We start from the raw sequence: 967,665 nt of genomic DNA, 5'->3' as shown, positions 1-967,665 counted from the left end.
TAGATGGAACTTGAGGGAGGAGAGAAGAGAACAGAGACCGTGGACTCGAAGGGGTGAAAAAAAAGGAAGTGGCCGAAAAGTAGGAATGAAAGACTAGAGCGACGGAAGGTGAGAGCAAGAGAGATGGGAACACCGAGAGACGTAGCGCGAAGGGCCAGGAGGTGAAGAACGGGGTGCGACGGGGGTTGTCGAAGCATCCCCACCCGGTGGCCCATCCGCCCCTGAAAAAAGAGTTAATATTGATCCGTTTTTTTATTTGAGTCACCCCCAGGTTTTTCACCCTCGCTATTTTTTCTTCCCCCGGTCGCAGGGATCGCCGCGGCGTGGCGCGGGTGCGACAGAGACGGAATTAGTGTTTCTATAGCAACTCTACCCCGTCCGCTCGTTCGTTCGTTCGCTGGTTCCGTTCGTTCGTCCGTCCGTTCGTCCGTCCGTCCGTACGTCTATCCGTCTGCTCGTTCGTCCGTAGAAGTCCGCTGGTCCGAATGATCCCTCGCGATTCTGAGTAGATTACAGAAAAGCGGTGTAGCGTCCTACCAAGAAGATCGAGGAAGTCGCGAGAGACACCTGTATCGAGTTGTGTGTATGTGTGACGTATCTGGATTCTCGAGCGAATCTTCGCTATTTTGTACATAATTAACGATTGAAGGAAATAAGGCACTTATGTATATCGCGGATTAACTTCCTTCTCGATTGATTCAATGCAGTTTTCAGCTCTATTCCTCGCGTTGATTCCTGAAGAATAAAATAAGCTTAATCAATAAATCAAAGATCTGCGCACACTCGCGTATAAGCTTACACTTCGATAAATAAGCGTATTCTCTGCTACTTGTTACCGCTGAAATATGAACACGTACAGGGACTTTGTCGCTTTCAATCTTTTATCTGCATTTCCTTCAGAAATACACGCGGACTTTTGTGACGATGTGTACGTAGAGATACGAGAACGTAGATGGGTACGTGTCCTTTCTGCGCGGCGCGCAGACGATATCGGGCCAGAGTTAAATTCACCCCCAAATCAGAAAATATGAAGCTCCGATCGCGCGCTCGTATATTCTCGGAAGAGAGGGTCGGTACTTCGGAGTGCCTCTTCGGCTGTGTAAGTCGATGCATATTTCAGAGGCCCGGCCACGGGTTTCTTCCGGAATATGCTCTGGGCGTAGCGCCCTCCCTCCTCGCCTTCTTTCCTATTCCTTTGCATTCCCTTTGACCGATCCCTCTAATAATACCCTTTTGCTATTCCCGTAGCCTGGAATTCGTTTAATGCTCGCGATAACAGGTTTACGCTAAGAGTGGGTTAAGAACGACACAAAGATAAAGACAAAGACCAGACAATGCAAATAAAAATATAATATACAAAAAAGAAGTTTTTTTTTTCTTTTCCAATTCATTACTATTTTTCCAGTCAAAAAAAGAAATGATAAAAATAACCAGGATATTTTATTCAGAAACTTCGTTTTCCTAGGAGTCAACTTAATTGAAAAATCGATAAATTTACGTTCGAAACAAAAATTCTAAATCGACAATATAAGGTTAATAAAACGTTTAGCGCGAAAACAAAATCGAATGTGTCAATGGAAATTAAATTGTTATATATAACAGTTGATTTGTGTATTTGTAACCGAAAAGAATAATGATATTTCTAAAATATCTTGATAAATTTTTCAAGATTGAAACAAGCTGGAGGAATGGAGCGAAGTGTCGTCGCTCTTTTTCACGGACGTGCTCGGTAAATTCGGTAAACTTGGACAGTGCTGCTTTCATCGCATCACCGGCGTTCTTTTGAGCGAAAAGCGCTTCTTAAAGCGATACGCGCGATGTTGCAACTGCGTGGGGCTGCTCTTACGGCGCGCCCCGAGGGACTCGGCGACCCCTTGCCCGTCGATGTCACCTAAGCGCCGAACTCTTAGATCGTGCGAATCTTTCTCTTTACGACGGCAGGGCTTACTTTTACGTCTAACTTATGGCAACCGTCGTCACTTTTCGCGGTTACGTGACTGCTTAACAAACTCGCGCGATTGCACTTCTCCGCGTTAGAGGTTGTTCTTCGATAATTTAGCTCGCTGCTGTAATCATCTAGTATTCTAGTATCTAGTATTCTAACATCACAACGATCTCCCTACACGAACATAGAGACGACCGATCGATGATTTTGAAGACGAACAGTCTGAAATGACCGCCACTGGCTATTAAAGTTATAGTCTTTTCACAATGGAATATTTATGAAGTACATTGAAGCACGGTGTTCCTATTAGTGAGGCGACGTACAAGCCTTCCGAAGCCCATACTGAAGTACCGTACTTTACAACAATAGTTATTTCTCATGGTGTCGTATTAATTTTCTTGTCTATCAATAAAGAATCATACGGCAGATATAAGCGAATGTATATAATGTATATTTCTATTTTCAAGTAAAACTGTAGCATTTATCTTTATTACAACCTTCACGCACATACGTTTTATTACTTAAATGCCTATTTCGTCAAGGTACGAAATTTTATTAGAATGTAACAATATGATTAGAGAAAAAATAATAGCACGTCAATTTACGACATCTATATGATGAAAAAAAGCGTTGATATAAACGGCAACTATAAAATGCTAATGCGTTTTAGGAAAGTGTTCATTTCGTGTATTATTAGTTTCTTTTGGAGAAGTTTCTCTAGGATATATTTGGTCCGACCACTTTATGGTCGCCCACTTTTGAACGAATTTATTTAATGCTCTGCGCTTCGGTTTCGGGTAGATCCCGAAAGGCTACTAACTACTTCGTGGCACCTGTCATTCGGGACGGCGAGTTTCGCCGGGCATTAGCGAGATAAGATGACGAGCCGATAAATGACGAGGATGAAAATAGGAAAGCAGGTGAAAACCCGAATCGTCTCCGAACGAAAGTGTCCCGCGGCGAGGACTTGCATCGCCTCAATATTTATTAATCATCATGAATACATTTACTTTGGATAAATCGTATCTCTAAAATAATCGCGTTACATTTGTTAAAATCTATTCGATATCATTATTCACTAATATCTGCAAAAAAATTGAATTGGAGTTTCTACAGTCAGCAATTTTAGGAAAATACAGACTGGAAATAAAATATCACAAAAAGCAAAATTTATAAATTATCTTTACATTTTTTATCTATATGAGAACGTAAATGTTACAAATGTAACAAGCTTGCTTTCGGATAACCGTTACTTTCGTTGTCACAAGCACCTGTTCTTCCGAGGAAAAATATTTTGATGGACATGGAGTTTAATGCCTAGCGATTTTAAGCAGTGGCAAAAGGATTCGCCATATGGCGCCTTGGTCAGACGCGCCGTCGCGAGAATCGAGCAGTCGTGCTACGAGAGCCAACGATGCTTCGAGGAACAAGAGCCCATTTATTTGGCGTGTGCTGTATAATTAGGACTTCGAGAACTGGCCACACGGGAGAGCTTATTGTCCGTTTTTTCCCCTGCTCGATCCGTGGAAAACGAGTTTTGGAAATATATTACGGGGCGCCGTGTGGTCGGCCGAATTCGTGCCCGAAAGATGCATTTCTTCGGCCGAGGGATGCTTCTGCAAATACCTGAGGAGGTGGGACCCGGGAAAGATGATTTTTTATCGATGGGCAGAGAGATGGGAAGCGCTGGAAGTTCGTATCTCGCGTTCCGAACGAGATAAACGACACCGAGAGCTCGTTTATCCGCGCCGGCAATATCGGAAGAGGGTTGACGACTCCTTTCCTCGTTCCGGCATATGTCGAGAATAGCCGGCTTCCGTAAAACGGTAAACCATTTAAATATAGGCTGCTTTCGGAGTTTAAGAGACGCGGAAAAAACGGCAGGACGAAAGCTGCGACAGCCGAGAAAGGAATCGTGCGCGCGCGGCTTAATATTTTCTCATATTATTTATCCTACTCGTAAATCTTGTATTTTCTTAACAACATTAGTATCGAGTAGGCCTCAAGAGCTCGTTGAATTAATGTACGCATTCGAGAGATCAAATAGATTACTTTACATACTCACGGCACGATTGTGCGTGCTGCGCGCGCGGAAACCGACGCATGACCCACCTCCCAGATGGGTCACCCCGTGCATCCAGGCAAGGACGCGCCGTGCGCCCCGGGATTTCTCGTAATTTTGGGTTTCACCGGTAAATGGTATCGCGTTTCTTGGGACGCACCGTCGGATTGGCGCATTGTCAACCGACGGGGGCCACCTAAGGCCCCGGGGTGGCACTCTCCGATCCCTTTCATCCTTATTTCTCCACGGCAGCACGCGCGCTTTGCCTCTATAAAGGAGCTTTTTTTACCAGAAAGACAAAAAACAAGAAACGCCGAAGCAAAAGCGGAAGAGGGGTAAGCGCGTTAGCCCCGATCCCTCTCCCTCCCGTCTGTATTCCCTTCGCTTTTAGGGACGCGTGGCGTGGCACACGACGCCATTATTCTTCTTCGTCTCCGTCTTCGCGAGAGGAAATTTACGGTACACTCGTTGCGATGCATTTCGTAAAATTCATCGTCACACGTGTACGTCCACGGTGATCCCTGATGACATCTCGCGCGTAACGATTGACAGACAGGCAAAAACTTGCGTGAAATTGATATGTGTTCATCAAGTATTCAACACTTGATAGGAAAAGATGATAATTTCGTCCTTATTAAGTCCTTATTAAGTTATAAAATTTAAGCGCTGACGCTTTCAAATTAGCAATGAAATAAATTTTGGAGAACTTGGCGACGAATAAGATAAATCAGTAACTGTCTAAATTATTCGCAAATTAATTGAAGGACAAATTGCGCTGGAATTAAACGCGTGCCATCACAATAAAATTTGTAAATGTTTACCTATTTGTGTAGCGGTACTTCAGGTAGCATATAGATCCCAGCGACCCCGCGCGTTTTTCCGAATTGTGACCCCAAAACTCCTCGACACTCAATGCCGCGAAAGAAACGCCGTTCCGTTCGTCTGCTTTGTCGCGTGCTGCCAGACTTCCTTGACGTGTTGGCACAGTTTTTGACAATGGAGCCAATGCTGCGGGAGTAAACTTATACGACTGCGCCGTTGTGCAACGAAAAGCAATGACCTCCCTTGATCCACCGTTCTGAATTTAGCATTCTACTTACCTTCCACGCTTCTCTATTGTAAGAGCTAAGAAACAATGTTGTGTGAAAGCTATGAGTGTTCGGACATTTCGAAACACTGTGAGCGCTGTACACAGTGGAATATAGAAATAAATCTGTCATCTGAAAATAATTACATAATGAATTAGAAAGATTTTATGTAACAATAAAAACAAAATTTTATATTAAGTTTAACTTTAATGTACTTGATATTAATGTTATCTAAGATAACATTCGTCTTATAAATCTCTTGGCCAAATAAATGATCTTTCGACGATAATTAAACTTAAAGAAATTATTCCGATTTTAAGCTTCATTTTAATACAATTTAATTGTGTAATTTATTAGGATTCGGCGATCAATTATTGTATTGTATAAATTATTCAGACTTGTTAGATAAAAAAAGTAAAAAATGAATAGAAATAAAGCTTGTGCGGGACTCAAGAGACTGCTGTGATCTATGAATCCGAGCGATTCAGTCTCGATCCGCTACATCTGCCACGTGCCCCCATATTACGGCATAATGTGTCACTGTGCCACGGCCGCGCTCTTTTCCACCCCTCTCTTCAGCCCTTCAGCGACGCCTGCAGTTTCATCCGTCGCTCGATCGCGCGTGTATGGAATCCTAGATTTTGGAAACTCGGTGGTCCGAATAGCGCACAGCTGAATGCAGGTCGCGCCGGTCCTCCATCGGGGAGGAAACACCCCGGGGAAGGAGACGGTTTTTCAGCATACATTTCCCCCTTCAATCACCCGCCTCCCTCTCCCTATCTACCTCTTCTATGCGTTTTCTGAATCAACGAGCGAATCCATGATGCAACCTCGGATGAGTCGTGAAAATATTCTCTCCCTTTGTGACACAAGCGCGAGATATTTTATTCGAATTTCTACCGCGGTCTTTCGAAAAATTCACAATTCCCAGTAATGTTTTATCGATGACTCTGAGAAATCGATGAAGCCTCAAAATGTGAGGAAACCTTCGATAAATATTATCTGCTTCCTCAGATTTACTATAGTTGCCGAATACCAAGGAATTAAATAATAAAATTATGCTAAAATGAAACTTAAAATCGGTATAATTTTTCTAATCGCGTAATGCCAAGAGATTAGTTTCATAATTATTTCTGAAATAACGATCGATTACTTACCGTAATGGTTAAATCATACCTGTTTAAAATTAACATCTCTGCAATTAATGTAACAAAATATGGATCGTGCGCAAGGTGATTGTGAAATAACGAGACCTGAGAACGATTAAACAGTGAGATTTAATAATAAAAATAGTTTGACGCAGTAGTCAATTCGGAACATTCTATAACTGATTACTAATATATGTAATTGCAAAGATTGGGGTATGAAGTTACGAGTAAACATGTACGATATAAAGGGTTCCGTTTTTGTTTTTCTCTTATTCACAATAGGAATTCGAAATTGGCAGCAATAGAGTAATAATGATAATTACAGTTAGTATTATTTCCTAGACGCGGATTACTTACAAAACGATTTATTCATATTTGTACGAACAACATCCTTCTCTTTAATACGCATTTAGACAATCTTATCTATTACTTCTCCCCTTTCTCATTCCCTTTTCTCTTTTTATCTTATTTATAGGAATATTATTTAAAATCAGTCTTGTGGTTGAGATATATTAGGTGTCTGGTGAGGTAGTGTCAGTTTCATAGTATACATTCAGTGCCACTGGTCTGCTGTTCGCGCAGCACGTTGCGTATCAAGCGTTAAACGACGATATGTTACGTTGCGTGCTACGCAAAGAGATATCGCTTTCGAGAATTCAGTATAACTCGGCAATTCATGAATTGTCGAAAACGATCACCGTTCGTAATTAATAATCGTCGTTACATTGAACGCGATAAATAACGTCGCGACAAACAATCAAGTGCGTCGAGTGGCCATGCATCTCGCTATAGCATCATCGATATTATTACCTATTATTTTGTGAGACTGTGTTATTAATTTAATCGTAGGCGTAAGGTCTGAATTTGTACCGTGTCTCGTTACGTGCGCGAGAATTCGAGCGGATGCGAGACGGTTATTGTTGCGCGCGTGTCCCGTCAATGCGGAAATTGATATTACTACTAACGTAGATTCGCACGTACTCGAATTTGCGCGCATTGCGATTTGCTGTACAAAATTATATCGATTTCGTTACATATAGATACAAAGAAGTATACATAATCATAGGTACATTTTATCGAGTATTCGAGCGATTGGGCTAGATAGTACGGAGGTTAAAGCCACGAAAAAATTTGTGTTTTGAAAAACTCTACAGTTGCTTGAAGCTTATCTTATTCGATATAAAATTCAATCAATGAATTGTTCGTATTTTTATCGAAAAAGATGGAAATAAAATGTAAGGAAGTGGAGAAAATATCAGTTTCATCGTTAAATATCAGAGTTTAAATCGCATCTGATTATTATTGTATTAAAAACTAAATTAAATCTTTCACAATTATATGGCAATAATCAGATTAAGTGAAAAAAAATCTGTATTTGTTACGAGAAAACTAATTAATTATGTTAATATATGTAATAACGGTGTTTAATTTAGAAATGTCGGTTGGTAATCTTATAAAACTCTGTCATTGTCATTATAAAATTCCATCATTCCTTGTTAATAACAAAATTATACATATAAATGTCTGTATATATATATATAATTCATTATACATATAATACATAGACGTCCGGTCATTTATTTTATTTTTAATCGTATCTTTTCAATTGAAATTTTTAATTGAATGATTTCTCGAAATTTTTCTATGTTGATAATTACGTATTTTGATTCCTTACATTTTAGTTTTACATTTTATCGTGTGCCATTCTCATCCGTACAATGCAATCCCAATTCGAGCACACAATGTATTAGTACGTTACAACTATACTCGACACAAATATATATGTGTACACAGTTTTTGCACGTTAAGAATAAGAAGACAACAACAATAATGATTACGACAGTAGGTAGGACAAGCAATAACTCTAATACGATAGGTACTTGACGCATGGTTCTTCACCTCGTCGATATCTTAGGTTTCATCACTATAACTCCGGTTTGCTTCTAGGGATATTAAAAAAAAAAAAGAAAAAAAAGAAACAGCTGGTCTGAGAGCTGCACATGTAGGAACGGTGGAAACATAAACTTAAAAATATCGCTCGGAACTAACAACCATTAACTAGGAATCAATATTTCTCAAGGTACTCTTGCATTTAACATCGCGCGGAGTGCCGCGCGTTACGCCAAGCAGAAATCAAATGATTTATTCCATTTCGAACTTTCTCAACTTGTGGTAACACGCGACGTGATCGATGCCAAACGTTAGGAACAAAAGCAGCACTTTGTATCCGTTATTCTCGACCATATAATTATATTATTGCGGACCAGGTTAAAATCGACTGTCGCAATTAAATTCGAATTCATTTTGAGCTCTGTCCTTATTTCTCGGAGAGACAAAGCTCAAGACGAATGAATCTATCTAAAACCTAACCAAACACTAAACGATAGTAACTAAGGAACGTATTACGACGCTATGAACAATAAGAAATAATAACGAATTGCTCAGCGAATAAAGACGCGAATCGATGCGTCGACAAAAATTTCAAGCACAGATTGAAATCGGTATAATTTCAATGAGTTCAATTTGCAATATCGAAGTATACTTTGTGTAAATTATCCCCCAAATAAATATAAAGATCACTTTCGTTCTCGCGTAACATAGTTTGAAGTCAATGAAATTATAGAAACGTTAATCTTTACTTTTCAGAAGTCGAGCATTTTTCGCATTTTGCAATAAATAAATAATAGTCCAATTGATTAAAGAGTGTGAAGAGAAAAACTTTTTACTCGGTGCACATTCGGTTCTGACAAAAAAAAAACTTCTGTGGCGTCTCTTGATTAATCGCGACGCTTTTCTCACAAGCCTAACCCGATGTCGCCTCTTGCTCTCCAGTTGTGTCACACGAGACCGGTTTTCACCTTGCAATTGTTGCGAACTGACCACAAGCAAATTCGTTAAGCGCTGTCTGTCACGGAACTACTCGTTCGTCTGTCATCTAACGCAAAAAAAAAAAAAAAAAAAAAAAGACGCGTGGCGTTCACCCTTATAAATTCATTTCTTATATGATCTATTCGAGGATTGGGATGTCTCTTGCTATGTACAATAAACTCGGGGATTCAGGGTAGGATCTGTCTTTCTTTCGGGGCACGAGATCCAGGCCTGCTGACCTCTGTCGCTTCCTGTGTATGAGCTCTTTGATGATAAGTATTTATTTATTCTTTTTTGTATTAGATTCCTCTTCATTCATTGCTCATTGTTGTTATTTCTTTGTCTTGTCACCCAGAGATTTCAATTCTTTCGATCAAACGCGCATTTTGGGATATTTAAGAAATTTTAGATAGTTGCGAAATAATTTCATGCGTTTCAATAGCAAAAACAATTGCATTTAACGGAGGCGACAATTAAATTACTGATTTGTAGCACTCAAATCATATTTGCGATACCTGAGAATGCACATCGACGAGTATGTTGCTTTACGCTTGTCGTGGAGCCGACGGTTAAGTGTGACAATATATTTCAACTATATTTTTAAAAATCAGCGAAACATTTCTTGAAAAAGAATAAAAGTAACTCTTGAAAAACCTCACATAAGTAATGAGTAAAATCGTAGTTTATTTTTGACAATGTATAACTAGAGAAAGTGTAACAGAAGTTGAAAATAGTGTATTGCATGATGCTTGTCACAAGATTTATAACGCGTAGAAAATGTTCAAAAGCGGTACAGATACTGAATATATTATGAATATATTATTTCCTCAATGGAAAAGAAAAATTTAATTTGCATTTTGGTCGAATGGCTTAAACCATAAAATATTAAAAATATGTAAGAGAATGAAAAAAAGATAAGACAAGAAAGATGAAGAAATAGAGTAAGGAATGCGAGAATTTCCGACGTACGTAGTATGATTTATTTCGATTTCACTTGTTACTCGCATAGGATTCTTCAAGAGGAATTTTTATAATCTGTTTCTTGCTTTTTCGAAATTTTTCATTTTTCAACGAAAAAGAAAATTTCTTAACGATTTAAAGTGACATTTTGATGCTTTTATAGGCATATGATTAATTAAATTAATGCTAAATAAGAAAAGTAGAAAAAAGTCAGATATTTTCGTCATAAAGTGATCAAGAAATTAAATACATTCTTTCCGTATTCTTTTAAAGAAGCCTTGAGAGTGGCGTTGCCATTTGTATTTTTATCAAGTCGATTTAAAATTCAAATCTTCATCTTCATTTCCTACAGTTTCGCTTTGATCGTACAGAATGAGATTCGCATAATCGCATAATTCTTGTACAATTTTAGATATCTTTTAATTACGTATTTTTCGTACATTAAGTACTACCAACTGATTTATATCGTTTAACGCGGCTACTACATAAGCCGAGTGAAAGTAAATATATGTATTAAAAAAAAAAAAAAATAAAAGAAAAAGTTTAAGCCGACAAAGATACGAGATAGCACAAGGAAATGCAATACGGCGTGTAACGTAATAGTTGGGCTATACCTGCTTCTTTTCTTGAGAACAAAACAGTCGGAAGATAAACGAGGGCAATTTGAACCTACAACATTTTGAGTAATATTCATGTAAAATGTAGAAACGAAGGCGCAGCCTTTTCCTTCTTCCTTCTTTTTCGTTTTATTCCGCGCAATGTAAAGCATGGTAGTTTATTCTGAGAAATGTTCACCCTTCTTCGTCACTACCAAACGGAACTAAATCAGAAAGTAACGGAAGAGTCCTTTTCGCTGCAGAAAAGCTTCGGGGTTCCGTACGAACAATGTGTTTAGACGGCCTCGATGGTCAAAATGAGAAATATGTATGGCAGATACATAAATCAGTAGCGCGTTGAATAATGGGCAGGAATCTCAGCAGTGGAAGTGTGGCGACGACTCGAAAAAGAAACCGGTCGCAAAATTTTTCGGCAAGCCGACGGTATCATTGCGCGAAAACTGGTTTGCGCAAAAGACGCGCGCGCCAGCTGAAATCAACTAGTACAAAAAGAAACTAGAAGCTCTTTTAAGAGATCGTTGACGGGGGCCGGCTGTACGCGGTCCGAAGGATAGGAGGCGGAAATCGGAGAAGCAGATCTCGATTGTGCGAGCCTCATTCTGTGCGATCGAGGCGAAACTGTAGGAAGTAATGGAGATGGAGATCAGCTTGAATTTAAAATTGACTTGATAAGGGTACAAATGGCAACACCACTCAAGTTTCTTTAGAAAAATATAGAGTTATATCTTTCAACTTGGATTATCTCATCACAAAATATAGTTCAGCGATGTTATCGATGTGAATATATATATATATAAAACGAAACAAAATTACTTCCCGAAGATGTACAGTTTTTCTGCACGCAAATATCAAATTAATCAATAACTTAATTATTATCTCCGCTGAACGTGTCCGTGGCGACGATCCCGTCGGGAATTGCTTTCGCTACCGGAGATATTTTATTTTTTTTCCGAGTACACAAAACGTGCACGCAAGTATCAAATTATTTCATTAGCCATCCGAAAGCGCGTGATCGAATTCGCGCACCAAGTAATTAGGCATTTCGAAGTCATTCAAATCTCTGGATAATGAAAAAAATAATTAACGAAAAATTAATTACTCTTTAATAAAAATTTTATTTCCAAAAAAAAGGAAAATAAATATTTATCATAAAAAGTTCACGATAGCGACAGTGGACCGACGGACCAATGTCACTCTTCCCCGCTACATTTTACTGTCAGAGGAACTTGTATACCACAATACATTCATTCCAAATCTATTCTCTTTTTCTCTCTCGTCGATGCAAGACGCATCCCGCTCACTCATGAAAACATATATGCCCCTCCTTTCGATATCCTTTACCTATCTAAATGGCTATTTTAAAATTTTAACAGGGACAAACATATGCTGATATTAAAATTTGAACATCTGTTCAAATTATACATTGTATACAATATATCTCTAAACCCGTCATCGATATTTAATTCGTATTCACGCGGCACGATCTAATAATGTTTATGTATAAGTCTATATATATATATTTATAATATATATATAAAAAGCGTCTTAACAGTAGTGACTATAAACCGGTGTGTAGAAATCTAACGATGAATCGGTGCAAGTTACGAGACTCGAGCGACGGAATGCAAGTTCTATTCTCTCTTGCCCTCCGTCCCTCACATTCCCCCCTTTATCGACGATGTGATTCGCGGCCATGTGTTTTGGATATAAGAATGATACTTAATCGTATTTAACCGTATTCTAGTATGATTGGTACAGTGCTGTTTGCGCTAGCTTTTTCTACCTACCGATCTGAAACTCCACTAGGATGCGTGATCGGCTTCATTGTCGCTGTCCGATTTGGCTGCGTCCTCATCGAAAGTTTGTCGTAGGAACAGGCTGGCCTCGATCTCTTCGTCGTTCGTCTCGGAGACGGCGTCGTTGCTGCTCGTCGACGGACTGCTATTGTTGCTGTTGCTGCTATGAGAATTAAGCCTCGGCGATCTGTTCATAGATAGATCCTCGGGCTCAGTTTGCATAGGCAAAGCGGTCACGCATCCGGAGAGATTTATCGGTATCGGAGCAGCGACAATGGGGCTCGGTAATTCGAGAGGAACTGCACTGGGGAGATCGCAGAAGGTGTTCGCAGAACTGCTGCTGGCGACAGGCTCGGTGTTCTCCTGGCCGCAGGCCGTCGGCTGCTGCGTGCTTCGACTGTTCGCAACGCTTTTGGTGCACCTATGATGCATCAGGTGGTGCCGCCTTCTGAATTTCAGATCGCAGTACGCGCATTGAAATGGCTTTTCGCCGCTGTGTATCAGCACGTGCGCCTTCAGTTGATTCGAGTCGCTGAAGCTGGCCCCGCAGTACCTGCAGGTGTACGGACGCTCGCCTGTGTGCACTCGCAGATGACGGCGGAGATTGGCCACTTGGACGAATCGCCGTTCGCAGAAAGTGCAGAAGTAAGGTTTCTCGCCGGTGTGCAGTCGCAAGTGCGTCTTCAGATGGTGGTCCCGGGTAAATCTGCAAAATCGATGGATTCGCGTTTATTAGCAGAATTTCTCATTGAACTTTCAAGACGTGGTAACATTCAAATTATTCTAAACCAGAGATATGTGTAACATTATCTTTTAGAATTTTTTTTCCCGTTACAATAAAATAAAATAATCGCAAAAAATCTCACTTTTTTTCACATTGTGGACACTGGAAGGGTTTCTCGCCGGTGTGTGTGCGCGAATGATTTTGCAGCACGTGTTTGTATCCAAAATCCTTCTTGCATATGTTGCAAGTAAACCTCTTCTTCGTGTTCCTTGCTCCTACTGCATTGTCCTGGTTTCCACTTTTCGGCGATTGTCCCTTGGTCGGTTTTTTGCTTGATTTCTTACTCTTCGGAACCGGGACTGGTTTCTTGTTAACTTTCACAATATTGTTATGTTGCATAATGTTGTTGTTATTGTTGATGCTGCTATCAGTGCTGCTGGTGCGCCGGCTTACGGACCTTGAACTGAGCGTTGGCGATACCGTGATGCCGAGCGAGTGTCGAGACGAGGACGAAGACGGGGATGTAGCCGATGGCGAAGACGTGGCCGACGGCGCCCAAACGCTGCCTAAAGTAGTCGGATGGAAATTTTGACTATATAGTGCCGGATTCGAAGTGATCGTTGCGTATCTGTTCGCAGCAGTGACCATCATAGCCATTTCCATTGGGTTTCGTAAGCACGACAGAAGATTAGTTCGCGTAAGAACTTCTGCCACTGAAGCCACTTCCACTCCAGGATACATCATCGATGCGTTGTTGTTATTATTATTGCTGCTGCTGTTGTTGTTGTTGTTGTTGTTGTTGAAGGTTTCCTTCTCGTCATTCATATCCAATTGCTGGCCATACAAAAGCCCTGAACTCAAGAGAGAAACATTGTTCATTTAACAAAATGTTTGTTAAGAAAATGTTAACAAACATGTATTTTTATATTCAAAAAAGTAAAATTTCTCACACTTAACATTCATTTTAGAAATAAATTTACAAACAATGATGTAAATTTTATAATTTCTTACTTAAAGTGTGGTTATTTAAAAATAAAAAATTGTTATTAATAAAGAATATAACCAACCAAAAGTGCATTTGTTAAAACATAAGAATTATTAACTATTATTAATAAATAAAAACGTTTGTTCGTCACAATTTCGGATTTGTCCTTCTTCAATTTGATAAACTTTGCTAGCTTGCTGTATTAGTCGGTGCTGCGCGTTCGATCGATGAATCCATATTTCATTACATTAGTTATTAAGTTTAACCATTTTATATATTTTTTATGTGACCTGAATCTTTTCTTTTTTTTTTCTTATATATATTTTGTGAAACTGAAGAGGACTTGAAATTATGGCTAAAACATTATATTAATTGATAACAGATAATAGCTCTTAATTTCTGATATCTGTCTCTATAATCCATCTACAATTCTATAATCTCCGTTATTATTCACAGATAGTACATACAAATAATGAGTATAATTTGAAACATTAGAAGTATTCTAGTTCTTTTATAGTCGACATAATTTGTGGGTCGATATAATGAATTTTGAAATTGAGGGTCAACTAAGCGGAGGAAAAAGCACTGGAACATAGAACAAGCGTATGTAGTCTGCGAATCCTAAGATCGCTCCTCGCACTTCCTCTTTCTGTCAGTCGCGCGCGCTCCTTCCTCTTTTTCTTTCTCTCTCTCTCGCTCTCTTTCTGTTCCTCTTTTCCCTACCACTCCCAACGTGCCCTCCCACACATGTCGCTCGCACGTGAGGTTACTGGATCCTCCTCCATTCACTCACACTCTCGCACGCGAGAGTTCATTCATAAGGCTCCGGTTATCCACCTACGCGTCTACGGCATATCGCTCTTTGATTTGGGGCCAACGACTTTATCGGAGTGCAAATAATCATGTTTACCGGAATATCGCTCGATTTTTTTTTATTAAAAAAAAAATAGTTAATACAAGCAGAAGCAGAAGAATGTTGAAAATCAATAAATTATAATTGTATCACTCATGTTTTACGCTATATTACTTTTGTAATCTGCTAGAGAAAAATATGTGCTGTAATAACGGAATTTATAAAAATATATCAACCAGAATAATATGGAAATATGACGTAAATTTGTATCCCTAAAATTAGTAGCTTCCACATTTACACGTTTTATTCCACGTTAAACGTACGCGTCAGTTCACAGTCAAGTGGGTATCAGTAGCTGTCACGCGTATTAAATCACAGGCTGCTGTAAGGTTCTTTTAAAAATTGCTCACGTAGTGAGATTGTAACTTTGAAAGGTTACTATTAGGATTGACGTCACATGGGTTCGCCTTTGTCGTTTAGAGTTTTCTTGCGAACAGAAAATAATCAACAATTACACAGAAATTCGAAATATTTTAATAAGTGTACGGATGATCGTTAAAACACAATATTCAAAGAATTTAAAGCTGTTCTTAACGAGAATCGATTAAGAAAAACAATGTCTAAAAATGCACACCGGATCGCTGCTGACTAATTAGCGGACTGTTTAAGGAGACAGCGTCGTTGAATCAATAAGAGCGCGTACGATGTCTCTTCCTTCTTATTCCCCTTTTTTTTCCCCTCCGCCCTAAAATTCCCTTAACGGCGACCAGGATCTTACAGCCTACGATCGCCGTTTCTTGGCAACGCGACGCGAAGAGTACCGCCCCCGCCTGCGTTTACCCCATAATTGGTCGCAACCCTTGTAGTTCCATCTCGAATTCTTTCTCTTAGAAACCCTATTAGACCGTTTTAAATTAAACTAGACCTGCACTTTCCAATTTTACTCGACAGATTTAATGTAAGCTGCACTTGTTTTACAACTTGAAAAACATATTTATAAACTTGTAAAATTTATGAATAAAAAAACAAGATTTTTTTGTATTAAAAATCTCTACGCTGTAAATCCTCGAGATTTTTTTAGATTAAAGTATAAGTACTTTCCGACAACTCCGCCAAATTTCTTTTATAAAAGAATTTCTGGTTGCTAATCAGAAAATTAGGTATTGTGTAATTTCTACTACTTTTGCAATTTCCAAAATATTATCACGACTGTTAGGATCGAGTTGACTGTCAAGGACGATTTTAAAGCATGGCATAGTTGATCGTACGGCGCGGGAAAATCACTCGTGGTTCGACAAAAGCGCGTTGATGGAGATGCGAGAGTCGTCACGAGAGATGCGCGCCAGGTATTCCAAAACAATCGCGGTGATTATTTTTAGACGCGCGCGTCGCGTCGCGAGATCCTGGCGAAATATCAACGAATTTTCATTTTTCCGACGATTTTCTCGTGCGTCCTTCGTCGAGCAATTTCGCTACTCTCCCCGGGGCTTATCGATGTTTACAATGTGTCATACGTACGTGCGTCGTATCGCCGTAAGCACTTTTAGATACTGGCAAGAAGCCAGAAGTCGTAGCTCTTAAGAACCTATGAAATCGCTCTTTTGCTTTCTACTTCGCTCCTTCTCTCTCTTTCTTTCTTTTTTCATATCGCGCGTGGGATTATATATTGTATATATATTTATTTATATATTTATGTATCAAGTCGCCGACGCATCACCTTTGTTTTCGATTCGAAGCCAATGTTTGAGGCGGAAGACCATTAAAATAAAAAAAAATAATAATAAAACAAAGCTAATGTGATTGATGTAAGAGAATTTTAATACCACGTGTAACAAAAACTGCCTCGAATTTTGTCAGAAATAATTTTCACAGTAATGGAAGTAATTTAACTGATTCACAGCTATTTAAGAGAAAATAGACATTTAAGTGTGCGTTGAAACAGCAACGTGGAAAAAGTGATGAGAGAAAGCTTGAAACTGGATGGAAATCAAATCTCCATAAATAACTTCGAAAGTTAAAAATAACAGAATGCATTGCAGAAATTCGAATTACAGGATATACTAAAACAATACAATCGAGATTTTCTCGAAGCTAAACACACATGCGATTTTCATGATATCGATCCTCTCAATTCTCCATCGTTCGCGTTTCGTGAACCATGAAAAAAATACCTGCATAAATCTGCCTCTCCTGAAGACCAGGCAGTGCCACGCTACGATCCATGCTACGAGCTCTCGTCACTTTGACACTCCATCCACTCTTCTTTGTCACATCATATCACTTGCAACGACGAGCTGCATCGAAAGAGTGACACCGCGACGCGATGTGTTAATGGCGCGGTCGAAAACAAAAGCGAATCGCTATCTTCAATTGTTTTTCTTGTCTTTTTTTTTTTTTTTTCTTTTCTTTTATTCGCGCCGAGAGGAACAACGCGCTCGATTACGATCCACGGCGAGTTAGTTTTGTTAACGACGATACACACCGACAATATGAGCGATACCGCGTGAAGTATAATAATACGTATATCTTACTTGATTACTATCTTCTTAACATGTAAACAAACGGATCTTGTCTCCACTCAAGTGCAACTGAGAACATGAGGCTACGATGTTACTCTGGGCTGACCTAACCCAATACTGACAGTCGAGCTTTGCTCACTAGTTTGCCAGTAGTCAAACATCCCCCCTCCTTGTACGTCTCCGGCTTTCCCTACCACTCGTCGCTTTCATTCCCCCACTAGGTATCGCAGCGCACTACCCTCTCGAATCGGAACCCCGGATGCGCGAGTCGCCGAAACCCTCTTCGTCGGGGTGCGGGTCGGTTATCGCTTGCAAAAGATGGAGGTCGAAGGAGTGAGAAAAACAGATAGAGTGGGTGGGAAGGAGAGACAGGAGAGGGATGACGGTGCGAGAGGGTATCCGTGCGAGAGAGAGAGAGAGAGAGAGAGAGAGAGAGAGAGAGAGAGAGAGAGAGAGAGAGAGAGAGAGAGAGAGAGAGAGAGAGAGAGAGAGAGAGAGAGAGAGAGAGAGAGAGAGAGAGAGAGAGAGAGAGAGAGAGAGAGAGAGAGAGAGAGAGAGAGAGAGAGAGAGAGAGAGAGCGAGCGATGGGGTGAAAGAGACGTTATTGCGTAGAAAGAGCAAGCGCGAGTGGACGAAGAAGGGGCAGTCCGAGGAACAGGGTGAACCTGCGACCGTGATCTTTAAGGATAGTGGTTGGCGCGTGTGGAGAGCACGCTTTTTCCTCGAAGGGGAAAGGATGGAGACAGGAGACCGAATAATCGCCGAGACTTATGATACGCAAGGAATGAAAGAAAGAACGCACAGATTGAAAAAGACAAGATCGACACAACGACACGACGTGTTTTACGAGATCTTTTATTAATTGAATAATCAATTGCATTGTTCCTTCTTAAAACTGCAAATTAGATGTGAAAATTTAGAAATTAAAAGTCGATAGAATTTTCTATACGGTTATTCTCGCGATAATTAACATTGCTTTGCAACGTTCATTTTAATTATATTACACTGTCCTCGAATAGCTTTTCCTTTCGTGATTCAAATATACGCGAACGTGTACATTTGTTATTCTATGTTTGCAGAACTATTGCTTTTACGATATTGACAGTTCCGGGTGTTCCGCGGTGAGCTTTTGCAAAAGTTCGCCGCAGCTGTCAATATTTCAAAAGCGATCGATACAAATCGCACGGTGATACGTCATGTCTGGAAAGTCGTCGAGGTTGCGCAAAACTGCCGTATATAATATCGTTTAAAAAAGTACAAGTCGGCGTGAAAGAAAAGATGTGAATCATTAGAAAATGACCACTATCTCTAACGAGTTATTAATTTATAATTTCACGTAAAATGTTTTCTAGATTAATCGCACTTCTTTTAATTGTTTTTCACAAATTAAGTTTTACTTATCAAAAATTTGTTTATTATCTCATTGCTGAATAAATAATTTTTTAATTCTAAATTTTTGCACTGTGTGCTACAAAAATTTTTTTCGAATATTAATGTTAGGTTATTGTTTATTAAAGTTTTATCTGCAAAATAAAAAATTATTTACCTTAAAAGTAAAAACAACGCATTTAACAATAAAAATAAAACGATTAAGTGTTCAAATATCGTCCTTTTTCTAAATATATATCGTTTCTTGTACCAATCTCGAATTCAATTTCGTCAAAATGGAAATATTCAGTCTGAAAAATATGTTTGTTTAAATTTTTTTTAAAACACACCCGAGCATATCTGATAAAATATCATATATTTTGTAACTCATTATGAATCATATAGTTTCAAATAATGATAAATTATGATAAAAACTTATCATAAATTATCATGAATCATAAATTATTGAATTTATTATCACTAAACAAATAACTCTTTATTTATCAAATCTACATACAATTAGAAGATATAGATACAAGTATTTCATACCAAAGAAGATGATTTCCTGTGACTAATGCTGCATAACAATGCTTGATACGCAATCGTCTCGTTTCCTTCCGCATTCCTCTCACAAACGAAACCCGCTCGCGGAAACACGCCCTTCGCGACGATACGGTTACCCCCGCGGGGGTCGTTCTCTTTCGAGCGTGCGGAAAGGGCGTTGGGAACGGGGGGGTGGGAAGGGGTGCACGCGTGCAACCGTGTGCCTCTCCCGCTCGCTCTTCTATCTCACCTGCTTGCGCGCCGGGCGTGCACAGCGCGTGCCTGAAGCCGAGGACTCACGTCGGAACCACCATCACACACAGTTTGGTCGTGATAAAAAAAAAGTGGAAGAATGCCCTTCGGATCCCCGTGCGTATACTGCGTGTCACGCATGCACACGCGCGCGCGATCTTCGTGGCACGGGCGAGAAGTACGCACACGACCACATGTCGTATACGAGTATGATGTTACACACACACACACACACGCACACACACACGTGAACACAGTGGAGCTCGCACTCTACCCTGTCAGCCGCCTGTCGTCGCCGTGGAGACAAAGACGGAGATCCGAACGAGCGAGCGAGAAAAATAGAGAGGATGAGAGAAAGGCGAGAGAAATAGGGATAAAAAAAAAAATCGAATGGGAATCAAGAAGCGGGATCTCTCTAGGACGATTGCCGAATTAATAGACCGGTTGATCCACAAGAGGCTCCTTTCCGTGTTGCCGAAAATATCTCTTTTTTTTGGTCGTATCTACCTTCGCTTATAAACGCGGCGAATCGTGCACGTTGAAGTCTACCAAATGACGAGCGGACGATTCATTCATTGTTATTGTTCGCATTTGTCTATAAAAAGAATCCTGAGCTTTGATAAGATTGATATAAAATTGCGCTATTCGATACGAATGATGTCGCTCTCGATGGCGATTTTCGGATCATGTCGAACATAATCGATTGAGATTGTTAGATTTTTTTCATTGATGCCTGGGACGATGTCTATTGACATTCTGGGATTTATCGGAACGAGGGGTGCCGAAGAGGCGGGATATCCGAAGAAAGCGTACGAGTACGATGTAAAAGTACTTTCGCATACAAACGTGACAAAATATTGTGAAAAATAGCGCAGGTAAACAACTGAGCTCTGCATGACTCGTGAGGGGCGTGGTATGGAAAAAAGAGCCATCCCGTTTTTCTAAATCGTATTGAAATATCTACTACTATATAGAGTGCATATTAGAAAACTCACTCCCGTCTATTATGACATAAACTAATGCTTGTTTTCAATTAAAGAACAAAACAAACTTTGTGGATTTTTTTCTCATACAGAAATGAATACTTAAATAAAAACGAGCCAATTATTTGTATTAATAAAATCGAAAATTGCTTTTATTTGTGACAGAATAAATATTTTTAACTACATTGATTCTGTACGTATTTCTTATTAAGCGCTAAATATTTTACTTAATATCATGCATATTTTGTTATTATTTGTCTTCTTTCCTAATTGAATGAATATATATGTGCTCTCATTTAGCAAAAACGGTTAGAGAAACGGTTTCGTGGTTTTTTCTTAGAATGTCGCCGAAAGAAATCGAAATATCCAACAGAATTTCTCTTTACGTAGTCACCTACCGTATGCAGAATCTACCCCGAAATCTGACCATTGTGCACATCGAGCCATTTTACATAGAGATCAATGTCACATGTCGCATCGATATCTTGATCTGTAACCGACGAGCGACGGTTGGTCACAGTTTTTCGCAATAGCAAACAGCCGATTTGAAAATTTCCTCGCGTCGCATTTATACAAATTTTTTTCCGCGTTCGTTCCAATCAGATATCAAGAGTGCTTGGAATATTTTTTCAGCATATTAAGATGCTCTCGTTTCTAGAGAATCTGGAAGTTTTTTTACACGAGCGATCGAGATTTGCGAAAGAAATCGTCAGCTGTTCCTCGTGAAGTTCGTTGCCGTAACTATTCCCGCAATTTTATTTTTGTTACGCTGAAAGAAAAACAAAAAGTCGAATAATAAAAATCAATGCGTGATTGATGGACTATGTGTCGCGCTCCACTAGTGATTTAAATACATTTGCTTATCTTAAATCAATACTTTCATCTTAAATAAAAATCAGTCGACTTGTTGATCATTTTCTCACTTTTTAAAAAAGTTTAAAAAATTTTTGTTTATTCAATATCAATAAATGAAAGTTGTTAAAGATAACCTCTAATGTGGACAATAGATTAAATACGAATTAAAGCTATTATTAATTTCAATTCTCTTAATATTCATTTCTCTTAATAATCATTTCCATGTAAAAGTTAATATTTTCCTATGAACTAAGCCAATGATGCATCGCGGACCGCCGGCATCGGCGAGATAGACCGTGTTACAAACTTATTACCGAATCTCCTAATTATCGGGTCCCAATACCATGTAATAGCCTAGGCTAATAATAGCGGAGCAGTGCCCTTTTCTGCATTAATTCGGTGCTCGCCCACTGGCGAACATGTGGTGTGCGAATAGACTCGAGATGCGGCCCGACACACCAGCTGGTCTAGGAGGAAGGACGTCGGTCTCTCTTTCTTTCCTTTTTGCATCCTTTTACTGACCCTATCGTCCTTGTATCGCGGAATTTTGTCTAGCGACTAGGATGCCGCTCGAAAGAGTTGAAATCCATCACGGCATTTATATCTAAGCGCCTGCCGCGCAAACTTTAACTTTAGCTACAAATTTTCTTTTATAAATGAAATAATAAAACTTTCATGATAAATTTTAACATAATATAAAAAGTGCCACGTGGAATCAAGTTATCGGTTATTTTCTATTTCTAAAATGTGTAAACTTAAAACGGACAAATAAATTATTTGCTGCCCGATAATTTATTTTCTGCAGGGACGCGGGTTTTTTCATGTCCGACATGTCCATATCTTTTATCGAATATCTCTTATATCAACAAATTTTAGAATTTCTCCCACCCCTCGCGAAAACGCGTATCGAAGATTGACAAAGGTTTACCCTGCCATGTGAGTGCCACACGCAACGACGTTCTTTAAGCGGATAGACGGCCCCACTTTTTTTCGCCATTGCTCGAGGATACCTTCATGGATACGTGTCCAGTCGCGATCCAGTTTCGAGGGAGTTCGCTTTTGCCGTTCGAGATCGAGAAGGACGAGGAGAAAGACGATGCGGGAAGGATGGGAGAGGTAGGGAAAAATTGTATAAGATCCTCGTATAGCGGTTGACCAAGCCGAGCACCTGGTCGCGTTGAGAGATCGGGTCGGTTTAGGACGGATTTCGCAACGGACGCAACGCTCGCAAGGGAGCGAGCAGCTCTTGCACCGGCCGTTGGTCAGCTACCTCATTCAATAAATAATGAGGCGTGCGATCGATCCGTGCGGGACGGCCGCGAGACCGCGGCTGCACCTTCTCCTCGCAGGATTATTTGTCAAGGATCGATCGATCCAACTCGGACAATGACTCGCGCGGGGCTGGAAATCTTGGAGACGCGGAGAACGAAGGCGGCACGACACACCGATGCGTCACTGTCCGATTAACGCGGCTTCTGTGTGTGTCTGGCTGATTCCATCCCTAATCAAATATCGACGTGAAATTAGCTCTGCCATCGTGCCTCACTCCAAAGACCATCTCGCGACGCTAATGACATTTCGATCGCTTCGCTCCTTACGGAATCTCATTCGAAAAATATCTTTTTATATCACCTTTATATCTAGGTCGCTACTTTTACATTTCTGAGAAATTGTACTTAAAAAAAACCCCTGGAATTGTGTTATGTCGTTAAAAAGGTTTATTGCCGATCGCAGTTTCTTCGCGAAAATGTCTTTTCGCTAATCGACCAGACGTGGAAACAATGCATTTTTCATGCGGAAACGTATGCAACGGCGAGATCGAGCGCATTTAGATCACATGTTTTCTCTCACTTCTGCACCCTTGGTCTATCTTTTTTACTCGACAATGTGCTCCCGCGTAACAAGGGCCTAACAGAGCTGTCAATCCATCGATAAATTGAATGGAGGACCTAAAACCACCCTACTTCTCCGCTGCCCTTCACCCCCTTTCATCCGAGCACCGCGTACTCTTACACCCTATCGGCGGCGGCGGCGGCGGCGGCGGCCCGAGAGACCGGCACGATATATTTTTTTCCGCAACACAAAAACGTCCGTCTCTGCAACTGACGTGTGATTCGGCTACCCTCGCGAGAGGAGATTTAAGGAAGCAGAGAACTGACCGGATGCGAACAACTTTGTTTACGTATCGCTTCTCACGATGATGCAACGCAACTCAAACGTGATTCGTTCTTGGAAAAAAATTTATAAATTTGAAATTGTATGTTTTTATTTTCCGCTGTATATATATATCCTTTTCGTCGGCCCTTTCCGTGCATCTCGATTTCATTTTTATTCTCATGGTAGCGCAACAAGCAGAATCTCGGATTGCATTCGCGCGTCAATCAGGTTAAAGTGAACAATTTAACATGGCTGTTTACTGTTAATCTGTTAATCTTAAATGGACATTTCACTTACGCTGTCGTTCACAGAAAATTTTAATGCCGAAAACCAACGTAATCGCGGAGACCAATAATATTTGGTTTCCGTTTAACAGATCACTATTATAACGGGCGAGAGTGGTCGTTGAGAGTGAATTTCTATCGCGGAATAAGTTAGTAGAGAGAAAAGGCTTTGTAAGGGAGAAATTCGGTTTCGAAGGGTCGATCGCGAGGTAGATGGAAGTATCACGCGAAGGCGAGAAGGAGAAAGAGTATAATCGACCCCACGCTTGGCTCCGCTTCCGCACACACGAGCAAATCCCCTCGTTTTTGGATTTTCGGGTAAAACGGTAAAGGGGAGACTGGTGAGTAATTCGAGGCAGGGTGTGGAATGTGTGTGTACATGCGCGCTAAGATACGCGTGTGCGTGCGAACAGGGACTGCCTTTTCGAATCTGCACCCTTCATCGCGCATTTTCCACCCCCGTTACGCGACCTCCCTCCACGCGGGGCAGGTTTGACCAATTTTTCCGAAGGGAGAAGGGCGGGGAAGAATTGCGCAAAGAGGAGAGAGGACGAAACCGCTTTATCCGCCGCCAGCAATTTGTCTGTGACGCGGCGTGATGCTGCAGCTGCGATGGCGACACAACAATGTGGTCAACAAAATTGGAACCTGCTTAATTACTGCTTGGAAATAAATACACGCGACTTCACCGAATGAAATGTTGATGTGAAAAAATATGTGAGCGCTGGTTTTCGGTGTTCGATACAGTGTCATCTGGTACACGTCTGATATTACTTTATTATTGTCTCGGAACTGTATAAATTCGCGACAAATTGGTACGGAATTTTTGCCGTTGTATGCAGTCAATTTTTTAAGCGCACGATAAATATTCGCTATTGGTGTCAATATAATGCAGAAATAAGAAAACATTTAATCCTTAATCAAGCAACACAAAAATACAGACATGATCGATATCTATGCGGCTATGTGTCACAGAGATTACTTTCTAAAGCAATATTTTTCAGCGATAGCAATGGCGTTCACATTTTCCATTCCATGCTTGCTTGCCGCATTTCCCGCGAGAACAAACTCTTTCGTTTCCCCGCCCGAAGCGGTGTGTCAAGTGTTCTTGCGAAAGCAAAACGTAGCATCGAAAAATATTTCCACCGTAGGCCAAATAACAAAAAAAAAAAAAAATGTTTTTCCCATTTCGAAAATAAATCCCAAAATATTCGAAGTATCTTTACATTTTATAATGCATTTTTTCCGGGTGAAAAATAGAAATCTATATATAATTCATTATCGTCGCAGAGATAAATTTTGCTTGATAAAAATATCAAAACGCTGGAAACAAGATTATTTATTCATTAATATTGCGCGCAAGAAAGCGCGCACGAAATATTTTTATACTCTTTTATTTTCCACTGTATATATCCTTTTCGTCGGCTCTTTTCGTGCATTTTGGTTTCATCTTTATTCTCATGGTAGCGCAACAAGCAGAATCTCGGATTGTATTCGCGCGTCAATCAGGTTAGAGTGAATGTCTCCAAGCCAGCAGTCGTCCCCTCCGTCTGCTCGTAAGGCAACAGGCAAGGACTGTCGCTTCTTCGACGACTATTGCCAGAGAGTGAAGAGGTCACGCCGGCCGAACTCGTTTTTCGGAGCAATGGCGCGAAGACTGCCCTTATTCGCACTCCGTATTCAAAACGTCCCCCCTTTTTTCGGTCGACGACACGTTACGAGATTGTCGGCATTTCACGAGACCCGTTGACAGTGACGAGCGGTTTTTCGCGAATATATGCGCGCTCGCGCGCGGGGAGGCGCGCTCTCAATGGACGATAAACGAGAGTCTACTTTTACTCTCGTTCCCGCTTTCCTTCCGCAGAACCGTTCGCATCTGGAAGCTCTGGAAGTCGTAAAAACTTCGGAATCGATCGCGGCGAGATTCTTGAACCGCGTCGATGTTTTCTGTCGTTTCTATCGGACACACTTGACTCGGCTTTCACATACACGCGTCTCAACGTTCCGATATTCGGGGAGCGTGCAGTCTAAAATCTGGAATGCGTCACGGAAAATTTCGTATTATATATTTTATTTTTTTTTTATTCTACATTCGCCCACAACGCTATAAATTAAGGGCCGTTGTAGCGTCGGTCGGCCCGTTGAATTTATGCATCGCTAACGCGGGACAGGTGCGCGCAGCAACGCATCTCATGACTGCGTCTCTATCGAATTAATAATACATCTCGAGGGGCCTCAATTTAGCATCCGCGCGAGGATGTAATTGTTTCGTCGTCGATTTTACAACTTAATCGATCGGTGTCTCGATACGATGTATGGCTTTGCCCGCAGCACGCGAAATGCCTGTGTGGTCCGCCCTTTCTCTCTGCCCTATCTCTTTCTGCCCACCTCCGAATACCGAGCCATTGTGCCCTTCTTCGTTTTCTTCGAGCCCACCACGAATTCACATTGTCACAGATCTATCGGGAAAATGCGAGGCCGCGGACGAAACTCCGCACGGTCGATTAAATTTTTCGCCGATTTGGATTCTCGAAAGGCGCTACGTGACTCGCCGACCAGGGTGGCCACGCTGTCTGGACTTTGTTCCCGATTTCTTAACGCGATTGCTTCTTGGTAAAAAAATATTGCATTTCTCATAAACTTTTTTCAACAAAGTGAAAAAAAATTTACATTTATCTTTTGCTTTTTCTTGAAGTGCGAGAAAATATGAACGTCCATAAAGAAACTCTTACACAAAAAAATAAAAAGCTGTCACGTGAAAAGATTGTGAAAGTGTAAATTGTTAGTCTTTTCTACAAAGTGACAAAAAGCTAATATATAAAGCTATTAATCGGTTATTAATAAAGTTATTAATAATGTCTTTTGGTTTTCACTTATCATCTTGCTTCATTTGTTTTCTACATTATATTAATTTTGTGATAAAAGATAACATAGATATTCTATATAGAAAAATATTATTTCAATAAAACAATTTTATTTTTCTAAGGCGGTTCTGTAATATTTGATAAGCAATTTTGAAAAATAATACTATATAAATTGTATTTACGTGATTTTATATTAAAAATTCGAAAATAAATAAAGTTATAATTTAATGAGATAAATTTTTTTAAATGACTTGTCTTTCCTCTCTCTCTCTCTCTCTCTCTCTCTCTCTCTCAACTTCTTACAATTTATATAAAGAAGCATTTCCATCAAAATGGCTAAGTTCGAAATAGCAAGAAATGGAGTAAGATGACGTGTTCTTTTGGACGATCTTCTAGCATACCTTTTCGCCTTATTTGTAAGACGGCAAGCTCTGCAAGAAGGTGGAAGCGACGCGGGTTAACTCATGCGCGATGCGGGAGTTACTTTTATTTATACACCGAAAGAAGCACACGCCTTGTCATCCGGCGTGGCAGCCCCGGCTCTTGCCAGCCTGCGTCCTCGCAGTTTTCTCGCATGGGCACACCTCAAGAGGGATCCCACTCTTGTCGCGACAGCGAGAGGCAGCCACTCCGCAGCTGCACAATCGTCGCCCACGGCGCAGGGTTCATTTAACTTCGCAAATACACAACTCTTTAACATTGTGTCGCGCTAAACGTCCCGCTGTTACCGCACTAATGGACGTTGACAAATGGTCCCCGAAGAATTCCGCGCGCGAGATCTCCGGCCTCCGCATCTCCTACGTTCGCCTCACCTTCGCGAAGACGGCCATCGCCAACTACACGACGCTCGCGGGGGGACACGGTGTTTTATAAATTATTCAACTGGCAGCGGTGCAAGGTTCACGCTATTTTATGTACAGCGAAACATGTTTCATTATTTCGAAATTGAAGGAGTTGCTACGTTTTGAGGCAGATAAATCGTTTTCTACGTTGCGATCAAATGTTGCGGAAGGTGGCTTTTACAGATCTATGCGCGGACATCTTGTCGCCGTGTCTATTAAAATTCTTGCTGTAAAAGAACATGCATAAGTGGGACATTATGTCCGTCGCTACGACAATGAAGCCGATGCTTCCGAGATCGCAAGATACACAGCCAGATAAAAGGAGAGAAGATTCCTCTAAGCAACTACACGATGTCGAGTCCTCCCTATGTGTGTTCGCTCGCGCCGACTCATCCTCCTTTGAGCTTCCATCGCCTTCTGAACATACGATCCTCACCTACACGTCCGCGCACACGTACGCACACGTGCTCACATATACGAACGGCGGTTCCACGCGGCAGCAACAGGCTGCCGCTTTTTACCCTCCCCCGGGATCTTCGCGTCGCCGTTCCTCGCCCTCTCCTTCCACTAGCGATGGATCATTTTATTGCGCTCGTGCTCCCGGAAGCGGAAACCCGATGGTCGCCAAATATATCGGAGTCAGTTATCACACTCTCCTTCTCCCTCCTTATTACAATTTGGCGACGCGAACCGTCGCTTTTCGGCGACGCTGCTCGAACAGCAGCACGCTCATCCGGAAGAAATCGTTGGCGACAAGACGCACTTCAATCGCGCCGAATACGACTCGGGAAAGAGACGGCTCGAAGTCAAGTGGGACGTATGGATCATGTCGATGCACCGCGCGTTCTTCGATGCGCATCTCTCGAAATACTTGCCGACTCGTCTTGCGGCGAAAGCGGGAAGATGAAGAATACGAGCGAGGAGAAATAAGAGAAAAAAGAAAGCGTACACGTAGCCGTTCCTGAAGGAACGCGAGAGCGTTCTTATGTTAAACTTTAGCCCCTTCTTTATTTCTTTTAACGAAGACCGACTGGAATTCTCTAAGCTTCTTTACTCGATATTTTTGTCGCGTAGTTTTGCTATCGATCACTAGCAATTTGTGCAGAATTAAATATTAATTTATTAAAATAAATTAGAATAAAACACATTCTAAGCTATACACCAGAGAGTTAATGATTTTGAGTTCTACAATAATAAAGATTAAAATTTGGAGTTGTATTTTCGGAGCGAACAAAAGCCGCCTTTTTCTCGCCCGTGTCTACTTTGTCATGTCTGCTGCGTTGCTGGAAATATAGATGTTAATATTTGTTTCCTGATTCTCACCTAAGCAGGTGTTAGGCATAAGCGCACTATTGTTGGATTTAAAATCGCCCACGCGCTCCAAATCTACGATCTCTAGATCTTCCGTGCCGTCGCATATGTTTTTTGGCTTCGCATAATTTTACGTAATAGCCTAGTAACTCGCGCGTATGTTAAATATAACATTATCAAAAATACGCATCGTCGCAGTGACAGACTTTGTAACACTTCTGAAAGATCTTTCATTTGCTCGATGATTGATATAAATTGTTTAATTATTTTTTGTATAACTACAGAATTAATAAAACTTTTATTTCTTTCCATCTACACAGACGAAATTTTATGTCAAAAATTACTATGTAGACAGTAGCCGTATCGCAATAATTTTGATATAAAACTTTTTCGTGTATTTACTCATCTTTCCCCAGCATTCTTTTCATTAACAGCGTTTCTCAAAACGATGTGCTTCTACTTTACAATTGTCAATCAAAGTATTTTCTGTATTCTTTGAGATATTTGTAGTCATATTAAAAACTTCTACGTCTCCAATAGCGAGACTTTTTAGCATGCGTTTCGGTCCGCACCATTCACGCGGGAAGACAGAAAAAAGTCGTACAAAGGACCATCCAGGTCTGCTGTCAAATTTATATCGGTCTTGAGGATTTCGAAAATCGCTCGCTTTTCTTTTCTTCCTCATCGGGCAGATGTAGGTATGCTTCGTCGGTCAAACTTAATCATGTTTATGCAACGCGTGTGCAGGCAGCGTTCCGCTTCTTTTTCTGATTCCGGCCGATGGATTTCGAGGGTTCTTTATTACGTTGCGTTTTTTTTTTTCGCGGAGACCGCGCATTCGCGGGATTAGAGTGTGGGTTAAGCACGATTTCGACTGCGGAAGGTACGACGAGGACGCATACACGCCTGGGATTAAGTATATAATTCTAAAATCATTACACAGATGTGCGCAATCGATATAAATCGTCTAAATCCACTTACGTGAAGGAAAAAAAATTAATGAACGACGCGTCGGATTAAACTGGACATAAGAAATTCAAAATGGTGCATACCTCGTTACGAACCCTTCCAACCCTTGCCTCAACGACCCTATCGCGCACTACCAATCAAAACGCTTTGATTTATTTAACCCTTCTCGTCGGCTCTGCCTGCGCTCTCCAACCCTTTGTGGTACCTGCCGGGAGTAATACTGACGTAATCGTGTGCACTAGACAAGCCCTCACTTCTGGATTGGTGAAAAACTTGAGAAAGGGCGTGGCAGCTTCACCCTTTATTCACGAAGAGTAGCAAAACTTGTCTCCTGCGATAGCCCTTCGATATTGATTACATGGAAAAATGATAGTCCTATCTTATAATAAATTTTTTTCTGAAGACCTTAAAATTTAAAAACTAAATATGATAAAGATTATAAATAGGAAAGATATTCTTATTTATTTTACTCAAAAGATTAGAGTAAAGTACTTCCTGTGCTGTTTCTTTCTCTCACTTCTACCTATTGCACTATCTTTTTGTTATTTCACATTTGTCTAATTATTTGTTCAAAGAGTAAAATCTAAAAATTTAAATTTTAAAACTAATGTTTAACATAATTGTTATGTACATCAATATATTTGTGATTTAGTTAAATTAAGTTTAACACTGTTCGATGGTTTTACCAAGAAAAAAAAAGAAAAATATAAATGGTGAAAGTACAATTTTCACCGAAGCAAAAGGTTAATTTAGATTGTAACATAAAAAGTCAGAGTTACTTGTACAACAATTGGTACGTATAACCCATTTACTGCAATTGTAACTGCACCTAACGGTACTTCTTTTCGTTACGCATTATAAATTTCAAAGGTTCTCTAAACCCGTTATGTAGAAAATAGTCGTTTCTGTGTACATACATGTAGAAAGAATTCAATTTATATGTTAAAAGCAATTTTTCACATTAAAAATACCATTTCTATTGTCTGATTTTAGAAACAACTTTTATTTTCTTGAAAGCTATGCCCTAACTATCTAATCTTATTTCACGTACCACAAGTAAAAGATAAATTTATGATTTTGTAAACCAGATAATTTTCGAAAGTGAATATTGGCTTTCGTTCAACAGTATGCGTAACTAATTCTAATCGTAAGTTTCCAATTCTTTAATGGAGTTACGCGAAGAGGTTTCAGACAAGATGCGCAGCAGGTAGAGAAAATTGTAATATCTAATCGGTGAGTACAGTTATTTTTGTTCGTTACTTAAATATGTATATAATTTTGTGTTAACACGTGCGTAATTACAATTATGTATTAAACGTATACGCACAAGAGCTAACGCTACAGCGAATCGCCAAGCTTATCTTGGCACTTTGACAAATATCTGTGTTTATAAGAATATTATGCAAACACGAAATATCTCTTTCGTGTAATTTTATAAGCGACTGTCATCTCTCATTTTACCGGAAGATATTAACGTTTGCGAGACGAAAAGCTACCTCGTAACTACCTAAACTCGTGGCGCTCGGGTAAATGATGCTTCAAAAGTTTTTGGTATCGCATTTACGAAGTTTAAAGCGGGGCGCATGATTAATGATGTCTAGATAATCGCGACTGAGCCACTGGATCTAAGAAGGTCTTTAAAATAATCCCCATAAAATTACGCCTTAATGCCGCGACCATTAATCCTCTGCCTTATCTTCCAAGACGTAGGCGCCTACCAAACTCAACCAACCGTCGAGTCCGCGCGAATGCGAAAGCAGGATAGAGATTAGCGATTTAATCTGAAAGGAACTGCGGCGATTTCCCTCTGTATGCCGGAATAAATCAATCAATCAATCAATCAATCTTTCCTCGGTCAGCCTTCACGCTCAGTTGCTTATGTATAACCCGTTTTTTTTTCGTTATTCTATTCAATATGCGTGCTTTTGAAAACTTAATACACGGAAGAAGGCAATAGAATAATTAAAAAATTATAGTTAAAAATAATAATCTTGAAAATATCGCACAAAAATGTAAAAAAAAGGAAGCTTTCAAAATTGTCTTAATTTTCTCGCTCATTGTGTGACAATTATTGCAAATCTGAAATACGCGATGTCGGCTCGGAAAAGTTTAGTACCTTTTAAATACCGCTCGAATGTATTCCCGATGCAATCGATTTCGCGCGCGCGCGCGCGCTACCTCGAGGGTCGGGGTCGAATCTCCAGCAGACTTGTCCCCGGTACACCGAAGTTTTCCCTCCCTTATCCTCCGCGTGCATTTAAGCCGGCGGCGCTGCCGGAATTAATTATTTAGGGGACAGAAATGGCACCCCTGTCCACCCCCTCGATTCTTTCCGCCCCTTCTGCCGTTCACGTTTCCCGGCTCTCCGGATCGTAGCTCGATCCTAACCCGAGGGCGAAGATATAATTATGGGCGGTGGGAGGGCTTCAAGTATTCATGTTTTCATTACGGCGCGGGTCTTCGTTGCGCGCCTCGCGAGAGGAAGAAATTCTTTTTTCTTTTTTTTAAATACGCTCCTTCGTTGCTCATCCCTCTCCTTCCCATCTCCTTTTAGCTATTCTTTTCCCGTTTATCTTTTTGCTTTTCGCCACTCTTGCATATCTCCTCCATTATTTGTTGTTAAAGATATGCAATCGATCTTTGATCAGTTCCTCAAAGATTACTCTCTTTGTTTTAAATTATTAAAAATTTACTACAAATAGTCCAAGTATCTGATAGTTCGAAACAATGTAGATATTTAGAATATTCCATTAAAAGATTCTTAACTAAATAGCCAAGAGTTTGTTCTTGATTTTATCTTATCTAGAACTGATTAAGGCGAAAGGACTGCTTCTCGTGAGATAAGAGAGAAGTGAACCTTTTCTTCCTCTTTTTGATAGATAATTTTTCTCGCCAAAAATGAAAGCCTCAGTACGGAATGATGCTCACGAGGTGGGCGCAGAGGTTCTTCTCTGCCCCACTGTTTTTGCTCGGTACGTTATCTATTCTTTGTTCCAACACTCTCGCACCCTTTGTCCGGTCCTCCCTTTTGTAACTTCCGAGATTTCCCGGCATTGTCTTCCTAAGAAAGAACTTCTTCGCAAAAATGTCGCCATCCCCGAATTAATCGACGGCGTTTTCATCGGTGAGAGAACGCCGAGAGTGGTGGGAGATCGACCATTAAAAATTCCTGAATCAGTAGCCCCTTACTTCTGATTAACGGCCAATCCACCCCGGGCGATCCTTCATCGAGAATTTTTGCTAAAAATGCAGGGGATGTCTCGGTAATTTATTACAGTTTTGTAATAAGCGCGTATATTATATCAAGATAAGGAAACTTTGTTGTAAATTAAGATCTTTTTCTGCATCTGTTTTACTTGGCGTTATATTCTTATGCCAGATATTCCAGAAAAAATGTCTATGAAACAAAACTGGAAATTAGCAATTTTCGGAATAAACGTCTATTGAATTAAATGATTGAGGAGATTCGGTGATTAAGTTGAAGATCAGATAAAATTGTTAACAAGATTCCGTCATTCATTCTATTTTCTATATCACTTTCGAAGCTTCGCATATAAATCATCGCTAAAACTATAAAATAATTTTATTTCAAAAAGTTACTTTTGAGATGTTGATTAAAACTTTTTCATTGTTTTGTATAAAAATTCGAAATAAAAATGATTTCTCGACTTTGCGTTATTTTCGAGCGTGCCACCACACTTCGAGCTTCTTAGCTCGCTATTATTCCCTCCCTCCGTTCGTCGTCAACTTAACCATCTTTCGTTGCGACCGCTATTAATTACGTCAGAGCGTCTTATCGATGGTCGTCAGCAACTTTCGCGGCAGGTTTTAATGGAAAAGTTCCTCCCGATAGTACGCGAAGCGCGGGCGAATAAAAATGCAACGATGCAAAATAAGTGGCTCTTTAAAGTATCCGGCCCTTGTTAACTTTATATCATTTCGCGGGGTTAATTGAAAAACTTGCTGATTCAGAGTGCGGATTCCGCGTACACACGATATAGCAATGAATCGAACGTTCCTAACAAATGTCTCGACACGTATATGTTCTTTTTTACCATTTTTTTGTAATGATACTTTGAGCGATTCTAATTTTGTGCGTTTCCAAGTATTTTTTTTTTTTTTTTTTACCGTATTGATACTCATAAACCGACAGTTTTTATTGCTGTCACTTATACGAACTCCTGGATGCGGTTGACAGTTGAATATTGAAAACTGCCCTATCGTGACAATGAGAAATTTTTTTCGAAACAAACTCGTCTGAAAGTTGGAAAGCGCGAGGCGTATTATTTTCTGCGAAATATCGTGTGTTGCCAAGCCCGAGCCGAGTCGTGCGCGCATTACGAGGGAGCCGATGGTGGACGGAGAAAGTTACATGGATACTGTAACTATCGATCGAATAGTCGGTGTGGACATAAGCGAGGGGTAGCTTATTGGTCAGTTGTGCAGCGCACAACCCCAACATGACACGAGGGGGTTGGCCGGAGCGATGGGGCGATCATAGAAAGGGGGTGTAACCCCATGCCAGCCTTGAGGGACGTCCCGAGGAGGAGATAGACGAAGCTTACCTCATTTTGCGAAATTATGGCTTCTGCTAGTTCGAAGGTTTCCTCTCGTTGTTCGATTGCGAACTAGTGGTGTATCCTATTACTTCTTGATGAGATTGCCATCTTTCACAAAAACGCTTCTAAACGCGAAATACGCGAAATAAGCGTATGGTGAAAAAACACTTGAAAGCGCGCAAAATTAAGAACGCTTAGCGTCGAGAAAGCTTCGTATTTATATGTTTATGTAGTTAAGTATAAACTTAAATCCTCTTAATTTATTTCAAATCGCTTCGGACACGCTTTGACAGAATTGTAATTTATTTACGGAAAATTTGAATTTTTTTATGCATGCTGCTAAAATAATGAGCGCTTTTATATAAATACTTATATATATATATATATATATATAAATAATTTTGAGATACATTTTCGCAATTTAATCAATTATTCTTCACAAATCTTATGAACGTCAATAGCATAAAATTTATATTGCAATCGATATATGGAATTCGCCGGCCAGGCATTTAAACACAAATTGCTTTTGATTAATTGATTTTTTTTCGAGATTTCAGAGTTTTGATATCCGCTTAATATTCTCGATTTTAAAATGGACAAAATCTATCAAATTTCTATCAGCCTACAATTTTACAAATTTCTATTCAGCCTAATATTTTTTTCCGGAAACACGGTGGCATTCATACGTCGCGTGATGTAAAAAAAAAAAAGATAACAGCGTAGAAAATATCGCTGGACAATTTTATCGATTAAGAAAATTGCTGATGGTTCCTGCGCGTGCAGCGAATAAATAAATAAATATCAGCGAGCCGCGAGAAGCCGCACGCGCCGGTATATTTTATCGCGGTACAAAAGTTTTCGATAAAAATTTAATGCGGCGAAATATCTCCTTTCGCAACGCCGTCGTCGTATTCCGACACAAAGCCGACTCGGAATTCATAGAATATTTGATGGTGCGGTGCCGTGTCCTGACGATGGACTTGTCGACGGTATGCCAGGTCTTTTCTCTTTCTTCCCCCCTCCCCGCCCTACCTCCCCCCTTTCCTCTCTTTCTTTCTGCAGGAACTTCTTTGAAGTACGCGCCCAAAAACTTCGGCGACCCTCGATATAAAAGTTCGCGGGGATCGTGACCGCTGGATATCTACGGATCAAGGTATATCTCTGCGTCGCGTATTATTCCCCGCGAGGGACCATCGCGAAAGGGCGAAAAGATCGATAGTCGTGGGCACCGTCGACGACGACAACGACGACGACGACGACGACGCCGCCGCCACTGCCGTCGTCGCCACCACCACCGTTGTCGCGCTGGCGGAGGCGAACTTTTGTTTCTCCGAGAAGCAGATAAAGCGCCCGGGGAATAATGGCGTGTCGCCTTCTTTCCTTCTTGTCGCGGGACCTCTCGCCCTTTTGTTCGCCCTTCGAAACCAAGAGGAAGAGTTAATCTCCCTGGCGGTCTATCGCCGGGCTTGTTTCTTCAAGAACTTTTTCTTCCCCGAGAATACGTTATCCCGGTAAGGATCTTTAGTTATAAATATCGGAGTATCGAGAAAGAGGGTTAGTTATATCATTGACTGTCTCATGTATTATTATCAAAAACTTGTTATCGCTTGAATCGATAAGTGATGCAGCTTTGCGCAATTTCTAATTTCTAAAAATATAATTTTGACTTTGTTAAATCTTGTAATGTTACTTTCTCTTAACAGAATCAACGTTGTTACATGCTTGTAACAACGAATTAAAAATTTATGAAACAATAGCATATTGCTGGATGCTGAGTAAAGAGCAAAGAGTTTATATCTTTGAACAATAGAGAATAATTGGAGAGGGTTAACGCAAGAATAGTGCGAAATCATCTGTAACAGATTTACAACGGCTATGCGGCGTAAATTCGACGGTTCCGAGAGTGGCTCCCCACGGCGCATCGTCCAAAAGTTTGTTGCCTTCACGAAAAATAATTACGCGCCGAGATGAATCGACAATTCGCTTCTCAAACAAAGGGTAGCCGGGCGCGATCCGCAGCAACCCACTGGGGAGAGCCAACCGATTTCTCGCCGTCCACCACGATAGCGGATTATAGTTGCAGCATCATGCTATCCCTAAGAGAAGAGGAATCCCGGGATTCTCACCGCGGTGGTGTTAGCTAATTTTACGCCGGTGTTTCTTCGTGATTCGGGGAATTCTATTTCTCTCTCTGTCTCTCTTTCTCTCGCGGGAAGATTAATCGGTCCTCGGTTGGCGGCGCGTTGCTTCGAGCAACCTCGTTAAACCGTTCGTGCGTGCGAAGAGCACGCTAGAGAAGATTAATTGGGCCTAAGTTTGTTGCTTTACTATTATAGCTACAATGTTAGCTTGAATGCATCGTGCTGCTTCTACTATTGTATCTCAATCCGTTAATTTTCAATAAATAATATAATCTTTCAATTATTTTATAAACTTTACAAACGTCGCTAATATAATATTAGTTAAATTTAAGCGCAAAATCTAAAATTCGCACATTCTACATAATAATCATAATTTAAAAGCAAAATGAAGCAAATTAAACTCATCGGTACGATGCGCAGCAGCGGAATTGTCGTTCTTTGACAGCATTGTTGATCCGTAAAGTTGAGCTGTAAAAGACAATGCATCCAGTGATTAGAGCACTGTTTAAAATAATTAATATAAAAGTTTACTCAATTGAAATAATAATAAATGTGTAAAATTTCCAAGAATGGCGAATAATTATCATAAATATTTTACTGAATATTTAAAGCGTATTTAACATTTCATGTTCATTGCATTATATAATATTTTATGCGAATAACAAATAAATGATTAATTACCCAAACGTTGCTCCGCCGGCGCCCGATGCCCCTCCCGAGCCTCCTCCTCCTCTCAGTTCGCGCAGCCCATGGCACTCACTCGCGTTCACATCGCGAATACGACAATCGTTTAATAAAATATCGCCCGATATTTTGAACGACACTCCCGACGCGTACTTTGTCATTTTGGGACAAAGATGTGACTCGAATATTATTGCGCGTTTGACACTTCACATAATAGGTTAGGACAGTACGAGATGGAAAGAAAACCGCAGGAAGTGATAAGGTTATTAGAGACGATATGCGAATACGAAATAATTTACTATGCTGAATACGAATTAATTTACTTCGTACAAGTACCGGTCATGCGAATAATAACAGGATAACTACAAGTACAAAGCCACGCCGATTTCGATATGAAGGAATGCGAGGAGCAGGGAGCAAAAATGCGTACAAATACATAGTTCGTGAGAAAGAAAGAGAGGGGATATAGAGTGCGCAGCTCAGCGCGACGACGAAAACAACCCCACCACACGTCGCAAGCTAAAAACATTAGAGCAATTATCGAACATTTATCGCAATCGATTTAAACTCGATTTTAACTCGATTTCGATAAATGTTCGAGAAATTCCCTAATGTTAAGAGTTTCACGGCGTTGAAGAGATTATTTCCGTTATCCTTAACCTCCGTGATCTGTATCCCGTTTCTCTCTTCCTTTCTTTCTCTCGCGTTATGTATCGGTATATTGTTCCGTCGTATTCTTCTACGTCGTCACTTGTTACGACGCTACTTGTTAGGTTACGTCATTACTTATTAGATCGCGACAAGGTGCCGAACGTGTAATCCATGTAAATAATACTCCGTGCAAGTTTTGTTCTAATGTGCAATGTACGGGAGTGTTGTGTGATTTTTATATTTGATTCGCGAACGCGTGTGTGAGTGCTTGAAGGACCGTAAGGAGAACTGAGAGAAGAAGGAGGCTTAGAAGAGGAGAAGAGGAGAAGAGGATTAGGCGCCGGAGGAGCAACTTTAGGGTAAGTAATCATTTATTTGTTGCTATATACTCACTAATTACGCCATATTTGTAAACTGATTACGTTTGCAAAAGAAAATCAGATGCCTTTGTCTTCTAATTAAATAAAATCTCAGATAAGATAGCAACACGATACGTAGTTTTACACGATACGTGTTATGTTTCGTCTGATAAAGCGAGACTGCAAATCTGTAAACTTAGATGGCTTCTTGAACTGGATTACGTGATCGAAAAAGAACGGCTCAACAATTGCGCGGATTTCTATCTTGGATTTTTACTTTTGCACTTGATACGATGATAAGTGATCTTTCAGTAATATCATTTATAGACTGTGCCGTATTTTGTCACGCTTTTTTAAAAGTTCACCAAGAGACATTACCATAAATTATAAGAAGCAACCTAAATGAGAACGACCTTTGTTAATTATAGCAAATACCTAGAATATCGCTCTTTCAACGAGAGCTTTATGACACTTTTTAATGTGCCATTAGTTTACTAATTGCATCAATAATTAACAGGAGAAATTATTATGCAATATTCTAAAAATAATTTTTTTATAAAGTAATGATTTTATTTATGTTTTGAAAACTCATTTTCTCTTCGCTAATCAAGGCAAAAAGACTTTATTTAATATCACGTTTTTCATCAGCATTATAATTGGAGTTTGTAATTACAAGAACGTTCTCCTAAGAAACTGTCATTTTTTTTCCATTTTTTTTTATGTTCGCCTTCGTTCTATTTTACTACACTTAAGATAGAACGGTGACACCCCTACTCGTCGATTGAGAAGGCAAAGAGAAGCGACCTCTCTCATTATCAATACCGACTAATTCTTCGGTCCGTCTTAAACGAACGACCCCGATCGGCTCGTCCTTTCATCCCTTTTCGTGCGTTCCCGGTTAAATGCCACCTACTTCCGGCCGACGCCGACAGCCACGACGATCGTTTCGTGGGCACCGATAATTATTGCTTTCGGTTTTGCTCGATTTTCGTCCCTTCTCATTCCTTTTAAACCGCGAACAGCTCGTTCTCAAGAAGTCGTGTGGTCGAAGGTCTTGTTTTTCCGAGACGACCGCCCGCGAGGCAATCAGAACTATTGTACGGCGACGTGTGTTCGAAGGCATGCAATTTCCGATGAAATTCGAGGACGAGAACAGAGATCACTTTGTGTGCGAGTGCCGTGAAAGCGAAAGCTAGTATTGTAAAAATGGGACAACCGAGGTTCAATAAAGAATTATTGGTCATAAATTTAATTAGTACATCAGCCGACGTTAAAAAAACAATCATTACATAGATTATTATTATTACAATTCTCGTAATATTTGATCTTTGAAAAAAAATTGAACCTTATTGGTTATATTGCGTTAACAATAGCCTCATAAAACGCCTGTTAAAAGGTTCGTTCTTCTAGAAAAGATTCAGCACACGCTAAACGCAAGGTGCAACATATTAAGAAATACGTTGTGTTATAACTAGAAAGAAGAGACTTAAAGGCATCAAAATGGGGAAAAACGAGGTTACACAAACGGGCCGCAACCTGTTATTCGGCCCATTTTTCCCCTTTCGGCGGGATAACGTTTAGGGTCATAATGCTTCGAGTCGAAAGGGTTACGGATGCGTGGCATTGTGATCTGGGCTGCACAAGGTGGCAGTGTATACCTGCGATTATTACAGCGGAATGGAAACCCCGAGCGGAATGGAGAGAGAGAGAAAGAGAAAGGGAGAAAAAGAGTTGCGCTTTGCTCGAGACCCCGATACCGCTTTAGGGCCTTACCCTTTCTAACCCTGTCTAACTGTTCGACCCCTGTGCACAGGTAACGTGTATAACCGTGCACGGTAACAGGTGTCACGCACGTATACACGCGCGCGCACGCATTCGTCGGGAAGAGAGGGTTACGAAGCGCGACAGAAGGATCGCGACCCTTTCTCACAGGTGGGATCCTGACCCTTTACCGTTCGTGGGAGTTTGCCGGCCCTCCACGAAGCGAACAAATGTTGCTCGCAGCGCGCGATTCTCTGCAATTAGTACGCGGACGAGTTCTGTAATTTTGCGCCGTTTAACGAGATCGCGTAACTGCCGTGCCGGCGCAAGGCACGAGTGGGCGTTTTCTGGTCTGCCGCGTTCTCGATAAGGTGGGTTATATATGTCATTTATTTTCTGATATTGCCGTGCCATTCGTGCGTTTAATGTAGCTCTTCTGCAGCTGTAACTGAGGGTTATTAGTTCCTATTTAAGAAATAATGATACATCTTTCTCCGTTGATGATAAAATTATTTTATTTGCAATTCGCGTAATAATTCGAGAATTTAGCTAATATTTGTTAGCGATTTATTTTTATTCGTGCATCAATATTTTACGATAATACATAGATAATTAATATAATTTGCATATATTAATTAAATCATATAACGTTATAAAATTTACATGAAATTTGTATGCGAAGTTTAAAGTAGCTACGTTATAAAATAACACATCTATTTTCCCTTTGACCTATCGTGAACCTGTACTCGTCGCTATGATGACTTTTATAGCACGCAGGTCGCCACTCAATACAGCACCCGTTTTCATCGAGCGGAAGGATATATCGCTTTCCAATTACTCCGCCGAAGGTGTGAGCGCGGAGAAAAAAAAAAAGGGATTGTCGTTTCGCAACCCTATCGACATCTCGCCTTCCGCACAATAGTGCGTATGGTGCGCGCGGTTATGCGTCGACCATAAGCGCGTGCATCCCGCGGAGAGACGCAGGTATAAATAAACGCATCGGAGAGAAAAGAGAGAGGGTTGCATCGACATTTACGTGGGGTAGGTCCCGGGGCCTTTAATCCATTACCCGATATATTAATTCGTCTTTCCCGGGTGTTCCAGGTAGCGCGGCGTGCTTTCTACAAAAAAAAAAAAAAAAAAAAAAAAAAAGAAACAAGTCGACGAGACCAGAAACGCGCCGCGCACGCGTCCAGGTAGTTCCGAAAGGGGTCCGACACACGGCCACCATAAAAAACTTAGTCAGCCGGGGAAGAAAAAAACGCCGAGGCGGAACGAGCCGCATCGGCCGTCGCAAAGTACCTGCGAACGGAACAATGTTCTTAGTTACGATCTGCCGATCTGGATGGATAAAGAAGCATAGATCAAAATCGCGTCAGAGTGATTCGAGCGTGAAATTTTTGTTAAATTAATTTTCTTTTTTTTTTGTAGAAAATGGTCCCCATTTAATTGTTTACTATTATATAATTAATTTAACATACAGAAATTATTAGTAAAATAAAGAGGCACTGTCTTTTAAATAAGACACGTTTCTACGAATATGCATTAATGTGCACGAGAGCACCACGGGCGGAATTCTGGCGTTCCCTCGAGCTGGAAAAACTTGTTTCCGACAGGCGCAGATAAGGAAAAAAACTTCCTCAAACAAAGAGATATCTAGCGTTAGAAGTTCAGTGTACAGCTGCTTCGTTCCTGCAGTGGCCAACCGCTTACCGTTGTTACAGCCACCGCGTGTTTTGTGTGTCACCTGTTCCTACATTTTTATAAATGCATAACGGCGACGCGTCTCGAAGCGCCGTTGCAGCGGTGTCTTCGCGCGTGAACGCGAATTCGAAAAGCCGCGGCGAGAAAAACGCGAGATTCAAACCGGATTTACCTTCGCCCCGATACTCAGCCCGGCGTTTTATTGACCGGATCACCTGGAACATATTTCTGTGTCGTGCCTCTTTATGCCCCTTTCATTCAGCCCGCGTTCCACAATTCTTCACTCGCCATCTCGCGCGCCGTTTAACACCCATCCAATCGGTCAGTAGCGAGGTGCGACGGTAACGGCCGGCTGGACACCTTTTCTTTTTCAACCCCCTTTGGTCAGATCGGACCAGGGTTACGTGTACACGGGATCTTTACGGGTGAGTCGAGCGTCCACCCTGTTGGGGTCAAGGGGTTGGCCAGCTGGCGTCGGACGGTTGTGCAATCTGCACGGGGAACCCCTCCTTTTTCTGGGTCGAATAGTCAGAGAGAAGCGGAGAAACGGAGAAAGACGGATAAAGGATCGAGGGGTTGTGGAGGAGGGGTTAGCGGAGACTGGCAGCAGCCTATGTGCTCGGGGTTGGCTGACAACGTCGCTGCCAACACTGCTCATTGTCCGAGCTCGATGGCCGTCTGTCCCGCGCCATTGTCGGTAATGATTTTGGAGAGGCTTGTGAGACGAAATGCGTGTATGCGTATGCGTATGGGTATACGTGTGTGACTTTGCGATGCTAAACTCGCAGTGCCCGCAATAAACCTATCTCTCGTGCCGTCTCGCACGCAGCGGCCGATTCACACGGCATGTATCGCGACCACATGCGGCTGCCCTAATCATGATTTATGTGCGAGCACCGAGATAGCCGTTCGCCAGAACACATTATCAGCGTCGTAGATAAGTTCTGCTCAATGAGATTTAGAATCGCATAAAACAGAATTATTTCGAGACATGTCATTTTCACATTTTATCTATAAACAAATGACAGGTAGCATTATTCAGATTTTATATATTTTCACAAGACTTTTAATCAACTGGCAATTTATTTTAATATTTAACAAGAAAAATTATATCTATATATAAAATATATACACTACTTTATAAAAATAGGGAACACTTTTCAGACGCACAAAATTGAGCAACTTTCAAATTACTAAAATTCGACAAAAAATCATTGCAGACAAAAAATAAAAAAAAAACATTTGAAAGCTTTTACGGTGTTTTGAAATTTATTACAGCTTGAAATGTGGTCAATTTTAACGTCTCCACGCGGCAAAATAGTAGAAATGGCTGAGTGCGCGCCATTAATACGCACTATGCTGTATTGCTCAGTGAACCCCATTTTTTGTGGAGTATTGTATATATAAGTTAAAACTTTTAAACTTTACTAAAAAATATATAACCAATTTGCATTATTTGTTTCTAAAGTTTTTTTAAGTATGCATTTGAATAGTTATTTTTTTATTGCTTCTTGTCTCATGAACTATTTGTTTCCCATTAGATATTATTGATTAAACATGATTTCTCACAGCGGATTACTGTAAAACCATAAATCAAAACTTTTAAATTTTGTTAAAACCCAAAGAACATCATAAATATTGAAATGCCGCTATAAAAAACGGTTACATCTTACAACATATCGTGGTGGTCCATGATCGTAGAGTTTACATTGTAGATTTCCATCATCGACGCGAGATCGAGCATTTTAAACAGTTAAGGGTCTCATTAGACTGCAGGTTCGCACCTTTCCTACGGAGGTGGCGTTTCCGGTGAGTTATAGCGACAGGTTTTCCTCTTGTTTCCCTTCTTCTAAAATATATGCCACCACAACACCGGCGGTTATAGATCCTCGAATGACAGGAAACAAGTTACGAGGACGACGGGGAATATTCATGTCGCGAAATAAATTGTCTCCGATCTCGCGCACGAGTCTCCTGCATTCCTCGTCCTTACGACTAGTTAACGGAACTATACGCCGCAATGCAGGAAACGGAAACGAACGTCCGCTGAATATCAAGCAGAGGCTGCGACAGACATTACACGACGTTGAAGACTTGTATTCGTTGATAATTAATTCCAATTGAATTAATCAAGCGCGTTTAATTCTTTAATAATACATCTGTATTAAAAGAAAAATCTGCAGATTTTTTTGATGCAGATGTTTTATACAATCAGAAATATTTAAAAAATTGTAAACATTTCTGGAGAATATATCGTGAAGATTTTCTATGAAAGAGTGTTATTAGCTGTAAATAGAAACGCATGGCTCCTGCAACCATTTTGAAATCGATACCGCCATCGTTCTACCTCAACCCTTGCGCAACCCTATCCCTCGGAAAGGCCTTGCTATTCGAGCATGTTGGCTTACTCTTTCCCTCAAAGAAAAGGGATTAATTCGTGTCGCTGTCACAACACGGCCATTCTGACATCAATCCGTCTCTCTATTGGCTGCAATCGAGATCATTTTTCAATGGGTTTGCACACAGAGAACGTAGAATTAAACGAAACTTTAGATCCTTTTTTTTTATCGATCCAGTTGTAACAAAAATATGCAAAACTTATCTTTTATAAGATTTGCCTACTATATTATAAATTTTATTTAACGTTATTTATATTTTTATTTTAAAAATCTCTATTTTACAGACATGTTCTTAATATATTTTTACCGAAAATTATCTTATTGTAAAGCAAATTAACAGAGCCGAAGATTTAATCGATTGAAAAACGAGTTTCAGAATTTATATCCTTTATTTGTAACGTATACTGCTGGATCATAAAAGTATTTCACACGTGCCCCATTCGAATTAATTCTTCGTCGCCTTACGATCCCATTTCGAAGCTTGCACCTGAGGATTCTTCGCCTCAAGGCACCTTTCCAAGCTCTTCTACCTGTCTGTTCGTGCGTTAATATCTCGACATCTAACGAGTCACTCGTTTCTTTGAGAATGGAACAGTATATTGTACTGGTCGATAAATTTTATATTATATATTCGCTGACGGGCACTCTTTCCGTCTATAAGAATTAAAAATTTTCGTTAATAACACGCTTTGTGGCAAGCTTTCATAAATTATCTTTTTGTTATAAATTACGAGAACAAACATATAACGAGAAACCTTTATGGTAGTTTTGTAATTTAACTTACAATTAAAGAAATACTATTTATGATAATTTATGTTACGACGTGAATTAAGATCAAAGAGTTTCAATAATTTATTCTCTTTGAAGCGATTTTGCTTGTTTTTCTAATCAAAATCTACAGCTTAATAACGCGGCGCCTTCTCGAGCTCCATACGGTCACTTAATTGTTTATCCGAAGGGAAGAGACCTTTGAGTGTTCTAATAGCCGCACAGGGGAGGCATAATAATTAGAATTTACGCACAGATAATTCGGTCCGATTTGCTTCACTTGTGATTTCTCCCATCGCGGCTGCTGTCGCGCAATTCGATCGGAATAAATCGCAACTGCGTGACCACAGAGAGGCGTCCAAACTAAAACGAGTGTGTCGCGCGGGCGGGAAATCCGCTCAGCCCTTATGGCCTGGCAGCAATTCCCATTTTATGGCGCATAAACTCGATCGAAGCATGCTCACGGACGCTTGATTGGCCACCCAAATAATACGCCGAGCGTTAGCGACAATAGCGTCGAGATTAACATGGTCATAGCGTTAGTGTACGTCTGATGGAGTCATTTGGCGCCTTAAACCGCCGCCGTGCTCGATGAGAGTCTTCCATCATCGATCATTCACGTCTCGCGAAACGAGGCTGGAAGCTCTTCGCGGATGAAATTAATATAAAGCGTCGTAAACGTCCGAATACTGACCCGCGGCTGGCTAATGGCAAAGTTTTGATGAGATTACGAAGTACGATGGAGACGGGCGAGTGCGCCCTAAAAAGATACTAAAATGTACTCGAAACTTTAATATCGGATTTATTGATTAGCAATAGGAGGATAATGGCGCAGTGTTATAAATTATTAAAATCCAACGCGAGATTCGTCAGTACGCACAAATTTTTTAAGAATCGCGTGTTTCTCAATGATACAAAATATAAAGTATCTAAATGATAGCGTTCGTATCGAAAACGAGAAACTGCTAAAAACTTGACGCTTTTGCGATACTTTAAATCGGTGGCGTGACGCGATAAATCACGGTGGCTTTTTTTTGATTAAAGGATTCGAGGTGCTTTTTGCTTCTCGCTCGTGCGGAACGCGCATAATAAGGGTGCGTTCGCCCCTCTCTGCGTGCTGCCATCGTCAAATTTCCACTTTCCGGGAGAGACAACGCGTTTCTCTTCCCCGGTTTCACCCTCTCGCCCTCTCTTTTCACGCAGATGCGTGGTTTTCATTTTCCCTTCGCGACCATTGCTGTTTTGCTCTTGATTCTCTCCTCTCCCCCTGCGACACCCTTCTTCTCCGCCGTCCTCTTTGCCCCGGCCGACGTTTGTTCGTTCGTTCTGTACTGCTTCGCTTGCACGCGGACCAGAAACGACCCTCGTGCTTCGTGTAACGAATCCGCGCTTTTTTCGCTCTTTTTTCCGAACGAAAATATCCACTTTTCGGGGTAAAACGCGCGCACGCGTTCCGGCGTAGCGCGGAGGAAGAAGAGAGAGAAATGTAATAGAGAGACTCGATAGGCACATGTCCGCGCGGAAGAAAGATAACGAAAGGGAATGAGAAATGAGCCGACTGTGGGATTTGGAAAAAAAGTGGTTAAAAATATGTAAACCGACATCCGCGAGATCGGTAACACGTGGAGGGAGGGAGCAGTGGGGGACACAATGTGTCGTCGGCACGCGCGCGCCTCGTGTCTCTCTGCCAGTATCGAGGATGTTTTTTATGCTGCGCGATCCTGAGGGAGGTTCCCCACGTATTCTGTCGTCGAGAGCCAGGACCGATATTTGTCTCCAGGTTCTGAGGATAAACACGGAAACAAGATTTCGACTCGTTCCACAGGAAGCGAGATTTATCCGCCGTACGTACCGTTCAATTTCGCATGCGCGCCATCAAATCCTTCCAGGGATTTTCATTCCAGATGTTATTGCAATTGAAACACGTATAATTGTGCGATCTGCTGGCTGAGAATTAATTAATGATCAAAAACAATTACTATTTATAAAGACGAATTGAATTAGAAAGCAACGATAGTGTTGTAGAAACCTGTAATAAAAGATTTCATCGGAAGCATTATCTCTCTGGAGAGAACAATAATCAAGTAAAAGATTAAAAAAAGGCATGCGAAAGAGTGGCGTTTAGATCTTCACGTTGGGCGGCGTCGTTACTAATTATCAGAATTAGCGGCGCTTATTTGTTACGTGCAGCGTAGGAGGGTGGAGATTAGAAGGCTTTTAGGATGTTTTGAGGCTTGAAAGGTGCGCGCGAGTGAGAGAGCGAAACTTTATTGCGGGCGTGGCTGACTCTCCTCGTAGAGAGGAGGAGGCGTTCGAGTATTTTTAGTTGTTTGATGCCGGCACGCGCCCTCTCCGCTTTTTTAACGACGCGCGGAAGCATCTGCCCTCGGTTAATGTCTCCCCCGGTCCACACACGCCCGACCGCGCCGCACTTTGTTGCGCGCGTGACCGCCCGTGTACGCGCGGTGGTTTATTGTCTACGTTGGAAAATGGGATTAAGTTACTCGCTTGTCTCGGAAAAAGGCTCGTAACGAACGGAACCAAACTGTTTCCTCCGTGCGCTTTTCCGAAACGCGGTCGAAAAAGGAGAAGGGAACGTCGCTTTGCTGTTTAATTTGTCGATCTGAATGGAATATTGAAATTCTCGCTAATGAAGCTAAACAAGCAATAAGGTATGAGATGATATTTATTATAAAATTAATAAAAGAAGGTAAGCGGGATTGAAGATTGCTAATGTAATGATGGCAGGATATGAAATAAGAAGTTTCAGCTTGGGAGTTGCATATTATTCTCCGAGAGCGATTTTCGAAAGTTCAACTCAATAAGGACATCTCTCCAGAGTCTTGTTCTCTTAGACAGATTTTTACATTACCCAGAAAGCACAGGATTACGCAGCGGTCTTTATATTATTGAAATGTCGATGACAATAAGATTACATCATAAAGCACGCAAAAGGGAATGTTATTTCATTATTCCCTCCTTTGCGGAATAAGCTCACTTGGCATAATCATCTTCGATAATTATCCCAGGAACGAATATCGCGAAAGATGAAAACGATTCCTTTGAGAGGAGAAGTTCACCGACCAATTACTGTCGAGAGAGTTGTCCGAAGAGTCAGAATGAGCGTTCGACAAGGGCTAGGGTTACCTTAATAGCCGATCTTTTCAGGCCCCGATCCGCTTCCAGTACGCGCTCTTATCTTCCAAGATGCTTGTCCTGGGGCGTTGCTACGTGAACAGCCGGTGGACGGTGTAATAAATGAGCTTCATTGCGGTTCGCATCTTTTTTTTCCTCGTCTCTTCTCACTTTGTTTTCTTTTGTTTCCTTTAATAATCCGCATAGGTCCACAAGACCCTTTAAATATTGTCTGACAGATCAGAAAAATCTCACTGTTTATTTTTTCTCAATAAAAAAATATTACCGAGATTTAATGGAAAAATTAAACACAAAGACTTATTGTCTGTATCTATTTATTATCATATTATCTGTTGAAAAAATTTTATTGCCTATTTGCCTTTCGATGGCTTAATCCTGGAAAGGCCGCAGTTTTATTCTTCCAGGCAGGAACTTCGATATCTTTTGATGACTTTGCTGAGGAAAAATTTTAAATTAATTAAAAAATTTGTTCGGCTGTTTCAATTGATACATTCGACACCAATGTAATATAACGTTCGAAAAGACTCGTGTCTTCGTCTCGCTACGTCGACGACGTAACAACGTGATTATTTCGTCACGGAAAACGCACGGCGAACGTGCGTCGTGAAGAAAAATAGAAGGTCGTTTCGCATATGTAGCCCATAAAGAGAAGGCGGCCATTGTCGATGTTTTTCCCCGATATTTTTATTACCATGCAGCGAGCTGGATTGGCCGAGAGTCCAGCCCTGCCTTCCGTTAACTGACCTCCCCGATAGTAGCACCCCGTCTATGATGATGACGCCTTTCGCGTTTATGCGAGCAGCCGCGGGAGCGGAATCTCATTCGCGCCAGGCGCGTAATAAATTTCCCGGCCGCTATCATAGATTTATCATAGTCACGCACTCGTGGCCGCCTTGCCGTCGATAATTACCGGATTGTGGTGGCGGCGGTGGACCTCGGTTGATCGGAGAGAAGGAGGGTCGTCGAGGGTGAGAAAAATAACGATTCGGGGCATTTTCCGAACGTCGAGGGCGTGAAGGCTAGAGGGAGGGGGGAGCTCGCGCGAGAGAGATCTGCAAGGATCACAGCGTAGCGATGGATTCAGGGATTTTCGCTCTCGGCTTGTACGTGACTCCCGAATTGTACTATCATCGCACCTGTCAAAGAAACGAATGAGGGGAGTCCGTTCGGAGTGTCGAAAGCCTATCGACATACACATTTACTTAAGTAGTTGATTTGCTATGTATCAAGAGTGACATTTTACTTATCAAACAAAAAATTGAAGAGAAAATAAGAAGCGAGGGAAATAATTGATAATAAAATATTAGATGGTACCAAAATATAAATGCGTTGGAAATTGAATAAAAATCTTAGTTTGTATCGCAACGGAAATAAAAGCCATGAATATCGTGGGAAGTATTTTTAATCCATCGCGGATCGCATTGACGTATTTTTGTGCGTCAATCATTGATGAACATTTGATGCATTTAGACACCACGCGATTCACGTTTCTCAAAATGGAATTTGACCGATGTGTGACGTATCGTAAAAATGGCTTCGGCAGTGGACAAATAGGATTTCTCAGTCGAATGACGTATCGAATTTTCTACCGAAACTTTGAACAAAACTTCCGGTTGCATTTTAGTCTCTGAATGCACGGCGCACGTCTATCAGTAGCGTTGCAAGACGCAAACGGGCTAAAGGCTCCGACGAAAGGTTCGTGTTCCTTACGGTGGCAGCCCTTTTGTCGCACACAAAACAGTTGACAAAACATGACAATCATGATGGTCATAAGTCTCATAACTGACGTAGGAGGAGTGGTCGGATGCGGCAAGAGAGCCTCTTCGAGTCGAAACTCACAGAACTGAACAAATATTATTTTGACAACCTTCAGACGAGAAGAGCACGGTCGAGCGTAATCCGCCCTCGTGACTGTCGCGCTTATTGCGGAATTACAAAAGAATTATGCGGCCGGGGGATTCCTCGAGTCTGCGGCAGATTGCGTTGCGATTGGACGAACACGGAGGCGAGAGGGATTATCGAAAGCGCGCTAGCAATTTCAATGCCAACGATCGAAGTAGTTAAGAAAGTTTCGCGCGTCTCTGAAGTTTCAGACGAAGTCGAATGAAAGTGCTGGATGGACGTATTAAAAGGTTTCTTTACGAGCTCGTAACGAGGATCATGGCCCTCGTCGCAGGACGGGCGTTTCGCGACGCCGCGATCATAAACCGCATAATGTTGCCGCGGAAAACCGACAAGCGAGCAACGCTTTCATCTCATAGCCTCGCCTCGCGCCTCCCCGTTGCGCCATCGCGACATAAAACATTTTTGATATACGGGATGGGGTAGTCGCGCGACGAAATGGGATACCCGAGTTCTTACCGATGATGGCCATTATCTCGCGGTGGAGTAACGAGATTCGCGGGAGGCTGCGCTGCTTCCGACGCGACGAAGGTAATATCGGTAACCATTCGCGGTATCGAGTTCAATCGCGATTCTGATATTTCATACAACGAAAGATACGCTGTGCAAATGTACACTAGGGGCTCGATAAAATTATCCATCAAAATAAAAGCGGAAAAGAGGTCACCGCGTCAAAAAATCTAGCTTCTAAGAAAATATTCTCCGTAATTCCCCTTAAATCCTTTGTTTTCGGATTCGGAAGGAAAAATATTTTTGTATTCAATTATTTTTTTTTTTTTTGTAAAAATACTAAATAAACTTTCACAACATTGAAATTATTCGCTCTACTGTCTAGTTAAAATACTTGAGTCATCGTTGAGTTAACGGTACCCTGTTCAGGTGTAACACTGGTGAAAGTCTATTCAATTACTGTGTAATAGAAGCGGAAAAAAAGTAACGGCATTATTTCGAATTTTCATGCTATTGGGAAAGACATAAAAATGTCAGAATAAATCACTCCAACGAGAACAATGTATTCAGCAAATTGTCGTATGGTTTAACATTTCATAAGGCAATGAGGATTTTCCGTTAGGTCTTTCTTCCTGCTGAAACCAACGTGATTCAAGACTGTTCTAAGAATACGACGAACAGGAGAGCTCGTACCGCAATGTGTTTTAATTTACGCGTTGATCCCGAGATGTGCGTGTTTCGCGCACATGAGACGCATAAAAATTTTCGGTCGTCTTCGAGTTCCTCACGAAGCTACCCCGTGATCCTGTATAAGCAGCGTGCGTTTCCGATGTCACAGCATATTTCCATAAGCCGTAAGCCAAACAAGACTAGCCCGGTAAACCACTCGGGACGGCGTTATCTGTTTGTCTGTGCGCTAGGACGAACTGCGATACGCGTCAGGATCGGCCGGAAGGGATAGCGCGTGTGTCTCTCGAAATAATATTGCGACAAGGCTACATAATATTTGCGAATTTACTGGCATTAGTCGGTCCGTTTTTATATCGGCAAAGGAATATTTGTGCGCCGACGGAAAACGCTTTGAAAATTTAATTAAAAAATACTCAAAATATTGGAGTGAATTTAATTGCGGAGCAACGATATCATAAAGACAAGTTCTAAAATTTAAAAAAATTAAAGAAAAGGATTGTAAACGATTTAATACTTAAAAAACCAAAGAGGTTATTTTTTTCCCTTTTTTTAGTTTCAAAATAGTAACGGGTTTATAAATTACATTTTTCTCGACATTGGATTTCAATAGATTTCATTGGCCTTAACCAATTTTATTTTATTTTTCGACATAATAACCTCATGACATTGGTTATCTTAATATTGTAATAGAAAACTAAAATTGTTCGTGTACTATATATTTCACTTTATTGTTGAAAATATACAACCTTTCTTTTTTTAGAGTTAAGTATGGCAGTAAAGTAATAAATTTCACTAAACAAATATTCATACAAAGTGTCTCTCGTAAATTCACTCTTTCTTTCTTTTATATTTAACCCTTTTCATGGTTTTTTATCAATTTTTAAAAAGGAAAGAGGAAAAGTAGAAGGTTTTTCCTTAATGTGTCTTTACTAAGATTTATCATTAAAGTTAAACTATTAAAAATTAATATTTTCAGAAATTAGTGTTAAAACTAATAATTTAACAAGGCAAAAAATTTGAAATAAATTATTTATTGTAGGTTATAGACACAAAAAATTATCTCGTATCTTATTAGACAACGAGTATATTTCGGCAATATAAAATGTGATAGAGATCGGTACTCACCGAGTAACGACCAAATCGCGACGAACTCTTGAAACCCACAATTATTCTTCGGTTGATGATTATTATGACATGTTTTCTGTGCGATTACTGACCTATCGACACATTGTGTCGAATCACACTCTCCAGTAACGATATTTCGAACCATCGCAATTTTGATGATATATAGAATGGCACAAAAGCACGTTATTGACGAAATAAAATTCGATTTCCACACTATTCTAAAATTGTAGCTATTTGTAAAATATAGATGATATTATTTTTATTAAGAAAAAAATCGTGCTTTACTATGTAGTAAAATTTACGATTAAATATTACGTATATTTCACGTATAAATCACGTATATTTCAGAAAGTAAATTTCTAGAAACTCAAAAATCACACTGATGTTCTGCTTATACGAACTTGAAACATACTGACCAATACTGAACCATACTGAACAGTAGTTCAGTTTCTTAAAAACTAGTTTTTTCGGCCCATCTAAGGCAAAAAAAGGTCAAGTGACCTACTGAGTAAGCAAAAAATGAAAAGAATCTAATAAAAAAGGATTAATGGAAAAGGTGTGAGGATACTATAGAAGCATTTTAGAACAATACTGAAGGGACTAGGAAAATCATTAATCAAAATCGAAAATAACAATTGAAAATCTTGTTTCCATGAATTAACGGATTGTTGTTTTCCGTCAACATAAATTTTTTACCTTGAATCCATTACATGCTACTGCTACTTAATTAGCCGCTCAGCGGATCCAATCGTTCGACATATGAACAAAAACTGGTTGAGATCAACAGGTTTCTGCTTTTTAAGTACTTTTTTCATTTTTTTCTTATAGAAATTCACCTGCAAGCATGTGCAAGTTTTCGAGAAATTGTTAATAATTTCTCGAAATCGCTAGGACACGAGAGATCCGAGAGTACGTTTTAAGGGTTAAATCTTGATTAAACTTTGGTTAAGCCAAAGTTAAACCTTGCGATCTCTAGATCTTTATTTATCTATTTACACTATCGTCTGAATTTCGACTGCGCAAAATTCCCAAATTTGCACTACTGAATCTCACTTTTTGACAAGATAAGATGAGAAGATATAGCAAAAACAAACTTATTTTCGACACATTCACATTCAGGTCATAAAAATTTCAAAGCTTATAATTAAAAATTTTTATTATTTAGATCAGCAAGTGATAAAACACTTCAAATAAATAACTAAAAATTTTCTAGCAAGATAACGCATCAAACCGCGAACGACATTTCTGTGATAACAGATTCAATGACGTTGTCGTTATGAATGAAAAGAACATTACGTGTGCTGCTTGAAATGGTCCTGGAAAGATCCGGAAACTTGCGGAAACCCGATACTTGAACCTCTTTATAGAACGAGTTTTAGAATGAGTTTTTCTGTATTTACGTAATCGATGCCACTCACAAAAGTGGACGACGATTCTCCGGAAAATGTTGAAGCAGCTATTACAGCGTCCAACCTTATAAAACCTAAATTGCATGAGAAATGGTCAAGCGGGCAATATAGGTTGAGTAATATTATATTTGTTAATTTGTGAAACATAATCCTGGACAGTTGTGCGGGATTCTACCTGTAGCTTCGCGTGGAAAGTCGAGCCTCGATTTCCAACGAGGCTCTCTTGAAAGCGGCCTTCAGTCGTCGATTCATCAAGATCAAAGATACTGTCACATTCTATCGCGGATAAAATCATTTAATGTTTATGCATTTCACGATGATTCACAAAGGCTTGCGGCAGATATTAATCCTTTAACAAAAATATACAAGAAATAGAATAAACGTAAAAAAAGAGAAAATACAATCAAATAAAATTATTCGAACAATTGTATCAGATTTTTATAATTCATATAAGATCTAAAATTTTAAAAACATAATATTAAAATAACATAAAACATCATTACTCGTATTTTTACATCTTTATTAGTTTAAATTAAATGTTTAATGTTGAAACAGAGTGCATAATTTTATAATTCTGTGCAAAGTATGTTTTAAGAATTAACAATGTTACAAGTAACATATTCTCTAATAATATAGAGTGATTCAAAATAATCTAATTCTTGTTCTAATCCTAATCCTTGAAATGGCATTCCTGAGCGATTTCTAAGACGATTTTTCCTTTTGCAAAATTTTATCTGCAGCTTAGTTTTCGAGTTATAATTTCTATCTGTATATTATCTGTATGTTGGTTGCGATGGAAAGGCATCGGTGATAGACAATGATAAAGAATTACCATTTTGGGAATTATCGGAAAATACCTGAAAGACCTTTGTCCATTTCAAACACTAAGCCGCCTAATTTCATTCTCTGGTGTCTAGATAGTATTTCATCTTCGATAAATCCCCCGAACAGGTAAAAATAAGGGTGAACTGCGGTAGGGGATATTCCCACGCTTCAGCTTGCAAAACACCGATCGGGGCTTGAGTGATGCGCCATGGATGTGTTATTTTCGTGGAAACTCTTGCGTGCGGACGTCACTACTCATATCCGGTCATGGACCAACCACTGTGTTAAACACTCTGGGAATCCTATTACTGTGTAATTTATTATGCTCGCGCTTACACGCAAAATCATAATTCGACGCCTCTATCATGAGCAGCACGAAACAATCGCATCGATATTTAATAAGTAGATGTTATTAAATTTTTCTTTCTCTCAACTAGAAAGATTCTTGTTAGCTTTAAACGAAGAAAAATTTATTTATATACGCTTTCAAACATTCTACAGTTTTAATCCAATACCTAAAAAATTTATATATTATATATACATAAATAATTATACATTATTTTTGTCACATATAAGTTTTTAGTGCGCACTATATTACTTTGGGTTGCACAAAATTCCATCCGCGGACGCTTTTCCCACGTGCATGGCTATTTGGACACATATAAAACGGACACGTCACCGAACGCCTAACTTCTTTATTCGAGTCGATTCATCTCCGTCCATCCCCTTTTCTGACGCAGGAGGCAATAAAAGTTTGGCGTAACCCTTTTCACGTCCGAGCATCCCCCGCATCAGAGACATGTATAGCCTCTTATGTAAACGACTATTCAAATAGCGGATCCCGACGCATACCTGTGCGGCTTGGGAAACCAGCGAGACCTTTGGAAAAAAAAATGCAATTTTGAGAGAAAGGACAGAGCCGATCATGCGACGTTTACCGGACCTCTACGATGTGTGTTTACGCTGGGGTTGACTCACCTCTTTCCAAATTCACGTTTGACCCCGCGTCTTCGATATTCGTCCGTTGCGTTTGAATGGATATCATACCGTGGGAGAGTCCCGCATTCGGGTTAACGCTCCGAAAAACTTCGTAATTTCCTTTCCAGATTTTCGCAATCGCTTCACCTGCGTCGCCGTGCCAGGTAATAGGGAGATGACGCGTTGCGGTTGTATTATTCGAGTGTGGGAATGCCAGAATTTCACGTTTCATCGTGACTCCCTTTCATATTAATCTATCCTTTCAAATTTTACCTTAGCCTTCATTGCGGAAAAAGGAATAATGCATTTTATTGCATCACTCATGATTAATAACGCATATCCTAGCGTAAGACAGTATTTCTGAAATTATATAATAAATTATATGATATCAATGAAGCACTGCTGAACTTTAATAGACGCGTTAATATTTGGAATATTTTTTTAAATGCGATAGACAATGAAAGTATCAATTTTATGACATGTTTATTTGTTTTTTACGCTTGACGTTTTATCGCTAGTTAGAATTTCAAACATACATTCGACACGTTTCGTTAATGCTGAAATGTCAATCAGTAGGAAAGGATCACTTAAAAAGAAAAATCAACTAAAAAGTCAGCGTGCTCATATTAAGTATTTCAAAAATGGAGAAAACTGGACCATCGGTTTTGAAATATAACGTAAAGTTTCACACGCAGCGTCATATGATGCTGGATCTGTTTCCACTCTCTCACGTTCATCTGGCTATTTCCCGTCCCGAACGTGTCCAGCCGCGTTTTCTCAGCAAAAGGATGCTCTTTGAATTCTTCCTAGAAATTGCAATGCATAAATATATGAAACATCTCTATTCAAACATAAAATAAATATTTTGAATAAGTCAATTTGTTAATAAAATTAATATAAAATATTTTCGAACATTTAAATTTAAATTGTTTTATTTAAAATGTATTGCGATTCTTTTTTAATACAAAAAATATTATAGTTTCCTTTGGATATAATAATTATTAATTTACAGATTGATGTTAAGTCAGAGAAAAGGAAACGCACGATTACAGCTACTTCGTATCAACCATTATTACCGACCGTTTTTTTTCAGAGATTTGTTTTAATTTTTACAATCGAGATAAAAGCATTGCAAGGTTTTATGAAGAAAGATTGCGCACGAACTCGGCGGGATAGTCTTGTGCGCATGAAAGGGACAAACGGCACTTCGCCCTAAGCAAACACCCACAGGGTCCACGATGTGCATTATGCAACTTGATGTAACCGCGCTGTGGATCTTTCAAACTAGTTTTTATTGCTTCTCTCTTCTCAGCACCGTCTTAGAACTTCCACTAGCAAAATTATTCGATATTCGCTCTTCCTTTACTTTAATCTAAAATCGTAATGTCGTTTCAAAATCAACTACTTATCCAATTATTTGTCGAATTTTTGATTCACAATCGTATATTCGAGACATCGGTATATACTCGTTCAGTTGTTAAAACATAGCTTCTGGCCTTGTATACTGTCGTGTATGTGCGAGGATCGCGTAGGAAGTGGCGCAACGTGCGTGAGTCCATTTATATGAGAGGCGTGGTTATCATATTTAATATTTACTTCCGCGTACAAATAAGCCGGTGCTTCTCTTGGATAACGCTTAAAAAGCATGAAATTTATATCGAGCGAGGAATGAAATATTGTATAAATCAAATCTTTAACTAAATTATGCGATAACATATTATTTTTAAATACAATCGTCAAAGAATCTACAATAATGTACGCGTACAAACAACCTTATTAGGGTTGAGAAGCACTGATGCAGTGATTCGATCGATGCGATCGTAGAACACGATCGTTGATTAAGCCTTTCTTTTGATCAAGCCGTTCGTCTAAAAGGTGAGCCGCGGTCAAAAGGCGCGTAATATGTCTGACACGCGCATCTATTTAATTAAGATATTTAGAAAACCGCGATTAATGAAAAGGGTCGCGATACCGTATCTAACTCACGCGATACGGCATCTAATGCTAATGAAAAACACGGAACTAATTTTATCACGCGTTACACGGTTCCTTGATGTATCAAATCGATTTTGTATTGTACACAAACTCACACCTTGTTATAACACGATATTTCACTATAAATAATATAGTATCGCATTATGAATAATTTATACTTTCTCTGTAGGGTGCTAAAAAAAATTCTGAGGAAATGTAGCGTTCACGTTTCAAAATTGACGCATTTTTTTCTCTTGTTATGCTGATGTGGAACTTTTTTATCTCTACGGTCAGGAAAAGAGTTAATCGCGTGAAAAGGAAAAGATTTTGGTTTAACTAAGGAATTTTATGTAAATTCCTTTTATATAAGAATTCCTTTTACGTGAGAAGAAAAGTTTCCTAACGTTTCTATCTTATTATTATCTTTTCACCCTTCCACTTTATGGTACATATTTTTGTTCTAAAGAGTATCAGATATAGCTCTTTCTAGGCATTTTAAATAGGTAAAAGCGAAAGATAAAAACATGATTATTTATGCTTATGAATTTTGTACAGATATGACTATCGGGCTTCTTTGTACGCTTGTCGAAATGTACGTACGAGTAATATAAGAAACTCATAAATTACACAGAAGAATTTTTGACACAAGTACAAAGGCGTACAAAGGCACTTTTTACAATTGTTATGTTTACGATCTCTCCATTGACACTTTCCAATAATAAAAAGTTGCGAGATATAAAATATGGTTACATAAAAAATAGAATAAAAAGAAACATGAATACTAAACTTAAAAAAAAAACAATGCAATCTTTACTTTTGTTTTTTTGACTTCTAAAATAGCGTTACACTTAAGCAATAGATATATATTTGACATTATATGTGTTCATAAAAATATATTATTTTATTTTTTCTATACTTTATTATCCTTTGCGAAAGTAATTTAATGAAAACTAACATTACAGGGTGGATACAAGAATACGAATAATCATATGAATTTGGGGATAGACGTTGAGACAGCTGAATCACCAAACTTCACCTGTCCTCTTAAGTCTTGTCGGACGACACTTTCGATTAGAAGTGATTGGTGTCGGAATGGCTTCTTAGAGATATTGCACAGGTAAGTAAATACTTAAACCTGTCAAGCTTCAGTAGATACCTATAGATGTCAATTTGTCCTTCTCCGATAATTTTTGATAACTATGGAATTCACTCTTTTCTTCTTTTCCTTTAAAAAGAAGAGTTATCAATGAAGATACTGAAGAAGCAAACCAAGAATGTTTTTCGTAATTTCTCGTAAAATTTATGACAATTGTGAAAAACTCCATTTTATCTACATAATGCGGTCTTTTAAATTTTGCTACGATTTTTTTTTGCCGAGTTGCCGTACTCATGTGGCATCGTGCGTATTAATGGCGCGCAATCATCCAGTTTCTATCGCCGTGAAGAGCCATGTTTAGGCGCTTAAAATTGATCATATTTTAAACCGCTGTAACTCGGCGGTTATAAATTATCATAGACAAAAAATAAAAATAGCATGTTAAAACTTAAAATTTGTACTATCACGTGCTTTGGGCCGTTTAAAAAAATATTTTATTTTCACAGTTCTGAGCTGAAAAAAAGAACACAGTACTTTCAACACTCTATAGCTTGATAAAAAACGTCATAAATTTTGCGAGAAAAATTTTTTTATCGAGTTGCAGAGTATTGAACGTACGTAATTTTAAAAGCAAAACAATGTGCTTTTTTTTTACTTAGAAGTATAAAGATGAAAATTTGATTTCGAGCTTCTGAAAAGTGTTCTATATTTTTTTGTGAAATAGTTAAAATACATATTTAACGAGTACGGGCATTACAACATATACATAGCTCATATTTAACGAGTACACATTACAACATATGCATAGTTCCACACAGAATTATTTTTCTGTTACATAAATATCTGTTACAGATTTTAGTCAATCATATTAATTATAATATATAAATCAGCAATCAATTAAGATATATTTTATAATTATCATTCTGATTAACGTCTTTGTTTTTAGTATTTTTGTCGCAAATGCAATGCGGAAGTTCGCGTTTCGTAAGATACAATTATCATTTAACGCTTTATCAATACGTTAGGCCATTACCGCCAGCTCACATCCATCGCCTAATTAGTCGTGTTATCCCAGTGACACGTGCCGGTCATTTGGCGTCGCGCTGCACATCTGCGAAACTAACAATAAGACAATAGATAGCCGGTTGCAGCTGCTTGAAAAAATGGGACAACTAGTCGCACTGCAGTGAGAGCGAGAAAGAGAGCAAATACAGGACGAATCTATTTCATTAGTTTGCACCCCTCCGCCAGTTAAAGTAGACACTTCGATTACCTTCGACCGTTTCCGTAAAATTTATGTCTCTCTTCACGAGCAATTTTAAGCCTCGATCTCTCCTAATTTTTGTTTTGCTCCTATTTTCAAGGCACATTTGCAACTGAGTCATCACAAAAATTACAGTCTCTTCAGAGTATTATCAATTATAATTAACCGTATTTTTCTTCGAACTGAAACAATAATATTTGTTTAATTAAATCTATTTTTAATTTTTGTTAGTCTTCGAAATACCGTCGAATAGCATTCTCAGCGCGCCTTTTACGTTTCTTCTTTGTCGTTTCGATTTCTTTTAAGACGATGATAGAGTTATCGCGGCGGCTTGATATCGTATGCCAAATTACATGGTTAACACAAGCCGAAACGGGGAGGACACAATTGGCTCGCCTGTAAAGATTCCAATCTTTCGATCGTAACGAGTTGCGACATGCCTCGTTGCCTCTTCACACTCTCCAATCCTTTGCTGCCTATCCAATATAGCGCGCGCGGGGATTCTCCATTCGTCGTTTCGATCCGTGTTCGCTTTAGAAGCTAGTCGATCGTACGATCAAGACCTAAGTCCGATGCACCCTCGCTCATTGTGCGAGGCTACGCTGCCGTTCAGGCGTGTTAAAACGTGATGCGATAGATATCGAGAATTAGAGGAATTTACATCAAGATATTTGTTTATTGATTCACGTGAATGTATACTTCGATGATAAAAGGTATCACGATGCGTCAATGTGTATGAATAAAAGTTTAGTAATCGGATGTTTATACATGCCAGAGATCTCTATGGAATTCAATACCGAAACCTTCGACGAGAAAAAAAAATTCGTCTTTCGACTAATATTTCCGGATCTTTTCTCTGGATCCATTTGCTCGCAGTAGCCGGCTCGGATATGTGTAGTTTCCTTATTGGACAACTCCCAATGGAGATGCACTGCTAATTCCATTGAATCGGATTTTAGCTGATAGAGATCTGCCGTGGACGCGGATGGAAGGATCTGTAAACGCGGGTCGCAGTCACGGATTTTATATTGCGTCACATTCTTGTATCCCTTGCCGCGTGCACATACCTGACGTCCTTTAAATTGCGTCCGACCCCGATACGTCGCGATAAATGACAACGTATATGGCACCGTGCCGGATGGATAATCTGTCCATTAGTTGCCGCGATTACGATGTATTTCTATTTGTTACACAGCACGTCAAACAACCGTTTGGTTTTCGCGAGCACCGAGAACGCTATTCCATTCTGGTCTCCTCGGCACGACCATGTGTTACCCATGCAAACATTTTTGTTTGTCCGATAACCGCGGACTTCACACCATCTTCGACTCGAACGTGTCTCCCAGCAATCCGAACGGAGAGTTTGCGTTTTTAAACTTTTCTTCATCCGTGAACAAATATTACATAGCAAAGCCCTTTTCCTCTGGAATACCTAAGAAAGATCACGTCCCGATAAGGATGGCAAAGATTTCACACCTATCTTGATGTATCTTTGTGTACGACCGACTACATAGGGGATAAATGCTAGAAAGAGAGAAAAAATGTTACTAAAAATAATATATTTTTTTCAATATGTGTATTTACACAATATTTGTGTATATAATTTCGCACACAACAGATAAATAATTTTTATTTTATAATGATAAAAAAGAGAGATACTGATATCTATTTTAAAAAAGGTTTAAGAACAGCTTATTTGATAATATTATTTTCTTTTAAAATGTCCTCGCAACACTACTTACTCTTAATACTTCAAATATCTTGGTTTCACGTGAACATTCGGTGACGACAACACCAGGCTCCATAACTTACGTCCGCCTTGGCTTTTAGAATACTGTAACGATTACAGCATCTGAGCTAGTGGTCTGTAGTCTGTAAAGAGTTTAACTGGTGAGACGCAATAATTCAGAACATTCTATGGTCAACTCGGGCTAACCTGAAAGGGCTAAGATATTTATGGGTTGCAGCTGAGCTCTGGCTATGCAACGTTTTCCACTTTGGAATAAGGGATTCACCCTGCTCGCCAATAATCAGCGCGTTCCTATTGAGAACGTGGTTCTCAATTTTTAATGCAGTCTTCAATTTTATTTGTATAACATTTTTCGAGTCGATTATTATCAATCGGACTTTATTTTTGACATTATTTACACAATTTTAGAAATTGCGGTACAATAATTGTAAAATTACCATATTTCTTTATTAACGTTATAGTAGATTAATTAAAAGTGAATAACACAGCATAATGTAAAATATATTTTCGATTCGTGAATAGAAGCGTCTCTTTATACGAGAGATCGTTCAATAATCCCTAAAGATATCGTCGTGTTTACACCGTTTAAATATGAAACTCCTCGCATGGATGCGTATCAATGAGACAATCGCAATCCCTTGTAATCCTTCCAAAGGTTCGTCGCCGCTTCCTACCGCGACACGTATGCCCGAAGAAAACCCTTTCACGCAGTCGAGCGCTCTTTCTTCGAATCGTCAGCGAAACGAATCAACGAGACTTTCATTGCACCCCTTCGGCCCTCGTCCCGCCTATTCTTGCCGATGTAATCGAGTCGGAAAAAAGACCGAGACTACCCCGCGACCCCTTTGAGTCTACCAGCTCGTAGACTCTGACGGGCGGGAAAGAATCATGTTTTGGCAGGCCGCGATAATGTCGGTGCAGCAGTTTCCTTTGACGAGCTACCGTAGGTAGCGCTAATGGAAGCTAGCGCGACATTCGAAGGTGGTAGCTCGTGAAACGCGATCAGGATTTAGCCCCCGTGACCCCCTGGTCCCTCTCTTCAGCGTCACCGCTGGCTTTACCCTTAATCCGCCTACGCCGAGTGGACACCGCCACTAGGATACAATGTCGAGGAGATCCATCTCTCTCTCTCTTTCTTTTTACTTCGGCTCCGCTTGGTACTCTCGTGCTATATATGCGGCCGACTCTCGGCCACGAAGATCGGTGGAAGCATCATCATTTTCGTCACGTGTCGTTACCTGACGCGAGATCAAGTTTCTCGATGGTCATCCGGCGCCGCGCTTCGCTTGATTGCCGAGATGTTGGACGAATCGAAGTGTGAATGGTGCAAAAATCCTGTGGGAATAACTAAAAGTCGCGCTATACGTTGTAGCTCCTAACAAATCTAATATCTACAGGCTTAGAAACGAAATTCTTACAGGATCGGTCACAAAATGTTCGATATCTGCGCGCCGAAGAGACAAGATGACGGTAACGATAGGCTCCACCGAAGAGATTTGGTTCTGTTGTAGACTAATTTATAGTCGAAATAGTTTGAACGACAAAAAGTCGACCCCTATCCTTACCCAAACACTCAAATAAAAAGTCTCTAATGATCGTTCTCCAGTGATTCCAAGGTCAAATGTGTTTCACATTTACCGCACGATAATGACAACCTTTTGAAATTCCATTGTCATTTATTGGTGGTCACGCCATAATAATTTGTCTGGAACTCAAATTTTCGGAAAGGAAATTATTGCTTATTTTTAACCCGCTGCGAAATCTTTTGAATCTTCACAGCAGGAAAACTGCATTATTATTCCTGTTAATCGCAAAACACATTTACATATGAAACTCTTTTCTATTATTATTAGCTTCCTTTTATTATAAATAAATGAATATTGGTTTTGAAGTTAATTAATTAGAAGTATCATAATATTTTTGTGTACGCATCGCTACTTTTCGTCGGAGTCTCGCCGCTACCATAATAAATTCCGTCAAATAAAATGTCTCATAAATGTTTCATGAGATTACAAATTATGTTAATATTCATGTTTAAACTTGACCCAACTGTCTGTTTTATATCGTCGCTGAAGGAAGGGTCGATCTTTAAAACAATTCAGTTATGCATCGACGCGCAGATAACAATGTACTAGCGATACTTACAAAGAGAATACGAGAAGGCGCCAAAATATAAAAAATGTTTAAGAAAACATTGAGATATTTATCTTTTAAAAAAATCTAAGAAAAATGTATCGAGTTTAAATAAATTAATTCCAATTGATTAGAAGAAAATAAGAAGTGATACGACAACAACATTTTATTATCGCCGGCGATATAATATTCTGAGTTATTAGGAGTTTTGGATTTCCACCCTTACTGATGGTTGAAAATGGACGAAACGACCGCACGGACGTAAAATAGAAATCGAAAGAACGCATCGGACCGGAGTGCATACAGTTACAGCCTGCATCGTAACATCTGCTACGATGCCACTAACAGTCTGACAGTCCGACCACGCATTTGCGCAACTGTCGCGTCGACGCTTAGGTCACGAGACAGGAAAACCATTTAGATTTTCAATGATAATTATCAATGATCGATGCTGATAATGATATATCTTTACGACTCGAGAACCTTACAACTTTGCGACATATGACGCTTTCTCCGTTAGATAAACAACACGGTAAAAGTGGATCGGAACGTTTAAATATTGTTTCATGCAAATGATTCTCAATCTGTCTGTCCTTGCAACGGGAGTCGCTTCCTCGTGATTTGTGTCTTATGTTGTTCTTAGCACTTCAATTCCCGTGAAAGTAAAACACACGTCCGAGGAAAGTTGCGTCAACAAAATGTAAGCATGAGCTGACTATGCGATTTATAGAAAGAGACAGGCTGATGGGAAAAAATATACAGGGATGTCTAATGGTGTCATTTGAGATCATAATGGATAGTGTCCGAGAATAAAGGCTTATTCTTGCCGATGAAGGACAGGGAGCCCACGACAAGCGTGTCAACGCGGTAATAATAAGTAAAAGTAGTTCTATTATCGTGCAGCTGCGAATGTCGGCTATACGGGGGGTTTTTTTTTTTCCGGTTCAAGGAAAATCGGCGCCTTGCTGCGTTAAATGTCGACGATACGCAGCACTGTCCGCGCAACCTCGACAAGTGGTCTCCATTTCCATCCGTTCTTCGCGGTGCACCGCGCCGCACCGGTCGAGGTTTCCCTCAAGTATGGTTTCCATCATGGCAGAACGTGTGTGCGAGGATACGCTTCGACTTCCTGCACGCAGTTTCCATCGTCCCGCTTTCTTCTACCACTCTCCCTCCCCCCTCCCCCCCCACCGCTTCTTCGCAGCCGAGTCCTCCGACTCGAGGGTCCCTCGGACTTTCCTTCCTCCTCCTCCCCCCTCCCTCCTCTCTCCTCACTATTTTTTTGTCTTTCCTAAACTGTCGTCAGAGAAATTAGACCTGTGTCGAATTTCGACCATGCGAACATCCGGTGGCTACGAAGAGTTACGCCTCTTCAGCCGCCTCGCTGGCTTAAAAGTTGCGACGTACAGACGGCAGTTTTGGTTTAAATCCGAGATCTAGTGAAATCAACTTACTTACTCGAGCGCACAGTCGAGCAAAGTATGATGTTATTTCTCTCACGTGTGTATTATCATTTCCGAGAGGCTGAGTAACTTATCACCTTACAGATATCAATTTTCAGATGCGATCTTTTCACAAGAGCCACGGTCTGTGCCACGGGAATCCAGCTCTTTCGCTCGTCTTACGATCTTTCGCGCTCAGAAGATGATATTTCACCGTGCCATTGAATGGCTGGTGGCCCGTCGCAAATGTAAAGATCAAGTGAGCGAGATTGTCCCCTCTTGCCTTCACCTCGCAAATTCTAGCTCTAATCTGTGAGTAATTGTCCTGGCACAAAAGCGAAAACGGTGCCGAGGCTCGGCGCTTTACCCGCCCTACCAACAACGTGCCTTTTCCCTACAATGCATTTTTTTTACTTTGGCTACTCTGACGCCCACGCTGGCGATTAATCTTCAATTATAGCGCCGCTGACAGCCGCACTCGTAACACCTCTACGGTCGTCTAGGAACGGTCGGCTATTCGAAACTATGCTGTACAAAATTTATCAGGAAGCGAAGTCAACGGCGTTTAGTATTATCTTAAAAAAAAAAAAAACATTTTTCGTGAAAGTAAACTTTCGTCAAGATATTTAATTAATCTACTTCGGTATCTATAATTAAAATATTCAAGTCTACGCACGTAATGTTAATACCAAAGAGTTAATGTTCTCTCAATTCTCTCTGGGGTTTAACTTTTTTATCTCGCCGCTGCATTCCGGACTGCTTTTCATCATGACGCGATAAAAGATGGCGACCCCGTTAAAGGAAGGGTATTATTTCGGGCCTACCTTAACAAAAGTCCTCGGCGACGATCGAGTCACGAAGCGCAGCGGAGCAGGTATTGGTTTTCAAGAAGGTGTCATTTGTATCGGGCGTAAAATATGTGGCATTCAACGTGAGGATATTGATGTGCATCAGGAGGGGTTGTCATTGTTGCACGCCACCCCCTCGAGGCATGCTCATCCGGGGTCCTCCCCGTTCCTTCGCGGGAACCGAAAGAACTGCACTTGATATATTGGAACTTTTGTACCCTCCCGGAACGTAGCTCTACGTAACAGCAGCCGGCGTATCCTTTTATACACGCTCCGAAAGATCGCGATCGGCGGATAACTCACCTGCCCGCCTCCGATCTTCGAGGAAGTCGATGCTCCGCTAAAAATCTCAATAGCAAATTAAGTTTACGTTGTAAAAAGTGTGAAGAATACATATACCTCCGCGTGACGTTTTCTTTTTTTTTTTTTTTTTTTTCTTTCGAATAAAATAGCGGCGGTCTTAAAGACGCGAGGTGTTATTAGTTAGCCGCAGTTCGGTAGCGATCCGCGTGGAATAAGACTTTTCTTCGAGACGAAAAAGTCATTGGCTTGGACCACCGTGTTCGGTTTTCCACTTTGGCGAACGAAGCTCGCTTCTACTTTCCACGCCGGATTAATTTCACTTCTCCGCGTTGCACTGCCGACAGTCGGCGGAGAGATAGAGACAATAGCGGGCAGGATCGGCCACGTGACTAGTCGGAATGTTGGCGCGTGAAAAAAGAAAAAGGTAGCGAAGGCGAGCGACGAGAGAACTGTAAATCATTTCTGAGATCATTACGGATCGTTCTGGCTTCGTCTCCACCCGCGCGTTACGGCGGCGCTCGATGAAACGAAAGCAACGGCGGTTTTTGCGAGCAGCGTTTTAACACCGGCATAAAACGCATCGTTAACTGTCGAGGGAGGGGGGAAGGGATCGAAGGGAGAAACCAAGAAGCGAGAGCCACCCCGCCCTTTCCACACCGTAGTCTTACGCGCCGCGTGGACGCTGGCCTAATAACTCTCGGCGCGAATGATGGATGTTACTTCGGTGGCCACGTCTCGGAGCGGCTATTATGAGACGGTTTCGCGAGTCGATAGAAAACCGTGGAGTCATTCGCGAAGCTTAACGGGAGCCGAGCCGACGGAACCCCACGGCCGACATATGGCGCCTGCGGTATCCCGCGACGTGGGATATAATTGATCCTTGATCCTACCGTGGGCAGTTTCACCTCAAAATTATGACCGTGAAGAATCTCTCGAATAAAAAAAAATCAATTCTGTATAGGCGAGACTGACCAGTTCCGCTGATAAAAATAGTACAGATATCTATCTATCTAATTATCTGCCTGCATATGCTTTTCACAGTCGATCAATGGCGGATTATCGTCCGCCTGAGACGAATTCACGGGTTTTTTTTTTTTTTCCACAACTGTCGATTTGTCACTGAGACGCGCATACTCCGCAAGTGTGACGATATCTCTTGAGGATCCAAGGGAAAATCGTGACGCATGAAGATTTTGAGAGATTCGACAATGCACGATGCAGCTGGCCTCGGAAGTCGTGTGGGTGCGCGCAGATTCGAGTGAGCGACGTGCGTGACGGGGCGGAATAAATAAAAGTGTATGCCTCGAAGACACTCTTCGCGGCGCGAGAGACGCACATTGTGGCGCGTGGCGAGATTCACGTGTGCTCGATTCATCGTATTTTCTTTCTCCACGAGGAGTTTTCCGAAACTTTTTCTTTCAGCCCGAGCCGATTCATTGATCCGCACTGAAGAATTGCTTGACTTTACCGCTGAAATAAAAGGCCGTATACTGATATCTTACAAAATAATATTTGTAATACAATTTTCAAATTTATACTTCAAATTTATAATACGCGAATCTTGGAAGACAGAAATTTAAATATATTTTAAAATATTTATATTCTTCTTTTTCGCATATTCGTCTCATTTGTTTAATTATATATTCTTTATCTTTCGAGAAATTATGTTTTTAAAAATTGTTTCTACTTTTCATCATTGATCATCGTTTCGAGTTTAATTATCCAACGATAATTCACCAATTCGGAGATAATCTGTAAATCCTATAGAAATTGGTTTTGTTCGAGTGGCAGTTTGACTGTGGCTATTCAGGTAAAAAAACGAATTTCCAAAACATGTCGTAAAATTTACATCTGTATAATTTTCAAAGAAAAGAAAAACACTGGAGAAATTTTGTAGACCACTTAATAGGCACGCAACAGCACAAATTACAAAGAAATCCTTTGAAGACAATCGTTTGACGATAATTTATGTTGAACGGTACTTTCGGTTCCAACATTGACCCTTTTAGTCATTCGATCATTGACAATTGCTGGCAGGTAAACCGTAGCCAGTAGGTATATCTCGAAAGCAATCAAAGGCTTAGTGGATAGTCGAAATGGTGCCTTCAAGGCTAAATAGTTTTTCTTGACTAGTCATTCCAATAGCTTTTTTTTTAATGTGTATTATACCTCACCCTGTGCATAGCATAAGTTAAGCCCTTTCAAGTTTTTCAGGCAATAGATATGTAACAAATATTTTACTTTTAATGTGCTACCGTACAAACGAGGAACAAAAAGGGCTATGTAATAAATAAAGGACCACACAGAAAACAGAATTTATAATACACTTTATTCACTAATAACTGTGAAATGTTTGGTGTTTGCAGAAGAGCTGAACAATCGTAGCGTAACACCGGTATTCTTTCGGCTTTTGTAAAAGGCGTTTAGAAAGTAACATGAATTGGTAACATGAAATGGTTTTTCTCGGAGTTTATAAGCATTGATATTACTTGCACGTGTCTAGTAAAGTGACGCTTTTGAAGTAAATAATCTGTCTTTCTTCTTGTGAATACTAGAAATTAGGAAAGCAAAGAAAAAGAGGAAAAAAAATATCGAAAATAAAATGTGTAACAAATCTATAAAATTACGATTATTATAAATTCTGAAAATTATTAATTCTGTGACCAACATATAAATCAAAAAGTTATAAATAATTTATATACCTAAATTTTTGTAGATGTTATAAAAAAGGATTCCGTAACATTCTGAAGGAGACAATTCAATTAAAATATATTTGATATTTGATAAAATGTTATTTGAGGTAGAATTTATCATAAGAAATGTATATTATTGAATATTGTGCTCTTTTGCATGAGAAATTTTTTGATTCGTAGATTGCCGTATTCATTTCGTAGCCCTTGAGTGATACTTACGCAACATCGACCTGTATAAAACTCATTTTTTCAATTCTTTCCTCCGAAACCTTTTTCTGGGTTGCCACATCTTTCGGAAATCATTTGTTGGAAAGAAGGGCAACTCAAGCGAAAATAATACACGGACCCATTCTGTTCGTTTCGCAGAAGCCATCCCTTTATAAGATTTCTTCATTCAACTTGAGACGGATATTTTTTTCTTCCTCAACGTTTTGCATTCCATCGTGCTCAATTGGGCTCGAAAATTAATCTTCTTTAAATACATTCAATTTGCGGCGATCTGAGATAAACTTACGACTCAACGACATTCACGATAAATTCTAAGACAATTCCCGCGACCGCAAATTTCTTTTTCGCCTGCGCGAAAGTCACGGTCCTCCCGCATGAAATCTCGAGACTCGAAGAGGAAACGAGAAACGAATTTAATCCGACTCGTTCGAGTAGGGCCGACTCTCGAGAGCAGATGCGTATCCCGGAAAGATCCGAGATTCCAGATATCCCGCCAATTTCTTCTGCGGGTTGTCAATATCTGTAAGGACCACGACAATGGCTGAGGGGTAGAAGCGGCTTCTAAGATACTCGCTCGAGCCGAACAATAACATATTGCAGAATCTCCGGGGTATCTATGTGCGTGCGCGCGCGCGTATGTGTAAACACGCACCCTCGGACGCGCGCGAGGGTGGGTAGTTCTCTTCGTATGCTCGCGCGCACGCACGCGCGCGCGCGCGTGTGTGTGTGTGTGTGTGTTCGTACCTACATATGTATCTCTTTCCACTCGAGCATCACTATAACCGTCGCGCATGACGAAGGAACGAGGATAAAACACCCTCTCGAGTTTCGCTACGTACGAGTGGATTACGCGTCCGCGGAGTTACGAGGCGGCTTCTATTTCCTTCCAGAAGTCTATATGCGTCTAACATCGATCACGTGACTGGATTTTAAATAAGAGAGCGATTCTGAAACACGTGTCAATTTATATATCGGCTAATTATTTTTTTTTTGGTCGTATAAAGATATATCTTTTTTGAAGGTTGTCGAAGATACGCATATTTGTAGAAAGATAACAAATTATTTTTTTATTGCCGGTTGTGGACGGAAAAACTTTCACGAGAAATAAATCTTAATGTCAATAAAGTGAATTTTATCTTTGTTCAAGGACTATAGACCCTTTCGAGCGGAAGAAACAGTATTCTCGCGATGTAACTGTAACTGGACATTTTTCGGACAAAAGTAAAAGGTACAAAGGAGGCTTAAAAGTTGAAGCAATGTTTCATGTCCCAAAAATGCAATTTTAAACTATTCCATAAAATCGTTTCCGTAACAATTTTTTTTGGTTTAATTTTCTGTAATAAATAACAGGCTAAAGATTTATGTGAACTCAAGGGTTCTACCGGAACAAAATATCTTTACACTGAATTATATGCGATATATCCAAACTATACAGTTAGACGTAGTCTCTAAATCACAGGAAATTTACGAGGCATTTCCATAGTTTTAGGTCATTGTATTGAGGTCATTGTATTGCATATCTACATTTTCCTTGTCCGTGCTACAAAAATAACACAAGGACGAGAGATTTCTTTAAGAAAAAACATTATTTTTGCGAAAAAGAATAAAAAACGGTTACACTTAATTGTTGCAAGAATTTACTACAAATGCAGAAGGCAGAGATAGTGAATGTTGAACAATCGGGCGATATTTTGCGCAGTATGCCTGGATTCGGAATAATCATACCTCACACCAAGCGTTTCTTTTCGAAAAATCGCATTTGAAGAGTAAAGACACGCAACGAAACTCTTCGAGAAATCGTTAAGATCGCGTTCCCGACTTTTTCTGCTACGCGCGCGGAGAAGTAACGAGGAGCTTGTCAGAGAGGGTCGAGAGAGCCGGAGTGGCGAGAAGGAAGACGCGGGAGAAAAGGAAAAGATTGTTGCGAAGGAAGAAGCCGAGAGTTTAATGATATTCCTGATTACGGCACGTGGTAGAAGAGAAAGAGAGGAGGAACGGAGAGAGATAGGGAGGTAGGAGAGAAGAGAAAGAGCGACAGAGGGGGGGGGGCAGTGGTGAAAGAGCGAGCCAGGAGGCTGCTCCACCTTGCCGTGTCAACTCTGTATTCATCCGAACGGGCTCGCCCTTCTTCCATCCGCGTTCAACTCCGTCGTCGTCCTCGTCGTCGTCGTCGTCGTCGTCGTGGTTTCTCGCATAAAAAGTATTGATCTGAGCTTCTTCTTGGCCCGTGAGGCTCACGAACCGAGAGGGTTGAATCTACCCTAACTGCTTGCCCTGCCTTTATATTCATCATCCCTCTAGCGCCCGGAGAGCCGCGGCGACGGCGGCGGCGGCGGTGGCGGTGGTTCTGTCTTCCGAGGGTGGTCGGACTTCCTCCCTTTTTCTCTCTCGCCGCCCTGTGGCTTTCTTCCGCTGCCGCTCCCCCGCGCGGCGACACTCTTTCCACTTCGTTCCTCCCGACAAATCCAAGTTTCGGGAGAGAAGCTATTTTTTATGCGGCTCTACGTCGAATGCCAATGAGTTCCTTCTGCTCTTCTCTTAGCGTATCATCTAGAGCATCCCCCGTACTTTAATTAGCTTCCCTGGGGTTAGGTTCCGGATGGATTTTCTCATTGCGGCGTAAATGACGCGCGCGTTATAAAAAGTTTTCCGTGTGAATGTGTTTGTGGGTGCTAGTAAATGTGATAGTAATAAAACACTTGTTAGAAAAAAAGTATTTTTGTTCGAATTAAATACGAAACAAATGAATAAAGGACAGGTCAATTCGATTTCGCTACGACAGGCCGCGGAAGATGTCGGAAATTCGGAGGATGGGAGAGCAAACAATAATTAGAATCTACAAAGAGCGCATTTGCCTAATTTGTTTTTGCATTCTCGTTAATTCACTTGTGAACAAATTTGATTACGATGAATTCGTATTACTTATCGATGAATATTTCATCGGTTTTGTCACGACAGCTACATTAAAGCAGTGTTTTGCAAAGTTGCGTCTAACGACAAACAAATTTCTTGAATATAATAAAATAATTTTTGGATTAGTATAAATTTCTTATTTATACCATTTTTTTATATTGTTCAAAATTATTGTTATTAATAGAATTATAAAAATGTTACTATGTTAATAATTAAAAGATACTTTTTGGCAAAATTAATTTTACAAAAAAAGCTTACAAGTGAAGTTTTGAATAATCGAATATTATTGATGCAAACTCTCAACTTTTGCATGCCATATCCACAGTCATTATTCACAAGTTCAGTTCTATTCGAAGATTAACGACAAACCCTTTTTGCCCATGCGAGAGCATCGTGACACCAATCTGACATGCGTTTTTCTACCGGCTCTATGGTATCTCTCAAAACATCGCAGGTCCACTTAAATATTTCCGAAACGAGAATCGTCCGTGAGACCTGAATCCTTTCGAACCTAGATCTGTTGTGACAGGTCATCCACTACCATTCGTTCTATCAGATTACGCGTTATTTATTTAAGACGCGCAGATACATTGCCATTGTACTTTTAATACATTCAACGAATGTTGATGAAATCTTTCGAACGCTGTTTTCGACACGGTATATAAGTATACAAAAAAAGTTGGTAGAAAAGGATATTCACAATGTATTTGCAAGTTGTATGAATACAACTTCGCAGGTAAAATTGAGTGATCGATAAAATATAATACCATAGGATGAGAAGATATTTTGGAAATCACAATGAACAAAATGAGATTAATGGTGTTTTAGAAACGATTTGTCTTTCATCAGGATCCTTTCAGAAGATCATCTTTCTGCGTTTGAATACGTTAGAAAAATACGGAGTACTGTTTCGTTGGGCTTCCAACGGAAAAAGAATCATTTAGAGATGTATACTAGAATAGCTTAAAATGGTTTCACATAGAACACAAAACTGGAAAAAGGATTGAGAAAAGTCTGCATTGTTGTATAAAAAATGAATCACTTTAACCGATGAAAAGGATACAGGAAGTTTTTATAATACATTCGTTAATTTTCACGTCTAAGAAAACAATCCTATCGTCGTCCTATCGCGAGAGCGGACTTCCGCGCAAAATGAACCGGAACAAATTTCGGGGAGGATATAATTTGATTAGTTATAGTTCACGCTAAAAGACGGGATTGAATTTCTCGGGATAAATGGAAATTCTCTTTTGCGGCTTCGAGTGTATCGATACTTTTGGCGCTTCGAAGAAAAACCTTGTAATTGTATTTTTTATGCCGCGTAATCGTTCTTACGATATTAATGTTAAATCTTTAAAGAGTGACATTTGCTGAATTGTCATTTTCACGGTGTGATACACGCTGCAACGGTATTCTATGTAGCAGGTAAGGTTGTTGCCATTGGACACTGCTATAGGGAGATAAAAGTAGGGTTGGTTGCTATGGTGACGGGGAAGGGTTAGCATTCCTACCCCTTTCCGAATTCCGGCCGGTGAAGGGTTAATGAGATTGGACTCTGTGTAGGGAGGGTCTTCCCTACAGAAGTTTTGTTCCTCTTTCATTGACGCCATAGCTAACATGGCTAACCGTTCGATACGATATCATGATTTTGTTGAAATCTTTGTACTTTCTAACAAATATTCGCTACATTAAATTTATATGCTTCAAGAATTTCATACTTGCATTAAATATTAAAAAAAAATAGAAATTTGTATATCTAATTTTATTCTTTTATTTAATGCAAAAGGAAAAAATGTGGCATTTTATTTTACCGTTTTTTTTACGGATAAATTTTTAATAAATAATTACCCCAAAGTTTCTCCGCCGGCGTTCGACGCTCTTTTTTAGTCTTTTTCTTCTCTCAAAATAGATTTCCTAAATAAATTGTATCGAAAAGCGTTTGATAATATTACGTTGAATCTTACAGCGACACGTGGGTATCGGTCATGTCCCTTCCTTCCGATCGAAAAAAATATTTTTGCAGTGCCCGATTCCAATTGTACCTGCGGCTTTGCTCCTATTCACTCTATTTCCGTCTCCGTCTCGCATGACTGCCTTTTGAAGTTTCACGCACGAATTTAGATCGCATTTCGTGGTGTGCACGGTCGCGCGCATATGTGTACACCACGCGTGGGTGTGCGCTTCGGGTACAGGGGGCATTCTTATTTCCATACAAAGCCATACGATTTCCCCGGCTTTACCTTTGAAGAACGAGGAAGGAGGGTTTTTCAGAGCCCCTTTCCAGCATGCCTATGACCCCGGCAGGTTGGGCAAGTGTTGCGATTTTCGAATGCCCGTCGAAGCCCTGGGAAAATTATGTAAACCGTAGCGATTCCCACAATATGTCGAGACTGACGAAGACGCGGAAGGGTCCAAAAAAAAGCGCAAAAGGAAACGCGCAATCAGAACTTATATATAGATGTCTCATCTCGCGGAGATCAAAAATATTGTGTACGGACGATTTATTTTCCGCTGTCAAACTGGTAAGTGTAATCAAACGGTTAATAATATAAATTGAAGGGTTTATAACAAAAACAACTCTTGTCAAAAATTGAGGAAATTGAGGGATAATAGCGTAGTCACAAGTGGAACCTACAATGTGGTTGCACCAATTCTCATATAAACAATGCTTTAATTTATATTGTTAGGAAGTTTGGGTGGTTCTATTGAAAAGTTTAGGATGACAAAATGTTTTTTTTCTTTTCCTGAAAAAAATGAAAAATTGACAAGAGTTGTTTTTGTTATAAACTCTTCAATTGATAAAAATGTCTCGCGATAATAAATTGCACGATAAGTAACGAAAACGTCTTTCGTAAATCAACGTCAAATAAAAGAGGAGAAAAGAAGGAAAATGTCATGCGGGTCTTTAACCCATTTACGTAAAAGTGCTCTCACGAAGATTAGGCCGTTACAAATGATACCTTTGGAAGTAATACAATTAATTTTATTTAAATCCAATCAGCCGTATATTCACTGTACTTTTGTAATCCGCTATTTTAAATTTACCCGTATTTCGGATATCGGAGTAGTTTCTTATACCCTCAGCGTATCCAATTTTTATAAAAACCATATATTATTTATCCACTTTATTTTTCATTCCATATCCTAATATTACTTGAAATACCCACTTCGTGTTTACGCCTTCTCCGATCACGCAGGAAACGACCAATTGTGGTCAACTCCGACTGAAAGTCGTAGCTATGTAAGGCGTTTCGAGGAAGACGAGCTCAGCTTGACATTTTGCAGGACCCACTTGCACTCGTAGGCAAGTGGAGCAAGGATTCGGGGCGTGGCGAATATTTAACGACGGACTCGGCGTCGTGCGACATCGTCGTGCGACGACGCCGTTTTTCTGTCCAGAAATCGTGTTAACGCCTATGCTTCCATTACAGTTCTACGTAACAAAGACCAACTGCCGGCTCCATCATTGTCCCTTTCTTCCGGTCGAACGTGCGCCCGTCCCAAGACCTGGTTCTTCTCCATTTTCAGTTCGATCCACGCGGTAGCCGCGTGTAACGATCGAATGGCTCGCTGCGAAAAAGGGTGTAGCTATGCTTTTTTATTTGTCTGCAGTTAAACGAGGAAATAATTTTTCAAAAGGACCGACTGACTTCTTTTATTGTAGAACATCTTAATGTAATCCGTAACCAAGATCGATCGTTTCTTCGAAAGTTCACACCAAATTCTCAAGAATTCAGAATCTTCAAAGAATCTGCGATGTTCTTAAACGATTTCGGTGCTCCTATTGCATTCTCGTTATAGATTTACCAAAGAATCTTTTACATTAGTGAGGGCACAAAAGACATTAACAGCAGGCGTGCAAGCGAACGAGGTGAAGCAAGTAAGAAATGTTTTTTTGTGTCGCGTGTCGGGACGATCTTGTGCGATTAAATTTAGATCAAGTTACACGTTTTGTAATGCGAATAGGTATACAAATGTAAACCGAAAAATATCCAAACTATTAATATCCATGATTCATTTATTCGCGTTTTATAATCCTCAATCAGGTTTCCGTCCGAATCCAATCAAGTTCCTCAAATCCTCTTCGGGCCCGTTGCAGACGCGTCGCGCGTGAGAGGGAAGAAATCAATGATTTCGCTTGCTCGCTATCGCAGCCGTATTCCATCACATCTCGATGTCATATTTTTATTACCGTTCCCGTCAGTAAACACATTACAGGTTTCTCACATTAGACGGCGCGCGTAGGAGCGGCGGCAGGCGAGCCGGGAGGAAATCGAAAAGACGGAAGTGGCAAAGTTGCGCGAGTGAAGGATGCCGCACCCACGTGCGCGCGGCCTCCTCTCGAATCGCATCTGTCTTCCCTCGCGTTGCGGACCTCTCGATCATCCGTCGTATTTGCCTCGTCGAGAACTCGGCTCGTTTGACGTCCTTCGAGATGGGAAACCTATAAGCTTCGAGAGTGGCTCTAACGAGAAAAGGGACACCGGAAGGGCGGACGGCGCGGTGCCACGAAAAGTCGTGGAGGTATTAAGACAAATAAATGTCCGAAATTCGGATGTTTATTCGATATAAGAGTATGTATTGTGACAATCTGTTTGATTTACTTCCCACTCTATGACTTTAGTTACTAATTGACTACTAAATAAACTTCATGATATTGATATAACGGCTTCAGTTTTGCATCCAGTGCATTTAGCATTCCGGTTGAAAACGTTATTGTAAATAATTCCATTTTTAACGAATTCTTTACGATCATTCTGCTACATTTGCGATAAAACTGGATCTCTCTCCGGAAACTAACTTACCACGCCGATGACCATGACGTAATTATGTAAATGAGAATACGCGGGAATCCACCCTGTTTGCTATTCAGCGAGCCAACAATGAAGTCTTCTGCATAATACGATAGGAATGGATGGAGGATTCGAATGCGACGGAGACGAATGGGGGAAAAGGGGCACGCATATGCCGATTTACACGATGCACACTGCAACGCTATATCTTGTTGAAGCAGGGAAACTTTTTGGTCGAAACCGCAAGTTGCAATGTAATTTAAAAAATGTATAATAGTTTACTTTATTGAAACATTCAAAAGATAAACGGCACGTAAAGCCAATTGAGTTTTTGCAGTCTAAGCTGTTATCATGAGACAAGAATGTTTCCCATTGCGCTCTTTCATCATGCTATCTTCGGCGAAACGTATAATTACGCGAGTCCTCAATTTACTCGGGCGCGATCGCGAAACACAGCTGTTCTCGGGGCGGGACAATAAATCCACGTGCTCCTGTAATTAATTTCGTATGGATACGTGGAACATTTAATTAATTAAATTTAATGGCTTGTTTTCCAGATATACTTTGTGCTAACGTAGACTTCGTGCGAATAAGACCACGCGAACTTCTATATTCGACGTGCCAGTTTTAATTTAACAAAATTACAGGAAATTCTCGATCTTTCACTATTTTATTGCAAAAGCAATTCTCTCGTGTGAAAAAATATTGTAGATAAATGTTATTTATCGAAGATCTGAAAATAATGCAACGCGGAACGCAAATTGCGTGTATAAAACGTGGGGGCGTCCGCGCGCGTGATTTCACCGCGTTTTCACTTGCAACTGAGCGGGGAACTGCGAAGGCGAGTATCAACGATCGGAGGTGAAAGAGGATAAAAGAGACATGTGCCGCCTGTTGCTGTCAGCCACGTCGCGGTGTAAGTGCCGTGAAAAGGAAAAGACGATATCGTCGGAGGAGAAGACGGCAGGGATGGGAGGATGTTTACGAGAGCGTTATAGCTTCGATCCTTGTCGGTAGTTTATCACGAGCAACTGACTCCGTACTGGATATATCCGTCGCAACGTATAAAGCTACTCCCGCTCGTCTTTCTCGTCGACAGTGTCTCGATATACAAATTATTTCTCTTCCAACGATTTGTCCAAGCGTGAAATATCGCATGAATGAAATCGTAGAAATAAGCTTATATCAAGCACTATTTTTCACGGCAAATGGATTACGTTTAAATGGAACTGGATCGCTTCAATATCTTTGATGTGACGAAAATTCTGAAATTGAAAATATGGATATATTTTGATTGTATCAAAAAAACAGGATATGAGAGAAAATGAGAGAGACTTCGCCGCAAGTCGCCGTAAATAATCCGTTAGACGACGTGAAATCGTTTTTAATGAGCTTCGAAGGCAATGCCGCTTTTTGGAGATTCGGCTCTCTCAGTTCTACCGGATCCCGATAATGGGTTCGGCGCACGCGTGAAACTATTAAAGAGTTTTCCTCCTAGCTACCGAAAAGTCTGAAGGCCCACCCATGCGGCTGATGTATAAATCAAATGGTCGCGGCATGATTTCCACGGTAGAAGGAAGCATCTGTTCAAGGGGTTCATTCTTTTTAATAACTGTCACCGAATGGACCCAAATGTGGACTTTTACATAGTTAATTTGATTTATGCGCGTGGCGACATTTTCTCTAAGTCCAACAAAAGTTTTACAAGAAATCCATCTTAATATGAATATATAGGATATTCCTTCTCTATCATCTGCGCATTAAATTATGAAAGACTTCATAATGAATTTATGTTATATTCTAAGCATGATGAAAATATTAAGTTATCGCCTCTCTAATATTCCGAAATCTTAACGATTTTACGTTACGGAATTATCATATATGTCAAACTGTTATATTTCGCAATTAAAGTTTTTCGAATCTGGATTGTTTATCGAAGATGAAACTTTGCGAAACATGTCACAGGATGTACGCTTCACTAAACAGAAAAAAATTCATTGAAGATCTATCATCTGAAAAACGATAAAAATGACCGAATGCTCTCGGCACACGTGCCGAAAAACGGCTGCAGTTTCGCTGCAAGAAAGGAGAAGAATGACGTAAAAAAAATTTGGTTGAATAATTTAAATCGACTTAGGCGCGACTCCTTTTTTGTGAAAGGTCGAAGGGATATTGGCGGCAGATGCAGTCTGGACTACGCTTCGATGAGCATCTTGCTCTGCTTGCAGTGGACGCGTGCTGTTTTGGATTAATTTTTTTTTTCGCGATCTTCTCTCGCTGCGCTAAAGCGTGTCCGTATGTACCTGATTTTGGTGAATCTGAAAATAGTAAATATAGTTGATTTCTTGAACTTTACATTATATCTGTATTTTATAATTCTTTTACGGTAAAAGCTCTCTCCGTGTAATTTCCATCATTCAATCAAAACGCAAAACAATATTATAGTGTAATCGCGCCTTATCAGAGGAGAACAGATAATTAATTAGAACTCGTTGAGTAAAAATTATTCGAGTTATTGCTATCGATTGCAAAATTATGCTTGCAAGAGTTTGATACAAATAATGATTATAGTTATAATTGTGCAATTAAAAAATTTTAAATTAAAACAGATTTGGTATTAAAAGTTCGTCTGATGAATGGCTAACGGAACGAAATTAAGTTTATGAAGTACGAGTGGGCGTATGGAATTTGCAATAATAATTGCAACTCCGCTACAGTAGCGAGAGAGCGAGCAAAGTTTGAAGTTGATCCAATTACGCTTGGATGACATCGTCTCATCTCTCGACCCTCTTGTAGCTTCCTACGAGAAGAGGCTAATGAAAGAATAAATACTTGATGCTGTGGGCCTAATTATGTCGCGGCTCTCGAGTTAAGGCAGAGGTAACTGCAGAAGATGAATCAGAGAGTCTACATGAGAGGATTTTAGAAAGAAAGTTGTAACGGTGCGCGGCGCGCGATGCGAGGGCGGGATCTAAGATTGGTAGCTTGATCTTGAATAATTGATAACGGTTCCGCGCGTGGGCTTAAAAGCCTTTGACTGCTTAATCTTTCACGTTCAAAAGTGCCGGCGTTGCCGTTTTGCTCTGACTAGATTTTTATAGTAAATCAACATGGAAAAGTTTAAAAAAAATTACTTTTTAAATAGATAAAAAAAAAGATATATATATATATATTTAAATGATTAACCAATTAGTTTTTTAATTCGCGTGTTCTTTGTAAAAAGATCTCAAGATCTCATTTCACGTGTCATCAAACAAATTGGCGCGTCATAGAAAAATATTAGCGGACCGAAATTTGCGTCTTAATTCCGGCAGTGAACCGCAGATCTCTCGACTCCTTTCGTATGATCAAAAGGAATATTAGCCTTTCGTCGAGGATCTAGAGAGGCTAGAGCAATGGCCGCTGAGGCAGAACACGGCCGCCCGGCGCCCTTCATCGTTCCACCATAATTTCCGAGAATGAGATAAGCTACAACATCTCTCCCCGGACCTACGGATGATGCCATGGGGGCTGCAACCCTCTCCCTGACTCAACCCCCTCGGCTCTTTGCGCGCTGGGGTTGTATCTGGGGAGCCTTCGTGCAACTGACCAATGCGCCATTGGCTGGCCGTACTAATCAATAAATCGTTCTGTGCAGCGGCTGAACCAACGTACAGACGCCCTTCGTACTAAACGGGCGACCTTCCGGTTCACCATCGTCGCGTTCGAATGGACGGCCACGGCTGCACTTCTCCATTCTCTTCAACCGGCTCTTTTCTGCAGTTGTTTGCTCCTTAGATGAAAATGGTGACTCGCGATAAAGTCCCATTCTTCGTGCCGTTTCTTCTCAGCTCGATGACAAATGTTGAACTCTTATAAAAGATGTTTTTAATTTCGCGCAATTAAATTCCCCGTAAAAAATCTACATTTTTTTAAAGAACTTGGAAAACTCAAGTACAAAAATATTCAAAAGTGAATATTAATACAGTATTGAATTATTGCGATTTAAACTTCAGAAATCTAAATTCATAACAAAGGAAAGATAATATAATACTCTATTTATTGCTTGTAATTTTAGATCGATTTTTCTCTTGTGTCGCAACGAGAGCAATGTTTGAAATAAGCGCAATTGAATATCGACTGTCGCTGGAAGCAATAATACGTCTATCGATAAGTGAGTATTTACGATGGACTACTCAACCGCGATATTTCGTAGGAACATTATAGTGTCCCTTTCTACGGTTTCTTACGTCTTCATGGAAAGCCCGTGGCCATTGATCGATGGAGACGAAGATGCGAATAAACAAAAGTTCGCACTAGGGAGAGGGTGCTCGCATCATCAGTCATCGGTTTTGTTATGTGTGCTTCTGATGCGGACAGTCGATGTTACATCCTACGGTTCTGTGAAAACCACAAAAAAGAAAAAAAGACGAAAATGGGGCATAACATATACGATCTGGGCGGAACTTTCCTTTTTATTTCCTCGCCTGTGTTGATCAGGGTCTGACATGAGATTGTTGGCTAAATTTACTGCAAATGCGTAAATAAATAAGAGAAATACATTATGCGGAGAGGAAAAAGTTTACTTTATTGAAAGTAATTCTAAATGTTAAAAGAACTTAAAAAATGAAAGATATTGATGCAACAATCTGTGAGGCAGTCACCTGTTAAACTTAAAAATCCACGATAGCGATAATGCGAGCGCGCAACTGCTCGAAATTTTTTGAATAGTTTTGAATCTAATATCCCCGCAGAATCAGCAAGAGGGAGGGTCGCGCGTAAATCCATCAACATCCGCCTTACATATGAGCCTGGCTTGCACAATCGGCTACGTTTTTCGAGAAAGCGAAGGATCAACAATGGATTCCTAGCTACACCCTACCGGGTTAGGTAGAATGATTTTTGAATACGCATAACGATCGTTCATTGTAATCTTCGCTACGGCTTTACGATACCTTCTTTGAAGTTTCCGGAAAATTGCGAGAACATTACGCGATTCGAAATCTCGACGATTGAAAGGAATGAACGGAAAGCGAAGGAGTTTGATAAACATCTCATCGCGATAGAAATCGATCAATTGGTGTCGATAAGAAATGCTTGTTAACATAACTGTTAACATAAATTTTCAAGTGTAGCTTTTAATTTTTACGTGCAAAATATTAACTCTTCTTAGGTCATACTTTTAACTTAGTTTATTTTCTACTCTTTAATTAAATCTTATTATTTTGTGTTATTGCAGGTGCTACAGGAATTTAATTTACCGAGAAATTAAATCGTGTTCTCTGTATTAATTAAGAGAAACAGAAGGATCATCAGCGCCTTTGGACACGAAAGAGAGTAGAGAGAGAGCGAGATAGAGAGAGGAAGAGGGACGAGTTAAATTACTCGTTACTAGAGGCGCGGAAGATGACCCGGGGCGGAACAGTAATCCTATGCTGTAAGTAAATTTCTTCTTCGCCTGTTTTTTCTTTCGACAGTGCTCTCGCTTCCCTCTGGGCATTACACGTTGTTCTACCGAGTCGAAGTTTGTTCCGGCAACTTAAGAAGACATCCAGAAACGCTCTCAGGACCGCGGAGGATGAGATAGGGTCCGGTTGCCCTGGATACGGTCTCGTGTCTTCTTCAGAGTTTACTTATCCGTTTACTATCCTGAATATGAAAGCGTTATCATGCCGGTATTATGAACGCTCGTATTCACGCAAATTTAAGTAACAATTTTACCTCAACTCACGATTTTTTTAACTGACTTTAATCAAAACTTTTCATACAATTAACGCTATTTTTCTTTTGCATACGAATAATACATATAAAATATCAATACAATATGCAAAAAGTGATTTAGTTAATGCGCGTGATGATTACATATATAAATAGTTACATAACCGACTTAACAGGATACGATCTATGCAAATTAAATTGAATACCTAGAAGCCGGAAGCCCGTGACCTACATATACGCATCGAATATCACGCAGCGTTAATTCAGATAACGATCAGAACATTACACTTTTACGATTTCTAGGTGTATTTCTTTCGAGAATAATTAATACAGTTGAAAAAAGAACATGTATATATCTCTGTAAGCTTCTATATGAAAATTTTAAGAGATATATTCATCTCAGTAAAGTTAGAAATTTTTCGTTGAGATATCTAAATTAAAAATAAATAATTAAGTCAACATAGCAGAAGTGTTTCGATTTTTCACAAACAAGATCGTAGTATTAAGTTTGTGCAATATTTTCGAGACTCTCTCTTTATATACGTACAGTTGATTACTATTTTTAAGAAAGGAGCACTCAGGCTGAATTTGATAAGAATTTAATGAAAAAATAACAAAGATAATGACAACGGATGACTTACGCACCCCAGCGAGATCTGTTCGAGATCGCTTATCTCGCTCGGATATTCCGCGTTTATTGAGTTTACGCGCGCGCATCTCGCCAAGGTATTCCCCGCGTTGTACTTAACGTTGTTTAACTTCGTCAAAGATTTAAGTGGTTACACCCGAACTTGGATGTAATGGTACTTTCGACCGGCCTTACTCGTGCGAGGAGGAGCTTCAAGCAGGAATTACGCCTGAGAAAATATCGTTGAACTCAAATTAAAACTTCGTCGGGCAATTGCGGATTGCAGTCCAGCAACTGCACCAGCGATCCTCGTTATGCGCGAAAATTTTCCTCATGATGCACTTCGCGATACGAAGAGCTGCTTATCCTAATTACACTTCAACTTATCTATAAGAATTTGCACGAAGATTTCATCAATTTATATAATTTTCTATTATTAAATACGCAATATCTGAATTTGCATAAAGCTTTTATTAAGTTTTATAATATAATTGATGAATATTTATATATATAAATTTACAAGATTTAATCAATTTTTATATTTACAAGTATTATATGCTTTATTTTAAAATATCAAAACTGGAACAGAAGATTTATCAATAATAATCTGGTTTTTTTTGAATGACATTTCTAAAGGTATTCTAGCGTTTTTTATCGTATATCGAATGTCAAATTATTTGAAAACACAAATTGCGACAGCAGACGGTCTTCGATCTTTCGGTTATTATCCGATCAGATTATAACGTAATGCACAATTTAAAGATAGCTACATCTGTCCAATCTTTCATTCCGAAATTGCTGTATGAACTACAAAAACCACGCTAATCGGTCACTGCGCTAACTTTGGTCCAGTGGGTCAGTGGGCAACGTACTTTTTTTTTTAATACGTACCGTCGCAACCATCGAGATATACGGTGCGGACATTGTGAGTTTCGGGAGCACGCAACTGCGGAGGTCACCGGTTTAACAGCTGCTGAAGGAAAAAGCTTTTATCCACCGCTGACCGGTCAAGATCCCAGGGTTTAGGGTTCCCGGTAAGGGAAGAGAGAGAGAGAGAGGGTCGTGGAGAGAGAACCCCCACATGAGCACATCGGGGGGTGAGAGTTACATGAAGGGTAACGTGAGCGAGATTATCGCACGTGCAATGGCTGACTGACGCCATTGCGGTTGTGTCCTGATGTGTCAATCCTGTGCTATCTGTGCCTGATCTCGGTGAACATAAGACGGCCGGGATCGAACATGGAGTCGAATATTTTGTGATACAATTTGATTGATCGATAAGAATGATAAAAGTCGATACAAATACTTTTTGTGGTCAGATTTTTATAAGAAAGAATTGATTATGCAATAGACATCTCTTTTGAGTATAATATTATTTGATATGAAAAGTATTCTTCGAATCCTCTTTTTAAACATATTCATACGTCAAGATTTTAAATAAAATATTCTGGGGACGACAGAAATAAAAATTGCTATTGTTGAAAGTTGTTAATCTGAATAATTAATTTAAAGAGAACAAGTACTCTTTTTTTCCATTTATTTTATATATTGTAAACATTCATCGACAACTACGCGCGATTGCAACACTCGTAACACGTACGCGACACGCGTCCGAGAAAAATGAAGACATTCCCTCGTAGTTATCCCAGTCTTCCCGTTTCACGTATTTTTAACTTACTTTTTCAATGCCATATCGTATGGATTACTCGTGCCAAGATAATATTTATGGTAATCACAGGGCAAACCCTAGAGAGAAGCTACATGTTCCAAAAGAGATGTGCATTCTCTATGTATAGAATAATCAATGTTATATAACAATTTATTTTATTTTCTTATTGAAATTTTATGAATAATATACCGTATGCAGCGTGACATTATTCTATTTATTAAATTCATATACACAAAATTCATTTATCGTATTAATTATCACTCGAACGCCACGCACTTTGATCGCCGGGTAACAAATACATACGTAAATGATTTCAAAGTGTATGTGTTTGTGCGCGATTTTGGCAATCAATCGTACGATTTAGATATCAAATCCATGGCTGTTTATCATGCAATATATTGAGATGTACATGAAAGGTTAATTACAACGCGATGCGATAACGTTATTTTGAGGTATAATTATCGCGCTGACTCGTACGAAATCGCAAACAATATTTTTTTTGACGAACCGGTGCACGTGTGGGAAATCGTAACGAACTTTCACAAGAAAGAGAGTGTGGGAAAGATCTCTCGATCGTGTGGGCTTTCACGATATGTTGTTCTTAAGCTAGGACTAGGTCTTGATATTGACCACTCGATCCCTTGGTCGCTCGCCGGACTTCCGCCTACAAACGCCATCGTAATTCGGAAGGGCGAGATATTTAGACTGGGAAGAACTCGGCGTCAGATTACATAGAGTTTCGTAACGACAAGCTGCTCGCTACGTTCCCCCACAAATGATTAAATCACACGGATAGAACCGCGATACAACATTGTTGTTTAAGTAATTAAATTACTGTATATACGCTTTTCACATTACACTTTATCATACAATTTTTTTTTTTAGTTTCTGAGGCAAATTACTTGAGATTTCGAAGCAATGCCATATGTTTAGAAATCACTCTTATACTGACTTAAAGAAGATTAATTGTTGTGATTTCAATGAGCGGTGCTTTAGATCGCGTAAGAAAAAATCCCGAGAAAAAGCTAATTACGTATTATAATGAACGCTTAATTGATGTTTCGTCGTGTAAAACAGATTCCCAGCCCGTGCTCTCCCTATCGCTTTCAGGAAGTTCACAACGATCGTCGGGTGATTGACGATCGAAGGGTTACTCCTCCCGACACTTGCGGCACAGAGGACGAATCCAACATGTGATTCCGCTCGTCCGTGAAACCACCTGCGGTCCGAAAATAGATTGTCGCAGAAGCCAGTCATCGACGCAACAGAAACATGTTGAATTATTTATCTAATTTTCGTGTATTTAATCCTCAAATATGCATTTACGAACAAACACGACAATGCTAATTAACGATTAGCAATTAATAAATTAAGGATAATGACGTTCGCATTATTTATCCATCTATATTACGTATCTATAACAGTTGCGAGTGTTATTAATGTTGAATATAAGTATGATGGAAAAAATTGCATGTTAGAGAAAGAAGGTATATAATAGACCTGTGCCCAAAGAGCAAGGAATTCGTCACAAAATCCCATTTTATACTTCGGTATTGGCGCGACAAAGGAGTGCCGACACGGTCCAGTCGTAAAATTACGCGTAGGTGAATTGCCAGCATTCGTGGGCGGCGTCCGACCCTGCGTCATTAGGACCGCATTACGATGACAGTAAGAAGTATTAAGGATCGTGACAATCCCTTCCTGTCCGGCTACTGGAATATACTCGTGATGCCGATAGATTCGCAGGAGCGACAGCCCTGGACGACGAAGGTGGACACGTAATCCGCGATGACGCCACCTTTCTTTCTCAGCAAATCCTTGTTTGGGAAACATGGCATTCTTAAGAGGCAGCCGCATTCACTCCGCTACCGGACTCCGCACATTGTTCTTCCATTATTGTCGGCTGCCGAGGCGTGTACTCCTTACGTCTAATCCTTTAATCTTTGAGAAATGGAGCTGTTTGCAGCAAACAGATCGTGAGATGATCATTATCTACCTCGTCGCGAGAGATGCAAAATCCCAGTCGACAGAGTGTCGGCCCTCTCCAAAGCTGACCGATGTTGGTCTTAGCTACCGGCGTACCCTTTAAGTAATACAACAGACCCGAGACAATTCGATATATAGATATCTAAAAAATCAAAATATATACAATGTATATATAAAATTATTATATTTAGAACTATTAAAACAGTTCTTTTTATTTTAAAATAATATAAAAATTTTTTACTAATAAATATAAAAAATAAATGCGATATTCAAGGTTTTCATATCTAAATAGGACAACAGCTCCGTTAATTTGACGAAAATAAAAACAAGTGCAAAACATGTATGATTTAATCGCTAAAATTCCGCGCTTCGTCTTTCGCTTTCGTCCGAACGGCCTGCCCGATTGTTGCGCGATCGAACAGCGAGCCGTTCGAATATCGAAAAGAATAGAACTTGATCCCAGCTTAGGTCAGCGCGAGTTCCTTAGATCTGTCAATGCGTTTTTACGCAACGCGAAGAAAAACGGGTGAGAAAAAGAAAAGGAGGAATGAGAAGATTCGAGATGGCCGCTCGAGATACCAGCTCCAAATACATTGTGGGCGGAAGGAGTTTCCTCGATTTACCAAAAGGAGCAGTCACCATTGTTACGTCACGATCTTGTATTTCTGCGAGGCCGATTGACGCCGATTGGCCGTCGCGGCGATGCCGATACTAAAAGTAAGACGAGAAGGGTCCGCGGTTTTTCAGGTATGCTCTGGTCCGGTTTTCCCGAAACATCCACTAACCCACCTGGGAAAAAAGTAACCGTGCGCGATATGCATCTCTCGATAGGAACAATGCAATTCGAAAACGCTGCCGCATCTTACTCTGAAAAATTGCCCAAATATCGAATATATTCTGGAATCTGATTTCAATTTTCCCGAACAAATTTAATTATCTAGAAAAGATTCAAGCGGTCGAAATAATTTATGAGAGAATGAAAATAACGGTGCATCAATAATTTAGCTTGCAATCGATGCTTTTAGAAATTGAGGAAATTTTAATTGAACGAAAGTTATTATGTTACGTGAAATAAATGTGGAATAAGAAATAAGTTTGTAAAGATTTTAAGGATTTCTGAACTTGAAAACACACAAAAACTATTTCTTACATAATCGCACTTACTATTCCAATGTAATCCGATACGGGGACCCGCGTAACGTTACCGCGTGCGAACCACAATGAGGAAGGAAAAGTAGAAACGCGCCGCAAAATCAATTTGAATCCACCTGGTACATAAGGGTCCTTAATTTTTTGCGTTTCCCTGGAAACTCGTTTTACACGGGCAAAAAAGAATCTCTCCGGCTTGGCCTCGTCGTAGACGCTGATTACGTTTGACAGCTTCCGCATACATCTTTCAGCCGCACCGTTCTCGAACCCGAAGTGGTCAAGAAATCCGAACGAGTACACGCTACAATAAAATGTGAAATGCGAGTTCTCAAAATATTATCGAAAAGTTATTGTCTCGGTAAATGAGATTAATATCGAAATTGTGCTACCAGCGCACGCGACGGACAATTCATTACCGCCGATGGTTTCGCAAATTATCGTGACCATGGAATCATCGGCTGACATATGGCGCGCGCGTTCCAGAAGCGTGTCGGAGATTGCTTGCGTGTGCGAAAGGAGCTACAAAATGTTCTGTGAAGCGTGACCGATAGTCACTAAAGAAATCGGCGATTCACTCTACTCTATTTTTATTTTTTTTTAATGCTAGTTTTACGCAGAGTGTATTTTAGAGGCAGGAATCACACACCAGCTTCCATTTCTGTTCATTAATTACAATTGCATATCTCGCTAGAAAGCGATAACCGACAGTGCCTTGTGTATTGGATTGTGTATTTATTTGTGCCAAGGTGCTTTGTGTATTAGATCAGTTCGATCGAGCGATTGGGACCACGACGATCATTTGCTACATCGCAAAGCAATAGGAAAAACTCAAACGAACGGTCGACTGAGTCGCATTGGTTGTCGAATGAGATAGAGGACTGTTTGCTCGCACCGAAGAAAAGGAAGTGCAAGCCTTTCGCTCGCCGCGTGTCCAAACATCGGCATTGTACGATGAGAGAGTCGGCGAAGCGTGCACTGATTTGAAAACCAATAGCATCCATCTTTCTGAAAGATCATTCGTACCGTCGCGCAAATCCTGCGACTCCTGCGACTCTTCGCGACCATTCTTTCGCATCCTTTCGTGAGCACGAACGGCGGCCGGGGTTTCGCGGGTCTAAATGAAATTACCGAGTAATCCGGGGACCGGCGACATCAACGGGATTTAAGGGCGGATATTTGGATGCGCGTTCACTTCGTGCTCGGCTTGCTCTCAACGAAGAAGTTCCCTAACAAAATATTCGACTTTTTACAAGTGATTGAGAATTTTGTAAATAAAACGCGAATAATACACATTGCTAGTTTTGAACAAAACTTACGATGAAAACAATTCTAGCATAGAATACGCAAAGTTTTAGTGCAAAGGTTTACTTTGGGATACGTCGATTTTTTTGATAAACGGAAAGATGCTCTTCACGTCATAAATCATCATTACCTCATCATTTATTTCATTTCTTGTGTGTTTCGTTTATCTTTTATAGTACCGACAAAGCATCGTGAAATTCCGTGATTCGGGCTTAAAAAAGTGCATCCTCATAAAACTATGACAGTCTATGACCATCTTTAATGCTTAAAGAATGTGAAAAGTCAGTAACTGACTGGCTGAAAGAAAGGGTGGTAAAAAATCTCACAACAGAAAGCAAAGACATTAAGAAGCTTTCTAGTGTATCAACTTTCTTATATCTCTATAAGAAATACACGATTATCGTCTTACTTAAAAATACACCATAAAAAGACCAACGTCACAAATGCAGCAATCTCGCATTAACGGTATCATAAAGTAAACTAATAAAAATTTCAAAATTTGAAAAGTTGCGTTTATATCCGCTAGAAAAAAAAACATCGATAACTCGTAAGTAGTGAATCAGCATTAAAAATCGAAGAACTACAGCATTTTCTTCTTTCGTTAGAATTGAAAATTAGGGACCAAAGTTTCTTCTAACGTATAATTATTAATAATAATTTTGTATTATAAATTTTTAGCTTTACACAATCTATATTAGACTATATTCTTTGTCTATAGAATGTGGCGCAACCACGTGCATATACAAAAAAAGGGAAAACAGCAAACAAAAGGGCTGTAGCAGAAAAGGAAAATTTATGTACGTCTAACCTTTCCATCTGCGTAGAATTTCGTTCGGCCCATCAGTTTGGCGGTTCCCCAAGATTTAGGCCCAGCGGACAGTTGCAAGGATCGTCGTCTGGGGTCGGCCCGTTTGTCTAATGATCCCCGATTTTGTGGTGATTTAAAGTAAAAGCCTTTAACGTCCGCCGGAGCATCGTAAACGCGATGCGAATCACCCGAATCGATAGATTGTTATCGGGACTGCAATGCTTGAAAGTTAAATGTTTGGTTTTTACAAAAGTAAAATACGCACGTAAAAAAGATCATTATCACCGTACATTCTAACTTATCGTAGAGAATCTTACAATAATTGCAAACAAACTATTATTGGAAAACGAAAATGAAAGAAGAAAAGAAAAAGACGGTAGAAAGGATACACAACATGTACGGGAAAGGAAAGCAAGCGACTCCTAGCGTCCGATCATTTACTATTATACCAGCAGGACATCTCGAGTGTCACTTCATCGAACTTTCAGCGACACAATGTCACTCAGTTCGCTTCTCCTCTTCCCTCATTCTCCTATTTCGCCCTCTTCCCTTTTGCGCACCCTCCTCTTACGCGATCTAGGAACTGCCTTCGTAGAAGACCTCGTAATGGTTTTTATTCAGACAGATCGACTCTTTACATTGACATTTGCATGGGTTAGAATTAATGATTTTTTTTTCTCCTGTAGTATCCATTATTACATTTCGTGTTGACACAACGAAAAATCGATAAGGGATTTTTGTTTGCATCACCGCACCAAGTCAAGTACAAGAATTTTTGAGAGCAGAAAAAGTGTACCAGGTTGTTAAAATACCTCTTTAGGAATGTATTATTTGTTTTTTCACTGCCGTAAAAAATTTAAAAAAGGACGTTTCAACGCACTCTTAAACACGCTGTCATCATTTTTCGTACATAATCAATAACGTTAAAAAATGGAAAGACACTTAAGTGTTCTTTTGAGAGCGCGTTAAAAGATTCAGTTTTCATGCTTTTCTATAAAATTTATATCGCCAAAGAATGCTCATAATACGTAGGCTTCCGAACATAATGACGATCTGTAACATCTATATTGAAGAAACGTCAGAACGCTTAATGCATCGTTCTTTATTGGCGGCAAACTTCAAAAAAAAGGGTTTTGGCGAGAAAATAAGAAATCGTCCGCGGAACAAATTCGCGTAACTAACGTACCGGACCGCACTGCTGGTCATGATCTCGCAAAAGTAACACAATGCCTAGCGCTACCTCTTCATGAGACGAACGATAAATCATTGCCAAGTGCCCGCGACTAAACGACGTCGCGTTTGACAATCTGAGGAAAATCATTGTGCTTTCGTGCTACCGTGTCTTCCTGAAAAAGATATTACGGTCGCGAGAAAGAAATTTCACATCCGAGAGAATCCTTTCGGTCGTTATCGAGACAAATCTCTGCTTTAAATTTACCGATGAGTGACTCGACTGTACGAATGCATCGAGTTCTGCATGAATCACTTTATCGTAGATTCTAAAAGCACTTTATACAGAAAAAGGTGTCTTTATATCAGTAAAATATATTGCAAAGCGCGTGAAAAAAATATTTTAAAAATTATTCTGTTTCAAAATATAATTAATAATAAATTATACGGATGTTGAGATTTTGTGTACTCGTAAAAAATTGTTAAAGAATTGTTATCGCACACATGGTGGTGCCGAAAAAATTAATCAGCACATGAGGTAAAGCGTAGATCATTCCACCCAAAATGTCAATGTCCGCGATCGCAAGCCTGATCCTCGGTGAATTTTCAATCCGGAGTACATTATGGCAGTTTACATAATTTCTCCGCGCAAAAAGGAAAGCTGGCCGAGTATCAATGGGAACGAGGGACGGATCGAAGTCGCGATGTGGCAGTTCGACAGAGAGATGCACGAAAAGTGTGGGCAAAGGAACCCTCGTCCTGCAAAATATCAAAGGCTCAGCGGGGAAATTGAAAGGCTTTGTATGAAAATAAGAATGTATCGACTGCCCCCGAATAACCACTCATCCGGGGACAAGATTTTCAAATCTTATATTTAAACGCTTTGTCGCAAGAGATCGAAATAAAAGAAGGGAGGTTTCTTATTTATTCTATCCAGAATATATAATTTTTCGATATCGTTGTGCAATCTTGCTATTATTCTATGTCTGATAAGAAGTATAAGTGGCAGATTTATATCTATATAAAGTCATATATTTTACTATTATGCTTTTCATCGCTCTACGAAATATATTCGGCTAATGGAATAAATTTATACCCGGCATATATATGAAATATGCACTGAAATTAATAATATAATAATTTAATATGCCAAAATTATGTAAAAATATATTCTTATATATCATAATTTGTAATTTTGATATAAATACTTGACGCAAAACGCGCGGAGAAATATTTAAAAGATTATTCTGTTCAAAAACAATATTAAAATATGTTACTAATACTGGATTATATGCTCAATAGTATTAATTGCTTGCTAACAAATTCTAGCTGAAATTATTTATAAACTAATTTCTAGCGTATAGCTAATTTCACATAGACGATTCTTACCTGACAACGCCAACTGTGAACTACTGTTCAACCTGGAAATGATATGGTGTCAGCAAGTTTAGTAGTCGATATACACGTTACGGTAACTTACGAACGAAAATGGTAACTTGCCGACTTGCTGAAAGCAGCAGGATGTAATATTGAGGAGCGGTAATATTACCGTTTTCGCTATATGATATAAAAATCAATAGCAATAATGGTAAAACATAAATTTATAAAACTTTGCGAGCAATAGCTATAAAATGATTTTTAATAACACATTTTGAATTTAAAAAACTTTGATTTCTCGATTTTTGCCTCGATGATGCTTGTGCTTCAAGTGGCAACTTATATGTTGATCATGCAAAATTCACGAAAAAATTTTAATTCTGAGATTATTTCTAATTAAATTGAAATAAAAATGTGATCACTTTTTACAGAATTAAGATAAAAATGTCAAAAATTTTTGACACGATTAATACAATAATGTTTAGATTGTTTAATAAAATTTTACAATTTATAATTATTTTTTTTGTAAATATTGATCATGTGTATTGATTTAATTTTTTTCAGACTAACTACATTTTTATCATTATCTAAGAGTTTAGCTTCGCTTACCGTTTTTTACTCTGACCGCAATATTCATTAAAGAATGTTAACGCGCAGCAAATTTTTCAAGTCACGCGAAGTTCTATATGTTGTGAATTTCTACGATTGTGTTTAATAGCCAACGTAGATAGATTAAAAGAAAATTGCGCGAATTACACAATTTTTATCTTTCGTAAAACGTTTTTATTTTTTTTTTAATTCGTTATTTAAATAAAACAATACTGCTAAGAGTGGGAAATCATAAAAATCATCGGTATATCAGAGTGGACATAGGTTGATTATAGATAGTCTTATGCGAACTGCGATACAGTTTACAAGCGCGCTTGATTACAGCAACATTTTTTTCTGCACGAAAGATTTTTATTACTTCAAAAATAATATCTTTTCTCGGCCAATTCGTATGCGTAAATATCGAATGTTATTGAGTTTGCCGGAGATATTTGTAAAAAATAAAATTTGTTTCGTAAAGCATGCGCATATCGAAACGGTTGCGCGCAATAAAACAGTTCGATTTTCGCGGACGATGTGTGAAACGTATGAAGCCACTTCTATTAATGTTCAAATTATTGGGAATGTTTGCCAACGATATTTCAGGAGATCGATTAAAACGCTGCTCCAGACCTTTTTACGGTATTTGTGTCTTTTGGATCAGCATGTACGTCTCGTACACATGCTTCTTGTCGTTCAGTTTTGTTACCTCAAAATCCATTTCAACGAGAGTAACGATAGAGTTTGTGAAACATGTAATAGGATATATAAGTCTTAGCGCTAACACCATAGCTATTTATTCTTCGCAAAATCTCTTCGGCAAGGTGAGAAGGATAATAAGGTGGAAAAATACACATTCTAATTAATCACTCTTGTTAATTAATTATTCTCGTTCTGAAATTAAAAGCTGCTGTTTTTTTTACATATATTTGCTACAGTATTTCGACCGATTGGACAGTTACGATCACGAAGTTGCACGGGTGGCACACGAAAGGAGAGACAATTTCTGGATACCCTGGATCGCTACATTTTCAACGACTACTGTTATTTTGTTGCTCATAATCGTAATGACACAAGAGACATCGATGGGCATTTTGTTCTTTGTATTTCTTTCAGATATTTGCACAATAATCATGCATCTATTCAACACTCTAGAAAAGTTTCTAATACTATATTTGATATTAATACGCTTCAAACATTTGAATGAAAAGATTATACCGCATGTGGTATGGAATGAAAAGCACTCGCCGTGGAACGCCAAGAAACGCAGGATAAAGACGATCAAAATCTCGGACGTGAAAATTATGTACTTGATGCTTTACGATGCTCAGCAAGCTTTTAATGGTATCTACAGCAATTCTCTGTTGTTGTGGTTTTCGTCCATCATGATACATATTCTTGAGAATGTACGTATCTTCCGCGAAAAAAGTCCACTGATATCCTGCGCTTTTGTTGTTCCTCCGATTATACAGCTGTTGACTTTGTGCGCGATTTGTCACTACACAGCCGAAGAGGTACAAATAAATTAAATTTTATCTATTATATAAATAAAAATTTCTAATTTTTCAGTAATTTTGTTTTGTTTAGAAAATTTATTGTTATTGTGAATCGTTATTTATTCCAGGCAAACAAGATCCCGTGTACCTTAAACGAAGGTATGAGTATGCTCGCTAATTCAGGACAAACGACGGTAATTATTTTATAAAAAAGTTACACGAATTTCTTATAAAATTTTTTAATTTGTTTTCTCTGCTACTTTAGGATAAAATTAGTACCTTAACATATTTCTTACACAATCGCGTGTCTTTCGAAGCGGCAGGATTTTTCACAATTAATTTACCTTTGTTTCAATCTGTAAGTAATTTTCTATTTTGTGACTATAAATGTGATCAGCGACAAATAAATCAAAAAAATATATTTATAACGCTTTTCTTTTTCACACTTACTTTTTACTTTTTCAGATTATCGCGACAATAACCACTTATTTCATAATACTATAATAATCACATGTATTCAAGTTAAATAGTGTAAATTAATCTATTACATGTTTTTGTAAAATAAACATTATTTTAATAAATTCAATTTTTGCATACGTTATATTGAATGTACATGTGTGTAACTCACTTAATCATAAACTCTAAGTGTGTAATAATTAATTTAATTATTTACATAGTTTTGAACAAATTTTGAATATTGTTTTTAACGCATGTTCATGTAACAAGTCATGTAACAAGTCATGGTTTTTTATCGACTTTTGTACATCGACACAAACGTTGCGTGATTCGATGTGGAACGGAAACATAGCATGTGAGACATGTAGCTTTAGCTAGATTAATGTATTCGTGATTTCTATTACCAAATGTGCCATAAATGGATTTACAATGCTATATGACAATCATCGTTAACGTGATTGTGTCAGTGCTTTGTCACAATTCTAATCTCTGGTTTTTTATCACGTCGGCACATACAATAATATATGTCTTTATTACAGAACCTTATTTGACGAATGTAAAAAGAAAAAGAATCGAAAAATACAATACAGAATGCATCGGCGCAGTACGCCGACAATCATTAGAGCGTTGTACCGCGCGAAACCGCTCTATTCTTCAAAATAATTTTACCAAAAACAGCCAGTTTATTTACAATAATATTTTTTATTATGAAAAAACCAATAGCAACAGTAAGAACGCCTTTCCAAAATCTAAAATTCTTAATAATTCTCAATAAATTATTGGGTTTACTTTCGTGCAAATTAGTGAACGGACGATTTAAAGAAAGCAGTGTTTGGGGTCGCGGTTACTGTGCACTTTGGTTATTATTTCATTGCGCGTATTCCAGCTATTTTTATTACACGATGTACATGGCAACACCTGCTGAAAAAGCTGAGAAGCTCTTTGCGCTCGGTATCGTACGGTTTAGTGCGTTTTTCATCTCGTTGCTTCCTTACAATTACTTAGGAGTCTTTCGAAGCCAAGATTTTATTATGGTAAATATGTTCCTAATTATAGATTGTTTTAAATATATTGCTATAGATGTAATTAAATATATTTTAAAAATATATAATCTTTGTTTAAGATAATTAGCATAGAGCTTTAGATTAAATAATATGCAGTTTCGAATAATCGATTGTTATCAATCTTGCTGCAGTTTTCCGAAAAACTTGAAGCTTATGACGATAAGGCAACAGCATTAGGGCATCAAAGGAAAGATAAACACATTTTCACGTGGCTGTATTTTGCGTACACATTTAGCACAATATTCATAAAGACGTATAACATATTGAATAGCAGTATACCTGAAGGAAGGGAAATGATAGTTACGCAGACGTTCGAAACCGTCATTCCTACTATCTGTGGCACCTACTGCGTTTTCATAAGCGCGATATTCCTGGATTTGATTCGCCAACGTTTCCGTCATCTGAACGAGGTGATAGTTCCTTACGTTTCGGAGTTGCCAGTAACCGGATTGAAGGGCGAAATCACAGTTTACGATGTGCGCTATCTGCACGGTGTGCTCATCGACAGCGCAGGACTGATAAATAGGATGTACGGGATAGGCACCTTACTCACCTTCGGATCCATATTGCTGGAATTCATTTCTGTTATATATTTATTCATAACAGATGTCCAGGACAATGCGACAGTGATATTGCTAGACTTACTCTTTCAAACTATTTACCTGTTTGCGATGTATCACTGCGCAACTTACGAGGTACAATAGAAAATTTTATTATAATATTGTTATAAAATTATTTCGATAGAATATGTGCACTAATATAGCTTTTGATGAAGGTTCTATTTGAAGAGAGAATTTTTTTATGTAGCTTTATGTATTATTACTCCAGGCGAATCGCGTTGAAGAGCGTGTGCTGAAATATGGATTATCCTTCAAAAATTCTAAATGTCGTATGGTAAGCTATAAATTTTAGCCACAATCGTAAATCATTTAACAAAATTAACTGGTTTCAGGATAAAATTGAGATGATGTTATATTTTTATCATAACAGATTTACTTTCACGGCAGCGGAATTTTTTATAATAGATTTAACGATACTTCTTCCGGTAAGTCGATTTATTCTATTACTGAAATATTATTACTTAAATATAATTTCATCAATCCTCATTGTTTCAGATTGCTTCCACGGTATCAACATATTTAACTTTAATAATAAATTAAATCCTGTAATAAGTAGTCCAAAGATTAATAATAAATTATATGCTGTAATAAGTAATCCAAAAAATTTACCGAAAGGTATCGTAAAAACTGAATGTCGTATAAAGACAATGTAACAAACTGTTACCTGTGGAAAGGTTCAAGTTAGGTGTGATCGGGCCGCGACAGTCAAAATTACTCGCCGGTCAGGTATAGAGAAAATGACCGTGCGAGGCAAACGATTTCTTTTGGCTAGAAACAGGTAAACCGTAAGGGTTGCTATTATTCTGCTTTCTGTGCCAATCGTTCGAGGTTCCTTTTTCTGGTCACGATAACTTCTTTTATTAAGGGCGCAACTGTGTGCGATTTTCAAGGGAGAAGTGAAATACTTTCATGGATATCTTCATGGTAGAAAATCAAAGATCTAACGAATAAAAATCGATAGATTCTTCGGTGAAGAAGGAAGAAGGTTGAGGGTTGTTCCAAGGTGGAAGGGAGTAAAAATTTCGGTGAATAGGAGATAGGATGCTCGGTGGTAGTTAAATATTTATTGACTAATCGAGAACTTTCCGATTGTTTGTCCCAAACGTGACTGTCGGAGAAAATCCAAAGAAATATTTTTATCAGAGTGATACTGCGGTTCGTCTATCTTTTAGTTTAAAGAAATTTCCTGAGCAAAGGTAATTTTTTCAGAAATAAAAAATTTACTTTCTTTTTTTATAGTTTTATTATCGCAACCTTTTGAAATCTTTATCTAATCGCTGAATAAATTTTGTTTATCTTGCCCAAATATTAAGGCGGTATTAGGATCTAATTTCAAGGATTAGACAAGTACGTGTGTGTTTGATTTTTGGAAAAAAAGTTTTCGATTTAGAGATATTTTTATATATCTTAATTCCAGGGTCTTATTTGAGGTATTAGATAACTATATACACGTTCGGTTTTATTATCGGGAAATTTTCCAAGGAATTTTTATTTATTTTAATCCCAGAGTGCAATTTCCGTAATTTTTTTTGAATTTTGCCAGCTATTCGTGGGAAAGTCGCAAAGGAAAGATCGTGCAGGACGCAATAATGTAAAATTCACGAAAAATTTGTGATATTGTAATTATGCCTAATCGAATTAAAATAAAAGTGTGATCGCTTTTTACAAAATTAAGATAAAAATGTCAAAAACTTTTGATACAATTAGTACAATGTTTAGATTTTTTAATAAAATTTTACAATTTATAGTTATTCTTTTTGTAAATATTGCACATGTGTATTGATTTTGTTTTTCTCAGAATAAATACATTTCTGACAATATCTAACAACTTGGTTTACCGTTTTTTACTCTAACCGCAATATTCATTAAAGAATGTTAACGCGCAGCAAATTTTACAAGTCACGCAAAGTTCTATATGCTGTATGAAACTTCCACAGTTGTCTTTGATAGTCAACGTAGATAGATTAAAAGAAAATTGCGCGAATTACACACTCTTTATCTTTTGTAAAAAATTTTTTAACTTTTAAATTTATTATTTAAATAAAGCAAAACTGCTAAGAGTGAGAAATTATAAAAATCATCGGTATATCAGAGTGGACATGGGTTGATTATAGATTATTATTTACTCTTTCAGATTATCGCGACAATAACCACTTATTTTATAATAATCACATGTATTTAAGTGAAATAAATTAATGTATTACATATTTTCGTAAAACAAATGTTATTATTTTAATAAAGATAATTTTCGCACATATTATACTGAATGTACAAATATGTAACTTATTTAATCATAAATTCTGAATGTGTAATAATTAATTTAATCATTAACATAGTTTTGAAGAAGTTTTGAACATTGTTTTTAACGCATCCGTGTAACAAGTCATGTAACAAGTCATGGTTTTTTATCGACTTTTTTACGTCGTCAAGAACGTTGCGTGATTTGATGTGGAACGGAAACATGGCATGCGAGACATGTATCTTTAGCTACATTAATGTATTCGTGATTTTTATTACCAAATGTGTCATAAATGGATTTACAATGTTATACGACAATCATCGTTAACGTAATTGTGTCAGTGCTTTGTCACAATTCTAATCTCTGATCTTCTATCATGTCGGTGCATACGATAATATATGTGTGTGTATTACAGCAGACCGCAATTTAATGGAACGTAAAAAGAAAAAAAGAAAAGAAAGTAAAAAGAAAAAAAATCGAAGGGTATAATTTATACAGAATTCAACTGCGCCGGTAATCATTAGAGCGCTGTATCGCGAATCCGCTCTACCCTTAAAAATAATTTATCGAAAACAGCTAGTTTATTTAATAACATTTTGTATCATGACAAAATCAATAGCAACAGGGCCTTTCCAAAATCTAAAATTTGTCATAATACTCAATAAATTACTGGGTTTACTTTCGTGCAAATTAGTGAACGGACGATTTAAAGAAAACAGTGTTTGGCATCGCGGTTACTGTGCACTTTGGTTATTATTTCATTGCCTGTATTCAGTCTATTTCTATCTCACGATGTACACGGCAAAAGCTGAAGAGCTCTTCATACTCGCTATCGTGCGGTATAGTGCGTATATCTTCTCGTTACTTCCTTACAATTACTTAGGAGCCTTTCGGAGTCAAGATTTTATCACGGTAAATATGTTCCTAACTAAAGATTGTTTTAAATATATTGCTATAGATGTAATTAAATATATTTAAAAAATATGTAAACTTTGTTTAAGATAATTAGCATAGAGCTTTAGATTAAATAATATGCAGTTTCGAATAATCGATTGTTATCAATCTTGCTGCAGTTTTCCGAAAAACTTGAGGCTTATGATGATAAGGCAACAACATTAGGGCATCAAAGGAAAGATAAACACATTTTCACGTGGCTGTATTTTGCGTACACACTTAGCACATTATTTTCGAAGACGTATATCATAATGAATAACAGTATACCTCAAGGAACGGTGATAATACTTAGGCAGATGTTCAGAATCATTTCTACTATCAGTGGCACCTACTGCATTTTCATAAGCGCGATATTTCTGGATTTGATTCGCCAACGTTTCCGTCATCTGAACGAGGTGATAGTTCCTCACGTTTCGGAGTTACCAGTAACCGGATCGAAGGACGAAATCACTGTTTACGATGTGCGCTATCTGCACGGTGTGCTCATCGACAGCGCAGAGTTGATAAATAGGATGTACGGGATAGGCACCTTACTCACCTTCGGATCCATATTGCTGGATTTCATTTCTCTTATATATATATTCGTAACAAATGACCGGGTCGATGTTACAATAACAATGCTAGACTTACTCTTTCAAACTATTTACCTATTTGCGATGTATCATTTTGCAGCTTACGAGGTACGATAGAAAATTTTATTGTAACATTATTATAAAATTATTTGGATAGAATGTATACACTAATCTAGCTTTTGATGAAGTTTTTGGTTCTGTTTGAAGAGAGAATTTTTTTATGTAGCTTTATGTATTATTGTTCCAGGCGAATCGCGTTGAAAGGCTTGTGCTGAAATATGGATTATCCTTCAAAAATTCCAAATGTCGTATGGTAAGCTTTAAATTTTTGTCACAATCATAAATTATTTAACAAAAATAATTGATTTCAGGATAAAATTGAGATGATGTTGTATTTTTATCATAAGAGATTTACTTTCACGGCAGCAGAATTTTTCGTATTAGATTTAACGATACTTCTTCCGGTAAGCCGACTTATTTGTCATACTATTATATTAATGAAATATAATTCTATTAATCCTCATTATTTCAGATTGCTTCCACGGTATCAACATATATAACTTTAATATTGTATTAACTTAAATCCTGTAATAAGCCAAAAATTTTATCGAAAAATATCGCAAAAACAGAATGTCGTATAAAGACAACATAACAAATAATGTGTGATATAAAAAACAAGATATTAATTTAATGAGGGCAGCAAGGATTCCATTTATTTTATAATAATTCAAATATAAAATCCAATATATCAGTAACGTATTAGACACTACTCCACAGAAAATAGGGAATATTTTTTAGACACTCGCGCAATTTTTAAATCACTGAAACTGGGCGACAAATTATTGCAGATAAAAAATTAAAAAAGCTTGAAGTTTTAAAGTTTGAAATTGAAGTTTTAAAGCTTAAAACGCTTTTCTAATCTTTTGTTTGCAATAATTTTTTGTCGAGTTTTAATGGTTTAAAAATTGCTTGAACGTCTGAAAAATGTTCCCTATTTTTTGTAAAGTAGTGTACATTTACAACAATTCACACGCGTAATTATAACTTTCTCGTACGAATATATGAGAAATAGAAATATATATATAAAAGATAATCAGTACAAATAATATAGAAATAATAAAAAATAATTAAAAAAAAAAAAAAAAAATTAATAGAATTAAAAAAAGCTTGTTTAATACTTACGATTTTCTTTATAATTAACTTCGTAATTAAATAGCGAAGTAAATAATATCTATTAAACTTAAGCAACTTAAATGGATTTAATAAAATATTAAAGTACCAATATAAAAGAGAAAGCAGATAAATAAACATCTTTTTTATGAGCATTTACCACATCATATCCGTTTCCGGATTGGCACGCGCCAGAGGATTTAAACATAAATTTTTGAGAACTTGAACAGCCTCCTCTCCATCGTCTTTCGCATACAGAGCCGTTCGTTTCGCGCTTCCACTTTTAATCAGTTTCCTACCGAAAGTATCCACTAACGAACTCGTTTTAATCCCTTGCCTCCTGGATCTAGTCGTTCTCTTAAAAGAATTCTTCGAGGACAGCGATCCTATTTTTGTCGTAGTACACGACGAGCGACGACGCTTCCTTCGGGATCTTCCACTGCTATTAATAGCATCCAAATGAGCCACTGACTTAATCATCGGTCTTTTATCGCTGCGATCGGTGTTTTTCGCATGGATCATCATGAAATCCGGTTGCGGCGCCTTTCTTTTCGGCTGAGTTCGACGTCGCACGTTCGGGACCATGCGAGGACTCTTATAAATAGGTCCTACGGTTCCCGCAATCCTACGGCTGATCCGCAAAGGATCCAGAAGCTCGTGATCGTGCCAGGAAGCGACAACTGGCAAACCGCAGGCATTGTGCATACCCACCAACGGTACACCGATGGTCCGGTGGCCCTTCACTTCGAAGTGCGATCGATATCGAGGGTTGGGACCGCGCAGGCTGCGTCGGACGTTCTGCTCGTACGCCGATATTTTTTGACCGACGTGACCTTCCGTTAACTGCGGGGTCTCTGCTTTCTCTTTCATCCTCTCGTCCTTTATACCACTCGCTGCTAACGTTCGTGCATTGCCACGCGAAGACTCGTGCGTACATCGCGAGACTCGATGATCATTCGAGCTGATCCTCCTGCGTGAACTCCTGCGGAAATATTCATCCATGTCGGAACCGTCCTGCGATATCTGATCTGCGATATCTATTTTGTTGAAGTATTGATTATCTTCAGCGGTCTTGTTCGGATCGACGTTAGCGCAACGGCAGCCGCGCGGATCGTGCTGATTGTTGCAAAAGTGGCACAATGATTTCTTGCGAGCGTTATTAGCTTCCATTAGCGCGGCGGGACACGTAATCTGCGATGCGGTTCGCTGGTGCAGTCTGGTGACTATAGGAATTCTTTTTCTTGACGAAATGTAAATACTCTTTTCGGGTTCGGAGACTAGGGACTCGAATTGCAACTGAGGCATCATAGATCGTCTTAATGTACCGAAATTATGCGCGATTGACGCCTGGTAATCTTTAATCGGGATGCTTCTAACCGTACCGCCGCCTTGAGGTCTTTTAATTTTAATCAGCTTTTCATTGCTGTTATTTTTATTAACATCATTATTCGCGACCTTCGACGGCGGTGCGCTTTGTGAAAATCTCTTAGCATGATCTTGAAAACGATTATCAATTACAACATCGACAGCTCGTTCCTCGTACATTTGATCGCTTCGTATTAAATCTTCGGAATATTTGGGAGGATTTCGCCATTCTTCGATTATGCTTTTCCCTTTCGACGCTAACACACTACATTTAGTATCATCACACTGGCTTTCTCGTTTATTCGCGTCCTTCATATCGACAACTGTCCGTCCTTCGCTGCCCTCCAGCCATCTTCATGATTTGGCACCAAACGTCGTTCCGGCCGTGTGCATTCTGTTCTCGATTCCTATACCTATTATCGCGACAAATTAGATCACAATGAAGCTGAAGTCATCGTACGTTTTAAAATTAGAATTTAAAACAAAATTTTCTTACTAAAGTCGTGCTCGCTTTCAGTGAATGGGCTTAAAGTTTGCGTGGAGGTAAAAGTCGACGCTTGCGATTTGCTTCTCCTGTTTCTTTCTCGAGAGCAAGCGAAGAATATACTGAAAAGCGCAGTAACTTCGACAACCATGATGCCTAATATAATAGCCAGCATAATCAATGCCTGATCTTGCGTCCACTTCTCGATATGTTCCAGACAGCCCTGGATATAAAACAGTAAAATACAGCTGACAATTGATAATAAATAATAAAGTATTGTGTCATTGAAGCACACTAATAATAATGAAATGTCGCTGTCAGTTACACGCATTTTGATAAATTTGCTCGCAGTTTTTCAATGCGGGCGAGACAAAGGCTATTAACCAGCACTTTCTCTGCTATAGCATTTGCGCACGAGGACATACTGGCTTTATCGCAAACTCTTGAACAAAGCGCGAAAAATCTGAGTACATCGAAGTCGCAAAAGCGAATCAATTGCATCCAAAATAAAAATAAAATTCACGTCTTTATTTTCGAATGTTGCGTTATATTCGCACCAAAAAAATCTATTTTTAATTATTTAAATAAAATGGTTTTCGCCGAGTATAAAATTGACGCTATTCATTACTGAAAGAATAATGGATTGTATTATTCTATACAATAGAATGTTACACGCGTTGATTTCTCATTGCGAACAGAATTAATTTGCGGTCAAACAAGCCTAATCGATTGTCAATGCATTTTTCTAGAAATCTATTCAAAAGCAAATGTGAAATTCAATAATTGACTAAATACGGTAACGCGAAATAGACAGAATATATGAATATCTAGTTCGGGCTAATACGAACATATAACCAGATGGATTATTGAACAATAGCATACCGGCTAGCTCAATCTCTATTACATGACAATAACATTGTAGCGCGTAATATCACTTACGCTTCTATCGATAATGTGTCAATATTCTGTATTTATGACGCGTGTGTCCCAGTTCGGTATGTAGGTCATCGCGTTTATTCTTAATGCAAATCGAAAAGTTTGGTCTCGCACGCGTCGTACGGCGCGTCAAAAGGTAATAACTTCCTCATTATCGCACATACCACTATGTGTCGGGCATATTGATGTTCGGCAGGGTTCAGAGCCTGACAGAAAGTGAGATTGGCAGGTTCGGGGTTGAGGAAGGAGTCCGTCTCATTGGCGTTATTCAGGGTGCAGCAACTGAGAGGCACTACTAATTCTCTTCGGCCGACTTCCTGCAGCCGCCACCACGACGTGCCGTAATTGCTGCTTCCGTTTATGCCGCAACAAGCAAACTGTAATGATCACAATGACAGCGACGTACATTTCTGTTTGTCGTTAATAAATATAACAAACGCATATGCGCGATGAATAATTGTAATTTTTTTTTAATATTAATTCTTGTATTAATTTTTAGATAAATGAGTAATGTTAAACGTACCGTCGTTTGTGCAAGATCAAGGGCCGCTGTGAATTGTTCGCGTCCAGGAACAGCATAACTGCGTTGTAAAGCGCGTATCAGACGCGCTGGTCTCACATCGATCCCCAAGATATGAGGCCAGAAGACAGCGATAACGCACACCGTGCATTCACCAAAGAGGAGCAAGATTATCGTCACGAGATACTGAAAGATGTAGAATCAGAAGAATATTTCTTTTCACAAATTTAACTTCTTAACTTAATAATTGATATTTAATAATATAATATTTTTTTCTGTATGTCTAATTTAGTGTATCAATCAGTATTTAAATAATGTTAAAAAAAATAAAGCGAAATGTGTTAGTTTATAAATTTTGTAATTTTGACTAGAAAAAAGAAGCAAAATGATCATCGTGTTATTTATTCACTCCGCGAACTACGTTCGCTCGTCTACGAGTGGATAATTAGTGTTTTTACGCGGCGCTCGAACGCGCCCTCCTTTTATTTACGCGCATAGCAGATCCGTTTCCGGGCAACGACGCGTGACTGAATCCAAAGTAGGAAATCTGGTTTTAGATAGGCTCGATATATGTATTATGAACACACCGTAGAAAATTCACGCAGATGAAACAGGTCCCGACTAATTAACGCATCTAAACAAGTGTTGTACAACAAACACTAACTTCAATTTAAATAAACAATTTTCATATGTATATTTTACCGACACGTATTGTCAAACTCATTGTTACAAACAGAAATATATAGTGAATCAATGCAAACTTTTAACAATATTCTAGATATAATTTATAATTTTATTTTATGTGGATTTTAAACATTGAATATTATCAAATAAAAAATAATACAAGTAGCGCGTTGTTTTTAGAGCTGAAAATTATTGCACATGTTTTAAAGCATTATTATTATAACCTACACAGCATGCATATCCGGGGGACGTTCAGAAGGCATCCCGGAGATATCGTATCTCTCAAGATATCTTCTCTCAAAGATATCTTCGAGATGTCTTCTGGACGTTTTTTGGATATGCATGCTGTGTGGGAAATTAAAAATATTATGTAGTTCTTACGGAGACTGTGATGCAGCGATTAAAGAGACAAGCCGCCCAGCATCCGAGAAGCCCGGTAATTGCGATGAGAAATCCTAGTGCAACTATAGCGAATGCCAAGTAATAAAAAAGTGGTTGATCAGGATGTATGTCACCAGGTCCTAGTAGACGTGATAATAGAATTCTTTCATTGTCGGCTAATAATAATCCTCCCAATGACATCAATACAAAACCCGACATCTGAAAGAAAAACACAATAGTCTTCCACAGGTTTCATCGATTTGCAAAGTAGTGTATAATAATTATTTCATATGAGACATAATAATATTGATCCACTTTGCACTGAGCATGATACTTTACATACATTTTTGCGTACATTTTCTCGAAAATATCTCTGTTAAACGGGAATGATTAAAAGCAGATTGTAAATTGGGCTACCTGAAAAATAATAATCGATAACTCACCAAAAAAATTATATTCGAGCAACAAACAAAAGCTCGCGATATGGCTAATCTTCTAGGTTTCATTATTACGTATGATGTGTTCGTTTTAATGAGCAATTAACAGAATCTGCAGTTAACTTTTGGTTACATAAAATTTTGGCGATTACACTCTGCGCACTGCATAATAGTTTAACTTGCACGATTGAATCATCTCGTCAGTCAAACGGTTGTTTGTTACTATTCAGTTTTCGAGGTGGACCTGATCGCGTATGTTCGTGGACTGAAAACCCCCTCGTGTGTGGTGGATAGTGTGCCCCGCTCCACGGGGTCCGCAGGCGCGCTTGCGTGCCCTCATGCGCGACCAACTGGACGGAACCGGAAGGAAGTAGAAAGGTGTGGATGTAAAAAAAGGCAGTAGGGGAATGAAAAGTTTGTACACGAGTATTTGTCGATCGTATTGTCACGTGCGATTTGAGTCGATAAAGATTCTAACAGAGAGGGGAAACTTTCAATGGCTAATGATCGCTCTTTCAATACACTTTCGATGGAATAAATATATTTTCACGCACTAAATTTCACTAAAATTTATTTATTATCCGTATAATATATACGTATTACCTTATATTATATCCTCGCATATTTTACCGATCGCCGAGGATTAGAAGTGACAGAAGAACTTCAACTCCGCATCAATCGTCCACGTGAATTGCCTCTTCTAACCCTTTAAACGATTGATCACACTCCGTGATGCAAAATGTATGCAAAATATCTCGAAATTGCTAACAGTGTGATCAATCGCTGAGAGATTAAAAAAAAAAGAAAGTTTGCGTGGACTCGAAATCTTCTGTTACCTTTAATCTCTCAGCGATTGATTATACGCGAGGAACATCTCTAATTTGTAGATAGCTCACGTGGACTTAAAATTTTTCACCCTCAAAACTCAATTACGTCACGCATAATTAACCCACCGACGAATGACAGCTGCATATTGCATGTGAACTCCGCATGTTGGCTTTTCCGATTACAATTTCGCAAGTGTCCTGCAGGACTGTGCAAGACTAAAGACGAAATTGGGCCGAAATGTTTTATTACTTTGTATCTTTTGAAAATAAGATAATGTTTGTTTTGCGCTCTGATATCTGTTGATTTTTATAATCTTTGTTCTGTTAATATTTTTTTATTGTTACGCAACTATACGATAGTCGCACGTCATTTTTGCGTGATCTTTTACGATACTAGAAAATAACAAAACACATTCTAATTTAATTATGTATTCGTCATATAAATTTTTTCAAAATTGTATTCCTATAATGCAAAAAAGGTTTGCAGGTTGAGCCCATATATCGCGGTAAAAAGATATTTTATGCGCATTATTGTAAGTGTGCACGAAGCCTATCTCCTCTTGTCTACATTAATTCAGCCACCACTCCAAGCACTTCCCGTTAAATGGAATAGCCACAACCCAGTACGTAAAAATTCTGGCTTACTACTTGCAGGTACAAAACAAAATCGTAAAACATGTTTCGTAGTAAAATTAGGTTAATGATAAGGAATAATGAGAAATAAAAATGAGATAATCGAAATAATTAATATATAACTATAAATAATACTATAGCTACCATTATAAAATACAGCAGGTGAATAAAACACAATGTGAAATTGATAAAAATATATATTATTAAAATTGAATTTTATAAAAAATTCATGTAAGCTTATATAATTTGCTATATCGTAATTTATGTAAATACATGATGCAATACATTTATCATAATTCATGTAAATACTAGAAATCTAGTATACTTTTATGAGATCCACTCGTGCATCCAATGGTGGGTGCTATTGCTTCATCTTGCTCACGTTGTGCTGTGTCCTCGAATTCCGGTGGTAAATGTAGAACCTGACAACAAATAATTATCAAAATTCATACCAATTCATACTAATGAAACAGAAATATGAAAAGTAAAGAAAATTATGAAATCAACTAACTTCTATGATGAATTTTTTACGACGTAATTTAAATGCTAAATCTCTGAATTCTAGACAGTGAGGTGTCAAGGTATTTAAAGCGGGTAATTTCTTGATATGCAAAAGACCATGATAATCTTTGAATAACGGATTGGTTTCCTTCGCAGATCCCGCAAATGATTCTAATCTGATTGCTATGTCTGATATATGTTCAATTCTCTCAACAAAAGCATCCTGGAAAATATGTAAGTTGTTAATAACACATATAAGTTGGCAAATGTAACAGAAATATATTCTCATAACTTACAGTGTTGTCGAAATTATTTACTGGAGTAGTTATTATGCCGACCGCGTATGAATTCCTTAGAAGTGCTCGAAAGCAGTATAAAAATTTTAATAAATCATGATTTGACGATGTTTCTGTGTCAGAAAGCCATAATCTTGATCCCAAACAGTGAATAGCGATTCTTAAAATCCTTTTCTTGTCTGGCGTATCAGAAATAAAATATTGACCATCACGTAAAATTTCTTGAATGGTACGTAATAAGTCAGTGTAAGCAGTATTTTCAAATATATTGTTCTGCTCCTGCAGATTACTTTCATGCCACTGTTTAATATCTGCGTGTTCCAAAAGATCCGGTTGCATTGATTTTGTAAGATCATAGAAATGACCAAATGTATGATCTTCTGCGGGAGATGAATCCACCAATTTCATATTCTGATATCTCCAAGCAATTTTCATTTGTTCATTTCCATTATCTACAGTTTTTGTATGGCATTCTGAGTCGTTTATAACTGCAGGCAATTCAGACATAAATTGAGATGGTTGATGATCTTGTGATGCTATTAATATAGGCTGAGAGGTAACTACTCCTTCTGCCATGAAATATTTGAATATAATTTTAGCATATAATCCATACTTATCTTCTTCTGTAAGCATAAATATTTTATTAATTATATTTGTGCAACTTATATAACACAGAATGAAAAATTTGACGCTCAAACTGCTAGGGATAATAGAAGAGACCAAAACAAATGTTTTTTGTTAAACAACCATGGATCTAAAATTGGCATGGAGCAACAAGTCAACCTGCTCAGATAATTCATAAGAGATTGTTGAAGATTGTTAGGTGTGATTGGGGATGAAACAATATTACATTTTGCATTAATTTATTATGAATTTAACTACAGCAGAGACTGAAACAAATATTTTATGTTACATTATTATGGATCTGAAATATCTTATGAATTATTTGAGCAGGTTGACTAGTCACTCCATGCCAGTTTCAAACCCAGATGGTTGTTTAACAAAAAAACATTTGTTTTGATCTCTTCTGTTACCCCCAGCAGTTTGGGTATCGAATTTTTCAACACCCAATGTATAACATTATTTAGAGAACCAATTTTAGAATACATACCAATTAGAAATATTGAACCAATAGGTAAACCTCCACCTAAAAAATGATAAATATTTTTAAAATCTAGGAAAATTGTAATTCTAAAAAAATATAACATGTGCACACTAACCTATTATATTGTCTAAAGCAGGTATTCCTGTTGAGATAAGCAACTGTGCATTTTTTACAGACGGTTTTGTGCCTGGTATTGTTGGAAATTTAGATTTAGTTTTTGTCGCGTTTGAAGCCATTTAAATATTATTGAGTGTAATGTTTAATTATCATTTGTACACCCAAATATAAAACTACTTATAAAATTAACAAAATGATTGCCACTTTTATAATAGCAGAAATGTTTTCTAATTAATTTTTATTCGGCACGTATTCACAGTGAATATATATAATAATTATTATAATAAATTATCGTATTCGTTAAATAATGAACTGTTTATGTTTTAGGTTAGATTAACCTAAAATATGGAATGTTGTGATCTTCCAACTGCAATACCATTCGAACAGCATCTCATCAGTAGTATCAGCGATCGAAGCGCCTATATTTTATGTCGCGCTTATAAAACTGATAAAATCATTTAAATTGTTCATTGTTTGACAACAAGAGTGTGAGTTCGAAAGTGTAACTTCAATTAATTCGTTTCGTACTCAGACATTGCTGGCCAAGAATCATATTGAATGGTATAATTCGCTATACATTAACTCATTCTAAACTTTGAATGACAATCTTGTTTAAGAAACATAACCTGATTTATTATGAATTTGTTTAACAAATAACGCTTTTGCACAATGGTTTTATTTTATCCATATTTTGACAGTATTCTACATTTTGTCTTTATATGATTATAATGAACTGTTGTTTACTCATGAGCCATAACCTTGCTGGCAGTCTTGACTGAAAATTTAATGTTAACCGTTATTTCGATAAAAATATAGTCTTGTATGTCACTTTGGAAAACAAGCACAAAAAATATATATATAATTCTTATTTAAAATAGGTAAATTCAGAACTAATGCCATTTATCACTATCGACTCTTACGTTGCAAAGTAGATCTTTTGTGATGAATTCAACTTGGTCTTACATCCCTTGATGAAATCAGGGAATACACCAGGCAGTAGTTACACAACGTGGCAATTTAATTTTAAATTTAATTTACAGTAAGTTTGTATTATTAACTTTTGTACTTAATTGGTCACATACTTTTTAGAAACATTAAGTTGTTAAAATAATTATATGTAACATTCAGAATTTTATTACCTTTTTTTTAGCCCTTTTTGTAATAAGACATGTACGTTTTATTGTTGCTAGTGAAGACATGTATGCACAGAATAGTATAGACATGCTACAAAATAGTGATATACAGTTCAAGAAACATGGAGAGGAAGGCATCGACCCTTTAAAGTTTGCAGAACTATTGATGACATCGGGAATTATTCTTGTTGATGGCATAAAATGGTTGTCATTTCATTCTGGTTACGACTTTGATTATTTACTGAAACTCACTGATCAAAAATTGCCAGGAAGAAAGTGAATTTTTCAAATTCCTTAGGAAATACTTTCCAACAATATATGATGTAAAAGTAAGTACAATCACGTAAGAAAAAATAAAACTAATTAGAAATATATGAGATTTTATAATTTATATTACTTTATACACAGTACCTCATAAAATCATGCAAGACACATGTTACAAAATAGTAGTATATAGTTCAAGAGACATGAAGGCATCGATTTAGAGTTTGCAGAGCTATTGACATTGGAAATTATTCTTCGGAAATTTCATAGATGACATATCGGAGAAACACAACAAATTTAAATGTTACAAGATGGGTTTGAAAACATGCTTGTTATTTCTTCTCGCTGCCTTCAGCATACTCTCTCTAATACATGCGACAACAGCAAACCCACGAAATAAAATAATCATTTACAAACGTAAGTGCTTTTTTCACATTAAACACAGTAATCTTTTACATTTGTTTTTACAATATATTTGACATAAATTGTAAAATTTGAATTATTTAAAATGTACATATTTTAATTACAATTTTTATCTATTATTTATAAGGATTGTTAGGTTTTTTATTATACTTAATTTGATGTGTATTATATCATTTTTACAGCATGGTGGTGCGATTATGATTATGACATGGGTCCTTGCACTCACTTTCAAGCGAAATATTATTACGACAAAGTAAAAAATGAATGTAGAATGTTTGTGTGGGGAGGTTGTAATGGGAATGCTAACAAATTCGATGACGAACGCTTGTGCCGAAAAGTTTGCCTTCTGCCGAAAAATGCACCTCCAAACGGTTTTTAAATGAAAATGTAAGACTATGAATTTCTGATCAGATTCTCTTACAAATTTTTAATTTTTATAAGAACTAACTATAACAAAATTAAATTATCCCTTGAAATATATATGCAACAGAAACTAAATATTTTTTGTTTTATTTTTTTTATTATATGTTATTTATTTTACCACATATTGAATATATAATACTATGTACAATAAGTTAATAACATCAGAACAGAATAATCAATGTTTCTTATTATAGTGATGTAATTTTTAAAATATATCCTATTCATTTTATATAAATTGGGCACAGTTAGCGTTCCAAGATTTATAGACGAAATTAGATGTAAAAACTGCGAAATTTAATTCGTTCATTCGTTCATCATTTTAATCCGTTCAAAGCAAACTATAAAGTTCGGTCTTAAAGTTGAAACAATACTTATAAATAAAATAAATGATTCTTATTTCGGGATTTGCGAAATTATTCAAAAAGAAAATAATACGAAATGTATAATATCACTGCGATATTATTGAATTATTGAACAATATATGTTTACTTTATGATGAGTGTACGGTTCGGAATATATTCGCAATTTATCAGCCACCTTATTAGCAGACAATGCGCAGGCTCTGTGTACGGTTATAAAGGGAAGATTTCGGAATCGACGAAGAATCGATCGCGATCCTCCATGCTGTTGTTCTTTGGCCAACTACAGTAACAGACGTCTCTTGAACTCGCGATTTCCTTATGCATATACGATTAGGTGAGGAATTTAACCATATTGAACTCGATTCTTCTTGGGAAGAGAAATCTATTGGAACTTGGTAAGTGACCTTCACTTTTATCATAACATTAAATTTACTTTCACTATTTAGAGTTGAAAAATTGTTTAAACGATTCTTATTTTACCATTTTTCCAGCAACTTTCTTTATTATATGCATTTTTGAGAAAAGTAAAACAGATGAGATCGAGAGAATTTATTTTAATAAATATTACATTTCCAGCAAGGTTCGATTTAATGGGTGATAAATTTTATAAGCAAATCTTATGCATTAACGATTTCTTTCGTCAAAGTGCAGTGTTTAAAACTCATACACGCAATCGTAATTATAACGCAAAAGTTTTTCATACTATGATTAACTCATTTTAATCGTGACGGGACCAAATTATGTAAAATTTTGCGACGCTTTTTTGCATAGTAAACGTATCAAAGGAATAATCGTTATTATTTTACAATGTTATTCACATTTTTTCTATAAAGCTATATTTCTTTTTCTTTTATTATATGCATGCATGTGATACATAATGAACAGTGCTGATTTTACGATTTAAAATTATTGTAAAGAACAGATAAATTATATTATCTATTGAAACAACTATAAATTTGTGTACATAATCGTGCACATAAATCAGATTAGATTTTATGATTTACTTGTTTAAACATTAATCTTTTATATATGATGATATGACCACATTAAATTTATGGAATTTTAGATCAGTATAGTAATTATTGATAATAAAATTTTCAGAGAAGGAGATATTATATTGGTCAAACATAACTGCTAGAAATTCAATCAAGACAACGCGTAAGAAGATGGGTGCCAAAACATACTTGTTATTCGTACTTGTTATCTTCAGCATGTTGACACAGAAGTTATTAGCCCAACTCTTACCAGATCGTAAGTATTTTATTCTCTGACATTGAACACGCACAGTAATTTTTTATTATATTTGCTATTATTATACTTTTCATATAATTTGGAGAACTCAAATCGTTATATATATAATAATTATTTATTGCATATATTTAATTATCATAAATTAGTAAGTCGCAAAAATATGAAGTTGTCAATTTAATTTTACCGTAATGATAGAATAGATATTTTACTTTATATAAATTGATATGTATTTTTCTATAGTTTACTGCATAAGTTGTGATTTAAGTTTCTGCAATGTATATCTTTTTTACAGTTTGTCTCAAGGATATTGATCTTGGTGATTGCACCCATGAGTACCCAAGATGGTGGTTTAATAAAACTTCGGGAAATTGTGAAACTTTTCATTATAGTGGTTGCGGAGGAAATGACAATAATTTTATAGAATATGGAGATTGCTGTAATACTTGTAAATATGTAACAACCACAGCTGAGCCTTGCTTATGGAATATGTGCAATGTTAATTATTAAATTTTTTTAATGTTTGAGAGTTTTTCATATTTTGATATGTAAATTGCATTTGTAATAGTTTAGTATTGAATTGAAATAGAAATACTAAATGAAAGACTGTGAAGTCTTTATAAAATACTTATAAAAGTTTTATTTTTACAATAAATGACTGTAATAAAATGAAATGTACAGATATATGTATAAAATGTATAAGAATATATATGTATATATGAATAAGAACTTCTTAATTTATTATTTTTTATCTTTTTCGCTACATTGAACATATAATGCTACGTACAATAATTTAATAACATTAAAGCATGTAATAATTTAACATTATAAAACATAATCAGTGTTCATTGAAATATTTTTTTGATTTAAAAAATATCATATGAATTTGCCATAATTGTGCTAAATTATTATCAGAATTATTACAAAAAACATGCGATAGAAGTGTTGTATTCTTTTTTTATATTTAGATATTTAATATATTGTAAAAGTTTGATGTGCTTTTTAAATATGTAAGGTAAATAGAAAACAATTTTAAATAAGAATAAAATTTTAGATTTTCCTAACTTTATTTATTATTTATGAGTAGATAAATCTTATAATAACTTGATGTTAAGTAAATTGTATTTTTATGATGTCAAAAAGATCTACACGCGGCGCAATACACCTGTCATCAGTCGTGCTGGCAAAGAATAACACATGTATTCTGTGGATGAGCTGTAGAATGTAGAGTGCAACGAGATATTACTTTACCTTATAATTTTTCTTGTATCTTTTTATAATAATATTTATAATTGTTCGTGCAATTTGATCAAATATTTTATAGCCTTTCTATCTACTATGCTTTTATTATTTAATAATTTAGTGAAAATTATTTTAATAAGTTTTTATCACCAACATGGTTGAACAATATGAAATAATACAATTAAATAATGACAGGTAGCAGTACTTAGAACGCCAAACAAGATGATTGAAAATCACGATTCCTTCTCACTCAGAAATTCACTCTCCGCGCCTATAGTCCTGGCTTATACTCCGTCCTTCAGATTCGAACAGAATACCATCAGGATTGCCACTTGCAGCTTCTACTTTCACCGGATGAGGGCGCCACATTGGACCGTCATCGGCGGTCGAGATTTATTGCAGTTTGTTGTATTGTCACCAGAGTGCGACTGTGTTACGGCGGCAGTAATTATGGTTTACCACCGTTTGAACGATACATGCTACCGTTCAACCTACGCGCAGTTCTGTTAATGGCATCGCGCGTTAGCTAGCAACAATCCTGAGCGCGGTGTTATGCGGCTCCGTTTCGTCGCCGGGTGCGACGCGCGCGAGCATCCGTGTGACCGAAACAGAAGAACGGAAGAAAGTCATCGCGACGACGCCTCAGCGTAGTAACAGAGAGCGCGCGCGCTTGCGTGTATGCGATACTCCAAAAGTAAGGTTATGCAACTGTTAGTACGAACGCTCGCGCGGCGCGTTTGATACCAACGCTCAATGATATGTCATTCATCGCAACGATCGTGTGGGTCGGCTTGTGCGTGCGCCAGTAAACGAACATCCGTGTGCGACAAACTATATACGTGGAGCTGTGTGTGCACAATTGTGTTGTGTGAAAAACATTTCACATGAATCGACCGGCCAATTTTTTAAATTGCCAACGATACTTCGCAACAATGGCACGAAAATGACTTTGACGAACTTCAAAATATTTACCGCAAGCGAGTGTATTGACTTTTGCTCCAAAACATTGAGAATCGATTTCGAAGCGCTCGATCTTGAAAGGGCAAAGTGAGAGCGTATGCATTCAAATTGAAACGAATTGTGCGAAGCTAACTTCAATGAATCGAAGTATGTAGAAAAGACATTGATAGAGGAAATTGTATAAGGAGAAATATCGCAAACGCTCGAAGAAGAGGAAGACAGACATAGAGGTAAGCTCAAAAAACATAAAAAATTTGACTCGTCTCGCGCGCACATTAGACTTGAAATTACGACTCGCGGCGAATGCGCGAAGAAGTAACTCGGCCGAACATTGCAACTACTCGTTCGTGTTTTTCTCCCCGCTACTGTCCCCTAGTGCCGTCTCCTTCCCTCCCTGCCTCGCTCGCTTTCTCTCTCCTTCGCAAGCCTTCTCCTCCCCCCCCCCCAACCACCTCCTTCATCATCATATATTTCCTTCTCGTTCTGTCCGGTGGGCGGCGTCTCAGTTCCGCGCAACGGTGCCGTTTGACGACCTCCCGCTCCCACCCGCTCTCTTTTCTTCTCTTTCTCCGCGGCAGCACGCTGCCCTCGCTCAACTACCTGTTGTGACGTCCAGCGTACTCGACGCACCGGGCAAATTCGCGGTAAATACGTAGCGTCGTGCCGGCGTTTATTTAGTAGGTTTCTTCCGATTAACGAACGATCGTTGAACGCGAGACGCGGTATACGCGTTGATCGAAGAGATATTATATCGAACGCGTCTTGCGCGCTGTCCAGAAAGTTTTCGACAACGAAACTCGCCGCGTCGCAACGACTGCCACGGTGAAGGAGATCTCGATTGTGAAGCCGCGAAAGGCGGCTTGTGTCGCGGGCTCTGCTCCCCCTCCACGACGGAGACTAGCACGAGGAAGCGAGAGAGAGAGAGGAGCGAAAGAGGGAGAAAGAGAGTAAGCAGGACAGCACGCGCGTACGCGAGATGGAGAGAGAAGGAGTCGACGAGAGAAAGGACTCAGGCGGGCTCCTATCAAGAAGTTAGTCGCGCGCGGCGAACCTTCCGTCCCACCATCCGAATGTAGCGCCGAACATAGCTGTGAATGCAGCAGCTGCCTGTCGAGCGATGGCGGCGCGATAATCGCAATCGTGTAGTTTCGAAATATATCGAAGAAAGAGAAACAGGAGTTTGGAGAGCGGGACGACGACGTGCGAAACGACGTGCGCACCATCGCGCGCGGTCACGTGGATCGCGAACAAAAGGCGGAACGCGTCGCATTCATTGACGAGTCGTCGCGTCGACGCCGCGCGCCGGTGGCATCGTGTTATGTAGCGGGAGTTCGCGCGTTCCGCCGTTTGCCCGAGTATTTGCATCGCGTGTGTATAAACAGACTCTACCGTAACGACATCATAATATAAGGTGATTAAGGGCAATCTCATGTGTTTTCAGCATCGCAACAAGTACATCGTTCTCGAAGAAGAGCGTCTACAGTTGCGAGAGAAGGTGCGAGAGACGTTTTCGCTGCGAAAGTATACTTAAAGCATCGAGGCAAGTGCGTATCCCCTTCCCCCCCCCCCCCACCTCCCCGCCGTCGCATCGTTTGTGAAACAAGTGTCTGAAACCGCGAGAGACAGAACATCGATCTTGACCGCGGTCAAGTCCGGCCCCCGGGGGTCCCGCGAGCGCGGCCAGATGCTTTCTTGTCGGAAGTCGGATGTGATCATCGGCAGACCAACGGGGTGGATGCGGAGGATGCTCGACGCGCAGCTAGCGGCGAAGTGGCCGGAGGAAGACGTGGTCGCGCGGCGAACAGCGCGCGTAAACATCAACCACCTCGGTGGCAATCATTAAGAACTGGCTTATCCTGCGGTGGATTTAGGGGGCTGTATGGAGGCTGGGGGGCTCCTGCCCCGTCAGCCCCCGCAAGGCCCCCCCGGCGTCGCCCCCGGTAACATCAACGTGTGCGCGGGCCAGGGTCCGAACGGGCACGCCGGAAACGTCCTTGGTCAATCAGCGGCCGCCCTCCACGATTTGAACGCGGCCGGTCAGCTGGGCTTAGCCGGCCAGCAACAGCTACACCAACTGCAGCAGCAGCATCAACAACATCAAGCGCAGCAGCAGCAACAACAACAACAGCAAATGGGCCAGGCACCCGGCATGGGTGAGGTTGTCACCCCGAAGAGGCAGGCGGTCGTGGACCGTCTGCGACGCAGGATCGAAGGTTACCGACGCAGGCAGATCGACTGCATCCCTAGATTCGATCAGAGCTTCAACGGATTGTGCGAGCAGAATATACAGGACACCCTCGTGCTGAAGCAACGTTTTCTCGAGAACAAGGCGAAGCGGCAGGCCAAGAAGACGGACAAGAAGCAGAACGATCCGGTCGGCCTCTCCAACGTTCACATGGTGAGTCTTCGATCTCTTTTATTCTTACATTATCTTATCCTCGTCATTTTATCGCATTTGTCTCGCCAAGCGGGCGTAGGCGCACCTACGCCGCTGTGAAAATTCGAACTTGTTATAAAGTCAATGGCTCTCTTTCCTTTCCCACCTCTCGTGGAGGTGGAAGCACGCCTGAGTAACGCTCCCCTCGTGTTTCGCGGCGAACGAAAAGCGCGGTATAAAATCAACCTGATGTAGCTACTGTAGTTGAGGTGACTCGGAAAACAAGCCTCTTAAGAAATAACGATCGATCCATAATGAAAAGAGTAGTCTTTATTTTGAATATCTTTACTCGTTATTTGAATTCAGGAGCATTATAAAAGTAACACTCGAGATATCAAAGTATCCGAATATTGATAACAGTCCAAATCGAATCGGTAGTTTACGCGAAAATGCGAATGCTCACCAGATCGGAAGATGACTGCTAAAGATAAGCAGTTGTGTGAGATTAGCTCACTTTATATATATTTTTTCACGCAGCGATATTCTTTGAGAAATCTATCTATAAAAAATTGCTTTGTTTTACTGCAACACAACATATAATTATAAACCAGAAATAGTTTATAAATAGCCAAGTTCCTTGTATAATTTTTATTAATAAAGTCAAGATAAATTTTTATTTCAAGTACGAAGTATCGAGACTGGTTATTTTAAATAGAATTTTATTTTCAAGGAAATAATTGTTGGTTCAACAAATATGACTGAATTAGAAAGGACTTTTTTAAAACTTTATTAGGAATAGAATAAGAGAGACTTGAGAATTTTTTTTTATTTAGCTGTGCCAATTAATCGCGCTTCTATTGTGCTTGTCGAATAAATCGATTAATTTAACGTGGAAATAGAGACGGAACAGGTGGACACGGGAATCGTTAAGGTCGTAGGTCGCGCCCGCGCTAGTTGCCCGTAGGCGTTCAATTCGCGACGTTCCTGCGTTAACCTTGGCTTTACGTCAATGCAGAGGCGTTCTTACGCTCCTTGCTACGCGTAACGTCATTGTCACGAACATTCCACGCAAACTGTTTTACGTAAAAACCTTTGCATGCTGTGTGCAATCTATACAAATATTATTTTTTTCCACAAAAAAATCCGAATACTATTTGCTCGCGATTAAATTAAAAATTTTATTCAATACGCATTGGTTTGATTATTTCTCTAGTTTTTCAAAATAGATTTTCAAGCTTCAGGAAATATTTTATTTTAGCAATTGTAAAAAAATTAAATAATATTTCATTTAAGAAACATTTGCGAATAAATACTTGTTAAAAAAGAGAGATCAAGATTTAGCTTATGCGTCTTGAAAATTAATCAGCAATTAAATGAATGTACGAACGTATTAAAAATATAAATAATACAACATGTCTTGAGTTCACTGAACTGATCGCTTATTTTTAAATCGTTTTAAAATCCAAAACTTAAAATAGTTTGTTGTGGAAGAGATTAATAACTCGGCAGATAACTCGACTATGATGAAACATCTTGTTTTGTTTGCCATAATTATTACGTTGTCAACATACAAGCATCCGATATTAAGTAGTATGCGAACGTCACCGGGGTGCACTTTATAAATGTTGCGTGCGGCGCAAAGATGAACGATAACAACTTCTCCTGTGGATGACGTCGGGTCATCGGTGTAGCGTATATGTAACGTGACGTATACGCGTTCGTCCTACGAATCGCCTTCAGCCGTAAAGGTGATAGGTAACACACTCGCGCCACACGAAACTATTACCAAGTTGATATAATTAACTCACATGCTTGTTGGAAAGACTCGCTGTGATATATAAAAGACAAAGAGATTGGGAGTCAATTAACCGAGAAGTTGATGCAAAAGTTCGAAATGCTTTCTCGCAAGAAATTGGCAATATGTCCGTCTTGGATGTTATTTCTTTCGTTCATATTAATGAAAGAATTAATTTTATAACAGAGAACTGTTGGTTGTTTCAAAGTTAGATTAACAAGCGTTATTTTTCTTAAGAAAAATATTTTATATTTATCTTTCTTAGTTTTTCTTAATTAATTTTATCAGAGTTTGCTTACTTTGTCATATCTCCTTTTGATATGTAGATTTTTTTATTAGCAATTATAACAGAATTAAGATAACTATGAAATGAAGAACCTAATTTTTTATCACAGGCCTTTTTCATTATTTTATTATTGCTGCAATTTTCACAAGTTTAACTCAAGTATATTTAAGACTAAGACAAGTATATTTAATCAATGCAAAATCATTTTGTCGGTCGAGCTCGGAAAACAAAGCCGCGCAACCGTAACGCGTTGTTTCGATGCTCCGGTCTCGCGATATCAGCCGATTGATAGCGCGTTATCGCACGGCGAACGCGAACGGAGACGAAGGAGCACGAGCGGGTGGTCGTGTGAGGCGGGGGGGAAATCGACAGGAAACATCCGACGCAGGGTGTAACAGAAATCGCGTACTCGCGCAATCTCACCTTTTCATCTTTTTTATTTTTCTTATTTTCGCGCACGTGTCCAGATCTCACGGCGCGTATAACTGCGTATCTCGCGTTGCGCTCATTCATAATCTTGGCGTAACACCGTCGGCACGCCGCGAACAATAGGGCGCGTGAACGCGGCGGGCCGCCACGACGCGGAGGAAAGCTGTGGGAATCGCGATTTCCGCCGAGAAGCTAGCCGCGGTGAACCAGATCCTGAACATAGGCCGTTCTTTCTATTCGGTACTCGATCCGCCTGCTCCTGATTTATCTGCTGAAGACAAACATTATATAAAGACCTCTGGTCTAGAGTTTGACGAAAATTTCCCTCACGGAACTGTTAATAACATATCGAATTTGCGTTTGAATTTAAATAATAAATACGCATTATAACAAGAAGTTATCGTACACGAAAAATCCAGAAATCATCGAGCAAAATTCGTACAGTTGTATCTGTATAGTTTTTAAACTTAAATAGAACTCGAATTACTTAAAGCTGATAAGCAAACGACGTTTTAAATAACAGTATTTTAATATAACAGAGTTTCTACACTGAATACGTGGCAACTGGTTTCTGATAATTGAACTTGTCTTAATATTTTCTGTGTATTACAAAAAGATAATGTACGTAATTCAATGTTTGTTGACAAATGAGATTCCGAACGCGCGCGACCACCACGGAATTGGTTTGTTATTTGGCTCGTCCTTACTCAAAGTCGTCCGATGCCACGTGTGATACGCGTTAGACAGAGACACGGCACAAAGAATGTCAGTCGACTAGAATCGGCGTTAGTAGTGTTCAATCGGCAAACGTTACGGGATGGTCGCGCGACCGAACGATCGGTGCGGTGCGGTGTATGCTCGAGAGAAACTCGAGGTTATTTGTTCGCGTTCATTCTTATCTGACGCTACCTCGGGAGTGACTCACTTGCTGAACGGCGAACGAGACCGGCGAGATCAGTCGCAGTGGCGCTCATTCCGAAGAACGAGACGTTGTTTTGATCGCACTTCTACCTCGAAGGTGCTCAACAAGTAGCTAACAGGTCTTGACATATTTTATTATAAAGCATTATTTTACGATGACATACATTGATTTATCGAAGGAACAGAGAGTCCAACTGAATAATTCAATTCATCCACAGAACATTGATCAATGCTAATTTTATAAAATTAATTTAATTTTTATTTTTATAGAATATGAAATATTTTTGATATTTTTCTGCTATCGCAATAGGTATTTTTTATCTTTTAATTCTATTAATTTTAAATGTCGAACTCACATTGTTATGTTTGTATGAAAACTGACGATGAAATCAGTATGTTTGTAGCGTGACATAATTGGATTCTAAAGGATTTAGAAAAGGATTGTTTTTCTTTGAATTTCACTTTCGGGTATCCTCACTAAAAATAGGTTCTTGAGGAACTAATGTGAGTCAATCCACATGCCAAACCATTGTATTCGCTAACTTTCATTGTTACTGCACGAGAAAAAAAGAGTCTAAGAAACAGCTTTCGGTCTTTTAGTTATACCTTTCGATCGAACCAAACGACTGCAAGCCGTCGCGTTTCGTATGTCTAATATTACACGAAGTGGTCGCAAAGGATCACGCTGACCTAGTGGATAGTAATTTGTTTGGACCGGAGTATTTTTGTTAGCCGTTGCACGCGCGCGCTCATCCCTTTCTCATCGAAAGTGTTTCCCTTCAAGCCGATCGAGAGAACTCAACATTTTCAGCATGGTCATTATGCTGGCTCGACAACTCTCATTACGACCCATTAGTCGAACGCCCACCAACAATTTAGGACATAGCGTAGACCCGAGATACTAGGCATCTCGGTTATCTCGTCTACCGTGGTTATCGGTTCATAAGAATCGGATTTGTTGGACGATATTTTTACATTTTGCTTGGATCTGGTGTGACCGCTAAAAGCTAGGCGGGTCTAACCTTTTACACGTAGGATAGTCTCAAGGATGTCTCGCGTCCGCCTCTCGATTCTTTGCGCCGAAGGACACGGATCCCTTAATCAAAATTTACAGCCGCGGGTTATTTTATTAGCGAATTTATTTGTTTTAGACAAAATTTATTGCCGCAAATTTTTAAACCATCTGCCTTTAATCCAATCGATTTCTAGCAGAAACGAAGATTGAAGTAGACATAAAATGATCATATTTTTTCGTGATTATAACAGTAAAAAAGTTAAGTATGAGAATGTAATTAAAATTAATTCGGAGGCGTACAAAAAATAATGTATCTTTGAGAAATAAGACTAATTGTAAGTAATTACATGAAATGCATACGTTTAACGATTTTTTGATTCTACGAGAAAATTGTCGCAATTTCGCGGACGATGAGCACAGCCATGAAACGAAAGGGAAAGATGACGCCGCAAAAAAAAAATAAAAAACAGGCTAGTCGGACTTTCGTTCCACCTACGATTGCGAAGCGCGCGCCTCCGCCAAATCGGTATCGCTCAACCTTGAGCAACGAGTTGACAGGACGAAAAAAGATAGTAGACGGCCGTACCTGACGCTACCTCTCTCTATGTACACGATTTGCATAGCGCGTCCTCACGCGCGAGCACTGCCGATTGATCGAATCGCGCGCACCAGCGGTTCTCATAGCTTTATTCGCCAGCGATGACGAACGAAATTTCGTGGAATGCCATTCATGAATCATGAACACAGTCAGCGATAGCGATCAAGTATTATCATAACGGTCTGCAGAGATTTTTTGTTCACGTTGCATCTCTAAATCTGTTTTGCATTTCTTCTATTTTTCGATGTTGAGTGAAATTAATATGTAGCATTCTTCGTTTAATTTTATTTATTTAAAGAGTTTACGCACGAAAGATTCTTTTTATTCAAAATCTTGCACAGCAAAAAAATATAAATTTATATTTTTTAATGTCTTAAAAAGAGCATAGTTTGGCATGTCTTTAAGCGCAAATTATCTCAATCTGGCATAAAGATATAAAAGATTATAATCGAATCACTTATTTCAAAGAAACATTTGAATTGTGAAATTAATCTCTTATTTATTTTATCTGATAAAAGGATTACATAATTCTGAAAGAATATTCTAGTATATCATAACTAGTTGATTTATAAATTAATAACTCCACTTTCATATGTCGTTTACTGCACGATACGAAATTGTATCTTCAAGTATCTCGATAATCATGCGACATAATTTTAATGTAATCAGTAAGTTTTGTTCATAGGTGCGATAATGGCTTCACTTCGTGAACTTCGATAAAACCACAACGCCATCAGTGGCTCGCCGAAGCGTTATCTTTGTGAAATGCAGATTGCCTTGTATTCGATTCGCAGAATTTCAAGGCTACATCGGCCAACGCGGTGTTTGCGCGATAATCGGAATTGTGTATGCAAGCGAGAATTTCAATAGTGCTCAAGGAAGCGCTTCCAGGTATGAATTGTCGTCAGAAGGCACAAAAGTTCGTCCTGTCAATCAGAAAACGTTCTTAAAAAGTACGAATTAATATGCAGACGAGGTTGAAACTTCAAAGTGGTCACTTTGAAACACTGCTTAACGTTATCAATGTTATTACGTTTATTATCGTACCGTTGAAAGTATTCGGCATGTGGAACGCACGCATTCCTAACGTCCGGTAAAATCTTACGAATGTTTTAAGAAGCGTATCATTACGCTTAAACTGTAATTTACCGAAAATGGCCGGTTCAAGCGCGATAATAACCCTCGCCGTCATTGAATATCACGAGGAGAGACGCCGATCCATATTTTGGTTTGCAGTTTTGAAATCGTATTATAATACCGGGAGATAAAATGTAATGCGCATCGAACGCGTCATTAACTCGCGACTTTACGCACGCTATCTTGCTCGGACAAAAATAACGCTTTCGTCATGACAATCAATATGAAGTATTATTTTATAACTTTACATAAATCGTGATAAATCGTTTCATACATTTTGTCAGAACAATTTATATAAATCACTTTGTGCCATAACGCCATAATGATTTTTTAAACGCCAATGAAAATGCGAAGCAGTGGAAAAGCCGCGTCGGGAAAGCGACGTTTCCTCCGTGATTTCTTTGGTTCTAATTCTTTAATGAAAGCGAAGGTGTCGTTTCTGCGGGATTCGGGATGTATCGATGCGGCGTTACGCGATGAGATATGTAACGGGCTTTCTCGGAACGCCGGGGGCTGGAATTCGTGGCCGTGTTCCGACCACCCAAGCAGTTCCGCCGGACATACCAAGCGCGTCTCTCGGAACGAGTCGAACGCGCTTTCGCCCCGGCTTGATTATGTTTACGAGCGAATCGCAAGCGCGGTTATAATCACATTTACCGCGTAGCTGGTCCGGTGAACCGCGTGATCTCTCGAGGTGTGCACGTTGGCTATCTACATCGCCGGTGAAGGAGTACATCATAAAGCGAGAGTGGGGATAGTTATCATTCGTCGCGACGGTAAACTCCACTCAAATTTGTCTAAAAACGTTTAGAAGTAAAACGCTTGTTTTACAAACTGTTCCGAAATTAGCAAACATTTATTTTAATTTTAAATAAATAGAGATTATCGAGGAGTATTATATTATTTATATCTCTCTGCGCATTGGATAGGCATCTTGTGAGAATACTCGTTTAAAATAAATGTAAACAGAGTTCTATATTTATTCGCTTCTCACGGAGATTCCACGCGACATTTTAGAGTTGACAAAGGATCGTAATCACGGTTTCTATAAAATGAGATACGAATGGGGCCATCTTCGAAGGAGACCTTCCACCCTCGGTGTCCGTCGACCGTGACCGAAGCGCGAGGCAACACAAAAGCTTCGAAATGCATCCGCCATTCCGAGAATCGTTCGTCTCGCGAACGCTCGTGGGTCATTGGCGAGATCTCGAAAAACGGCGTGTGGCGTGCGTGTGTGCGTGGGTTCGGGCATCTCTCAGTTATTCGTGTTCGTCCGACGATCGTCACGAAGTGAACGACGAGTCCTTCTTTCTTCCGACCGGGTGACCTCTCTGACACATAATAAACGCACAGGAGCGAACCTTCCGGCGACGAAGCGTAGATACGAGCACGTCGGCTTTTCTAAAAACGTGCGTCTCTGCAGCGCTAAACACGACCAGACACACGTCGTCCTGCTCGATCTGTCGGCAACGTTCGAACGTCACATCGATCGGACCGAATCATAATGCTCGTCGAGACCGTTTGCTCCTTTACAGCTGCACTCCGACCAAATGGGGGGGTGTCACATTCCGGACGTATGACGCATACCGTCGAACGGCTTCGGGCGATCCCTTTTTTATGGCCTTGAGGCTTTCCAGATCCCGAGGTGTCTCGGGCACTGCTCGATTTTTATTACTCGGTATTTAACGGTTCGTTAATGATTTCAGCGCGTGTACGCGTCATTGACGATATCGTTACGGTATCTTTACAATCTGTTTTTTTTTCGTCCGTTTTCTATTATTATAAGTTTGTTTATGAGAATTTTATGTAGACTGAGATTTGTGTACTTTCAGTTTTATTCGAGATGCGAGCTTGAATATATTATATTTTATGAACTCTCGAAAAGCGCAGGGATCCATCCGACCCCATATTCATTCCATGAGTATCTTCTGCTGTTCACTCGCGGACACATGGCTCGGTTCTCGAGAGCGCGCGTAATGAGCGACAGGTTTAATCTGGCCGGTCACGTACAAGTTAGATGGCCCGCACGCCCGTGAATACAGTATCTCCGGTAAAGAGTCGAGAGACCGGTTTCTCTTAAAACGTAGACGGCGATTGGTTTACTTTGTCATCATTTTACTATGTCGTGGGCTTAGGCATATCCGAATGCAGGTGTCATTTGCATACGATTGCCGGCGATGGTCAAAACGCTGGTCACACACGAAAAGAAATATGGTCACTCTAGGCGGAGAGTGCGAGTCAGTTCTCCGAGAGATCGTACGAAGGAAATAAATGTTCCGCAATAAAGGACCGCGTTGCCGTCGACGTGTATAACGATTTACCGCGCCAGGTGCCGCGCGTTCTATCGCGGGACTTTCATTACCGCGCCTAGTGACGCACGTTTTAACGGTTTAAAAAAAAAAATATATGGAATCCATCGCACGTCGTGATGACGAAATGGATCACGCGTAGATGAAGTTACGGATACCGGCGGAATGCTGCGGCGTTGATGGCCGCGCCGCGCGCGTACGTCGCGAACATTTAACTCTAATTAGAAATCTCCAGCTCGACAATCACAAAACCGGACTCGGATAAAAATACGCGGAGCGTTAGCTGTCGTGCCGCAAGCGGAATTTCGATTGCGCGCTTTGAAAAACTTAACGTTGAATGTTAAGATTTCAAGCAATTCAGAAGTTCAACGTTTTTTCAAGCAATAGAAATGAAAAAATTAGTCGTAGCTCGACACGCGGAAGAGAAAAATAAGATTGGAGAATCGCTCCAAAGAATATTGAATGAGAAATAACAGAATACATATTATGGGACACCTTATACATGTATAATGTAATGCAATGCAGAAAAAATCATGGCGATTGACCATATGGCCGCGTCCCACAGTTCAGAAACTATCAGTTACGATTTCTCGACATAACGATGTCTATTCTCTATGTTGAAAAAGAACTGAACACTTATGTAGATAATGCAGTCTCAAATTCGAGCAGCTCAGCGTGAGTTCTTTGTCACGCGTGTTCGTGTTGTGTCCTGATAGAATCAAAGAGAGGAAGGAAGAGTATCGCTATTGTAGGGGATACCATCGGAATAATAATGCAATTGTCGTCCTGAATCCCAAATATATTCCTCGCTCTTTCGTCGTTTACAGTCGCGGATCTTATGCATGCAACACCCATGAAAATAAGCATATACAAGCAGAATGAAGCATTCATCTAATAATCTTCTCCGGCACATAATAATCCTTTGAAACTTGATTTATGCACAATTTGCACCAATTTACTTTTCAAATTATTATAGATAGCAAGATTATTCCTATTTATATTACACCTTTAATAATAAGATAAAACATTTGACAATAGTTTAATTTACTAAACTCATACGATATTCTATAATAGTTTTATAATAGTATTACGCATAATAGTACTATAATACTACAATACAACCAAACATTTGCGCAGCCGAGCTAAGCCACTTAGTACGAATATGGGTACTTAATACGCGTGCCAAAATAATCGTTATAAACAAGGCCAATATCCATATAAGCAGACGCTCATAGAGTCTATTAAACATTATGAAAGTATAATACATTGCCGGTTGAGTTGGATAATCCTACGTACGAGGTGAAAACTATCGACGATATGTACACGTTTGCCGGAGACTCATTAGCGATGTTAATAATTTAGCAGATCGAGAAACGCTCGACCACAAAGATATCGTTTTAATGATAAATAAGACTCGCCATTCCGCTCGCTGCTAAATGATTAATACTTGAAGAAGTAATACAGGCGCTGATATCGATCCGTTGTAGAGCGATAAATTCGTACATACTAATTTATTTATTAATCTTGTTTAAAAAATTATTTCTTTTTCGCGTTTCATCAGTTTAATTCTTTTGACATAGACATTTTATCAAATACATATGTAACGTTTGACGGTTCATTGAAATTAGACACAATGAAATTAGATTTCCATCGTCGTGGAAATTTTTTGCTTTTGAAAGATTAGTTTGCGATCGTTCACGCAGAAGCAACTCCTTTTCAACTTTTTACCGCAAGAAAAAGAATCGAGATCGGACAATGTAGAAATGCATATGTTGGGCAATTAGTTGCAAACTTCAAAGTTCTTCGCTTGCATACACACGTACAACACCCCCTATTGTCGCGCGGAGTCGAAACCGGGTCACTCGGCATAAAATTGCAACGCTTATTATTCCAGCATGAAAATCGCCGGTTTAATGAGTAACCCTCTGTGTTTCGGCAATATTTATAATCACGGTCACCGCGGCTTCCTTTCTTTTCACAATCGACGGCTTCGGTAAAACGGATATTGCGCAACGTTCATACGTTGCACATCCGTCGTCTTCAGCGAGTCCCCCGCGCTTTTGTGTGACTCGCACGGGAAACTTTCTCCGCTCTCTGTGGACGGCGTGACAAAGATTCGTGGCGAGAGACCCGCCGATAAACTCTGTACTGGATACAGTGTTAAAATATTAGAAGCTTAATCTCTCGAGTACATGTTCAAACGAATATGCGAGTATAAATAACTATTTAATTAGTAATTAATATAGCAAACATTCTATGCGTTATACAGATCTGAAGACGCGTTTCTTGTGATAAACATATCAACGTATCAACATGACCTAGTTTAGAGTTAATGAATTAAACGCTCGGGCGTATTTGGGACTCTACGCGACACGGCGACACTCGGAAACAACGTATCGATAAGGAGGGAGGGACACGAAGTCGGCACGAGTCGTCGCAAAAATATCCCCGTGTACAAGGCAGCGGCTTTCTGGCGCCGTATTCTTTTTCGCTACGACGCAATGCGTACAGAAGCCGCGCGATCGAGCCAAATGCGCGACTCGTACGTGCCTCTCGTTTACCAATTGCTGCGGAATCGCGCGTAGAGAGAGAGATATATATATATATGGAACGCGTGGAGGAGGTTGGAGGAGGGATTCAGTGGGATAGTCGTGTGTGCGTTTCGTGCGCACGTGCGCTCGTACGGCGCGCGGTGTATTTCATGCGATGCACTCTCTCGTTCGTTTCTCCGTTTCTGTTTTTCTCCCTTTCTCGCAAACAGATCGGCTCTCTCCCCTTCCTTCTCGCCCCGTCTCTCTTTTCCCCTTCGAATGCACGAGTACACGAATGCACACTTGCGCGCGTGTTTCTCTCTCTCGACACGCTTGCTTCTCTTCTGCTCGCTTTCCTTCTCCTTTGCCCTTGCTCTTCCTCCGAATGTGCCCTCGCTCGCTCGCACGCTCGCTCGTGCGCTTAGCGTGCGCGTGGAAGCGGTGCCACTCGTCCGTCGAGCGCCGCGCTGTTGCCGTCTCTTCGTCCCTCTTCTCCTCGGCGAGTACCTCGTGTCAGAGCTCCAGCTGAGTGTTCTGCAGCGGTTTTCAACTGCGTCTTATATAGCGATAGCGCGGACGGAATGGAGTGGAAGATAGGTACCGTTCTAAGTCACTTTCAGACAGGTTCTAAATGACAAGAATAGATGAACATACCTTTTTTTTTTTTTTGAACAAGTCTCCTCAAATGGCAGCAAATGATACAGAGACCCTGCGTCTTTCACTCTGCTGAATAATGTAAAAATAATTAATATAAACAAAGATCTAATTATAATTTAATAATAATAATGAGGACGATAACGACCATGGTCAATACTTAATTAAAAAATTGTTATAATTACATTATTATTATAATCTTTTTTTTTTTTTTTATTTTCTGTTTGACGTCAAAAACTTTCGTTGACTTGAATATGCGGCGTATATTTCCCATTATCCGCATGTTCCACTCTTCGACACGGTAACATGGTAGTTCGTCTTTCTTTTTTGTAAGTCAATGTTCGTTTTTGCTACGCTGGATATTATTAGATGCGAGTCGGGTTCGACTCCGCGCGTTATATTGCGTTAACGAGATTGTCAGAATTTCCATTCGATCCCCTGGATTGAGCTTATCTCGAGCGCGTTATCCATCCTTAATTGCAAACGCGCGATCTCCTTTTTTTTTGGTCGGTGCAATATATCATCTATCTATTTCCAATCTCTCTTCGTAGAATTCAGATTAAAATTTTTGATTAGGCGAATTTGATTAAATTCTATTTTTCTTATGTTCTTTATGCTTGCACTCCGAACACTTTCGTCAACTTTTCCTCGTGTTGCATAGTATGTATCGCACGATCCACTCACCGATTGCATAAGTCTGCTCGATTGTCTTGCGAGATCTGTGATAAAAGTGCTGAATGAAATATGGGTCGTCGAATACTGAAGACTGTTCGTTAGGATTTTACTTGCGCCGCTTAGCGATAAACTTTATCCAAGCTAAAACGCATTTTGTTGTCTTAACAGAATCTGTATCTTGAGACATATATATGAGAAATATATTTTCTACATTATGTAATGCGATTGTGTAATACCGATAATTTTCGCGTTGCGATACGCGTAGAATTGAGTTTACCACTAAAGGTCTACTGCTGATATCTACACTATATGTATCACAACATGAAATTACCGTTGACCTAGTTTTTGGTTTTTACGTTCCCGGCTCGCGACGTTGTCTCCCGCGATAGGCGGTCTTAAAGTTGGCGAAACGAGGTTAAACCACCATACAAAAGCCGCGCTCATAACCATATGGTGTCTGCGGCAATGTTTTACGCTTGGGGTAGGGTTGCGCGGCATCGTATAGTTATGGTTCACATGGTAGCGAATACCGTACCGACGTACCTTCGTAGCATCCTACCGATGGATAAGGTAGCTAACGAGGGGATGATAGAAGAAAGAAAACAAGGTTTCATAGTACGGGGGCTGCTGGCTTGGCAGTGGTCCTCAAATCGTGCTGCTATTGATTTCTTTCTGACTCTCAAAAACGGTTAGGTGGATCAATAGATGAATATTTGTTTTGTTTTCGGGAGATATACACAATTTGCATTAATAAATATTGCAACTAATTTAATTAACTGTTGAGGGCAACTCTTGTACAAAATTACAAAATCTGACGCTGTCAAAACAATGAAAAGAATAAATTGTACGAACACAGATAAGTGCGGCATCTTGTTAAGACGATAAAAAACAGATTTCTTATGTAAAACCATCTCTATTTAATTATGAAGAAACTCGTTTATCGATTACAGCATTGCGTATGATGTGTCGCTGCATATCGCCGTATGTCATACAAAAGCTGACAGTTTCTATTTATACGCGATCACTCGACGTCATATCAAACTGTAATAATGTAGCGATTGCTTAAAATAATTTGTCTACGAGATCAACGAGATTTAACATGTTATATTTGCAATGTATCTGATGAATAAAAATATCGGTTCGTATCGCGCGCTTTTACCGCTTAATAGTGACACATTTGACCATTTTGCAGTTTGTCAAACGATGTTACCTCTCGAATGTTGTTTAATCAACAACCCGTAAAAGCCTTCGAAGCGCATGCATTAGTAGACACTTTCCCAATGCACTGGCGGTTAAAGGGTTAAACGGTTATCGTATCGTTAGGCATTCTCGAGGGTTCGTAGTGTATCGAGCTCGGGTCGCCAAGTGTCCCTAACACGGCCAGACAGGTATCTATTGAGAGAGAGAGAGAGAGAGAGAGAGAGAGATTCAATGATAGCAGCGCATCTATATGCACGATGTAACTCTAGAATAGAGTAGAGAGCCCGAGGCTGTTGGCACCGTGCTAGGGATGGTAGAGAGGAGGGTTGTATTGGCTCTCCGAGTATTCTGATACAGACTGGGAAGAACATACCAACGACGTATGTACATAAACCAAGTATTAGTATATTTTCATTACAGTGGACAAGAAGCCATAAATCGGGGGCTCAAAAGTAGAAAAAATAATCTGTAACTATCTGTTTTAAGGCCGGGTGTTGCAACTTCTTGGTAGATTCCACCTTTCAGTCACTTAAAATAAATATGAGTGATCCCTACTCGATGGTTGGAATACCGAGTAAAATTACCTCTTGGTAATAACAATTTAACTCGTAGATAAACTTTATCAATAGATAGAATAATAGTTATTAATATTTATTTTAAGTAACTGACAACGCAACAATTCTGATTTTAATGAAACTTTGCACACATGTAGGGGAGGTAAATAGATGAATTTAGAAATTTTCAGTCGCGGCCCAAAAACCATTCTAAGGAGTGAAACCACCCCCTCATGTGTAGAGCGGCTGTTTGCTTTTCTCGATGTATCTCGAAAATTATTCGAGATGTCAAAAAATGTTTCATGGTAAGAAGAAATAATTTTTGAAAAGTTTTTTCAAAATTTTATTAATGTGGTTAAATAGAGGTTGTTCTTATCATAAAACTTTTGTACGAAACATTTTTTAATATCTCGAATAATTTTCGAAAAGCAAAGAGTCGCTCCATATATGAGGGGTGGTTTCATCCCTTGGAATCGTTTTTGGGCTGCAACTGAAAATTTCTAAATTCATCTATTTACCCTTCCTTTTCCCCTATATATATGTAGGTTTGTAAAGTTTCATCAAAATCAGAATTTTCGCGTTTGCGAGGTTGCTTTGTGAGAGGTGAAATCTGGCAAAAAGTTGGAACAACCTTAAAAAAATATCGATGTACGAATCTTTATCTTTGTCAGCTTTCAGCTGCCAACTTCCGGCTTCATGCCACAGACGAAACATTAATTGTTAGTTATATATTTTCGGCTTGCTTCAATGTGCGCACAAAATGGCAAAAAATTTTAATTAATCGGATAAAGTGTTTTGTTTCAAACTTTTGTCGAGCACGGATAGAAAAATCGAAACGAGTAACGCGATAACTCGTCCTCGTGTATTTTTGTGATTTTATCGTGTTACGTAATATTCGCACAGTATCGCGCACATGTAATAAATCGTTAAATAAACCGCTCGAGGGCATCCTACTTTAGCAGCCTAGCTATACGCGCGCTAGATCGTACTCATCGCACGTTCATTCGTGTCATATTGAGACGGAAGCAGCGTGAACGAAATAATCTTAGTCATTAGAAACGTTTGACAGACGAGACACACCGAGTGACATATATTTTTCACGCCGGGTATCGTACCTCGCGCGTTATAAGCTTGCTCTTCCGTTTAATTTAGAAAAAAGGGCGTATTTATTAATAGAAAACAATTACGTCACTTTCGTCTTGTAATTTTCCAATTTGTAGCAAAGGTCGATCTGTGACGCTACACGTGTACTGTTGCGATCCGATTCTACTATAATCTTGCTCACGTAACGATTAATAATGAGAACTTTGTTCACTGCTTGTTAAATGACTACTAAATAAACGATTGACTATATCTGTAATTGTGGAGCTTGTTACTTGGATATTGAACACAGCCGCATACGCTTTACCGATGATGTGCATAATCGACCATGATATTGATTCCAAGCGGGATGTAACAAAATAATATACTATGCAGATTAAGGGTTTAATCATCGATAACGACTATCGATCAATCGCCGTTTGCGCTTTGTGTCAGATTATAATGCTTCATTACATAATCGCGATGCACTGAGGAAAGTATCTAGTGACAGAAGTAAAAATATTTCATATTTCATCATCTCGAAATGTTTTTATCTCGGAATGCGAGATAATATAATTGCAAAAAATTCTATCTCTAAATACCAACTTCTTTGTTTGCTTTTTCCGATGTTTTCTAACGCTGATTGAATGCGGAGAACTGCTCGCGAAATAGGGAGAGCTTGCGATCCTACGACGCGCTCGTGTCACCGAGGGGAAATTAGATTTGCTTGTTTAATTTCGTTCTCCAAGCGTGCGTAACTCCGGCATCAAATTGACTTCGGCGCGGTCTATCCGCTGAGATAGACATCCGAATTCGCGGTTTCTTTGCACAACGTCGCTAGATCGATGCCAGCTCCTCCCTCTCCGCAGTGTGGCGACGTATCGATAGTAGGAAACGATTCAAAGTGGCGTGATTTTTAGGCAAATTTCGATTTTCGAGATGTAATTCCATCTTCACCACATCTTCACAACGTAGAAAATTGAACTTATATTAATGATGTCATACGGATTTCAATTTTTGATAAGATTTTTGATAAAATTTTTGATAATTTTACTTATTGCAAATACAGCGACTTTAAAATGTCAAATTATACAGATCGACTCTGTGTGTGTTGTGTTGTTTCAAGAGAAAATCGAAGGGTGAAAATACCAAAGGGGATAAGCGCCACAATGCCTCTTGTGCTCTCTTTATTCCCTTTAGTATTTCCATTTTTCCAATCAATTTAAAGCAGTGCACAATAACGGGGATAAATATTCAGATAAATCGCGCTTAATCGCTCAATGTGCGTAGCTATAGCTATTTTACGAAAATGGAGTTTCAAATTGCGAATATCTATCGCAATTGCGTATAATATAAATATAATGTGCACGTGTCAATTGCGCATACATATATCGACAATAGGGATTTTATACTTTATCAAGACTTTTCTAATTAGTGCATATAGGTATTGCATGAAATAGAAAAGGTATTGCAAATTTGACTATTAATGGATATTAATATTAATGGATATTAATGGAATAATTAATGGATTGTTGAATAATTACCGACTTCACACATAGCCATCGTGCGAAATACTATGACATGTACGATAAACGCGCAGCGGTCTGCTATCAAAACAAATTCACGCTACTTAGTCACGTAAGTGGCAGATCGTGATAAAGGATATTGGTGATCGTGGGTAGTCGCGAGGTGGAAAGCGGGCGGAGAGGGGCGGAAAAGGGGAACAGGAGAAGACTCGTAAAGCGGGGAGTGCGAAGGGATGCTATGTCAGGATAGGTCGCTCGATATTGACCACCCTATACACCTACGGACTTTCCTCGCGCTCTTATTGTTTTTTTTCTCTCTCTTTACGATTCCACGATTTATTCCCTACCTCTTGAATATCGTGACGTTCGTTTTAATGTCTTCTTGCCTGATTAAATTAGAAAAGATATTTTTAGTGAACTTTTTAAATCATTTAAGTCTATTTAAAAGTACAGTTAATTTCTGTATTTTTTTCTTTCGGTTTTTTATGTAATTTCTTATCTTTTTGTTCCGTCTTTTCATTATTTTATATTTATCTTATCACATGATAATATTAAAATTAGAAAACGAGTAAAAGACTATGATAATGTACAAATTTACTTAGGACATATTAATTATTATTAATATTTTAACTTTATATTTAATCTTTCACAGATGATAAACACTTAAAGATATCAAACTATGAAATATATAAATAGCCTTGTATCAAGATGTATAAATACATATCTAAACACAATGCACGCGTATCTAGACACAATGCGCACGGTTCGAAGTCTTAAATTAGAAGTGTAAGGCATTATTAATTGTGTATATTATAGCGGAAATCATTCTTTTTTTTTTGTCTGATATTATCATTATAAAAGTTTATTGCGTTCATCTTTTGTTTTTTCACTCATTTTCTCACTGATGTTACGTAAATGTGAAATAAATTGAAAAACACTGCAAGAAAAAATTTTAATTAATTAGAGTTATTTAAAAAATATATAATATTATGAGAGCGTGAGATAATATTATGAATATCAAGTATTTAATAAGTAATATCTCAAAAAGACACCATATTTATGTTTTTATTATATTTTTGTTTCAGGTGAGTACCCGCATTACTGAGATCTCCATATACTTCGAAGTTCTGATCGCCATTGCAATGTAAGTACATAATAAATGAAATAACATTCTATTACAACATGCAACAAAAATTTTAGAATCTGATCGTGCTTATAAAGTATTAATACTTATAAATATGGATTTTAAATATGAAATTCGTATGAAATATCCGCGTAATGCAAAAGTAAAAAATCAGATTAATCGATTATTAACTTCCTCGTTGCATGAGCAAATTGAGAACATTTATACAACATTGTAATTACGCGAAGGACACGGAGAATATAAAAAACGATTATAGCGCGCGATTAAATAACGAATAACATATATACAAGAAGATTAATTACTAGCTACAAGCAGATAGCATATGTTAAATGAGTATTTGAAATTTTTCCATGAAGCACCGCGCGCACAGTTTCTTATACAAGAGATAAACGATTATCAATTAGCTTTAACTGATCAGATATGACCACTTAATTATTCTCTAATTAGTAAACGAATCAGCTTAATTGATTCAATATTATAAGCTATCATTAGTCTTCGTTAGGAATGTTTTAATCCAATGTTATCCGACCGGCCAATTTCGTCGAGAATAATGAACATCTTTCTTCGTTCGTAACAATTCGTACGCAATATTGTGCAACATCGCTCGAGGGTAATGAGACGTAAACGAGTCTTTACACGATACCGAGTGACGACGAGTAGGCAATGATCGTACTACTCGTGTCCGGTTGACAACCACTGTGAGCAGGAGGCAGCTGAGCGGACAAAGAGCGAACGGTTATTGCAGGACGACAGTGCAGACTCGACGCCACACGCCGGCGAGCCCCTCTCTTCCTTCTGTCTCGCTCCTCGTTCCGCGACCTCTCTCTATCTTGCTCTCGACCATCGTGGCTCTGTATCCCGTGCATCTAAACCTATAAGCTACCTGCACCTACGCTTCCTGGCACTCGCTACGTCGGTGAAATCCCGAACTCTCCCGAATCTCATTCACCGAGATGCTTCTCAACGTTTGTCTATTAGCTCATACTCGTAACAAAAACTTAATGAGCAGAGTATACAATTATATGCTCTTAAACAATTAATCATCCTCTCCCTTGTCACTTAAAGATACTGCTTTTCATTAATGAAGGGATACACAAAATTCTTACTTGCATTATTAAAAGAGTATGTAAGTGTGGTTAATTTTAATTTTTTTTTTTCTTTTGTTGAGAGATATATGAACAAACTGCAATTTTTTATTCGACGTTCTGCTAATTGTCGTTCTTAAAAATTTACTCATTTAGTGTTTTTTTTATTTAAAAATATTTTTTTGTTATTAATGAAGAGATATAAAAAATTATTAATTTCATTGCTTAAGGAATGTGTAAATAGTACTTTATTTTATAATTATAGTTTTTATTATGTGGAGAGCTAAATGAACAAAAAATTTTTCGATTGAATATGAATTCCAAATATTCTCTTCAGCGTTTTGTAAAAGTCCGAAAGTTCTGTTTTTAAAAGACAGAAAAATTTATACATTTTTAGGGAACATTCTTGCCACAATAGTTTTAATAGGTTACCATATACGTGCCTGTTTAGAGTCATTTGATTGAAAAATACTTTTATCTTTAGTTTACTCGAAATAACAGGTATCTTTAGTTTTACTCGAAATAGGTATCTTTAGTTCGCTCAAACTAACAGGTAATTTTTCACAAGTAATCATTTGATTGGTCCAAACGTCTTTGACGTCGTTTGACCGTCATAAAGAAATTCTAAGCTAGAGGCGCTGCAATCTCCTAAACTTGTCATACATTATCTCACTTTTGAAGAGAAAGTTGTGAGAAAAAGCTGTTTTTCATAGGAAATTTTTAAGTAGTTGCATGAATTCTTTTAACAAAAAAAATATTGCCGAAGTATAATCGAAAATTAAAAAATAATTTAGTTGTGCGTGTAAAGTGAATTATGAACGTGCGACTCTAACAATATAATGAAATTGTTTTAACCATGTGATATTGAATCACCATCTTGTAAACTACATTCTTTTTTTCGCATATGAAGTGAAAGTGTCGGCTGTCCGGAGGAACATTATTGAATTTTGTGAACTTGTTAACATACTTTTAAAAAATTAATTTTTTAATAAGGAAAATATTAATATTTTTATCAGAATGTTTATATTAATAATAACCCCAATAGCAAGCGATTGCCATCTTTTTGTTGTTACAATAATCAAAGATGACGATTATTTGCTACTTGGGAATTTTGTTTGTAGCATTTATAAAAAAATAGATACAAATAGAGCATTAAAAAAATAGGTTAACAAATTTGCACAATTAAGCTGGACGCTAAGAATTTCTTTAAAAGAATAACGCAAAAATAAGTTTTGTCTCCTCAATCATTGTCATCAAGATCAACTTGGGTGACTCACTTTCTCTTTCGATGAGATATTTAATTTGGAAAGCTTGGAAGGTAAAGTTGTTTTTTATTATTAATCCATTTAAGTGAAATATCGTAAAATTATGTATGAAGTACTTAAAAGTTTTCAATCTTGTAAACGTTTACCTTATACATCACATTATATATTGAAATAAATTAAACTAGAAGTTTTAAGGCACGTATTAAAAAGCACGTGTTAAAAGGCACGTGTTAAAAGGCACGTGTTAAAATTAAAGCCAAACGTCCATGCGCGACGTTTCCCATTTCGTGGCACGTTATGATGTTCCACGTGTTTCGAATTTCGGATTAAGAAACTTTGTCAAGGAGGTATATTATTCGAATTTCAACAAAAATCCTTGAGATTAATCCGTACTTTAAATATTTACTAAGGTGAAAAAGAGTACGGAATAAATGCAACAAGAGCGGACTATAATTTTACGTTTTGTGTTATTATAACGTTGTCTTTATCATCCGATTAAAGATATTTCTTTCTTTACCGCGACCGAATAGTCGGTCTTTCCGAGACACTTAATTCAAGGTGACGGTCGATCGATGAAGACGGCTATATGCTCGCGGCGAGTTCAAATTAGGCGTCTGTCGATATCTCTCCTCCCCCGCTTACCAGCTCTGTGGTTTTTGTGATCGTGGTAAACGTCCGTATCCTCTCGTCCACGCCCGTTTCCTTCTCGCTTTTTTGTCCACGTGGTCCGGACCGCGTGATCATCCAGCGCGTGCAGGGATAACGTTTAGATTTAAGATGTCGATACTATTCGATACTGTCTTCTATTGATACTTAACATCGAGAACAAGTCCAGACTTTCCAAAACTTGCCATTTTTTCAATTTATTTTTTAAATTAAAGTCACTATTGATGATGAAAATATTTAATCTGTAGAGGAGCACGGATCGTTTTTAATTATAAAAATTTAATTGTAGAAAATAACATATATTTTAAAAATAAACAGCAGCAAAGTATGAGACTGATTTCGAAATATCTCACGAATCATTAAAAGTTAATGTATATGCCGAAATATTATCTCATTTATTCAAAATGAAATATCGGCACTTCGATACTGTTAAACTTTTAATAGGATACGATAGCATGAAATGTAGAATTATACTCGAATTTTGTTGTGCTCATCGTTCACTTTTTTCATTTTGATAAACATTTGGAGCAGGAATTATTTCATGAATTATTTTCCGGATTTTTTGCAAACTGGATAGCATTTGGAGTTGCCGAATCTAAAATTGTTTGAAAAAAGTTCTACGGTGGAGTCTGAAAATCGTGATAATGAATTTTGTAAAATCAAATGTGGAATATTTGAGACATTTGAACGGTGTCAATTTTTTTCTTGGTTTTGTGTACGTATTTACGTACGGTGCTATTGATTCTTACACGTGTAACGTTAATCGCATTCTGAATTTCTCGTATCACTACTAATTCTCGTAGATGCACTAATCGAGAAATACGCTGCTTTACCGTGAATCTGTGCATAAAACGCTTCGAGGCAATTCGGATACGCGGGAAATAGTACGCACCCGACAGTGAACGCAGATAAGCTAGGCACGTTAAACTCACAGTGGTCCGTAATAATAGATTGCGTTCGACCGGAGAGCGGGCTCCTAGAGTTTCAGTGCAGCATAGAGTGCCTTTGACTATCGCGACTATCGCGCGCATTTCGCAACGCGAACTAAAGTCTTGTAGGAATGTGGAACGTGTCGCAAATTACGTATCATATTGGTCAGATCTTTGATATCGCATTGAAAGAATTGTTTAATTTTTAATCACTTGGCAGTTCAATAAAACGATAAAATGTTTGTTTCGCTAGAGCGAAAGTAAATAAGTACGCTAATTATATATAAATGTTTCAGATATCAATTGTGTATAAAAGCAATGCTTGAGAAAGTCTGTATTTAGCGAAGAATCTGTGATTAAATTTACGGGACTGCAAGAATAAATTATCCACGATATATAATATGATATATACGAGCATAAGTTGAATAGTTTCTCCAGAAATAGACACGTTAGATCTATTTAGACGGCAGGTTTTTATAATCGTATGCATGAATGTATAATGAATACATATATTCTGATAACGAGAGGCTCAGTGATTGAATTAAAGAAAAACTCGATGGTTTTTTGCGACGAAGCGAGAGGAGAGGAACGTGCGCCGCTGCGTATCGATACGACTTCTCTCGCAGCGAAGAAACTCGACTTTTTCGCCAATTACCGTGACAGTGACACAGTTTGAGCAAACGAGTTTTTCCAGACTGCTTTAATCGAGAGGGAACTCCGCCGCGGCTTCGTTTAATCGATTCCCCACTCTTCGCAATCGCGGCGGGTGCGCGTGCGATGCATCGTGATTTTACATTTATTATTAAGATCTAAACACGTCACACTTCAGTGTGCTATTGATCCAATGAAATATGTAATAAAATTTAATCGCAATTTAAACATATCTTGAATTTTGCATGATAAAGTTTCAAAGACAGTTAAAAGAAGACAAACTCGTTTTGAGCTCTCTCAAATATGCAGCAGGTAGATTTGAATGATTTTTTTTTATTTCGCTGTTTTAAATCTTCCTGATTTTCCCTGCTTCATCTTTTCATAGTTTCTTGATTTTGATTCGTTCTCATATTCGCTGCCCTTTAACGATAAATCGGTACTCGCTATTTAATGTCTATGATACCCTTTTGCTCCGGTTTTCCGTGCTTAATTCGTTACTGTTATTAATACAATTAGATTGGACGAATGATTAGGGATTGCAAGCAATTAACCTAAATTATCTTAAATTATATTGATTGAATTACACGGGGCCGATCGGACGAACCCCGAGGTTTAATTGTGCGTGTCATGTCCCGAAGTCAAAGGTTCGTTGAAACATCCCACGCGAGCATGTCGAATTCATTCGGGCTTGGTAATACTAACTAATTCGGCGACGACGCGTCGATACGCGACGGCGTCGCGATCGCGGGCTTATCACCGACGCCGCCGCTGTCGCCGTGACGCACGTAGCGCGCGCGCGCGACGTTGCGGCATTAATTAGCCGACCGGAGCGAAGACAACTGGTCGGCAAGGTCGTGCTTGCTCGCTCGCTCGCCGGTGCTCTGGACCCTCTTCGACGACAGCTGACAGCCGATGTACGCGATCCGGGTAGTACACGCCTCTCGGTATTAATCGCACTACAAACGTTTCCTGTGTACAGCGGTGCTCAAATCGTGGAACGACATCCGCTCGAAAGTCCGAGGGGCGAGGGACGCGTGGCGACGCGACGTTATAAGCGCGAAGAATAGGTACAACGTCGTTTGCACATAACGGGAGGAATGTCCTCGAACACCGACTCGCTCATCGCTCACTGATCGCTATTGGGGTAAACGAAGAGGGACACGACCGACTTCTTCCGTGTGCTTCCGTCCTGACCGACGGTGTCGGCGCGCTTGATTCCTATCGTCCGTAGAGACCCTTTCTAGTAACACAAATGTGGCATCGCCGCTTTATCGCATGCCGATGAAAAAAATTACGGTCCGCATGTAGAAAGAATCGATAAAAATCAATTTATATCAGTCTTACATTATTATTTCTGGTAATAGTGTGAAATTTTTAATTGCTCTTTTACACGCCTGTAAACAATTATTGTCAGAAAGTAGGTTTAACGTTAGACATACATTGGTAATATTTTTTTTTTACATTTTGCAAAATGTTTTGCCCAACCGCTCGAGATTGTTCCTGTCACTTGCGAGTTTTCCATTATATTCGAAAAAACTAGGAATCGAGCTCGATTTACATAGACGGAGATTAGAAACTGGCATTTTCTACTCTACGAAGTGTGTAACAGGTAATTAACTCTCGCACGAAGCGTTCGCGAGGAGGGAAATCCAAGAGGTAGTGGGAGGGAGAGAAAGAGAGAGGCGCGGAGAGAGAAAAAGAGAGACGGAGAGATAGAGAGAACGTTATTAAGTGAATTACACGTTGGGCAAGTAACATTGCATCTTCTATCGTAAGCGAACTCGCGCGTCTCGATGACTGCGCGTACGGGCGTAACTCGAAACCACCATTATCCTTAAAAAGGGATTCTCCCGTTTGAAAAGCCTGCGAAAGAGCTGCAGTACATTCGCACTTGCCGGCGCAGGATTTGAAAATTACCGAGTGCTGGTGCTGCCTGGTGGCGGAACGAATTCGTGCCGGCACATCGTTTTCTTGTACAATTGTCTAGGAAAATGACGTGTTCGGGTGTACATATTCGGAGAAGACAGGAAATAATTATGTTCTGCAAACCAAAACGCCTTTCTAGAAAGATATTTTTAAATTTATAAATTCTTTTGTAGTATCTATAATACTGCCGGCAGGTAAAAGTTTTTTTATGTTTTATTTCGTTTCTATTTAGTGCTCAGTTCGTTGTAGTACATTTCAGAAAGTATTCGAAATCGTCAAAGTTACCTTGGAAATTATTTTTTTACGACTTAGAAACCTTGAGTTTATGCTGTGTCGTTTACAATTTTTCTTCTTTGGTATTAAACAGGAGCATCGAATACTGATAAGTTAAGAACGATTCGGTTATGCACTTGTTTACAAGCAACGGTTAGATGTCTCGAATGACTCGGAGAAAAATATTTGTAAGATAAGATTGGACTATCATTGGACAAAGTGATTTTTTGTGTGTCAATCATCGTCATTACATTGTCGTAACTTTCGTATGCCATGTAATAGAATTGATATAACAAAAGTAATTCTCAGAGTAGAGGTTTAAAGTGTAACGAGCGTAAACTGGGTCAAGAGAAGGTTCTAAAAGTTCTCGTTAAACCTTTTATGCAACTCGCATATTAAGATATCAGATACTCGTGCCATGTTGCAATCGAAATCACACACGAAACAAAAATTGAAGAGTATAGAAGAAAATTCACTTTATCTAAAGTATTATGCACTAATTTATTTTATATTATTTATTTCTTACATTAATTTGTTCTATTTATGAAGAAAGAAGTAAAAATAGAATGCAAAGGAGTCGCCTGATTTGCTTCTATATCTCAATTTCGATATGAAACAGGAATAATAGCGCTGCCATTTTAATAGTGATACTAATAAAATCAAAGAGAAATTGAAACTATAATACGAATGTTTCCAACAACCGTGCGCGTGCTAAGTTTGAATCGTGTATCCCTGCGTTCTTCCTATCGAGGGGGCACGTAGGATTTGCGTCTACGAGCGGGAAGGGTCGATGCGCGATGCGCCCGAGATGGAACGGAAGGGGACACACCGATGCAAGGGATGAGAGTCGGCAGGCCGACCGAGAGAAAAAGATACGAAACAGCTGTGCTGGTTTTATGGAGACAAGTCTTAGTATACCGACCCATACCGACACGCCGTGTAATACCGTGCCGGAGTTGTGCACCCTTCGTAAGCAGGGGCGCTCATCTCGCCGTGTATTCGAATGAGTTGTCATTTGAGATATTATTAACTCGACGATAGCACGAAAAATTCCACTCACTATCGACGAGAAAATTCTTGATCTATCAATTTTTCAAATTTTCAGGCAACTAGATTTTATTTTAAATAATTATGTGACTAAATTTGAAATTTTTATTTAAATATAGTTGTTATTGTCTAAAATAAAAATTCTTAATTTTTATACGTTTATTAATTAAATTCTATACTCTATAGTTTTTTATATTCGCGGAGCATACATGTTTTTCGTAAAACTCGCAAGTATGACAATCGTGAATATTAAGAGAGAGAAGTATTAAAAAAATAAGAAGTGAAAAAGCATTTGTATAACAAGACACATGCTATTTATACATCGAAGTTTCTAAGTACTTCCACCTTTCTGTTTAGATACTTCAGTATCTCTGATTCGGTGAAAGCGCCACGACTTCACAGTCGCGCCTTTCTATCCGTCTGTCTATCTATATTTCTGAAATATTACTAGTATAAACTATTCCGTCTTGTAAAGGAAACTGTCTCTACACATGATAGTCATCGCGTGACGTCACGAACGGTTCACTCTTATCTTTTTCAGATTAAATTACTATTTTGTTGCTTTTAACGCAATGAATCCGAACATAATTGGAACGAAAATTACATTGTCTGATTTCTTTCCAGCTGCGTTCGTGGCAGGATTGACTTTCGCGGTGACCATTGCGGTTCTAATATTAGTCTGTGAATAATACTCTAGTTTAGCCGTCTGTGCGAGCAGTATTATGAAGGAGAGAATTAAGGCACGAGTGCTGTCGCGCCATGTAAGTTCGTTGCTCTCTATTTTAAGAACGATAATACAGCGAATAGATATCAACTTTGGACTTTTCAAGTAACTGCATACGCATGCTTTTCTCATGGCTATTAATACCTCGTCGTCGTGGAAAGCATCATTTAGAAAGAAATTCTTGTAAGAAGCAGTTGAACAATTGGACACACGTGAATAATTATTTATTAATCATCACGGGCGGAAACGGAGCGAAACTTGTTCATTCGTTCATTCGAGATTTCTTTAAAATCACGAGCAATTCACGTTTAACTTTTCTCGGCGTTCTCGCATTCCTGCAGCCTGCACTTTTTGTAAACCTGATTTTCTCTCGCATCAAATATGACCGTTTGAAATAAGCTCTATATAATTCTGGCATTTATTTATCCAATAGAATCACATTCGAAAAATTAAAATTGCACGGCCATTTGCAATATCAACCTTCGTATGTATTACATGCTCATCGTTTGCGCGTCAATCTCGCGCCGCTAATCAGACAGTGCAAATTACAATGTTTCATAGATGTGTACTTAATTACATGGATCATGTTACGACCCTCGGGATTAACGCAGACGCGTAGACGAGCAGTTCTGCAAACGATCGGCGCGGAGTGCCGATAAACACTCTCGCCTCCTCGTCATCTTCTCGCGCGTCCTATCGGGTGTGGCCGATAACTAGGATTCGAGCGTTCCTCTCGATCTTCTCTCTCGGTGGCATTAACCTTGCCGATACTCGCGCACCTCCTCGCTGCGCGGATATCTGCGTGGCCACGAGTTAACACTGGCAGGTACTCGGCAATCGCCGCGATAATGGCTGAAGCTCCTCGCGACCGTTAGGTATGGCGGGCTGGGATGTGTGCATGCTCGATGCAGGTACTCCGTATTATGCTTTTCACGGGAGTAACATTCGCACATTTCCTAAGCCTCTAAGCAATTTTGACGAATTTCGATTACATTTGTAGACCGTGCGAAAGTACGCTATTAACGATCGAACTATAAATTTTCGCGCGCTGTTACAAGCAGTTAAAATAATTTACTTTAGATATTTTTTTGCTGGACTCGCATGCTCTTAATATCGTAAAACTTGCCGAATATTTTTGTCATTATTCCACAGCGATATCAAATGTACGAAATTAATCGCGATAATTGGTGCCAGTTTTCAAATCTGCACTGAAGCGCGGATTATAAACGTTTCCATCTCTTAACTGTTCTACAAAGTATTCAAAGTTCATCGAGAGGAAGGCTTGTTAACGTTTCTTAGCCAGTGGTCAGCGCCGGAGAGAGCGCGAATAGATTCGCCGTTGTCAGCGTAGCTCACTGGTCTCGCCGGAGGGAGAGAGGATACCGCGGAAAGGAGCGCGCCGCAGGTTGTTGATCCTTTCTTCTCGCTCCTCGTTCGTTCTTCTCTCCCTCGTCTCGTCCTCTCTTCTACGGGGCGCGTCCTCCCATAACCCATCCATGGGATGCGCGGCTTTACAAGATTATTACTCACGGATGACAGGTAAAAGGCGCGATCTGGTGCGCGCACCGAGACCGAGTGGGTGTGGTGGCCTTCCGATCGTGTGTGCACGGGGACGATTTTATTTTGCAACCGCTGCTGATTGCGAGAATGCATGATGAGCGTCTTTTCCTCGCTTATGCGCCCACCGTCATGATTTCGCTGTCGCAGTGATTACTCGTTTGAAACTGAATAAACATTGTCTAAAAATACTTTCTTAATTTAGCGTGTCGCGAGGCTTGTCCGAAAGGTGCACATCCCATTCTTAATATTCAGCTAAGACCGAAGATATGGCGGTAATTGTGTCGAGCGGTAATTTTGGGATCGAGGGATCGCAGGTGTCCGCGAGCGGGGGGGGGGGGGCAGCATGTAGACCGAAACACGACCGCAATTTTCTTTATCAGAAATTATTGCAATATGATATTGCAATATAATCTCGCAACACGGCATGTAATGTAGCAATGCGATTACTCGCATTCGTCGTGATTGGTCAGCGAATATCATCTTCGGAATCGACGGCGAAATCACGGCGACCGGTCGAAGCGCCAAGGTCGTGGACTCCGAAGGTTGAAGAGAAACTGGAAGGTGAGGAACTCGCGGGGATGGGCGCGAGAGGAGGAACAACCAGAGAAAAGAAAGAGAGAGAGAGAAGCCGAGAGTGCTTCTTCTCCCCTGCTCAGAATGAACGATAATTGCGCCTTGCACTCGGTTGCATTCTGTATGACCGATCTCGAATGATTTAACGAATATGACGACCACGATAATCCCGTCTCTCCCGACTCGCGAGGAGCAATGAGGTCCTTCGCCCCGAACGTCGGGTTTCTCGGACGCATAATCGCCCACTGTGTAATACCAATAGCACGAGTCGGCTATTGAGGACCAGTCGATAAATATATCCGACTGCATAAATCCGTTTTGTCCCGCGATACCGTCCTCGGTTAACGCATCGTGCATCCGTGCGCCGTGAGAACGATATCGCTAAACGCGTAACTCGCGTTTAATAATTGACAATTTTTTATTCAACGGTGCGGCAAACATTAGTGAAATACGTTTCGATGCATTTCACGTTCCTTGTATTTATTACCTCGCGTTCTGAAAAATCACGGAATTATTGACGTTGCTGTGCTTTTTCACAATGGTCACTCACCTTTTCAAATAAATTATTCATATATCGCGTATAATTATGAATTCTTCCGGAACTTTGCGCCATATCAAATACAATTGCGAATTGTGTTTCAAGTTCATTTTTAGATAAATCAGAATAAAATTCTATTATAATTTGATTTGTTGTGCGATCTTTTGTTTGTAATTATATTCGTCGCGCATAGTCGCGGATACAATTCTATTTGGAATTATGAATCGTTTAAAATAGGCTTTGTAACAAGTGATAAACGGTAACCACGCAGCTTTACACAACGATATCGCGTTGCTCTCGTTATTAATACATCTGGCGAGTATTAAACAAGAATAGAGAACGCTTATCGATAAGTAACATGATGCAAGTTCGGGCGATGGAGTCTCGACGGATTTGCCCGCGGTTACTGTAACACAACTATGTACGATAATGTTCGGTAAACAAATAGTACGTCGGCAAAGGAAAATTACCGCGGATAATCATGCGAGGGAAAGAGCATCTCTCTCTTCGCATATAACTCTAATACGCGTTTTGCGCGGTCCTTTGACTATATCTCGTTCTCTCCGCGCGTTAACTCTGCCATACAAATAAACATATCATAGTCGCTGGATATAAAATACATTTATCAAAATTCCTCAAAAAAGTCAGCGTCATCAGAGGCCATTATTATCACTATAAAATTAAATAATTATAACGTAAAATGTAGAATGCGAATAATACGGGTCAAAGCGTCGTGACGTATCGTATAACTTGAGATAAAAAGTTGCACGAGGCGGTGCATTCGATCCCTTTGTCATATATAGAGGACAAAGGAAACGACTGCACGCGGAACGAAGCGAAAAAAAAAAAAAGGAAAGACAGAAAGAAAAAACTGAACGACAGAGAAGCACGCATAACATGCCGATCGTAACGGTGGCTCTGACATAGAGCTGTCAGTGTGGCGCCCGACCGAGAGTAGGAATAATGATAATGGTAATCCGCGGTAAGGCAGGAGTAAAAGTGCGGCAACCTCTGCTGACCACCCCTCGCGCGCCCATCTCTCCTACCACTTTGAGGCTCTCCCACCCCTACGGCCGTCGCCCCCTCGTGTTGTGATTTCCCCTATCCCCCCGAAAGTGAATCACTTTTGCCCCCCACCGCGGCTTCGGTTAGCATGATGCCTCGCGCGCGATTCAACCTGTTTTCCTCTCCACCGCGTGCACCCCACGACGGGGTACTTCCGCCCCTCTTGTCGCGTCTCGGTCTCCCCACTTGCTTCGGTTTCCGGACCCCTTCGACGGGACACTGATCGCGCATGCGTTCGTTACGTACGTACGTGCGTGCGTGCGTGCGTGCGTTCGTGCGAGCGTCGTGCGTGCGTGCGTGCGTGCGTGCCTGTCTGCCTGCGAGCGAGCGAGCGAGCGAGCGAGCGCGCCCATGTGCGCGTGTTCGTGTAATAATAATAAGAAGAGAGCAACTCTATGAGGAACCAACGGCCTCCGCGACCCGTTCACCCTATGCTAGGTGGAGCCGGCCTGATACTGTACCCTCGGCGGTTCTCAACTCGCGGCAACAGTCGCAGCATCGGCAATCGTCTCACGATGACGCGATAAAGTTGAAGCTCGTACAATCGCTTTCTGCCAAAGTGATATATTTCTTTCCGGATAACGACGCTATCGTTACATTAGTGAAATTTGTATCTTTTTTTAAGTTTAGATAATCTATAATTTACGGCAGAATTCGGAATAAAGTTCTATTTATAACTTTAAGTATCGTGTAATGAGGATAATAATTGAAAAATCAGAATACACGTATTACAGAATGTATATCAGTGATATATGTGTATTCCGATTCTTTAAACGTTTTCTATTACATGAAAAATATTTCAGATAGAATTCTATCTCAATCTCTGTTGCAAATTACACAGTTTAACAAAAAAAAGGTACAAAACTGCGAGATATGTCCTTTTATAGTTTTTCTGCTGAATACAATGTGCCAGTTTTAAAAATGCTCCATCACGTCACAATTTTGAGAAATTCAAGGTCAAAGTTGTAAAAAAGGACTATTTTACCATGTTATAGCTCTGATATGTGACGTGTTCTAACATGGTACGTCAAATAGCCCTTTTTTTTACAACTTTGACCTTGAATTTCTCAAAATTGTGACGTGATGGAGCATTTTTAAAACCGGTATTGTATTCAGCATTAAAAATACTATAATAGATGATATCTCGCATTCGAAAGAAAGCTATTTTTTGTAGAACTGTGTTATAGATTGTCAACAGCAGACTGAGCAGAGACAGTTACATCGCTAACACGTCTTATGCTTGTCATCTATTTCCATTCAAGATTCAATATTTAATATGTATCATTATAATAGAAATATAACAGCATCGTGCCGGCGATACGTATAATTATCTTGATTTATAGATGTATACGATGCAAATTATTTTATTAATCATTTATGATGAATAAAACATTACTATACATTTATTTAACAGTATGATAATCAACGGGAAATGTCATTTCGTAAAACAGAAGCTCATAAATATTCTTTAAACATTCGACAATATTTTTTGAAAATTAACCGGGCTCTCTTAGATCTTCTGAATCGTTAAATTACGATATGTAACCGAGCGATTGTGTGTTATACAATATTTCTGCTATCGAGGTCAATCCTTACACTTTTTTCTTTTTCTCCCGCTTTATTTCGTGATCCGCGGCTGAGCCTCGCGATGAGTTCTGACCCTATGCAACCTCAAGTTGAAGACATCTTAAGGTTGAGCTTTACTGCGGGTGTGACCGTGAACGAAGAAGCAGGAAAGCAAGACAGCGTTGTGGAGCAGTATCTCCGTTCTCGCTCTCCACCTCCTCTCGCGGCACGACGTGTTTCCCTTCCCTCAGCTATAACCCCACCCTGGTGATTCCCCAACGTGAGGCGAAGTGGACACTCGTCGAAGCCGCCGTGGTGGTGGGGTGTCAGGTCGGGTGAGGGAAGTTCGGGGTACGACAGCACTGTCGCGCGCGCGCGCGCGCGCGCTCGCAGAGGAGAGGATGAAGTACGGTGAAGCTAGGCTGGTTTAGGTTTAGAGACGTGCCTCTGAAGAGAGGAAGAGAACTCGTTCGTGGTCGGCGTAGGGGGGTAACGACAACGACGGGGGCAGGGGGAGGGGGGGGGGGTAGGAAAGGCAGGTCACTTCGGAGATCGCCGAGAGATGACTCCACCGCGCCCACACGGTGCAATGTAGTGGCGATTGCACTCCCGCAGGTGTAACGCACCGCGTTGCACGCCGCTATCGCACTCCTGTTCCCCTCGCTCTCCCCCCTCCATCCTTCCCCCGCTGATCTCTTCGCAACTTCTCCTTCCGACTTCACTCTCACATCGGCCTTCTCTCGCTCCGTTCCGCCGGCGTTCTCTAACCCGCTTCGAGTAGCCACCTCGGTCAAGCTCCGCGACGATCACACGCGCGGCTCTCTACTCGTGCATGTTCTAGAATATATACAGAATACGATCGTGATCACGCGACACCGTTCGCCTGCCATTCTTGCTTTTCAACTCCCCGTCGTTGTTATTTCTCCGCTGTTTCTTTACTCAAGCGAGATCCTCCGCGTGCTAAGTCGGCAATTAACCGATCGTCACCACCGACTATGCGTGATCTTGCGTGTCATACAAACGCGTGCGAACATAGCAGTCACGATAGCGGACATACAACTGAAATGGAATGGATCGAATTGTCTGGAATTGCAATCATTCAGTTTTGAGAAATTTTACTATTAAAATGTAGGCTGCGAATCGTAGATGAAATTGTGTATTTAATTTTACTCCAGTTAATTCGATTTTAATGGGACTTGTGTGTTTTTTTTTTTTTGGGAGGACTAACATTGATTTATTTTGTCAACGCAGTTTATCCGCGATACAAGATTGCTTGGTATCGCGATCGTGCTTCAATCATTGTCTTCAATTTCTTTTATATCACGCGCGCGTCTTTTATGATTACTTCTATGGATCTTTTTATACAAACAAAAAAAGATTATTCGATTCGCCAAAGCGAATCAAAGATCAAGGCACGTGGAATTTTGTAACATTTAAATCGCGCTGCGACATATAGAACGCATGTATAAGTATTACGATTTTATCTATCTGTGCTCCGACTGCGTTATTATCATATTCAGTCCATCTTGCATTTCGAGCGTGTAACTACGAGTTTTGTAAATCAACGCTATCTATCACAGATAAATCTGATTTTCGCGATAATTGCGATTTCTATAAAGATATACAAATTCGTTTTGTTTGCGATAAAAATTTCTATATTTTCTGAAGATAGATATTTATTTTATACGAAAGAAGGGAGCGTATCTACATGACTCGTCCATTATTTACTAATACAATTATGTTACTCTTTACATTTTGTTATTTTATACACACTTTTGATATCTCGAAATAAGCGTCTGGTTGAGAGAATAGCGAATCGCGTCGCAGATATGTGCTTGTCGCGCGCAAAAAAATGCGACTTTTTCGAAACTCGGTTCTCATATGCATGATTGACGCGTCGACGCACCGTTTCCGGAGGGAGTCCTCTCGCCGGTGGATTTTCAATATCGGACGCGGCTCTATCGCGCGCGCGACGTACAGTATCGGCCGTCGGTTGCCGGCTTCGTAGTTGCCCACCTCTCGCGGCCTGATATTACGGCATGTAGCGCGTTAGCATATACAAACATACGGGGTCGAGAAACTGGCGGCGGTATAAATTGGCGCGCGGGAATGAGAGGAGAGAAACGACCCGCAGTGTCGCAAAATTTGGAGGAAGCACACATCGGCCGTACGATTGTATCTCTTTCTGTTGCGAAATCGTATACAAATCATGTAATGATTCGACTGATATTTCATTGCTTTACGCAATAATAAATATATCGGTGATATATCTTTTCGGCCAAAATTTTTATCCGAAAGAGTATTCTCGAAAGAGCAACGATATAAAATCACAATGGGTAATTATTGCGATAATTAATTAGAAGCAAGAGTTAGATAAAAATACATAGCGGGAAATAAGATGACGTTGCGGATTTGACGGAAAACATTTTTACGACCGTTTCGCGTATCGATCTCGCACCGCTACCTCGGCGAAGTTTGATTTCGCTCGGTCCCGTGCTCGATGTTCGTACACGGGGAAAACGAAACATTTTCCGGCGGAAGATGACGGTGAAAGATTTCGATTCGCCGCGGCGTGGGCGGCGAATTCGACGGCAGACTCCCGGGGATATTGTGCCGGGCGAAATTAAACCGGATTTCACGGGGGATTAAATGGTATTTGACGGGCCGCGAGGACGCGCGCGCGCGCGCGCGACGCTGGGGCCGGAGACCATCCCTCTGTATTTTGAATTTGGGCGTGAATGTGACAGTCGGTTTATACGATTTTCGGATTGATGGGCTCGTCGCGCGGAATGCCAGGAAATTACGAAAATAATTATTATCCGCGCGCCGCGAACGCGCGCGCGACGCACACGCGTGCACGCGCTCGATCGTCGTCGGAGCGGGGAGGGGCGAGAGCGAGGAGGGCGTCGATTGCAGATATTAACCGAGCGTGGAATCATCATCCCCGTGCCACGACCCCGCGTCGCTTGTTGCGATCCAGCAAAACCCTGAACTCGTCGGTTTGCTAGGCGAAAATGTTCGTAATCAAGGCTCGCCGCTCGCTCGGTTTTGCGCGTGTCGTGTCTCGATAACGTTTTTGTCGAACGATATCGTCGGCTCTCCGGCGGTTTACGCCATAAAATATAAACCGAGGACAGAATTCAGTGTACTATGTATCCTGTGTCGGGAAATAACTTTGCGACTATTCGCCGCGCGCGCTCAATAATCTTCATTCATCAAAAACTAACCAGGGATTAAATTAAAAGGTTGTCGAGTACACGAGCGGTATTCTACTATCCAAATTTCGAGAAAATGTTCACCGCCAAGTTGAATAAATTTGATAAAGTGTGCATAGTAAAATCACGGACCGTTTGATCGCGTTAATCGCAGAAGTTCTTTCGTCGCCAAGACGCGATCGCGGTTCAACTATAGGCGCGCCGGCAAACGCCGCGGAAGCCGAAAACCCGATTGGTAGTTTGTCCGTAGAGGCAGGTACGTGCGCGAGTGCATCAATAAAGGCACACACGAGTGTCCAGGCACGCATATAACGATACGGCGGAGAGAGCAACAATATCGCGGCGCGCGGCCGCGCGCCGCGCCGGTGTGCTTCGCCGTGGGCAATGCATCAGCCTCGGCTGACCAATCCCGATAATTTACGATTATCGATCCGGCCGTGGTGCTCAAATTTGCTAATTACGCAATAATTATACGGGGCCGGCATTAGATCCCCCGACTGCCGCGCGTCGCGTCGCGCCGACACTCCGGGAAAACTATCGACCGCGGCGGTGCTGTATCGCGCTGTTTCGGGCGGGCCAATAATAAGCCCCCGCTATGCGTGTCAATAGTTCATAGCCCCGTTGGACCGCGTATGTATTGACTCGGCTCGCGGCCGCTCTAGCGAGACGATCGGCCGCATCCGGCGCGCCTATAGTTTCGCGACTCGCCGTACGAGTTCTGTGCGGAGAGTATGCTTCTCGGCGCGTTCTCGATGCAATGGAGCAGCCGAGAGAGGGAGAGAGAGGGGGGGAGAGAGAGACAGAAAACGTGGGAGAAAGAGAATATACCGACCGAATCTTGGTAAGGTACATTATGTACGCTCTCGGGAGTTAGGCGGGTAATAACCTTGTTATGACGGCGTGGCTCTTCTCGGCCTGCATACGGCGAGATACGTGTCCATTGACGATGATACGAGATTCTCGTACAAAATTCTTTCGGCGGAAAATGTCTGCACGTTGCTCGAAAGACGAAGTCGATATACTAAATTTATGTAGAATGCTTTTGTTTTTTAAATTTAGTTTTTCATGTCTAATCCGATGGTTCTACTTTTCTCGATACATTTTTCAATAACTATTGTTCACAGAGTCTTCTGTTTTTTCCTTAGATAAATTGTGTCTGATTTGTGTCCAATTGTATTTTCGTATAATTAATATGCGATATTATGGTATACGATACGAATAGTACGATAATATTATCTAATATGAATAACAATATGAGCTGCTTCCAGCTTCTTCGAGTTAGTAGCTCTCGTACATTTTCCACTTTGTAGACGGTTCCGTAGGTAGGTAGCTGGTACGTGTGCACGGCGGCGCACCCTGCAAAATAGACGCACGTCCCCTTGTTGTTCGTCTAGCGGCACCGCTTCTCTTTTGACGCGACGTGATGCAGCGCGGTGTCTCGACGCGCAGAAAACCGACGACGAGCACGGAGAACGGAGCAAAGACGAAGAGGCGGTTGGCGAAGAGGTGAACTAACAGGATCGCAACAAGTGACCGCCTCGCCCTCCTTCTATTATTTGCTCTCCCTCTCGCGTTCTAGCGGATACTCTCTGTCGTTCCCTCCGTCGCCGTCCACCTCAACCATCTGATTCTCTCTCCCTCTTTGCCCCTCTCGCTGTCTCTCTCTCTCTCTCGTTCTCGGTCCCTTCGTCTGATTCTTGCGCGTATATTTCTGTCTCGCTTTGATCGTGCTATAAGTCGGACAGCTTGTTTGTCCGACGAGCGGCTAAAAGGTCGGTTCGACCGTCAACAGTACCGATGCATCCCGAGTAGCTCATAGAATTATACGCTTTCGACATTCTTCAAGAGAAACGCATCATCACTAAGATTCTGTTCAAAGCGGTTCGAGCTAAATAATTTTCGAAGCTAAATAATCACGATGTAGAAACATATTGATTGATCTGAGTCTTGCGAATCTTGAGAAATTACGTTGAAACAAAATTAAAAACTTATTTTTACTGATTGATGATATTTTTTTTTTTAAGAGAACGGCGATTAATTTCGAAGGACGTAAAATTTGTGAAATGTGTCGCAAGACAAGAAGCCGTCTCGATAGCAGCGGGGTTCTCGAGTTGTCGCGAATTTTGTGAATATTGGGTAATTTCGATGAAACGTGCTTGTCTGCAATATACGCGTGCGTGTGCGAAGACACGCGGCCGAACGACACGACGACGACGGCGGCGGCGACGGCGGCGGCGGCGGCGGCGGCGGCGGTTGCGTAACGGTGTCACGTAATAACAACGAATCGACCTTCTCCTGTGTGTAGCCCACCCGTCTTCTCTTACCTTCCACCTCGTGAAGAGAGCTCCCGGTGAGCAATTACGTTATAGAAAGTATGAGCGCGTCTCAGGCACAATGATGCCACACGCGGCGACTGTATCTACGAAGTAGGTACGTTTGAAACCCGAAATAGACTTGTCCTGGTTCTGCGCGAGAATTTGGTACTTTCATTTGAAACAAGATTTATTTCGTAAGCCGTGCTGTTGAGACAATTGTAAGAAGACAAAACTTTCGAAGGATTTCTAAACTTGCGACAATTTTACGCGAAGAACGCGTTACATTTCGACTCGTCGATCAATAAGATTAAGCGGTGCGGACGTTTAATAAATTATGCGATCGGAAGAAATTAAATTCAACCTTGACTTCAGCCTATTGTATCCAAAAGTCTTAGAAAATCGAACGCCGGGAAAATTCCCCTGTTTCCTAATGCGCGTGCTAAGAAGCTTGTAATAATTGCGCATTCTATAAATAGAATATCGATAGCCGCGAGGACAATCTTCGTTAAGGGCAATATCGAGCAGTCTCTATATGGAAACCGTTATGTATTAATAGCGGATATTCCACGCTAGATATTAATAACAATCGCATCAGAGTGAGATATTAATAATAGTTACGTTGTACAAAGCAGATCGAAACGCAGCAAGGCCATTTGCGTAATAACATAGGATATTTCAGTGTTACAATTATACGTCGCAATAGGCAGTTTAGATATGTAAATTCTTTAATTATGCGTATCGAGATTACTATAGGCATCAATTCCTGTGCTAAAGCCAACTTAACGTAGACGACGTGCGACGAATATTTTCTAGCGGAACGAACGGCCGCCAAAAATCTTTCGACGTCTGTCGATAAGCCTGAAAATGGGACGAAGAAAAGAATAATAGCTACTCTATCGTGTTGATAATCTCTCTGGTATCTATTGGGAGATAAGAAAAATGTCCAGTTTAGAATATCTTCAGTTCTCTTTCGACCTTTATAATCTTCGACAAAATCATCGTTTTCAATAATTACGCGATCCTTCTTGTAAAAGCGTAACAACTGATCTCGTGGGTGATAAACGAAAATTTTCGAGGTGTAATTTTTGTTTTATATTTCTATGAATTTTCTATAAATAATATTTATTGAAATCGTTGCGCACGGAGAGAGAGACTGTTTGTCCCGGATTTTGCATTGTAATATACGGTGTCTCATTGTTTTTTCAAGCGATGTAATCGGTTTCCAAAAATTTCAATTTCATCGGGCTGAAAGTCTCAATTTCGTCGGTATCGAACGGATTATCAGGATTTCGTTTTTCTCGTCGCGTCGGGATCGTGTAAACACGCTGCCGCGACGCCGATGATATGGAAGTCGACTCGTGGCGACAAGCAGCCCGACGGCTTTTGTCTAGGACAGTACCGGCGTTCTCTCTTACCGGCAGCATGCCTAGTAAGAACGACGCGCGATAAGCACAGCAGCACTCTCGTGCGAGACAGGCTGACCGACCTGGAAGAGAGGAGGTCGCCAGGTAGATCGGCGCGCGGAGAAAGGACAGGCGGAAAGATAGCGGTAGGTTCTTCAGACGGCGCTCGGTCTGCTCTATCCCTCCCCTTCGTCGCGAACTTCCTTTTCCTTCTCTCGTTTCGCATCTTGCCGTCCTTCCACGCCGCGAGAGCAGACCCACGGAGTTTATAGACGACGAACCGATGTTGTTCGTCGCAGGTGAGAGACGCCCGAAAGGGAGACGACAGGTAGCGAGAGGAACGGAGAGGAGAAGGACGGCGGGATGACGAGATAGTGGGATCCGCGTCGTCGGAGAGGGGCCTGCGCGAACACGGGAGGGGCACTCAGAGGGGGTTTGCATTGCCTTGCCGAGAGGTAGTAGGGACGTAGCGCTACGGAGGGGAAGCCGAGAACGTGTAAATGCGTGCGTAATATCGCTGGAACGTATGTATCCTTGCGTGCGTGTAGTTACGCACATGCACATGAGTCGTGCGAGCGAGCGGAGCGAGCGAGTCAGCTTCCTGTATCACGACTCGCGCGGCGTTCCGTGCATATTGATATTTTCGGTATGGCGCGCGCACTCCATCGGTGCGCTCGAGCATGAATATACGATTACTGCGCCTAAGCGTTTCGCGCTGCACTCGCGCGAGTCCACGTCTTCCCGGCCACGTTTCCTCGTCATTTTTTTTTTCACGCATTTAAACATCAAAGTTGTTATCGCCGCTGACGATACTCGCTGCTCGAAAAACGATTACGAGATCATTCTGTATAATCTGTTTAAAAAAAGTACGTGCTTAAAGTAAGAATTATAAGCTTTTACGAAAATGTTGCACGTTGTGCCGATGTGTCTGCGAACGCCTGGACAAAAACATTCGCGTAAACTGGGAGAAAATATGAGAACTTTTACTCGTACCCGGGGCGCGATTATCATTCTGTTTATTTCGCGAGAGTGTGCTCGAAAAAATAACCAATGTATAAATTTAACGCAAATATCAAGCGACAGAATATTTGGTGCGTGAAATGTGGCACGAAAATCGAGCGGCGCGCGACACGTTTTAAATTGCGCATCACTTAACAGGCTGCGCATTTCGCGTTTTATCCGGCAAAAATAGCGTCAAGATTAAAAAACAAAAAGTTGAGTCCACACACGCATGGCAACCGTTGAAAAACCAAATTAGGATCGCGCTTTATGGTAGCCCCGGTCGGCCGGCGTTTGCTCGGCCGGCACGCGGATTTCCGCGTGGCTTCGCCGCACCGTCCCCGGCATTGAATTAATTTCCACACAAAGAATAGAGCTTAATTATAGTTCGGTAGTCGGATATTGGGAGCGTGCCCGATAACGCTGTTTCGTTGGTGCCGGATAGGGCCAATGGCGGGAATTTACGCTTTGCCAATTTTGTAAACTGTCACTTTCATATCGCCTCTTATAACATCGTGCATGATACCGTGTATTGTTCCCTCGTCGATGTATAATATCGTATTATCGCACTATTAATTGCGATCGGTGCTGTTCATCCGCTTTTTGAGCTTTCATGGGATGGAAAGCGATGGAAGGGGCGGATAGCCAAAGCAGTGATTAGGAAAATTTAATTCATACCATTAATTCAAGATTATTCACGAGATATTCTTTAATTTTAGTTATTAGTGTTATTTTGTTACTATTACTTTTGCTACTACTTCTTGCATTTCACGTGCAATGGCATAGTGTGTAGTTTAACAGTAGCAAGGCTCGGCCAGAAAGAAATAAAGACCATTCACTCTTTTTCTCTCATCCTTAGACTCTGAAGGAATCGGGATTGAGTTACATTCCGCTTTTCGCACTGCGCAGTGTCTAGAAAGAATGGCCTTTATAACATACATGCAGATCCATCCGAACGCATTAGAGATAGCAAGTATCTATATAAAATGTGGCAAGCATTCTACATTTTAGAATTTTAAATTATGAAAAATTGTCTTACGTTTGTAATTCACGATTATCTTATTCTTGGCGTTGCGTCGAGCGAACCGGCGAATCGTGTGAACTCGAAAATCAAATGCGAAAATATATGCGAGATTCGGGCTCACATTTCGAGGACGACACCGCGATCGCGCGATTGCGGCCTTGGGATCACGCGATTAACAGTACACCGCAGCGGCGGTCTGCACATACGTCGACCTTTCCACTTAACGCGGACGTTGCCGAAGGTTCCGATAGTTTTTTTGTGCGATTGATAAATCATCGCTTATCTGAATTTGTTGTACGTCGAGGAGTAAACTCGAAACTATCAATATTGATAAGTTGCGCGATGTCTTTATTGATAATTAATTAACATATATAAATAATGATATAAAATAAGAATTTTCGATCGATGCCTTTTAACAAATTTAATTATCCGAATCAAAACTTTACATTCGAAATTGAATAATGTATATGTAGATTCTGATAATTGAATTTGTTAAAGGTTAAAAGACATTGCTACAAAATTTTCTTTATTGTTTTTAGGAAAAAATACAAAAAACAGTTTTGACTAGAAAATTGTAGAGCAAAATTTCGAACATACATCACGCGCGCCATTAAGATCACGAGTCGTGGCATATCTGACGGCACGATTCTTTTTTTGTAACATAGGTAATACGGTTGCAGGAATGTTACGCCATCTCGTCTTCCAGGCTATCTAGGTCACGAATTTCTTGTCCATATGTATTCGCGTACGCGCGTGATCATCATCGCCGCTGCATCCTGCTAATATTTCACGAGGGTGTGCGATGAGAGTTTGGTAGATGGCCCGCTATTTTTCCTGACCAATCCAGCTTGTTATCTTCGTTCCCCGAAAATACCACGGAGCTCTCAGGTTGCCGGAAAATTTATGGCTGCCAGTCAGAGGTTGTAACGGAATGCACAGCCGACGATTAACTATCTCGAAGATTAGCTTTTGACCGGTATCGAGATAAACATGTCGTGCTTATATTTGCTGAAAAAATTTCTGCTCTTAAAGAATTAAATAGTTCTGTCCGGTTCCGAAGATTATATATTTCCAAAACTATTCAAAGCGTATTAGAGATAAAGATAAAAAAGTGAAAAATATATAGCTTTTTAAGTGAGTAGAGTTTGTCTTGCGCATCTTAGCGGAGGTTCTCGCAAATATTCCCGAGTGCCTGCGCAATAGTGCACATTTTATGGCAGGTCGTAAGCCACTGCATCACCCACGAAATATTAGACTTGACGGATGCATTTTCATAATGCGATCTCCACGGCGGCGCGCCTTCGCCCGAGGTGCACCATCGGATAGATATTTTATGGAGTCACTTGTGGTTTTTTAGCGTCATATTGCGAGCTCCACCTCCTCGGTCATTCCTATAATCAAAAAAAATGTATCGTCGAACCGGTTTCCTTCGCAGCTTCTTCCGCGAAGTAAGAACAATTATTTTTAATTTTAGGCGAGTCGAAACCCACTCGAATTTTTATCGAGACGTCTTCTGCGCCCGAAGAAAACACAGCATGGCGAATGCTGCGGAAATATGCGTGACTTGGTGAAAATTTTGCTACTTTATTTCGCGTAGCAGTCGCTTTCTTATTGTTGTATGCTTCTTCCCGTCGCGAGAATAAATGCGATCCGGTGACGCAAGAGCCGACAGTTTCGGCTAGTAAATATGATTTATCCGAAACACTCGGTGGAGGTGAGCTGCGCATAAACTGCTCATAAAGTGCAGCGCGATCCCTATGCAGCTGCACGAGTAATCTGATAATGCAGGTGCTACGAGCCGACGACGACGCGACCGACGATATTAACATACTGAAATTACTGTTAACGTCGCATATCACCGTTGATCTTACGTTTCCTCGCTAGTAATCCTTCCATCTTTATTAGGATAAAATTTCTTTCCCCAAAAGTATCGACGTTGAATTTCGATGCAGCAGGCAGGGTGAGACTAAAATTTGCAAAAATTAATTTACGTTGTCCATTCGTTATTGCTTCTTTGTCATTCCGTCGCTATAGTCTCCGGAAATCGTTTGCAGTCAAGGGCGCCGTCAAAACTCCGAGGTCAGGGTTCAAACAAACAACGATGCGTTTGCACGGGCCCACCTGCCGGTGCTCCTTAATTGCACCATTAGAACTTCTCGTTAGCACCGGCGAGCCGCCTGCGCGATTTAGCGTTTTAACGAGCAACGCAGTTTACGATGACAATTTCGCAGGACGATCGTTCCGGTTTCTCCTTCGTCCGACCGATTCTGTGCGATATCGTCGAAGCCATAACGATTCAGCCGCACGATATTTTGATATTCCGCCTCGATCGTGTGTGCGAGGATCGTCCACATGACGCGATAATAAAATAATATTTTTTTGAGGAATTATTAGACTTGATACTCTTATATTTATATTTCTTCAGCTTACGATATGATTCATATTTTTATACTAAAAAACATTATTTGTATTATGTTTCGAAGGGAAATTCAGATGGCAAGGGAACAGAGAGAAACGTTTTCGCGATTCCGCAATTCGATACGCACGGCGAGGACATTGAAAATAAAAATATTAAAGTTCGCCCAATTTTGATGTCGGATCGTTACGGAGTTCTGCTGTTTGCCTCGCCGGTTCTCACTGTAGTTCCTTTTTCAATTTTCATTATCACAGTTTGTTTTCGGATTTGATCTGTTGTCCAGTCAGAAGCAGCACGTACATCCGCAGATTTTATTGTCAGCTGCGGAGTTATTTTTTTCCCACTACTGAACATTCTGTGTACAATCGGAATTGAAATGCAGACTTTTTCGCAAGGTTTGCGTTAAATTTCAAAAACTGTTTAACAATATTATTTGAAAAACGTAAAATTAAAATGTAGTGAAAAATTTCGAATTTCAAATTGAAGAAGCTTAGTATCGATTTTTGTGGAACGCCCTTGAATCGATGTACATCTTATATCTCAACCATCTTTTAAAGTCTCACATGAACAATCCTACTTAGATGATTTCAAATATGATTAATTATTATTATAAAAGTGGGCGTGCGTAACGAGATATAAACAGCCTCTTCCGTTACATCATGTCGTACTATTTTCCGCAGGACCTTCAATTTTCAATGTAGGACAGTGAAAGAGCCGCTGCCACGGTATGTGTGTTTGGCTTATATAGATCGCGTCTATGTATCTGCCGCGGCTGCAGGCGCGACGCCAAGTTGAGAAGAGTGGAAGCTACGCTTATGTACATCCACTGCGTAGCGAGGTAAATAGACGGTCTCTCATGTACGTAGGCGCCTACATAGTTGCAGATCGATATATACGTAGGTATATGCATCTGCCTTCTAACCTACCTACCTTCGCGAGGCCGCCGATATATAGAGCGAAAATCGTTTCGCCGAGCAAGAAAAGCCAACTTGCTCAGGGGATTCGCGAGCGTTCCGCAGCGCATCCCGTATAACATCCATCTTTTTCCGAGAAAATATACAGGAATTATATTTCTGTACTGCTACTCGCACTCGAGATTCACTTGCTATTCTCGCGCTTTTTCAGTGGCAAAATTTTTGCGGTCGCTATGATGTTTTTTTTTGTTTCCACGCAAATTATTCGCGCTCACCGCGAATAATCACTTCGCGCGAATCCGCGTGGTCGACTCGTCGCGCCTAATTGCGATGGCTCCGGATCGAATCGCCTCCGGGTAAACTATCGACTCTCGGGCAAGTTCCTCTGTACCAGAGGGGGACGCTGCGTGTGCGCACAGCGTGTACGTGTGTGTTCCGGCCCAAAGTGCGGATTCGGTGCGCACGTCACCTGCAATTAGGCGAGTCGTCGCCGCACCACACGCGCCACCACACGCGGCATCCACCCTGTGTTTCAGCGGCGCACGCTGCTTAGCTCGGCTCGGCCGATGGCAATTTCGGGCTTTGTCATGGTAATTTCTCGCTTGACCAAAATAACACGACGACGACGGCGACGAGAGGGCACGGCACGAAATTTCTGGGCACGACCGATCCAATTTTCTTCGGAACTCCTCCCGAATTTTTAGAAAAACCCGATAAGAAAATAACGATGCTCCGCGCGCGGCTGCATAATCTGGCTAAGCGATCTTCGCATACTCATTACTTCGAACTTGTCTTATAATCCGAAATGCCGCTTTATACGTTATAAGACTGTACTGTATTTATAATTTATTCATCATTAGATTGGGCGGACGAAGTTTTCAAGACTTCGCAGTTCGGGGCGGCGAGAGCCCCGATCGAATTGAAAAGAATCGGGTTATTTTCCATATCGAGTCCTCCTGCTAAACCGAGAAAATGGAACACGGGCGATTTTTTAGCTTGAATTCAGTCTTAAATTGCGTTTGCGTCATTGCACGTTGAAATCCGCACGTACGCGACTCATTGTTCGGCCGTTCGACCGACGCTCCCGACCGTAGGTATCGAGCGAAATGCAAAATAGTGCCATCGTCGGTAGCCTCGCGCGCACGTGAGAGAGCAATGGCGACCGTTCCTCCTTTTTTCACCACGCGCGCTTTTATATACGTGTATGTATCGTGCCGCCTACACACGCGGACCTCGCCTCGATAACACCTGGCGCGAAAATGTATTCGGCGCGGTGGCCGTCGACGTCGTCGAAGCCCTCGGCCTCGATAGGATCGATAGACGCTACTAGAAATGCCGGAGAGAGAACCGGCGGCCGGCCTCTCCGCATTCGCACCGGGGTCGCCTGGAAACTGCCTCTGCGATTCCGCCTTTGCGAGACCATCCCGTACACACGCTTACACGTGTACGCGCGTATACACGTGCTGCTGGCGCATGGCAAAAGAGTAAAACAAAATTTATCCTCCGCACCGGTGGAGCACTCGAGCTTGTTGGATTTCCTTCCGTGCATGCGCAGTTTTCTCAGTCGTTTTCTCGCTCCTTTCAGAATACGATTTTCAAGTCGTCCGTGATTTTTTCCTCTGAGAATTTTTAATCCGACAGCTGAAACTTTGTATTTACGATACTGTTGCAAGTAATTAAAAAATTGAAAGTTTTAGTATTTAAATAGCAGTGCATATGAAACTAACGTATCATTTCGTGGAAATTCAGTAAACTATTTTGAGGGTTCTGATCTTAATAACAGTATTCAAAAATAATTTTATTATTTCTGATAAATAAAAGCAGTTAGTGTTTATTGAATCAATGCGAGAATTTATTTACAATTTTTGTCACATACGTGTTACGAGGTATTTTCTTGAAAGAGATATAAATTTTATAAAAAAATATTCTATCTATAGAATTCTTGCTGAATTTTTTAATAGAGTTACGGAATTACGCGAGAACGGTTTTAATTATTTGTTTTATCTATTAAGAACTATTAAAAATCAAGTCAGAATTCTCAATACTTTGAATTTTTATGAAATAGTACACTAACTTTAGCGCAAACAATTTTATTAATTAACGAGTATTATTATAAAATTCTTACAATAACATACTAACCAGTGTATCTGAAGCTGGCGTGTCATAAAAACTCATGAACTATTGAGAATCGCAGCTTTATATTTAATTGAAAAATTTCACTCTAAATGATTTTTATTCTTCACAAGGCAAAACTTTTTGTACAACTTAGCTTTTGTAAAACTCTAAAGCTCTTGAAATCTGACAAAATATGATAAAGGAATTCTCGCAAAACAAATTAGAATCGCGGCATCTCAGTTTTCCACAGATATTTTCTTTGGTTCAATGAATATTAAATTATTAATATTAAATCTCTATTAATATTAAACCTCACTTTGTTTTATCTATCAGGAACTGCAAGAACTCTTAATAGTTTGACCTTTCACGAAATGATACGCCGCAGTGTCGCACCCACTAAATTCCATCAGACGAAATTTTCACAACTGATTAATGTCACGTCAATTATGGGTTACCTTAATCACGCTTGGCCAAAATGCGTCATTTAATCGATCTATGGCGGGAATGTAATCGTCGCTGGCGATCCCACGCCTACTTACCGTGTTTCACAAAGGTGCGCAACCGCGATTTGGAAACCCGAGAGGAGGTGCCGGTCCACTGTCCGTGCCGGTTCGGTAATGTAACCGTTTAATCGATGCTAAGTAAGTGGGTTGAGCCAAAGGAGGAAGCTGACGAAACTCATGGAAATGAGAGACTCACCTACTTTTGGAGCAAACAATACGGTCGGCTCGCTGGCGCGTATCGGTCGCAACCAGATGCCAAAAAAAATGAAGCCACTACCCTTGCCACTCGTTTTTTTATTTATAATCTTTGAATGTATGTGTTACGTGAAAGTGATTAATTGATATTTTTATGAAGTCATCGCTGATTCTATACAATGGCTATGCACACGCGGTGATGACATATTAAAAATTCTAAATTAAGCATACTCAAGGGTAATATTATAAAATTCTTAATCACTTTAATATTTGGACAATTGTTATAAAATTATCGAAAGCATTTGAATTTCTGAATTTTCGAAATTTTCCGAGAAAAACCTTCATAGGTGAAGATTCAATTGCTTAAGAATACGAAATGTGGGGCTCGCGTTCTTTCGCATTGGTGCAATTTTCGAGAGCGGCGAGGTTGTTACTTACACCAGATCTGCGTTTCGCGTTATAACTAAAGAATGGCGCAACTAGCGGGCGCTGGCCAGCGCGAATCCGATTGCACGAAACACCCGACTCGCCTTTTACGTTATGTTATTACGTTACGGTGAACGGTGGACGGTGAGCTCCCCGGACGGGATCGCGTTGCAACGGTGCTACGGGAACCTCGAGGAGCAACCGCGATGCAACGGTGACACGTAGCAAGACCCGCGTACGTATCGCCGCCACGCCGAGATCAAAAGGTGCGTACAATGGCACACGCCTCTCACTATGGCGAAAGCCGCGCGTCGTGTTGAAGCTGTTACCCTGCGAGCGCGACGTGTTGTCGGAACAGGCGGCTCGAATGAAAAAAGCAGCTCCTCATGATAGACGATCCCGGGTTAGTCACGCGAACGCGTCTCCCACCTTTGCATTTGTTACGCTTATCTCTGAGTTTCGCCAATTTTTTACTTTATTCGATATTAAAAGTTTTTAGATTTATTCTCGGAAAATTCTTGGGCTTTTTAGAAAATATAAATGAATAATGCATGAATATATATGAATATGCAGAATCTAATATATTCATAAATCAATTAATTTTATTTTAAACTTATTAATAATAAAGCAGGCTCTTTTCGATATGCAAATCTTGCTACTTTAGACTCGATAAAATTTGTTATTATTTTACAAGCTTTAGGTTTGCTGCTCATTAATGCAGAAATGCATTGAATAGAAAAAAATTCCGCACGGAAGTCTTATTCTCGATCCTCTATTTGTGCTTATAGATATCGTTCAGCAATTATATATGCTTTCAATATTCAAAGGAAACCGCGATAGAACAATTACGCCTGTTTGTTGCTTTGCATATTTGCTATACTTTCACCCTCTTTCATTTCTCGATGCGGGTCAAAAAAACATCCCTAATATTTTTTGCGCTATTTGAATAATCGATAATTTTTGCTCATTAAAATATAATGCATATACTTTGGCAATAAAAATATTATGAAAGCAGTTTCACAACATGTCCCGCAATACTTCCCATTCGGCATTACGATCGGCATAATCATTCTGAGGAGAACGTGGCTTTCGCTAATAACTCGTCGTTGAGAATGGCACGGAGCTCAAAGTGAAGAGAAAAGAGCAGCTTACTGCGCTCGTCTCTAGATGCATCGTCGACGATCTTTCACTTCCGCTACTGCGTAAAGAAAGCAAAAATAGACTTGTTGACACGATCGTTTTCGAAAAACAATGGATAATAAATAGCGAAGTTCATTAATTTCACGTTGGCGATATCATTATAGAAATTTTATTCTGTATATTCTGATCCGGCGGGGGTTGTATAAATCTTATTTTGAAACAGATGATTGAATTATAAGATCTGCTCGGCAAGTCATCGCCTCCTTTTATAGATTACATATCTGCAAATAATAATAGATGAAGAAAAAAACTCAGGACTACAAATGTTAATCGACAATGTAACATAAGAGTGAAACGTCGAGTTCGACAATCTTAAAGAAGGAGATTTCGATTGTTGAACAACGTGTCCCTCTCTCTGGCACGCGCGATTTCCGTCGTTCGACGCAACGCAGCCTTTCATTTCGCCCTCCTTCCTCGCCGACGATCTTCCACGACTTTCCGTCTGCGTGTCAGGCTAGAGAACGGTCGCGTGGCTACCTTCACAATGCCACATTCGTGGAGACGAACGTGCCAATAAACAGCTCTTTCAAGCGTTTTAAATGCGCAGGGAAAGTTGGATTATTATCACGACGATGTTTACGATCGACGTTTACAAAGGATCGAGCATAGACGTTTTTGTTTGACGCGCCATATCGGGACGGATGTGACAGATTACTTACGAAGGCGTCGCTGACTAGTCGCAGAGGAATTCGAGATTGGGTCTTTGCTCGTGATGAAAGTAAATACCGACCTTTGTCCGACTCGTTCTCGAGAACAATTTATATTTTAGAGTATAAACAAAGATTTAAAACCTAATATTTGATATCGAAATATTCTTGTTATATATCGAAATACTACTCTATGTTAATTTCTATTTCGATAATGGCTTTTAAGGAGTTTGTGGTTAATCTTATCTAGAAAATTGACGAAAAATTATATTTATTGCTGTTTTTTAATATTTTGTATTAAATACACTGCAGGCCAAAAATTTGAGACCAGTAATTGGAAATATCTATTCTAAGAAATAAAACTAAAAGTGTTTGCTATAATTATATTTGTATTATTTAAGAATAAGAAGAAACATTCTTTCATAATCAAACAACAGAGTCATAAAATCTTAAAAAGTTCTATAAAAATAATGTTTAGAATATAAAAAAGTAACCACCCTTAGTTTGAATTACTTTTTTCACTAATCTTGGTAACCTGGTTATAAATTTATTAATTTTTTCTCATGAAAGATTTTTCCATCTGTCATCTAAAATAGCCCAAAGGTCATTTTTTGATGTTGGACATTTTTCTCGGACCATTCCTCGACTTCTTTGAAATGAAAACATAATAAGATTTTTAACGTTAAGTTATGATATTGAAATGAAGAGTTTTATAGTCTCTTTTTCCTATCATCTCTTCGAAATTAAATGCTAAAGTAACCACAGCTGTCTTAAATAATGGTTGGTTACTTTCAATTCACAAAAAATTATTGAATAAACTGAGTCAAACTTTTAAGTAATTACACTGATATATTCAAAAATTTTATACATGGTCTCAAACTTTTGGCCTGCAGTGTATTTCCATAATTTTTTCGTATTAAAATTTTGAGAAAGTGATATCCATTTAAATATTATTACTAATTGTTATAGACATATTTTATTACTCAGTTATTTATATAACAATGGACTTACTGTTGATTTGATACTATAAGTTCGTTTCTTCACTTGCCGTTGTAACAAAATAAAGTCGAATTGCGGCGCGATAAGTTCGTAGAGAGAGAGAGAGAGAGAGAGAGATTGATTTAATCGCGAGTCCACGAACTTGGCTTAGCGTGTTCACGAGCGATCAGTCCGCACCCTCATGCCTGGAATTCCGACTGGAATTCGTCCTCCGTTTTGTCTCGGAGAAAGTGAAACGCCCGTTTGCCATGAGACGAAATAAGCAGAGGCGAAAGATGCCGACGACAATGACAATGGGCACTTGGTACCACTTCGTACCAGACGCGCTGCTTAAAGAGGAAGAGCAGTGGATAAATACGGACACTGATATGGAGTACGGTATGGAGAACAGTACAGAGAGACGAGTCATCGTCATTCGTTGGTCCACGTGAAAGTCTTCGTCTCGTTGCACCCGTAGCTTTCGGCTCGCCAGACGCTAAAATCTCAATATTAAGTGAAACACAATGATGAATGCACTTTTACTTTAGGATCGATAAATCACTTAAGTGACGTTGTAAGACGCATCTTTTTCCATTGAGATATTGTGTTTTAAGAAATTTGAATTTATATTGTGTTCGACAAATTCAGTAATCTTCATGCAAAACTTTATAACAGGCCGTCTTTCTGATGTTCAGCTTCTCCGAACAACATTTGAGCAACAATTCTGTAAATCGGGCAATAAATCTGTTTCCTCTGCAATAAACTTAATTTCAGAATTTTTCGAAAGTTTTTGTGGCTTTCTGAATTTACGTCTGAATGATCCGTAGATGATTAAATAGTCAAGTAAATATTACGGATGCGGGGAGTAAATGCTAATTTGTAAAATCATTTATCTAGACTATGGTTTGTGTGAAAGCCGACGAGAAAAGATTATAATTCCCGATGCTGGCTCTATGGACTTGCGTATCATGACTCGCGTAAGACTAGGTTGAGATAGATCGATCGCTGGCGTCTAAAATATTCACAAGCGCATCAAAGTATACACACCGCGCGTGTCGTGGCAATCTTATCGTTACTCTATGAGCTCGCTGCAAAACGGTCTTTAATAATTTTCGCGATTGCACGTTTGTAAGTCTAGCGCAACGATTGATACAATCATTCACCGCATAATTAAAGACAGGCTCTATCTATGAATTTATAAAGTTACACGCTTAACCGACATTCGTTTCGTAACTGGACGATGAAATCGTCCGAGTGAATCGAGAAAATTTTGCGCCACTTTGCGCGAATTAGAGCGCGCGTGCATGCGCGGCTATCGGGTTACTTACGCGGAGATCTTGTGTCATGACTTTTACACAATGAGTCGACCGCGCGCATCGTATGGTACGCGCGGGGAAATTATACGTGTCCCTGTTGATTCGATAAATGCATACCGCGCGACTAGCGTTATCGACTATTACGCTGGCCGATCGTGATGTTAAGTCGAGTCTACACTTGGACGCGTTGAACTCAAGTTGCGATGCGTGAACCAATGTCAGTGTCTCTGATGCAAACTCGAAGGAATTTCACGTCTGCACCTCGCGCACCGTTCCCGTTCGATAGTTTACAATATAATTTGAGGCGTATACATCTCAATTTTAATTTACACAAGAGACTAACAAGCTTTCGAGAAAACTTTGCGCGGAAGAACGTTCTTGTAAGAATTTTTTTGTACTGTTCTTTAAATTTAAAATTTTTTTTAATTTACATATCTTTTTAAGGAAATATTTTGATAATCATGAAAAGTGATTGCGCATGAGTAACGAGTTCGCTCGAGGAATTGTGTAGACACGACTTTAGTCGCGACGTTGATGCGATAGCAACGGGGATAGCGACACGGTTTACGCAATGACAGCTAGCCAGGTTTCAGCGCCAGGTCGATCGGGTTGCCGGGTGATTACCACTATCGAACACAGCGAGCGCCGCTGGCATAAATCATAAAGCTGATCACCATTCATGAGAAAAGTATTAGGTGCGTCTGGCACCTAGTCAACACAGGGCGACACAGGTTGCGAGTGGTTTTACCTGTCATTACAAGATCGTCGTCGAGTAGGCAGCGCGATAAAGCAGGTTACATAACGAGAGCGTATACTTAAACGCATACTTTTATGCATTCGTAAAGAGCGATTCGCAACACTTTGCATATGCTACGAGTGTCAAGCTACGGCCGTGCTCACGTGATCGCGAAAAGTCCAACCGATCGTCATTTGCGAAACGGCCGTTTCTCTCTGCTAGTGAAATAACAATGTGTACTTGTTGCTCGTTAATGTCACATTACTTATTGGCGATCTCGATAAGCCGGCGACGGCTATTAAACGTCACAAAGTCAAATCAGTTTTTGAGGCAACAATCGCTAACTCCGGCTGTATAAGGATTGATAATTATCGAATTATTAAATCGTGAACAAACGGCCTCCCACGTGTGCTCGAGTAATGAGGGGTTCGTCCTACGCGAACGCCTGGTATCTCATGAACGATTATCATAAATTTATTTCGTGCAATGCGAGAGAGTATCCATGTCTTAATCAAATGAATCACTGGCAATACGTAGAGTAAAATGCAATTACTTCATTAATATCAAGCATATTCGCATATATTATTTAAATCAATATATTATTTAAAGTGATTTATGCTAACTTTATTTCATCTATATATATAAATTATATTAATTACATGCAGTGATGCTATTTATTTTTTTTTTTCTTATTTTAAAAAGGCAAGTTTTGAAACTTTTATTGTAAAGTTGTGAAATTTCTCGATTTATCATGAATCGTGCTACATTCTGCACATGTGTGATTAAAGTACTGTATCTAATCTAAATTTAGACTCGGTGCGCAATTATTAGTTGGCGAAATGGATATCTCGTGCAGTCGTATGAAAAGTACGTGATAGTCATGCGCAAGTGCATGTAGTGTAATGCTGAGTACTCACCAAGTAGACAATCCAAGTTTCGCCGAATTTCTCGCCGGAAAACGATTATTGGCTGGATGCATTCTGGCGCTTTTGTATGCACGACGCGCGCCGAAAGGGAAAGCAGCGTTATTTTCAGATGATTGTAGTCGTCTGGCCCTCATTTGCGAAAGTTGACGACTTAAGAGACGCCTCGAACGTTTTGTGTTTTCTCCATTCTTTCGTTCTACCATAAATGCTGCCACGCGCTTTTACGACTGCTATTTAATGTTTCGGTCTCATGCGTGGCATTTTGCAAGACATCATTTAGAGAGAGAGAGAGAGAGAGAAAAATTCTACGAAAAAAGAAATCAAATACAGTCGGAAAAAGAATAATATTTAATATCCTTAGTAATGCTGTTTAAATCACCATTAGTATTATCATCGCAGCCCGCATTGATTAATTCCGAGAAGGTCTAGAATGAAAATGTTACTACGATGTTCTGTGAAACTCACGAAAAACACGTGCCTAACATTTAACCAAATTTTTCCACATAATTCCGACGACAACGCGTGTATAATGAGACATTGCGTATTCACGGCACGGATGTTGTTTACTGTTTCCAAGACGTAACAAAAGCCGATGCCGATGACAATCGCGACATTATTGTGCACATGGATTTGGTGAATCATTTTTGGGAGCCTTTCTTTCGTACGACCTCTTTGTCCCTTGCGGTACCGATGACGCGTTCCCGGCACAAGGTTGACCGCGATTTCTCTTCGATTAACGTCGAAAATGCTTACAATGTATACGCATACGTGCTTGCAACGGGGCGTATCATCGAAACAAACCTGCCCGGATTCGATTACAGTCACAACGGTTGACGGTCTCAGCGCGTGTTTGCAACACGCGCAATACTAAAAGTGCTTTATCGCACTGTTTCGCAAATGTGGCGGTCCGCGGCACCCCGGGGTTCCGTAAAATAAAACTAACGGTTCCAGGACAAACGATCTCGTTTATTCGTTTGTCAGTACTCTCGCATGTTCCTGATCTACTATCTCAGTTACATTTGAAATTCTGCGATCAAGAGTCGCGTAATTTCTCAAATTTTACGGGGGTTGCGCGGTCAAATCAAATCGCTAAGCGCTGTTTTCTCATTTCAGTCGTGGCGGACGATAATCTTGGAAATATCTCGGAGTGTTCCGTTAGGTGAAACCAAAAGTTCTCCACCGACTCCGTCGAATAATACGAGATTAAGGAAATATTTTAAGTCCGGCATTTTGCAAATTGGGCAGCGAGCCACGGCGGGATACGCAGTAGTGACGGCTTGTTACGCATAATTGGACAAATATACGAACGCGGAATGGTCGCGCAGTTACGGCGAGACCCGTTCGCGCAAAAATACGACGGGCGTTCGAGACTACGGTAATAGCCGCGATAATATACAGCTCCGGTTGCAACGCAGAAGTACCGGTGATTTGTGGCAGCCTTTTCGCGGCGCGTTGTCGCGGATGATCCATGGAATCGACAGTGTACACTACGGTACGGGTCGATACGCGCGCGGCGCGCGTGATTTACGAGAGGACCGGCGCGCTGCCATTCGCGCATTGCGCGATGTTTTCGTCGGCGATGTTTTTGGCGAGAAATGCAACTGCCGGATGAACGGACGAACGGACACCGCGGCGCGACGATAAGTAACTTCGTAATTACATTCCGGCTAACACTTACGGAGGTAATGATATCGTTCACGCGGAGTTGCGTATCTGAAGAAACGATTAATTCGCACCGTCGCTCTCACCGCTCCTTTCACTTACCTGCTGAATTTTGACTCGGTCTTTTTCCGCTAAGGATATCGGAAAGTTCATCGATTCATTCGCGACTTTCCAATAGGTGACATTATAAATTAAATATCAACATTTCGAATCTAATTGTTCTTGCCGATCCACGTTATCCGTTTTCGTTAATTTTGCTGCTGAAGCTGATTTTTATCATCTTTCCCACGAAAATTGCCGGGATCAATTTCTATATCTGTAATCTCGAGCGCTCTCGTTTCGCGAAGGATAGCTGGCCTCCCGATTTCGCGACTATTGACGTTTCACCATGCGCCTTGGCTCGATGTCTTCGCGTCCCGAAGCAATCGGGAAATCGCAGAGGGAGCGCGATAGGTGGCGATGGGTTCGATGATACGATCTCTCATCAGCAACGCAAAGCTAACAAAGCTAGCTCGAGCCCCGGTAGTCGATAGCGCCGCATCGAGAGTGCGCCGCCCGGCTCTCTCTTCTCCTTTGCAGCCCGGCAATTCCGCTTCTACTTCTATCAAAGCGAGAGAGCGGTTCCGGGCGCCGCTTTGAACCGTCTCGGTTTCAGTCTGATATAACCAGCAAGATCGCTTTGCATTGATGGAACTTGTGCGTAATGGACATTTCGCGTGCACGCCAACGCACAGCGCGAATATTTGCCGATGGCGTTATCCCTTAAACCCCAAGTCACACGGTAACACTTTTCATGTACAAATTGCGGAATTACAGCGATGCGTTACAATTAAGTAGCCATTGTAAAAAGATGAATTGGAATGCACTTTGGAAATTAATTTTATTCCGCGCGTGTCAAAAATTCATTATTTTCAGTAGAATTGCTTATGTGCATTATATTCATGATATTATTTATAGTTAATATTAATCTGTATCTATTCCGATTCTGTATTCCTCTAAAAAATATACTACGCGCTTAATTTCTGGGAAGATAAGTTTTTTGCCTTCAGAACACGGTAAAAACGATGATTTCCTGCATAAAGGATGTTTTTGTCTTCTCATAATCGCTGCAATCGGCGTCGATTGCCGTTAACTACGTAACATCTTCGCGCGTCTATAAATTTCCGAAGTAGTGCGAGTGATGCGCAAATTCAATTCGATCATCTCTCTATCTCTCGTCGGAGTGGGTGATTCTCGCGCTTCATTCCTCTCGTTCGGTCTTCATTCCGCTCTCGGTTTATCGCCGATTCCGCGATCCTTTAATAACGGCAGTCGTGATTTATCGACAAGGGCATATCAAGCGAGAGAGAAAAAGGAGTGAAAGAGAGGAGTCCGGCGCGGCTTCAGACTTCTAGCGGCCAGGCAGGTGGACCTCGCCCGGAATAGGTGCATACACACACACACACACACACACACACACACACACACACACACACACACACACACACACACACACACACACACACACACACACACACAAAAGAGCGCGCCGAACTATCGATTCGTCGCATTTTTCAGGCCCCTCTTTGCACGTTCGCCGGTTTCGCGTGTTCCTTTTTTTTTTTAATATTTATTTTGCCGGCCGTTCCGACGAAATCTGCCGCGTTCTGAACGCCCGTTTGTTACCGAGGGAATTTCTGCGCGTGCACGCTTGCAGGATTTTGACGGGTGCAGGCTTGCGCTCTCGCCGCGGAAAATAAAACGCGCCATAGCGCAACGCAAATCGGGCGTGTACGGATTACTCGATTACGCAACCTATCTTCCCTGCTCCGAGCAAGAAGGGTCGTGGAGATATATATTCATAAATTCACTTATCAGACTGTTAGCTAGCCATTATTCTCGGAACTTGAAGGTAATAGATAACAGAATCCATTCGGTTAGCTGATCGGATGTTTATGCACCTGAAGCCATTCCCGCGCAGGTAGTGAGCTAAATCTCGATAAGCGGATCCCTCGGCGCGGAGGTGTATAGCATTTGTACATCAAGTATCTTAAAGCGTGATGCGCGCTTTTATGCGTTTCGTACATCTATCTGTGGAACAAGGTTTTATTTAAAAAATAGGCTTAATGATAGAAATGTATCCATTTTTTTTTTAGGTACACATTGTTGTTCGCCGCATTTTCAGCTCGCGTTGGCTCGTCCGCGCCCTTTTCTTTCTTCTTTGATTTATATCGATTTTTATTTTTGCTACTTTACATTTCCTTGTGGTAAATTTTTCCCCGGATTTGCAGTCTACTTTTCAAGTAGGTTTCAACTAAGTTGAGCAAGTGTACTATTTTGTTGCGAGTAATTTAACTATTCCGCTTAATTTAAACTGCATTGTAGTCTTTTCTATTTTCAAATATTTTTTTTTTTTATGTGCGATGTAGCGCTCGGCTTTAAAAGTTATGTTTAGATGCGGATCATTGTCTCGCACGCTGATAGAATCTTACACGCGATCGTCCCAGCCACACGCTCCTTCCGCCCTCTTATTAATCGAATGCGAGGACCGAGCGTATCTCGTATTTTACACCGCGATAGAAAATTTTAATATCACCCACCTTTCTCATCTCCACTGATCCGTTGTCACTCTTGCTTAATGTCGCGATTCTAGAGAAAAAGTGCTTCGTCATCGATAATATTGCAGCGCGGGTATCATTCCGAAAATGTATAGTTCGTCCACCGGCTCAATTTTCATCGAGGAAATTGCAGATAACTCACCGATCCAGAAATGGCAAGTGTAATCCGCAGCGCGGGTATCAAGTATCATATATAAAATAAATATATAATTATTCGCATAAAATTCTAATGAAACATTTTGTCTTGGAATTGATTCATTTTCCGGAGAAAAAGGCAATTCGTCTTCCTCATTTTTCAAAAATTTCCAAAAGAATATCGTTTGAAAAAAAATTTTTTTAATCGCAAACATTTAATCAGCGAACTTCAATTTTTTCGTAAAAGTTTTTTTTTTTTTTTTTGTTAAAATTCGCACAGATCGCAATACTTTTATCAATCCACTGCGCGAAGCTTTGAAGCAGATTAAGGGAATAAAAGGAAAGAGGGTATTCGTGCGCGTGGAAATTCCGTGCGCCGCGGCCGCGCAAGATACTTTAAGGAATAAGAAGGAATTCCTTTCCTCCTTCACCCGGAAACCGGTCGAGAGCGGAGACCGGTGCGGGCGCGCGGGCTTCTTGTATCGGCGATCTTCGTGAGGAATTCTCGTTTGTCAGCCGTCAGGAACTCGGTTGACCGTGACGATCGCATGATGCACCCACGATGGTAACGACCCATCGGAAATCCAAGCATTTTGTAGTTCGCTAGCTACGGACGAGCTTATCTGTCCCTATTAATCCACCTTGCTCTTACGTGGCGATAATAATCGCAGCGCGTTACCGTTATTCGCGATTTATACCGTCGATCGCGGTTAAATTTATCACCGAAGGTCTTTGTCTTCCTCTCTTTCCGCTTCTCCTGCTCGCGCTCGTCTATATGAGCGCGTGATCTTCGCTTTCGGGACGATTTCCTTATTGCCTTGCACGATTAATGCTGCCGCGGCAGAAAGACACTTGCGAAATGGATAGTGGTTAATCCATTATTTAAAGGATTCAGCGAGATAGCAATGGTATTGTGCGGCATTATGGATTCGTTCATTTTAATACAGCGTAGTGGCAGTCCCGAGAAAAGAGTCTCCCGTGCACGTCAGGGAAAGAACTTTTATCACGATAAAGTATGAATTTAATAAATATCAGTTATCATTATTACCGAGAAAGTCTTATTAATAAATTCAAGATTTACGAGCAATTTTTTCACATTATCATCGTATTTCGCGATTAATGCCATTAGGATGTGACTGCGGCTAGGACGAATGAGGACGATAAAATAATTCTCAGACTTTTCGCGGAATTTAAATATGCAATGCCTTCGGCAATTAGCCTTCGTAATGGCCTTTGAGTGTAGAATTAAATCTACGCACGGAACGGAAAGAAGGGCAGCGTCCACCCGCGCATTCGTGGGCGGTGCTGCACGCTTGCGGCAGCTACTCGGGCCGTGCGGGATGCAGCGCGTGGTGCAGATAGGTACACGCTGGTACTCGCGGCGTAAAGCACATCCGCGATACTCGGCCGGCTGACGCGCGAGGGAACAGGTTGCGCGAAAGCGCCGCTCTATTCGAGGCGCGACGCACGCTGGTGTACACAGAGTACGCCACACGAAGGTATATATTTTCACGCGGATTCCGCCGGTAGTCGCCAGCGATGGTGGCAAGGTAATAAGAGACGGCTTAGCCGACAGATTGCCTCCTCATACCGCGCGCTGCGCGTAATAGCACGGCTTCTTTTCCTAACCCGGCTTCGGCGTCTCCCTTCGCTCCTTTTCCTTCCAAGGAGCAGCCTCGGCTTTCCTTTTTTCGCGTCTTGACCCTCTTGTCGCGGATTATCTTGTGCAATGGTTGATATAACGCTTCTTTTTTATGATCTTCCGATATTAACAGCCCGCAACGCGAATTATTCTATCGATATAATTGTGATATCTAATTTTTTTCCCCATGATTTTTCTAGCGCATTAATTTGCAACGTAGAAGATGGCGTAAGATTGTTAGTGATTTCGCGACTGGTGGCGCGCGTGTAAAAATCTTTGTCCAATAACTTGGAACAAAATGGAATTGAATAAACGATGTCAGAAAGATAATTTTTTTTTTTTTTTTTTTTTCACCGCGTTTAAGGTACTGCATTGCACAATGTGAAAAATGTTTAGGACATCTGGAGAGGAACCTCTCTAGTACCGTGTCATCGCGAGAGGGTGGCCACTGTCACGAGCAGAAAATGTGCAGAAAATGAGATAAGTGGAAAATGCTGCCGCGGATAACGTAACCTCTGACCCCTCTGCATTTAATTCACGCGAACGGTTTCGTAAAACAGCTTCGGGCGTTGAAAAAAATTGCAAGTCGCAGCCACTGCCGGCGTACGTACGTCACGTACATTACGATATTTTGATTGCGGTTGTTGCGAAAGCGAAATGTCTAGTTCGCATTCGATACGGGTGCAGTTCGAATTTGCGTGATTATGATCTATCGTGGCTGGCACCGAGATCGATCATAAAGTAGCCGCATCGTTTGCGTTGCGGATGCACTCGAGGTGCAGGCGGACCGCGCGCTCGCTCTTGGCATGTACAGCCGGGGGAAAGGCGTGTTCGTACATCCGACGTATTCCCGGCGAATAACCGAGCGGGATTGCCTAAGGCAGTCCTCTCGCAACGGTTGCAAAAATTTCAAAACGCACTCGACCCGTTCTCTGGTTTCGCCTTTCTGTCCCCTCGTTGTCTCTCCACCGTGACTTCAATTCGCATTCTCTCGTTACTCCCGTGTTCTCTCCAAGCGCAATTACAGCGCACGGTTAACCGTGGATTCTACATTCTTTTTTTCACGTTTCTCTCCGAATGACGATCAAATTGATCGTCATATAGACGCTACGCTAACAACATTAAACTTAGGACGATCTTTTCTAAGCTATTTGCTGAATTTTATTTGGATTTCGGAGATTACATTGACGTTATCAACAGTTCTTCAAACATACTTTTTTCAAGATATTTAATAGTGTTAGCAATACCGAAACATCCTTGAAGAATAAATATTGATCGTTCGAGGGTCTCCGCAGTCTTTGCGTTTACGCTTATACGAACGGGTCGTCGCGGTACGCGCGCTTTCTTATTATTACGAAACGCGACTGCGTCGACGGAGAGAGAAGTCTGTTGAATACGAGTATATGTACGTGGCCGCGTCGTTTTAATGTGTATCACCGTGATATATGCGGGTGTACATGCATAATAAATGCGCTGGCGCATCGCGCGGTCGCTGTGCAGTCACCGTAACGTCACGTGATCGCACGCGCGTGCAACGTAGCGAGCGTCTCTCTTCTCCTGTCTTCTCCTGCCTCTTTGCTTCGCGGATGACACCGGGCACAGATAACGGTTGAGTAGCAATCCAATGCAATTGGTATACGACAAATCTAACCAACACTGTATCTATTTTTAGCTCGGCGAATTTGCGTCGATTCATATTTACATCAGTAGAAATTTCACTCGGAGACACAATTATTTTCTCTTTAATTAAAATTCCGATAGAAATCGGCAAGGAATATTATTTATTTCTAGTTTTGAAGATACAGTTTGAAAAGTGTTTGATTTTGCTGGACATAAAAAATTTTGTGCTAAAAAACGATGATTTTTTTTTACGTTTTGTGTAATTATTTGCAGCATGTAAACGTGCGCGCTTCGAGATATTTGCGGATTGACAAATAACTCGTGCCAATCGTTGACGCGTAGCTCCCGTGTAAGGGGATCGGCTCGTGCGCCAGACAAGTAGCGGCGCGATCGGTATGAATCGAGGATCGAAAAGATTGCATCTGAGATAGCGCGTGTTCAACATGCCGCGGGACACGTGTATCAGTACACCACAGTGCACGCATCGTCATATGTGCACCGCTGTCAAACACATACACGCGTTGTGCATTTCGGCGAATTACGAATCTCTGCTGCCGGTCTCTTGACAAAACAATGCGCATTTTTGAAGCATTTGTCGAATCATAAATCTTTAATTGGCGCGATAACATTTTCGGAATGCATTTTCTTTAATAACAGATATATTTTTTTATAGATTGAAGTTGTACGTCTATTGAAATATATCGTAAAAAAAAACAAGTTAGATGGCAATATTCAGGAATTATTTGTCGATTCGTTGGGACGAAAATTATTTTTAAATTCGCATCGTTGATATTGCACGATTTACGTAACCGGAGATTACTCTGAGCGGGAAGACCGTCCAAGTTGGTAGCTCGATAAATTCTGCCATCGAATGGAATCGAAAGTGGGACGGCATAATCCCACCCAAAATCCATTCGTGGCAAGATTCATTCTTCAACCCTCTTGGCACAACAATGGCCGCTGCCGGTTCCGTTCCGAACATGATCCACTCCACTCTGCCGATCGTCTCGGTAAAATGGCCGTGAAGGGGTCTCCTTTCTCGTTCCGAACGAGAGCGATTAATGATTATACTACGTAATGTCGTACAAGAGAATCTATGCATATAAAGTGAAGTCTAGATTTTTTTTTTGCAATCTACTTAAAACTGAACGATCGATAATTTTTACAAAAACTGTTAGCCGTACCGTTTAATAACACCGATTTTCCAGAAAGGTACTTATTCCTCGCGTTATCTCACGGCTTGCCGAATTCGGTTCGCGATTTCGCTGCGTTGCTTCGCCCGTGCCGAAGCGTATCTTCAATTAAAGACGGGTGCTACTCAGTCGAAGTCAATTTACCTGAGTGCCAGCCGAGTCCGAGGGTAAGGAGGCGGTGTCGGAATCGTGCTGTATCAACACTAGAGTCGGTTGCCAACCGCCCGCGGCCGAAACCCACCGCGTGCCGATCTCTCCTCTCTCTCCCTTTCTCCCTCTTGCTTTTGCGCGCTCTCCCTGTCTCTCTTTCTCTCTCCCTGGTCGGGTAGCCCTGGGTTGCGGGTTCTTACGCCACTGGGATCGATATCCCGGGAGGCCAAACAGTAAACAGCCGGTTGGTCAGGACGGAGTCGGTGGTGGGGCTACATAACATGGTGGTACCTCTCTTCCACCCGCCCTCTGCCACCCACGCCACCACTGACAAGCAGCGCGCGAGGGTACGAAAGAAGGACGCTACCACCGGCATCAGGACGACGACGGAAGGAGGGTAACCTCCTGCAAAGTAGTCGCGACGCTCTGGGATTAACGAACGAACGAGCGATGCGCGCCGATGCCGCCGCGAAAGGGAGATAGACGCGCGATGTCCCAGTTTAACTTCCTGGCGGTGGAACATTTTCGAGAATACTGCTTTCATTCACCGGGAAACATACATTCGAATTCGTCATCGATAAGAAGAAATTTTCAGGAATTGCAATTAAATCTTGAGCCGCATCCGAAAAAGCCTACCCCTGTCGGAATATAGCGTTAATTCTTAAAGTAGCGTATCGATATACACACTTACATCTTAGCGTGAACAATGGAGCAGAATAAGTAGATGCCTCGCAGCGCCGTAAAACTTGTAATATTAAACAATAGCGTGAATTTTCGGCGGTAACTGAGAAAGTGACTATACTTTCTCAGTTTATTATCAATTATAATACTTCTTGCATTACATCGAATTTTGAAACATCTTACCGAACATTTCTCGCATCAAGAGCCGCATTTCTTGCGAGTACCGTTTAGAACTATCGTCCTGCATCAATAAGTCTTTGTGCAGCGTAATAATAAATTGGAATAACGGAAACGCGCAAGTTCGTAAAACCGTTGGCGAAACTCTCGAGCAACTGAATCTATCGCTAGATGCTCGCGGCAAGGAAAGTAGGAAAGAAAGTATTAATCGTCGCTATACGATCGCCATGAAATTTGCGCGCGAATGAAAGGCGACTAATTTACACTGTAGTGCAGTCGTCTCGGAACGTCAGTCTGAATTAATGTAGAAATTCGCGGCCGTCTTTTCCGCACTTTACGCCGGAATAGAAATAAAAAGGAGAGCCTTAATTTTTCCATCAGATTAAGTCTTTCCGAGACTTAACACGTCCCACAGTGGGGAAATATTATGTTTAGCGTAAATCTGGTTTAAAAGACTCGGAATTGATAAATCAGTCACAGCTATTACGGAAATTAACAAGATCGCAACCTTCGAGAAAGTGCCCGGTGCTGGCTTATGGATTTTCTGTGCGAAGGAAGGAAGGAAAAGCACTGACGCCGGCAACGCATGAAAGCTTCTCTGCGTGAAATGTATTCCCTTTCTTCCCCTTCTGTTAGCGAGAAACGAGTCTTGCGCGAGAAGTTGACGAAGGGCTATAGAGTACAACTTGTGCCGCCGAGCACATCAGCGCGGGTTATCGAGGGGTGATTCGCGGCGAGGTCGGTTCGATGGAAAATAGTCGGCGATATAATAGCCGCGGAATTCAAAGACGTGAAAGTTTATTCATATAAAGAAAGCATGTCATACGAATGGCTCTTAAATTCAAGACTGATTATGCGCTACTTAAATATAATATTTACGACGAGGAGATACCTAATGAAACAATGTCGCTTTACGCCATAATAGCGCGACAACGGGATGGCGTAAATCTGCAGAACGACGTGTAGACGCAGTGCGTACCTTTCATGGCGCACTAAAAGCTACGAGATTTACGCTCTTAATAGACGTTGTCGATTCTGCCGCTACGTTGATACCGCAAGCGGTTACGCCATTGGCTGCATAAAGGGGAAACGCAGCACCTCGGCGGCCAGTGGTGCTCAGTGCGCTTCGCGAGTCGCCCGTGCTCGTTCGTGTCGACGTCTTAAAAAGGAAAAGAAACGTTAGATCAATCCAAAATTATATTATACGCGCTGGGCCGTGCACGGTCAGAGCCCGTCACCGGACAAAAACGCGTGAAATCGGGGATGTTGCTCCCGCGCGAGCCGCGCGTTTCCGCGGATATAACTATGTGGAACGAATTTCTAATCTGCCTCGTTTTGCGCTGCGCCGATTTTGCGTGTAAACCATGCAGAAAAGTGCATTGCTAAGTAGACCGTACACCGCGATCGACGTTAGTGCCGTCCGATGTCGTTACCTTCCGGCCCGGTTGCGCCGATGCGATTATTTCGCGGCGAAACTCTGTTATTCGGCCGTTTCAGAAGTCAAGCCACGGAGATCGAAGTTCGCAATCGAGCATTTCGCTGTGCCAAATAGTCGCAAAAAATGTTTCACTCTCTTCTTGCGTGAAATATTATCTGTTATATTAAATATTGTGTCATTTTTTAGCAAAGTTTGGATAAAATATTTTGACGGGGCCAAACTTCTCGCTCAAATATCAGATTTCAATCTAGAGATGGAATCTATGAATTACATTCAAGACAACGTCAAGTTTATCTTAGGATCCCTGCAGGTTGATATCGGTTGATACACGATGTTACTCCAGTAATCTTCTCTCTCTTTCTCTCTCTCACTCCCTTTTTTCTGCCGCAAGTTTTTATTACGTCTGTTCCACATTTTCCATCGGCTTCCTTGTCCCTCCACCTGGCTTCGTATCGTCATTCTTTTGCTCTTTCGCTTTTTTTTCAGCAAACAGTCCTTTTCTCTTTCTCTCCTTCTCTGCAGTTCGTTTGCCATCTTTTTTCCTCTTCTTCGCTTTTCTCTCATCTCTCTCTCTCTCGCCTCTCCCATTTCTCTCTCCGGCTCCACACCTCTTCGCTTAATAATACACACCAGCGTGAGCCACCCGCTACTACAACGACACACCGGCGGCACCGACAGTATGGCACACCACTTTATTGATCTTCTTTCCCCGCTTTCACAGGTTTCAACCCGAATTTTCCACTGCTTTATGCAAGCGTCGCCCGCCCCGCTCGTTTACGCGCTCCTGCACTCGGATTCATCCCTTCGCCGATAAATCGAACCTCCGGGCTATCCGAGAAGATCTCTCAACGCCGTCGGGGCGAGAGACCGTCGATCTCTCGATATTTCGCGGCGCTTCGATTCCGCTTTGCGAGATAATTCGATTTCCACTGCTACTGCAACCAGCTGCTCTGCTTTTCGACAGATGCAGTTTAAAATGTTTCGCGATCCCCTCGCGAAACAAAATTTCGAGTCGATTGCAAATGCCGAACGATTGCTCCGAAAATTTACAAATGTAAAATCGCTCGATGCCTTCGGTCGGTTGACATTCCTTTGAACCTATGATGGTCAATTTGTCCCTTGTCTTTTATCGGGATTTTCTTTCTGTAGAATGCATTTTATCTTTCGAGATATCAACGGGTCTCCGTGGAAACGGTTTTGTTTGGCCCCGTCCTTACGCATAAAGAACAACGTCACATTCCTGTTTAGAAAAGAGAAGTGAGCGTGTTGTAAAAGCGACTTATCGCACTTTCGAGAGAAAGGGAGAGAGAAAAAGCAAGGCGGTGGGAAAGAGGCACGGAAAGAGGAACATCGGTGAAACGCGCCGACGCAGGCAAGAAAGACTGAACGGACGAGATATAATCGTGGTATGGTTTCTGGAATCAGCGTTCGCCGACCATCAAGGGTAAACACTGTTGCTCGTCTTGAACCTCTTATCCTCTTTGTCTTTTCTACAATCATCGTCGTCTGTCCTGTTCTTTCATTCCCCTCTTCGTCTTCGTTCGCTTTCTTAGCTGCTCCCTCTTTTTACTACTCGAGACAATGATTCCCGCTTCCGGTGTGCCCCAGATACAAGCTATGACCAGAAAAGAACACATCGATTATGATGCGTTTAATATTTGACAGTTTATTTAGTGATATCGCCCATTTCTTTTGCGACCGAGCTTTTCCTAAAATAACAAGATAAGAGATATTATCGAATGTAAATACATTTAAATATTTTATTGGACCGGAAGCAATAACTTTCAAATTATCGACCTTCTTTTTAACTACAAATGAATAGGAGTAACATATTTTGAAATATATGTGCACAAGGAAAAGTTTATCACAAGAGATCCATGACACATCATCGTTTATGTTATCGTGAATTATGTCACCATCGCAAGCTTAGCGATGCAACGAAATATAATAGGCCGTCGTGACACGAGATTCTAGTCGATAACATGGTGAATTTTTTTAACGCAGTTGTAGAAAAGTTATTATCAGATCCGATGTGATATTTATACGGACATATTGTGAATGATAATGAATGTTGCTAGATAATAAGCGTATGGAAAACAATGACGAGCGAAATTGTTCCATGTATTATTGCCGTGACACGCTAGGAAAATAGTGGTTAGCTTCTTGTGACACGTGTATGTCCGACTTGCGTACCGTTGATAATGTAATCTGATGTGATATTACACGCGAGAGATATTTGATACGCAGGATATATTAATAAACACATTTCAAATCTGACATTTATTACGCTTTTAATCTGAATAAATCAGGAAAAAAAGTACTTTTTAACGTTTGTCAACCATGCTGATATATTTCTTCAAATTACTAATTACAATGTCTTATTTTTCTTTCAGGTAAGTCGCGATCAGCAGATTGTACACTCATTCAGCCATCTGCGCCATATGCCTGCAATCTGCCATGCAAATGTAAGTTAGCGAAATTAATTAATGCGTATCTACTCTGTGAATTTGCCAACAGCTTTCAAATCTTGATCTTTCTGATATATCACTTACCGAGAACGGAACTGGTTAGTTGATGACGAATGTGATCCGGTTACGTAGGCCTTTGTCGATAGCAAAAGTCTCCGGCGCGTCGCAGTAATATAAACAGTTCGTCGTTCACACATGCTCGTAAGTGTCTAAATGAAAACAAGTAAGTAGTGGATGTCATTCCTAAGCAGCGATTCTCATTAACATTTGTTCGCTCGAGTTCAATTGGTAATATCTTACTTTTTAGTGCTAAATACAGCAACAATTGAGCGTCGAATTGTGTTAGATTTCGCAAATAATTCGCGAAAAATCAACGTTTACTATTACCCAACTTTATTTACTATTAAAAATATCGTAATTTTTTTCTTTTTTTTACTATTTTATATATATTTGTTACACCGTTTTTCAAATTCTTGTTGCTTCCTTGTTATTCACTCACGTTAGATATTTTTTTAATAACCTGAAAATTAAGTAAAATAACGAGCCAAGAGCGTTTCGCATCACGAAGACGTGCTTTTTATTTTCGACTCGTTTCCACATGGCCTTCTTTTTCGCGCTCTGTCCTTCTCTGGTCACCAACGCGACTCTTTGTTTGCCGGAGGAATTCGCTGACGGCAGGTTTCGCTGGAATCGCGCGATTACGACGCGCACGCCTCGAGATAAATCAGAGAGCAGTGGTAGTACGAGGTAGCGAGATGAAGCAGAAATGCGTTCATGCAATTTGATCTTGATTAAAAAATGAGGCTACTTCATTCAAACAATTTTTTGTCCTCTCAATAGTTTGGATATTCTTAAATGGCGGTGAAAAATGTATTCGATATCTATTGTGAGTCGAATATAACAAATTAAATTTTTTTCAAATAATCACTAATTATATACAGTAGAAAAATTTATCGACAATACAAATAGAGAACGTTTTTGCATTTATATAAATATTTAATAATAAGCCTTTCTCGGTAATTTTCTACACGATACAGCTATTTATAGATGAACGTATGTCACATAAAACATCTATAGGAAATCTACTGACATTCTTGAATATGCGTATTATGATCTGTCATGCGCAACATACGATGATATGCATGCAAAATTGGAATTGCTTCCTGCGATTAAATTACATGAGGCGCCGTAATGACTTAAGCCGTAGTTTCTTAAACGTCACATACGATCCTCGCATCGCAACGACTTAGCAGGATTGTCACCGCAACATAAACGATATTTCCTCAAGATAATAACACTCGAGATAGCCTGTATTTTGGTTAAGTGAACTGTGAGATAAATACGTAGCTTCGTGACTCTAAAGGCCACTGATTCCGAATTTTATTTATCTAAAATAAAAACCATATTTTTTTTTTTGAACTGTTAAACATAAAATATATTTATAACTTTTAGTACCAAAATTTCGTGATCACTTTTTCATGTTTTAATCCGTTTTTCAAAAATAATTGCAACATCTTACTTGATCGCAGTTGAAGCGTTAAATATTTATACAAATACAAAAAATTTCTTTATTTGCATATAATTTACATATTAACTAATTTTTACGAGAAATCGCTCGGATTGCGAAATTTCGACGAGTATGTCGTCAATCCGCGATTTTATCGGTCGTCAGGTTGAGACATTGACGAGACGCGAGCACGGCTGCATCTTCTGAGAGAAGGAGAACGAAATCGAGCCGCGGAAGAAAAGAAACGCGAGGCAATCCCTTCCATTGTCGTCACTTTCTTTTGGAATCTTTGTTAGTTTTTTTTTCTTTGCTGCGCGACGTTCTCGACGACGCAAGTCTGTTTACGTTAGTCACTATTATTTTAATCACCTTTTTTTCTTATGAACGATCCGCGCGTGACAATATCGACAAATACTCTTTTTAAGTGTTTTTCAGAGGCTTTATTCATTACTAAAATATGAAACGGCATTATATTTCACGTTTACTTATTTACCATGTTTTGTATATAAAAATAAATATTTAATTGCTTGATTATTCAAACGAGTTTTTTATAATAATGTCGAAAAAATGTCGGTAAAATTATTCAATCTATTAATATTTATTAAATTATGATCGCAATGTATAATAAATTCACGAGTTAAATTCTGCAAAAGTCGCGAAAAGAAGACGAGTGATCTCACAAATCAGCTAGAGACGGCATCGGCTACCCATCGCCTTCGCCCTTTCTTTCGCCCGCGATCTGTGTTTTCTATTCGGTATTTTTTAAACTATATGTGCGCACTGCGTGAACGAAACAGAAACGGAACGAAAAGTATTACGCGGAAAAGAGGAAAACGACGAGACGCTCTCCCGCGATCTCGTTCCCCGGATCATTCGTTGTTTTCAACAGTACCGTTGGTTCCGAGAGAAGGCTTTCTGATCCGAAAATATGTTCGATGGAGCGTACACTATCCGGAAGTAACGCGAAGCTTGGTTTGCTATGAAAATTACATTTGTATCCCGCGGACGTTTCATCCCGTTGGCGACCGAGGTAAAAATCCGCGTCGAACTTTTGATAACGCGCTGACAGATTTCGGAGAGAGTGCTCGCACAGGAAGGAACGTGATCCAATCAGATTTTTGACGTTTTTATTGACTTTCTGTACGTAGAAAAACACCGTTGCTGCATTGCTGCTATTTCGTTGCAACAACGGAGACGCTCTACTCTTTTTTCATTAAATATAGCATATCAAATTGTAGGAAAAGCGAGGCAAACTTGCACATTTTTAATTCACGATGTGTTAAGAGTTTTTAACATTCGATCGCGTGTAATTATTGATTTATGTGTCTGTGTGTGTGTGTGCGTTGATACGATTGCACTTTTTTTCAACACATTGCCGTTGCATCGCGCGTAAACATCTGCGACTTTCCTTAAGAAAGAAACTTGCTTTTTGCTAGCTACATTATTTTCGGTTTCAAAAAAGCCGGGCGTACATTTTTACTTATCTTTATTACAGCCACAGATCGGCTCGTATTTTTACAGTTGGCCTTCAACCGTTCGCGGCTCGTATATCTGTAACATAAACGTCGATAGCTGGAGCCGCGACGTCGTCATAAATGTTTACAATCGACCTTCGATCGTATACCTCGGCTCGTTTATTTCGCGGCCGCCGTTCGGCACGTACGCGCACCGACGTCGCGCGGAATGCTTCGAGGAAGAAACTTGGTCGACGGTAGTAACGGAGAGATAATCGTCGCTTCGCTCGGTGCCGAGGAGGCACTTTCCTCTCTCTTTCTCGCGAGCGCGCGCCTCGCCTCGCCTCGGGATTCAACGAAAGCCGATGCGATGTCGTTTCTTATCTCGCGAGATCATCTTACGTTAACAGAGGTTACATTACGTCGTCGTCGACATACGCCGCCCTCCGCGTTTATTCGCGAACGCGATTTTCGATACGTCGTTCACTCGCGGGACGAGATCGAGCGACGGGCACAACGACGATCGGATTTGTATCGGCAATTTGTTTCGAAAACAATGTGACCCCCGGTTGTTTTAATCGAATGCGGACGTAAATTGCTGCTTACATTGATCGCAGCAAAGAATTTTAAAAACAAATCAGCTACGCGTTACCATGCAAATATATGTTTAGGAAAAGATAAAAGAGAACTCGAGCGAATTGCCGTTGCGAGCTAAATGAGAGAAAGAGCGAAACTGATCAACAGCGTAGGTGGCATTGCTTACCGCGAAAGATCGCCTTTATGGCACCGCGTTGGACTTTTAATTAAAAGCCTCGGCGTCCTCCGCTGCCCCGGCATTATCGTCACGTTCCTGCGGGACGTTTGCGTGTCATCCACCAATTTTACTTCTCATTTACAGAGTGTACCAATGACGGCGCTCGCAATCGCGGGTAATATTCGCGCTGCAATTACTCATCCGCCATTCAATGCGCTGCATCCTTTGCGGTGCGCCGCATCGTCTAATTATCTATTGACAAATAATCGTCTTCCTATCGATTACATTAGCATGAAACGTGGCCGTAATCGCGCGCGTATCGCGGCTAATCACGCGTGTTGCGCAATTAAACATTTGTTTCAATCCGCGAGTTAAGTATACGTCGAGAAGCATCATCGGGGAAACGTCATCGACGAGCCTCGACTTTTATGCTACTCGGATTTCTTTAATCGTACTCTCTTATTTCGTAACGCACCGTAATGGTGCATCGGCGCGACGTTTCCCCGCGCGAGAGAGCCACTGGCTAATTCATGATGGACTCGCGCAACGATGCGCCGTGCATATGTCGACACGTTGCATCGTCGCTTCGCGTCTCGGTCGCCGACTGCATCGACCGCTGATCGGATGAGCGCCACTGAGACGGATTTGTAGTAAGTGTAAGCAGAGCGGTACAGATGCGTCGTCGCCGCACTCAGCCGCTCGCGCTGGCGCGCGCGTCCGCGTTCGCGCGCCCGCTTCCGCGCGATCCCCGTTGAATCCCGGCGCACTGCGAAGCCGTGATGACGCAACGGTGAAGTGGAGGAGGTTGGAAGTGTACAGGCGACGTGTCGCGCGAATGCGCCTGTGTAAAAGCTCCGCGCAACCAGCTGCGCGGGAGGCTTTTAAGTCGCTCTTGCGACTATGCTTGCTTTTCGCGTATCACCCTTTATTTAACTTAATTATGCAAGTTAAAAAAAATTATAATGTGTTGGCATTCGTCAAATATTACATTTCTCCTGTTTTAAATAACGACATTATGAGATCATGTTTAATTAATCTCACAAGTGTTTTAAAATAACTCATTTCTTTGAATGACACTATTTCGATGATGCGCTGCGAAGAGTCGAAGGGGAAAAAGGATCGGTGTAATAATTTAAATTTGCACCCAACGTGCTTAGTGTTCACTTTTAAAGGTTAAAAAAATTGTTGTTTATTCGCCTAACCGGACGACGAATGCAGTTGGACGCGTGCGTGAGCGATATTGGGAACACCGTAACGATAATTTAAGCGATTAAAATAGCGTTCCTAGTACACTGACTGTTTCGCAGCGTTGTACTATCAGAGCGATATACACCGGTCGTACGCAGTTACGGTACACCCACGGTAGTTAGGAGAGCGAGGAGGGTTGCGGGGCAGAGAGAAGGGGCTAAGGTTCGTTCTAGAAGTCGCAGAGTTGGGTGGTATCGGACAGACGGCCGGCGGCGCGGCGATGCGGCCTCGGGTACAGATCGGAACGAGTCAGGCGCGGCGGCGAAGCGCTTCAAGTTGGCCTGAGAGAACGAGCGGAGTCGAGACTGACCGAATGTAACCGACAGCCGCGCGTGCCTCCCCGCAAAGAGGAACAGGCCTAGCATCGGTTGCACGAAGCACGTAGTCAGTGGCTGGCGGCTTCTCGGAGCGTCAGGTTCTTCGTACTGGGAGGACGTCGTCGCTCCGCGTCTCTTGGCGAACCACGTGCGCAGCGTGACAGCTCGTACGTAATGTAACGAAGGCATCCTCGGCCTTGCAACGAGACGCGTCCGCGAGACGTAACCCGGTAACTTTGGAGCTCATTCGCGCTCATTCGGTTCAGCTCTCGCGAGACCGATCTTTTCTCCGTCGCGATACACGACATTAGCGAGCGGGACAATAGCGAAATTTATCGAAACGCATTCGAGAAATGATAAATTCGTATATCGTGTCAGTGCACCAATTTAATCAGTGTACATTCGTGGACTGTAAAACGTGGCGCGATACATTGATTCGACGAAGTGATGAACGGATGATTGTTTTAACAGGCTGGACCGGAACTGCGAGATTATTGATACCGCGCGGATTTTGACTGCCGATAAAATCTGATCGTTTTCAAATTTCAAGCGTGTAATCATCGCAGCGAAACTTTGCAAGGTATTGTTTTCTAAACATTTAGCGAGCACAAACATAAGTGATATGTGTTTTGGACACGCAACCTCGCAAGATCCTACGATGTTATCGCAGATTTGTCGCAATAACTTGGTTACATAAATAATCGCCGTCGAGATTTTCGTTGCAACTCTTATCGAGCGACGAGAATAATCTGACTATGAATTGTAAATATTATGAATTCAGGGATCGTGCTCGATCGCGTGAACCGATTTCAAATTACCATGCCGGCGACGTTATAGTCGAGGTATCGCTGTTATAATCGCGTGATACGCCGGATGATACGCGCGGGAAACTGCAAAACGTTCTGCGTTTAACGTCAAGTCCTCGATTTCTAGATAAAAGCGAAATCTTGAAACAACGAGAACTCGCAATTCGGATGCTTTAACCGCGAGGAGTAAAAACGAAGAAGACAAGACTATCGACGGAAGACGGAAGGCGACACGTCCTGAAAAACGGAAAAACGCAGCGATCGAGCGCGATAGAACGGAGACGACAGAAGGCGACGAAAAAAGAGAGACAGAGGGAGAAAGAAAGACGAGAGGAAAGAGTAACGGCGAATTGAGGGAAGAGAGCGGAAACGCGAAGAGGGAGAGATAGAGATTTCTGGGCACGCGCACTCCACCTGCTAGCGTGTAGTGGCACGCGCCATACTCACCGCCTCCTCCCTGCCACCCCCGTCGTCACTCACGCTGCCGCTTCACCCCTCTCTCCTTCTCGCCCACCCTCTATCTCCGACCTCTCTTTCTCTCGTGTGCGCCCTCCTGGCCCTACCGCGGCAGCCGTCGCTGCTTTTCCCCCCTCCTCCCGCGGGAATCCCCTCCCGTGTTCCTCTCTCACGCGTGCCGCGGCCACGAAGAGACCGGGACGCGCGGGAGTCAATCGCTCGCGGTCTTCGACAGGGCAAACACACAAGGTCTTTGCACTCCTCTTTTCTCTCCTCGGTGCGCTTCATTTCCGAACGCTTGCTCGGCTTATTGTTCTTTGGACTTTCTTTTTTTTGTGCGAGCTTTCTTTTTCTTACGGCACGGACTCTCGTGTACATGTGCCACCGCTGTCGAGATAGAGAGAGACAGCGAGATTAGTAGTTACGACAACGTTATCCCGCACTCGTGCCGTGAGTCGACCAAGTGCTGCGCGAGTGCCTTGGCGGGATTGATGACAGTGTCCTTTCGTTAAAACATAGCACGACTACCTGTGCTCGTTCGTGAGCGTGTCGAAGGGCCGAGAGACGCCGCACGACGGGAGTCGTCAGCCAATGTTTGCGTATGAAAGAATCCGGTCGCCTTCCTGCGTCTCACCCTCCTTCTGCTGTGCGTCTGCTGCGAGGGAGGAGGCGCGCACGATCTCTGTACTGTAAACCGAGCGAGCAAAGGGGCAACGGGGAGGACGACGACGAGGACGACAACGACAGCGACAACAAAGACACGGCTGTGATCCAAAGCCGTGCGAAAGAAACACGAATAGGACAGGCATTTTGAGAAGAAGAGACGGGGAAAAGGTGTGCGAGCAGAAGGCAAGAAAATGGGAAAGAACGGGATGCGGTAGAGGGGGAAACGGTGCATGTTAACGTGCCGTTCCTACCACACGACGACGAAAATAGTCTCACGAGAGTTAGGTAGGCGCAAACACAGGCGAGGCGGCGACGGACGAACAAAACATCGACAGCTAGGCGGAGGAAGGGCGAGAGCCGAGAGTGAGACATTATAACAGTCCAGTATTTCGTGCGGTGCGGTGCGGTGCATAATTGAAATTTTGCAACGATTCTTCCATTTCGTCACGACGAGGGGAAGGCGCGAGGACTTGTGACAGATTATCAGCGCGATTGGACACCTGCAAGTGTAGCGGTGCGACGGTGACTTTTTCCTTCCCGCCGAAAAGGAGCGTCGACGTCGCGCGCGAACGATCAGCTGTTTCACCGTGGAGCAGCGCGGCGAGTCGCAGCGCGAGAAGCCCACGCGCGACGTCCTACGTCGCGACGCGGCTACGTCCGAGGGCCGAGAATCCGTGCCGCGTATTCCGCGTCGCCGTTCAGAAAACCACCTGTTGACGATTTACGAGGGAAAATCGAAGCGCGCGGCCGTCGTCGGTGATTTCCTCGACCTCGTTGCCACGCTTGCGATCCGCAAGATCACGGAGAGGCACGTTTTCTGGCACGAAACCACGTCGTGATGCGATACGAAGCGATAACACGAGCGTCAGTAACGCGCGAGCTTTTTCTCCGAGACACCGTTCAACTGTTTTAGGTTTGTTTTCGGATCTAAAACGGAACAGAAATTGTAGATTCGTCGAAAGAACTGTTTTCGCGAGAGACGCGAAGACGGTCTTTCATTTATTCGCGTCGATTATTTTTTCGGAATGTGTAAACTTGTGGCAAAAGACCTTTCGTGATTATTGCTCTTGGGAATTTACAGAAATCGGAGACTGTATTGTGCGTCATCGAGAAGCGTAAACAGTCGCGACGTTTCGATTGTTTTTCGCGGCTGACGCGTCGTTATCGTCGATATGTATCGTTGCCGACTGTGAGAACTCGGCGAGTTCATAGGTCAGTGAATAGCTAGCGGCATCCAAGGCCATGTCGAACCAAGTGCCATGCTTTCTCGGTGAGGAAAGATCGGTAACTCGAGCACAAAGCTGATAAGACGAGTGTTGAGAAAAATTCCACGGACTGTGCGTGACGCGCGTCGAGCAGAAACGACACCGATATTGTTGGTGTATCGTCGGCGGTGATAGCTAGTCAAATTGTTAGATGGGCATTATATTTCACGGACGATCGATAGCAAATTGACGCTGCGCACATTCTGAGAGCGTGAACGCGGTACGAAAAAGGGTTGAGTGACATTTAACGGCAGCGAGAGCACGAATATATTAAGCGAGAACTCTCCGGTGCGGTTTGTCGCGCTTTTTCCGCGGTTCGAGTGGCGTTTAGCCGTCATTCGATGCCATCGAGATAACGGTATAATCGAATCGAATACACGATCGAGATCCGAACAAGTGTATTGAGCGTTCGTGTGGACATACGTTTTCCTCGCAAATAGTCGAACGATGTTGAGCTCTTAATAGCCGTTAGCTGCAGCCTACCATTGTTTGAAGACGGTCAAAAAATATACCGTTACGAATCAGAAACGCGGAGAATCGTGCGAAAGAGAGCAGTGACGTGTATCATCAGACGAGTGAAAGAAAGATGACATTCAAGTTTCGTTGATATTTACGGGTATGACAAGAAAAGTTTAACCAAATAGCATCTTTCGAAAATCTGTATCTTGAAAACTCCGTGTCTGCTTAACAACACAAAGGACGCGGAGGACCTGCAGGAGAATGGTGGACCCACCCGAGTCAGGGCCACAGGCCCAAACTTTTCTATGAAAAGAAATCTTCCTTCTGTCACGTCGTTCGTGCCACACTATATTATCTGGAATGATGGTATGTATATTTTTGGCTTATTTGGAAGCGTATTAAAATTTATTATTCGGACGTGGTGCGAAGTCTCGCATCAACATGTCGCACTCCGTCGCTTTTTTTTTTGTTTGTTTTATGCGAAAATCGTGTCGGACATATTTTAACCGTGTTTAACAATAGAGTGTGACCGTAAGAAAGAAGCCATGAAAGTTTGCGATATATTTCACATTTCCCGCCCATCTTCCTCTCGGAGATACAAAGAAACCGGAAACTGCTGACCGTCATAACTGTATTACGCACCGTACAGGCGCTTGTTCGTATTGAAATTGTGCCTCGTGTCTCTCGGAGCATAACACACAGGTGCATCCGTACCGTAAGTTTGCATTGCAACACCGCCGTGCGACTCCCTCGAATTGAATGGCGACGGTGGAAGAGACACGAGCGTTTATTCATATAGCCGCGGCTTTGAAATTACACTCGAGGCTTTTCGATCGGGCGTCATGTTTTTATTTAACGCATCGCGCTTCATTGCCTTTATTATCGCCTGCTTAATTGATTTACAGCGGCGGGATGTCGAAATTAAATGGGATTAAATCCGAAAATTGGCGCGTCGGAGAAAGTGTTGCGGATATAAGATCAACTGTTTCCTGGCGATTGCGCGAGAGAGTTAACGGAGTAGGTTGAAGCGTGAGCGGAAGAGCTTGAGCCGCCCTTTCAATTCCGTTCACATTCCATTTCAAATGTTGGGCTTTGTCTCTCCTGTGCTCTGTGCTTAAAAAAATTACTTAAGGGCGAATAATTGCTCGATTCTTATTTCCCTCGTCGATGATTTTATTTCCGCGTGACAAATCCACGATTGCGCAGGATCCGTCTTGTTTTCGTAACGTTACAATTTTGACGAAATTAAACGGATCGCGCGAAGGCGAGATATTCGTATGCGATAACGTAAATGTGATAATATCGCGTGAGATAGCCGGGACGAATAACGCGTGCGGACGGGTGCCGCGGGTTTTCCTCGTACCGTGTACGCGCGACGAGCTAATTCTGTCGTCCGGTTAAAGTCTCGCGCGCACGTAGATAGTCGTTCGCCCGAGCGCATCTCTCGCGCTCGCGGGAACGCCTGCGGGGAACTGCATGCGCACACGTAGGACAATAGATTGACCGTCGGTGTCTAACGGCATTCTGGCGGTCGAGCGACCGATAATAGGGGCGTCCATCGCGCTCCGCGTTGCTCGCGGACATTCCGCGCGCTCTCTCTGTCCCTGATGCACCGGTTCCGTTGCACTAATGACCGGTTCGCGATCCGGGGCGTTAGTCGGTAGAATCGGCCAGTCATACACGGCGGCGATGTGCCGTACCGTTCCGGTGCCCTCCGGTATTTCGCGGAGTCTACGACCGCAATCTACCTCGATGATTCGTCGATCCTCGTTAATCGTAATGTTTCGATAGACAGGCGATTACAGTTTCGAAACCATCGACTTTGCGAGCATCGTCGAAACGGAGTATCTCGAATAAAGCGTGGACAATCAAAATCAATCAACGTTGGCGAATTAAAAGGTGTAATAAAATTTTTCAGATACATTTTTAGGTGTGAGTAATTTATATTTTTATTACCAAACGTGTAGAATTAGCGTTACAACTGTACGAATGCCAACTGGTTCGTTTTGAATTTGACTTGAGCGTAAAAACGCGATGTGAAAATCTGCAGCACATTCCGTTATCTTCCGCGTTTCACCGACGAGTCAAAATTAGTCTAGCGATATTAACGTAACTGTGCTTTCAGCGTGGCTTGCTAGGTTCTAGTTCATAGCTATTATCTGTGTAAAGCTAGCTCTCTTAATCCAAGTCTATGGTATTCGTTGAGAAAATTCCGTATTGTACTCTTCCTCAAATACTGTTTACGATTGGCCCGAATCGAACTCGCTCATCAAGTCAGTTAAATTAAGTCAGATTAGTTGCGTGCACAATAACATTGTATCCGTATCATTTACAATTTAACGAACGCTATTCGAGAAGTATTCGAAAGTATACAAGATAGACATCGGTAGACATATCGAGATATCAATGGTTTTCTATTTTTTTTTTATTTTTTTTTATTTTCATAATCGAATCTTGAGTCAAAATCACTGGGCACACATATCAGGGGCGAGAAGTCAAATTGCGGGCAGTTTCCAGTTTACGCGCAGTGATGCGTGGCGTGGCATCCCGATTTCTGGCGTGTCATAACAGGGGATTAAGCCTCGCACGAAGCGACGGACGGATGGACGGCCGGCCGGCTCATGGCTGCGCGCGTCGGAATTATTTATACCACTTGATTACGCGCCGCGTGCTGCGCCGAAGCGGCCAGCGGAAACGAACAAGCTGCCGGCAATGAAACGAGCGAGCGAGCTACGGTGCCGCGGTGGCCGCCTCCTCCTCTTCCTCCTCTTCCTCCTCTTCCTCCTCCTCCTCCTCTTCCTCCTCTTCTCCCGTCGGCGTCTCTGTGCATGCGGATCTCGCTCTATTGACGATCGATGCCGACGCTGCAGTCGGCGTATGTACATACGCGCTCGGTCGTTATCGGCGACGTCAGGAGCGCGATAACGAGGACGACGACAATTCGCGCCCGACGCGTAGTGACATTGAGGAAAGTCGACGCATATCTCTCTGTCTCTCTCTTTGTCTTTCTCTCTCTCTCTTTCCACGATGGTCGAATATTATTCTGACGTGGAATTTCGGGGTGTCCTTGGTACCTTCTTTTAATACCACAGGAAACTTGAATCGCGGCGCGTATTAATGCAAGAGGCGTACGTTGCCATTGTTGTAGATCGATGAAATCGATTCGTGTATTTATAGCCTTTTCCTCAATTTCTAGACTCTACAAGCCGTATCAAAAAAGCTTGAAACAATATCACTATTTTTTGCTACTTTTAATTTTAATAAGTATTTTAGCAACATTCATAGCTTACGTAAATTTTTATACTTAGTTGGGTACTATAGTTATTGTTTAGCGAAATACTGGTTGCGGCAATAATGTCTTAAATTGGAGAAGAACGATCGATTAACGTCCCGAGTAAAATCGTCACCTTACAGCATAAAGAAAGAGAGAGAGAGAGAAAGTGAGAGAATATATTGCCAAACAAGCAACGATCCCGTCGGTACACCGCGATAAATTTACTTTGGAGACGAGTGGGTCTCGTTGAAACCGCATCTAGATTACCGCGCTATCGATATTATTATGTCGACGGTTTCCTCAGAATCGCACAAACACTGAAATCCTGCATTTCTGCTGATCGTTTCTTTCGCACGCTGATTATAACGTCCAATCGCATGCTCCCCTTGCGATCGATTTTGGGCGCTGCAACGTCTGCCGATTTACGTCAGTCGTCGCGGTTCGTTGTGACACGTGCGAGTTTTTCGAAAAAAAAAAGGCCCGCCTTCGAAATTTGGACCACGAAAATACTCGCTCGATGACCTTGAGCGGGTTATTAGGATGCGCTTTAAACGGTAATCCGACGTTTCGCTCTCTGCGGTTCTGTCGATAGTCTCTTGTGTGTCCGTAAAAGATATATTTAGTCCGCGCATCGGCGTAACGAAGATGGTCGATGCAGCGGCGGGCGAGAGAGAGAGAAAGAGTGACAGGAGGGCGAGGAGGGGGCTGCGGAGAACGGCGGGGAGAGAGAGTCGTCCGAAATAATCGTGATTCGTGACTCGCGCATAACGCTGTCCCGTACAGCGCGGATGCGCAACGACGCGCGCCGCGACGCGCACGCGGTGATACATTCACGCCCGGCGTCATTCACCGCTCTCTTTTTCTTTCCTTCGCGTGAACGCACTCTTTCTCTCTACCTCGCGCTCTCCTCCTCGCAGCCGCGATAGTCTGCGCGATAGTTCTCCCCCCCGCTTCCTCTCGTTGACTTCAATTGTTTTTCGCTCTTACGCGTATTTTGCATTTTGTAGTCTTTATCGCTATCATCAGTTTTTTTTACGGATTCTTGTTCTCACGCAACGTTATGCGGAATGTTGCAAACACGTTTCAATTGCTGCGCTTCTTCTGTAAATGCTGTGATATTTTGCATCTAGCAGGGCCACAGAAGGCACGAATTATTAATTGAGAAATTATTTAATTGGATGGAACAAGCGCTTTCCTTTCTCCGACTTTTAGTCAAAAACAATAGGAGAGGAAGAGGAAACACTGTGCGCCGGTGCGCGCAATTCGCGACGCGAAGCGTTCGCGTGTAGTTTATGACGCGATAAACCTTCGCATTTCTCGATTAATTTCCAGCGTGACGAAAAGTCGTTCCGGCCATGAATTCTCGCGCGCCCATGTCCAGAAATATCGCGAGAATTTCTGGTTTCAGTTTTCTGGACTTTGGCCACGCGGCTCGTACACGCTCTCGTCCGGTAACGGAGATATTTCGAGAGAAGAAGCGAGCGCGAGGAGAAGGAGGCGATCGTGCGTCTCCTTGACGGGTTTCGCGATAGCTCCCACTTTCACGAAGATCGACCGAATTCATTATTCGCGCACGTCTCCCGCGCATATCGTCCATGCATCATCGCCGCACGCTTATTTATACGGAGTGCCGTGGAATTATCGCTCCTCTGCTTTGAATCTCGGACTCTTTGACGGTGTATTTGGCGGAGATTGTTATTTAACGAAAACTCAATTGCGGGGATATTGAATGCTGAATTTTAGCGGAGTAAACTGCTATGGGAAATATATTACGCTGAAGAAGCAAAATGTGTGTGTGTGTGTGTAATTGAAAAAAAATTTATAAGCTTAATCTGATTGAAGAATTTTAACATTGGAAATATGTTTCCAGTTTCACATGTCGCGAATGTTAAATTTTACCGTTCTTTCTTGTTGATTTGAATCTTTCTAAATATGAATTTTACATTGCGAATTCGTAAAACATATCCCGTACAAAACTTTCCACAATTTTCTGTATTTTTCTAAAGTTGCTAAATTTGGAAGTTTGTAAATATTTTGCAAAATTGAGACATAATTTTGTAAAAAATAATTGTAATTTCTACTTTGACAACTGAAATTAAATTCATGAAAATTTGACAGGGGTTTTCATGCGGCTAGTACTCTCAGAGAGAGAGAGAGAGAGAGAGAGAGAGAGAGAGAGAGAAATCGAGATAATATTTTTACGCGGTGGTCGATCTGACGGGCCACCACGCGATATCTCGGTTCGCGCGCGGGGCGCTAAAGCGGCAGCTCGTCTTTAAATCAAATCGAGAACGGCCGCGATGCCGCATAGCTGGCATGGCTGTGTTGCGAAAGCGCGGAGTCGTAAAGACGCATTATTGGCTCTCTTTCTCGCCGCGCCGCTCCGACTCCTTTTTCTCTCCCCTTCGCGTACCCGTAGGTGACGAGGGGTGCGATAGAAACGGGTTGTGAGGGTGCGGGTTTGCGAGTGCCGAGGACGAGGTAGTGGAGAGGAGGTGGAGGAACTGCTGGTAGAGCAGGGGGAGGAGGAGGAGGAGGAGGAGGAGGTGGACGAGAAACTCGTTCTCATGGCGAGGGGCTCGGCAGGCAGATTCGCCTTTCCTTCTCGCCAGGACTTGGGCGCCGAGAGAAGGAGAAAGAGAGGGGACGAAAGAGGGTTATACGGCTGAGAGCAAGGGGTAGAGCGAGAGAGAAAGACCGAGTCAGACAGAGAGAGGGTGGGAAGAGGGTCGTCGAGCTTACGGAGGGTGGAGGACGCGTAAAACCTCCGGCCGCAGATCGATAGGAAGGTCGGAGGTGTGTCGTGTCTGTTAGACTTTGGCCTGAACTCGCGCTCGGCTACGTATACCGAGCCCACCGGAGTCCGCACGTATCGCCCACGTTGTCGCTCGTTTACCCTCGCGCGGATCCACTCGACACGACGAACGAGACCGATGATCGAGTTTGCGAATTCGCGGCTCGTTGATCCTCCCCTCGGACCACCACCTGGCGATCCTCCAAGACGCGCTAATGGTCGAGACGCGGTTCCCTCCGATGAACCGACGATTTTATCTTAAAACGATCCTTTTGCTAAAAAAAATATATCGATTCCTGTAGTCGAAAGTGAAGATATTGGGAAAAATTCGAAAATTACACATTTGTTTAGTCTTCCAACTGAATTTTAAGAAAAGAAAACATATTACAACATGTTGGGAAAAAATTATCCGTAGGTAGAAGTTCGAGGACAGATTGTAATTACACATTGCTCGATACTAGAGGCGAACATTTTAGACTTCGATCATCGAGCTTCCGACTTAGATTGTTTGCGTCATCGTAAGGCAATAATAATTATAGGTACACACGTGGTGCTGTCTGGTCGAGTTATATCCTTAGTATGGCTTCGGTAATGCTTAATCGATAATACCGTATCGCCGGCTATACTCAGGAATAGTTGCCTTGTGTTTCTTTCTCAACTGCCGCTCCACGGCTCGAACAATGTTACCCGCATTCCATAATAAAAAAATGGAACAAGAAGAGCCTAAGACTTACTACTAGTTCGAAAAATATTCATTTCGCTTCTGCATTTCTGTATATGCGTATCGCTTGATTATTTATGCGTTCGCTCTATCTTCCCAATCTTTATCTCCGATCGAGATGTGTTCGCCGCGCGCGCGCGCTGATCTCGCGAGCCCGGATCGGGCATTACAAATGGTAATATGGAGAATTCGTAACGAGGCGTATCGGGAACGACGCCACAACAGAAACGGCTGTAAATCATCCACCGCCGTCCGTGCTCCTTCGCAATTAAATCGCAACTCGCGCGCGTTCATTTTGAACGAAGGGAATCATCCGCGAGGGCAGCTTGTAAATCACAGGGAGTTAATAAAGCTCCGCGTGCGCGGGCGCCTTCCACCGACGACGAGAAGAAATTCGACGGAATCCTCGCGGCCGAATTGTGAATTATTCGAGATCGAATCGGCGAGATTAAAGCGGCGTTATTTTCGGATAATCATTCCGAACCGCGCGCGGCAATATGTTTCGGAAACAACTCGCGCGCGATTTAAATAAAGCTATAGACATATCGTATATCGTATTTTACTGCGAAATGATAAAAGCGTCACATGTAGTAGCTTTATACATATGCGATTGGAAATTATATTGCAGAAATGTATATGAATTTTATATGAGTCATTATATGAAAATCACATTTCATATTAGCGCGTTGTATATGTTATCCCGTGTACTTAATATTCCACCGGTACTCGATACTCTACTATTCCGATAAGCCCGATATCGGTTTGCATCGATGTGTAATCAAAATAAACACGGCAAGACCGGTTCGATTGTCTTCAATAGAGAGGCCAGACGCGCGACGGTCGTGGCGGAGCTGCCTGCGCATCGATCGCTCCGAAAACTTTGCACTAGGCGCGACAAAGACTTAAAGACAACTTTCGCGCCGGAAGTTGGTTCTCGCGGGTAAAGTTCGCCGAGATCGGACCGATGATTTCATCCTCGTTCTACGTTTCGTCTGATTCGTTCAGTCCTCCCTTACCATCCTGTGTGCGTGCGCGCGTGCGTTTCGATATTCGTGCAAACTAATCCTCCAAACGTTGACGTGTGAATGTAAACGTTTCCTCAATGCAAGCGAACGCCGTCGCGAAGGGCGAAGGAGGTCGAAGGGATCGATATCTCACGGCAACGCGTCCCAAAAGTCGATGCCCTATACTCGTTAACCCTTCGTTGGTATTCAGTCGTTGACGTATTGTACAGGGTGTCGCTGCGAACGTGGGCATCGTTTTCGATTCTCATTCCGGGAAGGCGATTGACCGTCCTTTTCTAGTCGACGAAGTATATCGAAGTGAAACTGTGTCACGTGACACGTAAGCGATATAGGCGATCCGTCGTTGAATTAAACATCGGCGAACTTCCGGAAAGATAGTTGCTATTTGTGTGAATGTTGATAACACTGACGCTGAACAAGAACACTGTAGAGTAGTATAGCAGGTTATAAATTGCTTTTGCCTTCTAAATTGTATTCGACGTTGCATAGCTGAACAACAAAATTCACTTTGCAATACTATGCTTTATTTCTAAAATTAAAAATTAAAAAAGTACCGTTTTGTCTATTAAAAGCAATTGATTTTAACGAAATTATTGTAAAATTACCTATTTGAATATTCTGCGAATATATCGAACAAAAGGTTGCTTTTCTACAAAATGTACACACGAAAAATTTCGTCGGGAATATTCGTCATCGCTACTGTTTTTAATGAAGCACTTCTGTGCCTCACCGCGGGATAGCAAGTATGAATAAAGGATCATTGTGAATAATTAAGTGCTCTTCTGCCCTCGTGGGCGTGCGCTTATAACGCGAATCAAACGCTTCGATGAAAAGTTTAACGCCGAAAGGAAATGTTCGTCGACGAATTATCGATGAAATGAATGTTACGGAAAGATTGCGGATGTTCGAACAGTGTTTTCGGGTAGTATAATTACGCGTGCGGTAACGCTTAAAGTACTTTATTTCTAAATAATTAACTTTAAATTTTGGACAATTATTATCGATTTGCTTTAATATAAAGTTTATTTTCACACATACCCTTCCATTTCATGACGGCGAGAATCTCTAATTACAGCAATGTTAACATGTGCATATTGTAAATTCGGAATTAAATTTTGCCCTGGCACGAAAAAGCATGTTCACGCGCGGTTTCGTTAAACCAAGAAAAAAAATGTAGACAATATAAATAGCACAATTGTACGCGTTTTCGCTGATAAATAAAAATTTTGTGTCGATCGGATTTTTTCCCAGATAATTTGCGATTTTCCGTCTCTATTGATATCATCCAACTTTTAATGAGATTTGGGGAATGGCGCGTTATCGAACAATGTAAAATCATGACCACGGTATCGCAGTTACGAGCGTCATGCATATTGCAGTTCTTTCCGAGAACAGTCATGGGCATAAGTCGAGACGGATATCACACTGTTTGTTCAATAATCAATTCGACGCCCTGATGAACGGTCAGGCGAGTTGCGCCGCCCCGGGTGCTGAAATATTTTGCACGAAAGCTTTCGCACGGCGGCAACGGCAGCGGCAACGGCAGCGGCAGCAGTGGCGGCGGCGGCCCCGCATGTCGGTGTCCCGAGCTTGCAAGTTCCAGAATTTATCGCCACGGTGAAAAGCGCCGCGCGCTGCAGCCTCGAGCGGCGGTTGCAGCCCCGATCGATCTGCTTGCTCTTCCTCTCGCTTGCGCTTCCTCTCCTTTTTGGAGATTCTGCGAAAAATCGCACTCAGCCATAGGTCGACCCGCAGACTAGGTTGACCTATCTAATTAATAGTAAACAGGGTTCTCTAAATGTATTGTTGCAAATCGGAAGCGTAGTGGAAAGCCGGGGATTTGTTTAATGTTTCTAATGTGTAATTTACATTATAATGAATTAATTTTAGATACCGCGCAAATGTGTAAGAATTAAAATTTAATGAGTAGATTACACGCGCTAAAGGTACACAGAATAGAATATGCAATGAGTAATTTTCGGTGAAACTTTCTCCGACCGGCGATAATGTGGAGTTATCGTTATGTCGGGCGCGACATATCGAGCGATTTTGCAAGGGAGCCGACGGGGTATTATGCCGTGAGCAAACTGCAGCACAATGTCTGAGACACTCGGATAAGCGACGGCGGGGCATATCCGAGCGCTTAATATCGTAATGTGCACGCAATCGGCGATGCACCACGCGAATTATACGTAAAACTTATCGCGTGCGTGCGGCCGCGCGTCGCAAGTGGACGCCTCCCACGCGCGTAATGAATAATTTGACGAATTTCTTCGGCGTTACACGTATATATTATCGGTGAACACTGCGTTACATGTGAAATGTCCAGTGAATCGTGGTATAATTTTTCGCGATTCCTCGATTCACGAAGAAACAAGTGAAAAATACAAATTTTTTTCCAGAAATACGCAAGCAATTAAGGAGATTTGTTCTACGCTTTATATTTTGTTTTTTTCACAAGGAATTGTCTGTTTATATCACAATTTATTGAACATTCTATATATATATATATATATGTATACGTCCGGTTGGAAATCGATATTTGCTGATAGTCTTCACAGAAACTAGATCGAGCGAAGCACGAATAATATTCCAAGTATTATTTGTATTTGTATTTTCGCGAGTAAATGCAGGAAAAATTCATGAAACAAAGTTTACTGTTTGGATTTGATTCGGGTGATTGTCCCGTGCGATATTACGAAATGATACGATTCTCTGTTATCAATTTAATTCGGCATTTCAAGTTCACTCTTCACTCTTGCCAAGCTTGTTCGGCGCCGATCGAAAAGGACAGTTTCGTCGACAACGTAGATGCGCGTGACGGAGAGAGACAAGCGCGTGACAGCGCAATAAATAAGCAATTACTGACAAGTACGACGACAAGATTGCGTAACATTTTCTCTCTCTTTTTATCTGCTGCCCCTTCCTAGTCAATGCGCGTTCCTCTCGCTCTCTCGACGGAGGTGATACGAGCACTGACAATGCAACTGACTGATGCGACGTAGAAAATTTCGCGAAAGGAGTTTATCCCCTGCTGAGTGCCGTGTTGCATGTAAAATTGTAAAAAAATATTCGCGACAAGTCTCAACGAAAAGTTATATCTTATCTCTCCTCGTGCGATAATATGCACAAATGCATTTCTTGAATTAATCTCTAAACATTGCCGATGGATGATGAATCATTAAATCGAATTTTGTTGAATAAATTTATAACGTGCATTAATATAACGAAGAATGATAAAGTTTGTCAAAATACTTGGACTTGCAACGAATCTCGAAGAGAATTTCGAGCATAGTAGTGTCACCGAGACGCCAATCGCGATAAGATCAAACCGACCCGAGCGACTGTTTCGCATATCGCGTTTATGGCACTTACGCGCGTTACGATCACGTGATTCCGGTGTGTCTGGCTACGTGAGATTTGTAATTATAATTATGCGAATTTACATGTCAAGGGAGAACAACCTCGTCGATGGGTTCGTGTGCTGTATCGCGGCGAACGCCGCGCACATTCGCGCTCGCCTCGTGTCTTACCAGATCCGTTTTGAAATATTCTTTTGTTAACAACACATTGTTGAACAATTACGTCAGCTTTGAAATATCGTTTATACAGGAAAATCTTTTTATAACGCAGACGGACAAGCGGTTTTTATTGGATTTTACAATTATTTTAATGTAAGCGTAATATTTAAATTAACACATAAATATTCAGTGAGAGATCTGTTTGGTTATTTTATTACCGAGTTAAATATTAATCGTATCCATTCATATGTTTCTTTCCCCATTAGACATTACTTGATGTAACATTTAGAAAATAGTGATTTTTGGATTCAGCAAATCTCGCTTGCATGCGCGAAGGTTAATAAATTCTTTTTTTCAAAATTATGAAATGCACTATGCGAATGCTAGTATAATCTCTGCATGCAGTAGAAGCCCCATATTCTCGCATTCTCTATTTGTGTACTTATATTCGTGGTCTGGCATTTGCAACCATTTTTCATAAAATTCTCTTGTTCGCGAATTCGGAGAGATTACCAAAATAATTAAATAACGGACAAAGAAAAAAGAAAACTATTTTTAATCCATTTATTTTAAGTAACTTTAAGAATTAGCTATATAATTTTTTATTATAAGGTAAAACAAATGGACGAAAAATTTTTTGAAACTCCAGTTAATACGGAGCGATTTATTTTATTAAAATTAATCGTAGTATTATTGTAGAGAAAAGCACACAGAGTTAATGACCGACAACAACAACGTTCAATTAGTGCGTTTTCATAATAGACCTTTTTTTCTCTCGCGCCTACGCGACGGTCAATCGCAGAGAACAAGGGGTCTTTCCGAGTCTAATGAATTTATGCCTGAGAAAGCGAGGTTTTCGGTACATATAAGCTTTCCCGCCCACGTTCGCAGCACGTCATCCAACTCGACCAAAAGTAACCAGCGCGCGCACTCGTGCACGGTCTAAATATGGCTTTGCGCGAAACAGAGACGCTCTTACGTGATGCTTAACCGAGCTTATCTCGATGTCGCGCGGCGACGAGACGAACTTATGTCGTACGTGATTCCTTTTCTCGGACCCTCGCGCGGCAGAATCCTACGCTTTGTAGGCCACTGCAAATTTCTCGCCCAAGGACACGGCTGCGGAAAAAAGAATTGGGTCAAAAAGTTTCCTTCGACGATCCTCTTGTGTTCCGCTCGCGCGACGATGGTCCACGGCTTCCGGATAGATTCCTTCACCCTCATTGTTAGCATCGTCCCATTCGAAACCTTCGTTCCAGTTCGTTGGATTTATAGCCTGTGTCTTTATTTGCCGTTCCATTTTCTTTTTTCTCATTACATCCGATACAAATAAATCGGAATTAATTTAGAAAGACAAGACGTTCTTTCTTTGTTCAATTTCAAGAGCATTTTTTAATGGATTTATATGATAATTTACTTTAAAGATATTTAATGCCGCACAATTAAACGTTCGTTGAGGAAAAATCGATTGTATAATAAGTTGGTCAAAGAATTCATAGACGAGAGAAATAACGGCGCATCCCTTCCGTAATGCCTTGTATCCATCACGTCGGGAGAGGAAGATTTCTTCGCGGCACAAATTGCTTTGATTTACGGCTACGTAATTACCGGGAATAATTAATAATTAAAAACGTCATTAAAGAGCAGCGCGCGCGAGCCTTGCTCGGAGGAGACATCTCGGTCGATCGTGAAGTTTTCGAGGCTGCAAAAATAACGATGGCCGCGGGGAGGAAGGTACGGCGTCACGCCACTGCTAGTCTCCGAGGACTTTCGTAATGGAGTTGTATCAATAATACAGAGCTGTAATAACTTCGGGACCGGGAGGCTGCCACACCCTATTAACTGCACCGTTTCCACCGCAATTATATAGCACGCCTATTCCGTCGTTGGATTAACGCGATGCTCGCGGAAGCCCGGCAAATACCGCGATACACCGTTGGGCTTCGGCTGCTGTAACCGCCGCTCTCTGTAATAATCGTCACGATTTTTTTTTTTTGGGGTCGTAACGCGATATATGCTCCTTCGATTCTCCCCGCATTCCTGCCGAGATGCGATAGGTATGCGAAATAGATTCCACGCTCGTAAGTTTATAATCAGACAAGTCCCTCTAATTTTAACGCTAATTATAAAGTTGAACCGAAGCACGTAGCGCAACAAAGATGATAATTACACACAATTATACACAGTAGAAATTATACAATCTTTTAAACCTGGCAAAAGAGGCGTTTCTATGCGCGATTCTTGAATCAATTTGAATTTTATTTTTTTTTTTAGTAGATATATAAAATAGCGCATTAGTTAAGCAGTTGTTAACACTTTGCACCGTGCTGCTTTACATGCATATCCAGTGACGTGTAATAATTAGGAGTGAGAGTGATGCGTATATACAGTATTCTCGTTCTTATGAATGTAGTCGTTGATACAGTGACCGGGTCGGCCGCAAGGCAGATGGACAGTTCATTCCGTAGAAACTAGGAGGACGCCAGCACGCGCGCGCGCGACACGAATCGACGCATTGTCGTTTGTAGCGGAGCGAACGTTGTGTAACCTCGTGTACATATTTGCAACGCGGTGCGCACATTATTACTTCATTCTACGTTCAGCGCTTCATCTATAGACACTTTCTAGAGTAGGTCGCACCATTCCGATAATTTCACTCGCAGCGCTGCCAGGAAAATTAATGTCTTAGAATTGCTGAAAAGTATTCTATTCTATCGAGCATTTTTCTCTTGAAACATTCATGAAAATTATGATTCATCCAATGTTCGTGTAAACGTAATTTTCGCACAATTAAGTAAACTTTTGTCCGAAATGTTAATATCTTTTTTTTTTTCGCGTTTCGCTCGCTTAATTCATCTCGCACGATTGCCTCTCGTTTAATTCACTTCCGTCCGTCAGCGTGAATATTTTTTAAGTGGTTTAACGCGCGACTCCACAATCCGCGTTATTACATCTGATTATTGAAATGCAAACGGACGGCACGAGCACCGCGTAAAGTGGCGCCTGACACCGACGTGGTTTGAAAGCGCGTGATTCTTTAAAACAGGCGTGACAGTTTGAACCGCTCACTCGACAACGTGTGCCCAACGGGTTACAGCAATAACGATTATTCAAAAGCGCGCTCGCGCACACGCGTGTACCGCGGATAATGCGCGCAACGGGGAATCCATTTTTCTTTTGAAAGCCGATGCGTCGAATTGCGCGTTCGCGACCGGTAGCGGCGGCAGCGCACCGGCGCGAACATTTACATTTGCACGGATGAATATCGTAATTGCATCTGTAATCGTGCGTGCCCCTCCGCCGGTGCTCTGTATCTTTCTCTCTCTCTCTCTCTCTCCCTCCCTTGCGTTGCGCGTCGATTGCGCACTCACGGCGATGCAGCGGAAAAATCGCCTCGCATCGACGCTGAAATACCGCGCGCCATTATATCGCGAGTCATTTTTACCGTTTCCGTTAGAGTACGGGTTTTCGGCCGAAATTAAATCATTTTGCGTTGTCGCGACGCGAGAAAAAAAAGCGCGGCTGATTAACGATGGGTGGGTGGGTTTTGCGCGAAAGCCCTCGCCGGTCGCTAAAATTTGTCATAAACACACGGTTGCGGCGCGCACCTGTCGAAAATTCGTGAAATTCAATTGTAAAATTGAACATAGTTTGCGTTCGCTCCCCGAATAAGAAAACTCGACCATGTATTTTTAATGCCGGAAGTGAGCGTTTTCATTGATCGCGCGCAGTCACAAAGCGACGGTGTGATATCGGACTGCGAGAAAGAGAAAGAGATACGAAAGATGCTATAAATTCCTCGCTAAAATATCGTGGCCAGCGAAAAGCAGCGAGCGGTACGCGATCGTGATTTCGCGCAAGGAGGGATTGCGATCTGAATAAAATTCGCGCGATAGCTTATCCTGGAAACAGCGATTACGTAAACGCATCGTTGCACAAGAAGCGGTAAGTGCCTATCAGTTGGCAGATTACGATTCTCGTGCGCCGATTCCGTTCGGTGAAGTTACAAGCTGTGTGATCGAGGAGTATTCTCGAAGAATTTCAAGTCGAGAGAAAAGACAAAGATAAGAATTAACATTTTTGCCTACACTTGTTAATTCTGTTTAATTTTTTATCGTCACATAATTTAAAATTTTTCTTTCTTCTCAAGCTTCTTCTCTAAATCGAAAACCTGCGATGTCGTAAAGTTTGACAAATCCTTTCCCATTACATACGTCGTATAAGGACTCTCACAGTCTTATCGGAAGCGAGAAAACAGGGAAGCGAGAAAACACGGAAGCGATAAACGCGAAGTGAAAAAGGTGTTTTTCGAACGCGAAAAGCGGGGTCAGTCGTGAGACGACCATGTGTCACGAAACATCGTCATTCTCGCCGGCTGATATTTAGGTCGTGTTAACAGTCGCGACGCGACTGGCGGGAGCGTTGTTAACGAAATGTAACGCTCAATAGACCGGTGTATCCGCCCACACGTACGCACATATACGAGCACGCTTCTCGCATACACGTCAAGGTTAGTGACATGCTTCTTATCTCGAAGCACCACTGCCGCCGTGCCAAGATTCGCTCGAGACGTCCGATTTGTCATCTCTGACGATGTTTTCGTACCGCAAAAACAGAAAATTTTGATAGAAAATAATAAGATTTTTTCCTCCAATTATGCCATACACGACCAGCTAAACTCGAGAATCTCGTAGCAAAAACGAGTGAAATTTTAAATAATTGACAGTAGTTTATTATTTCAGACTGATTATTATTATAATTGCAGAGATTTCTACTTCTTCGGAAAAATGAATAAAAAATAATAAGAATATATTTTTTACGTATTCGAAATTGAGTGTTCTTGTAAAATTATGCAGAATTGTGTTTACTGTACGATTAAAAAAACGAAACAGAAGCATCTGTAAAGAAATTGCGGAATGGTCCGACAATAACAACGTGACACGAATTCAAGACGTCAATTCCAGAGGTCTGACTCATTCGCAACTTAATCATGGCGTAACATGCCACCTATTACGTACGGAGCAAGTGGCGGACGTTATGAGGGGCCTAGCGTCTTCCGCTTTAGACGTTTATAGACATCGGTTTCACGAATTAAGCCGGCTTTCGCGTCTAATCTTCACTCTCGTGGCGTGGCCCGTAATAACGCGATCACCGAAGAAGAAAGCATTCGTGGAGCGACAACAATCATAATTCGAGAGGTATTTCACGAGCGAACTTTCATTAGAAATTGACGGAGAACGGTATACGGGCGAGAGAGTTAATAAGGTATCCAAGCTTGCCCTTTTCGCGGAGTCGCTCGCAACCGCATTCCCACGGTATTACGCAAGTGTGGCGCAAGGAGTCCGGACGTGACGGCGTTCGGGTGCACGCTTTAACAAAGCCCACACTTGTCTCGCGAATTCGAAGCCGCGCGAACAATCGTGGAGAATTAATTAATACGCATCGCAAAAATCTTATTGCACTTATCTCACATATTGCACAATGAATTATGACGCGGCGGGTGATGCGATGATTTCAGTTTCTAACGACGCTGGAGCACAGTTTTGTACCCGAGCAACATTCATTCGTGCAGGGCGCGCACGAATCTGCGCGCACCGCGGGGTATTATTTCCGGACGAAGTGGCATAATGCTCGGGCTCTCGAGTTCGGGGCAAACTCGCATCCGGGCGAGTCTGATGGTAGTTAACCGATTTCGCAGGGAGGTGATAAAGGATAGGGTGGATGAAATCAGTTCGCCGCGAAGCACGCATTGCGGAGCCAACAGCGTGACGGCAAACGCGATGCTTCCACCCCCGGGGCTGTTAGTTTTCTCCTTCGACGGTCTATTCGCTTCCCCTAACTGCCGTGATTGCGTATTAATTTCTGATCGCCGAGCATCGCGCAACCGATCGATTCATCGCGCGTAGACTCGAAAGAGAGAAGCGTAAAGCTGGAAAGTCACATTATTATTTGTAATCGCAACATTGTTATTCACACGAATAACTTGCTTTACGAAATTGCGAAAATGCACGATTTATCTGGCGCGAGCGCAGATAAGATATATTCAACCTCGAGATAAGGCAAGTCTACACCGCGCTCGTCGAGTGGCGACTCGTATAGCCGATTAACCGAGTAACGTAGCGTGATGATAATATCACACTGAGTGTTTAGTATTATATTATAGTGTGCGATTCAAGTTGGTATTAGGATAATCTTGGAGATGAACATAAATACATATTTTTTTTTTCTTTGACGAAAAATATGTATTTCGTGATATGTTTGCAGCGTTGCGCAATCAGATTTGCTTCGCGATCAACAAATTTCTTTTCTGTTACAGCGATAATTAAAGTAAAAATGGACGTCGGACATGATTTCAGCGTAAAGTGTTTACATTTTTGCCGGTAAAAGCCGTTTATCATTAGCATGTATTTTCACACAAATAGTGATTTGAACACCGATAAATCCTCGCATCGGATTAGAAGAAAGAATGATCTCGTATTTTCGATATGGCTGAAAGTGGTGCAAACTCGGGGAAAGTAATTAGTTTGAAGGGAGCGCAGGTTAAAGTATTTTTTTATTCGGAGCCGCGGCGAAGCGATGCATGAAAGGAGGAGGAGATGCGGAGGGCGAGGAGGTGAGTGGGTGGAGTGCAATATTGACGCGAACGGTGGCTCGGGCATGCCGTTATCTGCCAATCCCCGACACACACCTTTTGTCCTGCGAAATTGCTTTGCGAAAGCGTTGCGAGAGCTTTCTCCGACCGAAACCTTTTTCCAGCGTCTCTCGCATCCGTTGTGACTTACGCCGTGCCTCTGCTTCTGACACAATATCACACGATCGCACGAATGTAAAGGATTAGTACTCAATGTAATACTTGTGCGATATTTATGCGCCATTTCGAGACAAAACTAGCTTCGGAAGTACGAAATTTGAATTTGATGAATATGTATTTACGATTAATAATCGTTAGTGTCTGAAACAATTTTAACACGTCTTTACTTAATGCACGACGCAAGAATTATCATAAATTCTCGATCATTACAACTCGCTCGCAAGGTACAGCTCTTAATACCGCACGGCGAGTTTTATATTTCGTCGGGATATCATCAAGGAGACGAGGCTGCGAGGATGGGGAGAGTTCATTTCTCTTTATGCCTACTATAATGTGCTTCATTCCGCGGAACGTAAAAGGGGAGGACGGCCCGTTTGCCGGGTACCGAAGGAAGCGTCTCATCCACCTTTACGACGGCGGCGAGCATGCTGGTCCTGCGATTGGCGGGAGGATGCTGCGGGTAGAGAAAGCTGACGGAATATCGTATTACATCTGCGGAAGACGCGAGATTATTCGAGCTCGGGCCGGGAGGGACACGGGCGGGTGGACGAGGTGGGCGAAGAGGGGGGGAAAAGCAGAGGGAAACGTAGAGCGCCCGATTCTCTATTAGAGGGTAATACGTATTATCGATTTTGGGATGAAACGGGAGGTTATCCCGGTTCAAATCATGACAAATGTATAGATATACACCGACGCGCTCGCGCAACCGTGCACCTGTGTGTATTAGTGTGTGTGTGTGTGTGTGTGTGTGTTTGTGTGTATATGTGTGCGTCGGTTGAAGCGCTTCCCGCGACCGCACCCCGGAAAAACTTTTTCCAATCTTTCCGTCCTCCCTCTTTTCCTCTTCCCCGCGCTACAGCCGTCAATTTGTTTACCCGGCCGAAAACAGGTCGTCGACTTGGAGATCTCGCAGAAATCCTCGCCAGCGGCAGATAGCCTAAGCCTAAGCGGATTCGTCTTTGGAATCCAGCAATAATTGCCTCGAATTTTCTGTCACATTTCGATTATTTGTTCCGATCAAGGATTAATGATTTTCGAAAAGTGAATCGAAATCAGGATGACGCATTATTTTTCAAAAAAATGATCTCATTTTTTATTATGATTGATTGAATACATTAAGATATTTTATTGAAGCGACACTAATAACGGTGACAGTAATTTGTAATTATGGGATCGCCCATTAATAATTAATATTAGTAATAATTATTTAATCATTGATCCCTTTAATTACGTCCACTGTAAAATTAATCATAAAAATAATTACCCATCGCTCAACACTGATATGAACTATGCAGCGCTGTAAATCTAAAATATTGCGACGTAATACGATAATACATAAAATACGCACGTTTGAAATGTAAAGCGTCGGAACAATGCGAAGTAATATAAAAAATTCAGTTGCGTGCGATGGAAGTTATTTGAATTCATCACGCGTCACACGTAGAATCGCGTGCCGTCGATCTTTCGATTCGGGAGATGATTCGCTTGTCGAGATTTACGAGTCGCCGCGCCAGGACCCGGCTCTCCTCGAAACAAAACGGCGCTCTGCGGGCGACCGTCGGCGATCCGTACAAAGACAGCGGCTGAAAAAGCGTCGCGAGTATTGACAGGTACGGTGAGAAACTGCCCGGGTTAATCGTAGAAAAAGCTGTGGAATCGAGCTCGGCGACACCAGCGACGAGTTAAATACCTCGCGTCAGATCGGTCGTCGAGCAACAGAGTACAGAAAAAGCGGCAGTCTTTAAAAGACCGCTGTTTTCTCGAAGAACTTGATCAAACGATGATCGATACTGCCGAGGGGAAATAATAAAATTATGCAATCGGTAAAAAGAATTGACGCGACAAATGTATCTCTCGAAAATGTTTATTGCCGGCAGATTGCTGAAAAAATCAAACACAAGCGTAACGCGTTACGTTCTTTGTTTCCTATTTATATTTCGAAGAATCTATTCGGTGGTGACTCATCTGTCCGTCTTCTTCTCGTTTCAGCAGCAGAAATTCCTGAAGAGGACGGCCGAGGAGTTAGAGCCAGCCACTGGCGCTAGTGGCGACGGTGGTTTCGGCGAGCCGCCGGTCAAGCTGCAATGCACGCAGCCGCCTCACCAGCATCAGCAGGGTCCGGGCGGTGGTGGTGGCGGTGGGCCTCATCACGGCCACGGCCAGCATCAGCCGGGCAACGGCGCGAATTCGGCGGGTCCGACGCCCGGCGGCGGGGGCGGCGGTGGCAACGGTGACGGAAACGAGGGTCTCACCAAGTTTCAAGTGCAAATTGTCCAACAGCTGGAGTTTACGACCTCGGCGGCGAACAATTCGCAAGCGCAGGCAATTTCTACGAACGTAACGGTAAAAGCGCTAACGAATGCGTCGGTGAAGAGCGATCTCCTGAACGCGTCTTCCTCGCCGAAGCCCGGCCCGGACGCGTCTGCGTCTAGACCGCAACCCGGAAACAGCAGCGGTCCCAACGGTCCCGGTCCAGGTGCCGGCGGCGGCGGCGGCAACGGAAACGGCGGTGGCGGCATCGGCTGTGTCGATATCGGTAATCTGGTCGAGTGCAAACAGGAACCCGACAACGAGTTCGTCGACCTGGAGCAGTGCGCCGCGGCCTTGGAGAAGGACGCCGCGGCGAACGGCACCGGATTTCCCGGCTTTTCCGAATTTATGGGCGACGACACCAACGACGAAATTATCACATCGGACGCGTTCAAGGATCTCATCTCCGAGATATCGGATTTCCCGCCCGAGTTTATGAAAGACTTCGATTTCGAGGACAAGAGCGTCGATACGTTGACGAACAATGCTGCGGCCGTGGCCGCGGCGGCGGCAGCGGCGGCTGCCGCAGCCAATAATAGCAACAATACTAACAACGGGCTCTCGACGACGAACAACGGGCAGATCAAAATTGAAGACGACAAAGATGCGATTCATCAACAGCAGCAGCAGCAGCAGCAGCAGCAGCAGCAGCAACAGCAGCAGCAGCAGCAGCAGCAACAGCAGCAGCAGCAGCACATGCCAATGGCGTAAACAACAGCGTCAACAGCAACAATGTTAACAACAACAACGGCAACGCGATGCCCGCAAACTCGAGCCCGGGCGCTCTCGGTACCTCACAATATTCACCCGCCCGACTTCCTTACTCCGGGCTGGATTTCAAATCCGAGATGAGTCCCGCCGCGCAGACGCTCAAGCAAATGGCCGAGCAGCATCAGCACAAAAGTCAGCAGCTCGGTCTGGGCGGATTCAATCCTACGGCAGCCGCAGCGGCCGCAGCGGCGCGAAACCCGACAGCGAGGTCTCCGTACGCCGAATTTTCTCAGTTCAGCGGCGCGTCCGATTATCTCGGCAGTCCCGGCAGCACAGGTCCGGCCGGTGGACAGACCCAAGCTACGGCCCCGGGAACCGGCTCGTATCACAAAAATAACGGCACGCCGACCTTCCAGAGTCAACAGACCAACGATATGTTTGTCAATTCACAGTCTCAGTTTGCCGCGGCGGGTTTGACGGACATGAAAAGGCCCCAGCCGGCTGCGACCGGCGGCAAACCCGGCATGCTCGGACCCACCGGCGGTTACAAGCAACAGTATTCGCCATACGGCAGTCCGGGCTCGATGCCGAATCACGGCAGCCCGGGATATCTGCCTCCCAGAGGATCGCAAGGAGGCGGGCCCAATCAAACTGGCTCGCAGGGACCCTTCAACACGACTTCCACACCACCGAGGCCTCCTTCTGGACCCGGCACTTCGACCCTGCAGATCAATCAGGCGCAGCAACTGCACATCGGCAACCAGATACAGGTAAGTGGAACGATCTTTCGCGCAAAATCGATATCTTCTCGAATGAACGAGACTCGCATGAAACAAATTTACTTCGCAATGTCGAAGGGAAAGAAATTGTCGCGGAATTATATCGCGGAATGCATTGTCCAATTAACGAAAAAAAGTATAATTTTTCATTACGTAAACTACATGAATACATAATTTATTATTATTTGCGTATCCGCCTTTTCGATTCCCAATCATCGAAATGTGAATACAATACGTCGCGCTTAGTGTTCTCTCGAATTGAGCAAGACAAAGTTACCGCGAATTAGCGCAAAACTCTCAACGAAATATCTCTGGAATCCGCATCGGGCTTCCGAGTTTCGACATAGCGGCTTCTCCCGGCCGGGATGCCAATCGCCGTTATCGCGGCAATCAAGACGGGCGGCGCGCGAACGAAGTAACCGAGAGCTACTCGAGGCCGAGCCAAGTGATATCTGTTGCGCCGCGACGACGCGTCTATTTTTGTCGGCGGCATCGCGGGGCGTCGTTGGCGACGGCGGCGTCGAAGGGGTAGCGGCGGCGGCGGTGGCGGCGGCGGCGGCGGTAGCGGCGTTGTTGGTCGTCGATGAAACGCGGAGATACGAGGGGGGTTGGGAGGGAACGCCGGCGTCACAGGGGCGCCGCAACGCGCAACAAGTAGTCTCATTCCTCCCGCCGACGGCGGCGGCAGTGGTCCCTCTTTATAAATTTTCCCTCTCGCCAGAGCCCACCCTCCGCACTCTCCCATCTCCCCTCTCTCCGCGCCGACGCTTCCGGACGACGGTGGGGAAGGCAGCCGAGGGGTTGTGCGGCCGCGCACAGCCGGCGTCGCGACGCCACCGCCGTCTGCTCGATTTAACCTGCGCCTGCAATCCGCGTCAATACGCTCCGGAGTGGTAGTCGCGGGGCTGCGCTCGTGACAATACGCACGCGACGCCGCTTCGCGACGAACGCGTCGACAGGATAATCCGTCGTCCATGCGTACAAAGGAATGGACGGATGACAAAAAAGGGATCGCTGCTCCAAATTAAGAGTCCGATTTAATTTGCAACGCTATCGACGAGGGAGGTTCTTTGAATAATCGTTACGAACACATGCAAACATGCTTCTGAACAATAAAAGCTAATTGTTAGATTGCTGGCGCGACAATTGAGCTCGATTTTGCTTTATTTATCGATAAAAATTATCAGTAAAATTTGCAATGACCGTATAATGTAGTAAAATCTAAAACCGAAGCTACTTTCACTGCCAATTAAACGAATCTTCGCGTGAATCACGCAAAATCCACAAAAGATTTCGGAGCAAGTCACAATTGGCGGACGGGTCGCAGAAATTCGCATGGTCAGCTGCGTCTCTTTTACGCCAATCCGTGGGAACTTGCTGACCGAGAGAAAATCGGTGGTTTCCCGGCGCCGCGCGCGAGTACCTGCCGCCATAAAAGCCTCCTCGGTCCATTGTGGCGGCTGTTCGGACAGATCTTATCTGCTCGTACGCCGAACGGATTTGGACTCGGGTGCTCCTAGTCGCTCGCTCGTACGAGCACGTTTCTCCCTCGTAAATCACGTTAGGTGGCGCGTATTTGCATCTCAATGCGCCGAGGCGAATGACGCCTCCACCCCCTTCTACTCTTTAGCCAAAACCCACTATTCCGGACCGACTTATACTTGCTCGCGAGTATCACTGCTTCGCCGTACTCAATTTTGTGTCGCCGATTTTCATTTCTCGCCCAGCCACCGTGCAGTTGAGGCGATTTTATTCAAATCGATACGCGCAATCTTGTTCGCGTAAATATCGTCGATACAACAATGATATCATTGCTATCGCTGATATCGGGAAATTCTCGTGACGGCAGAGATTTTTGGTATACGATACGATAATGGGATCAGCGCGCGCGATACCGTGCAGTTATAATTAATCATTCTCTTCAGCGCTCCGAATCATTGAACCTTGCAGCAGCGGATCGCGCGATACGCTTCGTCGGGATATCCGAGAGCACGTAAAAATAAAAAGATAACCGAATATATCAGTGTTGTAATCTTTGATGTCTGAATATCGAGAGTCGCGACTGAAACGCGATGCAAGCGAAATCAAATCGATAACTTTTTCGTATTTTCCTCGAGCTTTCTATGCCTTTTTTCCTACGAGACCTTTTTTACATCGCGTCAACACGTCATTTACACGGCGTACACCGGAAACCGAATTTCGCTTCAGGACCCACGCGATGTCATGCGATCGATTTACATACCGTTACATGGCAGGTTTCCCACATTTCTTTTTTCCTAACCTCTCGTCGCCGGACTCTCTGAATCGGTGCCGTTATCGGAACGGAAGTTCATCGAAACGGGACACGTCGTTCGCTTATCGAAGCACCGAAATTTTTGCTCGGCTGATATTTGGTGGTGTATTTCGAAGTCGTTGAAATCGCGCCGACGGATCTTTCCTCGAATTTCGGAAGAAAATCGGTGAAATTAAGAGTTTAAAAAAATTTAGTTTATCAAATGCCGTTCGATCGTTGCCACCATAAATTTTTAATATTACTCATTTATCGACTGATAAAATAATTTTTTATTTCACACACATTATACTTGGTATGGAATGTATAAATTTAATTGGACACGGGAAAGAGAGCGACACGAGTATCATCGTGGGCGGGGAAGATCGACGTATCGAAATGCCGTGCAAATCAAACGTGCCGCGCTGTAATTCGTAAAACTCATTCGGTAAATACAACGCGATCGATACGATTTGCGAAGCTTCCCTCCATCCCCGCTTCGTAAAAGGGCGTATATGTTTATGGGCGTTGAGCGAGTTTTCGAAACATTCGCCCGCCCCCGTACGCTCGCAGCGAATATTAATTCATCGCTAATTACAGGAATCGGGAGTGGTAGCGTTTTGCAGCAAGTGCGTGCAAATGTTCAATAAGAATTTATTACCGAAGCTCGTTATCGGCGTGCAATCATTGACGCATTTTGACGGCATCCGTCAGGATTTCTGCCCGCTCGATCGCGGCGGGGAAAATGGACGGTCGCGAAGTATCTTTCGCGCAAGAAGAGTGGATATAACGCGTGGAATGGATTGCGTGGAATTTTCTTCGTATCGCGAGCTATGTCGGGAATTTCACGCAGATGAAAACGCTTCCAGCGGCGTAACTGGCGAGGGTTGCAGCATCCTTCTTATCGTCTCTGCACGAGTACCCTTCTCATTCTCTTAAACAGTATAAGTTTATGATGAGTTGAAAGTTGATTAACATGTTTCACTACGTTGATTAATGGCTTATTTAAGTAACAATTCATTTTTCTTTTTTTATCTTACGTATAAAAAATTCGAAACGATTGCTGTGATATGATATTGCGCCACAATAGGCGTATCGATTTTGATTCGATCAGTCATACCGCGGGTGTGCTGACCCCGAACCGCGCGATCGGTATTCTGTTTAGATACTGCCGCGATAAATGAGATAAATAAGATCGACGTTGATCGTTGGAAGTAAAAACAGGACAACTGCGTATGGCTAGTAACCTCGACTTCACCTATGTAAAGCAGCGTCCGTGGCTTAATTGACGAAATATTCAAATCGCCGATTCTGAGGCGCGTATTGGAGCGACCGAAGGAGTGGTCGCGCCACGCATTGAAATGATAATCGTTGCATCGGGTGTACGCTTCTCCCTCCTTCTTGGGGTGGACACGTTTCCTGCTGGTGTCGTTTGTTCGCCATGGAAGAGATCGATGAGATATGCGCGACAGCTGAAAAGGGTTATCGATGCCGGCAATTGTAAATCTACATACCATAATGAACGCAAGAAGGACGTCGTTTCCTTTTCGCGTGACCTTCATCTTGACCTTGTATAATGCAGAGTCCACCTTCCTGCCCGCTTGCCCATTTTGTCGGACAGTCGACGGCGTCTCGTTGCGCGTCGCAAGTGAGCTCTTACAGTCCGCTTCTGTCGAGATGTCCGTAATCATTGGGCGAAGCTGTTGATTGTTTTTGTTCCGTACATTTGTTGACTAGCAGCGAAACACTTTGACGCCGATCCCTGTTGCTTGCCGATAAAAAAAAAACCGCTATTCCGTGTATCGCCATGTATGGGTATCCGCCGTATTTCCCCAGCTAGCGGATATACTAGAACGCGTTTATATTTGCACACTCATACGCGGCGACGGGAGCCATGAAACAGCCGGTGCAGCGCGCCGCTCGACTCGTGTGTGTGTGTGCGTGTGTGCAACGTTGTTCTCAATTTGTTTCTACACCGCGCGTGTACCACTTGAAACGTGATTCGATAATGAAACAGCACTCGTCTGTCGTCGAGCCGAATACCTCATGTTATTCGACACATAAACGCGATTCGCCAAGTATCACCCTCGCGCTGTTAATTTTACGAAACATATGATTGACTTTTAACTATGCGACAGGCTGACGCGCTTCCGTTCGATGAGTATTTTATCGCTTTCAATTTCGCACGTTTTTTTTTTCGCGTTTACGTGCAACGTCAGTATTTCGCATATGTTTTTATGGCCTCGATTAATTTTATATGTTTAGATTGCATATTTGATAAATGACAAATATATATATATATATATGTGCATAGGAAATCCAACACGACGCTCGGGAGAATCGACGTTCGTTGCGCGACACAAGCGGCAACGATAAATCGTGAATGGCGTGGCGTAAATTAACGCCGCGCTCTTATCGAAGAAGGACACGGCGATGCACCGACACTTCGCGTAATCGCCGCGTCGTTGCAAATTGCGACGCCGCCGCGTCGCCGTATATCCTCGCGCACGCTGCGCAATTCCTATCGCGCCACGCGCTAAGCGTTCTACAATCCTAACCGGCAAATACGTGTTTTACTATCACGGGTGGGTCATGCGCGAACGGGCCAGGTATACCGTCCGTCCGCGTGCTGGTCTGCTCGCGCGTATCTAAAGTCCGTTTCACAAGCATACGTGTGCTGTCTTATAGACTCAGCTCAGCGAAGTAACTGGAAAACATATAGAAAATGATTTCATTATTATAAAATTTTTGGAAACTTCAATCCGACAAACGTGATCGTAAATTATGCCTGCATTAATTTGCATCTCATTGATATGAATTGTGGTTAATACACTTTGCGTGTGACATATATTCCGCAATACTTGAGCGACTACCTCGCGATTTTACAGGCGCGCTCGTAGATTTCGCGTATCACGATACAGACGTCTGTAGACCGCCGTTCGCACACCAATACGAACGGGCATAATGTACAAGGCGCATTCCACAATGCTCGTGCATACCGTGCTGAAATCGATATCCATGTTTGCAACCTACATCGCGTCGGCCCCGTACAGTCTGTTCTCGCATAAGTCGCGCCGGTTGACTAGACATTCTCGCTTAAGTGACCAATATCGCGGCATGTTCGCGAACTTAGTTCCTCGGTGAATTTGTTGGAAATTAGTTTTGCACGGTTTCCGAAAGCGACGGCGCTTTGCAGCCCGCCTTTGGAATACCGGAATATCGGAAATGACCGAAGAATATTGTTGGAGAATCATTATTTTTATCGGACGAAAACGCATTAATCTCTGTTCGCGAATTCGGTTCAATTTCGCGCTAGAAATGAAATTCGTCGATACTCCCACGGGCATCCCCATATTAACGAGATACAAATAACGCCGTATGCATCGTGCTCCGTCCGCATAATAATTTCCGCGTACGCTCGGACGTTCCGCGAACAATTAGCAGCGGATAGAAAAATATCGGAGCATCATAATGTCGCATGCTGTGTTTACATAATCGCACATAGGAACGTCAACTGCATTACGCGAGTAATTGCTTTCAAACGGTAGCTCTACACGCTCATCATAATATTTTGCCGATGCATTTTTTCATTATTTACATAATGACGTAAGATTGCACAATTTTATCCTCATAATCTGAATTTTACATCGCGTTCTCTTTTACAATGCAAGCGAATAATCTTCGATAATGAGAATGCAAAAGAAGTGCCGCTTGTTCGATCGATGTATAAATGCTCGCGATATAATTCAGTGACGCGCGTCGATCGTCATCGCAACGCAACGCGTTCGTCATCGTCGCGGCGTGCCGCGCGGAAATTTCGCCTGCGGACAAGGCCGCGGAGAGGAGCGCACTCGTGCACACGGAACGCGGACACCGGCGTGCGAGCGTGTGCGCCGTCATTGTTTCTGCCTGCGCTCTCGGGTTCGCCGCCGAGGCGCCTCCGCACCTCTCGTCGTCCGGCGCGAATCCGGTTGACTTGCTAATTTTAACTCGACCGTGACACCGCGCAAGTGCAACTATACCGCGCACGACTTCGCGCGCGATTGTCTCGCGCGAGCGAATGAACGAATAAGTGAACGAGAGAGTTTCCCTCCGCGATTCTTCACTCCGGCACTTGGCGTTGCGAGCGCACGCGTGGACGCGGCTTAACGCTCGCTTAACTCTGTCTACAACTGCTGATGAAGTCCTCGTTCTTGCGAGCACAAAGTCGCCCGATAAAGCTCGACAGCGGGATTATCGTGAGCTGGGTGAATCCCTATCGAATACCGGCGTGACTTGCGTACATAGGCAGTGTATGTTAATCCGAGCAACGGCGAACCATGACTCGCGGAAACACTAAGGGCGTTAGCACGCGGCTGTTTGGAGTACAAACGGATGCAGATGTCCCTTGCCGAACGCAAATGATATTGTTGTCTATGCACTGCATAATTTCATGGGAATCATTAATTGTTGTTATGCGAATGCTTCTGTTCCGAGAAAATTTTTCCTTTCTATTAATGCGAACTTCTTATCGCTTAGGAAGAATAAAATAGGGTGCGGTATTTTTTAGTTCTTAATTTAGAATTAAATATATTTGTGATTAATTCCAATTAAAATTTTTACAAGATAAATTTATTTGAAATGCATACGTAAAGAAAAGTTAAACGATCAGCTTTCATAAGCGAAGAAAAGACGGGATCTTTATCGAAACGATAAGGCGTCGGCGGGTATTTTTGTTATGGTTTCGACGCGCGGCGATATTCCTTAGTATACATTGCTAACAAATTCCACAAGACAAACGACGTAGCCGTTTTACACGGCGTTCAAAGGCGTCGAGTGTTTCTTCTCTTGAAGATAATCTTAAGCAGCGATTGCTGTCCACTCAAAATTTTTAAGCGAAAAGTCTTCTAAAAATTTACATTTAGATGCAATCTGTCGATTTTACACGTAAAACTACGTTTACAGTTGCTGATTACTTTGTGCGTTTAATTAGATTTATCTTCATATAATTTTTTCCGAGATAAAAATCGATAATTCTAGAGCTTTAGCGAGCTTGGAAAAGTGCTTTTTCAAAGCGAGTGTTGAAAAAAACCTCTTGCGGCGAGAGTATCGGCGCCATCACTATCCCAGGCGATCGCTCGGCTCTGGCACGCCGCCGAGGATATCGCAGCAGTCGAACGAACGCGTCGACAAGTAGCCCGACCGCAAGCACGCGTATTTTTGGTGCGACGTTCCGCGGAGCGGCGGCCAATAGTGACCTCTTCGGGGAACTATCGAGCGCCTTCTGGAACTCATAACTATATATTTGATCCAGGCCAGATAAACATCTCTCAAAAATAGTAGCCGATCTCGGCGTGTAGCAATGAGGCTGGCGGCGATGGCGCTCTTAAATCGCGATTCATCTTCCAGTGAGACTCCCACTTTTTGCCGCCTATTTTTTTCCCTCTTCATGCGCCGCGGATTGCAGCGTGTACGCGCAGACGGGTTCTCGCTTGCGCGCGCGGTATTCGCTTCGATCGCTTCGCCGCGTTTCTTTCCTCGCAGACCAAGATTAGCTCGTCTCTAAAGATAGGTCGCCATGTATTAATGTCGCCATTGCCGGTAAATACGAGCGCGTGCAAGCACGGAGGTGCGATTTGGATTTCAAGACACTTCGCTCGATTCCATCGCATTGACCGTTTTATCTCTGTTCAACTCTGTTTCTCTTCGCTGTTCTTTGTTACTTAATTTCCAAATGTATTCATGACGCATTTGATTTGTTATTCACATTTTACGATCGTAATATAATAGGATCTATCGACTCGGTCGACTTGGAGTTGATGCGCGGATTACAAAGACAGAATGAAGGACGCGATCGCGGCTCGAAGCGATAAATTTTCTCTTCGCAGCATTGGCCATCCTCGTTGGTCGATGTTTCTGGTTCCCCTTGTGTTTGGCGCAAAAAGAGGCCACGATCTGGCTGCAATCGCACGACTGCAAATAACTCGGGCTCCGACCGACATGAGATGGCACGCTTGTAAACGCGTTCTTTCGATCGAGCAGGCGCCTTTTTGCAAACAGTGTCGCAAGCCCTCTTCGATGCATAAATCTGCAAACATAAGAACGCATAGTAGAAACATTCCCTTGAATTGATTAAGAGACTAATTTTTGACGATTTAAATTTCTCGAAAATCGGATTCATGCACAATGTGATCGTGATCGTCTTACAAATCATTCTCACGATTTTATTAACCACGATATCTTTCACTTCGATACTTTAATTTCTGATTCCGCATAGATTTTGTTTATCTCTGAAGTCGGACGTGGGAGTAGCATCTGAAAAGATACTGTACGGCTTAACCATTGACGATAGCAGCCGCATAGAGACGAGGCCCCCATAGAGACCGCTCTATTTTCCACTCGCGACAGGCTACGACTACTTGTTTGCGTAAGCGACGATAAAAATCGTTTACGAGTGCATTAGCGCGCACCATGGCTTTGTGCGATAGCCACTTCCGCTCCACTTGTAAATCAAGAATTTAGCTCGACGTTGCTCACAGTGCTCTCCCTCTCCACCCGCCGCGGAATCATTCGCCGCCACCGTGCTATTTTTAACGCAGTAGCTACTAATTCCTCCTCGATCAACATCGCGGGGCGAACTCCCGCACGCGTATACACGTATTGCGACTGACCTCGCGCTGTCTGCTCGGCTCTTTCTGAGATAGTCATAGTTGCACTGTCAATTAACGAATGTCAGTGACTTGCTCATTGTTGAACACTATGTTCGATAGTTATTGATTTAAAGCGCGATCTAAAAATTAACGCTTTTTAAAGCGTTTCAAAAGATTTCATTTTTTTTATTGGCGATATGAGAATAGAAAATTGAAATAATTATAAAGCTTTCACCGGCAATAATAGAATTCCAAATTTTTATATTATTAAAATCTCCGAAAAAAAATTCAAGCTGACAGCTCGCTGATTAAGAACGTAAAGAAGAGACTCAAACATTGTTATCCGCGTTCGTACGCGTTTACACAATTGTGCAATAGCGCGTCCGTGCTTGGCGACAACCTTCGCATAAACGAGAAGCAAAGAATGTGAAGAGGAACGAAGAGCGGAGCGTATTATACTCTTATTGTTTTAAACGATGTAATTATGTTGAAAAGAAACTGCGTTATTTTTTTTTTTATTTGTGTTTAATTTATCTATTAATTTAATTTTTCTAATTAATTTTTATTCACCTGCATTTTTTAATAATTTTCATTTTCTAAAAATACTATATACCGTAACGCCAGTGCAGCACTAATCATACTTAATTGAATAAAACTGTCGACGTCTATTTAGTAAGTGCGTAGCGTTCTTTCGTCTTGCGTGCGTTCTAATACCTACGCGCGCTCCTCGTACGCGGCGCATGAAGATATGATAATTAGGCGTGGCGAACGGCGACGAGATGCTCCCGATGATACCGGAGACTGTCTTCCCGTATGGAACATGACGTAAGTGCGATTCAATGCTGATTTCTTTGGTGACTGTTTTCGCGCACGATACTTCGCGTGTTGCGATCGTAGACAACATTTTATCCTGATTTCAACACTTTGCTTTCAATATATTTGGTTGTTTTGACACCGATACCTTTTAACGTTATGACATTTGATATTTTACCATGTTTTGAATGAAAGATATACGAGGAGTCGTCATTTTATTAGAAAACCGAGAAAACCAAAAAATTATATACATTTTTTTTAAAAAAAAGCTAAAAATAGAAAATCTGAAAAGATTAGAAAAAGATCCTCCGTTTTAATTAGAAAGGTCTCGATATTGTTATTATCATCTCGCTATCGATTATTTGTCGCAGCATATTTAAGGAAAAATATAATGATTCATGTCTATTTCCGCGATTATTTGTCGGAATTGAGTCAAGGTAGTTTACGTATAAAGTGGGACAAATTTTTCTTCGTAGATCCGCGTAAGGACGCGAGGTGAAAAAAAAAGGAAAGGATAATTTAAACGCGCATATGTGTGATCCAATGACAGCGATACAATACTTTTTATTACGCCCATTAAGACAGTATTGATCGTAATTCACAGTCACTTTGATGCTCGCGAGCTTCGTCCTTGATACGGCAGCGTTTGTATTGAGCTCTCGCTTCGTTACAACAATATATTAACTTATTTTTCAACGGTTTTTTGCGGAAATCGATACGCGTTAAAATTATACCCGCCGCGATGCACTTGTTACGCTATTGCGTATTCATTGTAATCGCGTGCATTTCAACAATGTTGCATAAAATCCCACGTACTTTTGTTATCTTTTTTTAACCGATAACAAACTTGACACGTGTTTGCAAATGATATATACAAAACGCGCCCGCGTAATAAGATATACTACGCGCTACACGCGGATGTTTACAGCCGATTCAATGAAGCATAAAGCGCGCGTCGCGACACTTATTCAATGTTAATTTCATTCGCGGCGGACACGGCGTGGATCGCCGCTTCGTTTATTCGCGACGACGACGGAAGCTACTACACCCAGCCCGATCCCGTTGTAAGCGGCACAAACATACGACAGGTCCGATACGTCGAAAGCAGATTAAAAACGTACATGCCGAATGAATGCTTTTAATCGAGTAAATATGTTCGTGAGACGCGGACGCGATAAATCGATCGACGACGACGGTAACGTTGACCCATGTTGGTTGCAAAATCTGGCGAGCTGATATTTTCAGAGCTGCAGTTTCGAAAACTCTCCGCGTTGCAGCAATAATATTACGTCAGTATAGTTGCTAAAGTAATTGCTTTTATTGATTATTTATACGATAAAAATATGCGCTATAAATATAAGAATATTTTTTTCTACATATATTTATATATATTTTTTTATTCGCTTTAGCTTATGTATTTTTATTTCGCGATAACGACTATTACTTCGTTACAAGCATAATTGTATGCTACAAGAGCTGAGCGCTTATACAATTAGACGGATAGACATCTAGAGTTGTAGATAACATCTAGAATCCTTCCGTATAATCAGCGTGTCACGATATGTTATATATTTCTGCATATACATACATTCCCCGCGCGTCTGACCATACTATTGACTGCGCTACTTGCACTCGAGGGGACAAGTCGCGTAAATTACCGATATCGATTACGTTCTCATACGGATAATATATAGAGCAAAGGACAGACGTTTTCGGCAATATTCGAACTTATACACGTCAGTTAAAAGGAACAGAGGTGTGCAGCAGCAATTTTCATTATCGTCGAGCTTCGCGGCGGTAAATATTTTTACCGTCCGGCCTCAAATTACTTGATCTCGCCGCAGCGATAAACTTCTAATTCTAATTGCGATTCCGCAAAAAAAAAAAGAAAGCATACGTCGCCGCCGGCGTGTCATTCGCCGAACGATATCAGAAAGAAGGTTGTCAAACCGAGAGAGCGGAGCGCGGTAAAACACACCCGCGTCTCTGTAGACTCTCGGGGCGGACGGGGGGACGCGGGGACGACGCGAATTCGTCGAGGGCAGTGCCGCAGCGGGCCGGAGGCAGGGCCCGTCGAGCGAGATCGATGTGTCGCTCGGCTCATCACTTATTTACGCCTTCATTACTGTAAACAATGCGTCTCCCTTTACGTCCGGTCTCTCCTGCCGTTCGTTCTCTCCTGCCTTGCCTACCCGACGCGCCCGTCTATCTCGTCTCGTCGTTCATCTTGCAGTCATATACTGCGAGAGCCATTCCATCGCGCGCAAAGCTCCTCGTTCTCTGAAAAGCAGCGCCGTCTCCCAGATGTATTTTAAAACGACTCGCCGTATCGTATCTCCTCTTCTCCGCCCCGTGTCTGCCTCCGCGTGCTCTCCCTTCTCGCTCTAACCCCGGTTAACCCCCCCCCCTTGTTCTTCCTTGTTTTAATAAATATTGGAGCCTAACGATACTTGCACGAGGCGGCTTTCGCGCTGGATCGCTCTGAGCGATACGATTATTGCAGAGACATTTTATATCGGAAATTTAAAATTTGCGAGAAGAGAAACTCGCGCCTAATAAGCATTTCAGCCTTCAAAGTTAATTAATGAAAGAATGTATATTTAAATTTGGACTTGTGTAGAAATGTATTGGATTCCAGCAACTATAAGTTAAACAATTAAAAGCCGAGGACGATCAGCAATTCACTCCTATAACATCAACGCGTTAATAAAGTAGAAATGAGTAAGCGAAGCGCAAAATGTTAGCTACCGAGACTCGGATTCTCGTATCGCGGATAACATTTTCAATTAAAATGCCGACATCTCCGCATTGCAGCAGTGGTGGTCGCCCAGTTATGCATGGTCTCGCGTGTTCGAGGAAAAGCGGTTGTCCTTTTCATCCTTGTGCGATTTTCTATCCAACTCCGCTTTTCCTTATGCACGTTACGCTATTGTATGTCAGGTGAATGCGGGAGAACTGCTGGGATCGGCTGACGAAGCAGATTGTTCTATAATATCCTTAAAAATCGATTCAGTTTACTCGCACTTACCTTATTCAAAAAAAATAAAACGCAGTAAAAACTTGCAATATCGTGAATTTTTTAATCAATACGGAGTTGAGTCGCTTGTAGCTTTTTATGAAAAGGGGCCGAAGTCAACAGCGGACAATAGCACATAATGACTACGCGATAATTAAAGTCATAAGTTAGGCTTAGCCGGTGCACTTTTCATTTTCCTAATGGTAGTAGTACTGCTATCTCGTTAAACGTACGGCTCGATAACTTAGCGATCGTCCCAAGAGATCGCAGGTTTTGTACACCGACGAAGCTTTCGCTTCGAGTTTTTGCAAATAATCTTTTTTTACGTTTTGTGTTTATCGCAAAATCTCTATGATCATTAAATTATGTATTGTGTTGGTGCGCGGTATAGCTTTTTAATGTCTTTTGTTTAGCATCTAACGTGGTTCAACGCAGTTTCGTACTGCGGCTTTGTCTCGAGCGCGATTTTTCTTGAAAAAAATCAATATGTACATATCGATCATCCTGATCGTTTTTTTATCGAATATGCATGTTCTTCGAACATATTCGTGTAACTCCGCAGCTTATTTATCGCGAGGCCTCACCGGCGATATAAATCGATATTGCTCAAGGAAGTTTCGAAGTTCGAATCTCCATCAGCGGACGCGATCACGAAATCGCAATACGACCACGCCGCAGTATCAAACAGTATGTAACGAGCCACGTGGGAAATCATGCAACGTATAATGTCCGTCTTTTTAACATAATTAATTCTCTAAGCGTATCCTATGTTGAATGTTGCGTATATTTTTGCATAATTTATCGATCCAGCCAGGATTTATGTCCTCGGCGATTCATCCCACGTTTCACAGCCTCTACATATTTTATACCGCACTCGCATAGTTTGATTATACGCGCTTTTATTATGCTCTCGTGCTTGAAGAAATATATATGGGGTTATCACGAACTACACGAACTATACCAGCTGCAGTTTGTCTGAACGTAAAATCGTGACGTAGGGTTAGGAGAGGACGGGCGGCGGAAATGCCCGTCGCACGAAAATTTGTACTTTATTTAATGGGGAAGACACATATGAAGTTTCCGAGAGCCGCGGAAAGTTCTGCTGGCATTATGCAAAAAGGTATGATCGGAACTTTTTGAGAATTTGCGCAAACTGGAGATTGCGTTCTTACAAAAGTTAAGGAAACTTGCGCGGAGACGGAACGAACCACCTTCGATTTCGTCTCTCCGAGTTATTTTTACAACGTTGCGCGCCGCGAACGTTACGTGACTTGTGTTGTAGTTTCACTTGCAGAAATAGTTCTATTTACTTAATATTTTCATATTGCGTTTATTTTAATCGCGAATTCTATTATCGTGAGCATGTCGCAATGAATATATTTTTACAAATATGACGTGACTAATACCAATCTTGGGGTAAAAATATTTCTTGGCTGCATAATTATGCATTGAACTTGAAAGTATTATTATCAATGCGTGCCGTGTAATATGGCGGAGACGTATGCACAACTTTAGATATATCGTATAAAGCTTTTCTTGGCGACAAGTCAAATATTCCGTTAGCGAAATTTCATTTACGACATTTCTTAAACACGCGCGATACCGGACGGATCTCGAGTGGATGATCGAGATGTCGACTCGATAATATTATACCGTCCACCAACGCAATTCTATAAATGTAATTACGTGAAACTTTCAAATGGATTACGTCTCCGAAAGTTGGCTACCGTATGAAAATTATCTGCATCGCGCTGAATTTATTTTCGCCATCGTGCGATAGAATTTTAGCCGTCCTTTTACTCGCAAGGATTCATCGTATCAAACGCGAAATTCTAATTACGAATTTTTTTCAAAAAGATCCGTTTATTTAATAAGATCGCGTTATTCGGATGAAATTAAAATTCTGCGAGATTACTATTTGTGGATCGAGAGGCTGCATTTCGATATATTGAAATACGCATCGATTTCGTTTATCGATGACACGTTTCTCGAAAATATTTACCGCCGCCGTGCGTGCAATGAACTCGACTCGATCTTTGGTCGCCGTTCACGCGCCGCTTTATCCCGAAATACACGCACGAAACGTATTTTCGGACGCTTAATTAAGAATTCTTACGACCTACTTGCTCGAAATATTTCGCTGTTGACAGTGAGCGCGCATGCCGGCAATGACGCTCGCGGTGTATCTTGGTCTTATTGCTCCGTAATTTCAGCAGGTGATGATGATTCTCCGCGCAGTTAGCGCACGTCGTTATAAGCGTGATGTAACAGCTAAATTTGTTAAAGAGAAATCTAGAGTCCTCACGTAGCGCGCCGCTTATTAATATCCCATTGAATAGCATGCGTGTTGCCGTATCAATAAAGCGAGCTCCACCGCTATCGAAGAGAACACTCAAATTAATTAAGATAATGCGACTTTGTGAGCCGATAGGACAGCTCGCAAACATGGCTACATTTCGGTCATTGTTTGGAGAGGCTCGAGAGTCGCAGTATATCCCAAAGATACCGGCCATTAACAGCTTTCCCGAAAGCCACCCTAACGCTCGCTTGTACGATTGTTCCATATAAACCACCTCGGGAGGAGTTGGCATGCCGGGCACGTAGTATAATTCTTTACCCCCACCCACTCTTCTCTCGCTCCAGCACGACAACGCTCCTCCGCCGTTCCTCCGCCGATACCTTCTCCAACGATACACGATTCCCCGAATCCCAATAGCCGTCGCCGTGAGCAACACCGTTCTTCCATAGCAGCCTCGACGTTAAGGTCCTTGGCTTGTCTTGGCGTTGCCACCCTTCCTGTAACCCCCGACGTAACCCGAGTACACCCGGGTGGGTAAACATTTATCCACGATTTGAAATTAATGTTTCGACCTCTCTGCGTTCCAAACGACCGTCTCCGTATCGCCCCCTCGATGCGTACCGAGATGGCGAGAATTCAAAAGTTACTAGCGTTTATATGCCTCTAAAACGCTTTCGTATTTCTCTCTTTTTCTCTCTTTTCCGACTTCCGTCATTATAAATTTCATTATAAATGAATGATATTCACAAGTTGAACATAAATTAATGCCATTTGTCTTACGTTGAGCATTGAAACAATTTTACAATTTCTTATTACGCATATTTATTTTATAATGATGATCCAAGTAAGAAAATCGTATTACTAAACAAAGAATCGGAAAAGTATTTTCTTCAAGAAGACAGCGAGCTTTTACCGTCATCTCGCGATGAATCCATCGCGATGCGCCAGACCTTCGAGCAAACTAGCGAAAAGTGGTTGCGAAGTAAGGAGACGAAGGGTCGAAGTGGAAAATCGTGAGAGGGAAGTTGGAGTGACGCCGGCAGGGAGGGAAAAGCGCGCGCGGTGGTCATCGAGGAGTCTCGACACCTCGCTAATGCAACGTGACGCGATACGTTGACAAACGAGCGCGCTCGTACTTGGCGTAGGAACTAAAAAAAAAAATAGCGAGTCCCACCGCCATATGTTTCGCCAATCACAAGTCGCCAAGCGAGACGTGCCGGTTAACAAGCGTGACTGCGCGAGCGCGCATAATTCCGAATATCGCGTCGGTTTAATACACTCTCCCGACCGACGCTGCGCTCTCGCCGGCAAAGTGGTGTCTCTAATCTGGGTCAAAGGTGATTTGCCGCGAGCGCGCCGCGCCGCGCCGCGCGCACGGTCTTTCTTCGTGGTGGTACGTCGATTAACGTACCGGCGTCGGCCGAAGTACGGTGCGACCGCGGCCGAAGTATCCGATTCCCATTACTTGGCTACTTCACATGAGGTGTAACGGATCAGATGCGACGCGACGACCTGGAATCGCGATGATGCGACGCGTCTCGAATGCGCATCTCAAGTTGTAAATTAGAAAATCTCAAAGATGCCAATAGCTGCGAGAAAAATCGACCTCAAATTTCAGTTAAAGTATAAACTTTTTCACATTTTTATTGCATATTTCATGCATTATTCGAATTAATTTTATATATCGCGAACTATATGAAAATAAGATTACCGCTGCATTAAAACTTTTTGTGAAGCGATAGCGAATAATTGTGACAAGTAATGCACTTGTGACTGATTTTGAAATAATTTCACGAGAGAACATTTTCGCAATCTAAATTGATATTCTCTGATTTTAATTACAGATTTCCGCGAAATTGAATATGCGAATGTGTGAAACGTAATTACGGCGATAGGTCGTAAGTAGTCGAAGTCGTAAATAATTAGACGGCCGCGCGGCGCATTACCTTAATCGCCAAAGTAATCTCAAGCATGCGAAATTCAAGTTTTAGCGACTACCGCGGCAGGCACGAGGAGTATCTAAAATTATATAGATAATTTTTTTACATATCACTTTCATAATTACAATTAATAATTATCCCCGAAACTCGATGATAATAGAAGGCTCAGTAGTTTTTGTTTGCCAGAATCGACTTACGTGAAATCGCAATTACTGTCATCGTGAATAAAACATCGATGAAAATTGTCTTTAAAGCATCATACACTTATCGAGTGACTTTCGGGGAAGAAAAAGACTCTCTGCAATCCGAACTTTCCGCCGGCGGAGGCGGCGACATCGAGGAGAGAAAGTGGACGAGTCGAAGGAATGAGACGGAAAAGTAGGCACTCCGAAGGTGTGCGATCTTGGCTGAAGGTATTGACTTTCCCGAGGGTTCGCCCTCGTTCTCTCTCGGTGGTAGCGCGATGATGAGATCTCTCGGGGCGAGGACTCTCTGCCTACGCTGTCACCTGCCCCCGTCCTCTACCCCCTCCCCCCGTAATCCCCCCGTTGCCACGCTGTTTCTGCCGCGGGGGCGGCGCGTAGGTGCGAACGGGGTGGTCGAGCGGCATTTCAGGATGTGTACGGAGGGAGAGATACTCCCTCGTGTGTAGGTGGACGCTGTGTAGACGTAGGGACTGAAACGGGTGGTGGTTCCATGCCGAGCCCCAGATACCACCATGCGGAACCCCGCCACTCGCTGGCTGACACAAATCTCCGCAGGAAAAAAAAAATGATTGTCCTGCCGGACGGCATTTCTTCTCTCTCTCTCTCGCTCTCGCTCTCTTTCCCGGATTTGCTAGCGTAATTCGTCGCGTCTCGTAGGGCTGACGCTTCATTCTTGTTCGCCTTCCGTGTAAAATTGAGATTTTCTCGACGCGTCGGCGATCGATTGTCCAAGTTTACAGCGTAACGATGTAAGTCTTAATTTATTAAACAGAAATATTCGAGTTTGGAAGTTCAATTATTGATTGCTTAAAAATTCTATAATTTTTACACTGTGACGATCGTGTCTCTTGGTTCTCATTTGCTTTTTTTCAGAGAAATTTCCATTCCCATGATATTTCATTGCGCATTTATTTTTGATTATATAAAAATATGAAATCTGCGTCTGATTATAATTAAGCATCATATTATTAATGCTGGAAAAAAGTTACAGTAAATTAGTTTTGTTTATAAAATACTGGCAAACTATGAGAATTTCTAAAACTCGGATTTCTCAAGTTCGAAATAGTTAAAGCCGGCGGCTGATCCCTTTGGTAAAGGTCACGAAATTCGCGCCTCGTTGTTTGCAGAGAGCTTACTTACTTTCGACACGCTCTACGCCGTCGAGTATAGCGCTTGGCGCTTGATGATTTTCGCGCCGTGCGTCTACATGTGCGCGCGGCGTTTTACGCGATGATACGAACAGTCTGGCGCAGTCGGCGGAAGAGTCCTTCAAGACGAGTGGTTTCGCGACGACGACGACGACGACGACGACGACGCCGATAGTGGCGCGTATGCTGCCATTAGCGACGGCTGCACTGACGGTTAATGGAGGCGGCGTAGAAAACGGCGCCGTGGAGGAGAGCGAGAGGGAAAGAAAGGGTGGACTCTTGCGAGCGATGATGGCGTGTAGGTGTACAGGGCGCGCAGCGCGGTGCAAAGTAACGGCGTGATCAATGCCGCAACGCTAATTAATTAACATTCCCTCGCGGAGCTCTCCGGCAGACACACCTATACATACGTGGAAGCCTTCCCTTACCCTTCCTTCCTGCGTTGTCTCTCTTTAACCCCTTGCCGGCTTTCGCCGTCACCCTTGTCTCTCTCCTCTCGCCCGTCTCACTCGCGCGCCTCTCTCTCCTCTCTATTCTATCGCTCTCTTTCTTCCCCCTCCCTTTCCCTTTCTCGCTCATGACTTTAACGTCGACGATCGTTACCGTACCGCGATAACGACGGCGGCGATGGCGACGACTAGCACCCAGCAGGAATATTCCTGAGAGGATTATTCCTCGCCGGCTAGTCGAAAGTTTCTCTCGGAGCGACAAAATGCGCGCGGCTGCAGCGGCGAATGCGACGGGGGACAACTCGATCGAAAAGTCGAAGATCTTGAGATATTCAGATGACTGCTGAGTTCTTGAGATTTTTTTCTTTCCGCGACAACAAATAATAATTTGATAATAATCAGATGTTCCGAATTTTGTTTCTATAGTAAAACAATTTATAGAATGTTAATATTTTTGCAATAGCACAAGCAGGTTTTACAAACGAAACTTGCAAGGTTTTTAGCGACTATCTGACTTGCTGTGAGAGACCTTTCGATTTCACGATCAATTCACAATACTATTCTTGTCAATCATAAGAATTGGTCCGCGGATTTCTTCGGTGAAGGACTTTTGCGCTTTTTCGCTTATTTTGAGAAACATTTTTTTTTCATGCGAAATGATAAGAATAAGGATCGTCGATGACCCTCTCCCTTCCATCTTTCTCGATCTTGCCCTTTTTACTCCCAGAGGATTAAATCGCACCTCATCCTCCGCCCGGTCGATACTCGGGCTAGCGGGGGCGTAGGAACGTTGACCAGGAGAAGCAGACGAAACTTCGCAAGGACACGCTTCTCCACATGCCTGTGGCGTGCGCGCGCACACACACATACACACGCCGTCGACGAAGTAGGACACGGTGGGATGACACCCTGTAAGCAAGGGTGCAGCATCCTGCCTTATCTCGTGCGGGAGGGCGGTTTTCTCCTCGAACGTTATATTACGCGACGTAAAGTGTGGCATAAAAATAATAATGAGATCAATTCTCTAAGGAATCATCGATCGCTTCAATTATTCAAACAGCTAGAAAAGTTTGCAAGGCATCGCGTCGTAACTCACGTGATAACATGACTCGTGAAATTGTAACGCCGCAAGAAGCGTCCGTTGCTATCGAGAAAAGGCGCGATGCTCTCGCGCGCTGGAGAAGTTCCAAAGAATCGATCGATACCGTCGCGCATTGTTCCGCGAAACGGCTCAAAGCAGTCCAGTGGCGCGGGCTGGTTTTACTAATTGGTGCCGAGCATTGATTACCGCTCCCGCTCCGTCCCCTCCCGCCGGGCTTCGCCATCATCAGTATCCGCGATTCGGCACGCTTGTCGCGCAAATAATCCGCAAATTATCTTTGATTGTCATACGAGCCGTTCGATTCTCGTTCGTGCGCAAAGTGTGGACTCACTTATGATTTTCGGTATAATTATGTATCGTTGAATTTTGCTCATTAGCGAAATTTCACACATAGATTTAAGGGCATTCTGAAGTTGAAAATCGGTTTCGTTGCTTCGCCGTTAAGGGCCGCGGAGAGTTGAAAACTGGGGCAAGTTTACTCAGCCGTCGTAAGATATCGGTGAGTACAACAACCATGACGAAGCGTGGAGAAAGCAACGGGGGTGGAAAGGAGAGGCGGCGAGCGGGTCGATGCTTCCGTATTTATAATCATCAGCTTCGCTGGTGAGAGAGAGAGAGAGAGAGAGGGGTTGCGATGTTCTCCGAAAGCGTTGCCGAGTGCACCGATCGGCGATTAGACGAGTGTATCGATCGGCGATTAAGAAATAACGCGGCGACCTCGCGGAGATTCCCGCTCGTAAAATTCCCGGGAAGAAGGAAGCTGCGAATGAGGGGAGAAAGCGGGAATATTGGCGGGGTAAACAAAGGCTAACCGCGAATAATAATTAATACGCGCCTTCCTCTTCCAGCGTGCGATGCTGGAAGACGGGCGAGGTCTCTTAGAAGCGGCGGTTTTGATTAATGAGGAGTTTACTGGCACCTTCGCTATTGTGCGGGCTAATTACACCCCGGTTGCACGACCAGCCTGTTCGCCGTGGTGAGAGCATCTTTCAATCCGCCAGAAGACGAAGCCCTCCTGTGTAAATCGAGTCGCGCCCCGCTGTGTTCCTCGCGATACCTCGTTACGTTGCGATCGAAAATCGAATATTTATTCTCGCTGATTAATAAACAGAGATTTATTGCAAAGCATAGAAAAATCGCAAACCTGAAAAAGTCAAGGAAAAATCGAATTTTCGCCAAATTGTGCAAATAGTCATCGAGTGTTGCGTTTATTATAAAAGAAATATAGCAACAAAAATCAACAAAGTTGTATATTTATGTTTACGTCCGTCTCGTTAGACGTTATTTGTCGCTAATGAAGAGATACCGCTGTAATTCTTTATTGTTAGAACATTGTAAAATCTTAAAATATCCCTTTTATTGAACCAGATCTGTCTGAAAAATTGAGAGAAACACGACCGTCACTTAGTCAACACAACAGATAATGGAGTATTTTTGCTCTTAATTTTGTTTTTTGGTCAAAAGAAAAGTTATCGCACTCGTCACGGCGAAACTTTACGATCAATATCAAAGTTGTCATATTTAATGAGAACCAGAATTTTTACATTTATCACATGAAGGTTTATTTATAGAAACCGATGTGGCACACCGTTTATGCGCGTGAATAATAACATGTTAATAAAGGCGCGGAAGCGAGAAGAAGACTCCATTAATTGCCATCTACTGCCGGCGATCTTTGCCATCTCTTACGTAGTGCTTTTTTGCGTCGATAAATTACACGAGCATATATCGGACGAGGATATCTTGGGAATACCCGAGATATGGCTTCCGCGCATCGACGATTACTTTTTGGTCACAGCGTTCTGGGAAACAAAATCGATCGTAATGCACTTATGTATTCGAATGGATCGCCGAGGGCGATAAGAAATGTATAAATTTCGCAGTTTTAATATCGAAACCACGCGCTCTCGTATTATTCAGATTTGTTATATCCACAAAAGCAAACGTGTCTTTTATGTCCAATCGACGGGCTCTCAAAGAATCCTCCGTCTTCATCAAGAAGCTTATTTACGCAATGTGCAATTAATCATAAAGAGAAACTTTTTGAAACTTTGTCCATAAATTTGCTTTTGTATATTACTTCACTACCATCGGCACTAGCTTGCGATCTCTCTTCTCGGCGTCTCTAATTGCCACGCGAAAGGGTCATTCGCCTCCGAGGTTCATCGGGAACGCATCGGCCGTTCCCTTTGCATCACCTTGTATGCCGCTTGACTGCAATTTGCAGCGCCCGCGGCCTCCTCCCGTCCCCGCCTTTCTATCCCCCGCGCCCGGTTCTCCGGTGCCTGCCGCGTATCACGGTGTCGTGCCCATCACGGATACGTATATGTCCTCGTATCAGACACGTATGGGGACCAGACAGAATATACAGAGCACTAAATGCCGCCTATCGGAAATCGATATCGGGGAGCCACAGCAGCAGCTACTCTTCACGTCTCTTTCTCTCTCGGCCGTTCGTTCTCTCCCGCACTGAGAATTCCTCTTTCCTCTCTCTTTCTCTTTCTCTCTCTCTCTCTCGCTCTCGCTCTCGCTTTGCCGCGTTGGTCGGTCAAAACTCCCGCCTCCCCCTCCCCGCCTCTTTCACCTTATTTTCGCTACTCGTACTTTTATTGCATCTCTTTATCCGGCGTATCTCAGTTTGTCAGTTTTTTTCCCTCTGATCTACCCTCGCGAAAAATTTTTCAAAGGGTAGCTTCTCCTCCGCAAACCACTACTGAATTCTTTTCGCGCTGTTTAACCCTCCTCTACTCTTATCCCCCTCTCGCTAGCCCTCGCGCTTTCCGCTATCAGGCAACGCGGCCCGAGAGTCTCCTCGCAACGATATCGACCGGTCCTTCGATAACGGTGCAACGTTATCGCCACGATAGCCCGAGAATGTCGACCGAGACACTCGCCTTTAAAGTATCGTAATTGACGACGTCGCGATTAAGAAAAATCCGTTGCAACCATTTACATTGCTGGAAAAACGACGTCGAGATTTAAGAGAAACTTGAAAGATGCATCCAAAATATTGTAATGCTCTATTTAACAAAAAGCTGGATTTATCAGGAAGAAATTGCGGCGGGAAAAATGGGGAAAAAATATATATTGGAATAAATAAAATATTAATTTAAAAATGATTAAGAAATTAGATTCGCTTTTAAAAATGATTATAGAAATATAAAAAAAATAATAGCTAATTCACACAACATTGGAAAATACGATGTTTTCACCATTCAAACCCGACCTCTTCTTTTTTTCTCGCTGACAAATCAATCATACATAGACTCAGTTCTCTCTTCATCAGCTCTTGTTCCCTGATTTTTCCACTAATATCCGATCACACTCTCGTCTGAAAGAGGAGGTGTCGACACCTTCTGTCGCATATCCATTCCGGTTAGGTACACACAGGACTCGATTTGATCGACTAATATCATTTCGAAGCTTACAGATTAAACTACGTCTGACGACGAGAGATCTGCGATCCGTCTGGGACGAGTAGCTGATGCGTCATTGCCGTTTCAATTATCGACCTCGAAGTTTGCATTTCTATTCATTAGAACTACTTTGTATCTCATCTGCGATTATCGAAGGGTGAAAGATTACCGGCGTCGGTCCAATTCAATTCGTAATTGACGATTCTGTGTTTTAAAGTGGCGAAGCGCGCGCGGATGTGTCGCTACGGCGGGACAAATCAAATTGCAATACCGGCTTCCGGAATATTGCAGCGGATATTAAGCGGTCTCGATGATTTCACAGATCCGATCGCAATATCTCGAGATCGTCATCGCTGAATAAATGTATGCATACGCACGTACAGGCGGGCTAATGAAAATTAATCCCTTCCGTCGCCGTCCGCGCAACAAGCGCGATCGCAATTCCGGCAATTCCGCCCTTGGGTCTCGCGACGGCATGCCGGCGCGTACAAACCCGGATGCCACGAGGTTAGACGGTGTGTTCGGCACGATCGATCTCTGAACCTGTGCACGGAAGTCCGTGGACCGCGATGAAATCGTCGATCAGCATCGCGTCCAATGATTCACCGCCGTTTGTCAACGCTGTTTGCTGACAGTCCAAATTTTCCTTGATCAATAATATTGTGTAGTAAAGCTTATTATATTTTTAAAATAATTTTTTCAGAACATTAAATTGTAGTTGTATAAAAAAATACATAAAAGATGAACGGCATATATAAAATTAAAGCAAAAATATCGAAATTATGCAGCTTTATTTTTTAATATTGTATTTTATTATAATTAATGTATATTTTTTTGGAAATTAGCTGAAAATTGTTAATATAAAATTATGTATGCAACGGATTTAATAAAAATTAAATTCTATTTTTTAGTAAAAATTTAAAGAATGAATAGCGTAGCTTCTTGCGGCTTCTAAAAGAGAATATAGTTTTTTTTAAGTACCAAGAATTTAAAGTAATTTTGGAAAGCAAAAGATATGTATATGCACCCACAGTCGTGCACAGAGGGGCACACACGGGCGTGCACCACGGTAATATCGATCAGGAGAAGTCCCGTGCGCCGACACACACGGACGCTCCTCTACACAAGAATATCAACGCCTGTCGACCCTTGTGCCTGCGTGTTGTTGCCTGTACGCCCCGCTTAAACCGTATTCAAGCGTTTTCCTTTCACGGCGTAACCCGACCTCTCCGCTTCGCTACTTTCTTGTCCACCCTTCCTACGAGTCATTAGGCGAGTGCGCTAACTTGCACGTGACGGCGGCTCGTTGTTGGCACGTCCGAAAATCCCGAATCCGCTCGACATCCTTCAAGGTTAATCCCTTGCTGAAGTAATCTGTTTCTCTCAGTATATAATCGGTTTATAATAAGTCCTTCTTGTCCTGTAATGGATATTTTCTTGCATCATCGCGAGGATCTAGAATTTCTCTATTGTATAAAATGTATTCTTATTTTTCTCGTTTTTCTTATGTTTTTTTTAAAATAAATTATGATTATTGTCTTATAAAGTTTAGCGATTCTATACGTGTCTAGCTTTGATGCAGAAAAATTTATGACTATGAATTTTCCCGCAATTTTATGTATATTATTGAGCTGTGCGAAACTCTAATTGTTACCGCGACAATGTTCGCCGGCGATCGGCTTAATTACCTTCTGCTCGCGAGTCGCGACTAGCGTATGGCGATTAATTAATCGTCGACGAGGACACGTCGAGTCGTTCACGGACGTTCATGTCGGCATAACTTAAGCTGTAACTGTAAAAGAAACACTGAGGTGCGTCAAACAATAGATGACTTCGAATTTTTCCGAGAGGACCAAAAATTTCAACCATTTCCTGTCTCCCCCGCTGTGTGTCTCATGGTCATTTCTTTCTGCTGGTGTCTTTTTTAGCTGCTATTTGTACACTCAATAGCAAGATCAAAGAATCACAAAATTTCTGTAGAAAAATTGTAGAAATTTAAACGACTCTATGGAGTTGCAAACATTTTTTTCACGACTCCAAATTGCATGGATTTAAAGATTAAAGCCTAGGAAAATTGATGTACGATTTTTTTCACAGCAATCGACTATTTTTTTGCAAAAATTTAGTGATCTCTTAATTTTGCTGTAGAGTGTATTTCTTGGTGGAATCCGCTTTCAATACATCTATCTTTGTATTGAAGAATTATTCTTCAACTATTATTCTTTGTATACTTATTTTACGGAGTAAAATTTACGTTTGCTAAATCACAATTACATCAATTGCTAATTAGCGTCCGTTAGCATATCTACTTGTTTCGCTTTATTTTCATAAAACTGACGACAGCTTAGAGCGTGTTAATAAACTTGACTACTCTTTCGCTTCTTCCTTCTCGCAATTTCCCTTTCAGGGATGTAATGCGTGACAATTAGCTGCTTATAGCGCCCACTGCTTGTGCATTTCTCGCGGGCCGACGGCGTTTGTGCGCGCTGCGTGAATCCGCGCGTTTCTTGCGGCGCGTAAGTACGCATTCTTCCTTTATCGATACGTAGAACACCGAGTCACGGGCGTCGCACCACAGGTCTGGGAGAACGGAATTTTCAGATCGAGTTTTCGCAGTTGGAGACTGCACGAAAAAAAGTTGCATTACGCTCGGGGGTAAAGTATCGTTATTCTATAAATATTATTCGACATAAATCTATGGTTTTTTTTCCGCTGGCCGAGTAACAGCAATCAAAGTTGTTGCAACAACGAATGCAGTGTCGTATATAAGTGTTTGCGTATACCAGTTTTGTAGAAATATTAAACTTGGGTACAAAAAATACGCATCGAAAAACCCACCAAAATTCTGACAAATATAAAGTTTGATATCAGCGCGGACGTCGGAACTTTTCTTTCAATTAATCCTCCAATTGTTGCAGATCACTTTTGATAAGTAGAAATGCTGGATTAAATTTTCTTTTAAATGAGTTCTCGTAGTAAATTGTAGAATTTCGTCGCACCAAATACCGAGAATAAAATAATTCCGTATTCGACGCGAGTGAAAATGTAATAATGATGCGTTCTTCGAAGAGCGACGCCTATGACGACGGTACTTTCCCGGCAGTTCCTCGAATCGAGCAATCCGATAGTTCGAGCGTCGACGAGAGGAAGGAAGGAAGGTCGTTACTGGGGCGAAAAGACCGGCGGGGTGGAGGAGAACAGGTTGGGGAAATGGTGAACAGAGAGAACGAGGGTTTCGGGAGAACGAAGGAGACAGATGGCACCCAAGAAGCGACGGTGGAGAAAAGAAATGGCAGAGTTATGGCACGGGAGAGGGAAAGAGAGAGAGAGAGAGAGAAAGCGGCAGGGACGTAGGCGGTAGTCGCGTGCGGCCTTCAAATCCTTCACGGAACTCTGTTTTCCGACCTGTCTCGCTTTATCCGAGCCTGTCACCGTCACAGTCACGTGACCACCGCACCCTCGCCGTTACACCGACAGATATCTAGAGAGTATTCAGTTTTTAGAGTCCAGGTGGATGGAATACCCACGAAGTGCTCATTATCGATCCGAGCTCCGTTTCAGAATTAACTCGGCGATGTCGTTAGGGCAATCACCTTCGCGTATTCCGTTTTACACTTTCCGGTTTTACACTCCGAGATAAGAAGCAATAGAATTTCGACGATATTATACACTCGCTTTTTACACTGGGCATTTTTCAGCGAATTGTAATAATATCTCATTTATATTTCAATCAAATTTTTGTATTTCGATACAATTTTCTGCATAGTAATTCTACAATCTCAATCGATAAATCGCAATTTCTAAATCAATTACGAGCGGTGGGATATCAGGAGGAAAAGATCGTCACGTCTGACGACTGTCGCGGCTGCACTACTGATTCTTGCTTCGCCCGACTTTCCACCGCGGAGATTTTCGAGTCCCGAGGATTCGAAGGGCGAACCGGTCGAACTACTCGTGAACTTGAACTGAACCGTGGAAAATAGGTCTGCGAAAGGTCGAGGGGAAAGAAAGGAGATGGGAGCGCACAGATTGCGGCAAAGATTGAGAATCCCCCGACAAGAGGATTGCGGGCTTTACAAAGTAATTGGCGTTACACATGCGGATAAATGCGAGTGGTGCGTTGAATACTCGAAAATTCTATCGACGTAATCGTCGTCTCGCAACGGAAGCGTGTTCGCTCGCCGGTTACGCGCTTGGCTAGCCAGTCACTCGCTCATTCGCTCGGCAGTCAACCGAGAAGCTGACCCCGAGTGCATCGCCGCGAAGCCTCCCGATTTCGCGGCGGTGCGTCGTCCGAGATTGTGGGAAAAACAATATATCGAACTGATCGATCTCCCTGAGAAGCTTTAACTACGGATAATTGTCACGACAATCTTGACCAACACTGACACGTAGCTAGCGCAGCGATAGACAGTTGCGCATGCAAATAAGTGAGGAACAAATTTTATAATGGTCGGAAAACATTTCCATGCGGCGGTGTTATTTGCGAAAGATCGATTTTTCTGCGATTAAAATGTACGTGTAACACCTTCCCGCCTCGATTTTTCATTGGTCAACTATTGGAAGCAAACTGAAATTTTTACAAATTTAAAATAACATGAATTTTACATGGAAATCAAAATCATAACTTTGAGATACAATCTTTTCCACGTAACGAGCAGAGTTTGCTATTTGCAGAGAGAGAGAGAGAGAGAGAGAGAGAGAGAGAGAGAGAGAGAGAGAGAGAGAGAGAGAGAGAGCAGATCGCGAGGGACGAGAAAATCCGCTGATGATCTCGCAATGATATCTCTATTATGCCGTTCGCGGTTTTAACAGAGTGCGCGTATTTGGACGTAGGCGGCTCGCCTAATTATCAGTGTAAACGCGTCGGCGTCGCGAGGCGGCTAATGCCTGTGTTCTCGGTAGACCGAGCGTGAAGCAAAGCGCGCAACCTCGATCACACACGCATCCCCTTCGCTCTCAGGTCGATTGCGCCGCGAGAGCAGTCGGTAGCGCCGATTGATGCGAAGGGTGACGATATCCGCCAAGGGGATGGCTGGCGATGCAGACGCTCGGGACGGCGGGGCGGCCGAAGGATGGGTCGTCGGGCGCGCTCGCACGCTCGTTCGCTCGCACCGGGAGGTGATGGAAACGTCGGCGCTGTCACCGGCGCTGGCTTGGTGGTGATGGTGGTGGCGCGGGTGGCGTTTAGCACATACTGCCTGTGCACGAGGAAACACGAAGCGGCGGGGAAGAGAGGGCGGAGGTCACCGGCCGCGCGGAGACTCGTGCGACTCGCCCGTGGAGCTCTCCTCTTTCTCGCCGCGCTTCTTTGTCTCTCTCTCTCTCTTCCTCGCTCTTCGCTCCCGTCTTTTCTCCCGGCTCTCTATCGCGTAGTTGCGTTCCACTCGCTACGCAATTGCACGGCGTGATCCGCGGGATAAGCCGCGCGTAGATATGAAGCGCGCGATACAACGCCTTCGGTCTCTTCTTTCATTCGTCCCTCCGTTGCGTCGTCGCGAGGTGTCCATCTCAAGGTCACTCATCAGGATGCCATTCCCGCGGCACCTTCGTCGCTGCAGCGCGCAGTATTTGCGAGGCTCGGTGCGTTGCACCCGGCAAAACCTATCCAGCGGTTCTCCAAGCTGTCGGCGGGGTGTGCACATTTTTTTTCGTCTTCCTTCTTTCGCGTCGAGGCTCGTTCACTGCGTCACGCATGGTTTGCTTTACACTTGCAGACAAAAAGTTGTATTTCTACCTCTCTACTTTGAAAATATTTTAATGACGGCAATTGTGTTGCGCCGAAGACACCAGGCTAGGTCGAGTTTTTGAAGAAAGAGTTTTGGCGATTTCTCCACGTGCGCAATCGTCGTATCGCGAATGAGCGCCTCGGACGCGAGCGCTATGATTAGCGATTACAACATCGCGATATTAGTCACAATGCAATTTCTCGAGCGTTGTGTGCGTGTGCGTCGCAACGTAGGCACGTACGCGCGCTGCTATCGTTGAGCGTATCGACTGTGACAGCGCGATGGCTCTTGTGCAGTATGCTAATAATGACGGCTCGTATTCGCATTAAGCATGCGCTTCCATCTACGCAGCATCGTGTAGAAAAAAAATTTTCCTCTCATACGTTTGGTCCTTTCATGCCATCTTCGTTCTTCATCTCACTCGATAGATATGCGTATATAAAATATCTTACGTGTTATCTGCGGATTTCATCTAAAATATACTGTGCACGCTATTTTTTATGCTTGATAGAAGTCGAAAATCCGTCCAACTTGAGATAGTGATCGGTAAAAACGTGCTAGACAGTTGATAAAACATTTCACTTCCCTTTTTATGTAAAAGGCAGCTATTTGATTATAGGAATACGTGACACGAGATAAGACTCGCGTCCGATTATTTTTAGCGTCGCGTGGCGATGATTAAGCCAGGAGATTCCGCAGATAAGGAGAATAATCGCAGGCGCAAACGCACGTTTTGCCGGAAGTACGAGATGCGAAAGAGTTAATGGATATTAATCGAAACCGTATAAATGACGTAGAGAGGAATTGCACAATGATAAATTATACAATTATTTGTTTAACTTGATATCGCATTTAATTTGTTATAAATATGTATATATCAGTTAAGCGCGCATGTTACTGCCGGCGCCGGTGAGTCGAAACGCATTGGAAATAAGTTAAATCGGTTCAGTGACCGCGGCACATCGATCGATTGGAACAACGTAATTAAAGATTCGATGTCAAAGTAGTATAGATATTAAAAATAAAAATTGAATTTATTAATATTGCGCATATATATTGTCACATGTAATAAATTGATTGGTGTCTCTAAGGAGCAGTAGTCTAGTTTATGGACCTTGTCGGTTTATCGGCTCCTGCGAATTACTCGTTAACGGTGGTCACATCATTAACCGACGCTTAATTGCAAGAGCTCGCGTATTGGTATTCGGAGCTCGGTTTAATTATCGATTTTTCTAAATGGGCACGTCTGTTTCGAGCTGCGCATGTTCACATTTTGCCTTTTTCGCGCTTTCATTTGTTGCGAATTCCGACACCGAAAGGAAAATAGATTCCCGAACCGACGATCCTGTAACACACGCAGTCACATGCAAATCCAGAGGAAAATCGTTCTGTTTGTCTCGCGAGTTCCACGCGAGTCGAGGACTTTCGGCGGAGTTTGGTCGATCGGACGCGCGCGCGGACCGGCGATATCTTATTGTTAGCCGGAAGTGTCGGATCTTTGACACTTGGCCCGGAAAGCGTCGCGCGCCCCGTGTCAGCGGCCCATTAGTATGCTCGCCGAAGCGCGCCCTTCCTCACTTTGCGATACCTGTAGACGCGAGAGGATCTGCTAAACTATCTCTCTCTCGCTCTCGCTCGCTCTCCGTCTCCCTCTTTACGAACCCTTATAAGCATCGCGGTAACGAGACACGTGCTATGCAGATGTCGCGTCCAGGAGCTCTCTCGGCGGGACGCCGCCGTGATTTAGGCTAATTATGCGCGACCGACGGCCGAGTAGTTCTCCTACCAACGGGCATATCTCTATGCGTCCTACCGGGATACGCGACCTCTCAGCCACCACGCACACGCGTACACACGTTCGTGTGTGCGCGCTGTATGTCTATTTCCTCGGGTAAATCCAACGATCCGGTCTGAGGTTCGCGCGGCGCCAACACACACACACACACACACACACGCGCGCGCGCGCAGTGTGTGCGTGCAAATTTTCGTTGCATTTTCCTTCACGTGCCCTTCGCCCGCGTGCATTGAACGCGCGCGCTCGAATGCGCCGATGCGTGCGCACTTGTACGCATTGCAAATACGCGTGACGTGCCTTCGCGTGCCTCGCATTTCTATGCGCGTATTCTCCACTTAATTATATGTATACACAGGGTGTTCGAGAACCTCGCGCGCAGCTTGCTCGTGAATCTCCCGACTCAATTGGGAAAACCGCTTGCTAATCGATTCATTCTGCAACCATAAATTTCTATACTGTGTCACAGCTACTTAATTCCCAGCGTTAAATATCTCGAAAGTAAAAAATTTAAAGGACTCGAATAATTCAGCGCGCCATAGCGCAGATATCTCGACTATTTCACATTTGTGTGCCTGATTCGTTATAATTATAATTTCGAATTTGCATTTCTGCATTATTTTTACATCAATCTGATTAATACCGAAGATGATATAATCATAGATCGAAATGTTTGAGAGGAGTTCTTTTAAGATGTACACTGTGTCATCCACATTTCTGTTTTTACATCATTTCATGTTTTCTCTTTTTTCTCTCTCCGAACTATACAGTATCTCGATTGATCTGTCAAATCTCAAGGGGGAGAGAGATGGGGAGAGGGCAATAGATCTGAACTACCTTGTACATGCGTACGCTATGTGCATGTATATAGCTGCTTATCGCGCGAAATACACGTGTACGGATGTGCATCGGGCGGATACGGATAGACGTGATAATTGTAATTCCCTTATACGTGTAAATGCCATGGTACATAGTCACTACAAATGCCCGTACAATATATACTCCCGCATGTATATACGCTGTACATATTATATATATATATATATATACGCAGTGGTTGGACTAAATACCGATCCTTGACTACGCGTATAATTATCCTCGCGCATCGGTAGGCGGTCTTACGCGCAACTCTTCGCAATGTACAACGCGTCTGCGGGATCTGGCTATGTGCGCGTTACCTACATACGTCTATATATCTTAGCGTTTTAGTAGACTGGGCGGCTATCAACGGAGGAGGGCGAATCTACACCTGTGCATTTGCATAAATGTCTGTCATCGTCCGTGTTCTACATGCGAATTCAGATGTACGCGGTTATTTGCGTACAAGCGCGCGTTAACTGCGAACCGTCTCGCACACGCTCGCACACCTGAGGGGAAGCGCTTCATTTTTCTCGAGCCGCGCGGATCGCGCGCGGCGTGAATACGATACTCCCTCGACGGTCGAACGTGCAATTCCGATGGAAACGGCAGAAGCGCGACCGTACGATACGCAATTTGGCGGTGCTTAGATTCTCGCGGGGCTCTCGGGGGGGGGAGGGGGGGACAAGGATTCGTGTGTTCGTGTGTGCGTGTATCGAGATACAAACTCGATTATGAGGGTTCGATAGCCGACGGGGTCGAAGGGTCATCCGCGGGACACGGCTCGCGAACGGTGGCTTATCCTTCGTATCCTCTCTGCGCTCCTCTTCCGTCGCGTGACGTGAAATGTAGAAGAACGGTAGCCATTTCGTATCATTGCCGGCGATATGCCCGACGACGACGGGACACAATAGTCACCGCTTAGGATGTCAGTTGCCTTTTTTTCGGGAAACGAAACTTTTTAGCCCTCCCGCGGCGAGATATCATCGCCGCTGGAAGAAGCGCCACGCGATCCTGTCTTTCCCCGAACTTTTCGGTAATAATAGAAAACGATGCGAAGACTTAAATTCTCTTTAGCTATGAATTTAAATATTTAATGATTTTTTTAATATAATTTAAAAATTGCTTCGGACGAGATTTGGAAAAATATGTCACGCGTTTCGCGATGAGAAAACAAGCGGCCTGGTGAAAAAGATGTTGAAAGCGAGATGATTACTGGGCGGGCGAGTGTGCAATTTTGCGGGTTTTTATAGCCGTCATAACATTTTTGCCGCATCTCGCGTACGCGCAATTAGCGAGTTAGCTGCTATGCAATCATGCGTGTCGTTAAAACACTTCTAAAGAAGCGGCGACCGACTTTGGCATCGGCCGTGTCCTGTTCGACAGTCGAATCCTGTGTTTAAAGTCGATTTAAGCGAGCAGCTTGTTATTACATCGTTCAGACGTGAGATACGTGCGGTATCGCCATGTAAAAAGCCACCGCGCGAAAAAACTTGCCGTGATAAATATTAGTTGCAATATTTCACTGCTGTCTCCGCTGACTAATAAAAGACACTTGTGTACTAGTCGCGATAAAGCATGCCTTGGAAGATACGGCGGCGATGTTTGTTAATTCTGTCCATACCGAGCCTGTATTTGTGTGAAAAACATTTCAATTCTCCGCAAGATTTTTTCCCAACGTGACATTGTCAACAGCATATCGTTAATAGAATTAACAAATGGCTTTTTTCTAACGAGAGATAACTCCACATTTCTTATTTTAGATACCTTTAAGTTTAACAAAATAAACGAACGAAAGTCTAAGCAGAATTGTTTAATTTACTTACGACTCGTCTTCCACGAACTGAATCGCAGCGCTAAATGCCGTTCGATCTTTGATTTGCAGGTATCGGCCGGCCAGCATATGCAACTCTCAGGCGATCTGAAGCCGGTCGTGTCTGTCGCGGCGCAGCAGGGCATGTACTTCAATCAGCAGCAGACGCAGAATCAGGCCGGGCCCGCCGCCAACCAGACCGATACCTATTGCTCGGTCTCGCAGTCGCAGACCATCAATTTCACGCAGCAGAGCCTGAGGCAGAGGGCGGCGGCGGCCGCGGCTGCAGGCGGAGTGCCGCAGCCTGGAGCCGGTGGTCCAGGAGCGCGGGGCCATCCGCAGCAGGTGCCGCCGGGCCAGGTCGATCAGCATCAGCACGCGAAGCTTCTCCAGCAACAGCAATTGATGCGCGCGCAACAGGTAAGCGAACTGCTCACCTTTGCGTCAGCAAATTTGCGTATCAGGTTGTTTTACACGCCTAGCACACCTCGACGAGAGAGATTTTCGAACACGTTTTCCGATGATGAAACGTGTCGGCGTTAAAGCGCCGAGCGATTTCGCCACCGACGCAAATATGTAATCTTTATGTGAATTTAACGCGACAAGGCGCGGACGATTAGACGCGGAGAACCGATTTTTTAAACGTAACTCGGACTATAAATCTATGCAAAGATATGTAAATTGTAATTTAAATTACGTGCAAAAGTAGTTTTTTTTTTTTTTAAGTAATAAAAATATGTAAATTGTAGCATCGATATTCAGTTTTCCTTTGCATTGCACATCACACGCTTCGCGACGGCTATCACGCGTGTGACATTTATCTTCACGCGCTCATTACATTCCATCCGTGCGCATTCGCCGACGTCGTTCGCATCTACGCGCTCGAGAGTCGTCCGAATTGTTGAAAGGGAAGTCGATAAACGGTATCGCCCTCCGTTGAAACTTCCATCGTGATGATCGCGCCTTCTGTAAGTAAGATGATCACGAGATCGCGGCGCGATGCCTCTCCGATGGCGCATTATCCGAGACATTAAGCTCGCATTCGACGGAAGGGAAAGAGAAAGAAAGGAGCCGAGCCCCCGCGCCCGCGACGTTCGTATGCAACAGGTACCGCTACCAGGTCTTTCGCAACTTCTGTCCCGCCGCGTTGAAAGAAGCGACACAAATAGGACAAATAGCGGCGCGCGGGGGCGCTTTCTCGGGGCACGCGGCCCAGGGAACAATGGGTGAAAAGTTTTTGCGTCGCGCCCGGAGTTTCCTGCGGGAGTCCGTGATATCGGGAAAGCGGGAATATATCTGTAAATTAGCGCCTCTCTCTCTCTCTCTCTCCTCGCCGATTACTCGCGCTTCACGCGAGATTAAGCGTCGTCGATGGCACGCTTTTACACCGGATGACTTTCCGCGCTCTAAACTCTCGCGCAGCAGTCTCTTGCGGAAATGAGAAAAAACGGAGAGAAACAAATAACTATAAAATAAGAGTTATTTATTAGCCTTTGCACTCTGCAAATTAAAAATGTTTAGCTTGTCACACCGGGCAGAAATTTAATTTTTTTTTTTTTTTTACGCGAACATGCACTCGTGACGAAAGTTATTCTCGGCAGCAGCTTTGAGAGAGCGAGCAGTCACGCAAGTTCGAATTTTACAATGAGATATTTATGCGCACTACTCCGCACGGCGATTCTTTAAAGGACAATCAGGTTAAATGAATTATATCCTCTGTTTCTGATACGAAGCTTTCCGGCGGCGGTTGTATCGCGCATACTGAATACGTTTTTGTAAGCATTAATCGGTGGATATCTGGATACTTCTACACTTTGCTATGCAAGCCAATGGACATCGTACATATATGCCCTGCGGCCGCAGCGAGCGTCTTTGAACAGTATATTTACGCTCTTCTAAAGGATTAAAAGTTTCATGCGTTTGCTCAGCGCTCGAGCGTTCGCCAGCTGTTTTTTAAGAAGACCTCGTCGGAAAGCTTTAAAGTGGACGTTTAAAAATCTTTTTATTTTTAATTATTCCGCTAGGATTATTCCGCCTTTTACAATGCGTCCTGACGATATGCGTCATAAAATTTTAAAACAGTCGCAACAACGCGATCGTTATCTTAATAATGCTAAGGTATCAAAGAGGACGTAGCTCGTGCTCCAGTTACTAATTGTACGTTTCGCGCAGTCGGTTAATCTGCTCTTCCACGGACGGCTTCGGGCGATAAGCGAGAGAGCGGTGCGTCATCTGAAGGAGTGCGAATCAGCTCGATGATTTTATCTCGGCCAGTACTCGTGCGACTAATACGTGGATTTGATATTTCTTTATTTCGGATACCTCGTAAGAAATGGGAGGCTGATATTCTCTTATCCAGAATTAGCGGTTCTCTTTCACATCTTCACACGCGCACCTACGTAATAGACACACGGGCGCGATCGTGATTAGCGCTTATTCGCAGCTTCACGATATTGGAATTGACGGGATGATCGGCCCCGTATCTATTCCGATCTATTAGGATAGTTAACGTGCGCGGAGCAGCAAGAACATCATCGCGTACAACGCTGTAACAATGACCGTCTATGAATTCCAGGAATTCTCTGAGCTCGTAATAGCTGTGGAAACCGATTCGATCTCGTTTCATCCGAATGATCAAACTTACACTTGATAACGCGCTAATTAGAAATCTTACTTTTGATAAAATAGAATTTCATTTGCGTATTTCGATTGAAAATTTTTTATTTCTATTTGTCCACTGAACTTGTAGGAATTCAGGATAAATAAATGAAATAAATATATTGTAAAAGAACAAAAGAGACAAGTGATTATTTCGTTATTCACAATCGATCGGTAGTTTGTGATTTGTAGACTCGCGATGGTTTCAAACGCAAATTCGTAGTCAGTTCAGATATTCTTTTCACTCACAATCAATCGGAGTCGATCGATAATATCCAGACAATTCAAGGTGTCTATTTGCCTTACGTAAACAGATCATCGGCTGTTCTTGTCTTCTCGAATAATACGATACGCAGCGAGACAAACATGCATAATGCGTATTCTATCATGTTAAAATATTTCTACAAATTTATTTCCTTCTCGATAATTTTCCATAATCGATAGTCTATTGCGAACGCACGTTCGATGCATTGTTGCGCACGAATTACCGAGATCGGCGGAGACGGTTCGGCGTTGTTGCATAAGCACCGGGGATTGCATTTCCCGCTTCCTGGTGTTACGCGAGCGCGAGGAAAGTCCGTGGCGAGGGAGACGCGCGACAATAGAAACAACAACGACCGCTGCAGGAAAGGCGGGCGACGATGCAGACGAGGCGAGCGCGCCGCCGTCGTCGTCGGATACGTTCACCCTTTCGCTCTCCCTCGCCTCTCGTCCCTCCCACTCGCTCTCACCTCTTCTCGTTCGTCGCACCAGCCGGCGTCTCTTTCCACTCTCGACCGAGCAACAACCTGCGATTAGGCGAGCAACGCCCTTCTGCTCTCCCGAGACTCTGCGAAAGAGAACCGCGTTGAACCGATCTTAAGATCGGCACGTAGCGATTTTCAGCGCATCGATTCTCGCATTGATTGACTCGCGCGCGCGCGAGAGGATCATCGCGTGGTTATCAGCGTCCTCGGTCCGGTATCGGACTGTCCTCCATAGATAACACTCGAAGAATCGTCATTCGTATACGTGATTCATCAAGAACGGAAACACTTTCTTTGATGACGGTGCGTAAAATAAACTTTAAACGCATCGAAAGACTTCTAGCATCTTGACGCGAATTTGATGAAAGAATTTCTATCATTCTTTTATTATTTCTTTCTAATTTTTGTGGGTTTTTTGCATTTTTGCAGGTAATGCAACAGCAACAACACATGGCAGGCGGGATGAGCGTGAGACCGCCACCACCCGAGTACAAGACCGCGGCCCAGGCGCAGATGATGCACGCTAGCATCGGAATGGGCCAGCAAGCGAGATTCGCGAATGCCGGACCCTTGCGCAGAGTTACGCAACAACCCATGCCGCCGTCAGGTAAGTCTGAACATAATCCCATGTCGTCTCGTTATCCATGTGTATATGTATGTTTTTTTTTATTTTTTTTTTTTATTTTAGCACCCCCGAAATATATGAGAATCGATCGTGTTCAGTCAGCGAATGAAAAGAGCCAGTTAACATATAATAAGATTCGTTGTTTGATGATGAATAACAATGAAGGTAAATATCCGTTTTTGTCCGAACATGAATTACGTGTTGAATATTAACGCGAAAAGAATTCGGCCGAACGTGAACGCGATGCTGGCGTTCTGCTGGATTCGCTCCAAGCTAAAGGGTGAAGGGGGGAAGAGGCGGGGGAGTGACGAGGCGGAGAGAGGGAGTCGAAACTATCCTTATATACCTCTACAAGACTCCTATCGATCGGGTCGACGCCGGTTTTCCCGAGATTCCATCTGAGCGAAAATCTGCGGATCCTTTACTATGCTCTCCCCTTTAATTTGCTGAATACGATTCTCGTTCTAGTAATAATTCAATCCCCCGACTTATTCGATGGGTTTTAAAAGAATTATTTAGAAAGGGCACGATAATGTACAGGCAAGTTTCGATAAATTTCCAACACTCACGCGGTGTCAGAATTCTTGATTCACACGCGACTTTTAACCTGGACACCTGTGTCCCGCAGCATTACGGCACGTGGATGTTTTTCGCAGGTCCGATGATGAGGCCGCAAATGGCGCAACAGCAGCAGCAGCAGGCGTTACACGCGGCCGGCGGTAATATGTACATGGGCGGCGGTGGGATGGCCGCCATCGGCAGTATGCATCAGATGCATCAACGGCTAGGGTACCCGAGAACCAACAATCAACGGCCGCCCAACGTCAGCGTCGGCCCTCCGGACGGCCTTGGGAACAGCATCGCGGGCCGCGGCGCCCAGCAGGAGTGGCGGCACGTCCTGATGCAGCAACAGCAGCAGCAGGGCTTTCAGGCGCAGATGCGATCGCAATTCAACCAGCAAGGTCACCAAAGTGAGTATCGAGAAACCGGGCCTTTACTCGGCCGCCGGCTGGCACTACCGCGTTCGCCGAGAGGAGCGGGTCCGTCGATCGAAATTCGACATGTCTCGCAAGTACAATCAGAGTTTCATTGAGAAACACGCGAGTGTGTTTCATTTTATTTTCGGAGTATAAATGTGCAGGATTTTCACACACGCACAGGTAAATGCAAATTACATTGGAAAAATTTCATGAAGCATTAAACTCGCTTCGCAGGATTTATTTACTATTGTTCGCAAAAAATATTGACGCAAAATTGACACGCGGGATTTTATCAAATCGTATGATTTTTCGCAGGCGGCTTCGGCATGAGTGGCACGGGCGGCACAATGCAAATGACCGCGGCGCAGATGCAACATCAGCAGTTAATCCGCTCACAAAACGGCGGCATAGCCGGCACGGGAATGGCTAACAACACGCAGATGCAGCAACTGTTGACACAACACCAACAACAGACACTTGCTATGCAACAACAACAAAACAATAATCAGATGTCATTGCAGATGCAGATGTCACAGACATCCTCCGTTAATTCGGTCAACGTCACCGGAACTGGTGAGTTTGCGAAGGATCACGGATATTTGCAGAGCACCTTGAGTATATATATAATTATTTAAACGTATAATTTTTTTCAGTACATTATACAGAATTAAGAAACGATATGTTTAAATAAATATTTATTATCCAATAATTAATCGTATAAAATCTCGCATCAAATTTTTCAGTATTTGAATCACAGGAATATGAACACATCTATCGACAATATAGCGATACACACGTGTGATAGAACTAAAGCCTAGAACAACGTTAATGCAAAGATTATTTCTTTCGCAAGAAGCATTTCTTTTTCTTTAATCCGTAGAATGTAACAATTTGGAGATGAGTCGTGTTGACGAATTTGTATATTTAGGTTCTCCGTTGCATCCACATCAGCAATACGGAACGGGTAGTCCGGGAGTGCGCAGTTTACCGCCGCAGCAGCAGCACACTCAACCACCACCACCACCACCGCCCACCACTACGGATCCGTCCGTGGCGGCTGCTGACTTTAGCCTCGAATTCCTGGAAAATCTTCCTACGGACACGTCGAACTTCAACGCTCAAGAGCTGCTTAATTCTCTTGACCCGGGCGGTTTCAATCTCGATATTTTGTAATGAGACCATGCCTGCGCTGTGCGGTTGATTTTAGATGTCGATATTGGGCGCTATGTCGATTTGCAATGTCGCACACGAGATCAACCATTCTTAATGAAATATGTACTTGGCACAGTGATGCGGATGAGTTTTACTTCGTCTGTCCGCGTATCAATTTGTTTGTTAATACATTATATTATATAAAAAGATATCGCTGTGTCTCTATATCTATCTGACGAAAATCTCTTGTACAAAGTATTTGATTTATTTAAACTAATTGAATTAAACGAAAGCAATAAGTAGCATGTTTTTTTAATTTTTTTTATTTTTCTGCTTTTAAAGATGAAAATGAAGATAAGAACGGTTATACGCGACACTATTCGTTCCAAGTACTTCCTTACATTTTGACAGTTACCAACCGGTGCGACAGCGTCCCAAATCGGTCGTAGTGCATTCTCGGTCGTCGCTTCCGCGGCCGCCGACTATTCTCTAGGCAATCATGTTTTAGTAAAATTTAATTTTGTAATAATCCGCCGCGAGGCGAAAGGAGATAAACCTACAGAGATGTGGTAGCGTGGGATATTAAGAGGTACGTGGAAATCGTTCTATCACTCGTTTTCTTATTCAGCGACAATCGCGCACTTGGAAAAAAACGCCAGTTCCGTAATTTCCTATTTTTTTTTTTCAAGTTCGCCATGCCTGACTGTCTCGAGAACGATCGATAAATTACCGAGTGCTCGTGTCGACGACACTGCGATGACCTCGACGGGCACTCTACGAGACGATTCTCCTCTCTCTTGATTTTTCACGTCGAAATCCACGAATATAGATAGAGATATTGATATAAAGGCCGATTATAGTTTACTCGATTGAACTTACTCGGTCGCGAAAATTGGTTACCTTGCGCCGTCTCTTAAACACGTCCAAATTTTCGGACGGACGAGCTCGGCCGGGCGTTAATACTTGATTTATAAGAATAATAATGTAATAATAACGGTTAGAAAATAGCATATTTAATTATGTCATTACTGACATATTTATACAATTAACAGCAAGTCAATTATCAAACATTCGATTTTATGAGTTTTTGCGACGCGAAATGCCAAGTCAACGGCAAATCGCGTCAATCCGGTCGATTATATCTGGCAGATTCTTATATGTGAAAGACAGGACGGGGAAACTTCCTCTTAAACTGCTAATGCATTACTAGCATTAATATGATATATAAAAAGAAACCTTCATTGTACATAGATATTGACAACTAGAGAAATTCGAGACGTTAAGACCGCACAGTTTAGCTGAGTATATAAAAAATAAGAAACCTATAATATAGATGAATATTATTATAAGTAGTGATTATATGACGGTAATACGGTGATGTATGCGGAAATGCGTGCAAAAGGAATTAGTGCGAGACTGAGAAGGGAGAGTATGGTGAAAGGCGTGAAACGAATGTATCAGCGATAGAGCACATTTGCTATAATCGATTATATTTATTAAGTTTTAATTATCTGAATGTGCTGTATCGCGGCCGCACACAAATCACGGTAAAAAAAAAAAGTAGATTCCGTTTTCGATGCGGCGAACTACTCGGTGTTTTTCGGAAAAACAAATATTTCTCAGATTTTTTTTCACGCGGAGTGTATCGTCGAAATATTTACCCTTTCTTTTTACCTTATTAGACACAATAATTAACGTATTTCGGATTTTTTTTTCAACTTGCGAATAACAAATAAAACCGATTGCTCTTAAATTCTGTGCTTTATGTTGTCGTTCGTATACGGAATCGTTAATAATTTTCACAATGTAGTTCGATGCTACAAGAAAAGGAATCTGCGACTATTCTTCCAAATAGCGATACATTCCATAGATAACAAAAAAAGGATAGCGATCTGTGGTTCGTCTAATCAAAAGTACCGTTTTTAAAGAGCAAAATTCACGGCAGAGAGGAATATTAATATTGTAATATAAGAGACGCAGATATTGAATTCCGTGCTTAATATGTAGACAGAAAGCACATCCTCGACCGTTCGCCGAAAGTGTGCATGAAGACTTCCGATTGGATTTTATTGTCGCTTGTCGCGATCTTCGCTAAAAGGTAGCGAGTCTCGCGTCGAGTGGATTAGGAAATAATAATAATCATTTTTTAAATTCTCATTCGGGCAGAGTGATGCTGTCGTCTTGTAAAATATTGGGGCCACGAAACATAATCTAAAAAAAAAGGGGAACGAAGGAGACAGTTGCTCTAATTCTCACGTCAATACCTTTGTAAAATGAGAAAATCGCCATTATACTGATGTTTGTTTGTCGTTTTGTACGTTTCACACGAGCGAGGGGGGGGGGGGAAATGGGGAGGCGGAACTGCGCATTGTTATAGGAAAGAGCATCAGGGACCAACCAAGAGAGCAAAGTGCGTGATGTCGATTGTCACAGTGGGTCGTTGTCTCTTTTTTTTTTTTTTTTTTTTCCGTGCAGATATAATCGGAGGTGTCGATAAGTCGCAGTGCCTAAAAAGAATTTAACCCGAGTTTGTTACCGAGTTGTTCGAAAATTAACAACGGTTTTCAGCATACGCTCGCAAAGCTTGTACAGGAATTTACGCACTTACGCACAGACGGAAATCGTGACATGACGCATCGTTGAAGCTTTGACGTTTACACTGTCGACAGTCGATCGTGGCGGAGCACGACATAATCGAGGCGATGATTGCGACGTGTTAATTTCTCAACGATAAACTTGGTTGGGGCGCATATATATCGCATTATTTATAAATATTTATAAAAGAAACATTATATAACACGGGCATTTCGTACGTAGAATAAATTCCATGTTGAATTTCGAATTGTTATTAATAAAAGCGTTGAGTTCCTACAAAATATCTCTTCACTTGGACTTGAACTTTTCCAAAATCTCCGTTAATCTTACACGTTATTTAACATCGATACTCGTAATCGGCCAAACGAAATCAACCCGATCTGTTCGTTGGAAAATTTTAGAGGCGATAAACTCAGGGTTTATCGCGTCGGTATCGATCCGTTTGGAAATTAATGCGTTATCCACTACGTTATTCTGCCGCAATAACGCCCGGCGTTTCGCGACCGGCGCGTAAAATTTTCCACATCCTGCGTCATCTTCCTCGATACGTTCTTTTTTTTTTTTTCTGGCAGGATTATCAGTCTGCTTCGAGTCAGGATTTTCGTCGCGCACATTTTTCCCTTTCCCAGCAAAAACGACGCTGAATTTCGTTTTGTCTTTCCTTTTTCTCCGTCGGCTTTAAAAATCCTCGGCTGGTCGAGGACTAGCCGCCTTGCGCGTTTCCATCTGTGTTACGATCCTACACTAGGTCGAATGGCAGCCTAACGTTGCCGCTCGTGGGTGGGCCTCGCGGCAGGAGGATCAATATCACCCGTGAGGGAGAGAAAACGGCCAGACTGAGAATGGGAGCAGGAGGGTAGCAGCCGCCGCCGCCGCCGCTGCCGCCGCCGCCGCCGCCACCGCCGCCGCCGCCGCTGCGATGAGGGATAAGGATTACAAGGGCGGCGGCGGAAGGGGTTGGGTGGGTGGAGGAGCGCGTATCCCAAAAATGTCAATTCGTCCTTCACGATTCCTCACGAAATTACGATCGTGATAAGGGTTGGCTTGCTCGTCGAACCCGTTCGATTTACCGCATTTGCTTTCGCTCCGATGTTCTCACCTCCACAATTTAACTGCGTGAAAGCCGCATCTTAAAATGTATCTCTCGTCGTCTTCGCTCTCGAAGTGAGTTTCGTTAATTTTCACCTTCACACCTGTCGATTTGTTTAATAGTCACATTTCGAAATCGCCCCAAATTTCTATCTATGTTTCAATGAATATTTTAACATGAAACACGACCGAAAATTATCCCAAGAAGTCGCTTAGATACATACGGTTGTAGCTCCCGAGTCTTCTGCGGCTCGTTGTTTGAGTTTCGGGCGGGCGTTTCACTCGAGCTGCATTCTCATCGATCCAATGCGCAGAACAACGATCCACTGGCCGACATCGCACTCGCACGTATCCAACAATGCTCCGACGTGATGACAGTCGAGTCGCTCGTGAAAATCTATTGTGAAACGCGATATCTCTCCCAAAGGACACGACATATACGACGGGTGCTCGTAATGTTGTGAAATCTTTGTTTTCGATAACAAGCATTTGTACGAACGCGGTGGATACTGAAGTTACATCGTATATACACTTTGAAAAATGAAATAATAACTCCGGGCGCTTGACATTCGCCTTTTCTGAATGTCGGGAGCGACGTTTACACGTTTCCGATATCTTTTCCTTTCCTTCCCTCGTAGTCTTCTTTCTTTTTTTTTTTTAAGGAGGAGAAACGATGAAAGAAAAATCTTGAACGCGAGAAGACTGTCGTACACTAAGACAGTCGACCGAAAATTTAGATATCAATTAACCACCAACGAGGAGGGGGAGATATTTAGTGGGATCAGTATTTCTACGCGAAAACGGTTTTGATATTTATATTTAAAAAAAAATAAAGAAAAAAAACGAGATAAGTTTAGCTGATGATTATCGACGAGGAGACCACGACGATGACGCACGATGCATTGGTTTTCTTTTCCTTTGTCATTGTAAATATCGTAGACGCAGAGAAAGAGAGAAGAGAGTAGATAGATAGATATATAATATGAAGAACGACACGGAATGGACCGGCCGGGCAGTTTCCCTTCCGACGTTATTGCGATGATTGACGATCGCGCGGGCTCTTTTCGATCGCGTTCGAGGCAAAGCGACAGGAAACAGGATTGGAACAACAACCGGAAGTTTCTTTTTCCACGTGATCTCCCGACGCGCAGCGGATCGTTCCCCGAAGAACGAGCGCAAAGACGGATCATTCTGCACTGTGCGAAACGATGCACCGCCCCGAGAATTGTAACCCGGCGGTATTTCGCAGCAAGAGAGATTCGACGCTCCGAATTCTAAAATTAACTTTGTAAAAACATATATGCGCACGTTAAGAGATTGCGAAAAATTGCGCTTGTGGAAAAACTGCGCGACCGAAAATTTCTTCTGCAATCAATTCGCTTTTAGTGGAATGATGTGGTAGCTACGATAACTGTGAATCACTGAAAGAGCAAGTTTTCGGTCGCGTTTTTCCACAAACGACACAGAATATATATGAATATATATATATATTCATAAAATATATCTATATATAATATATATATAGGTAATACTTGGCGATAAATATAAAGAGCACATCCTCGTCGAGAGGAATAATATCGGCCGACTTGGTTCTCTTTAATTTGTTAGCTAACTATAATTTTTAATTATAGTTTTTTGGAAGGGTTTAATAAAAAGAGACGTTCATGATCGAGCGGTGCATCGTCGATCATAGAACTATCCGTCAGATCCGCATGCAAAAATGTTACTATCAAGCGGGGCAGCAATAAAAGAGAGAACGAAAAAGAGAGTGTGCGCGAGAGAGGAGGGAGGGAACGCGTATTTGTAAATAACAGTGCTGTATTATTATTTATGTTGCTACCGTGTGGCGAGTAATAGTAAATTATCGTAATGATACGTAATTTAAAAAAAAAAAGAAGAAGAGGAGACAGAGAGTGAGGATCATACACGCACGGAAAAATGTACATAAGCTATAGGTATATCTCTTCTGATAAAGGATACTTTACGGATAGTTACTTTTATTACTATTATTACTAAGTATAACATGATTATATTATTATAATACGATGATTATATATTATTATCATTATATATGATTAGTTATTACTATTATCACATTATTAATATTATAATTATCATTGTTATCCTTTGGCCAATGATCTCAAAAGAAAATAGTAATTGCGTTCGTACGAGAATGCGCGGCTAAATCTCTTCGCCGATCTTTCAAATTCATTCGACAACACGAGCACGAAGTGAATCCTTCTTATGGACGATGATACGAGCCCTTAAGTTTTAAAAACGAGTTTTATTTCTGGCCTATCGTACTCTCTAAACATGTTTATGACGTAGTCGAATCACACACACACGGCGTGTCATTGTTTCTTCTTCCGCTAATTAACGAATTCACGCTTCTTGTGCAGCGCATTCCAAAAAAAAGAAATTTTGTCAATTTTCTTTCATTGCATAAGAATCGTTATGTGAGATACAGTTAACTCTGATATCGCTGTAATATTTAATTAATTATTTTCAGAAATTAGAAACTAGAGAAATGATGTCGCTAATTTGCGAGCACACATACAGCATTGACCAAAAGTATGAAGCACTGTTAAATTAAAAGATGTAATAAATTTTTATACTAAATTATATCAAATATTGGAATATTAAGAATATAATTACGAAATTTACTAATCTTATGATTTTTTTAAATCGATTAAGTGTAATTTGCTATTATTGATTGATACATTACTCTTTATTTGGGACAAAGCTATGCGTTTGATTTATGATTTAAAATGAAGATCGTGTTTACATAATTAATTGTTTAGCCAGTTTTGTCAGAATTATTAAGAATTTGAATTTATACGGTATTGATTTGCCGTCGATTAAATTTCAAATGTTTATAATATATATTTGTGCACCGTTCTGTAACTCCTAGTCTTCTTGCTTGCGATTCGACATCGATCAAACTGCAAATTATAACTGACATATCGAATCATCTTGGTTCCGCTTACACGTAATAGCAATCCGACTCTAAGCAATTCTTCATGAACATGTTTTATCAAATGAGAGTCAAGACATTTTTTCAAGTGTTTATATATTTTTATGCAATGTTGTAGAATGATATTGTTTCAAATATATATTATACAGATAATAAACAAATTTATATGCAATACTCAATACTGTTATCACTTTACTCCTCAAACAATTATGTAGATTTATGATATAGATATACAACATGTTCTCTATCTGTTAAAAAACAATGCAATAATAAAGTAATCTTTCGTTGGGCATTATTTGTTTATGAAAAAACGAAAGATGTAATGAGTACTTCAAAATTTACAGCAATTTCTTATTGAATACTAATTACATGTATTAAAATTAAAATAAGTTTCATGTTACATCCTATTTTAAACCAAAAAAGAAAATATCTGGCTTGACGTTGGCTTGTACTACTGACTACTGAAAAGCGAGGACGTCTGATTTATCGTTAATCTGACACTCAAGCATCCTTTTAATAATAAGATCAACAGTGTGTAAATAAAAAGGTATAATTTATTGTAGGCAAGATTCATTTCTTTATTACAATAGGTTGATCTTGTACAAATTAATTATAGCCTTACAATAATAACAAGTCAAGTTCCTCGTTTTCTTAAAAGATTTCATGATATCGATATGTATTCTATTAGCAGGGCTAAATGTTATGGCAAATTTAGAAATTGTACCCATGTTGTTTTTTTTTTCACAATCTATATTTGTAAAAATTATACGACTACCTCTCAAATTATTTAAGTGGTAAGCAATAAATAATTTTATCAAATTATGTTTTATAAAATGCATAAATTTGTGATAAAATTATTTATTCCTCACTCTCTTCGTAATTTTTCAATAACATAAATTACGAATAAATAGATATAGAGTAATAATTTCGTAAAAATTGTTAAAATAATCATATATACAAATCATTGATATATGTTTCCGATTAATTCCGATTACAGAACTATGAAGAAACTAAAAATTATCATTATTAATGTTACTTGATTATGAAATTCTAAAAAAATGGGTTTTCGCAATTTTCGCAAGGTCACTAAACGTACACTATTTATAAAAAATCCGCTGTCACATCCATCCTACTTTACAGTCTTTGACCAATGTGCTTTATCGTTTTTTTTTTCTTGTTAAATAAACCTAATCTAAATACGTTAAAGTTTTATCTGTGCTTCATTACTAACTGAAATTTTATATTTCTTATCGAAATCGATTGGGTCTTCCAATTGGGAAAATCAACTCTGTACTATTTTATTTTACATGTCATTCTAATAAGGAATAAAATGTTAACTATAATGTGTACGGTAAAATTTCAGAAAGTAGAAGCACAGCTGACTTTAACTTATACAAGGACGAGAGACTGATGTTTCTGCTCTTGGTCAAACGTAAAAATCACCCTGTTTAGCTTTATTATTAAATGTGATTTGCTAATGTATCCTACGAGCAGGATAGCTGGCGTCCTTTGCAGAACAGGAACATAAAGTCGAATTTTTCGACAAAATTCTACGTGTATAAAAAAACATACCTCACCCAAATATAAAGCTGCCACTATACAATATTATTCATTAACGAAAAATATTCTAAATGGAAGTGACAATGAATAAAAAACATTTTAGGCATGTGTGTGTGTGTGTGTATATATATAATATATATATATAAGATTGTTCTTGACATTCTGTCTCTTTTTATGTAAATTAATCGAAGGAAATGCATTGTTTATATATGGCATTAAGAATTGGCAGTTTAAAAAGTACCGCGTTTTATATCGTACGGACAAGTTTCTATAATGAACAATGATACATGAAATGCAAATGGCAGATTGGTAAAAAGAGCGAATACTTCGCACCCGCTGAGCAGTCTTATTAAAGAGTAAATAGATGACAAAGCATGATGTAAATAGCACCATGTATACAGATTTCTCGGTCATACTAATGGTGACTAATGAATGGGGAGATAAAAAAGAAAGAAAAAAGAAAGAGTTAAATAAACGGAACGTTGACTTAGCTTACATCTATAAGGAGGAGGACGTCGCTCCCCTTCCATCGCTCTTCTTCTCTTTTTTTTTTTTAATTTCTGTTATAAAACGTCGGATAATTAACGTTGCAATTATTATGATACAAGTCATAGTATTTGATCATCGTATAAACATTATTATCATCACAGTAAAAATATTTTATCATATCTTTTTTAACTATCAACTCGCGCCTCATTGCATAAGACGCGCACAACCACGCACACATCGTTTCGTAACGCGGAGGAGGCTGCTTTCTTTTTCACTAGAGTTCGTTTACTTACACGCTAATCTGCTACCTTTTACTTAATATATGCATTATTAAGTAGTCCGTCGGTTCATTTTATACGTAACCAAAATAAAGTTAGTTAGCAAATAGTAAAAATACATAAATGTACCTATGTATCTTTTTGCACTGGAATTATAGTTGCTGGATTAATATGTTAAATTTAAACGATAGGTCATTAAACAATAGTCATTGGTCTGACGACACGGTCGTGATTAACTTTACCTTTCTCGAGTAATGAATCTCTTTTCGCAATCAAGATAATTTCTTACGCACGTCTTCATAGTTGCTATAATTTATTTTTCTCTAATAAATCTCATCCCCTTGGTAGAGTCGAAAGGAATATTATATTTTACGTTTCCAAAATGAAAAAATAAAGATCAATATTGACGTTGTGGCGTTACTCAATAAGCAATTAACATTTCTTGTAAATAAACGATAGCATTTAAATTATTTACATTAATAAACGGCTTGAAAATACAGACGTAGAGAAATATACAAGAATTACATGTGCGTTCTCAGATATATCTATTTTTTCATTAAGCCACGAAATAACGTCGATTATTCTACTTTCAATGAAATAAATAAAATTGAAACTAAATTTGTTATCCGCTTCAATAGAACGTAACGCACGCACTGCTTGCAATTATAAGATGATTAATTACTAGCGATTAGCTTGCAGAATTAAGTACGCTGATGCTTGAACTCTACCCGTGTAGGAGGAGATTTGAGGCGTGATGTATTTCCGCGATATACATCATACGTGCAGCGTGCGTCGGGAAACACGCCGGTGGCTCGCACAACGCTTTTCTTACTTCATAGCTGCCTGTACAGACTGTCTTATCTATGGCGATATAACACCTATGTACAAAATTGCATATTCACAGACATCCGCGCGTCTCAATCGTAGAAGCACTAAGAAACACGCTTTTGCACGCTTCAGTTTGTCCTCGTACTTCGGCACCATCGTTTGTCACACCGAGGTCTGCGTGATACCGTTTCCCGACAGCCACAGGCGTCCGTTGCTCTTCTGATCCGCGATCTCGTACTCGGAATCGTCGATCTCGCACAGATTCGTAGAGAGATCGCTGTTACTCGCGCCGCCCAGCAGCGAGTTTCTCTCCTCCAGCGTGGTGATGACAGAGCCGATCTCGTCCTCCTCGATCACCTTGTGGCATCGGTTACGGCGGGTGCTCGGAAAACCATAAGGCACTACATCGTCTTCTTCCTCGTCGGATTCGAGGGTGCTGAGACGGCCGTTGAGCGGATTCGTCTCGTTCTCGGTGTCGGTGTGAATATTATAATGCGGTAGATACGAGTTCGGATGGCGCAGGTAACTCTCGGAGCTCTTGTACTTGTACTCCCCCTCGCCACCGCTGTCGAGAGGATTGAGACGTTGCGTCTCGGCGCAGTGATACTGCTCCGAGAATTCGGTCCCGCATTCGGAATCGCCGACGTATTCCGACTCTTGATCCTCGTTCAGGGTCTCGATATCCCTCATCGGATCTATCGGACCGTGCACTACGGCAGAATTGCAAGTGTTACGCATATTTCTAAAGAATTAACGTGATAACAAGTGTAACAAAGTTCTATGAATGCTGTAATTAATAGCGGAACGTCAAATTGGCACGAAAAATGTACAATTATGATATCGTATTACATTTTTCGTCCATGCGTGAACATCGACATGGTTAGTTTATTGTTGTATTAATTCGTTATTATTGATTCTGTCATGTTATAATGTTAATAATATACATTTAATTTTGCAATTTTTATTAAGCGTTACACATCACGATATTTGTTAATAAAGTCGCTAAAGTTTCATTGGAATTATTTAATATCTAAATAGTTTGCTACCAAATGAAATACTTGTGACCTAAGTACTGATGAAATTAGTGAACACCAACGTTACGCTAATCATGCAAGAGAGAGAGAGAGAGAGAGAGAGAGAGAGTCAACGTGCATGCACTATACTCACTTGTTGGCAACTGATGAGTATTGGATTCGTTACTCTCATTGCTGTGGAAGCTGGACGAGTCTGGGACCTCGCTGCCGGGTACTTCCGTGATGTTAGGTAAAGGATTGTGACTCCGCCTGACCCAGTCTGAGCAGTCCCAGTGATACCCTAAAAGCATTGCAGAGACAACGACTGTACTCCGACACGCCTACATGCGATGCAGCATAGTGATGTGCAGTGAAGAGGTAAGCAGAAAATAGCAAGGACAAAATAATAGCACTCAATTGGACATAGAGAGTACAAGCGAGGAAGCGGAGATACCCAAATATGAATACCAACTCTGTCTGGGAAGTCACGCATTTCTTTGCTAGAATCTCCAGTAAATTTGCGAAATTTGAAATAGAAAAGAGTCGTTCTACAATTTTATTATTAAATTATATTCTAGCTTGCATATTTTACGTTTTTCACCAGGTCGATTAATTTCTAGAAGAAATTGCGCGATTCGCAGGACACTCTCGATCAAGTGCGAGCGGAGTGTTTCGACTTACCGCCGACGATGCGAGGATCATCCTCGATGGACGTGACGGACGTGACGGAAGATCCAACCGCATGAGGCGTTCGTCGAGAAGAGTTTAGTAGAAGTCCTCCAGTGGTCAGCTCCGGTACCACTGGACTCGCTCGTTTCAGGTCTGTTAGTGCACACAATACGAATACGCCGGTGTTAATAGAACAATTCGCTAAGATCGAGTCAGAGTACGAGAGCGTACGGAGAGGTCGCGACAGAAGAGACAGAGATTAAAAGACAGTAAGAAAAATTTGAGAAGGGGGGTGGGGGGGCAGAATGACGAGGATGATGAGAGAAGAGACGGAGGAAGCGCCTAGCGCCTCGCCTCGTCAACGACGCGCATGCCACAAGCGAAATAAAAAAGTAAGAAGCTACCGGATGAAGCCGGGATGAAGATTCTTTTCTCTCACTTGACGCTCGATTCACTCACCATTCTTGATCTTGGTGGTGTCGGTAATGAAGGAGGCGAGCTGCATCTGTTCCTGCCAGGTGGGCTTGTGAAGGCTGTCCGTGTCGCTGCCAGTTGCGTTCCCGCCGACCGGATTAGCAAGGGTCAAGGACGGGGGTGGTACGGGAGTGCTGCGGTTGAGATTGCGCAGGTAATCCGGCGGGAAGTTCTCTAGCTCGTCGCCCGCGCTGCCGTAGCTGCGCAAGGTGTCCAAGTTATTTAGAGCCACCGCAGCCGAGTTACCGTACGCGGCCGGCTCGTTGTTCGAGCTGGGAGTGTAGGAGGCGGGTCTGGGAGGGCATTGGGGAGGTTCTCTCTGCAAAAAAGAATCACACAAAAACCTTAAACAGGATCGCCGCCGCGACGTGGGCACGGGAGGGGGTGTGTATCGCGTCGGCAAATCGATGATCGCAAACCAAAAATAAAACAGCATCGAAATCGATTTACTAAAGAGCAGAGAAATGATGAAGGCATTATATCTCGATCGTGAGTGAAATTGGGAAAAAGATATCGCAATATTGAATAAAACTCTCTTCTCATGCCGATGATGAAATAAAATGCCTTCGGACGAATGTACGTTAGTCCTCGGAGAGTTCATGCTTTTACAATGTGCACGACGATTAGGTGAGTCTGAGTGTACCTGTATGACTTCTAAATTGCTCAGTTTCGAACTGCGCTTGAACTCGTGCTCGTGCGGCCGCGCGGAATTCAGGACGATCTGCTTTCGCGTCTCGTTGTTGATGTTATTGGCGCGCGCTCTCGTCCGCTTCATCCTGATCCGCCGGAAGGTGAAGAATATTATGATGAGCAGTACGTTGGACAGGACCGCGACGCCGATCCACATGAGCTGCTCCCACGTGATGTTGAAGTGGCTGGATATGATGGGCGTGGAGAAGGCCGGGTTGCCGCAGTTCAGACCGGTCATGTTCGGCGGACAGATGCACCTGTACGTGCCGATCTCGTTGACGCAGGTGCCGCCGTTCGTGCACGGACTCGCGTCGCACTCGTTCACATCGAACTCGCAGCGTTCGCCGCTGAAGCCCTGACACTTGCAGATCGGCCCGTTGTTGCCCTCCTCGCACTCGCCGCCGTGGATGCACGGATTCGGGCTGCAGTACCTGCCGAACTCGCAGCGCTTACCGCTGAGACTCGGCCCGACGCACTCGCAGACGTAATCGCTGCCCTCCGGCACGATCTTGCAGCGGCCGCCGTAGAGGCAGGGCGACGAGGCGCACGGGTCCGTGTCGATCTCGCAGGCGAGACCGGCGAACCGGCTGTGACACTGGCACTCGTAGCTGTCGCCGCCGTTGTCCTTGCAGGTGCCACCGTTCTGACACGGCTGCGAGCCGCAGACACCCGGCGGCACTAGGATGATGGCCGTGTCGCAGCTGAACTCCACATTAGCGAAGCGCTTGAGGGTCGCTACGCTGCTGGCGCCGCTCATGTGCAACGGCACGGACACCCGCGCGATTCTCACGTCGTCCATGCAGCCGATGAAGCCGCGTTGCACGTCCTCGAAGCCGATGATCGACGGATGCTGCCTCACTTCGGCGCCCAGATACAGATCGTCCGACTGCAGATTCAGAATGTCGTTGATACCGGGCGCGGAACCCTGAGCGAGGTGTTTCCCGTCCACGGTCAATCGAGCGCTGTTGCTCTCGCGATCAAGCTGGATCTCGTGCCACTGTCCGTCGCTCACGTACACACTGCTCACTCGCACGAGACCCTCGCCGCTGCCGAGATCGAATTTGTACTGCATCACGCCGTTAACGATCTCCAGGATGTTGTAGTCGACCTTGCCGGCCGCGTACATGAGATTGCCGGTGGGCTGCACCGTTCTGATCCTCAGGGACAGACTCAGACGGTCCTCGATCGTTTGCCGTATCAGCGTCTTGTCGATCTTGTAGCGCGCGTAGCTCTTGCCGCTGAAAGATATGGGATTCCGCGGGATGTAGCACGACTCGTCGTGGCACTTGGAGATGTCGATGTCGCAGGTCTGACCGGCGTATCCCTCGGGACACTGGCAGGAGTACCCTTGCACGGACGAGTCCGGCACGCAGACTTTGAACATGGGGCAGGGATCCCTGGCGCACTCGTTCACCACCACTTCGCAGTGCACGCCGGCGTAACCCTCCTTGCAATTGCACTCCATCTTGTGCTTGTGCCGCGGCGACACGAAGCTCATCACGTCGGTCGACACGGACGTGATTTGCGCGGGATCGAGAATGATCTTGTCCTGGCAGTCGCCGTAGAAGCAGTAGCCTTTGTTGCACTTGAACCGAGCGATGTCCTCGACGACCAGCTTCGTCGATTCCTCCAGTTCCTCCACGTGCTGGTTCAACGCCTCGAGTATGCTCTCGGACGAGTGGAAGCCTGACGAGCTCGCGGGGCCCATCATCTTCTTCACAGCGAACAGAAGATCGAGATCGTTGTGCACCGCCTGACGGAGCGCCCGCGATTTGATCAGATTCACTTCGTCGGTCGACGGTTGCACGCTGATGATGACGATGTCCTTGAGTCGACAGCTCATCGCGTTGCGAACGGTCCTCACGAAACCTTTGCGATGGCTCAGCATGAAATCCTCCGGGCTGACCCCTCGAAATCTCACGATCATCGAGTTCTCGAGCATTGTGTCGGTCACCAGGTCGACGTTGACTTTCAGGATCGAGTACGAGTGGAATTTGCCATCCGTCACGCTGACGTTTATTCTGTACTCGCCCACGTCGAGTCTGGGTAAGGCCACTAATGTGCCGTCGATCTTGTCTATTTGGAAAAGATCGGTATTCGAGATCGGTAAAGACGGCACCAAACTGAAGAGAAGCGTGTCGTACTGGTCCTGATCGGTCGCGTGCACTTTCCCGATAATGCCGCCGGGATACTCGTCCATGTAAGAATTGATGATCACCTCGAGGGGGGTGATCACCGGCGGATACTGCGACTCCTCGATCACGTTGATTACAACCCACGCGTCCGAGTACAACGGCGGGCTGCCATTATCGAACACGCGAACGTGCAACACATACTTATCCTTCACTCTGTTGTTAAATTTCATCGCCGTTCGCAGAGTGCCGTCCTGCTCGAGTCGAAAAGCGTCGCCCTCGTTTCCGGAGCGAAAATCGAAGGTGTAAGGGTCGGCGTTCGGCTCGATGTCCGCGTCGGTAACCACGAATTGCAGGATCGTGTGGCCGAGCGGCTTGTCCTCTTGCACAACTGCCGTGTAATTTGTCCGGGCGAATAATGGCGGATTGTCGTTCGCATCCAGAATCTCGATATTCACCATTACGAAGTTCGACAGCATCGGCACGCCGTTGTCACGCGCGTGCACTTCCAGCATGTAATTTGCAATCTGAAAGAGAAAGTAGAAGTATGTAGAAATGCGGAGTATCTGGCTTAAGCTTACATTTAAAAGTGTTCGACACTAACTTCTTCTCGATCTAGCGGCGCCGCGACAGTTATCTGTCCGGTTTTCACATCGATGGAGAACTGTTTCTGTCTGTCGCCACGTTCTATAAAATACGACACGTTACTGTTCTCCCCGCTGTCCAAGTCGTTTGCGAACACCTGAAACATTGATAAAATGAAATATTTTTGTATTAAGATGTATTGCTTATGTGAAATTAATTTTTATTAATTTCTTATCAATAATTATTTATAATTGTACAGCACAAAAAATAGGAAATACTTTTCAGATGCTCAAAATCAAGCAAAATATTATAGTTTTCGGCACTTATCGAGAACATTTTTTTTTATCAAACTGTAGAAGAGTGTTAAAATTCGTAACTTTAAGGTACAAACAAGGTGGTCATTTTTAAGGCTCAGAAGTGTAAAGATAAAAAATTTTCAAAAAATGCACGTGAGAGTGCAAACAAATTTTAATTTTTTGTCTGATTTTTCACTGAATTTCAACAGTTTAAAAAAATGTTCAATTCTGAGCGTTTGAAAAGTGTTTGTTGTATTAGAAAAATGACTCTCTGAAATGATTAATTCTAAAATTAATGACCACAAAATAATTGTTTCAGCTAGGAGCTCACCTGCGTAACTTTCTCCTCGATTTTCGCATCTTCCCTCACGAAAGCCCTGTACGAAACCTCGCTAAAGATCGGCGCGTTGTCGTTGCTGTCGGTGATAGTGATATTGACAGTGGCGTGATTGCTCAGCGGCGGAATGCCTCCGTCGACAGCTTGGATCGTAAGGATGTAATCGCGAGCCCGCTCGTAATCCAGCTGTTCGGCGATGGCCACGACGCCTGTCTTGGCGTCGATCTGGAACTTCTTGTGCTCATTGCCGCCGATGATCGAATAATATATATCGGCATTCACCCCCGTGTCCTTGGAGGTGGCGAGCACCCGAGCCACCTCGGTGCCGACCGCATAGATCTCCGGCACTTTCGCGAAGTACATCTTGGAAGCGAACTCCGGCGGATTGTCGTTGATATCCTGCACGTTAACGATGAGCGAGGCGACGCCCATCAGCTGCGGGGTGCCCTGATCGAGCGCTTGAATGCTCACGTTGTATATAGCCTTGGTTTCTCTGTCCAGCGGCTTGGCCAGCGTAATTATCCCGCTGTCCGCCGCGATGAGGAAATGGCCGTCCGCCGAATCGATGAACTCGTATCTGATCTTTCGATTGATGCCGATATCGTCGTCCGTGGCGTGCACTTTTGTCACCAGCGTGCCGATCTCCACGTCCTCGGGCAGCGTACTGCTGTAAGTTTGCATCGTGAATTTCGGCGCGTTGTCATTAAGATCGGAGATAAGAATCTCCAGCTGCGACGAGCACTCCCAGGTCGGCTTGTCCCGGTCCTGCACGTGCGCCGTCAGAGAATACTTCGCTTGGGTCTCTCGATCCAGTTGTCCGACGGTTTTCAGCACGCCTGTTTCTTTATCCAACGAGAACTTGTCGTTATTGTCGCCGGTTAGGTAGAATCGCAGTTTAGCGTTCGGCTCGTCGTCGTAATCGGTGGCCAATACGGTCAGAACGTAGGCGCCAGGATGCGAGCCTTCGGAAAGTATCTCTCTGTAGCGATATCTCAGACAGTACGGTGGATTGTCGTTGACGTCTAAAATTTGCACCGTCACTTTCGTCTCGAATACGTATTTCCCGTCGGTACCAACGATCTCTAGCTCGTAGCGATCGATCGTTTCTCTGTCCAAGGATTTCGCCACGTACACCTCGCCGGTAGATCTGATTTGAAACTGCGATCTAGGATCGCCGGACGTGATGTAAAATTCTATCGGCGTGTTGACGTCCGAGTCTTTATCGACAGTAACCAATTTTACCACAACCGTCCCGGGTAGAGCATCCTCGTTCACCGTTGCCTCGTAACGATCGTCGACGAATGCGGGCGCGTTGTCGTTATAGTCCTTTAGCTTGACGTGCACGGACGTTCTCGCGAAGTGCTTCGGATTTCCATTGTCAGTGGCGACCACCTGAAAAGAATATTATATTAATATAATTGCCTAATATATTTTTTTCAAGTCATTTAGAATACTCATTTAGCGTCACAATCACCTGAAATTTATATTCCGGCTGCTTCTCCTTATCGAGCTGCACCAATGTCGAGATCCAACCGGTGTAAGGATCCACCGTGAATACATTCGCCAATTCGCCAATGTCGGATCCAAAGGAGTAACGCACTTCGCCGTTACTGCCGAGATCCTTATCGTGCGCAATGACTTTCAATATAGACGTTCCCTCTTCGATGTTTTCAGCCAAATTGATCGCGTATGGATTACTCTCGAATTTCGGCGCGTGATCGTTCTCGTCCTGCACCTGAAGGGAAATCTCGGCGAGTGCCGTGAGCGGCGGACTGGAATCCGTTTCGGCGAGAACACCGATCAGATGGCTGTCTTTCAACTCTCGGTCCAACGGTCTCGCCAATGTGATCTGGCCGTGAGAATTGATCGTGAAAAGCGGATTATCCTCGTCGCCGGATACTATACGATATGTCACAGTGCTATTAGTGACGGTTTTGAGTTTCGTGATCGGCGTACCGACGGCAGAGTCCTCTCTTATAAAGAATTTATCTTCCTTTCGCTCGAACAAAGGAGGAATGTCCTGCGGACCCATTATGTAAATGCTGAGCGGTACATCGGCGTGGTGCGTAGTCATGCCTTTGTCCTCCGCGCGAATAAAGAACTCAAACAATTGGTTTTCTGAAAAATAACACAAATATTCACTCGCGATGTCACTCAAATTAATCTTAAAATTTATTTTACTCACAAAATTAACACTATACGTAAATATTGAAGTATATGTTTTTTCCTTACCCCACGGCACAGCGCTCTTCTGCAAATAAAGCGCGCCCGTGTCCGAATTAATGCCGAACAGAGACCGGGCCGGTGACGTTTGCGGCTCGTAAATCGAGTAAACAATCTTGGCCGCCTCGTCCTCGTCCGCATCCTGCGCCTTAACTTTCAAAAAGACTGCATTCAGAGACAAGTTGCCCTGAATAGTCGCTTTGTACTCTCTGATACTGAACACCGGCGCATTGTCGTTCTCGTCGCCGACCTTCACTCGCACCATCACGAATCCGAGCCTGCCGCCGCCGTCCATCGCCATAACCGGTATCTCGTAACGCTTCTGCTGCTCCCGATCGAGCTTCTTGCGCGTCACGATCTCGCCAGTGTGCTTGTTTATGTCGAACACCTCCTTCATCATCTCCGACATTATCGTATACGTCACCGTGCCGTACTCGCCGAAGTCCTCGTCCATGGCCAGCACGTTGGTCACTAGTCTACCGGGCAACTGGTTCTCCAATACGACCACCTCGACCACCGGATTTGTGAACTTTGGATTGTGCCGGTTTGCCGGTAAGATTTCGATTTTCACACGAGTAAAGCTGGTGTAGACGCCGTCAGTAACGGAGACGTTGAGCATGCTGAGCTTCTGCTCGCCGAAGTTCTGCATGTTTATCAGCGAGATAACGCCGGTCGATTGATCGATGTTGTACGTCTGCTGCTCGTTGCCGCCCACGATGGTGTATGTTAGCTTCTCGTCGACGTAATCGGGATCGCTGGCCGATACTACTGTCACAAATTGGCCGCGCTCGGCGTGCTCCGACAGGAAGCAGGTATACGACGGCTGCTCGAATTTGGGTGGATTGTCGTTCATGTCGATCACGCTCACCCAGACGTGCGCTGTGCTCGAGAGACTTGGCACGCCGCGATCCATGGCGATCACCGTGAAATGATGGGACTCGTGAGTCTCGTGGTCCAAGGATCGCTTGAGAAATATTATGCCCTCATCGGGATCGATGTGAAAGAGATCCGTGCTGTTCTCCGTGTCGTTTTGAATGGCATAACGCACCTGTTGATTTATGCCTGTGGAAATGCAAATATGAAAGTTTTCTTTCCAGACAAATGTATTTCAAACTCAACGTTCAAAATTAACAGCGCATTTACCTGTGTCATTGTCCCTTGAGCTCACTCGTAAAACGGAGGTTCCAAAAGGCGCTGCTTCCGACACCGAAATGTTGTAGGAATCCTGCGTGAATTCGGGCGGACAGTCGTTTACGTCCAGGACGAGAATACTGACGAGCACCTCCGCGTAAACGCCTGACACGCTGTCAGTGGCGCGTACGGTCAGTTCGTACTGCTTCTTTTGTTCATAATCCAGTTCATCCACCACATAGATTACACCTAATGTATACGAAGAAAAGATTGTAGACCCAAAGCACAATGCAGCGGAGTGTCCACGTATCCGTTAAAAGAATTGACATGTTTCTTTTGAGAACGATGAAGTGAGTGCGCGTAAGAAAATTAATGTACAATAATTTATGCAATTTTTGTATCATTAAAACCGTGATCACTGAAATTTTTTTCTAGCCAATTCAAAATAACATAAATTTATATGTAAAACTTATGCGAAATTATAGTTCAACGGATTCGTAGACACTGAAGATTACTGACTCCAGTGACGTAATAATCATGTTTATATAAAACATCGAGATCCCATGAATGATTTGCCAATGCTATTGCGATATGCCTGCACCTTACAATGTACATTTTATGTATTTTTATGCTTTAGAATCTTGTATTATATCATTTGACAGGCTTAGAACATTACTACAATGCATTGAAATCTTATATTTTAAAGAAAGAAATGATTTAGAATGTTTGAATATACATTTAATTCATTTTTATGCCTTATAACGTTATATCATAACACATTAATTAGGTTAGGATTTTAAAATGTACATTTTCTTCATTGTGATGCATTGAAATTTTATATTTTAAACAAAGAAATGGTTTAGAATTCTAAAATATAAGATTTTAATGCATCGTAGTATAGTTTTAGACCTACCAAATGGTATAATACAAGATTCTAAAGCGTTCTAAGACATAAAAATAAATAAAATGTACACACGGATATTGTATATTTTATTTATTTTTATGCCTTAGAATCTTATATCATATCACTTGGCAGACCTAGAACTTTACTACGATGCATTAAAATCTTATATTTTAGAATTCTAAACAATTTCTTTATTTAAAATATAAGATTTTAATTCATCGCAGTAAAGAAAATGTACATTTTAAAGTTCTAACTTAATGTTATAATATAACGTTATAAGGCATAAAAATAAATAAAATGTATATTTTACTTAAACAAAAAAAAAGATGTAGAATTCTAAAATATAAGATTTTAATGCATTTTGATAAAGTTCTAGATCTGCCAAATGATATAATGTAAGATTCTAAAGCATAAAAGTGAATAAAATGTACATTGTTAAAATCTTATATTTTATAGAAAGAAATGATTTAGAATGTTACAATGTACATGTTATTTATTTTTATGCCCTAGAATCTTATATTATTTGATAGGCTTAAAACTTTGGAATGTACACTTTCTTTGGAGAAAAATTGCAATAATATAAAAATGGAATAATGGTCTTACGTAAGATGCAGACATGTCATGCGAGCGGGTCAAAGCTATTGAAATCTCGTGAAGAAAATGAAAATGGGTGGCCAGTGCGTTCACATACAGGCGAAATATTTATGATGTGTCTCGAGCGGAGGTCTCGCACGGATGGTGCGTGTAAGTAGCTATAGTGCTTCAAGTTATAGTTCGTGTGGTTTCATCACGATTATAATTTAACGAGACACGCCTAGATTATGATCGTAGAAAAACGGGGAGTAAAAACAAGATTAATTTCGTGAAATATGGTGAATAAGATTAAAGTGGATTGTCAAAGAGCAAAAGCACATGTGTTATTTTTTTAAATTAGAGAAACTAAAAAAACTCCCCTATCAACGTGCAACAAGCTTCTTCATAAGCCAACATTCATAGCTCGAAGCGTCCTTTCCCCGTATATCACGATTAGTGCATTTAATTAAAATATTATGTGTAAAATGATAAAATTATTTAACATAAAATGAACGTAAAAATAAATACATCAAATATAATTTGGAAAATCTGATCAAATATATCTTATGTAAATTTTATAAAGATAATCGATACACTTGTGTTTGCAGTAATATTATATTTATCTAATTTGTGAAATGAATAAGGAGATCATAACGACAAAGATAGATGTATATATATATATATATAAGAGGAAATAGGCAGTTATACATTTCAGTGTATTGTTATGGTAATTGACAAGATAATTGAATAATTTGCATCGATAAAAATGTTAATTGGGAATGCAATCAAACACTGCAGAAATTAATAAGCGTACACATATTCCAAACGGTTAATTACATTCTTATGTAAAAATTAAAAATAATTTCACATTGTGCGTAGTGCGAGAATAAGAATCGACTCTCTAAATGTGAATCTAAGTGATGTCGTTCTTTGAGAGATGTTTACGAGATATCTCCGAATTCGGATTTCACAAAAATTATACAAAACGTCCCTCAGAATTAGAAGCAAGCGAGAAATTCGAATCTGAAAGTTCTACATTGCATCCGATGTTATCAAGTCGAAACGCAAGCCGTTCTCGATTTTAGTTATTGACTCTCAAATTTATCCAAATTGAAATTCGTTGCTCGCGCATTGTTTCAATCCGTTCAACCCAACTGCAGCGATTTGCCTATGATATTACATCGTGCATGAACACAGAGCAGTGTGCAACAATAGCGCAGCCACACAGTACAGACCGATAGAACTAGAATTTTTTTTTTTATACTCACAAGGACCATTGTTACTGTCGGGGGCTGCGAAACAGGGAGATACAACAAAACTTTAATCTCTAGTTTTCATACAAGCGGTCGTAATAGATACATATGAAACAAGTATCATGATTCGAACACAACTAAATGATCTACTATGAAAAATAAACGTGAATACGGACAGCCACTAAAAATATATAACCGGAAAATATATGTACTCAACTCAACTAGAAAGCCAACAATAGAGGAAAAAAATGAATGATAAAATAGAACTCAGAATCGGCGCTTGATTGATTTGAATTTTTTAACAATAAATATTTTCAATAACTGAAATTTTATTATAGATCAGAAATATGTTCATCGACTTCCCTATTTTGATCCCCAATTGATCAATACTGTTATGCAATTAAAACTTAGTAACCAACTACCATAATGCAGCAAAACTGATAAGTTCACTAAGTATATTATACCCAGACTAGCAATATATCACAAGAAACCTTTCCATGTAGTTGAATAGTGTGAGTCCCATAGCCAAGTTGTGAATAAAAATGGAAAATATTTTATTCAGATCTGAACGCCATATTCATTAAAAAAAATTTAACTTTTACGTGTTTTTAATCAAAAAACAATATTTGGATACTGCAATAAAACGCGTTTTGTATTTTTCGAACAATATCAGTTTATGATATTTTTGCTACGGAACTAATAGAAAACAATATCGCCAATTCTTATACGTTTCTACCACTTTTTTTACTGTACCATACAATTTTTACGCAATGTTTCACAGAAAATCATTTTCTAATATAAAATTTACGTCTGTCGTCTGATAATGCATGCAGGCAGAAATTTATTGCGTATTTCACTTACCCGTGTTAAAGTCCAGAGCAAACTCCTCAAAATCGTTGCCCTTAGTAATGCTGTATATGAGTTTGCGATTCAAAGGTGACTCAGCTTGAATGGATAACGCAAGAGGTGAATGAACTTCTATACTCTCGAGCACGCTATCCGTGTAGAATTGCTTGTCAAATACCGGCATCGAGCGATCTATCACCTTCACGTTGACTGGCACCTCAATGGAGCAAGGCGTTATTCCTGCAATCATATTTAGAAGCTCATTTAAAACGAGATCAAGCGGAAAGCGAGTTATTGACTTTGCATTTAACAAACTCACCGCCGTCGTACGCGGCGATCGTAAGCTGATACTCGCGATTGTGGCCCTCGAGATTTTGCTTCAACGATATTTCGCCAGTTTTCCGTTCCACCTTGAACAGTTCACCGTGACCTTTCTTCAATTCGTATCTCACCTCGCCGTTATCGCCGCTATCCATATCTATCGCGTGAACCTGAATGACAAGCGCGAGATACTTCAAATTCATGTACAGAATTCAAGTTGGAAAGAATAATAATTTTGAATGTATCATTTTCGTATATATTAAAGAGAAATTCACTCTACCTTCGTAATGACATCGCCTTTTTGAGCGTCGACGGACACGACAGCGTAGTAAGGTAGATTAACGAACATTGGACAATTGTCGTTGATATCGAGTATAGTGACGTTCACTATAACGTGAGCCACTCTGGGCTTCTCTCGGTTCGGCGGGTGACTTTTCGCCTCGATGATTAATTCGTAGTGATCGCACGCTTCTCGATCGAATCGTATGCCGGTGGTTCTGATCGCGCCGGAAGTTGGCCCGATTACGAACATATCGGTGGGATTAAGAATGCTGAAGACAATGTGCTCATTCAACGAGCTACCGAGAACGTTCACCACCACTACGGTCGTAATTTTCGTCGAGTTCTCCAGAATGGCACCCTCGTAAACGTTTTTCTGGAAGATTAAACCGGAATTTTCCGATTTCTCCACCATCACGTTCACCTGCGCCACGTTCGAGTACTTGCCATCCGAAACTCGTACGTCGAGGCGATAGCTCTTTTTCAAACGATCCGGATTGTGGACCGTTATGATGCCGCTTTGGGCATCTATATCAAAGATGTGAGCCTTATTCCCGTCGATAATGTCATATCTAAATAAACATAAAATGCGTCACAAAATCAATTTTTACGAATAGTTTACGAATTCCTTTTTGCGACTTATACGCGTACAACATTTACCACACAAGATCTAAAATATAAAAGTCAAAGTGAAACTAAAAATCTTGACAGCCAAAAACATGTCGAGACATCTTTACAGCACATACCTCAACGCGGTTCCCTCGGAGCTGTCAGGATCCACGGCGTTCACACGAATAACGGCGACATTCTTATACGTTGGCTGCAGAAGCGTGACGTTGTAACCGGATTTCGTGAATTCGGGCGGACAGTCGTTGACATCCGTCACGGCTATCATGACTTTGGCGGTGGTTTCGGACGAGAGCTTCGGCTTGCCTAGATCCGAGACCTTCACGTGAAACGAGAACATGGGTATCGTCTCGTGATCGAGCACCATGACCGTGCGGATGGCACCGGTGCTGGAGTCTATGTGGAAATACTTTCGCGGTAGGTCCTCGACGATGTCGTAATTGAGAAGGGCGTTCAATTCGGAGTCCGCGTCCTCGGCCTTGATGACCAGCGGCGCGCTGGTGTTGGTGAGCACGAGGGAACCGATGCTGGCACCTTCGCTGATCTCGCCGCTGTACAGCGCCTGCAGAAAGCGCGGAGGGTTGTCGTTCCTATCAAGCACGTGGACAATGACGTTGCAGCTGGCCGATGAACCGGCCATATTCGTCGCCGACACTGTCAGATTGTAGAACTTGGTCTTCTCGTAATCCAACTGATTCTTGATAACGATCACGCCGGTGCTCGGATTCACGAAGAACGTGTCGTCGCGATTGCCTTGCACAATCTCGAACTGCAACGACGACGTGCTCCTCGCCTCGACGTGCTTCACGTACGTGCCCAGCTGCTGATTCTCGTATATCTCCGCGGACAGCTCCTTCTGAATGAAACGCGGCGGCGCGTTGTCGGCCATCGTCACCATCATGTGCACCGGCACGGTGTTGGACAGCGCGGGCGAGCCGTGATCGGTCGCTTTCACGAGGAGAATGTACTCGGACGAGACGCTGAGATCGAGCTCGCGAGCGACGCGGATGAAACCCAGCTCGGGGTCAATGGCGAACACGTTGCCGACGTTGCCAGACGTGATCGAGTACGTAATCCTGGCGTTCTCACCGCGGTCCCGATCGATCGCGCACACCTGCACCACCGCCGCGCCAATCGGCGAGGTCTCGTACACCTTGCCCTGAATAATCTCGCTGATGAACTCGGGCATGTGATCGTTGTGATCGTGCACGGTGACGATCACTCGGGCGTAGTTGCGCTTGGCCGGCGTGCCTTGATCCTTGACCATCACCGTCAGCACGTGCTCCTCGATGGCCTCCCGATCGAGCGGCTCGTTCAACGTGATCGAGCCTAGCACCGAGTCCACGTGGAAGATCTCGAGGGAGGCCTGGGTCTGCGCCGCGTGCAGACTGTAGAAGACCTTCTTGTCCTCGTCGTCGTCGGTCGCGTGCAGTTGCAGAATTTTCTCGCCTTTCTCCACGTTCTCCGAGATGTCCACGCGATACGTGCTCTCGGTGAACTCCGGCCGATGATCATTGATGTCGATCACGGTAACGAGCAGCTGCGTCAGCGCCGTGTGCACGCCGTCCGTTACGCTGATAGTGAGATTGTAAAAGTTTTGGGTTTCCCAGTCGAGACTCTTGGCCAGCAGCACGTTGCCGTTGTCGCGGCCGATGAAGAATTCATCGCGCTTGTCGCCATCTAAAAATTACGACGGCGCGCCGGTAGAAATTAAGTAACTTCCTTCGCTCGCTGCATATTCTAGCGTATTGCTTTTATAATTGAAATAAGAAAATTTTGTGATACATCTGGTACATTTTTAGAAAGAGAAAAATATTCATTTTTACTCGGCTGTCGTTTCGAAAAATTAAAAGACAAATTTTGAAAATAGATGTACTTTGATACAAATTTGATAAAGAATGCAATGTTTTCTGGTTTGTGTATGAAAAATGTGCGGCTTCTTACCTAAAATGTCGTACCGCAGAGAATCGCCGTCTTTGTCACTGGCTTGCACAAGAGCGACCAAAAAGCCGGCCTCGTCGCTCTCCGTGACTTTCACGCTTTGATTATTTGTCTTGAACACCGGAGGGTTCTTCGATTCCTTCGGCGCCTCTTGAACTTGAACGGAAACTCGAGTGGTCTCGTGACGCTGAGGTTCGCCGTGATCGGCCGCTCGTATCTATAGAATATATAAGCACACGTGGAAGTTCCGATTCAAATCGAGTTTACATCATAGGAATGCTGGCATGAATATGCTGCATTATAAAGTCAGAATCTAGAATGCAATGTGATATAATTTGCGTAATATGATGCAAATTTACTCCAATTTCTTCTTCCTTCATTCTTCTTCTATACGTCAAGTACCATACAATTTAATACAATTTTATAAGAATAATAAGAAGGAAAAGTTACTGATTATGCTACATCAGGCATTCACTATTTTATTTTTCTGCTCAAATTTCTATTTTTTTTCTTTATGGAACATTAATCTTCAGCATAGTTCATAAAATTCGCATTGAATATCAGCAAATATTATCTCGCACGTGTGGCTTTTCCGATGATTAAGCCTCAAATAAAATCTACTTTGATCAAATTACGGCTTCTTCTTTTGATAAAGAAAATTGTTTGTGAATACACTACTCACTATTAATTCGTATTCCTGACCAGCCTCGAATTCACGCTGAGAATAAACCAATCCCGTGGTAGGATGAATTTTAAACTTGCCCTTTCCTCGACCGGCCTTGATGCTGTACTCGATCCTTCCGTTGTCACCGATGTCTTGATCATGCGCGAAAACCTAACGAAAATTTCAATCATTATCTATCCGTCATTGCGTTACGGCAAACCCATCTAATATGGAGCAAGTTCACGTTGCATGAAAATAATGTTAGTATAATCTATAGCTGTATAGACAGAACGTTGTAAATAAAATCGACGTGTTAGGCAACGACTAGCTGTTTAACAGAATAATTTCTAAAATCGCGAAAATGACTTTCAAGTACTTTCATAGAAAAAATTGAAAAAAAAAAAGTTCTCTCTTCGAACAAACGATATTTCGCTGCAATCCTTTACTTATGCTCGCGAAACGCGCGATTACGATCCGTCACGGTGTCACAAAACAGCGAGCTTTCGAAGTACAAACGAAGTATAAACTGGCATTCACATAATCCGCATGCGGTACATTGAAAAAGAGCCAAGACCTTCGTGATAATAAAATGCAGCGTTCTCCTCCGATCTATCTGCCGCGTGCCGATCAGTCTCAAGCAAGATCGCGCTCGCCGTGACACGTTGAAAGGGAAAGAGAGAGAGAGAGTAGTAGTAGCCGAACGAAACGAAAACTGCTGTGCTACGTATAGAGAATCACGTCTCCGTGAGTGCATTCGCATGCTATCTTCAGCAATATGGTGAGTCCGGCGTATACGGAAAAAATATGGCTGTCTATGCATTACTTTCCGCTGTCTCCACCGCCGGCAGTCTCCTTTCCGAGCGAACATTTTTCTCCGCGTACGCCGTCTCGCACGTTTCTGCGCCAACGACGATGCGTTCCATTATTGTTTCCATTACAGTTTCTTTTTTCTTTTTGCGCGCGTGTCTTCCAGACGTCGCGCGGAAAAACGCCGGACCGAGACGCAATAAATTTGACTAATCACTCGTCCGGCTCGTCTCGCACGGAAACTCGCATCTCGATATCTCTTTCAGCGCGTTGTTTTACGCGGCACGCATTTTCACGTTGAAACTGCGTTGTTTGCGATTTCAAACTCGCGTGATGCTCGAGATGCATATATCGAGTCGCTCGCGATGCTCGGACGCGATCGCGCTTGCTGTATTTCCCTCTAACTTTACGTTTAATACGCGGAAACGAGCATTCCTCGATCGCATCTCCTCGCAGATGTTAACGCGATCCTGGGAAAATGAGTATTCCGCGTCTCTCCAGAGTAACAATGGTGCGCAAATGACCCGTGCTAAGCCGGGATTCTGCAGAAAATTCCCAGGCGAAACCGATATCCTTGATATTCGCATCAAGATCCTGGATGGTGCAACCATTAGTAGTGATAAGATAACGGAACATTCTCAGGCGGCAGCCTTGATAAGACAACATTCAGGAGCACAATATACATAGACGAGCACAAGAGAGGTACGAATTATCAAATACAGAGAAAGGATTACGAAAGGAAGATGGACAGAGACAGAGAGAAAGGGAGGCGCGGGATTGAAGAAGGGACGCATCCAAGAATATATGAAGAATTATATAAATATATGTACACGTAATAGATAAAGAGAATGTTGTGTGTGCAAAATAGGACAAGACATTCAATTAATCCTTGAGTGGTCGCGCGGAGGACACCGAGCGTCTCCCAATTACAGACTAAAGCTCTGCTACTCAAGTGTTATAGTTAACAAATCAACTGGCTATCAACGCACGACCAATCAAAGTGCGAATTAAATGCGTGTGGCCCTCCTATCGACGGGCAGCGGTAGCGTAAAAAAAAAAAAAAAATGATATATGATCACAGACACATGGTTATATAAATCGTACAGTCGGAATAAAAGCACTGACGAACCAACGCATACAGCTCGCGCAGAAATTATAAGTTTCGGGCCAGTCCCGCATAATTAAATTATAGCATAAGTACACAAGAGCTATGTATATATAATATATAAATGTATATGCTCGCGAAAGGCGCGCGCGCGCGCGCCGCGCCAGGCGCCTATTTTACGTGCCAAGGTGTCCTTACCCTGAAGATACGATCTCCTGACAGGGTGTCGGGGCTAAACGTCTCCCAAGTCCCGTTCTCTAGTAACGTATCGATTGAAAGGTCGAACTCCCGCGAGCGGTTCCTCGATTTCTGTCGAGAACCAGAGAGGACAGCATTTAGCCTCAGGACTGTTTCTATCGGCGATGCGATTTCTTTCTTCGGTTTTTTTTTTTTCCCCCTGTTTTATTTTCTTCTCCCGCAGACTCTAGCGTGTCTGCGCGCCGATCGTTTATCCTCGTTTACTCCTTCCTGCCTGCGACGCCCGACGTCGTCGCGTCACCCGAGAGAGGAACTTAAAGCCGATTCAAGTTTCGACGCAATAAAATCGCGCGGAACTTCCGAGGTGCTTTGCATCCTTTTCAAGCGGGGGAAGCCTGACACTTTTGCATAATGACTTTCGCTCGGCATAGTATTACATCCAGTATCATACATAGCGATCATAAAGCTATTTGACGTGTATTTAATGCACGCGGAAGCGAGATTAATTTTCCCTCGCCATTTTTTTTTCCCCCTTCTTCAGCAACAAGATTTTGACAAATATTCTTTCGTAATCCGGAGCTAATGCCGTCGTTTCGAAAAAAATTTTTTTTGCGCTCTGCATTTTTTCAGTCGCGATATTTTAGCAGAAAGCGCTTCATCCGCGTTCCTCTTTCCTAACGCAAAGCGGATTAAACGAATTCTGGACATACGTGACAAGGCTTAGCCGTGAGCAAATAACGTTAATATCGCGTGTGCGTTTACGCATGGAAATTGACCGACATTGCAAATAAGCTGTAATGAAAATTAGCAGGCTTTATTTAAGCTAATTAAAATATTATGAAAATTTTGCGCGTTCATAATTATGTTTTTTTTAATAATTAAATGCGAAAACAGAGAGGCACCTTTTTTTTCTCGTTACGCACACACATCTCACGACCGAGTTCTCGCGGTTTATGCATAAGTGTAAGCGTTCTGCACTTGAGTATTGATTTTTGAATCAAGGTCGTAAATTCTCTCGTCTTCAATTAGATCCGCACCGTTTCAGCGACGCCTCGTAATTTAATTTGCGCCAGCCGACCTCTAGCCGATGCCCGTGTTTGCAGTGGACGTGCGACATTCATGAAGGGTTCGTTCATGAGGTTCACCTTCGTATTCACAAAAGGTTACGAGATCGAGAGAGAAAGAGAGAGAGAGAGAGAGAGAGAGAGAGAGAGAGAGAGAGAGAGAGAGAAAGAAAAAGAGAGGTGGGACGATGGCAGTGCTTGGGATCTCGTGCTAGGGCTCGTGAACTAAATCTCTATCCTTTCTATGCGATACTCGGTGACAGGTTACTTTGATCACATCGAGAAGAAAAGGCTCTGATGGGAAAACGATAACAAAGCGGGGGGAGAGGAGGAGTCGCAAGCGTTCTGCTTCGTGTTGGTGTAATATATCAGGCTGTTTTTACGATCCGACAGCGTGGCGCTCTTGCGAATTTTGCGCCGATGGAATACGCGAGCGTCGGCGATAGCGCGAGAAGTCGTCATCGCGCCTGACGAGACATGAATGGAATATTATGCTTATGCCGCGGAATGATTCATTATCGCATTGCGGGACGAACAATTTCACAGATAATGCGCGATATATACAACGGGAATATACAAAGGTTGGCACTTTTTTGCGCAAGGGAACAACAACAGAGAAAGCAGGGTCGTTTAGAAAAGATCCGGGTCGCTGTTTGCGACCGCTTTGTTCTCGCCCGGTCCATTCACCAGTGTGGAAATGTATTTACAAGAAACTTAGAAGGGGGTGAACGGTCGATTGGAAAAATGCACGGGGAGGGACTGGAAAGGGAAAGCCGTACCTGAAAATGGGGCTTGTCGGTCCCGGGCGACGCCGGAATCTGAACCGTGTAGAATTTCTGTTCGAACTCGGGTTTGTGGTCATTAATGTCCGCCACATCGATGATGACCCTCGTAGTCGACGACAAAGGAGGCCTGCCATCGTCTCTCACTGTAACCTGGAAGCATGAAATCGCCAATCAGTAACAACGTAACACATCATCGAATGCATCTAGTTTGAAATCGTAGCGCGACCCATTCAAAGATATGTAATATTGCATTATAAAATACGTCCGTAAATCATTGTAGTTGCATGTTGTTATATTAAAGTGGAAAAATATTTCTTAAAAAAAGCAATAAAATCACTTGATAAATTATAATTTTAATTAACAAATTGTTATTATATCACTAACTGTTACACCATCAAATATGAAATTGCATTTTCGTAATATAATTACATTATAATAATATAAAGGAAAATATATGGGCGCAATATTTTCATAAATATGAAAATTTTATTAATTAGAAAATACAAATGTTGTTTCAAGAGAGCCTCTGCTATCGAAACGAATTTAGCAATATGCGTATACTGGGAAATAATTTTAGTAACCGACATCGGTAATTTCAGCGAATAAATGAGTTAACGCGGATTCTGATTAATTCATGGTTGAATTAACACAGACGTTGAGCTATCAACAAATCAAATCACAGCATCAGCATATCGTTGACTCGATTTATTACTATCTCATAATGAAAGCGCACGATCAGCTTTACTACGCAAATTTCAATCTCTCATCGAAACACTCATTAATATACAAAATCTGCTTCCATTATCTCGTTCCGTTGCATTGAAATAGATATTCGTATATCTGAACTCTACAACCATAACGTTGAAGATACGTTGCGAATGTACATGAATTATTGTTTTCATTCGATTATTCGGGGGAGGGGAATGCGTAAAATGCATACGAAAATAATACACTCCGCCGTTTGCGCTCGCGTTATCAATTATCAGACGCAAAGTGGAGGAAAAGCGGAAGAAAAATACGGCTAAGAAAGAATCCCGCGTAATGCGATATCCTTCTAGATTTTTCGCCGGTATGACTTTTCGTGCGGCCACACCCCTTTTTCCCGCTTACTGTAGCCGTTGTCTTATCGCGCACGTTTCTACCTTCTTTCTCGTCGTCCTGCGAAATCCAGGACTCTCATGCGCGAATATCGCACATACGATCTCTGCAGTCGACGGTGCTGACCGGAGGAAGAGAAGGAGGAGTAGGAGCTTCCTGGTCGTAAAACCAAGTGTCCCCGCATCCGAGACGATGTCGCAAATTCGAGATTTCGGCCTTTATACCTCGCATCGTTGCGCGAAGCGGATTAAAACCCGTATAATTTTAGTGATCGCTGTCGCAGATAGTCGCATAAAAATAATCTCTAAGAACAAGCACTTTTTTTTTTTAGCCGTTCTAATTACTGTCACTTTAACAGATATGAGCATCGACGGAAAAGAGAAACAGCTCTCTGTAATGAACGTCAAACTTGTGTCATCGGGTCACCGTTTTAGGCCAGACAAATAAGCTATAATTAATCTTCGTGAATAAGCCACGCGAGTACTAAGAACGCTGACTGTTCGCGTAATTTTAGTCGCGCAAGATTTAATCGGTCTTTTCGCCGAAGCAGTCGTACGTCTGGCAATAGCCGCTCTCATTCTCATTCGTACAAAAACTGAAATATTTTTCGCAGTTATGCAAGAAGCGGAATAAAGACATTCCTTATTCTATTTCACGCGCTGCAAGACCTATTTTCCGGAGCGGCCCTTCGCGTCAACAGCACAGACTAATAACGAAGCGTGTAATTTATCGCATCGAGCGCTCTATTACGAGGGCGATCTGTCCGTCCGTCCGTCCGGCGGAAGAGTCGAGCGGACCGATGAGAGAGAGAGAGAGAGAGAGAGCGGAGCAGTTACGAAATTCTCTGTCTCGGGGCCGCCGCCGTCCCCGTCGTTCTTCAGCGCAATAATCGGGCCTCTCACGAAGCAATTTCCGTCTGGCAGCGTGCAGGACGCCAGGAGGGAGCTAGAGGAGGACTGCGGAGACCACGGCGTAAATCCAATGTCCCCCAGGACATCTCGCGGCAGCGGACTACGCGTCAGATCCTCCGAGGTAACACCTGCACTAAATTAGGAGTACGAAACTCCGTTTTATACACCGGACGTCGAGCGCTGGGTTGGGACACTCTCATCTGCGGCACGGCGACGCGACGGGGATTCCCGCGTAAAAGTACCTCCATGGATTTCTCCCGTATGTGTCCGCGGTGTGCAATTGTCCACTTGTCGCGCTGCTCCAAATTTATTAAACAGAACACCATGTACGAGAGCAAATTACTCTACATTTCTTTATTTATTATTTTTTCTTGCATTTTTTTATCCATCGCGAGACCGGTGTGCCGATCATTGCCTCAAGAATTTATCTGAATAAGATTCGAATGAAATGCAATATAAAATATTTTTTGACAGTATCAATTTTTATTCTTGCGCCACGTCAATTGTGTGACGAGAAAACGATCTGTCTTCTTTCACTGAATAAATTTGATGAAAATATCGGCATTAAGATTCCGCCACGTTTTGTGCGTTTCTCGGCGGCTATATAAGTTTCAACACAGTCATCTTCCCGTATCTTCAAGGCGAAGTAATATATTAAGTGTCCCGCTTCTGGAGCACCCTGTACAAGATGAACATGGGTCCTCACGACGTGGTAGATTTAAACGCTTGGCCGATCGCGCTAAATCCGTCCGAGCGTCGTCGTATCTCGCCCGGAGGTGCGCCTCGCAGGTTTCCTCGCTTCGCACTCCCCCCCCCAAGCACCCGCAATTTTATCATTTCACTCGGCAAGCGAGAGTGCTCGCGCGCTTGAGGCTACTGAGACGGTTTAATATCGGTTCGCGATCTATGTAAACCGCACGGAAGGGTGGCGGGATTCCGAGAAGGCAAGTCAGCACGGCAAACATGCGAATTCTAAGTAAAGATTATTATCCCGGCGCACACACTAAATATGTCTTCTTTTCCAACAGCCTATCCAACTATGATGAATGCGCGTTAACGATAATTTGCTTCAAATTTCTCGAGCAAATCGCACTCGTGATTGTTGTGTAATCTGAAAATTTCCGCTCGCATAAAACTGTATTGCTGAAGTGATTGTATAACGTATATTTTTCCACACAGAACAGTTCTTTTTATTGTAAAAATTATTACTAGATTTGATCAATTCATGATTGATCTAATAGATAATTAAAAATATTGGAGAATTATTATTTGTTGCAAGTTTCAATATTGGATGTTATATTACATATACATAATTAATACCGAATATATGCGTAATTAATGCTAAATTACAAATTGAATTAATTGGGTTAAAAAACATGTTTTACTATCTCCAAAAATCTTAATTTTCAATCAGATTTTATTTAAAAAAATTAATCGTATACTACTTAAAAAAGTCGTAAAAAATAGTTCTAGAATGAGATCTAGAGAGATCTGGAAATTAAAAATAATGAAAAGTTATTCATCCTTCTAGCAGGATCTAATTATCGAAATAGCCAGCATTCGACGGAAGACAAAGCGGTGCAGTCACTATAGCAGTATTCTCGCGCGTCAGTGATCGAGCCGCATAATTTCTCCGGCTCAAGCATCGGTTGAGCAACGAGCGATAAAGCCGTCGGACTTTTCGAATAACTTGGCGACGTGTTTCAGCGGCGGTAAACATCGCTCGGTTGTATCTCGCTGCGAGGCTCTGGCCGAGAGGAACCGTGTTTTCCTCGTGATTAGGGGTAATAGCCGTGCTTTGCCGAGCAGTTCTTCAGAACCCCCTCATTCCCCGCCCCGCCCCGTCGTCCGCTTTTACCGCCGACGCCGCTCCTCTCGCTCGGCTCTCCGTAATTATCTCGGCGGCCTCTGGTGATTTCTCCGGGCTTAACCCCGCGTTTGCGGCTAAATCCAAGGAACTCGCCACTAGCTACGAGAAGGCACTCGCGACAGCCAACACAGACGCCGTAATAAACTTCTGAACTGCTCGCGCGGAATGCCGCACGCGGTTTCGCAAGTAGCCGCGCGCTGCTTTTCATCTTGCATCGTAATTGCCGGATCGGCCCGCGACTACTGTGTTTTCGATTTCGCGTTATAATTTACATAAGATTGTCGGCGAGGATATCATGAATTTTTTACAGCGACGATATTTCCATAATTCGAAGTTGTTTCGGTTCAACACGATCTTTTTACGTATTAAAGTGTCCGGTTTAATTTAACGCCACCGAGAATTGTCGGCGAATCGGAGATTCGTATCGCGAGAGAATCAGCCTCGTCGACAGTTGAAAAGATGTTTCGCGTACGGCGTAAATTGTCGACGGTGGTGCCCGGTAGGCGTCATTACGCTTCTCGAAATTGTCTTCGCCTCGAAAGCCACGCGCTGACTTTTACGGCATCGTTTATGGCGAACGAATAAGCACGTACTAACCGCCCGCCGATATTACAATCCTAACGGGCGCCGAGAACAGAGTTATCCTATATTGCGTCCGTTCGAAAATCGAAATACTCGCCCACGCAATTAGGGGAACGATGTGGAACAGCGACGATGTCCTCTCGTTGTTGCGGAAACGAGCGAGTGCGATTTAATTTCGCTCGAATAAAGCGAGCACTCGACAAGTTTTGCGTACGTGATCTTTCTTCCGCTTTAATAGCGGCGCGGGAAGCACAAACCGGAAAATCCGGGCTTATCCCGAGGATATCGGAATATTCTCTGATCTCCTTAAAGCTCGGTTAATAATAATCGGTCTGTGCCTGCGGGAAGTTTCTATAATAATTTGGACTCTCATGTTACGTGGCCGGAAGAAATCCGCGTGCTGACCGGCTAATTTCGTAATTACCGTAATAAATTTGCATATCCAGCACGCTTTCTCCGCAAAAGTTAATTTTCCGGAAATATTGCGGAGCTTCTTCTAAATAACTGTTTCTCGTTCGAATCTCGTTCGCGCCGACGCCAATGGTTCTATTTGGCAGGCCGAAAACTTTGCGCGATGCTCTATCCTTCGTTCCTCCTTCTCTCCGTCTTTCACTTCCGCTCTTTCTCTTTGAAAGTAAACCGACAGATCGTTAAGGGAATATCACTCGCTCGCCGAAGCAGAAAAGCATGCATAATTTGAAGGCTGTCTGAAGGAGAGTCAGCTCGACGCTGGTTCGCGTGGCCGAAGCCGTTTCCGGCGACCGTTCGCTCCGAGGATTTACGTCCGCACGCACGGAATATGATTTCGGAAATGACTGTACAGTAGATCGATTATCATAAAAGATTAATGGCAAAAGCGATAGTTTGGTTAGCCTACTGGTCAAAGACGTGGCAGCTGTAATGTTCTGTTACGGCTCACATTCATTATTCATTGGGATCGTCGATGGTTATGAATCTGCTTTGTCCGCCAGCGTAAAACGGAATCACAGAGTGCGCTGATAAAAATGCACTTGTCAAATTCTTCAATTCTGATCATTCACTGCATAAATTTTAGCACTGTCATTTGTTCTCATATTTAGAATTATTTCTAAATATGAGAACAAATGAACAAATATGAGAACAATTTAGAAATAATTCTAAATATGAGAACAAATATTTAAACAATTTGCGATATTATATTCAGGTAAATAAATTTAAATTCACCGTGAATTTTAACAGCGACATAAATTTCTTTATTTCATAACAAGAATTAAAAGCATCGGAATATTAACTTCAACATCTTTCATCTTTATTAATATTTGATAAAACCAAAACAAAAGTTAAAATCAACTTAACCGCAGTTTATGGTATTGTATTATGCGTGATAATTTGTACAAACTCAATAAAATCGCGAGTTTGGCTTTGTTATACATAATTCGCAACCGCAGCATTTTCAGAAGCGATTATATGCGACCGCAGATAGCATACAGCTATCAAGCTTCCAATTTAATATTCCGTACTAATAAGCGTATTTTATCGAATGCCACGTATATGTTAGTGACGCTGCGAAAAATACGTATTTAATCAGTCGGTTAAAGCAGGATAGAACTGCCGTTTAGCCACACAGGCTAGGCATTGGAAAACGCTTATGGAAACCTCGCGAAGTGGCTAAGTGGCTAGATAAACGTTAAAGGACGACTATCTGAGGTCGGAATAAAGCCAACTTCATTCTAGGTGCTCCAAAATATTCGCGATTAGTGACGCTTCACTTTTAGATAGATACGCCTTTTTTTGCAGGAATTATTATTACGGCAACTAATTCTGAAAAAAGATTGAGATAAGATGGTACGCCAGTATATTTTTGAGAAATTGATTTTTAATGATTAAAAAATTTGTTAAATTTAATTTTATAATTTTTAAGACTTTAATATTATTATTAAGACTTAATATTGATACTAAAGCTTTTAATATTAAGATTTTAATATTTTTTATTAATAAGACAAAATTACGTATTCATCTTATAAAAAACTTTATAATTTATTTTAAGCTTGGTTAAGCTTTCATTTCTTATTGCTATAAAGTCCAAAAGGGAGGCAGAATTTCAAAGATGTTATCAGAGAAAGCACCGTGCGTAATTGCGGTCGTTAATAATTTCAATTCCTGCTTGGAGGCCAAGCGACGCAATTATGCACACACTATATCGAATGTCAAGACACACGCGTACGATAATACTTTTCTTCTTCGTAATGTTCTCCTTTTCAATTGTAGCTATAAAGTTTACGTTTAATTAAGGAGTGCTTTCTAAGATACAATTAATAATACTAATTAGTATTACGGCGAGTGTGCGCTTTATCTAGATGAATATCGGGTTTCCTCCGGAAACATTTGATCACGATAACTTTCCAAGCCCGCCCATAAGCGAAACGTAATTTCTCGATCAAAGCCAGTTTCAACAATCAATCGTGTCTCGATCGATGCGTCCCGATCTAAATTGCAATATAATGAATTTACGGAGCACAATGGAGTATGCGGCCTTTCACGCGCGAATTTCCTCCGACTTTGCGCGTCTTGTATCTCGTTCGTCTTCATAATGCATAAAATATTCGCACCGCGGGATTTTTGCCGTCAAGATTCCTGGATACTCATTATAATTATTTTCTCTCTATTCGCGATACGCCGCGGGAAGCAAAAAAGCAGAAGAAGGAATTAGACGAATGACAGTGTCGGGTGTTACTTGCACACTGTTGTTTTTTGTACAAAGTTCTTTGTGCATGCAAAAACACTTTTTTTGCGCTTCATTAAAAAACAATTCAATACTTTGTCGTTACGTTTGTCGTAAAATTTAATTAAGTATTGAGTCTCTCGACACTGTGCGAGACGATGTAAAATTCCGTAAATTATTACAAAATGCCTCGGCTTCTTTAAATTTATTCGTTATTATGTTTTTCACTTTGTAATGCAATTGTACAGAGAATTTTTCTATAAGATTTATAAACTAATCTTACAAAAATAAATAAAAAATTTATTAAGCATAAAATACAATTGTCGAATATAGGAAAATATATTTACACTTTTCACTCGTCGTGTCGAGTGAAGTGCTTGCAAGTTTATGCACATGCTAGCAATTTTATGAGTGGATATTTTCGCATTCGTTTTTCTAGATGCTTCCTGAGATGCGAAACTCCTTATCTGCGAGCGCAGTACGAGGCACTATCCTATTGTTTCTAGGTTCCTTTGACAACAGCGTCGCGCCGTGCTCTCTCATTGTCACGACAACGTCACGTGCACCGAGTCAGAAGTTTCCGTTGCATTGCAAGAAGGATCAAACGTCGACGACGAATAATCCTCACGACGGTGTGCGAAAGACGGCAGGAAGAATGTCAATTAAGTGACTTCAGCGACGCTTCTGAGTGTCCGAGTGGCGTCGAGAGTAAAGCGGAGGGTTTCGTGGCGAAAGAAAAAGGCGGAATGTAAAAAGAAAGCACGAGACGTGTTAGAGTGAGAAAAGAGAATTGCTTTGGCGAGTATTTTCTCTCCCAGCCCTATGTCATTTGTCAATTCTTTCCTTTCTCTTCTGTCGTCTACCTTTAAAAACATTTGTCATAAATCTTTTGTAAATATTTGAAATTAAAAACATTCAAAATAAGTATCATCAATGTGTTTAAACAATTCGAAATCGATGAGCGAAATGCAAACGGGATTAATTAAAGACGCGCGCATTCGTCTATGGATAAATCACACGTCCCGGTATTAATCATCCTCGGAAGATGCTGAGCGAGCGCGGCATTTATCTCCGCGTTACGGCATGCCGATGGGAATCGACGTGCATTATATACTGCGTCCGAGCAGAAGTGCAGCCAGCACAGACGTGCGGAAGAAACCACGTGAAGGATGGCGCAACGCCCTGTCCGAACCTCGCCCTTATTAATATACGTGGCGCATGGTGAAAACGCCCGGCCGTACGCGGCGGCGCACCTGAAATATGTCTGCGTGCACCTGGAGAAGAGAAAGAGGGGTATATTTTTCGACGCAGTCGGGGAAGAACGTGAAAAATCACGCCTATTAATAAAACTGCGGCAAAAAGCTTTCGGTGCCGCGCAAGCAGTGGGCCAGATGGTTAACGGGCGTGGTTAGTTAGCCCGATGACTCGCGAGTCACTGGAGTTTACGCAAAAACCCGCGATGCTTTCGTCGAGATATGAATTTATCGATCGTGGAGTAGAAGTGATGATGCGGATTTATATTGCAGAGTGCAATATTAAAAGTTGACGATCAAGTTTTGCTATCTTAATCGACGTGTAAGAAATTAAACTTGGATAACAATCATCTTACGTATATTAAAAAAAAATTAAATTTTAACATTTATTATTTAAATAACTAAAATTTACGGTCGACACTGTACTTGAATAAAAGATTTTAAAATTAATGAACAGAACGGTAAAGTAGTTTTACAATGGAACAAAGATTCTGACAGCGCATATTATAATATTATATTTTTAAATTACTTTTAATTTCTCCTCAATTTCCCATCACAGCTCGTCCTCCTTTCACTGCTGTAGCAGGTAAGCCGAGATGGGAAATTAATTCAAAAATTTGCGGTAGCGCCTGCAAGAGTAGCACGTGAGCTGAAAATTGATTCTTCCGTGCTTCCTGGATTATCCACTGGCGACTTCGATTTGCATTCGAGTGCGCCTGGTCGATCATAAATTCCGATGAAATATTCTCAAGCAGATACTTCAAGTAGTACTTAGTAGAAAATCGACTGTCTCTTCTACGATAGTAAGCAAGTTTTTAGCTTACTACGAATATCGAGAGAAGCGTTTTAAGCCTGGACACAAAAGAAGATCATCGGAAATATGACAACCGATAAAGCAATAAAGGCCGTAATAATAATTATTTCAAAAAAGTCTCTTGTCAAATATTAATTTCTATTTAAGCCACATTTCTATATTTTGTCATTTTTTTTTTTTGTATACGGTTTATTGTAATAGAATTTTAACGCGATTTATTTGTTTGTCAATTTGAATGGCAAAAGGATATGTGGCGATCCATCGACATTATGTCCGTCGAAAACGCGAAACGACATTGTCAATATTTCATTTTAAATTCGGACGCTTTGCAAATTACAGCAAAAAGGCGCCTGGTGACGCGAGATACATATAGGTGGTGGTAAAAAAAAAAAAAAAATTCTGACGGTGGCAAGATACAACCACGAGAATGTAGTCGAGACCCGTAAATTATGTGCGGAATTATGAAAAAGGGGGACACGGTTGCCCCGGTCACCGGGTCGCGCAACCTCGGTTGACCTTTTATGCCAAAATGCCGGCTCCCAGCCAGCGTCCCGCTCTTTGACATCGGCTGTACACGGTAAGCGGTATATCGATGACAGATAAACGAGTTTGGCGAACGGGCGGATGCGCCATAAAAAGAAAGTCTAACGATCCAAGCGGAATCGACAGGATATGTGCCGCGTTTAGATGCGCATGCTGCCAATATCGCTATTTCGGCCGATATCAATTTCGCCATTGCTCGGGCCAGCACAGTTACAGTTACGACGCGATAGATTCGCAATGCTATTCGAAAATAAAACGGAGTTCTAACTAGTATAAGGGAGAAAAGCCGAAAATATCGTCTCTTTTTTTTTGTTGCAAAAGCTGTGAGTGCATGGAATCAATGGAAAAATCAAATTTCTCATCTTAATGACGAGATTGCTCTATTGTGTGCTATGCATCACTTTCGCCTGCTACGTAAGCTTCTATATTCAAGAATGTTTGGAAATTTTCCATTAATTGTTTCATAAATTTCCCTTGCTCGAAGCTGCTGAATGAACCATTTATCAGTGCGATTGATAATGAAGAGATAATCGGCGGGGCTTAAGATAAAAGAAAGCGCTCTGTACACTCATTAATTATTCACGTCGGAAAGACTTTGCAAAATTGCCCAAGTTTCCTCGCAAGAAGATAGTAAAGGGGCCACGGGGGAAGCGATCGTTTTCACGAACTCTTGTTTCTAGAGCCGAGACTCATTTAACTCGGTTACGAACACAAACACGTCGTTAACAACCCGCATCGGAGGATCAAAGCCTCTTAAAGTGATTTCCTGGTCGCGGCACGGACCGGGTTTGTCAGAGAATTCCCGTAATGATATCTAACGAAATCAGACCTACACGAGAGGCAGGGTTAAATGTCGGAGTCTTTCGCGTTGTGTATCTTGCGGAAAACGTTATTTGTCTCGACGTGAATTTTAAATGTTATTTGTCTCGAGATAAATAGCACTGAGTTTAGTCAAACAATTCTATTATGCAGTAACAAATATTAACACACTAAAGTGCAACGATACAGGTCCACTTTGATTTTCGATATCACAGTCCCTCCATGAATTAATTCGGCCAGTCGATGAGGGCGTTGGAAATTTAAGTTGTGCGCAACGTGCGAACGGGCGAGAATATAGCCATTAAAATCGATAAGATACAATTTAATTAAGAGCGAATGCTGTTAATTATGCATGTTAATTATGAAACACTTTCCCGCTATAATGGCGGCTCGTATTTTTTTCCAATACAATTTTATATTATTCACAAATAATTTTATTGGTTTTTTTTTTAAATACGCTTAAAAGATTAATGCACAAATTCTTTTAAATTTATTAAGATCGTGTAATTTTGCAAATTGTAATCATAATTTTGCGAGTGCTATGCGAATCTGCGCGTTATAAAGTTTTTTGCACAAGCACTTGGATATCATAGTTATCGTGTTTTTTACTACTTTAGGAAATTTCGAAGTTTAAATGGCTAAAGTTCAAGTTCATAGGAAATATCGCAAAATGTTTTCTTTTTTCTCGAAACGTAAGAAAAGTAAAAACTATTCGCGATTTTATTTGCAAACTTTCCTAAATGTGACAATAGTAAAGTGGTACCGCACAAGTAGACGCTGGCATAAGTTTGTTAGGAACTGCAATACAGCTAGAATAATAGGCAGAGACACATACTATAACTTTTGCGATCAAAGTGAAACTGTGCGAGACTCATTAATAAATCACTTAAATGTGCAAGACAGCACGATGTGTTTCGCAATAATTCCCGTTAATTAACAAATTAAATTTTCTGGCAAGTAATAATTTTTTTTCAGAAATTTTTTTAATTCTAGTGCCTCAAGAATTTTATTAAAAATATATTATGACTCAAATCAATTTTAATGGAAACAAAAAAAAATAATTTTGCATTTAAAGAAAGCGTGAAATTGATATTCGACTTTTCCAGAATTCTATTGAATGTATCAAAATTCTAAAAGCGGGATACTAACTTTACAAAAAAGTAGCGTAAGAGGGACATATATAAGTACGATTGGGCCGTTTACTCTATCAATCGCATTCAACTCGATTCCATACCCTTTTGGTGAAATTGGTATCGCTCTCTCTCTCTCTCTCTCCCTGCTTTTATCGCTCCGATGTCTACCGCCCGTACACGACGTGAGACTATCGCGAGCTCTTTCTTTAATCCCGATGCAGGTAGAAATTCCCCGAGAGGCTCCGACGACTTTCCCCGGAGAAATATCTCGCCTCCCCGATGTCTCACCCTCACGACCCTTCTTCTTCTTCCACCATCTTAGCGTGGACCACTGTACCTTTTCAGCGTTGTTCTACCCAAGACCTCCTTCTTCTCCTCCCCTGGCGCTCCTTTCACTCCCCCCCTCCTCTTTCTCGCCGTCGTTGTCCCAAGCCATCCATTCGTTTCTCAGTCTTTCTTACCCCCCCGCGTTCATACGACCCCTTTTCACGCCCTCAAGTTGGCCTTCTCGCTTTTATCGTCGGAGGCAGCAGATTTTCCTCATTTTACTTTTCAATCTCACGGAGGATACGATTTTCTTCCTCATTTCCACTGCGACAATATTGAGGGAGCGCCGATGAGCGACCGGAGTGAAGAGAGAAAACGGCAGTTCTAAAATTTTGCCGACAGTATCGTCGAGGAAAACGAATGGGCAAGGAAAGCGGATGCGACGCTAATCTATTACCAATTAGCGTTAGTGCGCCATTAGAAAGTACGATTTGTCCTAATTTCCGAACGATTAAAATCAATTGTCGCCTGCTGCGAAGTCCGCGTCCGGACTTTTTTTCCCCAGACTCCCAAGTTCTTATTCGTACTTCGGATTTATTCGCTGGAAGAATGTTGAAAGAGGAAAGAAAAATTTCGACTTACCTCCAACACGTGCTCCGCTTGATTCTCACGGTCGAGCTTCCTGCCGCTGGTACTGATGAGACCTGTAACACAAATGCCGCAGAGCGATTAGCGGAATGTCCGACGATTGATAAATAACGCGTTCAGCGCTGCGGCAGGGCGGTAAAACGGTAGCACTTTGGCACAATGACTCTCCCTCGATAAAATCCCTTCGGATGGAAGACAAGGGCGAAGTGCGGCTTTCGAATTGCGGGCGAACGGCAGGCCCTCCATTACCGAGACAAAGATCGGCACGATGGAACGAACACGACGAAATTATAGCGTTCAGATTTTGTCGTGCAGTGCGCGCGAGTACTCGCTGTCTCTTTCAACCGCACCGCCGCGATATCGAGGCTTTATTTTACGTTCCACGGAATCCCTTTCATCATGGACGCGAACTTCGCTCGGAAACTCGATTGAGGGAAAATTCGCGGGCGCAGAGCTGCCGACGTCGAGCGGCATTCTTTTCGGTTTATTATTTTGCGGAGAACTTTCCAAGGAAAAGCGGCGGTAACTGCTAATTACGGTGAACTAATTAATAAAAGAAAAAAGAAAGGTATTTTTGGACGGCATAAGTATGGCGTAAAGCGTGAAGTTTGTCTAATAGAGGTGAGCTTACGTAAAGCCTCCACGAGATGCAAGCGCAGCGGGAGCTTCAACAAAGCGACACCGCTAAACAAAAAAGGGAAGCCCTTTAGCACATAGCCGCGCCTGTACAAAGCCAAGCGCGGTCTTTTTTTTTTTTATTAGTCTTACGGCTTCCGGTGACGGCCCAGATTTTATATTACAACGCGAGCTGCTAATCGAGTTACGAGGAAGCCGTTGTCGTTCCGCACGGAGCTTCGATCCGCCGCGCCGGCAAGGCGATGCTCGACTCTCGCAAGCTTGCGCTTTGCGACCTCGTTATGATCAGCATAGCGTGAATACGAACTCATACAACTGATACGGAGCGCGGCCATTAAAACGAACTAGGTCCATGTTTTTTTTGGAAAGCAAACACCCGTTGCGTGTCGAAACGTTGCGTAACAGAGCGGTGTTTTAAAAGCCGCAATAAGACCAGAGTGCAAAAACAATTCGCGGAAAAACCTATGAATCTTTGATTCTGTTTTTCATTATTATTTGTTTAGTCGATTTGAAGCTTCGATTAATTACACCTTTCCTTTTTTTTTACATTTTATCGACCATTTTGGGCTGTTGAACGTACTTTTACCTTTAAATGGAAAGTACGAGAAAAGAGGATGGAGGCAGCGGCGGAAGCGTCGCGATGGACAGAAAAAAAGGGGTATTGCGGGAAGTGGCGTTCGATCGAGCCGCGAACGCGAACGCACAGAACCCCGGCGCTGTAGAATGCATTTAAATAATTGCTTTTCGTTTTCGTACCTCATCCTCTCTGGACCCCATGTCGACCCGAGGCTTCGCATTTTGATAGGAACGCACGTCCACGCGCCCGCGCACGCGTGTGCACGCAACGCGGGAACAACGGCGTATACGACCGCGAATAAGCCCGGGGAGGAAAATTCGTTATCGAAAATCAGCGCTGGACGGGAAATTCGATGGAATTATTTGCGATATTATTCGCGCTTTTCGTTCACGGCGCGCGATCGCTGATCGCGGCGCGGTGTCGCAAAAGGCGAGCTCTACCACGATTGCGATAACGACGGATTTATCTTCCCTAGCGCGTAGATCCCAATGGACGTCGCGAGGACGTTTTTCTTAAAGCACCGGGTGGAACGCTCGAGTAATATTTTATGATGATAGTGAAAAATGCTTCCGGGGTAACGGCGTCGGAGCAACTGGAAGGCCGCTTAAAGGCCGCTCATCTCTCGCCGAGAGAAAGTTTTATCGGGATTATTCCCTTATGACGAGCTAAGATTATCTGTCTCTCACGGACGGCGCGCTGCATCGTCGAACATTTTATGAAATTTGCCTGTCGGGTCTCGCATTAAAGAAATTGCAAGTTTCATGACACAAATAAAAATCAAAAGGCTGATTAAGTAGGTCACCACCTGGAGTGTTTTTGAAAGTCGAGTTTACTCGTCGATTTTTTAAATCGCATAGAAAAGTGTTCAATTAGATAAAAACACGACGATTCACGAGAATTTTCTGCGAAAAGAAATACGATGCAGCATTTGCATTATTATTAAAAAAAAAAAAAAACCCCCCCCGAGACGCATTAATCAAATTGATACAAATTGTGACGGTTTATAGCAATAACACGGCGAATTAGCGAGCAATCAGCAAATATATTCGCGAATAAAATCTCACATTTCTCCACTTTTCGCGTAATTAATGAAATTAGTCGGGCATATTTGCAACGCCCACAGCTGGTCAACAAAAACCCGGGGATTTCTAAAAGCGACCCGCGGAATCCGAGTCATCAGAGCTTAGCGGGGTTTAATTAATACCGCGTTTTACGTTCTATTTACCCGCTATATCACGTCGCGCGGAGACATATTTTTGCGCGGCGACGCATTATCCGCCGAAAGCGCGATAAAATGCGCGATTAGTTTACACGAGCAGTTACACGAGGTACCGAGGGTCGTGTAACGCTTACGACGTGCTCGTTCGTTCGCTCGTGTAAGCTCGTTCCCGCGGGCGAGGTCGTATTACCTCGTATTACTCGACCAAGATCTATCTAATCTAATTTCGTACTACCATATAACACCACTATTGTTCTCTATCGTCGTATCTTAGCTACGTGTTACCATAACTAGAGAAGTCCGCGCTCGAATGCGCCGAGTAACACCTGAGATATATATTGTATATATATATATATATATTCCTAAAGAATGAAAATTCTCGTACGCTACGTTATTTTTCATCCGGAGCACTTTGTTAAAAAAAAGCATAAACTTTTGACGAGAATAAGATACCGTGTAACTAAATTAAAGATTAAAAAGATCAAAAGATCCGGCATTTTCATCGCTTCTGCAAAACTCCGGATATAAGTGACTCTTTCATACGTGCGTTTATGAAACTTTTATTTGCATACACCAAGGTTTACAGTCTTAAATCATAAAACAACGCCCCGCCTCGCGCCACGTAATAATGTTAATGAGGGCGGAGGAACGGCGGTGTAATCGTAAAGCATATGCATGCAATATACCGTGACGCGCTATTTCAGCGTGCATTCTGGAGCGCATGATGGAGTAGCTTTTTGCCGGGCTGACCTTTTCCATCGGCGTTGCCCCCTTTCCCGCGACGTTCCGGGAGATTAAAAAACCGCGGTCTCCTTGCTTGTTATCGGACGTTCGCGAAAATTGATTGAGAGGCCGCGGCCGCGGATGATTGATGGCGCGCGGATGCGAGAGAGGCGATCGCGCGTAGCGAAAGTGAAGTGATGCATTAATCGAGTGATTTAATTGCGGAAACGAGCTCCTGCCCGATCGACCGCGACTCTTCCTGAAAAAGATGGGACGCTTTTACGATAGGCATCCTCTAACAAGCCACGAAACAATATTGCAATTAACTTTGCGCGACGTCGCTCGGCAAAAACAACAATCGTCCATTTTCTCAAACGCTGCCAATTTAAAATGAACACGATATCATCAAAAGCATAGATAAGATAATTCCGGAAGTATGCATGATGGAACAAATTAGAAATGAACATACGGTATTCTGCAATCTTCCTTGCGAGCTCTCCAAAAAAATAAAAACGCGCGTGAGTTTAGCATAATCAAAAGTTTCGAGTTTCACCCTAGCTGTGTTTTTATAATATTATAATTACCGACTTAATTGCACAATTATGCGTTACAGCACTGTAACTTCTCTCGGCAGGCGGCGTAAAAACGCATATCGTCGTGGTTGGCCATGTCGGTTTTGCGTTACGTTGCTAATCACGGATGCAGAAGTGAAATATGTTCACTCAAGTCCATTTTATATGATCAATAATACACGAGAGTATTCGCGACAGAAGCTTACCGTAGATTTAAAATGGAATTAAAATTATAGGCAAAACATCGTATTCTGCTATGCTCTGACCATGCAAACCGTGCAGATCGCCGTGAAACAGCTCTTTAAAGAATGCATCCAGTACACTCGCGTTTTACGCCTGCATGAAGAGTATCGTATATCCGGCAGTTCATTCGAGCCCACGACAGTTTCGAGCTATCATAACGCCGTCATTATAAAAAAAAACACGGTTTCTTTCGTTGCCGCAGCTGCGTGGATCCTCCCGACAACGTGTAATAATACCGAGTAAATATGAACCTGCGGCGTATCCGCCGTAGAAAGAAAGAGAGAGAGATCCGGTGCGTTGCGCGGGACAAACATCCGCTTATCCGGTTTTAGTGCAACCGATCGTATTGCACGAGCGCGGGGCAACTCGATATGACCGCTCCGGCTGCGCAAAAACCGAGCGACATCCGTAAACGGCCGCAAGCGCCTCAATAATAAATAATAATCCCGTCGCGCGAAGGCGCCGTGTACGATCAGTCCGCAATAAAACCGACGCTGTTTCTTCTTCGGGGGGGGATAGCGGAAACCAATTTAGTCGGTATTACGCGGAATTTGGAAGCCGTCGGTCCGTTGTATTACGCGCAGTAATTGCTGTTGGTGGAGTGGCATCGCCGCTGCCCGGGGTGAAACTCGGGGTAGAGAGTCGGCGTTAATAGTTTCCGATACACACAACATCGAACTCGCGCGTGTGCGCAATAATATCTGTACTTTTCGTCTAATAGCCCGTTTCGATTCAGGATGGCAAATATTCCAGCATTTAGTTTTCTATTAATGCATGTCCATTTATCTCGATACACACGGCGCAACGGTGAAGCGAAAAACACCAATTTTGGAAAAATATTTTTTCATCCGCTAAACTATATATAAATAAATGAATACAAACGTTGGGAGCGAAAATTAATAATTACGACGCGAATGCACTTTCCGCGACGTAACTTCGATACACGCGTTGAATGTAGATCAAGACTCGCGTGTACAAGTGCTATTTGACCGATGATAACCCGATGACATTTATAGCTGATACGATTGATCGGTTGTTGCGAAGTATTTCCGCTTGGCATACGGCGGAGAGCGACCGCAATACATTTGACGAGTCGCGTTTCATCCGCGTTTTAAGGCTCGTCCAGTAGTCGGATATTCGTCCGATTTTTTTTCCTCGCATGTGAAATACGAAGGGGTCGACGCGAGCCGGCCAAGTTTTGCACAATTCTGGACGTTAAAAGTTGCGCGGATGGCGTACGGCACGCGAAAGGGATCGGCCAGCTGGCGAAGTTTCCGGGATTGGCCGATGAATACAAATCCGACGTCGGCCGACTTTTTCCGCTGTAAATCGCCTAACCAACTTTCATTTTGCGCACTAATATCGATCGCGCACGACTTTCGAAGAATGCAAGATGTCCGTTGTTTGCGACGGCAGAGTGCCTGGCTGGCTGCCAGCAATTGAAACCGCCATAATCTCGACGAATTCAGAGTCCCCGGGCGGAAGTGATGTTTATTTTAATACACTAGCAATTTCATTGTTTCACAAAATTCCTTCTCTGCTATTAACTTCAAGCAGCGTTCTTTCCGCGTAAAGTAGCACTGAAAAATTTAGATTTCACTGGCGCGTTGCTTTCCGTTCCATACCTCGTACCTCTCCTCGTGTGGCTCATACATTATTTCGTCACACTAAACAACGTAACACTGGCTCTTACGTTATTTATGGACGCTCTAAAGTCAAAGGTATGGTGCCGCCCTAGATCTAACGAGCTTGCGAGATAGGCACTCTCGTCGTTTTATAATCTCCGAGCGTCTCACGCGAGGAGGAAGGCTAAGCGAAACGATAAAGGACTGATGAATATGGATCGACGTTCGATCACATGAATTTGCATGTACGGCCGAGTGAAGCAAGAACAACGTATCTTTAAACGCACCTATGCAGAGCGCGCGCGCGCGCGCGCGGCTGCATTATTACGTCTTTCGGCCGAGAGATGTACACGTCGTCAAAATAAAGATGGATCGTTCCGCTGTCGTGTCGAAAACATAATATTCTATATGCGTCCGCGCGTGTGTAGAAGCACGGAAGCAACGGTGGCGTGTATAAAGGATCGTTCATTAAAGAACCAATATACGGCCTATACTTTTGATTCGGCGGCAACAAAACGAAGACTCGACCCGAAACTCTTTTCACGGAAGCAGCCAATCTGCCGGTTCCACGTAACGGATCTATTAAAACTCTCGTCCGGCAAAATTGAGCTCATTACCGGCTACCGGGTGTGGTTAAAGACCCGTCATCCTGATCCTGCCGCGAGGCCGTATTATTTCGCCGCTGATGCGATACGAGCCGCGCCACGCCGCGCCGCGCCGCGCCGCGCGAGACTTACCGGTGGTAGAGTTGATGAGAAAATAACCCTCAGGATTGCCGCTGCTGATGGCGAAGACGAATTGCTGGGGCGAGACGTCGCGATCAAAGGCGCGGATCTGCAGGACGCTCACGCCGGCGGGCGAGTTCTCCGGTACGGAGGGATAGTAAACTGGAAGTTCGGTCAGCGGCGTGTTATCGTTCTCGTCCAGCACCTCGACGTAAACCTGAACGCGAGAGAGAGACAGAGACAGAGATTGTCTATGAATAAATTGCTAAATAAAATAGCGTTCGTAGCGCGTGCAGGCATTTATATTTGTGACTGTAAAAAAAATAACTGCGACGATTTTTGTAGTATCTCGATTTTTTCGAGATTGCATTTAAACTATTTTTTTTTTAATCCTGTTTATCCCGTTTTGTCGCAGATATACTTTTACTTGGCACCTTTTAAAGAGTCTACAAGGAGGTTTATCCATTTAAGACACAAAATGCTATTATTTGCTGAGAAACGCGAAAAGAAGCACCGCGAAATCGAAATAAAGACGGCCATTAGTAGCCATTTGGTTGAATAGTACACTGAAACTGCAAACGACAATGTTAGTTTCTGTATAGCAAGTGGTGCAAGCGCCTGTTTTTCCGGAAATTCCGATAATTTACGAAATTCAATTGTCGAAACTTACTTGCAGACTCGAGCTAAGCGGAACTACTCCGTGATCCTGGGCGTAGACCGTCAACCAATATCCTCTCTTCGTCTCGACATCGAGCACCGCCTTGGTCCTGATGTTTCCTGCAATGAACAGAGAACGATGCAATTAACTCGAGAACTAGAATGGACGCTGCGAGCGAACAAGCGCGCCGCTGATAATATCCCGGATCTCGTATTATTTAATATTTCGAAATAATTCAATTCACAGTTTCGATCGATATCGCGACACTGGCGGTATCCCTCGCTCAACGAAATATATCGCAGGTGCGAAGCTGTCAAGCGGCTTTCTCAAAAGGAAATCAACATTAAAAAGTGCGAAATAATCGCCGTGTTATGAGACCTTTTGCACCTCGGCGCTCGATATCGCCGTACCGAGGCTCGAAATGAAACGGAAGGCGGCCGGTTCGCGAGGGAAAAAAAGATGGCTGCATTTCCACCTTGTGTCGGCAACAAGAGAGCCGGCAACGTGCACGTCATCACACCGCTAGGTGTATCGCGGCGAGACGGCGGTCGAGCGGGCAACGCAAAAATCGAGCCGCATTCCTGCCGTTAACACATCGGTCAGGCCGGCGCGCACACGGGCTCCGCCGTACAGCCGCTATTCCGCGTGTCTACGACTCGGCTTTTTGCCGAGTTTTCGCCGGATGCGCCGGCGTCTTCTTATTCCGCGCGACAGATATTCCGCGTTCCGCGCTCCTCGCGATTTGTTTAATCGTCGGGATTAACGCGAAGGACGACCGTGAACGCGCCAGCTGTGCTCGCCGCCGTGATGATACCCGATTTATTGTTCGCTAATGTTAAGAGGCGATTTTGTGTTGCCGGAGTGAGAGAACCGACGGGAAAATCGCAAGCCGACGGCTGTTTACGATTTTGTAGCGCAGATAATCAACGTCTTCCTCGCTGCGTATCTCGTTCGCGAGAGCCGCGCTTTCGGTCGCCGCGCTGCTGCGCAATTAGCGAGACATCGAACTCGCTGACGTCGGTTTCAACGTCGATCGCCGGCCGGGATAACGGACTCGATCGTCGGGAGCACGTAATGAACGCTAATTAGAAAACGGAGGATTCGTAAGCATCGTCGCGAATCATAAATTATTGCATTCCGACGAGCCGGCGAGAGTTTTGTCCGCTCGTTTTACAACCTCGCTCGGTTGCATGTCGGTTCGCGCGCACGCACTGTTAAAAAATGCACACAGCGACGGAGCTTGTATTAAACTTGTGATACGCGGTTTTGTTGCTGCTTTTTCCTCGCAGCTTCCGCAGCACAATGCGTGCGTGCTCAAATCCTAGCTTTCTCGTTGTCCGTCTAAAGTTAGCGCATGCGATGGGTAAAAAAAAAAGAGGATTACATTTTTAACAATTTCTTTTATGCTGCAAATTTCGTATTAAAGTACACGCGCATCTTCCGTGTATAACTACTTGGGAGGGAAATTCTCTGGATATCCAGCGGATGAAATATTTCGCCGAGTGCATAATTAACATCATCACCGGGAAAAAATGCGACTTTCTGCAGTTAGCGAATGCGAGTCGAGAAATAAGCTCTCTTCGAGTAGCTAAATTTACCGTGGGAATTGTTAAATCTTAATTAACCGCAAACGAACGTTGCCATATAGCGCGCCACACCGCTATACTTCATTCTCCCTCCTCGCCCTCCTACGTCGTTACCTTCGCATTATACGCGCCTCTTCTGTTCATTCAACTGTGGAAGAAACAGATGAAGACACGTGCGGTGCTTAATAGCGGGCGAGCCGGCGAATGCATTAAATTTAGTACCGTAAACGCGACTTATGCGCCATCCTTTCCGCCGTTTTATAACGGGGGAACTTTAGCGGGGAAAAACGGGCCGCGCGCCCGTGCAAGATTGCAAAAATGAATTTTCTCCGCAGCCGATGTTGTAATTTCTGGAAAAGAAGCGGCACCGGGCCGTCTCGAGAAACAATCTGCAACGATACGAAATGCAGATTTTTCTGAGACAGTCAAAACGCAGTCGTCTCTCCCCGTTTCAATAAAGTTCGCGTAAAGTAAATATTCATTAAATGTTCGAGTCCTCATGAATAATGCAAATATTATAAATTGATAAGAATACAACGGCGGGGGTCCGAAGAAATTTCACGGAATATTTTAGCACTTATTATTCGAAATTGCGCGGATTCGATGCTTCGCGGCGGAAATATCTCAAAGATACAGACGTACGGAGAATGTCGGCGAATGACTTTATGAGGGGAAGCCGGCGAGGAAATTAGCTTTCGAAAAGTATTCCGCGTCGCACGCCTCCACATCCGCCCGCAACGCGACTATGGAACGCAGTCACGTTGTATTTCAATCGGGCCTCATCATGGAGGAGCACGTGGGTACGTCGGCAACTCTCACGGGTTCCTTCATGCTCATCCATCCGTTCAGACAGCTGATGAAGGCGCGTGCAGCATTTAATAGCGCGCCAGGGATCGTATTTAATGTGCGCCCGCGCGCAGATTGCAACGAACCCTCGATGCATACGGGCGAAATACCGTACCGTAATATATATTACGCAATGTAACATTATCTGCGAAATTTGCATTTACTTCGGTTTACTCTGCTTCGCAATTATATTGAAAATACCGATTAAATAAATCGTGCAATAATTTCTATATGCACTGTTTGAGAAAAAAGTTAATTGATGTATTTAAAAGCAAACCTCCGTATCTAATAAAATTTTGCATATGTTGAAAAAAAAAATGATAACAATGTCGCCAAACACACAAAGCAATTTATTTTTAAAAAAATTTGTGTTTTAAATATCACAGACTTATATTTTTACAAGCCAAATTATTTTGTCCGAGTGTGGTTTTTTGTTGCCAAACAGTATTTTAAAAATGATTAAAAAATAACACATAAAAATATGATAAAAAATAAATTTCTAAACATATATTGCGTCAAGAGGAAAACGGCAACTGGGCAGCAATTACGACAGTTGGTTAGCAACTTCTTCTCGCGCGACTTTTCTCGTGAATACCGTTCGCTACTCGAGAACGTCCCATCCAGCGACTACAGAATCCGTTTCTAGCGTGACTTTCGTCTTTTGTTCGAGTAACGACGGAGCTGCTTGACGGAAACGGTCGATGGCTTTGCGAACGGAGAAGCTGTAATCGAACCTTCGGTCGTTTCATTTTTGGCTCCGAGAGCCGTCTTTCTCTCTTCCGCTCTTTCATCCGTCTTGTCTGTCCTTCTTCGCTACTCCCATCTTCCCTGAGAAATTTCTCGAATCTTGACGCGGTCTCATATCCGCCTGATTGTTAACCCAGATTCATCACTGATACTTTCGGCAATAATACTCTCGCCGACGATGTGCCCCGTGGACATTCGCGAAGCGTTAACATAACCTTTTTGGACTATCATCTTTTCGGTCGATTATCGTCAAGTGGTGATTGATATTCGATCGGATATCAGAAATTAATGAACGCTCGAAGAGCTGTAGCATGAATTGATTACATCAGTTGGATTTTACCGTTATCAATCTCGAAGATAATGCTACATTCATCATAAACGTCTCAACCATTTGGCGCGCATCTGTAGAATTATTTCAGAAAAAATAAGGAATTAAAAATGCTTATTAAATTGAAAGCAACTTCGTCAATCTTATTGTTACACATTATAGACGTTTAAATCATCCGTGGATCTCTGAGGTACTAAAATCTCTTTACGCGCACTAAAACGATTGCGCTACTTTCATAATATCCTCATTGATTAAACTATAATCTGGGAGATTAAAAGTTTCACAAGATCTAAGTACAGAAAGTCAGAATTAATGCAGAAAGCTGATAAATGAAACTGCTTGAAATGTTCTTTTTGCCATTATACATTATTTTTTAATTATTTTACATTTTTAATATCAACGCAGGAAATTATATCGCCAAATTTATTATTTCCCGTGGCGTAAAAATATTCCTGCGATACCTGCGTCATTTAAAACCGTCTTCGCTACGTAATTTCGCATTTCGTATTATCTACGCGTAGGAATTTCGTGTATTTGACAAATGTTGGGGGAAAAAATACATACCGTAAATCGCCAGCGGATAAAAACACCACTCGAAGCAAAACTACGAGATATACGTGTCCGTTCGACCGGATTTCTCGGTACGCTCGAGATTCAGAGATGCCGGGGGCATATCGTCAACAGTTCGATTGAAACGCATTTCCGTGGAAAGCTTTTAACGATTAGATTCGAGTAACGGTATACATACGCGTACAAAGGGACGGATGTATATGTAAGGTTATGTGCCATTAAAATTATGACTGGAAATACAATGAAAAAGCAAAGAATAAGCTCAGCGTTTCAAGCAAATGGAATTTGCTTAGAGATAAAAGCGTACATATTATTTCGATTAAACTACTATTGGCAATTAATCGTCAATCGAGGAAGGTTGAGAAAAAAAATCTTAAGTACGTAATAAAAAGGTCAAAATTAAACACATTAATAAATAATTAATCGAAACTGAATCCTTTGTAGAATTCTGCACGTACCAATTATATCTTCGCGGCGAACATTCCGCGGGCACGTTCTTCCTTTATGATTCGTTCTTGAAACTTTTCCGTAACTCCGCGGGACATCGTGGTACTCTAACAAATTATTATACCTCTAACTCTACCGAGATGTCCAATCTTCTTGCATCGTGCCTCGCCCCTTCCCACCGGCGGAGATAAACGGCTCCACGTTTTTTCCCATTTTCATTGGTTTCCAACTTTTGTAAGAGTACTACTTACGTTTGTCTTTATCTTTATAGCCCGTTCGATAGCCGACGAGCTTTTGTACCAATTTAATCAGCACTTTTACGGGAAATCCACGTGAATTAATAAAGAAATATCTAAGCTAGATAAACGGAGTTTTTTATCAGATTTAGTTTTAAGTGTTTGATGTTTTAATCTGTCGTAAGCTTAACATCGCCTATTAAAGTGTAAAAAGACATGATGCGTTTATATAATATTTCAAAGAGGAGAAATTTTTCAAATAATTATTTTTTTTCTGTTTTGTAATATAGCGCACCAGCAATTTACTTCGTAGACGTTGCCGGAATATCGGAGAAATACAGAGATATGCAAGAAAGCCATCGCAATCATTGCGAGATATTACGAGTACTTGGAATGTTGTGCATGGAATTTCAATATGTGTATGCTATATACGCGTCCCAATCATTTAAGAGATTTTCTCTAAGCTTATTAAACTGTTCTGCAATTTTTCAATATTATCCAAATCTAATTATGTAATTTTTTAAAGCCGCAAAAATTTCTATGATATAGCTTTAAGATTAATAATTTTAATAATTAAGAAGTTTGTCTATACGAAATTTACGACGAGAAGTATAATAATTCTTCAAAAGTGAAAATAGCTTCAAGTAGATAAAGCAAAAATTTCGCGCGGAACTAGTTTGCTCGAGATTTTGCGCGCTCGAAAGTTTTCGAAAGTTCGCGTCGATGTGTGCAAATCGGCGCTGACGATTCTTCCCCTCCAATCCGTGATATGCGTATCACATAGAAAAGTTTTGAAGTGTGCATACAGTTTGGAAGCAATCGAACCTAAGCAGTTCGGGAAGCTGTGAAAACCGCTTTAGAGCAGACGTTGACACGCCGCTGCGCGAGCGGCGTAAGGATGTTTGTAACTTCCTTCATTTTCCACTTCTTGTAAAAAGTATCGTCGAAAGAATTACGGGAATTCGTCGGTTTCTGCATTTCATGTCAGTTCTATTTGTCCCGTCTACAAAAGAATTCTCATCTCCATTCCAAAGGAGCAAAAATTTCAAGAAAATTAAAAATATATTAATTGTCGAAACAATCGATTTGGACAAAAATACAAATATTCGAGAAAGAGATGACATATTTTTTTCTTCTTTCAACTCAGGTATTTATCGTCCCGGTAATTGTTGGCAAAATTGGTGTTCTTTGTCGCTTATTTTGCGAAAAATCGAGAAGGCTGTGACGGTAACGATACATTCATTTCATACGATGAAAACATTTTTGATGGATATAAATGAGCGACTCGGTGGTTTTATTCGTGGAAAGCTATTGTGAAAATAATGATCGCTATCGCTCGGTGGCCGTCATTAGCCAGATTAACAGTGGGAAACCGTTCTGTCGTCGACGCAGGGAGCCGGTTACCAGGAATTATGTCGGCGGTTAGGGTGCCATAAGATCCGCCTTCATCGTGTACCCTTCGTCTTCTTTCGTCCCTCCCGTTGCCTTTCCACTTTCCTGGCTTTTCGCAGCCTTCCTCTCTCGCCCCCTTTTTATCGCCTCTCACCACTCCCGAGTAGCGGACCACTATCGTTCTCGCCTAGAGAGGAACGAGGGTCGACTAGAGACGTGTATTTCGCGTGCTTTTTTTCTTCCGTATCTCAATCAGCAACAAACCCTCCGCGCCGAAAATTAATTTGGCTTCAGGCTGAATGTGCAACGTACGTGAGAATACAGTGAGCTGCTTGATTACACATTTGGAAAGAAAATAATTCAATAAAATTTAATCTATTTGCAGATAAATCCACGCGGCATGGGAATGATTGACACCGCGCGCAATGTTTATTGTTATACAAAGTATTAATCTGCATATTGTATTTTTTCCGGATGTACATGAATAAAAAAAAAAAAAAAAAAAAAGCCGAGTCGTATTTTACGTCAAAATCCGCGCAGTTTTTTCTGTCGATCCCCGATATACATGTACATTTCCCGGCTGTGCAGTTATATCTAAATGCCTTACAATTCATTCCAATGCGACGCGACCATTCACCCCGCGGAACGTTCATTATTCTCGGCTCCAGGCGGCAGATAGAAAGTTAATTACGTAGTTACTGGCATTCCATATTTTATGAAACGCGGAATTGGATTTTTGATCGAAATATTTCGTGCGCTCGCGCTCGGTGGCGAGTTATTGGCCGCGTATCGTAACGAGCCTTGTCGCACACGCACGCCGGTGACACGCGACACATGTACGCGGCCGTGATAAGAAGTCCGCGTTGCGCATCGCGTGCGTTTTGTTGCGCGCCGACGCGTTATGTTAGAAGAAAAGAACGCGAGCTTTTATGTGCGAAACCGCACGAATGCCGGGCATCCGGTGAGGATCTTCCCTCGATTACCGGCCACGTCTTACGTTCCCGAATACGTAAAGAAAGATGTCGGAGACGCGAGACGTGTCTCGCACACACATACGCTCTATCGAGGATCCGGATGACGAAACAAAAAAAAAAAAAACAGAGCGCCGGTCGAGTGAGACACGATCGAGTTTTATTTGGAGCGCAGCTAGAGAGTTTCGGTGTTTCCCTTTTCCGTTTGATTGACACGGGTTGTGTTGGCATTCGGACTGCGAAACGACAGCTCGGATCGTGCCTCTCGTAATGCTTTACCGTTTTCCCGGGAAAAATCCAACGGTTTCGTGGATCTTTCACGAGATCGTGGCCGCAATGTTGGCTCGACTGCCGCTGTGCATCGCTGATGTGTAAACGGTGTCATCCATCTTTAATGTGCGGCGTTCACGTAAGCGGTTTTTGTTCGCGGCGTCGGAGAGACCGAAGAAGCGTCTCTCGTTGCATCACGGGAGGTCCGCGAGAGTCTGGGTCTCGTCTCGATCCGCACCGCGATAAGATAATTCTCGGTTGGTTAAAAAAAAAAAAAAAAAAAAAAGAAAGAAAAACGGCGGTCATCTCGCGATGCAAATTTGTTCGCGGCTGTAATTAACTGTCGGACGTATTTATCTTACCACGCGTTGCGGAACTTGCTAATGTTGCGTCAGCGCGTTCGCGATTTTCTTATGCACGGCCGTATATCGAGGGATAGCCCGGGGCGCGTAAAGTTTGCAACTGAACTGAATAAAAATGCTAATTACCAAACTTTTAATGAAGTAGACGCCGCCTCTATGCGAATGTTTCATGGACGTAAAGGTTGTTGAAAATATATGACACCTGTCACCCCGTTGTAATTCCGCGCGCTGCAACTTTAGATAGCGCGCAAATAAATTATGCAAAAGTGTGCAATAGCGTGCGATATATCTCGCGGCTGAAGCAATTAATCTAATTCTAATTCTCGATGACTGCAGAAAGAAATGTGCTGAAATATATCAAGGTTTATCGCTTCTGCATTTTCACGTTGTAAGAAAGACTCGGAAAAAGACTCGCGACATGATATCAATACAAGCGCCGCTTATAGATGTCTGCGATCGAAAGGCGGGTATTTTGGGATACAGCCTTCTCGAGAAGGGATCCGCGTTCGATATTCAACGCTCAGCGCGATGCAATTCCCCGACGAGTTGCATCGCGTGCATGCGCGATTGCACGAAGGGATGCATCGGCGAGGATTCCGTGCAGCGCGTGAACGAACGAGAGAGAGAGAGAGAGAGAGAGTGCTGCGAGTTGCGGCTCCCGAGAAACGTGTCTCTCCCGCCTGTGACTGATGGTCCACGTCTGACGTGACACGTGCTACACGTGCCGCCTTTCGCGACGAGGTCCGCCGTGTAGGACGAACACGGCCGAATGGACGGACGAACGGAAGGACGACGACAAGGCTCCCGGTGTAATTTCGCCGGGACATCGAGGAATTGTCCCTCACGATAGACGCTCGCGCTCGTCTTCTCTGGGAAAATCAAAGGGACCGAGCGCAGGCGCGGCAACATCTCTCCGATCGACGAGATAATATCGCGACACGCCCGTTAGGATGTGCGCGACGGTCGCTTTGTTCGTTCCGGTAGGTAAGAAGTTGCGAGGAACTCGATCTATCTGCGCGACTTACTCAACAATGATAAATGTAATCTTGAAGACATACGTTTCCCGATCCGATTGTTAAACGCGCACTTGGATCCGGCGAAATTGTTTTCTCCGTCTAATCAATTTTATCCTACATTTTTCACTCGAAATCTGCTTACAAATTTTCACGTTTGTTCGTGGCTTGTAATTTCAGAGGTATTCGATAAAAAGCTTGCTCAACGTTCATCGATAATTAGCGGAACAGCAATATTTCTCGGTAGTAATTAAGTTAAATCAAAGCCTTATCTTTCGTCGTCGACGGCCAGATAGAAAATATCCCTTTTACCTCGCGCGATCCATTGTACGGGGCGAGTTTATTCCCGGGTAGTGTCGAGTACATTGAACGGGCTCGTCCACCCATCTCGTGTTCCAGTCTCGTGCCAATTAGGATCCTCTGATCCCGCCGCCAGCGGACCGCTCGTTAATTAAAAGTATCGCGGACAAATGCGTTTTCGCCGCAGCTAAATTGATTTCGCTTTGGTCCTCGACGGGAACGCGAGTCGAAGGAAACGCGGAGAAAAAGAGACGAGCGAGAGAGCGCGACGGGACAAAGAGGTCCGAAGCGAGAGCGAGATAGTCTCTTGCGAGTGAATCGGAAAAATGTGCATATCAATTTAGTGGTCGATTTGCACTTTCTGACGCGATATCGCTCTTCGGCATGTATCGCGTCGTAGTGCCGTGAAAAAAGTGGATTTCAACTGTCGTTAAAAGATCAGCGAAAACGGATTCGACGGATAATTGCTGTCGCCGATATAAAATTGCGATAAATCATGGTTTCTCGATAACTCGCTTTAATTCAGACAACCGTGAACTGTAAATCACGAGCGAAATGCAAAATTAAAGCCCGCTGCAGCGATGATAAACGTCACGTTTCATAACGAAGCTTCAATAACTTTTTTTTTTGCGCTGACTGATTGACTTACAAGCTTATATAATTTGAAGCGAAGGTTAAAGGGGACATTTGAATAATTCTTAAAAAGACTTTCAAACGTTATTCTACTCATTGCTCTCCCGAAAACCGTTGTAATACCGTGATACCTATCGCGACGCGAAAAAAAGGAAGGATTACGATTTATTCTGAAGGATATAAAACACGACAGAGTTGCGGTGTAACGGTGAAACAGGAAGCGGCGCTCGCAAGTAACGTCGCGTGTACAGAGATGAAACATGAAAGGTGGTTAAGCCGACAGATGAAGGGGATCGTGCATCCGGCTTCTCAGCTACCGTTCGGAGCGCTCCTATTTCTTGGGTGGCCCTTTAAAGTGGCTCGTCCTGGCTTTCGAAGATTACGCGTTCGAGAGACTTGTTCGGTTGGATCAAATGTGACGCGATCTTGTACGGCAATTTCGCTGATTGTTGCGCGCGACACACGCGACGTGTATTGTAAAAAAATATATGTCATCGTATATTAATAAATGTAGCTCTCGTCCGCTTGGAGAGCGCTCGAGAAACAATAAGCAATGCGCTCGATAAATGCCAACAACGTCTTAACACGTCTTGTTGAGATATAGAAGAAAAGACGTTACTCACGGAACAACTATTAATTGCTGGGAGCTGATTCAGAATGTCGCAGTAGCGAAATCTCTCCCTCTCTGGCATTAACTGGCGAAACTCGCTCGATGCTTCCGAACAATTATGCATCTCGAACAATCGAAAACATCGTTAATGACAAGACAGATTCTGTTACGGTGAAGACGAAAGGAAACAGGATGTATAATATGCGGAACTATTATTCGAAGGCATTGCCTGCGCTGACATTAATTGTAGCATGTTAAAACAATGGAGAGCGGCGAGAGCAGTTAAAGTTGCCGGCGAATTAAATTAGAGTAAATCCTAAATCTTGTAATGTGTATGTGCATTTTGTTTCTTACACAATCCCCCCCTCCCCTTCCCTAAAATCCTGTACTCGGAAAAAGTCTTCTAACAGAAACGCGATAAAACCGCAAAATCTTGTGGATCTGCGAAAGGAGAAGGCTAGATTTACCACGTGGATTTTCCCCGTAGGATTTTCAGGAGTTGCTGGAAGAGATTTATTCCCACGAATCAGACAGCCCGTCGCGCGATGAAACATACGACAGATTCCCGTGAAACGACGAGAGATGCTTTTTTTTTATTGATGCTCAGTTGGGATAAAATTTGAATTTAAATAACAACGAGATTAATTTGAATAATTTCGACAAAATGTGAAGAAAAAGACACAACGTCTCATCTGTCAATTCTCTTCTTAAAAATTAACCTTATTGATTTAAATCATTTACTATTTATTTCGAAGATAATTAAGAATAATGCTCGCGTCACGTTCGTTCTTTACGTCGGGCTTGAGATTTAGCTATCACTCTTCCCCGTCAATTCGTCTTCGGAAATTCGGATAACGACATGCTTTCTGTTCAAATAGTTTTTGCGAGAGCTTCAAGAGTGGCTTTATTTCTTCGTATGTGAATAACGTCGATGCGCTTCGCAGACTCGCCATCGAATAAAAACGATATCGGTCGTGCATCACGGTGCCATTATCATCGAACCATCGAAGTTCTTACTGCGACGATTTTGTTGATTCCGTCGGTCTGCAAGAACGACGGCGAGAATGCAGAATGCACTACATCTCCGGAAATCGAAGCTGACAACAGGCTATACGTGAAACGCTCTAAAAATACGCGCGTATGCACGACGGAATCTTATTTTTGCACTGCATGCATACGATTTTGCTTCAATATCAAAACATAATTTTCATTTCTTTATTAAGTTGCAACGCTTACTTTATTTACCAATCTAAATAGAAATCTGATTTACATGCAACACGTAAAATATTTAATATCAAAGGTTTGAAAAAAAATCACAAAATACCGCGAATAAATTTTTGCAGCATTTTGGCAAAGAGAATTTTTGACAAAATAAAATTCCGCTGCACGTTTGCAAGTTCCACGGGATGTCCCGTATATCTTGTGTCCCGATACCGTCCGCTTTCCGGATTTATTCAGCACTGGGTGCCATCCAAATTCATACGAATCAGTTGCACGACCAACCCGAAACGATACAGCGTCCGATGTTGGATCGGGATCGTGGATTTTCCACGAGAGCGAAGTGACTCCGAGGGCCTCGCTGGTTTTGCGAACACGCGTAGAACGAGGTGTGCAGCCGTCGTTCCACGTGGACGTGCGCCCCGCCGTGTGCGCGCAACGAATAAATTTCGTCCGGCTTTTCTCCACCGGTCTCGTTTCGGGCGTCCCAATGGAATAAGGCGCGGAAACGCCGTAACGGGACGCCTTCCGGAATTTATCATCCTTAATAAAACAGAGCGAGAATAGTGAAACGCAAAATGACCTTTGTACCGGATAAATAGATCCAGTTCGCGAGAGGCAGTTTCAACAGTTTAGAAAATTAAAACACGGAGACTGTTGTGATTTTCGACAGATTCTTCTGATAATTTTAAAAAGCAGAAAGTTTATCTTCTTACATTTTCTGCATTTAGAATGAGTGTTAATGTGTATTTTGCAAGTCGAGAGATGAAAAATAAAGTGTGTAATTAACATTTTTATGACAGCTAAAATAAATCAATAATTTGAAGCATTTGTTGAAACGTATCTTTAATGCATTTTAGTACGGCCATTTTGTGAGACGTCAAAGATAAAATCGGATTTGCGCAGTCTTTTATTTTGAAGACATGAAATTAAGGCGCTAATCGCCCAGCGGCTGAGATCACGCGCGTAATAAAATCCGTATTACCTTCAAGGGAAAAAGGCAAATAGTAAAGCTTCACCGTTAGACTCGCCACGTCGGGATTAAGAAACTCATTTCCGATTTAACGATTGGACGAGTCTGGTGTAACGTACACGTATTTTACAAGCGGATATTGCCGAATATTTCACGTCGGAAACGAAACAGCGCTTCGAATATTTTATCAGGAAACTTGTTATTGTGTTTTACAAAAATAACCTCTAATAACGGAAATTATGAGAGGAAAAGAGTTTAATAATTAATAGAATAAATTTAAAACATAATTTCAAAGAGTATTTATGTGCAAATAGCAATACGCAGCATTCTTAGTTAATTTTGTTCGGGAAAATATTTCATTCTCTGACAAATCGTTACTTCTTGCATGTATCGTGTGCGTGCAGTGCAATTACACAATCTCTTGCAACTTTACAACGTGGAAAATACGTTGCCCGATATTTCAACGAATCCGCGTGAATTCGCGCAAACATTTACATTACAAAATCGCCTAATTTTAACGTTACTTGACGTGTGTCGAGCGACACAATATTAACAGCGTGTCCCTAGCGAAAAGCGTGACGCGAAGTTTCGCGCTTGCATTATAAATCTGGCACCGAGCTGGACAGAGAGAGAGAGAGACCGGTAAAAAATTTCTAGTATTATCGAGATTTATCGGCGATTCTCTTCTTACGCCCAACGTTCAATGTGCGAAAAATGGCCAGATCATTGAGGCGTGTTCTCGCGAACGCGGACCTTCATTTTTCCACGTAAAATGCATAACATCGTACCTCGGACGCGATTTATCGCGACAAATTGCTTCAGCCGAATTGCAATCCCGACCGGATGCCGCGAGGCTTATCGTAAGCGGAAGTTCCGATGATTATGCAAGGCGGCCGCTACCGAGGCGGCTTCCCTTCGGAACGTTTGCTATTATGCAATTCCTCTTATGAATCGATAATACGGTTGCCTTAACTAGGCTCGTCTCGAGCGGAGCTTAATCGCGCCCTCGCAGCTTTACGCTGACGAAATTCAATCGACGTTAATCGTTCCAGCGAAGCTATTAATAGTGGCTTAGGGGCCATTTGTGTATCCTTCGGGACCGTCGATCCGTTTTTAACATAATGATAATGTGCGACATCTCGCAACAGAGCGCATTTATATCTGATATAATTATTAAGATCAATAACGTAAGCTCCGCCTTCGATATCTTGTGAGATTAACAGTCTCTTACGAGGAAGATGAAATTACAGCGGTGAATCGACGTTACGGCGACGATTTAGTGAGAATTCACGCGGGATTACGCGATTTAAATAATAACACCGTCGCTAAGGATAGAATCGCGCAATCGCTAATTGAATTGCAGCCGGGCTTACACGGGAGATCTCGTCCATCTAACTTCGTACTTGGAGAGAAGTTCATTCATCGGCGCAAAGTTGTCGCAATTCCGACCGGATGAAAGCGACGTCATTCGGAACGAGTGAAACGTGCGCGTTTCGCGGCGGATGCTTGAGAAAAGACTGGAGAGAGAGTTTCCCGCGGCGAGCGGAATAAGACGAGAATCGAAGAATCTCGACGCGTTTAGCTGTTCCGCCGCGACTGATGTCGTTACTTCCGACTAATTGGCCCGCTGACAAAAAACGATATTGATGACCGGTACGTGATGCCTCGGCGTCTCTTCGCGCTCACCGCGTTTTCCGATCTATCCCGCTTTCATTTATTACTTTCTTCTAGCCGGCGATTACTTTCTCGAAATCGTTTAGCCCGCGCACACGATTATACATATTGTGCAACTACAGCGTCCACGGAGAGAAAAAGATTGTGTCTTAAAAAGCAGAAAAAAAGTAAATTGCATATAAAACAAACGAATTTCGAATTAAATCAAGTTTAATCGCAATCGGTTTTGTACTTCTCTCATATATTTGTACGGGACTTTCACCTCGGAGCGCTTCAAAGCTAACGGTGCGATTAAACATTTCAAGTGCTTGAAGAGATTTGCGAGATTCAAAGCAAGTTAAACACAGTCGTAACCGTTTTATCTATTGATTTAAATGCCCTTGTTTATTTTTTAACGTTCGAAAAAATATTTTACCTTTTAAAGAGAAGTTTTATTTTTCTATCCGTTTTTCAATGTTTGGAAAGTTTTGTTTGTCTATTTTTTTTTTTTTTTTTGGACGTGCGAAAAAAAGTTCATCTATTCACTGACTCCGTACGTCTATTCGAAGGCTTGTTACGATTTTCTGCATGCTGCAGGTTTACACAACGCACTACATCATATTTGTGACGAACGATGCAAGAGTGGAAAAAAGTTCGGTCTCCGGTGTTATTTATTCGCACGACCAGGCAAGTGCCAGACTCCATCTGTGAATGGGAAGACAATTTAAGACGGAATTAAGAAGAAATACGCTTTACATTGCGGTCAAATCCTTAGCGAGCTCTGAGTGAAGTAATAACTAACGTTTCAGTAATAAAAAAAAAAAGGAAGAAAAATACGTGAAATATGTACGCTCATCATATTAATTTTGAGAAGACAAATCTCGGTTACATTAAATGAGTGATATAGTATCAACACTCCTCGCGTTCCACGGTGCTTCCAAAGCCGGCAATTTCGCACCACCGCGCAATCAAGGCAACGGAGCGCAAAGGCAAATAACGCAGACGCGGAGCTGCCGCCGAATAAAAAGTGCGTGGCCAACGTTCCGCGTAACGATCCTTTAAAGCCGTTATTACCAGACGATTAAGTACTAAAAGACAGATACACCGCAAGGAATGCGAGGACCGTGCGGCATTTATAGTAAGCTGTAAAAAATGGAAAACACTCCGGGAATATATATACACCCGCGCATTTTTATCCACGCGGCCCGCCCGCGCGATATATTGCGCTGTATGGGATGCGAAATACCTCTAAATTTCCGTGAGCTGATGAGAGATGTCGAAGAAAACACTTTTTGTCACGTATATATTCATCACGGGTTTTCTACGTCCCCGCAAAAAAAAAAAACAATAATACTACTTCCAATTTATTTTCATCCAATAAAAACATACAGTCACTTTTTTGCAAAGAAAAAAATTATAGAACACGGGGACTTTCTTCCATCCTGTATACGCTCGAAGGACGTAGTGCTGTTTGAGCATACACGCGCGAAGTGTGCTCGATATTATTGCGCGAGTAGATGAGCAATAATGCGGAATTGCGTTCACATCGCAATCGCGTGAATCATCCGCGATGGTAGTTGTTGCGGTTGCGAATGCGCGGTGGCTGGACTCCAGTTTTCCGGATGGTATTCTCGCTCGTGGCGTTCACGCGTGATCCCGCACGCGAATAAACTTCGCTCTCGATTATGCGAGCCGACGAATCATCTGGCGCGCTCGTCGGATTAAACGATTGGATCACGCGCGACAGGTGGCCGCGACACTTGCATCGCTCGAAATATTTTCACAAATGTGCTAACAGAAAGATTATTTATTCTCCTTTGTCGAATTGTTATCTATCAAAAATCTTCAGTCCTGTCATTCGCGAAGGCTTATAGAATCGGAATCACTCGCTTCTTTTTAATGCATTCCGACATGGCGAAAAATTCGCTAGAATTCCAGTTGGCGACTCACAGGTTGATCGTATGCTAAAAGCGTCCGCGATTAAGGGCATCGCGTGTTAACGCCGTGTCGCGATATTTCTTTCATGCACTCACGACCGAAAGGTTACGTAAATCGCTCTCTTCAGACTCATCGCCGCTCGTTAAACGCTACACGCCGGCCGCCGTGACGAAGAAAAAGCGAGCTGTATTTCTGTCGTCTTTCGCGAACGAGCGCTCCGATTACTCGGCGGACTTTTACGGCGCGTTATAACGCGACGACGCCGAGTGAAGCGATTCGGTGCGGGTCGGCGGCTCGATAAGGCAATTAGCCGGGAAACAATTGCAGAACTCGCGGGGATTATACGGCTGCAGTTTCGCCCGCCGCTAATGAACCAAGCGTGCATAAGTGTTTCCACTATGGCGGCTGAACACGCCCACGTAAACGCGGCTCAGGTGTTTTCGATTCGCGTAAATGCGGCCACGTGGCTGTTAATGCAGTTAAAATATACTGCAAGGTGTAAACTCTGCGTCCTTACTGACAAATAATCAGCTGAATAATCAGCTCGCAATTGTACAATGTACTTGGCGGACTATCGAATGATTACATTAGCGCGTTAAGTCTAATTCATCAAGCCTAATAATTTTTTCATACACACGAGATGTTTTTATTCAATTACGATGGCATTACGATGGCGCATATGTAATAGAAATACATCCCACAGCTGCAAACTTTCGTCTTCAATAATAAAAAGCTACATCTGCGTACCTTCCATTAGCGGCACAATGAAGCCGCGCTTACGCTCAATCCGCAGCTAGAAACTTCGCCCCGTTGTTTCCGTTCGTAACGCTACGAGCACAACGATATATATCCTTCCGTTAATCCTGTTTTTCCCCCAGTCCCCATTTCAGCTAAGTGGCCCTCCAATCGTCGAGTAGCGTGTTACCCGGCTTCGCGTCCCTTTCGATCGATTACCGAGCGTTTCCAATCACCTATTCTCCCGCCATCCATAATTAACAAACGATCTATATTGGTTCTATAAATTCATCCCGCGGGATAGCCGACCTGGTTCGTTAAGAATAGCCTATCCCTCGAAAAAGGCAGAGGCGAGCGAAATAGCAGAAGAGCAACTGCAACGTCGCGTGCACGCCGCTGTTGACTGCACGCGAGGCATCGAGCGCGCGCGGTATATCGACGCTCATCGCTGTAGACTAAAGGTCGTTCGGGAATCAAACAACTCACCTGTTTGAACTGAGTGCATTTCGTGTGGTTATTGACCTTTAAATGAATCCGGACACGCTACCGGCTCGCTACCGCTAACTTCCATCGCGTCTCACCGATAGTGGGCTTCGCTTAATTTGCAGAAATGTGTGTGTGTGTGTGTGAGCACACGCGTATTTAACAGGCGAGATTACGTAAAATATATGATATAAAATACAATAATTCGTTTCTGACGTCATCATTGCAACATTCACGGATCTTTGCAATCAAAGTGGAAGAAAAAATTTTATTACTTTCTGACAAAAAAATTAGAGCTTATTTTCCCTTCGCGGAAGGTAAAGCATAGAAAATGAAATAACCATTACGGCATGAAATTTATCGAAACTGCCCGTCGAAAGACGCCTGGAGAACTTCTTGGCACGAACGGTAAGCACTTGGCGTATATCTCGTTCGCGAGAAGACACGCGCGGTCTCGAGAAGTAGCAGTAACCGCGAGTTAAACTGCGCCTCCCTGTCGGCTCGTGACACGCGAATCGGCGTGCGGGATAACGCGAGTTTTCGTGACTCGAGGCGCGAGAGAACGCGGGGGGGAGGAGGGGGGGGGGGAGGAGGAGAGGCCGAGACGCGTATTACGCGAAAGGCCGCACGATCTGAATTCCCCGCGGCTGAGCGATACGGTATGCACGCGACCACCCTCGCGCGCGCGAAAGCGCAGCGCGTCCAGGGAGAAATGAGGCAAGGGTGGAGAAAGGCGACCGACGGCCGACCCTCGGGTGCAGTAAACATCAAAGGGTGTAATGGAATTAGCCGGCCTCCTCCTTGATGGTTGACCGTGCGCGCGGGGGCATAATATGGTCGGTCTATGGGCACCGCTAACCATCCAGGATCACCGTCGTCGTCGTCGTTGTCGTCGTCGGCCGAGACGCGATGGTGGACGGCGTGCATGTGTTGGCGCCGTCCTTTGTGCCGTGTGTTGCTTTATACGCTCGCCGCGCGGCTCCTTCGTGCCTCAAACCAGGATCGTTATGCGCTACTATCGTAGGTGTAATTTCGATGGTATCCTCTCGCCACCATCCACTTATTACGATGTGTACACGCAGCGTTTCATCTTTAGTATATCAAATTTTAATGTAATTAGTTTTGTTAATTAATCGTCTCTCTAATAAATTGCTCAGCTCTCGAACTTTAACGGAGCGAATTTCTCGCCGAGCTTTGGAAACAATTCCCAATTTACAAATTATGATATCGCAATAATGAGAAACGCTGAGATAAGTAGAACGTTGATTTTTTTCAATCTTGTGAAATTTCACGGATTTAATGCCGGCAGATCTATCTTCGGATGAAAGCAATATTCCCTCGTAGACGACAAGACACAACTACTGCAGCGCGCTCTCATCTTCCGAAGGGTTCCGCGCAATAATACGCGGCGCTACGAACTTGTCTCGGCCGGATTTACTCCCGACAATTTGATCGCGATGGATTACCGTGCGCGCGCGTGAGATAAATCATACGAACGTACAGAGATTATCGTGCAAAACGGCGAGATATTTTCGTCACGGCGCGGCGCCATAGTGTGATTTACATCGTGTATAGACGGCGCATAATAAATCGACTTGCGCGCGTCGACGAGCATTATCAATCGCATAACGGGACGCGGCGAGAGATTTCGCCTCGGCGATGTGTTCCACCGGCGGGGTTAACGGTAATCAATGAAGCCAGGCATTCGTCGTCCTTAATTCCGCAGGTCAAGTGTCGAAGACGCGCCGGCGAGTCGCGAGCAGCGCTTATCAGAACTTCAAGGATGGAAAGTCGCGACTCGAAAATGCGCTCGCTCCCTTGAAACTCGATTACAGCGAGATACGGGATCCGTAGCTCAGCCCGAGATTAAGCGAACGACTACCGTCAACTGTTTGATGATAGAAGGAACAGAAGAATCCGGACTGCAGCCAGGAAAAACGAGAACGCAAAGGAGATCGACATGGCGTCGATGGCGAACGCTCGCACAGTCTCAATTAAGCGAATCACCTGGTCTTCGTCGCGCTCGAGATTTATGTGCAACGTCGCTCGCGCGCGCGAGCGATGGCCAACGTAATTAAATTCCTGCGATTATTCATCGTACGTTTCGCTGCGCTAACCAAACCCGAGTCTCGGTTTTCTGGATGACAGCCAAAATACTCGCCGATTAGACTAAAACGACACCAAGTGGCCGGCTGTGATATTTTCAATCTGATTATTAAATACAGAATGTTGTAAAACTTTCTACCGTAATTGGATGACAAGTAGCGCCGATATCGGGGTGTCGTTGTAATCGCATTGCAACACAACGTTTATCCGATTTGTTAAATGTTTCGTGCCGAATAACTTGCAGCAAACACGCAATAAATTGCAAAAGTGGATTTATCGTCCGTTCAGTTCAATGCCATTCGGCCGTATTTATCAAGAACCGTGGCATTATTTCGCGAACGCAGACATTCTGTCGCCATTACACGGGTGTATAACGTAATCGAATCACGGGCTCGGCATGGGATCAATGCTCGTAATGCTCGGGACACACGTGCGACGAAGCACGTTATTCGATTCTTTTTAACAGCGGGACCTGCGAGGTCGCAGGCATCGTGAGAAAAGAAAATGGGCCCTCGCTCGCAATCTCGATCGATTAATCGTCCGACGATAAACGCACGTGCGTGAATATGCTTGTACGGAGGTAATGCTATCTGACCCGATTTTTTTCGAGATATCGAGGAGAACCGCCCGGCTCTCGACCGGGCCGAGCTTTATTATTCATGGTTAAGCCTGTTCTGCTTAATTATCTTCTTCCAGAATCATCGTGGAGCGTGAGAGAAAGTCAAAAAGGAAATCAGATGGTACAGTTTCCTTGTAATGAATCTCGTAATGCGATCATCGTACTTGCCTTTAACACATGAACTTCGTCGCGTGATGTTGGCTCATTTGAGAGATCAAAATTTCTTCATCCCTTCATTAGCTTTAAACAAAAATCTATCTTTTTCACAGAATAATGATAAAATTGAAAAAAAAAAAAAGATATTATTGCTGTCATTAACAAACGGTTAACAACCATTTGAAGCACTGAGAAGACAGAGCAAAGAACATCAACGTGATTGTGAGGTAGCGGCGGACATTTATAAGACGTTAATTAAATGGTTTCATTAAATAGGCGTTTAATTAAAAACGCAGACCATTTTGCGGTCCTTTAGACGAAATTGTGAAACGCGCCGCAACAAAAGCATGCTAAATAAGGTGGGACGACGTTTGTTGTGCGGAAAAGAGCGCGGTTTTGTTCATACATAAATTACACTCGCGAAAAAGGCTAATTGTGCAGAAATTTCGAAACGCGCTCAAAATTACGCGCCGGGGTCAAATTTAATCGCGATGCGATAGCGGCCGATCTCCTCGCCGCGTCGGTTTAACGCTAATCAAAGCATTACAGTCATATTTCATAACCGTTGTACGGTTATTATTAATAGCGTTTAATATCGTTCGCATATCATACCGCGCGTTAATATCAATCCCAGCGATACTGTAACACAAACGAATTTTCAGCCTCAAAATATTGTTGCATTTGTTCCATGATCAATTCGAGAAGCTAATTTTTGTACGAAATTACACATTTGTTTGTGTATTAATGTATGTCTCACATGTTAAACTGCACTCGAGAATCGTTGCGTCAACCGTCTAGCAGTGAAGCGGTAAAGAAATTTTGCCGGTAACGCGCGATTCCTTCTCGCTTTTCCCCTCATTTTATTCTCGCAACTCCATGAAACAACCAGGCTAAATAAAGTACGCACTTAGCAGCGATTAAAGCCACTTTAACATCATCGGTGTTAATCTGAAAAGAGACTTAAGGAGCGTCGCGAAGTGCCTCCTGATTTTCCGCCGTCGTATTTCATGTCTCCCACGCTCGGCTCCCTTCTCTCCTCTTCCTTCGCGATTCGCATTTTCCTACGAGATCATCTCGTAACGCTCCGCCGTCTGGGAACGCTTCCAAGCGCATAAAAGACGGCGTGGGCGATCGTTGGAAAGTAGCTATCGTTGAAATGGCAGAATTATAAATCTGGCAGAGGCCGAGCTCGCTCGCACACGTCTTTGTACCTATATGAACATACCCAGAACCCTGTGACGTTTTACGAGGCGCATAACCAGACGTCAGTCCTGCCGCTCTCAAATCGCACAAACAGGAATTTTATCGCGGATTACGGTAGGAGATTATTATGAAAATATATTACGAAATTAATGCTCATTTTCTTTGCTTCACGACGTATTAAACGCATATTCGCTTATTGAGATGTTTCACAATGCAATACGCACATATCTGCCACACACGTGTCTCTCTTTTTCTTCTTCTTTGCTGGATCCACCGCTCGTCTATCCGCTCAGCGCGAACGACGGAGCAAAGTATAGGATTTACTTATGCATTTAGTTTACGCCGCGCACGGATTGCCAACTTTATGCCACAGCAAAGAGAGAGAGAGAGAGAGAGAGAGAGAGAGAGAGAGAGAGAGAGAGAGAGAGAGAGAGAGAGAGAGAGAGAGCGCGGCAGCGCAGTGCACTGGATAATCCGAAGCCCCCGTCGTCGTCAACAGCAGCGACGAATTAACGGGACTCTTGAATATAAACTAGTCGCAATTCGGAATAGTCTGCTTCTACCCGATTGCAGACGTTTTCTTTTTTTCGCATGAAAGAATTACCGCCGTTATACTCTCGTTACTTTGGCGGCGAAGTTCCTTCGAAAAGAGAGTATCGACGTTTTCCGCGATATCTTTATACGACCGGCTCTTTTAACGGTTTGTGCGGTTCGATGATGCCGATCGGCGTTTCCGGTATACACTATTTATGCGATCGACGACGCCGGCACTTAGCGTATATCACGTCTTTGCATTACGCCCGGCTGATAACCGATAATACCTAGCGAGTGACCTCGTGGAAATTGAGAAAATTTCAACGAAGAAATAAACTCCCGGAATGTTTATTACACACGGATATTTTACACGGATTAACAACAATAATTTCCAATAATGCGCTGGCATCGAGTAATTGTGTCGCACGCTGACACGCTTCGTTAAAGATTATTAAAGATATCTGATAATTTACTCAATCTGTCGCTCTTTATTTGTATAGCAATTTATTTGTATTTAATGTAATATTGAAGTATATGTAACTAAATTATACAGTATTTACATTACTTATATGAGGATATTAATGTAGTTTCCCTAATTAATAATATAGAAAGTTGAATGATCCTGCTAATTAATTAAAACGATAATTACCCGATGGACGACTTCAAAGCACACCTGGCAGCACGCTTTTGACAAACTTTCGAGTAGCGATATTCGCGGATGGCTTAACATCGGATTTCTTCTATGATATCGTCAGCCCGAAATTGCTATAGGTGCATATGGTAGAAATGATTTTAATAAAGAGAGGAAGAGTGTGGCCGATTCTATAAAAGTAACTGGTACGGAAGACCTCGATCCTCATTTCGGAGAGATGATTTTGCAGAGCCCAGCTCGTTCGGAGTGAACGATATAAAAGAACTTTTTTTAAGGAAAGTTCTCGAAAACACAATCAGAAATTTTACATTTTACATGTGACGTTAGCCTTCCGGAGGGAAAATCTTTATCCGGCACATGTCATAAGCATAAACCGAAGGAAAACGAAGAGACATACGTATTGGATATTTTAAGATTAATTCTCCGAGAACAATAAGCCCTGCAGTAACATTTGACAGTAGAATTAGTCTGGAAAAATGTGCGTAATCTTGCGAGATCTATTAAATAATCAAGAGAGAAGTTTTCAGAGTTCATATTAAATTTTTAGTTTAATAAAATAAATATTAAATTTTCCAAGCATAAAGGAAACGAACAATCTCGTTGAATGAAATTCTTCCCTCGTTAATATCAGAACATAACACGGCGAATTTTCAAAAGCTTTAACATGGAACATGTGGAGACTGAATTTGCCATATAAATCGTATTTTTGTAACGGTGCAACAAGACTTAATTAAACTGGCGGTACAGGCGGCTCACGTTTAAACAAGGATTCGTATTTTCATAAGAGACACTCATTCTGCTATTCGCATATTCCCGAATGGAGTGGGTCGTATTATAACTTCCACCAAAATTCTCCATCCGCCTTCTATTCCATCATATTCCCGGCCGTGTGCATTCATGCGGTTTCCGTTTTACTTGACGCGTTCATCGCGCGCAAAAGGTAGAGGTCTAGTATGTCCGCCGATACGTAATGTTACCCTTTGCACTGCGAATTCGTCCGACTGGATCGGCACAAAGCATACCTCGCTATATTTAATTCAGGCTTTCATTTTCGTTCATTTGCACTATCGGTGCTTTGATATTTAAATAAAAAAAAACCGGCTGCAAATTAATCACAGAATACAGCGCTGCGAATTTCACTTCGGTATTTTAAGCAAAACTCGACAAAAAAAAAATAAACTACTTTTGCCGACAAAACGCAGCTTCGATACGGCTTCGATCCTAAAACATCGATCCTTGCTGCGGACTCGATACCGACAATCGCATTTTTTCGCGAAAGCGCCACTCGCGCGTGATTTTGCAGAATGAAAAAAGACGCACGGCAGAAGGCAGAGCTCAACGGGCCGGAGCGGACGAATCGTGGCGAACGGGGCACGCCACGGTTTCACGCTCCATTTGACCGACGCCGGCCAGTGAGCCGACGTTCGCGAAAAAAGAGCCGCGAGATGCAAGAGTGAGGGATTAAAAGGTGATCCATCGCGCGGCGATCGTTCATTGTCCAAAGCAGCGTCGACGACGAACGGCCTGGGCCTTTTTCACCTTTCTCTCTTCTGGCATCGGCGATTATTGTCCGGCGCATAACGCCGTATAGAGCGGCGAACACGGCCGCGAGAGGACACAATGCCCGAGGAACACGGCGGAACGGACGAGCCGCCGTGAGAGCGAAGGTGTCAACGTCCCGACGGAGCATCCTCGAGAGCGCAGCTGTCGATTATCGAGCCGCGCGAACTTTGTTCCAATTTATAACAACATTCTTCAAATTAAGAACAAAGGCAATCAAATAATTATATACGATACAATAAGATATAAGAAAAAATCCACCGTAATTCTGCTCGAGAAAGCGTGTCTGCGAACGCAATCTCTTTGTCCAGAGGGAAAAGACGCAAGATTGATCGTTCGATTGCCCGTCGATACGTGAGCGCGATGACGATCGAACAACGGGGTTATCCGGCGTTCGGGCGCGATGTCGAGCACGGATTAGAAAGCGCGATCCGTCCTAATGTGCGGAGGCATTGCCACGGAAAACAGACGAGAGCGAGCGCAGAGCTGCCGCGCGCGGGCATCGTTAGCCCGACAATATATAATTTGCACGTTCGACCGGCCTGATAATATTATCATCGTCGGCGGAGAAATACCGTTGCGCCGGAGGAGTACGTTATAATGAGGTTGTAGCGAGAGAAGCGCGCACGACGGACGAGGCGATTGTGAAGCCGAGCTTAGGGACATTCAGGGCGCGAGTCCGAGATGTTAACGCATCGCTGACTTCGTACCTGTAATTGGCGCGATGCTGTCCGATAAGTTAAAGATGAGGTGTCGCATTTTCTCCGATTTCTAATTTATTGACACGCGATCTAATTATTGTGTCGCATTATTTCTCAACACGTCGTTACACGGCTGAAACCGACTGTTTAGCAAATTAGCGAAGAATTCGCAGGAGAGAGAAAAGGAAAATACGTAACGTTTCATCGCGCGTTGTTACAAATCAACACATCTTCCACGGGATATTTTAAGATTCATCCGACAATAAGTTCAGCTTTATCATCGTTACGCGAGAAATACAATAGGGATCTGCTGGGGTATCCGTGTCTCGAGCGGGCGCAGCCGGCGAGGCGGCCGATCCAGGCGGGATACGCTGACGCGCGATGATTACGCGATTTCTCCCGGGGCGATAAAGAGCACCGGCGGACTCTCGTCGTGGACGTCTCGGGCGAATCGATTCGAGCGCGGCGAAATCATTTAACGGATCGGCTGGCGGACTAATTGATTCGTCGTTTCTCGGTCGAAATTTATGGGCGTTCATGCGAGCTCATGCACCGGAACGTAAGCGCGCGCGTAGGACGCAGGATATCCCGTGTTAACGTGGGACCATATTTTTAACGAAAGAGCTGTTTCGTATTGTAAAAGTTGTCACGGCGCGTAGTCGAGAATGCGAAAAAAAAAAAAAAAAATTTATTAGTGCAAATGTAGTTTCAGCGCGACGCTACGTGTGCGGGCTCGGCGCACATGTTTCGCTGACGGCGCATGACGGACTGCGCGGAAGCGAATTATTCCGCAGGATTAAGGCAAATGCGGGCCGCCGTGAGGAGAGGTGCGACACGCGCGGGCGACGGGGTAATTGGATATACTCAGATCGCTCGGCAGCTAATCAGCATTAGTCACTTTGTGTCGCGCACCGGAAAACGCTATGATAAATCGTGCCTACGCGGCCTACGTGCGTTTCTTTACGCCTCACGTGTAACGAGATTTCTACGAGCCCGGCGAGCGCTGCCACAACCGTGGGAAGATAATTAAATCGCCGTGTACGTAAATCGCGCCACGCACATGCACGCGGCGCGGATTCCGGACGCCGGGATACTTTTGCGCGCGCGAAACGCGTTTGGCGCGCGTGTAAAACGTTCCGTTTCTCTATTCTACTTCTCATCGCGGAGCAATTTCGCGAGAAGCGGCACCGATAATTACTTGGAGGAATTCTCGAGCGCGCCTTGTCTTCAGCGCGCGCCTCAATCCAGCTCGGCGCGACTCGTAACACAAGACGCGCGCGCGGGCTCTCGCTTTTTGTGATCCCTTAATCCATCCGATCGACGGCTCGCGTATCTTAATCCCCGGGCCCTTTATCGTGCCCGATCATCGGGCGCCCATTATCGATCGGCCCTCGAATTATATCCTCGATGTTTTCATCCCGTCACCCGGGGTGGGGCGGGGTGCGCCGAAATGAAATCGTCGTGAATGTAACAGAGATCAAAGCGCAGCGATCATGATTCAATAGCGTCCCGATTATCTGTTCCTCGTTAATCGAATTTACCTTCGGGCGCTCCCCTAATGGCGGAACGAAGCGACGCCGTTTAGTCGCGCTCCTTCCTTCTTTTTCTTCGCCCGGTCGTCGCGAAAGAAAGAACGGGTAGGGACTAAGCGCACGGAACTATTTAGCTTGACTGTTCGGAGATACAAGAGATAAGCAGCTCGTCTTTGCAGCAAGCCGTTTTTCCGAAGCGGACAGTGCCGAGATCTCGTTTTAACATTCAGCAGTAACCGGTCGGCGCCGATAAAACTAGATTGACATTTAAAAAATTAATGGCGATACTAAAAAGTAGCAAAACGCTCTCGGAGAGAGAGAGAGAGAGAGAGAGAGAGAGAGAGAGAGAAAAACTACAGTGAAAAACACGGTGCTTCCATTTCGATGATATTTTTTCATTCGCGCATCAGTATGCAAGTATTTTAACTATTGTAAATACGGTTTACGTGAATTATTAATGGTATTATAGTTCGATACATTTCTATGCATTGTCTCGCTGATGATTATCCGCTATTAGCGGTATATTGCGCGTAATATCAACATTACATTGCGAAAAGAGGGATTATCGATAACCACCGCAATGTAATTTCACAAGCACGTGGCATTTCCTCGTTAGCGCATTTACGTAGTACACGAGCACTCTTCATAGCTACTCAAAACCAGATTACTATCATCGACGGACAACCGATATTGCGTTACGCTCCCGCATTCATTCCGACCATGGAAATGTACGCAAACTCTACAACATGTTAATCGGCAGCCGTTTTATGTCGTTAAAATTATATATTTAATTACCGAGCGTTTCGTGGATGAAACCGTGCGCGAGAAAACCTGAACGTTTCTCGCTCGGACAGACGACTCGTTCGCGATACCGATTCGCTGATGAGAGCGAGCTTCGAGATGACATCACGCAGCGATCCGGTCACGAGATCTCACGCGGGAGAAAGCTGTGAGTCAAAGATCAGAAGATCCGGCCTTATAAGCCGCTGCTGTCCGCGACGCGAGCGCGCATTTTCGAGAGATTCGCCGAGTTCATCGATCATGAACTCTCGTGCGTCGGGCGACGCGTCCAAAGCTCCGTGGCCACACCCGGGACTCATTTTTCACGGTACTTTCCACTTCGGTATCCTCACTGTTGGGCAATCGCGTGACGCGCTCGTTACGACGGGATGACTGCGCTCGACTAGCCGCTCCCGTCAGGAATCTACCAGGCGTATCTCGCCGCGACATGAAAAGGCAGCGGAAAACGATAAAAACGAGCGCGCTTTATTTTCAAAGAGCATCGAAATTGCTTGTAAAAAGCTACGAAGGGCGCGCAGTTATCGCAAATATTTACATACCTAATGTAGAAAATTAAATAATAAATCTTCTTTTACACAATCATGTTCTTTATATGTACATATTTTATAAAAATCTGAATGTCGCACCTGAAAGGAAGTAAAACTCTTTGAAATTCGCGAAAGCAGCCAATGGTGACACAGCGCGAGATCGCACAGTGCTAACTAACATACACCTACCATAGTGTGCGCCATATTGTCATAAATAACAATACGCTTCACGTGTGTCGCGCGTGTATTTGGGTCAATTATAAATAATCGCCGGTGGCGAAATTGATAATAATTTACGGCCGATTCACCTGTCAACGGCTCGCAGCAGAGCCGATCTAACAGGATGAAGAATGATGACGCGCGCGCGCGCGCGGCGCGGCTTTTGCGCGTACAACGATTTTAGAGAACTTTTGTTGGGAACTAATGACGAAGACCGTCCCACCCCGCGCCGTCCCGATGCGGCTGTCGAGATAATTCATCGGTGGTGGGCTTGAATCGCGCCTCCGTTTCGGATCATCGCTACACGAATCTCGCTCTTTTTTCCCTGAAATTCTCCCCGTCCTGCGCCCTATAAATCCGGATTATACGGTTGCCTATGCCAGTGCGCCGCTGACACGCGATATAAATGAAACGCTACTAATAACGTTACGTAACAATGTTTTCAGTTTCCCATTTCAGAAATAGAATTTTCTGTAATACCTATCCGTCTACTATATATCTCCGTTCCTCGCGAGCGACGCAGTTATCACGTGCATCAAGTTGAGCGCGCGTATAGCCCTGCAACGATAGTGCAACGACGATAGGATCAACCGATTTAGCACGTTCTCGTCGAAAGTGGGAAGACTCGTAGGAGAGAGAGAGAGAGAGAGAGAGAGACTGCGCGTCATGTACAACGCGAGCATTCCGGAATTTCGTGCCGAGACGCGTATCGCCGAGGCGCATCGTCGGTCGGGCTACGAGGCAGAAGTTCCTACGGCTCGTTAGACTATCTCGGAGCATAATCAGCTGGCGGATGGCATTACGTTTTGGGGGAACTTTTAATTAACACTGAAAATCCCCTCCCCGCGAAATTAGTTTCCGCTCCCGCTCGCTGCGGCGGACGCCGGTCGTCGTATCGTCGTCCTTTCGTCGGACGACGCACTTGTTTTATTTCGCCCGTCTCCTTTTTCGCGCCACGTCGCTGCTCTGACAAGGAGTTTCCGTCCGCCGACAACGATACTTTCGTCGGCTATACCGAAAACTCGTCGCAGCCCGCGCGCGTCTGTCGCCAGCCGCAAACTCCGTCGTGATTCTGCCGTCCGAACAAATTAGCGACATCCTTCTGAGTTAAGGCTGATTATGTAGCCTCCCCCCCCCTCCCCTTTCATTCTCTTTCCTTCTCTCACCCGTATCCCGCATTCTCCGACGCTGAATGCAAAAAGATGAGCAAACTTTTCATTAGGCTTTTCTCGTCCTTTTCTACTCCCTCTTCGCTTATTCATCGTCCGACACTTTTCAGTCTTACAAAATGACGTTCGTAAGAACTTTCAAGCAAAGGCCCTTTAAAATATACCAATTAGTTATTCCACGTAGAACTGTCACTCCGTACATTCATTCGAAATATTCATTCGTCACTCTGCAGAATCTACCGAGCTGCTCGTTATTCGCTTAATGAATAATTTGAAAATACTTGATTATTTTCGCTTGCGCTTCTACATCAGCCGAACTGCTTTCACGAAGTGCGCGCACGTTAGGTATCTTCTTCTCGAGATCGCAGTGTCCATTGACCCGTCTTTGTAACACCGGGTTTACTGTATATTTGAACGAAAATATCTGGGTCGGTGAAGCAGCGATCACTTGCACGGTCGCGCGTAAAGTGCTAGCGATAGACATTTTAGCATTTGATTGCTCGAGAGAGATTAAATAATGTATATTCAATAGCGTCCTGCGATGAAATCGGCCGGCGCATTCGCTCGCGTATCAATTTACATAAGTTCTCGTGCCTATCCACTTTCAGATAGCAGCGAAATTCCATACATCGAACAAGAGATTACGGTGGGATTTCCGCCCGTGCGGTGGAGTCGTCGCCGATAAATGAAAGAATCGATGGAAGTCGCGCGCGCGCGACGAAAGGAAGCGAGGAAACGAGGGGTATTCAAAGGGAATTGGAGCGAGTCGTTGTGGTTTATCGGAAGCTCTTCTAGCAAAGTCAGAAATGGAAAGCTTCTAAAACGTTGCGAGCACCTCTGTGCAATTCGAAACAGAAGAAGAAGAACTGCGCGGTAACATGAAAACTTTCGCGTGCCGTTTTCGAGCGCGATAAAAGTAAAATAAAAGGCAAGAAATTTCCTTATCTGTTTTGCGTCTCATTTTGTTACACGCTAAGAAGAAATAATATTGTTACAAAAGGAGAAGGCTGTTCCGTTGACATTATATTTTCGTTAAATCTTCGAGTGAAACCACGGCGCGGATTTGACGCGGAGAGATCCATCGCGGAACTACATACCAAGGGTTTGCCGTTCGATAGAAAAAGATTCCGTCGTAGGTCTTCGGTGATCGTAACGTTTCCGTCGCCGGAAGCACGCCGGATGGAAGGACTCGATGAGATCGAACGGCGGCAGTAAAAGCGTGGCGGAAGGACGCGAAGGAGAAGCGGCTCAAAGGGAAATACGGCGGGCGGCTTGTGGTTTACCGGGGGGGTTTCCCAAGTGGAACTCGAACTCGCAAACACCGAAGTGACCCCGCAGTACCCGCGACGACGCTCGCTCTCGACCGATCGACCAGCCCGGAGAAACTCGTTTACTTAGCGCGTGTACGCGCGCGCGCGCACGTTTGTATTCGGATCAGAGAGGCCGATGTCTGCGCCCGCACACCGTCGTTCCCGTCGTCACTTACCGCCGTTTTCCCTCCGCCCCGCCGGGATTTGATTAACCGCGGATACCCGGTAGCCCCGGGTGCACTAAGCGCCCTGGCTCGTAATTAAGCCGGCGTTACGCCGCCGTGGGAAGGTCTTTTCGCGAATGCGTCGCGGAGCTACAAACGGCTGTTGGCACGGATTACTTCGAAGTAATTGCTTGGGGAACGGACAATACTTTTAAACACAGCCTCGCCGTCGTGACGCGGAGAAGGTAGTTTTCCTCTTTGCAGTTCACTCCTGCGCCAATGTCGTAGATTGCAGTCTAAGATTAATTAGCAAGTCTCCGCGGAAGAGAGCAAAACAGTCTTATAAAGATTTGCAGAACTCGCGTTAATTGTGAATTATTGTAATGTTGAGAATATGAAAAAGCTCACGATTCTGCTTCTAATTGCACGCAATTAATCGTGATAATATTGATCAATCTCGGAGCTTTTACAATTGTTCGAGAACGATTGAATTCACCAGACAATTCCAAATGAAAAGTAAATGCGAAATCACGAACGTATCTTACCGATGCGGGGCGCAGGTCGTGCATTAGCGATTCATTGTATTGTGTTTAACGCCGAGCAAGGGAATCATTACTGTAAATCGCTATTATTCGAGCAGGTGCGGTTACAGAGATAAGACATAAATTATACTTGAATCAAAGGTAGAGAGTGTCACGCGAATGAAATCAGAGATGAAGGTAGTGTTTTTAACCACCACAATAACATTTCTAAAGATGAAAGCATTGATAAGTCCGCCACTCATTTCAATCATTACTATGCAAACTGCGCTTAAATGCACTTTTTAAGCTGATATTACAGCTAATCACCCTAATCTTTTTAGATCCATTCATTAGATCGTTCTTTGAATAATTGTTACAACACTACACGTTATTTCTATCCTAGAAATTCATCTCTCATTTCTTTACACGTTAAGATTTCTTTCTAAAATGCTAAAAATTCTGAAAGATTAGCGCGCGCGTGAAGAACACAAAATGTGATATATTACAAAATGATAACGTTCTTTCTGAATCATTATTTCGTCGTTCGTGACGAAAGTGCGTCAGCTGGTGAAAATGCATTAACATTTAACAGCTTTGACGGCACAGGTTTAAAAGCATTCGCGACTTTCCACGTCGCTATGGCATAGATACGGTGTTGACATAAATATGTCGAGCGGAGAAGCACGGGAAGTTTCATTTCTATTGCCAGTAAGACGCGCCATGATACAAGTTCCTCGAAATCGCACTTGGTTAACGAGCTCTTACCACGCAAGCGATCCTTTGACGTAACGTCTGTCTTGTCGCAAAACGAGCTCACGATGACATAGTTGGATAAACGCTTTTGCGATTTAAAGGCGTAACAATATCCGTTGTTGCACAAAGCGCGGATGTGTTTGTGCGTGACAGTCATTAGAGCCGCTTCTCGAAAAGCTGCACGAGAATGCCGTTTAGAGTGTAATGAACCGACGGCACGCTGCATAAGATACTCGAATATATACACGATTCGTGATTTTAACTTACGCGGAATGAAATCTACGAAAAAAAGCTTTGAGCGTTTCGAGAACAGGAATTCGTTGCGATAATTGTTTGACATCTTTTTCGAACAAAGTCGGAAGTTTATTCGCGCTTCACAGCGTTATCGCCGCGTGATAACTGTTCGAGCGAGTTGTAAATCTCCGCCATGGAATGGCAATACACGCGCGAGCGAACTAGCGGATGCGCAAAAACGGATTAATGGACAGAGCTGACCGTTTATCGGCGGGCAAAAAAGAATCCCATCGTTCCGCCGCCCCCCTATAAATTTCCTTGGCTGTCAATGACTCAGCGGTGTAATCAAAAGCTCGCGCGCATCGCACACTACGCGCGTCGCGCGTGTGTCGCTCGTAAAATCGCCCAGACGCGGAATTAGATCGCGTGCGGACCCAGATGGTGCTCGCTCGTCGTATAACTTTTTCGGCGGCTTGACCGCGATTTCTAATATTAGATTAAAAGAACACGCGACAAAAAGCGCGGATTTTCTTTGCAGCGTTGTATTAAGATTATAATCGTAAATAACGTGCCTCGCCATTTTATTTTCGGTTCTCGGATAGCGCCTCCGCGATTGCACTTTAGAGATCGACGACCGAGATACGGCGGACGATCCAAACGTTTATGTGGGCTATAAAAATATGTGATATAGCTTATGCATATAAAATGGATTAGAAACACGCACCTGGAATGCCGCAGAAATCTGTCTAATTTATTATAATATTCTGCAGTAATTTGTATTTTTTAAGCCACTCTTTGCATTTTTATGTATTTTTAAACTGATTGTAATATTTCTGTCATTTGTTGCGTCGCAACGTGCTGCGAGAGTTTGAGAACCGGTTGCCAATACATGTACAAGCGATATAATAAAACGACCGGTCAGTGTTTTCCTTTCCGATAAAAGTCCCAACCCGGTAATATGACTTGCTGATCATCTGGCACTGAAATATAATATCAATATAATGAAGTCAAGTTCGAAAAACTTGCAAAATAAAGCAATACGCGCGTACTTTATCTTCCATAAAATATTTAATATAATTTATATTTACAAAACAGGAGAAAGAAATATTTTTTCCCCAAGAAATAGCGTCTTCGAGTATTGAATAAAATTTTTTACAATAGTAAAAAAAAATCAGATTATAATGCAATTTTATTTGAAGGATAAAAAAAGATTCAAGTCGCTAACAAAGATTCATTGTACATTGAGTGCGACTCTGACAATCTGTTGCACGCGGTGCATGTTATATATATAGTACAAATGACATATCGCAAGCGTGACGGTCGATCAGGCTCTAATTAACCGCTAAGCCTCTTTGGGTAAGCGTATGGCCCGCGCCGGCAATGGACAATTCCCTTGTGCTGTTACATACGTGTGCCCACGGCATCTAATGCCCGGATTATCGCGTTAGTGCGTCGGTCCAAAATGGACAATGCGGCGATCGACGTGCCGGTGTAATTACATCTCGATCAATAGATCGACCGAGTGACCGATTCGCCAACTGTATCTGCGCTTATATTCCGGAATTCCACCCGCGATGCTGAGCGAAGAAAAACTGTGGCCGGGAAGGAACGAGAACTGTTCCCCGGAGAGGTCGATTTAAATAATTGCGACTTTCCAATCCACCGTTCTTCTTCGTTCCGTGCGACGATCCTCTAATAGGGAAAAGTTGGGTCGTAATTTTTGGTTAAAGCGCGATTTTCCTTTCGTAACTGTGGCCGATGCGCCGCAAAGTGGTTGCGGTCTCGCTTCGCTCGAGTGAGAGTTTGCGCGCGTCCGCGAGACGGAACATAGGCAAATTTAATGTATAACGAGAGTGTCATACGAGTTCGTAATGTATGCGAATAATTGCGATCGCCGTGAAGTTACATTAATGAACCGCGACTACGATTTTATGACAAGCTCGCTGTAACATATTCGATCGTGTCGCATGACTTGCGCCGCGTAATTATAAGTGACTGGTATTATGCAATTTTCATATAATGCATTATATTTATTAATATGTTTGTTATTCATCGGTGTTATTCATTTGTGTTAAACATTACAAATTTTAATGATTGTATAATCAAATTAAAAGAGATAAACTGTTTCGTACATTTCTTACAAACATTCATCTGCATTTTTCAATCATTTTTCAATATTAATTAGAAAATAAACGCTTGCTTTCTTGATTATCGCGGGATTTGAAAGTATTTGAATTTTTGTGTTTTTCCGACTGGCAAATGGTGCGTCGTAAATAAATTGTGGTTTCCATCAGGATAAATGAAACATGCCTGGTATTGCAAAGAGAAACGCAGAAATTATCACAACGCAGGCCGGAAATGGATTGTTAGTATTGGGATTATATCGTCGATTTTTCGCGTGTCTCGCAACATCTGATATCCAATCTTGTCGGTGGATTTTTTTTTCACGACGCAAACATATTTCCATCTCGTAAATTTTGTTTATCTTGCGGATCCTGTGCTCTTATAGATTTATGATGTTCTTTATGCAAAGCAAACTGGATTATTCGATCTTAAAGCGATGAAGTTCAGTCGGTGGCCATCTAATAATAATCCAATAAAGCGGAAAGCTCAGCCAAAGGTTATCATCCTTTAATCTTTGATCAGAATCAAGCCATTATTTTATTCCCGGATTCAGCCATTATTTTACTATCAACGCAAAGGTGCGATGCATAAGGAAAAGTCTCGTGTATAAAGTAAGATGAAAAATTAATTCCATCTTCTCTTTGCAAATTTTTTTCGCTTCTCTATAAAACATCGTATATTATCGCCCCGTGAAACGTCACAGAGAGAAGTAAAATAAGTTTGCGTTTTTTAAACGATATGACAGTAAGTCTGTGTTTCATAATTTACGGTTGCTCCCAATCGGTCTACACGGTGTAAAAGTTGGTAATCATGCCGAAACTTACGTGCGCGCACCGTACGTAAAATCAACCGAGACGCAAAAAGGATTTTGTGGCGAGTGAATGAGCGCATCTTTGTTATGGTCGGCCGAGTCATAAAAAAAACCGCTTTTATCGATGTTCGAAAGAGCGCTCTCGCCTGCACCTGCCCGTCAAACATAATTATTTTGGCCCGACGGCACATCCTGCCTCCGATGATTGCGTCGTGCGTCGCGCGTCACGCGAAGCCGGCGATACAGGAAAAAAAAAAAAAAAAGATACGGCGCAATTTTCCGCACCACTAAAGCTTCCATAGCAGTTCGCCGGCATCCGATTGTTCGGCTGCTCCGTCGGGATAGAGACGAGGAAGTGTTGCAGCACGCCGCCGATATGCGGCATGTGTAACTTGGCGCATTAAAACGCACCGTTAAATTAGTTTCAACCCCCTCCCTCCCCTACCCGCTCCTAATCGATACACATAAATGAGCGAGTTCCGTTTCGAGGACGTAATTGTTCTCGGTTCAGCGTCGATTAAAACCACAATGCCGGGATATTTTGTCGGGATGACAAAAACACTGTCGCAAAGAGCCGATTAAAAACCAACAGTGTTTCCTGCGTAACAAATGATCGATCTAGATCGAGTCCGTCGTATTTGAACCGGAAGAGGGATAAAGGGAAACATGAGAGAGTCGTGTAACACGGAAATCGTACGGGCCATAAAAAAATAAAACCTAATTCGGCAAAGCGCAGCGGTTAGCGAAATGACCGCCAGGGCTTATACAGTCTGACGCAAAAGTATCACAATATACGTTAAAAAAAAATATCCGGATTTAACCAGTTTTTTGGCCCCCCCACTGTGTTCGCCGGTCTTTCTACGGTCTTCGGGTGCGCTTTTTCCCTTCCACACCGGTTGCGCGACCCACGGTGCATCTTCCTTCTTCGCTGCGTTTCTTCGCGTCTGAATGCAACGAGCACGGTGTTGAGTTTCGCGGTCGCCAAGGTCTGCGGCTTTGTTTCGACTAACCCGAGTGCATCGTTCCCACGAAATCTGCGACACGCTCCCTTAAATGTATTTGCGCCTTTTTCGCTTGCGCACGCTCACCGCCCCTTTTTTGCGCAACTATGTAAATAAAACAATTTCACCGAACTCCGAGTTGTAATTTTCGCATCGTCAAAGACAAAGTGAAATAAAATTGCGTAGAAAATTGCAACTGTTCGATATCCGGTTGATTTTGTGAAATTCACACGATTTTGATTGGATCAATTTTCACCGACCTGTCTTCAGTTACAAATACGTTCCGAATGAAATAAGTGCCATTAATCTTTTAAGCGTATTCAGTTCTTTTTTCGATCGAAGCATTAAAAAAACATTTTAAAAATTGTGATCATGCAATTTTTCAATCCAAATTCTCATATATGAATACAGACATAATTTTTTACATTAAAAAAGGACAAAGAATGTTACAAATTGGTGATCAGCATGTAACGCAAGCTGGAGTTGCGTTGCGGTGTTAAATGTATAAAAACAGAGCTATCAGGATTCAAGCAGTTAAACGAACGCGAAACGCTTGCACGTAAAAATTACACGGAAACTACACATCCGACGCTGAAAGCTGCACACACGTTTATTTTACCAACGAATCACGGCCGATTATTTTGCATTGATCGTTCGATCAACCGAAAGGGATAAATTCGATCCACAGGCGCGGTGAAAAAACATGGGCGTTCGCATGCAAAGTCGAGACAGAAGACCCATCCGCATTTCGCAAACAGCGTTTATTTCGCCGCGATTTATTCGCAGGTCCCTCTGTACACGCGGCCGTAGAGCGGAACGTTTGATTAAAAGCTATGATCGTTGGCGATTCGTGCGTCAGCGAGCAGTGTTCGGAAGAACCTGACGCGGGAAAAATATTTTGCGTGATCGCGGTGAAGGCACAAACGCGGTTGCGTTTGAACACGTTAAATGGCGCACCACGAATATTCCCGCCACGCTCTTCGCCGGGAATACATCCAAACACATCGTACAGAAATTTCACCGAAAATCAACAACGTTCCATGAAAGTCTATGAAAGTTGATGAGCGAAGCTCGTAAAATGTTGACAACCGGTGGAGGCTTCCGTCAAATATGTTATTCTCGTTTTACACGCGTTACTAGTTAAAAATTCGAGGGCAATATTATCGATATGTAAGGTACAGTCAATAATACTGATGACGCCGCGGAGGAAGACTTTCATTTCGTGCGCGAGGATCGAGTGTCTTCGCAGAGGTGATACATTAGAAGAATCTCCGTCGCATCATCCTGATGCGCGCGAAGTGAATTAAGCGAGCGGAGATTAAAGCGGGTTGACGCGAATATAATGGCGAAGAAAAATGAACATGAGCTGGACAAAAAGCGGCGGTAGGGCCGCGGAGATATTGTAAATTGTTCGCTTAAATCACCGGAGTGGAGCGCGAGCGGTGGACGTTGAAGTATTCGGGCATACATCGTACACCGAATTCTCGGCGGCGTCGGTTGGAGAGAGCGTAGGGATAACCTAGCCGGTGAATAAATCAAGTTAGAGCTACTCGTGCGCGAGGGAGACAGGCCTCGCGCGGCAAAGGGAACGATCGTTTGTAATTAATATTACGGTAGGTATGCGGTTAGCGGAATAACCAAGCTGTAATTAACGGAACGTGCGAAGTGAATTTGAAATTCGGATCGTACGCGTGCAATATCCGCCTGTGACAATTATACGACACTATTATTACAACCGGCGTAAGATGCCAAGACGCTCAGGCCTCGGTGAGTTTCCGTGTCGGCCAGTCGATAATCGCTTAACTATAATTTCAATCGGCAGTGTAATCATTAGCACGTATATCGTCTGCGTAACTCGATACGATGTTGAATAATCGAGCATATATATATATACATACATATAATATATATACACATATATATACACACGAAACATCGTCGTGCGGCGTTTTCTTAACGGAACGGAAATTTACGACGTCTATTTAGATAAGACGAAGGTTTATCTTACGGAGCGGAGTAGCCATAACAATAGCGAGACGAAATCGAAGAAGGGAAGATGAAAAAAAGACAAGGACACTCGATATACCCGTATCCAATTTGTCATCGCGTTATTACTCTCGATATAACCGTAGGCAGAACAATCGTCGCTGATAAACATGTATGATAAATATTATCCTCGGCTAAAGAAAGTGAGAGTGGCTGACACAATCAATTGATACAACTGTGTATTTACGACACGAATCTGAGAGGCAATCCGGTTTAATTGCGGCGACTTGAAACGTGTACATTAAATCATGCAAATTTCTCTTTTTTCCAAAATCATTCCAAAGTAAAACACGATTACGTCAAGTACCTCGGTAAACTGACATCACTCGGAATCGTGATTTATGATATCAAGAAGCTTTTTTGCAACGCATCAACGTGCACCTTCGTAACCTCCTTTCGAGCGCGTATACACACGTGCAACCTCGTTTTCTGAATACATTTCAAGCCGTAGGTGGCCGTAAGCCGGCAAAAAATTGCAAGCTGAGAGCCTGCAGGTTTTCGAATCGCTTGCCGCGCCGTAAAAATTTACGGCGGGTAGATTCCGGAATAAAATCCGAAAGATTTGCTATGCAAGGAAACGTCGAAGCGCATCTCATCAAGTGCGGCGGCAGTCAAGAGAAGTTCGACGCTCGCGGACAGTTTGCAATTTACCGACAAGAAGCGTGACGTCGAGAGAGAAAGAGAGAGAAAAGATATCGGGATAGAAAATTGTAAACGAGCGGCGGACGCCGATACGCGCGCTGACACACGGGACAAATCCAAATAAATCAGATTTGACGTAGCAGATTCCGGACGAACGATTGAGCGCGGAAAAAGTGAGAACGCGAAACGACGCGGTCCCATCGCGCGCCGCACGAAAAAAAAATCACAATTTCTGCGCGCGAGCCCAGTTGGCCCAGTTTGCCCGACCGCGGGATGAAAAGTTGACTCTGCGAAATTTCGTCGCGCGGATTTAAATATCGCGGACGAGCCGGCCGGTCGCATGTTATTCGCTCTTTGAAAACGTAGACCGGTCCCACTCCGATCCGTTATAGTGATGTACGATCTGTCTGGTCAGGTCCGGTCAGGTATACATAAAAATACAATCCAGGGGAAAATTGCGGGGACAAACGAACTAACAAAACTGCCGGTATGTCCTCCCGAAGGCGGATTTGAAAAATCTAAATCTCGATATAAAACATCGTTCTTGAAGAGATTTATTCCCGTTGTACAATGTTTTAAGAGAAAGGGGGGGGGGGGAGGAGAAGAAGAGAGAGGAGAGAAAAAAAGAAAAAAGAAAAACGGCTCGCTTGACAGTTTTCGGTGTCTAGAGAGTGTCGCTTTTCGTCGAGAAACTTCGCTAAAGATATCATCTCGCGACACTTTGCATAATATCGAAGAGCGTTTTCACGAAATCGTTCCTTGCTGCGCGCGAGTACCGATAGCAATACATCAAAAATTCATGAAAGTCAAAAAGAGTCAGTCTGAGACTCGCACCTTGAGGTAACCACTTTTGTGAGTAAACGCGAGAGATACACAACGCGCGCGCGCGGCGCGCCTCAGGAATCGGCGTGATAACCGGCAATCTGTTATACGTGGCGTAACTCAGACAAACATCGCGATCTGCGATCTCCGCGTCGAAAAGTTATGGCCGGCTGCGTCTTCGGGATGGAATGGCCGCGAGCACGTATTCGCATTTGCGGTTAAGCTTCTCACACCTGTATGCTATCGCGTTCTTACTGACGTTTCAGTTTAAGAACGATTGACTTTAAATAGGTCAAAGAGAGTCCGTGTTCAAATTGAGGCTGCAGATTTCAGACCATTCTCTCTCTCTTTCTCTCCACATTCGTTTTTAACGCAATATTTACTTCATATTTTTCGTAAAAATTTTCTAAAAAATATCAATACTGTTGAAAGCTTAATTTAATTTTCTGACAGAAAATTTTACGTACCGGTACACTAACGATATACAAACATGTACTTCGTTTCGCAATTCTGTATGCGTAACAAACAATTTTCACGTTCGCGTAAATATGTGTCTTCGGCGCGTTGACGCGAATTGTTTTCCGTGGTCAATATTTTCTGCGATCACGTATGTTTTTACGCGATTGTTAGCCCAATTAATTCGGACACTAACACTTTATGCACGCATTGAAGGTTCTCCGCGATATTCGAGCGAAGGAGTGAAACGTAAGCTGCTGCATCGGAAGTTCTTGCGAAGGAGCAATTTTTAATGAGTAAGCCGGTAAAAGTTTTCCATCGATTTGTTCATAGAACCAAAGACTGAGAGGGCTTTTGGCGTTTCGCGTTCGCTTCCTTTAATATGAGCTCAGTGGAGAACACGTTTTAATGCGAAACAAAGGGAGAAAAGTGATCAAAGGAAGCACTTAACCTCAAATCGGTCGAATAGTCACGATCGCGTTTAATAAATAGCATCTATTCCGATTTTCCACGTTGAATATATTGACAGGCCTGGCTCGCTCGTCGCAAAGCCGCGTTTCATGTGTACAGAAAACAAAAAAAAACGTTATTTTAAATAAAACAATAAAGAGCAAGTGTAATCAAAAATAAAACAATGGAAAATAATAATTAAACCGTAGAAATAATTAAATCTTCGTTAAAATGTAACATAACTTCTTTGTCCATTTGCACTTTCGCTATATATACACATTCGGTAGAAGTTCATCGAAAACCACCGATGGTTTTTTTAGCAGGAATGTCAAGATGGATGGACATTTTTGTGGTGACGCAGAGTACGCGCAATAATTGCCTGTCGCGCCTGCAGAGAGAACCATTGGCCTGCGGTAAAAAAAAAAACAAAAAATTAATTTTTACGACTACCTTTGGACCACAGACGAGTAGTTTTCACTACTCACGCAAGCATCAGCAGCTGACATTGTGGAATGACTTCGTGATAGACCGCAATCGTAATAAGCGCAGCGAGCGCGGCGGGCTTTAACTACATTGTGAATTTTTAACGCTTGTTTTTTTTCGTGCAACTTTATGCGACGGACGAGAGCGCACGCATTTCGCCGTAGGCCGCACGGGCTTGTTTTTAGCGCGTGAGCGGAATCTGCAACGAGCGCGAGGGAAGACCAAGTTTTACCATCGGCTCGCAGGAACGGCGCTCAAGTAAGTAAAATTTCACAGGCGCGTAAGAAACTTATTAAAAACACGTAGACTTAAAATTACGCCCGTCGCTCATAGATAAAGTTTAGTTGTACGACTTTGTTATTCACTGTTATCCGCCAAACGGTAGCTGATCGCTAAGATCGATGATCCACAATTTCTTCGATGGAGTTTAGGTCTGCAGATTTACCCGACTTCCAATACTTTGGAAGTTATAAAGTGCTCATTTCTCTGCGGGCGGAACTTTCAAAGTTCATCGGGCAAAGTGAAAGGACAATCCGTGTTCCTCTCTCGCGAACGATTCCCGAAACGGCTGTCCTCGTCTTGTCGTTACACGCCTTATGCTCGGATAGCACGGAACAAAGTTAGAAAATCTCTCGACGACAGGGGGGACGTCCAGCGTTGATAAGGCGCGCTCTGTTAATAACGCCGCTATTAGGCTCTCCGCGCGAGACGGTGCAGCTGCTTCTCGCCAAGGACGGGATCAGCGGCGCGAAAGAAAGTTAAGCGCGAAAATCAATTTTCGTCGGAGCGTCGTCGAGAATCTGCGCGGGCGTCTTGAAAAAGCGCCGTAATCGCTCCTTAACGATCATTGGATCGCGCGGGAGAGCGGCCGATGCCGCCGAGGTGCCTCCTCGGTCGCGCAAAAAGGTTACAGAACGCAGACTCACCGTCGAACAAAAAGATCAATCGACCGGCGAGGAGCCGGTTCGACGTGGCCGTTTGCGTTGGGGACGCGAATCCGAAATAAGTTCGCCGATAATGCGGTAATTCCACGGCGCGGTCGAAGGAAGCGAATTAAACGATCCGTTAGCGGCGGGGTCCGTGGAAACCGCGTTGGAACCAAGCCGGAAATTGGGTTGGAGTCCCCCGGGAATTTCAGTTCCCTCTATCCCGGCCCCCTTCGAGCTCTCACGTTCAACCCTCCCCCGCCCCGCGCTCTGCCTACAACGATCTTACTGCGGGATCGGGGTAGTCCTTAACCGGAGATATCAGTGGCAGTTTCCGAGATTTCCCTACCAAATAAAAGGCGCTATCCCAAGGGTTTTCCCGAATAATACGCCTCTTTCTCCGATGCTCTAAAAGCTGTTTCATCCACACGTGGCATACCACATTTGCGAGGGAGGAACGTACGAGAGAGAGAGAGAGAGAGAGAGAGTGCGCACCCACACCAATCCGCCAAATACCGTTATCCAATAATTCACATCACGTTTCGTCGGTAAATTCGCATTTCACGGTAGATAAGGAAATTTTATTTATTAATCCCGCGGAGTTCTAAAAACTTTTTGATTATAAAAACAAGGTGCGCGCTTCGCCGGAAAGAGGCGGACGTGTTGCTCGTAAGCGGCACTTTCCGAAACTACACGTACAAACCGGCCATTCCGAAACTCTGCAAAAATACAGATACTAAATTCATTGCAAAAAAATACAACTGTGCGCTTGATAGTTCGGGAATGCTGTGAAAAACTTTGCGTTAGCCGCACTCTCAATTTCTCGGTAACAGCGTAGTTATCCTAAACATGCGTTCGGCGCGCGAACAGTAATCCACGTCGCCGAGTGCGTTTCAACCGCGTCGCGCGACTGCAATCATTATTTTTACAGTCGATAGCACGCCTCCGCATTCGCATCGGATAAAATATTTTATACGCTCGAGCGAGTCGCTTCTTTGAGGAAAATCAAAATTGAAGTTTAAAGTACCAGACGAGAGAGCGCGCGACATTGACGTGGTGTATTGAATTTAACGGCGAGCCTTGGGTGAAATTCCACCGACGCGTGTATGTACGTTTCGCGAAATGCTTCAGTAAAGTGGTCGCGTTCGGTGAAATCCAATTTTTAAAGTATCCTGAATTAAAATAAAACGGTCTGTTTTCAATCATATTTTGACAAAGTGCAAATTTTGAAAAAGAAAAAATTGTATACGAGGCGACGCGTCTGTCGAACAGGACACGAGAGATCGAAAAAAAGGCGAGCTTGGAAAGCTGAAGAATGCCAATTTATTAAATCTTCTTTGCACTACAACGAGAAAACCACTGAGCGTCGGGGAAGGTATGTCGTTCTGGCAAAGACGGGCGAAACTTTTCGCATCTCGGCGCCGTTCCGAAAAATCCTTTCCTCGCACCGGCAGGATAAGTAAGTATCACAAGGGACTCCGGTGTGTTACACGCGTTACGAGGGATAAGAGCGGGGCTTGCAAAGCGATCGCGACGCGTTGTAGCGTGCTGCAGAAACAACTAAGCGGTTTTATTAAATCCTGGCGGATCGCCGAAATGGCAAAAGTTCGTGACCGTTCGTGTATTTAGCCGAGGGTGGTTTATCAGAGCGACGTTAAGTTCGTCGCAGGTGGCGTGTACTTCATCGTGTCGAAAATGTCGATATCAATTCGCGTCGACGGCGGAAACTAAGGCGATAATCTCCGTAAGGCCGCTCGCGTTGCAACACCTTTTGGACGTCGCTCGCGCGAAACGAAAAAGAAATCGCGCAGTCTGCGCTTTCTAATTTTCGTTTTGTGCGATTAATCCCGCTTAGTCGACAACTTCGATATCTCTATTGCTCTATCCGTCTCTTTGTTCCGCGTGTCCCGGATCGGAATAAATGAGATTCTCGTGACGGCGAGCAGGCAAGTAGCTACGTGCTTATACCGGGTGGACGGACAGATTTAGCAAGTCCGGCACTTCGCGCCAGCCGCCTGGGAAAAGATTAATGACACTTTCTCGGCTGAGTGAGCGCTGCACTCTTGCATCCTATTAATATATTAGCCGTACACTCGCGAGCCACCCTCTCGACGACCCTCTCGTCGCGCGCGCGTTCAACCGTCGACACCGTTCATCGGCGAAAGTGTCGCTCGAGCGTGGAAGGCCGAGCATTTCCTCAAGAGTACAGCGACGCCGATGACGCTCGAGAGGCCGTCAGCACTCTTCGCTGGCGCGTTTCTCCTTCGCTGCACTTCTCTCGCAAATTTTATTGCCCGGGGCCCAATCGAACGGCGACGCCTCGCGAGAGATCGCTTGTTATTACCCTGTGCCGTCGCATGCGCGCCTGCGTCGCTCGTTATTACAGCGCATCCCGCTTTCCGCCGGATTTTCCTTAATTACGTTTCTGACTTACGCATGACGGCGCTCCCCATCTGCCGACATTAGCGACTCTCGAAGATCGAATTACAGCTCACGATGCTAATTTAATGTTGACGCTCCGGAAAGCTCCACTTTGTGCGCGGAGACGCGCATCGCGCGTCCAACTATGTTACGGCGTACAAAAGCTGCAAGTACTTTAAGAGTTACCGAGTTAGATAAGATAAAAAAAAAGAACGCTCGATACGGTAACTTGTTGAACTGGATTAAACATCACTCTGCAAAAGATCAGAGAGCCTCAACTGTGTAATTATTTAGAAAAATGTCTAGCTCAAAGGCCCTTTTGTCTTTCGGTCGTTTGTGGTTAACAAATAATAAGCGAATCTAACGCATCCGTCTCTATGATTGCCGCGCCGGAAACCGGAAACCAGGGACGAAAATCGACCGCGCCACAATACGAGAATCACACGACGATTTGTCCGTGCAGTCGCTTCGGTCGGATGATTACGGCTCTATGGAGAGAGAGACAGAAAATCGCCAACTGATCTCGCATTGTGTTGGCCGTAATGCCATCATACGTTTGCATCACGAAGCTGCATGACACGCGCCAAGCTATCCAAGGGTATTTGCAGGCTTTGTAACGGAGACAGTAGACGCGTGGACGAAAGATCGACACGCTGAATCCGGCTGACAATCCTAGGCTATTCAATGGATCTATTGACCGCATAATCGATTTCGGACTCACATCAATGATATGCACTTGAATCGCACGTTTGCACGTGATATCTAGAATCGGAATAGATACCGATTCACACCTACGCCGACTAATCCTCAATAAAAGTTTGATTAAACGTCAATTTGATTAAATATAAACATTACCTTAATTTAATACTTTTCTAAATAATCTATTATTAATTTATTTTTTAATAGGTTCTTCTTATATCTTATTCGATTGTATAATTTTTTTTGTACATCTGCGCTAATCCTGTATTAACTCGCAGCCGATACGCGAAACTGTCATACGTCCTCTTCAGATCGATAGTTCGAAAAATTTATAACTCATCGCTGGTTTACATTACTACTTTTCTCGCCGAGCGAAAATTACGATCACGGGAGGCAAACGCGCGTCGCTCGTACGCGCGCTTAATGCGATTTCGACGAATCGCACGAATATATTCGAAATCTCGTTTTTAACAAAAAATCGTTCATCCCGATATTCGTCAACTGGATTCTTTCGGGGAGGGTTTATCGTTTCCGATGGCGAATCTGGCCACCCTTGTTCGTCGGTATCGTCGCCGGGGGGATGAACACAATCGATTCGGCCATCATCGTAATTCGAGTATCGCGACATGCCTATGTGGTATCGCGCTCGCCATAATTACTATTTCTCCCCGTTGTCGAACAGCAATAGCTGTCGTTGAAACTCATCGATATATCCTCTGCTCCATTTGTCCCCGATCTCATATATACGATACACAACGATGGCTACCCGTTCGTCTTTCTATTTTTCCTTCCCTTTGTCATTCTTCCAGGTCCGCCGTTCGTTTTCCGCTTAGCCGATGTCGAATCTCGCCAGAAACGCAAAATCCCCCGTTGCGTAAAAATGTTTTCACCCGATTTTTATCAAGCAGACGATCGAGAATTTTTTCCGAAGTTTTATCTATGTCGAAAAATATACGAGACTATTAACGATTATTAACATCGGTCTATTTATCGATATGGCGAAGTGCTTTAACACTTGCATTATCCGCCCGTTCGTATTCACATCGTAATTGCTTCGAGCGTTGCAGTTCGGTGTACGGTGGCGAGGAATATACTATTATGGCACCGTAGCCCCGGAATGGCAATGATCCTGGCGAATTTTCATTCCTCACCGATGCACTCGAGCGACTGCAGCATACGATAATCGGCCCCGTTCCTTCGGCGCTCTTCGCGAAAAAAGAGTTAACGGGGGGAATTATTTTATTTTGAGATTACTGTTTCTTTATATTCGAAGATGTTAACTCAGGCGTATCGCGACGAGGATTTGTCACCCATTACGCGCGATTTGATGAATACCCAGATAACGCGATGACTGGAAGCTTGCTATTCGACGCGACAGACTTATCACGCACGAGATCAGCGGGCGTTAGTGAGCCGCGAAAAACGCTTAACGCGAGCTTTGGAAATCGGCCGTTTGAACGCGTGGTGTACAAATGCAAACGCGTTGATAGGCATCAAGATAGTATCTGACGGCTGGTAATTCGAGCAATAAACGTGTACAAGAATCCAAAGGACTATTTAGGTGCAGCAGTTTTTAATGCGGATATCGTTTCGACGTCGTTGTAAAATCGTATCGTTTGTTTTTCCCCTCGCCGAGATATTATATGTGCAAACTGTAAGAACAAAAAATAATAGGATCTTTCATATCGCTGCTACGACTCGGGGAGAAGGGGTGAGAGGGGGGGGGGGGGGAATGCGACTGTTGCGGGTAACATTCTACGCGCCCGGTCGGGACCACTTTTCCCGGACAAGACGTTAAACCGGTAGTTGCCGCGGCGTAAGCGAAAGACTATTTTCTTCTCGAGTTTCTGCAAAATGCAAATCGGTCCTCGCGCATTCGCAGAACTCTCCGCGGAGGAGAGAAACAACCGGGTGTGCGCCCCGTCGCGTGACCGTATTGCGGCAAAAGAATCGCTCTTACAATTGAAAGCAGTTTCTCGAAACGGTCGCCGAGTATATCCAGCCTGCTGTCACGCACTTAAGTTTCCGAAATAAGAGACGCGGCCGTCGTGTATCGCGGTGTTGATTTTGCGGCGGCCTCGAACGACGTTCTCGTGACCGAAACGTCGACGGGTGAAAATCGAACGTCGGCTTTCAGCATACAAATAAGCGTACAACATTCGCCCATCACGAATCGCAACTATGAGCGACTGTAAAGCATTACGGCTGTACATTCAGGACGCATTGCTTTCATTACAGTCATTATTTCGAAAACGTCGACATATTTTTCGAGTTTTATAGCCCCATATATCGTGATACGCGCGGCGAACTTTTATTTATGGATATTTTTTGTTTTTTAAAATGATACAAATTTGTCAAATATCCCGGCTGCCTGCATATCGATAACTGTAATCAATGTCGCTAAACGATCGCTAATATTCGCGCGATATTCGGGAAAAATAGTACATTACGTAAAATATATCGGTAATATTAGGGGATATAAATTTTTGCCGGACATGGAAAATGTGATACGTGCGCGGTATCCATCGGGAAAAAAGATTTCTGATCACGAGACATTTCACCGATGTACGCGATCGTTCTATGAATTCACCAAATTCCTAGTTTTCTTCCGAGCGATCGCTCGGCTCGCGCGCGCTTCGGATTTTAAACTACGAGATTAACTTGTAAAAATCTCACGCGGAAAATCGGCAATGTCAGCCGTGCAAAACGAAATCCGCTGACACCGTCATTCGGAACACACGTTCCATTCGTTATAAGCAAATATGTTCGACACGGCTAACGAGCAGTCGAGTTTCGCTTTACTTGCGCGCGGAACTTTATTCGCACACTCACCGAATTTCTCGCGGCATTAATCCTCGCGCGGATCGATCGGCGCAATTCGGCCGACTGTTGATTGTAACACGACGTGGAAATTTTCTTACCTGAAACAGAAAAAATGGAGGGTTTCGATAAGTAAGTCGTAATTTCCAGTGGAAATCGCAACACCTATCCACACAATAAGACAGTTGTAATTTTTCTTCGTTATAAATCCACTCGAGAAAGAGCAGCGAGTGTGAGGAAGCGAAGTATCGCAGGGACCAGATTTTGCTGACATGTGCCGGTGCGAGGCACGCGAGAACCGCGCGCGTCCCGCCCTCGCTCCGTCCGTCCTCTCGAGGGCCGTTAATAATAATCGCACGTCGTGTGGGTGTAAGAACGACGCTGTCGCGAGAGTGTATATTCACCCTGGTATATAATATTCAACGGTAGCACACCTCGGGGTGCTCTTTGTACAGCCTTTGTGCGAATATCGTTGCGTCGCTGCCCAATTTAGAAAGATAATACCGACGATCAGGCGTGCCCTTTCTTTTTCAAGGCGTTCCGCTCCGCCCGCACCGGGCAACCCCCCCTCCCCCCTCCTCCCCCTCGTGGTGTTCTATCTCGGAAAGAATGGAAAGGACGTTATTGATGGCGAGCCTGAGGGCCACACAGGGGAGAGAACGGAGCACCCTCGTCTACTGTCCGGGAGTCGCGAGAAAGAACGACGAGAAACGTTTCTTTCTTCCAATAAAATTCTCTCTGTCTGTCTGACCTTTTTGCACCCTCGCGACGGCGGCATTCAGCCGTCGAGCAAACGGCCTGGAACGACGGATATCGCGCTACTTATCCCGCTGATCGGACGCAGCGCATTAAGCGCGAATCGCCGCTGAGAGAAGGAGTTTTAAATCTCGTTAATTGCGTGACAAATGACTGCAGCGTCGTGAATCTGCGTGTCCTTCGCAAATCCGGATGAAAGTAATACCTTTATCGCCGCCATTCGCGACGTCGTTTATTCGCGTTTAATTCGCAATTTCGTTATTGCTCGCGGATACGCGTTCTTGGGCAAGAGCTTCTATCTTGGGACGATGTTTCGTAAAACATCATTCGATGACAAATCGCGAAGTTGACGTAAATACACGAGCTGGCGAGAGGCACGGAATATACATATGGTACGCGCGAACGTAATCGGATTCAAGACGTACTTTCAAAAGTCGACAAACGCGCGGAACATACTTTATCGGAGATGAATTCGAATGAAGTCGAGTTAAGATGTTACGCAAATGGAAACGTCAATAAGGCAGATGAAGCACTACGGGGCCCATCGCATTCTCCATATTCCTTTATTGAATAGACTTGAAAAATGAAAAAAAAAAAAGGCATTACTAACCCTTAGGACTTACTCCATTTACAGAATGGATGTGAAGATTATTCAACGTCGGTGCGGAGAAGAGAGGAGAGCAAGGGCACGTATGGCGCCTTTTATGGAAGAGCTGTTCAATTCGCAGGAAGTCAGAATTCGTTTTCTGGATCGACCTCAATTTTCTATCAAGACATGAGATCCAAAGTTGTTCCAAACATGTGCTCGATACATAATCTTACTTGACGCGATGCATTTAAAATTTTTCTTTTGTTTTTAAAACGTAAACAGTAAATTACAATTTTATAATATAAATACATTTTTTTTACATAAATTGAATAATCTTCAGCTTTTTATTTCTTATTCGACCGATGACGAGTATTTTCGAAAGAGAATTCAATATACTAACAAGTTTTCGGGACTTCCGGCAGAATGTGATACAAAACGCGCCAAAATGTCGTGAAACTCGATGGAACCGTGTCGCCGACTTTATGAATTGCGAGTCGTATATCCGAGAAGAAGAACGATCTGATCGTCGGGAAAATGACGAGAAATTGATTTCTCATAGAGAACGTACTCTCCTCTCGGAGACGGAAATAAGACGGACGAATCCTATCGATCCGCGAGATGATTATTGAGGCAAAACCGCCGGCGGGAACCAGTGGCGAAGGAATCATCTTGATGGAGAAATAATTGACTTTGACAAAGGATGAAAGAAGCAAAGTAAATTTACAGCCGAGTTAATATGCAAAGTTCGCACACCTTTCTTTCTCCTTCCCTCTTCAGCAACATTAATAGCAACTATAAATTTCAAATCAAAGAATTTATCGTATCCTTGTAAGTAAAAAATATTGTCTTTTTATAAGTGGATTATTTCTTGAAAAGCAAGAAAATTTCTTAAACTTGAGATACTTGGAATAAAGCATCTCGAAGCTGTTATGAAATCATCAACTAGATTTACAGTAGATATTCGCGGACAAAAGTCGAAATAATGATTTCTGAATAACGTGTTCAAATTATACTAGAAAATATTATGGGATAATATTTTTTTTCAAGATTTTCTCGCTCGAACAATTGCATCAAAATTTATCAGCGAAGAGCACGTCTCGATCAATTCAGTGCGGTTGCGGTGTTGACGCGCGGCTACATCACGAAGTTATGATTAGTTCGCTCGTTCCCACGGCTGACTGCCGTAAACAAATTTTTTTCTTTCAAAAGAATCTCAATTCAACTTCGTGTTTCACTAACGCAACAGCTCGCAGCTGCTCGCTCGCGCGCTAAACCATACGAGGGCGCATAAACGCTGATTTACCGTGTCGGCTCGAAGCATGTTTGGCCTTGTCGCGGATATGCAATCTACAAGCGCGTAAACAATACACCGCGAACGAATAAAAGTGCGGAGCGCGACAGGACGTTTCTCCTTGCTATTTATCACACGAAGCACGCGAAGGGACACAGTCGTGCGCTCGCGCACGCGGGTTCTTTTTCGTTTAGCGCGCGATATTCGTTCTGATTTAGTTTGAATTATTAGATATCGTTCGACACGCCCGTCCATCGATCACGATCTCTAGTCGGCGCCGTAAGGCTGCCGTGCCCGGAAATGTTGCTATTTTCATCCATCGACATTTCGAGAAACAAACGGACGGGAAGAAAACTCCAATTATCACGACTAGCTCATATAGCTCGTCCTCGCTATCTTTAGCGTAATATCGATATTCCGCAAAAAGCTGGTAATTGGAAATATCAGTGTGTTAATCTTGTACTCAGTCGAAAAAAATAAGCGCGGATGTTATTCGAAAATAATACAAAAGATTTTTATCTCCACGACCGCCGGACAGACAACGAACGAGCGATCTGAATTCGCCGCGAGGGTTAATTCTGAAATACTCGACGTGCTCTTATGCAGCCGCGCGCGCGCACACACACAAGGATGTCTCCTTATGCTCAAGAGGTGTACTTCCGCCGCCGCGGCCCTACGCACTCGCTCGAGAAACGGGAGAGTCGACGAAGCCCCGAGGCCGTTCGGTAGATACCACCATCTCGGACACGTATCTACGACCGACCACTATGGCCTCATTATTTCTATTACGCCGCACGCCGACAGATCCTGCAACCATAACCGACCGGTACGCGTATTTCTCTCACTCTTTCTCTCTCTTTCACGCAAAGTTTACCGCGTGGGAGTGCTGCCCAGAAACACACCCACGCTGCGGCCGATCTCATTGATACGTGACAATGATGCGTTGCGCGCATTAACGTTTAATATCACGATATTGCATGAAGCTTCATTTGAAGAAGAAAAAATCAAGATGCAGTTAATTCTAGAACAGCTTGTCATCCCGATCCTTCAATTTTTTGCACACCTTTTTTCTCAATTTATTTTTTCACTATCTCTTCATTCAAGCTTACGGCAGTCAAGTTAATAACGACAGCAGAACTCATTAAGATGAGATAAGTATGAGATTTCTGTCTAAATTCATGCGAATAAAATTGATCGATGCGTTTTAATATGTCTTTTTAATTTCCAAGTATTTTCCGTATAACCAACTTTCAATTTAACTTACAGCTGCACGTTCATGAGCTTTTACGAAAGTAATGAATCTAGGTCGAGCGTCGATCCGATAATTCCGAGGTGAGCGGGAAGCCGGAGATATCTGTCGATTTTCTTCGAGTTCACCGACCGCCTAACATTTCCGCAGGCGACTGTAATACTTTTAAAGCGCGAAAGAGCTTTTTAATCTAATGCCACGCCACTCCCGATACCATCACCTGTATTTTTATCTTCTCGCGGGCAACCATTTGCATCCTTCGAGCCCGACGCAGTATCTTGCGGAACTTATGAGTGAGCCTCTGCGAGCTCTGGCGCGCCGGTTTATGAATTTCAGATTATCATTATTATTCCGATTTTATTGCCGACATTAATGCGTAAACATGCCCGGCTGACAGTAGGTGTGTCACGGTCGGTTCGCGTTTAACCAGGGCTCGCTTCGTTAGCTTGCTAAATGTTAAGCGCACGCTTCAGGTCGGCTTAAGAAGCGTAACATTTCTGAGTTAGGCTGTTTCACGCATTATCTTCGGCTCGCACCAGCGTAAATATTTGGCTCTACAATCACCTCTATTTAAACCGCCACAAAAGTGATTCAGATAATCGCGGCGACGTGATTGCGCGAGAATAATCGATATAAACAATTCGCGGCACAATGCTCTGCGTATTTATTTCTCTGATCGATCTTGTTAAAACAATTCACGGTAAACCAAGTAGCTTTTCTCTTCACTCGTATTTAATTTGTACTATTTTTGTAATTAAAAAAATGTGGAAAAGCTAAAAACATTTCGTCGAGGTGGAATTAAAGGAGAGATAAAGTTCCATTATCCATTTGCGTCGCAGAGTGATAACGATAAGATATGTGCGAGGAAAATTGGGTCATCTTTTATCAAAAATAGAGTATGAAAATCAATTCTACAGTCGCGCCGCAGTCCTTTTACGACAACTGAATAAAGTTAACCGTTTTATTCGTACGTGGAGAAACGTGAGCGCGAACACGATGTCAGATGTACGTACGAAGAATCATTCTTTCGTGACTCTTTATGCAAATGCCGAGCGCGGCTGTTTCGGTACACGAGATCGACCATTCGGTGCAGCTCGGCGATCGCACCGCGTGCTCGTCAACGGAGCATTTTCGTACAGAAGGTGGTTTTAAGATGCGAATTGGTCGTAACATTTAGCAAAATTACGAGTCGCACGCGCGAACGTTTATTACGAGTGTGCCGTCGAGAATTTACGGAACTGTCGTGACGACAACGTATGAGTGTGTATGTGTATGTGTGTGTATACGTATTATAAATACATGGGGGAAAAATATTTCGCTCGTTACACGGCGTTCGTAACTCGCTTAGAAATAGTTTAGGAAGATTCTCTCTCGTGCACAGGTCATAGAATATTCACGCGAAATTTGGATGCAAAGTCAGTTTATCGCATCGCGCGTTATAGTCTTTAGCATCTCGAATGCTTACATAAGTCATCACATAAGCAAAGTGCACTGCGATGTAATTGCAATTTGAATAAATTGTCCCTGAAAGCGTGTCTCCTCGGACGACATTTTTCTCTCTCCATACGTCACGTTCTTTCAGACATTCTCTTTTTCATGCGATGCATATGACCCGCGGGTATCGCCCGTGCTCGCATAAAGTTCAGTTCAAGTAACCTCCTTTCGCGCTGAAGCCCTCGCACACTTCTTTACACTTTCGGAACTAGTCATCAAGAAGTGATGGTTACTTTGGACGGCCGTTGAAGTGGCACTTTTATGAAAAGACCGGTCGATTAATAATAGAGCTTAGAAAAAATCTAATACAAATTAACGTGGATAAATTAATTCTTTAACGAATGAACTAACTAGAAAAATTTGTATGAGCAAAATAAACAATATACAATAGACTAGCGTAGCCTGTCTGAAAAAATCAACAGAAAAAAGAAAAGATAACTCTGAAGCTTGACTTTGCTCTCCTCTTATTTGACTTTTGTGCGAACATTTATTAAATACGTTGTTATTTCTGTATAAAAGCGTCTCTTAAAAAATACGCCGCGTTTATTTATTCGACGAATAGTTTGTGAAACCGCGCGGTCAGTCAAAATAAAATACGTAACGTGATGATATGCTAATGCACGGGTTCCACAAACAATAATATCAACGGTGGTAAAAAGTACTCAATTTTTATTTCCACAGTGTCACTGCAATTACACGCCCACGGCGCTGTACACGCGGCGTTTCTAGAATCCAAACACACCGCGAGTTAATTCCGTAAATCCTCGATAGTTTTACTGATAGCTTGTGTTTCCCCGAGTCTACTATTCCACTGCGTCTTGATGGTGCGAGGTAGACGAATTTATCGACCGTCAGACTATTTCGCGAGAATGCAGACGGGAAATTGCGATGAAACGAACTTCCGGTATCCTATTGAAACGCGTCAGATCGAATAATTGTGTAAAAAATCTATAATATGAAAAAATATTAAATACATATTAAAAAAGAAGATATCGTACTTTTTACGCTCGCACAATTATTTACCTAATTACCTATAATATAATTTAGCACAATTGTTTATTGTAATTACAAATCTAGTTGTTTGAAAAAATTAAAAAAAAAAAACAACCTACTGATATCCTATTTATTATTCCAATAAGTAACCTCATCGTCACTAATAAATTCAAGGGCGCATCTCTGCTGTGATCCAAGACGAGAATATTATTCGAGAGAAAAAAAGAAACAGCCTTGCATTCCCGAGTCACGAAGGCAGCTCGCCGCAATTGCACATACTAATCAGCTGACCGTTTGAATCGAACTTTCGGCGTCCGCCTGTATATACGGATGCGTATTTTCCGCAGTCCCGGAGGGGGAAACAAACGAAAGTCGTTCGACGTCGTCGAGAAAGAGGACGAGGAGGAATGCCGAGATGAAGGAATGCACATGTAAAGAAGAAGGAAACGTGTGGGCGCGCGAGTGCGCGAACGAGCGTCGCGGTCGAGCCGCGCCGAGCGGAATCGAGCCAAGTCGAGTCTCGGAGCTGGTGGTGAGACGGCCGCAGCAGACAGAGACATTGCGCGGAGGTTAAACGGCTGAACTCGCCGGCGACCCTTAGGGTCAAACGCCTAAATTGCCGCGTCACAGCGCCGTAAGACAGCGCGCGCCGTCGTTTTAGCCGAGAGGCTTGGCATTAAAGGCAGAACAAGACGCTTCGGCGAGAAAAAGGGTGGCGGTGAGACGACGAGGGGGGAGGGAGGGGGAGGGGGGGGGGAGAAGAGTATAGACCGTGTCGAGACAAGGGCACAAAGGGCTGCAAGGGAAATCTACCGTAGCGTGGATTCGCGCGATCGTGGCGTTTAATGACTCGTTTAGGGTCGTTCCGGGATCTCGTATAACCCGACTTTTCGATTGCCTTCACGGGCGATTGAAGCAACGACTTCTCCTTCCCTGACGTGAATACCGCGACGGGTTATCGTCCTTTATCGGTTACACGATGCGATTTTCAGCGGTGGCTGTAACGACAGCGCGATTGGCGGTATATTACTTCGCGTAGGACGATGAGTTTGCGCGTATTAGTTTAATGTGAAGCACGCTGATCCTCGGAGCACTTGTAACTTGCACACATTGTGGATTTTACGACTTTGCGGAAACGTGACTGGGCCCGTAAATTCTAATAGCGTTAAATGGAGGTAATAATAGTCCGATAATTAATATTATAATTTTACGGACAAATAACAAATATTAAATAATTAGATAAGTTAAATACTCTTGAAAGTATTTCACAAATTAATAAAATAAGTAATATAATTGCCTAATCTTTGGTTTCACGAAAGAGACGGATAATATATTAGGCTGATATGTTACGGCGTTATACAATAACGATAAAGGAAATAATTAGCTGAGAAAAAATGGGCATTGCGTGATCTAAAGTTGCGATTAAGTATTCGGAATTCTGAAGCAGTTTGTATAACGCGCACAAATAAGTAATGATACACCTCGGTAGCTACTTATGCGCTGTAATAGATTTCGTAAAATTATCTCTGAGCTCCCCTCCCGTGATCGAGCGAGGAGATAGGCTGAAAAGTATTTTGTGTATTATCCGACTTCGGGGCACGCGATCGCTTCGCTACGTCCTCGGCGACATTTCGCGTCCGTCTCGCGCGCTTATTGGGGGCAAATGTCGTCGTACTCGGAATTGGATAATATTAAGAGTAGCGGTCGTTGACACGAGCGCATGACAACTGACGCGCGCGAGATGTGCGCAATCGATGATCCGTGAGAAGGATCGAAGAGCGACCTCAACTTTACTTAACTGAATTCAACTTCGTTAAATGCTTGTTTGAAAACTAATCTTCCAGTCTTGAAATGACGAACAAGAAACCGTAATTGCTTGCTTTGAAGTTGTTTTTATGGTGAAAATTAAACATTAATAAATGACAGAAAATACATCAACGTTTGACAAAGCTCGAATAATTGAAAATCCAAGATTTCATCGAAAAGATTTTCAAGAATAAAACTTTTATTCGGGAAAAAAATTCTTTAGATCGAGCAAGAAATTTGCGAAGGAAATGGAACAAGAGACGCTGCGTATGCAAATTTGAGATCGATCGCGGATACAACCCGCATGTAGATATTCGACCAGAAATTTCGCTGCGGTGCATACGATTGTTCGCGTTCGCGAGAACGGCGTAGTGCGATCATTGTCCGCGCAATTCCCGTTCATGAATAACTCGTGCGTACGCGGACCAGCCAGCGTGCGTTCCGATCCCTGATCGTCGCTGACGCCGAGTCGGAGACAATCCCGAGACTCATTAAGCGTGCGCCGAGGTAAATCCGCGGCGGTTCAGCCGTGAAATTGAAATAATGGTACCATACGGCGTGGCGCGCCGATCCATCTAACGCGGAACCGTTAGGCGTGTCGCGAGAGACATCACGGATGATGTCGCAGGGAGAAACCTTTGTTCGTTCTAGACGAAGGCAATGAAACGGCGTCGCGTCCCTCGCTTTTATAGTCGGGTCGCACGATAAACAGAATCTCAACTACGCCTGAGAAATGTCGTTTGTGTAAGTTTGACCAGGCAGCGAGCGATGATGCGTAAACAATGACAATTTATGTGTACGACGTATAAGTTATTGCTTTACATGTAATCTGGGCTAAAAGGTAACCGCTGCTAATTTATCTGGGTCGTGGAGCGTAATTGTTCGGACAGTTTCGATCGGAATTCGGTCGGACTCTTGCGGTTCCAAAATTGTTTCCTAACTAGATTTAGAGTAATCAGATTTAACAACCAGGTGAGCATAGATGTTACGTCCAGCGCTGTATTCATATGTTTCGCTCGATTCTACGCCGAATAAAATTTTCTATTTATCATAATTATTTTCATTAGACAATTTATGTGAAGAAAAAACGCAGCGCTATTATATCCGGCTTGCCGTGGAAAAATGCAGGACTGCGCGATACATAGATGTTCAAATATTGGAGGAAAACGGTAGCAGGAAGAAACTATCCCTTCCAGATATTTGGAGAGAGATTTTCGCTCTTGAAGAAAGGACATCTTGCACAAGGAAGAAAGGACATTTCGGATCCAGGGGAATTCACTCCCGCGCAAAGTATCCGGAACTATCCCGGGGCGTTTGCCGCCTTAGAACGCGATCAAACACGGACCATCGGCGAAATATTCTACTAGATAGATTCCACGTTATTTCGATACGTGGATATTCGCTTTAATACTCGCCGAGAGTGGGTTGTTTTCTTTCGCGAAAGAGCCCAGAGGTCTCGAGATCCTCGCGGTTATTGCGCCGGCCTCGGTGCACCTTGAAAGAGAAATCTATTTATTTGGCGGTATCCTCGCGAGCGGTAAAACGAACGAGTAATCTTTGCCCGAGATTCCGCGAGAGAAAATGTCACAGAGATTTTGCTCCGCGGCTGCCGAAAATATATTCGCCAGAGTTTGCCGTGGAAATTTAAAGCAATCGTAAAAATAAGGCATGTATACTTTAAAGTCAAATTACGCGCTTTGAAATATTTCTGTGTAATTCATGCATAATTATGATTTTAACAATACATCAGTAGCGCCGTTTTTATAACGTTTTTATAACGTGCAAATGTTTGTCCAAATTTAAAAGTAAATCAGAAAACTTTGACGACGTATAATAATAATCACGGTAAGTGCTGTTGACAATTTGGATCTGGGTAATTGTGCCTGGTGAATTTAAATAGCGGTTCGATGCAGATAACGCGCGGAACAGCGTACTTTTTGCCACGGTAGACGGTAACTGACGTTTTCTCCCTCATTGCAGTAAGGCTCTTAGACGCGAGCATCCATTTCGCGTTCTGGGCGTCGCACAGTTGCTCTTGGGTAAAGGGCACCTTTTGTTTCAAGTTCGTGAAACTCGGCGCGATTACCGAGATGTCACGTAACTCCCCTCCGCTCGCAAAGCCGCGTCTCTAAACTCCGACAAACTCAGGGCGATGGACCACCTTCGTCTGCCATTCGTCTTCTCTCTCCGTAATTTACCGAGCGGGCAATGAGCTTGAAAGTATCTTGGAAGTGCTTCTCGTGTATAACGATCTAGCCGGAGATGATTGCTGCCGCGCAATCAAAATTTTAATAAGTCATGAAACATTCAGCTGGCTCGCCCATGAAAAAAAAAGAAAATTCCAACTAGAAATATATTTCATTTTTTATATGTATTGTATAAATGTAATGACGGCGCAATGAACGGATTCGCGTGAGGAAAATTTATATGCGCGCCAACAATAAGATATTAATCAAGAAATAAGCTTTTTCGCAGCGACGCGAGAAGACACGGAAACGGACGGATGAAGCGCGAAAGAGAACGGAACATCATCATTGCTTTCGTTGCTCGTGACATTAAGAGGTATTGCTTGTCTCTCGACGTTTTATAGGAAGATGTTTGTCTGAGTCGCGGACAGGTGCTTCTATCGTAAAGTTCGTGCCGCCTTCTAAAAAATGGTGGCGAAATACGTTCCTGTCGCTTAACTGGCATTTGTTGCTACCGGAAGACGACGCACTCAGAGCCGTTACGTCAGCGGAAATCGCGAACGTGTCAGTGACGAGAAACATTTATGGCTGTGCCGTGTAAGTAAACTTCTGTTACGACCGCCCGTAAAAATTTATAAATCGAAAAGGACCGTCGCGGCACATCGTGCCGATTCGAAGTAATGAAGTTGTCTCGTAATAACTATATTTCATATTTTTGACTCCGTGGAGAGACCGTCCATCGACAATTCGGTGAAATTCCTCCGTAAATGACTTCGAAAACATATTCGAGATAGTAAGATGAAGTGATCTCGATTTTAATCCCGTCAAGATCTTTGGAAACGCCGTTTCTCGATAATGATTCTGTCTAATACAGGATTGCCAGATGTCCATACCCTCAGGATATTAAATCTCTCCGTGGACCGGCTCTTAACGAGATTTAACAGGAAGTGACTCATTACGTTTGTCGTGTCTGCGAACAGCCCGGCGACAAAGCTTCGCTCGAAGGCGGAGGAACTTGGTCTCGAACAAGAGAGAGAGAGAGAGAGAGAGAGAGAACGGGAAAGGGCCCACGGATCGTATAGCCGCGGTGTAAAGACTTGCACGCGGAAGTGGAAGGACGGGAGATGGAGGATGCTCGCTCTGTAACGCACGCCGCGGGAATTAAGAATCGCGTTGCGCTCGATAGAGCGAACGTAATGGCGTCGTCGTTATCGTTATTACGTTATTCCGTATCGTATAAATGGGCGCAGCGATACTCCGCGCGCACTTCCGCGTCGGGGCGGAAATCTCGACTGGCAAACGATACTTCGCGTCGCGCCGCGATATTTCATATCGATACTCACGTGCCGTGCGCACACAAAACTTTGATATCCCGAGTTTCGTCTCGTTCAATCGTTACCGCGCCCACCATAGGAGCATTTCTATCAAAAAGTTGTCCGGTTTCTACGTCGAACGTATCCAGACGTAGATTAACTTGTATCCGCCGCCGGAAAGTAATCCAACTTGCGGTTGATCGAGGAAAGGGCGAAAGAGAATTACGAGATAGGAATGGAAGGGAGTACACAGGAGTGCACGAAACGCGCCTGTCCTTCGAGAGTAGCTCTCTCTCTCTCTCTCTCTCTCTTTCTCTTTCTCGTCTTTTATATCGATGCACTCGTTACAAAACATAAATCGGTTTGCTGTTGCTCATCGGAGTCCCCGCTCGACCGCGTCACAATTCAGTGCTCTTCAGGGTCGAATCTACCCCGCTCATATTTTGTACTTTTATCTAGTATCACGAACATAATTTAGCTTGTAACTTTAACCAAAGAAGAAAAAAAGAGAATTATTCCACGCATTTTTCCTTCCCTTCCATACATTCATGGTTGTATTGTACCTCGTGGATTTTATGATTATCTCAACGGATTTTGCTCGCATCGATCTTACCGTTCCTTTTTGTCGTACGCCCGCCATTCAATCGAGCTGCGATGTCCTGTTGGACTCGAACGATTGACCGACCCTCGGGATTTCGTCGAAACCGCTGCTGACTCGGGCAAACGACATCGGTCGGGTCTTGTTCAAAAATCGGACGACAAAATCCGGATCGAAAACACGACGCGGGAATCCCACCAGACGAGAATAGCCCACTGTTTACTATATTCGATCGATTCTTTTGTAACGACAACGTGAAAGTATCGTTTATTCCCTCGTCACTTCGGTACTTATCGCGTTAATTTTTTATGATTTGTAATAAGGTACGTTAAAAACGCTGAAATAAATAGAAGCGAATAATGTTGTGTTATCTACTTGTACTTACAAACTTACCTCTTTGTGCACCTGACGGGAGATTGAATCCTCTCCCTATACTAGAATTTGCTTTAATCCGTGAATCAAAAGCGCGACGCGCACGCTCGACGTCATTACTATCGGAATCGAGTCCTACGCGTCGCATCGTCCTACCCGGGCGCTCTTGCGGTCCCGCGGAATTGGAAATCCGAAGCTCGTCGTCGCTACCGCCGTCGCTCTCCATGCACAAACAGGTTTGCATGCAAATAACGCTCGCCTGCCATAAGCCAGCCGCACGCTCCCATCAATGCGCTCGCGTCTCCGGTCTGCGGATACGGAGAGATCGAATTCGCGGCACTCGTATTTAGGAATATGCATGTTTATCACGGTATCGACGCCTTCGCTCAGTCAGCACCGCGCGCGAACAACAACCATCGATAATTCGATATTATTGTAAATATATCGAGTCACGTTTCTAGAATTCCACTCGCGCGCGTTTCGCGATTCGTTTCCATCGTAGGCGGATTCGTTGCGGTTTTCCGACGGAAGCGGCGCCATCGACTCTCGGGGAAAGAGATTTCTGGCCGACCGCGGGAATTCCATCTCCGGAATCCTTTTACCGCGTTGATACCTGTGCCACGAACCAAAGTAAGAAACGACGACAGCTTCGTCGAGCGGGACTGCGGAGCGATAGCAGATGCGCGGAAAAGACGTCGATATCGACTTCATGTCAAATGGCGACCCGCTGAGCAAAACTCGCGAAGAATAACGTGACGTTGCGCGTCATACGCGCTTGCATCTTTCCAAGTTTATTTTAATGTTAAACGCCTGTCGGCGGATGTGTTAAATCGTGAAAGCGGCGTTCTCAAACGTGCGTGTAATACCAGGAAGGTGTTTAACTACGTGGAGATTTTTTTATTCGTTTGCTTTGCGCATTTGCGGTGAGAAAATGCTACTGACAAACTCCGTTTGCGTGTTCTTGTCTTTTGTTCGTAGATTCTATAGGCAATCGAAAGGACAAAAGCGTGACTAGCAGGTGAACAGGATCGTGACATATTTTTCATTCGCCACTTGTCGAGACGCGAGCTTTCCTTCTCTCGTGCCGATCGTGAGCCATTATTCTCGACATGGTGGAACGTAATTTGCTGCAGTTCCATGATTAATTATTCGTATATTCATGAAGAATATTAATCGTCCCTCTTACAAAAAGGCATATAACTTTAGCGATAAAGTGCACGTACAAGAGTGATAATATCGTTTCAATTTGCACGTTACGGAGTTCGCGGGGAAATTTTGATGAAAGTAACTCGGAGTTCTGGGCTTGATATCAAACGATACAAATTATCCAAATTTAGCACACAGTCTACGCATAGTACAGCAGTAGTACACCAAAACAGTTGTAATTTGGTAAACGTTTCGTTTACGACGTTAAGTACTATTCCGGGCGAGCGTATGCTACAATAACTTCTCAAACATGTGCGAAAGCATGACGAACGAGAGTGGCATATCAAAGCAGAAGTGCATTTAGATGCGCGCACTTTGACGAGATAGTTAATACATGTTTTCCCATCAACGTCACTCGTAAATGTGCGCAAATACACACTCGTCATTGTTTGTTCGTTCCACGCACCGAGATTCATATTATTCGCGGCGTGTAACAAAAGTCGATAACAGAAATTCTGTAATTAATAGATATCTGTTGTTAGCGTTCTGCGCTTTTTACGCAACTATTAATGCAGTAATCATTTGATCATTAAATTATTTGATCTTTTTGCATGATTACTTTGATTATTGCGATAATTATAGATATACTGATGTCAAAGAGATTAAATGACTATTGCAACATGTACACGATATGACGTGTCGTATATTGCTAGTATAAGATTATTTTATCCTGAAAAATACTTTTTTAACGCTTTTTCCAGCCATACGCAGATAAAGTTTTAATTAATGATATTTTTTACGCGTTCGCTTTCTGTAGATAGAATACGTCATGTGAGAGAACGCGGGAGATTGTATTTCGTGTACATCAGTAGCGACACATTCCACGCGAGTCAAACGAGTTTCTCGCATTCCTGCCTTTGAAAGGGAAGAATCGCGAGGACAGGTGTAAGACATAGAATAAAGCGGAATCTTTTCAAAGGGTCGCAGAAAGCCATGAGAAACCGGCCTTTGGTGGTTCTTTAGTATGCGTATCGTATACTTGTCCGATTCGCGCGCGCCGGTAAACTTCACTGCAATATTCGTGATTTATCAGGCGCAATAAATCAATATAACAGCGACGCGCTGTATAAAGCGCGATTCTTAAAGTTTGATGAGAACGCACGTGAATCATGTTGTGTAACACCGGCGCGTAACACATTGTTTGTGTAATACCAATCAATAAGATCAATCCGTGCTTGTCATTATCGGAAATCGCTTTCCGCGAAGTTGAAAATTAAAGAAGCTTAATTTCTACTTTATTGGAACAGTTGATTGTTGGACCCATCGCAGCGAAGTAAGAAAAACGCCAACATTGGACAGTTCTGTTGTAACTTGGCCGTTGAAAATCGATATTTAAATAAACGCGGAATTGTCAATATTGTTAATATAACTAGTTTTTATTCCAGAGTTTGTTAAATAAAACAAAATGCAGTTTGCAGCAGCGGAATATTTTTTACATTCTTTTGTAGAAAGCACCGAAATTTAGAAACATGTATAACTGCTCGCGTTACTTCTCAAGCGTGTTTTCCCCGCTTGCATTATCGAGGCATTTTTCACACGACGACTCGGAAATACTTACGTCCCGAAAGCCGGGAGAACTCGACGCTGGAGAACGAAACGACACCCCGCGGGGAATATTACGTTGGGAGAGAGTCGTGAAGCGTAATATCATGACGACGATTTAACCGCTTTTGCCACCACGCCGTGCTTTTGATAACGATAATTATTACAGGAGCATCATCATTCTAATGGAATTTAATAACAGCATTTGTCGCGTCGCTTGCATAACGCGGTACGTCAGCTTCGAGTATCGGACTTCTCGCGGAACGACAGAAGCAACTTCACAACATTTTCGCGCAGAAATTATCTTCCTTAGATTCCTTACGATATTTTCCGGAATAATTTTAACAATGTTCGAACAAATGTGTACGTGTATGAATGTCACGAAAGGCAACTGTACCTGATCTTTCTGATAATTTAATTCACCGTGTTCGTAGTATTTGCAATCTAAGAAGGCATCCCGAGTTTTCATATAATCTGCAATTTAATTCATTAAGGATTTGTATAATAAGGCTTTAAAGTGAAAATTCAAAAGGACTTTCTTACGATCGTATAAATTCCGCTGAAATTTACGAATGTACCATCTGTCAACCACGTATAACGAACCAAGACTTCACTCGTACAGAGGCGAAGTTCGGTCGTTTTAGCCGCGATAGAGAGAACGAGAATGGGGAGTTGCAAATGTAGAACAAACTGGCGGAGGTAAATGGGAAAACGGGAGGAACACTCGCGCCATTTTCTATACGAATGTCACATTCGTCTCTCGGCGAGCGTTTACGGTCGGGAACGCTGAAGGTTTACCTGTGTCGCGAAGAATTGGATCTTGAAATTGGAAAAGATTGAAAAACCCGCAGTCAGAGAAAAAAGATTCGGTACGATAAAGGAATCGAAATTGAAAAAAATACAGCAACAAAAGCGCCGAGATAATAATGGCGTGCTTCAGCGAAGGAATTTGTTTCGGAATTTGAGAGCACGAATAATTTGTATTATCGCCGGCTGCTGAAATATTGCATTTTATTACAATCGATAATAAAATCCAAAATAATTAAAATAATAAGAGAATAATGCGATATTTGTTAACGCGCTGAAAAATATCGAACTTTGCGATATCCACTGAAAGTAGAAACCGTGTCTTAAACTAACTTCAAATGTGGCATTATGATGTTGCAACTAAGGTTAAAAAAGCCAGCGCACAGCCGCGGGATACACTGAGAAAGCTACTTCCTGAATTACGCGAAACTCCAAAGCTCGCTTTAACGGAATTCTACGATAGAGTCGAACTCTTTAAAAGTTGTTCGACTATATTTCGAGAACGAATATAAAGCGTTCTCTCGATGCTCCGTTTAACTTTAACTCCTAAATACTGAGCGCCGCTGCTTTCGTGATAAACGCGAGATAATATTCCGGCTTATATCGGCCGAATTTATGGCGAACTATAGCCGTATTACGTAATTTTTGTTTCAAATAACCGCACGCTGCTCTCTCTCTTTCGGGATATCGGGCGCGTATAAGCGCGGGACTTTATTAAAGTCGCATAAACAACGCGGTTTAGCCGGTATTTATACCGTGCCAGCAATTATCGTTCCTTAATCTATCATTTGATTCATGTACCACGTATATGAAATCAAGCATTTATTTAGAAACTAAATAAATGTATTATAGCGTGAACACTGTTGTTATACGACCGTACAATCAATATCAGACTATTGTGGAAATACTTTGCAATCGTATAACTTTAAATTTTGATTGATATCGGCAAGAAATCAAGCTCAGCTATGTGGAAATAAAAGTTTCATAGTCCTGGATTCGTTTCCGCAAATTGTTTTCGAATTTACGAAGTCGCCGCGAGACTTCTAAGGATTTCTGAAGACTTTTCCGATAATAATAATTTCGCTTGTCAAAAAGAAAAGATATTCGTCCTTAGAAGTGCACTTGTCTGATTGTAAGTTGAAAAAATCTTTGGATATCTTTTTAATTATATTTCGCATGTAAATAAATTGATGAATTTATTTCCCTCCATTTTCAAAGATATTGATTTCAGAATAGATAATTAAAATCATCGCATTGAACGATCGACCGACCATATTTTCACCGAATCATTATTATTATTGTAATTATTATCATCGAATATACAGTAAAAAAATGCGATTTTACACGCGCATGTAATATTGAGAGAAAACATTTTTAAGTTTTTTCTGGACGAAATTTGTTGTGGATTTTACGTTCGCGTCGTTACGATGTAATATCATGACGCCCATCGTGTTTTAGCAAACGAAGCAAAATTATCCTCCTTTTACAAAAAAAAGAGAAACATGTTACGGCCTCGCCGCTGTACGCTTTGTTCCTAAATTGTAAACCGACCCGCAAACAACGTCGTAAAGAAACGGTGCCGTAGCCAGCTGGTATAATTCAAAGGCGTGTTCCAGTTCTTACGGTCGACAGTTTATTTCTCGTCTTAGGTAAGCAGAGAACATCGACGGAAGCCTTAAAACAACCACGTCGCGAAACGGGATACGGTTTAGTCGAACGATGTACGTGGCGTCAAGACGTTCGTCGAGGAGGGAGATGTTTTTTCCGCTCAAGCGGATCGCTCGGCAGTCACGATAAGTCGAGTTCACGCTCGACGAAAGGTGCCAAGGACGAGCCAAGTAGTTGAAACTCATCTCGCGAAAGCTCAGCTATTGCTGTCTAGGACAAAACGGGATAGTAGCGCGATATCCTTGCAGGGGAACACGTACGAGATGGATTATGTATTTCATTGCAGCTTGTCCTTTAGGGATCGCACGAGGCTTTCATCACGCTCGCCGGCTCATTGTCGCGTGGCGACCCAATTCCCTTAATGAGACCGTCTTTCGGAGGAACTCTCCAGGTTTGCGCAAATTGAAACTTCTAACATCGCGCTAGTCGACGGATATAAACGCGGCACGTACGACAAGTAAATCTTCCGGGGCGATAAACGGAAATTTCAGCAATTTCGAAAAACGATAGCGAATTATACGAGACGTTTATCAGATTTCCGATAAATCAATTACGACGATTTTCTCGTGGATGAAGAGATCGTTGTCAATAATTAAATATACCCCGTACAACCTACATGTACGGACGGATGAAACACGGAATGCCGTGATGTCAGGGCAAAAACGATCGCTCGACGCGCGTGAATCGCGCTCTTGATTCAACACGCCGGTGTCGGAAGTGCAAAAGCCCGTTTCGTGTCTAATCCCTCGCGATCACCGGTGAAATGCATGAAACTACGAGCCGTTGTATCCGCTCTGGACAACGGCCAAGTTTCTTGCACCGGTCGGCATGACCGGAAATAACCGTAGACAGCGCGGGATTAGTGAATGCATCGTTTAGGCGGTTACGCGAGCGTTATCGCCAAATAAGTTTTGCAGGTCCGCCATTCGAGCAAACATGAATCGCGAATTTGCGCTTCGCTGAATAACGCCGACAGACGCGATAATGGCGGACGAGAGTAAAATTTCCGGGCGTTTTTCTCCCTCTTGCAATTCAATCTGGAACTATTCAGAAATAGTTGTTTGCAGTTATATTTTTTTCAGTCCGAAAAAATGCGAGTCATAAAGATCAGCAGGTTAAAAAAATTATTTTGTATTCTGTTTTTTTTTCCCTTTGCTTTCTAAAATTTTTCGCGCTTTCTTTGTTAACAGCCATAAGTTTTGGTGCAATTTTCTGTACTATCTCGTGAAAGAGCTGCTACATCTTATCTCTGATAGAGCGCAGCCTCATTTATCGCATTCGAGTAAAACGAAATCACGCCCAACAATCTCACTTCTGCACATCCGTGCGACTTTAAATCCAAACGAATGCTCCGGCACGCTGGCTTTACAAAAGGATTCGTCGGAGAAAGACGCGAGATGTAAGGGCGAACAAGACGAGATGAGAAGAAACCAATTAGAGCGGTATCGAAAGACGACGACCGACACGAACCCAATCGGACACGGTCTTAACTAGATTTCGGCGGAGAGGAATTGCCGAAAGAAAAGATAGAAGTGGGGCGGAAGAACGAAGTGGCCGAACGAGATTCCGCGGTATATATTGCGAAATAGTCCATTAAGAGTTAATAGTCCGTGCGGAGGGAAAGAGAAGATGGAGCGCGCGCTCCGCGATTTTCCCCGATCGACATCGACGCAGAGGAGTGCGCGACAAAGCCTGTTACTTGTCTCACCGATATGTCATCACGACGAGCGACATACGTCTTGTCTCGCCCCCTATAAATAGCTGGAGGAGCTAATAAACGAGGCAATTACGCGGAATTATGATCACTGTAGGCGTCTGCGCGCGATGACGACGAGGAGAGCAACTTACGTCAGCTTGTATCGCGCCATGGTAAAAAAAAAAAAAAAATTAAAAGGGACGACCCGCGTAATTGCAATCGTCGTCGACGCTGATACCGACGAACACATGTCAGGCGCATCTGTTTTGCATTTTTATCTTGTCGCAAGTGTCGAAAAGTACGAATTACGCAACGATCGCGCGCGATCGGACGAGCGATGCGATAGAGAGAAACGTGACGAGGCCGGGAACTTTCGATCGCTCGTTCGTGGCTGTCCGTCGCTTCAAAGCAATGTCACGTTGAGCATGAGATTTATATTTTTGCGCATGCGGTTAGGATACTTCGACGACATGATTTATCCGCGAGGAAAACACGGAAGCTGTCAACCGCAAAAATGTTCATTTATTTGGACTCGGGTCGGCCGCATCGCTTCGGACGCACGCATCGCGCTCGTAAAGACGCGATTTACGATCGAGAATAATTGTAATTGCCGTAAATTATCGAGCGAGCAGCGGCGTGTCGCGCTTAATTTCTTAACGAGATAAATTAATTAGCGGGATTACGCGGCAAAAGGCAGTTTTTCGGTGAGCCCGTTCGGCGCGCTGCTGCGCAAAATAAGCGACCGCGCTCGCGCGGAAACGCGCGCGATCACGTATATCCTCGTCAGTAGGCGCGGCAAGGTGCATTTGCATCGATAACGCCACTTCTCTCGCATGCGTGTCTTCGAGGTGAAACGTTATTTATCGCCGGGTCTACACTGCCTCTTCGTCGTCGTCGTCGTCGTGAGGAGAATTTCATAAATCTTCCCGCACGCAGGTACCCGCCGTGCCTCCATGGCCCTTTTCATCGTGCTGTACACGCTTCCCCCTGTTGTGTCACGAAACGAAATATAGACGAGGTGGTGGAACACCACCGCGTCGCGCTATAACTCAGGAATTTCAATCCCTCAGACTTTCGACATACTGAATTCAAAGGTAACTTCCCACATTTGCGATTAATGATCAGGTGGATATGTATTTATGGTCATCCGGCGATTTTTATCGAATGACGCTGCGAAAGTTAAACGGTACCGGCAACGGATATCAATATAACTTTTTACGTCAACGGACGAGAATTGAAATATATTACTGGTCAAAGAGGCTCATTGAATCATAGCCTGTGCCATACTTTTCACACGAGCAGTTATAAATAATAAACCCCGGCACATGCAATTTTCGAAGGCAACTAAATCACGCGGAATCGATGAACGCTGCCTTGTAGAATTTCGCATTGTCTTAAAAATCCACGGTTTCGCAGCAGGTGGCGAGCGAACGTTCAGGCTGTCGGGGAGAAAGGAAGACGTTTCTCGACATCGTCGGACAGCTCGTCGGTCACGGCTGGTGTGTGCGCACGCCGCGGTGTCGATGTCTGACGTTGAACACCACAATAAAGTAACGGGACATTAGATTAATGGTCGCCATCGCTATCATTTGATATTTGTACCGTCTTTCGCGCACACACCACGAGCGACCGACCGCGGCTGCACCCCTCCTTCCCCGGCTTATGCTCGGCTTAATGCCCTTTCGGGGCCATTGTATCGATATCCTTTCTCGCGGCAGCGATTTGCAATTTGACTCGCGCCCCGAGATGGAGATTTATGGTGCCGTAAATCTAATTGACTCGGCGCTAACGCGTCGCTGGTAGCTTTCTGCGTGCACGCGCGCGCGCGCAAATGTCAGATATTAAAAACTTAGCGCGGCACAATGGTAGCCGCGCGGTTTCTTACAGGCAGCGATACGGCGGGAACGAACGGCGAATATGCGAAGCGGAGCAATTTATTTATCTCGCTCATAATTGTATATTATACGTCGCGTATTATTGCGTTACTGAAGAAAGGTCTCATTCTTCTCTCATGCACTTGCACCGCACGTCCGGCCGAGATAGATAGCACAATACAACGGCGGATTGTTTCGGGGGGGGGAGTTTAAATCACACCGGGAAGCTTCAATAAATGAAAAGTTCGAGCAAAGGGGCTCTGGGGCAAGCGGCGAGGGACACGGTGTTATTAATACCCGATATAACACGCAATGCACGTGCAGCGATCCTACGGAAGTTTAGCAATCTGCATATCGTAGTTTCCCGTTACGCTGCCGGTGTGATAACAGTAAACAGTCTGATCTATGACATACCATGCATAATATCATGCGATTTCATGCGCTGCGAGTTCCGACTCAGCGGCCAGAAAATTAGTCCCTTTACGAATGAAACGCGATAAGTTTGGTCATAGCGTTACACGGTGTTACGTATACATACATGTATACGTATGGGAACGCGAAACGGAACTCGTGACGTCGAATAAATGTTCGCAATAAACAGTTCGCAGTAAGTTCTGAACTAGTTCATAGTAGGTACAAAGCGTTCGTTATGTTAAATAATTTTCATTAGTTAAACAGTTCATTTTCGACTGATGCGTCTGATATGTTTGCTCAACTATTCAACAGAAAATTGATTAATATATACATATCATACAACTATATCGGCGAAATTATCAGTAAAGTTTTCGAATTTTCAAAAGAAAGAAATTGCAAATTATTTTTCATCGTCTATGTATCGATTAATATCCATTTAATATCGTAAATCTAAGGTCATAAAAATTTATATTACTCAAACACTTTTTTCTGCTATTAAACTGATCGTCGCTCCGTAATTTATATTCCGCAAACATAATCCCTGAAAAATCGGCCGACGTAACACGGGATGTAGAATAGAATGTAATCGTATTAAAATAAAATCACACGAGTAAACGCGGTGAGTTAACATAACGACGCCTTCCTGCTTCGTGCCGCAAAGTCGTAAACTTTTGTCCAAACCCTTGTAGAGCGCAGATGCCGCCGCCGCCGCCGCTAGAAATAGTGGCGAGCGGGCGGACGAGCGGCAAATAACGGCGATATAAGCTTTCGCTACTACGAGGGGCTTTATGGTCTCGATGCCGCGACGGGGACACATGTGTAAACTATTGTCGCAGTTACGTGACGCAGAGGGGGAGGGGAGAAGAAACTCGACTTGGCGCTTGGCGACGATCGAGGGAGAGAGAAGAATGTGAGAGAGAAACAGATTGACCCTTTGATCCTCTAACTTCTACGTGACGACTGTGAGATAGACGTGACTCCCCGGGGGTACCGATGTATATACTCTTACCAAGGTATGATACATTCGCGCAAACACTACCGGTGAATGCCGCGCACGCGTATCCTCTATCTTTTTCAATATATAAGCGAGAGGTCTTTGAAATCGTCCGTTGTATCCGCATTCTGTATTTGCAGATCTCTTCTTCCTTTTATACCAACGCATATATCGATTTATTTTAGCCTGAGGGTCATAGAGTCGCATTATACGCGAGCGATCGCAACGCGCGCTCGCAAAAATTGCATCGCAGTTTGATAAATTCTGTGTTATAAACGAATTGCGAATTACTGGATAATGTCCATAAATTTATTCTCTGGCAATTAATTCGTTATTATTATCGATACTATAATGGATGTGCCTCCTCATCAATACCGTGTTTACTGGCCCGTTCGCGGATTGTGATCTAAAATTATCTCATCCCCGCCGAGTTATTTTATATTATACTTTAACCGCGTCAATTAATTATGGAAATATTATTCGTCATTATCGCTCTTTCGTGACTCTGCATATAAAATGTAATACATTTTCAACTGTAATATATTTTTAATTTGCCGCGCGGGTCGCGTATACCTGTTTGCACGCGGTGCGTATTATTCGCGATTCATGCAGATACGTTATGTATCTTTCTACTCTCCGCGTCGTTCTGATTTGTTTGCGTACTGCTTGCGCAAATTAGACGACAATATTATCGTTCGCTTCATCAACGTTTCATTGAAGCAACGCTGGCGGCGTGACTCCTCCCGGTTTATTTATTTCGCCGCGACCCGCAGCCCCCCGTCGCACACGGATACGTAACTGCACTTGTGTCTCGAGGAAACACGCGGAGGTGGTCCCATTATGATCGCGCGGTGGAGCCGCGCGCTCGTCGCAGGTTACTGCCATGGAAATGCGAACGCATAAGGCAAGGTGGTTGGCACGGCGCACAAGTCGAGACGGCTCACCGCCGTCGTTCTCGTGGGCGTTCGCCTCGTTGCGAGACGACAGGCTCTCTTGCTCGATACGCTTTTCTCTCACGGGAACAACGATTGTAGCGTCGAATCACTGCCGCCCGCCCGACCGACCGACCCGACCGTTGTTTTCTTCCCGCCGACTCCTCGGTTCCGTGTCGTCTTCCGTCTCTCTGCGCAACGCCGATAAATATTTGCAGACGGAATTGATACTCTTGTGCGCGAGCTATTCTGGCGCGCGAGAAGCGATATTATAGTCGGAGAGGCCTTTATTACCTCGAGACGTCTGTCGGAAGTGCGGCAGAGAGGGAATTGAAGAGACGAGGAGTTCGCGAACGGAGTCTTTTCGGATGAAAGGGAGTTTGTTGCCGCTTTGATATACACGCTCTCGCTGCGCCGGCGATAGTAATGTGAGCCTGTAGAAACGAGGTAATGACTATGTAAAGATATTGCCGATATTTGACCTTGTTTCCTCCGAGTATTGCTTCCAATAGTTTCGGAACTCGAACCTCGTTGAATACCGAATAAGGTCGTCGCTTAAAACGAAGAAAGACACGCGGCTTTATAAGTATTGTCTTAGGGAGCGCTTACGTAAAAAGATAGTTTACATAATCTGCCCATAAATGTTGAGTGTTATTTACGCCTAAACTCCGCCGTTGAAACGTGTCATCTTTCTATATTTGTCACGCTCGCGTCTTTCTATTAGTTTTCATTGCAGTGTCGTCAACACGAGTAGCAATCTTTCTCAACTTGATCTCCGGAATAGCTCGTAAAGTGGATAATCCTAAAAAGCCTCCTCTACTGTTCTTCTCTCTGGGTCTCTGGGTCAATCACCGGCAACAGAATTTATTATTTATACCGGTAAAGATAGCTAGGCACAGTCTTCTCGGCATAAACAGCTTAAGTAATGTGCCTGGCACGTTGCAGCTCAAGCGCAGCTGAATTATTTATCAGTGCGCCAGAATGGAGGTTGGCGAAAGATTTAGCCTGCTGAAATTTATGAAACTTTCCTATAAAAGGTAGTTGTAAAGTTCCCTCGCATCCGCTCGCCGTGTTAAATGTCAAGAAGACTGCAAAGCAAATCCGCCATTGTCGGATAATTCGCAAAATATTTGCAACGATATTGGACGAGTCGCTTATTGTGGAATATTAATATTTTACATATAAGATGCGGATCTATGTGGAAAATTGCATTTCACGCCACTATCGAAGAATAAAATATTCATATCCGAAAAATGTATTTTCAACAAAAATAGATATATATATATACAGTATAACTTTGAAGGTGTAGATATCCGTTGCTCGCAAAATTGTAAATTCCATCGAACGAAATTGTAAATTCCATCGTAAAACCAGGTCAAAGAGTGATATCTTTATCTGAAACATTAAAGTAACGCGTTTGCGCGACCGCAGAGATTTATCTGCTTCACAAACGCCAAGTCCGATCATCAAAGCCACGCCGAAAACGAGTCTCTGAGAAATCAAACAATTATATTAATCGTGCATCAACGGATTCAACCGCGGTGATTGCCGCTAAATCCCGGCTGTGTTGAGCCCTGAGTAATCGCGCTACTCCTTAGAGCGAAACTCTCGTTAATTAATTTGCAGCTGTCGTTAGTAGGCAGTTTCAGGGGACTGTAAACGATCCGCATAATAGCGTCGATATCCGTCGCGATTTATTACTGTGCGGTAACGAAACTGTCGGATGGAATCGCCCGGCCGTATTTATTTAGGTTACCGGGTAAGGAGGGATCTGGGGGGGGGGAGAAGAGGGATATGGGAAACGTGAAAACCAGTCCTACGCGGAATTCCAAATACAGCAAAGAGTTGTAGGGAGAGAAAACGGTCGCGCGAGAGCGACGGACGCCTGGCGAGCGCGATCCTGGCCCACGCACACACCTCGCTTTATCGATTCATTCACTATTCCCTCTCGGCCGTACGTTCGCTTCGCGCTTTCGCGAGCCTCTGCGTAGCGATAAATTATTCGATACGTGCGAGGAAAACCGCACCCCGTTCGCGTCGGGTTATTAACCGAGGCGGGCATTACGAGCGTCGTCACGCCGCGCCAGCGTTATGCATACTTTTAAACGCGGCGCAATGAGAACTTTTTTTTTTTTTTTTCGCGCCTGTGGATTATTAAAAATATTATTGCAAAATTATTTAGCGATTGCGAAGGTAATTAGTAAACAGCGGCTTTGTCGCGCATATTAAATTTACAGTTTAGAAAACGCAGCTTTGAGATTGTTCTAGGAACGTAATTTGTCCGCACTGCTTTCCGCAGAGCGCCATGAAAAGATATTGCTCGCAATTAACCGATTCAACTCGAAACTGTTTTAATCCAACGTCAAGGCAATCAGTGCGATACGCGTTGACGCGCCGCAAAGGAACGATCGTAACGCGCCAAAATCCCTTGGCAGTGCACGATGTTTTAACATTATACGTCGTAGTACTCGCAGTTACTTCGTAGCAGTGGCTCCCTTCGGAGGGGGAAGCTGCGAGATGAAGCGATATGCAAATTCCAGCGGGGAGGCTGCGGCGCAAAGTTCTGATTATGTTGGCAGAGGATGAAGTTCGATTATTGGAAAGTATCCCTAAAGTGAAGATACGCATCTATATGTTGTCATATATAAAATCGTAAGGTAATGAATAAGTCGTAACGTTACGTTGAAGAGGATACTCCATCTCTCTATCATTTATGAAAGGTCCCTAGAGACACATACGTACGGGCTACGTTTGCTTTATCCTTGCTAAATATTATATGCTTTAAATTCCTAAATCGTTCAATATTCAATATTTTAAGCGAAAAATTTCAAACCGCAGATTATATTAAAATTTCAAACCGTATATCATATAAGAGATATTTCCAATATTTTCTGCATTTTTTCTTATTTCTAATGTCGGTGTAAAAAAAAAAAAAAAAAAAAAAAAACAATATCTCTCTCGTGCGACGTGTAAATCGTCGAAAATTCGAGTTTTCGCGAAAACGACACGCGTCGCCGTAAATCGTTATCGTTTCGGTACATTCGGTCGTCTCGTGAAGGCACCACTCATTAGTGTAAAAGGTGGCCGCCGAGTTTCCGGTGAGTTAAGAGGCGACTCGACAATCTCGGCGCTGTTGGCACACCATTAACCGTTGTCGGGAGAAGAGAGTGTTCACACGGTTCTAATTAATTTTAACACCTTCGTGGCACAATAAAAGTCTGTGTCAGATAAACAAGATTACGCGTTGGAAATGTCGAGGGATTAAAAGGAGCCATCAAACGCGTCTCCATTATTTCCCCGGGCGTAATAGCCGGGAGAGCTTAAATCGAATCGTCGTTCTTACATAATTCTTACGCACTCATAAAAATTCTTCCTCCTCTTCCGCCCTTTCGTTCCCTTCCTCGCGGCTACGTAGAACGTGCCAGACGCGCAGAATTTTCTACACGTAAACGAGGCGCGGAGGGACGGTCGTTATGCGGAAGTAATTGATTACCCACGATGCACGATGCGTGCGAAATCGATCTCGAAGCGTGGTTCGTCCGTACCATAAATTGCCGCATCGATAGGCGCCGCGTTGGACAAGACTGCGCCATTCTTTTTCGGGGAGAGAACGTCGTTTAACGGACATTATATCGGCATTTTCATCTTCCCTATTATGAGCGCACAGTGCGCTCGAGAATAATTCTCACTCCGCGTTAATATAAAAGAACTATGCATCGTTCCACTTATTTACAAGCCTGCCAGTCAGCATTATAACATCGAGGGACAGAGCTAAATTATCCGATATAATTATGATTTATCAATATTTCGTAATGCTCGATGATATATCCACGTCTTCCCCTCAGAAGCGCTATTAATATAGCGCGATTACCACGACGAGAGTAGTTATCGACGAAATCCGTTCCGCAATACGTGACGACGTCCCCCGCCTGCGTTATGAACACGATACGCATATTACGGTGTTAAGTAATAACGTTGATATAATGGGGAACGAATGTTTGTCAATTCAAATGAAATGTTTTAGAGACGAATTGTCAATTGAGAATTACGCGAGAGCGTTCGTTCCAACTGGCGTGTACACAATCGCGTGAAAACGATTCACAATAAAATTTATAACGATGCGTGATAAAATCAGTCATCGAGAAGCAAATGTCGTCCGATCGGAAACAAATTTATAAACAAAGGCGTGGATTAAATTTTTCACCGAATACGGCGCGACTAGGTGACAAATGCAAATACGTTTGTTTCGCAACTGCTATAAAATACTATTGAAACACACTGCGATTCAATCAAATTGATCTCGCAAGCATAAAGCAAAGTCTGTGCTTTTATCGCGTGTTGTTTCAATTCGCGATGTGCTTCCGCGTTTTCGAAATGAATATATCGAGAAAAAAAAAACTGTCGGACAAAAATAGTAACATGATACTCCCTTTTTAATATATTTCTGCATTGTCGCTCGCGTACGACTTGTCATAAATCGTTTGCGAGGATTTCGATAATTGCTCCCACAACGTTAATATATCGTACGTCCCGAATAGGATTAGATCGATTATTATGTATTTAGAACTTTGAGAAATTCCGCAAATTTAGTTATAGGATAAGCACCTCGCTCATAGTCGAGTTGTTGCTCGATCGTCTATCGCGTTACAAGCAACGGTAGAGTAAAACAAGCTTTCTCTAACGTAATGAAAATTATATGTTTCGCGTACTACCTGTACGTTAATCTGTACAATCTCTAAGAAACAAACATTATCTGTGTATCGGATTAGCGACAAAGAAAAAAAAATACAGTCATAAGAAAACTCAATTTTCGCAAAATAACGTACATTTCAATAATCTTGAAAATAAAAATATTTTATCACAGCGCGTTTGTGAGTTCTAAAATAAATAACAGTATTTAAAGTGTATGAACTCCTCCCCCCGTTTTTCGAAGCTGTCGATTTAATTTAAGGGACGAGCGTGTGAGCAAAGAGCGGAAACGGAGGCTGTTGTTTCTGATTCGAAGCGATGAGTATACAACCGACCGTACGGTAAGTGCTTTCAGCAATCAGTATCTTGCCGGTGGATTTCCATACAATATGGTTAGCTCGTCGTCTGACGAAGCTATCGGTAAATAACAACGGCGACAAGGACGACGGACGTTCGCTCTAATTCCGCTCGCGATGTTACGGCGCGCATAATAAACACGCGGCACGCATTACACTTTATCGGTTCCCGTATATGGGTTATGTCAGCATCCACCGTAGTGTTGCCGACACGATCCGCTGATACAACCTTCCGTCGTGTAACAGCTACTATTGGATTGTGACTTCTATGTGAAGTCAAACGCGAGCTGCTTCTGAAATAAGTACGCCAGAGAATTTTCCCGTCGAAGCGACGCGACGTTTCGTTCGAAAGAGATCAATACCTGCGAATTATTTCGCGCTACCAGCGCGGCGGTACTTCATGCGATTATTTTTACATAATTATTCTGTAAGCCAGTATTATACACTTTTGTAATAAAATTTCGTAATAAAATTTTTCATTATTATGTTATTGTATTTCCAACCTCATTATTTTAATTATTATTAATATAGACAGAAGCGTCCTGTTGTTTTTACTTAAATAAACGAAATGTGAAATCAACATCCTCATAAATATTCATTTGCAAAGCTTCAGTAGATTTGCAATATTCAAATATTAAATGTGTCGCAAGTTCTTTCGATAAATTATGCAACACCGCTCCGCGCGCACGCATTGGCATAATAAAAACGACACTGTCGAAAATGACGACCGAGCAACTATGCTTTACCACTGCATCTTTTTGCCGTACTTTATCCATAATTGATTGATGCACGAATTTCGTGCATAAACAATGCAACCGGAGTGCAAGATGTTTTCGCACAACGAACAAGAACCTCTGGAACTACGGACTATTCGTCATTCCACATTTTATGCATCGCGATTTGAATTGTTGATTAAAGCACTAAGTTATGCGAGAATTACTCAGGCACATCGGAAGCTTCATCGTCCGCAGTCGACGAGATTTAAATCGCAAGTTTTGTATTTCCGAAACGATATTTCACGGAACGACGAGATCGAGAAACACGTTTCGCTATTTGATATATTATCTTTTAGGGTCATTATTTATAAATGTACTCACGGTTATTCGCTGCTCACAAGATATGTCGCGAATCATATGTCAGAGTTGATCGCTTACCTGAAACAAGAGAAAAACATTTGATTAATAGCTGATCTAATAATTTCTCTTTCTTTTTAGACTTTTCTTTATTGCTCTCCGAATGCATTGTCACTTTTAATGACACTCTCGCTTAATAAAATAAGATAATAGAAGTGTATAACTATTTGATAAAAACGCGATAAAGGGGGACAACAAGAATCGACAGATGAGAAACGTGACAGACTCGTCGCGTGTTTTTGTACAGTTGGAAGTGTATCTCTTTGATTCCGAACGTCAGAGTGTCGGGAATGAACTTCTCGTCTCTCGGTCGCCGTCGTCTCTTCCTGTCGCGACGGATCGATGGCGCGAAATGAAAAAGGAAGTCGACACTTCGCGGGAAACGTGCTCGAGCGGCCGCTGGTTTGCTTCGCCTCCTCGTCGTTTTCCTGTCTCGCCAAAGTGAGGGCGAACGTGCCAAATAAATACAACGCGAGATCGCGGACCGGTTCGACCGGACGCGACAGTGCATTGAATGGGCCATTCACTAACTTTGACGTTTCCACCCACGTAAGTTTCCAGACATTTTACGAGGTCGTGGACCGCGCGCGGCCGCGCCATACGCGGACAGTCACTAACGGCCCCGCCGCGTTTGTTTCAGGCTACGACAGCCAGTCATCGCGGGATTTAACTTCTAAGCAGAATCCGAGCTGGAGGGCCTTTCGAAAGTCGCTTCGAGCTATTTGTAACACGCTCGAACGGGTTATTCCATCGTGAAAGGAGTTTCGAGGAAACTCGCGCGGAGTGTTTTGCACGATACGCCAAAAATTTCCGTTGTTTATCGTCCCCGACATTCTGAGCGAAATTAGCGTGCCGGAAAATCTTGTTGAGAAATGGCATTTCATAATGAATGAGCGTAATGTTAATTAGTTTGTTCGCCGAAATTGATAAGAAAACTCTGAACGCCGAGATAGATAATGTTATATTTATCTTCGGCATGTGTTCGGTTCGACAAACGGCGTATTGACGGTAAAGTGAGTATTGAGTTATCTTTTAGCCTGTCATGTTATAGACAAGGCCTCGATCTTACAAGAGAGTTGAAAGCGTTTAGTCACGCTTTTCGAATTTTAGTCACCGTGCCGGGGCTGAGATAAACATCGGTAGACAGACAGCATATTTCGAACGCGACAGCGAAAGGAGCGGGACGAAGGCGCGGGTGCCGTGGGTATTGCGCGGCGCAGACTTTAAAAGTTGTAATAAATTCCGGCGGGCGGTGCGCCTGACGTGAATTGTCGTACGGTACACAGTCCGCCGAAGAAGCGGGTAGTAGAAGAGAGTCCATGGAAGCCGCGCGTGTCGAGTCAGACAGCAGAAACGAAAGTGGAGCGAAGGATAGGGTGGATTCTCCGGAACAGGTTGCCGGAGATTTAGAGAGGCAGGGTGAAGAGTGGCCGGAGGGGGGAGCCCCGCCTCGCCCTGACAGTTGGATCTTGGCGCTCGGGTGGATACCGAGGAGGGAGGGGGGAGGGGGAGGAGGGGAGCACAGGGGGATGCAGCCAGACTTCAGGTTGCATGCGTCAAGTGCATACTTCAAGTCGCCCTAGGGCTATACAGCGTCTATCCACTATCCAGACCCGGCTGTCTCGCTCGTTCGCTCCCTCCGCACGCCGCGCCTCGCCTCCTCCCGCACTCCCTCTCACGCTTCCTCCCGGTTCGAGAGTTAGGGTAGCTTAATTCTCGGATACGCGGCGACGTATTCCCCCCCCCCCCCCCCCCCCCCCCCCCTCGCCCCGGCATCCTCCTGCGCCGGAAGAGAGGCCGTAGCAATTTCACCGGCGAAATTAAGGAAATTTTCTGTAACGAGCCCCGAAACGGCGGAACATCTTTCACAACCGGCTGGGCTGGCTGGCTGTCCGCGATTACGGCGGAGAACGCCGCCGCCGCGGCGCATATTTCCTCGCGCACGCGAGAAAACTCACCCCCCTGGCGACGTTGAGTGACTCTGCCTTGTGGCTTTCTACCTCGTCGCGCCGTTATAACGCATAAATTGGAATAGTTAGCGGCGAGGATGTTGACTGACGCTCGTTTGACGGAATATATTCCGGCGGAATACGCGAGGAATAACAATTACGCGAGTCTATTAACGTCAATGTTGTGGAAAATTTTAACTCGCCTCTCAGACGCGCTTTCGCGCGAGTTGCGATCAAACGAAATCCATCCGCGCTGCCGTATTTAAATCAATCGCGGTTTTTCCGCCCGAGAGCGGTGAACTTCGCGCTGCGCTTCTCTGCGAGAGAAAAAAAGCGACCTGTGGCTTGAATTTCGAATACTACTTACCGAACTGTACGTCTTTATTGCATGACAGCTTCCGCGGGTCGTAAAGTTATCCGACCGGAGGTCATGTTAGTTACGGCCGGATATCCGATACGCCGCAATAACATTATGTCGTCCGTGACGTGCGGGAAGTGCCGCTTTTCCATCAAGGAATATCGGATTTCATGGGTTTATACGGAGCGCACGCTTCGCTCCCCGCGAGGCCGGTTTCCGCGCGCGGATCGCGATCGCCGTACCTCGGTGTACTTATCACTATAGCCGTGTAATTACGCCGGACGCACGGTATAAACTATCTCTAAATTGCATCCGGGATCCAACGTCCGCGAAGGAGAGAAGAAAGCAGAGAGGAGAAAGCGCGATGTATAAAATTACACGAACTTTTATAACCGCGTTGAAATAACGAACGTCGCACAACCGACAAAAATTATTCACTTCATAATTCGATTCGCAGATTCTATTGTAATTTCTTATATTGCAATCAATTGTGAAACATCCGACGTACACGTCGACAGCGCGATGTGAGAAGAGAAAGAGGGAACGCGTGGGATAAATATAATTTATCTCTCTCGAAAGCTATTAATCGTCGCGACGTGCGTACGCGGGCTTTTTTTCTCAAGATAATGGAATCCATCGCGTTCGATTAATTACGTCCTTTCTTTCGCGTCCGGCATCAGAAAGACGGAGGAGTCTGTAGGAGTCCGCTAACAAATAGAGGACAACTTCATCGTCGTGCTGTTAAGGACGAGTGGACGCTAATGAGTGTGGGCCGGCAGCAGGTCCCTCGGAATAGTATCGGACGAGGCCGCACGGTCGCAGCCGGTGATTAGTCGTTAACGCTTATCATTAACCTCAAGGGTTAATTTCTGCATTAATTACTCCGTGTGTCGCCCGTTGGAAACTATCTCGGCCGCCACCGAGCGTGGACGATACACTACAGGTGTTCGGCTGATGCGACCGAATCGTTGGTCAATCGTGAAAATCAATTGGAGTAAAATGCACATTTGCGGTCAATTATCGAAATCAATATGTTGCTTTCAAAAGACTGTAAATCTTTCAGTATAAAACCAACGAATATAAATATTCCGATAATTTTCACAGGATACTTAAATCACAATTTTACAAATAATCACGTACGATTTATTTAGAGAAATTTTTCATGAATTTATCGATGTAAAAATAATGGACAATTAAAGAAAACAAGTTTTATATTGATTATGAAATTAAATTAACACTTCGGAGAATGCATGTCTCTTTATAACAACAAATCGCATTTAAATCCGATAATGAACTATCTGTGAATACGCCATTATGATTACTTTACATTGCATAAATGCGCAACGGGATGGGTGCGATGTATTGAATAGAATTACATAATTATTTTTTAACAAGCGCGAGCCTGTTCGTTACTGCATTTCCAATAAAATTGCGTTGGAGATTTTCTAATAATTCACACGCTCTCCACGACGCACTTTCAGAATCCTCCCGATCGATGGAAACGTCCAGTTGAAAGCCGTTATGTGAATTCACACAAGCGTATCAACGCATTATACAACTTCTATTAAATATGGCACTTTAATGGTTAATAAGAGAGTAATTACTGCCCTTTGCACGCGGATCAATGCAGTCATTAATGCGAGTAGGTAATACTTGCATTCGCGTTGATTAGCGCAAAAGGGTAAGGGCCCTCCGCCGTACACGAGATAAGATTATTAATGAGACTATCGATAAACGCCGCTTAATTGCTATTGGTTTTGTTCGCGCGCGCGATGTAGAATCATCGTCCGATCGTACATCAGGTGTTTGTAACCGTCAAGTGACGGTGATAAACGCGCTGCACTCGTGTTAAGGCGGCGTCTTGCGACGAATTTTACGACATTCGTGCGGCGCCTTTTGAGATAATGCTTACGCTCATTAGATTAATTTAACGTTACGCTCATTAGCTCATTTTGCAGCGATATTCGCTCGTTAATCACTAACGCCGCTGGCAGGGCACCTCGCGAAAAAGAAGTATCTATGATATAATCTAATATTGGAAGAGCAAAGTCTTTCTTTCTTTTTCTTTTTTTTAGTACAAAAAATAAATTTTATGAGAAAACATAGCCGTGCTTAATAGCAGTTTACCGCTTAGCTTAATAGCGGAGTTCATCGCTATTACTCTACATTTATAAGGCAGTTAGAGAAAAATTCCGGGCGAAGAAGGGAGGCGTAAGAAGAAGGCGACCGATTAGACGGCGAAAGCGACGGCGCCTCCGTGTGCCCTGTGTGTCTCGTATAAATCTCGCTAGGTGGGAAATTTATGGCGCGCCCTTCCGACTGCCTAAGTAATACATTTTCTCCGTGTCCGCAGATACGACGCTCGATTAACAAACCCCGCGCGCTGGGACCCGCCCACGCCAGCGGGTTACGATATTAACGGCGGCGAAATACGATTCATTTACACCCACCCGCGCCTTCACCGTGAATGAAACATTCGAGATCGAACGAGTGGGACGGTCGCTCGATGAGCGCACAATGCCGGTAGCCGCCATGCTGACATTATCTCGACCTCCGCTGAAATATTGCGCGTACGAGCCCAGGCGAGGGGGATAAGTCACGATGCGGATTCTAATTTGCATTGGGAAACTTTACCTCCGTGATCGGCGGTCAACATTGTTCGCTGTTAATTCACGCGTAGGCGTGCGCATTGTAATCGATCCCGAGCGTCTCTCATTACGAGGATTAACTCACGTTGACATGTTGAGGTAAGCGCGAGTACGGTGTGAGACATTAAAAAAAAAAAAAAAAGTGTCGAGGCCTATGCCGCTGCGGTAGAGATTTGACCGGAAAAAAATCCCCCTCGATAGCCCCGATATCTGAGTTTCCACGTCGTTTGACGTTTCTACAGCAGATATAAAAGGTGGTATCAAAGGCGGTAGCTCAAAAGACAAAAGTTTGCCAGTGTCTGAACGGCGTCGAAGAGGGGATCGATGGATCGCGGGAATGATATCGGCGGCGAAATAAGGGAGTCCTCTGCGTAGGACATGCCGTTTCGGTATAAATTAAAACTTTTTTACCGCCGCGACGATCGTTAATCCGTCGTGTCACTATCCGCCGCGTAACTCCCGCGGTTTATTTCCACGGTCTCTCGCGGGGCTCCAAGTCACCGGAACTTAAGCTTTACATTTCCGTCGAGACGTCTCCCTTCTCTCTCCCTCTCTTCCGCGCGCGCGCGCGAAATCCGCTTTTTCGCTATCGGACGTTATAAGTCTCGCGATTCCCCCTCGCTTCGCCGTGCTTGCAGATTTTCTTAATGCACTTCGTGCGGCGAGTATATTAGGCGAATGTAAAACTCTGCCGGTGACGTTTACGACTAACAGAGAACTTTTAGATAGTAAGAAGAAATTAACCGGTCTATCCTGCTGACATCGATTTTTCACCTAACCGACGAGAAAGGCGTTGTGCGCGAGCATAATTTAAACTACTTAAGTTAGTAAATTGTTTCTTGTACTAAGCTGTCGACTCTGTTAACTTTTCAGATAATATTACCTTATGTAAATGGCTTGCTTATCTGCGTACAAAGTTTACTACTTAAAGGATGGTGGTGCATCAAAGTGCACTCGCACGATTTTGGCAAATGAAGCAGAACGGAGAAAAGAACAGGAAGAGCAGGAGGTGGATAAGGCGTTCAGGTAATTAGCGATTCTTTGAGCGAGCAGCGGTCGAGCAAACTTCACGGAGCGAGTCGTCTATTCAAGTGGGTGGAGCACGTCGTATTTGCTTACGATACACAAGTAGGTGTAATTAATCTCTCTTTCATACTCGGTTCTATCCGAGCGAAAAGAAAAGGCTAAGGGGCTCTTAAATCCGTGTAGCCGGTGCAGCTAGGTTCTTAAGATGAATAGTGGCGAGATACATCTTCCGTATCTTCTGTATTCTATACCACGTGTAATATTCCTAAAATTTCTGAGCATTCATAATCGCCGATAAATTATCTGCATACCTCAGAGCGACCGTAATAAAATATCCCGCGCGGAAATATTTCACAAAAAGCGTAACAATATCAACGCTAGCCGAGCGCGAAATATATTTTTCGAGACAGCCGGAAAACTGCGTGAATTCTGTCAAGAAGCCGGAAAGAGCGAGACAACCCGCGAAATGCGGGGTGTGTAAAAATATATCGCGAGTCGGAATATCACGTTAGAGTGTGCTCGAAGAAAGTGGTTCGACGGATAGCATTGACAGATATCGATAGCGTTCGTAAACCGCGCTGGATCAGTCAGGATTAATCTTTAGCCGGCTGCTTCATCCGGACGTCCCCCCCTTCTATGAGGTCGCGCCCACAGCGACGTGTGAGATGTGGCTTGCATCATACGACGTTGAGCCCGAACATGCATCATGCAAAGCTTTCCGAAGTAAACTTCCCACGGAAGTGAGTTGATATTGTCGCGCCAAGCACGAAAGATCACGACCCTGCTATAATAGTAACGATTTTTCTATAACTTTCTGCGAAAAAATTTAGCTCAACTACAACAAAAAAAAAAAAAAAAACACTCCTGAAATTTTCATCCAAACATTATATTTTAATTGCGCTTTCATTGTAGCGCAATTAAGAAATGTAATCTTCTAAACAATTCTAACACATGCGATTTTACATTAAAAAAAAAACAAAAAAAAAACAACAAACTCTCAGCTTGTATCACGTAAACATCCAAGAAATTGCTTTCCGTTAGAATAAATTGCTTCGAATATTGTCTATTATTCGTCATCGCAAATGTGAGTAATAAACTTCGGTAAATGCATTAACCGTTACCTCGTTCCGCAACATTCCGTAATTGCCGACGAGGGCAATTACGCGGGATTGCAGAACGTGCTTAAAATTATTGAATGGAGAAATTTAACGAGACTTATTGTTATGTTTATATGAATTTCCACGTTGGCGCTGTTTAAATACACACAAGTCTATTCATACTCCGCTTCGACAGTAACTAACAGGTGGATAATTCCCATTAAATTTTAGCGAAATTTTTTTTAATTAAATGTTATATAACTAATATGTAACATAAAGTATCGACAACGTTGCGCGGCAAGACATCTAAATATTCACGAAGATCAGTATGCCCTGGCCGTAGCGCATCGACACAGCGCTCTCATCTGGGAGCTTATTATTTCACAGTGAGCCACAGGAGACTTTACTTGAAACTCGATCGTTAATCCGCCGTGTAGAAGCAGCTGCAGTGGATGAATTTATAAATATAGGCGTTTACACTTTCATTCCGCACACGACACGCGAGGTATCACGGCCTTTGATCGTAACTCGCTACACTTAATCGGATGATCTCTCTCGAGCCCGCGCGCTTGCATTACAAGTTGCACGCAAGCAAGCTACCAGAGGTCTTTGCCTTTGAAACGTGATAAGATTAAGCTCCCGGTCTATTCATCGGCTGCCGCAAAAATGTCATCTCCTCTGGGAAAAGAGATTAGCGCGCGCTAATTATAATCCTATAAAAATAACGGCCGCTATTTTAATATACCCTTCTTATATCTTCGTTCATTTAATATTAAAAAAAATTGACGTTTCTCCCCGCGAGACACAATGCAGCATAGCGATATAGTCGGAGACAAGAAATCGCACCTTCAGAAATAACATCGCATCCCGGTCACGTTACGTTTGATTTATCTTTCCACGTGAGAGGCTGTACATACAATGTTGCGATCAGTTCCAGTAATAAAAATCAATAATTTCCTCTGCTTTCTCAGCTTCGCTGTTGCGCCAGGGATTTATCGAATAAGCTTTATGTGGAAATGAAACTCAAGATATCCCGGCCTCGATACCCCCGATGAAAACCACTCGTATCGGTCGCTATTGAAAGAACTCGATAACGATTGAATAAAACCCGATCGTATCAATTTCGCAAAACCTCTGTTAGCGTTGATCATAAAATCCAAATGGTTCGCGTCAACGTAAGGTTTCATAAATAGCGCGCCGTAGCCGCTTTACAGCCGATTCCCACTTTGCGCGCGCAGATAAAACGGTAATCGGATGTAAGCAAAAATAATTAGGTTCTCCGCGCGAGGTGCTAGAATCGCTCGACTCGCGAAAACAATGAAACGAAAACGACGGATTCAGAGCTAAGCGGAATAACAAATTTATTGCTACATGGTTAAGTTATTAATCCGCGCGAGCAAGTTAAGAGAAGCTATTATCAAATAAGATCAGAGATAATGTACAAAAGTAATATTAATTAAACTCGCCGAAATTTCCAGAGTATACAACTCTGTAGAATCGTGCGTTTTAACTTTCGTTAATATCCAGGTATTAAGCTTTAAGCTCGTCTGGCGACCAAAGCATCTTTCTCGCGCGACATTTCGTCGTTTCGAGCAAAATCACTGATGCTAACTAATGCAAACGTCACCCAGTACATCGGTAAGTTATTTAAATAGTTAATAAAATAAATTAAATAAATGAAAAAGTGGTTGATAAAAATTGGCAAAATGACATTTCGCCTTTGTATTTTAGAGGATATGAATAATTCACAACCAGGACATCGCGGCCTTTGCATTTTCCGAGTCATCTTTTGTGCACTTCCTGCGCACAAAGAAGTTTAAAATTATTACTTTTTGTCGTGATACAGTTACCGTTCCCGCACCGCGAATATCGATACTTTACATTTCGACTTATTTCATGAATTTTTGAATCGATAAACGTCAACGTTATGCAATGGTAGATACACGTTTCAAATATTTACTGCTTCATTCGAGAAGGAGGAACATTATATTTTAAAGAGAAGAATAAGAGGAACATATAGAAGTCCCGTGGAAACACGTTTCGACTCCTTCGTGGACTTTGAACCTCCTTGTCGTTAAACGAGAAGATATTTCAGTTAAAAGGAACAATGAGAAAGTTGAAGGAGAGAAACGGAGAGGCAGTATGGCGTCCAGAATGGGATGTAGGAGGTCAGAGGTTCTGGACTGAATTACGCGGCACTTAAATACCACTAGCCGGGGTACATGAGATCTGCATTCCACGATGATGCTGCATCGTACGCAAACATTATATACGTAAAACAGCTTCGATAGTCCTATCGGGCACATCCACGCAGCCACACGAACGATCGCAAACGTTTCATAGTAAATACAGCGGCGTACAAGTTGTTCAAGAATATATTTAAATTGAATTTTCTCTTCTATTAAATAAAAATGTTATTTTCCTCGCGTACACATGTTTTACATGTCAAAACAGATTTAAATTTTCAGTGCTGCACCAGTTGTGCAACGTTGTACATAAAATTAATTTTACACTGTTATTTGGACAGCTCTGGCTATTTTCACGCCTGGAGGCACTGCAAGTGGATTTCAAAGAATTCCCATGAAATTTGCGAGGAATGCAATAATTCGAAAACGCGGAGTATTATAAAACAGCAATTTATATTATACAGAGTGTTCCAGATAAACAGTATTTCCGTTAAATTTCTAAAGTCAGTTGGAAATATTTATACCAAAATGTCGAGGCTGTAATAATTTTTAAATAAAAAGAGTTTAAAGTTGATCGACAAAATTGTCAAAAATTTACGCGTTCAGGCATCTCGCATTTGTTTTTTATATCATTACTATATGAGAAATTTAGCTATTTATGAATGATACAATCAGTCTAAGACACCTTGTATATTTCACAACATTTTTAAATACATTCTTTTAATGGTATTAAAATAAAATTAATTACATCGACCAACCTGCGTAATGTGTGGCAACGAAATTGTTCATTTATGTTGAATTATAACATACAAAATATATCAATTACAACAGCGTTTAAAGTAAATATTTCGGAAATAATTATTATGCACATCAAACTTTTATTCATCTTTGACGCAAATGTCTAACAAAAGAATTATTATTCTAACTATAAATATAAAAAATTACAATTTTTACTAAATATTTCAAAGTACTATGTGCGTTACATCACGTAATATTTTTTGTGCGAGTAACAAATGACAAATAAATGATTAATTATCTAAACATTGCTCCGCCGGCGCCCGATGCTCCTTCTGAGCCTCTTCCTCCTCTCAGTCTTCGCAGTCCAACACACTCACTCACTTTCGCGTCGCAAATACGATAATATCGATTTTTTAACACTCCCGACGCGTACTTTGTCATTTTAAGACAAAGAATGTAATTCGCATATTATCGCACGGCATACACGTTCGACATTCTCCGCAAACGGCGAAAAAGGATAAGATGGAAATCTATGGAAAGTAATAAGGATATTAATAAGGATAATAAGGATATTTGGAAAGGTACCCCGCGCAGCTACCGAATGATAATAGGCCAATAGCAGGCACAAGATCGCGCCGATTCCGACTCGAAGGAATGCGAGAAATGGGGATCAACAATGTTTACGTCGATACGTAGGGCGCGCGCGTGCGAGAGAGAGCTATGGGAAACACGATGACAAAAGAGTAGGCTATAAAACATACTGAAGTGAGCCTTTCCCATAAGAACCAATGTGTTTTTCGGTCCAAGCGATAGTAGACGAGGACACGTTTGTCATTCTTCCACATTTACCACCGTGTATGATGGGAATATTAAAGACGAAAACAGACAGACATTCTCGTTCAATATAGCTTTCTCTCTTTCATAATGAAGTACACTCACTCCTCGAACGCTGTTATATAGCTCACTAGACAAAAATAACCCCACCACACGCAAAGCGAAACATTAGAGCAATTATCGAACATTTATTGAAATCAAATTTAAACTAAATACTAATGTTAAAAGTTTTAAGATTAACTCACGGTGGGGTCGTTTTTATCGCTCTTAGCTTGCGTGATCTGTGCCTTTCTTTTCTCTCTCTCGCACTATGTATCGACACGCATATTGATACATTCCTCGCATTCTCCCAAATCAGAATCGGCACGATTTTTTCCTTGATATGTTTATTGCATTTTTATTATTCGCATGGCGGCACTTGTACGGGGCAGATTATTCCATATCGGCGCGTCATATTATATCTAATATTACTCTTCTTACTATTTCTCGCAGTTTTTCATCTCTTCCTTTTTCGTTACCTATTGCGCAGAGTGTATTGAACGTGTATTCCATGCGATAATATTCGAGTAACTTTGCCTTAAAATGACAAAATATACGCCGGGAGTGCCGTTTAAAAAAATCGGGCATTTCGTATTCACGATGCAAACGAGAGTGAATATCTTGAACTGCGAGGACTAAAAGGAAGAGGAGGAAGAGGAGGAGGCGGAGGGAGCATCGGGCGCCGAAGTAACAATTTTAGGATAAATAATCATTTATTTGTTATTTTGTAGGAATTTTGAAATATTTAGTAAGAAAGTTGCAATTTTTAATATTTATAATTATTAGAATAATTCTTTTATCGGATGAATAAAAAAGATTTGCATTAAAAAGGTGAGTAAAAGTTTAATGTGTGTAATAATTATTTCTGAATATTATTTATTTTCAACAAATATTTTAATATTTTCTATATTTTGTATGTTACAGATCAACATGTGAACAACTTCGCTGCTACGAACTCGATGTTTATAAGTCGATAACTTGTTTTACTTTAAAATTGTTGAGAGAATATATTTAAAAATATTGGAAAATATACAAGATGTCTCAGACCAACCATATCACCCGTTTATAGCAGATTTCTGAGGTTTCTTATATGGAGAGAATATAAAAATCAATATGCGACGTACCTGAACGCATGAATGTTTAAAATGACCGCAGTCTCAACATTTTAGTATAAAGATTTTCGTCCCCAAATAATTTCAAAAAAATTGCTATTAACGGGCGATATTATTGATCTGGAATACTCTGTGTAAGCATATGATAAAATTCTGTCTTTTGGCATATATACATATGTATGCTAACTAAAATTGAATAACGGCAGCATAATTCAATGTGTCCTTTAAATTAAATTTGTTTTAATAAGCACTTTGCGTTACAGTAATTTAATTGCGTGTCACGAATCGATAGCAGATGTAGAGAGAATTTGTAGATGAAGGTTTATTGGATGAAATTGAGTTGCAAAGCGTAACTATGTTCAAAAGTGCGACCATCCAGTCACGAAAATCTAGATAGCGGCGCGACCCCATCATAGCGGCCATTTATTTAGCGGGATTTACATAAACTGACGGTGGTTCGCAACTGCAAGATTTTAATTAACATGATGACGCCTTTAATTTCTCCGCACACGGTCATATTGCGTTTCTGCTTTGGATCGAGTGGTTACGTAATTCGCCTACATTATTCACGAATGTGCGGAACAGCATTATTGATAAATTTTCCCTAAAACGTTTCAATTATCTGCACGTGAATATAGTAAAAAAATATTAAATTAATTTTACGATTGCTATTATACGATGAAGCGATTGCTATAACCATGTCATTAGCCACGCCGGTATTATGAAAGTTTAATGAAAAAAAACTCTAAAAAACTTAAAAAAAAAAAAAAAAAAAAAAAATTTAGTATGAAAAATGTAAGAACTAAAAATATAGTGATATAATATAGTACCAGAATTGGCGATTACTACGTGAAGCGAGAAAGTGCAGCGGTTTACGTGCGGTATCGACAGAATAGTTACGAATACACCGGATAACAGATGGGAGCGAGTCGATTGTTTCGCGAAGAACTAGCATGAAAGTTCCCCGTTGTTCGTAACATCACGCGCGGCTAACACCGTAGTTACCTCGATCGAATCCGGCAGAATGGAGCAACGTTTGGGAAACATTCGCGGATATGTGGGACATTTGTCTGCGTGTGTCACTTGAAACGAGCGGAGGAATATAATGTACGTGCGCGCGTACAAGAAAGCACGGCGAGCCATACCGTTTTATCTGTGGCCGACAAATGATAAAGATTCCCCGGCGCTACCACTTTTACGGGAACGACGGCCACTCCGCCACGGTCCGTTTTTAACGGCCGACAACGTCCGCTTCGCGGCGCCGGAATAGCTATATCACGATGCCGTGGCTACGACGAAAAACGGGCCATTCCGTTACATACCCTCGCGAAAAGCGAAAGAAGTTCTCCGTAGTCTCTGCGGTCAACTGAATGGGAAACTATTTCGCCGCCGCCGTCGTCGTCGCCGCCACCGATGGCTTTTCGCGGCTGTTCACCGCCCGCTATTCTTCTCCCCTGTTTCTTGCGGAAAAGCTTCGTTGCCGTCGCACACCAGCGACGGGATTACATTCTAAGCGAAACGCAGCATCCACGCGAGAGCGCATCTTCGGATTGCGTTACTCGCTTGTATATTCTGCGCTCGCCACGGGGGGACTTGGCCGGCATTTCTTCTACTCGGGAGTACTTCTGTTAATGCGCGGATCTCAGCGCGAGATATTTATGAAAATTACTTTCGCGCAAAACTCGAATGAACGAACACGACACGGTAGATTCTATAACAATGCAAAAATGTAAAAATGTATTAATATCCAAACGAGAGAAAGTTACACACACGCAGAATATGAATTGCGAAAATGCAGATAGATGTGCAACGTAAATCGTCATTAATATATCAACGCTTCATTCTATTAAAATATTGTCAAAGAATATTGTCACGCGAATATTGAGAGTTATTTCCATATATATTGAAATCGATTTTTATCGCCGCGGTTTATTGAAACACCAGTTAACAAGCCAACAATTTATTTCGTGCCAAATATACGGTGGCTCGTAAAAGCAAAATAATATTCTAACGCTGTACATCAACACTGGGACAGAATCGACAGAGGAACGAGTCGCAGTCGAGCGGGGATTAATCGGCCCAAATCATCCTTGTGCACGAAGAGCTTGTCAATCAATGACGTTCGGCTTTCGGAGTGCATCTCCCGTCTCGCAATTAAAACGTGTCAACCACCGGACTCATTACGCGCTCGGCTTCCTGGAAGACCTAGTGCGCATCGGGCCACTCTTTCCCGCTAGGAAGCAATCTGCCGCCTACCACTCCGGTGCCCTTTCACTAATTACCAAAGTCTCTCGGCGTACCAAACTAAACTGCAAATTGCAATTTCGCTTTGACATCCGCGCCGTGACAGCGTGACGGTACTTACTATCTCTGATTCGGTGTTACATACGGCCGGCGAGTATCCCGCGAGGATTCATTACATGGCTGGCTTGCCAGGACAAACAAGGCATTACACGATGATGACGGCAGTCCGACCTCTTTAACCCGGGGAATAGCCGACCCTACCGCCCCCGCGTACACCCTCGCAATACCCCAACCGGCCAGCAACCCCTCTGCTCGCTTTGGACGGACAATGTCCCACGAGAGGAAGGATACTATTATATTTAGGTGGAGGGAGATAAGCGAATGAGAAGAGCCTGAATCCTGAACCAACGAAGCGTCTCTCACCGGACCGGTCCATCATCGCGTCGCCGATGTCGGGCGACAATGACGGGACTGCCTTGCGACGGTATCTGCTTAAAGGTGCGACGAGATATCTGGATATTCATGACAGAGAACGAACCTGCAATTAACGTGAACGAGACTAGTCTTCTGCGAGATTAATTTGACACTTCTGATCTTAATATTGATACTTGATACTCATTTGCGGCCGTCAATTCGAGAGAGATTAAAATATAAAATATAAAACCTGGATGTATCTTTATTAAAAAAAATTACAATATAGATTTAGTAGCTGAGATTTAATATTAATATTGAGATTCTTTAATCTCGTAGTCGGGTTTTAAGCACTATAAAAAAGAAATCGGATTATTCTTCTTTTTCCAGGAGTTATAAAAGGAGAAAAAGAGTTAAGTCAAGGAAGTTAAAAGTACTTTCCCGAATAAATTAAGAAAACCACTGTCGTGTTTATCGAGAACGAGTGGTTTTTGTACTACGTGCGAGACGAAGGTCGACGTGTAGAAAGTAGATGAGTTTTTCCGAAGGTACAATATATTTCTCTCGTTGTTAACTTCGTCACGTGCGCAGGGCGAGCGCACCGCACGGAAAAATGACGGGCCGGGATTGTGGTTGAAATAAGAAGAAAATAAGGCGTCTCACGAGGTCAGGTAGTCAGACTTACCGTTTCGCTTATAAAGCGTAGCATATTTCACAGTGGACTTTCACGTACATGTTCTCTCTTTTAGACTACAAAATTGTAAAACCGCCGTACGTAGTACCTGTTCTGTTACGAAACATCTACCTTGTCATTTTTAACTTCCAACTATTATGGTTCAGTTTGATTAAAGCGTATGCTGTGTGCAGAAGCAATTCGCATAAAGAAATGTTCCTCTGTGAACACCGTTTTAGTTACATTTTCCATTCCTACGCGATGTGTACGAAAGAGAACTCATTCTGAACACGGAAATTGCGTATTATAAATTACTTTAGTTTTGCTAAATGTTTCAAATTTATTTGACATCTTCCAAACTCTATTCCCATTGAATTTGCATATGATTCTATCGTGGTGGCTGTTGGCAAAACGCGAGAAGTGCCGAGAGCGTCCGTTTCTTAACGCTTATCGGATGCGACCGAAGTTTACGCATCGCATATACTATCGGCATCGGGTATACCGCTCTGTAGCGGCGAAATTGAATCGAACTTTCGCGATATTTCCATCGAAACTTTCGTGATAGATGTATCCAGGGCGTAGATTGCTTGTATACACCGCGATATATATTTTTATTTCCCGGGCGTAGTTATTATTTTTCTTAAATGGGGAGAACAATTGATGTTACTTGACAAATATATGTTCTTTCTTCTCTCGATCGAATCCTCGATGTCAAAATTCAAGAAACTAAATCTGCGACGTGTTTGTTCTCAAAAGAAAAAAAAAAGGAGATCCCTAACTCCAGGGGTTCGACTATCTCGTGCAAATCGTCTGACGAGATGTGGATGAGTATCGGCGGGGTGCCGGCCTAGAGAATAGACGGATAAAAATAGCGTGGAGCTGCGAAAGAAGAAGAGAGCAGTGCCGGAATATATGCGAAAGGAAGCGCGCGACGCGTAAATTCATTCATGGCACAGAACCCGACGAGCGACGCGGTGTCTCGGAGATTGCCAGGCACAGGCCTACGATGTCCGCCCACGGCTTCTCTCTCTCTCTCTCTCTCTCAGGCCATTCACGACGCATATGAATGAAAACGCGTCTACGTACGGCGAGTGCTTTACGCACTTACGTACACTCGATGTCAAAGAGACGTACGGCTATCACTTCCGCCTTTCGCGGAGTTTCTCTCCGCGGAGTTTGTAGGCTATGTCCTCGTAATAATGAATGGTGCAAGTTTTTCACGCGAGCGCTGGTTAGAAAAATATTTGTAGATAATTAAGAAAAATCTGAGAACGTATATCACGTACAACGAATAATTCATACTGTGCGCGTTGACCTCAAAAGCTGTATGTCGACCGAATCAGGAAACTTGGATGTAATTACTGCACATCAACCGTAATAATAAAAAGAATCTTACATTTTCCATGTTATTTTAAAAAAAAAATATTATTAAATGTTAAATATGTGCGAATTGCTCTTTCCTCGCGACGAGGAACGAGTTTTCATTGAGAGCCGGAGGAAAGGGCGCGCTGTGGCGAAATGGCGAAGAGGGGAGGGGGAGAAGGCTGCGAGCGAGGGCCACGAGCAAGATTTGCATATCCGCTGTCAACCCGTTCGACCGGCGTGCAATAAGCCGCAAGGTCATTCACACCGGCGCGCCGCGCGCCGATCGCTGAATGAGTTCTGCCCCTGCCGTCCGTCTTCCACACCGTATTTTACCTTTTTCTGTAAGACGAGCGTTAGCTCTCGTGCGCTCGTAAAGATTTCTCGTTTAAACGGCTGCGTCATAGACACAACCCATAGTCTCGAAAGAGAGGCGGTGTACACGTGTAGGTCGCGATTCTTGCATTATCGCAAATGAGATCTTGTCACGTAGACAAGCATCTAGATTTAAGAGCAGCGTTAGGAATACTGATGAAAAAAGCTGGTTTTGCCAAGCCAAGTCAAGTGTGATACTGTCAATCACAATTGAGGATCGGCGAAAAACGATAGTACATAGCGAGAAGTAAACCTATGAATTTTCTTCTCCTAATTTTTCGGTTTCTGATCTCCATCGATCACTTACGTATCGTGACCGAAATTTATGAGCGCGGGCACTCGCGCAGCTGAAGCAAATTTACGGGAGTTCGAAGAACGCCCCGCGGGTGATTTATAACTCGAACTCGCAACCGTGAATTAAGGGAGAGTACTTGGAGCGCGATGCGGCACATCGGCTAATAAACGCCTAATGAAGTAAATTGAAAAACGTCGCTCCCGGATCTCGGCGGCCGTAATGAGAACACCGATCTTCGAAACGGCAGGACATGAGCGGGACGCTACGTAAATCGTACAAATTAGACGAAGGATCGAGAGACGCCCGGTAGAAATTAGTCGATCGCTCTTTTCGGGCCGGGAGAAAGAGAACGAGACGCGCGCGGACGCGGAAGGGGTTGATAGATGGCGGAGGGCGGAGAGGCGAAAACAGAAGAACGGCGAAGGGAGTCCGGAGGGGGTGTAAGAAGAAGCGTCCCGGCAGATAGAGTTCTCGACGCCGTTAAACGAACTTGGAATCCATCGTATTTTTTCACCGGCCGTTTATTTCTTTTTTCTACGCCGTCCTCTCCGCTCGGGGTGGCGCGCAGGATTCATTGTCGGACCATCGGTGAAGGCGGGAACACGCCGGAAGAGGTGGACGAGGCAGAAACGAGCGCGAGGGAAAGAGCGCGGTGCACGCGCGAAAAGCGACGCGCGAAACCGACGCGCCTTGCACGCTTTATTTACTGCGAGTGCTGTAACTCACACCGGTGCCCGGCCACAAATCGGTCTTGCCTGTATTCCATGCTTTATTATGCATTACCGCGCGAACGGAATGTTTCTGTTCGCGCGGCGCGTCGCACCGCATTTTTGCGGTGAGCTCTGTCTCACGAGTCGAGACAAGCGCGGAATGAGCGTGCAAAGGAAGAAAAAAAGCACTTATTCCTACACCATAGACGGCTTACCGTAAACCGGCCTCGCGCAGCCAACTATAATGACGACGCGTGCACGCGAGATAACAGACAATGGAGAACTCGTTCGGCAGGTTCGGCAGGTTTACAACGCGCGTCGTGTATAATGGTTATATAATAAATGCGCGTCATCATTATGCACAAATTGGGCCCCGTAACGCGGACAATTGCTGACATCGCAACATATTTAACGTGGCCCGCTTATCCTTTGCACTTTTGAATTCTAATATACGAATATTGATAAATGTGCGGCCGCGTATTCCGCAATTATCTATATTTAAAGCTGCGACATTATATATTAAATGAATACTGTTTAATCACCACTTGACGATTATATAATTAATTATTCAAATAATTCGTATCGAACAATTACAACCGATGATTTGCGCGAAAAATTTTTAAATACATCAGTTGGTGCTCAGCATAAATTAGCATTATTAGAAATATTCACGCGATCAATTATTTCGCGTGTCACTGCTGTTTAATTAGTATTTCATCGTTTGCGAGAAAATCAGTTAACAATCTAGAGATGATGGGAACAAGTGGTAAACGTCGAAACAGAACGTATCCCGTTTTCAGGCAGTTCGGTGAGACGGTCGTTACGAATGAATAATCGTTTCAGAAGAAGGATGTTAACTACCGCAGAAAAGTATATACATAGCAGTATCGCGCGGCAGGCCGCTGCAATCTGAGATCGATCTACAAATAGAAAGAAATAATTTACCGACGTGCGAGCTAAACGAGCGCGGGCATCTCGCGTCGCGTATGCCACGGCGCGGCGTATCTTGCCAGCTTAATGGTCTACATTCTACGCGTCTCGCGATAGGGCAAGATAAACTCTGACCCCTTAGTTTCTCGGGCTTTAATATTTTAGCGACGAAACGTGCGCAACAAAAACAGAGACTCGCGCGAGCACGGCACAAGCAGTAGAAACAGCTGCGGGAGACAACACGCCGCGAGACTTTACTTCCCCTCGCTCTACGTCATCTTTATGCTCCATCTGTACAATTAAATTACGCAAACCGTAAGCGTGGACGCATAAATCAGATCCTCGAGAATACCAGCGGAGACTTCTAACTCGGGAGGACTACTGTCGATGTACGATTAAATAGAAGTAGACGGTAAAAAGTTGAGTTTAATATGACAACATAAATAACGTTGATGTGTTATTTAATAAACTTTTATTATGTATTGTTTATAAAAGAAATCGATGCACCTCGGAGCAACCAAATTTGCGAAACTTTGCACATGTTAATAAGATAACGAAATAAACAACACACACACTATTTATTTAAGAAAATTTCTATTTTTACAGATTAATATTGTGTAAAACCAAATTGTTTGATCGAGGTGCTTGGATTGTTTTGATAAACAGTGCACACAGTACGTAAAGAAAAGAAATTTCGTTAAATCCGGTTAGCAATGTGAACGGTAACAGCTCTTAGGAAGAAAACATATGTCATGAGCTTTCGATTGTACTTTAGCGGACCACTTCTCGCCCAAGCTTCGGCGAAAGACCAGCAGAGAAATAGAGTGGTCCGATCGAGACAAACGATCGAGTGAAACGCCTTAGCCGATTACCGCGGCGAGAAAACGTCGTTGGCCGTCTGCCGGAAGAGCGGGCTTATTTGTCGAAGCCCGGGGATGCCGTTGCTGCCTGGCTTGGCGCTAGCCGAACTGCGAACGAGTACATCCGTCATGATGTATAAAGTTTATTTCCTCGGACGATGCAGATTTTTCACGGAGCGTCGGGTAGAATGAACGACACTACGCCCGCCGCTACTCACCATCGGGGTGTCACGTTCCGCGCGTTTCTGCGCGACGACGTGGTTTTATTTTCAGACGGCGGTGGCATTCAATCATGTCCACCGACGCGCATTACGCCGCGAAGAAACAAAGCTGCTGCGAACTTGTCTCGAGAACCGTCGACTGATTACGGTATCTGAGATTATGGGTTCCGTTGCAAAGCGTGACGTAATTTCAGAAACTACTTTCTATGATTCTTCGCGAATTAGCAAAGTGGCACAGGGATTTGGAGCACGTAAAACAGATTACATGCCACGCCGATCCGAATGACGCAATACAAAAGGCTAAAAATAAATAACAATGTATAGAAATGTGGGACATGGCGAGAAATTGTGTAATTATGCCCTTGTCTGCGCTAAAATTACGATGACGGGCGTAAAAAAGCGCCGTTTAACAGCAACGCATTCTCGTGCGCGCCTTTTGTTTTGCTCTCGCGAGACAAACTTTCTCCTCGTATCTGCGAATGTCGGACGTGCGGTTGTCAAACTTGGCGAGATTGTATTGACATCGGTGTCTCGATATTATTGGTGTAATGAGAAAGGAGAGCGAGTGCGCAAGGACCAGTTTGTGGATTGCGCGTGTATGCGCGGGCGTGTCGAAGTTTGCGTACAGACGCTATGCGACTGCCAATCGTTCGCCGATATCGAGTGGCCGGTGTGATGCACGCGCGAGCTGCAACTTGGCGCGAGTTCGGTATTTCGCGCCGGTTTCGCATGCCGGACTTTCCCTATCCTGTGTGCGAAACTTTTCTAATTACGGTTATTATATTGGTTCGCGTACCGTTAATGGGAAAACTGTCGCTGACAGACTCCGACGCGTTATAAATGACGATCCGCGCTTTCACAGCTGTGCTTCATTCGCGATGCTCGTGAAGCGATGATTGAATCTTGTTAAATCGAGAGTAGCAGCGCGATGATAAATTGATAATTCGTAAAAACTCGTGTTCGCATTTGAGAAAATAGAAGGACTTCCGTGCTTTATATTTTGAGCATCATTCGATCCATTTTACGAATTTAAACTGTGCTGGAAACGTAACATTCTTTCATATTTTATATCGAAATGAGATGCCTTCGCCAGTTTCATTTCTCATGTTCGAGAGAGGTATCGAATGCAACACGAGAAATCGACATTTATAGAAAGAAAGATTTCACGGCTGTCATGTCACAAATCAATTCTTCCACGATAACCTTCTGCACCGTTTAAAATTTATAACCGCCATCGTCTTCGAAACTTTAATTTTTAAAAGAATATTTGATATAAGCATATTGCCATGAGAATCTTAAAAGAGTTCATTTTCGCAAATGGTACTGCGATCCAATGAATTTATTTTACTGTCGAATCGCGGAAGATCCGCCTCGATGGAACATTCGTATTGCAATGTAGATAGTTCGAGGAAATAATAATCCCGGAAGCGTTCGCGAACGTGTGCTTTCTCGGTGAAAATTGAATAACACTAGAGGATTCCGAATGGATAGAGTAATAAAAAAAAGCACGCGGGAGATGGAACTCATCGAATCGTGGTTACGTAAGCGTGACGTAATACAATATTCGCTATGGTTGTGGTTTCGCGCTTCGCGACGATGGAGAAATAAAGAGAAAATAAGAGAAAAAAAAAGCTGCGCGCTGCAAAACGTATCGTCGGCTCGAGAGGGAAACGAGTGCGCGACTCGGCTCGTTTCGTTCTTATCGAGCGAAACGGGGCGAACTGAACGTCAACAAGGCAACAAGGCAAAGGCAATTCTTTCCTATGCATTTCAATAAGATATTTTGGGCGATTGAAAACCCAGTCGAATAGTAACCGTTGAATATAAAGAGTCGATAAAATTACACGCATTTGAAGGAAAAATAGAATGAAGGATCGATTTGCGATCGATTTAGCGCGACGGCTGCGTTAATTCAATCTTGTAATATAATAGCAATGTTGGCATTTATAGCGCGCAAAGCAATTATTCTGCCTTAATTCGATCCTGCTAATCAACAGAACTATCCGAAGCGCTCGGGATTTAGATATCCGCCGGTTGAGCAATTGAATAACCGAAGAGTCATGGCATGTGGCGGACAATCTAATTGCGGCCGGTTTCATAACCGAAGACAAGAGAAAGAAGTGCAACCCCGCAATATTGCGTAATGCCATTTCCAATTAGCCGTCACGCTCTGCACCGGCCGGATGTATTCTCGGCATCCACGATATATCATATGTCAGATCGACAGCATATCACGGAGAAGCGCACGCGAGCAGTTCATAGTTCACAGAATCGATCGTACAACCGCAGTTCCCGAAGTTTTTATTAGTTACGTCAAAATCACTCGCCTACTTCTTGAAACTTTCTTGCTTCTAATCTGCGTCAAAATAAAACACGGTAAATTTTTCTAAATTACCAAAGTGATTAAAGCGTTCGCCTTCGTCGAACGATGTATCTCAAGCCGAAGAAAACTGCATTTACGCGGCGCCCGATTTGCGAGTAATTATCGGGCGTGATTCGGCAAAGCATGCAGGAATTCGCGAGCGCGCACTCTGCGCCCGGCGTGACACGGCGCGGGGGTGAAAGCGCGACGAAGATAAGGGAAGGCCATCAGGCTGACGAGCTCGTTCCGAAGATTAATTAAAAAAGCTCACCGTGCTGGACGCGCGGCGCCGTTCGGCCGAGAGTTAATCGATATCTGTCGCGCCGGGCAACAGCGCGCTATAGGAGAATCGGCCCGTTTCGATTAATTCTCCTTCCGCCTCTACCTTAACGCTCATCGTCCGGCAAATTACGTCGTTTACGCCTCGCGCGGGCGACAGCTGTGCGCGCACGCTATGTGCGCGCGGACGCGGCAAAAGCAACTGGGTAGGGCAAAAGCGCGCGCAAAAGCGACGTGTCGCTTGTTTGCGCTGCGGACGAATTACGATCCCTCCGCAGGACCCGCAAGAACGGAGAACGAGATAGCGTCGCGTATGTCCCGTTAGGTGATGTGATCTCGCCTAATTATCGCCGCGCCACATTGACGAGCGTTAACATCCCCGCAGCGGTGCGGCGGTGATCTCATTTTCTACGGGAACGGTAATTAACGACTGTCTCGCCAGCAATAATTGTTCGCGAATCGAGCGATTCCGAACGCTCAGTAGGATCGTTTTCATCGCTGTGTGATTACAAAGCGTAGCGATTATATCGCGCACGAATCTCGTTGCAGATATATAATCTTATTAGAAAGTGGCTTTAAAAATTTTGATCGTTATATAATGATTTAGTCAGAAGCGAATTTGCAGGATTGCGAAGATATATATACGAGTAGAATCGCGACGCGAGAAAGGAATTACGGGTAAAGTATAAATAATGTAGCACATTTTGTGGGAATTAAACGACGGCAATAAAGCATAAGAACATTATCGCGGTTTATCGGAATTCCGACGATGCATCTCTCGGTCGTATATTAAGTGCTTAAAGGATCGCTTGTATACTGGAAACGCTTCGTAGGCGCGACACTCGACTCGCCGTTTTTATGTCTTTATAAATACCGGAGGACGCTACGCGCGGTGACGATAAGTCTTGAAAACGCAACGGCGAAATGAATGTGGACGATCGTGAGCGCGTAAAATGAGCTCATCGCGTAGTTTCGAAAAGAAATGCAGCTCGCAGTAGCGCCCTTACGGTCGCAGTTACGGAGTGATGCATGAAGCGACCAGCAAAACCCATTCTACGCAACGTTTGCAGTTTGCGTTTATCGTCCCGATGGCTTTTGAAGAACGTCACCCGAACGGAATGATAACTCGTCGATATTACCACGATTTCCATAATAGAACCGCGCAGTTTATATTTCAATCAATCATGTATCGTTTGCACGCAAAAACTATGAATATGTGAACCATAACCATTTCTGCATGATAATAAATAAAAGAGATCGAAAAATCGATTATATCGAGATAATTGCTTTTCGCAGAGTTTCATCCATTTGATATGGTTCTAACTGACAGAAATGATATAAAATAACGCACAGTGTATAATAAATCAATTCTAATGATCGTATTTATATATTATTTTTTTGCAAAACTGTTAGCTGAAATAAACATTAATTCAATAAGTCACGATAAAAAAATTTGGATATACATATATCTGCATAATAGCCTTAAATACATATAATTGAAAGCAAATGAAATGTCTGATCATCCCACAAGCATCAAACGTTTTGGAATTAAATTTTGGCAATTGAATATAATTAGCACTACTTTATATGAGTTTGTTAAGTGGAACGGAAATAAAGCACTAAGCTTTGTGTTAAGAGTTAATTGGATCAATTGAAAATTATTAAACGGCTTTGATTAAATGAAAAGTAAATGGAAAGATATTAATATAAAAGTGTAAAATATCTAGCAATTATTACATTTACATATCTGTCGCAATTTAGCAAATTGTGTAAAAAGACAAAAGTAATTTGCTGTAAGAGATGTTAATTTTTTAATTTCTTATTGCCACAAAAAAATATTAATTTTATCTCAAAGTAATCTAAAATATCATTAAGGTTCAATATAATCGAGCGTAAGTAATTTACATACTTTTATAATGAGAAATAAACTTCGTAAAATAATGCTGCGGATGTCACCGGTCTTTGCTAATGCATATTTCATCGCGTAACGCTAATTGCGTGAGTATAAAATCGAGGTAATAATATAAAATTGTGAACATAAAGTATTCGTTTTGAATATGATGAAACCGCGGCACGACGGAAACGATTGCGATGTGCACCGTAACCAATCGAGCATAAGCAAATAGATGCAATTACATGCCGGAGTGCAGACTCGAAATTAACGTTTACGTTTCGATGCACATGTCAATACGCGACAGCGGCCGGTAATTAGATCAAGTTCGACCATTTATTAGTGCTATACGTGCTATGGTCACGTCAATTAACCTCGACTATGCGCATGCTAATCGCCTTTATGTAAATACGACGAATGCGTAATTCCATTTTGGAAATGCCCGATGATTATTGGTGAACGGTTATCCGCGAGTCGTCGTCGTCGTCGTCGTCGATAGCAAAATCGGCGATAACATGCTCAAAATATGATGCAGTTTCGAGCATGGATTTATTCCAATTTAATATGTAATCAGACGTTTGTCTTCAATTCGATTCGCAACACGTAATTTGCATGTTTCGGAAAGTTCTGAAGGATTCAAGTGGTCAAGCGGAAGTACGATTACAGCGAGATCAACTCAGCTTCAGATACATTTGCTCGAGATTTTGGCCAACTCCCAGAGCTATGAGTTTTTCTCAAAACTTTCAGCGAGGTAATCAGATAGAATTGGCCGAGTCACTGCCGAGCTTGTCGAGTTCCCTGTAACTTTCCTCGAGAACTAGCGTCATGCTGACTCACTCCGGTGCACGCTTAATAATCCGCGAATCGTATGTCAGCCGGGTTTAATTTATCAACCTCAGCAGCTTGCATCCCTTCGGTAGTATCATGTAAATATTCTATTTAAATATCTTATCAAAGCATCGTGTTCTTTCTCTCTCTCTAGTTACAATGCAAAACTGTAAAATATCATTCTATAATACATAAAACGTGACAAATGTAATAATTACTGATAAATTAATCTTCGTAAAATATGTTTTCAAGCTAATCGTCCTCTTGAAAATTTCCTCAATTCGTGCCTGCGAGAAATAATAGCCATTTTTAAGCGGGGCGCGATGAAGGCGGATCGCGTGGACGAGGCGGTCGTCTCTCGGCTTCCGGAAACGTGCAACACACACGCAAACGTATCGCGCTCTCATCGGCGCGCGAGCTCGTTCTCGCACGAAGGCAATTTGGCGGAGGGACAAAAGAATCGCGCACGTAGCGACGATAAAGCTGAGTAATCCCGATTCTCACGTGTGCCGGCATCGCCCCGGTAACAGAGCGATACTCCCGCTCGATGTCCCGTAAACGAGGGTTATCCTCAACGGAATTATCCGATTAGGCTGATTCTGCCATAAATCACCGTTCATTCTTTTCGCCATCGGAATATTCGCTGGCAGGATCGGATCATTCGGCCGATGTAATCGCGATTTGTCAATATCCTTCAACGTTGCGACGTGACGTAAGCTAGCGTGATGATGATAATAAAGCGACGTTTATTGGACGCAATATCCATCGCGGCTTCTCAGTCCTTTGATCTTCATAGCTTAAGGCAAAAAAACGGGACTCTGTTTCGAAAGCAATTAAAATTCTAAAGTTAAAAAAAAAGCCAAGATCATTATTGTATCACTACGTTATAAAAAAGCAAGACTTTGTACGAAAGTTTCTATGCAAAGGAAATTTAGGCCGTCCCTTGAAAGAGCTTCTGGTTCACAAGATGACTTGCGGAAAATCAAATATCGCGTTATTTCTTGCGCGCCGGCAAGAAAAAGATCTGGCAATAAATAGCAGTACATTAAGCGGGATTACGAGACAAGAAGATGGACACGAAAATTGTCCACCTTTTTACGCCGTCCCGGTAACGGCTGCTTAAGTGGACTAATAATTATGGAGTGCGGTTACAGTGACCAGGTGATGTGTTATAAACTCGAGTCGAATGAGCACACAAAAGCGCCACTTGCTATAATACGATCGGCTCTTGATTGCGGGCATTGCATGCAGTCATTGACGTGCGTTAAAAAAAATGAAAGAACGGCTCTTGCAAAATGAATGGGTATTTTGGTATAAAAAGATCCGATTTCTCGAGAAGTTACGGTACGATAAAATAATAATGATTTCAGAAAGGCTTATCGCGGTTCGCGGAAAAAAAAGTGTACGCACGGCGAAATACGCACGCTTTTATTCTTTGGAATATCGCGCAATTTATGATACGTAAATCGTTCGACACAACGCACCACGACACTTGGAGCTAAAGCCCCGCGTAATCCACGAAGGAGATAATCGATCTCGAATCGTCTTTGACAAGGACCAATCGACTCGCAAAGTGAGAAGGGTATCCATCACTTACGGTGCTGTTGGGTCAAAGGTGTCAATTAAACGGAAATGGCACGCTAATGAACAAAAGCCTACCCGTAATCCGGGTACGGACGCAGCATCCATTATTAGTGCGTCACGTAAGTGGTTTTCTTTGCCTGGCAGCTGCCCAGAAGATAATAATTGGCCGCGGGAGCAGGACGATGCCGGAGCGGGATATTATCCCACGGACGCGCCAGGAACGTCTAGGCGGACGGCCAAGGCTGTTCTTGGAATTATTCCGGAAATCTCCGTGGTGTAATACGTGGCGCGGCATGCTCGTTTCGAAGTCACTCACCCGAGACAGAAAACGGGAGTCAAGGCGGTAAGTATGGAAGCCCTAAAACGCAGTACAGTGGCAAACGACCGGCTCCTCTTTCGCTCGCTGACACGCGAATCGGGATTACGTTTCGGACGGGAAAAAGAAGCGTTCCGTGAGCGAGTATAGAGTTATGAACGCGCGCAAAATTTGTGCAAATCGTTGCCCCCGCTACTCCCATGTCGTACGCACTAATCGGCGGAATTTATTTTTGTACTACAGCTGTCACGTGTTCGTGACGACATAAAGTTCCACTGTTCGACTTGTAATGTTTTTTTTTTTTAAAGTGCCGTCGGGTCGTCGAACCGAGCGGTGCATTGAACCACCGAAATTAACCGTCAATTATGTGTCATACGATACAAATGTTATGCACGTGCATGTTTAGCGAATAATTTATCGTGTTTACTTTCATTGATTTGTTTTGTTACATTATGAAAAGCATAGCGAGATTATTAAATCATCAATTTGCGTCCAGTGGACATATGCTGTGGAAATTCTATATTTCATTAACTATAATGGTCTATTCTCGAAAATTAAGAGAATCAATGTGGCATATTAATATATTACTTCAAATCTAATCAATATATTATTTTAAATTACTCATTGAGTTTGCTGCATTAAGAGTATAAAAGAGCCGCGCACGACTCGCCATTACATTCGTAATAGACAAATATAATTACAAGCTTTGTCTCTTTCCATTTCACAGCATTACGATATTAATTCCATAAGTTTCTATTCAATGCCGACGTAAATAGATATTCATATTGCATAAAGCTGTTGATCAATAACATTGGCGTACGGGATTATGCACAGATTATTCCGGGCTCAAGAGCGAATAATAAAGAGAGCCTGAAAGAGATCGCCTATTAAGAGTCCACGCCCTGAAAAAAGTGCCGAGATTAATTACGTAACTGCCGATCATAACGAGGGGCTGTACTACGCGTTATAATGTCCGCATATTATTTATTAAAGGAACACTGTCAAGCCTCGCAGTTATAAATACCGGTATTTTGTTCGACATAATGCATAACGAAGAAGCTGACTTGAAGATGACGCCCTGTCTTAATTGCATTCCTCGACTTTCATCGCGCGGCCTCCTCCCCCAAAACAATTAATTACTTCCGGCGATCAGCGGCTTACGCCTCGTTATACCGCTGTTGTTTATTGCCTACAAAGTATCGGAACTCGTGTACTATATTTGACGTTTAATTTTAACAATGACGTCTACTGAAAGAGATGTAAATAAAAATACAAAACGTTCCATTAGTGTGCATTTTGCATTTTATGCATTTTTCTCACATTCCAGCCCAATGGATTTATTTTACAACATTACGTCAGTATCTGCTTCAATTATATTAAATAAAAACGCACATCTATCTGAAACACGCAGCAGCATTGAAAACAGCGTATAATCCTCATCGGCAGTGTGTTTTTCATGTTCACTGCTAAACGTAGAAATTGATTTTACGTCTGGCACATGTGAAAGGCTGCATCTTTCCTTAGTCAATTGTTTGCGGAACTCCTTCGTAAGCATAAGATGAACTGGCTGACATATACAACACGATGTTTAAAAACGTATTATTAAGTCGCTCGAGTCGTACGCTCAGGATGAAGCTGTTATTCTATTCTATGAGGTTAAATTAAAGGTCGGGTTGTAATCGCGTGTAATGACGAGGCGAATTGAAGTCTGCATAATCGTTGTTACAGCTCGACGGAGGCCTCGCCTTCGGAGCTAGCAGTGAAGTCAGAAAAATATTAGTATGACGCGAGCGTTTCTCGTTCGCATGCAAATCCGGCTCCAGGCGTTGCGTTTATTTGCCAAATGTTCGGTGAATGCAAATGTGCGGCATTTATGTAAAGACTTTACCGTGTAAAGCCTTTATTGTCATATATAATAAGGTATAATATTGCACATTTGTACAAATCGTTTGCGTGGTGCAAATCTCTGAAGAAGATAATAAAATATGCGCGGATTAATAAGAAGAAATGAAAAAGAAGCGAATAAAATATCCCTCTCGAAGCGACGCGATCGATTATCCTTACAGTTGAATGTTTACGTCATTTGATCGTCGTCCTCCTCGCCAGTGAATTCTTGTTATTCACGAGCTTATGCACTCGCGAAAAGTCGCGAGCGTAGGGGGGGATAAGAAGGAAACTTGCCTTTCGTGCAGCGCCGAGGAATTCAGGTCGGTGCATCAGGAACAGATTCCGCAGAAGGCGGGCGCCGGCCTATGAATTTTTGAATGAAATCTACCAGCCCGTAGATGCCGCGAGAAACTTTCCGTCGAGGACGCTGAACAACTGTGAATTATTCATGTAACTGTATCATCGTTATGCTTCCACTGTTTTCGCGGCAACTTTATTTTACGCGCCGGCGTCGCGGCCACGTCGGGGCTCTCACCGAATTCAATGTGCATCCTCTTCCCTGATGACACGTAGGGGTTTTAGGTTACGGAGTTAGCGCCGTCTTGCATTTCCCACCTCATCTTCCAGGTGCCTGTCGAAACGCGATATGCGCTTTGATGCAGAAAGCAACGTTGGCAGGTGTGTCTATTGTGTCGGCGCTCATTTACGAATGCGCAAGGCATCGCTCCGCATTATCATGCGGCAAAAGTTGATCGAAGATCAACAAACGTCGGGAAATTTTTCAATCGGCCGAAAATGCAACGTGACAGAAGCAATTTTTGCTTAATCCGTTAATATTTGGATATTTCATGAATTATTATTTATTCCAAATTCAATTTCGTTTCGATAGCGTACACTGTCAATAACAATTAGCGGTACCTCTAAAGTTATAATAGAATGTCGAGTCAATATATCGTTGAATTAACGTGAAATATTTAGATAAAGAATATCAATAAACAATATCGTTTCAATCTGTTTATCTTTTTGTCATACACAAATCTTTTTTTTTATACACGAAATAGTGCAAACACATACTGTAAATACCAAGCCCACCAGATTTTTATCGATTGGAATATAAAAGCAAACTGTTTTTAGTTTATAAATAAAAATATTTTTCTTCTTATACTTCGATCCTAGTTTTTACATTTCCGGCATTTCTGGATTTCACTCGCGGTTAGGATAAATAACTGTGCAATTAATAGCTAGATCAATGTTGCCTCAAGTGACATGAGCGTAACGTAAATGCAGAGAAACCGGCGTTTCGTTGGTGCCGAAATAACAAAATGTCACGTGACACGGGAATCGTTCTAACTGTTTTTAACTCCAAGCTGCTATCAGCTATCTGCACGATATCTATGTGTGAAGAGTAACATGTGGCTATAGCATATCTATCTCCCTAAACATTTATCGCACTGCATCACCGTCTCGGTGGACGGTTTCAGAGCTGGAAATTGTTGAAAGGTTTTTGTCAACTGTCGTTAATTGATCTCTATTGAGATTATTCCCGAGTTATCAAATTAAAAATATCAAATGCACGATCGTGAAAAATCGATGCGGTATATTTTCAACAGTTCTTGAATATCGCAGTGCGTTTATTTTTTTTTTTTTTTTTTTGCTTGAAATATTGATTTCGAAGTAAAAATGGTGAAAAGTGAAGATTTTTGTTATCTGCCTAATTGCTTCATCAGTTACGGCGGCAGATGACAGGAACATTTGTTCTTGCAGGCGTTGAAGAGGTTTCCAGGACGACGATCGGGTCGATTCACCACAGTCGTATGGTAACAGTACGTCTTAGGTTAACCATTATTGATTCAAAGCCGTTCAAGGACCAAGAGCGAGAGATTCGGACGCCTCTAAGAGGGTTCCCCATAAATCTGTAATCTTGATCCTCGTTTTCCCGTCTCTCCTTCTCGCCGCCTTTCGCACTGCTGTCCACCCCATCCACCTGGAGCACAATCCCCCGCTCGGTTCCATACACTTCCACGTCTGAGCGTGTATCGGGGACCAGATTCTCTCTCGCTCTCCCTCCTGCCCTCTCTCTTTCTCCACGAGACTCGACGGAACTTCCCTCAGGAATTTCGAGTTGGCAATTTATGCCCGAGGGCTGCGGCTTTTGTACTTCACCGCCTCGAGCATTGCGCGCATAATTTCAATATCGCCGCCGTTCCAAAACGTCGCCGCCGGTCGGTCCGCCGCTCTCGCGCGCGCGCGCGAGACCGGTGTGTGATGTATCCGCGGCGCGCGCGAATTCCATTTTAATTTCCCCCGATCGCATTAAGTTGCCGGGTATCTCTTTCTCTTTTCATACCGCGCGTCCGAGTACGAAGATAACATCCAGCGCCGGGTGACGCAGCGTGACTCGTTTCCGACTCTTCTCCCCCGGCGGCGCCCGGCGACGTCCGGCTTATCGTACAGCGACATTAATTCTCATTCGAGACTGTCGTTTATAGAGGAGAATTGAAATTTGAGCGGAAATTAAGTTGATAGTTAACATATACGGCCCTTACATCAACCTGTCCCTCTCACCGCGGGCGAGAAATGGACCGGCGCTCGTTCGCCGATGAAACGTAGCGGAAATGCATTAGTCGACCTTCGATTTAATTAACGACCATGCCTACGCGTATTTATACATGACTATTCGCGGGGCGAGATAGTGTGGAAGATAAACGGACGCGTTCGAAGCCTCGTTCGATCGCGAACGCTCGACATGTAGGCTTACATGCAAATGATGAGAATTAACTGCCACACACTTATGCATCATCATCTGCGGGTTCGCCGCGAACGAAAGTTGGCGGATTTCGACGATTTATGGTCATCCCGCTTGTCTTGATTAATCCGTCGGAGATCGGGGATTCCAGGTGCTCGTGGAAGGATGATAAACAGGTCTGCGCCAGACCGCTGATTCGCAAACACGTTTCTTCGATCGCAGTTTTATCGCGCGAGCGAATAAAAGACCGAGTTATTTTTTTCAGATCAAAATCTCCATTTTTTAATAAAAGAATTGTCTTGGTTTTTTATAAATTATTCGTACACAAATAAAAAAAATATTTAGAAAGATTCTATGAATTTTTAATGTAAGCTATCTTTTAAATTTAAATGCAAAACAATAAAAAAGCATTTATCAACAATAATAAAATAATAAATATCTAAACATGTATAAAAAAAATGAGACAAGTATATACGTAATAATGAGACATGATAACGAGATTTACATAAGCTTAGAGTTGACTGTGAAATGCACTTTTTCTTTGCATGGAAATGTAATTCGACGTTTACGAGGTAAACTTTGTAACGGCGCGTAAACGTTGTCGCAAGGAAACGTACGAAAATTTACTCCGACGCGAGAAGTACGTCTGCTGAATCTTTTAAACTTCGTTCTCGGAAATCTTAGCGACGGAGGTCCATTTAATTTTCGAGTCTTGTTTGTCAATGCATTGATGTACACGAACGCTGTACAACATTCGTCTTTTTCCAATTTTTTTGTCAATGGTAGATTTATTCTAAATATTCTTGCTTTTCCAATAGAAACTGCAGTTTTATAGAGTAGGTACTAAAATATTTGCTGTATAAAATTTTTAACAAAATTCCGCAAAAGAAGCAATAAACTTCCGTCGGAATGTAAAATTCTACCTAAAAGCTATAGTAATCCAAAACATTCGCAAAATACTAGTAATTTATCATTCAACAAGCTACACCGATTAATCCGGCATTAGCTCAACGTCGTTCTCGCAACGGGATTAAACATCCCGCTTGCCACTACGACGGCGAAAAAGCTACAATTGCCGTGCATTCGCAAAGAAGCATGTGACCCCGACCGACAAAACGAAAAAGGCGCGTATCGGTCAAGGGTGGCTTTTACTCCGTGCTTCGGTCTGGAAAACCGCGTTACAAATTGCCGGCTGCTGCTGGCGGACACGGTAGAAGGTCAAGCGTACCTGCGAGCAGGCGCCGCTTTTGGAGAATTATACGCGATGCACGGAGAAACGAGAGAGACTGCGGGAAGGCGGAGCGCGACGCAATTACCAGCTGCAGCACTACGGACGTGGATGCGATTTATTTTGCTTGTTTAATGTCTTTCAGCGTCAATCATAATAGCGAGGTTGTTTTATGGCAACTTCTGCGCGTAGAACGAAAAATGCGAGAGAAAGAAAGAGAGGGAGAGAGCGAGAGAGAGAGAAAGAGGAAAAACTGCGGTACGATCTTCTGTTCGCCGGACACGCTATTAAAGTCCGACTCTCATTAAATGCGTAGACGTAAAATGACACGCATTCTATGGTTTCCCGTTGAAGACTGCAAAGTCTGCGTTTAAGTACCATAAGACTGAAATTGCTTCGCGAAAAGCAGAAGTCTGTGCTTTATTAAAAGTGGGCTTCAGGATAATTTACGCTCGCATTCTCCGTGTGGCGCTGCACTTAACGTTTAATTCTGATTTATGTCTGTAATATGAAGATATCGTCTATGCCGTATGAATATCATATATTAGACAAAAAATACTTGCAATCGCAAATGGGTTCGTATGTTACAGACGGACGTGCGCTTTCGGATATTCGCTGTATCGTTACTGCATGATTTATCGGCGCGGGAAACTCTCTGCACTCGAATACTGCTATTTTACGATGCATTCGTGCGAGGCTGCAAACATGTCTTTGTTGCGTTCAAAGGTATCGAATTGCAACGCTACAGCCGATAAAGCACGCCGATAACGCTAACGCCGCCATCGGTTTATAACGGTGTACAGGCGATTTTATTATACGTTTTACGTATGAAGTCTTTCGACTCAGCGACGTTATTAGCTTATCGACAGAAGAGCAGATCAAAGGGAGCCAGAAAAAGTGGCACAGGAAATGATATCGGTCGACCTCGTTAAAGATAAGTTAACGAGCCTTCTGCCGGCGTATCGGCGCGACCTCCTAATCTGTCTTTAATTAGAGAGATTTATTTTGAAGCACATATGAAACCCGATCATAATTGCGCTGCGAGGTGCCCCGTGCCGACAAAGCGTATCGAAAGGTAATTAATTTGCATCCTGCCAGCGATAGGCTCGACCTAGTTTTACGATTCTTTACCTCGGCAGTGCATATGTATGCACGAATTTCCGTATGGATATGCATATGCATATCGGATCAATATATCAATATACATAAACTGGTTAAAAGAGTCACCAAAAATTACGCATGTTAAGCATTTTCCGGTAGTAAGATTAAAAAATGTGCTATCAAAGTGTTCATATATTTTCTAATATTTTAATAAAAAGCACATCTCCAGCTGTCGCAAAGAACTCGCAAAGAGGACTTAAACAGAGAAGAGAATCGGCGCGTAATTATGTAACTTTGCGACAACAATTCAATGACTTCAGATACGAAGGAAAATTTAAAAAGGATTGCAAGGTTAATTGCACTAACAGTTACGGTCGTTTTTTCGAGCCGCTTAACGACGACAAAAAATAACGAAAAGCGCCAAACGCGAATTCCCAGCGACCGATTCAAATTTCTTTTTACGCGAGCTTTGTCGAAGTGGTCTGAAAGAGAAGTGAGTTTTTTTCAACCAAATTCCACCAATTTCACGGTGCCCAGTTTTCCTTTCGTTCTGCTAAATTCAACAGAATTCAGTGGACTTTTTTTTCAGCGGACCCTCGCGCGAATAAAGTGTAGAAACACACGAGGGACGGCTGTTGTATTATTCTCTATAGTTACGTAGGGAAGCATGAAAGTTTGAAATCTTCGGGAAATCGAAGCGCGAACGTTGTTTTTTTAATGAGATCGACGGCTACGAAATGCAAAGTTACGAGAAGCTGTATTAAAGTGAAAAAATAATTGAATTATTCTTCGGTCGCACGATCAACGTAAAGAAAACGGTGGCGAAATCACGGTTGTCGGAGCCAGTTTCCAAAGTAATAAAGTTCTTCGACATAATTTAATAAAGCCCTGTGGTCGACTTCAAGCGAGCCCTTATTTGTCTTCAAATTTCTGTCACTGATCAACGAACTAAGAAATCAGTTCGCTTACAAAGTTTTGGCAGCTATCGCCCTTACAAACCGCAGTGAAATGTAGTTACGTAAATCTACTTTTGATCGACTTTTTTTTTACAGCAGACCTTTTATCCATCAGATAAAATGTCAATTTTTTTACCACGAATCTGGCGAATAGAGCTTTTAAGAACTTAAGTAGTAAATTTTGTACGCAAATATTACGTAGAGATTTTATCTCCATTCGGATGTGATCTAATCTCATTTTTTTTAATGCTCTTATATTCCTCATTTTTCAGAAATAAAAAAAAAATTTATTTTTGTAACAACATCCGTTTTCTCTATATCTTGTTGATTCTCACTGACTTATGGATGGTGGAACGATGATTGTATCCCTCTGTATTGTATAAAAATATTATTTCCTAAGCGTACAAAGAAGCAATAAGTTAGGACGAAGAAATAGCGATGGAAATCGGAACTGGGCGCGAAGCCGGCGAGCCTTTCAATGCGCGTCGTTGGCAAATGGCAGCGACACACAGGCACAACGTACATGCCGGTGCAAACGGCGTTCTCGAATCCGTAAAAAGCCCGTCGCTCCTCGCCTTCTCACCGGTTTATTATTCTGCGGTTGTCGTGCGCAGATACCTTAAATCCGGCATGTCAAACGCCGATGTGGCCCAGCAGAAGTGGATGTCTCGCGAGTCTAACTGTCGGATTTTATTGTTATTCGAAGCAACGGCGAAGCGCGCCGACGCCGTGTGCTCTTACTGGCGAACCGCATTGACGTATTTGCGATTTGTCCCGGTCGACGTTTGCTCTCCGCTTTATTCCGCGTCGTACGTCGATCTACGTTCAACAAGAGCTTCCGGTACTCGATTGTAACCGTTTCACAACGATGAACTCCGGCGCGATATTTGGCCGGAATCTATACGTGATTAGTTTGCGCGTTTCGTCATGTTATTCTTCACTGTTGAGAGAGAGAAAGAGAGAGAGAGAGGGGGGGGGGGAAGGAGAGAGAGAAAGTCAATAATCTCTTTATCTTGGCCACCAGCACCCTATCACTTTTATATCGTCACAAATATTATTTCAAGCAGAAATTCCATACGCACGTTTTGTTTTGTCGATCGAATGTGCAAATGTATAAATGTAAAATCGCGAGCACTGTTGACGAAACGGTTAAAGGCATAATTTATCTAAGCCGGTGAGAACCAACAAGTTATAAAGAAAACAGATGTTGTTATAAAAATAAATGCTTGTACGTGTGAAATTTGGGAACCGTGTTCGATGCTCCAGTCGTTAGCAGTCTTATCGGCGGAATTACTATAAAATTATCAAGAGACACGGTAGTGTCTCGCGCCAAGTTCATATACATCTCGCTTAATCGAGTTACTCTCTCGGTCGGTACACACCGGATAATGCATTTAACACAGATAGATACTTCATTTGATGTACGGCAAAAAAATCAATGTTTTCCATTAAACAGCTCTACGTATGCAACGGGCGAAACGTTGCGCTTGATGAGTAATGCGTACATATCGTCACGTAATTGACAGAACTGGACGGATTTGCGTATTTACAAGTCTGGCAACATAAATCTGTATTTAAATCCATATAACAGCGAATCAATCCGATGAAAAAACGATGCACTCTAGTTTGTAATATTTAACTGCGCGATTGTGTCCGCCAAAGCGGCAATTGCTGTTGTCCCGAGAACCGGCAATCACAATATTGCAACACAGATAATGTCAAATCGACCATTTATGAGACGTCATTGTTTTCTGATAGCGACAATTTGTATATGACATTCGAAAATAATTGGATTAGCACCGGCAACTATTACGACGTTTACGGCCACGGTAGCGTGACACATGATACATATCCCGTGCCACGTACAGCATTAAAGACGGTGGAAGAAAACGTTAATTAAATATCACATTCAACGAATGGCTTCGATTAATATAGTTCAATGAGTGATTGCTCACAAAAGAAGCTCTAAAACGCTGCGTAAAGACGAACCAGAGCGCATGGAAATACAAGGCGTATAAATAAAAAATAGCTTTCACAAATTTCCCAAGTAGAAACCAATGTATAAAATATTATTTACAAATCAGATAAATATTGCCTCATTTATACCCCCATCATTTGCATATCATGCGCGACTTTTGCTTTTTAAAAAAACATGTATCGCGCGGATTTCTAAGAGAAGAAACATATCGCCAAGTATTTGGCAAGCTCAGCTAGCGCGGATCAAAAATAGCGAGATCGGACTTACTTCCGCGGCGCAGAGAGCGACGTGGTTTCGCGGCGCATATCGACGCGGACAGAGAGCAGACGGGATAGCGTAATCGGGGCGAGGTGATAAATCACGACTGCTGATTACACATTTCAAAACGCGGCCGAAAGCAGTTGATCTACAGCTCCATAACTCTGGAAGTCGTCCCCCGGCGTCCGTCCGCGTCCGCTGCCGCTCGCGCGCTGAAATCGCACGCCGGTACAACGGTGTGTGTGTGGTGCCATCCCGAACCAGTTTTCGGAGTTCCGCCCGATTTTTATCCCGTTGACCCAATAATCCCGTGATATCGGGCGCGCTCACGTGTGCGCGGTGACTGCCATCTCTTCCCGCTCGCAGCAATATACCCTTGTCCCTACACTTCCAACAAAATTCACTCAGTTGCCTCGCCCGAGCGAGTACGTTGGTTTTTCAACACGCCTGGGAAATAACGTTTAAACGTTCGATAACGAATGGATTAAATGTGTCAAGAATTATGCGTGTATGCGTCTCGAAAATTCGGACGCGTGCAAGCGAATACACATTGGTCTATCAATCATGCGTCTGTTTGTCGTTTCGCTGGCAGCGTTTGAAAGAAACAAATCGTATTTCGATTTTCTACCTCTGTTCAAGTGCAGTCTTGGCTGTCGTTCAAAAGCAGGGGAAACGGTATTTCCTCCGTTTCTTTCAAAAACGATCAAATCGAGGGTATAAAAAAAAAGGTAGATAAATGGAAAATGTACGGCTGGCATTGAAATAGTTTCACAAAAGCGAGTGCCGGTTAACTGTGTGTTTTTCAATCACGCTAAATTTCGGCAGCAACACAGAGGTGCAGAGATATCGATGGTATCTCAAATATTACGACGACAAACAATGTGCGCACACATTACAATGGCCAGCGAACAATGTGACACGCAGTAATTCTAGGCCGCGCGACGCCGGGACACACTACAAGTAATGGCTGTAATAATGCTACATATTTCATCTATAACCGGTCGTAAAGGCTGTTTTATTAACAGCTCTCGAAGTTATAAGATCTTATAACGGCACTTTATGAACGGGATATTCCGTAAGTAATATTCGGCACATCGATTTCGCGAGGATCCACAATATTATTGTGGATGTTGAAAGCATTATATCTCCTGAATCTTTACGGTGACCCACTTTCTACTGATAAACTTTTGCACATCGTTTTAAATACTCTAATAAAAATCAGTTGTAAAATTTATACCGCAACCAATATTGTGAATGTTCTTGTGATTTTAAAAAATTTGGCCGATGGTAGAAGCACGAACGACATCGCGTTGAATGGATATGGAAGAACGAGAACGAAAGAAAAATATCTAGAGATGGAAAAACATGCTAAAGCTTTCCATTCTCGCGTGCGAGGCACAACGAGTAGTAGTAGTCTGTCATCTCGACACCCATCGATGGCGCTCAGTCGGCATATCAATGCACTTCGCGGCTCTCTCATTAACATACCTAACTTCTCCATCGCGCGGAGGTGTTATTTCCACCTGCAGATGCGGTGTTTCACTGCATACATATCGATTATTACTGCACAAGCATATCGCTTGTTAATCATAAGAATATTCTTAATGCAATAAAAAATTGATTTAATACTTGTGAGCATTGTAAATATTTAATTTAGATATGAATAAATATTTTGGATATATCGGTATTGTAATTAATTAATTGTAAAAAATTTTTTAAATTTCTTTTTATATATAAAAATTAAGTTTTAACTTACTTATATATTATCGAGGAATAAAATCTTAGAGAATCATGAAACTCAAACCGGTTTGGCAGAATATACGATTACACGTGTCTACACCGTTTAGAATTGAATGCGCTGAGAAAGCGTATATTCTACTCGCGTCCGTGCTTCCTCGTTCAACGATTTCCTCGGTCTCTTCATCCTCGCGACGACCTTATCCGGTTGCTCTCACTCTTTTGATCCGACGATCCTTGGAAAACATTCGCGTAGAAGTATGCCACGCCCGTTTGTCGTCCACCTGGGATTGCCGAGAATGACTCGGGAAATTAATTAGATGGAATTTCACGGAGAGACGTTGTCCCTTCGAAAGTTAGCAGTGAACAGAGGAGCAGGTATGAAAAGCTTAAACGGCTTCGGTCCTGCAACTTCGCTGGCGGCTTTGGGCGATCTTGGAGAATCTCACAAGCGCGTTTATAGTGCACTAACGTAGCTAACGTAGATTCCTCTATAATACCGTGACGCGGACTTGGCTAAGAGCCTCTGAGAAAGTTGTTGGACGAAGCGTCTCGCGGGTCCAACGGTTAATTCCGGCAAATCTTTTTACACCGTTGAGCGGACGGAGAATGCGACGATGTTTTGTCGTTGCAATGTAGTGGTACGCGCGCCGCTTAACCGTCTTACTGAGTTGAGCACACTTCTCCGAATTTCCATGCAAAAAATGCTGAGGATAACGTCAAAGAGTCTCGACGGCTAAGAGGTCCTTGAATTTTTAATGCAACTTGCGCGGCCGACGCGGAAAACACGTTTAATTTCAGATTTGACGATTTAGCTTCGCGATTTCTGTAGGAGAATCATGAATATTAGCTTTTGAAACAGTTATATAATATTAGTTTCGATAATTCCGTTGTATAATAGGATTCCACATATGATTCCATGATGAATTAACCGAGCTTGTTAAATTGTTGAAAACTATTTGTATTATGTAATTGCACAAAGCGCATTACGTATCGCATAAGGCGTGTGGAATTTTGTATTGTATAATTTTTTCTGCGGAATAAAAACATTTGAAAAATTAATCAAAGTAAAACTAATATATTTAGAATTATACACTCCTCGTATATATAACGTAAATTTCCAAAATCTGATAACAATCCTATTCCGTGAGTGCTTGCACGGGCTGAATTTGAGAAAGGATCCTCGGCTTATGAGCCGAGGCAAATATTTGCGCGCCCCTTCATGTGAAAACGTATTGTTCGAACCCGCGCCCCGTGGTATTTTGTAACAAAGTTTCGCGAATGTATGCCTTCGAAGGAAGCTGATTTTCAGAAGTTCGAACGTATATAACGTTCATAAATCCAAATAAGAATTATTTATAGAAGTCGTCGGATCCCGCAAGCGAGATGCTCTCGAGACCAAACTTTCTTCGACAGCCTAGCAAAGTTGATGCGCGAGGAAATATCTGCGAATTTGCCCAACGTATTATTTCCCTCGAATTGAGGAAAGGTCAACGTATACGTGGCGGAAGTTAAAATTGAATTCGGAAGAGAGGGGTCTTAGAATAAAAAACAACGAGCATTTTCACTCTCTATGGTCTCGTCGTCCCGGTAATTTCTCCACAAGTACGCTCAATTCAACTTCGCGGTTGCGGCGCAGGAAATCTGCTTATCTGCATATCTACTTCAGGAAAGAAATATCCTGAATACAAAATTCTTTTCCGAATTGTATTTGTTCTAAAGCTATCGCTTTGAAGCACTCAATGCGCGGCTTTATTCACAAATTTAATCAAGTTTAATTAAAAACAGCTTTAAAATCAGATACAATTTCGCCCGGAATCAATATGATAGAACATTTCATTGACTAGACTAATGCGAGTCTCGAGACGCGGCGGGGAAGGAGGTTGTCGAAAAGAAGATTAATAAATGATGTCGAAAAGAGAGAACTCCAAGTTGGTCGTTTCTTTTCAAAGGAAGCATGATTTCGGGAACCTAAAGAGAGGCAGGGTTTGAGAGGATTGAAGTTGGTTGGGATCCAATTCATGGTTCAAAGGCCTCCTCCGGCATTGGCTTTTCAATCCTGGAAAAATGGCGAAAACAAATTTATATCCATGAAAATATTTTCCTGTCGACGGCGCGACCTCCGCTTCCTTTTCTAACGTCGTGAATCGAGAGGCCGGTGATGTCGCGACAAAATCGAGGACGAATAAGCAAATGAGTAAGAAAGAGAGAGGGAGATATCTTTACAGTAATTCGTTTCCGAGGGAATGATTGCCCTGTTTACACAACTTGCGAGTGTGCATTTCCTCAGCGCCGGCGTAATTACGCGAATGACTCAATTCTCGCCAACAAACTTGAGAATTTTCTCGAGAATTCTCGAGATGAAAGAGTAATCATAAAGGAAAGCTGTTTCTGGAAAGAACTTCGTTATGCATTCGGAAACTGAGCGATACAAATTAAACTCCTGTGCTGGCTTTTTCCATCGTGGCTACATTGAAAAATGTAGCGATGCTTTTTCTCCATGTGAATAAAGAAGCATCAATGGACTGATACTCGGATGATAAGTTATTCATATTAGCTCTTTCAGAACGAGAGAAATTATGTACATACTGTTCTAATTAAAACTGTCAGACGAATCGAGCGATAATAATACTTTTCCAATAATAATTCTCAATTATTCTTTTACAATATAAATTCTGTAATTATTTTTATAACAATAATCGCAATATTTCCGCGAATATTTCAAAATAAATTCTGTTAAATTTGCAATGGAAAATGCAATTATTCTGAATCGATGGATAGTCGTTGCGAAGTGGCATACGGTTCTCTGGGAATTCTGTCGAATTCTACGGATTTTCGAGGCGCGCATACCGCAAGGTAACAGCATGAGAATATGTTACATGTACACGGGTGCCTTAGCTCACGTTGCGGCTTGCTCCATCGGTCCAACGCCTTAGCCCTTAAGCCAGACGAGGATCGGATCGCCCCCCTAGGAATGCACCGAGCAAATAGTCAAAATAGCTGTCGGGCTTGGCGAGCCTCTATGTCTTCGCCGTACCACGAGTGTCGACACACATGTTTCAAGTGCTTCCGTTTCGACGGTTCACGGCATTTGTCGTCAGTCCGGGATGAGTGCTCAAACTTTGTGCGCGTTATACATACAGCGAAGAGCAACAATAACGCGCGATGCGTGCGCCGAACAAACGCCGCCTGTTACGCGAACAAATGTATTCAACTAAATTCATCTGTTCTATACCGAATAATTTGAAAATCGTTAATTATGATAGCAAAGTTTCGTCGCTATCGCATTTAACATGCAACAGCAACGACGATTTCGCTGCGATAGCAAAATTCTTTTCCTCCGTATAATGTTCCCACAGTTACAGCGAGACAAGCAAATTGGCTATAGAATATACTTGAATTCGCATTACTCTGCATAATCTGATAGCTTCAGATTGTTCGTGAGACAGTAACAGTAAGAAGCTTATCCCAGAAATGTGTACTAAACGGTGAAACAAGATATATGTACATGATCGATACTGTTGGCTTAACTGAACACTGCAAATTGGAAATCAAGACTGCATTCGCATGATTATAGCGATCGTCGTCGTGGAAACGATCTTGGCGGAATTTGAGTTGGAGAGAGGCTAATTATTCGCGTTAATAACTATTTACGATTATGAGCGCGCGCGTAATTACGTTCGTAAAATTGTTTGGCGCGGCTGATGAGTGGCTGCAGACACACGTACGTATTTAACGAACGCTACTCATCGTCTTAAAAGATTCGCGAAGTCCATAAAAATTTCCAACCGTACCGTTGAATATTCTACTGCTGGCCAATCGCAGTGCGCTTTTTTCATCGGAGAATTCAGGTGAAATCGATGGTGATCATTTACTCCGCAAATAACGTTCCGCACGGTGCTACTTTCGGTAAAAGCTCCGCGGTTCGTTAACTAAATGGTGACAAATGCCAGTTGTCTTTGACGCGATTCTGTTAATTTTTTCATAAAATTCGCGCGTATCAGAATTCTTGCGGCAATATGAGAATCATCGCGTCACTAGCGTGTAATAACAATCTGATCATGTGCTGCATCGAAAAATCCCTGACTCCAGCACTGTATTAGATTATATTTAAACGAGTAGTTTAGTAGCTTGATAGCAGCCGCTCGAGCAATAACACGTTCATTCTTTGAATATTTAAAAATTATTTGGCAATAATTTAATCAAGTGACGATCTTGTAAAATAAATTCCAGGTGCATGAAAAATTAACAGGTACACTTGTAAGCTTGTACACTTGTAAACAAGCACATTAAGGATAAAAAATACTTGGCCGCTAAAAATTCTTGTAATTTTGTGGAATGATTATGGTCACTCCGGCTATGCTGAAGGGCGTCTTTCATCTCGGTGAAGTGAGTTCGGTGAGGTTGTACTTATGTAACGACGTCATTTGTGAACCGGCGAGCGATCATGAATCTCCTGCCACCTGACGCACGAGGTCAGCGTATTCGTCGTCGTTCCGCCTCGATTTCTCTCGCTGTTTTTATTTAACCGGCGATCTATCTCGCGCGCGATGGAACTCGGAAACGAATGACGACTCCTATCGCAATCCATTTATTTTCTCAACGATTTGGTCAACCAGCTCTCTCGCGGCGCGCGCAAACTAGCAAGAACGGAAATAAACTTTGTTAACGTAAACTTTCCGTACTGATATGACTCCGCGGGATTTGAACTTTCGTAACAGCTTTAGCATAAATTCCTCACCTGTGCAATTTCATGAGAGAAAGAAGTAATTAACGGCGATTACGCTCGTAATATACTGGTCGATCGTTTTTGCAAGAAAGAACGCGCGGACAGACGAGTTAATTCGGCACTGCAAGGAAGGCTTGAGGTTTGCACGCCTACCCTTTTTCCCTTTTCTTCGGAACGGTGTAATTAACAAAATTGTGTAAACTTTGTTCTCCGTGCGCGTTCCCGGGCAGGGTGTTAACACCCACTTGGAATAAAAACGCGGGTGCATTTTTACGTTCGCGAGATAGCATGCCACAATGGCACGAGTTAACGTATCTCTTTTACGTAGCGTTCGCCTCTGGCAATATTGCCGGCGCAATAAGCAAAATATATAACAGCATATTTCTTATGGAGAACGTATATATCGATTTGGGGTATACGATAACGAGATCTAACCACTTCTAACCACTTTATACATAAATAAACTTTAAGGTATTCTAGAAATGCGCGCCGCACACCGTCTTCGCTTTTTTGCCTTTAACTTCAAACTTAATTCCGATATTGAAACCGATATTATAAGATTGCTATCGATTCTCAAAATATCGAGTTTGATGAAAAAAAGCGCAATTCAATTGGACCGTTTCGAGTGCGAAATGACGGCTGCACAATGAGCGTGTGCTGGGTGTAAAGGCGGCCAGAAATAGCGCGACGCGTTTTCAGACGCATTGTCCGGCGGTACAATTGCATCGTTATACGCGCGGGCGATGCTGTGACCAGCACCGAAATACGAGGAAAATGCGAAAAAAAGCGTCCGTAGATCTCGCCCGGTACCCAACACACGCGTTCCTTTTTGCGCCACTTGCCGAGAAGTTTAGCGATGTGGCTACTCACCTACCCGCCACTCTCCTCCCCCTCGGCCGTGCCGTCGAATCGAGCGACTCACGGAGATGGTGCGCGGCTCGAATTCAACACGTACAATCGGGAAAACAATTTCCCCAGTTCATGCTCTTACCTGCAACAATATAAGAAAAGACTTGTTATTTTTATGAAAGGAAACTCGACTGCATCGGCACACGGCATATTGTTGTTCCGATAAATAAACAGCTGCGCGTGCGTGCGATTTACGTAAGACACGACACCGCACGGTGGAAAAAAAAAAACTTTTTAATGACGCGCTCGTGTCGTTAAAGAGCCAAGTTTTAACACGAAGAATAACAGAAGTACCGGTTTACTTCGGAAGTTCAATGACCTGTTAAGTAGCCGGAAGTTGTTCGCTCGTAAACGCAGCCAATTAATATATATATATAAAATAAATCTTATAATTAATTGCGTTCAGTTTAAAATAACGTAATATAAATATCTTACAATTTTTATATGTCGGAAAAATGTATTAGTAATCGTTAATTTTAAAGATCTATTTTTGTACTATAAATTTATATTAAATAGCGTATATCGATCCTCTGTTTAATTTTCTGTTTTATTTTTAAGGTCTCAAAAAGGGGATTTTATCACTTTCAAAGTAAACGACACACATGTTACGATAATGGCTATCGCGTCGTAAGCTTTCACGCTGAGATTTATCATCGCGAAAGATCTACTCACCCTTGTAACATTCACCGGTGAAAAGTCTGCCATTTTTTTATGTAACTGTGTGGCTTCTGCGGGTCAGTGCGAGACAACGGTTTGATTCGAAAAGAGCCTTTTACGAGCACTAATATTTCTTTCTCTTCCAGACGCGCCGCAGTAGAGGGGGAACGAGCGAGCGTAAAAATGTCGAACAATTGCATTGCATCGATGCAATTGCACGTTTCGATGGGTGAGAAAAGTTAGAGAGAGAGAGAGAGAGAGAATGGCACGAAGAGGATAATGTATGTACTAAAACTACGCTGTACGGAAGTGGTATTTTCGCACATTTTGCTGTTCGCGCAACATAAAGAAGTCGCGCGATCTCTTTTTACGATCATCGTGAATTGCAAAACCGCGATATTGTCTCTTTGTCGTCCTTTATCTCTTACACTTCGGAAATACAACCTGGCATTTCTCAGAGAAATTCTACACAGAAGTACGAGTACTTAAGGCATCACTTTGTTACGTGACAATAGACATTGTTGCTTGAACAACAGCGGTTTTATGATTTCATTAAATGTATCCGTAAAAAAAAAGAAAAACAAATTAGACGAATCAATTATGTTAAATAAAATATTTTTTATGCTAATTTATATTTGGTGAACATTTAAGATGTATGAAAAGTGTTATAGCATAATGTCGCAATTATTATTAGAATAGTCGAAAAACAAAGCTGCGATCATTGAATTGAGCGAACAAAGCAGGTTATATCTGCATCTCGTTCGTGACCGAATCAGAAACGATTCTCGGCCAGCGTGATACGTTGGCCTCGCATCCTCGTTTATCGGCGTTGCTATTGCCAACGGTCACCGCAGATATAACAATTTTATTCCCATTAGTCGTGATAATACCGCGTTTATTCGTACGCGTACGTGCATAATCCGTTGTGGGTATTATGGGACCAGCGTGAGAATGCGCGATCACGGATCCAATCATCGAGGAGCACGAATGTTTCCTAATTAATTATTGCCGAGATTGTTCCATTTGCCGAATTAGAACTAGCTATTTATTTGCGACTATTGTTCGCAAAAGCGACAAAAATACACATTTGCATCGCCGCTAAACTGAGTTTACTTTATTAGATATAATATGAAAAGTTAATGCGTAATAATAATTAATGCAAAATTTACTTGGAATAGTTTTGAAAAGCTTAAATTTATAAGAAGCTTCACAATCCTATTATTCGCTACATGTGCAATTTTCAATAAATATATTAAAAATACTCTTGAATACTGAGATATATTAGGAAGACAAGTGAGAGAGATGTCGACCGCGTTGCATCTAACATCGCCAATCAGAATATCGGAAGGAACAGTATTAATTAATGGCCAAAGTGTAGCCGTCGCTTGTTACGAGGAAAAGGCAAGGCCCGAAGGCGCTGTGGGAACGATCGCAGTTGCTGAAGTTTACGCTAATCACGTTGCATAGTTTGCGGTCCAAGGGAGGGTCAGACGCTGCACTACGTCCGAACTGTCGGACGTCCGATAAACTTCCTGACCGAACAGAAAAGTCCCGAAGGTGTCGTGCGGTGCTTTCGCCGATTGCTCGTCCATCGATCGATACCCGAAGACAATCTCGGACTTTCGGCGTTAAGCCTGAAATGTTAAGTACTCTGTAAGCCGCGCTCGCAAACACCGTTCATGCCAGACACGAGTTTCCAACCGACTCGGCGATAAATTCCCGGCTCTGAACGTGATTCTTGTTACTACACAGCACGCCGTGTTACTTCCGTCCGCTCATACACTATTTTCCCGATAACAATGCCGACTTTGCACGAAAATGACAAAAATACGCGGTGTTTTTTGCATTGAATTTTCCATGGTGAGAACCTCTTTTCCTGTTATGCAAAATGTTACAACGCAATTATTATTCGAAAGAGATAATGCAACGATATCGAATCGAATGACACATACGCAGCAATTAAAAATTTTGAAAAATTGAAACCATCGAAATAAATTTCACGAATATTTTGAAACAGAATATTTTGAGTACGAAATTATTATTATGTAAAATTAATGTAATTATTTAAATACAGTTTTTCTTTCTACAATTATAATTAAAATATTGCTAAAATTATTACTCGTGTTGAAAGATTCCCGATATTCATTTGATAATGCTTGACGATAGTTTGCTTCGATGAGTATTTGTGAAAATCAATGTCCAGTCATTATCGCAAAGCGGAGACTTTATTATACAGTCATCACCGAGCGCACGAGATGATTCTATCGATAAAGCTACAATTTACTGAGTGGCAAATCTAACGATCTTATCTAACGCCTCAATGGACGAATGCGAAGGTGCGAATTAAATACAATCACGTTCACACATCGGGTTGAAAATATCGATCGCGAAAAAAAAACTAGTATAATTCCAAATATATAAAAAACATTTTAATACGGATTTAAACAAGTAAAATTGTTTTCATTTTTTAAATAAAAATAATTATTCCTTATTAATTATTAATTAATTTCTATTTCAAATTCAAAATTTGAAAAAAAAAAAATAAATAAATTTAGAGATTATGTAGAAATAAGCTTCAAATTTAATTTTATCTCAATTTTCTCTATATATACCTAGCTTTTGCAAAACTAAAGAGGATTAAAATAATACTAAAATACTAATACTGAAATAAAAATCTCCAACACTGTATGTAAAATATAATATTTTCATTGTTAATAACAGTAAGCATGGGATATTAAGAGCAATCGTTCAAAACGGCAACAAAACCCCACAATCTGTTGTATTTTATCACGTTTCACCACGCTTTATTCCGCGTGCTATAACTGGCTTTCGCGCCCCATCTGCTTTGGATTATATGGCGGCATTTCGATTTTCAGCGGCGATTTTTGCGATTTGCGAAACGGCACGATCACGATTAACTCGTTAATATCTCCGACGAATACCTCTTCTATCCCACATAAATACACCTACGTTTCACTTCACAATGCAAATTCATTTTAATCTTTACTATACTTGTTATTTTCAATTCACACGATGTGATAAAACGATTATTCATCATGATACACTATTCATCTTAATTTATAATTTATTGTCATTTGCCACGTAATCTATCAAACCTTTTTGCTATATTCAATCAATCAATTTGCAAAGTCGTCCCCACGATGGCGTAATCCATGTGGTCGAATAGGCTCGATTGTGGTTTAAAGCGAAGGAATTTTTCAATTTACGTGGGAACGTGGGGCGAATTCAATCGCTTGTGATCACCTCGCTCACGAGTGCATCGCTTGTAGCTGCGCGTACAATCGAATCGTATCGCAGACCCATAAACTCCGTGACGGAGTACCGTGTCGAAGGTACAAAACGGTTACCGACTGGACGGAGGCGATTCTCGGAACACTGATGATCGTGAAAACGCATCGACGTACAGGTGCATCGCGTAGGATGTACTGCACGTACGTACGCTAGAGGAAAAAAAAAAGGTGGCGAGCGAAATACGCGAAGCTTTTAACCGCGGCATGAATGCACGCATTGAAACGAATGGCTTTCACGACGCTATCATCTGCAGATGATATATAACCCCCTAGGACTTTTGAACACTGCGAACTTTTCTCACGCGTTTATGCGGCAATGCGGAAGGCAAAGGAGGAATAGTCCGCCCGCTTATTCCAGTGATTGCCTATTCGATGTATGTGTGTGTGTGGGAAGTTGATGTATTATTTTGTAAATTATTGAGTTTGCCGGCTTTTTTTTAATAGCTTTATAGTTTCAAATAGATAAAACAAATAACAACAAACGAAAAGAAAATAGCTCATAATCAATTGAAATGCCAGGGGTTCACGCAATATCTCAATTAATCCTGCAAAACTTGCTTTATTATGTTTTGTGATATTTTAAAAGCTTTAGAGTTCTACATAAGTTGTAGAAAGTTTTACTTTTTAAAAGCTACAAATATGAATTACAATTAAAACTTTCTATTAAAATAAAGCTGGAACTCTTAATAGTTCATGAATTTCCATGATATATTATGCTTCACACACACTGACTATTATAATATTACAAGAACTTTGTAATAATATTTGCTCGTAGTTCCAAAATAAATTGCGAAAGATCAGCTTGCAAATTATTTGTCGACTTTCAGCGAAAACAACGATATTGTTCAAAAATAAAACATCAAGAAAGCAATTATATTTTTATTACTGTTATCGCGTCGATCGTATATAAGTATAATAAGTATAATAAGTGAGAAAAAAACAATGTCAGATATCGTACTTAAATAAAAAATTGAAAGTTGTCGAGATTAAACATTAATAAATCCTTATTTTTCTGATGTTGAATAAAGTATACGTCTGGTTATAACTGCGGTAAACAATAAATATTTCAAATTCATTAATCTCACAATCGTTTACTTATCATCATCTTATTTTATATATACTTATTATAATTATCTATTTCACGATATTTAATATTCTGATTTTCCTATTATTTTCTCACGCCACAATTAATTAATAATTGATCTTTTCACATTGACGCGTGTCTTATTATATATTCAATATATACACGGTGAGGTTCATTAATGCTTGCATTGTTGACGTATGCGTTGACTATATCTACTGAAATGTTTACACACGTGTTCTGATCACACAGATATCGCAATGCAGTAATATGGAGGCTGTCGTAAAATAGCAAGAATTTTGAAATGATGCGAGGACAACTTTATTATCTTTGGTCGCGTGAAGAAAAAGGAAAGTCTTGACGCGAGACGCGCAAATTGCGACATTTTAAATTAATTTTATATCGTAAACTTAGTTTAGATGCAACAACCGTAAACGAATTCACACGTATCATGTGAAATTGTCACGAGCAACCGCACAGCGAAGCTCACGCGTGTCATATAATTTCGAAAGAGTAATGTTCTTACGCTTCGATGCGTCGTCCGGTTATAAACTTTTCTTTTTTTTTCTCAAAGGAAGAAAAATGGATGTACTGCTAGAACATGGCAAAACATATATTTATGGCGCGTATGATGCTCGCATTAAACTTGTACGAAAGATAGCGGAAAAATGACGATCCTTGGGCGTATCGTGACATAAATAAGATCGCTCGCGGACAAACAGCAGCCGTTCCCATCGCTTTTACGATCGGGCATGTTGTGCGGCTCGTATCAGTGTGCGTCCTGTAAAGCACCCGTTTAATCCTGCGCTTAATTATATTCCCGTGATTAGAACGCGCGCGGTGATATCCATTCGGATGTGATAGTTAATTAAAAATAATAATTACCAGGAAGATATTTGTTATGCTCCCACGGAGCCGGTTTCAGCACCGGCGGAGAAGTTTACAGATAAACTCGGTTTTATGGCTAATTTCGCGGCCCACCGTTCTTCAAAGTGGAAGTTAACTACCTTGAACTAGTAGTAAATTACACGTCGGATATTTCCCGCGAACGAGCACTGAACGCACTTTCAGCGAATACGCGTGTTTCCGCCGCTTGTTCTGCAGTTCGACGTAACGCAACCTTCCAGCCAACGCGAATAAAAAGACGCGATAAGCGCACTTCGACAACCGCGCTGGAAAATTACATCTCGTGTGAAAAACTCCCCTTGACAATATTGTTCAAATAATTTTAAAAAATTTTGCGCTGATATATGTGTGTGTTAAAATGATATTAAACTTTATTATTAATCGACTAACACGAATAACACGTTCCATTCAATAATTCCACATTTAATTCAGTGAAAAAAATAAGATTTTTTTAATACAATAATAATACAGACTTCATATATTTTTTACGTATTATTTTGCACACGCTCCAGTAACGCGACACTCATGAAATTTGCGAGCGAGTTCGTGATCCACGTTACGCGGCTCCTGCCAGTTACGGAAGAAGATGGGTGAGTCATCGGACGATTCGACTTGACGAGGGATCGAATTCTCCCTGCGTCTGCGGATTATTACGAGTCGCTCCGTCAACCGGTGCAAAAAGGAAGAAAAGGAGAATCGGCGGCGGACAGTTCTTTCGTCCATTATCGACGATCCGGCTTGCATGTGCGGCGCGAAACACGTCCTAAAACCGGTTTTCCGATCGGTTCCGAGAACCTCATGCGTCCGGATCGGATCCGGGTACCCACACGACTCCATCCCCGCTATTCTCGTTCTCCTCTTCCTCTTCCTCCTGCTCTTTCAACGTCTAGACTCTTTCATGCCGCCGTTTGCGGCTGGAAGCAGCGACTTCCGCGAGGCGCGGATGTGGGCCGGACCGGATTCGCGTTTACCTACGCCATATTTTAGGCGTTAGGCACGTCGCCGTAGGTAGGGCCACGGGCCTGGCACGCATGTATCATCGCATTATCGCCTCCGCCAAAGTCACCGTTTACCACGAACCGATCTACGGCCTCGTCTCGGCGCCATGGAAACATCACTACAGCCGAGCCTTTCAATCAATATCCGCTAATCACTGTAATTCTGATTAACACCCTAATGAGCAGGTTTGCGTCGGTGAAATGCGTTTAAAATTATGAATAAAAGTAAATTCATTACTTGATCTGATATCAACTCGATAATGTTAATAAAAAATATATCAATTGCGTTTTCGATATTTTTTAGTTAGAAATATTTTTTAATCTTATTTTAATATATTGAAATATCTTCGAAAAATAACTCTAATCCATATAATTTTACGTTTATTTAATATTTATTTCGCTTCTATTGTAAAATGGTAAAAGCTTTTAAGAATAAAACTATTATAGGAATAATTCTCCTGGAAAATCACAATTTTGTAGTTACAATATTTTTCATCGGCCAAAATGTAATGCATATTGTTAAGATTCATATCAACAGATTTTTTTATAATATTCTGTTTTTTATTGCTAATAATAGAACTACCAATTTGCGAGTTCCTGTCGAGATTGCAAGTTTGCGCCATACAATAGCTTTTAAACCATTTTATTCATTCGACACGCTACCGATGGAAGGCAAAAATTGTTCATTTTTAACGACCTCGTTCGCGATAAGTAACACCAGGAAGATGTCGCCAACGTGGCTTAGTAAAACGGAAGTTCCGCCAAAGAAGGCTTCTTGCGCAGTCTTGCCGCAAACCGCCATCCATCACCGCGCTGATCGCCGGCATACATCATGCATTTTTCCATCCATTGTAAGCCGGCACGCCTCTATTCGCTACGTGATTTTATCATGAATGTCGTCTAGGTGCTCGTACTTGCGCTTAGGACCTTAGATGACCCTACTATTCTTAAATCGCGTATATGCCGCAAAAAAGTAAATATATGTAAAAGAAGCTCTTCTTAAACCATCCTGCGAAACTTTCGCGCTTTATTTCCATGAGAAATCCATGTATACAAATCATACTGATTTCTAAATAAATGCGTGTAAAAATAAGAGTATAAAATAAAAGCAAGACTTAAATTGTCCCTCTCAAAAAAATTAATAATTACACTCTCTCTAACTCCCATGTTCTCATCCACGTTCAGATGAGATAAAAACATGATGAGCTCTACGCGAGCAAAAGTGATATTAGATAGTACAAATTTGAAAGTTGACAACGATTAAGAATAATTGCCGTGAACCAATTAACTCACTCGTGAACCGCGCTTTCACGCATAGAAGAAAGCGGTTAAATCCACTGTACTATTCATCATCATTTTCAACTGGCAACAAAATTTAAGAGAAGCGCCCGAGACGCCACGTACACGATCCGGCACATCATTAACCACGTAGGAAACTGGCTTAACCACGTGGCATCGTGTGCAGGTGTGCCTACGGTGAATTTAGGTTAATCGTTCGCGCTAATCGTCAGAAGTATATCCTTTGAGCAAGCATCAAGCAGCCCGTAAAGCTTATGCGGCGCGCTTTGCGATCTGCAACGCGCGATGCAACATGAATCGTTTTATCCGAAGCGAGGGCATCGCGCCGTCGCGACACGAACACGCAGATGCAGAGTAAAAGATGCTTTCACTATTGCTTGTTTTGCGAGCCGCGATGTTTCCCGACAAAACAACGACAATTTCGAGTTCTTCGTCATCTCGCGTGTGACTGAGCCACGGCCAGCTTAAACCCATCATTTCGACAAGTTCGAGTCTTCGGCGCGAACAACTTTACGGATGTCGCTTTTTAGCTGTCGGAAGTGGCTAAATTGAGAGCTGACTTGTCCGATATCGAGGAAGAACTGCGGTAAAACCATCGGTAAATTGACTCCGCCGTAAACCAGGGCACAAAGAAACCTCCGGCATCGACAATAGAATTCCTCGGATACTGGCAATGCGAATTGTTTTAAAGGTAATTGCCTCCGCGATGGGAAATTCGATACAATATCTCTCTAAAGTAGCACAGCTGTCCGGGCACTTGTTAGCTTCAATAAAAAGCGACGTCCTCTCTCTCTCTCTCGTCGCAATGAATTTAAGCTTCATTCTGACCGACGTCGAAACCGCATCGATTACACTTATTACTAGTTTGTCAAGATCGTGATGAAACATTAAACACTTCCGTTACGTAAAGAGCGTATGCCACCGAAGAACAAATCTTTTGTTAGAGAATCGTGGGAAAAAAAAAATGATTGCTTAATATAACTGGTTGATGTTCGATTAAGAAACCGCTTTGCCAATTTTCCATGATGGAGATTGCAGATACAATATTCATCGAAAGAGAATATGTACTCGGTAATAACGACGCAAGGAGCTTTATACCGCAAACGCGTCGGTTATAAATTGCGAAACTTTGTTTCGTATAAATCCATTCGAGCTGTCAGTATCAGAACGTACGGCGGGAACTATGCGAAGTGAAAATTGATGGTTCCGAATCGGACAGGAAGATTTTTTCACGGTTCAGCGGATATCGAGCCGAGGTGATAAGCAATGAAGGGCGCGGGATAGAGCAGTGGGCTGTATCCGGTGCAGTGTACCCGCTCTCGATCGAACCCCAGCGTTTCCCCAGGATCGCGTGTATGTAATACGAGCACGGGCGGCGATTCTTGCGGGAAATCCACCTGTACCTACCACGAAAATCTGCCCGGCGCGCCCGCCGACCGCGCGCTCGATATTCCCATATTTAATTCACGCTCGACAGACTCAAGAACATTAGAAACGTCTTGAGAACCGAGGGAATTTCTTCAGAGTCTCTCTCGGTTCGCCGGAAGGAGTTTCCGTACAGACCTCTGAAAAAGTTGGCCGTGGTAGTATCCGGCGAAAAAAATGATAGCTACCGAGAACGGGCGGAAAAGACGAGCAGAGGAAAGTACAGAGAGAAAGAGAGAGAAAGAAAGAAGGAAAAAAAAAAAGAAAGGATTACGATACGATGGAATGGGCGACTTCTCGAGTCCGCCAAGAGAGAAACTCGTTGAAACATTTCCGTGACAGTCGTGCGCGCTGGCTCAATGCGATTTTCACCGAATCGCGGTTACCGCAGTCTCGAAGAAATTTCTAGCTTCCATACCTACTAATATCTAAAGTTTCCCCCCCCCCCCCCCATTATTAACTTACGCATAAGTTCAAATTCATTTATACGGCGCGACTGACATAATTGTAAGCGTAAATAGTTTCTCTAGAAATATAAGATTTTTCTGTGAGATAAAATGTTTTTGAACTTAAATCGATGTATTAGATTGCCGGAAAAGTAATTTCATTTTTTGAGATTGCGGAAAAATTGTATATTATAAACTCGTGATGAAACGTAATGAAACAATTAATTCTAATTCTTTATTGCCAGAAATGGGATAAATTGAATGAGGTGCTGCGCGATTTATAAAATAGATTTGAAAAATCGAAAAAATATAATCCTTCATCGTGATAATGCAAAATCTCATGTGGCTATGAACACTCTACAAAAATTGAGAGATTTTTTTCGTTCTTTTCTCAAAGAACGAAATTACATCTCCACCAACTCAATACTTTTGATATCGGTTTTGTGCTTTGTAGCTTTGTGCTCTTTCTGACTCAATTCTCAAAGTAATTCTCTGTAATTCTCTGTAAATCACTCACACGTATATCACGCATATGTGATCGGGATAATATAGAGATTATCGCGCAAAATATATGTATTTTTTTCCAAAAGAGACGCGGAAAACAGTGTGCCGATTTTAAAAGGGGTTTGCAGGCGTCGGAAGTGACGGAAGGGACCACATACGCGCGTCGCACTATACTGTCTCTCCAGAGACAACGATCCATTCTGAACTTTCTGCCTTCCTTTTCCTTGTGCCTCTATTTTCTCTATCTCCAATATCCAAGCTTTCATGCGATACCTCTTTTCTCCTCGCTTCAAACATTTCATTTCGCTTCCTGTTTACAAGCGGTTCGCCTTCGATGTAGTATTTAATCGGTCATAAAATCCGCGCTATTGGCCTCCCTCGAGGCGGCTGGAACTTCATTTTCTCCGGAACTTATTAAAAAACTTGCGCGGGAAAAATTTCCAACTCTTGCACGAGAGTTTTCCGAATAGATAGAAAAGTACGCAACAGGGCAAACGCATAACAAAATGTCTACAAGAATAATCTTTCATATGCTGATTATAAAATAATCTGGAAGCATACCTAACGTCGTAATGTAACATGTACTCATTCGCAAGCTGCAACATTCTTGCGCTGTTAGAGTTGCTTTCATTATTTAATGCGACGTTTCATACTTGCTTGATTGTGCAAACCCCGTTACTTATCTGACAGCGACAGGATAGAGTTCGTAATGAATGCATATCGTAATAAGCTATGTATCCATGGCTGTATGTAACTGCGACTGTCACTTTTTCCACTTACGTGCCCCAGAGCGACTATCTCGAACCTCTTACGCTAGGTGCACGACGAGCGCATAATTACCGGCGCATTGTGCCATTCTCGTAGCTTTTATTCCCCGAGACGAGTGCTTCTCTTTATTTTTCTCCTTTTTTTTTTTATGCTGCTGACGTGCTTTCAACGAGATCGTTAGTGGCGTCTCCGACAGAACTCAGCTACCATTACGCCCTAGCTAGATAAAAATGAATTCAAGAAATGAGTCAATTCCAGTTACGTTTCGCTATCGCAAAGGTCTTTGAAGTTATTTTCGAGAGCGAAAAGAAACTCTCGACTCACAGTTGCTAACTTGATCAGAACAGTTCTCGCACATGGTCAATATTTCACACAATTAAAAAAAAAAAAGAAATTCCACTTGATGTATATAAAATTATTTTAAACTATTAAACTTTCAGCTAACGAATATATAAAAACAATAGCAAATTGAATGAATTGAGCTCTTTAATGCACGTATCTGAAGCACGTTAATGGGAAATTTAACATGGAGAAATTGGATTTCCCTTTATTATTATTAATAATATTAATATATAATATTTGATAAATGCAATATATGCTAGCAAAACCGCTGTGCAAATAAAGGAAAGTTTGTACTATAATTACCGCGATTGGAAACATTATTAATTTAATTCAATCTGGAACATTATTAGTAATAAAAGTCGTGCTTAACAAACTTATTTCTCAATTTGCAATTTTTTCTCGAGTTTTTATTGTATTTATTGCAGCGAGAGGGAATCGATATCTTAAAGTACAATCAAAGCAGTCGCCTCTCGACGAACGTAACACTTGTGAAGATTCTTCGTATTTCGCGGGGAAATAACAGCTGCGTGTGTGCACAATGCGTAACTGTTCGACATGACTGGGACATTAAGCATTCACGAAGAGCGTTTGTATGCGCAACGCGCGTGAATAGTGCGTTACAGGCGTGACGCCGTGGCCTGTCGAAAACACGCTTTATGACGTTATATTACAATGCCGCGCTGAAATCTTGTCGCCTGTATTACGTGATTTGTAATCGGACACGTCTCATTACCCAGACACTATTTACAATCCGTAAATAAATTTCTCAATCTCGTGTGATTTTAACGCCATAACGCCATAACGCTTCAGCGAATATCAGAATCGTAGTTAGAACTAGCCATTACGTCACACGATTATTGACTTTCGAAGTTAACAATAGCGAGTATCGTTACATCTTTAATTAACTTTGCGCCCATGGATTACGCGTGAATAACGAAGTCCACGTCGAACGCAGAGATAAAAATACTCCGAACTCAATGCGCAATCTCGAATTCTCAATGAAATTACAGAGAACGTTTCCTTTTTTACAAACAAAAAGCGTGAATAAAAAAATTCTTTCTCGATATCTTTTAAATGACTTGCAGATATGGCAAATGGTTTTTTAAATCCGGATATGCATTGTTATTGTAAATTGAACGGAAGTCGACGATAAATAATAAACTCGTGTCTCGTTACAAGACATTACCGTGTGCGGTATTTGTTTGCTCACCGACCACGTACGCTACGGAGCAGAACTCAGCGTCGATGGTCGAAGTATTTTCTTCTCGATTTCTCTCGCCCATAGAGCAGTAAGATGTTCTTTCGCTCTCTATAAATAATTGAATTTATGGACTCAAGTAAAAGCACACTTTTAAGTTTCGAACACGTTGCCTCTCGCCTCTTGACTGCCTCGACGATAATGTTCACGTTTAGTTCACGACGATGTTCTCGATCGTCGGAACGACTGACCCGATTCTCACAACTTAGTCACTTCCTATATTTATACGTGTTCAAATATAAAAAAGTCAATATATATATATATATATATTTCAATCTCTTCGTTCGGGCTTGTAAATATTAAAATCTCATCAACGATCGTTGTGAAACCGTAATGCAGAGTAAATAAAGTTTCCACGTAATAAAAAGAACCGCGCACTGCTAACGAATGTGTATAATATTCAGAGCTAAGTCCTAATATTTTCTTTACACCGTTATTTTAAATGCAACGTCGCCGCAAAAATACTGATCTCGTATATTTAGGAAAACATTACTGCAGCATAGTTTGTTAACCGGTAAGAGTATTTCTGTGTAAACACCCGCGTAATTGCTGTGGATGGCGCAAACGCTTTATTGCTGTGGGCGTACATATTATTAGCTATATAGAATATCGTTTGCGTCCTGGTCGCGCTCGCTTGCTTTTCGCCGGTTCGTTAGAGCATGACACACCCTTGTTAATTCTGGCACAATATTTAAGCAGAGGTTCATAACTATTATCCGCCCACATCGGCCGAGTAAATCGCGTAAGCTCAACAAACAGGTGCGAGTGAATGGAATTAATTTAGCATCAACGATTTTTCAATCAACTAACATCGGCCAGCATCATGTAACAACACGCTCCGCAAACACGGTCATGCATGCGCGTCACGGCCAGGCAGAATTTTATGCTCCCGCGTATGAAATGCTTCGCAAAAAACTGCTTCGATAAGCCTGAATATCGAATGTACTCTAATACAATAGCGAATTTTCCGATGGCTTAATAGCCGCGCCGCGCAGTAAGTACATTGATGGTGGCTGTTTTTCATCACAAGTACGTGAAAAGCGAAGTACAGTCGACGCGGAGTTGACTTTAGCACCGTTGCGACGTGATTATTTAGCTTGCGCCAGTTGCATTAAGGAAGAGTAACTACGGAAAATACGGAGAAATGAAGCGAAGCTAGCCTGCATTCGGAAACTTGCTAGAGCCGTTTGATAATATAGAAGGCACTCTGGATGGATGAATATCGCGGAACGGTTTATAAGATGAATAGAAGCACAATGGCTTGTCTCGGCGAAAGCGATTCGGGATGGCTTTACGAGCGCTCCGCGCGTATAATTTATGACGTTATTTGCTAATATACCGATTCAATCGGAATAAATGTCCTACGTTAAATATCTTCGGGACATTGCCGGCAATATCCGGACAATATCGTGCACTTGCAAATTCTGGAGCAACCTTCCTATTACAACAATTCAATACACATTTGTAATAAAGCCGATTACGTCTCGACTTAGTATCGCAATGGGTAATGACAGTCGACCGGGAAACAGTCAGTTGATCCAACATACTTTACGGACAAAGAGTTTCCTCGCAATTTGTAAGAGAATTCAACAATAGGCGAATTAACATCTGTTTAGCCTCTCCAATTGAAAACTACATTAGCACAAGTTGTTAATAGAAACGTTAATACGATACAATCCCATAATAAAGCAATATTCGCAAGAGACATATACGTCTCTTAAATCACGTAAGTAGCGTAACGTACGTTTCAACCCGTCCGCAAATTCCGCCCGAATTCTCGAAATTAAGGACATTCCTGTTTCATCTGTTGGCGAAAAGGGATGTGCGACGCCAAGTGGCAGTGGTTCTACTCAAAATGATGAAGAGAGAGAGAGAGAGAGAGAGGGGGGGGGGGGGACAGGAAGGTTCAACCACTTCCAAAATACCGATCCATCCGCTTTAAACTACATGGCCGAGTCGTCGCGAGTTTTCCTTCGTTTTGCGCACGATCAAACTCGGGCGAGCTTTCGGGACGCTCGTTGATATATAAAGCTTTATTAATGGACTAACGCTCGCCGCCGCAATGCCCACGGCTAGCAGAGTGGACAGAGCCCGGCTGGAGTAACGCGTTAGCTAGCTTACCGGAAAACGCGTCGCCCGGCGCGTCGGCTGCTTCGCCAACTAGGTGTGGCACTTTTCTACAACGATCAGAGCTTAATCACGTTTAGTCAGGCCGCGTCAAGCTGCGCTTCGTTTCATCGCAAATTGCGTCAACGAGAATATATTGTTTCCACGGAGAGAGGGGTTACATATTCTCGCAAAATACCGCCATCGTGGAAATTAGAAGCCCTGTTGTACAAAATGCAACGATATAATACGGGAAATGTAGAGATCAATAATCCTTTAATAGAGATATATAAAGGTGACCGATTCGATAAACGATAGAAGATTCGTTTTTTTTTTTTTTTTTTTTTTAGTTTCTTGCGAGAACACGCGTCACTCTTCGATCCTCGAGAGGGAATAGCTTCCTCGCGCGACACGAGAAACATTGACTTGCGCGTGAACGATATCACGCGCCTACCATAGATCCTAAGTATACGCCGGGAAATTATTCGCGACTTAAACGAGCGGCGTCACAGCTATCGCCGGCATTACTAGCACCACCGCCGCCACCACTACGGCCGCCATCACTGCCATTATCACCGCACCACAACTCCCATCGGCATCGGCGACGTTACCGTTCGTGCTTCTGACACCGAGGCAATACACCGGCGACTTATGAATATTTACGCCGGCTGAATATGCATACTACTGACAATGTATTATTTTTGCTCGACGGGAGATCAATATACTACCGAGCAACATATATACGCGGAAGCAAAAATGTACAACGGGAACGCGTTCACATACGGGGTGTCCAAATCCCACTGCATCAATATAGATTTCTCGTAAATAACAAATTTTCTTACGAAGAATAAAAATATAGAGCAGAACTTTGTTGTGATGAAAATTGACGCGGAAAGATTTGTATGCGTCATATTTTAAAATAACTTGGGTTTGATAAAAGCCATTTTAATTTAAAGCCTTCACCGTGTTGAAAAATAAAAATACAACAAATAGTGACTTGTATGAAACTTTTACTAAGACAGATTTCCATTGCGGCAAGGAAATTTATTATTGAAACTTTCAATGGAAACCAGAACAGCACCCTATACATCCATACGTCAAGTTTATGAACACGTACGCGGGCGCAACGCATGCATACGCATACACAAAACTATTTACGACAACATGCAGTGCATGTGATTGTATTCTGTTTCAGGGAACGATGAAAACTCGTTGAACGTGACTGGAGCAACGGCGATGAGCACTATATTTTTTTAACGTACACCGCCACGTTTTTATAGCCGTGCGAAATGTACGGCTGTAGAAACCGAGAAACGACAACCATCGCGATTTACAATCGGCAGGATAATTGTATCGTGCCATGAATACTGATCGTTTAGAAACACACGAGAGAAAGAAATCTGAAATGTACATGCGCGAGCGATATTAACAAATTCTTAGATACATTAAAAGATAGATTAGCGTTGTCTAGCGCAAGTGTGTCAGAAAATATCGCGAGGGCATTTGCGCGAGTTTCACGAATTAGCGAACAATCTATTTCGTCCCGAGACTTTCGTTTCGCCCGATGCATTCATCAAGAAACGATCCTTGGTGCATTATGACCGTGCGCCATGACCGACGTGGCACCGGTACACAGGAATTAGCCATTAAGCGGAATGACGTGCGATTTCTCGAGAGACGTTTCCGCGGTGAAAGGAGACTGCCGGAGAAATTTAATGCGCCTCGCGCACTCGAAAAAAGGGGGTCCTGCGGCACCGTAATTCAATTAGACTCGCTGCATCGAAATTTAATGGGCCGCGACGCTGCAACTTCGCTTTGGATCGGTGCCACGGCGCGGGCGCGGGGCCGTGTCCGATGCAGAAAGGGCACGGCGTGCATGTTTGGGCGCCCTTTTGTGCGCAAAGGAGCAGCACAAGTACCCGAAACAGAAATAGAGAAAAAAAATGAACACTCTCTGTGCGCGTGCACTGAGCACCATGAGTGTTTTCGCACGAGTAAATAATTTCTTTTCAAAAAAAAAACGTTCGTATAGTTATGTTGAAATCTAAAAATCGCATGAAAAGTGTAAATTAAATTTATAAAATAAGAGAAATTGAATTTTCTAGTGAATTATTTAGCGTGGCGTAACCCTTATATATATCCGCTTATAACCTTATGAGTTTGAGTTACGACACATGTCAAATGCTACTTCTCAGTTTATTACTTGGTTTCTTATTTATCGAAATAGAAATATGTGATTTATGAATATGTAGACACGACACGTACATTTTGTCGAAAAGTATTTATCTATTAACCAAGAAGACATTTATGAACTCTAGCATACGCGCGACCGTTGTGTGACGAGTAAATTGAAATCGCTTCTGCGAGGTCGAATGTGTTTAACTCGTCACCCGGGGACTTCATTCTCTGCTTATTGAACGCGATATTGAGAAATCTTGGTGAGATCCTGATACTCCTTTCGGTCCTCTATTCAAAGGAAGCGCACATCTTGCGATATTTGATTGGAAATTCTTGAATTCAATATGAGCGCGTCGATTTACGGAGCGTGTAGGCGTAGAAGTTATTGCCGAATAGTGCACCGGTATCGATTAAAATTCAATAACGTGCTCCACGAAATTTCCTTCGATTTCTCAATTTTTACTCCAATTTTATCCTTTCTACAAATGTTTTCGTATTTCTTTCCTTTTTCTCAACGCGAAAGATTCTAATTGTATCTCGATCTTTCGATGTAAATTTTTATCGTTGGATTATAATACATTTCATCGGCGAATTTTGTAAATAATAAATTTTTTAATAGTGCAATTAATTTAAACTTACCTTCATTGTCGATGGAAAAGATGCCGATGCCGTCGCCTCCTCGAATGCTGTATCCGATCCTGGAATCTCCGCCGGGTGGATCCGCGTCCTTCGCTCGAACTGTAGTGACGAGGGTGCCGATCGCTTGATTCTCGAAGACACTCGCGGACACGACAAAGTTATCGAAGACCGGTGGATGCAGATTTTCATTCACGTCAATCACTTCGATTATGAGCATCGTCTCGGAAGACAAAGACGGATCACCGCGATCGCGCGCGACTATCGTCAACGTGTGCACTTGCCGTTCCTCGAAATCTAAACTTTGAGTCGTTCTCACTGTGCCCGACACTTTGTCGACCTTGAAGTAGCCCTCGCTCTCCATGGCGTCCGTCAAAAAGTACTCCACGTCGCCGCCCGCGCCTTCGTCGGGATCGGTGGCGTCCACAACGGCCACGACGGTCCACACCGGCACGTCCTCGCGAATCTTAACGTTGTAACTCGACAGCGCGAAGGTAGGCGCATTGTCGTTGACGTCGTCGACCGTCACTCTGACGAGCGCGTCGGAATACAAGGGCGTGGCGTCGGCACTCTTGCCGCCGTTGTCACGTGCGCGAATTCTCAGCTCGTATATCTCTTGCCGTTCTCTGTCGAGCTTGCCAAAAACACTGAGCACACCCGTCACGGGATCCACGCGAAAATCGTTGGTTTCCGTCACGAGGGAGTAGGTGACGCGCGCATTCTCGCCGAGATCGGCGTCGGTGGCGTTGGCGCGCCACACGTTGGTGCCGTTTAAAGCAGTCTCGGAGATCCGGAAGCTCGCCAAGGACTTCTCGAACTTGGGCGCGTTGTCATTGACGTCGAGGATGGTGACCGGCAGCATCTTCGAGGAGGATTTCTGCGGCTTGCCCAGATCGTACACGCTGATGTTTAGAAAATACTCGTTCTCGCGCTCGCGATCCAGGTAACCGATTGTGTTGAGATCGCCGGTGTCCGGATCGATGCCGAATACGGAGTCGCGATCGCCGCTGGAGATGACGAAGACGAGCTTGCCGTTGTAATCTAAATCGCGATCGCGGGCGCGTATTCGCACGAGGGTCGTGCCGAGCTTGAGCGACTCGTTGACGCGTATCTCGCTCGGAAAATCGATAAATTCCGGCGCGTGTATGTTCTCGCCATAACGACTCGGTATCATGGTGTACTCGTCGTCCCGCGACGGCATGTTGTTCCTCTCGGCGGAGGCGATCGCGTCCGTCAGTCGGCGCGCCACGCCGGTTTCGTGACACTCGAAAGCACCGGCCTCGTCCGACAAGATTCTCGCCTGCGAGCCCAGATTCCGTTTGGCGTTTACGAGATGCATGTGCACGGGATTGACGTCGGCGAAGTGCGTGCCGTCGGTGGCGGTAACGTTGACAGTCCTCTCGCTGACCTTGACGTCCGACAGGTCGCAGGCGACGGAGAGAACGCCGCTAGCCGAGTCGAGAGCGAAGCAGCCGTCGGAATTGCCGGACACTATGCGGTAACTGATGATGTTCCCGGCGTCGAAGTCGATCGCGGACACGGTGATGATCTCGGAGCCGATCGACACGTATCGCGGCACGTGACCGGTGCAGTCGATCCGTTCGAACTGCGGTCGATTGTCGTTCACGTCACGCAGTCTCACCCGCAATTGCATCTCCGCCTGACGGCGATAGGGCAGGCCCCAGTCGCTGGCTCGCACGTGCAGCAGATACTCCCGCTTCATGGTCTCGTAATCAAGCACCTGTTTGGTCTTGACGATGCCGGAGAAGTGATCGATCTCGAACGGTACTTTCTTCAGGTTGTCGATGCTGTACGATATGTAGGCGTTCTCGCCGGAGTCGCGATCCTTCGCGGTCACTCGCACGACTGACGTGCCGGCCGGCTCGTTCTCGTCTAACCACACCTCCATTTCCGGTTGATCGAAAGTCGGATCGTTGTCGTTAGTGTCGACCACGTTGATCTTCACCTTGGCCGAAGATTGCTTTCTAGTGCCGGCGTTACCCTGATCGATCGCCGATACCGTGAGCGTGTAGAACGCCTTCTTCTCCGCGTCCAGATTCACGGCTGTGTACAGCATGCCGGTGTCGGCGTTCACGTAGAACTCGCCACCCTCGTTGCCGCCTACTATCTCGAGATACACCAGCGCGTTCTTCCCCTCGTCCGCGTCCGTCACTTTCAGTCTTATGATCGGCGTGTTAACGGGTGCCGTTTCCGGCACCTTCACCTCGTAGATCTCGCGGCTGAACACCGGCGCGTTGTCGTTCACGTCGGTTAAATGCACCGAAACGAATTTGTAGCTGTAACGCTGCGGCACTCCGCGATCCATGGCGCGCAGGGTGAGATTGTAACCCTGCACCGCGGTCTCGCGATCAAGCAGGTGTAACACCTCGATGTTGTACTCCTTCGGCACGGAGCCCGAACGCACCCTGAAATGGCCGGACGGATCGCCGCCCACGATGTCGAGGCTCGCGATTTGACCGTGCACGCCCTCGTCACGATCCGTCACTTTCACGACCGCGTAAATATCGGCATTTGAATTCTCGACGATTGAATTCTCGGGAAACGAATTTACCTCCATCTCGGGCGCGTACAGGTTCACTTGCTGCACCCTGATCGTGACCCTCGCGGTGCTCGCGTGGCTGGTGCCCACGCTACGAAACAGGACGCCGCGATCCTTCGCTAAGACTACCAGCTCGTGTATGGCGCGTTCCGCGTACCTAATGGAGAAAGCCAATTGTTTGCTAACCACACACGACAGTTCTATTAATAACTTAACTATGGAGGAAAAGAAAAAGAGAGACTATTATGCAAATGCTCTGTAAACAACATAATATGTATAGAAATAAAAATGCATGCTCTCGGCGTACATGATAAATTTTGCAACATATTTTTATAAAAAAAGCAGAGAATAAAATGGAACTGTTATTTCGTTGACATAAAATTAATCAAAAATTAATATATATGATAATTGTTCCATTCTTTCGAACTTCAAAATATAGTTAAAAATTTGAATTTAAATTTATGTAAAAAGCGAAATAAATTTAAATAATGTATGTTTAAAAAGGGAACAAAAGCTGGTTATTTTGCAAATACTTTTGCATTTTTCTACAATCTATTTTAAGTTTATCTCTTTTTTCTTAATTATAACTGAATTATAACTGAACTTTCCTTTTTCTCAATTATTTCAATAATAGAATTGACACATATTATAAATCGATTTAACAATTTGACCATCTGCTCAAATTATACAAACTATTGAAATGTGAAGCGCTCGAACGTTCAATTGTTCGAGCGATTCAATTAAGCAATTTGTTCGAATCAGTGTCCAAGTTTTTTCCGCCGATTAATTTCAATTCGAAATAATGAAACGAAATGTTTCGTATATCGCACTCACCTGAGCGGTCTCGTGAGCGTTATTACGCCGCTGACTGGATGAACGGCGAACTGATCGGTCTCCTCGGCAAAACTATAATAAATCTCGCCGTTCCTGCCGAGATCGGCGTCCTCGGCGATTACCCTGAGTATGCTACGATGCAAAGGCGTGTCCTCCGTTACCGTGGTCTCGTACTCGATCGGATAGAATAGCGGATTGAGATCGTTCGTGTCGAGGATCGTCACTACCACCGTGGCGCCCGCCTCGAGCGTGATCACTCTGTTCCTAGCATCGCGCCTGCTCAAAGTGGCGCTCACCTCGAGCACGTACCGGTCTTTGCGCTCGCGATTCAACACGTCGACGTTGCTGGTTCGAGTCCGAATTAGGAGGAAGCAAAAATCGCCGACCGTCAGCTCCTCCGCTTTAAAGAACTTGTCGCGATCACCGCTCACTATGCGGAACTTAATGTCAACGTCATTGTCGGCGGACGCGAGTTTTATACCCATCCTGTCCCCGGGCACGACGTACGTCTTGCCGATGGAATTCTCCGGAATGGAGACGTTGTACAAGGGTTGAGTGAAACGAAACTCGGGCTCGGACGAGAGATCCGCGTCACCCTCGGAGGTCGGCGGGGTCGTAGCGGTGCCGATCGACGAGACCGACGACTTCATCGACCCGCCGCCGCCGCCGCCGCCACCACCGCCACCACCACCGCTTCCTCCTCCCTCGATTCCGTGCGGCGGCAGAAGAGTCGTCGGTGCGGAAGTGTCGGAAGACGGAAAGCCGGCTGTAGCTGCGAATAGCCACAGCCATAACCATGGCCAGGCGTGCAGCACGCGCTGCTTCATCTTACGCATGTTGGTGCCGCTAGCTCATCGTCGGTACTTGTCGATAAACGCTCTTGCCCGGCTTCTTGTTTTCCGCCCGGCAGAACGAGGCCGCTGCGAGGCACGAGACTTCCGGCCCCGTATCGGTAGCGGTCACCTGAAACAGTAAACGACGCCAAAGTTAGACGGAGGGAACAAGTTGGCCGAAGACGAGGGGAGCCCGTAGTCTAGCGCATGAATACGGTCGAACGGCAAGATCCGGGGTTATCCTCGACGACAGCTACTGGCTTCCACCCGATCGAGCGCAAAGACTAGACGGTTTAGCGGAGGAAGTTAGGGCGAACGAAGGGGTGGGGATGCGAACGGGGACGAAACTCCTTTCCGGTTGTGCATCATTGATCGACAGACAGATATATAGCGACAGATAGATCATTCGAGTGCGAGACGCTGCAGAATGTACAGGAAACGAAACCACTGTACGCTCGGATCGATTATTTATTGATGGGACTCTTAACTTCGTTCAATTGTCCATTTCGCGGAATCTCATTGAACGTAAAAGGGACAATCAAATGCAATTATGTATTCGTTACGCCGCTTTGGTGAAATGCGATTGTCATGGAAGATTATGGATTATTCACGTATCGAAATCCGAATTAAAATTTCGCCGACATTTGCAGCGTGGTCGATCGAGTCTACTTCTTGTAAAAGATTCAAGTTAAATCATTCGCTATTCTACAGTGATGAAATATTCTGCGTCTGTGTGTCCTTAATTAGATCTTTTCTAAATGCGTGAAGTACGGATAATAGAATATTAACATTTAGCGAACAGTTGTCAAATGGATCTAAATTCTTTTGTTAATGTATCGAATACATTAGACTCAAAGTAAAAAATAACTATAAAATTCTACTTATTTTCAAGAGATTCGATAAGAGACGTAAAAAAGAAATAAGAAATTGTTCGGACAGAAAAGTATTATTTTGCCCAAAGATGCGCTCTAAGCTAGATGCATCGGTGGTTTCTCATGAATCTATCTAGCTGGCGCGACGATCATTTCCCCGCCTGACAGTTTCAGAACACCGAAGTCCCGATATCAGCGGCTCATGTCGGAACACAGGCAGGATACGATATAGGGGTGCCAGGATTTTGCCTATCTTTCCAGTATCCCCCACTCGTATAATCTCTAATCTTGACCAGTCGTGCCTCCGGCCACGTTTGCGCGGGTCGATGTATCTCGTTGCGCATTTGACAGCTCGATATCGATACGTCGACCGTTGGAATAGAAACGGCGCGTTATGCCAACCTAGAGTGCCTCGTAATTCTGAATAAATAACGATCTCCGCTTTTCGTTGTTAAAAGCGTTCCGAGATACTCGCGAACGAGAATACCTAAATAGCCGTTAATTTTAAATTATTCGCCGTTGGTTCCTGTTCAGCGGTGAAAAAGACGGCGATTAACTGAACAAAGATGAGTACAAACGGGAATTATTATAGAAAGTTATCGCTGAAGTTGGGAATCGCGCTTAATGATTTTCTGCAGTCGTGTAATTATCTCTCGGAAATAAGACGTCAGATTGCTTTGTCGCCCGTGAGTCGCGAAATCGCGTAGACAGAATTGTTTTCCGCGCCCATTATGACGCTCCAAGTCATTCCGCTCGGAAATTTGTAAAGCGACATGGTTATTATTAAAGAAAGCATCGGCTTTAACGACGATGCAAAAAGAAAATTGATCCTTAGTTTGTAAAGTAAAACACGAAACACCGACGTACGCGTCTCACGCGCTTTCGTTCACGCGAGCTCGATGCCAATTATAGAGCCGCTCATTCGTAACAGACGTAATAAAAAGCGCTTAAGCATCGGCGCATTTTCCCTCTCTCCGCAATTCTCCGTGTGTTACGCTGTGCCTTACGACGATAATGTATCTGGAAAACGCGCGTACGCGTGTAAGCGTGAGTAAAATGAGGCGAGCGAGCAAGCAAGTTCGCGCCAAGTTGGCGCCTCTGCGCATTCATATTATTGCTACCGCGTCCGAAGCCTTGCACTCAACCTTGAACGCGTCACCGACCGGTTGATATTCCCTATTTTCAATCTCGGATCGTTAATTGTTAATTAGAAGTCTTGTTCTCTTTGTATAAGTAAATCAGAAATTACTTAAAAAAAAACCGGATTCAATGTCAAGTGATATTTAAAAAAGGCTATCAAAATAAAAGGATAAAGGAGCAAAAATAAAATTAAAAAAAAAAGTTTATTGCTATTTTCAAGTTAAGAATTTAATATTAATTTAAGGGGGAAGAAGTAAAGCGTGGATATAGAATATTAAATTACTTTTGCACAAGTTTGCTAACATTCAACATAAACACACAAGAAGCCTATAATTCATAACAGAGAAGTGTTAATCGGCATACATAACAATATAGTTCCAAGTTAACGCGACGACGTTTGCTACCATATCAAATATGCTCTTCAGCAACCGCGTAGACCGCGGAATACATTTTCCTGAAATTTATGCTGCTGCGTTACACGGTCAAGTCCAGAGGAAATCCCGTCGCAATCTTCCCAAATGTATTTGCATACGGCGCCGGATATGTAGAAAGACTCCGAGAGTCTACGCGAGTCTGTCGCATGCATACGTAAATAAAATCACTTTTCTTTCGCATTCGCTTAAATTTACTGCGAGATACGAAGACCGGCGGATAGACGAATAGAAAATAGACGGACCAATTTTTCTTCTGCGATTTCTTTCTCAAAGATCGACGTCACTTACGAACCGTCTAGTAAGAATGACTATCGTGACAAAGCCGGATTATGTAGATATTGAGAGGGACGACAAACGTTTGAGATTGTACTCAACGGTTTCCCGAAAGCCGTGGCTTTCTCTCTCACAAAGGAGCTAAGATACCGAGGCTCTGAATTGTTGAAACAACGAACCGTAGCGCGCCGCCTTTGACAACCAACGTAAAAACATTCGAGCGAAATTACGTGCTTCTTTCTCATCAGTATCCTACTTTTTATTTTCTCTTTTCAATCAGATTTGAACATCTTTGAGCTCGCCACACGAAAAGCTGAGAAAACGACGAGCGGACGGATGATCTCAAGCTCCGAAGGCGGTTTTATAACGTTCGGAGGTCGTGACAATGCTCGCTCGCAGAAACTCGTTTTGCCAGTTAAATCGAGCGTGAATTGCGATGCCTCGCACAGAAAACGGAACGCTAGCGTCGCAGAAGGATGGCGGTGAGGGCCGGGGATTTAAAACGATCGAAAGGGACAGATAGCGCGCGATGGGATAAAAGGCAAATCGCACGGTGAATCGTTCGAGAATATTCCCGCTATATTTTTTCGTGCGAGCGAACGAACGCCGGCACTATCGGCGAGAAAATGCGGGGATCGCGCGGCTGTGCGGAGGACGAGCTAAAACAACGTACGCCGTCGGTATTTCAATGCGAAACACGCGAACGATCGTGCGCGCGTCCGCTCGAGAGACGAACGGCCGCGGAGCGTACGTGAAGAGGTCAGGCGGGCGATGGACAGTGGAATTAATTTCCGAGCTCGAGCTACGTGTCGTACCGGCCGTCGTTGTAACGAATTTTGTCAGTTTACGGAACAAACACGCCTCGTCGCCTGATCTCGGCCAAGCCGGAAAAAAGCAGCCAATGCTTGTGCAGCGACGCGAAATATTCGGCGGTGCCGCCGTTATTCGAAAACGTATTCGACGAAACCAACACGTTTGTATTCTTCATCCCTTCGCCAAAACAAAAGCAAAGAGGTAAATCCGATTAATGCCTACCGTACCGCCATGCGCAATGTAATCGCCTGGATTCGTGCCGCTGGCTTTTATCTCTTCGATGCAGCAGAAGAACATGTTCATCTATTCGCCGTAATGATACTCGCAAGCTTGCAACGTCGTTTTAAGTGTACATTAAATTGATTTTTTATAGCAAACTGTTTACTTTCGCCGAGTAAAGGCGCTTTAAGCTTTCGCGATATTATCTTTCTCAATATCGTTAGTTTCTTTTTATTTATTAAAATAATTTATGGAAAATAAACAGGCTATCACTTAGTATCGTCGAGAGAAGAAATTTTTGAAAACCTTCAATTTTCTACTCTATCGTTCGCAGCAAATATTATAGATTTTCAATTTTAAAAAATCGGCTTGAAACAGCATAGTCATTATTATTAATTGTTTCGCGTCGATACATTTGGCCGGCTAATCCGTTATCAACACCTGCACTTTTGTGCCGACTTTATTTCACACAGATGCTTCTACTCTTAAGAGCACGCCAGCCTTTTTATCGAACGATATCTCTTATCTCTATCGAGGAAGAGCAAGCCAAACGCTCTCCAACACGCCTCATCTGAGATACTTACTCAAGAGTATCTTAAAATACACGTATCAGTGGTTTCTCACTAGGCAAACATGAATGATGTTCTGCCGTTTATATCTTTACCAGTTTATGCTTTGAATAATGCTGACTCGTTTAAAATAATTTATCGACGATTTAAAAATTAAAAAAAAAAAATAAAAAAAGCTGCCAATTGAAGTACATCGCGCTCTATTAGGCGCGTTGATAAATATTTTCTGCTGAGAAATATATAATTCAAACAAGAGATTATGAGAATAGGTATATTAAGTTATTACGGACTCTCAGTTTTCGGCGCTCGGCTACACTATTCACAAATTTACAAAGCGAATATCCGTTTATGGAGGCCGTCGTTTGTTATTATGTTACAGATATTCCGGTGCCGTGCCACGGACTCGAGTTAGCAAGAACGATTACTGCACCATAAAACCGGCGTCTCGCTCTTTAGCGGAATTATCCGGTGAGTCTTAGCAAACACTTATCTTCCTGCGATTTATAGACCGCGTTTTCCCTCGGCCCGCTTCGCCTTGTACTTTATAGCGACGTAACGCTCGCACGAGAACGTTTGCACGACGAGAGGCCAAGTTTCCCGACGGAGTCGTGGTCGCGTCGATGGTCCCGCGGCGGGGTATTGCTAAAAAGATCGAACTTTCTCTAAGCCGTTTATTGCACATCGCGCCGTTACGTAGATAGGATTTCTTGCGCCTGGTCGCGCGCGAAGTCTGGCGGATCGCGTTATATTCCGACGTACGGCGTCTAATGTACAAAGTTTGACAATGTTCGAAATGCGTTACGTACGAACAGGGAACGGACGTGCTTTCGGGCATTATTCCCGTTTTCTCTGTCTCTCTCTTCAACTTCGCACTTTACGTATCTCCGGAAGCTCAAATTCTCCCGACGTCTAAGACGCGAGGAATACTCGCGACGCTAATAACGTGTTTACCGAAGTCGTGCTCCACCGCGTAATTGCATAGTAACGCAGAGAGAGAGAGAGAGAGAGACACGCATCTTCGATAAGAAAATACCGTAATGCGCCGGCACCACGCTGGCGCCGCGCGAACGACGTTGTCACTGCATACGAACGACCGCATTTGAAAAAAAAAAAAAAAAATGCGGATTCACCGAGATTAAACCTGTGCGCCAATATGGTAAAGCCGACGTGAGTCTGTCATTTTCTTGTTTACTCGCCGATTGCGCAGACGAGCTCCGTTTAATCAATTCCACGCGGTGATTCTCCCTCCGCGTCGCACCGCGAGTAGTAATGTGAAAAAAGAGCAAAAAGTAAATTCGGGTAACCACAATTTACGCTAACATAGAGATTAGTCGGACGAGCGCATAACGGATGCTGCAGAAATTATGCAAAATGCGCTCCGAGACGTCCGTTCAGTACGAGATTTTTTTCCCCGTGAGAGAGGATTTCTGTGTTTCGTTACGTGGCAATCCAGTTACGCGCATACGTCACACGGTGAGGATATACCTTCCATACTTCGCTCTTAGACCGCGAATGCGCCTGCAAATCGTATAATGCAGGCAGCTTGTTGAGCACACAAATGAAGAACTAGCGAAGCCACTTTGGCGAAATGCGACTGCCGAGACGACGCATCCGCCAAGCCGGCTCATGTGAATGCAGCAAAACGTTGCAGTGCGGCTTTAAGGTCCGGGCAAAAGAAAGTCGTAGGTAAGCGAAGGTGAGGATCGCACGGGAGAACGCGCGATCATTACTACACCGAGAAAGACCAGGTGAAGAAAAAGGAAAAACGTGCCGGGAGTACGTACGACAAAAAGCAACGAAAGCGGCGCTCCTAACTGCCGGCACCTTCGAACGCCGTAATCCAGTAATGCAAATACGATTCTCGGCCATGATTTTCTTACTTCTCCCTCGCGTATCGCGATGTAAATTTTTTCAAGCTCGCTGCTGCACTTGGTCTGTTTTTACATCGGCGCTGCTTAACGGAGAACTTAGAACTTCGTTCGAAATGTCCGCGCCGTAATACGAGCTTAGGTCGCGCTAATGCATTCGACCCAGTGAATAAAAATTACATCCAACGCTCCGTAGAAAAATTCTTCGTAGAATCGCGACTTATATATCTGCATTTATATCAAAATATGTCATAACAAATATTATATTTTTATTTAAATTTATATTGAAACAAGCTTAGCTGATGAACTCTGCAAAAATCCACGAATAACATTTACCGTTCGATGTCGGAATTCTCGAGTAAACTAAAGATTCCGGACAACTGCCGTCTACGCGAGGAATAATTTCGTTATCCCTGAAATCGTATCTCCAAATTTTTCTGCTTCATTCCACTCTGGTTGGCGGGCAGGGCCGCGCGCGCGATACGGTCTCATCTTTCCAAGTGGGATGCAACTGCAACGGCGAACAATCGCGCTGACGATCGGACGAGCATTGACCGACTCGTAGCCCCCTAGTGAAATAGAGGACGCAGAGCTCCGGCCTCGTCGGCCTCGTGCGAGACCGGCGCGGTGAACGGGCCCACCCGCATTCGGACGTCGCCCTTGACAAATGGACGCTGGCGATTAAATCAATCCGAGGAGATATGGCTCTCTCGCGCTAGCGCGACACGTCACGTTGCGTGGCCCCGCTATTTATGTGCTTCCACGCGATCGCGATCCTGAACTCGAGTTGTGGGAGCGGAGCGGCGAGAGGCGCCGCGCACCACTCGCCGCTTCATCCAATCCCGTTATCCCGCTTGCCTCTTGTCGGCTTTTCGGTTTGCCAGCGGCTGCAGAAATCGATTTGTTAACTCGCGCCGACTTTCCCCGTCGCGCCGATAAAGCCGATCCCGCGGTCAATTCTTCATAACAATCGATATGCTCACTCCGCGTTTGATTGGTCATCATCGTGATTATTCGTTAGGTTCATAGAATAGGTGAACCCGTGAGTGAGCGTTAGCCTCCTTTCGCGGGGAATGAGGATCCTCCTTCAGCCGTGCCGGACATAATTTCCCGAGATATGGCTCGATGCAACGATTATTCCGGACGAATCGGAATTACGGCCTTTAGATCGCGCGACCATATTTAGTGGCGCGGCGGAAACCAGTTCACTAACAAAGGCTATGAGCATACATTGGCGTTAATAGGGTGTACGGGTGATCTTAATGAGGTAGACCATCGAGTGAGCGAACGTGGGTACCCGCGTACCATCAAAAGTCCGATACTCGACCGGAAAGGACAAAACCGACCGCCTTTGTCCGGCTCCCATTCGAGGGGCTCGTAGGAATCCACGACACGTAATGGATTTATTTCCAGGGTCCAGGGCGCAGGCGTTGTTCTTTCTCTTATCCCCGGTACAAGACATAGAGAAGCTGAACAAGCAGCGAAGCCGTGCTCGAGAACTCGGAAAAACTATATATATATTCCTGGTGAAACACGCTCTTCCAGATAATCATCACAAAAGCAAATCGTTGCCATGGAAAAATGAGTGGACCGTGCCAAAGGGGACCTGGTGATAATTTACGCATGTTTTTGTCAAGAACCGTGATCGTATCAAAGTGCACTGGAATAATTACGGAAAACCGTGTAGTCGCGTGTTTTTATCTTCGCCTAAATATAAACGATTATTTAAAAAATATAGCGCTGGAGAAAATAATAGAACAACATAATAGTGTAATAATATGCATGGAATATAATATCAACGATGTGTTTTCGCGTACATATTAATCTTCTTTTCGTTTCTTTCATGTGACAAATTCTCTCACCGTTAATGCGAGATACAAAATAAACCAGAGAGAAACATCGGTCCAATGTTTATCTGAACCAAGTAACTCAATAATGATTTAAAAACAAAATTAAATTACACCTGTATTTATCCGCTATCGAAATAAAAATAATTAAATAATACTGCGCTGCAATTTATCGTAGAAATAACGTGCCACGGTTTTTAAATATTAAAATACTAAATAATTTCATCTAGCATTATATCAGAATTATTAATTTCGCGCTGTTTCCTGAATCCCGTTTCTTATTTTTCCATACAACGATAACTTGCATTGTCCGTTTTAAATCATAATATAAAAGATATATTCACCTATTTCGCATTTACCTATCCATGCATTATAATCCTGTTTGAAAGATCAGTGTGTGAACGTTCGAGTTAAACATTTTCTATAGCGAGAAGGTATCAATATATCCGGAACAAACATGCTGACATTCGGAACTCATTCTATTACTTCGTGCAATATTACGCTTTCGCCTGACATTTCACGAACGGCAAGCTGTCATCGCGCTTTCATGTATGATTTTTACCGATGTTTCACTAATGTTGCTTTCGCGTTACTTCTACGACTCGTCAATCTGTGCTCGATACGCTGAACTCAATAAATGAAAAATAAGAAAAAAAAAACACGATGTGTATGTATTTATTTTTTCATTCGACGTCAGTCGCACGAATCGAAATAAGTTTTCAACGGAATAAGTTACGTATCGATCCAGCTTTTCGCAATATAAAAATAAATGTAAATTGACAAGTAATTCTAACTATCGTCTACTATATTTTTAACAGATAAAATACTCGTACGACAGAGATTTAAATTATGCGAAGCTTGTGTGCGAAAGTTCCCGTAGCCACACGAAGATCAGAAGTAAAATCTGCCGACTCATCCTGTCCCTGTTCCAACAAGCTTCCAACTGGAAATGAAACACGCGAAAGGCACCTCTCACGTTTCTCTTGTACGTACGTGTCCCTTGTACCTTTACGAGCCGATCGATCCGTGATCTAATTCGACATGGGACGAATGATGCGTCCGGCGATTCTATCCTGATTTTTCGATCGAATCTCGCCGGGCCATTTAGTATTGTCCCCGATATCACCGCGAGACACTTCGATCTTTGCCCCGCGGCGCATTGTCCGCATTCATGCACAGTATTAGGCGATTCGTTCCGTTCGTCGGAAATGGCATGCGCTCAGACGTCACTGGGACGGGCCCCCCTAGCTCGCATATATAGGTTTTTATTATCACCGCGTTATTTATCGTTGCCATTTCCCTTCCAATAAAACCACCATTGTGCCGGGGTGACGTTGAGCAGTCGAGTTATTTATAATGATTGCCGTCTTGCGTTCGCGCGAGCGGATCCTCCTGACTCGCGCCCCGCGCTCTCTACCGCCGACAGCCGTCGTGAGCCAGGCACCTGTTGGTTCTTTACCGAGTGAAATATAAATTTGATGATGATGATAGCGCTCGCTCGCTTACTCGCACACTGCGTGGGCTTTGAGAGTACGGAGGTAGCTCGCGTAGACAGCGGCTCGACGGGATATTAAATTCCAGCGATCCGCTGCCGGCATTGTGCCCGTTATTTTTGCTATTTGCCCTGCGGAACGGATTGCGCGTCGAGCAAGCTCGAACGCGTGTTTTCACATTTCGCCATTTGAGGATGTATTTTTTAAAAGCGCAATTATTTTCTATTTTAATGAATCTCGGAAGCCTGCTATGCGCAAACAAACGTTTTCACGAATGTTGAAGCAAATATGATGACAAAACCGCCGAAGAATTTTTCGCGGATTTTTTTTTCCTGGTTTAGTCGCAGTTTTATTGCGCTTACGCAGTCATATTATGTGCACTCGTCACGTATTAGCAACACGTTGCGAGCTTAGATACATTTTAGTGCGCCGCGTATATTTCCCGGGTGCAATAAAACCCGGCACTCAAGATTGCGCACTGACTAGCGATAAAGGAATACGACGTCGATATTATATTCGCTACGACACATCATCCTAGGAGAAATTAGTTGAAACGACGTGTATATATGTACACGGTGAAATGGACAATAAGTGAACATTTACGATGATGTACGAGAGATACAAAGACGGTATTATCGACCATTGCCCTTTACAGAGAAGCTTTGCATTACGGTTTCTACAAAGTATTCGTTACTCACACTTGACTAACTAACACACTTAACTAACACGCGGATAATGAGGATTGTGGACATGTAGAATAAGAGCAAACGGCTTAATTCAACAAAGGGCTCTCTTTGCAACGTATGAGGGTGGAATTCAGACGAAAACTTATGAAAAATGTAGAAATGCAATCAGACCGTATTTGTGTCAGACTTACCGAGGATTATCCGATTAAAAAGCGATGTGTTTTATTTCGAACAAAATGCACTTTAGTACTTATTCTGTAATACCTAAAAGAAGTGAGTGTGTTGATGAAATTTGCTGAATTTCACAAAATGTGAAAGCTTTATAAAATTTTAATATGCTTAAATCCGGTAATATTCAAGTTTATCCAGCTAGAAAGATGGAATTTTTTTCACAAACAAGAAGAACAATAATGCGTAAATAGACCACTGATTGTTTGTATTGTCGAGAGTATAAGCGCGTTTTGAAACGAAGTAAATAGTCTGTCCAAAGAATGTTTTTTGCCGATGAAATGGGTCGAAAGGTCGCCCGCCGATCGTGCATTTCGTCCGCGCCGCGGCCATTTGTAATCCCGGCACAGCCAATATTCTCGTTCGCAATTATTCTTCGATAAAGCGAATTTAATCGACGATCACGAAGTGCTCGTGTCGAAGAGCGCGCGATGCATTCGATTCGTATTTTGGCACACACTCGTACTCGTCGTCGCTGCGGTAATATAAAAACGAACGTGGACCACGTGCGGAGTATGGAAAGCCCCCACTTATGTTTAGTCGATTTAGCGATCGACCGATCTCGTAAAATTTTGGTCTTTCAATACGCTCTGTATAATTGCAAAATGCTTCATTTATTTGCAACTTCAAGAATTATTCCACAATTAAAAATATAAATTTGCTGAGAAATTTTCGGCTTGATAATTTAAGAGAGACATTTTTTTTAAGTCGGGAAATATTTACTGCATGACGTTAAAGTGTTAAAGGCGGTCATCGGCGCGCTGCTGTTTAAAGCAAAGTTATAATTACGAGATAAAGTCGGCATACGGCGGAGTTACGCCAGTCTTTGCTAGGCACGAAATTCTGGCGAGAAACGGCACGAGTGCCACCAAGTCTCTCTCTCTCTCTCTCTCTCTCCGACCGTCCCGATTTCCCGCGAGTCTGTGGAGAGTCTAGAGCGCACGGTATCAAGCCGGATCGTTAGTCACGCCATTTCGGATTTAGCCGGTCGTTACGCCAACTGCATACCGTCTTTCGGGGGCTGCGAGAAGATTAGGGTTCACGTTCGCGCTGCCGCGCTCTCTCCCGCCGTTTACATTAGGCGCGAAGCTCGTACGTATGGGAAACCGATACCTACGCTACCTCAGACCCAGAAGAGGCGGGTGGGTCTTTCCTCTTATCGCGATGACCCCGATAGTTCCGTACTTTGTTAGGAAGTGGATAATCGGCGGCTTGTTATGTTAATCGTTCCTTTATCGACCGGCCTCGCGCAAATTCCGCTCGTCCGTGCGCGGAACGTCGAAGTTATCTGCGTAACAAACGACTCTGTTAAATTACGGCGTCAAGAAAAGGGAAAGAGAGAGAGAGTATGAGAACTGTGAGGTAGCCGCACTTAATTTCCACATTCTCGCCGGTATCTGGAATCGCTTTGACTCTCGGATCATATCGATTTCGACGACCCTCGAGAACGTTCGTTCAGCTTTTTGTATGGACTACGCGCCCGACGCTGCGTCGGAATGCAAACGAGAGTTCTACACTTTGCGGCAAACCGCTTGTTTCATTCTACCTTTTCGCGCGTATCGGAGCCGGAAACAAAGGATGGACTAGCAATCAAATTTTTCGTTCGTCGTGCACAATGAACAGTATTCGAGAGAAATGTCAGAACGTTGTTATGACGATAAAAAAAACCTGGCAATATTGCTTCAAATATACATTTGTTCTTTTTTTAACATTAAATAACAATTAAGCTAAATTTAATTACTAGTAATATTAAGATTAAAGAATAAAATAAAGTATTTTACTCTTCAAAAAATTCACATTATTTTTGAAAATAAAATTCTTCTAAAGTAGATGCATAATTTATTTCAATATAATTGACAAACAAAATTAAAGAACAGAATAAAAGAATCAATAGTACCGGAATAAAGATAAAAGGTGCAATAATGTAGCACATAATCTCTCGGAAAAGCTACAACTGCTCTCAGTTCTGAGAATGTAAATCGCAAAGTCCGAAATCATATTCGAATATTGCCATTCAAGCATGTTCGATGATATTTTAACCGACGCTCGTTAAATGATTCTTTTTCCCTCTGGAGTTTGTGGTTTTCCAAGTAACGCCAGTTTCGGCGTTACATACATTTCGGCCAAACGATCCGCGGACGTGAGCACGAAGGATGAATTCGCGAGGGGACGCGCGCGCGCGCGCCACTAACATTCGACATTGGACGTCGAACGAGTTGTTTTTTTGTCGGGTCTACGATAAGACGAACAGCATACGTGCAGCGCACGAATGGCAGCAGCTGTGCGTGCGTTGAATATTTAACCGGCTTAAACCCCGTGCACAATGCACGCCGAATCGCGCTGAATGGAGAAGCTGCTGACGGGAGTAGTTGCCCCCCCAAAACGAATCGAGGTGAGCGGGGGTCCATATATAATCAACACACTCGTCTCCCCTTTTACCTCTCTTCGCAATCATTCCATGACCTTCCGACGATGGCCCTTGAATTCAAAACCCGCGGGGGACGGCCTACCAATTTTCCTGCCTGTTTATTTTATCAAATTTAAATATATATGCATTATTGATCATTCAATTTAAATTTGGAATCAGGGATTTGAGCCTGTAGCAGCGCAATAATTCATAATAAAGTCTTTTCCACTATCCTAATTTTAGCGCCATCAAAATACTTGAAGATATCATGATCAATTTGCCATATTATCGATACATAATGGTAACCTCCAATTATTTCGGGCTATTACCTGATGTTGCAATTAACTAAGAAGCTAACGAGACAACTTGATGTTTTAAACCCACGTGAATTCGTGCAAATTTAATATCCAATTAAATAAATTTTAATATTCAATTGAATAAATTCAGCCAGCAAATATGATTTCGACGAGTGGCAATCGTCGATGATAACGGTTTCGTGAAAAGAGAAGTGAATTACGTAAGGTGAAATCGCAGAATCACCGAGCAGACCGAATCGAGCGAATGCAAGGTGCAACTCGGAGTGCATAATTCGGGATCGCGGGGACTTGATGTTTCACGCGGTAAAACGAGCGACTAACGAAACCAGTAAAAGTTCCATTAGCGAGAAACAAGTCCTCGGGTCGCGACAGTAATTCCGCTGGTGTGGCGTGGTCCAATTAGAGGTCAACGTAAGACCCGCAGATTGCCGATGGCTATCTCGTTAGGTTGACGGTCAATTCCTCATTAAGGGAACAAAATTCAGGGATGAGAGGACGCGAAGGAAGCGGCAGAAATATTTATCGGAATCGTTAAATACGTGGCAGCGACGGTGGCGAATCCATTAATAACCCTGCGCGAGTAATTTGCTCCTGGTTCGCGAAATCGACCGAGCGGAAAAAAAAGAGGAGAAAAGAAGATTTCGCCGTGGAAAGTCGAGAGTTGAAGGTGTTCCGAGTAACTCGGTTCGCTAGCTTAAGGACTTTCGACGTAGTCGCGTGGAACGGGAGAGAAATACTTCCTGAATTAATTACAATACGTTGCCGCTGTCGTAATTAACCGCGTCGAGTATTTCTATCGATCCTCTCGACGTTTATACGCATAACCCATTGGCACTTTGTAAACTGAGTGAACCTTCGTAACCAACGAAGCAAAATATACCATTACGATAAACTCGATGATAACGTAGTCACTGCTTAATCATAAATAGTCGTCGACAATAATAAACTGTTCAATTAATAAACTCCAATAATTGCGTATGGATTATATATTTATGCATGAGATGCGCAGTATATAAAATTGTTTGAAAATGTTCACCACGCGCGTGACGCAATTATTATTTAAAATTACTCACTCATTATTTTATATCTTTAAATGATATGTATTGTTAGCGAGCAGTATTTTTCCAAACGGTCGCGTTGCATGCAAGACACAAACCGAAACGTGAAGCTTTTACGTTACCTTTGCTGTTTCAAGCTTTTAACGACGTGCAATTTACTGCAAGTTACTAGAAAGCGTGCCGGATTTTCTCGTAGTCGAACACTTGTTCAATGGAAGTATAACCGAGCTAAAAGCAAAGTTTGAGAACCACGCTGCGAAGGAGTTAGACTAATGCGTTTCGCTCGGTGGACAAACGAACGACAAGAACCTCTCGAAAGTTGCCTATAAATTACGCTACGATACAGATAGTATCGATAGTGGTTCATTAGAGGCATTTAATCGTCCAGACGTTTTGATTACATTCAAGTTAAATAGTCATAATAGTAGTCATAATAGCTGCCTAATTAATGAACTTCGACGATAGCATCTGAATAATTACAGATATACACGAAACATGCTGCTTCAAAAATATCAGATAAAACTTCATATCAGAGATATTCAGATAATACTTAGATCTGATATCTAAGTACACTTGACAGATATTTGTTTTCGAGTAAAAAACAGATTACACAAAATTATAATGAAAACAAATTGTGAAATTTTTTTAACGGTGTTGTTTTTTATCCATCAGCCTTCAATATTAAAGCAGTTTCGCGGGAACAAACAGTGGAAATATAATGTAATATAATGCAATAAAAAAGATGTTAAACAAAGATTAATATTCATAATGTTCCATTCGTTGATGGATGATGCCATTATGCGTGCCATGCGTGACATTTTGTATATTATGCGATAAAATTAATTCTGTAAAATATTGCCCGTTCACGCGTCAAATGTCCTACCGATTGCCTCGTCCCGGCGGTAAAATATCTGCTAAACTTCGACAGCCCATATCATTTTCATAGAAATATTTTGCATACCCTCCACCGTCGGTGATGTCCGATGCTTTTCTCATATATTGCGTGAATCGATATGCTAAGCAGTGCTGAGGAGCTCCGGCCAACACGGCATGTACGACGATACATAAATTTCGCGATAAAGATTAAATATTAGCCTTGTGCTCTATTTCCTTTTATAATTAAAACATAAGTACACCCGCTTATTATATTATATTTATATTGCGAATATGACCCCGTTTCATCGACAACGCTAGTTTTCCGCGCGCATAGATGGTGTAAAGTGCAGTACTTAACCGGGAAGGTTATCTCCCGAATGAACGTGTCCATCGTGCTATAGCGTGCGAATCAAACTGCGCTCGAATAAACATATTCATTACGTCGTCGTCGGTGCCGTAAGCACGATCGAAATCCCATGAAAGGTACGAAGACATTGTTTCAAGGGAAATCCGCAACATCGCACCGCTGCGCGATGCTAGTGATCGATCGGAAGCTTTGTGGCAAATGCAATGTATAGAGAATCGTGTTTATAGCGAGAAGCGCCGGTATAAAGTGCATTAATCGTAACAAAGAATATTAACTGTACATTAGATAATTGCTGCTCGAATGTAGCAATATATTCATCCAACATTGCCGCGCGTAGCTGACAAATTTGGAAACCTTAATACAGTCGAACAATGCTTCGACAAAGTTGAAATTACACCGCGCAAATGTTAATTAGCAAAAGTAGCTAAAAAGCGGTCACATTTATGTGTGTAACGAGTGCGGCATGCAAATTCTGAAACATTCGTTTTATCGCACTGAAACATGTGATGATTGAGTCGTGGTAAAAGCATTTTTACGTCAGCGAGGAGTTCAAATGCAAAAGCTGCGTTTCGGTGGAGCGCGCGATTTGCAAGTGTATGCATTACACGTATATTATAATGTTCGTTAAGGTCTGGTCTCGGGAGAAGCTATTCTGACATGGAAAATGTATGCGTTACATAGCGAAGCATGTAGAGTAGTTTATTAGACACCGCTATTGTTCTCGCGGCAACGGGCGCCCGCTGCGTAAGTAAATGTTCGCCATTGATCATCTGAGCGTTTACATTTCGCATTATGACACGGCAGTGCCCATTATGAATACCAGAGATGCGTTTTCCAATAACGGAGTTTTCATAATTATCAGACAGAGTCAAGCGCGAGTCTGTCTGCGCCACGTTTCCCAAACATATCTCCCGAATATCGCGATGCAATGTCAAGATTTTCACCGTCTCCGTCGTATTGACGTATCGAAGACTCGTAGCTCGATAGTTCCGAAGGTGCTATATAACGGTATTTCGCGAATGCGCACTGCATTACAATATGTTTTGTGGCGTACGTGTGCTGCACATGTCTGTACGCATCAACATAACCATTTTTGTCACATAGTCACATATTTCAATATCGAGCAGATAGATAGTTTTAAAGGCGATATCTGTAGTCACGCTTCATAATTGTAGCTCGACGTAAGAAAACGAAAAAAAGTGAATATAAAAAAAGGAATTCTAACTTCGAGAAAGTAGTATTTGGGTCATTTGTAAGAAATTGAATCATGATTGGCATGGCAATCTAAATCGGCTTAACATATGTTCCTGTCGCATATAATTATGTATATCGTATTCAGATTTCTTTTAAGAAACGAATACGTAAAAAGACAAGCCACCGACGGCAAATCGCAACTTATCATTATTATTATGCATGTCACGGTGCATAGTATCGTATCTATGAATAGGAATAGGCTTCAAATTGGAGCAGCAGGTTTAATACCGCCTTTGCTTTGAGCAGTAAAGTAATTAATCGGCAGCTGCTCGCGTGCGTACGTGCATTTTCCTTGAAAGAACGAATCATGAAAAGCAGCACGACGACATGACATGAAACGACTGCGAAACCAAGTGCGTCGATCGATCGATCGTTTCTCGCCGAGCGGAACCACGTCGATCGCGGCTCACGCGATTCGCATTGTACGGTGAATATTCGTCGCTAGATTCCACCGCTTGCTTATGCGGGTACAAATATTAGTTTTAAGGAGCAGAACAAGGGCAAAAAATTGTTTCGTTTTTCGAATTTTTGATGCTACGATCTGAAACAGCCGAAACGTAAAACGCGTACATTTACAGTAAACCACGATTTTAATTTTCATCAGTTGAATACACAAACATCGGATATCGTAGAAAAATAATTGCTCGGAGATTATATCGATTAAATCGAAAAACGCGCTCCCTTCCTGTTTACTCTACCGACCCGCCCGTATGTTTGACGGCCGTTTGGTTTGGGTATAAGATAGCTGCACAGTGAATAGAGAAATACGCGGGCAAAGTAATGCAGCCGCTCGTATCCGGAAGAAATACCTCGGCGATTAATCACATTTATAACGGCCGAATCGAAATCTAATTACGGAAAAGTAATCACACTCGTATCTTGATAATATATAGCGCTGATTCCCTGCCAAGTTCGAATTCTCGCTTCGCAGCGGTCTCCTCCACCACGTCCTCGGGATTACGTAAAAACCGAGCGCGTTGTTCGCCCGACCAGGCGAAGAGGCCGTTCGGAACATTCCCGTAGAACATATCCCCGAGAGAACTCTGCATGTACCGCGGGCCAGAAGACCCTGGAGAATGTAGGAGAATTCGAGAACATGTAGACTCGGGTAGACGTCGCACAGAGCGCGAGATTAAAAATCCGCCGATGTAAGAAGTTCGCCGAGTTGGAAAATTTCAGAATCTTAATATCGAACGATTTCGTAAAGTCCTGCAAAAATAACAACTGCGAATGCACAATAAACTTGCAGCGCGCGCTCGCGAACAGATCGTTACGAATACGTACGTACACGGCATGAATCGATCGTATCGCTGAATGAAGGACTCGACGAGAAATTGGACAATAAAATCGGGCGGGCTTGCGGGAAATATATTTCAATTTTCGCCATGGAAAAAAGGGTAGGGGCGGTTCGGCAGGCCAGCGCGATAAATCGACCCGCCGTGTAAAATATCCCGACGTGCCACGACCGGCGTGCGTATATGCACCGGTCGTGCTACGCGCGTTACAGCCGGCGATATTTATCGGCGAGACACATCGAATAATGCGAAACGTCCCGATTGCGCACGGTTTTTCACGCCGGCTGAGCGGTCGTCGAATCGACACCTCGAATTAGTTCCCGCGTTTGATCGAGTGCGCGGCCATCAGCACTCGTTCGGTTAAGCCGGCGCGATGCACTACTGCAATTGCATTGGCGTTACTGTATAGTTTCGAGAGCGGCTCATGCGCTAAGATACGTCTGCAAACGCCACGAAGCAGAGATAATTTATGTTGCCCGCCGCTGCGATTAATTAATTGAGAAACTTCCCGCGCCTGCAGCGTACCGGGTTGCGATGTTGAACCTTAACCCCCTGAGAGAGAGAGAGAGTCTGCCCGGGGTGTGCACCACACCCATCGCGTTTTTAACACGTTCGCGGATTCTACATGCAAACACGGCTATCACTTGTATGTCCGGAGAAAAGATAAGCGATAGCAACAGTGTAAATATTCTTCTCCAAACACTATCATTCCATCGATATGTTTACATTTTTTAGCTTACATTTTTGGTTCTATATTCTGCCGGTTATAAAATCGCAATATTATACCTCTCACTTATTAAACGTTAATAAAAGCGCACAATCTTTCGTCCAACAATAAAGCTCGATTAATTTTATGGACCAATTGTCGATTGTTCAAATTGCCCGATATTTGAGAGCAAGATAAACAGAAATTGAAACGAGTTAATCTAAATATCTCGTGATGTTATCCCGCATGGAGACACGAAATGCAAGGTTTGTCCATTTTTAATATTGCTATGATGGTGTAAAAATGTCTCTAATAAATCGGACCGTGGAAAAAGTGTGGAATATAGTGTGAAACGTTCGCAGCACCGCACGTGGCACGTTTCCAATTATCTGAAATTTTTTGTACCACGAATTCGCTTTATCGAAAACTTTAATAGGAGCCGGGGAAAGTTCCGTCGCTCGAAAACGCATTTGCAGCGAGATCCAACTGCTCTTTCGAGGCGCGTGCAAGATTCTTTTCTGCCGAGGTTTTTGGTTTCCGCAATATCTCCCGGAACTATACAATATCCATTTTTAGAAACGATAACTCTTTTTTCTATCTGTGCAATATATCGTTATACGATACGATAACATTCACTTTAAATATCGATAAAAGCATCGATAAAATATTAATATTTTACAATGTTCCATCGAAGACAAATTTTTATCGTAAAAGTATTTTTTCAGCACTCAATAATTATCGTATAAAATTTTATTAATTAATTTATAATACTATTACGTTATATTGGTGTTTTTATAATGTAAAAAAACACGACAGATGTCTCAATGTTCCGTCCGCGTTTTCTCTTATCCAGATAGATCTCTCTCCGTGTTTCGTTGGTATGTGTCGAGCAGTACCAAAATCTCCGAATCCCACGACGGATAACGGAGAATATCCCGAACATAGTTGCATACGCAAATCCTTTTGTCCACCGGACGATCGGCGGTGTGATCCATGGAACCGTCCGGCGAATCCATGGACATTCCGGCGGAATTTCGTAACCAGCTTAGCGTGAGCTACGCGAGGAGAGACGGCAACAACCGAGATGTTGGGAAAGGAGCAGAAGCGACTGCGATTGCATAAAGACCGGGGGAAAAGAAAGAAAAATACAAGCCACGGTTCGTATCGCTCTAAAGACGGTCATAGAGCCTCGTTAGTATTCCTCAGCCTCTATCGAGATGTCAACCGACGGCGATTTGGCATTCAAGCCAGCGTCCCGCTGCCGTAATCTCGTCGAACGCGAAATAGATTCCGTTTCATCTTGCGCAATCAATCTTGATTGAGACTTTAACGTTGGAAAACGACGGTAACGCCGTACACTGGCGTTCGAGGGACGCGAATTTCCCGCGACGCCGTCGACGACGAAAGGAACGGCGCGACATAACGCGGCGACAGATGAGCGAAATAAGCAAAGCGACCTGGTCTTTTTGTATCGGATTTAATCGTCTTTACGGATTTTAATATCGAATCACGCAGCGACGCGGGAAAAGGACGGAAGCGTAGCTGAAATGCGAAGCGTTGAAAAGTCGCGGTTTATGGAAATATTTTTCCAAGGAGATGGCACGTTTAAGCGCGAGCAACAGATTATTCTTCGGCGATTCGCTTATTCCGCTGAATATTTCTATTTCGTTGCACGAATATTGATTTACGTACGCGAAAGATGAGTAAGGTATTATCTCTTACGTTTCACCTTTGCGGTGAGCCAGCTCGGAGAATTAAATTTCAAATACGTTGCGTAGGCTTTGTTGGATTTGGAAGCAGCAGAAAAGCCTAGCCGACTTTTCGCAACTATTGCGCTACACTTTTGATCGGCTCAGCAGCTGAGCAGAGAACGGATTCGCACACAAGTCGGCGGTAGAAGAGACAGTCTCAGAACGTGCCTGCGTAATCTTGGTCGCGAGATGAAAGGATTTGCAGAGATAGATAGAACTTGGCGCAAACTGTTATATCATCTGGCTGATAAATAATCCACGTCAGCATCGCGCAGACAATTCATAAACTACGTAACGTTACGATTCATCGTACAACTGTGGATATCTCCGATCGTGTACCGAAGCGAGAAACACTCGAGAAATATTCGTTCCGAGGAAAAACGAGATTGCATCGATCAGATATACATCGCGACGGCGCGAATTATTTTCTCGTCCCTTCGCGATGAGCGCGTTGCGTAATCAATGAAACCGATATCTCGACGCCTCGCGCAACGAAATGTCAATGGATCGCTTTTCTCTCTAGCGAAACGCTCCACAAGTATAAATACCAACCTAGCTCCGGCATACCTGCGGGCCTTTTATTCTCTTAGCGAGTATACAGCTACGGTGCGCCGTACGTCTGATGAGTTATTGCGCCCTATCGGCCGCGGACAATGGAGCCGGGGCTCGGAGTTGTATACGTCTCGAGTGATGGAAACGATCGAGGCGATAGCGAAGGTAGACGGACAGATAATTAGGTGGAAACTCGGCGTTGGATCACCAAGGAATACCATTGCCGTAAAGAAATGACGGCACGTCAGTCACTCAATCGGACATGAATAATGTCAGCGTTCTTATAGAATTACGTCGCGATAAACCGAGATTTTTCCACCTTCCATTATTATCGGTGAATGTTTTCACATTCCACGTATTATCCCGGCTTCAACGCGTCACGATTTACATTCTATCCTCGAAATCACACGCCGGTTCCGGATGCCTATCTACCGTAGAATCGAAATCGTCTCGCTGACCTTTCGCGGAAGGCACAGGACGAGGACGACAACGACGACGACGACGACGACGAACCGCTCTGCGTTATCCGGTATAATCGCGACCACGTTTTCGGCTGCCATAAATCTCATTATCGCGACGGTGCCGTGTCAAGCGCGCGCCGCCGCGTTATAGTTTTTCTTTCCGCTCTTTTTGCTGGTTTCGTTCAGCGCGCCCGGAATCTCGACCGGACGTAGGACATATACACATATACCAGTCCCGCCCTCCTCTTTCCCTCGCGCACAACGCCGTTTCTGCGTCCGCAGAAAGAAACTGCGCCCGGCGAAGATTCGTCTTTCTCGTCCGGCGCGCTGCCGTCGCTATCGCATTATCTCCGTTCGAAACTCGAGCCCATTCTCGGCGACAGCGCCTGGCACAAAGGCATCTCGCGTTCCGCCGCTGGTAATTACCAACCGAGACTAAGACGAGATTTTTGTCCACGCCGCGAAGACTCGCCGACAAACACGATGCATGCCGCGAGAAGGAGAGAGGTTCCTCGCTGCACGCGCAGAAAAAAATTTCTTTGAGCTTGAACCGCTTAATCGCTTCGCAGATGCTTATCGCTCGGTCGAGGAATGAAAATTGGCTGATGACATTTACGCCGTCTATCGGTGTAGCGTTAGCATTTTTGTGATTGACGCGGTTTTGTGGAAACGGCACAATACAAATCGATTTGACGTCGCGACTCTAACAGACATTTCTCCGAGAAACTCGATTGCTCTGCAAAGCTATGATGCATAGAAGTACGTAAGAAAAGGTGCGAATAGTGCTTCTATTCCATCATAAAATCTTCAGCCTCGCGGAAAACGTACTTTCTGTTTTGCCGCTTTGTACGTTTCCGTCCGGTTCCAGATGGAAGGAACATGCGTCAGAAATTCGCGGAAATTTCTCACCGTTATTCAACGGGAATGCAGTTTTATTGGGCAGCGAAGCACAAACGGATCGCGCTTTTATCGGGAGAAAGGACTTTAAGCTGGCGCGCAAAATGTATTTGTTCCCATTGGCACAAATCGCGGCGGCTTATCAGCCTTCTATAATGTGAACCTCTAACTGCGTGCGTGTGAAAATCAGCGAATATTCATATTTCTCAATTGATAGAATAAAAAGACAAATCTGAAATAGTTGAAAATAACGCGAGTATTTCGCATAGCATTTATAATAAAATGTAAATTTAAAAAATATATATAATGACCGTATAGTCAAGATTTCTTCTTATTCCAATACAATATATAATCACGTCGCATCACATTCTTGCTCAAAGCCGTTTGTTTAAATGAATAATAATTTTGCTTCTCGCACCTCGCCACCGTCAACTCGCACCTTTGTGTTTTTCCAAGTTTTGCGGCCGGCAAACTTTTAGCCTCGCGTTCACGACTCCGTGATACTTTTGCAGCCGATACTTCTGTGCACTCGGATACACGTCCTGCCTTCTATGCATTGTACTCATTGACACCACCCTGTGAATCCGAGTGTCTTTTCGACGCGCCTGCTTCTCGCTCGGTCGTTCACGTAGTCCGACGAGGTTAATCACTATTTGACCTAATTTTATTCTCGCTTCTTAATGCGCCTCGGAGAATAATGGAGACTTTAACGTCATATCAGGCCGACTGCCTTTCGGTAATTCTCCCCTGCGGGGAGAATCCTAATGCCAGCCGCTCGATTCAGGGATTTCGAGAGATAACGAGCGCGCGAATGACGATTAGGGATTGTCTTCGGTCTCCACCTTCTAGTTGTTCTCCCCCTTCCGTTCGAAGAAGAGCTTTAATTGCAATTAGTCAGCCATGAGTCGTTCCGGTTCGGCCTGGTTCGAATCGCAAAGCTTTAACCCTTCGCGGAAACTTCTCTTCATTTGAATATGAATACTGATCCATTTTCTTTCACATACACATATGTTATCTGTGTACCTTTGCGAAATAATTCGGGAGAAAACAATAGTCCAATGATATCAATAGATAATATTTCCACGAAATGTATATGTATTTATATTTTACTATGCCGTACGCTATTAGACGTTTGAATATTTTCTGATCACGCTTCAATGACTTGGTAGTATGTGTTTCAATCAAGCGTTACATGAATGAATCGTATTAAGAATTATTCGGCGCACCGTCGCGGAAGTTCCTTGTATCAATCTTCTTCGTACATCCAGAATTCGCTGATTCGTCCTACGTGCACATTTTTTTCGAAGAGGGTGCACATGCTCGCTTTCGAGGCCCGCCAATTAAATTCTCAGTGTAGCTTATCGAGATGCTTCGACGATGGCCGCGAGCGAAAGGGTACGCGTCGAGGTTGGTTTATTCCTGGCGGCGTAAGAAGAGGAAGAAATAGAAGTAGAAGAACAAGAAGACGAAGAAGACAGCGACGGGAAGCACAGGACGAGGAAGGGAGTAAGGGCTCGCTCGGCTGCATGGAGAGAGTCTTAGAGATGAGGTCAACGTTCCGCGGAGGTGCATTGCCTCGAGGACGAGGGGAAAGGGAATAAAGGGTCCGAGCAGCAGGCAGTGACCAAGGACGAGCGCGAGCGGGGAGAGCGGTACGGTACGGAAAGATAGTTAAAGCGAAGCAAAGGAGGTAGACTCGATCGAGAGAGCGAGAGAGGCGAATGGGATCAGACGAGGAAGAAGCGGGAGAAGAAGACGATGAGACAGAGAAAGAAGGATAGAGACACGGCTGGTGGAGAACCAGCAAGGCTAGCACGGCAGGTGCAGCGCGCGAGGATGCAACATTACGAGGATGTGAATTCCCATAATTACACCTGGATCGTCGAGTTACGATTTCGATATGTTTCGTGCACGAGAGAAAACGCACTTCCTTACGATAGGAATTTCTTTGCACCGTTGCAACGGACATTTCTACGAGTTACGCGAAGATAAATGAGAAATATACGTGTGCGAAACCGATATCAACGAATTATACGACACAAATAAAAGACGGGAGAATATATTTTCTTCCGTTTGCGTGTGATTTCTCCGGCCCGATCATAATGCCTCTGCGATACGATAGTTTCCTTAATCAAATAATTTCGCAAGCAGTACCAAGATATAATTTCTAATAAACTTCGCCAGACATCGTCGCATTTCCGTCAAGAGAATTGCCGAGTACATTGGCGCACTGATGCACACGTTGAATTTGCATACTACTACAATCCAATTCGAGGCCATGTCATCCGAAAGGACATAATATCTCCACGTACGGGAAAATCCATCTTAATCCAAATCCCTAAGTCCGGTCTTTCGGGAACCGCCTCTTTTTACCGGCGCTCTCGCCCGTTAATTAAATTTCGTTTACTGCTGCGCGCTACACAGTTCTTCACAATTAACGGGATCCTGTTTTTACGGCGCGCGCGCGCGCACGCGCAGAGTTATATCAACCGTACGTACGATTCCGCGGACAATTTTATCGCAGCGGTGATCTCGATTCTCGTTTACGACCATTCGCATATTGCCTTCGCGGTTCGGCGTATAATTCCACGGCGACGATAGCCGGTCACAATATGCGCACAATGCAGCGAGCGAGTATGCAGCGGCCGATGAAAAAGGATCACCGCGGATATGGGCATAAATCAGCATTACATAAATTAACGGAGTACCACTTTCTCTTCGCATAGCGACGACACCCACACGCGCGTGTGCGCGACGTCGGACGGTGCTATCGAGAATCGGCTGCGTCGATCTTGTCGCGTGAATAGTTCCGCACAACGCTCATCAACCGCCAGCAATTGCGTATTGCTCGTAGAAATAGCGCAATATTTCGAGAGATTATCATCGGCATTTTCGGCGAAATTTCGGAACGCTATTGTTTTCGAAATCGGTTCTAATTAATTTTTTTATTTCCTTTCAACTAAACTGAGAGAACAACAGATTTTATCCGCGTCATTTATTCACTTAATTAATTACTTTTAATCGTGAAGTTTGGAATTTCATAAATTTTATGGTACACGCAATTATTAAATATTGTGAGCCAACCACCGACGTAATTAACGAACTGTTAATTAGTTAGAAACATCGTAAATTAATTATTTAACAATATATATATTTTAGAAAAGCATTTTGAACAAAGCCGGTGTATCGATGAATTAAACGAAAGAGTAAATCACAAGTTATAGTAAAATTTCGTCAGAACGGAACATCAATCTCTCATGATCGGTTTACTTCGTAATTTATCGACTCGACTATTTACAATGTATCGGATAACTCGCTAATATGTGTGGCATCTTTTAGATTCCGAAATAAATTACGCAAGATTGAGCACGGACGTTAAATAACGGTTCAACGACGTCTGCCCGATTTTAACAGATTCAAATTAAAGGATCGACTATATGGTATAATAATCTCCCGCATGGAGCTTGTCACCTCCTGCAACTATTCCCCAATGCGATTTAGAACTTCCGCGAATATACATAACTCTTGCAGCAAGCATCGGTAGACATATACCCTCTCTCTTATTTCATATAACAGCTGTCATACGATACCTGCATACCTTCCGCTTACAACTTCGCATTCTGAAAGATGTTCGGCATCTCCGTTTGTGAATAACACGTAGGAATTCTGAAATAGCGACGCACGAAGCTCTATTTGTTATTATTTAGAATAATACCTGCATTCATACGTTGCATCGGCTTCCTGTCGACCTAAATGTACACCTTCACGCAGGAAGTGATGCAAGTGCTTCATACACAATTAGTGGTACACAATTCAATGCACGGTTCAAATAACTTTGCACGAAAATTGGATTGCAAAATATACTTATCCTATACACGAGTTTACATTTGTTTATGGCACAAACAAAGTGAGAATCGCGTATAAACGACACAGAGGGAAGCGGAACGACAGAACCTCAGACATAATCGCTCTACAGGATCGAAGTAAGATCCCCTCGAGACGCCAACGTTCCATAAACCTACTTCCTGCTAAAATAATACCATCCTCTCCCGCGACAGGGATGCGCGACGACACCAAAAGGAGGAACTGGAGCGTCTCTAGTGACAGTAATTTGAAGCGACAGGGTTCCAATTAAAGCTCTTTAGAGATAGAGGTTGGGAGTGGCGGAAAGCAGCTCCTTCCCGCCGCCGCCGCCGGCGAACAATGTCAAATTCAGCGTTCACTGCAGCTACGCTCGGTCTGGATTTATATGCCGCCTTATTATAGATGTGCTTCGATTGAACTTAACATGACTGATTCAACATTGCTACTGTCGTCACACGCCGGAAGCGCGCATCTCTTACAATTTCCTCTGCCGAATATTATTTAATTTTAACAAGCGGCTTACATACAACATCGTAATAATCACTTGATTCAGAAATTCATTCAAGAAACTAATTATTTGCGCAGAGTATTTCTTAAAAATGTACTTAAGCCACGAGAAACGCATCTCAATGGATCGGCAATAGATTATCGCGCGAGAGATTGTCGAATGAAATAATGAGAGAAATTGACACCATTCGTGCGATTACGAAAAATTATGGGCGGCATAATGTTTGATAAATTTCATATTTATACGACTTACACGCGCGCGGCATTCCATTACGAATGCATTAATAATCAGCGAGGCGCGACGGGAGATTGTCAATGAAATTACGATAGCTATTTCACGGATATCGGCGGCGATGCACGTAGGCGCGATAAGTCTCCTCCAGTCTGACATCACTCTTCTGGGACAAAGAGCAGTCGCAAATGGAGGAACTCATGTGGACTCAACCCAGACAAATATTGAATCTTACATAACCTGCTTAGATTCACGATGATTTTCTTCCGCACAAAAACGTCTTAGCCCTCTCGCATAAACGCGCACGCTGCTCGATCGTTAACGACACGGATTCACACACTCATAGGACGTTATTACGTAAAATACTTTGAAGAAAGGCAAGAAAATAGGGAGGTAAACTTGCTGAGAATAAAAAATTAATCTTTCTTAACTTTTCGTGCTTTGAAGAGATTTTCTATTAAATACTTTGAAATATAATAAAAGAGGTGAAAAGATTTTCTAATAAAACCAAAAATATCGATACGTCGCATCAATCGGCGCTCTTGATGTTTACTGACATATTACGTATTCCGCAACCGGTCGCTTTCCCAACACGCGCCCGTGAGCCGATTCTAATTATTCTCGACCGATACCCGAGTGTGAGATATACGAGTGTCAGTTAATGTAGGAGCACCTACATGCATCTTTCATCGCCGCGATTGGTCAATGAACTGAGTAACTCGTGAATGAACAGCGGGATTTATCGCGCCCGGAATCTGCGGGCACACTGACAAATTCCCCCGTCAAGCCGAGGCGAGAGATAAACGTGGCCTACGAGTCGTACGAATGCTTGACGGAATAACAACAAAGAGCTTATTAGCGGGAATACTTACGAAACGCCAGTGCAGCCTAGCTAAGCTCGTTAAGACGAATTAGCGGCAAAATGGTCAGACCTCGAGCTAATAGGCAGCGACTGCCGATGTCAAAACGTCAACCGCGAGGACTCGCGAGATCGTCGGTGATTTGTCCTCCGTAAGACGAATCTGATCTATTTTCGTCTGTCTAACCGTTGACGGCAATGTGACAGTTGCTTCTCACGTAAAAATAAAACGTTGCACCGATTTGTGTGCCTCAGTACACGCATACATGAGAAATTAATCTAATTAGTCCAATAATTGTCTTCCTTCAAGTACGAAGAAGAAATAATTGGTGTACAAAATAAATATTTTCTAATATTGTTAATGAACGTTTAAAGAATAATGCTATTAAAATTAAAAATTATAAAAGTATTTCTCGAAATAATCGAGGCACAGGATGGAACAAAATAAAATTAAAAGAAAATACATAGTGACGATGGACAAGCGAACGACTGCGAGCACTTTGTTTTGGCCGCATTTTCTCGAAGTTGTCGGAGAGAATCGCGGCGAATACCGTGGAGTCTACTGGTTACTTGCGCTACTGCAGCAATCCACTGTAAGAACGTGGAAAATAGATGGAACACTTCCGGACGAACAAATAAGAACGCCGAGGACGGTAACGAGCCCGCGAGTTCTCCGCTAATAAGATTCGTCTGGCCTCGCGATAACCGCGCTTTTAGAAAATCCATAAATAACTTGGCAGAGAACGTGTAAAGTAGCTATGCGATTATTCATCACGAAAACAGAAAGCAAGAGAAAACAATTTCCACTCGCGGTAAAAGAAAAAAAAAAAGAACTATCTTCCGGCGCGAAACGTGACTTCACTGCATTTATTAATCTCCGTGTTTTCTGATCGCAACAATACGATCCTAATCACCGCGGCGAACGATACGTTTAACCTTGCGGAAAATCACTCTGAAGTGGCTTGTCACTCTCCCGTCCTCTTTCGCCAACCCTCACACTGTCGCCTAAGTTACGCACAACAGGCGGTGCAGGCGTTATAATCCGGGCTTTTGAATGCGTGTAGAGCGAAGTTTCCATGAGAAGTTTAAATTTTAATTAGAAAGTTATGCGATTTTGAGGGTCAAATAGGAAAACTTTCGCGAACTTGTGCTAGTCGACATCCCGCTTTTGCGGGCTTTCTGCTGTTTACAAGCTCCGTGCCCTTCTAAGGTCAAATTTATCACGCAACAATCTGGTCACCTTATACTCGTTACCAGGCGTATTTTAAACAATAGCAAGCTGCACTTTACGACGAGGCGACGCTCGACCGTCTTTTTCTAACTTTATCTTGCCAACGATTTAATGACGCCGGTGAAATCCCGTTTTCATTACGTTTAGCAGCCGGATGAGAAAACCCGTCTCGCGGAAGTGGCCGACATATCAATTTAATTACGAATTAGAGCACAGACGTTGGCTTGGCATAAAAACACTCAAGAAATGTTGAGTAATTAAAATGAAGAAAGATTAAAAAAGAATCGTTGTCAAGCGGTGAAAAAATATATAAATATCTCAAAAAGTTATCTTGAGAGACTCAACTATGGCGATGGTACAGTCTGAGTCTTAAAGAGCTCGAATCAGACGAAGAAGGCGTGAAACTTTACGTCTTGCATCGAAACTTTGATTTCCCCGGTTTTATTTTTAGTTTGACTTTTGAAATGTTCCATTTTCTGGAAAGTACTGCCGAGTTGAATCATGACCTTTAAATTCTAATCTAGTAAAGTAAATGATGATGATAAAACCGTTATCTTTTTCGGTCAGTGAAATATTCCAAAGAATGTCTTATCAAAATGTCTACGTTTTTTTTTACCTTGATCGTTATTAAGGAGTAGCCATCGTCTAAAAAGTCACGAAACCGGTTCGGATCACTTCGATTGACAATGAGTCATCGCACGAGGATTCTCAAGTCGCCGACGTTGCTTGCCCCCAGTTTCTTGTTCTATGAGCATAAGATAGAAAGAAATTAACAGAGAACAATAAAAAGAAAAGAAATTGGAATAAAAATGCACAAATATATAGAGAGGCCGCTGTTGCTTCTCACAATTTACACGATGTACACTATCGTCCGTGCACATACATATACTAAATATCATTATCTTCCGTGCAGATATGATATATGTACATAGATAGATTGATAGCCGATTCGAATTATGGTTTACGGTTTAAATTATCAGACAAATCGTATTTCGGTCGTTTTCTATCGCACGCATTATCATTGTTCTCCGTTACTCTCTTATCCTCTCGTCGATACGCAATTATTCATTTCGGAGAATTGTTTGCACGATCAAACAGAAACTTATATATATAGCTTTGCGAATTTGCTTTATATATATATATATACATACTGTACATCCATGCGATTATTCGCGCGAATATTTAAACGGTTACGTTACGTTACATGTATGCGCCGATATGCGGTGTATGATAATTGATAACCCTCCTTCTCGCGCTTCGGCGAACGAGTCGATTGCCGACTCGAGTTTACCTTCCGGTGTGCTCTATTGAGTTGCCGCAATTTCGGTTCTACATCCGTGGATCATTAATTACGAACGCTTCGCGATTACTATAGGCATTGCAGAGAAACGACCGGACGTTATTGTGAAAAGAAACGACGATTCTATGCGCGGTTGTTGATCGCCTATAGATTACAGTATTAATAAAATAATATATTTGCGCTGAGATACAAATACGCACGCAATAAAGGAAAACACATTTAACAAAATTAAATTTTGCATCGTTATAAATGTAATCAGTCAAATTAAATGGTATTTATAAATTATAAAATGTGATTACTGATCAAACATTGGGTTTTTTAATTTGCAGATACCGAGTCGTTTAATTAAATCTGCATTTTAATTATTTTAATTATTTTAATTATTGCAATTAAAGATTTTTATTTGAGTTTCATCTAAAACGGCAGTGAACGTAATTTGTATCCTACTGCACAGTCTTTATTATTCATTTAAAATTTAAGAAGTTAAACTCAGTCCTCCAGCTATACACATCGCACGACAAACGGCGGATTAATCTCTTTGTGTGGCATACAAAAAGAACAATCGCTATATCACGTTCGGTCACTTTTATAAATTCTTCGTGCTCGAGCTTAAATGTTCGAGGAGGATGATCTTGCATTTCGATCAAACGAAGCGAGCAACTGCAGTAGCAGCGCGAAAAGAATGACGCGCGTGTGTGTGTTGCGTAGAAACGAAATTGCCTTCGAGGGGATCAGCGGCCACAATGGCGAGGAAGTTTTTCGTAGAAGGTCCGAATAAAGGGCGAGAGTTTATAAGAGAAGCGCACCCGACGGAGCGGGAGAAAGCGGCGCCTCTTCAGGCGGTCGTTCCCGGGCAGAACGAAGTACATAATTTTTTGAAAAGATGGCGGAATTCAATGTTACGGGGTGTACATTGTGTCTGAAAACGCGACGGCTGCAAGGTGGGCGCCTCGGTTAAGAGGTGGTGCGCATCTCGCTCCTACCTGCGCCGCTCGGATCGCGAAGAAAGTAGTAGCCGATAAAACTGGTTTGACGGGTATCGAGACCGCGCGTCCAGTCACTCCGCAGGACGTCTCGTGTTTGGCCGAGTCTCGCTCCTCGGCGCGCACCACCGGCATCAACAGCGCTCGTCTCCAGCCGGCATCACCACCACCACCACCACCACCAGCGTCATCATTACCCGTGGCTTTAACACGGACATTCGCATCGACGCGGGCCATTATTGTTACGAACGCTGCTCTCTCTCCGTCGCCATTCACGCCATGCACCTCTCTCCGATCGTGGCAACGTCATTCCCGAGAAGCGCGTCGCGTCACGCAAACAGGTTTTTTTTAAAGACCCGCTCGCACGTCTCGATGAAATTGATCTGTGATACAGTCGCGAGATCGGAGGGGAACTCGCCGGAGCGGAGAGGATTCTTTATCCGCCGACACGATGATAAAACGCACATAATTCGGCGCGAAAGCTCGCACGATTAAATCGAAATTGCGGATCCCACGTCTGCCCGGCCGTCTGTTCAGACGCGAATTAGAGGCGAGCCGCGATTTAAGTTCGTTTGAATTCACATCGCCTCGATAAATTTTATAATTAGCCGAAATGGAACGCTTTGTTTTAGCCCCGTTGGATCCATAGAAATCGCGATGTAATGAGAGAAATTCAAGGGACTCAATTACGAGCCTTTCAGCTCTAATCATATCGCGACGCGACTTTCGCGACGTTTCTCAATTTCCTGCGCTTTGTGCGAATTCGATGAAGCGGCAATATCGACAATCTCTGCGGACCGCGGCAAAAACACGGTATAGCTCGATAATTAGACGGCGGCGTATCTACTTAATCAAATCGCATTTATCTGCGGCGACGCGCTTCAGCGTCGTTGTCGCGAGATCTCGGTTTTCAGGACGGAGCCGGTTCGCGCGCATCCGCCGCGCAGAGACAGGTAGATGATAAACCATGCCGAGTGAGAACGACGATTATATCGCGTTACGGCGAAAGTTAATGACGCCTATTAGTCGCGCGTTAATCGGCCGCGTCATAGCCGTTTCGCGTATGCGACGTGTCTCGGGACGAAACGACGGCCCGGCGTCTTCGTGCACGCGGCCGTGCTGCGATTGATTTACGGCCTCTACTAATCAGGCTTCGGCGATTATTTCTAATAACAAGCGGCGCGAAATAATTTCGAGGCAGGATTCGTCGGCCGTGCCTGTCGCGACCTATTGCGAGAAAGATCCGTGAATAATTGCACGACCCACGCTCATTCGTCGCGTAATTACGCGCTTCTTGCGGCTAAACTTAATCACCTCATTTGCACACCCACGACATACGTTAATCTATAACGCGCAATGTAGTACATCGCGTGGTGATTTATGTCTTACGATACGATCGATCGCGCACTGTCATCTGCAAGCGGGCTTTCGTCAAGTCGCTCGAAACGGCAGATTGCAATTATACGATTTTATCGTAACGTTCATCGGAATGCGCGCGAAACGGATATCTCTAATCAATTCCTAACTTTTTTTAATCATAAATCTAGATTTTTTTTTTTTTAAGCAGCGGAGAAAACGAAACAGTCTAATATGCAACGCTGTCACGTTCTGTTTGTGAAAAAGAAATATATGATACCGCTGGCACATTTGCAGACCGGATGAACTAACAAACAGAGTGTGCGGGCGTACCAGCCGTCGAGAGGGAATGTCAGAAGCATCTCACAGTATTTAATTCGTTTACGAAGGAGAAAGTATAGCGACGACCACCGCGATGCAGCGGATTAGCGGTACAGGAAGCCGAAAGGTCAAGAGATAGTTCGCCACGCGGAGGTTTCCATCAGTTTTGCAACTACAAAGGCATCATTGTCTGAGAACTCAAATTTCAACCCCGTACCTTCGGGATTTCTCCGTCGTCTCTCTCTTCAACTATGTACACCAACTGTACAACACATCAGTTTACGTCTATCGTGAGCATAGCTGTTTGATTATAATTTATACAGACACCGCGATAAAATATATCGATGTGCGCCGCGCAACGATTAATTGACAGCGCATACAATGATTTAAGCACATTGATTAATATCTAATGCCACAGCATATTACGGCGCTGTGATTGAATTAATATTTGATATGATATTTATTATTAACGCGCGCCGCTCGGCAATTATGGGTTAAGCGCTATCTGATCGCGCCGGAATAGAAAGATATGCTTAAGATACGATTTACGATTACGACCGCGTATTTCGGGAAAAGACCGTACTTCATCACCGATGCTGCGGTGATCCTTTTTTATTCTACTCCCCGGAGCCTATTACATCGAAGCGACTACATTCTATTAAGCTTAAGCGCGTATTTTTGGCCGGCTCCTCGTACAGATAATGCAATTCCGTTTTTTCTCTCGCGCTCATAAATAAACGTCGCGCGCGCGCGCGCGCGTAGGAGATAAATATTGCAGTCACGCTCTATCGGTGAGAAAGAGCGCTGTGCCAGACAGAGGATACCACTAACCAATGGCGACTTACGGCAACATATACACCTCGTCTAATCACCGCGAAGGGGGGAAAAAAAATTCCAAGACTCACCGACGATTCCCACAGTTTCCCTCGCGCGAGCATCTGCCGCAGAAAAGACTCGCACATACTACTACAAATATAATACACGCATGTATTGCGCGCGTACGCGCGCTCTGCCGCGGTGTTAGTCGGCGCATTCTGACTAAAGTGCACTTCAGCGAGGAGCGCACTCGTACAACATCGCCCTTCTCCTCCTCTCTGCCCTCCCACCCGCCCGCCCCCCTTCATCCCTCCCCGGGAATCCCGGGTACACATTAGCCGCGGCTGCACCGCGGTCGGCGCTCCGCGTTCAAGGCGGTGCAAATTTGCAACGTGTCGGCGCATCGCGACGCAGCCGAGCGTGGTGTCATTGCTTAGCCACCGTGGCGCATCGAGAAGAGCGAGAAAGAGAACGCGCGCGGAAGGGGCGAGAGAAACGGAAAGATCGAGACGACCAAGTTGGCCGGTCGGTTGGTCGATCGGTCGGTTGTTCAGCGACTATGTCTTCGCTTATCGTCCCGTCTACATCTAATCAGCGACAAAGATGCATTGTTGCAGTACGTCTGACGAATCACGCAACGAGGCTCTACATATCCGTCCATCTCTCTCTCTTTCCCTTCCCCTTCGGTTTTCCTCTGCCTGCAGCACTAATCCGCAATGCGACCGATGTGCGCCCTTATCTCGCCTCGCATGATACAAACAACCGATCGGTTTCGTAACACGCGGCTCGTAACGTCCGATAGAACATCGTGTACGGGAAGTGGAGATATATATATATAATTACTACTACTTGTACGATACATTAACGACTGACGTTGTGTTGTGAATAAAAATTGTCGGAAAATGTCTCGGCTTCCAGTGTCGAATAGAATCGAGACTGGAATAGGAAGGAATATAAAGACGGTAAAATCGAGTGATGTCTGCGAACAAGAGGGTACTTCGTGGGATAAGAAAGCCCGAGGGTGGAATACCTAAGCGGAAGATGAACTCGAGACTCGACGAAGAAACCTGCTGAGTAAGCGCCGCAGTTGCTGATTCATGATTTTGTTAGATTGTTTCTAGAAAATTATTCATTATCGAGTGTCGTGTCTAGCGGAATTACACGAGTTTGATATGAAGCGTATTTATATTAGATTCGAAAAGTTTCTATCAAAACGGACGAAGATGTATCGTAAAACTATCAGCAAAATGCAATAAGTCGGCAATGCGATAAGTCGATAGAATCCTATTGAAAACGTCGGGCGGAATATTAACGTTACTATAAAAGGATACAACTACGCGGGCGAATCTACGTGAAAGTTTGCGAGCGAATACTTTCCATTTCAATCTGGGGCTGTATGCAGCAAAGTTCTACTTTGAAGAGTTTTATATCGGCGAACCTTAAAAGTAAGCACCGCGGTGGGAAGCTGAGAGCTCTTTGTAGAAAGTAGCATAGAGTGAAAACTAGCCGCGAGCATGAGTCGGTTCGGACGATGTGGCCAGTCTATTATGAAATTTTCAAGTCCAGAACATGTTCGAAATTTTCGTTTTTCTACATCGTTAATTTACGCGAGCGTTTATCTTGCTCGAAATTGTGTTAAAGACTTTTAAAATTTTTTTTTACATTTTCGCAATTCGTACAGAAATGATGTAAGCACTTTGCTGCATAAGCAGAGTTAATGAAAATGGTGCCATTTCTCCCGTTCAATTCGATTATAAAAACCTTTATTAATCTTAGCTTCGTCATTCATTAGCATTAACAAGATAATAAATTTTTATGTTAAGTGCGCTGTAAGACTAAAAGAAGAAGACGTGCAATGCGCAATTAATTTTCCAATGAATAAAACGTCTACTTTATTGAGCTTCAATGTAATATTCGAACAAGGATGAATCTAGATGCATGATTTATATTAAGAAAGAACTGCTGATTATCAAAGAGAGAAGATAAAACGGAGACGGATGAAGAACAACTGCAGGCTTATAAATTCTAACGCAATGGCATGTAATTTGCATGTCCCGACTGTCTATCCAATTTCTCTCTCTCGGGCAAGAATAGTTAAAAGCATCCGGACTCTAATTTGATCGTATCGTCTTTTCCTGATTGACGCGAGATTACCTAGACGCGAAAGTTTTTAACCTTAGAATCCGCACTGTCGCATCAGTTGTGTCGAGAAGCACAAAAATATTTTCTATTCTTGTTTTAAGTGAATTTATCAATCAAATACTTCGTGATCTCTCTCGTAAGAATTTACAAAGTAAAAGTTTTCAATAAAATATTCTTTTTTTAATTCACCATTAAATTTAGTAAAATGATTTTAATACAATATAATTTAAATAAGACAAAACAATATAAATTAGAAACAATAAATTTTCTCAAACAAACAAAAAACATCGTAATGTTCCAAATGCGTTTTTACATTATAATAAAAATAAATGTTTAATTTTCCAGGTGCAACATCAGGATTCGCAGAGCCACTCCGAAGAGAAGCGATACAAATTGTTACAAACGTGACTGGAAATACAGAATAGCCGTACGTTTGTGATGTGTTATTAAAAGAGGGTCACGCGAAAATATTTACTCTGCGCTGCGCGATGAACTGATGCAACAGAATAGAGAGACAAGGCGGAAAGATGATATAATCCGATAAATTTCCGACGTCACATGGTAAAGATCAACTTAAGAAATTTGCACTTCAAAGCGCGTCCGCGCTTTTCAAACCTGCGAACGCCAAGGCCGCACGTCGACTGGAAGATGTACGGTGCGGATATCGCTGTGTTTGCACGATATTATCCGGCTATTAATCAGGATTGCACCGAGGGTCCCGCGGTAGAAGGAAAACACGTGCCTTCTTCACTTTAATTCGTATTACCTGGTTCCACCAACACGAACGTGCCATAATGCAAATTATTCATCACCATTCATCACGGAAAATCGCGAGTTTGTGATTTAACCCGTGAAAAGATATTGTGAAACATGAAAAATCGTTATCCGCGATCCGACTTACAGCCGGGAAATTCCAGGCGGACACGCGAAATATTAACAAAGAGGACAACTTTTTGTGGAAGTAGAGGAATTCTTGGTGGAATTTAGTTCTCAATGATTATGAATTAATCAAGAAAATTATACAATACATCTAGTGCCTCACTCAAGTTTTTCCACTGCGCCCAGGTTAAGAGCAAAAAAACTTGTTCTTTCAAGAAAAAAATACGCAATATTCATTTTACGTTTGCACAACATCACGCAATTAAACACAGTGAGAAGTCATATTTTTAAAGCAGAAAAAAGTTAAAAAAATACAAGCAAAAATGCATAAATAAAATAAAAAAATGCGATTTTACAAATGCAGTTAATCCGCATGTGATTATTCCACCATGAAATACGAATGCATTGCATCTGAAGCAGAATTAATTTTCCAGCGTTTATAAATACACTACAGCGAATACATATATAGAGTGTCTGCATTACATACCCGGCAGGCTTTATGACTCTCATCTTACAAAAGAACGGCGCCGTCCTCTGTGCCGCACGAAGAGCGTGTCTCTTTTTTGCAACAATGACTCACCTGAAACATAAACAAGGAAGGTGGGTTCGTTAGCCGGCGGCGTTTTTTCTGATGACGACACAAGAGAGATTGATTTAATGTCATACCACCATCTCCCGACAAATCATTTCCGGCTCTACTATCACGTGTCACAAGAAGCCGTGTCGTAAAATATATTACACACGGCGAGCAAATCGGTCATCCCGATCAGATTTGATATCAGCTCGTTAGCGCAGTTAAAGGTCTCTTATGAGCGGAATTATCGGGATTGGTGTTCTACAAGTCGGAAATGTGTCATAGAGAAAGAAGGATCACCCGTGTTGCTGTAACTATTGCGCCATAGATACGAACGCGTCATGTTCGCCGCCACCTTGATATTAACATCGACAAGTTAATGCCTATCTTAATGACAGTGCGATCTGCCCCTGAGGAGAAATCATAATGAGGTGCGATAATGCGATGTGAGATAACTTGTTGAATTTTCTTTACATATACATATGTACAATAAAACGCAACCTGTTAAAATAGCACGGTTTATTTTTTAATTGCTTACCTTCGCGAAATTGTATATATTTCTACAAATTAAAGTCGCTATGATTTGCATTACGAAAAGCGGATGGCAGATAAGAAAATTAATAATTGTGCTTAGAAACCGGTGCCACAATGCAAATACTTCGCTGCGGTATCTAGCGATTTCTCATCGGTATTTATGAAGCGTAATACGCAAAGAACGTTCACGAACGTTAGCTCGGTATCGTGCACTACATCCATTACAATGCTCCTCCGTGGTTCTCGGCCGCGCGTTCTCGCACACGGTTCAGCACATGCGTTCGCCGCGCTGAAAGTATATGTCGAGGGTCGTATATTTGAATAATATTACGTATGTCCACACCGGGCCGAACATCCGTGTACGGGCGATATTTATGATTTACTTTGTAACATTACCACGACCGCGCGTTTCACTTTCTAATTGCAAAAGAAGAGTTATTCATGTCGTGAGAGTCATTTAATATACGCGAAATATTAATTAAATACAAGCCGCGTGAAACAGCCGATAAGTCACGCGGGCCGCGTGAAACTTATGCAGATAAAAAAAACCGTAATATCTTTATGCCGCGTGCAGAGAAACAACCGTTTTTTCTCCTCCCCTCCCCTTCCAGCTGACCCCTCTCTCTCTGTAGGGATCTCGTTATATCACAATGTAGCGAGTTTATTCGCTCGCGCGCGGGTTACCGCTCTCGGGGTCTCGGAAGATAAGAGGATCAAGGCATCAAGCTTTAATCGAATTTCAGGCAGAATTAGTAGAATAATCCGTCAAGTTATATGACTTATCCGTATTTTTACTATGTTCAAGCGAGTTCCCTAGGTCTCGGCTTAAGACTTTAGCGAAACCGAGTTCGAGCGCTTGAAGCTGCCTGCTCAATCCGCATATAGCGCATCCGCGCGCCATGAAAATCAAACGTATCCGGTACTCCTGTCGAGCTGGCACCCCCGCCTTGCACAAATAAAAAAATCAATAGCGCAAAATTATAAGCTATTTATGAGCTTTCACATTCCGCAAATTCAAATTTTTGAGCTCGTCACGCTGAGCATGAATTTAATGTTTTTCGTGGAGGGGGCTGAGTCGATATTATCAGCCCCCCCCCCCACGATTTAAAAATAAAAATGTTGGATCAATCTTAGCGGTAGAATTAAGAGCTATTTATGAGCTTTTGAACTAATATAGTTTCGATTTTTCGATATCGACTCAGCCCCCCCACGAAAAACATTAAATTCATGCTCAGCGTGCCGAACTCAAAAATTTGAATTTGCGGAATATGAAAGCTCATAAATAGCTTATAATTTTGCGCTATTGGTTTTTTTATTTGTGCAAAGTGGGGGGGGGGGGGGGGTCAGCTCGACAGAGATGTATCAGGTTTAATCGACTGCTGCAGGCAAGATCGAGCAGGAGTGATTATTTAGACGTGATTATTTGCGGCGCGTGCAACTCTCGGATTAATTCACGCGCGCCGCATTATTGCAGTGCGTTATCATCGACACATGAGAGAATTTGCATGGATCGTAATTAATTTCAGACTCGGGATATCGAGAGCGATTATAATCAACTCGCCAAAAATACGTCGTACCGAGAGGATCATATCTATATAATCTATCGCATTTATACTCGCAACCCCTGTTACGATTGCACAATCTCTTGAATCTTGCGACAAATCACTGGAGGAACTAAATTCGTTGAATAATAATAATTTAATCGCATGATCGAATGATGGTCGAAGCTTTGTTTTAACCCGAATCATTATTCACGATGCAAGCGATTCTGAACGGGGCCAAATTTCGATGGTAATCTAGCTAATCTTGCGTGACCTTTTTCGTAATTATCATTCGCGTTTACATGATCGCTGACAGCAACACGCGAGCGCACAACATCATAATTAATTATACTTGAAACACTGGGTTTATCGTCGATTAAAACGACGAGTCGTGTCAACAATTTAAACTCGGTCGGAAACAAATGAAAGATTAATGACTTATCGTTATATTTGTTCTACCTCAAATTAATGAATGTCAGCAGACTTAATGATCCGTCACGCGAGAATCCATATTTTATCGTAACTGTAATGCATTTTGTGAAATAATATCATTCGCAAGTCTCGGATGTCACCATGAAACTTCGACTCGCACGGTGAAGTAAATGTTACACAAACACGATTTGATCGGCAGTTTTCGAATCTCGCGTGGAGAATTTTATTGCGCCGATCATACGTGAATGCCGAATCATTTACACGCCATAATTGAAATTACCCGACTCCCGATTGCAGCGAATTAGCGTACCCAAGCGAGATTATCAAATCGCATTTCCATCGACACGCGATAATAGCCGTGTACGCTGTGATTAATTTTAACTACAACCATCGAGTGCTTGCTTGTAATGACGGCGTCGGCGCTGAAACGATGATCTAGATCGATGATCCCGCCGACACCGCCGGAAGTGTCCGCGCGCACACCCTGCACGAATGATCGATGCACGTATCCCTTTTCACCTAGCGTCCGAATCTCGCCGGAATAACTATTATTTGCTTAAACGGTCTTCACCGCATACCGAGGTAATGCATCAAACGATTAAACGCGTTAAGCTCCCGCGCTAGATTGGGAAAATCTGCATTTAGGTTTTCTGCCCGGTGTCACAGAGATAATTTATCGTTCGTGATTTATACCAACGTATTGCCGGAGGTCGCGCGCAACAGTTCCAAGTCGTTTATCCTGCAATTTTCTTGCCGACAAGCGATATGACGCAAACTTTTAACGTCAAATTAGCGCTCTGTTATCGTACGTTAATTACAAAGTCGCCGACGTTGTCGTGCTTTCGCTGAACAATATGTCAGGAAGTTCATCATGTTGCGAGATAGATATATATTGTATATATAGTTTGAAATAACAGTAACTGCTCGACGCGAAGAGGAACACGCGCGAGGGGCATTATAAATCGTTCGTTTTACTTAATGGTTGATTTGATTCATGAATCTCGTCTTTCCCCGCGCGCGAGAAACGCCGATTGACGCTCGTTGCGGAATCGTTATCGTCGCCGATGTGTTTCCTTGTTCATTCCGGAAACGTCATAAACTTTTAACGATCGCATAATGAAACCGCACGCTACCCAGTCTTCCCTCAGCAACCATTGAAGCTATGCTACACCAGCGTGTGCATACATCCTGTTTCGCCAGAATTTACTGACCAAAACTCGCAAGAACAACCGGCGGGGTTTATAATTTGGTCCACAAAGGGAACGGGAAGTTCGTTGACTCGATTCACGGTTCTAAATGTACGCGCGTGTCGGAAAATCAATACTTTTAACGTTGGTCAACTCTAATCTTAACTAAACCATTATCAAAATTCGATCGTAGCGATAGAATTTTGTATCGTAAATAACGCAGAGTTACAAAATTTTCGATACTATAAAATACGGAACTGTTTAAGTTACGAGTTGCAGACTTTTGTGATTATTTTCAGCGCAAGACTCTCCTTCTTTCTCTCTTTCTCTCCTTCGTCTCTGTTCCGCTTCCGATAATGGCACGCCGTCGCATGGGATAAGGGTTTAACTTTTTGGTATTTACGGAGGCACCCGATTTACGCCGCCGTAAACTAGGACATCCCGAGCCGTACAACTTGGACAGATACGCGATAAAGTCTGCTCGGGACCGGCTTCGCTCACCTCGAGGTTATCAACACCCTCACTCCAGGCCGGCTCTCTCTAACGGCCGGACGTTCAATTATTTATTTAGTCTATCTTATCAGAAGAAAGACGATGCGCGCACGAATCCGCCATCGTCGTGAGCTTCGTTCTTTCCAGCGAAGAGGAAACAAACCGAAATAGGCAGCACGAATCGAAAGACATTACTCAAACGAAATTGCTCTAGATATACACGAGAAAAGCTAATTTTAATCCGATAAGAAATCGCAATCGCTTAACCGTCTCGACATCGACAATTTTGTACAACTTCATTTTTCAGCTGGCAATCATGTTACAAACCATTAATATAATTATATATATTTAACCTATAAACTTATTCGTGAAATGCTACGGAGATCAAACTTTCTAATTCATGTTCTGATAAATTGGTTTTAAAAAATCTAAAAAATTTTCGTTGATGGAGAGCAGATTAGATCGGGTACAAGCATACCCGCAAACGCCAGAACTCACGATAGCATGCTTCGCGTCGGTCTCGTCGTGCACGAAAAAGAGCATCGCTAACGACGTGGTTCGACCTGCACGTCCGGTAGTTCGCTCGTCCTCGAAACCCGTTCCGTCTCGCGAGCGAGCGGATGATCGCTCGCCGGGGGGTCGGCCTTAACGATCCGTAGAGCGTGGCGGCTAACGTCATGCCCGTTTACACCCATAACTGTCGTTAGGCGCGAAAGCGTGGGTGATCCACGTGTGCCGGTCGGTCCTCGCGCACCGGTCGTCTCATCGTCGGATCTCGTTTCGCGGAGACTCGCACTCACACGTATACACACGTGAGACACATGGGAAGAAGATGAGAAGTTAATCTCACGTGAGACACCTCCTCTGGAGTTCGCCGAAGGCCGAATCGAAAACGGGTGCCGAAAGGTCGGGGATCACTCGCGACTCTCGTATCACGCGCCCAGATGAAATTTCAATAAAGCGACGCGCGGTTCGACTGCTCAACTTCACCCTGAACTTCACTTGTGCAAGCGGCGCCGCATGACGAAATTCGCCAAGATAAACGTGTGCTAAATCCAGCCAAGTCAGAAATTGAAAACTTATGCCAAATTTTTTTGTCCAACTATTGCCAAAAAATTCGCAATGTTCAAATTGATATTAATGCTTGAATTCAACTTTCCAATTACGATGGGCGTTGCCCATCTTTGATGCAACATCCGGTTAAAGAATGTCAAAAGAACAGATGGTGTCGCAGAATGGACATGTTGCGTATCTTTCGCAATATGTAAGAGGTTTCTTTTATAGATGCGTGAGAACAAGAAGAAAATTGCAAAATGAGAGTTTCACCAACTGTCTTAAAGTCGAAAATTCTTAAACAAGAAAGGTCAATGCTAGAAACGAATGTCGGGAGGAAAAAGAATGAAAGCAACAGACTTTCATAACGTTTCAAGCAGAAAACTTTCTCAATGTAAATCGAATTCAATCTAAAAAATACAAACTAGAAGCGTTGATGTACCTGAAGTGTCTATTAAGCTTGGAAATAAATGTCGTAAATTTATAACCAACAAAGAGTCAGATAATGTAATGTAAAAGAGCGCGTCAAAGAATTTAGGGATAAAACTTATATAAAGATAAAAAGAGAGATCCGCATACATAGTAAAGATTTTAAGGCGGAATAGCGATCAAAGTTTTTGTCCGAGTTAGAGACGCCGCTCTAAATTGTATAAGTGAAAAATCAATTTTTTTACGAGAAAGAAACTAAATGTTGGAAAAATCATAAAAAATTTTCCGCCGTATGTAAACTCCCGCTGCAGATCTTACTAGGCAAAACGTTGGACTCGTCGAACAGATCCCATCGATCGTTCATAAATTTTACGACGCATACGTGGTGTTCGCGGCACTAAATAAAGCCAACTTTTCTACATCGTCGTTGAACTTGCATCGTACGCGTTGCAATTTTGAAACTTTATGTACAACGATGAGGATCGCCTTTCGGAGTTTACGGGTGACACCGAGCAGTCTTGGAGGTAAATATCTCCACACCTGGCGAAACATTATAAAGAAAATGCGACGGTATGTCAGCCGCAAAATGAAACACAATAAATAGTTAAAAATATATTTAAGACTTAGTGCGGCTTCCTTGAGATTATTTCTAATTTACTTAGCTCTCGAGTCTCTTCGATTGTAACAATAAACTTAAAAATATTAACAATACTGATAACTTTCTCAACGTTTCAACTTTTATTCGTTCGTTTTTTTTCACTTAAATTATAAATCTTTAATAAAATGTGCAGGCAAAAATTTTAATAACAGACTTATAAATATATTATATAAGTACCAAGCTTCCGCGCGTGCGTCAAATCTACTTAATTCTGTCAGCATATCTCACACAGCAGTCATTTATCTGTTTTTTTTTCCTCTGGTAAAGCATCATCGTTACTTTCCCTCAATTACATACTTGCATGCTAAAAATAAATTTCAATATTTCTGTAAATGATTTACCTAACTGTGCTCGCAGAATATAGCATTCGGACGAAAGTGACTCGGCGCCGACGTTGTAAAAGCGAAGTTGCGGAATTTCATGTTGAAGAAGAAAAAGCGGGAAATTTATATACCTTGTTTATATCTCTGAGGAGGTGACCCGAAGCTCCCTTATGCGTCGTCACTCGTGGCCGTTAAGACTAGAATGCGCCGCGTCGTTTCACTCGAGTTTCAGGGTTTATTGTCTCGGGTCTGTTCGATGCTCCGCACCGCCGAGTATTCTTTGACTTTAAAGCGCGATTAAAGCGCAGCCGCGACGTAGTCCGCAGATTCGCAGAAACGTCGAAAGCACGAATTTCATTAACGTCACTGACGGTCTCGAGATCCGCGCCTTATGAATTACTGCGCTCGACTATGATGTAGCTCGTCGTCCGCCGTAAAACGCAGGAAATACTATACCTTTTGTACCGTTCGCCAGCACCTCCTTACGGCGATTAAATATAAAACAGCTTCCCCGCAGGCTGAATTATGACTTTGAACCATTGTGCGTCGAGTGCTCGGCGCTTCGCGCATAAAAGCAAAATTGCCACCAAGTCGATTCTAATGCATTCATTCGCGAAAAAATATTAAGCAAGGCAGCTCGCTCCAGCGTACGTTATTTCAAATAATTCCTGTTTAAATTTTTTAATGTCATTACATTCATGTCATTATGGCGAAAGTGGTCTATAATAATCTAATTTATAAACTGTTTGAAAAATGTTTGCAAATTTGCGTTTTCCGGTTTACTCTCGTATTTGCACTTTACGACAACCGTGACATATTCTCGTTATCGTTTGCGGCATTTCACGCAGCTGTCACGAGATATACGAGTAGCGTCGCTTTTACGACTCGTCGTAAGAATTTACAGGCGTAAGGTGTGCAGCGGGAATATTCGAATGTGGGTGGATTCTCATTTTATTGTTCTTTTATCGGACAATAATGAGTGGCTCGGTTAAATCCGCTATCAATCAATATGTCTGCTTGACTTGTGTATCTTTAAACGCAGATAAATATATCAATATTGTATTCTAGCAAAAATTTGTAAATATATTTCCTTGCTAAAATATTATTCTTATTAAATAAAAAGACAAAAAATTCTTAGAGATGGCATTAATAAAGACTTATTAGTGCGACGTATATAGGCCTGAACACGTGCCAACCGGTATTTTCGACAAATGCACTTCAATACGAGAACAGATGCTATGTTGTCGTATAGGTGACGTTTGAAGGAACAGATTTACGCTGATTCGAGGATTCAGAAGCTTGTTAGGACAAGCCGAGTCATGATATTACCCGTTAAGCTTCCCGTTTGCATATTACATGGGCGAACGCATTTATAGTCGTACATCAAACGTGAGACGAGAACCGTCACGAAGACCTTGCAGGTGGATGTTCCCGGACTTGCCATCCCGACAGGATGGATGGCCTCAACGTTTGCACAGAGCGACACCGTATATAGCGTTTAAGCGATTGTATTTATGGTGGCATTTCTCGCCGAAGAAGCACCGACGGCCGGCGCGCGCGCTCGTCAAGATGAACGAGTGTATATCGTCGAAATAGACACGTTTGCGTCCAGTCACTGCGCGACGATATTATCCGTTACCGGCAACGCGACAAGTACGCGTAACGTTTGCCCGTAATGGCGCATTCAATGCATGACGACTCATCGTATGAAGCCGCAGGGACGAGAGAACATCTTGCCGCCGAGGCAGACGCAGTTGCACCGAGTTGTGTCCGCTGAGAGAGGCAAGATATAAAGCCCAGCGTGTTTACGTTGGCGATACACCAACTTTGCGACAGTAAAACCTAGCAAGCGCGCAACCCTTGTCATACATCTGCATGCATCGCGCGTCGCAGACCGTGGCGGCCGAATGCATGCATTAGTAATGCTTTACGACGCGGTATGCAAAGTTCGTGAGCGCTATAACGATGAATGTCGCACTATAATGCGCGCGGATAGAACGGTCGAACGATAATTCGGCGGAAGTTACGAGTTGACAAGCAACACGACGAGAAGTGGCTAAAAATTTTATTTCATTGAGTATTGTACTTTCGCGTTTCACGCTTCGCACTTCTGTAACAACCGCGTATATTAATTCTTATCAGTGCATACATGGATGAATGGAGTACGTCGGACAAATACTTCTGCCGGATTATCTACGTGGCGTTTCGTTCGCATCAACGAGCAATGCATTGGTAATGCATGATGTGTCAGCAAAGGCTTGCACTGACGGACGCGACGGACGTATCGCAACGCTTGTTATAGCGGGATGACGCCCAGCGGATGATGCAGATGCAGCGATGGTTGTCATAATACTGGCACTGAACGACAAACTGGAAACAGGGTAATATAGCTACTAATATATCTCCCAACCGCCCTACGAAACCCTCAGGGCTTTCATAACTTCCGTCCGTTCGTTCCCTTAGCGTCCCGCATCGATGGGATGACCCGTCAAAGTGCGGAAGGTTTATTATGACGATACAGTCAACGCTCGTATATCACGGTATGTCATTAAATAATAATCTCATGTTAATAAATATAGTCTGACAGATTTGTGTAAACGCGAGTGTCAAAACCTTGCTACGCTTTTATAGATTGTGTGACAAGAAAGAATAATAGTCAGAGCCAAATGTGCGAAGTCAGCACACGGACATAAAAATTCCGTAGCTCCGATTAGAGAGAGATTCTATGTCGAAGAATTTTTATGTCGAGATGCTAACCTTACACACAAGAAAACGTGAGAGACTCCAGTTCCGTTTTCATATATTTTCGAGATTTAATTCGCGCAGAATTGCAGGAAAATCGCAGGAAACATCACCTGCCATATCATCGTTCTATCCGACATTAATGTTCAAATTGATAATTATCGTGACTGATATTCGTGCCTGCGAAGAGGGCGGTAGGCTTCTAGTGCGCTGTCAGTCAGTCAATGCACTTCTTCCGCGTCAGCTGTTTATAATCGTATTACCGCAACACGGCCGGCAATTTCACCTGTCAGAGCTAGCGCGTATAGACATAATGGGAATCGCTGGGATCACCCTTATTATTCGCAGCGGATTGATTACTAATTAACATAGTATCCGACGCGGGAATGCGAATGCGCGCGGAATCACGTGAATGCACCTCCAGAGAGCATCGAAATGATATCGTTTCGAGCATATCTACGTTTATTTGAAACGTAATAATAACGCGGGATCGGTATAACACAGCATTACGAAGATATTGCCATAATATTGCACAAACTGACAATATATTATATTCAAACAATAAAAAAATAAACGTAAAAAAGTGAACGTAAAAAAAGATAAACGTAAAAAAGGCGATGAAGTAAAATACACCGTGGGATACATGATCGTGAATAGGATTAACGGGACTCGCAAATGCATTGGACCTATAAATACCTACAAGTGGTAGATTAAAGATAAGATTAAAACAGCAGCTGCGCGCATTCGCACTTCCGGCGACGCAGTGGTTGGCCTAAGCTCATCGTGGTTTAACCATCTACCAGAGTTACGTCATCGATGAATCTGGCGCCAGTGTAAACCACACAACGCGGTTTCACCGAAGCGTAGATTTCGACACTTTTTGTTTATTTGTTCTTTAATCTTCTAATTGATCGTTTTTAGCAAAAAGTCGACACAACAAATCTTTCCCTTAATAAACTTTTGTGTCTCTTATCTAAAAAATGCTGTATAAAAATTTTCGCGGGTAAAAACTACAATGTAAGATATTCCTTTCATATTAAATTAAAAATTTTTAAATAACGAATAAAGTGGTCTCTTGATTAGCTTTTTATAAGAACACAAATTAATTCGAAATAATCAAACGCGTAAAAAAGAAATGAAGAATGAGAAGAGATTATTACATTCAAAAATTCAACAATTCAGATATGCGTGACAATCTGCATGAAGTATGCAATCGTCATACGTTGAATTTTAAATTAAATTACAATCCATATATGCTGCATATAAGTTCGTCATGAATAATGTAGGTAACAATCACAAACTAACTAGCAAAGCAAATCCGATTCTACGTATCAGAGGAATAGTCGATAAGCCTATTTTTCACGTGCAAATGCAAATTGCTCGTCAGAATGATCACTTTGTAAGCTTTATTGCGAAATAGCAAAAAACTATTAACCATCAATGCGAACAGTTCAAATGTTCCGTTATTAATTTTCGTAACAGCAGCAGTACGAATATACATGCGTAAAATACTGGTTATACAAACAAAAATGCGAGTATAAAAAAGTGTAATCGATATAATGAATAAGTCTATCTAAAAACACAATAAATTTTGTGCACTCCAATTTTTTTCAATTAATAGATTTATAAAATAAAACGTCCATCTTTCTCCTCTTTCCGCCCTCCGTTCTCTCTTTCTCTTAACGCAACGCCAATGTTTTAATAACTGCGTAAATGGCTTGTATAACTTGGTTCAATAAACTAATAAATATTTGAACACTATTCCTGTGTGTATATTTAAAAAATAAAAATTTTTTAAAATACAGTATAGTAAATATAGTAAAACTATAGTACAACAATATATAATATATAAAAATATATAACAAAAACTGCTTAATTATTTAAAAAATTGATGAAAATTACATACACACTATCTTGTCGAAATTATTGTGGTAAAATTAAATACGTAATAATTTATAATATCACGTTATGGAGCTTTAAAGTTTTATCTCGTAAAAGAAAAAGTGTAACTTGTCATACACACATATATATCTCAGATGTAAGAAATTTATTTAATTTTTACTATCTCCAAGCTATTTCCAGAATTATTATTATGCAACACTAAAAAATGAGTCATTTCTTCGTAATCACCGTCGAATTACCGTCTATAAAACAAAACAATGTACTCCCTTACTACGCCAGATCGACTCGTTTAAATGCCGATGTCTTCAAGTATCTTCGGCGAACCAGGAAATACCGAGAGGTGCGGTTGCAAAAGTCGAACGTTGCCGCGGCGGCTATTCAGGACGCGCAGATGCACGAATGGATTTCAACGAGCACGGCGCGCTTCATGCTTTCTGAACCTAGTCAAGCTCCCGGACTGGCTCTCTTTACAACCTCTGATAACTCAGTGAATTCGTAATACTAGCTAGCCAATCCTGTATTGTGAGAAAGTTAAACATTAACCATTGCTTCGTAATGAGTTGCATCGTACATAATATCAACTTGCGCTCAAAAAACAAAGAAAAAAGTCAAGAAAATCGTGTGTCAGAGCTACCGGCGATTAGAAAATGATAGATTATCGATATTATTCTTACATTTCTTTGCAATACGTACTTCTCAAATTATGCAATTAATGTTTATAGCGAACACATAACTACATGCTCTGATGATGCGGAACGGACATTTAAAATATTGAGTAAGTAATAATGATAAGTGTATCTTTAATTTCATATTTACCACTGTTTTTGTAATAAACTAAATTGTTTGATTGACGAATGTAAATTAAAATACAATTTGACGATACAAATTAATATTATGAAATAAAGTATATATAAATTGTAGTTATATAATAAATTAATAAGTATAACATTGAAAGGTAATTTGTGTCGTTAAAAGCCTTTTTTCATCTCCGATTCGTTGTTGTAAAATAGTCAGTAATTTCGTTTTATCGCCGAGCTGCATAGTCCTCGTAACCTGTTCTCCATATGCAAATACATAAAAGACTTTCTCCGTGCCTATCTTTCTACTCTCTTTTTCTCCACGTTTCTATTCGATGACCCGGAGGCGCCCGATATCCCACCTCACATTCGCTTTACGTTTCAACATAGCGATAGGGCGTAATAACGGTCCAATCACTTCTCATCGAATGGGCGAACCTCCTGTCTATTTTTCGTTCTCACGATCTTACGTCCGCGTTAATAGTTTTTATATCACTAATCTAACACGCACACTTACACAGAATCTTTTGACATTACCGAAAAAAAAAACCTTTCCTGTGCGGAGGACATAAAAGAGTGGAAAGTCAGTTAGCCAACATTTATTCTAAAAAATACTGTAGTAAATTTCCGAAAAGTTGCTCTTTCATGTTGCTTGAAAATTTGATATATAGGCCTTTTTTTAATAAAAGAAAATTGCAGTAAAACTTTTGATGAATAGATGAATATTAAGATATAGTGCATTACGACTAATCGTGTCACGACTATGCATGCATTTACTAATTTTTGTTTAACTAATGACCGTCGTTGCGAGTGATGTACGAGGCCAAGCCTCCGCGCGGCATTCCGTTCTCGTAACATTTTACGCCCGGCCGCGCGCGTGGCTTGCGTAAAAATTCCGAAATTCTGGCTGCCACGAATACGCGTTCCAAAAAGCCTCATTCGTATGCAAATGCGTCGGTGATCCGGGACACAAAGGCGCACCTGCAACGGCGCGGCGCTCTCGTAGGCGACATAAGACGCATCATCGCCCTAAGACGAACCGTTCTCGAGTAAGTAGCACGCGAGAGGAAGCGAGGTGGATCCCTCCTATTTAAGCGTACACTGGCGCGCTGTTATCGCGAAACCGCATTTCCCAGCCGTAAGCAAATATCGCCCTCTTTGGCTTTGCGCAACGGTGTGACATCATCGACTGTGTTATTTCAGCTTCCCGACGACGGATATATTTCTCTCAAATGCATTTCGGGCGAGATAGACCATTTGTACACAGGTATGCTATGCAGCTACACATCAATGTTGTCCGACTACTGTGACATTCGGATCATAGCGGCACTGAATCAGGAGACGAAAATGTGCAGCACTGCAATATCTACGCGGAGGCGTATCTAACTGGCTGCAGTTTTCTTTTTTAGAACTAACACGTCTACCAGAAAAAAACTCAATTACATGGATCGTTTAATCTACATCAATATTAGTTCATAAATCTGGATAATTAACTTCCGCTTCTCAAACTTCTTCAGATATTTAAAAAAATAAAATATTCTTTATTGTGCATATAAAAAATACCTTTTTTTATAATTTTCTAATTGAAGCTTTTATATAAAGTTTACTCTGAAAGGAAGAGCATTTTTTTATTTCAATATTGAACGCTGATTTTTCCAATGAACTACGCCGTTGGCCATAAAGTTTACAAACCGCTGCTCTTAGGGCGAGCGATAGTTTGAGAAATGCTACTGTAGTGTATCGCACATTTACGAGAAAACCGCAACGTGAATAAACGTGTTATCGTTAATAAACTTCGTTACGAACGACTCCGCCGGGAATTCCAATCTACAACAACGCGCCGCCCCATAATCGCCGGCATCGACGCCGCGAAAAAAGGCTCGGCGAAAATCAATTGCGCCGCTTATCGGGCAGCCGTAAACGGAATCGGGCAAGTTTCAACGGAAACGTGACGATTCAGGCGATTTCTCGAGAGCGCGTGTGATAATGACACCGCCAGTCACACCGATGGCGAACGGAGCTTGTCGTAATTGCCGTGCAATTACACGCCGCGAAATAAATACGCCACCGGGTGTGTCGCGTACGCTTTCGCCGAGACGCTCATTCGGGAACCGGCCCGATTTCTCGGGAAAATCTCGCTCGGAGGACTGCACGTCGCGATATATCGAAGAGCCTGATTGATCAATTGGCCCGGTTGCGCCATGCGGTCGACCGAGACGAACTGGTTGTACCTGACTTATACTTCTTTCATACCCGCGTTGGATATACAGGGCGCGCAAAAAGTGACGCGTTTTCCGTTATCCGCATTTCTTAATCATTTCTCGATATATTTCGCGACCTAATTCTAAATTAAATATCTGCATGAGCAGAAAATTAGAAATCGAAGAAAACCATTACCTTTAAAGTTTTAATTAAAAATTAAGAACACGTTACAATTATTTATACTTTTGCCAATACTCTCCTCTTTTTGGAATGTTAAATAATTTCGCTGCAATGTAATTATAATCTAATTAGATCATTTACGTAATTGTGTCGCTAGAAGAATCTATAAAATTAAAACATCTTTTTAAATACCCGTAATTGTTGAACGTGAGACTTCTGCTACACCCTGTATATGTACTGCAACGAAGAAGAAGGGGGGGAGAGGATGGATATTGCCAATACCACCGTACTGCGCCTTCGTACTATGCGACGGTGCATACGTGCTCGGAACTGCTATCGGTGTTACGCTACATACACCGCGACCCTGCAATTCTGCGCCGACCGACATGCTCGCCGGACACCCGACTGTCTAATCGACTGCCTGCATACACTACGCGCACCTGTTCCTCGGACACAGACCGGGCGACCGCGTTTTGCATGGACGTTCAGTCTGTACGTGCTGGATCTACCAGTTATTCCATGACACTGAAGACGAGCTAAACTCCTAGTTGGAGAAAGGGATCGCCCGCCGACCTCGGCGATTGAAATCCCGAGGGTCGATTCTCTGAAACCGCACGTAATCGAAATGAGAAGGGATCAAGAGGGAACAATGTTGAAGCCGCAATCGGCGGAGTGAAGTATCGGCGAGATATACTATGTTATGAATAGACTTGGAGTGAATAAACTTGAATATCAGTACAGAGATATCAGTTGTCGGTGATTCATATTTTTGATCAATAATTTCACGTTCGATAACATTGGATCCCGATCGATTATCTACGTTACGGTTCGATTGAAATTAGGATATATTATGAGCTATTCTTCGATAACTTCAAGAGTATACTGTACGACCTTCGTGACATCTGCCGAGGTTTCAGTCATCACTCGACGCGGCAATATATGTACATTTGATTGCGGTATGAATAGTCCACGTATGCGAATCAGCCTCGGCGGTTGTACGTTCGCACGGATCGAAATGCCAAGCTACAGCGAGAGTCGCGTTACGAAACATCGGACGCGGCTCCCCGGTGTGTTTCGATCAAGTCGTATGCTAATTAAAGGCGCGCGAGTATCGAGGCGGAGATTTTTGTCCGCGCCGCCACCGCCGCCGCGCCGAAATGTTCTCTCTCCACGTGCACGGCATAATTTACAATCTGTGTGCCCGGAGTACCGTGTCTCCTTCGCATAGAGAAACAGTCGGCTAAACTCGGTTAATCCGATGCTAATTCAATGCAACGGCCAACTACTCCCGTCCACAATGGACTTTATGCGCGTGTTACGTCCGCTAAGTATACACGTGCGCTCGCGAGACTCTAATCGCACGGCACGAGTGCGTGTTTCTCGGGTTTTCGATGGATGCCGGTGAACGCGCGGGAGAAATGACCGAGCGGCGAGAGAGAGGTTTACCAATACGCCGACTACCGTTTTGCAATGCTAGTTAACTTTAATCCGACCAGCCGGCTACCCGGCGGCGTATGCGGCAGCATTTTCGCACCGCTGAATAATCACTTTATTCGTTGTCAGGTCGATCCATTACACCGACTAAAATCCCGACGAGCGACATTTCACTCTCGTTTCATTCATACTGCGTTATGCATATGTATACGTGCATATATTGTCGAATACTTCCAGCGTAAAAATTGTTGCAACGAATTTATGGAAATAGCGATACACACGGATAGGTAACGTTTTAAACCTGCACTTTTTTTATCGAGAATAAAAAATCGATTATCGCATATTCAATTACAGCGACTCTTGCGAGTAATGAGGATTAAAAGGACACATTTCCCACACCACCGTGTACTTAAACGTAGTTCGAGTTGACCTCTGGCGTATTAAGCATTAAGGGGTTAACACCTAGCACTGCACAAACACGCGCTTTCTCTTCTCAACGAGTGATGTACCTGTCCCAAAAGCGAAATCAATGAAATTTTAAGAGACATGCAGATTTCATGCTTGATTATCTGCATGGAATCACGTCAAAATTTAGGTTAACGCGTTCATAATTGGTTAATAAATTTTTTACTGAACTCTTGCTCGTGAGTAGCGTAATTGAGGCATAAAGCGCCAGTGTACGAATTTTACTGAGAAAATTGCGCGAGTCATCGCAATGCACTACGTGCTCGCCTTCGAAAGATAATCTCGTATAAACGCCCGCAGCCGGTACCCTCGTTCGATCTAAGTATATTGTGTATTGCCGAGAATTGTTTTATATATTATTATGCAATAACTACTCTTCAAACTAAGTATGTTAATGATTTGTACTTATTTGCCTATCGCTTCTTTCTTGGCGATTTTTCTGCGCAGAAAATTATTTTCGCGAAAAAGGAATGTACTCGTTATGAGCCTTGCCTTATCTGTCTGTATTTTCTAAGATAATCATTCAATCCGTCAAGTTTATCAAATAAAAAAAATAGCCGCGACAGAACAGAGATAAAATTCTATTGAATAAAAAATCGAATCTTCACTATTCGATAAGAAAAAAATAGATACATTTTCAATGTGTTACTTATCTCCAAACGCGACTAACGTTTATCTCTTCTCTTGCAACATAACAGTCTATTGTTTACGCCATATCTAAGAAAACATATTTTTAATATTATCTGTATAAATCCCTAACTCTTTCCAAAAGTGATATCATATGCTACATCAAAAGACATAAGAATATAAATATGGAAAGCGCAGAAACTTGCGTATATAAAGCGTAATTGCAACGACGTTTTTAACGTTAATCTTAGAAGAAAACCGGGTTAATTAGACCGCGTAATAGAAACTCGATGGATCGGCGCAGAAGCGCTCAGAAGCGCTCGAGACGACCGCTGATGACTTGTAATCATCGATTATCACCTGAATAACTATGATGAGCATAATTTTCTATATAATTTATATAATTTTCTGTCCGCGATTTGCGAATATTACGGTGGAAAACACGACTTCGTCCTGGATTTGGAATGCTTGGAACTTTTTCTATTCTAGGAATTGTAAATTGATATATATCAACTTTTGTAATAAAACAAATCGATATCCATATTGTATGTATTCGGTGCAGCATTTTAATATATACGGATATTTTTATCAATTTATTGCCCGCAAGGAAGAATGCATTCGTTAAATAATATATAAAATTTCATAATACATTTTCATATACATGGCTGTGCAAGAAATATGCAGATCTCCCGTTCCACAATTGTGGCGAACTGTGTTCTCTATATATGCAATTAAGCATTTGCTGGTAATATCGAAACAATGCAGTACGGCGCAAAAGCTTTTCACCAAATTTCAGATTCAGAAGAAATATTGATTATTGGTATGTGTGCAGACTGCATAGAAAAAAATTGAATTATTGCGAGCCTACGCTGCACATTTGTAAATTCATAATACGCGTACACACGGACAATGGCGTCGTAAAAGTGCACGCAACTATTATATGATGAGAGCTGAGCACACAGCTCGTTGCGCAGACTCCAATCTCTGACCAATTAATCGAGAAAGCGAGCACATGCTGCGATCAATGGTTATTGGCTTTTTCTTGCGTTAGATTAATTACGAGCTGCAGCACAATATTCAGTTGGGTTACGACGGAAATGCCCGAAGCAAAAACCAGAGAATTATTATCTGCTAGCTATATTTATCAGAAAAGAAAAATCCTATCCTCGCTGCAAACCTTAAACGACTATTTGAAGAAGATAATGACGTTAACGAAACATGACCTTTAACTTCCACTTGTCTTTACTCTTTAGATTTGCAATCTAGCAGTCTTTATACCATAGTTAACCGGATTTATTGATACGACACGAAACGCTATCAATCAATCACGTTCTATTCTTTCAAGTTGTAAGAATAAAGCAATATTGAATAGCAGCTTTCATATATCAAATGTAAATACAGGTGTAAATGCATTGTATATATCTGCACGTTATATGGTTTACTCGTGCTGTGTATATCCACACAATATAGTTTATACTCATAAATATGGATGTAACGCGGACACAACAGGATGGTTTCGCGCAAACTGATTAAGGCGAACCACGTAACCAGAAACATGTTCCTGCTATTAAAACGACTTTCGACACTGACATAGTACAACATTAATTGATTTAAGAGTATAATAAATTGTCTGAAAAAAACGTAAATTTCCGACTAATGTTCCTTGAAAATTGTAGCGGTTTGAAATCGGCGCGTGAATTATCCGAGCAAATTTGACGACGAGACTGGGCGAACTTTCATTAAAAGTTTCGTGACAAGCCCGATGTTTTAGCTCGTGTCTTGAGAAACAAGGTAGAAGAAAAGAAGAATCGAAAACTTTTCGCACGCGATTCTACGCCGCCAACCGTACTGCACTTCATCATTATAGAAAGTATCATTCGTAAAAATGTAATTAAAATTAAGAATATATTTTTTTATCTCAGATTATTACTGTCACTATCAAAAAGATTCTAACTTGAAATATAACTATTGCCTTATTGCAGAAATCGCTAATTATACAAATGACATAAAGGTATCTAAAAATAAAATTCAAATTCGCGGATTGGAATTTGCGCAACGCGCAGATGGCACGTATATTCATAAATGTAATATTGCTACTGGTTGATAGGTTTCCAATGCTATTTTGCGTGATACTCAGCATACAGATCAAACATCGGTATCTATATAGCTAATAAAAAAGCAATAGAACATGAATCTGTAAGATCGATAACGACGATAAAGACAATAAAAAAAAAAACAAAGCACGCTACTAATTGCATCGTTCGCTTGGCCTCCTTTGACGCGGATGATACGTTCTACGTACGTATTTTCTAAATTACAGCCTGCAAAATCGACCGTACTGGAGAACGATAAAAATAAAAGAGTCCAGTTTGTCGTCTCTTCGTTCGTACTCGTTAACGCAAGTTAACGGCAAACATGATAGTTTAACATGATAGTTCATCAGTTAAGTTGAAATAATTACGTCGTTCGCGTAGTGTATTTGTGATCTCTCTTTACCATTCTCCCTATAAATTTTAATTACTACCGTGAATAAATACATTAACAACGTCGAGTTCGCCCACACGCTAATAAGAGAAAGAGAGCGGCGCGCATACAATTGCAATCTGAAATGGAATATCATATCAGTGTTTGTACGTCAAAATGCAACGAAGGGTGTCTCATATGGAACTATATATCTATGCGCAATTATATCAAATTGCTGTATTAAGCAAAAAATTAATTAAAAAGGAAATTATCAAAATCAATTGCCTACGTTATTTATAAAAGTTTTGCATCGTGTACGATGATTCTATACGCGAAAGCGATTACTTTGTATTGACTCATGCAAAAATAAATACAAAAGAATCATGTGTTGGGTTTAAATTTCGCAGTCCGAAAGAGAAACAAACTGGGAGTAGTAATTCTATATCCTTGCAACTCACGAGAAGCAATAAAAAAAAAAAAAATATTGGCGAAAGTACGATTGAGAAAAGTGGCATCTAACATGTGTCGAACGATAAGATGTAATTTTAGCGTTTCTTGCATTTAGATAATTAGCGATCTGCCACTCGCGAGAATCAACTTCCTATTACGTTTCACTTAGCACGGCGCTTTTTTCGTTTCATTAACTTCTTGTTCGCATTTCGCTTTGGGCTGCGAGTTTTATAAACATCACCGGAACTGCACATTACACGGCGTCATTTCTATTCGCGAAACAAGTCGCGAGATAAAAAGATTACGCTAAAAATAGGAGGACGATCTAATCATCGTAATTACATGTACTAGCGAGTTGCTTATGAACGCGCATATAATTGGTGTTTCCTATTGAGCGAATTGTATGGTCAATGGCATTAGAGGGGAAAAGATAATGACCTGATCGCCGAGCGACACGAGCACACGCTGCGCGATGTTGTTTAAGCGTTATTATGTTTAGGCTGGAAATGCTTTTACGACGCGCAGTTCCCCGTTGAAACGCTAACACGTACACGACATTCTTGAAATAGCAGTTACCTCGGTACCGCCATTTATATTCCATAAGTTTCTAAATAAAAAAATTGATGTAATTGGCGAGACGGCAGAGTAACTCATTAACCCGTAATAACTCGACAGAGAATATGTATATTTTATCGCCGTTATCTGGAATCGATTATTTCGCAATAACATTATTTATTATAATATCTGACGAGCGTGAGAAGAATATTATCGAGAAGAAGAAATTAAATAAAAATAGTGAAATTAACGGAATTGTAAACTTTTTGTTCTTTCGCACGTTGCTAAGTTTCTCAGTAACAAGTGCATTTGAATATACATTTGAAAGATGATGTGACTTATAATCCAGTTGAAGTTACGGCAAATTACAGAACTCGCAAAACGCTATCTTACATTGCCGTCTTAAGAAATGGGATTTTATTCTGTTCACGTACGCGTCAATCTTACGACGTGTAAGAAGTAGTCGCACCGGTCGTTGCCGACGCGCTGCGCAGCCTTAATCCATTCCAGAACGTCGGATACCCGGTAGATTCGACGTTTTCCGCGAATACTTAGTCACCGTCGAGCGAGAGGCCGTCGCACGTGGAATCATAAATGAGAGTGCAGTCGAGTGTAAGAAGCGTAACTGATTTTCGTGGTCTATCGAATCACAAGGCTTTGTCGGCGCCGTCGTTCTTATCGTTTATTACAAGCAACAGCTCGAAGGCGCGCCAACCATGTGGCCTTCAGAGAACGAAGACACACACACACACACACGCTAATTATATTGAAACTTGAGCGTTAAATTTGTAAAGTCTTCATGATGTTATAGATGAGTGGAAAAATCTCGAAAGCTATGCCATATTTATTAAATTATCATATCATCGAATATATAAAGTTTCATTGTCTTCGCGAAAAGAATGATAATATAAGTAGATGAGCTGGAAGCGAAGCACGAGCGACAAGGTTATACCCAAAGGCTGCGTATCCCATGAATTACAATTACAAATCGTGTGCTCGCATAAAATGTAGATTACAGCACATTAACATATTTCGCTGTTAACGAGAGTATACCGTTGCCCGCGATCGCAGAATACGCTTAACTTCGAAATTACACGAGCCTGCTTTGCCTTGCCAGAACGCGTCAAAGTCGTATAATAATGATGCTCCTTGTAGACGTACGTTACAAGCCTCATTGTAAAAGTTCCGGCAATTTGATGTGATCGACAACGCCGCTAGTAGTTTAGATTGCGACTAACGCGAAGGTGGCAATTAATAAGAAAGAAAATCCCCAGGTTTATATCTTAATTTGTGATGATGTTAAAGAGAGCAATCCGTCATTGACGCCGTGATATATATCGTAATATATCTTATATAAGAATCGTTGAAAAATTACCTGCGCATTGTCCGTTTGCTACAGCAACACGATAATGACCGCGCATTCAGTTAATTTTCATGAACCTTTGTCAGTCTTACCTGCAACAGAAAAATAAGACATCGATTATTACACACATGGCGCCAAGCAAACGCGTGATCACTCAACGCATGCTACACACGCGACGCCGTCACGAATGCCTCATTACACTTTCCGGTCTGTCGATCGCGTAACATCAGTCAAAGCAGCATTTTATTTGTTGTTCATTTCCGATAAGTCGTACAGAACGTGCGAGGTGAGGATAAAACATAATACGCTATATTTACTATGTCACGTTAATAAAAGGGAAGATTGATGAAGAGAATCTAATCCGAGAGGATAATCCGAGGAAAGACCAGAAAAAAAAGAGAAAGAGAAAAGGAAATATGCCGTTAATAGCTTAGTTCCGAAATAAGAAAAGTATTTTTTCTTAAATCTAGAGTATTCTAATATAAAATTTAGTGAAATATTAAATGTAATATTTTGTATATAAGGGAAAAAAATGTCTCTATAGTAAAATTTAATTTAATATTCTAGCCAAAAATGGTGATGTAACTCAAGCTTAAGTCAATGTGCAACGTAAGCGTAATTGTCTACGAGCCACCACCTCGCGATAATCTGCCGGATGGCGATAAAGGTGATACAACGCTGTGACGGCAAAATGGTTTTAGCGATAACTCAAAGCACGAGTTAAACGAGCGTGCACAGCGGTAACTCGCCGGGTCTGGCAGGCTTCTTGTACATATTAGAACACATGGTTTCGCCAATCTTCCACCCATGGGAAGTCACGGGTATCGGGAAAGATTAAGCAAAGCGGTTTATCTCGTAATACACGCGGAAACAAGACGCAGTAGAGTGAGAGAGAAACGGAGGGAGAGAGAGAGAGAGAGAGAGAGAGAGAGAGAGAGAGAGAGAGAGAGAGAGAGAGTGCGCAAATACTGGAGTACAAGAGGGATGAGCTGAGGTAACAAAGTAAATTAATTTCCGAAGAAGAAATGAGATAACGTCTAACTGCGAAATTATTTAACGCCACACGATGATCCCCGTGTTTCTCGTGCGGAATGTTACGGTCTGCAACAAATGGTGTTTTGAGAGAGAAAAATGTCGGTGACGATCGATATCTCTTGTTGCTCTCGCAATAATTGCTGAAATCGTCTCCTATCAGCGCGTGTTCTTTCATGTGGTTATTTCGTTGTGCAACAGAGCCCATGTTCTCCCATCCTCTCATCAAATCGATCTCATCTCGAGCCCCGCAGGGTCCTTCCCTCGACATTACGATACATCTGTTGATTTCTTTTCCGCTCCTCGTTCGTCGCGATCGCGATTGCGGCGATGCGCTCCCGTCGACGAAGACGAAGACGACGATTGCGCAAATCGCGCGGTTGGAAAATTGGCCGGCGTAAGGTGGAGGAGAGCGATCGATATATTGAGAATTCTGATACGGCCTACACGGAGCAATGCCTGCCAGATTAATGACCGAGTCGCGATTACGACCGACCCACCACTCACCGGCCATATTAGAGTCTCCCTTTCTCGACAGGCAGATCGAGATTAAAGCTTATTACGCCGCGCGCGGAATTGATTTCGCGTGGTTCCTTGTTCCATCGACGGATCGAACGCCCGCCGCATTTGCATGTCTCTTTCGAGTTACGCAAGAAAATATTTCATTTAAAACTACGCTAATCGATCGTCGCGAGAGTTATGTAAAAAAATGTTCAATGGGTAAGGGCAATCGTCACGCACAAATCGCGATGGGAGACAAAGATACGTGGGACGAATAAGTGGTGCAAGCACGTATACGTTTCACATGCGATTACATTACATCACACGCTTTAAATGACCGTCACGTATTGAAAATCACCCGGTGACGTCAATTTTCATCTGGAGGGAGCGCCGGCGTATCCTGCTAAAAGTCAGTAGGTCGATTGACGGCAATAGCCGGGATGATTCGTTCACACGTAATCCGACCTACCGAAAACTCATGCATGAACAATTAGTCTATAAGTTATGTGCATAAAATGACCCATCTAATGCAATTTGTATCCAAATTAACATTCACATGAAAAATCCTATTTTTTTTTGTTACTATTTTGCATATATAAATGAGAATGAACCGACGTAATTCACGCGGATAATATAATGAAAACTCATCATCCCCTAAATGACATGCACTTTTCTCTTCATCACGTTTTGATTGCATCTCCTGCAATCTTGCTAGCAAGAAAAAAATCTGAAAAAAAAAGTTTCGCCATAGATCATGTATCATCAAATTACGTCACTTCTTCCCATCTTCCCTGAAAATAGAAAATTCATCTTCGGGACGAGCATCGTCGTTTTTCCGCAGACTAATACACACACATAACAATTCTGTTTCCGGATGTAGCCAACAAAACTGTACCGACTGTGCCTGACGGCCAAAGCCAAGCTGCATCTGACAGTCCTCGTGACGGCAGGTTTCGCATTTCGTCCTCTTCCGTCTATTTATGCTATAAACGTCGATTGTGTTCATGGCGTAGCCAAGCCTATATAGGACGACTTGCTCCGCTTCAAAATAAAGACATGTATCGGATGTGGAATGTGTCTGCATCGGCTGCCGCTGTCAGTGACACGTATTGCGCTCCTTCGTACTCCTTCAGATAACGGTTGAATAAATCGATCGGCGTTGCACGCGACGTTAATACCGGCAATAATGCTACGGATTTTTTTTTTCGAATTCTTCGATTCGTTTATAAATTCAAGACGCACGTGATTACGCAAAAAAAGTAGGTCGAAAAGAAAATCAGAATTTCTCGATTGAGTGAAAGACAAATGTTGAAATATTCGCACTAAATCACTCAGTGAATGGATGATCACGTACCGTTGCGATCGGAAGGTGCGATTATCTCGTGTTCTTTTGTTCCTCGGTTACATGCCCTTTCCGAGACAGAAGTTTACGGTTGGCTTTGGATCTTGGGAAACTTTTAGATGAGAGAAATAGGTATGGTCTGGCTGGAATTATGTAGGAGCGTCATTTTATGCGAGGTAAATGATGCTACCTGCAGTGGTGATGCGCAATTATTTCCTTCTGCGTATGTTCGTTTTCCAACGTTTGCGATTGAAGGAAAGATGATCTCCCGACAAATCCTACCCGCTTCTCCTACGAGCTTTCTCTTTTCTAAATTTCCATTCAAATTTATGCAAAACTAACGAAGAAAAATGTATGTCGCATGTATCTAAAATCCATAATAAAAAACTCTTAAAATATATTCTCTTTATTCTCTACAGCACTAATTATGAATCACTAATAATGCTAATTATTAATACTATCTTAAAATAAATAATTCATACGGTGTATTAATAATTAATATTACTCTTGTAGAGACTTAATCAGTTTTTAAGAATAGATGAGAAATGTATAGTTATTTCCGTTGATATAAATCTTGATTCTACTTTTCTCTTAATATCTCAAAGTTCAAGAAACTATCTGTAGAGCGAAATGGAAAGCATCTTCTCGCTAGAAGCACTAATGGGCGTTGTATGAATGGCGTACCAGCGGGCCACGAATATAAATAGGATGACCAGCTCGCATCTACCGTGACGAATCGGGCAACGAACTGAATACTTCAGATCGCAAGCGTATAGTGTAATGCGTAACGTCGCATGCGCGCGTGAATGAAACAGCCGGCAGCAAGCAGGCACGCGCGAAACGCACACGACGGGCTATAGCTGGACGCGTGCAATGTCAAGGGAAATCGACGCGCGGGCGAGCATACGGCGCGGCATCGTCGTACGCGTCGTTTCATCCTGCTGGGCGGCCGCTGCCTGACCGACCGGCCGGTCGACCGACTGTACTTCGCTGTAAATGGCGTGTAAAGTGCTCGAACGCGCATGACAATAATGTCACACACGCGGATAGACAAGTATGATTAGATTCTGCTGGTAACGTGCAAAATCGGTTACGAGATTCAGTCCATCTATCGTGCCAGACGTGCTATCTCGAGATTCCAATCGCGCTTTGTCACGAAGTATGTTCAATATTGTAATAACATTGAAGAATAAAAAGTACATTCATGTATTCCGTAAATTATATCGCTATCTCGAATAATAAAGTATGTTTGTAATCACTGCCAATTTTCAGATAATATTATTCTAATGATTAAAAATATGTATCTCATATATTTTATAAAACCACCGTTCTTTGAATAACAGATTAGTTTCGTAATCTCACATGCTTTCCTAGAATATATATCTCTATATATATATATACTACAAATTGGGATTACCAAGTGAATCGATTGCTATTGCCTTCTTAATCGTCCGAGTGTACAGTGATGGAGAACGTGGTTGCACGATTATTCGATTACCGTAGTCCGCAAGTATCCGAGCACTTTAAATATACCGTTTGCTGAAATATAAAATTACTAGCATTGGCTAGTTTGCTTGAAAAGTAGATTTGCGGCCCCACTAAGCCAAAGTTCACTGCCATCTTCTCTCTTTCTCTCCTCCTACAATTTCTTCTCACCGCCGGTCGATCGACGGTGATCGATCGGTCATACGATTAAGGCCAAGCGATTACCTCGATCCTCACAGCTCTAGGTGGGTAGGTGACGGGGGCAGACATTGCATAATTAATGAGTGGTCAAAGAAAAATCCGAATAACTACATGGCACACTCGCGCCGTTAAGCCGCCGCGATTTCATTGACATTGCGGAAGTCGAGTTGAATAAATTTCATCTATAGCCTTCTTCGTATTAGAGCGCATCGCGACTAATTATGATCAACTATAACATTACACAAAAGATGGCTATATGTGTGCTAACATTTAGTATGAAAATAACATTCTCCCTTGCTGATCAACATGCTAAATAACATAACAAAGAATGTAGAGAAAGTTCATATCACCTAAAAATACTTATCGCTGGATTTATCTTTTCCGCGAGAAATTGTTCAATATTAAGAATATCGCCATAATTAATAATGTATAGTATTGATTAAAACTAATCAATTTAATTCGTAATGAAATGCTGATACATTTGTTTATGCTTTCCACAAAAGAAAATAAAAGCAAAATAATCCGAGTAACAAGAGAAAATAATCAGCTTGCTTGATCAATTAATTAATTGTAAATTTCATCTGCCTGCCTTCGATAATCGAAGAGTCATTACAAGAAATGCGATATGGTTTAACCTTTAGTTATTTCTATCATAATTTCGACGGGCGATTTAATTGATGCTGCCATAATGTGGGACGATCGTGTATATTTGAATTACCGCGTCAATGCCTCTCCGCTCGTGTAAAACAAATCTGATTGCCACGTCAGTGCTATTCATTCCAGTCGCAGTTTCATAGCTTGACGCGATCGATTATCACGTACGAGACTCGCAATATTAATTATCATGACCATTATAATTCCGCGATTAATCACGCCCAATTGCGCGGCATCATTAATTTCGCACATACCACGTGCAATCATCGCGTCCTCGCTCCCTCGCGAAGATACGTGGGAAAAATGCATGCACGGGCAAAACTCGCTCTACCCAAAACGTCCGCCGAGTCACATTAACCCTCGTAGAGCTCGTTAACCGCGCCAGTGTGTTCGCGCGACAAAGGGACGCGTATAGGAAGCCGCGCGCAGAAATCCGTCGTAATAAGGTTTTATGATTTCAGAGCGGCGCGGCGAATGTAGCCCCCGCAGCTGCTGTACTCGCAGAACAAACCCGGAAGACGAATGCAACGGCGAACAAGCGAGTGAACGAGCACGCGCGTGCACCGCCCGCACGTGTTGACGCTTTGTCTTTCTGAGTGCGTTTGTATGCGTCTCTATGGACACGGCTGACATGCGCGGAACTTTACGACAGTTTTATCTAGGCAATTAAAATTCTCCGAATGAACCGCTTACACGCGCGCGCGCGAGAGAGAGAGAGAGAGAAAGAGAAAGAGCGAGCGTCAGTGTCGCGCGCTCGATAATAAATAAATCAATGAGGCGCGTGCATTTCTTCGCTCCGTCGAGCGTGACGGCCCGATCCCGGACGGTCGAAGAGCGCAGTTACACCAAAAGAATGTACAGTGAACAAAATTATAAAAAGCGTAGAAATTATGTAAATTTGTAAATTTAATAAGCAGTAATTTTTTAGCACGTTGAAAAATCTCTTGACATTTAAAAAATTTGTATCTTTTAGAATTCATAATTTAATTAATGCGAATAGTCTTACTCTAAATATAACTTCACTTTTAATCAAATCGTGTTTATGAGAAAAATCCGATTAGATTATTTGATAAGTTATTCTCTCGGATAAGCTATTCTCGTTACTTATGATAACGGCATTTCCGCTTTCAAGAACTAACGGAGATTGTAAAGAGAGCCGCGAATTGAAAACATACGATATACCTATCGATATTCTAATGTATTTTGTAGCCTTTCTACGAAACACGCGAATAAGCGTCGATGTGATTACGAGTTCCGGGATTTCTATTTCAATTCTACCCTTTCGTGGCGCGCGGAGATACCGCTGGAATGCCGTATTAGTCTAGTCCTCATAATACTATGCGGCGAACGCGAAGGTACGGCACGATATCGCCGGAATTACTAGCAACAAGCAGCGGTGCGTCGTATAGTATACCTATATACTGTCTGTACGCATGTATTCGCGTACGTACACCCAGTGTAAGCACATTACAAGAAACTGAAGAGCAACTCGATCTCGCGCCATTCTTTACGTGAGCGCGCAAAGCGCCTTTGTTCGCGTAATTGCAAGCGCAATATTAAAAGATCCTTTAGAAAACGTGACAGCGCACTCTCTCTCTCTCTCTCTCTCCCTGCCCGGAATAACAAATATATAACGTCCGGTTGCGCATCAATTTTTAATAAAGGCTAAAAACAAAATTGTCTAATAATAATCACGAGGTATTTTCATCGCGCGATAAAATGTTCACAAGCGTCTATTAATAATCGTCGCGAATGAAACATTTTACAATTACTCTTCGGAGCTTTCTTAACCTTTAGACGTCGAACGACTTTCCTATTGCAAGAATATCAAGCCGTGATTCGTATTGTTAAGATCTCGCATGCTAGAGGGTAAGATGGTGGAAAGAGTCGGTACAACGGTGTGCCGAGAGGGCTAAGGTGACATATGGGGCAACCGATCCGTGACGAGATAGAATTACAATCTCAAGGGTAAGCCCAAGGTTCATGCCTAGTTAAAGCGGCACCGCTCGTGTTCGCCCGAGAACCCGCACATTACATGCGACTTGATTAAGCGTAAGCCTCTCCGTCGAAGGGCTCACGCCTGTGCTGAGGCCACGCCGTATCACGCGTCGGATTGGTACAATCCACTAGTTTGATTTAGACGCGCGAGTCCAAACGTGGGTCGTAAATATCGGAAACAATGCCTGACATTCTGATCGAACGTCTAGCGCGAAAAGTTGTTGTCCGACTTCTGGTCTCGTGTTTGCCGAAACGAACGAGATTCAAAACGCGAGCGTCAAATGGCAATGAGCACGATTATTTTATTATAAATTAAAACAAGTATAATCGTCAGTCGCAGTAACAGTGGAATCAATGGCTATATGTCGGCGAAATCCGTCGGTAATAAATTTTCCGTGTATTGATGTAGGGGAGGCGGCGGCATTTGCATATTATCTGCCAGAATACTCCTTCCTGATTTAACATGTAATTTCGAATTCCGTCCGAGAGTCGCTTCCTGCTGCAACGACAATGAATAATTTGTGTTTGGACAAAGTTGCCGCGATAGCAACGCAATGTAAATGTGCGGCGATCGTCGGATTGTAATTGCGACGCACAGAGCGAGCGGGAGAGTTGCAGCGTGGCACGTCGTCGTCGCCACCACACCTTTTTGCAACGTTAACGAACATTCGGCGTAGCGGCGACAAAGAACGGAGCCACCAGTTTTTGTTGGTATAAAATCGCCGGAAGGCCGCGCGGCGAGCGTCGTAATCCTCTCGGACACGAGGTCGGGAGAGTACGAGAGAGGAGAAACGACGGCGAGCGCGCCAGCGACTAGCCAACAGTCTAAACCGAATAACATGGTTGCCGAGAGCGTCATGTGACCCCACGAAGGGGAAGGTCAGAGAACCCCCGGAGATCCGTTCACGTCGGACTCCATTATATCGGTGGCTTCCCACCTGCCCCTCCCTACCCCGGGCCCCGAACGTGCATGTACACGTTACACGGGGGTTGGGCACGAAGAAGGATACCAGAATGCTGCATCCACTGACACCACATACGTAATACACGACGCGGGTCACGCCGCATCGTACCTAGCTAGCTATCTACCTACCTACCTACCTACCTACCTACCTACCTACCTACCTACCGAACGGATACCAAGAGAGGAGAGCCAAAGATGTGGATGCAGTGCGCGGCTACGCGGGCGAGAGAGCGCACGTTCCACCTGCTCGCATAAACCATGGAATATCCACTTTGCACGGGCACACGGCTAGATACGTTCGCATAATGGACGCACATATGTGTGTAAGTTCGGACTCGGGGCACCCGACGCCCGTGGATGCAGAACGGATCGCATGCCGGCCACGTAATGGCGATTTACGTTTCCCCTTTAAGTCGGTCTCGCCTCTAAGCGCACGCTGATGCCCGAACGTGCAATCTCGCGTTGCTGCAACGCCATCATTACGTCGTTACATATCGAACGAATCGCGATAATCAACCGAGGCGTAACCGAGCGGCGCGCGAGACGCTGCAGATTCGCCACGGTTTCACTCTCGGTTTTTGCAGACTCGCGCTCACCGAGGAGAAAGGAAGGCAAAAGTCACGGTAACTCCTTATTCCTTCAAGATTTACATATCTGCGAATGATCGCGACGCGAAAATTCATGCTAATAGTCCCACCTGACCGGCGTGATATATGGTTAAATGGCTCTGATCGCGTTCCGTGTAAATTTTGAGTAACACGACGCATTACCGACAAACAAGCAGCTATCAATCCGTACGTCGTCCATTCGGTCGCTGCGGGTAGCGGACCCGTCCATATACGGAACATAGTTTGCAGCAAACCGATGTATGTACGTAGGGGACCACCGAGCATTGTTAGTGTCGACCGATCGACGCCACAGGCGGCAGCGTTTCCATGGGAATTCGCTGCGAATTCTGCCGTTGTATGTGAATTCACGCGGCCTTCTCTTGTTTAATTAACACCGCTATCAAAGCGCAACGATTCTGTATCTTTCACGCGGGCGAACACACATGGAAACAGAAACCGGTTAGGTAATTGGTGTGATAATTGGTCGTCGTTTTATGCGCCCTGAGGATTATTCACGTTTCGCGAGGGTAACGAGAATACTAACAAAGACGTCGTGATCTATAGCCTTGGCATTGCAGATGCTACGAAACCATTCCTTCAATTCAATACAATGAACGTGGAATCAATTTCCACGTTATATATTTTCGAGAGACAATAAATTTTATTATATTAAAGATGCGCAACCTGAGCCAAAAATGTAATATCAAATGTAGAGTTTGAATATTTTTCCTTTCGCCAACATGTTTTGAACAGAAAATAAAATTAATGAAATGTTAATTGAAATTATTGCAATACCGTTCATTAAAATGAATATTCGCCTACAAAATAATAGAAATATTACAACTGCGAATGCTATGAAAAAATATTTCAACTTTTTGTGCCTTTCGTGCATTGTTCGAATTAATTTCATTTTAATGGCGATATCCGTGAATGGCAAAATTGGTATTACTGAGTGTCAAAGGCAATAGAATCTCGTGTCATCGCCGATGCACGCTATAATTAGATCGGACACCGTGTGATTAATTACCGTAAGTCGAGATGTTTGCACCTGCGGTGACTCGATAATTCCTTGGATCGATAAACACAGGATTGCTGGTAATCTAACCGACATTCAATGACTACATACTGAAAGGATTCGCTGGGCCATTGTGATTGTAGCATTATTGCTTACAGTGTGTATTCTTGAGAGCAAACCACCGCAAAAATTGAATTTCAGAAAGACAGAGAATATCTGTTTATTTTCATTGAACAGTTGGTTAGGCAAAGTGCACTTCTCTTATTCACTCCGTAATCCTCATGTAACATTTACGAAAAAAATCGGTCGCTGTATTTTCTCGCTTTTGTACGATCTCAAGATAAATATTTCAGAAGACTGTTACGGTACATTCTTCCTTTGAGCTCCGACGAAGTAGTGCATGCAGCTTTCGCAATTTGAAATAGCCTGAGCTTTCTTGAATTTCTGGAGATGAAACAAGCAACTCGTAGGAATGAAAGCCTGTCTGTCTGGTATAGCACAAGCTTTGCGTGACAATACATCCTCTCCAGTAAGAACAGACAGACAGATAGTCAACTGAAAATTACTTCCTTTTTCATGTTTGTTACAGTTGAATATTCATTATAGGTTCTTTTATTTATATGTTTTTTTATTATTCGTTTTTTTATACGCTTTTCACTACATCCTTTTACTCACATATTTTTTTATCATAATTTTCAAACATACTTATAATCTATATAAAAAGTAAAGAAAAAGTTTTCTATTGAAAGATAAGAATAATCAATATCACAATATCAATCCAAAACTATTTTATAAATATGACTTCACGTTTTTCAATTTTTATAAATCTATGTCTAAATAAATTCGAATTGCTTTGCAGCAATCTGCCACATAATTTTCCAAATATATAACCGAACATGATTATAATTGCCAGACTATAATTTTGAAATCCCAATGAAATTCACCATAATGTAAATTGTTTCTTGTATTATGTTACGTTGACAGGATTAAAATAAAGACGGAGCAGTTTAGTGCCGGTTTATTTATGAAAATTAATTTAAACCGCAAAGGGTTAAGCATTAATAACGGGATTAAGAGCCATATAAAGATGAAACTGGGCGACGGGGAAAGCACGAGAGGAAGGAAAGAAAGCGACGAGGCAGCTGTTACGGTCCCATTGTAAGCCCGTCCGGTGCTCCGTAATTATTTACCGGCACGTAGAGACGGCGAGAAACATCACGCGAGAACAGAAACTCCAGACGACTTATGGCGCTTCGAGACACGAGACAGTCACTGATCGTGCCTCGCGCGAATACGCGCCGCTTTTGCAATGCAAATCCTATGTCTAGCGCGTAACACGCCTCATTCGTCACAAGTAGCAATGCGGCGCCGTTCGCCGCGGCGTTACTAAATCTCCGCCACGTAAGCGCGGTAACGTCCTTTCAGATAAGGAATTAGCAATGACGAAGCGTCAGCGCGAAAATTTTACTCCGACACGAACAGGCGGCGGTCATTTATACCCATCAGAGAAAGTATTGATAAGAATAGTTAATAGTTGAAATTGTATCAACGAAAATACTGCTTTATAATACGCGTGTCGCATATGGAACTGACATTAATGTATGAAATACGTGTTAAAATCGTCTCAATTAATACGTGGATTTTTAAATGTAGGTCGAAATTCTGCAATTGCCGATAATGTTCTATTTGTTACTGTGCGGAATTATCAATAGCGTCAAATACAGTAGAAAATCAAGCAAGTGCGCGACTAATTAAGTAAATAAGCGCTACGGATAAAAAACTTCGTTTAATTAGAGGTAGACGCAAACGTTATCGAATTAATGGTCATTGAGTGAGTATAATTTGTAATATATGCGCAAGTTTTTTTTTTACCTTCGTAAGAAAAATAGACTGACCCGAGAGAGTCAACGAAAAATCTGATATAAATTGATATTATTGCGTAATTCATGCGCGAACCAAAGTGAATCTTTAGTATTTTTCGTCGTTAAGGAAAAGTATTACAGAAAACAACGTTGGTGATTACTATCTCCGTTTCCTGCTTTCAGAAACGAGCGAAAGTACGCGGTAGTGCTTTTACAAGAAACGATCTCGTTGTCTCCCTCTTCCGTTTTTCTTATCTGAGAGACCGAGAGTATACGTAAGCCTTAATGAGGCTATACTAGTTCAAGCAGACATTAAATCGGCGTCTGGGCAGCTAACAATTCTTCCCCAACGTGCTGCGAGAGCTTTTTTGAGCGTACACTAAACCAACTTGCAGTGTGAATATACTAGGTTTTTGGCTCAAGGCGCTCTGAAAATTTTTTCCTTTTTTTTTTTCTTTTTAATACTACACGTCGCTATCCTCCGTAATTTTACATTTTAGATTTATATGTCACTTTAATTTTACTAACTTGTAGCTTAAAATGTCTATTTAAAAATGCATGTATGCAAACGTGTCATTATAATTCAAAACGGCACGTGTTGCGTGATGCGACGTTCACGGGATAATCGTATTGAAATAAACTTCAGAGAATCGCACGATGTGTTCTTCTATATCTCTCAGTTTACCACGCCAGTTCGCAGCTGCAGGAGAAACTACCTACGCGTAATTTCTTGATGAAGTGGTCGTTTGCGGAGCGACTTTAGACCATGAAATCATATTTGCGGAGACTTCGACGAAGTGCCTACAAGAGCTCTCGAGTATGTACCTAGAGGGCTATAGAGCAAATGGCTACGCTCGGACTTCGTCATTACGTGTGAAAGCAAGTCCGTTCGCGATGACTGAACTTAGAGTTACAAACCGAGAGTTAAGCGGAATGACAACTTTGACGATCTTTGACGATTGAGTATCTTACCAAATCGAAATCCCGGTGAGAACCGTTTCACTCGCAATTCACTTTGCAAATATCGACTTATAGGAAGAAAGTTCGAGTGTCCGAAAAATTTAGCGTGAGCGTTAGATTGTCGATCATAAAAAAAAAAAAATTGTGATGTCACCTAATGCCTAATGCCTGAATAGAGTAAATTGCATGTAATTAATGCAATTGCATGTAAGCAACGCAATCATTTAATCTAAGTCGCGCTACTAATTACAGACATTTGTGTTAATTGGGAGCATAATAAAGCCTGCATTAGCAGAATGCGGAATCAAATGGCGCGCCTGATTCGATTTCATTCAAGTGTTAGATCAGACAAATACTCAAATAACGAGCCGCGGTGAAAAGACAGATATACATTCACAGATAAAGAGCTATGTAGTATAGTGTCTACATAGAGAGAGATATTCTGTTACAATAGGGTTGCTTCCCAGGTTGGTTTGCCGAACTCGCGCGCTATGTTGCGGTCGCACGTTAATATTAATTACCATTCAACCAGCACGCATTTCCTCCTCTAAATACGCCAGTAGATACACCACAAATATCTGAATTTTCCATGACAGATGTACAGATTAAAGAGACAGACAATGTACTAGAACGTCTGTTTGATATTCATCTGCCAGCCTTTAAAACGATTGTTCTGGATAATTTATAGACCATGTAAAAACGCTGCTTTTTATTTCTCAGTCATATTTAATTATTTCCTTCAGTTCAGCTTACTCGAAAAGTAAAAATTCTACCTTGACAGAATTTTTTAAAAACTGGAAATTATAATATAATGTTAATAAGAGTATAAACAGTTAATGTTATTTCATTTTTAGCGTTTTAAACGAGATATGTCGTGAAAATTTAACGAAATTTTAAATATTAAATAAGATACATGTACTGCACAGCATTAAAAGTGGAATACTGGCGAAAAGATTTTTGAGAAGATAAGAGAGCCGACATACTCTATACTACTTGGAGATTATACTCATCTCACCGGATTCATGTGTAATCACCGGAGAAAATTTCGGCCGTACGTTATGTCGTCGGGAAATTACGGAGGTCGCACTTCAGACGACGTGTCCAAAAGTTGGTAATAAGCAGGTTAAAAGTACGACGGTACTAGATGGTATATATATCTATATATATATATACTATATATATAAGCCTGAAGGCTCCGAAAATTGGGGAACCCGCATAATCCTCTCTTTACACGGAATTGAGATTAGTGTATTCGCGGTAACTCGATGGTGTCCGCCGGCATTGCGCACTTGAGCCAGCCTGCTTCGTACCTTTACGGGCGAACTCGCCGTACTCCAGGCAATTTGCAGCGAAACGAGATAACTTTGTTCCTCGGAGACGGCTAACACTGCTTCTTTCGTCGCGTCGGCTGCCGCATTCAAGTCGGATTTGTAAAGAATCGACCGAAATAAAATAAAACATTCCTTTCGTACATTCAGACACAATGACTCTACCTTAAGCCGATTGCAGGATCACAAAATTTCATTATAGCGATTAAAAAGCTCGTTCGCAAACATGCCCGCATGTACCGAGATAAATTGAGATAATATGGCAAAGTGATCATCCGCAATACTATCGAATCGGGAAAACGTGCCGACGCAAATGCGATCGTACAATGTGTGCACGTTTGTGTGTGCGTATTTGGGTCAGCGAGCATATCAACACTAATACATTGTTATTATTGGCTGTGCCATTTCCATTTTAATATCGGCTGGATTATAATATTAGTTAGCTGACGGTAATTATGGAGTAATCACGAGAATTACAACGCTCATTTGTGTACCGTTATGTGAAACAGTGCACGGGAGGCCGTGCTTCCTGCCGAAATAATTAGTATCGCTTCAGCGTCAAGGCTTCTTATTGCTCATATCAGAGTTCGCTTCCTCAGGAAATCGTAAAAGTACCAGGAGCTCGAATAACACGTTTCGGTTATAACGCCGTGCAAATACCCGCGCATCACGAACGAGCTGATAATCTGGCATTCGGAATACCGCGTCAATTCGATTCGTGACATCGATGAATAAATTGAGGATACCCGAGGCGCGTGCATTTCCGTGAAACTATTTGCTAAGCTGACCGGCCGGCCGGCCGGTTGGCAGTTACAGCGAAATTGCCCACAGCATAAGAAACACGATAGCGCATAAAGTTTATTACAAGTTTATCATGGGATCTTGAACCTACAATTTTCCCCCCGCCCACGAAGGTGAAGGTAGCGAGGCACGTTCGACCTAAAAATAAAGTTCACGAGTCGGTGGTGAATCGAGGTTGCGCTTGCGAACGGTGACCTTGTCGGCGTGAAACAAAGCGAGATTAAAATCTAAGATCTGAACGGCCCACGCATGGCGCTGGCACGCAAAATATTTGCTCGCGGTGGTCCCCGAAGGAGAGAAAAAAATCTTAGCAATTTGTAAGCGCGCGCAGTAGGCTGCCCTGAAATAATATAGATCTTTCATCTTACAGAAATCTCAGATTTCACGTCGTATCTGTAAATTGCATCGCGTAACTCCCTTGTTAAAATCTTTACATAATTTAAAGTCCCTTTTTTTACATACACTTCTTAGCTTTCAAGTGTAGTGCCTTTTTAGATAGGCAAATAAAGGAAGAGAAGACGTATTCTGTGTTACGTATTCTAATTTTTAACATATGCATCTGATATCATTCTATATCGGGAAGATCGGGCCTATAAACTAACGGCTTAAAGAACACCGGTGGTAATCGTGATCCTTGCCATCGATATGGCGCCTTCCACTTTTATCCGTTGTCGTAAATATAGAGAATGTCTCCGGTAACAGGCTAAGACCGAGCCGATAGATGCGAGCGACTCGATACGCGCGGCTACGATAAGATAACCCTTCGTAGAAATGCTCGTCGCGTCTGGCAAATGAACCACACGTGATAACGTAATACCTGGAGCTAGAGCGTAGAGAGCGAGAGACGGAATAGCAAGACTAAACGATGATGAGTGTCTTGTTAGTTGCATGCACGTACACGCGCGTGCGGCAGTTCCAAGCTCGTGCGCGTGAATTTATCAATTATGCGTCGTCTCATCGACGAATTCGACCGTGTCGTCATAAATTATGCGAATAAAGACAGAATGATTGAAACGTACTTATTCGCTATTATAAGATAAGCCGGAATTTCTAAAATGAATCATATAAAATCCTGTTATCAATTTTCGTGCCAATTAAATTCTGACAATAATCTGCCATTCCTCGAAGACTTAGCGTAGGATCGCTTGTAAGTACGGTAGAATCGATCGCAGTTTTCGTTGGAGAATCGAGAACGACAGCGTCTCATCGTGAAATTCTGGCATGTCGAAGGTAATTAATTAACCACATTTCCGGCGTTCTCGCTGGCACACAGCCAAACTGCGCCGGAAATTCTACAGATTGTGTCGGATATCCGTGAGAAATTAGCTAAGGCCATTCTTCTTAGTGCACTAAGAAGATCAGCCAAATTTCATGTCGTGAAATAGCTATCTTACGAATTATTTCCCTGCAGATCATATTTCTAATCGATAATATGTATAATTCGAGAAAGAAATTAATTATCGCTGATTAAATAATTAATTAATGTTAATTTAAATGTCCTCAATGCTAAACGTATCTTCAAGTTAACAATACAAAGCAGCATATTAAATGTATTTTAAAACCGCGCCGACATTAACAGATGCTTCGCCAGAGAAACTTCCGTACAATGAAACGCCAATTTTGCTTTAACACGTAAACAGAGATATTAACTTTACAGACACGAGAATCTGAGGCGCGCATATCTTCGTTGTTGGCTGGCTAGGCAGGAAACGCATCTGTCACCTTCCGAAAATGGCGGATAGACATAGAGCGAGGGCGTCAGACGGTGGCACGTACATACAGAACATTATAATAAACTTGTGGCGCGAGAGAGGGAGGTGCACTCGTCGAACAAAACGCTTTTGTCATTTCGCACAACAAAGCCGTACGAATAGGCTCGCATCGGACAGAGAGAGAGAGAGAGAGGGACGGAGGGGGCGTGGGGTTGTGGGCACGAGCGGCTCGGTAATCGCGAAGTATATAAAGCGGAAATTGTACACCGGAATCGTGTTGCTGGGCCGTACGCGGTTAACCGTCACTGCACAGTCTCCTATTTCGTTCTGACACATCGATAACGAATTTCGTCTTTGTCTTTTCATCGAAACGTTATAATTTCACGACCGGCAGAACGCGGCGAGTATGAAAAACTAAAACTGACGCGTGAAAAAAGGGAACGACATGGCGAAACGACGCTCCGTAATTCCGTTTCGCTGCGTATCGGGGTCCGTGATGCACCGCGACACGCCGTCGTTAGGGAGCGCCTTTACCGCCGCCCCCGGTGATAGAACTACGCGAGATGAGTCATTCGATAGGGTCCGCGCACCCCTTCGGGACGGCAGTCGCTTCAACGAGGGTGGTTGGATAATAAACGAGACCTTCGCGAGGTCCGACGCACTGAGAGACGACGATAAAAGGGTGGCACGGAAAAGTCCCGTTCGCTAAGTCGGATCGTAATTCCGCGCTACTCTCCGGAATCTCGAGGGACGCAGCGTAGTCTCGCAGCTTGCGACAATGACGAACGATGCGAGAAAAACGTGCACCGTCGCTGTAAGCCGTTTTACTACGCGCGCCTGTGTGTAATAATCATTTACGTGAAAGAGATACAAATCTTGCCTACGAAAAAAAAATACAAGCAAATCGATATACATGAGAGGTTAAAAGAAGCAGCGATATATTCACGTTGATATGTTACCTGGCCAAATCGTATCTCACGGCGAAAAGATAAATTTCAGCGCGATTGCGATGCTATGACGCATCGCTACTGGAAAACGCGAGGCAATTCTTGAACGTCATAATTATTATAACCAACATTCCGAGATAACGTCGCGGTTGTGATAATGCGCTGTTTGTATCGAAGATAAAAATTTACGAATTCGACGATTTTATCGCGGTCAAAACATTCGCCGGATAATCGACTTCCCAACGCGTTCGATCAATTACGATTCTGTCGAATCTCGGGGAAATTCGAGGGGTGGAGCTGCAAAGAGGGGCAACGGTACGGACGACAGAGAATGCGGAATAATCGAACTTCCGCGTGTACGAGCCCCTACACGCTTATTCTGAATTACGATTGCTGCGCGTCTCTGTAAGCTAACTATAGCACTGGATATAATACGTGCCTTCATCCGAAGGGCGAAGAGCCTCACCATTCGAAGTCATTCGCGTACAGTTTATCGGATAATACATCTTTCTAATGTATTAACGACGTAACACTGATTATCGTCTTTTGAAAATGATGTATTAATTCAAATCCAATTTCAATGATCTTATCAGTATGGATACACCGCACCTGTGTTTACACCGACGTCTCATCGAAACTCATAATGTCTCGAAAGGCGATTCGTACGATCAATTTTCGTAAATTAAGTTACCGATTGACGGGCGGCTACCAGCCGCTTAAAAACTGTCAACGACAAGATGGGAGGACACGAACGGGAATTAAAAGCGCCTCGTCAGCTTTGCAGGAAGAAGGTAGGACGTTGCCCGGCACGCAACGCGGACCACACGAGAGCAGTCGGTGTTCTAACTTCCTCCTTCGCGAGATATAAGTTCCAGCGAAGGAACGTGAATATAAATGAGACTAACGAGGCCTCTGTGATGTCGGTAATGACGGTGGATTACAGTCGGAGAGCTGGATCAGCGTGCACGGTCAGCTACGTCAGATTCCACGCCGGTGCTGTCATGACTCGCAGCTATACACAGTCTTGCGCAGTTTTATCGTGAGAAACCGAAGCGAATATCTATAGTATATCTTCTGTGCGACCTACTCTCTCGTTCTTTTATCGCCGCGAGTGTTGAAAACTACGCAAATAGTTTACGTTGCGATCTAACTCTCAGATATATGTATTTTGTCGGAATTAAAAGTGTCAAGTTTGTTAAAAAAAAAATTATTTTTACCGAGAAGAAATCTTCTTTGTATAATTAATTACCAAATAACCCATATTATAATTTAAAATTATCCGATCATGTAAGATTTTAGATTGCCTGCTATTTGAATTGCTTCATTTCGAAAGTTATTTTCCATTACGGCTTTCTCGATAACGCGGTGATGCACACTTATATGTATATCTTTGATTCGTTTTTTTTTTCCTTAACAGTAGCCCTATCAAAGGCTTATAAGAATACGAAGCCTGCGAGAAATTGTGATGGCCCACCGATGTCGAGCGTGCTCTTTTATCATTAATCATGCGTATCGGTCATCAGACACGAGCATGAATAATTGGCAGAGCGGTCCGACCGTGAATGGCTCTTTTCTCTTGAATCAACTATGTGCGGATCTTGTTGACGGTTACAAGGATTCCCGTGATGATTATCGAAGAAGTTGTTTCACAGTCATCCGGTATTAATAATTATAATTATCTACACGCTATTTTCCAGTCGTTCGTCGAAAAAACAAACTAAGTAGGGGGAAAAAAAATGTTAAAAATTTGATCTCGATAAAGCTCACGAATATATTATATGTCCAAAAGTCACGTTCTCCTTTAAAGTCCATTTAAGAATTTATACTATAACAAGGCACTGCCTTTCGCACGCAAACTTGTGCAGGCGCGCGCGCACGCAACCGATCCGGAACGCAAAACGCTGCAGTAAACTACAAATAAACTTTATGCGGCTGAGATTAACTCGGAATAAAAAGTGCCGACGACGATCTCACCCTCTCGCGAAGGAAGGAACTTCTCCCATCAGTCTCGTGATCACGTAATAACTTAAACGCCGCCCGGCGGGAAAGTTTATTTCCCCGTAAAGCCCGAAGTCGCAGAGGCCAAAAAGTATGGTCCGTGGCCACGGCAACGATCGTTCTCCCGTTACTGTACTAACCGCAGGATCGTGTAAAGTCCGTATCAGAGTATGCATCGGAGATTGCACCGTGGTCGCGCGCTGGAGATTCGGATTGCGCCAATGAGGATGAAACAGTTACATCATGTCCGTGGTTGACAGTGGATTACAATTGGTCAAGTCCCAATCTCCCGTACACAATCGCCAGACGAGATCCCTATCTGCATGGCGTAGTTTGATATACGCTTAAAGAGAATTTGCACCTCCGAATTATCGCAGAAATTGGAATTGTCAATGAGAATTTCCCCGCCATAATATACGCGTCAAGAAAATTATTAATTTTTCGAATTTTTTATGACAACAGATCATAGCGACTGTGCTATATAACAATTATTGACACTAAAGATAAGGTGTTTGTTAAATACAAAAAAATGCGAGATGCTATACGACACCGACGGATTGAACGAACGTGATAACGTGTGCCAAGGACGAATTACGTGTATTCCAGAAATAAATACGTAAGACCTTCTTTAAGTCAACACGTAACCCGTGTCTGCTCGGGAACAATGCTGGCCAGTTAGACGGCGCCTCATGCTTGCGTATATGCGTGTCTTTATCTCGCACAAGTGCGTATTTGTTTGCATATGTTAATATAAAACACCTTGGCTAGTTTCGTTTCATCGTGCCGTTATAATATCTTTTGCAAAAACATACTATAATGAATTTCGTTGCTTTAATAACATTTAAAATAATTAATATTTACAAAGTTGCAATTATTGTTATTAAATTCAATTAAAACGGTAACAGTGCTTGAACGTAAAATAGCTCGGAAAAAATTGAATTAATTTTTCGATATTATTTATTACAAAGCACATTTGTGAACGTTAATTAAAACATTCCAATCAAATTTATTAATTTTTTTTTTTTAATTTGATGTAGCTGTATTTCAAATTTCTATATAGCTTATAGGTATTAGTCTTTCTATTTTTATATTTTATTTTTTAATATTATTTATTCCATAATATTTTTATTTTATAGAGTCGACGTGCACAATTATTTCGAATTTATATTTCCAATTCTTGTCCCATTAAAACGGTGAAATTTATTATAGCGATGGTATTCCGCCGTAAGCAATAAAACGCACCTCGAGCAAATAATGCGAATACATCCTTGGGAAAACCACAGAACTAAAGTAGGTTCTACGTGAATATAGTTTTTCACCGCAGCAGAATAACTGTCGATGCAAATATCGACACAATCGTTTTTGTCTATTTTTATACCGGCTAAAACAAACCGCAAGCTGAAATAACGTCTATGCTTTCTGTACGAAAATAACGTGAATATAATAATTAATCCGCTAGTAACATCGCGAGATATAAAATTTTAATATTTGATTAAATTACATTTATAGCATATGAAAAGTTTCTTCTCACAGTTGCAACTTAATATACCACGAAACTAACTGAAATTAAAGAAACTGTAGCTCAGCGTATAAATTAGCATAATATATTAATGACACTTACAAGATATTAGCGTGGAAGACTCACTATACCACCTCTTATTTTGCTACCTTCTCTCGACTTCCTGGATGGCGCAATTAATAAATTCACTACATTGCTTACTAAACCCACCATCACATCGGATTAAAAACACACCTTACCAGCCTACCTACGTTCCGACTGTCGTCTGCGGGAAACAGCGAGTAGCGGGATCGCGGATGTGCGGGTCGGTGCACTGTTTACGTAAGACAACGGCAGTGGCGTAAAAACGGTCGAAGGGGCCGCAGGATTAGCGGAGAGCTCTCTCTCTCTCTCGGTGTACCTCAGCGTTGTATCGCGTCGAGAACCAAATTAGCGAGGGGGCTTATTACCGCGGCTGCAGCTGTGCACCATCGTAATCCGCTGCCGGTGTTCTCCTCCCGGGTATATGTAGCCGTATAACCGAGGCTCTTCGCGGCACGTTATTGTCTCTAATTTAAACCGGCGATTTCCTGTCACTCCGGTCGCAGCTAAGGTTGCGGTGCAACATACACAGACCTTCTACGTGCGAGCGCCCGGTCGCCCATTCATTCGCGCGCCCGCTCAGCCGCGCCGGTTGCCTCGAGAACAGGATTACGTGGGCTAGATCGGTACTACGCAAAGTGGCGAGCCGGCAACAGCCAAGTTTCTCAATTAGTTTATAAATTAGAATGGAGAAGCATGAGATATCCATTAATGTGCACTGTCTTTCTATAAAATCAAATTTTGCAGATCGTAATTTTATTTCGAGTACATACAGAAAATAATTTTGTCATTATTTGTTGTCATATTACTTTAGAAATAATTCTTAATGATATTTGTATAATAAAACAACTAAAATATTGAAGAAATTGTCAATTACACAACATTTTTTATCTACTGCAGCAAAAATATTTAAAATATTTTATAAATCTTTTATCTATTCCCTGAATTTTCAAGTTTCCTTATAACAAGCCTGTTGCTGGTTCGTCATATAGAATGTATGAGCAACACTGGGCATTGCTTTGGTATGCATGCAGAATACGCGTGGGTTTCTTCAACGTTGGCCACCGACGACGCCACTGACGTTGAACGCATAAGCGGAGGAAATGATCACACGGAGTCCAAGAAAAGTAAAAGACGCTTTGTGTACGTAATCCTCTTAAAAGATATTTACTTTTTATAAAAATGCAGTCCGTCAAGTGAAACGCTTAGAAATATTCGAGCGAGAAAATACAAAAAAAAAAAGCACAGACGAGTTGACAAGTAGAACAGGTAAAAATATCTCACAATGTACAGGAAATAATATTCTCAAGAGAAAGGGAAAAGATTTGATTTCATAGGTTGCTGCTAGCGAGTCAATAACAGTTTCTTGATTATATTCAATCGTAAGTCGATGTAGCTTCAAAGCGCGATAAATACGAACCGAAATGTTATTACAAAATGTCATTGATTCAGTATTCCACGCAGAGAATGATGATCGACGATCGATGAACGTGCGACGCGACGAAAGCCGTTTTTCTTTACGACCAACGAGCGATCTCTCGCGAACCCCGCGGTAGTACAACACGTACACCAACGCGAAACCGGTCGAGCTATTATTTTTTTATGATGTAATTATCGTCGAAGCCTGCCCTGCGCTGAATTGGTCCGGGTATGAACCACTCTCTCTCTTTCCCTCCGCCGTTCCTTCCTGTTCACCCTATCGCCCATCTCCTTTATTCTCTTTCTCCTTCTCCCCTCTATCGTAGTCGCTCGCGGCAGACCAATCTTCGACGTTCTGATTTTGTTACAGACTGCGGGAGAGAGAGAGAGAGAGTTTTAGCCCCACGTAATTTCCACGTTATTAATCCGCTCAGGGCCGTGTCGCATTCTCGCTTGCGCCCGAGCGATCGTCGCACATCCCGGTCGAGGACTTTTCCTCGACGATCTGAGTAATCATGTACAGCTCGGGTTACTTTCGAGCTGGTGTATACGCAAGGTGCACAGATATTCTTCGATAAAACATCCTCTTCAGAATATTGTAAAATCGTTGAAGCATAATAAGATGATCAATATGCAAGCTCTTTCGTTCTCGAAACGCTGGCATTAGTATGAAAAACATCGTTAGCTTTAAAACAAGATAGCTGTATACATTGTAAGCTCAATGACAGGTGCTATTAAGAAAGCAGGTTTCAAAGATTATGTAAATATTCGAGAGAAATATGTCATCAAGAGAATTTAATGATATATCAGAGAAATAAAGTTTCTCGAGAATCGGATTTATAGATTATTATATAACGTCTTAATGACTTCCTTCAGATTTCTCCAAATGTATCTTGTAATGTTCGGAGTTATATATATCTTATGGTACAAAATTATACGGTTAAACGATTTAAGAGAACGGAAGCTTTTAAGAACACGAGGGTGCACGCATACACGATATGAGGCCGGCGCTGTTTTGAGAGAAGGAGCGTGTTAAAAATATATCTTTTCTCTCCTGCACAGGCGCATCTCTTCACGTTTTTGATAATTTATTCATTTCTTCATGTTTAGATAAATTGCCATCATTTCTACGTAGAATAATCCTTATATTTTACGAATTATTCATGTTTGCAGCTGTTTTATTATTTTTTGTTTTTTCTCTTTTTAATTCTGAACTAAAACATAGTAAAATTTAATAAACTAAGAGAAATAAATTCCTCTTCACTATAAAAATGTATGAAAAATAAGCTTACGAGAAACATTTTTCGTTCGATATTACAATTTCTAGCACGGATTTATTTCTCATTTAACGCGGCTTTTGTGCGCAGGACTAGCCTTATCTCGACCATTTTATTCAACACTGCAGTTGTCAAAATTGCATAATAAATGATACTGATTGTAAAACAAATATATATATAAACAAAAAACCGTCCACTTTTCGCCCGGCAAATATGTACGTTTCAAAGCACATCAACCGAATGAATACGGGATGCAAATACAGTTTTAATGGAATCGCGCATCGTATTATCTACAGCCCCGTATTCGTTATATAAATTTCACTTTTCTGCTGTCCCATCTGACTCCCATACATTGTTTTACCATAATCTTCTTAGTGCTGTCACAAAAGACTACTAAATCCGCTTACACGCAAACGCGATCAGGATCGGACAATTCGTTACGTTACTGACTGAATCGCGGCAGTTCGCGATAGAACACGACGCGAAAAACTCATTAACTGTTCGTTAATATTGAGAAGCATTACGTTCATCCGTACGATATTGATTTATCCGTGTATAATATTTACGGATAACCGTGCTGTTGGAGTTTTATTTATTATCGAATGATTACCGATTCTACCGTCTCTTATCCTACGCATTACTACGCGGTATTACTTTTTATACTCATTTCCGCAACAGCTACATCATGCTTTTATAAATTTCGAAATATAAAATTATATTTCCGTTAATTTCAATGCGCGAGACGTGTGCATCGATCCAATAGCACTGTCGGCTATAAATATTATACACGCTATAAATAAGTATTACGGAAAATATATATAGTTTTCCTAATTGAAATGCGTATAGGCTGTTGCGTACATGAAATCGATATACGATAGTGCGTATGTACATATATTCGATTATTCGCTGTATACATGCAGCTGCCACTCAGGAAATTAACTGTCAAGATAGCTTCAAAGCTGTGCATTCTTTAGCTCAGCGGTTGTCGATCCACGAGCGCATTGAATAAGAAGAAATACAGCAAGTCATTATATAACGAATTGCGCAACGAAGACGGCGAAGGTGCGACGGTAAATTCGACTCTAAATAACTCTTTAAGGACACGTTCGGTTTGCCGCTACACTACCCAGGAAATAAAGGCCAAAAAGTAAAATAAACAACCCGCGCGCATCCTGCCCGATCCAAGCTTTGAAGAGAAAAATTCCGGAGATAATAATTTCCCGCGTCAAGCCATGTGCGCGTAATTAATTTTTCCGTTCGCTCCCGAAACTTTCAGCGATAAATAAATTTTCGAGAGTAGCACAGACAATATGATCGTTTATCACGAGTGTATTACAAAGGAACAGACGGTTAGCCTCGCTTCCCAGGGTTTATCCTATGGGTGGAATTCTTCACAACGGCATGTGTTTGACAGATTATCCGTTTGAATTTGGGAAAGATTTTCTCGAAAAAAAAACATTTCTCAAACGCTTACAATATCCGTATTGTTACGATCAGATTGTACTGCTATTCAACTTTCTCACTTTCGATTTTTTTGTCAAACTCAATCAAGAAAACTCGACCATTTCGTACCGACAAAATTTTCGAAAAAGTGAAAATTTTTATTTTTTACCTATAGAGAAAAATTACGCAATAAAATTTGAACAATAACGTAGTCGACGTTATGTTGCAGTCTATTTTCATTCGCATTGTTTCATCATCCACGCCGTGCGAATCAATTATTGAAACTCGAATTAACCTGTCGTAACTGTTCTTCTATCTCATTTGTTTCATCGATTACGAAATCGCGATGTTTCTCGGCAATCTTTTAGGTTATCGAGATGTAGCGATTGCACGCTGGTCAATGACACAAAATTATTCGAGCATAGAAAAGCCGCGCACGTACATACACGCAATCGTAAGTACATAGTCGCGATCGCGATCGGTCTCTGAAGCGGAAAACCAACCGACAACGATGGTCGCGTAACCGATAAGATATTAGAATCAGCGGAGTATCGATCGCACGCGCGACACGTTTCCAGCAATCGAGCAGTCGCAAGGTTCTCGGCATGCACTCGTGGAATGTCGACCGCTTTGGAAAACCCTAAGACCGGGTCAGGTCAGGTCAGGTATATCGCGTCGCGACACCAGACCACGAACGCGTCGAACGCGTAGCACATATATCTCGCGCGCTGTTTGTACTATTTTTCCCTTTCAGTAGGTGCACGTGTGCACGTTCTTCGCCTTTTTCATGCTCTGCTTACGGCGTGAGTGGTGGCGAGTTTGCGTCGGGTTGCAGTGCAAGAGTCTCGTAGACACTTATGAGAATGTGAGTGACATTTCGGGGTGTGTTTACGAACAAGCTCGTGTAAGCTGTAACGCGATCGGCCGCTTTTTTTTCCCCCCGAACGAAACCCGGTTACATTTGCACCGTAATCGAGTAAGCGTTGTCTGCTTTTCTGTTGAAATTAATCAGCGAGGTGGAAACGTGCACGGATGGTGTGATATTCGAGCCGAATGAGTGCGTTACACGCTGTGAAAGACGAACGAGGAGCAGAAAGAAGTGGGGGAACTGCGTCCTGTGTTTTGCTTATATATAGAGACGCTCATCGTTACCGTTGTATGAAAAATGATGTTTAGTCTGAATCCGTAATGTACAACTCCAGCCGGCCGCTTTGATATGCGCATACGAGTTAAAATCAATATTGCAATTTACTGATTTATCGGACATTATTCATATATGCGTGAATATTAATCACTACTACTGCTGATAACATTACATATTAATGGCTTGAAATAAAATGGTGATTTTCTCGGATCAAGAATTCATGTTGCTAGATATAACAAGATTAAAATAACGGTTACACCAAACATCCCACTCCGCGGCTCTTTAATTTTGCAACGAGCAAAGTTCCGATAGGTTATCATAAGCAGTCGGTTATCATAAATTTACCGTTCGGACGCGCCTCTATGCGTTAATGCGTGCACACACGATGGAATGTTTTGCGCATACATCGTGCTGCTTTACGACCACGCGCGACAGCGTGTTGAGATTGAGATACGACTGGTCTCATAAATACGCGCCGAATCGCGTTCTAGTCGACGCACGGTGTTCTCGAGCGTAAAAACGCAGTTGCAAGTTAAGCTCTGCGCGCTGAACGAGTGATTCTATCGCTCTCGGGTCGCTTTCCTTCGTAAAATTAGCTTCGCTCTCGAGGATCACCGGGTCTTCCGACCGCAGGATGGAGAACGCAGCAGCTGTTCCTGCGCGTCAAGCGGTGGGATGTCGTTATGCCTTTTACTTCGAACAATCTTTTACCGACATATTTATCGTCGTTCTCGAGTTTACGATCCGCTACAGGCGTGAATGCGCCTGCAATGTCCTAATGCTCCTTCTCTTTCTCTTCTTCTGATATTCAAATCCGCTGACAACAATGACCATTTGTTTTCGTTTGAAAAAATCACGATACCGTACGTGTCATTGAGCTAATCAGACGTCATCTACTTTCATTAAAATAAACAGTTATGATTTACGTACAGTTACACGACATGTTATTCTTTTCTTTCTTCGAAAAGTGTTTCTTCAATGATACGAAGGTATTCAGGACACCTAATATAGATGCATTATAGGACGACAGTCGAAGAACCGGAATGTTCGAATCGTGAAGCCTTTTGAATGGCCATGTGAGTTTCGATTATGAAAAAATCGTTTGAAAAGAACCGTTTTTTTCTATCTAGATAGGCTAATTTTTCATTCAGTTAAAATGCCTTGATCAGGCACGATGTTGCACTCGGAGTACATTAATCAGTACTTATCGACGATGCTTAGGCGCACCTATCCAATCAGTGTTTCCAAGACGGACAATGGCTAATCGTTGGAGCCACCTGTCCCCGTCGTAATCTCTCAAGGTGTAATTAACAAAGGCGTTAACATGCAGATTCGAATGGAGCGAGTCGAAGCACTCACGGGAATTATCTGTGTGTTGTACACCAATGATATTACAACATGAATATTTTGCTAACGTATTTAAAGGTAATAATTAAGGGACGGTAACACGCTGCGCATTCAATAAGCAAACAATCATAAGAAAAAACTTAATATCAAATTAGTTAACAGTTTCCGCGTTTTCTAAATTCATTCGAGAAATTATTTATTTTTCCATCTGAAAAATTTACGTGAAAAATTTATTTCACGATTCTCTCTCTCACAATGCTTGTTTGTCGATAATAATTGTAACTATTTACTTTAGGATGCATCTTGAAAAATCGAATCTTTAAAATTATTATACACTTAAAGATATTCAAAAAGTATCAAGATTATTCATTCAACATTTATAAAAATATCTTTATTATATGCATTCTTTTGTTGCATCGATCCGAATGCGGCTTTCTGAACTTTTAACGAGACGCCAGAGTTGCATAGTTACTAGAAAGCTATACGCTTCGTGAATAAAACTGACCACGGTATCGGTTAAAAGAAGTAAGAACGTTAATTCAACAATACACAAATGCGATGTAACGTCAACTATTTTTCTGTTCACGAGAATATAAAAACAAATAAACGTAATGAACGAAATAATTAATCTATACGCGTTTTCTATTATTGATTTTATTTAATTATTTCTTTTATTTTTTAACATATTAGTCAGAACTTCTAAAGCGAGAGATTAGAACGATTCGCGTCTGAGTGTACAACCGTTTTTCACTAGCGCGAATAGCGCATTCTTATTCTCCGCAGACTTACAAAAAGACCACGAAGTTCAGCAAACCGATAACGGCCGACGCTCGCAAAGGCGCTAGAAAAGCGTCGCGCAAACTTTTACTTTGAACTGCTTACTTCGTTACTACGACGGTTACCGTACACACCTGCTACATTTTGCCACACAGGATAGCGATATCACTTAACCGTATTAAATTACGATTTCAACTACAAATCGTAGTCCTTAATGAACACATTCGCGTCCAGATTGGAGCGAGCCGAATCTTATCCCTTTTCCTTTAATATCGTTTTTATACTTTTAATTTTGGGAGTAGCATAACTCATACTTAAAATAAATATGGGTATAATACTCCTATAAGTAAGCTTATAGTACATTCGAAGCAAAATCAGTAGACTTTCCGACAAATTCCACCCAATGTTTTACCTTTCAAGGACGAAATGAAGAAAGAACTGGTTTCTCACCGAGCATCAAACTCGTTTCTCCGCCGCAAAATATGTTGAAGGATTTTCGTCGTTCGAAAAATCGACAATGCGATAAACTACGGTAAAATGTAGGCCTTATGATCATCACTAAAAACTGAACGCCATCATCACCTACACCGCATTTAAATTTCGGAGAATTTGATTTTGTTCGCTATGCTATTCGTATATTTTTTTTCCGTTCTACTGTTATTGTTGCAAGGTAATGACGGTTGTCAAATAAAAATAAGAAACACGAAAGCTTCCAATTATAGACCCATTGCTTTCTCTAGCGTGTTAAAGACGTCTCGCTGATACAGCGGCCGCAGCGGAAAAACAGTCATTATGCGTCTGTAGGAAAATGGTGCGCGATCGTTCGGTAAAAGCAAGGGGGAGCGACGACTTCCCGCGTCTTTATTCTCGCTTCGATGCACAATTGAAGAATTCCTTTGAGCCCCCCCTCCTTCCACGAATCACCGAGCCTCGATGTACACACGGCGCTACGAACGAGAGGCCGAGGCGTCCTCGTCGCCCGCCGATCGGTTTGTTGACACTGTACGTAGACTCGGAGCGCGTTCCCGATACTCACACATGCGTATATGCATATAAACATTGATGCCAACAAAACAAACGCGCGAGATGCTACTCCGAATAACATCGAAATATTTTAGTCGCTGCACGGAGCAAAAAATTTTGAAGTTAAAATTCTTAAAATTGGACACGAGCAGAATTAAAATCAGACAGTAATATATTGTAGCAATAGCTACTTGAATCGTTTGCTACAGTATTGGAATCTCATCAATATGCAATATAGATACAGTATACCTATTTATAAACGGATTATATAGGTTATGCATAAACAATGCATAATCTATGCGAAAAAGAATATGTTTGCGCGTCCTCTTTATATGTTCGAATCAAATTTTACAAAAACAAAATAAATCTCAATTGTTCTCCATTTTTAATTAATTTGAATCTCTTTTTAAGTCGATTTTTACTATCAAAACAAGTTCAATTATATAAAAATTAATATACATGCTATTTATGATGCATGAGAATTCCAATGCATAATATAGATATTTTTATTTTAATAAAGCCGTGCTCTCTCTCTGTACACAACATTTTTTCACTCATGTAATAGTATATGACTATAGAAATTTATCGGTACGATTACTATTGCAATAACTTTCATGAATAATAATTTAAGCGTACAGCGTGTTTTTTTATTATATACATCCAGTTCGACGTAAAAAGCGCAGAGTTAAACAAATTGTACCGAACGATGTAAAATGAATTTACGTACCGTACCGCGTATTAAAATAAACCACGAAAAAAATATGTACACGGATTTTTATCAACGTGTGGGCTAACTAAATTTAGATAAAAATGAACGACATTTTGGTCCTCACACTTTCAACCGAAAGAGACGAGAATCAAACGGCGAGCGAAATTAAATAAATCGTCATCCACAAATTATCAAAAATCATGTTCTTTCGTTTAGCAATAAAGATTAATAAAAACAGTATTGCGTTAAAGCAACATCCTACAATTTTTAAATCACTATGCTTAAATGTACAAAATCCGATATTAAAAATAAATTCATAAGAAAGTTTTATGTTGTAAATTAAATATCTCGAGGAAAAATACAATGTAGTTTGCACGCTTGTATCGCGAAAAACCAAGTTCTTAAAAGCGTGATAAAAAAAACCATTCACCTACCACACGAGTTTTATTTCGAAACTTATTCAATCGAAATCGCGCGTGGAACGCGTCGTTTAAATATTTCACCACGTGAGTTTTGATCACTAAAAGCAATTTTGTGCTTTGAGTATAGTATCACCGTCGCGTGAATAAACTAGCTTTTAAGTCGAAATTTCCATCGATCATTATCGATCGTTTTCCGTCATTTTTTCTTACGTGCAAAAAATCGCGAAGACTGACGAGATTTATTCGAAGACGCCATTTTGCCTGAGAAATGAAAAAAACATGGCAAGAGTGAAAAACGGAGCAAAGAAAAAACAGCTCAATTCACGCCGTTGAATAAATTGAATCATTGTCGCGAGAGTACTCCTGTTTCGTCATATTTCGCGATCGGAAATTTAACACATGATCGTAATTTAATACATTTTATTTCCTCTTTCTCTTTCCTTCTCACTTCACGCAGGTTTTACACATTTCACACCGCTAACCGGTGTACTGCTCGCGAGAATCGAATGCGCCTTTGTCTCGCGGAAGAAAGAGACGTTCGAGGAAGCGCTTGAAAGGAAAAGACACTAACCTTATTTTTGCTGCAATCCCCACAACGACGACGGTGACGGTTCTCTCTCACGCAGCGACGCAGCCCTTTCCGTAATTGTGCTTCCTGTAATCCAAATTCCACGTATTATCCACTGTCCACCGAGTCTCACTGACGCTCGCGCGAACGTATTAAACAACCGTGTCACTGCACTTTGGAGTTAAGCGCGGCGATCGCGAACACGAAACGATCTTTTTTCGATGATTCCACCATTGATAGATTCACTGTCACCCGGTTAACCGCGATTTGGGAAGCTCGGCGCGTTATATGTTCACTTTAGCATCGCCGCTTGACTCTGCGAAACGCACGCGATTAAACACATCGATGATAGCAGTTCGAAACTCTGCCCCCACGTGGAAGCGAGCAACTGCTGTGCGCACACGTCCGTCACGTCGGAGCGGCAAACCGAAACTAGCGCGCCTCGGCGGACACCGAGAAAGGCGAGCCTAGGAGGCTTTTGCCTCTCACTCTTTCTCTCTTACCCCACCACTTCAGCTCGCTCTCTCTCCCTTGCTCTTGCGCATTCGCCAGAGTGTTCCGACATAACGCGCACGGTCCTATTCTTCTCTCGCTCGCTCTTTAGTCTCCTTCCCCCCCAGTCACCGTTCTTCAGTGCTCTCCCGATCTTCCGCACCGCGTTCCCCTCTACAGCCGGTTACCCTCTGCCCCGTTCCCCATCTACCGACTCCCTGACGCGCTCTTCCACGGTCGACGACGATCCCTTCTCTCCCCACAGACGATCTCTTATGCCGGTCCGACCAACCCAATCCCCTTTCCAACTGCAGTCCGGCGCGAACATGTTACCGCGTGCCCCCGTCACCGGTTCCCCCCCCGGTACCACCAAGCAAGCCCCCGCGTTATGCTCCGCTGTGCACGATGCACGCAAGTTCGGGTACCGCGTGCCCTTCTTCTCCCATTTCTCTCTTCACGCTCGCCGGCCTGCCGGCCGGCCGGCTGGTACCGCGTTACGACGCGTTTTGCCGTCCGCAATCAACGCTCGCGACTGACGGTCGCAAAAAAGAAACAGCTCGCGAGTGGGATTTAAGTCCGAGGCGTTCGTGTTTTGTCGGCAGTCAAAATTACGCGTCGCGTTTTAGCGTAACCAGTGAAAGAGTTGGTGCGCGATAATAGGGAAGCACCGATAAACTAGCCGAGTGGATACTCGGCCGTTAATCCGTGTCGATGCGGCGATGAGAAGAGAGCGTTTTTGTCAGCTGATATTCAGCATGACATAGATGGAAGCGGCTTTAATGGAGAGCTAGCGTATAAATCGTTGCGCACTTTATAAATATATCAGAGTTTGTGGCGGTCAGTAAGCTGTATAGAGTATCAAAAAAAGTGTATCGATATTTCAAGAGATAAATCCAGACTGTCGGACAGAGAAAAAGTTTTATATAAAAAGTTTTGTTCAAGCTTATTACATTTGTGCTCATTATATTTATCAAGATACGCGACAGTGTCTGCTAATAATGCGCTGTGTACCGGAATGATGAGATGCATGTTTTATATTTTTCAAAAACACAAAGACGTATGTATATAATTTATTATACATATGTATATGCACATTATGCAAGGACTAAACTAATCGCGATAATATTGCTGATGCATTTAGCAAACGCCACTGCTTCATAAAGCGATAAATAATTGCTCGGTGAGACCAGCATTGTACTGTTTTTTGGTAATCAGGCGTGAATAACAATGGTTAATCGTGCATGTAACGCATAACGAAAGTTTATGCTTTGTTCTGTTTTTTAACGCTCCGAGATTCGTATCGATCGAAGCATTATGCAAAAAGAGTACTACAAATGTTTTTTTTTAATTAAAAAGTACAAATGTTTTTTTTTTAATTCGAAGCACTTTCGCAGAACATTTAATATATTAAAATTTACTATTAATATTATATATTAATGATTGTAATATTAACTGTTAATGAGCAATGTAAAATTCAAAGTTCCACGTCATTAAAATATTTAATTTTATTCATTATTTAATACGATTATTGACAATCCTAATAATGCATTAAACAAGACATTCAGCATTGAACGAAATGAGTTCCGCTGTGTTGAAGTCGCATGTAGAGCATAAATTTTCAAAATACACGCTAATTGACTCGTATGATTCTTGTACAGTAAATCATACTTGCGATATCCTTACACCTGCATCTGCAAAAATTTATGTTATTATAACGGTCCTTCGTATGAGACGCGTCACGCTCGACCTATCGCGTTACCGGAAGGAGCATTTCACGAGAGGCGATAGTTATGTCGTTGGGTTACCATTTAAATCTACGCATAGTGTCAAAGATGCAGGTGCCTTTAGAGACGACGCTAAATTGCGTTCACAACCAGGACAAACGCACGACCGCAGCCAGTTCTGTATTTGTCCCGATAGTTGCCGGTGACTGAGCTAACGGAGCAGGCCGTGTACCCGGAGGCGTTGCGACCGTCTTAAGCGCCCCTATGTTGGAAGTGGCTCACGCGCCCCAAGCGCGAAGTAAAAAAAAGAAAAAAAAAAAAAAACGAAAAGGTTCCTAAAATTTCTGCTTTCACCATTATGCCGGGTCACTGCAAACCAAGCGATCAATTTTTACATGTTTTTACGATTATATTTTGTTGTTGAAAATAAAAAATATTATATAGATATTGATTCTTATTAATAAAAGTACTAAAAGCACGACACGCATAAGAATTCGACTTTTTTTGTAATGAGTGTGTTATGGCTCATCGAAGGGGATATTAAATGGTTAGGAAGCAATTTATCTAAATAGATTGTCGTTGAAATTTTTCGATAACCGCATCGCTATTCAAACGCGTATGTGCTTTATCGTTTAACAATGTGCGCTTGTCACACACATACGAAAGTGTATACACGTATATATTTCGACTATATATTCGACTATAATTTCTCTATTGCTGTTCCCCTTTCCAAGGTGGTCGCATAGGGCGCTGCCTTATCACACGTAAACGAGTGTATCGCGCTGATAGGATCGCTTCCGGATACATAAGTTGCCCGAACAAAAGCGAATGTTGGCGAGTACGCAAATTGTATCTCTCGATATTAAAAAATTTAAGAGTAGTTTTTATAAGACGCTTAGCGCACAGAGTTCTGAAATTTGTGTTGATAGTCGACCATTTCGATGGTCGATCGTTATCAACATTATTTCAAGATTCGTGCTCGACCATCATCGATGGGACCACGAATCTTGAATTTCCGTGCTCGACCATGGAATCAATTAAACCATGGGACCACGGATGCATGGATAGGCTAGGAAAGATTCTGAAGAAATTAGCGTATAGCAAGACTATACTTCAAATATATTTCAAAATCAATAACCAAACAAAAATCGATAACGAAAAATGCGCTCTTTTATTAAATAAATTATTTCAAATGTAAAATATAAATTTTCAATTTTTGTCCCGTTTGTGTAAAACATATTCTTTTTATTTTTAACTTATATTTACATTCGCATATGTATTTCAAAAATTTTAATATATTAAGTTATTCGGAAAATTTGTAGCAATTTTTATGACTAAATAAAAAAATAATTGTTTTATATTTAAATCCATCTTTATTCAATAATATATGTACGTTGTTTTCGACAACATTTGGCCATCTTTAACAACTTGTTTATACATATTACTAAATAAATAAAGATATAAATATATAAAAATTGTTTTTGATTTTCTCATAAAAAAAGACTATAAACTTTTTGAATAATTCAATATATCTTGCTTTAATTCTTATTTAAAAACAACATTTATTAAATATTCCAGAGTTAAATATTCAACGAATCTAAATCCTAGCTCATCCATTTTAAAATAATGGATCTATGACATTATATATTTGTTATATTTTATCTATAACATTCTTGTATATCATTATGCTTATAATATTGCATTGTATGATTTTCTTTATTTCGTATTGAAATTTATCCTATTTTTATTGTATTCACATATACGAGGATAAAATAAAAAGTAAAAAGATTTTTCATTCTCAAATTAATGAAAAATATCCCAAATATTGCAAAGAGACAAACTAGTCCTCATATAATGTTCTTGTCTACACTTACATACTCTTTAATTCATATATTTTTTAACTCATTGCAAACCGGAAACATAAATCAACATGTCCTGTTTTTGAAATGTTAATTTACGTGTTTCGAATAATCTTGTGTGGTATTATTAACATGTTCCATGCCGTGTGGCTTACTGGTGGCCTCACTATTTTCTATTCAGGCCGTTTAAAATAAAATATTTTATATTTCTTAAATTTATTATAGCTTTTTATGATGTACAACATATTTTGTGTATGTTACATTTTATTTTTAGTAATTTCTATAATTATAATTTTTTACAACATATACATAAATTTCACGACGTAAATAGAAAGTTATGTAAAATCAGAGCGACATGGAACATGTTAACAGATAAATATATATAAAATATATATAACGCGTGTGACAAAAAATATAATTTAAATTTATCAAAATAATAAATAATTTGTTCTTCTAGAAACTAACTAAATTTAAAATATTTTGCAATGTGCGAACTAAAATTTTTATAAAATCAATATCATATACGATCTACAATGTGTTAAATTTTATAGTATGTATCTTATAGATCCATTATCTTAATAACAATCAAGACAAATTATAAACTCACTCACCGATTGATGCGCAGCAGCGGAGTTGTCATTCTGTTGATTTGCATAGTTGATGATCTGTAAAATACAAAAATAAGTCAAGATTATAGTTGCGTTCATAATGAATATTTATCAAATCATAATTGAGTACATTGAACTTTTAATTCTTTTTGTAAGCAAATATGGAATAAAAAAATTATTGAAAAAGTTTAATTATTAAAATAAAAAGTAATAAATATGTAAATAAATTCTAATAATAATCAATATTAACTAATGTAAATATTTTAAGTCTTTTAATTTACAACATTTTCAACAAATAAATGAATTATTATTTACCGTAAAGTTGCTCCGCCGGCGCCTGATGCTCCTCCTGAGCCTCCTCCTCCTCTCAGTGGTCCTTCGAAGCACTCACATTGAATCACACGCGTTCGCGGCGCATGCATTGCTCGCATGCGTACCTAAATACGAAAATCGCACGATACTTAAAACGGCACTCCCGACATCACAGGCGAATCGAACCGAATTGTCCAAGCTGTGACGTTACGCGCGAATTCCGTCCGCGTTTCAGACGACCACATTTACTAATTGGGGCACGATTCTCTCAAAACAGAAGGCAAAGATAAGCTCGAAGAAGATGAGGTGATTAGTCATCCAATCAACCGACTAGATACAAGACATCTGAAAAGCAATCGGTAGCGTTTGACTAACTCCGGTAGCCGTCCTCGACTACCTTCGACAGTCCGGCTATCTGTACAACTAGCGCGCTGCACGTAGAACCGAAGATTGCCCTGCCGTAGTCGAGATTTTATGATTGAAACCGACCTTTCCCTCCCCCGAGCCAAGCCTAAAGTAAAAAAAAAATCGTGTCCCAATATTTGTCATACAGCAAAAATGCGTTCATCTATAGATTCGCTATAACTCTCGGCATTAACGGCACTCCCGACGCGCATTTTGTTATACTATACGACGGAACGAATATATTTTGTAGCACCGATTACGCGCACAAAGTTGATCTGTAAAATAAAAAAATAAATGCAGATTAGTGTTTGAAATAATTAATATTTATAAAATAATTACTGCGCACATTAAACTTTATATATGGCGATTTGAAGCGCGAAGGTTTATCTGTAAAATATACAAATACATTTATACTACAATGACATCCAAAATATTTTATCTAATAAATATCAATTGTTTTTGAAGCACAATTTAAGAAAAGCCTGATCAAAAGACTGAAATAAGAATTTCATGAGACATTTGTGAATGTCTTTTTAATAATCTTTTAACCAATTTAAAATCAATATTACTTCAGTACAAGTAGCGAGTAATAAGTTTTAAATTTAAATTTTACTCAAGTTTACTTGAGATAAATTAAGGAATATAATTGTATTATTCATCTAAGCCTCTAAAGCTTTGTTATATTATATTGTGATCGGGAGCGTTGCGACCGTGAGAAGTGCCCCTACGCTGGAAGTGATTCGGGTGCTCCAACCGCTAAGCAAAAAAAAAACGCCACGCCACCACGCGGTTTTTAAACACTTCAAAAATTATCGGGGTCTATTACAATTTTTCGTCCCTCCAAATTTTGCTACGCTGAAGCGTATATTGCGTACTATATTGCAACGCCCCCGCGTGTACCAGGAACACGCAGAAAGAGAACACGAACAGAAGGCCCCTTAGTCCTCTGTTCCCTTCCGCCATCCCCCGTCGCGCTTATCGCCTCTTCCCCTCTTCCTGTTCGCCGTCCTTAGCCCTCACAATCAGTTACGTTTGTGTGCTCGGACAGCATTACCTTAATTAAGAGCGAAGTTTTCTCAAGCTGCTCGCGCGAACACTTCCTAAACTAAGTTCCTTATTGATTTTATCTTAATATCCTTAAGTTCTTCGCAGTTCTTCCTTTTATTTCTCTCGTTCTACGTGCCGCGGCGACTAAATGGCTTTACATGCATAAGATGTCCCATCATTAATGTCGCAAAACTTATCGTCGCTTTCATGAGAATTCCCGGTAACTCCATTTTTCTAAATATGACACGCGACGTGAAGACTGTTTAAGAATTTTCTAATGTAGTTGTGCGTCAAGTTTGAGATTCATCCTTAAATGATTTATGATGCTACACCTTACAGTGCGAAAACGGGTGCTTTTAACATCGACAAAAGATTATACCGATTATATATTTTCTTCACGTATCTATTACATAAAAGATTTCAGATTTTATATTTAGAGCAATAATTTTCAACTTTTGTATGGATTTATTAGCTATCCAATATTATTAATAAATAATCGGTCACATTTTCAGTGCATCTCGGTTGTATCTTATTCGTTGCTCATATACGTACATCCTCTTCGCTAAAAAATGCATTTTTTATAATAAATTATTTACCATATCATTGCTCTGCTATCGCCCAATGCCTCCTAGGCTTCCTTCTCTTCTCAGCGGTCCTTCGAGACACTCACACACGCGTTCACGGCACACGCATTGCTCGCGTGCGTATCTGAATACGAAAATCGCTCGCTATTATAAACGGCACTCCCGACGCGCATTTTGTTATATGACGACAGGAGGAATACATTTCGTAGCACCGATTACACGCACAAAGTTTTTTTCTGTAAAATATAAATACATTTGCATTACAATGATATCCGAAACAATACTATAGTGATATAAGTTATATGTATATGTCTTTCAACCTACCTACTTACATTCTTACACATTTCTTTCTTCGTCTACATATTTTCTTTAGTCCTTCTTTGAGCAGGGACAGCGGAAGGAGATATAAATGTCCTCATTTCTGTTCGAACTTGTTCAGAGCCATTGCGGTCAAAGATCACAGCATGCCTTTGTTCTTTTTCCTCTTTTCAAAAGAAAAACGTGTTGCTACATTCTTTCTGCATGAATGTTTCTAATATCATTGTATGCCCTGCGGAAAATCTGCAACACATGTGTGAAATTTCCCTTTGTCAACAGATGTAATATTGAAATCCATCAATTGAAACAGATGTAATATTGACTACACAACAGATGTAAACTGAATTTGTAAAAGTCACTTAGCAAGTTAAAGAAAAATTAAGATTATCTATATGTATGGAAACATAATTCCAAAATAGAGAGTGAATCGTATAAAAGATTTTCTAATTACAAGAATGTAGACAATGAACTTCATAAGCGTATTGAACTGTATTAATTGAAATAAAAACATAATAAAATTTATTTAGATTTTTCATTACAAAAATGAATTTAAGAATACCGTTATTTATATTATCTTTTTCTGAAACATTTTTTAATTGTTTAATGTAGACATATATCTGCAATAAAATTAGACATACTAATATGTGTATTTGCAAGAAAAGCACGCTGGTTAAAATGACCGAGGTGCTAATTTTAACCGTGAAATTACGTGAGTACTTTTGGGATAAAGGTAAAGCTTAAACATCGTTAGTTTTCGTTAAACACAAGGAAATACATTCACCGCCGTTTGTTTTCGACTTCTGTTAGAAGGGAAAGGATTTCCTATCAAGGGTCGCAGGTGGAGATAACTCGGTGGAGATGAGATGGATGAACGAACGGCAGTAACAAAAAGAACATAGCTTCTAAAAGGTGAGGAGTGACCAGGCAAAGGGAAGGCGCCTAAGAATCAGTCTGTCGTGGTAGAGCCAGTCGTGATCTATACTCGACTCAAGGCTATCAACCTCTAAGCATCCATTAACTACCAGCCGCCAATGTATACCGCACACATATATACGTACGTACACACACGCAAACGAGTTTCTGCGTGCATATACACACACGAAGCGACTGCCCATTCCGTGGTATTTTCACCTTTGCCGTCCGCAATTTCGCGGATCTAAGCAACAGCGCGATTAAACCGCAAAATACTATTCCCGAAGCGTGAATTACTGCCGAACGCACATTATCAGTGCGTATGTTGAATGCGTTTTATCGAATCGTTAAAAGCTTTACTCGTGAAATATTGTACACGTAAAACGATGTCATAAAAGAAAACGGAGCGTGTAATGCAAGCATATTAACAAAGTACAGAATGCGTACATCGAATTCGAAGCTACGGTTACATTAATACACGAGAGCGGACGATCCTCGAAAGAGACACCGTTCAAGAGCAACAAGTGAAAGTTTACCGTGAAGTAACGTAGCCGGAAATCGTGCACGGCGCGCATTATCTCCTTTCCCACTCCTATCCGCTCGCTATAATCAGCTTCTTTGTATCGAATCGTAGATCTCGCTTTGCTTTAATTCACTATTAATCGTTATCAGGCACGATTGGGACATTGTCGATCGATGCAAACGACCTTGTTAATGCGCATCCATCTTTTCTCGATCGGAAATTTACGTGATGAATTCAGTCTCACGAGTACCAAGCTAGCATGATGGTAACGCGGCGCTAGTTCGTTCGCTCCTCAGAGTTCGCAATATAAACCGACCTGGCCAACAAAAACTGGCCGAACAGGTAGCGAAATATGCCGTGAGGTTAAGCGCAGTGAAGTAGACGCTGTCCTAGACGCCGTTTTGCTCGACGCAACACGTTTCCTCGACAATAAATTCTACACGCGCGCGCGTTAAAATTCACTTTATCGAGTCGGTAACGAGTTTTGAGCCGACAATGAGTTTCACATCAAATTTTGTCGCAAGCCAATCATGCAATATTATCTAACTAGATTTTCGAACCAAGTTATTTCGATGTTATGCAACTCGGTTCGCAGTTTTGTATAAGTTAATATTTTGCCATTACATCAAAGAAAATACACATTTGCTAGAGAACTCGGTTTGAAACTCAGCTCAGCTCGGTTTAACTCGAGACTCACTAGAATAATATAACCCTGCTTAAATCGCAAGTGCGCGTAATTATTTCCTTGTTGTTAACGCTCAACAATTAGCGAAAGTTTTTTCGTCGGATTTATACTATCTCGCTTTTTCTAAACCTCAACACGAAATAATTCCAGAGATATATAAACAGCGCGAACGTATTCTTAATTAATGTTATTGCGGATTTTATCTAATCTCAATAAACTTTTATATTATTAAAATCTAAATACACATACGCTTAACACAAAAAATTAATACATGTGTAAATACATCTGTACATAATTGAAAACAAAACATTAAATACTATTTAATAAGGAAAAAAGTTAATGCATAAGATTTATGTATTATTAAATAATTGTTGTAAATTATAGAATAAAATATCTTTTAATTAATGTATCAATTATTCTTTAAATAATACTTCCCAATTTTTTGAAAAATAATTGCTGCAAAATTTTCTTTGTCAGAACTTATAATCGTATGTGAAAATACGTGCATTTGTATTTTCCGTAATTATAATATTACTTACAATCTATTATTGATACGTTAATTATGTGATAATAATATATTAATAGTATTAATTGCCCGATTTATTCATAAATGAATTACACAGAATAGTTGAATACCAATGGTCACAATTAATGCTTATTTTGTTACCATTAATTACTAAATCAGATTGACTGCACTTACGTTAGTTGTACAATAGTTTTTTTCAATCTATATTTCAAAAATCGTAAAACAAATTTTGTACGTTTTTAATACAATAAAGAATTTAATATGCTGGTGCACGTTTGTTTCATTTCTATATCGATCATTTTCATATAAAAAAGTGATGTAAAAATTGTGAAAAAAAATACATATAAAAAATATATCTTATCAAATGTAATTTTTATCTCTTTTTAAATTGTTTTTTAGATATATTATTAATAGATTTTTTAGTAGTTTAATAAAAAAAAAATTATTATGTAGAATCGTATCAAATAGTCTCACAGATAATATTTAATATGTATTTGAATATCAAATAATTGCATATGGACTTACCGATCGTTATCCTGTTGCTTTTTTCCGTCGATTAATCCATTCTATCTTTTATCATAAACTTTAATTTTCCATCGATAATTAATCACTCACCGCACTGGCAATATTTAAAACTCGATAAACGCCTGATACTTTTTCTCGGCACTCTCAAAATTTATGTATACGCAAAGACTGTCAGTGAACGTAATCAGCGGTTCATATTTGTGGCATCTTATACTTGTGTAATCGCCTGAGATGCTTTTTTCGTTGACTTAAAAATATTAATCCTTTTTGTTGAAGAAACTAACTTAAGCATTACCAACGTATAATTTTGATGCTAGTTGTTAATACTAAATACAGACATAGCAAACTGCAAAAAAAACGTAAAGCAAATATTAAATTATACACAATGAAATATCTATTATAATATCTTATTGTGGCCAAACTAAATTAACAAAATTTTTTTTCATCAGCTATGCATGACAATAAAATGTACATATGTACATTTTTAAAGAATTTTATTGTTCAAGTTCTATTATAAAAATATTGCGGTAGTAAATGTAATAAAAGATTATTGCGTTCAATGTGTGACAAGAAAAATACTTACAATCTGGTTTAGGTTATGGTTGAGGAGCTGCTATTGTTTCATGTATTAATATGTTGATGGTAATAAAGACAAACAACCATGTTCTGAGATTTATTTTTATGTGATGATCCAATTTGTAGCAGTTGCATTCCTCCGATGTAATATTTCAAAAATCTTTCTGAAAATAATAACAAAGATCTGAAACTATACACATACACACATCGTTAACCTTAGCTTATATTAAAAATATAAAAATTGTTAAAGTATAATACGATTTATATCTTACTTGAAATAATCGCTTCGCCATTACAAAAGTAATTTCGCGAAAAACAGTTCACAAAAAGCGTGATATAATTACATTGAAAGAAAAATCTATTTAAATTGTATAATGTTTCGATTTTAAATCATTTTATTTTCTCGTTTAATATCACTCTGACTGAGCGAACTACTTGGAATTTAGCGTTAAGACCGCTCAAGGACATTGTTGTTATTGTGGTGTTTTACCTACTCTTGAAGACAACAGAATTTGTCGACGAAATTATTTTAAAATTTATGAATCTTTCTAAGTCATCGATGGTAAACGCCATTTGACGCCATTTTGATGTAACGTATGGATCAGTATCGTATGATAAAAATATAATACAAACAATATCAAAATTAATTTGCAAATATCTAAAAAATGACAAACAAAATTGATTTAACGTTGGAAAGAAAAATTTTGTATAAAATTGCAGAAGGGCAACCTACCTAAATGCAGATGCATCTTTTACAATCTTTTATTTGAAGTTAGATATTGCTGTTCCTCGTCTCGTCATATACATATGTTCAAGCAGAACGCAAATTCGCGGGAACGTTGTCACTCTTGGACGGTTGAGAAGCAAACGCATGTAGGATCGCAATTGATTCCGTATTGATATCGAAATTCTGTTACAGTACAAATAGCATGTGCAATAATCAAGCAAATTATGCAAGTCATGACAAGATATGTCATGAATAGCGTAACTAATATATAATACCATGCGGTTTTAAGAAAACTTTAAGGCATATTCTAAAAATTTTGCGATGCTCCGCAATAGAGTTTCGCCACAGTGAAAATCCGCCTTGTTTGCGGATCAAAAATTTGTTGTAGTAACATTATATAGTTTTTATTTTTTTAATTTACGAAAATGTGTTCTGAAAATGACAAAGAAATCATTATTTATTTTATTTATATTGTTTCAGTGACATTATAAGTTTGAACTTTATAATTTGTTTTATATCAGTTTATAAAAACTAAACGCTAGAGGTCGCACACCTTGATACGCCCATAATCTATGGAACACTAAAAGCGTTTAAATTGTCGACAGAGGTTTTAAGAAAACAAAATAATTCTTAAATTAAAGAAAAATGTATGAAAATCTGTATAAATCTAAGAATTTATTAAATAAATTACCATGAATAAAAAATTTGATCTCTCATGTAGAAATTGGCTTAATAATTAACTTATTTTGTACATATAAAAAATAATTCGACACTAAACATTTTACATTACATAAATGTAATTTAATTAATACTAAATAAATACTGAATTTTTTAGTTATTCCTTTCCATTATTATTTATAAATAATAAAAAGTTTCTTTAAATTAAAAATCTTAATTTTTTTATTCAAAAGTTTGTTATATAGTTCATATATTTAAAAATTAATCTTAATATCAAAAGATATTACATATTTATATATATATAGATATATGAAGGAGGTATATATTTGTTGTATTATTTCTCATTTATGAAATATCTTACTCTTTTTCTTACAAGTAATTGTAATGAATCTAATTGAAACAATATTTTTGAAATAATATACAAGTATCAAATTCCATACCAAATTCTATGTATTGTTAAAGGTATTACATACATATCGTAATATTATTATATATTTATACTTAATATTACATAGGTATTATAGCGAGGAAAAAGCAATAAATTATTTTAACATTTTTATTTGTACATATTTATACATTTGAGTTTATTACACTTAATTATGTGAAAAGTGATAATGAAAATAAAATATTTATACACATATTTTAGAAATTCATAGAATCTTTTATTAAAAATTATAAATTATAAAATTTTTATAAAGATATCTGTATTGTTTTTTTAGATACTGTTATGGTTTTAAAATTACTTAAATTTTTATTACTACTAAATATCACCATATATACAAAATTAACACTTTGCTAAATTTGAATTGTATTAAATTTTCAATGAAAGTTTTTCACAAATTATATTTGAATCATAAATCAAATATATGCGTTATTTTTCATTGAAATTGTTAAATGTTAAGATATTGTTAAATCATAATAAGTAATACTATGTATAGAACATAGCACGGAAAATAGAAAGTAAATTTTATGCACTACTTTTTTTTATTTTTTTACATTTGAGTGCGTAATTTGATGATAGTTAATTATTGTTCAATAAAATATTGGCACAAGTGTTTTCACAGATTTTAATTTGGTATTTTTATGTAAATTGTGTAAATATAATTTTATGTAGATATTAGAGAACTTTTCAAGTTTCAGAATTCACATATCTCTTGGCAATCTTCTAAAGACTCAAAATTATTTAAATTGTTTCTACAACCTTGATAATAGAACGATTCGCAATGTCCTGTTTCTGAATTGTACCAATATCTTAGTACTACAGTCTTGACGAACGATTCGCAAAAACCTAGCTCCAAGTGCAGATAACAAACTAGAAGCAAAATGCAAGTGTATTAAATAATGTACAGTAGAAATATCTATTATAATGCCTTATTGTGGCTAAAATAAATTGACAATTAAAATTTTTTTCTATCAACATATAGTTATGCGTGATAATAAAATGTACATATGTACATTTTCAAAGAATTAAATTGTTCAAGTTGTATTAAAAATATAACAAATGTAATAAAATATTTTTGCGTTCAATGTGTGACAAGAGAAATACTTACAATCTGGTTTAGGTTCTGGTTCAGGTGTTACTGTTATTGTATCATGAATTAATATGTTCATGATAACAAAAACAAATAACAACGATGTTTTGAGATTCATTTTGATGCGTGTGTACGATTGTTCAATTTGTAGCAGTTGCGATTCTCTGATGAATATCTTTCAAAATGTTTTCGAAAATAATGACGCGTGTGCAGTGATCTGAAATTATACATATACTCATTTTTATGCTTAATTTATATTCAAAATATTACAAGTGTTAAAGTACAATATAAGATTTTATATTAAAATAATAAACACTTTATGAGTGTAAGTGAATAATACCGATGCGTCTAGAGTAAGATTTCGTCGAATTTTTTTTAATGATTGTCTTAATAGGTAATTATTTCCAACATAACATAACTGCACGATCGCCATTTTTTACTTCGATGCTCAAAGTCGATTTACATGTGACAGTGGATAGCCAATTGACCGAGATAGGTGAAATGTGTCGAGCGGTTCGTGTGGTATGACTGTGTCATCAAATTGATATAGCGCGCGACGCGCTTATTAACTACGTCATCTTACATTCGTATAATTGCTCGAGACATTTTTATTCAACATTTTCGACAATATTTATGTGCGACGATCTATACAGGTTGTATTATCAAAATTTGATGCATCTACGACGTAATTATCCGATGCTTTTTGTTGACGATTTCAAAATTCATGTATACGCAGTCATTCAATGACTAGCAGATACAGAGGTATGTGAAAGGTTAATACGCCAATCGTCAAGACGGTCGTTAAAGAAAAAAAACTCGACGAAATTTTAGCCTACCTCGGATCCATGCATCATACTGTTAATCTCTCTTACTTGTAAAATACGCGCATATGATCGCACGATCGTCCATTATTTTTCTTCGATGCCCTCAAGTCGATCTTCACGCGACGACGAACAATCAACGACTAGCGGAGATACGTGAAATGTGTCGAGCGATTGGGTGTCAGGACTGTATCGTCAAATTCATAGCACAACGCGTTTGCTAACTATGTCATCATACATTTTTATAATTGCTCGAGTTCACATCCACGTATCGAACTTTTAATCAATTTTATTTGGGAAGTACTTACTCTTCATAACGATTGCACAATATTTTTCTTCCATTTTCTCGAAATTTTTCTCGAAATTTTTCTATACGCGACGACGGACATTCGACGACTAGCGGAGATGCGTGAATAGCATCGAAAGGCTTGCGCAGTTCGCCAAGTTCAAAGTGACGCGTTGCAAAGTCGTTATTAAGTTGTTTGAATGGAAATTTCTTGTCGATCGCAAGGTAATTACTAATTAATATTGCATATTTTGATTTAAATGCACATAAGTATGCATAATTTCAATGTAATAGTTTTCTGTAAACGGTAGAAATATACTCCCGACGGTAGCACGTTCAATATACACACTCTCGAAGCACGGCAGATATTATACTGTTTAGGTTATATGGCGCAAAGCAACTCCTCCCAGTTCGGAGAATCGTCTGGCGATTGTTTTTCCAAGAAGCGCACTTTGTGGACTTCGAGTAAACATGTTTACATTGCGTATGCCTTACGGAAAGAGTTACAGAGACAATTTTAATATACTTTTCTCAAAATAAATGAACATGGACAGAATCGAACAAAATTTCGGGTACTTAACCTAAATTTAACTTATTTTATTTCATTAATATAATAATATGTAATTAGTAATTATTCATCGATCGACGAAGCATTCGTGATAATTGTAACACAAATATTTTAAATATTATTGAGACGGTTTTTTCGCGTTGATCAGGAAATTTTCAACGGTTTCCGTATCGTTTTCTGCATTTTTTTCGCGTCGAAATTGAATGTGAGAAATTGTGTATGAATATTTATATCAAAAGTATAATATTAAACCGTGTAATCGTGTGATTTGTGCGTGATAATCGGTTGTGTTTTCGCGATGTGCGTTTTATTCGTGTGAGTGAATTTTCTTCCCGGGATTTTGGGCCAAACAGACGTTGACTTCGCTGGAATAATAAATGCAGCAAATACACAACAAATGGTGAGTGAATTCATTGTATAATTTTATTCTTATCTTATTTAATCGTAAAAAGAAACACTCTCAACATGATCTCAAGCGTAAGATTTGAAAGACTTAAACGCGTATATCGAATCTTTTAAAAACCTAAAAATTAAATAATTTATATAATTAATTTTGTTATTATCATGAATTGTTATAGTTCAACGATTACGATTAGGCATTACGATATAGCATAATGAGAAAGCACAACATTAAATACATAATTTTGTAGAAATATGATAATGTATTTCATTTTGACATAAGCAACTTAATTAATTTGTATTTCTGTTATGCAGTCATCTCTACAAATAAAATTAAATATGAAATTTAAATTACATATTGTTAGATAATAATTTTATTCAATTTTGCGTTTTTTTCTCATTTCTTTCTATAGAGAATTGTTGAAAGAATTAATAAAATTTTATTTTAACTTTGACTAATACTTACAAGAACGATTCTAAAGTAGTGTTTCCAGATTAAGTTAATACATTATGCTCCATTATCCGATAAACGTGATTTTATAAATTTAACGAGTATGCGATACTCGTCATATATGATTTAAAACGACTTTTGTGAACATCTGCGCTTGAGACATAATGTACGACGAGCTAGCGTGCTCGATAAAATTGCGCCGTCAAGTGGACTCATGAGATTAACTTGCCTTTGAATGGTGCATCAAAGAGGTATATGCGATGTCGCAAATAATTTAAACTCGGCCCGCGGAAAACTTCCGTATTTCTTTTTTCAATTTTTTTAGCGCTATCTTTTCACTTCTTTGCATTTGTCCAACCGCTTGTCCAATCGTTAGAATGAAAGAAAAAATAACGAAAAAGACAGAATATAATAAATATTAATATTAATAGATAACATCAGACAAAAAAAGCATCGTAATAAGTTTTTCTAATAATAGAATTGATGGCCCTTACAATTAGTAATTCTTTTCCACTTTGACGTTATCATGTGACGATGCAAATATGAAAATAGCGCAAGAGAAGTAAGAAAAAGAATAAAAAGTCAGAAAAAAATACGGAAGTTGAGTATTTTTCTAGTTTATCTTAATCCAAAAGCGTAGGTATACGATTTGCCCCGGACTTCAATCGATTCTGAAAGATCTCAGGGATCGTGACCTTTCTTCGGTCATTATAGCCGCCATAAATCATGCGGGAAAATTACAACGCAGACTTCTCGTGATGAGAGTATTACTTGCCAACGAATACGGGAATATCCTTGGTGAAATCAGACGAACTAACATTTTGCGTGTACCAATGCGCAGCTCGTTGAATAGTATAGATTTTCCTACGCAATCATGATGTTTACTTTCGCGGTTTTCGATAACGAGAAGATTTCGATATAGGAGGATATTTAGCGTTTAATACTAAAAAAAATATTGCAAAGTGGAAAATAATTCAGCTTAAATATATCCTGACGCGTACTTGATAATTAACATGACATGAAAAATACAAGAACGAATGGAATTGGTACGCCTGATGCTCGATGTACTGTATAAATCGATAATTGGAACATCAATCGTTTTACACCTGGAATTTCCAATCTTCGCAAAACACGACGCGTATTCGGCAGGTCGGTCGTATTTTTCGCTCGATCCTCGTACACTGATTACATTATCGTTCATTTTACGGTGCCAGGCATTTCGCTCGTTTAACGCTCGCACATATTTTTTGCTCGCGTGCAATTTGCGGGCCTTCCGATTTTGAATCGAATTAATTTCTGCTATCCGGAGTTTAGCTTGTAAACAATCAACGCGATTATCGTAATCGAGGGTCGCGCTATTTGCCTGTTCACACCGGTATGGCACGCATGCAGTTGTTTCGCTGACAGATATTGGACAGTATATTGATTAAAACTGCAATTATCGAACGAGACCACAAAATCCGATAAAAATCGAAGGTTCAGTCTGCGATAATGCCGTCGAATAAATTGGCAATGGTCACAGTTGGCAGTTTCATACTCGTGTAGAGATTTGTGGAGCTTCAGCGACGATCTCGTTCGGAATGCATAATAATTCTATAACTTTTGAGCATATTTTTATGATTTTCCTAAATAATGTAATAAGCAGTTTAGCGCTATATATATTTAAAAAATATAGCTTAATGTGGGTTGCAACTTCGTTGGCGTTTGACAATTTATTTCCAGAAATGGATGCTCTGCAATATCTAGTAGCTGCTTGAGAAATATAAGAACTCCGAATCTTCTCGCTCGAAACTTCGTTCGCGACAACTGCTCCTGTGTAACAAGTTACTGAACTTCGTTCCCGGAAACTCGATTACGTTTTGAATAAATTAACGAGAATCTTTTTCGACCGTGCTCGTTACTCCCACGAAAACTGGAACGTGACCTTCTTTTTCGCACGACAAAAAAAGGAATGTCCGAAGAACATCAGTTCGGAAAAGTTGCAACTTCGTGACGCCGTCAACCTAACTTTGCGCCGCGAGCTCGGACGAGACGCTACCAGCCAGCGTCTCTCTTGTCATCGTGCTGACAAATTGCTTCGCGCAAACCGTCGCTAACGTAAACACGGAACGCCGTGTTGCAGACGGTGGTCCATAGACACACCCGATGCGCGGGCGGATGAGTAGCAAAGGTCGATCCATCGACGTAGTCGCCGGTCTACATCGACGGATCGATAAGTATTTCGACAGCGGCGAACAATGGTCCGAGCATGCCGCGCGCGGCCTTTATTCCAGGTGAGAATGGCGGTCGCGTACGGCAGGTGGGAAATGACAGTAAAAAGTTTGCCGAAAGAATTATGAATCCCCGGCGGCGATAGGGTGGGTGTAAACCGTTCATTCATTCGTATCCCAACCGCGCTTTATGGGAATTCCATTGGAAATATTTCAATACTCGTCGGAATAGCGGCCCATGGGATGGCCTTGCTTCGTCCAGTCTCGCTCCCGTTCGTATATATCGGTGGGTTTCCAGTCTCTAGTACGATCACATTTGCCGCACCAATAAGCCATGCTTAGGATATTGTACATTCTTCAGTTATTCAATCAGCACGTGCGTTATCGAAAATCTGGAAAAATGATTAAGCTTTGTTATTAAAAATCTAACATTTGCAAATCGGCTATAAAGTAAAAGATCTATATTTTCTAAGATTATTTTCGTGACACATGTCTTTATTTAGTATTGTAAATTTAAGTGATCTGAGATGCGATTATCTGAGAAATAATAGGAAAGTTAACCGATATAAAAATTCCGTAATTCTGATTAGAATTCATCAGGTTTCTTTTGAAGAATTCTAAAGTTAGAATTCTTCAAAAAGAAGCTGGAACTCTAATCAGAACTATGGAATTTTTATCTCGCGGTGTTAACTTCACACACCCGGAATAACGTGTAAATTTATCAATGAATTATCTTGATAGAAAATTTACTTTTTCATGGACGTTATACGTCCATGAACCAACATGCACGATGCACGACATATTAAAAAATCAGAAAGTAAAATCGCAATAAAACTCAGAGGTGCAAAATTAATCCTCAATCATACCGTTGTTTACAATGTGTTGTTTTTGTTGTTTTTGTCACATACGTTTTATAAAATATGACACGTGGATAATAAGTATATACTCGTATATGTAATTTATAAAATTTATTAAAGGAGTAAAATGGATTTGAACAATGGACTTTAATGTAACTTGAGCTTTTTAGTTAAATGAAAATATTTATTATACTATCTATACTTTTTAAAAATATTATTGAAACTCGAGAAAATAAATATTAATTTTTTTATATTGAATATGGATAGTCGTTGAAAATTTCCTTAATTGACTTCTACTACGTTTAATGGTCCAACGAATATCGTAACAATTTTCAAATGTAGCACCACGTTTCCGTAATGTTATACCGAGGTAAAATTTCAATTTTCCGGGCCATAAAGTATACGCTGCGTAGGAGAGTCCGTGAGCAGATCGCAAGCCGAACGATCTTCTAAATGGATATCGATGAAATGGTATATCATCTGTATTAAAATTACAGTAATTTTCCAACGCAAGAGAAATTCCACCGTTCTTAACGTACGCGCTCTATCATATTATTTTCCGTACTCTTTGTTGGAAATTGTTCTTAGTTATATCTATGTTTCAAACTCTGTATGACGTTAAAGAGATATAATCATTTTTTTAAATAAAACGTAACTTCCGCATGAAGTGTAATATAGACTTTAGTTTGACAACGGAACCAAATTACTGACTAAAAGGGAACAGGAAAAAGGAGAAAGCGGAGAGACAGTCAAATCAAGCGTGCACAATCGATGCTCGCCGCGAGAACTCTTCATAATCCAATCTCGATTTACTTCTCGAATCTCGTCGCGGTATTAATCAAGGCGTTACACTTTCTGTAATCTCCAGACCAAATTCCAAACAAATTATGCCGGCATCTCGGTGGACAAGCAGCTCGTGGCGTTTTATAAATGATACCCACGGAATAAGGAATTGCGAACATTAGTAAAGGTTGTCAGCGTTTTCTGCGCGGCATATCTGCCGCAACAGCTGCCGTTACCGTCTCCGAGTGAGGAGAATTAAGCAGTCTTAAACGCTCTTTGATACCGATGTCGACATTTTGAAATATTTTTCTGTGCCATATTGCTCTACCGCGTTGACGCCTTCATTTTTCACGGCGACTCGGCCGCCAGCGTATCAAAAGTGTCGAAAAATGCACGTTCTTTTTGTTTTTAACGTAACTTGTTACAATTTTGACGGCGCTAAATAGAATATTGTACCATTTTATAAACAATTTCATAAAATATTATTTTCTACAGCTAGAATAATTATGTCGCACGATCAATATTTGTTTAATTACATCTGACATTGTAAAACTACCGGTTGCGCGGTCTATGACATAGAGAATACACTGTGTTGTGAACACACAAGTGTGTTCTCTATGTCCTAGAATCTTTGACAATGCTCCAGATGGACGCATAATCCAGACGCATACAGATGCTTGACAAGTAGGCGTGCCGGGATATGAATTTATGGTTGACACTATTATACAGTCGATGATTTCATGTCAAGACTCAAAGGCTTTTCTTAAATATTCTATAACAGCTGCATTGATTAGACAAATGGTACATAATATGCAACGCGACAATAATTCAATTTTATTAATCCGTAGTTTTATTTCTGTATTATAAATACATATTTCATTTCATACAACGTATCGTACAAAATATTAAATATTAAAAAAAGACAAGTCAAAATTACATAGACTATAGATACATAAATATATATACAATAACAAAAATAGCTTGTGTGCTACTTTTTTCTTAAATTGAAAGTAGAGTTTATCAACTAATTGTAAGTAATACGCTTTCATATTTTTTTCTGATTATGCGGTGCTCAGGCTACTCGCGATCAAGATAGTTTCGCGAGTTCTTTTGCATCCGTTTGTACTACGCCCCTAAGATTCCTGCAAGTTTAAGGTGCCGATTGTAGACTGGCGAGTTCTGTAACGGATAATTAGACATTGCTATGTGGGAATGACGAAGAATCGGTGCACGGGCTCTGCGTAGACGCACACCCGTAGGGTACTATTATTTCACCACTGAGATGCTCAAATAATTGAACGTTAGCCGATACGTGGCGGCGGGCCGTGCCGTATAACGGTTATTCACGTGCTGCGGATCGTATCCTGCGGAAACGCCGAGCACTTATATCAACCTGTGAGGCAGCACGATGTCTATTTCAAACCACCAATCTTTCTCCCTTTTCTATCTGGCCCGCTCGCCTTTCCCACTTTCTTTCTTCTTCCCTTCACTGTTTCACGCGATAAACAATGTATCTCAGAAGCACCGGAACTTCTTTTAGTCAAAAAGCATTGACATACTTTTCGAAACAAAAGCAAATCAAAAACTTTATGATTTGATATAGTTTCCTTTCACAAAATCTTTTATGAAATAATTATTTGTTACATATTTTGTATTCTCAATATTAACTCTTTATTAAACTAAAATTTAGTCTAATGAAATCTGTCTTTGGATAAAATTCAATTAAAATCATTTTAAAAATATCGGATTGTCTTTGCATTCGCGAAGCATAATTTGTTACATACATATAACATTCTACATTATTTAATATTAAATAGTTGTAAATATTTTATTATGAAAATAACTATTGTTTCTTAGTTTGTTCTATAGCATCTATGATTGAAAGACCATATCCGGTCGATTTGAGATATCTTGTATGCGTACATGTTTCACTATTACCTCCTCTCGCTTTTTCATCGCGAAGATTCGCGGTCAGGTATCGATAATCAAGGTGTATCCGCAAAGTAAATAGCTGTTTTCTCAAGTGGCGATATCGTACCGCCATTTTCGAAAGTGGATATTCTTCGCGGCATACAAAGAGCCGTGGGGTGTTATGAAAATGCGATGGACCACGCACGCTTGTTCACGAACATGTGCTGCGTGTACGCGAAGCGAACTGCTGTCTCGTAGAACGAACGACATCAGATGGTCTGCGCTCGATCGACGTGTTAATTACGCGAGGGAAACCGCGACAGTGTTAATCGAAGGAGGTCGATCGTCTTGTCCGCCTCGTAAACATTATAGTGTTTGTGGCACGCCGGACGAGGATCTTCGTTTGGTAGAAATTACGACGAGGAGCGAGGCGCGCGGACAACAGGCACGAAGCGCATTCTTCGCAAGCATATATATATGTTCGGGCCAAACGTGTGCGCAAGTCGAGAGTACGGGCAATAGTATTCAGAACCAAAGTATTCGGGGCTAAAGCGGATGGGTCTACGTGATCGGAGTATCGATAGCGACCGCAGACTTATGGTGAGCAACGCGCGCGAATCGCCCTTACTGCAATAAACGCGCCATATAACGCGCCAACCCGTATATATGCCCGGGGCCGAAACGTGGCGCTGATACCGGACCAGTCTTTATTTAATTAATGTAACTGATACGTACGACCATGTAAATGCGAATGCTGGTTTCTCGCGGCAAAGCGATCGTTTCGCCTCCGGTCGACACCATTCGCGCGAATTCGAGCAGTGTATTCATCTCGATTTCGACGCCCATATACACTTGAAACACGTGTACGTATTGTGATTGCATCGCATACTGCTTCGACATTCCACAAACTTCTGAAAAAGAGAAAGTTTAACGTGGGTTTTCCATGCCAGCCACGCGCGTACATGCAGCAAGTCTGCGTAACGCGCAATTGATTTGATGATACAAAGTAATTTGCGGAGAATAGAATTCCTACAGCAAGTACAACGTGCGATGACTATGGTGAGAACTTCCACATGGCGATTACTCAGCATACTCTTGCGCTCCGAATTATTTATTATAATTATCCTCACGTCGGCGCATCGTCGTCTCTAGTAAATAGTAGTTCTCACAGTGGAGCGTTTAATAGTCGGAGAAGTTTCGGCACTTGAATTATTTGCTATACGCGACGCGGGCGCAATTACGCCACGTTCATTAATCACGGGTATGCAATCACGAGCGCGACGCGCTTACAGCGCATATTTTATAATTTACTTTCGTACGTCACGCGCAGTCATTTATTCTATCGGCCAAGCATCGTGACAAACCAACGACGCATTCTGCGCATCATTGCGCGAGCCAGTTGCGAGCCGCTCTTCGCGAAGAATTAATTTACGCCCTCACGCGGTGAGCGTTGCCGAGTACTTTAAAATTGCTTCGAATTTCGTTATGGGCGCACGATACACGCGTATGCGCAAATGCGTATTTCATGTAATACGTACGCAACGCGGACTCTTGTCGGCGCTTATCTCACGCAAAGCTCGTGTAGCCGCCGCTGCCCGGCCGATTGCAAGAAGTGCTGACAGGTGACAGCCGGTTACGATCTTCGTGAAATAGTATTTGCACACCGATGCAAGTTATCGTATGATACGTCTTTTTTTTTTAACAAGCAACAACGTGAACGTGAATCAGTTAAATTAAACTCTACATTATCCAATATACACACGCGTTGACAACGAGAGCGAGCGAAGCGAATACACGCGATTGAATTTGTGATACGCACGAAGAGCAAAAGTATTGGCCGGTATGTATATATTCTTAAAAAACGGCAACTCTAATAAATGTTATTGTATTCGTTTAATTTCTCGTTCTTATACCATTATAATTGTACAGATGCGCGCAGTATTAAATGGGTTTGCTCTCGATTGTTAATCTCACCATTAATTTTCACGTCCTAAAAGGCACCGTTGGCGCTGGTAATCGAATACCCTGCGCCGCATGTAGCAGGTTTTTCTCTAAGCGGGCAGGTTGCTGCGGTTGGTTGAAGGACCGGTTGAGTCATCCTGGACGGATGTTTTTAAACCTGGAAGGCACCGCCGGTATGCTCTGCCATCGCCCCAAACCACGAAGTCCTATGAAACTGTCGGTGTTGTCGGTGTCTACAACCAATTCCTCTCCCGCGTTGCCTTTGCCCGCGTTGACCGTGGGATAAGAATTCCTACAATCCACGTCACTCACGGGAATCCATATAGAAACGCTTCCATCTGCTTGGACGGTCGGCTTTTTTCGAGGAATTTTTATGGTCCTCAAAGAGGACAAACAGTAGGGATTCGGCTAATGATTTTCTTGACAGAATCAACTCATATGAAAATTACGTAGAAAAAGTTAAAGAACTGCCGTGATTTATAACGGGCAAATATTTTTGCAATTTAATTTCTAGTATTTGCGATGCAGAAAAAAACACAAATTCTATCTTGTATACACAAATAACAATAGCTAAATCACGTAGTTGTCAACGAGTTTGGCTCAGTCGATGGCTTTTAAAATCGTAGTATCGCAACAGTGCAACGGTTCACATGGGGTTTGCTATGCGGATGCGCATTTTACACATCACGCCTACAAGTGTGTGCGAAGAGGCACGGGAGCGTTGCGTAACATAAATATACTGGGCGTCACTAAGCGTTACAACTGTCCCCTGCGTATCTCTGCAACATAATGCATGTGTGCATACTGTACACGTGATTTCTCGTCTCTTCCATCCACGCTCTTTCTCTTTTTCGCCTGCTTTATCGTCCTTGTTTTTTTTTTTTGCTTGATACACAACGCATATATACAAGGAAGGACCAGGTTAACGTTGACGATGTTCCGGCAGAATTTGAAAAGCACGTAATATTTTATCCGCTAACGGAACATCGCTTCGATTAAACTGATTGTACGGTACAGTATGTCACGATTCGCATAATCATGATGAAAGATTTCTTCCGCGATGGGTCTTATCGCGACGGGAGCGATTCGGTTAGCTGCACCGAACATTAAGCTGACTCACATGTGAGCCCCCCCCCCCCCCCTAAAGTTGTGGTGTCTTAAAGTTTACAGCACCACCCATGAAGGAAGAATTACCAGTTGCGACGACAATAAACCGCGTTAACGAACTTTTCGCTTCGAATGACAAGTTTTTTTTTTTGGTGGCGTTGAGATATACGAGACAAAAAGACTACGAATGGAGTATACGAACATTATCATATTTATCTCGCGGAGATATGTGACCGCAACATACAATTGTTTCACGTTTCCTTCGCGTGATAGTGAGACAAGATTAAAAGCATTTTTATAGTATGCAAATATTTTACGACTGGAATGTAAATGTTAACCGATGCCACACGAGTGATTGATAATGTTTGATAACGCTCGTCTTTGACATATCGACTGGGCTATAAGAAAATTATATAGGAGATCAAGGGATACCGTCGAATAAGGAAGACGGGAGATACAAGGAGGGGATGCTATATGCTGCGGTCGGATGACCGCATGGCACGTTGCCAGTCCCCATACATCACACCGTGACATAATCATCCTATATTCGCGCCCCACTCATTCGAGTACCCACCCTCCGGACCTACTCGAATCCGCACTCTGCTGCATTACGCTCCGCAGATAGTCTCATCCGTGGCATTACGCAACGCTATCATTGCCGCGAAGCAGCTCCTACAGTAAACGACATTCTGCTACCGCCCACCAGTAGCTAGACGTCGTATTGTGTCGGCTTTGGACGCGAATTGCGAAATGTCGACAGTGGAAGCGCTCCCGCGCTGCTCGATTATCAAGATTATAAATCATTATTCCACGGGACTCAATTTTCGTTTGAGTATCTATCTATCGAAAGTACTCAATGGTACCGAGAGGTGGGTTCCGTTTCGAAGGGATTAAATAGAACATGACGCGCGAGTAACAGTCTCCATTAACATTCCTATTATTATATTACTGCGATATTATCTGCCTCCATGCCACCGCTATTCAGAATGACTGTAGGAAATGGAAAAGTCTCGTATCGCTTCCACTTCAGCCTTATTCATCATCTCTATTTGCGGTATAAACCGCAATTTCACGACGCTCTACAGCGTGCTTGATCCAGCCAACCTGAACAATCCCCTTAATCACGCGGGCTTGCATTGTTTAAGTAACGTGAATGCAGCCTCGTTTGTTAAATTCTCGCTTTGTAGCACGAAAAGAGTCACTTTAAACACAAGGAAACTTATCTATACAAAGACATATTCTATCTAGTAAAAGGCCATGTAAAAATTCTTTCTTCGAATAATCGCACATTGCACGATCATCTGTCAGATAATACATTGTATGTACAATGGAAACTAGAGACGCGATAAAGGTAGATTGTAATTAATACTTGGAAAGTAGATATATTTGAGAATCTTTTCTCTAATCGCATTTTCTATGCTCCGATCGAGTTGAATATCGAATAAGACAAACAAATATTTTCTTCCTGATTCATGCTAACGTATTATAATATAAAACGCCTCAATAAATAATGCATCAACATTTCTATTTCAATGTGTACAAAAGGCAATAGAAATTTATTTAATGATACGTTATAGATAAATAGACCGATATTTCATAAAGATAAATATGATTATGATAGAACCGTTTCTCCTGTTCTCTATGCGACATAAAACGATAAATAAAACTATACGCACGAATGCCGCGTTGCGCGCAATTATTGACGAGCACGAGAACTTGCGTCTGGTAATTGAATAACGTTGAATTTTTTGGCGAGTATAAATAGCCACGCTAATATTTTATCGGCTTGGTGCGCATTACACCATGACGGAGCGGCGAATGTCTAAGCAGCGGAATACGATATAAATTCGAATGATCATAAGATTTTTATATTCAACACGTCCGCTGCGATAAGTGTTTCAATAAAACATGTTCTACGAGGTGCGCAGGTTCGACCACGGATCAGGCAGATCTCGTATTTACTGTTGCGCGAAAGTAAAGGTTGTGAATAATAAAACTATAAAGCAATCAATACGAACTACTCTGGCGCGAAAGCCATCGCCGCGGTTGTACGATACTTTTAGAAATATAATAGAAAACAGATTTATCGAAACTGCCGTCACTATTAACGTAATCTTACTGATTGTGATTTATCCACCGTTATTTATGATTAATGAACAAAACAACGTGATGAAATGTAATGTATATAAATGTATGAGGTCGTTCACGGCGAATTCATCAGTCTTCGTTATTAAAATAGATTATTTGTTGTTGTTTATTTCATCAAGCATTGTTTATCGTAAGCATGCAAAAATTTTAAAAATATTTACAGCAGAGAAATTCTGTTATAGCTTGCATATTGAATAAGAACATGTTTTACTTATAATTATAATTTATATAATATACAATTTTTATAGATGTAAATATTGAACTTAAAATTCTGATTTATTACACTAATATTCCGTCAGTTAAGCATTCCGCGTAGTGCACATTCTAATTCTATATTTTCCCTAAAAAAGTTTTTTAATTATTATTGCATTTAAAAATCTTGCAAGTATTTAATGTGAAAGATTATTTTCAAGATTTAACCGTTTCTTGTGGCATTGGCAAACAGCATTCGCTCTTGTTTACAGCAACAGAATTAGAATCATCAGACAGATGCAACATCACCGATTCTACTTCGTCCGTTACTTGTAGTAGCAGTATTGGATGCGCTGTTAGTTGCGGCACTAGCGGTTCCTTTTTGTCCGTTGCTTCCAGCAACAGTATCGTTCTAACTTGCAACCGCCTCACTAACTGCTCTTCTCTTCCTCTGTTATATATTATACTGCGAATTACACGAATTCTATCATGTTTATGGTTCTTCCAAGAATTATGGCAATCTTCATGACTTCTCTGGCTTCATGCAAATGCATTCGCTTCACTGTTAGCAGCAGCATATCCATATTTGTCTTTACTTATGGCATTTGCAATTGCTATAGCTTGTGCAGCTACAAGTACATCATTTTTATTATATGCTGTACTGGTAACATTTGCATTAGCTGTAGCTAGTGCGGCAGTTCTTGCTACTTTTTCCGTATATTTCACTTTTAACCTCTGTGTCAGCTGTACTCTGAGCTATAGCTCGACTATATCTATAATTCTTTCCTGTTATGACTTCTGAAGTCCGCGTTGGCACCGGCCGAGCCAGCAGCAGATGCAATGCTATTTCCGATTTTGTATCTACGATTTTCGTATTCGTGTGAATCGCAATTTTCATTTCAGCCGAGATACTTTTTACTTTTGCGGAAATATCTTCAATATCAATTTATCAAACTCATGGCCCTATTTCGAATTAATTTCCTTTTCATATCTGCAGCTTATCGCTTGTGCGGAAGTTGCACTACTTGCTCCTGCATAATTTTCAGAATGCGAAGAACTTATAATATTTATTCCTTCATTCTTGTCATACCATCCATGTATTTTTATACTGTTATCCTTGTTACATTTATGGATATGAGTATCATCTTGACCGCCTTTTATGACTTTATAGGATCCTTTACTTGCGGCATTTGCATTAGCTTGTGCAGATGCTCGTGCAGCTGCTCTTGTGTTTCCTCCACGAAAATTACTTTCAGCGTTTGCGCAGCGGCTGCTGCTTGTGCTACAGATCTTGCGTTTCCTTCATGAGAGTTACTTTCAGCGCTTGCATTGGCTAACGCGCTTGTGCATATACTTGTGTGTTTCTTTTATGAGAATTACGTTAGCTGCTAAATGAGCTGCATATCTTGCATGTCCTTTAATAGAGTTACTTTCAGCGTTTGCTGCTACTTAAGCTGCAGATTATGCATTTTCTCCATGAGAATTACTTTCAACGTTTGTGTTAGCCGCTGCTGTAAATGGTGTTCTTCCTTTACCAGAATTACTTCCAGTGAATGCGTTGGCTGCTGCTGGCTGCAGATCCCGCGCTTTTTTCTTTTGCTGTATTTCTATTGGCTGCAGCTTCGACAGTAGAATATGTATTTGTTCCATGTGCGTTACTTAGCAGATGCTGTAGTACTGGCTACACTATTCACATTGTCCTTCTCTTTATGTAGCTGCTATAGCAGCGGCGTTTGTTTGACTGTAAGCAGCAGTGTTTTCTATTCCGTTACTACTTATGTCGCTCACAGCGACATTAGCAAATGCACCTGCTAGAAACGATACTGCATCCATTTTTCACGTTAGTTGCCGCATTCGCTTTGAGCATTAGCGGACGATAGCGATAAAACAACTTGTGCATATTTCAGAATCAAGAAGGCTATAATCAAGCCTACAGCAAGTTTTATCTTTACTTTGTATGCTACATTTCAGCAAATCAAATAGTGTAATTTTAATTTAGTTCTTAAAATTTTTAAATAACTTTTTTACTTTTTAAGAGCTGCTGCATAAAACACCCTTGTCGAGCTGCCCCCCCCCCCACCTTGCACAAATAAAAAAACCAATAGCGCAAAATTATAAGCTATTTATGAGCTTTCATATTCCACAAATTAAAATTTTTGAGCTTGTCACGCTGAGCATGAATTTAATGTTTTTCGTGGGGGAGGCTGAGTCGATTTTTAAGCTCACCCCCTTAGTCCTCAAACAACTCTTAATCGATATTGACTCAGCCCCCCCACCGCTTAAAAACAAAAATATTGAATCAATCTTTGCGGTAGAATTAAGAGCTATTTATGAGTTTTATTTATGAGTTTTTGAACTGATATAGTTTTGATTTTTAAGCTTACCCCTTAGTCCTCAAACAACCCTTAATCAATATCGACTCAGCCCCCCCCCCCCACGAAAAACATTAAATTTATGCTCAGCGTGACGAGCTCAAAAATTTTAATTTGCGGAATATGAAAGCTCATAAATAGCTTATAATTATGCGCTATTAGTTTTTTTTATTTGTGTAAGGTGGGGGGGGAGGGGGCAGCTCGACAAGGGTGCACAAAACGCTTACGGGAAAAATTAATAGTAAAATGAATTATATCTGACAGATCGTTGAATTCAGCTTACAATTAGCTTCTTCGTCGGCTTTCTAGCTTTCTCTCGGAAGTGCTTTAATTTAAGTTAAAGTGTTTTGGTTTGCGATATCTTTATTAGTAATGACCGTAGTTGCCATACCATCGCGTCCGAGTTTAGAGAGTTTGCCCGAAAGTACCGGGCGAGTTCAGCTAATCTGCACGATCATTTTCAGATACGCAGGTGATAATGATAGTATGCAAATTATAGCGCATTAACGTGCGCATAGCTGAATATGTTAACGTTTGTCTCGTCTCTTATCCTTTGTAGTTGTGTACCGTAACTTATGTGGGGTAAATAATATACATGTGCTCACTCACAATCAGTAGGTATGAAGTGTGTGAGGTACATATCCACAACAGCATGCGGGAGGGATTTGCCGCTAAATTACATATTCAGTGAAGGCTATAGAGCGAGAGATAATTATGGACGAATTAGGACCTCATTTGTTGGCAAGAGATCATGTTTACCGCCGCGATCACGATATAGTTTTATACGGACCTAACGTGGAAAGGCATATTAACCGACACCGGTGTGTATATCAGTAATAGAGATCTGACTCGTTGTTGCTGGTTCGCGTATATGTTGTTGATATTAACTCATATGCGCACTGAAATTAAATCCACCAGTAATTAGCGATGTTATAGATACTGATATCAGAATACAGCGAAGCTGTACGGCAAAGTATCAGTTGCATCGTGAAGATATGAGCAGTAAAGTATATTGAAATAAGATTCCTCCTTGCTTCTAACAAAAGCACACAAGAGGGAATTTATTGCTTTATTGCTTTCTATGTACGTTGATAATTTTCATCATTAAAGATAAATGTTTACTTAATAACACACGAGCATATTAGTGTTGTCTGCAATATAGCCGTTATTGAGTAATGATTATTTGTTGCAGTTGCGCAAACCTATACGGATCATTATCCGCTTAGGAAGTATACGTGATACGACCGCGTGTACATGAAGCTAGAGACTCATAACTGACAGTTTAGAATCCATTAACCGAGCCTAATTGCCTAGTGGTTACCTGAAACACTATAAATTTTTGAATTTATTATGAGCGTTTCTTGTAATTAGAAATTTAGCTTATTGCCATATTGTTCCGTACTCGCAATAATGCGTCATGCAAATTAAGAAGTTTTATTTGCGTACACCGCGTTATTATCGCAGATATTAAAAAATCTCATCCTATCATTTTGAGAAATAAAAATAACAACGGAGCACTATAAAACATTGTGCAGTTGTTGTACATTTTACGGATAAATATCGAGAGATAAAACTGGTGCAGTTTCACCGCATCGAAACAGTTGCTTGCGTGCTTGCGGAACAGCCGCAAGACTGTCGTTTTAATGACGGCAATTACTTAAATTGCATAAATGAATATTATCATACCGAGCCTGCAATTAACCCAAATTTGTTCGTCAGGTGATTCACAAGAAAAGGTAACAGCCAGTGATATTTTACAACATTTTTAAAATAAATAAAATTTTGTGACATTTATAACTTTTTTAATTAATATTGCATTATACAAATAAAGTCATATAAATTAATGTTTGACATATTCTTGCATACATTTAAAATAATTAATTATATAATGATTTGTAGAACATAATTGTAGGATTGCAGAGAAAGGAATGAGATGATTGTAATAAAATGCACATATTTCAAGAAAAATTGCATTGCAAATTTAATAATAGCTATTACATTAACGACATTGAAATAACGAGATTAAAGTAACAAAATTAAAATAACGATAAGAGGATATATAAATCAGCGATAAAAGCGTAAAAGAAATAAAAAATAAAGTCGCTTACGCGTGTATCGATCTGAAATGGCTTATCCACGGTAATGTAACAGGAAAATCTTCTAAAAGTCCTAACATTGCGAAATACAATTTATGAATAAAGACCGTCGAACCCACTGATATAAACAGGAAAGAAAATACAGCTGCATACTATCAATTTCATTGAAGTCATGCATTCTGTAACGTGCAGATGGGGCTGACACATCTGAAACGGGCGATTTAGCAAATATTGACTCACAAGGCGAGAAGTTTATCTCGTCGCGGTGGAAGAGAGTTTCTATAAAAGATGGATTGAACAAAATGACTAGCGTATGTCTCATTCTTAGAACGTATTCCGCATTATCCTATCTGACATTTATCGATTTCGACATTATTAATTTTGCAAAGATTGGATATTAACTCGATTAACTGTCTTATCGGAGATACAGCTCACGAAACTCGTTCGGTAACAAATAACTTTCTCTCTCTACTCGCACTTCACTTACGTTTATCTTTAATGCAGGCACTTTCTTCATTCACCGCTCGTCGTTGTCGTGCGATCGTTGTCGTCGTACACGCGGAAGTGCGATCGAAGCGTGAAATGAGATGGGTAACGTGGCGTTGTATTTTTCAGGGATTCATTTATCGCACCGTAGAAAACACGAAATAACGCATGTCGTTATAGTTGATGCGGAAGATTTGATAATACGAACCATTTGTATGTGCAGGTACCGGTGGTCGTTCGCCCACAGACTGGCGCACGAGCAATCGCGCATTTTTATCAGGACGGTGCTTCTCGCAAATCCGTTGAGGTAAGTGCTCGTTCAATACCTCTTTTCGCCTCTTCCCCTGCATCTTGCATCCTTTTTCCCGGCAAGTGATTTAAAGTCAAAAGTCTTGCACCACCCGTGGGTCGCGGCGTCCGGATAGAAAGTTACACGTAGACGTGCGTAAGTCATCCGATCTTCGCGGTGCGATAAGATAAAAATTAAATACGCCGCTAATTAAAGATTCCCGCTGACTCGTCGAGCCACCCCGAAGACCGAAAGAAAAAAAAGAAGAAACCGCCGCGTTTTCTAAAATAAATGCGGTGGGAATTATCTGCATATGTTACGCTATCATACCTCACAGGACGCCAGTCCTGATATAATTATCGAGAAACGGCGCTTTGCGCGGTGGTTACTTATATATTTGTTTTAAAGAAAGAGAACAGTAAAAAGAGAAACGGTACATTCAACGAAACGCGTTGACAATTGAGAACATATGCGAAACGCGATTATGATCTATCGTTAATTGATTAATTTAAAAGTATCCTGAAGAATCAGATCAGAATATAGGAATGGCTGTGTTCAAGAGAATTCGTTTGTATGCACAATATATATTACATCTCTACGATATTTATAGATTTTCATTCTCAACATTGCACGGTGTTATTGAAGGTAACAACAGGAGGTGAGTTGGTTGGGAAAGCAATTCTCAGCTGACAAAGCGAATACGCGAACATATCGTCAATATTGACGAAAGATAGTTTTCACTTTCGCGGGATAAGTCCCTTTTCCTACTTCCTTGAAATCGTTACATTTATCGTAGACCGACAATCTTTCAAAAACAAACAATGTCGGTGAAAATCCGTCGACGTTCTCACAAATCAATTTGTGAGCGGGGGAGTTGAGATTTTTTCCCGCACATTTAAGCTCGAGTTTACGCGCGGCATCGCGTAATTTTAGTTAATAAACTACTCGGGGTTAATTGCGTAACCTCCTCCTCGTTGCGCTGTCCATTCCAATCCGGACGAAGACAACGGCGCGGAGAAGCGGCAGGCTAAATTCGAAATCGATCGGGAACGATAATTCAATCTATGGTGGATTCTCCTGGAGGAGGAGGTTCTCCGTCTCTTATACCCCCCCGGGCCACGGGTGATACGGAGGCCAGATCGTAGATACGAGGTGCCAGGCCAGCTTTATCTCTTATTTGTGGCCCCGTAGATTCTTGAAGCCGTCGACCGACCGTCCTCCACCCCCTCCCCTCTCACACCCATTGTCCCTTCCACTCTCCTATAGCGGCAGCTTTACTTCTAGGTGCTATCCCTGGTACCTTTCTCTCGCTGCTTTCCCTGTCGTCGTTGTTCTCCTCTTCAGCCCGATTTCTCGGCCCGCTGCTACTCGCGAGGGACTAGCGCTGATCTCGTTCGAGTGTGTGCGAGCGTGGCCGAGGGACAAGCCGCTGCTTTGCGCCCGGCTACGTTCCACCGAGTAGCTCGGATCTCCCCACCGGCGATGCGAGTAGAGACAGGTAGCTGTTAGCTTATGTAGATTAAATTGTTTCGAAGAAGCCCCACTGCTGTTTATTCATCGCGAAACGACGGTGCTCGAGATAAACGGAACGACCTGGGGACCGAGAGTACGCCGCTCCGCGCCACTCTCGGGCCGGTGCTCTCGAAACGCCGAGAGAATCCTTGACGATGGCGCATAGGTGGAGGAGGATTCGGAGAAAGCACGATGCGGCTCTTTCTCGCAATCCCGAGGGTCCGCATAATGGAACGTACGCGTATACTGCGCTTCCGCACGGGAATACTCGCCGCGTTATGCAATCGATTCCGAATTTATCGATTGTGATTTGGAATTCCTTAGATGCGGCGAGTGCTCCGTACAATGAAATGGATTCTTTTACATTATCAGAATGAAAGTTTACTCCACCGGTTGGAACATATTGCGTTATGTGTTTACATTTTGCAATCTGCTATAAGTACCGCCGTAATCTAGATGATGCATTATTGTGTTAGCATAATTCAAAAGGTATAATAATCTGTTTTGTATTTTTACTTCAATGTTGTTAACGGAGATGATAAAGCCCAACTTCTATTCTGCATGCTTGTTTCTAAATGAATGGTGCGAATTACCGCAGTAGGATTGCATTGAATACACAGCAGATGCGTTACGCATATTTCACGAAAAAAAAAGATGCAGAACCGGTTTAATGAATACGCGCGAATACTGCTACGCTGCGTACTGTACTAGATACGAACAAAGTAGCAAATCTGAATGGAATACAGAGTTCTTTTTAAATCCAACTTCGCGCGTTCTGGAGCATTTTTTCGCTCTAATTTCCGCGATGTGCGATACCATCGTTTAATCATTCTAACAAAACAATCGCGTCTTTTCTTCTTTTCTCACATTCTCATGTTTTTCGTTTTACATCGCGAACGAAATAAAAAACTCAAGACAAACTAATCGAAAACATCTAGGACACGTGCAAAATTAGATTTACATTATCCAAACGAACGATGTCACAAAGAAGCGTTGTCCTTTTGTATATCTATAGTAAATATATTTCTTCTTTAGACTGTGTATCGACACACAATCGACATAAGATCGAGTCGAAGGACAAATAACCTAATAGGTTTCGGTTCTGTACATACCAATTCTATACACTATCCTCTGTTCATTCGTTTGTTTGGATAGTATGAATGGGTCTTGAGATCACAGCGTGGTATCGAGAGAGCGCGTGCGGCTCAAGGCGCGGTCGGTGCGCCGGCTGAGCGAGAGACGGCAATTAATTCCGGTCGTAGCCCTTCTAAATTGCGACCAAATTAAACCCGTGGCGTAACGAAGGTCGCGCAACCCAGTCACTGCGCCGGTAAAGGATGCCACTTTTACGGTGTACATATTTCATCGTCAACTGCGCACCGCGGGATCCTGCTAGTATGTGCGGCGCCCCGGTACGTAGGTATTATCACTTGCGAGGGAATAGGACTGCTGTCCCCGGGGCCCATCCAGCAGAGCGCAGGACGGGCGACGGCGGAGAAGCGAGGTAAATCTCCGAGCGATGTCAATCTGCCGGATTAAAATATCGTAAAAAGGTTTTACGCGCTCGTGAAATTACTACTGGGTGGTACGCAATTTTGTTACCCTCGCCCTCGGGGGGGATCGCGCTGCGATGTAATTCAGTATGATTCACGCAAAGGGGACATGATGTTTAACTGCCGATCGATCTGCACGCCCATTGTCGCTTTATCTGATTTGCAATGGATATAATAAATTAAATCTGAGAAAAAGTCTAAGGAGAAAGATAATATTGAAAAATAACGTTTGCTTTTATTTTATTGCAATTTACTCGGACATGCGCACATATACGTGCACACATCTTTTAAAGCAAAGTAAATACATGTCCATATGTGTGCGTTATGCGTGTATCTGGAAAGATTAAAGCGACCGATGGACTTGTGCTGGCGGTTGGTGAGCCGAGAAGAAACGGAGAAGAAATTGGGTTGCGTGTTGAGTGGCTAACGAGCGTCCGCCGGAATAAGAATAACAAAGCTTAGGCGCACATGCGAGATGGGACACGACTTCCGTGGCGTGTCGGGAGCAACGACGCGTGGAATAGGCGCCGTTATGCTTCGCCAACATATCGATCATATTTGTCGCGTCGGAAATCGCGTGTGTGATCATCATAGTTGTTGATAGATTCCTTAACATATAATTAAAAAAAAAGTAATGATATTATTCGGTTATGCATCTTTTTTTTTTAATTTTTCTTTAGACTGATGATTATTTAGCCATTTATTTTCCAATTTTCGATCTAATCGGCAATTACGCCAACTACGATTTCGACGTAAAACTCCCGGCGATATTCGCAAAAAACGCATCGAATACTTAAACGCATCACGAATTGGTACATACGCGAAACACGTTCACACCGAGCTGGCAGTTATTCGCCGAAAGTCGTTAGTCTTCCGTAGACATCGGCGACCGGCGGGCCCACCGGCCACGTTCTCTCTGAGGAATTCATCTTGTCCCTTGAATCTTTGATCTTGATAAATGTACGCTGCGAGACTGGACGATTTTTGTTTGGCGGTCCTACCGAATCACGCTTGGGCGACACGCCGAGTGTTATTCGCCACAACGAATTTCGCTGTACCGCTCAAATGACTGTAACGGCTTTTCGGCTTCGTCCTCGTAATAACCGTACGTGAGCGCTCATAACGGATTAATAATGGCGCAATATCGCGCACATTTCTGGCACTCGTTATTATCTATCGCCGGTTTGTATAAAATGCACCCGCGCTCTAACATCCGCCGACCTTTGCCCGAATGAGAAATAGAAACACAAATAATTCTCGTGCGGCGCACGGAACTCTCGTTTCGCACCGACAATGCAGCAATTTGCGGCAAGTTATAGCTCTTAATGCGTCGCTGTTTTATCTAATTGCCTTCAGCATACCACAAGTATCACTGTATCCTTAGCGCAATTAGTTGCATATCTCCGACTTGCTCTTCCGTGTCTTAATAATAGCGCGACGTTCTTTGCGCAGCTAAAATTCCTTTAAACGAGTTCTTTTAATAATTTTCTGCGCAACGCCCCCGGCCACTTCCGAGTGAAGCAGGTGCTTTTCACAGGATGAGAGCAGTATGTTATATCGGCTCTAGGTGGAAACGTTTCCTCATGAAAACGAAGAGTTACGGGAAAGAAAATAATGGAAGCTTTTCTGTTCGTGAAGGCGTATAACTAGCTCTGACAATTAATACTCGACTCATTCCAACAATCTATGTAAATATTTTGCTGTTTGCTACACGCGGTACTCATTTCCGCAGGCGCGCGTCATTTTAAAACGTGGGTCCGTAATTAGATGTCACTTAATATAATTAGTTTTTCATCGCTCTACCGTCTTTTTACGCTCTCCCTATTTTTCTAATTTTTCTCGCTATTTTATCGCTCTCTCTTTATTTCACCCTCTTTCGAATCGCACTCTTCGTTGCTCCTCATCGGCCTTTTCTTTCTTCGATCTATGGAATGGTCGTTTTTGCCATTGAAACCTTGAGACTCTGCGAGTCTCATCGTTGAAATCATGATTGTTTCCGTGATTACCGCTGCCTTTCGAAGAACTTCTTAGTCTTTGGTCTTCTATAGTCTTTGGTAGAGTAACGCTATGCTTCGTGAAAGCGCCAGAAATGAATACGCCATTGAAATAAAGGATCGGGTCCTTTATTTCCACAGCGTTTGTTTTCTAATATATAGTATTACTTCTTTTTCTTACCAGCGCTACTTGTTTCTGTTCTACAGCTAATTAGCAAATTGAACATTTAGTTTGATTACGTATTTATGACGTCGATAATTTGTTAATTATATCCAATCATACTCTACCTATTATTTTTTTCTTGGAAAAAATACAAAAATCTTATTTTATTAGACACTCTATTTACTTCAATAATCTCTCTTCTTATTTTGCGACACTCGTTTAAATATGCAGATAAGAAGCAAGCGTGAAAATCTCGATTAAGTCAATATTAAAAATTGTATCTTTATTCTGCCGCACGAAACCAGCCTCAATCTTTGTATCACGGTGATTCGATAAATGCAAATGTTGAAACCTCTTTTTCCAAGCAATCGAATACGAATTTGCCGAACGTTTGCAGCGCTTAAGCGATTTCACCAAGTATTCTCGCAGGCAAGCGTTGCCGTTCGCTTCTTTCTTTTTGAGTTTGAGTCTAGCATATCCTCGGCAAGCCCCCGATCTTCTCACTTACCGACTAACCACATGTGAAATCAGTGGGATGCATTCCTGACTATGGTATGTAATAACCGGATGATATCGCCTCCGATTATGGCACATGCAACGTATTCTTTGGATATTTTTCCGAGAGTTGGCGGCGGTCCAGAAAGTATGCTATAATAACACGCACTGCGGAATACGGTATGCGTTGCGCGTAACTATCACTATACAAATAAATCCTAATATTTTCGCCTTTTGCCTGACCCTTTGGCGTTTTTACGCGTTTTCGCCCGCGGCGATTGCGCCACCCGCTAAGCCAACTGAATTCTTGTAATTACATCAGAATCTTCCATTGTTCTTGAAGGAAGAACGATGAAAATACATTATGGTTGTCAGGTTACTTTGCGTTATTACATTTTACTGTTAGCGGAAATTTTATTACTTATTACTTAGTGGGCGGAATAAAGCGCTTCTCAATTGTTTTGGGAACAAACGCGGAATGTATTTGTGGGTTGCTAGATAACTCGCCTACGAGTGCGAACGGGTCAAATACATGAATAATGTATTTTACTAGAAGCGTGTAATCGCATGAATAGTAAGACGACTAAATTACTTTGACTAACTATTATTTGTATTTGCCGGGACAACATTACACGACTTGCGAGACGCAAGAGTGTCGGACTTCGAGTAATGATGGCTTAACCATTCGTTTTGCGCCAAGTGGCAGCGCTATTGAGAATAATAGGCATTTTATTCGTCGATACATCACGGTCTTTATTTTGAGGCGAGGTAGATTTATTTCGAGCGCGCGGGCCCGACCGCAGGTGCAAATCATCGTCGCCTCTTAATTTCAGGTTACGATTATTTTTAGAGTAGTTAATGACATCGTTTGTCGGTGTATTCGCGGAACTATGTCCACAACCGAATGACGAATGGATTTGAGCTGGAAGATGAAGTACGAGGCGAGCGTCTCGAGAATAGGTTGATGTCTTAAGCTGTACGTAAGTCATAATCACGTCTGTCGGCGGGCCACAGTGTTGCGGATAACGGAAAGCGCACCTTTGTTCTCGGCCCGCGGTCGTGACTGACCATGATAAACATCGATAACGGTGAAAAATCTCGCGCGGAGGCTAGGCGCATTAAATGCGCTAATAAGTAATATTGAATGCGATGATAAGTCGTTGTTTTGAAATGAAGAGGCTCACTAGGTTTCCCCTGAATGACTTTGGTTCTGTATTCGTTTCACTGAATTCATGAACGCAATGAATGATATTACGCGTACACGCCATTGTAAAATGGTTTCGTTGCGGCTCAAGTCGAGTATTCGCCGGAATCGAGTTAACAGCGGTGCCAGCGATGTCGCTGTGAGCGAATGAAGCTTTTTCTGTTTATTCTCGCGCTTTAAACGCGCATTAAATGCGTTCAATCCGCATTGAACGCGCGGCGCCTGTCGCAGGGGTGGATTATTACGATGGAAATACGGGCAAGCCGAATCGACGTGCCAGCATCGAAAACGAGCGTCATTGAGACGAGCGCGCGAATGTATCGCTGTCAAGACTCTGAGCCGGGCGTGTTCGGAATTCATTTAAACTCGGCCGACTCGTTTAGGCACAATGTAGGCGCGTTTGTTTAAGCGTGTACGAGACGCCCCGCGATTCCATTTACAGATTTCTGTGATTTCTGTCGACGTCGGACGCGTTCCGGGGGGTTGGAGATCGAACAATGCTTTATTCACGAAGTCTTGCATTCGCGGGACGAAAGCGCTGAAATGGCGCGACGAAAACGGGGAACAAACGGTGTATTCTGGAAGACAGACACTTTTCACGTTCACACATTCAACCGCGTGAGCCTCCTTTGTTTCGAGTAATGTAGTGTGTTCGTCGCCGCAGGATTTGGTATTCCAATGGTGTATGTAGAAAAAGAGTGCGCTGTCTCTCGGCTGTCAGTCCGTTCAAATTTCGCGTTTTCTCAGGCCGTCAGTGCGCAAAATTCACGCGAGCATGAGTGTTCGAACGTATCATTATTCCGCAGTTACTCATTGCGCTAGAGTGGCTCTGTGACGCTATGATGGACCTCCGTAAATTCACAGCGTAATTAATCTTCAGGATTACTAGGCAGGATGGAGGAACGTCGACATCCTTATTAACGTTTTGAAGAGGACGTCGCATCAAAGTGTCACGAAGTGGATATTCTATCTTGGGCAAATTGTTAACGAGTAAAAATGGAGGACGTAAGGAGGACTCCAGTGATTTTGCCGCGGTTTGTTGAGTTATTTGATGGAATCATTCGAATTACGCAAATACGCAAAGGAGAATGAACGTCGCACGGAATATACAGCTAATACAATCACGTTGATTATTCCAATTTCGCCGGGGACCCTGCGCATTTCTGAAAATTCCCTCCTAATGGGATTTTAATGATCACGACGGGTAAGAGAATTCGCACAAGTTTACGCGCGAAGCAATCCGAAGATAATTATCCGCAGCAGAAAAGCTGATTTTATTTAACATTATCGCTTTAACATTATTTAGCATCAGAAAATTTGATTTATCGCCATTCCTTTCACAGCTCTTTGATTGATGCTGGCTGGATTGATGAATCTAAATCTGTGATATTAGTGTATCTATTTTATCTGCAATTATAGTGAGAATTACTCGAGGTGCGCTAGTAGGAAACAGCATTTATTATGTATCGCTGTTATTAAGCGGATTTGTTCGAAATCCATCAAAGGGAATTAAACTCGCAACCCGGTGTTTTCAAAGACACGATCGGATTCCGACCCGTGACGTTAAATAGACACGCCGCTTTCGGAGAGATCGATGTGGGTTTATTCATGACGCGCTGTCCACAGTTCCATGCTACCTGCCGATCGTTCTTGTGGTATCTCGTATTTGGGCTTCCTTGCTTTTGAAATAGGCAGATGCACGTGAGTTCGCGGAAAAGTCACGTTCGATCGCGCAGCCGGTGAAACGGGCAAAGTTCAGTCGCGATAGCGCATCGGCGAACGCTGCGGGTCGGCCGGGCGCACGATGAGCTTTTACGCTTTCGCGCGATTTAAAGAGATACATCCATTGTGAATTATGCCTCGCTTCTCCGTACGATGACGAGCATCTCGCATCCAGTATTTACGGCCATTGTCTTCGTACTCGTTGCTCGGGGCTAGAGCGGCGCTCGGCAACGGGCGCATCGTGATCGTTATTGAGGCGCGTGGGTTGTCCTCTTCATCCTTATCCTCCTTCCTTTCGTACTCCTCCTGTTCCGCGCTGTGCCGGTGACCGGGGCGTACAATATTTCAGACTCGCATTCCGCGTGTACGTATCCGGCGTGTGCAACCGCGTCACATTGCATGTAGTCGCGTTACGAGCCGGTCGAGTGCACTAATCTCTTTTCCGTATCGCTATTCTTATTTATCATGTTCACTTCTCGTACTTTTTTCTCGTCTCACATAAATCGCAAAATTATTAACTTAAAAGTTACGCGCTCGCTTATGTATACAAATTTCGCGATGGATCGCGAACAGAATTTGGATGCTGGCCAAGTCAGTTAATTCAGGTCGTAACGAATTATTAGCGTCAAATTTATGTCAAATCTGGATCGCAAGATGCTACTGTTGCGCCCTATTAATGTCGTTCGTCGCATCAATGATCGTGGGATGTTATAAAGGTTAAAATACAAATGCAACCTTTCTCGGAGATCGCGATCAAAACCACTTGTTAGCAGACATTCTCGAGTAATGCGAGATACCGACGCGGCAAGTACGATGCCTCTCGTAACAGCACGCTCGCGCGCGCATATGGGTGCATACACGCGCGATTCTTATAAGCGAGTACCATTCGCTGCGGCGCATACAGTTATAATTGCCGCGATTCCGTAAGGGCACGGTTGCGACTCCGTCTACGATTACCCATTACTCGGATGAATATCTCGGATTACGGCGCACGGCGGCTAAATAAATTAAAGTGCCGCTCTATCCGGTGAATCTTTCTTTATTTTTCTTCTCTTTTCTCCCCAAATTTTTCTCTCTCGTTTTACATATTAACATATACATATAAATTTCGAGCAAGGAAACTCGTGGCCTCCGAGATCAAAAGGCAAATACCACGTCGACATCGATTTTATTCGAAAGGACGAGAAGAAAGCAATTGTTAAAGTCCGATATGCTACGAAAGTTTTCTATATATTATTGCAACTTTTTTCTCGTTCGAGAGAATCGTGTAAATTTTCTTCTTATTTAATGTAATTTCAATCGACATTATCCTTATTATATGGCTCAATGAGAAATCATGAATGTTGACGGGTAAAGTAACTACTATTACGGAGAGATGCGCGCACAATTTTATTCTCACGATAATCGAGAACCCCCTCGATTTTCTCTCGTACAATGACTTTTTATCGAGCGTCTGTAATCTTTAGTGGAAACAAAACCATTCTTCGGCAAGATTTATCGGCCCCGTCTTTGCAACGAATGAACGGAGTAACGGCGCGCGCTCGGGCCGCACTCGTGCCGTGCGCACGTAGATAACTTTCTCCGGCGTGATAAGCCGTAAGGTATAAATCTGAATTGTTTTTATAATTCCCGCGGCGAGAGATGAGGTATCGAGATAACGGGGATTCTAACGAAGTCTGTAATTTGCGGACCGCCAACGCCGTGATGACCGTGCGCGGCGCGCATGTTAGCGAGTCGCAATGTATCGTGATTTAAACCAATCGACGCTTGATGGATATGGAAAAAAAAGTGCGTTCTACGGCGCGCATTATTGGCTGACCGTTGCATTAACGATACGGGTCCTGATTTCACTTGTTCCAAGTCCTAATTTGCACTATATGATTTCACTCACGCAAAGATTATAACAATTTCAGCATTAAACATTAATAGCCTTGTAATAAGAAAAATTACATGAATAAAATATCGAAGCAATTCCATTAATTTTATTCAATATTAAATTATTGCAAAAACTGTAATGGATCGCTTATTGAAAAGAAATATGAGGAATTGAGATCATATTGCATAAAACTCAGCTTGTGGAATAATTAAAATTTAATGTAATTATTAATTGTCTGTTGATGCACACATAATTATCTATTTTTCTAACGTGATGTAAACGGGTGTAAAACAGTGTGCAAATGTGTTGGCGTTTGACAGCTTATAAATATGTATCACCGTAAAGCTATCACTATGCAATAGGCACTATAAATATATGGTGTCCAGCAAACGGTAACGCCGACGAGCGCAATATTTCCGATGATTTATATCCGGTGAAACGTAATTGGACATCGCCGCACAAAGTGCTTTCTACATAGAGCGTGATACTTGAAGCTCATGAAGATTGTCTACGTACTTTGTATCGCTTATTACTCTGACAATTGTGAATTATTGAGATATACGTAATATAAAAATTGCAAGAATATTAGGTATTTTTTTTTTTTTGCACCAATGTGGCATTTATTTAACTAAGCGGCAGCATTCTTCAACTTAAAATAATTGTAATTAATTTATTTTAATCTTCGTTATATTCGTGAACTGCGGATAATCTGAAACGCTCGAATATTTTGCTTTGAGAATTGTATCATAAAATTGGAAGTGCATTCTCTGTTCTGATATGTATCTGCATACATTCCGTATTGAAATCACATATATTTGCCGCAATGTTCTATTAAAATTATCAACTCGGTCAGTAACACAGATACATTGACCGGTCGTTCTATTAAGTTCTTTACATCATGATGACGTTAGCTTGAAAGCGGACGCTCGCTGAATGAGCTCGTTTTAGTAAAGCGGTCACATCGGGAGAGAAAGAGAGAAAGAGAACCCATCCAACGTGCTTGTCCGCGGACAAGCTTCTCTCGTTTCACCATGTTACCTGTTCCTCCGTACTCTTCTGACATGTACGAGGGCCAACAAGGAATGAAGGAGATACGATTTGGCGCCAACCGCTCGCGATGCTTTTTAAAGCGTAGCAATATGCGTCGAGACAGCGACTGTCAGCGATATTGGGTTTACGAACGCGCGTATCTCTCGCGCCATGAGAAGTATCGGTGAATATATTGGACGCAAGTTTTAACGTGTTGGTGACGCAGGTACAATAGCATTGTATTTGCTGTGCAACTCGTCAGAAAATGCCTAACTTCCGTTTCTTCCTCCATCCATGTCTCCCTGCGCGTCCATCGTTTTCTCTCTTTCTGCCCATCGTTCTTGGTCCCGTTTCATTACAAACGGATGTATCAAGCTTATTCGCCGACGTTACTAGACAACTATATGTAAATCGAAACATCGGCATACGTCGGAATAACTTGAAATGCTGGCGACATATTTAGAGATACGTACGTTGTAATACTGTTAGCAGTTGTATTCACTCGAGCTCATTATACGATATTTCAGAAAAGAAATTTTGCAACTTGTGTTGATAATGACAAATGACATTGGATTCTGAAGATGTAATCGTTATGCTGAATCTACAAGTTTGCTTCATTACTAGCAAATATATTCCATATTCACTTTGCGCTTAATAATAATTCAAAAGTTACGATAATAATCTGAATTTCACAAGGTATACAAGACTGTACTGTTCCATTGACCGTATCACAAATTCATGGATTTCCAAAGTACAAGGGTAAACTCGGTATACCAGAAGATGAGGTACGGGCACTTTAGGGAATAAGCTAGTACTCCGATGTCTCAATTGCGAATTACAGAACTCTAAAGTACGAGAGTAAACTCGGTATAACGCTATTACCTCGCTTGCCGCGCGATCCGGCTATAAGCCTAGAATTTGCTCTTAGAACTTAGGGTATCATAATTCGCGAACGTATTATTGAGCAGCGCGAACTATTTTGTTAATCGCATGAAACTGCGATGCAAGCATAGAATGTAAAGTCAAATTCAATTATGTTTTTTTAAATAGATATGAGAATTCATTCATGAAAATGGCGAACGGTAAAGTTTACGCGTGGTATAAGTTATAATTGTGCAAACGTGAGCAGTTTCTTGCATGCTCCACTTGCAAAATTTGTTCATATAATATCACGTAATATCTAAATTAATAATAGTTTTTGGGAAATATTATCTATTCTGCATAGGGCAGACGATATTAGTTGATAAATGATACAATATATAAATAAATATCTTATAATAAAATTAATTTAATTTACATATTATTTAGCACATTATGAAAAAAATATTGCATGAAAGTATACAATAAATTGAGTTTACATAATTTTGTATTCTGTTGCATCAATTTATTGCAATAAAATCATAGCTTTTAAAGATATGTAATATTCTATATTAATACAAATTTGCAATGTTGAAAGAGTTATATTAAAGTAATTACTACATTAATGCAAGAATATGTGTATTTCGCGTTACATAATATAAATAATTCTTCCATAACGTCCAAACGAATAAAATTATATTTACGAAACATCATAATTATATTATTTTAAATATCCAAACAATAATTTGATAAATATCATTGGAAATGTATCATTGATATCAACTCATATAAAATTGAAATACATAATGTAATAAATTTAATATTATGAAGTTATTCAATATTATTAAGTTTTCTTTGAATTTTGTATTAGTTTTGATTTATATGCAGTTATTTTAGTTACAAAATTATCGTTGCCTGCCTTTGCGTTCGCAACAGCTTTCGCAAGTGAACTGACTTTATCTTTTACTGTGGGTGCTGCAGCATTTGCATTTGCTGACGCGTTTACTCATGCGTCATTAGAGTTACCATCATTCGAGCCTGATCCTTTGGATGAAGCGCTAGATTTACTTTGTCTTCCACTTTTGCTTCTAGATTCTGCGGTTGCATTAGCACTTGCATTTGCTAAAGCGTCTGACGACGCCCTTTTCCTTTGCCACTGGATTTTGTGAACGCGATTGCGCTTGCGTTGGCTGATGCACTTGATGAATTTTTTGCAGATTAATCTTTGCTTTCCGATGTTGCGTTAGACGAATCCTTTCTGGAAGCATTTTTTTCCATTTGTATTTGCAGAAGCATTAGCGTTTGAGTCTGCCGATGTTTTCGACAAACTCTTTCCAGATCCATCTTTGTTTTCTGATTGTGTGGATGCATTAGCATTCGCTTTTGATAAACTTTTTCCGGAGTCACCTTTTCCACTCGATTCAGCAGATGCTACAGCGTTTGCAACGGCTGTTGCAGCGGAAGCCCTTTCCGACATTATTTTTACTTTCCGCGGCAGCCGCAGAAAGCACTTGCTGATGCTCCACTTTTATCAAGTGCTAATCAGACTTAAAGCTACACCATTTGCAGTCGCCACAGTATTGCTTATCGTTTTTTCCTGTATCTTTAGTTCCACTATTTCCTGCTCGTTCACTTTCTATTTCAGTTATTCTTTTTTCGATTCCTCCTTTCAGTGCCTCCATTATTTTTTACTTCATTGCCTTGCGTTTCACTAGTTTGCGTTCGTCTAGTTTGTGCTCCACCACTTTTTGCTCCACAACCTCCTGCAATAAAAAAAGTATGCAATTAATGCAGTCTTTATTATATCATTGATATATTACATCATAAGGAATTTTTTACTTACCATGATTACAACGTGACTTATGGCTCAAGTGACTTAAGTCTATTGATATCTGCGATATAAATAATATTAATGTGAAGTTTAGTTTTTTATAAAAATGTTTTAAATTTAATGAAATAGTAATTTAGATGTGCATATATCGTTCTATTTGTGCGATGTAATAAGAGGAAATGTGTTTCAACATGCCAGTGGGTCATTGTGATCGCAACCGTTATTATTTTTATTTCTGTCAAGTAGACCATTTAGTAAATCCTTCAAATCACCTCTCCGAACCTCCCAAGAAAAGGCGATTGTCCATGGTATGGCAACTGCCGATAAAATGATGGCAATCTTTATCTTTCCTGATACTCGAAAATTGCAAAAGATAATTCGTCTATTTTATACTCTATCTCGCAATTGTGGAAACACAATGTAGCTATGTTTCTGTCATTTCATAAAATTTGTTTTTCTTAAAAATGTTATTACTTTTGCCAGACTATATTTTTTTAATCATTGTAGAAAATTTTTATTTTTTTAGATGTCAACCGTCGCTTACAATAACAAACATTTGTTCCAAATTTTGTACGTATATGTGAGTTATAAAGTACAAAGAAGTATTCGTTGCCGTTAATCGATCTTCAAATGCAGGCAGATTTATGGCTTTGTAATTTGTCATTATCGTGCTATTACAAACGTTTCATTATATGACAAATTTTATTTTGAACCGGAAATTGAAAGAAACGCTTTTCAAATTTTACACACGGCAGATTATCGCTTTTAAATAATAGCGATAATTGAAAAATAGAATACGAAACGTATAGAATAATAAAAGCTCATTTATAATTTTGATAATTTTAATTTGTCTGTATTGCTTAAACGATGGTATGCTCCAATAATCCAAAAATATCAAATAAATACCAGTGACAAGAAGACTGTTGTGACATTAATTTTTTTGTCGTGAACAAAGTGTCTTCGTTTTTATTCAACATTATGAATGAATCGATAAAAGAAGATACATTTTACTGATAGCTATTTTATTACAATGAAATCGAATTATTAATTTAAAGTTTTTGCAACATTATATTAAATGCTAATATCTATTTTATTTACTTTTTTTAAGATAGTTAACGATAGTTGTATAATTTAGTTAAAAGTAACACAATGAAGAAATATGATTTAATATTTATTCATGCAGACGCTTGTTATATATTTTTTATTATAAAAAAATAAAAGGACGAAAACCGGATTGTGTGCCACGATATTTATATGATGAAATGCCAAACGTGGTTCTCTAACGAATCGTGAAATGGGTTAACTAGCAGTTAACCAAAATTCATAAAGGTTGTCTATATTCTCCCTTAAATTATCCACTGACCGGCATCATTTTATTGCTTACCCACATCGTTGATTGGCCGAAGGCCAAATTCAAACTCGTATAAATCAATCTACTGGCATTGTTATGTGCTATAATTAAGATTTGATAATTCTGCAAACAATCTCACGATATTTCATTATATAAATTTTCTTCCGAAGTACGTATTTTTATAACCACATTTTGCAATTCATTGAAATATGCAGATCAATTTTTCGCGAAGCTGTTTATTTCTGGCGTCTCCAATTAATTTCATCATATCGCGCTATATTCTGCTGCGACGGGTAATTTCCAAGTTTGCCGAGCAAAAGTTCATTAGGATATTTTGTGCTTTGTGCTCTGACCCGAATCTATTTGTAGGCAGCGACGCGGTTGCAGAAAAAGACATTCTGACGCTTCTTTTTCCTTGTTTCACGGGCTTGAATCAGATTGAAATGTCAGAACGAGCTCGCGAGCGACATTGCCGTCTTTTGCCGTTGGTAAATTTGGGAGCTTTCACGAGCAAGTGGCCGCAGAAGGAAACAGTTTCTTCCCGAGTATATACACACACGAGCCGCCAGTTGGAAGCTCCATCTCGCTCGCAATGTCGCCCGATGTCTTAGAATATTAGCTATTTTCCGCCCGGCTGCGTCGGATAAAGCTGCTCGTTTCTTCTCTTTTTTTCTTCCTCTTTGTCGCATGCTCTTATCTCACCTGTCCCCTGAGAGAAGAAAACCGGCAACTGTCGGAAATATGGTAGATAGAGAACAAATTTGCGTTTGGATGATATCACGATGGAAGCAGGCACTTCACAGTGTAATTACGTATTTATGTGTTACGTCAGAGAGGCACTAATTATCTCCAAGGAAAAAAATTGTGTTTATTTTAATATTTAAAGCGCTGTGGTGATAGAAAATCTATGCGGAATGTTTAAAAATATTATTGAAGTAACCAACAATCATTATGCTCCTCTATCTAATCAATCATGAATGAAATGAATATAATCGGTATGTTCGTATGTATAAGAGCCTCGAGCGAAATATTTGAATGAATATTTTTAGACTGATCGATTCGAGTGGTAGATATAAAGTAGTGGGTAGAAAGAGTACAATGAAACAAAGTCAAGTCGCTCGAAGCGATAATTGTATGTTGTACTTCCTACAAACGTAATAATTTACTTCGCAAAATCTATCGTTTGAATCTTAAGAAGGCACCTTTATATGATTTATTCTGGTATCGACAGTTCCACATACGCTTGACGTTTACTTAGTTTTATGCAAGTTAATCGCAATCTTTACGCATATTTATCACGATATGCACAAAGAAAAATATTGCTAACTGCGAATCATAATTTTCGCAACAACAATCGTACGGAAGAATTAAAATCTCTTTGTTTTACCAAAAATAATATTCCTTTGTAAAAGCGTGCGTTTATCGTGTGATAAATATCTATAACATATGTGTATACATAAATGATACCATGTTGCTAAAGAAGAAGGCTTTACCACGCATATCGAATAAATCCGTAAAATAAAAAGACGGCAGAAACGAGACAAAGTCTCGACGCAAAGTCTGAGTGTTATCCGAGGAAGCGTAGGTTGGATTCAGCCGAGACGTTTACCTAAATCGTCCTGTATCTGATCCAGTTTCGAATGGCGAATGTAAAGTAGGTGCTGGATTTCCATCCGTCCTCAGTGTGCGCCTCACTTTTTCTCTGCAACACGAAAAACGCTGACAGGGTCGTCGACATTTCGACACGGGTCCGTGAAACGCTATGAGGCAAAGAGAGATCTTGATGAGCGATCGATTTGCGAAAATTCAATTGCGCGAATCGGGTGCAAAAGAGTATAGCGAATCCTTTCAACTTTCATCAGGCGGCAAGGATCAATAGTCATTCTCTCCGTGTGACTGAGATGAATTTTAGCAGATGAGCTTTATTTTATCGCGATGAACGTAATAACACGAGCAGCTGCGGACATGTATTTCCAAGTGCCGTGAGTGCTCACAGTTTGCAAAGTTTGCAGTGTAAATACACATTCTGTTACAGGATATCGTGAAGTATGTTTAATAACATTTTACGAACCAGAGAAAGACGCATTACACGCGCCGCGCGGTTGTTTGCAGATGTAATTTAATTATAAAGGATAATAAAATGACATAATAATAATGAAATAATGTTTTTTAAATTGGAATTGCCGCGGTGATTAAGAGAAAACATTATACGTTCTGATGAAATCAAGAAAAATATTATATTTGCGCATATAAAGTAAACATATAGAAAAACTGTGGTTTATGATTATGATGCGCATTAAGCGTTAAGATGGTGTTAATCATTTTACCATCGATCGTTGCAAGTGTCTGTGAAAGTGCCATTGCCAGTTACAGAAGTAGGTACGTAAATTCTCAATTCTCCTGACAGAATATATAGTTTGGAAAGCTTCCAGTTAAATGTTTACTCCTAGAAAGCGATTCCGTCTTTCATAAAGACGTACTCTCGCTGCATACATTCAACTATTGTGGATAATTCTATTTGTGTAATTAAGCGTCTGTTACCGTAGAGTTAGTGAGTTTGTAAGCTTAATTGAACAAAACGACTATATATAAAGTGAAACGTTTGTGAGCATATCATGTGGCAAAGCGTAAGCAATGCTTATGCATTGCGAAGTGCATTAGTTCGTTTAAATTTTCTATTACAACATTGATTGAGAAAGTTTCATTGTTATATTTGACGGTTTAGAAATTATCCGAAAGACTTCGTCAACGTATAGCCTTCCGCGTTGCGAATAGAGACATACAATATGACGTCTGGACATTTATTTCAAGAGCATTAGACACGTGCGTGCTTTTGGTAAATGTGTTGCATGGCTGAAGCAATTAAAACTTTCTTACGTTTACACGTAAAGCCTAACCAAGCGCGCGCTACGTTGAATGTATGCCGACGATTTCTATTTCGATTCGCCGCCGATTCGTATGCAAAGTAATGCGTTTGGAAACTTCTGCACGACGTGGAGCCCTTCCTTCGAATTAATATTGAAATCAGTGTCGAGGTGCTGAAAAAAAGAAAAAGAACTCTAGCTGTCGTTTTAGAAGTGCATTTACATGCATTTTCAATTTCACTGAAAAAATAATAGAGTTGAGAGAGAGATGGTGGTAATTACAGGTCGAATCGATCAAAAATACTTTATGCGATTAGATAAAACTGCATTGTTATATAATATTGGTTGTGATCTTGCGACATTTTCCCATTTTCGTAAGAAAAAATCCTTGATATGTGAAAGCATTAATAAGAAGAAAGAATAACTACTTTTTTATTTAAAAAATAATATGTGCATAATATAATATAATAGTTATCTCTTTCCGAGACATGTATCTTTTATCAGGACGTGAATCACAGTGCTCTATTGGTCCCTTGAGAGCTAATTAATCCACCGGTGATAACAGCTAATGAATCTTGCGGAAGCTGTCTTAAGTTTTGTGCAGGACATGCAGAAATGTGCCGTCCTGAGCTCCACGAAAGGGAATCTCTTGAATGGGGTACGCGATTCGTCAAGCGAAGATAATAATTAATGTCATTTATGTCGCGAATTTCGTATCTCCCGGCGGTATTCATCCCGACTCATTTGTAAGAGCAGTATCTCGGCTCGGGATCGACTCGTTCGTTACTCTGTAAGCGAGAAGAGCGCATGTTAGTATTATCGGCGCACGTATACGCACGCGAATACATAATATGCGTTATAAGAACTCTCCGATCGATCATCATTCAAGTGGATGAACCCGCGATTAACGAGCAGTTGCTCTCTCTGATAAATGTTATGTACATGATATACGTAACCCTATATACGCGACGGAAGGCAAAAGCGATAAAAACAACGCTTATTGATTTTAAAAAGATGAATTGTGTAACAATTAAAATTATTCTTCGCAAACATAACGCAATATCTTGATATAAAATTATGAAAAGACCAATAAAATTATAATAAAAAAAGATGAGAGGCAAATGTTGAGCTTGTTGATATACATAATAATTTAAATGCAACTAAAAATACTTAAAAGCTTTACTTTGAATTAAAATACATTATAACATAGTTTGGTTTTTTGTTTTAGAGAAGAAGAATTATCGAGATATATATAACCGATGCGACAAACACTCGCCCCAAACGAATTCTTCATCAACGAAATTATTCCGAGGTATTTTAATACATGAATTATTTACCTTTATATAATGCACATAGCTTTTAGCGAAATTAAACTTCGTCGCCGGATAAAATATTATAAAATTACGTTTGACTTTGTTAGCTCCGAGTAACAGAAAGTTAGCGCTTGTGTTAAACATAACTTGTATATATTTTTCCTACTACAGCCGAGCGCAATGAAATATAATACGTGACGCTCTTATGTTTCGCGTGAAGATGAAACCACCCGGAAGTAGAACAACTCGTGTTAGCGTGTTGCGGTGGAAATTGTCACCTAGAAAATCGTGTTGTTGCGAATCGTGCGCGCGTAACGATGGGGAAGAAGGGCGCGGAATTTGTGCCGCCGCCAACTACCGTCGCGCAATGATACGGCACGATACGTTAGATTCTCGCGTCTCTGCAGACACTGTACGAGCAATGTATAATTAGTCTAATGACAGTTCCGAGTACCGCACGAGAGCCGAGAACGGCATAAGTCATAAGTACCTTCCGCAAATTCGTCTTCGGTACATATCGGGTGAATCGATCGGAAAGAACAGAATATTAATGTGACGCTATTTCCCGAAAATATTTAAAAGTCAGTTTGTATAATCTTATATTTATTTTACATACTATAAACTGTTCCCGGGTGCAAATTGTGTGCCACGAGTGAAGAAAATATCAAATATGGAACAAAATATTTAAATATTCGCGATTTTATATCACTTTAGCATGCAGTTTTAAGAAATGCAATTTTTAAATTGCTTACCATAGTATATATTTAATGCAGTCTATTTGAACACTGACGGTCAGCACTCTGTGCCTCAATAAAAAAAAGGCGATATTAATTCTGCATTGTTCACCCTGTACATATGTATACGCGGTGCTGTGCAATACATAATGTACCTACAGCCGGTGGCCCCATTCCCTGTCGCGGCTCCTGGACCCCTGGCACATTGTCCTCGCCGCACAGTTCATCGATCATTGTCGCCCCGAGACAATGATTCGGAGAAATTGTTATTTCCTACGTTGCAGCGTGTAACGAGTGCGCGCGGTGCATTCGAAGCGCAACGAAAAGCGCCGACAGAGATGCCGGTGATGACAGCCGTTTGGGTGCCCTTGATATCAAGAGCGTTTTGCGCGCTGCAACGCCGCACTTTATCGAATGAAAGTTCCTTACACTCTTCGTAAAAATAATCTCACTTTATATGAAAAAACAAATGCATTTTAGCTTAAATTTTAGCATAATTATTCCACGAGATTTAGAATGAGTCCTTTAGGCTTGCATAATCGAAAGAATTTAGACCGGTTAATTGATTTGGATTATCGGTGACCCATTATTGAGCTGGTCTCTGTATTCATCCATTGTGTTGGTGTTTTCGCTCGATTACACTTTGCCTACTTTTTTTCTATCCGCTTCGGTTGAGCTTTTCTTTGAAGAAATCTCTATTTAAGTGTTTGCGGTACACCGCAATCTGGTCGATGTTGGCGAGATCTATTTTCGCAAAAATTCACGCAGATATTCAGTCAGTTTTGAAAAAAAAAAAAAAAAAAAACGATTTCGACACCGATATGACATCAAGCGCGATACGGCACTTTAATCCCCTGTATGTCGGATGGAGCGTTCTGTCCAATTTCCTGTATGCGCGTGAACTACACACGAGGATCCTCGATTTAATTATTTGCTCGTTCTCGTAAATTTATCGATAAATTTATATGTAGAGGAGCATTGTGCATATCGAACATCGGCGTTATAAAGCCCGAGATTAAGTGCTATAACAGCCACAAGCAGCCCTAATAAAATATATCAGTACGATCGATATTAGTCTTTTACGCTTCCAGCCTTTTTATGACAGCGCGTCATGAAATGGCATTTGTTTAACTATTTATTTTTTATGCTTTTATCACATATTTATTTAAACTTCAATATTTAATATTCTATATTTTTTTATTAGACAAAGATCTTGTAGTTTATATCATGAGGTAAAATTGAATGTATAATACAGTGAGAGAGAGATAATAATTATTATGTATTATTATAGAGAATTATATGCAGCTTTCTTTGCTTTAATAAGCGCGCAGACCTTGCAAATATTTGACGTTGGCATGCAAACACCTTGCATAAATGGTACTACGAAGTCAAGTTCTCTCCGACGTTTAAGCTGCGCGATGTGCTTCTAGCGGCAAATTTTCTCGCGTCCTTGTCGCGTCTTTGTCGGTCCTTGCACGATGTCCCGGCGTTGCGGCCAATCTATTTCGGCGATGTACAACCTCTATGTACAATACCGCCAGTGTTCTGGTCAACCCCCTTAGTGTACATCACGCCTACACGATCTCTGCCGAATCCTGTGTGCAGCTGCATCCCTTGCGCATCTTTGTACACGGGAGTAAATGCACATTTGAGAAACGGCCGATATTGAAGCGGCGTGATTAATTGCCACGGTGAATGATAACGGTGACAACAGAGATGTCCTTTAATAATTTACGAAAGATTTGCAAGTGGAAACAAGTACGATTGTCTGACAATATTTCTCAAATGATTATTTACGCGCTGTGTTTACTGCTTTAATGCTCGTGCCATATTTCAATTAAAGTGTAATCCCCTATTAGGAGTTTACAACTTAATCAAAACGCAAATATATGAGCTTTCGTATTCCGCATAGTATTCCGCTTCGTAACTTACCGAGTACTCCGTATTCTTCGCTCTAAGTCGGGGTATTCCTCGCTCTAGTTGCGCTAGTTATAAATTAAAACTTCTCTCTTTGCGAATTATATGTTTCTTTCAAATTATGTTATGTTAATCACAAGGCGCTGTTTGGGGAGATAGAATTTTTTTGAATTTACGGTATTTTTGAATACCGTGTTCGATGTTACTTATCATCACGTGTGCACAATGTCAAATTCGAAGATATGTATGTAGCGGCTCTGTATTTTTCTTGTCGGATGGATGTTTCGCGAGGAAAAATGTGGAAAATACGTGGCAGGATGCTACTAAAGGTTCGTCCGGCAGATTGCCAGGAGACAGTTTCTGCCTTCGGAGACCATCGCGCCAACTGCGATTCCGTGGGCAGAATTTAAAGGAGAAGTCGGCCATTATAAGTTTTCCGCTTCTCATCAGACTTCAACCGGCGCATTGCGTTCTATTAATCGTAAGGATAATTATTGCGAAAGAAAGGTTGGCTCGACTTATCCGCGATAGGATTAGAATGTTAATGGCACGAGCGAGTTTAAAGATGCTAGGAAAACTGAAAGTTTAACTGCTATAGAATTTAAATTCATGGGGAAAATAGACGTACGAAAAGTTTGCACTTTTGTAAATGATGTAAAGAAATGTTATCATTACCATGTCGCATGTTCTATATACAGTTGCATCAATTATATCCTTGTAATTGGAAATCGTGATAAATTGGAAATTTTTGCATACGAAAGAAAGCAGTCATTTCAGCAAAATCGAACAGTTTGAAATAACTTTTTAATTAAATAATTTTAACTATGTAACATAGTTAATTGGAAATTCGGCGATTGTCGATTTTTTGCGTTTGGTTGTTTTTCTTCTCTCTCTTTTTTTTTTTTAGCAAATCAAATAACTCGTGTTGGTTCAGTGCGCAGAAATATGCGCCAAATTAAATTGTAAATACGTCAGCAGTTTTGCATTATTTGTGCAGTATGTGACAGTACACAACATATGTAATTACGTTAGGCTTGCGTAAACGCGCATAAATTATAATATTTTTATTTTTAGTATCGTGCTGCAAGTTTTAACCGCGCCAAATACTTTAAAATACTCATAAAATTATCTTTATGGCGTGCTTACAATGCATGCGAATATAGCGGGCATAATAGTGATCCCATTGTTTTCTAATCGAGAGCGGCTGTACGCGCTCGGAGAGATACGATTATGATGCGGAACTTTATTACCGGCAATTATTGAAACACTTATCTCGATTTCGCGTGCTCTCGATGTATATCGATTTCCTATGAATGTTCCTGCGCTTTATTGTGGCACGTCTTGGATTAATTCAATTGAATTCACTAACCATCGTTGGAAATATCTTTTTAATTGAATCCGACAGATCTGCCACATAGTTTTCCTCGCACAATTAATCTCGGTCTCCCATTATTTATGTATAGTCGCGCGCGGGCGCGCAGTACATTGTAATCCACTGTTGTTTTATTCTACGAGATCTTTAAAATATAATATAATTTTTCATTGCAATAGTAGAATATAATGAAAGTTCAAGAGGAAATAAGTAATAAAGAGAAAATGTAATAGCAGGAAATGTGTAGTAGGAAAAACGCAATAAAAGAATAATATAATAAAATATTTTACGAAGAAAATACAGTTTCGGGGCGGTTTTATGAGAGTTTGTCATATCTCGTTAGATACTGACTTTAATGCTCACAATGATATTTTGTATGTTCAGAGCTTGTAGCGCGGTCGCTTCAGAATATTTTCACAGAATGAATGCAGCGGAATTTATTGGTTCACCATATATCTCAGACAGTATCTGCATCACTTGGTCTATAAAAAAGATTTTACGACCTTGTTATGAAAGTTATGAAAGGCCGGAGGGCTCGAATGGCCGAGTTATTTCGAACCCGCAAAATTACTAAACCATTATTGATATATTTACCTCCATTAGCGATTATGCCAACTTGCGCGTTTTATCAGCATTCGTCTCACGTTATTAGTTTATTTCGTCACATTTTAAGCAACATTCACTGTCACTTTTTTTGTATATCTTCAATTTTGTTTTACTTCTTTTTGTACACGTATACGTACATGTTTGTGGGATGTTCGAGAGTTTATTTATTATCGTTAAAGGTAGCATGCTGCAATATTTCATGCGCTAGAATCGCACAACAAGAAAGTCATCGCGACGTCGCCGGAGGTGAAATTGAGCCTACTTAATCTAGCTATGTTAAGGTACGCCCAGTGTAATAGATCTGTTAAGTGGCAGTTATGTCAATTAGTTGAAGGGGAGGGGAGGATGGCTAGTTTCATTACTTAAACAGTCATTACAGACGTGGGTCTTGGAGGCGCTTCTAATATCCCGCCTTTGCGGTGTCTGCCGAGTTAAAATGATACTTTACAAAACTAGATGTGACGAGGCCTCGTAAAGCCAATTACATTCTTGGTCACGAAAATGTATATTCTTTTAAGTTTAAACGGCTTCTTACGCGCTTGAACATAGTGTTTTAGCGCTATTGTGGTAAAACGAGGCGTTTTTGTTTATGAATATTATACGCATTTATTTTCTAGCGTTTTCAAATTTGGAGCTCTTACAAGCACGAAGTGTTGCAATATCGCTATGGTAATAAACGAATCCGGGTTACAAAGTTATTTCTTTAGTCTCTCGCAATTTAAATTATTTTCTGATCCATTCAATTCTAATGTCTCAGTTTCGAAGGGTAATTCACTAGAAAGTTCGAAGCCGTCTACCTCTTGTACGGCGCGCAACAATCGCGAAGACAAATGTATGTCTTCGAAGCGACGATGCTCGAGTTGCGATAAAGTTCTACGCGTCTTCGGAAGACATCGGGGGGGAGTCTAGAAATGAAATAAGTTACGATAATAAAGTCTCGAAAGTTTGTCATGGATGCGATGGAATCTCTAGCATCTCGCTGCTAATTGTAAGTGGATCGAGCTTGCTCGGGAACTTACTTATTGCAATTACGTTTGTACGCTCATATGGCACATACAGTGAACAGAGTTCTTAGCGATAGACTGCGCGTCACTATTCAAGATATCTCACTTATGCCACTTTCTTCATTTTGTACGTCTGTAGCATTACACTGCTGATTCGACGGGCTGATAACAATTCAACGAAACAAATCAACTTATTGGGCAGCTGCTTCAATCATTGATTTATTTATAGTTTTATTATATTATTGAAATAATATAATTTTAAATAAATTAATCAGTTGCTTAATGACGAGTTGATTTATTTCGTTGACAATAGAAAATGAAAAATCATTACATAATTAATATCAGCAACAAGTTTGCTTTCTTCCGGGAATTTCTGTACTTATGAATTATACGGATTGATACACATCTGGTTCAATCGTGCACAAGCTGCTTGAGACGCTGCTTAGATGCGCGTCAGTCGAGCACGAAGAGCTAGTGTGCTTCTTTGAAGCCACTGCTGTACACAAAGTTGAGTCAGTCTTCATCGCCATAATCTGAATTATTGCACCTTACTTCTCTGACACGGAATACGTTGCCTGACTACTCAGCCGTTGAAACTCCGGCGGCTTAATTAATGGCGCGACGTCATGAACGTGGGCAATCTCTGCCGGCAGACTCGTTAAATTATCACACAACAACTCATTAAACGCGCGCTCCAATAACGACGGCCCGATATGTTGCATCCTGTTATCGATCTAGCGTGGACAAGTCGTTACGTCTTGCAAACGTTTTCTGTTAGTCTACCGATAACGAGATTTTGATTCGAGAGAGTGTATTTTTCTAACAAACACAGTTCGAACGAATTATACATTCGCTAGATTATTTCATCTCTTGGGCAATTTTTACAGTGATAAGTAAAGATTAAAAAATATATTTTTTTTACATTATTATTACGCTGCTTATATAATATTATTCCTTGGAGAGGTTCTTGTGAACATACTTGTGAGTCTATTTATTGAACACGTTTACGTAAGGCACCTTGGACTGGATTGTGGAAGGTAAATAATTACGTACTTCTATCACGCAAATAGTTACTATATCCCTCGACTTAATGAACTTCTCCACGAGCACCAAGTTCAAATAGACCGCGCTTGTGCCTGCGTTTACGAAATTGTAGTAGTGTAACAGTGAAATGTGGATATACAAAATCCAGAATTTAATATATTTAGTGGCTTAATAATTCATTAGCTTTATTAAAAAAAGTAATTACATTAATTTGTTTTCTGGACAAAAATTGTTTTATCTGTTTCGTATTAACGTTAATTTCTAGATTTCAAAAATTTAATTTCTTTGATATTGTTTTTTTTCTCGCATCTTTTTATTTAAACATTTGAAAAATATTTCACTGATTGTGAGCGCAGAATGCGATATTTACAGAATCTGTAAGACAATTTTCGAATTATCCAAAGTGCAAGACTTATAATGTTACTGGGAATTCTCTGCGAGAGATTGTTATCACTCGGCTCAATCCGTGCCGTATGTAACGTTTCTCCAGCATCTGGATTCCACTCTTCGCTCTCACCGGACCACGGTGCCACGATACACAGCAGTCTAGCGCTGAAGAGGCTGTGAAGAGCCGCCTGATAAATGGCTAAAATTTCAACGATAGCTCCGCGTACAATTTCTCACGAATTCAAAATGAAAATGTCCTTCCGCTTTGATGGTTAATACATTGCAGTGAACATTACGTAGATTTCATTGTGCTTCCGAAAAGCCTTATTTTTTAAAATTAATTTTTCACAATTTTTAGTTGTTAAAAAATTCGCGAAATAATTTTTCTTAAAAGAAAGACTCTTCTCTAACATCTCGTTGCAGATAAGATAAAAATAAAGAGCAAACACCGTTATGTCAATGACGTCTGTTTCTTTACACAAATCTTATCCGCGGTGGATAATCTTACGACAAACGACATTGCGAATCGTTTGCGTTCACACTTTCTTTTTACTAAGCTTTTAATTATAGCTCAGCGCACTCGCGCTCGCTGCGATAAACGCAAGCCCATTTAGCAATGGTGTTATCTACCTGACTGGCAGTGACAATTACGGCGGTAATTATTACGTGCTTAAATGAAACGGCCATATGATACACATATTTTAATTCCAAATTTTAGTTGCGATATGATGCAAATGTGTTTGATTTGATTAATACACGGAGATCATGCGAGCAGTCCATTTGTGTGGGCGTTTTAAACCGGCGAGTAAAGTTCCTTTCTCGCATGCCGGTCGAGTATTCAACGAACAAAACGCAACGGCCGAGATATTGCGGTTCGTGATGCGAGATCAGATATATCGTTTCGCCCGCAACCCGAAGAGCCAACGAGAGATGGACGATTGGATCACGTTCCCATTCTGCGGTTTATACTAACGAAGTAGCGCCCTATTCTCGAATCCTGGCGAGCGGAGCGTGGCGCAGCGCATTCGAGAGCGGCGCGCGGACGGTATCGACTCCGGCGAGGTATTTTCTTCGTGCGAGTGCTCTCACAATGGCCACGTGCTCCTCCATCGAATTCTACAACAAGACCGTTCTTTCCCCGCACTCGGTTTAAATTTAATCCCGTACGTTTTACTTGAAGCATCGACGACCGAAGATTTATTTGCATGATCGTTTCGCAAATCGCCGATATGCATCTCCTAGCGCCGGCTTAGACTCGCGAGCGTGATGCAACGAGGGGAAAGTGCGCGAGCTTCTTAAACTGAACTTTGTCATCCCTTCGTTCATTCGATTATTCAACTCAGTACACGGCTATTAATAATAATTTCATGCGATCGGTATTTTCAGATAAACGAAATCAATGATCTGAAGTCTCGGTGTATTTACAAAAGTTTACGAGCGCTGTATAATCCAGCTATTACGCCGAGTAATTTATTAGTCGGAACGATGCCAGAGAGGTTGCCCAAAGAGATGGATATCTTGCCGGGTAATATATAAAGAAAACAATTGCCTTCTACAGGTGCGTCCTCGACTCGCTCTATCACAATGAATTGCTTTCAGTGCATGTCTACTCAGACGAGATTAATTGCATGCATGTACAATTTCGATGCGGTTGTTAGGTCTGTCCGAAAATCATTGTATACAAAAGACGAATGTGGCGCTTGAAAATTTTATATTTCGATCGATTGTACAAATATCAGTACGCGCTCGGGAAATTGCTCTCCGCCGGAAACGCTTTCCGCTTCAAGGAACACTATCAGACGTCGAAGTGTCGAGTGGTTACGTTTGTCCGTTCGCGGTTTTGCACCTTTTTTCCCATTGTTTTAATTTGATCGGGTTAAGAGATTAGAACGCGCGGGCAATTTCAGCGCATCTTAAAAATTTACTAGCCGCAGATCGGTATCTTAATCCCTCGCGGATAATGTCTCCATTTTCTGGCTGGTTAGTGTCTCAATCGATGCCGATCGGGAATCCGCAATGGCAGGCGTTCGCAGTGGGGAATAGATTTCATGTTCGATTGGATATCGCGCCAAAGCCTATCCCGTTCACAATTACACGCTATTAAAGAAACAGCAATGCTGTGCCCCCGACGATGTAATAAGATCGAGCAATTACATGGCATTAAGCACCTCGGGTCTGATGTAAAAGTCTCGAGCACCGACAGATAGATCAAATCTGATAGGCGGCGTTCTTTTGTGACGTAATACTGATGGTAAGATATGAATGTAGCGTGAATGCATACTTGCATACATATGGATGCATGCAGTGAAAATGATCGCAGACTAGTACGCAATGATAACGAAACACAATAATAAGTATATGCACTATGGGTTAATTGATTGCGTTAATTAAATGCAAGAATTATTCCGGGAATATTATCAGCTCAGATGTATGATTTTTCTGAATACCTATAATATAAAAATTATCAATAAATGACGACTAAATATTTGTTTTAATAATATAAAACAATACTATTATTTTCACGAGATAAATTATGAATTCCTCTATTTGATCATCTTTTACTTTTATCGTAAAAGCAATAAAACAATTTAGTGGCTGTCCAAATCGACGATCCTTCAGCAAGTAATAATGCTTTAAATTAAACGTGTAACTGTGTTTAGTTGGCTTGACGAGGGCAAGTAATGAGTTCGAATGTAATCGGTAATGACGAAGGCCTATAATGGCGAAACTTGGTCGAAGCAATTTCAGCTAGTTGTTGATTGCGGAAATTCGGAAGCATAATATTAGATGCAATTGGAAATAAAATTACCCCTTTGTTCGAATTCGTTGAGCACACTGAACGACAAGGTAATATTGTGAGAAGAAAAATTAAATGTGTCCGGTTTTATTTGTTTCGACGTTGTGTAATAAATACAAGCTTTAAAATTCGTTGCCCCAACGGCCTCGTATTTCTCTCACGCGAATCACAACACACGAATCCTCCGAGATTTAAGTTGCCGGCAACGGTCCATTGAAGCCATAGTCATTATCTAACTTCCTTCTTCTTGATCAGATACATGGAACCGGTTTATAAATGGAAAGGAACAACGACGCCGTAAAGCCACACACGCGAAAGCTTCAATTTTGGAAGAGCGTCGTTTTATTTACATCTTTATTTCGAACATACAAAAGCACCTAATGCGATTGCCAGAATATTTCACGATCGTCATCGCTGTACAATTAATTTCAACGCGAACGAGAGGTAAAACGATTACATTTACACAATAATCTCTTTGGCATTGAACGTAATTTTGGCTTGAACAAAACATTATTTAATATTTTATTGTCTAATATTTGATTATATAGAGATGAAAAGTATTTTATTACCTATAGAAATATCTAGCAAGTTTATTGTTAAACTGTTGCATTAATTAATTTATGCAACGAGTGTTACAAGGTCTGCGCCATTTTCAATGCCTGAAATAATAAAACCGCCGTAGGAATGTTCTCTTTATGCGTTAAAAATCGTAGAAAAGTGTAGCTTGCACATATAAAGAACGTCTCAGAAAAATTCCACTGCAAAGTTGCACCGTCGTTGTCCAGAGTCGGACGCAGCTCCGCGAACAACGGGAAAAATTATCGAGAGTCAGAGGACCGTCCATTGTTCTGTATCAGCAACAGGAACCGCGTGACTCGAGTGCAGCATTGCATCGTACCGGCTGGAAAACTTTCTTAAGTAGCTCCGGAAGTCGACGAAGTGGAGGCGAGCTTTCTGTGCCAATACATAGAGCGCGAGCGCAACGAAAGAGCGAGAGAGGAGCAGAGACGGAACCGCAGAATACTTAGGAGAGAGAGAGTGCCGTATTTCGTCGGTTACGAAGTATGCTCGGAGCTTCGAAGTAATCGCAAGGCCGAGATCTGCCTCGTTCGCGCGAGGGACGCGGAAAACGGTGGAAACGTCTGGAGGAAGGGTCAGGAGCGCGCGCACGGAATTGTTCGTCGAAAGTTTCCCGCTTCCACCCGCGGTGAAAAGCGTCACTTAGTAGTTTCTGCTGAATTGTGATTGGGGCGGATTAAAACGAGTGCGAACTAACCAAAGTGCCGCGGCACTTGAAGACTAACAAGAGCGTGAACCGCTTGACGGAAATATCTTATTGCGAAGAATCGGACACCACGAATCGATCGCGTTGATCAGAACGGTAGACGATACTCGAAAGGAGTTTCGGGCGAATAATTTAAATGATAAAAATCGAACCGCGTGCCCGTCATAGCGTTGTACACGCAAACTTCAGGGTCGTCTTCCGCGTGCGCGTAATCGGAAACCTTTCGTATCGCTTTTAGAAAGTCTACATATCATTCGAGGAGCTCACGGAAACCATACATTATTAAAATACAAACAAAGAGGATGTGTCTCTCACGCTCGTATATTGGATTATCCCAGTTTCCGCGTATTACTGTTTGCCCGGGACCGAAATCTCCAAGGAACACAGAAATTCCATATGCGGAAGCGCCCGGAGACGGGTTTTTCTACCGATCGAGACCCGCACTGAATTATGCGAGCGGCTGCGGCAAATTCAGGACCGAGAGATTTATCGGGACGAAACGCGACGCGTAACATGTCGCGTCGTATATGTGAATATAGCGGTCTGCACTTTTCGACGTGCGTGATGCATAAATTTCGCTGCACTCCACCGACATCGTGCTTCTTAGCCTTCAGGTAATATAATATTTTGCCGCTCCGATGTTTGCGCCGGCAGCCTTCCATAAAAAGCGCCGTTAAGCGCCATGACTGCCGTGAAACGCGAAGGAGTGGTATTCGTAAATGCCATTGTTTTAACTATGTATGGGCGCGCGGTGCATAATATGTTAAAACGATATGTTCCAAATTACTTTTTAAAAAGCAAAATTCGTATTTTTTTAAACGTCACATTTTGTTCCGTAATTTTACGAATGTACGAAGCTATTTTCAATAGAGGAGCTCTAATTAGATTTTTAATTAGCGTTTTTATGTCGGCTAACAAAATACGACATAAACTGCAACATATCTGTGCCACCGTTTAACGGCTTTAACCGGAATAAAATTTCGCTTGATGTTCGTTTCTTGCTCTCCTCATCGGGCGGCAACCTGCGAATTGGTTTTGTAGAAACTGCGCTGCCGTTATGCTGATTAAGCGAGACGAATTACAAAATCTCCAAATTACGCCCGCGGGCCACGCGATCAGCTCAAGCGGACGTCCCTCCAATTTTTGTTAAATTAAATTCATACCCGACACATAAATTCGGTTGTTTTATCATTGTCATTATCCAATTACATCGGATAATACGGCTTTCTTATCGATGCGAAAAGAAACCATGCACAAAGGCACCCCGCTGCTGTACGCGCGCGCGTGTACATATACATACGTCGTTCCCCCTCTCGCGCTACCGTGTACTTTGACCTTTATGCCTGCTCGCACCTCGAGCAGCCGCATCGTTGCGATTCCCCGACGCTTTGTGCTACATGCTCCTTGCCGCGTGCAGACGCGACGTTGCTCGCCAGCCCGTGAAAGATTGTGGGAGTTAAAGGGAACAAGAACTGCCAGAGAGTGGTATTTGCTGAAGCCCAGAGAGATGCTTGTCCTTTCTTCCTTCTTTCTCTCGGACGTGTGCATTCGCATTTTCTCCGTCCTCGTCTCCTTTTCTCCGACCGCCCTCCTTATTTCTCGGAGCTGAAGGAGCGCGAGTTGTTACCTCGAGATGCCCGGCTTAATGGAGGGTTAAGGCACGCGAGAAAGAGCGGCTGAGCGCGAGCGCAAAACAATATCGGAATGCGCCGTCGGATAGAGAAGAGAGCGACTTCTCCGATCCCTCCCTCTTCACCCCCTGGCCTGCTCTCATCCCGTACCTGTCTCTGTGCTGCGCGTATCCCGGTAATAGATAGCGTGTATACACCCCGTGTGTGCCGTGCCGCGGAGTGGACCGACTCCCGCGCGCACGGGGTAATTGTTGCACCGGCTCCGCAGCGCCGGATTAACCGTACAATTGCCGCGCCGCAAATCAGGATCCGGAGAGGCGCAATTAACACATTGAGCTAAACCAGTTCTGCGTTAAATTACGTTCAGCGACTCTCCTGCGGCGTCTTAGTTACCGTTTACTCGAGTACGTGCGGATAAACAAGTGAACGATATCGAAGAAACTATTCATAGAGAATTAAGGTTGCACTCGCACGGACGGAGGAGCTCCTTAAGGGCTCGGAAAGTTGTCCGGCTGAATCACCGGCAGCTCGCTCAGCCAATCAAGCACCCGCTGTCTGCAAAATCAGAAAGTATTTAATTGGCTTAACGAGCTGCTCGGTGAACTATTCCGTGGAGCCCCGGATTTTCTTCCGTCAAATCTTCCTCGAAAGAGGATGCGATCTTTCCCAAATTGTATACGCGTGACACGCCGCGCGCCGGACGCATAATCTAGCGCGACTATGAATGTATCACGCTCCATAACTTTAGAAGACTAACTAACTTTAAATCCCTCCAAATCCTTTGCGCTCACCACTGAGAGGCGTGACAAACTGAACCAATCCGATTCTACCGTATCAGAGGAATAATCGATAAACCTAATTTTCATGTTCAATTTCAAGTTAAATTACAATCCATACATATCGATAAACCTAATTTTCACGTTGAATTTAAAGTTAAATTACAATCCATATATGCTACATATAAGTTCGTCATGAATAATGAATAATGTAGATAACAATTACAAACTAAGCAAATCCGTTTCTACATATCAGAGAATAATCGATAAGGCAATTTTTCACGTATGCAAATTGCTCGCTAGAATAATCATTTTGTAAGCTTTTTTGTAGCAAGGAACTATAAACTATCAACGCGGACAGCTCAAATGTTCCGTTATCAATTTTTGTAACAGCAGCAGTATAAATAAACATCTATGTGTAAAATATTGATTATACAAGCAAAAACACGAGTATAAAAAATTGTACGATCAATATAATAAATAAGCCTGTATTTGAAAATACAGCGAATTTTGCGCACTCCAATTTTTTTCAGTTAATAAATTTATAAAATAAACGTTCACGTTTCTACTCTTTCCTTCTCATCATTCTCTCTTTCTCTTACCGCAATGCCAATGTTTTAATAACTGCGTAAATGACTTGTATAACTGCAATTTAGTTCAATAAATATTTAAATATCTATAACTAAATATTTAAATATATATAATATTTATAAGAGATAGTAAAAAAAATTTACAACAGTTAATCCACCATTTTTAAAAGCTTTTTTACATATTTATTATTATTTTAATTAATTAAATTTGTTTCATTGTTTAAAAATTATATTTTTGCATTTTTAAATTATAATTCTTTGTTGACATATGCATAGATAAACAAATATAAAGTAAATGCGTAGTAATTATTTCATAAATATTAATTATTTACAGTACTTTAATCTGGGTTTACTTTTTTATTTTACAGATCAGCTTTGCAGATCAACAACATCGTCAAAGAGTGAAGAACTCAGCTGCTCAGCGCATCGTACCGGTGAGTGAGTTCAATTTGTTTTAATTTAATATCATCGAGAGAATAGATTTCTAATAAATGTAAAATATGATCGATAAATTTATTGATAAGCTATTGCGGATACGTTAATACTGATAACAGTACGCCCGTTGGCGCCGTTACGCTTCCGTTCATTGCGAAAGTAGCCGCAACATGAACAGCATCTATAATAAAAACTGACACGTAGACTTGTAAGTTGATTTTATCGCCTCATTCGTGCCCCGTCCGTCGATATAAACGCGCCAAGCTAACACAACTGCTCTCGTTATTTACGAATTTCGCCGATAATGGCATACCTATATCTGGAGTAAGTGCGCTGTAAACCTTTACCGAAGCTCGGTCGGAACGTGTCACGATTCGCAATATGGGGCGCGACCAGTCTGAAACCGTTCGATCCCTTCAGGGAAACTTTCCTAAAGAAGAAAAATCTTCTTCTAAGATTTTAAAAGGTTATCGTCTAAGAAGTCTGATATAAAATAAAAGTTGAAAGAGATATTATTTCTTGATGCACACAGATCTCGATAAAATTGATCATTTGTTAGCGCAAATTAATCTTCAACTCCACCTTGAATTTGTTTAAGCTTTGACAACCACTGCCCGTTTATAAATTGCGATATTTTCTTACACATTGTAAATTCCTTTACAAGCATAAACACGTTATAATTTTCTTGTATCGCGGATAATTGCGCGAGCGCCGCACTGTACATTCCGGTATTTTGCACTTTGTACGTTATTATCGTGCTTCCATTTCGCAATGAATAGTATGACACGAAGACCGAAGCGTACAATTATCTCGCGCTTTGGTGTGCAAAATATAACGTCAGTATGAGATTACGTGACTATCAATGCCGCGCATTAAAATCACCATTGCGCGCCGCATTGCGCGTTTACCGGTGTTTCTTACGGTACGTTTAAACGTTTCGATATAATTATACCATACTGACAAATTTAGCCGACAACGAGTACCTATTTCTGTACTTTGCATTAGCGAGCAATCCCGTATCTTGTAGTCCTTAACGACGCAAAATAATTGGTTATTAAACAAAGTGTAAAAAAACGATCAAGGTGAGAAAATATCGATCGCAGTAAAAAAAAAAATGCGTGATTTGAATATACGTAGCATTCGTGATATATTTCTCTACGCGTCGTTGAAGCTGAGATTACAACGGAATTCAGTGGCGGTGTACGAAGAGAACCGACGCGATCTCAGGAGAGAGATCTCTCCTTCATCCTCGCAAAAAAATATATCTTTTATTCTTATCTCTACCTGTCGGATCGTGCGTGCGCACGTACGTGCGTGCGAATAAATACGCGGCGCTCGTCCGTCACTTGATAATTCCTAGCGAGCGGAACCGCGAGAAGGCGGTGGCAAATGCCAGCGGAAGCGCAATCGAATGCCAGTCATCCGAGATTCGTTCGCTGGCGCTCGTAGCGCGAATACCGCACGATTATAACGGGGTACCTCCTCCGCGCGTCTAGGGAGGCGAGATAACGGCGGTCGAACGAGAGTTTTGATAAACTGCGTCGATGTGCGGTGATTTATCATCAACGCAGACACGCACGGTGGAACGTTCGCTCGAACGCACGCACTCGTCGCGAATGAATTGAACCCGTCCGCGGCACGTCATGTTACAAATCGAGATCTTGAGATTAGCTCTAGAATTAATTCCGCCTTTGGTATATCGTACAAGGTGAAATCTTGTACCGTTTATTAACTAATTTAGTCATTTTTTTTTCGTAATCAAGAAATATCTATAAAAGCTGTGCAAATTACGCATTCACCTGTCTTTAAAATAAAAAATTTTTATGTTTGATCTCTTACAGTCTCCATTCCGTTTTTCATTATGATACAATTTTAGATTCACTTCTTTAGTTTCGCCAAGCTTAGAGTTAACCGGCATACCTCGGCTATAGCGGCTTTGCACGCCTCACTGCCTCGATATAAATCAAGCAAAAAGTTGGCGCACCTATACCCGCCTCGCGGAGCCTCCGGCCTTCCCGGACCGCGTTTTTCGCCGCCCCCGCTTTTACTCTTTCTTTTTTCTCGATCTATCTGTCTCTTTCGCAGACGGTTATTTATTATTTTGCCGCCGTGAAGATATTTATTATGAATAATCGCGAGCGGCCGTAAATAAGGTGCAAAGAATGTAATGCAAACGTGATTATCTGTCGACGAGAGAGGGATGTATATCCGCGTAGTGCTCGCGGGATGGCGAATGCGGACGGCAATTATGTCGCTTCGCACGTACCTGGTGAAACTTTTCGGAAGATTTATCGAAGAGGTGTATTCGTTTTGCAAACATATTTTTCACGCTGAGAACATTAGAGAAATGTTCATGAGAATCATTTAGGTATTGATTTAACACATCGATGCCACATCGCATTACCGCAGATTTTTTTACTGGTTACATTTGTAACTTTCACGACATCGCCGTGATGGGCTAGCGAAATTTCAAAATCCCGAGAATTTTACGAGCCACAAGCGAGTCGTTTGAATTTCGATCGGCAGGCGTTGCACCCGCATTGAACCAACATCGAGTGTCGTTTAAAAATTGATTACCAGATTTAAATGGATTGGTACCAACGGTACTATGTATCATCAAATGTATCATCGACATGAAAACCAGCGCAACACGTCACACGGAATTATTAATCACCGGCGCTCCCACTTTTGCTAAAAGCGGATCGCATCGCGCATCATTATATCATATTATATTAAATATTTTTTTTCCAAATTATAGTCATTAAAGCAAAATTGTGAAATTCTAAATACGAAATAATGGATTACAGTACTCACTTGGTTTAATATTCGAAATGTTTACGTAATAACGTATATTTAATGAACTATTATAAAAATTTAGTTATGTGCACATCAGAAATTATATACAGGAAAATGTCGGAACAAAAATTTCGCAAAAACTGGACTTAGATTTTTCATTTTTAAGTAAAAGCTTCATATTCTTATTTTTCGCAATGAGACTAGACTTGAGCGAGTTTTACTCGCATTAAGTCGGATAAAGTCTGCTGTTAGCGGTATTGCATATAACAGTACTTATCGCACTTCACCGTATAATCTACAAGCGTGTAATGAATTAGAACGCTTCTGGATGTTGAAATAGAACGTCAGAATCAGGTACTTGACATACTGACATCACGATGTAGATAAATAAAGTTTTCTAGACTGTTAATCTCCAAGAGAGAATAATATAACTTTTTATATTCAGCAAATTGTACCACAAATATCCGATTATGGTCCTTTAGTACGTATTTCTAGTATTATTTTCTCGTGTATTTTTTATTACATTATTTATTGCACAATATTCTTTTACTCCCAACGTTTTTGCACTCCAGCGAACAAGCTACGAACTACAAAACATAAGAAACAAAAGATTTTATTATAACAAATAATGAGCGGGCTAATGATTCATTGGAACGGCCAAGACATCCCGAAATACTATATAAAAAAGTACATAACTTATAATTACCGTTTACCATTTTAATCAGCTACAAAATATGGCAATTCCAAGCCATCGTTTTACAGTGAGCTTTTAAGATCAGCTATAAAGGGACTAATGACGTCTCGATTAAACCCGTTTTTCGTTGTCGGCTCTTACCACCAACGTCGTTATTGATATCGATACCACGCTCGTGCCTCGAATGAGACTCGCAAGATCGTTTGTCGGATTAAGTAATTTGTAGCACATGCTGCTGTAATATTATGAATATCGAATTTTTTAGCACTTTAACTGTTAACACTGAATTTTAATTCAGAGCGAGATTTAACTTTCAAATAAGGCTATAATTCTTTGCTTTCAACGTCATAGTATTGTTGTGCATTTGATAAATTTATTGCAATAAATATTTACGTAAAAATTTAGGTAAACTCCAGGAAGCTATATGCGACATGGCAAATTGGATTCGATAATTCGATTGTTCCGAGACGGTTCGTTATCGACACTAAGACAACCTCTTTAGTGGATGTCAAATATTGATTACATTGGTAATCAGTGCTTGGTACACTCTGGTTCAAATTTGATGTTCGTGTATTTGTACACGCGTGACGCCTAATACATCTCGACAAACATCGACGAATGTCCTTAACGAACTATATATATTTGGAGCGTATCGCTCAGCTGTTCGCAAACTGTTTCTGAACAGTATTTACTAATGATATCTGTGGGTTTATATTAGATTCTAACTTTAGCGGTGAATGTAAATGCAAGCAGATACATTACAAGAAATAATGAATTTATGTCCAATTTTGCAAAGCTGAGACGAATCTCGTGACTTTATCTTCTAAAGCGACTCCGTCGGAGTCGGAGACAAAGAGACGCAGCTTGCACTCTGAATGATTATATTCTACGTGAATTAAATTTGCAAGTAGAACTACCGATGACAAATGGTGGCTTTTTTTCTATAACAAACTTTTTAAATTAAATGTGAAAATTTTTTGTATGAAAATGCAAGCCATTCTCGTAAAAAGTATTTTTTTATACTAAAAAATATGCTTTATAACACATTTATAAAATATATACATTTAATTTGTGTATATTTTTAACATAGACATTTTACATTTTATTGTTGGTACAAGCAGTGAACACACTGGTTAATTATAAAAACATTTCGTATAATTATGTATAAAAAATGAAGAAAGAGACGTATACTTTTTTGTAAAAAGAGGAATTCGCGCGCATGGTGAAAATTTTTGGCAAATTAGAGATATTGATTTCATTATTATACGCCGTGCTTATCTCCGCACTTATTCTTCATAACCTCAGCTTTTAAAGGTGCATCGGTATAATTTAAGAGCCAGAAGGACGCCTCCACGCTCTCAAGTGCACTATACCATTCTGCATTAACCTAAAAAGGGGTTTTCTACAGCTCAGTAGTAAGTCCCGGCACTTACGTGAACCTGCTTGCGCTATACATTGTACGGTCAACGTCGCAATAAAAGGGTACGCTCCTCCTCGATCTTCAATTTGGATCGCATGGCGCTGCTCTTTTTGCTACGGTCTACCGGTGTATTTTTGCCTCCTTTCTTCTCTTTTTCCTTTTTTTTGCTCTCTTTTTTCCTTTTTTTCATTTCCGTACAACGGCGAACGCACGGTTTTTACGAGAAAGCTATTTTGCTGTCTGGAAAATTTCGCGTTCGCATGTGAGAGCAATCGCGCATCAATCTACCGAGCTTTTGTGTGTCGAAACGTATACATGCGTCGCTCTGTTTCGCTCATCTGTCTACGCTGTCCTGTAGTCCCAAAACTATAAAAATACCATTCGCGCAGATCAACCATTGTTGTCCCCCGCGCCAGGACCGATGGAACCCGAATAGTACTACGCCTGTGAATGATATATTCAGTGACGGTCAGCATGGTGTTTCGGCAGTCGTCGCCTGTGAAAAACACGGAACGCAGACGCGTGTTTGCACAACATCGTCTATCTCGTAGAAATCTAAACCGGATAAGGTAAACTCTGAAATGTGTTACGCGAATTTATTAATAGAACTGAGACAAGGAGTAATTATGACAGAAAATGTTACGCTCCGACAGCTTTCGACAAACGAAACGCCGCGTGCACGATGCCTGGGAAGTGACATTAATTGCTTCAGATTAGTACGTGGATATTATAACAGCTTCAGTTTGACACTCGGGCCGCGAGCGGTCGAAGCAAATCGTTTGCGCGCACGTCCCTCTATTACGTCCTGTATAATTAACCGTTCTCCCGTGCGCGGCCTGTCAACAATTCGCCTTAATTGCGCTATCGCGCGAGATGAAATTACGCACGCCTCCGCCCGCGGGCTATTTGATTTCGTAGGCGCGAACCTATATGCGCGATTTCTTTCCGTCACGGATAGCGACTTCACGCAACGGCTTCGTGTGTGGCTTCACCGCGCGTACGTGCGGTGCTCCCTCGATTCGCGTTTCGCGCTCACGACAATCGCAGCTAAATGCATTCCGACGTCCATCCGCGCTCGCGGCAAAGTAGGTTGCGAGAGATTTTCCTTCGCGCCCGATTACAGAGCGCGTTTGAAGACTCACGTACTCGGAGCGCGTTTAGAGATTCGGCACTAATTAGATCACTTAACGGCGGGGTACGAAGAAACGCCGTACCTCCATTCACGAGGAGCAAGAACGTTTCACCGTACACCGAGGTCGAATGATTAGCACGACCGGCAAGTACCGACACACACGTGTGTCTAATGCACGATGTGCTACGTGTGCACACAAGATCATGGATCATCGTGATAATCTTTAGCACATGAGTGCGCTTCTTACGCGAAAAGAGGACGCGAAACTCTTCGGAGTTGATTTAACGTTGCGGCTTCATTAAATTGCGTATCGCATCACGAGCCTACTTACGAAATGCGCGCGCAGGACTTTTAACACTCGGAAACATAAAGTAAATTGACGAGGTAGCCGACAATTTGCTTCGGGATGCAGTCAGCACCTTGCGCGAAGGAAGCACGATAGCTGTATAATCCATAAATATCGTAAACCCCTTTTTACGACTTGAGCAAAAAAGAAGCACGCGACGATCGTATAATGCAAGGAGGGTATTAATCTCCGTCGAAACCTCATCATTTGAAAACCACGGCTTCAAGTTCGTCAACTGTTTGGATCGCAACACGAGCGTTCACCTTTTAATCTCACTCGCGAACTCGTAACTTCCGCTTCTGTTATCAAGCCGCGGTTATCGATGCGGCGGTATTATTTCTTTCCAAAGTCTCGTCACGAGAATAAAACTCACGCGACGCAATCGAGAGAAAAAAAAAACGCGATCTATTCCACGCCGTGACTTGAGAGTCGTTACTGCGAAAAACAACAGGATCGTATAATCTCTCTCCCTTTCTCTCTCTCCCTTGCGAAGAAGCAAAACCTATCAAGACGATGCATCCGGACGGAAAGTTCCGCTTAACGATTGTTCTTCGACCAGTAGCGAACTTTCGTAAGAGTTTCGCATACCATCGTGACGACCATATTGTATCGCGGTTGCGCATATCTTTGCATTAATTTCTCGCGTCGGAGTTCCGCTTCCCCATCGTTGCGGTAGAAGTAAATAATATCCTTCACTTGGACCACTCCCTTTAGATAAATTAACGCCCGATGCTCGCCGCAGATGTGTGCGCTGATGCGAATATCTGCTTAACGCGTGAAATTTGAGGAGATAACTGGCTGAAAAGCTTGTAAAATAATATTACGTAGTTGTAAAGTAATTTTACGCAGTCAAGAGTTTCGCTTCGATGTACCCGCGTGTAGCGATGAGTGTGCGGTTTCGGGTCAGGCAATCTTCCGTATCTCGTGTCAGGAGAAGTTTCGATGATTTCGACAACGCGCGGTAACTTTCTTTTTACATCCTAACAGCGTGTAAACTTTGAACTCCATAAATCTCGCAATTCCACAAATACATTTTCACAAATTGCCGCTTTATCCAAAGCTCATCGATAGCGGAGAGTGGCTGGAGGGCGCCAATGTTTTCTTGTTAACCCTGGCTAGTCGCAATTAGTCGCTAAATTATCGATACGCCATTATCGTTGGCACAATATTACCCCGAGGAAACGGTTCTAACGTTATTCGAAGCGCGTATCTTAATTGAGAGATCTCCGCGATCGGGCCGCAGATCGGCCACGGTGCGCAATCGTTGTGCTTTCGGTGTCGCTCGAAAACGCCGTGCTGCACACTGATATTGGCGAATGCATCGTCATATCTCGCGGCGTCGCCGAGTTTCTCCCGCGTGCGAAAATTATGTACCCCGCGAGGGATATGTTCTTAGCGCGGCTGCTGACCCCGCTAGTAAATCGCGCTGCGATTTGCCCCGTGCACCACCAGTCGCTCGAATGCACGTATCGCTGGTACGCGTTTGCTTACGTAAGTCGATAACGGTAATTAACTTGTACGTTTTTAACGAAGCCGGGACATCGAGCCCACGGCGATTGCACAGCGCGATGTCGTTTAAAAATCCCGTCGCGCGCATCCGCGCACGAAATGTGCAGAAAAATATGCCCGTATATTCTCGTCACGGAATGTCGAATTTTTGCGACGACTGTTTTATAACGCCGCCTGCGACGCCGGCGCGATATAAATCTAATTTCCACGCCGTTCGCCCGAGCGCCGGCGAAAGTACGAAATATAATCGCCTTCGTCGTAGCTGCATTTAACGTGCGCTCCTGCGGTATGCGGCCGTATGCAAACTTCGAGCGTTCTTACACCGTATCCGGTAATGGAATCGCGGTTGCTCCGCGAACCGACTGCGAGTGAAATAATCTAGCAGCATCTCGCGGCGAAATGGGTAACCGTATAATAGAGCCGCAATCAGCATTGTATAATCAATCGGAGCTCCGCGCGACTCCCGAGTGCTAATCTAATCAGCGGTCGACATTAGTGCGTGTCGTTAAAATGACAGTACAGAAAGCGGGACGTCGCAAATATCGTACTGCTCTCGGTTCGTCACGGCAGACGGTTTATATGGATAAACGAGTAATACAGTCGTCGGATATTTTCGCCATTTACTCGCGTCGCACGCTCCGCAATTCCCATCGTTAAGCGGCTTTAAGCCGCGCACAGGCAAAGATGCCAGTACGTTCCAGATACTTTGCCGCCTGTGTGTGCGTGTATACGTGAACCAACAAAATCGTCGCCATATACGAACATAGGTGAGAGAGTACCGTGCATTCCTCTGTTTGCGAATGCTCTCTCGTGGTCCCGCATGCTGTTTGCAGAAGTTCGCAAACGTCCGCGAGCATTGGTCTCGCAGCGGCTTTGTCTTTGTCGTAGCGTGTACTTAAATTTGTAACGGCGCCGTATCGCGCTCACTGAGTGGTAATCTCGATTAGTGGTAACGAGTAATCTTCCTGACGCTGGTTCACGAACCAATTCAACTATCTTTCAGCTACAATTATTTCAGCAGAAAAATTGATAACTGCAGATTCTGAGTACAAACAGATTTTTCATTTCTTTAAGGATGTATGATTGCAAATTTCTCTACGTAGAAAATTTCAGGAAAATTAAAATATGCTTCTGAAATTGCAGTTGGAAAATTATATATTTTGGAATAGCAAATTTTAATAATTTTTTAAATATCGTTAATTGTTTCTCGCATAATTATGTCTAATTACTATCGCTCACGCATGCACGACAACATAGTTCATAAACGGCAATATTGAGGCTTAATTACGAACGTACGCGGCGTCTCTTACACGTGCATGTAATTAAGTCACTAGTTTGCAACTGCTAAAATATTCGCGGTGCACAAATCGCGAACGATTCAGCGAACGGATCAGCGATCCGCGGATGGTGAATAACGAATTTTGTGCCGTGCCGTAGACGCATCAGGCCGCTATATTGAATTCGAGACAGATTTTTACGACGCGCCAATATATTAAGGATCGGTCGGCGCGATTAAAATTCAAAGTGATCCACTTCGGGAGAAAGCTGGCCCCCTAATGATCGATCATAATACCATATATAAGATCGCCGAGATATCCGTTTCGCGGACGTGACTGAGATCGAAATGAAGCTCATCGACATGATTAACGCGACATCTTGTCTATATTCGGAAACATTAGTCGCTGCATTTTCAGCCAATTATATCGCCTGATTTGGAATACCTTGATATATGTTAAAAAATTATTTTATATGACAAGTAAAATTATTCGAACTCGTTGAAACCTACTTGAATCTTCGGGTTTATTGAATCGATATACATTTGCTCTTTGATTAATGTAATATCTGCGTGTGATTTTATGTAAAGAAATTGTTGTTAAATTGAAAAGTTGTTTCACAGATTTTTATGTAAATTTAAACATTCGGTTTAATTTATATCGCAGAATGCGAAATTGCTCGAAATATTTATCCGCGTAAATCGAAAGACAAGTGTACAACTGAATCAGGAGGGAACATTCTTAATTTTGTTATCAAGTCTAAGATACAATTTGGGAGGATGGTCAGTCTAAAAGTTACTTCGAAGTTAATTTTTGTCCAAAACTTCCTACTTACTCCGAAGAACAAGTTTGAAGAGGGAAGAAAGTTTCTTTAAGTCAGTTTAGTCTTGTATCGGCCTGCCTCACTGACCGGAAGTAGCGAGCTCTGAGTGCCTAATTACATGTCCGATTTCAAGCAATTGAGGCGAATATCGTCACGTAAAATTATTCCGTGCACGCGCGACGATTTAACGAAAGGTGCGCTAATTAAGAGACGCACACGACGCGAGATACAATCCAGAAGTCACCGCCAAGCCGGTTACGATCTTTCGATCGCAACGACGTCGAACAAATGGACACGGCTTCGGTTGTCCGGTCGACGACGATATTTTACACAAGCGAGCATCTGTCGTGCGCGCGCTCTCTCTCTCTCTCTCTCTCTCTCTCTCTCGCGGCTCGCTCTGCTTAACGGATGATAATGTCCGAGGTCCGTTGATTAGACCCAATACCCACCGCATTTCCTACGATCCTTTATCGCGCCCTATTCACTATCCTGACACGAATTCAGACGATCATTCATTCGCGCTATCTGTACGTTCCTGCACCTCGCTACGTATTATGTACAGTTATTCGCGCGCAACGCGTACTCCGTTCGTTCTCGTGATAAATACGTGCGCGCTGTAAGCTGCAACGATCGCTGCAAATTCTTCCTCGGAGGTGGAACGTCATTTTTGCGCGGGGCTCCCCCCGCTGGCAAATTTCGAATTCGCGTTTCCCCGCCGGCGGCCAGTGACGATCCATCACGCGCATTCATTACTCGCGTGGTACCCGCTCGCAATTATTCATTGCGTTTACGCCTATGATCCGCCATCTCTCCGTTGGTTCGCACGCGCCGCTGTTACACACCCGCGGCAGTTCGACAGTCATTATTAACATTCATATTCATTATATTAAATTAACCTTTCAACCGTGTTTGTTTCGGGATAAACGTTGCCCGTAAAACATCGAAAAAGATAGAATGGTAAAATTGATAAAATAAATCAATTAAAAAATTGATTATTTCATTAAAACGTATTAATTGTTTGCAGTTTGCCCTTTTCCGATAATGAACTCGAGAATTGCCACGAGTGCAATGCTGGTTATTCCTCGCCGGGGTTTTTCATTATTTCTGGCAAACGCGCAGCATCTCTTACACCGCGCTTTTCCCGTGCATTGCCGCAAACTTCCCCTAAAATCATGCCACCACGCCTTATTACCGCGCAGTTTTAATTATATTCGCGGAACCGCTTAGCGGGAGAAAAAGATTTCCGCAATTCCTGCTTTTTCTGCACGAAATGAAATTTCCGCGAGTATCAGACGTGGATATAAAATTCTCTGGTACGTATTATTTCAACGCAGATTTAAAGCCTTTGCAGAAATGTTTTAAGGACTCTGTAGGTCCCAAGCATTCTCAGCTTTTAGAAATTCTCTCATCTCATCTCACAACCAACGTATTAAAACTCACTTATGTTGTAAAAACTTGCAAGTTTTTATAATCTTGATTCTAAAATTATTTCAAAACAATAATATTATTTTCAATCTGTCGAGTTTTTCAAAACTACCTCGCCAACACGGGACTATAGATGTGTATCCAAAAATAGACTCGCCCTCATTATTTTTCCGCGGTTTTATTAAAGAAATTATTTAATTTACATCCGACATTTTCCGTTCCAATTCTATTCATAAACACGTGCGTGCGTGAGCCGCGATTCCACATGAAGATAGAAGATACCGTGGCAAAGCAAACTGGACCGGAACACGCGCGTTTTAATGGGCGGAGATATTCAGAGAGCCTCTCTGGTCCGAGAGAGGAAAAAAAAGGAGACATTCCGTGCATTGAGTTATTCGACCGGCGGTCGCTGTTAATAATTTTGAATCCACCAGATGTACGTGTGCGTATTTTTGCCCAAACGGTCACCATTAATTCACCATATATTCCGCGTGTCGAGGGGTCAACCTGTTATTTATCATAAAATATGAGGGCTCGTGCCGAGCGGGCCGCGGCCTTTATGTAATGGCGCATAATAAATTGCATTCAATCTGCCGGACAAAAATGCTGCCGCGTAAAAATATATGCACATCATAGTCCGGGCGTTTTCATTCCGTTCAGCCGATTCACTCGTTACCAATTTATTTTGCATTTAGGCGATTTTACTAGTTGGACATTATATTGTGTCGATAGTTTAATTAATTCATTCTTACTTGACACTTTCGTACGGAAAAATTCTTACCGAAAATACGACCGCTATTTTTGAGACAAAGAACTGCGCTTTTCACACAGGCCTGCTTGCATAATTCGCTTGCACAAGTTTTATATGAGACATTCACTTCGTAAAAAGAGAGTATGAGTTAAGGTGTTCTGATGAAGCCCGCGCGTAACAATGTAGCGACGTTATTGCCAAAGTAATTGGATCTTAAATATCTGTCGAAAGTTTGAATCTTTATGCTCCATAAAGGCACGCATCCGAACTCGGACGATAAATTGGCAGATGAGCCATTAAGCCAGGCGAGCGATTCTTGTGCGTTTCTTATGATGGGCTCTAAAACAAATAAACCAGAGACGCATACTACCAGAAAGCAAACCTTTTAAGGTTTCGTAAATTACGGCAGCTACAAATAATCGTTGTTAGCCTCTGAGCAGAACCTTTGCCGAGAAAAGCACGCAGAATATTCGTGCGACGGGGGTCAGGGATAACGATGCAACTTTCTGTCGTCTCTACGGAGATTGTGTTACGCCGTGACCCGATCGCCGTCTTCTTTGAGCACGGAAATTTGATAATCGAGATTCTTGCAAAAAAGAAACCGACGAATGTATTAAAAAGAATCCATATCGCATCAACGTCGCAACGCGAAGATCGATACTAAGTCAATCACGGTCATGTTTTACTTATATTTCAGACGTGTCGTGCTTTGATGTAATAGAAATTTCCAAAGGAAATGTTGGCTATGTTGCTAAAACTTTTGATATTTTTAGGTCGGTTTGCAACCGACTGTCCGAAGCAAACGTATGCACAAATCGCGCAGGACCTAATTCCGCGGCGTGATAATCGGTTTCGAATGTATTGAATATTTTTCTCCATCTCGATCGCAGTGGCGTACGGCATTCTGATGAGAATTCCACGATATTAAATTTCTCGGGATAAAAATATGCGGTCGGCCATACGATCTCGTCGTTTCCATCGGACCTCAAGAGAACATACTGAGTTGGCCAGACGATGATGATCTCTCGCGCTAACTTCGGCGAGCGCGTTAAAGAGAAAAGCGAGAAACGCGAAACTCGATAAATTAAAAATGCAGCTCTCCATAAATATCGCGGGACAGCAATATTTATACACTTCCTCCCTGGTTAATTTTCTCGAAAGATATCGCCCATAAACTACTCGAAATTCATAAATCGCGTATTTGGATATCCATCTTTTGTTGACGTGAGATTTCAATTTCTTTTACTTTCTTTTAGCAGAATTGCATCGTTGTGATAACAATACTATTACAAATAAATGGAGTTCTTTTCTTCTCTCCTTCATAGATCTATGATTTACGTGGCTGTGAAAGCATTCAAGGTTGTTCCCGATTCACTCGGAAAGTTGCACCAAGCGGAAAAGAAGGAACAGAGACTCGTTTCTTATTCGTAATTTCGTATTCGGTCCGGATCTTCACGCGCGCGTCTTCGCGAAATAAAGTTCCGATGAGAGATGATAAAATCAGCTCTCGGAGAAATTTGCCTTCGGCTAAAGTGGAACGCGCAGACGATATTTTCGACGGATATTTCGATGCAGTTCGAAACGCCGGTTTGCAGATCGTCATCGCGTCCTCAGCGCGCAATGTGCGACACGTAAATTATGTATTTTAATCTCGGCCTCGTCGTCGTAATGAGAGCTGCAATTGAAAGGATATAAAATTAAGATTATGCTGCTACATGCTGGTAGTTGATGTAATCACAAATAACAACGTTGCATCGAGAGAGACAGTTATATCGGTGATAAATTAATGACGACAACAACTGTTTCGCAGCAAATCCTTCACCGCGAGAAACATTGTCGAGCTCTCGAGAGCGTTGCGTGGAAATATAGCCGTGAGCGTGAAAAATGAACGTTTGGCTGATGGCGATTCCTTGCGTTCGATGCATTTTACACACGAGCGGAATGGACAAACGGTCGAACTTACCGACGATTTATCACAACAAGTTTCGTGTCTGTTGCTTGTATGTAGATAGTGATGTTATCGATATTCCGTTGCAATACTCGCGGACTCGATGACGCGGAAACACTTCATTAACGCGTCGAAAATCCACGGCACGCGCGATGAAGAGTTTGCAGCGTAAACTCTAAACTATATGATATGAGAAGGAAAGTTCGGCGGGGAGAAGAGAGAAAGAGAGAGATATACATATAATTTATGAGAGCCACGGCGGGTGTCGGAGACAGCGATTAATTATGTCCATGCAGGGGCGCCGGCGACTGGTATTCGCGTCGCGGGTCTTCTTAAACTAAAGAGCACTTTTGTTTCGCCCATCGTCGCTGAGAGCCCGTACCCGAGCTCTTTCGCCACCGACCGGCCAGGTCGTTAAGAAGTCAGATAAAGATGTGTCAACCGCGTTGCAAAAATATCGATTGAGATATCGCTGGAGAAACTTTCAAAATTACTGCCAGCTGCACGTTCGTTCCTTCTTTTGATATACACACCAATTCTACCGCTTTTGACATCAGTCACCTGACAATTTCAGGATACTAAAGTTCGCTATCTTTATTACCGCGACTAAGAAATATCTTAAAAAGTCGGCGCTATCTATGTCAGTCATCTTGGATCTTGAGTTAGGATTCTTAACGTCAGGAGCGAGGAAATACGAGGTAATATACGTGAATATAATTTCTTGCAGCTGAAATCCACACAAGTGGACTTTTCTTCCACGAGGTCGTTGAAGAAAAAGAGAACTTTTAGCCAGGTGACATCATTCCGTGAAACTACGTGAACTTCTTTGTTAGGTCCGCCATTCGTAAATATATTAACGCTCATTGATTGCATTTGCGTTACCAATTCTGAAGTTTTGCCAGAAGAAGCGGGTAAATCGAGTAACGTTTGACTTCGTAAAGTGAATTTCTCAAGACAAGTGCACTATAAAATCGCAGTTATAGTCGAACTTCCGGTGCATTCATTATTACGAAACTAAGCGGTGCTCTAACCGTTCGTCGCTTCGCAGGAACTTGTGGATACACCTTGTAACTGAAGACCTCAATATTGACCCACCTCGTCAAACATTATAGTTTCGTTCCAGGGAATAGTTAAAATTTCATCGATGCTGGGCAGCCGCAATTTCAGTGTTCCAGATTAATTTCGCACAACGCGAAATTAAAATCACCTTATTCATCAACCATAATTAAGCGTGTTCAAAATGAGAACGTTAATTTGCATTAAACACGCTGTTTGCGGAGGAGAACGCCAGCGAAACATCAAGGAAATAAGTTTTTCAAGTTTTGCGCATAACGGTGGACAAAGATTAATATTTAGCCAGATACAATCGCTTTTATTAAAAGAAGTGAGCGAGAGAGAAGGGCTGAAGCGAGAAAGGCTAAAGCGGAAAAGGCTACAAATTTCAAGTAAAGCCCTGCAAAACTTATTCTGCAGACAAATGAAACGAAATAAATTTAATCGTGAAAAGTTTCACGATTTATAAATATACTCTGGAATATAAACGTAATATGTAATATGGACAACAGTTTTTATTCTCTAAGCTGTTTTGCGGTATCTCGATCGAAGATAAAGCGGCTTTAAAACCATTTATGTTATCATACACATTTGTCTTTCTAAAGCCGCGAGATTGATCGTAGCGTGTTCCTGCGGAACGACGCAGTTCTCAGCCGAATGCATGCACTTACTGCACGCTACCATCGCACGCCGGGACACCGGGACATTGCCATTGTCGGAAAAATTCATCTCTCACGCGTGACGCGATGCGCTGCAAAAAGGAAGCGAGCGAAGTGGAAAAGAAAAACGGCCGGCGCGCCGCGGACGACCGGGCGCGCGATGTCGAGTATAGCGCCCGGCTCCACGCGACATCTCGGACCATTAGCGGCTCACTGACCCCACCTACTGTGTTGTCTAGATGAAGTTTCATTTCCCGCAGACACACCGGAACTAGAGAAAGAGAAGGAAAAAACACAAAAGGAGGAAAAACCCGACGCAAAACTTTGAAAGCTCTCGGATTCTACGGCGTTTTACGAGATGTATTTTTCTCGCGCGTAAGTTCGTTGACTGTTCCGAAATTTGTATCATATTTGTGAAACATATTTCCGCAATTTGCGAGGTGTCAATTTGCACTCAGAGCGATCTGAGAATCGGTACTCCCTCGGACGTCACTTTTTTTGTCTTTTAGTTTATTCCCTTTGATTTATGATAAACAGGTCTCATTATTCAGATATCAAAAGAGAGGCAATTCACCAGCGTCCGCTAATTGTCGCCTGCTTGAATTGTGGCACATTCCGTAATTTAATTGATAATAAACCCCGCGGGAGCATGCGACACTACGGTGCATTAAAGCAAATTAATGAGTGAGTCCCACCGGAGTCGGTCGCGAGAGCTCGTTTTATTTATCGGTATCGAAGATACTCGTGCAATGCGACCGTGACAAACAAAAATTTATTCGCCTCACTTTCGAAAACATTGAGCGTAAGTGTGTTTTTGTTCGCAGCATCCGATCGGCGAATAAAAATTTAACAAAATTAAAGATGCGCAAGAACGACTCAAGATTCGTGACATTTATATCGCCTTCTTTGTCGCAAGGCATATCGATACTGTTATCTCGTATTTTCGGATTTCTCCCGAGCACGTGTTATATCATATAATACAATATATATGCAAAAAAAAGAGAAAAAAATATTACAGATCGCTAACATTTGATTAAAACTCGTCGAGGAAACTTTCACTTAATTTGATAATTATCGGCGTAACTGGTACTACGCCATGTTTAAAGAGGTATGATATTGTATTCGTGTTACGAAGAATTCCGAGACTTCTCGCCCAAGTTATTATTAATCCCGTTCCTATCGGGCTCCAACATCTGGGCCGCGCTCAAAATTCCGAGACAACGCCTGCTTTTAATTAACGCGTATACCGCCAGTCAGCTTTAATATATATTCCGTTGCATGTGGCGTACGCGGAATTGGAAAACGTGAAAATATGTATTTACTTTTCAATAATAAGTTCTGATCGGTTAATATTTAACAGCGTGTGCGAGCTCGCATTTTTGTCACCACCAAAAAAAGAGCGGAAAAAACGTACGGTTTTTAGAGCGATCAATTTATGCAATGAAATCGCCGAGCGAAACTTGTCTCGCGATAAAGTAGGACATTTTTTGGGAGGGAATCGACAAATGATCGTATAATTTACTTTAATTTAGTAATTTACGATCAAGACAAATACGAATTATGCACTCATTTATTGAGTAATTCTTCGAATATCAGTTTCTGAAAAATTTACAAGAGGAATCTATTTATTTCGATGTATAACGCAAAAATGAGATTTTTATATTACTCTAGATTCGTTTTGAGATAATAGATATTGGAATTCATCAGAAACGTAATTTCGACAAAACAACTTTTTCTGTTTTTTCATTTCACTCATTTCAGTCTCGTCCAATCTTTTTAAATTACATGCGTGTCTTGCTTTAGTTTCCCTAAATTCGACACGCGTAGAGTCACGCCACAACTATCATGCACACGCGATCGGGTGCTTAAGCTGTGTCCACACGATCGCCCGGTAATTAATTCTTGACCGAAATTACAATCCACCGCCCCTAGACATTATTTATGACGCATAGCAAGTACCTGATCCAATTATGTTCCTGCAACACTCCGCGCAGCATAGCAAGTGTCTCTCGATCGCCGGCATTGTCCCATCATCTTCAACATGCCTATTGAAGTGAAAATTTGTGAGCGTACTTGTCGCAAGCTGGCGGAACGAGTGAAATATTTTACGCGAAAGGGATCTTACGCGCGCGCGGCTCCTTTTGTACCTGCATCTTGAGTCGCAAAATGTCGAGAATAAGTCGACAATAAAATTCATTTGCATAGCACGGGAGAATCGGGAAAAGTCTGAAAAACTCGTCGTCACTTTATACACACATTATTCCGTGCGTTTTCACTGTACAATTAACAATAGCATGTATGCGCGCGACCGTTCATGCACACGCGAGTGTGTAACGGATCGTAATGGTGTGGCGGCTGCCGTGACGCCGTGTTTTGTCCCTAATCAAGCTTGCAATGCCGCCACTGATGACTTCGCGCACCACGCAACCGTACAACGGTGCCGACCGAAAGTGCTTCCCTGTTATTCGCGGCGGCTTCTCAGACCGCGAATTCCGCCGTCATTCCGTTCGTCATTGAGGCCGTAATACGCGTCTGGTCTGCACGCGGTCGTTCGAACGATGAACCCGAGTTTATTGTACAAGTGACTTCCAAGGAAAACGGTCCTCGCCGTGATGCTTTATGAGAGTCGCGAAAATCGGCGTGAAGCTATCGAAAAACTCGAAACAGATGACGTTCATCTTCTTTTATTTTCTTATCGGAACTGTGCAGTGAATTATCGAGCTACTCTCGTGTATGTACTTATTATTATATGTATTTATTATTATACTGTTTACTGATCGTCAATATCGAATTATTGTGTAATATTGTAATACATTTGTGCGCTATATTATTCATCGCTTCAATAGGAAGTAATTCATGAAGCTATGTAGTATTAGTTCGCTCTGTCGAAAATACGAATTGAAGTAAATGTAATTGACTTAAAAGTATCAAAAGATATTAATTAAGTTTAGGATAGAATTATTTTTGCCGAAGGACATTAGCAAGACTTTTCACAAACTCGATATGTCACCTTCTTCGCAAAACGCGTCAAATATGAACGGATAGGTCTCGAATCGATTTCATGGTAGCATATTGTCGACAGCTTAGTATACAAACACAGACCATTACGCGGGACTATTCCAATGGCTGAATTTCTTGACCGCGGCCTCGCGTGCACGACGATTCATCGGTTTCGTCACACACCTTGGTCTCAAGGAGACTCTCGGCCGCGCGTGTGTTCGTCGTTAATGTTACTGTACCAACACGTCGTCATGGTTTGCGGGTGGTCGTTCGAATAACGGCATCGATTCCCCTGATCCTACTGCAGTATCATTTGCTTTCTCGGTAATTTGCTACGCTTTTATTGTAATTTTATAACTAAAGTCATCAGGCGTGCAGTTATGCTGCACGTATGCATGGTTCGTGCGATATTGAATTCTGTACCGTACGATATCTTGTACGATATATCGCGAAATTTGCATTAGAGAGAGCTAAACGGTGCGAAGTGATATGTATCGAGATGCTATGAAAATGTATAGAAAAGAAAACAGGAAAGTTTTCTGCGGCAATTAATCTTGGGGTTAAACGTGGAAAAAAAAATGAAAACGATGATGTTCATCTCTTTACTTTTTTTCCATCTTCCCAACGGACGCCTAAGCTCGTTTCCAACTTTCTCGTTTCTAGGTAAATTGATTTTTTTCGTCGCGCTGCAGGGTGAATATAAAACCACTCTAAAATGAAATACGGTCGTCCCAAGAGCGTAAATCAAATCTAATTTTGTACTGCTCGAAAATGAGCTGCCATTTAATAGTTTGGAATTTTCTCAGTGTCGTTGTTTAACGTGCGCGACTCAATCATATTGCGGCGTTAAAAATTGCAATGTAGACTCGAGCGAGAGATAACACGAGTGTGTTATGTTAGGATTAAGAGGAAGCTAGCTAATCCTTTTGAATCTACATATTGCTCTGATGAAACGGGAGTTGCTTTGCAATTCAGATCAATTTTTTGTCGGTATGTCGTATAGTTTGCGCGAATATTTTGAATATCGCGGTTAGAATAATGAAAGAAGACGGATTATAGAGCTTGACTAATTGCACCATTGAATTGAATTGCAAGGATTATCGTATTGATGACAGTAATCCTGAAATTAAATCTATAACACATGGACATAAATAATTATTGCAGTAAGATTTGTACATTGAGTGCTAAATAATTCTTGCATACAACACAATACATACTTTTCTTATTAACATTAAAATATAAGAAACGTTTTGTTCTCGACAATGAGAAGATAAAAGTAGCGAAATGGAATAAAATCTTTACCGCGCTAATTGATCATAATTGAGAGACATATATATATATACACTAGCGGATCCTGGGGGGGGGGTTAAACCCCCCCCCCTCTTCCAAGTTAAAAAAAAATCAATTTTGCTGGATCCGTTTCAAGAATCCACTCTTTAAAAAGACATGAAAGATCGATACTCGAATGTATCGGAAGTATTGTTGATGCTTTTCGGCGACGCTGATTGGTTATTGCGATTATTCTGATAGTTTGATAGATTCAGAGCGAAGGTTATTTTGACGGTTATTTAAAATTAAAAAAATTTATTAAAATATTTAGATTTTTTAATTATTAAATTACTGTAATAAGTGCGCGCGCGTAGCGCGCGCCTGTATTGTTCTAGTCTTGGTAAAAAATGCATTAAAGCAGATCAAAACCCCCCCTATTATCGACATCAAGATCCGCTAGTGTATATATATATACAAAGCTTGACTATAGCAGTAAATTCACGAACATAAACTTCTCAGCAGCGTACGATGTATTTATTAGTCCCCGATTACGTGAGAATGCGCGCCGAGCGCGTAGACAGGTTATTCCTAATAGGTTGCACGGTTTCTCAGTAATTTATTTGGAAGCATATTGAATGGAATAACATGTATAAAGACCGTTACCTTTCTTCCTTATCTTCATGTTGCAGGCCTTCGCAATTGTCCACTCGCGTAAAAGTTTATCGCCTCTATCGTTACTTTGATCTCCAAATAGATTCTATTCGCTGTAGCGCGATTCTAAAAATAATTATGCCAGCTTAAATGAACATTGGATAAGTGTTTTAACATTCTTGAGGCGCAATAATTTCTTTCGTACTTAAGGTAAACTCTGTATAATAGAAGGAAGACACCAGTGTAAGACAAGCCTGGCAGCTTTAACAGAGCACGGCATTCATAATAGGGCAATTTTCACTCGTTATACGACACTAATTATGATTTACGGAGAGTAAAACTAAAGCTTCGAGCGCAAACAGTTCTGGCAAATAATTTATTCTTTCATTTCATTTCTTTGCTCGCTCGCTCACCAGCTCTGTTTATAACTCTCGCCACCGGTGAAGATTAAAATGGTCCACGATAATGAGAACTGTGTGGCAGACCTCTGGCATTTTCTCACTCTCTTCCCTTCTCTCTCTTTCCCCTTCTCTCTCTTTCCCCTTCTCTCTCTCTCTTTCTCTCTCTCTCTCTCTCATTTCCTTCTTCTTCCTTCCGTTGCGTGTCTCACTTTCCGGGAAAACTCTCTGTATTACTTTCCCTTTGCAAACTGCGATCCGTTCTTCAGATTATTCCGTGATTGTCGAAAAAAGAATCATGAATTTTTAATCGTCTCCGCAAGCATTTATCTGCATAACAATGATTACTTTAAACTTGCCGTGTTCTCTAATTGCGATGTTAATTACAACTTAAAAGATTAAAATTTCATTATTTGCATATGTAAGAATATTTGATACAAAATAATTTAATGCGTAAAAATTATTTAATATGCGCACATATCTCTGTTGCATATATAAGTTGTATTCCATTATTTGTATTTATCCAATTAATATTGATCCGCTAATCGGCTGGAAGTGATTGAAGCATGCGATTACGTAAATCTACGGCTCCAGCTCGTATGCTCTATTCTATGCATACCGCTTTAATCTGTCATAAAATATTAATTTCATAAAACGCCATACTCAGCGTGGCAAAATGTTATCTTTATGAAAATCAATTTAATCATGCCACTTCAAAGCCTTTTTTTGGGGGAAAAAAAATATTATTGCTCGTGTATCTGTTCAAAGTTGATTTTTCCTCTATTTTCAACATATAAAAATATCTGCTTGTGTATAATGTTATATTAAAAACATTATTTGAACAAGAAAGTTAATAAATGATTATATATATTTGCTGCATCTACAAAATAATATTTTAATCAAAAATAGCTATATGTTTCAATAACTTTTTTATTACTTTTGGCGATTTACGTTTAATAATTTGTCAAAATAATTTTTAATTATATTTAATTGAACAAATTTTAAAAATTGGCCGTTTTTATTGAGCGAGAATTAATTACTTCATTAAGCAAATTGCATACTTTTGTATTATCGCAAACAAAGTCAATTTTGTAAAGAGCAATGTTCAATATTCGCGCAATAGTAAAATTGTACGTGATATAAAATGCAAATGTGGTTAAAAAGCATGTACTACATTCAACCGACCAACATTGCGGTGCATTTTGTGGATTACCGAGAGGTGTGCGACAGAAATTCATATCAGAGAGATGCGGTGTAATTTTAATTTCTAGTATTTTGCAACCATTTTTCAAAATATTTTTCTATTTGACTAAAAATTTCAATTCAAAACCGCACTCAATTAACAAAAAATGTGAATTATTCGCCGTTTTGAGTTATTTCGCAGATTTTAAAACTTGTATATAATAAATCTATGTACATACCTATGGATTTCTTGATTCCTTTACTGAACGAGACTTAAGAGCATTAATAGTAATTCCACTTGTATGACATGAGAAAATATTACACAAGAAACGAGATGAAGTGTTTAATCCGTGGGAATATTTTCGTTTTTATGATAGCGTTTACAGCTTTATACGTCAAACTCTCAAAAGGTATGAAAAATGATATCTTGTTAAATTTCATAAAACTTTATTAAAACCAGTAATATCTGGATCGAGCGTGTGCGAAAGTAATTAAGAATCAGAGAGTTCCAGTTAAAAAGACCTTTCGTCAGCTTTGATGCGTTGACTGCAGTGAAACGAATGGTAAACAAGATTGATGAATGGAATTAGAAAAAATTTCTGAGCCATACTAGTATTATTTACTTTTAATATCTTGACAAGGCTTTATACGATCAAACAGAACGACTAGATATTCCAATCGCCTTCCGTATCGCCTCGTTGATTGCATATGCATCAAGTCAGCTTTGATTGTTTGCACTGTGAACGATTTTAAAAACGCTGATATTGGCCAGAAAATTGGGAGTTTATACGTATGTTTGCTTCACCAGGAGCAAGCCACTTACCTTTCTTTCGAAATGGTTATTAAGAGAATTATCATAATGATATTCATAAGAAATAAAATTTACAAATCGGTATGAATGTTAATTAGTACACAATTATCAGAGTGTATTATTACAATATGAATGAGGAATAATAAGTATGAAATTATTTATTTATTTAATTGTAAAACATTAATTGGTTTGGAGAAAATTATTTATATTATTACTCCTAAACTTTCTTCTTAGATTTTTTATACATATTTACCCGCCAAGCTTTCTCTAGAGTATAATACAGTACTCGATACAATTAATTTCGAGACTGCCAAGACGAGATTTACAAGATCGCCTCGTTATCCACATTTTGCACGACGTTGACGTACAGCGAAGTGAAAATGGGTGCGGCAGTGATGTTCCTTGGGCGTTTACAGCGTTTATAACGCTGTGGATAATTGACTCTAATAAGAATTTCAAGGATGTCGCGTGAATTGTCCGCACTTTGATATTTGTGTTATGATTCTTATCTCTTTTCTGTTAATTTTTAAAAACGATTAAACATAAGTGTAGACTCATTGTATATGTGATAGTATACGGTAATATGATAATAATAAAATTGCAATAAATCAATAAAAAATCGCAATATTTTTGAAATCGCAAAAATATATCAGAATTTATTATTTGTGGTTCAAGTTATCACATGCATATTTTAATGTGATTAAATAATTTATATACATATTACAAAAATAGTACATAACGAGGAAGAAAAAAATAATAAATTTTCACATTCCTATTTGTATATATTCACGCATTTGATTTTATTACAGTCAGATATAAAAATAAAATACCTTTACACATGTTTTAGAATCTCACAGAAGATATTTAAAATTTTTACGTATAAAATATCAACGGAGTATATATAATGTAAAGTATAATATACACATTGCTTTTTGCATTTTACTATGGTTTTAAAATTACTTACATTTTTACTACAATCGCCATATATAAACAAAATTGGCATGCTGCCATTGAATAAATTTGATTCATATTAAATTTTTTCAATGTAGGTTTTTTTGTAAACTATATCCGAATTATAAATCAAATATAAGCATTGATCATTCTTTATTAAAATTATTATATATTGTGATATTGTTAACTGATAATAAATAATATTATGTCCAGAACAGTATGAAAAAAATTAAATTGTGAGAACTACTCTTCTTATTTCTTCACATTTGAGAGTGCCCGATTTTATATTTGCACAACTATCTTCATAGAGGCTTTGATTTGATATTTTTATATAAAGATTAATATTATTTTATGTAAAAAAAATATATAATACTATTCAAGTGCTATAGGCTCATTATAGTCAGGTTCACAATTATATATACATTCCTCTATACTGATAAAATTATTCTTATTTCCTTTACAACCTCCATATGCAAAATATTCGCAGTTTCCTGTTTTTGGGTTATGCCACGATCTCTGTTCTAAGATATTACAAGGACCCTTATCCAGTTCCAAATAGCAAACTGCAAAGCAAATGCAAAGCATATTAAATTATTTATACACAATAAAATATCTATAATGTCTGATTGTGACAAAACTAAATTGACAGTTAAAATTTTTTTTCGCCAACATCCAGCTGTGCGTGACAATAAAATGTACATATATACATTTTTAAAGAATTTTATTGTTCAAGTAGTATTAAAGATATTGCGATAGTAAATGTGATAAAAGATTATTGCGTTCAGTGTGTAACAAAAATGTACTTACTATCTGGTTTAGGTTTAGGTGCAGGCGTATATAGCAGCCTTTCTGCTACTGTTTTATGTATTAATATGTTGAGAATGACCGGTAAAAATACGGTAAGAAGGACAAGTAACAACCATGTTTTAAGATTCATTTTTATGCGTATGAAAGCGTATGATGATTCAATTTGTAGCAGTTGCGTTTTTTCGACGTGTAATATTTGAAAAATCTTTTCGAAAATAATGACACGTGCAAAGATCTGAAATTATATACACAGCTTTAAGCTTAGCTTATATTACAAATAAAAAATTGTTAAAGTACAATACGATTTTATATTTTACTTATATATTGAAATAATCGCTTCGCCATTACAAAAGTAATTTCGCGAAAATCAGTTCACAAAAGGCAAGATATAATTGTATTAAAAGGTTTAGAAAAATCTGTTCAAATTAAATAGTGTTTCGATTTTAAATCATTTTATCGTTTAATATCTCTCTGACTGAGCGACCTACTTGAAACTTACAATTAGCGTCAAAACCGCTCAAGAACATTGTTGTTGTCGTGGTACTTTATTACCTATTCTTGGCGACGTAACGGAATTTGTCGATGAAATTATTTTAAAATTTGAAACTTTTTATGTCATTGGTGATAAACGCGACTTAACGCATGTTTCTAGCGTGTAGATCAATATCGAATAAAAGACAAACAATATCGCTAATTTATTAATTTGCAAATATAAAAAAAAGCAAAATTAATTTAACGTTGGAGAGTAAAATTGAATTTATTAACTATAAAATTGCATAAGAGGAACTTACCAAATACAGATAGCTCTCTTGTCCTCAAGTCAGAATCGAGTTGATATAGCTGTTTTTCGTCTCGTCGTATAAGTATGTCCAAGCAGATCGGTCTCGAAAAACGTTGTCGTTTCTTGACGGTGAGAGGCAAAAGCATGTAAGATTGCGATTGATTCTGTGTTGATGTCGAAATTCTGTTTACATTAAATGTAAATAGCATGCGCAATAATCAGCCAATTACGTGATAGATAAGTCACGAATATCATAACTGTATTGTACGCGATATGGCTGTAAGAGGGCATTGTTTTCTAAAATTTTGGCTATGCTTTCAACAGAGTTTTGCTGCAGTCGAAATCCCATTGGTTTGCACATTATAACATGATATTTTTTAAATCACAAAAATATTTCATAAACGTTGATTACTTATGTTATTATATGTACATTGTATATGTAATATAACTAATTTTGTATAAATATAACAAATAGCGTATATATAACAAGAATGAAAAAATGATGAAGTTCTATATAATTGCGATAAAAATTTTATCAAGATCGAGAAAACACGCTGAAGAAAGGTTTTCAAACTTTTAAGCGGACGCCAAAGGCATTCAACATTCGGGCCAGGTTGCTTCATATCCTTTTACGACCGCTATAGTTCTCCACTTGATAAGATGAGTTTGCAATCGATACTTTGTGTTGCGAAACTTCTTCGACACGTGTAACGTCGGTGTTTTTCTTTCGAAAAAGTTTTTCTTTTAGGTGTGGTGAGAAGATACCACCGTTTTTTTTTTATTTATTTTTTATTTGCTATTTATTGTGTGTATTTCGTATGTACAGGTGAGAATATTTCGAGTTTCATAGTAAGAAATACATGCATATGGCTGTTTACTTACATTAATAAGAAGTATCGATTAATATTGAAATAAGTGTATGAATCTTTTTAGATCAGATTGTATGTGCGTGTTTTATAAATGGTGAGGAAAAATAAAATTATATAATATTTTGACATAATATTATATAAAATTTAGTATGCTATACATATTCTGACAACAAGACGTAAAAGCGTATACATATTTTGTGGGTTTTCTTGAGTAATACTTTCTCATTTTAGCTTACGAGCTTGATGTTACTCGGTTTTTCATGACGATTTGCAGCGGACGATGCAATTTTCACATACTCTGATATGAATCACAATTTGCGCTGTGAGAGCGCATATGAAACTTCGTGAAGACGTAAAGTAATATTTAGAATCCTGCAATAACATTTGTATTATTTTTTACTCTACTGAATTTACACATATTTCTGTTTGAAGATATTGAAATATTATTGAACACACATGAGTCTGAATCGTGATTTTCTAAAGTTACAATTATCCGAATAAAATAAAATGGTATGTGTTATTGAAACTTAAATTGATGTAACAAATTCGAATATATCGCACGCATATTCGAGATCTTACACAACTGATACTTTGATCATATTCCGGTCTATATTACTTCCTCCAAACGAGAACAGCTAAATAACACGGCACATCAACAATGGTTTCCTAGAAATTCAAGTCGGAGCATCAACGACTGCAATGTACTAGAATGTTTGATGACCCATTTTGAACTCCACCGGAACGGATGTGCAGTCTGCGCGTAGACACGTAGCGCACAAGACTCACGACTGCGTCGTCGAGCCGTGATCGGTGGATATGTTATGCAAATTCAATTTGCACTGAATGCCGTGCATGCAACGCGCGTGCGCGCCACAGTGCCTAATTTCTCCTAGAACGAAATTATAAGCCTGTGGCAAGATATACGACGACATCGCGGCACCGTAATGGCGCGCATTTAGCGTACGGGTAGCGTTTGCTGCAACATTTACAGAAACGTCGTTCCTCTTCGTCGATTCGTATTTCCGACTCCCATGTTTATCCGTGCACCTAAAGTGTAATTGCCACTCGGGGTAATTTTAAGTATACCAGAAGTTACAGAATCTTGTCTGAGAAGATTTTCGCAGGAACCTCGAAAGGTCGAAAGTGCAATTTTAGCAAGTTGTACGCAATGGTTAACTCGAAAGGTTAATTACAATGTTCCTAGCAGCGGAAAGTCGCACTACGATTACCATCCAGCCTAAATGAATTCGCACGACTCCTAATTGTTGGTTAATTTAATGCAGAGATAATCCAAATCCAAGAAAGTTCATTGAAAATTGTATTTTAGCTGTTTAATAGTCTGCAAGATATATAAAAAATTCAAGTGTAATTAATTAAATTGTAACATCTTGCAGATAAAAACGGAAAACAACACTTTGTTGATGTTGAGTCAAATGTGATACGTAAATGTAACGAATTAATTGGAACGACAAACATATATTGACAAGATAAAGCTTTAAACTCATAGCGCAGCGAAAATGCTAGCGAAAAAAATAGTTGTGCCATTAATTCTATCCATGATTGCAGCAAATTAGGTATACGTTGCGATTACGAACCAACATCTTTCTTCTGTTCTGTCATCTTACGTGTTCTGCTCTCTATCGATCCTTCTGAGTAGTCAGATAAATCGGCGCAGGAATCCAAAGGCATAATTTTAAAACTTTTGCCACGCTAGAACGCTATATTTCTTAGTTCGATACTTTACATACTATGACAAATAATTACGATACAATATCGAAATTATTATCATTGTTAAGAACAGTTGTTATATTTATTATGAAACAAATAATCATTGAGTTATAAATAAATTTATAGCAACAGCACGCTTGAAATTAAAGACAAATATTTGAGTATGATTCACCAATATATCGCGCATAGTTTGATGGTATCAAATATTGATGCTCGTCACAGATTGACGAATATCAATGACATAACACCGTTTGTCAATGCTTGTAATACATCACACTATTTTCCAAAAATAATTAAATTAAAAAAAAAATAAAAGGTTTTGTTATCTAAATATTTAAAAAACAATTAAGAATATCAATTTATGCATTTATCCGCAAAAGTTTTCTCGCGAGTATTTCTTTTGCTATTATTATGTCGTAATAGAAAAATTTATATCCGTACTCGATCACTTCTCATGAAGTCATAAAAAAATATGTCTTGACGGCATAAAAAACGTGAATTAACTGACATAATAAATTTCTTATGAAAGATGGACAATAAGATTAGTAGACTCTGGCGACCGTGATTGATGGATGTGCGTCAGAATGTGAAAGAATAATTCAACGTAATCTGATATATGAAGTATTTGTCGATTAAAAAAATGCATTCTAATTTAATTTTTTTTGGCAATCAAATCATTTTCAGTGACTTCATTCGATTGCAAAGAATATATTTTAAGTATATTTAGATACAAACTTTTGATCTTGTTATTTTATTCATTCTAATCATTAATTTTCTTAATGGATAAATATAATGATTATTGATATTAATCTAATATATGGAAGTAAACATGATTTATACATATTTTCGACTAATGGATAGCAACATAAATCTTTACTACAGAGGAAGAAACCTAACGGTGATCCGCAAAAGCTGGTTGGTTGTGTGAAAAATGTTCTTGGTATTATTGGAGCGGACATGATAGTCGTGATAGAAAACAACGTTCCATTCCGACGAAGAATACACTTAGATGTACGATCAGGAATTCGCACGATTGATTCGAAAGCGTTTTTCAATATTTTCTATAATACGGCCGGAAATATTGCGGTTTCCGCATCATCTTCGTTTTTCATTCGGCTGTGTTTACAGAACATCAAAATAGGGAAAATAGGGAAATAGCCAGGCTATGTTTGCTCTATATCGAAATTCTGTCGAATGAAATATATCTCGAGATATTTGTTGAAGAAAAATCGACTGCAAATTGCTCACGATACAATGTAGATATTATTTAGATATTATTATTTGGATAAATAATAATGCGACAAACTTGAAATATCTGTATGTGAATATTTCTTGACGCTTGACGTTTATTGAAGTCGTCGTACATTCTTGTTTATCTCGTCATTTAATATTTAGCGGTGTAGTTTCTGAGTTTTTTTACATTTGTGAGATATGTCATGATGTAGAAGACTAAAGAAAAGGGCATATTGTGCACTTTCGCGAATGTCGTTTGTTTCACCGAGTTCTTTAAAAAAAAAACGTCGCGGATAAAAGTTGAGAAGATGTCATATATTCTCTTTGGCTCCTGCGCACTTGAAAGCCGGCTAGTTCGCGTTTACTCGCATTACTTATTCAAGACGCAAGGTATCTCGAGGAAATTAAACAGAACATAGCGACATTCTTTGGCATTCCTAACTTGTGTATATTTATTATGCATTTATCTCGAAGTGCGCCGCAGTCTATATTTGTGTTGCAGCGGCGTTTGCTGTATTGGATTATTACTATTTGTCCAAACGATAACTCGGTGCTTTGCGAGAAACATTTTTCAGTTTATATGTGCTGAATAGATGTGACGATAGACGCTCGGATAAAATTTTCATCTTACCTAGTTTTCATCAAAATAACCTTCTTATTTTCACCTTCCGCGCCGCAATGTCGAAAACACATCTTTACACATCGACATGCCTTTGTGTTTTCACAATTCGGCTAATAATCGCGCGCGCACGCACACATTAACATTGACGCCAGCGAATAACTATAGACGTGATTGCAGTTAAGAAACACCTTGATTAAAACTTTGCCGGCGACGCGGCAACGCCTCCGGGATAAATTGCCCTAACGTCGCTCATTAGATCGCATAATTGGGTCGCGTGCAATTTGCGGAATCCGCCGCGCTATCCATTTTCCGTTGCTATCTCCGAGGTGGACACCGCCGTCACGATATCCCCCGCGAACCACCGCGGCGCGAGACTCGACGATGAAGGCGGCGACGACGATATTGTGTAAATGTGCACGTACACCGACGCACGAACAGATTATGACGGATAGTCACCGCCGAGATACTTAGCTGCGCGGCGTCATTACGGCGTACTCATTTTTCAAGCGCGCTCGCGAGATATCGTTACGGACTCCGGCGAAATATCCCTTTTCGAGGACGGAGTTGAATTAACCGCGATACACCCGATGCTCGTTCAAACGCGGTCTTCTTGTCTGTCGGCGTTTAAGAGAGTCGCACTCGCCGCGCGGGATATTAATTTCCTGATACAGTGTCGGAAGAATGCCGCCGCGCCAAGACCGAAGACGCCGAGTTTGCCAGCGGCGAAAGATAATGAAAAAAATGGAACGACTGTGCAGCCGAAACGGCGCCCCGTAACTCCTCTTGTCTTTCGCGGCACAGCAAAGTGTCGACTGTCGATGGTAATGTCTCTTAGCACGGACGTGCATGCATTTTCTTTCTTTAACAATAAAAGAAAAGATTAGAAAAATTTAATTGAAAAGATCAATGTCTCCATTAATTAATCAGACATTTAAAGATATACAACAGCGATATTGAATAGATAAACTAAAATATGCGAAGTTAATAAACTGAAAATTTAAGTTTCACTATATTTTAATTTTTGTGCTTCCGTTATCGTAGCAAAGACGATTCTGTCAAGGATACACGGTGTGATATTATAATTACTGTGAAACTGTAATCTCACACACCGCGGCTAACGTCATAACGAAAATGTAGATTGCGGATAAGGGACGTGGAAGGCGTTACGCTGCGTTACGTTGCGTTGCATTGCAAAACCGGTGCAATATCACGCGTGCGGTAAACCTTAGCGCGTGATATTACACCGAACGGCGTTCGTCCGCAGTCTTACAGCGGTGTTGTCCCTTGCGCCATTTGTTATTATGCGGTCGTTCGTTACTTCCTCTCGATAAACTCACACCCGTAGCGAAACGATTCCAAAATCGTTGCGCAAGAAAATTTTCATCTTCCCGCAGCTAAATGTATGAAAATGAGATAAGAAAAAAATTTACATTAAAAAGAAAATTGCATGTCAAATATTACGCGAGCGATATTAATTCGGGCGCTCTTCATTTTGCTTCTGGTTGCATTTCGTACGTAAAGTTGATAAGACGCAAAGTGTGCAAACACTGAAAGCATATTTATCCCGAAGAAGTAGTCGGGAGGGGCCAGGCGAGTAAGTAATTTTAGGGAGATTTAACTTTTATGAAATATTCCGCGCGGCGCGGAGCTCTTTGTAGATCTGACTGGCTCGTAATGTATGCTGCGGCTTAAAAGCCTTCTTTCTGCGGAATGCGCAATTATTTTTTAATGTACATTATTAAATGTTCGCGTGTCCACACAGCGGTATCAACGCAAGGGCCCTCGGACCATTTACTATTGCGCGACTGCCTGTGGCAATTCCGTGCGTTTGCCGAAAAGATTAATTTATGTGTGTAAGACACTTTCAATATCCTGATTTCACGTGTGGGATCGTTAAATATGTTTATTTTTGCATACTTGAAAAAAGATTTGAAACAATATTTTTCACAAGTTATTTCTGAAAAACAGGGATTTTTGGTGAATTTTTCAATGGAATGAAACGTAATCTACACACTCGAGTAGCTAACGTGGATTATCTAATGTTGTGACTCAACGGTAATAGTTTCCCGATTGAAATGTTGTTGGCTTTGTAGTGTGAATCTACCGCGAATCGGCAAACAAGTCCAATTCACGATTAACGCCAACATTCCGCAACAGACAGCGGGAAATTGCTCCAGATTCACGAAGTTGTATGCATATCTCACTGCTACAGATCCGTTCTATTACTTCCTCGCACACTGTTTCATCCTGTCCTTGTCTCACGTGGGTTCTCTTTGAGGGCTATGGAAATTATTCGCGCGAGAAACTGAGAGAATAGCTTGCGGTGCAGCTGGCAAAAGAAATAATTATATAAAATCCGGTCTTGTCATATCCCCAAAATTTGTACTAATAATTTGTACTAATTTGACGCAAATAATACATTTCTTTATGAAAAATTTTTAAAAAACTTAGGTGTGAAAAAAAGTTTAAATAAGGTCTAAAAAAGTGTATAACGAAAGCATTTTGTGCTCTATAAAGCAAACTCTATGCAAAAAAGAGATTTAATAATGCAAAGTCTAAACTGTCAAATTTATGATTAACAAAAATTGTCTGTCGTTGTTTGTAGATTAATTTTTACAAAAATTATGTATGTATCTAACTATCAAAAAATTGCGAAAATAAAGAAAATAATACGAGGACATTTCAGGAAGACAAACGTCTAGAGCTGAAACTATTTCATTTGTAAATATTAGCTCTGAACATCACGAATGCGTTCGTCAATCAATTCTCATTGCGATGAATATTTTAATCCGATATTTATTACTGCGAAATTTCTGACGGACACTCTTTTAGGCGTTTATCTCATGACAAACAACAGCGACGATATTCGTATCTTCTTTAGCTGTGTAATTGCTTGCGACTATCGCGTAAGCTTTTTGCGTGAAAGGAATTTTGGTATCAACACAGGATCCTTCGTGAGCTTATATGCCTTTCAGCCGTCTGACGACAATGTTTTTCATGCTCGCGATCTGCTAGAACCATACGACGAAACGAAGAATTTAACGATATCAAACACGATTCTGTTTAATAAAAAGAAAAAATTTATTCATATTTGGTGAATAATTCTTAATAATTATTATTGTCGACAATTTAATTTTTACTGTTTAATACTAAATAAACTTTATTATTTTTCAACATAAAACCATCAGCAGGAATACATTATCATAATTTTTATTATATAGGTACTTACAATAAGTCATTTTAACTTCAGAACAGTTGTGAGCAATCTCAAAGCAAATTTTGAAGATATTACGTCGGAGAAAACGCAATTGCTATAAATTGAAATATTGCGCATATAAATATAGATTTTAAAACATGTTTGTTATTTGTGCTTCTTATTGTTACCACGTAACGTATGAGATAGCAGCTGATAAACCAAAATGTAAGTTACTTTTATATTGAGTGCAATAAACTTTTATTGCATTGACTATTACAACAATTTTAACATAATGTAAAGAAATCAGAATCTTGAAAATGTATATATATGTAATAGCCAAAAAGATATAAGAGTCATAAGAAATTGAAGTGGTCGATTTAATTTTATCACGATACGACACCATAAAATATTTTATTGTGCACGTTGTGATATATACTGTATTTTTTTAGAGTTTGCTACGAACTCTTCGATTCCGGATATTGCATAATGTTATGATACTTTTATGATCCATATAAGAGGATCTGCGAATCGTTTTTATTTGCAGATTGTAGTGAAAATCAAAATAATTTCCCAACCTTAGAGGAATGCGAAGAGACATGCAAAAAGGCTTAAAAAGTTTTAAATAAAAATGCTAACTGAAAGAATATGTAAAGTTTTCATGAGACATTTGTACAACTGTAATTTGTGAAACACAGAAACATTAGTAAAATTTAAAAAAATGTACTACATACTGTAACATTACAGAAATGTTAGCAAATAAACATATGTACATTATGATCGGCGAGAAATCTGAATTCGCATTGCAGCGAAGATTTATTAGAAACGGTTATGCAGTTCTTTTGAGGCTACATCGCATTATACGCGACAGCGATGATATTCGCGATTTATCGGCTTCGTAATTGGCAGATTATTGCGCATGCTGATCACATTGTTACATGAAGGAATTGACGCAGGATCGATCGCGATCCTACATGCTTTTGACTTTCATCTATCCATAAGCAAACAGTTTCTCTTGAGCTTTCGATTTGCTGGCACATATACGACGAGACGAGAGATTTTTCGATTCTTAACACGATTCTGCCTAGTGAAGAGAAATTTTTCGGAATCTGGTAGGTTTTTTTTAATCAATTTTGTCATTAACAAATTTACTTTTATTGTTTAATATTAAATAAAGTTTGTTATTTTTCCTTTCAACTTACTTTACACTTTTGAGTTTGTATTAAACTTGTGTTTTTTTATGTCGTTTCATATCCAATTAAGTGTTTCACATTACGTTTTCCATCGGTTATGCACGAGACCGTTTAAAATTTTACAATAAATTTGAAAATAATTTTATGGACAAATTTTATTGTTTTGTTCATGTCAGCGGGCAATATCTGAAAATGTCAACAATGTCTTGCTTTTGGAATATCTCAATGCGAAATTCGACATACATTTATATTTTTCAGTAGACTTCTTTGAAAGTTTCAATCATATCTCATTTTTTATAATTAGTTTTTTTCGCAAACGACTTTATTACTTTTGTAACGTGGAGCAACATTTCAATACACAAGTGAAAAGTAAAATTATTCTGCATTTTAACAGATATAGTATTTTTAATATGTTATAAACATAAATATGGGTATGTAGTTTCAGATTGCAGTAGACGTATAATTAATTTCAACAAAATTTTTGGCGATATTACGTCGAAGAAACATAATTGCTATAAATTGAAACATTACACGTATAAATATGGAGTTAAAAACATATTTGTTATTTGCACTTCTTATTGTTGCCACGTTCGCGCATGACAAAAAACCACAATGTAAGTTTCTTTACACTGAATGCAATAAACTCTTATTGCATTGACTATTACAATAATTTTAATATAATGTAAAGAAATCAGAATCTTTAAAATGTATATATATGTAATAGTCAAAATGATGTAAGTTATAAGAAATTGAAGTTGTCAATTTAATTTTATCACGATGACAACACTATAAAATATTTTATTGTGCACATTGTGATATGTACTGTATCTTTTCACAGTTTGCTACGAATTGTTCGATACTGGTTATTGCACAATGTCAATACGGAGATACTTTTATGAACAATATACAAACACCTGCGAAAGTTTTTTGTATGGAGGTTGTGGTGGAAACGAAAATAGGTTTCTAACCTTAGAGAAATGCGAAGAGACATGCAAAAAGGCTTAAAAAGTTTTAAATAAAAATACTAATTGGAAGAATATGTATTGGTTTACTCTTAACTAAGAATAAACCAGAATTGAAAGAATATATATAAAAAAGTTTTAATCAGACATTTGTACAACCGTTTTATATGGAATAATTGACTGGAATAATTCATCTATCCATAAGCAAACAGTTTCTCTTGAGCTTTCGATTTGCTGGCACATATACGACGAGACGAGAGATTTTTCGATTCTTAACACGATTCTGCCTAGTGAAGAGAACAAATTTTTCGGAATCTGGTAGGTTTTTTAAAATCAATTTTGTCATTAACAAATTTACTTTCATTGTTTAATATTAAATAAAATTTGTTATTTTTCTTTTTAACTTACTTTACACTTTTGAGTTTGTATTAAACTTGTGTTTCTTTATGTCGTTTCATATGCAATTAAGTGTCTCAAATTACGTTTTTGCATCGATTATGCACAAGGCTGTTTAAAAATTCTATAAATTTGGAAATAATTTTGTGGACAAATTTTATTGTTTCGTTTAAGTCAACTGGCAGCATTTGAAAATGTCAACAATGTTTTGTTCTTAATATCTTAATGTGATATCGGTCATACATTTACATTGTTCAGTAGAGCTGATATTTCAATGTGAAAATAAGATAAAATAATTAAAAATCGATCTTAATTCAACTCAAAAAAACTTCTCAAAAAGTTTCAATGCAGTTGTATCTCATTTTTTATAATTAGTTTTTTGCTAACGACTTTATTGCTTTTGTAACGTGGAGCAACATTTCAATATACAAGTAGAAATTAAAATTATTCTGCACTTTAATAGATATAGTATTTTTAATATGAGATAAGCATAAAGATGGATATACTATTTCAGATCTGAGTCTAAATTGTTTACGAGAAAATTTTTAGCGATATTACGTCGAAGAATCGCAATACTATAACTGAGAACATCACATATTTAAATATGGCTTTTAAAACATATTTGTTATTTGTGTTTCTTATTGTTATCACGTTAACACATGAGGCAGTAACTAAGAGTAAACCAAAACGTAAGTTTTTTACATTGATTGCAGTATATTTTTATTGCATTGACTATTCCCAGGTAGAAATGTAGTCTAAAAGAAAGTCTGACCCTAAATATTTTTCCCCAAGTATAGCTTGGATTTGTTCGGAAAATTTAGCTTGGACCCATGTGTGATGGGGGACGGCGAGCATTGACGGATCCTTTATCTAAAAATGTACCCAGGCTCAGGCTTGTTCCCACAGTTTTTTTTAGAAATTATCCTGGAATCCTACCCCTAGGAGCCCCTAGGGCGACCGTTAGAATAATCTAAAGATTCAGAGTAAAAATTACTGGTTTTTCCTTGATTGGACCCGGCCAGATCCAGGAAAAATACAGATACTTAGATCTTTTTTAACCAAAATCTGGGAAAAATCGTGGAAAATTTACAGCGAAAAGCCAGAACCCGTCCGGATTTTCCAAGTTAATATTTCCCATACGGGGCCCGTATATATTCAGGGAAGATCGAGGGAATTTTCTGCCTGGGCTACAATAGTTTTAATGTAATGTAAAGAAATCAGATTCTACAAAATGTAGATATTTGTAATAGTTAAGATGATATTATAAGTCATAAGAAATTGAAGTTGTCAATTTAATTTTATCACGACGGCACTATAAAATATTTTATTGTGATATATTAATATATACTGCACTTTTTTACAGTTTGCCACCAAGTGTACGATTCAGGTGCTTGCAGAATATATGAACCGAGATATTTTTATCTCGATGATGTAAATAATTGCGAACATTTTTTGTATGGAGGTTGTGGTGGAAACCAAAATAATTTCAAAACCTACGAGGAATGCAAACGTACATGCAAAGATGTTTAAAAAGTTGTAAATAAAAATACTAATTGAAAGAATGTGCAAATTTTTATGAGACATTTGCACAATAGTTTTATATGAAATAATTGACTGCAATAAAATCAAACATACGAATATATATGTAATTTGTAATTTGTGAAATGTAGAAAAATTAGCAAGAAATGAAAAAAACGTACTATAGTACTGCAACATTATAGAAATGTTAGGAAATGAACATATATACATTATGATTGGCGAGAAATCTGAATTTGCATTGTAGCGAAAATTTATTAGAAACGGTTATGCCGTTCTTTTGAGGCTACATCGCACTATACGCAACAGCGATTTATCGGCTACATAACTGCCAGACTAGTGCGCATGCTGACTACGTTGTTACCTGAAAGAATCGGCGCAGGATCGATCATAATCCTACATTCGGCATTTCGTTGTCTAAGCAAACGGTTCCTTGAGCTCTCGATCTGTTGGAACATATACGACGAGACGAGGAACTTATCGGTTCTGCCAATTGAAGAGATCAAATTTTTCGAAATCTGGTATGTTTATCTTGATCATTTTTGTTATTAACAAATTTACTTCTATTGGTTAGTATTAAATTAAGTTTGTTATTAAATTTATTTACTTTGTACTTTTTGGTTTGTATTAAATTTGTCTTTTTATATCGTTTTGCATCTAGTTAAATCCGACATACATTTACATTGTTAATTTACGGTACATCTGATATTACAATCTGAAAATAAGATAAAATGATTTAAAGTTGATCTTAATTCAACTCAAAAAAACTTCTCTGAAAGTTTCAATACAACTGTATCGCATTTTTTATAATAAATTTTTCGCGAACGACTTTATTATTTTTGTAATGCTGAACGATATTTCAATATGCAAGTAAAAATTAAAATAATTCAGCATTTTAACAGATATAGTATTTTTAACATGAAATAAGCATAAAGATGGATATGCAATTTCAGATTACAGCCTTCGTCATTGTTAAAAAAATTATTGGCGATTATACATTAGAGAGACGCTACTGCTACACAAATTGAAACATAAACAGGAATAAAATGGATTACAAAGCTTGGTCATTATTTGTGCTAGTCATCGTTAGCACGTTAATTTACGGGACAATAGCATATCCGAAACATTTGTGTATGTATTTTTCTTTTTACATTAAACATCTTTATATTACATTTGCTATTACAATTTTTTAAACATAACTTGAAAAAACTGCATCGTTGAAAATATACATATATTTAAGGGGTTACCTGCAGTCAGTAATTAAAAAAAAATTGATTTTGAGATTTCGACATTTTCTTAAAGTACAACATCCCAAAAGTGTCGTCATAAATTTTCAAGCTAATCCGACTATAATTGACGGAGCGGTAGCGGTTATATGTGCCTACTTGTGTTCTACGAAAAACAAGTCGACATATTTAGGCCTTTTTATCCTAGGCCTTCGAATGTATTTTTCGAAGATGTATGTGTGTATAAACGGTTCGAAGTGGCTATAGCATCCGAGGAAGCAGAAGGTTCATTATATGGTCTTGGAATAGATGATTATGTGTAAATCCCCAAAAAAATTTTTATTATAAAATATTTCGTAAAAAAGACTAAATGTTTTTTCAAAACTACGATTTCAAAGTCGGTGACCATTGTAATTCAAAAACGGCTTAACCGATCGGTCTGAAATTTTTTGTGCTTATTTCAGACACAATTTATGGGTCCCTGATTGTAGGATTTTTTTTTTCTTCAAAAAACTTTTTTTTATAACCAAAAAACGCGCGATTTTTTCCCGAAAATTCAAAATTTTTTTTTATAAGTCCGTCATTTTATTAAAAACTAAAATTTCGCTAAAACCTTTGATCAGGGATCCGCTATACTCTTATATTAACTAATGCAATCGGGATTTTTTTATTTTACATAAACCAGTCAAAAGCTACAGTGGTCACCGCAAGACACCTTTTTTTTAGGACCTCTGGGAAAATCGCCATCACACGCTTAAAAATCAATATTTTTGCATGAAAAATTTTTGTAATACTCTTAGAATATACGTCTGTCATATGCTGAAACTTATTTTTATAAATACTTATACAAATCTTAAAAAAAATTCCCAAAAAGTGCTTTTTTTCGACCTTCTAAGTGCAGGTAACCCCTTAAATGTCACGAATAAATGGAAATTAAAATTGTAATTTTTATTTTATAACAATGAAGACATTATCAAATATTACATTGTATGTAAGTTAATATATTGTATCTTATTTACAGTTTACTACACGTACTACGATATGGATTTTTAACTAATATATTATATATTTTTCTTACAGATTGCAAAGAAGAATTTAGTTCAGGTTACGGCAAAAAAAACGAAGAAAGATATTATTATAACATCAATAGACAAGAGTGTAATATGTTTATTTATTCAGGCCGTGGAGGAACTCTTAACAATTTTAAGACCTTGGATGAATGCATATTAGCATGTGCAAATGTAACAACAGAGCTACACAATCAACATAAAATGTCCTACAATAAACATTAAACAGATCTTTAAGACTTTGTAATCTTAGTTATATATTTATTTTACACTTGTGTGTTTTTACACTAATTGACTATAGTAACTTACAATGTGTGTATAAGAATGAATAAAGACATTATTATTTCTTACTTGTTTTTTTTATCTTTCTTATCATATATATTTTAACTATATAATAACGTAATATCATTAAAACATGTAATGATTTAACTCAAGAATAATCAATGTTTATTGTGCTACATTTGTAGTTTTAAAAAGCTCTTTTATTATCAAATTTGTTATAATCATATTTAACTAGTTCAAAAAATTTATTATGAACATTTATTATGAACCGTAACTTACGCAATTACTTTATATACAAAAATTTTATATAATTTTTTCATATATCTAGATATTTAAAATCTGTCCTCCTAATTTATTCTTCAAATATATGTATGTATTTTGCCTTTATTTAATTACCTTTACATAATACTTTTAGTTATTATAGATATTAAATTTAAGAAAATAATATGAAACATATAATGTCACAGTAATGTTGTAAAAATCTTACATTGTGTACAAATATTGTAATTAATGAGTGGTCTGGAATCGAATTTTGGTGAAAATTTATTGTGAATATCGCGAGTTTTTCCACTGGCGTTCATACTTATCGCATGACACACCACGGCATAGAAGATAGAAGACGCGAATTACACTTACATAATTGAGAAACGCGTCACGTTGCGCTGATATTCTTGATTGTTTACGTATGGTAATGTGTCTTACTTCTCACATCACTACGCCACGGCCATGATATTCGTGATTTTACAGCCAGATTATTGACAGATTGAATGCGCATGATTTTCACTCTGTTTCATGTAGAATTTCGATCCTGCATGTAGTTGCTTTTGGTCGTCCATGAAAATAGGTGGTTTTCGCTTTCGTTATCTGTTGGTACATATACAACGAAAGAGGAGGGATTCTTACCGGTACGGAACTCAATTTTGTCTTGTGAGAAGAAAAAATCTATTGATACACTTGATAGGTTTTTTAATCAATTTTATCGTTAATTTAATTTACTTTTACCGTTTAATATTAAATCCAGTTTGTTATTTTTTTGTTTATGATTCAATTACTTTGTACTTTTGAGTCTGTATTAAATTTGTATTTCTTTATGTGTCGATTCATATCTAATGTATTTTAAATTATATTTTCTATTGGTTGTGCATAAGACCGTTTAAAAATTCTATAAATTTATAGAAAATATATAGAAAATAATTTTGTGGACAAATTTTATTGTTTTGTTCAAATCAACTGGCAATATTTGAAAATATCAATAATGTTTTTTCTGTCCTAGGAATATCTCAATGCGAAATCAACATACATTTACATTGTTCAATAGACCTGATATTATGATCTGAAAATGAAATAAAACGATTTAAAATCAAAATTTAATATGACTTAAAAAGACTCTTCTGAAAATTTCAGTGCAATCGTATCTTACTTTTTGTAATTAGTTTTTTACAATTTTTATACGATTTTTATAACACGAAGCGACATTTTAATATATAAATAAAACGTAAAATTATTGTGCATTTTAACAGATATAGTAGTTTTAACATGAGATAAGCATAAAGATGAATATACAATTTCAGATCACAGCCTATATAATTATTGAGAAAATTTTTGGCAATATTACGTTGGAGAGACGTAACTGCTGAATTGAAACATAATCAGGAAAAAATGAATCACAAAATTTGGTTATTATTTGTGCTAGTCACTATTAACATGTTGATTAACGGGATAATAGCATATCCAGACCATTTGTGTGCGTATTTTTCTTTTTACACATTATAAACATCATCTTTATACATTACAATCTTTACATTACATTTGCTATTATAATTTTTTTAACATAACTTGAAGTAATTGCATCGTTGAAAACATACATATATTTAATTGTCACGAATAAATAGAAATTAAAATTGTAATTTTAATTTTATAATAATGAAGACGTTATCAAATATTTCATTGTACGTAATTTAATGTATATTGTGTATCTTGTTTACAGTTTATTACACGTACTATGATATGAATTTTTAACTAATGTATATTTTTCTTACAGATTGCGAAGAAGAATTTAGTGCAGGTTATGGCAAAAAGAAAATAGTAAGATATTATTTCGACAACGTAACACAGCAATGTGATATATTTATTTATTCAGGCCGTGGAGGAACTCTAAACAATTTTGCGACTTTGGATAAGTGCATACGTACATGTGAAAATGTTAAACGTATAGATCTTTAAATAGAATTACTAAAGATTTTGTAAAGTCTTGATAACATATTTGTGTTTTACACTTGTTTCTATAGTAATTGACTACAGTAATAAAAACATTATTATTTGTTACTTGCCCTTTTATCTTTTTTATCATATATATTTTATCTATATAATATCATCAAAACCATTGTAATGATTTAACTCAAGAATAATCAATGTTTATTGTGCTACATTTGTAGTTTTGAAAAGCTCCTTTGGTATCAAATTTGTTATAATCATATTTAACTAGTTTAGTAAATTTATTTAAACACTTATTATGAACTGTAACTTATACGCAATTATTTTATATACAAAAATTTTATACAATTTTTTCATATATCTAGATATTTAAAATCTGTCCTCCTAATTTATTCTTCAAATATATGTATGTATTTTGCCTTTATTTAATTACCTTTACATAATACTTTTAGTTATTATAGATATTAAATTTAAGAAAATAATATGAAACATATAATGTTACAGTAATGATTAAAAATCTTACATTGTGTACAAATATTGTAATTAATGAGTGGTCCGGAATCGAATTTTGGTGAAAATTTATTGTGTGTAATTTATTGTGTGTAATTTTTTGTGAATATCGCGAGTTTTTCCACCAGCGTTCATTTTTATCGCACGACACACCACGGCATAGACGGTACACTCACATAATCGAGAAATACGTCATGTGTTGCGCAGGCGTTCTCGATTGTGTGCGTATGGTATGTATCTTACTTCTAACATCACTACGCCACGGCAATGATATGTATTCGTGACTTTACTACCACATTATTGGCAGATCTATACGCATGATTTTCACTCTGTTCCATGTAGGATCCCGATCCTTCATGTAGTTGTCTTTTGATCATCCATGGGAATAAGTGTTTCTCGTTTTTCGTTACTGCTGGCACACATACGAGAAATAAGAGATTCTTACCGGTACTGAACTCAATTTTGTTTAGTGAGAAGAAGAAATCTATTGATACATTTGGTAGGTTTTTTAAATCAATTTTATCGTTAACAAATTTACTTTTACCGTTTAATATTAAATCCAGTTTGTTATTTTTTTATTTATGATTTAATTACTTCGTGCTTTTGAGTCTGTATTAAATTTGTATTTCTCTATGTCGAGTCATATTTAATGTATTTTAAATTATATTTACTATTGCTTGTGCAAGACCGTTTAAAAATTCTATTTGAAATTTGAAAATAATTGTGTCGACAAATTGTATTGTATCGTTCAGATTAGCTGGCAATATCTTAAAACGCCAACAATGTTCTGCCCTTGGAATATCTTAGTGCAAAATCCGACATACATTTACATTATTTAATAGACCTGATATTATGATGATATTAGAAATAAAATAAAACGATTTAAAATTAAAATTTAATATAACGCAGAAAGATTTCTCTGAAAATTTCAATGCAATCGTATCTTACTTTTTGTAATTAGTTTTTCGTATACAACTTTTCTAACACGATTTTTATAACACAGAGCGACATTTCAATACATAAGTAAAAAGTAAAATTATTATGCATTTTAACAAATATAGTATTTTTAACATGAGATAAGCATAAAGATGGATATACAGTTTCAGATCACAGCTTATATAATTGTTTGAGATTGTAATTGAGAAAATTTTTGGCGATATTACGTTGGAGAGACGTTACTGCTACACAAATTGAAACATAATCAGAAAAAAATGGATCACAAAATTTGGGTATTATTTATGCTAGTCACCATTAGCATATTAATTCATGAGACAATGGCATTACCAAAATATTTGTGTACGTATTTCTCTTTTCATTAACGTTGTAATTTGTTATTACAATTACTATTACAATATTTTTAATATAACTTGAAAAATTTCTGCAGTGTTCTTTAATTACACATCTACTTTTTGTACAAAAATTTTATTTACTTTTTTTTGTACCTATTTAATATGATTTGATATTCCGATTTATTTTTGATAATGTGCACATCTTTAATTGTCATGGACAAATGTACATTGCAAAAAATTGAAATTGTAATTTTAATGTTATAACAATGAAGACATTGTCTAATATTTTATTGTATGTTATTTGATGTATATTGTATCTTATTTGCAATTTGCTACTTGTATCATGATATAAATTTTTAACTAATGTATATTTTTCTTACAGATTGCCGTGAACAATTTAATGAAGGTTACGGCAAACAATTACTAGAAAGATTTTTTTTCAACTTTAAAACCCTTGACTGTGAACGTTTTTATTATAAAGGCTTTGGAGGAACTCTTAACAATTTCCAGACCTTAAATGAATGCATTTATGTATGTAAGAGCACGTTAAGCAGAACTGTTAAAAAAATGTTTCACATAGATTACTAAAAGTTCTCTACAGTCTTGATTACATATTGTACATATTGATTATATATTTGTATAAGGATTTTATTTTTACAATAATTGACTGCAATAAAATTAAATCGTGTGCGAATACATACGATTAAAGAATTATTATTTGTATTTTATTTCTTTGATCTTCCCTGCTATACTGCATACATTATACTACGCGTATAATAACTTAATAACATTATAACATGTAATGATTTAAATTAAAAATAATCAGTTTTTAGTGAATAATTTTTGTGTCTTTAAAAATATCGTGCTTTATATCAGATTTGTTATAATCGTAGCGAACAATATTATCAAACTTATTATAAATATATCATTTATGCATTCTACTTTTTGTACAAAAAATTTTTTTACTTTTTAATATATCTGTTTATTTAATATGGTTTGATATTCCGATTTATTTTCTTAAATATATAACAAAGAATTATTCCGAATAAGAAGTATCAAATAAGTTAAAAAATTTTTGGAATATTTTTTAAATTGATTTTTTTATTATTTACAAGTAAATAATAATAAGAAATAATAAATGAATAATTGGATAATAATTTAGCATCAAATCAATTACATTTACTTAAAATTCTTACATAATTGCGATGATACTCGCAACTTATTAGCCACGTAATTAACTGATTAATGCGCGATTAATTCGCGATTCGTGCTTTTACGCGAGAAGAATTTCAGTATTAAGCCAAGATCGATCACAGTTCTGCATTTTTGTATTTTTGACGTTTGCGGAAACGTCTTCTGTACGTACTTCTGAACTCTTGCCCAACTTGAATATATATACATATACATACACTAGCGGATCCTGATGTCGATAATGGGGGGGGGGGGGGGTTCGACCTGCTTTAATGCATTTTTTGCCAAGATTCTTGAAACGGATCGAGCAAAATTGATTTTTTTTAACTTGGAAGGGGAGGTTTTACCCTCCAGAATCTACCAGTGTATACATATGTAACGAGATGCGAGAGACCTAAGATCATACTCTATTCTGCTTGAGAACAAGAAAGATCTATCGATACTTGGTGAGGTATCCTTGCTCTTTCAATTTTCGTCGTTATCAAATTTACTTTTATTGTTTAATCTTAATTAAACCTTATTACTTTTCTTTCATCTATAAGGTAATTAATTGTTTTGCACTTTTATGTATCTGTGTTATATTTATGTCGCTTTATGTCGATCTATACGTACGTAGCATTAGGTGTTTATGACTGCCTGGAAAGTTTAGAAATTATTTTGTCAATTGCGCTGTTCTATTGCGCTGAAGTTATAACGTAAAGTAAAATAAAATAATTTAAAAGGATGAGATTTTCGCGCGCGTGATCGTATTTTACTTAATGATATATTCATCTCTCGCTAAACTATATTTTGTGAAGAAAAGTGACTGCTACGTTACAGTAGACATAATGTAAAATTATAATACATTTTTAAATAAAGTATTTTTTATGTTGTAACGTTATAATGAAAGAATTGTATTTTATGATTTGTGTAGATTTTTATTGTCAGCGCAAGTTTCTAATATAATTTCTTTCGTATTTAAAGATGGTAAAGATTCCGCATATAAATTATTTATCTTAAAAATGTATATATGTATATTTAATTTTAGATTACAGTAAATAATAATTCTCATCATAATAATAATCATCGACAAGCAAATTTTTAAGAATATTACATTGATGAAACTGAACTATTAGAAATTGAGACATCAGACGCGTGAAGATGAGTCTCCGAAAAACATGTCTGTTATCATTTGTATTTATTATCGTTAGCATATTAGTGTATAGGACAACAGCTAAACCAGAAGATAAGTTTTCTTCTTTCATATTTTTAATATACAACTTTAATTACAATATTTTTAATATAATTTGGAGAAATTCAAATATTAAAAAATGTATATGTATTTAATAATCACTCAAATAGAACGCAAAAAGCTGAAATTGTTAATTTAATATTATTTTATTGAGAAAATTAATATATAGATACTTTATTGTACATAATTTTATGTAACTCTTTATTTGTATTACAGTTTGCTTTCTACCTATAAACGATCTTATCAAACCATGTCTAGCTGCCATTAATATAATGTATAGATATAACATAACTTTGAACCAATGCAAAAAATATACGTATTTATTTTATTGTGGGGAAAATGAGAATAGTTTCGACGATTTAAAAAGTTGCGAACGTACATGCATGATTATTTAATTATAATGTGAACACATACTGACATGAAATTATATTATAACTAATAAAAATATTCAATACAATGTTAACATAATTATAAAGGAAATATTTAAGTACATTGGAAAACTCTGTGAAACTTTTGTAAGACACTTATGCAAGTGTTTTATTTTTTCGATTAATTTATTATATTAATAAAATATAAGAATATAAGAATGTGTGTGTGTGTGTGAATAAAATATGTATATTTAAATATTACTACTTTTTATCTTTCTTTATATACTATATGGCGAGTGTCGTAAGATTTTCGATAAGTACTCTTCCGAAATTCTACCACACAGTATGCCACGGCGATAATACTCGATGACGTATCAGCTACGTTATTGGCAGACAGTGCGCAGGCTTTTCACCATTGTGGGGAAGGAATTTCAGGATCAAAGAACCGATCGCAGTTCTCTATATTGTTATCTTTTAGCCGATCACAGTAACGGACGTTTCTCGACAATTTGTTTGGACTTATACGACGAGACAAGGAATTTAACCCAATTCTGCTCAATGAGGATAAATCTATTGGCACTTGGTAAGTCATTTTTAATTAATTTTTTCTTTAATAAATTATCTTTTATTACGTACTAAGTACTAAATATTAAATAAATTTTGTTGTGTTTTCTTTATCTGCACATTAATGATTTTGTACTGTTGCATTTGAATTATATTAATTATTACTTTCGTGGTATGTCGATCCGTCGATTTTATACGACACGATCTCAAAGCTCTATACATTGGAAAATAATTTTGTCGAGAAATTCGATTGTGTCCCCAAGATTAGTTGACAAAATCTTACGACGACAACAATGCTCTGGCCTTGGTCTCGATAAGAAATTCCTAATACACAATCGGTGTTTTTTTTCTTACGTGTAACGAACATGCTAAAATAATAATCGTGGTAAAATCTTAACATTGTATTCATATTACAAAAAGAGCTATTACTCTTGTTATAGGTATACACATGATTAATAATAAATGATGCTAATTTCACGATTCAGAGATGTGTAGATTCCACAGATAAACTATATTATTTATTGAAACAATTTTAAACTTGCACACATAAAATTAAATTAAACTTCATAATTTATTTGTCAGAATATTAATCTTTATATAAAATAAAATGAGCTAAAATGTATGTATAAAATTTCAAATTGTTGCATGATGATTATTGATAACACAATTTTCCTAGATAATACATCAGAGAAAGTTAATAAATTAAAACGTCACACACATCAAGATGAGTTACAAAACATATCTCTTATTTCTCGTTATCGTCTCTCTCTCATTATCATGCGTACTCTCTAGGAAGAATACGAATCATGTGCGTCATATGAAGAGTAGACATCAACAATCTTCAAGTCATCGACAACCTTTAAGTCATCAACAACTAAGTAAGTTTCTTTTCTCGCATTGAACACAGTAATCTTTTATTAAATTTTATTTTATTAAATAATTTGTTATTACAATATTTTTAACATAAATTGTAAAATTTAAATTCTTCAAAATGTACATATTTTTATGTATTTAATAGTGATTTTTATGCATAATTTTTAAGCATTATTTTCATTGTATGTAACTTGATATGTATCGTACCGTTTTCACAGACGAAGATTGCAAAAAGAAATTTAACGTAGGTTCATGCGTTGCATTTGAAGAAAGATATTTTTACGACAGAGACACAAGTAGATGTAGAAAATTTATGTGGGGAGGTTGTGAAAAAAATAATAACAATTTTAAGACTATGCAGGAATGTCAGAATTTTTGTATGTTTAATAATTTTTATTATCATGTAAAAATAATAAATTAAAAATTTTATGAAATTCTGATAAGATATTTATATAATTATTTCGTTTGTACAAGAATTGATATGAACTGATTGATGAACTGTAATAAAATTAAACGTATAAATACATAAGAATAAGAAAATATATATATTATATTTATAATTTGCTTAGTTTTTGTCTTCTTTCCTATACTATGAGTATAATACTATGTATAATATCTTAATTACATTGCAATTTATAATAATTTGAATCGAGACTAATCAATATTTATTGATATATTAATTAGCTAGCTTTGGGGACACAATCGAATTTCTCGAAAAGATTATTTTCAAATGTACGAAACTTTGAGACCGTTTGGTATAAAATCTACGGATCGGCACACCACGACAATAATAATTAATAATTATACAAGCATAGAATTACGTCGAGATCATTATAAAACGCTTCTCACACGCGCAAATCTTTTTCGTAAAAGCACCGCGACAAAGAACAACGATATCTAATATAACCGCTCAGACACATTGCATTGACTGTAAAACGCTTGATATTTCCTTAAAGCACTTTCGCGTGCGTAAGCACTTTGCTCTTATGCGGACAATGCGTAAGTACGTCCCGTCAATCGGCGTGCGCGATCCGCGATACCGCAGCGAGACTTCCGTTTAATGCACCTTACGTTACAATGTTATCTGCTACGATAATATCGCGGCACGATAATCGAAACAGCGCATTCTATCGCGAAAGTAATTTTCAACGCTGCAAAGTTGCTCGTACGGGTAGTGCAATAATTTTCAATATCTCCGTCGGGATTATTCCTCGGATCTCGGAATAGGATTATAACTTTGCAAAGTGCCCACAACCGTTTATATTTTCCGTTGAACTATTATCTCATCGCGGTGCTCGTTAATAATTTTTATTAGTTTGCGCATAACTTTGTCGGGATGTTCCACGGTGCCGAAAATGTAAGTGCTTCGAGCCTAGATCGCGGCAACGTGTGTCGCCCGGGCGCTATTTCTATCGTCCCTTGGCAAAGAAAAGCTGATATTATGGAGATGAAATTGTATGTATGTGCATAAATTTGTCGTAAGCTTCCCGAGAGCGCGTCCCAAGATCTCTTGTCGAGATACAAACTCGCGTGCAGCGCGATGCCTGCCGATTATGGATGACCAAGAGAACGATAAACTTGTTCGGTCACTGTGTCATTAGACAGCAGTCGACAATTTCGCGCTAGAAATCGCTTCCATCTGTCATGTTGTTTTCACGCTCGGTGCGACTTTTTCTGCGAACATTTTCAGCGCGACGCGACGAGAACGTAACGAGAGTACGGCAGCATGATTGGCAAATGGAAACGTTGTCACTTTGTCGGCAATGTGACGCAACGCGATCAAAGTGAATGGGCGGAATCAATCGGAGTTTGACAGAGTGACAAACGCGATCACGGCGATCGATATTTCGGCCGATCGTTTACTGACCTTTTGCGATGCTCGAAATAGAAGTCGTTACTACCAGCACGGCAATTCATTTCGGCCCTCGTAAAGTAATATGAGACCACTCAAAGCAACGCAATGTTTCTTATTCCATCGCGCATTTTACAGCATTCACCGTTCATTCACAACTTGAAATTAGCAATTAAGATAATACATCTTTACGAGCGCATGTAGGCAATTCTTTAGACGCATTCTTTCAGTGACTCCAGTTGACGAGTTGCTTTCCCGAGATCGGTAGCATTTACGATGCGATAACACTTGAGTGCTAAAATTACAAAATAATATGCAGAAATTTTTTTTTATAGCATAAACTTGCAGAATTATGCATGCATTAATTATGCGCAATTTTTTCGAACCGTTGCTTGCAGATATGATTTTAATACATGAATATTCGCATATAATAAAAATGACGCTTATCATTAAGTACAGTCAACACGAATTGAAGTGAAAATCGAAATATCATTCAAATTATTCACAGATACCAGTAAACACAATACTTATCTGTTCGCGCCATTTACATCCAAGAAATTTCCGCGACTCATCTGTTTATCTTTGAGCTTTTGCGAGTTCTTTATTTTTTGGAGTAATTGAAAAAATTAGATTCCGCGCGGTAATTTCGAGATGCTTCCGTTTATATTAATTATGTGCGGGTAATGCATAAAAAGGTAATGAATAAATTTGAATAAGTAAAACTTTCGCGTTGCGTGAGAATATTAGAACGCACGCAGCACTTCTTTTGCATAATCATCTTTAACCACGTGGACCGTAACACCGTGACGTAACAGCTATATCGCGCACTCCCGTACCTGTGGATAGTGTTAATGCATAAAGTTTCTGCCTAAAAAGAACAAATGTGTGTAATGCTTCACAAGCTGTGACATGGCCGAAAAGTTACGTTTAACTTGAATTTCTAGGGGGACCGTAAATACTGTATAAAAAATAACTGGTGTTCGTACCCGATGTTACACATAGCTTGCAACTTTTCCTTACATTTCCTGATAATTCATGAGAAAGTTTAATCCTTTCTGTCACGAATATATTTTTTCATTTATTTTTAATATATATACTACATTTTACACTTACAATTTAGTGCCGTTACACTATTTCAGCTGCATATTTCGGACATGGATTTTTTAGTATCATTCATAATCTTTGAGCAAAGTAATAAAAAAAGTAAGCATTGTAATATTTTGTTAACGAAAAATATATTTTTGTTTGTATTAATATTTCTCTTCAGTTGAATATGTACATATCACAGCTGTGAAATGCGATATATTGATTATGATTGTGGTCACGCTTATTCTGAGATTCTCAAAGTGGTAATAATTTTTTTAATAATTATTCGAGATTAAAAAATGTGTAATGTGCGAACGATCGTAACTTAAGTAGCGCGAAGCCGCACTTATTGGATGCAGAAAATACTCGCGGGACGACGCATCTTTTGCGAGCAATATATTTCATCGTATCGCGCTGTGTGTGACATTCAGAGTGAAAAATCTGATTCGAATTTCGATTAGTTCGCGCGATAACTTATCGAAAAATCAATCTGTAGTACAATAACATTTCGCATATGCGATGGTAGTTGTGGTATAACGTTTCGCTGAATCGAGTCGAGTAAATATTAAATTTTTGTTTAAAACAGCTGTTATCGCAACTATCTGACTGCACAGTCTTGAATTTATTCGCCGCAAAATTATGCGTACACATTTAATTATTCGGTCGGTTAAGATAACATGGACTCTGTGAGGGATTTTGCGGAACTCCAGAATTCCGCGGTCAGCATAGTTTGGGAATCTTTGGTCTAGTATAATGCCGCACTAACAGCTTGATCGAACTGACCTATTAATAAAGTAGTTCAACGATGTCAAATATACTTGACGAGGATACCGATACACGCTTATTAATATACGTGTTAATTGAATGACGCTTATTAATTGCGCTTCACGCATTATCTATACATTCTTGAGGTGTACCGTTCGCTGATCGGATGACTGGAGAGCCCGGCGTCTCCGATATATTCGAGAATCACCGACGTTAACGGTGGCAATAACAATAGCTACTTCGATCCGGGCAATAATTCCGCATTGTTCTATAGCGGCAATAAATGTCAGTCGATCATGTTCGCCGGGTGCGTCGCCGCGAACCGACGCTCTTCCTTCTCCTCCGTCGCGCTCCTTTAGCCGCCTCGTTTGTCGGCTCGATCGTGGCCAAGCACGATTCGGTCGTGCGGTTTTCCGAGCTTTAATGCGATCGATTTGCCGGAACGGCTTGCACCCGAAGAAGGAGGGCGTTTCTCGCCCGCTTCATAAAATGTGCAGTTTGATTTTTCCTCGTGAGAGTTAATCCGCGCGCTGTGGAGAATACGCGCGGAGTAACGTTTTTAAAGGGGATATTTTATTCGTATCTAGTTGCCGTCGGAAATCCATCGTTCTTTTTTTTTTTTTTTCTGAAACAGGAAAAGCTTCTTCATAGACCAACAGACAGAACTATCTCAACTGTCGGCCTTTCTTTGCAAAAAGATTGGAATAAATATCTGTAGCTGGGAGAAAACGCGATAGTTCCGGGATAGTCTTTACAACGCGGATATTTCAAGGGGTCGTGTAATAACGAGAATTCACGGTACCAAGGGATTCCACCGAGTTCCAAGATTGCCAACGAACCGAGAGCCGTTCTCAGAAATCGTTGGGCGCCGGAGAGAAGATCGCGCGATAACAGAGGAATATCTTTCGGCGATAACCATCCGTTCGCACGGCCACCAATCTTCTCATCCGCTGGCTCGATCATACTAATTAATCGTTACTCGATAGCGCGGTAAGAAGCTCGGTTTTTTTTAGAAGGCGCGACGCATCGCGAGCGATGGATCGCGAAGGGGGTCGATGGCAACCCGCGATAAGGATAAATGGTAGGGGGAGGAGGATAGAATGGATAAAGGAGGTTAGTGCTGCGAGACACTCGAGATAGATCGCGGGAATCGCTACGCGGCCTTATTACATCGTAAATTCCCGCGCTTAGTGATGGATAACATTAACCCATCGGCAACGACAAATTACTTAACTCCGCCGAGGTCGGGCGGCGCAGCTTCGCCGCCGTTCACCCGGAACTGGTTCTTCTTCCGTCGCGGTTCCCGCAACCTCGATCGATGCCGTGTTGTCGAGAGTGCGGCGGTTCCGAACGCCCGACCTTCCGATAATGCGACTTACCGAAGTTCCAGCAGTCACACGGTGACTCCCCGCGGCAAACACCCTTCATCGTCCGGATTTGACGTTGTGAAAGGGGAAAAAAAATAAGAGTGAGTCGGATCAGTTTGATCTGCAACTTTCGCAGATTTTCCAAACTGTTTTGTTTGTTTTTTATGTGTTATATATATATATATATACAGTAATAAGTACATCAATGCACATGTCGTTGCGTTGTAATCGTGCTTCAGGAAGCTAGATCATTTTGCGCACTGGCGGATATTGCTCTGCGAGTGGAAGACGCGCAATTTGCCTCGATGAAATTGCAGTACTTCGTGTTTACGTACGCGATGCGGTTCACGTAGAAGAGCATCCAGAGTACGTTACATCGATTTCCTCGGAGAGCCGCGATTCGCTGTAACCGGATAATTCATTAGCGATATAACCTGAGACGCCGTGAATTCGCGTGACTATTAAACATTCCACGGATTTCCCAGAAGCGGAAGGACCCCCGAATCATTTTCCCTTGCGGTCGCGTAGCATCGTTGTCAAATGTTATACGGTAAGTTTCCAGTTTCGTAGCACATTGGCGCGATGCGGTTCATTAAAGCGGAATGGAAACATTTCCACATCACCGGCAGAAAATAATTTATTGTTTCGGGCTTTTGTGTTTCAAAATAATACAAGTAAGCGATCAGAATTGGATATTTAATCATCGGAAAACATAAAACATTGGTAACATTGTAAGAAAACTGTGTCGTGCGTTACAACTTTTTTTGCAAAATGTAGAATTTTGCAATCTTGACGTGTATGTCGATGTTTTAATAACATGTAGCGCCGACACGATAAAGTACGGGTACGCTACCTGCGAGAAAATCATTCGCAAATGTAAGTGTTGGGCCATTTATCATAACGTGATAGGTCAGAAACGTGTACAACCGGATATTACACGCAGCTCCGATATAAATAATACACGTAAAACCTTATAATGCCAGAAGAAAGTTGTAAACTGCAAACTTGCAAATGCGCGTGGAGCGTGTAAAAATTATAATGGTACTATTATTAGCGATTTCTACGACAGGCCGACAAACGATGTGAATAATAAACCTACGAAAATGCAAAGATGATTATTTCTAAGTACAGTCTGTGAAATAGGTAGTTCTTAAATCACAAACACGTCCTGTAAACCGGCTTTGATCCGGGCTTAGCTTACCACCATTAAAATATTAAAGAAGTTTCAGACTAGAGAGGTAGCAAGATGGAGAACTTTTAAAGGAATCTACAACATTTATGGAGTTTCGTATTAACGTCACGTCAGTTTATTTCAAAGTGTTAGAAATTATAACATATATATAGCTGCGAAATCCTGCAAATCTACAAATATAAAGTAAGATTCATGCGATAGATATCATTTTATATTAACGTCATTATAACGCGGCGAATATCTTGTGAACTGTTTGTCGTGCAGCAGATCGTACATAAAAACATGCATAACCAAATAAAATGTTCTTTTACCGGGTTTCGATGTTTTAAAATAGCAACACGTAAGCACGGCTGATTATCGTGTCAAAACAGAATGGCAGAAATGTGCTTACAGTTAATTTAATTTACGCAGATGAAAATCCAGAGATTAATGCATGTGTGATCAACGAAATTTCATGCATTGTCAAGTACAACGTGGCGGAATTGTTCGCTAATTTTTCTCGAATCTGTGACAATCTGATTAAGCTAATTGTTCGTTGATAAATTTATCGTGCGATCGACAGTTTGTTCAACGAGACGATAAAATAATACATCTATTGCAGCGAATTTATCCATCATGTTTGAAACTCTTTTTAAATAGCAACATCCTAATTCCTATTTATCCATTTTAATGAATATTTCAGAATATATATTTTTAAAATTCTATTTGTAATAAACGTGTGTACAATTTTATTTTTCTGTTTGTTTAACAATTTGATTAAGCGTGTTTTTCGCCTTGATATATGTTAAAAGCGGGAATGGAAAGAATCTGCAAAGAAGTCACGATTCTTGATTAAGCAAATATTTGGAGAAAAAATCATCCTCGGTGACGTACAAACATTGTTAATTTTGATCACTGTAGGTGGGATTTTTCTACAGACTGTGCAAACATAGAAGTACAATCATCAAGTCGCGTCGATCAGAAGTACATTTCACCTTTTACTCGGAGAAATTCTAGATATTCCAGAGAAATCTACCTCGAACGTCTAGTAGCTTCTGAAACTTCTAATTATTGTCGCTGCGAGTGATCGAGATCAGCCTAGATTCGCGGCGGAAGTGGAACTTGGCCGTAACATGTGGCATACGTTCTTGAGCTATCAGAAGGAAGCGGCAATACTGTCGATAGACTTCTCGATCTCGTTAGGAGCGAATCTCCGAACGCGAGCGGTCGTCCGTTCATTTGCTCGAGTAGATCGCTCGTGATAAGCGCGCCAGCCCGCAGCCGTCGTCATATCTCGCGAGACTTCGATAAGGATCTTTCGCCGCAGCGTGCACTTTGGTACAATGCAAACTTAATTAAATGGAACCTCGTTGCCGTCGTCGTCGTCGTCGTCGTCGTCGTTGTCGCAGTCACAGCCGTAGTCGTCGTCCTCTTCGTTGTCGGTCTCGTTCTAGGTAGCGGTAAGCTGGTAGGCTTTGCCGGAGAAGCACAATGCGATGCGATACGCAGGAACAGAGCGAACAGCAGCGAGAATACCCGGTCTGAATGTGTTCTCCGTCATTGATACCGTGTGAAAGAGGAGTTTCACTTGAATTTATATCTAAAGGACACCGGCCCCCGCGCTGTTGCAGTCTTGATGCTGGGAACGACGACTGTCGCACGCGCGAAGCGTACAGAACGGCGACAGCGTCGAACTCGAGATTCAGTTTCCTAAAGCTGCGAGCCGGAGAGATCCTCCTCGTAGCACGTAACGCGCGTCGTTTCCGCCGGCATTCAACCACACCCGTCGAAATCGTGGGAGTCATTAAGAGATCGCGTTCAAATCTCCGCTTTCGCGAACTTAATCCAGTCGACTATTCGCAACGTACATCAAGCGGCTCTTTGACGCGGTCTTTTATTGACGAAGTTTTGTCAGGTGATATCACCGTTATGTCCGCCCGTGACATTAATACGTATTCGTGTAAATGCGCGTCGCGATCGTAAAAGGGAAATAAACGCGTTTATAAACGCGCATACGGATGCATAAACCGGCTATAAAGATTTCAATTACGGGCTCCGATGTAATTATTATTGAGTGGCGATCAATTATCGAGCACGATCATTTCCAGACATTTAGCACTTTTCTAACGACCGATATAAAGAAAGAAGCAAAGGGATACACGTACTGCCCATCGCATATTTTACTCGTTTACCTTCAAGTTGTACGCGATCATTATCGAGATTGCGTTAATAAGGCCACGATGAAGAACGAAAGTTTGTTACGTATTATATTTGCAATCGTCAAAAGTATATAAATATCATTTTTTTAATTTTTTTTGCGTGGTACTTTATTCAAGGCACATGTCGTCAATACGTTATTTTAGAGAGATAAACGTATTAATAATAATATACAAATTGAGCGGTATTAAACGCTGAATATATTTGACGAGCAACGAATTATGAAAACATACCGTATCGTTGATTATGCATTAGTATTAAATCAATTACTAAGTAAAAGCTTTAATTAATTTTAATTTTCGCTATCGGCAAACTATCGTGATTGTCGATGTATGTTTGTTTAATATTTTATTAAAATTTTATCAACTCTCATCATAAATTACCGTACCGAAACTGTGTGTTTTATTGCAAATGCTTCATCATTGTGTAGTCGCCTGTAGCTTCGCTACGCAGTTGTAAATCTCACAAACGAGCTTTATTTAATTTACGAAATTAAATTGAAATTTAGCAGCCACTTCTCGAAAATGTAATCAGGCACTTCTATTTGTAGTACAACCTTTTAATTAACTCTTCAATTTTCTATGTCATAGAATAATGTCGTCGGTAATTAAAACTCAGATTGAATTTTAAATCTTCCGTTCGAAGCGCTTTCACTGATGCGATTACTTTTATTAAATTAATTTCAACGAAATTCAATCGAGTTAAGATAAATAAAATTCAAGTGCACCCCCCCCCCTTCCGCTCCCCCCCCCCTATGCCGTTTCTTTAGAACAGCGCGTATACGGTAATTCTCGATGAATGCCGTTCCACTCCGGTCACTCTTTCGTGAAAGTCTCTCACGGCTGATGTTCGACCGTTACCGCGATTCGACGGACGCCGAAGCCTGTTAATTGTCGTTGACCAAACGTCACAGGCGATACGCCGGCCGTGGCGAACGGCTTACCTGCCAAATTATGCCCGTTCCTCCCACGGGCCGTGAGTGCGCATGCAAATCACTCGTACGTCGTCTTGCCAGCACGAGCTCAGCACAATTCACCGCGCGCTGAATTGCTCGTGCTGCCGACGCTACTGCCGGTGCGGCTGCTGCCGTTGCTGCTGCTTCTACTGCCGCTGTTGGTGCACGATCCATGCGGCAGGAAGCTGTAAATCAAGTGCAAGCGACTTCGAAGACTTCGTGGCCGTGCGATTATCGTATCGATCTCCGAGCGAGCTGAGAACGGCCTATTTTATATATATCAAATGTCTCTTGATGATCGGCAAGAATGACGCAAAGGTCGCTCCGATAGCTACGGCAATGCGATCGAAGTCGTGTTTCTCGGCTTTCGACGGCGTCTCAATATGTGTACAACAAGGCTATTATGCGGGAATTTAAATGGAATTCGCAAAACGAAAGCTCGGCGGAAAGGATTACGGTTAAAACCGAATGAGTTGTTACCTCCGGAGAAATATTACTCCGCTAATCGAATATAGCTCTTCCCCGCGAAATAATCAGATACGAAATCTCTCGGGTTACTTACTTAAAGGCGAATTAAAGAGAACCGAGGGCTCAATCTCTTCAATATCAATTTCAGGATACAGCATTTCGCATATTTCGTTTCAGCGCAATTAAATCCGTCAATCGATATCACTTTATCTTGATAGAATAATTATTTCACGTCGAAGATATACTTGGCTTCCTTTCATCGGAAATTATCACACATCCGACAATATTCAATCCGAAGAAGCGATCAAAAACGTTGAAATTATTAGATTTCAATTTCTCTAACGATTCATAGAAACTAGAACTCGTTTTTTATTCCAATCTTTTTCATTTCGAAGACGATCTGACGATAATATTTTCCATTTCTAAGATTACTCGGATAAAACTGTCCTAGTTGATGAGAAGATGGCCAGTTTTATAGAGCTGGAGCCAAGAAGGAATGTATTTTTCAAGGGCTTCGAGTAAGGATCGTATTGAAACAGGTGGCAACCGGCTTGCCTTGAACGCCGGACGAAAAATTGCACCTGTTCTCCTGAGTTTCGTGATATTTTTATTTTCACCGAAATCACGAGCGGGATGAATTCGGCCGTGAGAGTTATTTTCGAAAGCGTTCGACATGATAATTTTCGACTTTATTATATTCTCACACCTGCGGCTTTTTAAGCGCGTTAAAAGCAACTGAAAATTACATTGCGCCGTTAATTACGCGTTGTCATAATTATGAATAATGAGAATGCGACAATAATTATGTTGTCAATTACGATACTATTACGTAGAAAATCTATTGCGAAAAGCAAGAGGAGAATGTAAAAGTAATCTCGTTCTTATAAAAACTCCTGATTATCATGATATCGCATCTTAACGCGCGAGAGCTTTTCTCCGCCAAGTCTTAAAGATAATCTTTTTACTTGCCGCAGAACGTGTTCGTTTAGCTAAGAGCATCTCGAATATCGTTGGATTGGTTAGCATAAAAAATAATAAATTTTTTTATTACAGCAATCCGAGATGATTTCTGCACACATTTGAATTTCGGATGTGTCGATCGGGAATCGAAATCTAATAAAAATACAGGATTAGGGGATAATTCAGAGCTATTATTCATCTTTTTGTTTTCTAAATACGCATAAATAAATAATTGAGCTAAAAATAGGAAAGGAACGAATGGTCATTGCTGAGATGCGGCTTACGTAGATTCAATATTATGGAAATTACGTATTCCGAAGTGACCTAAAGTCGCTAGTTAAAACGCGCATTCAAAGTCGGATGATTCGTGTCCCAACTTACGATTACCATTGTACACCAGCGGATATTTTCGGTGCTAACCAATCCGTAATTAATATCCACCCGAACGGCATCCATTGTTTAGACAAGAGTAATGCTCGTCGGAGTGGCCAGGTAAGGAAGTCTAGTCCCCACCGATTCAGACAATGGCGCGGCGTGGGACCGCGACGGTACGAACTGTATAATATTATCGTAAAACACCCGGTTACCGGTGTACCGCCGACGTTCATTAAATCATGGAAGTATCGATCGCGATGTACAGCCGCGTAACGGCATTATCGCCATTCTATTTGTATTCGTTTCGTCGGCGAAGTTGCTCGCGCGACGCGAGCTACTCGACTCTCGCGATTTCCCCCCCTCGATTTAGTGCAGGTTACGACACGCGTTTTAACGGCAATAATGCTTCTGATTTTACAGCGATGCGTGCACGTCGCTTCGTACACGTCGTAACTCATATAATTTAAATCGTTAAAATATTTCCGAGAGCGGCTTATGCATCTCCGGGGATGTCACGGTTGTTGTCGCTCACCCGTTGCATTCCTCGCAGCAATCTATCAATTTTTGAGAACGACGTGCGACACGAAAGGATTTATGATCCCCTCTTGGACTCGGAAGTGTGACGAATGTACATTTTACATTTTTCTTAATTCAGTATCCACATGTGGATACCGCGAAAACGTGCAAGCGCAGCTGCATTTTCAACCTTATGAGAAAAGCTATGTCTATTACGTAACAAATGTGTAAAATAATTCATTCGGGATTCCCTTTCGCAAATTTCAGCAAATTGTTGAGATCACACGCGGTCGTTAATTGCTCCAAAAGTGGCTAATGATTCTCGTTGTGCTTGGTCGAAAGATCAGCTCCGATTGTATGCAAATCGAAGCATTAATACGGCAGCGTTAGAAACCGACGGACGCTGAATTCCTCGAGGCTTACGAATCTTACATAAGCGGGGAACAGTGCTTTTGAAAGTGCGCTCGGTCGGTTTCTATCCTTGTCGCTGTTGTTCCGATGGTTTTTGTTCTTAACGATAACGGTCGAACAAAGAGTCAGGGATCGGACGTAACAGGCACTAGAGTTCAGCAACGTTGAACGCCCGAAGCTAGTATCGATAAGTGGTACAGCGCGGGCGGTACGGAGAACGGTTTGGGATGAGAGAGACTATACGTGAGGGTCTTTATAGCGGTTGATTGCAAAAGAGGAAGGGTGCCTTTGCGCAGAAAAAAGGCTAAAAGATAAAGACGGGAGCCCCGTATGTAGGCGGAAAAATGACGCGGCTTGTTACTCGAGGAAGATTGCGCACTTATCGTACGGTACGTGTGGCTCCAAACGCGTATTTCACGATTTATTTCATACATATAAATCCACATATGAAGCAAAATAATTGAAAATTAATGTCGTATTGTTTGTCGACTGCATGCAAGTACCGGCAATTGCCAAAAAGATTAGTTTCTGCAGACATGAGAAAATTATAAAGTAAATTAATCTCAAGCTACAATCCATCGCATGTTTGTCATCCATTATTGCGTGTAATACAATTTTCACTGGCCTTGCGGTTATCGTTAGAATGAACTTTTCGTTAGAAGAGACTCGCAAAACGTGACGGCACGACATTCGATATTAAAAAAAAAAAAATTGCCACATGTCAGACTTGATAAACTTTGCAATGGAAAGATAACATTATGCAAACAAAGTGAGAGCTGTAGCATGTGACCGCTAAATTATAGAGCGTTGTTATTTTTTACTGCGCCTAACTATTAGTGCTATCGTCACTGCGTGTATGCCGTTATGCTTGTGAAGAAATATTTCGGTCACACTTTTTCCCGTATGCATGATACGAATGATAGACTCTGCGTACACAAAAATGCGGAAATATTTGCATAGATAAGCAACAATGCTTGTAAATTTACGTACATAAATATGGTGGCACTTACTGGTGTAGTTTAGTCGTTAAAATGATAATCCCCTCTCGTGCACACTGCGCAGCTTTTATAAACAGAATCCGAGCGTATATGACATTAAACTGGTGCATAATCTGCATAGTGTGTTACCGAGTTCTCGAATATTAATCTCCACGAAGAAATCCGACAGTTGATAGTTGCAGAAGCAACTGTGCAATCATGGCTGGTAAAATGTCCTTCTTACTTACGCTAATGGTTATCTGCGTACTAGCGCGCAACGCCATAGCTGTACGACCAGAACGTAAGTACTCTTTCCTTAAATTCTAGCAATTATTTATTTCAGTTATTGCAAATTTGTTTTACGTTGCCGATAAATATATGTTAATATGCCAAATGAGCTAATAAGACAAATATTGATAAAAAATCAGTGTATTATTTAATATAATTTTATAGATTGTGACGAACCACCGGTTAAGGGACATTGCCGAGCCCACATTATCAGATATGCATATATGCCAAGTGGAAGTTGCGAAGTATTCGTGTACGGTGGCTGTGGTGGAAACGGCAATAATTATCCCAACAAATTAAATTGCGAAAATGAATGTAAACAAAGTAAAGATTAAAGATGTCAAATGTTGCGAAATGTAGCTAAATGTTAATTTATTAACGATTCCATTTTCTCGTCGCGAATCTTTTTCATTGAAAATCGCCGATTAATAGTCTTATTAAAACAGCTTTAGAAAGAGGACACAATTCATTTATTTTGCACTCTAATATCGAGTAAAGCCGTAGAAACTGGCATCTCCGACGATATCGACGCAATATCTCAAGAAACGACCCGCGCTCTTGCCCAATAAATTCCAACTGACATAGAAGAGGAAGAAAGAAGAAACCGCGAAATATTTTCCAAATTTATCGCGAACACTTATTGGCCGCGAGAGTTTCCTCGTATTTTCCCATTGCCGTTCCTACATAACTCACACGTTGCTCTATTACGGCAGCATTTAAAGATATGTGCGGTAGTTAATCGCCGCTGCGTCGAGCGCGGGTTAATGTATTCACGGGCAATCATTGGCGGTGCCTTGTTATATGTAAATCACCGTTCTCCCGGCGGAGATGGATCGCTCAGATCAATCTATAGGTATATCGAACTTTCAGAAGTGAATTTTGGACCCGGCGCGTATCTTCATTAACAATTTACGAACGTATTTTCAAATATGATGAGTGATTACAGCATGTAAATTTCTAATACTTTTATAACACGGACACTTCGAACTAGATTGAGCAGCGAAAGGTGGAAGTGCAGCATACAACTTTTCGAATAAACGCGAAATGCGGTGACTCGGAGTTGAAGTTTCGCGATGTTTTCGCTTTATATGACACGTCACACAAAAGCTGGTCGTGGTCCAAAAAAAGTTCATATGCTCAATATCTCGGAAATGATGCTTTCACGCGTGATAGGATTGGTATATGCGATATTATCACGTTTTGCGAGAGAGAAAGAGAAAGTGGGATGGAAAGAGAGAGAAAGAGAGAGAGAGAGAGGAAACAGAGAAGAAACTGCTACGTAGTCGAAACGGCGGAAGTTATCGTGCGCTAGCTGACACTCGCCTCGGAGTTTGCGGCAAACTAATTTCGAAACCTTCCGATAACCAGCGCGTTTAATCGATGCTGCCCGCGAAATGAACTCGTCGCTCGGATTTTACGACGTGGTACTTAAACCCGAGAAAAGGAAGAACAAGTAAGCTATCTATCTTTCAATGCAGCGTGCCGTTTCCTCGAAATTCCGATGTCCACTGCGATATATGTGCAGCTAATCTGTAAACATTTAGGAAAACCTCATAAAATTTTAAACGAAGAAAAAATTTATGTTATTCGATTCCTTACGCGTGCAATAACTTTTTTTATTCTCAAATAAATATTGACTTTTATTTGAAAAAAAGTGTTTAACGTATAAAATATCTACTTGAATTGCACGAATCGCACGCGATCAGAAGAGATTGACTGACTGACGTAAATTACTTTCTCGTCAAAGTTTCGTCAATTTTCCGTTCCAATTTTGAATGTTCACAGATTACTCGTACACTGCATATTGCATTAAACAAAGGATTTTGATAATTTTGATAAAACGGTGCGTTGCATTCGGAAAATGAATGATTCATTTCTCTTATCTTATCGATTTTAAATATTGATTTACCTGGAGCATTATTTCGTACGCTACATTGCTGCATAATGAAATTTGTTCGAAACTCAAAAACTAATAGAAAACAGCCATTGGTTTATTAGAACAATTATTTCAAATACACTACTTTATCGATTCTAGCAATTCACTTGCCGCTTCCCCAATTCGATCTATTCGTTAGCGGAACTTGTTCTAGTATGTATGTGATGGCGAAGAACGATCTGCGCCCTACTAGTCGTTACGAAGGACCTATATTGTACATTGTAGTACAAGATGGGAAGATGCATCCTCGCGGGATCGTTATACGCAGTTGGCGCAGCTGCCAATTGCAGATGTTAGCAGTTTATGCGGGGTCCGTTGTTAGTGAAACTATCGAGGATTGCAATCGCCAGTACTTATATAAATACAATCCGTGACGATTTAAAAGAGAATCCAGTTGCTCATCCGCACGGAAACTTATGTAAGAAAAAAATTCAATGCAAATAACATTGCAAAATTTCACAATAACGCAAAATCGAAATCTGCAATATCTATTACAAGTCCATAATTGTTTATAATAAAGATATTACATACGTAAACAATTAACGTATTGTCAACGTGTTGTTTACTGCTTTTTTCATGATAAACTATGTGGATTACTATAAAAATTAATTAAAATTATTAAGCAGTCAACATATTTAAATTAAATATTAATTATGAAAATATTTAATTTCCATAATGGGAACATTTTAACAAATAATTTGCATACAATTTTTTACATAGTACAATAGCTGTAGCAAATTTTAAATAAAAAAAAGTAAATATTTTTTATTAATTTATACTTATAGTTATAGATATATATTATTTTGCCCATACTTATAATTTTTATTTGAAGTAAGCTACGCAATTCAAGCTTATAATGTTATTAAAATAATATGAATAAAATTATGCTTGCTTCAAAATTTGTAAAATGTAGAGAGTAAAATTAGTAAAATAGTTCCTTCTAAAAAAAAATAGCAATGAGTAAAATCAAAATATTATTGCAATATTATAATTGGTTAAAGATCTGGATTTGTATTGCGCCAAAGACTTATTAAAATAAATATTTTAAAAGATTTAGGAAACTTTTTTCGGTTGATGTCCTTTCGGGGTTTTATTGTGTCGCACACAACGGTGGTAAGATTCAGGTATTTTCGAATAACTATTATGTTATTGGCAGACTATTGCGCATGCTTCTCACACTGTTATGCGATAGAAATTTCGGCATTGACGCAGGACCGATCGCGACCCTCCGTACTGTAGTCTTTTGGACGATCACAGAGGCAGATGTCTTTTGAGCTCGTGTTTTGCTGGGACATATACAAGACGAAAAATTTGACCATATTGAATTCTGCGCAGTAAAGAGAAAACAATATATTGGCATTTGGTAAGTTATTTTTAATTAATTTTCTCTCCAGCAAATTATCTTTCATTATATCTAATATTAGAAAAATTTCTCGTTGTGTTTCCTTTATTTACGCATTCATTAATTTCCGCTGTTGCATTTGAATTATATAATTGAAATGAGCTCAAATATATGTATAAAATTTCAAATTATTGCATTGTGATTATCGACAACACAATTTTCGTAGATAATACGTCAGAGAAACGCAACAAATTTGAATGTTACAAGATGAGTTTGAAAACAGACTTGGTATTTCTTCTCGCCGCTGTAAGTGTACTCTTTCTAATACATACGACAATAGCAAACCCAGCACGTCGTGTAAAATATTACAAACGTAAGTGTTTTTTTTTCTCACATTGTACACATTAATCTCTTATTACATTTGTTGTTACAATATTTTTAACATAAATTACAAAATTTGAATTGTCTAAAATGTACACATTTTTATACATTTAACAATTTTTATCCATTATTTATTAAGATTATTAGATTTTCATTATACTTAATTTGAGGTGTATTATATCGTTTTTACAGCTTGGTGGTGCGAATACAATTTTGATGTGGGTGATTGCTCTCACTATGAAGTGAAATTTTATTACGACAAAGCGAGAAATGATTGTCTAACATTTGTGTGGGGTGGTTGTGGTGGGAATGCTAACAGGTTCGATACCGAACGCTCGTGCCAAAAAATTTGTCTTTGGCCAAAAGATCCACCTCCATACGGTTTTTAAACGGGAATGTAAGACTGTATGAAATTCTGATCAGATATTCGTACAAATTCTTTATTTTTATAAGAATTGACTGTAACAAAATTAAATTATCCATTGAAATACATATGTAACAAAAATTTAACATTTTTTTCGTATTTGTTTCTTTTTTTATTATATATTATTTATTTTACCACATATTGAATATATAATACTACAATAGATTAATAACATTAAAACACGTAATTTGAATTAAGAATAATTAATGTTTTTTATTATACTTACGTAATTTAAAAATATCATACCCTTTCTATCCATTTTACGTAAACTGGGTACAATTAGCGTTCTATAATTTATAAACGAAATTAGATGCAAAAGCTCTGCGAAATTTAATTCGTTCATCATTTCAATTGGTTGGCAAATTATAAAGTAAACTATAAAGTTTAATCTTAAAGTTAAAACTATATAAATAAAATAAATGATATCTGTTTTGGGATTTGCAAAACATTTTATTCAAAAATAAAATAATATGAAATGTATAATATTACTTATAATATTATTGAAATATTAAACAATGTATACACGTATTTTATGATGAGTACATGGTTGAGATTATAACTAGGATATAATAGGAAATATTTATTGCGAGCACCGTGAGATTTTAAATAGGTGTTCTTTCTCTCGAAGCCTTATATCATGCACACAGGATATCACAACGATGATATTCGCAATTTATCAGCCATGTTATTAGCAGACAATGCGCAATCTCTGCGTACGGTTATAGAAGGGAGATTTCGGAATCGACAAAGGATTGATCGTGATCCTGTTGTCTTTTGGCCGATCACGGTAACAGACGTCTTTTGCGATTTGCTTGGACATATACAAAGAGTGAAAGAATTTTACCACATCGAACTCGATTCTTCCTAGGAAAAGAAATCTATTAAAATTTGGTAAGTGACCTTCAATCAATTTTATCACAACATTAAATTCACTTTTACTTTTAATTAGAGTTGAAATTATTTAAACAATTCTGGTTTTGTCATTTTTCCAACAACTTTCTTTACTATATGCATTTTTATGGAAATTAAATCAGATAATATCGAAAGAACTTATTTTAATTAATTAATTTTATGTATTACATTCAGTTAGGTTTGATTTAATATAGGTGATAAATTTTATAAGCAAATCTTATACATTAACGATTTCTTTCGTCAAAATGCTGTGTTCAAAACTCACATACGCATCGTAACTATAACGTAAAAATTTTTCACACTATGATTAGCTTATGTTTTAATCGTGACGGGACCAAATAATGCAGAACGTACAAATTTCATTCGAGCGAATAAAACTAATAGACACAACACATTTTGCAGCCCTTTTTTGCATAGTAAACGTATCGAAGAAATAATCGTTAATATTTTACAATATTATTCACATTTCTTCTACAGAATTATATTCTTTTTTTTACTATATGCATACATGTGATAAATAATGAACAGTGCTAATTTTACGATTTAAAATTATTATAAAGAACAGATAAATTACGTTATTTATTAAAACAACTTATGAATTAATGTAGATAATTATGTACATAAATCAGATTAGATATTATGATTCACTTGTTAGAACATTAATCTTTATATGTGATGATATGACTAACATTAAATTTATAGAATTTTAGATTAATACGTATGGTAATTATTCATAATAAAATTTTCCGAGAAAGAGATATTATATTGATCAAACGTAACTATCAGAAAGTCAATTAAGACAACACACAAAAAATGGGTTTCAAAACAAACTTATTATTCGTATTTGCTTCCTTCAGTATGTTGACGCATGCGACATTAAGTAAGATTGATTGTAAGTATTTTATTCTCTCACATTAAACACACACAGTAATTTTTTATTATATTTGCTATTATAATACTTTTCATGTAATTTGGAGAACTCAAATCGTTATAATAATTATTTAATGCATATATTTAATTATCATAAATTGTCGTAAATTGCGAAAATATGAAGTTGTCAGTTTTATTTTACCGCAATGATAAAATAGATATTTTACTGTACATAAATTAATATGTAATTTTTTTATGGTTTATTGCATGCGTTATAATATAATTTTGCACAATGTATATTTTTCACAGATTGTGACCTCCCTTTTGTGACTGGCCCTTGCCAAAATTTTGAAATAAGATATTGGTATAATGCAACTTCGAAGGATTGTGAAGTCTATTCGTATGGAGGTTGCGGAGGAAATGGAAATAATTTTAAAACTTACGAAGATTGCAAAACCCTATGTGGTACGGATGATTAGAATTTTTATAATAAATGACTGTGATAAAATGAAATATACAGATATATGTATATATAAAATATGTAGAAATATATATGAATAAGAAAGTACTTCTTAATTTAATATTTTTTATCTTTTTTGCTATATTGAACATATGCTACGTTCAATAATTTAATAACAATAAAGCATATAATAATTTGAATAAAACATAATCAGTGTTTATTGAAATACTTTTTTGGTTTAAAAAATATCATATCTTATATGGATTTGTCACAATTGTACTAAATTATTATCAGAATTATTACAAACATCCAACAAGAGTGTCGTATACTTTTTTTTATTTAGATATTCATTATATTGTAAAAGTTTAATCTGCTTCTTAAACATATAAGGTAAATAAAATCAATTTTAAGTAAGGAGAATTAAAATTTTTATAATTTCCTAATTTTATTTATTATTTATGAGATCAATTTTATAATAACTTGATGTTAAATAAATTGTATTTTTATGATATCAAATGTGTGCAGTTTTAATATATAATCAAATACACGTGACTCAATACACGTGGTCAGTCGTGGGTGACCAAAGAGTAACACGTGGTGCACTCTGTGAATCAGCTGTAGAATATAGAGTGCAACGAAATGTTACTTTACGATAAGATTTTCTCGCGTATCTGTTTCTTTTAATAATTACAATCAATCGTGCAATTTGATCAAATATTTTATAGCGTTTCTATCTACGATGTTTCTATTATCTAATAATTTAGTGAACTTTATTTTAATAATTCTTTATAACCAACATGGTTGAATAAATAACACAATTGGATGATGACAGTTAGTAGTGCTTAGGACGCCGAACAAGATGGTTGAAGATCAAAATTCCTTCTCACATGAAGTTCATTTCCCGCATCGATAGCCCTGCTTTGTATCAACTTATACTCTGTTCTTCGGGTTCAAATAGCATCTTATCAGTGATATCGAAGTGCCTGTATTTCGTGTCACGTTTATAAAGTTAATTGCAAGCTGTAGAAATCATTCAAATTATTTCATGGTTTGACAACAGAAATGTGAGTGTGTAAGTGCAACCTCAATTAATTCGTTTAATACTATATAGATTTTTAAATAATAATGGAAAATTTTTAGATGAGACCAACTCAATAAGGCAGCAGAAGGAAGGAGGGACTATGCCCAGTAACGAAGAATGCATCAGAGATGTATGGGAACATAATTTGGAAGAGGAATTTCACACAATTCGTCAAGTTGTGCAATAGTACTAGTATATTGCAATGGACACAGAATTTCCGGGTGTTGTAGGCCTATCGGTAAGAGCAAAATTTTGAGAAATGTCTCATATGTCACTTTGGAAAATATACACAAAAAAAAAAAATATATATATATATATATATATATATATATATATATAATTTTTATTTAATAGGTGAATTCAGAACTAATGTCGATTATCAATATCAACATTATGTTGCAACGTAGATCTTTTACAAATAATTCAACTTGGTCTTACATTTCTTGATGACTTATAGAATATACTAGTCGGTAGTTACACAATATGACAATTTAATTTTAAATTTAATTTATAGTAAGTTTGTGTTATTAACTTTCGTACTTAATTGGTCATATATTTTTTAGGAACATTAAGTTGTTAAAATAATTATGTAACATTCAGAATTTTCTTTAACTTTTTTTGTAATAAGACATGTACATTTTATTATTGCCAATGAAGAAATGTATGCACAGGATAGTAGACACATGTTATAAAATAAATATATATAATTCAGAATAATAAAAAAACATGAAGAGGAAGACATCAACCTTTTGCAGAGCTGCTGATGACACCTGGAATTATTCTTCGAAAATTTTATAGATAACACATTGGAGAAATGCAACAAACTTGAACGTTGCAAGATGAGTTTGAAACATGCTTGTTATTTCTTTTCGCTGCCTCCACATACTGTCTTAAATACATGTGACAGCAGCAAACTCATTTAAAGTAACTAATTACAAACGTAAGTGTTTTTTTTTTTCACATTGAACACAGTAATTTTTTATTACAATTATTACAATATTTTTAACATAAATTGTAAAATTTGAATTGTTTAAAATGTATACATTTTTACGCATTTAATTACAATTTTTATCCATTATTTAAAAAAATTATTAGATTTTTTATTATATATGTTACATTCAGCAAGGTTCGATTTAATATAGGTGATAAATTTTATAAACATACCTTATGCATTAACGATTTCTTTCATCAAAGTGCTGTGTTCAATATGCGTTATGATTTAAGTTTTTGCATAATGTATATTTTTTACAGATTGTGACCTTTAATTTGGCCCTGGTCCTTGCAAAAATTTTGAAATAAGATATTGGTATAATGCAACTTCGAATGATTGTCAAACCTTCATGTATGGGAGTTGCAGAGGAAATGGTAATTATTTTGTAACTGACGATGAATGCTTGATCGTGTGTGTTAACAAACGAGGATTGCGAAGGAATCCAGATAATTAGGATTTTTATAATAAATGACTGTAATAAAATGAAATGTACAGACATATGTATATATAAAATATGTAGAGTATATATGAATAAGAAAGTACTTCTTAATTTAATATTTTTTATCTTGTTCGTTATATTGAACATATGCTACGTACAATAATTTAATAACATATAATAATTTGAATGAAACATAATCAGTGTTTATTGAAATACTTTTTTGGTTTAGAAGAAATATCATATCTTATATGGATTTGCCACAATCGTACTAAATTATTATCAGAATTATTACAAACATGCAACAAGAGTATCGTATTCTTTTTTTATATTTAGATATTTATCATATTGTAAAAGTTTAATATGCTTTTTAAATATATAAGGCAAATAAAATCAATTTTAGGTAAGAAGAATTAAAATTTTTATAATTTCCTAATTTTATTTATTATTTATGAGTAGATCAATTTTATAATAACTTGATGTTAAGTAAATTGCATGTTTATGATGTCAGATGTTCAGTGTCAATATAAAATCAAATACACGTGGCACAAAACACGTGCTAAGTCAAGCCGGCAAAAAGTAATGTGTGGTGCACTCTGTCGATGAGTTATGGAATATAGAGTGTGACGATATGTTACTTTACCTTATAATTTTTCTCGTATCATTTTTTAAAAATAATTACAGTCAATCGTACAATTAGATCAAATATTTTATAACGTTTTTATTTACGATGTTTCTATTATCTAATAATTTAGTGAACATTATTTTAATAATTTTTTATTACCAACATGGTTGAAGAAATAATACAATTGGATTATGACAGATAGCAGCACTTAGGACGCCGAACAAGATGGTTGAAGACCAAGATTCCTCCTCACCAGAAGTTCATTCCCCGCGCCGATAGTCCTGGCTTGTATCAGCTTATACTCCGTCCTTCAGGTTCGAATAGCATCTCATCAGTGGTATCAGCGATCGAAGCGCCTGTATTTCGTGTCGCGCTTATAAAGCTAATAGTAAGCTGAAGAAGTCGTTTAAATTATTCATGGTTTGACAACAGGAGTGTGAGTTCGAAAGTGCAACCACAATTAATTCGTTTCATACTCAGACATTGCTGGCCATAAGAATATCATATTGAATGGTATAATTCCCCATACGTTAACTCATTCTAAACTTCGAACGACGTTCTTGTTTGTTTAAGAAACATAACCTGATTTCTTACGAACTTGTTTAACAAATAACGAATTCTGTTGGGTATTGCTCTTGCACAATGGTTTTATTTTATCCGTATTTTTGCAATATATTCTGCATTTTGTCTTTATATGATAAACATTTACAATGAACTGTTGTTGTTTACTCAATAACCATAACCTTGCTTGCCGTCTTGATTAAAAATTTAATGTTAGCTGTTATTTCGATAAAATATAGTTTTTGTATCAGCATCTCAGAAGTATATTAAGTCTATGTTAAGACACATTTTTTCAAAAGTTGAGTTATTATCACAAGACTTCAAGTTTTGCCCAATGGTAAACAGTTTTAAATCCTTGATTACATCGTAGTTTGCTGCAAGCGATCACTTTATGATTTCAAATGTGCACTTTCAAGTTAGAGCTGCTAAAAATCTCTTTAGATCCTTGTCCTGGAAAATTATGTTCATGAGACTTAAAATACTCTGCCTCTGAGGTTGCTGATATATGTATATGGATTGCATTGAAAGTTTTTTTTAGTACATAATATCTGTCAGCAATGCATAATGAGTTATGAATTATGTGTGAATTTATAGTGATATGAAGAAGGAAAAACCGTGACGGAGGTGATTTGAAGATAAAAGAGGCCCTGTTAAATGCAGAAAAATGCCATCAGCTACTGGTGCGTAAGATGTACACGATATGTGTCAGATTCTTGTTCACAACTAAATTGTAATAAGATAGTGTAATGTCACACAGTAAAATGTAATGAGACTGTATAAATAAAAGCTTTTGTTGAATAGACATAATGCATTCTATAGAATATTTGTAATTGTTATATAGATTATGGAAATTGCATTGAGCAAATATTGAATCAAGAACATTGAAAGAAAAATTTATACATTTGTTCAGTTAGTAAGTAAAGGATATACGCATTATAAATAAAGAAACATATTCTAACTACCAGAAAGAACATATAATAAAGAAAAATAAATAAAGTTATAATAAAGAAATGTTTTGTGTATGCATTTATAATTCTGCATATATTGTGTGAGATATATAAACATCATATTCCTATACTTAAAATATGATAATAATCTTATAAATTTATATTTCATATATATTTTGCAAAATATTAAGATAATATAAATCAGTCAAAATACATGTATAAAGAAAAGCATTGAATATCTATTTCTATATAGATTTTTAAATAATAATGAAAAATTTTTAGGCGGGACCAACGCAAGTGGGCAGCAGAAGGGTGGAGGGACTATGCCTAGTAACGAAGAATGCGGAATCAGAGATGTATGGGGACACAATTTGGAAGAGGAATTTCGTACAATTCGTCAAGTTGTACAACAATACCAGTATATTGCAATGGACACAGAATTTCCGGGTGTTGTAGCTAGGCCTATCGGTAAGAGCAAAATTTTGAGAAATGTCTCATATGTCACTTTGGAAAATACACACAAATATATATATATATATATAATTTTTATTTGAAACAGGTGAATTCAGAACTAATGCCGATTATCAATATCAACTCTTACGTTGCAACGTAGATCTTTTGCGAATAATTCAACTTGGTCTTACATTCCTTGATGAATCGGGGAATACACCAGGCGGTAGTTACACAACGTGGCAATTTAATTTTAAATTTAATTTACAGTAAGTTTGTATTATTAACTTTTGTACTTAATTGAATCACATACTTTTTAGGAACATTAAGTTAAAATAATTATATAACATTCCGAATTTTTTTACCTTTTTTTTAGCCCTTTTTGTAATAAGACATGTACATTTTATTGTTGCTAGTGAAGACATGTATGCACAGGATAGTATAGAAATGCTACAAAATAGTGGTATACAGTTCAAGAAACATGAAGAGGAAGGCATCGATCCTTTAGAGTTTGCAGAACTATTGATGACATCGGGAATTGTTCTTGTTGATGACATAAAATGGCTGTCGTTTCATTCTGGTTATGACTTTGGTTATTTACTGAAACTCCTCACTGATCAAAAATTGCCCCAGGAGGAAAGTGAATTTTTCGAACTGCTTAGGATATACTTTCCAACAATATATGATGTAAAAGTAAGTACAATCGCTTAAGGAAAAGTAAAACTCATTAGAAATATTTGAGATTTCATAATTTATATTACTTTATGCACAGTACCTCATGAAATCATGCAAAAACTTGAAAGGTGGCTTACAAGAAGTAGCAGAACAGTTGGAAATTCAAAGAGTAGGCCCTCAACATCAAGCCGGGTCTGATTCTCTACTTACAGGAATGGTCTTTTTTAAAATGCGAGAGGTAAATAATTTAACTCTTCACTTTACTTACTTTTATTTTATATATAATATGCAAATATTTTCAACTTGCTTCCGGCTTTTATTTTAGATGTTTTTTGAAGATAACATTGATGATGCAAAATATTGTGGACATCTATACGGTTTGGGAACATCATTTGTAATGAACGGAGCTAGCACATACATGGACAGTAATGGAGATAATGCCTCAACTTCGTAATGTTAACGAAAGAATCAACCGTAACAGAGAGAAATTATTTCATTACAAATAAAATGTTATAAAAAAATCTTTTCACTTTATAATCAAGTGTATGGTCCATATCCGCAATATTATTATATTGACATCATTGCTGTAGGTTCCGCAGAGAATGCAATTTAGACGTGTCCCTTACAGATTTATGTGTCCTTTTTTTTTTTTTTTAATTCTTTTGTATTTCTGTGACTTTTTTAGATTTCTTCTGTGATACGTATTACCAACTGAAAATATTTTCAACACCGAACAGCATACAACAAAAAAATGTAATATAGTTTTTTTTGTAAACATTTGGACAATATTGATATATAAGATACCATTACAGTACAAAAATCCCATAATTTCCTCTACTTTTAAGATCCTTGCAGTACATATCTAGATACTTGAATGATGCATACAGAAACTGCTTAACATCGTGTACCCGAACGAAACAATGTATAAACATAATGCTACATTATGTAGACGTATCTGTTACTGTTGATATGTGTATTTATTCTATAATGCATTTGTAGCGCAAAATATGTTTTAAGCCCGGAAAATTCATATACATTTTAGAAAGCCGCGGATGAAAGGATACACTGTCTCTCAACATTTTTGAGTTAAACTACATATATACAGCATTGATATAAGAATCATACATTTTTATTATACATATAACGAATACCGTGGCATAAGTAACACATTCATATAAAGTGTCGTTAGTAATACGATGTTTTAAAAACGAAGTATCCTTCGTATAATATTCGTTATATATCGCACATATTTTATTGTAAAATTCGTCGTCCGCAAGAATAAAAGATAGATTTTGGTACATTTTCGAACCAATTCGTACTAGAAATATTTACTTTGTAAATAACGGACAGTTGCATAAATCGAATAAACAATTTACTTCTAAAAGATCGATTGTTAATACATTTGCGAAAACAAGTTGGAACAAACGGTTAATTTAATTAATCGATAAAATATTTTAGATATGTATAAGCGGATACGCCCTTTTTGTAAGTGGAACGCGTGGGTCTTCACTTTTCCCGTTCAACGTGTTGCGTATCTACCTGTAGTAAAGAGATAATTGCACCTTATCATACTAGAGCCGATGATATCAGTACATCGTTATCGCGACTTGTTACCTGAATCTCGGTTCAGTTTCGTTGTGCGTTCTAAAGTAATTAGTTCGTGTACTACCGCTCTGCGAAAATGCGGTTTCGAGCGTCGCGAAACAGGCTCGATTGCATTTTCACGTTATCGAAATGGGTTGTTCTTCTCGTTTGTCTTTCCTCATTAATGCCAAGTGGTATTATTGCGCAAACCGAAAGCGAGACGTTTGAAAGTGCATACGGACTGAATGTACACGAATCAGTCGAGAATCATAATACGGAAGAGAACGAGTTGTCGCCGCCACATGCAAAGGAAGCGGAAACTTCTTCGGAGATCGAAGATCTCGCTGTGGAGGACAAAAATTTAGGCCCTGTCGAAAAAAAAGACGGTGAGGAAAATCCGACCCAAGTTCTGCCGGAAACTGAAAATGCTTTTGTAGCGAAAAGCGAATCTGAGACGGATTCGATCTCCGTTCAAAAGGTTTTCGACGGAATAACGGAGGAAAAGAACGGAAAATATGTAAGATACGGTAAGTAATTATCCTTATCAATGGGCGTGACCATCGTTTCGCAATGAATTTCACTTTGAGCAACGACGAATACAGTATCTGTCTGTGTTCTTCTTTGTTTGCATATGTTTTTCTTAAAATACTTAATTTTTTTTAATTGCAATTTTAAATAGAGTAATTTATAAAAAGTCTCGCGTATTCAGGCTTTGCGCTTCGCCTGTAGACGATCCATATCATTTCTTATCATAGCGTATTTATCAGTTACTCACTTTAACATGAATCGGGGATGATTCATTGGATGAGACAAGCTATTTTGATAAATCATTTGAAATTGACGATTGATTTTAATTTCACTTTAATTTGATTCAATGTTGATTGCAAATTTGTTAGATTTGCTGCATTTAGCATAAATATATATATATTTTTTTTTTCAAAAAATATAGTGCAAAATATTAACTTCAGTTGTAATATTATATTAAATATTTAATTTACTTCGATTATTTTTAATAGCATCGTTTTGATCTCTTTGGTACGCAGATTCAGATTCACCCGAAGCTGATCGGTACGCGCCTCGTCCAGATGACAATCCGCCTTTTTATAAAATAACAGATACCAGATTGCGAGATATTCGATCTAAGTTCATGTACTGGTATTTCGACAAAGGCGGAGACAATGATATGGGAGATTACCAATCGGCTTTGCAGGCTACATCATTGCAGATCCACAAGAATTTGAATTTTCAATTGCCGTTCTTCGGCTTTAGGTTCAATTACACAAGAGTATGGCCGCATTCATTATCATTTGTATTTTTAATAGTATAATTATCTTTATTGAGTGCAATTCGTATATTTTTTTTTGTATGAAAAGCATCCATATATTTAAATTCACGTATTTAATTTGAAATTTTAATTTACCGATCGAATATTTGGATATTTTAATATTCAATAATCAAGAATTTTATTACGATTGACAACTTTTATCTGAAAACCAATAAGATGTTAATTTTTTAGTTAACCGTTAACGGATACTTAGAGTTCAGCGATCCACCGGAGCATCTTACATATCCCCTTGTTTTTCCGATCAAAGATTGGCCGAAAAAGAATGATCCCAGTTTCATCGGCATTTTCTTTAGTAAATGTCGCATAGGCATGCTGAGAGAAACGGACATTGATCAAAGGAAGCCGGGGGTATATTTTCGGTACGCATACGTAATGTAAAAAATTAGCGTCTTCGTCAATTACGCGTGGGAAATGTTGAAAAATAAAAATTTTACGGAGAATAATTATTCTTCAGACTCGAGAGGGACTTGCAATCGAGAACCGATCAGTTCGGTGTGGAAATGCGAGAGCGTGTCATGTGGGACATTCGTCAAGGTGTTGTAGGCGCTGATTCCTTCGAGCCAAAGCACGCCCTTATCGCAACCTGGAAGAACATGTCCTTTGCAGGTGGCATCGATTTATCTCTTTATCGAACCAACACGTTTCAACTAGTTTTAGCCACCGACGAAGTCTTTACTTACGCTATCTTCAACTATCTTAATCTCCAATGGACGAGTCATACTGAGGCAGGCGGTGATACAACGCAAGGAGAGAATGGAGTTCCTGCATTTGTTAGTGATCGCGAAAAATTTTTTGTTTTGCAACAATTATGAACAATTATGTTATAAATTTTTGTGTCAGACAAATTTTATTTTTCTTAAAAATCTTGATATATATATTTTATTTACTTCTTCTCGTTAAGAAATGTCTCAAATTGATTTGTGGGACTTATTTTTTCATTCATTTTAAGGTGGGATTTAATGCTGGCAACGGAACCCAGAGTTACGAGTACAAGCCTTATTCTCAGGCAACCACGCTCCGCGATTTAACGAGCAGAGGATGGGCAAACGGCTTTCCGGGTCGGCACATTTTCAGAATAGACGAGAAGATAATGTTAGGCACTTGTAATAAGGATATTGGTAAGAGCGCGGTATTTTAAGAAATGCTGATCAATAAATTCTTGATTCTAAATTCATGATTCTTATCATTCTAATATTACACAGCCGGAGCTCATCTGCCGTTGGTTTTCGCCCCGGAAAGTGGAAATATGTTGGGCGGTACCGTCGTCAACATCACAGGACCGTGTTTCAACGAGAGCCAAAAAATCAAGTGCCGCTTCGAGAACGAAGTAGTGATGGGCACGGTAATCGACAAAAACCGCGCGATTTGCATACAGCCGTTCTTGAAGTACGAAGGCTACATACGATTCTACATTGCTATCGACAGCGGAGCTTACGATTGGAAGGGAAAATACTTCGTTGGTAAAATATTTCACTTTTTTTTATATTCAACATTATACGCGTTCCTGCATCAATCATTCGCGACGGCAATATTTTTATTATTCGTAATAAAATTATTCTCTTGCAGAAACTCCGGCCACGGCGACGGAGAGAATCTTTTTCAGCGATAAAGATGCCGTTCATAGAAAAGATCCTGCGGAAATAAAATTCACCTGGAACTCGTATAATTTAACTAGCAATATAGGAGCGGGCGTGCAAATTTCACTGTGGGGATACAGAGAGACGAAGACAACACCCGAATTTGAATATATAACGACTTTGGAGGTTTGCATGTGACAGATGACGCGAAAACGCTGGAGAAAAAAGCTGGAAAGCTGAAAATAATAAATTATCTACTGTGTGTTTCAGAAGTCACACACCAACATGGGTAGTTACGTGATTAAACCAGCCAAATACCGAGACATGTACAATCCGTATCACGTAGACATGGCATTCGGTTTCATACAAATTAACCTGACCGAGCCGCACTTGTATTCCGGACTCTCGATAACACCGTAGGTTTTATAAGATAAAAATGTACGCAGTGCGACGATATGGATCACGTTTAAACGGTTAAATTTAATTTACCGTAGGAGCTTGTGGAGCAGACCGATTCCGCTCGCATGGTATTTCTCGTCACAATGGGAACGATTACACGGATCGAAGTGGGCTCAGAAACTCTGCGATAAATGGATCATGCATGACCGGTATCTAAAAAATTTCGCCGCTGAGGTAGCGCTTTGCCCTTGCATTCTGGATCACGCTTTGTACGATAAAGGTCGTTTCCTCCCGGATTACAACTGCGATAAAGATTCGAATATAGACTGCTATTATAATCAACACGCCATGCACTGCGTCAGAACAGGTGCACCAAAGTAAGTGGTCTATTTTAATTTTGCGGATACAATTAGTTACTTTTTATAAATATTTGATGTTTTCGACGCCTTTTTGTTTGTAATTTACAAATAGCTCGATAGCTATTTAAAGCAATATCTTGTAATTATGCATTTTTAACAGCAGTTATATATTCATGCTATTTTAGCTTAGATGGCTCGGAGCAACAGTGTTGTTACGACAGAAACGGTTTCTTGATGTTGACTTACGATCAGCAATGGGGTTCGCGACCACATCGGTCTCACAATTTAGGCTACTTCCCATGGAACGAGGCTAACAAGGTGCCAACTCTGTCGCATTGGTACCACGATATAGTGCCAATGTATTCGTGCTGCCTCTGGCAAGAAGAACAAGCCGTCGGTTGCGAGACGTTCCGATTCGAGAGAAGACCGTCGCAAGATTGCATTGCTTATCAATCTCCAGGTGTATCGGCGGTATTCGGCGATCCTCACTTCGTCACATTTGACGGCGTCGAGTATACTTTTAACGGTAAAGGCGAATTCGTTTTGCTGCGAGTGAACGATCTCAGGGACAAACTTGACGTGCAGGGTAGATTCGAGCAGATGCCGAACAACATTTACGGCCAAGTGATGGCGACGCATCTCACCTCGGTAGTGGGTAAGTTTCTGATATTACTATACATTTATCAAAACAATGGTTATAATCAACGTAATCCCGTTTTTACATTAGCGAGAGGCAATAATTCTGCCACTATCGAAGTTCGTTTGAGACCTAAACACGCGCAATGGAGATATCGGCTCGATGTTTTCGCGGACGGTCAAAGAGTGTACTTCGACAGACCAGCCTTAAAATTCCAACACTTTGCCGGGGTCGTCGTTTACACTCCAACGTACATATTAAACCAGAGCGAAGTCATTGTTATGTTCGACACTGGGGCAGGCGTCGAAGTTGTGGAAAACGAGGGGTTTTTGTCCGCGCGAATGTATTTGCCGTGGACGTACGTGGTAAGAAGCGAATATACCTTCCTCTTTTGTATTATTTTTCGGAGAATTAAAACTAACGTACAAATATATATGCATCGAATTAATCGTAATTTTATAAAATCAGTTATGAAATAAATTATAATTTTATAAAACTTTAATTAATATTAAATATTGAGTGACGTATAACGACAAGACATATTAACAAAAGAAAGAGCTGCGATTCTTATAGCCTTTTCTCTGTTAATTTTATATATTATTGATATTTAATATTAAGCATTGATATTAAATTGATATTTTAAATTGATATTTTAAATTGATATTCTAGAATAAAACGAGGGGATTATTTGGCATTTGGAACTTCGATAAGACAGACGATTTAACAAGTCCATACGGTTATCAGGTGCCTATCATGAGCGTGAATCATTCAGAGACCATTCATAGAGATTTTGCAATACAATGGATGCTGGAAGATAAGGAGAATAAAGTCAAAGGAGGGGCTTTATTCCATAGAGAGTTTGGTCGAACAGCGAGCTATTATGCTAATCACACGTTCATACCTGAATATCGAAAGTATCCGCAAGAGATACTTCCATTGAATAGAACATACGACATAAATCGCGCGATCGACTTATGCGGCGAGTCTTATCAGTGTCAATACGATTACGCTATGACTTTGAATCGTGATTTAGCGCACTTTACCAGAAACTACTACGACACTTACACCCAAATCAATGCGTTGAACAAAAGAGAGAGTAAGTAGATGCGCGTTTTAAAAACCGCCTTAATTCATAAATGATATAAATCTAGCTACAAAAATACACGTAAAAAAAGTCTATTTTGCAATAAGCTTATTACACATGTGCATATTTAATTTTTAAGTTGTGTCCTGCGGGATATTGGAAACACCGCGATTCGGACGTAAGAGCAATTTTCTGTTTATCCCGGGGACGAAAGTGAGTTTCGAATGCAATCAGGATTTCATACTTGTCGGTGACCAGCGTCGGGTGTGCACGCCGGAAGGTCGCTGGAACACTCCGGAGTATGGATATACGGAATGCCTTCGTGAGTATTTCTATACTATTATTTAATGCATTAGCGCCTCACTGCAATCTCACCATGTCTGCTTAACGATTCTAAACGAGGTGGGGGAACGAGGTTTAATACGCGAGCGGTGGCGCATTTACCAGATCAGTTAATTTGCGAAGCGGATCAAATTTCATTAATTTCATTTGAAAGTTAAATCGAGTCTACGCTCATAATCGAATATTTAATCACTGAGAATCCGCTTTTACGAAGCAAGTTTACATAACTCGTTAAGAAACAACGTTGAGTGGATTTTGCGTCGCGGTTTCCATCTCCCCTTTCTAATATTTTCCATCCTTCAATGCGCCATTCATCGACATTTACGTTTTCACCGTGAGATTTGCAAATCAATATATACTTGTGTCAGAATTGACGCTTATTATATAAATATAGGTCACATCGAGTACGTTCAGCGTACAGCGTGGACCGTAATGGGCATTATTGCCGTCGTAATAATCCCCGTGATGGCCTGCATCGTCGGCGGTTTTCTTTATATAAGAAAGAACCAGTCTCAGGGAGGTTCCATGAAATCGTGGGGTTATACCGGACGCTTGTCTACCATCGATAATGAATCCACACTGTCGAAGCCGCTAAAGGCGTATGATGATAGGGCCATTACTCCAATTAGCGATGCTAGCACAATTGATACTAATAGCAGCCCTAGGAAGCGTCGTAGTTACGATAGAGTGTACCGCACACACGAACCTTTGCCGAACAGGCCGGACATTGACTTCGAAGATAAAGAGTGGGACTTGAAGGAGCCCGTCTCACCCACGGGGTCGGATTCGGGCGCAGATACGATTAGAAAAACAAACAGTCCCACTAGAGAAAGTAACGTTTAGATGATATTCGTCTCAATATTATTGTAATAGAAACGATAAGGTCTGCTCGCAAGGCTGCTTCATTTGCACGCGTTATTTGAGTCAGTATGTATGTGTGTGTGTGTGTAAGTGACCATGACAGAATGTATCTTGATTCCAACTTGAGCGACACACACCTTGCACGCGTAGAAATTAACATTAATTATCGCAAATTAAATATCAATTAATTTGAAATTTAGCATAGAAACTTAGCTGTCGTTTTCTTCATGAATTTTGGACGATAAAGATAAATCCATTATATATCATTTCATAAAGTTCGGTGTTTATTTTAATATTTCTACCTTAACGTATAGACAATAGGAGTGTGTTTTACTGTCCTTGCTGTGGAATAGAAATAGTTACATTACCGATTGTATATTTAAAATATATACATTATTGTTGTCATTGATATGACGCAATTAAATATAATACATCAAACGTTGTATGTGGCTCTAAGCAATGATCGAACGCAATATTAATTCTCTACAAATGTAACAATCGGTTTATATGATTGTAATAATTATACCGCAGTATTTAATGCCATAAACACTTGTGTTCTCACATTGTAAAAGCCTGTTTTAATAAAATTTTGTACATCATTAAAATGAGATGAGACGGGAAATTTCTATTCCACATGCATGCGCAGAATGTTTATAGTAAAGAAAACGATTCATGTCATTATGATGCAGCATTAGAACAGCATTCGAATGGAATGGAAATTTCCACCATTGTTCTCGTAGATTTCTCCTGTCACGATCTTTTTTATCCTCCTCCTCCTTTAAAAATTATTATTTACATTATTATAAAATCCGTCTAATGCGTCATAACAATTTATTAGAGAAATTAAAATCAATCACAACTAAAAATTTTCAAATGCCTAACTTAATTATTAAAGCACGAAAAAATTCGCGAGATTCACGGTGAAGTTTTTTATTCGGATAAAAAGAAAGGCAGAAATACATTGCTTTTCTAACCGATAGAATGGAAAAAGATGTAATTTAAATGATAATGTGCGCGAAAATGATCTCACGATTTGTCTATCCAACGTAAATGATTCTTCTTCGAATTGCGTTTTCCATTATTTTGTTTTCACACATTTATACGGTATAATATATTTTGTTATATAATCTCTCTGCAGGTCAGCAGGAATATAGCTCTCGTCAAGCAGGTATTACAACCGGCATAGTGCTCGCTTGCCTGATTCCAATTTTGCTGATAATAGTCTGCGTTGGATATCGAGCTCTCAAGAGTCGTAAAGAACAACGAGAACAAGAGGAAGTTCTAGCGAGGTATCAGATGCACTTCACTGCCAATTTTGAGAAATAGACTTCATACCTGACGGTAACTAAAACGTTATAACACAATTGTATTCCAGAACACGGCAGGCGGAACTGCAACGATTGCGAAAGGTCGGCGAGGAAGAAGAGACTATTCCTTACAGTCCCAGTAGAGCGACAGAGATCAATTAGAAGATTTGTTTTATAACAAATTTTTAGGGACCTACAATTTTTATACCTTATTACTCCTTACATTATTTCATATTTCTAATTTAGATGTGACTCACCATTTCGGCATTGTTTCATTTCTACAATTATTTAAATACATTTTTATCAAAGAGTAGATATAAGATAACGATGTAAGACTTTAAATATCTTCTTTTTATATACGTCAGTATCTATAAGAGAACACTGTAAAATTTAATCGTATTAATTTCAAGTATGTAAATAAAAGATAAATTCTATTATAAGAAATTTAATTAAATTTTTAACAGTGCATTTTAAAAAGAGACTGTAAAACTTCTAGAAGGCTTTAAGCAAAGTTAAAAAAAAATTAAAATTAAGAGGACTTGTACATTACATAAGCGAATCAAATAAAAAAGAAGTGGCGAACAAGCCAACACAAGATAGAAATGCGAGTAAAAAAAATTGTGGCAGAGGATTTTAAAGTTAAAGTTTCCTTTGCACGATTAACTTGTAAGTAGCGTTACTTGCGGCAGAAGTATCGTCGAGAAAAAAGCTGGACGAGGGTTGAAAGCCGAGTTTCAAGGGCGTAGCTGTGGGTGACTGTGGGCAATAAACACTTTTCGAATGCCGCGAAGTGTTAGTGGCTGTGGGCAATAAGCGCTTGAATGCGAAGGGGGAATTAATGTAGGACCTCGTCCGTGTCGAGATTCAAACTCTATTGAGTCGAACTCAAACCTTGTATAGCGGAAATTCGTACTGTGGACGCAACTGCCATCTTACAACGAAAACCGACACGAATTGCCGACAGAACAACGCTTTTACAAGAGAGCTTCGGTTGAGCGGCAATCAGTGATACCAGAATTGAGACGCGAGCTGCATGCAACCGTGCTGGAAGGGATGACGTACACGCCGAAAACCGTACACGTGCACGACTCTCGGTGTGTACGTCGTCCCTTCCATTGCGGTCACGTGCAGCTCGCGTCTCAATTCTGGCATGCACTGGTGGCAGTAGCTGCAGTCTCTTCGAGAGATTCTCTCGGTGATATTGCGTCGTGTTTAGTGATCGGAGTACTTATGGTCAAACTTCCTGCTGTGGAGTGCGCGTGTATCGTCGCAACAGCTAATTGCGGCAATTTACATCGCCGCTGGCGGCAATAATAGCTAAACTCGTCGGCAACGCCGAATGCCCATCAGAGAGCACAACGACATTCGCACGCACTAGCACCACATACAGAAATTGCGATTGCACGCGTACTTTCGCTTATCCGGCATTGGACTGGCACCGCCGGATGACAACACGAGAGACGATAATCGGGTCGGCGCTGGTACGTACTTGTGCTTAAATTATTATCGTCGTGTATCGTCGCGAAAGCCCTTGGCTTACTATGCAGTAATTTGCTTGGCAAGCACCACGCACTGCGCTGTTATATCGGGTTTATTTTATTTTTGGAGCTTTGCTCGTAATATTTGAATCAATTATTTGTGCAATCAAATAAATTAAAACCAATCTTTGGAAAAATAACAAATATTATTTGTAGCTTGATATATACTTTTCGTTTCAAATGTTTAATTTGTCATTATATAACGCTTGTTGAATAATAGTTTTCTGTCACTAAGGTTTATAGCATTTTTTAAAATAGTATTCTTCCTTGAGTAATTGATTTGCTCATTGTGAGAACGCAAACCGTAATATAATTACAAGCTATATTCGAGAAGCCGGCTTTGAAAGAAACGAGATAAAACTCCACTCGTTTTTTCGTGACCACATGTGCGGCTGTATGTATGCTACAAGTGTGTCAATGTGTAAGAATATAAACTAGGTCACATGTGAGTGATTAGCAACCAGGAGGTGGATACAGGATGCTACAAAAAAAAAAAAAAAAATAAATAAATAAAACAAACATCCTGTATACAATACGTACAGTGGATTCTTTTGTTTTCGCTTTAGTTCGGTTTGAAATCAATTTCAAGCTTTTTTAATCTTTAGTTGTATGATATTATTTGACATGTCTGCTTTATCGTGATATTGCATAAAATAACAAATAAATAAATATTACCTATGTTTCTCTCAATATGAACTGCAATTTAATCCTTTATTGCTCAATTTATTTTTTTTTTTGAGTGCTTTGAAGGATATTCTGCGTATAGAAATATAAGTTAAAATAAAATAAATAATATATCTATACATTATGAAGACATACAGAACAAAACGGAAATAAGTTTTCATATTATAACTTCAAACATTATTACAATCGTCAATAAAAAATACGTAAAAAGGAAATAAAATGTATTAAAATCGATTTGCAAGTTAAATACATTGGACAGTAGAGTTTACATGAAGCTTCATTTATTCTAACTATTTACAATAGTTAACGTCTGTTTCGTGTGCCGAATGCTGACACATGAATTTACACTTGCGATACAATTATCCTGAATTTCTAGGAATATAACGTTTTCATTTATGGGGCTAATTTGCATGCATTATGATTGCGTCGCGTTCATAACGTTATCTATGTAACGGGAGAAAATTGGATATAACGCATTCATAAACCCACACATTAAACATGATCCATTGACTTTTATCACGCATCAGTAAATATCGAGCGAACCGGATGAACGAAGTATAGAAAGGTTTATTAATATTTCTCAAAGTTCTCTCTTTACCAGAATATATAATATTATAAAATATTAATCAAATTAGAATAATGGTCGATATCATTCTTGCAAATCGCTGGAATAATTTTATAAATTAAGAAAAATCAATCGCTTAACGTTTCAAAGATTGAGTGCAAGACGAAATTTAACTTACGAAGTATCAAAGATAACTCGTGTTTCTCCTTCTTGTAAAACATGAAATTAACTCTGGTTTTAAGGCATAATACGACGAGGCACGATCGCACGAAGAGCTACAATTAATTGCACGTGTTTTGAATTAATCGTCATTCTTTTCCGTAGATTGCAGCGTGCATCTAGTCTGACTTGTTGCAACATCATATCGCGCATTGGGAAACATGTACGACATATTACATTGGCTCGATTGTGGCTAGGATGCCTGTTGGGCATCTTAATACCATCTGTGGTCTTTTATTTATACCTATTGTTAAATGGTAATTAAGACATCATTATCGATTTGTCTTTAGCAGTGAGAGCATTAGAATGTTATTTCTAGTCCCGTCCGCGGAAATAGGCAAATCAAACATCGGAGGGAAATGGCGATCGTTATCAATAGGGACAGAGAGGCCGAGTTTACGGACGGAAGATCGCTCTTTCGAACGGTCGCAATTAAGAAACAATTTCGAGGTATGCTCGTAAAATTTTCTTTTGATAGCGTCCGCTACTACGTGCACGAGTGCGACGAGTGATGTTCCATGTTTTCAAGGTGAAATGCGACACGATACATGTAGCGATGGTGTGCGCGGAGTACAATTCAACCTTTGCTCTCGTAACTGTAGTGAAGTCCATTCTGTTTTATCGCACGAATCCGTTGCATTTTCATTTGCTCGTCGACGAAATTGCGAGGAGAACGCTTTCGACTCTGTTCCGAACGTGGGATTTGCCGCATGGTTTGTACGCTTTTACGACAGGGCACGCACTGCCCTTTGTGACGCACACGGCAGCGGGAAAACCTAATTTTTATCCACGTTTGCGTGTACGTCGATGTGCGGGATACGATATATAAAACAGAAAAAAAAAACTCTTTCTCGCAAACGTAAAATTGTGAAATTTATTTAATTGAATCCGTTAAACTTTTCAACACGCAGCTGTGCGCGCACAAAGTTTTATTAAAATCGAGATTTTCAGAGTTACAATATCGTATTTTTACATTCGGCAGATGCGTGTCTTGCGCGAATTAAATGAAATTGCGGCCCTTCAGCATTCAATCGTCCGTTTAATCAATTATTTCAGTGATCGTAACATTTTACGCGGCCGAGGAATGGGTGCCGAAGGTCTCGTGGATACCGAACAAGCATTATTCGGGGGTGTACGGTCTCTTGAAATTGATACTGCCGGACGCAATGCGCGAGGACAAGGTGCTCGTGTTGGACACCGACGTAACCGTGCTGAACGACGTCTACCCGTTGTGGAAAATGTTCCAAGACTTTTCGGCCGGCCAGACTCTGGGCTTGATCGATAATCAGAGCAATTGGTATACAAGAACGCTGTCGTACGGACAGCGGCCGTGGCCGGCCTTGGGACGGGGATTCAATACCGGCGTCATGCTGATGCATCTGCGACGGCTGCGCGATGGCAAATTCGTAAACTCGTGGGAAAGCGTGACCAGGCGCGTGCTGGGACACATACCGGAGACCAGTTTGGCCGATCAAGACGTGATAAATGCAGTGATCAACGAGCAGCCGAGTATTGTATACAGGATAGAGTGCACGTGGAATATACAGCTGAGCGATCACACGATAAGCGACACGTGTTATCGCGACACCAATCGTATAAACGTACGTTTTCGCTTCGTACCGTAGCTTCTATCGCTCACTCCCGGTCAGCGCGGCCGAGATCGATCGACGACTGATCGTGCACGTCGTTTGCTTTTAGATTCTCCATTGGAACTCCCCGCGCAAGCAAGACGTTCACAATAAGCACGTTAACGAGTTTCGAAAACTCCACCGCGTCTTCCTCGAGATGGACGGCAATTTGTTACGAAAGCGCTTATTCGGCTGTGACAAGCACGAGAGTGTGCTTCCAGTAAGTTGAGAGTCCCAAAATCCCCCCGGCATTTTATTTAATGCGCGACTCCCTTGCACGATATTCATTGCACGCGCGTTTTAGTACAACGAATCGAGTCCGTGTCGAGAATTCGAGAAAGGCGCTACGATTTTGTACCGCACGCATCCCTTCCTTTTGGAATACGAATACAATGTATATTCGCCGACGGACGTTGCTCTGGTCACTCAGTGCAGCATCGAGAGGATACCGCTGTTGGAGGCATTATCTAAACACTGGCCGGGGACTATAAGCGTTGCGCTTTACCTGACCGATGCAGAGGTCCAAAACTTTCTGGACTTTGTGCGAGGCTCTGCGGATTTGCGGGCGAGAAGGAACATCGCTTATCACGTTGTGTACAAAGACGGGGTGCGTTGCGCAGCGTCTTTAATCCTAAAGAACACAAACCTAAACGCGTAATAGCGTTAAAACGGATAATTGTGTTCTGTGTAAACAAAATTATCTCTCAATAATTTTACAAAATTGCGCTCTTTAGGATTAAACAGCGTCGAATCTAGAATAATTTATATATTGCATGATTTTTGGATAAAAATTCATTCTTTTGTTATTCAAATTATTATTTTTTTCTCGTCCAGGATCTTTACCCTATCAATTACTTAAGAAACACTGCAATATCGTACGTATCAACTCCGTTTGTTTTTCAACTCGACGTCGATTTTTTGCCGCAATTAGGACTGTACGAAACTCTCATGAATCATATCAATCGATTAAACATCAACGAGTCGGACAAAATAGCTCTAATCGTGCCGGCATTCGAAACGGAACGCTATAGGTAATTCTTTGTCGATGTGTTGTGTCGAGTTGGACCGTGTTACAAAGAAAAGTTGTCTTTTTTTTTAGGTTTACATTCCCCGCAAATAAAGAAGAACTGTTGAAGTTTCTCAAACGCGGTATTCTGTACACGTTTCGCTATCATGTCTGGACGCAGGGACACGCCGCTACAAACTACAGCTTATGGCGAAACAGTACGGAGCCTTACGAAGTGCGTGCGAGATCGTAATTAACGGAAATGCCGGCAATATCAATAAAATAAAGCGACTAAAATATGTATATTAAACATTTGCATATGAGAAAAATAAAAATGCGTGACAAATGGATCGTTACAGGTTTCATGGGAGCCGGACTTCGAACCCTACATAGTAGTTTCGAAATTCGCCCCGCGATACGACACAAGATTTGTCGGATTCGGTTGGAATAAAGTTTCCTACGTGACCCATTTAACGGCGCTAGATTACAAGTAAGCCGTAATAATTTTATTAATTCGGATAATGAAGTAAAATATGCAATCAGATACGATTCGATTAATGTACCGCACGGTTTTAATATGTTAAAACGGCTGAAATTGCAGGTACATCGTTTTACCAGACACCTTTATTATTCATCGACCTCACGCCCCTAGTCTAGATATCGGCAAATTTAGGACAGATCCTATTTATAGAAGGTAATGATATAATATCCTTTGTTTCAGAAACCCGCTAAGGTGGCATTTAAAATAAAGCAACCTTGAATAACGTCTGCAAGTTTTTTATTTATTTTACAGATGTCTTAAAAAATTGAAGGATGAATTTGTCGATGAGTTGGTGATGAAATACGGCGAGATCGCACTGTCAAAACTAAAGAAAGAGACCAAAGAAGAGAAATCCTAAGAGATCCATAAAAATTGTAATATTTTAAAATATAACTAAATATGTAAGAATTTATTTTATATTTGTATGAATTACAAAAAGTATATATATATATACTGTAGTTATTTTCCTAACAAAAATATAATTCTTCTAAATAAAACATACCTCATGCCTCATTTGTTCATTTGATCTCATTAATTTTAATTATAAAAATATTCCAAAGTAAAAGGTGGAAGAAATGGATCAAATTTAGGATCGGGAAGTATTTATTAAAATTTAACCCATATATTTAGTGGAGTGTACAGAGTGGTGCTTTCAGTACATTATTTTAATATTACAATCACACTAAATATTTCGTTTATAAAATATGTATAATATTTACAGCGCCAGGTATGTTAATACGTTATACAAATCATATATGCAGCCAAAATATTATACTGAACCTCTGAAAATCGAGACGCTCGTTATAAGGCAAAAAATTCTTTTTGTAAATAATTACAGTAATGACGACAATAATGGCGGCATTAGTAACTATGTAACGTAATAGCGCAAATATAGTAATCATAGCAGTATATAAAAAATAAAGCACTATTAAAAAAGTAGCAATAGCAGTATAATACGATAATAATAGTACAAATAGTAAAAATATTAATAGGAATAACGGTGAAATCATCCCGTTAACAATTGCAAAATTTTTCTCTCCATCGTTAATATTTCTAGTTCGTGTAGAATTCTGGCAGAATCGCGAATAATACAGTTCGGATTAAGATTATTATCTACAACATGACACGCAAATATAAATCATTTACATTCACATTATCATTCTGACTTATCTCAATAGAAATATTTTTCAAATTTCTTATCTCCCACAATATCTCACGGGTGTCTTGTGCGAGATACGAAGTTGCGTCGATGAAACATTATTTTCCTTTTTGATTCATGATGATTTATGGATTCATGATCATTCATGCGCATTGAATGAACTCATCGTTGAGCATGAGCTAAGCAACCATGGTTCTTACACGACATTGTCCAATACATGTCAACGTAAGTATTACACGTGTATATTTAGCGACGTAATTCGCGTTTCGTGCGATACTTTGTGTGTGCTTATTCGATCTTTTTTATGAGCGGTACATTCGTCTTTTTTCGTCGTGATTTCGCGCCATTTTGGCATGGCAGTTAGGCAGTTTTAACAACGATTCTTGCGCAATGCAAAAGACTTAGTTTACGCAATTAAGTAACGATCGTTTCGTAACGAATTATAAAAGCAAACGAACACAGTTCGAGAGTTTATTGGTTCAATCGATGTTTAATTAAAATAATCATTTATATTTATGCGTAAAACATGTTGGATTAACTTATTATTAATTCCTAAACAAAAAACTGTTTTTATGTAGCGTAATTTGCACCAAAGTTAACTTGGGCAAAATGCACGATAGCGTTGCGTATTATTTATGTATAAATGCAATTCCTTTCGCGTCAAGAACTAACGAAAAAATTGCGTTTACAGAGTCCCGGTGTAAAACCAGAAGTATTTTAATTCTAAAAATGTCAGTCTTGAGAGACGAATAATTAGGTCATCTACCGAATACTTTTGCACGTCTATAAAAGTAATATTAGTAAATTTATTTAAAATTCAGTATAGCAAACCAAAAAATCTGTTCTAAATATCTCTACATATATACGTCAGGAATGTATATACACGATAAATGTATGTAAAAAAATTCTTGTTTATTTTAAAGAAAACTATTTGATTTTTTTTGGGAAAAAATGGAGCATTTGCTAAGAATAATAATTCTACGTTATGTTCTATAATTGTAGAGTACAAAATTATGTCCCGGAATGTTCCGATAAATGCAGAACGTTAATCTTTTTTTAAATATTCGTCATAATGCGATAAATACTTAATTAGGTTTTCCTATCTGAACTCATTCAATGAACTGTGTTCTAAGTAATGCATGGGTTTTATAAAAAGCATTCTCATTAGATGCACGTAAATAACTGCTCGGAAAATTGTAAGTTGGACCGGTCTACTGGACGGTACCTTCGATTGACCGCACATTGGCAAAGAGTTGAAGCGTCATATTATAAAATTAACATGTCATTTTGCGTACATATAAATATATAAAATGTTGGAGGCAAAATCTGCTATCCGCTTTAAAACAATTTAAAACAATTGAATAATTTTAATAATCGACACAATTATCAGTAATTCAAACCATAAAAAGCCTTTGATAATTTTATTAATCGTCATTATTAAAATGAGATAAATGCTGTTAACGGTATAATATATGAATACGTTAAAATTACTAAAATGACGCCGCTACTACATAATTTCGACACACATCGAGCCGAATCTCCATCTGTGCGCAGCACGTACAAATGGGAGCAGCCTAAATGAGCTTGCTTGTATCAGTCATAAATTACCCTATTTTAATGTAAATTACTGTTACACTTCGCGAGCACGTACAAATCGAAGGGTATTGGAAGCGAGGAGAGTGTGCGTGCACGATATTTGAAATATCACGCAAACGACGTGGCAGTTAAATAGATAATTGAGCGCTGAGAATTCGTGATATATGTATACCGCGCTATTACGGAAATATTTAAATGATCTCGCGCCAAGTCACGTTTTTAATTTCGCTTTCCCGGTTAATGTGTCAATCCTTATTTCGCCACAACATGTCCTTCCTATCAATAAAAAAAACTACACATCTGAAATAATGATTAAATAAAAACTATTAGCGAACCAAAATAAAAATATTTTTACAAAATCCAGACCAATGTAAAATAAATTTACTGCTTTTGTGTTATTCAAACAAATAGAAAAGTGTAGGTATTTGATTGCTGCGGCAATATTTAATGGGTTTTATTTAAATTTTATTTGTTCGAAAAAGAAAAATTGAAGACCGTTCGAAGCTCAATTATTTCGTTATTAAGAATTAATTAAGCGCCGTGTAATTAATGAAATTTCTCCATTAAGAAAGATCTTCGTACGGAAGGACATGTGATCGATCCGCATTTGAAATAAACGAGATAGATGTTTCGTGATTGATCGATGTCGAACATCGGTGTCGCGACGCAGGACGCATAAGTGAGACGCTTCGCAATCGCAATTCAGGATACTCTCGGTGACAATCAATAAATTATTCCGATACCGGGTATGACGTATACACGCTTCGTTAACTGTTGGACGCGCGCAGCGCTTTCCCATAGTGTTAAATGGAATGTGCGCCAGTGGGTCTCGCGTTACTCATCAAACGTATCCGAGGGTCGATCGCGTGTACGGTATCGACAGCTGAGGAAGGTTCTCCGTTTAATCAGCCGCGGGTCGAGTGAGACGTCGGATAGAGCGCAATTCAAAATACAAAATTACAAAAATATACTCGTGGCGCCGTAACGACCGGACGTGCCGTGCAGGGTTTCCATCGCGTGTGGCATTTACAATATGAACATTATTACGGTTAAGGTGCAATCGAGAAAGAGAGAGTGTATGTACATGGCACGGCACGATGGTCGAGCAGGACGAGCCGCGACTCTGCTAGGCCGCTTAAAATACTGTTCCGGCGTTCTCCGATCGTGCGAGCTCGATTTTTCACGCGCACTCGATGATGCATCTTTGCGATATACGTTCGAGCCGCTGGACGGAATGATGAGCACAAGTCACACACGCTAAGAGGAGAAATAATTCTACGCGTAATCAGTTTGCTAAATTCGGAAGAAACGTGGAGATCATCGCCGTCGGTTGGCACTCTAGTCTACGAGAAGCTCGGTCTGTCGCGTCGCGAGCGTATCTTTTTCTCTCGCGTTAACTACGGGAACATGCTGCTGTAAGTCCGTTGCTTGTGGATCGCAGCGGCACGACGAAAAATCGAGGCAACACGACCGCGTCGCTATTTTTTCCGCTACGTCTCACCCGAATGGCTCTTTGCGCGCTCGAGCCATAGCCGTCGGGCGCTTAATACTGTTCGGCACAATGTAGGGCGAAGCCCGGTTTTATCGTTGCTCTATAATTCTTGGCGACCGTCGCACACTATGCGTCCGCAAATCTCAGATTCGGGAAACTGTCGTCGGAATACGAAAAAACAGAGAGAGAGCGGAAAAATGCCAAAAAAAGCAGGCGATAAAAAAAAATTTATTTTACGAAATTAAATTTGATATAATTTGTGTAATATCACGAAATAAGGAGGTTGCGACTTCTTTCTCAGAACATGAGATATTAAATATTAAAGGCTAATCCTTCATATGCAAATGACGCGTCCAATTTAAGTTTTGCTATCGAAGATAATTTAATTTGCGTCCGAAAGTTATTAAAAACTCATTTGACATTTCTCATATAATCGCGTGCAAAAAAATCATCGATTTGCCAAATTTAGGGTAGAGATAAAGTGCGCCACTTTTCAGATACTCCGTATATTGCGACAGATCCCGCGTGATGCATTTATGTAGAAGGATTCGGCAGTATTCTGCCTGAATAGCGCTAACCCAAATTGCGTCTGGGAGACGCAGGGATCGGATTGATCGAAAGTGCCCTTTGGATTCAAGTATCGTTCGGCGGTAAGTCAAGCTTGCGTGGGACTCATCGGAAATACGTTTCTCCCGCTGCTCAGCACTTTGCCACGGTACGGAAAGCTGCGCGCAATCGCAACAAGTTGTATACATTCGCGTTCGAAATCCTTGCTAAAGCCAGAGAACGAGAACGTTAATCTCCCGGATAAAAAGGTAACAAAAGCATAAAGAGGGGCTAGCTCGCTGGCGATAAATTCGTAGTTAAAGAACGTTCTCCACCTATCCCGCCCCGGTGAAATATCACCTACAAGTGAAGCGGCTTCTCCGTGTTGGTGCGCGAGCACGTAAGCACTTCTTATCACGATGTATTGCAGCTTGATGGTACGCGCGAAAAACGGAAGCGGCAAATCGACAGAATTAACCAGCGCGGAAGGTAATGGGAGGCATCGCGGGGAAAGCGATTTGTGTTCATATTGCGGAAATCGCGATAAAAAATAAAAGTAAAAAGAGTGCGAAACAACGAGCTCGAATGAGTTTGCCGTCGAAACGGCATTAACTTCAACGAAAGAAAAATGCGCGCCGGCCTGTGTGCACGACAATCGTTTCGACAAGTCACATGTTTTCTAGCTTCAAGGAGAGACGATTTATCGGCCATCAGGTATTCGGGACCATAAGTCCGACGTTCGTTCGTCGATGATATATCGCTCGCGTGAACGTTCTATCTTTACGATATATTGTCGTCGATGGTAGAATTGTTGCGATCGAGCGTATCTCAAAAACGGGAACGCGTGGAATGCCGTGTCTCTCGCTCCCTCGCGCGTTTCGCGACACATCGTAATATCGCTATCTTTTTGAATCATGTCGACCTAACATTTGTCTACGTGTCGCGCTGACTTTTTGACGATTCGCGATCGACAATGCCCGTCGAGCTGTTTACGCGTACACAACTGTATATGCTGTAATCAATACTTTTTCGCGCAGTTCGTTATATTAAGCGCAATATTTAAATTATTCAATTATTAACGATCGGATTTATTTGATGAATATAATTGTTCCTAATTGGAAGGATCGCGCTTAATGTTCAATTAATTTGGAATCCCAAAATAAATTTGTCGATATACGTACCTTAAATCATTTTCAGGTGTTATCCATAGTTATACATATATAATATGATAGCAGCAGCGGAAACCAATTCGATAACGATGTCAAATTGATCGTATTTGCAAACGCTAATTCGGATCACTTATAATAATTATACAATTTCCAAAGATCACGATATTCGTACAGTTAGAGCGTCAGCAGAAATAAACGCGTCAATATTATGTACTTTTGGCTGTACACGATTTTATCTGTAATCTGTAATATATTTGTTCTGGCAAGTTTAAACATGCATTCGAGAGTGTCATCGCCCTTACATCTATTTTAGATTTATACATTCCTGTAATAGATATTATTCTTTTAATACGAGGTGGCATCGTTAGAATATTTCGTACTGCATTAATAATATCTGTCAATATTTTACATCGTGCAATCAATATATACATATATATATATATATATCTTGTGTATTTTAAAACACATCACATATAATAATCGCAATAACGCGTTGATGAAATATCGAAATTTAATTTAATTTATAATCAAGTTATGTCAACTTGCTGCTGTAATTATCACGAGCAATATTTTTCGGTGATTTAAGATATTGACAGACATCGCTAATAGAGCACGAAATAGCTCTGGAGGTATGCGTTTAACGATGCTTACAGAAGGAGAAGGGACACTGATCATTATGTCATTCGATGTAAGCTTAGAGAATTCATGTTGCTTGCAGATGCAACGAATCTTGCTACAATACAGGCGTCGAAATTCAGACATTAAAAAAGAAACAGGATGACGTGTAACAGCTATATAGATTCTTAACAATGTTAAATTCTCATTACGCTTCTCGCATAAATGTAACATGTGTGCAAAACGTTTTGTTTCTTGTCTGTATCTCAACACTCCCGTTTATACACGCGAATCATTACGATCGCGATTCTCGACTGCGGACACACGAATAGCAGACGAATTCACTGGCAACGCTTTTAACAGAACGAATTACATCCAGTGCTTCCAGTTGCTTTGTGTTTCGCCGCCCAAATTCCACACAAAACGCGAACAGGTTTCGCCTTATCGACTAAGCCGGCAGTAATGTCCCGAACCTTATTCACACTTATCACGTTATCGCCTCACCGCGCGTGGCGAGCGCCAAATAAAACCTAAAGGAACCTGACAAAAAAAAGGAAAAAAAAAAGATACATAGGAGGAGACGAGGGACAGAAAAAGGATGGCTTTTGACGATCGGGCCGTTCAAAAAATAATTCAGACCGCAATTCATTGGTCTCCGAGTTTGAACGTTTTGTAGTATTCAATAAATAACTTACGAGATACAGGAAAGGCGAGGGAAGGGAACAGGTGATGTAATCGTCCGATCGTCACGTCCTCTTAACGTCATCGTCAGCGGTTTCAGCGAGCCATGCGTTCATCAGTTCCGTCGTCAAGAGAGGAGGCTTTCCGAATTTCCTCGTGTTTTTCTTTCTCTCTCTCTCTCTCTCTTTCTCTCTCTATCTTCATTCTCTGGATGAGCGTGACTCACTGAACGGAGTGGAAGTTCTGCACGCGTGAGTCACGCGTCTCGAAAGGCACTACCGGTTTATTGTAAGCGTGGTCGCGCGCACCCCATCGTGGCGTACTACGACCAGTCGTCCTCATGGACGATGCCCGTGGTATCATACTTCCGTGCCGTCTTCGCCCTCGTCTTCATACAGCGTCGGCCCGTTGGCAGACTTCTTCTTAGGCTTCGGCGGCGGCCTCGGTGGTATCTTTCTGCCAAGAGTGTTACTAGCGGAAGCCTGTGGTTGCTGAGGTTGTTGCGCCAACAACGAATGACCGTCGTCCAAACTTTGGTCCGCCAGCTTGATTGGCCACTCGGCCGCGCCTTCTGGCGCGGCTCGGTCCAGCGGGCTGCCGGCTAGGATGTTCGGCGTGCTACGCTGGATTGTGCCGTAGTGCGAAGTGCCCGGCGTGCTTGGAAGTGGCCGACCACGCATAGAGAGCGCCGGTTCCGGACTCTTGTTCAACGATAGCTTGGAGCTACCGTCCGCCGTAGTGCGCAGCCCTAGATTGTCATAAACCGGCTCGAGAACCTCGGTTGGCGACGTCGGAGGTCCACTGCTCCAACTGGGCGCCCGCGGTCGTCGTGGGATCGTCACGTAACCGTGACGCGGTAGCACCGGCGCTATCGGCGACGACGACGATGACGGCCCGAGGCCGTACGGCGTGGCGCTGCGGCTGTGCGGCAGCGTCTTGAAGGCGGCCGGATGGAACTGGCTCGACGGCGGCGAGCCGTACAATGACGTCGCCGCCGGCGTCATCGCTGATGCATGTTGATTAGGCAGACGCGTGTTGTCGGGCGCCGTCGACGCCTGGCTAGTCGGCGATGCGCCACGCCCGCCGGAGAAGGCCAGCAGATCCGGCGGGTATTGCCGGTGATGGTAACCGGTAGTTCCACGCGGCAGCGTGCCGCTGCCGCCCCTGCCGAGTTCTGGCGTCGCCCGTTCGTGATCCTTCTCGTCGTCGCCTATGCTGCCGCCTACTCCGCCGACGACACCGCTCCCGACGACACCGTCAGCTGCGAGAACATGAACAAAAGAGAAGGGCCAACGTTAAAAAAGAAAATTTAAGGTTGAGAAAAAGAAAGGCGGGGGGAAAAAAAAGATTTTCGTGCTCGAAGACGTTGGATGCGACAGGCGCAGTACTGGCAGCGGTACTCTGCCAGGATATTGCCTTGATTGCAACGCGATATTGGCGTAACGTTAGCCACGACAAGCATGAACGAGTGCCCTTAATCAGATTAGTCGCGATACGATCACGACCGGGAGCGCGGCTTTGTCAATTTGCCCGAAAAAATGTAACTACATTTTCTGGGTCACCGTCGGTCAAGCGTAACGCTGGACACTGCATTCTGTTGCTTTTAGATTCGTATGACATTCATAAAGTTGATTAAGCTTTTCTATAAAATTTAAATCGTGCAAGCCGTAATTTTTCGCGCTTTGATGATAATCTTATTTGTTAGGCGCCTTCGTTTGAAATTTTAATAACTCAATTCTCTATCACATACAATTCTCTCTGTATAATTTCGTCGAAAAATATTTCATCAACAACGATTTGTTTATCTACACACATAAGATAATTTCTTGGCGGACCTTATTGTCGTCATTACTTGTGCAATTATATTTTACAACGATCCACTATGCGATTCGCAATTAATATTCTCGCGTCACTTTCGGATGCTAAATTAAAGCCTGCGTTCTGTGTTCTTATGTACAGAAAGTGTTGTCGTAGAGAATGATGTTATCAGTGATCGAATGCAGATGACGAATGCCTTCGCGCTGTCACAGCGCGACGTTATATTAGAGGGGGGGTTGCCCGGTGTATCATAAGCGTCCCTAACGGATCTTCATTAGTCTCCTAGCTGCCACTTGGCGGACTTCCTCCTTACCCCCAAGATCGATGGCACCTGGTTCAACTGTCGGACGATTCTCGCATGACGATGCACGCTCAGCACGAAACGAATCGATTTACGATTACACACACATACACACACGCCATTTGTACATTATACAATCGACGTACAGCGGTCGTTTCATTCTCGGAGGAAGTGTATTGCCTCGCGAAACGACCGGTGTTACGCGGTCCATTGGAGACTCGTATCGGCCGCACTCTCGCCGGCAAACTCTATCGACCTTGAGTTAATATCCGCGAAGTGCGCGCGCGTTTCCAGATAAATCGCTCGTCGGTGCTAATGAGCGGTTTCTCGCTAGCACCTCGCCACACACTGTTTAGTAATATAGGCTGTATACTGACCGAAGACCGAGTCGTTGTCGAGCAGCGTGCGGTTCAGCTCCGTCATCTCCGTGCCGTGTGACGTCACCGACGGCGCCTCGTACCGCCTCGGCGGCTTCACCACCGGATTGATCGTCGTAATCAGGGACTTTTCCTGCTCGCCATGGTGTTCGAGGGACGCTGCCTCGAGGCCCTTCTCGTCATCCCTGGTCCGATGACGCCGGCAATAGCACACGCAAAGCGCAACGGTAACAATCAGCAGACACAGCGCGGATACGCCGAGACCAATGGCGATCGGCAGGCTTATGAAATTGTCCCTGCCGCCCAGTGCATCGCCCACAACGGTCAGAGTCACGTTTCTTTCGGATTCGCCGCCGGTGCTCTTCGCGTGACAGACGTAGTCGCCCTTATCGGAAGGCGTCAAGTCGACAATCGTGAGATTCAGCCAATCTTGGTCCGACGTCAATATGTAGCCTCTATCGCTGTTCGGCCGCTTCGTGAGGCTGTTTATGAGACGGGCACGATGACCCCATGCCAGCTGAAACACGATATATTTTACAGCGTTATTAATAATAAATTAACTCGCTATTATACAAATTCAAACAAAAATTAATTATTATATTGTATAAAAATATTATATTCTCACAAAAATGAAATTGATATTATTTATGAGCAATCGTAACGAAACTTTTTTAATCAGAAATTTTTAGATTAAAATCCACGAGTTTAACGTTCTCTCGAGCGTCATCGTTTTCACGAACGCTTGTACGTAAAGGAGCCATTACCTGAGGACGTGGAATTCCCGATGCTTTGCACGTGAGAGTCACGTCGCCTTTGCCCATCTCGATTTTGCTCGCCGGCCCGATGGCGACGATCTTTGGTCTGCACGCGAACTCGTCGCTGGTCACCTCGTCCCACATCTTGCCGGCCATGGTAGTCGGCTTCTGGCAAGTGGTCGGCTTCGTGTACAACTTGCGCTCGATCGTCCAGTCGCGGAATCTTTTCAGATGGCAATTGCAATTCCACGGATTATTCTGAAGCTCGAGGCTGCCGAGCTTCGGGAGACTCTCGAAGCTGTGCAGCTGCAGAGTGGTGAAGTTGTTTCCGTTCAACGCGAGGGAGTGCAGGCCGGGCAGCTCGCGGAACACCCTCTCGCCGATCCGTTCTAATATATTGTCCGACAACGACACCTTTTGCAGAAAAGTGAGATTGAAGAACAGACCGTTCTGCAGCTCCTTCAACTTGTTCTGGTTGAGCAGCAGCACTCGTAGCCGCTGAGTGTCGTGAAAGGTGCCCGGTTGAAGCGTGCGAATGTTGTTGTTCGACAGATCGATCTCGATGATGATCTTTAGATCTTTGAAGGCGCCCGTGTGAATCGATTCAATGCCGCACTCGCGCAGCGACAGTTTATGCAGATTCACCAGCGTGACGTTGCTGTTGTTGAACGCCTTGTAAATCAGGTGAGTTATGCGATTGCCGGTTAGATCGAGATACTGAATCTCAGATGAAAGGTTCTTCGGCACCTCCGTGAGGTTTTGCTTAGTGCACTCGGCGGTCTTCTTGCCGGACACCCATTTGCACTTACACATAGGTTGGCAGTGTCCCCCGTCCCAGTCCTCCTGGCCTTGACACAGGGCGACCATAAGCGCCGCACAGAGCAGCCACCGGCTCGCCGTTCTCGGTCCCATCGCAAGGAATCCTGTTAACATCGGAAACGTGCATGATGACGTTAGAACGTGACTGCGGGGCCGCCGACCGCAGAACTTACTTAGCCAGAGAGAGAGTTGCATGCATGAAGCGGAGTTTCGCCTTTTGGGATATTCCCGCCGAAAGGGTACGCGCGCGCGGCGCGCAAACCAATGTTTCGCAGATGCAGCTTAATGTGTACCAGCGCACGCGTTCTGTGTGTACTCGAATATTATTGATAGTTGAACGCGGACGTAGATCATTGTTTAATTATATGATCGAATAATCATATTACGTACACGCAGCCGGAATTAATTATTATCGAATAATACACGGCGCTTAATAATTTTGAATAATTTGTATGCCACACAAATATCCCCGCACGCTATTTGACACTTTTGGTTAATGCACGTTGGGATAATTGTCCGTGACTGGCAGCGAACAAATTACCCGGCTATATAATGATTTTGCAGTTATAAATGTCGGCGTGGATTTTTCCGCATATATCTCGGATTTCACAAGTTTCGTATCGCTAAATTCGGATTCGCTTGACTTGTACAATCGATATGCATGTGGTGTTAAATATACAACTGCTTCTTACGACGACGTAAGCCGCTGCAGTACAAAGTTGTTCTGCGGCTCGCCGTGCAACAAGACTGAACTCGACTTTCCGTGCAGTTATCGGAGAGAGAAGTCCGTCCATGTCCGAGGCAGTTTCAGACCATCAGACACACCTCCGGGATTTTCTTCGTCTTTTCGAACGCTCCGTCCTTCTCTTCTCGCATTCCCCCGAGTCCGCTCTTCCTTTATTTTTGTTAGTCAACCCCGCTAATCTCGAAGCACGTCGGGGTACCCCTAGCGAGGACTGTTCGTAATTTAGCTTAATACCGTTCACTGGTAGTCTGCACTCTCCAACGCCGGCGTCGCGTCGACGCGTCGCTGAAGTTAAATTAATACAACACAACGAGCAGCGCGCGCGTTTCACCCCTTTTATTATCGCCGGGGTTCGTGGAGTCCGAGGTTGTGCATCAAATTAGTCTTTCCGCCGACGGGCGGCGAGCGCAATTCATCGCGGCTCTCCCTACGGATCGAATCAGCGAGAGGAAGCGGCCGAGTTCGCTACGAAATTCTGCTAAAAGAATTTCAATCGGAACGACGAATTGGAATACGAACGACCGGAAACAATTCACTAATAGAATATTATCCAAATACATTTGTCTAATTCCTCCGCCCGCTTTGTCTCGTAGATTATATTTTACAGTGGAGACTTTGTACAGCACTCTTGGAACGAATATATTCAGTCGAGCGAAATTAAAACGCGCTTGAGAAAGACCAACGATTATAAATTAAACATGATTCAATTCCGCTGGAGAGTCATCACGGAAAGTCGTCAGCGAGTTACGGTGGACTAATTGAAATCGCGTAATGTCCATTTCGAGGAGTACAAAGTAAACGGCGCGTCGCGCGGCGGATTAACGCCGCGAAACGCGAACAAGGAGGAAAATTCGCTTGTGCCGAAGATACGCGCCGGGATCAGCTCGGCGAAACTTGTTCCGGCGGGAATCGCGCGCCGCTGTAGATTTCCTCCAACTTTTCCCGTATACATACTTCACACGGCCGACCTTACTCCCGGCGCAGCAAACTTTTTCAAGTCCTCCATCCCACAAAGGACGGACGCGGTCGTTGTACTCGCTTGTTGTATCCGGGACTTTATCGTACCGTGGCCGCGAGAGCAGTTTTTTTTTCCGATCGGCGATCCGGCGACCGAGCGATCGGAAATACATGTGCGGCCGGGCGCATTGCCTTTTAAACCCCGTCGCACACACGTATCGCCTTGGTCTCCCTTTTGTCCGCGTAGTCTAAAGGTAAAACAGCGCTCTTTGAACCGCGGCGCATTATTCAAAATGTGTCGCTTACGACACGTGCAGCGTGTCTCTTTTCCACGGAATATTCATATAAAAAAAAGTGTACGAGAACGTTAACGCTACACGACGGCGAAACGACGATGCTAAAAGATGACTACTCTCTCGTGTGCGACGAGCCTCGATTCGTACGTCCGGCCTTTCGTTTCCTTTTGGCAATACACTCCGATGAGATGCGGCTTTACGGCGGGCGGTCCTTTCCCTCGATCGCAATCGCGCATCGATCGATCGCATTTGAATTGTAAATGTCTAACCAACAAGGACATTGGATACGGAGAAAGTGAGGAGCTTGTAGTGACTGCAGCGGCTTTTAACCCAGACGAAACGACCGGCGGAGTGTAGTGTCCTTTGGCCGGAGCGTGTATATCACGCCGGAAGGAACTGCCCCTCACCCGTCTCATCGCGGCACGCGGAAACGCGGAAGTGGCTCGATGCGGACGTGTGCGTGTCCAGCACGTTCGCGTGCCACGCAGCGAGGGAAAAAAGGTCGAGCGCGAAGAGAAGGGGGGACCGAGGGAGAGGAAAGGGAGAGGGCCGGTCGACTTTCCGCGGGGTGGAATTTCAAATTCGAATCCTCTATCAATCAAGAGCGTTCCGTTCCCGGCAGGGATACGGGCAAGTATGCCCTGTTGCTTCTACAGAAATTTCATCAATCACGCGGGCCAGCATACCGGAGGCGATGGTTATCCTGCCGGATCTGTCCGCCTGTCCTATATTTTCGCGCATAAAATAAGATTTCGCGAAATACCTACACGCGCGACCGATGATTGGCGGATGTAATGATCGGTACAACGAGTTAGGTGGGCGGATATCGCGATGCTTATAAATTACTTTCGAAAGCGGTCATTACGATGCAGCTTTCGCTGCAGAAGCGACACGTAAATGTGGCACGTTTTGAAAAAAAAAGAGCAGAATTGGATTAGGAAAGCGCCGTATCGTGCCGTGTTCTCTTTTTTATCGCGAAGCAGCCGTTTAAGTGGAACGTAGATTGCTATAAGTGATTCGCAGTCATGAGTTTTCGGGAACTTTGCGTTTCCTACTAAAGCACGGCGATTTAATTTGTAATCTGCGAGGAAAGAGAGAAGAACACGCGCAACCTTGCCCGTGTCTGCGCGATAACTTTTTCTCGGCAGAAACACGGATTATTGAACGACGACGACGACGCCACGCGGCTGTCTTCCAAGAATATCAAAGAAGTTACAGCGGATGGATTTATACGTGTTATATATACCTCGAGATAACACTCGACGCAAGGGGCTGAACGTGGACCGAGACTTCGGCGAGAAAAACGCTCGTGTACAGCGCGCTCCATTGAAACTTCTCGGAGATTCAGTCTCTCGTAGTTGGAGGCGCTTAAATGTAATAACGAAATAGAGCGAGCAACTTTTTGTTAAATTACCAGGTCGTGATACAAATGGCCGTGAGGCGAAAAGGAGAATTTCGTTTTCGATGTAATCGCGTTGTATAAAGTGGGTTGAAAGTTATTATTGTGATCTCCGGCTTGACTTAGTTGAGAAACATTATCTAACTAACTAAGAATCTTTAGTTCCCCGCAGTTTGCTCATTATTACTTAACCGTATTTTATACAGGTCCACATTCCGAACACTTTTGTTTTTTTTTTTGCAATAACGTTCGGCACAAATGTAGAAAAGTACCACAACTTTATCGTCTCAGAGAAATTAAAGTCCGTATAAAAAAGAATTAATTAGACGATAATAATAAGTTTATTAATCGGATTATATAACAGTTGAGATATATAAAAATTCAATTTTTAATTATATGAACTTATATGCATACATTAGTTCAAATTCATTCTTTTTCTCGAGATAGCTTTAGGGATTAAATTATATAAAATGTGAAGATAATACGATAGATAATACGAATTGAACATATCTGGAATTAGATTTTAGGTATTTACTCGTTAGATCCATTTCCATGATCGCGTGAAATTATGCATATTAACTAGGTTACAACCTATTCGCTTGACAAATATTGACAAAGACGAAGCTAGACATCGTATGATTTATGCTATGCATATCGATGCGACGATGCAATAATTGCACGTGATGATATAATAACATATGACTTTATACATGTTATTCAAGAGCGATAGTTTCATCGTATAATCAATTTGCGCAAGAAGCAAGTGAATTTAGTTAATCGTACTGCCGGATCGGTTCCGGAGAAAAGTGTGGTGTTTTCTGTGAATTATCGAAGAGTGCTGTTTTCATTACGCCGGGTCACCGTGCAACGACCATGGTAATCGACTTTCTAATTATAAACGCGGGACTCGCTGGCGCTCTTGGATGGGGCGCGTGAACTCTCGACCGAGGTCACTTTTTCCCGATAAGTCGTTAATAGTTAATTAGCAGAGAATAAGGACGGAGTCGTTAGCCCGTTCCATCATCGACCGTCGACCGAGCTAGGAACGAATTAATGAATGCATTTGGCGGTTTTATCTTCTCTGCGCCAATAGTAGAAGCATACGGATAAATTAAATATGTTATTATACGCAATGACACATGACGCATCAACAATTTTAATTGCTAATAAAATATTACAACTGTTTCTGAAATGTGGAAGATACTTGAATACTTATCAATATTCCGATTTTAGTCAAATAAATATATTCATAGCATCTCGAAATATACTGGCAAAGTGCATTAATGAATGAAGTGTACATTAGATACAGCGCGGAGTTGATTATATCACATTTATCATTGAAACCCATTAGGTTCGTATTTATAAGTATGATTATATGCAATTTGAATGTCTCAATCATCATTGAAAGTATTTCAATAAATAGAACCTTGTTAAAGTTCAATAAAAGTTTTAATTAAATGTTGAAGGATTCTCGCTGCTGTTGGAAATTTTTAACTCTGAGAATGTATTTATATAGAGAGACACAGAAGATATCAATATATAAACATTATTAAGTACCACATTATTTGACGTGTAACGATCGCGTGCGCTTACGAAAGTAATATATCTCATGTTCTTTGCAACAGTGGGACGACTTTTCTATATAAATAGCATGATAACGCACCGGAAATAGGGCAGACCATATTTACACGAACGCTGAGTCGATATGCACCTGTCGTGTACTCGATGACGCTTTGTGTAATCAAATTCCGTATCCTTTCTCGTGAAGATCTGCTTACCTGCATATACACACGTGATACGTATACACAGCGTAACTTCCGTCTGTGGAATATGATTGAAACTGTATCTTGCACGCGTGTTTAGAAAAAATCATTTAACAGTACCATTCAACAGAAAGACTGAGAAAGCTTTGTTTTAACACACCTGGATCTGCCCTTTTTTTTCGCAAAGTATGCAAGATGTATTCGCGTAGAGATTGGATGAATTAAAAATTACTGTACTGAAAGTAACGCGTTGCCTACCTCTTTCTCCCTCTCCCATTTTTTCAAAGTAATCTCCGTTGATCTTTTCTCTTCCAAGTACTTTTCTCTCGTGCGGTCGTTAAGAAGATTGTTAAACAAAATTCTTCCTCTGGAACCGACTTCACTTCTCTTTGTCATATATTTTTCTCAACGTTCTGCTAAATTCTTTTCTTTCAAAGTATAAGCTTAACTTTGATCATACCGACTGCAAGGAATAGAAAGAATTTTTACTCAAAAGTAAAATTTTCGAAAATAAAAACATTTGAGGATCAAAGACAGAGAAAAACGAGATGGAATACAAAATCAATACGATAAAGAAATGTGAGGAATATTCTGTCGTCGCGACAGTACTTAAGATTGTAAGTTGAGAATTACATTCAAGTGCAACATTCGTATAATACCATCTCGTAATAAATTCTTTTTACATCTAACATACAAACTCTGATTATAAAAAATGCTGCTGAAGTAATATCGTATTCGACGGAGTACATGTATGCACGCGCGCGCGTGTGGGTATGCTAAAAATTTATCAACATATAGTTTTCGTACAATTATAGTAAAAAAATATTTAAAACTAAAGATCGTTATTTAAAAAAACTTAAAATGAAATAAAGAATTCGAAGTATTTCTTTCAAAATAAAAAGTGCTTGTTTGGAACGATATGTGTTGTAACAATTATGCGATGCAATCGAATATCGATAATCATTACAGTGTGAAAATATTTAATATCTATATTGTATTTATATTAATAATTAAAAATATTTTAGCTGATATGTAACGTTCGCGTTCAATTTTTAGCCGTTTCAACAAGATTCGACAGAAAACACCAATCGTATCAATTTCTCATCATCAATAATTCATATATTACATTACGTTTCTTCCAATATGTATTTAATCTCCACGTATCTGCGCTCTCTCTCTCTCTCTCTCTCTCTCTCTTCGATACACTTCGAACTGCATTATTCGGAAAGTTCCAAGTTTCGGTCGAATATTTACAAGCCCATGTGCTGGAGCCCGCGAAATTGCATAAACTTTTCAAATAAGACCGAATCTTATAAATTTGCGGCCGGGACATTGTCCGCGAAGTTCCCGTGCCACGTCGCGTGGGCGAGGAGGGGGGGAGGGGGGGTTATTAACTTCGGGTCACACGAAACTATCAGAGTACCTTGAAAGTCGTTTTCGCACTTCTGTACGGCAACGTATAAAACTAGTCACCGCGAAATTCACGTCCGGCACATTACAGCTTTCTTGGCTGATTAGATCATGCAATTTACAATTTGATTATAATATCATCGCGTTCTGTCGTCGCGCTTAGGCTTCTATCCTACTATCAGCATGCGGTGTGATGAAGAGTATACTTACGCGATGCATAAGTACACACTAGAGAACTATACAACGCTTATACTCTCTATAGCCACAAAGCTTAAAATAAATTTTGCAGTGCTAAACTCATTATACACGAGCTATCGCTAAGTGTAGCTTGCTTAATGAGTATTATGATGATGAAAATTTCAAAGGCGTATAAAGCGTAGAGACAGCTGAAAACCGAAAATGAGGTCATTTAGCAAAATATATCGCGGCTTTGTGCTTGATAAACGTATCGTTATTTACGATAATGCCTGAGTGTTCATATTTACAACGTCGAGACAATCATATTCTTTTGTACAGTAGCTCGGTATTTTGTTCGTAATAATGATCATACATTTAATTCGCAGAGAGAGAGAGAGAGAGAGAGTACGCGAAAAATTGATCCCAATTACTTATTTCAAGGCAAGGTTACACTTTCAAAAGCTACAAGAGTTTTTTGTTCTCCAATAGATCTTTAATCTTCCAACGTCGAGATCGGTATTTTGTTGCATCTAATGATCCAGCTAGTGAAAGATTTAGCTTTTTCAGTTTTCCGTATCTATCTACCTAAGCGCAGACAGCCAGGATTACATCCTGATTACTTTCTTTCGTTACTCTACAAAGGCTAGATAAATAGGAGAAATCCTTTGACGGTACATGACAGTACAACGTTTTTAATAAAACGAGAATATGTGGTCGATGTTCTCATGTTTTCCTTTCTTCCCTCGCTTTGTTTCTATTATTGCCGAAGGGCAACACTGACAAATACCGACATTACTTTCATTGGTTTCGTTGTCATATAATGGTCGTTTCTCGGGCATGACATGCTTTGTCATTCGATTTGATGCTGATACGATTTCTGATAGCGGGTATATTCTTTGCTAACGTATAGCGTGTTCGAAATGAAGATCAGAGCGTTATCGATTTAGACAAGATATCAACTGAAAGATGAATCTTTTCTTGACTTATCGTACAATGTTTTGTATGTAATATAACAAATATAGTAGCACGAAATTTATTACAATTATCATTTAATGAATAATTATAGTTTCATAAATAATTATGCGCAATTTTGCATATAATATTAAAATTCTTATTTGGAATTTTGTACGCAATATGTTTATATCTCTTCAGCTACATTTTTATTATATTTTTCTCCTGGTTATACAATATTTTAATGAATTTGAAGATCGATACAAGATGCTATTGCATATATTAGAATCGTATTTAATGAATGATCGATTATTTAATATAATGAATAAATAATAAAATTAAATAGATTCACAGAGCGATAATAATGAAAAATAGAATCTATAGAAATGTATCATATTTCTGTTCTTTCTATAATATCAATTTATCATTATACAAAAATGATGTACGATTAATATAATAATTAAATTATAAATGTTCACTAGAAAAGTAAATATTCTGTGTATATTTTGTGAATTAAATATTTTAATTTATTAAAAATTTAACTTACGTTCGCTCTAGTTCACGGTAGTCTAACGTGTACGATTCCACCGAATGCCACTTTGACCTAGGATGGTGCTGGAACAATAAAAACATCTACTGTCATATTTTAAACAAGATAATTATTAAACTGACCGTATCGTAACGATCAGTATTTACCATTTGCGATTAATACAAATGCATACACAATTCATATTTCGAAGCAGCATTAAAATTATTTTAACGATGCAGTTTCAGTTATTACGTGTGTAAAATGCGCATCGCGAATTATCGTAAAAATAAATTTACGTATTGTGTGATTTTTATGTAAATATTCGCGTTAAAGATAAATATATATTCAATGCGTGTTAATATTACATATATATCATTCGGCGCAACGTATAGTCGGCTGACAAAATTTCGTTTGTACACGTTGGTAAAAGCTAGGAGAACAAAGAACATGTTTTTCCTATCTCGATAGGAGTCCGCAGAACAGCGAAAACAATCTCCGGTCCCATGTACGATACGGCAAACAACGAGAAACGAAAAAACTTTCTGTTAAAGGAGAGTAAACGACGTCAAATCGATCGCTGTCGCGTAAGCCGCTTTTTTTGCCACGAAAATTCTGGTTTAACAATGCGCACCGGGTAGCCGAGAAAAAGTGCAATAATCGTTATCCGTGCTTGTTTAAAAAAAGGAGCGATAAAAGTGGCATATGGCAGCCGTTATACTTGATACCCCGATGGATTGGATGCGGGATATAACTAAAACTCCACGTATATATGTATTTAACGATACAGAACAATTCTAAAATAACTGCAAAGGAGTTTAATTATGATGATAAATGTATATCATATGTATGTCATATATTGTTTTGTCACATATTGTTATAATAATATATGTATCTCTGGTTTGAAATTTTGATAATCTCGTATCGAATATCTTATTTATTTCAATACATATAACATTGCGCGCGCTATGCACGCGTCATTTAGCTTTCAACATATCAAATGTAATATATGATAAAAAGAAAATATAACTAATGGAAATAAAATTTAAAATTTACGTTTTATCATATTTAATTCTATAATCTTTACGTTAATAATTAAATCTATGTAATCATCAGCAAATTATTAACAATAAAAAAATTATTATTAAAAAAGTTATTATATTTATTTAAAAATTTAAAACATTTCTTTGTAATAATCAACTTTTCAATATCAGCTGATTAGTCCATTTTTTTAACTTAAAATATAAGATTTCAATGCATCGCAATAAAAAAATGTTAATTCTAAAATTCTAGGCTTATCAAATGTTATGATAGAAGATTCTAAAGTATAAAAATGAGTAAAATGTATATTTTAACATTTAAGATCATTTTTTTGTTTATCTCTATTTTTTTATCTACTAAATGTTGAATATAACGGAAGATAATATTGATTTTATGAAAGTTCTACAATTCAAAAGAAACCTTTCAGATTCCTCTATAGCAGGGGTGCTTAACCGATGCCAGTCGTTGGCGACGTGTTTTTTTGATAGATCTTTTTCACATTTTTACATTGTTTGATTCTATTATAAAATTTATGTTTCTAATTTTAATATTTATTTTATTTCTATTTTGACACTTATTTTGTCTCTATCGATATGTTTAATAAACATAAAATCATGGAAACGTTGAAATCACATTCTAACGTTATATTTTTTCCCCAGTACATGGAAAGATCGTGAAGTCGCTCTATTAAAAAAGAATAGCTCGCATGTACAAAAAGATTAGGCAGCACTGATTTATAGCGTTCAAAAGTTAACGAAAAGCTTCTGTCTAAATGAGAATCGTTCATGCTATCTTTTTCTCGCAGAAATTAGCTCGCATTTTCCAGTTGCTGAAGACGGTTAAATACTAAATTAACTATCTAGAAATCAATTAAAGATACTAATTTTTCTTATAACAGTACGCACTTAATGAGATTCGGAAAGTTAATAATTAATTATCGTGTTGTTAGTTAGCGAATATTCTGCAGCAATGAATATTGGAAAATGCTGGGCTAAATCCACTTCGTTGAGTTTATCGATTTTATTGGCGCGAAAGAAAAATTATTAATTACATCCGTGCGTTATTTCTATTTCGCGTTGTCACAATTTCATGTTCGTCGATCAAAACTTTAAAACGTAACGAACTCATAGATTGCGTATATTAAATGTAATTAATCTCAGATATTGAATATCCGCATTTTATAATTGCGTTAATAAAGTGACTGCAATTTATTTTCCATCTTTTTATGTATGCATATTTATATAATTAGATACATATATTATGTATGCGGATATGTGTATTAAAAATTATTGGATTGCATAATTATGTAAGATATATATCATCGCTAATGTAAATGTGTAGCGTACTATGATTTCATTTTCCGAGATGATGCTTTAAACTACAGTTTAAAGAAAATTTCGCATTAAAGACGAAAGCAAAGCCTCGTTACGCGAGCGCGGGCGCGCGCAGTTTTCTTTGTTCTCGCTCGATGAGCAAATTGGGTTTCAAAATCAAAGGATAGCTTTTTGCAGTCCACCCTGCGCATAGATCCGTCTAATCGGATTGCCGCGAAGATACAGTACGCGGTGCATTTTCCTCTCTCTCTCTCTCTCTTTCGTATTTCCACCCTTATTTTATACATATATTCTTCTTCTCTCAATTTCAAATGCGAAACATCCTCGCGACTCGTTCACGCGCACCGGCTTTTTCCTCGGTTCCTCGCGCGGTAGCCAATATAATGCGAATTCAATTATTACTTAGACGGAAAGTGAGCAGTCAGGTAGGGCGCACTCTCGCGTAGGATAGCAAAGAAATACTGCGGAGAGAAAACGAAGCAAACGCGCGTCGGTCCGGGATGGCCGGGGGGGTGGAGGCCGCGTCGTAGGAAATACGGGTTGAAGATGCAGGCTACAAGACCGGAGAACAAGCAGAAAGGATCAGCAAAACGAAATGCTGCGCCGAGTCGTACATTCTGTATATAGCTGCAGAAAATAGTTGAGAGTATCATCTTTGCGTCGTAAATATTTCAGATATTTAGAAAGAAAATCTTACGAACCGATAAATGCGGAAGAAAAATAGAAGAATCGATTGAATTAACATGATAAATTTATTTTCGTATAAAGCTGATTTTTATCATATCCGAGTTTTTATTGAGATTGCATCCCGCAGGATACAAAGATCAATCGAAAGTTAATAGAAGATTGATCACTTCTGAATAGCAACAATATGCTCAGTAGTTATTCCTAATAGACGCGAACATCCATTATATTGATGTGTACATTGCCTGAAAATCGACATTTTGTTCTTGATATCACGGCGCGATTAAAATTGATTTCCCCGTGTAACGTTAAATGAAAATTGATTGTAACCGACCTGCCCTTCTCTCGTCGGTTATGCAATTTTGCACACCGCGAAATAACGTACACGCGATTGATCTCTTATCGCTCGTGGTTTTTTCATAACGGCATGTGTCAACCTTCCCATGTCGCGCCGGGCAAATATTTGTCGAATTCATAGCAAAAACACGTTTCAATGACACGCTCTATATGAAAACCAGACGGCGACGAAATTTATACGTTGCGCGGCCATTCGTGTACGTCGTTGCACAGTATCGCTATATATTTCCTACGTCCCTGTACCACTGTCAGATGCAGATGTGGGCTATACGCCGTCGACGGTCATGCAATGATTAAATTAGAAGTAAATACAGAAACACGTTAATCGCAGCAACGTCTGTGATGGTTTAAGTATTTATTATTGTCGAAGATGATCAATTAGAAGTTTAGTTGGATAATTGCCTTATTAATTCACTAAATCATTCATTTATTTACCGAGCTATTAATCTCTCAGGGTGTTATTTTTCGAAACTTTACGAAACACTGTGAGTGACAGAAATTAATTATCATGTTAGACAATGTTGGCAACTCTGAAACAAAAATCCAATATTAAACACTGATCTATTACTGAAAACTATTTCGGCCGCAGACTTAATTTATGACGACGTTATGATCATTAAAAAGTATGCCGTCATAAAAACTACGGTTTGTACGTGACGTTCATTTATCTACAAGGCTGCTACCAGCCTGTAGATAAACTAGACATAGCTATTTCTTTTCACATCCCTTTTTCTCGTTCCTAAAATTTATAATGGATTCATAATTCTTACTTACGAAACACGATATCAATTTCTCGTTGTGTTTCTAAAAATAACAAAGACGCGAATAAAAATGTATAAGTAAATTGTAACTATTTATTAGGAGGTTGACATGTCTCTTCCATCATGATCTATTTACAGCAACGCAATTTTTTCTTATGTGAGACTACATATTTTAGCTTGTGATCGTAGTATTTTTTTTCACAGAGATGACATATTGCGTGTAATGTGACAGTACATGCAATATACACGGCACTATGGTTAACACGTACGGTATCGTGTTAACAAAACGGGCACTTTATAAAATTTAAAATTTAAATAAATGTACAATGGAGATTTAATTATGCATATTTAGACGTTGTTATAAATCATTCAAAACTGCCATACTATCCGTCAATGTAAGTGATATATGTAATATTAAGCTTTAATTTTCTACAAATTTCATTATTCGAAAGTAACATGCTTAGTGGCGTGAATAAAATACAACAACGGAAATACGATTTTTAATTTTTATAAAATAAAATAACATTTATTTTATATATATAAAAAAAAAAAAAAAAAAAAAAAAAAAAAACAATGGCGCTGATTGCATAATACATTTTTGTGGAAGGAAACACGTAGAAAATATTTCATTCATGTAACATTTCCGCAGCGCTAAATTGCTGAGCGTTGGAGCACTTACGACGATGTAATCGGCGTACACGCAACTCGACGTGATGCAAGGAAAACATGGTTCGGTGAACTGAATTTCCGCAAAGCAAACACTATTTCAACCCCGTGTGTGAGAGAGTTATAGGTCGACGACGGTGTGGCTCGAGAGTATTTCGTCATTGCGCGTATCATACCGAATCTTGCGGCAATAAAAAAAATAGCATCATGACGAGCACGTTATCATCGCGGGTAACGAGATTCTATCCCGCAGATAGGACCTAATCCGCATCGTGTAGAATGATGGATGTGTTTACGCGACGCTGCATCGCGTAGCTTGCAGGTTTTCCCGTCGTTCCTTACTCGCGGATTTTTATTTTGAGGGCGTTGGCGCGTTCGGAAGGCGGCCAAAAGCGCCTCTTTTCGAGGGGAAACCCCTTAAATTTCGCTCGTTGTAACGTTTGCCAATGATGGGTGCCGTCGTAGCCTTGAGCGAGCTTAACACCTCGGTTATTCGCTAGAATTGATTCCGGCTGAGGTGGAGCGAGAAAGTCAGTGTTTATTCAGGAGCTCTGGAGAACTGCGAGATGGGTGAGATTGAAACCGAACTATTTTCAAGTGCCCGGTCCCCCTTTCCCCCCTCCCTGCCCGCGCTGTTGCTCGGGCGAGCTCGCTGCCGCATATTGCAAATCGAATTCGATCTGCGCTCGATATCCTCGTAATCCGTCTGCTTGGCACCTAGCGTCTTATCGCGAGCCACGTCGAATACGCCCGCCGCGATTTATTTCGGTCAACAAATCGCGAAGAATTTCTCGATCTCGCGGGTGAATCGGCCGTCAGGCCGTGAATCAGAAAGTTGCGGCGGGGGAGACGTCATCCGCCGAAAAATATTCACCCGTACTTTCCACGACACGAGAACATGGAATTGTTCACCGCGTTACATATGTATTATTAAAGGAGTTCGCATTTCATACATTCTTATATGGGTTGTCCGCAAACCCATTCAAATTCCAATTTTGAAAAGGTTTGGCAAGCGCGCCGTGCATACAAAAATCATTCTGACACGTATTTTCCGTTGCTTCTTCTTCCCCAATGTTTAAACTTAGACGTTAAAAATAAGAAAAAGAGGAACATGTCGTTTCTTTTTTCATCTTTGCATAGAGGATAAACGTCAGCAAATAAAAGTTTTATCATAAAGCGAATTTGCGCGCTGTGTTGACGATTAAATGAAATCTGGGAGCAACCAGTGTAATGGGAGGAGATGAGTTAAGGGGAAACGCTACTAAGCTTATCGTTGGTGTCGTAAGTTTTAACTAGCTACATGCAAACAAGCAAAAGCGATGAAAGCTGAGGTATTAACGCGAATAACAAGACTAGCCGTAGACGCACATGGGAACGTAATTAGCCCCTAATTAACCCAGCAAATAAGGTGAGCCCCGTTGCTGGGAGGCATCATCGTGATACCATGCGCATCATTTCTAGGTTGAAAACAATTCATACATCGCATTGCTTTCGCTCGCTATATTAAAAGTTACGTCATAATATTTTGTGCAATAACAAATGTGTTCCTTTGAAAAAAAAAAAAAAAAAAAAAAATAAGTAAAGTGTAATAAACGAAAAACTTTAAAAAATGTATGTTTTTATGCGTTAATAAAACCTTGCATAATATGCAAACAGTTGAAAATATTAAGTCTTCTTCTTTCCAATTTACGCGGAATAGTAGTCAGAAAAACTTTATAAAAAACAAGCGTGTAGGAGGATAAGATAAGAAACTTTACGACTTTTGAAGACTCAGTTGAAGGCTCATGCCTGTGCCGCGTTCTTATTCTAGAACGGCGTACGTAAAATTTCTGCTTTAAGTATCATGTAATACTCTTTTTCTATACTTTACAGCGCAGCATCAATTTCATCTTTTTCACGTTTATGATGAACATTAAACGAGGCAAATAAGAAACATTTTCATGAAACAAATTTCATTTCCAACAATAATATATACAATCTCTTTATTGTTATTATAATATCAAAATGTGTATTACAGGCTACGGCAATTAATCTTTAAGAGGGAGATCTATTTGATGGTCACAATAAATTTTTTATCACCGTGCATTGTATATCACAAGGTGTGATATTCGCCGAGAAAAGTTATGCGAAAAATTCGCGGCGGAAGCAGAAGAAAAGAAGCGAACGTGACGCCGGCGGTGTACGAAAAGCACGGAAACGTTAATCTCGTTTCGTACACTCATAATTTTTCGCGCACATTACCTGAAGTAACGCTTACTTTCGCGAGAATGGGAGAACTTGAGCCGCGTACGGTTAATTAAACGTCGCCACCAGTGCTGCGAAATAAATTACGTTCGCAGCTTGGCCTCGCGTGGATTCGATGACGTCATCATTGGATGATGCATATTGTTTCTAATGCGAAAAAATATGAAGCTGTTGCGTCATGTTGTAAGAAAAATTCAACACAATTTACACGGATGACTAATTGAATCGTTTAATCTCGATAAACAGTTATAATAAAATAATATAACTATATTACAGTTATAATACAGTTATAATAATAATAAGACGCGTTTGATCTTCTCTGTGTATAAAATGTATCCAAACACAATTGTACCTCGTTAAAACACAATCTATTTTCCACTTTATATTTCCCGTTTTATATTTTTCTCCAATTTTTTATTGAAAAATAATCGTCGTTTCGGATCATCTTTTTTCTCCTCGGCTGTAGAAAAAATTGCCAACGCAAATACCGCCGTTGTGGTGCATTATGTATTATGGTCCTGTTAAAAAGTAGAAACAAGCACGGACCACGGCGCTCTGAGAGGCGCCACGAGGCGCCGAGAGGTCGTTGGGAGGGGCAGCGGTCGGGTCACGGTTGCGAGTGATACCACATCATAGCCGTAATACTAGTTAATACGCGTCGAACGCGTCATGTATTCAGGGCGGAATATCGTGTGCGCGCGCGTTGCAACGTGAGTGCACGTAGATAGAGTAGAAGCGCGATATTCCCGAGTCGCGAGAGGAGAGAGTCCGCACTCGCTGGTGTGCGTTCGGTCGAATGTCGACTATGATGGTTGGGCGGGGCACGAGTCACTCACAGCTGTCCTCCACATATGAACACGCATGCGAGGCATTAATCATATCGAGAACACTCAACCTCTTCGGATTATCCCCTCGGATTTCCCTTCCTCCGTCCTACTCCCACCCCTTCGCCCCGCTCTCTGTCGATTCGTCTCGCTCCCGCACGCTCGTCCTCGCTCTTTGGTTACCTCTACACCTCCTGGTGCAAGCTCGGTTAGCCTGGTGCAAGCTCGCAACGTCCACAGATCATGCACATACGCATACACGGCGGTCTGCCACCGAGGGCACGTCTACGAAGAGCGGTAAGGGAGGAACGCGCTGCTGAGCACCTACGACGTGCGCTTAAAGTCAAGTTTAATGACGATGTCCATCACAGTCTGCGGTCGTGTGAGAATCTACAGCGAGCGGGCGGGGCGGTCGGTCGCGTCTCCGCTTTTGCAGCTTTTCGTAGATTGGCTCGCCGTCGTCGGCCGAACTTTCTCATCGAAGGACCTCTCGAACCGGGGGACGGATCGATTAATATGCGCGCGGGATCCACCCCCCGGCGAGAAGTGCGACGAGAATAAACCTCTTCGGCGTTTACCTAACGGAATCGGAAATGACTTCTTGAGAGAATTCAACTATGGCCGAATCCCTCCCATTCTACGGATATGCATTGTGGATTCGAGGAATCATCAATGGATCTCTCCAATTTTAATAGTCTCCTTGCTTAATTATTTTGTATGATTTAAATTTATAGTCCTCTTGCAAAATTATTGTATCGTATCAAGTATTTTCGTATATAGAATATTTCGCGATCTAAATTATTGATGGAACGGCAAGTTGATCGATATCGGTTTTTCTGAAGGAGTTAGACAAATGAAAAAATAAAAAACGCGGGTCACGCGGAAATTCGATACAAAATTTTCTCAACACCGCTTTTATCCCCGGCGGAAGGAGTAAAGTGAGAAAGTGGACTTCTTCGTCGCTTCCATCTCACGTGAGGTGCTTCTACGCCGAAAACACGACATTTACGATCGCTTCTCGCATGTACGTTCATTTCTCAAGTGGGGAGACGTTAAAAAGAGAGAGACAGTTTACCTTCGCGTAGACATCGCGAAAACACGCCGTGTACTATGTACGTACGGCGTTATCGATCGCGGAGCATCGTCCGGACATCTAATACTTGAGAGTCAAACATGCTGCTGCCACCGAAGAAATCACGCTGGAAATGGACAGCAATTGTTTGCGGTTCTATATTTGGCAAACCACGAACATATGTGCATCAAGTGCCGGTCTTGGAAGCATCAGATGTGCAAACACGCGCATCTTGGATGCTCGGATTTCTGATTCAAGAACAAACAGTCGTGCCGTGCAAATTGGAAAAAAATATATGAGCAGTAGTAATTTTGCAATAAAAGAAATGCAACAATTTTAAACGCACTTGATGTCAAATAAAAACCACTTGTGCGAAACGAAATTTCGACAAAGTATTTTAATGGAGAGTTTGGTGCTTTTCGCTTTTATTTGTGAATTTGCTCAATTTGTTTTTATGGTCGACCAGTGGTACACCTTGGCACAAAAACAGCGAATTGGGAAGAAATACTTTCCCCGAAAGAGGCCAGGGACGGTGTGCCCTCGTTATTGGGCGAACGTGCGGATGTCATGCTGAGCGTTCCGTCTCTGTTCCTCCTTCTCGCTATTTATGTACATTTTACTCACCTCCGCCGATGTGCGGTAGTATGTGTAAATTGACCGCCCGTTACATCGAGCCTTTACGGCGAGGCGTTACGAGGCTTTAACGCTGCATCGTTAACGTGTACTAACTTAAGTAAGCGCAATAACGCACGAGCGGCCTTTTTCAAGGCGAAGAAATGCGATCAATAGCGATGAGAGCTGAGAATATCGTCTTATCCGACACGCGTGAGATATTTTTAATCTCGCTGTGCGTTTCTCGAGACTCGAGTTATGAAGAGAGAGAGAGAGAGAGAGAGAGAGAGAGAGAGAGAGAGAAGTTATCGATTTATAATTAGAAGCAATTAGAATATTCAATAACTTATTTTCGGTTGTGGATTCACTTATCTATTCATTATCATTGATATATCGAGTATCAATTGTCGCTCTGAATTCTGCAACACCTGAAGGATATATCTACCAATACGCGCTGTTGTGTGCAACATTAGATCCCTTAGGTATCTGATATGTCACCGGTGACTGTACGGATTCACCCAATGATCGTTAGGGTAACTTTGCAGTAGCTATAGGCATCAAGGCCGCTTTTGGACACTTTCAGCCGACTATCCGCTTCATGTAGTGTTTAAGCTGCACGATGTGCAGAGTGTGTTTCGTTGTCAGTTTCCTTGCACACTGTCTTAGAGGTTGCAGGACAACGTCCGTAACAGGCTTGCCACAGGGTTGGTGTCAGACGGTAGACCAACGTGTGTTACGTACTTGATTTTAGTAATGCCTTGTAATTTCGAATTGTGTTAACAATGTTAATGTCGTTTAAATATCGCATTTTATTTGACACGAAAATTGTGGTGAAATATTTTTAACATTGCACCTTGCTGTACGTTTTTAAACGCAAAAAGGGAACAATTATCGTAAAAAAAAAAAAAAAAAAAAAGAAAATAAATAAATAAAATGACGTATTTTATTTAAAATCTTTAGTCGGAGCAATGTAGGTTATTTTATGTCACAATCAAAATTGTTATATTAACGTTGAATTTTGCATTCATCTGCAAAAATACATTTACCAATACGCGCTGCGCTGTGCAATATTATTATCGATCTCTAACAATAGTGGCAAGTTGATGATGCACTGTTCAATTATTTAATATTATATATATGGAATCGTATCCGCTTTGGTGCTATAATAATTATATAAGTGATGTTCTTTAATAATTTAAAATATCTATAAGTAATGATACTAACAGAGTACGGAATTCTGATCACGGTGAAAGCACTCGTATAAAGCCGATCGTAGCTTTCTCAAGTGCAGCTACAAGTAAAGATAAGGTAGTGGCAAGCACACAACGAGGCGAAGAATGCGCCTTTCGTGCGCGGGGGAGAAGGGCGGGCCGCTTTGTATCGTAGTGACCCGGGTTGCGACGAGCGGGTCGTTGATCTGACCACCATCTCCTCCCCCCCCCCCCCCCTCGTCAATCTCTCTCACTCCCTCCCGCGCTCCAGCAACGGAGTAACGGAGTACCGCGGCTTCGGTTACTTCCGCGCCGGTATCGGGCTTGCGGGTGTCTTTATTATGCCACGCGGGTTTTCGCGAAATTACGGTGGCCGGCCGCGACCTCCGTGTACATCTCGACCCTCTTTGAAAGCCAGCCCCGCTGGCTGCTGCCGATGGGCGCAAGAGGTATCGCGCGATCGCGCCTGAATACGAATCGCGTGATCTGTGTCGCGTTATCCGCGCCACGGTGACCGCTTGCCGGTTCCAGATACGAATTTGGGGCGACTGCGCGGCGACAATCGTCCCCACGGGTGATGCAGCCAGGCGTTCGCTATTTCCCGATAACGATGCGCAAAGATACATTAGCGCAATACCGTATGACTATAAATGAGAAACGATTAACGGGGATTGGCTTATTATACACGGCTGCGGAAAGGCAATTTGCTCGGACAAATTTCGTTGCTTTAATTTTCTACTTATTTTTCACGTCGTTTCGATGTGTATCACTTTTTTCGATCGCACGATCTAACAGCAATGTTTGATAAGTACAATAAAGTTAAATATTTAATAGTTAAAATAAAATTAATTTTAATATCAAATATTGTTAATTGGAAATTGTAAATCTTTTCAGTCCTCTTAACCACAATCCAATGTGTTAAAGTTGGAATGAGTACATGCGGTAATTTTGAAAAAAAAAAAAAAAAAAAAAAACGAATATTCAACTTGTCAGCTGTGAATATGGTAACAGACATTAGTTTTTTGTTAATAAATAGCCAATGTTGAAACGTATTTCCCCTAGAAGCTCCAGAATTTTTTCATTTTTCTAAACTTTTTATAAAGTTAGATATCAAGAGCTTTCGACCGTGTAAATTTCATGAAAATTATCTTCTGCCCCGAGGCATTCCTGAGACTTCACGGACTAGATTCCTAGTAGAAATCCTCTCTCGTTGCCTAAAAAAGACGAAGACGGAAAATTGGAAGTAACCGAAGCAAGCTTCGCAGCTTAAACCTTCACAAACATTTAATGATTATTAATTTATTACTACTATATATTTATATAATCTACGTTTTATATACTTTTATACAATTTTTACTAAAACGATTACGAGAAATGTGAAAGCAGTCTAGTTTTAACAGAAATGCATATTTCACAGCAAAATGTTACTCAACGTAGATTGTGCTTATTTACAGACTGGTTGGCAGACTCGCCAACGCGAGCACAGAAGCACGTGCGACACACGTCGACTTTCTACGCGTGGGCGCGCGAATGCACGCGCACTCGTTGGCTAAATAAACATGCGTGAAGACGCGCGTCGTTCCAGACTCCGCGGCGTCGTCGGAAAACACACCGGGTCGCGGATAGTCGAACCGGATGTTAACAGCTGCCTGCTGTCAGTCTAACCAAAATGTTATTGCATACCTGCGGTCTCATAATGAAACATTTTAGTTTGCATTAAATGATGACAAGATAACAAAATGCTGACAACGGAAACAGCGAGTAAATGCACATTGGAAATCCTGTCTGTTAAAGATTGCTTGAAAATTGATTGACGTTCGTAAAATATTACGTACATGATATTTTTAGAAAAATTATCGTTGCCAGAGAACGATTTCTTTAAATTTTGTATGAACTTTTTGCACATTTCATGCGCGCATGCGTTCGTAATATTGCATAGTCATAATATTGCCCTACATATCGAATTGCGGAGTCAGCAAAAGATTGTATCGCTCACGCTCGTGAGACGTTTTCAAAAGAGAAAGAAGGAGTAAATGACTATTTTACAAGCGATGTAATCTGTCTCTTTTGAAGCCTGTAGAAAATACGCGCGCGCGCGGTCCGACTTTCTGGTCAAAAGAATGGCAAAAACCACAGAGTTTAACGTGTCATTACTTTGTGCTGTTGAAAATAAGACCTTTAGAGGCAGCGCGAGTGCGAGACTTCATGGCTTTTAGTTTTGAGCATCACGGATTTTCTCGTTTCCCTTTAGAAATGTGATCTGAAAAGAGGGACAAAATTGAGATTATCGCATCGCGTTCTGAAAGCAGATTTAACCGCTCGAGAAATGAACATCCTCCGGTAGAGAGAGGCGCCGTGCTTCTCCGTTGACGACTGAATTAAAACGGATGTGCGGTGTACATGAAGAAAGAATGAATATAAAATGGGGAAAAACGCGTGGATACGTATAACATTGTAGTTATTATACGAGTTAACTGTTGTTCTTTGATGCGAATTTTAACATTAATAGACGTATAACTTTTTGCTAAATTATAGATGAATCTTTTCTGAATAATATTATACGAACGGGGTTCTCACGCAATACAGAGTCCATTAAGCGAGCAATTTTACGCATCATAATTTAATTATGAGTTCGATTGGATTAAAAGTGATCATTTAAATATGTTTCAATATTCATATTTGAGCCACTAACGGCAATATATTCCGTTGAAAATTGGATAGCAGATGCTTTGAGCATTCGAAACTTCCGACAAATTTTGCGATTATCGCATGATGATTCAGAAGGGCAGTAGTTCGAAGTTGTGTGATTACCACGTGCCTTTGCACGCGAAAGGAACGAGGTTGCCAGCTTAGAGAATTCATGTGTACGCCGGATGTGGTATTCGCATCTCTTGCAAATTTCAACTTTGCGCGTATTGCAGAATGTCGAGTAATGCTGTCGAGTGCTACAGTACCGCTCGCTACGTTGCACTCATCGACGAAAGGTCTGTACAAGCCATTAGACGCGAACGGCGGTAGCTAAATGGCACTAGGAAGGAAAACGAGGACTGCACGCCGCTCAAAATGAAGGTTGCACATTTCCGGTACCGCGATGAATCATGATTCACGCGGAGTACTAAAAGACAGACAAACCAAAACACTTGCGAGCGCGGTCGAGTGAATCAAATTGATTGAATCGTAAAAGTATTAATGGGGAGATCGTTTATGCGCGTGAGATCGCTGAACGATTGTTGCCGCGGTGTCCATTAATCCTTAAAACGACGCGCGGACAAGTTCATTTTCATTTAATGAATAATTAATAATTGTAGTAATAGGTAGACGAATATTGGTAGACGATACTAATGATGAAATTCGAAAATACTTTTCGCAGCAACCGCGAGAGTTCCCGTAATAATTAATATTCGAGAACACCCGATCTCTTCTGTGCGATAATGATATTTTAACACAGTATTTCGTTTGTCGCCTTCATCTCGGGTCGGTTAAAACTCTTGCGGCCAGCTCATCTACATTTTGCGACTTATATACGTAGTCGGTACCGAGCATTATGCGCGGACTGGCTCGAAGCGTTTCTAGTGATACGCGTTAACGAAGCGAATTATGAGAGTATAATGTTACAATATAACAGTTAATGGCATGTTATCGCGGTAGTGCACATAACTAAAATTTCACAATCAAAATGATAGAATGTCTCACATAGCAACAAATTATTGCGATTCAAATTATTAGCGTTCAAAGCGTAATAATTCATGTATATTCTCTTATACTCGCTATAGCTGTGCGATCACTTTTATTAATCCCTTTCTCGTGGTAGCAAATTTAAATGGACAGTTATTGCGGAGTTTAGTCTTTTATCCTATCGCTGTGGAGCCTGCATCATTTCAATATTGAGCGCAATAAAACATGAAACAAAGAATATGGAGAAACGTGATTGACGCGAGTCCGCGTTGATAATGCGATAGTTTCACATTTTTACGCTGCGTTAATTCTTGCCGCGAGCCGCGAGATTAGAGTGCGAATAGTAATTGTTCGTACAATATTTATTTTGCGCATGTAAAAGAGCAATATTTCCGAGGCAGACGTTTTATCGCCGACTTTATTAGGTCGTTTATTACAAATATGCCGACTGCGTACTTATCTAAACTAGGTGCATCCTTCTGTACAATTTCCAAGATTAGCAATTGCCGGTTCGTTTTATGGAAGTGCTCATACTTACTACGGATATATGCGAATGTACAGCCCCATGTAATGTAAAACATTAATAAAAAAAAAAAAAAAGAAAATATATATATAGCGAACGTCATGCAAATATTACATAATAAACATGCAGCCGTGCATGAAAAACAATAAAAGCAGGAAACAGCGTGTAAACAGATAATTCAATATTAGATGGGAGCGTTTTGTTTACGGAAAAAAGATCTATTTGTTCAGAAGATTAATTCAATTGCTGAAACAGAAATAGCTATATTTCGAGTGACGATTTTTACACGCTAAATCAAGCGATATTCGTTGCGCGAGTCAATGATATTCCTCTCTCTACGATAAAATCCATAATTATGTACCGAAACCGAGTCGCGAACATTAGCAATGTCGATGATATACCATCATTCGGACACGTTCGAGCATTGGACATTTTAATGTTACGGTTAGCCGGTGCTATAAACAAACCCGCCATACCCTGAAATGAACGCGCGATGCGAGCTGCGCGGAATTACTGCCAAGCGTGATTAATTAGCGGACGCGGCCGTAATTCCCGCATCGTTCTTTCGCGGTTCTAAAGTGCGCTGTTTCGCGTTGTATATACAACATTGCTGCCCTATTTTGAAATACAGATTGCCGGTGGCAAGTGATATAAATCAATAGCCCGGGAGCGATGGAATTACATCAGACACACCGACCTGAATGTAATACTTTTATACACGCTCATATAAATATGTTTTCATAATTCACTACATTTTTTGTTACAGTAATCTATATAAACATAAATGTAAATTTTAATGTAATGCGCTGCAATTCAGGTCACCAACATGAGGTCAGCCTGCAAAAAGGTACATCAAAAAGTCAAGCAAACTTGAAATTTTAACACTTTTTCTCGAAGGGTGTTCGTCGCTTCTTCTTATGACAGCTTAATTTTCCGACTACTCTAAACGTATCGCGATGCCAGCGTGTGACGAGAAACTAGACACAAAACAGGAACATTGCTCATACCACTAGCAGTTGCGCGACAGTTCTTCTTCATTAGTTAGTTCTAGCAAATTTCGTGTCACGATGCAGAGGCGCGAGAGTGCAGCAGAGTATTGGCTTCATCAGAGCTGCCGTCACAAAAATTCATTAGCTTTGTGCAACCTACGCCCGCTTCCTACTTCAGGCTTCTGAACTCTGCGGACTTTCTCCATGTTACATCCATGTATTTACAGTCGCAATACACAGCGTTACGTTTGTCGTTGGAGTGCGGATTGCCTTTCCCGCGCCAGTTTCAGTAGCGAGACCATTCGCAATTAGCGGAACTTCAAATACAGCCATTTCCCGATGTTTGTCCGCTCCAAGTTTACTTGTCTCGTTTGTTTGAGAAGAAACGGAAGGAGAGACATCGATACTGTGTCCTATTTAGACATCGATTATCGAGACATCAATTCTCCGAAAGATTGATTATACGGACATACGAATAAAAATTGTTAATATAAATAGGAATTCGCAATTCTGACAAAATGTTACGTTGAAGAAAATATTACGTTGCAAAGTTATTTCTAAAATTATTCCAAAGATCATCCAACGACTTTCCTTCATACAAATTGCGCCATAGTATTCTTGCCGAGTTTTGTTCATCCTACAGAGAAACATGGGACACATGAAATATTCGAGTGTTAAAGAGTCAGACGAAAAGGGAGCAAAAGTTTAATTGCTTGATTATCATGACAATTTGAACTCATTCCGCGGTCTTGGCGCGGTATGCTCTTCGTACGCGCCCGGTGCATAATACCATATGTAGGTACGTGCTCTATGTGAGAAGACGCATTTAGAGTCGCATTACATAGACAGTGGTCGGCGGCGGAGTGACGCGGCGTAATTGCCACGGCAATTACTGCCGACACATTTCACATGCGCGATGTAACAGCAACGCGCTGTTTCGTTGCGCGGTTCAAAATTTCGGTGTTGGTCGACACGCTCCAACTGCAAATGGATAAAAGCAACGTCTGTGCGAAAAAGCGATCGCCCGACTGCACCCGGTGTGTTGCACTGACACACACATTAATGCTGACAAATTTGATCTCTCCAATGTTCTCGCGTCGTGCAATCGGGAGATTAATCTAGATAACCGCGATATAATAACATTTAGTTTCGGCATGTAACGTCTTTTAAACGAGGTTTCGACGGAATAATCAATGCCCGAAATTAAAAGATATCGATTGAAAATCAATATTTTAGAATACTTTGCGATATCACACTTATTAAATTCATTAAAGTGACATCTTGCCATTAAATCTTATATTTATAGTAAAATCAAGCAGCGAGCGCGTAATTTTACGAAATTTAATATTCATCGTTGAAATACTGCAATTTCACATCGTAAAATTTACGAAATATAGTAATATATATCATGTAAGCGTCCATGGTAGATGCGAAGTGAGCTGGCAACAGCGTCTAATACCACCCGAAACGCAGCGGTATACGTTGAGCGTTGGAGGTCCGGAAATTACACGGTGTATCTTTTTCTGATTATAATTAATGGACTGGGTATCGCTAGTCGGCTTATATTAAGCTGCGCCGCACCTTCCGGACGGCGGATATTTAGCCACCCACACAGCCGCGTTGAAATTATTATTGTCGGGCTAGTAACGCGCGCGGCTCAATCTATTTAACGGCACCCGAAATTTCGGCGTTATCTTGCCGGTTGTGTGTAGTCAAACGCACTCCCGTTCCTCCGACCGAGAACCCGCGGAAACTACTAACTTAGCCTTGCCGTCATTTCCGGTCGCTGGGCATAGCTGGTAATGCGAGGCAAAGCTTGTTGGGCTGTAATGACGCCTACTAATTGAGATGGATCTGTGGATTCTTGAGCTGATTAGGTGACGAAAAACACTGCTGTAGCTTCGTATGTTTATTTTTGGCGTGTGTGCGTACGTGCGTGTTAAGCGTAGGATTACAACTGATAATGTTTCATATAAACGTGACGATCAATATCGTCCGTATATGACGAATAAAATCAAGAGGTTCGTACGTGTCTCTATCGTGATAAAATATTTAATATCGTTTCACACATATTTTCGTCAATGTTCTGATTTTTATGTCAGTCCATAAATTTTTATATCAGTCCACACACTTCCTGACACACATTCATCTTCGAATTAACAATTGTAATTTATAGACCTCAAATATAAAGTAATGCCTTTTTCGTAGTCTGCATCTATGTATTTCTAGTGCACACATAGATATTGACTAGGCAATATTTCATGTCTCCTGTGTCACGACATTCGACAAACTAACAATGTAACGGTAGACGTCAAAATTGTGCGTAAAATAATTCATGCAAATAATTAATAATGCAGTGAAGAATTTTAAAAAATATTAGAATATCTCATCATTTTCTCGGAAAAGTGGACGTTCCATCGATCTTCTTATTAATCCCGATCACGGTGCGCTCTTCAATTTTATTTTCCTTTCTGTAAACTCGTTCGCTCTCATTTTTCTCGCGTTGCTTCCTTTTTGGGCACTGTTTGCTTTCTGAACACGCACCCACATTTTCCTTCACCGAGCCATCATTACTTAGAACCGACTATCAGCTCCGAGCGTGATATCTACTTAAAAATCTTTATAAATGACATAAAATCGATCGCCTATTTTTCCTCTACCCTCAAAAACATTTAAAAAATGCTAATTGCTGTGTCACTGTTAAACTCATTGTAAACGATTTATATCTCTAACTCATAATAGAATTTAGAACAAAGTTTAATTCAAAATTTAACGCCAGAATTAATAGAGCTGTGCCGCTAATTTTGTTACAAATTATGAATATTATCGATCGTCTACAATAGATTTAAAATTAATTATTATATCTTTCTTCCATTATTATCCGCGATAAGTTAACAATATTTTTATCATAAGAATATAATGTAATACTTATTTAATGTCATCCCCAAGATTGATAATAATCAAAACAATTGTGTTCTCACATTGATTAGTTTTTCATGCAAATATAATTTTGCCCTATAAATCATTTATATGTTGATATAAATCGCAGTATAGCGGACAAACGCGACTAATCAATACTGAAATATCCTCCGGGAATATGACGGGAGCGCAACGGTAATTTTTTATTAATTTTGATTGACAACGCTGGCACACTGTCTCGATGTGTTTCCAATTTATCATAATAAATCAGCGGAAAAATCTGGCGTAGCTCTTGTTTTATCTCCGTTAACTGTGTGCGCGATGCGTTACAGGATATATGTTTCAGAACAAAGAGAATAATAGTGTAGCCCGGTAATTTTCGTCAATGGCTTTTCGTCATTCGATCAACATCGCATTTATTAACCACCGTCTATTGACCCGCTAAAATTTTAATGCATAAAATTGCGTTGATTACGCGCGTGTCAAAAAGATACGATAAAATTCTTTCATATCTTCGACGCGATTATATTATGCTCTTGTGACAATACAAGGACAAGGGGATAAACACAAGACCGGGCAAATTCGTGTCCAAATACACTTGTTGAGATCCCGGACCACACGCATGATCGGGCATAATGAAGCGAGATCTAATGTGGATTCGACGTGTATGGTCAATTGTGTTGTCTTCGATTAAACACACACCGCGGTTCACCTTTGATCAAACATCGTTAACTGTATCGCGTCAGAATACGGCAAGTGTGCGGACGCCATAGTAAGGAGCAGTGCAACAACAGGCGGATCTTATAGTGTAGCGACATAATCTCACGACAGATCGGGGACTCGTGACCTAGTATATGTTCACGATACCGGGCGTACACGCCGTAATCTTTGGTAATCACCCTCAACCCACTTCGTACGTCCCTTGTTCTTTCCGCCGTAATAACGTCCACTTGAGAAAATTGCCGCGCATATTCGTCCACGACGGATATAGAAAACTCCGGGTTACGTTCCGTGTCTCGTTTGCAGACACGGATAATAATGCCGCCTCGCCGCCGCTAATTTCCAACCGTAAAATTCGCATGCGAAAACCCTGTCCGGCAGCACTCTTATTTTAATCTAATGTCTTGTTTTTTTTCACTCAGAACAGCAGTAGAAACAGAGGTGGACATCCGGCGTGCTACACGTGTTTCGCGAGAGAGCGAAATAGTGTTATCGTTTACAAGTTAGGTGAATCGAGAGCGACAAATGTGTTAGCGGATGTTAATCATGCTAATGGCAAACTAAACGCGGTTTGCCACGTGTGCCTATGGATCGTCGGAAAATCTGATTGACGTGTATGCGTTGCACCTGCTTTGCGGTGACGCATGGGCTCGATGCGGCCGATGTAAAGCAAGTGAAACGTCTATATGCGTTAATGTACACGACGCACACGTGACGCAAGGCCGATGGAATTTTCAGCGATCATACGCATCGCGTCTTCAGAATGCAATCATCCTTCCGATCGCTAAATCGAAATTCATCACTGTCTCCCTCCGAGACATTCTGACGAAGCGAAATTAATGCGCGAATTCAGTTAATATAGATATTAGTAAAATTAATAAAACAATCAATGCAGCCATCAAATATCAGTAATATAATATTCAATTGTTGCGTGTAATTTCACAATATTACATATTAGCTTACAACTAATGTACAGACTGGTATTATATGATAATAATATTTACTATGAATGGCTCCATTAATATCCAATTATTGCCGCATAAATAAAACGTTTAAATTCTGTTAGTATCACGAGCTTAAGTTCCGTAAGCGGAACACATCCCGCATAAACCGCACAAAAAAGCGCTATCTGCACGCCGAAGAACATTTGTCCCCGATATAGCGCGCCGCTGTTACGGCGGTTATGAATAGGAGTATGAGGGTGCAAATGGAAATGCAACGCGGTGCACCGCGTTGCCCCGGTAATTTGGGGATCCCGCTCAAGTGGAGCGGGTGTACACGTATCGTAGACGCCACCACCGTCACCTCGCAACAATCGCTTCCGTATCTTTCCCTTATCTACCGAATACCCAAATCCTTCATGCAAGCCGCGCGTCGCGGCATTAAACGCGCGGAAGAACATAGATGGAGCACACTACACAGAGGATTTTATCAGTCAGTAATGGTAATGCGTCCTCGGATATGTGTGTGTGTGTGTGCAGATTCACACGTACACGGGACACACGTGAAATGCGATTTCCCGTATTTCCGGCGCGAGCATGATAATTCTCGCGGTACGCAGACGAGTGATGAAGCTGCAGTAATCCTTAACCGCTACCGGGTTAAACCAAGATATAACGCTGGCATAACGAGATCAATTTGAGAGTCATAAGTAAGTGTGGTGTGTTGTGTTGTTCGTTCTAAATGAGTCTGCATTTTAGGGACATGGCAAGACACGCGTTCTTTCACTCGCGTTTATTCAAATTCCTCTTTCAACAAAAATTTATCTACGTTCATTATTACGATGTGTATACCATTGTGAATATATCCAGAAGCGCGTTCCCGCTTTGAGAGAATTCAGTTTATTTGCGAATGCAGTTTTACCGCAAAGGCGCTGAGGGCGTTGGAGCGGCCGAAAGCTTCTCGCCAGAAGAGATGAATGCAAGGAATATCATCGGATCCGCCGGATACCTAACGATCTAGGCTACGTCTAATGAGAGCGCGCCAGTGAATTCATTACGGCCGGCCCGTGTGGTGGAGAGATCGAACCGCATTGTTCGATTTACTTTCGGCGCATCTATTAATCCAAGCGCCGGCGAATTTTCAGTAATTGGAATGGAGAGTTAAACCCGGACAGCTCCCGGACGGATCTTTACACTACGCTCGCTTTGTGCGTAGTTTCACCCGTCGCATTCGCTCCGCGCGCGCGGTACACCCGATGTGAAATAATAAAAACCGAGGAGATGGCGTGTGCTGCATCGGCGAAGGTGTCCCTATGCGAGGGTCGTGTACACTTGATAGTGTCGGGCGTACGGCGCATACGACCAGCTGCGGCGCATTCACGGTGAATTCGCATCACCTCTCCGTGTACATACAAGTGTACATACATAGCGCGCGCGCGAGCGAGCGAGCGCGCCACGTTCCTCCAGCGGCGCCGTCCCCACGTTCTTTAATACTCTTTTCGTGTCCCTCGAAATCGCTTCCCCCCCCCCCGCTGCCGCGTCCCGCGCTTCATACCATTCTCCGCTCCACTCTGAATGTGTTCCTATGGTCGGTGTGCTTTCCGACCCATAGAGATCGCGCGTCGGGCGAGCACAATAGGCGCTCCCGACCGACCCTTCGCCCTCGCTCTCGTGGTTCACTCTCAAAGAACCCACGATGCCGCCGACGAAGCGTACACAGACATACGTGCCGACATGCAGACGACACGTCTTGTCGGTACATCCGCCGATTAACGGACCGACGAGCAGCGATCCTGGTTCAACAGTGTTCGATGGGTTTTAGTCGCTCGACGCCTGCGAGGCTTTGCGAGGATAGAGCAAAAGGAAGAACTGAATTTCCAAATTCTCTCGCCTTACTCGCCGAGATACTTTTTATCGTGCACTAAAATGTGAATATTTTACGTTTACGACGTCACATAAAAGATATAATTTCCGTGTGTGTAAAATCAATAGCATTAAAAATATATAAAATTAGTTTGATATATGTAGAGGAAGTAAGTACGCGATGAAAATAACTTTATGTAATATATAAAAATTAAGTTATTCAACAATATTGCTCAACTTTGATGTTAAATTTATCGTAAAAATTTAGGTTTGGCGATAGAAACCGAAGAAAGAAGTGCACACTTTTCGAATTGGCAGTCGATCTAAGTTTCTGAAAATTGAGATCAACCATGTCAGACACATTTTAGAGCATCTCCTCGAATGCCAGCCATCGCAAACATGTCTCAAGGAAGGCAAAGATACACGATGTACTTGACATAGATTGAATCGGCAATGGTTTTGTAGACGCTTGTCTTTTTAGATGCACGGTGATGTGACTACGGTAACACACGAAGTAAAGAATTGTAAACATGCATACACATAGCTGAGATATACTCGCATCTTTCATATTTTCAGTTTTATCTTCAATTTTAAAAGTAGAAAATAAAAAAGAACAGAAAAAATCAATACATTGTATTTTATATAAATATTGTCAATTCTAAAAAATGTGTAACATAATTGAAATCAAGCGTTAAAAAAAGCGTTAATAAAGGTAATTCAGATTCTTTGCGTGCAATTATTAATATTTTATGCATTTCGTAGAACGTATAAAAATATATTTTTTTATGAGAAAAACTCAATACATTGTGTTTTATATAAATATTGTCAGTTCTAAAAATATGTGTAGCATAACTAATTGAAACCAAATAGTAAAAACATAATAAAAGTGATTTAGATTCTCCGCGTGCTACTGTTATCATTTTATGCATTTTATGAAACGTTTTCATGAAACATTTCATAAAAGAATTTTGTTACAATCGAATGAAATAAATGATAACCGGAGAGTTATCAACTATTAAATATGCATTTAGAACTCGCGATCGAAAAGTACGGCTGCGACGAAGCAGGCAAGTACGCTTTAGAAATCTCTTCCTCAAGAACTGAATCAAAAACATGAGGTTTGACTGTGTGCGTGTGTTCGCTTTGTCTGGTTGATGTGAAAATAAGGGACGATAAATCGCTGCTCTTTCGGACGTGAAAGGAAAGCGTAAGAGGTGCTCGTCGTGCTCGCGCTGACGGAAACGCCAAGTGAGGCGCCGAGCGACGATTAATTCAGCTTCGTTGGCTCAGAAAAGTGGTCTCGTTCGCGCGAAACTGGCGAAGATCGCGATCAATTGGGCACTTTGCGTCACTTATTATTGGCGTGGATACAGCGTGGGGGAGACGCGCCATTATATAGCTCCATAATAATACTTTCAATGCACTTTGCCGGCCCTATCATATTTTATAAGAGCAAGCCGATCGTTTCTCACGTACATGTTCGATAAATTATCGTCCTGTTGAATCATAGTTGCATTTATCTGTTTTTCGTGACGTAGAATAGCGAGCGATATCTCTAAAGATTTTCAAACAGTCGCCCGATAACAAATTGAATGCCACGTGAGACACAAATACGTAAGTTGCATTACGCGAAAAGTAAGTGATGCAAAAAAGTATCATGTGTCTTCCCGGAGTCGACAAAGTACAACAGATCGCCAGATGCGATGCGTTATTCACCCTAACTTTTTCGTGCAAACTACATACGTGATGGTGGCTAATTAAGTAATTTATGGGCGCCCGGAGACCGGCGGAGCGTCGTACGTCCGCGGGGCCGCTTTAATTTAAATAGATTAATTCCACCCTGAATCCATGTTACACGAGTTCACCGATATTTTCTATTAATGGCTCATTTGGCGCGTTTAAACCACGTCGAGCGATATTTTATCGCCGTTCTGACATAATCCGAAGCAAATATCGACGCGTGTACGTATCAGTGTACCAACTGTGGCTGGCAACCGCTGCCGAAAGCTCAGCTGCAGCCTTGCGCGTTTCAGGATTTTGCCCCCTTGATTGTACTATCCCGCAACGTATGCATTGCGTATTTAGCGCGACGTGAACGCGAACGAGAGATTTTGACAGATCTAAACGAACAATGGTAGCGCAGCGATACAAATATCGCGATAAAATAATCTTTTTATACGAAATATTCCGCACGATAATTACAACACAAATTTATCGAAATTCCAATATTTATGCGCACTTTTCGCCCAACCTATACATTTCAATCGTATTATTTTCTTCCGCGTTATCGATTATTGTGTCGCGGCAGCCGTTGTAATTTATTTTCCAAAAATGGACTTGAAATATACTCGCACGGCCCATGTGTCAATCACGTCGCGATCCTCTCCGCTTCCTCTTCCCCATTTACACATTCCTCAGCGTGAGTAATCGAACCACATGTTCGATCCTTTCTCGAACACGTTCCACTTTTTTTCGCCGGTAATCGTATCCGACGAGGTAGGTAGATATTCATACAGGCCATATTGGCGAACCGCTCGTACTCGAGCAAAACCGCATGGCCTTATCTGGGCAATAACGTCTCGCATATATCGCGCCGAGCCACACACGGTTTTCCTTCTGCCCGCCCGAAACTTTCGCGGTTGCGAGCGCAACACATGAGTCGCATCCCCGTTTTGCGATTTCGCCCGATTACGAGAATGCATACATTTTCACGGCGTAGCGCACACGTGGGATATACGCAGGCGTATTCACGCGATATCGTCGAGAATCCCTCGGTCGTATGCCGTGTCGTTGGCCTGCGCTTCCCATTGTTGGCGTCAGCCCATTCGAGTATCGAACCGCGATAGAAACCGGCCTCTTTTCCACCTTGGTGGCGCAGATATTAAGGTCAGCGTGAGCGATCAGGGAGAGAGAAGGGACGTAACGGGACCGATTTTCCGTATAATTTCACACAGTAATACGGCGGTGTGCAATCCTAACTATCCAATATGCTTGCACGCAGACCTCTAATACCATTTAACGATCGAGTTTTCGAGCGCATCTGGGTACTGCAATGTTTTTTTCGAATTGTCTGTTAACGAGCTGTGCTGCTATTAGGAACTTCTTCGAATAAATGTAATGTCAATAGTTCCGAGCGACAGACGTAATTAAAAAATCTACCTTTTAAATACACCAGCTAAGACAAAAATTTTGCATGATATTAGCACGGCAAAGCTATTAAGGTTTTCCTATAAAATGTTCGAGGAATTCTTCGTTTGTATAAAAAAAAAGCATAAATTCTTTGATCATCGAGAGATTTCAATTCTTTTAGATTCAAATTGCGCTGATGAGTTATTTAAATTACTGCTCGTAGATGATATTATTTCCTAGTTCAAAAATTCTAATAATAATTTAATAAAATTATCAATAAAAATGCCAGAGTAAAATAATTGACGAGAAAATGAAGAGAGAGAAAAAGAATAGAATATTTCCATTTATCGATGTTAAAAATACATCTAGATCTTCTCCGTAATTCATGCAACCTAATTTCTCGGTTCCATCCGGATGGAATAAAAGGAAGAAGCCACGGTATGGATATTGCGAGGAGCCGGAGCTACGCGGGGAGTTACGACGGCGGAGTCTCTCTCTCCCGAGCGTGGCGAAAAGATCTCCCGAGTAGCGGCTGTGACAAGTGGCGCGACGAAACTCCGGCGTAGTGTGTCGATACAATATGGTTACAGTTACGTCGCGCTTTCCCGCCGCGCCGAGTCGTACATCCCTTTAAATCCACCTTTACGGCGCCGAGGGACGGCGCGTGAGATCCGTCAAGATGACGGACATCCTTTAAATTCGCCGGGAGAGTTGCGGGGGACGCGCGGCTGGGCTCCGGAATGACTCCCCGAGGATACCGAATGTGCCTCCGCGAAATGAAATTCTGGTCGGGGCGCCGCGCGCGCTCGCTCTCTCTCTCTCTCGCTCGCTCGCTCGACCGTAAATCGACCGGGATGTAGACGACAGGCACATTCGGTAGGATACACCTACACGCCGAGGTAAATGGAGAAAGCGGCCCACTCGTGGGCGCACGCGAGCGGGACGTCGCCGCCGTGTAGGACGATCGGGACGTAATTGCCGTCGCGCAGCCGGAACGGTCGATTCAAGATTCTAACGCGGCGCCTGCCTTGGCCTTCTCCCTCAATTACGTGGCGCCGAATTCGGCCGCGCGCCGGGAATAATTGAAATCGCATGGAAACCAGCCCGTCCTCGCTGCTCAATCAGCAGCTCCGCGATATCCGATACATTTCGCTAAAGATGAAGCATCCGATGAATTTTGCCAGATTTAATGAAATATCAATCAATATCATATGTATATATTACGTCCGCGATGAGAGTTGCTATTAAAAGCGCATTGATTCTACCGATTATCTCCACTTTTTGAAATAAAATTTAATCTATGTATGCAATATTTTTTTATTTTTACATCTTTGTTCCTGTTATATTATAAGCGTGTCACCTGCATTTGCAGATACAAATAAAATGTACAATGTTATAAAATACGATAGTAATCATTACGGTGGAAATTTCATGAAAATTAGGTGTAGATATTGAAGCGACGAGCTGCAACGGTGCGTCAGCGTGTGTAAAACGTGAGATATTAAATACATAATAATGAATTGAGAGTTACTTTGCGCGGTAATCCGTATGTCATTTGAACTAATCCCGATTCCCATGATTACTGGACCGTGAGTCGATATCGCTATTTCAAATTAATTGCATTTGCCGCATTATAATTTACTATACATATTATTAAATCATGATTGATACGATCGTCGTTATAGACATATTTAATTACAATCACTAATCTGCGGTTCTTTTCTTGCGTTAAATGTTACCACATGATCGATATATTAATTCCGTTCTATTTTGCATGCAATCCAATTTGTTGCAACTGTCTCTTAATTTCAATCCTAAATCAGATAAAAAGTCTCGAAAACAAGATAAAGAGGAAAATAAAAATTGAATTACTTCAAATGTGTGTCGATTTCGTATAATTCACAGAAATTTTATAAATTCGTTGAAAACAGTCTATTCACGTAGTTGGTAAAAAGACTTTTCGATTTCTAAATCAATTGAAAATGCCCTTTTATTTTTGACTTATTTTCGTACGTACGCTCTCTATATTTCACATGCATTTCATAGCGATCGCATTCAATATCCGTACAGAATAGCTGACTGCTGAAAAGCATATCTGAGTAAAGTAGAATAAAAAAAGAAGGAACAACGACATACACGTTAATTAATTGATTTGTCTATAAACGGCAAGTATTGACGCGTGCCCATAGATAAACCAAAAGCATCAGCAATCGAGTTAATTGCTGAGTGTGAAAGCGTGCGTGTATTCCATTCACCCCCTCGCTTCCAGCAACGCGCTCGCGTAAGGTTAACCGCGAGTGCATTCGCAAACGCTGATAAATCGAATTTCAATTGCGAGAAGCGTACATGCGTGTCCCCAAAATGTAAATCTGGGACCGTGAGAAGCTTACCGCAGGACGGATGAATGAACGAGCGGCCGATAGTCCGTTTTCCGATATACATATTATTGTCTTCTAGATGTTACGCGGGGCTTACAACAGCGCAGATCGAAACCGGCACAATTATAACGTGTGAGTTTAATTTGCAATGATGCCGCACGCACACGCTCCACCGGAGATTGTTAATGCACGCTGGATAAACCTCGATTATCCTTCGCCGTGCTTACCGTGAGGAAATACGAATCCCGAAGTATTGGTGCTACGCGCGGCATTTCGGTGGAACGCTCACGTCGTCAACAACACGCCGCGCGCTATGGCAAACTCGTTACGGCACTAAGTACCCTCGGGAAATCTTTCTTTCGTGCCGCGTGCTTATGAACGTCGTAATGGAATTACCGCATCCGCGCTGCGCGGCAAGAATTTGCGGTTCGTTGCCCGTGGCATGTTAAGTGGCAGACCGGCAATTGAATTTGAAGTCGCGGAACCGAGGTCAGTTTAACGGGCTACTTACCTACGTGTCGAACTGGGATAATTTCTCCTGGGCTACATGGACGATGCGATGGTATCTCTCAGCGGTCGGCATCCTGAAATCAGACATGAATGGATCGTTTATTACTGATGAACGTTTGCTCTGGGTAATTCTGGCGAATCTTCTGGCAAAATTTTCCACGATTCGATAGACGGTATATTTTACTATACGCGAGAATTTGATCTCTATGTTTACGTAGATTAGTCAATATCGAATGAAAATTTCTTCTTATAGAATCAGCCGCTTTAACGGAGAGTTTTGCGCTTATTGACGTTACAAGTCACGCGCGTCTCTTCATTTTCTTCGAGATCTCGTTAATAAGCAGAAGCGGTGTGTAACGTCATCACCGCAAACGCCGCTAAGGATCGTTTCTCATACATTACTACCGGCGTCTCATTCGCTTCCGTAGTTGAATCTCATCGTGTGAAAATTGGAAAAGTTCAAAGCGCTCGTCGTCGCCACTGGCGCGATGTTAAAGAGAAGGAAAGAGGAGCTGAGGGGGAGGGGGGGTGGTGGAACAAGCGTAAAAAGGGGGAAACTGCGGCGCGCCGTGGTCGACGATGAGGCGAGTGGGAAAGAGATAGGGTAGGAAAAAGCGCGGATGAGAGAAGCCGCGCGGGAAATATTGTTTCCGCGGCTCGGAGCGATTGCGTTCGATTTTACGGGACGCGGCAACTCGCGCGGAACGAATCTATTGTGCGAGAGGAGTTAAATCGTGTACTGCCGCGGTATACGATTTAATATGCGCGAACGCGGCGACTGCACGGCTCGTTGTGCCGCATACCGGCTATCCGATACTGCGCACCGGTCAATTTTAATCAGGCGCAGTAACCCCCCGAAGCGAATGTGGCCGCTCCAAGTTTCGCGTTAAAGCCAACCGGATTTTCGCAGCCAAGGCGCATCCTCGATGGCTGACTTTTAACTTGTAATGCTTACACCGTAAATCATGCTCTACGCTATTTTCTCTTACACAAAAATTATCCGAAATATCGTCAAACTCTATACACAATTTTCTTCTTACATTTATTTAATATATAGATAGATATTTAAAAAGTGCGAATGTTTCGAATCATATAAATAGAAAAAGTTAAATATATATTTTTTTAATTAAATTAATTTCTCGTATTATAATATGCAAATTACAATTAGATGTGATGTTTGAAATGCATTAATCCGATGCGAGAATCCGACAGATGTCCTTTAGCTCCGCGGTGACAAGTACCAGTCATTCCGCTTAAATTGTCAGACGACACTCTCTCGGATAAGCACTCGCACGATTTATGCGAGAATCCTTTATAATTTATACTTCATTCGTGACAATTCGCAGAACATGTTGCATTGTATTTTGGCATTGCCGAAAATTGGAGAGGGATAGACAATCAGATTTAGGTATCTATCGACTTCTCGATAACGAGAAACTATCGTTGAAGACGATCAAGTCAGTTGAGTAAACTTCGAATCACCGTTCATTCGCTCGAAAGTTCCTTTGTAAGGAATCGCGCACAGTTGCCAGTAATTAATTGTTCGTGGCCGTTTGGCTTCGCGCAATATATAGCCTTTTGGGATAAGCAAGAGGTTCCACCTCGTTGAAGCCTTATCGTATACTCTTCTCTCGTTGACAGCTCCTACGCCGGCTTCGCATCGCGATGACAGCGGCTTATCCGAGACCTGTCGGCGTCTCATTACGCGGGACCACAATTAACGCCGTCGGCCGCTGCTCATTATCGCCGCCTCATACTTATTAATTTAATTAATTCCAAGTACGCGCTTCGGTCGGTCCGGACGCGAGGTACAGACGTTTCGCGCGAAATCGATAAGAACGAGAGGCGCTCCTCTGTCAGAACCACGCAACGCGGATGCTTACGTGCCTCCTTGAAGTTCGATGAAAAATTTATGAAGAGTCGGATTTACACGAGAGGCGGGCGGATCCGCGCGCTTAACGCGTGACGGTGGGAATGATGACGCGGGCGCACGAGTGCAAGTAGAAAAGGAGAAAAACGGGTCGGGCATGGAGGAACACAAAATTCTCCTCGTGCCACTGCTACTGCGAGGAGGGACGATGGAATTTTTATAACGACACGTTTTGCGCTCGGGATTATTTTAGGGACGTTCTCGCGGGAATTGAGTGAGGGGTGGCGGTGGGAGGGGAGGATGGGTGGGAGGAAGAGCGAGAGTTGAGTTCGTCGGAAATGAATTCGCGTGTCGACAGCACGTACTGTCTACAGCATCTTTTGTTTTTCATATTGCGCCGAGGTTCGCTAATGCGGAAAACATGCTGTAAAAACTTGCGCGTATCAAAGTGTGTGTATTACTTTCAGTTACTTATTCGAGAGACGACCAACGTGCGCATGTCAGCGTTGTTTTTCTACACTCACGATGATTGCATTCCCGTAATGTTATTTAATACATTGCTTACAAATTCTTTTCCACGTTTTTGAAATACGTTTCAAACGGCGAGCGCAAGTAACCATAAAAGTTCGAGAGATAATCGATAAATCGTGAATTCGATTAGTTTTCAATTGCTGAAAAATGAAACGCGAATACAGAGGAAGAATCGGTTACTGAAAAAATGTCGAGCTGGGTTCGATGAGTGCTTGAACTGTAATTTGCAATTTTGATTCAGAATAGCGCGAACATGAGTAACCGCTGGACTAGAGAGATCATCAATAAATTGCGTATTCGGATAGTTTTCATTTGGCGAAAAACGAAATGCGACACAGACAGTGAATTGTTGTTGAAAAATTGCCAAACCGTTCTAGTCGAGCTTGAATTGTAATTTTGATTCAAACGTTGTTTTTTTCTTTTTCGTAATTGTCTCATGAATTTTTAATTGCAAAAATTATGAATTGCGTTTAAAATTTTTAAACACATTACTACACAATAATTAGTAATATTGATTGTGACGTGTTAACGCACGGCATTCGTTTAAATATCATAACTTCGTAATTGTTGCCGTATAAAAGCTGTATTCATAAATTCATAATGCTTGCACGCCTATCTGAAACAATGTACATTGTCACATGAATAATACATGAATTTCCAGGATCTAATAGATTCTTCCCCAGCATATTCTGTGCGAAACGTAAAGATGATGTATCAATTTTGCGGTACGGCAGAAAAAACAGTTGATGTTTATTTTCATCGCGTTCCGGATTATAATAGTATCAATTACGAAAACCGTACGTATCGATTTATTTTTGGCTCTGTCGTGTGATTCCGTTTTAGCGCTATACACGTTGATATATACTCGGAGGATTTCGGGATTATCCTAAATCCTTTGTTGCCCCGAAAGCCGAAGGATTTCTCGAAGACCTGCGCCGAATAGGTGCTCTTCAAAGGTTGCACAGGGTCTCCCCGCAATCTCTCCCGGGCCACCTTAACCTCTTTTGGACCTTCAATAATTCTGAAATAACGCCTTCCACGTACCGAGTGTCCTAAAATTTATAGGCGTCAGTACGATGTCCGGGATAAAATCGATACGAAAGACGTGGGCGGGATATGAAGTAGTCCTTCAGAGATATGACGTTCAAGATTGATCGCAGTGTCTTGTCGGTCGGGAAATACCTTCGTCCGGAGTATTGAGTCAAAGGAATCTCTTGTCGGCGAACGAATCAGACCAGGCCGGATAAGAACTTGAGTTACATTAAATACCGGAACACTTAATGGCGGCTTGCGGAGATAGAATCTTCGCTATGAGTGAGCAACGGCGGAGCGACGCAACTTCCGCTGCGCGACGATTCTTCCGCCACATTTATCCCACCGCAATGATATATATAGATATAGATATATATATGTATATATATATCGTATACCGAGACGTCCCCACCGCTGGCGACCATTATCTCCTAATCACTCGAGCGGTAGATACTGCCATTAAAAAGCGTTTACGATCGTAACGTGTGCACGGAAGCGCTCATTGCGACGCGATCAAAGCTCGATACGCCGAGTTCCTTTCCCGTCGTTTGATACGCCTTATCGCCGCCGGGCCAGCAATTACAGGACAAAGGGCCGAGAGAGATCCGTGCGGTCCGACGCGATCACCAGTCGGGGGTTAACCGAAGCGCGTTTCGTCATTGTTTCACGGCGAGAACGGAGTTTCATTGTTCGTGCGCGCGAGCCCCGGTCGCTATGCACTTTCAACGGAGGGGACGTAGGTAAGCGCTTCCAGGAATCCCGGATTCCGCGCACCGGGAGAACCTGGATGCGGAACGAACGGGGGACGTGGCCGCGCGAGGTGTATCCCTCGCACCTCCGTGTCTCCTGTTCCGTCCCTCATTTGTAGCTTTCCTGTACGTATATGTAGGTCAGTACTCTCGAGATACGAAATAGCGCCGGCGGCGAGCGTGCTACTGAATTATTGAATCACTATGGCCCGGCCCATATCACCGCGGCGCAGTAACAAGATTGTACATCCGCCATTACGCTTCCCGTGCGGATAAATAGCAGTGGACCAGCCGTCGGGAATCACCCCGTGAGCGAGCACTCCAGGATATCAGATCGAGAATCCCGTTGGATGCGTGAACGCTCGGCTTTCATTACGGTGATCTATGAAAGCGCCGAGTGCTAGCAAATCGAAATCGAAACAAGCCGGGGGGTTGCGCGTCTCTTCTCTTATAATTAATTGATTTCGGCGTTGTTAAACGCGTATACTCACGGTTATGAATGATTGCTGCTGCAGTTAATTTTGCATGGCGCTTAAAATATGATTTTCGATTTTGCATTTGTTATTTGAAAGAATGATAAGCGACGAATTTGCTCTGATTAAAATTAAAGTCTATGAATTATTTTTCTAGAATCTAAAAAAAACGTAAAAGTATAAAGAGGAGGATGGCTGAGAGAAATCGATAGAAGTACGTACCGCGCGCTACGCCCTGAGTTGTCGCGTTAAATTGGAATTTAAAGAAAATATCGCAGTGTTTGCGCTGACGATTTTAAGGCAGCGCAGGTCGTCGCCTATCGCTACTTTACGTAAGATAATATTGTTCGCTTAAACTCGACGACGAATCCAGCAATCGTAATGCGCTCTCCCGCCTATAATCATGGCTCGTTTGTAGTTTCGTTAAGTGTTCAGCTTAGATAAGTTTAGACGCAATATCGTATCGTATTCTTCAAACAATAAAATTAGCATTTACCCCCAGCGCGTGTTTCGAATTGAATGTATTCCGCCCCTCCCACCGATAAACATTATTAATACGGAAATGCCGTTATTATTAACAGCAATTTGCAAGTACCAGTTGAATTTCGATGTGCCGCGCCAGGGGCGGTAATCGATGTACCTCAATGAAAACGTAATTATCAGACTACCGGTAAACTAGTTTGGCATAGAGTTACATTAGAGAGATTAGAATAGCAGCAGTAAAGCGTTAATGCATTGGATATCGCATACGGAATTAAATGTATTTCCCTATCTATGTGCGATTGCCCGCAGTTTTTTCATTTATGGTCGATAAGCAGGATTTAGAACGAAAGCCGAAAGTTAATATTACCGTTAAGCACAGAAATATATATACCGTGTGTTTATCATTGTATAACATTAAACTGCTACTTACTGCTCTTTCTCTTGTGCAACCGAGATTTGCGTATCGATTTCATGTCAATTTCGAATGCGATGTTTTCATACGTAAACAATTTTGTGGCTTAATTTCCTGTAGCCCATTGCGCTGGCAATAATTTGATGGAATTGGGACATTGAAGATTATTATTTGCATATAGTATCGCTTGCGTGTATCGCAGGGAAACAAACAGGTTTATGCTAAAGTGTATTATTAAAGCTGAAGTGTTTATTTATTAATCACATATGTATCGCGAGACCATGTTGATATTGTTTTTTTCCCATATTGCGTTTATGATTAATAACGCGACTTTGTAGATTTAAATATCTTTACGTTCATTATAGATGAGACTTGTAATTGGATCAATCAATAATTTGTAAATTGTCAAATAGTCATCAATTAAATAATTCTACATTAAAAGAAAATAACATATTAGATACTTTTTGCCAATCTGTCTAGCACGCATTCCACAAATGCCATTATTCGCCGACTATTAATCTGCATAGAGCAAGAAATAGAAGAATCGAGAAAGGTCATTAATTTCCAAAAGTATTTCACCCTCTTTGAAAAGTGATTACTAAGAATATTATATTTCTAAAAAATATGTCGGAGTTTTTGATAAAAGTTATCTAATAAGAGTTTCGTTTTTCGAAGCCGCACAATAAGAGCACATACATACACACACATGTATATCGGTATTTTAATTATAAAGAATAATTTAAAATTTTTCATTTATCTGTGTGGATGAGATTCACACAAGCGCCCATAATAGTCTTGCAATTATTTTGTTCAAATAACGGTCGCGCAGCCGAGTAATGAAAACAAAATGAAAAGACACGCCATTGTGCTGCAAGAAACCGGCGCGCAGAGACAGCGGAGATTGTTATTAAGCAAAATACGGGAATCTGATATACTTCTCAATTCTGGATCGGCGTGTTGCAGCCGTCCGTATCGAAGTGCATCATAGATGCATTTGCAAAATTGCACCGGCATTGTGAACATTTACAATAAAAACATCGTTTTGTAGCATACGTTCGTAAGATTTGCTCTATACAGAACGGCAACAACATATATTCTGACGTACTTCGTATGCATTGTACGTACAAAATTAAGCACAAGTTTCACGCGATATCGTTTCTTGATGTTGCTTTAATTCATGCTTTTTATTTCATTAAAAAATGACGTTACAAAGAACACAAAAGAATAATATTTTCGCAGCGTGACATTTACAGAGATGAATTGAAGCCGAGAGTGGTCAATCAATTTACAGAGCAAATCTTACGATGAATATTCATCCCACGGATTCATAAATCTTTGATTCCGCAGATGTTTTACCTCATTTAGACGAGTCATTATTATGGATCGATACATCGGTCGCGTTGTTTCAACAAAGCAATCTTATGGTAATACGTTCACGCTACAAAATGCATCTGAGTAAATATTCGTCAACATGGCTGCAAATGCAAAAAGTGCGAGATGACATGTGAATAATTAGCGTGGAAAAATGGCGCTATGGCACGCTATCCAAACATACGATGAATTAGTTATTTAAATCGGCGGTAGCTATTTGAACCAACATCGCTACAACGGAGAAAGGCTTGCAGCGTCCTTTATAGAGATAATATTGTTCTTCTTCAATTAAACGCGACTCTATGTTAAACTTGGAGAGATGACGATTGCCGTCTTCTCGCTTCAAAGTACATTTCCTTCGTCGTTGGCTTCTATTGATTTATGCCGACTAGTCGCCGTAGGGTGAAGACGTAGGATAATGCGATCAAGAAAGAGAAATGGAGTACGAACTGTCGTCGCATGCGTTAAAGCGGAAGCCAAAGAAGCACCCCGGTCTTAAATATCCGTAGCGTAACAATAGCCGAAGTTATTGCGTCAACTGCACGTAATATAGGCGAAACGTAATCTGCGTTTGCGCATGAACGATATTTATGATAATTTTTACTTGAAAAAAATGTTTCGTTCTTCAAGAAAGGAGATTTAATTTCTATTATCATTCTGTTATCATTGTTAATGATTAAAAATGCATATTCCCAAATTTAAACAAACGAGTACGAATGTTTTTGCATATGTAAAGTATTGGGGTAGAAAGCGATCTGTTTGTTTTCTACACGGTTGACCTAGTTTATATTCTACGTGTAAAATTGTCCGTGTCAACATCAGCATGTATGCACAATATATACGGAAATCATGTAGACGTAATTTCAAACTTTACGGTATCCCGATTGGAATGTTGGATAAATATTTATCGATCCGTTTCAAGTGACACCATGAAAAATACTTCAAATAGGAAGAATGCTGTATAAATTTGTAAAACACGGTGTACAAACGTTTATAATAACTCAATACTCTAAAATATTTACACTACTAAGTTTATAATAAAAAAAATTAATAAACAAATAAAAAGAATATATGGGAGAATTTTTTTCTTTTTTTCTCATGATTAAATGCACTCGCGATAGAGCCGAAAGAATGCGTTAATTAATTTCTTGTCGCATGCACGTTTTAAGCTCGCTTGGAAGATTCGTGTGTGCGACATGGCTGTCTGATGAATGCCTTTAAAAGCGTTTAGCAATCTCCCGCCGAGTCTTTCATTCATCTCACGGTATTCCAACGACTGACGGTTTCTGGAGGAGATTTCGCGCCGCTTGGTGGAAGAAATTCGTTTGCGACTCGCCATTCCTTTTTTCCTTCCACTAACCTCGAAGCAGGAACCCACCGCGAAGAAGTAATAAAGAACCTGTCGGGAATTTGGTGGCCATTCTTCTTCATTGGCGTACTCTATTTCCCGCGGTTTGCCACAATCTCTCGCAGTGATTTCGATATCGCCGTCTCTCTCTCCTTTTCCATCGTTTCCACCTCAGCCCCCCCCTCGTCCGTAAACTCTTATTTTATTCGGCTGGATAGATCAACTGTCTTTGATTTCTGAAACGTCCTCGATATCTGTCTGCAACCCGGGCACAGACAGAAATACATCAGAAATGATCGAGAGGGAAGTGACAGTTCGGTGGAGGCGTGGTTACCCGATCGTATTGGAGAAATTGATCGACTGCCGTGGACGTCTCATTAATCTATTGCCAATAACGTGCAGGACGTTTTAAAGGTGGAAGCAATTGCGACGCTATTTCAATCAGTTTCAATTACGTTACGATGCAAAAGTTAATCAATATTGCGAAATGCAGCATCTTTCATTAAAAAACATGTTCATTATTTGCATATTGATAATTCGAAACTAAGTAAGTGAATTTAATTATTATAATGTTACTATAAAGTTCACGAATATAACAATATGGCTGTGATAAAAATTTAAAGCTTTGTTTTTAAGGATAATAATTATTTAGCACTACTTGAAAATAAGACCAACTTCATGCGAAGCAAAGATATATCCCATTATATTCCCAGCGTCAAACAAGTGCAAGAGCGTCGATGTAAAAGTTAGAGAAATACATCGTTCCAACTTACAGTATAATTTTCTTTATCACCGTAAGGTACCTATTCGTGATACTTCTACAATCCGGTGCTTTAAGGCTTCAACGTAAAATTATTGTATGTACAATGCAAGCTTTGGGTGAAACGTCGAGAGCGCAATAACCGTAGGTAGTACGTTATGGTGTAAACGAAATCCTTACTATTATAAGGAATATAAAGAGCAGTGCTATGTCGTCTGTAACTAGAAGGTTTCTATTGTTTGTATTGTTAACGAGAAATTGTATATATGATTTGAGATGCGCTATTCAATTCTATAATCTAAAGATACCGACGTAAACTTTGATGTGATTAGTATTCGTTGTACCGATCGTTGGTTTTAACATAAATATGCTGACATCCTTGCGCAAATATGAATGCCACAAACACTGTAAAAAAAGTAATCCGTATTTCCTCTCACACATTTTAAACAGTGGCTTTCAACAAAGTTCTATTTTGTTGGCTGTTAAATAGATCACGGTACGCAATACAGATATACAGTATTTTGTGTGAATGCTTTATCGGATATTCAATTAATCCTTCGTACATCGAATAATACTGTTTATTTGTGCTAGTTACAGTCGTATCATAAAGATAAAAATAAAATCGCATAAGTAAAAGAGATGATTTTTGCATAATTAATAGAGCAAAATAATTATATTAAAAAGAACTAAAACTCATACATTTTCACCTCGCTCAATGTTGCAAATTATTATTTAAAATTAGATGAAGGAAATAGAATAATAAAATCACATTTCAATATATTTATCTAATTGAATAGTTAATATTCGCTAATTTTATATTATGATTTCAGAATAATTAGCTCTTTGAATCAATTAACTCTTTGAACCGCGATGTTTCATATATTCATAAATTTTAAGCAAAATTAAATCTTACAGTTGTTCATACATTTGCTCGTTTATTTTTTATGGAAATTATATTATCATAAATCTGTTTCATCATAAAATCACAATATAATATATCTTGTAAAAATAAATTTTTTATCAGTATAATCTGGTATTCAAAAGGTCACAATAATATCATTTTAATCATACGAATTATTTTGCTCCAGTATTTTAAAATATTTTGTTTCAAAATTATTTTACTTATTTTTTTTTTTAGTTTTACCGCAAAAGCGAGAAAATCACGCTTAACAGATTCTTTAGTATAGTCTCTTAATTGTGCTGTTTTATTCTTTAGAGATAAGAGTTGACGTTCGCGTATGCGTTCTTTGCACGAACCGTCCGGAGAGGATTCGCTCACGGATTTTCGTTTAATACGCATTTGGCCTCGCGGGAGCGGAAGACCAGAAGTAGATCGCGAAAAGTTATCTTCCCACTTGCGTCTCTCGACCGACGAGAGCCTGCAGGCACCGCCGCTTCAATTGGGCGGCTCTTCAATAGAAAGCCGGGCTTTTCTGCTGTTTATCTGGCAGCGCCGTGCACACAGCCGTATTTGGCGGACGAAACGAAGAAGAAGGGGGCTAAGCTGTATCGAGCGCGGGAAACAGCTTATTTGCCATCGCCGACACCCGGGAATTCACTTCGTTCTCAAATAAAATGCCACTCACCGCGCCAGCGGGTGAACTGCACGAAGCGGGGACAAAACTTGTCTCGTCGAAACTCGGCGAACTGCACGCGTGTATCGCACGGCGAAAAGTGTGCGCAATCACCTCGAATACCTGTTGACGCCCGGATGAGACGATCGCGTGAAGATACAGGCGGAAGCGAATTATCGGCCTTCGAGAGGTGTCGAAAAGCGTTTCTGAATGGTCCTCTTCTAAAAGGTGGAAAAGGTGGAAAACAAGCTCCGGCTTTATTACCACCTCACCGTGGAAAAGCTAACGTTTATCGCGCTTGGATTACCGAGAAGTGGTGCCGCGGCGGAATCTAGTTCCAGTTTTATGGCTATCGAAAGAATAATATCAAACGCATTTTGTTCCACGTACGACAAAAAATGTTAATGATTCTTTGTTGCGCCAATGGATCGCATCACGCTTTGCGCTTGATAAATGTTATCAAGATCGCGAGATTTTCTTTTCACATGAATCGCGAATTTGGAGTGAGAAATGAATAATGAAAAATGCGGTAGAAATGCGTTCCTCAGCTATCACATTAAAATACACTAATTATTTAATAGCCAATTATAATGTAATCATGAAGAAAGTAATTAAATAAAATTTTATGTGAAGTACCATTAACACGGTATATTTTAAATGATTTAAATTCACACAGATGTCATATGTACTTTACATCGGTCGTAATCTAATCTATGAAACTTTACTCAACGAGTTTTTTTGAATAATTTTTTGCACTCTGCATTTTTTATGTTTCCCTCCGAAACATACGTGAACTGAAATATTTTAATGATTCCTCTTAGCTGTTTTTAATGCACGATCCTATTTTTCTCGCGTTACTACGTTATTTTAAAATGTTTTAAATTACTCTCTTAATTATCTGCGTGTATCATACTGAATATCCACCACGATTAATCCTCGCACAAGCTGTATCATGTTGAAAACGATCGGTAAATTTAACGCGAGTCCGGAAAGCGTGATATTCGCGACGATTTCACGGTGAAAATTCGCAGGGATGTTAAAACACCGGCGGTGGTGCGAGATTCATGTCGCGACGGAGATGGCGCGTTATCATGAAAATATCAAGGAACTGACGAAATGAGCCAGCATAATGCGGTTATGCACGTCGGGTGGTCCGTCTTAAAGGATCTGACTCGGACGATAATACATTTATCTCTCTTCTGTTTTCTGCGCTCGACGACGACGCGCGTTTGCGCGTCTCCGCAACAGGAGAAGGAAATCTAACACCGCTCGTCCGCGCATCCGCGAGCACCTAATGGATTCAGGTGAAATTATCCTCGCGGAATACCAAATGAGCGGTAAGGACTGTCGTATAATTCAGACTCGTGGGTATTAGGTGTACCCATTTAACGTCACGTCCCTTCCGTTTAAACGTAGCGCCGTAGCTTTTGGACCCTCGGGGAATTGTACTGTGGAGTGAAAGAGCAAGCCGGAGAGAGTCACAGATAGACAGAGAGAGAGAGGGGAAAAGCGAGGGTCGAGGTGTGTCCAGGGGATGAAGACGCGGGCAATCGGCCAAACCAGAGCTCAGGAGTGTGCTTTATGCTCTTAGCCCTGACTTCTGCCGGGCTAATCGACCCTTACTTCCTAAACTAACGTGTAACAACCGCGAAACGACTCGCTTCAACCCGGGGATTTGCCATTGGCTGACGAGAAATCACGACGCCGAACTTTAATCACGCGCTAATTGACGCGATCGCGAGATTGTATCATTATCGGATTTTAAAAAAAAACGCCTGCGGGCATCCACGGGGATCACGGCATTTGGTCGAACTTTATGCATATAATTTTACTGGTACAATATACAAGTAGCGCTTAATACGTAGAAAAAAAATACAAATAATTATATATACAACTAAGTTAATTCTAACAAAGAAACGAAGTCAATCATTGGATTTAACGCTAACAAAGCTAAGCACTAACAAACAAGAACAGTGTGGTGTTGCGTGAAAAACCGCCGGATCAAAAAGATAACAAGAGGATACCAAAAGGATACAAAAAAATACCTTGCTGGCAGTGTAGTGTAAATAAAAAAAAAAAGAAAAAGCGCGAAGCAAATAGAGCAGAGTAATGAGGCGCCGTGAATGTAAGTGAATGTGAATGTGAGATAAGGAGAAATAGTTGTGAGAGATATGAAAGGGGATATAGAAAACTGAATAATAAGAAGTGGCAGGCATCGCGGATGAGCCGACAGAAATTTTAAATTGGCGAAACTCCGGAAAAACGCTCGTGCGAACAAAGGCGAATGGAACAATGCCGAAAATCCGGTAATCGAAAAGATCCGCGTTTTCAGTGGGAACGGCAGTGGAGTTCGCCCAAACGATCTCCAATTACAGTTCTTTCTTTATGACTACATTTCCGCCTGTGTGCTGTCGTATCTTTTTTTTTTTATTTGTTAGCTTCTTTACAATTTGAATCCGGAATTTCAATCTAGATTAAACAGCATTGTTGCTCAATTTTGCATTCCAACATAACAGCTCATTAATCAAACAAGACGATTTTTATGGCGGTACAGCGTAGAAATGAATAAGTACATGAATAAGTACGTGTTTATCAAAAGCACTGGCGAAAATAATCGCGAAACCGTAACACTTGACTCTTTAGAAAATATTAGTCGTTGTAACATTTAAGATGCAACTTAAATAAATGGCTTTCTTTCTTGATCGTGATACTGTTATTTTTGTTTTCTCGTCAACGCAGCACATTATTTTAACATTATAATTACTTTAAGAATAATCTTTATTTTGAACACGAATAGTGGCAAATCTGGATCCATCGCTTTAACTCAATGCCAGACTGCAACTTGGAGAACGTTACGATCGGTGCGCTCGATTAGTTAATTTATGTTCTAACAGTATCACGATGTTACCTCGGCGATGGTTCAGCGATGGCGACGTTAAATGTAATTAACGACTGCTTCGTAAACGAAAATAACTTTCAGGTCACCCATGCCGCTCAAACTGCTCAAGCCCAAAGTTCGAGATACCTTTCTGATATCCGTAAATGGATAGTAATGAAAGTGCGTTCTCAGTATTTGAAGTCAACATACGATGCCATACCACAAGTTTAAATATCTCAAAACCCATCTATCGATTAATACGAGAATTTAATAATTTTAATGAAATTTAATGCACTAAAACATTTCGACGGCTTATACCAATCTATAATTTGCAATGGCTTAAAATTTTATAACATTTATCACAAGCACACATATTGGTATTACTCGTTAATCAAATTCGAAATTGCCAAATGTTGCAGATTTTATATAGAAAAAATATTAACACCACCGTTGTATCGCGCAAAGCTACAATTTTGTAACAATTGAGTTAGTACGCTCAAATTAAGCAATAAACCATGCAGTTATCAAATGGTTTTGATAGACGTTCTAACCATAGACGTTCAATTTATAACCATCGTTTTCGCGCAATTTGTCAATTTCCCACTCTATTGTATCGATTTAATACGAATTAAATATAATTTCTCTGATCAATAAAAAAATGGATTAAAAATGGAAGGAAATTTGCGGATTTGATCGAACTTGTTTTCGCGCGATTTGTCAATTTTCCACTCTATTGTATCGATTTAATACGAATTAGATATAATTTCTCTGGTCAATAAAATTCAGGACAAGTTTCTCCAAATAGTGCTCGCTGGCAAATGTATTATGCAGCAATAAGCATGCACATTACGCGTACATATTAATGTTCACTCTTCGTCGCTTTTGTGCATTCACGAATATTGAATATTCTAATTACCAGCTCTCTATTTCATTTCCCACAGGATTACCGACGATATCTACACGTCATTGTAGCGAGCTTTACTTTTTACACATCTATACTCTCTCTCTCGCGGTGGTTTTTTCCTGTGCTGTGTTTTTCCGCGTGCACGGGCGCGCGCGCGTTTTCACGTACTGCATACATTTCCGCAGTCTCGCAAAAAGGTTTCAGTTGCGTTCCAGTTCACAGTCCCGTTATTCTCTGAGTTATTATTGTTCGAGTTAACAACGGCTATTCGCGCGAACAGACACTGTGAATGAGCACGTGAGCGTTCGCGTCGGAATACGTAGAATTTTCGAAATGAAACATATCATTCGTAAAATGATAATTGATTCCGGATAATCGATTTTATGTGTCTAACATTTATTTAATGTGACTCGATCTAGATTGGCTACTAATGGATCTAGATTCCAGAACGATAAGGATGTTGCACTGCGCGCCGTTTGATATGCTCCTTTCAGCCTATGCTTATATGTATGCAGTGCTCGTAAGCGACTCGAAAGCAACAGGCACGGCTAGATGTCAAATGCCGGCTGATTTACCTATTTTGCGAGACGATAGTCCAATGTTAATAATGACGTATCCGTGTTGGCAAATCTAATTGTAACCATATGCGTGATAAAGCATATTGATATCCTATTCAATCAGAGAAATGACTAGTACAGGCGTGGTTCATTAAATTTATAGTCAAACATTATTTGCAAGAGTAACGCAGATGTTATGTGTTGCAGATACGTAATAATATTCGATTTAATGCACTCAGTGATGAAATAATACACGTAATTGCGTACATGTGCCGAATTTTCGATGTTCCTAATTAATTGGACGTTGTTACTTGCAACTACAGCGCAACCGTTGATTCTTTTCATTTTCTGAAACCAGTGTAAGTGTATAATACATATACGACTATTAATTATAATTAGCCTATAATTGGTCGTAAACATTACTCATTACAGATACATTCAATATAACAAATATTTTTGTCTCTTTCATTTAAGACATTTTTAGAATAAATTTGCATCTGAATATCAGTGCGCTGAGACCGTTCGTAATTTAAGAACACCGAGTGTAATATCTTTAGACGCGTATCAATTCAACTTAATATATAGCATTTAATGATCAAGCGTCGTTCAATGTTTGAGCGCGTTCAATGCAGTCGAAAGTAACAAACCCAATAGCGGCCGAAAGCTCTCTCGGTTATTACTCTCGAGTCCGTCATTTCCATTAATTCCGCCTATTCAGTGTCACATTCTCATGGATTTCCTCTTTCATTGATGAGAGCTCGAGCAAATATCCCCGTTTTACCGCAAAATAACTAAGAAGACCCGTAGAAAGCGTCGTTGTAGCTTAAATTTCATGAGGGTAAGTCGAATAACGAACTTTTCTCTTTTCATCTTTAACCAACAAAAGCTCATAACAGCCAATAATTCAGATCATTAACCATTAAGCGGAGCCTCGAGCTGTTTGCCACAACTGGGGCTTCCGGATTCCGGCAAATAACACACGTACTTCGAGGGTATATTTTGTCCACAAAGGATAACGAAATATCATATTAAAATAATATTTTCGCAGAAAAAAAAACGCGGACGCGCAGTTTACACTTTCTTTGGCGAATCTTTACTGAAAGAGATTCCAAGTTCGCCGTAAAAAAAACTCGTAGATAGAAGGGAAAAAAAACATGTGGGGAGCCTGAGGCGCTCTCCGTATATCGCTCGACTGTGCATACACCTCCGGAAGAGGACGACGTTGAAGAGGAATCGAACGCGAAGGGATTCTGCATTCATCCATCTTGCAAGCGTTAATATGAGTATCAACAGAACCGTGTTGTGTTTTCAGGCGTGGGCGTTTTAAATAATTAATTGGCCGGCAAAATGGGACGCGCGGATATGAGTTCGGGCCCATTCGTTAATCCCATGGTTCATTTCGCGCGCTCTTTTCCGCCCGTCGAGTCTCCTGCCTCGTTGCCCGTACAAGCGCGACCCCACCCTCCTATTTCATTACACGGCGCTTGGCGTTTATAAATGCGACAGCCTATCGGCCGTGCGTAATTCTTGCCGCATGCACTAGCTGCCACATCGGCGGCAATTGTGTCGACGATTTTCGTGCTCGTACATTTTCCTTCTTTTTACCTTGCTCTCGACAAATACCATTATTATTATAAATAATTTCTGCGAAAGAGAAGCGAAAAAAGACATTCACATGCGGCATATTCTGCCGTAAATAAGAGCGGACGCCAAACGTGCTTTGTTAATTTATGATATCTCCAGTTAAAGTACACATTAATTGCCTGTGATAAAACTTACTTTGAGCAATATTTTCAAATATAGAATTTCATTTTGTGAAAAAAAAGCGGATAACAAAGTTTGAACCGTCAGTTAACGGACAAAGAAATACATTGCATTTTGTGTACAAATTTTATTGTGTGTCAACGCAAACTGCGTATGTGACGCAGTTCTCTGCCTGCTCGGTGTTTTGTTTTTACTTTGAAGATACGTTTCCGATTTCACATCTATACCCGCCGGATGTGCTCATTTTATGATTTCGCAATTTTCTGTTTCTGTAACATCGCACGTATGATCTTTACAAAAAGTCACTGTTGAATCAAAATCAATGGCGTTAATTGTAACACATTGTTCAACGTAAAATTGCGCGAGTAAATACAGCCGCGAATAATAGCTCGAGCCATGACAGAAACATGTATGATGGAAATGTTTTTGGTAAATATTGAGAAATATATTGATGTGACTTGCGCATCGATGGACTGCTGATTGATGATTGCATCGAACGAAATTGATATCAATCAGACAGCCGATGTGACAAAGCACGCCTGATAAAAATTATAATTTCTCGCTGACGAGTACGCAAATTATAATACATTTTATAAACAACAATATTGTATTTTCTCTTCAATGTTTCGAAGGGGAAAAAAAAAACACGAGAAGAGTTAAAACTGACATATGCGCGACAGAAAGAAGATGCGCGTGTTGGAAGAAAAGTCAAGCGGGCGACGACGGTACGGAAATGAAAATAAGTCCGCAATAGTTCAAACAAGCGAGTAACAGATAGAACAAACTTTAATTAAAACCAAAGTTTTAAGAGACACGGAAAGCGGAAGGTCGCGGTGGAATTAAATGCTGGCGGGGATTGCGTAACGTTTCTTATGAGGTGTTATAGTCGGGGATGCGGCAGACATTATTGCAGCGGAAAAATGCCCGAGCACATGAGAGAACGCGAAGTCAACAGCAATTTCTGTGTAACGGGAGGAATCTCGGGAAGGGCGTTGCAGTTCTCGATTCATATAAAAATATATATTACAGGAATTGATCAAAAAAACACTTTCTGACCCGTCGAACATCGTTACAACGTGATAAATTGTACGTACTATTTTTATCGATGACTCCCTAAATTTAACCGGTTAATTACTGCGTCAGAAAACGAGTCAAAAAACGGGCAAATAAATGCGCATCGATAGCCATATGGGCGAGTGTAGTTACAGTAATTACTGCATTGCAAACGCACGAAAATCGCTTTTACAAGTGAGATAAAATCGGTTTTTCGCATGTTTGCGATACGGTGATTAATTGTCTCTACACTTGTCCATTTCATTTGATACGTAATAGCGACTGCTTTGTACTTTTTGCAAGGATACACAATTCGTCGGTGGCGTTGTGGAAATCGTTGATTATGAAACGGTTATTAAATCCGATTCGTTTATTATGAATCATATCGATTATGTGCAATTGTACTATCAAGAATATTATCCTCAAAGACAAAATCCGCATAATTATATCAATCTGCTTATAATATATTTAATTGATGCTACACTATTAACGAGAGCATTGCGCATCTGCAAAATAAAACACTATTAATCTTTCACGTAAAAGATATGAGTAATATTTTTTTTTTTTTCAATTATTTTGTCGTAGTTTCATCTGACAATGCTCTTATCGCCGGACATTATCGGTATGTCATTCGATAAGACGACAAGAACGTCGTGTGTTAGGCGAACAGAAGAGATTGAAGGAGTCAACGTGACAGCGCACGACGGTATTTCGTTCCGGAATCTCTCACACTCTCGAGTTCATCCCTGGAAACTTTGTTGTATTGCTTGTTCACTGTACTTACAGAAACTGCCCGGAGAAGGTCGTCCTCTTTCTACTAGCTTCAAATTCTCTGACAGATATAGAAGCGGCTTTGCCGAAATAAAAATTCGTACACGCATCATCTGCGCCGAAAGTTTTCGACTATAAAGTGTGATAATTAAGTTTTTATTAAATAGAAATAATGAATTTTCATCAAGCTAAAGTTTGCTTTAGATTAATTGCAGGAGAAAGTTTGTTATCCAACAATACTCCCGAGACTCGATTCCACAAAACTCATTAATTTTTAATTATTTGCAAATAAAAAGAAAAGCTGTTCGCCGACATCGCTATATTTATCTCGAATATCTTGAATAATCGCGAACGAGAATGCGATGATTTTGGCACGTCTTGCATATCTAGATATGTCGCAATTAGTTGACGTACACAGAGGATGTGCTACGCGAGTTTCCGAGTTTCGAAATATAACGTGTAACCCGTTTTCATAGTCAGCGCGAACAATCTCGTTCCCGAGGGAAGCTATTGTGCCTCGCGCTACGTGCCGTAGCGTTCAGCATTAGCGTTACAATACCTAACATTAAATAACTCATTGCGGACGTCGGCTAATGCGTCTCCCAGGTCGCAATGCGAGCGACGAGTGAGATTCATCAAAATGCGTAGATAAAAAAAATCGACGTTGAAACAATCGTTCGAAACACGGCGCGATTGTTCGAGGCGATTCGACATGAAATATCTGGCATAAATCGGCGATTTCAAGGCTATCGGGGCGAGCGATTTGTCGCTATGACAACATGATCATCGGATCCGCTGTTCGCAATAAATAACGCGACGATTAAACAACGGATTTCGGCGAATACATATCATATAACGAGCTCGTATCGATATTTGCGCTTCATAAATTGTTATTCATTTGAACAACTATGTATCTTTATATCGCTTGTCAAAACTGCAGCCAAATTTTGTTAATCGCGTCAACGGTACGATTTAATCTTCATTTCTAATCTATTATTTTCTCTGATTCTTTTTTTTTTCCTCTTTTTCGCTTTCGCAGTATACAATGTAACGTGACACTTCAAATTCTGCGGTGGGTTTATAGCACTCTAGCGAACTTGAAGACACGACTTCGCGCTTATATCGTATTTTTTCGTTTCTTTTTTTTCGACACGATCGTATATTTTTCGTTTTTCTTTTTTATTCAATGTGGCGAGAGACCATGCAGTCAATACCGTATAAAGCGCGAGCTACGTGACATGAATAATTCCGTCCGCGTTAAAGCGTGACGAAGCCGCCGCAAGTCGGACGGTAGACGGGTAAGCAGCAAGCATGCAGGCAGGCAATCGCCTAACACGAAGAATCGGCGGTCTTGCTCTTCGCGGACGATCAATTAAGCTTTCGACAGGCACGCCAGATACGTCCTGCGCCGCGGAGCCGATTCGATTTCTTTTTCGATACTTGATAGAGCTTTTTCGCATTCTCCCTTGGTGTTTCATGGGAGAGATCCATCATACGTTAAATTTATGATGTCCCCAAGGAGTTCGATCGCTTTTTGGCACAAAGGTTATTATTCATGAAAAACATCACAGGATACAAAATGTGTCGCTTTATGAAATATGGTAAATATGGTAAACGTCACTTGTTAGTCATATACGCTGCAAGGCACGATCGACAGGTATTTAAAAGCGTGGCTGGTTCAACTCCCCTCCCCCTCGAAGGATGTAAACCAGGCGCTATTCTCAGCAAACCGTTGTGCATGAATAACGAAACGAAAAATGAGCGAGTAGTCGATTAAGTAGCCGAGCTATTATTCACCCGCGACATGTTCGCCGCAGGCATGAGACGTCGCGACGCTTCGGGGCATCCATTAATGCGCACGCTTGCCGCGCGCGTCTTTTCCGCGGCGTTCCTTCTTTTTTTCTTTATCCCTTATTTTTTTTCTTACGGGAAAAGCCTCGATCGCGGTTGGCGGCCGCGTGCGTCTGGTATCGATATTTCAGAGGTAACGAGGTTGCCCGACTCCGCTGCTGAAAACAGCCGGGCCGATAAGTCGAAGGGGATTAATATTCGACGACGAAATTCGTCACTGTCGGCCGCAGGTCTCCCCGTTCCAGTTAAACGATAAGTAGATATTCCTTTCGAGCGCGTTTCGTTTTAACACAACCCTCGGTCGACCGGTGGTGTTTTCGCTGAACTGGAAATTATCGGAGAGCCGGCGTGCTGTAATTGCCGTCGAGTCATCGAATGCAATTTTATCGGCGGAATTTTAAATTTTCAGGCCATGTTCTCTTTATGGACACACGAATTTTATATGAATTATTCAAATTTTTTTTTAAAGCGTTTTAATACATTTTATTTTATGTCGAATAGCGCGGGCTTTATTGATTTAATCACAGCCCACATACGAACGCGTCACGAGTTTCTGGAAAAGTCAAAAGAACACGTATAAATTCGTTGAAATACGATTTGCGTGCCAGCAAAGGCATTCGACTTCTCGAGACCTTCTACTGTTTCAGACCCGCAACGAATATTATTCATGATATTGCATTCATAACTTATCGCGCGAAAACGAGATCGCCGCGGATCGAACACGAGAGTGGAGAATCCGTGCAAAAATTCAGTTTTGGAATATCGCTGGTCAGACGTGGTAGAAGCTCGTCCGAAATAAGATAAGTTATACGAAAATTACAGAAGCCATATGTCGCCTCAGACGCTCGCGGGGCAAAATCTCGCGAAATCTCACAGCTACCAGATGCGCGCAAGTGCACCGTTTGCTTTATAAATCTGCGGATAAGCACGATGGAGAAAAATTGCCCACAGATACGTAAGGAGGAACTGTTTGCCGAATTTGCAACTCCCGAATTTAGGTAGTTGCCCCAAATATATATTCGCCTTAGCACGCTCTCGGATAAGTCTTCGGCTGCTAAACTGGGTCGCGTCCGACGACCGTGTCTCTCGGCAAAATTATTTGTCCCGCCGAAAAACAAACGGAATTCACGTTTTGCGCTCGTTTTGTATTCTGACGAGATCGCTTCGCGCCACGTCGACACGGAACTATTTAATTTTTATCGGCGCGCGATGACCGCTCGAAATTCGAGTTTTTGCCGAGGATTGCGAGCGATCGTGCCGGGCGAATAATTTCAATTGCAAATGTGCCTCGTGATTGATACCGCACGCGGATCAGTCGGTCGCATTTCCCAGCAGAAACCGCCGAGTGTGTATTGTGTGTGTCTGTGTCTCTGTGTGTGTGTGTTATACTTGCGCTCACGCACGCGCGCGAATATGAATAAATTCATAATGTTAAGAGTAATGCGTGGCGCACGGGACAGCACTTTATCGTGGCTGTAGCACTCGCTTACACTCGAGCGGATAAGATTTGAGGATAATACTCGGCGTGCTTGTATGCAGAGGGAATCTCGCGGACTCGCATTCCCGCGGGCTCTTCTCTCCCTCGTCATTTCTTTTCTCTATTCGGAGGCTTTCCTGGGGGCCCCGTAACTCTCCTTGCCGCTCGATTGAGTATGCAGTACGCAAAGTCAGAGAGGCTGCTGCAGTACATCGCCGCGCATCCTGCGCCGGTGGCGTCTAATTCCGAGAATCCTGTAATCTTCCGGACTTTCAAATATGTATGCATGCCTACACATACATACACACACATTCAACTACATAGGCATGCGTTCGCATATTGGCACACGCTGGAGACGCAAATAATTTGAGATCAAAGTGGAAAACGGTAGGCAAGGTGAGGAGACTGGCGAACGTTAACCCATGAATTTGCCTAACGAGCACCCGGGCGCTTTTAAGACGCTACGATAATATTTAACATCTGCATTAATATTTTACGGCAAATAAAGATTCTGCAATTATTTACAAACGATTGCTTGCCAAAGATTCGCTTGCGCGCAATCAACGAGTTTGACGTGACGAGTACGACTTCACAGTCGTGTTATCAAAGCAAATAAAATGCAATTGAGATATGTAAACGCGAATCTGTGCAATACGAAGTGATGTCTGCATTTTCATCTTTCCCTTTCGTTTCCCTCAACCGCGGAAGACTCCCTCTCGTTGCGTATCGAAATCTTAGCACATACGGAAGGGATTTACCAGAGCTGTTCAATCGCGTTGAAATAGAAAGCTTGCTCTCCATCTTCTCGTTTATCAGTCGTCGTAACATATATTTATTATACGTTGGCCGAGTTAAAATGCTATGCGACACTCCGCGGGTTCGCAGTCCGTGCGAGCGTACATTTTTACCCTACAAAAAGGTGCGGTGCTCAGACATTCAGCACTCCAACCGCTTAAATATTTAATTCGACAAAGTATATCGGCGGCTACGTTCTCTTGCAAGATACTTACAACTTAGGACCATCGCCATGCTATATGGATCGATGTTGTTGGAACTTCAAATAACGCGATAAAAATAGTGTCTGACGTGTCTAAAAATATATAAAAGTATTTTTTTCGCGCACGAACATCACACTGAAATAGAAACGATCAATTATTATAAGCTGATATCTTATTATATCTTCGAATACTGAAAACTGGATTTTTTACTGGATTCTTTTACAAAGTTGTGGAAATAACAACAAAATAGGTTAGTGAATCAAATCCGACTTTGGCATTGTCACTTTGTGCTGTTCGCGTCTGCAACATGTTTTAATGAGTTGTCGTCGCGCTATTAACAAGTCGAAACAACTTTTTTTAGATCGCAAGTTCGAGCATGCAAAATAGATATCTCTCGCTATTCTAGTCTTCTTAGTACCAAAGCATCTTTTTATCCGTGCTTCTAGCATCGTACTCTCCCAAGTTTCGTCGTAGCTTCGTAGATTCAATATAGACACGGTCGTCGACTTCCATCAGTCGCTGCGCGCTCGTAAATTCAGATTAAAGATCCGAATCTCACTCGTCAAGGAGATCAAAACGAATCTTCTCGGAGTATAAATTCGCCTTTCGCGTTATGAGTTCCGAAGATCGGTCCGTTTGTCTTCTCAGCTCGCCGTCGAAAACGTTTTGCTGATAAGAACGAAAAATGGATCCTAACGATCCTTTACAGATAGAGCCAGTCGACGCGTAGAGGAAGAACAGTTTCGACGTCTCTCATGCCAGGTGACATGTCTACTCTATCGCATACATCCGTGGAATGCTACGCGCTATTCTGACGCGCGTCCTCAGTGAACGCGAGGCACGCAGGCAAACGTAAGCAGGGGCGCGATACGACGGCGTCGCCGACGGATGTACTCGATTCCTCGAGGAGTGGCATAACAGTAGCCGAATATGCCGTTGTAACGCCAAGCCACGTGCGCATAATCGCGCCACAGTGCCATAGCAAAATGTAATTTACGGATGCATGGCGAAAACGTCAAATAGACATCTCGTCGCGACGCTCGGGAAGATGCGCAGAGCAGATTGTTGAAATTCCCAAGTGCAAGGCTCTCGTACCGACTGGAGAAACGAGAAATCCGGCGGAATGAAATTCGCTGCTCGTTCTTTATTCTCGGATTTTCTAGGCGGATCGGCGCGATGTGTGTCAAAAGTTCGTTAACGGATAAAGGATAAAGTTTAAAGGATCAAGCTGAAGAACAAAGAATGAAGTGAGCGAGGAGAGAAGAGATGTTTATTAATATTAAGAAACTAGATGAATAATCTCTCTTCGTGCAATTTCATATTAATGGTGTCTCTTTCCGAGTGTCCTACGTTTTATTCCTCAGCTTTTGACCTTCGCTCTTTATGCGCTGTTGATGGATGCCCTTTTATAATTTTTCATAAAATAGATGAAAAATTTTTTAAAAAGATATTTCGCGGCTATTTATTTCGTGCAATTTGCTTTGTAATGTCCGTCGAATAATTATTGCGCCACAAAAGTGGAAAAAATTCTGTGGACTTTAATCACGTTAAGAATTATCAGCGTGAAACGACGATTATCACAGCGAGAATATATATCATCCGAGATGCTTCGCTCGCAGTTCATCATAACTGATTATTATGAGGGAATATTTCCATTGAGGGTTCAATATCGCCTATCTTGGTTCGTGAAGATTCTTCCCGGGGCTCTTATATTCGAGAGGCGATTGAAATCGATTCTTACCGGGACGATAAAATCTACATTCTATGTGGAAAGTTCAGTGATCGCTGTTATTACAAAACTGCCGAGCAATTATTGACGCGCCGTCGGTAGTTGGCGATGATCGGAAAAGCAAAGCGTACAAATTAATCGTGAGGATTTTTGCGAAACGCAGAAGCTGTATCTCGCGGGTTCGAACTGTTGTTTAGTTTCGAAAACAGTTTGCCTTGCTTCGTGCCTGCGCGCACGAGAGAAGTGTGTCTCACGCTCGTAACTGTAAAACTGAGTTTTCGTTTTTACGAGACCTATTATTGTAGAACGGTTGTAGCTACAATCTCCGGAAAAGATTTTGCAAATCCCGGGGGAAAGATTTTGCATCCAGTTGAATGCGCGCAAACCGATTTCTTCAATATTTATTTAAGCCGCGATACTACGGTATCGGTTATATTTAGGTAGTACGGCTAGTTTGACCTCGAAATGAGAAACAGTGATACTACATTTCACAGTAACCGGCCGGAGAAAGCGAGAAAATTCAGCTTTATCGCTCGAGGAAAACGCTGAAGAGTGCATTAAGAATTTCGCGAAGATTTTCGAATAACAGCAACTACGATAATAACAGTAACGAATAAACGCGCGTTTATCCCCAAACACTGTTATACGAAAAGTCGCAAATGATTTTCTTCGAGAAACTTGAACCCCATTTTCGTGAATGAGAGTAAACTTTAACTTCGTGAAGGGCACCACTGATTACGGACAATTTAAAATTGATTACACCTTGGAGCACCGCGCCCGGGGGAAGGTCTTTGAATAGCAATAGTGACTTCCGGCCCTCGGGAAATCGAACGTCACAAGCGACTACGCTCGGACAAAGACCCTGCGAGATTATAGAGTCTCTCAAAACGGGTCGGCCGTTGTTACGAACAAGATCGTTAACTTTATAATGACACAATTGATAAGAAGACTGGACCGCGTCCTGTCTATGCAGGTCAGTGGCCGCTAGAGGACTCGAGCTCTTTTATATGGATTGGAGACTCAAATAAAATCATTTCACGTATCCTACAATCACTTCCGCCCCGCCCAGACATTCATGCTGGTATTGTTATGCTATTAGACACGTAACTTTTTTTAAAACTTTCGAAATAAATGTTTAAAGGCTTTACTTTTTCTTATATTTAGTGCATAATCCCAATGAAGGGAGAAACCTAATGAGTAATAAATAAAGAAATAAAAAAAATTTCTTTTTCTTATTTGATCTCTTTAATTATTTTATCTAATTAAGAAATATATCATTAAGAGTATTAAAGTATTTTATATAGAGTTTTGCAGAAGATAGAATTATCGTATTTTTTCTCAGATTCTGAAATAAATACTAGAACTGTAAATATTTAATAGAAAAAGTAAAATTATTCGCTAAAATAAAAAGTAAAAATATTCGCACGGTATTATAAATAGAGCAAAAATTTAATACTGCTAATCATAATAACATTTATCAGAAATTACAATTAATGCAGTTCATTAAAGATAAAATCATATGCCTGAATAACTGAAACGCGAGGCTGCTAACAATCGCAGCAATGCTGTCAAAGAATTCCGGACAGTGAAACGAACGATATCCGTATCTGCAGGAAAAGCGATGAATTATTAATTGCCTGTTGCGCCAATCGTACGACATAGTGATCGATCAAAACCAGTGTCACTCGTCAACGGCGTAGGATCCGTCTGTCCCTCTATTTCGCGATTTTCATCGCGCCGAAACGGCGAAATATTTCGCCAGGTGCGCGCATATGGTGCACTAGGTCACGGCTTTTTTTTCTATCTCCCCCCTCACACATGGCGCGAACAAGTACAGAAAGTTCCGGACTGGCAGATCTGGATTCCGTTATCGACGAGATAAGCCAGCGCGAAATCGATACGCGCCAGTATCGACTCGTCTGAATGCGCTTCGATGCATTTCACAATGCGTGGTCCGGAATCGCGTTCTCTTTCCTTTCTCTCCTTCGGTCCTTCTACTTTCTTTTCCACTTCTTTACTCATCCACCGTTACGATTCTCTCTCGGGTTTTCGGCATCGACCGCGCGGCTGTCGATTCTTTTATAGTACATCGAGTCGTTTATCTTCCCCGTTTGTTCGGGTTCTCACTGCAGCTCGAATTATACCATTGACGACCCGCGAGAACAATGAGTTACATATAATTGGAAAAGTCAGGATTAAGTCAGAATGCCATTGAAAAGAGCACAGTGTAAGTAAAGAAACTGACGGTTTTGACACCTTTTTTTTTTGTATGTTTTTGAATGTGCAATGCCCGTTAGATAAGCGGTTTTCGCACCTCTTTTCTTCAATTCAACAAACGTGCATTTTTTGCGTACAGGAATTGCAAATATTTAAAAAAAAGGAAGATATTTAATAAATTTTTTAATGCTTTTTTTATAAAGCTTTTGTAATGCTAATATAATGGAATGCGTAATAATATTTAACACTTTAGAGCGCACGCGATAATAATAAATGGTGAAATCAAACGATCGCATGAGCACATTTCATGCATATGTCCAACGTGGAATATTATTTTTCTGACGGATAAACATTAATAAAGATAAAAAAAAGCGCCAGATAAAACGCAAAAATACAATTTAATTAAAGATCTACAATGTGAAACTCTCAGGCTCAAAATAAATAAAAATATCTACGACAAAACTGAAACTAAAGATGGCTTTCATGATATATTTACGATTAAGGCAATCGTAGATCGTCTTGGAAGAAGTTAGAAACAAAAAAGTTGAGAACCGCAGTAAATGTTCTTGTACTTACTATCCCAGAAGATCCCGAGGTCAATGAATCGGCTCTGCGCTTTCTTCGATAACGACCACTTTTTTTTTTTTCCATCGAGAAAGATGCATCGTACGAGCGGTCAACCAAGACGCGACGTAAAGTCTCGCAACGGTTCGCGACGTAACGAGAAAGAAGTGGAAAGCGTAAAGTATTGTCTCATGTCACGGCACGGCGATGTGGCTTTCACTATAATGATATTAACGAAAGTATAATTAAATTGTTGAAATAATCGTAAAAAAAATGTACTTCTCAAGAAACCTGATTTCATGCAATTCTTCGGCTGTATTTGACGATGCTTAACCTTTTCTTACGCTAACCTCTTTCAAATTCGATTCCTCGTCTATTGAGAGAAAGATCTAAAATTTCCATAAATTGAAATTCTACGTGAGACGATTCGTATTTTCACTTCGCGGGTGATGCTAAATAATTTATGTCATCGTACTGAGTGACTCTGAAATGTTCGCTTTGCACATTTTGTAGAAACGACGCGAAAATATTTCCATCGCGATGATACGAAGGGGTTAACGCGTCGAAGGAGGACGTATTGAGGAGAAGAGAAGAGAGCGTAGAGACGAAAGGTAAGTCGCGCCCTACGAGACTCCCCGTGTGGTTGCTCAATATTTATTCTCGGGATGGACGCCATTGGTGCGTCGTCGTACATACACGAGGTATACATACGAGGACGACATCCTGTCGTTTAATCGATAATCCGAGCGACCCCTCGTCCGGCCTTAAAGGTACTGCACTTCCGATCGCAGAAGGAAGAGCGAGCCTCTCCCTCCACTTCTTCTTCTCTGCCTTTTGCAAGCGTTGTACACGATTCACGTTAGCCTGCATCTCATTGTCAGTTTCCCCCTCACGATGCGTAGTCATGTTTGTCCGAACGACTGTGGTGTCTTTACGATAATGCGCCTACGCAATGCGCGCCGTGTCGCCACGCGGAGAATTCGCCGGCTACGACGTTCCCTCTTTTCCTCTTCCGCCGTTGTTCCACCGATCTTTCCACTTTCGAGCGTGATTATCGATTTACGAGGCAGTTCTATATGTAACTCTCCGAGTGCGCTCTTTTATTACATTATAAAAATAAATATCCGACTCGTTTGGAAGGACGACGACGAAACGGTAGGGCTCGACGGTTTGCTCGTCGAATAAAAATAAAATATACCCGATGGAGGACGTTTCGCACGCGCGGTACCGGACCCGTTATTTTCCGGTGCACGCGACAGAATGACGACGGGAATCGCGTTGACGAGTCCGGCTCGTTGCTATATAATGCCCGCGGCAGATGTTCCCCGTTTTTTTTTTGTTTTTTACATCCTGAAACGATCCGTTTCCTGATCTGGAATTTATCGATTAGCGCTCCGGCCACTCTCGTGCATTACCCTTTTACGCTATTAAGCATTACGACTGTCACTTGCGAGTTTTAAGGCGATTTCGTTGGATTTAACCGTTTCACTTAATCTTTTTTAATCTTCTTTACAGCTCGCCGTAAATCGCCTGAATGCGTTAGTGATCTTTCTGCCTGTCATTACTCTCCTTTTACTACAATTTCGATATTTCGATGCTTCATGCAATGCATTTGTGATAGAGTGTTTGTTGGTGAGGTAAATACGCATCGGTAAATAATCGCTATCTACCAACACAGATCTATGCTTATTTGCGTAATCATGTAATGCACTGCAAATGTATTTTCTAGAAAATGGGAATATGACGTTGTAATTTTTGATTATTTTATGAATATTGGCGGTGAACGGTGAATTTATAGTATCGCGGAAAATTCTAGATGTCAATATTGATGACCCAATTGTTGCACAATGTTCAATATATGCCATGTAATTAACGGATCCTCGTATATTACAGATAGCAAAATAAAGTCAACATTTGTGGGATTAACATAACGAGCACAGTATAATAACTGTAATATTATTCTTGCGAAACATAAACGACTAAAGTACATAGGATTATTCGTGCGAAGAATTCTAGTCTAACAATTTGCTATACATTTCAACGCAAATATTCTGCCCAGTACGTTTCATCCAAATTTTCGAAAATATATATATATATCAGTATACACAGAAAGGAGCTGCATAACTTTTGCGACGAGATATAAATTCGAATAAGCCATAAAATTGAGGGCTGCGTTATCGACGAATACGACGCGTTAGACTTGGGGGGACTCAAGTTTTCGGTACAAGACATCTCAGTCCTGCATGACATAGTGAGTTGCCAGATATGATATACTGATGTTTGCACACGTTGAAGACCCAGTAAGACCCTCGGATGCCATATCCTTGTTGGATTTCGCATACCCGATAGGTCAGACGTGGATTAATGTCGACACTGCGTTGGTCTTGCGCACGTCCCGGCAGTCGTCGGATAACGAAACGCGAGATGGACGGCCCGCAGAAAGTTTTCAGCTGCGCAAGCCGCGCCACATTTAGCACAGGATCAATCGCGCCCGGTTCGCGAACGGACTGCCGTGATTGCAAATATCCTTTTCGCCGGCGTTGCTTGGAAATGGGATTTTCAGAACGCGAGCACTAGCAATATTCTTTTACAGTTTTCGATCGGACGCGCCCGGACAGGTGGAACGTGTGGCGAACCGACGAATATATTTTGCTGGTGTTACATCGATGTGATCAAAGATCGAAAACGCATTGCGCAAGAGATATGGTGCAAGATGGGAATTGAGATACGTCGGAGTCGAACGTACGTAATATATCATAAAAGACTGTTATGTGTCTGCATCGCTATTCGGAAAAATATTGGGATGTTTGCGAAATACCTTCTGGAAAAAGACTTCACGTTAAAAATCGTGTACAGAAAATATCCAACATTTTTGAAAAATCTCCCGCGCTTGAATCACTAATATTCAGTATACGAACAGATTACGAAGCATCGCATATTAACGGCACATACCGGTCGCAGTTATTTCAGGTTCGCGATCCCAATAATATTCGGCTGTAACGTGCGCTGCGCCGAATGCTATATCCATATGCAAAATCCGCGAAATGTTCCTTTGACGAACACGATATTCACGATATTCAAAAAGCGAGGCATCACAAAATCGCCGCAAAATATCGGCTCAAGTGAATGCGCGCAAAAAAATGTGAGGGCCTACGGATGCGAGTTCGCTACTTCTTATCGTAACTCTAAATACGATTATTGCCATCGTACGCCCGCGATGCATACCGCTGAACCAAAAGTGTTGCGTTGCGCGCTGCTGTAGGTTCGCAGCGGAAACGTCGTATTTTTACGGGTTAGTACGAGCGTGTTAAGACGACGTCGACGTGAGTCTTTTAAGCCGCTGTTAGCGAGCTAGCCATTGTTATTCGACTAACGCTGCTTCCCGCCGGCATGTTATAAAACCTGTGTAAATATAAATTTCTGTCTTTACTTTACGCAGGACGTATTTTCGCACACATTTTCAGGTCACTTCTGCAGCGCGTTGTTCAAAAGTGCGCGGTGCGGTCTGTTGAAGTAAAGCACCGCAATTCTTGTAGATGTACCCGGCCGTCTTAGCTCAGTTGCTGCGGCAGCAAGGGAGTATTTTCTCCATCTCACAAGATGACACAATTTTTGTTTAGCACCCGCGCGGACTATCTCACGTCGCAGTAAACCAGAAAGATTTAACGATACGCGTTCGTAATGCGAAATAAGTATAGTGATATAAAAAAAAACGCAGATACGCGAAAAAGATAAAAGGGAGCATTCGAGAATCTGTAAATATTTCACGACGAAGATGCTCCCGCTGCAATAAAATATATACGATTCACATGCTCTCAATATTAACAACCGCGGCGGTTGTAAGTTCAATGTTAAATTTCGGGGGAAAAACTTTGAGATAAATCTTGCGAATAGATTGAGAAATATCCGGAGACTCTTAAAACATGTCGCTTAACGTACATTGCCGTTGCCAACAGCCTTTGAATTACAGCCCGTTCCTGAAATATTGGCTCCTGAAGGCACGCGATACTTCTTTTCCACCTTGCGGAAGGCGGTAAGGACGCAGTCGATCGATCATAGTTACGTAATCTCTGGTCAAAAGATATTATACGGCGGCAATATATGCCGCCGCGCGCGAAAGAGGCTCGCGCTATGAAAAAGAAAAGAAATAATCCGATCCGGCCGATCCCTCTTCGGCCAGACTCCTTTGACGAGGTCACGAGTCACGAATAAAAAGTGGTACATTTGTGACAAATTCGATAACACCTCAGCGCCTATCTGGGTGAATGTTAATAAATTTCATGCATTCCTTTTTTGCGGATCGCACCCTACATTCGTCCTTTTTTCTTCGCCCTCGTTTTGTCGCTCGTTCCCTCCGATTCCGCAACACGCCACTGTTTATGGATTTACATGCCACGGAATGAGTAATACCTAATTTGCATTTTGTGCGTGATTTTGTCAGTTGATGTTACATCCAGAGCGTATTAATAATGCAGGGCACGCGAGCCAAGTTTATACGTCTATGCCGCTGAAATCGCTTTTTATGAGAGAATTATTACATGCGGAATGCGAAACGTTGTTTTGCACGCTGTCGCGTACGTACGTACGCGTCGCCGTACTGACGATAATGAGATTTGCCCATGAGTAAAATATCGAGCGAAACACTGCAACATTAATGTTCCAACGCCGCGATATTTCAATTTTTCAGCTTTTAAATATGATTAGAACAAAAGATGTCTCATTGTGCGCACATCGCGAAAAATAATGCGTGCGAAAATCATGTAAAAATATATATATTGACACTTTTCATCATCGTCAATTTTATTGATTAAAATTGATCGGAATATTACCGTTAAACAAAAGGTGGTTCAGGATGTTTCGCGGTTGATACTAGCGTGCGAGTTATTTGCACTGTGGTTGCCAACCAAAATTGGTCGACAAAAGAATTTCGATCTAAATTTACAACTTTATTGGACCAGGTATGTATTCTGTCAAACACTCCTTAATATAGCTAACAGTTGTTGGTTAACTCTATTTCATTGTTTCGCGCGTGTGCTTATCGCTGGTAACGTTTAGTTTAACCAACAGAATTGAGTGACAAGTTTGTCAATACGAAAGTGCCTTATTATTTATGACATAAATAAGTAATGTGTCACGATCACGAACAAATGCATTTTTCTATTGTCTATTTACTCATGACAGTCGGAATAAGCAGCGCGCTGATCGAACAACATATAATACCGTCGTCGACGCGAGTCTAAACGCGATTCGCATTACGAAGACGTAGATAGAAGGTCCGGGAAGAAATTTCGATGAGACGCAAAAGGCGTTCGTAGCAGACAATAACTCGCGATCGAGAAGTCGACTGCTCTCACTGTCTGCTATTCGATATTCACGCGAAATGGAACGCACCGCGGCGGGTGCAATCGTTTCAGCGGCATTTCGCATCTCCAGAATTCAATACCAGAGGCTGCCTATCTACGCGGGCCGACAAAGTGGATGATAAAAAATAAAAAAAAAAAAAAAAACAGGCGAGTATGGGGACGTTGGAGGTTCCATCACGATGGGCGTTGCGCAAAGTGTCGATTTCAAAAAACGCGATAGCAATCTGGCTATAATTGGGCCGACGTCATACAGCACCTCGTATCGTTCGTCTTTTTTTCGACCGTGGCTGGCTTTTATTCTTTAACAATGTCGCCTACGCCAGCATACGTACCGATCGTGACGATTAATCTTAACGTTTTTGCCTCGCCGAGTTATAAATTGTGAAGTAATCATTGTTAAAAAAAAAAAAAACTTATACGCAATGAAGAGAAAGGAGATAAAATAGTGCAAAAGAGAGAATACATCCTATTGACTCGCTGGTGTTTGCAAAGTTCTCGGCTTATCTTTGTCGCACAGTAGGGGCTACCCGGCAGATTCCATGCCTCAGCGAATGTATATCGAACGGAGGGACGCAATTTTACGTCTCCCGCCGAGGACAAAAGCCGCCGCCAGCCATCGACCCCCTCGACGGTATTCTCTTCAGCCTCACGAGCGAAAAGAAGTGTCCGCGAGATGAACTTTTCGTTATAATAGAGCCGTCGAAAGAGTTCGGGGAGGTTGTGACAACAAGTGGCGCTGTAACGAGCTTTTTATAGCAACTATGTGTGTGTATGCGCGAACGTGCGTGTGTGTCACACTCCACTCGTGTGCAAAAACGTGACTTTCTCGAGCGCGTGCCTAGCGAGCTGACGCTCGCCGACCCTTCTTGACCCCGCGAAAACAGCTTTCGACATTGTTTACCGCCAAGCAAGTCTTTACGAAGCGAAGCCGTATTCGCCGCGTACCGGACGGCAAATTGGGTTATCATCGCGGGATCGGCCAAAGTATTAACAACAACTCTTTCCAGCAAGAAACGTAACAGCCAAGCCAACGCTTTCACGATAATCGCTGCCATTAGCGTGCGGGCAGGCTCCTTCGGGCCACCAGCGGGACAATGCGGTTTTTCGTGTGCGGAAAATATTCATAGATATCCCCCTTCGCATAAATAGATTTCGCGCGGAGTTCTTGCATTTCTTGTATATTCCAGCATTCGCGGAAAATAAGGAAAACACAAAACCGAGCAAAAAGTGTTAACAATAGCGAAAACTTATATGATTTTATTTACGGTATTTTATGTAACGTGAAATATGCACAAAGTGATGTGAAAATCTTGTGCACTGTTAATTGTATTGTATCTCAAAAAATGAATATTTTCGAGTCATTATTACGATTGCGGTATTGCAATTATGATATAAATGAGCTTTTCCATATAACAGCACTCTTGCGCACGCCAACATGGATTTATAACCCGCTTTTGATTTGTTAATCGATATGCGATCATATAGGTAATTTAATTCCAATGTGCTCTATTCACAGCAATAACGAGATATTTGACCATTTATTGATTAATGAATCCAGACCGAAAATTTCGGCTCAATTTACAAGCTCGTTTTATCGATTGCGAGTATAATCATGCGAGTATAATAGAAAAATTTCGAAGCATGTAATGTAGAGTTTGTTTACCTTCAATTAAAATATATAATCAAAATTGTAAAAATGTTTCAATGAGAAACAATGCTATGGCAGAACGTTTGATTGCTTATATTTTTAATATTAAGCCGTGATTTTAATATTAAATCGTTATGACTATTTAGAAATACAAATTTCAAATATAAACAAAATCATAAAATAAAAGGAGCGTCGAAGCGCGAGCTAATAGTTATTCTGTACAAATGTAGCCGCTCGTTTCAACGATATTTTCTCTCACTGCCGTGGAGAATATATTTCTACGTACACAAATATACAATGTACATTGCACATTGACGTTCTAAAAGTTACATTTCAATTACATGCAGCCGGAAAACAGACAATTTAATTAAATCACTAGCACATGGTTGTTTTGTTGATGCGCGGTACCATCAAAACGTATTGCAAGGAATAATTTTGCAGGATAGACAGAATGTATCTCTTGGCACAAAATGGAAATATTTCCGCGAAAAGAAGAGGAAGTTTCTAGTTAACTAGCTAACAATCCGGAAGGTAGATAGATCATCGTCGCGAGTCACGACAGGAGACTGTGACAATATAAGGGTGCCGGGATGACAATCAAAGTTAGGCCGGATATTGATGGATGTGCCATAAATAAGCTTTTTTTAACGCCGAATCGTTGACGGCGATTGCTTTCGGCACTTTATCGGATATATTGTCTGGCGGGCACCGAACCGACAAATCCGACTGAGAAATGACATTTGAATTATTCACATTCGATATTTCTTTTTTCTAAAGCGCGTAGCATTCGCCGCAAGGAAATTACATTTTGCCAAAGAACGGAAATATTCCACCAGGACAAATGGTGCCCGTCACGTTGAGCGGTTTACATTGACGGCAATGCGAGCATATAACGTCATAAAAGAGAATTGCATTTCAATTTTTTCAACGGAAATGGAAAAGTAAACAACATGCGTGCGGCATATTGTCACAGTGCCTCAAATATTACTATATAACAATAATATAGTATGCAACAACTAATATTTTACATTTCATGTATTTTACACGTCGGTATGTTTTTAAGATATTTTGAAGAATTCAAACAAAATTTTCACATACCTGTTCACAGCTCCGTTCAATCATGGCCCAATATTCACCTGCAAATATAAAACAAAGAAATATTTTAATAAACAAAATAAAAGAAGAATTGAAAAAAATATTATTTAAAAACTTATCCGCGATGCTACGATAATCACACACACACACACACACACACACAATAGCACTGTCTTGCATTTATTTAAATAAATGTACGCGAAATACATACTAATTATAATATCATTGCGGTCTTATCTTCAAGCTTTCCCGCACAAAGCTTTCATAATCGTCGGAAAGCACGGATATTAGCAAAATATCGAATATCTCGACAAGGAATATTGAAGTATCATCCTCTCGTAAATACGAGAGGAAGAACATTCCGTTTTACATGCAAATCGCAATCCCAACGCCTTTGAAATACAAGCTACTGTGTGAAGCAGTACTACTACAGCGTACTGCGGTGTAAAAAGCCGCCTTTTTCCTTCCTCCCCATTCCTTCCTCTTCCCTCCCCATTTTCTTTCAGCTATTATCATCGAAAGCGGATTTGGGTACTTCGGCGACTTTTAGCCAAGAATTTGTTATAATCGCATTCTGAACGTCTTAGGGTAACGACTGCAAAGTACCTGTTCCGAGAAGGGCTGATTGAAACTCCGCGAACATTTGCCTCGCTGAGAAACTTCGAAGCCAATCGTCGCAGATAAATCGGATTTCGCAGTTAACGGTTTCCTTAATTACCTATCCGTCGCCCCATAGCCTAACGTTTTCGTAATAAAGAGCATCCAAGTTTCTTACTCGTGACGCAATATATATTCACTCTCTATTAATGGAACAGCATCGGCAATTCCCCGCTGTTTTTATTTTTGCCCAGAGTAATTACGGTGGGACAATATCGTCCAAACCTTTTATAGTTCACAAACTTTCATTCAGATATTGCGCTGTTAATTGAAAGTATATAGTCACGTATAAACATTTCTTTTTAATATTAAATAGAATTTAATTGGAATTTTTGTTGTGTACGCCTGCACATGTACGTTTATCGCTGCAGCGCCGCTGCGCGATATATAATAAATGAGAAAAACAGATTTTTTTGCCGCCCTCATAATCGAGTTCTAGCGAAATACTTGCCGGCTCTTAATATATTATTCGTTGATTGTGTGCGTGCTGGAAAATAGGTTACACTTAAATAGCGAGTTTCTCGCTTCCCACTCCCGCACGCTTTGCATGCACGCCCATGCAAATTTAAAAATCTGTATTTCAGAATAAACGTGCCAACATCCGAAATGGCGTTTTATAATGGCAAGAAATATCTAGTTGATATGCGGTGTACTTTGCGTAATTGCAAACGCCGTATACCAACCGTGGGCGGAAATTCGCCGCTTTACATAATGGAGCGTTAATTCGGTGAACGAGTGACCGAGTGCAGTACGCACCAGCTTCATGGACTTTGAAAAAGAGAGAGAGAAAGAGAGAGAAAGAGAGAAAAAAAAAGAGGATAATTGCACTGTGATGGGAATTTTCGTTCTCCAGTTGATAATTCGCTCAAATGGAACGAATGAGTGCGAGGAACGTAAATTAATCCGCTTTCGTGGCAATAGTCGTGAGAAATTGCAACGCCGTCCATTATGGCAGAAGTTTGCCACTGCGTTGGCAAATTTTGTAGAGGTACCAGACAGTTTCGGGAGAAATGTTACTTAGAGCAACCCCGCCATACAGAAAACGTGCTCTATCGCGTGCTCCTCTCGCATTTTCAAATACCGTCCGCTTGCGTGTGCGTTTTCCGTAAGTGACAGACAACGGTGACACGTGTATTCTAGGATTAGTGTTCTCGCGTGCGGCACTCCGTATCCGCCAACCGGGAGGAATATAAGCCCTCTGATACGTGTTCTATCACGTACATTTCCTTCGACGACCGCAATAAGGACACACCGCGTCATAACTTAGACACGTGGAAAAGTCGCGATTCGATAAGCACGTTACACAGAGTCGAATAGTATTGTCTGCGAAATTAGATCGAGTCTGCGGCTGCGAATCTCGGTCGTCCCGATCGTAGTAGCTCGCAGATAGATGGGGGAAGTTATATAATTATATTCAGAATTCAAATGTCATTATTATGAGGAATGAAGTTGTAACTAGGAATCGAAATACTTGGGCGCAGCAAGTAGAATAGTTAGCGCATCCCTACCTCAAAGGCATGAAGATGTTTATTCGGAGACTCGCGATTTTCATAAAATTTAATAAAATTTAATATTATATAATTTAATATTATAAAAATAAAATTGCGATATAGCCTTATTTGTTTCAGTTTTTGTAATCTTTTATGTTAAAACTTCCATGCAATCTGAAATTTTCTTTTTTTTCTGTATTTTTTATCAAGCTTGAAATCGTAACTGAAACGTTTATTAAATATTGAAAATCGTTTGTAGTCTTTTCATTTTTTATCATTATTTGTCTTTAAAGAATAGCATTTTACAGTACGTTAGATTCATTATTCAAGTCACTAATGATTGATTTTTCCAAAAAAGGTAAAAACATCTATATAAAAAACGAATGGAGCGTATTATGTAGAATCAGGTCGATAATAGATAATACGTATCCAATTTAAACTGATCTAGGTTACGCCAGATTCATCCAGAATAAGTCAAAGTAACCTAGATTACGCCAACAGTACGCGAGATATAATCACAGTAAGACAAATTACGTCAGAGCGCGGAAGAACAGAGAGCGGAGAAATGTGCTTTGAGAATCTATACGCGGTAAAATGGAATTTATAAAATCAAACAAAAAAAGATTATACAATTTATACGAATTACACAAATAGGTATCTCTTAAATCAAGAAGTGCAAACTCGAAAAGTCGCTTTTCGCATATGATTTACGATGTTTATTCACTATTCTCTCTTAGACTCTCTCGCAATCCTTGTTCTTTTGTCGCGACGCAGCGTATCCGGGGTAAGAGCGTGCAAAGGTAGTTGCCGTCTACAGCGCAGTAAGTTTCTTCTATGCGAGACTTCCGTTCTCCTCGCTGGTAATATGCTATTTCGCGAAAAGCGCTTGTTTCGCGGTCGCTTTCTGTGCGGTAACAGTTGGCAGTTCGCTTGTGCAATGGCATCGCAACGTTAATGACAATTGCAACGTCGAATATGCCGAATGTGATAAGGAGTTCGCTATGCATTCCGACGTTTCGCGATATCAAAGATCGCATACGAGATCTGTCTCGCTGCTAATGGCATAATCCACGGGCCCAATTTCGCCCCGGGTTCGGAATGTCGATCACGCAGCGAGCGCGCTCGCTCGATACGCCTGCGCGAATAGTTTGCACAATACGGTATCTCGTCGGCGAAACTACGGATCGCGAAGCGATATTTATTATCCCTGCCTCCATCGCGACGCTCAACCGGAATTGCAGAGGGGCGGTATGTATGCGCCGCCACGGCGAATCGATGTCTTTCGTTATGCCGCCGCGCGACGTCTTTGAAAAGATTTGGCCGAGTTTCCAGATACTATCTGTCGGACGTCCTACTATTGCCGGACTATATTTTGCAACGTGCAGATAGACATCTTAATTAATGGTTACACGAAAACCTCGTGCCTTTCTCTATTAAGCGAAGTAAGGGTCAAGAAACAAATCTCCGCTGCAAAATCGAGAAACGTCTTAATTTCTATAAATTGAAAAGTATTATTCCTGAAAAGAATTTTAGGGCTAAAGGTCACTAATAACGCTAGTTGTATATTAATAAATAGATATTAAGAGTGAAACAAAGGTGGCAGTGTTATTAACATCAATTTGTAAAAGAATTTACCTTTGAAATGCAAAAATGATTAGACACATTAGCAGTAAGTACAACTCGAATTTTTTCACGTGCTTCGAATTTCTCGCACATGTTTGGATTATACATGCTAATATTAATTTAATACCGGTGATGTATGTATAAAATCAAAGCCAGCAAGAAACAAAATTTCATGTAAAGAGATTAATAATTTTCACCGTGTATCGTTGAGTCACTTCACCTGATTGAACGTGCCGCGATATGCTGAATAATCGATTACCCGGAATGTCATTAACTTGCAAAACCTCGGCGAGGCTCCGCGATCACGTAGAATTCTACCGTGACAGCGTCATTCTTCATGATGTAATTATATAGAGGGAGTAATTATACGTTTTCTTGCATCGAGAAAGCCCGGTTGCAATGATTTAATTCGAAAAGGGTCTGTCGTATCGTGGCACAGGATTCACGACCGCAATGCCACTTAATGGCAGCGTTGTTACACAACCTAGCTTTATGACGGTACAGCCACGCCGTTACAGCCCATTGAATTTTCATGAACATGTTACGAATATAATATGACGCGCTATTAGAGTCTCTTCGGTTTTATTGCTAAGATACGAATTTTTATATCATTAAAAATTCTGCCATAACGTAAGACACTTAGTTAATCGTGGCGCGCCGTTAGCCCAGCTTCGTCTTTTTATTTAGCAAAACTACTTCGTGCTTTTATGCAGTGTACTTCCATCCAGTGCGTAGTGATGTTTCATGTAAGATGTGTTCAACAATCCTACACTTGTATTAGATAATCGATTAGACTGCACGATTAGCTCATAAAGTTCGTATAACGCTCTCGAGATCACACAGCGCCACTTCATCATTACGTTCTCGTCTCAGTATACGCGTGAATTCGCTTAATGGTTGAACAGTCAGAGGTTGTGGTGAAATAATTGAGCTGTAGCCATGTTACCAACGCAAACGCGCGCGCGTGTGCCGCGCAAAGAGATAGGAAACCAGATCGGTATCCTGAATATAACGGAAGTCACTTAAATCCGATTATATCCCAGGCGGATACATCGAGATGTGTGTAAATGATTTGATTTCAGTTCCGCTCGCTAAATATCGGAATAATTGGAAACGCGATTTGCGCTACCGTGAAAAATTCCTCTTTTTATATGCACGAAAATTAATGTAACAATTTACAACGCTTCGTATTTAGTTTTATGAAAGATTTACTGGGAAAAGATTTATTCTCTATCCTCTTAGTTTTACGCCTATCTGACTGGCGAATTAAACGGAAATGAAAGAAACAAAGAGAAATCGACGATGTAATATTACCATAATCCTTATCTTCTATTCAAAGACGATTTATCAAAGATAAATTGTTGTTGCATGAAGGCAACCTTCCGATGAGAGCCTTACACCACGGTCCGTGCTATCAATTTACCATTATCTCGCGCAATAGATACAGAGCTGATAGTAGAATACATAGCCGCTTTTAAGAGGAAATGCGTGCTGCTGGCGCAATACGAAATCAGGCAGCTCGGATTCGGAACATGGCCGAAAGAAAACAGCGAAATATCCAATCTTCTTGTACACGCTTCACCGCTCGCGCAGCAAGAAGCTGACTAAGACGAGCAAGCCGAACAAGGTGTGCAAAGTGAGCTCGAACAGTTACTTGGTTCGTTTCCTACGTGGTACTCCACCTACTTTCCGAGCCCAAATTCACATCCGCGCAGGCAATTCTTGACTCCGTTACCTCCGTTCCGAAATACTTAATCAAAGGAGAGCGAGGGCCGCGCTTGCAAGGTAAATGCGAATATCACCGAAAATAGCAATTGGCGGATGATGAAACGGAGTGCAACGCCGTTATTGCTATTACTAGGACGGAATTAGCGTACGTCTGCGCTGCCGAGTTCTTTGAGCGGTGCATGCATAATATTTAAGTATCTCTCTGATACGCGGACGCTTCACAAGAGACTCTGTCTCTTCTTGATAAAACGCAAGTATCGTCGAAACCGCGTATCTCCGTAACGCGGTAACACTTCCGAGATAAATGCAGCGTGATGCGAGGTCGCTACTTTGTATGCTTCGATGCGAACATCTTCCCCCGCCGACGAGGCCAGGACTTACTGCGTCGTTAAGAGAGAACGTGAGTCTTTTGTGACAGAAGAAGAGCGATCGTTACGAAGAGAATGTTACGCCGATGGTTGAACGCCAATTAATGGTACGTCGCGGAACTTTCACGAGTTCGTCCTTTCTGCCGATAGAACGACGCTTGAAGAGTTACGACTGCGAGGCGCGTTCGTGATGTGTAAAAGCGAGCGTGAGAAACGTGAATAGCTTCACAAACGGAAGAAGCGTTTTAGCACCTCTGTCAACTTCAGTCATACAGCTAACGGTTAATTTGCTAAGTGTTTAAATCATTTATCGTTGTCACAAATTGCTATCAGATCATCGAGCGATTTTGCCCATCTTTTGCTCATCGTTCCAACTTTCCAAGGTTTCCCCATTTCATTTCAACGACAGCGTCACCGGATGCTCTAAATAATTTTCTGCTGTATCACTGCGTCGCTAAGAAAAGACGTAAGTATTGGTTCTAAACGTGCAGGGAGGCAGTTACACATGAAACGTACGTGCTAGATTCCGTTCTAAAGTCCAGGTGTATTCCCTAGGTCCCACTTTACATCTTGCTTCGCAGGCTTGTATTAAACATTTACTCTGTAGGATATGTGTTGGACCTTCGCACGGACTGCCTGCCTTGTGTGCATAGGTTCTCACCCGTGTATCTCTCCCCCGCGTTCAGTTACCATCCTCTCTTCCACTTTCTCTTCCTTACTCGCTGTTTGAATAACGAGATAAATTCAAACGTCACACCTTTGAATACACAAATTACCTGCACAATGTTGAGCCTTACAAATTCGAAATCCTCACGGTACTCTAAAATGAAGTTACACGACCAACTTCACATCATGGTGCAAATCGATGAATCGGATGTTATAAATTTAAAAATAAAACAATTTTATAATTCGTTTTATGAATTTCCATAAATTCTGTAATGTCCTTAATATATTTATTGCGATTAAAAAGCGCACATACACCACATATTTAATTTAACGCAATCAAATGGTCCGTTACGTAAAAATCCATGAAAAATTTTATTTGCAACAACTATTCTACGATTCGATAGAAACAAACCGTGAAATTTCTCGAACAGCGGTACCGTCGACAATTCTATTTCAGACTGCACGACTGTGGACGCGAAACTGCTACGTATTGTGTGCCTACGTGATAACCTCCTAAACTCGTGAATTAGAAATGCCAGTAAGTTGGCTGAGAGGGCGAGAGCACGACAAACCTACGAAGATATTTCGTGCAGTTTCCTTACGCTATCTAACACTGCGTTCTCTGAAGCCAATTGTGAGCGAGATTGCCACTGCAAAAAGTCCGTTGCATCTCGTTTCTTGTACGCGCTGTGGAAAATTAAATGAGACGAGCGGGAGAATATTTCGCGTCCACTGAGACAAGACCGTATAAAATATAGAATGTGTGAACACTGATATGTAAAAATTTACAAATTAAAACAGATGAATCAATTAATTAGCTTTACTCGAGTATTAAATGACAAAAAAATACATGCGCATAAAATTTCATAAAAAGTATGAAGTGTGAATTGTTATATATAAAAATAATGAAAACAGTCTTGAAGAATTTTAAATACCCTAGTGTTTGAAAGTAAAAATAAGATTATTATGTATGCGATAATATCATGCAAAATGCAATGTGCACCATTTTTGGAAACAATTTCGGTGCGGCTGCGTTTGTTTCAGTAATATTGCACAAGGGGGTTGTTCCGCAGAAATACCGACCTCGTACAGTACCCGTCATTCTACTTGAAACATACTTTTTCGCTATTGGAACTTGCGCAATGCAATTTTTCTCTTCATATAGATAGTAACCACTATCCAAGATAAACTACTGCTACTAAAAGATTACCTCGCACCGAGTTAATAAATTAAACAACTTATTCTCGAACGTGTAATTTGACATTAATTGTGTTGCAGACCAACTCAGATATAACGAAGATACAGTTCTGCGTGCATTAATTATTTTCTCGCAACACAATAAGACAATCTTGCGGATAATAGACGTTGCCATAAATATTAAATTGTATAAACAGCGAGAACTTGATTTAACATGTAACGATAAATAAACAATTCGATCAATTATTTAAAAAATTCCAGTATTTCTCGCGATCGTTATTTCGTGAAACATTTTTTTCAATCTCACAATAATTTAATAAGAATTTTCAAAAATACTTCTTTGAATAATTTCTCATGATGCAATCTGGTATTAATAGTGAATGCGCGCCACTGTCGCAACAGACTACTCGCCGTATCTTCGGCGGTGCAGTGGTCCTCGATGCAATTTATGTCTCCGCACTTTGCGCAGACGGATATTTTATCTAAAGTTCTTCCGCGACGAGACCGTGTACCTTTCCTGTCCATTTCTTTGGCGTATGTATATAAAACTTTCGTCCAACTTCGCGGCCTGGGTACACAGCATCAATATTTATATATTTATTTGGGATCATCAACCTTGCAAAGAATATTAGATCGAAAACTGTAGTCCCGCCGACTTCTCTCAGCGTTCCAATCACATTTCTTTGATTGCACAACTGTGCTATTGCAAATATTTGAGCATTATGAGAGCGTTTATTACGACCGTTTTCCTTCGCTTCTATGGATAAACACATTATGTGATGATCTTTTTCTATCATCTTGATAATTATTTATTAGATCAGCATTAAGAATGAATTAAACAAAGTTGTGAATTTTCAACTCCTCAGGCGATGCAGAGTGTCTTGTGTATTAAATTCAATTTGATGCAGCAGTATGCGTGTCCAAAGTTTACGTACGCGTAAAGCAATATTTGATTCAGCGTCACACGAACAGATAAATAGAAAATTAACATCAGGTCAAAGAGATCAAAGACCTCAAGTCTGATAATTGCTTTCCATCATTTGTAATTCCGCACAAAAGCCATCTTATGCTGGAAACTGTGTCAACATTAAGAAGATACATGGCGACAATCAAATATTTGGCTTGCGTTATAGCATCACTTTGCGCTAAATGCCTATTTTTGAAACTAAAGTCGAAAGATGCGATGGAAGAATCTGATTTGCTCAGAATCGCGGAGATGCATCTGGCATTAAGCCAAGTCGTTTTTCTCTCATGATAGGTGGTGGTTGATGCGTAATTCTTGTTGTTCGTATAAGAAAAAGAAGGAGCAAGGAAACATGACTCGGAAGAGAAAAATGGCAGCGATGAGAAAAGACGGAATTATTGATGTTATCGCTTTCGGTGAGATTAGATTTCCTGCCGGATTACTAACATGCACCATATCTTACATCGTATGACGCATTACGGAGCAATTAAGGGGAAATAGACAAATTTAAAGAGCCGTGATGAGACACGTAAGTCGTGTAATTTACGGAAGGAATTTACGTGTAATCGTGTAATTTACGAATTCACGAACTCGAACGCGTGTAAATTAAGGCAATTCTGAAGAGAGAGAGAGAGAGAAATTGCTCGCGGAAAGTTGTGCCTCGGTGTGGCTTCGCATTTTCTTACCAGACGCTGACATCGTTAGCGAATATTCAAATTTTACGCTCCTCGCTTCAACAATTTCTGTAGGCCGCCAGTCTGGTTGGAAAAGCGTAACTGGGATGACGAAGGGCGGGCGCGCAAACGAATGAGAAACGGAGGACCGGAAGGAAATATGACCGAAATGTTCTTTTGTGATGTTGACGGTGGATTACAGGGTCGTCTAAATAAAAGAAGCTGATTACATAACGCTGCGGGATATTTCTCGACAAACTTTCCACGAATATTTGAAATCGCGGCGGCCTCGCGCGGCCTTTGAGCGACATGGAAGTTGTGGCATAAGTATCTCTCAAAGGGGTACTAGCAAAGCGCCGGAAGTTTGGAGGCTCGCTTACGATCGAGGGCTTGAGTTCATGTATTCCACGCGAGCCCGGTGCCCAACTAAGCAGTTAAATTTCGCTGGAACTTGGCGCCGAAACGTGTGCGATAAACGATGGGGGGCTCGCCTTTACGTCAATCGCCGCCAATGATCGTTCATTGGCGGCGCTTTTACGTAAATCGCCGAATTTTCACGCTACCCGTTATAAAGGATCCATCAAAACTATCACGCATTAGATTACATCCTATTAACGCGCGATTGTCGGTATCACGGGATCGCATCAAAATTTGTTAGCTTATTACGCAGCGCTTGAGTACACTACACTTTGCTTAATTTAGCTGTTAAATGCGTGAAATTTTGACTGGACGTTTTAAATTCATCGCAGCAACTTTTTGCGGATTCTTTAACCGATCGTTGACGAAATACGCATATTTATAAGTTCGGAAAATTCTATTTTTTAAAACCGTGGTATTCAGTAAGCACATTTGATTTGCAAAACTATACTACGAGCATAAAATGCCGTCATGCATAGCAATTTAATGGCAAGTCCGGCTCCCGATTTTATTACACGACCGGTTGTATCGCCTTGCGCAAGCCGTATTCTATTTCGTCCCTTACTTCGTCCCAGAATTGAGAATTCGCCCATGAATTACTGTAATTAGTGTCGACCGTTATCAATCGCAATTCGATCTACCGTTTCACCGCGCAACATTGTAATACGAAAAGTTTTGCGGCGCCTTCAAAGAGAATAGCCGTATAAGTGGCTCCTTTGGGCGTTAGGCGCCGGTACGAAGTGCGTGTGTATGTATGTGTGCCGGTTTTACATCTACATGAATGCTCCGCGCGACGACGCTGGTGAGAATATGCATACGTTGGCGGAGCGTGAACACAGGAAGGCTTAAAAGAGAAGAGCGAGTCCCCCGAAACTACTAATATTAAGTTACTAATGACGTCGCGCATGGGTGTTAGCGACAAGCGGCTCGACTTTCTTCGGTGTACAGGTTACGCGTGCAACAGTACGCAATGGAATACATCGGCAGTGAGTTGAGCCATGCAAGATGCGAATTAACTAAAGCATCGTATCGTGTTAAAAGAACGCTTTATCACGAGTAACGTTGAAACCGTAGATTCTCATTACCGCACGATAAACATTTTATAATTGCGAATGACAAAAAGCTTTCTTATACGTTTATGATACGTTATACGTACAAAGTAAAAATACAAATTAATATTAAAATTAAAATTTAAAATTAGTGAAAAGATATAGCGCCAGCGGGGATAGCTGTGTATGCAACTAAATATGTTTGTGTGTGAAATATTTTTAAATAATTATGTGATGAAAAAAGTATCAAAGAACGAAAAGCTATAGTTGACCGCATCACGTGTGTCCTAAGCTATGAGGACCATATTGCCTGTGATTTTAAATGCCCATTCACTGCTGCATTTGCATACATCATGTATGTTTTCGTGAAATGATACGATCCGGGAGCGTTACGGGGCGATTTTATTCCGCAAAATTTTCCTCAGGACAGACGGTGAATATACGCTCTCCGCCTCCGAATTCACCATCGTGAGTAGCATACACGTTCCGTAAATTTGAACTGACGCGTGCAATGCGGTACATGTCCGTACACACAGATATGCACACAGATATATACACACAGCCACACGTACTTCATACGTAAGCCACAAGACGCGCGGCTCCGTCCGTCTGTGCATTTTCACGAAAACACTAACCAGTCTGCATAAATCTTTCGATGTAAATTGCACGTTATCCGCTAAACATTATTTGCTTATTCATACCGCCTCGAGTGTAACATTAGACGCTGCAAATATACGAATAAAACGAGTGCGGAAAATAAATCCGGCAGCTACTCGGACGTAAACTATTTTTGATTTTTGCTTTCAACTCTGGAATTCTTAAGAGCCTTTTACAACTTCCGGTGCGCTTTATGGTTGTATTTAATTTGTCTAGGTCTTCTCCGAATATTTCAGAACTGCTCTTAATTTTCCGGACTTGACTGAAGACTTTGGAAATAGCAGATCCTTGCAAAGACGATGATTCATCAACTTTCTGCGGTTGTAATTTAAGGTATAAAATAAAATAAAGACATTTCTCGACGCATTCGCGGTTAGATGAATCATGCGGCGGCCAAGTCGGGCGACTACAAGCTCGCAAGACGCAGCTCACGTTGCGCATATGGATTTTTACTCGAGACAAAGTAGTTGGCAGCCATAACAATGCGAATGACGTGAAATCGTGCGCGTTTCAAGAGGCAGCTGGAGAGCACAAAAGAAAGTTGCGAGGAAACGCGAGAGAGAAGCAGGCCAGCCGATCGTGCTTTATCGCGCGCCATGAGACTGTTCCATCCCGCTCCCGATAGCGATAAAATGCCTGTTCCGGGGGATATTCAGCAGGGCCGATGATCCATCATTCGGTCGTTCGAGCGCGCGTCACAACATGCAATCCCCGCGCGCAATGGTGTGCACGCGGTCAAATGCGGCAGGGAGGCTGAATCGAGTGGAAGCCAGAGGCCTCTCCAGCCCGCCTGGTTTTGCTGATGTTGCTCAGCCCTCACTGCCGCCGTACTGACCGTCGTCGTCCGACGGCTTGATACGAACCACGTCTCGGCCCGAATAGAACGCATAGAAGCGCGGTCGGGTTACGTATAGCCGGCCAGGCTGGCTCGTTTATCACCACCTCCCGTGATGAAGCTGTTGGGTTAGCCAGGCACCTCTGCATAAGCAAACCACCCGCCTTATCTCGAATCGTATAATGTCTTGTTAGGCTTCTCTCGCGCGACCATGGAAACTATCCGCGCTATTTCCGGGCAAAAATCGCTTTCTTGGCGAAGGAGAAAAAAAAAGTAAACGATGCCTGGCAAGTGTCGCGTTACTTTCGAATGATTGAAACATGAGTTTTAACTTTGTTTAAAATTTCACTCAAGTTAAAAAAAAAAAAGCGATTATTTCAGTACCAGAATTTTGTACCACGGTTGCTGAAAAAGTATTAATATTTACTTATAATTAGTTTCAACTCTGACATATATCTCCCCTATTTTCTATAAATTCTTAAATAGGTTTTTTTGCAAAAAAAAGTACCCGGGATGTATTAAAATTATCTCAAAATCAATAAACGATAAATTAAACTGTATAGAGAAATATGTATATCACATACCTGACATTTCTATACGTATTTCTTATTCTACTTGACTTGTATTATTGCGATGCGAGCGGTAACGTAAAAAAAAAAATGCAAAATCCAGTCAATAGTCGAGAAAACGCAAAATTGACCGTATCTCGATATTCTCACGATGTACAACTAGCAAACTAGCAATTTGAATAGGTGCAATATTAAAATTGTTATTCTTGAAGTATCGACGTGTTATCACAGTACTGGCAAATTCCAATATTCAGTGATGTACGAAAAAAAAAAGGAAATCAAAAAAACAAAGAGAGAAAAAAATGTGTGCAACAGCTGTGGACACGATTTACAGTCGCATTTTTAGAGTCGGCAATAATTTTGAATTTCTCTTTTTTTTTGCGATGCACACGATATACGTTAAAATTCTATACCTCACGGCTCGTATCTGCAGTTGTATTTTGTTGAGTCGCACAATTTAGCATACAATCAGACACGCTGCATGCTGCTATTTATAAGCCGAGATTGCTATTAAACTTTTTATCGGCACACTTTTTGTTGCGCTTTTCCGTGACGGTTTACGGTCACGCGTTATATACTTTGATGGTTGTAGAAACGGCACGCTTGACACGCTGTTGCAAAATTATTCGGTGAAACTTTGCAACAATTATTTCTAAATCAAGGCAGCGGCCAGAAGTACCGCGGTGCAACCGGAGCGCGAGCAAGTAATGCCGGGTAAGGGGAAAGTTCGTGGAAATGGCGGTTACGCTAGGCATGCAAGTCCGGAGTTTCCAAAAGAGAAAAATTAGGGCGAAAAGCTTCTCCGGAGTGCATCTCATACTACCGCGTTATTACGCGTTCCTTTTTCTGAGCCCTTGCATTCACACGTGGCGCTGTGGGTGCCTCGCATTACGAAACTCTGACCACATACGCACCGACGGCCACCAAGACTATCACGAAATAAATTAAAGCTTGCGGAAAGAATCGCGGTTACTTTCAGCGCTGTGCGAGAAAAAAAAATACACGGAAAAGTGCACACGTGACTGCATGTGTTCATACGCTTCCGCCATCGTTGTTTTAAGCAGTGACTGCACGGTGACTTATCGCGGCAACAAAAATCGCGGCGTACAAACACATTAATCACAACCCGTCTTTATGAAGATTTATTAGCTGTGTCAACTTTCATCCGCGAGCATTATCGAGAACGTAATTAATACCGGATCAGTTTTCGCAATTACGCCAGCAACGCAATGGTAGCAAATTGAGTTACTTCCAACACAAGCTTCAGGATAGGCGTAACAATTGACCTCTAAATTTAATAAGTTAAATCCATGCAAAGTTCTAATTTAATACTGCTTCGGTACCACTCTAACACCTTGCGTTTTTTATGCAAAGCTCAGGCGCAGCAAACGTTGCAGTAAACATATTTATCGTGAAATCGCGCGCGCATAAGAACAAAAATAACGCAACGAATCACTTCATGTTCGATGACCATCCTATTTTGCTTTTCAACGAGGAGCATCAGAGCGAATCTTATAGGATGTTATTTTGTTACACACTTGACGAAAGTTTTCGTCCGGCTTGCATGTAGCCGGACTTCTAATCTTATACACCTGCAACCTCCCATAACTTTTCCGTCCGATCAATTCTCGATAACACGGTGAAACGAAAACAGGGTTCTCGGTCGATGAGTGTTCGAGAAAAATTCACTTCGCTCCCTGCTTCGTGCTCCGTCCGCGGAGATTTATGGTAGCGCAGAATTTAAGGAACGCTCGCTAAAGGGCGGCGAGAGCCTATGAAAATTAATCCCACGCCAGATGCCGTTAAAGGCCGCGAGATTTATCTACTGCGTGCCCTTTGCCGTGAACTTTGCGCTGAAACTTTTCAGCGCCTTCGCCTATTTTAAAAGCTCGTTACTCCTATTAAAATAATCAAACGAACTATTTGCGGAAGGAATAAAAAAGTCAGATTAATATCAATTGATTTTTACTTTTAGGATAAATGATTTTCTCTCTGAAAAAAAAAGCAAGTCTATGTACATTCAAAGTGTCATTTTCTCTTTACAATAATTAAAACTTTGATAGATAATCAACTTTGATAGACTATTACATATCTATATTTTATTGTTCAAATATCGATTTAAAAACCACCATACTGTTAAAAATTGAACCGAAGCAAGTTAGCTGGACTTTCAACTTGAGATCAACACAGAAATTGTCTCGTAACACAGAAAATCACTCTATCCGCAGGAATGAGCGCGTATCGATTATGTACCACAAAGTATCTCGAGTCTGTCTGAAAGACTACCGACAAAATTTCCAACGTTCGAAATTGCCAGGCTCAGATGCACCGTAGAACAGAAGACAGACGTTGGATGCGAGAGAATGAGATAGAGAGGAGGGCTGAGAAAAGTCTCAGAAACTTTGGTACAGGAACTGGCAGGTAACGTAAGACAGAGAATAGTCGGGGGATGGAGAGACGAAGGAAAAAGAGTGCATTTAATGCTCACGGGAGGGAGAGAGTTTAGCCGATAATCCTCTCGTTTATATTACTTTACAGCCACGCAGATCCTCTCGACCTCCCGGCATTTTCTTCCACCGTCACCCTTTTCCATCTCTCTTTCACTACCAGAAACTGACAATAATTGTCCACGGTGTTTTCATATTTCTCCACCGACAACGCGAAATTACCTGGCGACACTACGACACGGTGCTAATGAAATTTCTGCCACGGAATGACGCGCACGCTCGCGGCCAAGTTGTGCCATTCTTAGAAAAATACTCCGCGTTGGCTTATACGCGCCGAGCGTTGTCCGAGTTAGAAGCACGTTTCCGCTTGATTCCTAGCTATTAAGGTAGCGTAATGCTTTCTCGGGATCTAAGGAATACCGGTAAAGCGACGTTAAGCCAAGTGCAATTTAAAATTATTTCACATATTTTAAATTTCTTTTTTTTATCTTTAAACGCGAGCGTGTACACGTGTGTGCGCAAAATAAAGGATCGCGAAATTATTTTCGATGAAAGCTTATCCATAATCAGCGTGTAAACGCATCAAAGGAGCTTAATTTTAGTATTATCGCATGTGGCGAATTTAATTGTTACCCGATACGGAAATTTATTCAATGTGATGTGGAACGTACATTAACCGCAATTCTATCGATTACGTGCAAGCTAGAATATGCAAAGGCATATTAGTAAAGTGCATAAGCCCATCATTCATAAATCGTTCGAACACTTCGATATTACCAATAATGGATTACCATAAAGTGAAACAAGTAATTTTAATAGTCACGATAATGGGTTATCGCGATAATATGGAATTAGAAGAAAAAAAATTAGAGATTTTAGAAAAAGTATTACCGCTTAGAAGATAGAATGGTCCTTTTGCAAACAAAGAGAATAATCACAGGACAACATTCCATTTTATCTTTCAACTTCTTTTTCCCTTGAGAAGAACATCCCTCTCAGTTCGTTTTATAACAGAAAAGCTCAAAGAAAGCCGACTGGCAAGAGGCTGAAAGTGACACACAATTCGAATGCAAAGTAGCCCTTTACGACAATGAGACTCTTCGGTTGAAAAAGCATCCCTTCAAATGCAAATCGGAATAGATTCTGCACATATAATTGTCACAAAGTCACTATTTGCAAGTGAAAGCTGTCAAAGTTGTTCGAAAGAAAACTATTTAATAACAAAAGAGCGAAATCAGATCTTCGAATATCCCTTTTCCTATTCTTGTATTGATATCGCGGAGACACATTAGCGGGAAATAAATATTTCCTTCCCCTTTCTTCTCTTGATCAATCTTGAAGAAAGGTAACGGCAAAGAAACGAAAAGTGTGCATTATAAATAAAATATCGATCGTCCCGCGTGATTTATGACCATAACGTTATTTATGTATACGTTCCGATGGCAGTGATTAATTTCGCGCGATATAATTATCATGCGTGTATCACGAACACAACAAAGAACTTTGTCGCATCAGTCATCGATTGGGCGGGTTAAATGTCTGAAGCAATTTTCTTGCTCTCTGTGCGCAGCACCCGTGTTCTTTCTCAGAAAATATACAGCGCAAAATGACGAAAATCTTTCAAAGCACCTGGAGCACAGTTTAATCATGCGGCAGGCAAGTATAAGTTTCGCAGCAGACGCATACGCGGCACGAACCACGCAACGCGGCGCCGCTGTTTATTTCTTACATAATTTAAGACAGTCTACGATATACAGAAGTTATACAGAAAGAGAATGGCGATGGCAATCTCAGCGAAATTGTACGGGCCAAGTGGAGCATAAGCACCAAATTTATTTCGAGTATGCGGCATACATGACTGAATCATGATAAAAAATAAAAAATGTCATGTACATACGGGGAGTCCTAGATTTCCCGCGTCTCATCGCCGATCGATTTGTAGTTGATAACAGCTGCAGTGTGAATTTCTCTGTGAACATGTCACGCGTAGGGAATCACTAATTATAAAGTTGTAACAGTACAAAGGGAGAGGAAAGGTAGGAGGCGACAGTGTTCGCAGCGCAAGCTAAGCAGTTTGCTGAATTTCCTTCATTTTGTATCTCGCAGACATTGCGCATATATGTTGTTAAGTCATTATTACAGAAAGTCGGTAACAGTATTTTGTTTCTAATGTCACCATTATTCTACAAACTCCGACTTAGTAAGATAATCGAATACACGGCGTAAAACGTTTGTTAAATTAAAAGAGCGGATAAGATAAAGTTTCATTAAAATGTACACGCGCGCGTGTGGGTGTTATGTGAAAATTAACACCGCTGTGAAATCTGGAAAAGTAAAATCTTTGATAGTAAAACACCGTAGCACGGATGCAATTGCAGTTTGAATACCTATCAAGACGTTTTAATTGTTAATTGAATTCAACACGTGCTGTGATGGTAAATTTAATAATTTACAGTGTTTAGCGCCTCGCACATAATTACTAACGTAATCTTCATTTAATTATTTATAATCTTCAGGTTAGCTAATTGCTTATTATTAATACAGAACAAGTAAAAAATGCAAGAAAAGTAGGTTTTTCAAGTCATAAATATTTTTAGCCGACAAATATTATTAACCAACTTCTTTCTCGCAATTGTAGAAAGCAACTTTGTATTCATAGCTCGCATGATTGTATTCATAGTTCGCATAATGAATTTCGTGAAAATTCATTTCGCAAGAAATTCCTTCTGAGATTACTTTGATTATATTCTATCGGAATTCTTATCACGGTTGCATATGAGAGATACGCTCTTTTTTCGGCATCACGTGTGCCTTTCATGCATACGATATGCGTTAATCTTCGAATTTTTATCCGCGCTTTGACCGCATAAAAGTACTATCGATCGTTAAACTCACAGTGACAAGAGATATTGTCAAATGGTAAGCGGAGAAAGCGAAAAGTAACGGTAAATTAATACTCTAAGTACTGCGGAAATAGCGCGAGATTATCTTTCAGTCGATATAATTAAGCGCGCATTTGTGTGTGCGTGCTAGAATAGCAGTGCCTTTGTGTCTTGTTAACAGTCACCATTCCAAAGAGTGCATCGGTTGAAGTCTCGATTAAGAGCCACTCCCATTGTGCCGATAATAACACAAATTAGCAGTCTCGTGAATGCCTCCGTCACGAGCTCCGGCTTCTTTTTGAGCATTCCCATAAGAGAGGGAGCCTTAATTGTAATTAATGATACCGAGAATTAGATTCGAGTAGTCCAATTCCTCCGGGAAGAGAGGCGAGGAGCGCGCGATGCACTTGTCCCGTATTTAATCAGATTCGAGCTGTATACAGCGACGAGATGTCCACTGCATTATACCCGGCGAATTAGAGAACAATTCTTTTCAATTCCTTTCTTTGTTGCTCGACGTGTCTTCCGTTAAGATAAGATTTATTGGATTACACGCGTGTGCGCGAGAAGTATGCGCGATTAGCAAGATGAAGATGGAATTTGACGGCAACTTTCTTTACGGCAACAGAGAAACTCGTGTTAAGACGGCATAACATCCGCTTTGCGATTATAAGCCAAGACTATTTCCCTCCGAGCTCCTCGAACAGGTCCGGCAAGTAACAGGATCATTTCCTTGCTAATACTATCGCGCCTCGAAGCCGGCTAACGTTTTTGCGAGAGACAAAGTTGTGTCACGCACGAATCCTCGGTATTACGCTTTGAATACCCGCAACCTTATCTAGGCGTCACACGTAGACAAAGTTTCTAACCGGTAAGTGGATTAGCCCATCCGCTAATTTAAGTTCATACGTGTTTCAGAAATCTGTGAGAAATTTCGCGCCTTCATTTGAATCAGACAAGAACATTGTTAAATAACTTTACGACAAGATTAATGAAAATTTAATGTCATAATTTTGAAATTTTACAAGTAAAACCGACGATGTATAATTGCACGAAAAAAGAAGATGAAAACCAAAAATGCACATATGCGTGAAATGAAAAATGTGCATCCCAGGTTTTAAATAAAAACTTTATATTGAGAGCTCAAAAAGAGGTCGCACTTTTGTCACATTTCAATAGCTTTTAATGAGACCAAAAAAATAACCAATATTATCGTAAAACCTAAAAAAAATAATAAAATAAAAAATGCATTATATTTCAATTTTATTATGAATTGAAAGCTGAAAATGTATTCTGGACAGCTATTACGAAACCATTCAGAAACAATTCCGATCGAAATAATTTCGTTTCTCCATTGTCCCATTTATGGATATTCGGGTAAACGAACGGAATGATTTCGGCACCTCATGAAGAAGTAAAAGGTCGATTCCGATCATAAACGATCTTGTTGATAGCCGAAATGAGAATTACGAAGTAATGTTTTTAATATTATATATATATATATATATATACACATTTAACGACACAAAGTAAGAGAATAAAAAAAATAAAATGCACATTTTTTAAACTTTTCATATTTGTATTTTTTTCATTGCGATTTCAACGAGGTTAATAATAGTTCAAAAATAAACAAAAATTTAAATTTTCCATTAAAAACATAAAGATTACGTAATAATTGTCCTGAATTATTAATTCAACAATTTACACATTAGTTGAAAAAAGTACAAATATAAAAGTTAAAAAAAAATACGCATTTTATTTCTTTTTACATTTTTCTCTTACTTTATATCATTAAATGTGAAGACTGTGTAAGCGTTCTCGGTAAAGATTTCAAGATCTATTTCGAGAGAACGGCTAAAGGCATTAATGTGATGCCGTCATTCGTTCTTGTGCACTGAAAACTTAAAGGATCTTCGAGATCGTGAATAAACCAACTGTACTGAAGGCATACTATCGATCTGTTACGGCTGCTTTCCTTAACAGAAACAGTTTCCAGAAATTTACGGTAATCGATAGCAAGACAAGTACGTCAAAAACCTCTATGCAGCTCAGTATTCTGTATTAATTCAGTATTCTGCCAGTATTAAATCAAGTTTGAAATACGTTATGTGCGATAATGTTATCTGAATTTTATTTTTGGACGAAAACTCAAGTCGCGAAAATCTCGTTTCGTACCTGTCACGATAAAACAATTTTGGACAATAAACAAAGCAGAAAAATAAAGTTCGGTCTCGTCACCATTCGCGAAAGTTGATATTCTTTAACAAGCTACGGTGGGAAAATTATGCGCGCCGTTGTGTCGTGACGCTCGTCGCCGCTATGATAAATTACCATCTCTCATCGAAATTTTGCACGTATGCTTGCTTACTAGATTTAATGAATTGTTACTTTTATCAACACGTTTTCGAAAAGACGAGGCGCGAAAAGCAGCGAAATGGTGTGCGGAATATTTCCTACGGATCATTGTATGATACGGCATTGTAAAATACTATATTAGTATTAAAAGGGACAAGCAAGTAAATGAAGAGAATGTCTAAGAGCGCATATAGTGTATGTCGTATCTTCTTTATACTACGGAGTCGAGCACGCATTTCAGTTAAATTCAATTAGTGCTGCCTTTGTACCTAGTTTATATTAGTGACACGTTACTGAAGTTAGCTTAAATTAAATTGGATGTTGTCCAATGAAGATTCATCTACGTTTGAACCTGGCAAATATTATTCCTAACGCAGCTCATGTGCAGCATACGCGCGAGTGCGCGGCTCTAAGATATATTTAATCAATAACAGCATCACATCAAAGGAGCCATTTTCCGAACTGGTTCTTTTATCAGCGATGCTTCAAGCGTCTGAAAGAAATTCGTAACGCGCAAGCCATTCACGTCGAAAATAGAAGGAAGTCTGTTAGTAGTCTCTTGATATTCAAATGGAAGAAATCTGTAGTGAGAAATAATCCCCGTTATTTCCGGGATCTAATTTAGATTTTTCTATAATTACGTAGAAAGTTTAGATTTCCCCTTTTTTCGATAAAAGCCGTGACATAAGTCACGAATAGAAGAATCACAATATCAAATGGCATCTATTATGTAAGTAATTAAATGTTAAATCTTGCGTGAAAGCTGAAACAGTCGTGCATATGAGAATCGATTTTAGTAACTTAATAAGTAGACACGTTAATATGATGACCATTGACGATCAACTGGCTAACCGCCAAATTAGCGTCATGATTATCCGCAATGAGCGCCGCTCGATCGAGCGTCAAAGGATTGTAAGCGTATTCAATCTCGAATTAATCGGGCGTTATGGGGTCGACCTGAATTCTGCTGCTTAATTGCTGATGTTCCAGATTTAGATAAAATGCGCCGGAATCTATATATAAGTCTCTTCGACAGAGTAGATGAAAACCGCATGAAGATTGTAGTAGCTCGACGAAATCATGCGATCATAATTCGTAACATATTTCTCTTTCTTATGCGGTTTTCTGCATATACAATTCCACGGACATTAAGCCGGTAAAATAAATAATACAGTATTAATAATACTTTTCTGTTTATACAGAAAATACAAAAATAGTTCTTTTAACTTCAAAAAACATAACGGAAAACAATCTTTTAAAATATGGGCAGTTCTTGGCCTAATTTCAATATTTAGATACGCTACTTAAATACACCATTTAAGCGTATAAAACCAACTTGACTTAATAGTAGAGTAGGATGAAGCGCTCATTAGCAGAAAATGCAGCGTTTGAAATATAAATCTCAATTTTCTCAAGAAGCGCATTTTGTAAGTTTCCGATTTAAAAGTAAGCATTAGCAATGAGTCTGAAGCTTCGATTAATTTATCTATACTTTATGTATATAATTATATAAAATGAATAGCATAACTGCAGTATTATATATAAAAAATACATGATATATTTATAGATTCACATCGTCATTTGTGCGGAAACACTGTACAAACTTGTGCCTTCGAGATAATCGACTTCGGACAACACTGTGCAATCTCGTGAAATCGGACTTGAACGTAGATATTTCGTGTATCACGATGTCATGCTGCAAAATTGACATCAATAAACGCTCAACGATGTTTAACTACGTATCACGACGAAATTGAAATTACGATGCGTAACAGAAGCATGCGTGCGTTCGAGTATCGCATACACTATAATATTCCGCTGCAAATGATTAGAGTTTGCGAGGTCACACAGCGATTCACCTTTTTGCACAGCATTCGAGATTTAATGAGGAAATTCCTACGACGGCGTATGCGGCCGCAAACGTGAAAAGCATTTAACCCTTTATTCATCTCGCGAAACTGGATCGCGCTCGAGAATACACAAAGTGCTCCGAAATAATTGTCACTCCTCTCTAAAGCGATGGGTTCTTCAACGAATTAAAATTATTTCTAATATCTATTGCTTATTATTCCTCAGCTTCGAAACATTCTGTCTAAAAAATATTTGTAATCATGAGAAAAGTCTATTTCAAATTCGCATAATATCTATATGCATATTTCAAAATTAATCCGGCGAACGTTGTTAATGTTTTGAAATTATTAACGTTAAGAAAATATTGATGCAAAATGTGCTGCTGAAATAAATGGCGGCAGTGTCCTAAGGCGTATTTTATATAGAACACACTATTCCGTAATCCGAAAGTTCGTAGACTGACTTATGCAAGCGATCGAATACGACTTCTAGATTTAAAATACATATCAGCAGAACGGGTGCTACCGGGTTATTGGAAATAAATAATCTCTTAGCCGTTACCGCAGCATGACTACCAACTACGCAAATGGAAGCAGAGACGTTTCTCAGCATCAGAAAAATCCAAGAGAATCGAATTTATCTGAACGTGAAAACGTGGATGGAAATTTCGCACGAAAATCCAACTCGATCGAGTTCGATACATCGTTGTCCGCACGAGACAGCTACTTTTGATCTTATGAGAAGTGGTGTTTATGTGCTCTATGTGCTTCAAATAAGGAATAAAAAGTAGTTATTTTAAAATTATACATCTTGAAAAAGTCATTGTCTGCTCAATTATACAAATTTTTGAAATGTATTTTAGTTGTATTTTTCGAAATCGTATTTTATATTGGAATTAAAATTGTATTTTACCCAGTAAATGCTTTTCACAAATAAAATGATATTCCTCTTAATTATATTTTTTCAAATGAAATTATCTTTCGAGATGTATGACAGTTTTCGTAGATAAATTAAAAATATCACTTTATATTTTTGGACTACTTATATTTGTATCTTTTCTCAGCTTTTCCTCATATTATTTTCTTGATTCATAAATATTTAGTCGTATTAAAAAGTGTCATCTTCTGCATTTTGGATCGTTCTCGTTTTACTTTTGCCGTTTAATTAAATTACATTATTCAACATCGTTTATTCCTATACGTAAAACTATTTTCAAGTTTTCTCCTTGGCATATAAATTCTAATTGGACTTAATCTACATGCAAACCAATCGATAGCACTCACGCACGGGACTTGGAGTTTCCTAAAGACAGTCAACCATGAAGAATCATCGTTAGAACTACAAACAGAGGCATGCAATTATAGAGAATATCAAGCATGTACCTCATTAGCGAACAAATCCGCAAAGCTAAACTACGAAGCTTACTTAATCCTAGTAATATCAAGCGGTAAGAGACCTCAGAAGCTCATACTTTAGTACTAAAGTCTCATGTAAAGCATCCTTTTATTTCATAGTTTGAAATTTCCCGTAAAATGTAATCCAAATAAATGATTTTAATTGAAGTGCTGGTATTTTTAGATAAAAAAAATTTCAGGAAATTTTTATTAAAATTTTTAATAAAAAACTAAAAATATTTCAATATGATACGAGGTGTATGACAGTTATATTTCGCTAAAATCAACCGTCTACTTTTAACGGGTAAAAGTACGTTGAGATATCCATTTCGCTTCGGCAGCTTCGTTCTTCGTAATAATCGGATCGACGACAATACCGCGATAGAAAGACAGCCGCAGTGGCAATAGCGAAAGCAGTTTGGGAAGCCAAGTGTCAAGCGCGGTTGATCCAGAAGCGTTCTTGCGGAAAATATTATATATCGCGATCGCGCGATATAATGTCGAGACGCTGGTGGAGATCAAAAAATGATCCGTCGAAGAAATACGAACGGAAAATCGGAGAAATTTTCGCGCGTCGCGATAAACAGCGCTATCCGAGTGACATCGAAATCCGTCCAGTTATCGCTTTTCACGGCCGTCACTGCGCTTTTCTTTCTCTTCCTATCCGTCACTCGTATATAGCGTTCTTTCGCAAAATGTGAAAGCATCACATCGGATAACCCCGTCCTGTCCCTCCCGTCCCCGCCCCTTCCGTCAACTCGCGATTTTATTTCCACGAGTCACCGAGAATAACGTTACGTGATTGCGCGTACATGAATACAACGTTCGTGAATAATGAAATGCGTCGTCAATCTTTAACGAGAAACCCGGATGCGAGAGAGAGATCTTCGGCTGATGAGCCGAACATCGCACGCAATAATGCAGTCCCGTTGTTGCGCTCGGATTAGACGGCGCCATCGGCCGACTAACTAAGAGCAGGTTCGCCAAATGGCTTTACACGAGATCGACGCCAACTCTCGCCTGTCCTTTAATCGGTAAGCGGACGGCGCGCTGCGTAAATTCGGCCGGACGAGCGGACGACGTCCCAGCAATTGGTCGTAGAGAGAGCTATCTTCACCCGTACGGCTTCTTGAATAATTTCGTATCGGATGCCGGATGTCCGAGTATTATGCCATATTAGCGCGTATATTTCTTACGCTCGTATATCTTCGTGAAGCGTGAGCATTACGTGAGGCCGATCAGTCCGTTTCATCTCCGACTACGTGACGACGTCATGAAATAATCGTGAAGTTTCCCGTGTTCTTCGTATCGCCGGCGGAAATTAGCGAAGGGAAACTCGTCGCGTTCAGCTGCGCGAATATCTCAGGTACGCGAATATACTTGACTGCAAAATCAACATTGATCTGTTACACGGCTTTTACTCGAAACCTGTGTGCCTGTTTTAACTATTTTGATATCGTACATCGCAATTAGCATGTAAGTCAGCAGTATGCGGATTAAATATACATTTCTTATGCAGATATGTAACGAATTTCGTGTAGAAGTCTCGCTAGTTAAACACATGCTGCAAGAAAAGTGCTGCTGCCGTATATAATAATGGTTGCTTATTATAAAAAAAAGTAGATTGTATCCGTTTACGTGGCTATCCGAATAACAATTTGGCATCACGACGAAAGTAAAACGCGCAATTATGTTCGATTCGAGTTATTATCAGCACGAAGCGCAATCGTCCACATAGTGAGCATTATTGCATTCGGTACCCGCTCCGATTTGCCTAAGATAGAACATTTAATTGCGACATTGTGCATACTACACGAATTGCGACAAGGACGGAACTGCTCAAGAACGTGACCACAATAAAGCCGTAACAGTTCAAACTTCAGCTTTAGAAAACTGGATAATAAACCGATAGTACGGTTAAAACAGAGTGAATGCGACGCGGAATTTCCGGCGCAATTCAAAGCTACAGCAACGGAGCTTTATATTGTTTGTTCTCATCGGATTCTGAAAACGGTTCTCTCTTTCAGTGGACGCGGATACACGTCTTATTTGTTATGGGATATTCAACGAATAAGCATTGGAGAGCGTCTCAAGAACCTCCGTAAAAGACTGAAATTCGAATCGGTCCGATACACAAATATTCTCGCGTCAATGCAGGTGACAAGCGAGCGAGCATTTCGAAAGAATCGCGGCATGAGGGGGGGGGGGGGGGGGGGAGAAGCGGAGCGGTTATACATAGCGGACGAGGGAAATCGACTGCTTTTTTACTATAGCGCGCGACGCCGCTCTCAAACGTAATATTTTCTCACCTTTTGACCCAGCGGTGAATATATACATCGCGCTGGAGAGAAAAGAAAACCCGAGTGCAGAGAAAGAAAATTTTATTTACGTGTAAATCGAGGAATATTCCGGCGTGCATAACGAAAATAGCAACAGAAATTAGCAAACGCGAACAGTGGATCGCTCTGCCGTTTGTCCGCGCAGCTTCATTTTTTAATTATACGACGGAGTTAATTGCGGTTAACCAATTAGACAACTCATGTGTGGTCGCGCTGAACCGCGGCTAATGATAATTGCGTTTCGCTGGTACCGAGAGTGGCGGTTGGTGCAAAGTGCTACGTGTCGTTAGTGCGGAATGTGTGAGTTTGTCATGCGTGCCACGCGCTCCCGCTTAATTCCACTATTTGCGACAGTCAATGGTAATCGCGCAAAGTTCGAGCCGAGAGAAGCACGACCTGTTTCCTCACCTGACGTGACAGTTGTCGCGCGGGCAAACGACCGACAGGGTCTGCCGTGCGGGGTCGAATGGTGATTCGGCCAACGGTCGTTCTCCACGAAATAATGCGAATCTCTCGCGAATCAGGCGGCAAAAAGCGGCCAAATGATCGCGTCGGAGTAGGAAGTTCGTCAAACTGGATTTCACACGTCCGAGCGGCAGCGGAGCGGCTTTACTGGTTGAAAAACGTCGTTTCTTCCAACGAGCGAGAAACGACGCGTCGTCCAATGAGAGGCGATTCGTTCGGGCGCGAGTCTCGAGCGCGAACATAAACGGGAGTAAACTGCCGTTTGAATTAGGTTGACGAACTTCGTGGAGCGCTTCGAGAGCGCGGCGGCGACGTCGGCGTTCGAGTACCCGAGCTGTGTCTGCTAACGAGCTTAAATTATGTCGTTACAGCTTCAGAGAGTGTCACGTTGAACGTTGAATGATGGCTTGTATTGCCGGTTGCCTTGTTTTTCGCGAAAACGATGTTTACCATTTTTTTTTCAACATGTTTCGTCTTTCAGATGTAATTAGTGTTTAGCCGTCTACATCAAATGCAACCTTGCGTTATATCCAAAGTTAAACCGTTCAAATAAAACGGGCATGATATGTACAAACGGGTTTATACTGATATTTGCAATAAAAAGAGATCCTGAAAATGATACTTATTCCCTCTTTTTTAACTTTCATTATGTAAAAAACATTTTAAATAACTTTGCTTTTATAAATAAATTTCACTGTATATATGTTCACACATTATCTCTTTTCATTTTTAGAGCTCAATTTTTTTTGTGACAGATAAAATATTACCAATTTAATTTTAATTTTTTATTACATAAAAGCTTGTATCTTTTCATTAAATATGTCAGTATCCGCCCGATTTCACATTGAAAGAATTTTTCTCATCAAAAAGAAATAAAAGAAAGCGGCAAATTTATTTCTCCCAAAAAGAAATAAATTTGCCGCTTTTAAATTTTTATGCAGCATTTAACTGCGATAATCGAAAAGAAGATTGCATGTTCTAAACTTCTGAATAGATTTATTCTCTACCGCCGAAAAGAATAGACACGACGTTTTCCGCATGCTTGCCCACCCGTTCGTATTCCGAATACCATCGATAATCTCACGTATTATATAAAAAATCGTGCCTCGGTCGCTCGTTTGTTTCGATTTGACATTTTTGCTGATGATTCTTACTCTCGCTTAGGGCTACCTCTCACGTGCCAAACTAATCATAACGTATCCGCAATGAACGGCGCAGCAAGTTACTCTAGAGAGTTAGTTTGCGCGTGTATAAATCCGGAGATTGCGATGCACCCATGTGCACACGAAAATGAAGAAGCCGGGCTTTGACGTTTGATCCTGCTAGCCGGTCAGTATTTCGCGAATAATCCTGATGGTTCGTGTAGTAGTGCGATTATAGTACGCGACTGATGATATTGCCAATATTCGAGACATTTTACAGCGACGCGAATTGCAATAAGACTCAATATCACTCAATCACAGTGTCATAAAAGTACTTGCATCAATATTAGAGTATCGATATTAGAATACCGTGTGCAAGTGGATACCAAAATGTTACGAAAGTATTGGAAAAAATAAAATATTTTAAAAATTTCTTCTCTACTATATAAAGATGTCAGAATTTTAAGTAAACTTTTGCGGAAGAATTGTTATTTCTTTAAGCCGCGTGAGAGCGTTAAACAGCTTAAGCGTTTTGTATTCTAATCCAAATTTATTAGAAGAATTATTACGCGATATGCATACAAGATATTACGGAATTTTTCGTTTTACTCTCCGATCTGCATAGTTGCGCGTATGTATTTTCGTATATTTTACCGACAACGAGGATAAGCAGAAAAATGTCACAACCAGGATCAAAGTCAATAAATTTGGGCAACAAACAGAATGCAATCTCCTAAAAGCTATGTTCGCGTTCGCGGTAAAATAAATATCTCTCGTGCCGACTCGCCTCTAGACCCAACGAGACTCGAGCCGCCTTCCATATTTCCGGTGGGCCATATCTTTCGCGTCTTCAACGTCCAATTCAACTTCCGCTTTACGCGTCGTTATCGCGCCCTTAAACCCACGATTCGATGAAGTGACGCGGACGGAGGTAGACGAGAGTGGAAAAGAGAATTCCGAGGGAGAACGCGCGATGGGGAATAAGAGCGTTCAAAATGTGCCATTTTATCGTGGCTTCGCCGGCGGTTAAGCGCGCCCTGCAGGCGTCAACTGTTAAGAAGACGAAAACGACGACGGTAACGATGAAACGTGCCGTCGACCCCCGGTGTCCCGTGTGTGCTCCGAAGCTACATGAAAACCCCATAGTCGTACCGCCGGTTGCACTCGTTGGCGCGACAAAGACGGATAAAGGCGGAGCCGGCGAGAGGACCGGAGAATTATTACAACGGTGAAACGGTAGGTCGCGCGCAGTCGCCGCACAGCAATACGCAGCGACGAAATTTGCACTTGTTGCCGTCAACACAGACTGTGCATTAAGCTTTATTAAACCCGGTGAGTGTTTAATTTAAAATTACTTCCGGATGCCGCGAGAATACCGGGGTCGCCATTCGCACGGGTTCATCGAAATTGAATCACGTGCCTGAGAAATAAAATCTATTTCAAGCACGCGTCAAGTGGCGCTCAAGAGGAGACACAAGAGGATATCGATCACGGCTGAGATCATCGCTCTTGCCAGCACTTGATTAATTGATGGGTTCGATTCCTGCAGCCGACCCAGTTTATGCGATGAATGTAAACTAATTTCGGTTATATTGTTACAACCTTGGATTGAAATAGAAAGATATCAGGCTACTTGAGCGATGTGATGTAGAACAGATTTCTACAGTTATAGAATTCAATACCCTGAAATAAATTTACGTAAAAATCACGGATGACGTAATACGCCACAAATCGAACAAAATTGTTTCCGCTATTCCTATATATGTATATATATATATATAGCTAATATAGAAGTATATATATATAGCTAATTAGAAATATCATGACGGTAATATACAGTTTGTTCCTTCGCTCGCGTCGTTTGGCCGCGATACAGCAGAAAACACTCCGTTGACTCCGCTGCAAAGCGAATGGCGCACGTACGGAACATCAAGCAGGGAATGTGCCAGTAGACACGTTCGAATGATACACGTACAATAGGTACAATGTTGTGGTACACGTTGAGCTGTCAGTAACAAAGTAGACCGAGAGTAAACACAAGACAAAGACTGCAAAACTACATATACCTTGAAATGCAAGATTAGATGCCGCGCTATTAGAATAGCGTTGATTTAAGCGCCGCTTTGAGACTTGAAATACGTGTTTGATTTAACAGACCGATGCACATAGCAGACAACAACTGTACAACTATAATTATGTTTGAATTATTACACTCGCGTTACGCCGACAAAAGTATGTTTGCCATCATCTGCTCACGAGTGCATAAGCAATCTTATAAATATCGTTCTATCGGTTTCAGGCACTTTCTTATCGTTATGAAATATTAACTGCGCCTCGCGCAGTTTTCGAGACGGGAAAAGATCGCAAATGGCAGCGATAGGGAGAGGAGAGCGAGAGGAGGCAGCGAGTCTGTGAAATGCAATCGTTACTACCGAGAAAGCCAATATCCTACAACAAAATCGATACCGACTAAATAAATATTGTTCGATGGATACTCGAATTGACGGCGTATCTTTCGTTTGTCGCCGAAAGCCAATATTTATTTCACTGGACCGAAAAACGAGCGCTTGCGCTGGAGACGCGTACATTACACTCCTTTGCAAAAAATTTGGTAGATAAATATGTAGCTATCGATATCGAGTCGCGCAAGTATCGAATCGCTCAGAAACATTTTCGATTAAAGTACCCCCGGCGCTAAATGTCCCTAGTTCTGCAACTTTCATCACGTAAGTACACTGAAGCTTGTTGCATCGTCAATAATATATATGAGTTTTTTAACTCGTTATATAACTGCAAAAACTGCAATTTTACACAAAGTTAAAAGAATAATATGTCTTACCTTGTGCTGGCTGTGCTTCGAAGTGGACAGCAAACTTTCGGAATACCTCGCAGCTTCCAGCGATATCTGGAAACAAAAAGTATAGACAGCACGTTAGTTTATGTCTATAAAGATATGGTTGATAATCAAGACTATATGAATATATAAATGTATTATAATTTATATATATATGCAATTGTAACATCATGACGTATTGATTCGCGCAACTATAATGCGGATCAGATACTCTTTACGTGGATTAACGTACAGGATGCGTGGCGTGTTCATTACAAGCGAATCTATGAACATTACCTCCGCGCTGGTAGCGCATTAATGCGAGATAATACTGATTTATGTGGAGCCTTACGGTCGAGTTTAGGTCCGTTGTGTCACATGTACTTCCATGCGAATTTCAGTTGAAATATCGATCAAATGATATGTACTAGCGGTTCCATCATGATTTTACGTCATGTTCCATTAGTTCATGAGCTTGAAACAAAGCTGATGACAATCATCTCGTTTTTGGCTTTAATTATAGTATTCTACGATTTTTGACATAAAATATTAAAATGCGATATTCCCTCTTTTTCGTTTGGTTTTTATTTTTTAAATAAATTTTAGATCAAATAAATTGAGATCAACTAGAATAAAAATAAGGCAATAAATTTAAATAAAGTTAAAATAAAATCTTTAGTCACAATGACACATTTTACACTGCGCTTTCAGAAATATTACAGGTATTGGCAATTTAGTTTGATGAAATCATCTATAATTAAAGAATCTCCAAATACGCTGCAATAAAATTTGCCGCGTCGGTGACACATATTGTAAAAGACGGAAAATTGGTGCGACGGCTCGCGAGAAAGGAATGTCGTAGCAATGGAGATTGGCAGTCGGCCAAAGCGCAGCAATGTGACGGGGGAAAAGAGTTGTACATCATTGATGATTCGGTTCTGATGCGCGCACCGCTTCCATTCTTCACAATGCAAGATGCATCGTTGACTGCAGTCTCGCGAGTTAGCTGTGCGATGCATTGCAAAGCAAGAGAGCAGAAACATCGGAATTCGTAATTCGATTATTCGATAAAATATGCTACACAAATCGCCGTTCGGATCACGCCGCCGAAATGAATCGCAACGAATTCATAACGGAAACAAATTCAGCTATTTGACATATCGTGTGTTACTGCCGTGTTCACGCGAAATCGAGCGAGCAGTTCTCGTTGCAATCCGTTGACAATATTCGAAAAGCGCACTTCATCCGTGCCAATTTTCGTGCTCGTTAATCGCAAGTTACGTCCCTCATCCGATTATGACTCGATACCCGTTGCAATTCCTGCCGCGCCGGTTGTAATACCGCGAACACGTACCAAAAATCCGCGTATTCATCGCTGTGAGATAAAGCAGTTTTGACCTTTCCATCTTGTTAAATTCTGCGAGGTTCTTATATCGATCTGTAAAATTATTTAGAAAAAAGGTAAAAAACAAAAAAAAGTGTAGAAATAAATTAAAAATGTAAAAAGCAATCGGCCAAAGTGTGCCGTATAATACGCATTTCGCATTGATATATGAGGGAGAGAAAGAGCGAGCAATAATGCAAAATGTGTAACTGGCAAACAAGAGATACGGTGCGGGCTGGCTGTCGGCGCAGCTGTGACTGCCTCTACTGTCGAGTGAATCGGTCCTCTTTGCTTCTGTAACAACAGACGGAGACGGAGAGACACTGGAGCAGGGTCGTGATGCGACGACCTCGGAAATTAAACGTAACGACTCATGCAGTAAAAGCGTGAGAGCATCGGACCATTATACAGTTGAATTAATTCACGTCGAAGGATATCAGTACATCTTACTGCGCCAAAATAAAATTTGAAAAAAAGATTAAATCTGTAAATCACGGTATATTCTTGTGATAGTGTAGTCCGGCGTAATTAAACCGACCTCAGCTGTCTCTTTTTAGACATTCAATTAAAATAATTAAAAATAATTTAGAATTAAAATTTGACAAAATGGTTATTTAAAAAGAAAGTAGTTCAAGTTATTAAAAGTTTAAATGATTTTCTTTCCATAATAAATTGTAGTGTGATAAATGTGGCTCCACATGCAATGTTAATTGCTGCAAACATTAAATATTTTATCTTCTAAATAATTATATAGTTGAGTTAATAATATCGAAAAGATATTAAACTTTAAACAAGATTTTATTTAAAATATAATTGAAAGTAATTATAAAAATCTTCGGTACATAGTTAATATAAATATCTGCAAAAAATATGTATATAATACTACTTACACTGAATGAAATAAATTCAAAGATTAATCGTATCGTTGGAGTCTTACTTTGCGATGAAAAAATGCAGAGAAATTATTCACAACTTTAACGAAAATACAGTAAATTAAATCGTAAGAAATAATTTATGATACATTTTTATCAAACTCAATATTAAAAGTACTCCTCACTATTTTAGCATTCATTGAAAACATTTTGTCAGCTTGAGAGTTGCGACGATTAAGAAAATTCGATATTCAAATTGTTATACCATGACCATAAACCACCGACAAAACCACCGACAGTTTCATAAATTCGGCAATATGCAAACTGCGTAGAAACATTGGCACATACTATTCGTGTAACAAGTATGGCAATACGGTTCACCGCAAAGTATTCTTCTGCATGAACAAGTTTTCGCATTATCGTTACAAAACGCGCGCAATCCGTGGTGTTCGAAAGTCGCGTTTGCTATACGTATTTACTTTCCTAAACTCTGTTACCGTCCCATATCCACAAACACGTTGCACACACACACGCACACACACACGCGCGCGCGCGCGCGGCTGGAAGCTGCTGTACAAAAAACATTTCACTCTTTTTCGTGCGCTTCAGCAGAAATTGAGCTTTTTACAGCTTTTCTGTAATAAGCAAATATAGACGCACGACTAACAAAGTGCGAAGCGCAACGCGGTGTTTTAGTTACGCGGATGTAATCAGATGTAATCAAGAAGCTCTTTGTCATCGCAAAGAATTTCCAATTCCAGAGCAATCCTACTTTATCACAGCGTAGTAATTAGGACAGAGATTATTACAAGTGCGGCGTACACAATAATGCGACGTCTCGGCCCTCCGACAGCAAATTACGAAACTCCGAACTCGGGAAGTAAACTCTGGTCGGTCCGATACGGAAGATCCTGGTACCAGGACCGAGTTTACTTTGGCGCTCCAAAGTACCACAACTCTCGCAACCCGCCCACGAAATAGCATATTATAATAACTTATCGTTAATTTCGTACTGCTGCTCTGCATAACTTTCGTAATAGAAAACTGTTCGTTGCTTCGAGTTCACATTGAATAATTGGATCGGTTTTCCGTATCGATGGGCAACAGACGTGCACGTTAAGTCGATACTACGAACATTGTGCCTTAATCTCTTTACAGCATCTGTATCACACGTATATCTTTAATAATATTAACCCCTGGTTGGGGGCTACGAGCAGCTGCTCTTGCCGCGAAATACGTTCCCTTCTTGAATTATTCTCTAATCGACCGACGTCTTAATTCGGAGGATAATCAGACATTATCTTTATGTAATCCCGTTGGTGTTGTCTATGAGATTAACAAAATTACGAGGCGCGCACTCGGAGCGCAAACTTATAGTTAGCGCGCGAAAACGCGATCTCGGCGCAACAATTTAATCAACGAGTTGTGGCGCGGCAACGAGTAACGATACCACGTACTTATCGTAACTCGTATTATTTCAAGGTCCCAAGGTGAAGTCTCGGGGATAAAGGAGCTGGAATAATCCGGCCGCGCGACCCTCCTACATGTACGTTCCATCGGAGACGCATTACTCACGCCACATTAATCCCGAGGAGCCGATGCCGAGGCCCCTTTTTGTGCCGGAGTTTTATGACGGGTAAATCGCGCTATACCAGAAATTGCACCCACTCTCGTCGCGTCTAAACGCAAACCGCTGTCGCGTTTTAACGGGACATATTGCTCGACTCACTGGTTTATCGACAACTGTAAGTTACACGTAGCAGGATTACACACATCCCGTTGCGTTGTTCGCGGGTCTCTGATATTTACGATCCCGTGAATTGGCGCACATGCATTAATTGTAAATAGAGATCTCCTCAAACTTTTCGGACTATTTAAAATTTTAGTATGAATAATCTACAGTGTATAGCTTTTTTCTTTCGCAAATAAACTAGATTGCATAGCTATATTTGCAAATCCATTAAACATGATACGAAACGATAATAGATCGATATGAATAAAGCATGAATGGCAGTGAAATTCAATATCGTCGGATTTAATAATAATTGGTAGTAATCGTATATTGGATTGCCAATTTACTGGCAATCCAATATACAAATCTCGTGGCCAGATCTTGTGGAAATAAAAAAAAACAGAATTAAAAAAACCGAGTCGAGCTAAAAGCGATGGAATATGAACAAATTGAAGGGAAAAATGTGTAATCCCATCAAAAGATCATTTGTTACTTCGACTTTATTTAAGGTCTTTTCAACTCTTTGTTCAAAATTAACCAATTTTGCAGTAACTAAAAACTCAAAATATAGAGGCATTTTCGAATATACAATGTGTGGAATGTTAAAAAATTTCTATCTAACAAAAATGTGAAATATACATTCAAAGAAGGTGTAAAACGAAGCAACGTATGCGCATGCAGTGAGAAAATTCTCTAGATTATTGCATCTTGCAGAATTCAAAGGATTCAGCGCTCACAAAGGGATAGTGCGACAGAACGCGTCCGTAATACTATCTGCGATATCAGACGCGACAACATATTCATCGTTCAATATACTTCATGCTGTTTTGCATATTTATAATGTATCAAGATAAATTCAAAAGCATAAATAAGACAAAAATTTCAGATTCGCCAATAAGCAAATAATGAATTTCTGTCAAATCTGCTTTATCGTAAACAGAGATGTTATCGAATCATATTACACCCTATTTCAGATGTGGAATCTCGTTGAATGATTTCGCACCGTAATTAGTTCTGTGACCGCGTTATTCAATAATCGAATAGCTTCAAATCACATCGACCGATGACAGATCGGTTTACGAAGCAGAGCAGCGTATAACTGCAATATAAAAATGTTCAATAATTCCTGTTGAAAATAAAAATTCTTATACTCAAATTATGATTGATACTTTTGTACACGCATGAATCGACGCGGACATGACGCAAAAATTTTGAAATAAAAATATACTTTATTAAAAATATTAAAAAAATTGTTATTTAAGATGTCAAATTAAAAGTTAATCAATTATAAAAAGAGATCGTAAGACAGTATATACGAAATCGTAAGAGATAAAGACATTATTCACCGTAAAGAGGAGATAACTTTGATATAGCGAGTCTACGAAGCGGATATAATTTCTTAAGAGAATCAGCTCGATTAAGAATGAATCCTGACACGATAGATCGTCCTCTCCTCGCCCACCGCGCTCCATAAACATGGGATCGCTCGATTTTAAATGAAGCACTCAGTCGGGATTTCCCCGATCGCGGTAATGGTTCTCTCACTTTACTCTTCTTCCACCAAATTTAACGCAAACCCCATTGTCCCTTCGGCCGCATCGTAAAATGCTAATTTGTGGCAACCAGTGCTCGAATGGATGGGCTAGGCGAGGCAGGAGCGAACAAGTGACAATCGTTAGAATCGCAATCGAGGAAATCCTCGAAAAGGCTATCGATCCCCGCGCGTGTATGTGTACGCGCGAACGAGTGTGTACGTGTGTATGTATAAATCACGTACCGGTGCGGCCACACGTGCAATCGCGAAAGGTGCTCTCGTGCGACCGCCACCATGGCGGACGCATTGCCGGTCAGGACTGCACCGTGTTCGAAACAACGCTTCGGATTGACATTAGATATCAGTGAGGCCGGTCACGCACGAGCAACGTGCCTATTATGGTATTGCGAGTAAATTTTAATTGAGGCACAAACCTCACATTTTGTTTCGCAGTCTATTGCGTGCGCAAATTGAGTCTACCAAATACGGCTTATTTTCGGAGGAGCAGTCGTCCGCGTCACGAGGCGTTATAAATTTAGACAGATCTGTATCGGAGTGCGGTCGTAATCGCGAAGTAATCTAATGTGATAGATAATGAGCTCAATGTTTATTAATTGCGTCGGATTCATTAGTCTGCTGCATTAAAAATTATCTCTCCCTTCGAAATAAAATCTACTTAAAGATACATGAGAAACTGACCCAGAAATTTTTATTAAGTAGATAATTGAATTTACCGTTCTATTTTCAATATAAAGCAATCATCGCCAAACACGTCAAAGAAGCTTGTATTGACAGAAATACGATATTGATGGAGCAGCTCTGTACAGTGTGCCCAGCTCTCTACGCGATACCGCGGCTAATTGCATTTGCACGACGCTAGTACCCAATATACCGACGGCTCCTATCATTTTTATCTAATTATTGAGTTATTAACTTGCCAAGCTCCCTGAGGAAAACTCGCGCGGGAGAATCAACAAGGGAAGAATGCGACATGACACGGGCACTACAACGATTTCCCATCTCCGCCGAGGCCTAGGTGCCCAATAAAAGAGTTTATCGAGGTATCGCTCGGAAGATAAAATTGAAAACCCAGATCCTCCTCCCAGCGGTATCGCCGAAACGGCCGTTCAATATCGGCGGTCTCTCCCTACCTACTTGGCGCGACACAGTCACGGGCGGAGACGGGAGCGAGGCGAGAACGAGGATTGCACACAGAAGAGAGGTATACCATATTTTACGGCAATCAAAAGTTCGCCGATGGAATCTTCCCGATCGTAAACAGTGTAACGACGCGCGGTCCAGAATTTATCGCAGATTAGTTTGTGCCTGTGCGTTTTACGTGCGCGGCGTACGATATAAAGGTATAAAGCGCGAGCACAAAACGTTTATCCTGTCCTTACCGATCGAAGACTCGGTCCTGGAAAATTCTAAGGACGACGGGATTCGCTTTGTAAAACGGGATCATGCGCGTTCGATGCGTGTATCGAGGATAAACAGCAGTTCTTTTCCCAAGGAAAGTCTGATAGCGCACGAACGTAGATACTTTGTGCAAATAAAGCAGTAACAATCTATCGCCGCTGTTCCATTTTTCCCGGCTCGAACGATGTTTCATGAAAGGGGTATAGAATTCGCTTAGCAGGTCGCGAGTTTTGTACAACAGCCAGACCGTTTTACAGGGTTGTAAAAATTCCATCCGCGCGCGCAGGTAATTAGCGACAGAAAATCGTCGAAATCACGACGTTATTGCCCATTGAATTTACGACGGAAGGCGACGGTAAATCATAATGGAAAATTCGTCGTATTGCGTATGGGGACCGGCCGTACGACGTTCGTGTTGCGCGCGCGTCTCGTAAATATTCATTTAATCTGATCTAATCTGTACGAACATATTCCGCGCCTTGCGTAATTGCCGGCGAAATTGCAAATCGATATCTAAATGGCCCGGTCCTTTGTAATGGTAAGCATTGCGCGACGTATATCTTCGTATATCGAGATAACAGAGAGAGAGAGAGAGAGAGAGAGAGAGAGAGAGAGAGAGAGAGAGAAAGAGAGAGAGAGAGAGAGAAACAGAGAGAGAGAGGGAGAGAGAGAGAAAGAAAGAGTCTGAGAGATCGAAGGAAAACGGCGGACGAAACATTCGGACGGAAATGTCGGCAAAGAGAAAAAGACGTGTTATCCCAAGCGGACTGTAATCCTCGTCGCGGATATCAATTACACTCGAAGCCAGAGTCGGCCTTCCGCATATTATCGATTCACGTCGCCCCGTCAATTAGCCATCTTATAGAATGGAACGCGCGGAATCGACAACTGGATTCAGCTGGGTACATAATCCGTCGACCGGCAAGTGACATTGATATTCCTGGCGCGCGAGTAATCCGTGCGTTCGCCAAGTGTTGAGTGATCTGTCCCGTGCATGAACGACAAACGACGTAACGAGCGTAGAATTAAATTAAAACACGATGACACTTCACTTCGCCATCCTATTATCTATTCACGTAGCATAACTCGGTTACATGCGAGGCGACCGTCGTCGAAGCACGATAATAATGAGTAGCCGGGAAATTATTTTGTCCTTTAAATACGATTAATAGCTTGTGTATGTAAATTTTTCATTACGCTGCAAGCAGAGATAAATTGACTTTAGTTAATCGTGTAAAATCTGCTGAATCGAGCTACAAATTGTGTAGAATCCGCTAGAACTCGTTTTTATTAACATAAAATTTTTTTCTAAGAAATGTATAAATCTTATAATACTCGTACGTCTGTGACAAATAATTTTTCGATTAAATCTCGAAACAGTTAATTTATCTTCTCCGAGTGATAACACGAGCTTACAGAAAACGAGTGAGTAAATAGATGTAATAATGTAAGATAGATATAAGTAAATATTCCATGGGAAAACCCGACATGATTCGGAATGATGAACGTTTCGCCTTGTTGAGAGAAGGAGAAGAAAATTGGCCCAAATCCACGAATTTCAAGCGGGTCGGTGGCGAGTTGCCGTAAGCGCAGATCCCTTTCGTAGCCCGCTTCCACGTGTGGAATACATCGTCGACCAGACGAGTCTTCTCTCGTACGCGCGAAGAGGAGGGCAAAGGAAATTGCGGTAGAGGCGGAAACTAAAGCTTGCAGAAATTCGCGCAATACCACGCCCCAGCAACGCATCTAATAACAATACTGGCATCAGGTCGTGCGCTTCCGACGATGTAGATAGTTCCGGTGAGATGCAATTGAATGCAACATGTTCGCGCCCGTTGTTTCGCCCCGATGCCGTTTGCGCACGCACGAAATAGACGGCGAGTGCGGAGACTTAAATTAAATATGCACGAGCGGCGTCGCTTTTGCGCCATTCACGAACGAAACGTGGAATTATGCAGGCGCGTAAGACGCTCGGATTGCTGTTGCCCTTTTGTTCAGCGCCCGTTCAGTCACGCGATACTTTTAACGTTCACCTGAGAATAGCATTGGGAAACTCGCACGGGAATCGAAATCGACGACAGAGACATTTCGACATGGCAGACAGATTCGGGGAACAGTCCGACACATTTCCGAATATGAACGATGTCGATAATACGCCCGAACATAGCGGCAGTAACGCGTTTACGTTGCAAGATGGGCAAACAGAAAATCGCCAACGGTGCAGCTGTTTAAACTGGGCGTTGAGTGCGCAGCCCTGACTAATCCGAAGGGTACTTCAAAAAACACAGCGCCGAAATACCAAGTGCATAGGAGCAATTTTTTTCCCGATAACGGTTGCAAGACTATATTGCTCGCCAGCAGTTTTTTCGGCTAAAACTCCTCGCATGTAATGTGTTAAGCTCTCACGAAGAATTTGTAACAGTGAGCAATCAATTAATCTGCCAAGAATAGATATAAATTTTGCAAAGTAATCATTAACTAAGAAATGCTTCTTTAATTTTCGACCTGACTATACCAGCCTTTCACGTTTAATGCGGAAAGTTTTATACTAAAGAATGAGTTATTGTAGCAGACACTCGCCGTGGAAATGGTCGTTATTTCGATTTCGGTTTCATCATGTGCGCGACAGAGTGAATTATAATTTCAAGGCGCGCATATAAATTATACGATATCATTAAACGCGCGAACACACGCGCACGCACACCAGTGCACACATACGCCGCGAAGCTTTCGCGCATCGGATACGGTAAACTCTGTTTGCAATTTCCCGATAAATTGTTTTAAGTGGATTACCAGCGGCTCTCGGAGAACTCTGTGACGATATTAACGACGGTAGAGACGGCAAGAGTCACGATAAATCACACAATTGTTCAGCCAAACTGCCGGCATAAGAAACAACGCGAGAATAACATTTTGCCACTACTGTCGAATCGTTTCGATTACGTGAACCAATAACGCTGAAAACATACCGCCGATGCAGGCCGATACTTTAACGTAATAGCGCTAAAGTTTAGAATAGAGAGAAACACTTATCGTTGAGTGCATCAGTGTTACAGAAACTACATAGTTTTTGTTATTGCGCCGTCACTCTTGCATCGCAACTACGGATATGTTCGTCGAGATATTATTATTGCGGCATTCCGAATGTGAGAACGTGACGTCGGTTCGTTATTGCAACGGGTCCACTTGAACGTCGCTGCCGATTATTATTGAACGGCAACGCCGAAAGAGAATGTTGGCGGTAACGTCAGTTTCTATACATTCCTCGCAAATGTGAACTCGATATTAGACCGCAGGAATATGCAACAGCGTGCAATAAGTCCTTGCTGCCGAATCGTATCGAACGTAGGTCCATTTATCAGACACCGACTTGATCGTAGGGCGCAAACAGATGGTGTTCCGTTCTCAATACGTGTGCACACCTCGCGGCCCGAAGGTCGACTACACCTGACCGGGCGGCACGGCGGAACACGCGTGATCGCGTGTATTTGCCCGATTACACTACGTGTCACGTTTCCGAACACATAGCAGACAAATGGATATATCGCCGCGGGCACGAGAACGCGGTGCACCGCCTTCCCGATAGAAATCTCGTAGTCTTTATCGGAGGAGGAAATTATGCTATGAACAAAAATTTCTCCGCGATACCGGCTCTTTTGAGAATGTAGAGTGTAACCGCGCACGTCTTCGATAAAGTATGCCGTATATTGGCGCGGATAGAACGCAAAAGTATTTTACGGTGTAGCCAGGAACTCTAAATATTTCATGACAGTTATATACGCGGAGTTGAAAATGTGAGCGGCTCACACAATACTGACACGGAGAGACACGTCGCGTTAAGAGTTACTGCCGCATTGTAAAAAATGGAAGTGTGGTAAAAGTATATTGATCATGTGCGCGATAAAACCAATGTCCGATAGGTGCGCTCCACTTGCGCGACACGAAAAGGACAAGACGTGACTGGGAGAAACTAAACTCGCCACGGAACTGATCTATATTTAATCGAACGCCGACTTGATCCGTTTCTGGTTCTCGTGGCTCGCGCGCCTCGTAAATGTGGAATTAGCACGATGCACAAATCATATCGCCCTGCCTTGATTAGAATATTTCGAAATGTACGAAGCGTTAAAGCGTAATGTACACAGGTTTGCCGAGAGTATTCGCCGAGAGATTATTATTAATAAAATAAACTTTTCGGGCTTTGGAATACGTGATGGGAAAGCTCTCGCGAGCCGGTGCACCACCGCCCATTTCTAATCTCGCGCGGACAACGCGGGGGTGTCTGGCATGGAAATGGTAATTTAACCGACGACCTCGGCTCGCGCGCGTTTGTAACATGTAGAAGCGGGCAACCTTGCCGTGTACCTCGTGTGCTCGATTAATCATTTAGCTGCCTAATGGCCTTTGCGAGATTCGGCGCGTACACGAGACGAAACGACACACGTCGTACATTCGCAGCCGAGCGTGTCATTTCGTGCGGCGAGGATCTCTCCCTTTCTCTCTTTTCGGGATTCTTTCGGGTTTGCGTGAAGGTGCTAACACCGTCGGGGAATGTATCGGGCGACGGGCGTTCGCTTCTGATCGAATTCTTACACAGGGGAGGCGGCGACGGTGCGACGATGACATTATCACCACGACGGTACCGAATAGGACGATAAAGTCCGGAATGGAACGAGCAAGATGACAAGAAGAAGAGGGAGCAAAAGGAAGTGGAGAAGAGGAAGACTAGTCGTTGTATCGTGGATATCGACTGAATGAGGAAGAGGGGGAGGGTGAAAGTGAACGTCTAGACGGGATGGACGGGCGTTTAGAGAGGGTGTTCTCCGTAGCGAAGAAAACGATACCGCGGTTGTGTTTGCGTGTCACCGTTACATTTATTCGCAGTAGATACGATGATGCGTCAGATCGTTAGGGAGAGATCTTAAATAGATAGTCTTTCACACTACCTATCCCGCGTTCCGCCTGAAGAGGGAAAACGAAGCAAAAGAATAGGATGAAGGAAAAGCTGGAACAGATGGGGGGAGGGGGGGGGGAGGGCTGAGTTTATGCGGCGCTGATAACGGATGAAAAATGGAGAGTCACGGATTCTGATTAGAATCGAGAATATGAATCGACCTTTTCGATCGTCAATATTCATGGATGCGGCAGCGGGCAGAATTCTCGGTTAAATGGGAAAAAAATGATTGGCCGTCGAGGAAACAATCGGACGAACGGCTTTCGTCTCGCTCTTGTCCGGCTCACAAAGCAATTAGATGTGGAATAAAGATCTATGACGGAAAGCAGTAGATTATCGATAATTGCAGAGCGAAAAATAAATGTGTGCACCTCGTCTATCCGCCAAAAATGATACGTATGTAAGAATAAGGAGATCAATTTGAATATATAAGGAGCAGAGATCAACTCATGCGACGTGTCGAATTAATCATTGACGCGAGTAATTGTTTCAAATTCATCGAGTGATAGCATTTCCCCTTACATTCCATGGTATTTAGCTTCATCACAGCTTACTATATAATACGTCGTTCAACAGTTAGATAGATTGCAGCAGACCGATGCTGATTGAAAACAGCACGGAAATTATAGAAACTGTTTTACGCGCTCTGGCGACGGACCAAACGTTGAATATTGCCGGGAATCAATTAACACTCCCCAATCAACTGCTTGTACTGCAACGACCGAACGGAGTGCTTTTAACGTCATGTGGAAAATTCGTTTCAATTTATTTACACTTACAATGCGTGAACACACGACGGTCCTAATTTAACACAGGTGCAAACGTTTGCGATCCTGCCGATGCGATGTAGTTAAGGCAAACGAGCGTAACGATCGCAGTTTGCCACTTTACCATCATGTTGTATCGGCGTTTGCTCTACCGTACCTTTGGTGATATTGCCATTCAATGCCATTCGATGCTGTTATCGAATGTTTACGAGACATTTAACGATGTTTTTGACGCAAGCGGGTAACTAGACAGCATAAACGCTTTGTATCCTCAAAAAGTTATTGAATTTCCATCGCGAAACTACCATAAGACTGCTGACCATAAAATCAACTGTTTCGGAAAGGAAATATGTCATCAAATCGGATCGGGATTATATATTATATACATACGATTTGCAGAAGCGCATGAATTGAATATCACAAGTTAAAAATGGACATTTTCCGAATCGTCAAAAGAAGATTTCTACTGTCGCAGGAAATTCTCCCTCATTGTTAAAAGCTTTGTAACGATTCCCGGTGCGGCGGAATACTACAGCGTACGAAGTTATGGTTTTTGTTACTCCGTCTTTCATGCTAAAACTCAAGGAAATTACGGTTAGCGTGGTAATGAATTATTGTACGTCGGAAGCACTATTGTAAGACCGAAACTTGGAAATTGTAAAGTTGAAGATTGCACGAACATAGTCTCTGCTTACTTAGAATAATGTACGCCACGGTTATAAATAAATAGCGAAATTAATTGATAAATGAAGAAACAAGACTTATTATTCAGGATGTGCTTTAACTCTTGTAATTTGATACTAGATTCATTTTAGCAAAAATTATGATTACCACTTTGGGATAATAGAGTTTCGTTGTGCAAATGCACGTATATTTAAAATATAAAAATATATAATTAACTACATCTGCGCTGTTATGTTACGACAAAAAAACATTATATAATAACTAATTGTAAAAATATTCATTAAATATTTTTCCATTCGAAGCACAGAGATTACTGTTTAACGTATTAGTTTTCATGGAAAAGAGAATTTTTCTCAGTCAGAAAATAAAATTGAAGCACGACTCTGCAAAGAAAATTGCCTTCAACTCGTCCGTGATTTCCTAGCGGGGTCGCATAAAATATTACTCGGCAGATATACCGCAAGATTCTCCGTATCCACGAGACGCAATGTCAGGCTGAATGCGCAACTAACTTTCCGGCAGGTAAAGCACAACAGATGCGGGTCATTAACGATGCATGCGGAGATTTCTCGTGGGATCCGATATCTCTTTCGTATTATTTCATGCTCACGGAGCTCTCTCGTATACACCATTACGTCGCAGGTGTTAATCGCCGATCTGTGTACGGAATTTTTAACGAATGCGAAAACGCCTGGGACTTTGAATTCATTCATTCTTCCGCCCCAGGCACCCATATAATGACGCAAAAAAGGGAAGACAACGGCGATTTACCGACCTACTGCCAAAGGGTTTATTTCAGGTCGGTGAATCTACCACTGCCGAGTTTAATTGTATCGACCGTAGTAGTGGAAAGCCCAAAGAACGCTGAAAGCTTACTAAGTGCGCTGATATTTTTCAACAGCGAGTACGCGGAGCTCATTTTCAGGTGGATCACGTGCTCGCACCGGGTACGTGAGGGTTAAGGAATGGAAAATCGAAAGGGGGGGGGGGGAGGTGGCAGATAGGTGACTATAAAACGGCGTAAAATTCGGCGTGATTGTATATCTGACACGCGAGCCAATTAAAATACTCTCGAATACGACGCAGCTGGTGAATAAGCGCCGGCGCTGGCGTAAATCATCGTTCCTATGTCTACTTACACGCGATATCGCGCGCGTTTTTCATCGATAATCCCGGCATCGTGCATTTCATTAAATGTATGATTTAACGGCTGAGGTAACAAGACTGTTATTTTCAATGAAAAAGCTTGGAAACTTACAATATGCGGAATCTGGACGCGAAACCTCTGTTGCACGGATTTAATTGCAACGGCTGCAGTTGAATGCATGAGAAGTAGCTGGCGTAAGAATTAGAATGGTATTTTACACTATGACGTGACGGCGGTAATTTGCATTGTAATGTAAGTCAATTATCGCGTGCTCCGTAACTCACGAACGTGTACACGCTACTGATCTCGGGTTTGTACACGGGCCTTCCTTGCGGGATTACTAGAAATGCACAGAGGCAGCTGCTGCCATCCCCTCTGTTCGAAATGTTACACTCAGGGGGAATATAGGTGATTGGAGTGCATCTGCAGAGCTAGCCGCCCATGATTGAAATTATCGGAAATGAGTGAGAACAGTAAAAATATATTACGTTACATACTTTCGGGTTTATTTCTGTTACAAACTGCAATTCAGTGTTTCAAAGAAATAATTAACAATACAACAATATTTAAAGAATAATTATAAAACATCTAATTTGGACTTTATTTTTGCTATACTTGTAATGTCTTTAATATTTGAAAAACCGAAATGATATTAATTTATTCATTATAAAATTTTAATTAGAGAAACGTTCAACGTTATCGATAATTACTTCGATGGCATACTAATTATTTTATGACATATTTTACTTACCAAATATTAATTATTTGGAGCAAAGTGAAAAATAAATTGTCAAGTTCTGTTTGAAAAGAAATAGATTATATTAATATATTCTACGCGTGTTGAAAAGAATCCCAAGATCGGCGGTGAATGTCAATCTACTTGGTAACTGATCGTGTTTGAATATTCAGTAAAATTAACTCTCTGTGGTAACTCGAGAAAGTTACCACTTCGCATCACGGCGATCGTGGAAACAGCTACAAATGATGGGAGCCGTTACATCACTGCCCGCTTTAAAATTCAAGACAACGGTATTAATCTCCCGGCTTTGTAAACTCTTTCTTCCAATTCATTAAAACTTCGACGTCCGATATGCTGAACAAGTAGGCGTAAAGGGGGAGGAAAGAAAATTACGGTCCTACTGGCACCGGGAAAGGGTGCATAACTCTCAGTTCGGAACTCGCTCGCAGCCTTGCCGCTCGGTGTAAACGAACGACTCGCCGAGAGAAACGGGTTGGCGTTTTATAATTAAGAAGGAATTGTAGATATCTGGGAGATAGCGCCGCTTCCACCCTCCCCTGCATCTGCATCCTTTCAAATTTAAAACGGAGAACTCGTTGAAACGAGCAATGCCTCGCGGTGTATAATGATTAACGATCGCTATAGGAAACAGGACAATGCATTTCACCGGTGACTTACTAAAATCTGATAGCTTTTCGTGTACTCTTCGCAATGCTCGTTCATCGATAAACATTTTTCTTTTCGCGTGCCGCGCAGTAAACTAAGCAGTACAATAACTTCTCACGTGTAAACAATTTTTTAAAGGCAATTTTATGCAATGAACTAAAAGCATATTCCTGTGAGTACATTTCTCTCTATATCTGTTCTATCTACGAAATGTAAATTTATCTATTTCTCCTCTAAATTTATTTTCAATTTAATTAAATTAATATACAAGTTTCTTTCAAGAAAAAAGACCTGTAAGATTAAAAATATACTCGTAAGAGTTTTCATAAATATCTTAGAGCAGAAAGTAATTAAGCACCAAGAGAAACTTTTATGGTTAAGAATGCTCGATATTTTTTGTTGGCGGACAGTTTTAGCAAGATGACAAATGAAAGGGAGAGCTCAGCGAGCATTTGTAGGATTAAGAGGAACGGGCGGGAGAATCGGAGTCGCGCTCGAATGCATACATCGCGTGGTACTTTTTTCCACGGGAGTTTCAATCTGCAGCGTGGCCTCCCTCTATACGTACGTAAGATCCGCAGCTGGAACGCCTAGAAAAACGATGAGCGGAAGCGCGAAGAGAGAGAGAGGGAGGAGATGGTGAGAAAGAAGAAGAGCGGCGGCGGGTACACAACGTGCAATGGCATACAGGAGGATAATTATTACGAGCTCGTACGTAATAAGCGGCAATCATCTAACCCAGAAATAGCACGTTCATCGCACTCATACGGGTCTCTCGAGCCTTGACTGCTGAACAGCAATTCAACATAGACGTCTGCCGACTATTTCCGCTGTGTAGACTCGACGTCCCGCGCCATTCCTCCGACGCTGAGTCACGACGGCCTCACGTGACGAACGTTTTTACTCAGAGGCCGGTTTCGAATCACTCGGAGTTAATAAACCTCACACGAGCGAAAATTTTCGCGGACACGATCATGCCACGTACGGTATGTGGCCACGCAACGGTAAAAGATTACATAAATCCTCCACAAGCATGTATACAGAAAGATATTAATTAAATTGCAAGAAATTGTGAATTGAATATCGCGCTGTATAAAATCCAATATTGTAATTATCGCAGTTGTGCTTAGCAGATAAAAATTAATTTTATTTTTAGACCCTCTTTAGTGATAAATGTTCCTAACGATATCGTTTCTTCACGAAAGAGATAAGTCCCGCCTAAACGACAGTAAGAGCGCATGTAACTTTGGCGCATTGGTGATCCCGACGAGCGATATGGAAAGCAGAGGACGAGGAAGAGTAGAGAGCGAAGGTGCACAGCTGACGAAGAACCGCCACATAAGCACCAAACGATCAGCCCCGAATACCCAAGAGCTGTCACGTTCAGGAAAAATATTTCTCGGTTTCCTCGGCTACGGTCGCTCGAGAGCTTCGAGCGTATGTGTGTGTGTATGCGCGCGCGCGTGTGTGTGTGTAGCGGTCGAACTAGCGTTTGCATGTGTTCCAAGTGTGCGGAGGTGGATATTGCGATAGTGATCCTCTAAAAGGCATCTTTCCGGATACTCTACTTCCAGACACGCTTTCGCGGACAATGCGCGCCGACAAAAGAGTCGTAACAGTGTAGCGGAAATCAGCAAGTCGCTGAACTTCTTACCGAGCGTGCAATTGCGAAAAAAGGATTCACTGGTCTGACTCGTTATCCGCGTTGTTGTTGTTTCTTTCGCGGTAACTTCTCCCGTAGCCACCTGTGTCGTGACTTGTTTTCCGCGCATTCATTTCATTAGCTTGCTTCTCCGCGGAGACATCGGACCACTTTGCCACTCGAGATTACTTGTTTGCCTGAACCAATTTGCACCGACATACCGGAAGAGACAAGGACTATTTTTTTTATGTCAAGCTGTTATCGCGCGAAGAGCATTCTGTTGACGCGGTAAGTGTCAATAAAATGATATTGGGGAAGTTGTCGCAACTGACATCTAATCCGATATCGATTGCTATTTGCGAATTACACATGAATTTTGTAACTTTGTTACATCGAATTCGGTCGTTTCAGGTCGTTTCTAAAATTGTGTAGAAATCAATATAAAAATTTTCAAGTAAACTAAAATCAATAATTCTGCAATCTGTATCAGATTTCGCACTGAAATTGTATTATAATTCAATGTATTATAACACATTGTGGAGACGAAGATTCGATTATTGAGACTAAATCGATTTTGTCCATGTTAGTCAAAGCCATGTTGTGTCCAATGCGTAATCACAATGCAATGTCAATCTCTACTGTAGTTTGACACGAACTAATATCATCGCTATAACCCACAAAGCGGATACCATGTTATCGCGTTACGCCCGTATAAATTATTTCGACAAACGCAGGTTTTTGTTGTCTGATAACCATTCTAGTGCACGCGCACGCTGCACTCTAAATTATTTACGCTTACGGTTCTATTATTTATTGCTGTTCATCGTATTATTCTATTGTATCTGCGAATGCTGGTTAATGTACGTAGACATGCGACGAATAGTAAATTATTGCGACACTTCATAAATACTAAAGACAAGCAAACTTATAATGTTGTAATTGGGACAGCGCTGCGCGTGCAAAATTCACGTAGTGTAAGTTATGATAAATCTCACTACGTCGACATTATTTTCTAAACGAGAGTCTCTCGCCAGCTCTAAAGAGGTTCATCCTTACTTAATTGCGCATGTTATTTTAGCAGAACGCGGCTAATTGCCTGAATGCGAAATTATTACTTGAATAGAACATTGCGTATGAAATTGAGTTTAAATAGTAGTAGTTATTTAACAAAGATGAGAAGAAAAGAGAGGAAAAAGAGGGGCAGAGAGAGAGAAAGAGAGAGAGGGAGAGAGAGAGAACGCAATTTCGCCACTGGAATGCAACACCAGATAATTGCTCCTTTTTCACTTCTTGCAATTAAAGTACACAAATGACAAATCTTATTTTCACAAACTCGAAGGAACAATTTCTTTTTAATCCAGGTGTTGCTCGAATTACAAACGTTCAGACCTTTTTCGACCTGTTTCTCTTTCATTTTTCATTAATCTTTTGAATTCAGTATTTAGTCTTAAATATTTTGTATACGATGATTAGGAAGTAAAGTTGCCGTCTTCAGACGGCAAAATCTTCAGACAAAACATATTAAAAATTTTTGCTATGATATTACATGCACATAGTACGTGTAAAGTTTAATAAAAACTCACACAAACAAGGACGTAATAAAATAATTTTCGCGAGCTAAATTAAGATCTATATGTTTATCCTGTACTAACTATTTTCTTTAGTTTAATGCAAAACTATTTGTTTTATCTATTAGACACTATAAAATAATTAAAAGTAAAACCAAAACAATAGTTTAAAATTTCACGAAAGATCAGTTTCACACACGCACACACACACACACCACAAGTTTATAGAGCGTTTGAAAATAGCTACCGATGTGAGTACGGAAAAGTATGGCATGTAAGAGTGACTTTTTTTTAATGAGTTTCTCGAACTTTATTAGAAATCGAAGTTGGGTTCTTTATTTAGCCTTATCTATCTCTAATCTGATATGACTTACGACCTTTCGTGATTACAAATATTTCAATTTACTAACAGTGATTTGGAACGTATCTCGTTCGTAGGTCGAGCGTAACGTCCTTCTAAAGATAAAAATTCAGATCACATTAAATGTCTGACTTGTGTCACTTTGGTTGAGAAATATTCAATGAAAATGTAATACGTAATAAATGTAGAATTTATATAAATATGTATATCATTATCGTCGACTGAATTATAATACTTCTGCGCCTTGTAACTCCTTCTTTGTCTTGACACTTTGAAATTCGGCGCATCGAACAGTCCCGAAATTCGACTCGCGTTGCCTACTAAATCTCTAACGAAGATCCCAAGCGACTGGGAAAATTTACGACAGACGTCAGGGAAACGGAGGACAGGCATCCTCGAAACTTGAGTAAAATTCTATCCATCTGTAATAAGTCGTTTCTCGAATATCCCGTCTGACATATGTTACGAAGATCGCAATAAAGTGTAGGCGTTGTGAAATATATATGAGCCGTTTATATTTGAAGAGGAAAAGATATCCAATTTGGAAAATCTCGTTAACCACGATCCCGGTGTTCTATTTCAATTTTCAATGTCAATATACAAATTTCAATATTTCCCACATTTCACTTTAAAAGTAACTAGGTGTCGGCGGCGTGAATCTCAAACGTATTTATTCTTCTGCACGTTCGTGCGAATAAATAATCTATTAATCAGTTACGTTTTTACAATAACTTAATGAGACCCTGCTTCAATAAGAAATGCAGCTGAATTGTTTTGCGTAGACGCGACCATCTCTTCAATTAGCCTGACAGCAGAAACGTAAAGAGCAGTTTTGCATAATGCACGAAGTTTGAAAAACTTTAATCCATGCAATATTACTGTAAAACGCTCTCTTTTAGTCGACTGTCACGTAACTACATCCAGCAAAATTTATATCGTTTTTAAGGTAAATGGAACACGTAAATGAATCTCTCGAAATATTTAAATTGTAATTCAAATAAAATCCTGGCTCCGCATTAAATGATACGTTGGCTCAAAGGACACATCCGATGGATATCTTGAATATCTCATATAAAAGTTTGAAAAAAACAGGACTCGAACTATTCCTTTGTTGACCTGTTTTTCTTTTACCGAGTGTAAAAAAAAATCGCTCGCAGCGACAACTAAACGCGCAAAATCGTCAAAGAAACTTTACTAACATTCCTTGCCCGTCGTAGATAGAGATAATGCGGATGTAAAAGAAAAGGAGAGGAAGAAAGAGAGAGAAAAAAGTATCAAACTTGAAAGTTCGGCTATGGATGCTTGGTGATGCCTCAGAACGCATCGTTTACAAAGGGCATCATCTCGTATTACCGGTTACAAACGTCGTGCCGTCATCGATACGCAGATCAATTTCGCACAAACGACAGATTATCAGGATAGATCTGATCTGATAACAAGATATATGGATAATGGTTTGGTTTGTCTTCAAAGAATAAATCGTTACGCCTGATGATAAGCAGTTATGTGAGAGTAAAGTAGCTGACAAAAAAGAGCGAAGACGCGGTCGATTAATGTTCTCGGAAAGTAATAACAGCAACTGCATCACGTAATCAAGTAAAGTTCACTGTCCGAACCAATAAAGAACTTAAACAGAGTTTAAGTTCCCGACAAGTTGCGCAGTGGCGATTCAATGAAAACGAGAGTTATTTAAAAATGTGAAAATATAAGAAATTAAAAATTTGACGCAGATTCTTCCAGAATCTCTGTAAAGTTAATACTCCGCTAACACTTTAGGATTTCGACATAATTCATAGAGTTCTGGGTTTCTTCCCGAGAGAGTTTTAGAGTTCGTAATATGTTCTAAGAAAAGTTTTGGTATTAAATTTAAAAAAAAAAAAAAAAAAAGCAAAGACTCTCTCCTACAAGTATCTTATGATTCCGAGATGTTTTTATATTTAAGCGAGCTTCTAATTCGGACAAAAGTTGTGGCGAGAGAAGAAAGAAAGTAAAGAAAACGTGTTATGCGAAAGAGAACACGTTGCCCATTCATCTTAGCGATTAGCTGATAGTCACTGAAGTTTATGCCGCGCGAAAACAATTTCATCGAAGGACCGCTTGAGTAGCCACTCAAAGCATCGCACTGACTCGTATCGATCGTTAAGCGAAATGGAAGCAATTAAATGAAATGGTTACGTTCGAAAATGCTCGCCGTTGTTTCCCGACTTCCATTCTCCATTATCTCGCGCGTAAGTCGATACACGTGTTAGGGTAAAATACATAGGTGCTTTATCAAGCACCCGTTGCAAACGTTAGAAACAAGTGGTTGGTGAGAAAAGAACACTTGGTATTTAAGACATTTCGTACATTTTACTTTGAAGTCTTCGGTTACCACAAAAATATTTCTCGCATAAACAAAAATATGTATTAAAATATAATTTTTTAATAATGCGGGATAGAAATATGTTCGATCGTGTGACATATTTGCAGCGAGACTGCTGTCGACATTCACGATTTCGATGCGCGTGTTCCGGCTTTGAAATCATTAACATCAGCTGAAGCGTATGCTTTGCAATAAGAACGAAAAGTTAGTTCTCTTTCAGGGTGTGCAAATAATTTTTTGAACCTTTGATCTCTTCTTTTCAACGAAGTGTGCCGGCATGTATCGTTTCACGAAGATTAATGTGTGTCGCACGCTCGCGCATAAGAGCGACTCGCTGTAATCTCTACGAAGGAAAAAGAATCACGTTGGCGGGATTTCGCTCGTGTTTCCCGAGATAACGCGATTTTTTCGTCGGATGTGCGAATCATAAACTTGCAGCAACGGCCGCGAGCTAGGAAAAAAGATGCGAAAGAAAGGAGCGAAAGAGCGAAAAAAGAATGCAGCCTCAAACAAGGGGCAGCAACGCCAGCAGCAGGTAACGCTACTTAAGCGTGACGCAAAAGGGTGAATATCGGGCTGTAAAGGGAATTTACATGGACTCCGGTAAAGCACCGCGAACTTCCGCATCGGAGAAACTCCGAGTCCGATATCTCGAGCGTATCGAGAATACGGCGGGGGACGGTGGTGTATATACGAGACAGAGAGACGATGGAGAACACCCGGGAGCGCGCGGAGTAAAGCGACGGGAGTGAAGCAGTGCAGCGAGCGATGGTGCAATAACGTTCGTCACCGAGAATTTCCAATATCACCGTCCGTAGTTATTGACGGACCGTAAACTCGCCAAATGGTAATCTAAAATCGCGCGGAAAATGAGGATGCGTACGATCGATGATTCGCGACAGCAGCGGCAGCGACGGCGGTGGCGGTGGTTGCTGATAGCCACAGGGGCCCGGCATATATACGCGCAATTATACGGTGCCGCTGCACCGTCACGGCCGTTTTCATCGATGAGTGATAAATCGCATCCTCCGCGCGTCCGTGGAGAGCGTTTCCTCTGTTAGCGCCGCTCGCGAATTCGACGCAAAATTATGTGTGTGTATGGCGGAGCCGACTTGCCATTCATTAATCGTCGTGTGTCGATCCGGTCATATTATGTAACATTATCGATCGGTCCGATTATTACAGAACGTTATTGAGATAACTATGTCCGCTCGGAATGCGTAAATGCGATTACAGTGAGCGGAAAACGAAGGAAAACTGTGATGCGAATATCGAATATATTAAAACATTCGAGTTCTCCAAAAAAAATTTTTAACCTAAAAATTTATAAATTTTTTTCACAAAATTTCATTAAAAATTCATTATTTCTCTATTCACGTATGAGATAAAATTCAATAATCGTTGCAACATGAAAAAAAATTAAGAAATTTAATCATTTCTGAATAATTACGATATTTATAATTGATAAATAACAATTGCCAGTAATCGTGCTAAAAGAATTTCTCAAATTAATATTTTGTTTATAAATAAACAAAAAATTATTTTTTACAAACAGAAATACCAAAAAAACTAAGTTTTAAAAGAAAGAAATATATAGAGAATGAAACTCAAAATTTTCTCTGATACTATTGTAATAAAACTGCAATGTCGACAATAAAATAGCGGAGAAAGTATAAAGAGAAGTTCTCTCGATTAACGTGTGCCACAAAATGTCGCACGACAGGATGGCAACTACCGTAACTTCAATAGGAAACTAGCGCGCAGCATGAGAATCACATTAAAAACTCACGCGATCTTATGCACGAAGGTTAACTGCATCAACCTTCGCCCGTTCACGCTGGAAATACGGTGCCCCGTTAAAACAGATTGAAAACAAAAGATGGTGCGCGACTCTGTCGAAAAAATCAACAATTCAATAAACTATTTTTTTAATCTACGCAGTAAAGTTTATTTCGAAATTCGACGCAAAATTTCGTTTCAAAATTGTACGCATGGCCAATTTTCAAGAATCATCGGAGCGAGATAATTAAAACTTTCGGCGCTGTTCTTTTTCGTGTCAATATCGCGGAATGTACGAGCGACGTGCCAAAAGCGCAGTGAAATGAAGATGCGAGCTGAAAAACGGCACGCCGGGAGATAGTATCCCCGGTGCCATGACGCAGTGTGTACGTCGTCTTCGGAGGGAACCGGATAAAAAATAGTGGCATAAATCCCGTAGGAAATCGATCTGGCGTCGTTCTTTTTCCCCAGCTTTTCCCCTGAAACCCTTCTCCCGCCTTGACACGCGCGAGATTTACTCGCGGCCAGGAACCAATTTCACCTCTCCATCCGTCATATATCCACCTGATTAGGCGATTTGTTGCAGCCGGATCCTCTGGGAGATACGTCGTGTCACCTCGACGACTCTTTCTTCGAGATCAGCGACTTCGCGCATTCGTAATCTACATCCATTATTTTTCAGGCTGCTCAGATTTCCCGTGCTCCATTCACGGATATTTTTGTCCACTTAAATATTGAAAATAGAATTTGCCACGATATCTTCCCGAATATTAAATGTAACAGAAAGTCTAATAATTTCAAATCTGTTTTTACGGAGAGTAGTTTTTCTAAAACGTAATTAATATGGCAATTAAATATAGATTTGTAAAATAGAATCTATATTTACGTTCAATTTATATAGCATCACAGATTGATAAATTAAATTGGCCTAAAATCGTTTTAATAATGTAAAGTTACCACCTGTTAGTCTTACGTCATCGTGAATTTCTCCTAGTAATGTAACATACTTCGATGTTTATGCGGTGGCTATATTACCTTAGATTATTATATACCGCAACATTGCATCACACACAGGATATCTAGCATAATAATCTAATTAATAAAATCACCGCACAAGAGAAAATCGACGTATATTATAGCATCATTAGATCACGCTCGCGTAAATCAAATTCGTTGTATCAGCTTGCAACTAACTTAACATTTAATTTCTCGAATTAAGCGAGTTTGCCAATGAAGTTAATTACAGTAAAGAAAGATTTAAAGAACGTCTGAGAAAGCAATCAATCAGCGCTAGCCCATGAGAATACCAGCTGTGCGTTGAACATCTTTTCAGATCGTCCTAAATTCTCTTTACATCCGTGCAATGTTAATCTCATTAGAGTGAGCTCGGGCTAATTTACGGCACGTAAATCATAAATTAGCGAACGTGAACGCCATCGCTAAAGATAATGAGACAAATGTCGAGTATAATGCAATTCTGCAATCAGCGAAGGTCCGCTCAACGAGACGATCCGTCAGATGGACAGACGTCAGAGCGTCATGCGAATTAATTACTCAGGAGGTACCGGACCTTAGCCATGCAGATGCAATGTAAAGCATCTGCTCTGTACCTATCTGTTGATGGTTTGAGATGTGAGTTTGGCCCGCAAATTACATTATATACGCGGGACATGCCATAGAACACAGTGCGCGAGTCTTCCGGCCGAAGGGACAACACGGGAGCATGCATTCCGGGCGCGGCTGTGCTGGTAAAATTCAGACAGCGGAGTTTCGGGGCGCCGAGTTGCCGCACCGGCGCGCCGAGCCCGGGGACTCGTTCCATCGGGTCTCTCATCGTTTCTCGCGCGCGCGCGCGCGCGCGTATGCAATCCCAAAATATTCCAGAGTGGCGATATTTTCTGGACATACGCGACCGACAACCGGTAGCTGGTACATGGGTCCCGTGCACTTGGGCAATTTATACCGGCGACCTTTTGAATTTAGCAACGGCCAACCGGACGTTGAATTTTATACAATTTGCTGCACGACAGTTACTACAAGGTCCGCAAAATTTACACGGATTTTTTTATCGAAAGCAATGTTGAAATGCGGATAAAAGATATCTAAATGGATGGATCGGTGTCATGTGCATCTGCAAATATGAAAGTCTATATCATCACATTCTCGACTCTGAGTCTCATACTTCCTTTCAGAAAAGGCGACACGACTAACGTTAACTTTCAACGGACGCCTCCCTAATTGACGTCAATTACCGTGAATTCGTATCTTTGTCGTCAAATCTCAGCCACATCCGCCGTCAATCACGGATATTATAATAGAACAAATTGACCGCTGTTCTAGAAGAGTCATCAGAAAATTTGACAACACGCGAGAAATTGCTACAAGTCATTTCCGCGCTTGACATCGTCACTGTTTCACGACACAATAGCAATCAGGTTACAAATAAAACCCGCTGAATTTGCTTGAGCATTTCATCAGATGCAATTAGACATGTAAACAATAGCGTGGATTTAACAGGACGTCGCCGGCCTTCGGAAACGTGTCAGATGCATATACGTGAGCTCTTTCACCACGTTAACTAAGCAGTTTCACTCTGTTTTCCGAAAGAGATATTACATTTCCGACCACAGAAATTTTGACTCAAAACAATCCGCTTTCGCTAACGCGCGATCAATCGGTCTCTTTTAAACGCGACAAGTGCGAGCACTGCGCTAGATCCGAGTTCGCTCAGGCATGCATTGTTGCAAATTCAGCAGTCGCGATACGCATTCTTTCGAACAGCGTTGTGCCAGGCGTAAAACTGAAAATAGACATGAGAGTCCGACGTACGTTTTTCACTGTGCTATGTGTACTCGGTGAAATGTCATTTTTTGGTAAAGTGAAATCTAGTTAAATCTGATATATCGAAGCACGGTCAAACAAATATACGGACAGATCTCTATCAATAAAAATTTTTATAGTAAATAACAGTATGTCAACATGTGATTGCACGATTCATTATTGACCAAAAACGGACACGGAATTTCCGAATGCAATAATTTTAAATATGTATTTGAGATGTATTTGATGAATCATTAATTTACCGTACAAAATTGCCTCATCTTTATTCCATATATCATGACACGAATGTTTCGAACACTATGCAAGACCAGCATCTAATCGCCGTATGTGGCAATATCCGTAGTGGAATAGCGATAAGAGTGCTGAATCAAATATATGGAGTAACCGATACGGTGAGTCTTATCTAGGCGAGCGAGTCATTGATTTATCATGCGTCGAGTACTCGCTTCGTACGATAATAACCGATAACGAGCCAGTAGGTAAATTTCTAGGTAACGGATCGATCAGCTTTCATTTCTATTGGCACGTCGCATTTTCTATGTATTATACAAGTCAGCCGCGTGAAGTTCCGTAACCTCATCGTTATGTCCATCGCGTTAATAAAAAAAAACTTCAATTATAAATATAGACTTGTACATGTATAATAGTTGCATGTAGAAACAGAAGCGACAGTCGACATGAAAGCTAATTTCATTTCGGATTGTTGTGAGTATCCAAATATACTGAATGTACTTACGTTGCAGAAACACTGAGATGATTAATGTTCCTGAGCTATTATCGTCGCTTGTGGACCGCAAATAAACGCTGTGCCATTTATCGCGAACAATCTGATACAAAAAGATGATCTTGAATTAATGTATTGTCAGTATTTTGAATGCTAGCAAAATGTAGACAAGATAGACACCTTTGGTATCAATATCCCAGATTTTTACGGCTACAATGTAGTCAAGAAAACACTTGAACGACGCCCGCTATTCTACCTTCGGGTACGATCGATCGAGCACGTGACTCGGTCACGAAACGCACGCGAGACTCGCTTTCTCGCTTTGAATTATGAGAAGAAATAAATTCGCTATAAAATTATTTTTTTTTTGTGGTTTCGTAACTAGATTTCAAAAAGCATGAAAGTTTCCGTAATAGCCATTAGGCGCACATAACTGAAGAAGCGAGTTATAGATGTAGTGCAATACCTAAATATGCACAAATACAGACAAGCCCAGAGCACAACTTTTAAGTGACAGAACCAAATGTTCCATATAATAATAGTGAGAGGAAGATATAATCGTATTATGTTTATAATTAAATAATGCAGAATCCACAATAACTAATTAGTACTTAATAACGACGTAGATTAAAATGCGCTTGTGAATATCGGGTGTGTCAGTATTGTTACGGCAAAATTATGTCCGCGCTGATCCGGAACAAATTAATGCCCCAAGCTGGCCGTTTTTGTTTTTAAAGCTCCATAAATAATAGCTTTACTATCAGTAATGCAAAACAAAATTAATATCGTAACACACAAATTTTTCCCTGTCGAAACAAAATTCACGGTATAAGAACAATTTTGCGAATGAAAAACATGTTACTGCATCTGGTAAAAAATAGATCGTTAAAATAAATATAAGTATATTTTTGTATTTATACAAAACACTTGTGACAAGAAAATATAAAAATAACAATCCTTGTACGAAATTTCAAATATATCACAATTTTCTTTCTGATAATTTTTTCATATATATTTAAATTCCTCTCATTGTAATTCATACAAAAAGTAAAACAAAATTTTCAAAAATTAAATATAAAAAGATGCGGTCAAACCAATAAAGACAACGAATTTAGAGAAAAGAATGTTATATCGGATTATGTAAAAGTTATATCAACTTATATACACAAACAACTTATAGAACGGGGATGAAAGTTTTTAAATGCCAAAAGCATTTTAGTAACGACATCAAACAAAGTTTACAAGATTTTGCAACTCTTCATTTAAATTCATATCCATATTTAATTCACATTTGCGGTTCGTATATACGCGTAATGAGTCATGAAATTTTAATTTACTCCCCTTTTTTAATCTATTTCATTTCTTTTTAAATTAAATATTTTTTAAATTGAATATTTAATAAATCTGATTATCGCATAGTATACGATACACATTATCAATTCTTAATTTTATTATTGATCTCACTGTTAGAAACACACTTATTTATATTATCCTTTACTTTGCATAATTTTATTGCATATTTTATATAATCCAATTTATACTGTAATAATTATGATAATCAAGTCTCTTTTTATATTTAAATATAAGTTTTATATTTAAATATAAGAAAAAAAATTAAAACATTAATCAAGAGCAGCAAATATATTTTATATCTTCAAGAGACTTCATAAAATAAAATACATCGGATATTAGAAATGATTGTGTCTTTATTATTTCTCATATTTACTAGAGAAATATTTTATTTTGATATTTTACTACCGTTTTGTGTGCATACAAAGACATCACGCATAATTTAATTTTTTTGCTTTTTCGTAATATGGCACGGATAAACAGTTTTGTACAATTGAATTTTATATATATATATATTTATCCCAATATATCTTTAAGAGATTTATACATCATACAGAAGAAATTGGATTTTATATTTTTGTTTGATAATACGTAATAATATAAAAGTTTTATTTTGTCTTTTGTTATTTTTCGTTCAATATCCATCCGGTTCGGTATCATATCTTTTTAAGAGAAAATTCAATTTCGAATTTTAGTATTAACATTTTTAAATAGTGCGCAACAATATTAATATTTTTAAATATAGTAAATTATATATCAATCAACAGTTATTTTATTTTATAAAATAGAGATACAAATAAAATACTTAGTTATTAAAATAATGTAGTATGATTAAGAAAATTTCAGAAATTAATTAAATCTACATGTGTATTGTGAAAAGAATCCATTCGTCGACAGAATTTTATTGCGACAGACATAGCTAAAATATTTCTTAAGAGTTTATGATAAACTTTTAATTGCCCTATAAAGTACAATCTATTTTTTTCTTTATTTTGCTTTTCTTTATAAAAACAAATTTTGTAAAACATTTATATTAATTATTAACAACACGTATTATAGACTTCTAGTCAGAAACAGAGGGAATAGCAAATGGACACGAGTGCACTTCCTTGCAACATCTTCTCGATGGTCACGAAAGATGCAATGAAATCTTACGAGAAACAGAAGTGACCTTTGGGGAGTTTCGAACGTATCGGGCGAGGAAAGGAGCAACCTAGATTGAAATAAGCATTGGTGGAATTTCGCTCAGCGTACGGATCGCAACGGAGAGAGACGATATGTGTCGAAGGGGAGATACTCATAAATCTGCGCGATGGTTACAGCGAAGCGTGACTCACGATATAAAGAACGAAAGTGGAGGTTACAGATTGCGAAGTTGAGGGCGGATCGCGGTGGCGGCCGACGACGCAGACAACGGCTACGGCGAGCGGGATAAAGAATTTCGAATTCGATTCGACGATCGTGTAAGTTTCCATGCGAATGAGCACGGAGACGGCACGGCTCGTATTCACTTCCACTATACGTGAGGCAAGTTCAGCAACGTTTCGGGGGACCGCGGATCTTATTGAAAGTTTCCTGCCCGGTCGTCTCCTAAAGTCGGTTTCCGTTGGCTGGCCTGGATACATGCGAGCAAAACCTCAATTCTTCTATAACTAGAACAGGCGAAACCGAGAACACCATCGATATCCCACCTCCCCTCTCCCCTCCCCCCGTTTCCCCATCACGCGACTATCGAGTCATGATAAGGTTCGAAATGTATTGCTAACAAGTTCACGAATCTAAAGTACTTTTGCTCTGTATCGGAAGAACTCGTCTCGATATCGGTCGTCCCGGCTTCTAAAATTAGATCTCTCATTATATATATGCCGACGAGTATCTCGATGAGTATCGCGGATACGAAGTAAGTACATGATGATACCGTGTAACTTTTATACCCTATTATTAGCTTTACTTGCCCTGTTGATAGCTCGTTCGCAGACAAGTGCTTGGTGTTCTTCTCTCATAAAATATAACAGAGCCGTCTGACAAAGAATTTTAAACTTTTATAAAAATACTTTTATATCACACACGTATTCCACCGAAAATAAACCATTAGCTTCAGCGGAGAATAAATTAATAATGAAAAAAATAAGCTAGTATTTTTCTATCTTTATAAATTTTAAAATTTTTTTTTAAGAACCACACAAAAGCAACGCCCTATTTTTTTTAAAAATAAAATCAAGCATATGTTACATTTATATAATACTACATGTATCATACTGTTATAAAATTGTGGTGAAAGACGGCATCTAATAAGTTTTGTTGAGGAAAAATTCCTGCAAAATTGGTCAGAAAATTCGTAAATGAAATGTGGCGCAGTGGATAGATGAAACACTTATGTCACATCGCCAATGCGTCCCAGTGCTCATCAGTGCCCTAAAAGCTTTCGAAGCTATCGATTTTGCGATTTAGGCAAAATTCATTCGGTCCCGACGCTGCGTATATTTGCGCGATCGGGCATGCGCCATATAAATAAGGTCGGATCGATAAGCCACGCGAAGAGAAAACGAGGAAGAATGGAAAGCGCACGAGAGGCGCGATCACGGCGGAAGTAGATGCCGGCGTTTCCTCTCTGGAGTTCCTTTGCGCGTACGTTAGTACCCCGCTCGGCTGACAAGAAAATCTCCGGTATCGCGGTTTTATTCCAGCTAGACGTTAACGCGCGTACGAAATCCGCGGGACGTAAGGGCGTCGCGACATCGGATAATCCTCGACGGGAAGTAATTTATCCAGGCAAAATCTGGCTGCGCGGAAGGAGAAAGAGGGAAAGAGGAGAAGAGAGAAAGATAGGACACAACCAGAGATACATACGGCGGGCCATTTCTGCAGGAAGAGCAAACGGACGAGTTTATATAGATGAGACCGCGAGTATTGGTAATCCCGAAGATTGAGTTTGCAGCGAAGTTTCCAAGTCGTTCCCTCGGTTCGGCGATTTTTTTTTCTATCGACGCCAACGCGAGCGGTGAAATGGAATTAACGAATCGGAGGGCACGATAGAAGGTGGGCGCGTTGGTAAAAGTTCGATCTTTGACGATCGGAAGATGCGATACGCGATCCTAATCGCGTCTCGAACGAACTCGCCGGGAAGTTCTATCAGAAACTACCGCTCGGCTACCAGTATCGCTTTTCCTTCCCGCGACCAATACACGGATTCTGTGTATTGGAAAGCAGAGTCACTCTAGCGAGCGTATAATTTGTCTTTGCCGTGCTAAATTTATTTTGTCTGATTGAAACCAAATATTTCAACGCATATGCACGTGGAATATCTGCGATGTAGAAATAGGTTTTATCGCGGATCTGATTGCATCGTTATCGGATATTGCAGTATTTTTATACTATCAAACATTCACGGTATGTAACATACTGTAAACATTTTTTCTGTATTTATACGTAGATGAAGTCTATCTAGTGTATCTAAAAAATTCCTTCTCGATTTGTTGGAGGAAAATACGTTTGTTGTACTAGCATAGCCATTGTCTATATAATTGCTTTTGTCCTTTTTTTTTCTTTTCGTCGCATACATTAAACTCGGTATGCTCTAAACCTGATATTTTTCAAATTCAGAGATCAAATCTTAGTATTGACGCCCGACAAAAATTTATATGCTGCCTCTCGTGTATACTGATGAATGTGAACTGATACGTTACAAATTGCGATACAATATTTTATCAGTACGACAATTGAATTGTAAAAGATCATTCATAGTGGCGAATTCAAATAACAGCATAAACAGTGGAATATTTTTTCACCTCACTACGCCATGAATTTCGGGCGTATGAAATCAATTTTCTGCCGTTTAATGGACATGTGTTACATAGCATGCTTCAAAACTAGCGCAACGCTAGTGGCAGTCGTTGTGTTAAAAAAAAAACAGAGAACGATGCAAACTCAATTAACTTTACACAGAAACATTCACGGCAAGTTTTTTTTATATAACATTCGCACGAACCGTACAAGCGGGCCAGTCAGAGACTGCGCTTCATTCTCAACTTCCGGTTTCATAGTGAAAATATTTGCTGGCCATAAAGCTCTTGCTATATAGCCGACAAATGCATATCGCTCCTAAATAAAAAACGTGCTACAGAAATAGTATAAGAACACAACAATGCAATACAAATCAACAGATCGATTCGCGTATCAGCTCGACATGCGATTTTACGGAAAAATTGATTTGATTTACCGTCATGACTTCACAAAATTGCTTACGAGATCCGGTTTGTGGAAAGAAGTTACTCGCTTTGCGGAAGATTTAATTAAATCAGAAAACGATTTAGCCGCACTCGGCAGTCTTTCCGATAATCAGCAATATCACCTTACGGCGTTACTTACCGTTGATAAAAAGTTTTCACAGGGTTTATTTCGACTCGCTGATTAAAAGCTTTCGGAAACGACGCGATACCCGAGATCTCCGCGTCCTCGTTTAGGCACTGCGCCCCAGTTCGATCTCGAGAGTGCACACCGGGGATAGATATATCTTGCGCGATGTAATATTAACCATTTCCGGCCCAACGGATTCAATTAGAACCATATTTACTGTGGCTCGTCAAAAACATTTTATTGAAAAATTTGTTAAGGATTGTGCGATAGATTTTCTTTAGTAAAAATTTCATGAAAGTTTGTTATAAATGCGCTGCTCTTTATTTTCCGGCATTAAATTAAGCGCGATTAAAATTCTGCTAAAGTGACGTTTATTTTAAATTAATTGAAGGATAAAATTTTGTTATTTATTTACCTTTCTAAAAAGAGAAAGATTTAATTTGCTAATTTTCTTTCATTTTTCATTGGTATAATTCGGAAGCTATTTAAATCAAATATTATTTTTAATTTGGATTCGTAATCATTAAAAAATATCAAAATATTTTTTAGGCATCGCGGAATATTTCGAAGAATTTTCCGAGTTAGTTGTCTCGGGAGTACAGGCACATTTTAGTATGGCTGTGAACAAGTTTCATCACTTTGAAACTTAATTAAAGTCAAAAGTAATTCTCGCCGATATTCGACTAGAAATAAATTAAATGTTAGCTAATTCAGGCGGCATTCTTTTCACTGCATTTTAAATTGCAAAACTTCTCACAATCAGTAACAGAAAATGTGACAAGAATACTTTTATAAATTTCTATAAACAACGTAAAACGTTATGTTTTATGTTGCAATTTTTTGGCTCTATCAAAAATACAATAATATAATATGTGAATTATAACAAAGTTTATAAAAATACTTATGTCATTTTTATATGTGTTTTGATATTTAATGATATTTGTCATCTACACGCTCAATTTGAGAAAGAGAAATTACTATACCATATTTAGATAAAGTATGCAAAAAAGTATGTAGAGCAAAAGAAGAGTGAAAAATATTACAAGCATAAGTATAATCGTAAAATTAGAAAATTAATATACACAGCCTTATGCCTTGTGTACATAGCATTAAAATCACAATTTAAAGCTTTAGAAAAATCATCGCTTCTTCAGAATTAAAATTTTAAATATACTCCGACTTCATACCATTAACTTAAAAAAATAAATAAATAAATAAAATCAACAGATACTAAAATCAGTACGATCTCAATTCTTCATCTCAGTTCTTCACAATAGTTCACTTCATTTCTTTTTTAAAAAATATCTATTTTCACAAAACAAAATATTTTCTTGATCTAAATAATATAACTTCCTTTGATCAATATATTCGTATTAACCTAAAAATCATGTTATTTCACGTAAAGAAGACAGCATAATGTTTGAATGGTTTTTCTTTTCCAACGAAATTCACACAGACAACTTTGATCTACGAAGTGGAAACAAATGCCCAACTGGCGAACTACACTGACGTCGTTTACGGACTTATTGGCAGATACCAGGATATACACTCTTGAATACACGCGGAATGTGGTGACTTATAACTTGTTAGAGTTGACGTTTCCAAAAGCGCCTTTGAGCGCGAGGTAGAAAAATTCTTTTGCACGATTCAAGTCGATCATGTTATATGAGATATAATTTGGCACACGTACAGTAATAAAAAAATGTTTAACTTACTTTTCAATTTTATCGTTTCATTTCAATTTAATCACTTATCCGACTAAAGTATAAATTTAGTTTCAGCAAATTAATGAAAAATAAGCAAAAGTTGTAATTGCTAACTTTCTAACTTTTACAGTAGACTTTTTTTTGCATAAGATACACATAATTACACAAAATAAATATTCTCTGATTTTTAATGTCAATATTAACTGTCCTACTCCGAAATTCGCGCGATATGTGTCGGAAGAGAAATCATTTTGGCACGGTAAAACGATAAATCGGGCTCGGCGCCATCCAATAGTCAGAGCGATCACGGAGAACGAAATTTCTTTCCACGCATATTAACGGTGGACGTTCGTCACGATCCATGTCACTAAAAAAAAAAAAGTCGGGTAAATGTCGAAATAACAATTCTCAATCCTCACATATGGATCTTTCGTGCAATTTGTGCGGTGAAAAACGTTCGTTGGACGGAAAGGGGACGAGTCTGACAATATCGCGTCCCTCCGGTACACGTTGTAACCTATCGACTGCCCAGCGGGAATCAGTGTGTTCCAGCTTCGTTCGTCTATCCACATCTCCAACTCTGACATCCAAGCCAGACGCGAAACATCAATGGGTCCCTGTCATACACACGATTGCAGATTCAATAAGCCGCTTGGGTGAGGAAGAAGCGACATGTCTATAGACACACGACGTTGAGAACGACGTGACGCTACTAGTCGCAAAGAGAAACTGGATTACGCAACGAATCATCTCGGTGCATAATATATTGAAAGATATTGAAATGCATTAGTGGGACACGCCTTTACATTACAGTAAATTGCAAATGTATAGCGAGAAAAGATATGTACTTAATAAGACGATTGAAAGACCATTGATTAATAAAGAGAGATTACAAAATTGAGTTATAAATTTCATTGGATTTAGCAGTCTGATAGATGTACCTATTACCGAGATAACGTCACTGTCAGAGTCTGCATTGTATTCAACTAGTCGATATCGATTCGAAAGTATCGCATGTCAAAAGAGCACTTATCAGCGTTATTCATTTTGGATCTCTCGTGTTTACAGTTGAATCGAGATCCGCGAAAACGCGAGGCTATCGCATTCAGCGCGTAATTGGCGCGTGCTATTACCGCGAGATCGCAGCCAGTGATTAGAGACGAGCGAGAGCATTCGGATGCTGTTTACACCAGATTTCGCGGTCATTCATGGTCTCGCGCGGCGGACACATTTTGGCACGCTTTCAAAGGGTAACACAGGGTCGGTGGCTCGCGTATTTTCGCGCGCTGCTGCGTCTGTTGCACTAGACGGCAACCACCTGACAGATCATTCGTCAAGCGGGAGAACGGACGAAATTCCCTTTCCCTCTCTCTCTCTCTCGTTATCTCGTGAGTCCCATATCCGTCGTGTAAACGTCACCGAGAATTGGCGTCGTCTCCTTGTCATCGTCTCCCAACATACTCTCCCAACTGCGTCAGCCGTACGTAAAGGAATGCACGACCAGATTCCAACGATCCCGTACGTTCCCGCTCATTAAGAAAGCGCCGTCCTAATTTAATGCTGTGGCGTTCTCCCACGCTTCAGTTCTCTCTCTCTCTCTCTCTTTCTCTCTATTTTTGGCTACAACGTGCCTCGTTGCGTTTAAGACGCGTTCTGACGACAGCTGGATTGTAACAAAGAAGCACGTCATCATCGAGAAAAGTCTTTGCGCGAGAGCTGTTACAAGATATTTTGAAGATGGATAGATTACACCTCGAAACGGGCTTTTACATACGCCATGTTGCGTTTCTTTGAGATCTTTTATGTGTAGTACTACAGGCGGAAGAGTGGAGCTTAAAGGGATCGGTGTCCGCTCTGTAACTTTCTTCGCGACGGAACGAGAAGTTACAGGAGTCTGGCTCTCGAGCGATTGACTCGGGGCTTTCCCGTGTCGCGAACACCTGGCCGAAGGAAGCTGTCACGGTAGGTGCGGAGTTTGAAAGTAATTTACAGATAGAAGGCCGGGTTAAGGTAAATAAACAAGATTGCTTCGTGAAGTTTCCATGAAAGAGGAATAGCGTGCCTTTGTAATCGTCACGTTGTAACATAAAATCCGCCAGATAATGGTATATCATCTCCCTCTCGTTTTTTCTTTCTCTCTTCCTCGCAGTATAGGTAGAAAGATCATAAGTCCGCCAAAGAATTAAGCTCGAGGAACATTACGGACGCGGGCCAGGTGGACTTTCAGTGAGAAATTGCGAGCGAGATAATATTGGAAGTATAAAGCTTCCCCAATGGTTTCCCGCATCGCGAGCCGACGGTTTTTGCCAGCGGTAGCGATTCGTTATCACGAGACAAGTATCACGGCGATACTTTATATCGTGCAAACCAGCGTTATCCGAGATTTACCGTTATTAAGAACGCCGCAGATGCCGAACATTTCACAACATGCAGGTATTATTACTCAACGAGCCACTTTCGCGAATTAAATCTATTGATAAAAGTTATCTTATCAATCAATCAAAAATAGAAAAATTATTGCTTGAGTGAACTATATTTAATTAAGCATTAAAATCTATTTAAATAATTGTTTTACAAACAATTGTGTGTAACGTTTGTTAGATTTCTTGAAAAAAAAAAGTTAATGTAATTTTTTCCTTTTCTTTAATAAATGTGTCATCTCTCTGTACAAAGCGCTGAGAGAACGAGATATTCCCTCTTTGAAATACACATGAGATGTGTATATTGCCAGACGGTGTGGAGGTAATCTGATGTGGAAAAGACTCGCACGGAGCATAAAGCGAGCGTAAAGCCGGTAACAGTTGGGTACAAGTAGAATCAGAAAATCGATATCATGGTTTTGTGGAATGTCATGTGAATCTTAATAGCAACATTTGCAACACAAACGTTCCTAATTATCTATCTAATTTCATAATCTTTCTAATTAAGCGTATGCAATTTTTTCAATTTTCGTCGACTCTAATATTAGAATAATAAAATTAATTAAAACATAAGTCCTAATATTACGAGAATTTCTTATTTTATGAATAAATATTTATTGTAAAAATTATTATGTACATATAATATGTACACGCAAAAAATCAACCTCTATTTTTGTCGGTTTCATGTCGCGTATATAAGAATCAATATAACGGAAGAGAGCGACTAGATAACCCATTACAAGTTTAAAGTCTCCTGAATCGATGTAACATCAAAGATCTTCCAATAATTGCCTCTAAAGAGTCTCTTTGCTGTTTGATGTGCTCTCTCCAACCAACCCTTGCTCCCGTGTAAAATGTCCATCTTCCGATACTATGTACTAACCGTATAAAGTGTGGTTAGAAGACTGTTCTCTTCTTTCGAGTTTCAACGATAAAATCGAGTATTGAATGAGCAACAGCCTCTTGTAGATCAAGCGTAAAACTGCTGAAGTTTTCGTCCACTATTGTCCTATACTGAGGATTAACATCGATGTACGAACGAATTTCTTACCACGCTTTGTAAATAATAGCCGTATCTTAAATCTTGGCGAGTCTATTTGATCGCGAGTCTATGTGCGCAGTGTATTTATATTTATACACATACATATATGTATTTATTATTTTTGAATGTAATAATAGAACGTAAATTATAATGGAGAATTATTAATAAGCATTAAAATTATAGAATGGCATTATACTCGATTAGAACCTCATAATAACGAATACATATTTCGATTGCGGTAAACTCGACGTAAAATTACTTCCGGAAATGTTTAATTAGAGGTAAATTGCATATTTGGCGTCCTCATGTTTAATATCTCTCTAGCATTCGGCCCGAAATACCATCGATATCTCGTGCAAACCAGAGCTTGGCGTTGATGATTCGCTGTGGGATAAATTATTGTTGAGATTTGTATGTACCAACAGTAATCACGCTACGTGTTCGTATCCAAGCTGCGTTCCTAGTTTCCACGTAAACGCGGCGAACGGTAAGCTGTATCACGCGCCGATCGGCCGCGCTACGAGCTTAATAGAATAACTAAGCTCGACTTATACGAGACAAACAAGAGGCCGATCGTCAATTATTCGGTACGCTGCATGAGTATCGTGAAGGTATATACGCGCGCTTGCGCGCGTTCTTCATCGTGGAATTACGCGGTTTAAATGTAACGTCCGTGCCGCACTCCTCGTCATGAAATTTTAAGTCTGCGGAATTGAGACTGCGGCTCTTCCGGCGAGCAGCTACGACATTGTTAGACGAAGGTAATCACGCTTGTCGTCCAGTAATATAACACACAGAAGAGCTCTGCTGGACCGCGGAATGGCAGTATAGACCGCGGAAGCGTGCTCGTTTTTAGGGTCAGTGACGTAATCAGAAAGCAAATTGCGAGTCCAACGGTGTAGAGAGAGGAGGTCATCAAGAGAATACTCTCTACTTATTTCGCGGAAAGATATGACTCGGTAAATATATCATCTTTTTGTGTTTTAAGCCACGAGCAATATTTAATAAGTTTCACGCGAATTGTCTTGAGAATGCATCACGCTTATACGAATAGGTGCGTTTGACTTAAACCGGCGATTCGCAATAGCAACGTTATCTTCGATCGCAAGAATTGGCGTCTAGTGTGCATGCTGTTGTTTCGTGTGTTTCGCGATTGAACCTAGTTTAATTTCTATCCAAGTATATATCACGATGTCGTGACCACAACTCGGCGCTTCCATACACGGATTGCATTTGCTTTCGACGTGGACATGTCAGTGTGAGAGCTCTCCAAGGAGCGACGATGAAATCTACCGGGGAAAATGCATGCGTCAAAGGAATAGTTTGCGTTTGTATGAAATCGACGTTCGCCAATCGAAACAAATTTCATTCGCAGCACGGCCTGAAACATTCGCGGAATTGTGGGCTCGCACCCAAAGCGCGTTATACGAACATTTAGATTACGTCAGAAAACGATCGTACCCGTATTATCGTTACAATAATGGCATTGTAACGGCACAATGTAAAAGCCGAAGAGTAAATTAATAAATTCTGCCAATGTTTTTTCGCAAAATCATTTTTCTCAAATCAATTCAATTATTCACGTAAAATGCAACTAAAAAAAGAATAGCTACAATAAAAAATTTCAAGTGATAATAAACGAATGAATATGCATTATTGTTCCGCTATACATGTTACGTTTAGAACGTGCAGCGTCAATAACGTCGAGCTTTAAAAGACCATACTCGTAAATATGCAACGTGCGCGTAATCGAAACTCCCGAAAGAAATAACGTTGATTCGTTCGCTTTTTCGTTCATTGGAGAAGCTCGCGATGGAATCAAAATTAATTGCGACGTTTCTAATTAAAGGTCAATGAATTAGTGAACGGTGCAAAATTATAGAAATCAATTATTAACCCATTCCAATTAATGGTCCAAAAATATCGAAGAAAGGCTCAATAACTGGCTTGTATTATAGATTAATTTAATATGCGGTCGAATTCAATTTGGTTGCGGCAAATAACGGCCGAGGCGTCGATTAGCAATTACAATTTTGTAGCTGGTACTATAGCCGGAAGTACCATACGTGCTACACACTGGTCGCTGTTGAAACTTTCAAAACGCCATCCCTGCACTGCCCGTCGGCCTTTCATCCCCTCTGGACTGGGTCGTTTCTCGCTCCATTCCAGCATGCGCGCGTAATGACTGCAAACAATCGATTCTATGCACCGTATGCAGGCGGATGAATAGCGCGGGATCCGTGAGAAATCTTACGGACGAGAAGAGGTATCGTTGCCTAGAGGTATATTGCCTCGATAACGCAAATGGTTACGGCACCGCGGCGTCGGTACGCGCCAATATCTCGTCGTTATTCACCGCTCGTTAGGATAAAAATGGCATCGCGGATCTTCCATGTGTTTCACGTTCGCGATAAGGATTTCGAGTGCCGGGGTTTAAGTTCAACGACTCCTGCAAGTGACTCCTCCCGCCTCCCCGGTTGATCGCGAGCTAGGTAAAAATAACTCCGTTAATAACGGAAGGCGAAGCCGCGGTCGGAGCAACAGCACGCAACAGCGGGACCTACCCGCCGGAACGAGCGCACTCGGCCGTATGCTAAATGGAATTCCATTCCATCTCGATTTAATTTGGATGAATGGGAGAACGTGGTGCGGCGTATGGGGCGGGCGCGACGATTAATTGACGAAAATTCGCGTTAGAACAATGACTTTCTCGGCTCGAGTGCCGAACGAATGGTCGTCGCAGACAGCGAGGGAAGACTGTAATTCTCATCACGGAATGGCCCATTCTCCGCCAAGATATTCCAAGTTCTTGCGAGGGCCGTAAAGAGCGCGGGTACTTTCGCGTCGGCACTTATGTGCGATGAAGTTAGCATCTGTTTCACATTTTTGCGCCACGGCACGTGACAACGAAACGGCAGTTTAGTGGCCATTTTAAGGCCGATAAAGGAACTCGACGTCGTTGTTCGTGACGGCGCAAGTGCGGTGGGACTATTTTCAACAAATGCTAATTGTTATAACTCATTTAAGCGATTACTGTGCTATACGTTAATTTAGATCTTCGCTATAAGAAACTTCGAGTTTTGCATATTAAATAGTAAAAGTGCTCGTTATTCATTTTGATGCAACAGTTTCCATTTAGAATAAACAATAATTATATTCATTTACGGAGGCGTACTTCAAACTTCATTAATAAATGTACACACTGTGCGTAGTTTGGTTCTCTCGTGTGTTTTTATCCTTAGATTAAAATATAGTTCATATCTGAGATTATCTCGCGTTTCAAAACGTATTTTAATTAAGCTTGATTAAAGGAAACGCCATAGTAACTATCGGCGAAAGATCTAGTAACATTATCAAATTGCGGACTACAATTACATTTAGTTTCGTGATTACTAGCCAGTGTATATTTCACCGCATGTGTTCAATCGTATAGATCGATCGAAAAACCACATCTATCCATTCGTAAATAGGTCGCCTGTTTTTGAAACATTATCAATCGCGTAGAGCTTCTAATAAATAAAATAAACTATATCTTTTTTATCAAACTTATTTGACGATCAATATTGATATGTATCATCATTTTGTCATATTAATACAAATTGCTTCTGTCCTATCGCGCAATATGACATTGCAATAAATAAATAAAATGAATAACATAATCCTGTGTAGAAAAACGACGTCGTTTTTCAAGAAACGTTTATCCTTCCTTCGACTCGTTAAATTTCGCATGCCGCGTCGGCAGCTCTGGGCATGAAAACGGATAAGATCCGTTATAGGGAGAACGTGTTCCTCTCATGCCCGCGTACAGATTTCCAGTATTCCGCCATCTGGCTTGCCGTAAACCCATAGCATTTCACTCGATCCTTTCGCCACAGCAATACCATCAGGATACATCCTGTTCCACGAACGACTAAGCAATGTTGAAGAAAAAAAAAAAATCGAAAAACAACCGAATTCGCTATTTCTGCGAGATTACTTTTTAGTCTTAAATAATTTTTGAAGAGATACGCGACACGATTCTTTGAGCTTAATAATCTTGAATATATTGTGAATCGACGTGAGAATAAGCGGAGAAAGGATAGTCATCGATGCATCTGTCTTAATGAAACACAGCGCATTGCACTGACGATGATGCTATTTCGTGACCATTATTAGATCCATCCTCCACAGTCAGATGTAATCCGAAATGGAACGGGCACATCTGTTTAATTCGGTAGGAATGCATGTTGGAATGTAACTGACAGAGAGTTAAATATGATGGAGGGCCCGTCGCGATGACGATGATCCTTCGTGAACCGTCATGCGCAGGACGTCCTCGAAGTACGCGACCTAAATTTTTCCCGGGGAAAGTCAGAGTTACGGATAGGAACACAACAGCTGGTACGTAAAATCGGTATAAAGAACTCTATCCTGCACGCGAGGTAGTAAATATCGGAATCCTCGTGAAACTTCAGAGTCATATACGCCCTCGCATAATGCCGGGTTCCTGTGGGGCGTTACGGGGCAGGCAGACCCGTCTATGAAATAAATCATTGCAAATACCTTCCGACACGTGATGGTAGAAGACTCGATTTGAGCTCCTCCGACGAACTCCGAGAACCTAAGAATACCTATAATTTTACGGAAAGACACTCTGCATGGTTACGATAGCGCTAATGTGACATTAAATCGAAAGCTTTCAAATAAAAGTTGGTTACAAATAAAACTAGGTTCCAGTCTTATTTTGAAGATAACATAAATTCAATTTTGGAAGTGTAAAAATATAAATGTCAGATATGACATGTATGTATTCAATTTTATTTTTATTCACTAAATCCACTTAAACGAAAAGTAGTGCACCGCACTCAAATTGTAGTGATGTATTTGTTCTAATTTCTAATTTCCTAAATAATCAACTTGCAAAGCAGTTCAACAAAAACGAAAAATAACCTTATATTCAGCGCTTGCAATCACGCTTCGAAATAGTACGAAATGGTGTATTTTGGCAGCGGACTTTCGTAGTATTGCAATGTCGCGCATGACATTCGCTGCGTTTGCATAAATGCGTTCGCGTACCTTTTTACTTTTAATACCGTCGAGATAGTTGCACGGTGCACCGTGTTAAGTGACTTGAACTTTTTTACGCTGTAATTGTAATGCAGAGTCCCTTCCTGCTTTCAGCGCGGCCCATAAGATATCCGCGCGATGCACAATACGTACCGGGTGAGTCGTAACTTCGAAAAACGGCTTCCAGGCTCCCGCGGGGGATAAAAGTCGCGTCGCGAAGAAACGTGGAAAATGGTAAACTCGATGAACAATGGTCCGTTTTTTATGAGAGCCCCGTGGCTGTTTGCGCGGTCCTCGCGAATGCATAAATGTGTGCGAAACGGAGGAAGAAAAAGGGACCGAGCTACGACGGAAAACCTCGCCACCATAAACAATCATGAATGTTTCTTTGCTGCTCAACCGTAAATTCATTCCTATCGACGATGAAATACAACTGCCTACGTTTTAGGTCGCATTTCCGCATAATTCTTGAACCCCGACTTAATATGTGCACCTATGCGTTTTCGGGGATCAGCACATTGCGACATATATAAGAAGCTTTACATAGATTATTCTTATTATTGAGATATATCGATTCATAGTTGAATTCATAGTTGAATTATCGCAGGATATTGCGAAAAAATGTCCTCAAGAATGAATTCTATATTTTCATTTACGTTAAACAGATATGTTGCACATTAAATTGAGCAAAATATCAACAAATATCAACATTCTTAAGAGAATAATTATCAATCAACATATTGTACGCTTTGTTATTAAACAGATAAATTATTATTTTCCAATATAACAATAACGTAATATTATTATTTAAATTATATAAAATATTATATATATAAAATATTATATAAAATATTATTTTTACAATAAAATAATTTTCCGAGTCTTTCATACAACGTGTAACGATTAATACATTGACGGGCAAAACATGACAGAAATTGAGAAGTCAATTTTGTAAAACAGACGTCAACTGCCGTAATGACGTAACGTTTAATAACAAAGTATTGGAGACCTACCGACCGGTGCATTTCACATGATACGTATACATACGATGCAAAATTAAATGTGCTTGCGGACAATTAATTTTATCGGCTTCTGCGGCGATACAACAATGCGTGCAAATAACAGGTTTTCATTTTGCATATCAAATATTGCCGATAGCTCTATCTCAAAATTATATCCGTGTGAGGAAGAGCGCAAATATTCGGCGATTCAAAGCGTGCAATTGCATTGCCACATTTTTAAGGCAACGCGAGCGAAAATGTCGATATCGATAGAATTATATTGCAAAATAATCGCGAAATTTCTGTAACTTCTTGTTGAGTCTCGCGTGTCTCATATATTTGCCTTGCCATCATTTGTCTTCATCGCGCGACGCCGTGATGCAGCAGGCAGATAAAGCTATCGAAGCAACCCGTAAATTTTACGTGAAGACAAACCAAAGTGCCGCAAAGCAACCGAGCTCTCGGGGTACTATTACTGGACAATGCTTCTTACAGACTCGTCCGCGCAATTTACTTTCCAATAAAATTGAGTGCTGCCGATTATTTCCAACTATGTCAGATTTAGCTGCGAAATACTTGCGCGCAACTCCCTAGGCGCTGCATTGTCATTTAATTTCATTTGCCGAAAGCGTGCCAAAACAATGGACATAACAGATTAGAAGGAAGTAAGCCGGACCGAATCTAATTTATGACGGTCGACCGGTACGAGAGTGCTGCGTACGTGACAGACTCCCCCCCCCCCCCCTCCCTACAGAAAAGAAGAAGAAGATGATAAAACGACTAGAATATCGATTCGCGTACGACGTTAATCATCTGAAATAATTATACGTTCCATCGTCGTGTCATCGTCAAGCGAGATGCACACGTCAGTTGAGCACAAAGCATTCATACGCGAATACGCGCCGACATCGACGGGAGGAGTAGAGGAGCCAGCTGTACCATTTGAGAACAATGCGGCGTAGCAGTTCGTACAGATGGATCAGCTTGCCCGTCTTCCCGGGGAACGAGACCGAGAGAAAGAGCGGGAACGGCAACCGGCGCAGATGGAAAGAGGAAGACCGTGAAGAGGGGAACGGTGCGAGGGAGAGAGAGAGAAGCTTCCACAAGGCGATTCTATGCTATTACGTACGTACCAGCGCACAATGGCTGCTCGCACTCGTAGGCGTCGTATCTTTGGACATACCTGTCCGGCGCACAAATAGAATCGAAGGCAGAACGCTTTGAGTCCCACTAGTGGTCGAATACACGTGGCAACGTCGAGAACGGGCCTTACCTGAATGACCCAGCATCGACCCGCGCGGTCGCAGCTAAATGCGACGCGAGTCTACCAAGCTAAAGCAGCCACACATCGAACTTCAATCTATCGCTGATTGGGTTCGCACGATCGCGAGCAAACTAACTGAATTTCCACATGAACCGGCTTGGAACTTGGTTACGCGTGAACTATCAGATCATCTATACGCGGTGTCCAACTAACGTGGAATGTTTCTTTAGCGGCTGCATCGAAATCGATCAGCGCAAAACTCAATATTACATCAAAACAGGACTTAACCAGCAAGAGAAGAACACGCCACGTATATCGATCCGCTTGCGAAGTGAGCTGCATGGTTTTATCCTGGCACTCAAGACTTATCGTTAATATTCGTTGCCGTCGACGAAGCAAGCGTGACACTCTTAAGGCACTTTATAAATGCATCACGTGGTGCATCAAAAATTCTATTCGATAAGCGGGCGCTTCGTCTAGAAGGAGGTAAAAAGTGTGCTCGTGCATTATAGAAAAAAAGTTTCAAAATTGAGATTTCAACAAGATTATTATCGGTAATCTGTTTAACCTCACATCAGCAAAATCAATATCGACAAAATTAATATTGCCAAATTAATTGTACAAATTTCATCGCAGTTAAATTTCAATCTATTATAAAATTGAAAAGAAATATCATCCCGTAGCAAAGTGAAAATCGCACGAAATGCTAAACGAATAAAATACATCTAAAAAGTACTAGGCGTGATTATATAAGTTCGTGAGCAAAAGTTCATGAATTTTTAAGAAATCTCCTTTGAATGCCATTATCTCTAGGTTCGTCATCAGATTGGAAAAATGTACCTTCGTGAACATAAACTACATTGGATTTTAATACCTTCGTGAAGGCTTATTCATCGGACGAGATGCATTCGAGCAAGGTGCTGAAGATCGCGAGTCTTTCGCTGAAATTAAGCAGATTGCAGATTTTTATATCTCTCGCACAGCCATGAAAATTGCAGCGAACAGCATATCCCGCGCGTGTCTGCGCAAGAATATCTCGCTGACTTTTAATGAGATCGTAACGGAGAGCTGAATAAATGAAGCATTTAGATGTTCCGCGGAAAAATTTAACCATCAAGCACATGTTCTCGATAGCATCTCGTGACCGATCGCATCGTGCACAGAGTGCGCAATGATATATCATTAAGAAAAGTAATTAAATCTTTTACGCGCGTTAAATTGTTATTTATTCTGCCACGCAATTATTGCATGACTTGCACTCACTAACAAAGTCACGTAACGATTTATACCGCCATGTGCCTTCTATTCAAACGCTCGATTACGAGAAGTAACTGTCAAGTTCTCCGACCGCAACCGAGAAAGAAAAGTTGCCCTTTTTCAAGACTAAAGACCGACTCAGTGCAAAGAAATAAAAGCAGAATGGATGCGAGGTGAGAGGATCGCGCTGGATGTACCGGAAAATACGTTTCCCACTCGCTCGCCGAATATTCGCAAAGCATATTGGCAGAAAAGAATTCTTTTCGCGAAAACATGCCTGTACTCATATAAGCGGAAATACGAAAGCGCATTGAAATAAGAATTCTACGAAAATTAAAGAATATAAAGAAGATGTTTCCTATCTTGAGTCATATTGTAGTATCTTTATTTTTAAACACACAAGATTCTTTTGTTATCTACGACATTGTAGCGTGATGAAAGTGATAAAAAAAAGATATCTCAAAAAGATAAAAGAAAGATTGGTCGAGACATAAATTATATTTTCAAATTGTTAAGTATATTATAGTTACAGAAATTTAATTACTGAAGCGCGAATTTTGTTTTGCAAGTGAATTTTAATTGTGCAAATTTGCACAAATATGACTTAATTATTGTGTAATTAATAATAAATGGAAAGAATTATTTCTTTCAAGTGCACAGATTTAGATTCTTCGGAAAAATATCGTATGTATATTAATCGACCTCTTTACGCATTACGTTAATAGAATCTTAAAGTGATATGCGCGATCTGCCTTCCCGCGGGCAGCCAAATTACGTGCTATACGTTTCTCGTAAATGAAAGAGAATGACCTGCCACGCGAACAATCCTTTCGCGAGACCGACGTAGTGGAATTGGCAATTATTTATCCGGAAACGCTTCCGGTGTGGGACTACTGCAAAGACACGGTGGTCGACTAATTGCCAATTTCGAACAACGGGATTTACGCGACGAACGTCGCGTGTAAATCCAGGGACTAAGTCCACCTAACTGCGTGGGCGTGTATAAACGATCGAGACGCATTTTCACGTAGCCTGTAGCGTATCAATAACATCAATTTGTCAGACAAGTCGATCGGGATCAGATGCTATCTGTAAGAGGAATACGCCCAGTCGTTCGTTGCGCGATAATGTCGGTCACACATGCGATAAAATTATTAGAGACGATAATTGATAGTCGCTTGCGCGTATCAATGTGCATCGCTCGCGACTAGAACGCGGAGCTCTTGAATTATTTTATTACACGAATTCTCCGCCCGGAAGTTACCCAGCTCGATACGTTTGCTGTGCATACAAGCCGACCGCCAATTGCTTCATAATTTCGCCGCGGCCACGATCGTTCGTTGAGCACACATACTTTTCGTATCTCAACTTCGCCCGCATACATGCTCAACTCTTTTGTTACCTGCGCCAGCAGATCATGCGCGTACGTGATTCGCGTCTTTCTCGAGAGTCTCCGCGCATTTCCCCCGCGGGGCCCCAAAATCACGGTTTCCATCGGGTTTCTAACTTGGGGCTCGCTTAAAACGCGTACGTGCCCGTAGCTCTTTCCATCGTCGACATTACGACGCTCCAGACTCGTATCTCATCGCGTACGATCACGTTCGGGAACTCTGGCAACCGATTTCTCTATGAGGGGCACTTTCGTTCCAACAAAAATAAACGCACGCGCTGTCACATTAGGATACGTGTTTAAACGACGTTCACGTTCTATCGGATGTTACATAACATACGTATGCTATTTTTTTTTTTTTTTTGTTTCAATCGCGAGCTGCTATTTTCAAATAATATTTACAAATACTGCAGAAAAAAATGTTGAAAAAATATTCCCGGTCATATCTCAACAAGTTATGTTGTACACATCGATACTTTGCCAAAATTCGATCGTAATTCCAGAACGGAAAGACGCTAGCCGCGCTAGGAAATCGTACAAACTTGGCTAACATCGGAACTTTGACACCCCAGCAAAGTAGGAAATTGCAAGCCGATCGAAGCATCTCGTAAACGGATACGGATACGATGCAAGTGTACAGAGGTGTAGCTGCCAAATCTAAAAGTTCAGTGATAAATCCGACAAATTACTGCCCGGGAAAGTTGTATCGCTTCGACTTTGTTTACGGCCAGATGCTGCTGAATAAAAACAAAACTCGGCCTGCTCGGCAATAATAATGCTATTTTGCAATGATTATATGAATAATAGCTACTTAATTACATAATATTAATGCGAAAAGCTACAATTCTAGCTATGCTAAAACGTATTATATAGATGAAATAGTAGACTATTAAAAATAATTTATGGGAGAAATGCAATATATAGACATAGATATGGATCTAATCGTAATCGATAAGCCTCAACTTGTCCTACGTAGATCCTACGTAAGAGCACCTATGTAATTACAGACTTCACTCCTCGCACTGCTGAAATTTCATACGCATCGCTAATTATAATAGAACTAGTCACGAGAGATGAATTGTTGTCTATGAATCGAATAAAATTACATGCGCTATTATAAGCCTTAAAATATAAATGTGTGTTATTTTTAAATTTCCAGCAAAGTTTGAACAAAATACCAACATTCTTCAACATTGTCCGTTAAATTTGATCCACAACTTGTAATCTCATAAATTTGTAAAGAAAAGAAAAATCATTAATAATAACTTTTGGCTATAATTTGCAGATTATCAGTATTGCTATTAAGGTCAGTGTATCGCCGGAATTCGATCGTCGCGCAAGATTCTCTAATTTCGCGTGGATAACCCACCAACTGCACCGCGGAACGGAGACAACTATGTCGATTCGCGATGCATCAGTATGCATGTATGCTGCACGGCTGCGATTACAGTACGACAGCGGGGAAGGTCGAAGAGCTGGAAATTGAAGAGGTGGAGGGGAGAATATTTGAACGTCAACGAGTTTACTGTACCACGTCACAAACGTTGGCCAGTTTACAAATCCGATAATGCCAAACGCCACCGATGACGCTGCTGTTTATGGATTATTGCCGCAATATGCATTCGGACGGGCTCTGGCCCGACGAGAAAGATGGACGTGCGTTTGTTGCGTAATTTCAGCTGCGGTTGCACACGGATGCAGCAGACTGAGTTCCGTTTCGCGGCGCGGTGAGTTTTCCTACTGTATCCGCGGCGCCGAGGGAGAAACGCCCTTGTCACGATCCCGCTAATCCTATCGATTGCATCTACCTTTCGCCGCCTCGCTCGTCCGTGGTATCGCGCAAAAAATTCTTCGACGCGTTATTGGTAATCGTTCTGTACTCCTTAATCTGATTTTCTCCCTTGTGCAACCAATAGTCGAGAATTTTTATCAAGCCTCGGAGAATTCCAAGCGGACTGCTCGTTCACTCGCGTTTGATTCGATCAGACAATAGAGAGAACTTTATATATCCCAACAGAAAGTACACAAAAACAATTCTTCTTTATACGTATTTCGATGTACCATATGAGCAGACATACTTGCGTCAGCGTGGTAGATGTTGAAATCAGAACGGCATAAAAATAATCTGTGATCGATAAGATAATCGGATAAGAGTAACGTGAAAAGCTACTGATTAAATAAATTTAAAAATAGAGAAACAAATAAAAATATAGAAATCATTCATTAATTTCATGTAGAATTTATTTTTTTTTTTCTTCTTATATCTGAGATAACGTAATATCGTAATAAATGTAACCGCAAATTAAATGTAAACGTAATAGGCGGAATTGACATAGCGGCTTCTGTACTTGGCGAAGTAAAGCGCGGAAAAAATTCGGTACGTACAATCCGCTCTGAATCCTCTAAGTAAAACCGATTTCAAGCCGGATTATGCAAAACCGATTTAGTAAAGGCTATAATAGTGAGAGGCCGTGCGGGGTGAGTTGGTAATACGACGGACAAGCGAGGAAGTGCATTGTCTTGTTCAGGTCGAGAAGGTTACTGCAGTTCAGTTTTTCAGCTGTCCTTCTTCTTGAGAAATTCGACGCGAGAAGCGCGACCCCCTATTAGATATAAGAGCTATTTCCAGAGAACTATGTCACGCGTAATTTGAATAATTAAATGAGTGCTGCTGTGTGTCAAGCGAAAAGGAAGTAAATCGCGCACTGCGCTTGTCGCTCGTTGTTAAAATAACATTTATTCGCAGAATGATGCTGCATTCGAGAATAAGACGGTGACTATTAAAATGACAAATTTATGATTCACTGAAAGCTGTATTCTCAAATGAGATTCGCATAAATGTTCATATTTTAAAAAATGTAAAAAATTCTCCGTTGCGTAGTGTAAAATGCATTCATTTTTCGGTCACTTTTTCCAGTTTTATTTATATATTTCTGCTGTTTTAATGACGTCGTTGAGTCGACATCCATAATATTTCCACTCGCGCTGTGACATATGGGAACTTTATTATTAGCTATATACTATAAATGGCCTGCTGAAAAGTCCAAAGCCCGTAAAACTGCATGAAAGTACGACGTCACTACCCGTCATATGCACGTAGATACGAGTGATTTATTAGTATGTCGAAACACCTTAACTTCTGGAGTAATAGCTTTCATCGCATCACTACTTGCGCTATTTTATACGAAAAAGGTATTATATGTAAACGACGTTAGCTGTGATCACTTTTGAAAAATAGACTATTACTCTTTTGACAGTTTTAATATTTAAAAATTGTTCGAAAAAGAAAAAAAAATACAAATTACAAAGTGTATTTTAAAAAATTTTGATAGACAATCATCATTATCCTCCGCTTCGTTGCAGCATGTTTTTGCGCACAGTTATATCGGATAATTAAATCTAACAAATACACTGCAAAATATGAGTTCAATTATGCTGCAGCGTATTCGTTTTCCTCTCCTTTAGTAGAAAATAGATTTCGAAATTACGTTTAACCGAATGAGTATAATCGCCTAAATTGCTGACAAACATAATTTTCAACAGAAATTTCTTTGCAATTCTCCTTTCTTTGCATTGCTATATCTTAGAATAACTCTCCTGTTTATCTATCGATCCGTAAAGCGGCTTTTCCTAGTACGAAATTATCTTATCGCCTACAAACACACACTTCCTTTCTAAAAGCACGTCGGTATCTCCACATGTGGATATTACCGAGCGTATGTGAGAAGATAAATATATACACAAGATGACTATATGCATCAGATCGATGCCGGTGACTTATCGGATTCGACTTTACGATAGACTTATCTCACGCCTCCTCTTTAGGGAGAGGGTTACTTATCTTGCGTAAACAGCGTGTCTTCTTGTAAACTTTTATTATCGCCTCTATCATGACATCTGTCGCAGCTCTACACGTCTGTCGTCATTCGAGTTACATGTAACGATTTATTTTATTTTTTTTAGCTTTTTATGTAAGAAATAATCGTATTTAAAGTGTAAGTTTCTTCAAATAATTTTGTTAATTTTACATAAATTATATATCAAGTTCTTTTTTTGCCTGTCTTACCTTTCAGAGTTTTTTTTCGGTTGCATCGCATAGTACAATGCACTCTGTACTTTCATCGAAGAAGGAACTAACAACTACTTGATATCACCCAAGTTGCATCTCGAAGAAACTAGTTTCGCAAAAGTTTTCCACCGAGTAGAGAGAATCAGAAATGTGAGTGCGCGAAATACATTCTAAATTGTATATATTATATATGTACATCTGAGTGCGCCAAGATGTAATTATAAGTTGTAATGTAATTATAAATCTGCGACAATCAAGCTAAAGCAGTTAATTTTGATTAAATAAAGTTAAAAAATCGCGTTTCAGTAAAGCTATTTTGAATTGAAAAAAATTAGCGCAATAAGTTCAAGCAAACTCAAAGAAATAAGCAAACGAGGCAGAACCGTACATAGAAGCTCTAATGAAGCGTCTGTCAACATCCTTGCTACAGATTGCAATATGATTCAGTACTGTCCAAAGCAATCCGGTCTTGTGACAACACGTCCGAGCTTTAAAGCAGGTAGCCGCTAAATGAAATATCGATCCGCTTTGTCGCGGCGTGCGTGCACTTTTGTAGAGAAATAGCGCGCATTATTTACAGATGATGAATGAGCAATAATCGTGTTTTGCTGAATAATTCGCTGCGTAGCTTTATGTTCGTTGGAAAGTATCAAAGTAAAACTATCGGTTTTCGCATTTAATTGAAAACATTATGAGGGACATGTTTTCACGTACACTCTTCATCTTTTATAAAAAAAATGTGAAATTTATTAGAGCGTTCCAGATTAACCGTATCTCATCCTTTAATAGCAGATTTCTCAGGTTTCTCATAAAACAAGAATATAAAAATCAATATGTGACGTGTTTGAACGCGTAAATTTGTGACAATTTAATTAAACTTTAAACGCTTCGCATCTAAAAATTACTGGGTTAGTCTGCGACTCCTTATATATTTTACATTTGTTTAAAATCTATTCTTTCAATAATATTAAAATAAAAAATTAAACTCACCGCAGCACGATGCGCAGCAGCGGAGCTGTCGTTCTTTGCTGGTGTTGCTAAATCTGTAAAATACAAAAGTAAATCCAGATTAGAGTACTGTCCAAAATAATTAATATTAAAGAAATAATTACTACACACATTAAACTTTATATTCGTTTATTTACGCATATCTTTAAAAATAAAAAATTAAAACAATAATTTAAAAGGAAAAAATAAGCTACTAAAGCTGGAGAAAAAATTAAAATTTTTAAACATAATTTTTGAATAAAAAAGTTTAATTAATTAAAATAATAATAAATATGTAAAAAAAATCAAAGTATGGTGAATATTAACGTATATTTTATGCGCAAATAATTTTTGTGCAAATAGTAAATAACAAATAAATGACTAATATTACCTAAACGTTGCTCCACCGGCGCCCGATGCTCCTCCCGAGCCTCCTCCTCCTCTCAGTCCTCGCAAACTAAGGCACTCACTCGCGTTCGTGTCGCGAATACAAAAATCGCCCGATATTTTAAACGACACTCCCGACGCGTACTTTGTCATTTTAGGACAAAGATGTAACTCGAATATTATCGCACGGAATACGCGTTCGACACTCTCTGCAATAGATAACGACGAAAAAGAATAAGATAAAAAACTGTGGAAAGCAAGTAAGGGTATTATAGGAAAAGATAACGCGCTGCTACGGAATGATTTATCCCGTACAAGTGCCGCCGTGCGAATAATAGCAAAACAGTAGCAGGCACAAGGTCGCGCTGATTCCGACTTGAAGGAATGCGAGGAATAGAGAGCAACAATGTTTACGTCGATATATAACGCGCAAGAGAGAAAGAGAGAGGATATGGATCGCGTATGCCAACAACACGATGAAAACAAACCCCACCACACGTCACGAGTCGATCCCGAAACACTAAAGTTATTATCGAACGTTTATTAAAATCGAGTTTAAATTCAATTTCAATTCGATTTCGATAAATATTCGATGCTATAATGTTAAGACTTTCGAGGCTGACTCGTGCTGTTTGATAGGGTTGTTTTCGTGATCCTTAGCCTGCGTGATTTGTACCTTCCTCTCCCCTCCCCTCCCCCCCTCTCCTGCTCGCAGTATGTATCGGCACATTGTTGCACCCCGCATTCTCCCAAATCGGAATCGACTTTATTCTTGATATGTTTATACCCTTATCATTCGTGTCATCCTTTTCAATGCACTTCCCTTACTGCTTCCGAAAGTTTTCGATTTCATCCTTTTCCGTCATTACTTGTTACAGACGCGGTAAAGTATCAAACATGTAATCCGTGCGATAATATTTCGTGAAAGTTTTATTTTTGACCTAATGTGACGAGGTACGTGTCGGAAGTGTCGTTTAAAACATCGTGCGATTTTTGTTCTCGCATTGCGAACGCGTGTGAGTTCCTTGAAAGATTGCAAGAAAGACTGAGAAGAAAAGAATGCTCAGAAAGAGCACCGGCAAATCAACTTTAGGATAAATAATCATTTATTTATTATCTGTGATTTGCCAAATATTACACGTAAAATATAGTGTATTGTAACGCACATAAAAACTTTGAAATATTCAGTAGAACATTTTAAACAATTTTTGATATTTATAGTTATTAGTTGTAAATAGATAATTCTTTTATTAGATATTTGCATAAAAGATGAGTGAAATTTAATGTGCATTACAATAATTATTTTCAAAATAATTTGTTGCTATAATTTGAATATATTTTGTATGTTACAGATTAATTTGTGAATAACTCCGCTGCCGGTAAGTTAATTTCATTTGTTTTAATATCATTGCGAGAGAATAGATTTCAAAATAACATAAAATATATAATATCGCAGACTAATCGTATTACCCGTTAATAATAGAATTCTCGGGTTTCTAATATGGTAAGGATATAAAAATTAATATCCGATGTGAGCGTGTGAACTTTTGATAACCTGATTAGTAAACTTTAAATACTTTCGTATCTAAAAATTATTGCCTCGACATTACGATATAAAGATTTTCGTCTGCAAATAACCTGAGGAATTTGCTGTTAATAGTGATACGATTGGTTTGGAACATCCTGTATAAGCCATTTAAATACTCCAACATATGATTGCAAAAGTTTTTACATAAGAAAAGTACATAATAAAAAAAGTAGAAAAATCCTTTTCGATTATACGTATCTCGTGAGGAAAAGGCAGCATCTCAAGCGCATTTGCTACTGCAGAATTTTCTATTTCTAGATACGCTTATAGACTGGAAAGTTTTTCGGAAATTCCCTCGAGCGATAAGAACGCGGTCGCGATTTGCCATCTTCATGTATACATGAAAGCCGCTACGTTGACTGCACCGTTATAGTGCACCGAACGGCACATAACTTTCGGGGAAAGTTTAATAACGTTCGGGAAGATTGAAATTAGTCGGGCATCGGGCGAGAGCAAATTTTACGCGTACGAACTCGAGAACATCCTTACGATATAATGCGCATATTATCATGCACAACAGCCTGATCTGGATACAGACTGCAACCTTCCGAAACGTAAGTGCGTAATACGTTATTCCGGTAATGGTATGTTTCGGAATGGAAGCTGCGGGCGAAGCCACTTACGACGAATAATCCGCGCTCGCTCGACTAAACCTCGATGATACCACGATAAACGTTCTACACCGCAGCTTCTAGCGCTGTCCGACACGCTTATTAACAAAACGGTTAGCTTCTCCTACACGACCGCAATTAAACGATTGATCGCACGCGCTACGTCCTTCCGCTCGCTATCTCCTACAGTTCGGTTGGATATTTCGCGCGACATCCCGACGAGGACATTCGATATTCCTCGAACGGCATCGAAACGTCATGATACAATGCAATGCTGCGTGTCGCACTGTCATTGCCGAGAATAATATTGCTGCGCGGCGTCAGTATTGATATCACGACGGTTCAATGTCCTGTGAAAATGGCGCTTAATACGCGGAATATCGCCCCGTCCGGCAACGCGCCGGAGTCGCATCGATGTAATTTTATCAAATTGGCCTGTCTTTAATATTCCGAACGTCACAACGAGGTCGCCGCACGCAACTTCGCAAGTTCGGGAATGATAAAAAAGAGTACGACACGCACTGCGCTTCGGGACCGCCGCGAGCGAGCGAACGCCGCGGGCTACGGTGCGTACTTCGCATACATACTCACGATATCGATCATGACGCAATTTACAACGATGGCATTGTTGTTTCATGCTGCCTTTTCCAACGCTCGACGTTGACAATAGACGTGCTTCGTTTTGATGCGTACATTGCCAATCCCGCAGACGAATCTATTCAATGAACGCGGAACAAAAGTACTTGTCATTGTACTCGTAATACCGAAATACTTATCCATATTCACTGCAATGTACCGGGATAAAACGGAAAGCTAATGTATATCGCTTACTGTACATATTAACAAGCACAAAAGAAATTGCATAATACCGAGCTAGTCTCTTTGTATCTGAATAATAAAATCGGTGAACTTTTTAAAATAAGAAAATTTGTGTCAACGCATTTCAATGTTATTCTAAGGAGAGAACAGCAATTGATAAATGAAACATGACAAGAAAATGCGAAACAAATCAATACCGCAGTAATACAAGATATGCAAATGTCCGTATGAATATTCAGAATCATGAGCTCGCTCGACGTCTTCACTTTCATTTCTTTTGCATATAAAAGACGCCATTTTGCAATTACAGTTTCACGATTAGAAGTCTGATCAATTGCCAGCGAATAATACGCCTTTTATTGCCGTAATTGCACGTTAATTTTTATGAAATCATTTAACAGCCGTTCAATCTCGAATTACATTGTGTATTAAATATTCACGTTTACAAATGCTGCTATATTCAATTTTCTGAAATTATCTTTTTTCACATTAAAATCAAATGTAGCAAATTGTGATATTAATTTACACTTTCGTTCCGCGTGTGTGTTAATGACTATTTCATTGGTCTCTCTAGCTTTAATTATTTCAAATTGCAACGCGCTGAGAAGCTGGCTTCCACCGCGAACGCATGCGTACGCACATTGAAAATTCAAGTTCATGCCCGTGTGGCGAACAAGAAATTCTAGTTTCGATAGATTAAGAGTAACATAACAAGGGAACAAGTTTCAAGTAACGGAGCAAGTGGCGAAACCGCCGTCCCTAGGTAGAAGCAACAATTACCGGATTCAGAGGCGAAAACCGCATTTACGTTAATTTGAACCTTGCGCTTCGAGTGATATATGGAGGATTATCGGAAACCTTTAACCTTCATCCATGATTTACACTACTCGACGAAGTTTCTGTCTGAAAGGGGTCCTATACGCTTCATTGAAAGCAAGTTCGCATGTAACCAATCTAGAAAAATAAAATTGCAACTGCGGACGATTACATTAATACGACTGTTAATTGTGCCAACACAAACATTAAATAACGAATATAAACGATGCTATTTTGTAATATGCATGTAATATGTCCGATCGTAATTACTGCACGATTATATATATTCTTCTTCTTTTTCTCCTTTTTTATATCTAAATCTCGTGACTTATGTTACACTACGCGAGAAATAATAAAAATATAATAAGCCGATTAATAGGCCGTAAATGGCGAATTATGTAGCTTTAAAACATTCTGTTAATGGTAATAATAAATGCGAAAAAAGCTTGTAAAATTTGCGAATAAATTCGCTGTATGGCGCTACGTGAAAAAATAACATCATCATCGACAACTTTATCGCGAAACAAAAATTGTAAAATGCACTTATAATTATGACCCAGTTTGTTTTCATAATGAATTCACATAACGACGGCTGCGCAAAAATGCAGTAAATTATTCCGCTTTGCTCTCCGTCTGTTAATATAAATTATTCGATGAATATAACAATAATCGTTGTATCCAATTATAACCGTTCAAAGTATTATAAAAATAATTTGCTAATTAAAAAAAATTCGCAAAAATTCATTGGAATGTTCTTGATCGTCAGAAAACATTTATAAGAAAGCTCATAACATGTAAATTAGAATGTAATTAAATCTTTTTATGAAACTACTAATTAAAACATATTTTTATCTATTTCAAACTTTATATTATTCACAATATATATCTTCTATCTGTTTTTTTACCTTTTACACATTTTATTATTAAAAACTTATACGATAGAATAAAAATATATATTATGTAAATCAATATTCATGTATAATAAATCGTATCTATTAATATAATTAATACTGTGAAATTTATGTGATTAAAAAATTCGTGATAATATTATATAAAATAAATATTTTTCATAAACCCGATATAAATGTTAGCACTATTTTATCCTATACTTTGATAATACCAAACCCGCTTTTCAGAAAGGCAACGCACGTTGTTGCTAAATCCGCCGCTTGCTGGTATTAAGCCACGCGCATTACCGGAATATACAATATTTTGAGTTTGCCAGATGAAGTCCACACGCGTTTATACGAATAATACGAATAATAGCTAGATCAGACATATACTGTAATAATGTCCAATGTAATATGACAGAGGAAAATCTAGCATTTATCAAAATGACTTAAAACTGTCGCGAGTATTAATGTTAGAAATTTCATTTAATAGTTGGGTATTTAATAGTTAGGTATTTAATAGTCGAGTATTATAGAATTACCGTGCAAGTTTTGGCCGATGGCTTACAACTCAAGCGCACAGTTGCAGAACGTGCGAAGCAGCGTCGATCTATCGAAATGAGATAATACGAGCGTCGATTAGCGCCGACTTTTGCATGCAGCTTGCTATGCATGCAGAAACGTGCGCGTACAGCGGCGCAGTCGAAAAGGAGGAAACGACCCTACCTCATCTCGCGCTCGAGACGGAGTTTTCGTGTCGAGCGAAGCTGGAGACTGTAAAGTTCTTGAGGAATTGCTATTGCACGTGCCGACCTTCGGAGTTCAGGACACACACTGCGCGCAGAGCAAATTGAACCAGAATCGACGGAAAAAGATATAGGACGATTCCTCCTTGCTCTCGTGCACGAAAAGTACGTTAAACCGACTTACATACCGGAAATTATCCGAGAAAATGTAAAAATATCACGACTTTGTGCATATGCACATCTCACCCACTTTTACAACCCTACTGATGAACAGACCTGCCCACTTTACAACGCATAACGACCTCTTGAAAATGTAGCTAGCGCAAATCCGCTCTGCGCGAGTGCGCAGAGTCCGCTATCATTAAGCCGTAAAGACGTACGAAGTTGCGGTATGAACCGTGTAAGTTACTGAGCCATTTTTAAGATCACTTTTGCGAGAACGAAATAGCATTTGTTTAACAGCGCACTTTCATTTCAAGATCGTGAAAATATCTATGTAGTTTCGCAGTTATTCTTCTTTCAACGCATATTTAAAGTGCTGTATTTTAAATAGAATTACCTTAAAATATTCTCATATAATACGACAGGTGCACCAATGAATAATTTGTCAGCGGTAAGTGCTCTGCAAATCTACACTTTACTATGTTCATATAAAAAAAAAATGTAATGTAATTCTATTTCGTTCAAAAATGAAAATATCAATCTATAATTATTACAGAATGATAAATCGAGATTATCTTTCTACTGAAGTTAATGATAAAATTTACTGTACTAGTTACGATCTAAAATAAAGAAATCACTCTTTGTCAATTAATGTAAAAATTAAATTATCTTTTGTTCAAAGTCAAAGATGCAAGTAGTCATGAGAGATGTAAATTAAATTGCATGAATTAATTACTTTAGCTTGATTGCAGATATAATGATAAATTGCTCGTTTATTGTAATTTTAATTTAACATACAAAACAAAGCATTTGACGTTTATTTAATTATTGTGTATAATTTAAAACCCGCTACCATGAGACACTTTAATTACTGTAACTGTTTTTTCCGCACACATATGTGGCGTAAATACGCACATTTGTTTTCAACATACCATTTATATAAATTATATAATGAGACATAATTATAGTTGAAAACGGTATCAAATTTTCATCAGCAAGTGGCAAATACAATAGCGCTGTAGTAAGAAATTCAAAAATGTCGCAGCGTAAAAATATGCAATGTACAGAATTCGTTTGCAGAAGACCACTTTGGAAAGTAATATAATAAATTCAACAGCTCTTACAAAAATGAACAAGCAGAGCTTAAAACTCGGTAAAATAGAGATGTAAATTTTCTTTAAGACCATACTTTTTGAAATAATCACATAAAATAATCTTCAATATCACTTATTTTGGCAGCAAAAAATTACATACGCAAAATAAATTGTTATATTTGCATTTTATGCCGTGAGCCGTACTTTACTTCGAAGATAATACGATCATATATTCATAACGATTCAATGTGTATAAATTAGAAGGAAAAAACCAGTAATATATGAATAGATTAAAAATATCTACAGAAAATAAAAAATGCATTTAATTTTTTGTTTTTGCTAACTTATGCATGATTCTAATGCTGCGGTGTCGCAAAATCATTTAACTGCATTTTCCGTCGTAAAGAGACGCACGAAAGGAGCACTAAGGCCAATAAAAGACGATATTCCCACTATATGCATTCGCACGTTCACAGAGCAATTTTCATATTCTAGAAATACCTGAGACGAGATCACTTACGGTTGGAATATGCTTTCTCCTCTTTGCTCGCAAGCAGTATCAAGGGACAAGATCGCGCGTCCAATATAGAACAATGCGCATCACACAATGGCGATGTTCTTACATGCATATGCAAATTCCACGCGCATTCGCAGCGTCTTACATTAGAGTTTGGGGACACGACCCATAGGTAACAGCAATTGTGCGAATGTGACCCAACAACAGGAACCAATTCTGACACCCGCGCGCATTAACATTAACCGATAGATCGCCACTGTCGATTCATACATGTCCCCGTCCCACGAGGTAGTTTGCAACCTCTGGGGAAATCCGTCATATTGGTATTCGGGAAATACCGATCGCATTGTGTGTGACGGTGGTCGAACTTCACTATTAAGGATACTCCATTCGTCGAAGCCGCGGTATTTACTCGCGTAAGATGCTAATTTAATAACAATTCAGATTATTAAGTCTACACGAATATTATTGTTGGACTTAGTGTTCAGCGTGAAATTTATGATTCACGTAGCATATCGTACGTCGCATAAATAAATGAATATTTCAAAAGCAGATGACTATTTCAAGTGAATATTTTCTTTGAATATTGGATGAGGAAATTACGGAGGCAACGAAAACAGTTCGGAAAGTTTCTGGCTTGCAAACGATTCCGCGTTTCAGCGCACCAATCGATTCTGCGCGAGCGAACAACCGTGAGCGATTCGTTATACAAATGACTTCTGCAAGCTCGTAACAGCACGCTGAATGAAAGATTATCTGCGGCAACGTCGATATAGTGATCTGCTACGCACTGTATAAACTAGTGACACTATAAATTATCGATACACTATCCCGAACTATCTCGTTCCAAAGGGAACTGCGATATTCAAAATAAATTGCGCGCGGCGTTGTCTTCGACGATAAAATAACGACCCTCTTAGTTTTCCGGAGCAAGGGTAAACAACATCTCGGCTCGCGAAGACGGTATCCGTAAACGAGTTTATCATAATTATAAAATGAAATTGTTATCTCGACGTCAAGCCGAATAACAATTCACCGATGTAACTGCGCTTCGAATATACAAAGCGCTTCAATCAGAGAAGTGAACTGATGACTACAAGCTTACGTCCTAATTTCATAATAACAGGACGATTTAATAGTAATTACGATTCGGTAATGTAGAGCAATAATATTAATAGTACCTACATACTGATATGCTATTAAATTTACCGTAATATTCGTGACAATGTTGAGTGATCAAATTGCGATAATTGTCACACAATGGGATGCTATTTGGCGGTCTTGGCGGTTTAAGGGTTAAATGGGCATTAGTACGCTAATTAAGTAATACCCTGTTCGACTAATACTCCGTTAATTCCTAATATCCCGATCTTGTACAAGCAACATTTCCCAGCGGTTTATCCCTCGGTTTCGACAACTTTCGGCGAGCGGTCGGACGAATTTCCGGACCCCGTCGTCGGCAAAATTGTTACCGCGTTGATAGCAGATTCGCTTAAGGCTCGCTCGGATCTCCTGTAAATTTGAAAGCGGCTTGCCCTCGCACGCGCTCTCGCGATTTCACATCAGGAAAACGACCGGCGCCACGATGCTCGCTCTTATGAAGCATGAATATTTTAATACGAGCATCTTTAGCTCGTCCGTGCTTTAGTAGTTCATATGAGTACCTCGAGCAGCGCGCACGATGAAACGTAATGTCGACCAATGTCGACCGGTTGGGCGAATAGAGCGTGAAGCATAGTCAATTTGCTTCTCGATACCGCAATTAGATCATTATGTACAAACTCCCGTAATTGGACCATATGTTTGCACATACGCGTTACACACGCTTAACGAGCTGAGCGTTGCTAGTCATGGGAAAATGGAGCAAATAGCTCTGAAAAAGTAAAGCTGTCGGCGCGCCAGTGGAGAATAAATACACAATTCGCGCAGCTGGTTCACGCGAACAGAAAATCACGCTTTTCTATTCTCGACGTAACTCGAGACAGAAGTTTGTAAAATTCGGCATCGTGTACGACGACTTTCTAAATAATATTTCACTAATGATTATTCAGTTTATTTTGTCAAAAGATTACAAAGCAAAAACGGATATAAAAACAAATTTTTTTGTAAAAAAAAGTTATATAGAAGCGTATTTACTAACCTGAATATAAAAGATTCAAAAATATTTGATAAAAATTATTTGGTAAAAAAAAAACAGCCAATTCAATGCAAATTTTTGAAAGAAATATTTTTGAAATTTTCAATTAAAATATAAAATTATTAAAAGTTATTTTTATTATTATTGCAGCAGTGGTGTCCGTTAAATAACATCGCAACGATAATATAGTAGATTATGGTAGACATAATCAATAATAGTTCTATGATACAATAATAATTCTATGATTCGTGGATGCTTTATTATATTCGAGCACGGATAAAGGTATGCACATCGTATGTAAAATCCTGTTCGCTAGACAGTCGTGTTAAATTCGTGAAAGGGATTTGCGCGCACTACATCGGCAATGGATTATTCCAACACAACGATGCCAAGAATTCCAATATTAAACGGCCGAATTTCGCGTATTTTAATACTCGCTTCCGAATCGCATCGGAATAAAGAAGGAAACGGCAAAAACAACCGCGTCGTACGTATGTTAATGAATTCTCTATCCCTGGCCGCCTCCATTCGGTAAGCCAAATCGAATAAATCCAAGCACCGCGGGATTGCGAGCCTGTAATAAAAGAAAGCAAACGAGCATACTCGGCGGTGCGTTCATCCTCCCGGTTTCGTTCAAGTTTCCCTACTTCCGCTTCGTTGGCCGCGCCTTCTCCACGAAGCGGAAAAAATATCGGCATGGCACGACGATGACGCGGCAGCCCGGAAAATAATAATTGACTTAATAATTGAAACGCGAACTTTGTGCCGTCTTCTTCCTGATCCAATCCGATATCGAAGAGTGTTGCAATTTTTACGGAAAGCGAACAAGCTTAGCGAAGCGAATATATATGAAATGACGTGCTGTAGATATTTTTCATTAACGTGATCCGCATTGAAAACTACTTTCCTAATTGCACGTAGGTAGGCAGGTATAAATCTCTAGCAGTTTGACTCTCTAAAATTCCCACAGTAATCTACTAATTGCTAGTGTTAAGTGCAGTAAAAATTTCATCGCAATAAACGATGCAGAGCGTTCAAATCTTATTAGTACAAATTCAACATACTCCACAAGCCGTCAGGAGTACGAGAGAGAAATGGGAGCAGCCATTAATCGATACTTCTCATGGTAACTAAAACTACTTCACGTTCGATTCGTTCAATCGATTCGCAAAAAAACGAGGTACCTATAACGGGTAGAAAAGAAATTTATCGCCGGAAGGGTGCGTCAACACGAGTGTACGCACCCTTTTAACCCATTAACCCGTACATTCGGTCGTAAATAGGCCCGACAAGTGATCTTACACATCGCGTAAGAGTATTGCATGCAATATCACCTTGAATTTTAAGCGGATGGAACGATTGCAAAGTCACACGCTCATTATAATTCTGCATGTTAAATGTTTATCACAAAACCTCGCATTATAATTCTTGCGACAACTCACGCAGATCGTAATTCGCTCGAGCTGCTCGATTTAACGCGTCTGTAAACTAGAAATGTAATCGAAAATATGATACGCGAAAAAAACCGAAATGACTTTGCTGAAAGAGAGAAAATTCATCTTTATATGCGCAAACGGAGGAAATTGTGTGCGTGAAAGTACCTACCGAGTAGCGCGACCTCGATTTTAATGGTACCTTCCCGTTAATGCGCATCGCGAGTAGATATAAAGCCCGCCTTATATCGTCGACGATTTGTCGGATATTAAATATCAGGACAAGCATGACTCATGCGTATACGAACTGATAGCGATCCGAAAGCGAACGAAGAAGTGATTCGTTGTGTGCATTTGACGGTGCATTTCAATCTCTGAATATCAATGAATCTATTTGGTAATTTACAAATTTCATGAATAACTTTTAGTCCACAGTATGGAAATCATTAATATTTACATGAAATAACTTTTATTTAAAATTATTCATATTTGTATACTGCATTAATTTTCTGTGTCATAAAATTTTTATGAAAAAAAATTCAATTATTGCAATAAAAAATGTTTTTAGTCTGACGAAGAACGAACAGCACGTATCTGTACGTGAATGAACGGCGAGTTGCCGTCACTAACATTTGTTATTTTTACGTTTTCTCTCACTATTTTCTCACTGTCGGAAATATGTCTACGAGCTGAATCTCCATAGCTGCACTCATGTGAACGATGCAAAGCACGCGACCTTCGTCTTTGATATTAAGCCGGTGCAGGACATATATATATATATATATATATATATATACATACATACATATATATATATGTATATATACGTAGGAACATCACTTTTTATGTGAATCAGTCGACTACACACGCGTTCCATCTCTCCCGGAAATATATATTTACCTTCGTAATAACGCTCACATATACGCACGCGGACGCAACTCTTTTCTCTCTTTCTCTCTCTCTTTCACATGCGTCATAACTTCCATTCGGCTGTGTCTCACTGTACGTCTGCGCGATTTTGTATAGGTATATTTGCGGCATTCCGCGCATTACGGATTTGCGGAGCGTCGATAGAAATAATCTCGCGAATGTCAAACCTTCAAATCGCAGACAAGTACGAAAACGGAACGGCAGCAAATATCGACAGAATTATTTGCGACCAACTTGCGCGCTATATGCAGAATTTCGATACATGCAAACGTATTTCTTGTCCTACTTTGGTCGCGAGAAATTTCGTGTGATTCGTTCTTGTTATATGTGTATGAACAGCATGGTTTGCATTGTTGTTTCGATTGGACAATCTACAATAAATTTTCAGTTAATTGTAACTGTATATAACGAAAATAAAAACGGTTTGCACACAAAAAGCAAATTGCTGACCACAAAAGAGCATTCATTTTTTTGTAATATTAACGTCTCAGTAATTTCCATTAATAATTTACAAAAATGCATTAAGTTTCAAATATGAATAAAGAGAGAGAAAAAGTGTGTGTGTGTATTTATAATATATTTATGTGTATATCCTTGATAATGTATTTTCCTGCTAATGCATTCTAATATCATGGAGATCGACTCCAATTGTTTTCTCTTTTCAAAAGTCACAGTATACAAGAGATTTCTGATTGATCATACTTATCCTAAATCTAGCTTTCCGCATACCGCAACATATTGTTGGTAGCTATTTCATTGCACGCCCCTTCAGGAAATAATGTCAATTTGTGCGACATTGATTAATGCTCATATGAAAAATGCAATCCGCGGATCTGAGTCGATTTAAGCTAGAGGTCGACAAACATCGAACCAGTCGCTTCTCACTTGAACTTTGGCTTTAATCTAACTTTCTTACTTAGGACTTTTCAACATTTTAATCATTTTCATATTAGAAGCTGTCGAACTAACGGCCGATATATTTTCGATATTCAGACTTGGCCCAAAGTACAATCAAAGTGGTGGCCAACGGTGAAGTTTCCCGATTTGTTTGTTCGGAAGAAAAGCGACCAGCGCTAACGGAATTGAATATTTAATTGAATATTTAAACATGTCCTATAGATTCAACAGCAAGTTTTAATCGTTTCAATGAGAAATGTATCTAGATATACAATTACAAAATTTTAATTATTTCTTACAAGAAGTGCGACTAGCTTTAACAGACTACGCAGGATTAATACAATGTGAACGTAATTGTCAATATTTGATGATAAATGTTTCTATAACTCCAATTTTTTTTGATCACCATTAATCCTCGTCAATCATGCAGCATAGTATTCTATTTTCATTCTACATTGTCAGGTTCGTGTCACGCGTGCATCAAGATAAAATCATTAATTAATAAAACAAGTAACTTTATTTCTGTGACCACACAGTTTTTGTTTATATATATAGCTAAGCACACAATTTTTGTTTATACATATAACTAGATTTTTATCCGTGCATGTTTCATGAATGGAATAACTTGTGCAAACAGCCAATAAAATCACAATTTTATTGGTTATTTACAAGTTACACAAGTTATTGTAAAGTATTAAAGTGGCGCATCAAACTCAATTATCGGCATCACATATATAATACAAACAATAACGTATATGTTAGTAAATCAAGAAAATAATAAATTATAAAAATCAAAGAATGTGATTTATCCGCCGCATTCTACGACCTGTGATACAAGATAACTGGAACCAGATCTTGTTATTTGTTGGATCGGAAATTGAATATCTTACGTAAGACTAGTAAATGGAAAAATAATTACGAGTTGTATTACGCACAAGGACGGATTGTGCATAAGAGAATGCATCACCAGCTTATGTGATCCGAGAGAGAGTCGGCATATATTATGCTATTTTACTTATAATACGATGTGTTTCCTTCTTTTAAATTGAATGTAAAATTGTAATTTCATTATATTAAAAACGTCTTGATATTAGCAAAAAAAACTGAATAAAACGAGAAAAGATTGAAGCAAAAATAGAGATGAAAATTATACGCTCCGAAGTGACTTATATAAGAATAACAAACACATTCCGACGTATCACCGACATTAAAACTTTTCTTGCGACGCTGTAAACAGTATGCGACTTAATCAAACACTTGGACTTGTCTGTTTATGTCATCCTCACCTCCCACGAAACGTACACGAAGAACAGCTGGCGTGTTACAAACAAGCAACATTTACATGAACTATAGCCTTACGGACTCTTGATATGTATACAAATTGGCATGCACAAAGGAAACCCTATATGTAGGAGATATTAACTGGTTACAAGTAAAATAATATTGCATTTCTAGATACGCGACAATTGAAATTACATTTAAATTATATATTTTTTTTCTTTAATATGCAAATACTATAAATGTATTAAGAATGTTATCATTCTTTTTTTTTTTTGTCATTTTTAATAAACTATACATAGAGAAATTTCGTCATGTTTATATCTGCAAGAAATTTCATAGAAAATTTCACGAATAGAATTAAATCCGATGTAAAATGCGGCTGATACTGTTACTGCGTACCGTAAGATGACGTTAAGTTAATGAACGCATTCAGCGTGCTAACATTCACGCGTTTGCACTTCGAACGGGTTGCACGAACGGCTGAAGGTCTTTGGTAATTTCTTTGAAACTGGAGCATTCGATGCGTAGCGCAAGATCTATTCGAAGATATATAAGAAGCGTTAAACACGATATATTATCGCGTGACACGTACTTAACACGTCACATAATACAAAGAGCACTTGTGCACATAGTCCATTGTTGATATCAGCTCACGTTATAATGTCCTAAATCTTTTTACACCTTCTCATTTTCACTGTAATTACATTAGTATGCATTTTATACATGGTACTCAAATGTAATTAAAAATTTATTCAAATATTTTTTTAGCGGGTAAAAACAACTCGACGGATGAGAGAAAGAGAGTTAAATTGCGATATTTAGTCACATACTATTCATCGCTGAGCAAAAATTTCATTAAACCGATATGGCTCAACATAGCAACATGATTAAGAAGGTTAATTTACTCAATGTATTTATGTAATAACACGCATACCGGCAGCGTATAATCACAATAACAATTATGATAATCGAGGTAATTACGGTAATAGCATGAGACTCGCGACTCCATTAATTATATATAACACAATCTCGTTATAATATCTACACGATAGAAGAAAAATAATTTTTTTCATTCGTTATCTTTCTACGTATTTCTTGGATGTTTTTTATTGCGGAACCGAAGTGCACTGTGATAAACGTGCACATTCACGAAGATCATGGCTATACTAAATCCAGCAACAATTACCGGCTTTGTCGCATGGCCGCTAGAAACCCTTGTTATCCGGCCACGATAGAGCGGCCTAATATTTCAAACACGTTTTTCCCCTTCGAGCAAACTATAAAACTTCGGAACAGTGATATATCGTTCGCTAAAGGACTATTGGTGAATAACACATCCGAATAAAAAGCGGCGAACAAACACAAGCCAACTTGTAAAATATAGCTATATGTTTGATTAATTTTCGTTTAGTTTTTTTCTCAAAGAGAATTTCCCGGAGGCTGTTATCTACTGTAATAACTTCTACATTTTCAATATTAAATGCGTGGTAATTAACGGTTAAATTAAACTTTTGATGAAGTACAATCCAGCTCAGACTCACCGAGGAGCATCTCTGTGAAATAACCCATTTTTTAAATTTCAATATTATTGATTTTGAATGTATTAGAAATTCTAGTGGAACTCTTTGCGGAAGAGCAAGAACTTTATCAATTATCGAAATGAAAATGGAGTGCTATAATATTACAGCGGTTTGAAAAGTAACTTGTAAAGCGAGTCTGCCTTGTTGTAAATGCAAGCCTAAAGTTCTAACAAAGATTGACAATTTTTATTATCACATTTTCAACGCTTTCGCTTCAATAATAAAATGTAACACAATTTTCTCGAAATCGGATTGCAGATTTAAAACGTGCCTGCAACATCGAATGTCTTGTCAGATTTCATATTGTTGTAAATGCGAGAAATACGATGGGCAAGTTAACTTCCGGGCGCGATGTTTTTCCTTCGGCGCTCAGTGGCTTGCGCTCCCTTATTTGAGAAACGTCGTTCGAGGAATTCGAAGTAACTTGCCTTAGGAAGAATTATTATTCGAAGCACGATGAGGTCTCATAAGTCTTACATTACGCGCGCACGACGAGGATTGTAAATCGCGCTGACAAGGCATAATGATTTCGACGTGATTGTATTAAAATTTCATAGTCATCCCGCCATGTCGTCCATTACGGACGATCGATGCGGATTTAGAAAGCTTCGGCTCAATCCGTTCCTTTCGCGGTCCATTCGGTCCAACGACTAACGTTCTACGCGAACAAAAAGACAGGAAAATAAAGGTAAGAGTAAGCGAACAGAGCAAACGAATCGAAAAACGAGAGCTGCGAGTTTCCCCTTTTTATATTTAAAATGTATAGAACGACGAGGTAGAAAAACATAAAGAGATATACTGTCCATACTGCTAACGGATTTAAAAGCCACGCCTTGACTGTCTGATTCTGCATCAACAAATGTACGAGATTTTTTTAGCCGTTGGCAAAAGTAAATAAAGCTGTAGAGCGGAACGACGAGCCGAGGCAGTTACACGGGGATAAATTCAAGGAAGTTAAAATAAGCACCGGCTAAAACGTCTTATCGTTGTGATTGACGACCCTAGCGTCGGCCGCGCTTCGTTATGACGCTCGATAAGTTCTCGAAGCAACGTCACTAATGATCCGAATGTATAAAGAGCGTTATGCACGAAATAAAACATCCCTTACGTAGAGAGAAAGAGAGAGAGAAAAAAAGTCCCCGCGAGCTCCGGCGATTATCGGTCACGTAGATCTCCATTGCGTGCTGCTTCTATATCCTACGGCTACAGTCAACGGTGCCACACTCGGAGTGGACTTTAAATCAGATTACAGTGTGCACTTTCCCGCCAACAGAAGTGAAAACACGCACGTATACGATGTAATATGTGTAGGAGCAAACAAGCTGCGTCGAATCGACGTACGTTTCGCTCTTAGACCGAACAGCAAATTACCCGAAACTAGTACAAGGTATGCGCGAGGTAATTAATTTCTCGGAGCAAATGATTGATCCCACGGTAAAAATACCACTAAAATACTCCGTAACAGATATTTCATGTCCGCTCGGTTACAGCAATATCCGATGCGTCTCTCCTATCTACGTCTATACCATGGTGCATAATAAGCCTAGAGACTTAATCAGGGTAAGTGCTCTTTATGGAATGTGCATAATGTAGCGCTGTCTGTCAACGTAACACGTAGTTATTTATGGCACAAAACTAATCTTGTTTTACTCTCCATTAACGCGGTGAGATCAATCTATTCCTGATGTAGATATTTCACTGCGTATTAGAAAAAATTATTTATTTTTAACTAATTATCTTCTTTAATGTGTGATATTTTTGGTTGATATTGCCATATTTCTATTTTGCGAGTGAAAAACACATTTTTGCATACAAATTTGCGCTCGTTACATTTGTTGTATAAAAATATCATAAAATGACTTTTGCATTATTTTTCTCAACAACTTATGAGAACAATTTACGGAGTATGCTGATCTTAAACTCGTGCCAGTTTCCGTCCCGGATATTACGTGCCTAATCGACGCTATTCTTTAAAAGATAAAATGTTCTCATGGCCAGCGCAGCACTTTTAAAAACGTTGCTTTTTAAATTGCGCTGAATTGTGCTAAACTTGTGCTAACTTGTATTGTAAATAGTCTCAGCAAACACTGTAACTCTTACCTAAAAAAATTATTCGGTTCAAATCTTATTTTTTAGTCTCACAGATTGCCATATGTTATATCGCAAGGCAAAGATCTCGATATTCTTAGAATTATGATCAATATTATATGTATATGTTACAAACCTTATTGCAAATTCGCTCAATTTTCTATCTGATTCAAATAATTTATCTCTCAATTCTTTTACATTTTATGCAAACATATAATGTTTCTTGAAAACTATTCTTAATAAACATTTTATTTGCATCAAAGTGTTCCTTATATAGTCTAGTACAATTACCGAACTATAATTACACAATTTTCAAGTACTAAATTACTTAAAATTTGTTGTATTATAAGTTTTACCGTCATTATTTTTAGTACGTAGGGAAAAGTAGTAAAGAATTTTAATATATAAATCTAAATTATTAAAAGAAATTAATGCACACTCTATCTACATCGCGTATTAATTAATTAAAGTACTACATAATCTCTCAACATTTAAGTAATATATGCTAAGTCCTTGATCGATACTTTAATGCAAAAAATATTCTCACTAAATCCTCTATTTCAGGAAAAAATTAATTGAGATAATCCTTGCATGAATATATTACAGACCACATAAAACCTCTTAAAAGAGATTATTTACAATTCAATAGAGAGAAATAATTTTCGAGTGTTAAAGAATTAATCTAATATTCGGGCATCGCAACATTAAAGTGCGTATCAAAAATATGATCAGCGGTTTACATCAGCGTTCTACATTTCGTTCCACACTTTCGACAAGAATCTGTTATCCTACAAATCTTCACGCGTTTGAAATTCGCCAAGGAAGATCGCAACGCGCTAACTCGGCCCGACTTTAGCGCCCTCGACACCGGAGGAAAAAGCGGCGGTTTCCGGATTTCCGCGAAAATGTTACGTTTGCCCGACGTTTCTATTTCTGCGCGTTGCAATTTCCAAGGAAGTATGCGCGCCGCCAACTGCGAGGTAACGAGCGTCACCGTCGTCGCCGTCGGCACGACGCAGCACCGGCAAACGGAAACTACCGTCTGCGATTTCGTCGGAGATAATGTCACGGCTAGCGACAAGAACCGGCTGACTCCGAAGAAACATTTTATCGCGGATGCGTACCGATGCGCACAGTCACACGTGCCACGCGAATCATTAACCACGTACGCCGCGCGTGTGCATATTCGTCTCGTGAATGGCTATGAAAAGCGTACCGATGAGTCAGGCCCTTCTCGGAAGGTCAATACTGTTTTAACGCGAATGACGCGAACTGACGCGAAATAAAGCATGACTAACGACCAGATTTGTGTGGAAAGATGAACGACGTTTAACATCAAAAACGCGCGCCGAAGTGAAAGCAAATATGTGCCGCTCATAATGTATAGTCATAAATTAAAGCGATCAATCAACTGCAGTTACTGATCATACACCGGAGACTTTTCCTCGATTTTCACCTCTTTTCTTTTTTTCCTTATAAATTTTCAATAATACGCCATTAAAGTCAATATTATTTCAGAGCTTTTGTTTGTGTATAACGGGTTAAATGAATTATTTAACAATATTCCTCAACCTGTTATAAGTGGAATAACTAAATTATTATCTGAAAGGAGAACTGTCTCGCTGAAAGCCGGGTCTAATCATGTAAACGTGGATCTATGCTACAAATTTGAATTTAAAGTCCGTAGAGTGTATAAAGTTGGAAATAATATCTGCTCGCACATAATACGAGCTGTCATTTCTAATCTCGTTATATCTAACGTGAACAGAACTAAATTGTATTATGAATCTTTCATATATGGGCGAGAGAGAGAGAAAGAGAGAGAACGAGGCTTTAAAATAATTTCTCAAATAAATTTCATAACGTTTCATATACGCGATAAAATATTACTAAATATTGTATCTAAATTATGTCTTTTCATCTCTTTCTTAGTCTTAAAAGTAACTGTTTTTATTCGCAACGAGAGTCTTGACCTTGAACACAAACTATTTTCTACAATCTCTCTATTTCTATTGTTCACTTGTTTTCGTTTTCTTTTTCTTTTATAGATATCTTTACTTTTGTAGATATATATGTGTGTGTATATCTAGATTGTGAAACTTTCACTTTTCTATCCTTCCCAACATTTTAACTGCTTTAACAGCAAGTTCCAAAAATTATTATAATTGATGGTATGTACGTTTAATTGTCATATCTACATTCCTACCACTTATTTTCCACCTAACATGTTTTTTTTTAAATGTCGACACAGGATCAACGGGAGGTTTACACGATGATGCGTACGATCACACGACACGCACGACTTTCGAAGTAGGGGAGCGTAAACTCGATATCTCGCGTGATTCATACGTGACTAACTTTTATCAGAGAGCGTCTCGTGCAACGTCAAAAATACGTCATGACGGTTGGGAGCGCAGGAATGCGGCGAAGGACTTAAGAGTTCAATAACGTGGCCGATTTATGGCCAAAACGGGCCAATGGCTGCAACGGTTCAAACGTGCCAATGCATCTATATGTAACTGAATAGATCAATACGTACTCCATTATGTTTCTAATAATAATACAAATGATAGTTAAAACGGAAATAACACAAAATGAAAATCTCACGATGCTTTATAATCAATGTATAATTATACATATTCACCGATGTTAATAATGCTGCATATTATAATTACAAATATGAAAGGGCAGATCAATATCATTATTCGTTTTATTTTGCATCATCAACGTCTTTGATTATGCCGCATCCACGCGCGCGCGCGCGCGCGCGTGTAAACAATCTCGAAAAAATATATTTAACTAGCAATGTTCACACTTGAAAGAGCATAACGTGAATATCGAATAGGAAACGAATCACTCTCGTTAATATAGCCTAGTTTTATATTTCCATATCAATATGAAATCGATAAACAAAAAAGCCGCATATATTTCCGTTCAGGATACAGTTGGCGCATATAAAAATATCAAACTGCGATTTCAAATTTTCAAGCACTGAAATGGCATACATCCGTTGGAACGTTATTGAAACGGAAATGAGCGTTTCAGGTCCGTTCGCTTGCTGCAGATCGAGAAATAAATCACTGTTTTGATGTGCAAGATTCACTAAAAAATAATAGATATTATTTAATGAAACATACTAATTTCTATTCAAGTAATTTTTTTCGTCGCGTGCTAATTTGTTCGTCAATACTCAATTCCAGTTTATTCGTTATACTTTAAAATATTTCAATTAAAAAAAATTGCTTGCTATATTGCATATAGTTTATCATCGTGTATTATGGGCGAGATTTATTATTGATCTGACAAATATTTCGAAATTAATATACACATTTTTTATCAATGGTCCATCGCCTCTTCCAGACGGTTATATTTGTCGTCCTTTACAAATGCAAATGCTTTATTAAAGAATTTTCTCCTCGCAATCAAAGATCTAAACTACGGGATGAGATCTTATAATTAAATGCTCTACGAAATTGTCGATTCTTGCTCGCTATCCAGCGGTTCAATTGTCGTTTTAATAGAATGGTTCGGTTGTCTCGACTTTCAACGAAAGGAAGGAAGAGCTTGTACAAATAACTATATATAACTGCGTTTATAATATTGCAAAGCGGATCCCGTCCCCGAGGCAAAGTTCTTCGAACTTGATAATAACGCACACTCGGAATTGACAACGCGCACCAATTATGCTGGCAAACTGGCTCGCAGCTCTTGTCATCTTGGGAAGCTACAATAATGACGTTTATTTACAAAATGTGCGGTAAGCTTCTCGCCAATTATTCCTACGACGTTTGATAATCGATGTAATTTCATGATATTGGACGTAAAAATAAAGATTACAAAGACAAAAAATAAAAATCCTATTAAAAGCTACTCTTTCGAATAAAAGTTGATTTACATCAGAAAAAGCAACACATGATAAGTAAATAGTAAAACAACGGAGATTGGAACAGATCTCTTTTTATTTGATCTCTAACTCGAAGAGTTTGATATCTTATTTTATGCCGGCTGCAATAGATTGATCGCTTCTGCAAAAGAATTGATATTTCGCGTCGAAACTGTTGCTTCGGATAACAGTGACTTGCGGAAGATTGATATATGTGAAGTAAACATTGAAAGTGTGCTTTGCCAGATTCTTTTACACATGGGATATTTATTTTACTGGTTTCATCTACTTATGCATCACGAATTTCAATAGTTTTTAAAAAGTATTATTTTTCCAATTTCGTATTAGATAAAATAATCAAAAACATAATCAAACTCCATATTCTCTTTATTTTGAAAAGTTAGAGAAGTGTTTTTGTTAATCAGAATTTTTGAATTTTTTGCAATAACCACGCATACCAATTTTAAGACATTGATGAAACAAGTCGCAATATAAACTATGATTCAATAAAAAATTCTAGTGCAAAGTAATGTTATTAAAAGTTGTATGTCAAAAGATGATATATTAAGTATCTTTCATATATTGTATCGAAAGAAAAAGAAAGAAAAACGACATGTAAAAAAATCATATCGTAAATTATATCGCAAAGCAATATTAGTCACACAAGCACATAAATGTACGCTAATGACGAAGTTCGATAATGACGAAGACACAAGAATGTATGTTAATGTCAAATGACTATGTATATTTAAATGTAATCAACGTGTTTTCTTATCTTGTACAATTTGATCTTGCATTATCAATCAACCTCGTAAAACAGTATGAAATATTCCGAGTATTAATATCCATTGTTATCCAGTAATGGAATACGTATTAAAAGCGTATTATGCACAATATATTTGATCATAATCATAATAATATCAATCAACTTTGTCAAAGTACCTACATTTACAACTTAAATATCCCGACATTATATATATCATATTATATATATATATAGATGGCCAATTTCATTTAAGACGTAAAAGATAATTCAATTGCTTTAATATTAAATATCATTTAATATATTAAATATTTCTAACCTCATTATATTAACATATGTCGCATTCCCATATTCGTCCATTTAATGTTAAATAGTTAAATTTTCATATTTTATTAAAAATGATAAAAATTGCATTTTAATGTTTTAAATATCTTATTTCGTTCTATCTCATGCTTCTTTCTTCTCTAAATCTCATATGAGACAAATAAATTTGCAGGATCCATTGTGAAATCCGTCGCATTTAATATTAGATGCGCAGAGAGAATACGAGTCAAAGGCGAGAACACGATTGCGGTCTTGCGACGAGATCGTATTGTTGCACGGCAAAACGAAAGAGCGGAGCGCGGCACTGTTGGAAGAGTCGAAGACAACGAGATCCCGAGAGATCGCACACGAGGTTCGCCGCTCCGAACGAGATTCCGGGCAAGACCGCGTTACCTGAGCAGAAGAAATACGGCCGACTACGGTGTGAACCGCCTCGTGTGCCACGGACGAACATGAGGTAAGCACGATCGGCATTCCCATGCATTTGAGTAAGAGAGCACACACATTTTCGTTGGAACGTGTGCATCCATCACAAAGCGGCGTAACGAGAATAACGGATAAACGAGAAAGAAAAGGATCGACACTTACCTCACAAGTAGACGCTGTTTGTGGCCTCGGCTGTTCACTTGTATCCGCCAATCGTAGCGACAACTTCACGTCCTTCCTTCCTTCCTTCCCGTCGGCACTTTTGCTCCTTCCCTTTCTTTCCTTGTGCTTCTCCTGCCGCTCCGCTCCTCTCCTGCGTTACACAGAGGACGCCGTCACACGCACTGCCGTGACACACCGCGATACTCGAAAACTTTTTTTCGAAACCGACACTCCCGACTCCGAACGCGTTTCAACCCGCACCGTTCTGAACTTGGCGCACGGCGTCACATTATCCCGCGCTAACCGACACACACTGTAAGGGCACGCGGCGCGTCCACCGGGTGGTCTCACACGAATAATGTATACACGAGTCTACTGGTCGCGCGATAACGAAACAATGCGTGTAACAGGTACAAGTATAGGTCGATGTACGATCCTATTTTAACGCTATCACGCGACGCGCGGCGAGTTTCGAACAGTCGACGCAACTTGCACAATTTGATGCGCCACGCGTACGGAAAATCGCGTTTTACGGTACGGGCGAATCTTTTTGAGCGCTATCACGCAACACACGATATATTCCGAATGATCTGTGTAACTCGGATCTCTCATCGGAAAAAAAAATCGGAGTCGATGCGACTCGACACGACGTTATAATAACACGACTTGCACGCGCTGCCAACTTCGGCAGACTGAGGCTCGAGACGCGGTCGAGGCGCGCGATGGCGACCGGTACGCTCCTAGCGGCCGATATTCAAGGCAATGACGCCTTTGACCAGACTTTGCGCTCCGATTCGCATCGAGATCTGAAGCATGTTACATATATATGCACGTGACGATCAACGGACCAGGCGAGCGCGGAAATCGGAAAGATGACATGAGTACTCGTTGGTTTTCCAACATTTCCGAATGCTCTTTCAAGCTGCTCTGAGTGACGGAACCGAGCTTTCAACGATAAAAAGATTGACGGAATATTCATCGATAAACGCGATATGTATAGGATAGATCAAGATTCATATATTCACATAACTCGCGTAATAAAATTCTTGACAAATTACGAATTCGTTTTTTCTCAACAAGAATATCGAATAGTTTATCTTAATTAATAAACTTATTAATAAAATTGTATTAACAGGCTAGATCTTTTAATCATATGCATCAGCTTTTTAATTCTAAAATCTATTCTGTCTGAAATTTGTATTTTTTAAATAATGTTTATGAGAAAAATTATAAAGAGATAAAATACGCATGTAAAATAAGCAACGAATAAATTATATCGATTAATTCTCATAAATGCAACATTTATCGCGGGTAAATTTAGGTTCAACATTTTAATATGCGTATTATTGTTTGTATATAATAATTTACATATTCAGAAATATAATTAATAACAATATTGATGATTTGACAATTGTCAAAGTGCGATGAGTATTTGTAAAATTTAAAGATTTAGATAAATACTCTTATAAAGGAAAATTATTCATTAACAAAACATATACTTGTGTATAAAACGTTTATAAAACGTATACACATATTTTTAATTGCATAAAATATTATCATCCGTTAGAATATGAACACAAATTGCTGGTTACGTTTTTATGTTAATGCTGAACGATGTTAAACGGTATTGTCAGATTTTACGTATCACAGTACAATTAAGTTCGTGTGTAGGCATAATTCCATGCATTGCGAATGTAACAGCGATTAATTAAACTTTGAGTCTCCTGCGAACGAATGCATTGCACAGTACGGTTATATTGCCAACGGAAACTAGTTAGATATTTTATCCAACGCCAAATCTCTCTCTTTCTCTGTTTCTCTCCCTCTTTCTATCTCATTAAAAGGCACAGTAAATAAAATATTCGCTATTTCACCGTTACGAATAATTTAGAGGTATTACGCTGTAAACACTTTACGGATTTTGAAATTCTGCCTATATGTTTTAGCTCGTATTTTTTCTCGAATTTTTTCTCGTATTACTAAAATATAATATTTTAAATGAATAAGGTTTTACTGTTTCAAAAACAGAAATCAATTTAATACAAGAGAGATTGATATTATAATTAGAAAGAAAACCAATAAATTTTATCTTTATTCAACAAAAAACTTTATTGACATTTTTGTTGAAAATGCAATATAATTTAGCGTCATATGATAATTGAATAGTGTAAAAACGAGTGAAACAATACTCTAGCAATCAATTTTTAATAATTAATATGCAGAATATTCTAGATTTCTCATATTTTTTACTTTATTTATAATTCTGTGATCACAAGAATTAGTATAGATTCTGAGAAAATTCAAATAGACGTCCACGATATTTTGTAATCATTAATTTTAAAACAAAGTAAATCATTTTTCTAGTTAACTAATTGGTCACTATAATATTATTTGTTAATGTTCGTGTAACAGTGCATTCCAATAACAACGCTTCGATAATGTGCAAATTTTATTCTGGCGTAACTACTGGGTAGTGCGATAAATACCATTTATTAGTACCAATTGAATAAATTATGTTTCATTCATCGTACCCTCCGTTCGCTCGCATTCCCACCATTCATCCCCCCTGCTTCTCTATCACCCTCTTCCAATCTTTTCCACCCATTTGCCTTCTCTCCGTTTTCCCTTTTAGCACACAATAATTTGTCGCAATGAACAATAAACAATTAAAGCACATTTCAATTTAATCAAAAAATAGGAAAAAAAATTGTGCGTTTGCAGTATATAAAGCAACATATTGATATTTTGGCGATAACAAATTGAATTAAAATTTGCACTTAAAATTTTCAATATTAAAAGTATCCAACCTATTTTTTATTCGATAGTTACTTATAAGTCACTTAATATTTCCATTTCAAAATTAAAAGAATAGAGTATATTCTTATACATTTAATTAACAGCCTATAAAGCAAATTAATTCTACAGATAAAAGCAATTATACTTTATAGGCAATTAAATTAATAATCATTTTTTTATTGCATCAGCAAATTGCATATACGAAACTGAGCATTCGCTTTTTTACAAAAATATTGAAATTAAATTTATTAATAACTTTAAGTAAAAAATACTCAAATATATTAAAATTATATTGAATATCAATCCCAAAAATTTATATTTTTGAAATATTAATATCTAAATTAAATATTTTACATTTTATATTTTCCTAAAATTTTTTTTTCAAAACATATGTTTATGTAAATATATTTTTAAAATGTTTTTAAATGTTGTAGTGTTATGAATAAAAAATAATAAATCAGATACATAAATTTTCAATTTTTTACTTTTAAGACGTAACTTTGTATTTTATTATTTATTTGTAAGAATTGCAAATTAAGACTGTATGTACTTGTTACATACAAAACTTGATTATTTACGTGGGATTGTAAAGTATGAACAAATGAGAGAATGAACCAGAAAACGAGAAATAAAACGAAAGAGTACGAGAATGAGCGAGAGAGTGAGAGAGAATGTTAAAACGTTTAACGTATGATTGTTTTGTACGAAAGTACAATTGTTTTGAGCGAATGTGGCATATGAAAGCGAGTGCGGCATATAATGAAAGTGAGTAGAACGTGTGATTGAAGATTTGAGAAAAACAACGAGAGTGTGTGCATGCGTGATTGGAAATAGAGAATGTATGATAGAGAATATAAAACAAGCGAACTGAGAGCGAATGCACTGTGTGTCTAGAGTATTTCAAGAGAGCACAATGTTTCAAGCATTAAAGTCAATCTTTTTGAGCATTGCGGAAGACAGAATTCTACAAGAGAGTTGTAAGAACGTTTGCATCGAGAGTGTAAACCTTTAGTGTATTTCGAAAGTCTTTATAAATTTTTCTATATATTGTTAATAAATTGTTATTCCCATTACTTCTGATCAAAATTATTTATCCTACATTTATAATTATATAATCAATTTGATATATTAGACCAAAAAAAATTTACTCACCAATTATATCCTAACTAGGATGTGCTACCCAAACTGTACCTATAACAATATATACATTAGTTATCATAAATTATCATATATTTTGTCTATGTTAATTATTGTGTAATTATTTAATTATTTATATTTTGAATAAAACATAACTACATATATGCAATAAATTGCGTGATAATTGTTTCAACATTTTAATGAATATTTAATGTTTTAATAAATAGTTTCAAACATCTTATAATAAATACATAATTATATTTTTTTATGTATACCCACAGCATGCATATCCGGAGGATGTTCAAAAGACATCCCAAAGATATTGTATCTCTCAAAGATATCTTCGAGATGTCTTCTGGACGTCTTTTGGATATGCGTGCTGTGTGGGTATGTGTGTATTATCACAATTGTATATATATTCAAATAATGACCAAATAATTTTATTCATCAGCTAAAATATTTTTTAAATTTGTTTCATCCATTGCAGATTCCGCCATAAACTGCTCCATCAGCTCGACAAATCAATAAATACTGGAAACCTACACTTATTAAACGCACTACCGAATGAAAGATATTCGACACTTTACTTATGCAAAATTACGAATTTACATCGCGAATTTGCCACATTGCAAATATATGAAATGCAATCGCGAATAAAACGCACTTTACTACGACTTATCAACTTGAAACCACTGTCCACGTATTCACAAAAAAACGAAATAAAGATTGCCTTGAATATGCGGAAGTCATCAGATACGGACACATAGTACACAAGAAATACATTTTGGCCAATTTAAATCCGACAAGTTAAATCTTGAAATATGCTACATGCTACATGCTACATTTAATGAAAAGTACATCGTACTTCGATTCTCTTGATACCAATGTATTTTCTCAACATTTATGAGATTAAAATCTGTACTCACTGAAATAACATAACCTATTTCAACACGGTACAGCCAATTGATGAAACGCCGTTAATTATAAATGTTTGCGGTAAACAGTACGTTCCGGCAATCGCCTATCACTTTAATCAGCACCTTCAAAAACAATTTGCACTCATTATGTACTTTTAATGAGTAAAATACACAATTAATCGCTGAGCAATAATGCTTACCTCTTCGATTCAAAGCATAAACTTATAAAAATATTGCGGGTGAAAGGCGACTGAGGGCGACACATATCGCGTACATCGATATCGATGTATTTCCGACAATATGGTTGTTAGCCACCTATATTATGTTTCTTGAAATAAAAATTATCGATGTATTTGACAATATGCGTCACTTTTTAGCCATGATGTTTTCACGTCGATCGCTTCGATTCGAAAAGTGGAGCATAATTACTTAGTGATTATCGTGTATTGTGATCGTTGAAAGCATATATTGAGTGCTAAAACGACACATCAACTCGAAACTGAAACGTTTTCATAAAAAACTAGACGAAGATTGCTTTAAATATGCAGAAGTCATCAGGTATGGACACAATAAGAAACACCTTTTGACCGATTTAATTCTGCGAAAAATCCTTAAATATGCTACATGCAACACTTCGTGGAAATCTCTGAGCAAAATGAATAAAATTAGCTTTCCAATTTAAAGCGTCGACTTAACATAAAAACATTGCGGCTAAAGGGTGACTGAGGGCGACACGTATCGCGTACATCGATATCGATGTATCTGACGTCATATATGCGCCACTCTTCAGCCATAATGTTTTCACGTCGGTCGTTTTGGTTCGAAAAGTAGAGCGCAATTGCTTAGTCATTATCAAGTATTTTGATCGTTAAAAACGTATATCGAGTGCGAATTTTTGTTGAGAGTAATCGATTAAAGTAACGAGCGATAGCCGAACGTATTATTTACCGCGGCTGTTTATGATCAACAATCTTTTATCGAATGTCTATCAATCAGAGTCTAATTATAGGTTAGAACAGGTTGTGAGAATCCAAGTGAGTACACTGATTTTGATATCATGGACGTGTGAATGGAAGAATACATTTCTTGAACAGAATTAAAACCGATTTTCATTATATATAGCATGTAGCATTCAACGTGTGCGTGTATCTGATGTCCTTCAAGTGATCGCCGAGGCGGTCGTTCATCTCGGTTGCTCTAACCGTCTGTACGCTTTCCGCGAAATGTTTACGTTTATAATAATAACTGAAAGAATTATGTGCGTGAAAATGTTGCTGCTCAAAGTGTGTTTTAATAATCTCGCGTTTGTGTTTTGTGTATCGCAGCAAATTCGCAACATGAATCCGTGACTTTCGCGTAAGTGTGCGGATTAATTTTTATTCGGTAGTGAGTGTGATAAGGTGAATTATATTCGGTAGTGGTGTGATAGTGAGTTTATTCGGTAGTGGTAGTGATTAACAACTGCAAAGTTCATCAATTCGTCGATGGAACTGATCGGAGCAGTTTAAATGGGAATCTGGAACGGATGAAGCAAACTACAATATCCTAGCTGGTAAATAAAATTAAAATATTACAATAATTGTTTACGCCATTTTTTGCACATTAGTTTTATTCAAAATAGAAATAATTAAATAATACGTAATAATCACCATACATAAATTGTATGACAATTTACTAACTAATATATGTATTATATTTCCTAGGTATAGCTGAGAGAGCGTACTTAGCTAGGGTACAACGACCGGTGAGTGAATTTATTTATTATACTTGCGTAATTACACAACACTGATATCGTGTGTTGTCGTTTCATGCGTCATTATAATTGCTAAAAACCGTACTTTGATAATTACATCCTTGTCTGAAATTTGCACTTTTAAAAATAAATAATAAAATATGTAATTACTTCCTTTTATCTTAATAGTAAAATATATTATATTGTGCCCAAGTCATGCACGTAATTTATTATTAAATTATAAAATTACAAAATTGTGGAAATATAAATTATATACACATATATGTAAGCAAAACATTTTTGTAGAGATATAAATTACAAAGTTTAATTTGGAAATTAAAATTCTAAAGATATAAATTTTGAGAATATTATGTTTAATATAATAATATTCATGTATGTAAATTTATTTTTTTATTAATTTTATTAACAAATAATTGTTTAATGTTTCTGTAAAAAATGTATTATGAAAGTATGGTTTTTTGAATACGCAGTTTATTGATGTAATGAAAAAGTTGTTGATAGAAAAGTTAGTGATAGAACTGCTTATACAACAATTGACAACTGACGTTTTATAACGTATATTTCGCGAAACAGTTCTCTTCTTTTTCTGGATATTGTAACTCGGAAGGTTTTTTTAAAAACGACACAGTTTGCGAAAGTTCTTTTTGCACGATGGCTATGAAAGTATTCTTATACTATATTTTTTACTGCGATGCTGCATTATAATTATTCGTACAATTTTTTATTGCTCAATTTATAACTTATATAACTGCGACATAGAATACATTTTATCTCGCGTTTGCGTTTCGTGTAATGCAGCCTAATAAATTCGCGACGTAAATCAACGACTTTCATTTGATAGTGTGTGTAATTAAATGCGAATTTCCGGTATTGATGTGGAGCAGTTTAAAAGTGAAACTTGCTATAGATTGAATGCTGCAACATCCTATTTGGTGAGTACAATTATTTATGCATTATATAAATATATACATAAGTTTATGATAACACACATATATCATACACATATTTTTATATATGTACATATATTTCTCTATATACATGTGGCCAATATTATAAAAAAATTTATAATCTAAATTAATTATCGTAATTAATATCTAAAAATATTTAAACATATATCCTAAATGGGATAATATCAAAACGAAATACGAGACATCATTAAGCGCATTAAATTTGCGCTACAAGATTTAGTTTAATTAACATAAATTGCATTATTTTAAACATTGCAGATTAGATGATATTATATTTAGTAATGTCATATAATCAATAAATTTTGAACTAAATATGAAATTTCCAGAATTTATCATATTTTGGGTCATAAAATGTTTTAAAGTGTTTATTCTTAAATTCATTCAAGTTTAAAAAATCTCAGAAAAAGTGTTCTTTTTAATATTGATACGATTTTTGAACGACTAGAATGAAAAACAAATGCATGTTAATAAGTCCCTTTTGTGAATATTCACATTTATCTCTTTTGTGAAAAGATAATTTTTTATAATTTTATTGAGATTTTTCTGCCAAAAATCAAGTTTCTGAATTAAAGATACTGTCAACTGTCAATACTCAGATACAATGGTTTATACAACTCTAATGTTTTCTGTATGTATATTGCTGTATCGCAGTCTATATTGCGAACATTTGTTCCGTAGTGAACGAATGTCATACAATAGAACTGTGATTGTTCTTTTTGTCAATTTTTTAAACAAAAAATATCCGCAAAGTAGTCAATATGCTCGCAGTTACATGACAGCGCGCACTAAGTATTTAATATATTTTCGATCTATTTCGTAGTCAGGTAAACCGATACGCGTCATTGCAGTTTAATCGAACCAGCGAGACGGCTGGGCGCTGTAGCACAAAGAATATGCACATATTCGTATTCCACACGCGAGTGAGTTAATAATAAATTTGTATCGATAGCAGAAATACGACAGAAGGAAGTTGTAAGCGGGAAGGCACGTCGTGCAATTCAGAATAGCTTTCATTGAACGTGTCGCGTCATCCAGAATATGCAGTAGAAAATCTAGTTTTGTTAAAGTGGGAAGTAAAAATTTAATTATTCTCGAGAAAAGTACTTATAAATGTATATCCATAAAAATTAGATATTGGTTGGAAAGCAAGATATTTAGTAAGCATTGTCTCTTTCCCAATTATCATTAAAATATATTTTAATAATTTTAAAATTATTAAATTTTGAAATATATATAACTAAAATTCTCTGATTTACAACTGGTAGATACAATTGATTTGAAACTGTATGATTGATGTTTCACATCAATTAATATTAATTACACAGTTTTCGCTAAGAATGATTTGACATAGTGCAGTGGAGACGTGAAACAGACGAGAAAGTAAATAATGAGGTGTTCTGTAATGAAACCTTTGTAGCAGAAGGAGCTACGGTAATTTTTCAGACTTGTCTCATAGTTGTCCTCCTGCGTGAAAAGTGGTGACAACACTCAAGATGAAGGCGTGCAAAGTTGGAGGCATTTTTATGATTAGAGAAAATTGTGCTGCATTGTCAGAGACAAATCCAATAATAATAGCGACATAAACCGATAAAATATGCAATATGCAATGTTACTAAAATATGAATACAACAATAGAATCGAGAAAATATGTTTTTATCGTTTTTATCAATATTTATTGATAAACGTCAACAATTTTTATGTAATTCAGAATAACGCTTTTATGCATTCTGCAGACTTTGCTATTTGAAATAATATGAATCTCGAAGTAGCACTTTTTTAAACTTATTAAGCCAATGTTCCAGTTACTTCACACTGTTCGGAACTATCAAGAGAATGTAATTAAGCGGAGAATGTGGGTTATGTCACGCGTATTAAACTCTAGGTACTCGAAATACCTGCCGCGAGGATGCTTAACGACGCGCATATCTTATTAAAATATTTACTCGATTAAACGCAATTATGTTTTATCTGATTATAATATTTTAATGGCTCTTAATATGTTTTATAAAATAATACATGAGTGTGAAAATTATATTTTGATTTACAAGTATCTACAATTTGATTCTATAAGCTTAAATAAATTAATTTAAATTTGCTAAGAGTATTCAGTTGCTTGACGTAAAGTACACTCAAAAAAATATTTCGCTGATGTAGTTAGATTTCTAGATATCGCAACAAGAATGTATCGCTATTTTTCGTATCTGTGAAAACATTGTTTGTCACATATAGAATTTATAGCAGTAATGTTCTAGCAATAGCATCTGAAAAATTTAGGTACCATTGCTAAATGTTATTCATTGCATAATCGAACACGTGATTGATTTTATATAGATAGGCGCTTTAGAGAAACTTTCTTTTTAAAGTTCACAAACAATACAGATATATATTCTGTTTCTGTCATCTAAACTGATTAAGTAATTACATATGCAATATCACAACAGTTGCTAATCATTTATCTGTTTTAGTTAATTTTTTACACCTAGAAAATTTTAGCTATTATTGCAAGATTATTTTTTTGAGTGTATCAAATATTTGATCAAAGAAATAAAATTATTTGAAAAATAGCGCAGTGTATATAAAACATTTTCAAATATTAATTTAACTTGATTAATGCTTTAATTCTGTTCATTTACTTAGCATTTTCTTACAAACGAACAAATTTAGAGCAATGTTACTCGCTCTAAATGTAAAGATAAACGTCACTATTTGATGAAATTTTAGAGTTTAATTAAGTTACTTTACTAAACATTGGATATCCTTTTAACAAAGAAATATTTGTCAAACCAATTTGACTGTTCTTGAAACTTGCATGAGCCTTTGACTTAGTTTCTTCAGTGCATTATAGTACGACAGACAGCATGCTTCTAGGGGTTTATTTCAAATTAGTGTTGGATATTGGAAATTCTTTTTATTACGGAGTTATTAGAAAAGCTGAAATTTTGATAATATAACTAATGTAAATAAGAGGAAAAAAATAGTAATTTTTTAAATTGTTTATTAAAAATTGTTATTTGTATATTTTAAAAAATTACGAATTAAAAACGTTATTGAATGATTTAGATGTTAAACGATGAAGCACGGGTTTTCTATATTCTGCTTCTGTTTTGTAGAATTGCGAAAATAAATTTATCGTATTGCAGTATTAAGCACTTTAGGGAGTTACTCGCGATGAAAAAGATAGAAGCTTTATTAAATTTTAATGATGTTATTTCCTCTCAATATAATCCAAATAGATTTTTTTTACATTTGCGCCTGATGATTTCTCTATTTAGTCCATTTATTTCGTTCTGATAAATGTTCTTTAATCTTTCAACTTTTTAATTTTTACTTTTATTTATGTCTATTATATTGTAATGGTATATAATAAGCGATATAATAAGTGATTCTTGAAGTGTTGTTTCGCATGCAGTGATACTTATTGAAGAATATAACTGAAATTCCCTTTAGTGTTGTCTATGTCATTATTCCGGCTGCCTGTTTTGATTTTTCCTTCTTATTTTTTCGCATATTTTAATATCCACACCGTCATAGTCTGTTTCCACGATCTTTTAGTGAATGTTTTGCTCTGTCCTGAGCGTTTGATTACACGGCGTAGCCGGAAGGGATGATGTTTAATTTCTTCGTTCCTTGCATAAATGCTACTAAGAAACATTAAGGACACATCTACACAAGCAACTGTCAGTGAGCGCGCGCGCGCTCATGTACACATACACGTATAAATGCGTGTGCGTGAGCGAACAGCGGGTCGTTAGTGACAGTGGCTTTGTAAAACCGCTTCCTAGTCTTCAGTTTTATAATACCCGGCATCTTCCTTTTGTGCCCTCGGTAAAACGATGCGCGCACGGTTACGTTAAAGCGAAAAGAGGTCGCGCTTTTCAATAAGCGTACTGCTGCTGCGTCCCGCGCGGCGAGAACGGCACAATTAGTTATTACCGTGAACCACAAACCGGCGTTATTATCTTAAAAGCTGCTACTTTGTATAACGGCCGGAAGTTTCCTCGAGGAAAAACGCTTCCGCGGAAGTTAAAATATTAGTGGTTTCGTAAATCACGTCTCGTAAATTTTGCTGCTTTCTTATACGAAAAATGGCATCTGTTATTAATAAAGCAATAAAGTATGCAATGTAATACGGAAAATTTTACATTATTTTTTATTAAAAATGCTCAGGATGATAGCGATGAACGGTATCAATTTCATTTACTGATCTGAAAAAAAAACATATCGGGCAATATTCGATTTGTCTAATCTGATATCTCGAAGTAAATGTCTTTATGTACAAAGATAATCCGCGTTATAAGATTCCAATATGATTCGAGTTTTATCAGAATGAAAGTATTTATTTAAAAAAGAGAAAAAGGGAAGGAAAAGCAATATGAAGTCTTTATATTTCTTTTATATTGCTTTTTAAAAGAAGTTGTGAAAACAGCTTACAATACGAACAGCGTTTTGTAATTGATCTAGGTCAGATGAGAATAATAATATTATCTTGTGAAATATTTCAAGAAATATATTTGCATTTCTCGTAACAATCGCGCTAAAAATATTAAAAACTTATAACATTAACCAGATTCTGTAATAATAGATTTGATTTCTGTATAAATCTGGGACAGAGAGGGTTTTTTAAATAATACACAAGCGTAGAGTCCATGGTAGAGAGTTTTACTTGCTTCTTATATATTTAATAAGTATATAATGATTATAATCTATGACTCTGCGTATAAATAGTATCCACACAGGATCTCTTTCAATGTGATCGTACAATTAGCGCCATGCTTTTAATGTACCTTTAGTGCCAGCTTGAGAGCTCATATGCGTGTACATCGATCGATCTGATAATGCCGGGCGTGTCATTGCTATTATCGATGGTAATATCGTTAAAGTAACACACTGATCAGCGGTACGGCATCGTCGGTACGCGCGGCCCCGTATTGAAAGGTATCTACATATTGCTACTGATTCCGAGTTCCGTAATTGCAGCTTGAATATGCACATCGAGAGGTTCGCTCGCGCTGACGTCGCTATGCTGATACCCGTTCAGAAAGTAACACGTGCCCGATATACTGGCTGACATTTGCTTGGGTAGATTGTCCTTGGTCCGCGGTTCCAATATGAATCCCGATTTTTCTATTAAGCACCTGCAAACATTTGCATTGTTAACAATGCATATGCATTGCGACAAATATCTGGTTGAATAACAATTGGGTGAATAAACATGATTGCGTACAGGTACGTAGTTGGACTGATGTTGACACGAAGTGGCTCGCTTGTAGATTCAAATTTGTTCGCCAACGTGACATTGTGTCCAAAGAGACAGTATCTTGGCATTTTCTTGCCCACCACGCCCGCCAACACCATCCCGGTATGAATGCCAATCCGCATCTGATGAAACAGTAAAGAGAACAATTCAGTGAGTCGATAAGAGCTCTATCTAACATTAACAAATATAAGAAAAGTTAGATGACAGTCGCAAAAGAGTGTCAATGAGAAAAAAGAATTATATAACTTGGTTTAAATTCAACTGTGGATAGCTTGCGTCCTCGTTGTACTGTCGCATTTTCACCGACCGCTTGTTATCACAGTTAAGAAATACTTTAAATGGGAAAAGTTTTAATAGCATTCAAGGTGGGAATAATAAACAACGAAATTTTTGCTAGAGTGAATATGTAATAATCAGAAATATCTTTCAATTGAAAAACTTGGAATAATGGTACGTCGCGAGAGAGAAAATCACTGCTGTACCGATTGTTGTTCTTAAATGTGAAATATATAAAAAGAAGATTTCTATATAATTAAAAATTATATTTAGAATGGATTGGAGTATCGCAAAATATATTTATGATATTGAAAGTCATAACTTATATATTACATATTATAATTATCTATTTTTCAATCTTTTTCTTACGAATGAGATGTCTATAGATACGTCTTGTAGAAGAAAAAAATTTAATAATGAAATCATTAATCATATTTCTAATATTTAAAAAAATAATATCTACGTTACAAAATTTTTGGATATTTTATGTCAAAATTTGATGCACAATATTATATATTATTTTAATATTAATATTCATTATAATAGAGAATGTTTTATTTTATTCAGTCAAATTATGATGAATTAGGATTGATATTATAATACACTAAATTATATAAAATTGCAATAAAACTATATAGGTATAGTATTTATTATGCTATTATTATCGCTATCGTGCATAAACAAAATTGCATCACCGTTGCAAATAATCAGATTTTATCTGTAATCATATAATCATCATGTAATACCTTTATTGGCTTGCCTTCGTGAGTCAAGTGGTGAGAGCACGTTTGTATCATCTTTAGGCCCATCCAAGCAATTTGTTGTGCATGTGCATTGGTATTTCGATGAAGGCCGCATGCAACGCAATAGGCATCGCCGATTGTTTCTACCTATTTATACAAGAATAAGGTAAAATCGATCGAGCTTCTATTCATACGTACATATAATAGCTGTTACAGACTATGTGTGACATTATTAATATTTCTCGATAAATTAAAAAAGTTGATGTTCGAAAAATAGCACTCCATTTTATTCTTATTGACATGTATTATCTGTTATTGTTGAGTAACAAAAAACAGGTAATGATAAAAGATAAGAAATTATCCGTGCATCGTATCAAGTTGTTTCGATGTCTCACAGATGGCAGGAAAATGCAATTCATTCGTACAAACAATATAAACCTTGGTTTACAGCGACATACGAGATATTTGCTGATACTGATTGAGATATTGATTGATAAAAATATTCGCGTCCTACTTAATTCGCAATTATTAAAAGTAATTTATAATTTAAAATCATATTTTTTTGAATGGAGAAACATTTTGATATTGTCTCGATATTTTATCAATAGAATTTTTATTTATTAAAAAATAAATTATTATTTTAGTTGATTTTATGAAAGTACTTGGAAAATATTTTTAACTAACGTACCTTGTACACATCCAACTGACCGCAATAAAGATCAAATTGTTCATAGAGATTTTGAAGCATATTGATAACCATCATCGGTGTGGCTGTAGCGCAGATAGCCGTAAATCCGACTATATCGCTAAAAAGCATCGTGACGTCCGGATATGTCTTCGCCTCAATTGTTTCTCCTAGATAATTGAAATACTAATATTTAGACGATCGTGCGATATCTCTTTTATAAAATAGATTTAAATTAAGTTGGCGAAAAAACCTCATTTATTTACGCGACTGCATATTTTAAAATTAGTTTCCAAAAATATTCTTTTCTTCTTAATTGTTTTATTTTCATATATTATTGCATTACGTTTAATTTCGAAAGCAAAAAGAGAAATCTAAGAAAGAGTCACCAAGATTGCTACATATTATGATCGGATATAGATTGTAGTAATTTACCCAGCCATAGACGCTTCGCAATATCCGGTGGAAATATAAGATGTAAAAGGCTGACATTCTTTTCTCTTTCCGCATCGACTGCCAAGTTGGCTTCTTCTATAGAGCTCTTCAATTTATCCATACGTCTCCTTAAGCCGTCCTGAAAGAAGATTACTTCCTATTGTATTCTATCTAGGCAGTATGGAAAAATGATATATAATACCACGTTGCTAATGTTATTTTAATTACGCTATTAATAATGAATTACTGTACATCATTCTATCATAATGAAATAATAATAATGGCACAAGATGCCAAGTTTTTATAATCATATAAATATTCAATTACTTACGATCGGTATATAAATTTTAATTTAGTCACCTGTGCTCTAGCTTGCTCGCCAACAAGTATAACATCTCTCGTAGCATCGTGAAGAGGAATATCAGAAATGTAGAGTCCTCGACCCGTTAAACCTTCCAACCCGTTCAAGAATGGTGAGCTCACGAACAAAATTGAATCTGATTCGGAACAGTGCACCATCTGGCCCTTCATTTCCAAACCCTAAATTAAGCAAAATGTTTTTATTACTTACTTCATCGTGTTTCAACGTTATTAGCAATTTAGAACGTCATTAGCGCGACTGTACTGTCACAGCAAAAGTTGTTAACTCAAATAACCTACATTAGTCGCCTAATTTGCTTTTATTTACGTATTTGTGTTTTACTCCGAGTTTGCAAGTAAGTTGATCTTCAGCAATCGTATTACTGGCATACCTCCGCGGGGTATTTATCCACATCGTGCGGCCTCTGAAGGGTCAGGATAAACGGTGTATTCGCGCGTTTTAGGATCTCGTGAAAGGTCAGAGTGACGCCGTGGGGCCGTGTGAAGGCGAAATATGTCGATATCTCTCTGCCGAGTCGGTTCAGATAATGTCCGAAAATCTTCATGAAACCGACACCGAGCTGCACGAGTTCCAGCTGGCGATCAACGACAAAGTGCCACGGAAACGCCTTGCAGAAGCTCGCTACCCCCATACGAAGGTCCGTTGCTTCGGTGGAGAGTGGACGGAAAGCGGGCGACGGCGGCACATTGTAGTCGTCTATGTCGGCGTCTAGCTGCTCGCTGTAACGCTCCGGAGTGATGCGGTATCTACAAAATTTAAAGAAACGCTTGCAGATGTCGTACTTTTTTGCGCGTAGGAAAAATATTTCATGAAGAAACATCGATCGTAGTTCTTCCGTAGACATTAAGAAATAATATTTATGTTGAAAATGTACCGGTTATATCGCAGACATCACTCGTATAAATATATGTGAAACATATTTTATGTCCTTTGATATATACGAGACAGAACGATCAACACTTTTTGTTGACATATAACGACCAGAGACAATTACTATCGGTCTGTGTACAATTTCATATCGCGCAGGTGTACGTATAATCGGTCATCCCGCGAAACGTTTAATTAAACTCGGAAACGTAAGCGATGTGTGGTGACAACGTTTTGCACGTCATTTACATGTTCGCGCGCTCGTCAGTCTCATCCTTTCAGAATTAACGTGACTCAGTAGTGCCGCACCTATCATCAAATATTTGCCACTACCGAGAATCAATGTTTGTTTAAACGAAAGGTTTATACTCTCACGTGCTGTCTTTACCTATCCACATGAATTATATTCTACTCACGTGATATTATTTTGCTGCACGCGATTCAGTGCAAACATTGAAAGTGCACCGTGCAATAGCGTACAAACATGTAACGTATTTGAACGGTATGATAATTCGGAATTTTTTTTTTATCATGTTTAATATGTAAATGGTACAAGTAAATATATCGGGTAATTAAAACATAGCGAAAATGTTACGTAAATATGAATTGTTTAAATAACGAATGATGCACGAATAAATGCATACAAATTATTTGCATAAGGAATGATATTTATGACGCTGCGAGGGTTTTTCGTATATAGTGCTCATTAGAGTTTATCACAACGTATTCATGCTGGTCAACAACATCGTTGAAATATCATATATCTACTTTTGCATTCGTTATGCATCGTTTATACAGGATTTGTTGATACAGAAATGTAGTCGCAATTAAATTGAAAAATTTCGGTGAATATTGAAAAGGCCATAATTATGTTGCATAATTGACATGTTATGTGTCACCAATTTTCTCCGTATTTCTACAAATTTCATTTCGCGCGTTCGTACTGTTTTGATCTCATATTCTCCGTCTCTCTTTCTCTTTTTCTCTCTTTTTTTCCTCTTTCTCACTTTTGTTTTACCAATTTATAAGCAATCGGTAAATCAAAATTGTGTCGCTTTAAAGTGAGGTGACACAAACCGTTCCCACGAAAAACTCGTTCGAGCGTGACGTTCGATAATTTTTGTTATTCTTCACTAAACGCAGAGATAGTTGGCCTAGAAAATTTCCTCATCCCTCCGCTTTTACGCTTCGATAACGTTCTTTCTATCTAGCATTTCTAAAATCGGACTTAAAAGAGACGGAAATTAAAACTTGCGGACGATTGGAGATCAGTGCTGTCGATAAAAAATAAAAGCGCGCGTAACAAAAAGGCAGAGCTTGCTAGATAAAGCGGAGCAAAAGGGTTCATAAAGGTTTACCTAAAAAATTTTGTATTGTAGGGATCCGGCAGTATATACACATCGGCTTTGTCATTATAGAACTGCCTGGCGATGCCCTTTAGACTGCCGACCAAAAGGTAGGCTATAGAGGGATGGTCGGTGGTGAAGTGTAGCTCCAGCGCTTCCGGTGTAGCGATACACACGAACTCCGCCTCGGTATCCGTTCCCGACTGATGCTGGACAACGTCGTTTACGCCGTCAAGTGTGGTCAGGAAGGCGGTCAGATCGTTCCCAAGGCAACGAAAGGCCCTCTCTAAGAGACCCACGCAAGCCCACATGATCAGCTCTTGTCCGAGATGATCGAAAAACGCGTTGACGTCGATGTCTGCAAAAGTTCCGCAAACATTAATTCGCCTTGAGGGAATTTCCTCGAGTCACTCAGAAACCGTTTATTTCTTCTCTCTTTCAATATTCAGAGAGCTAAGCGTAAACAACAAGCAAAGAGTGTACAATACACGACGTTTTTTTTTTTTCAAGGAAAAGAAGATTTACTGCAAATAATCTTTTCACACTAAAGGATACTTTGTGTTCACATTGAGCTGCCAGCAGTAGTAACAAGTATCTTCTTAAATTCTTTTCTCTTCAGCTTCTCGCGGTTAAAAAGAGTTTATTTTTCTCGCAACTTTTATTGAAAACATCTATGAATGCTTAACGTGATATTACCAAATCGGCGTGTTGGAGAATTGCAAGCGAATCTCTCGCGAGATCGATAATACATGTCGGGTTTCAGCTCTGTTAAACTCGATGTGGCTGGCTCTCTTGCAAATCCGGAAATAGACGCGGCAAGCAAGAGCTACTCTAGCGTTTCCGTATTATTTCACGTGGAATGTCACAATGAAAATGCGATAATTATAATAGCGGTTGCGCGGTTGTGCGACGCGATACGCCCGGCCAATCATTCGCGATATCGCGTGACGCTTCCATAACATTCCGGATCGAAAGTGGCGGAACCATGTCATGCGACGAAACCTGATAAATTGACGAATTTTTGCATGATGCTCTTTAATCGACGATTTTTCGACGGACAAAGACAAAGCTCTGAACGATATTCTCAAAGCTTTACGACTAACGCGCACGAAAGTCTGATCAGTTATGTCATTCTGTCAGACTTATCAAACATTACGTATATCATTATATATACGATAAATATGTCAGATCATGCGGTGAAATGCTGTAAATGTTTGCTGGCGATCAACAATACAGGATAATACGTCCGGAAATGAAAATGTTATCTGTGATTTATGTGCTCGATGTTTACGCTGTGATTATCCAGGAAATGCGGACAAAGAAATTTTCGGTTGAAATTTTCTAGGTCACGGCGATACGCGGGCGAAATAAACGACGATTCATCTGCTTTATCAACCACCGTGAATACGTTGAGTGCTTCTTTTTATATTTTCGCGACGACGATAAATTCTGACGACAAACAATTTCAATATTTGTTCCATGTTGTAAGATTTCGTGCGTACGAAATGCTCACGATGCCGTGTAGACTTTTCGTAAGTCAATCTTGCAAATGGCCTAGTGTCCTGTATATCCGTCGGTGACAGTACGGTCTTAGGGTTTCATACGAGATTGCATTACGTTGGTACGAGAAGGCTTTTCTATGTTCCGGTAACCACAGCAACAACCACTTGCTGTCGCGTATACGAAATGCGAAGTGATTGCGCTGCAAGCGGAAGGGTGAAAAGGGTTTGCGTGTCACGAGGAAGGCAGTAATGTGCGGCTTATGCTTACGATTTGTCTTGCTACGAACCCTTATGAGCAAAAATACGTGTTTTCCGCTCACTTGATAAACGACGGTACGTATTTGTCAAGCGAGCGCGGTTTATGCGCGCATATTATCATCGTTAATAAACTGCGAGCACACGAGAATTTAATGGTCTAGTGATTTTCAAGTGACGCAAACATTACCAAGTAAATGGAGATTATTAATTTATTATTGCAATCTCGTTTATTAATTATATGTTATATATAATTAAATATCTCTCCAAAGTTATTCCCGTTTATACGCAATGTAGTGAATCGCATTAATTGCGCTTTTATCAGTGAACTTCGATATTCAAGGGCCGCTAAAGCGAGGGAAAGAGATTCCACCAGGATGGTAATTCCTTTACGGTACACGCCTCTCTGTTCTAGAAAAAAAAAGAGACCGCGGGATGATTTTGTATGAACTTGAAAGTACGCACTATGCCACCCTTGTTCTTTTTTTCCAGCATTACATGCTTGGATACGAAGATCACTTCGACCGAGAATATATATGGCGCTGCTGCTGTCGTCAAAGGAGCGTCTTGACGTAGGAGATAAGTTGGCGATATATTTAACAGGAAACCATGGTGCGTTACATGTTTTATGGCGGGTAAACAGGCGGTTCGCATAATCGCTCATGGTGTTCACAGAGTGGTGCAGGGTTCTCTAATGTGATTACATAATACCGCGTCCCCGGGTTTATTACAGTAGGGCACCGTATTTCTGAGTTACGAGCGCTAAATTTTGTCCGCGGTGTATTTCGCGCATCAGGCCATTAGTCACAAAGGGCGCATTATTCGAATGACGGCTGTTGTCTTTGTTCGCTTAGGCGCGACCGGGCCCCATTCATAAGTTCCGATGAGGAAGTCATCCGAATACATTGCATGCGCATATCGATTGTCCGTGGTGATTAATGGGACGTTTCTGAAGCCTGCTCCACTGTAACTACAGTACTCGACGGCCGAACGTAAATTGGGTTAACATGCGCTCGAAGATGAAGGATCGCGCAAAACCATCTGACGATCAACATTGCTGTCAAACAAGCAGTCCCGATTATCTTTGGCTTTCTCGATCATTGAGATCTATTCGATTGCCCGTCGGCAGTTTTACGATATAGAATATAAATCGCAATATATCAATTCTTTTAGACCCAAATTTTACATTATTTTTCAAAAAAAAGATCGAAACTAATAACAATACTAAAAAATTAAAAGGAAACATATGCTTTTACAATACAAACAAAAGGAATATGTTATTGCAATATATAATGGCTTGGAAATTAATTTAGTAATGCATGGAGTTGGATAAAGAAAACAACGATGCGCTTTGCGAATGCAATAACAGTATCCGAGTAGCAAATACGTATGTGCTATGTTATCAACAAAAATGTTATTACGTAAATGTACAAAAACGTAAGACGTAATATGTGAAACACGTTAAAATTGTTAATGCAATTTGCAAGATGGAAAACGGTAAAAGCAAGTTTGATTCAGAAATAGAGAGAGTTTTAAAACTTGTGAAATACAATATGCAATAATCGTGGCGCGTAACTCTGTTATTATTCCAAGTCAGAACTAAGCATCATAGAAGGGGCTTTTACGCTGTGAAAATTGAGGGACAAGTTATAGGGTGGAATAATTTTTCGTTTCTTCTCTTTCCGTAGCTTTTCTGTATACTACCGATGAAATATTCAGTTGCGCCTCGCGCATCTTTCGTTCCACTTTTCGTGCGAAGGCTTTGGCTCTCAACCGAGTTCACCAGCCTATGGGATACCCATTTATAATACAAGATTATTCTTGCCGGAATATGAAGACGCATACAAAAGCATGACAAATGACGACGAGAACTGACATATTTCTCGAATTTAGACGGGAAAAGGAAGAGCGTCTCGCTCTATCATTGTGCGTAAGGTTGAATCAATAAGACGCCGCTTGCGTGCATAAGATACGATCCGCCGTGTAACGCGGTGAAACGTCGCAAATACGATTTTCCAAGCCGGAGCTCATCTAGTTCATTAATCTTTCGGAGTACATATTACCTATCCGGAGGTTCCTTCATTAACGCCAGGAAACCTTCATACATAGCCACCTATTTGTGTAGTCTATCTAGCTTGCAACAGCATCCTCATTAAAATCATATCATATCGCATGATCGAAGTATCGATACAGGTATTTCATCGTTTAATAGTTTCTATTTCTAAAAGCAAATATTTAACTTTAATACGTTAAAATCTAAACAAATTATTACAAAACAGCAAAGCTCTTATTTAACGTACATGTATTTAATGTACAAAAGAAAACAATAATTTGCACCATAGTTTTTTATTTCTTGTTGTGATGTCTCTATATTGAAGAAATTAGTATTTTAGCATTATTTGTAAATTAATGTTACTTTTCTTTATAGAAATTATCTTCGCTGCTGCATTTTTAACTGGAGACAAAAATGCACGCGGATAAATTAAATTAAAACACAGGACAAAATTAAAACATTATCATACAACACCAGATTGCGCGTCGCTATGCAGTTGCTAGGGAAAGTAGAGCGCGTAACCAAGGATCCGGGACGAACATATTTAGTAAAGCTGGAATAATTTGAATGGGAAGAAGGACGACCGTCTCACCCTGAGCTTTATTTGTAACGATAACAACGTTCACAGCTTTCACGTTTTAACTACCCTTGCAAATATATTCAAGATGACTACATCAGACGTTAAAATGTTCACATCGATCGTTTCTAAGGGTAACTTTGTGAATTCTCGTAATGTCGAGTTTTTGTTCTTTCTCGTTTCTTGAAGAAAAAGTTTTCCATTCCCGAAGAAAACCTATCAATTTTTTTTTGACAGAAGTAAAAACATGGACCAAAAACAAAAGATATTTTATCAATTGTCTAATGAATGGATTATATTGTTACTGTCTTTGTTATTGAATGTTTCTATTTGAAACGTGTTAAATATTGATTGAATTTTGCACGGGTTTTTACTCATTCAATTAAAAACTCGGTCAAGCCTGTATTAACGGATTCTCGCGTTATCAGCTGCGCGACCAAACTAAACCAGACAATGGTGCTTAAGGTATAATTGTGAAAAAAACAAAAGTCGCATAAAAGTGACGTTTGGCACTGGCAGATTTTAAATTAGCTTTCTCTTCCTGAAACAGCGCGATAAAAAAAAACCGATTTATATTTCAAACTCGTAGTTTTAAAAAAAGCTACAAAATTTTATATACTTTTTAAAAATTTGTTTTTAAAAATCTTTAATATCGATTCTTTAATGTATTTAATATAAATCACACAAATAATTATTACAAATAATAATTTTTACTTGTTTCTATTGAATGTTTAATTATCAAATTATTAATTGTTTTAAGAGTTGCGTGCTATTTCTTACCACTGTGTGTGACAAGTGTTATTATAGTCTTGAAATTACTGTTCTCAGCTTTTTCTCTAGCAAACAATGTGACAATGCAGTAAGTCTGCGTAATTTGCTTGTTAAAGACAATTTATGATAATCGTCTCAACGTTTGAGACGATCGACGTTAAATGTTAGACACAGAGGTCTTATTTGAAATCGATATATGTATACATCAATCTTCTTTGCGACAGTGATAAACGGCTGCAATACGCTAGTAAAATTACCGCAACATGCATGCTTTAGCTTCTTAGTAACCGTTTTAGTGAGACTATAAATTAAAGCTCTTTTGTGCCACAACGTATTTTTTGTTGCTATCTTTTTAATAAGAAGGAGAATTTATATTCATATTTACAAAAATCAGCAGTTTGTGCTATATATTAAAATAAAATATAGAAATTTTCTATGATACAAAAACATTTTGTCACACAGAAACCATGATTTACTATATCGTATAAACGCGAATAAATTTAATAAATATAACTTCAAAAATTTTTTCAATAATATAAAGTCAAATAACTTTTTTAGCAAGTCTATATATTTATTTAATTTTTAACTATTATTTAATTGTAAATATATTCTCTTACCACAATCATAATTCAATGTCTCGTATATGTCTTCCAATAAGTTATAGTTCTCCTCTTCTTCAATATTAGTTAGAAGTTTTTCTCTGAAATACAAAATATAACATTACTATTCCAAATTATATATATTCCATCGTAATTAAATGTGAGAACTTGCAGGAATGTTGCTATGCACTTGTCGGTAGTTAAAATCTGAATTTTTTTTGCGAATTTAAAAGTTCTGTAAAAATTTTCATATTGATTTCCATTTTATGAGTAATGGAAATGATGTTATATAGAAGAATTTTTTGCTCGTTACATCAGCACGCTCGTTTAATTGAACTCAAATTAAATAAGTTATACGCCATGTAACCTTCTTTACATCGATTTGTAAATTGCAAATGATCAATTTACATTCCTTTTAAGCTTTTGTTACAGTATAGCTTGATACATTTTTTATTTTACTTTTATACTTTACTGTATAAAATTAAATTACTTTCGTTATTTTACAGCGCTAGATTTTCTTATTTAATCTATTTAATGGACTTTTGAGAATGTACCGCTTTATGAAAAATGTTGCATAATATTTGTTTTATAAGATTAGATAACAACATATTTATTAATTTATCCAAGAAGCCTGTGAATTTAATTAATTAATTAAACAGCTTTAGCAATATTTTTTAATCATAAAATAAGCTAATTCACAATTTTGACAATATATTATATTTAAAGTATTTTACTTTTTCACTAAAAGCAGTACACATAATTTATATTTTCATAGAGAAAATGTTTTTGTTAAATATACTCACAAAGACGATGTTGTCGATGTTGGAAGAGGTACTTCACGTTTATTTAATAAAGCTTCTAGCGCCACAGCCACCACTTCGTTCTACAATAAGAAATTAAAGGAGTGATTATAAAATAACAATATAAAATTCTATAATACGAAATAACATTATTAAATAACAAAATTTATCGAATTATTTATTGTTTATTAACACACACACATAGATTACGCGTCAGCATAATAAATTGTAATGAAAATTAATAGAATATTTGAAATGATGGACATATTTATAATGCAGACAGACGCGGGAACATACCAAAATTTTATGCAAATTAATATGCAAAATGTAATGAAGATTAGATAACACTAAGCTCATTCATTGCTTATAAAATATAATTAATCAAAGTTACATATAACTGGTTATATTTAAAAATGTTTGATGCGTGGGTTCGTGCTGTGAAAGTTCTCTCATGTATACATATTTTACCTACACATTGTTGTGATTTCGAGCTTTTATCGAATAACTTTGTTGAGGGGATGTACGCAATTTTCAAACGCATTTAAAAGATTGATACGTGCTCGCACATACAAGTCGTGTATCAACATGGTGGAAATAAATTACATGGCGCCCGGCTTAGTGACATGCACAATTGCGTACAGTTCGGTAATCGTTGTGGTAGCAATAATTCTATAATTATTATGCGGCGCCTAAATTTTTGCTATAAATTACAATGTCTGCGTTTTACAACGAGAATTATGGTACCATTTGGTACATTCGTATGGGCAATTCTTCTCAAGAGAATAGCGCTTGAAGCACTTACATGAGACATTACTTTTGCCGTATGACCTCCCCTGCTTAACGGTGTTGAAGGCAAAATTGTTCTCTAGCTTAGTTCTTGCACGATGCTGTTTCATATTACGATTAATATCGCATTAAATCATTATTAATATCGTGACTTATGTATATATGTATTATGTTTGAGAACTGTACCTAAAAAGGAAATTATAAAGCTATGCCTTCAATAAGGTTCTTTTAATATTCAACAAAGTTACGTTGAATATTAAAAACTTATAATTTGTAGAATATTCTACGATGCAAGCTTTATTATGCAAAATGGATATAATAAAACACAAAAACTGAAATATGGCTAGCATAAAATATATTCTTCGATATATTTTTATTGATATAATTAATATTAAATACTTTAAGTTTTTATACTACACAATACTTACAAAAGAAAGCGAATAATAGAAGTTAAAATGAAAAATTTTTGTTTAAGAAAAAACAGAAAAAGTTTAAGTAAATATGAATGTGTAAATGATACATAGTTTTTTGTTTTATCAAACTCGATATTTTTATTAGATATGAAAGATTACTTTGATTCGGATACACGATTTCAGCAAATTCATTCGGTAGATAACAATTTGTCAAAATGCTATCCGACAAATGACATTATCCACTAAAAATGACAGATGATATCCATTTGTATCGACAAACCGCGTGAGAGATAACAACCGTAGTAATCAATAATTTTTATGAGGAAAATTGATATAGAAAAATATTTAAAAATGATCAATATAATTTATCTATTTATTATTTACTTTTTGTTTCGACAATTTTGTTACAATATTTTGATAATTTACAAATAAAGTTTATATAGCAAATGTAATACGTGATAGATAGCGATAGAGAAATTTCAAATTCATAGAGCAAAATTGTCGATGCAAATTACTTAACTCAAGATTATAATTACATCCAAAGTTTTAATATAATTTATCGAGAGGATGAGATTAGTTAAGCACTAAATGTTAGTTAACTCAGCAGGATTATATGAATTATGTACCAGCATTTATTAATAATTGATTGTTGTCTACGTTGGGAATTAGATCAAGGATGATCTGCGGAAAATCAGGAGAACAAGTTAATCTCATTCGCGTATTACCATTCCTTGTCGCACGCGTCATGAGAGTCATACTAATGCGAATTAAATGTGCAGGCTTACAAAGAACAATTCCACAGTGAATTAAGATAATTGTGTTTTAGATGCGGCGGTAACATAGTAGGTCATGGTATTGTGATGTCGATTCTAGGCGCATTGTGTTCTCAGCCGTATTAAATTCATTGTTTGTCTTAATTTTTAATTCGTCTAATGATATCATAATACAGGGGCTAACTGCTATAATATAATTTTATACAAAAAGAAGGAAAATGAGAAAAGCAGTTTAATTAATGTCTCCCGTATAAGTAGTTGAATTACTTTCTAACTTTCCAGAGACAGTTGTGCATTCTTGACAGAAAATAGAAATTTTACAGAATATTACTGTGTGATGAATATCAAAAGGCAAAGTGAAAGAATGTAATGGACTTTTTAATTTAATTACAGATCGATCGACCTATTTATACTGGAGCACACTATAGAGCGCGAAATAGGGCTTTCAAAAATATTCCTACATTGAATTGTATTTTTATAAAAGCCGTAAAAGTATTTTATGAATACAATTTTTTGCATAAAATACATAAAAGAGAAAAGCGAGAAAAATTTGGCAATGCAAAATGTTGTTCGACTAACGCCTTGGTAGTCGCATTCCAATTGGAGCCAAAATCGATAGGAGGTCGTTCTAGAATGGCAGAGGAAGGTCATTCTCAAACTACTTGTGGGAGGACACAGATATTCATGCGAGATGACATGTTTGTCAGTTTATTTGCCCGTGAAAGTATTATTTATTGTTGAGAAAAGCTGAGTCACATCATACAACTTTTTTCAGCGCTTTTCATTTTCAAGCCGGTAATATTAATTAATTCATATTTTGAAGTGTGCAACTGAAAGTGATACATTTAACGTAATTTTTCTGTGTAGAGATTTTTATCATACAACGGTCACTTTGTGTTGTTAAAATTGTTAATACTGAAAATGAAATAAATTAGAATGCATATTTTACGCATTTTTCTGCACGAAGATAACTTTGAGTAATTGTTTTATAATTACACAGTATTCAGGTGAGACTACAGTATCCTTGCGGGATACCGTCAGCTAATATTTTCATTACATTGGAAGTCGGCCATCCATTATTCCGCACCCGCTTCGAGAAATCAAAGTAAGTGCATCGTGAGCTGTTACGAGAGCACTTAAGTGGTTTAATATGTGAGGATCCTTTTTTATTTTTGCATTTCAAATACGTTCACTATGCGACGGCTGCAATGGGATTCGCAGGGATTGTCCTAGTAGCTTTAATATAGCCAATATTTCTATTTTATCGAGTACTTTCGTACGACAGGAATATTCATAAAGTTTCGTCGTCTGAAAGGAAAAGGAAATAAATAGAAGGCAAATTACTGATGTTTACAGCCACGAAGGGCTACTATATATATATATCCGTGCACTGTTGTAACAATGAAAATATACAAAGTTTGCGCTCATATTAGTATGTAATTTATTCCTCATAGAACAGGACGTTATTACTGCAAAAAAAACATATTGCAAACCATAATATTCACAGTTTGATGAAAATACAGAATTGCATTTCACGCTCTTCTTTATCTTCATAAACAAGGCACATAAATTGCGGTTTCATATACATATGTTTTATTACAATTTCTACTCGAGCTATAATCTTCCGAATGAAGCTTTCAATTCATTTCTACGTTGAAAATTCATACATATTTTTGCCTCCACTGCATAGGCAATTTTCCGCGTAATTCGTCAATGCTGAACTGCGACCATTTTGACGCGAGCACATATAACTGCGCTTTCGTCGCGATGCACATCAACGCGATTCCGCAAGTAGGAGGAAAACTTGATTTCCGTCAATTTAACTAAGTAACGAAGTTTCTATCGCGTCCATCCAATTCGTCGAATGGAATGGAGCCCTGTGTCGATCCGCTTGCCTATCACCATAAAGCTTGTCTCTACCGATATGTCATTCACGGTAACAATGATTAGTCACACACGTCAGGCCTGTCTCTCGAACTCACAGCGACAAGTGCAACCCGTTTTTGCAATTCCCATTCGTCCTTGCGTATTTACGCGTCGAAATTGTATGAGCAAGAGCACAGTATACCAACCGGACGGAACAATTCACCATATTGTGTCCCAATGTAATCTGCGAAACGTTAAGCCATGTAATAGGTATGAACCGTCTGTTGAATAGCATAGTTTAATTACTTTTGGTGCCGCAATGGATGCTCATGCTGCTTCAAATTGCTTGAATAACCCAGTTGTACTCTTTTGTTAACCCCAACCCATTTATGCACTCTGATATAGAAATAATAATTATGGCCTTTGTTTCATCGTAATGTTTGTCATTTGTAACAACAATTTTTCAAAGAATATTGATAAAGTCGATGTAGTTATTTTTTAAATAATATTTGTTATCTTATTATATATTTCTCTCGGTTGTCTGTTTGCAAAATAGACATGTCACAAGATACTCGTTATATTTGTTATATCATTAAACATTTCTCTTACAAAGACTAGTCTCTTGCCGAAGGGAATCCAGCTTCTCGCAAGGCACTCGAATTTGTATCACAAAGCGCAAAGAGACGAGAAAATAGAAAGACAAGAAAAAGAATTAATCTTGTGCACGTCGCTGACGTAAAACGTACCTAACGTTCTTTTAATGAAGAGCTGGCAGCTTAGTAAGAATGAATGCTGTGTGGTTAACTAAGATACACTGAATGTCTTTCCGCTTTGCGGAAATGATTATGTAGTCTGATGAAGCTTGCACTTTTAGACTCGATGACGGTGCAGTATTTTTAGCCGTTTTCATTAAGAGAAAAAAATCTTTGCACGCATTGCTGAGTTTGCACATTTCAAAGTAAATATTTCAGAAAGATACTTGAAAAAAAAAAACAAACGGACGGAAAATTGTTTACAAAATAACAATAGTAAGTGAAATTGTAGTTCTCTTCAGCGTAGCGTACAAACAACTTCAGACTTACGACCACACTTGCCAAGTATTATTTTGCTGGCTCATTACCCCATCTGTAGTTTTGCGGCCAACTTTGAGAAGCATTACAAAATTACGATATTTCTTGTTGCTTCTTGGCATATTTTCCTCATGTCAAACGAAATATCATATGCAACTTTCTCGAGTTATGAAACCGTAATATCTGGTTCCTCTTTTGACGTTTGAGTGAAACGTCGAGTTAAAGCAAGTATAATTTATACAGTAAGTTCTCGAGTTTAATGAAACACTTTTTAGTAAGAATGGTTGTAACAAGACAGCGCGAAAGATATAAGACGTAAGAAGCTGTATTGTAGTACGAAATGGAAGTTTTATCTGGATAGAACTCTTCATTTACGGAAAGGAATCATTTTCTTTTGAAATATCTAGCCGTTTATTGCATCGGTATGTATGTACAAATATTTTTCTATATATTTACATATATACCTAGATATATGATATGGAATTTTCTACACGCTTTTTCCGCACCATAAAGCGCTAACAAACAGAACTGCAAATTCAGTAAAAAAAAAGAAAAAAAATGATGCGATAGGATGTACGGTTAGCCCACTGGGATTTTCATAGTATGAGGCGCACATTGCACCGACGGTTTGATAAAAGTCGGATCTTTCCCTAGGGCAGCTTTGGTATTTATGTTCCAATAAAAATAAATATGAATTCAGCTTATATAAATAACTTCAAATTCATCCAGGGTGCAACAATATTTGCATTTGCGCTCCTTAGTGGAAAAGATAGGAACATATTTATTTCACACAGACCCTAGAAGCGAAATTAGAAAAAAAAGCAAAGAATTCAATTAAATCTCAGTCGAGGTGGGATATTTATGGGAGTGGAAAAAAGATCTTATTAAATTTTTACCGGCGAGTATCTATCTATGACATAATTTTCAGGACGCCGTTGGGAATTTTATTCGACCTCACATTTCCGCTTATATCCACTTTAAACTATTTGATGCGAAAGAATATCTATGACCATTTATCGATTTTGCATATTCCTAGTCGTAATGGCACCGACAGTATCCAGTCTGTCCCTGGAAGAACTGTCGAGTTCCAGGATCATTCGTCCGTATCCGAGAGGCGTCGCGCGATGAGGATCATCCATCACGAGTGGCTCGAATGGTCGTAAAAATGTGTAGGGGTAACACGCGTGTTATGCAAATCTATTGAATCGATTGCGCGGTATTTCCATAACGTTGCGATAGCGTGGTAGACGGTAACGTGGTGTCCGACGGCACACTGCATTTACGATCCTTACGATTACTCGATGATGTTGGAAGTGCCGTTAGGAGTGACAGATACATCGATCGCGTCTAAAGAGCGTATTTTGCATTGCAACGCGAACGAAATTAGATTTCGGTAAGGCTACAGGAACTAATCCTTGGGAGGGAAATGCTATATCATCACACGAGTTATCAGATTTACTTTTTTACGAGGAGTTAAGCTGTAGAATTATGTACACTAAAGCTTATATAATATTCAAATGTCGTAATTCAATTAATAATAATATCCGTCTTTTTTTTTAACTGTAATATATTTTCACATTTTAATCCCAAATAATCTTTTAAAATCGAGGCTTAAATCTCTCATTGAAAAATTGCACGTTAATCTTCATTTAAGTAATACCAGATAATTCTAGCTAATTCCTGAAGCTTGTACGTGTAATTAAAATTTTCCAGCGTTTCGTCCCTTTCCTTTTCTCCTTCGTCACCAACCTTCTCCGCATTCATGTTAAATTTCAACTTCGTGCACGCGACAGGTAGCACGCGTACGGACTTTCAGCCGCGCTTAAAGTTTTGAAGTGCCGTCACATATACCGCCACTTATCGTGGGAACTACATTTATGATCCTGTGAATTTATACGCAATATTTTGCATCGATCGTTGAATGCGCAGTGGCTTTTCGCAGGAAGCTTGAAACATTAATATCACGCATCGGCTACGCTCGATTTGATTCGACGGAGAAATATTACGTTAAAAATATCGGCGCCGATGATATCAGGTGAAATTTAATAAAACACGGGACATCAAATCTGAATGTATCTATCTGACTCGATATTTCCCCAGAATATGGGCGCTTATTAAATCGTAATTAACGTCTACATCACGGACCGATATCACGTAATTATTTTACTAAATTTCCCGCGAGAGAGGTAAAATGCCGGTTCGGTAGTTCTCGCTGGGTATCAACTCTGATCTCTCGATTAACGCAAGCCGCATGATACATCATAGTGCTTCTAACTCCGAGTTGACGATCGAGGTACACCATTATTGGGTCAGGCACGATAAGTAAGTTACGTGTTACTGAAGTTTCTCTCGCGGACTGCGAACGGGCGTTTCTCACGGCACAGCATTTAAGAAGCCGCTGTTAGGAATGGTTCGTTTAATACCCGCGCTCTCGGGATTAAACTGGATAATCCGTTTAATGCTCGTTCACAAGGCGCTCTTTTAGACGCATAAAGAAATTTCTCGGCGTTCCTCGATAAAAAAATTTCAATGTTTTGGTGAGTGAAAAATGGTCGGCGGTTGCACTGAGTTTCTTTACCGCGCAATCTCTGTCTTCTGTCCGTCCGTCGACTGTTTCTTATGACGCCGTACTCTCATTTGTCTTCCTCCGAAGGAAAAAATTAGAGGGTTGTAATGGCCGAAAGGTAACTGCGGAAACGATATTCCCGCTCGTTAGATTAATTGCATTTGGAATTTGCAATCCGCCTTTTTCACTGTTACGCTGCGTTGCGCACGGCTATTGTGCTCGCGGAATCCAATTTCGATTTTACTGCATCGCCAGCTATATGTATCCAATGTACTTACTTTTTTACGCATTGTGTTAATTCTCTCTTCGTATAATGAAGCCGTACGGATTTATTTTTAATACTCCCGTTGAGTCGAACTGGCGAAAAGCTATCATGAGATATCGACTCTTCGACGAGCGCACGGTGACATTCATTATATCCAGGAATATCTTGGGGCGATCTTGGAAAAGCCTCTCTTTTCATTTGGAAATGATTAAACGGAAGTCGATGGAAAGATGTCGCGCATCGCTAGGTTGCATTTTGCCGGGGATTATAACTATGGGCTCTTATTGCAGATCCGCATTCGCCCGTTTTAGACCGTGTGCTCCGCGGCACATTAACAATTCGTAATATCCGCCCTTCGCGGTCATTTATCCATCTGCTTTGGAAAACAGTTCGCTATACCGGCCATTGTTTGCGATGAACGGATGAATATTCGACTGTGTACACGCTGCAAAGCAATCTTGTGTTCTCCACCCATCCACCGAACTAATTGCTCTTGACCCTTTTAGCTGCACCGAATCCCCGTTTCCGCACTATCTTGAGATATACGTACTGAGAGCACATCAGTTTTTTTTTTAGATAAAAAGAGAAAAGAAAATTCTGTAAGGTTTCGAAGATTTATCGTTACGGCGTGAAAGATGAAACATCAGATTTTCACGAAATTGTATATTTTTTTTATGCCAATGTGCACTTGGCCGTATCAAAGAGAATTTATATTATATAAAATTTTATAGCTTTATTTATAAAACTGCGCTGCGCGTTTATTGATTTTTGTGACATTATTCAATAGAACATCGTATATTTGCGAGCGTTGAAATCGTACTCCAATCGTAACTGTATTAGTGCGAGCTGGCAATCGCGTTCTCGAATTGCGGTTATAATTTTGAAATGGCCACATTTAATGGACCGCAGTTTGCGTTCTTATCACACTGAAAGAAGAATTTAATAAAGTTACAGGATTCACACAGACACGAAGACATTTACAGTGTAGAAGATGAAAGTTGCAAACGTTGAAAATTCTGTCGCATCTGTCGGTTAGAATGAGATATTAGAAACGTCGTTTTGTAAGCGTCGCGCGAATTAAACGCCACTGACTTTGCCGTCTATTGTCTCGCTTGAACCTTCGTGAAAGTTCAATCAATAACGAAACCTCAGGCCTGATTTGTTGCCGTTGAATCTCAGCTTTAGTAATATTTATACAAAATTCTAAATGTCTTTATTTTTAAACTTTTATCATTGTTCTAACGTAAAAATGGCCTCCATTTATATTTATTGCGAGAAATATCAAATGCTAAGAAAGATAAAGAGATGTTTTAGTTTCCAAGATAATTATCTCAGCTTTCTCAACTTCACCTGTTTAGGACAAGTAAGGTAACTAATTATTTCGCGCTTGTTCATCTGTATAAAGTCTCGGAAAAAGGAGATCGTCTTTCATAACGGAGATCATTTCCATTGCGAAAACTATGATATAATGCAGCGCAGTCAACAAGTATCGTGGAATACGTCCGATTTCACCCATTAATACAAACTTTGCATCACGTTCTCGTCCTTGTGCTTATTCTTGCAAGAAACTATTCATTTCCACCCGACTCGTCGTATACACCCGCTGATAGCGAGCTGTGTATGCGGCTTAACGCTTCCCGGATTTGCACTCAACGTTATCGCCTTAAGTACCACGTTCTCATCTCCCTTAATCTGCTATCAAACGCCGTTAACCCTACGAGATATCAATGACATTTGCCAACTACAGATATGATCGTGCGAAAGGATTCAATTCAGCGTGATTCGGTAGCGATAGAAAACTTTCCAAATTACCGTAATTCATTGTTCAGAAGTTGCTAATATCATCTTCACGTTACACTTGATACGCAATTGATTGCAAGGGATATCACGAATCTTTCCGAAAAAAATACTTTATTTTTTCGCCAAAATTTGTTCGCAAACTCATATGAATATGTGTGTTTTCTTATGACACTGTTATTTATAGCTGACTCAATAGAATTACGTAAATTCACATCAATAGCTCATCGTGTGTAAAGTTGCTTCTTGACAACAATTTATTAAGTAAGTTCTAAAGCTGCGTGAAAGGCACTCATGAAAGCATTATGAAAGGAATATACATTAGCAAAAGAGACAAGACTTTCGTGCCAAGTTTAATGCAGAAGGCTTTGGTAAGAAGCTTGGTACCTTCGTAAAGCAAGATTTGAAAACATCCGCCGCTTGCGTGAGTCACTAACGTGGTTTACTACCGCACACAAAGGGGGAACTTGGAAACTCCCGCTTTCTCTAACGGCAGCAAAACTTTTCGTTAGGATTTATTACATATTTTTGACCTAGTTCTCAATGGAAAACTGTCACGACTCTCCCGTGGCGATCTCCGTACGCGCGCGTTTAACATATGGGAAGTTTGATAGATGGTTCTGTACAAAAATAAGATAATATAGATAATATAGATTACGCGAACTCCCGTTATTAATAATGTACATGTTTAGCGGAGCAGAGATAATTTTACCAAGTTATTAGACGACTGAAAAACTGTGAAATATTCGAGAAATGTTGTTGATTCATAATTCATCTCGCGCTCTTCAAATCAGCAGTCGGTTAAATTAAGGCGAATGTCGCCTCCATTTCTCGTAGCCGACATTTAGGTCGACGTGATAAATATAAATTCGGCTATCCAACGCGCAGATACTGCACATCAAAACGACCCCAATTCGGCGTCTCGTTTATCACGATCGTTGCCGTCTTTTGAAAACGGAACTCGGTTGTATATTGTGAATCTGCGGTTCTACCGGCCTTAGCGATGGCAAAGAGTGAGTTTCGTAGTTGAAGAGCGCATATAGACGACAAAGTGGAGTAAAACCTCGGACTGAACCAATTGCGTGTCACCGCCTGCACTAATTCGACTTTGAATCCGTCGCGAGAAAAGCCCTACAAGACTCAATTGATTCTTTATACGTTAAAGCTGTTTCCTGGGCGATTCTAGGTCTCCGATCGTATTTAAAAGCTTGGGAACGGCTACATCTATCTGCTACTTCGTCGGCGAAACTTTAGCGCTCTAGAGAGTACACGCTAGATAATGGCAAAGCACGCTGCGATGTAGCCACGTGAGGAAACGTGAGGAACGCGACGGTAGCGAGAGCTCTGAAAGAATAAAAGTGTCGTTTATTCAATACCGAAGGGTTAGTCAGGAGGGTCACTGCGGCTCTTAGGTGCTTCAGGTTAAGTGTCTGTGTGTCCTCGAGGTCGTCACCGTCCTCTCCCAGAAGCGATGTTATCTGGACCGACGGCTGTCGTGGCGGCCTGCCCTGCTCGTTCTGTTTGATCTTCGCGATTCTGCGATGGTCCCCTTCCTTGCTGCTCTCATCCTTGTGAGTCAGTTTAAAGCGTCCGCTAGAGAATGGACATGCCATCTCGCAGATGTGCTGCTCTATTGTAGTCCAATAAGAGGATCGCCCGGATCACTCCGACGAGAGACGAGAGCACGCGGTGTTAATTAATGAGAAACATGCCGCGCCTGTTGTGTTTATCGGCGATCAGCTGAAGCAACTTCGAATGCTTTCTCGCCCGTCTTCGTATCCTTCCACCGCACTTTCTGGCGAATTCTTTGTAGACGTGGTGTGTGGACTCTTTTACGCGACCGTATGCAGCTCTTTCATATCGTTGTTCTAAGCGGCGCGCGAACACGTGAAACCGATCCGAAAACTCGCCACTATCACCGTCTGCGATGCTGTTTTCTCGATTGTCGTCGTCGTCGTGGTGTTGTTGATACCGGTACTGAGAAGATTTGCCGAAGAGCCCATCATTCCCGATCGCTCACTTATCGCACGACGTGGACGAAAGCCTCTCGTCACCGCAACGCGCTATTCGCGCGCACGCTATCCGGCGTCGTTTACGACCGCCGTCGGCCCGGACGCGATGCACGCGGCTGCATATTAAGCGCGAGAAACTCACCGCCGGATTTCCCTCTGTATCGGATCGTTAAAATATTTTTTTCCTCCCCACGTTTCGCCGAGTCGTTGTCGTTCTCTCGACACCCGTATTTTTTGTATCCCGCTAGTCTCCGAGACGACGATTTAATAGTGCGATATCGGCAACCGTAATTCGCGCGGGGATTCACCCTGTCGGATATACGGCGGATCGCCGATGCGATGGTGGATGCACAGTGAACGACGTGACGACGCGCTACATACGTTACCGTGCCGGAGCGCGTAGCGCCATACTGCTCGCGGATTGACCGAGGCGCAACGAGCAACGCTCCGAGGCGGTGGAGAGGAGAGCGACGAGGAAAGCACCCGAGCGAGGGTGAGTCGACAGCGTAAGGGGCGCGCGGAGGGTAGAGGCGCCACGATGGAGGGTAGCCGAGACGCCTGCGCGTGTTTTCCTCCCTCTCGAACTACCGCACTTTCTGTCCTTTCCGCTCGCAGGTTTGCTCGCCTGCCTGGCCGCCTACCTGCCTGCCTGCGTGCCTGCCTGCTTGCTTGTTTGCCTACCTCACCTGGTTGACCTGCCTTGCTGGTGCAGTTGCCTGCTAGTATTTCCGTGCGCTTTTCTATCTCAGAGATTTTCAGAAGAGAGAGAGAGAGAGAGAGAGAGAGAGAGAGAGAGAGAGAGAGAGAGAGAGAGAGAGAGAGAGAGAGAGAAATTTAGTATACATCTCGTTATCCATTATTAACTTCTGTAATTTTGTGCCGCAACCGGTGTATCTAGCTGACAGATGAAAACCTTGTATGTGCGGCATGTGTCCTTCGTTATTCCGAGAATTTGTTGAGCATTTGATACGTTATATTAAATTTATGGCTCGCAAATTTCGCGCGGTATGAATATTTCTCACTGATGAAAATCGATAAAGCAGCAGCAAATAGACGAATACATTTAATGATTATTTGATAGAGTAAATAGTGAAAGGGAGGATCCCTTGTGTATGATTATCGGAAATGTATCTAATTAGCAGATACATACATTTTCAATTTTGCTATTTATAACACACACATTTATTTAAATTAATACTACTATTTTACTTATTTTATCTTCAAATTTTATCCTTCCTTTTCTCTTTAATTAAAATCTTGCTATCATTATCTTGTATCTTTTAATAAAAAGAATCAGGTTTCAGGTATTATGCGTTCATGTCAGACAACCTTTATCGCGAAAATTGCGATGTTATCGTAATTATTAAATATCTACAATAGATAATTATTTTGTATATATAATTAGAAAAAATGTTTAATATCAAGATATCTTTGGTACAATTTTTTTTCATTAATTTTCTATAAATACGAACAAATTTTAAATTTTACTGACATTCTTTTGAACAAATATTTGTAATAATGATCAAGAAAATTAGTTTCCGATACTGTCAATAAAATAAAAATAACAGACACACAATCCGCGAGGAGATGTAAGTAAGTAAATATACTACGAAGTTAAGCCGCCTAACGTTTTCCAAGTTAATGGTGTATTTCTCTTTCGGGAATTGGTGCAAGATATTTACAGTAGATAGATTCTATTACTTTTCTTTTCTTATAATTTTTATAGCAATGTTCTTTTCTTTTATTTTGTACTATCATGTGAAATAATACGCCCACGTAAGTTCTTTTACTAGTTGAACGTACAGCATTAGAAATTAAATAGATTAAGACGTACAAGAATTTACGTGGACGTGTTATTTCACATGGTTGTAAAATAAAAGAATATTGCCATAAAAATTACAAGAAAAGAAAAGTAATATTGTAGAATCTGTTGTAAATATTTTACATCAATTCCCAAAGAAAAATGTGCCAATACTTTGATCTGATTGAATATACTAATATCGATGACTGGTTTCTATTAACATAATTATTTAACTTACAAAATGTTGAATCATTAATTTTTAACGTAATGATATTGACAACTGAGAATTATTAAGGCAATTTATTTTATTTTACTGTTGCTTTTCGAAATCTTCGATTATAGCCAATGGCAAAGTGGTGAAACGGGTTGCACCGCATTATCTGTGAAACAAGCGGAGGATAGTAGAATAGATGTGTTTGGTGAAGTAGTTTGTCCAGCACTTTTCTGCCTCGTCTTCATGCTACAGACAGTAGGGGTCGGATATCCATCTTGATGTTCAACAATTTGGAACGATCGATCTGTACCATTATCACGAGGAACATTGCTTCGCCGCAGTTGAATGTCAGTGGTCCATCGAAGAGGAAGTCGGTTAGCTAAATCATTGCTCACGAGATTTCCTATCGACGTGTGCTATTACAATCACTATAGAGATCTGCGAAAAGATTAACAGAAAAAAAAGGTATGAAAGATGCTTTATAAATATTTCTGATATTGGCAATTGCATTTTCGAGAAGTTAAGAAAATATTTTATACTTATACGCAACGTCTTGCGGGGCCATATTATCTTTAATATACGAGAGCCGATATGCTGCGGCGATACTCTCGAGTAATAATCACCCGATTGTGATAAAATGGGGGCAATGAGGGTATAAATATCTCTTGCGACGCATATTGGATGTTGCAGAATTAGCACATTAAATCAGCGATTCGTACTCCTCTCAGATTTGTCGAACTGTTCGAACGTGTGAAATCATATCTATTTTCTATGTGCTATTTTTATTGTTTATTTTTTGCTGTTTAATGACTTAGATATATTAGATTATATATATATGAAATTTGTATATAAAAATTAATTATTAACTTTGATAAAATTGTTTTCAAATATATATTATATATATTAGAGAAAATTGAAACTATAATATGACCTAAAATGTTTTCACAAGCGGCATTCATGCAAATAACATATTGATAATCTGCAGAATTACATGTAATAATATATTTGCAACAATATGTTATATCATTCATAAATTACAAATATGATTAATTAAATGAGCACGAAAATTACTGTATGAATCTGTAAACATTCATATAGTATTAAACGGACATGCATATATGTAACGCATTCCATTAACGGCCGCAAACAACTGGTCGGCACGTGGTCAAAGGAACGTGTAACACTCTGCTATTCGTAATCGAATTACGTCGTAACCATCAGTGATTTAAACCGCATTTTTGGCAACGCATCGGAACGCCGCGGATGTGAAAATGCGATTTATGGAACGTGTTTTCCATTTGCCAGATTAACTTCAATTCGTCAGATGTAAAATTTGATTACATTATCATGGTTTCTCTCTCACAATATGGAATGTCTCTTTTTATCATCTTTACAGCACCAAGTGTATCCACCGTAAATGCACTATATTTTTGCTTGCTGAGTTTGCACTTACGATATCTCGATATTATGCTCGACATTATGCTTGCACACATTTTAGAGAGATCTGTTTATGTATGCTGCTTGCTACTGCAAGAGAGGTCTTTATTTGTTCAAAGATATAATGTGCCCTATTTCAGAAACAAAATTGCAAAATTTTAGAGAGGCAGCTATTATATTCCCCAAAAAATGGGAACATTGATCAACATTTTCCATTTTAAATTTTAAATTGTCTTGAATATAGAATATATTTCGTAATTCCTATTATATAACAATAAAATTCAATTTACAATTTTAATTAAACTAACAATTTATTTATTTAATTAATCCAAAAAGAATTACTGCAAAAAACGTTGTGCTTTATATATTTAATGATTGTGTTTCACATGATTCTGTTTGCGAAGTAACAAGAACTCAATTTTAAACTCACACACAATACGATCGTGGCTCGCTAAAGTTTTTGTACTTTCTTTTGATCTTAGCTAGTTTCAACTTATCTTGAGATACAGCTGAGATGCACCGTGTAGCTACTGAGCTAGTAATACTTAACTCGGTGCTACTTCGTTTCGTATTTGTCTTTTAGTAGAAAAAAGAAGATTTATCCCATTTTCTTTGCGTGCTCGGCGTATTCTTTTTTTCTTCGCGGATATAAATTGTTTGCACGTGCAAAAAGAAATATTACGATTTCAGATAGTGACGGATCAAAGCGCTGTTACTGCTCGATTGCAGTTAAGTGTTTTCGGAGAAGCTTAAATATAGTCTGTAATAGTTCCTGGCTAGATGCCAAAGCTCTCAGGATCGTGATACAATGACGAGTTCTTTATCATACTATAGCTCCCGTGACCGGAATGCATATTCGAGATAATTGATAAGAAGAATCAACGAAAGAAAGATTTGTAAACCGATTAATTGCGGCTGTTGGAAGTGTTTTCTCTATTGAAAGAAGAAAGGTGTGTGTGTGTGTGTATGTGCATCAGTTACTAGCAAGAACCAACGTAAGCGTAGAAATTACTAAGGAGAGACATAAAACCTGGGGGATCAATAACCGTCTGGTGATCAATAGCTTACGAGGGTTAATGGTGGGATATTATCAAGTCGCCTTATTACTGCGGCGATAAAATGCGATATTTTATTAACCTAAATTTATATTTTATTATGCTTATGGTTAGATTTATCTCGCAAGTGAAAATTATTCTCTAAAATTTATGTAAATTGCAGAATACAATAATTTCTTTATTTAATAAAATAGCAGTAAAATAATATTTCTGAATAATGCAATACAATTGAATAATGCAATAATGTAATATAATATACATAACATAGCGTGTAAGGGAAAGCGAGCTATTTGTTGAAAAACTAGCTGCTATCAATATCAGTCATCAACTACAAATTGCTATGACCTCGTTGACAAGTGAGTTCGCGGAAGAAACGCTTCGTGTAATAGTTTCCGATATATTTTCCACCTTTTTAGAATTTCATAAGACAGTATTCTAGAAAATAACGGTGTATTTTGTATTCCCGTCGCGTTGCAACTGGTTACTGCTGCATATCGAAGAAAAACGTGTTGTACCAGCAAGATTTTATGAAAATGTGAATATTACTTTCGCGACGGCACGAATCGATCATCTTTCCCATTTGTCTGTATACCACTTCTTCTGTATCGCAGTTGCAACAATTGCAATAACAGAAGTAATAGTATGGTAGTTTTAATTGATAATCAAAATTAAATATTTCAGTTAAAATAGCATTGCGTGTGTGTTTGTGTATATATACATATATAAAAGTGAAACTATTATCAAAATTTCTGGCAAGTGTTCTTTTTGATATTATAAAACTTTCATATGATTTGATGATTCATATTTATCTTTATCAAAGATACACAGCTACATATCTCACACGTTAAAGCCACTACAATGCTTTTATTGTACGTTTTCGGAAATTTTATAGCTCGATAGAAACGAAACAAAGCGATTTTCACTCCCCTTTATTTCATCTTTTCCAGCTTACTACGTCGCGCGTGCATCTGATGGCTTTGCTCAAGGCATGATATACTATTTTCTAGAATTGTTTTCACCGATGTTCGTTTCAACGTTTTCGTGACATGAATCAATGCGTAAAAAGAGAAAACGTATCTGTATGTTCTCTTTTTAGATTACGGTTGAAGGATTTATATTAAAGACCTTGTTTCACGAGATTTATTAATTATACGAGCTTCCAGTTATTGTATTACATTAAAAATCATATATCTTTTTTAAAATTATTTTTTATATGTAGTCGTTTCTTCATAAATCACAATTTAAATACGGTTAACGTTTTTAAATTTTATATTTTCATATTTCATTTACTGAAATATTCTTTTTCGTAAGTGAATTCTTTTTGCGCTGTTTCATGTAACTCGGAATATTTCTTCGAACGTGAATGTTTGCATTAATCAAAATGTATTGATTGAATGCATACAAATGCAATGGCAAATATCCAGAAACATGGAGCTTTAGTCCTTGATGTTTTATTTATCCTTGTCAGGTGTTGCGATTGTGCACAGAGAAAGCTCTATATCTGTCGTATAAATACGAGAAGTATACGTATGTATGGGTTTCTCTCGGAATTTTAGTTTTGCAGCGCAGAAACGAGGTCAGTCTTTATCGAAGTTTCAAGACCGCCTCGAATCGATTTACTTGTACTTTCGACTTCGCACGTCAGGCGGTCCCACTTTAATTGGAATGATCTTAATGGGAGCGCTTTGTACGCCAGTCGAATCGAACGATTCACGAGCGTAAAAACCGTGTAAGTCGGCATTAATCTTCGCCCTCCGGCAAGATCACGGCAAAGAGAGAAATTGATGGTCGCGCGGGGATGCCGCCCGAGGAGCATCGCTGTTATCCTTGCCCGAAGTGCCGTTTCATTATAAAAATCGACAAGGGACAGGGTGGAATCTACCACCGTCGACCTCGACGAGGATGTCGACGATATAAAATCGATAATGCAGGTCATCTGAAAGCATCCCGTGACGTCAGTCATTTCTATGTTATGGCCACCATTACGGTGTGCCCTGGCTGGTACACGCATTTCTCGATTTCCCTCGGCAGCGGCAAGGCGGCCCGGTCATCGATATTCCACGCGTGACGGTATTTTTAATTAAGTTCGGGGTGCTATTTATCATCGTCGAGGTCGACTGAGGAATCTAGAGTGAAAGTCACTGACTAACTGCTCTCAAATATGAGAGCGGCTGAAAGTGATAATGATAGATTAATTGGTGTATATGAAACTGCCGCAGGGCAGTTTATTAAAAAGTGGATTAAAAAATGTTTATTAGATGAAGATGTTAATTCCAAAATTACACGCTTAATTAAGTTCTTATTAGCACGAGTAACTCGATGAACAATAAATATTGATCGTACGGCGCATATACGAAGAAACTGTTGCACATATCAGATTTGCAAGATTTATATGCTTTCGTGTAATACACGATGAAGTATTTCCGCTACAGGGAGACAACATAATCTTCTCGGAACTTTTTACCTTTGCTTTGTCATTAATCTTTTAATAGGTTTAGTTTCCAAGCAGCGAAAAAGCAGGACTAAACTTTTATGTTTCAAGAAATTATCAAAGGGCATAAGACTGTGTTAGGTGTCGTGTTTATTTATACAACATATACTTAGAAGAGCGGCAGATAAATTTACGAGATCTCTCAATGAGTAGTTGAGGCGGCAAAATATCGGGTATCACCTTTACTGTCATGAAAGTCTGTTTCAACACGATTTATACTAATGACGTGGGCGGTTCGATAATTATTTGAACTGCGCGAGCTATTTCTGTATTATTTACAAACTCATAATTTATAAAGAGACATTTACATTAATAATGGCGGCATAGAGAGTTTCCCAGTTTCTCATTATTACCTTAATTCTAAAATAGACATTTCTAATAAAAGAATGATTATTGAATGATATTTATACGTTGTTTATTAACGCTGACATTGACGTGGAGATATTTGTTCGATATGTCAAAGTTATTACATATTTTTATATGCTAAAGAACATAGCAGTAATAGATTTATTTTGCAATAAATAATGAATTGTGTTTAAACGATTGTTAATTCGAGTAAGTTATATTAAAACGATAAATGCTTCAGGAAATTAATGACAGATTGAACTTACCATTAATTAAACTTTATTATTAGCACGACTTAAGACGCTCTTCACGTATTTCTAAAACGTGGTCCCTTTATTCTTATGACCCTAATAACTGACTCCCAATCAATTTTCCAGCACCCGCAGATTCCCAGCACCCAGTGAATCACTCCAAACCATTTAATCTTGATGGTCGATAGCCATGCGTTTCATCCGACGGTCGATGCGATTGGCTCTCTTGAAAGCGACGCAATTCATGAAGTTACGACCCATGCATCTTCGTCTACTTATAGATTGAACGCTGCTCCTACATTTTTTAAGTTGAGTATTTCGTCGATAATTTCAGCGCGGACTTAATAAAAATCAGTGCATCATGAAGTCGATCGAGTGTTTTTTTTATAGCTCATATGCGCTCTTTGCTTCTTTTATCGGTCGCATTTCATCGCGATATATTCATTGGCGTGATGAAAATTTTTACCGCTACTGCTACTTTATTGGATTCGTATATCACGTATGTACGCGTCAGAGTGATACGATTGGCAGTGGATCAATACGAACGAAGACGAACGATGTTTTCATCGTATTTCTGGAAAATTGGGTACTAAGGAGAGAGAGGTAAAGCCATTTTCGTTTTATACAATGGGAACGAGGTCGCTGCAACTCCCTTAGGAATGCCACGTACGCCATAGCGATAAAAGCATTCCGCCAAGTGCGACGATAGATACGGAAATGAGTATAACACAGCCCATTCCTTTGCTAGCGGCGATAATGAAATAATAGATAGTCGTCATTTCGGATAACTTGACTTCCCGTACGAAGTTTATATTCGCGGAATTTTTATTCGGCGTCGTTATTTCTCCATTCGTCAATAAGATTGATTACGCCCTACGATTGGTCAATATGCTAATATTCGCACTCTCGTAGAAATAAAATTGTGCCGAGATTAAAGATTTCAGATTAAAGTCCTCTTTCGTTCCCTTTTTCTTATTGCGGTGAGCACCGTACGGTATTGTAGTGACTAAGCGCTTTTAAATTGTCACTACGCCCTTCTTCCATACGTGTTTTATAGCATTACTCAGCATAGCGCTGAATGAAATGAGGTCACTTTGAATACTTAATGCCGAAGATACCATTCTCATACAAGTTCCACGGGAAATTTCCATCTCAAAGATTTACCAAGTTGGAAGTTCCAAACGTGGAGTTCGATTCTTAAAACACTTTCTCAGGTTGAACTTCTTTCAATCTTCTCTATTGGACACACTTCTTTTTTACTCTCTTCAACTTGGCAATTTTCCCGTTAATGTAACATTGGTGGCGAAATCGTAACCACTGTTTGAAAACTCCACGTAAGAGTGTACCTTTTTGTTTCTAAAATGAGAAAAATACATTAGAGCGGTTGGTATTTAATTCACGAGTGTGGCAACTGCAACACTTTTCTTTACAGCCGTAGCAATTTAACTACAGTGCTGAGATAACGAAGCCATTATCTCGCTTATTATCCTAACTAGTTAGCGACGCACACTGTAATTTGTTCTCACTGGTAATCGTTTTATAACAAATCTACAGTATTATTACGATAATAACATGAATGAATTCATCAAAGTGGAATACACAATTAGCATGTCTCATTGAAATTGCATTTAATAGATGAGATATAACTCGCGCATCGTTGTAATTAATTCTACTTTGCCCGCATTAAATATTGTATATTTCCTACTATATGTTAGAGATAGAATATTTTTAGTTGTCAATACAAACGTTCACTGAAACAGTATTACACAGCATTTCTACCATCGAAATTATTTGTCTGTGGTATTTGCAGAATGGCTTAAACAAACTTTAGTTCTATTACGACATGGCTCTATTGTGGCATTTACTGTAATTAAAACGCTATCGTCAATACTGTCCATCGAAAAGTCAATTGTCTACAATTGTTGTATGTATAATGTAGTTAAATACAAATTAAATACTTGGTTTACATTCGTCTTCAAATACTATCAGTAAAATGTCATCGTCATAAAGTAGCACAAAAATTACGCGTCAACTTTTTCAGAACCATTAGAAAAAGAAATCGACTTGAAGAAATCGCTCGTTACTTCAAGAAGGAGAGAACGTGTAAGAACACCTTATGCTGCAATTTGAAACTTTCTAAACGACGTTCCTCGACATTCATGGCACCGAAAGGTTGCATTTCATTACGTCACTCGCTCGCTCGCGCAAAAAGCGCCTACATCTATTTTTCCGCCGAATCAGCCGAAATCCAGGCCGTAAAAATAAATCGCCGCTCCTTTCGCCGCGCGAAAATTACGACGTGTATCAAAAGGGCGGAAAATGGGCTCGTATCGTGCACGACCAAGACGGTTTGACAGAAATCATTGTCGTACGTTAATCTTACGACGGTCTTATAAGTATTCATTCGTGAAGTTACAACGGCGTCGTCGGCTCCGCCGTGCCGGAGCAAAGCGGATTGGGAGAAACGAAGGGTGGTATGCAGCTCGCTCGAGGGCGGCTCGTGCAAGAGGAGCACAACTAGGTGGTATCTAGGTGGCGCAGCCGCGACGACCAGAAAATCGATACTTATCGTGTGCCGGCGAGCGACGGGTCGGCTTCCAGTACGCGACTCGTGTGCACGAGGTAAACACGGCTCTAATCGACAATTAGAATGGAATGACGCGTGAGAAGTGAGAGTCAACCGAGTCACTCCGATCCAATTGTCAGCAAGATGGTACGTCCACGTGGAGAAGTCGATGACGATCATTGAAACGATGCGCGGGTGCTGACGATTGCGGTGCCCGAGAGTGCAGATCGCACTCGAGGCAGACCCGAGAGAGTTCGGGAGTCAAATCGAGTGCACGCGACATATCCGCGAACCCTGTCGGCACCCGCGACGTCGACGACGAGCGTGTCTCTTCGACCGTCTCGCGGTTCATTTCCGGTGAATGACATACTATTCCATTTTCTCTTTGTATGTGCAGTATGGTTTTGTGAATTACGCCCTCGAGCTCCTGGTCGTGAAGACCTTTGGCAACGAGACGTGGGAGGCAATAAAGTAGGTAAAAATAGGTGACCCGTCTCTCTCTCTGTTGTCTCTCGTGCTTTTCTCTTGCACGTCTCTTCTATCATGTCGGTATGAAACTTCGCGTGATCCCTGCGGCGTTTCGCTCAGGTACCGTCGGATGAGCAATCAAATATTGATATAGGTCAGTCCGTTCAAAAGTTCTAAAAGACACGTTACAAACTGAATAACATCGTCGTGAGAGTTTATTAGGACACCTGTATGCGTATTATTCATGCTTTGTTGTCTATTTATATTACATATTGCTCACATGTCTATATATCAAGACTGTTATATCACATGCAAATTGTTTCCCGCCTTCTATTTATTTTAAGAATTTATCTCCTTTCCATCGTTTACATTGTCATTTAAGTTAGGACTACAGATTCTCAAAATGTTACCTATTATTTTATAAGATCCAAATATTAAAAAAAATATTTTTATCTTTTAAAAAAACTTGAGTAAATTTACGAATCTAAATTAATTTTTTTTATTAATTATTATGTAATTCTATTTGGTACAAATATCACGTTTGTATTATAATATTTTAGCGATTATAAACTTACAATTACGAAGCATATTGTGTTAAGAAAAATGTTTTAAACTATACAGTCTCTGAACTCATAATGTAAGTTTCTCGAATGAAATGGACATTACTTAAAAATATCTATAAAAGAACCAATTTACCCGCTTTAAACGAAGTTTAGCAATATGGTCGACAAAATTAGGTTGTCGAATAATGTCAGGTAACGTTGGAAGTATCATCTGGTTTCATGACAACATCGCAATACAATTAGGAAGTAACGTGCAGTAAAGGTTCCATCCTGACTATAGATATTTTATCAAGATTTGATTGAAAATATACAATTTTAACAATGTTGCTTAAAACGAAATTGAACTTTAATTATAGTGTAAGACAAAATTACATATTAACAGTATCGGCTATTTTTGTGACAATGTAAATTTTTATTATTAATATTATTTTAAGTATTGCTGTTTATTTCTTTCATTATTGTGTTAATTATCCTGTTTTAATTATTATTAGCATTTTCTTATCTTTTCGAAACATAATTCTCCTGAAAAATGCCATAAGCTTTTCTGGTATATAAATATTGCTAAAGCTGCTACAGAAGCTCTCGAGAGACGCTGAGGTAAGCTTCAAGTGACACCTGATATCCATATCAAAGAACCTATCCACTTCGAGCACTTGACACGTAAACTAAATGATAGCAAGGCCAAAAGAAAGTATTTACCACAAAGTGTCAAGCTTTCAAAGTTTCTTTAAAAGAAAAAATTATGTTGAAAATAAATCTTTTCCCGCATTATCGATTTTTATAATTTCTGTATTGATGATTTAGAAAAGATGCGGCGGTTAGTATGGAAGGGCAGTTTCTGGTGCGACAAATCTATGACGACGAGATTACATATAATCTGATATCCGCTGCCGTCAATAGACTTAGTACGTATGCTTCCGTAATTACAGCGAAATGCGACATCATTGGGCTTGCTTGAAAAATTCACCGGACATATATTTCTACTCTAGATATTCCTGCCAACGAAATACTTGAATTGTTTGGTCGAATGTTTTTCGAATTCTGTCAAGATTCCGGTTACGACAAGATTCTTCAAGTCCTCGGAGCAACGCCTCGAGATTTTTTGCAGGTAAATCTTGAAGACTAGATCTATTGCAGGTTTCTCTCAGATCAGGAACGATTTCATGCGCTTAGTCATCTGGTTTATGTTCGCGCGAAAAATAAAACTTGCATCTCATCTTTAACTCGATCGTTAACTGATCTCACTTGCGCCTTAGAATCTCATTAGGGACAACGTAGTCGTTAAGTAGTTTATTAAATCATACGTTCCGCATCTGTGTATATCGTTACTATAATTTATTGTGGCACTTGTTAAACCAGTCATAGATAAAGTAATATGCACCTGGATAAACACATTAAGAAATCTCATTATTGAAGCTATCTGCATAAATTAAATATTACTCTTTAATATTCTGAAGCTAATAAATCAATAATTAATTTGCAACAATTATAATTAAGTAAGAATATAAATAAGTAATAATTATAATTAAGTAAGAATAATGAGTGTAATTAGTAATCAAAAAAGATAAATGTAGACATTACGATTATTTACTACAAACTAAGTAGAAATTTAACTTTATATTATTTTATTATTCGGTATTCAGAATTTCAAAGAGATATTTAATTCTTCATGCTTATTCGTTCTATATAAAAGAGAATCGTGTAATTTAATTCAGCACGTACGGTTTTTGCTCTTCGTAAAATTTTATTTATATTTTCTACTACACTTTGATATTTAATATCAAAAATGGTTAAAATATCTCAAATATCAATATCGATGAAAATTACATTTTAATATTATTTTTCTGATTTTTTGCTTATTTTAACTGTATTAATATTTAATATCTGAAAAATAACAAAAATTGTTTAAATACATTCATATCGCGTTGTAGCATGATATTAAAATTATTAATTGAAGAAATATTGTACAATTTATTTTTTATATTGTGATACATATATGCACACGTCGGATATATATGCGTTACAGAATTTGGATGCACTTCATGATCATTTGGGTACTTTATATCCGGGCATGAGGGCGCCATCCTTTAGATGTACGGAGAGACCTGAGGATGGCGCGCTTATTTTGCATTATTATTCAGATCGACCTGGTTTGGAGCACATCGTTATTGGAATCGTTAAGGTAACTGATTTTGTAGACAGATAAAAATACGATTCATTATGCGGAGAATCTCAAATAGCAGAATAAAGTTTAATCATTCTTGAGAAATCTACAAGTATGTACATTTAAAGCTGCAAAAACTTGACTGTAACAAGCTTCGTGAGAATTTATTATGATGATTTTGTTCAACGAATGTTTCTTAGCCGATATTATAAGCGAAACAATGACAGGAAAAAATCCATTCTACTTTTTTAAACAGACGGTCGCGAAAAAGCTACACGACACGGAAGTTGACATGCAGATAGTGAAGACCAAAAGCGAATGCGATCATGTGCAGTTCCTCATAACTGACACATCAGGGCCGGGAGTGGTATCAAACCCTATGATCGCCGAGCTGGAAACATTGTCTGTTGGTGAGTGGATGCATCACTGTTTGCCGCGATAAAAGGAATCGACATGAACAAAACGGTTGAAAATAAAATCGTGGCTGCTACAAAATATTTGAACGTAACCTTAAAACCTTAAGCGCATCTTGTGATGCGAAAATAAATAAAAATCTTGATAAATTGTCGTAGAACCAAGAGTCAGCCCGACAACATTCTGTCGAGTTTTCCCATTCCATCTTATGTTCAATCAGGACCTCACCATCATTCAAACCGGATGCACCATCACGCGTGTCATACCACGCGTCACCAGCGGTAACTGCAAATTAAACGACATTCTCTCAACCGTAAGTTGACGCGATATTTCTATTGTAATATATGCGTATTTCATACGCTTTTTACATTTTTACGTATCTTTTACTTTGAATATTTTGTATTTTGAACTTGTTAAAAAACGCATGCATTTTTTTTTAATCAATTTTTTTTATATTATTATTGTACTTTAAAAGTGTATGAATTGCATATGAAGATTTCTGTTTGACAATGTTACTTCGAAGTTTGATCAATGCTTCGCATTCGCATGTTCGTCACGACATATTGTCCATACTAATATCAATTGCTAATTTTCAATATATACCTTACTAATTGTTTCGTGTCGAAGGAATTACATTAGTGCACAGCTCATTCGCTCGCCATTGCCATAAGCAGGCCAATGTATATCAAATGCGGGTTATTATGACTGACACAAACCGCGTTGTCCGAACCAATTATTTACCTCCCAACACAATTTGCGTTATTATTCATGCGTACCGCACGCGATGCTGTCAATTAGCTCACTATTGTAATACCTCTTATCTTAAAAATCGCGAACGTTAATAATGCGTGCTATTATCGCGAATGTTGCATCACGTAATTTTGTTCGCAATATCCGCAATAATTCGAATGCGTTCGTTTCGAACGTATACGTTTCATGCTGCATAGATTAATTTAATAAACCATTATTAATTTTCAATCATTATAGGTCAGACCGCATCTGGAATTAACCTTTGAGAATATATTGTCACATATTAATACAGTGTACGTGTTACGAACGAAAAAAGGGGTAATGTGCGTTGAAGCTGCGGAAGAATATTCAAACTTACGTTTAAAGGTCAGTACTTTGAAAACGAAGTCGAGAAAGATTGAATAATTTCAACTGCTTGTATTAATTTTCTTCACGGCTTGCATCGCGTAAAAATTTAATTAATCTTTTAGGGACAAATGCTGTATATACCTGAATCCGATTTAGTTATCTTTCTATGCTACCCGAGCGTTATGAATCTGGATGACCTAACTAGGTAAGACTTATATATATAATTTTATCGCAATTTTTTTCCTTCTTAATGAAACTTTCCTTTCAATCAAACTTTTTCGTGGTAAATCGGAGGAAATAACGAAACGGTGAAGTACACAGTTGATTAGCATAAACTTCTGCGCAACTTGGTCGTTGTAAGACTTGTTAAACTTGTTCTCTCTTCTTTTGCAGAAAGGAAAGTTGCGACATCTAGTAATAATAATCTTTTCGGTCAACGTTTAAATTTTTTGCTCATTCGCGTCAAGTTTAAATTGATCGAAGTTTCGTGTTGACGTTACCGAAATCTTACACATGATTTATTATTGGAATAACGTGTCGCGCGTGACAAATGTCTTTATCGTCACAATATCGCTCTGCGTTATACTTTTGGCTTTAGACGGGGTCTGTACTTGAGCGACGTTCCTCTACACGACGCCACACGAGATCTGGTTCTGATGTCGGAACAATTTGAGGCAGATTACAAACTGACGCGCAACTTGGAACTGCTCACTGATAAACTGCAGCAAACGTATCGCGAGCTCGACGGCGAGAAGCAGAAAACCGACAGGTAAAGATCTCCGACCACAGTATTTCCCGATTATCCCGCTGCCATACTTGTCCGCCGTTTTCTCGTAATACGATTACGCGAAATCCACGATTTTCCGTTTGCGCTGCAGTCCGCTTTCCACGGCGATGAGATTCTCCGATGAAAATTAACGGAAATAGATTTATAACGGAACTCGATGCCGCAAAGCGAAAGCTTCCGTTTGAGCTAAAGTGAAACAGAAATCTTTTCGGAGATTTCCTGCATCGGAATTCTCTCGTCGAAACTACCCAAACTCAATCTTCCGCGACAACTTTGCGGAAAGTTTGTCGGGAAGCGCTCGCGGATGTTAATATGATTAGGCAAAACTGGCGCGCGCAACGTTGCGACGATGAATAAAAGATCTTCTACGTTCCGTAGATTACTTTACTCAGTCCTTCCTATTTCGGTGGCGAGCGAACTCAGGCACTCGAGACCGGTACCGGCAAAAAAGTATGATTGCGTTACTCTTCTCTTCTCCGGAATAGTCGGCTTCGGAGCATATTGTGCCGCTCACACAGACTCCAACGGCGCTATGAAGATCGTTAACATGCTCAATGAGCTGTACACGGCTTTTGACGTGTTAACCGATCCGAAAAAGAATCCCAATGTTTATAAGGTAAATATTTAATATTCAATAATTTAATATTTAACACGATGTAAATTTCCTTTTTGTAAATAGCGTCTTGAACAACGAATCGATCAACATAAATCACCGTTGCCATTTACGTAATAGACGTTTCCCCAATTATGAATATTTCACATGAAGTGCTTAAAAAGGAAGTGCTCGACGTAATTATATGCAAATATTGTGATTGTTTTCAATTGCGGTGTCGATAACATTCTCGAATTTGTCTCAGGTTTCCATAGTCGTTAATTTCGCTTTTGGTCGGTCTAGGTGGAAACCGTCGGTGATAAATACATGGCGGTGAGTGGATTACCGGAGCCCTGTCGTTGTCATGCACGATGCATCGCTCGTCTAGCGCTCGACATGATGGATCTCGCTGCTGACGAAGTGCAGATCGATGGGGAACCCGTGGTACGTACGTACAAATCGTCCGCACTCGCTAGCTATATTTTGGCTACGTTTGTGCGAAGCACTTTGCTAACAAGAGTTTTTCTATGAAAGTCAATTCAAGATTGAAAGATCGTTAAACATTGAAATGCAACAGTAAGCAAAGATTCAAAAGGGATTATCGATTAGTCAATCTATCAATTTTTCGAGCAAATTGAAACCTTTGTTCTGTTTTTTTTTTTTAACACACGTACATACAAATAATATACGTATATATATCATGAACTGTCAGCGCTTTCCCCAGGGACAGATAGCACTTCCATGCTATTTTTGGTACCTCCGCAAAAAAAGGACTATATATTTTCTAAGTTTAAATAACTTTTATAAATTTAGATTGCATTATATGTGATCCATAAATAGGTAAAAAAGAAAAAGTAACCACAAAGTATTTACTAAGGTATAATTTAAACAAGATAATTTTAATAATAACTAACTAAAAATAACGAAAATTAGAGAAAAAAAGATGTATAAATTATATTTTTCTTGAACTTTATATAATATTGTACTTATTATATTATTCTACAGAAAATCACGATTGGAATACACAGTGGAGAAGTAGTTACTGGTGTAATTGGCCATCGTATGCCTCGTTATTGTTTATTCGGAAATACTGTGAATCTCACTAGTCGAACGGAGACCACCGGTCAACCAGGAAAAATCAATGTTTCGGAAGATGCTTACAGGTAAATTATTTTTATTTTATACATTTATTCGGAAATATATATTATTAATCATATTAGAGAGAGAACAGAGAGATCAACCAAGAAAAATCAATGTTTTGCAGGTAAATTATTTTATACATTGTTAAATATAATATATATATATAATATATATATATATATTATATTATATATTATATTTTGTATTATTGAACATAAGAATATCCAAAACTTGGTTTTTTATTTTTGTATTTAATTATTTTTACTTTGCCTTACTTTCGCTTCTTTAAATTAAAGAAAGTTGCTATGTAACGGATCACAACTTCGGTTTCCCATTTCACGTCGTCTCACGACATACTTTCCGTTATTCTTGAACATTTCTAGTATTCACGTCACGGTCGGACAAGCATCCTTCACAAAACGTTTCTTTAGTTCTCAAGATTCATTAATGCAGCGCCATTATAAGACGCCACCATCTCGCCGACCTTTTGAACTTGACTTTTTTTCTCAAACTATAGACCTTGGACCTACTCGAGGACTTACTCGCGCGTCGTTGTGTGAGTTCGTATATCATCTTTCGTATGTCAAAAATTCCGCGCACAAAGTCTGGCTTGGATGTAAGATTTATATCTATCAAAGTCTTCTCTTTATTACTTTGCTCCACTTTTCTTGTGTATTTTATCGAATTCTACTGTCATCCGAGATTGAAGTGACGAGAATTACGAATCAAAGTTATACGATGACTTTGAAGGACTTTGACACGCGCATTTGTTGGATTGGATTCTGACGCCGAACCGGGAGATCGGCACGTTTCTATCGAATTTCAATAGAATTCCAGGACATAACTGCACACGTGCGATAATACATATTTCTACGGTTCTGCGCCGGGGACGAGAAGGAACGATTGATGCCGATCGCGTGAGTATCGCGCGATCTCGGACGAGATTTTCCGTCAATCCTGCAACAGATCGAGATAATCTCTCAGCGATTCCGGAATCTGCAATTTCTTGATTCCGTGGGGTAGCGCCCAGTTGCTGTGGAGAGTCTCGCGAATTCGACAGCGGCACAAATGCCTGAGTTCAGCCGGACGGATTCCGCTACGTTCCGGCGGTATCAGGTTCTGGTTCGCCAAGTTAGGATACTGTTCGTACAAGGACACGCTTAAGATGCCGCTGAGATGCGCGATGTGATCGGGAATTCTGATGCAGGCGGTGGCCACGGTTCGCAGCAATATTCTCAGGCACGTGACCAGGTGTTCCGGGTAAACGACTTCCTTCTGGCCGGGCTGCGCCTCGAATTCACTGAGTTTCGAAAGAATGATCTCTATCGGTGACGGGGCCAGTTTGTCGGACTCGATCGAAGCGCCGTAGCGCAGCATAATCAACAGGATGTCCGGCGCGCCGTGCTGAATAGCGAGGCTCAGAGGTAGAACCTGTCCGTACGACTCCATGGGCACGTCGATGAAGCGTCTCTTTATCGGCGAGGACTCGCAACGGTACTCGAGCTGGCCGCTAATCGCGTGATTCAAGAAATATACCAGGGCGCGGATGTTCTCCGCGCGGTCGTCAAAGTCGCATTTCCAGCCGGACAGGAAGTGCGTAACGCGCGTACCGAAGATCGCCCCGATGAACAAACGCTCGAAGGTCTTCTCGCAGTAAAATATGTCATTCAATAATCGGCTGACGATCTCGTTGTTATTGAGTTCCCAGTCGTAGCAGAGCTTCGCCGCCACGTAAAGAACGTTGTGGAACTTGCCGAGCAGACAGACCGATCCGTTCTCCATCATCGTGATATTGTGATAACGTAGAGCCGAGAGAACGATCCTCTTGCACACGTCCTGCTTGTCGAGGTCCTCCGCTGAAAGTATCAGACAAACGTGATAATTATTCTTGTCGATTGTACGGGTCGAGCGGCGGTTAAAATGCCTACGTTTCTCCGCGTAAAACGGAGAGAAACGGACGTGAAAATTATTCTGGAATTCGTGGCGATACGTCTACGGCGCGTAGTATTTTTCACCGTTATTGCAACGGCATTAGCTAAACAAATGAAGACAAATAGAAAGGATTAGACGCGATTTAATGTAACGGTAAGTCATGATGGGCGGCGATATCTCTACGTGTTCTATAAATATTTGCGTCGTGCAACGGAGACGAATAAAAAATTACGTTCTTTATCGGCGTAAATTAACTTCATGCGTCGTTAATATCGCAACACTATGACGACATATCATCGATAAATTTCGGAATTTTCTGTCGAGAACACGTGGATGATAAAATGACATTATCATAAATTAATGACCATTGATTCTCAGCAGTGACCCATTTATCACTTATGCGACTCGCGCGTAAACATTCGCACAATACATGACATGGGCATCATAAATCTTGTTACCTTCTGCACAACTGTTTATCACGTCCGTGAAATAATTGACCAGCTCGCGACGTTTGTATCGCGAAGCCAAGCAACTGCGTTCCATTTCCGAGAATAGTCTGTCGAAATAACAATCTATTAACACTTCCATTATTTCGGAGCAGCTCGATCGTATAATTTCAAATATATAAAGATCGCGCAACATTTGTCGCGAACGTTCCCGTTTTAATGATTGCTAGCGGAAAAAACAACCCAGCACCACGTCAGCACTAATTCAATTAGAGGTGAAATACGCACTTTAAAGGCTTCTTTAACCCTCTCTGAGACATTCTACACGCATAGGAAAGAATAAACTTGTAAGCTTTTTATTTTTTATTTATCAAAATTTAAAAATCAAAATTTATTTGAAAATATTTGATGAAAAATAATAGAGAGGTAATTATATTTTTAAATATTATTTTTTAAGAGTAATATAGTTATTATGTTAATATTAAAATATAACAAATGCTTATACGATTTGTTGCAGGTATCTATGTATGCCCGAAAATCAAGATCCACAGTTTCTTTTGGAATACAGAGGTCCTGTTTCTATGAAGGGAAAATCCGAGCCTATGAACGTGTGGTTTTTATCCAGAGAAAGAGAATTGACGTCATAAATGTTACGACATTTGTTTTTTGCATTGAATTTTATAGCAATAATTTCAAGAATTAGTTTGAGAATTAAAATCAATATATTATGGAATAATAAAATTCGTACATTTGTTCAAAGAGATAGCTGATAATGGAGATAAGGTGTTAACAATGAGTGTGTTTATGTAAGACACTTTTACGACTGTATGTATTATATGCAGAAGAGTTTATAAAGAGTTTATCGCATTGGAACATCGTCGATGTCGATTGTTTTGAAACAAATTGTATAATTAAATGCCATCACTTCGCCGGCGATAAGTTGTTCGGCAGCTGTAAGTGTACAAGGTAATTAAATATAATCGTTATTTATTTGGTGACATTACAGCGATAAATTTTTCCTTTCCCGTTTCGCTGATGTCGCCCGACGGGTCATCGATAATCCCTTCCCGCGTTGGAGGTCATAGACACGAAAAGTCCTGCCCTTAGCTGAAAAAAATTCAGCAGGAATAACCAGATAGGCAATCTATACTGCACGCAACTAAGAGATGTAACGGGACATGTTCTAGTCCTCTTTAAATTTTATATGCGTTGTAAAAGCAATATCTCTTACGTGCATTCTATGCGATCCTAAGCACGCCGGCGATTCATTACAGTACATTTTTGTAGGAAATTTGAAGAAAATAATTGTGTTTTCTGAAATTATCTAATTCGAAATAATTGCAATAATTATGTTAAATTCAAATTGTTGCTTTTATTATATTACATTACACAAATGTGACAAAACAACAAATTTGGAGGTAATATTATTTGTTATAGTATTCTAATTATCATATATCATAATTATTATATTTTGATTAAAATCATTGATTAATTTCAGTTTATGATAAACATTACCCAATGGATGAAGCATACTCACAAATCATTATTATCGGGCGACATACCGACGTTCTAAAAGAATTTATATACATATATATATTCGGCAATCTATGTGAATTTAATTTATATTTTTTGTAGAACGATGAATTACCGGTTGTCCACATATCGTAAAAAAACTTTCTCTGATTTCTCAAAGCATCTTTAAGAATTTATATCTGTCATGTAAACGTATAATATGTAAACATTGTATATAAATTTACAGGTATAAGTCGGCTTTACACACATGTAATAGAAAAGATAATATTAAACCAGGAAGATGTATTTATGTGAAATTATCATAAAAGGGAACGAGTGAATGGTCGGTTAGATCAAATAGTCGATAGCATTATACCACCACTAGGATCAGCCAAGTTTTCTCTACTCTCTCTTATTCGCGACATTTCCCATCAACATCCACGCACAATGAATACTATTGCCACATCCTCCGGCTGAAATTACCGATCGCCGTGGTGAGATGTTCGGTGCGTAGCCCGCAGGGCGATCGCGCTTTCCATTCACACGGCCATTCACGGGGGTATGCACGAATTACAGTGAGCGGTCCGAGCGGGGACGCCGCGGGGAGGTGAGGATCATTCTGCAGTGTCGGTGGTGAAATTTCGGCAGGTGCACACCGACGCAACGTCACGTTGCGCGCACACCTACGCGCAAACCTGCTCCGTCCACTCGTGAAAGGTAGTGAACGGTAAAGAATCAGGTATTTAAATAAGGAACCGGACGGTCGATCTCGGCTGGGTTCGATAGAGGACGCCACTCGGCCAGGTGGATACCTGTCGGACGACTACGAGCCGACTTGGAGAGAACCCGTTTTCGTCCTTCCACACGAGTCTCGCTCCTTTCTCCCTCCTTTCCATCGCCTTCTTCCCCATAGACGGCCCGACGGTTTCCCACTCCTCCTTTTGCTATGCCCACAGTACCGGGGTCCGACTTCAGTCCCCACCCGGGCCGCGAAACTGCATGAGTGAGTGTCGGCGGCACTCAGTACAGTTACTGACGTTCCGTGCTGTGAACGATCACCGGTTGATCGTCGTCGTCCTCGTCATCGTCATCGGCTTTAACGGCTAAGTCGAGTGCGATCGAGTTTTACTATGCATCGCTCTTGATACACATATGAGGTTCGTAAGTGGTGCTATCCCGCTCCCCGGCGACACGTCTCCTTCTCGCCGTCTCACGGCTCGATTTTCTCTTTCTCTTTTTTGCGTGCCGGTCCCGTACGTTCCACACAGGTCTCTCTCTCTCTCTCTCTTTCTCTCTCTCTTTCGTCTGCTCTGGCAGGTAGTCCGCGATCTCGCACGGCCACAGGTGCGTGCAAGGTGCTAACGTTTTCTCGTCCAGCGAAGCCGCGGGCCTTACGGCCGGCCGACCTGATTCGAACGGCTCCGCAATTCGTCAAACTTCCCCGTGTTCGCTCGATCGTCCTTGCAAACTTCACCGTAGCGAATTTGCAGCGCGATCGATAAATCACGTCGATTGTGATTCAAAATTGATCGTCGGAATTTAGATCATTTTGCGGAGTGAGCATTGGTGCTGCAGTGCGCGGTGACATTATAAGTTTCAATTACGAGTTTTAATGTATGATTAATTAATTGATACATTTTTCTCGTGCAGCGCATCTTTTGCGCGATAAACACGGTGTGTGCAATATGGACCATGGATTTCAAATAAAAATAATTTACAACATCATCGATACTCTTGTGAAAATTTTCTGCGTGTGAATATTTATTCAACACATTAAACATTGTTTAGATTTAATTGATTCAAATGGATGATTTTGTGCGAAGCTCGTGATTCGAAAATCGAGAATTGGTTAAGAGAGATAAGATGCAATACTATATTAATATTACTGGTTAAACGGTTAAATTGGCGATGTTGAGTAACATTAGTACAATATTTCAGTATATATGCCGCGAGCACGAATCGCTGATGCGAACGTGCCGATGAAAAGCGGTCCGCTCCAACGGCACTCGACTTTGATCGAGTGTTATTTTGCTCCGAATTGCAGTTGTTCAGCGCGAGCAATCCGTGTTGCATTTGCGGTAAATTAATATCGCGGTGAATCACGATAGATGTTCGTCGAAATGTGTGGCCATTTCGGGAAATAGATTCCGCGCGATCAATGTCCCTTAATGACTCTCGGATAAAGGAAAATGTATTTCTGTCATATTTCAAAATAACAAACGTTAGACTTAATGTGGGAAACGATCTTACGATAAGTCGATCGAGCACGAATCGACCTCATAACAAATAAGAAGTCGCGAAAGGAAAGAGAAAGAGAAACCCGCGAAGAGAGGAGTGCGCGCTGGTCCTTGACTTTCCAAATTCCTTCTCAAGGTGAAGCCTATCAAGCGAGTGACGGTGACCTCGTATGCACGTATGGATGAGACTGCCACGATGACCGTCCCACCGCCACTACCAGCGAAGACTCAGGCCCGGGATGCGAGCCAGGCCACCCGTCAGACTGTGTCAATCCGGACCATTTCCCCTTCCGCCTCGCCGCCTCTCGCCACCGGGCCCGGAGCAACGGTATTCGTCGGAGTTAGCGCTCCCATCGCTGATTCCGCGACAACCTGCAGGAGAAGAATCCCGGAAGTGCAATCGGCGAACGGCGGCTACGAAGAACGGAGCAGCGTCGTGGAGCCGTCGCGGTGGCAGCAATCCCAGCATCAGCAGCAGGCCGCGCACATAGTGAAGATCAAGATCAATCCGGATGGTGACAAGAACAGCAGAGTGATATCGACGGTACGGTTGACACTGGACGACGAGAACGGCCGGGATCGCGAGATCGAGAACGGTGGCGCGTGCGAACGCTCGGGTAAACACGGCGACGGTGCGGTGGTGGTGAGTGCGACGAACCTGGTGAACGAGCGACACTGCGCGAGTGCCGGTGCCGGTGAGGGCTGTGTGAGGATCAGTGTCTTCAGCGGCGATCCGGCCGCAGCGGCCTACAACAATAACAACGGCAATCATAAGAACGACAGTGACGACAGCGAGAAGAGCGGTCCGGACAACGACGGGAGCGACATGGTGCACCGCGGTACCACGGAGACTCTCAACTCATCCACCCTGGGCGGTCGCACGAGCGCCTGTTTCTATTACAATTCTTACCAGAGCCCGTTAAGCGGCATGGTGATGTCGAGCGGGCAATGCTCGCCCAGCGACACCTTGGACAGCGGTACCTGCAGCGACCTTGACGGCACACCGCCGCCGCTGCCGAAGAAGAAGAACGCCAGCACGGTGATACTGTCCAACAGTACGCACAACCGGACCGCCAGCCTCACCAGCAGCGGCGCCGAGGTCGACAGCGACGACAACGAGAGCAACATCAGCTGCGACTCCTTGAACGGCGCCGAGATAAACGGCGACGTGGGCGAGAATCGGGTGCACGGAACGCCGAAGACGAGCGTCGAGGAAGCAACGGGCGTCGTTGAGAAATTGGATCGAATCGCGCTGACGAATGGCAATGAAATCGAAGATTCGAGAAACGTTCAACAGGTCTCGGCCGCGGCGATAACGGAACTCGGCTCCGCGCCGTGCTCGCCGGTGTCGTCGGCCAGCGTCTCGCCGTCAGCGTCCGGAACGTCGTCTCTGTCGAAAGCGTCCTCGACGCCGCGGGTGAGGAGTCCCAATCCTACGATCGAGCAAAACGGCAAATTGGCGTTATCGCCGGTTGTAAAAGAATGCACGTACGAGGAGAGAAAGCAACGGGAGCAGGAGAGGTTAGAGCAGGAGTGCGCCGATGCCAGTCAGAATCGGCCGACCGGACACAAATACCTATACGAAGACGACAGGTACTATAATTTCCACGTGAACGAGTTGCGCGATAATAATAAGAACTCCAACGGCGAGCACGGCGTTGCCGAGAATGACGAGTGTTTCGCCGGCTACAAAATCCACGATAAGGAAGCCATACGAAGTGCCAAAGGGACCGTGCGCGGTGTGAAGAACAGAGTACGAGCAGGCATCGCGACGTTCCTGCAATCACCCACCTCCAAGGTTTGTATCAACACATTAATTTAATTGCTAACATAGTGTTGCGCCTGCAGTGCTCATATAAATTTTAACTGCACAAAATATGATTAAATTTACAGTGTAATAATATCTGCATTTTCACATGATACAAACAATAGTAAATAAAACGCGTTTTTTAATATTTTCTCAGTAAAAAATTAAATTATATTTATACGTAAAAAAGATAATAAAACAGAAATTGAATAAATTTTAAATAAAAATTGTTGGCGGAAGTTATTTTGGAGAGAAAATAATATAAATTATTGCATTAATCATTTGTATTACTAAATGTATACAATATAGCCTTATAAATATTTATTTTTCTAAAAATTCGAAAAATGTTTCGCACGACAATACCATTTATAGACCGTATAACGCTCTTCTCGCGTTTGCGGCTTCACGCACTTTAAATATCGACCGATCGACACGGCAGTAGGGTTGAACCCCGTAAACGGCGGTTCGACTTGTTATGCAAATCAGGTACTGGCACCGCGAGTACCTGAAGTGCGTATTGACGAGTTGGAATCGGTATCGTGCAGTATGGCGCAAGCCCGTCAAGTTGGACGCTCAAATCCGCGCATCAAGCGCTAGATGCACTTGATTCGCATAATCTACAGGTCGACGCAAAGCGTTAGATTTACAGTTAGATAGCCGCGGCGTCCTCCATCGCTCGCCGCTTTGGATCACCATCAGGTGGCATCAATTGGTAACTATATCATGTGTCCTGTCCTGCTCGCATTCCACGCATGCTTTACGAGACGCAGAAGACCAGGCGTTTCGTAAGGAAACACGATAATAGATTCTTGATAACGATGAATCATTGATATTTATTGAATAGAATAAAACAGTTTATATTTACAACGGTTTTATATAACCAAATAAGTTGGTCAATAACTATTAATTATTACACGAAAATAAACGGATATTTTTATAGTGGACGTTTGCAAAGCTACAAAGTTTATTGGAACTTGAAATAGCAAGCTAAAAAAATTTAATGATTATTTTCTCTTTTTTTTTTTTTATACGATGATATATTACGACTTGTCTGATCTTGGGCGACTTTCGTTTGTTATATCTTTGTCATAAAATATGAAATGTGAAGTGACGTCGTCAATGGTCGAGTTTTCTTGACGAGCTCAGATAGCACTCAAGACCGTATGGTGATCTGTTGCGAATGATAATCTTTTGCAGCGTCCTTCGGCAAATATTGACTATCGTCTTGCCATTGAACGCATTTAATCGTCGTGATAATCAGCTTACTTCTTAACGCATACGAACCTATTTACCGTCTGTCGACTGCCGGTTGTTCGATGCAATTCACATCAAATTCGTCTCGGATTCTGACGAGAAATCCGCTATTAAGGTCTCATTAGGTAAATTCGAGACAACCGGCATAATATATATGTATATGTGTGTCTCTTTATTGCGAGATTTCCGGTGTTGCTATGCGAACGTCATGCGTACACGACGTACGTACCATCGATGCGGAACGGATCGACATAACGGTAGATTCGATAAAACGATACACTGCGGCAAGTGCGCAACGTCCTGAGATACATTGGTCACGAAACGCAAGCAGGTACGTCCTCGCGCACACATCTTGCTTTTCATCCTCCTCTTTGTTATCGCGCACCCGCGCTGGCATCCATCCCGTCCGTGCGCGTGTGCGATCGCGCGGCCTATTTCGCGAAATTACAGAGACCGAGGCTACCTCGCTTGCACGCAAATGTACTGGCAACGGCTGCGGAGCAATCCGGCGCTCTCGCGGCTGAATCTGCCTTTGAGACTTCCACGACACGCCTCGATTGCGCTTTTCACGTGCAATCCGCTGCAAACGTGTAATTATTTCCGTTCACGACGAAAATCGACATTCGCGACGAACATTATGACATTTTAATGAGACACGTTCTGTATCGTAATTACTGCTGCCGCTAAAAGGGTTCTTCTTTAAACTGGTTTTAAAAAATATTTTCTATTTACAAAAATAACATGTTTCAACATATTTAATAAAAATTTACATTTAGTTAAAATTTATTTTTTACAAATAGTAACTAATTTTTAAAATGCATTAAATAATGGAAACAAACAAACAAACTATAATGTTAGTTAAACGTTAATTCATTTGAAATGCATTCTTTGGTAATAATACTCAAAGGTGACGCTTGCGCTTTCGAAACATCTACTTCAAGCTCGAATGACGGTCTGAAAATCGCTAGGGAACGCCGCTGTATGCCAATAAATTTTTAATGATTGATGCATTAACCGCACGCTCGGGTAACCGCAATTTGCGACATCGAAATGTCGTGTGTGATTTTGCAGACCGCGCCACTGACCGGTGGAAGAAACTTGATTTCACATAAAAAAAAATTAAGTACGTATACCAATACGCTGACCTGAAATCATAAATATCGCTTCGGGTAAACCACCGTGCGGTGCGCCCTACATTCGTCGTTTCTCACTTCCTCATTGCACAGCAAGGCACGCAGATTCATCTTCATACTCTGTGCACCTCGCTGGAACAGACGCGCTAGTATTTTTTTATTTTCCATGCCAAATTAATTTTTTTCTTTATCTGTATCAGTATTTTAATTGATATTACAGAAGTGCAATTTCATATTTGTAGATACATATAGTGCAGAGAATATTAAATATAACATTAATCTAATAATTGTGGTACCTTTGACATGTTGTATTATGTTCGCGCGTACAATATGATTTAATTATTTTTATAATTTTGTATTTTGTATTTGCATGAAATATTCTGCAAAAAGTATACTCTACGTGACGTAATCAGCGCTTTCACGAAAATATTGTGAAAATTTGTTTTACAAGGCACGTTTATAGCAGACATTTGCTTTGCGACAATTTTCTTCTATTGCTTAACGCTCTGTGTATAATAGAAGTTCTTGCGGTCGGGGCGAATACTTGAAATTGCAAGTGTCGGAATGTAATGCGAAATTACTTCCGAGTCTGAAAACTTCGACGTTGTTTACATCATACTACGGCGATCTTCAAATCCCGAGAAATGTTTCCATATCTTTATACTTTCACGATAAATACGAGATGCTTGATTATTATTACGACTTAGCTAGGTTTAAAGCACAACGTGCAATAGGAAATTACGTATCCATTTCCGTGTAATTAACAGCTCAAAGCAAGTTTCAGGTACAGCAAAGTGCTTAACATAACGAAACTTGTGGCTAAAAGCGTCACAGTAATTTCCTGGGCGAAATGTATCTGTCTTGACATGTTAGTGTAGAATTTTGTAAGCCGAATTGCTACATGCACCCACACACACAGCGATCTCTCAACAGATTAAATAAAACATGCTTTATTTTCGGCAGCGGAGAAAAATTATGAAATTGTCGAAATTATAAAATTGAAAGAATCTACTCTTATTATTTAAAAAATTTAGATGCATTTATAATCGTCATGACGGCTTCAAATATTTTATTCTCATATCGAACATCGCTATATTTTACGACGATTTATATTCATTACTAGTAATTGATATACAATAAATTCGTCGAAAATAAACATGCCAAGCCGCGCGTGGTTATATACAGAAGCACATCGCGTATATCTCGCATGTCGTTTCGGCGAGTGATTATATACCGTAGAACAGTAAACACAATTAAAACGTTATACATTTAATGACCAAATAATCTGTTTAGCGAGCGGAGGTGTATGCCTCTCGCTTAGGGCTCTGTATTATTCCGGGTAGCTGGTTTTACTGTCGGTGTATTTAATTAAAAAATTTTTATAAGGCCTTAATAGGTCTGTTGCACATGGCGCCGCGCGATAATTAAGTTAAATCTGGAAATATTATTTTCGCGCGGAACGCAATAAAGCTACAATGACAATTAATTGGCTGCCTTTTAAGCACGGACAAAAAACGAATTGAAGCTACGGGCTTTGATAAAGCGCGATTGTCTGAATCAAAATCAATTAAATCACCGATATTGATCAGCTAACTCTAATAAGATATAACTTTCCTTTTCCGCAAGAGAACTAATCATTATCCTTTTTTTCTTTTACTCGTAACTAGTTACATAATTACATGTTTTGTTCCGTATAATTACGTATAAAAGTAGATACACTGGATGCATTCAACCAATAATATCGAATGCTTGATATTCTCGAAATATATACTTTCTCATCGATGAAAGTGGAACAGTAAATGTAATAAATGAACGGCAGCTCGCAAAACAGGAAGGCGATTACGAGAGAATTATTCCAAACTATTAATTTATTCCTTCATTATAATAGATAATAACGCCTTTTATCAAATTCCGCCGACCGACTCCCGTCCGATGACGCGCATTCAAACTGTCTACATAGACATCTTGCTTTAACCAGTCCGGATAAGTTTGTTGCCTCGTGCTTCATGCGCAGGGTATTCATGCGCGAGTCTACGCATGCAGATCGCAAACTAAATAGCCTTACTCTCGCTCGCACTATAAATTTTCATGAAGCTGATTTACACGTGTGCGCACAACCCAATTCGGTATCTTGGAAACCGCTGAATGTAGAAGGTGAAATAATCAATGATAAACGCGACACAAATACGACTCACTTCGTCATCTTCATCCTCTTCGCGAGCTGACTTTCTTTATTTTTTTTCTACGAAAATGATGCCCGCGACCGATCATGCTGATGATGTTGATTGAGCTTTATCTGTTCCGCGATACAACTACGTATATCATTCAAGCTACGTCGCACGAGTTGAGAGATTTCTACGGCACGCGATATACGTCGCTCAATTATCGAATTGATAGACTTCGCGATATTAAATTGATAGATTCCATCTCTCACATGTGCCGGCAATAAAGTGCCGCATCTCGCACAAAACGATAATAGCCTTTTCGAAATCTGGCGTCTGCAATCATTTATCTTTATGTAAATATACTTTCGCCGCACTTCTGTCATTCGGAAAGTTCCAACGACCGCGTAAACGCCTTATGTAAGTACGCCTGAATTACTAATGTCTTGCATTAGCTTTCCTAACGAAGCGATGCAGATGACACCGGACGGCCGAGACGCGCGGCCTACTTCGTCTGCGTCGACTTCCGCTTTTGCGAAGCTGCCTGCCATTCCGCGTATTCGAGAGAGATGGATTCGCGGAGGTCTCTAACCGTCGCGGCAGGTGGCGGGAGGTCGACTTCATGAATTTCCCGGTTGAAGAAAACGCGGTAGGCATGTCCACGAGACAAATCGGGTGGGAAAAGAGAAAGCGGGTCAAAGAGGCCACCGCCACGACGACAGCAGCAACAGCCAGAGTAGTTTTTAGCTTCCTCGTGGATTCGATTAAGTGACTTCCCTCGTTTCTTTTTTATTCGCTCCCTTTTCTCGTCCATTGTCTCGTATTTCCTTTATATCTATCCCGCTCGCCACCTACATACTTACTTTCTCGCACGTACGTTTGAGCTTTTTACAAAAGCTCGCTAATACGTTTATCGAGAAATTTGAAACCGTGTGCAAGCGTGTCCTTTGTTAAGCATCTTGTCTTCCAATTAACTAATAATAGGATATGTGATATTGCCGTAAAACTCATTCCATGTGAGCGAAGTAATGCGGATATTGAGTTCACGAGTGAATTATTAAGTAAACACTTGCGGCGTATGTATACAACTAATCTCGTAATAATTTCATTCTCAGTTAATATGCAACGTGATACGCGCTCAAATCATCAATTGTGATTTTCCGATATAACACGAGGGCAGAAGATATCGTTAATATAACTGGCTGCTGTGTCGTAAAATGTAGAGTAATTACGCGTATTACTGTATTTGCGCAGTTAATAAATTGTACAAATGAAACGCGCGTAAAACGTAAAATGGAATCTATTGCCCGGATATATTATTACTTATTACGGATGTTATATGCTTATTAAAAAATATAGCTATATAGTTTGCGATGCGTGAGCTCCTGCTCCGAGGTATAAAAAGACAAAGACACATAGACTCACACAAATCTTGCTCAGCGTATTGATGTAACCATAACCATAACCGTAACCTCTCGTAAAACGAGTGGCAGTTTGTACCGCAGTTCCTCAACGTTACAAGAATTTCTAACCTGAGAATAACATGCAGGACGGGAGTTATAATTCTAATCCCATCAGCCACCTGACTCGAACTACTTCGGATCATTTACTTCGTGACTTTTTGTCCAGGAATTCTAACCGAGCGTCCTTTATTGGCCATTACCTCGCGCGGATCGATACACAAAAATTATACACCATTATCAAACGTATCCAGGTATGCATATATTACATGTAGTGACATATTCGAAATTCGGGGAATCTTTGTCTGCTCGAAACCGGTTTACCGAGATCTATAACGGAAACCATAATATACCGAAAAAGCTATAACGGGAATTGCATGTCACGATATGATACAATGTAGGTGAATGTAATATGTTTTCATGCAACTCCAATGCCATCTTGATCCAACATGTATCAATGTTCTAAAATTATACACTGCTTCCTGTTTATCACGCTTTAAGTAAATAATGTGCGGCATGTACATACACGTTATATGTATAAACTCTCTGTTTTAGGAAACTTCTATTCTCGCACTTGCAACCTTGCGTGGAATGCGCGAGCCATGATTCGTTTCCTATTTGTGTCTCACGCAGCAACTTTCGAGCCGTGAATGCACATTCCACATTTAATTAATTAAAAGCCACGCGAGCACAATTCGTGCGTAACTTTTGCTTGAATATCCGCAGGTATGATATAATAAGCGGACCTAGTGAAGAAAAAGAAAACAGGAAAAATGTGGTTCATATAGTAGAACTGTTTTACAATTCAGCAGCCAGGGTCGGGAAAATCCTACAGGATATAACTTTGTTTAGGATTATCGTAATACTGTCTGCGACATCGACCAGCTACTGCGGTATTTACGATGAGAATGCCGGCACGGCGTAATATGACGCTCCCTTCCAGCCATGAGATCGTCGACATTTCTGCGGCGAACGCGCGGTTACAATCACGCATAAATAATTGAGTATATTTATGAAAGTGTGTTTTCTTTTTCGGATTCACACCTCGTTTCGACGGACATCGTGCGGCATCCAACGTTTGCGAAATAATTATTGCCTTTCGATACGTGATGCATTTCTATTACCAGAGATGAGCAAAAAGCAGGTTTTCCATCGATGATTTCGTAATGGCACGCATTGTCCGATGCCGCATAATTAAGCTTCGCTACGTATCTTGAAATAGAAACACCTAGTAGTTATGGAATCCCGTTTTCGCAATGTATAGTTGGAAAGCAGGAAGTGGAAATTTTATATGAGATGTCGAATTATTGATTGCGAACATTATTCAGTGCTTTTGTCATCAATTATATTTTTAAAAATTACAGTTTTTGTATAAATGAGAAAAAAGGGCTTTTTAAAAATTATGTGCTACTTTTATGCAACGGTATGTTTAATTTTTGTAAATTTAAAAACGATCATTATTAAGTGGCTGTTTAAAATTAGTAAAGCGCAATTTACTGTAAATTCTCATTTTGTAATTGTTCGCGGAACAGAATTTATTTATTAAAGGAAATATGAAAATGAGGAGTTCAAATTAAATTACAAATGAATATGAACCAATAAAAGTTTCAACAATGAAATTAAGCTAAGAGCACCGATAAAAAATCGATTCGGAAATTAGCGCGGAAATTGCAAGCACTCCTACATTGAACGCGTAATGAGCAGCTTTTAGTTTCAATTTCAACGAAATCGGACTGATATCAGACTGACTTGTCGCACTCAGATTCGCGCTCGTGAATTCGATTAAGGGACGGAAAGGAATCGTATAGACAATTACGTTCTACATTTCGACAGCTTGAAACCAGAACGATCAAATTTGTTATATAGAAATGCAGAAATCAATGTGATACGTTTTAATCTGGTAGTAATTTGAAATGCTGATGGAATAGCTGTTAATTGTATAACTTTACATCTAATTCTTGTGAATAGCAAGTTTCTGCTTGAGAAAACTGCAAATTTAACATAAATGTCAAAGTCAAGAGAAGATTTTTACCGTGCGAAAGGATATGCCGATAACAAGTAGCGCGTTTAAAAGGGAAGAAATTCCTTTCAGTGAGGCAGGAAAAGCAAAGCGTATTCTCACAGTGCACTATTTCGTGCACTACTTCAAGCGAGATAAAGTGTTCCGAATGAAATTCTTACGATACGCGATTGTTTTCGGCGTGTTTACTTTCTGTTCGTATAATTGCACAATTTTTAATTTTAAATAAAACAAGGCGAGAAATGCGAATGTCACTTGACACCAGCGTAATATTTCAAATGATTTATGTGTATTTCGAAATAGATTGCGGATTTCAAGAAACTCGATTTACATCTCAACGTTAACCAATTCGCAATCAGTCGATTTAACGATCGACCGGAACGTAACGACATTTTCATGCGGACCACACGTAACCTTGCGAATCTGCCGTTGACATTTTGTGAATGACATAGGTCAAGCTGAAGTACAGAAAGCGACAAATTGCATGTCGGTTATTCGATCTGCGATACATCAAGGATTTGAGCGGGCGTGATTTCTTGAGCGAGGCATTCCATCGATCGCGCGCTGCGACTACGGCGGAAAATGCACGTGAAATTACATCACGCTCGTGCAGGCCTTAGCGGAGGAGGAACTCGGTAGAATGCAGTCATCGGACGCCGGTGCATTTGCATCGATTATCCCGACAAAGGTCAGATCCCGTCTGACATCACCGCAATGCGCGCGGCAATGTAAACACTTGATACATCGCATATGTGACAGGCAAGCCACTTTTTTTCCTCGGCGTTTATGTCATCGGGAACCGATTGAATCGCGATGACGTTCCACCGGTTGAGAAACGGCGCAATATTTTTTTATGCATCGGTCACGTCCGCGGTATGTTTCATTGTGCCAAAGCCCACGATTTTTTATTATCTGCGCTGTCAGAAAGAGCAAGCGCGCCATTGCGCAATTGAAGCCGCACGTGCAAAGTAAAACGAGACATCCGAGATATGACGCGATCTAAAGTCGTGCGTTTAAGCGTATATATCTTTACGTGTGTGCCAATGCGCGCGTGAAAGTGTTTGTCTTGTATGCCGGATTGTAGTTGAAACCCCCCGCGGCGGTTCGCTTAGGCGTTACAGGTGCATATGCGCTTTCACCTTTTTACACATTTGCCTCGATCGTCTGGTCAACATGCCGCGCCAATGTTGATCGCGATGTCTCCGCGAACATGCCAATCGTCTTGTGCAATCACGACACCGTACGTGAGAACTTGAGGTGATTGTATCGTCGCCGTCCACCTCGGCGACCACGTCGCGCTTCATTCGCGTGTATCCATTTCTGGTTTCTCCTCGGCTTCGATTCCGCGTTCGAATCTCGTTCTCGTATGAATGCGTCGTGAAAGTCGTATGGCACACGAGACTATTATTACTGAAATAACGGAGTACGTCGCGGCTTCCATTACGCCTCCCACTCTGTAGAAATTGAATCGCGTAGAACGACTACCGTTGATTTTGCCGCGATCGTTGGCTGCACTCGCAATCGTCGTCATGTCAACATGCAGATTAGACGATCAGCGATTGAATTCGCCGATGCGGAACGATTCTGGCGATCGGCGACGAGACAAATTTTGACATTAACATTAAACAGCCGATGGGGAGAAAGTAAATTTTACACCGCATTAACACTGCACGAGAGTTCGATGCTATTGGAACTCCGCTAAGTTGATTTCACGCTTGTTCAACTACCCTTCATAACAGATATTTCTTGCTCGTGATGTAAACTGCCACGTGTCGAGGGAAATACATTTTTCAAACACTGCGTGTATTTATCGCGGAAGAGATTCTAATACACGAAATTTCGGTCAGTGGGCGACCTGATCTCTTGTAACATTATTCCAGTTACGGAGAAATCGTCTTTGAGCGAGCAGAGGCGCCTCGATTTGTCTACCGGCTAGAGTCATTCTACGTCAATTAATTGCCAATTCAAAGCGTGCCTTCGTTCCGTATGTAACGCGCACGGCCAGGTGCAACTTTCATTAAACGCTTGTGAAATTATCTTGTATTTGAGCACGCAGTGAGCATGCCTCTAAGCAGTGCTGCATTATAGTGCTGTGAAATTGAAACCCATTAAACTGCAAGAGTTATGTATATATCGCGATTACTTACATTTAATTAAGATAATTATATACAATGCAACATTCTCAAAGCTGAATTGAACTTGACGATTATTCAATCTTCCGTTGTGGACTGTTAATAACTTGGTAAAGTAGAACTCTGACAATTGCAGATTATCGAAAGGCTGATTAATTTCCATCTAATCGATGATCAAAGTTGTTAAAAAAAAACATGTATTAAAATAGACCTAGGATAAAACCGTAGTAAACTATAAAACCATGATAAAATTGCATAGAGACGAGCATGAAGATTTTAACAAGTTAAAGGAATATGCTTCTTACAGCTACTTAAATTGTTAGGAAGTAATCATAATGGATTATCCGAAGAATTCGTGTCAATTTTCTAAAGAAATGCAAAAGCGGTGTTTTTATATATATATGTAGTTATTTATATACATTTTTATTTTTTATATTTATTTATCTACGTTGTTATATATGCTTTTGTTCCTCAATTTTTTTATTTCTTATACTTTGATTCCATTTTCTTTATATTTCAATCCACATTTTCAAAACTTTTTAGGTTTCGAGCGAGAAACCTTTCAGGACGACGCGAGCTTGCCGAAGAATCCAGCAGTATGCGCCAAAAAAAGTATTAATAATCTTTACAAAAAGCCTTTCATGCATTTTCTTTTACTCCAACATACTACACAATGCGATTTTGCAAACCTATAGTATGTCTTTCATCATGCTCGTACTATTAGAAGAGATCCCTGTTGGATTATAAGATTTACGGAGCGTGGATAATGTTCTGTCGGATCGTTGAGACGCACAAAAAATTATTCACCTTGTATGACCCGCACTCAGCTTCACACACGTTCTGTTGTCACAAGAAGCCACATGATGGATAAATTATTTTCTCACAAGAGTCCCCTCTTCTCATCCGTCACGCGACAAAAACATGCCTCTGCATTCTTAATACTCATATACGAAATAAAAAAATGTCCAAACTGGCTAACTGGTGATCATCTTTTTAACGGAGAATATAATTGCTAATATAGAGATATAATTAAGAAATATATTGCGAGCGTTTTGTGTATACTTTGTGATACGCGAAGCCAAAAAAAAGTAAGTCGTGCAAACCTAGACAGCAAGGAAATGGGCGACCTTGTCAAATTTTTTTCACATACCGCAAAATCCAATGCAGCGAAATTAATAGCCGTCAGAGGAAGGACATGCCGGGGAGTCGAGGCCGTTTCATTTCTCGCCTTTATTTTTCAGAAAACTTACAACGCGGCCTTGAATCACACACGTAGCAATTACCATTCAAATAGCATCTCACCGAGAGAGTGCTCAATATCTTGATTTGTTGAACGATATTAATATTTACATAATGAATAGTGACATTATGAAAGAAATAACTTTCTCGTATTAGAGTAATATAAAATCAATGACGAGGTGGATTTTGCCGTGCAGTAATAAGCTCCAATTAATGTTTTAGTTTATCTTTCATGGCGTGTAATGCGTGCGGAAGGAGTTCATTCTCCGTCACTTTGTATTTCTTACGGTGTGAATGGCTTGGCACTTTGTTAGGCCACCTGGTTCGCGTGTACGTAGCCGTATCGACTTTGCCTTTTTCAGGACGGTATGTAATTATGATCGGAGGTAATTATCGCACGTGTCATTTGAGTAAGGTAACGGGTATCGGTAGGAAACAAGTAGGTTAGCAAAAAGTTCGTAATGGTTTAGCCGAGATCTTACGCCGCGCACACCTCTACGTTGATAATATGCTTTTATCGTGCAGATCATGCACCTGGTACGACGAGTCCGGTTTCCTCGTTGAAGTACATTCATTAGCAATCGTGTCGAGCGAGCACGTGGTGATCTATAACGCTGATCGGACGTGATCGTTCCGCATATGCGTGAAATGGCGACATCGGCAGCGAAAATTGTAACAAACTCAGCGAATTCCACGGATTGAAACTACCGAATTGAATAAATTTACGATAAATTGATACTTTCGTGCAAGATTTCGTTTTTACTTTGAAAATTTCTAACGAAACATTGATATATTTGACACGACTAATAAAATGTAGAAAGTTTCAGTCGTGTGGTCAAAACACATTTTTAACGAATATTCTTTATAAGACGTGAACACATATCGCACGTTATACCTTAACCGCGATAAATGGCGACATAGAGTTTTTATATGGAGGGTGATAACGTTAATAAAAGAGCGATAGTCCCTTTTTTGCCTTTAGTTTGCCTGAGTTGCCTTTTTTATACCGAGCAATTTATTTGATGATGTATTTACACGAGTTGCAATAAAAAGCACAAAGAGCTTATATTGAAACGCTTTAATGTAGTTATTAAAGTATTTATGCGACTTTGCTAATCATGCATTGTTAATACATTCCAGAAATTACGCAGAATTCTTTGCAGATGGAAAATCGGTATTGACATTATGCGCGACACTGAATTACCATGCCACTTTTGCACGGTGAAAGCTAATTTAATATGATCATTTCCCCTTCCTTTCGCTATCTCGTCTGCCGCCGCCTGCTCTTTCTTATTCTGCGTCTATCTCGAGAAGGCTGGTTAAACGACGTTATGTAATTTACCTGAGAAGTGTATTAGGCATTACAAGAAGCAGGCAATTCAACAGGCAGCTAGATTACCGCGGAGATTGCATCCAAGAGATATCTGTCTTTTACAAATTCGCGAATTGCATTCATTTCGAGTATGCGATTTCTGCAAACTAATATAACATTGTGTCATAACAAAGTACGACATTTTAGCAATTGTAATAATTTGGTTGAGTAATTTAAAAAAAAAACACCGTTTCTCTCTATCAACCAAGTCAATTCTGATATGGCAGTATGAATATTTAAATGAACAAATATGTAACTGATGCGATAAGAATTACATTTTCACGAATATTACACGATAAATACGGTATAATTGGCTTCCCTTTATTCAACGCACGGATTATCCTGACGCATATAGTTCCAATGGTTTATGCACGTGCCAATGAAATCGATTGTATCGAAGGAATTGCCGTTGAACGCACACATTGTTGAACAATGGAAAAGTCGAATGCCGTGTGATAGAATCGTCGAACTGTATGAAAAGGATTATCTTCTGCGCGAAAATTATCGCCCATGTTTATCTAAGAATTGATTACCGATAAAGAAAAAAGTTGGAATTTCATGTTTGAAACGTTAAAAGCACTTAGGAAACTTGGCTGATTTTATGAATGTTCTTGTCGTTTGTTTACTCTTATGATGACGCTATATTAATAAAGTAATATTTAAAATTATAAGCCCGTTAAATATAATACTACCTTCAAGGTAATGTAAATAGTCTCGTAATCTTATCATTGCAGATTTTTATGGAATTTTTTCAATAAAATTAAAATTTTTACACTAAGTTTTTTTACAATGTATGATGATATTATTACATCCTGTTTCAGGCTTATGTAGAAAGAGAAAAGGGCAGAGTGGTGCTCTACACAACATCGTTGGGCATCGTTAGAGAGACCTTTACCAATTGTATGAAGATGAAACAAATGTTGTGGACGAACATGGTCAAGTATGATGAAGCGGATTTATTCCGCGATACGGAATTACAGACCGAACTCAGGGATCGAACCAATTCCGAAGTCGTAACATTGCCGCAACTTTTCGTCGATGGTCAACATATTGGGGTATGTAGACATTCTCATATGTTATATGTTAAGAAAATTGTGATTTTGAAATTGCGATAGATTTCGGAAAACGATCACACACACACACACACACACATTAAAACTTTTTAAAGAATATATTAATTGAACTATTTATTTTATTAATGTGACGAATTTAATTCAAACAATTTGACTGACAATTTGATTGAACTAGAAATAGAAGAATAGAATAGACTAAGAATTATATATATATTAGTTTTTAGAAAATTTATGTTGAAAACTAAAAATTAAATTGAATAAAAATTCTATGCGTTAAGAAAATTTTACGAAAAACTTGACAAATAATTTGATAAATCATTTGTTCTGCTGTAAAGCTACGAAAATCTACATTGCTTTTAGAGATATCTTATTCAATTTAAAAATATTTATATTTATGTTTACATTTATATAATTACTATATTAATATTTTATTATATAAATATATATTAATTTATCTATCGTATTTTTATCTCTAAAATGTCTAACGTAAAAAAATTGTATTTTGTTATTTCAAAATATACTCTCGATATATATACGTTTGATATAGAAAGTTATATAATAAAACGTGAGCGGTTGGTATTGAACGTTCCGTCATCTGCGTTTGGCATTCGTCAAAGTTATTCTGTTCTTAGCAGTATCGATCTTTCTCTCCTTTCACAGATACAAGAGTAGAATAACTTCTAATAAGAAAAGTTATAGTGCGCACTTACTAGCGTTCATTACGAGTAATCCATGATCCCTTCGAATCCATCCTCTTACGCCTTGCAAGGAATTTATACAAGGCCGATAACACGTTACGTAATCGGGAATATTTGATATCGAGAAAGTCGAGAGACTAGATGACGTGAAATGTCAGAGATAACTGTCGACTGATGAATGAAAATTGAATGAATCTACGGACGAAGATTTGAAGTCGGATTGTGTTTGATTCATAGAAATGTTGTAAATTGACGAATCAAATAAAAGGAAATGCACACGAAATTGAATTAAATTCACCGTATAATAAAAATTATTGTTTTCATATTACGTAAAATATATATAGGTGCAATAATTGACTATTATATACGAACAATAGAATGCTTACATGAGAATATAAATTAATGTAAAAGTTTTTATTTTAAAATAATTATACCTTTGGAACAGTATATTTATATACAGTGACAAAACATACGATAGCGAAGGTAGTAAAGTATATTGTTTCAGCATGCAATTCTCAGGTGCAGAGTGTCGTCTTTCACAGGTTTCCTTGCATTGCATTTTCCGTGATATTGTTACTGAAAGACGAAGAAATGTTAGACACGAGTCAAAGACAATATAAAAAATGATTTAATATATGAAATATACGATTTTTGTATAGTGCATTGGTTTTCTGCAAAAAATGCAATTTTTGATAAAATTTATATATTATTTACATATTGATCGATACCTTTCCTCAATTTCAATAATTTCAATCAGGAATTTTTTGATAGAATGATTAAACGCATTTTGATCTGCGATGGTTATTGATTCAATTAAATTTTGAGTCATAATAAAGATTACCTAATCCACGAGGAGCTATTAAAAATTAGTGACAACATACAATTGCTATTCTAGTGGTCGCTTAAACGTTATAGCACTTGGGAATGACTATAGTAAACCGACATATGCCCGCATTGTATATAGTTCGTAATTGTTCTCATTTATGATGGAAGTAATACAAGTTCATATCATCATATACAGCACAAGATGCCTTTATGGTGTCATAAAAGAACACGTCGACTTTATTGCGATGTGTAATAGTAAAGATGTTCGCGGTTCATGATTTTTAGATATGTTTACGCACTTTTCCCACTCGATGACGTCAATTCGTTTAAATCATGAATCGCATACGTGTATATATAGATAGACATTAATTGTATATAACTCTAGTATTTTTAGAACACTCTGTAGAGTAGAATTTTTTATAGCATGTGATTCGGTCTGTTTTTGAAAGAAAAATTGAAACTTACAAATTTTGTTTACAAAATTAAGCTGATAATCTTTACATATGCAACAATATTTGATAGACGTTAGATTGTACGTTTAATTATAATTATTATAATTATTCTTTAAATTAAAGTATTTAAAAAAATTAAATATATATAAATTTTCCGTTGGGGAATACTTACATCGATTTTCTTCAGGAATCTTTCCGACTACTTAATGTTATTCCTCCCAACAAAAAATGCACATACTGTATAAACGACACACCTTTAGCTGTAAAAGTCATGCCGTTATTTGATTTTCTCGTCTCCGTCGCGGTATCCGTTCGCGAGAGAGTTACTTCCAGCAACTGATAGTTGGGAGAGCAGATATATGCGTAAGTGAAATGTCAAGCTATTTGATCCAAGGCCGTCGGAGAGAACGCGAGGTGAGATTGCCTGCGTTACACCGCCTTATAGTCGCTGGTGTCTAGCACAAGTGTACACACGTAAAGCTACGCGAACTGCATTCCTATCCGACCGCGTCATGCAATTATCTCGAAACGCCTCCGATCGTCGCCGAAAATCAGTGGAACGTCATCTCTTTTCTTCGTCTACATTTCCATCAATTGTCTTGCTTTCACTCTTGCTCATCTTCACACGTTTGGCAGTTTAACAATTCACGTCGTGTTTGGTGAAAGGAGTACACCGCCGTAACTACAGTCGCCATAAAACTTGTATTACGTTACATCAGATATGAGATTACAAGACGTGCACACGCACGTACAAGCACTTACGGAATGTCGTATTTTTTAGTTTGTGGGATTTTATCCCACAAAAATGCGCAATACACGCTATCTGGAAAATTTTATCTAAGGAGAGAGAGAGAGAGAAACATGTCTTCGATATAATTAAATATTTTTTTTAATATTATAGGATTTTTAGGATTTTATTTCTATGTTTTTTTTTGTATAGTATTATCGTTTATAGTTTAAGGGATAATTTTCCAGCATGAGAAACAACGTACAAAATCTGTCATTTGAATAAATTAGCGGCGCGTCAAACCTGCAAACTAGGTATTGCGTGCTTTATTAAGAGCCTCATTAGCAATGGCATGAAAATGCATGATACAACCATTACGCCGGACGCGCATAGCTATGGTTACCCGAAGCAGACCGACGAAGACGATAAAATTCTTTCGTGCAGCCGCATTCCTCGACGACGGGCCGTGGATGTTCTCGAGGTGTGTCTCAGATACTCCACGATTTTCTTCGATTTAACAGAAACTTTTTGACGCTTACGAGAGATATACCGTTTACGGCACAGCCGTGTAATAATAGACGAAATGAGTGAGACGGGAAAAAAAGCTCCTAACAACTCGGGCGGTTTAAATATCGTACTATTAACTGCGTTTCACAATTTTTTTTTACTCGTTACAGGGTGTCGACACCGTCGAGCGGCTTAACGAGTCAGGAGAATTACGCCGCATACTGGAACCTTACCAGGTGAGTTGAGAATTTGCCGAACGTCGTGTAGATCGTAGCGTATCTTTAATATTTTCTCATTGCCTCGAGCTGTACCTTAACACGGATACGCTATTCGCCGAAGCGTGGAAATAATAATTTATCATCGGAGTTCATCGATTTATTGGCGTCACATTTAATATGCTGAGCACATCATCGTCCAAGCAATTTCAGTGCGAATTGTGCATAAAAATATTGCCAGACGCTAATTTTAATAATCACGAGCCGTAACATATCAGTTAATAAATTCGCGTACAGTTTCATAAGAATAACTAATTAAATTACTTCAAGTCGAAGAGAGCTATGTGCATAACTTCCGCGTTTATTATAAATTCAGATTACTCGCAGAACTTTTAGTTCTGACGTCAAATGATATTATCAAGCTCTAATTATACACACTCGTAACAATTCCGTGCGGACTCGAATTAATTACGATTACAATTACAGTCGCGTGGAAAATAGTATTCTATAATTTTATAAAAAGAATTTATATAACAAAATGT

General features: G+C 40.6%; 17 protein-coding genes and 12 long non-coding RNA genes across 71 annotated transcripts in view; 17 read left to right on the top strand and 12 right to left on the bottom strand.

Annotated features, from left to right (window-relative positions):
* Positions 1-6,353: 6,353 nt before the first annotated feature.
* Positions 6,354-18,908, bottom strand: LOC105668453 (protein krueppel-like). Of its 5 annotated transcripts, none has more exons than XM_067358939.1 (4): positions 17,218-18,908; positions 13,351-14,059; positions 12,472-13,190; positions 6,354-9,171 (listed from the first exon to the last, which is right to left on the bottom strand). In XM_067358939.1, exons 1-3 carry the CDS (start codon positions 17,267-17,269, stop codon positions 12,491-12,493), a joined length of 1,461 nt encoding a protein of 486 aa, XP_067215040.1. In that variant the 5' UTR covers positions 17,270-18,908; the 3' UTR covers positions 6,354-9,171; positions 12,472-12,490. The 5 variants fall into 5 exon arrangements, with proteins under 5 accessions (XP_067215040.1, XP_012216274.2, XP_067215043.1 ...); XM_012360851.2 differs by having other exon boundaries at positions 6,354-9,178; positions 12,476-13,190; positions 17,218-18,902; XM_067358942.1 differs by having other exon boundaries at positions 6,354-13,190; positions 13,351-14,064; positions 17,578-18,906.
* Positions 18,909-34,519: 15,611 nt separating this feature from the next.
* LOC137001036 (uncharacterized) lies at positions 34,520-37,848 on the bottom strand. The gene is made up of 2 exons (XR_010891195.1): positions 37,375-37,848; positions 34,520-37,161 (listed from the first exon to the last, which is right to left on the bottom strand). It is a non-coding gene; the product is annotated as an uncharacterized lncRNA (long non-coding RNA).
* Positions 37,849-38,026: 178 nt separating this feature from the next.
* LOC105668516 (uncharacterized) lies at positions 38,027-86,762 on the top strand. The gene is made up of 4 exons (XR_001100120.2): positions 38,027-38,387; positions 58,491-58,645; positions 82,210-82,407; positions 86,096-86,762. It is a non-coding gene; the product is annotated as an uncharacterized lncRNA (long non-coding RNA).
* A 6,606-nt stretch (positions 86,763-93,368) lies between these two features.
* On the top strand, positions 93,369-95,462 carry LOC105668205 (uncharacterized). Its single transcript, XM_012360434.2, has 5 exons — positions 93,369-94,189; positions 94,304-94,879; positions 94,990-95,055; positions 95,127-95,219; positions 95,327-95,462. The coding sequence occupies exons 1-5, from the start codon at positions 93,848-93,850 to the stop codon at positions 95,363-95,365; spliced, it is 1,116 nt and encodes a 371-aa protein (XP_012215857.2). The 5' UTR covers positions 93,369-93,847; the 3' UTR covers positions 95,366-95,462.
* Positions 95,463-95,581: 119 nt separating this feature from the next.
* On the top strand, positions 95,582-98,741 carry LOC105668204 (uncharacterized). Its single transcript, XM_012360433.2, has 5 exons — positions 95,582-96,351; positions 96,513-97,076; positions 97,210-97,275; positions 97,334-97,426; positions 97,497-98,741. The coding sequence occupies exons 1-5, from the start codon at positions 96,025-96,027 to the stop codon at positions 97,539-97,541; spliced, it is 1,095 nt and encodes a 364-aa protein (XP_012215856.1). The 5' UTR covers positions 95,582-96,024; the 3' UTR covers positions 97,542-98,741.
* A 950-nt stretch (positions 98,742-99,691) lies between these two features.
* LOC105668202 (uncharacterized) lies at positions 99,692-101,913 on the top strand. Of its 2 annotated transcripts, XM_012360432.2 has the most exons (5): positions 99,692-100,152; positions 100,314-100,874; positions 101,014-101,079; positions 101,138-101,230; positions 101,299-101,913. In XM_012360432.2, the coding sequence occupies exons 1-5, from the start codon at positions 99,844-99,846 to the stop codon at positions 101,341-101,343; spliced, it is 1,074 nt and encodes a 357-aa protein (XP_012215855.2). In that variant the 5' UTR covers positions 99,692-99,843; the 3' UTR covers positions 101,344-101,913. The 2 variants fall into 2 exon arrangements, with proteins under 2 accessions (XP_012215855.2, XP_067215044.1); XM_067358943.1 differs by having other exon boundaries at positions 101,138-101,913.
* LOC105668238 (CD151 antigen) lies at positions 101,453-107,216 on the bottom strand. Its single transcript, XM_012360483.2, has 6 exons — positions 106,750-107,216; positions 106,307-106,525; positions 105,245-105,427; positions 104,886-105,098; positions 103,798-104,008; positions 101,453-103,714 (listed from the first exon to the last, which is right to left on the bottom strand). Exons 1-6 carry the CDS (start codon positions 106,810-106,812, stop codon positions 103,656-103,658), a joined length of 948 nt encoding a protein of 315 aa, XP_012215906.1. The 5' UTR covers positions 106,813-107,216; the 3' UTR covers positions 101,453-103,655.
* Positions 104,959-106,525, top strand: LOC137001034 (uncharacterized). The gene is made up of 2 exons (XR_010891193.1): positions 104,959-105,100; positions 105,221-106,525. It is a non-coding gene; the product is annotated as an uncharacterized lncRNA (long non-coding RNA).
* Positions 107,217-108,382: 1,166 nt separating the features above from the next.
* Positions 108,383-110,570, bottom strand: Elp4 (Elongator complex protein 4). Of its 3 annotated transcripts, none has more exons than XM_067358944.1 (5): positions 110,221-110,570; positions 110,112-110,147; positions 109,001-109,620; positions 108,715-108,927; positions 108,383-108,625 (listed from the first exon to the last, which is right to left on the bottom strand). In XM_067358944.1, the coding sequence occupies exons 1-5, from the start codon at positions 110,339-110,341 to the stop codon at positions 108,512-108,514; spliced, it is 1,104 nt and encodes a 367-aa protein (XP_067215045.1). In that variant the 5' UTR covers positions 110,342-110,570; the 3' UTR covers positions 108,383-108,511. The 3 variants fall into 3 exon arrangements, with proteins under 3 accessions (XP_067215045.1, XP_012216333.1, XP_067215046.1); XM_012360910.2 differs by having other exon boundaries at positions 109,001-109,623; positions 110,221-110,554; XM_067358945.1 differs by having other exon boundaries at positions 109,001-109,569; positions 110,221-110,554.
* LOC105668486 (uncharacterized) lies at positions 110,453-114,804 on the top strand. Of its 9 annotated transcripts, none has more exons than XR_001100102.2 (9): positions 110,453-110,467; positions 110,550-110,783; positions 111,101-111,261; positions 111,413-111,684; positions 111,764-112,036; positions 112,225-112,429; positions 113,014-113,222; positions 113,929-114,078; positions 114,371-114,804. It is a non-coding gene; the product is annotated as an uncharacterized lncRNA (long non-coding RNA). The 9 variants fall into 9 exon arrangements; XR_001100103.2 differs by having other exon boundaries at positions 113,011-113,222; XR_010891188.1 differs by having other exon boundaries at positions 110,550-110,710; positions 112,225-113,222.
* A 1,720-nt stretch (positions 114,805-116,524) lies between these two features.
* On the top strand, positions 116,525-262,817 carry mam (mastermind). The gene is made up of 8 exons (XM_067358946.1): positions 116,525-118,675; positions 214,535-215,562; positions 215,631-216,336; positions 249,897-250,244; positions 253,658-253,835; positions 254,510-254,824; positions 255,149-255,406; positions 255,762-262,817. The coding sequence occupies exons 1-8, from the start codon at positions 118,157-118,159 to the stop codon at positions 256,004-256,006; spliced, it is 3,597 nt and encodes a 1,198-aa protein (XP_067215047.1). The 5' UTR covers positions 116,525-118,156; the 3' UTR covers positions 256,007-262,817.
* On the bottom strand, positions 159,842-162,096 carry LOC137001037 (uncharacterized). Its single transcript, XR_010891196.1, has 2 exons — positions 160,823-162,096; positions 159,842-160,723 (listed from the first exon to the last, which is right to left on the bottom strand). It is a non-coding gene; the product is annotated as an uncharacterized lncRNA (long non-coding RNA).
* On the bottom strand, positions 185,301-189,952 carry LOC105668333 (uncharacterized). Its single transcript, XR_001100085.2, has 3 exons — positions 189,192-189,952; positions 185,552-185,676; positions 185,301-185,451 (listed from the first exon to the last, which is right to left on the bottom strand). It is a non-coding gene; the product is annotated as an uncharacterized lncRNA (long non-coding RNA).
* Positions 216,344-226,306, top strand: LOC137001035 (uncharacterized). Its single transcript, XR_010891194.1, has 2 exons — positions 216,344-225,721; positions 225,917-226,306. It is a non-coding gene; the product is annotated as an uncharacterized lncRNA (long non-coding RNA).
* Positions 262,818-263,179: 362 nt separating the features above from the next.
* kug (kugelei) lies at positions 263,180-553,494 on the bottom strand. 7 transcript variants are annotated; one of them, XM_012360691.2, is made up of 34 exons: positions 553,305-553,494; positions 553,066-553,229; positions 552,579-552,735; positions 551,996-552,341; positions 548,831-549,067; positions 548,519-548,742; positions 546,474-547,150; positions 546,162-546,215; positions 541,479-541,562; positions 480,755-480,883; positions 450,230-451,192; positions 446,839-449,552; positions 306,345-306,451; positions 305,687-305,891; positions 299,349-299,410; positions 286,710-286,865; positions 284,867-284,977; positions 282,775-282,927; positions 282,096-282,309; positions 280,271-281,831; positions 279,526-280,096; positions 279,244-279,415; positions 278,940-279,164; positions 278,094-278,117; positions 275,361-275,597; positions 274,227-275,279; positions 273,469-274,112; positions 271,989-273,386; positions 271,381-271,518; positions 268,598-271,303; positions 267,940-268,273; positions 267,493-267,633; positions 266,966-267,112; positions 263,180-266,508 (listed from the first exon to the last, which is right to left on the bottom strand). In XM_012360691.2, exons 11-34 carry the CDS (start codon positions 451,063-451,065, stop codon positions 265,961-265,963), a joined length of 14,457 nt encoding a protein of 4,818 aa, XP_012216114.1. In that variant the 5' UTR covers positions 451,066-451,192; positions 480,755-480,883; positions 541,479-541,562; positions 546,162-546,215; positions 546,474-547,150; positions 548,519-548,742; positions 548,831-549,067; positions 551,996-552,341; positions 552,579-552,735; positions 553,066-553,229; positions 553,305-553,494; the 3' UTR covers positions 263,180-265,960. The 7 variants fall into 7 exon arrangements, with proteins under 7 accessions (XP_012216114.1, XP_067215036.1, XP_067215037.1 ...); XM_067358935.1 differs by lacking the exons at positions 546,162-546,215; positions 546,474-547,150; positions 548,519-548,742; ... (3 more) ...; positions 553,066-553,229; positions 553,305-553,494 and having other exon boundaries at positions 266,966-267,091; positions 541,479-542,424; XM_067358936.1 differs by lacking the exons at positions 266,966-267,112; positions 546,162-546,215; positions 546,474-547,150; ... (4 more) ...; positions 553,066-553,229; positions 553,305-553,494 and having other exon boundaries at positions 541,479-542,425.
* A 205-nt stretch (positions 553,495-553,699) lies between these two features.
* On the bottom strand, positions 553,700-556,772 carry LOC105668488 (uncharacterized). The gene is made up of 4 exons (XR_001100109.2): positions 556,638-556,772; positions 556,381-556,553; positions 555,527-555,725; positions 553,700-555,288 (listed from the first exon to the last, which is right to left on the bottom strand). It is a non-coding gene; the product is annotated as an uncharacterized lncRNA (long non-coding RNA).
* Positions 556,773-557,005: 233 nt separating this feature from the next.
* On the top strand, positions 557,006-643,221 carry LOC137001108 (uncharacterized). Its single transcript, XM_067359255.1, has 5 exons — positions 557,006-557,583; positions 574,381-574,464; positions 594,127-594,210; positions 608,723-608,788; positions 642,143-643,221. Exons 1-5 carry the CDS (start codon positions 557,581-557,583, stop codon positions 642,236-642,238), a joined length of 333 nt encoding a protein of 110 aa, XP_067215356.1. The 5' UTR covers positions 557,006-557,580; the 3' UTR covers positions 642,239-643,221.
* Positions 632,706-634,640, bottom strand: LOC105668490 (uncharacterized). Its single transcript, XR_001100110.2, has 3 exons — positions 634,480-634,640; positions 633,689-633,923; positions 632,706-633,444 (listed from the first exon to the last, which is right to left on the bottom strand). It is a non-coding gene; the product is annotated as an uncharacterized lncRNA (long non-coding RNA).
* A 3,023-nt stretch (positions 643,222-646,244) lies between the features above and the next one.
* LOC105668252 (uncharacterized) lies at positions 646,245-653,312 on the top strand. 4 transcript variants are annotated; one of them, XR_001100051.2, is made up of 10 exons: positions 646,247-646,722; positions 647,155-647,332; positions 648,508-649,464; positions 649,575-649,681; positions 650,050-650,271; positions 650,348-650,520; positions 650,818-651,730; positions 651,843-651,999; positions 652,601-652,796; positions 653,172-653,312. It is a non-coding gene; the product is annotated as an uncharacterized lncRNA (long non-coding RNA). The 4 variants fall into 4 exon arrangements; XR_010891232.1 differs by having other exon boundaries at positions 646,245-646,722; positions 648,508-649,681; XR_001100052.2 differs by having other exon boundaries at positions 646,246-646,722; positions 648,508-649,681; positions 650,050-650,201.
* Positions 653,313-654,507: 1,195 nt separating this feature from the next.
* On the top strand, positions 654,508-657,576 carry LOC137001109 (uncharacterized). The gene is made up of 4 exons (XR_010891231.1): positions 654,508-654,522; positions 655,008-656,162; positions 656,820-657,021; positions 657,235-657,576. It is a non-coding gene; the product is annotated as an uncharacterized lncRNA (long non-coding RNA).
* A 13,201-nt stretch (positions 657,577-670,777) lies between these two features.
* Positions 670,778-676,802, top strand: LOC105668501 (uncharacterized). 7 transcript variants are annotated; one of them, XR_010891237.1, is made up of 8 exons: positions 670,792-671,877; positions 672,460-672,778; positions 673,412-673,484; positions 673,573-673,723; positions 673,929-674,075; positions 674,276-675,398; positions 676,122-676,311; positions 676,599-676,802. It is a non-coding gene; the product is annotated as an uncharacterized lncRNA (long non-coding RNA). The 7 variants fall into 7 exon arrangements; XR_001100117.2 differs by having other exon boundaries at positions 673,553-673,723; XR_010891236.1 differs by having other exon boundaries at positions 670,779-671,877; positions 672,460-673,484.
* Positions 676,803-680,080: 3,278 nt separating this feature from the next.
* Pop2 (CCR4-NOT transcription complex subunit Pop2) lies at positions 680,081-683,899 on the top strand. Of its 4 annotated transcripts, none has more exons than XM_012360925.2 (7): positions 680,081-680,196; positions 681,038-681,123; positions 681,673-681,858; positions 681,950-682,109; positions 682,257-682,533; positions 682,613-682,753; positions 682,841-683,899. In XM_012360925.2, the coding sequence occupies exons 2-7, from the start codon at positions 681,108-681,110 to the stop codon at positions 682,967-682,969; spliced, it is 909 nt and encodes a 302-aa protein (XP_012216348.1). In that variant the 5' UTR covers positions 680,081-680,196; positions 681,038-681,107; the 3' UTR covers positions 682,970-683,899. The 4 variants fall into 4 exon arrangements, with proteins under 4 accessions (XP_012216348.1, XP_012216347.1, XP_012216346.1 ...); XM_012360924.2 differs by having other exon boundaries at positions 680,081-680,270; XM_012360923.2 differs by having other exon boundaries at positions 680,081-680,318.
* A 134-nt stretch (positions 683,900-684,033) lies between these two features.
* Positions 684,034-693,913, top strand: mesh (sushi domain containing 2 mesh). Of its 2 annotated transcripts, XM_012360865.2 has the most exons (15): positions 684,034-684,626; positions 685,143-685,384; positions 685,616-685,803; positions 685,899-686,214; positions 686,394-686,562; positions 686,647-686,904; positions 687,011-687,207; positions 687,292-687,437; positions 687,516-687,797; positions 687,965-688,434; positions 688,507-688,781; positions 689,086-689,512; positions 689,640-689,822; positions 691,842-691,992; positions 692,079-693,913. In XM_012360865.2, exons 1-15 carry the CDS (start codon positions 684,197-684,199, stop codon positions 692,170-692,172), a joined length of 3,828 nt encoding a protein of 1,275 aa, XP_012216288.1. In that variant the 5' UTR covers positions 684,034-684,196; the 3' UTR covers positions 692,173-693,913. The 2 variants fall into 2 exon arrangements, with proteins under 2 accessions (XP_012216288.1, XP_012216287.1); XM_012360864.2 differs by lacking the exons at positions 691,842-691,992; positions 692,079-693,913 and adding an exon at positions 690,237-691,311.
* Positions 693,064-698,640, top strand: LOC105668372 (xylosyl- and glucuronyltransferase LARGE2). Its single transcript, XM_012360715.2, has 12 exons — positions 693,064-693,104; positions 695,122-695,273; positions 695,336-695,466; positions 695,546-695,729; positions 696,073-696,617; positions 696,715-696,864; positions 696,949-697,251; positions 697,479-697,675; positions 697,744-697,885; positions 698,010-698,140; positions 698,252-698,344; positions 698,444-698,640. The coding sequence occupies exons 1-12, from the start codon at positions 693,064-693,066 to the stop codon at positions 698,547-698,549; spliced, it is 2,175 nt and encodes a 724-aa protein (XP_012216138.2). The 3' UTR covers positions 698,550-698,640.
* Positions 698,641-698,776: 136 nt separating this feature from the next.
* On the bottom strand, positions 698,777-893,866 carry LOC105668370 (uncharacterized). 8 transcript variants are annotated; one of them, XM_067359234.1, is made up of 13 exons: positions 893,727-893,866; positions 892,816-892,854; positions 888,868-889,018; positions 865,337-865,389; positions 839,458-839,548; positions 812,277-812,342; positions 781,672-781,709; positions 746,198-746,270; positions 717,765-717,832; positions 714,938-715,142; positions 708,710-709,623; positions 707,946-708,462; positions 698,777-706,710 (listed from the first exon to the last, which is right to left on the bottom strand). In XM_067359234.1, the coding sequence occupies exons 10-13, from the start codon at positions 714,954-714,956 to the stop codon at positions 705,809-705,811; spliced, it is 2,352 nt and encodes a 783-aa protein (XP_067215335.1). In that variant the 5' UTR covers positions 714,957-715,142; positions 717,765-717,832; positions 746,198-746,270; positions 781,672-781,709; positions 812,277-812,342; positions 839,458-839,548; positions 865,337-865,389; positions 888,868-889,018; positions 892,816-892,854; positions 893,727-893,866; the 3' UTR covers positions 698,777-705,808. The 8 variants fall into 8 exon arrangements, with proteins under 8 accessions (XP_067215335.1, XP_067215334.1, XP_067215336.1 ...); XM_067359233.1 differs by lacking the exons at positions 892,816-892,854; positions 893,727-893,866 and having other exon boundaries at positions 888,868-889,583; XM_067359235.1 differs by lacking the exons at positions 888,868-889,018; positions 892,816-892,854; positions 893,727-893,866 and adding an exon at positions 865,725-865,743.
* A 7,210-nt stretch (positions 893,867-901,076) lies between these two features.
* Positions 901,077-924,978, bottom strand: Gycalpha99B (guanylate cyclase 1 soluble subunit alpha 2). The gene is made up of 11 exons (XM_012360845.2): positions 923,899-924,978; positions 912,990-913,069; positions 912,205-912,287; positions 906,442-906,787; positions 904,587-904,962; positions 904,195-904,374; positions 903,835-903,973; positions 903,403-903,569; positions 902,718-902,861; positions 901,663-901,817; positions 901,077-901,573 (listed from the first exon to the last, which is right to left on the bottom strand). The coding sequence occupies exons 1-11, from the start codon at positions 924,133-924,135 to the stop codon at positions 901,378-901,380; spliced, it is 2,103 nt and encodes a 700-aa protein (XP_012216268.1). The 5' UTR covers positions 924,136-924,978; the 3' UTR covers positions 901,077-901,377.
* Positions 924,979-934,684: 9,706 nt separating this feature from the next.
* On the top strand, positions 934,685-945,296 carry Gycbeta100B (guanylate cyclase soluble subunit beta-1-like). Its single transcript, XM_012360846.2, has 14 exons — positions 934,685-934,841; positions 935,092-935,165; positions 936,530-936,630; positions 936,715-936,833; positions 937,752-937,907; positions 938,146-938,299; positions 938,462-938,616; positions 939,291-939,419; positions 939,524-939,606; positions 940,000-940,170; positions 940,567-940,804; positions 941,084-941,224; positions 941,786-941,943; positions 944,816-945,296. Exons 1-14 carry the CDS (start codon positions 934,839-934,841, stop codon positions 944,943-944,945), a joined length of 1,812 nt encoding a protein of 603 aa, XP_012216269.1. The 5' UTR covers positions 934,685-934,838; the 3' UTR covers positions 944,946-945,296.
* stops (SOCS domain-containing protein stops) lies at positions 941,950-944,779 on the bottom strand. The gene is made up of 2 exons (XM_012360849.2): positions 944,311-944,779; positions 941,950-943,776 (listed from the first exon to the last, which is right to left on the bottom strand). The coding sequence occupies exons 1-2, from the start codon at positions 944,492-944,494 to the stop codon at positions 942,872-942,874; spliced, it is 1,089 nt and encodes a 362-aa protein (XP_012216272.1). The 5' UTR covers positions 944,495-944,779; the 3' UTR covers positions 941,950-942,871.
* A 1,531-nt stretch (positions 945,297-946,827) lies between the features above and the next one.
* The window catches only part of LOC105668499 (dual specificity protein kinase splB-like), a 23,325-nt gene continuing 2,487 nt past the window's right edge, over positions 946,828-967,665 (top strand). For both annotated transcript variants that reach the window (XM_067359241.1, XM_012360917.2), the window contains exons 1-4: positions 946,828-946,967; positions 948,184-949,845; positions 963,448-963,681; positions 967,079-967,144. In XM_067359241.1, the coding sequence (XP_067215342.1) occupies positions 948,226-949,845; positions 963,448-963,681; positions 967,079-967,144 (1,920 nt within the window). In that variant the 5' untranslated portion in view covers positions 946,828-946,967; positions 948,184-948,225. The remainder of the gene's footprint in view (positions 946,968-948,183; positions 949,846-963,447; positions 963,682-967,078; positions 967,145-967,665) is intronic.

The sequence above is a fragment of the Linepithema humile genome, chromosome 7, assembly GCF_040581485.1.
Source record: "Linepithema humile isolate Giens D197 chromosome 7, Lhum_UNIL_v1.0, whole genome shotgun sequence".
Taxonomy (NCBI): domain Eukaryota; kingdom Metazoa; phylum Arthropoda; class Insecta; order Hymenoptera; family Formicidae; genus Linepithema; species Linepithema humile.
The sequence above is the reverse complement of the archived record's forward strand: the minus strand, read 5'-3'. Positions and strand labels throughout refer to the sequence as shown.

Coding starts and splice junctions, on each gene's coding strand:
- LOC105668453 (XM_067358939.1), bottom strand. CDS start 17,269: ATGGATCGTAGCGTGGCACTGCCTGGTCTTCAGGAGAGGCAGATTTAT. Junction 14,060..17,217: donor GGAGAGGCAGATTTATGCAG/GTATTTTTTTCA, acceptor TCTTGAGTTCAG/GGCTTTTGTATGGCCAGCAA. Junction 13,191..13,350: donor TGTCCACAATGTGAAAAAAA/GTGAGATTTTTT, acceptor TCGATTTTGCAG/ATTTACCCGGGACCACCATC.
- LOC105668205 (XM_012360434.2), top strand. CDS start 93,848: ATGCGCATATCGAAACGGTTGCGCGCAATAAAACAGTTCGATTTTCGC. Junction 94,190..94,303: donor CGCAAAATCTCTTCGGCAAG/GTGAGAAGGATA, acceptor TATTTGCTACAG/TATTTCGACCGATTGGACAG. Junction 94,880..94,989: donor GTCACTACACAGCCGAAGAG/GTACAAATAAAT, acceptor TATTTATTCCAG/GCAAACAAGATCCCGTGTAC.
- LOC105668204 (XM_012360433.2), top strand. CDS start 96,025: ATGAAAAAACCAATAGCAACAGTAAGAACGCCTTTCCAAAATCTAAAA. Junction 97,077..97,209: donor ATCACTGCGCAACTTACGAG/GTACAATAGAAA, acceptor TTATTACTCCAG/GCGAATCGCGTTGAAGAGCG. Junction 97,427..97,496: donor ATTTAACGATACTTCTTCCG/GTAAGTCGATTT, acceptor TCATTGTTTCAG/ATTGCTTCCACGGTATCAAC.
- LOC105668202 (XM_067358943.1), top strand. CDS start 99,844: ATGACAAAATCAATAGCAACAGGGCCTTTCCAAAATCTAAAATTTGTC. Junction 100,153..100,313: donor GGAGTCAAGATTTTATCACG/GTAAATATGTTC, acceptor ATCTTGCTGCAG/TTTTCCGAAAAACTTGAGGC. Junction 100,875..101,013: donor ATCATTTTGCAGCTTACGAG/GTACGATAGAAA, acceptor TTATTGTTCCAG/GCGAATCGCGTTGAAAGGCT.
- LOC105668238 (XM_012360483.2), bottom strand. CDS start 106,812: ATGAAACCTAGAAGATTAGCCATATCGCGAGCTTTTGTTTGTTGCTCG. Junction 104,009..104,885: donor AATATGCCCGACACATAGTG/GTATGTGCGATA, acceptor TTTTATATCCAG/GGCTGTCTGGAACATATCGA. Junction 103,715..103,797: donor TGAAAGCGAGCACGACTTTA/GTAAGAAAATTT, acceptor TCGCGATAATAG/GTATAGGAATCGAGAACAGA.
- Elp4 (XM_012360910.2), bottom strand. CDS start 110,341: ATGGCTTCAAACGCGACAAAAACTAAATCTAAATTTCCAACAATACCA. Junction 109,624..110,111: donor TGGTTCAATATTTCTAATTG/GTATGTATTCTA, acceptor TTATGCTTACAG/AAGAAGATAAGTATGGATTA. Junction 108,928..109,000: donor TAAATAATTTCGACAACACT/GTAAGTTATGAG, acceptor CATATTTTCCAG/GATGCTTTTGTTGAGAGAAT.
- mam (XM_067358946.1), top strand. CDS start 118,157: ATGGAGGCTGGGGGGCTCCTGCCCCGTCAGCCCCCGCAAGGCCCCCCC. Junction 118,676..214,534: donor GCCTCTCCAACGTTCACATG/GTGAGTCTTCGA, acceptor TTCTCGTTTCAG/CAGCAGAAATTCCTGAAGAG. Junction 253,836..254,509: donor ACAACCCATGCCGCCGTCAG/GTAAGTCTGAAC, acceptor TGTTTTTCGCAG/GTCCGATGATGAGGCCGCAA.
- kug (XM_012360691.2), bottom strand. CDS start 451,065: ATGCGTAAGATGAAGCAGCGCGTGCTGCACGCCTGGCCATGGTTATGG. Junction 273,387..273,468: donor AGCCGGAATATAAATTTCAG/GTGATTGTGACG, acceptor TATTCTTTTCAG/GTGGTCGCCACTGACAATGG. Junction 271,304..271,380: donor CGCCGCTAGATCGAGAAGAA/GTTAGTGTCGAA, acceptor TTTCTCTTTCAG/ATTGCAAATTACATGCTGGA.
- LOC137001108 (XM_067359255.1), top strand. Junction 594,211..608,722: donor ATCAACGAAATTATTCCGAG/GTATTTTAATAC, acceptor TTTATTTTACAG/ATCAGCTTTGCAGATCAACA. Junction 608,789..642,142: donor CTGCTCAGCGCATCGTACCG/GTGAGTGAGTTC, acceptor TTTATTATATAG/GTACTTACAATAAGTCATTT.
- Pop2 (XM_012360925.2), top strand. Junction 682,110..682,256: donor AATTTTAAATTTAATTTACA/GTAAGTTTGTAT, acceptor TATTGTTGCTAG/TGAAGACATGTATGCACAGG. Junction 682,754..682,840: donor TCTTTTTTAAAATGCGAGAG/GTAAATAATTTA, acceptor CTTTTATTTTAG/ATGTTTTTTGAAGATAACAT.
- mesh (XM_012360864.2), top strand. CDS start 684,197: ATGCGGTTTCGAGCGTCGCGAAACAGGCTCGATTGCATTTTCACGTTA. Junction 686,215..686,393: donor AGAATGGAGTTCCTGCATTT/GTTAGTGATCGC, acceptor ATTCATTTTAAG/GTGGGATTTAATGCTGGCAA. Junction 689,823..690,236: donor TGGATATACGGAATGCCTTC/GTGAGTATTTCT, acceptor ATATAAATATAG/GTCACATCGAGTACGTTCAG.
- LOC105668372 (XM_012360715.2), top strand. CDS start 693,064: ATGACGTACACGCCGAAAACCGTACACGTGCACGACTCTCG. Junction 695,467..695,545: donor AATTAAGAAACAATTTCGAG/GTATGCTCGTAA, acceptor CATGTTTTCAAG/GTGAAATGCGACACGATACA. Junction 696,865..696,948: donor AGCACGAGAGTGTGCTTCCA/GTAAGTTGAGAG, acceptor CGCGCGTTTTAG/TACAACGAATCGAGTCCGTG.
- LOC105668370 (XM_067359234.1), bottom strand. Junction 708,463..708,709: donor CGGGAATTCCACGTCCTCAG/GTAATGGCTCCT, acceptor ATCGTGTTTCAG/CTGGCATGGGGTCATCGTGC. Junction 706,711..707,945: donor CGACAACGACTCGGTCTTCG/GTCAGTATACAG, acceptor ATGTTCTCGCAG/CTGACGGTGTCGTCGGGAGC.
- Gycalpha99B (XM_012360845.2), bottom strand. CDS start 924,135: ATGGCATGTCCATTCTCTAGCGGACGCTTTAAACTGACTCACAAGGAT. Junction 913,070..923,898: donor CCCTCCTGACTAACCCTTCG/GTATTGAATAAA, acceptor TTCTTATTGTAG/AACGAAGTGGTGGCTGTGGC. Junction 902,862..903,402: donor GTCAGTTGGATGTGTACAAG/GTACGTTAGTTA, acceptor TTGTATAAATAG/GTAGAAACAATCGGCGATGC.
- Gycbeta100B (XM_012360846.2), top strand. Junction 936,834..937,751: donor CGCCTCGAGATTTTTTGCAG/GTAAATCTTGAA, acceptor TATGCGTTACAG/AATTTGGATGCACTTCATGA. Junction 939,607..939,999: donor AATCTGGATGACCTAACTAG/GTAAGACTTATA, acceptor TTTTGGCTTTAG/ACGGGGTCTGTACTTGAGCG.
- stops (XM_012360849.2), bottom strand. CDS start 944,494: ATGTTGCGCGATCTTTATATATTTGAAATTATACGATCGAGCTGCTCC. Junction 943,777..944,310: donor GATAAACAGTTGTGCAGAAG/GTAACAAGATTT, acceptor TGATACTTTCAG/CGGAGGACCTCGACAAGCAG.